We start from the raw sequence: 1,153,433 nt of genomic DNA on the forward strand, positions 1-1,153,433 counted from the left end.
AAGCATTAGAGGAAATGGGTGGAATGAGTCTGGTTCATTATCTGACACATAGTAGGTGCTCAACAAATATGATTTCCTACTCCTCTTCTCTCTTCCCTGTGGACTTGCATTTCCCTAACCACAAGCTGTCAATTCAGTGAGCTCAAGACTGCAGCCCCATGTAGTCAGCTCAAGGGGCTGAAGGGCAAATTCCTTGGGCTCTCCAGGGCCAGATGGGGGAGCAGCCTCAAGGGGAATGTGAAAATCTAGAAGAAAATCTGATAAACAGAGAAATAAAATGAATGAAGAGGCTGTGGGAGTATGAAAAGACTTCATTTTGCTGAGAGTAACAGCACGGGGCTTTAAGTATTTTATGAGTTCTGCATGAGTTATGTATTTTCTGCCTATAAAGCATTTGACAGGTTTTAAATACATCAAACTGAGCAGATTTGTTGTGAAATGCAGTACACATAGGCTGAGTATTTTGGTACAATCATAGCCACCAGGAATGCTTTTTCTTCTTGTGTGAAAATACAAAGAGAAATACCTCCCCTTCTTTTGATCAGTTCTCAGTACAGAGATCTCTGGATTTACACAAATATAAAGATGAATTTGTATGTCTGTGAAGGAGTTCAGGAAATGCCACCTCCATATCTGATGCTTTGGTATTTCTGGTTACTTTGAACTGAAGGCACTTGGGGAACAGAAGATTTGGGATTTCTCTGAGCTCCCCTGATCTGCCTAAAGACTGATCCTCCAGAAGGAACTCAACTGTCATGAATCTTCTCCCTAGGAATCTTAGCAACCAGTGGAGATGAACCTGGGCCACAGGAGATAAGACTGGGGGTTGATACCATAGCCAGACTCTCACCTGCCCTTTTGAAGGCTGCTCTGAGACAACTTTTACTACCTGAGAGATCTTTTAGCTGCATAAAAACAAAACCTTTTTCAACTCGCTTTTCTTACCTTCACCCTCCCATGGCTTTTCTCTGCCAACCCTGAGAAACCCCAAACCCCTATTCCTTTCTATAGCTCAGGATATTATATAAGCTTCAATCATCTGGCCCTTCTTCAAGTCACATATGTCTGTGGGAATCCTTGTATCATATGTAAATGAATATCGTTTTTCTCCTGGGAATCTGTCTTATGTCAATTTAATTAGCAGCCCAGCCAAGGAACCTAGAATGGTGAAGGGAGCCATTTTTTACTCTCCTGCATCTGGAAATCACACCCTACCAGATTTCTCAACTTTGACTTTTTTATGAAAGGCTCAGCATATGGAGACTGTTAGAAATGGAAGCAGGCTGAAATAATTATTGACGTGAAAGGGTGCTTGGTGAACAGCAGCATCCACGCTGCCTGCAAGCCCATCGGCGATGCAGAATCTCACTTCTCCCAGACCTATTGAATCAGAATCTGCCTTTCAACCAGATCTCCAGATAATTCAAGAGCGTAATCAAGAAGGAGAAGCGCTTGTCCTTCAGCTCTGACCGATCCTTCTCACTTCCCCCGAAAGACAGCCAGCTCTCTGAAACTTTCCTTCTCATCAGCTGTCATAGAGCTTTCTGAAGCAGCGTGTAGTGAGAACCCTCTCTTCTCCAAGCAAAGCAATTAATGCATTCACTCAACAAATGTGTGTGGGGTGCTCATTCTGTGTTAAGTGTCCATGGGGAGAAAAGACACATGTGTGAGGACGCCTGCACTGTGGCCCATTCTCTTCCTTCTCCCAACTTCAGGTGTCTTCAGCCAGTTCTTGGAATGAAATGGCTTCCAGACCCCTTTGTCACTGCCCTTCAGCTCATCCATGTTGTCAAAATAATACTTTTAATGTGATTTCATTGAAAAACATATTTGACTGAATTTTCTTTGAATGGATATTTGAATAATAAGTCCCCCTTAAAATCTGGCACTTCAACAGGACCCTATGTTTCCAAGGTTGCCTGAAAAAAATGAGTAATTGAGGGAGATTTTTCCTTCCATGGTCTGGATAGAATTGCCTGAGAGTCTCGAGTGTGAACAACACCTCTATCTCTAAGTAGCTGTGTGTATGGTGAGTGGGAGGCATCCCTATCATGAAATGAGGCCCTCAGAGCACGTCACTAAGGTCCCTTGTGTTCCACATTTTATTCCTGATGCTGAAAGGAAGGAACAAGAAACGCTGCCACCTTCCACCCCTCCGCCCCTCTGTCCTTCCTTTCCACCATAGTTACTGAGCACCCCGTGTCAGGCACATCCCTCGGCCCTGGAGATGCAGCAGTGATATGCGCAAGCACAGTCTCTGCCCTCGCGCAGCTTCCATTCTAAAAAGAAAAGACTGAAAACAGAGGAACCCATAAACGAGAACCCTGACCTGCAGCATTCTGGCCCACTCATTTGGAAACCACCTTTGCAGAAGTTATAACAGTAAGAAAATCATGGCAGTGAAAGAGATACGATTTAACCCACTCTCCATCTTGCCTTTTCCTTAATTATTGCTGGGCTTTGGGGCCGAGATAACTTTGGAAGACATTTAGGTTATGGTTTAAATAATAATGGCCTTTCCCCCAAACTTGACTCCTTTTGTAAAGCTGATGAAACGCCATAAAGCCATGAGGGTGGAGGGGAGCCTGATTCTGCTAAGGTGCAGACATAGATTGCCAGCGATTCCTGCAGATAACATCACTATTGTAGATTGGCCTTTTGAGGTAGTTTTTCAGGTTGTTTCAGTGTCTGACACCTATGGCTCCAACCAGACCCACCGACCCCACTCCTGTGGCCCCACCCAGAAGCAATGCAGCGTGCAGGAGGACAGTTTCAATTCCCACCCCCCACCCCATATGATTTCATCTCTGACCCAACCAATCCGCAGCAAGCACTCATTACCTGGCCACCCACCCTCACTTCTTCTGCCAAACTGCCTTTGAAAAACTCCTAACTTGAGCCTTCAGGGGGATCGATTTGAGTAATAACTCCGTCTCCCATGTGGTGTAACCGGCCTCAAGTCAATTAAACTCTTTCTTTACTGCAATGCCATAGTCTTAGCTGTGCAGTGAGCAGGAACAACCTGTTGGGCAGTTATAAGACTAAGTGTTATTGGAAAGGGAATGAACTAGAGGAAAGTGCAATCACCTTTGCAGAATCATGACAGAGACAGTGAAGGAGATCTAACTTAACTGACTCCATCTTGCTTCTAACTGTCCTTGTTCGTTCCTGGACATAGGCTGAACTAACTTTGGGAGAAACTTAATTTATAGTTTACAGAGTAAGCAAAGACGACGACAGCCCTTTCTGAAAGCGGAACTCCTTCTTGCCTGGGGACTAGATTGCCTTTGTAGGACTAATATTAGCCCCAAGATTAGAGATTATGGTTTAGGAGTCATAGGACTGGAAGCTACAAGATTCTGACCCTCCCTACACGTTCCTAAGATCAGTGCTTGAGGTATTTTGCAGACCCTGCACTTGCTGGATCAGCTGGCCCCACCCAGATCAAGTAAACCGGCTCATCTGATCTGTGGCCCCCACCCAGGAACTGACTCAGCACAAGAAGACAGCTTCGACTCCCTGTGATTTCATCTCGGATCAATCAGCACTCCCGGCTCACTGGCTTTCCCCCACCTACCAGGTTATCCTTAAAAACTCTGCTCCCCCAGTGGTTGGGGAGGCTGTGGGAAGCAGAAAACTTCCTCTTTAAAGTTTCCTTTCTTGTTAAAGAATAAATTATAAGTATACTAGTAACTCTTTGTTAAGCCCTATCCTATGTAGCAGTTAGACATGCCATGCTTACAGGCACGTAGTACATCCCGTGTCCTTTTACTTCAACCAAAATATCTGTGCTGGACGTGCTCACAGGCATGTCCCAGCTCTCCATTGCTTTTACCTGTCTAGAAAAGTTTTAAGTTGTTAGCCAATCGGGTTTTAGTTTAAATTGTGAGGTCCGGCTCCAGCTGAAGGAGATCAGACAGAACAGTAAGGACAACCCCAAATGTGTAAGAAATAAATATGTCTGTTTTCCTTTGTTCATTGTACTCTCATGGCAAGATAGCTAGTGAGGGTACCCTTCCTACATTCCAGGAAGTAAAAGTTGCGTTGCTGAAAGACCCATTGTCTCAGTGCTCTTTTTTCTTTGTGGTGCCAAGCATCTGTTTCCAACAGAGGCTTATTTGAGTAATAGTAAAACTCCAGTCTCAGGCACAGCTGGCTCTGTGTAAATTACTCTTTCTCTATTGCAGTTCCCCTGTCTTACGAATTGGCTCTGACGAGGCAGTGAGCAAAGTGAAACTCTTGGGCAGTTGCCAGAGGGCAGGAGGTGAGACAGGAAAACAGGGTCTGGAGACAGGGAGCATAAGGCCAATTCACACTTCAGCTATGACAGGAAATATGACAGGAAATATCATCTCCATAGGGCATACACCAAGAAAATGACTTTGTAACTTTACTTCATCCTCTTCATTTACATAGGGCATACCCCAAGTCAAGGGTAAACTCGCCAAAATTTTGTAACAGAGCCTTTGAGCCCTACTCAAAGGCTCTGAGCCCTACTGAAAAAAAACACATGTGGAGGGGCCACATATGCATGTGTTTACTGAAGTTGCGTGCATGCTGAGGCCTACTCCCACACTGTGGAGTGTACTTTCATTTTCAGTAACTCCCTTCATTCCTTTCTTGCCTTGTTAATGCATTTTGTGCAATTCTTTGTTCAGGATGCCAAGAACCTGGATACCCTCCACCAGTAACAGAGGTAAGGACTTGCTTCTTCACTTGCTGTGGCCCTACCCATTGTGCTTACTCATCTCTGTTTTGCAAGCAGCCTTCTTTAAAAGGTGGGAATGAATAAAGTAAAATAAAAGCCTTTTGGTTTCTGCCAGACTCTTTCACTTACCACCAACTTCCACAATGAGCAACTGTATTCTCTTTCTTCTGCTGTAAGAGTGTCAGCAGTGGTGAATCCATACAGGTCTGCAGCAACTCGGTTCTCACCTCTTCAGAAGAAAGAATTTGTCTGAGGGGCATAAGGCAGAGTAAGAGACTGAGGCAAGTTTTAGAGCAGGCATGAAAGTTTATTTAAAAAACTTTAGAGCAGGAATGAAAAGAAGTAAAGTACACTTGGAAGAGAGCCAGGCGGGTCACTTGAGAGATCAAACACGTAGTTTGACCTTTGACTTGTAGTTTTATATGCTGGCATGCTTTAGGGGTCTTGTGTCTCTTGTCCTCTGATTCTTCCCTTGAGCGGGCTGTCCACATGCACAGTGGCCTGCCAGCACTTGGGAGGGGCCACATGTGCGTGTGTTTACTGAAGTTGTGTGCATGCTCACTTGAGGTATCCTTTCCTTACCTGGTGAGTGCTCCTAGAGGAAGGTCACATACCAGGTAATCTCCATTTGCCTCTTAGTGCACATGCTTGAGTCCACTCGCCCAACTCCTGAGATCTTATCAGAAAGCTGCTGATCACCAGCTTCAGGTATTTTCTATCTATTGGGAGACTGCTTTTCCCTGATGGTGGCTGTGACTAATGATTATTTTAGAGAGACAGTTTAATAACCACTGGACCATCACCTGATGGTTGCCTGACATTGCTGGTAGAGGGGCCCCTTCCTGCCCTGCTTATGTCTGCCTAACTACCTACTCAAATAAAAGAAGCCAAAAAAGGAGAGAAAGATGCATGCTGATGGGCAGCCCCAGGAGTGGACGTTCTGCCCCCATACAGAGTCCAAGGGTGAAGGATTCAGGCGTAACTCTCAGACATTTCCCAGGCAGGCACTTCCAAGCATCTCTTTGCCACAATAGCAGTGAGAATTGGAGGGTAGCCTTTCTACAGGGAGCCTGCCACTCTGCTGGTGCAGGTAAGTTTTTTGCAGGAGGAAATGACATCTTGAATGAGCTCTGTGGTAGAGATGCATCTCTGGAATGTTCCTATACAAAGCCTGTGCCCCTAGACAACCCCAGCTTAATGCAGCCTTTAGACCAGGGTCCTCCAGGGTCCTGTCTTAGTCTGTTTCTGCTGCCACAGAAAAATACCAGAGATGGAGTAATTTACAAATAATAAAAGTTTATTTCTTCATCCATCTCCAAAAGCTAGGAAGTCTGAGGCCAAGCAGCCAGCAGATTTAATACTCTCTCTCTGCTTCATTGTTGGTGTGTCTTCCAGAGAGGGTGAATGCTGTGTCCTCACTTGTGGCAGGATGACCAGCCAGCTCTCTGAAGCCTCTTTAGAAAGGCATTAATCCCGTTGGCAAGGATGGAGCCCTCATGCCTAATCATCTCCTGCCATCACTTTAGGATTTAAGTTCCAACATGAATTTTGGATGGATGCATACGTTAAAATCTTAGCAGCCACCAATCCACCATCCTGGAGACCCCAAAAGCATCTCATGTGATTCACTGATGACTGCTGTGCACCTGCCACATTCAGGAGCTTCTCACCTGTAGCTGCACAGCCCAGGGAGGAAGGGAGGATCTATTCCTCTCTGCCCCCTTTCTAATTTCTTGGCTGTCCATTAGGGCCCCAATGAAGTATGGGACTGGAGCTTTGGAAAGATTATGAGTCTGCCAAACCTCTTTGCATCAGTTGGGGTTCTGGCTGTGTGTAAGAGAAAGCAACTTTAGCCTCTTTATATAAATGAAGATGTAACAGGCAGGAGCTGTTCCACCACAAAAGAGGGTGCCATGGCCCTACAACCCCCACCGCTGTCACGATGAATGACCTCTAGCCATTTACATTTTTGCTTTTACCATTTCCTCAACATTCAAAGTCTGTGGGGAAGACACCTCTCCCAACTGTTCTTGGATGGATTTGGCTCCCTTCGTCTCTGCGGTAAAAGTGAAATTCTAAAATTATTCTACACCAAGATTACCCGCAGTGGGGAGGGAAAGGAGATAATTCCCTAATGGGAAAGTGGTGGGCTATTAGGGAAAGGGATGGATGCCAGGCAACCAAAGATGATAGGGGTCCACTACCGAGCTGGCCCCAGCCTCCACCTTGCAAAAGGCAATCAAAAGAAGCACACTGTGGAAGGTGTCTAAATTCTCCTAGTTTTATCTTTTTTGCCTTTTTTTCTTTTATTGTATTTTGAATGTAATAGAGGCAGCATCACATAGAAAAATCCCCCTGGACTAGCAGGTACCACCAGCCCTGCATGTCCCAGCTTGGTGCCCTCTTCTGTGAAATGGGGTGAGTCCCATCAACCTCATTTCACAGAAGAGGACTGAGTTTCCTCATTCAGCTTCTCAGAGTTGCTGAGAGGCTGAATGAGGAAACAGGTGTGGACGTTCTTGAAGAGCAGAGCACGTTCTGCAGTTGAGAGATACGAAGCTTGCTCTGAATGGGCCAGCTGTGCTTGATCACCAGCTTTTCATTTCCTTCCACCCTCACTGCCTTTTTATTTGCTTCGACTCTGATTTATTTGGTTAGTTTCGCCCTGCTTTATTCTGCAGAGGGTTTGGCTTTCAGGTGGCAGGATTTCCTTGTTAGTTCCCTGCCAGGCCAGTTTGTCTCACTTCCTGGCCTCTGGGATTTCGTTGGGGCTTTTGTCCTCTTCCTTTGCATTCTACATGCAGCTGCTCCAAGAGCTGGGGCAAATGTGGGGGTGACCCTCTGGTGGGCAGCCTTCCTCCAGCACCCACAAAGGACCAGTCCAGGGGACCTTTTCCTCCTGCAGAGTCACTGCCCACTCTAACACATGGTCCTACTTTCCCTCCTCTTTTCTCTTCTTCCCTTCCTCCTCCTTCTTCCCCTCCCCTTCCTCCTGTTTCTTTTCCTTCTCCTCTTCTTCCTTCTCTTTCTCCCCTCCTTCTCCCTCCTCCCCCTCCTCCCCCTCCTCCTCCTCCTTCTTCCCCTCCCCCTCTCCCTTTTCTCTCTTCCCCTCCTCCCCCTCCTCTTCTTCCTTTCCCTTCCTCTCCCCTCTCTCCTCCTTCCTCCCCCTTCCCTCTCTCTCCCCCTCCTCCCCCACCTTTTCCTCCTGCTAAATGCAGCTACATTTGGACCCCTGCAACCCAGCAGGCTGAATAAGATGCTGGCAACACCTTTGTCCTCTCTGGCCCCAGGGGCTGGTTGTGACATACCTTCCTAATCTATTGCACTCCAATACCATATCCTTCAGATGTCACAGTAGCAGAGATTTTCCACAGGAGAATCCACCAGGCCCAGCTCATTATCATTTTAACCTAAGGGGGATCTTTTAGCAATTAATACCTCTGGTTTAGAAAATTTTACTTGAAATTCATAAATATTTTCACTTTAATGACAATTTTTTTCTTCCTAAATTCAAGTAAAATTAAGTTTATTTGTAAAAGTAGTATGCATCACCTACTTCAGAGAAATGCATTTTAGTTGATTCGTCTGCCCTCCTATCTGTATATATGCAAAAGAAAAAGAGGTGTTTGGAGTGATATTCTTGCAACTTTTAAAATAGTCACTTTTTATTAACGATACCTATTTCTGGGGGTGAGATTCAGGGTAACTCTTTTACTTTCTTCCTTATAGATTTGACATTGCTTAAAATCTTCATAATAAAAATTATTAAAAATACAATCATTACTCTCAGAAAAAGCATTCATCCTATAGAAGAGAACTCTGGGTTAATTGGAAAATCTGCTATATAAATGAATAATTTAACATGGATTCTAGGTACCATGCATGATTATTCATGTTTACATAGACTATTTGATTATATCTAGAAATCTTGCTGATATAACTCAAATATGTATTTTTTAAGTTTAAAGACTTCCAATTTGGGAGTTCCTTCGTATGTTAATGGATGGCAGTGTCATTGTTACAGTATGACATTTGGGAATCCCTGATCTATGCTGGGGAGCAGAGCTGGGGATAAAGCTGGGGAAGAGGGGGAAGAATGAACTCTCTGTGTTAAAAGCAAATGAATGTATTATGATCGGTACCGCTGGAGTGCCACATAAAGGGAACAGGCAACGAATTAATGACGTGACAGAGCAGCCGCATGGAAAGGTTCCTGTCAGAGTGACAGCAAGCCTAGCATTGTGACTTAAGGCCCTGTTTTTATGCCTCGACCACCTCCAGTTTGGGCTTGATGTAGTGACAGCCTCATGCTTTAAGACTCTCACTTGTTCAAGTTATTTTTCCCCAGGTGGCAATTTCTCTGCTCTCAATTCAGGGAGAGTGAGCGAAGAGCAAGTGGGTTTTGGGAAAAGGCTAGCCCTGTGGGAGTCAGAGTGGTAATACACTGCTTTTCCTAATTCCCAGCCCCTACTAAGAAAAATCATGGAGAAAATGGATAATGTGGTACCCTCTATAAAAGCAGGCAGTTTTAAATTTTAATTGATCTGGAAAAATTACATATTCTACAAATTTATGCCATCATTCTGCCCCAAGCCCAGACATTGCTGCTACCAAAGCACAGGGACTTTAAATTTAAGCTGTAAAACAGGGAACAAATGACCCACATTCCCTGTCCATTTCTACTTAAACCATGGGAAACTTTTGAAATTGCTTGCCAGAAAAAAAGATAATGCATGTATACATAATTACCCATGGAGAAATATAGGGCATTATTTTGTGTGTATTTTAATATAAATTATACTGTATATAAGCATATAAATGCGTGTAAAAAGGTCTGTAAATCCTGACTCATAACAATGGTGGCCTTAGGCAAAAGGAGGAGACCATGTTAGGCATAGGGAGAAAAGGGACCTTAGCAAAGAGATGTTTGTGATGTTCTCACCTCTATTCTTTATCTCTGCCTCCTTTCCTTCCTTTTGTTATTCTTTTTAAAAGACATGTAGTCATACTTTACCTCCACAACTAAAAATTATTTTTAAATATTTTGGAATAATACTCTGCAGAAAAATCTAATTGAGTTCAGTTATACACTTAATGATTCCTAGTCAAATTGCTTCTTTGATTGTTTTAAAAGCTGATTTCTGCAGAGTAGGTATGTTCTGTGATGCAGTTGATCTCATATCGTCACTGGGATGAATGTAAATGTCAGAGAGATCATGTTTGGATCTGATATTTTTACCTGAATAAATGTTACTTGCAGCTGAAAAGAGCAAAGATTCTGTTCCTGAGTGGCATGCAGTAATCACTCAAAAAATGCTGAATGCATGAAATGGAGGGATGGATGAATGGATGGATGGATGGATGGATGATGGCTGGTTATTGGATGGATGGATGGATGGATGGTAAATGGATGATGAATGATTGAAGGGCGAATGAATGGATGGTGGGTAAATGGATGTATGGCAGATCAATGGATGGATAATGAATGACCAGATGGATGTATGGTGGATCAATGGATGGATGATGGGTGTATGATGAATGGGTGGGTGGATGGATGGTGAACAGATAGATGGATGGATGGTGAACAGATGGATGTATGTATGGTGAATGGATGGATGGATGGCAGATCAATGAATGAACGGTGGGTCAATGGATGAATGATGGAATCAATGGATAGATGTATGGATGGATGCATGGTGAATAGATGAATGGATGGTTTATCAATGGATGGATAGTGGAATCAATTAATGGATGGTGAATGGATGGATGGATAGGTGGATGGTGAATGGATGGATAGATGGTGGGTCAATGGATGGATGGATGGATGGTAAGTGGATGGATGAAGGATCAATGGATGGATGGTGAATGGATAGATGAATGGTAGATCAATGGATGAATGATGGAATTAATGGATGCATGGATGGTGGGTCAATGGATGGATAGTGGATGAATGGATGAATTAATCGGTGTGAGAGACAATCACTGTTAGATTAAGGATTACCTTGGGCACAAGTTATATAATTTTTTTTTTTTAAGAAAGTTAAAGCTCTTTCTCACCTTTGGCCAATAGGTGGATTTGATAAAGGCAATATTTTTTGCCTTATGAAAATCAGCCCAATGAGGAGTTGAACAAGATGATCTTAGTCTAACACAAGCTGAAGCTGAGATTTTGTAGGGGTGCCACAAGGGAGCAACAAACTGTTTTCTTCTTTCTCAACAAAATGAGGGGAAAGCATACAAATAAACACTGAAATCATTTAGAATTTTAGCAGGATGATTACACAAGGCACAGGGAGAACAATGGTGCCCAGAGGGGCAGCAAAGCAGTCAGGAAAACTGAATCCGCTGCATAAATACGGGTTGTTATTCCGAAAGGGACAGCTAAAGAAGACAGTCACTGGCAGCCAAGTCTTCTCTCCACCTCAAATACGATAATGGAACCAATAATCCCATAAAAAGAGGCAAGAGACTCATCTTCTCACATGCACTCAATGAAATGAGAATGGAAAAAGCCATTTTTGCTTGACCGGTGTGATGTCTTTCCTCAGTGACCACCTCCTGCTCCCTCGCCTTCCACTTCCCAGCTCAGGGTCACTGCCCTCTCCTCTCCACAGTGGCTGTTTATATTTTGGCAGCTTCAGATGTGGAGAAAAATGAAGACTGAATGTGTAATTTAAAACTTTTCTCCTGTGTTTGCACTACCAACCCACCCTGTCCTAACGGACTGTCCCCATCCCACCTAAAGGGGGACCCAGTCTTCAGCCCTGGCTGACTGTTCACCTGCCAGTCTGGTGTCACAAAATCTGTGCACCTGTTCATTTGCTTCAGGAACAATCATTATCTTACCCTTTATTTTTCTGAATTTTATATTTCTTCAGGGTTGCTATTCAGCTTGCAGTAATTACTCCAGTGGCAAAGCTGTGCCATTCCCTAGCTTTTAGGACATTGTTTGGTTTTTCTTATTTCATGACTCCATGATTTTCCAGAGGTTACTTTGCAAACAAAATCTCTTCTTTGAGTTATAGAAAGCTTTCAGCAAGCCTCTTGCCAAAAATCATCTCCTGCCTTATGCAGGAAAGAATCTTTCAGGCCACAGCGGGAAAAGCTTGGAGTTGTGTGGATCTGAGGCTTTCCAGGAACTACTGGGCATTAGCACTAAGGGAACGTCAGAAATTAATGGGCACAAGAGGGAAATGGGTTTACCTATTTCATACAACCATCTAAAGAGGGCAGACTGAGGCTCTGGGTCGAAAGAAGGAAGGAGGAAGAAATGAAGCCCCTCTTCCTCCCTCCCTGCTCCCTCCCCACAAAAGAGCTGGCAGTGATTGACTTTCTATGTGTCATAGACGCATCTCTGCTTAAAACACATGCTGTCAAATGTGTTTTTCTGTGCCTTGAAAAATTCTGTCAAATGCCATAAGCCATTCTGTCAAGAAAACTCTGTTTTTAATGGCTTTGCCTTGGCTGTTTCGTCTTCAAAGCATTAACCTCCTTCACTGGCTGTTGGCCAAATGTGAAGGAGGAAACAGATGCTCTGGTTGGTCTTCCCAATGACTGACTGTGCTATTTGGTGATACACTAAGCCTCAGGTCTCAAACTCAGATGCCTGTGAGGGCCAGGCAGGTGACATAAATGAGCAAAGCAGGCCTGATAGGAACTTTGGCAAAATGAACTGTCCCTGTCCCACCTACAGGGGGAACCCAGTCCTTAGCTCTGGCTGACAGTTGACCTGAAGGTCTGGTGTTGCCAAATCTGTGCACCTGTTCATTCGCTTCGGAAAGAGTCTTGCCCTGTATTTTCTTCTGAGTTTTCTATTTCTTCATGTTGCTGTTCAGCTTGCAGTAATTACTCCAGCGGCAAAGCCGTACCATCCTCCATCTCTTAGGAAATTATTTCGTTTTCCTTATTTCATGACTTTAAAATGTGATTTGCCAGAGGCTACTTTATCTCCCCCTTCGCAATAACTTACTTGCGGACAGGCACTTAACCCAGCCTGAACCAATTCTAATACTTCATCCTCTTGGCCATAGTGATTGATCCAGGCCCTGGGCGTGTGACCCGTTCAGCATTCTTTCCTGTACTCTCTCTTTTTTCTTTGTTAATTGGAGCTTGGGAGCAGGAGCCTCATTTTCACTGTAAGCCCAGGAGGGTGTCAGCTAAGGAGTAATTGGCCCTGACTTCAGCCTTCAGGAAGAAGCCAGCCTCAGGGTTCTGGGGGCCCAAAGAGATCACAGATAAAGTCCTCAGGGCACTGAAGTTTCCAGCTTCAATTGTTTCAGAGAGATTTCTCTTTCTTTTCAAGGTTTGGAAACAAACTGCACCTTTCTGCCTATTTTGAGTTGAGCTTCTGTTACTTGTAACTCAAAACACCCTGACAGATGTGAACTCTGGAGCCAGACTACGACTTGGGTTCAGTCTGCATCTGACACTGGCCACTGTGCAATCCTCAGAAGTTCATTAGCCTCTCTGTCTCATTGTCCTTATCTGTACAGTGGGAATAACAATAGAACCTACCTAATGTAATTTCGATATTTGTCTCCACCTAAATCTCCTGTTGAAATGTAATCCCCAATGTTGGAGGTGGAGCCAGGTGGGAGGTGTTTGGACTATGAGGGCAGATTCCTCATGAAAGGCTTGGACCATCCCTCAGTAATAAGTGAGCTCTGCTCTGAGTTCACACGTGCTATGGTGGTTTGAAAGGGTGTGGCATGGCCAGGTGTGGTGTGCAAACCTGCAATCCCAGTTACTCAGGAGACTGAGACAGAAGGATTGCTTGAACCCTGGAAGGCGAAGGTTACAGTGAGCCAAGATCGCACCATTGCACTCCAGCCTTGGCAACAGAGTGAGACTCTGTCTCAAAAAAAAAAAAAAAAAAAAAAAAGAGGCCTAGCACAGTAGCTCATGCCTGTAATCCCAGCACTTTGGGAATTGGGGGAAGGTGGATCGCCTGCTGTTAGGAGTTTGAGACCAGCCTGGCCAACATGGTGAAACCTGGTCTCTATTAAAAATATAAAAAATGGCCGGGCGCGGTGGCTCAAGCCTGTAATCCCAGCACTTTGGGAGGCCGAGGCGGGTGGATCACAAGGTCAAGAGATAGAGATCATCTTGGTCAACATGGTGAAACCCCGTCTCTACTAAAAATACAAAAAATTAGCTGGGCATAGTGGTGTGTGCCTGTAATCCTAGCTACTCAGGAGGCTGAGGCAGGAGAATTGCCTGAACCCAGGAGGCGGAGGTTGCAGTGAGCCGAGATCGCGCCATTGCACTCCGGCCTGGGTACCAAGAGCGAAACTCTGTCTCAAAAAAAAAAAAAAAAAAATATATATATATATATATATATATATATATATATATATATATATAATTAGCTGGGCATGGTGGTGGGCACCTGTTATCCCAGCTACTCAGGAGGCTGAGGCAGGAGAATTGCTTGAACCCAGGATATGTAGGTTGGAGTCAGCTGGGAACATGCCATTGCACTCCAGTCTGGGTAACAGAGCAAGACTGCATCTCAAAAAAAAAAAAAAAAGAAAGAAAGAAAAAAGGAAAAGAAAATGTCTGGCACCTCTTGCCACTCTCTCCCTTGCTCCGCTTGGCCATGTGACATGCCTGCTCCCCTTTCACCTTCTGCCATGATTGTAAGTTTCCTGAGGCCTCCCCAGAAGCTGAGCAGATGCCAGCACCATGCTTCCTATAAAGCCTGAAGAACCATCAGCCAATTAAACCTCTTTTCTTTACAAATTATATAGGCTCAGGTATTTATTTTTAGCAATGCAAGAACTGCCTGATATACTACCTTATATGAATGCTGTGAGGGTTGAAAGAGTCAGTACATATAAAGCACACAAAACATATATTGTTATCAAAGTGTTGAGCAAATGACAAGAAATGATTACACACCCCAGAACCAGGGACCCAATCTGTCTGTGACTGAAGAGCCACTTCTGCTCAAAGACAGTTTGAAACCTAAAAGGTAATTCCTCTTCTATTAGTGCTTCATCTTCAGAGAGGAATAGTAACTCCACATCAGAAGGATGTTTCTCTTTTCCTTTCCAAGAGAGAAAGAAAAAAGAACTTCATAAAATCAAATTCATGTTTCATCAAGAAATTCAAAGACAAAACTAGACAGACAGTCCAGAATGAGGTAGAATTCATCAATATTCTGAGAGGGATGGAAAGTTGAAGCGATAGTAGAGTCATTATAATACATTTAAACACCAACCACAAAGAGAAATTACTAATGGGTGAGTGTAGGTATAATTTAATGCTCGCGTTTTTGAGAAAAATCCAGCAGTGACAGGTCTGTAATTTTGACTTCAGTAGAGGAGGTAATGGAAATACCGTTCAGGCTTGGAGAAGCAGAGTGCTGTGAAAGTTATTATTTAATTAGAGATTGTAAGCACAGATTCAAAGGAGAGAAGAACTTTCATTTTGTTTGCAGTAGGTTTGTTGGCACCTCAAAGAAATGAAGAGGCAGCTGGGAAATGAGCTAACAACTTCTCCAAGAGGTGCTACCTGAAATCCAGGTCATTGTGAGAACCTAGGGCCCTGGGTCCAAGGAGGTCTTCCCTGCAAGCTACCTTTATCATCTAGCACCCTTGGTGCTGGTCTCAGCAGAAACAGTGATGCCTTCAAAAATAGGAAAGAAAAGGACAAAATCGAGCAGTTATTTTTATGTTTTAGGAACGGAACTGAAAAAGGAAGAGATTAAATGAATGTCGAAGTGATTGTAGTTTTGATAGGACGATCAGCATCTATTATTAAAGTATTAGGTTGAGGCTTCGGAGCCAGGAAGTGATGTTGCCCCTCCTGGGGGTCTGCAGGAAGAGATGTCATGACTGTCCAGCAGACAATGCCAGAAAAATTGGTGAGATGGTCCATTTAGGATGGAATTTATGGCTATTTTGCCCACTGCCTCCGCAACACAGCACATCACTGTGAGTTATATTAACATTTATAACTCAAACATGGGTTTTGGCTGTCACAGAAGGTTTTGGCACTAAATCCCTTTAGAGACAAATGAGGATTTCATGCAAAATTTGTGATTTCTGGGAAGTCCTCTTCATTAAAATGGTGGGAAAAAACAAGTTAGAAGGCTAGGAAGTGGCTGTTTGACATCAGTATTTTTCCAAGAGTGGGCTTTTAAAAAAGGCTTTAAAAATGTTATTTCCAGGCCAGAAATCTTCTCTCAGAGGATTAGAAAAAGGGTGGCTCACCAGCCCCAAATTTTATTTTATTCACTCTTAGTTGAAAAGAGACAGTAAATCACACACCTGTGCATTCCATGGGTCAGTCTAATCAGCACCATGACAACCTGATCTGTCCACAAACCTTGGGATCTCGTGCCCAAAAGTATTTTTAGGTTGTCTTGAAGGGCAACAATCTTTTTCCTGTTTTATTATCATTTTAAGTGATACATAATAATTGCACATATTTATGGGGTAGAATGTAACATTTCAGCACATGTATACCATGTGTAATAATCAAATAGAGGTTATTAGTATCTCTGTCACTTCAAACATTAAACTTTTTTGTGTTTCGAACATTCAAAATCTGCTCTTCTAGTTATCTGAAAGAAAACAATAAATTATTGCTGATTATAGTCACATTACAATGCTATAGAACGCTAGAGCTTATTTCTCCTATTTAGCTGTAATTTCGTGTCTGTTAACTAATGTTTAACTACACCTCTGGTAACCAGTATTCTACTCTCTGCTTTCATGAGATCAACTTTTTTAGCTTTTGCTAGGAGTGAGAATATGCAGTATTTGTCTTTCCTGGTTTGTTTCACTTAACATACTATCCTCCAGCGTCACCTATGTTGCCATGAATGAGAGAATTTCACTATTTTTATGGCTGAACAGTATTCCATTGTGTATATACACCACATTATCCACACACTTGTTGATGGGCATTTAAGTCGATTCCATATCTTGGCCACTGTGAACCATGCTGTAACAAACATGGGAGTGCAGGGAACTGCTTGACATACTGATTTCCTTCCCTTTGAATATACACCTAGCTGTGGGACTGCTGGATCATATGGTGGTTCTATTTTTAGTTTTTGAGAACTCTCCATATCATTTTCCATAATGGCTGTGCTAACTGATTTACATTCCCACCAACACTGTATAACAGTTCCTTTTCGTCTGTATCCTCAGCAGCATTTGTTGTTGTTGTTATTATTATTATTATTATTATTATTATTATTATTATGTCTTTTTCAGAATAGCCATTCTAGCTGGGCTGAGATGTTGTTTTATTGTGGTTTTAGTTTGTGTTTACCTGATGATTAGTGATGTTGAACGTTTTTTAAATACACCTGCTGGCCATTTGTATGTCTTCTTTTAAGAGATGTCTATTCAGCTCATTTGCTCATTTTAAAATCATATTATTTGTTTGTTTTTTTCTGATGAGGTAGATTCTGGATTTTAATTCCTTGTCAGATGAACCATTTGTGAATATCGTCTCCCATTCTATTGTCATCTTTTCACACTGTTGATTGGTTTTTGTTTGCATGAAGAAGATTTTTTAGTTTAATATAATTCCGCTTATCTATTTTTCCTTTTGTTGCCTGTGCTTTTGAGGTATTTTTCATAAGATCTTTGCCCAGACCAATATCCTAGAGCATTTCACTTGTGTTTTCTTCTAGTTGGTTTATAGTTTCAAGTCTTACATTTAAGTTCTTGGTCAATTTTGATTTGCTTTTTGCATATGGTGAGAGAAAAAGGTCTAGTTTCATTGTTTTGCATCTAGATGACCAGTTTTACAGGTACCATTTACTGAAGAGACTGCCCTTTCCCCAGTGAATGTTATTGGCACCTTTGTTGAAAATCAATTGGCTGTAATTACATGGATTTATTTCTGGATTCTCTATTCTGTCTCATTGATCTATGTGTCTGTTTTTATACCAATACCATACTGTTTTGGTTACCATAGCTTTGGAGTGAATTTTGAAATCAGGTAGTGTGATGCCTCCAACTTTGTTCTTTTTGCTCAGGATTGCTTCAGCTATTTGGGGTCTTTTGTGGTTCCGTATGAATTTTAGGATTGTGTTTGTTATTTCTGTAAAGAATATTACTAGGATTTTGAAAGGGATTGCATTGAATCTGTAAATTGCTTTTGGTAGTACCATTATTTTCACAATATTTATTCTTGGAATTTATGAACATAGGATGTAATTCTTTTTCTTTTTTGCCAAGGACACCAATCTTAATTCAGAGAATAGTTGTTTCTCTTTTTAGTGTCTGAATGGTCATACCTTTGCATAGTTATCCGTTTAATTTCCAGGTTATGCCCACAAGAGGTGGTTTGGTGCAGAGAAGCAGAATTATTTCAATCAGACAACGTGGATTCTTATTCCAACTCTGGCTCTGATTCTGGTGACCTCAGGCAAGTCATTATACTTCTCTAAGCCAGTTTCCTTTCCTGTAAACTTAAGTGAAATAAAGAGTGGTTGGCCTGTAATGTCTTTTTCAGCATTACAATTCTATAAAGTAATTCCTTTCTATGGTAGAAAGAGAAGTTATAGTGTGAATCATATGGAAGTATGTTTGGGAGAAAACACATTTAATAATGAATAAAATGTGGACTAAGAAGACCAGAGAGAGCCACACTGGCACCAGGACTGCTGAAGACCAGGCAGCAGGGCTGGAATGTGGTTCTGGGGATCTTGGAGGCAGGGAAAGGAGTCTTGAAAAGCAAAGTGGCCAGAAAAAAAAAATCAAGAAAATAGGAGTAGAGTCAATGCAGATGGCACATGAGTTCCACACCAAGCTCAGTTCTGACGTTTGTTTCTAAAAGCCAAGTTTTAGATTTATCTCCTCAAAGTTTTTCCAGACAAATCTCACCTAACAATGTTCTAGACAGGTCGAGTTTTTCTCGGAAACTATCAGTGGCTCCTCATGGCCTGGAGAAAAGTCTAAAATCTACATCTAGTTTCCAAAATTTGTTTACTGCCTATCTTTTCAGGCCCCTCTCTGATCTGCCTTTGTCAAAGGCTGAAGACTTTATCATGCCCAGACTGCTCCTGAATCTTCTCTTCTGTTTATTCTTTCTATAAAGCCCTTCAGCTTTCCATCTGCTGGGGGAAACATTGCCATTTATCAAGACTATTAACCTCATAGGATTTTCAGAAGCCTGTGACAATGTTTGCGACCTGCAATGAAGGAGGTAGAAATAATCAACTCCAAAATATGAGCATTTCAGAATCCAAATAATAATATTTAAAAAAGAAAATCATAAACATATTTCTGACAACAAAACGTTATAGTTAACATGGGCACTGGATGTATTTTAATATGATTACTACGTCTTGGGGTGGGGTCTTCAAAGGAAATAGTGCACGGGGCCTGCAGATGTCTCAGATGAGAAGGTCCTTGCTGAGACTTAGAGTTGGAGGGCTGTCTCTCTTTTCATATTGTTTATTTGCTTTGGGGCTCTATCTTTCACACTACTAATCTTACTCTGCCTTGTGTCAAAGTGGCTAGTGTCCACTGTTGTCTTCTCTGCTAGGCCAGAAGTGTCTTGAGGGCCAGAATCCTACTGTGTAGGGATCCTAATTAGCAACCCATTGGCCAATAGACAGGTGTTTCAAATAATGAGATTTCACCAGATGGCCAGGTTTCTGACTTTTTATAAAAGTTCAAATGATCTGGCTCTACCAGTCATTTAGACTTTCGCACCAGGTAACAGGTGACTGGACTTCAGTAGGCAGGGCACACAGCCTCCCATTTGCCCAGCTTTCCTGTGCCCACTGCTGTCACTTGTGTCAACATGAGTTCGGGATCCTTCTGTCTTATGCTTTTGGTGTAGACCCTCCTACTTTTCCTACCTTGCACAGTGTTTTGCAGAGTGCAGGCACTTAACATGTATTTGTTGAGTAAATGGGGTTTGGAGTTCGATGTCCCTCGAATTCATTGTCAGAATCAGACTTCAAGTTGCACAAAGCAAACTTCGCTATTTACTGATAACATGACTCTATTTTCCCTTTTCAGCTGACTGAGAGAGGGAGCCTATTGACAAGCTATGTGGAGCCTAATTGGATCATTTTACTGAAAATGATCACAAGAGTAGCAAATTATATCTGAATGATGATCTCCAGCATTACCAATATTTTCTGTCAAATTTGCAGGTAAATTATTGTCTTAACTCCAAAATGATGTATCCGAAGATTTGTTAATGTAAGAGCATCAGATGTGATGGAAATCCGTCATGAAACACAAACTGAAAGCAAGATGAACGTGTATCAAGTGCTTCCATTTTTCTTTTATCAAACAAAATTAGCCTTCCCCCATAAACTGATTAAAAAATATCCTTTACGAGATGAGAAATTCGCCTGAAAGGAGTGCTAGAGCGGTCTACATGTTGTTGATCAGAGATTCGAGAGCCATTATTTCAGAAAAACTGACATTTCAAATTTGCCCCTGAGATCCAAGCTACAGAGGTCAGGTTTGAGAAACATGTTCAAAAACATGCTATGCTGTGAAATTTAAAGTGACATTTTCAGTGAAATGGCTAGTCTATCTCAATGTGAGTGAGTATCTCAACTTTCCAACCAGATTCCAAGCAGCTTGTGAATAGGAGCTGTCTCTCACCATTCAGTCTGTTCACTTTCCTGCCATAGTGCCTTGTGAATAACTGGTGTCTAAATACTTATAGTTACTTGGCTGATAAACACACCCAATTAATTTGCCCTTAAATGCAACAAACCTCTGTGCAACCCTCTTGCTGCATTTAAGGATAAATTAGAAAAGCAGCAAGCTCTGAAATATGGGAAGGCCACAGAAAAATGAGTAGATTTATAAGGAGAGCCTTTGTCATTAATAATTCATGCAGGGAGAAAACTACAATTGGAAAAAACCTGCTCCCACTGCTATAAGTGCATTTCTATGGTCATGCATTGGAAATACTGCCAGCTTGGTAATGAGAAATGAAATTTATACATGGACTGATTGCATCAAATCAAATGTAGTTGTTCCAATTAGAGATAAGGTTTGACCTGTGGAATACTCAGCTCCAGGAAATAATGAACTAGGATGTAACAGTTATCTGCTATCTCATTACTTCAAGAATCAACAACATACCCAGCATTGTCTTTTAAGCATGATATGTCTTTCGTCTCCTCGACCAAATAGTCACTGAAACCAATAGTCATTGAGGCCCAGATCAGTGAAGGAACATGGTAGATTGGATTATCTTCAAAAACGTTTCCTCCCACCTACATCATTCAATCAATCTTTATGAGAGGAGTGAACTTCCCCACTCATTGACTTTGGGCTGGATCGTATAACTGGCTTTGGCCAATGATATTAGTAGATTGTTGAGGTATGTTTGAGTTGTGGGTATTACCCACTTGCACTCTGGCCATAGCATGAGAAGAACATGCCCTGGGTGGCCAATGACCCTTCAGTCTGGGGCCTGGGCTGAGACCAGTGAAGCAGGAGCACGCTAGCAATGTGCACACATGTGAGTGGGCATATATTTGGGGGCAATTTGTTACACAGAAGCAACTGACTGATACAGTTCCCTGCCCAAGGTCAAACAGCTAGTGGTGGAGTTATGTGTTTACCAGGTGACCTGAAGTTTCTTAGCATTTCAATTCTCCATCTTACAGAGGGAGGAGACACACATGGAAAGGGGAAATATTGTCCTTGGGGATTCAGCCAGTGATTGGATAGAGACAGAGGCAGCTATGGGTATTGATTTTAGAATTCTATAACTGGACTTCTGTCACACAGCCATGCTCAGAAAGAGAACCCACCTACACTGCTTTGAAAAATTGTATTGCCAAAGATCTACACAAGCAAACTAATTACAGACTCCAAAGCTCTCTTTCTCTCTCTCTGCCTAACCTTCCTCTCCATGCATCTCTGCCCTCGCCTTTCTGCCTCCCTTTCCCCATCCTTCGTTTTAGATAGGCAGGCAGTGTGGTACAATTGACCAAACACTGGATAAAGTGTCAAGAACACGGTTCTGATGCTGGCTCTGCCACTATCTCTCTGAAACTTTGGCCAAGTTACTTCACCTCTCTGAGCTTCATTTTTTCTCGTAAGTAAAGCAGAGTTGGTAATAACTGGTCCCACAGAGGCATGAAGGGATTTATGAAAGAACAGTCCTCTAGTGTTCATGATGGTGTCTGGCTCAAGCATTCCCTCTGGGGAGAAGCACGTATCTCTTCCTTTCACAGCCTCCTGTAGCAGAACGAGTTACATATTCTCCCCCTTTCCCAGGTAAAAATGTACAGAGCCAGCAGATCCTAACGTTTTCCTGTCAAGAAAACTGGTATGTACAGGCCGTGGAGGAGACTGAAGAGTCTCTGCTTTGTCCTCCAAGAACTCAGGATCTTCCTAGGCAAAAGATTCCCAGTAGGAAACACTCCTTTATTCAACAGGTATTTATTGAGCATCTACTACATGCCAGGCCCAGTATCTGTTCTGGGACTTCTATAGCAAATGAAATGGAAGGTTGTAGAGACGTTTTGTCTGCAGCAGAGCTGTCCAATAGAAATATAATGTGAGTCACATATGTCATTTTAAGTTTTCGAGTAGATACCTTTAAAAAGTAAAAACAAACAGGTGAAATTAATTATAATGGTACATTTTATTGAACCCAACACATCCAAAATGTTATCATTTTAACATTAAAATAATAAGTCATCAAGATTTTTATAGTCCTTTTTCCTAGTAACTCTTTAAAATCAGGCGTGTACTTTGCTCCCACAGCACATCTCAATTTGACTGGCCACAGTGCAAGTGCTTAGCAGCCACATGGAGCCAGCGGCTACTATGTTGGACAGTGTAGGTCTAGAAAAAGGCGAGCCGTGAGAGTCAAGGTGCACATGCCTACAGAGAGGAATGACAAGGGTGGGAAGGGCAGCTGACACCAGAGAGGCACCAGGGGTGACTGAAAGGGCCAGATCTCGAAGATGGGAGCTTGAAAGAGATGGTGGAAGCACCAGCAGGTGAACCCCACTGCAGTTCTAGGAGTCAGCTCGGCCAGGCTGATGAAGCGTATGAGGAGGGGCAGTGCCGGGCGGACCAGAGGTGCTGGTAGGAGGCGGGCGTGAGGAATTCTCACTCTAGAATGGCACAAATTGTCCCAGCTATTAAAGTGTTCTGAAGGGGGAAAAAACAGCTGTGGGTTTCGTGAACTGAACACAGCCTCTAAACATTGATCACTTATTTATTCATGTACAAATATTTATTGAACAGCTACTATGTGCCAGGGACTATGAATACAGTGGTGGATGGCATGGTCCAGGTCCCTTTGCCATGGAAATCCCATTAGCAGATCATGGTAAATGTATGATGTGGCGGAGGAGAAATGGCGAATGACAGGCTTGGGAGGGCAGTACACGCAGTTTAGATCGGGTGGTGAGCCGGGCTATATCTATTTGCCCCTGAGGATCCACTCTTTTGTTTTTTCCTGCCCTGCCCTGCCCTGTGTCCTAAAGCATTGGCCTATGTGAAATACACATCAGAGATTAAGGAGCCATGAGGACCACAGGCCGCATGGTATCCTACACTGGATCCTGGAAAAGGAAAAGAAAATCCAAAAAACAGTCTGCATCAACGTTGATTTCTTAGTTTTGATCATTGTATTGTGGTTGGGCAAGACGTTGATGTGAGGGGAGGCTGGATGAAGGGTAGGCAGAAACTGCTGTTTTTGCAACTTGTAAGTCTAAAATTGTTTCAGAATAAAAGGTTTTTTAAGTGGGTGAAAATACATGTAAATACATGTAACAGCAAGAACTTTGCACTTAAACATATCCATAGGACAATATGACTAAATCACAGGAAAATTTTAATAGCATCATTATTGTACTAGAGGATATGGTGTTTAAAATCCACTTGCCCCAGCAAGGTGGCTTTGCTGCAGAAATCAAACTAAGCCCATGCTCAGAGCTTCTGTTTCTACCAACATGCCTTTCAACACAGAGGCAGAGGGATGAATCCACCCACATGCATGTTCTGCAATATATTTTCAGTGAGTTTCAGGAGCTCAAGTTTGGCCTGTCTGGGCCTCAGTGGTTGCATCTGTAAAGTGGGAGACAGGGCTGTGGTGTCTCCAAGGCCCTCCGGATCTGAGATACCCAAGGCAGAGGGCAGATTTACTGGATGATAATGATATCCCAAAGCCACTGGGGCCCCGTGGAAACTTTGTTCTCTTTCTTACATTGGAGGATAGTTCTGGTGAGAGGCAATACCAACAACAGCTCTGAGGATGCCGAACACTTCACGAACTCTCGCTGTGTGCTGGGCACTCCTCTAAGGACCTGCCAGTTTTAACTCACTGAATTCTCACTGAAACCATCATCATCATCATCCTCATTTTATAGATGAGAAGCTGAGGCCTGGAGAGGTGAAAGAAGTTGCCTGGGGTTCCATGGCCCATGAGTGGTGGTACCTCTAGCCCTCGACCTCTGTATTATGCAAGGGACACTGGTTGTCCTGTGCCTGGAAGGAGCAGGGATGGGGCCAGGACAAGATGATGGAGTTCAGGCGAGGGTTTCCCTCTCAGATGTGGGTGTGGGCAGAACCTGCCTCCTATCACAAAGTGGACACAGGGCATGCCAGTTGGTGTCTGCCTCCTCTGTATCCAGGTTCCGGCGGCCTGAGTCCCAGCATTCTGAGGAAGGAGCATTTCACAACTTGCTCCTTCCAGGAGCAATTCCCTTCCAGCTATCAGTTGCGAGGAATCGGCGGAAAATCTGCCTCTCATGTGGATTCTCCCCTGCCTGCTCCTCATCTTCTCCCAGCCTGGCTCTTTATGGATGGTGTGTGCTCACGTGTGCACACGGTTCATTTATTTTGTTTCCTCTATTGGTTTTGCAAAAATTACAAACTGATAAATGCACATTGTAAAAGTAATTCAAATAGCATAGAAATGTATAATGGACAAAGTGAAAACATCACTCCCCTCCTTCCCCCATGCCTCTGTGCCCTTTCTCGAATCTCTCTCTCAGGGGTAGTCACTGCAAGCAGGCATTTTCTAAGAATGCAGCACCAAGAGTTTTTTACACCAAACACAGGCCCCTTGAGAATAGACACTGTCTGTGTTGTTCGCTGTTGTATTCTCGGGAGAGGGCCTGGCATTAGTAGGTGGCCAGTCATGTTTATTGATGTTGAATGAATAAATAAATGATTTCTTATAAAATCTATTTTTTCCATGAGGCAAAATAAACATTGCATGGCCCTGCTGCATATCAGAGCTTAGACCTAAGCTTCATTCTTTTTGGGGACTGCCAAACATTTCATAATCCAGGCGTACTTTAATGTTTAACACTCTCCTTCATTATACATCCTTAATTAATGCATTTTGTGGTGTTTTTATTCCAAATGCGATGCAAGGAGCCCTCTTTTACATGTGTCTCAGAATGCACAAATGAGTACTTTAGTGCAGGGGAATTTCTGAGTCAGAGGGTACATACAGTTTACATTTTGTCCTGGAGATGTTAAAGGACCTTGTAGGAGCTGGACAGAGGACATGAGGAGCAGGAGGGTTTTCAAGGACATGACCTGCCCCACCCCTCCCCCGCACCTGCGACAGAACTGAATGAACATCTTTCTGCTCAGGCTTGGATTGGGGCTTATAAGGAGAGCAAGTTTCTACTTCAGGAGAAACAAAACCCACCTTGGCAGCCTGCAGGGGGCTAAGGGTCAAGAAGAGGGGCTTTCTGCCTGTATGTTTGGAATTCCTTCTTGTAACTCTTACTCCAAGGATTTGTGATTTTCGGAATATCTTCATTTGCATTAGCTTTTTTGGATCTTCAATCCCATGAGGCAGGCTGGAAAGGTAATGTCTTCTCCTTTTTAGAGATGTTAATGACAGCCCAAGGTCACACACTTGTCACACTCATAAAGAGGAGTAATAGCAACTGTGCTCGGTGAGTGTGGGAAGACAATAAGAATTGAACCTAGAAAGGCTTTGTAAGGGTGCAAATATCCTTAGGGTATGTATAGGTGTCTTGTCTTGGGAGGAAAAGAGTAAAACTTACCAAGCGTCAAATCTGCAATAAGTTCTTTTGGCCCCCAAAGGAGGGTCTCCAGACACCTGAAGGTAGTGCACGGCTGGAGAAGAGGCATCAGGACAGAGAAACGAGGCTGCAGAGACACCAATAAGAATGAGTGTCCTTTGAGTCGAAGCTTGAGGCTTAGGACAGTTCAAGTATTGCCTCATCTGAAAAGACCGCTGATGGTTTGAAATTTATTCAGTTTCATTCGGATTGGTTCTCAATTCAGTTCAGTCCATTCGTTTACTTGTACTGGTTGCGAGGTTTAATAACAAGATCGGCAACCACAACAATAAAAATACCTCCTGAAACGACACCATTTTTGACTGATGGCTTTTTGGAAAACCCTTTTCTCATTCCGCATTCGAGGACTCATCAATCAACCCTAGGGTTTTACAGAAGCACCCTGCAAAGAGGCCCCCGCTCTTGTGCTGACCTGATGGTTGGTAAGTCCAGAGCCACGCAGCCCTCCGGCCACCATGCAGAGGAAAGCTCCCCAAAGATGAGGACAATGTGGTGGAAAGCAGGTTAGGAGATGGAGAGAGCCTCTGAATCCAACTGCTCCTGAAGCCACACTCTTCCTGGACTTTCCAGCTAAGAAGGTCAATGCATCTCGTCTTTATGTTTAATCCTGCTTGGTCTCCATCATTGAAAGATTCCTCATTAAGAAATTGGATTTTCTTTTACAATGAAATAGATGAGAGGAGGATTTTTGAAACTAATTGGGGATGCCTTTAAAAAGGAAAGACTGAGACAGGAGTATCACTTGAGGCCAGAAGTTTGGGACTAGCCCCATAGCAAGACCCTGTCTCTATAAAAAAAAAAAAAAGAAAAAAAAAGTTTTTAATTTATCCAGGTGTGGTGGCACACTCTTCTAGTCCCAGTTACTTGTGAGAAAAGAATGAATGAGCTCATTTATTCACATGTTATATATGAACCTTGGGCTGATTTCTGCTTCAGTGAAATGTGGGATTAGGAGATGCTCTCCAATCTTCTGTCAGAAATAAAACATACACCTATTCTGAGGGAATTTAAATGGAATTTTGTATATGTGTAGCGTAGGTTCCCACGACAGGCTCGACGCTGTTGGTCTTGTTGGGATAGGGCAGGTCTGTACATAGACTGCGGTCTGGTCTGTCACATGCCTCTAGGCCACCTTCCTCTTTGGCCACGTGTCTGATCTCTGCTTCCCTGTGCCTGTGTGCACGACCCACATTCACTCATCCATTCACTTGTTCATGTGCATTCGACAACACGTTTGTGAGTGTGGGCCATGCTCCACGTCTTCCTTTTAGGATCTGGGAGTTCAGTGTAGGAAGTCTAAGAATTCAAGTTGCGCTTTGTTCTGGTTATGTGAGTGTGAGTCTGATTACATCGGTACCAGAGACGTACCCAGGTGATCAGAAGAGGGCTGTGTTGGCCACATAGGAATCAAGGAAAACACCCAGTCCAGGCCATCGCCACATTTTCCCTGGACCGTTACATGCCCCAATCTTTCCCATTCCGATCAATCCTCTGAGCTCCTACATTACCTTTCTGAGATGCAACTCTGAGCATTATTTATCCACATACCTTGTAAATTGCCTTGTAAAGTGCCACATTACCTCCAGGACAACACAGGCCTGCTAGCCTCTCCCTTCATGTTCCATACTCTGTGAGCACACTGTACTATAGTTTGACTGTACCCCCTCCAAATTCAGGAATTGAAACATAATTGCCAATGTACAGATATTAAGAGGTAGAACCCTTAAGAGGTGATTAGGTCATGAGGTTCTCCTCATGAATGAGATTAAGCCCCCTATGAAAGAGCTTTATGCCTCCCTAACTCTCTTGCCCTTCTTCCTTCTGCCATGTGAGGACACAGCACTCCTCCCCTCTGGAGCACACAGCAAGAAGGCCCTCACCAGATGCCAAATGCCGGAAACTTGATCTTGGACTTCCCAGCCTCTAGAACTGTTAGAAATAAAGTTCTGTTTTTTTTTTTCCCCTCTGTTGTTTGTTTAAAATGAAAAAAGGATGTTATACAGGGACACAAAATGTTAAGCATAAATAGAATAATAATTGTGTTTTTTTCTGGTAATTTTTAAAGGGAGTATAATTTATATGTAGTTACATTTACGAATCTTAAGCATACTGTTCAATGTATGCACACCTCTTTCAAGACAGAAGAGTCCCATCACCTCAGGGAGATCCTTTGCACCCCTTCCTAGTTGAGCCCTCCCCATCTCCCACCTCAGTGATAACCACTGTTGTGATTTCTTTTGCCATAGACTAGTTTTGCCTCTTCTAGAACTTGAAACCAATGACATTACGCCCTGCTTTGTCTGGCTTCTTTCATTCATCACGATATTCTGAATCTCATCCACATGCGTACAAATAATGCTGAATGTTTGGGAATACTCCTGGTGCACCAGGCACCATGCCATATTCAAGTTACATATCTTTGCAATAATCTCATAGTGTGTTTTTAATATCCTCATTTTGCAGCTGAGGAAATGGCAACCTGGAGAAGCAAAGGCACTTGCTCTGAGTGGCATGACTAGTAAGTTCATTGTCATGATTTGAGTTCAAGTGCCTGGCTCTAGAGCCTGAGGCCCGAAGATACTTTTGCTTCTGTCTCCTGCACTGTGCAGGTCAAACACAGAGGCAGGTGAGACGTCATTAAACACCTCTCCCAGGTCCTTCCTCAGCCTCCAAGCACTGCTGCTTTTTCTGTTTTTCCTCCCCCTTGTACCTGGGTCGAAATCTTATCTTCTATTCCCCTCTTGAGGGTGTCACCTTCACCTACCCTCCACTCCATGAGCTCTGGGGAGAAAAAAATGGAGCCCACGAGGGTGCCATGCCTGCCCCGTGAGTTATGGCTCATGGGATCTGAGTGATGACTTTGTGCAAAGCCTGGCCCATAAATACGGTTACATTTCTGGGCCTGTCTACAGAAAGAAAGAGTATCTACAGCTATAAAAAGGGTAGGGTGAAGTTAAAAAAAATACAGCTGCCACCCAGAAAACCCAAATTAAACAAAAGACTCTTCCACTTTAGGTGACACCTGATTCAAAATGGAACGCTCTGGAAGGGTGCAATGCTGTTAGTTGTGTCTTACAGAGGAGGCCCAAAGCTACGCCCAGCTGCACATGTGGCTGAGCCTATCAGATCCGGTCGACCTTGGCCTCGAGGTCACTGGGTGGCCAGGCTTACACAGTGTGATGAGGAATAGGGATGACCACATCTGTTTAGAGTTTTCCAGGCTTCTTTCTACACACCCTCCAGACCTTCAGCCCAAACTCCTTGAGCTCATGGCCGGGAAAGGACCATGTGGGTCCTCCAGGAAGCGGGTAGGGATAGGGAGAGAGCAGGCAGCTGTGGACAAATGAGATGGGAGGGTAACAGCGTAGGACAACAGCTCCTGTTTCGGCCTTGAAGGACATAGCGTATTTCCTGGCTGTGCCATCTAGAGAAAGTTGCTTAATCTCTCTGTGCCATCATTTCCCCCTCTGGAAAACAGGGATCATAATAGGACATATCAGATTGTAGTGAGGAATAAATGAGTTAATACACATATTTAACACTGTTTCTTGTGGACGGTATGTACTTAATCCATGTTTATTATGTTGCCGGGAACATTCTAGACTGGGAGTCTGTCAACGTAGATTCTCATCTTGCCTTGGCCACTTACTTGCTGGGTGCCCCTGAGCAAGTGACTTTCCCTTTCTGGGTCTCAGTTTTGTGCCTATCTGAGAAGCCTAAGGGCCATTCCAGCTCAGCTATTGTCCTCTTTGGGCTTCTTGGAAGGACAGCATTCAAGCAAGCTCTGCAGGCTCTCCTCCCTGCCCGCCCCACTGCTGGGACCTGCCTGAAGGTGTCAGCAACCTCTCTGCATCTCAAGATGGAACCTGAGACAGCTCTGAGCCCAGTTCAGTAAACAGCCTTCTCACGGTCAGAAAACCCATCCGCTGGCTGCCGTCACAAACAAGCCCGGACTCCTGCAACAAAAGGAAAATACGTTGTATGTGAGGATTTCTGAGGCCAAATATTTTCCCCAGTCACACATACACACACACCTCTCTCTCTGCTCTCTCTCCTCTCTCTTTCTCTGTCTCTCTTACACACACACACACACACACACACACACACACACACACACACACACACACAGAGCCTTACTGTGGGGATAGCAACCCCTTCTATTCATCTATCCTGGGACTCCTCATCCTGTTCCTCTTCATCAAGGATGGTTTCCTTTTTCTTCTTGCTTTTTACTGGGGCACAGCATCCTCTCTCTTTGGGCCTGACTCTGTTTCCACCTCTGCTTTATCCAGTCTTGAGCTCCCAAATGACCACAATTTAGTGCACATGCCACCTTCTATATTCCCCTTCCCTCCCTCTTTCCTTCCTTCCTTCGTTCCTTCCGTCCTTCCTTTCTTCTTCTCCCTCCCTTTCTTTTCTTTTCTTTTTCTTTCTCTCACTTTCTTTCTCTTCCTTCCTTCTTTTTCTTTCTCTTTTCTTTCCTTTCTTTCTTTTTTCTTTCTTCCTTTCTTCTTCCTCTCTCTCTCTCTCTCTCTCTCTCTCTCTCTCTCTCTCTCTCTCTCTCTCTCTTTCTACCGAGGCTCTGTCTGTTGCCAGGCTGGAGCTCAGTGGCACAATCTCAGTTCACTGCAACCTCCACCTACCGAGTTCAAGCGATTCTCCTGCCTCAACCTCCCGAGTAGCTGGGACTACAGGTGCACATCACCACACCCAGCTAATTTTGGTATTTTTAGTAGAGACAGGGTTTCACCATGTTGGCCAGGATGGTCTTGATCTCTTGACCTCATGATCTGCCAGCCTCAGCCTTCCAAAGTGCCCATCCACCTTCTATATTCTTTAACGGCAATGCAACCACAATAGCAACAGTAATAGTGATGAAAATGACCATGCAGTGGCCGCTCTCTGTATGTCAAGTACATGCTAAGTGCCTGATAGGCATTACTTCACTGCACGTTCAAAGCAGTCTTTGGGGGCTAGGCACTACACACATTATTCTCATCTGGCTAGTAAGGGCTGGATTAGAGAAGTGAAGAACGTGGCTCACTACAATGAGTGTTAATATGGGAGCTTGGACCATGGGGTCTGCCCACAGAATCCAGGTTCTTCCCTCCTGGGTCTTGCTGTTTTAGGAAGTAACGGGTGATCTTTAACAGTGTGGTTTGAATCTAGACTTGTGACCCATGAAATCATTTTAGTGCATCATAAGCACCTTAAAAATAGTCTACCCTCTACTGTCTTAGAAAATATCAAAGCTTGTCATTCACATGAAGGACAAGTATTATTTCAGAACACTTTTATTTAGTTTGACATATACGCGTGTGTGTGTACCTGTTGACAACATAAAATGCATCTCCAAGTTTAGTCACAACCAAAAAACAGTTTGAAAGTCTCTAGCCTACGGGGTCCCTCTGGGGAAAAACCCCTAGCCATTTTGAGCTGAGGTTCTGCCGACTCTCTTCCCTGACTTTCCTAATTATAATAATATCGATGGCAATGATGTCTCACGGCTATGATGGATGTAAAATGGTTTAGCGCATTGTAAAATGTTGCCTATAAGTAAGTTCTTGGTTGATTTTTGCTTTTGCTGGGTTGTTTTGTTCACATATCTAGGGCTGAGGTGGAAGGAGTAAGTCATTCTGGGACCATCATGGCAGGCTCCAGTGGAGTTTCCCATCTCACGGCTGCAGACTGCCAGCCCTCAGGATACCATTTCCTCCAACTAGAAGCTCAATGCCCAGAGGTCAGCAGCTAAGGCGACAGGGATGGAAAAGCTTTCAGTCATTTGGGAAGTGTTTCCAGGAGGATTTAGCCCTTTCAGCCTTTCCCCAGACATCTGAGGGCTAACCAAGGCCCTAAACTCACCCGTGCCACCAGCTGGATATCAGCTTCTCCCTGAGAGCAGCACAGGTGTCTGCAGGCTCTGCCCCATCCCAGGCCTGTGCTCTCCTGTCCTTTCACACGCCAAAGAAGAGCTTGGAACTTGATTTCCAGCACAATCTGGAACTGCACCATCGGCGCCAAGAATAATAACCACCCCCTGGGTCTGCAAGGAGGCTTTTTTCTAATTTCGAAGTAATTTCCTAGATGTCGGGCTCATTTCTTCCAAGGGCACTCTGGAAGGTGTGGTTCTCCCTGCCAGTCTTGATCTTGGGGTGGGGTGAAAAGATGCTAGTTTAGAAGTTCTAGCCTTGATGACCTGGCTGGGGTATGGGCTGGGGTTAGATCCGCCTTCAATTTGGCTTTCCAAATCTTCCATCTGATTTCCAATTTCTCAACCCTGTTTTCATCATCACCTTCCTAAAAAGCTTTGCAGACATTTTCCTCCTATTGCCTTCCACCCTCCCCTTGCTCATGAAATATTAATAGTGCAGCTCCACTGTATAGGCGTTTATAGACTATATGTCTCTCTGTGCTTTATACATAAAAAGGGTGATTTTCTTGCATTTCCCTCCCCCACCAGGAGCCAGTTTTTGCTCCCTTAGTGGTGCTTTTATCCAGCTCGTCGTCTGCACAATAGTACAGAAAAACGACACCTCCTCTTGGGGTTACTGCAGGGACTAAAGCCCACACTGCAAGTGAAGTACTTAGCACAGTGCTTGGCATAAACTAGCCCTCATTTGCTCTTACTCTTATTAGTGAACATCATAATAGTTAACATCTATTGGGGGTAACTGTAGGATGGGATTTAGAGCTTTTCATCCATGTGGTGACTTGGTTCTCACAATAACCCTGTAAAGTAGGGATGATTATGATTATCATCATTTTACAGATGAGAAAATTTAGGCATAAATTTTACTTATCCAAGGTGACTGATGTGGTTTGGATCCGTGTTCCTGCCCAAATCTCATGTCGAATTGTAATCCCCAGTGTTGGAGGTTCCCCTGATGGGAAGTGATTGGCTTATGGGGGTGAAGTTCTCTTGAATATGTTAGCACCAACCCCTCGCTGCTGTTCTCGTGACAGTGAGAGAGTGAGTTATCAGGAGATCTGGTTGTTTTAAAAGTGTGTGGCACCCTCCCCCCGGCCTCGCTCCTGCTTCACCGTGTAAGATGCCTGACTTCCCACTGCCTGCCCCCATGATTGCAAGTTTCCTGAGGGCTCCCCAGAAAAAGATGCTGCCATGCTTTCCATATAACTTGCAGAACTGTGAGCCAACTTATAAAGAAACCTCACTTCTTTATAAAGCACCCAGTCTCAGGTATGTCTTTATAGCAATGTGAGAATGGACTACAGTGACACAGCCAGTTAGTAGCAAAGCTAGAATTCCAATCCAGAGAGTCGGGTTCCTGGGCTTAACCGCAATGCTGTGTGTTTTAGTCATGTGAGAGCAATGTTAGCATAAACATCAGTATGAACACCTGAATACTTTCAACAACGGCAGGCAGACTTGCTGGTCTTATGGCTTTGGACGCATTTTGGCCTATGTGGTCATCTTAACACTTTGAACATGAACTTTCTGATTCTTTCATCTCAGGCAGAGCTGCCGGAATTACTGGTACGGGTCAAGTTATTGAGCTCTCTCTTCCCAGCCTGGAGAAAGTATTCGGGTATCCCCAACAACCATTCCTCCTCTTCAGAGACAAGATGGCATGGAGCCTGGGCTCTTGCTGTGGAGATGCGTGTTGCTATGACGGCGGCTCATGCCTTCTGCCTACCCTCTCCAAGGTGCTGACACAGGCAGTGGTTTCTATGGTAACAGGACGAGTGGAGGGTCGGTCCACAAAGAAATGACTCGTGTGTGTTCTGACATGGGGGAAACTGAAATGAATCCTGGGCATTTGGAGGGCTACCTTGCCATGTGTCAAAGAGATATGGTTTTATCTGCAGGAATAGTCTAAGCAAGTAGAGTATTTGAGATGACAGTTTCTTACCTTATTCTCCCCCGCAAGTTTGTCTTTTGTCTTTTTCTTTCTTGAAACAGGATCTTGCTCTGTCACCCAGGTTGGAGTGCATTGGCATGATCTTGGCAAACTGCAGCCTTGACCTCCCAGGGTCAGGTGATCCTCTCACCTTAGCTTTCCAAGTAGCTGGGACTACTACAGGAGTGAGCCACCATGCCCAGCTAGTTATTTTCATATCTTTAGTAGAGATGGAGTTTCACCATTTTGCCCAAGCTGAACTTGAACCCCTGGGCTCAAGCAATCTACCTACCTTGGCCTCCCAAAGTGCTGGAATTACAGGTATGAGCCACCACCACTGTCTTTTTCTTATAAGGACAATTTAAGACTTAAAAAAATTAAGATGAAGAGGTAGAAAATCATAGTAAGAGTGAATTGTCAGAGGTGCGTAAGTCAATTACTATGCAGGCAATAGACCCACCAATAAAATGGTCCCAGTCCTCTCAGGGAAGTTTCAAAGAATGAAGGGACCAGTGTTCTGTCCTCTTTGAAGCTGCTCAATGCCCAGCCTCAGAAAACCCTTCCCACTGACTGACAGCCTCTGCCCTGCAGGCTGTGGTGCCCCTTGAGAGCCCACGCCTTTTCTGCTGCCAGAAATACAGGGCGGATCTCCCCACCTCCTTGGGGCCATGGCTGGCTGCACCCCGGGATCCTGGCCCACATATCAACATTTATTCACTTTGCCCTTTGCATGCTTTAAAAGTAACAGGAGGTGTGGGAGTAAATCCAAGTTGGTGACCCCCCCAGCATCCTAAGCACAGGCTCAGCGGGAGAGACCATTTAGCGGTGGCAACGGTTTTGCATCTCCTCCTGGATCAGCATGTGGGATAAGACATGGCACCCTGCTAGATAATGTTCATTGAGCACTTACTATGTGCCAGACACATTTCTAAGCGATTGACATCAATGGGCTCATTTAGTTTTCCCAACAACCTGATAAGATAGTGTTGTCCCAATTTTACAGACGAGAAAACAGACAGAGAGAGTTTGAGTAACTTACTCAAAGCCTTATATTTAGGAAATAGAAGAGCTAGGATTCAAACCACACATCAGGACCCTGGATTTGGGCTGTGGCCACAGGAAGAAACCAAACTACTATACTCAAAGAAAGCTGGGCAGAGAGTGAGCTTGCCACTGGAAGAGGTGGAAACTGTATTCAGATGCTTTTTGTGACAGAAATCCAGCTCAGGCATTCTCACGGAACAACAGGAATGTGGGGACCCATAATTCAGAGATGCCCAAGGGTATGTCCAGCCTCAAGCATGACTAAATCCAGGGTCTCAACACCCCAAGCTCAGCCCAGCCCAGGTTCCTACTGTTGCTGCATTCTCACACCCTCCCCATGCAGCAGGAGCTTCAGAATGACATCCTACTTAGCTTAGCCCCAGGAGAAAAAAAAAAAAAAAGATCTGCCTCCCACCATTCCAGCAAAATCTTGGAGTTGATAATGTTGGGATGGTTGGTCCAGTTTGGGTCCCATGTCAGCTCCCAATCCAACCATTTAGTTGATCCTGTATCTCATGGGCAAAACCTGGGTCATATGCCCAACTTTGGAGTAACAGTGGGAGGAAGCAGAGCATTTTGTAAGGGGGGTCCCCGGATGGAAAACAGGGTGCTGTGAGCAGCAGAGGAAAAAATGGATCCTGGGTAGGCAAAATGAAGCAGCTCCCCTTAACCTTTGCTCTCTGGTATATACAGAGAAATGGTGAAGACCAGACAGGTATTAGCCAAATCCTGCACCTGTCCCTTTGGCCCACAGGGAGGCCCCAGCCATATAAGGCACAGAGATGAGCCAATCTCTCCTCTCTCCAAGGAGGCAGCAGCCAGCCAGTGGGAGCTGTGCCTAGCTGGCCTCTGGCACACACTTCCCACCTCCTCTTCTGATGCCTGCGCTCTCCCCCACCTGCACTGGCACAGCCTCATTACCTTTGCTTTCTATGTCTCTCATCCACCTCTCTTCACATTCACCTCACTCAGGCTCTTTCATTAGAGATGCTTAAAATCATTTCTCTTTCTTTCTCTGCCCACCCTTCTCCTGGCATTTTCCCACCGTCATTAAAAATCAAAGTCCCGATTTCTCTATTGCCTTCTGAGGGATTTTTTTTTTGAGTTTGTGACTCCAGTCTGGATACACAGGAGCCCAGAAGCTTTTCTTGATGGGACTCTGAGCATTTTCAGCCATGTGCTTTAGGGAACTGAGATTCAGGGAGATTAAATATCTCTCTTTTGTGGTTTTATTGCTGAGGGGGCACAGTAGCTGCGTGATCTGTAATATCAAGTTTGCCTCTCTCAGCTCATCCTTCCAACACTTCCTCCAGGCTTGGGACAAGCCATCCCTGCGTGAATTTACTTCATCCCTCATTGATCCTTTGTTTCTTTGAACTTCCAGACAATGTTATGGTTACTTTGGGTTCTGGGACTTGTCCCCCACTGTGGCTCTTAGGGTCCTAAAGTAATGGAAATTAAGGCACATTTATTTGGTTGGCAGAATCTTTGGAGATCTTATTGTCTACAGTTCCTTCACTGCAGGGTGATTAAAGAGTGTTCAGAAATAAAGGTGGCTCTGAAAGGCCACATGATAGGAGGGACTATTAGAGATTGAACGTTTGTGCCTCACCCCTAAATTCATGTGTTGGAGCAGAAACCCCAGGGTAATGGTGTTTGGGAGTAGGGCCTTTGGGAGGTTATTAGGTTTTGATGAGGCCATGAGGGTGGTGCCCTCATGATTAGATTCGTTTGTCTTATAAGAAGAGGAAGACACAAGAGTTCTCCCTTCAGAAGCACACGGCAAGAAGGCTGCCATCTAGAAGCCAGGAAGCAGGCCCTTGCTAAGAACAGGATGTGCCAGAACCTTGATCTTGGACTTCCCAGCCTTCAGAACTATAAGAAATAAATTCCTGTCCTTTCAGCCACTCTGTCTATGCTATTTTGTTACAGAAGCCTGATATAGAAGCCTCTTCGTCTCCTCCCAAATATTATTCTGCAATATAATCCCCACGTGTTGGGGAAGTGGCCTGGTGGGAGGTGACTGAGTCGTGGAGAAGGGTTTCCCCCTCGCTGTTCTCCTGATAGAGGTCTCACGAGATCTGGTTGTTGGATAAGTGTGCGGTGCATCCCCCTGCTCTCTCTCCCTCTCTCCTACCACCAGGTAAGACGTGCCTTGCTTCCCCTTTGCCTTCTGCCATGATTGTAAGTTTCCTGAGACCTCTCCAGCCATTCAGAACTGTGAGTCAATTATATCTCTTTTCTTTATAACTTACCCAGTTGCAGGTAGTTCTTTATAGCAATGTAAAAATGAACTAATACAAAGTCCCGACAGACCAAGACACAGACATTATCAGCAGAGAGCTCAGGCTGTGACCAAACCTCTTGGAGTCTGACGCCAGACTTCCAAATCTGAAATTCTTGATTTCATGTGCTAGCTAAGGGAAAAGCAAATTCTTTGCCTTTCCCATGTGAGCTAGTCATTAGTGCTGTTCACTAAAATTTTCCATTCTCTTGGTACAATGTAAAATTATACTTTACTCCCCGCTTGCAGTTAGGCGTGCACAGGTAACACTCTTCAGCCAAGGGAATGTGTGTGATCTCTTCTAGATGGAAGTTGTAAGTGCTGGTGTGTGTGGCTGATCATGTATTTTCTTCCCTTTTTTTCTCTTTCACACAAAATCTGGCTGCTCTGTCAGCCTGGGTTCTGGGGTGAGGACACCTGAAACAGAATGCACCCCCACATGCACCTCACATCTGCTCCTCCATGAGCCATGAATGCAATACAAACCACCCTCATTATAAACCACTGAGATTTGGAGTTGCTATTATTGTAACATAACCCAGCCTGTCCATACCAATGGTCAAATCCTTTTAATAAGGGAGCCATAAGTGGATTGAGGCTGGGAGGAACGTTTGTTCAATGGAGACTTTCCAACTCTGTCAGCCTAGAAGATTCTCTTCTCCTCTACCCACCAACTCAATATACGGCTCAGTCCTTATCTTTTAAGTCTCTGCTCAAATATCACCTTTTCCAGGGGACTTCCCTGATCAGAATGTGTTAAGAAGTTCCTCCCAATCACTTTATGCCTTCATCAGATATACATTTTCAGAATCTGGTATAATCTTATTTATGTGCTTCCCTACCATAATAAAAGCTTCTTGAGGCCAGGTGCAGTGGCTCACACCTGTAATCCTAACACTTTGGGAGGCCAAGGCAGGAGGATCACTTGAGTTTGAAACCAACCTGGGCAGCATAATGAGATCCTGTCCCTGGTAAATAATGGTAATAATAATAATAATAAATTAGCTGAGTATGGTGGCACATACCCATAGTCCCAGCTATTTGAGAGGCTGAGGTGGGAAGATGGTTTCAGCCCAGTAGTTCAAGGCTGCAGTGAGCTATGATTATGCCATTGCACTCCAGCCTGGGTGACAGAACAACACCTTGTCTCAAAAAATAAAATAAAATAAAATATTAAATAATCTCCTTGAAAGCAACAGTGTCCTCTTGTGCACTTATATATCCCCAGTACTTAGAATCCTGCCTAGAAACAAGGACTTGAAAAGTTATAGGCAGGATTCTAAGTACTGAGGATTCTAAGTACTAAGTACTTGAGTAAGTGAAGAGGAAAGAAGGCAACGAAGAAAATCCTTTATGTTGCTATGTTTCCATTCAGAGTCATTTTGGTTTGAGATGCATCCTAGAAATGAGAGGGGGTGGTAAAGCGTCAGACTCCTCCCTCTTTCTGACTCGCTGTTGATTCTATTTGTTCTGTCAGAACTCAATATAATCAGACCGTTGTCTCAATACTAGTTAATTGCCCCAGTTCCTCCCGTCGTCCCTTCTAAAAGGCTACCTTGACCTCCTATGGGCCCAGGATTTGCTTCACTGGGAACCCCAAATCCCCACGGCCACAGCCTAAGTATCCTGTTTTGTGGCGAGTTACGTGTATATGCCCTTTAGACCTTGAGCCCTTTGAGGACAGGGGGGACTGAATCCTTTCATCTACATTTTCAGGGGCTCCCTCAGCCCCTATGCTATAGAAGGAGTTTCAGAGATGCTTGAGAGGTAATGAGCTGTCTTCTATTTTCTGTGCCCATCTCCCTCCAGTCAGGTTAGAGTTGGTTGCTGGAGGACAGTACTTTGCTTTCTTCTTGCCTTCCTTGTGTCAGGCATGTAATAAACTCTCAGTGACTGTTGCCCGCTTCCTTTTTCTTTGTCAGGGCCCACCATATTTTGCTTTCTTGCTGCATGGAGGGGACAGAGCTTGCAGCTTGCTGGTCACTCCATGAGTGGGGTCCCGGGGCTTCTCAAAGGAAAAATTAAGTTGAGGGCAAGGGTTCCCACATACGGTTAATACAGTGACCTTATTTCCAAAATTTCTAAATCCCACATTACAACACATTTTCTGATTAAAGATTTTAGTGTCATGTTCAGTTGCATGAAATAATTTAGGAGTTGAAGTTCAGATGCCCAATAAAACATTAGCCAGACAAGTAAATGGAGGGATGGCAAGAACCAAGATGAGCTGCAGAATTAAAATTTTCTGTTTCATAAGCAATTGGCATCGAGAAAGTCAATCATACCTGGAATGGAATCTGTTCATTTTCAAAAACACTTCTGGAATATCAGAATATCCTTCAAATGAAACTGGAAGTAAACAGATTCTCTCCCTTGGTTTGAGATTTTGCTTTGAAGCCCTCAGAAACTCTTCTAAGATGTCAGAAAGATTGTGGTCACTTGTTATATTACAGTAAAATGCCCAATGCACACAAATGGCATTCCATAGATGGGTGCCTGGGGGGCAGTAACCAGCCTGCATTCATGTTTTCCCCACAGCCGAGTGCCTTCATGCCCCACATGGCGCAGGCTTGTGGCCACAGGAAGCTCTCTTGTCTGGCATACTCCCTGCTCTCACTGAGCCAAAAAAGAAGAGAAAATAATAAATAAACACTGGTTACAAAGCTTGATGTTCTAGCACAGAAGGATGCAAGGTACAGTGAATGCCGAGGAAGACACGCTTAACTGCCTGATACTGTAGGAGACATCTTTGAAAGGGATGCCTGAGCTGAGCCTTGAATCATGAACGGGAGAGGGCATTCCCGGTAGTCCCGACATGGCTGCAAAAACAGGAGTGTGGAACGCCTTGGCACCTTTTGGGGAACAGTAAGTGACTCAGCATTGCCAGGGAATAGGATACCTCCATGCTGCCTTCAATGTGTTTTGCGTTGTTTTTTGTTGTTGTTGCTAGTTTCTTTTCTGTTGTTGTTTTTTGAGACAGGATCTCACTCTGTCATCCAAGCTGGAGTGCAGTGGCACAAATATGATTCATTACAGCTTTGACCTCTTGGGCTCAAGTGGTCCTCCTGCCTCAGCTTCATGTGTAGCTGAGACCACAGGCATGTGCCACTATGCCCACCTAATTTTGTTTTTTTTTTTGTAGAGATGGAGTCTCACTTTTTTGCCTAGGCTGGTTTCAAACATCTGGGCTCAAGCAATCTTCTGTCTCGGCCTCCCAAACTGCTGGAATTATAGGCATGAGCCACCATGCCTGGCCTTCTTCAGTTTTTAGAGTTTTCCCAACATATAATACCAAGCACGCATATGCACATATGCACACACAATAAGCATGCACACACAAACACACTTAATAGCACTGAGCTAAAATATACTTTATGTGCTTCTAGTAGCCCCTGAAATCTGTTTAGAAGGCTTAGGACTCATGTTATAATGCACATACACAAGCCCAGCATGTGACCCCCCTCAGGGCCTAAGTTAGCACATCTGTTCTGCCTGTTTAAGCAAAAAACGTAGACCTGGATCTTGGTTCAGACAAATATTGGGAAAGTATCTTACATACAGCAGATATGTAATTCACTGAATATGTGGTTTGTTTGTTTGTTTGTTAAATTGAGCAGCCTGCTCTTCTCTGAATCTTTTTGTTATACCAAATACTGTAGCAATAGCAGCTGCCAATCACCTCGATGCCATCAAGTTTATCTGTGTGTCCATGATTTTGTGTGCACATATGTAGGTGAGTGTGCGTGCCTGGTGCAATTCTGGACCTTCCTAGCTATCTGAAAACCACAAGATCCGACTCCTTGGAATTAGTGATTGAAAGAACCATCATCACACATGCTTAACCTGACCAATGAATGAATAATCAGGGCTCATTCTGGATGACAGCTTTACAGTTTGTCATATAAAATCAAACTCCCTAAAGAGGTTAGAATTGTCAAGGGCTAGTGATACAGATGTGGATGTCTCTTTGGCATCAAAATGACAGGACCAAAATGCCTCTTCCCCAGCTGCGTTCTGGTAGACTGGCTGGCTCCACACACACCTGAGCCACATGGGTAACATTAGGAAATGTAAAGAGGGAAGAGAGCAGTGAGACTCCCACAAGCTGGGCGCCATCTTGGTTGATGGGCACACTGTTTTTGCTGCAGTACTATCATTTTGGTTAAAGTTAGTTGACATGGTTTGGAACCATGTCTCCACCAAATCTCATGTCAATTTATTGTTGTTTGGAGGTGGGGCCTAACAGGAGGTGATTGGATCATGGGAGTGGATTTCACATAAATGGTTTACCACCATGCCCTTGTTGTTACTCTCACCAGAGTGAGAGTTCTCCTGAGATCTGGTTGTTTGAAACTGTGTGGCACCTCCTCCCTCTCTTTCTCTTGCTCCTGTTCCTGCCATATAACAAGTGCTTGCTCCCCCTTTGCCTTCCACCATGACTATAAGCTTCCTGAGGCCTCCTCAGAAGCTGAGTAGATGCCAGCATTATGCTTCTTCTACAGCCTGTGGAACTGTAAGCCAGTTAAACCTCTTTGCTTTATAAATTACCCAGTCTCAGGTATTTCTTTACAGCAATGCAAGGACAGACTAATATAGTAATAATGATTACCTTATTTAAATATCAAGCAGTTACTTTTGTTTCCAGCAAACCCATGAGCAAAAATGTACACTGGTATATTCTGGAGAAAAAGAAGTTAGTCAAATACCAAGATTGAAACCGAACAGCAGCCCACAGACAGAGACAGTGCCATGACTCCCAACTCCTCCAATCTCCCTCTCTCACTGGATATCTGGTGTGGTTTCAATACCTACCAATATGGCCAACTGGACTGCAAGAACTTTCAAAAAATGTATGTTCTAATTAAATTAGAGACTTCCTCCTTTGAAAGGCCACCAAGTGAAGTTTGTTATCTGGTGACTGTACTACTATCACCTGTTATTCCCTTGAGAGGAGAGGGATCTGCAGAATGGAAAAGAGGTTGGGGAGGTCCAGAGCTCACAGGGTGCCAGAGTAAGTTGCCGGCAAGCACACCAAGGTGATCATGGCAGGGTGATGCCAATGGAATTTGACCTTGTCTATTTCATAACTTTGTCCAAGTCCATTTCTAAAGAGTTTGTGAAGATATAATATCTATTTCTGTCCATTTTTCTGAGCCCTAAACAACTTCTGTCAGAGCTATTGGCCATCTTGAAAAGGTGAATTCCCTTTTCTTTGAGGTAGTTACGGAAACACTCCAGTGCCTGTGTGTGTCTTTTGAAACAGAAGAAAAAGATATGAAAAGCAAGAGTAGAGTCAGGGCTCATCTGGATCCAAGCAGCACCAAGTGCCAAGCACAGCTGACATCAGCAGACAGCTGGCTGCACCAGAGAGAGCTGGCGGTTTTACCATAGCTTCCCAATCAGGATGTTCAGAAGGGACCTACTGTAATTTGTTTTGTTTTGTTTTGTTTTGTTTTGTTTTGAGATGGAATTCTGCTCTGTCACCCAGGCTGGAGTGCAGTGCTGCATTCCCAGCTCACTGCAACCTCCACTTCCTGGGTTTAAGCAATTCTCTTGTCTCAGCCTCCCAAGTAGCTGAGATTATAGGTGCACACTACCACGCCCAGCTATTTTTTGTATTTTAGTAGAGATGGGGGTTCACCATGTTTCCCAGGCTAGTCTTAAACTCTTGAGCTCAGGAAACCCACCCTCCTCAACCTCCCAAGGTGCTAGGATTACAGGCGTGAGCCACTGTGCCCAACCTGTAATTTTTTTTTCATGCTGCACAGTTTCACGAATCTTGCCTTCCCTCAAAGTCCAGTAGCTAGCGTTCTCATGATGGTAATTTATTTCAATTCCATTTTTATTAGTAGCTTCTTGTATTGGGTAAAATCAAATCATTTTGCTGCTGCCCAGAATGTGAATGTGAGGCACAGGCAGAGGAGCTGGCTTGTCAGGGCATTCTCACAGATACCCACATGCATGTATTTAAAGCCAAAGGACTTTAAAAAATTTACACTTTGCACTTTAAAACGCCTTCTGCATTTAGCTTAGAAAAAGAAATGTGTTTCAGCAGGCTGCTCTCGTGCCCTCCTCCCCACTGCTTCTTCCATGTCTTTTAAAACTCAAACTCCCTTTCCCACAATATGTTATAAAAATCCCTTTCTATTCACCGCTTTTGGGAGATTTCCACCTCTACAAGTCAATTCCCTTTAAATGAGTTTTGAAGATTTGTATATTTATAATAGCATATTTGGAAAAGCAAAGGATTTGTCAGTGTGTGGATCAGAATATTATACACACAAATTCAAAATATTTTGAGATCTGGAGGACAAAGCTAGGCATTTGGTTTTGCGAGGTCTTTTCAACACAATTCAGCTCTTGAGTTTTCTTTATTGAAATCCTGTCTTTGTTCATTGCTTTGCCTCTGGCTCAGCTCTTGGTGACAAGCTCCCCAAAGCAGGAAGATGGGCTGTCCTGTCGCCCTCATCATCTTCATGCAGCCAACTTGCTGAGGAGTCTGCCGCTGGGAGAGAATGCATTTCATGGATCAGGACCAGATTGTGTCCATTAAAAGCCACTCCCCCCAATTTCAGCTACACAAAAGGATGTTAAAATTGAGCTGTGATCAAAGCCTCTTTCTCTTGCTCTTAGTGGACTCATATCCAGACCGAAGACCTCCCTTTCACACACGTGCATCTGCTCAGGCACCTGCTAGTTATCTGAGCTGGCTGGCAACAGAGCTGAGAACCCCACATTATTTATACATGACTTTGGAGGGAACTGAATGAGTCTGTTTCTGATGGAGCCAATTTATTTTCTGGGTTGCTTGTTACAGCTTGGCCTAAGAGACTCCACACTATTAAAATGAGGTCACAGAGACTCCATGCTATTAAAATGAGGTCACACAAGGCAGGGACAACTAACAATGGAACCTACAAGGGCAGGGGAGAGTCACACTGGGGTTAGACACAAAGGTGATGTCAGGCTCAGACATAAAGCTGATGTCAAGAAAATAATTGGCAGTGAACTTGCAGCAAAGCCGACCCTTGATTCAGAGATTTGGGAGAGAGGTGTTTTTGTTTTGTTCTTCTCAGGAGCATTTTTAAATATTAGAGTAACATACACATAACATAAAATGTACCATCTTAACCACTTGTAAGTGTATGGTTCTGTGGTGTAAGGTGCATTCACACTGCTGTGCAAACAATCTCCAGAGCTCTTCTTGCAAAACTGAAATTCTTTTCCCATTAAACAGCAGTCCCGCATTCCCCCTTCTCTAACCCCTGGCACCACCCTCTACTTTCTATCTTAGGATCACCATGTTAAGTGCCTGCACTCTTAGGGCTCTTTGAGTCATAAGTAACAGAAGCACTGGAAACTGCAAAAGCAATAAAGGTATAAGAAAATCCAAGGACGGGTTGAGTGGTCAGCCACAAGAAAAGGCAATGACAGGCCTCAGGAACTAATGGAGCACAGGCCTTAAATAACATCAAACTCCTGTCCCCATCCTTTGCCTCTGCTTCTTTCTACACATCAGCTCCACCTCCCTTCCTCTGCAGAGGGGCTTTCTGTAAGGCAGAGAATGTGGCTCGTAGCTGTTTCATATTAATTTCATCCACCAGAGACACTGGATCGACAAGCTCTTTGGTTCCAACATAAATTCCTAGGGAAGGGGCTTACTGAGTCAATTGGATCAGAGGTGCATACCTGGGCCAATCAGCCATGGCCAGGATGGCAATAATGCTATCACTGGCCCAGCTTAAGTCAGCTGCCCACTTCTGACCAATCAACTATGCCCAGTGGAGGGTCATGGAAGATCATGACAGATTCCATGGGAACAATCTAAGTAAAGGAAGGAGCTGAAGAAGTTTCCAGCAGAAACATCGATGGTGCTGGGAGGATGTAACAGAAGGCATTCACTATCATGCTGCTGAGACTCAGAAAACAATCTCCCAAAATGAAGGTCTCAGAAGCAAAAGTTTTTCTCATTCTCCTACCTTCCTGTCTCCCAGTCACATTCTCCTAAGGCTACCCACAGAAGCTAGAATTTCTCTTCTCCAAGGCAGGTCATAGAAACCAGAACCCCTTTTCCCTAAAGCCAGTCAAAAAATATCGCTATATTAAAATAATTAAAATATTACTCTAACTTTCTCTTGGCCTTTTCTGTGAAAAAAAAAATCTGCTTGGCACGGAGGCTCACACCTGTAATCTCAGCACTTTGGGAGGCTGAGGTGGGTAGATCACCTGAGGTCAGGAGTTTGAGACCAGCCTGGCCAACATGGAGAAAAATACAAAACTACAAATACAAAAGCTAGCCAGGTATGCTGGTGTAAGTATGTAATCCCAACTACTTGGAGGGCTGAGGCAAGAGAATCGCTTGAACCTGGGAGGCAGACCTTGCAGTGAGCCAAGATCACGCCACTGCACTCCAGTCTGGGAGACAGAGCAAGATTCCGTCACCAAAAAAACCAAAACAAAAACAAAAAACAAAAAACAAAAACTGGCAACAATGAAATGATTTGGCCTACTTCATTTGGCTGTAGGTCATAAGACCCCCATTCCAGAGAGAATTCTAGAAGGGTGGAATGCTGCTCATAGGGGCCAAGAAGAATCCAAATAGACAGGTCTTGCTGGGCTTCCCTACTCAGTCTATGAGTGTTTGATCAGACCGTCTTTGTCCAGTCGTATTTTTACATGGCTGTTAGTACTTTGTTGAACCTAATCATAAAAATGGACAATTTCCCCTGTATCTTTGGGTCATCATTCTGAAGGCTCCTGTGTCACGTAAAAGTATGATCAAGTAAATTTGTGTGCCTTTTCTCCTATTAACCTGCCTCTTAGTGATTTTTCAGCAAAACTTTAGAGGATGAAGGGGAAGTCTTTCCTTAGCCCCAACAGTTTTCTTCACTTCCTCTTCCTCCACCAGCTGTCCCTGTGTTTCAAAGCCACTTGTGCACTGATTAGCTCCCACTCCCTCGTGGTGACAAGCCTTCTCCAGGAGGTACTGCCTTCTCCAGATCTTCCTTTCTTACTAGCAACAGGAGACGATGAGGTCATCATCTGCATAGTGCCAGACACAATATACACATTCTCTCTCTCTCTCTCTCTCCTCTCTCCTTCCCCTTTTCTTTCCCTTCCTTTCTCTCTCTCTTTGATCCAACAAAAGATGACCCGTTGGATGTTAAAATGTGTTTTTTCCCAATGGTATTCTTGTACCTTACAAAAGAGGCCGAAACCTTCTAAAGGCTGAACCCCAGATTCACCTCTCATGGTGGGATCAGAGGCATCTGGTCACCTAATCCCCCTTCCTGAGCTTACCCAGCAGCACTTCCCCATTGGAAAGGGCTCTGAGCTGCTGGCAAGAAGACAAAGGGAGGTTTTCTCCTCATTCTTATTATTATCCGAATTCCCTTGTTTTGTGACATTTAACAAGGCAGGCTCCATCTGTATTTTTATATTGGTCAGATTATCCTTGCCTTTAAAGAACTGTCTCGGCATTTGGGCTGAGCAGATTTACAGGCAGGCAAACACTTCATCTCCACAGCATATTAGCTGAGGGGAAACACCCAACTGCATCCTGGGAGGCCTCCTTCCCAAGCCAGCCAAGGCCATAAATCTGCTGCGACAGGGTCCCCACAAATATCCCCACAGACACTTAGCACTCACTAGACTCTGAAGGCCCGTCAGAGCTCTCCATGGTGTCCACGTGACAGCCCATTTAAAGTAACACCACTGGGCCTGGGTAGTCCCTCATATGTTTTAAAGACCCTTATCCCCAACTGAGAGCTTCCAAAGACATTTTTGAGGTCTGCTGCTTCATCTGAAGCTATTGAAATGCCATTTGCAAAGCTGAGCAAAGTCAGAAAAGGGTTTTTGAAAGTGTGTATGTTATATTTCTGGCCACAAGTATTGCTCCAGACTTTTCTGCCTAAAAAGTAAGATGGAATCATAGCATTTACAGCCAAGAAGTTTTCAATGTGACCCAGGCTTGGGACTAGCCAGGGTGAAGCAAAAGTCATTTACTGAGTGCTTACTGCAGGCTCACAAATTCTAAGACTGTGCTCAGAAAAGCTGAGCATGGCCTCCACCCTCAGGAGGCTCACAGTCCACCACAGTGGAGCCATTAGTAAATAACCACTGTTTGTGTCTGCCCAATGTCCATTTTCCTTGATGCTGCTCACAGATGCCTGGTTTCCTTTGGAGAACAGTTGCTATTCCATTTTCAAATTATGCAGCTTATAATGAGCCCCTCTCCAAAGTCCATAGATGGTCACATGACTCAGAGCTAACCAATCAGACTGTACTATCCTTCTGATTGGCTCATAAATAGGCACATGACCCATGGATGGCCAATCAAACTAATTTCTGCATCTTTTACTGGGACTGTTGGGAAAGAGCCTTGGTCTTTCTGTCTGTTCTTTAGCTGGCAAGAGGGCAGTCTGGGGTGTCTGATGGTTGTATGCTTCCCTGTTTTGCAGATGAGAGAACTAAAGCACAGAGAAGTTAAGTAACTAATATAAGGTTACAAAGTTACCTGGAAGAAGAGCTGAGATTCAACTCCAAACAACCTAGTTCTAGAATGCATGCTCTAGGGGATTCCCAGTGTTCCCAGAAGAACCTTAAAAATTGACTTTCCAGCCATAATGAGATTGGAGGTCAGATGTGTCTTGTTATATCCCTCTCTTTTGTAGACAGAACAACTGACCAGCACTAATGTTAACATAGAGATCATACAGACTCTTTGTGGTAATGAAAACCTTTCATACAATCCATCCACCCTCACTGCCAACCAACAGGGACCTCTTCACACTCCTCAGAGCTCTTTCTTCCAGGAAGAGGCTCCTTCCAGAATGGTCTCTCAGTTCCACCGAAATGATGATCTCTAGATTTGGTGCATACCATAGGTTAGTGGTGTTAATTTAAACACACACACACACACATACACACACACACACACACACACCAAAATTCTGCCAGGCACAGTGTATGGTGCCTGAAATTTCAGCACTTTGGCAGGCTGAAGCAGGCAGATCATCTGAGGTCAGGAGTTCAAGACCAGACGGGCCAACATAGTGAAATCCCATCTCTACTAAAAATACAAAAAATTAGCCAGGCGTGGTGTTCAGCACCTGTAATCCCAGCTACTCAAAAAGCTGAGGCAGGAAAATAGCTTGGACCCGGCAGGCAGAGATTGCAGTGAGCCGAGATTGCAGCATTGCACTCCAGCCTGGGCAACAAGAACGAAAAGGAGAAAAGGAGAGAAAGAGACTTTATTTTTTATAAAGGGTTACAGCCTGCAAGGTGGCCATCCCATAGTCTGGGAAGAGAGCCTTTGGCCAAGAGCCCAGAGTCTGGCATTTCAAAGGAGGAGGGGTTGGGTGGGAGCTTTGTGCTGAAGAGGTTGGCTAAACATACATATTCAACAGATTAAGGGAGGAGCTATGAATATTCATGAAAGCAGTCCCAACACTTGCACATTAAACAAGCATACATGTAACATACAGCCTGTGTTTGCTTTAGAGTGGAGACTTAAGATTTTTAGGCTCTGTATGTCAAAAGGTCTTTCTAGGACATGAAGGCACGCCAGTGCGCAATCTCTGTAAACCGGCCAGAACCAGTCCACGGCCAGTGGTCTTCTCATCTGGAGAAAGTGACGGAAATCAGTCTCTTGTCCAATAAAAGCTATAGTTACGGCTGGTAGAACAGGGGCTGGGGGTCAATCAGCATCTGATGGAGCTGCAAATTGTTTTAATATGGCTTATCTCAGGGCCAGTGCTTATTTAGCTTTTAGAGAAAAAGAAAAACGTTGTATCAGTTAGAACATAGTTTACTTTTTAAGGGTAGGGGTGCATGACTTAACCCTTGCCTGCCATGGCCTTAGGTAACATTTGTAATTTGCTACCTGATTACCACAAAGAGTCTGTTCTGTCAGTCTTATGATCTCTATGTTAATATCAGTGCTGGCCAGTTGTTCTGTCTGCAAAAGAGAGGGGATATAAAAAGATACATCTGATCTCCAGCCCCATTATGGCTGGAAAGTCCATTTTTTAAGATTCTTCTAGGGTCTCCTTGGCAAAAAGAGGGGTTCGTTCAATCAGTGGAGACTTAGGATTTTAAGTTTACAGTTGGCTAATCTCTGGATGAAGAGCTCAAGGACAACGAAAAAAGGTAACAGCCCACCAGAGTGTCTAGAAGAAAAAAATCTTAACCTCCCTTGGGTCCCTGACCCCTGTAAGAATTTGATGAAAGCTATAGACCCACTATCCCCAAACGTTTGTATATACTTGCAGGGTTATATATGACAAGGTTCTTATGATTGCAAGTGGCAGAACACCAACCCAAAGCATCTTGCTCAAAAAGTGGAAAGTATTGGTTCACATAGCTGTGGTAAGAGCAGAGACGCAGCCAGGTCCTACCAACAACTGGAGCCAGGGACAAGGCCTTTCATTTTTGTTTTCTTCCACTTCCCCTTTTAACACGTGAGTTTCATTCTCTCTGATCCATGGTAAACAACATGGGTGAAATTCAGTCTCTCTGCACATTGAGAAACCACATCTCCGCCCCAGCTTCAGCTCAAAAATATTTGAGGAAGGGACTGTAATTGGTGTGGGTGTGGGCTCACAAGCGTGGCCATAGGAGCAGAGAACTGAGACTATATACAGTTACCACCCAGGGAAGAAGGCGGCATCCTCAGAAGAAGACAGGGTGTGAGGCAGACAAAACAAAGATAACCTCAATAAAGAGCACAGGTAGGACCCTGGGTCTGGAAGCTAGAACTGTTTCTTAAAAAATAAAGTGAAAAACTGAAGAGATTATATGACTAATTCAGAAAAACACTGACCTCATACTAAATTATTGGAATAATTCAAGGAGAATGTTTTGACCACGATTATCCAGAATGTAGCCTCCAAACTTCTTTTTTCTTTGCTATGAATTAGTAGCACAGCCCATATTCCTGTGACCTATCAAAGAAAAATTACCTCAGAAAATAAAAAAAAAAGACAGGAATTTCTTTTTGGGAAATATAATGCTCTGTGAGCATGAAGCTTCTTCTGTTTCTAAATTTTAAAAGGGAAATCAAATACATTAGATCAGATCAATTTTGTTAAAGCTTTCTAAATCCAATATTAATTGGGTACAGTTGTTTGGAAGTGCTCAATTGTTAGGAAGTGCCTTTCTAAAGACAGCCCCAACTTCAATTTTGGCACGTTTCAATCTGTCCTCTGCAGAGATGTCCTTCTAGTTTGCCTAAAACACTGTTATTTCACTATGATTCTCCATAAATTCGCGGGTTTCAAAACCACACTCGATGAAGATCCACCTTCCCAGACCAATCTCATCTCCAGCTACTCCATCTGGGATGGCTTCCTCAATCCTTAAAGCTTTGTGCTCATCTTCATCTCTGGCATTCTCATCTCCTTACAACTTACTCTAAACATCCTCCACTGTTGAAAGCTCCATTCCATTTTTACCTTTGTAGAGGACTACCACGCATCACAGAACATGCCAGTCATTTACCTTTTGCCTTTGGATTCACTGCCACCTTTCTTCTGTTCTGCTCCATGTGCAGGAAGCTCGCCCCTGCAAACTCCACTTCCCAGATGCTCTTGTTAACTGGCTTCCAGAGAGGTTCATCCATTAAGAGGTGAGATCCAGAAGACATCTCTGAAAAGTGGCATCTCTGAGGAGTGACTTCCCTCCTTCACAGTCAACTCTAGCTTCTGGGTTCTGGTGACAGTTTTTGCCTCACTAATCCTGTTTGGCTCCCCAGGCTTCCAACACAGCCATACCTTTGTAATGAGTTCCCCAAAATAAATTCGCTTTATTTGGCAACCTGTTATGGATTCATTTTCCCTGGATGGACTCTGAAACTTAGGATCAGCTCTCTAATCACTCTTTTCTCTGACCTCTCGTAATAGACATTGTATAGATTCACTTGTTTCGATAATATTTATTTACTTTAAAAAGAGGTATAGTTTCTACTACTTCAAATAGTATGAAATAATGAAGAATGGAAAGAGTTTTCTCCTCATTCTCATTCTCATATTTACCAAGTCCTGTTTAGAGTAAATTAGAGTTAATAATATCTTGTATATCCTTCCAGAGATTTTTGTATGCATGTCCATTTGTACCTGTTTTTAACAATGGAAGCATACCATACACATAGTTCTGCAACTTTCTATTTTCATTTAATAATCTAGTTTGCAGAGCATTTCTTAATTGTATATATAGATCTTCTTCAGTCTTTTTAATGGCCACTTGGAATCTCCTTATCTAAGGTACCATAGCTTACTTAATCGGTTCTTTATGCATGTCGTTATGAATCATCCTTGTACATGACTTTTTATACATTAACAAGTTCGGCAAATTTCTAGAAGAATTGATAAGGAAAAAGATAAGTACATTTTTATTTGCCAGACATGGTCAAAGGGGCTTTAAAAGAAGTTGTACTATTTTACATTCCACCAAGATTATTTGTAAGCACTATTTACCTACAACTTTTACAAAAATTAGTATTATCAAAAGGTTTTATATTTGCCAGTCTGGTAGGTCAAAAATTCTACCTCATCTGCAACCACTCAGCTGGTGTTATCTCCTCAGTCCTTATTTTAATATGTATTTTTACACTACCTACTCTCGTGGTTATACTAATAAGAGCTACAATTTTTGAGAGCCCTCAGAAATTGTAGCTCTTATTAGTATAACCATGATAGCAGATAGTGTATCAGAGCCTATGCTAAGAGCTACGCTTTTCCTCCAAATTCAATAATCCTACAAGGAAGATATTTTTCTTGTTTTATAAAGGAAGAAAACAGAGACTTAGAAAAACCACACTCCAGAAATCTGTTCAAGGCCTCACAGCTGGGAAGTGGAGGGGCTGGAATCTATCACAGAAAAGTTTATCCCTTGAAGTCATGATCTTTCCACCACAGTGTATAATCTGCTGAATTACAGTTAGAATGTTAATCTTCTATTTTCAATAGGCTGTTAGCTTCTTCACCTTCTCAAAAGTAGGGATAATGTCTTATGCTGTTTGGCAAATGAATAAAGTACCAAATAATTAGAATCTGTTAATTGAATTGAATACTTGTCCTAAGATACTACTTACTCACAACAGTGTTTTGTAAATTGTGTAATACTTTTTAAATTACCACTATTCTTCCCATGCCAGCAACTAGCACAGCACCTGGTACAAGGCAAGAACTTAAAAACTATTTGCTGAATGAAAGAGTGAGTGACTTTTGGCCTAAGTTTACAGAAGCTTTCCTGTTCTAAAGATGACCCATGAACTAGAAGAAAATTGAAAGATGCTCAGATTCCGTTATGTTTCAGATAGGTTATCCTGGATTCCCCAAAGCCATCTTTTATGGAAGTTCTTTGATGTTTCCCAATAACCAGACAGAACTCACACTCAGAGCATAAGCTCAGCTCCTGCTAGGTAATGTGGACAGGTGAAGGGCTAAAGGAAGCAGTCATGTCACACAGATGGGAACCACAGTTCCCCCAGCCCAGAGATCAGGATCTCTTCTGATGGGGCATCTGTGGATAGGCTGGAGAAGCATAGCCTGTGCCATGACCGTAGGGGGAGCCTCAGAAGAACCCTAGAAGCCCATGTAAATAAACCAGAAGCGATCCATCCATAGATTGACCTAAGTTAAAACAATATTTTCAGCCTCAGCCTCTACTCAAGATCAAGAATGTCATGAATTTCTACTATTCTACTGTATATTACTATACCATCTATATATTAATTGACTGCTATACCACCTGTGTATTAACTGACTACTGGTCATATTGATTCTCTCCTCAAACTTATATTTTTTGGTCGGGGAAGGAACTTACTTTGTTTTCCTCTGGTTTCGTAAGTTGAATACTGAGTAGTTTATTCTTAAAGTTTTCTAATTATAAAGACATTTAAAGTTCAATTTTTTTCTGTGAATTAACTTTATCCCATGGGTCAATTAGTCAGCCAATACTTAATCATTGAGCATCTATTATTTACCTTTAAAATACAACAATGAGAAAGACAAGTTTCTTACCCTGAAAGAGCTTCCATTCCACAGTAAATGAGAGGAAGACGATAAACAGGTGCAATAAGTGCAATGAAGAAAACAAAACAGGTAATGGGATCGAGAGTGACTTGGGAACCTGCTTCAGGCAGGTGATTCAACAAAGCTTTTTCAAGTAACTTTCATATATGTTGAATTATAAATGAAAGGAAGCATCCAGGCAAAGGTTTATAGCTATGCTATCCAAAGTGGTAGCAACTAGATAACCAAATTGAATTGATTAAATTTTATACATTCAAATTAAATTTAAAACTCAGTTCCTCAGTTGTCATAGTCACATTCAGGTACTCTGCAGCCTCTGATGGAGAGGCGCTGGTGTATGGGATGTTCCAGGCGCAGAACATTCCCATCTCCACGGGAAGATCTGTTGCATAAAACTGGTCCGAAGCCATGATGTACAGGCAGGGGAAAGGGTTAGCCGGAACCACGTTGGCACTCTGCTGGATGAAAAAAAGGTGGTGTGGTTGAAGGGGACTGATAGAGGGGAGACAGATAAGAGAGGAGGTTGGAGAGCCAGGTGTGAGCAGGCCATAAATGTCCTTGACGACGGTGACTCTTTATGCTGGTTGCTGTGGAAATCCACCAAGGTGTTTTACACAGGAAGGCAACAATTCTGATTCTACCTCCAAAAGTTCATTCTGAAGGTGTTGAAACTAACAGCTTATGTGTCATTAATCCCAAACAAGTTTTGATTTCAGTTACGATTTTCTTTTTGAACAATAAAAAAATTTATTTTAAGGATAGTATTTTAAAAAAATTTCCAGGTAGGAAATTTTAAGGGGACAGTGCAGAGAGGTTGTGATTTCATTAATTTGTGTTTTTACTGCACTGTGGTCTGAAAATGTGGCCTAAAAAGCTTATGGTTTGAATAATTAATTAAGGCTTTTGTTTATTTTTTATTTGTTTGTAATTGAATAAAGGGTCAATTTTTATAAATGGTTTTTGGTTATAAGGAGAAAAGTAAAGCAAGAATGAGTATTCCCTATTCATAGGGTATCAGATGTATTTCAAGATTGTTAATTATGTTACTCTTCTCATTTATATCCTTTTAACATTTTGTTTAATTGATCTGTAAATTCCAAAGGAGCTGTATCAAAGTCTTCCAATACTAACGTGGTTCTGTCAAACTCTTCAGGTATCCCTAAGCATTTCTGCTATATATATCTTCTTGATTAGTTTAATCAAGAAGTTTAATAACTTTTTTAGAGTTTAATCTCCTGCAGCTCTGTCCCTTCCTGGAGGTGGGGGTGCCCATCCTGAGGCTATATAGGAGCCCCATCCTAAGTCATCTCATTAGCATAAATTCCATGGTAATTAAAAGTGGTTCCTGCTGGGCATGGTGGCTCATGCCCATTATCTTAGCACTTTGGGAGGTCAAGGCGGGTGGATCACCTGAGGTCAGGAGTTCGAGACCAGCCTGGCCAGCAAGGTGAAACTCCGCTCTACTAAAAATATAAAAAATTAGCTGGGCATGGTGGTGTGCACTTGTAATCCTAGGTACTTGGGAGGCTGAAACAGGAGAATAGCTTGCACCTGGAAGGTGGATATTGCAGTGAGCCGAGATTGTGCCATTGCACTCCAGCCTGGGCAGAAGAGCGAGACTCCATGTAAAAAAGTAAATAAATAAAATAAAAAGTGGTGTCTTATGAACAACAAAAGACACTGATATCACTCAGGAAATTCTAAGGGTTTTAGGAGCCTGTGCCAGAAACTGAGACAAAGACAACATGTATTTCTTATTATACCACTATCTATATTTAACCTTTCCTCTATAGATAGTTATTTGAATTGTTTCGAAATTTTGCTATCTAAAACAGTGCTCTTTGTCCTAAACCTCTTTAGGAGGCATATTACTCTCAACTAAGTTGTATTGACGAAGAAAGAGAAAACAGAAACTAATGTGTTTTTGGACACTATGAGCTGTTTTTATTAGTCAGGAATACGTGTGATTCTTTTTTAAGTCAAACTTTCTCCCTTGTTGACCCACCTTTATAGCTCTTGACACTTGGGAATCCGTTTTACTGCCATCTCATCAAAACTGGACGTAACAAAATAAATTATGTTGAACAGCCTCCTTTAAGTTAGAAATTTAATACTAGAGATAAATGTACAGAATGATTCACTAGATCACTGAGTGCAAAGTAAGAGTATTCAGAATAGAAGAAATCTTGCAGATGGTACAAAGACAACTTTGACATTTAATCCAACAGCGTAAAACTGAATGGGATCAGAGGGACTTTGAAATATCAGTTCCATATGGCTGCTGTTATAGAAAATCACCAAGGACCATTATCGAGTTTGTTGAACACCACTTATAATAAAAAATTCTCATCATCTAAGGAAGGAAGAAAAATCATTGATTGCAAAGGTAGACGCTCCGTTGCTATAATTCAAATAAAATCACTGGCACATTTGTCACACCATGGAGAATACCTTCTCCAGCCTTTTCCCAACGAATTATTAATGGGGGATTGGAGATCAGTTGATAAAAGGCTGACAGGGAACTACTTTGAACAAAACAAGTGCCATTGACACTCAGAGAAGCAGGTGCTAATGAATAAACATTGTGGTGGTAGAGTACAATGAGGCGTGGAGATGATTTGGACATGCAGCATGTGTGGACTGATTTGAGTGACATGGCCTATTCTGGGTGAAGAAAAATAAAACAATTATAGGCTTCAAAGAGGAGATTTCCTGCCAGGGAATCTATAAATATGATTTTGTGTGTGTGTGTGGTGATTCTGCTGTTAAGATGCAACTCAGGTCAACAAAAGATTCAAGGTGAAATTGAACTGACTGTGAAGAGGTATTCCACCCTTATATTCTGGGATGAAATTCAATTAGACTCTCCCCTTGGATCAGAAATCTCCATGGGTCTCCATGCTGAAAGCCTAGCATGTCTGTATCACACCTATCAGGTAGAGGGGGAACAGTCCCAAAGAACTAATAGACAAACATGCATTGAAATTTAAAACCATCTTTGCAAAAATGGAGACATAAAAATCTGACAAAGGAAAATTATGACAGTGAAAGAAATCTGACCTCACCAACTCCATATTGCTTCTAACCTCTAAGCCGCCTTTGTTCATTCCTGAGTGTCGGTTGAGCTAACTATGGGAAGAATTTAGTTTAGAGTTTAACTTTGAAACAAAGATAATAACAGCCCCTTCCCAAAACAAACCATCTCCTTGCATGGAGTTCAGACTGCCCTTGTAAAACCAACAGATTAGCCACAAGATTAGAAATTATGGCTCAGGAGTCAGCCAGAGATCACAAGATTCCTAATCTCCCCGATTGCTCTTATAGAAAACATCACTATTGTAAGATCTAAGATTGGCATTCAAGGTATTTTTCACACACTGCATTTTTATGGACCAACTGGTGCCACCCAGGCTGGTAAACTGGCTTATCTGGTTCTGTGGTCTCCTCACCCAGGAAGTGACTCAGCACAAAAAGACAAGCTTTGACTCTGTGACTTCATGCCCGACTCAATCGATCAGCATTCTCCCTTCCCTAGCTCCCTGTCCACCAAACTATCTTTAAAAACCCTAGCCCCTGAATTTTCAAGGAGGCTAATTTGAGTCACAATAAACTCCTGTCCTTTCACTTAGCTGGCTCTGTGTTTATTAAACTCTCTCTATTGCAAAAACCTGCTGTTCTCAGTGTATCAGCTTTTCTGGGCAATAGGCAAGATGAACCTACCATGTGATAACAAATTCACTGGCCAACAAATTGTTCAATGTCCAATGCCTTAGGTGAAAAGATTTCTCTGACTTAGTGACATCCATGTCATTGCCTCCTTAGCGGATATACATTGCCTCTTTTTCTTGCAGAGTTGAGTTAGCAGTTACTTATTGGCAAGGCTTATGTGGTTGCAATACACCTTTAAATTGTGAACTATCACAGTGCATGTACCACTCTAGTGCTAAGGCAGCACCAACATCTTCCAGGGCTACAGCTCCCCATGTGTCAAGATGGACAAGCTGGATAGACTGAAAGTTACTGTAGCTTTTACACTCAGCAGTACTAAGAGGCTTCACATTGTATATATTCATTTCCTCCTGAACTTTGAACATATGAGTAACAAGCTCTTTTTCCTCTGTCTACCCTCAGTGTTGAAAAAGCTTGAGCTGCTTTGGTCGAAAAGCCTTAGATTTTGTACCAAATGCATAGTTAACTAGTTCTTTTCAGCAGTGTTAACATTGTTACATTTCTAAACAAATAACAAATAACAAAAACAGAGTCAAAGGTAGCTGCCAACCCACTTTGTTATATCTCATTTGATCCTTATCAAACTCCCTTTGCCCTCATTCAATAAAGAAACCTATGTTCTAATATGTAAGTAAGTTGTCTAAAATCATACAACCAACAAGTGGAGAAGCCACAGTCTGACCCTATATAGGACTCCAAAGCCCAGTATTTCAATAATACCTTAATACTTACAAAGTGAGGTGGACTTGTAAAAACACTAATGGCTAATTTTTTTTTATTGACAAATCATAGTTGTACATTTATGGGATACAATGTGATGTTTTGATATGTGCACATAATGTGGTATGATTACATCAAGCAAATTAACATATCCATCACTTTACCTATCTTTTTCATGGTGAGACATTTGAGATTTACTGTCTTCGTTATTTTGAAATGCGTAATACATTACTATTGACTATAGTCACCGTGGTGTGCAATAAATCTCAAAAGCTATTCCTCCTGTGTATCTGAAATGTTGTAGTCTTTGATAAGCAAATCCCCGATCCCTCCCTCCCTACCCGCTCCCCTCAGCCTCTGGTAACCATCAGTCCACTCTCCACTTCTGTGAGTTCAACTTGATCAGATTCCACATACAAGGGAGATCATGCAGTATTTGTCTTTCAATGCCTTGCTTATTTCACTTAGCATAATGTCATCTAGATTCATGCATGCTGTTGCAAATGACATTTCCCCATTTTTAAAGGCTGAAAAGTATTCCATGTATATATATCACATTTTTATATTTATCCATTGGTGGGCACTGATATTGTTCCCATATCTTGGCTATTGTGCATGATGTTGCAATAAACATGAGAATGCAGATAACCCATTGACATACTGACTCCTCTCCTTTGGATATATACTTAGTAGTGGAATTATTGGATTATATGGTAGTTTTACCTCTGGGTTTTGAGAAACCTCCATACCTTTTTCTATAATATCATTTTCTATAATGCTTTACATTCTCACCAACAATGTATAAGAATTCTCTTTTCTCTACATCTTCTCCAAGACTTATCTTTCATCTTTTTTATAAAAGTAATTCTAATAGGTGAGATTGTGTCTCATTATGCTTATACTTTGCATTTTTCTGATGATTAGTGTTGGAGAGCATTTTTTTTTCAACCTATTGGTCATTTGTATGTCTTCTTTTGAAAAATGTCTGTTCAAGTCCTTTGTCCATTTTTTAATCTGGTTATTTGTTTTCTTTCTATTGAGTTATTTGAGTTTCTTATATATATTGTATATTAATCCCATGTCAGATGTGTGGCTTTTTTAATCTCTGTTAAAAATGTTGAGGTTTTCTTCATCTGAGTTTTTTTCAGATTTTTTTTCATCTCTGTGAAAAATGACATTAGTATTTTGATAGGGATTGCATTGAAACTGTAGATCACTTTGGGTAGACATTTTCACAATATTAATTCTTCCAAACCATAAGTGCAGATATCTTTCCATTTATTTGTGTCTTCTTCCATTTCTTTCATTAGTGTTTTATAATTTCAGTATTCAGATATTTTACCTCTTTGGTTATATTTACACCTAAGTATTTAAATATTTTTGTTATTGTAAAAGGAATTGTTTTCTTAATTTTCTGATAGTTCATTAGTATATATAATAGAAACACTACTGATTTTTATAGGTTGATTTTGTATCCTGCCACTTTGCTAAATTTATCTGTTCAAACAGTTTTTTGGTGGAGTCTTGAGGGTTTCTATGTATAAGATCATGTCATCAGCAAATATGGATAATTTCCTTCTTTCCTATGCATATACCTTCTGTTTCTTTCTCTTGGAATGGCTAACTTTCATTAAGGAGTTTCTGTGTGCCAGAAACTATGCTGAGTCATAATGCATCTATTCCTTACCAGAAACTTGCTAGGAAAGTAGTATTATTTTACAGAGGGAAAAGACACACTTGGAGAGCTAGAATCCCAGAGCTGAGGAAGAAATGAGGCACATCAGCTCCTAAAGTCCAATCAGTGAGCCACTGAGCCATGCTGCCTCCCTCCCAAGGTGAAGAGAAAGGAGGTAGTGTTACCTGCTCTCCAAAGTACCAGAAGGCATAGTGTTTAACAGCAAATTATCCGCCAAAGAAAACCGGGTTTGCGCTCTCTCTGACAGTTTCCTAAAGCAATACCGTTTTGGCACTGATGTTGAGAACAGAAGGCTTCAGTCTGAGAATCAAGGCTCAGCACAAGTCTTGAGAACACAAGGTCCCCGCTTCTCTGACCCTGAGAACACAAGGCTGAAATGTCCACTTTGGACCACAGCTCTGTGACGTTCTTTTGTATACAACACAGAGCTGAGCTCACCGTATCTCAAGGGGAAAACAAAAAACATGATGGAGTTTGAGAAGTTCTAGAGAACACTAGAAATGGAAATATAAATTATTAAAGTTTATTGAAGAAGCCTGGTATGTAAGAGACCTATTCAGTCTGGAATAAGGAAGGCTGTGAGGAGAAATGATTGAGCCGGATGGGAAAGTTGCCCTGCTGACCAAATCCTGCTATAAGATTTAGGGGCTCCCCCAACGCCTTAAAAAATAGTCTCTTACAGTATTGCAACTTTTGAGGCACATGCCCTCTGCCTACAACACCCTATACATCTCTTTGCTCCTTTCACTATTTCTCAGTCATTTCCAGCCTCATTCATCAATGACTCAGGTATCTGGCTCAGGTCAGCCATCCTTTCCCTGGGCCGACCCTATCAGATCAATGGCTCCAGGCACTTTCTATCTGCTCATGATATTCTATCTTTTAAGCTGGTTTTACTCAGCCACCCCCAAGCGCACTACTATCCAACCTCATGGAGATCTCTAGCCATTGACCCTTTTATTTTCCTCCACCTCCAACATTCTCCTCGTCTTCTCATTTTTCTCCCTATTCCAGCTAGACCCAAAAGGCCACAACTCGTGCCTACACATCCCTTATCTTCTGTCCTTTCAAGCAGCTATCCTGACTTCAACCCTGAATGACTCTGACTACCCGCCCACTCCATGGCTATATCTGGACTGCTAAGCACCACTGGAGAAAATTACACAAGTGGACTCGCTCATTGGTGCCACTAGAAACTCACGATCACCAGCTTTGACTGTCTGGGAAGCTTACCATTTTTTTCCGGTCAAGCCACATTTTTATTATTTTCCAATTTTTTCATCGTTTTAAATCTTAGATTCCCTTATCTTCTCACTTATTATTTATCTTCAAGCTCAAATATGCAAATGTTCTTGAACTAGCACTGTAGCATCTGTTGCCTGGGCCCCACCCAGATCTTCTTTTCAGGTACGGGCACCCTTTCCCTAGCTGCTGCAGGAGTTGCCACCGTTTTCTGGAGGATTGTCCTGGGGTTATAGCAGCTGCCTTACCCAGAGATTGCAGGGAGGCTCTGCACCCGACCCCACTCCTAGAAGGGCAGCCAATGGCCAATTACCGACTGATGCAGGAACATAAAAATCAAGCCCAGCCCATTTGCTGCAAGGACAAATTCAGTGGGAGCAATTCACACTCCAGAAGCCCCGAGGGATCAGGCTGAATCTTGGTTTCTGAAGCTACACCTTGGCCTAGCTTTTACCCTGCTACATGCTGCTTCCCCACCCTTTCTTACATGCTTTTCTTGAGAATACTTCTTAACAAATCGCTTGCGCAAAAACCTTCACATCGACCTCTGCTTAGGGAACTTAACCTCAGAAAACCACATTCTTTTTTTCTTCTTCTTTCCTCCCACTGGAGCTGAGTGATCTTATTCAAGGCCAATGCCTCCTCCTGTGCTCTGGGCCCCATGCTGTTCTGTCTTCCCAGGAACCTTGCACAATCAATAATCCTTATGTGTTTCCCCACTTGGCTCCTTCCCATCAGGATTAAAATATGCTCAAGCTTCTCCCATCTTAAAAAACAAATCTTCCCTTAACCCTCTCTCCTTTCCAGCGACTGCCCTCTCTCTCTCCTCTTCCACAGCCAAACTTCAGCATGAAGTTGTTGAAGCTTTAAAATAATTTCCTTCATGCTTATCTTTCCCCCTCATATGCAAACGTAGAGTCCACATGGTGGAAGGATTAGAGATTTTGGACGACCTCAAGATGTGGCCAGAAGGGAGTCCTTTGAGGATGTGCCTGCCACTCTTACTGTTATTTTGAGCATTTCTAGCACCTGCGCTGTGAATGCTGCCCGACGAGGCGCTGTCTACATGCCTCGCCTCCATTTCCTGGCCTCTTGCTCTTTCCTTAACGCACTTGGATCTGGTCTCCTCTTCTGCCACTTCACCTCTGACCTCTGTGTTGCTAAATCTACTGGATGGCTTTCAGTGTGTCCCCCGCTTGATTTTTCTCCTCCACTCTTTGCTGTGTTCACTCTTTTTGGCTCCTCTGTCTTTGCATCCCTCACGCCTGCCTCGCTGCCCCTTTTTGGTTCCCCTTTCAGTTCCTCTACCTTTAACCACCCGTTTAATGTTGCTATCTCTTATAGTTCTATCTGGAAGCTGAATTTTTTTTTACTCTGCACCTGCCTTAAGAAACCGTATGCATTTCTAAGGCTTTAATCACCACGTCGATGAAATGGATCCCTAAATATCCAGCCCAGGTCTTTCTTCTGAACCCCAGACTCATATATTCAACAGTCTTTGTCACATCTCCATGGGAATACTTCAAATATGCCTTAAACAGAATGTCTAGAATTAAATGCATATTTTTTCTACCAAAACTGCTTCAGCTTCAATCTTGATAGCCTTAAGAAATGGCACCACCACCCACATAATTTCTCAAGTCAATAATTTATGAGTCAGTTGTTATTTCTTTCCAACCTTGTATTCAATCATTCACCAAGTCCTAATAATTCAATGTCTTAAATATCTCTCAAATATATCTCCTTCCATTAATTCCCAATGACAGTATGCTAGTTTAAGCCATCATTATTTCTTGTCTGAAGTATTTCAAAAATTTCTGTATCTATTAGGAGTTAGTTGTAGAAAATGGAAATCACTTTACCTTTGAAGTATAAAGGGATTTAATATGGGAAATAAGGAGCTTGCGTGATCCTGGATGGATGGGAAAGCTCTGGGCTAAGCTTCCTGGAATAACATTCAGAACAGCATCACAGAAAAGGCCCAGTAGGGAAACTGCTACCCTAGCAGAACAAGGCTTTTAAAAGCACAAGACAGATCATGAAATCCTCCTTAAAAGTAATTGGTGATTTCCCCTTGCTTGCTTTTTCTTTTCTTTTCTTTGAGTTTTTTGTTTGTTTTTGTTTTTTGTTTGTTTTGTTTTGTTTTACAGAGATAGTATCTTGCTCTGTTGCCCAGGTCGGTGTGCAGTGGCACGATTATAACTCTCAAACTCCTGACCTCAAGTGATCCTCTTGCCTTGGCTTCCCAAAGCACTGGGATTATAAGAGTGAGCCATTGCCCAGCCTTCCCATTACATTTCAGATATAACCCAAATTCCTCATCGTGGCCTACAAGTAGTGTTTATCATGTGCTTATGATGTGCCAGGCACTGTGCTTAGTGATTTTCATGGATTAACTAATTTGATGAGTCAGATAAATTATTCTAGTTTTTACAGATGAGTCAATTATGATTTAGGAAAGTTAAGTAACATTCCCAAGGCCACCCACCTCGGAGGCAAGGCCATCAGACTTCCCGACTCACAGCCCGTGTTGTACTTAGCACATTGCTGTCCCACTGTTTCCATCACGACAGATGCTGGGAGTGTCTTCAGTCTCGCTTCTCGCCACTGCCTCCCTCACTCCCAATTTGCTGCCAATGCCAGCCACCTTCAGTCACAGATGTGCTCTATCTTGACTCCAAGCTTTTGTACTTGGTTTCTTCTCTGGAACATTCTTCCTCCTCTTTTTTCCCTAGCTCATGTCTGCTCATTCTTCAGGACAACTCAATCAAACTCCCTCTCCTCTGGGAAGCCTCTCTCCTGATCCCTTGGAAGTGGCAGAGTCTCCCGATTACCCCATCTAGGGGTAATTACCCCCACATCTACTCTCCTGCAGCACTTCACACACATGAAATTATCTCCTAAATCATCCAATAATTCTTTAATGTGTGCCTTCCCCATGAAGCGGCATGGCGGCAGCCCCTGTGCCTGCTGAGTCCATCTCTCTCCCAGGGACCCAGAATTCTGCCTGCTACAAAACAGACATCCAGTAAATATTTGTCAAGCAATTCACTGATAAGGAGAAAGAAATGTAAATAACTCATTACCTGAAATAAAGATGATAAAAATAAAAACATCTCAACAAAAAGTGAGGAAAAACTCCCTTTGAAGAAAGAAAGACGAGTGATTAAGGGAAGGAAGGAAGGAAGGCCAGCAAGACCTCAGCCTCCTGAGTTCATTAGGTACAGAACGCAGCAGAAGACAGAAGTGGGACTTCAGTGCGACCAACTTCCCGTGCATAACTTGGTTCTCGCCCCATGTCCACCAGAAGCAGGGCTCAGATGTCCCGCACACTCAAGAATTAGTCCCAAATCCGCAACAGTGTATCGTTAGATCCAAATATGCAGTGCTGTATTTCCAGGAGATTGGAAGTTTGTGTTTTACACCGTGTGGCCAAATTATGTGACTATATCTTTAAACATCACTGCTGTGGCCCCAAAGTCCTCTCTTGATGCCAGCCAACGGATCTTCTCTTTCTCCTCCAGAGTACCCCTTCTACTCCGCAACCAAGACAGACCCGGCCTCCCTCCCCGAGAGGCTGCCCTTGTCTGTGTGTCCATCAAGTACGGTTCACTCTCACCTTCTCCAGGGCACATCCTCACACTCAGTGTCTGCTCCTAACAAAGGTTTCTCCTTGGGATCCACGTCCCCTTGTCTTCCAAAACACCAACAAGATGGCTAAACGGAAAGGAGTGCGTTCTTGGCAATATCAGTTTGTAAGCACAGAAGACAAAGATCTCCCAAGATCATGGCTCCCTGTAGCTGGAAGGCTATTAAAGAGAAAAACCCCAACTCTATTTTGAAATCCATATAATTATTTCTAGCAGTGAGCCCCCCAGCCCAGGGAACCATGAGGAGGAAGAGTCAGCTGCTGTCTTCCATGGAGAACAAAGCCCACCAAAGGTGCTCTCTCTTGGAAGAAGGGAAGGTTGGGTTAGGTTTTACGCTTCACAGGGCTAGTATCATATATATGCTGCAGGTTTAAAGGAAAAGCTATGCATTTTTATGAGGGGAGCTGAGCACATGCAGATTGGGTAAACATGTATGCAACATACATTCCATGTTCGCTTTGGAGCAGGGTTTTAGCATCAAAATGAGGTGGCATTTGGCTTTTTACATCCAAAATTGAACTAAAGGATGCAAAGACAGTTTGTGTGCAGTCTCTGTTAGCTGCCAAAACTGGCCTAAAATCTGTAGTAGCTGGAGAATGTTTGGAAGGCCGGTCCTCTGTCCAGAGTTGTAGTGGCCTGATAGGTCCTATTTTAGCGAGTTTTATAAGGGTATGGTATTTCTTACAGTAGGAATTTTAAAATGTGCCATGGCAGCTGGGCCCTGAACTCTCAACCCATAGATACTTTTGCTTTCTTAACCTTAGGGCCCATCTTAGTTGACAAAGGGGTGTCTACTTGGGTCTCTCAGATCACATCCTAGGATCACATCCTAGGGAGGACTGGAAATACAGTAGAGATATTTGGGGTATATTAAATCTGTGTAACTTTTAGTTTTAATAATCCTTTGCTCCCAGCCATTGTAGACTCCCACATCAAAAACTATGCCTGACAGACTCAGATCACAGTTTCTTCTAGGATGTAGACATAATATGCCCCCTTCTGCTCTTAATGCTGAGCTATAAATTTCAGTGCCCTGGAAAATAGGCTAAGAGGCTTCCAGAGAAAAAGTGTGAGATGAAACAGCCTTTCCACCATAAGTGAAGCGTGGGAAGAAGTCAGGTGGCAATGTCATACACAGATTGCCACCTTCTCCCTCATTCTGTAAACACTTTCCTGGGATTGGCAGAAATATCTCGACAGGTAAAGGAGATTCAGGATGATTATGGAGCTGGGAGTTGGGTGGTAACATGCTTCAGTGGGCATAGCCTGGGTAAAAACTACATGTGCAAGGTGGCCCAGGGCAAGGAAGTAGCATCTTAGAGTGCAAAGTCAGATAGGAGGCTCCAGGGTGGCATTTCTGACTCTGTCAGGCCTGTATGTGGACTTCTGGGGGCCCAGAAGTACCTGCATGCTCCTTTGAAGACAGTAGGTACAGAGAGGACTACTGGTGCAGTGGAGGCCTGGGTCAGGAAGAGGGGTTATCAGGGGTGGGACCTTGGCTGGGCGTGGTGGCTCATGCCCGTAATCCCAACACTTTGGGAGGCTGAAGCAGGTGGATCACCTGAAGTCAGGAGTTCGAGACCAGTCTGGCCAACATGGTGAAACCCTGTCTCTACTGAAAATATAAAAATTAGCCAGGAGTGGTGGCAGACGCCTGTAATTCCAGCTGCTCGGGAGGCTGAAGCAAGATAATGGCTTGAACATGGGAGGCAGAGGTTGCCGTGAGCCGAGATCATGCCACTGCACTCCAGCCTGGGCAACAAGAGCAAAACTCTATCTTTAAAAAAAAGGTAGGATCTTGATGACCAGAGGCCATGACAGTGGCACCAAGCAAATGGCAATTCAGCCATCAGGCCAGCCGAGCCAGCCAACAGAAAAGAAGGGAGGAAGAGGACATGTGGACCAGGTGTCATAAGCCCCATGCCAAGAGGACTCAAAGCTTTCCCTATAACCAGAAGCAAGGCAGGAGGAGGAAAGAATCAATGGCTTTGAACTGATCAAATATTTACTACATAGAGACTTGCTGTTTAAATGCTAGAGCCGGAGAGACCATGATTTGGCACGTTTAACGTGCATTGCCTGAGCACATATCTTGTGCTCAGCAGAGAAGGCTGAAGGCATATGAGGGTCTGGCAGCCCTAGAGCAGCTGGAGATGCTCCGAGAGACCCAGCTCTTCACGAGCAAGCACAAGTCATGGGGCTAAATCCCAGCAACCACATAGTCTCAACAGGGATTCCGAGGGAGGCCACGATGGAGCCCAGCTCCTATCTTGACCTGAGTGATCTGGTTGTTAATGAAACGGCATGCTCCGTCATCTCCCAAGATTGTGGCTCCCTATAGCTGGAAGGTTATTAAAACAAAAAATCTCGACTCTATTTTGAAATCAATATGATTATTTCTAGCAGTGACCACCCCCCATCTCAGGGGATCATGAGGAGGAAGGAGTCAGCTGCTATTTTCCGTGGAGGACAAAGCCCGCCGAAGATACCCAGTGGGCTGGGAGAAGAAGCATTTCACAAGGTCATCAAGCTACAGCCTGTCTGCACACAAATTGGAAGTGGTATTGAGTGAAGACAAAGAAATCCAGGGTGAAGACCCCAGATATAGGCTTCGTTTTGACACGATTGATGTGGTCTCTGGTTGTGGTCTCCAAAAATTGTAGGTGGTGGTAGGCAAGACAGAGGGAGGAGCACAGTTAGGAAGGGCTGAGCTGTTTAAATGCTACGGTTGGGCTTACAGAGTGATTGTTGTCTGGAGGCCTAAATTCTGCTGATTCAATTGCTCTTATTTGGATTTTCAAATTATTCCTGACAAGATAATAAGTCTCTTTCAAAACATTAAATCGGATAAATCTCCCGGCTGGAGGTCTCTTGTTCGATTTAATTTTCTGCAGATATTCTAAGGATCTAATGAGAAATCAAAATGAAAGGGCTTAATTGGAATTCCTCTAATTCCCCAACACGAGGTCTCGTGTTAAAGAACGTGGAAGCGGACATGCAGTAAAATGTTTCCTTCTCTCTCTCGCGCGCTTTCTCTCTCTCTCTGGGTTTAGCTGAGCCCCCTCCTGACCTTTAGATGATCTTGTTAAACTTCCCAGTCTATAAAAGGCTGAGCATTCATTATAGAGCTTGATTTCTGCTTGTTTCTGCGGCCGATTTTAATGCACTCCTCAGTTTTCTTTAGGTCTATTTAAGGCTACATGTTGTGTCTTCAGCTGAGCTGTGTGGACATAGCAAATCAGATGGCAGTTTTCAGAGCTGCTATTCTGCAGAACGTGGAGGACTGATAACTGAGCTTGTGAAGTCCCCTGGGAATTGGTTTGCCAAAATTGACTGCTTCTATTCTCGGGAGCTTTCCCAGATTAGTGCCTCGGGCATCGTTTCCATCCACGTTGGATAATAACCACTACCCTTTACTGAGCACTTACTATGTGCCAGGCACTTCGCCAACCCTTTTACCTGCCTGCCTTATTTAATCCATCCATGCAGCATCCTTGTGAGCCAGATGCTGTGATTATCCCCATTGTATAGACAAGCAAGTTGGCTCAGAAAGTAGATGTCATTTATTCTTAGGCTGCACCCTTAGTAAACAGTATATGTATTGGGGGAGAATGGGACTTCACTCTAGATCTGTCTGCCTTCGAAATTCTCATTACTCCAAGGAGAAAACATATAAGTTAACATGAAAATCACTTTTAATGAGGTCCCAGGAATATATGATATACCTTTAGTTAACAGAGCACAATCCTTGTCATAGATCCACTAACACATCCATCCACAGGAACGAACCCTTAATTGCTTTTCAGGACTTTGTAAGAGGCAGGAGGAGGGAGGAATGCTCTTGTTCCTCACCAAAGAAGCTGCTGTCACCCAGATTGGGAGAGAAATTGACGTGACAGGAAGCAGTTTCATGTTTCCCATACTGCAGGAGAAGACAGAAGAATCAAATTCGCTGTTCTTGGCAAAGATCCCACCTCATTAAAGAGGATATTGGTCACTTCAATGGTTCTGAGACAAATATGGAGAGAGAGAGCCTCACTAGAGAACCAAGTCAACAGACAAAAGAACACCTGCCCCGGGCTTTACGTTCTCTCCTGCTTGCTACCTAGGTTCACAGCTCCACCTCCCAGATGACAGATGCTCCTGTCGCTTGCTATTAATGGTCATTCCAGATTACTAGAACCAAGAGGGTAAAGACCAGCCAGCAACTGCTTTGAATGGGGATTTGAAGTGTGGAGTTTGCTTTTGCCCCATTACTTCTTGACTTTTGTTACCGGCCATGATGACACTGCAAAAAAAAAAAAAAAAAAAAAAAAGGAAAAAAATTCTGGCCAGAAGCCTCTCCTAGACTGGGTTGGCTCACAAAACTTTACTATAAACAATCTTATGTTTACAAGGGTCTGTCCCCCTTGCTTTTAAATTCACAAGGAAGAAGTGCAGCGAGGAAGGGCAGAGGAAGCTTACTCTGGCTTAATCAGCACAAAAACTTTCAAAATGAGAAAAATTGTTAGGGAGCTTCAATTTACGAGACAATGTCTTCCTTATAAATGGGAACTATGACCTGACAGGGCTCAGCCCCAGTGTCTGGAGCTGTAAGAACGGAGCTCTCCCTAGTACCTTTCTTCTATCTGCAGTTCTCTTCTTCTCTCAGGCTGCCCCACACCCTCGTGTTTGTCCTCCGCTGGCATGGTAAGCAATTGAGATGCAAATGAGATAAGGAAAATCCCCTTTGAAAAGCTTGACTACAGGGCCTAGAATTTGAGCTCTTTGGTGGACGGAGTAGTTTCTCCCAGTTTCCTGTATTATCCAAGAAGCAAACAGGGAACAAATAATTCAAATAGCAACATTACAGCAAGCAAGGACGGAGCTCAGAGGGAAGGGTGTCCTGTGACGCATGTGTGTGCTGTGATGCTGTGGGTTGGGTCTTGCTATCTCTGGAATCCAGACCGTGGCTGAATCAAACTCATTATGAACCATTTATTATTTATACCTCTGACTGATTTCCAAGAGACTTGAGGTGGCTTACACCAAAAACCAGGCCTTCACTAAGCCCATAAAAACAAGATTCAAATGAAAAGAAATAGGCATTGAATAAAGAAAAACTGAAAATATTATTGCAGAAAGCTGGACTGCAATAAGTAATCATTTTACTCTGAGCTTCCTGACATGCAAAGCAAAAAGAGGAACCATGATAAAATCAACATCTGATTTTCAAAACAGACCACATTTGTTAGGATATAGGGACTACTTTACTTTCCACTCTGTTCCACAGGTGCACATTATATCCCAAGCAAAGGTCAAACAAAATGAGACCTAGAAGTTAATTTCATCAAAATTCCCCTTGCAGGAGCAGACAAACTTTTGTCTGGTAGCAAAAGCCAAAGTTCACTTCTTCTGAGTCCCATGGAATGAGGTTAATTACTGTTTCCAAAGGACTGGTTGCAATGGGACACAATGGTATTCCAGAAAACCCTGAGTTGGGAGCCAAAATCGCTGGGTTCTTGTTCCAACTGAACAGCTAACATAACTGTGTGATGTTGGGCAAGTCCCTTCTCCTCTCTGAACTGTACTTTCCCATTTGTATTATGACATAGGGTTGAAATAGTTTGGTGGTTCTCAACTCTGGCGGCATTTTAGAATCGGGGTGGGGGGGCGCTTGTTTTTTGAAGACAGGTCATCTAGGATGGAGTGCAGTGATACAATCACAGCTCACTGCAGCCTCAGCCTCCTGGGCTCAAGCCATCCTCCTGCTTCAGTCTCCCAAGTAGCTAGAGCTACAGGTGCACAGCACCATACCTGGCTAATTTTCATATTTTTAGTAGAGACGGCTGGTCTTGAACTCCTGGGCTCAAGCGATCCTCCCTCCTTGGCCTCCCTAAGTGCTAGGATTACAGGCATGAGACACTGTGTCCAGCCTAGGGGGCGCTTTTAAACATACACACACCTGGCCTCTTCTACCGAGAAACTAATAACATATAATTTCCTAAGGGTGGAGTCCCCCAGGCATCAGTATTTTTAAAAACACCTCGAGAAATTGTAGAGTGCAGCCAGCACTGAGATCTCCAGATGGAATGATCTCCAGATGTCTGCATCCACAGACACATCCTTATCATGAGGGACACCTCGGTTATGATTCCTGTGGGCATGGGGCTCTTTCCCACAGAGAGCTAGGTTAAAAAGAGCAAAGCAGAAAGGTCCTTATAAATCATGCAAAATGAGCTGTCTGCTTATGCAGCTGCATGGTGAAAATGCCTCAGTGTACAGCATCTATTTTCCCTTCCTGTTGATGAGAAGCAGCAGCTTCTAACGGAAAGCATGAGCTCCATCTTTGGTGACCTCAGCCCACCTCTCTGGCTGCCTCCTCTTCCCATGCGGGCCCTCTTACCCACAGCACACGCCAGGTCCTCCCCACCGGACATGCTGATGAGGAGCTGATACAGCTTGAGCTAAACTTCAAGGGCTGGCTGGTGAAATGTTGCTAAAATGCCAAATGGCTACTTCAGCCTTCAGTTCGAGTAGACGTAACTCAGCACCTATGTGGGCTGAGGCATGTCTGCTCGAAATGAGGCTAGGTTAGGCTTCCTGCCTTATTTTTAAATATTTTACTGCATTTGTGAAAAAGAGGGGCTATCCCCCTTCCCCACTGACCATGACCATAAAAGAATGGCAGCATCATGCAAGGAAGAAGTTTAGACGTAAACTCGATCCAACGATGCAGGGCCCCCAGCGGCTGGCCTTGAAGGGTGGCCAAGGGGCTCGGTGGAGCAGGTTGAGTACAGAGTCTACAAGGCAGTCCTCTCCAGGGAATGTGGTGGCAATGGCTTATCCTCAGACCTGGGGCTCAACTTGCATGGTTGACCAGTAGGCCCATGCTCCAGCCCTTTACCATATCCCACAAGTAATCTGATTAGACTCCGTCTTAGCATTTCAGTTAGGATGGAAGTATTGGCCCAATAGTTTTTTTCTTTTCTTTTCTTTTCTTTTCTTTTCTTTTCTTTTCTTTTCTTTTCTTTTAAAGACATGTTCTTGCTCTGTTACCCAGGCTGGAGTTCAGTGGCACAATCACAGCTCACTGCAGCCTCAAACTCCTGGGCTCAAGCGATCCTCCTGCCTCAACATCCCAAGTAAGTGGGACTGCAGGTGTATGCCACCGCTCCTGGTTAATTTTTATTTTATTTTATTTTTTGGAAGAAATGTGTTCTTGCTATGTTGCCAGGCTGGTCTCGAACTCCTGGCCTCAAGTAACTTGCCTACCTTGGCTTCCCAAAGTGCTGGGATTACAGGCATGAGCCACTGTACCCAGCCAAGAATTCTATGTTAATTATTAATTCCCTGGACTGTTTGAAAATAAATAATTGGTATCTATACCCTGATACTCTCATGTACTATACCTACCCTATCCCAGCAAAAAATCAACTTTCTAGAAAATAGAACAAGTGCTATACCCAAAGTATCTGACAAGAGTTCACTAAATAGAATAAACACTAAATTATTCAAAGATTTGTGGTTCCACTATGGAATATAAAGACATAACACCTTGACAAACTGAAAATAATATAATCAACAATATCAAAGGCGAGAGGAGAGACGCAAAAATGTAAGCAGGATAAGGGACTCACCCACCACAGTAAGAGTCAAAATCCACTTCAGAACCTGAAATAGAGTTAGCAACAGAAACAGAAAATATACTTAACAACAGCTTTAGAGTTAACAACTAGAAAGCTTTTCCAATATATTTTCTTGACCACAGAGAAATCCTTTTTGATTTAATAATACATGGGATATTTTGTTTCTTTTCTTTTCTTTTTTTTTTCCAGCCTGGATGACAGACAGACTCTTGCTCTGTCACCCAGGCTGGAGAGCAGTGGCGCGATCTTGGCTCACTTGCTCCCTCCACCTCCCAGGTTCATGCGATTCTCCTGACTCAGCCTCCTGAGTAGCTGGAACTACAGGCTGCACCATCATGCCTGGCTAATTTTTGTATTTTTCGTAGAGACAGGGTTTCACTATGTTGGCCAGGCTGGTCTCCAACTTCTGACCTCAGGTGATCTGCCCGCCTCAGCCTCCCAAAGTGCTGGGATTACAGGCGTGAGCCACAGCGCCTGGCCAGGATCTAATGATACTTGAAATAAAAAGTATTTGATGGACATTTGAACATTTCTTCAGTTTCACACAGTTCTTTCCCATCTGTTGAATTCATACAGTTAAATTTTTAAATAATTTTATTTTTTTAAAAAAAGCATATATAGCACAATTCCATTTTTTTTTTTTTTTTTTTTTTTTTTGAGACAGGGTCTCATTCTGTCTCCCAGATTTGAGTGCAGCGGCATAATCACAGCCTGCTGCAGCCTCATCCAGTTTGGCTCAGGCAATCCTCACACCTCATCCTCTCAAGTAGGTGGGACCTATAGTAGGCATGCATCACCACACCTTTCTGTGTTGTCCAGGCTGGTCTCAAACTCCTGAACTTGGTGATCTCCTGGACTCGGAGCAATCCTCCTGCCTCAGCTTTCGAAAGTGCTGGGATTACAGGTGTGAGCCACGGTGCCTGTGCTAACTGAAATCTTGCAAGAGTATTTCTGTCTTTTGCTCGATCATTCCAGATGTCTGGAAACATGTTTACCAAGTGTTAACACTAGACACTGGAAGTTTAACTTGTTGTTTCAATATTTGCATTTTTCTGCCTTGTTTGCATTTTTACCATGAGCATGTACTGTAGTTACATAAAAAAATAAAATCACGATTCAAACAAGTCAGTGAGTAGGGGTCCGTGGATAGCTTCAAGATGAACTCGAAAATGATATGCAATATTTTATATATATGTGCACCTTTTTTTCTAGAAAATGTGTCATATTTTCATCAAGTTATCAAAAGTGTTCATGACTCCTGAATGTAGTTCTCTGCCTTCTACATTTCCTATACCTTCAGTTTTTAGGCTTCTGGCTAATAACATAGCTGCTCCTGACTATCACCTAAGTGCCTGGCACTGTACCAGGAACTTTAGATGTTTTGTCTTTTGGTCCTCAAGCAACCTTATATGATAGACATGATCATTCCCATGTTATGGAGAAATGAGTGTCACGAATGCTCAGTCACTTGCCCAAGGTCACACAGCAATCCAAGGTAGAGTTTGTAATCTAAACCCAACTCTGCTTGGGTCCAAAGTGCACACTTGCCTTCCTACATTCTGCCTCCTCATCAGACAAGTCACTGGAACTCATTCATCTGTCATTATCTGAGGGCCCGCAGTGTGCTGGCAGGGTCCCAACAGCTGGGAACACATCTGTGAACATGAGACAACAATCTTGCTCTTCTGGAGCTGATATTTTAGAAACAGGCTCAACATAGTTTCAAAATATGTTGATATTATTGCATTTGATCATTGTAACAATTCTCTGAGGTAGGCAGGTATCAATACCCCTGCTTCATAGACCATTCACCTAAACCTGAGAGAAGCTAAAGATTTACCCAAGTTATGCAGCTATTGGGTTATGGTGTCAGAATATCAAACCTGATGAGACGCATCCTTAAGTTTAAAATATGCATTTATTTTTAAATCAGGTTATACCCTAATAAAAATGATGGAAGTGATAAAACATAAAATTAAAGATAAGTTCTGTCCTCCGTTGTCCCTAGCCTCACCTGATGAAGGCTGTTGGACATCCTATAACAGGCTGTTTCCCCACCTCTCTCTCATTTTTCCTTTCAGGGCCCTTCTCTCTACTGAAATTGCCCTATGTTGTCCCCCAAGATCCTCAACTTGCTCCCAGTTGTTTAAACACAGCTGTCAGTCCTACTCCCTCTTGGTGCATTCTTTCCATGCAGCCATTGATCACTGAATACCTCGAGGATGCTGGATGTGGTGGCAAGTGTTGGGAGGCACATTCAGAAAGAATAAGACACAAGCTCTCTCCCTCCAGGGGCCTGTGTTTGCACTTTAAATTGGGATTTGTTCAACTTAAAAAAGGCACTAAGATCTAAAAATGCATCTCAAATGGTAGCTCTTTAAAACATACTCCATTAGATCATTTATAAATTATCCAGAAATTATAAATGATAAATTATGCCAAAAATGTATATTCCCAGTCTCCCTCCTCAGATTTTCTATACTATATAGTTCTGGGATGAAGGGCAGGAATCTGCACATTCAGCAAGTTTTCCAGGGTCCAGGTACAACATATTTTGAAAAGCATTGGTGCACTGGGGGAGACTGAATTGTGCACCCCATCTAGAAATCCCGGTGTGATGGCCACACCCATGATACTTCCGTCAAGGAACTTTTTTTTTTTTTATTGCATTTTAGGTTTTGGGGTACATGTGATGGACATGCAAGGTTGTTGCATAGGTACACACATAGCAGTGTGGTTTGCTGCCTTCCGTCCCCTCACCTGTATCTGTCATTTCTCCCCATGCTATCTCTTCCCACCTCCCCACCCCCCGCCCCTCCCCCATTTCCCCCCAACGGACCCCAGTGTGTAGTGCTCCCCTCCCTGTGTCCATGAGTTCTCATTGTTCAACACCCGCCTATGAGTGAGAATATACGGTGTTTGATTTTCTGCTCTTGTGTCAGTTTGCTGAGAATGATGGTTTCCAGGTTCATCCATGTCCCTACAAAGGACGTGAACTCATCGTTTTTGATGGCTGCCTAATATTCCATGGTGTATATGTACCACATTTTCCCTATCCAGTCTATCATCGTTGGGCATTTGGATTGGTTCCAGGTCTTTGCTATTGTAAACAGTGCTGCAATGAACATTCGTGTGCACGTGTCCTTGTAGTAGAATGATTTATAATCCTTTGGATATATACCCAGTAATGGGATTGCTGGGTCAAATGGGATTTCTATTTTTCGGTCCTTGAGGAATCGCCATACTGTCTTCCACAATGGTTGAATTAATTTACATTCCCACCAACAGTGTAAAAGTGTTCCTATTTCTCCACATCCTCTCCAGCATCTGTTGTTTCCCGATTTTTTAATGATCGCCATTCTAACTGGTGTGAGATGGTATCTCAATGTGGTTTTGATTTGCATTTCTCTGATGACCAGTGATGATGAGCATTTTTTCATATCTTTGTTGGCCTCCTGTATGTCTTCTTTTGTAAAGTATCTGTTCATATCCTTCACCCATTTTTGAATAGGCTTGTTTGTTTTTTTCTTGTAGATCTGTTTTAGTTCTTTGTAAATTCTGGATATCAGCCCCTTGTCAGATGGGTAGGCTGCAAAAATTTTTTCCCATTCTGTTGGTTGCCGATTCACTCTAATGACTGTTTCTTTTGCCGTGCAGAAGCTGTGGAGTTTGATTAGGTCCCATTTGTCTATTTTGGCTTTTGTTGCCATTGCTTTTGGCGTTTTGGTCATGAAGTCCTTGCCTACGCCTATGTCCTGAATGGTTTTGCCTAGATTTTCTTCTAAGGTTTTTATGGTATTAGGTCTGATGTTTAAGTCTTTAATCCATCTGGAGTTAATTTTGGTGTAAGGTGTCAGGAAGGGGTCCTGTTTCTGCTTTCTGCACATGGCTAGCCAGTTTTCCCAACACCATTTATTAAACAGGGAGTCCTTTCCCCATTGCTTGTTTTTGTCAGGTTCGTCGAAGATCAGATGGTTGTAGGTATGTTGTATTTCCTCTGAGGCCTCTGTTCTGTTCCATTGGTCTATATCTCTGTTTTGGTACCAGTACCATGCTGTTTTGGTTACTGTAGCCTTGTAGTATAGCTTGAAGTCCGGTAGTGTGATGCCTCCTGCTTTGTTCTTTTTGCTTAGAATTGACTTGGCTATGCGGGCTCTCTTTTGGTTCCATATGAAGTTTAAGGTGTTTTTTTCCAGTTCTGTGAAGAAGGTCATTGGTAGCTTGACGGGAATAGCATTGGATCTGTAAATTACTTTGGGCAGTATGGCCATTTTCACGATGTTGATTCTTCCTAACCATGAACATGGAATGTTTCTCCATCTGTTTGTATCCTCTCTTATTTCATTGAGCAATGGCTTGTAGTTCTCCTTGAAGAGGTCCTTTACGTTCCTTGTTAGTTGTATTCCTAGGTACTTTATTCTCTTTGTAGCAATTGTGAATGGCAGTTCGTTCTTGATTTGGCTCTCTTGAAGTCTATTACTGGTGTATAGGAATGCTTGTGATTTTTGCACGTTGATTTTGTATCCTGAGACTTTGCTGAAGTTGTTTATCAGTTTCAGGAGATTTTGGGCTGAGATGATGGGGTCTTCCAGATATACAATCATGTCATCTGCAAATAGAGACAATTTGATTTCCTCCTTTCCAATTTGGATACCCTTTATTTCTTTTTCTTGCCTGATTGCTCTGGCTAGAACTTCCAGTACTATATTGAATAGGAGTGGTGAGAGAGGGCATCCTTGTCTAGTGCCAGATTTCAAAGGGAATGCTTCCAGTTTTTGCCCATTCAGTATGATATTGGCTGTTGGTTTGTCGTAAATAGCTTTTATTGTTTTGAGATACGTTCCGTCAATACCTAGTTTATTGAGGGTTTTTAGCGTAAAGGGTTGTTGAATTTTGTCAAAAGCCTCTGCATCAATTGAGATAATCATGTGGTTTTTGTCTTTTGTTCTGTTTATGTGGTGAATTACGTTTATGGACTTGCGTTTGTTGAACCAGCCTTGCATCCCCGGAATGAATCCTTCTTGATCATGGTGGATGAGCTTTTTGATATGCTGTTGCAATCGGTTTGCCAGTATTTTATTGAAGATTTTTGCATCTATGTTCATCATGGATATTGGCCTGAGATTTTCTTTTCTTGTTGAGTCTCTGCCGGGTTTTGGTATCAGGATGATGTTTGTCTCATAAAATGATTTGGGAAGGATTCCCTCTTTTTGGATTGTCTGGAATAGTTTCAGAAGGAATGGTATCAGCTCCTCTTTGTATGTCTGGTAGAATTCAGCTGTGAACCCATCTGGACCTGGGCTTTTTTTGGGTGGTAGGCTCTTTATTGGTGCCTCGACTTCAGACCATGTTATTGTTCTATTCAGGGTTTCGGCTTCTTCCAGGTTTAGGCTTGGGAGAATGCAGGTGTCCAGGAATTTATCCATTTGTTCCAGGTTTACTAGTTTATGTGCATAGAGTTGTTTGTAATAATCTCTGATGATGGTTTGGATTTCTGTGGAATCTGTGGTGATATACCCTTTATCGTTTTTTATTGCATCAATTTGGTTATTCTCTCTTTTCTTTTTTATTAATCTGGCTAGTGGTCTGTCTATTTTGTTGATCTTTTCAAAAAACCAGCTCCTGGATTTATTGATTTTTTGAAGAGTTTTTTGTGTCTCTATTTCCTTCAGTTCTGCTCTGATCTTAGTTATTTCCTGTCCTCTGCTAGGTTTTGAGTTTTTTTGATCTTGCTCCTCTAGCTCTTTCAATTTTGATGATAGGGTGTCAATTTTCGATCTCTCCTTTCTTCTCATGTGGGCACTCATTGCTATATATTTTCCTCTAGAGACTGCTTTAAATGCATCCCAGAGATTCTGGTATGTTGTGTCTTCGTTCTCATTGGTTTCGAAGAACATCTTTATTTCTGCCTTCATTTCATTGTTTATCCAGTCAACATTCAAGAGCACGTTATTCAGTTTCCATGAAGCTGTGCGGTTCTGAGTTAGTTTCTGCATTCTGAGTCCTAACTCGATTGCACTGTGGTCTGAGAGACTGTTTGTTATGATTTCTGTTCTTTTGCATTTGCTGAGGAGTGATTTATTGCCAATTATGTGGTCAATTTTAGAGTAGGTGTGATGTGGTGCTGAGAAGAATGTATATTCTGTGGATTTGGGGTGGAGAGTTCTGTAAATGTCTATTAGGTTTGCTTGTTCCAGGTCTGTATTCAGGTCCTGGATATCCTTGTTGATTTTCTGTCTGGTTGATCTGTCTAATATTGACAATGGGGTGTTGAAGTCTCCCACTATTATTGTGTGGGAGTCTAAGTCTCTTTGTAAGTCATTAAGAACTTGCCTTTTGTATCTGGGTGCTCCTGTATTGGGTGCGTATATATTTAGGATCATTAGCTCTTCTTGTTGCAGTGATCCTTTTACCATTATGTAATGTCCTTCTTTGTCTCTTTTGATCTTTGTTGCTTTAAAGTCTATTTTATCAGAGATGAGAATTGCAACTCCCGCCTTTTTTTGCTCTCCATTTGCTTGGTAGATCTTCCTCCATCCCTTTATTTTGAGCCTTTGTGTATCCTTGCATGTAAGATGGGTTTCCTGGATACAGCACACTGATGGGTTTTGGCTTTTTATCCAATTTGCCAGTCTGTGTCTTTTGATTGGGGCATTTAGTCCATTGACATTTAGGGATAGTATTGTTATGTGTGAATTTGATACTGTCATTTTGATGCTACCTGGCTGTTTTGTTGGTTAGTTGATGCAGATTCTTGATTGTGTTGATGCTCTTTTACCATTTGGTGTGTTTTTGGAGTGGCTGGTACTGGTTGTTCCTCTATATGTGTAGAGCCTCTTTCAGGAATTCTTGTAGGGCAGGTTTGGTGGTGATGAAATCTCTGAGTACTTGCTTGTTCACAAAGGATTTTATTTTTCCTTCACTTATGAAGCTTAGTTTGGCTGGATAGGAGATTCTGGGTTGAAAGTTCTTTTCTTTAAGGATGTTGAATATTGGCCCCCAATCTCTTCTGGTTTGTAGGGTTTCTGCTGAGAGATCTGCTGTGAGTCTAATGGGCTTCCTTTTGTGGGTAACCCGACCTTTCTCTCTGGCTGCCCTTAGCATTTTCTCTTTCATTTCAACCCTGGTTAATCTGACGATTATGTGCCTTGGGGTTGCTCTTCTTGAGGAATATCTTTGTGGTGTTCTCTGTATTTCCTGGATTTGAATATTGGTCTGCCTTGCTAGGTTGGGGCAGTTTTCCTGGATAATATCCTGAAGAGTATTTTCCAGCTTGGATTCATTCTCTTCATCACATTCAGGTACACCTATCAGACGTAGATTAGGTCTTTTCACATAGTCCCACATTTCTTGAAGATTTTGTTCATTCCTTTTTGCGCTTTTTTCTCTGTTCTTGCCTTCTCTTTTTATTTCATTGAGTTGATCTTCAACCTCTGATATCCTTTCTTCTGCTTGGTCAATTCGGCTGTTGAAGCTTGTGCATGCTTCACGAAGTTCTCGTGTTGCGTTTTTCAGCTCCATCAATTCACTTATAGTCCTCTCTATGCTGTCCATTCTCATCAGCAGTTCGTCCAATCTTTTTTCAAGGTTCCTCTTTTCTTTGCATTCGGTTAGAACATGTTCTTTTAGCTCACTGTAGTTTCTTACTACCCACCTTCTGAAGTCTGATTCTGTCATTTCATCACCCTCCTTCTCCATCCAGTCTGGTTCCCTTGCTGGTGAGGAGTTGTGATCCCTTTTAGGAGGAGAGGTGTTCTGGTTTCGGGAGTTTTCATCCTTTTTGCGCTGGTTTCTTCCCATTTTTGTGGGTTTATCCATCTGTTGTCTGTCTCTTTCCCAGGGAGTTGTAGCTTTATGAGTTTCCGTTGCACTACTGCCTTTTTTGATTTTTCTTTCAGGTCTGACCCGCCCAGCTAGCAGCACGCCTAGCCACTGCCTGCCCGCAGGGGCTTTGCTGAGCTGCTGTGGCCTCCGCCCAGCTGCCCTGAGCTCTTCCTTGTAGTCCTTTTTATATGGGCATAGTTAGAACTGTCTCAGCAATGGTGGCCCTGCCTCTGTTATGGCGGACTCTCTCTGTTGTGGCAGGTTGCCTCAGCAACAGCGGGTTGCCTCGGCAACGGCAGCCTGCCTCCGTAGCGGTGGAGAGTCTCAGTAATGGCGGAAGCCCCTCCCCCACCGAGCCGACCGTCCGGGTTCAGCTGTGCTTGGTTTGAAGGGCTCAACCCAGAGGGTTTCCAATTACTGTTTTTGTTTTCATTGTTGTTGGGGGTGGAGGGGTGGGACCAACCAAGCCTGATCACCTGGCTCCCTGACTCAAGGTCTTTTCTTTTAAGTTGAAGGACCCCGCGTTCCGGTCGCTTGTTGAAAAGGTGCCGGGATCTCCCGTGCTGCGACTCACGGAGTCGGCTTGAACTGCGGCGCCGGCTCCTGGCGGATTTTGTGCCTAGGAATCTCCTGGCCTGACTCGCTATTTCAGATCAATGGGCAACTCTGCCGTCTCAGGGCTCTGCTCGCCAGCTAAGAGGGCTCCCAGACCAGTGGCTTTTGTACGGAGAACCGCAGCGACAGGGAGTGGTCACAGCAGCCGCGCGGGCGGAATCAGCCCCGCGGGGGCCAAAACAGCCGCACCGGCTGGGACTGTGATGCTGGCGACCCCTCTGCCTGGGTATCTCCTGGTCTGTGGGCAATAAGAGTTCGTCTGGAAATGCGGCGTCCACTCACCCTCTGCACTTTCACTGGGAGCTGAAGTCCTGAGCTGTTCTTAGGCGGCCATCTTCCCACTCCGTCAAGGAACTTATCACACTCGATTGCAGCTGTCTGTCTGTGTCTACCATCAGACAGTGGAACCCATTCCTATTCAACTTTGTAGCTCATGTCCGTGGAACATAGCGCCATACCAGAGACATGAGGTAAGTGTTTATCAGATGTATGAAGATGTGCCCACTCCACGTGAGTCACACACACACATCATTGTCATCATCATCATGGTCATTGCTGTCATTGTCATCTACTGTATTCACATGGAAAAAGCTAGTCCTAGCTCTGCCCCACTACGTGGTGCCTGGAATGAATACCTGCTTTTGCCATATGCTAAGAAGGAAGGCTTCATAAAGCCATAGTTCACTTGGCACCTGGAGAAAAGTACAAAGGCATATTGCAAGAAGAGAGTTAAATTCTTGATTTATTCCCATGTCTATCTAGCATGAAATCTGCAATAATAAAATTGAATGTTTTGGTAAAGATCACAGATCAAGTTGTTCAGATCTAGGAATAGAACTATACCCTTTTTTACTTTCTACCAAGCCCTTATTGCTCTGATCAAACCTAAGCAATCCAAACATCTTTGAACTTGTGCCACTACCTTGCAGCACCTGTGCCACTATTAAAAATATAATTATATGTTTGTAAAATCTTATTTTCCATACTGTAGATAAGATATATATATATATATATATATATATATATATATATAACTAGAATTTCTAATTCTTGATAGCAATAGATCATCTTGCAATCACTCCACTTTAGGAAACTCTACATTATATCAGGAGTTCATGAATGCTCTTCCAGTTTGGGAGTCACGGGAAGGAAGCCCAGTATCATATGCAGAAATAAAAACAGAAAGATTTAAAAAAGAGAGAGATGAGGGAGGAAAAGCAAGAAGAAAGGGAGGGAGAGAGTTGAAGAAGGGAAACAAAGAAGGAGCAAGAAGAAAAGGAAGGAAGAAAAGGCGGAGAAGCAAAGAAGGAAGAGAGGTCTAAAGCCACAGATTTTTATTTGAAGCTGACTGCAGTATATGCACAGGGGATCATTTCATAAGAGTAACTAGCAAATAACAAGCTTGGATTAGTCAAAGGAACATCAAGAGCAGATTTGCTGTTTCCCACACTTTCCTCATTGCAATGTATAATTAAGTGAATTTGGTAGGACACAATGTAAAAATGCCCTTCCTTCGTGGCATCCCTGATGCTTTTTGCAAGCCCGTGAATGCGTTTATAGCCAATATCTCTCTAATCCAGAAAGCAGCCTGGCAGCACTGTTTTTCACTTTCAGCTTCCAGGCACTTAAGACTCCAGCACAATGCATCCCTGATAATAGAACAGATAGGGTGGTTACTATGTTTAAATGGAGACAACCCATTTGTGAATATGCCAGAATTGGCCTTAATAGAATTAAATAAGGTAAATACTATTGTGAACCCAGAAAATCTTGACAAGTGCTGAATCTGTTCATAATACATTGCTTTGTACTTCACATATTTTTGAAAAAATTTTAAAGGTCACCTAGTTCTATCTCCAAGCTATAAACTAAAGATTGAAAAACAAAGCTGGCTGGGTGTGGTGGTTCACGCTTCTAATCCCAGCACTTTGGAGGGCCAAGGCGGGAGGATCACCTGAGGTCAGGAGTTTGAGACCAGTCTGACCAAAATAGTGAAACCTTGTCTCTACTAAAAATACTAAAAACTTAGCTGAGTGTGTTGGCACACACCTGTAATCCCACCTACTTGGGAGGCTGAGGCAGGAGAATTGCTTGAACCCAGGAGGCGGAGGTTGCAGTAAGGCAAGATCACGCCATTGCACTCCAGCCTAGGCAACAGTGTGAGACTCTGTTTCAAAGAAAAAAAAAATTAGCCAGGTGTGGTGGTGCATGCTTGTAGTCCCAGCTACTTGGGAGGCTGAGGCAGGAGAATCACTTGAACCTGGGAGGTGGAGGTTGCAGTGAGCCGAGATCGCCCATTGCATCCCAGCCTGAGAAACAAGAGTGAAACTCTGTCTGAAAAAAAAAGAAAGAAAAGAAAAACAAAGCCACTTTATCTTTTGAGAGGCCTCAGTTTTTTTCATTTGTAAATTGAGAGGACTGAACATGGTTTATTCCGGTTTCAACATCTCAGCAAGAATACCTAGGAGCAGTGATCAGTCATGGTCCCTCTGGTTCACGGTCAAGCATATTGAGTAAAGAATGAAAACTATAGCTCCCTTATTTGCTTCAGATATCAACTTGCAAATGCTAACTTTAACTTGAACTGCATAATGGCAATCTGATTTAGTCTGGAAATTACACCTAGACGCATCTGGAAATAGAAACACTTCCATTTCTTTCAGGATGGTGAAGGGTTAATTATAGGCATTTATGGAAAACCTTTTATTTCTATGATTTTACCTGACTCTTTACCAAATGTGTAACCCCAGTGGAAGTGTCAAAACGGTAGTAAAGTTTCTAAAGCTAAAAAAAAAAAAAAAAAAAAAAAAAAAAAAAGATTTTCTCAGACTTCCACAAATGCTAATTACTCATAATGACAAGTCATTACCCAAATCCATTTCTGGAAAGTCACAAGGACTTGACAGGTCAAAGCAGAAATGTCATCTCAGCCTCCAGTAAGAGACTCTGCCAAATTAACCTTCAGCATACTCACACACACCCTTTTTCCGAAGAGGGGAAGCACAAATAGAAAGGAAGGTTCAGCACCTCGGAGAGCGAAAACCAACTCAAGGTACGCACAGGGAAAGATGAGAGGCTCCTGAGCTCCAGGAGTTAAGGGCTTGTATAAGGGTGTTCTCAAGCACAACTTAAGCTATGTGACATAATTATGGCCTTCTGTGAGAACAGGACTCATGTAACAGACACAAACGCAGCTTGGGAATATCTGAGCCCTTTTCAAGATAATTTTGAAAAAAATTTTTGACAAAAAAGATTTCTGTTGTCTGTATAGTTTGTTACACATGTACACACACGTACAAACAGACACATATATGCACACATATATACATTTTTATATATGATAGGATAGGAGGGGGCTAAGACACTTGGTGCTGATAGCACTGGATCTCGTAAAGAAATGCTGGTCCTATACGAATTCCTATTAATAAATTTATTCATTATTTAATGTATGCATTCAAGCATGTATTTAGTCAGCAAATGTTTCTGAGTATCTCCTTTTTGCCAACTACTATTCTAAGTTCTAGGAGTACAGTGGTGAATGACTTGGGAATGCTTGACCTCATCAGATTTCCAAAAGGAAAACAAACAGTAATGAAATAATCATGCAAACAAGACAATATAATGAAGTTACACACTTTATTGAATGCACTAAAGAGAATGAATAGGTGAGAATGAGGGGATTTGAACAGACTACTTGACCTAGTCAAGAGAGAGGTCGTAGATAAGAAGGCAGGATCTCCTAGTAGAGGGGCAGTAACAGGACTAAGAGTAAGGGATAGCAGCATTCCAGGTGGAAGGTACATTTTGTGCAAAGCTCTGAGATGGACATATATGAGGAAAAAGAAAGCAAGGGTAGTGTGGTTGGAACAAAAAGCAAGTGTGAGGAGTGAGGAGTGCAGAGCCTGGAGTGGCAGGCAGCAGCCTCTGTCACCAAGGCCAGGTAGGAATGGGAAAGAGGGAGTGGGAGAGGGTGGGAGGCAGCACGTTCTGAAATTCACAGGCCAGGGCTGGCACAGAGAACCAGATCCCTCGAATAAAGGAGGCTGCTTGAGAGCTGCAATACCTGAATAAAGCATGGAGAGCCTTGTGATTGGAGGTAAGGCATTTGGAATTTACCCCACATGCAACGGAAGGCCGCCAAAGTATTTCAGGTGAAGGGCAAGGTGATCCAATTATTTTTTAAAGATAACACTAAGTATACATGGTAGAAATGAAAAGACAAAACCACACAACATGGAGCCTCTCAGAAAGATGATGAATTTAAAAAGCAACCCCACACGTTTACATACTGTGAGATACCATCTTTATACAGCTACAAAACAAGAAAACTAAGCAATACATTATTTGGGGATATAGATGGGACGAAAGAGTATTTGTAAAAGGAAACTATAAACATGACATTCAGCATAGCGATTACCTCTGGGAAGAGAAAAGAGGATGGGGTAGGGGACACAGAGGTACTTAAGACAGTTACCAGGTGAATGTCCTAGTCCTTAAGTTGGATGATGGGTTTTGGAGCATTCATTACATAAATTCAATAGGAGGTGACTGAAGTATTTCACTTGAAGACTGATATGATCTGATTATTTGTAAAAGTTCACACTGGGTATAGATGTCAATTTATAACATTTCAAAAAGTAAGAAATATACAACATTTCTATGTATCAATTATTATATTTAAGAAAAAAAAATGACTCATTCAGCCTTCTTTGTGGAGACTGCATGAGTGGAATCAGAGAGGCTAGTTCGGGGGCTGTTTCAGTTTCCTAGATGGAAGCTTCCATTTTATAGACTCCAGAAGGTTGGAGATCATGCCCTCAGCCCGCCATCATACCAGAACCATTCTGTGTAAAATAATGGGATCAGTATATTTTTATTTAATAAGATCATAAATTTTCAAGTAGAAAGAGTGGCTAGATATATTTGAAACTCAAGACATAGTTTCATAATGGTTCTTGAACTACCAACTCTACAGCAGCTGCATGTTTACAAATCACCTTCACATTCATTATCTGTTCTCCTCCAACTATAGGAGATTCATTCACCACACAGGAGGGAAAGTGTCTACTCTGAGTTCACACAGCAAGGTGAGGATTGAGCTGCAACTGGAATACTACAAGTTGGCATACTCTTTCCACAATATTTTGATACATTTCAAACACCAAACATAAATGATTACCTTAAGTATACCCCCTCACCTCCCAAACCACTCCGTTTCAGCTCTGTCATATTTTGGTAATTATCTTTCAAAAGATAGTTTTGAAAAAACGTTTTGATAAAAAAGATTTCTGTTGTCTGTATAGTTTGTTACACATGTACACATACACACACATATATAAACAGACACATATTTGTATATATTGAGTGTACATATTCTCTATAAAATTATGTAATTCTATATGCCCAGCCTCAACAACTTCATTTGTTCATTGAAGGTGGTATTTAAGCTTTCTTTCTTTCCTTTTTTTTTTTTTTTTTGGCAACCCATAATGTTGCAACCATAGTAGGCATGCGGAGGTACTACTACCTATCACCCCAGGGGCTCCCCAAAATTGATTCAGTTACTCTAGTGGCTATGTGGGCTCTCCTTTTCCTCATTGCTCCAGGCTGCATGCTCTGTTACAGATAAAGACTTTCTTATATATGAGGGGACCATTATTCAACAAAGCTATTCAAGACTAACTTACACTCCTGCTAGAACTTTCTAAATTATAATCCCTTCACCAGAAACAGCATAGTTGATGAACAAATTTTTCTCTACATTCTGGGGCAGCAATTCCCAATTTGCCTGATGCTAAGACACCTGTATTCTTCCTGCAAAGGCCCTAGATTCTTTTCCTACTCTTGTTAATTATGATCCTTGAACCACCATCACACTCAAGTCCACCATTAAGAATATCAGAAATTTATTCCTGAGCCAGGGAGTAACTAAGTTCAGGGTCGATCCTAGGTCTAGAAGCAGAGCCACAGAAACCAAGATGTAGGATGCTGAGTAGGTAGATGCAAGGATGAAGCAAGGTCGAAAACTGGAGATATCAGGGCCTCAATGACCAAATCTAGGTTGGAGCTTAAGAGAGCAGTAGCAGGAAATGTTAGCAAATCTTGTATTTCAAAGTTCACGCGCTGAAACAGGAAAAATGCACAGAAGGCCAGTATCCAAGAGAGATGAGTCTTTCTGAAGACCTTAAACGCCTAGTGGATTTGTTTTTCTAGGATTAAAAAAGTTAGTATCTATTAAGCATTGCATTCCAGGTACCACTCTAATGTCTTCACACATAGTCTCATTTAATCTGTACAAAAATATGACTTTCCTTTTTGTTTTCCACTTTGCAGATGAGGAATCTGATACTTAAGAAAATAAAATGACTTACCCAAGGTTACACAGCTACTGGGAAAGAGGAGAAACAGAGACAGAGACAGACAGAAGTTGGGCTGGATTTGAATCCAGACAGTCTCACGTGCAAGCTACCATCTTGGCCAACAATTGATATTACTCTCAGGTGGACTGTGGCCTTCAACTCCTTCTAAGATTTCCTGACAACATACATCTGTATTATAGACGTTTTAAACGAGTACATATTGATTTGGCATTGACAGCTGCACATGTTTGATGTTCTTGAAGATGACTGGAGTGAGCTCACGATTGAGAACCACTGCTTTGGGCTTGAAAAGACTCCACGGATAAAGACATCAGGATGCTTCACCCTCCAGTCGCCTTTGGTGGATTCGCTGTCTCTGTCGTAACTCTGCATGGTCCCTCCAGCAGCTATTGGATGACTTCCATGCCCTGGAGTGTTTAAGGATGAGAGTGGGAGCAGAATTAGAAGATACAGGAGGACAAGTCTAAGTATTGTAATTCTGATTTTAAAAAATCAGGGCACCATAAAAATTCTATTTCTGAAGATTTATACTGCACTTAATGCCATGAGGACTTGAGGTGGCTAAAAAAAGTCTACTTGTAAAGCAAATAGGATTATTGGATTGTGAAATCGAGAGCCATAAAATTTAAAACAATTTCATATGAAACTTGAACTTTTTTTGAATTTCAAGGTAAAAGAGTCAGGCAGTATCAAGAAAATTTGAATCTCAAATGAAGAGGAGAGGAGCCAAAGTTTTCCTCTGCTGAGCAACTGAAACTTCATCATCAGTCTGGGGTGACGCAGGTTAAACACCTGCGCTGGGGCTGATGCCTGAACTTGCCCCTGATTCTTGCTGTATCAGGTTTGAGACTAAATCAGCCATCTCCTGTCTCCCGGATTCCTCTCAGTGTCTGCAGGAACCCTTTTTCTTTCTTTTCTTTCTTTTTTTTTTTTTTCCTATGAAAAGGCCGTTATGATGTCTGCCCACTTTCACCTCTTCGTGAACATGGCACCAGAACTTTGCACTTCACATGATCTGTAAGGTATCATCTTCCCATTTTTCCCCTTTTGTGTTAAATTTCTTTTTCCAATTGAAGAGTAAGCTCTTAGTGTAAGGACACTCTCTGATGCCACTCTTGCTTGCTCCATTCTCAAGTGATCGGTAGCTTAGTGTAGTGAATACGATTTGTATTTGAATTCTGAACCTCTGTGACACTGAACAGATTCCTTATCCATTTCTTCTGCAAAATAAGAACTAAATAGGCAAAACGTGCTTAACCCAGTACCCAGCATATGTTCATTACTCAGTAAGCCTTACTTAGCATTACCTTTTATTGACTAGAAGAAATGACTTTAGGGCCTCATACACAGCCGAGGCACTTTAATGGTTGATTTCCTCATTCTGGCCTTTCCGAGTTCCCATTCCTCCCTTTTCAAGATTAGAAGTTGAATCCTTCTTTCACTCCCTCCCATCCCCATCACTACAGCTCCTCTCCATCTGATTCAAGTGTCTATTACCATCTCATTGAGATGCCACTTAGACAAGGCCTTTAAATGTGGAGCTGCAGAAGGGCTGAGTGTAGGCTGGGGTAGAGGACTGCCCATTAACATTCAATCCATCATAGAGACCATTATCTTGGCAGCAAAATACCCCAGCAGTAGTGATGTGAGGAAATGGGGGTGGGTTACCAAAGCAACAGGGAGACTGGAGCTGCACTGTTTCTATGGCAACAGAGAGTAGGCATGAGCATTCTCCTAGTTGGAATGATGATTACTTAGTTTCTCGCCAGCAGCATCAGTGACTCATCAGGTGGATTGTGTTGCAAAGGGAGGATTAGTAGAGGTTTTCTCTTCAAATCCTGGTGATAATGAAGCCCACAATAGAGATCTTGACTCTCCAAGCTGGAGCCTGGACTACTTTATTAGGAGTCAAGGATCTCTCTGGCTACTGGCCAGTTAATAACCTCACTAATATCAGCAATTCTTATTTGTAATCTGCAATCTCCATGAATAGCCTGCTTGGACAAAACCCATTTATGGGAATCCAATTCATAAGGTGCGTAAATTAAGTAGTGGAGAAGCGCCCACACGATTTTCCCTTTTCCCTCAATTTTAATTTTATCAAAGAAACACACTCGCATAATTAAAAAGTCAATTAGTGCTTAAAAGCTTATAACAAGAAACATCAATCCCCACACATATAACACCCCTCCCTCTCCCCCATTCCTGAGGCAACCACCTTTGGCAACTTTTGCTTTATATCCTCTATTTACCTCCATATTTTCAAATATCTCCACATTGCATACAATGTCCTATTAAAGTGAGTAGATAAAGCTCTTCACACCTCACCTCTCTTAATCTCAATCTCCTAATATGATTACAGTTATGTGCCGCTAAATGACAGGGACACATTCTGAGAAATGTGTCTTTAGGTGATTTTGTCCTTGTGCAAACATCACAGAGTGCACTTACATAAACCCAGACGGTAGAGCCTACTACACACCTAGGCCGTATGGTGTGGCCTGTTGCTTCAAGGCTACAAACATGTACAGTATGCAACTATACCGAATCCTGTGTATAGGCAACTGTAACACAATGGTGTTTGTGTATCTAAACATAACTAACCATAGAAAAGTTACAGTAAAAAATGGCATAAAAGATTAAAAATGGTACAGCTCTGTAGAGTATATAGTATGAATGGAGCTTGCAGGACTGGAAGTTGCTCTGGATGTGTTGGGGAGCTAGTGGTGAGTGAACGGGAAGGTGTAGAACATTACGGTACACTGTAGTAGACTTCATAAACACTGTGCACTTGGGCTATCCCAAATTTATAAAAACTATTTCTCTTTCTTCAATAATAAATTAACCTTGGCTTGACTGTAACTTTTATACCTTATAAACTTTTAAATCATTTTAAACTTTTTGAGTCTTGCAGTAGCACTAGCTTAAGACACAAACACATTGTACATCTGTAAAAACAATTTTTTCATTATATTCTATTGTATACGATTTTTCCTATTTAAATACTTTTTAACTTTTTGCCGAAAACTAAGGCACAGACTCACACACTAGCTTAGGCCTTCACAGGGTCAGAATCATCAAGATGTCCCTAGGCTATATAGGAAGTTTTCAGCTTCAGTATAACCTTATGGAACTGCGGTCGTGTATGCATGTGGCCCATTGTTGACCAAGATGTCATTATGCAGCACATGACTGTGTATCACAACTTATGAATACATCCTATTTATGGTATGGATTATGACATTTTCATCATTAAGGACATGGAAACATTGGCTCACTGCAGAACCAATTAGGGAAACTCAATGACATGATTTTACGCAGGCAGGGGCTGGAGTTCTCCTCATTCAAGATGCAGAACTGTACCCAGTCCCCTGGGTCTGGTCTGGTACATGGCTCTCCTCTGCACCTGGCGTCCCCATATCTGGAGGCTCTCTGTTCAGTTTCTCTGAAGAATTCCCTCCCACTTCTTGGCCATCAAATTGGGGAACTTTGGCCCTCATGCAGACCCACATCCCTCACTTGATTGCAGCCTGCACTTCAGCTCACCTTCAGCTGTCGCTGGGGCCGTGGGCTCCCAAGCCTTTAATAGGGCACCTGGTTTGGCCTTTCCTGCCCCTGCCTTCTCATTGTACAAGCGGGTTCTGAGTTATAGATGCTTTCTGGTGTCATCCAAAACGGAGTTGTGGTTCTGTTTCCCAGGCTCTTGTTGTTTGGGGCTGGCTTCCACAGAAGAGGGCAGAAACGTCTTTGCCTTCATAAATCTGGAAGTTTTCTTGACTAACTTGGCTGTCTGGAAAGTAGGTTCCACTGGAGTCATTTTGCAATGGAACTAAATTATATTAAAATGTCTTCATAATTTTTAAATTACAGTGCCTTACTTTAAATGTGTGACTAAACCTATCCAGAGATTGATTTGATTTGGAAAAAAGTTAATGAAATGTGTTTTTTGTTTTTTGTTTTTGTTTTTGTTTTTTTAAAAAAGCTTTTTCTTCTATTATGCTATAAATCAAAGCTGGGCAATTTCACCTTTTGACTGAGGAAGGTCACTTTTGAGACTCTATCATAAGAAAAATAATTCAAGCCAAGCACTAAATGAAATTGATCATTGCTATGTTAAATATGATTGTGAAAAATGGAAATGATATAAATATCTAATGAGAAGAAAACTTATATGTGAATACAATGGAATGGTCTATTCAACATGGAAAACATGTCATTGTACTAAGTGAAAGGAGCTGAATGCAAAGTGGTTACAAGTGTGTAAAATATCCATTCTAATCCTTGTGTTGCAAATTCTCCATCTGTAAAATGGGATAGCAAATTAAATACCTTACAGAATTGTCATGAGAATTGAAGGAAAGAAAGCTCCTAAAGTTTTTAGCTTGTGCCTGACACACCGTAAATGTACAGTAAATGCTAGCTATTATTACTACTACTATTACACAGTGCAATGGTATATGTTTAAAGGTTGTGGGCTTATACGTGTTCCAGTCCCATTTTTCTTCTTCTAGTATTACTTGTTCAGTAAATAAAAATCAAGACACAAAAAATACCTCCATAATAATAAAGAAGCACGTATACTATTGTGGCATGTTTACAAGCATTTACGTTCCCTGGCTCACTTGTTGGTTTACAGCGGCGGCTCTCAATGTGGAGCCCCAGGACCAGCAGCAACAGTGTCACTGGCAAAGTTGTTAGAAATGCAGATTCTCAGGCCCCATCCAACCTCTGGATCAGAAACTCTGGAGTGGGATCCAGCAATCTGTGTTTTAACAAGCCCTCCAGGGTCTTGTTTAGCCTTGGCTGCACATTGGAAACATTTTAGGAGCTTAAAAAATAATAATGCCTGGCCCCACACAGATCAAGTAAATCAGATTCACCATGGATAGGGCTCAGGCATTGGTAATTTTATTAAAAAATTTTTTTCTTGAGATGAGGGTCTTGTTCTGTCACCCAGGCTGAAGTGCAGTGACGCATCTCAGCTCACTGCAGCCTCAACCTCCTAGGCTCAAGGGATCCTCTCACTTCAGCCTCCTGAGTAGCTGGGACTGTAGACTTATTCCACCATACTCGCTAATTTTTGTACTTTTTTGTAGAGACAGGGTTTCACCATGGTGTCCAGGCTGGTCTCAAACCCCTAGGCTCAAGGGATCTACCCACCTCAGCCCCTCAAAGGGCTTGGATTACAGGTGTGAGCCACTGCGCCTGGCCCAGGCGTTGGTAATTTTAAAAAACTACCAGGTGATTCTAATGCATAGCCAAAACTGAGAACCACTCATCTATATAGAGATTACTATACAGAGAGCCCAAGTCATATGGGAGGAGCAGATAGCCTCACACACAACCTTATAACCCTGTTCCACCATCCTTCATTTCCACATGACTCTCTTTTCCCTATTCTTAATTGACACCAAGTCCAGGAGAGAAGAGGGGTGATTAGTAAGTCTATTCTAAGCCTCCAAGGCCCATGTTGATAGATCTTAAAGATCAAGTAGAAATAAAAATGAGGGAGATTTGATGTGGTAATATGAGCCCGTAGAACATGATTCCACATTTGAGAAAACTACCTTTTTCTCAAAAAAGTTCTCAGTGCATTGATCTGGGTACAAAGGTCTGGGTGCATTGGTCCCAAGGAAAACATGGTATTTTCTCCACAGTCAGACCAGAGACAATCCTCAATTCCCTCCATTTTCTGCTCATGCCTCCCTTTCCCTTTGAGATTTGAGCCACGTCCCCTCAAAGAGTTTGAGGAAGACTCTACAGGAATAATTTTCAGTTCTTGGCAGACTTTTGTGCTTTCATCTTGGAGATTTGCCGACAAATTTCTATCAAGAAATGACAAAGAAATAAACATGCCTGATTTTATTTTCCCTTCACTCCAGTTTTCTCACTTGTTTGCTTTTATCCTGTTGAATCTTACATATTTTTGTAATCCTCCTCAAATCCTGTTTTAGAATTCAGCGGGATAAAATAAATAAGAAGCTATAAGAGCTAATCAGTCATATTCTACATTTGCTTTTTTATGGAATCCTTCATTTATTCAATCAGTAAGTATTTATTCAGTTCGCGTTAAGACATTTCTATTGAGAACTTCTAGATGCACTGGGAAAGCGACAAAAGAAATCAACCTATAATGCCTTTCCTTTCTTTAAGAAATTTATTTACCATTGTTGGTAGACAAGAGAGAAACACCTGAAACAAATAAAGAACAGTATGTGATAAATTACTGAGCTAAATACTATCAAGTGTGACAGGAAACAGGTCTAAGGAGTGCTTACGACAAATCAGGCAGTGGGCTAGATGTTTTCCATACATCGTCCCTCACGTTTATGGGCAATCCAGCTTTACCGGCCAAAGCCTGAGTTCTGGATTCTGCCTGGGCAATTTACTTAACCTCTCTGTGCCTCAAGAGTGAAATGAGGATAGTAACCATCCTACCTCAATGAGCAGCCCTGAGTCACAAGTTCAAGTAAAGCACGTAGCACGGTGTTCAGTTTATCTCAGCTGCTTAACACACGTTGGTGCCTGGCACATACAGGCTATTTTTCATTGTCAGACGGCATTTTAATTCCACTTTAAAGATGCTCTCATGAAACAGCCACACTTCAAAACCTGTGTGCCTTCTTCTGTTTCTAAAATCAGGTGCTGAAATATTCAGCAGAGATCCCAAGTGATTCATTATTTTGTCTGCATTATACAAACACTTAACAAACCCGAGGTTGAACTCCACAAGGTCAGTTTTATTTGCCTCTTGATGCTTAACAAAAAGATATGTTGTAAGAAATAAGTTCCTCCCAGGCTGACAGCCCTACCCAAGTCTCACAAATGGCATGAAATCTAAGCCTCTGCCGGTCTCTTCACTGGCCCTTTGATGTTTTTCTCTTCTGGTTCAAGGCAAGCTCTCTTCCTACCTTAGTGCCTTTTTCTCACTGATACGACCTGCCTCTTTTCTCTTCCTCCCATTCCTCCTCTTTCCCATTCTATACCCTCCCGTATTCCAAGGCCCAACCCAAGCCTCTCCTGTGGCTCCATTTCCTCCATGCTCTCTCCTTTCTGCCTCCTCAGAGCCCTTGCAATTATGCTCAGTGCTTGGAACAAGAACCAGCCTTTGCTGGTTCTGTGCACAGAATCCACTGATATTGTCTGTTGAATCCTCAAAACCACCTTGATAATTGTGGTTTTAGCATCTTTACTTTACAGCTGAAGAAACTTAGGCTTGAAGGGTTTAAGAAATGTGTTAGAGGTCCCACATCTGCTGTAGAAACTGGAAGAGCTGGCTCTGAACCTAGTTCTCTAGCCTTGTGCTGCAATCCATGCCGTTCATCCCTGGTAGTCTTGACCCTACCACTAGACTACAAGTTCCTTGAATTTGGTGAGCATGGGAATGGGACTGTGTATATAGAACTAAGCATTTAACAAACAGAGCAGTCCTCAGACAGAACTCTATGCCCCAGTAGAACTTTCCTTCCTATGACAGACCCAGATTGTGCAATTGAAGAAACCCCATTGGACAGTAGACTGACATAGTAGGTGTTGCAAAGACATTCATGATAAAGAGCACAGACCTCAATGCCCCTCTTTAAATCAGATTTTATGAGTAACTTGTCCCCTCTCTCTCTGTTTCTATCCAGAATCCAAGGTCTTATGGAAGCTTAGCTGGTTCAATATTTAAATGGCATGAGTTTGTTCTGGACTTCCATTTATTATTCATGCATTTAAAAATACTGATTGAACACCTGCTATGTGCATAGTCACAGTGCTAGGTGCTGCAACATGATGAGAAAAAGAGATGCAGTCCCCACTCTCATGAAATACAGCCATGTAATCAAAGAATCCCACAATTCTACCATAAGAAGTGCTGTGACCGAGAGGTGCACAATGCCAAGAGCACTTATGAGAGGAAGTCACCTGACTGGGAGGTAAGGGAAGGCCTGCCTCGAGGAAGTAATCATTGAGCAGAGACCTGAATGAAAGTAATCACTATCTTAGAAAGGGAAATGGGAGGCTGCACGCCACAGCTCAAACCTGTAAACTCAACATGTCAGGAGGCCGAGGTGGGAGGATCGCTTGAGCCTAGGGGATTGAGACCAGCTTGGGCAACATGGGGAGGTTCTGTCTCTACAAAAAAATAAGAATAGTTAACCAGGCATTGTGACACAAGCCCTTGGTTTCAGCTACTGAAGAAGCTGAAGTAGGCAGGTTGCTTGGGCTCAGTAGGTGGAGGCTGCAGTGAGCTGTGACTGAGCCATTGCACTCCAGCCTGGGTGACAGACTGATGTCCTATCTCAAAAAAAAAATAATAATAAGAAGAAGAAAGTAGTGGAGAGAGCAGAGCAAATGCCCCTTTCTGCAGACCACAGAAACACACAGGCAAAGGAAAGATGAGATGGTAGATATGGCTGGAGACACAGGAGGGTTCATACTGTGAATGGCCTTGTGGACATGAGAGGATTTGGATTTTTATCTTAAAATCAATTGAAAAACCCTCAAAGGTTTTAGGCAAAGGGTAACATCATAAGATGTAAGTTTCAGATAGCTTACATCTTGGGAAACAGATGGGAACCATGGACAAAGTAGACCAGAAGACTCAGCCAGAAAGATGATGCGGGCCAAGGTTCTGGTGGGAGCTCAAACAAGTGGACCAATAGGAGACATTCAAGACATACAGTCGCCACGATTTGTGATGGAGTGGATGGGAGAGGGTGGGAGAAAGACATGTCGGGGAGATACCTCAGTGTGTTGTTTGCAGCTTGGTGGATGGAGCTTCCATTCATGGAGATGGGAATATCCCGAAAGAGGATGGCTTCTGAGGGAAACTCTTGAGTTCAGCATTTTTTTTTTTTTTTTTTTGAGACGGAGTCTCACTCTGTGATTCAGGCTGGAGTGCAGTGGCCCATTCTCTGCTCACTGCAATCTCCAATTCCTTGATTCAAGTGATTCCCCTGCCTCAGCCTCCTGAGTAGCTGGGATTACAGGCACGTGCCACCACACCCAGCTGTATTTTTAGTAGAGACAGGGTTTCGCCATGTTGGCCAGGATGGTGTCAATTTCCTGACCTCATGATCCGGCTGCCTCGGCCTCCCAAAGTGCTGGGATTACAGGCGTGAGCCACCATGCTTAGCCGAGTTCAGCTTTTAACAGGCTGAGTTTGAGGAGACTTTGACACATCCTTAAAGAGATGTCGGGAAGGAAGCTAGGCATGTGGGCTTGGGATTCAAAGGACATGCTTGGTCTTTTCTAACTTGAGGCTCATGAGGTAACTGCCTTTAGAGAGCAATTAAAGGAATGATAATAGGGACTAGGACTAAGTCTTGAGCTTGCTCAACATTTAATGGCCAAGATAAACCTATAAAAAGACAGACATCATGGTCAGAGTGGTAGGAGAAAAATCAGGACAGGACAGGGAATGTTTTAAACAGGATTCACAACATGGGGGTCATCCAGGCCCTAACCTGAGCTTTGCAATGGAGTGATGCTAATAAGAGCAATAGAAACAGAATCTGTTGTCACCAGTGAATTTCATAGACATAAATGCCAGAAACCCCACATCGCAGCCCCCACCAAACACTCATAACCTTGGTCTTGTTGTCTGAGTTCAAGTCAAGCTGTTTGAAAAACAGCTGGTCACTCATCCAACCTATTCCAGTGTTCCAAATAAGCAGAAGAATAAAAGAGAAAAGATTTTCAATTGGTTGATAATCTTTGATCTATGGGTCAGCATAAGAAAGAGAGTAATTATCTGTAGCTGAAATAAAATCCCTCTCTCATCCAAAGGTGGTGAATTCCCAGGTGGCTGCAATGTGCACCTAATGAAGAGTCCATCTGTTACAAGATGAATTGTGGCAAAGCTCTGAGAGCATCGCAGCAGCCTATGACAAGACCACTTTGTCCTTTCAAGCATGTTATAAAGACTTGGAAAAGGCCTCGTTTTGCACCTGACATTAAAGCACCATTAAAGGATTCTGAATACACACTCAAAGCCAGGCAATTCTGAGGATGGCAGGAGTCATGAACTCATCCCATTACTCTGAGAGGGACAGAAAACATTTTAAAAAGAATAAGAAGAACAAAGGTCTGTTTCAAGAACAGAAAAGCCCAAGAATGAAAGAGAAGGATTGTAACTGCATGTGGAATCTCGGCTTAAAATAGCACACAGTGTGCCTGGCGTCCTGTGAAGTAGCAATAGCTATGAGAGCATCTGTGCTAAAACACATTGTCACATGAATGTAAGGCTTGAGCCCTTTCTTCCAAAACTCTGGGTGCAGGCAATTACCACCATGCTGGGGTGGGCAGGGGCCTCTCTGTCACCCATGTGTCCTTTCTGGTATGTGCTGGGACTCTGTGATCCACACCAAATTCACACAATGATTGGACCCAACTGTGCTTCTCACCTTCGGATAGCCAGTAAGTTCACCACCCACTGGAGAGAAATAAGACAGAAATTCCATCACAGTGGTAGGGAAGAATAGGGACAGGCAGGTCTGTTGCTTCTCCATCATGAAGAATGATGCAATAGCTGCCACTTACTAAAGGTCTACTGTGGGCCATAGACTGTGCAAAGCTCTTTATATAGGTTATCTCAAATCATCACAAGAACTCTGAAAATCAGGCCTTATTACCTCCATTTTACAGATAAGGTAACTGAGTCCAGGAGAGATTGTGAGTGTCCATGGTCATATAACCGATAGCTGACCCAGCCAGGTGTGTCTGGCCCTGAAGTCCATTTTGGACCTTACCCCAGATTCATACTTGGTTGTTGATGCAGAGTGTGAGATACGAGGGAAGTGTTAGAAACTCAGATAGGAGAGGGGACATCCAGGATCCATTGTCCCTTTCAGGAGACTACCCCTCCCCTACAGGGTTAAATCACGCTGGGATGGAAATCCAAACACCTGCTGTTCCACTGGGGAGGCTATCAGAGTCCCCAGAAGCTCCTTCTGCCAGATCTTTCTTCTGCTTCCCACAGATGGGGTTTGGCTCCTGACCTAAGCTCAGCCAACCAGAGTCTCTCTCCTGGGATACTGACCCCTGAGCAAAGAAACAGGACAGAATAAATAACCAAGTTCGTTCATTCCCACAGCAGAACCCACAAGAGAGGGCTGAGCACTTCCTGCCTTTTCCAAGCTCCATTCCTCAACCACTCCCCATCTAGTGAATTCTCCACTGCTTGTGATCAGTTTCTGTGGCTTGCAGTTGAAGAATCCTAACTGAAATAACCCAACATATAAAAGAGCTCTGGTACTTAATAAAACAAGGAGAAAGAACTTGGGAAAACATTTCAAAGACCATATAAAGGGAGTAGGGCCATATGAGGTCTTGGTAGAACCCAGTGACGTCTGTGACAAACAGAACAGGGCAGAAGGGATAATCAATCGGTTCTGGGAATTGTCCTTAACTGACCTGGAATCTTCTAGTTTTTGTCTTTTGGAAAACTTATTGAGGAGACACCCCCACTTGGAACTCAGCCACGAAGCTATGAAAACCCCAAGTCCCGTGAAGAGGCCATGGGAGGGTGGCCCAGCCAGTAGTCCCCATTGAGCCCGGCTGCCAGCCAGTACCCACTGCTCTCCTCGGGAGCGAGCCGCTTTGGATGCCTGGCCCAGCCGAGCCTCATCTGGCTGTGACCAAGTGAGACCCTAAGCGAGAATCTCCCAGCCTACATGCAGAAGTGTGAGCCATAATAATAAATTGCTATTTTGAGATACAAAGTTTTGAAGTGGTTTTTATGCAGTCATAGATAACCAGAACAGACTGCTTCGAATGAGGACTGCTGGATAGAAGGAAAGGTGCTCTTACAATTTGACAGATACTGTCAAATTCTCCTCCCCAAAGGCTATATCAATTCACATATCCACCAAGGGTAGATGACAGTAAAGATGGATTTTTTTTAAAGCCAAGCTCCTTATATTTTTCATAGCTATAAGAAATCAAGGGCACTCATATATCACCTACTTGCACTCATGATTTCAAAACTCTTGTCAAGAAAAAAGAATAGAAGAAAAGGTATTTGAAAAGAAAGGCAGGCTCTTCATAATTCTTTTTAACATCTTACAATATATTTTTGGCCTGTCACTCAATTTACTGGGGATCCTGGTGATAAATCATGCCAACATTTGTGATAAAGGTAACTAAGCAGTAGCTTCTAATTAAATTTCATTTGTGCAACAAATACTTTCTGAGACACAGCTCTGTGCAAAGCACAGAGGGCATGGAGAAAACACAGACATGAATGGAGCAGAGTTTACAGTGTCTCATAAATAAGTCAAGCCTGCTCCCTCTCTTCTGCAAAATTGGAGCAGCCAGCATTGCCTCTGCCCTTGAACCTGAGGCGGCACCAGCACCTTGATCCTTGCTCTTGCTGCGTGGGGCTTTCTTTATTCACCAGCCTTTGTCTGAGAGAACTGCCCTCAGTCCTTCTCGCTTCAGTTCCCAGCTCCCTAATAACATGACTTTACACAAAGTAGGTATTTTTGCTTTGTTTATTTGTTTTGGTATTTCTTTTAGGGACAAGGACTCACTCTGTCACCCAGGCTGGAGTGCAGTGGCACAATCATGGCTCACTTCAGCCTTGAACTCCTGGACCCAAACCATCCTCCCACCTCAGCCTCCTGAGTAGCTAGCACTACAGGTGCATACCATCACACCTGGTTAGTTTTTTCTTTCTTTCTTTTTTTTTAATTATTTGTTTGTAGAAATGGAATCACACTATGTTGCCCAGGCTGGTCTCAAACTCCTGGCTTTGAGCAAGCCTCCCATCTCACCCTTCAAAGCGCTGTAATTGCAGATGTGAGCCACTGGGCCTGACTGGGAAGTGGGGTTTTTAACCCCTTCCTTCTGAACAGACTTCCAGGATGGTCTAATTTTTATGGTGTGTGTGTGTGTGTGTGTGTGTGTGTGTGTGTGAGAGAGAGAGAGAGAGAGAGAGACAGAGAGACAGAGAGAGAGAGAATCTCTAGATGCTGAGACTTCTAGATCTCTGGAAATCAAAGTAGTTGGGAAAAGAAAGAGGGTGAAATCAGAGAGAGAAGAAGGAAAATGAGAAGAGAGATGGCTCCTGTATCAGGGAGTGGACAGTTCCTTCACTCCAGGCCAGTGACGGTGAAGGAAGAATCTGAATTACAGCAAAGATTCTCTCCTTGAACAAACGTTAATCAGGCTCCTCTGAACTCTCTTTTCAACCAGCCCTCAACCCCAAGGTCTCCTCTTGTGCTTGCCCCACCCAGTCTTAGCAAAGAGTCCTGCTAAGTCGTCCCCCTACTGATCGCCCTGGATATCTGATCGTGTTCTCCATCCCTCATCTTTGATGTCGAAATCCTTGGCCTGCCTTTAGCGAGAATCCTATCATGCCAGTGTTACAGATGGAATGTGTGTGTCCTGTTGCCCTGAGTCATATGTGGCAGCCCTCGCTCCCAGTGTGATGCTATTTTGGGAGGTAATTAAGGTTAGATTAGGTCATGAGGATATAGCCCTTGTGATGTAATTAATGGCCTTATAAAGAGAGAAAGAACTGAAAAGATCTCTCTCTCTCCCTCCCTCTCTTTCCATACGGACAAGAAAGGCCATGTGAGGACACAGCAAGACAGCCACACGACAGGAGAGAGACCTCACCAAAACTGCCCATGCTGGCTTCCTGATGTCCGACTCCAGCCTCAAGAACTATGAGAAAATCAATGTCTGTTGTTTCAACCACCCAGTCTATGGCATTTGTTACTGCAGTCCAAGCTGACTGAGGCAGTCAGTTTAGCAAGAGGCTCCTTGCCTTTGATGTCTCTCCTCAGTAATTTTCCTTCCCTGACCCCCTCACCCTGCTCCATGGCTGTAAATCCCCACTTATCTTTGCTGTGTTTGGAGCTGAGCTCAATCTCTCTCCTATTACAATCCTTCTATTGCAACAGTCCTGAATAAAGTATTCCTTACCATTTTAACAAGCGTCTGAATATATTTTTCTTTAACAAGCAAACATGAATAGTGGAAGGCTCTCTGTCTCTTTGCACCTGGCAAAGTTTCAGTCATCCTTAAATTCCAATGTCACCTTGTTTTTCGTCTTTCCCTGAGGACCCTGGCTTCCCCCAACAGCGGGAAAGGCCCTCATCTGGCACTCGTCTCACGGCATTGTGGTTGGTGTTTTTACACGGCTGTCTCCTCTGCGGCAAGCCCCTGGAGGCTGGACTGTGTCTGTCTTTGTGTCTCCAGCACCCAGTCCAGGCCTGGCATGAGGAGACGTTCACTGCAGCCTGTTTAACTGAACTGCCTCACTGTAGAGTCAAATCTTTATGCTCAAAGCACAGGCAGGCCTTTCTGGGCTGGGGAAGTCAGTGAGGGCTTCATGGAGGATGGGAAGGGCTCAGGAAAGCAAGACACAGTAAGGATCACTGGCTTGGAAACAGCATAAATAAATAAGTGGGGGGCCGTGGCACAGTCATCACGTGGGGCAGTGGCTCGTTGGGCATCATCTGCTTTCCAGAAACAGCAACCTGCTGAAGATTTAAGCAATTTCTTGTATATAAATTATAATTTACTTAAAAAGTAGGCTTCTTCTAAATTTGTCTTCTGCCATCCAAGACAAGGACACTTGGCAGTTTGTCAAGATTGACAGGACCAAGGACCTGGAATGCTGGCAAGATCCTGGATGGATGTCCTCTTACCTCTTGCTCTCTCCATGCTCACTTTTCTCAGACCAGCTGCATTTGTTCCACATACACATAGTCCAACCTGGTTGCCCCCAACTCACCCCCACAGCCCCACGGTTCATAACACCTTCCAGCCTAACTGCAGAGTGGATCTGCAGCTTCTCACAGTGAAGGGTTAGGCTGGAAGGCATTCTGGTCCCATCAGCCATGCTATGGGAAGGCAGACGCCTAAGGCTGTGGGGATCTCCTTCCGTGGCAGTGGAGAGAAGGAGGCCTAGGCTGGCACATCCATAGATGCGTCAAGTACAGGGCATGCTGTGGAGACCACCTAGACCAGAATAGAAGGTTTGCATTGAAAAGAATCAGAAAAGAAGAGCGAAATCATGTCCTTTGGAGCACAGGAATGGAGTTAGAGGTCATTATGCTAAGCCAATCAATGCAGAAACTCAAAACCAAATACTGCATGTTCTCACTTGTAAGAGGGAGCTAAACATTGAGCACATACGGACACAAAGAGGGGAACAATAGACATCGGGGCCAACTTGAGGGTGCAGGGTGGGGGTGTGAGGGGCGAAAATGACTTCTCAGGTACTATGCTTATTTCTTGGATGAAGAAATAATCTGCACATCAACACCCCACAACACACAATTCACCCATGAAACAAACCCGCACATGTATCCCCGAACCTAAAAGTAAAAGTTTGCAAAAAGTGAAGTGAAATAAAGACTAAAAATAAAATAAATTTGATTACAAAAGAAAAAGAACTGGACCAGCTGAAAGCCCTGCAGGGCATGCACACTATCTTTTAGGCAAGAAAGAGCTTGTGCTGTAGAAATACTTTAACATTGGGCTTCACGTTCCCCTGGGGGGACTCCTGTACCCCTTTTAGAAATACCTTCCTAAGGATGAGGACCACAGAGAGCAGATCCAAAGCAATCCAGGGCTCAGCTGCAGAATGGCTTTCCATGCACAGAAATGCAGTTGTGAGCAGCGTAATAGCCTGCCTCCTCTCATTACAGAGTCTACCCTTCCTCACAGCCCAGAGGGGCAGAGGTCTTCACATCTCCTGACAGCATTGGCAGGTGCACGTTGAGATTTCCAGGTCTCCAGATGGGGCTGCACTAACCGGCCCTAATTGCCATTTTGAGAAGTAAAACAGACCTGTCTCATCTGGAAGGGCCCATGCTGGAAGGGGGAGCATCCGTGTGTGCTCCAGCTGTCTCTCCTGGTGATAGAATATTAAAACAGCACCCAGGAGAGGGCAGGAAGGTGCTGGGGTGAGCTGGCAAGGGCGAGTGCTGAGCAGTCAGACCCATCCGGAGTGCCTTTGTGTCAGTCACACGCTAAACACGTCCTCTCTGGAGTTGGTTCTGTCAAGAAGCCAAGGAGTGAAGGACTGTAGGGAGCTGAGGGCCCTGCGGCTCTGAGTCCTCAGCACGCCTGCTTCTTTCTTTTTCCACCCAACAGAGCAGCCAGTCTTACTTTCCCGTCCACAAGGTAGCAGGGCAGGCCACCAGCTCCCAATTCACCTGGCCTCTCTTCCAACTCTTAGCTCCATCTGTGTCTAACAGGAAGTGACTAATCAACCCAGCTGGCATTGGCCACCATGGACTGGCAACCAACTGGCCCTTCCAACTGCACAGAAGAAGCTGTGGGTGGGGAGGGGCAGTTCTCAGAGAAGAAGTAATCATGCAGTGACTGGGAGACAACCACCAGGCTGTCTAGCGTGCCTCCCTGGTGTGGGCACTGAGTACACGAAATCCTGCTCTAATGTCACCAGTGACTCCTCTGTGCTCTGTGCTCGCCAAGGTTAGTCATCACAAACCATCTTATTTAGTTAGTTAGTTAGTTAGTTAGTTAGTTAGTTAGTTAGTTATTTTAGACGGAGTTTCACTCTTGTTACCCAGGCCAGAGTGCAGTGGCACGATCTGATCTTGGCTCACTGCAACCTCCACCTCCCCAGTTAAAGCTATTCTCCTGCCTCAGCCTCTCAAATAGCTGGGATTACAGGCATGTGCCGCCACGCTCGACTAATTTTGTTTTAGTTAAGACAGGGTTTCTTCATGTTGGTCAGGCTGGTTATGTACTTTTTGAGACGGAATCTCATTCTGTTGCCAGGCTGGAGAGCAGTGATGTGATCTTGGCTCAGTGTGACCTCCGCCTTCCAGGTTCAAGCCATTTTCCTGTTTCAGCCTCCCAGGTAGCTAGGATTACAGGCACGTGCCACCACGCCCGGCTAATTTTTTTTGCATTTTTAGTAGAGATGCGGTTTCACCATGTTAGCCAGGCTGGTCTCCAACTCCTGACCTCAAGTGATCTGCCCACCTTGGCTTCCCAAAATGCTGGGATTACAGGCGTGAGCCACCAGGCCCGGCCCCACAAACCATCATGACAATTCTTGCCATCTTTGAGTACCCTCTCCAGTTATGGACATAACTTTAAAAACCAACTCACATATTTTATTTAAGTAAAATTTGGCCTTGGCCTAAGCAATAATAGTCATAAAGTAAGTTTTCTAGCCGAGATGATAATAAGGCCATGCTAAATGAAGAGTTTGTCCATGAATTCCTGAAATGATTTCACCTCCCCCAGTGATGTGAGTCCTGCACTTTGGACCATTACCCCCGGGAGGCCTCAGTAAAGAGAACAGCAAAGGACAGTGGTCCTTGGAGCCAGACAAGACTCAGTTCCAATTTCCTTGGGCTATTCAATCTTTGGCAAGTCATAAAACTCTGTAAACCTCAGTTTTTGCATCTGTAACTTGGGGGTGAGCAACACTTACTTCAAAGGGGTGTTATGAGATTACATGGAATCGGGTTTGCAAAGTGCTGGGCACTGTGTAAAGGTTGCAGCGGCTTGAAACCACAGATGTTTTCCTGTGGAGAGTCCTCACAGGGTCAGCATTGTTACCCACACATCTCGGAAATCATCCTCCATTCTTCAACGCGAACCATGCTTCTGGGTGAAATCCCCCTCAGGAGAACACCGGGATGGCAGACAGGGTGGTGGTTGAAGTGTTGGGAGTGGGCAGAGCCAAGTTTAAGTACTAGTTCTTCGACATCCTGGCTGGGTGACCTTGGGAAACCGGCTCAACTTCTCTGTGCTTCTGCTTCATCATCTGTAAAAATAATGACAATAATGCCTACCAGGGGTTGCCGTGAGGATGAATGGGGGGAGCTGGCCCTCCACAGCCTTCCATCTGCCTTTGTTCTATGCCAGCAGCGTCATGACAGCAGTCACCTGCCTTTAGCCACCGTGACTGCAACGCTCTCATACGTGCCCTGGCAAGAGCCACTATTTCAGGGATGCAACAAGCTGAGTGGCTGCTGGAGAGGACTCCGTGGGAAAATGGGCTCGGCCATCAGCTTCATGAGCTTTGACAGTAAGGTGACTAGCAATGAAAACCGTCATCATTTTCCACAGCAAGAAGGGAAGCGGGAAAAAGCATCTCCCAAGGCTTTGTAAATGAGAAATAATTCATGCATGAAGAAAGTCATTCTAGAGAGATATTATTAAAATTCTGCCCTTTCTTGCTATTAGAAAAACAAAATAGGTAGAAAGAACTGGAGGAGGAGGAGGGGAATTCTGCAATTTCAAAACAAATAGGAAATGGTTTCTCTTTCAGTGTTGACCCTACGTCCTGTCTCACTCAGGAGCAGACAGGAAGAAAAAAGAGGGAAAAGCAGTCCCTGCAGGAGTGAATGGAAAGCTGGATGGGATCCCCTTTAAAGAATTGGGATTGGGACCCTGTATTGAATCAGGACTGAAAATTTGAGTGCCAGCTGGGATAGGCAGGTAACTTAAATTGAAGAGCATAACAAACTGGCGAGTTCATGCTCTGCCCAAGAGGGGCAGATACTGCTCAATGCAGACCACGCCTCATATTGGAACTCCAGCCCCAAATTGCCAGATCCTCCAATCTTTCCAGAAAAGACAAACATCTGGATTTTTATTTGCAGTTTCTTTAGAGTGCACAATTTAAATATATTTTTTTCTTTTTAAGACAGGGTCTCACTCTGTCATCCAAGCTGAAGTGCAGTGGTGCAGTCATAGCTCACTGCAACTTCAACCTCCTCAGCTCAAGTTATCCTCCTGTCTCAGCCTCCTGAGCATATAGACATATGCCACCACCCCTGGTTAATAATAATAACAATAATAATTTTGTTTTATAGAGACGGGGTCTCACTATGTTGCCCAGGTTGGTCTCAAACTCCTGGCCTCAAGTGATCCTCCTGCCTCAGCCTCCCAAAGTGCTGGGATTATAGGCATGAGCCATCACGCCTGGCTGTAAATATTTTTTTTTTTAACACTAAGCCAGCCAAACAACCAAACAAGCCCCCATGCATCTGTGGACCCATTTGATCCAGCAGAAACCAGTTAGCACCTCTGATTTAACCTTTCTGTCCTTAGCCCGCTGTCCCCTCACTGAGATGGTTCCAGGCTGTCCTGCTGATGCAGAGTCACAGTGCATGTCCCTGTCATGGGGCCAATACACACAGCACTGAAGGACACCTGTCCCTGTTCCGTTAATGGAGGGAAAATTTACATCTATACCTGCCTACCAACCCTCTGGAACATTTTTTCCCTCAAAACCACTCAATGTTTTGAGGTGGAACATTTTTCAGCCTCAGATGTGTTTTCAGCCAGAGTGTTCTCTTCAACACCAGCATAATCTGCTGTGACATCGCCTGTTTGCTTGACAAACGACGCAACAGGGACTTGACAATTGGGACAGATTCCTGCCTCGGGCTCAGCCCACTGCTCCTGGAAGGGTCCTCCAGGGAGCGTGGGGAGCACTAGCCGCCTCTCCCACCTGTGGCTGGTTGCCTGACGCACAGCTCTCCCCACGATGAAGTCTTCAGCTTCGGTTGTAAATCCAAGAGCTGTATTTTTTGCTTTAGTCATTTACACATGCAATCCTGAGACAGCGGCAGCCTCCCCAGAGGGTGATGTGTTTTGATGTCCGTATTTAGGGCTGGCATTAGAAGGCTTCTGGAGACATAAGCCCTGATATGAAATCCCTTCTGAGTAGATGACACATGGTACACAAACTGCTGGCTGGCTCAGCTCTTTTTTTAATTGGTAAAAGTCGTATATATTTATGGTCTACAGCATGATGTTTTGATACATAGACACACACATATTGTGGAAAGGCTAAATAAAGCTAATTAACATATGCATTACCTCACATACTTCTTTCTGTGGTGAGAACACTTAAATCCACTCTCTTGGTAATTTTGAAGTATGTGACACATTACTATGAATTGTGGTCACCATGTATGAACGGTCTCCTGCACTTATTCTTCCTGTCTAAATGAGATTTTGGCTCACCTTTTATGACCGAGTGGAGACTCAGGCATCTTATAGAATATACATTATTCTTATTATTATCATTTTAGAGATGGGAGTCTCACTATGCTGTCCAGACTGGTCTCGAACTCTGGGCCTATAACAATCCTTCCACTTCAGCCTCCTAAGTGGCTGGGATTAGAGACGTGAGACACTGTGCCCAGCTTGTTATTGAATATATACTAGTTGAGGGCCAAAACTGCCTCAGTAACTTAGCTGTAAAATGGGGATAGTAATGTGTATTTCTGGATCGTTACTGGGATTAACTAAGAAAAGGTATGTATCACACGTAGTTTCACAGGAGGAGATCAAACACTGGTTTCATTCTGTTTGTTATCTAGAAAACTTTATCCCCAAATCAAGAGATCAGTGGGGACAGAAGAATTATATTGATTTAAACATTTTAAACTTTATTACCAGATTTTACAAAAACCTTTTCCTGACATCAGAGAATCTTGGATTTCTCTGACACCTGTGGGTCCCAAAGGGTCCATGTTGTTACTTCACTCAGCTTCATGTCGAGTGACTGACTCACACCTGTGGTTTATCTCGTGGTTTCAGTGTGCTTCTCTAGGGAGGGGATGACTGATGCTCTGTCTAATGCGTGGGGCTGGTTTAGACAGAAGAGTGTGGTAACCTATGTGGGAGCCCCTTAGCAAGCAGGAAAACCAATACACAAACCCAAGAGAGCAGTCCGCTTGACTCACCTGGCTCGTTCCAGAGTGCCTGAGAGCCTCCCGCCCTGCTGTGAGTGGAGCCCTGCTCCTCAGAAGTGGAAGCAATGAAGCCCTACAGGCCCGCTCAGTAAGGAAGAAGGTAGGGCACTGAGGGGTGGGAGCACCGGCTTTAGGATGACACAGGCCCACGGGGTGAGCCCTTTCACTCCCCCAATCCTTCACCCACCCTCGGCCCCTCTTTTTCACCAACGTCTCCACCCAGTCTCTCACAGACCCTATTAGTTTCCCCTTCAACATGGACTCTGCCTTGACCATCTTCCCCCAGTCCAAGCTGCCACCATGCTCACAGCAGCCTCCTCCCTGGCGCCCTTTGCCCCTTACCCCCTGCAGTTCGCCCTCCATGAAATAACCAGAGTCACTTTTCACAGCCTATGTCAGCCTGAGCCCCCCTCTCACTCCACAAGCCTCCCTGAAGGCAACAGCCAGGTCCTGCCCTGGACCTAAAGGATCTGCCCACGCTGACCTCTGACCCTCAGCTCCCATCCTATGCCCACTCACCCCAATCACACAGGCCACCCAAGAACTTTACATTCAGCCCTCAGCAGCCCTGTGGGGAGGGGACTCACCTCACAGGCAGGAAACATGGCTTGGAGAAGTCGCTTGCATGAAGCCACAAAATGAGGAGGTGATGGAGTCAAGATTTGAATCCAAGCATCCCTGCCCACATTGATCATATTTACTTTTATCCTGCTATACATATTTTAATAAGCCACTTCAAATCCACTTTGGAGTAGGTGAGGAAAAGAGGAAGAAAGGCTGGGGGAGGCACACTTTTGGGCCTAGGACCACCTGCATCTCTAGACCAAGGAGGTCAAACTATTAAGGTGGAAAAAATCAGCCTAAACATTGTAGGCTGGGCTTGTCTGATGCTGCAGGAATCTGCAGGCACAGAGAAAGAAGACATATTTCTACCGGCAGAAAAATCCCGCCTAACCAGGCTAGCATTTGAGTTAACGGCACAGAAAATGTAGTTGAACCATCAGAAAATTGTTCTAATGTCCAGAGTTTCTGCTATTGTGCTGCCATTAACATGATGCTAATGAAATGTAATAAAATGCGGCTTGAAAAGGAAACCCATCTGCTCTGAAATTTCAATTAATATGATTAAGATATAGCTTTTACACAATAAACTTGCATCTGATGCACATTCTGTACTTTATGGATTATTACAGCAGAGTTAATGCAGTCAAATAAAGTTAAGTTGTGCCCAATTAACATTTGCAGCCAGCTCTATAGCCCAGAGCTCTGCTGAGGAAGATGGAGCGGAAGGGCCTGGGACCTGACTCCCTCCCCGAGTGGCACATCATCTATCATCTCTGCTCTGCCTTCTGAGAGACAGAGCAGCATCCAGCCTCCTCCGTCCTCTGCTTCTCTCCACTCCATACCACCCAACATTATGGGTCAGGTGGGGAAGGGGCCATGACAATGATCTTGTCCAAGAAAATGCAGGCTTCCAGGACTGACAGAGAAGTGTCCCCTCTGCTTTGAAGAGAAGGGGCTGAAAGTCGGTTGGCAGGCACTCCTTCTTTTCCTTTCTTCCTTCGATATTCTATCATCAAATTCAACAGCTCTTGCTGAGCATCTATTACGTGCAAGTCACCAGGGAAGACAGCAAGAGGTACAGAGAGAAAAAAAGACAGCTCAGGCTTCAAGAGCACAAATGAGGCCGGGTGCAGTGGCTTGTGCCTATAATCTCAACACTCTGGGAGGCCAAGGTAGGAGGATCACTTGAGGCCAAGAGTTTGAGGGCACCCTAAGCAACACAGCAAGACTCCCATCTCTACAATAAAATAAAATAAATTAGCTGGTGTGGTGACATGTGCCTGTAGTGCTAGCTACTTGGGAGACTGAGGCAGGAGGATCACATGAGCCCAGGAGTCAGCTTGCAGTGAGCTATGATCATGCCATCTTACTCCAGCCTGGGTGACAGAGTGATACCCCTGTTTCAAAAAAAAAAAAAAGAAAGAAAAAGAAGCAGCAAAAATGGACCACTGTGCAAAAATCTAATGTTGGTCTTCTACTCTCAAAACAAAGCCCCTTCTCCCTCTTTCCAAATTCCAACAGAGCTCAGCTGCGCATGGGTGTGGTAGCTGATAGAAGAAGCAGAGTGAGAAAGCCAGTCTTTTCTTCTTTCAGTGGTACAGAAATCCAGAAGACTATAATGGATTCTGCTCCAGGCTCAGACATCAGGGTATGAGTTGACGTCTTCCCACCCACTCCCTTTCACAGGTGTGGCCAACAGGACAGTTGGCGACTGTCACCTCTCACCATGGCTACTGGCTCAGGGACATGTACACAATCAGGTTGGCCCAATAAGAATCATGTCTAGGACTTGCTCTGGGAACTACGGAAAGAGAGGTGCTCTCCTCTCCCTCTGATTGACTGGAGGGGACTGGTCAGGAGCTGTTGGGGGTATGGGAGTGTTTTCCATCATGAAGGATCCTGCTGAGAAAGAAGCCAAAAGAGGAATGCCAGACCAAGCCTGGGGAAAAGAGTTCTGAAGACAGCAACTGAGCACCTGGATCCAGTTGTGCCTGAAGGCAGTCAGTCTGTCTTTCAGCTGCCCACTGGCTAGGCTTACGAATTCTCCTTTTGAAAGCTGGTTGTCAGCCAGCTCACTGCAGTTCTGGCTGATATCAAGGCAGATGCCACAAGTACCAGAATTTTCAGAGCCCTGGAGCTGCTGGAGGGGCTTCCGCAGACTCCAAGGATGTTGTAGAACTGAACTGGAGCCTCTCAGTGGCCAGTTTTCTGTTCTGGTCAGTGGGATCTGAGCAGAGGCTGCAAACTCACACAGCCCCCCGACTCTCCTCCTTCTCACTCCCCCGCCCACTACTCCTTCCCCTTCCCCAACTCTGTCCCACAGAAATTTCCCAACGACTTTCAAAACCATTCCAGGGATCTTTCTCCAGTCACCCCACACCTTTTGTTTCTATATGGGCCTGGCCTCCCACCCAAGTCACGTTTTCAGGAAGCTCATAACCTATGAACCCCAAAGCAACACTGGCTGCCATCCTTGGCTGACTTTTGTCCCAGCTCATGTTCAGGAGACATCTCAGGGTAGGAGAATGAGGAAAACACAATCCTATTCCGCATGACAGAGGTGTGACCATCAGTGTTAGCAGAGGTGCTGCCTGAGGACCTTGCCTGATGGGCTGCATGCTGGGTTTCTAGCCCCATGACTGCTTTTGATTTCACTTCCAAACCCACATTGATAGTTCTCAAAGCTGAGTTGAGCAGGAAGACACAGAAATGAAGGAGGAGAACTGATCAATATTTTTAATATTGGATAGACCTGGAAACAAAGTCCAATCCTGTCTTACAACAGCATGACCTTCGCCAGTTATCTAACTTCCCCATGCCTCAGTTTTCACCTTGGCAAAATGGTAATACTTTCTCTACAGGTTCATTGAAGACTCCATGAGCTAAGATTGTGTATTGCTTATCTCAGGGCCTGCCACATCCTAAGCTTTCTGTAAACCAGTTCGTATATTTCAGGCACCAAGCTAGGAGGGTGGGCATGCTCTCACGTTTTCTCATTTAGTAATCACAAAATCTTGTTAGGTAGTTATTATTGTTCTTGTCTTACAGGCAAAGGCTATGTCAATCAGACTCTTAGGTGCAAAAAAAAAAAAAAAGCAGAAATATTGGGTCTTTTTGGAAAAAAGGGAAGGTAATGAAAGGATATCAGAGGTTCAAAGAATCACCGGGAGGTCAAAGGAACAGGCCTGGCTGTGTCATGCCACAGGACCTCTCTGGCCTATGCTTCCTTCTAGCATGGGCAGGGAGCCAACTGCCAGATGGTCTCCCAGCTTTTCCCAGTCACTAAGGTCATAGAAGACAAAAGCTGATGGACTGAACTTACAGCACATTTCTGTCACTTGACTGGGATGGAGGATGGTAGAAAGTGGAAGAAGGATTTGAGAGCTTCTACTTCTATGGTAAGAGGTGAACATAAGCACTGTCCTTCTTCAAAAGCGTGCAATGAGGTGTTTCCTGAATGGATAACAGAGTGATAATAGGATAAAGGGCATTCGATTCAGGACAGCCTAGAAGTCTAGAGGATCACTCAAAGAATTAGACTTGGGAATGTTTAGTGACTTGCTCATTTAATAACTGCTCTCACTCACACACACCCATACACATTTGTAGCAGTCAAGAACAACTTGAAGTCTTGATTTCTGATCATCTTTTTTCATACCTTTCAAGGACAAACTCATGCAAAAGTGAGGGAGCTGTGGTGGGCAGAGGCACCAAAAAGGAAGTAAATAGGGTGCCCAGGTAAGCTTCATGGTTGTGCAGGGGGAGACCTGAGGCCGGTCAAATTGGCCTAACTGAGAGGAGATAAGAGAGGCTATCTGGGATGGGATGGGAGTAGAGGGCATCTCTCCAAACAGAGGAGAAAGGAGAGAAATGCTAGGGGTGAAATGGGCATAGAGTGGAAAGCAGAGCACTCCTGGGGTCCTAGGTCTGAACAGGGACTACATAAGACATGCGTTTCCCAGGAGGGGCTAGAACATTCAGACAGGCGGCCCTCAGGTGCTGAATCAGTGCAGCCTGCAGCAGTGGCTCCTCCAAACACAGGAGCTCATAAATCACAGCTGACAAGGCAGGGGCTCTCTTCTGTGTACACCTTTTGCTTCAGGCACAGATGGTTATTGAAATATGCATGTGGACTTTGTGCAGTTAGGGAACTACATATACAGAGTGAAGTGGTTACTGGGTCAGAGAGCTGAAGTTAACAAAGAAAGAGATCATTTCTGCCCCACTCCTCCTTGGGCAACTGCACAGTTTCCCAAACTTAAACTATTAGAATACCAATTGTACTATTATTTCATAAAATTGTCCTTTTATTCAGATTCACTTTTTAATCCAAATAAATATATATTTTTAAATATTAGATTCAGGAGTCCACGCGCAGATGTGTTGCATGGGTGTATGGTATAATGCTGAGGCTTGGGCTTCTACTGACCCATCACCCAAATAGTGAACATAGTATCCAGTGGTTCAGCCCTTGCCCCACTTCCTCTCTCTCACCGTTTGGAATTCCCAATGTCTGTTGCTGTCATCTTTATGTCCATAAGTTCTCAATGTTTAGCTCCCACTTATTAGTGAGAACATGCAGTATTTGATTTTCTGTTTCCACATTAATTTACTTTGGATAAAGGCCTCCAAATGCATCCATGTTGCCCCAAAGAACGTAACTTTTTTCCTTTTTTTTATAATTGCATACTATTCCATAGTATATATGTACCATATTCCCCTCATCCAATCCACCATTGGATAGGTTCTATGACTTTGCTAGTGTAAATAGTGCTGCAATAACATATTTCTTTTCATTTGGGTATATAGCCAGTAATGGGATTGCTGGGTTGAATTGTAGTTCTATTTTTAGCTTTTTTGCGGAATCTCCAAACTGCTTTCCACAATTGTTGAACTAATCTACATCCCCAACAATGTATAAGAGTTTCCTTTTCTTGGCATCCTCACCAGCATCTGCTGTTTTTTGACTTTTTAATAATGGTCATTCCGACTGGTGTGAGACAGTAGCTCATTGTGGTTTGGATTTGCATTTCTCTAATGATTAGCGATGTTAAGCATTTTTCATATGTTTTTTGGTTGCATAAATGTCTTCTTTTGGAAGGCCAAGCATGGTGGCTCACGCCTATAATCCCAGCACTTTGGGAGGTCGAGGCGGGTGGATTATGAGGTCAAGAGATGGAGACCATCCTGGCCAACATGGTGAAACCCCGTCTCTACTAAAATAATACAAAAATAAGCCGGGTGTTTGGCATGCACCCATAGTCCCAGCTACTCGGGAGGCTGAGGTGGAAGAATCACTTGAACTCGGGAGGCAGAGGTTGCAGTGAGCCAAGATTGCACCACTGTGCTCCAGCCTGGAGACAGAGCAAGACTCCATCTCAAAAAAAAAAAAAAAAAAAAAAGTCTTCTTTTGAGCAGTGTCTGTTCAAATCCTTTGCCTACCTTGTAATGGAGTTTTTTGTTTTTTTTTTTTTTTGTTTTGTTTTTCTTGTTGATTTAAGTTCCTTGTGGATTGTGGATATTAGTCCTCTGTCAGATGCATAGTTTGCAAATACTTTTTACCATTCTGTAGCTTGTCTGTTTACTCTGTTGATAGTTTCTTCTGTTGTACAGAAGATTTAGAAAATTTAGTTTAATTAGGTCCCAATTGTCAATTTTGTTTTTATTGCATTTGCTTTTGAGGTCTTTCTCATAAGTTATTTGCCTAGGCCTATTCCAGAAGAGTTTTTTCTACACTTTCTTCTAGGATTTTTAGAGTTTGCAGTCTTACATTTAAATCTTTAATCCATCTTGGGTTAATTTTTGTATATGGTGAGAAGCAAGGGTCTAGTTTCACTCTTCTGCATATGGCTAGCCAGTTTTCTCCTTTCTTCATTGTTTATTTTTGTCAACTTTGTCAAAGATCAGTAGGTTGTAGATGTGTTGCTTAACTTCTGGGTTCTCTGCTCTGTTTTATTGTTCTATTTGTCTATTTTTTTTACTAGTACCTTGCTGTTTTGCATACTGCAGCTTTGTAGTATAGTTTAAACTCAGGTAATGTGATGCCTCCAGCTTTGTTGTTTTTACTGAGGATTGCTTTGGCTATTCAGGCTCTTTGGGATTGCATATGAATTTTAGTATTGTTGACTGGGATGCAGTGGCTCACACCTATAATCCCAGCACCCTGGGAGGCCAAGGTGGGAGGATCACTTGAGATTATCTCTACTAAAAATACCAACAATTAGCTGAGTATGTTGGCATGTGCCTATAATCTCAGCTATGAAGGAGGCTGAGGTGGGAGAATCACTTGAACCCGGGAGGCAGAGGCTGCAGTGAGCCAGGATAGCACCACTGCACTCCATCCTAGACAACAGAGTGAGACTCCATCTCAAAAAGCCAGAATTTTAGAATTTTTTCTAATTCTGTGAAAAGTGACATTAGTAATTTGATAGGAATTGCTTTGAATCTGTAGATTGTTTTGGACAGTGTGGACATTTTAATGATACTGATTTATACATGAGAATAGAATTTCTGCTGTCGGTTATTTTTTTCACCAGTGTTTTGTGATTCTCCTTGTAGAGATCATTCATCTCTTTGATTAGATGAATTCCTAGGTATTGTTTGTATGTGGCTACTGTAAAGGGGATCACATTCTTGTCTTGGCTCTTGGTTTGAATGTTATTAATGTATAGAGCTACTACTGATTTTTTTACATCGATTTTTTATCCTGAAACTTTGCTGAAGTTCTTTTTCAAGTCTAGAAGCCTTTTTGAGGAATCTTTAGAGTTTCTAGGTAAAAAATCATATCATCAGCAAACAGATAATTTGACTTCCTCTTTTACTATTTGGATGCCCTTTATTCCTTTCTCTTGTTTGATTGCTCTGGTGAGGACTTCCAGGGCTATGTGGAATATGAGTAGGGAGAGTGGGCATCCTTGTTTTGTTCTGGTTCTGAAGGAGAATAACTTCAGCTTTTGTCTGTTCAATATGATGTTTGCTGTGGGTTTGTTATTGACAGCTCTTACTATTTTGAAGAATGTTCCTTTGATGCACAGTTTATTGAGAATTTTTATAATGAATGGATGTTGAATTCTATTGAATACTTTTTTTGCATCAATGAGATAATCATACTGTTTTTGTTTTTAATTCTGTTTATGTGGGGAATCCCATTTATTGATTTGTATATGTTGAAGCATGCAAATAAATATATTTTTAAAAATATTTTACACTTTCCACTACTGATCTGGCATGTACGAAACTTGGAAATTGACACTCTCCCCCAACAAGTCAAAATCTGAGCAAGCTGAAAAATCAACAATTCTTCTTAGATCCTTTAGAGAAGTAAAGCCAGAGGTTGACTGTTGCCCTCCATATTTGGAGACGTGAATAGGTGAATACAATCAAAACTTACCAGAGCAGAAAGCCATGAGCCGAAACCTCTGCAGAATCCAGTATTTGGATAGAAAAACCTGAACTGTACCTGAAAAATTGCTAGAGGCTCCTTGCAGATAAATCTGAAAGTTAAACCTCCAGGGGGGACCTAGTTGCGCAGAGCCCCCACACTTGTATGTTTTACACCTCTAGCAGGAATATTGGTTTCTCACAATGAAAAATGGAGAAAAATCTTGTGCTTCCAACAGAGGAAGGAGAAAATAAATCATTCTGAAATATGACAGAGCATTCTTCTTAACAAGGCCTGTCCTTAGGAGAAATTAGTTTACCAGAGTTTACACTTCTGGAGTTTTATCCGAGCCTAATTGACCAAGGGGAAGGAAAATACCCAACTCCAACCTACTCTGGCCAGCCTACTCTGGGCAGCCTACCTAAGGGTGGAGTTAAGGGGGCCTGAGAAGCACTTGTGAAGTTTACTACCCAGGGGTACGAGCTCACCAACAGACTGATCATAGGATTAAACAGTCCTAATCATATGACTAGAGCATGCTTCCTATCCCCCACACCTTACCAGTACATTATTAAAGGCTTATTTGCTACAGTTCCTTTTACCCAGTACATCATGTCTGGCAAAGAAAGAGAGAAAGAAAGGAAAGAACGAAAGAAGAAAGAAAGAAAGAGAAAGAAAGAAAAGAAAAGAAGGAAAGAAAGAAAAGAAAGAAAGAAAGAAAGAAAGAAAGAAAGAAAGAAAGAAAGAAAGAAAGAAAGAAAAAGAATTGCAGGCTGGGTGCAGTGACTCATGCCTGTAATCCCAGAACTTTGGAAGGTTGAGGCAGGAGGGTCACTTGACATCAGGAGTTCAAGGTAAGCCTAGGCAACACAGTGAGACCCTGTCTCTACAAAAAAATTAAAAATCAGCCAGTCATTGTGGCATATGCCCACAGTCACAGCTACACAGGAGGCTAACATAGGAGGATTGCTTGAACCCAGGAGGTCAAGGCTGCAGTGAGCAGTGATCATACCACTGCACTCCAGCCTGGGCAACAGAGCAAGAGCCTGTCTCTAAAAACAAATTACAAAGCATACTAATAGGCAAAAAACACAGTTTAAACAGACAGAGCAAGCATCAGAACCAGATTCACATATGGCAGAAATGTTAGAATGAGCAGATTGGGAATTTAAAACAACTATGATTAATATGCTAAAGGCTCTAATGGACAAAGTAGACAGCATGTAAGAACAGATGGGCAATGTAAGCAGAGAGATGGAAATTCTAGGAAATGATTAAAAAGTAATGCTAGAGATCAATCAACTGGATATAATAGACATCTATAGACTACTTCCCATAGAATGATAGCTGTAAAATCCTAAAATATTTGGAGATTTAAAAATGCATCTCTAACTAACACATGTGTAAAAGAAAAAATCTCGAGGTATTTTTAGACATTTTGATAAGATAAAAATAAAAATACAACTTATCAAAAGGTGTAGGATGCAGCAAAAGCAGTGCTTCGAGGGAAATTTATAGCACTAAATTCATATATTAGAAAAGAAAAAAGTTCAAAAATTAATAATCTAAGCTTCTATGTAAGAAAATTAGAAAAAGAAGAGCAAATTAAATCCAAGTAAGCAGAGCAAAAGAATTAATTAAAAATGTCTTTTGCAGTAACATGGATAGAACTGGAGTCCATCATCCTAAGTGAACGAACTCAGAAATAGAAAGTCAAATAGCACATGTTCTGATTTATAAATGGGAGCTAAACAATGGGTACACATAGATATAAGAATGAAAATAATAGACACTGCGGACTACACAAGGGCATTAGGTGAGGGATAGTGAGGGTTGAGAAACTGCTTACTGAAGGCATTGTTCAATATTTGAGTGATGGCTACACTGGAGGCCCAATCCCCACCATTATGCAATATACCCGTACATGTAACACACATGCACATGTCTTCCCTTGATCTCATTTTTAAAAAAAATTAATACACACATTTTTTAAAATTCAAAAACATAATCTACCATTAATTCCATCAAATTCTAATACGTCATAATAAACTGCTATTAATTTCTACTGGAAGGTTACATTTTTAAAGATCTTTCTCATAAATGGGATTTTCCTTATTCAAATTCTATTCAGTCTCCATGTTACCATATACCAATATCTCATCTTTTCTTCTAAAAAATTAAATATTGTCATACCTAAGAAAAGTAATGGGTATGTTCACTCACCTCCATAATGTGTTTGTTTCAATTTAATAAGAAGAATATAATTTATAATGAAAAAGCAGTTCTGTAACAGTCTCAGCTAATTGACAAAGTGCTATTGCATTGAGACTCTCACACTCAGAAAAATGGACTGAATTAGAGCATTGATCTCTCACATTTGGATCAGAATGGAAGAAATCTGCTTTCCGTGTCACAATATTTCAAAATTCCAATTCACATAAAACAAATGCATGCAAACAGATTTCTGCTTTAAGCTATGTCAGCACAGTCACTGAAAAGCAGTATCTGGAATTCTACCAAAGAGGCTTGTGGGACGAGGTGAGGTTTGCAAACTTCTTATGCAGCCTATGTTGATCTTATGCAGCCTATGTGACTTCTTGCTGCAAGATCAAAATGTGTGTGGTAGATAGCGAAAGTGTCTCTGATCCATTATTCCAAGTCTGTTTCTTTTTTACTGTCCTTACTGTTTTGGATGGCCTTTACTATTCTTTACTTTATTGCCAATTTAGTAGTTTTCATTACATGTAAATAAACAATATTCAAATATTCACAGTACTCATGGTCAACTCCCTCAACCTAAGCCTCAAATTCATTTCTATGCCAATAATTTTGTGGGTGCAAAGAACTGTTGATTCAAATATTCAGTCTTTTCTGTGTCACAGAAAAATCATCTGAGGAATTTTCCAGTGATTAGATAAACAAGCAATATATTCTTTCCAAGTTTTAAGCCATATTTGTATATTGACAATATAATTTGACACATAATATAAATATGCATTGACAAAATTATTAACAATAATATTGAACAAAGATTCAAGTGTTTTTATCTTTTAAAATTTTTGTTATTGCACTGCTTCTGGCCAAGATGTGTTTACTGTAAAAACAAAAAAATTAATGGTTATTTTCTTTCAAATATGCATAGTATATTTTTCTTTTTTTATATATTATACTTTAAGTTCTGGAGTACATGGGCAGAGCATGCAGGTTTGTTACATAGGTATACACATATGTGCCATGGTGGTTTGCTGTACCCATCAACCCGTTATCTACATTAGGTAATTCTCCTAATGCCATTCCTTCCCCTAGCCCCCGACCCCCGACAGGCCCCAGTGTGTGACGTCCCCTTCCCTGTGTCCATGTGTTCACATCGTTCAACTCCACTTATGAGTGTGAAAATGTGGTGTTTGGTTTTCTGTTCCTGTGTTAGTTTGCTGAAAATGATGGTTTCCAGCTTCATCCAGGTCCCTGCAAAGGACATGAACTCATCCTTTTTTATGGCTGCATAGTATTCCATGGTATATATATGGCACATTTTCTTTCTCCAGTCTATCATTGATGGGCATTTGGGTTGGTTCCAAGTCTTTGCTATTGTGAACAGTGCCACAATAAACATACATGTGCATATGTCTTTATAATAGAATAATTTATAATCCTTTGAGTATATACCCAGTACTGGGATTGCTGGATCAAATGATATTTCTAGTTTGAATCCTTGAGGAATTGCCACACTGTCTTCTACAATGGTTGAACTAATTTACACTCCCACCAACAGTGTAAAAGCGTTCCTATTTCTTCATATCCTCTCCAGCATCTGTTGTCTCCTGATTTTTTAATGATCACCATTCTAACTGGTGTGAGATGGTATCTCAATGTGGTTTTGATTTGCATTTCTCTAATGACCAGTGATGATGAGCTTTTTTTCATATTTTGTGGGATTCATAAATGTCTTCTTTTGAGAAGCATCTGTTCATATTCTTTGTCCACTTTTGGATGGGGTTGTTTTTTTCTTGTAAATTTGTTTAAATTCTTTGTAGATTCTGGATATCAATCCTTTGTCAGATGAGTATGTTGCAATTTTTTTTCTCATTCTGTGGGTTGCCAATTCACTCTAACGATAGTTTCTTTTGCTGTGCAGAGTTTAATTAGGTCCCATTTGCCTACTTTGGCTTTTGTTGCCATTGCTTTTGGTGTTTTAGTCATGAAGTCCTTGTCCATGCCTATGTCCTGAATGGTATTGCCTAGGTTTTCTTCTAGGTTTTTTATGGTGTTAGGTCTTACATTTAAATCTTTAATCCATCTTGAGTTAATTTTTGTATAAGGTATAAAAAAGGGATCCAGTTTCAGCTTTCTGCATATGGCTAGCCAGTTTTCCAAACACCATTTATTAAATAGGGAATTATTTCCCCATTGCTTGTTTTTGTCAGATTTGTCAAAGATCAGATGGTTGTAGTTGTGCAGCATTTCCTCCGAGGCCTCAGTCCTGTTCCATTGGTCTAGATCTCTGTTTTGGTACCAGTACTGTGCTGCTTTCATTACTGCAACCTTGTAGTGTAGTTTGAAGTCAGGTAGCATGATTCCTCCAGCTTTGGTTTTTGGTTTTTTGTTTTTTGATTTTTTTCGGGGTTTTTTTTTTCCTTTGTTTTGCTTAGGATTGTTTTGGTTATGCAGGCTCTTTTATGGTTCCGTACAAAATTTAAGGTGTTTTTTTTTTTTTTTTTCAGTTCTGTGAAGAAAGTCACTAGTAGCTTGATGGGGATAGCACTGAATCTATAAATTACTTTGGGGAGCATGGCCATTTTCACAATACTGATTTTTTTCTAACCATGATCATGGAATGTTTTTCCATCTGTTTGTGTCCTCTCTTGTTTCCTGGAGCAGTGGCTTATAGTTATCCTTGAAGATGTCCTTCACATCCCTGTTAGTTGTATCTCTAGGTATTTTATTCTCTTTGTAGCAATCGTGAATGAGAGTTCACTCATGATTTGGCCTCTGTTTGCCTGTTATTGATGTATAGGAATATTGTGATTTTTGCACATTGATTTTGTATCCTGAGATTTTGCTGAATTGCTTATCAGCTTAAGGAGATTTTGGGCTGAGACGTTGAAGTCTTCTAAATATACAATCATGTCGTCTGCAAATAGAGACAATTTGACTTCCTCTTTTCCTGATTGAATACAATTTATTTCTTTTTCTTGTCTGATTGCCCTGGCCAGAACTTCCAGTACTGTGTTGAATAAGAGTGGTGAGAGAGGGTATCCTTGTCCTGTGCCAGTTTTCAAAGGGAATACTTCCAGTTTTTGCCTATTTAGTATGATATTGACTGTGGGTTTGTCATAAATAGCTCTTATTATTTTGAGACACATTCCACCAATATCTAGTCTATTGAGAGCTTTTAGCATAAAGGACGGCTGAATTTTGTCAAAGGCCTTCTCTGCATCTGTTGAGATAAACACGTGGTTTTTGTCTTTGGTTCTGTTTATGTGATGGGTTATGTTTATTGATTTATGTATGCTGCACCAGCCTTGCATCCCAGGGATGAAGCCAAGTTGACCATGATGGATAAGCTTTTCGATGTGCTGTTGTATTCAGGTTGCCAGTATTTTATTGAGGATTTTCACATTGATGGTTATCACGGATATTGGCCTGAAATTTTCTTTTTTAGTTGTGTCTCTGCTAGGTTTTGGTATCAGGATGATGTTGGTCTCATAAAATGAGTTAGGGAGGATTCCCTCTGTTTGTGTTGTTTGGAACCGTTTCAGAAGGAATGGTACCAGCTCTTCTTTGTACCTCTGGTAGAATTTGGCTGTGAAACCATCTAGTCCTGGACATTTTCTGTTTGGTAGGCTATTACTTGCTGTCTCAATTTCAGACCTTGCTATTGGTCTATTCAGGAATTTGACTTCTTCCTGGTTTAGTCTTGTGTGGGTGTGTCTAGGAATTTATCCATTTCTTCTAGATTTTCTGTTTCATTTTCATTGAGGTGTTTATAGTATTCTCTGATGGTAGTTTGTATTTCTGTGGGATTAGTAGTGATATCCCCTTTATCATTTTTTATTGCATCTATTTGATTTCTCTCTCTTTTCTTCTTTATTAGTCTGGCTAACAGTCTATCTGTTTTGTTGATCTTTTTAAAACACCAGCTCCTGGATTCATTGATTTTTTTTGAAGGGTTTTTTTGTATCTCTATCTCCTTCAGTTCTGCTCTGATCTTAGTTATTTCTTATCTTCTGCTAGCTTTTGAATTTGCTTGATCTTGCTCCTCTAGTTCTTTATATCATGACATTAGGGTGTCAATTTTAGATCATTCCTGCTTTCTCTTGTGGCCATTTAGTGCTACAAATTTCCCTCTACACACTGCTTTAAATGTGTCCCAGAGATTCTGATATGTTGTGTCTTTGTTCTCCTTGTTTTCGAAGAACATCTTTTTTTTTTTTTTTTTTGCCTTAATTGCATTATTTACCCAGTAGTCATTAAGGAGCAAGTTGTTAAGTTTCCATGAAGTTGTGCAATTTTGAGTGAATTTCTTAATCCTGACTTCTAATTGATTGTACTGTGATCTAAGAGACTGTTCTTTATGATTTCCATTCTTTTGCATTTGCTGAGGAGTGTTTTACTTCCAATTATGTGGTCAATTTTAGAATAAGTGTGATCTTATGCTGAAAAAAAATGTATACTGTGTTGATTTGGGGTGGAGCGTTCTATAGATGTCTATTAGGTCTGCTTGCTCCAGATCTGCGTTGAAGTCCTGGATATCCTTGCTAATTTTTTCTTGTTTGTGTGTCTAATATTAGCAGTGGTGTGTGAAAGTCTCCCATTATTATTATGTTGTAGTCTAAGTCTTTTTGTAGGTTGCTAAGAACTTGCTTTATGAATCTGGGTGCTCCTGTATTGGGTGCATATATATTTAGGATAGTTAGCTCTTCTCGTTGCATTGATCCCTTTACCATTATGTAATGCCCTTCTTTTTCTCTGAAAAATACTCTTCAGGATATTATCCAGGAAGACTTCCCCAACCTAGCAAGGCAGGCCAGTATTCAAGTCCAGGAAATACAGAGAACACCACAAAGATATTCCTCAAGAAGAGCAACCCCAAGGCACAAAATCATCAGATTCACCAGGGTTGAAATGAAGGAGAAAATGCTAAGGGCAGCCAGAGAGAAAGGTAGGGTTACCTACAAAGGGAAGCCCATCAGACTCACAGCAGATCTCTCAGCAGAAACCCTACAAGCCAGAAGAGAGTGGGGAACAATATTCAACATCCTTAAAGAAAAGAACTCTCAACTCAGAATTTCATATCCAGCCAAACTAAGCTTCATAAGTGAAGGAAAAATAAAATCCTTTGCGAACAAGCAAGTACTCAGAGATTTCATCACCACCAGGCCTGCTTTACAAGAGCTCCTGAAGGAAGCACTAAACACAGAGAGGAACAACCTGTACCAGCCACTCCAAAAAAATACCAAATGGCAAAGAGCATTGACACAATGAAGAAACTGCATTAACTAACAGGCAAAACAGCCAGCTAGCGTCAAAATGGCAGGATCAAATTCACACATAACAATATTAACCCTAAATGTAAATGGGCTAAATGCCCCAATCAAAAGACACAGACTAGCAAATTAGCTAAAAAGCCAAAACCCATCATTGTGCTGTATCCAGGAAACCCATCTCACATGCAAGGATACATAAAGGCTCAAAATAAAGGGATGGAGGAAGATTTACCAAGCAAATAGAGAACAAAAAATAGCAGGAATTGCAATTCTCATCTCTGATAAAATAGACTTTAAACCAACAAATATCAAAAGAGACAAAGAAGGACATTACATAATGGCAAAAAGATCAATGCAACAAGAAGAGCTAATGATCCTAAATATATATATACCCAATACAGGAGCACCCAGGTACATAAGGCAAGTTCTTAATGACTTACTAAGAGACTTAGACTTCCATACAATAATAGTGGGGGACTTTAACACCCCATTGTCAATATTAGACAGATCAACCAGACAGAAAATTAACAAGGATATCCAGGACTTGAACTCAGACCTGGACCAAGCAAACCTAATAGACATTTACAGAGCTCTCCACCCCAAATCCACAGAATATACATTCTTCTCAGCACCACATTGCACCTATTCTAAAATTGACCACATAATTAGAAGTAAATCACTCTTCAGCAAATGCAAAAGAACAGAAATGATAACAAACAGTCTCTCAGACCACAATGCAATCAAATTAGAACTCAGAATTCAGAAACTAACTCAGAACCGCACAGCTTCATGGAAACTGAACAACTGGCTCTTGAATGTTGACTGAATAAACAATGAAATGAAGGCAGAAATAAAGCTGTTCTTCGAAACCAACAATAACGAGGCCACAACATACCAGAATCTCTGGGACACATTTAAAGCAGTGTCTAGAGGAAAATATATATCAATAAATGCCCACATGAGAAGCAAGGAGAGATCTAAATTCGACACCCTATCATCAAAATTGAAAGAGGTAGAGGAGCAAGATAAAAAAAACTCGAAACCTAGCAGCAGAAGAGAAATAACTAAGATCAGAGCAGAACTGAAAGACATAGAGGCACAAAAATCCCTTCAAAAAATCAATAAATCCAGGAGCTGGTTTTTCAAAAAGATCAACAAAATAGAGAGACCACTAGCCATATTAATAAAAGAAAAGAGAGAATAATCAAATAGATGCAATAAAAAACAATAAAGCGGATATCACCACAGATTCCACAGAAGTACAAACCATCATCAGAGATTATTAAAAACAACTCTATGCACATAAACTAGTAAACCTGGAAGAAATGGATAAATTCCTGGACACTTGCATCCTTACAAGACTAAACCAGGAAGAAGTCAAAACCCTGAATAGACCAATAACAAGGGCTGAAGTTGAGGCAAAAATTAATAGACTACAGCCAAAAAAAAGCCCAGGTCCAGATGGGTTCACAGCCGAATTCTACCAGACATACAAAGAGGAGCTGGTACCATTCCTTCTGAAACTATTCCAAACAATCCAAAAAGAGGGAATGCTTCCCAAATCATTTTATGAGACCAGCATCATCCTGATACCCAAACCTGGCAGAGACAGCAAGAAAAGAAAACTTCAGGCCAATATCCATGATGAACATAGATGCCAAAATCTTCAATAAAATACTGGCAAACCAATTGCAACAGCACATCAAAAAGCTTATCCACCATGATCAAGTAGGATTCATCCCAGTGATGCAAGGTCAGTTCAACATACACATGTCTATAAACGTAATTCACCACATAAACATATCCAAAGACAAAAACCACACAATTATCTCAATTGATGCAGAGAAGGCCTTTGACAAAATTCAACAGCCCTTTATGCTGAAAACCTTCAATAAACTAGATATTGACGGAACAAATCTCAAAATAATGAAAGCTATTTACAACAAACCAACAGTCAATATCATACTGAATGGGCAAAAGCTGGAAGCATTCCCTTCGAAATCTGGCACTAGACAAGGATGCCCTCTCTCACCACTCCTATTCAATATAGTACTGGAAGTTCTAGCCAGAGCAATCAGGCAAGAAAAAGAAATAAAGGGTATTCAAATAGCAAAGGAGGAAGTCAAATTGTCTCTATTTGCAGACGACATGATTGTATATCTAGAAGACTCCATCGTCTCAGCCCAAAGTCTGCTGAAACTGATAAGCAAATTCAGCAAAACCTCAGGATACAAAATCAATGTGCAAAAATCACAAGCATTCCTATACACCAATAACAGACTTAAAGAGAGCCAAATCAAGAACGAACTGCCGTTCACAATTGCTACAAAGAGAATAAAATACCTAGGAATACAACTAACAAGAAAGGTAAATGACATCTTCAAGGAGAACTACAAACCACTGCTCAATGAAAGAAGAGAGGACACAAACAGATGGAAAAACATTCCACGCTTATGGAAGAATCACTATTGTAAAAATGGCCATACTGCCCAAAGTAATTTACAGATTCAATGCTATCCTCATCAAGCTACCAGTGACCTTCTTCACAGAACTGGAAAAAACCACCTTAAACTTCATATGGAACCAAAAGGGAGCCCTCATAGCCAAGTCAATTCTGAGCAAAAAGAACAAAGCAGGAGGCATCACACTACCAGACTTCAAACTATACTACAAGGCTACAGTAATAAAAACAGCATGGGACTGGTACCAAAACAGAGATATAGACCAATGGAACAGAGCAGTGGGCTTGGAGGCAACACAACACATCTACAACCATCTGATCTTTGACAAACCTGACAAAAACAAGCAATGGGGAAAGGAGCCCCTGTTTAATAAATGGTGTTGGGAATACTGGCTAGCCATGTGCAGAAAGCAGAAACTGGACCCCTTCCTGACACCTGACACTAAAATTAACTCCAGATGGATTAAAGATTTAAACATAAGATTTAACACCATAAAAACCCTAGGAGAAAAGCTAGGAACCATTCAGGACATAGGCGTAGGCAAGGACTTCATGACCAAAACACCGAAAGCATTGGCAACAAAAGCCACAATAGACAAATGGGACCTAATCAAACTCCACAGCTTCTGAACAGCAAAAGGAACAGTCATTAGAGTGAATTGGCAACCAACAGAATGGGAAAAAATTTTTGCAGTCTACCCATCTGTCAGAGGGCTGATATCCAGTATCTACAAAGACTAAAACAGATTTACAAGACAAAAACATATAAGCCCATTCAAAAGTGGACAAAGGATATGAACAGATCCTTTACAAAAGAAGACATACATGAGGCCAAGAAACATATGAAAAAATGCTCATCATCACTGGTCATTAGAGAAATGCAAATCAAAACTACACTGAGCTACCATCTCACACCAGTTAGAATGGTGATCATTAAAAAATCTGGAGACAACAGATACTGGAGAGGATGTGGAGAAATAAGAACACTTTTACACTGTTGGTGGGAGAGTAAATTAGTTCAACCATTGCGGAAGACAGTGTGGAGATTCCTTAAGGACCTAGAAATAGAAATTCCATTTGACCTAGCAATCCCATTACTGGATATATATCCAAAGGACTAGAAATTGTTCTACTATAAGGACACATGCACACGAATGTTCATTACAGCACTGTTCACAATAGCAAAGACCTGGAATCAACCCAAATGCCCATCGATGATAGACTGGACAGGGAAAACGTGGCACATATACGCCATGGAATATTATGCAGCCATCAAAAACAATGAGTTCGTGTCCTTTGTAGGGACATGGATGAATCTTGAAACCATCATTCTTAGCAAACTGACACAAGAACGGAAAATCAAACACTGCATGTTCTCACTCATAGGTGGGTGTTGAACATTGAGAACACATGGACACAGGGAGGGGAGCATCACACACTGGGGTCTGTTGTGGGGAAATACGGGAGGGTCAGAGGGGTGTGGGGAGTTGGGGAGAGACAGCATGGGGAGAAATGCCAGATATAGGTGATGGGGAGGAAGGCAGCAAATCACACTGCCATATGTGTACCTATGCAACAATCTTGCATGTTCTTCACATGTACCCCTAAACCTAAAATGCAATTAAAAAAAAGAATATGGAAAGAGAGAAATGAGAATGAAACCTGTGGCATTGGGTTAGAATCAGTATGGACTCATGATAGGTAGAGAGATAGCCAGAATTAAAAATAAATGATGTTTACATTTATATGTATTTATAAGGATGTGTGTAAGTGTGTGTAGAAAGAGCAAGCCAACAGCCATGAGCGCATTTAACGCCCAGATCTCAAAGTTTCTAAATACTATTCTCCATCAAAAGTAACGAGGATTCTTCAGAGAAGTGGGAGGTATCAAGGCTAGAGCTGAAGATCCTGGAGAATCTTGTGCCAGAAAACAAGGACGTGCTCAGAGAATGATGGAAACCTGAGAAAAGGAGAAAAGACTGACCAGAAAGACTCTCATTGGTCAAATCTAGGGCAATTTCAACATCAAAAGAAATAATGATAGTAATAGATTATCACTAGTTGAATAAAATAGGAATCTGTGAATCCATATAGATATAAATAAACAAATGGGAAAATGAGAAAGCTTTTTCTCCAGCAGAAGGAGTGATAGAATTAGAAATTCAATGTTTGGCAACTATCAGAGTAATGATTAATTCACCCAGAAAACATCAATGGATGCTAAAAGTCGTCCTTAAAATTTGAGAAGGAATGGGATATTTGCATAGTATCAAAGTATCTCCCTATAAAATGCTTATAAATTACAATGAATAAAAGAATAGCTTTTTGTGGTGTAGAAACTTGACAGATACCACCTTAATCAAGTAATCAAAGTTAACATTAAAGTAATGGGACACGTCACCATCGTACACCATTTCATAAGATGCAATGGGAGAAGCACAGCGCCACATCTATGATATTTTGCCAAAGATGCATAATGTGGGTCTAATCATGAATAAATATCAGATAAATACAAATTGTTAGAGATTCTAAAAATAACTGTCCTGTGATCTTGACAAGGTCATAAAAAAGAAAGAGAAACTCTTCCAAATTTAAGAAGACCAAAGAGATATAACTTAATATGGTGGCCCTGTATTGGATTATTTTGCTATAAAGGACATTTGGTACAACTGGTGATGCTTGAATGGGGTCTGTGACTTGAATGGTAACTTCCTTATTCTGATGATTGATGGTGGTTATGAAGAGAATTCCGTGTTTGTAGGAATTACACACTCAACTATTCAGGGGTGATGAGCATCATATCAGCAACTTACCCACCAATGGTCAAGGAAAAATATTTTGTAAATTCTTTAAACTTTTCTGTAAACTTGAAGTTGTTTCAAAATAAAAAATAATTTATCTTTAGTGTTTAAAAAGAAATTCACTGTAAAATAAATACAATAAAAAATAACATTATTTAATAGCCAGATTCTGTTGCCTGCTAAGGGCTGGGAGCTTGAGATCTATTCTCCCCTTGTTTGAAATGGAGATTAGCAAGTGTTCAGCATTCAGTACATGCTTACAAAAAACTGAAACTTTCTTCTGTGATAAGAAAAGGGAAATTAACTTTTTAAAGAAGAATAACATTCTTATATGTCTTCATGTTATTTAGTACTGCCTGTGTTTATCCAAAATTATTTCCTGTAACATTCATAGTTTTTGGCCTACGCTTTAAGAAACGGAAAGCAATTACTGAACTATATATTTAATAAATGCTTATGTGTGAGTAGATACATCAGGATAACCTGCCTCTCTAATATCCCATTAATTTCTTGTAATAGAAAAATGCAGGCAATAAGAACATTGTTAATCGAAAACCTTAGCTTTTCTCCATGCTTGACCCCATTTATCTCAAATTCTTTCACACTTGACCAATGTAACGTGTCCTTCTCTTGATACTCAGTCTTTGAGGCCCAGAGTGTCCATGGATTGTGTTCTGAGCTCCAGACTCCAATATTCAGCTGCCTAGTGGCACCGCAGTGTGTACACCCCACCAGCAACAAAGCTAAACGTTTCCTCTCTTCCACCCCAACTCTCAAATACGTTCCTCTCCTGCCCATGCTACCGTGGCGAGTGCTGACACCCTCACCTACCAGTTTCTCAGGTCAATACCCTGGGCATCATTCCAGACCCCACTTGACCTCCCTTCTCTTCTCCTTCCTTCTAGAGCCTCTCCGTAACTGAGACCTATGGTGCATCCATATTTCCCCACATTCACTACCCCCATTACAGTCCAAGCTCCTAATTGGCCATTCTGCTCTCACCCCTGCCCCTGCCACTTGCAATTCACTATCCAAGCTGCAGCCAGAGTGATTTTGTTTTTAAAAAATCCAATTTTGTAGCTCTCTTCCATAAAACCTTTCAAAGCTGTGCTATCTAATGCAGTAGTCATTAGCCACGTGTGACTATTTCGATTTAAATTAATTAAAATGAGATAAAATTAAACGTTTAGTTCTTCTATTGCACTAGCCACATCTCAAATGCTCAATAGTCATGCAGCTAATATAGGACAGCCCAGATGACAGAACACAGAAAAGTTTCATTGGATGATGCTGCCTCAAAAGCTTCCCATTGCATTTCGATCTGAGGTCTATAAAGCCATCTTGATTCAATCTGAGCTACCTTTCCAACCTTCTTGCTTGCTTCTTCCTCCACCATCACCAACTCCAGGCACACTGGGCTTCTTCTCATTTCCTCAAACAAACCATGCCCTTTGTTATCTCAGGGCCTGACTTAAGGTGTTCCCTCTGTCTTGAACACTTCCCCCTATTCCCTGTCTCACTAACTTCCACTCCCCTTTCAGACTTCAACTTAAATATCACTTCCCCCAAAAGGCTTTTCTTACCTCCCCAAACCCAGTAATTAACCTATTATTATATTCTCTTTTTGCATCCTCTTTTTCTTCTTTTGTGTTATTTCTCATACCCACAATGGTGATGTATTTATTTGGTGATGTTTAATATCTAGCTCTCTAACATTGTTAGGAGAGGGACCCTAATTTTTTTGGTCACCACTGTATCTCTGTCACCAAACCAAACTTGGATCCATTCACTCAGCATGCAGTAAAAGCCAGACACCAACGCCAAGATTTGCAGTGAGAGAAATTGTGATGTTTATTGCAGGGTGCCACCCAAGGAGAATTGGGCTGCTTACACTTAAGATCTGAACTCTTCAACGGATTGTAAGGAAAGGTTTTAAAAGGCAGAGATACATTTTAGGAAAGCAGAAATTACAGGCAAAATCATGAATCAATACAGGGAGATTATATATTGCTTTGGTCTAGAAAGACAGAATATCGTGAAACGGGCTTACAGGTCAGAGGTAGATTTAGAGATTTATTGTTATTTTTATTTGCAATTGGTTAAGGAAGTAAGGCTTTGTATAAAACCTGGAGGTCAGCAGAAAGGTTTGGCCTGTGGGCGTGACTCTCTCCAGGCCTCTCAAGAAGACATTAGAACAGAGAACAGTAGTCCGAATTTAGTCCTCAGTTTTTGCTTATCTGAGGTCTTTGCGACAGTGCTCAGCATTTTCATCTGGTCGCAGGGTCGGGGGTTCTGGTTTCTGAAAAACAACTCAGGAACATATGTCCAGATGTTATCTGCAGTTGTTACAAGGAACCAAACATCCTGTGAATCTGGCTTCCTTGGGTGGCTGTTATTTACGTTATTCTTCTTTTTGTTTAGTGGGTGCTTTATTTGCCTTTTAAATTGTTAGTTGCCAGGCTACCTATGTGCCAGGAATTTGTGTTGAGGACACTAAAAGAAATTATTTTATTTTATTTTTATGCTGTCAGAGAGGAGCCTGACAGGCCCATAATAGGGGTCCCTGCTCCATCCCATCTTTGGTACCCAGCACATAAAATCCACTCAAAGATTTTTTAATGAATGAAAAAAGTGATTTTATAGCAATATAACTCTATAATCTACAGGCTTTGGCAGGAATTTAGCTGTGTATGATGTGAGTAGCAGAAATCCAAGAAAAACTGCTTTTAACCCATCTTCCTACTTTACCACTTAACTATGAGTCCCTGTCTTCAAGGCAAATATTCTCTATTGAGGCAGGCCAAGAAAAGCCATTTTCTCTATTCTCTTGACTTCATAATCTAGTATCAGTTCCTTATCTGTGAAATGGGAATACATTTTCACTGCCTGGTATCTGGGGCTGTACTAGCAGATCTCCTGAGAGCCATCCTGTTCCGGTATATAATAGCATAACCCTGTCTAGGGGAGGTTGGTTGCCCCCACTGGCAAATTTGAAACTAAGTAGCCTACTCCAGAGGCTAACTGCACAGAAAATGTAATACCTAGATCAGCAACTTCCTCCCCACTCCTGTTTCTACTACTGGGCTGCCATTAACACTTACTTAGCTTATAAATGACCTAATTATATCAAGAGAGAAAAGAGAACAAATAGAAACCGAACACCTGAAACGCCCATAAGCTGGATCATGTGCGTGAAAATGGAAGAGTTGATGTTGCCCACTGGAGAACAAGCACGAATTGGGAGTCATTGCCACACAGCTTCACGACTAAAATTAACTATCTCTCTTGCCACAAATCCCTCTCCAAAGGAGAGACAGGAGACTCACAGGTGTTCACAAAACAGCAGACCTGGAGGGGACATTAGCAGTTCTTGTGACCAAGCATGAATGGCCACATTCGCAGAAGCAAGCCCAGGTTCTCAGGACTCCATCCTGGGTCTGCACACTTGCAGGTCAGAGCACTGCCACAGCGCCAGGGAACAGGCGGTGAGAGCTGAGTTCACACTGTGTTTATCGCCTCTCACACCCAAGGTGGCTCCATCAAGAGTGACAGGCTAGGTTTATGTGATCATGATGCTGTCATCCAGGTGTCAGGAGGAAGCTTCCATTCACATCCACCCTGAGGGCCTGACATTTGAGTCTTGCTTTAGATCAAATCAGAGAGTCAGAGGTGCTCCATTTTTAAACTGCACACTTACATCAAGCCATGAGTCAGCAAGACCTCTCATACTCTAGGACTGATTCTTTCCTTCCAAATGAGTAAGGGCACAGGATCCCTGTTCAGTCACAAATTTCCTCCATCTTGACATACTTAATGCAGGGACCAAGTTCTTTCCTCTATGCCCTCAAGACTCTGTCTTAATCCAGCTCCCAGGGCAGGAAGGTGCCTCTCTTGTATCACCACGTCCATCCAACAGGAACTGGACAATTGCAATTCACCTGGTCTCCCCCTGCAGACAGAATAGCTGATGAAAAGACATTTCATTCTTTTCCAGCCTCTTCTGGGTGAATCAAATTAGGCATTGGGGCTGGGGAAAGGAATGGCTGGAGCATGGGGAATTAAAAATTGGAATAACTTCCCTACTGAGATCTCATTCAGACTTTAAATAATACTGAATAATACTGATACAGCACGAAAAATTATCAAGGTTCCAGAGTACCCAAAATATGGTTTGAAAATCATGGTCAAATCAGTCCCTGAAAGAAGGACCACAGGTCAGAGTTTCTAGAGGTGAAAAGTCGCTGATGACCCATTCTCACCTGTCTCCCCCATCCCCCCCCCCCATACTCCTGAAGTTATTTTCACATTACACTAGAAACCTAGAAAATGGCTGCTCCAATGAAGACATCTGGGCATTTTCTCAAAAGAAATATATTGGGATACATGAGTTATTCAGAAGGAATAAGAAGATTAATGTGGTCAACACGTATTCTGTTCTACATGCCAAGGTCATGAGTTATAAACAGACAACTTGTATCCTTTATTCTGCTACATAAATAGTAGCTTCTCTTCGGATTTCCTGCTGCTGGCTTCTGAGAACCATTGCCTGGGCCACCAGCAGGGCCGCTAATTGGAGAGCTGAGCAGGTTTTTTCCTAAAAGACAGGACGACATGGTGAAACTGGGCACACTGCCGCAGCTCCCCTGGCATCCTTTTGGAAAGCTTGCTCTTCTTTGCATAAATGAAACTTGCAAGGCACAGCAGACAGAAGGCTGAAGGTCAAATGATAAATTCTGAGTGCTAAGACATGCTTTACTGACTCAACTTCCATGTCCCACTGTGCCTCTGCTTATACAAGGCAAAGGTCCGGGGGTAAAGAGGAGAGATTCACAGACTCAGAGAAAGCTGCAGATTGCGGTCAAGATTGAGGGGAAGATGGTCACTGGCTGGGCACTAGTTACTATTGTTTGAATGTCTACAATGTGCCAGATATTGATAGATGAAAAGGTAGACAAAGGTAGATAGATGAATAAATATAGAGATAGAGACAGATAGAAGATACATATAGATAACTAAATATAGATAGAGATAGCTAGATAGAGATAGATGATAGATAGATTGAGAGATATAAATAGACCGATAATCGAGAGGAATAGATAGATAAATAGATATAATAAATAAATGATAGAGATAATAGAAAGCTATAGATGATAGAGATGGTTGATTGACAGAGAGATGATAGACATTTAGTTTCACATATAATGTGTGTATGTAGATATGAGTGTATACGTATATATACCTTAAATATGTATATATTTTTTTCCTTTACTGATGAGAAAATCAAAGCTCAAAAAAGTTGAGTGAGTGTATTGGTTTATCCCAAAAGCAGAACTTGAGACAAAGACTTGAGCGCAGGTAGTTTATTTGGAAGTGACCCCAATAAGTAGGAGAGAGGGGATGGGAAGTGTGATACAGAGGAAGGAAGAGCCAACACAAAGCACATCATCGAGCTGGCCATTGCCGTGGACAGCTGGGTTCAATCCCACTGGATACTCTCTAGGAAGCTGTGTAGAATATGCTTCAGGATTGCCCCTTCGAAGGATAAAAAGCCAGGCATCAATCCCCTGCTTTTCTGGGCTGCAGCTGTGAGATACTATAATATATAATAAGAGATATATACATATGTTGGTCTTCATCACTGATTCCTGACACAGAGCTTCTAAAACCCTTGTGATTATTTCCAGAATCCTCTCTTAAAACTTAAGAACTCCTGGCATAGGGAAGATGTTGAATTGTCTCCAATACAGCTTGAGATCTCCCCCAAAGCAACGGGCTACAGGACGGGTGCCTAGGAAGTCCAGGCTGTCCTGACACTGCTTATGCCCAAACCCAGAAAAATAACATGACAGAGCTCAAAGAGCATGAAATCTGGAGCTGGGCAGTTTACTCTAGCAGGTTTCTGTGGCCCAGCATTACTTCCACTCAGCCTACCTGTGATTTCAGCTGCCATTACAGAGGAAAGTTCCATACACATGAACATTTCTCTTAAAGGTCAGCTGAATCTTAGCCTATCGGCTTCCCCTTCTCAGATCTTCTCCAAAGCTGGGGATCCTCTCCCAGCTCACATGCAGGTTACATGACAGAAAATCAAATCAATTGCAGAGTAAGAAAAATACATTTTCTCCTACTACTGTATACTGTGTACTACTGTATACTCGAGTTCAATACAACACTTCTGTGACCAGATGTGGCTTTTCCCTGACACTCACCCGTTATCCGACACCAGCCAGATGACCTATAATTCAGTTCAATTCTGATGCTGTCTACCTGGAGTTACAGTCAGATTCAACAGGCTAAGGATTCAGTCCCACAAGACTGCCCCTCACTTTGGATGCAAATACCAGCCTGGACCTCCTGGTTATAAATTGGGGTTCCCATGACTTCCTCCTTGGGTTTAATGATCATTTGCTAAAATGGCTCACAGAATTCAGAAAAGCATTTCCTTATGCTTACTAGTTTATTACAAAGAATATTACAAAGGATACAGATGAACAGCTAGATGAATAGATATATATAGGGTAAGGTATATACGAAGGGCGAGGTGCTTTCATGACCTCTCCAGGTGCCTTCTACATGTTCAGCAATGTGGGAGCTCACGAGACCCCACCATTCTGGCACTTTTATGGAGGTTGCATCACCTTAGCATGATTGATCATTAACTCAGTCTTCAGCCTCTCTTCCTTTTCAGAGGATAGAGGATGGAGCTGAAAGTTCCAAGTTTCTATTATGGTTTGGCCTTTCTGGTGACCAGCTCTTGACCAGAAACCCACCATGAGTCAATTCAGTATAACAAAATATGTTCCTATCATTCAGAAAATTCCAAGGGACTAGTTCTATGTCAGCAGCCAGACCAAAGTAAAGACCAAATACTAGAACAGAAGATGCACCTAGCATCCCTATCTGCTTAGGAAATAGTAAGGTTTTTAGGATCTCGATGCCAGAAATCAGGGATGAAGAGACATATACATGTAAAACATGTATGATTTATAATATATGTAAAATATGTATATTATATATGTAAAATATGTATAATATAGACATATGTATGTATATACATATACATTTACATTTATATACATATATGTATGTATATGTAAAATAGATACATAATAAAATATATATTATTGGTCACAGTATAAGGTCTTTTGAGATACACTATGTGCACAGGTAATGAGCTATCTATAAGATGTTCTGTAAGCCCAGAGTGAATGACAGAAAGTCATAATGGGAATGTCTGCACCAGATGGTGAATTAGACTTAGATATCAAAGGAAATTCCATGGCCCTCAACAGATTGAATGGTGTCCACCCACATTAGTGAGAACAATATTCTTTACTCAGTCGACTGATTCAAATGTTACTGTCTTCCAGAAACACCTTTATAGACACACCCAGAAATAATATTTTACTATCTCTCTAGGCATCCCTTAGCCCTGTTAAATTGACACAAAAGTCACCATCTCAGTGGCTGAAAACAACCACCACTTATTTAATACATAGTTCTGCAGGCTGACCATTTAAGATGGGCTCAGCAGGATGGGTCTTCTGGCTTGAAAGTCACTCATGCAGGTCATGCTGCATTGGCTCATCTCTGCTCCATATTATCTCTTATCCTCCAGCAGACTAGCCCAGGCTCATTCTCATGGAAGCTAGCAGGGTTCCAAAGACAGTGTGGAAGCCTGCAAGGTCTCCTGAGGCTTATGCTTAGAACTGGTACAATGTCAATTCTACCACATTCTGTTGGTTAAATCAAGTCTCAAGGCCAGCCCATACTTAAGGAAGGGGAAAAGATGTTTCCCACTGACCTTTTCATGAAAGAAGATGTAAATTCTTAATTTTAGAATTGACATGCATGATTATCTTGTGCAATTCCTTCATTTTATAAATGAGGAAATAAGATTCAGAGTGAACGGTTAACTCATTCAAGATCACACAGCTTGTCAGTGGATATACCTGCTTCCCTCCGGTGGGCCGACCCAACCAGACCATATGGTAAAGTAATGAAACCAGTGAAACCACACATCAAGGAGAGCAAGACAAGTCATTTGTGCTGAGAATAATAAAAATGTGTTTCATTTCCTTGCCCAGGTTAAGTCATGAAAAATTGCTCAGCCCACACTTCAAGCAACAATCCTGCAATATGCCCTCAGTGAATCTATTCTGTGTTGAGAATTAAATGATTTATTGCACAAAACCCATGTAGGCGTCTTTTAACAATCTCTTCTAGACAAGTGGCACAGGTATTGAAATATTCTGCTATGAGTCAATTTGGGTTTCTCAAAACAGGAGAAGGACACAAGGGACAGAAGTTTTTAGTGACGTTGTCATTTTTAGTTAATATACCAAGAAGAATGTAGCAGTTCATTGCGTGCAATTCATCGTTGTTCTTTTGTATACATTTTGATGAGCTTTCTTAAATTCTCTTGGTAAATCTCAAATATTATGGACTTTTTATTAAAACTTGGGAGCAACTAAGCATAAAATGAAATATGACTAGTTTCCAAAAAGCCTGGCATTACCATTAATAGGAAGGTTTCACTGATGCAGGTTTCACTTTGTAGATTTTGCTGAGTTATATCTTTATACGACACAGTTCTGATTTGGGATAAGGAAAAAAAGCAAGCCACCCATTAGGCAGAGGGCATAATTCATGACAAGAAACAACAAGGATCCTTTCTATGTGCTATTCTGCAGAGATTACAGTCCTCAGCCACTGTCCGGACCTAACCTCGGGGTTGAAAAAGAGTGTGTGAGCAGCCTGCTAAACATGTTTTGCCTTTTCTTTACATTTAATTTTTTACCTAGCATTTGAATTCTCATGGTTAAAGATGAACACAATACAGAAAAACTTGTAAGTAACGTCCACCTCCGTATTTCCACCCACAGCCACCTCCAGTGCCACGTACCTCTCAAGATGCCTTCACATTTATGACACAGCATATGAAGGCTTTTAAAATTTTATAAATGGCATTCTTTTCTACATTTTTGCACTTAAATTTACTTTCTACATTTAATCATATGTCTCAGAAATCTTTCCATATTGTCACATATAGATGCACTTTTTAAAAAATGCTACATGGTATTTCATAGTATAAAAGTATCATAATTTGACTCTCCCCTGTTGGTGGGCCTATGGATTATTTCTGATTTCTTTTTTGTTATTACAACTAGTGAATATTCTTTGTATTATCTTTGAATGTGTGTGTGTGTGTGTGTGTGTGTGTGTGTGTGTGTGTGTGTATCATTGTATTAATGCTTATTTCTGTAGCATAACTCCTAGAAATAGAATTGCTGAATTAGGGATATAGGCGTGCTAAGTTTCAATAGGCTTTGTCCAATTGTGTTTCCAAAAGGCTGCACAAATCATGTTTTGTGTTCAATGCAGACCAGATGGGGTTTGGAAAGCCCTAGAGTCAGACAGACAGAGTTCATATTCAGCACCACCCCGCCCCACTTCCTAAGTGATGACGTGGGAAGTTATTCAAGCTATTTATACCTCAATTTTCCCACTGCAAACATAGGACTAATGCATATTTTTAAAGAGTCTGGAGAGTTTTTAATGATAGTGAGTTTAAATGGAAGTGCTTGGTCTATGAAGGGTATTCAGTTTTCCCAAAAGTAATAATCTAATTTTCAAACATTAGTATGAATTAAAATCCCCTGTTTGCAGCACAGATTCTAATGCACCATCCCTCGAGATATAACTGGGATGACCAGAAATACAGCCCTGATTATCACCCTTTTTAACAAGTTTGCCAGAAGATTCTCCGAGAATCACCTTTTTACCAGGTAAGTTCCAATTCCACTGATGACCTTTTTCCTCCTGAATTGAATCCTACTTAATGTAGACAAACAGAAAACTTCCTGCCCTTATTTCGAATTGTCTCTGTCCTTTCCAGTATGAGAGTTAGAGCGAGTGAGAGAAGAGCAGGGATGGACACAGCTACGTATATAATTTTTAAATAGCCCTTTGAACTCCATGGACTTTGAGTTATTTTTTTGCTTTGAGGCAGAGAAAATGTTACATAATAAGTTTATAACAATCATAATTGCTCTTGAAGAGAAATAGCCCTGTGTTCAGCTGGAAGAAATGCCATATGTAATCAAATCTAAGATGCTAAGAAATAAAAATGCTGTCACTTATAATTGTAAGATTGTAAGTTGCATTCTAATTTCAGGGAATTTAAAAAGTGAGAAAATCTGTCTTGAATTGATGAAATACAGACATTTTTATAAGTTATTCAACATGCAATGGGGAAACACAAAATCCAACTACAAAAAGATGATCACCAAACCATCTTCTAAATGACGGAGTCCGGTTGCTTGGAGGTCATTTGGTTTGCTGAGCTCCCAGATGAGTTTGGGTATACAATTTGGGGGGAAGCGTAGGCAGAATTGCTGTGCTTGATAGAGGATAGAGAATTATGAAGTCCTGGGTGGAATCCCAGGAGGTGAAAGAGAAGTGAGGATTCTGAGTACTACAGGAAAGAAAAGCAAGAACCTGAAATACTCATGAGTGTGCACACTCACACACACATTCACCATACACTCGCTCAAACACAGCCCCTGTGGAATAATCCTTAAATGTGGGAAGTACAATGAAACCCCTTTCTCCTGTTCCTTACCAGATTTTCAGTAAAGTTGCCATTGTTCGTGTAAACCAAAAATAAAATCCTAAGCCCCCCAATTGACAGAAAGGATACCCCTCTAGGCCAAAGGGCTCCCAGAGAAACCTGAAAAACTAAATCTCAGCCCAACACAGGAAGGGAGGTCAGACACACGTCATTATACTCCTGCCTTTTTGGAGTTTAGGCACAACTGACCACCATTAACATTAAAATAGAGATCATGAGGCTCACAAAACAGGCTCTTTGTGGCAGTTAAATAACGAATTTCAGCCTGGCTCTGGTAAAACATCGCATGATGGATAGTAGACCCTGAAAGAAATCAAAATATTTTGTACCAAAATATATTTATTTGGCATATTTTTCAATGGCTGTGCAAAGCCATTGTTTGTGGGGGAGAGATTAACTAGGAGTCCAATACCCTTTAAAGTCCAAAAAGAGACATTTACCCTCTATTTTCTCTGAAGCTTTTTACCTGGAGGCTTCATCTGCACAAGAACCTTGGCTTCCACAACCTCCTTGATCTTAATTGAAGAATTTATTTCCACTGACTTCAGGTCTTTAGACAAAGCTTAACTCTTTCTACCAATGGCCGATAAGAAAATCTTTGAATCTACCTATAACCTATAAGTCATGACACCCCCGACCCCACCCCCTCCCCTACTTCACCCCACCCCTGCTCCCACTTCAAAATGTTCTGCCTTTCCCAGCCAAACCAATCTATACTTTACAAGTATTGTTTCATGTCTTTGCCTGTATCTTCTGTGTCCCTAAAATGTGTAAAACCAAACTGTAACCCAGCTGCCACAGGCACACTTTCTCAGAACCTCTTCAGATTGTTCTCCAGGCTATGGTCATTCATACTAGCTAAGAACAAACCCTTTAAATATTCGACAGAGTTTGTTTGTTTGTTTTTCAACAAGACTCATTACACTCTTTATGGGAGTGAGTTCTTTAGGGGTACTTAGCTTTTATTTCCACCTTGACGGTAAGCAAAGGCAGAAATCTCAAGCTGGGGAAACTGAAGGATAAGAAAATGGCTGCCAACTGGTTCTCAGTATCAGGTTTTAAGCTAATTCATAAGGGAGGAAACTGTATGAGAAGAGCTAAGAGGCTCATCTGACATTATTCAATACATCCAAACCGCAGCAACCATGCAGATCTCCTTGAGTTATCTCTGTTTCCAGGTCTTGCACTCCTTCTAAAATTAAAGAGTTGACCCCTCAGTAGTCAACATCTAATATTTTGCTCATTAAAATTAGTTTCAAGTGAAAAATGTTAGACTCCAAGAGACCTGGGACTCCCAGTGTGTTATTCTGCTGTCCATTTCCATACTCAAGCAATATTCTAAAACCTTCAGTTACTGACACTGTGGCCGCACTCCTCTGAGAGATTTGTCTCCCTTTTCCTGGTATGTCCAAAGAGCTGTGCTACACCTGACCCTGGCAAAAGGCATGTGTAGTCAGGGAAATAGAATTTTGCTCGAAGTGGAGCATCTGCTAAAAAGAGGGGTAGCCATGTTGAGCTCTCTTCTGACCTCTCTTATAGGAGTTATGACTGCATATCTTCGAGTAGACATAGCACTATAATTTGGATGTGCTATGACTCCTGGCACTCTGGATGCCCCCAGTTTAAGACTCAAACCGTCTTTAATAGAAAGGACAAGATCCATAGGCACTATTAAACTTGGTTCTCAGCAATTGTCCCAAAGGAACAAAGCCATCAAGAAAACCTGTTCTGCCTTTGCAAATTAAATGGAATGCTTAATAGTTCACATGAGGAAAATACAAAACCTGTAAACAGCTCTTTCAGGTTTAACGAGCTGAGGACTCAGCTGAATGTTTTCTGCAGCTTGACAATCAGAAGTGACATCCACACAATGGGGTGTCACTCTTCTTAGCAGATCCATTCTTTCTCTGCTAATAAATGCAGATGTCACATGGAATCCACTTCTTATTTAATTTTCTGCAGCGTAATGCAGAACTAAATCACCAGCACCCCAGCAAATTTCTAACATGCTCCCACAGGATGAATAGAATCTCCAAAAGGACACATGCTTGTGCTGATTCCATTTTCTCACTGGGAAAACAGTAGAGGGAAAGAGAGGAGTTGTGCATAGGCAATCATCTCTCGTAGGTCCATGCCTGTTTGGGGATATTTTGTTTAATTTTATTGAAGCATAATGCACATTCAAAAGATTGCACACAGTTTAAAATGCTCAGATCAATAACTTTGACAGTGGTATACACCCACATAACCAAGACAATCAAAATATGGGACATTAAGGTCAACGCAGAAGTTTTCCTTCTGACTTTTTGCAGTGAACTCCTCTCCATCCCACAGCACTGGAAAAATCACTGATCTGTTTCTCACTGATCTGACCACGTCACGTATAGTCTTTATGTCTGCCATTTTCACTAAGCCAATGTCTGTGAAGTTCATCTGTGTTGTGTGTATCTGTTTTTGTTCTTTTAGTGGCTCTGTATGTTCCATAACATGGATGAATCTCACTTTGTTTATCCGTTCATTGTGAAGAGGGAGACCCAGGCTTCTCAGATCAACTTCCCCTTTGACTATCATGCTGCATTTCAGTAGAAGAAAAGGTTGACCGACTGGCGCTTCCGGTTTTGCTTTCCTATAGGTGACAGGCTAGGCCTTGGGGACACTCTCCAGCAGGCACTATTGTTACTTAAAACAAGATCAAACCAGAAACCTTTTCACATGTGAGTCCTAAAACTGTAAACCGGAACCCTTTCATATGTGATTCTGAAACTGTAAACCAAAATCTTTTCACATGTGAGTCCTAAAACTATGAACCTAAGATTTTCACCTGTAATATCTAAAGTAAAAGCCTATATAAAGGCTGAACCTCCCTTTGTTAGAGGAGGTGGGTGTTGGACAAATTATCGCCCAGTCTCCTGGCTGTAATAATAAACCCCTCTTCCTCCTGCATTCAGTGTTTGAGAGATCCGTTTCCCGTGGCTGCTCCTGCTACAATAGGGTGAGAGACATTTGGATTGTTTCCAGTTTGGTTTATTATAAATAAAGCTGCTGTGAACATTTGTGTACAACTGTTTGTAAGGAAATATTCCTTTCTCTTGGGTAATAGTCTGAGACTGGATTGCTGGGTCATATTGTAAGTGCACGTTTAACTTTACAAAATTTGCCCATTTGCCAGTGTAGCTGCACTACTTTGGGGTTCTACAGTTTCACCAACCCTTTTTTGTTATTTGTGGCATGTTCTGGTGGATGTAAGAGGTATCTCACTGGAGTTTTAATTTGCATTTCCCTGAAGACTAATGATATAAAGCATATTTTCATGTGCTTTTTGGTCTTTCCTATATAGTGTTTGTTCAAATAATTTGCCCACTTCTTAAACTTTTTATTGAGCTGTATCTCCTTATTGTCTGGGTGTATATACATTTCTTATATATTCTGAATGCACCTCCTTTACCACACATGCTTTATATATATTTTCCATACGTTTTCTCCAGTCTGTGACTTGCCCTTTTAAATTCTTAATGGTGTTTTTTGTTTGTTTGTTTGTTTGTTTGTCATATTGTCATTGTTGCTGTTGTTGTTGAGGGGCAGACATTTTTAATTGTGATGAAGTCCAATTTGTCAAGTTTTTAAAAACTTATTTTGTGTAACAGCAGAGCATCTCTAAAAAACCTTTTTCTCCCTCAATGTCATGAAGCTTTCTCTTATGTTTTCGTGCAAAATCTTCATAATTTTAACTCTTCTGTTGAAGTCTATGTACATTTGGAATTCATTTTTGGTTATAGTGTAAAATATTATTTTTTTTCAAATTTCAGCACAATATGTTGAAAAGACTTTACTTTTCTCATTGAATTTCCTTGACTTCTTTGTCAAACCTCAATTGACCATATATGTATAGGGTTTTTTTCTAGAGTCTATTCTGTTTCACTGACATACAGGTCTATCTTTATAATAATGTCACATTATCTTAATCATTGCAACTTTATAGTGAGTATTCAGGTCACATAGTTGAGTCTTTCAAATTTGTTATTTAAAGAATGAAATTGAAAACTGATATTAATAAAAAAACTGACAGTAGCATAGTAAATGTGAAATACTTGGGGATAAATTTGACAAAATATGTACAAGACTTATACAATAAAAACTATAAAATGTTTCTTAAGGAAATCTAAGATCTAAAAATGAAGAGATGTATAATGCTAATAAAATTGGAAGACTTGATATTTTTAAAATATAAATTCTCTCCAAGGTTAATGAGAGTTTTTTTAATCATAAATTGATGTTGAATTTTAAAAAATGCTTTTTATGCATGTATTAAAATAATCTTATAGTTGTCTTTCTTTGTTTTATTAACATAGCAAATTACAGAGATTGACTGTGGAGTATAAAACCAGCCTTGCATTCCTGGGATAAACCACACCTTGTCATGAGGCATTATGTTTTAAAAATATTGCTGGATTTAATAGATACCCCTTGAAAGATGATCTAGAAAAGCCAGTAACTATATGAAAAATATATGCAATGTCATTAATTATGAAGGAAATAAAAATTTAAGCCACAATGAAATAATTATTTCGCATCTATTTGAATGACTAATGAAGAATAAAAATACCAAGTGTTGGCAAGGACATAGAGCAATTGGAATTCTCATGTGATGCTGATCAGAGCATAAAAATGCTGGAAACTTTGAGAAACCTCGGCAGTTTCTTATAAACTTAATCATGTGCTTTCTATATAAACTGGCCATTCCACTCTTAGTGTTTTTTCAATAAAAATTAAAATACATGACACAAAAAGACTTGAACACAAATGTAAGCAGAAGCTTTATTTAAAGTGACAAAAGCTTTAAACAACCCAAATGTCCTTCAACAGGAGAATCAGTAAACAAAGTGTAGTGCATCCTTATGTACATACTCAGCCATCTAAAGGAGCAGGTTATGCTACACACAGCAACATGGAGGAATCTCAGAGACATTAGGCTGAGGGAGAGAAAACATACACAAAACCGTGTATGCTGTATTATTCCATTTACATGAAACTCTAATGCAGGCAAAAATAATCAGAGGTGGTAAGCAGGGAGTAGGATTTGGTGGGAGCGGTGACTAGGTAGGTGTATGAGGAAGTTTTTGGAGAGATGGAAATGTTCTATATCTTTATTGGGATGGTGGTTCCATAAATGGTGACATTTGTCAACAGTCATTGACCTATAGACTTCAAATGTGTGAATTTTATTGTATGTAATTATATCTCAGTAATATTGACTTAAATTTAATGTATTAAATTTTGCAATTATCTATTTATTTGGGTAAATATCATTCAACATGTCTTCCTCATTTGCCCTCAAGCTTCATGATTCCAAGGACCATATCTGCTTTGCTCATCCCAGTGCCTTCAAAGCACGGTATTTAGCAAATGGAAGGTACTCAACAAATATCTGTTAAAAGAAGGAAAGAGGAGAAACTTACAATCATATTCGAAAATAAAAACATACACACATTGGTGAAGAAACTAAGCAGGGAATTAACAGCTCACAAGGTTGAATTCACCAAGTAACAGGGCAACAGTTCCGAAAGAAGAGGACTAAATCTGTGTGTTCCAACACCGCTGAAGAAGGCACTTTGGAATAAGTGAGTTTTAAAATCTGATGGAATTTAGGGAGGAGGCATATAGGAGGGATGGAATTTCTGGTAGAGAAAACTTCGTGAATAAAAGCATAGAGTTAAATGAGTGCTGAATGAAGTGTGGGGTGCTTTTTATCTGACCCCCAAAGTATGCAAATGATGGAGTCATCCTGAAGCTCTAGCCCCATCCCTTAAACCCATACCACTCTCCTTCTCCACCACCCTGTGCCATGCAGCCCCCCGGGCAGCCGCAGTGATGGAGCATCCCATCCATGGTGAGAGCCCCATGACTCCGACGTTCTCACTGGTGCTTGGAGAGGCCCTGGTGCTTAATGGAGGTCCCAGGCCTGGGGCACGCAGGAAATGGGCTTCAAGGAGAGCATCACGGGTCTTTCAGCACTGCGCTCACCGGAGACGGCAAATTACAAGTTGAAAATTCACTACATTTGTGAAACCCCTGAATTTATTTAGACAGAAGCAGATGGAGAGGATGGATAATCTCGTTACATTTCAGCACACCACACTTTATTCAGAAGAAATGAAACAACGCATTACGCGTTCCTTTTCTTCCATCTGCCTTCCCTTCCTTAAGTTCAGGTTTATTATTAATGTAATGAACTCATCCTGCCTTCCTCTGCATTCCATTAGCCTGTACTTCTAATTAAGTTTTGTTCACATTGTCCTTTTCGGCATCTCAGCAACTTTTTTCAGCACAGCTATTTTTCCCCAGACCTCAAATCATGTCTACAGATGAACTGCTGCTACTAGGCATATAACATGTCTTAATCAAATTATAATTTTTCTCAAATGTTAAGAAATCATCTAGGCCCTTCTGTTCCCCCAAAGCAGGTCTGACTTGAAGGACAGATTCTTCAGAGGATTGGAATCAACTCTTGACTTGGGTTTTTGGGAGGAGGAGGTGGGAGTCATCTTCCTCTGATTCCAAGCAGCTTGACCTTGGTTAGTTCACTATTAGCCAGATTATTCGTTTTCCTACTGCCCTCCATCCACCACTGGATTGTTTATTTCCTTTCCCAAAATGAATGTAATACATGAGTACAGAAAGTGTCTTGAGAAAAACCTACTCTAAAATTAGCTGGGCATGATGGTGGCACCTTTAAGCCCAGCTACTGGAGAAGCTGAAGCAGGAGAATCGCTTGAACCTGGGAGGTGGAGCCACTGAACTCCAGCCCGGGCAACAGAGGTAGACTCTGCCCAACAAAAGGAGAAGGAAGGGATGAGGGGGAGGGAGAGGGGGAGGGGGAAGGGAGGGGAGAGGGGAAGGGGAGAGAGGGGGGAAGGGGAGAGAGGGAGGAAGGGGTATGGGGAAAGGGGGAGAGAGGAAAAACCCACTCCAAAAGAAAAAAATAAAGGCCAGGTGTGGTGGTAGCTCACACTTGTAATCCCAGGTGTTAGGCTGAGGCAGGAAGATCACTTGAGCCTAGGAGTTCAAGGCCAGCCTGGGCAATATAGAGACCCCATCTCTAGAAATAAATAAAGAAAGAAAGAAACTAAAAGACCAAGCTTCAGAGACAGTAAAGACAGAAAGTATGTTGACAAAAAGTGCTGAGAGGGCTTCAGTGACTCAAAGACAAGTCCCCAACCCTCCCTATACTCCAATTCATGTTCAAACAGTTTAGGATTCGTAGCATTTCTGTTCATAACCACAGCAGCTGGGAAAGCAGATTGTGCATGTGGCATTGTTATCAATTTCTCTGGCCTACAGAGTCTGAGTGCAGCTACTGCAGTCTCTACCCCAGGCATTTTCCAGACCCCTTGGCACGCTTCCAGGCAAGCATGTCTTGAGGCCAGTGTCCCTCAGGCCAACATTCCTTTAGGTCGTGCATGTGCCTGCCTGAGAGAGGGAATTCTTCCTGGAGTTCGAAAGAGCGTGCTCTGGAATCTTGACTCTTGCATTCAAATCCCAGCTCTGCCTCCACCTACCAGGGCAGACTCGATCCAGTGAATTTGTGCCTTGGTTTCCTCACCTGTAAAACAGGCCTAAAGATCCAAACCTACTTTATCGAATGACTGCAAAGATTGATGTGAGAAAGTCTGACAAGCACTCAGCACAGGGTTTGGCAGGCAGTGTGCAGAAAATATTGACTGTGGTTACTAATGGTGATGGCCGAGACTCTGATACTATTCAGGGAAGACTTCAGGTGTCCTGAATTTGACCCCAGCTCGTGCCAGCATACTTACTGCTGCACCCAAGATCTAGGAAAGCTGCATATAACTCAAGCCACGGCAGCTTACACCAGATATTAAGGAGATCAAAATTTCTGCCTTGGGTCAGTTCCACAGTCCAGTCAACTGAGGAACTGTCATGCTGATGGACTCCCGGAAGCCAAGCAAACCACAAAGGAAGTTACTCTCAACTACCTTATTTCAACCCTCCTGGAGGTTATTCAAGTTTCTAGTTAGAATTTCCTTCCTGTGGCATTTCATTGCTAATAATGCCAGGTGCGGCTGGTGTTAACCATGGGTCAAGGAAGTCTGCTATTGGTGTTTTGGAAACTGGGAAGTAAAATCCATCCACGTCTCTCCACAAGGCTAGGACCCAGATCACAGGGAAGCTGACCTGGCCTCTGGCCTTTCACTCTAATTTACTCTGGCCCTCCCCATGGCCGACCTCTGAAATCACCAAGCTGTGGAAACTCAAACACTGAAGCCCTGATTAATGAGCTTTTCTGGAGCACTTTACCTGTTACCTGTTTTGTACCTTGAGCAACGCACCTCTCTGACCGGGTGCTGTCCTTCCTCAAAGCAGGGGCAGAGCAAGGGCTGCTCAGGTCAGCCCCTGAAGCTGATCCCGTACTCTCAGTGAATGGCAGAGTCACTCCTGCCTTTATCACAACCTCTGAAAGGTTCTGAAATGAACCCACATAAACCATGGCTTGCAGAACTGGCCAGCGAGTTCTTTATGACCCTGCTCCTGGGCTCTTAGTGGAGTGCGCATTTTCCCAAACTTAAATCTTCTAAATTGGACTTGCCACCTTTAAAGGGTAAGCTGACCCAATGTCCTTGCTGGTCAAAGAAATTTCTTCCAAATGCAGAAAAAAAAATTAACACTTTCCTTTTCAGACACAGGATGAAAGAGGACATAAATAGGTCAGAATATTGGCTTAAATCAAATCAAATTGTGGGAGCCATTTGAATTTACATTTACAGATAGAAAAACTGGAAAACCTCAGTCCCTTCTACTTCCTCCTTCTGCCTATGCCTCTCCCTCAGCCATTTCATGGATGTGCTCTGGGGCCTCAGAATCTCCCACGCTGACTGTCCTCCCCACTAAACAGACGTGATCTGGACACATTGATGCAGAAAGCCATGCTCCTTCAGAAACATCTGTTCCAGTGCAGTGATTAAGGCAGGACAAAATGTCACCACTGTGTTCCACAAGCACCTGTGCATCTCTGTCCCCAGGTTGTGCACCCACCCAAGCCGGCCCCATCACTCAGGTAACAGCAAATGTGAGCATCCCTGGCTACTGTGGGAGATAGAAAGACAGTAACAGAATATCTCTGACCTGGAAGACTGTGCTGTCTTGGAAGAATCCAGGGTATAGTCCTAGAGAAACAACTTCAGGACACTAAAGGCAAATAACATGAAATCTAGGACCTTGGAGCCAGAGGCCCTGAGTTCGAATCCTATCTGCACGATAATCGTCTGACCTTAGAGAAACTTCATTCCTTCCCCATCCCTAAAACCTCACAATGTAGTTATAAGGACCAAAAATCTGAATATGAAAAATATTCAGTACAGTTTTGATTTTTAAAACTCTTATTGAAAAACTCAACCATCTCACATTACTGCCCGCCAACAGCTTCCCCCAAGAGGGAAGAAGACCCAACCTCCCTTCATAGGAACCTACCCCTGCCACTGCCATGGTCTTGGTTTCCCCACTCTCGCCCTTGCTCACTCAGCCTCAGTTATGCTGGCCTTCTTCTGCTCAAACACAGAGACCTTCATCCAACCACAGCACTACCACTCTGTGTCCCCATCCTGAGTGCTCTCACTGCCTCCCCAAGCCCCTCATCACTACTGCTGTTCTTTCAGCTTATTCCCTAACTCTATTCAATGCTGCCTTTTCCTTGACCACTTTTTCTAGAATAAAAATGTACCACGCTTGCTGGTATGGATGTGGAGAAAGGGAAACCCTTCTCCACTGTTGGTGGGAATGTAAATTGATAGAACCATTACAGGAAACAGTATGGAGATTTCTCAAAAAAAAAAAAAAAAGCAGAACTACCATACAGTCCTACAATCCCACCACTGGGTATCTATCCAAAGAAAAAAGAATTCAGTGTATCAAAGGGATATCTGCACTCACATATTTATTATAGCACTATTCACAATAATAAAGCTATAGAATTAATCTAAATACCCATCAACAGACAAATGAATAAAGGAAACCTAGTATAGCTACACGATGAAATACAATTCATCCACAAAAAGAAGAAAACCATGTCATTTGATGCAACATGGATGGAACTGGGGGTCATTATATTAAGTAACATAAGCCAGACACAGAAAGACAAATTCTTCATGTTCTCACACGTGGGAACTAACAATATTGATCTCATGGAGGTGAAAAGTAGAACAATAGATACCAGAGCCTGGGAAAAATGTGGGGACTGGGGGATATGAAGACAGATTGGCCAATGGGTATATACAGACAGTTAGGCAGAAGTGCCAACATTCAATAGCAGAGTAGCATGAGTACAGTTAACGACAATGTGTGGTATATTTCAAAGTAGCTACAAGAGAGGACTTGAAAGCTTCCCGATACATACCAATGATGAATATTCAAGCTGATGGATACCGGCCCAGATGCCCTGACTTGATCATTACACATTCTACATGTGCAACAGAGTCAAATGTACCCCATAAATATCAAGAAAAATGCAATCCTTGCTACTTTCTCTCACCTTGTTTTATCTTTTATTGTAAACTGCACCCACCTTAAATAATATAGTATTTGTTTTGTAATGAATGAATGATCTATCATGATAATAATGAATGATACATAACATCAACAAATGTAAATTATCTATCATGAAAATAATGAATGATACATAACATCAACAAATGTTAAATGATATATAACATCAACAAATGTTATGTGAAATGTGATATACAAAATGGTGTACTCCAGTTCAGAGCTCCAAAGTGAAGTCAGGAAGCCATTCTAAGAAGGACTGAACCACCTGCAACCCTACAAACAATAACAACAAAAGACCCCGAAACTTGCCTTGGATTTCTGGGCTGGATCAAACAACCTCAGTGGCCACATTCTGGAAAGCAGCTGAATTTCTCCAGCGCTGCAGTTTCTGAACAGAAACCACCAGTGAACTCGTATACTAAGCCAGCTGCCTCCACCAGTGATATCTCTCTAAAAACAACCTGTATTTGAAGGGATTCCCAGGCAAGATGGCTGAATAGGAACTGCGCCGGTGTGTAGCTCCTAGTGAGACCCATGCAGAAGGAGGGTGATTTCCACATTTCCAATTGAGGTACCTGGTTCACCTTATTGGGACTGGTTGACAGTGGGTGCAGCCCAAGGAGGGCAAGCTGAAGCAGGGTGGGGCATTGCCTCAGCCAGGAAGCACAAGGAGCCAGGAAACTCCCTCTCCTAGCTAAGGAAAGCCATTAGGGACTGTTTCCTAAACTCTGGCCGAGATACTGTGCTTTTCCTATGGTCTTCCCAACCTGCAGACCAGGAGATTCCCTCCAGTACCTACACAACCACCAGGGCTCTGAGTTTCCAGCACAAAACTGAGTGGCTGTTGGGGAGAAACTGAGCTAGCCACAGCAGTTTTTTTTTCATTACCCAGTGGCTACTGGAATGCCAGCAAGCTAGAACTGTTCACTCCCCTGGAAAGGGGGCTGAAGCCAGAGACTCATGTGGTCTGGCTCTGTGGGTCCCACCTCCATGGATACCAGCAAGCTAAGATTCACTGGCTTGAAATTCTGGCAGCCAGCAATGTTTAGTCTAAGCTTGACCCAGGTCCTTCAGGCTTGATGTGGGGAGGGGCATCCACCACAGCTGAGGCTCCAGTAGGCAGTTTCAATGCCACAGTGTAAGAAAAGCTGCCAGGAAATCTGAACTGGGTGGAGCCCCACACAGCTCAGCAGCTGCAGGAACTGTCTCACTAGATGTCCTCACTAGGCAGAGCATCTCTGAAAAGAGGCAGCAGCTCATCAGGGACTTACAAATAAAGCCTCCACCTTCCAGGGACAAAACACCTGGGAAAAGAGACAGTAGTGGGGACAGCTTCAGCAGACTTAAAGCCCCCTGCCTGGCCCCTCTGAAGAGAGCAACAGATTTTTCCAACATAGTGTTTGATCTCTGACAAGGGACAGACTGCCTCCTCAAGTGGCACCTTGACCTCTGTGTATCCTGACTTGCAGAAACCTCCAGTAGGGCACAACAGATACCCCATAAAGAAGACCTCTGGCTGGCATCTGGCGGGGACAACTCTGGGACAAAACTACCAGAGAAAGGAACAGGCAGCAATCTTTGCTGTTAGACAGTCTCTGTTGTTGATTCCCCAGCAAGCAGGGTCTGGAATACAACTCCAGCAAATTCCAGAAGACCTGCAGCAGAGGGGTCTGACTGTAAGATGAAAAACTCCGGGCAACCTGGCCAAGATGGTGAAACCCTGTCTCTACTAAAAATACAAAAATTAGCCAGGCTTGGTGGTGAGTGCCTGTAATCCCAGCTACTTGAGAGGCTGAGACAGAGAACTGCTTGAACCCATGAGGCAGATGTTGCAGTGAGCTGGGATTGCACCACTGCACTCCAGACTGGGAGACAGAGTGAGATTCTAAAAAAAAAGAAGAAGAAAAACTAACAAACAGAAATAGTTTCAACATCAACAGAAAGGATGTCCACTTAGAGACCCCAACCAAAACGACACTGATCTCAAATTTGAAGGGAAAATAAATCCATGAAGATGAGAAGAAATCAGCACAAAAAGGCTGAAACACCAGAACACCTCTTCTCCTTTAAGGGATCACAGCTCCTTGCAAGCAAGAGAACAAAACTGGACAGAAAATGAGTTTGACAAATTGACAGAAGCAGGCTTCAGAAGATGGGTAATAACAAACTTTTCCAAGCTAAAGGAGCATATTCTAATCCAATGCAAGGAAGCTAAGGAACCTTGAAAAAAGGGTTAGATGAAATGATATCCAGAATAACTAGTTTAGAGAACATAAATAACCTGATGCAGCTGAAAAACACAACATGAGAACTTCATGAAGCATACAAAAGTTTCTATAGCCAAATTGATCAAATGAAAGAAAGGATAACAGAAATTGAAATTCAACTCAATAAAATAAAGCAAGAAGACAAGATTAGAGAAAAAAGAGTGAAAGGAAATTAACAAAGGCTCCAAGAAATATGGGATTATGTGAAAAGACCAAATCTACATTTGATCGGTGTACCTGAAAGTGATGGGGAGAATGAAATCAAATTAGAAAATGCTCTTCAGGATATTATCCAGGAGAACTTCCCCAACCTAGCAAGGCAGGCCAACATTCAAATTCAGGAAATATAGAGAACACCACAAAGATATTCCTCAAGAAGAGCAACGCCAATACACGTAATTGTCAGATTCACCAGGTTTGAAAGGAAGGCAAAAAATGCTAAGGGTAGCCAGAGAGAAAGGTCAGGTTACTCACAAAGGGAAGCCCATCAGGCTAAAAGCAGATATCTCAGAAGAAATCCTACAAGCCAGAAGAGAATGGGGTCCAATATACGACGTTCTTTAAGAAAAGAATTTTCAACCCAGAATTTCATATCCAGCCAAACTAAGGTTCATAAGCAAAAAGAAATAAAATCCTTTACCAACTAGCAAATGCTGAGAGATTTTGTCACCACCAGGCCTGCCCTACAAGAGCTCATGAAGGAAACACTAAACATGGACAGGAACAACGGGTACCAGCCACTGCAAAAACATACCAAATTGTAACAACCATCGACACTAGAAAGAAACTGTATCAACTAATGGGCAAAATAACCAGGTAGCATCATAAAGGCGGATCAAATTCACACATAACAATAATAACCTTAAATGTAAATGGGCTAAGTGCCCCAATTAAATGACATAGACTGGCAAATTGAATAAACAGTCAAGACCCATCAGTGTGCTGTATTCAGGTGACCCATCTCACATGCAATGACACACAGAGGCTCAAAATAAAGGGACAGAGGAAGATTAACCAAGCAGATGGAAAGCAAAAAAAAAAGGGGGGGGTGGGAGGGGGTTGCAATCCTAGTCTCAGATAAAACAGACTTTAAACCATCAAAGATAGAAAGGGACAAAGAAACACATTACATAATGGTAAAGGGATCAATGCAACAAGAAGAGCTAACTGTCCTAAATATGTATGCACCCAATGCAGGAGCACCCAATTCATAAAGCAAGTTCTTAGAGACCTACAGAGACTTAGACTCCCACACAATAATAGTGGGAGACTCTAACATTCTACCGTCAATATTAGACAGATCAATGAAACAGAAAATTAACAAGGATATTCAGGACTTGAACTCAGCTCTGGACCAAGCAGACCTAATTGTCATCTACAGAACCCTCCATCCCAAATCAACAGAATATACATTCTTCTCAGCACCACATCACACGTGTTCTAAAATTGACCACATAACTAGAAGTAAAACACTCCTTAGCAAACACAAAAGAATGAAAATCATAACAGTCTCCCAGACCACAGTGCAATCAAATTAGGACTCGGGATGAAGAAACTCACTCAAAACCACAAAACTACATGGAAACTGAACAAACTGCTCCTAAATGACTACCGGATAAATAACAACACAATGTGCAAGAATCTCTGGGAAACATTTAAAGCAGTATGTAGAGGGAAATTTACAGTTCTAAATGCCCAACAAAGAAAGCAGGAAAGATCTAAATTGACATCCTAATGTCACAATTAAAAGAACCAGAGAAGCAAGAATAAACAAATTCAAAAGCCAGCAGAAGACAAAAAATAGCTAAGATCAGAGCAGAACTGAAGGAGATAAACAACCCTTCAAAAAAAATCATTGAATCCAGGACCTGGTGTTTTGAAAAGATCAACAAAATAGATAGACCGCCAGCCAGACTGAAAAAGAAGAAAAGAGAGAAGAATCAAATAGATGAAATAAAAAATGATAAAGTAGATATCACCACTGACCCCACAGAAATACAAACTACCATCAGAGCATACTATAAAGACCTCTACGAAAATGAAACAGAAAATCTAGAAGAAATGGATAAATTCCTGAACACTTACACCTTCCCAAGACTAAACCAGGGAGAAGTTGAATCCCTGAATAGATCAATAACAAGGTCTGAAATTAAGGCAGCAATTAATAGCCTACCAAACAAAAAAAAGTCCAGGAACAGACGGTTTCACAGCTGAATTATACCAGAAGTACAAAGCGGAGATGGAACCATTCTTTCTGAAACTATTCCAAACAACAGAAAAAGAGGGAATCCTCCCTAACTCATTTTATAGGGCAAACATCATCCTGATACCAAAACCTGACAGAAACACAGCTAAAAAAGAAACCTTCAGGCCAATATCCCTGATGAACATTGATGCAAAAATCCTCAATAAAATACTGGCAGATCAAGAAGTTATCCGTCACAATCAAGTCAGCTTCATCCTTGGGATGCAAGGCTGGTTCAACATACACAAATCATAAATGTAATTCATCACGTAAACAGAACCTAAGACAAAAACCACATGATTATCTCAAAAGATGCAGAGAAGACCTTTGACAAAATTCAACAACTCTTCAGGCTAAAAACAGCTATTTAAGACAAACCCACAGCCAATATCATACTGAATAGGCAAAAACTGGAAGCATTCCGTTTGAAAACCAGCACGAGACAAGGATACCCTCTCTCACCACTCCTATTCAACATAGTATTGGAAGTTCTGGCCAAGGTAATCAGGCAAGGAAAAGAAATAACAGACATTCAGTCAGGAAAAGAGGAAGTCAAATTGTCTCTATTTGCAGATGACATGACTGTATATTTAGAAGACCCTAGTGTCTCAGCCCCAAATCTCCTTAAGCTGATAAGTAACTTTAGCAAAGTCTCAGGATACAAAATCAATGTGCAGAAATCACAAGCATTCCTATACACCAATAAAAGATAAACAGAGAGCCAAATCATGAGTGAACTTCCATTCACAATTGCTACAAAGAAAATAAAATACCTAGGAATACAACTTACAAGGGATGTGAAGGACCTCTTCAAGGAGAACTACAAACACATGTATCCCAGAACTTAAAATACAATTAAAAAAGAAAAAGAAAAAAAAAGTGTTTGGAAAAAAAAAAAAACTGTGTAATCATCCTCAGCTTCCTTTTTTTAATTTTTTTTTTTTTTTTTTTAGGGATAGGGTCTTGTTCTGTCAGCTAAGGTGGAGTGAAGTGACACAGTCTCAGCTCACTGCAGCCTCCACCTTCAGGGCTCCTGTGATTCTCCTGTCTCAGCCTTCCAAAGTGCTACCAGTGCAGCACCACCATGCCCAGCCCTCAGCTTCCTTTAAAAAAAACCATACTCCAGCCGGGTGCAGTAGCTCACACCTTTAACTCCAGCATTTTGGGAGGCGGAGGTGGGCAGATCACCTGGTATCAAGAGTTCAAGACCAGCCTGGCCAACTTGGTGAAGCCCCGTTTCTACTAAAAATACAAAAATTAGCCAGGAGTACAGCCTATAATTCCAGCTTCTTGGGAGGCTGAGGCATGAGAATTGCTTGAGCCTGATAAGCAACTTTAGCAAAGTCTCAGGAGGCAGAGGTTGCAGTGAGCTAAGAGCGCACCTCTGCACTCCAGCCTGGGCAACACAGTGAGACTTTGTCTCAAAACAAACACACAAATAAACAAAAACCATATTTCCCTCCCTTTTTTCAGAACACAAGTTTGGCTTCTAGCCGAATCTGTGTTTTCCAAATTGCAGTTCTTAAGACTCCAATAAACACCTTGTCATATTCTCTACTGCAGTCTGGTCTTTTACCTCTTTTGAGTTGACAATTACTATGTGGCAGGTGGCTCAGGTGCCCCTCTTCCTATTGCCCAGCCCACCTCTGGTTTCAGCTGCAGCTGGGTGGAGAGTCCCATGGCAGCCCCAATTATTCGCCTGTTGCTGGCTGGCTCTCACCTCAAACACTATATAGACTTTTCTTTTTGTCCTAAGGTCTTCTCTGATGTCCTAGGATTCCACCACCTCTGAACCCACGTGTCGCCCTTAAGCATGAGGTTAATGTTGCCAGAGGAAATCTACAACCAGTGGAAAGTTGCTAAAGTCATTGCTTCTTCCCTCCATGCTTCAGGCAGACCACCCCGGAAGGCCTTCTGCAGGCTTCCCCGGAACACTGGGATCCAGGCTCCAGGACCCACAGCAGCAGCCTCAGTGTTGCATCCTTACAGAGGCTTCTCCTCATCCCTGTCTCCCTCTCCTCAGCCTCTCACATCTGCTCCCTGGGATCACTTCCCAGATAAAGCCCTTCCCCCACCAAGTCTTGCCTTTGGCTCTGCTTCCGGGGAAATACTGGATGCTGAATTCCAAAGTGGCCTGAGAAGGTGGGGTCACAGAGCTGTGACCAGGGCGGATAAACCAAGAGGCTTCTTGGAGGAAGTGGGCTCTCTATTGGGTTTCAGAGGAGAGGGATGTGATGGCTTCTCAGAAAAGTCCTTCTGGGTTGTGACTCCTAAAGAGCAAGAAAGCTGAGTCCACGGTGCCTTGGTCTCACTGCAGGAAGATGGTAACTGTGGCTGCCAGGTTTCTGGCTACTCCATTCTCAGCTCTTCTTTGGAGAGACAGGATTTATAAAAATGCTTTTGCCTTTCTAATGAAAATCTAGCCTTTCAAGTCTTATTAACTCTAATGGGAAAAAAATACCTCAATTTCGTTTTTTCTGGAGGTAGGAGCAACAATATTAAATGATCCAATTTACCCATTCCTAATACCACTCTGGTCACTAATGAAGATGCATCTGCAACATAATGTGTGGTTCACACACAGGGCATTACTACTCGGATGAACGCCGTGCAGATGGTTTCATGCAATATGAAAACATTGCATGCAAATTTAATTTTTGTGAATCAAATGCTGTTTTCCTCTGGACTCACACGATTGTTTAAGAATCATAGTTTCTGTCTGTCAGGGCCTTGGCAGACAGTACCCCTATACTCCCCTCCCCATTGCCAGGTGGCCAATGGCCCATAGTTAAACAGGTGGACAAGGGAGGGTCCTTGTGCTGGAGCCATGCAGAGCAGGCTCTGGGCAAGCACAAATTTTTAGTAGTATGTAAATAATTGCTAAATTTACTAATAATTACAAATACACTGCTTGCTTGCTGGTAGTATGTCACCACAAATGTCCTATGAGGTAGACATATTATTTTGATTTTCACAACTGGGAAACCTAAGGCTGAGAGACTAAGTGAATTGCCTGAGGTCACAGAACTACCACAGCCACCCACGTTGCCTGAACTCTATCCTCCCTTCCAGGAGGAGGAATAAAAATCCAAACCTGAGTCCTACGACTCCAAAACCTGTTTTCTTTGCTGCTATGTCACAAAGTTACACAAGATTCACAAATGATACCATACATTTTCATCTGCTCATACTGATAGACAGTAGTGTCCTTTAATCCATGGTTTCACTTTCCACAGTCCGAAAATATTAAATGGCAAATTGCAGAGATAAACAATTCATCAGTTTCATATTGCTCACTGTTCTGAGTAGCGTGATAAAATCTAGCACCATGTCACTCAGCCCCACCTGCAATATGAACCATCCTTTTGTTCAGCGTATCCATACCATATAAGCTACCCACCTTATACAATGTGATCATGTGGGAAAAACTAGCATATGTAGGGTTCAGTGCTATTCTGTGCCCCAGATAATAATGATTGAAATTGACAGATTATTCCATTAATGTAATCTTCAAATTGAAGTTTTCAAGAACAGCATGCAAGAAGACAGTGTGTTAAAGATATTATTATGCTTAGGAACTATTTTTGTATAATTATTCGTTGGCTACTGAGGGTCTTGGCACGAATTTCCCAAGAAGAGGGCACTGATGTATGTAGTAGTGGCTGTGTTAGTTGATTCTCAGGGCATATTAAAATGGTAGAAAATTTTTGTCACTGAATTCTTCTATCTGACCTAGTGCTCATCACAAGTGAGAATTACGATCTATGTTCTCCATGCTCTTTTTCTTCCACTCATCTTGGAAACATGCTAGATTAAGATGGAAATAATGATATAGGCAGAATTTTTAGAGAAAAACTCATTCCACAAGAGCCAGAGGTTTCTACCAAAAAGTTAACCCACTGGGGACACCACCTTCTCAGAGAGAATTCATTATTCCAAGAGCAAGGCCAGAGAGATGATGTGGCTTTTTGAACTCAGGCCCTGTGCATTTGACCCCGATTTAGACAAACTCGTCCTCATGAGCCATCAGCTGATCTGGTGTTTCCAGCTTTGGTGGCAGCTTGGCACAGATTCCTCTCAAATTCATCTTTTATGTAATAAATCCCAAATGAGCTCCACTTCAAATATGAATACATGAGATGAACAAATTAATGATGAAAAATTCATCTCTGAATATATTTATTTCTAATGATACATAAAGTCTTGTGTTTAAGAGAAACAATTCTGTAAGCAGAAAGGTACCCATCACAATGTGTATTGTTGGGAGGCTAACTCCAAAGCTGAAGCAGCACAGGATTTTCCTGCATATTAAATGCACAAAGAGCCATCTGCCCCAGATGATAATGATTGAAATCGACAGACAATTCCATTAAGTATAATCTTCAAATTCAGACATTCAAGAACAGCATGCAAAAAGACAGTATGTGAAAGATTCATTATGCTTATGAACCATTTTTGTACAATTATTCAAAACAGACTGGAAGTAAATTATTTTTTAAAATGTACTTGAAAATTGAGTGTGTACATTTAGACCTTTAAAGTGCAATAATTTACTAAAGAGCTTGTAACAACCTGCCCTTTTATTTAGCGTACAGTTTGCGTTTTAAAATGTCAGCTAAGTATTTCTTTGTTTAGGGATTTTTTTCAAGAATTTCTATAAGAAATAGAAAACAGAATATGACTGCCAATTCAATAAAAATTTACATCCGGAGGGACAATGAACTCTCTGGGTGTGCTGTCCTCATTTTATAAATGGTGCTCGATGAAACAGCAGAGGAGGTTGGTGTATTTTAAATATGGATGAGAAATAAGTAAGACAGGCACTAATGTCTTTATAGATTATTTATGCTGCTCTAATCTCATGCTTTTAGAAACTTTTAGCCATACTCTTCGACCATAATTCAAGCTGAACTTCATTCTCTTTCATATCTTTCCTCTTAGCCATCTTTCTTATGCCTTTGTTTCCTCAAGTAATTCAGACACTTCCTATTACTTCCTCACTTTGATCTTGTAGGACTTCAGCGTAATGCAGTGTATTTCTCCTTCCTCTCAGAAGATGGCCCTAAGATAGTTGGATTTTATATGCACAATTATACTCCTGAATCTGGTCCACCTGCCTGTTTTCTCCTTTTGAGAGCATGTTCCTTTTCATGGGGAAAGACCAAGACCAAGGGGAGGGGAGGGCTACGTGAAATGTCTGCTGCTGTGGCCAAGAAGTGTTTCAGAGTCTCTTGTTCTCCCCCATCCCCCACTCCTGAATTCTCAAGGAAAGGAGGAAGAGTTCTTATAAGTCTAGCTTTTAGCAAACCTTTCAGAGGCTTACCGCTGGCTATGAAATAAATTCTGATAGAATGAAATATCAGCCTAACTAAGACAGAATGAAGAGATAAAGTGAATTAGGAGTTCTACCACCAGAGACAGATATGAAGAGAAGCCAGATAATTAATTTTTTTTTGTTTAATATTTAACAAACCAAGGCTCTACCCCTGCCAAAATTACTCCCCAAGCGTAAATGTGGCCCATATGGAATGGGAGGTTTCTTTTCCTCACTGCAATATCCAATTTTTATTATTCTCTTTGCCACTCTAGAAATTGTCATGCACTCCAAATTTACTCTCTTCTCTGTCTATCCCAGTATACCAAAGCTCAACCTGTCCTGTACTTTACCCTTGAGTCAAATACATTTCCAGTCCTTGAATGAATAAGTTCAAAGTATTTCCCACAGAGCTCACAAGTCTCCTGCTGTTTTCTTCTCCTTTGTCTCATGGTGACTTCAGATGCAGGGAAAGCAAAGGGCTTGTGACCAAATCAGCAAGCACTAATGAAAGCAATGCAGAGATCAGTTGGAGAAACTAAGGCCCAGAGAAAACGCAACCGAGCCAATGTCACATAGTCAGCGTGCAGCAGATTTGGGGTCAGCCAATTGATGCATGAACTCTGAGGGCTGGCTACCAGGAATCTCAGCCTGATTCTACTACTTGCTAGTTGAGTAGCAATCCTCTTAGAGCCTCAGTTTTCCCACCTACAAATTGGGGTTATTAATTGATACCTGTTGTGAGAATTCTGTGGGTAATATAGGAATAGCTCAACCAGTTATAGTTAGGCTCAATAACTAAGACCATGCACATTAAACTAACAAAAGACAGATTAGCAAGATAAAAGGTTTGCGGATTATATTATTATTAATATTTTTATGTTTATATGTACATAAGGGTCTCATAGAAAAGGAAATGAAAACCCAAAGAAGTAGTTAGGCCTGAGAGTTTACATACCATTTTAACAAAGAGTGATAAATGTGTGGAGACGTGACAGGAAAAAAGAAAAGAGTTTGGGTTTTTAGGGGTGGTGATTTCTAGAAAGGTCAATAGACAGGGAAAACTAATGGAAGATAAGAATTATTTCAGTAAGGTTTGTTTGTGCAGATTCAAGTCAGTGCCATCTCCCGTAATAAGAGTCTTCTATTTTTTGTATGGGAGAAATGAGTGGGACACCTTCACAAATGGAAATTTGTGCCCTGCATGTAGGCAGAAATGAGGAGGATAGAGAGCTTTATTTGTATCTGCTGTTTTTGAATTGTCTTCAGCTCAAAATAATCCTCCTGACCACATGGCATATTTGGGGGTTGCATACTCTGAACCCCTTTATAGTGTTAGTGATTACACTAACAGAGTGATTAATTACAGAGTGCTTATTCATCCAATAAAAAAAAGTCTCTCCTTTACCCAAATGTTATAGAACTCAATTTTCTTTTTGACCATGCTAGGATTTAGTGTGCCCACTTACTATTCTGTCTCTAAAATTTTTATTCTCTCTATTCAAATTTGAGAATAAATGTTAGTGAAGCAATCTGCTACTCCTTCTGCCCCAAGTGTTCTCAGAGACATTAAATAATATTCTCCATGGCCCTTGGTGACTGGCCACATAACCGAGTATAAAAAGGAGGGAGCAGAAAAGGGTCAAAGAAGAAAGGAAAGGGAAAATGCACTTAGTAGGAAAGGAAGGCCACAGGAAGGTAGAGGAAAAGAAAAAGAGTGCCCTGTATGATCAAACAGAATTCCCATCGGGTTAGAACTTTCAAAAACCATTTAATCCAACCCTTCTTATTACCTTTGGAGACACTGAGGCATGGAGAGGGATGAGTCTCATGGTGGCAGAGACAGGTTATGAACCCAGGATCTACTTTATCAAATTTCCCTCTGCCTAGAATGCTTTTCATTCTGAACCACCCTCCCAATGCCACCCTCTGCTGAGTTAATGTCTATTAATTTTGAAATCTCATCTCAAACATACATTCCTCTGGCAAGTCTTACCTGACCTATCCCCATCCTATCCAATCCAGGTTCCCCTAATGCACTCTCAGAGAATCTCTCAAGGTGTTTTTCCCCAGTCCCCCAGTTTCCACCCACCTCCCTGGGCACAGAATTGGCACCCCATTAACACGAGTCAATTAGCAAGGTGCAGACACCACACATGTGCTCTATGTGGGATGCCTTTCACTACGGCAAAGAAACATCTCCATACAATTCATTCATAAAGCAAGAAACAGAAATAGCTTTCATTCATGCATCTTTAAATAGGGAGGTTCACACAGGATTCATTAAAGGAAACTTTTAATTGTGACATTTACTCCTGCAAAGTCAATGTAGCTCTTTCTAGTCAGCTCCTTCTTTCAAGGCAAACCCTACCAGAGAGGACAAGAACTAACAAGGAAATTCCATGAATTGTTCTAGTGCTTTATTTTTTTTCTAACTCTTGGTCTTATCACCCCAGACACACTTTACGTGGAACAAATTGATTAAAACAAAATGAGAATTCACTTTCTCTTAGGCTCTGCTGTGTGTCGTTATTGGGATATAAAAAGATCCAAGTGGCTTAACTAAATCCAAAAAAATCCATCTCATACTGTCTAATCTTCAGCTCTGAAGTTTAAGCTCCTTGCTGAGAGTGGCGAAGGAAGAGAACTGACATTTATTGAGTTCCTACTATACTCCAAGCACTGGGAAAGGAAATCCTCATCCTTTATTCACTCAGGAAAGATTTGAGTTCTAGGCACTGTTCTAGGAATGGGGGAGACAGCGATGGAAAAATCATAGCTTCTGTTATCTTTGAGCTTTGCTGTTGTTGGTTTGTTTGTTTAAGACAGGGTCACTCAGACTGGGGTGCAGTAGCACAGCCATGGCTCACTACAGCCTCAATCTTCTAGGTTCAAATGATTCTCCTATCTCAGCCTCCCGCGTAGTTGGGACTATAGGTGCACACCACCATGTCTGGCCTTTTTTCCCCTCCCCCATAGAGATAAGGTTTCTCTATGTTCTCCAGACTGATCTCAAACACCTGGACTCATGTGACCCTCCTGCCATGGCCTCTCAAAGTGCTGGGATTACAGGTAGGAACCACCGTGACCAGCCTTCATCAGAGTTTTCAGATAGACAGGAAGCAAATAGACATATCACCTAATGTCAAATAAGAATTATGGCGATGAAGAGAAAGAAAATAGGTTAAAGACTTCGGAGTGATGGGAGATATTTCAGACTGGAGGGCAGGAAAGAACTTTTGTGGTGGTGCCCCTGGAGCAGAAGGCTTGTGATTATTGGGAGGAAGAGTGTTCCAACCAGAGGAAGCAGCTAACACAAAGGTCCTGCGGTAGGAAGATGCCCGGGAGGCTGGAGACACAGGGAGAAGGCTGGCACACTGGGAGCACACAGAGATAGGCAGCAGCAAAGCGGCGATGTGGACAGAGAGGCAGACGAAGATCAGATCATGCAGCCATACAAAGAACTTCCAACTCTATTCCACATTTCATAACAACCCTTTGGAGGGTTTTGAGTGAGGGCGTGCAGCAATCTGACTTTCTTTATAAATGGCTGTGTCTTATTTAGTCTGGAAAACTCTTACGAGCTAAGCAGTATTAATCTCATTTTGCAGACATAGGATTTGGGAATGAGGGAGATTAAGCATCTTGTCCAAGTTTATGCTGCTTATAAATGCTAGATTTGTAATTCCCATTTAGTGTGGTGTGCTTCCAAACCCCAGGCCCTTCACATCACCCCATGCTATCTGAGGACAGGAACTGTGTCTTGCATGACCCTGAAGCATGGTCACAGTACCCAGCACATGGCCACTGCCTGGTAGGTATTTGCTAAGTGAATACATAAGACTCAACTCAAACTCTACCACATTCCTGCAATGCCTGGGTGTTTGGGTCATTAATGTGTTAAATATGGAGACTACAGGGATTTTTACAATAAAAAAGAGAATAGCAAAGAAGTAAGATGTTCTGCTCCATGCTCTATTTCAGGCAATACCCACCCATTGAAGACATGATGTTTTTTCAGTGATTCTAGTTTTTTTACCCCACTTGATACTTTAAATTATATCTTCTACATAAAGAGTTCTGTGTGCACACACACGTCAACATTGAAACAATCATCTTGCCCTTTCTAAAAGTCCAAGGGTCTGTTGGAAATGACATGCACTGCGATTTAGCTGAGTGCCGCGTTTGCTCCTAAAGGCTATGCACACACATATATCACATCAAGAAGGGCAGCCATAAATGGACCCTATGCCTGTTCTCCTTCCTACACTCAAGTAATCCAGTGTAGCAGCTCCTTTTTTTTTTTTCATCCTTTTCCCGGAGGCAAAGTAGAAGAGAAAAGACCATTCTCAGGTGAGTACCTATTATCTAGCCCTCTACTGACTCACAATTCTCCACTGAACACCTCAAGTCTACTCCAGTGCAGCCATTCCTGCCATAAAGACGGCTAAGGAGAGGAACTTCCCTGGGCCAGCCTCTCCTCCCTGCTGGGTGCGCTGGTGAGCAGAGCCCCAAACCTACCCTGGCTCACAGGAACCTCTTAGGTTGGTTGGATCAAAGAGGGCAGGCACATCCTCACACAAACATGAAACGGAAGAAAAGCACTGAAGGAAGCAAACCAGAGGTTCTAAGAGCTTCCAGCCTGACCTCTTCCGGGCTGGAGGCACAGAGGCTTCTCTGACGACTCATAACAGAGGCTGTGTGGACACTGAAAAGATGAAGAAGGGGAAAGGAGGAGCATTCTAGACTCGGAGCTTTCTTGGGGCTCTGAAAAACAAAGAATCAAAGGGTGCAGAAGGCTAGCGTGCTGAGTCACAGGGTCAGGGAGGGGGCTGCCGGTGAGAGGCAGGGACTTTTAGGATATGATCCTTTACCCCGCAACACTCACAATACTGAGTGTTGACTCAGCCTCCATAGGAGGTATCATAATGATCAATGAAAACAGGCTCAGGAAATCCTCAGAGCTCCCACGGTGTCTAGACACAGGGATTCTAGAATCCTGCCAGGAAAGAGGGTGGGAAAGGGATTTGCAAAGAAAGCCATTAACGTCACCCCCTCGGGGAGAGGGACTCCAGGTGAGGCTCTGGGAGAACCTGGCTATGCGCACTGGTTTACAGCCTGGGTCTCCTGGAGCCTATGAAATGAGAAGCAGTCATTAGCACAGCAAGCAGCCCTCATCCTTCCTTCTCGATAATAACACTGTCAGCAGAGGACGGAAAATTACCCTGACGTCTCTATATCTCCAAATTGCACTTCAGAGACAGACTGCGTAAGGCAAACAGACCCCGAGTGAAAACGTCCTGGCTAGACTTCCAAGCCAAGGCCTAATAAATCACCCTGAAATATACAATCTGACGGCAGCTTTGCTCTGTGGCTGGTGACTTCTGCCCTGGGAAGGACCATGAATTGCAGGGCCTGACAGATGGGGTCAGAAAGTGGAGTCTGCCCAGTGGGTTGAGGACCTGCAAATTAACCCCGTGGTGCTGGTTTCAGAACATGTGTGCCTGCTCAGGCAAACACTAACCTCTAAGAAAGAAGCAGGCCCAGAGGCGAGGCCCCCCTGGTCATGAAAGAATCAACCCCAGTCCACGGAGTCCAGAGATGAGCCATCCTGCCTGGAGGGGGGAGCCCTGTGCATCGAAGAAGCCAAACGGGATCTTCAGTGGTTGAAAATGTTCATTAGGAGAGGCTGCACGACATTAAGTGAGCCCCATTGAAAGGTGCAAAATTTTTGTAGCCTGTATTTTTCTTTCTCTGTCAAAAACACCCCGATTTGCCAAAGCACTTTAGCAATCATTTGTAAATTGGTCTGCCAGGGTCTCCATGAGAATGTTAAACGACAAGAAGAAGAAATCAATATCTCATTGCTGACACGGCGGGCGGGGGTGGCGGGGTGGTTGGGGGATGGGGGAGGGGGGGTTGGGGAGTTGGGGGGATTGGGGGGGTAGGGGAGGTTGGGAGGGCAGGGTGGGCATTCAAGTGGAAAACAAGATTCAAAGTACCGATAGACCAAAGACGCTTATCTCCTGCTATGAAAAATAGTTAAACAGAAGGTGACAAACGCCAAGCTAGAGAGATTGATCTAAACAGCTAATGCAAGTAAATCCAACACAGGCAGCTATAGATGTTGAAGCTTTTTTTTTTTTAATTAGATCTCGTCAGGGACTACTGATAAGCATCACATCAAAAAAGATAATTAAGAATAAATTGGTTCCCACTTAAGCAATTGCTGCAAAAAAAAATTGTGATATGAAAATAAAGAAAATATTCCTGGTGTGAATAATTAAAAAATATGAACAACTTTGGAAATAGGAAATTTACAGAGTTTACTACAAAATCTGTATCCTGGAAGAGGTATTACATTTAGAGGCAGGAAGCTGCATATAGGGAACCAATAACTGTTAGCATTTATCAAGTATTAGTTATGTGCCAGCTGCATAACTAATAAGTGACTTTTTGTAAGCAGGTGGGTTTTTTGTGAACACTCAATGAGCTCTATGGAGTATGAAGATTATAATCCTTTTGCTGTAGATGAGGAAATTATGGCTCCGAGAGGTTAACCATCTTATCCAAGATCACACAGCAAATCGGATCTAGGATTCCTGTCTCAGTTCTAGAGTTGCTGCTATTTGATTCTACTTTTTACACGTGTCTATCCATTTGGCTTAAGAGATAGAGAGTGTAAGGAGGGCTAGCTCAAGATTCTCACTAGAACAGGAAAGAAATAGCTTGAGAGCTTTATCCATATAAAAGTTTTTTTGTTTTTTTTTGTTGTTGTTGTTGTTGTTTTTGTTGTTGTTGTTTTTTCTGGGAAGAGAAAACGTAGGCATTGTTTTGGGTATGGCCATCACCAAGGCTGGGTCCTGCCCCCCACCCATGCCTTTTCAGAGGCTTTAAGATTCTGGCTGGGACTTCAACGAGAATCCTGGGTTTTCTCTAAATACAATTATATTTAGCAAAATAAATAAATAAACATGAATTGGGGAACAAGAGTCAGAACAAAAACACTTTCACATGTTTTTCTCAAGCTGCTATAGGAAAAGAAAATTTAGCAAAGTACTCATTTGAAATATTTTAAAATAATTACACAGCAACAAGCCAGAAAGCCAAAACATTTTCTTCTTTTTCAAGATATTCTGATTTCTTTTGTGTTTCTACCTCTTGGAATAACAAACCATCCTCTCTTTTCATTTCTTTTCTGTTTTGGAAAAGCTGCAAAAACACCTCTCAAACTCATGCAAATTATCAGTGTCTCCTGAAATATTTTCCCGAAACATTGCAAAGGCTGGTAATCAGATCCTTCAAGAATAAAAATGAGCTATTTTTTTTTTCTTTTTGGCTTCTGATCTTATACCACCACCATCTTCTTTTTCCTCCTAAATAAATATATGAATAGAATTCTCTTCCCAAACAACAAATGGATCATTTTCTTGTTTTATTTTAGAAGGAAGATCTGGAGTCATTGCTGATGCGATTCAAGCCAATAGCTTCTACCAGTAGATGCCAGTGGTCCTATTTTCTGTGCATTTGATAGCCACATTGCTTATTTATGGCTCTTTTATTATCCAGACCTGCTCAGCAGTGGATGAGGGCATTAGGTGAATTAATTGTGTTTGGATGCCACAGGACTTGAGTTTTGTGAGGCAGCAGAGGATTGCAAGCTTCCAAGGAAAGAGTCTCAGAGAGGGAGCAAGAGGATTAGATGGTTTTATGTGAAAGGCAGTGAAAGAGCCCACCGGCCAAGTGGCCCAGGTGTGAATTGAACGATGACGGCAGAGAAGGCAAGGCAGCCAAGAGGAGCTGGCTCAGAGTGGGGGGTTTCTTCCTCCCAGCCAGCAGATCAGGTCTCCCTCATGAGATCACAGCACTCTCTCCTTCTCAGAGGTTTCTTTCTCTTTCTCTTCCCTTCTGTCTTCTTCACCATTCAGAAAGCTTCTCCTTCACTCCTCCCCGCTTCTCTCACCTTGCCTCCTCCTCTGTCTCTGTCTCTTCCTCTCCCATCTTCCTTTTATCATGAATGCTTTACAGGGCACACTCCGTTTGGCTGACAGGGAATTCATATGCAAGCTTTTGTTCTTTCAAGCTGTTTTTGTTTCTGAGAGACAAAATACCTACTTTGTGTCATGTTCTCTTGCGTGTGACTAATGGTAACAGAACAGTTATGAGCTGCACATTTGTATTCTTAGAAAGCTTAAATTAGTACCATTTTTAAAATAACAATTGTATTAGCATAAATTGTTTGCTTCTAAAACATCACATGTGAAAGCAAATTAAATGGCTCAAATTATATATGTCCACTGACTACTAAATCATTAGAAAGTAGAGACTAGTAATTCTTAGTTCCAAAGCTGCACAAAATTTCTGTTGCCTGAAAGCTTCTAAGATGACGGCTTTTGGCTTCTAAGAACAAAAGGGCATCTATCTGGAGGGGAGGAAATGGCAGATACCAAGGCCAGTCATCGGCATCTGATACCATTTCTGACACTCACTTTCTGTGCTGATTCGTGACATTTTGGATATAGCAATTAATATTAGTCATAAAATCAAAGGATTTGAAAACTATAGGTTTTGCTGCAATTGAACTTTTACTAGGTGAACGAAGGACCAGATGGATGGTAGAAAGATAGATGAATGGGTGACAGACGACTGGCTGGATGGTGACTGGAGGGATGAATGGTGAGTGAATGGATAAATGAGTAAGATGAATGGTGGACAGATGGATGAATGGATGGTGGATGTGCACAGTCTCTTGGAGTCGAACCAAATCATCTGAGGAACATCAGCAATAAGTTTGATTATTGCCAATTAAATAGGCACCTGTTCTATGCAAGAGATAAAGAAAGTAGATGGTTTTTTTGTTTTTTGTTTTGGTTGTTTTTAATATTTTTTATTTCCGTAGGTTACTGGGAAGCAAGTGGTGTTTGGTTACATAAGTTCTCTAGCGGTGATTTGTGAAATTTTGGTGCACCATCCCCAAAGCAGCACATACTACACCCTATTGTAGTCTTTTTTCTGTCACTCCCTTCCCATCCTTACTCCTTGAGTCCCCAAAGCCCATTGTGTCATTCTTACGCCTTTGCATCCTCATGGCTTAGCTCCCACTTATTAGTGAGAACATATGATGTTTGGTTTTCCATTCCTGAGTTACTTCACTTAGAAGAATAGTCTCCAATCTCATCTAGGTTGGTCTCTATGAATGCCATTAATTCATTCCTTTTTATGGCTGAGTAGTATTCCATCATATATATCTCCGTTTTTTTCTCATTGATTGACGGGCATTTGGGTTGGTTCCACATTTTTGCAATTGTAAATTTTGCTGCTACAAACGTGCATGTGCAAGTATCTTTTTCATATAATGACTTCTTTTAAAGGAGGTAGATCTTTTAAGACAAAGAAGGAAAAGATGTGGTCCATGCCCTCAAAAAAGTTGCAATCTAATTTGGAAATAAGACAATATACAAATAATAATACACATTTAATTAAAAATTATATGGTACAGATTGTTCAAAGGAAACTCGTTTGGAAAAATATGGGGTGGGGAATTCCAAGTAAGAAGTGGAGTATTCAGGGAAGGCTTCATGGAAGGGACCTCATCCAAGTAAGAATTTAAAGGACAGATTAGCTTTGAAAAAGTGGGAAGGAGGGGCCATTCTTAGGGAGAAACAAATAAAATTTGGTGGCACCAAGTTCTTTCTTTTTTACTGGTAGTCTCCCATTGTTCATTTAAGGGCTTTGAGCAAGGAACATCAAAATTTTGTCTTTTCTTTAATTGTATGCTCTGTTGTTAGCACAGTATCTTGCACAAGTGAGGAGCTGAATTAATTCATAGTGAATGAGTAGGTTGAATAAATAAATGGAGAGCTATAGCTAAAGTCCCTACTCAGACTGTAGTCCCTGCTTGGGATCCTCACCATGAAATGAAGCTCAACTACATTCTAGCATGGGTTGTATTGAATTAGATTTTTCCTGCATAAAGATCCCTGGTAGCAACTTAAAATATGGATTGGGAGTAAGCTGACGAAATACAACTTGAACTTTGGCAATACTGGAGACAAACTAGTTTCTTAACATTTTTCTAAGAGGAATCCTTTCATAGTTGAAATGAAAAGAAAAGGGCCAAAGGGGATACCAGAGCCACGCTTTGACACAGTCTTAATTAAATAACTACTCCCAGCTTTGTAGAAAAATCAAATCTAATACTGTTTTGCCCATGGATTGTTCTTCAAGAGGATAATAACAAATCACTCCACTGGCTTTAGCCTTGCAACCAGCAACGTGCAGTAACTTAATTAGCTGATGTGCTGTATCAGTAGTTTAGAGACTGCAATTGTCTACTCTCTGAACTACACGGGAAGCTCTACTGGGAAGTGTTACTGCCTCTAAAGGTGAATGTGCTGGCCAACAGGTGGCTCAGGGAGTTTGCTAATGAGTTTTTTTTTCCTTTTTTTTTTTTTTTTTTGGTTTGAGACAAGGTCTTGCTATGTTCCCCAGGCTGGATGGAGTACAACGGTGCAATCGTGGCTCATTTGCAACCTCCATCTCCTGGGCTCAAGCAATTCTTCTACCTCTGCCTCCCGAGTACTTGGGACTACACAGGCACATGTCACCATGCCTGAGTATTTTTGTTTTTTAAATTGTAGAGATGGGGGGGGGGGTCTCACTATGTTGCCCAACCTGGTCTTGAACTCCTAGAGTCAAGCAGTCCTCCAACCTCGGCCTTCCAAAGTGTTGGGATTATAAACATAAGCCACCATGCCCATTCTGTTTACTTTTACAATCTCATCTCTTATTCTGACTCTCTTTATTCTCTATTCCCTTTCTATGTTTTATTTTTTCCATGAGCCTTTATTATCACACAACATAGCTATAGTAGTTGTCAGTCATCTCCCATGAAAGTAAATGGGCGAGAACCTTGTCACTTGTCAGTCATATTCACTATCACTATCTTTGCCTGAGGCTAGAACAGTGCCAGGCACACAGAAGACACTCAATATTTCTTTAAGAATGAGAGAATAAATTTATTGGGTTTTTGCTTTGCATAGTTAGCCCTCAAAGAGCTAAGCGGAAAGCAAGGACTCTAACAAGACTTATAGTTTATTGAATACCCATTATGTGTGAGGCACTATGTTAATCACGTTACATTTAGTAACTCATCTAATCCTCATGGCACTGTGAAGTAAATACTGTTATTACCCCTTTTATAGGTGAGCAGACTAATGAAGTCAGCCTGCTGGGCCTTGGGTTGTCAGAGACAGATTGTATATGAGGGCAATTATATTTAAGGCTATTCCCTCGGCAGCCTATGTTGAAAGTAAAGAAACCATTTGGATGCTGATGATGACCTTGATGATGATGACGATGGTGATGACAATGACAATGATGATGATAATGATGACGACGATGATGATGATGTTGATGATGATGATGATGATGATGAACTGATACATGAAGTACTAACCATGTGCTGGGCAGTACAGTGCAGTGCTGAGCACACAGAACACGCTATGATATTTATTTAATCTGCACCGAAGCCTTAAAAAGTAGATGCTCATATTATCTTCAGATTATAGATAAGGAAAATGAGCATGAGAGAAGGTAAATCATTTATTTAAGGTCACACAGCTACCAAGTGTCATGGTGTGGCTCCAGGGACATGGCCACGTAGAAACGCAAATGCCATCAAAGCAAAAAAAAAAAAAAAGAAAGAAAGAAAAAAGGAAGTCCAAACAGAAGAGGATTCCAGAGTCTACATCAGCCTCGTAGACCCACAGCTGGGACTCAGCAGATGCTCCCATCAGAGTGGAGTTATAAAGAATCCAGAGGCGAGGGCATTCTTTTTCCCTGAATAGACTTATGCAATATTTACAGAAAACTATTCACTGAAGAGACCATTAAAAGTGGAACCTCTTACCAAAGAGGGCTGTTATACCTAATAATCACTAGATAAGTGAAAAAATTCATGCTCCATGGAGCTAAAAACACTCTCCCTAAGGGATGGAAGAAGCAGTCTCTAAAATAAAAAAGGACATGTTGGATAATCAGTATGCTAAATAATTTACACAAAAAAAACACAAAAGGGCCCAGTTCCTTGCATTTAGCTAAAGGATTTTTGTTATTGTTGAATAAGGTTCTTTCCCTTGCTTCTAAGTTATTTCTTTTTCCACTTGAACTGCCTCAAAAAGAGAACGCCAAACGGAAATGTTACTGGGAATGGAATTCAGTAATCTTTAGGAAGAAGTAAAATTAAATATTATTTGATGCCATAATTCCTGGCTGGCCACACATAAGCTCCTGGCAGGGAGCTCACTTAGCTAAGCTTCAGGAAGCATAGACAATGGGTTTGTGAATTCTACAAACACACCATCGTCACTCACTCACTCGCTCACTCTTACAATGAGGGTGGGGCTCAGGGACAAAAGTGAAATAACCGAAGTCTCAGTTCTCTAGAAGCTCCCAGAGTAAAGACCAGAGGCTCCAGCTCTCCTATCACTTTTCTTCAGCCAACTAGAGTCTTAATAATTTAAACATTAGTAGTTATTATTTGTTGAGAACTTTAATGAGCCAAAAACTATACTAAGTGCTTTCTGATTATTACAGCTTTTAAATTCTCACAACAAGCTCATAAAAGAGATAAAGGAATTAAGGCTAGAAAGGTGAGCGGCATTTACCCCAGCCTCGTAGCTAGTATGAGGTACAGCTGAGATATGAACGGTGGCAGATCTCACCCCAGAGCCTGTACTGTCAGCCACCCCACAATAAGAGTTAGGAACACTTTTGGAACAGCTTTGGCTCTAGACAGAGCTGAGTTCAAATCCTACCTCTAAAACTCTCAGGATGAGACCAGTTGAGAAGTGGTTCCTCTAAATGAAGAGGTGGGCTCTTTGATCAGAAGAGGGAATGGTGGGAAAAGAAGCAGACTCAAGCCAGCAGCTGTCACGTACATGTGCATGGATTTGTTTAGCAGGTCGCTTTCCTCCTCACAGCTGGCAACAACATGATGGGAGATTGATAGGTAGTCAAGGGACACTGTCCAGATGTGACTGCCTTCTGAGAACCTGGGAATTAAGAGAGATCATTTCACGGAACGAGGATTCTGAAGACAAGCCACATGCTGTTCAGTGAGGTACAACGTAGACTGTGCCTCAGAGTCCAGGTACTTCTTTACCACCTTCTGTCCATCTCATCTCGAGACCTGGACCCAGGGGAAGCTCCCCGACATTTCTGGTCCATCCTGTGGGTAGGCTGAGAATACTCAGGTGGCCAAAGAAAGCCCCCAGGGAAAGAAGCAGAGGGAATCGCAGGCGGAAGCCACCTGGCTGGTGTGCGTGGGGATTGGAGGTGCCAGGGGAGGAGGGCTAGGCACCAACCATGCCTGCCATGGGTGCAGAAAACTGTTTCTCTACTGCAAGAAAGGTAATAGCCTCTGTGTCAGTGAGCAGCTGAAGAAGCTACTTGGCTTCAACCAATTGTTGACCATGCAAGAATGCAGAGCCAGTATTCAAGAGAAACCACAAATCTCAACTGTGCTGGAAATCCCTAGGGTTTCAAATGTCTTGGTAGCAAATTGAAAAATTTAAAAACACCATGCAGGCTACACAGCTCATGTGCTGGTCCCAGTTTGTAACTTCTGATACAGGAGATCCGGATGCCATTGCTCAGTGTTGCTAATGTATCTGTTCCTTTCTTGAAAGAGCCTTCCAGCTGCCACCTCACAAGCCCTTCATTACATCCCAAGGAAGAACCCATTTTCTGAGCGAGGTTACTGCATAGAACAAGTCTCAGAGCTGTCCCACCCGAGAGGTAGAATTCAAGGTGAAGGACTTTGCCGAAAGCATCGCAGCTAGTTTGTGATACAAGGGTCTCCTAGCTGACATCCCTTCTGACAATCCACACGATAATTTTATGATGGTGCTACCTCTTTCAGGTGAGCCTTACCAGAGGTGGCTGCTTTAGATCAGGGCTTCTAGAGAGACAAGGTTTTCCCCCTCTTTTTCCACCTACCATACAGAGATAGAAATTTCTCAAGGGTGAATAGCAGCCATTTGATGTTATCTCTCTAATAACTTTCACACTGGGAAATTTTGTTCTCAACAGCCTTTCAACAGCATCCTAAAATGTAGAGCTTAATGATAGACATGCAAACAATAAAAATGACGGTGGCAATAAGTGATTCTCCAAACACCCACAGACCACCTTGCACCTTTTTAACTTCCTAAAAGGTCATAGTCAGGGAATGAGGACCAGATTCCTTCATTCATTCAGCAGGTAATTATTAATGCTGAATGCCAGGCATGGTTCTAGGTGCTGAGGATGAGCAGACAAGCTCCCTTCTCTCATTCACAAACACCTTCTTCAGGGGAATATGTACCCACATTGGAGAAGGTGAGAGCGCAGCTCCAGCTTGACGTGAAAGAGCTGGGGTGCCTCTTTGACCAGATGAGGGTAACACCCCTGATCTGTCTACCTTACAGATGTGTGTTGAAGTTAGTTGAAGCCACGGGTGTAGAAGGAGTTGGGAAACTGAAGGACTCTTCAAGTTGAGGCATGTTTATTACTTACCTCGTCTGTTTCTTTGGCCTCTCCCATGTGGAGAGAAACAATTGCGTCTTGTGATCACACAGGACTAAGTGGTTAGGTAACATCTTCAGTGTTTACCCAGAAGGAGGAGATGACTGCTTTATTAATTGTTAGACAAAAAGGACTCCCATCCACAAAGATTCACTGTCTCATGCAAATTAAAATGTTTTGCCTTAAACATTAGTGCTGGGAGATGCAAATCAAAGCCTGCAGCCCTGCATTTGGATGTTTCTTTTCTTTTTTGAGATGGATTCTTACTCTATTGCCCATGTTGGGGTGTAGCAATACAATCTCGGCCCACTACAACCTCCACCTCCTGGGTTCAAGCGATTCTCCTGCCTCTACCTCCTGAGTAGCTGGGATTACAGGCAAGTGTCACCACGCCTTGCTAATTTTTCTATTTTTAGTAGAGACGGGGTTTCATCATGTTAGCCAGACTGGTCTTGAACTCCTGACCTCGTGATCTGCCCAACTCGGCCTCCCAAAGTGCTGAGATTATAGCTGTGAGCCACTGCACCTGGTCTGGATGTTTCTTATAAAGGTGCACTCCATAAATATTTGTGCTATTCAAAGGCATGAGAACCAGAAAGGGTCATCTCAGCCATTCTTCATTTTACCTCTGGGAAAATTGAGGTCCAAAGAGAGGAAATGACTTGTTAGAGACTGCTCAGTGGACAAGGGCAGAGCAGAAGGGAAAGCCAGGTCTCGGTCCAAAGCACTTTCCACAACAAATTGCAAAAGTGACCTTCCATATGAAGGGTCTAGTTTATTCAATACATTTGTGCTGAGTACCTCTGGATGAATGGTCCTTGGGTAAGTTCCTTAGACAAGTGCTTTATTTAAATAAATGTCCCGGGTGCATTTGAGGTGATTCTGACTCAGGAGCTCTGAAGTGGAGCCTGGGAACCTGTGTATTATGTACTATGGCAAATGGCCCTGGGTAATTCTGGGAACCAGGCACGTTTACAGAATGCCAGCCTGTATGGCTCGGGGCATGGTCTTAACCAAAGCTGGGCAGGACCATCTCAGAGCACACATTCCCAGGCTCCGCCTCCAGAGACACCTCATCATTATTTCGCTGTACAGCAAATCCTCATTTAACTAATCCTCATATCGCTAATATGTTCTTGGATGCTGCAACTTTAAGCAAAACAATGTAACAATGTATAACAGCACCAATTTTACCATAAGCTAAGTGATAGAAATGAGAGTTAAGCGCCTATGTTTTTGGTCACAGAAACATCACCAGACGTCTAGGAAAAAAACCAAAACACTTCTGATATTAAACATTAAAATAAATGTGAACTATTCATACATTAGGAAAGATTAATAAAAACAAGTAAGATAATTACTTACCTTACCCAATTATTCCAGTCAAGGATTTTGGGAGCCCATACCAGCAGCTCAGAGCACAAAGAGGGAACTGACCTGGCTAAGATGCCATCCTATGGCAGAGCACGCACACCCACACTCACTCCAACTAGGACACAGAGACACACCAGTGAGCCTCCCTTGCACAGCTGGGATGTGGAAGGAAACCAGAGTGCCTGGAAAAAAATCACACAGCTATGGGAAGAACGTGCAGACTCCACACAGACAGTGGCCGCTTCCGGAAATCAATTTCTTTTCCTCATCAACATTGTAACAACATGGCATTGAACAAAATGACATTATTTAAGGACCTGCTGTATTTCCAAAACCTTTCCTGAGTGAGCCTGATCCACACCATGTGCTCAGGAAGTCCTGACATCGTTTGTTAATTAGATCACTGCCATAGAGGCAAGGCCACACCTGGGCTCAAGTCCCAGCTCCCCAATTACCAGCTAGCTCTGTCACCTGAGGGTAAAGTTATTTACCCTCTTCAAAACACAGAGGATAATAGCAACAGAGCCCAGCTCAGAGGCATGTTGGGAGGATTAAACAGCATGATATGTGTTGAGCCTTTAACACGGTGTCTGGCCTATGGACACCCAAAGAATGCTAGCTATTATTTTTATTTTACGTAGTCTGGCAAACGTGTACTTGTCTGACAGCTGAAAACTCCACATAAAGCTACAGCCTAATGAAGGTAAAGAACGTTGAAAGGGAGCATGTAACCAAACGTTTTGTACTGGAGAGAAGAGAAATACAGACCTTATAAATCTAAGCCTGGGCATAGTGTCTGTCATTTTAGCACATTGGGAGACTAAGACAGGAGGATCACTTGAACCTAGGGTTTCAAGACAAGCCTGGTCAACATAGTGAGATCTTGTGTCTACAAAAAAAAAAAAATTTTAATTAGTTGGCTATGCTGGCACATCCTTGTAGTCCCAGCAACTTGGGAGGCTGAGATGGGAAGATCACTTGAGCCCAGGAGATTGAGGCTACAGTGAGCCATGATCGTGCCACTGCACTCCAACCTGAAAAAAACCCTACAGATATGGACTTTCAATGTTAAACTTTAACAAAAAAGAACCTATTCCACTAGGTGAAGTGATATTCATTTCTCTCCTCCACATCTAAATTCTATGTCTTCCTATATATTCTCCCCAACCGAGGGACAATTCCTAGTATGAACATTTCAGTAAAGGAAGAGCTTGGAATGACCTTTGCGTTCAAGTCAAAGCACTCATTGTGGATTGCTCAGAAAATCTCCAGATCTTCCAAGGTTACCCAAGAACACTGTTGAACTGATGGAGATGTTCTGAATCAGGCCAGTTTTTTTTTAGCACCTTCCCTGATTAGGGGTTACCATGAGCCAACCATTTTGTTGTTCTGCAAAGAAATTACCCCATCCCAGGGGATATTTTAAAGGAGCTAAGAAAATAAACACATTTTCTCTGCATTAAAGCTTCTGCCTTCTTTGAACTTCTCATTTTTAGAATATCTCCACTGATAAGGACAAATGTAATTTTCACCATCAGTGGATCTGAACAGACAATTACATTAAGGCAAATAAGACAGGGTGAGGCCAATGATGTGAATCACAGTGTGTGCATCTCATGTGCAAACAAAACTCTCAGATAACAATGAACAGCCTCAAAGCAGTCAACATTTTTTTTTTTGCATCTAATCAGGGCCCAATTTGCATAAACATTTCTTTACCTGCCACCTCCACAAAATCAGCTACTGGCATTTGGAGGTCTGGGGAGAGGGAAGAATTCAGTCAACTTTTAAGACATCTTCCCTAAGGAAACTACTCAACTCCCTTAGGAAAGGCTTACAGGTGCCCAGCAAAAACCATGCCTTCACTGCTGCCACAGGGCAGGCTTACAAAGCACTCTTAAACTCATTACCTGATTGGGCCTCACCACAACACTACAGGCTTGGAAATTCAGATCATTTCTTGTCTTTATAATAAAGAGAAACCCGAGATTACAAGTGGTTTCATAGGAAGTGGCAGGACACGGATTGAAGTCTTACTTCCTCTGAAATTTGCCTCTGAAATCTCCATCCAGTCAATCAGTATCAGCCAATCCAGTAGATTTTCAATGGTCTGCTCCTGCTCTTACCCCCAAGCTCAGAGGGGGACACTGGTTTAGAACTCTGTGACTCTGCTAACAAAAGAAAAACTTGAAAAGGGACAGCAGAAACTGTGCTCAGCCCCACTGAGATTTACATTTTTGCAAGTGGCGTTTGAGCCAGCCAAGTGGGGGAAGCAAAAGGTTAGGCTCACAGAATGAACTCTGCGTTGAGCTTTTGTGTGCAAGAGAAAGGAAAAAAAATGATATTCAGGAAAGGAGTATTAGGGAGACCATGGGGAGGGTAAGACAGAGCCAGGCCTGAAGGCACACGTAGAGAAAGGCAACAATCTGCTCCTTAAAGCCTCCCTAGTGTTTGACACCAAAGGGAGCAGGGTTCCAGGGAGATGTGCCTCAGAAAGGAAGCTGGCGGCTCATGGGTTACTTTTTGCAGCCTTCAACACGCATGGCCCTCAACATTTGATGAGAGCCTTGGGTGATATCCAACGTGGGGATGCACTGGTGTCATGAAGCTGTGAGCCCCCAGCAGCCCACCCTCCACTCCTCAGGTACTGATGTGCTTCTGCCTCCCCTGGCTGCTGATGGGGGCGGTGGAGGGCACTGATGCTACTTCTCTGTGTATGGGGGTGGGCAAGCATGGCACAGGAGGTAGGAGGGATGAAGGTCGAGGTTTGCAGAATGGGTTTCTTTGAGTTTCTCCAGAGAAACAGAGAGCCCATGAAAGGGTTCAGCCCTGCTTTTTGCTTCTTTATGCATTGTTCCCAGCAATAAGAGAGGCGGGAGGCGGGGGGAGAGAGAGAGAGAGAGAGAGAGAGAGAGACAGAGACAGAGACAGAGACAGAGAGAGAATGATGAGCATTATTGGTGGGGAAGAACAGCTTGCAATCCATGACCTAGATATTTACTAGGGTTCCATCCAGCTCTGAGGCTCTAAGACTTTCCTCTTTTTACCCAAAATGGGCCTGCTTCATTTCTCTGGCCTAGTGTTTTCCTGCAGTGAGATAAAATATCAGCGGGTATTTTATATGGTATTTGGAAAGCATTATTTTGACAGTTATGCATTTTTTTAAAGTATTACCTCATGTTTACGGCAACTGATGCTGGATTTGCATTTATGATAGTAATATAAAATGTCTTTTTAAAGTCAATTTATTTACACCTTTAAAAAATCAGTTGCTCTCATTATTGAGTCATTATTAAGGAGTAGTGTATGTCAAACACAGCAATGGCAAAAAGCATGGCATCTGATTCACAACAGTTTGGGACTTACTGAGCTGACCCAACTGGTGGAGTCAGCCAAGCACTAGCATAGAAGCCACTGGGGTACCCAGCAGGACACCCAGACCCACCCAGTCTTATAGGAAGTCAATGGGAAACAATGGTTACTGCATGAGAATTTACAAATGGCCACTGCATGCCTCCCATTTCAGAGACAAGGACAGGCTAAAGACACAAAATATAAAAGGAGGTGGTATAAGTCAAAGACACTGCCTACAAAGGGTAGAGTTGGGGAGGCCGCATGGTAGAGAGGAAGAGATAGGACCCTTTCTGAGCTTGTGACCAACACAACCTCTGCCCTCTAGCCTGGCTGGTCTATACCATCCTATATCCCTGCCGTTTATGTTCACCTCCTTATTTTTATGTTTCCCCTGCCTGATACGACCTCTGCTCTCCCGTGTATATTTCAGAACTCAAGCCCCACCTTCTCCATGAAACCTTCCCTGAAACTCAATAGCACAAATGTTCTGGCGCCTCCCTTTGGCAACTTCCAAGCTCCGCCCCATGTAGCTGCACCCTGCCTAGCGACACCGGGAACGCCCCCACTGGCATTCACCCCACTGAGATGATTTAAGGGTGAGCTGACTCAGTCTTAAATAGCATTAAATCACAAAGTGAGAACGTCACTCCCTTCTGCTTCTGCTTCAGTGAGTCTGATTAAATCAAGAAGAAAGTCTCAGCTTGGGACTCATATGTCTTTAACAACCAACCACGACACTTGCTAATCTCCCCTTTCAACAAAGAGTTTTGGAGGAGAACCCTCATCATGTAATAGTATTCATCCAGAGCTTAACATTTTTTTTTATATGTATATTCTAAATTAAAGCAATTTTTTCTGGTTTTTCATTTGAAATGATGATTTTTAAATCAATGTATTTAAATAAAAATCTACTCAACTGGAAGAAAATATTAGGCAGTGGCATATAGTGCAGCTACACATAAGGTGCTGTTGTGTGGACATGGAAAACATTGGGAAGGTGCTATAGGCATAACTAACATTTGGAAAACATGGGTCAAGCTTTTCTGTGGATACAGTTAATCTGTTTACCTCCATGTGGTACAGAGTGACTGGGATGCCAGGGGTGAGGCCCTGGCATCGGACCCCATCCTTCATCAGCTAGACTCCATCATCCACAGAACAACAAAAAACAAGCAATAAGCAAAAATACCAAACAGCAGCAGCAGCAACAACAAAACAGAGAAACAAAATACACTCACCGGAAGGAGACTGAGGACCCATAGAACCAAGAGGAAGTGTGAAACTAGGGCAACAAAGCGACTTCTGAAGACCACAAAGAGGAAGCCTAGAAGTTTTCTGTAGGATGCACCCCCCGCTACAATGAAAGAGCCCTGACTGACTATCCATTGGTGTGTTCAAAGTCAGTAGAGAGTGTCTGGCTGGTTGAGCCCAAGTCACAAGCCGGTATGCTGCCGCCAGGGAACAGAAGAGGAGAGCAGGGCCCCTCAGCTCCCACAGGTAGTAGCCGGGCCCTGCTTCCTTGAAGGACCACACTCAGTGGAGATTTCCTCTAACAAGGAGGGTTGGGTGGATGCTGAACAGCCTAAACATGACAAATGTTCACAAACAGGTGCACACACACGTACGCACACACACGCACACACACGTAGGTGTGCACACACACCTGCTTATGCTGCGTTTCATCCCTGCTGCACTTCCTAACATACCTCCCTCTCAGTCACCCTCTCTCTCTTGCAAGTATATTCAATGTCTCCCTCTGATATAGTTTGAATGTTTGTCCTCTCCAAATTTCATGGTGAAATGTGACTCCCAATGTTACAGGTAGGGCCTGGCAGGAGGTGTTTGGGTCATAGGGGTGGATCCCTTATGAATGGCTTGGTGCTGCCCTTGTGATAATGAGTGAGTTCCGCTCTATTAGTTCATGTGAAAGCTGGTTGTTTGAAAGAGCCTGGCCTCTCTCTCTCTTGCTCCCTCTCTCGCCATGTGACATGACTACTCCCCCTGTGCCTTCTGCCATGAGTAGAAGCTTCCTGAAGCATCACCAGAAGCTGGGCAGATGTTGATGTTATGCTTGTACATGCTGCAGAACTGTGAGCCACATAAACCTTTTTATAAATTACCCAGTCTCAGGTATTCCTTCACAGCAACACAAAACAGAATAATGTACCCTCTCTACTTGCCTTTTCCCTTGAGCCTGCAAACACTTTGGAATGTCTTTTATCTTTAAAATCCCTCCTTTACCATACATTACTTATAACCTATCCCCTAAGAGTTGGGAAAGTGCTCTTCACTCACCACCTATACTTCCTCACCACCCGTTCACTGGCCATCCCACTGCAGTCTGACTTCTGACTCCCCCTCCCTGGCACTTCCCTGAAGCTGTATTTTCCAAGGTTGGCAATGAATGTCAAGTTATTCAATCTAAACAGCACTCTCCAGCTTTGATGTCCCTTGGGTGTTGATCACTCCCTGCTTTCCTGAAACACTCTCTCACCTTGGCTCTGAGACCCCTCACATTCAATTTTTCACTCAGTAGATGTACATGGATCATCATGACTCCCTAGAGCAGGGACTACGGTCATAACTGGACATACGATAATAAAATGGCCAGGTCCTTGTCCTGAAGGCACTGAGAACCTAGTGGAAGACAAGCCACTAGGCCAAGGCCAGAAAGCCTGACATCGGTGGGACGGGTTGGATTGTCATCCCCAATTCTTCACTTTCTTCCTAGGATGAAATTGCATGCCCATGACCTCTGCCTTGTGAATCTGTATTACGGAGTCTGCCTCCCTGCCCCTCTGACTTTGAGCTTAGCCAAGTTCCTTGTTTTGACCAACAGAATGTGAGCAGATGTGACAAAGCAGAAGCTTTCTATGTGCTTACAAATAGGCTTGCACTCTTGTACTTCCACCACCTGTAACAATAAGAATATGTCCTAGAATAAGAGACCTGAGGAACGGACCTCCCTGGCTGCAGCCTGCAGCAGAGCTGCCCCAGCTGGTGCCCCATGATGAGCAAAAAAATGAAGTATTTGTTGTTGTGAGACACTGAGATTTGTCAGTTGTCTGTTACATTAGCATTATAGCCAAACCCTGACTTTCTGTGTCAGACTCCTGACCCTCTGGGAGCACAGAGAGTGGGATCTAGCCTCACAGAGGTTGATCTGAGAAGGAGGTGTTGATAACTAAGCTGAGTCATGAAGGATGAGTAAGAGTTGGCCAAGAGAGAGTGGGGTGGGGGCCAGAGGATTGTGGGGAGTTCCAATGGAAGAAGTAAATGCACTCAGATGAGAGAGGAGGCAGTAGGCTTGGAACCGACTCTTTTTTCACTCTAGTTGGCGTGTGGAGTGCAGTACCTTGTTCCTTTGCTTCTCTGAGCCATCTCAGCACCTCTTATGGCTGCCTTTATCATCTTTGTGCTGACTTCTCCTGATTCTACAGCTCCAACTCAGACTTCTCTCAAGCTCCAAGATGCCGTCTCAATGGTGCTCTCAAAGTCAACATGTCAGCATGTCCAATGCTGACCTTCTTAGTCCCCTTAGACCTGTTCTTACTGTGCTCCTCAACTCAGTAACAACCCCTGCCCCGACCCCCATGAGTGTGAAGGCCAGGAAGCATGGCCTCCTCCTGGAGTTACTTAGCTCCCTGCTTAGCTCCACACCCAATAGCTTCTGTCTAGTCTACCCCCTTATCTCTCATATCTGCTCCTGACTTTCCACCCCTCCTTCCACTGTGAATAGCCACAGCGTTAGTGGACATATTGACCTTGTTCCTAATTTTATTGGAAATCCTCTTGTATCACCAATAGTAGGATGAATGTTAGAGACTTCTAATGTAACTTATTTGTTACTTATTTGTAACTTATCAAGCTGAGAATTTCCCTTCTAGTCATAGCTACCAGTTTTTTAAAAATAAGGATTAGGTGTTAATTTTGTAAATCTTTTTTTCCTGAATTGATTGAAATAGTCACATAGTGTTTATTTTTAATCAGTTAACTAAATAGATATTTTGAGTCATTATAAACCATACTTCGTGATAATGTAATATTCCTTTAATTCAATCCTTAACTTTGTAGAGGGCTAGGTTCTGTTACCATTCTTGTGTTGATTTCTCCCAATCAACATCTCCAACTCAGACTTTCTGCATTTATGTTAATGAGGGATATTAGCATATCTCTCTTTCTTTGTAATATTATGTAAAATTATAAGACTTATTTTAGTAATACCATTAAAAACTCATAGAATAGGTTAGAATCTTTTAATCATGTTCTAACAATCCAGAAATTGTATGTGTATGTGTAAGTGGGTAGGTGTATAAGGTTTACAATATGGAAATAATGGTTTTATAGAACTCACTTATTAAATTAACTGGATCTAGGGTTAATTTAATAAGTGATATCTGTAAAACCGTTAAGGAATGGATAATTTCTAGGGTTATATCTTTGATTGCCTCTTCAATTGCTTGCATGGTCTTCTCAGGTACCTTCCTAAACTCTAGTCAATTTGATTTTATCAATCAAATTTAATGTTTTTTTTACTTCATTAATAGAAATTTTTATTAATTTTATTTAGCCTTTTTCTTTCTTTAGCTTATTTTGTTACCTTTCCTAGTTTTCTGTGTTGAAGATTAGCTCATTAATTTTCAATATTTCTGGGTTTCCATTGTATGTACTTAAAGCTATATATTTTCCTGTAAGTACTACTTTGCCCATTCTCCCATTGGTTTTTATTTATGGTGCTTCTACGGCATTTATTTAGAATGGCTTGTAGTATCAAGTTGGCTATCTTACATGGCAAACCATTTCAAATTGTTTTTTGGCTCCCTTTGGACATTTATGTCTTTCACATATACAGGTTAAGTGTCCCTTATCCAAAATGCTTGGGAGCAGAGTGTTTTGAATTATTTATTTATTTTTTCAGATTTTGGAATATTTGCACATACGTAATGAGATATCTTGGGAATGGGACCCAAGTCTCAACATAAAATTCATTTCTGTTCCATACTCCTTACACACATAATCTGGAGGTAATTTTATATAATATTTTTAATAATTTTGTGCATAAAACAAAGTTTTGACTGTGTTTTGACTGTTACTCATCACATGAGGTCAGGCATTGGATTTTCCACTTCTGGTATCATGTCAGTGCTAAAAAATTTTTAGATTTGGGGTCAGTTTGGATTTCAGATTTTTTGATTAGGGATGCTCAACTTGTACAACAGACAAAATAGTTTAAGTTTCCTATTGTGATTTCAACTGAGATTTTATAATTGAGAGTTTATAATTTAATTGGAAAGAATTAATACAATTTCCTAAGAATATACTATATATCTCTACTTGTTTAGATCTCCTTTTATGTCCATCAGTAAATTTTAGTGCTGCTTTTACACGGGTCTTTTGCATCTTATTAAGTTTGTTCTTGCTATTGTGAATGGAGCCTTTCCCCTTTATGTCTTCTAATTGGTTATTAATGATATATAGGATAACTAACAATTTTTACTTGTGACTTTCATATTTTATTACATTATTAAACTTGTCAGAATTAATAGTTATTTGGTTTGTTCTCTTGGATTTTCTAGGTAGGTAATCAAATCACCTGCAAACTATTAACACAAAATAGGTGCTCATTAAATATTTGTTGAATGTCTGTACTTATCTTCCAGGAAGTGGAGACAATCTTATATAATTTAGATGTCCTCTAAGAGCCTTGCCTTATGGAAATCTGTCAATACTCTAAATTTTTTTGTGTGAAATCTTCGTACCCTTGTGATTTATTCTACCACATCGTATAAGCTATATTCTAGCCTTAAATAATTTAGAAGAATCACAACATAAACAATCTAGACACAGCATTCTCACAAATATTGAGCCTTCAACAGCAGATAGTTTCGTATTTCTGAAAGGCCTTCCATATCAAATCTACACATCAAGAGTGGGAGTGGCTCTCTCCTTCCACTTTGTAAAAGGACATTGAGGGAAAGTGCCCTGTCTTCCTCTCTAAAAGCAGAGAAGGACTTCTTGGCTCGCCCTTGCATACTCAGACTCTTCCTACAGAGAATGAGCAGAGAGAGGAAATGCTGAAACTTGCGCTGGCAACACCCATCCAGGAGGACTTGAAAGATTCAAGAAAGACAAACTATCCTCCCAGAAACATATTTGCTTTTTCTATATTCGATTTAAGCCATCCAAACTTTAAAAAAATCAATGCAGTCCAGGGAGAAGAAAGGAGGCAGGAAAATGAGCCCTTTGAAAATTCCTCTAGAGAGCCAACTATAGCCTATTAATATTAACATGCGGTACCTCTACCCTTGGATGCTTTTGGAAAGCCATGGCTGACTATCGGCATCCCTGCTGTGCACGGTCCTTTTTGAATGTTAGGAATAAAACCCACAGCCTCTGAGTCAGGCAGGAAAATGCCCATTTTCCTTTGTGCTCACACTTTCAGAGGAAGCTGCCTCGAGCAGAGAAAAAAAGGAAAATGATGAGAATTCTTAACAACAGGCTGTTCCTTGGCAAGGAAAATCCGTGTTTAAGAATCTTGCAAAGTGAAGGATGAACAGAAGACAATGAAATGAAGCTCAAATCCATCTTGAGAAAGTATATCTTTCTGAGATAGACTCAATTACTGATCCGTCTTAGATGGTGACTTGGCAATTGTTTGTACCTAAAGCAGCACAATGAAAACAGCAAAGAACCTCGGGTCTAAACAGAAAATGACTAGAGGGAAGAAAGACTTCACAAAGTAGGAGAAAAGGAAATAATTGCCTCAGCCATTCCCTTAGATACACAAGACTTCTTACTGGAAATTCAGATTTGGCCTTGAACTTGAAACATTCACCAATAGGCATCCCGAATGGGATGGGACTTACCGAGCAATGCCACGCTTGGCCTTACTGCTCTATATTGAGTCCCCTGAGCCATGCTCCTTGTTGGCACATCCTTGACTGCCATGATCTCCCATTCCCCCTTAACTTGCTAACTTCTGCGAGTCTTCACAATCAGCTGAGATGCCACTTCCTCCAAGGATCCTCTCCTAATCTCACAGCCCCTGCGTCTGTCTCAGCCACAGCACCTATCACAGCAGATTCTAATTGTTCATTTAGTGGTCTGTCTTTTCTCAGTAGACTTCATGTCAGCTGGCATTGAATACTGCTCACCTGATGCAGTGCCTGGTATAATACATGGCAAGAAAACAATAAATATTCATTGAACGAATGAATGAGCAAGGTACATAGACCAGCACAGCATTTCCAGCGCCACTAAGTTACCCTCTTGCCCTTGGGCTGCATTTCTGTTTGAAATGAAAACATTTTCAAGGTGAAATATATTCTTGGAGCCACATTTAATTGGCTGGCTTCCCGACACTAAATCATTTAGCTTCAGGAGGAAGAATTTTTTTTCCCTTGGCAAACATTTCCTAAAGAAAAGTGGATGAGGCAACTGTCAGAAGAAAATGAAGCATTGCTGTGGAGCTGAAGAGATGTCTAAATACTGCCAAAGATGTCCCATGGGCTTGCAGACTCAGGGAGTATCTATAAATATCTATTTTCCACAGTTAGCCTATTAAGACAAAATTATCTTGAAAACACTTTCTAAACATTAAGTCACAAGTGTTTGCTAATAATTCTTTGCCCTTCCTTCCTCTCCTTTCCAATACAATTGGATACAAAGGGTATCCTTCATCTCATGACTCCACTTGACATCTTTGCCCTTCTTTTTCATCTCTGACGAGGGAAGGCAAAATAGTTAAACTTCAGAGTTTGGTTACAAGAATCTTTCACTCTTAAGTCAGGAGCTGCCATAATAAAGTACCACAGACCAAGTGGCTTAAAGAACAGAAATTTATTTTTTCACAGTTCTGGAGGCTGGAAGCCTGAGATCAAGCTGTGGGCAGTGACGGCTTCTGAGATGTCTCCTTGGCTCTGTAGATGTCCACCTTCTCCCTAGGTCTTCATATAGTTCACATGAAGACATAGTCTTCATACACGTCTGTGTCCAAATTTCCTTTTCTTTTTAGGACATCAATTGTGTTAGATTAGGAGCCACTCAAACGACTTCATTTTAACTTAACTACCTCTTTAAAGAACCTAGCTTTAAATACAATCACATTCTGAGATACCTGGGGTTAAGACTTCAACAGATAAATTTGGTTGGGCAGCCATAACAGCAGGATACCATTTATTTCCTCGAACATTTCTGAACAGGAATGGAAGACACAGGATTACAGACTCTTGGACAACTTTTCTTCCAAAGTAGAAAGTGATCATCTCTTGAAAATCCAAGAGAAATGGAACCTGTCCATTCAACATGGGATGATCTCTGGTGGGAAGTCCCAAGATGGGAAAAGGAGTGATTTGATTCTTCTGTGGCTTAAATCACCCCCTCCCTATCTGTGTAGAAATCAGATCACTACAGACTTTCTTGGACTTTTATTCTAGTTTCCCCCTCTACCTTTTCATTTCCCAAGTACCTGAAAACCGAGGACGTGGGTGGGAGTCATCAGGGACTGATGAGGGTGGGTCCTTCCTGCCCTTCCCCAGGACTGGAATGCCTTTGTTATGAGTTCATCACCTTGCTTGGAATTCAGGGCGAGGGTGGAAGGTTGTTCTTAAGGGAGAGAGAACAGGATGAAAAATGGCTTTTGGATGTTACAAACCACATCTGCCCTGACTTTGATTAAACATGAGGCTGACTGCTTTTAGTAGATAAGCAGCATTTAATAAGATAGCCTAAATGTGCCATCACTCTTCACCTAGCCATAGAGATTTTTCTGGGCAGTTGGGAACACAGGCTGTCAGGAACATCACTTACCCTCCTTTTGGAAACAGCAGGAAGACCTGGAAAGAAGGGTTAGAAGTGCCTGGGACAGGACTCTGCAGCAGAAGCCTCTGGTTATTTTCTGTGCCCTGTCTCATTTCCCCCCTATTCTGCTCAGAACATTCTAATTTTCCTTTGGGGAAAAATCCCTGATGTTCTTCCTACTGAGAAATTGCCACGGTTTCTGTCCTTTCCAAAATCATTGGGGTTACTTATTTCCTCCTAATTACCTTGGATTCTGTGAACTAATCATCAATCATGTAACCAAAGGCCTGTTTGACATCTCCACTTAAATATTTAGCAGACACCCCAAACTCCTAATTTAACCTCTGGTCTTTCCCACATACTTGCTGTAGCTACAGCCGTCCCCATCAGCAGATAGCAACTCTGTTCTTCCAGTTACTTGGACAGAAACCTTGGAATCACCTCTCACTCTCTTTCACGTTCCACATGCAACCTACCAGGAAATTCTGTGGGCTCTCCCTTCAAAATTGATTCAGAACCCGACTTCTCCCACTTCCCAGCCACTATCACTTCCTGCAGGATTTGTCTCCTGGCTCCTCCATCACTTCCTACTCTCTGCCCTCCCAGAAGCCAGTGCATCTTCCAAAACACAAATGAGAGTATGCCTGCTGGGTGTGGTGGCTCACACCTGTAATCCCAGCACTTTGGGAGGCTAAAGTCAGTAGATCACTTGAGGTCAGGAATTGGAGACCAGTCTGGGCAACACGATAAAATTCTGCCTCTACCAAAAATACAAAAATTAGCTGGTCGTGGTGGTGTGCACCTGTAATGCCAGCTACTTGGGAGACTGAGGCAGGAGAATTGCTTGAGTCCAGGAGGCAGTGGCTACAGTGAGCTGAGATGGTCACCAGCCTGGGAGACAGAACAAGACTCGGTCTCAAAAAAGAAAATGAGAGGATATCAGTTCTCTGTTCAGACCCTGCAGGCACCTCATTTGATTCAGACTAGGACAGAAAGTCCATGCCATGGCCCACAGGAGCCCACGTGATGTCAGGTCCCTTTCTGCCTCTCTGACATTGTCTGTCACCACTCCCTGTAATTCAATCTGCACCAGCACATTGGCCTTCTTGCTGCTTCTAGAACACACCAGCCTGTGTCTGCCTTCGGGAGCTCTGGCTGACAGCTCTTCACCCAGAGACCGCATAGCTAAGCCCTCACAGCTCAGGTCTCCCCTTCCTGGATGGCTGTCTGGCCACTCAGGCACTCCCACTGCCTTTGCCTGGCTCAGCTATTATTTTTCTCACATATCCTATAGCTCACAGTAATTCCTCACTTAATACCATCCGAAGGTTCCTGGAAACTGCAACTTTCAAGCGAAAGGACATATAATGAAACCTTTTTACCATAGGCTAATTGATGCAAATAAGGGTGATGTTCCTACAACATATTTCTGGTCACAAAAACATCACCAATCTCCTAAATAAGGACCCAAAACACTTCTGATATTAAACATTGAAATAAATGTGATCTATATAGCCATTTAAGAATGATTAAGAAAAACAAATAAGATCATTAGTTACCGAATTTTTAATTTTTTTATTATGACTGCATATGAATTATTTATATTTATGGGGCACATGTGATGTTTTGATGCAGGCATACAATGCATACTGATCAGATCTGAGTAACTGGAGTATCCATCACCTCAGACATTCTTGGTGTTAGGGATATCCCAAGTCTACTCCTTTAGTTATTTTAAATACATTATAAGTTACCTCTTGCTACCACAAATTTCACAAATAATCAAAACTATGGCAGGCTCACTGGACACGTTCATGCCACATCATTTAGCATCATGCCTTTGTGGGATTATCATCAATCTTACAATTTTTTTTTTTTTTTTTTGAGACGGGGTCTCACTCTGTTGCCTAGGCTGGAGTGCAGTGGTGGAATCACTGCTCACTGCAGCCTCCGCCTCCCAGGTTCAAGCAATTCTCCCACCTCAGACTCCCAAGTAGCTGGGATTACAGGCACACCACCATGACCAGCTATGTTTTGCATTTTTGGTAGAGACGGGGTTTCACCATGTTGACCAGGTGATCCAGAACTCCTGACCTCAGGTGGTCCACCCACCTCGGCCTCCCAAAGTGCTGGGATTATAGGCATGAACCACCATGCCCAGCCGACCTTACAAAATTTTTATTTTACAATAATTTATATTCATTCATCCATTCATTCATTTGTTCTTTGATTCGTGTATTTATTTCCCAACCCACTTATTCCAGTTCACAGTTGCAGGTGGCCAGAGCTCATTCCAGCAGCTCAGGGCACAAGGCAGGCACCCACCGTGGACAGGACACCATACCATCTCAGGGCACACTCACCCACACACACTCTCACTTCATCTGGGGTCATTTAGACACACCAGGGAACCTCAGGTGCACAACTTTTCAAATGTGGTAGGAAACACAGTACCTAGAGAAACCCATGCAGACATGGAAAGAATGTGGAAGACTCCACAAAGACAGGGGCCCCAGCCTGGAATTGATTTTTTTAATCAATGTTATAATGAAACTACATTATTTGAGGACCTGCTCTACTTGCTTTTTCTTTATTGCTTACTGAATGCCCATCCACACTTCTCCTTTCCCTTCCCCTTCCTGAACAAGAAACCAATTTCTACATGCACAGAGATCTTTGTTTTGTTCTCTGAAGTATCTTAGCTCCTGGAATTGTGCCTGGCACATATTAGATGTTCAGTAAATCATTGTTAAATGAAAAAATAAGAAGAAAGCCCATATCCTTCCAATGAATCTCTTTTACTTGATTTGGCTCAAATGTGCTACCATTGCTTGAAAGCAAAGCCTCCCAACTGAGAGAGTGCCCTTCTCAGCACACCATGACTCCAAAGAGCCTGCTATACCTTTCTGCATTAAGAAAAGGATCAAAATCAGACAGAAAAAAGAAAAAATACAGACTTTCTAATTGTTTCTATAAGAATTCAGCTTGTCCTTTTGGCCGCCTTTATTAGTGAGGGTTCCCTAGAAGGACAGAACTTAAATGTGTCTGTGTGTGTATGTGTTTGTGTGTTTGTGTTTGTGTGTGTGTTTGTATATGTTATATATACATATATATATGTTAAATGGGATATATATATACACACACACACACACACACACACATATATATATATATATATATATATATATAGGAGTTTATTAAGTGTTAACTCACATGATCACATGGTCCCACAATAGGCTGTCTGCAAGCTGAGGAGGAAGGAGAGCCAGTCCGAGTCCCAAAACGGAGGAACTTGAAGTCCAATGTTCAAGGGCAGGAGGCATCCAGCACAGGACAAAGATGTATGTAGGCTGGGAGACTAAGCCAGTCTCACCTGCCTGCTTTATATTTGCTGGGAGCGGATTAGATTGTGCCCACCAGATTAAGGGTGGGTCTGCCTTCCCCAGCCCACTGACTCAAATGTTAATCTCCTTTGGCAACACCTTCACAGACACACCCAGGAACAATACTTTGCATCCTTTAATCCAATCAGGTTGACAGTATTAACCGTCACTCAACCCTTGTGGGTGTAAATCAGCAGGAAAATCCCTTGATCCAGGGCCAGGACACCCAGCTGTACCTGTAAATCCTGCTGCTTCTGGGGGTGTGGCTTTGGGCATCACTAAGCCTCCCTGGACCTCAGTTTTCTCATCTGTAAAGCAGATCTAAAACCCCAATGCTTCAGGGTTGTTATGAAGATTAAATGAGACCCCCAGTATCTGGGACTCTGAAGAGAAATCCCCGACTCCTTGCAGTCAGAGCAGCTCTGCATTGCAAGCAAGGGCGTAGGCTCTGGGACAGGAAAACCAGTTCAAATCCCACCTTCACCACTTACTGCCACATAGCCAAAGATGTATCACCTAGCCCCTGTTGCCTGGTCTTTAAGAGGGGAACAATTCACGTAGCTTGTGTCTGAGGACAGTCATGGGCATTGACAAGTCCATGCCTGTGTTTTATCCCAGTGCCTGGCACATGCAAAGTGCCCAATAATAATAATTTGTTGTTGCTATTGCAGCAGGCTCAATAAATGTCCTTTCCCTCCTCATGACGAGAGCTTTGGCACCTGAGCCAGATCATTTATTTCTTTTTCTCTTTTGATGCCAATGATGACACATAACTTACCCCAACACGACAGCTCCCTGGGAAGAATTTGATGGGATGACAAAAATGTGTTTCTTGGGCTTTCTACAGCTACAGCCCTGTGGTTCCTGGCTGGGAACTGTCAAAATAAGCCTGAAACATGGGCTTTCTGCCAAGTCATCTTGGAGAGAGAACAACGTAGCATGCACCCCTTCCTTTCTCCATTCACTATCCCGACTCCCACCCAATCCGACCCTTCTGCAGCAACACACTGTGTCAGCCATGCCTGAGTGGTTTGGTAAAACAGGGTTCATTTTAGCTCCCTTTGGCAGCGCACAAGGTGGTGTGGAGAAGGCCTGAGGGTAGAGGTATGTGAAAATGGTTCAGAAATGCCTGGGAGATGCCATCAGTTTGCAGCAGGTGCTAGAAACTAGGATTATGGCTGCTGCGCCCTCGTGACTGACTTTGAGTCATAGCTTGTGAAACCTACATGCTGACCAGGAATCAGAACAACTAAGGACAGACAAGGACACCCATCTACCTTGACTCAGGTCCTTCAGGGTGATCTGAGACGCCAGGGGCAGCAGGTGGCTGCCAAATCTCATTGCCAAGCCAAATTATCATAGCTCCTTTGTCGTTTCTGGTTTTGATATGAATCTTGTAAAACAGAGATGCTCCTGCTCCCTGAGGTCTTGAAGTCAGGAATTTGTAAAAACAATTTTACTTCAAGCTTCCACAAACATACCATTTCCCCTGCCTCTGCTTCCCTGTTGTGAACAGGAAAGCTGTACTATCATATGGTTAACCCTCCACATGAGATAAATTGGTCTCCTTTGAAAGCCACTGTGTTCCATCCATAAATTAACAGCTGTACAGATGTAGACCTCTGACTGACACAGAAATCACTCCTCCAAATCCCCACCATGTACAGCCATTTAGAAACAATTCATTGTATTCCACTGGTCCCCTGTTTCCCTTTGGAGAGGTTTATAGTGGATAAGACTCTTGGGTACGGATGACAGAAACCCAACTGAAATTAACCTAAGCAAGAAAAAAGGCATGCTATTCCCATGATAGAGACACTTGGGGGTAGTCCAGTTTCAGGCACAGCAGGATCCAAGTTTCAAAAAAAAAAAATTTCCAGCCAACTCTGGGGACCCATGCCTATAATCCTAGCACTGTGAGAGGCCAAGGTGGAAGGATGGCTTGAGCCCTGAGTTCAAGACCAGCCTGGGCAAGATGGCTAGACCTTGTCTTTACAAAAAATAAAAATAAATTAGCCAGTCATGGGTGACGTGCGTCTGTGGGCGCCAGCTACCCAGGAAGCAGAGGTGGGCAGATCCCTTGAGCCCAGGCATTTCAGGCTGTGGTGAGCTACGATCACACCACTGTACTCCAGCCTGGCAACAGAGAACCCATCTCACTCTGTGTATATATAACCATTTTACCTACATCTTACATCTTACCTACATCTTACCAGTTTACTCTCCCCAGGAGAGTGAGGTTTGCTTTGCCAATATTTCCAGCAAAAATCTTAGCGAAGGATGGCCATGGCTCTGAGTGGCACTGCCCATATCTCATGCCTACGCAGGCCCGACTTCCATGGCCAGGGGTAAATAATAATACCCTCACATGATCCCTGTGCCAATAGCTGTTATTGTCTACTTTGTGCCAAGCCTTTAACTATATTGTCACACATCTCACAACAAGAGGAAAGATACCTGTTTACTATCCCCATTTTTCAAGTGATGGAACAGGATTAGAGAGGTTAAATAACTTTCCCAAGTTCACATCTCCTAAATGGAGAAACTAAAATTTTGGCCCAGTTCTCCAGGACTCCCTATCAGAGTGCCAAAATGGTCCATCTCCCTGCAGCTGCAGAATAAGTGCCCTGTCTCATAAAATGTGCATTCATTCCATAGATGTTTATTAGGCACTGCTGTGTGCAGTCACAGGTTATGATTGGAAGATTCCTGGGGCATTTGAGCACTGCAGGCACCAGCTTCCTTAAGCCCCACATAGACCCCTTCCGGAAACTGAGCTGCTAATAGTAGCACCCTGGTCTCTTGAGAGACGCATGGCTCATCTGGTAATTCTGGGTAGCAGAACTTTCCTAAAGAAGAAGTCAACATTGGCAACTTCTGCCCAACCTGTTTGACCACTTTCAAAAAGTCTACCATCCAGGTAAGATAAAAATAAAAAGGGGGTCAAAGACCAAGCTTGCTTGGTCCATGTATTTTTTTCTGAATTGAATTTGTTGCCAATACTGAAAAGATAGGACATTTATCTTCACATTCAAAGCCATGTTTCTGGTTTCTCCTAAATATATCAAATGTAGCAGTACCGAAGCCGTATTCTTAGATGGTAAAGGTCAGTGGGAACTGACAAGAAGACTGGCTGCTGCTTTGGGATGGGGCATGTGCCCTCCAGTTTGTCCTAGTCCCCTTCATTCCTTATTGCCTTACCCAAAGGCTGCCTTACTCACTGACTTCACCTGCTGAGTGAACAGCACAAACGAAGTGTGAAAGCACACAAAGAAGAGGCTATGAGTATACAGAGAGAGAAGCAATGCTTTCCCCCGGGGGGAGAAGGAGAAATGAGAAAGAGGTTCCAGCCTCAAAGTAGGAGTAGGGTTTTAAATAGCAAAGTCTCTTCACATGTAGGGTGGATTATTATTGGCAGAACGGAGCAGTGTGGGGAAGGGATTTGCCAAGGTGAGTGGTGGGCATGAGGAAAGCTGCAGGCAGAACATTCACCTGGTGCTCGGGGAGCCCCGCCTGCAGAAGGAATGTCAGGAGGTCACATCCTGGAGAATGGGTAAGATGAAAGACCAGCTGGACTGGATTCTGCAGCAGCCTCACCAGCCCACTGGGGCCTCCAAACACACATGCACATGCACACACACAGACACCCAACACACACAGAAGGTCATGGGTCCAGAGGTGCACTAGAGCCCATGTGGCACCAGAAACCTCCAAGTGGGCCTGGGGCTGGGGAGCCGTGCTCCAGACTCAGCCACATCTTGTGTTTCCTGTGAATGTGATTGTATCCTCTGCCAGCCCAGTGGGGCTGGATCTTGACCCATCCTGCTGGAGTCAGGGTCTCTCACTGCTCCACCCAGTCTCTTTAACACCTGCCACCCCGGCTGCTCCTAAGCCAGCCTCCTCTCAGAACAGGAGCGTGTCCCCAGCTGATTCTGGGTCCCAGGGTTCTTTGTTGCCCTTCTTGGGCCGGAGCCAGTGAGGCGCATGAAGGGAGGGCAGGGAAGAAACAACCAACGTGACCAGCACACCTGGTGCTTCCTCCAGCCCCGCTTTGAAGGTTGACATCATTATCCTGACTCTGCAAGGAAGAGCCTGAAGCCCACAGAGGTTGATGATTGACTGTGGATAAAGCCTCTCAGCATCCATCTCATCCTCTGTAGAATTAGGATCATGTACAAGTCTCCCCAGTTTTTTGTAAAATTTAGAAATAGTGCGTAAAGTGCTGGCCTGGTGCCTTGTATGCATTCATTAGTTAAATATAATTAGTGAGAATCTGTTATACGCCAGGCACAGTGCTTGGCACTAAGTTACAACACTCAACAAGGCAGACACAGTTTCTGCCTGTAGAGAGTGACAGTCAGGGGTGTGAGTGTGTGCGTGTGTGTGTTTTGAAATTCTGTGTGTGTGTGTATGTTGGGGTTGTGTGTGTGTGCTGTGTGTGTGTGTTTTGGGCTGGGGTTGTGTGGGTGTGTTGGGTATGTGTGTGTTGAGTGTGTGTGTTAGAATTCTGTGTGTTTGCTGGGTGTGTATGTGTTGGGGGTGTGCATGTGTGTTGTGTGTGTGCTGGGCATGTGTGTATTGAAATTTTGTGTGTGTGCTGGATGTGTGTGTGTTGAGATTGTGTGTTGGGCTTGTTTGTGTGTATGTTGGGATTCTGTGTGGTGTGTGTGGTATGTGTTGGGGATGTGTACATGTGTTGGGTATGTGTGTGTTGGCTCTGTGTGTTGGGTGTGTGTTGCGGTTGTGTGTGTGTTGAGATTGTATGTGTTGGGGTTGTGTGTGTGCTGGAAGTGGATGTGTATTGAGGCTATGTGTGTGTGTTGGAATTCTGTGTGTGTTGTGGGTGTGCTTCTGTGTTGGAGAGGTGTGTGCATTGGAGGCATGTGTGTGTTGTTGGAGTGGTGTGTGTGTGCTGAGTGTGTGTGTGTTGGAATTCTGTGTGTGTGTTGGGGGTGCATGTGTGTTGGGTTGTGTGTGTGCGTTGGACTTGTGTGTATTTAGGGCTGTGTGTGTGTGCATTGGAGGTGTGTGTTGGGGTTGTGTGTGTGCATTGGACTTGTGTGTATTTAGGGTTGTGTGCGTGTGTGCATTGGAGGTGTGTGTTGGGGTTGTATGTGTGTGTGTTTGTGTGCTGGAGTTGGAGAAGTGAAGGGAATAAGTGACCACATACAACACAATGCAAAAGTGGATGCCACGGAGTTTTTCGGGAGAATAGCAGCCAGTCCCAGGGATAATAATGGATTTGGGAGTTCTGGGAGGATGTGCCATCTCCACGTGTTTACAAAACAAAGAAATTCAGTGTGGCTGCACCAACAACATGCCTTGGGGAAAGGAGAGAAAGGAGGACAAAGAGGAGTGTGGGGTTAGATGGGGCCAGGTCAGGCAGGACCTCACCACCGTGTGAAGGGGGCTGCTTTTCATTCCAAGGGCTCCGGAGAGTACTGTGGGGGGAGGAAATGAAGAGAGACAGGGCGTTCCATGCAGTAACCTCCCAGCTGGTCCTTTGGCCCGCCACAGTTTATCCCAACTCAGCAAGCAAAGCAATTCTGTTAAAACACGCACTGGATGACACCACGCCTCTCTGCTCAGCACCCTCCAGGGGCTCCCTGTTTACCTCTGCGTAAAGGCCGAAGTCCTCACAAGACCCTGAGTGGCATGGCTATTACCTTGCTGCTCATTTCAGGCAACCCCACTCACCAATCTGCTAAATGAGATGACCCCATCCAAAGTGGCCTGGCTGCTCCTGGAACAACAGGCTTCCAACTTAGGGCTGAGATGGAACAGGGACCCCTATTAGGGCCTGCTGCACACCCCACTGCCACTACCCAGTTATGAAAATAAAGGAAAAATGTTTAATTCCTTCCAGGGAGAGTCCAGGCACCTAGCTAGCTCTGAGAAGTAAAGAAGCCACCTGAGAAGGAAGGAGAAACGCAGATAGACGCCCTCCAAATGGATCCGCTGGCACACAGACCTCAGACCAGGGGAAGCCAAGACAAAATTCTGACTGCCTATTCTTTGTTCTCAATTTCCAGAAGTCATGCCCATGGGCCAAATCTTACCATTCCTTTCTGCTGACCCCAAGAATTTAAGGAAAACTTTCCTTCCTTAACCAATCACAAATCAGAGAGTTTGAACCCACCTATGACCTATTAGCCGCATTATTTCAGATATCCCACCTTTTTAAGCCACACCAATGTGTAACCTCCATGTACTCATTTATGATTTTACCTGAAACTTCTGCTTTCCTGAAATTTTTCCCTGTCTTAAAAAACCCTTGCATGCAAGCCATCAGGGAGGTCAGATCTTACGTGTGAGCTGCCTGATTCTCCTTGCTTGGCGTCCTGCAAACAAATACCCCTCTTTGTTGCACTGCAAACCCTCAGTGTGGACATTTGGCTTTACTGCACCAACTGAGCAGAATCCATTCAGCTCCCCTCTGGCTGAGCCTCTAGAGGGAATGCTCTCTTCTTCCCTCATCACCTTTTCATCTTTGCCCAGATTTTACATTCCCAAGGAAACTTACCCTGACACCTACTTTTTACTCAAAATTGCTCCCCACGGTACTCCTAATCCCTCCTTTTTTGTATCTTGCTTTCCTTTTTCTATAACCCTTATCTTCTAACATATTGTCCATGCCCTCTGGACAAAGCCCACCGGGAACACATACACAGGTGGACATGTTCAATTTCCCACTGTGCCAGTGAAGAAGATCAATCACATACCAGGAGACCTGAGGGTCCCTCCCGCATTGCAGTCACTGCAGCATGCAGCGGCACCTGTGCTCCTGGCAGTCCTTGCCTAGAGAACATCGACATCCTATGTACATTACTTGTTTGCTATATTTTTCTTCTTGTCTTCACCTTCTAGCTTCATGGAGGTAGGAATGTTCTGACTGTTTTGTTAATTGATCCCAATGCCTAGAACTATAATACACAGTAGAAGCCCAATTTATGTCATTTGCTGAGATGGGGAAGCCTGGAAGATGAGCAGGTTTGCAGGCTAGGGCAGAATTAGTGGGGGAATTGATAAGCTTGAGCTGTCTACAGCCTCAGAATCATTAGCTCAACTTCCTATGTCACCCTCACCCACCGCTCAGCAGTGACTACAGCCCTGCCTCTTCCCCCAACCCCTAAGACACGCCTCAGCCCTCAGTGAGCCCCTCAGAGGCAGCACTGGCAGCACCATTAAAACACACCCCAGGTGCCGCTCTAAACACAGATTATCTTACCCGGTCAGCACTCCTGTGATTTTAGAGATGAGGAAACTGGGCCAGGCAAGGCAGTTCACACCTATAATTCTAGCATTTGTGGAGGTTCAGGAGGGAGGATCATTTGAGGTCAGGAGTTCAAGCCCAACCTGGGCAACATAGCAAGGCCCTGCCTCTCCAAAAAAAGTTTTTTAATGTAAAAAATATGTTTTCAGAGGTGAGGAAACTGAGCACAAGAAGAATAAGTAAGTTTTGAACAGCTGAGCTGGAATTTGAATATAAGTTGTCCAACCCCAGGGCCTAAACCACTCAGAGCATTTTATGGCCATCGATTTAGATACCAAAGAAGGGAGGTGGGGTGAGGAAGTGCGGCAACACCAAAGCAAACTTGATTTCAGGTGTAGCAAGAGGAGATAGCCTGTTAGGAGGAGGCCGTTTGTGGCAAATACTGCTCTGTGTCTCATGGGAAACCCCACAGGCTGCCCAAAGCCCTCACAGATGCCCCCCCCCCCATTCAGGCCTGACTCGCCACATTGAGTCAGAAGGGTCTGGTACCTTTGACACAATACATCAACCAGCATTCATAAAAATGAAAAAGGAGCCACGCCCGGCCCTTTTCCCCCACCAAAGGAGAGCAGCAGAGATCTGAAAAACAGGGTTATTAACTCCACCAGGCTCTCAGGTTGCCATGGATACTACCGACCAGCATGACGCCTCTTCTGCCCCTTGGTTCTGAGGCTGCGTGTGCTCTTCAGCCCTGGCTCATGCTGGCAGGGAGGTTTTTCTCCTCACTTCCCCAAAACTGATCCTAAAAGCACAAAAGGCATTTGAGGACTCAGAACTGGGGAGAGCTCATTCTACCCCGTCATCTTTTTAAAAACTACATTCGTTCCATCTCTTTTGCACATCATGTCAGCTGTATTCATGTTAATGGGAGCTTGTGTGTGTGTGAGGACCACACACAAGCTTAGAAGTTATGTATTTACACTACAACTTACGATTAAACACCTTGGAGGTCTGAAGAGAGGGAACTAGGAGGCAAATTAAAGAGTTCCTTTTTTTCTTTTTTAAGGCGGTCTCACTCTGTTGCCCAGGCTGGAGTGCAGTGGTGCAATCATAGCTCACTGCAGCCTCCAGTTCCTGAGATCAAGTGATCTTCCCACAGGCACGTGCAACTGTGCCCAGCCCAATGAGCCCTTGTGTCTGTGAATATGTCTATTATGACATATGGTCACTGGTGATCTTGACAGCTTTATTAAAATTACATTTATCAGTCTAGTAACATGAAACCTAAACTTTGTCACTAAAGTGAAGTATACCCGTATACCCATATACATATACCCATATACCCATATACATATACCCGTATACCCATATACATATACCCGTATACCCATATACATATACCCGTATACCCATATACCTCCAATCCCATTGCCCAAGGGATTGATCTCTGTGTCCAGACTCAAGCTCTGACAAAAAACTGTGCCAGTCACTAACATTCTCAATAAACATTGATCGGATAATCATATTTGCAAACTGCTTTTAACTTTTCAAATACTTATCCCATTTGAGCTTTACAACTACATGAAATCAACAGTAAGTAACAACGGTCCAACTCAGGCCAAAATCAGTAATATGAATGATAATCATTTTTAAACGCTACAGTGGAAACATACTTGAAATGCACAATCCAAAGTAGATGAATGGCTGGACAGAATGCTTGGGTTTGATAAATTTCAAAGGTCCTTTTATCCCCCCAAATTCTATGTTTTTATATTGATTTTCTAAGCATTTTTCAGATACTCTAAAATGAAGATAAGTTAACATTCATCAGCTAAGATCAATTTAAGGTTAAGCTCTGCAGCAACTCAGAACCGAGCCGAAGTATATCAGTCAGGGGCTAGTGCATGCTGTGGCAGCAAACATCACTACAATCTCAGGGCTTAAAACTACAGAGTTTTATCTCTTGCTTACATGATATGGGTACCACACATGAGCTGGGGGCTTTGTGCCTGAATCGCCATTGACATTGTCCTCTTTGTTGTTCTCCTTCAGGGCCCAGTGAACAGAGAGCCCCTGGACATTGCCCAAGGGAAAGGAGAGAGCCCAGCAAAGCACACCCGGTATCTGAGGCTTTTCATGTATCATTGCGTGAAAGGAAGTCACGTGGGCCAAGGAGAGGAAGCAGGTGTCGTCAGAGCAGTTCCACGGTCCTCTAGGTGTTGTACAGGCCAGGCATGGAAAGTCAACACCAGGACAAAAGTGTGCCAAATTGCAGGGTCTTTATTGCCAGCGGCCATGGAGGACTCACGTCTCTCCAACCCGTGGCCCCGAAAGGAGGGTGTCAAACCCTTTATACCTGTACAAATCACCTTGGGAGTGAGGGTGAGGGGTGGTGGTGGGGGTGAGGGGCTTCAGACATTCCAAGGGCTAGTGGATTCTGTAAATCATCTTCTGGGTGGAGATGAGGGTGAGGGGGTTCCAGACATTCCAGTGGATTCCTGGGCCAAGATGAAGGTGAGGGGCTGCAGACATTCCGAGGGCCAGGTTTTGCCATTCTGGTTGTTACTTAAGTGGTTCACAAAAGTCAAGATTAGTATTTGTTTACACGTTGTCTGGGTAGGGTGGCAATTACGATCCTTAATTACTTATTCACATTTGGGTTATAAAGAGCAGTTTCAACAGAAAGCTGAGGTATGGTTGAGGTATGCAGTTTTATGGGGCTTTTTACCATGTCACATAGGCACAGTAGCAGGCATGCTCATCTGTCCTTCTCTCCTTTTAGACAGTAAGCTACCCAAAGTCAGTCTCCATGGGTTTTTTCCTTATATGCAAACTATCACATGACAGGTGTGCCAGATAGCAATAACTCAGATGTGAAAGACCCTACAGTCCAAGAATGTTGGTTCAGAGCTCCAAACTAAGGAAATCAGGAGCAGCCAACCCAGAGGTTTACTCCTTATCTGTAGAGCATAGCTGAACGCCTGGCCCGTTTCTTGGAACAGGATGTGCGAGGAACCGAGGCCCTTTGTTTGAGCTAGGTGGAGGTGGTCAGGTGGAGGTGGCCAGGCAGAGGTTGCTAAGTGAAGATTGCTATATGAACTGCATGCTTTTCACAAAAGGTAGCAGTTACCCCATCCAGCCAGCCACTTGTGGACTCCCTGTATGTTTAAGTTCCCCAATAAAACTTACGTCTTGCTCACTGTCCCTGGGTCTTTCCTTCAGCCTCTCAGACATGGTGCCCTCTCTGGGTTTGGACTCAGTGGGAGTACTACTCCACAATTACAATGCCCAGAAAATGCCCACCTTTCTTTCTGACACTCAGTAAACATCTGCCATCAGCAATGATTGAATTTTTAACATCTTTACCCTCTGAGGAACAGCAGCTCTTTTCTACCTGTGACACCTTTACTTTACTGGCTCAAGGACAGTGTTCAGGGTGAGTCTTAGAAACTGTGGCACAAAAGCCTGTTGTTTTCCTTGCCCAGGGGAGATTTGAGGCTCAGCAGTAGGACGTTCTCTCTTTCAACCTGAAGCTTTGTTATTGTGTCTCTAAAGCAGGGAGCAGGGAAAGAGGGAATCACTTAAGGACCCTGGGGCTCCTGTGGAATTTCTGCAAGAGAGAGGTGATAAATAAAGACTTAGTGGAGCAGGACAACTGGGAGGGAGGTAGATAGCGATTAGCCATCTGAATAGAAGGGAAAAGGAGGCTTCAAAGAAACCCTAAGGCTTGTTTTCAAGGCAAAGATCTCATCTCATTCCTGTGGCTCCCTAACTCCCTGTGTGCCTACCCTGCACAGTTGTCTTTGAGTCTGTGTCTTGCAGTGATGCATGAGGCCAAACCCCCTCCCCAGAGGCCATTGAGCCAGATGATTCATGCTGAACAACCTAGTACATTCTAACACAGCCTTCTGTGAAAGGTGGCTTGGCTCCAAAGCTGCAAAATACAAAGCCTTTCGCAGCACCAGCCAAACAGGTACATAAATGAATCAATACTCAAGCACTCAGCACATTCACGCATATTTACTACGGGAACATGCTGGACCAGGCCCAATACCTGGGCTCCTAACTGTGCTAGTCAATATCACTTGTCAATTAAAACCTAAAGGAGTTTTATCACTCACCCTGACACCCCAGACTCCTGGCTCATAAAATGGATTTCAAGTCAGGGTAAATAGCTTGCTTTGCCCAACAGCTGTGTTCCTGAAAAGTTTCTTGTAAATCAAATCCTCTTTTAAAATGCATGAAACTTTCTGTTTAAAAGGAACCCTGTGATTAATCCCTTTGTAAGGCAAAACATCTTCCTGTAATATAAAAAATACAACTACCACCTGCCCCATCTCGTTCTTCCTCCCCTTGCCACCCCCTTCTCCTAGTGGCCACATGCCCACATCCACTCCATTCCATAGGTCAGCGTTAGGTGCAAATACCATTTCTAAAGAGGATTCACATTTTTGTGACTTGGAAGCAAACCAAAGACTCATCTTTTTAATATGTATCTTACAAATATCCTGGTTGAAAAGCCTGCAGAATATACATCACTTGTTTGCAGATACCACAATACACAATCACCAGAAATGCTGATGAGCTTGGCTATGAAAGGAATGAGCTGATGTTCTCTGAGAGGATGGCTCATCATCCCTCACTCAAAGGAAAATCGAAGGCAACATCTTGGAAGGCAGGTGGAGACACGATTAAGGACGCCTTTACTTCCCCTCCCCAGCTCACGCCACTGCTTCCTGCTAGTGAAGATTGAAAAGCAGAATGAATCATGGAAAATACCATTCTCCGAATGTCATTGGGAACATCAGTCTATACTTTTGTCTAAAAGTGAGACAAAAGACTAGCCCCGTGTTTCTCCTTCTTCCAGCATTTCAGATTTTTGCCATGCCCGTGAGCCACATGTAGCATTACTTACTCGGTTTTAGTGAAATTGACTTCTTACCTAGCATGGGAAGAAGAGAACTTACCTCACATGAGAATGTGAAGGCCAAGAAAGAGCTTCTCCCTTGGCCCTCTGAAGGTCTGCTGAAAAAATAACTCACAAAAGGCAGATGAGTGGGAGAAAAGGCAGACAAATGTGTGTCATGTATATACATGGGAGACTACAGAATGATGATCCAGTTCCTGGTGAGTTTCCAAAGCTTGCACACCATCTCAAGGTTACATAAAGAATGCATGCTCCGAGCATGACCCAAAACAGGTTAGGCTGGTAGATCAAGTTTAGTACCAAGGCAGGTTATGAGATGGGGAGAGGAAGGGGCCTGGCTACAAAAGGGGGTCTCGTTATGCCACCTCTTGGGTGGCAGCCCTCAAGAGAATAGATGGTAAATATCCCCTTTCTGACCTTTAAAGGGTCAGACTCTCAATCTTCCCTAGATCCAGGAACAGCCTAGAAAGGGAAGGCCTGGCCGTATCCTTGGAGATTCTCTACAGATGCAAATTTCCCCCACGTAAGACAGCTTTCAAGCCACTTCTGTCTGTTTGCACTGCAGCAGCCATTTCAAAATATGTCAAAGAAATAGAGTTTGGGGTAAAATATCTCTATGTCCTTCAAGAAGCAATGAGATCCATGAACTCACAGGTTTGAAATGTAGTTATATCTTTTTTAGAACACATTAGTATGAGTTTATAACTGAAACCACCTTTGGAAACATTGTAATTGTGAGAAAATTATGACGGTGAATGAGATCTGATCTAACTCACTTCTATCTTGCCTTTAACCTCCAAACTGCCCTTAATTATTTCTGGGCCTGGCCCAAGGTAACTTTGGGAGACATTCAGTGTATACTTCAAATGGTAATAGCCCTTCCCCAAAACTCAGCGGCTTTTGTAAAGCTAATGAAAGCAACACGCCAGGTCAGGAGGATGCGAGGAGCCTGAGTTCTGCTAACATGCCAATGTAAAGGATTACCAACCATTATACTGGAGGTCACAAGACTTGCAACTTCCGCAGTTATCCCTGCAGATAACATCACTCTTATAGAACCTAAGATTGGCCTTTTAAGATGTCTTTTCAGGCTTTTACATTTCTGACAACAGATGGCTCCACCTGGACCTACCAAGGGGTCCCATGGTCCCACCCAGAAGCAGACTAAGCATGCAGGAGGACCACTTCCCACACCCCTATGATGGCATCCCCAACCAATCAACACCACCCATGCCCTGGTCTGCCAAACTATCCTTGAAAAACTCTCGTCTCCACATTTTTAGGGAGACTGATTTGAGTAAAAAATTCCAGTCTTCCATTCAGCCAACTCTGCTCGAATTAAACTCTTTCTCTAATGCAATTCTCCTGTCTTGATAAGTCAGCTCTACCTGACCAGCAGGCAAAATTAACCCATTGAGAGATTATATAACTACTTAAAAATGGGTTCATCCAGATGCTACCTAAAGTCATTCTGTGGGCTACTATTGATACACGTATACTACGCTTTGCCACCACACTTTGACTGGACAAGGTAGCCTCACTAAATATGATTGAGCCATGCTAGTCCCAATTCCCTTACCATTGTTTGCATATCTGTGCCTGCATTCATTCAATGAACATTGGTATCTACTATGTATGGGCATTGTACAGGGCATGAGTGAGGAGAGAGGAGAGCCTCTGTGCCTTTGAGAACTTACAGTTTGGTGAAGGAGGCTGGGCGCGGTGGCTTGTGCCTGTAATCCTAGCACTTTGGAAGGCCGAGGCAGGCAGATCACCTGAGGTCGGGAGTTCGAGACCAGCCTAACCATCATGGAGAAATCCCATCTCTATTAAAAATACAAAAAATTAGCCAGATGTGGTGGTGCATGCCTGTAATCCCAGCTACTCAGGAAGCTGAGGCAGGAGAACCACTTGAATTGGGGAGGCGAAGGTTGTGGTGAGCCAAGATCAGCCATTGCACTCCAGCCTGGGCAACAGAGAGAAACTCCATGTTAAAAAGAGAGAGAGAGAGAGAGAGAGAGAGAGAGAGAGAGAGAGAGTTGTGATGTAGCATGTCGTGCAACAAACTGGAGGAGCACAGAAGAGAAATGAACTCTCTTTCAGGAACAGGAACTTGAAAGACAGCACTGGCTGAGCTTAGAAGGGTGAGTGAGATTCACTCTGATGAGGAGGGTGAAGAGAAGACATTCCAGAAAAGAAAGCAGTGGTGTACAAAGGCTCAGAGGTATGTGACAGCAAGATGCAGGCAGAAGGGATGGGTACTCTGGGTGGTAGGAGAGGGGGCAGTTTTTAAAAATAAAATTACAGGGGTCTTTTGTGTAGGCCTGGTGATAATGTCCTCAAGGTTAATCCATAATGTTGCATGTAACAGACTTCCTTCCCTCTTAAGTCTGAATGATATTCTATTACAAGTTGTTAGAGATTAAATTGTGCCCTCACCCAAGTGTAGAAGCCTTAATCCTCAATGTAATTACATTTGGAGATAGAGCCTTTACAGAGGTAATTAGGGTTACATGAAGTCATAAGTGTAGAGCTCTAATGACTGTTGTCCCTACAAGAAAAGGAAGAGGCACGAGAGAGGCACTTACACAGAGAAGGGGTGAATGGGAGGACACCAACCCTGCCACACCTTGATCTTGGACTTGCAGCATCCACAGCTGTAAGAGAATACATTTCTGTTGTTTAAGGCACCCAGTTTGTGATATTTGGTTATGGTAGCACTAACAAATTAATAAATACGTATATTTGACATTTTGTTTATCTATTCATCTTTCAATGGACATGGGGGTTGCTTCCACCTTGGGGCTGTTGGGAATCATGCTGCTATGAACACATGTGTGCAAAGATCTCTTCAAGACTTTGCTTCCAATTCTTTTGGATATATATCGAGAAGTGGAATTGCTGAATCATATGGTACTTCTATTTCTAATTTTCTTGAGGAAGTTTCATACTGTTTTCCATAGCAGCTGTGCCATTTTACATGCACAGCAGCAGTGCACAAAGATTCCTATTTCTTCACATCCTCACTCACACTTGTTTTCTGTGTGTTTTGTTTTGTCTTTTTTTTTTTTTTTTTTTTTTGATAGGAGCCATTCTAATTGGTGTGAAGTGGTATCACATTGTACTTTTTCTTTGCATTTCCCTAATGATCAGTGATATTGGACATCTTTTCATGTGCTTATTGAACATCTGTAAATCTTTGGAGATTCAATGTCTATTCAAGTCCTTTGCACATTACTGAATTGTATTGTTTGCGTTTTTTTGTTGAGTTTTAGGAGTTCTCTATATATAATGGATAGTAATCCATTATCAGATGATATGGCTATAGATATATATGATTTGCAAAGATTTCTCTCATTCTATTGGTTGCTTCTTTATTCTATTTGTATTGTCTTTTGATGCACAAGTTTTAAAAACTTTCATGAAGCCAAATTTGTCTATTTTTTCTTTTCTTGCCTGTGCTTTTGAGGTTATTTCCAAGAAATCATGGCCAGATCGAATGTCATGAAGTGAAGATTTTGCCCTGTGTTTCCTTCTAAGAGTCTTATATTTAGATCTTTTATCCATTTTGAGTTAATGATTATGTATGGTGTTAGGTAAAGGTCCAGCTTTATTCTTTTGCATATAGACATCCAGTTTTCTCAGCACAATTTGTTGATGGTCTTGGCACCCTTGTCAAAATCATCTGACTAGTTTATTTCTGGGCTTTCTGTTTTATTACATTGGTTTATATGTCTGTTTTTATGCTAGTATCACACTGTTTTAATTATTATAGCTTTTTCATTTTTTTGAAACAGAGTCTCACTCTGTCACCCAGGCTGGAGTAAGGTGGTATAATTATGGGTCACTGCATCCTCTACATTCCTGGGCTCAGGTGATACTCCCACCTCAACCTCCTGAGCAGCAGAGACACAGGCACACACCACCATGCCCAGCTAATGCTTATATATTTTTCTTTTTTCTTTCTTTCTTTCTTTTCTTTTCTTTTCTTTTCTTTTCTTTTCTTTTCTTTTCTTTTCTTTCTTTGTTTTCTGTAGAGATGGGATTTCGCCATGTTGCCCAGGCCAATCTGGAACTCTTGAGCTCAAGTGATTCTCCCACCTCAGCCATCCTGCTGGGATTATAGGCATGAAACAACAAACCTAGCCAATTATTATAATTGTTTAGTAAGTTTTGAAATTAGGAAATATTAATCTTCCAGCTGAGTTCTTATTTTTAGGATTGCTATGACTACCCAGAATCCCTTGAAATTTCATGCAAATTTTGGAATATATTTTTCTGTTTCTGAAAAAAAAATTATTGAGATTTTGATAGGAATTTCATTGCATCTGTAGATCATCTGGAGTAGGGTAACATTTTTAAAACATTAAGTCTTCCGATCCTTGAACATGTTATATATTTCCCTTTATGTCTTCTTCCATTTATTTCAACCATGTTTTATAGTTTATAACATGAAAGTCTTTCACCTTCCTGGTTAATTCTTAATTTTTTTATGCTATTGTAAATTGAATTGTTCTTGTAATTTCATTTTCATATTATTCATTGTTCACACACAGAAATGCAATTAATTTTTTTGTGTTGACTTTGTATCCTACTACTTTACTGAATTTGATTATTAGTTCTAACAGGTTTTTTGTATGAAATCTTTAAGGTTTTCTACATATAAGATACAATCTGTCAACAGAGATCATTTTACTTCTTCTTTCCCAGTTTGGATTTTTTCTCACCCATTGTTCTGACTAGAACTTCCAGAACTATATTGAATAGAAGTGGCAAAAGTGGGTACCCTGGCCTTGCTCCTGAACTTAGAGGAAAAGCTTTCACTCTTTTGCCATTGAGTATCGTGCTCATGGTGAATTTTTCATAAGTGGCTTTTATTATGTTGAGGTAGTTTTCTTCTACTTTTAGTTTATTTAATGTGTTTTGTAGCTATTTTTATGCTTTGTCTTTAAATTCTATGCAATAATTTAATTTCTATGTAAGAATTTAAAGTAGATTTATGCACCGAAATTACAATGACACAGGTTTCTATATTTGTTCATATATTTACCTTTACCAGGGAACTTTATACTTGCACATGTCTTCACAGTGCTGTTTAGTGTCTTTTCATATCAACTTAGCAGACTCATTAGCATTTACTGTAGGGCAGGTTTAGTGGTCTACTTCCTCAGCTTTTGTTTATTGGGGAAAATCCTAATTTCTCCTTTATTTTTGAAGGACAGATGTTGCCTTTTGATTATTCTTAGTTGACAGGCTTTTTCCCCCCAGCAGTTTGAATCTCACTGCCTTCCTATAAGGTTTCTGCTGAGAAATACATTGATAATCCTATGGAAGCTCCCTTGTACATCGTGAGCTACTTTTCTCTTGCTGCTGCTTTCAAGATTCCCTCTTTGTGATTCAACTGTGGCAATTTGATTAAAATGTGTCTCAGTGTGGGTCTGTCTCAACTTATCCTAGTTGGAATTTGTTGAGCTTCCTGAATTTGTTATTTTCTTTTTTAAGATAGGGTTGCACTCTGTTACCTAAGCTGGAGTACAGGGGTGAAATCATAGCTCACTGCAGCCTCAACCCTCCAGGCTCAAATGATCTTCCTGACTTGGCCTCCTAAGTATCTGGGACCACAGGCATGCACCACTATACCTGGTTAATTGTTGTATTTTTTGTGTTTGTAGAGATGGGGGTCTCACAATGTTCCCCAGGCTGGTCTCCAACTCCTGGGTTCAAGCATTCCACCAACCTCAGTTTCTCAAAGTGCTGGGATAACAAGGAATTGCTTATCCATTTATTTCCTCAAATTTGGGAAGTTTTCAGCCATCATTTTTTTCAAATAAGTTTCTCCGTTTTCTCTCTCTTTGCCTTCTAGAAGTCTCATAATGCCTGTATTGGTCCACTTGGTGTTATCTCATAACTTCCTTAAGCTCTCTTTACTTTTCTTCTTTCTTTTTTTTGTGATTTGTTGTTGGTCTTATAATTTGACAATTTCAAATGACCTGTCCTCAAGTTCACTGATTGTTTTCTTCTGCTTAACTAAGTCTGATATTGAACCCCGCTAGTGAACTTTTCAATTCAGTTACTGTGTTTTTCTGCTCCAGAATTTCTTAGCTCTTCTTCATAGTTTCTACCTCTTTGTTGATATTCCTAGTCTATTCATGCATCCTTTTCCTGATTTCATCTCACTGTCTATCTTATGTTTCCTTTTGTGTGGCTGAAGACATCTAAAACTACTGAAAGTTATTTTAAATGCTTTGTCAGGTGATACAGATATCTGAAAGTCTTTAGTGCTCATTTCCAGAGATTAATCCATTCCTTTGATTGAGTCATGTTTTCCTGTTTCTTTTTGTGCCTTGTGATCTTTGGCTGATATTTAGGGATTTGAATAAAAAGCTACCTCTCCCAGTCTTTCTGGACTGGCTTTGTGCAGAAAAGTACCTTCAAAAATGAGTCTGGCTAGAAGTTCTGAGACCTAGACCTCTCAAACATTTTCTTAGCATATGGCTTTTTTGTACTTGTGAGTATGTTTTTCATTCCAGTATATATGGCTGATTTCAACTGTCTTAATTTCCCTTATAAACTTGACCCTGCTTTTCTCAGGAGCTTTTGGTTTCCATTTCTATTATATCCCTGTGACCATAATCTCTTGCTTCCCTAATGCCTGTCAGTGGAAATTTCAGACTCCTGCTGCTGACACTGCTAAACCTGCAGTGTTTGCCTCTGTTTTCACAGGGGGCTCCCATCTAGTATCTAAGCTATCCTTGATATCTAAACTGTTTCCATTAGCACTCCAAGTTAGGAAAACCAGAAACCAGTCCCTCAGGCAGCCCCCAATAAGCCAGAATGTTGAATGCAAGTTCCACTCTTCTTCCTATCCCAAGGAGGAGCCAGTAATTGGGAGGCTTCCTCCCAGTGGTGCTACACTGCACTGGGTAGGAAGAGAAGCTAGGGTGAGCAAAATGTCTTCAACTTTTCTACACTTTTCAGCTTTTTTTTTCTTGGTTGACTGGGTCCTAGAGCTTCCAAAATGGTTTCCAGAATACTCACAAACATATTTTCATTCATATATTGCTATTATTTCAGGATTTCCATAAGGGAATAAGGGTATTGAGCTTCTTAGTCCACCATCTTGCTGATGTCACCAATTGATTTTTGACAGAGGTAAAAAAGGTAATTCAATGCATAAATCATAGTTCTTTGATTGAATTATAGGCCAAATTGTAAAACCTAAAATTATCAAACTTCTAGAAGAAGTCTTAGAAGAAAATTTTTGTGACCTTGGTTATACAAAGATTTTTTATATGTGATACCAAAATCATGATCCATATAAATTGTTTTGATAAACTGGACTTTATCAAATTTAAAACTTCTGCTCTTCAAATGATTTTATTAAAAGGAAAAGACATTTAAGATGGTAAATTTTATGTCGTATGTATTTTACCTTAATAGAAAAATTGAGGAAACAGAAAAAGTCAAGCCATGAACTGGGAAGGTATAGATTAGATTGGAGTAATATATCAATTTTAATTTTCTGAGTTTATGGTTGTATTGCGGTTACTGTGGTTACTAAATTATCTGAAGATAATGGAGCATAATATTAGCAACTTATTCTCAAATGGTTCAAGAGAAAATAAGTTTTTGTACTGTTTTTACAGCTCTCTGTAAATTTCAGGTTGTTTCAAAGCTGAAGGCTACTCTAACAATTGTAACGCTTGTTCAGATGAGACTCAATTAAATTACAAATGTGAAATTATCAGAGCCTTTATCAGAGTAAACACAAGATGATGAGCATGAAATTGGCAAGACTTGGAGACTGTTTGAATGAGGGAGCATTGATGGCAGGTGGAGTCTAAGATGATAGTTAATTTTCTTTCAGGCCTGGAAGATTGAGAAGATGTTGGTGCCTTATTAGAAAAAGAAGGGAAATAGAAATGCATAAGTCAGGAAGAAGATGATTAGGGTTGAGGAAAAAAAAAAAGAATGAGTTTGTTATTGTGGAAATATTGACTTGACAGAGTAGTTCACAGTATGTTCAGATTCCAGGTCCCTATGAGTATTTGGATAATAAGAGATGCTAGACACAGTGTGTGTTTGTGTGTATATGTGTGTTTGTGTATGTGTGCATGTATGTGTGTGTCTTTGGTGGGGCATTGCTTGGCTTGCTCTGGGTCCACTCCAGTAACTGTCTAAATGTGCCGCATCCCTACCATGAATTAGCTCTTTTACCAGTACCCTGGTTGTCCACACCAGTGGTGGGGAATGAGCCTAAATATGTAATTGATTATTCTTGGAAGATTGCCAAAAAACAAAAGCTGAAAACTTCCCAAGCTATCTCCAGAGCATAATGTGTTTTCAGCGCACAAAAATCTCCATTGCCAAATGGTCTGCCAATTGCCTGGATTGCTAAAGAGACTGAATGCATTTTCGTTGCACAGATGTGTCCTCTGATTACCTTATTATTTAATGCCCTCTATAAAGGTAACTTATGTCTTGAATACCTTATGTTGGCATTTGAGGTGCTCTCCAGATAATTTTGTAGATCCCTTTCCTCTTGTCCCCCACCTAAGTCCTCACTACCTAAGCCAGTTCAGTATCCTTTTCATCGTCAAAGGTTGTCTTGCTCTCTACCACTTTTGAGACCTTACTCACCCTGTTCTGCCACTTGGAATTCCCACTGTGTGCTGAGAGAGCATCATGCTAGGCACTGTGGAGGCACTGAGCTGATAAAGACACAACTTCCATGCTTAAGGAACTTGCATTCACAATAGAAATGCAAGGTGCTTATATGAAGGAAAGAAGGATCTTCTTTATTAAGGTAGATGTGGGAGAGGAACGGGCATGTGCACCTCTAGATTGGATAAATGCTTGCGTTTCCAAATATGACTTGCAGACAAGCTAACCTGTCCCCAGATCATCCATTTACAACTGGCTGCTCACACTAAAATACACGTTTTGCCATGCTCACTTTCTCTCATTCTTCAGGCCTAAATAAAAAATCTTTTCCACAGAGTGGCCTTTCCTGATGCATTTTCACCACAATCTACAATACAGTGAGAAAGTCTAAATTCACACTTCCTTCTCTTTCTCATCAGGTAAAACGCCAGGTGCACTATACAGAAATGGGGGCAAAAACCAAAGAGTTTCAGAGTCTCAGATCTGGAAAGGACCTTAGCCAGCCCAGCCTTGTGTAGCAGATGAGGAAACTGAGGTTCAGACAGGGTAAGTAGCTCACCAAACACTACACAGTTCAGATGCTTTGGGTTGCAAGAAATTAAAATCTCAATCCAAACAGGCTTACACCCAAAGGAATTTGTTAGTTCATATAGTTGAACAGTCTGGAGGTATATCTAGCTTTAGCTCAGACTTGATCTGAAACCCCAATAATGAGATTGGGATTAAGTCAGTCTCTCTCTCCCCTCGAAACCTCTCTTCTCTTCTCCTCTCTTCCTCCTCCCCCTTTTCCTCTTCCTCCTCCTCCTCTTCCTCCTCCTCCTCCTCCTCCTTCTTCTTCTCCTTCTTCCTCTTCTTCTCTCTCTTTCTCTCTTTTTTTCTCTCTCTCTCTCCCTCTGGATATCCCATTGTAGAACCAAAATGGCCATTAAGACATCCTACATGCTTCCTCCCTAGGACTCCATTTTCCCCAACAACTCACTTGAAGCTCCTCATTGGCCTGATTCACCTGCCCTGGGACATAGTATGTCTCTCAACCCAACACTGTAGCCATTGGAATGGGATGGGCAGATTGGTTGAAGCAAAACAGGGCTTTGCCTTAGAACTGGAGGTAGGATCAGTTCACCAAAATCTCATGGCCAAGAAACGTTGGATGCTATTGTGAAGGGGAGAAGAGAATCAATGCTGAGGATACAAACCACTGAAGTCCACCCAAGAAAGTTACTGGCAAAGTCAGGGCTGAAGGTCAAGTGCCTTGGCTCTAGGTCAATGGTTTCATCACATTCTTGGAAAGGCTCAGTGGCAGTTAAGGTTCTGTGATAGCAGGATGTAGCCAACAGAGCTTTGCATTCAAACAATTCTGTGTTGACTCCAAAGTGAGAATGCTAAATTCATCATTCCTCAGGCAGGGAGAAAAAAATAACTCCAGGATCTGTGTCCAGAAAGAGACAGGGTACAAGAAGAAAAGGGATGATTACTGGAACAAGCTGTAGATCCAAATCAGGAATTAGAAGTAGAGAACCTGAATAATAATTGTCTTCCATGTGCTGTCAATGGAATAGAATCTGCATAATTGATTTAATCTATACAAAGTGAGACAGGCCTTCTGGAAAGCTGCCCATGAACAGATCAGCAAGACCCATAATTGCCATATTAGATGAAAATAAAGTGAAGACTAAAGATGGAATCCTTCCAACCTACAGTACTCAGAGCAAGACAAACAGAGTCTGGCTGGTTTGAGTAGAGTAGGAAGAAGGATAGCAGCTGTTAGTGATTCCAAGGCAGCCATAGTTCAGAGCTGGCTTCTTCAGGAATCTTTATCTGTATGTTGTGTTTTAAATGAAGCTCACATAGAATACACCCTATTCTCAATAATGTATCATTCAAGATGTGCTTGTTTCTTGGTTTAACCAAACAAAAATATTTCACCTGTGAATCCTCTTAAAGTCCTCCCAGTCCCGTAAGGATACCCCCACCCATTGGCACATAATACTGTCACCAATAAGCAGAAATGCCTCCTGAGTATTTTGACAATTTCACTTTCATCCTTCTTCAATGTTCTCCTGGAGAGAAGGGCTAGAGAGGTACAGGATAGTTCCATCCCTTCAGGATCACATTATGGCACATATTAAATAAGAAGGAAAATTCACATTTCTTGGCAAGTTGTTCCATAATCTAGTTCTGTCCCATATTCTAAATTCAACCTTTCATGTGTCCTGTTCAGTTCCCATCACAACAAACCTCTAGCAAAGAATTTTTTCATATAATGCCCATGATTGTTTGATATATTGCTTTATACCAGTACTACCCTTTGCTTTACCACACATCTATGGGCTAGACTGAGATGGTGGCCTCCAATTTTGACTGCTAGATTAAAATACTGCCTTCTTGGTGAGTTCTTTGATTCTCAACAAGAAAGAATGACTTCTGTCTTTTTTAGACACTACATCATTTTGCTTCTTTCACCCTTAGACCATTCATTGCATGCCTTGTATTGCCATGATTTGTGCATTCATCTTATCTTTCACATGGATCTCTGGATTTCCAAGGCAGACATCACAGGTGATTTATGTCTTCAGTCTCAGCATGGATGGATTTATCCAAGAAAACACATAGGGCAGGAACTGTGTGTATTTTGCTAATGGTGGCACCTTGAGCAAGTGTAGTTGGATGTCTCACGGAAGCTTTGAGGGTAAGAAAATGGGGAGAGCCCCTGGGTTCATTCTCTGATAAGATTCCCTGAAATCTTCCTTTCATTGCCTCAGCCCTAAGTCTTTCACTGTGGAGCTATTTTTCATCCTCAGCCCAGAGGAACCTTCACTCATTGAGTTACTGTGACCTTGGGCAGTTACTAACCTGTGAAGCAATTTCAGGCCAACATTCTTGGTGGCACAGATTATCTGTAAAACCATTTGTGAGGTGATATCTACTAGTAACATGCCCTGTGGTGGGGTGTTTCCAGCAAAGTTGTTTAGATTACAAAAATAGACTCTCAGGCCACCAGTCACATAATTAGATACTGGTACCAAGGACCATTTTACTTTTGTTTTGGATTATTTTCCCCCTGTGCTGCCACTACCATCTTACGCTGGAACTCCAGCTACCCAAACTGTCTTACCCCTGTGGAAGGTAATAGTGAATCATCTTCTAATGAATATGGGTTCTGGAGTTAAGATGCAAGGTTTGAAACTGGCTCCTTTAGTTGAGAGCTCTTGAGCAAGTCATTTGACTTCTCTGAGCCTCCATGAATTTATCTGCAAAGCAATGAACACAATAGTTTCTATCAATAGGGTTGTTTTGAAAATTAAGTTACCATGCAAAAAATGCCCCTAGCATAGTGCCTGGCACATAATAGCACTAAAAAATGTTTGCTACTATTTTATTGATTTCAATATCATTATTAGCAGAATTTCTAGTGATAAAATTCTCAGGTTAACATCTATAGGGAGTCATAGAACAGACTCTTGGCCACCCTGTTTCCCGGAGCTAAAACTCTCAAGATATCAAGACTCCTCTTCTGCCTGCAAAAGTATCTGTTTTCATACATATTCATTCTTTTGTCAATCCACAAGAACCAGAGCTAGAATCACCAGCTGAAAAATATGGTGATGCTGGTGTCAGCTCAATGTAACATAACTTTCTCATAGACAGGACTTTCCAAACATGAGATAAGCTGCCCTGCAGGTAGTGACCACCTAAGTATAAGAGATATCCAAGTAAAAACTGGACAAAGGATTGTAGGAAATCTTGTGAAATAACCCAGATATCATATCCAGGGACTGAACTAGAAGAACTTTGAGGACTTGACCAACCATAGAAATAAATACTGCAGTTATCCTTTTTTTTCATTCCTAGCATTTCCTTACAGAAAACAATTTGATAACATCAAAAATTAGCCAAAACAGCTACCACAGCTGGAGGTCTGTTTTGTGGAGCATGGCATTTGCAAAGCAAAGATCCTGAAACTATGTTTTCTGAATAGTAGAAAAGAATTTCTAGTACACATGCTACCAACCCCTGCAAAACTCGTATTTGAGAAGCCAAAGATAGCTCTACTTGGTAAACTCTCATTTAGAAAAGGCATTTATTGAATTGCTTAGCTATGTGTACCTTAAATTGAATTGAGTTCAGGAACAAAATGTATCAAAATATGTCTGCCTTCTAGCTTTTAATCTGTTATACCTTCTGGCATTGAACTATGTCCTTTATCTTCTGGGAAGAATAGAATCTCTCATCCTAATTGAAGAGAACTTATTAGACGTCATAAGCATAATACAGAATTTAGTTTTGGTAATGGGAGTCTAACATCCTTAGAATTTCTTGAGCCATAGGAGTGTCTTCATTATGCTAATACAGTAACTCATAGTAGGTCCTTAATATAGCTAATAGCTTCTTGAGGAGGACTGGTCACCAGAAAGACCAAGAAGGTGATTAAAGTGTTGGGATTTTTGGCCAGACCAATTTCCAGGAAGAGAATGGGGTCTGGAAATTGAGTTCAATCACATGGTCCATGATTTAATCAAGTGTGTCTGTATAATGAGACTCCAATAAAAACTCTGGAGCTTCTTGGTTGGTAAACACACTGATGTGCCAGCAAAGTCACATGCCTCATTCCCTGGAAAGAGGGCATGGAAGCTCTGTGTTCAAGATCTTCCCTCGCTTTTAGTGTGTACTTTAAAATAAAATTGTAATCATAAGTATAGTGCTTTCCTGAGTTCTGTGAGTCATTCTAGTGAACTATCAAAACTGAGAGAGAAGGTCATGGGAACCCCTAAACTTATAGCCAGTTCATTGGAAGTAGAGCCTGAAGACCCCCAGGGTGTGGTTGGTCTCTGAAGTCAGCAGAGTCTTGTGGAGGCCTGAGCCCTTAAATCTCTAGAATTGAACATCAATTCTGGGTGGTTAGTGTCAGAAGTAAATTGTAGAATGCCAAGTTGTGGTTGAAATAAAATAGATGCCATACCAGAAAGTTACTACACTGGATAGGTTGTGTCTTGGATCTCCCTTCTACGAAAGTTGGACCACAAAATATTGACAAGGATGAGGGGAAACCAGGATTACAGACTAAGAACATAAGTCTCAGAAGGTAACATAAGGTAGCAAATGGGAAGAAACTGGGCCAGTGGAGGACAGTGTGGAGCATGTAAATTCTTTACTCCACTAGCAGGAGGTCCCAAGCAGCACAAGTAGGTCTGGTGTTGGAAATTCAGGAAAGGCAGGAATATGGGCCAAAAGGGGTGCTTGTATAAGTTTTCATTTAATTCTCCTACAAATTTATGATAGTCATCATCACTTTCTCTTTACAGATAAGAAAAATGAGACCCAAAGAGGTTGAATAATAGGAATAAGCCTGTGAATGTCAAAGTCAAGATTCTTAATCCGCACGTATTTTATTTTAAACCCCTTGCAATATTTCATGCTGCCCTTCCCTGTAAGGGCAACTGGCAGTCTCGGGAACATGGTCTGTGATGGAAAGCCTCTGAACAGGAGATGGGAACATGACCACCAGCCAAGACTAGTGAACAGTCCTTTAATGATAGTAGAGGGGAGAGGCGGGGGAGGAGAGGGGAAGGTTTTTGTGAGAAACTGAAGCATATGGCAAAGTTATAATGACTGAGATTCACATATGAAAGCATAATACCATAAACAGAGTAGAGGGAGAAACCAGTCACAGAATCAAAGTAGAAACGAAGCAGAGTCACACCAGCAGCTTCTCAGTAGCCTGGGTGCTGCGCAACCTGGCTTTGTCCTCTCAGAGGTCAGAATCAATTCCAAAGCTCCAGATGTATGGCTGGAAGTCTGTAGAGACAAGAATTGGTGAGATAATGGAGTCATTGTTCCAAAAGGAGCAGCTAAGGTAAGCACAACAGGCAGTAAGTGCTGTAAGTGCTTGCATTGTGATGAGGCCTAAATCCAGCTCGATTTATAAGGAATCAAAACTCTTTTTAAAACTCAGTGTAGGCCCCTCAAAAATGTATTCATTGTGTACCAGCATGTCATCTCAGGACAAGTGAAAAGTATAATATCCATTTAGGGAAAATAAAGAAAAATGGATCAGCTGGTTTCTTCCTTCAGAGGTGTTACAAGGCAGATACAGACCTTTTTTTTTTTTCTTTCTTAATTCACATAAGAATAAAATGTACTGACATCAAAATAAGAAGAATTGTTTGAGTGTTAAGGAGATTAAGGGAATGAAAGATGAATGAAAGCTATATCAAGAAGACAATAGATGGGTCTACTTTTCTTATGATTATTAACCTTTTAGGAGTTTTATCAAGTTCTAACATCACTTGATCCAGTTTTTCAAATACTATCATATGAAAGAACTATAAATTGACATTGACTTTTATTTATCTAAATTGAAATTAAAGGGAAGTAGCCCCTATCTTTTTAAATTATATTACATATTTGGGGTTTCACAAAATCTGATTCTACACATTCATCTGCTTAAGCGGTTAATAAAAGCAACTGACTTACTAGGTGACTCTTCGGTTCTGTGATTCTTAACTTTATTTTAAAACCAATAGCCTTTTTTAGAAATAAAAAATACAAAAAAAAAATTCCACACCATATATCACACATAAAGAACAGTACACTATTCAGATTTTCTAATTCTTCTTATGTCATTTTTAGTAAGTTGCATTTTTAAAGAAAATTTCCTATTTATCTATTAATTTTTTATGTCTATAGGATTTGAAGTGATGCCTGCTTTGTTCATACCTGACACTGGTTATTTGGGCACTCCCTCTCTTTTTTTGATCAGCCTCCACAGAGGTATCAAATATTATTAATCTCCTTAATAATTTAGTAATATCTTATCAATTCTAGTGGACAATGTTACAGTTGTTTTTTTTTTTTTAGATGGAGTTTCACTCTTGTTGCCCATCCTGGAGTACAATGGCCCAGTCTCAGTTCACTGCAACCTCTGCCTCCTGGGTTCAAGCAATTCTCCTGTCTCAGTCTCCCAAGTAGCTGGAATTACAGGTGTCCACCACCACACCTGGCTAATTTTTGTATTTTTAGAAGAGACGGGGTTTCATCATGTTGGGCAGGCTGGTCTCAAACTCGTGACCTCAGGTGATCCACCCGCTTCAGCCTCCCAAAGTGTTGGGATTACAGGTATGAACCACCATGCCTGGCTTTACAATTTTTACTTTCAAGCATCATTCATATCTTGACTTAAAAACTTAAAGGGAGAAAACAGTCTATTACATTTGCCAGCAAAGCATTTCTGTTGTTCTTCCTTTAACCTTGAATTTCTTTCTAGTATTGTTTTCTTCCATTTGAGAAGCTTAAACTTATTTTTACATATCTTTTAGAGCAGGTATGCTGGCAATGAATTATCTTAATTTTCCTTCAACCAAGGGTGTTCTTTTTCAGTCTTTATTCAAGTAAGATATTTTCACTGGACACAGAATTCCGGATCTTTGAGCACTTAAAAAATATTGTTCCACCGCTTTATGACCTCCATGGTTTCCAAAGAGAAGTCTACAATTATTTAACTTACTTGTATCTGTCTTTCTGTGGTTGCTTTCACAGTTTTTTCATCTGTGAATTTTAGCAGTCTAATTATGATGTGTTTGTGTGTATATTTCTTTGAGTTTGTCCTGAGGTTTACTGAGGTTCTTGGATCAGTAACTTTATATCTTTTACCAAATTTGGGAAATTGTCAACATAAAATATGTTTCCTCAAACACACTCAAGGTCTGCCATTTACGTCACTGGAGTTTCTAAAAAGCTGAAGAAATGTGACTAAAATTTGTTTGAGGAAACATTCAGGAATCAGGGATTGAGCCCATGGGTTCATCCACAATCTCATGGAATCCTTTTCTCAAGCTTTTCTCTCTCCACAATCCAATCTCTATACTCTCTACTGGGGGCCCCTTTCCTTTCCCCTGGCTAGGAAGCCTGGGCTTTAGTCTCCCTAAAGTGCTGTGCACTTCCCACCATTGGGTCCACCTCAAAGGCCAAGTGGTTTGAGGCTAGAGAGAGAAAAAAAAAAAGCAGTGAGGATCTCCCTAATTATTCAGATAGTGGTTATAGTCAGAGAGAAGGATTTATGTTCCTTAGAATTTTTGGTGCTGTCCTGGCCACTGCTGCCATCATTGCTACTGGGGACTTTCAGGAATGAGAGAAATAAAAAATAAAAATTCCCACACATTTTCTGCTCTCTCTGCCTGCTAAGGGCTCCTCTGCCTATTTCTCTAACTAGAAAGGGGTTCCCTTGAAGCTAGCTAGCTTGCTTGCTTTTGGGATAGGATCCTGCTCTGTCCATCAAGGCTAGAGTGCGGTAGCATGAACTTGGCTCACGGCAACCTCAACTTTCTGGGCTCAAGCAATTCTCCCACCTCAGCCTCTTGAGTAGCTGGAACTACAGGTGTGTACCACCATGCCTGGCCTTTTTTGTTTTTTTGGTAGAGACAGAGTTTCACTATGTTACCCGGGCTGGTCTTGAACTCCTGAGCTCAAGTGATCTGCCTACCTTGGCCTCCCAAAGTGCTGGGATTACAGTCATGAGCTACTGTGCCCTACCTAAAGCTCTTTTCTTTTCTTTCACATTTTATGAGCTGTTCCAGGATTTTCTTGCCTTTGAGCTAACACCAGAATATACAGAGGGGGAAATCACAGGTATTTCACTGCCACATCAACCGTATTTCAAGTCCAGATTTTCTCCCCAGTCTGCCTGATCCCATTTACTTTTCAGTCCTCAGCTAGTTGCCCCACATATTCTGTTTAAGACTTTTAGTTGCATTCAGTGGGAAAAACAGAATAGAGTGTGCTTATTCCACCTTAATAGGAATTGAAGGTGATTGCTTTCTAAATTTTATAGAAATTGTATCAGACTATATTATTCACAACCTAATATTTCATCTAATTTTATATTATCACATAGATAATATAGATCTAAATAATACAAATGTAGAAACTGCTATATCTAGTTCCTACTGATGAATAATTTGCTTCCAGATTTTTACTGTTGAAATCAATGTTGTAATGAACGTCCTTGAACATGTTTCCTTGTCCACGTGTGAGAGTTTCTCCAGGACATATACCTAGAGGTGTCATGTTGAGTAAAAAGATATATCCTGTGTTTTACCAAATTGCTTTCTAAAGTAGTTGTGTCAATTAACACTTCTGGAAATGGTTTGGCATTCTTCACTCCTTTCCTACATCCTTGCAAGCAAATAGTGTTATCAGATTTTCTAAAACAAATTTTCCACTTTGATGGGTATGAAATGGCATTGTATGATTGTTTCATTTTTCACTTCTCTTTGAAATTATCTTCTGACCTCATAAACACATATACACTCTAAAAGTAACATATGTTATAGAAATATAGAAAAATCGGAGAAAATAGAAAGGTATAAAGAATGTTTTAAAAATCCAATAAACAAACAAACGCCAGGTATTATCTTGGAATAGGAAGACAGGTAATTAGAACTGGGCATGATTGTTGAAGGGGATTGAGCATTAGTGTAATATTATAATTTTTGGTATTAAAATATTCTCATACATTTCATATAATTACACATTAAAGTAAATGAGTCATGAGTCTCTTGTTGGGCTATTTCTTTCCATTGTATAGATTTTATATTAATATGTGATATTATTACGTAGATATGAGTAGACTATAGCTGCAACTTAAAATCTTGGTTTTTAAATTATGATGTAAACATTTCTTTTTATAAGAAAACTTTTTTTTTTTTTTTTTTTGAGACGGAGTTTCGCTCTTGTTACCCAGGCTGGAGTGCAATGGCGTGATCTCGGCTCACGGCAACCTCTGCCTCCTGGTTTCAGGCAATTCTCCTGTCTCAGCCTCCCGAGTAGCTGGGATTACAGGCACGTGCCACCATGCCCAGCTAATTTTTTGTATTTTTAGTAGAGACGGGGTTTCACTGTGTTGACCAGGATGGTCTCGATCTCTTGACCCCTTGATCCACTCGCCTCGGCCTCCTAAAGTGCTGGGATTACAGGCTTGAGCCACCGCGCCCGGCCTATAAGAAAACTTTGTGAACATCTTTAATGATTGCACAAAGTCCCATCCACTATAATTCACTAAATTGTTTGCCCCTTATGGGCATTGTAGTTTCAGTTTTTCTTCTTTGGATGTAAAAATAACACTTCAAGGAACATCCATGCCAATATTCTGGATTGTTTGTTCAGGATAAACTCCTGGAAGAGGAATTAGTGAAGTGAAGGATATAAACATTGTTAAGACTCTTGATATGTTCTGCCTTATTGTTCTTCAGAAATATTGGGTCATTTCCAACTACCTCATTATTGGGTATATATGCAAAAGAAAATCAATCATTTGACCAAAAAACACACAAGCACTCATGTGTTCACTGCAACACTATTCACAATAGCAAAGTCATGAAATCAACCTAGATGCCCATCAGTAGTGGACTGGATAAAGAAAATGTGGTATATACACACCATGGAATACTATGCAGCCATAGAAAGAATGAAATCATGTCCTTTGCAGCAACATAGATGTAGCTGGAGGCCATTATCGCAAGTTGTTTAACGCGGCAACAGAAAACCAAATACCACATGTTCTCAGTGAAAGCTAACATTTAGTATTCACGGGCATAAAAATGGCAAAAACAGACACTGAGGACTAGTAAAGGGAGGAGGGAATGGGAGCAAGGGTTGAATAACCATCTATTGTGTACTAGGCTCAGTACCTGGGTGATGGGATCAGTCGTACTTCTAACCTCAACATTAAGCAATTTACCCACGGAACAAACCTGCACATGTACACCCTAAATCTAAAAGTTGAAAGTATTTTTTTTTGTAAAAAAAATAAAAAGTAAAAAAGGAGTATTAGGTCATTTCAACCAACAATACACGAGAGCGCTTTGCCAGTATTTGAAAGTTTCGTATTTTAATAATTCTCTAATTTCTATTTCATGTTGTTTAGAGAGGAACTCTATAAAATATCATTTCATTTATCTAAAATATAGTACACTACAGAGAGAGAGAGCATGGTGGTGGGGGGCGTAGAAAAAGAGAACACATTGTACTCCCAGCTAAAATACCACAGTGGGCAAACAATGAATCAGATTTCAGGAAAGACAAATAGAACAAAATTGATTTCCTCCTTACTAGAAACTCTGCTTTCCAACTACTTTTTGTAGCAGTAGTCATGTCACGTCTCTTACTTTTAGGACCACCTTTTAAGCCTCAGACACAAGTAGGTAAGATAACAAATGCCGTTGGTAATAGCCTCGGGACTTAGTCCACTTACTCCAACCTGCAGGTGGAGGAAACTGGGAGCCCCAGTTTTGCCCACTAGAATTCGTCCCTTCCCAGATCAACACAGAATGCTCGTTTCATTTTGCTTTGAGGCATTTTAGATCCCTTGGGAAATGATACTAAGTGATTGAATTCAAAACAGCATTTTATACTTTTTGTCCATAGTAAACACTTACAGGTTCTCTTTGCAACATTCAAATTTTATAAAAATCAAACACACACAAAATGTAGTCACATAAACCAATTCAAAATGCTAGAATTTAGTGTTAAATGTTGAACATACACTTACTTTGCAAAGATGAAAATAATTTGAGTTTACTAATAAGAATCCCATTTACTACATTATTTCTGGTTTTTCTCTATGCATATTTTTGTTATTGAGAAAAGAGCATATACATTATTTTATTTTACTTCTTTTTTTTAAGAGACAGGGTCTTGCTCTGTCACCCAGGCTGCAGTGCAGTGTCATGATCATACCTCACTGCAGCTTCAAACTCCTGGGCTCAAGTGTCCCTCCCACTTCAGCCTTCAGAGTAGCTGGAACTACAGGTGCATACTACCACACTTGACTAATTTTTTTTTTTTTTTTTTAGATGGAGTTTTGCTCGTGTTGACCAGGCTGTAGTGCAAGGGCACGATCTTGGCTCACTGCAACCTCCGCCTCCCAGGTTCAAGCAATTCTCTTGCCTCAGCCTCCTGAGTAGCTGGGATTACAGGCATATGTCACCATGCCCAGCTAATTTTGCGTTTATAGTAGAGACGGAGTTTCTCCATGTTGGTCAGGCTGGTCTTGAACTCCCAACTTCAGGTGATCTGCCCGCCTCAGCCTCCCAAAGTGCTGAGATTACAGGCATGAGCCACCACACACAGCCCATACTAGGCTAATTTTTATCTTTTTTGTAAAGATGTGGTCTTGGGTCTCAGACCCAGGCTGGTCTCTAATTCCTGGCCTCAAGCAATCCTTCTTCCTAACCTCCCAAAGGACTAGCATGACAGGTGTGAGCCTCTGTGCCTGGCCTGATTTTTCACTTAACTTTTAATGTAAGTCATTTACCTGCTATTCAACACTCTCCATAACATTATTTTTAATAGCTGTGCAATATGCCACAATTTGCCACTTATCTTTAGTCATCGGGAGAGTTATCAAATGTCAGGCCCTGTGCTAACCGCATTTAACCCACGTGATGCTCTTATAAGGTAGGTTTTATTATCATCCCCATTTGACAGACAAAACTGTTGCACGAAGTCTGGTGTCTTATCTCAGGGATGAAAAAGGAAATCACGATCTAAACAGTGATCCTTGATTGCTAACTGTGATTTTCATAGAAACTGAGAGTCCAAATAATCTCTGTTTTAAAACATCAGTTACCTTGTTTTAGCTGAGCTGGTGTCCATTTCTATGGAAACAGATGCAGCAGCAGAGGAGTGAAAATTGGCTTTGGTGAGCGTCAGAAACAATTGCTGCCCGAAAGCAGGACTGTCGCTTCCTAAATCACACCTGCCCAGCCCAAGACATAAGATACACGGCTGGAGTTTGTAGATTACTGGCTTTGGAAAGCAAAAATGAGAGTTCTGCCAAATTTGATGCTTAACTCCTCAGCTAAGTCTCACTAGTCAGTCTAAATAATTCAGGCAAAATTAGGGTGATTTTTTTTTAAACCCGAAGTTTGCAGAAACACTGTCTAGTTGTCGCCAACAGTTTTTAGATAATTGCCAAATATTCTACTTCGTTCATATAGAAAAAGCTTGCTTTTACCAAAAAGTAATTACTGTCATTGAGTGACTATTCACTCTGTGCATAGCAATATAGGGTAATAATTTTATAATTACAATCTCACTTCTTAAGAAATTGTCACATAAAACTTCAAGCACAAGTAGTTTAAAGTTTTAGCATGGAAATTTTGGATCATCTACTAAACTAGACAGAATAAGGCAGAGTTGGAGAATTTTGTCCCATGGGCTAAATCTGGCCTGCCACCTGCTTTTGTAAATAAAATTTTAGTGGAACGCAGCCACGTTTATCCATTTACATGTTGTCTATGGCTGCTTTCATACTGCAATCGCAGAGCTGAATAGCTGTGACAGAGACCATATGGCCTGCAAAGCCTAAAATATTTACTATCTGGCCCTTTAACAAATAATATACTGACCGCTGATCTAATGAACACCCACAGACCCATCGCTCAGCTTCAGCTCATGAGAAACATACATTCACAGGTGAACTTGCCTGGAAGTCTCCCTTAGTGCCCGTTGTAAGCCATTCAATTATTTATATAACATAAATATCAACCGTTAAAAATGGTTGCAACTACAAGTACAATAACCAAATCAAGAAAATGTTTGGGTAACAACATGGGATTGCTGTAATTTCTCCCTCTATCACTTGATGTGCGTCACTCTGGAGTTAGGTACTGTAGAAAAAGAGAGGAGAACAAAAGCCAAGGCTGAGAAAGTGAAAAGGGTGCTTCAGAGGGGTGGATGGCAGCATCCGAGTGAAGGAAGAGCCAGTAAGGAAATAACAGAATCTTCTTCCCTTTGCCCTGAACTACACTGTAGTTCACCTGTGTGGTAGATCTGAGAAATCATGTGGTGGGAACACCCAGTTGACACTCAAGAATTTGAAGTGATGGCATCACTGTCATCACAAAAATGCAAATTACAACCACAATGAGATGCCATCTCACATCTGAATGCCAGTCAGAGTGGCCATTATTAAAAAAGTGAAAAATAACACATGTTGACAAGGCCATGGAGAAAAGGGAATGTTTATACACTTTTGGTGGAAATGTAAATTAGTTCAACCCCATGAAAAACAGTATGGAAGATTTCTCAAAGAACTAAAAATGGAACTATCATTAAACTCAGCAATCCCACTACATGGTATCTACCCAGAGGAAAGGAAATCACTCTATCAAAAAGACATCCACATTCATGTGTTTATCATCACACTGTTCACAATAGAAACGCCATGGAATCAACCTAAGTACCCATCAACTGTGTATTGGATAAAGAAAATGTGGTCCAGCTACACCATGGAATAGTATGCAGCCATAAAAAAGAATAATATCATATCCTATACAGCAACATGGGTACAGCTGGAGGCCATTATCCTGAGTGAATTAATGTGGAAACAGAAAATTAAATACCACATGTTCTCACTTATAAATGGGAGCTCAACAATGGGTACACGTGGACATAAAGATGGAAACAATGGACACTGAGGACTCCAACATGAGAGAGGAAGGGAAGGGAACAAGGGTTGAAAAACCACCTATTGGGCACTATGTTCACTGTTTGGGTGATAGGTTCAATAGAAGCCCAAATCCCAGCATTGTAAAATACACCCATCCAACACACCTGCTCAGGGACCCCCGGGGTCTAAAATTAAAAATAAGCCAGGTATGGTGGCTCACATCTGTAGTCCAAGCACTTTAGAAGGCCGAGGTGGGTGGATCATTTGAGGTCAGGAGTTAAAGACCAGACTGGCCAACATGATGAAAACCCATCTCTACTTAAAAAAACATATACAAAAATTAGCCGAGCACAGTGGTTCATGTCTGTAATCCTGCAGTTTGAGAGGCTGAAGCAGGTGGATTACTTGAGGTCAGGAGTTCAATACCAGCCTGACTAGTATGGCGAAACCCTGTCTCTTCCAGAAATACAAAAAATTAGGCAGGGGTGGTCGTGCTCACCTGTACTACCAGCTACTCAGAAGGCTGAAGCAGGAGAATCGCTTGCACCAGGTAGGCGGAGGTTGCAGTGAGCCAAGATCATGCCATTTCACTCCAGCCTTGGTGACAGACTGTGGCCAGGAAAACAAAATAAGCAAAATAAAATAAACGACATTGAAAAAAATGAATTTGGAGCAAAACAAATCAACAACCATGAAACAAAGGGGGAAAGTTCTTCCTTTTTCTTCCCCACGTCTTGTAAATTTAAAAATATGTTTTCAGATTTACCCATTTATTTTATCCTCAGAACCTGCCTTTGAGGTATGTAGGTAATTTGTCTGAATCTGCCTTTTATAGATGGGGAGTATAAGGCACCGAGAGGGAAACACGATTTCTCAAGGTCATGTGGAGGCAGGATAGTGCTAAAAGCCAGACTGGGAATCCAAGCAATCTGAACTTGACTTCAGATTCTAACACATGCCACCTCTGTAATCTTGAGCAAATTTCTTAACTGCTTTTTACATCTTTTTTCTCCTTTGTAAAAAGTGAATAACACTTAAAAGGTGTTTAACAAACTTCTTTCCATAATGTATATCCTAGGGAGGAAAAAGAAACTCAACATGATTTTTTAAAAACTTGTTTGGGGCTTTTATAGGAGAAATATGTAGGGGTAAGAGGGAAGCAGTGTCCTGTCCCGACTCTGGGTAAGTATTAAACTTAGACAATCATTCCAAATGCCAGAGAAGGAAAGATGCCCATTGCTGAAAAGAATGCCCACCATTTACTGGATCTCATCTCAGACACACTTTCCAAAGCAACACCGCTGAATGATCCAACAAGTAGCCACAGCTTTCAGCCTTGACATTCAGAAACTTAATCTTCATCAAAAACTTGAGTAAGATGATTTTGGGGCTTAGTGAACAAAGTGACGTCTCCATTCAAAAGTCTAAGGCATCAGGAATTCAAGGAAGTTTGTGCTTACAGGCTGTGGACAACTCCACCTCCCCAGCCAATAGGGCCGCCCTTTGGGGAAGTGGAGATTGTGCAGGTTCTGTTGTGAAGACACAAAATGTAAGCAGAGGCTGTGGCACAAAACTGCAGGGCTGCAGGCTTGCACAGAAACAGCTAAGCATGCGAACCATCACATTTTCTTCCTTCTGCCTGCTCAGAGTCACACCTCTGTATTCCATTTGCCAGGGTGAGATTTTCTCCTCTTCAGCCTGTTCTCCTAGCATTCATCTGTCCTGTCAACACACCATAAATTGTTTATAATGCATCGCTCCAGAACAGCACTGAAGTAATGAGAATAAATAGATCCTGATAGACATATTGCTACCCACTGAGATTGAACCGTTAAACAGCTCATGCATATTTAGGAGGTGTTGACTTGCTTCTCACCTCACCAGGCATTTGGGAAATTTTGCTGTAAATGTTCACAAGTGGGGGGTCTGATGTTGAAAGAGTTGGGTGCGGGGCGCTTTCTAAGCTCTGTCAGTAACTGGAGTAGTAGGCTGTGAGTTTCTTAGCAATTTTCTTATACTCTCTGGGTTGTAATTTGTTTATCTGGAAAGTATCTCAAAGGTCTCTCCTAGGTTTGAAATTCTGATTCTGAAGGAAACAGGTGTTTTCCACATATCCCTTCTGTCCTCTCGCTCTTACCTGTCTCGGGGCCTTGGGTCACTTGTTCCAGCCCCAGCCAGCACTGTGATGAGCAGCTCAGCCCGACTCAGCCTCAGCCTCACAGCCACACAACACTTTGCGTTGGGCCTGAAGCACCCGCCACTAGCTTCATAACCTGGGACACCCTCATTTGACTGAGGCATGAACACTGAGGCTGCAAAGTCAAGGGCATTCATGGCCTGTAGGTCAAAGCTTCAGTCAATGAGAGATGGGATCTCTTCCCTTACTTACTCAATCAGATTAATGATGCCAAGCATCATCTTTTTATTTGGTCTTGAAGAAGATGGCCCCATGCAGTAGAGCAACAAGTTACCCTTGGTACCCAGTTATCAAGTAGTGACCAACTTATCACAGCTCTCCCCACTTCTCTGGCTCACTCCCCTCGTCCCTGAGGTTTTACTCCCTAAAAAAGGGTAAAACATGAGCTTTTGCCTCAGCCCTTGATTTCTGCAAATACTAAGCTAAGACACTGGGAATGTCCATGGATCAAATTAGACAATGTGACAATTATAGTCCAATACAAATACCCAAAGTCCTATGCCATGTTTGTGGTGATTGCTGGGCATTTATTTGGGGCATTGTCATTGAGCATTCATTTTTGTCTATCTAACTATCTATCTATCTATCTATCTATCTATCTATCTATCTATCTATCTATCATCTATCCATCTATCTATTTACATAGAGAAAGAGATAAAATTCCTTTTCAGAATGATCTCTGTGGCCAAGCACAGTGGCTCACTCCTGTAATCCCAATCCTTTGGGAAGCCAAGGGGGTAGGATCACTTGAAGCCAGGAGTTCAAGACTAGCCTGAGCAACACAGCAAAACCCCTATCTCTGCAATGCTTTTTAAAAAATAAATTAGAGGGGTATATTTTCCAGGTCTTTTCAGATCTCATCTGTAATCCTAATTACTCAGGACACTGAGACAGGAGGATCACTTTCCAGATCTCATCTGTAATCCTAATTACTCAGGACACTGAGATGGAAGGATCACTTGAGCCCAGGAGTTCAAGGCTGCAGTGAGCTATCATCCTGCCACTGCATTCCACTCTGGATAACAGAGCAATACTCTGTCTCTAAAAACAAAACAAAACTAACAATCTTCAGGTGAAACAAGAGGAAGATAAGACATGGACCTCCCTATGACTGAGATATCTAAGATAACCCATGGTCTTTCTTCCACGGCTGTCTTGCTTGACTTGAAATCAAGAAGGTGTCAGTACTTACCCAGCCTCCCAAAAGCTTTGACTATCCTCACGATCACCATTCTCTGCCACCATATCTGGGATTTTGATATTGGCTTTCTTCTGAATGTAATATGACAAGAAATTTTTATGCATTTCCACATAGCATCACTGGAGCATAAAGGTTTCTGTTCATGAAAGAAAACATAAGTTCCAAGAATGAAAAACAGAACTCTAAGGTTTTATATGGAATAGTCTCACTTCTGTATACTTTGGGTTATTATCTCGGGCCGTGGAGAGGCTCCTCAAATGTGCATCCCATCATGCGTGGATGCTCCAGAGCTACCGCTGCCATCTAGGCAGCATGCTTCACCTGTCCCTACCACCATCTTCTTCTGGTCACAAACGTTGTTTCCTGCACAGAGAGGAGTATATGACACCTGCTGGACCAGTCAATCGCCTTTCCTTAATCATTAAGCCAGCAACAGGTCTGGGGTGATGGGGTCACTCACAGGATTTCACTGTTGTTTTTCTTAACAGAGCTAACATGGAAGACACTTTTTTCCCTTTGATAAAAGCTACAGAAGTGAGATCCGAGTTTCCAGCCACAGTGATCACAGCCACACGGAGATGTGTCCGCTATACAAGAGAATGAAGCTAAGATAGGGAGAAAAGCAAGAACGAGAGCTGAATAGAGACATACAGATCCGTGGTGTCACCAAGCTGCCAGTTCCAGTCTCTGAGCTTCACACAGTCCTGCAGCTGGTTTTTATTCTCTGAAATACCCGAGTATATTACCAGTAAATCCCCATCTTTGTTTAAGCAGCCTGGAATTGGGTTTCTGTCACTTGCAATCAAAAGAATCCTGGTTAATATCGATGTGTATAAAATGCAAAGCTCTCACTCTAATATGCCTTGCTAGTTTTTTCCTCTGGGCACAAGAATGAATTTGATGTAGAGAGAAAGCAGGACCTTGCAGCTACCTTGTGCACTGGTTAGTTAAGTTGGATTTATGGATCATCTTTAGACACTGATCCATACATCACTTATTTTTTCATGTCATTCAGAGGTTTTATTTAGATGTTTGCACAAACCAGAATAAAAAAAAAAACCATAGCTTAAAATGACAAAGAAAAGTCAACCAAGCCAGTTTGCTCTGTTTGCTAATGCTAAATTTCAATCATGTGTATAGCAGATGGAGAAGGAATCAAGATGCTTAAATTTGTTTTTTGCCTGATTCAGACACACTGTCAGGTAGGTAGAAAGCCTGGGTTTATTCTTTGGAACGAGGCTTTTCTGCATGGACTTTCATGATCATGTATCTCAGAGGCACAGATAGTTAGGTTTATTATACAGCATGGAATGCCTAATTACAAGCAATAATTACATGGGAAGCTGCAGTGTGGAAAATAAAGAGTTGCCAAAATAACACATTGTTTCTGACAAAATAAGAGGAAAGTATGGTTCTGGCTCCAGCAGGAACATCTCCCTGCCGTGCCGTGCCCACTCACCTGGGCAGCTCCAACCCCCGTGCCCATGGATGTGAAATATCCCAAGACACTCGGAGGAGTGGAACTCTTGTAGCTAGAACACGTCTTTCTCTGAAACAAATTCTGTGGGCTCCTTTCTTGCTTGAAAAGAGCCAGGTTTCAAAAATGGATTATCGGGAACCTGTCTTTCTAGCTTTTGAAACGTCTTCTTCAAAGGTGTAGATGCTTCAGTATGGGGCCTCACAGCTCTAAACCTGATGTCTCAGTTATCCAGCTCCAGCAGACCTGCCAGCCATGTGCTCTGGATTCCTGTAGGAGCCCATTCACTTCAATAAACAGCAGGAAATAAAAGCCCTTCGCATTTGCATAGTATTATCTGTTTCTCAAAGTCCTTCCATGTTAAACTTGACTTTAACCTATTAGGTTTGTAAGACAGGGATTATTATCACCATGTAATGGAGAAAAACACCAGTGGACCATGAAAAGCTGCAGGATGAGTTAGCTAACTTATACAGATAGTATGACCTCCCTATTACTCTACACACACACACACACACACACACACACACACACACACACACACACGTGAGAGGTGTTAATTAGTAGTGATTATCTGCCGCCTGATTACTTCCCCTGTAGATGCAAGACCACTCCTGGTCCTTCCTTACCTTGACTACGGTTACTCCATCACTGGATAAAATACTTAACTGTATTAATAATCTAAGTATGGGTCTGTGACCTCTTTGCTTCCTACAATCATCAGCCAATTTTGAGTAACCATGTGTCAATCCTCACAACTTCACAAGAAGAAAAACTCATAATGTTACCAGTCTATCTTAAGCCTCAGGATTCTTTTTGGTTTACTTTACTTCCAATTTTTATTTTAAGTTCAGGGATACATCTGCAGGATGTGCAGGTTTGTTATATAAGTAAATGCATCCTATGGTGGCTTGCTGCACAGATCATCCCAACATCCAGCTATTAAACCAGTATCCACTAACTATTCTTCCTTATTGTCTCCCTCCTCTTACCCTCCCCCCACCTCCAACAGGCCCTCGTCTGTGTTGTTCCACACCCACACGCACAATATGCCCATGTGTTCTCATCATTTAGCTTCCACTTGTAAGTGAGAACATGTGGTATTTGATTTTCTGTTCTTGTGTTAGTTTGCTGAAAATAATGGCCTCCAGCTCCATCCATGTCCCTGCAAAGGACATGATCTTTCTTTCTATGGTTGTATAGTATTCCATGATGTATATGTACCAGATTTTCTTTATCCACACTATCATTGATGGCCATTTAAATTGATTCCATGTCTTTGCTATTGTGAATAGTGCTTCAGTAAACATACACATGCATATGTCTTTATAATAGAACAATTTGAATTCCTTTGGGTATATACACAGTAATAGGATAGCTGGATCTAATATTTCTGCCTCTAGGTCTTTGAGAAGTTGACACACTATTTTCCACAGTGTTTGAACTAATTTACATTCCCACCAACAGTATAAAAACATTCCTTTTTCTCCACAACCTTATGAGGATCTGTTGTTTTTTGACTTTTTAATAGTAGCTATTCTGACTGGTATGAGATGGTATCTCACTGTGGTTTGGATTTGCATTTTTCTAATGGTCAGTAATGTTGAACTTTTTTTCATGTTTCTTGGCCAAATAAATGTCTTCTTTTGAGAAGTATCTGTTCATGTCCTTTGTCTACTTTGTAATGGGGTTGTTTGTTTCTTGTAAATTTGTTTAAGTTCCTTACAGATGCTGGATATTAGACCTTTGTTATATGCATAGATTGCAGAAATTTTCTCCCATTCTGTAAGTTGTCTGTTTACTCTGTTGTAGTTTCTTTTCCTGTCCAGAAGCTCTTCAGTTTAATTAGATCCCATTTGTCAATTTTTTCTCTTGTTGCAATTACTTTTAGCATCTTTGTCGTGAAAGCTTTGCCTGTGCCTATGTCCTGAATGGTATTGCTTAGGTTTTCTTCTAAGGTTTTTATAGTTTTGGGTTTTACATTTAAGTCCTTAATCCATCTTGAGTCAATTTTTGTACAAGATATAAGGTAGGAGTCCAGTTTCAATTTTCTGCATATGGCTAGCCAGTTTTACCAGCATCATTTATTAAATAGGGAATCCTTTCCCACATTGCTTGTTTTTGTAAGATTTGTCAAAGATCAGATGGCTGTAGGTGTGCAATCTTATTTCTGGGTTCTCTATTTTGTTTCATTGGTCCATGTGCCTATTCTTGTACCAGTACAATGTTGTTTTGGTTACTGTGGTATTGTTTGAAGTTGGGTAGTGTGATGCCTCCAGCTTTGGGGTGTGTGTGTGTGTGTTTTGTTTAGAATTGCCTATCTGGGCTATTTTGGTTCCATATGAATTTTCAAATTGCTTTTTAAAAATTCTGTAAAGAATGTCAATGGTAGTTTAATGGGAATAGCATTGAATCTATAAAATGACCTGGGCAATATGCCATTTTCATGATATTGATTCTTCCTATCCATGAACATGGAATATTTTTTCGTTTGTTTGTGTCCTCTCTTATTTCCTTGAGCAGTGGTCTGTAGTTCTCCTTGAAGAGGTCCTTCACTTCCCTTGTTAGCTGTATGCCTAGGTATTTTATTCTTTTTGTGGCAATTGTGAATGGGAGTTCATTTGTGATTTGGCTCTTGACTTGCCTGTTGTTGATGTATAGGAATACTAGCGATTTTTGCACACTGATTTTGCATCCAAGCCTCAGGATTCTTAACGTGGGTGTATCAATTCACAAAAATATAAAGTACCAACAAAGACCTTTAGAAAATTCTTCAAAAAAGTGATGCAGAGATAGACAGAGGGAATATAGGCAGGGCCCTAGATGGTCATTGAAATAAGCAATTTTCTTCAATAATTATTAAAATAACATGAGCACAATATCGCAAAAATAATTTATAAAAATATTACCAAAAAATTACAAAGATGCCTCTTTCATAAATTATTTGAAGTCATTGCAGGTGAATTTCACCAAGAAGAAACCTAAGGTAGTGATGTCAGTAGAAGCCCAACATCTAAGGTGAGGGAGGAACATGCCCTGATAAAGTCTTGATGCATCTTTGTGATTCTGCACAATGTGAAACATCACCATGCAGAAAGAGCACCAGAGAGGTGGTATTCAGCTCATCCCCACCTGCTATCATAAGGAGGCCTTGTGTCCACTGTGAGTCTATAGTAGATCTGCCACATAAGGTCATTGGGCCAGGAGAGCTGTGACAAACTGAAGCATGAATTCATCAGACAGTGAGTCGGTGAGAGGAGCTATCCCTGCTCAGAGTTCTACGACTTTTAAGCCAGCCAATTATTGTTCCAGGTGTGTAGAGAACATTTTTGAGCGGTGCTTACTAACTTGCTAACCTCAGAGAAAAGAGAAGAGTGGTTCCGAATAATTGATGAAGAAAATGGATAAACCATTTTCTGAGCATAGAAGACCAATTAAAAATGAGAGACATAGAGATAAGGAGCAAGAGAGAAAAAAGAGAGAGCTTCCTCTACTTTCTTTCTGGTTTTGGCCTTACAATGTGTATATTCAGATCATCAAAGTCAGTGTTTCAAGTAACTCATGTTGAGAAGTGTGAGGACCATGCATAGATGAAGAAGGTGGGCACCCATACTGTGATTTAAGGGATAGGCAGGCTCCAGATCCTAATATAGCTCCTCCCAGCTTGTGATGGAGCACATTAAATAGAGATTGCCTCAGGTTTCTCTATTTAAATGCGAATAACTCTGGAAAAGATAATACATTATGAGAATCATTAAACAGAAGTGTGACTAGCTTATCAGATAATTTTCTCACTAGACCTCTGAGAGAACCTGGTTCACAGCTTACCTTGGCTTATGCAATAGTTTGTGATCTTGGCCAAATCCATTAGCCTCAATGTGCCTCAGTTTTCTGTTGTACAGACACCATGGTTTACCCATCTGCCTCTCAAAACACTCGTAAGAATTGAATGAGGTGATGTGTAGGTAACAAAGGAACACAGACATTACAAAGGCATCTGAGGGAGAAGGGTAATGAAAGGTGAGAACCAAGTTACACCCTAAGGACCAGTCCTGGACACAATTATTTTCATATCAAATGTCCCTTGGGAGTTCAAGGAAAGAGCATTGAATTTAAAGTTAGAAGGTCTGGATTTTAAAACTCTCAAACAGGAAAACAGGCAGATTATGAGAAGGAAGTTATAAAATATTTAAATGACAGAAAAAGGCTTGAAAAAATGAAATCTCATTAGTAATATCAGAAAGGCAAATTAAAACAGTAAGATGCCCTTTTACCCATAAAATGAAGAAAAGTATGTTTTTAAATAATAATTGTATGAGTGTAGAGAAAAATGGGCTGCTGGTGGGAGTGCAAATTGGGCTATTAAGCAACCTGGATCAAAAGTTCTTAAATTGTGTGACCCAGCAGTTGTAATTCTAAGAGTTATCTTAAAGAAATAAACAAGAACATCCATAAATATTTAGCTACAAGAGTTGTCATTACAGTATCATTTATTGCAAAGACAATAGAAATAATCTAAATGTCCAACAAAAATTTGTTCATAAATCATGGTATAAACCCACAATTATATATTATTCCTATTTTGAAGTGCTGCAGAACTATGTTTATTAACACAGGGGAAAGTACCTAATAACTTTCTCAGTGAAAAACTGGTTGTAATATAAACAAGAGTGAGGTCAGCAAAATGGCCCCTTGTACTCATCCCCCCTACAAGACATTCAAAGCAATGAATAAAAACTTTATTTTGATGAAAATAACTCGAGGACTGTGCCAAAGTACAGCAAAAGAGTAGCAGAAATCTTGTAGTGCATGCACACTCAGGAAGGCAGCGTAGCGAAGGGAAGGAAACACTTCTGCCATCTTATTCCCTAGTCAGGACCAGTTGGAACGAGGAGGAACTTCTCCCTGAGGGGAAAAGGTAAGCAAAAGGAACCCAGCAGCCCCCATCACCACCCTCGTCATAGTCTTCACCATTGACGACACCTGAAGTCTTCACAGGTGCCAAGCCCAGCTAAGGAAGCTGCCTGGAATCCAAATAGCTGTGCTCCCCGCCAGAGAAGTAGCTAATGTTTTTCTCCTCCCCTCATAGCCCATGTGGCTACTGCTATGCCCCATCCTGGAACCAGAACCACTGCTGGAGTGTGGTCTGCTCCAGGGGCAAGTAGCTATTGCGCCCTTCCACCCCTGAGGCTTTGTCACCACTGCACCACTTCTGCCTGGTGGCTCACCATATAGAAGCCAAACCAAACAGTTGTGACCTTTCCCTCCCAGTCACTGCTGCATCCTGCCCTCTTGACACCTGTGTGGAAACAGCACCCATCTCCCAGGGAAACAGTGCCTTTGCTTCCCAGCGTAGTCACACCCCTCAGCATCAGAGCTGAAATGGTGCCCTGTTTCATGAGGTTATCAGTGCCTACTTGGCTGGGCCAAGTACTTGCACCTCTCAGAGCTGAGGCAATGTGGCACTCTGCCCCGAGAAAACAGAACATTAACTGAAGTGGGACACCTTGCCCTCTGGACCAAGCATTGACAGTACCCTGCTTCCCTAGAACTAGACAATCCCCCAGGATCTGAGCTGCTGGGGCACCCCACCTCCCTGTGTAGTGGAGTCATTGCTATACTGTTCCCTGCCCCCCAGACCCAGGCTACAGCTGTGCCACACCATTCCTGGATTCTTACTGCCACTGCACTAGGAATCCATAAATCATGGTATAAACCCACACTTAAATACTATTAAATAGTAAATAATTGTATAGGTAGCCTTACAGAGCCTAGAATACTGGTGTGTACCATCATCCCAGGGTCTAGAGTCACCACTATGTGGTGCTTCATTCCCCAAGGCCTGAGTTGCCACTGTGCCCTACTGACTGATTCCTGAATTGCTGCTGTGCCTTCTTTCCTGGAGCCTGAACATCTGGAGCACCTCTTCTTTCCCAGAGCTGGGTCAGAGTCATAGCTACAAACCTAGCTCCTTATGTACAAGTGGCTGGAGTATGCCTCAGAGTCACAAACTGTAGTTTTGTTATCAGTCTGTGTCTATTCATGCCTGAGACAGTGACTTTACACCTAAAGTTCCAGATACCATAGTAGAGTTGTGAGATCCTGAGCCCAGAACCTCCACTCTACAGCTGCTCTGAGCACCTGCACCCTGGATCCCAGAACCACTGTGGCTATCTATGAGCCATAACTAACCTGACACCAAAGGGAATCCCTTCAGCCATATACTCCTGCAGTTTAGGAGTTTATGAGGCACCCATAGTCATCACCAAAATTGATCTCAGCTGAAGAACCTTTACAGAAGTTATGCCACTGCACTCACTTAAAAACATATCCACTACACCCTTCCCAACTGGCATCCTAGGCCCATCTTCAGGTGAAATTATTTTTTCATGAAAGTTTCCTCTGTAAAGTCTAGAAGTGGTAACACCTCTACCAGATGTGCAGACATTGATGATGGGACATAGAAAATATGAAAAAGCAAGGAAGCAATGGAACACAAAATTATCCAATAATTGACCCACCCTTCAAAAACTGAAAATTTCCAAATTGCTTGAAAAGAAACTCGACATAATGATCTTAAGGAAATGCACTGAGATACAAGAGAATACAGATAGACAATTCAATAAAATCAGGAAAACAATTCATTACCTATGCAAGAAATTCAACAAAGAGATTGACATCATAAAAAGAACCAAATATAAATATTGGAGCAGAATAATTCAATGAATGAAACAAAAATACAATTGACAGCTTCAACAACAGAATAGATTAAGAACAAGAAACAATCTCTAAACTTGAAGACACATCTTTTGAAATAACTCAGTCAGATGGGGGAAAAAAGGAAAAAGAGTGTAGAAAACCGACAGGATCTATGCAACAGCATAAAGAAAACAAATATTCATATTATGAGAGAGAGAAGAGATGTAGAAAGGCACAGAAAGCTTATTTAATGAAACAGTTGCTGAAAACCGCCCAAGCATTGGGAGAGATATGGATATTTGTATGCATAAAGCTCAAAGGTTGGGAAGAGATTCAACCCAAAGAGGTCCTCACTGCAGTACATTATAATCAAAATATCAAAAGTCAAAGACAAAGAGAATTTTAAAAGCAACAAGAGAAAAGTGTCAAGTGACACAAGGTAATCCCAATTAGACTACCAGGAACTTTCTTAGTATAACCTTGTAGGCTGGGAGAGAATGGAGTGGTATAGTAAAATCCTAAAGAAAAATAAAAAAAAAAAGACTGTCAGCCAAGAATACCATACCCAGCAAAACTATTCTTCAGAAATGAAAGAGAACTAAAGTCTTTCCCAGACAAGCAAAAGATGAGAAAATTTATTATCACTAAAGCTGCCTTATGAGAAATTCTTGAGGGAATTCTCCAACTAGAAATGACGATATTACTATCATAAAAACATATGAAAGCATAAAACTCATTGGTAGAGGTAAATTCATTGTCCCATTAAAGTAATGAATACTTCATTACTTTAATAATGGTGTGTAAATCTTTCAAATCTAGTAGTATAAAAGTTAAAAATCAAAACGGCTACTATAAGTTGCTAAGGAATACACAATACAAAAATATGTAAATTGTGACAATAAAAATAGAAATTTTGGGGCAGAGATAGAAGTCTAGAGTACTTTTATGTGACTGAAACTAAGTTGTTTTCAGCTTAAATAGTCTATTACAACTATAAGTAGTTTTATTTAAGCCCCATGGTCACCATGAAGCATAAACTATAGCAGATAAACAAACAAGAAAGAGAAAAGAATTAAAACTTAGCACTATAAGAAAATCACCAAATCACAAAGATAGACAACAAGAGAGGAAGAAAGGAACAAAGGAGCTACAAAAAAATCATAAGACAACAAAATGGCAGAAGTAAATTCTTACCTATCAATAGTAACCTTAAATGTAAATTGTTTAAACTCTTAAGACATAAAGTGACTGCATAGTTTTTTCTTAAAGATCTAATCATATGCTGCATACAAAAGACCCATTTTAGCTTTAAGGACAAACATAGACTAAAAGTGAAGGGAGGGAAAAAGATATTCCATGGAAATAATAACCAAAAGAGAGCAAGGGTAGGTATATTTAGTGTCAGATGAAATAGATTGCAAGCTAAAAACTACTACTAGAAATAAAGAAGGTCATTATCTAATGATAGAGGGGTCAATTCTTCAGGAGGACAGAAAAATTAGAAATATGTATGCACCCAATATGAAAGCACCCAAATAAATAAAGCAAAATTAATGACATGAAGGAATAAATAGAATTCAATAATAGGAAACTTTAATATCACACTTTCAACCATGAATAGATCAACAAACAAAATTAATGAGAAAATACTGGTAGTTTTCAGCAACTGTTTCATTAAATAAGCTTTCTGTGCCTTTCTACATCTCTTCTCTCTCTCATAATAAGAATATTTGTTTTCTTTATGTTGTTGCATAGATCCTGTAGGTTTTTTACACTCTTTTTCAATTTTTGTCCCGTCTGACTAGATTATTTCAAAAGATGTGTCTTCAAGTTTAGAGATTGTTTCTTGTTCTTAATCTATTCTGTTGTTGAAGCTGTCAATTGTATTTTTGTTTCATTCATTGAATTATTCTGCTCCAATATTCATATTTGGTTTTTTATGATGTCAATCTCTTTGCTGAATTTCTTGCACTTTAGACCAAATGGACTTCACAGATATGTGTGTGTATATATATATATGGCCATATATACATGACATAACAAGTCTAAACATGTTCAAGATGATTAACATTATGCCTACTATTGTTTCTGACCACAACAGTATGAAACTAGAAAGAAATCTTGGAAATTGTGCAAACGTGTATAAATTAAACAATATGCTTCTAAACAACCAATGGGTCAAAAAATAAATCAAAATGAAAAATAAAAATAGCTTGAGACAAATGAAAATAGAAACACAGTATACCAGAAATCTGTAAGTCTCAGCAAACTCAGGGTTTTTGTTTTTTTGTTTTTTCCTTAGAGAGGGTCTCTGTAACTCAGTCTGGAGTGTGATGATGTGACCATGACTCACTGATGGATCACTGCAGCCTCAACTTCCTGGGTTCAAGTCATCCTCCTGCCTCAGCCTTCTAAGTAATAAGACTGCAGGTATGTGTCACCAGATCCAGCTAATTTTTCAATTTTTTTAAGAGAGGAGATCTTGCAATGTTGTCCAGATTGGTCTCACACTCCTGGCCTTAAGTGAGCCTCTTAGATTAGGCTCCCAAAATGTTGGGATTACAAGCGTGAGCCACTGTGCTTGGCCAGCAAAAGCAGTTCTAAGTCAGAAGTTTATAAAAAATAAATGTCTCCACTAAAAAGATAGATTCCAAATTAATAGCCTAACACGGTGTCCTAAGGAAATAAAAAAAATCAAACAAAATAAACTAGCTAGTAGAAGGAAAAAAACAATAAAGATGAGAAGAGAATAAATCAAATAGAGAACAGAAAAAAATAGGAAAAAATCAATAAAACCAAGAGTTGGTTTTTTGTAAAAATAAACAAAATTGGAAAACTTCTAGCTAGATTAACTAAAAAAGAGAAAGACAAGACTCAAATAAAGAAGAAATGAAAACGGAGACATTCCAATACTCACCTCATAAATAGAAAGGATCATAAGTGACTATTATGAAAAATTATATGCTAATCACTTGCATAACCTAGAGAAATGGATAAATTCCTGGGAAATTATAACTTGCTGATATTGAATCAGAAAGAAATAGAAAACCAGAACAGAGTAGTAACAATAAAGAAAAGCCCGCAACCAGATAGCTTCTGATATAGTTTGGCTCTGTGTCCCCACCCAAATCTCATGTTGAACTGTAATTCTCAATGTTGGAGGAGAAGCCTGGTGGGAGGTGATTTAATTATGGGAGAGAACTTCCCCCTTGCTGTTCTTCCAATAGAGTTCACCTCAAATCTGCTTGTTTAAAAGTGTGTTGCACCTCTCCTGCCTCCTGCCATCATGTGAGGCTGTGTTTGTTTCTCTTTCACCTTCTTCCACAATTGTAAGTTTCCTGAAGCCTCCCCAGAAGCATAAACTTATATAGCCCACAGAACCATAAGCCAATTAAACCTCTTTAAAAAAAATAATAAACTACCCAGTTTCAGGTGGTTCTTTATAACATATAAGAATGAAGTAATACAAAAAATTGGTACCAAGAGTGGGGTATTGCTATAAAGATACCTGAAAATGTGGAAGCAACTTTGAAACTAGGTAATGGGCATTGGTTGGAACAGTTTGGAGGGCTCAAAAGAAGACAGGAAAGTGAGGGAAAGTTTGGAACTTCCTAGAGATTTGCTAAATAGTTGTGTCCAAAATGCTGATAGTGATATGGACAGTGAAGATCAGGCAGAGATCTCAGACGGAGATGAGAAACTTATCGTGAACTGGGGTAAAGGTCATTCTTGCTAAGCCTTAGCAAAGAGACAAACAGCATTGGGCCCCTGCTCTAGAGATCTGTGGAACTTTGAACATGAGAGTGGTGATTTAGGATATCTGGCATAAGAAATCTCTAAGCAGAAAAGCATTCAAGAAGTGACCAGGCTGCTTCTAAAAGCCTACACTCATCTGCATAAACAAAGAAATGATGGTGGTTGTTCACACCTGTAATCCCCAGCACTATGGGAGGCTGAAGTGGGTGGATCACAAGATCAAGAGATCAAAACCATCCTGGCCAACATGATGAAACCCCATCTCTACTAAAATTAATTGGGTATAGTGCCGTGCACCTGTAGTCCCAGATACTCAGAAGGCTGAGGCAGGAGAATTGCTTGAACCTGGCAGGTGGAGGTTGCAGTGAGACAAGATCAAACCACTGCACTCCAGCCTGGTAAGAGAGCAAGACTCTGTCTCAAAAAAAAAAAAAAGGAACTTATATTTAAAAGGGAAGTAGAGCACAAAAGTTTGGAAATTTGCAGCCTGACCATATGGTAGAAAAGAAAAACTCATTTTCTGAGAAGGAATTCAAGAAGTTTACAGAAATTTGCATAACAGGAGCTGAAAGCTAATAGCAAAGACAATGGGGAAAGTGCCTCCAGAGACCTTCATGGCAGACCCTCTCACCACAGACCGAAGGCCTAGGAGAGAAAAAAATGGCCCAGAATCCTACTGCTCTGTACAGCCTCATGACATGACATCCTGAATCCCAGCTACTCCAGCTATAGCCATGGCTAAGAGGGCCCAAAAACAACTTAGGCCACTGCTCCAAAAGGCACAGCAGCAAGCCTTGGTGGCTTTCACATGGTGTTAACCCTGTGTGCATAGAGAGCAGGAGTTGAAGCCTGGGAGCTTCCACCTATATTTCAGATGATGTATAGCAATGCCTGGGTGTCAAGGCAGATATCTGTTGCAGGGGCAGAGCCCTCCTGGAGAACCTCTCCTAGGACAGTGCAGAGGAAAATTGTGGGTTGGAGCCCCCACATAGAGTCCCCATTGAAGCACAGCCTAGTGGAGCTGTGAGAAGAGGACCACCACCATGCAGACCCCAGAATGGTAGATCCACTGACAGCTTGCACCATGTGCCCGGAAAAGCCACAGGCACTCATTACCAACCTGTGAAAGCAGCCACGGGACTATACCCTGTAGAGCCATGGAAGCAGATTGTCCCAAGGCCCTGGAAGCCCACCCCTTGTGTCAGGGTGGGCTGGATGTGAGACATGGAGTAAAAAAATATTATTTTGGAGTTTTAAGATACAATGACTGCTGGATTCTGGACTTGCATGGGACCTGTAGCCCCTGTGTTTTAGCCAATTTCTCCCTTTTGGAATAGGAGCATTTATCCAATGTCTGTAGCCACATCATATCTTGGAAGTAACTAACTTGTCTTTTATTTTGTAGGCTCATAGAAAGAAGGATCTTGCCTTGTGTCAGATGAGACTTTGAACTTTGGACTTTTGAGTTAATGCTGGAATGAGTCAAGACTTTGGGAAATGGTTTGGAAGGCATGATTGTGTTTTGAGGTGTGAGAAGGACATGAGATTTGGGAGAAGTCAGGAGCAGAATGATACGGTTTGGCTCTGTGCCCCCACCCAAATCTCATGTTGAATAGTAATCCTCAATCTTAGAGGAGGGGCTTGGTGGGAGGTGACTGAATCATGGAGAAAGACTTTCCCCTTGTCGCTCTTGTGATAGAGTTCACCTGAACTGTCCTTGTTTAAAAGTGTGTCATATCTCCCCTTTTGTCTCCTGCACATATGAAGATGTGCTTGCTTCCCCTTCTCCTTCCACTATGATTATATGTTTCCTGAGGTCTTACCAGTAGCAGAAGACTGTACAGAACCAAGAACTGACTAAACCTCCTTTTTATAAATAAATTACCCAGTTTCAGGTAGTTATTTATAGCAGTGTGAGAATGAACTAATACAGTTTCACAGCTGAATTCTACCAAACATATAAAGAAGAATTATTATCAATACTAATTAAACTCTCACAAAAAAAGTAGAGCTAGAGAGAATGCTTCCAAACACATTTACAAAACAAGTGTCATCTTGATTCTTAAGCTGGACAAAGGTATTATAAGAAAAGAAAACTACAGGCAACATTCTCTGAGATAACTATAGGCCAATATCTCTGATGAACATTGCTGCAAAATCCTCAGTAAGATATTAGCAAACTGAATTCAACAACACATCAATAAGATTTTACATTAAAACCAAGTGGGATAAATCCTTAGCATGCAAGCCTGGTTTAACATAGGCAAATTAATCAATGTGATACATCACATTAACGGAATAAAAACTAAAAACTGTGATCATCTCAACTTATGCAGAAAAAGCATTTGACAAAGTTCAGCATCTTTTCTTGATAAAAAAAAAACTCTTAACAGTTTAGGTAGAGAAGGAAAGTCCTTCAACAGAATAAAAGTGATTTATTAAAAACCTACAGCTAACATCATAGTTAACAGGCAACAACTGAAGGTGTTTTCACTAAGACTCAGTACAAGGCAGGGATGTCCACTCTCTCTATTTCTATTCAGCACACAACTGGAAGTACTAGCAAGAGCAATCAGACAAGAAAAAGAAATAAAAGACACCCAAATCAGAAAGAAAGAAGTAAACTTATATCTATTTGCAGACTATATGGCCTTATATGTAGAAAGCCCCAAATATTTTACAAAACAACTCTGGGAACTAATAAGTTAATTCAGTAAAATTGCAGGATACAAAATCAGCATGCAAACATCAGTAACATTTCTATTCACAAATAACCTAGCTAAAAATAAACCAAGAAAATAATCTCATTTATGATAGCATATAAAAAAAGATAAGAATAAATTTAACCAAGAAGATGAAAGATATGTACATTGAAAACTATAAAATCTTGATTAAAAGAAAGGTTATCCTATGCTCATGGATTGAAAGAATTAATGTTAAATTGGCCATACTATCCAATGCAATATACAGATATAATGCAACCCTTATTAAAATTCCAGTGGCATTCTTTACAGACATAGACCAAAACACTCTAAAATTCAAATAGAATAACAGAACGCTATGAATAGCCAAAGAAATACTGAGAAAAAAAAAACAAAGCTGGAGACATCACACTTCCTGATTTAAAATTATATTGCAAAGCTATAGCAATCAAAACAGTATGACAAGGCACAAAAACAGAAACATAGACTAATGGAACAGAATAGAGAGCCCAGAAATAAATCCAAACATATACGGTCCACTAATTTTTGACAAAAGCACCAAAAGGACACAATGAGGAAAGGATAGTCTCTTCATAGATGGTGCTGAGAAAACTGAATTTTCACATGCAAAATAACAAAATTGGACCCTTATCATACACAGCTAACAAAAATCAACTCAAAGTGGATGAAAGGCCTAAATGCAACACCTGAAATCATAAAACTCCTAAAAGAGAACATAAGGGGAAAGCTCTTTGATGTTGTTCTTGGAAATGATTTTTTGGTTATCACACGAAAGCTCAGGCTACAAAAGAAAAAATAAACAAATGAGACTACATTAAATTAAAAAGATTCTCCACAGTGAAGGAAACAAACAAAATGGAAAGGCGACCATGAACTGGAAAAAAATATTTGCTAACCACAGATCTGATAAGTGTTAATATCAAAAATTTATTAAGAATTCTTGCGACTCAATAGCAGTGAAACAAATAAACAAATTAAAAAATAAGCAAAGGACCTAAACAGATATTTCTCCAAAGAAGACTTAAAAATGACCAACAGGTACATGAAAAAGTGCTCAACATAACTACCCATCAGGTAAGCACAAATTAAAAACACCATGAAATATCACCTCACACCCGTTAGAATGGTTAGTCTCAAAAAGGCAAGAAACAACAAATATTTGTGAGAGTGTGAGGAAAAGGGGACCCTCGTCCACTGTTGGTAGAAATGTAGATTTGCACAGCCATTATGGAAAAAAGTATGGAAGTTCCTAAGGAAATTAAAATTAGAACTACCATATGGCTCAGCAATTTATCTTCTGGCCATGTACCCAAATGAGACTGAATCACCACCTGGTTAAGATATCTGCAGTGTCATGTTCATTAAAGTGTTAGTCACAGTAGCCACGATATGAAAAAACCTAAGTTCATCAATGAATGAAAGGATAAAGAAAATGTGAGATATAAGTAAATGCACACATGGTGTGTATACAGACAAACAACACCATATTATTCAGCTTTACAAAGGGAAACCCTGCCATTTGCCACAACATGAATGGACCTGGAAGATATCATGCTAAATAAAATAAGCCAGACACAGAAGAAAAATATTGCATGATCGCACTTATATGGGGAATCTTTTTAAAAGTCAAATATATAAAATTGAGAATAAAACTGCGGTTTCCAAGAGCTGTAACAGGGAGGAAATGGGAAAATGTAAGTTGAAGGATACAAAGTAGCAGACATGCAGGATGAATAACTCTAGAGAGCGAATGTACAACTTGAAAACTACGGCTTATAAAACTGTACTGTATTTAGAAAAAATAAAAGGCTGCTGTAACAACTAAAAAAATATATGCAATATTATACCATGCATCTTCTATTTATCTATTTATATCAAGGGATGGTTATCAAAATGTTAGTAGTTCTCTATGAGTATAGGACCATATTTTCATTTTATTCTTTGTTGATCTGTATTTCTGTAAAATTCCCACAAGTAACTTTGTTTACATATATTAAAAATATTTGTTTTAAGACACATTCATAGAAATGAGAGAAATTCCAGTAAGAGGAGAGATTTTTAGATTCAAGCCAAGGATTTTAAATCCACAATGTGAGGGGGAAGGGAATTACCGTCCCTACATAGTCTATAGAACTCTCAGGAAAAAAAGCATAAGATATGTGTGAAAAAGAGTTTGAAACCTATAAATCTCCCTGTAGTGTGAAAGAAGTGGAAAGCCGCAGAAATGTTATTTCCATTCAGTCACTCACGGAAAGAAAAATTGTTTCAGCACCACGGACAGCGAAACAGTCCTGTTGCTTTGACCAGGGGCTGGGAAAGGCAGTGGGGGTAGGGGTGGGGATGGGTGGCCACGGCAATGGGGAATGGTTAATGGGTACAAAAAATAGAAAGAATGAATAAGATCTATTATTTGATAGTACAACAATGTGACTATAGAGTATTATTGGATTGTTTATAACACAAAGGATAAATGCTTCAGGTAGATACCCCACTTACCCTGATATGATTATTATGCATTGTATGCCTGTATCAAAATATCTCATGAACACCATAAATATATACACCTACTATGTATCCAAAAAAATTTTTTTTAAATTTGCCTTTAAGGGAAGAAAGGCAAAAAAGTTTTAAACCATCTTTTAAGTGTGTACTAAAATTCTCTCTTCCTCCCTCCATAAATGTCTGCTTCTTCTACCTCTGATGAAAATAGGGAACAGCCGGTACTGTTGTGATATTTCCTAGTGCTTTCCATGCACATTGTTCACTGGAAACTTCACAATCAGAGAGGAGAGGACGCATGCAAGGGACTTTATCGTTTCAACAGCAGCAGAACTACCCTTCCTGCATCCTCAAACCCTAAATCCTCACCAAAATGTAATTCCTTGCTTCACATGTACCTGTCATAATAAAGGGCTCTAAAGCACAATGTAGCCACTGGCATTGTACAACCTCCCACCCACTGAAACCTCCCACTGCCGCTTGCGAAGCACTTTGAAGGCAACAGCCACCCACATAGATCAGCTCCCAGACTCCACTCACAGCTCCTGGTCAGCAATAAGGTTCAGAAACAGAGGCAAGAGAGAGCAAGCCTATCTAGAGATGGGGAGAGGGAACTGGCTGCCTCCAGAGATGTTTTCTGACCTCCAAAACCCCCTTTCTCCTCCATTCTACTCCTACAAAAACATGAATTTCACCTTTGAAGACATGCATTCATTTTTTAGAAATTTAGTAAGAAAAATAGTGCCTGGAACTATTCTAGGCATGCAGGATACAGGCAGTGAACAAGGCAGATGAGTTTCCTGCAATCAGGGAATTTATCCTGATGGAAGAGACAGATGACACACAAATAAGTGAGACAGTGATAAGTACCAGAAAGAAATTAGAAGAATATCATAGGAGAAAGAGTGACTGGGAATTGGGTGAGGGGGGCACCTTTGGATTGGGAGATAAAGGAAAGCTTCGGTAAGGAGACCTGAAAAATGGAAGAGGCAAACATAAAAAATATCTGAGGGAGGAGTATTTCAGGCAAAAGGATCAGTGAGTTGTAGAGGGTTTGAGTTGTGGATGAGTTCAGTGTTTTCAGGGAGCCAGAAAGTTTAGAATCAAGGTGCATGTGGGATGATATCGGACCAGGGAGGTGGGCAGAGGCCAGATCATCTGGGGCCTTTCAGGCCATGGCACAGAACTTGTTACCCACTTCTGCATACAGTAGGAGGCCAACTGGGGATTTTAAGGCAGGAAATGACATGGCTTTACGTATATTTCTAAAAGATCCCTCAGGCTGTTGAGTGTACATTTTTAAGTAACTTAAAAGTTGACTTTTCCTAGTTCCCACTTAAAATGCAAACACCCTCATGGAGGTAGAATTTTAATAAAAGTCTACTGACTTCTTTTCCCATTCCATTCTCATTACAATCCAGGAATGGTAAAATCACTGTATGTCTGCCTATGGGCTCTGAATACAGGCGTAAGTGTTTCAAACAGCAAGAGCATACATATATCTAAGACCAAACAAAACTGACAAAAGCAGATCTTGAAAACAGATCCTCCAGCAGGGTGAGAAGAGATTGCAAACTGTGGAATCAAACAGTGCTAAATTAAAAACCTGGTCCCCTAGCTCCCCCGCCTACTAACAGTGGAGCCTTAGGTAAGTTCCATTCTTAGAGAGTTGGTTACAAAAGCACGTGGAATAAGCATTACTTGGAAATGTACTGAAATTCATCTCAGTCATCCCTGTGAATTCCTGAATTGGCTACCACACTATAGAAGCACATTAGGATTTAATTCAATATCATAACAACCTAATGTTTACAATATGCCCAGAACTATGCTAGGTGCTGGTGTTTCAAAGATGAATCAGTCAGCAATAATACCCATATGCTTTTATGCACACTATTTTTCTCAGAAAGTGATAACATTTTGGAAACAGACTTTGGCAAAAAAATCTTCTTAAGCTAAAAATAACAGGCAGGATAGATATTCCACCCACCCAGTTTTTAAGCATTTTAAATGTCTGTGTGACTCTCCACCAGTACTAAAGAATGTTGCTTTTTGGAATATCTTCTCATTCTGAATTAATTAGTAAGGTCAGTTGGAATTCACATCTAATTCTTAGGCGATTTGGCAAGATGGCAGTAGCTCTGCAGTGTAAACTGTTTACCAATGAAGCTAATGTCTGTTCATTTGGTTTGATGGGTGGCATGCTATTCAAGGCATGCTATTCGATTGCTCCATGGGAGGAGAGGAGAGAGGATTTCTCCTAATAGTCAATCTTACCCATGATTGCAATGTCTGCATGCCAAATGAATTCACAAATACTAAAAAACAATTTTATAAAACAATCCATTGTGGAAGACAGAGAAAATCTGTCATGACATGAATAGGATATGGGTGAAGGAGCAGAACTATAGAGACTGCTGGAGAGTAGGGACCCTGTTGGACTGGGACTCAAAAATGAGGACCAAGTCCCAAGATGGACTGGGAAAAAAATGGACTCAAGTTTATTCTAAAGAGAAAAGGGAAAAAGAAGGTTCTTATTTTCTAAGAGCTTTCCTAAGATTCCTCCCACAAATTTGATCTACTTTCCAATGCAACACCATAGTCATACACATCCTCAGAGCAAGGAAGGAAGTTGTTGAAAGGGGCACATACCACAGTGTTTGCCTGTTTGGCCATCCCAGCCTTTGCTGTTCCAAATAACAATTGGCATTCCAACCCACGAATCAAAAATCTCAAATAGGCCAGGTGCGGTGGCTCAAGCCTGTAATCCCAGCACTTTGGGAGGCCAAGGCGGATGGATCACGAGGTCAAGAGATCGAGACCATCCTGGTCAACATGGTGAAACCCCGTCTCTACAAAAAAAAAAAAAAAAAAAAAAAAAAAAAAAAAAAAAAAACTAGCTGGGCGTGGTGGCGCATGCCTGTAATCCCAGCTACTCAGGAGGCTGAGGCAGGAGAATTGCCTGAACCCAGGAGGCAGAGGTTGCGATGAGCCGAGATCACGTCATTGCACTCCAACCTGGGTAACAAGAGCAAAACTCCGTCTCAAAAAAAAAAACACTCAAACATACTTTATCGCCAGTTCCCTCAAACCACAGCATATCACTGAGCTGATATAGACAGGCCTTCATCCCTCAAACTCAACTCACTAGGAATAAAAATATGTCTAGTCAAAGTCATTTTTCATTTAAAATCGGAGTATTCCTAAGAAGTTTTAAAAGATTTTTTCCTTAACAATTTAGCTAATAGAGAAGGGGACCAAAATGTCAAAGTTTTCTATACCTTCCTAGTTCAAAGCCAATTTGTTTCAATTTCAAACATCTATGTGATGAAATATAATGTAACTCAAGTAAGTAAATAAGTGACACCTTAGCAATCATTAAAAAAACAAAAACAAGGAAACATTTACTCAGGTCTTAAGATGAGGAGATGAGATCATTGGTAAGTTACATTGGGACCAATAACAAAATTCCAAAATGACCAAAAAAAAAAAAACTTCAAAAACCTGAGGAGCGAATGTTGGTAGCTGTGTATAAGGATGTATTTTCCAATGTGGTGAAAAGATTGGAAAAGAAACATAAATGCTTGCAACATCATTTGTCTTAGGACAGTTCTCTGGGAAACAGACTGAGATGGAGATTTGCATGCCAGAAGTCTATGAAAGAGTGACTTAGGAATTAGCACCTGTTTGGGAGTGAGAAAAGTAGAAATTAGTAAGGGGAAAAGCTAAACTTTGTTGCAGACATAAAAAGCCTCAGCTGATCCCATGTGGAGCTCTGGTGCTGGGGCAACCCTTTAGTTGCCCAGCCTGGAGTCAAGCAGGCTGGACCTCTGCATCCCTCATTGGCCAGTCCAGTCATCAGCCTCAGAAAGGGACATGAACTTGTACAAGGTGGCTTTCTTGGGCTGAAGGCAAGTCCCACAAAGCTACTCAGCCAAGAGCCATTGGTTGCCACCCTTCCTGCAGGTGAGGGAATGGGTGCCTCAAACCTAAAGCAGGTCTGAGCATCAAGTGACCGCATTTGTTGTATCAATGAAGGCCACCGGTGTGCCTGGTTGGTCCAGGATGCAAGTCTGCCCTCACAGAATGCCCTCCAACCTTTGACACTTACATCCTGACTTCTGCCATTGGAATAGGTTCTGTTCCAACAGCACTCTCTGCTCACTGGCTTGACTCCACCTGTTATCCAAACCGAGTCCACGCACGCTTTGGTCTGCACTCTCATTTCCACTGAGGAGGGAGAAACTGGCTCTGGTGCACACGGGCTCTCTGCTTCTCCTCTTTCCTCCATTCTAATGGCACTCACAGGGCTCCCGATGTCCTTGGCACTGCACTCAGCCTGGGACTTGCAAGATGAATAGGGCACCAGCCCTGTCCTTGCAGAACTCACAGAATTACAGGAAACTGAAGACAAATTTCAAAGCACTATGGTAAGAGCAATGGTAAATGTCATGAACAAAATATTTCTGAGAAGCTAAAGGAAAAAATGACCAACCTCTGCTTGAAGAACATCAAAGAAAGTTTTCTTCAGGAAGAGATGCTTGACCTTGGCTTTGTAAAGCGGGTTGAGAGCTGTGGGATGGGGGGCTGGAAAGTGGATGTGCTAGGCAAGGCACGTGCAGAGGTGCAGGATAGGGGCTGGAGTCGTTCCGGTTATCGTTTGGGGAACTATGAAATGCGGCAGGCCTTGGGTATAGGGCATGAAGGGCCCACTGTGTCAAGCTAATGAGTTTGGAGTTTATTCTGTAAGAAACAGGAAACTAACCTAATGAATATTTTCAAGTAAAGGGTAACCTAATCAGATTTATTTATTATCGAAATCTTTACTGGAATTGTGGAAAAAGAATGAGAATGAAGGGGAATTTCCAAATAGGAAGTCAGACAAGAGATGTGAAACATTTTGTTATTAAATATTCCAAATTTCAAGAATGTAATGAACATCTGGTTCATGTTATAGATTCAATAAATCTTACTCTTTGGGGATATTTGCTTTTGATATTCTAAAAATAAGAAATAAAAGCTTACAGACACTGTTGAAGTCCCTCTTGCGTCTCTTCTTTGATGCCTTCCCTTCCTTCTCATTCCATACCCCAGGGACAGGAGACAGGAGATACAGCCTGTGAGAGGAGGTTCTGGAAATAGTTGAGGAGTGAGAAAATAAGGGACGGTTTCAGGCAATGGCAATTAGAAAGAAGGTGAGAGAACAGATTCAAGGGGCTTTCTGGGATACAACTGATAAAATTTGAGGGAAGTAGATTAAATGAAGGAAAAGCGGAGGAGAGAAATGAATTACAATTCAGCCAGTGATACCGTTAAAGAAACATAAGAATGGGTGTGGTCTGTGGGATACTACACAGTCACAAAGAAGAATAAAATCATGTCCTTTGCAGCCACGTGGATGGATCTGGAGGCCATTATCTTAAGTGAATTAATGCAGGAAGAGAAATCAAAATACCACACGCTGTCATTTATCAGTGGAGCTAAACACTGAGTATTCATGGAAATAGTTGTCAGGGGTAGAGTGACGCCCCGAGGTTCACAGGCAAATGGACACAAAAAAGGGAGCAACAGACTCCAGGACCTGCTTGAGGGTCGAGGGTGAGAGGAGGCTGAGGACTGAAAAACTACCTATCGGGTATTATGCTGAGTATCTGGATGATAAAAGTATTTGTATACCAAATCCCCACTTCATGGGGTTTACCCATGTAACAAGCCTGCACATGTGCCCTCTTGAACCTAAACTAAAAGTTGGAAAGAAAAAAATATCAGTGTGGCAAAGCAAGTTGGAGAAAACAATAAAGTTGGACTTGCAGAGCTCTGGAGCTCCTTGAGATGTCAGGGGTAGAGTGACCCCCCGAGGTTCACGTGCGAATGATGCTCTGAACTTTGGTCTCCTACACCCTCTGCCTTCTTGTTTCCAATTTCTGTCTTTATTGTAGTTGGAACTTCTCAGGGAACTGATTGCCAGATCAGAATTACAAAGTTACGAGGAAGGGAGCATTTGGCATCCAGATTTGAACATACCAAGGATGTGCGGGAATTCCTCTCTTATAGCTCACTCTTGCCAGAATCGACTATTATCATTTTGACAAACATTTGCTAATCTGATAGCAAAGAATGCTTCCCTTACTGTTGTTTAAATTTGCATGTCTTTGATTATACTGGAAGTTGAACATGTTTCCATATGCTTGTTTACTGCTTTGCATTTCTTATTTTGTGAATCATCTGTTCATGTCCTTTGCCCATTTATCTAGTTCGGTTTAAATGTTTTCATCATCAGTTTTAAGAGTCCTTTATGTAACAAAGCTATTAACCCAATGTCATGCGGCTGCAAATATTTTTTCTTCTGAGTTTGCCTTTTCATTTGATGTTGGGTTTCATTTTTCCTTTACATGCATATATTTTTCATACTTATTCTTTGGCTTAAAATCTTTCTGCATTCAATTCCTGAGCATGGTACTCAAAGCCTTTTGAGGAACAGCTCCTTCAACCTCTGTTCTGTCAATTCATCTCACAAAATGCACGATCTAGTTGTTCTGTTTCCACATAAATGCAGAAAGTCCTTCCATACTTCTAGGATGTAACACATCTTCCCAGGAGTCCCTCCTGCCCTCATGCACCAAAGTAACTTCGAGTCCTTCCGGATGCAGGGCAAGTCAGTGTGATGGATGAGTGCCATGCATGGGGTCGCCGTGAGAGCGGCTGGCCTGGACTCCCAGCTCTTTGGCTTACCTGCTGCATTTGCCAGCTGACCTAAACTATCCAAGCCTCTATTTCCTTACATGTTAAATTGGGGTGGCGGGGGAAAGCAGTGGTTCCTCAAAATATGAACCACAGAATTTCCACAGAGAGGAACCCCCGAGGGCAGTGAGGGTGGGAAAGTGCTGGGGAGAGAAGCGGGATACGACCAGAAGGAAGTCCGCTGAGAAGCCTTGGCCTCGGCACCGCCTACCCTTCCGCAAAATAAGAGGCAGCATTGCTTGGGAATTTGGGGATTGGATCAGAGCAGGTCCTCGGTGGCGACCAACAAAAACACAGGGAGTGTGAGTGCACCAGGATGCTGGAATCTGGGGGAAAGGTAGGAAACGAGGGCTTCTGGATGTCGAGCGAGACCTGGGGAATTCCAGAAATTCCACTCTTCAGCACAGACTCAGGAGAACAGAAAACCTGCTGCCATGGTCTGAAAGTTTGTGCCTCCCACTCAAAATTTGTATGTTGAAACCTAACTCCCAAAGTGATTGTATTAGCGGCCTTTGAGAGGTGATCAGGTCATGACTGGGGTTAGTGCTCTTTAAAAGGGGACCCCAGAAGGCCTGTGTAGCCCTTTCTGTCATGTGAAGACAAAATAAGAAGGCACCATCTATGAACCAGGAAAAGGACCCTCACCAGGCGCTGAATCAGCTTGCACCTTGCTCTTGGACTTCAGCCTCCAGAACTGTAAGAAATAAATTTCCTTCTTTTAAGCCCCCCAGTCTGTCACACTTTGTTACAGTCGCTGAGCAGACTCATACAATCACCAAAAGGCTGTTGAACGCCTGCTCAGAATTGAATGCTCAAGAGAGAAGCAGCCCTAAGCAATGGATCAGGGGAAGATGAATACGGAGAGAGCCTACGGGCTCCCTGTCTATTCCTCTCCTGCCACCTCCTGTCCTTCTTTGCCCAGCTTCAGAAAGATGTTATCAGGTATTGTCTAAACAAAAAGGAGAGCTGATTCTAGGAAGAACCGGGAGGAATAAGATCGAACCAATCCAGAGGCCAGAACCAATGTCCTGACTTATAATTCAAAGCAGCCTCCTCCCTCTCCCACCTCCAGGGTGACCTTATCCTGTAAATTAATCCCATGAATGGTTTAAGACACAGGCACTGAATTAAATGTGGCTCATTTTCTAATGCAAATTCTCCTTACTGACTTAGTTACTTTATATGCCTGAAATTATTTTATTTTTAGTTAACACATTTTTTTAAAAAGACAGAATTAAATGCAAATCCTTTCAGAGCTTGTTCGACTCCTGTAAAGCTTAACTACATAAAATTTTCAATGTATTATTTATATCCAGATATGCTGCAGCTGAATTTCACATGTAAATGTTCAGAATTCCAAGTTCCTTAACTGAAAACTTAAAAAAAAAAAAAAAAAAAAAAACTCTCTTCATCACCGCTGGCTTTCTCTTCTCTTTCATGAAAGAGTCTGTTAATAGGTTACAACATGGCCCTCTTGCACACTTTAAAAGGAGATCCAAGTCTTGTTTCCTTCTCGGTCCAGCCCTGTGACCTTGTGACGTCGCGTGATTTCAACAACATGAAGTGAAAGCAAGTGACTGCTCCATGCTCCTTGGAACTCCAGGTTCTAAGAATTTATACAGGGGTTGTAGAACATTCTGGTAGGAAGGGGCCTGGGAGCTCCTTCCCTTCCCCTGCACCATCAGGGGTATCCCCGCAGGCCCCAGGAGTTCCAGTTTCTGGAGACAGTGTCCTCCCCTGAGCAAGAAGATGAGATGAGTGAACTGGGCTCCCGAGTGGGCTGCCTCTCTGCGGAGCTTGTTGCTGTGCTGGCAATGACTCAGGGAAAATCTATGTCCTGGAGAGGAGGTGGGTTGCAGGAGCAAGAAGCCGCAGGAGAACTTTCCAGAAGAATGAATGAAGAAAGCCAAGGAGCCCCAAGCTCTCAGGGACTAAGAAGAGGGGACTTCAGAGAAGCCAAGGGCATAGACGCCAGGTGTAGAGGGAGCCCCTGAAGTTACTGTAGCCTCCGCCTAGTGCAGGGCACCCCAAGGGGCACAGTCAACTGCATGTGTGTGGCTAGCTGGGTGCACAGGGGGTACCTGTGCACTGAGTACCAAGCCAGGAGACTGTTCCCAATGGAAGGGTGAAGTCCTAGGCATCTCCTCGAGGATTGCAGGGTAGGTGGGAGAGGGCTGGAAAGAGATCTTCCTGAATCATCAAACATCATGGGTAGGGAGGAAGTGAAAAGACCTCCTAAGTAACGAGCGCTATTCTAATAAAAGTAACACTGAGATAACAATCAGCATTTCTTAAGCACTTAATACGGGAAGCAGCAAAGTCAGCAGCTCAGCATTATCTCAGTGATCTTCACCTGATTCCCAGGGTGGAGATACGATTACCCCATATTTCAGATGAGAACCCAAAGGCGTAGAAGAATTACATAATTTCCCTGACACAATACAGCTAGGAAATTTCCCGACAGAGAGCTGTTCTCACGGGATCAGAGAGAACTTGAGTTTTCAGACTTTTCGAAATCCCTGGTGCTTCTTGCTGTTAGTACCTCCTGCCGGAGCCCTCCTAAATAAGTGTGTGGGGGGTCCGTCCTGGAAAACCAGAAGGAGGGAGCTAGGGCGGTGCGAACTTCAGGCGGGCGTGGGGAGAGAGGAACCCCTGAGGGCAGTGAGGGTGGGAAAGTGCTGGGGAGAGAAGCTGGACACGACCAGAAGGAAGTCCGCTGAGAAGCCTTCGCCTCGGCACCGCCTACCCTTCCGCAAAATAAGAGGCAGCATTGCTTGGGAATTTGGGGATTGGATCAGAGCAGGTTCCCGGTGGCGACCAACAAAAACAAAGGGAGTGTGAGTGCACCAGGACGCTGGAATCTGGGGAAAAGGTAGAAAACGAGGGCTTCTGGATGTCGAGCGAGACCTGGGGAAGCGCTGCCCCTCCGCGCACCTAAGCAGCCACGCGAAACGCCAGAGCAGGGGTCCCCAGGGTCCCCTCTGGGCGTGCAGCCCCCATTCAGAGCCTAACCTCCAAGAAATCCTGTTCCACCGCCGGTCCCCAGCAAACCAGAGGTGGGGAGGTGAAGGAGGGCTCTGTCATCCCAGTTCCTGCAGTGGGAGCAGTACTGGAACAGGCCTCGCCAAAGGCGGCAAACGTTGGGAAAGAGAAAACTCTCAGAAAAAAATCTGGGTGTCGCTGGGCAGGGAGATGAATTCTGGGCAGGTAAACGTGAGATGCATACGTGGGTGCTGGTGCAAATAAGCCTGAGACAAGAGAGTCTGAGGAGAATCCCATCCTCCCTGAATCCCCTGCAGAGGAAGCCCGGATCCAGGTGCCCAGAGCGTCCTGCCGGTGCGCAGAGACTCCGGGGCCTCAGCAAAGTCCCTCCACCCAGGGCTCTGCTGCCTGTCCAGGCCCAACAGGCTGGAGGGAAGGGAGGCAACTACCAATGAGACTGGAGTCTGAGGAAGCTGCAGAAAGGACCCAAGGATGTTTACCAAGATGAAGTGAATGCACCTACTCCTGGGGAACCAGGAGATAAAAAGAAGCCAGCAAACTACCCATTAAAGAGAAGCCTTTCAGCTGCACCAGGCAGGGTGCCAGGCACTGAGAAGCATCAGCAGGGAGGAGAAGCAGCACTCCCCCAGGAGCCACAGGGAGCGTCCCCTCCCGGCTTCCTCCATCTGCACATCTTTCTGTCCCACCTGGGGAAGCTGCTGATGCTTCTCTAAAGCATCACGGTTTTCGTTGCATGGCTGTGTTCACTTCCATTTGACTGCCCTTTGCCTTAGGTTTTCTTTCTCTCTCCAAGGCTGTTGGATTTAGAAGTAGGGGGAAGATGGTTCTAGACAGTCAGACACTGAGGGCAGCTGGAGGTGGACAGGGACAGAGGCCATGGAAAGTGGGTGGGATAGAAAAGCTGCTGGAGTCTGAAGACCTGGCATCTTTTCCCAGCCATTTCGCCTCTCCACCTCCCCAGCCCGGGCACTGGGCTGCCTCTAGCCCTAAAGCACCTTTGTGCAAAACAGAAACTGGTACCCCTTTCTCCAGGCAGATGCAAACTGTGGACTGCTTGGAAAATCTTGCACAACTGTATTTCAGCTCCACTCATGCCCCTTCTGGGTTCCTCATAATGGTGAAAAACCCACACAACTTCCTGTGGCAGTTCTGTTCAGTCAAATTACGTAACCTCTGTGCCTCTGTTTCTCCATCTGCAAAAATAGGGACTAATGCCAGCTGCCCTGCTTGAATTGCATGCATGTATTATTTTACTGTTTTATTGTGAAATATAACATATAAACGATGTACAATGTCCCAGGGATGTTTGAGGGGAATAAAATAATGTTAGAGAAGGGACCGTGGGAGTTAATAGTGCTGAGATAACCTAACTGGTTGTCCAGTTCTGATTTGTGTCCCTTATGGGGACTCAAAGCCAGGGGGCACCTGTGGCTTCCTGGCTAGGCCACACTGGGGACTCAGAGCTGAGCTACAACACTGATCCAAGCAAGTGGCAGTTTCAGAGGGGAGGAGGGGGTGAGGGCAGCAGTGAGGAGATGGACCCCTTCCTCCTGCTGGCCCTGTTCCTGCTGTGTGGTGCCGCGTTAAGAGCAGTGGCAGAGATGCTGTGGGAATTGGCTGGCAGCTTGCCTGTCCTCCTCCCCACTTCACAACCAAGGATGACTCACCTGAGGAGGTGGAGCCTGAGTCACTCGCCCATTCAGACATCCAGCAGTACGGCAGATAAGAACTTCCTGGGAGAGTCAGATTGACCTGACCCACTGCCTCAAAGCTGTGTGACCTGGGACACATCATCTTACCTCTCTGAGCCCCAGTGTCTGTATCTGCCAACAAGAGTAATAGGACCTGTCTCATAGGATTGTGTCAGTTTTATCTGAGATAAGCAGCCAACAGACTCCAGCCATCGTTGTGACTGGGCGGGACTGAAACTTAGATCACCTGGCGACTAGGCTCACTGCTTTCCCTGACCCCATAATGGTTCTAACGGAAGCTCACCACCCTGCCCCTTTGGGAGGAAGCCACCCAAAGAACTTTTTTCCTCCAGGTTACAAGGTGATTTTTAATGGGAATCTTCAACAGCTTGAGAAGTTATGTAGGCACGTGCTGAGCAAAGTCACGTGATCCTGGCCTCTTGGAAGAACCCCTTGCCCTACTGACACTGAATGTGGTTGAGAAGGGCCTTGTCTCTTAGAAAATATCTTTTTTTTTTCAGAAGTCAATATCTTTCCAGGTCCTTGGGAAAAGTATGTCAAAGACTGTAGGGGTGCTGCCTGCAATATTCAACTCAGCTTGCCTCCTGCCTGCTCTGCGTTGGCTGTGTCAGCCCCTCCTTTTAAGCACAGAGGCCCAGGACGTTGGACTAAACAGCTACAAGGTGTTATTCATGGACAGCTGTGACTGAGTGGGCTCCTCTCCAGAGAGGTCAAGCATTGAAAAGAATCTCCCACTTCCAGCCTGCTAAGGATTTAGAGATTATTTAGATGAAGGAGTTCATGTACCTCTTGGCAGGGACTCATCCATGGGTGGACCCAGAACATTTCTAAAATCCCTGAAATTATTTTTAAGATTTTACCTATGTGTCACATGTGAGTGACTTTAAGAAGAGAGCAGAGTGTGTGCATTGGTTTTTAAGAGGTTAGAAGTTACATGGTCACTTGGAATCAAAGGCCTACTGAAATGAACCATGAGGTGGACAAAATGGCTAACGAGATGCGTTATTATGGGCTTATGAAGAATGCAGAATGCAAGGTATTTCTCACTGTATTAAAAATGTAAAGGAAAAAATATATAGGCTCTGGGTTATATATCTTTGGCTCAAGGCATAATGGGAGAACTAGGGAGTTTTTATAACAGCTATAAATTAATCTTATTTTTCATATCCACAGGGTAGACATAAGCAAAAATGAGAATCAAAATCTGATCCAATAAGCTGCTGAATTCTTAAAGCCATTTATGATGCTTTGAGTACAAATTAGGACATTAGATTGGTTTAAGAAAAATTGGTACCTTGAGAATTAAATTGATAATATTTGGGAGGAGTTAGCTGACTGAGTATTCTAAACCCACAAACATCCAAACCCCTCTGATGACCCTCTTGCAGCAGAAATGGACATTCCTACTCTATTCGAAGAGTATGATGCTGCCGCTATTGAAGAGCCCACAATGGCCTCAGGTGGTTACATTGCAAAGGGACATTAATTCTCCTCATACCCAACACCTCCCATTGCCTTTAGGCTGCACTCCAGACTCTAGAGTCAGATCAAACTCAAAGTCAAACCCATAAGAGGAAGGGCGCAACACTAAAAATAATTGAAAAATTTGTGGATTCATCAGTAAAAACTGGGGAAATGTATGAAATGATTCTGAAAGCACTGTGCACAGGAGGCAGAAGCAGTTTTAGTTCCAGCTGCATCCATCAATGTGAATGCATTTACTCAAAACTCTGAATTCAGTGTGCTGGAGACGGCTGTGGTTCTAACTGTGGTTTATTTGGTTGAGTGAGACTGGACTAAATGGTGAGTTACACTGAATGTAGTGTAAATGTCAGAAATTCCTTGGTATGATATAGGAGAAGAAATTCACAGACACAGGAAGATAGGAGTGTTCAAGGGATTTGTTATGCTAAATAAGATTCATAGGAGGCTATTTATTGGTTTGGATTCAGCTCCTGCACCAGGCCCAACAGACCAAATCAAACTGGGGTCACTCTTGCTAAAGTTCCACACCACCAAGCTGAAACCAAGCTATTAATCTAACTTTCCAAGAAATAAGGAGAGAGAGAGAATTTCCAAATCTCCTAACAGGCCAGTTTTAGCCAGCATGATTTTTAAAAGTTCCTTCTGCTCTAACCTTTACAAGAAAAATAAGTTTAAAACAACCAACCCACTTTTTGTCGTTTCTGCTTTCCTCAGCCCATTTCTGTCTATAAAACCAACCTCCCTTGCTTGGCTCAACAGAACACTCATTGTGTTTTATGAGTTGCCTGAATCTAGAATTGCAGATAAAAGCCAATTAAGATCTTTAAACTGAATTTGTTGTAATTTTGTCTTTTGATAATCATGTGTGACCTGCTCACCCAACCCTTAATGATATTTTTCCAGAGGGCTCCAGTAACACTTCCTTCACTGGGGCACTGAGAGTTACATCATATTTCCGTATGCCCAGTCTCTTGAATCAGACCCAACTCCTCTTTCTCTCCCATCCCAGATAGAACCCATAAGCAGATCGTAGTGATTTTGCCTTTCAAAATATATCCATAATCCAAATGAGGTAGGAGGAGGGCTTGGACACTGGACCAAATTGAGGACTAGTTAAGACAGCACCAAGGTGAAAGCAGCTTTCCATAAGACATGCCCACCAGTATGCCTTGTCAGTTTATCATTGCCATGGCAACACCTAAGAGTTAACCCCCTTTCCGTGGCAACACCAGAAGTTACTGCCCCTTTTCTAGAAATTTCTGAATAGCCCACCCCTTAATTTGCCTATAGTTAAAAGTGGATTTCAATGTGACTGCAGAACGGCCCCTGACCTGCTGCTCTGGGCACACTGCCTGTGGGATAACCCTGCCCTGCAAGGAGCAAGACGTCTGCTGCGGCCATACACTCCCACTTCAGTAACAGCTGCTACCACCATCCCTCACCCTTGAATTCTTTCCTTGGCGAAGCCAGAACTCTCCCTGCCTAAGCCCCAAACTTGGGGCTTGCCTGCCCTGCATCACAAGCACGTCTCATCACGACCACTGCTGTCTCTCCTGATTACTTATATCCAGTGGCTGCTTTGTCTCCTTGCATCTTCTGCTATTGGTCCCCTTCCTACTACCCTCCACACAACAGCCAGAGTGATCCTGTGTTGTGTCTCTTTTCCAATAACCAATTCTCTAGTTCTCTGATACCAACTGAGGTTCCTGTAATTCAATTCAGTTGTGACACTAACTACCCAGAGTTAGCACAGACCTTCACAAATTAAGGATTTTACAAGTCCCACAAAGCTGCCTCTACTTCAGGACACAGCCACAAATGGGGTCCCCATGCTACTTGCACTTCTGCCTGGCTGACTACAAATTCAAGAGTTCCCATGACTGCTCTCTCTCCTTAGGTTTGATAATGCACTAGAGTGAGTCACAGAAATAAGGAAAGTGCTACTCTTACCATTACAGTTTTGTTACAAAGGCTACAACTTAGGAACAGCCAAAGGGAGGAGATGCGTAGGTGAAGGCATTGGAAGATTAGGGGTGGGGTGTGCAGAATTTCTGTCCCTTCTCCAGGCAGTTGAACTTCCTAGCACATCAATATGTTCACATACCTGGAAGCTCCCCTAGCCTAGTAGTTTCAGAGTTTTAGTGGAGCTTTTATTCCATAAGCACATTTTATTTTATTCCATAAGCATATTCACCATTGGTGAATGAACTCCTTCCAGTCCCACTCCTCTCCCTAGAGCTAGGGGGTAAGGCTAAAAGTTCTAATCATCTAAGCATGGGTTGGTTCTTCTGGTGACCAGCTCCATCCTGAAACTCTCTAGGGCTTCCCCACCCCTTGAATCATCTTGTTTACATTCAAAAGACACTCCTATCATTCAGCAAATTCCAAGCAATTTAGGAATTCTGTGCCAGAAACTGGAGATGAAGACCATTTTTTTTTATATCACATTCTGCTAAACCACAAATCATAGTCTGCTAAATCACAACTCTGTTCAAAATCCTCATTTCCTTCAGAGTAAAAGCCAATGTTTCCACAATGGTCCATAAAACAATACATTCTGGTCCCACAGCCCTTCCCCTAACTAACTCTCTTCCAGCCGCAAAGGCCTCAAATAATCTACGCAGGTTCCCACTACAGGCTTCTGCACAGTTCCTGTTTCCTCTAACAAGGCGCTCTGCCCCCAGAAACCAAGACAGCTCCTTCCCTCCTGCCTTTTCTCAGAGATCATCTGAGTTGTAAAGTCTTATCTGACCTCCCGATTTAAACTGTGACTCTCTTCTAAGACTCCATTGTTTTATTTTCCTCCAAATCACGTATCACCAACTTGCATACTATGTGTCCTGTTTTATAGTCCAATTCCCACCACTAAAATTGATCTTTTTCTTCTTAAAGATTTTTTTTAATTGTTTTGTTCATATAACATAGCAGTACATATTTTGGGGGTATGTGTGATATTTTGATACCTTTATGCAACGTGTAATAATCAAATCAGTGTCATTGAGATATATATCACCTCAAACATTTATCTTTTCTTTGTGTTGGAAATGTTAGAATTCTTCTCTTCTAGCTATTTTGAAATATACAGTGAATTATTGTTAACTGTAATTTCCCTACTATACGACTGAATACTAGAACTTATTTCTTCTAACTGTATATTTTACCCCTTAATCCATTTCTCTTCATACCTCCTTTTTCTTTTCCCTTCTCAGCCTCTGGTGACCATGATTCTATCCTCTCCTTCCATGACAAACACTTTTTAAGCTCTCACATATGAGTAAACCACATCATGTTTGTCTTTCTGTGCCTGGCTTATTCCACTTACCATAATGACCTCCAGTTTCATCTATGTTGCTGCAAATGATAAGATTTCATTCTTTTTTATGGTCAAATAATATTCCATTGTGTATATATATATATATATATATATATATATATATATATATATATACATTTTCTTCATTCATTCATTCATTCATTGAGGAGCACTTAGATTGATTCTTTATTTGGGTATTCTGAATAATAAGGCAATAAACATGGGAGTGAAGATAGAGCTTTCAGATACTGACTGCCTTTCTTTTGGATATATACTCAGCAGTGGAATTACTGGATCATGTAGTAGTTTTATTTTTACTTTTTTTAGGACCCTCCATACTTTTTCCATAATGGTTTACAACTTTCCTCCCTGACAATATACGCATGTTCCCTTTTCTCCACATCCCCACCGGCATTTGTTATTTTTTGTCTTTTTGATAGTAGCCATTCTAACTGGGTGAGATGATATTTCACTGTAGTTTCGACTTGCTTTCCCTGATGATTAGTGATGTTGAGCATTTTTTTTTTTTTTTTTTTTGCATATCCACTGGCCATTTGTATTTCTTCTTTTGAGAAAAGTCAATTCAGGTATTTACTCCATTTTTAAAATCAGATTGTTTTTTGCTATTGAGTTGTTTGAGTTTCTTTTATATTCTAGCTATTAATCCCTTGTTGAATGGAGAGTTTGCAAGGATTTTCTCCCATTCTTTAGGTTATCTCTTTACTTTTTTATTGTTTCCTTTGCCGTGCAGAAGATTTTTGCCTTGATGGAGTCCCATTTATCTGTTTTTACCTTTGTTGCCTGTGCTTTTGAGATCTTACTCAAAATCTCTTTGCCTAGATCAATGTCCTGTAGTGTTTTCCTAGTGTTTCCTTTTAGTGATTTCATAGTTTCAGGTCTTACGTTTCAGTCTTTAATCCATTTTGAGTTGATTCTTCTATGGTGAAAGACGGAGATCAAGTTTCATTCTTCTGCATACAGATATCCAGTTTTCTCAGCCCTATTTATTAGGGTTTATCCTTTCTCCCAATGTATATTCTTGACATCTTTGTCAAAAATAAGTTGGCTCTTAGTATGTGGATTTATTTCTGGGTTCTCTATTCTATTCCAGTGGTCCTTGGGTCTGTTTTTATACTAATACATGCCGTTTTGGTTACCATAGATTTAGAGAATAATTTCAAATCAGATAGTGTGATGCCTCCAGCTTTGTTTCTTCTGTATCCTATAGCTTGTAGAATTCCTTAATCACATCTAGTGAGTTTTGGGTGGAGTCTTTAGGTGTTTCTAAATATAAGATTGTTTTATCCGAAAACAAGTGCAATTTGACTTCTTTCCAATTTGGATGCCCTTTATTCTTTTTTTTTAATCTTGTCTAATTGATCTAGCTAGGACTTTCAGTACAATGCTGAATAAAAGTGATAAAAGTAGGCATTCTTGTCTTGTTCCAGATCTTAATTGAAAGACTTTCAATTTTTCTTTATTCAGTATGATATTAACTGTGAATTTGTCATAAATAGTTTTTATCAAGTTGAAGTATGTTTCTTCTACACCAGTTTGTTGAGAGTTTTTTTTCATTAAGTGATGTTTAATTTTATTGAATGCTTTTTTTTACTATCTATTAAAATAATCATATGGTTTTTGTCCTTGATTCTGTTGCTGTGATATATCATGTTTATTTATTTGCATATTTTGAACCATTCTTGTACCCTTGGAATGAATTCCACTTGATCATGGTGAATGATCTTTTCAAATATGTTGTTGAATTTGGTTTGCTAGTATTTTATGAGGATTTTTTGCATCTATATTATTGCAGGCATTAGCCTGTCATTTTCCTTTTTTGTCGTGTCCTCGTCTGGTTTTGGTATTTAGGTAATGCCAAACTCATAGGATGAGTTTGAAAAGATTCCCTCCTCTTCAATGTTTTTGAAGAGTTTGAGTAGAATTGGTATTAGTTGCTAAGTGTTTGGTAGAATTCAGCAGTAAAGCTATCAGGACCTAGGCTTTTCTTTGATGAGAAATATTTCATTATAGCTTTGGTCTTACAACTCATTATTAGTTTGTTTGGGTTCTCTATCTCTTCATAGTTCAATATTGGTAGGTTGTATGTGTCCACGAATTTATCCATTTCTTCTACGTTTTCCAATTAAGTAGCATATAGTTGTTCAAAATAGTCTCTAATGATTCTTCATATTTCTGAGGGCTCAGTTGTAATGTTTCCTTTTTCAATTCTGATTTTGTTTATCCTGGTCTTTTTATTATACTTTTCTTGGTCTAGCTAAAGTTTTGTCAATTTTGCTTACCTTTTAAAAAACAACTTCTTTTTAAATAAAATGGGATCTTTCAAGATCCTCTCTTTGTCTTTGATCTTTGAGAATTTGATTATAGTATGTCTTACAGTGTTTTTATTTGGGTGAACTCTCACTAGTGACCTTTGATACCTTCATGTGTCTGAATATTTATAATTTTCTCAGGTTTGGAAAGTTTTCTGTTATTATTTCTTTGAGTAAGCTTTCCATCCTTTTGTCTTTCTCAGTTTCCTCTCTAACTACAATAATCTAAATATTTAATGTCCCGTATGGATCCTGTAAGCTTTCTTCATTCCTTTTTATTCTTTTTTTTTTTCTCCTCTGACTCTATACTTTCAAATAGTTTGTCTCCAAGGTCACTGATTCTTTCTTCTGTTTGATCAGTTCGCTGTTGATATTCTCTGTTTCTTTTTTTATTTGATTCACTGCATTTTTCAGCTCTAGGATTTCCATTCAATTTTTAAAAATTATTTTGATGTCTCTGTTAAAATATCTCTAATAAATTTTTAATTAATTCTCTGTGTTTTCTTGAAGTTTATTGAGCTTCTTAAAATGTTTTCAGTTCTTCCTCTGAGAGATCACACATGTCTACTGTATCACTTTAGGGTCACTCCTGGTTCCTCATTTTGTATGGTTGGTGAAGTCATTTTTTGCTGAATGTTCTTGATGCTTATGGATATGGGATAATATCTGCACATTGAGGGATTCGTATTTGTTTTAGTCTTTGCAGTCTGGCTTGGCTTGTGGCTACCCTTCTTCAGAGGGGTTTCCAGGGATTCTAAACAGACTAACTGTTGAATTCCCTGAGCTTTTGAATGCTGCCGCCATCTTAGCACTGGAGGATTCTCCAAGCCCAGGCTTGCCAAGAGTCCTGCAGGGACTGCAAGTTAATGTGGCTTTCCAGTCTATCTAGGCCTGCATTCTGATGCTCTTGCAGGAGACATTTTACTGTGGATGGGCATCGAATTTTAGTTGTTGTGGGAGAATACATGTGAGTTACCTTCTTTCTGCCGTCTTAATGACATCACTCTCTCTTTCCAGTTCTATCAGTATTTGCCTCAGGTATTATGATGCCTTGTTAGGAAAATATACGTTAAGGATTGTTATATCATCATTGAGAAATGTTTCCTTTTATCATTCTGTCATACATCTTTTTATTTCTTATATTTTCCCTTACCCTGAAGTCTGTCTGAAATTGATATAGCTACTCCAGCTTTCTTTTGATTGGCATAATATACTCTCCTGCATTCTTTTCTTCTCTTTTTATTGTGATTAGAAAAAAACACAACATAAAATTTACCCTCTTAACTATGTTTAAGTGTACAGTTCAGAATGCTAAGTATATTCACAATCTTATGAAACAGATCTTCCAAGTTTTTTCATCTCTGTGCCCCATTAAAAAACAACTTCTATTTCCTCCTCCCTCAAGCTCCTGGTAACCACCATTCTACTTTCTATGTCTATGAATTTGACTACTTTATATATCTCATGTAAATGGAATTACACAATATTTGTCTTTCGTGACTGGCTTATTTCACTTAGCACAGTGTCTTTAAGGCTTTAAGGGTCATTCAGGTTGTGGCATGACAGATTTCCTTCCTTTTTAAGGTTGATATTCTATTGTATATATATTCCACCTTTTGTTTATTCATTCATCTATCAGTGGACATTTAGGTTGCTTCCACTTCTTGGTTATTGTGAATGATACCACTGTAAACATGGGACTGCAAATATCTCTTTGAGACACTGCTTGCAATTCTGCTACATATATAACCAGAAGTTGAATAACTGGATCTTATAGTAGTTCTATTTTTAATTTTTTAGGAACAGTTATACTGCTTTTGATAGTAACTACACCATTTTATAATCCCAACAGTGTACAAGAGTTCCAGTTTCTCCACATCCTCACCAACACTTGCTATTTTCTCTTTTGTTTTGTTTGATAACAGCAATTTTAGTAGGTGTGATATCTCATTGTGCTTTTGATTTGCATTTCCCTAATAATTAGTGATGTTGAGCATCTTTTCATATGCTTTTTGGCCATTTGTATATCATCTTTGGGGGAATGTCTATTCAAATCCTCTCCCTCACCTTTTTTTTTTTTTTTTTAAATAGTCTCACTCTGTCACACAGGCTGAAGTGCGGGGTGTGATCTCAGTTCACTGCAACCTCTGCCTCCAGTATTCAAGCAGTTCTCCTTGACAAAGCCTCCCAAGTAGCTGGGATTACAGGCACCCACCACCACGCCCAGCTAATTTTTGTATTTTTTAGTAGAGATGGGGTTTCGGCATGTTGGCCATGCTGGTCTTGAATGATGATCTCAGGTGATCTTCCTGTCTCAGCCTCCCAAGGTGTTGGGATTACAAGCATGAGCCATGGTGCCCAGCCCCATTTTTAATTGTCTTTTATTTTAATTGTCAAATTCCAGAAGCTCCCCATATATTCTGGAGATTAATTTCTTATCAGATATATAATTTACAAATATTTTCTCCAATGCTGTAAGTTGTCTTCTTACTCTGTAATGGTGTCCTTTAACTGAAAGAAGTTTTTAGGTTTGATATAGACCAATTTGTCTATTTGTGCTTGTGTTGCCTGTGCTTTTGAAGTCATATCCAAGAAATCATTGCCAAATCCAGTATCAGAAAGACTTTTCCCTATGTTTTCTTTTAGGAATGTTATATTTTCAGCATTATGTTTAGATTTCAAGCCCATTTGGAACTAACTTCAGTATTAGAGGTAAAGTAAGGGTTCAACTTTACTATTTTTGCATGTGAATATCCAGTTTTCCTGACACCATTTGTTGAAGACTCTTCATTCCCCATTGATTTGTCTTGACATACTTGTCAATGATCATTTGACCATAAACTTGAGGGATTATTTCAGGATTGTCTATATCATCCCATTGGTCTATATGTCTGTTTTTATGCTAATAGCACTCTGATTACTGTAGTTTTTTAGTAAGTTTTGAAATCAGGAAACTTGAGTCCTCCAACCTTGTTGATCTTTTTCAAGATTGTTTTGGCTATTCAGCATCCCATGAGACTGCGTACAAATTTTAGAATTTATTTTTGTATTTATGCAAAAAAAAAAGTCATTGGGATTTTCATAGGGATTGTGTTGAATCTATAGATTGTTTTGGGTAGCATTGGTATCATAAAATTATTAAGTATTTCAATCCATGAACACAGGAGTCATTCCACTTATTTATGTCTTATTTCATTTCTTTCAGCAATATTTTGTAGTTTCCAATGTAAAAGTCTTTCAGGCTCTTGGTTAGGTTTATTCTTAAGTGTTTTATTCTTTTTTGACGTTATTGTAAATGAAATTGTTTTCTTGATTTCCTTTTTCTGATTGTTCATTGTTAGCATGTAAAAATACAACTGATTTTTTTAGTATTGATTGTGTATCCTTTAACTTTGCTGAACTTGTTTAATAGTTTGAAGAGAACTTTTATGGACTCTTTAGGGTTTTCTAAATATAATATAATATCATCTGTGAGCAAAGATAATTTTACTTCTTGCTTTCCAAATTAGATGCTTTTTAAAAAAAATTCTTGTCTAATTGTTTGAGCTTGGACTTCCAGAAAGCTTTTAATCTTTCACCTTTAAGTACAATGTTAGCTGTGAGTTTTTCATATATGGTCCATCTCTTTACTTTTAATCTATCTGTGTCTTTATTTAAAGTGGGTTTCTTATAGAGAAACAACATATAGTAGGTATTGTTTTTTAATCTACATGGATATTATCTGTCTTTTAATTCAAATATTTAGGCTATTAATATTTAAAGTAATTATTGATATAGTTTAATAATATCTACCTTATTTATAACTCATTTGTGACTAATTTGCATTCATTATCCTCATGTGGTTTTTTTTTCTTTTGTCTTCAACTGACAAAAGAAAAAAAGAAACACATAACAAGGATAATGAATTTTCTGTCTCTTGTGGTTTTAATTGAACATTTTATATGATTTCATTTTAGCTCCTCTTTTGGCATATCAATTATACTTCTTTTTACATTTTTAGATGGTGCTCAGGAGTTTGCAATATAAATTTATGACAAACCCAAGTTCACTTACAAATAACACTATAACCACTTCATGAACAATGCAAGTATCTTATAATAGAATATTCTCAACTTTTCCCTCCTGTTCCTTATAGCAGTGTTTATTTTATTGTATCCATCTATAAGTTATAATCACTGAATGCAGTTGCTGTTATTTTAAACAAACTATTATCAGCTAGATCAATTAAGAATAAGAAAAATTAAATATTTTATCTTCATTTATTTCTTTTCTAGTGCTTTTTTTCTTTATGTAAAACTGTTTTTATCTATATCATTTTTCTTATTTCTAAAGAATTTCTTTTAACATTTTTTTGTAAGGCAGATCTATTGGAAACAAATTCTCTCGGTCTTTGTTGTCTAAGAAAGTCTTTATTTGTCCTTCCATTTTGAAAGACAATTTTGCCTGACACAAAATACTAAGATGGTTATTTTTTTTCTTTCATCATTTTAAATATTTCACTGTGCTCTATTTTTGCTTACATGGCTTCAGAAGAGAAGTTCAGTGTAATTCTTATCCTTGTTCCTTTGTAGGTAAGTTTTTTCTTTTTTCATTTGTTTGTTTGTTTGTTTTACCTTTGGCTTCTTTCAAGATTTTCTCTCTAATTTGGTGTGTGCTTGTTTTTGCAATTTAAATATGATATCCCTACATGTAGACACTTTTGGTATCCCTTGCCTGAGTTTCCTGGAACTGTGGGTTGGCATCTGTAATTAATTTTAGAAAGTTCTTAACCATGATTGCTTCAAATAGTTCTGTTCTTTCCTCTTCATTCTGGAATTCATATTACATATATATTATGCCTTTTGTAATTGCCCCATGGCCCTTGGATTTTTTTATTCTTTATTTTCTTTGCATTTCAATTTGAGGAGTTTATAGCGATATATCTTTTTTTTTTCCTTACTTCTTCTTGATTTGGATTTATTTTGCTCTTTTTTAAAATTTAGCTCCTGAAGTAAGAGTTTAGATTATTTGTTTTAGACTTTTCATCTTTTCTAATGGCATTTGGTACTATAAATTTAACTTTCAGCACTTTTTTAGTTCTGTTACATAAATTTTTATATGTTGCATTTTCATTTCCACTTTGGTGTATTTTTTATTTATCTAAGAACTTCCTCTTTGATGTGTGAGTTATTTAGAAATATATTGTTTCATTGTCAAATGCCTGGCAATTTTTCTGTTACATTTCTTTTATCGATTTCTAGTTTGATTCTACTGTGGTTAGAAAACATGTTCTTTGGCTATTATTTTAAAAATCAAGAAAATAGATGCTGGAAAAGTTACGGAGAAAAGGGAACTCTTAAACACTGTTGGTGGGTGTGTAAATTAGTTCAACCATTGTGCAAAGCAGTATGGCAATTCCTTAAAAAGCTAAAATATACTTTGTATTAGGATTCAACCCAGCAATCCTAATAATAGGTATATACCCAGCAATCCTAATACTAGATATATACCCAGAGGAATATAAAGCATTCTAATTCTACCATAAAGACACATGCACACAAATGTTCATTGCAGCACTGTTCACAATAGCAAAGACATGGAATCAACCTAAATGCCTATCAATGACAGATTGAATAAAGAAAATACAGTGCATATACACCAGGGACTATTATGCAGTCATAAAAATGATGAGATCCTGTATTTTGCAGAAACATGAATGGAGCTACAGGCCATCATCCTTAGCAGACTGAAAAAAAACCAAAAGCCATGTTCTCACTTATAATTGGGAGCTAAATGATACAAACTTATAAACACAAAGAAGGAAACAATAGACACTGGGATCTACTCAAGTGGGGATGGAAAGAGGAAGAAGAGCAGAAAAGATAACTATTGGGTACTGAGCTTAATACCTGGATGATATAATAATATGTACACCAAACCCCTGTGACACATGTTTATCTATGTGACAAACCTTCATATGTACACCTTAAAATAAAAATTAAAGAAAAATTCTGTATAATTTTAGTATAAAAATTTTTGTTGGCATTCGTTTTATGGCTCAGGACATAAACTATCTTGGAATATGTTCCACAAGCACTTGAAAAGAATGTGTATTCTTCTATTGTGAGTAGAATCAGCTATAAATTAGATCCTGTTGGTTGATGGTTTTGTTCAGTTCTTTTATATACTTGCTGCTTTTCTGTCTAGTTGTTCTATTGTGGATTTGTGTATTTTCCCTTTCAGTTCTATCAGTTTCTGCTATACATCTTTTTCAACTGTGTTGTTTTATGCATCCAGTTTTAGAATTGCTATGGTTTTTTTTTTGGTGCATTGGCCCTTTTATCATTATATAATGTCTCTCTTTGTTACTGATTATTTTATTTGCTCTGAATTCCACTTTGTATGATATTAATACAGCTACATCAGCTTTCTTTTGATTGGTGTTTGCATCGTATATTTTTTCCATGATTATACTTCTAATTTGCCTATATTCTTACAATTGAAATGAGTTTATAATAGATTTTGTATACTTAGGTCATGTTTTTTTATTCACTCTGCAAATTTATCTTTTACTTGGAATAGATATACACCATTTACATTCAAGATACTTGTTTATGTTAGGGCTTACGTCTGCGTGTTTACCTTTCATTTTTTTGTTGTTGTTGTTGTTTTTTTTTTACTCCGTTCTGTTTTGCTTTACATTATTTCCTATGTGTTAAATAAATTTTTTTTAGAATTCCATTTTGATTTATCTATGGTGAACATAAGTGTATCTATTACTATAGCTTCTTCAATGGTTATTCTAGGTAGTGTGTGTATGTGTGTGTGTGTATGTGTGTGTGTGTGTGTTTAATCATTGTTTTACTAGCTTGAGTGGCATATAGAAATGTTACCTTCCTTTACTCTCTTTTACCTGCCCCTATTTATAGTATGATTGTCTTAACTATTCTCTCTCTATATATTTTTTACTCAAGAGGATAGCAAAGTCTATTGTCTTAGCCATATTTACCCTTACCATGTCCATTCTTCCTTCCTCATGTTTCTAAATTTCTACTTTTATCATTTCCTGTTTAGAGAATTTTTTTTAGCCATTCTTTGAGGATAGGTCTACAGGCAAAAAATTTACTTAGGTTGACCTTGTCTGAGAATATCATGATTTCCCCTTAATTTCTGAAAAATATTTTCACTGGGTATAGGATTCTGGGTTGACAGTTTTGGTTTCTCACAGAACCCAAAAAATATTGTGCCACTTCCTTCTGACATTCATTATTTCTTTCAGAAATCTGCTGTCATTCTAATTTTTTCCTAATAGTAAAAGTGTCATTTTTCCTCTGGATTTCAAGTTTTGTTTCTTTAGTTCTCAGAAGTTTAATCATGGTGCGTCTTGGAATGAATTGTAAAGATCTATCTTATTTGGGATATGTAGGTTTATATCTCTTAACAAATTTGGGGCATTTTTAGCCATTATTCTTCAAGTACTTTTTCCACCATGCTCTTTTATTCTCCTCCTTCTGTGACTCTGATGCCACAAATATTAGATCTTTGTAATATTTTTATATGTCCTGAAATCCTGTTCAGTTTTTTTAATTCTGTTTTCTCTCTGTTGTTTAGATTAATTTCTGTTGTTCTCTTTTCATTTTATTCTCTCTTCTGTTCTCTTCATCTGATGTTGATCTCATCCACTGAGGGTTTTTTGGTCATTGTATTTTTCAGTTCTTAAATTGCATTTGTTTGGTTTTTATGTTTTCTATTTCTTTGCTGAGATGTTCTGTTTTTTCACTTATCACAATCATCTTCATAGTTGCCCAAGGAAGTATTTTTATAATGGCTGTTTTAAAATCTTTGTCAGACAATTCTAAAATTTCTATCATATGGTATTAATTTGTATTAATTATTCTTTTTTATTCAGTTTGAGCTCTTGTTCTTATTTTGATTATAATTTTTAATTGAAAATTTAACATTTTCATATTATGTAATGAAACTCATATCATTTTAAACTTCTTTAAGCTGTATTTTTCTGACACTACTCTGGAAGAGGAAGTAGCGGTGCTGCCCTGTTACTACTGGATGGGAGTAGAAGTTCAGCTTTCTCACTCAGCCTCCCCCTGTGTGTTAAGGGCTCTTTGTTATTGCTCAGCAGGACAGGGATTTCCAGCTCCTCACATGGTCTCTGCTGACACTAGAGGGGGTGGTCTCATTATCACCAAGCCATAGTGAAGGTCTTGACTCCTCTAGTTCTGATTTAACCCCTAACCAATGGAGAGAGGATGACTATCTCATAACTGCTGAATGTGATGTAAGCTCAGGTACTCCTCACAATTTTTGCTGATATGCAAAGCATACAGCCCCAGCTCCCTGCTTGACTTTCTCTGATACCACCTTTTGGGGTGGTATTGGGTTTCTTTCTACAGCCAACACAAGGGTGAAAATCTAAGTTTCCATTTGGTCCCTGATGGCATAGTGTCGGGGAGAGGTAGTATGGGAAAGAACAGGAACCACAGATTTTTTTCATGGTATTTGGCTGAAGTGAAGAGATCATTGCCTAAATTTTTTTTTTTTGAAAGACTTAATAAACTTTAACAAACCAATTAAGTGTTTTAAATTTATTTTTCTTTTTAGATTCAAGTGTGGGTTTGTTATGCAGATATATTGCATAATGCTAAGGTTTGGGCTTCAATTAAACCCATCACTCAAATAGTGGCCACAGTAGCAAGAAGGTAGTTTTCCAACCCTTGTCCTACTTCCTCCCTCTTTTGGAGTCTCCAGTGTCTATTGTTCCCATTTTATGTCTGTGTGCACCCAATGTTTACCTACTACTTATAAGTGAAAACATATGATAGTTGTTTTTTTGTTTCTATGTTTTGGTTTCTGTTTCTTTTCTTTTTTCTCTTTTTTTTTTTTTTTTTTTTTTTTGAGATGGAGTTTTGCTCTTGTTGCCCAGGCTAGAGTACAATGGTGCAATCTTGGCTCACTGCAACCTCTGCTTCCAGGGTTCAAGCAATTCTCCTGCCTCAGTCTCCCAAGTAGTTGGGATTATAGGTATGCACCACCATGCCTGGCTAATTTTTTGTATTTTTAGTAGAGACAGGGTTTCTCCATGGTGGTCAAGCTGGTCTTGAACTCCCCAGCTCAGGTGATCCGCACACCTCAGCCTCCCAAATTGCTGGGATTACAGACATGAGCCACTGTGAACAGCCTTGGGTTTTGTTTCTTTATTCAATCTTGGATTTTAAAAATGTGGTACACGTACACCATGGAATACTATGCAGTCATAAAAAAGAATAAAATCATGTCCTTTGCAGCAACATGGATACAGTTGGAGGCCATTATCTTAAGTGAATTAACACAAACAAAAAACCAAGTACCACATGTTTTAGGGCATCTAAGTTGATTCCATGTCTTTGCTATTGTGAATAGTGCTGTGATGAACATACGAGTGCAGGTGTCTCTTTGATAGAACAATTTATTTTCTTTTGGGTATATACCCAGTAATGAGTTTGCGGAGTCTAATGGTAATTCTATTTTTAGTTTTTTGAGAAATCTTCAAATTGCTTTCCACAGGAGCTGAACTAATTTAGAATCCTACCAAAAAATGTATGAGTATTCCCTTTTCCCTACAACTTTGCCAACATCTGTTCTTTTTTGACTTTTTAATAATAGCCATTCTGACTGTGTGAGATGGTATCTCGTAGTTTTGATTTGCATTTCTCTGATGATTAGTGATACTGAGCAGTTTTTTTATATGTTTGTTGGTCCCTTGTACATCTTTTGAGAAGTGTTTGTTCATGTCCTTTGCCTACTTTTTAATGGGGTTGTTTTTTCTTGTCAACTTATTTAAATTTCTTATAAGATTCTGGATTGGTCCCTTGTCAGATGCATAGTGTGCAAATATTTTCTCCCATTTTGTAGGCTATTTATTCTATTGATAGCTTATTTTGCCGTGCAGAAGCTTTTTAGTTTAATCAGGCCCCAATTGTCAATGTTTGTTTTTGTTGCATTTGCTTTTGAGGACTGAATTATAAATTCTTTGCCTGGTCGTCTAAATATTTTCTATCTTCATAGGCCACCTCTTTCCTAGACCTTAACTGAGGCTTCTGTTTGTTTGTTTGCCTTATTATTTATAGGCTGTCAGCTTCTTCAGCTCCAAGTCTAGGATATATCAGGCCAAAAGAAAGCCCAGAGTGCTCATCGTCCTATTGTTCATCAGGCCCAGAGTTCCCTAGCAGGCCTGCCTGCTTCTGTTCATGTTTCTTTGTCTTCTTGAACTTATTTTATATATAATGTCCAGGGCTTTTAATTGCATTAAGAATGAGGAGTAAAGAAAAGTACACCTACTCCATCTTCCCAGATTTGGAAGAACCACTTTTGCCCATTTTAAAAATTGAGTTCATCTTATTGAGTTGTATGTATAAAAAGTTTTTGACAAAATCTAACGATCAGTTATATTTAACTCAGTTTTATTACTTTTATGACTATGAGTTCTTTTTAAATATCTTTATTACAATTTTTTTATTTCAGTCTGTGGTAATTCTTTTTTAAGAGTGTCTTTTGAAAAGTAAATGAATGCATTTGTAATGAAGTACAATATATAATTTTGTGTTTTTTTGTGTAATATTTAAGAAATCTTCCCAAATACAAGGTAATTAAAATTTATGTCAATGTTTTCAAGGTTTTAACAATGTAGGTTTTACAGGTAGATCTTTGATCTTTCTTGTGTTATAATTCATTGCTGTGCATTTGTATATGCCATGAAGTGAGGATCAAGGGTCTTCCTCACCCATGATGATATTCTATTCTTCAAGCATCATTTGTCAAAACTTAAATGGCCATATGTCTGTGGGTCTATTTCTGGATTCTATTCTGTTCCACTATTCTATACATCTGTCTTTAGACAAGTGTCACATTATTTGATTCTTGCAGCTTTATAATGATAGATTTAGAAATAGGAACATCTTCTTACTTGGTTCTTTTTCTTCACAATAATTTTGGTCATTTTAGGTCCTTTGTATTTTAACATAAATTTAAAATCAGTTTGTCAATTTCTAAAAAAAAAAATGCCTGTAGATTTTTATTGCATTGAATATAAACATCGATTTGGTAAGAAATAATGTTCAAATAATATTGAGTATTCCAGTGCATGGGTGTGGACCCCATTTCATTCTATTGGCAATGTTTTGTAGTTTTCAGAGCACAGGTTTTCATATCCTTCGTCAGTTTTCATATGCTTTGAGGTCAGTGTAAATGGTTTTTTTTTTTTTTTTTTTTTTTTTTTTGAGATGGAGTCTTGCTGTCACCTAGGTTGGAGTGCAGTGCCATAGTGCCATGATCTCAGCTCACTGCAACCTTTATCTCCCAGGTTCAAGCAATTCTCCTGCCTCAGCCACCTGAGTAGTTGGAATTACACGCATGCACCACCATGACCAGCTAATTTGTGTATTTTTTGTAGAGACAGGATTTCACCATGTTGGACAGGCTGGCCTCAAACTCCTAACCTCAAGTGATCCACCCACCTCAGCCTCTCAAAATGCTAGGATTGCAAGCATAAACCACTATGCCTGGCTGGTATTTGTTTTTAATTTTTAATTGTGGGCCAGGCGCAGTGGCTCATGCCTGTAATCCTGGCACTTTGGGAGGCCAAGGAGGGTGGATCATGAGGTCAGGGGTTCCAGACCAGCCTGGGAAATATGGTGAAAGCTCATCTCTATTAAAAATACAAAACATGAGCTGAGCATGGTGGATCATGAGGTCAGGAGTTCGAGACCAGCCTGGCCAATAAGGTGAAACTTTGTCTTTACTAAAAATACAAAAACTAAGCTGGGCATGGTGGCACACACCTGTAGTCCCAGCTACTCAAGAGGCTGAGGCAGGAGAATCACTGGAACCCAGGAGACAGAGGTTGCAGTGAGCCGATATCATGCAAATACACTCCAGCCTGGGCAACAGAGCAGGACTCCATCTTAAAATAAATAAATAAACAAAATGTATTTAAATTGAAATAGTTTGTTGTAAGCATATAAAAATAAAGACAGTTTACTTATTCCTTTTCAATCTTTTATTTCTTTTTCTTTCTTATTGTGCTGGTTTAGAACCTCTAACAAAATGTTCAACTGAAGTGGTGAGAATGGACATTCATGCTTCGTTCTGTATTGTGTGGAGAAAGTATTCAGTTTATCACCATTAAATATATTATTAGTTATATGTGGGGTTTTTTTGTAGCTGTTCTTTATTAGGTTAAGTTCCTTTTATTGAAAGTTTGCTGAGAGGTTTGTTATTATTTTTACTATAACTAGATGTTAGATTTTGTCAAATACTTTCTATACATTTATTGAAATGATCATGTCATGTTTTCTTTTTTGTTAATAAGATGTTAACAAGGTGAATTACACTGATTTTCAAATATTTGATGAGCTTTTCATTTCTGACATTATAATATGTTTATGTGTCTATCGAGATATTTTCACTTCTATTTTGTTAATATAGTGAATTACATTGATTTTCTTGTTAAATTTATGTATCTTCATGGGGTACCAGCACCATTTTGTTACATTCATATATTGTGATGAGGTCAATGCCTTCAGTGCATCCATCACTGGAGCAATACACATTGTGCCCACTAAGCAATTCCATCATTACCTGTCTTCCACTCCCATCCTTCCAAGTCCCCACTGCTCATAATTCCACACCCAGATTCCATGTGTACATGTTACTTAGCCCCCACTTAGGAATGAGAACATGTGGTATTTGTGTGTCTGAGCTGTTTCACTTAAGATAATGGCCTCCAGGTCCATCTTTGTTGCTTCAAATGATGTTCTTTCAGAATACATTTATTTTTGAAAAGAGACTTAGAAGTTAACCTTTGCAGGCAGGGGGTTAAGATAAAGGCCACTCATAAAATGAGATCTTCCTTTTTCAGTTAGAATCATGCCATCCAAGAGTCACAAAAGACAAGCGGCAGCACCTGAAACAAGCTGGGCACAGTTTCTGCAATTGGCAGCAGAGCCTAAGTAGTGATTAGAAATATGTGAAATAACATTCGATGAAAATTATTTAATCATTGGACTCCCTAAGATCAAAACAATGAGCAACTCTATGGTCCTGCCTGCTATCTGTCATTAATCATGTGGTGGGTCTGGCGAATAGGACTCATTTGAGTCATTATTTAAAAAATCACAGTCCCTTATTCAATTCCAAGGCCTGAGTCCATTCATAGAATTAGAGCCCCTGGAATAAAGGGAAAATCAGGTAAACACTGAGTAATAATAGTTAGATAACACAAATGTATACTGAGAATCTTCTTCCTTGCCATAGCCAAGAGGACTAGAGACCAGAGTAACTGATGATTAAGAAAATGAAAATACCAGAACTATTCAGAAATAATTAGACTCTAGCTGTGAGTAAGCACTTCTGGGAAACTCTAGAGTACACTATGATCCATTTGTCAAAGTGTGGACATAGAAAATTTTCTTCCCATCTCTGTAAGTTTGGACTTTGTTAATTTAGAGGCTTTAAAATTTAAGAGGAAAAGACTTCTAGCAGGGGTTGCAGCAACACTTCCATTAAGCTGAAAGTAGAAAATTCCAGGGAATGCTGGGAAGATGGCTGCCTAAGAACAGCTCAGGACTTCAGCTCCCAGTGAAAGTGCAGAGGGTGAGTGGACGCCGCATTTCCAGATGAACTCTTATTGCCCACAGACCAGGAGATACCCAGGCAGAGGGGTCGCCAGCATCGCAGTCCCAGCCGGTGCGGCTGTTTTGGCCCCCGCGGGGCTGATTCCGCCCGCACGGCTGCTGTGACCACTCCCTGTCGCTGCGGTTCTCCGTACAAAAGTCACTGGTCTGGGAGCCCTCTTAGCTGGCGAGCAGAGCCCTGAGACGGCAGAGTTGCCCATTGATCTGAAATAGCGAGTCAGACCAGGAGATTCCTAGGCAAAAAATCCGCCAGGAGCCGGCGCCGCAGTTCGAGCCCACTCCGTGAGTCGCAGCACGGGAGATCCCGGCGCCTTTTCAACAAGCGACCGGAACGCGGGGTCGTTCAACTTAAAAGAAAAGACTCTGAGTCAGGGAGCCAGGTGATCAGGCTCGGTTGGTCCCACCCCTTCACCCCCAACAACAACCAAAACAAAAACAGTAATTGGAAACCCTCTGGGTTGAGCCCTTCAAACCAAGCACAGCTGAACCGGGACAGTCCGGCTCGGTGGGGGAGGGGCTTCCGCCATTACTGAGACTCTCCACCTCTACGGAGGCAGGCTGCCGTTGCCAAGGTAATCCGCCATTGCCGAGGCAACCTGCCACAACACAGAGAGTCCGCCATAACAGAGGCGGAGCCACCATTGCCAAGACAGTTCTAACTACGCCCATATAAACAGGACTGCAGGAAAGAGCTCAGGGCAGCTGGGCGGAGCCCACAGCAGCTCAGCAAAGCACCTGCGGGCAGGCAGTGGCTAGGCGTGCTATTAGCTGGGCGGGTCAGACCTGAAAGAAAAATCAAAAAAGGCAGTAGTGCAATGGAAACTCATAAAGCTCCAACTCCCTGGGACAGAGACAGACAACAGGCAGATAAACCCAAAAAATGGGAAGAAACAAGCACAAAAAGGATGAAAACTCCCGAAACCAGAACACCTCTCCTCCTAAAAGGGATCACAACTCCTCACCAGCAAGGGAACCAGACCGGATGGAGAAGGAGGGTGATGAAATGACAGAATCAGACTTCAGAAGGTGGGTAGTAAGAAACTACAGTGAGCTAAAAGAACATGTTCTAACCGAACGCAAAGAAAAAAGGAACCTTGAAAAAAGATTGGACGAACTGCTGACGAGAATGGACAGCATAGAGAGGAGTATAAGTGAATTGATGGAGCTGAAAAACGCAACAAGAGAACTTTGTGAAGCATGCACAAGCTTCAACAGCCGAATTGACCAAGCAGAAGAAAGGATATCAGAGGTCGAAGATCAACTCAATGAAATAAAAAGAGAAGGCAAGAACAGAGAAAAAAGCGCAAAAAGGAATGAACAAAATCTTCAAGAAATGTGGGACTATGTGAAAAGACCTAACCTACGTCTGATAGGTGTACCTGAATGTGATGAAGAGAATGAATCCAAGCTGGAAAACACTCTTCAGGATATTATCCAGGAAAACTTCCCCAACCTAGCAAGGCAGACCAATATTCAAATCCAGGAAATACAGAGAACACCACAAAGATATTCCTCAAGAAGAGCAACCCCAAGGCACATAATCGTCAGATTAACCAGGGTTGAAATGAAAGAGAAAATGCTAAGGGCAGCCAGAGAGAAAGGTCGGGTTACCCACAAAGGGAAGCCCATTAGACTCACAGCAGATCTCTCAGCAGAAACCCTACAAGCCAGAAGAGAATGGGGGCCAATATTCAACATCCTTAAAGAAAAGAACTTTCAACCCAGAATCTCCTATCCAGCCAAACTAAGCTTCATAAGTGAAGGAAAAATAAAATCCTTTGTGAACAAGCAAGCACTCAGAGATTTCATCACCACCAAACCTGCTCTACAAGAACTCCTGAAAGAGGCTCTACACATATAAAGGAACAACCAGTACCAGACACTCCAAAAACACACCAAATGGTAAAAGAGCATCAACACAATCAAGAATCTGCATCAACTAACCAACAAAACAGCCAGAAGCATCAAAATGACAGTATCAAATTCACACATAACAATACTATCCCTAAATGTCAATGGACTAAATGCCCCAATCAAAAGACACAGACTGGCAAATTGGATAAAAAGCCAAAACCCATCAGTGTGCTGTATCCAGGAAACCCATCTTACATGCAAGGATACACAAAGGCTCAAAATAAAGGGAAGGAGGAAGATCTACCAAGCAAATGGAGAGCAAAAAAAGGCAGGAGTTGCAATTCTCATCTCTGATAAAATAGACTTTAAAGCAACAAAGATCAAAAGAGACAAAGAAGGACATTACATAATGGTAAAAGAATCACTGCAACAAGAAGAGCTAACGATCCTAAATATATACGCACCCAATACAGGAGCACCCAGATACATAAGGCAAGTTCTTAATGACTTACAAAGAGACTTAGACTCCCACACAATAATAGTGGGAGACTTCAACACCCCATTGTCAATATTAGACAGATCAACCAGACAGAAAATCAAGGATATCCAGGACCTGAATACAGACCTGGAACAAGCAAACCTAATAGACATTTACAGAACTCTCCACCCCAAATCCACAGAATATACATTCTTCTCAGCACCACATCACACCTACTCTAAAATTGACCACATTATTGGCAATAAATCACTCCTCAGCAAATGCAAAAGAACAGAAATCATAACAAACAGTCTCTCAGACCACAGTGCAATCGAGTTAGAACTCAGAATGCAGAAACTAACTCAGAACTGCACAGCTTCATGGAAACTGAACAACTTGCTCTTGAATGTTGACTGGATAAACAATGAAATGAAGGCAGAAATAAAGATGTTCTTTGAAACCAATGAGAACGAAGACACAACATACCAGAATCTCTGGGACACATTTAAAGCAGTCTCTAGAGGAAAATATATAGCAATGAGTGCCCACATGAGAAGAAAGGAGAGATCGAAAATTGACACCCTGTCATCAAAATTGAAAGAGCTAGAGGAGCAAGATCAAAAAAACTCAAAACCTAGCAGAAGACAGGAAATAATTAAGATCAGAGCAGAACTGAAGGAAATAGAGACACAAAAAACTCTTCAAAAAATCAATAAATCCAGGAGCTGGTTTTTTGAAAAGATCAACAAAATAGACAGACCACTAGCCAGATTAATAAAAAAGAAGAGAGAATAACCAAATTGATGCAATAAAAAACGATAAAGGGTATATCACCACAGATTCCACAGAAATCTAAACCATCATCAGAGATTATTACAAACAACTCTATGCACATAAACTAGTAAACCTGGAAGAAATGGATAAATTCCTGGACACCTGCATCCTCCCAAGCCTAAACCTGGAAGAAGCTGAAACCCTGAATAGACCAATAACATGGTCTGAAGTCGAGGCAGCAATAAAGAGCCTACCACCCAAAAAAAGCCCAGGTCCAGATGGGTTCACAGCTGAATTCTACCAGACATTCAAAGAGGAGCTGATACCATTCCTTCTGAAACTATTCCAGACAATCCAAAAAGAGGGAATCCTTCCCAAATCATTTTATGAGACAAACATCATCCTGATACCAAAACCCGGCAGAGACTCAACAAGAAAAGAAAATTTCAGGCCAATATCCATGATGAACATAGATGCAAAAATCTTCAATAAAATACTGGCAAACTGATTGCAACAGCATATCAAAAAGCTCATCCACCATGATCAACTAGGATTCATCCCGGGGATGCAAGGCTGGTTCAACATACGCAAGTCCATAAACGTAATTCACCACATAAACAGAACCAAAGACAAAAACCACATGATTATCTCAATTGATGCAGAGAAGGCTTTCGACAAAATTCAACAATGCTTTATGCTAAAAACCCTCAATAAACTAGGTATTGATGGAACGTATCTCAAAACAGTAAAAGCTATTTACGACAAACCAACAGCCAATATCATACTGAATGGGCAAAAACTGGAAGCATTCCCTTTGATATCTGGCACTAGACAAGGATGTCCTCTCTCACCACTCCTATTCAATATAGTACTGGAAGTTCTAGCCAGAGCAATCAGGCAAGAAAAAGAAATAAAGGGTATTCAAATTGGAAAGGAGGAAATCAAACGGTCTCTATTTGCAGATGACATGATTGTATATCTGGAAGACCCCATCATCTCAGCCCAAAATCTCCTGAAACTGATAAACAACTTCAGCAAAGTATCAGGATACAAAATCAACGTGCAAAAATCACAAGCATTCCTATACACCAGTAATAGACTTCAAGAGAGTCAAATCAAGAACGAACTGCCATTCACAATTGCTACAAAGAGAATAAAGTACCTAGGAATACAACTAACAAGGAACGTAAAGGACCTCTTCAAGGAGAACTACAAGCCATTGCTCAACGAAATAAGAGAGGATACAAACAGATGGAGAAACATTCCATGTTCATGGTTAGGAAGAATCAACATCATGAAAATGGCCATACTGCCCAAAGTAATTTACAGATTCAACGCTATTCCCATCAAGCTACCAATGACCTTCTTCACAGAACTGGAAAAAAACACCTTAAACATCATATGGCACCAAAAGAGGGCCCACATAGCCAAGTCAATTCTAAGCAAAAAGAACAAAGCAGGAGGCATCACACTACCGGACTTCAAACTATACTACAAGGCTACAGTAATCAAAACAGCATGGTACTGGTACCAAAACAGAGATATAGACCAATGGAACAGAACAGAGGCCTCAGAAGAAATACAACATACCCACAACCATCTGATCTTTGACAAACCTGACAAAAACAAGCAATGGGGAAAGGACTCCCTGTTTAATAAATGGTGTTGGGAAAACTGGCTAGCCATGTGCAGAAAGCAGAAACAGGACCCCTTCCTGACACCTTACACCAAAATTAACTCCAGATGGATTAAAGACTTAAACATCAGACCTAATACCATAAAAACCTTAGAAGAACATCTAGGCAAAACCATTCAGGACATAGGTGTAGGCAAGGACTTCATGACCAAAACGCCAAAAGCAACGGCAACAAAAGCCAAAATAGACAAATGGGACCTAATCAAACTCCACAGCTTCTGCACGGCAAAAGAAACAGTCAGTAGAGTGAATCGGCAACCAACAGAATGGGAAAAAATTTTTGCAGCCTACCCATCTGACAAGGGGCTGATATCCAGAATTTACAAAGAACTAAAGCAGATCTACAAGAAAAAAACAAGCCCATTCAAAAATGGGCAAAGGATATGAACAGACACTTTACAAAAGAAGACATACAGGAGGCCAACAAACATATGAAAAAATGCTCATCATCACTGGTCATCAGAGAAATGCAAATCAAAACCACATTGAGATACCATCTCACACCAGTTAGAATGGCGATCATTAAAAAATCGGGAAACAACAGATGCTGGAGAGGATGTGGAGAAATAGGAACACTTTTACACTGTTGGTGGGAATGTAAATTAATTCAACCATTGTGGAAGACAGTGTGGCGATTCCTCAAGGACCTAAAAATAGAAATCCCATTTGACCCAGCAATCCCATTACTGGGTATATATCCAAAGGATTATAAATCATTCTACTATAAGGACACGTGCACACGAATGTTCATTGCAGCACTGTTTACAATAGCAAAGACCTGGAACCAACCCAAATGCCCAACGATGATAGACTGGATAGGGAAAATGTGGTACATATACACCATGGAATATTACGCAGCCATCAAAAACGATGAGTTCACGTCCTTTGTAGGGACATGGATGAACCTGGAAACCATCATTCTCAGCAAACTGACACAAGAGCAGAAAATCAAACACCGTATATTCTCACTCATAGGTGGGTGTTGAACAATGAGAACACATGGACACAGGGAGGGGAGCACTACACACTGGGGTCCGTTGGGGGGAAATGGGGGAGGGGCGGGGGGTGGGGAGGTGGGAAGAGATAGCATGGGGAGAAATGACAGATACAGGTGAGGGGACGGAAGGCAGCAAACCACACTGCCATGTGTGTACCTATGCAACAATCTTGCATGTTCATCACATGTACCCCAAAACCTAAAATGTAATTTAAAAAAAAAAGAAAATTCCAGACAATCATTTTGACCTCTTCATGCTGCAGGATAAACGACCAAAAAATTATTACATTTGTTGACATAATTGGTTCTAACTTTCAAGAGCAAATAGCAGTGCTTCTACAATAACAAGAACAAGAAGGAATATTTCCGGAACCAGAAGGTCCGTGAGAGAAACTCATGGCCAATATTCTACTGGGAGTAGTCTTAGTGGGAATGTAAATAGAGATGAAAACGGAGGTTCCACAATGCTTTTCTTACCTCCCCACACAGCTACTAAGGAGTGTGTACATGGTCTAAGCCTAATTGATCAGAAAATCTCTCTGTCTCTCTCTCTCTCTCTCTCCTCTCTTTTAGTCAAAGATGACAGGATGAAAGAAATGGTCAGACCTCAGTCATTCTAGCTGGCTACGCTGCAGAAAAAACCACTAGATGCCCACTAATATCCATGCTCCCATCTCCCATAAGCAAACCTTCATCAACATTGAACAACGCATCTCAGACAATTAGGAGAAAAAGAAAGACTTAATTTGTTCTTACAACCACTAACTTGGAGAGTTTCTCTCACAATCCTAATACATACTCTAATGATCAATTAACTTCTATCTTGATCTTAGGCCTGGTGTCCAATCTTTGTGCCAATTCAGTGATTTCTAGAACCAATATGATAATTACAAATGTAATTATCCTTGGGTAAATGAATATCACAGTCTTCAGCCATTGCATTAGCTGAAAGGAAATTAGTTGACAGTCCACTGAAAACAATGCTCTGTCATAGGAGATGCAAGTGTGGCAGAGATTACTGGTTGTTGCCAAATCTGTTTTCCCCTTCTCCTGCAATAATAGATCCCCCACTTCTGCAGAACACATGGCTATTCAGCGTTTCTTGAAACGAGGTATACGTCTAAGTCCTGGCCAATGGAATGTAAGCAGAAGTAATTTGTGTGGCTTTCCAATTGTGCTCTTAAAAGACGGGAGAACACCCTCTCCTTACTCTGTCTGGAAAATAAATATGGTATATGATGTGCTATACTAGTGCATCAGGGTGGCACAGCAAAGACATTAATATGTATATATATTATACATATACGCTAATATATGTGTGTGTGTGTGTGTGTGTATACACACACACACACACACACATACACACAGCCTGACACCATGGACTGCTATGAGAGAAAAATTTCTGTCTTATTCAAAACACTTATCCCAGTGCGGGGGTGGGGGTCTCATTAGAACAATCAAACCAATATCCTAATTGATGCACACATGTTCTCAGCATAAAACGGACATGTGACAGGGACACTCAAATGCATGGATTAGGTGTCGGGAGAAGGGCTCCAGCTTCCTCAGGGCCACTTACTTGCTAGGTGAGTTGGGCAAGTGCATTCCCTTGTCTGGATCTCAACTCCCCCATTGGTAAATGCAGCCCCTGACAGCCTGAACAGCCAAGTCTAAGATGAGAACATGCCATGCCAACAGAACAATGAAAAAGAAAGCATAGGCACAAGCAAGTCCTGCCGAAGGTGAACAAATCCTCAGAAAAGATCTCTTGAAATGCATGTAGTTGGGTCAACTCCATGCCCTTTCATGTATTTATTTATTTATTTTGCCTTGGTGTTATTCTCCAAGACATTTGTGTTTTTGAATAAATCTTACACATTCAGTGCCAAACCTCCATCTGCCTCCTCCTGCTGAGAAGTCATAATGCCATATTTATGACACCAGCTTCTGTTTCCATGGGGACGATTGTATCAATGTAATTCCAGCATTATGACTTCTGGGTACGTTTGAGAAGACGGTGAAAGCAATGAAAAATTTTCAAGTGTATACATTTATTGTTATCCTGAAAACTCACAGGAATGATACTGCTGAAAATAGAGTCGGAATCAGACAGATGTCCACTAAAGAATGAGGTCATTTTTTTCTGATGGCTGCAAACCACATTTAACCTCTAGATCCTTCCTTCTTGAAATCTTGGGTCTGCTTTATTTTTAATTTTTTGTTTTAGTTTTTAATATGACATAATTTGCATTAGGCATCTGTAAGGCTTTTATCTGCTCAGTGCCTTAATCTTTCATCTGGATAGGGACTACATTAAGCTCATCCTGAATAATGGCCTCTATTATTTAAATCCATTATTCAAATTCAATTTTTCTAAGAAGCTATCACTCCTACTCCATCTGTAAATGTGGAAACTTAAATGTAAAGGTCCCTCCTCAAATTTTCCACAGGAAAAAAATGTCATCCTTTTAAATGCATGCTTCGGGTACTGCACACTCTGTAAGAAGGCAATTTTAAACAGCCTGTTTTTTTTTTAACATCAAAATTGAGATTTTAAAAAATTTTGCTGATTACAATAGTAATTCATGTTTACTGTGAAGAAAATCTAACACGGAAGAATTTGAAGTGGAAAGTAGCTACCCAAAATTCTATCCAAAATTGCTATGCCCCACAGAAACATTGTTTTATTTCTATATTTTTCTAAATGTTTAAATAAAAAAAATGAATATTTACACAAATTGAATCATATGATTCTGCGGTAGACAATTTTCCAAAGATGGTCATAACAATATCCCTCATCCTGCATGCTTTTCTGCAAGTTTCTTGCCACTCTCCCATCAAGAAACGTTATTTCACCATCTCCCTGAATCGCAGCAGGATTTTGGATTGCTTCAATCAATAGAATAGAGCTAATATAATGTTATACTAATTCTGTGTGTAGCCTTTAACTGGCCTAGCAACTTCCACTTCCTGCTTTTTGGAAGGCAGACATATTTAGAAGTAGGACTACCCTAAGACTCCCATGCTAAGAAGAACTGGAAGATGAGATTCCTTGTTGAGAAGTAAAGAAGTCAAAGTGCACCAAAGCTCTAGACATGCTTTTCAGATGCAGATTTGTTTGTTGTTTTGTTGGTTTGTTCCTTGATTCCACTCTTACCTACATACGTATCAACACACACAACCTGTAAGACCTGTAACTGAAGAAGCCATCTTGAAAACAGATCCTTCTGTCCCAGCTTGGCCCCGCTGACTGTAACAAAAACCACCCAACCAAACCCCTCTTGAGTGCTGATCTATTAAACCAGAACCAGAATGAAAGAGTTACTTTAAGCCCTTAAATTCCGGTATTTTTGTACCATTAACATTTAAATAACCAAAACACATGGTTTGAGCACTTTTTAAATTTTAAAACAAATTAAATGCATCTCACCTATTTCAATAGCTCTCAGAGTATTCTATCATATGCATTTACCCTATGTTAACTCAGCCTCAATAGATGTACTTTAGACTATTTTCCACTTTTATTATGCAGTAGCAAATTTTTCTTTACATTTATCTGTATGTATCTGATTGTTTTCAAAGATAAATTCTTCTAAGTCTTACCATTGGGCCAAATGAGAGTTCAAATATTACATCTTGATATCTTCGGCCTGATTATATTTCAGAAATGTATAGATTTATTCTTACACCAGAGCATATAAGAGTTTCTCCCACATCTTCATCATCACTGGATTTTATCAATCTTTACCATTTTAGCCAATCTGCTGATATATACATAGTTTCATTTGTATTGTTCATTTCTTATATTTGGTAAGTTGGTTACTTATCAAGTATAAACCATTTCAAAATCATTTTAAAGCTTAGACTCATATAATGTTACATAGAAATATGCACTATGTAGATAGTATATAGCATATAGTGTATATATTATTGCTACTCACCAGTATTTCCGTATTTTTGTTCCCTTCCAGAGGAGCACAAGAGGAATAGACTTCCCTGACTCCTTGAGCTTATCTACAACCACGTGCTTTGATTTGGGGGTTGGGGGGCAGGCAGAACACGTTAACATGCATCAATTCCAGATGAAAACTTTTAATTGCTAGTACATATTTCTTTACGTTCTCTCTTCCCATGCTGCAGCCATGTAAAAACATATGTGGTTAGAAAGACTCCATAAGACCTAAATGGCCTGGAAGATGAAGCCAAACCATTAAGTAAATTGCCTGGAGAGTCTTCCAGACACCGAGACTTCATGTGAGCAAGAAATAAATGTTTGTTACATTAACGCATTGTGATATTGGATTGTTTAAGAATAAGAATAATCTAACCTACCCTGACTGATATATACACATATAATCATAGACACACCTTTCAAATGCAGACTTGATTGGTTGGTTGGTTGGTTGGTTGGTTAGCTGGTTGGTTTGTAAGCTGCTTGACTCTACCCTCACCTACACATATATCAATGCTCATGACATAGGTCATCTTGGTAGAAGAGTTTTAAAATCTGATCTGTAATTTTTCCTTTATGCTCATAATCCTATACAAATGTTCACAGGAATGTATGTATGTAAAGTGTGATCCTAGTCTTTGTTTTATGAAAAGAAAGTAGACGATTTTACACCAGTCTCTGTGTCTCGTATTTCTTATTCAGTAAGTGGTACCCATCTTACAGCTATAATTCACTCATTTTACTGATTGCCCAGCAGAAGCCAGTAGGCATGATGCAGTATAATTTATTCAACCAGTATTCCCCCACTGTGGGCATCCATTTGATCTAGCTTTGTGGCATTAAAACCAATGCTACAATAAACATTTTAATGCATTAATATATCCATTAATACATCTACTTTTATGTCACTTTTTTTTTTTTAGGGCAGAGTCTGGCACTCTTGGTCCAGCTGGAGTGCAGTGACATGATCATGGCTCACTGCCACCTCCATCTCCCACCTCAGCCACCCAAGTAGCTGGGACTACAGGCACATGCCACTATGCCTGGCTAATTTTTCTATTTTTTTGTAGAGACAGAGTCTCCCTATGTTGCTAGGCTGGTCTCAAACACCTGGGCTCAAGTGATCCACCCTCAACCTCCTAAAGTGGCCATGCCCAGCCATCTGCTTTTATTTCTATTGGCGTTCTCAGGAGAGACCTGATAAGGTTAAAGGATACATGTGTTTTTATTTTTCATACATGCCACGAAATTACTTTAGCCAAAGGCTATGACATTGCACATTTCCACCAGGAATATGAGAGTATTATATTCCTATATCCCTAAGAGAATAAGTGTTGTAGCCCTTTCCAATGAATGCAAACTGGAATCTCACTGCTCTTTAAATCTGCACTCTCTTGGCTACCAGTGAATTTAAGCATCTTTTTCTACATCTGTGGCCATTTCAATGTGCTCTGCTGTGGCTTTTTGTTAGTCAGTTTTTTTTAACAATGTTGTGGTTTTCAGGTCAATTCGGAGAAGCAGTTTGAATAATAGAGACAATTTACTCCTGTCATTTGCATGACACTATTTTTTCTTGATCTATTGTCCATTGATTTTAATTGCTTCTTTATCCACACAAAAGTCATTACTTTTTTTTCTTTTTCTTTTATAGAAAGGAAGCTCACTCTGTTGCCCAGGCTGGAGTGCAGTGGCACAATCATAGCTCACTGCAGCCTCAAACTCTTGGGCTTAAACAATCCTCCCAGTAATTGGGATCACAAGCACATGCCACCACACCAGACATTATCATTTCCTTTATAGTGTCTAAGTTTCTTGTCCTAGTTAAGAAACTCCCTGATGCCTATGTTGCAAGATTTTCTTAAAAGAGTTTTTGTTTGGTTGGTTTTGTTTTCACACTTGAGCATTTCAATAATAAGAAATCTATTTTCTTTTTTAAATTAAGATATTATTTATATAAAATAAAATGCATCTATTTTAAGTGTACAATTTGATGACTGTCGTAATTGTGTAAGATCAATTAATCACAGTTAAGATTTGAAACAGTTCCCCTACCACGTTTTCCTCTCCCCTCTGTTTCTCCATCCCCTTCCAGGAAATCACTGACCTGCTTTCCATTATGACAGCTTTGCCTTTTTCTAGAATTTTGTATAAATGGAATCACTCAGTATAGACTTCTCTTTGATTTATTTCACTTCACATAAAGATGTTTTTTAAATTCATCCATGATTTTGAGTACGTTATTCTTTTGTTGTTGCTTATTACATATGTACCATACATAGAGAAATTACAATTTGTTTATTCATCGGTTTTTGTCTATTATAAATTATCTGCTATAAACATTTATGTACATGTCTCTGTGAAAATGAATTTATTTCTCTTGGGCAACTACCTAAGAATGGAACTTCTGGGTCATAAGGGTATCATGAATCTCAAGATACTACCATATCTTGTTTTCCAAAGTGACTGCACTATTTTGCATTTTAACCAGCAATGAGCGAGCCTTACAATTGTTTTCCATCTTCATCAACACTTGGTATTTCAGTATTTTTTACTGGAGCCATTATAGTAGGCAAGTCATGGTAGTTTTTAATAAGCTCTGATGACTACTGATGTTGAATCTTTTCATATGCTATTGGCCAGTCACACATATCTTCATTTGTAAGATGTCTGTTGACAAAGTTGGTCCTTGTGTTACAAAGATCTTCTGCCCCCTCCTTTTTCTTGGGGGATGAGGATGGAGTCTTGCTCTATCACCTGGGCTATAAAGTAGTGGCACAGTCTCTGCTCACTGCAACTTCCGCCTTCCAGGTTCAAGCAATACTTATGCCTCAGCCTCCCAAGTAGTTGGTACTACAGGCATGTACCACCACATCTGACTAATTTTTGTATTTTTAGTAGAGTTGGGGTTCACCATATTGGCCAAGCTGGCCTCAAACTCCTGACCTCAGGTGATCCGCCCACCTCAGTCTTGCAGAGTGCTGGGATTATAGGCCTGAGCCACTGCACCTGGCCCATTCTGCCCATATTTATTGGGTTCTTTTGTTTCTCATTCTTGAGCTATGAGTTCTTTGTGTATTCTAGGTCCAAGCTGTTTGTCCCATGCGTGTTTTGCAAAAACTTTTTCTCCCAGTCAATGGCTTGCTTTCTTTTCTTAACTGTGTTTCTTAAAATCTAAAAGCTTTTCATCTAAATGAAGTCTGTTTTATCAATTTTTAATTCATATTTTGTGCTTTATGTGTCTTACAAAGATTTTCTCCTATGTTTTCTTCCAGAAGTTTTATAGTTTTAGCTCTTCATTTAAGTCTATGATCCACTTGGAGTTAATTTTTGGTTTAATGTTAGGTAAGGGAGTTAGTTCATCATTTTTTTTGTGCATGAATGTTCAACTGTTCCAGTACCATTTGTTGAAAAGACAATGCCTTCCCCATTGACTTGTCTTGGCACTCGATTGACCGTATGTATAATTTGGGTCTATTTCTGGACTCTCTTCTGTTCTATTGTTCTATACGACTCTCTTTTGTTGTTGTTGTTGTTGTTGTTGAGAGACTCTCATTGTCACCCAGGTTGGAGTGCAGTGGTGCCATCTCACAACCTCTGTCTCCCAGGTTCAAGGAATTCTTTTGCCTCAGACTCCCAAATGCTTGGATTACAGGTTCTTGCTACCATACCCGGCTAATTTTTGTGTTTTTAGTAGAGATGGGTTTTTACCATGTTGGTCAGGCTGGTCTCAAACTCCTGACCTCAAGTGATCCACCCACCTCAGCCTCCCAAAGTGCTGGGATTACAGGCATGAGCCACTGTGCCAGGCCTATGACTATCTTTATGCCAATCTTGATTGCTATAGATTTACAATAAGTCTTAAAATCAGATAGTTTAGGTCTTCTGAATTGATTCTTCTTTTTCAGATTATATTAGCTAAGTTCTTTTTATGCAAATTTTAAAATCTACTTGTCAATTTCTCCCAAAAGCCTATTGGTTTTTACCCTTCTCAGACCCCAAGGAGTATCCCAGATGCAAAGTGCAGAACTGGGGTGATGTGGTACTGAGGGAGCTCAGAGCAGATGGAATAACAAGGAAGAGATTTGCCTTCCTGCTTGAAGTATCTAACAAATCTGACAAAGTATATTGAAAAAGTGTCTCAAGACATCGGACATCAGATAAAGACGAGCAGTGATTTCTGAGAGATAGGATACAAATTTGATGAGCCCTACGTTTGAGTTGCTCTCCTAGCTATGTCCCAGAGAGCATTTCCAGACACAGCACACAGACAGGCAACCCTGAGCACAAGAGTCTCCCTAAGCTGAACTAGGATGGGGCACAGATGAGCCCGGGGGCTAAGGCTGCTAGAATTCACAAGGCAAGATAAGGAAGAGAAGAGACCTGCAAAGAAATAGAACTCCAGAGATCTACAAAAGTTCCAGTACTCTTCAGCGTGCATGTGAGAAACCTATCAAAAGGATTAGAGGGAAAAATCCCTACACGGGGTGGGAACAGTGCCTGTTCATACCATCTGGAGTGGAAAATCATAATTATAGGGATTGGTAGAATACTCAGAAGAGTCTTACCTCATAGTGGAGAAAATTCTACCCTAGACTAAATGTTGCTCTGTTCCCTCCTTACAAAGCTTAAAGGAAGACCCAACAGGATGAAATTGTTTCCAAGTCACTTAACTACAACCTAGAATGAGCTCAAGTACATTTATAGAAATACAATAACGTACCGCACTCAACAAGAGAAATTTCACGAAGCTTGGCACACATTCAAAAATAATGAGGCATGCAAAGAAGTAGAACAAATGCACCCCATAATATGAAGAAAAGTCAATCAAATGGACCCAGAAATGACACTGATGATAGAGTTAGTGACAAGGCCATTAAAACAATCATTATAACCGCATTCCATATGTTCAAGAAGCTGTAGGAAGATTGAACATGATACATACTAAAGAAAACTCTCAAATTGAACTATTTTTTTCCATCTTCTTTTTGTTCATCTTTGTTGTCATTTTATTTCTCATTCTGTCTTCAACTCCATTTATCTTTCCTCTGTCGTAGCCATTTGGATTTTCATTTCATTCTGTGAATTTTTTTTTATTTCAGAAGTTGTATTTTTCTAGAATTTCAAAATTCTAGAATTTTTATTTCTAGTTATCTGCTGAGAGTTATTTTTCTATGCTGAGATTTTCATTAATTGGCAATACGTTTTGTTTTACTTCATTGAGAAGAACTTAGAATAGTCGCAGTCTCTTGAGAATCAGCTCTATTTTCTTAGTTCTATGTATGTTAATGTTGGATTACATCCTAGACATTATGAATGTTAAGTGAAAATTTTGGATTCTGTTATTTTTTCTCTTATAAGTGTTTTTTCCTTTGTTTTAACTGATAATTTTGTTGCCTGGGCTTAACCTTCAGACTCTGCTTCTTGAACAGTGACAGTGGATATAATCTCAGTTCAGATCTTTAACTGAGCTGCTTTGAATCTTCTGCACAGGTGTGGTTTGAGAGTAGGTCAGACTGGGTACACAGAATGGCCCCCACTGCCACTATTGTCTTCAGTGTTCATAGTAGTCCAGCTTCAATTTTCTGCTTTGCCAGGCCAGAAAGAAGAGAGGTTTGTCCACATGCATCCCAACAGCTGCTGTGTTCACTATATGGAGCCACAGAGATGGGACGTCACCTGGGGGACTTCTCATCTCCCCTCTCTAAGTAGGTGGTCACCTCACATTGGTGCCTGTCTGCTTCTCTTCCTCTCTGACACTTTCAGGCAATTACTTTTGTATTATGTCCAGGCTTAATATTTGCTTCCCCATAAGAGGGAGGGTGGATGGGTTACCCAGTATGACACTGGTCCATTATAACCAGAACCTGGACCGGGGAGTAATGTATCTTGGGAAAGAGTATTAGATGAGAGTCAGTAAGCTTGATGGCAAATTGCTCTAACACATTTATTATGTAACTGCTCTTTTCCCCATGAAGTGAACCAGTTTTGTCATATGTTAAGTTCTTAAGTGCTGGTACTTATTTTGAAGTCTCTTTTCTATTTTCCTGATCTGTTTATTCTAACACAACTATGATATTGATTTTAAAACAGTGACTTCCTGGTATAATCTTAAAAGGTGAATTTTCCATCATGGTTATTCTTCATAGCTTTCTAGCTTATTTCTAGGTATTTATTTTTTGTACATATTCTAGGATTATTCATCCAGATTTTTAAAAGTATTTCCAGTACCAATTGGAATTACATGAGGTTTATATGTTTATTTAGAGAAAACTAATACTTAAAATAAGTCATCCCATTCAAGAACAAGTTTCTTGGGGAGACCTTTCTATTATCAATAAGATTTTATAATTATTTTCAAATAATCCTGTCTTTAAAATAATGTAAATTTTATTCTAAATACTATATAACCTGTCTTTTATAAGCAATGATTTCACATTTTTATGTACTGATTTCTAGGGTAATGTGATTCATTTTTTATATTATTTATATTCAGCCATCTTTCCAGATTTTGATAGCGTTTTTAAAAAACAATAAAAAACAATTAAAAATCCTCATAACCCAACCTTTGAATTTTCTGAGTTTATAGATAACCATTAGCAAACACATAGACATAACTCTTTATTTTTCCAATATTTATACCACTTTTATTTCATGCTTTGCATTGTTGCCATTTTCACAGACAGTACTAAATGCTGACCACACCAGGCATCCCTTATCAATTGTCAGATTAATGGAAATAAGTTTATTTGCTGTTTAAATTCATTTTTGCATTGGAATTCTTAGATTATGATTTATTATCATAATTCAAGTCATTTCTTTTCATTGCTATTTTACTCACAATTTTATAACTACTGAATTTTATTAAATATTTCTGTATCTGTTAATATAATATGACTTTCTCCTTTACTGCATTATTATAATGGATCACACTGATAGATTACAATATTGACCTTGCATTCCTTGAATAAATCATATTCAGTTATTATTTTGATACAAATTCTAAAAGTATTAGCAAATAGAGTTTAGCTATGCTTCTATATGCATAAGGAATATTGGTTTACGATAAATTTTAAACAATAATTGTCACGAATTGGTGTTCAAATTATGCTGGTTTTGTAATGTGAATGCACAAGGTTTGCATTTTCCATGGCTGAAATATCTAAATAACATTGGAATGATCTATTCTTTTAAGAATAAATTCATCCTGAGAATGGTACCAATTACAGAACTTGAACCAACTTTGAGACTTTCCTTTGGCCATTAGTTTAGTCAAGTCTTCCAATTTCTGAGTAAAATTCAGTGATTTTTATTTTGCTAGGAACTATTTCCTTTGGGTGTTAAAACCTGGATAACAGAGTTGCATGCAGTATTCTTTTGTAATTTTTACAATGGTTATAGTCCCTTGCTCATTCCATAGCTTGTATTTTTGTCCTCTTTTTCTTGCCTTAATTAGACTTGCAAATGTTTCTGCTTTATTGGTTTTTTTCAAAGAAACCATTTTTTGGATTTATCTTTTCCTTTTTCTGTTTCATTATTTCAACTTTTATCTCTATTAATTCCCTCTTCCTAGTTACTTAGTTTATTCCATTCCTTTTTCTAACTTTATGTAATGAATATTTTGCTCCTTTCATATTTTTGTCTTTCTTTTCAAAAAATGAAGGCATTTAAAGCTCTAGATTTGGAGAATTCAGCTTTTTCTGGGCTCTTTTATTTTTTCTGTAATTTTAAAAAGAATTGTTCTCTAATTCAAAGGTTTTCTAAAAATATGCTTTGACTTTCCAAATAATTTTTTCTTTATTATTGTTTTATTATTTACTGCTAATTTTATTTCATTATTGAAACAGCCAAGTAAAAAGGGGTCTCTGGAGAATCTCCCACCTGCCTGAGCACTGAAAACATGGGGCGGAGCCTCGGGAAGTTTGTGCTTTGCAGAGGGAGGAGGCTGGGGCTTCTCCTGTTCCTGGCTGGTGACCTGAGGTTCAGTCACTGAGGTGGAGAGCCTGTTAGCAGGACTCCATCTCACCTTGCTAAGTTGCTTTCCCTTGTTCTTTTTCACCCAAAAAATTCCACTCTTCACCCTTCCATTGTCCATGAGCCTAATCTTTTGTGGTGTGTGACAAGAACCCAGTTTTGGATAACGACATTATAATCAGAGAATGGTGAGAAAAATTTAAGGTTTTCTTCATGGTCAAGATCATTTTTTAAACATGTATTCAGACATAGAAAAAAGCCTCCTTTTGTATTCAAATGATGCAAAGTTCTACATACAATTGTCATATTGAATTTGAGTGTGACCAAATTCCTTTACAAATGACTTAATTTTTTTTTTTTTTTTTGCCCAAAGGTACACTGGAACCAACTGGAAGAGCAATAAATGGTCAAAGCTGGAACATTTTGAGAAACAAAGTAAATAAAATAGTACAGAGTAATAGCCTAATGTGTAAAATAAATAACCATGAGTCCATTCTGATGTAAATAAATAATTGAATAAATAAATGATTGGGGGAAAATAGATAAATCTCCCTGGAGAATTCCAAATAATCTACATAGCAACTCTAGCCTTGAGTATATATGGAAACTAACTACCCACTTCTTCAGTGTGGGCTGTGCCTAGTGACTTCCTTACACAGAGTATAGAACAGATGGGGGAAGGATGGAGAGCAATCTTACAGTGGAGAAACATGACAGGTACCACTTCATCCAGGTGATCAGAGTTAGCATCTGCATGATAATTCATGCTAATAGTACGTCCCCTTGATATAATGTAGTGGGAGTGGCACTTCACCTCTGTAGTACTCCTCCCCAAAACTCCAGTCTAATCATGAGGAAAATATCAGACAAACCTCACTGGAAGGGCCCTGCAAACTGTCTGACTAGTACTCAAAACTGTCAAGGTTGACACATCAGCAAAAATGTCAGAATAAGGACCTGCCAAAGCTCTCTCTCCACAAAACCAATTTTTAAAGCTGGCAAAAATCATCAAAAGTCAACTCTTTCAAAACCCTGGAAATTAATGTCAGGCTTGCAGCAACTTTGAAAGCATTTAGCCAAAATTAAGAACAAACAAACAAAAACTCTGAATCTCAGTAAGAATAGCAAGCTTCGTGGCATTTTAGCTTCTTATTTTCATTCCCCATTCCACAGCACTGGGAAAGCCTTAAAAAATAACAGCCTGCACTCCTGGTATAAGAAGGAGTAGAATGAACTTACAAGTGAGAGCTGAGTGATGAGGCCACATGGACACATGGGGACACAACACACATTGGAGCCTTTGAGAGGAGGGAATGGGAGGAGGAAGAGAATCAGGAGGAATAGCTGATGGATGCTGGGCTTAATACCTGGGTGATGGAATGATCTATGCAGCAAACCACCATGGCACACGTTTACCTCCGTAACAAACTGAGCAAAAATTGAAGAAAAATAGAAAGAAGGAGAAGAATAGGGCTGGAATTCTTTCTCAAAGCCTCTATACCAAAGAGAAATCATTATTTAACCTTTCTAATTGTTTCTTGGAAGACCCCACTCAAAGGTTTGTCTTTATTTTACTTCACTAGAATTATCCCAGTGCTAGAAGCTACTCTCTGGAAGACATCTGTCGAATGTTTTAAAATCTTGGCTGCTTCAGGCAATGAATAACAGTTGGGGCAAACAATAGACTAATTCACAGCTTAAAAGGAAAGGCTGAGGAATGAGACTTCCATAAATGCCAAAAGACCCCCAGACTAGGCATGGGGCTATGCACATGCTCAGACCTGAGACTTGCCTCTCTAAGCTCTAAACAGAATAATTTTGAGGCTTTATGAAAGCAGCAAGTGAAAGCTGAAGCAGAGTTGTAAATTGCCTTGCTGAATTTTGAAGCTGTGCTTCAACATGCACTCAGATTCCATTGGCAAATACACAGAGACTTATTGGCTCCAGGCATTTAAGGTAATGTCTGTCTAATTAGCTGACCACTAAGTTAATTAAGTAGAGACTTCAGTGTCCACACATAAAAAAGATAGATTTCAGAAAATTCCTTTAGAGAAGTCACTGAATGGACAATAAAAACTACAGCAAGAAGCACCAGCAAAACCTGGGTAATGGAAAGAATCTGATTTCCAGAGTTACCATATTTATTATTTGAAATGTCCAGTTTTCAACAAAAAGTTATGAGATGCAAAAAGAAGCTATGATCCATACACAGGAATCAAATGAAAATTGTCTCTGAGGAAATCCAGACATATGACTTACTACACTAGCTATTTTAAATATGTTCAAAGAGTAAAACAAACAAAACATTATGTCTAAAGAACAAAACGAATCAGAAGAACAATGTATCACCAAAGAGAAAATATCAATAAAGGGAAACTAATTATAAAAAGGAATCAAGTAAAAAAGCTAGAGTTAAAAATGTAACTAAAATGAAAAAATCACTAGATGAGCTCAATATAGGATGTAATGCAGATGTAAGCAGGCAGAAAAAAAGAATCAGTAAATGTGAAAATAGCACAATTGAGATTTTTCGTTCTGAAGAATAGAAAGAAAAAAGAATGTAGAAAAATGAACAGAGCCTCAAAGACCTACAGAACCCTGTCAAGCACACCAACACAAGCATAATAAGAGTCTCAGAAGGAGAGAAGGGGAGAGGAAGAAGGAGAAGCGGGGATGAGTAAGAGCAGAAAAATATTTGAATAAATAATGAGTGAAAACTTCCCTGATTTAATGAAAGACATTGAATCCACACATCTAAGAAACTCAATGACCTCTACAAAGTATAAACTCAAGAGATCCACATCTAGACACACTTTAAAGGCTCGAAAGACAAAGAGGGAATATTGAAAACAACAAGAGAAAAATGACTCAACAAATAAGGAATCCTCAGTAAGAGTAATAGCTGATTTCTCATCAGAAACCTTAGAGATTAGGAGGCAATGCCATGACATACTGAAAGTGCTGAAAGACAAAAATTGTTAATCAAAAATTCTATATCCAGAAAAAGTCTCTTTCAAAAAATGAAAGGGAATTTTAGATATTTCCAGATAAACAAAAGCTGAGAGAGTTCATTACTAGTAGGCCTGCTCTGCAAGAAATACTGAAGAAAGTTCTTCAGGCTGGAATGAAAGGACATTGGACAGTAACTCAAATCCACATGAAGAAATAATGCATATCAGTAAAGTTAATCACACAGTCAAATATAAATGATGTTTTAAACATATTTTTTGTTTGTAACTCCATTTTTTTTCCTGTCTGATTTAAAGGACAACTGCATAAAGTAATAATTATAAACCTGAGTTGAAGGGTACAAAGTGCATAATGATGTAATTTTGGACAAAAGCATAGAGGGGAAAGAGATACATAGGAGCAAAGTCTGTGTACATTACTAAAAATAAGTTGGTATTAAGCTGAATTATCTTGTTATAAATTAAGATTTCAATGATAATTTTCAGGGCAAACACCAAGAAAATGACTTAAAAATCAAGAGTTAAATAAGTGATAATGGAATTTAAATGATTAACTGAAAATATATAGCACAAAAGAAGGAAATAATGAAGGATATGAGAACCAAAAATACGTGGCATATAGAATACACGTAGTAAAATGGCAGACATAAATCCTACCTTACCAGTAACTACATTAACTGTACATGAACTAAATACTCCAATTAAAGATACAGATTGGCCGAATGGATTTTTAAAATTTGTTTCAACTATATGCTACCTACAAGAGACTCATTTTACATTGAAAGACAAATAGGTTGAAAGCAAAATAGAAAGAAAACTAAACCATGAAAACAGTAACAAAAAGACAGAGGAGTTGCTACACCAATATGAGACAAAATATACTTTAAAAGAATACTGTTACTAGAGACAAATTGTAATAACTTATTTAGAAGTGTGTTGTTTACTTCCCAGATATTTGTAAATTTTTCAAATTTCCTTCTCTTATTGATTTCTAATTTCACTTCATTGTAGGTAGAAAACATACTTTGTATAATTTCAATTCCTTTAAATCTACTGAGACTTGTTTTATGGACTAATTTGTATTCTATACTGAAAAAAAGTGCTCTATACACTTTTGAGAAGTATATGTATTCTGCTGTCATTGAGTGGAGGGCTGTTTAAATGTATGTTAGGTCTGGCTGGTCTAACATGGTGTTCAAGTCTTATATTTCCTTGTTTATCTTTTGCTTAGTTATTCTACCAATTCTGCCATTGATGGGAGAAATAGCAGAAGGAAGGAAATAATTAACATTAAAGTAAAACTAAATTAAGAGTGAAAAAAATAAAAATCAATGAAACCAAAAGTTGGTTATATGGAAAGATCAACAAAATTGAAAACTTTGATCTAGACTGAGCAAGAAAAAGAGAGTAAAATTACTAAAATCAGGAATGAAAGAGAGGACATTACTATCAACCTTACAAAACCAAAAGAATTATAAGGGAATACTATGAACAAATGTATATCAACAAACTATATAAATTAGGGAAGTGGACAAATTTCTAGAAAGGGAAAAACTACCAAAACTGACTCAAAAAGAAACAGAAAATCAGAATAGACCTATAATAAACAAAGAGATTGAGTTAGTAAACAAAATACTTCCCAGAAAGTAAAGCCCAGAACCAGGTGGCTTCCATGGTGAATTCTAATAAACATTTAAAGAATTGAATTCACACTAATTCTTCACAAAGTCTTTCAAAAAAATAGAAGAGGAAGGCCAGGCACAGTGGCTCATGCTTGTAATCTGGTGCTTTGGGAAGCCAAGGCAGGAGGATTGCTTGAGGTTAGGAGTTCAAGACCAGCCTGGACAACATCATGAGATCCTTCTCTACAAAAAAATTATCCAGATGTGATAGCAAGCACCTGTAGTTCCGGCTACTCAACTGGCTGAAGCAGGAAGATCACTTGTGCCCAAGAGTTTGAGGCTGCAGTGAGCTATGATTGTGCCATTGCACTACAGCCTGCATGACAGGGCAAGACCCTGCCTCTAAAAAAAAAAGAAGGAAGGAAGATTCATTACCCTAATACCAAAAGAAGACAAAAGCATGACAAGAAAAGGAAATCACATGGAAATGGATGCAATAGTCCTCAAAAAAGTACCAGCAAGCCAAATCCAGCAGCATATAAAAAGGATGATAAATCCTGACCAACTAGACTTTAGCCCAGGAATTCAAGTTTGGCTCAATATCTTGAAAATTAATCAACATAATACATTTTATCAATAGAATAATAAACAAAAACCACATGATTACCTCAATAAATGCAAAATCAAAAACAAAATCAAATGTTTTTCACAAGAAACTAATTTTAGGGCTCAGAAAACAGTACCCCAAAGTGAAGGCCTCAGAGCAAGCCTCAGAAGTAAGATTTCTCTCAGACCTTCTGCCCTTCTGTCTCTCACCCCTCATTCTTTCCAGCAAGCCATAGAAACTAGACTTCCTCTTTCCCAAGGTGGAGCATAGAACTCTTTTGTCTGAAAGCCAGTTACAAAGCATAAAAACATTAATCTTCCCCCCGTCTTTCTGTGTAAAAGCTGGCCATAAAGATCTGACCTACCTTGTTTGATGGTAGATCATAGGACCCCCATTCTAGAAAGGGATGCCTCATATGTGGGAAGAATTAATGCTGTATAGAGAGAGGCCAGGAAGAATCTGAATAGACAGGCCTTGCTGGGTTTCCCTACCTCAATCTACTAGCATTAAATCAGACCCTTGATATCCAATCATATTTCTATACTGCTGTTCTTTATTTATCAAACCTAAGCATAAAAATAAGTAGTTTTCCTTGTATCATTGGGTCTTTATTCTAAAGCCTCCAGTGTTATACAAACTATGATTAAATAAATCTGTTATGCTTTTCTCTTTCTAACCTGTCTTTTGTTATAGCAGTGTTGGCTGTGACCCTTATGATGGAAGAGTGGGAGGGATAATCTTTTTGCCCCTATAGTAAGAATACAAGGGATCTTACTTAAGCTGATGAAAGGCATCTAGAAACCCACAGCTTACATAATACTTAAAGGCAAAAGACAGTACTTTCACCAAAATCAGAAATAAGACATGGATGCCCACTCTCACCACTTTTATTCAATACTGTACTGGAGGTTCAAATCAGGTGATTGGTCAAGAAAAAGACACAAAGTGCATCCAGACTGGAAAGGAAGAAGTAAAATGATTTCTATTCACAGATGACATGATCTTAGAGAAAGTTCAAAAGAACCCACAAAAAACTATTAGCACTAATAAATGAGTTCAGCAGGATACAATGTCAATATGCAAAAATAATTGCAACTGTGTTTCTCTACTCTTTCTTTCTTTCTTTTTTTTTCTTTTTTTTTTTTTTTTTTTTTTGACAGAGTCTCCCTCTATTGCCCAGGCTAAAGTGCAGTGGTGTGATCTCAGTTTGCTGCAGCCTCCACCTCCTGGGTTCAAGCAATTCTCCTGTCTCGACCTCCCAAGCAGCTGAAATTACAGGCATGCGCCACAATGCCTGGCTAATTATTTTGTTTTTCAGTAGAGACGGGATTTTGCCATGTTGGCCAGGCTGGTATCAAACTCCTTACCTTAGGTGATCCACCCACCTGGGTCTCCCAAAGTGCTGGGATTACAGGTGTGAGCCACCATGCCTGGCCTATGCTCTTTCGATGAGAAATTTGAAAATGAAATTAAGAAAAGCAATTCCATTTACAGTAGCATAAAAAAGATTAAAATACTTAGAAATAAATCAAACAAAAGAAATGCAAGATTTGTACACTAAAAGCTAGACAACATTGTTGAAAGAAATGAGCCTGATTATTCCTAATAATCAAAATGTGAAAATCATGCAAATGTCTATCAACTGATGAATGGATAAACAAAATATAATATATACCTACACATTAGAAACTTATTTGGCCATCAAAAGGATTGACGTATGATACCTGCCGTACTATGAATGCGTCTTGAAACCATTATGCTAAGTGAAAAAAAATCCAGTTACAAAAGGCCACATATCATATTATTTTATGTATTTAAAACATCCAATTTAGGCAAACCTATAGAGATGGAAAGTAAATTAGTTGTTGCCAAAGGCTGAGGGGATGAGGTTAGTGGAGGGTGATAAAGGGTACATAGTTTCTTTCTAGGGTGATTTAAATGTTTTTAAATTGATTGTGATGATTGTTTCATAACTCCGTGAATACTAAAAAACATTGAACTGTACACTTCAAATGGATGAATTGCATGGCATGTGAATTATATCTCAATAAAGCTATCACCAAAAAATCAACAACTGTCAATGTTACCAAAAACATGGAAAGTCTGAGAAACTGTCACAGTTAAGAGGAGACTGAGGAGACCTGATGAGTTAAGACGATGTGGGATTGTGAAATCCTGATGGGATCGTACAATAGAAAAAGTAAGGAAATGTGAATAAAGTAAGTATTTACTTAATCTATCAACATTGGCTCACTTATCACAATAAATATACCATCCTATTGTTAAGACGTTAACAATAGCAGAAACTGCCTATGGGGTCTATGTACTATCTTTGCAATTTTTCTTTTATCTAAAACTATGCTAAAATTAGAGTTTATTTATCTATGAGATGGATGCTCACTCTGTCACCCAGGCTGGAGTGTAGTGGTGCAATCTTGGCCCACTGTGACCTCTACCTCCCAGGTTCAAGCGATTCTCCTGCCTCAGTCTCCCCAGTAGCTGGGACTACAGGCATGAGCCACCACACCTGACTCATTTGTATATTTTTCGTAGAGATGGGGTTTCATCATGTTGGCTAGACTGGTCTCAAACTCCTGACCTCAAGTGACCCACCTACCTCAGCCTCCCAAAGTGCTGGCATTACTGGAATGAGCCACTGCACCCAGCTGAGTTTATTTTTTAAAAGACATCTTTGTAGTTTTGAGAGAGATGGTTGAGAAGTCCATTTAATTACATTTGTATCAATTCTCCCTTGCTTTACATATTTAGCTGCTATTGTTTTTGGTGCACACATATTTGACTTATCCACAAATTGTAGCCTTTATCAGTGGTTTTTTATGTTGTTAGTGCTTTTTCCCCTAAAACCCATGTTAATTTTAATAGGGCTATTTTAGCAGCCCCATGGCACACATGATTTCTGTGTGGCCACAGTGAAGTGGCATCTTTGCTACTCTTATTCATCTTCTCTCCTCTTCATACACTACTTCGGAGTTTCTACCACTTTAAGACTTTGGAAACTTTTTTGCTTCACCTGTGTCCCCACCTCCCAGTTCATAAATTTGCTGAATACTTATTAGAATCCCCCACATCCCTTCTATTTCAAGGATTTTTGCCTTTGCTTGTTTGTGTTTCATGACAGCAGCCTCTCCACATCCAACCACAGGGATTTTGTTATTCGCCTCATTTTTCTGGTTTCCCGCAACTTGAGTTCTGTATTCTTTTGGGGGGTGGGGTGCGGTTAGCGATTTCTTAACTATTTTCTTCAGATGGAGCATGTGGGTGATATACACCAACGTTTGGTGTATAAAGAATAAAATTAAAAGAATATTTTTAGATCCTTTTTAAAAATTTTATATCCATTTTTAAAACCTTCACTACTTCAAAAATCAAAAGAATCCTGAAGTTTATGAACAATTGAAGAAGGCATTAATGAAGAGAGATCACGATTCAAATTGTCTCTCTATCCCTTGATTTCTGCAGAAGGGTGGAAAGATCTATTTCCAGTCTGGAAAAGGTGGAGGTTTTTCTCTTCCTTGACAGATTCAGAAATCTCCAGGAGTGGGCCTGGGGAGGTAGGGGGGTGGATCATACCTGTAATCCAAGCAATTTGGGAGGCTGAGGTGAGCGGATCACCTGAGGTCAGGAGTTCGAGACCAGCCCGGCTAACATGGCGAAACCCTGTCTCTACTAAAAATACAAAAATTAGCTGGGTGTGGTGGCACGCACCTGTAATCCCAGCTATTCTGGAGACTGAGGTAGGAGAATTGCTTGAACCCAGGAGGCAGAGGTTGCAGAGGCTCAAGATCACACCATTGCACTCCAACATGGGCAATAGAGTGAGACTTAATGAAAGACAGAAAGAGAGAAAGAGAGAGAGAGAAAAGAAACGAAGGAAGGAAGGGAAGGAAGGAAAAGGAAATCTATCTCCAGGAGTGAAGGCAGAAATTGGAGGAGCAGCCAGGAAGTGTTTAAGGCAAATGTTGGTATAGTCAGCCTAAGCAGAGGCCAGCTCCACCCGTTGGAACGGGAGTTGAGGGTAAATACAGCAGAGCCCCTCATACATGGGCTCTGGGAAGGGAGCCAGCCAAGCCAGCCCAGGTGATAAAAGGTAGCTGGTCCTTTTTTTGCTCTCACCTCAGAGCCCTCACCAAGCAAGGCCTGGTTTTTCAAATAGCCTTCCTTACAGATAAAAGCCATGCCTCAGTACAAATGAATTCTTGCTCTGATATCACTCAGATGTATTTTAAAGCACTGTTCCAACAGACTGATTCCTCAGTAAGAGAGAGGAAGGGAGAGGTGAGAGAAAGGAGCCCAGAAGTTTCCTTGTCTGCCTCTGTGTGAATCCGCCAGGCCTTTTAACAATCACACTTAACCTGAGAGTATCTGGAAGAAGGGGCCATTTTTCATTTTCCGGAGAGAATTGCCAGCACCTATAGATTTAATAGATCCAGAGAAAGACTAAACATAACATTTAGGATCTCTGACAAGTTTAACTGAAGATCACAGCCCAAGACAAGTGGGGTGAGTTACTTAGCCATTTCCTCCTATCTTTGATATAATTTTTAGTATAATCACATTTTCTCAGATCTCAAGGAAGAGCCCTAGGGAATATTTTTAATTATAAGATAGACTTAGCATTCAGCCTTATGTATTATGAAGCATCTTTGTCAACATCAGATAGTTGAGTCCTAGGACCAGATGGGAGCATTCATACAGGCTTATATAAGGCACTTCAGTTCCTCTTATCCTCAGATCTGCTCTCACCTCATCGCCTGAATGTACAACATCTGTGGCTTTGTTCTCACTTGCACTCGCTGATGGGAAGCTGTATAATTCAATCCATTGTGCATTAAAGGTGTTTTGTTAAGATGATCATTTAAAATACACACTCAAAAAGACACACTCCAGGGTGCCACATATTAAACATTTTATCTCTTCTCTTTAAAACAATCAGAGCTAAATGTTTTTACAGATAATCCCAGACCTCATTATCGAGGCGTAAGTGCACACTCTTATGAACCATTCTTTCTCAATAAACTGGCTTACGAATATCTTCCTCATCTCTCTTCCCATTTTCACATTTAACCCAGTTTCCTGCCTTTTGAAATTCAGCAGAATCTTCTCTGTCTTGTGTAGTCTTGGCTGTGTTCTCTTGACCTCAGATCCAGAGACAATTCCTGTGGGTTATCTACCTAATGCCACCCACAATGTGAAAGCCAGCCTGTAGCGGGCTGTGAGGAGCTGATGCCTTCACGTGATTATCATGCTCTGCACTGTCTTTTGGAAAGGAAAAAAATCAGTGAAGCACTGCTGGTCTTGTTGTATCTTCAGGCATTATTATTATCAAGGAAAAAATATTTAAATATTTAAAAATAATTATTATAAAAAATATTATTGAGAAATAGCAGATTATCCTTCAAAAGGCAAAGATCCCACAGGAGCGAAGGAGTCCAGACATCTTGTGGTCTATTCCCTGCCCCTGGGATAGGCTGGGGCCATTCTAGAATTTCAGAGCATTTGTTCTCTCCACATAGGATGGCTCGATGTTTATGCTTAATTGCAGTAAGTTTCCTTAGCATAACAGAAGCTTCGGCCCTCTAGTTCTCCCAGTTAACAGCGATGCCCCCAAGAGCATTAGCCCCTCTACCAGGCTGAGCCATTAGAATCTCTTCCTCGGGAGTATGGATTGGGAATGTGTAGCAAGACCCCTGGTATGTAAACACAGGTCCTGCTGGTGGCTGTGTTTTCTACTGTGTGGACTGGAGAACAAAGGAAGCAGAGGCACAGGAGGAGGAGGATGGGCAGAGAGGGGTGAGATGAAAGCAAAGCGAGGGTCCCCCTTGCTGACAGCCAGGCCCCTCTCTGGTTCCGTTCTTCCCAGAAAGCCTTGCTGCATCATGGGTACCCTTCTATGCTTACAACTCTCCCTCATTTATTTTGTTTTTGGTTTTTGAGAGGGGGTCTCATTCTGTCACCCAGGTTGGAGTTGGATTGCAATGCTGCCATCTCAGCTCACTGTAACCTCCACCTGCCAGGTTCAAGCCATTCTCCTGCCTCAGCCTCTCGAGCAATTGGGACTACAGGCGTGCCCCACCATGCCTGGCCAATTTTTTTGTATTTTTAGTGGAGACAGGGTTTCACCATGTTAGCCAGCCTGGTCTCGAACTCCTGACCTCAAGTGATCCACCCACCTCAGCCTCCCAAAGTGCTGCTATTACAGGCATAAGCCACAGTGCCCTGCTTCTCCCTCACTTATTTTTTCCCTTAAAACAGCTCAAGCAAGCTTCTGATGTGACCAGAAGCTTCCTTACTGATACACATATTTAACTTTTAAAGACTTGCTATTCTTTCTCTTCTCCTTTTGCCTCTTCCACTTTAACATCTGGTGTTTTACCGTCGTGGTTTTGCTGTGGACGCACAGGTACACTTGTGCATTGTAGGTCAACTTGCCAGTCCACATGGAAAAAATGAAAGACAGATTCATCCCATTCATAAACAAACGCAGGGAAAGGCATTTCAGAGCCTGCCCTGGTGAGTCCCCCACAGGAGGGCCTGTGGGGCAGCCACAAGTCTGTGTGGAAAGGCAGAGCTGGGGATTGTAGGCGCTTTCATTTTTTTCAAGAGAAACCAAAAATGATCATTTTTATGAGAAATCTCTTAATTTTGAATTGTTGATTCAAATTATGTTTAAATATGCAGTAGACCAGCCCCTCCCCACTGCAAAAGTGTTTGCAGGCTGCTTGCAATCTCTGCTTTCCACCCTGTTAGTCACACTGTGGACTGAGGACCAGCAGCATCAGCAGTACTCAGGAACTTACTAAAAATGCAGAATCTCAGGCCTATCACAGACAGGATGAGTCAGAATCTGTCTTTTCACAAGGCCCCCAAGTCATTTGTCTGCACATTAAAGATTGAGAAATCTTGGCTTAATTCACTTGTTCCTAAATTTGGCTGCATATTGAAACTGCCTCAGAAACTTAAAAAATAAAATAAAATACTAATACCTGAATTCTGCTTCCAGGAAGTTTGTTTTAATCAGTCTGGAATGCAGACTGGACATTAAAAAAAAAAAAAAAAATCCCTCCCTTGCTGATGTTAACAGGTAGCAAATGTAAATGTAAAGAATGGCTGGTCTACCACAGGACCCAACACCACTTCCTACTGCCTCCCAGGTGATGTCCAACAGTTCACACAGACCTTATCCACCTTTACTCCTGAACTGGCAGCTCCAGGTCTGGAGTCTCAAGACTTTCACAGGAGGTGGACGTTCCAGCTCCACAAATATTGCCAGAAAATAATTTTGGGAGAGGGGTGGGGAAGAGTGCTTCAATTTTTATTTTAATTTAATGATCCTAAATTAGAAGGCAGGACTTTCTCAAACGCCACAAAAAATAGTATGAACATTTTAGAGAAATAACTATTACAGTCAAAAGTACTCCGTTGTGCAGTACAAAGATTCCAAACACACAGGACTTAAATCTGTATCTTAAATGATCTCAGGCATCTGAAAATCCCAATTCTTTGAAAATGTGGCCAAATAAGAAGGGAGAGAATAACAACAGCAAAATACCCGAGGTTGAACCCTGAGACGCCTAAAATCAGAGTGCGGAAAAAGCATCTTCTTTTACCTTCTGACCGCTTGTCTTGTCACTCTGATCACTGCTTCTAGAATACATTCCAGCAGCTAAAACAAGCTTTTTGTCTGTATCTGAGTGTATGTATAAAATTCTTCCAGTGTGATAAACTGCAAACAAAAACCAACCCCCCCAATTTTTTAGCCCTTGTATGGATGGCCTGTACAATGTGATCTGTGGCTCCTCCCCTCAAGAACTAGAGTATTTCAGCCCAACCTTTGAATCTGGGCTGGCCATGTGGCTTCCCGTAGCCAACAGAATGTGCAGAAACTGTGCTCCCATTCCTGGGCCTAAGCTGCGGGGGACCTGCATGCTGCCACTCGCTCTCCTGAGGCACCACTACTGCAATGTAAGCAAGCTCCCGGATTTGGAGAAGACCCAAGGCCCTCCCAGACCTCCCAACAGCCAGCTGACCCCCAATACTTGAGAAACCCCTGCCAATGTCAGCAGCCACCTGCCTAACCCACAGCTGACCAAAAATGCATGAGCAAACCCAGTCAAGACCAGAAGAGTCACTCATCTGGCCACAGCACAGTGAGTTAAGTGAATACTTGATTGGTTACATACTGATAGCTAACGGATATACTCAGCCTAGAGAATTTCGATTTAAACATTAATATTCTAAAGAAATGGAGTCCAAAGAAATAACTGGAAAATAGTCAAGTGATACTAGGGAACACTAAGGAAAGAATAAGTTTCTTTTGTCAATTTTGTTCCTCCATTGAGTCATTTAGGGACTGCACTGCTGTGTTACCTTGCTAAGTCAAGGAGCTGAGCAAAATTGGGGCCAGCTGGTTGGAGGTGGCGCATATTGAGAGGATGTCCCTGGGCACAGCATCTGACAATGACTTCCAATCCACTTCCTAATTCCACCTCCACTACTGCCCCTTTTATATTTTCATCTACATTATTGAGCATTGTAATTTGAAGACCAAATTTAAATATGAACAGTGTTCATGTTCTGAATAACATCACGTTTATGGATTCCTTAGATAATTCTTATGACTTAGTACGATTTCCCAAAGGATAACAGCATCACATGTCCTAGGGTTTTCTGCAAACTTCCTAAGAAAACTGAACTGTTTCATAAGAAACTGCTTTCAATATTCTTGCTAGAAAATCAGTTTAAAATTTAGCTCATATGGCAAAAGAAAAAAAAGTCAGCATTTATAAGATATCATATGCATCACAGACTCAGTCTTCTCTCCCCTCTCAAAAATCGGAAGTAATGTTCAATCCTTGGGCAGTAGGCAGCTTTGTAGGTGAGAAAATTATTCTGCTTATACCTCCCTATGACATAGAATTAAGGCCGGATTTCTTTCCTTTTTTTTGGCTTAGATTTTTTTTTATTATTATAGTTTAAGTTCTGGGCTACATGTGCAGAACGTGCAGGTTTGTTACATAGGTATGCATGCACCATGGTGGTTTGCTGCACCCATCAACCTGTCATCTACATTAAGTATTTCTCCTAATGCCATCCCTCCCCTAGCCCCCCACCCCCTGACAGGCCCCAGTGTATGACATTTCCCTCCCTGTGTTCATGTGTTTTCATTGTTCAACTCCCACTTATGAGTGAGAACATGCGGTGTTTGGTTTTCTGTTCTTGCGTTAGTTTGCTGAGAATGGTGGTTTCCAGCTTCATTCATGTCCCTGCAAAGGACATGAACTCATTCTTTTTCATGGCTGCATAGTATTCCAGGGTGTATATGTGCTATATTTTCTTTATCCAGTCTATCTTTTAAAAAAAAATGCAGACATAATTATTTTCAACTGGTTCTTCTTTTAGTCCTGCAAAAATCCCTGAGATAAAGAGAAATAACAAAAGGTAAAACTATCTGTTTGAAACTGTGGGGTGGTAGTGAGGGAAACAGAACATGAAACATACATTAAAAGTATAATATGTATATTCAACCTTATAGAGGAAGTAAATCGTACACATACTACAACATGGATGAACCTTGAGGATGCTATACTAAGCGAAGTAAGACATAAGGCTGGATTTCTGCAGACTTCTCCTCACCTTCATAGCTGACTTAATTTGCCCAGAAGTGAACGGAAGCAGTCACAAAATCCTATTCTAAGGCCATTCATAGTTTCTGACGAAGGCTGGTGGCTGCCTCAGATCAAGGGATAGCCCAAAGATGAGCAATATTTGTATTGAGAAGCCAGATATAATTTCAGGAGGTAAACAGAAGTCTCACTTTCAGGTAAATACAAGACTAATGAAGGAAGTTGCATTTTTCTCTTAATAGTGAGGTTGGCAAGCCAAGCACATGGCGTATTTATGGATCTCTGTCCTGGACATTATGAGGAATAAAGAAACCATTCCCCACACAGTGACTGCTCTCAAGGAGCTCACAATCTGGTTAAAGAGACACGATGGTCAGATCCGAGAACAAGGGGTGTAGATCAGTACTTCCAAGAGGTGTTGTTGAGATGGTAAACAGTACCCGAGTGACCACAGTTACTGGACACAAGACTATGCTGTGAGCTGGATAACTCATGGAAGATCATGGGAAAAAACTCAAGAAATCAATGGTGAGATTGAGCCCACTGTTTATTAACCACTCCTCTAGAAGTATGTCCTGGCTGGCTGACTCATTGATACACACACACACACATGAAATGATAATGCTGTATTTGTCTCATCAAACCATCTGTCTCCTGAGAGTCTCAGAAGAGATAGCTGTGTAGTAGATCGCTGTTGTTATTTCCTCACATTACCCGAGTGGACACCACCTGGGACAGGTAAACTTCTAGAGAAGGAAATGATCCCAAGTGTTACCAGTGAGACAAGAGCAACCCAGACATGTGAATCAGGAGCATACAACAGAGCATCTTTTGATACGTTCTTTTGAATAGCAATTCTTAGAAAGCTTTCCATTGGGCGCCATCAGATGCATAACTACTATTAAGACAAAATAGCACTTGCTCCCACTCCAGCCATGCATATATCTTATCATTATCTATACTTCCAAGTTTCATGAACCTTTGTTTTTAAAAAGTAAGAAAAACTTTTATCTTTAAACAGTTTTCAATGCAATTGTAGCACATTTTCCAAAATGCCAAGTAATCTCAAAGTAATTTACATCTGAGCTAGGCATATGTCAGGTTTTCAGGATATTTCTCTTCCTACTTCCTAAATTGTGCTCTGACGAATCTAGTAGTAAAATTAGTTAAGTATTCAACTAGGCACAAACTACATGATTAGAGAGGATAGCTGTGAGGGATGGAAGGAAACCAGCCTGATTTAAAATTTACCAAGAGATGATTTAATTCCACGCAATGAACATTTCCTGCACTGCAAGGAAACTGGTCATCATTATTCATTAAGACACAACCCACGTGCAGTTAGATTAAGGGATTATCATTCAGGGATCTCACTAGCTTTTGTACACAAATTTGACCCCATAATCCTAGCAGTGCAGACCAACCTATAGATGGCAATTTTACCTTGTGGTCTTTAAAACGAGCCTCTCCTTCTAGCTTTATCCAGCAGACAACCGCCTAGTCATGCTACAATCAACCTGAAATGTGCTTCACGTTGCATCTTGCTGCTTTAATTAAAGTACACCAATCATCCAATTACACTGCATGATTTCTCAAGCCTCTCTTAAGCCCCACAAAAGCCACGAGGAAAAATCCAATTGAAGAAGGAAGCCCCAGGATTTCAATAGGCTCTAATCACAAAGGCTTCAATTTGCTCCTAGGTGAATAATAGGTAGAAATGAAACAAGATTCTTAATCTCCTGCCTGGCCTGCAACAGGAAGGGAACACAGCTCAGCTGAAGGAGGTAAACATGAAGCTGCTCACCCAACCTCACCTACGACACGTCTGGCCTCTCCAGTTGTTTCTCTCCCTCTAGGCTGATCAAGCTGGGTGGCCTCACCTTGACTGCTAACACATAAATCTTTGCAATGAAACAGCTCACTTAACTGACTGTATCATCCACTAGCAAGGTCATTCTTTACATTTGATAAAGTGACCTTCAAAAGGGATCTTTTGCAGAATGAGTGGATCCAAATGTATCTTTACAAATAAAAGCCAAGTGTCCATGTAAAGACTTCTCTTGAGAAATGTAACCAAGACTTTCTGACACAACACAAATCACTCAGTACCCATGATCTCATTTCATCTCAATCGCCCTACATGGGGACATTCAGAGTGAGTAAATAACGTACTTACAGACAGACCAGAGGTAAGCTGCAGAATAAGACAATGTTGTTGGACAATTTGAGAAAACAAGACCATATTCCATCTACTTCTTCTCAGTGGACAGTGAGACATGGATGGGAGCATGGACTCCAGAAGCTGATCAACTTGGGTTTGAATTCTGCTTTTATTGCTTTCTAGCTCTATGACATTGACAAAGTTATTGGACCTCCCCTGAGCCTCAGTTTCCTCATCTCTAAGATGGAAAAACTCCCCTCTATCTCAAAAGATTGCAGTAAGGATGAGATGCAGTAAGAATGCATGTGCAATATCTGACACGATGAGAGTATTCAGTTGATGCTGGCTGTTACTATTATTTATGAAGCAATTTTGCTTAGTTTAATCTCCTTTCAATCTCTTACTGAAGTAGCTTAAGAGCCTAAGGTAAAACAACTTCCAACAGATGGACCTAAGAAGCAACTGGAGATCATATGCCATGATGGTGATGAAGCATTAATTAAACTGGGATTACCACCCAAACTGAACCAGGCAGGAGGGATCCAGCAGGAAATCCAGCTTCTTAGTTTCTCAGCAGAGGAAGAGCTCTGCTCATGGTAAGGCTAGAGCTGAAGGCAGAGGAATGTGGAGTTGAGTGGAGGCCAGGAGCTCTTATCACCTATGGCTTTCACTTTGATTAAGACCTTGTTCTCTTTTTTTGAGAAGGAGTTTCACTCTTGTTCCTCAGGCTGGAGTGCAGTGGCGTGATCTTGGCTCACTGCAACCTCCGCCTACTAGGTTAAGCGATTCTCCTGCCTCGGCCTCCCAAATAGCTGGGACGTGCAGGCACATGCCCCAATGCCTGGCTAATTTTTTGGATATTTTTAGAAGAAATAGGGGTTTGCTATGTTAGCCAGGCTTGTCTCAAACCCCTGACCTCATGTGATCCACCTGCCTCGCCCTCCCAAAGTGCTAGAATTACAGGTGTGAGCCACCATGCCTGGTCTAAGACTGCATTCTTTGCACTACATCCTTGACCAAGATGAACCTTGAACACAGAGTACTGCAAAAGACTCTTTCAATCCACGGGCTCCCAGAGCCAGCCATCTGCCTTATCCAGCTGGGGAGCAGAGATGAAATTAAATTGCTGCAGCATCTCTCCCCCACTCCTAAGAAACCAGTGAAGGATGGCAGACTGGCTGGCTATGGCCATTGAGAGAGTAGACCATTCTGTGTTAATGAGGCAGAAACCAGCCAGACTGCAAAGCCGGGAGAGATGCATTGTTTTCTGTGTTCTTGTAGAGGGACCTCAGGGAAAGACAATATCCTACAGCAAAGTGCATGAAAGGAATCAGTATCCTCTTAGTATAGTGACATCTCTATCCATCCAAAGTTTCCCAGACCAGAAGGGGCATGAAAAACTTTTCAAAGAGTTGGAAGAGTAACCAAAAATAAGAAAAAGGAATTATATATGAGACCACTGCCCAAACGTCAAAGCTGCACAATTCACCCACAGTGTGGAGATGAAAGGGGTCAGCTTGGATATGAGAGCTGGTATGAAAGACACGGGTGGGCCAGAAGCAAAGGAAGCATCCAGTCCCATCCAGAGGCACCACGGGGAGGGGAGGGAGAAGAGGTTGAGGATGCTCTTTCTTCTCCCAAGACGATGGTTCCCCAGTGTTTCTTGTTGGTGTTCCACATTCTGTGTTCTGTGTTGATATAGGTGAAAGACATCAAAGACCCTGAGTGTTAAGGCCACAAGAGACCAGAAGAAAACAGCCCGGGGGTGACCTGTGCTTGCTGCAGCCCATTCCCCAAACAGTGGCACCAGCGACCTCTGTCATAATGACCGCATGCCATTTGGCGATGTATTTCATCACCCAGTAGCAGGGCTGCTGCCAATTCTACCTCTATGAAGTGTTGCAGGGTAGAGGCATTTTACAGAAAGAATGTTGTCAGAGTGCTGTTAATCTCCACGGAGGTAACGACAGGAGAACAAATAAACCCAGGCTTGGAAAGTGGGGATTGGGTATGTTCTCACCCTCTTTCTCCAAGCCTTTACAAGTGAGACCACCGTAGCTTGGGAGAGTTAACCGATTTCTGTAAGGTTACACAGCCAAGGTCAGAGGTGGAACTAGGACTAGAATCCATACAGATTTCGAGGAACAAAACTCTTCATCGTTAGGAAGTGAGGAGTGCGACTGAACGGATGGGAATCTCCTTTACTGAAGAAGGCATGAAAAACGGGACTGATTTTCTTACCATTGCGACAGCTCAGAAGAATCTTTCAAAATTCTTCCAGGCCTAAGAGGCTACAGACCTTGAAAACAACAACAACTAAGGGGAAAAGCCAAGAGTAGGGTGGCACGTGGGCAGGAGATACCACCGGAAACAAGGCAGGCAGATCCTCGAGGAAGATTGCTGGGCTAAAATTTCACCACAATTTGGCCTCAAGCAGAGAAATGAGAGCTTCCAATATGCCAGGCGCCCTTCTGGTTGCTGCTGCCCACACAGAGATGAAGAAACACCCGCAAGAGCGGGGAGAGGAATTATGCTGCAGTGTCGGACACAGATCTGATAGTCACTTTCATGTACGTTTCCTCATAGCCAGCCCCTGAGCTAAGTACTGTTTTCCCTATTTTACAGAGAGAAACATCAAACAGTGATAGAAAAAGAGTCAGTGTGATATGTTTGCACATGCTCTTCCTGTCCCTCTCTGGAATTTAGACGGAAATGGGTAAACACATAGAGAAACTGGGGTGTGTTCATGAAAACTGATGTTTCAACAAATCTAAAGACGGTAACATGAGAAAATGAAAGAAGCTCTCTGGTGTCTGCAGCCTCACCGTCTTCTCACACACAGGGATGTGTCTCCACAAAAGCGCCCTTGCTCTGCAGCTGAACCAGAGGCTGCATGACCTTCTCCCCCGCAGAGAGCAAGGCAGCTGCAGAGCGCCACTGTGAGGCTTCCCCCAGGCACAGGTTAAGAACGTGTGGACACTCTTGTAAACAGTGGAGAAGTCACAGAAGGTTCCTGGACAGAAGAGGAATCTGATTGGATATGGTGCTTATAGGGGACCTGGACTGGGAAGATAAAACTCAGGTTTGAAAAGCTGGTGGGAAGGTGTGGAGCAGTCAAAATGAGAGGTAACAAAGAGAGGTGCTGAGAGTGGAAAGAGAAACAGGGCCCTAGCTTTAGACAGCCTGCAGGGTGAATCCAGGTAGATGTGGTCACGTGGTAGAGTACCATTATCCCTATGCATCATTTAGCAAGACTCTCCTAGAGATGATGGCTTCAAGCCAAAGGGCTATTACGGTGAGAAGTATACCCCAGTAGGTAGCTGGGGATGGGCGTCTTTCTGGGAAGGAAGACACTGGAGCCTCTCAAATCCTTGCAAAGCGTCTCCTGCTTTCCTTAGCTGCCCCTCACCAGAGAGCACCTTTCTCAACCACATCAACCAGATGAGAAATGAAAAGAGAGGGACTTTTTTTTGTTCTGTTCCATCACTGGTGTCCTTGTCTCTTCCCCTCGTGCCCATGTTCTAACCCGGAAGTGTTCTGGCAGAGCCACCTTGCTGGTCCCCTGAAAAGCAGGCAGAATCCTGTCTTGCTCCTGAGAGACTATTAGAAAGGCATTTTGATGATTACCTTTTGTTAATGTGCAGAATAGATTTTTAAATTGTCAGTTCTATTACCTATCCCTATTCCTGCAGAGCTGACCTCATGCCCTGCTTTCTCCATCTATCACAAACATAAAAACTCTTTAAAGATCCATTTCCTCCTCCTACACCCCCCATTATTATTACCTTCGTTTTAGCTGTCAAGAGACTTTGCTAAGAAAAGAAGGCTATAATTCAGCATTAGCTTACCAGAAAACACTGGTGGGAGTTGAAATCACAAGCCGGCAGAGAATAAAGTAGAATCAAAATTCATCATGAAGCCATTTTCGCCTCCCACTCTCCACTCTGACCAAGACAATAACCCTTGTTTGTGAGGAGCATAAAGATTTGCTCCTGTATATCCTAGGAAGAACATTGCGATGGTCGGCCCCTGTTACTCTTTATAACTGTCAGGAGTCTCACTCCTCCCCTGGAAAAGAGCTGTATATTTTAGAAATGCTCTGATCTCTTATCCACAATCAGCAGGGAAAAAAAAATGTATAATTTAGCTTGCTTTCAGCACACGATGTTTGGACTGGATTCCCAAAGCACATGATGTGGGTAATTGGCAACTCTCTGCCACTAAGGGCCATGACAAATGTTGCAGAAGGACCTTGGCCAGTACTTCCACAAGAAGTCCCTTGGAAGCACTCAGGTGCCTGCCTGCCCTGATTGGGGGTGTGGGGAAAACAGCTGTTGGAGGAGGCTGATGGGCTTCGGGCACCTGGATGACAGCAGTTTAAAAGGTAAGAGAGCTAACTCTACAAATGTGGCCAAGTCATCTTAATTAACACCAGAATCACTTTATTAAAAAGAAATGGCGTTTGACTTCAGAAATCCAATCTAAGTTGCCACCAGGAATTGGAGGGCACTGGCTGACTATACAGTGAAAGGCACATGGGATTTTTCAGTTGCTTTTTCTTTTCTTTTCTTTCTTTCTTTTTTTTCTTTTTTTCTGAGATGGAGTTTTGTTCTGTTGCCCAGGCTGGAGTGCAGTGGCGCAACCTCAGCTCACTGCACTCCCGGGCTCAAGTGCTTCTCCTCCCTCAGCCTCCCAAGCAGCTGGGATTACAGGCTATACCCCCACACTCAGCTAATTTTTGTACGTTTAGTAAAGATGGGATTTTTGCCATGTTGGCCAAGCAGGTCTTGAACTCCTGACCTCAAGTGATCAGCTTACTTTGGCCTCCCAAAGTGCTGGGATTACAGGCGTGAGCCACTGTGCCCGGCCTAATTGTCTTTTCTGAAGCTAGTCTCAGATTAAAAGCCAAGTGGTTTAACTGGGGCTAGGGGTGGTTGTCTGCTGAGAACTACTGACTCTGGGATTTGGCTTAGATACTGCACAAACCCCCATGAGCCTTTTACCAGGAGCCATCCCTCTTGGTTTCCAACCCTGCAGAGTCCCTTAAGCTCTTCTCCCCCATACTGAGACACTCATGTCTACCCTTTCCCTCCCTGCACACTTAAAAACCTCCAATGTTTTCCCACTGCACTTAGATCAAAAACCAAACTTTTAGCCAAGGCTGCAGGGTTCCCAGCTATCTCCTGCCCCACCCTCAAAACTCACATCTACCCAGTCCCGTCTGTTCACTCCAGTTCAGCAACTCTGGACTTCTTTCTATGAACACGAAGGACTTGGCTCCTGCTTGGGACCTTTGCATTTATAGCTCTCTGCTCCTGATAGCTCTTCGCTCAGAGCACGGCTGATTCCTTGCTGTATAATTCAGCTCGGATGTTACCTGTTCATGAAGCTTTTCTGACCCACCCTATGTCAATATCCCTTGCTCCTTCTGTAACTTTCTAACCACTACTCTGCTATTTTTCTTTGTCATCCATCTCCAATGTTATTATATATCTCTACTTTTTATTATTCTGTTTCTCCACACTAGAATATAAACTCCTTGAGAACAGGGTCCTTGCCTGTCTTGGCCACTACTAAATCCCGAACACTGATAAAAAGTGCTCAATCAATATTTTGGAATGAATGAATGACTCAGTCAATCACTCAGTCAATCTGTTAGGAGAAGAATCACTGCCACATGTAATTGAAAATCCAGAAGCAAGTCTTTAAAAATCTTGCAGCAATCAAGCAAGTCCATGTGATGCCAGTCTGGTTATACTGTGGAGAGAATTCTGCATGCATTTGGATGGGAGCCACCACTGAAGCTCCAGCCAGCCCTGTGCTCCTGGCTGGCACTTGACAGAAGTAATTTGTAGGAAGTCGCTTTATAGCCCAAATCAGGAGTTCTAGTTTTTGCTCCCCAGAGCCACTGACATGCACTTATGGGTATTTTTACCCAGAGATGCATCCCACAGCCAGTCCATTAATATCTTACATAAACTAGCAGCAAGGAGCATCAGTTGAAAGTCTTTAAAATATTGTCTCAAGCAGTCTGTGTACAGGCAGTAATCTCAAAGCCAGTGTGATGCCTCTACTTGGGAAGAGGGGTCTGCCATAAAAAAAGACACTGGAATTGAACCCTCCTTCCGAAGTCCACTTATTACCCTTTCTTCTTACACATCTATTTAAATATTGTCCTAGGTTGCCACATGCACACTCAGGGAACACAAAAATAAGGCAATTTTTCCAGTTACCATGCTCACTGGAGCATATTTGGCTTCATCTTGAGTCATTGATCTGGAAAGGAAAGTAGAATGAGATGAAACCAAATGGGGCCAAACACATTGATTGAGGTTGGATCCCTTTAGAACCATTTGAAAATAAATAAACGTCAGTGCTTTGTAGAAAGAAGAAAGTATGGGCAGGCTGAACTCTCTCCTCTAGAATTTACTTTCCCTAAAAATTACAGGTAATAAATAACTCTGTGGAGTGAGTTGTGCACAGAACTTTGAATGTTCCCTCGGTATGAGGACTGTGACACATGGAATCATTTGGCTGCATCTGCAGCTTTGGAGCTGGCCACGTGCTGCAAGAGGAAGGCTTTGGGAGGGAAACCAGGCAATAGCTCCAGGACTCCAGACACCTCCAGGGCTCTGATGGTCTTGGAGCCTCTAGAGCAGGGGTCCCCAAACTATGGCCCGCGGGCCACATGTGGCCCCCTGAGGCCATTTATCCGGCCCCCGCCACACTTTAGGAAAGGGCACCTCTTTCATTGGTGGTCAGTGAGAGGAGCACAGGATGCGGATGCATACAGTACTCCTGGAGCACTGTATGTGGTGGTGCCATAAAGTGTAGCATCACTCACGTACAGTACTACTTCCGGTGACGTGGGACGCACGCGTCACGGCTCCGGAAGCACGTCATATGACGCACATCCGGTCTGCGACTGTGGCACCCCACATCACCGGAAGCAGTGTGAAATAACAGCAGAAGCAGAAAGAAAGGCAAAGCACTATAACCATTACGACACAGTACAATGGCCCCCATACTCTCCCAAATGTACAACAACATAATGGCCCCTATAACCTCCCTTTGCCCAAAAGTCTCCCCCCACATTACTACACACCATGTTTCCCCTATTATAAGACCCTGTCTTATATTAATTTTACCCCCAAAAGATGGGGGCTGTCTTACTTTTAGGAGGTGTCTTATAATAGGGGAAACATGCAGCAGCAGGCTTCCCACAGAAGAGGCCCACCGCTGCTGCAGATGTCCAGGACGCTGTATACACAGTGTCACAGGCTGATCACCGCCATTCTTGTAGACAGCACTGGAGGCGGTGCTGGGCCTGTGACACTGTGTACCGCTGTCTAGGATAGTGGAGGCAGCAGCGCTGGCTGTGAAGGGTGTCACACCTTGCATAGTCCGGCCCTCCAACGGTCAGAGGGACAGTGAACTTGCCCCCTGTGTAAAAACTTTCGGGACCCCTGCTCTAGATCCAGGCCACTGCTTTCAGCATGACAGAGGTCTCAAGGCATTCCCATAAAAAGCATTAAAATAGTAAGGTGTAATACATTAAAGCCAATCTTTCTCAAATCTAAGAAACACAAAACATTTACAAAGCCACCCCCACTCAGAATAGTAGCCTTGTCATTTACTCACCTTCACCATCACTCAACCAATATTTAAGAACATACCTCATGCAAGCCATCATGTTGCATGCTAGGTAATCAACAGTAAGCAAAATAGACAAGTTCCCTGCCTCTTCTAGAGCTTTCATTAAAATGTAAGCCTTTTCTTTCTTTTTAGGACAGTTTTATGGAGATATAATTCACATACCACACAACTCACCCAATTCAAGGCTTTGCATATTTTCATAAAGTTGTTCAACCATCACTATAATCAATTCTAGAATATTTTCATTATCCTAAAAGGTAACACAAGGTTTTAAGGAACTAATCATTTAGTCAGCTATTGAGTTGCAATCATGATTATTCCTTCTACTTCCCTGAAAGGATAAAGCATGTAATACGAGGAGGCCTCTGGTTTTGGGGTTTCGATAAGGCTCTCGGAAGAGCTGAGAGCATATGGGGGAGTAGGAGAAAGCCAGGCCAAAGGAATGAAGTGAGCAGGAGGAAGTAGAAAAACACCACTGTGAATTAGGCTTTGTGGTGGGTCTGTGGAACTGAGAAAAGGATGTTGAATTTTATTTTAGAATAATGGATTTTCTATTGTTTTAAGAGTTTTAAGTCTTCCTGTCTATTCCCATCTTCCATGCACAGATTTTCATTTCAAAAAAAATATCTCCTGCTGAGGATGAGAGAACAGATTGGAGGGAGGCAAGCATGAAAACAGGAATATCAGTCAGGAGCCCATCACAGAAGTCTGGTGAGGAGATCAGAGTGGCCTAGATCAGGACAGTGGAAATGGGGGCAGTGAGTTCATTCAGGATTTATTAGGAACAGAACTGAAAGATCTTCGCAATTGATTGACTTGGAGGAGTGATGACTTCTAAATCTGATGCCTCCACTCCTGAGTATATGGGTTACAGAAGGAAAACTGGAAGAAAACTAAGGTTTTTGGAGTTGGGAGAGAGATCATCAGGGTTTCTGACAAGGCAATCAATGGGTCACTGTCCAACACACAGCGGCCAATATCGTGGCAGTGGCTTTTGAGAAAAGAAAAGTTTTATTGCCAGTCAGCCAGCAAGGAGACAGGAGGAAATGCTCAAATCTGTCTCCTCAAGCTGGGGTTTTAGTTGGGTTTCATAAGCATAGGTTAATGAGGCGTGAGGTGTGATCTGATTAGATCTTGCAATGAAGTAATGTTGGGAAGAATGATCTGACTGACTGCCACTGGGTGACTAGAGTACGATCTGATTGAATCCAAGGTCCTGCTTGGTGGTATCCGCTTCTTAATTCAGTCCCCACTCCTTCACCCAAGCACTTAGGTTCCCCCTTTGGCTGCACACTTGGTTCATCTGGGCATGCTCAGGTTATATGACCTTAACCTGGAGATCCATGGCAAATGAAAAACAACTTTGTTATGAAAAGCCAAGCCAGATTGGTCTGGTGTGGTTACAGGTTCAACATTGGATATTGACTAAGCTTTCAGGTAGGTAGTTGAATATGACTCTGAGGTCAGAGGTGAGATCTGAGCTGAAGAAATAAATGTAGGAGTCATTGTTGCTAATTGACTATTGATGTCCTGCATGTTGAGGCCACCCAGGGAGAGATGACACAGCAGAGAAGGGGCCTCGGGCCAAGCCAAGGGAAGCACCAACATTTCAATAGTAAATAGAAGAAGTTATCCTGGTAAAGAGGCTGAGGAAGAGCTGCCGGGAGGAGGAGGTCAACCAAGAGCATGCAGCGACCTGGAGCCAAGGGGAGTTGGTATTTTAAGTGGGGAGAGGCTTTGTTTAAAAGATGCTGAGAGATGAAGGCTAAGAGAATGTCCTTTGAACTTGGGGACATGAAAATTATTGATGCCCTTAGCAAGAGTCATTTCAGTGACAGAGCATTTGGTGGAAGAATGGAGAGAACATAAACAGACAACTCTTCTGAGAAATGTGGCTTCACATGGGAGGAGAAAGATGACCGAGACGGAGGGCCATGTGGAGTGAGGGAGGAAGGGTTATTTTAAGATGGGGGTTATATAAGCAAACCATAATGCTAATAGAAAGGATCCAGTGAAGAGCGGGAAAGAAAGATGACTGTTGGGTAAGGTGCTTGAGATGGGAGAGTGGAGCTGAAACCCCAGCACAGCCATAGGGGCTGGCGTTAGTTGGAAGGGAAACCTGCTTCTACCTGGTGGGTCCTAAAGCAACAGACTTTGGTTTCACTACAACCAGCAATGAACCCAGGCCGTGCTGGAGGCAGGGATATTCTCCAGAAGCCCCACTGGACATCATTTACTACTCACCTACTTGCCATGCGGCTGGAGTGGGATGAAAAGTCTTCTCCTTGCCCCTCACAAAACACAACTCCCTCTCTCTCGCATTAAACACGTTTTGGCAACAAGACATCATTAGAGGCATCCAGGAACCTCATGGATAGAGAACCTATATCTACCTCCTGCCTCGCACAGCTGAGACTTCAATTTATACTTAACACATCAAAATACCCTTTCTCGATGTCCCATGCTCCTCAGAGTTCAGATCCTCTATCCTTCACCTCCTCAGGATAGAAATAAGTGCCCACACCCCATGGCGTGTCAGAAGTATCACATCCCTCCAGAGAGGTAATGTCATCCCAGGACATCATTTCTTCAAGTGCAGTAAGACCGGCCTTGAAAGGGATTGTGGCAACAGAAGAGAGTGGCTGCCACCAGACTCCCTGCCCTACTTCTGGTTCACGGGATTCATGAAGCCTCAAGCCTGAGCTGTGAGGGGGACTGCTCCACATCACTTCCATATGGTGCATACTACTATACGCACTGGCCACAGAAGTCAAGTGCATTAGCCTTCTGTGCAGCTTCACCATGGTCAGGCAGGGGTGAGGACTGAGCTGGGCATTGGACCACAGGTTCAGGAGGAAGGGAACCACCTGGCCCCAGAGCAGAAACCCAGTAGTTGTGAGGACACAGGGAATGACGCCTGTGAAGGGTCCTTGAACAGAGAACTAATGTTGTGAATTATTATAACTATTATCTTGGAATGCTTATTTCTGCATTTTTCTTTTTAAAAAAAGTTATTGTGGGTACATAGTAGGTATATATATTTATGGAGTATGTGAGATAATAGTGTGCACCTGTAGTCCCAGCTACTGGGGTGGTTGAGGCAGGAGGATGACCTGAGCCCAGGAAGTCAAAGCTGCAGTGAGCCATGATCGTGCCATTGCACTGCAGCCTGGGTGACAGAGTGAGACCATTTTTGAATCTTTTAACAGACATTGCATTGTTGTACATGTGGGAGCCTGACTTTACTATGTCCATGTTGGGGTGAAGAAGAATGACCACATGGGCCTTGGGCTGACCTCAGCGCTCCCACACATGAATCTCCCGATGTTAATAATCCTCCCAATGTTAATAATTCACTTGATTGGTACAAAAATATAGTTAGAGAGAATGAATAAGCCCTGTTATTATTTTGAGACTGAGTTTCACTCTTGTCACCCAGGCTGGAGTGCAATGGTGAGATCTCTGCTCATATAACTCTGCCTCCTGGGTTCAAGCAATTATCTTGCCTCAGCCTCCTAAGTAGCTGGGATTACAGGCATGTGCCACCATGCCCAGCTAATTTTTGTATTTTAAGTAGAAATGGGGTTTCACCATGTTGGCCAGGCTGGTGTTGAACTCCTGAGCTCAGGTGGTCTGCTTGCCTTGGCCTCCCAAAATGCTGGGATTACAGGCATGAGCCACCACACCTGGTCTATTATTATTGTTTAAGTGATTTTCCTGCCTCAGCCTCCCAAGTAGCTGGGATTACAGACACACACCACCCAGCTAGTTTTTATATTTTTAATAGAGACTAAAAATAGAGACGGAGTTTCACCATGTTGGCCAGGCTAGTCTTAAACTCCTGACCTCAGGTGATCTGTCCTCCTTGGCCTCCCAAAGTGCTGGAATTACAGGCATAAACCACCATGACAGGCCCAGGAACTCAATTTTTAAGTTTTTTTCTGGGGTTCCCTTGGCCAAGAGAAAGATTTTGTTCCATCAGTAAGGACTTAGAATTTTAGTTTTAGTTGAAAAAATCCCAGGAAACTTTCATGGGACAAGGTATTTAATCAAAGAGCTGAGACTAAACTCTATCAAGGATATAAGGGGCCAAGCCAAAGGAAGAAGGAATTATGCTGGGATCATCCTCCACCTCCACAGCGGAGAAAATTAATGGCACAGTCCTTGATGCATTTGAGAGAACCACTTAGCTAACTGCTGATTCTGCTAGTTCAGGTTATTTACTTACCCGTTCAACAGAAGTTGAAAAATCACCTGTATTATTAATTTGCATAAAACTTTCCAGCTTCCGAATGTGACTCAAGCTATTTTTACAAAGAACAGTTGGAATTCTAAGCTTTTTGCTTACAAATTACTAAAGTCATTCATCAGCTGTGCACATAAACGCCAGGCTTATAATTTTTTTAACCTTCCATTTTTCGGATGAGATAAACATGCACAGGTTTACTGAATTGCTCTAATTCTGATTGCACACTCAGATATAAAAATACTAAAAATCTTTTAGACCCTTCCCTATTTTCAGACAATCAGATAATTCTATCTTCCTTTGGGCAAATCCACATTCATAATACAGAGTTACTGTCCAGTCTCTCTCTCTCTCTCTCTCTCTCTCTCTCTCTCTCTCTCTCTTTTTATCAATTAGCAAGCATTTATTTAGCCTCTACAACATGTTTAGCTCTGTAGTGGGCACTGGGTGAAGACACTCAACCCATTTAGCCTTTATTGAATGCTGGGCCTCAGAAGTTTCTACTTCAGATAAAGAAAGCAGCAACCTTCTGAAATTATTAATTCACCAGGGAATCCTCTGTGGTCTATAATTGAATGGAATTACATGGAATCCCTGGGCATTCAAAGATAAAACCCACTAGAACCTCTAGAGTTCTGGAAGACAAGAGGAAACAAGAAAGGAAGGATTGAATAAGACAGAAGGAGAAGTACATTTCAGACAAGGGGACTCACCCCCAATCTGTGTGTTTGTTTTAAAGACTGTGAATAGCTGGGACTGACTCATAGAGGCAGACAATAGGGAGCCATGGAAGGTTTATGAGTGAGATGAGTCCAGTGGATAGAAGGTTTTCCTGACAGAACCCTGACTTAATTGTTAATGACAGCTCTTCTAGTGGGCAGCTCCCTCATGTAGGGAACACATAGCAAGACTTGAGTTCTACAAATGGATGGGCAGAAGGCATAGTATTTAGCAGCAGGATAGAACCCCTTAGCGACAGAAATTGCCCTGCTCATCCCCTGCCAATGGAGGAACCCAGGAACAAAGGAACCTGCAGAGATATTCAGAATATGGGAGAAAAAGGGAAGCAGGACATTCATTCCTGACAGTATCAATGTGAGCAGTCCCACCATTTGATCATGAGTTCCTTCAAGCTACTTGGGAGGCTGAGGCACGAGAATCACTCCGACCTGGGAGGCAGAGGTTGCAGTGAGCTGAGATTGCACCACTGCACTCCATCCTGGGAAACAGAGTGAGATTCTGTCTCCCTCGTCCCCCCAACAAAAAAAAAAAGAAAGAAAAACAGGGGGACTCTCCCTCCACTGAGGACACTATTTCAGACTTGCTTTTTCTTAGGTATTGTTGTTGTCGACTAAAGACAAAAATCAAGCTTTTAAAGAATTCAAGTTATTTGTATTCAGAAGTCTTCATGAGGACAATAGACAGACCTAGGGGCTGGGAGCAGACAGGTCAGATTGCTCCAAAGCAGTTTCAGCCCACAGCTTATATGCAGATGTCGGGGGTTGAGTATGTGCAAAATCATGTCAAAATTTGGATGTGAGAGTACATCTGGCTCTAGATGACTAAAGTATCTTTGGGTAAGAGATCATAGCAGCATAATCACTAACCCTCTCCTACGCTGTCTGATGTTTAGGCAAAGGCAGGGGCTCAGGTCATTTATCTTTTCAAGGATGTAGTGACTCAGGGAGAGACGTGGGTAGCCAAGGGCTCTGTCCTGCTTTGTCCTCAAGGCGTTGATCTGGAGGGCTGCATCACAATGAGGGGCTCAAGCAGAAATGAGCAAACATGGCTTTTTATGTTTGCTATCTTGTCTCACAATTGTCATTAAAGAAAAGAATATAGAAGTTAAAACATAAACCAAAGGGAGCTGGTTAAAAAGGTGAGCAGATTAGTGTAGGGAGTTGAGAGCTCAGATCTGGAATCCTGCAGACCTTGGCTCCAACCCTCGTCCTGCCACGCTGGCCTGGCAAGGCCTCTTTAATCTCACAGCTTCTCAGCCTTGTCATTTCTCAAACAGAAGCAGCAACAGTCCCTTCCTCACAGAAAAGGTGTCAGGGCTCAATGAAATCAATCACGAAAAGAATTTAGCAAAGATGGGGCCAAAACTCCTGACGGACACTGGGGCAAGTGTCCTGGGCAGTGGATGGCTGGGCTCTGAGCAGGGTCCTGTGGACACTGGGGTGGGTGTCCCAGGCAATGGGTGGCCAGGCTCTGGACAAGGTCCGACAGACACTGGGACAGGTGTCCCGGGAAGTGGTTGGCCAGGCTCTAGGCAGGGTCTGACCAACACTGCGGGTGTTCCAAGCAGTTGGTTACCGGGCTCTGGGAGGGGTCCCATGGAACGCGTCTGGCTCCCTGGCTTTTCAGTTTTCTCCTGGTGCCACAGGCATCCATTCCCTGGAACTAAAAGCTGAGTCCTAAACCACATTCTCTCTTTATCCCATTTGTGGCTTTCAATGGCAAAAAGTGAGACAGGAGGGCATCTCTATTCCCTGCTGGGGAACTTTCTCCTGGTTCGAACCAGGTATCAAGTGGTCAGTTACTGAGAAACAAGGCTACCAGGTCCTGGCAGTGGGAGCAGAAAAAAGAGGTCAGATTCCAAAGACAGTAGGACTTGGCAATTGATGAAGAAAGATATAAATATGACTGCAGGTTCTGGGATAATGGAGAAGCCATAGAGAAGAGACCTTGAATCCAGAACGGAGAACAGTCTATGTTGGGAGGGAATAGCAAGTCCTACAAAATTTGGATGAGAGGTTTGATGAAAAATGGTAGGGCAGATAAGTGGAAGTTTCCGGTGGTTAAATAGCAATACAGGATCCATATCTATTGTATCCATATGTATGCATCTACACAGCTGTGTGTGTGTAGGAGTTATCAGTGTAGAGGTGGAATTTAAGGCAAGAGAATGAGAAGCTCTTTGAAAGACAGACACAGGGGAGTGAAACACTTAAAGGAAAGGGGATACAGTTACAGAAAGGGAAGACAAACTGATAAAAAAGTAGAGTTGGAGGGGAACTTTGCAAAAATCCAGCCCAATTCACTCACTTAAAGGATAAGGAGACTGAGGCTCAAAGAGCATCAGTGATTTGCCAAATGGTCAACCATATCCAGAAAATGGGAGATGTGGGGCCTGAATCCGTATTCTCGGACTCAGTGTCTGTCCTTTCCCACTGGAGACCTGGACATCGCAACTTGCAAGTGAATGTTAATTAATGTTGATCACCAGGATGAAACTGGTGATCATGAACCTCTAATCTGGTATAAACTTATGAGTCAAGAAATTGTGAATACTAAAAATGTGAATACACTTTGTCCTTTCACGTAGGTCAATACACACACACACACACACACACACACACACACACACACACACACAAGCAAAACCAGAAAGAAATCTTAAAATTAAACAGAATCTCATTAATTGAGAGCAGATTAATGATTTCAATGGCTGGAGAATCATTTCACCTTTTTTTTTATGACTTGGAAAAGGAAGTTGCTGGAAAAAGTCAGATTCAAAGCATCTCTTTTCTGCCTGGATTTATCCTGCTGTTTTTCAACCAGAGTCTTGCAGGAAGTTGTCCAGAAGGGAAACGATTGTGCTGCAAAACTTCTAGATCATGAGTTGTGCTTTCATAATTTGCAATGTCTCTATCAAAAAACAATTGAATTTGAAGAACCAGAAACACATGTTGCATGAAAGGTTTCTGATTACAGCCCTCACTTGCAGGCTCAGAGAACAAACCCTTCTCTAAATGATGCCAACCCCTCTGAACCCATCGTCTTTACTGGTGGCTCAGCTGGCGTTTGAACCAAAATTGCCACTTAAACCTGCCCCTTTAGTTCACTGTACTGATTGCATAAGATGGGACCGTTAATTATTTACCTCGCATTGTGTTTCTCCTCCACTATGGTAGGGCGGGCACTTGACTGATGTTATTGAGTTTCTTCACTTTCATTTTATTGTGGGATCTCAAAGGGAATGAAATATACTCAAGCTGGAAACGTCCGTGTATATTTGGTATCTCTCAGTGCTTTCCACAAGATGCAACTGGGGCTCGCTTTTAGTGTCCGATATGCCTCAAGTAATCTGTTTTCAAGAAAGAAGTAAGTCAGGTTTCAGAATAAATACACCTCTCACATCTGCAAGGTTGCCGGCCCCCTTGTTTAGGGAAGCTGCTCCCCATTGCTCCCATTCTGCTATCCATAAGATACTGTACCCGTCACAGAGGAGCCCAGGCTATTGTAAAAGGGGGCACAGGCCTGGTGACAGTGGGTCCCCACAGCCCTAACCCAGGTTTCTCAGCTCTGGGAAAACAGATAAGCCTGTTTCTTCATGAAGCACCTTTGAAGCAGTCATGTTACAAGTTTGAGAATTTTCTAATGTTGCTATGTATCATTTTAATTTAAAATTAAAAATGTCTTCTACATCTATGATGACTTTCTCTTTTGAGTTCTAATTTTGTGACTTGGAATCTAACTTTTGAGTTATTTACTATTTGTGAGACCTTGGGCAAAATGCTTAAACCCCCACCTCAGTTTTCTCATATGCAAAATGAGAATGATAGTTCTTACCTCATAAAGTAGAGCTAATATTCATAAGGCACTAAGCCCAGTGCCTAGTATATTAGGTGCTCAATGAATGTAAGCTATTATTAGTCTCCATCATTACTCAATTAGGCCGACTGGAGGTGTAGCTATCTGACAGTTTCTTCAAAAAACAGTTTATGGGGACTAAATTCTTAACAATGATGTCTACTTGAAAATTACTAAAGGAATAGATCTTAAATATTTTCACCATTCAAAAAAATGTGAGGTGATGGGTATGTTAATTAGCTTGATTCATTTCACAACATGTACATGTATCAACATTCACATTGTACATCATAAATAGATATAATTTTGTCAATTATGCCTTAATAAAGCTGAGGGAATCCAGATCTTGGATTTATTCTATTTTCCTGTTCTTAAATTGCTTAATTTCTGTTTCATTTATCATTTTCATTCTTGTGCTTATGTTTATTTTGTCATAATTTTTAAAGTTTTTTTAAAATTAACATTCAGTCAATTTATTTCCATTCTGTCTTACTTAGTACTACATTTAAAGCTGTGAATTTTTTCTCTGAATATGGTTTTAGCCATCTTATATATAGAAATTCGATCATAGTCTAGATATTCTAAAATTTTAATTTTGGTTTCAACTTAGAAAGGAATTTCAAAATTTCTAAAATGTTGGGTTTTGTTTTTTTTTCTATTTTGATTATTAAACTGTAGATTTTTTTTCTTTTGTTTGACATAAGAGAATGCAATCTGTACTATTTCTAATTTTGAAATGCATGGAGGCTTTCTCTGGCACCCAAGATATGATCAGTTTCAAGAAATATCTCAGGGACAGTAGAAGGTATGGTCTGTTTGAATATGAAATTAAATGGAATTTTTGTTTGGATATGGAATTAAATATTTTTATATTAATATGCAACAATAATTACTAATTACATATTATTCCCATCCTCTATATCACCATTTACATTCATGGATTTTATTTGTCATAGGTGTTAAGGTCTCTCTGATTATGTTTTTGTTTCTCTTTGAATTTGCAGGTCCTTTTATGTGTGTGTGTATGTGTGTGTTTGTGTGTGTGTGTGTGTGTGTGTGTGTATACATATATATTTAATTAATTAGTTAATTTAAGAGACAGGGTCTCTCTCTGTTACTCAAGCTAGAGTGCAGTGGTGCAATCATGGCTCACTGCCCCCTCAAACTCCTGGGCTCAAGTGATCCTCCTGCCTCAACTTCCCTAGTTGCTGAAACTACAAGCTCAAGCCACTATACCTGCCCACTTCCTGTATTTTGAAACTTATAATGTGACTGTTAGAACACATAGACCCTTGCCTCCCTACTCCCAAATAAATATGACAGTTATGCTTTCTGTTTCCTATTTTAGATCTAATGAAACAATTGTTTGAATTCTTTCCATCCAGATAACTGGGATAAGTTTTCTGCCTTCTGTTAAAACCCTGGATCAATTGTCAATGAGAGCTGACTTTGTAGGCAGAGTGGGTGTGGAGAAAACAGAGACACTTCACAGTTAGGAAGTTGGGCTGAAGTCATGTGGCCATCTTCAATGCCATCACCTTGGTCATTGTCATTCCAACCTATGGGGAAGGGGAGGAACACAAAGGGCAAGCAGGGAGGTTTATGGGCCAGGCCTGGGGTGGCACTCACCTCTGCTCACATTCCATTGAAATCCCAAGCAAATGCAGGGTGTATCTGAACAGCCATATGCTCATCTATAATTCTGGGTCATGTAAAAAGAGAATAGGTTTTGGTGAACAGCTAGCAGTTTCTGCCAGAATGCTGTTTTGTTTTGTGTTGCATAGAGATTTAGGCCACTTACATTCTTGTTACAGATGCACACTTTTTTCCCTTTAATTCAATGCTGTCTGATATTAAAGTGGAGAATTCCAGTTATATTGGATCTGGAGACTGTCATTTCTCTCTCTTTTTTTAATCTTGAGCTATTTGGTCAATTTTCTGATGCACCCTTAACCCTGCCACCCTTCTGGTAATTTAAAATTACTTAAAAATTAAAAAAAAATTTTTTTAGAGGCAGAGTCTTACTATGTTGCCCAGACTGGCCTTGGACTCCTGGGCTCAAGTGATTCTCCCACCTCTGCCTCCCAAGTAGTTAGGAGTACAGGCACGTAACACTCCACCTGGCCACTTTTGTATTTTAAAGGACAAACTTTAAAAACTTTTAATATCTTGATTAACTTCAAAAAATAAAGTGATTAGTAACTTCTTGCTGTGAAAGACAAGGAAATTAGCTCGCTTACACTGGCCACTCAGTCCCTACTGAGTTGTCAACAAGCCGTAGGATTTTTGTCCCAGCCCATTAGTTACATTTTTTTTAAATTGTGAAGCTTCTCTTTCATTCTTACATTCTTTGCTGTTAAATCTCATTATTAAGTTTAAATTTTAACGGAGTCATAGTTCAAAGTTGGGTTTTTGTTTGTTTGTTTTTTGAGACAGTGTCTCACTCTGTGGCCCAGGCTGGAGGGTAGTGGTGCTATCACAGCTCACTACAGCCTTGAACTCTCGGGCTCAGGCAATCCTCTTGCCTCAGCCTCCCTAGTAGCTGGAACTACAGAGATGCACCACCACACCCAGCTAATTTTTAAATATTTATTTTGTAGAGACGTAGTTTCGCCATGTTGTCCAGGCTGGTCTCACACTCCTGGCCTCAGACTCCCAAAATGCTGAGATTACAGGCATAAGCCACCGTGCCCGGCCCATAACTAGTTCTTATTTGTGTCTTCTTTGTTACTATACTCTCCACACTGATTCTCTTGGTTGACTGGATTTCATCAAATGTTATTTTCAAGAGAAGTTTGCAGGTGCAGGTGTTATGATTCCTGAGTCCTTGCATAATTTAGGAATTCTTCATTTGCTTTTATAACTGCTTGGGGAAAAAAAGATCTCTCAGATCACACTGTACAACATTGAACTGATACGGAGAAGTTGAGTGATAGATGACTTTTTTGGCATAAACTTCTCCAAGTAAGTTCTCCCAAGATATGTTTCAATGTTGCTCATTCCTATTACATTTTTCTAAAACGTGATGTGTTCTCTTGATCTGCAGATTCAGTTCTTTAGGAAAAATATAATCGTTTATTTGAATTTTTTTTTTCTGTGCCAATAGTAGCCTTCTCTACCTACCAATTTTTTTACGTTGAATCATCCTGTCTATTCCCCATCTTAAATTTGTTTCCATCTAATCAAATATCCCCTAATCAGGGGCCTTCCCACACCCCAGGAAACCTAATAACCTTTGTCACTCTTTCCTCCTCTTCCTGCCTTATTTTTCTCCACAGCATTTCTCATCAGGGCATGCCACCCCTGTCATCACCCCCAATGAAAACATAGCTCCACAAGGACAGGGGATTTTTTTTTTTTTTTTTTTTTGAGGAGTTTCACTCTTGTTGCCCAGGCTGCAGTGCAATGGCACGATTTTGGCTCACTGCAACCTCCGCCTCCCAGGTTCAAGCGATTCTCCTGCCTCAGCCTCCCAAGTAGCTGGGATTTCAGGCATGTACCACCACGCCCAGCTAATTTTGTATTTTTAGTTGAGACAGGGTTTCTCCAGGTTAGTCAGGTTGGTCTTGAATTCCTGACCTCAGGTGATCTGCCCGCCTCAGCCTCGCAAAGTGCTGGGATTACAGTGGCTCACGCTACTGCGCCTGGCCCTTTTTATTATTTATTTATTTTTTTTGAGACAGAGTTTTGCTCTTGTCGCCCAGGCTGCAGTGCAATGGCACGATTTTGGCTCACTGCAACCTCCGCCTCCCAGGTTCAAGCGATTCTCCTGCCTCGGCCTCTTGAGTAGCTGGGATTATAGGCACGCACCACCACGTCTGGCTAATTTTGTATTTTTAGTCGAGACAGGGTTTCTCCATGTTGGTCAGGCTGGTCTCGAACTCCCGACCTCAAGTGATCCGCCTGCCTTGGCCTCCAGCAATGCTTTTTTTTTTTTTTAAACCCTATGCCAGAGCAGCAGCAGGTGCATATAGATGATGCTCAATAAGCACTTGACTGAATTATCTCAAGGGTTCTGTGTGTTGGCAACTCAATTTTTAGCTGTGTGTATTTTGTTCTTTGCTGTTTCTAATTTATGAAACTTATTTCCTTAGCTCTAAGTTTCCTTTCTACTTTATTGAAATGTTTTGTCTTTGACTTCTTTTTTCATTAAAGACTTTTCTCTCTAAATTCTTTTAAAATGTAGGGTGTTAAATGTGAAGGATGTTCTATTTCCCAGAGTAAATTTTCTTTCAGCGTGGGTTCTACATGTCCTTTTTCTATAGTATTCTTCACATTGTTCACAGGCATAAGGCTGGAGGCAGTGGTTCACACCTAATCCCAGCACTTTGGGGTGCTAAGGTGGCAGATCACCTGAGACCAGGAATAAGAGACCAGCCTGGGCAACATGGTGAGACCCTGTCTCTATAATAAACAAGTCAATAGTTGATGAGCAGTTTCTTCCCATCTTTCTCATGGCTGCACAGCAGCCTTGTGGATTCCCAGTTACAATGTGGGTGGTCTTTGAAGCTCTCCCACCCAATCTGAACTCTTTGATCTTCTCCAAGCTGCTTCCAGCTGAGTCCCTTCCTCTTAGACAATAAGACACGAGTCAGGAATATGCAGTCCTTAGAAGACAGAGAACTCAAAGCGAAAAAGTACCAGCCCAGGAACCAACAGGCAGAGGGGAAAAGGGCTGACGGACAGCCTTGCCCTCAGTTCCCCACTCCCGTGAGGAGGAAAGCCCCAAAGCCATCTGTTTCCCCCACTTTTCCTCCCTGGCTAGGAGGAGAGGGGAAACAACTTCTGGAAAGATAGGCGTGAAGGAGGTGGGATTTATCCTGAGGTTAAGCACTTCCGTCACAAGTGAAAAAGTTTACCTGGTTTGGCAGAACAGCTCACATCGGAAGACGCCGTCTTCAGAAACAGGATATGCCCCCGACTAGGCAGAGTGAATTCTGTCCAGTTTTAAACATTACAGAAAAAAACAAGAAGGGGGACAGTCAACGCAAATCACCACGCCTCATAAGCCCCACCCTCTCAGGTAACAAGACCCAGGTCAGGACCGGCTCCCAGAACACCTGCCATTGGAGACAGTGAGTTCTGGGGAGCCTTGCATCTCAACTGCCTCCCTCCCAGACAGCGTGAGAATGCCACTCCCGACAGCTTTCCCTTCCTTGGCAAGCAGGACTGAGACAGTCATGAGGACAGTGCACTGCACTAGGGAGCCAGTGAGAATGCAGCTGGGGGCTGAAATCCAGTTTACTCTGAGCCATGTGTCCTGGTGTGGGGGTCACATCTGCTCAGAGAAAGGACCTTTCTCTGTACAAAGGTGCCACTCACTCACACACCGGGCTGCGTGTGGGCTGGCAGCAGCCCTGCTGAATAATGCCGGGTGATTGTATAGTGGTTGGGAAGGAGCTTCCACCTTGGAGAAACACTTCCTGATATCTCCCCTAGGTGCTGACTCAACAGGCATTTGATTCCCTCCAAATGCATTTGGCTTTTCACAGATTACTAGCCTTGTCCTTGCCCATGCACAGCTTCTAGGAAGCCAGAGTATAGGAGCCAGATTCCAATTCCAGTAGGTCTTTTGTCTGCTGCTGTTCGGAGTTTATAGTGTGAGGCTGTACTAACCATTTCCTTTGAATGCTGCCAGTATGGTTCTGCTGGTCCATTCTGCCTCATTTTTCATTCATGTTTTTAGTTTCTGAAATGGGCGACTTTTATTATACAGCTGCATACTACTATATGCTACTTCCAACCTGTCCTTGATGTGGTCTCTCTGTGCTGTTATAACTGTTTTCACATTGTGAAGTGTGAATATGCACTTTCATGTGCCACCTATTTAATATGCATGCTCATAAAGGCTTAAAGCACATCTGAATCTACTTTTTTTTTTTTTTTTTTTTTTTGAGACAGAGTCTTGCTCTTTCACCCAGGTTAGAGTGCAATGGTGTGATCCTAGCTCACTACAGTCTCCAACTCCTGGGCTCAAGCAATACTCCTGCCTCAGCCTCCTGAGTGGCTGGAACTACAGGCGTGAGCCTCTATACCTGGACCTGAATTTACTGTTTAACAGTTTTGGTGAAAAGCTAAATGTATTCAAGTGTTCAGTAAATGTTATTTGGTGTTAATAAGTCACCAGAGGCTTATAACATATTGAAGATGACATCAAGATGATTCCACATTCTGATTATTTTAATAATTTGAGTTCTGGGATACAAGTGCAGGATGTGCAGGCTTGTTACATAGGCAAATGTGTGCCATGGTGATTTGCTGCACCTATCGACCCATCACCTAGGTGTTAAGCACCACATGCCTCAGCTATTTAGCCTGATGCTCCCTCCTCCCCGCTCCCTACAACAGGCCCCGCTATGTGGTATTACCCTCTCCGTGTTCATGTGTTCTCGTTGTTCAGCTCCCACTTATAAGTGAGAACTTGCAGATTTGGTTTTCTGTTCCTGTGTTAGTCTGCTGAGGATAATGGCTTCCAGCTCCAACCATGTTCCTGCAAAGGACATGATTTCATTCCTTTTTATGGCTGCATAGTATTCTGTGATGTATATATACCACATCTTCTTTATCCAGTCAATCATTGATGGGCATTTGGGTTGATTCCGTGTCTTTGGTATTGTGAATAGTACTGCAATGAATATACACATGCATGTATCTTTATAGTAGAATGATTTATATTCCTTTGGGTATATACCCAGTAATGGGACTGCTGGGTCAAATGGTATTTCTGGTTCTAGGTCTTTGAGCAATCACCACATTGTCTTCCACAATGGTTGAACTACTTTACACTCCCACCAACAATATATAAGGGTTCCCTTTTCTTGATAATCTTGCTAGCATCTGTTTTTTCTTGACTTTTTAATAAAATCATCATTCTGATTGGTGGGCTGGCAGTAGCCACAATGAAATGGTTATCTCATTGTGGTTTTGATTTGCATTTCTCTAATGATCAGTGATGTTGAACTGTTTTTATATGCTTTTGGCCACATAAATGTCTTCTTTTGAGAAGTGTCTGTTTATGTCCTTTGCCCTCCTTTAATGGGATTGTTTTTTCTTGTAAATTTAAGTTCCTTGTAGTTTCTGGATATTAGACCTTTGTCAGATGGATAGACTGCAAAATATTTCTCCTATTCTGGTTGTCTCTTCATTCTGATAGTTTCTTTTGCTGTGCAGCAGCTTAATTAGATCCCATTTGTAAATTTTTGCTTTTGTTGTAATTGCTTCTGATGTTTTCGTCCTGAAATCTTTGCCCATGCTTATGTCCTGTATGCTATTGTCTAGGTTTTCTTCTAGAGTTGTTATAGTTTTGGGTTTTACATTTAAGTCTTTAATCCATCTTAATTTTTGTGTAAGGTGTAAGGAAAAGGTCCAATTTCAGTTTTCTGCATATGTCTAGCCAGTTTTCCCAGCACCATTTATTACATAGGGAATCCTTTCCCCTTTGCTTGTTTTTATCAGGTTTGTTGAAGATCAGATGGTTGTAGATGTGCAGTCTTATTTCTGAGATCTCTAGTCTGTTCCATTGGTCTATGTGTCTGTTTTTTCACCGGTACCATACTGTTTTGCTTACTGTACACTTTTTGTATAGTTTGAAGTCAGGCAGTGTGATGCCTCCAGTTTCGTTATTTTTGCTTAGGATTGTCTTGGCTATCTGTGCTCTTTTATGGTTCCATATGAATTTTAAAGTAGTTTTTTTTCTAATTCTATGAAGAATGTCAATGATATTTTAATGGAAATAACATTGAATCAATAAATTACTTTGGACACTATGGCCGTTTTCACGATGTTGATTCTTCCTATCCATGAGCATTCTTCCTATCCATGGACTGTTTTTCCATTTGTTTATGTCCTCTCTTATTTCCTTGAGCAGTGGTTTGTAGTTCTCCTTGAAGAGGTCCTTCACTCTTCCCTTGTTAGCTGTATTCCTAGGTATTTTATTCTCTCTGTAGCAATTGTGAATGGGAGTTCATTCATGACTTGGCTCTCTGCTTGTCTATTTTTGGCATATAAAAATGCTTGTGATTTTTGCACATTGATTTTGTATCCTGAGACATTGCTGAAGTTGCTTATCAGCTTAAGAAGCTTTTGGGCTGAGATGACGATGAGGTTTTCTAGATATAGGATCACGTCATCTCCAAACAGACACAGTCTGACTTCCTCTCTTCCTATCTGAATACCCTTTATTTCTTTCTCTTGCCTAATTACCCTGGCCAGAACTTCCAATATTACATTGAATAGGAGTGGTGAGAGAAGGCATCCTTGCCTAATGCCAGTTTTCAACAGAAATGCTTCCAGCTTTTGCCCATTCAGTATGATATTGGCCGTAGGTTTGTCATAAATGGCTCTTCTTTTTTTGAATATGTTCCATCAATACCTAGTTTATTGAGAGTTTTTAGTATGAAGAGGTGTTGACCTTTTCTGTGTCTATTGAGATAATCAAGTGGTTTTTGTCATTGGTTCTTTTTCTCCATTTTGATTTTTAAAAATTGAAATATGATGTTTTCAGGCTTAAATAAAATGGCAGAAAATCTGGAAAACACCCTGATTCTTAAAATGATGCTCTGGAAATGTTGCTGAATTTGATATTCAGTCAGGGGTTTCCAACAGATGATGCTTGTACAATAAGCTTACACAGTGAATCTGCCATTGTGATAGAGGAGGCTTTAAATCAGATTTAAATCTTGTCATGCCTAAATAAATGTGCTAATATTTTCTGTCGGTCTCTAGTGCAGCTGTTAAAACATTAGGGCTCTGTAGACCAAATGAGACTTCTATATTTCATATGAGTTAGTTCTGTGTTCTAATTCTTATTATTTTTTGCTTTTCTAATTAGAAAACAGGCATTGACTTTTGTAAAGGTGAACATCAAGATTTACTGATTCTAAATATCACTTTCAGAACAATAAATTTTGAATCTCAAAGCACAAAGTCAATACATGTCACAGATTCTGAATGCTTTCAGTAGCACAGGAAAACTTCAGAATTTTGCATATGCAACATTTAAGCTGGAAGCTATCACTCATTCAGGAAACAGCAAATAATGTTTGATTTCAACTAAGATGGCAGTTTTCTGGTAACTTTGCTCAGCTAATCATATTTTTTAAACAAATTCTTAAAAATACAACACCATTTACTTTCCTACAAATTTCAGCAAACAAAAATTTTAAGGTTTTTTTTTTCTTTCTTTAATTTCCAGTTTCCCCAGTTATGAAGTGTCAGTTCTCAACTCCCTCTTCATGGGCTTCATGCTTAAGTTTTTTCAAGCATAAGTTTTACAAATTAGCTTCACCCTTCACAACTATCTTTTCATAAACTCGCTTAACATATTGAGTCAAGCAGTTTAATAATCCTCTTTGTCATATCCTCCTCCTTTGTTCTTTGGGGCCCAACTGTGACTCACTCACCTCAATTTTACCAACTAATATCCATACAATTTCTTATGAATTTTGCCAACTAATATCCATACAATTTCTTAGATTCAAGATCTAGGCACTGTACCTCAAAGTTATGAGAAATGTGACTGACAGCAGATTTTTCCATGTGCTCACACATCCATTCATTTGATATCAATTGACTCAATAATGAAAATTCTATAAATTAGCTGCATCTTTTTATGTGACAAATGTATCTTCTCAGGTGAAAACTCCAGTAAGATTATCAGAAAAACAACTCTTCTTTGGGGCAAGGGCTCAAACTCATGGACATTTTTTTTTTTTCTGTTTAGGAAAGAAACAAATAAAATTTAAATGTTTACTTTATATTTTTATTAAAGTTTAAGTAAATTGGGCAACTAAATGTGTATAATGATAGGTACCAGAGATTGTCTTCCATTCCACCTCCAAATCAATTAAATGAAAACACTCAGGAGTTTTAAGCTCAATCTTGTGAACCTAGGAAAAAAGAATGTGTCCAGATATATTCATTAATTCAGAAATAAAATTTAATGACTCTTAATTTTGTTTTTATTAGTACAAATGAGATTAACAGTCCTTAAATTTCACATATTTCTTTTTGTTTGTTTGTGTTTGAAATGGAGTCTCTCTCTATCACCCAGGCTGGTGTGCAGTGGCACAATTTCAGCTTACTGCAACCTCCATCTCCTGGTTCAAGCAATTCCTGTGCTTCAGCCTCCTCAGTAGCTGGGATTAAAGGCATGCACCACCTGGCTAATTTTCGTATTTTTAATAGAGACAAGATTTTCACCATGTTGGCCAGGCTGGTCTGGAACTGCTGACCTCAAGGGATCCACCTGCCTCAGCTTCCCAAAGTGCTAGGATTTCAGGTGTGAGCCAACGTGCCGAGCCTAAATTTAACATATTTCTGAAGAATCATACACATGTCCTGTTTTTAGCAGGAGCTCAAAGAAAATGCTTGATAAGGTACAGATTTATTTTATTTTAGTCCAATCCCTGTATTTAGCAAATACAAAACCACAGTCATGTTTAAAATGTAAAAATTGTAGAATAGCTCTGTATACTAAAATATTATTAATAATGCAGTTTCTGAGAACCAAAATATCAGCTGGCTGACTTTGCTTTTGTGATATATATTAACACCTTTTAGCATGACAATATGATGAAGTAAAGCTTACCATTCTTTCAATATCTTTTGATGTTCAGTATGCATTACTAGTTGGCAAATTCATTTTAGTGGCAGTATGGTAAGAATTCAGTCCAAAGAGCAAAGATTCATTTTGATGAACTATTTGATCATAAAACATGCAGTGGCAAATTTTCAATTCATAAACTATTTTTATCATTCAGTGAAGATTACTATTGTAGTTAGCATGATCATGAGAACTTTTCCCTGCTTGATTAAAAGCATTTACTGTTACCAGAAGATTGGCTATGTCATGCAAAAGGTCCAATAACCCTGCCAAGGGTATGGCAATCACCTCCCCAGCATGCTCAGTTTGTACATTAATGGCTGCCTTAAGCTTGAACACAAAACATCACACACTTCAGAACATGTGTCTCAATAGAGCTTCCTACACCTTCCCCACTAGCTAATCAGACATGGATCATCATTGTTTGACTTGACTTCTCCTTCCAGCAGCAGATTCATCACCGCCTTTGTCAAATAGCTGCATGTTCCTTTTTTTCCCAGGGGGGGAGTGTTGTAAAAGGGAGTCATGTCATCCTACAAAGAAAAACAGTAAGCAAGGCATTTGATCTTCTGTTTGTAAAGAGTTGACAGGTAAAATCAGTGTCAGCCTAGGGGGAAAAATAAATTCATATAAAGATTTCCTCATGGAAAATATGAGATTCCTGAGCTTTTCATTCATTTTCCTGAGGTGCATATAAAACAAAGACAGACATTTTAGTATTCTCTTCTTTGTTGATAATTTGTATTTACTTAGAGAACCTCTTTACAGATGAACTTAAAATATTAAACAGAGAACCCGCAAGGGCCTGTCTTAGGCAGTACACAGCACCAATGTAGCCTATCACTGCATTCTCACTGTCCCCAGAATTTAATTTTATAGCCTTCTGGAGTCTATGCCTCCTCCCTGATAAAACACTTTCACTGCTAACCATAAAAAGGAAATTTATGTCTTTCTAGATTTCTTTTTTGTCACAACTTCACATCTGAATTGACTAGTAATTAACTAAAAAGTAGCATTAATTCCTCAAATAAGGCAGACTGCCCCTCAAGTATTCTATTTTGCACTCTGTGAATCTGTTTTATAGAATAAATGAAAAGCAATTAGGGATATTGTAAAGAATTGAGACAATGAAAAAAATTCTACACAAAAAAATGTTGTTTACTTACTTGTTTTTCAATTTCCTTTGGCTGACTCTGATCTTTTTGAAATTCATTAAATGCTTCTTTGACCAGTCTGTCTAGATCTACTTTGTCTTGAAATTCTAGCTCAGGGTTTCTTTCCAGTACAATGGATACGACCATGAGTAACTAGGAGAGGCAGACATTAAAAGACAATTATATGAACCATAATAGTGACATGTTTTCACTCTTTAATCAGATAGATGGGTGATTCACAAGAAGTTCCATATGATGAGAGATTTAAGGATCATCTATGGAAGGAATCTTTCTAATTTTGCAAGTTATCTGCATAAGTACTGTTCAGAAAGTACACATATTTTTTCATTGTGTGTGTCCCTAGAAATGCTTTTTAGTCAGTTGAATAAAACCGTTAGAAAAATGACTTTCCTAACCCATTGTGTACATAATACATGATGCCCTATTCACCCAAAGTGTCTGAACTCTTTCTGGGCCTTTGGGCATCAATCCTTGTTGGCAAGAAACCAAAACACCATCTGTGGAGAGATGGGTCAGGCACCAAAGCCAGAGAAGCCACATGGGTTCAATGGAGACTCTGGACCTAGGTTCAGGATCAAATGACCTGGAGCCCAGAACCCAAACAAGAATAAATCTGTGACGCTGCAGTAGTTTCTAAAGGGATGGCCATGTTTTAAAAAAATACATTTAACTCTGACTTCTGTGACAAGAGTCCTATTTGGTCTGTATAAATTATCATAGTTTAATGCATCAGTCTATTGCTTGGCCATCACATATACCTACCCTAAGTGGTAATGCTCATTTTAGATGCCAAAATCCTATAAACAAAAATAGTGTCTGCATATGCAATAATTGGTAAAGGCTCTCTGATGATGTTTATGTACTAATTTGTACACTGAACAGGAAACATGCCTCGTAATCCCCAATTTTGGATTCTTACTGACTGTACTTTATCTAGATGCTTCCAAAACAGAACTTGAAAGAATCAAAGCAAACAGAGTAAAATCCAGGGGTCACAATGTCAGAAACCTTGGGGCAGGCCTTTAGCCATGAGAATAGGGATTTTTGCTGTGGCCTTAAAGGAAAATGTCTTCTGCAAAGGGAATGACCTCACTGTGGTCAACAAGAAGGACCTTTATGTCCAGTGTATATCCCAGACGCTGGGTACTAGACATGGAAGACATTCACCCATCTAATAACCCCATCTTTTCCCTACCCAGTCTGCCTCATGCTATGAAAATAGTTGGCTGATACTGTTCCACATCCTGGGACATCAAAGATGAGGCTGAATCTACTCAGCTCTGGCTGCAGCTACAGACATGCTAGATTTTAGGAGGTGCCATGTCCAGGTTGGCAGTCACACAGAGCTTCTGTACCAATAAGACATATTATCTACCCTCGAGAAACATCAAAGTCTGATGAACACATTCCCGGAAAAGAGACATAGTGAGGATGAGCTAAATATTAAATCCATCAATTGGTGGTTTCTCTATGCATTTGGGGTAATATTTAACATGACAAAAGGGCATGTGTGTTCTGTTAATTTTACATTTAATTTTATACAAACCAGTGATACAGCATGCAATGACATGTCTTCTTTTCACATGGAGATGTCTGGAAAGATGGCCCTCAAAATATTAACAGCAAGGATCTCTGGCTAGTGAGTGGGGGGAGGAAACTTTTATGCTCTTTTCTATAATTTTCTAAACTGCTGAAATTTTCTACAATAGTTGTGCATTATTTCTGTGAATAGAAAAAAAATGAAAATAAAGTAAATAGAAAAGGTCACTTCCTCTACTTTTATGATGTTGCGGATGCACCTGAGGCTGAGGGGTGAGTGTGTGGCTGAAAAGCAGGGGTTGGCTCTCCCTCCCTGGAGAAGTCTGAGGTCTGAATTGCTCATGTGTCTTGCCTTGGGTCCGGGTGGCCATCTTCTTGAGGACTCGGCTGGGAGAGATCAGGGTTCCAGAAAGAATAGCATTCTGGGTCTCACAGGCAGTTTCCCTTACTCTAGTTTTCAGGGAACAGAGAGAAGGCACTTTGTCAGCAATCTTAATTTCCTACTACCCACCTCTACAACAATCTGTCTGTACCGTGGCTGGTCAATATTTCCCAATGTGTCTTCAACAAGGAGAGAGAAATTCATCTCATACATGGTCATATCCGACAGGGTTGGTTGCTGAAAAAAATAACTCCACATTAACATGCTGAACTGTTATGCTCTCGTTCTCATTTAATAGAGGAATTTCATTTTCTAATGGTTAATAGTTTTCAGTTTTTATAAAACCTTGGAGAGCATTTCCAGCTCCACAACTAAATTTTATATAGGTCAACTATTAAAGCCAACCAGCTGACTATTGTGATGAATTAAACCTCCCATTTTTAGTAGTTACCTTCACTACATTAATGTTTTTGAGGAAAAGGCCTATATTAGAAGGCCACTTCAATACACAAAAGGAATAGCCAAGCAAATAGACTACATATTGCCTTCAGAATTGACATGAAAAGTTATGCTTGCTGTCAGGCTCCTGCACGGAAGTCACCGGCTATTGAATTTACATCATTTTTGTGGCAGGTCCTTTCTGAGCTGGCAGCATAAAAATGCATACAAACAAGCAAAACCAGTATTATGTGCAGAACTGGGAAGAAAACAGGAAAAAAGCAAAGCTGAAAGAATTTCCTCTACTCTGCCCTTTATCTTTCATTTAAAGTAAGAATATCAAATAGTTTTCCATTCATTTTTCACAAACCAAAATGAAAGCAGAAAATAAACTCAAATTCAAATACAAATCTGGGCATGGGGATATCCCTCAGAGGAGGGAAGGCAAGGCTCTGGACACTAGGCTTGTATGGTAGAAAGCAGATGGGGTCACTAGATCATTACCAGAGAGGCAGAGATGACAGATACTTGTTTTCACCACAGTGATAATTTCCAGTGAACTCAATCAGGTTCAGAACCATGTTATCTACTTACCACCCAAAATGGTACCCAAAGTCCTCTTTCAGTCAAGTGACAGCAAAGTTGTTCAGCCTGGTATAATAATGCCTTAGTCCTACATTCAATAGATATTCAATACAGCTAACTATTGTATTTCATAGTCAATATAATCCAACATATGATTAATGTTTACAGGTAGTACCTAATTTGGGGAAAACAAAGCCCCACTGCTAAACACAGTTATCATTGACTAGATCTCTAGCAATAGGCTTAATGGGGTTACAGAAGGAAAGGAAGACCCTTTCATAGTTTCACATTAATTTCTTCTTAATATATCTCAACCTAGCTACTGTGCAACTAGAGAAGAGATACCAAGCTTGCCTTATTTCCTACTCTTCTGAAAGGACTTAGGGTAACTAGTATAGCAGAGAAGTTAAGAGACAAGACTCAGCAGCTATACTGCCAGGGGTCATACCTTGCAGCAGCTACTTACTAGATGTGTGCCTTGAGGAAATCATTTAGCTGTGTTTGTGTCCTCTTCTGCCAAACAGGAATGCTAATAACTAATCACCTTCCTCACAAAATTGTCTTATGGATCAAATGGGTACTTAGAAAAGTGCTTGAAGCAGAAAAATACTAAACATGTATTTATTGTCATCATCGTTATTTTTAGCAAAGAGAGGATATTAGCATAGCAAGGATACTACATGTTAAGTGGCCCAGGCTGTCAGACAATTAAATGAAAATCTGTTAAGTATTAGTGGGGGCTGAGAAAGAAGCTAACAAGTGGTTGCGAGCGTGCACTGCCCAAATGGGCAGAGAGGAGGCCTCGCAGGATGCTTTGAACTACAGCAATGAGGGGCTGCTCTCTGCTCTCAAGAAACGGTGCTGTTCCTGAACAGTAATCACAGGGCACCCAGGAGAGGGCTAGGCCCTGCAATGACAGTGAAATAAAACTACTTGCAGTCTGTGAACAGTACAAAGAATACATTTTTAAAGTTTTTATGCATTTTTTTTTAATAAGTAATATATTCACAGCATTCAAACTTTGAAAGGTATAAAAGAGTTCCAGGGAAGAGCCCACACTGTCCTCCCAGTCACACAGTTCCTTTTACCAAAGGCTGAGAAAAGAATACTATCAATTTCCTATGGGTCCTTCCAGAGACACCCTTAGGTAGATAGAAGCAAAATGAGTGTGGGTCTGTGCCTTTGAGAATCCTTTATTTGTATAAAGAGCTACATTAAAATTTATTTCATTGATATTTCAACACTAAAAACAATTACAGTACTGTATTTCCAGAAGGCTAATCCTTCACTTTTGTATATAAGTAGAATGATTGAGATGCCAGGATTAAATAATCACATCAAAGAAGCAGGCCAGTGCATATCATGTGGGAAACCAACTGAAGGAGAGGGCACTTACTCACTTGGACCACAGGTAAGGTACACCTCGAGTAAAATAAGTGATTATCTGTCCAATGACCTAAAAAGTTACTGCATTTTTCAATTTCAACACAATTGCTAAGTGGTGATTTCCTAATCCACAGCATGACTAGGCCCCTTTCCTTCTTAGGTCTGCTCTGGTTCTATCTTTTCAATGCATGCTTTACTGTTAGTGAGGTCCCCCAGCACTGTTTGTGACGCACCACCAGTTGGGGTCATGAAAGGGTACCCCCTCTTAAAGAAAGCCAATATAGGAAACTTTAAGCTGGCAAGTAAACAAAGGAAAGACAGCTTGTTCAACAAGAGGTTTGGTTTTTTTTTTTTTTTTAAAGGGAACATCCTCAAAACATCTAAAATACAACAATACCAACAACTTTTTATTAAACACAACTTTCAGCAACATATCCATTTGATAAAGTGAGCCTTTTCTGCCAACAGGGGCACTAAATTTGAAAAATGAAAGTAGCTCATATGGGGGAAAAATATTTTCAATCTAATTGATTAGATTTCTTATTTTCTAGTGTTTCATTCCTTGAGGTAATATCCCTTCTTCGAAAATACTCTTAAATGCTAAAAAGGAGAAAAGTTATTTGTAATACAGAGGAGGAAAGGATTCACCACCCTTTCTGAAGTCCTCTTTCTTTACAGGAACACAGTGGGGCTTTACCTGAGGCAAATGCTTCCCAGCGACAATGATGCCATTGGGCGTGCGCTCCAGGATCTGCCACACTCGGTCATAGAACCCGGTGGGCGTTCTATTCAAAGACCCATCGATCTGACGCCTGTTCAGCCAACATCTGTAGACAAAAGGCAAATGTCTTAGAGTTGAAGAACAAGCTTGTTCTGGCAGAAAGCAGGGCTTTCAATACGAACTAATTGTTCCGATAGGGTACGCAATAAAAGCCAAAGCCCATCAATGATGCATATCTCTGTGTGCTACAGAGGCTAGTAGCACATTTTCAATATTTCATAATGAAAATGGGGCTTGCAGGACAGGAGGAAGTCTCCAAGAGTCTAAAAAATTCGGCCGGGCGCGGTGGCTCAAGCCTGTAATCCCAGCACTTTGGGAGGCCGAGGCAGGTGGATCACGAGGTCAAGAGATCGAGACCATCCTGGTCAACATGGTGAAACCCCGTCTCTACTAAAAATACAAAAAAAAAATTAGCTGGGCATGGTGGTGGGTGCCTGTAATCCCAGCTACTCAGGAGGCTGAGGCAGGAGAATTGCCTGAGCCCAGGAGGCGGAGGTTGCGGTGAGCCGAGATCGCGCCATTGCACTCCAGCCTGGGTAACAAGAGCGAAACTCTGTCTCAAAAAAAAAAAAAAAAAAAAAAAAATTCAACAGACAAAATGTTATTCTCTTAAGTTATGGATTGCTCACTAAATACTCAAATGATTTTCTAATATACAAAGCAGCTCCATTTAAAAATGCAACAGCTGTGAATTTCATATTAACTTGTTTTCACATATAATAAAATGTATGGAAATCATATAATTTGATCACTCCTATATACCTCTCCCAGAAAGGTGGTTAGTAAACACTTAGAAAGTGAATGAATAAGTGATGTTCAAAAAAGCATTTTATATAGAATAAAATTATCTTATTTTAAACCTTATAAAATTTTGCTAAACACTGCTAAAGTTTTAGTGCTGAAAAAAGATATGAAATTTTACATTGTAACATTCACTAAAATGTAGTGATACACCAAAATTTTAGATCTTTTATTTTCACGGATTAAGTATTTAAGTATTAAATCTTAAGGACAGAATATACCATTCACAAATTGCTAAAAATGCACAATTTGCATAACTTAAAAAGAACACAGAGTGACAAAGTAACAAATTCTGGCAAAAGCTGAAGAAGGGCACAGATTTATTTATTTGTTTATTTATTTTTGAGACAGAGTCTTTCTGTGTCACTCAGGCTGGAGTGTGATGGCTCAATCATCGCTCACTATAACTTCTAACTCCTGGGCTCAAGCAATCCTCCCACCTCAGCTTTTCCAGTGGCTAAGATTACAGGCATGCCCCATCATGTCTGCTTAATTTTTAATTTTTTGTATAGCTGGGGGTCTGGCTATGTTGTCTAGGCTGGTCTTGTTGTCCTGGCCTCAAGTAATCCTCCTGCCTTGGCCTCCCAAAGTGCTGGGATTATAGGTGTGAACCATGGCATACAGCCCCAATACATATTTTTTATACTTAGTATTATTTTAAAAGACAGCAGAGTGAAATGTATACTCAGTCACAAGGGAGGCATGTCATGACCAACACTATTTCTAGGTGTGACAATAGCTATGCAGGATACAGTAAACAGAAAAAGATCCTTTTGCTTTGGAGAAAGAAAAGCAATGAAGATTTATCACTCATTGGTAAGAGGGGCATCTATTTTTGGATATAAAAAATTTCTTTTAATAGCTGCAGCCTTGCATTGCTGGGTTTAGTGTTTCACCAAAGTGAAGAAGCTGAGAGGTCTAAGGGTTCCTTGGTGATGTTTTATTTTTGATAACTGCCTGCATGTTGATTTTTCTCCCATTCTGTTTGGCAATTTAAAAAATACATTTTTGGAGTTACATGAAGTTATGATTAATACTTTAAAAATGAGATACTCGGTAGAACAACAGAAAAAGTAGAAATGTGAGAATACAATGGAGGTAGAAAATTATTTTGAAAGATCTTTTTTTATTTTTATTTTTTGTCTTTTCACTTTGAAAAATTTCAGACTTACAGAAAAGTCATGAATATAAACCATAAATTTCTTGTATACTCTTAACTTCCCTTTTTTGTTGTTATTGTTGTTTTTGCTTGTTTTTGAGACAGGGTCTCACTCTATCACCAAGGCTGGAGTCCAGTGGTGCGATCTCAACTCTCTGCAGCCTCAACTTACTGGGTTCAGGTGATCCTCCCACGTCAGCTTCCTGAGTAGCTGGAAACAGGTGTGTGCCACCGCATCCAGCTAATTCTTGTGTTTTTTGTAGAGATGGAGTTTTGCCATGTTGCCCAGGCTGGTCTCAAACTCCTGGGCTCAAGCAATCTGCCTGCCTCTGTCTCCCAAATTGTTGGGATCACAGGGGTGAGCCATCATGCCTGGCCTTCCCCTACTCTTGTCATCTTACATAATTATAGTGTAATTATCAAAACCAGGAAGTAAAATATGATACAATAATTTTAATTAATCTATGGCTCTAATTCAAATTTTGTCCATTTTGCCATTAATATTCTTGTTTTGGTCCAGAATCCAGTCCAGGATTGGCATTTCGTTTCCATATCTCCTGAGGCTCCTCTAGCAGCTTCTTGGTTGTCCTTTATCTTTTGTAAGTTGACACTTTAGAAATGTCAGTTATTTTGTAGGATGTACCTCAATTTGGGTTGGTATGATATTTCCTGATCAATAGACTGAGATTATGCATTTTTTTGCAGGAGTATTTAGAAGTGATGCTGTGCTCTTTTCTTATTGACTTATTTTTATAGAGATGGGAGTTTTGCAGTGTTGCCTAGACTAGTCTGAAACTCCTGGGCTCAAAGGACCCTCCTGACCCAGCCTCCCAAAGTGGTAGGATCACAAGCTTGAGCCACCATGCCCAGCCCATCATGCCCTTTTCAATGCAACAGGGGCTATATGATGTTGATGTGTCTTATTACTGGTGAAGTTCACCATAATCTTTTGGTTAAGGTAGAGTCAGCTGGGTTTTGCCACTGCAAAGTCACTATTTTCTCCTTTACAATTAGTAAGTGTCTTGAGTGGAAACACATTGGAATGATGCAACTTTCAATTTTTCATCATACTTCCATGCAATGATGGTTTTTGCCAGCAATGATAACTGTTGTTATTTGTCTATTTCTGTCATCCTATCTACATTTAGAATTAGAATTCTATTATAAGAAACAGTCTCTTCACTCCCATTTGTCTATTTATGTCAGCATGAACCCATGGGTGTGTAGGAATGTTTCCTCTCATTTTTCTTTGGGGTTTTGGTTGTCTGTCCCTCAATTTTGAAGAATTCTTGGTTATTAGCTCTTTGTGGCATATGTTTTCTTCTGGTTTCTCAGTTGTCTTTTGACATTGGTTATCTACATTTTGCCATATGAAGTGTTGTTTTTAATTTTCATATAGTCTTATTAACTTTTGTGGCCCTTGGGTTGAGCCATTATTAGAAGGTCTTTCCCATACTAAGGGTAAAAAACAATTTAACCATGTCTTCTTGTTTTGTATTATTTCAGTTTTTACATTTAGATCTCTAATATATTTGGAGTGTATTCTTGTGTGTGGTATAAACTACAGATGTGATTTTATCTTTTGCAAATGGCTATCCAGTTGTCTCATCACTATTTATTTAAAAAGTCCATCCTTGGCTTTGTCACACACTAAATTTCTGTATATACTTGGGATTCTATATCTGGACTTTCTATTATGTTCAACTCTTCATTTGTCTGTTGTGCACCAATATCACACTGTTTTAATTACAGAGGCTTTATAGTATGTTTTAATGTCTAACAGGGCAAGTCCTTCTTTTATGTTTTTCTGATTATTCTTGTAAGTTTGTTTTCCATATAAAGTTTTGTACTAACTTGTCTTAACCTCACCAAAACAGCTTGCTGAAATGTTACTGGAATTGCGTTATATTTACAACTGACATCTTTATAACACGTATGTTCTTATTTAAGGATGGCTTTCCATTTATTCAAATCTACTTTTGTAGAAGACAGCTTTTGTAACAGGCCTAGGCAGATTTTTCTAGGCATACAACTATAGCACTTTGGTAAATCCCAGGCACGAATGTGCTCAATAAATACTTTCCTAAATACTTACATTAAAGCTATTTCTGTAATAAAAAAATTCTTCAAGTTAACACAATCCCCAAGTATTTATTTTGTTCTTAGTGTAAGGTTAGCACAAGTATAGGAAAGGGTTTAGCACTGAAGTTTATTTAGGGATACAAAGTTACAGGCAACATACTTAAATAATGTTACCAAACCCAATCCTATCTGTCAAAATGCTGGGAGGAGATGGTGAGTGCCACAAAGGTTCAGAAAGGAAACTGACTTCAGAAAGTGGTATGAGGTGTTACATTGTGTACAGAATAATAAAAATGAAGAAATGCTTATGAATTACACTGAAAAAAGGCATAAAATTCAAATCAATGCAAAATAATAACTGAAGACAGACATTTGATTGGTCTATTTACACTTTCCATCTAGTAGGGTGGCCTCTGATATTCTACTGTATTTTATTTCTTACTAATATCTTATCAAGTTCATAAACATACCAAGCTAAAAATTCTGAAGTTATTGTAAATCCAGAATATCAGGTAGGTAACAAGAGGCCCCCATTACCTTCCATTCTGTTGAGGCTGGAGAATATCCAGCAGAAGCTGTTTAACTTCACTAGGTGATAGCTGATACAAATCCAAGGCTGGCTTGTCTCCACCACGGATCTGAAGTTCATACTCCATGGCATGGATGATCCACCTGAAACAAAATAGGGAAAGCATGAATCAATAACTCTTAAAATAAGATCACCTCAGTAATGCCCTTAACAGCACTGACGAATCCAAAGGAGAATGAAGAAGAGGCCATCTGAATTTCCTGAACTCTTGATACAATTACTTCCATCAAGATTATGTGACATGATCAGACTCTTAAAAAATGAGACCTGCTCTTGCACAGGTGGTGAGGTTGTACAACATTAAAATAGGTAAGCATTTGGGTTCTTACCAAGTGAGATTCTACCCATTCACTGTGGTATTATTCTGTACACAAACAGCTGTATTAAGTATTTTCTTAACACTAGATACATGCAAAATAAAAAAAAAAAACAGGAAAGAGAGAAAGAGAAACAATTCATTTCAAGAAATGGACTGAGATATGCTATTATGTAAAGGTTCCTTTCTCCGAAATCTCAAGCTTTTTTTTTTTAACCAATTTCCTTTACTTTGTAGTCATTCCTTTAGGGTGAGAGGAAACAGACAAGTACCTGTCTTTGAAATATAAGGACAGAATTAGTTATAGTTGTACATTAAAGATGTACTTTAACCAGTAGGTTGCAGAAGAGCCAAAATATTTATTTTATGTGTAAATAATTTTTTGAGAAGGTTTTAAAAAGCATTTTTGTAGATTCATCTCATTTCTTTCATTTACTGTATTCTGAGGACAGAACTCAGATAAACTAGTTATGAAAATGAAAGAAAATTCTGGAAATAATACTGTGCTTTAGCGAATGAGAAATTTACACACCATTAGGAAAAGTCAGGGAATTAGTTTTACACAGCAGATTCCTATGCTTCATCCTTAAATCCTTCAGTGAACACTGCATAACAGAGGCAGTACAACTGAGCATCCGGAAAGAATGCATCTTCATTCAGCCATGCTGCCTTTCTCTCCCATGCCTTCTCTTTCTCTTGATACTCTTCCTTGAAAGGCAACCCACGAGGCTATTGCAGGTACAGAGATGAAAATGTTAGGTAGATGTATTGAAAAGATTAAAGTCCTTTCTGCCAATGCTGGTTTGCAAAACGACAGTGATGCATCCTCATGGGATGACTAACATCTCTCAGTATAGAGGAGAGTAAGAAAAAATGCTAAGCCTTCATGGTTGAGACAGACAGGGTACCAACCAGGCCTGCTGGGCCAGGCCATAAGCCACAGCGTAACATGTATCAAGTTCTGTGATGGTTCTAACCTCTACCGCCCTGAGCTAAGACAACTCTCAGGGCTTCCTACCTTCTCCCCTACTGTCTGTTGTTGCCATTTCCGGAAGATGGGAGTTTAGTCTAGGGTAATACTGAGATGGATTATAAAGGCATGAGAGATACACAAGGATGAAACATACTAATATTTTAGAAATACTATGTAATGAATATTTAATAGCTATTCATTGGTAAGAGCAATAAAGATGAAGTAATTACAAACAACAAATACCTGAATGCTTCCTGTTATATGCAACAACGGAACACGTAAGAGAATTAAGATTTATCATTTCTATTTCTCTGGTAAGTCGAAAAGAAGAACTGCACTACATATGTTACTGGCAAAGACTAGGCTTTCTTAGTCTTATTATCCCAATAATAATGAGGATGATAATGATAATGATAATGATCATCCTCATTATTATTGACTGTATTTAGCCAAAATGTTACACAAGCATAAAAGTAACAAGAACATAGTTCTTTTAGATGCTTTGATGCTAAAGTTGCTTGTGAAATTAGCTGTTACAGCACAATAAACTACGCAGTGGGCCTCTTCTTTAAATTAAAAAGTTATATTGGCCGGGCGCAATGGCTCAAGCCTGTAATCCCAGCACTTTGGGAGGCTGAGGCGGGTGGATCACGAGGTCGAGATCGAGATCATCCTGGTCAACATGGTGAAACCCTGTCTCTACTAAAAATACGAAAAATTAGCTGGGCATGGTGGCACATGCCTGTAATTCCAGCTACTCAGGAGGCTGAGGCAGGAGAATTGCCTGGACCCGGGAGGCGGAGGTTGCGGTGAGCCGAGATTGTGCCATTGCACTCCAGCCTGGGTAACAAGAGCGAAACTCTGTCTCAAAAAAAAAAAAAAAAAAAAAAAAGTTATATTGTTATTTTATAGACTAGGCATAGAATTGTCTTTTATTTATTTTATTTATGTATTTTATTCATTTCTTAGATTTAAAACTTATATTTGAGGCAGCTTAGAATAACAGAAGGAATACTGCATTAAAAATCTAAAGACTTGCCTGTTGGTCTCCTCAATAAGTCAATGGAATGAAAAGGAAAGTGGGAGTCATTGTTGTAGATGAAGTGATTTAAGAGACATAACCACTAATACCATGAGCCTTGTTTAGTATCATGATTCAAAAACAGACCAAGTGTAAAACGTCATTTCAGGGATAACCCAGAGAAATTTCAATAAGAATTGAGTATCTATTGATATTAAAGAATTACTGCTAATTTTGGTGGTGATGATAATGGTTTTGGGATTATTAAGACAATAACCTTTTTTTAGAGATATGTACTCACTAAAATATTCACAGGTAATGTTAAATGTCTGGGATTTGCTTTATAATATACCATAGCAAAATAAAAGATAAAGCAAATATAGCAAATACAAATAGCTAAGCATTGCTTATACCCACTAAATAATGGGTATATGCGAATTCACTAAATGATTCCATTATTATACACTTAAAATTCTTAATAATGAAAGACAGTCTTAAATACTAATTCTGTCACTTACCAACTGTGCCCCACTGTCAAGTTATTTTTCAAATGGGAACACTATTGCTCATTTAATTTACTTTATGAAATTATTTTGAGGAACACATAACGTCTATAAAAAGGCTTTGAAATGTTAAAGAATCATAAAATGTTAGTAAACTCTTGTTATGTGACTTCTTAAACTCAGTTTAGAGGAAGGTAACATAAATTTTTACTTCAAGTTTTGGAGTTCCTTAAGCAAGTGCCACAGTCAATTAAATTCAGGAGGTATCTTTTAAAATAAATAAATTTTTATTTTTAAAAGGCTTACTTTTTAAAGTCTGCCACTAACTTGAGTTATTAAAATTAGACATCATTTATCACATTTATCTTTTAAAATCCTCAGTACCACACACAAAGATAGCTGGAGACCTTAATGTTTTCCCTTAGACTTCCTTCTATTTATAAAATCTCAGCAGTTCTCTGGGCAAATTATTGAAAACACTGTTCTCAAAAATCACCAAAGAAAGAAGGTTTTTTTACTTGTTAAAGCACAAATGAATATAATCTGTTATATTATTAAAATACATTTATTCATTAAAAATGTTGGTCAAACTAATCTTTTTTTTTTTTCTTTTTGACAGAGTTTAGCTCTTGTTACCCAGGCTGGAGTGCAATGGCACAGTCTTGGCTTACTGAAACCTCCGCCTCCTGGGTTCAAGCAATTCTCTTGCCTCAGACTCCTGAGTAGCTGGGACTACAGGCGTGCACCACCATGCCCAGCTAATTTTTTTTTTATTATTATTTTTAGTGGAGATGGGGGTTTCACCATGTTGACCAGGATGGCCTCGATCTCTTGACCTCGTGATCCACCTGCCTCAGCCTCCCAAAGTGCTGGGATTACAGGTGTGAGCCACCATGCCTGGCCAAACTAATCTTTTTATACCTTGGAAGTCTTCAAATAAAAACAGCAAGAGAGCCTTTGACATAAACTACAAAACTATTAATAGCTGTCAGTTTATACCTTGGAAGTCTTCAAATAAAAACAGCAAGACAGCCTTCGACATAAACTACAAAACTATTAATAGCTGTCAGAAATCTGCAGAAAGTAAATTACCAAGGAGCAACAGAGTTAAGAATATCAAAGACATTTTATCCATTTGTAGGACTACTAATAAAGGAGCACAATTCCCAATGACAAGGCCATAAAATCTGATTTGATCATTTTAGTACAAAAGCATATTTTTCTGAGATGGAGCCTCACTCTGTTACCCAGGTTGGAGGGCAAGGGTGGGATCTCGGCTCACAGCAACCTCTGCCTCCCAGGTTAAAGCAATTCTCTTGCCTCAGTCTCCTGAGTAGCTGGGATTACAGGTGCATGCCACCATACCTGGCTAATTTTTGTGTTTTTAGTAGAGACAGGGTTTCAACATATTAGCCAGGCTAGTCTCAAACTTCTGACCTCATGATCCACCCATCTTGGCCTCCCAAAGTGCTGGGATTACAGGCTTGAGCCACTGCGCTGGGCCAGTACAAAAAGCATTTAAATGCAAAATGGGGAAAGAGAGAGATGGAAGGAAGGAAGGGCGGGGAAGGGAAAAAAGAAAGGAAATGTGAAGGTCAAAACAACGAATGTTATGGATGGGCCACAGCCTTATACACTCAGTATGTTTAAAGAGCCAGAGATGCTCTACTTGCCAATGAGCAAGTGAGAAAGTGGCAGATACACACAACTGACCAAAGCAACCTTCATATGTATCCAGGTTTGACTTGAGGACAATGAATTCTTGGGGACTACTGGAAAAGTGCAAAAAGGGATATTAGCGTTCCTCAGACAGTTCTGGGACTAAGCTTATCATTTTAAGAACACTCTTGTTTGGAGGTTAGTAAGGCTGCAGTGTGTGTATTGGCATGTTTCTTTCCGATATGCTCCAGTGAAGGAGTACAGTATGAAATATAGTATATGGAAATCTGACCCCAACAGTAAATCAGAACACCTGAAATTTTCTTTCTTTTTCTTTTTTGAGACATGGTCTTATTTGTCATCTATGGTGGAGTGCTGTGGTGTGATCTTGGCTCACTGTAATATCTGCCTCCTGGGCTCAAGTGATCCTCCCACCTCAGCCTCCCAAGTAGCTGGGACTACAGGCATGCACCACCACACCTAGCTAATTTTTAATTTTTTGTAGAGAAGGGGTTTTGCCATGTTGCCCAGGCTAGTCTCAAACTCCTGGAATCAAGTGATTCACCTGCCCTGGCCCCACAAAGTACAGGAATTATAGATATGAGCCACTGCACCCAACCAGCTGACATTTCCTGGAGAAAAAAAAAAATACCATGCAAAATAGAACTGATTCTTGGCAAAAAAATATTTTTTTAAATAATCATTTTAAGATTATTTGAAGATAACAGAAGGATATGCTAAGTTTGCTGTTAAATGATTAAATGATTTTGTGCAAACATTTAACTAAGCCATGTGTTATGGACTGATTTCTTTCTCCTCCACCAAATTCATATGTTGAAGTCCTAATGCCACTGTGATGGTATCTGGAAATGGGGCCTTTGGGAGGTAATTAGGTTTAGATGAGGTCATGGGGCTCTTATGCTGGCATTAGTACTCATAATTATGAGAAGATACACCAGAGAGCTCTCTCTCTTTCCATGAGAGGACACAGAGAACACAGAAGGCAGCCATCTGCAAGCCAGGAAGAGAGCCCTCACCAGAAACCAAATCAGCAGGCACCCAGACCTTGGCCTTTCCAGCCTGCTGACTGTGAGACATTTCTGTGTTTAAGCCATCCCATCTATGGCATTTTGTTATGGAAGCCAGAGATGACAAATCAAATGACAGAAGACGGGAATGCTGCAAGAAGGGACCTTTTCGCTTGTTTCATATTAATATATGGAGAGGGTTACAGTTTGATGAGGCAAACTGAGCTTTCTATTTGATGCCTGAAGGATGTGGACTCACTCTATCACTGATTCAATCACAATAAAATAGAGGTAGGAGAGCTTCATCATCTCACCTCGTTAACTCATATCAAATGCCAAAAGAAAAGACCTTGGAATGAGTGGACTGTGCTAATGAACTTCGTGCTGTAATTATTTTCTCTTTCCTTTAGTGCATAAGCAATGTTATAGTCTGCTATCTATGACAACAATGGCCCTATCTAAGCTTCAAATATGTGATTCACAGACACAGTTTCGGGCAACAGAGGACAAGGTGCGTCTGGATCATAATTGCTTACAGAGGATGTCCTGGCAGTATGAAAAGCAGAGATGAAAAAGGCTTGATAACATATATCCTCTGGGGTTATCTCTAAGTAAAGCTTGATTGACAGACCTGCAGCAGAAAGCAGTTGATTGGAGGTCTTTACAGTAATGGGCCTGTCAGGAACTTGATCTATTTCAACAGGAAAGCAGGAGCACAAATCAATAATGAGACAGCAAATCAAATCATTATCAGACCAGAATACCATTCCTGTGAGCAGGTTAATACCATTCCTGTGAGCAGACACCAGAGTGCCTGATAGCAGTAAAGTTGAAGAAATTGCATTGGCAAGATTCACCTTGGAAAAAAAAAGAAAACAGATACATGGTGCTATTGGTTTAAAAGCAATTGAGGTAGTGGGTAATGTACATAAATAAAATGAGGGGATCCAAGATGGCTGGGTAGGAGCAGCTCTGGATCGCAGCTCCCAGTGAGAGCATGGAGGGTGAGTGGTTGCTGTTTTTCCAGATGGATTTTTATTGCCCACAGACAAGGAGATTCCCAGGTGGAGGAGTGCCAAGGGTCTCCAGCATGGCTGTTTTGGCCACCACAGTGGGTCTCCACACAAAAAACTCACACAGGTCTGGGCGCCATTTCAGCTGGTGACTGGAGCACCTGGGAGACAGAGTCACCCGTTCAACTGATAAAAAGGGGACTGAAATAGGGAGCCAGGTCAGGAGATTCCTGGGTGAAAAAGCGCCACAAGTCTCTAGCACGCAGAAGGTCTCCACACAAAATCTCACACAAATCCGGGCACTTTTTCAACAGGTGACTGGAACACTTGGGAGACAGAGTCACCCATTTAACTGATTAAAAGGGGACTGAAACGGGAAGCCAGGCCAGGAGATTCCCGTGTGAAAAAGTGCCACGAGCCCCTAGAGCGGCGGTTTCAGCTGGCACAGCGGGTCTCTGCACAAAATCTCACACAAATCCAGGTGCCTTTTCAATTGGTGACTGGAATGCCTGGGAGACAGAGTCATCCGTTCAACTGAAAAAAACAGGGGACGGAGACAGGGAGCCAGGCCAGGAGATTTGGGGCAGAAAAGCATCACAAGTCCTCAGCACGGCTGTTTCAGCTGGTTCAGTGGGTCTCCGCACAAAATCTCAGGCAAATCCAGGCACTGTTTCAACTAGTGACTGGAATGCATGGGAGACAGAGTCACCTGTTCAACTGAAAAAAAAAGGGTCTGAGGTAGGGAGCCAGGTGATCAGGCACGGCCGGTCCCACCCCCACAAAGACCAGCAATCTGAAACGCTCTGGATAGAGTTTCACAGCAAGCACAGCTGAATCCGGGATGATTCAGCTCTGTTGGGGAGGGGCGTCCACCATTGCTGAGGTGGTCCACCATTGCCGAGGTAGTCTGCCATTACTGAAGCAGCCCGCATTGCTGAGGCAGTCCGTCATTACAGAGAGAGTCCACCATTACAGAGGCAGGCCTCTATTGCCAAGGCAGTTCTAACTATACCCCTATAAACAGGACTGCAGGGAAGTTAACACAGTAGCTGGGTGGAGCCCACGGCAGCTCAGCAATGCCGCTACTAGCAGACTGTGACTAGGTTGCCTCCTCGCTGGGCAGGGCATTCCTGAAAAAAGGCAGCAGTGTGACAGAAACTTATAAATAAAGCCCTACTTTCCCGGAACAGAACAACTGGGGGAAAAAAGGCTGTTTATGAGTTCTGCTGCCGCAGACTTAAACATACCTGCCCAGCAGCTCTGAATGGATCAATGGAGCTCATAGCTCAGCACTTGATCTCCTGTAAAGGACAGACTGTCTCCTCAAGCAACTCCCCGACCCACGAATATCCAAAAAGTCACCTCATAAAGGAGAGCTCAGACTGACATCTGGCAGGTCTCCTTCTGGGTCAAAGATAGCAGAAGAAGAAACTTGCAGCAACCCTTACTGTTCTGCAGCTATTGCAGGTGAGCCCCAGGCAAGCAGGGTCTGGAGTGGACCTCCAGCAGTCCTACAACAGAGGGGTCTGACTGGTAGAAGGAAAACTAAGAAACAGAAAGAAATAACTTTATCATCAACAAATAGGACATCCACTCAGACACTCCATCTGAAAGTCACCAACTACAAAGACAACAGGTAAATAAGTCCACAGAGATGGGAAGAAACCAGCACAAAAAAGATGAAAACATCCAAAACTAGAACACCTCTCCTCCTCCAAGGGATCACAACTCCTCACAAGCAAGGGTCAAGGCTGGATGGAGAATGAGTCTGATGCATTGACAGAAACAGGCTTCAGAAGGTGGGTAATAAGAAATTTCTGTGAACTAAAAGAACATGTTCTAACCCAATGCAAAGAAACTAAGAACCTTGAGAAAAGGTTAGATGAAATGATAATGAGAATAAACAGCTTAGAGAGGAACATAAATGAATCAATGGAGCTGAAAAACACAACATGAGAACTTGACGAAGCATACACAAGTTTCAATAGCTGAATTGACCCAGCAGAAGAATGGATATCAGAGGTCGAAGATCAACTGAATGAAATAAAACGAGATGGAAATATTAGAGAAAAAAGAGTAAAAAGAAATGAACAAAGCCTCTAAGAAATATGGGATTATGTGAAAAGACCTAATCTACATTTGATAAGTGTACCTAAATGTGACAGAGAGAATGAATCCAAGCTGGAAAACACTTTTCGGGATATTATCCAGGAAAACTTCCTCAATGTAGCAAGGCAGGCCAATATTCAAGTCCAGGAAATACAGAGAACACCACAAAGATATTCCTCAAGAAGAGCAACCCCAAGGTACACAATCGTCGGATTTACCAGGGTCGAAACGAAGGAGAAAATGCTAAGGGAAGCCAGAGAGAAAGGTCAGGTCACCACAAATGGAAGCCCATCAGACTCACAGTGGATTTCTCAGCAGAAACCCTACAAGCCAGAAGAGACGATACTCAGAAACCCTACAAGCCAGAAGAGACGACCCTACAAGCCAGGGGGACGATACTCAACATCCTTAAAGAAAAGAACTTTCAACCTAGGATTCATATCCAGCCAAACAAAGTTTCATAAGTGAAGGAGAAATAAAATCCTTTACAAACAAGCAAGTACTCAGAGATTTCATTACCACCAGGCCTGCTTTACAAGAGCTCCTGAAAGAAGCACTAAACATAGAAAGGAACAACCTGTACTAGCAACTCCAAAAACGTACCAAATGGTAAAGTGCATCAACAAAATGAAGAAACTGCATCAACTAACAGGCAAACAACCAGCTAGCAACAAAATGGCAGGATCAAATTCAGACATAACAATATTAACCCTAAATGTAAATGGGCTAAATGCCCCAGTCAAAAGACACAGACTGGCAAATTGGATGAAAAGCCAACACCCATCAGTGTGCTGTATCCAGGAAACCCATCTCACATGCAAAGATACACATAGGCTCAAAATAAAGGGATGGAGGAAGATTTACCAAGCACATGGGGAGCAAAAAATTAAAAGCAGGAGTTGCAATCCTAGTCTCTGATAAAACAGACTTTCAACCAACAAAAATCAAAAGAGACAAAGAAGGACATTACATAATGGTAAAAGGATCAATGCAACAAGAGCTAATGATCATAAATATATATGCACCCAATACAGGAGCACCCAGATACATAAGGCAAGTTCTTAATGACTTACAAAGAGATTCAGACTCCCACACAATAATAGTGGGAGACTTTAACATTCCACTGTCAATATTAGACAGATCAACAAGACAGAAAATTAACAAGGATATCCAGGACTTGAAGTTAGACCTGGACCAAGCAAACCTAACACACATTTACAGAACTCTCCACCCCAAATCCACAGAATATACATTCGTCTAAGCTCCATATTACACCTACTCTAAAATTGACTACATAATTGGAAGTAAATCACTCCTTAGCAAATGCAAATGAATGGAAATCATAACAGTGTCTCAGATCACAATGCAATCAAGTTAGAACTCAGAATTCAGAAACTAACTCAGAACCACACAGCTTCACGGTAACTGAACAACTGGCTCTTGAATTTTGACTGGATAAACAATGAAATGAAGGCGGAAATAAAGATGTTCTTCCAAACCAACAAGAATGAAGACACAACACATCAGAATCTCTGGGACACATTTAAAGCAGTGTCTAGAGGAAAATAAATAACAATAAATGCCCACACGAGAAGCAAGGAAAGATCTAAAATCGACACCCTACCATCAAAATTGAAACAGCCAGAGGAGCAAGATCAAAAAAACTCAAAAGCTAGCAGAAGCCAAGAAATAACTAAGATCAGAGCAGAACTGAAGGAGACAGAGACACAAAAAACTCTTCAAAAAAAATCAATAAATTCAGGAGCTGGTTTTCTGAAAAGATCAGCAAAATAGACAGACCACTAGCCAGATTAATAAAAAAGAAAAGAGAGAAGAAGCAATAGATGCAATAAAAAACGATAAAGGGGATATCACCACAGATTCCACAGAAATACAAAGCACCATCAGAGATTACTACAAACAACTCTATGCACATAAACCAGTAAACCTGGAAGAAATGGATAAATTCCTGGACACTTGCTTCCTCCCAAGACTAAACCAGGAAGAAGTCAAAACCCTGAATAGACCAATAACAAGGGTTGAAGTTGAGGCAGCAATTAAGAGCCTACCAACCAAAAAAAGCCCAGGTCCAGATGGGTTCACAGCCAAATTCCACCAGACATACAAAGAGTAGCTAGTACCACTTCTTTGGAAACTATTCCAAACAATCCAAAAAGAGGGAATCCTTCCTAAATCATTTTATGAGACCAACATCATCCTGATACTGAAACCCGGCTGAGACTCGACAAAAAAAGAAAACTTCAGGCTAATATTATCCATGATGACCATAGATGCAAAAATCTTCAATAAAATACTGGTAAACTGATTGCAACAGCACATCAAAAAGCTTATCCATCACGATCAAGTAGGCTTCATTCAGGGAATGCAAGGCTGGTTCAACATACGCCAGTCTATAAACATAATTCACCACATAAACAGAACCAAAGACAAAAACCACATCATTATCTCAGTAGATGCAGAGAATGCCTTTGACAAAATCCAACTGCGCTTTATGCTAAAAACTCTCAATAAGCTAGGTATCGACAGAACATTTCTCAAAATAATAAAAGCTATTTATGACAAACCAACAGCCAATATCACATTGAATGGGCAAAAACTGGAAGCATTCCTTTTGAAATCTGGCAGTAGACAAGGATGCCCTCTCTCACCACTCTTATTCAATATAGTATTGGAAGTTCTAGCCAGAGCAATCAGGCAAGAAAAGGGAAAAAAGCGTATTCAATTAGGAAAGGAGGAAGTCAAATTATCTCTATTTGCAGACGACATGATTGTATACTTAGAAGACCCCCTTGTCTCAGCCTAAAGTCTCCTGAAAGTGATAAGCAACTTCAACAAAGTCTCAGGATACAAAATCAATGTGCAAAAATCACAAGCATTCCTATACACCAATGACAGACTTAAAGAGAGCCAAATGAAGAATGAGCTGCCATTCACAGTTGCTACAAAGAGAAGAAAATACCTAGGAATACAACTAACACAGAATGTAAAGAACCTCTTCAAGGAGAACTACAAACCAATGCTCAATGAAATAAGAGAGGACATAAACAGATGGAGAAACATTCCATGTTCATGGTTAGGAAGAATCAATATCGTGAAAATGGCCACACTGCCCAAAGTAATTTAGACATTCAACACTATCCCCATCAAGCTACCAATGACCTTCTTCACAGAACTGGAAAAAAACACCTTAAACTTCATATGGAACCAAAAGACAGCCCGCATAGCCAAGCCAGTTCTAAGCAAAAAGAACAAAGCTGGAGGTATCATACTACCTGACTTCAAACTATACTACAAGGCTACGGTAATCAAAACAGCATGGCACTGGTACCAAAACAGAGATGTAGACCAGTGGAACAGAACAGAGGCCTCAGAGACAACTCCACACATCTACAACCATCTGATCTTTGACAAACCTGAAAAAAACAAGCAACGGGGAAAGGAGTCCCTGTTTAATAAATGGTGTTGGGAAAACTGGCTAGCCATGTGCAGAAAGCAGAAACTGGACCCCTTCCTGACACCTTACACTAAAATGAACTCCAGATGGATTAAAGACTTAAACAGAAGACCTAGCACCATAAAAACCCTAGAAGAAAACCTACGGAAAACCATTCAGGACACAGGCATAGGCAAGGACTTCATGACTAAAACGCTAAAAGCATTGGCAACAAAAGCCAAAATAGACAAATGGGACCTAATTAAACTCCAGAGCTTCTGCACAGCAAAATAATAATAATAATAATAATAATAATAATAATAATTATAATTATAATCATTAAAGTTAATCAGCAACCAACAGAATGGGAAAAAATTTTTGCCATCTACCCATCTGACAAAGGGCTAATACCCAGAATCTACAAAGAACTAAGACAGATTTACAAGAAAATAACAAACAAGCCCATTCAAAAGTGGGCGAAAGATATGAATAGACACTTTTCAAAAGAAGACATATATGAGGCCAACAAACATATGAAAAAATGCTCATCATCACTGGTCATTAGAGAATTGCAAATCAAAACTACATTGAGATACTATCTCACACCAGTTAGGATGGCGATCATTAAAAAATCTGGAGACAACAGAAGCTGGAGAGGATATGGAGAAATAGGAACACTTTTATACTGTTGGTGGGAGTGTAAATTAGTTCAACTGTTGTGGAAGACAGTGTGGCGATTCCTCAAGGACCTAGACATAGAAATTCCATTTGACTCAGTAATCCCTTACTGGCTATATATCCAAAGGATTATAAATCGTTCTACTATAAGGACACATGCACACAAATGTTCATTGTGGCACTGTTTACAATAGCAAAGACCTGGAACCAACCCAAATGGCCATCGATGATAGACTGGACAAGGAAAATGTGGCACCTATACACCATGGAATATTATGCAGAATATTATATGAACTCAAAAACGATGAGTTCGTGTCCTTTGTAGGGACATAAATAAACGTGGAAACCATCATTCTCAGCAAACTGACACAAGAACTGAAAATCAAACACCACATGTTCTCACTCATAAGGAACAATGAGAACACATGGCCACAGGGAGGCGAGCATCACACATTGAGGTCTGTCGGGGGGGAACGAGGGGAGGGACAGCAGGGGGAGGGGAGTTGGGGAGGGATAACATGGGAAGAAATGTCAGATATAGGTGATGGGGAGGAAAGCATCAAACCACATTGCCATGTATGTACCTATGCAACAATCTGGCATGTTTTTTACGTGTACCCCCACACCTAAAATGCAATACAATATATATTTTTAAAAAATAATAAAATAAATAAATAAAATTTAAAAAACACTAAGGGAGAGTAGTTAAGCAAGAGATAAAAGCATACACAGTGCAAGGGAATTCTGGGTAAGATATACCATGATTAGGGCAAATGTTCTTATTTCTTATGTCCAGTCAGCCTAGTGAATGCTGGCATTCCAAGAAGAATATGGCATTAAAATGTGACCAATCAATCAATCACTTTAATAATAATTAACTTTTAAAAGAGAGAAACAATAGCCAAAAGCCAAGTAAGAATGAGTCTGATATGCTTATTGTACTATAAGGTAGTAAAAAAAGAACACCTTCTATAAATCCCCTTCCTATGTTTCTTTTAAAATTGTGCTACAACCATTACAATACACAAAGGACTAACTCAGAAGCACTTACATGTTCAGCAATTTATAGGAAACTTGACATTCAAAGACTCCATAAATGAATAATTTGCTCACCAATTTTAAGCAAACTAAAAACCTCCAGGGACTAATTCAAGGTAAAATTTGTAAGGAAACATACTGAGTATGTATTTGTTGCTGAAAATAAACAAATATGAAAGGGGCCCATTCACTTAAAGGGGCTGAGTCCTTAGTATAATTTATTAAGGATGAATTCTAATAAAAACATACAAAAAGACGCAAAAGTATCTTTTTAGTCTTCAGAGGGGCACTATCACAAGCCCCACAGACAAAAGTTGCCTGATATCCCTAGAGGAGAAATAGCATTCCCAAACCTTTGTTACTGTGATGGAAGAGTGCTGCAGGGATAGGTCTAGGGGGTTTGCCATGGGTGTCATGAATGTCTGCCAGGTGATGGAGAAGTGACACCATGTTAGATGGCAAGAGATAATCCCAAAGGGATTCTGAGATGGAGTTTCCATATGAGATGCTTTGGGATCATTCCATTGGGCCTACAGGGGACTCAGCCATGGCTGAAAGGGTCCTCTCCTCTAGGGTGAACTTCTTCTGTGGGAGCACATGTCCCTTGCAAAACTCACTCTTTGCAAGAGTGAGTGAGAGTATATGTGTGCATGCACATGTGTGTGTGTTGGGAGAGGATGGAGGTTGTGTATGTGTGCATGCACGTGTGTGTGTATGTGTGTACGTGTGTGTATGTGTGTGTGTGTGTGTGTTGGGAGAGGATGCAGGTTCCTCCTATGGAACCTTGAGACTTGCGGAATGTAAAAAGCACTCCCTAGAGGGAGCTGTTCTCCAAATGTCCTGAGAGAGAACCTCAAATTATCAAATGCCACAGTGATAATATTGAAGCTTTGCCCTTGAAAAACATCTTCACATTTTTTGGCCAGAATCACCACGTCCAATGAAGACACCAAAGCAAGGATAGGCACTCTGTTACCAACCAGGGAGCTGGAAAAGGGGTGGGGGAGCATAAACTCTGCATCACTCACGCTAGTTCCAAATCCTGGTTCTTGGCCTGTGACATTGGGAAAGTTTTCTAATTTTTCAGAATTTCAAGCAGCTTGTGTATAAACTTACAAAATTTCTGTGAGGATTATATGGGATAACCCAAGGGGCAAGCGCCTAGAAAATGGGCCCACGGCAAACATTAGATAGCTTTCTCTGAACATATGAAATGAGAACTTGCTTAAACCCAGGAGGTGGAGGTCGCAGTGAGTCGAGATGGTGCCACTGCACTCCAGCCTGGCAACAGAGCGAGACTACAATTCAAAAAAAAAAAAAAAAAAAAAAAAAGGAGAACTCATTTGCTTGATATAGTCACTTAAGTTACTGGCAGAAATGGGAATAAAATTCAAGGATTTCCACTTGTAACACTCAAATTGGTGGTATCCAGAGAGCTGAATTCAGTGGTAGGGTGGTTTTGCCTTAGGCGAGGTAGAAGATTTTCCACAGTGGAGTTATGCAGCAACTGTCTACTGCGTAAGTACTGCGCACTGTGCTTATCCCAGTGTCTTTACCTTCGCTTGTTCCAGCAAACAGCATCATGGGCTCAGTGCATGTTCACTGGCTCACAGATTTTGGAATAGCTGTTAACTTGGAAGAGAGACACCTACCCTGGACGTACAAAGAAGGGTTAGTCTTCAGGAAAATATTACTTCCTTTGCAAATACTGACCTTGAAAGTATGACAAAATATAATTTTGAACTATTCTTATGCTTTGCCTCCTAAGCCAATTTTGATGCAGCAACAGGCAGGCAGGTTTATATTTTAGAAAGTTTTTTTGTGTGGTTAACATAATAAGACTCTGTATTTGCCAGAGGTATCCTACAATATTATAAGGAAGTGAAAAGTCTGCTCTAGACTTCTCTGAACTTTTCATAGTATCTTAATATTAGGTTAGTGCAAAACCAATTGTGGTTTTGGCCACTACTTTCAATGGCAAAAACCATGATTACTTTTGCACTGATGCAATATAGCTACCAGAGTATACAAGCGGCCAACTTAGAATCATCCCATTTTCTCAGTATTGTGATGAATAAAGGTGCAAAATCTCATTTATTTGGCCTGTTAACTTGTACCTGTTCAAGTTTCTTACACTGCAAAATGCTAAATGGTACTGATCCTAGATTGGAGGCCTGGTAGAAAAAGGACCAAAAAAAAAAAAATCTGGAGTCTGACACATCATAGTTACTACATGAACTTGAATACAATGTGGATCTGTAACTGAAATCATGTATAAGAGATCTTAAAGGCCATAAAGTTTTAGAAATAAACACAAAAGCCTGTTTCTGTGAGATAACGGCAACGGTACACAGAAGCAAAAACATGCAGAAAGTACTTAAGACTGAAGAGTACTTAAGTACTTAACACGAGTCCGGCAGACCTGGGTGTAAATCCCAGTTCTTCCATTAACTGGTAAAACGGCCCATGCACACTTTCAAATCTGTTTCTTTGCTGTAAAATGCTGGTTCTAGTGCTTACTTCAAAGTTGTTATAGGGATTAAATCAGATAATATATGCGAAGAATTTTAACACATTGCTTAGCATATAACAGATATTCAATAAACAGTATTTGTGGTCATATTGATGGAGCAAGAGGAGGAGGATGGTTTACAAGAGTGATCTTTTGAGTGCAGCGATCACATGTTATTTACACTTGTCTCCTCTTAGATTGTTAAGAGATGTACAATTGTAAGGCAACCTGTCATATACTCTGATATGATTAACAATACCTTTCCATTTATAACTCCTTGGAGAAAAGTGCTACATCTTGATATCTTCGGTATATATGACTGGACTTTCATACAAACAAGGCTCTGTTTAACTTGGTCATTTCCTGAGGGACATGACTTAAAGCTTCTTTTATACTTAATTTGAATATCATATGGCATAAACCAAGTATGTTTATCAAAATTAAGAGTCATTTACTTCTCAAAGAGTACAGACACACTTTCTTTTTGTTTTCCTAAATTCCACATCACTAGCTCAAAGCAAACCACCTGACTCTGCTTATATGCCATATGTTAAACAATCCAATATTTATTGAGCATCTATGATGAACGAGACTGTAAGACAGATGGGAAGTAATACAAGATCTAGTTCCTATCCTTAGCAGAAGGAAATTTCTTAAATAAATCACTCCTTAATTTAAAAAAAAAAAATACCAGATTGCTTCCCAACTGCAATTGTCCCAGTGATTAGAACTGATCTTGTGAGACCTACATAAGAGTGAAATGTACATTATAAGTCAGGGAGGGACAGTATTAATACTCACAATGAGAATATAATGCCACAATTCCAGAATGAGTTTCAGGATGGTGAATAATTAAGGTTTCATAACAAATTTCTTCATGAGTAAATACTAAATCACATGCTGCCACCTGACATTTTTACTTTGGGTGACACAGTGTAAGGAAAAATGGTATGTTATTTCTCATGGAAGGCATTGAACATACAAAGTAGCAGATATAAAAACAGAAAATGCAATTTTTAGAATAAACTAAATACCCATTCCCATGACTAGAAGCGTCAGGTTAGGGATGAATTCAAGAAAGGGAATTACATGAGACTTGCAGAGGACCTAAATTAGCTTAAAATGCTGAATAAGCAGTAAAGGAAAAGCTACTATAGACTGAAAAACACAGCAGTGTAAAATCTTGGGAAACTGTTTACCTTCACTCTAAGGCTTTATTTAAACCTCTGCAAGGATGGCTATCACTTGAAAAGGCTCCCCCAACTAGAACACTTATTATAAAGAATGTGCTTTGAAAGACTTACAACCTATACTTCTCAGTCTGTCTCAGATAAATGCCTGAGTCTGTGACAATAGAGTACTTTTGTACCATGTACGGAGATGGAGAATCACATTTCTTTTCATTTAGAGTTAACTCACATGAAAGAATCATTTCTCTACCCTCATATGGAGTCAAGAGGTTGGAGTTGAAAATATCAGGGCAAACAGACTGAACAAATCAGGATATAACTCAAAGTTCTTATAACTGATTCAGAATAGCTCCAAATCTTCGAAAGAAACTATTTTAAGGGAGAAGAATGAAGGTCAGATTCTAAGCAAGTAATTCATTTTCAATCAAAAGAAAGAAGAGACAAAGATAGGGAAATTTGACTAAAATATACTGTAGTTGAAATCAGGCAAATCACTTAAAAATAACAAGCTAAAGTAAATTTTAAAAATAATACTGAAAAATGTAACTGAGAAGGTAGAAATCTAGAGAAGGTAACTGACACCAATTTGATATCTATTTAAAAGATACTTTTGCACACATATATTACATAGATACATGTAGGGTATTATTATTGTTCTTTTACAAAAAGTGGAACAATACTCTGCAACTTTTTTTTAAATTTAATTTTCTGGGACATTCATAAATGTCAGTATATAGAACTTTATCTTGTTCACTGTAATGGTAGCACAGCATTTTGTTATATGGCTAAAAACCAATTTATTCAAACTATCTCCTACTAATGAACATCTAGGTTGTTCCTAATGTTTCACTATTTTGAATAATGCTGAAACGAAGACTGCTGCAAAATATGTCTTTATGTACTTGTGTGAGTACTGTAAACTCCTTGGATGAGAACTGATGAATTACTATGCATGCATATACTGCCAAACAGGCAATGCATTTTTTACATGGAATTTTGAAGTAAAAATGGGTAATCATATTTTTAAAAAGTACTTCACCATTTACTTGTAAAACTAGTATAACGAAAATGACCTCAACCCAACAAGAACCATAAAAGGAAAAAAGTAATAAGAAAGCATGATAAATATAAAGTATAAAATGTAGAAATAGGTCAAAATGTAAAAGAAAGGGAAAAATGTGAACTATTCTATTGAAAGATAACATTGTGTATACAGTTAATACTACTGTATGATATAATAAAAATGGTTAAGATGATAAATTTTGTTACATACTTCATATAAGATGTTCTCAGATTATATTAATACATTATAGTGCTGAATATAAAAACATATATACATACATACAAAATTTTATAAAAGAACATTGAATGCAAAGGGATGGAAGGCAATATACCAAGCTAATCATCACAGATGAAGGTATGGCAGTAATATTTGACAAATATAATTCAATTGTTTTTGTATGCATGGTAACAGTATCATGTTTCATGTTTTGAAAAAGTTCTTATGTTTTTGAGATATAAATTTAAGTATTTACGGAAGAGAAGATATGGATTTGCCTCACAAAACTGACAGGGGACTACGGGGGCAGGTGGGTAATAGATGGGGGTATGGGTGAGGTAGGACAGACCAGATGATAATATTGTTGAGGGTGGGTGATAGCATGGGCACACAAATCTTTATTATACTAGTCTCTGTATTTTTATAAATGTTTGAGGTTCAAAAAAAGTTGAAAAGTAATCAATGACATGAAGATATATTGGTAAAAGTTATGAAAAGACATGGACAAAACCAAAGTTTTAAACTACATAAAGTGGCCAGGTAAGGTGGCTCACACCTGTAATCTGAGAACTTTGGGAGGCTGAGGCGGGACTTGAGGTAAGGAGTTTGAGACCAGCCTGGCCAACATGGTGAAACTCTGTCTCTACTAAAAATACAAAAATTAGCTGAGTGTGGTGACACATGTTTGTAATCTCAGTCACTTGGGAAGGTAGGTGGGAGAAATGCTTGAGCCTGGGAGGCAGTGGTTGCAGTGAGTCGGGATTGCACCATTGCACTCTAACAACTACATAAAGCAAAACTGATAAAAATAAAAATGCAAAGAGAAATGGATAGAATCACAATTATAATGAGAAATTAAGACTTTGATCAGCAGTCAATGATCAAATACACAGATAATAAAGATATTAAAATTCCAGTTTTACAGCTAGCAAGCTACATATACTTATTCCACACTCATACATATACATGTATGTTTGCACCCAACAAACAGAGAATATATATTCTTTTCAAACACTTGAGAAACACCCTCCAAAGTTGCCCACATATCAGAATACATTAGAAGTTCAGATATCATTGGGCTCTTTTACAATCAGGACATACTCACATGATATCTGTACAATCAAAAATTTATTTTAAAAAGACACATTTATATTTCCTTAGCTTGTCATAGGCTTTTAAACATATCTCATTTAATTGTCATATAAAACAAAGAAACTGGTATTAAAGTGAGGCTAGAGAGGTTCAGTCATTTATCCAAGGTTACTAAGATGACAATGGCAGTCAGAACTTGACCTCAGTTCTGCTGAATTCCAGCGCTTGGTTAGTTTTTCCTACACCATGCAGCCTTATAAAATTATTAAGAAGATTCAAGATCATCAGAGCCTTATTTTCAATTTATTCTCCAAAAACAATATTAAAATTCAATAATTAGATTTTGGTAGAAAATGGATATAGAATATTCTTAAAAGGACATTTGTATCTGAATGTGTCCTCCTGACAGTTTTACTGAAAATCATTCTCTTAAGGCTTATCCATTTTGTTTATAGGAATTTTTGCAAGTACTGTGCTTAGTGTTTTACATGCTACAGCTGTTGAAATTTCTGGGGTTTGATTTTACCAGACAACAGAATTACTTCACTATGTCTAATTCAAGAGTGAAATAAACATAACGATTCTTTCAGGCCAGTGGCATTTATTTTTCATACCCCCAGATATTGCCTGGATGGCTTAGGGGACGGGTGCACTTTGCTGAATACTCACCAGACACCGGGAACATTGCTTCACTTGGAGAGGCCAGGTCTGTTAGAGGACAACTTGAACAATTCTCTTTATGCAAATGCAAAGGACTTCACTCACCCAATTCGTATTTTCAGCATGCCACTGAATAACTCAGGGTTGTTGGAGATGATCCAGCCAATATGGATGACCAGTTCTTGCTGAATGACCGCTTCCCTCTCGTCATGGGTGTTACACTTATAATAGATGATGTTTTTAATCACTCTCGGAGACAAAGGATTAGAGATAACTTCTTCTTCATGCCCAAAGGCACCCAGAGTTACCTACGAGTGGCAGAATTTTATTGTAAAATTCTCCTAGCTACTAAAAGATAAAAATAAAAAAATTCAAGGCTCAGGATGACTGGCAGGCTGAAATTACTCTCTATAAGCTAGGGAATTAGGTAGAATAACTGTTCCTGCTATTTATTAAAATGGCTTTCAAAGCATGACTCCCACTGGAATTCAGGATGGTTCACAGTCTAGTCTAAAATATAAAGGCAGGAGAGGGTTCCAGTTAGGGGAGTGGAGGTGAGTGAATAAAAGCAGGGAAGGAATATAAATAACTATGAAGTTAAAACTATTCTGAATGACTTTAGTACTAGAAACTCCCCAGAGAAGCCAGAATAGGTTGAAGAGTTTTACTTGATTGCATAGTCTACACAATTTGGTATTTGAGAGATATGCTTTTTGATTCTTTTAGTTTCTCAGGCAGAACCTTTTGCCTTAACAACACTATAACCTTTCAAAGGCAGGTGCGAGGTCACCCAGTTCCTGTGTAGCCCTCATTTTTCCAGGCACAATGCAAGGTGCCTGGCGAGGGTTAAAATATGTGGTGACAGATCTCTCACCTGTGGAGGGGAAGGAACAGGCTGCCCACAGCCTGGGACAGGAGAGAGCACAGAGCAAAATGGTCAGGAAAACTCCGAGCAGAATGCTGCTGAAACTGGCAAGGGGAGTAGGCTGGTCTCTCTCTCTCTTCTATGCCTGGCATTCTGCTCCCAGAGGACTCTGCAGGCCGCCCTTCCCCCTGAGTACCCCTTTCCATCTCTTTTCCATGTACAATGCACAATTAGAAAAGGCAGGAAAAAAGAATAGCATATCAAAGGCCACAGAGATGAGGGGAGAGAGCAGAACATGGAGTCTATTGCCTCAATTTTGTCATGGAGTGAAAACCATGAACTGCTGGTTTACTGTATCACAAGTGGCACGAACCAGTTAGTCTGAGTGTGAATACTTTTATTAAGATGTCAGTATGTAAAGAAGAAAACAAAGAGAAGGCACATCATTGCCTCTGGAAACAATGATGACTAAGCCATGATTTCATTCCACAGAGTTTGAGGTGATCTGAACGTGCTTGGTAGAAACAGTATTACTTCAGTGCTTAGGGCGGCTTTTCAAAAATGCGCAAGTATAAACTCTGAATGCTCCATTCTCATTTCTTTTTTGTAGAGAGGTAAGATGCGGTCAAGGAATGGACTTCATGCTTCTGGTAATGAAGCTGAGCTACTGGTCTCCGAGTCTTGCCCAGCTCTGTGAGTGACTGTCACCCTGGGACACACTAGTGTGATGAGCAATGGTCCAGGCACAACCTTACGGCAGGCTATGAGGCTTCCAGGATGTGAGAGCAGGATCTCAGGACCACAGGCTGCAAGCCCCCTTTAGACATTGTGTAGAAGGGACAGGACCAACCCTAGCCCACCCTTTCTTCCAGTGCCAGGTGCTGATGACCTCGAAGATGTCCAAAAGCTTCTGAATGCTCATATGCAGTAGAGTTAACTCTTTTCAGATATGCTAACAAGGATCTAAAATCCAAGGAAAAATATCTTCTCAAAGCCTGTTTAACTTTCTTTCAGAGATGGGTTGGTCCAGGGCCAAAATACAAGACTATGGCTGGAGGTGAGAATTCTGGTGAGAAAAGGTATTTGGTAAGTTACTTCCTGTATTTTGGTCTGTTTTAATTGACAAACAGGGATAAAAATTCTACCTCTCAATAATTTGGAGAAAATAACATATATGAAGTGATTTAACTTTTTCTTAGGAGTTTTTGTATATTTTCTTTTTAATTTTTTTAAATGACAGGGTATTGCTCTATTGCCCAGGCTGGGGTGTAGTGGGTATGATCATGGCTCACTACAGCCTCGAATTCTTGGGCTCAAGCAATCCTCCTACCTCAGCTTTCCAAGATGTGGCCAAGGCATGTGCCACCAGATCCAGCTTTTCTTTCTTTTTGCAGAGATGGGGTCTTGTTATGTGCTCAGGCTGGTCTCGAACTCCTGGCCTCAACCAATCCTCCTGCCTTGGCCCCCAAAGTGTTTGGATTACAAGTGTGAGCCACCATGCCCAGCAGTAATCTTTAATTAGTACAATTATTTTTAATTATTAAATATTACAGGAAACAATAAATAGCTTATTATTCTAACATTTAAAAAGCTAAATGTGAGGATGAATGATTTTAATCTTAATGAATTAAGAGTCCTGAAATATGACCAATGGGTTGATTGATTCCACTGAAGAGCATTAAAGTACTTCATATTACTAAAGCTTATTATATCCCCAGATTAACTTTCAGGAAAACACAATAAAGCACATATAGTGCACAGAGAAGAGATAGTAAGTGGACAGGTTTTCATTCTAATCAAAGGATGATTCAGCCAGGTAAATTAGAGCTAATAGAAAACAAAACAGAAAACGAGCAGCCACACCCCACATGCACAGGCTCAATTCGACCCACATTCACCAAGTGCCTTTTCTAAGCAAGGCCCCATGCTGGGCACACTGGGATGTATACTGGACAAGACCCAGGCTCCGACCCCTGGGGGCTCACAGCCTACCATGAGGTAAGAGATACACATTCAAATGAACTGGGACAGAAGGCAGATTGTGAGAAGTGTCACAGACCTATTTTGAGAATCCAAAGGACAGAGAGACCATTGCTAACAGGAGATGACTCCATAAGGAGGAGGTGACAGAGTTGGCCTTGGTGAATGGGGAGGAGTTGGGGTTAGAGATGGCCTGCAGCGGGGGATCTGGGGAGCAGCACTGGCATGCAGAGACCCTGGCTGGGCATGAACACCATGCTTCCTAAACGGAGGAGATCTCATGTGGAGTAGAAGGGAAGATGTACCCTTCACTCTTCAACTACCTCTGCTCTGCCTATCTGAAACCTGCCTGGAGTACTTCAGTAGTTATCGGTCTGTGTTCTAAAAGAGCATCTGCATTGATCTCAAGTTAACAGAGGAGCTGAAGATCACAGCTCTAAGGTGCAGCAGGAAAAGAAAAGGCCTATTTAATATCTTTACGACTAGATTTTGCTTAGGGAAGGTGACTTTTGTAGAAATGCCTGAGCCCTTATTAATCTGTTTGTGAGAAGCCTACGACACTGAGGCCTGCCAGACTGAAAATTAAGGGTCCTACCCAGAAATCTTTGCAACTTTGACCAAATAAGTGTCTGAAAAGCAAATACTTACCTGTTTTCCCTGCACTAAAACATTAGTAATGGATGGGGCCAGGCTGTCCACTACTTTACTTAAAAGACTTGCTGCACGGCGTACAACCGACCTGGGGGCAAAGAAGAGAGCAGGCCAGATGTTCACAAATCTAAAAGATGAGGAATGCATGGGGCCCTGATTAGGTAGTCTTTAATATATACACGGTTGAATCCTCACATAATCATTTGGAGGAAATAGCCCAAGACATTGAACCTCACAGCTGAAACTTCCCAGACTGCAGGACCATTCAGAATTACGGAAGGATCCCTCAACCTCATCCCTGCCACCAAGCTGTGACAAAAACATTATTGGTGACACTATCAATTTAAAAAGCAAAAAAAGAAAACCTAATGATTACTTTGATTAGGGAGGTAGGGTGTATAGGAGAGATTAAGAGGGTATTCTAATTTTGCATTTACAAGTTCATTGCTAAGTCTGTCACTGGCATATGTGACCTTTTCATATAACCACTTTAAATCATGTTTCTTCTGGTGCCTAGATAACCAAATCTCTGTATTAGAGGACTCACTTAGTACTGAATTTTAGAAAGTGCCACAATGAATTACCAGTATTTCTTTTTCCTGATAAAGCCATCATGTTGGGGAAAGGAATTTACACTGCTATTTTTATATTACTGAAAAAGTCCTAGAACGTAGGGAGAACAGATTTTATTTTTTAAAGTACAGCACATGCAATACGTAAGACATTCTTTCCCTCAAAAGTAAAAATTCACGTGGAAGTTTTAGACAGAGAAAGTAAAATGAAAATGTAGGTTTGAAACTGGCTGCAATCTTTATGTATTTCAGGATATCCACAGAAGCTGACGTATAAAAAGCTTCTACATTCCTTAATCTCAGCATAGATGACTAACAGAAAATTAAGTCAATAACTAATAAAGTTAGTGAAACAAACACTTCCTACTTCTAGAGAAGCTTTCACCCACACACTATAAGACCAAAGGACAATGTTTAACCCTCAGAGTGCAAATAAGTCCACACATTTCAAGCAGCTTGGGTTTTCAAATTCTGTGCATGTTACCTGTTTCCCATGTACCAGAAAAGTAGTAATGTGTGGGGCTATAGAGGAAGAAAATTTCTGGGTAAATGCAGCCCCGTAGCGCACCGCCAACCTGGGTGTGTCAGTGGAAAGCCATAAAAGGGAAAATAGAGTAAATAAAACTTCCAAGAGTTCTTCCAGACATAACAGTTAGCATTCTAAATGTTTGCTACTTAATGATTTATCTGAAATGCATACAGTGTGATACATAAAGCAAGAACAGGTTTGCTAATCAAAATTAAGACTGCAGACCACATTTGAGACTTACTGGCTAAGAAAGTTTACCAGAATGATCACCTATTGGCTTGCATGTCTTACTGTACTGAGAATTTACAGTGAAAATTTGGAAAATTTTATAGGATTATTACATTATTTCTTCTGAGGAGGAATGGTATATTTACAATAAAAATAGTTGAAATATTCTAAGAGATTGTTTTGTCTAATCCCCTTATTTTAGGGATTAGAAACCTGAGGCTCATTGAGGTTAAGGGAGTTTCTTATGACATTCTTGAGACTTTTTTTAAAACATAGATAACGTGTTATTAAAAACAATGTGTGCGTGTTCACATGTATCTATATATACTACATATATCTTACTTTCAAAATTTATTAGATTCTGCTAGTAAAACTGTTAGAATTACATCAAAATGCAAAGGGCCATGCATTTAGGCATTCTTATCCCATTGTGAATTTAAACAATTTTATTTAAAATTTCATTTATTTAAACTTTCCCACTTTTTATGTTTTTTTCAGTCTCTGGGAAGAGACTACCTCTGCAGAACAAATTAGTTATTTTTCATGAAGCAATTATAATCACTGGGATTCATTCAACTTAAGTGACAAGAGAATAGCCTTCCAAGTATATTATTTTTGCTTAAGATTAGATGAATCATTGGTCTCTTTTCATGGCCTTCTATAATGGCAGAATAGGTTTCCTAAATTAAAGAACAGAACCTAAAGCACCTTGCTGGGGCAGAAGAGGTGTAGAGTAGGAAAAATTCTTAGCATATCATTCCAGTGAATACTCTTCAGGTTCAATCCCTATAGTGTCTTTGTTCTCAGAATTTTGGGTGGAGGCAGTGATGGGGAGAGACATGTTTCACAGGCACATTCTTAGAAAATGCCATAACCTTGGAGGTTAAAAGTAAAAATTAGTATGAATAACCATCTTTAAGATTAGTCAATTTTCTTTAGGCTATCGAATATGACAACACAAAAATAAAACATAGCAACAAGGACACTAATACAAACCAAAGTTTTTTGCTGCCAGCTCTTCTATAGATTCTCTCAATGTGATCAGAAACGGTACCTAGACATTGGATAATAGAGTCTTTGTTGAACAAAGCTTTTAATTAAATGCATAACATTTATTTCTCTTAAAAGAAGTACTCAAATATTCACTGTGTTTCATTAGAGTTGATACATTGATCCATTAATGTTCTGAACTGACATATTTAAATGTGTAACTCAAACATATAGAGTGTGACTATCTCCAGCACTTGATACCATTTAGTCTGAATAGATAATTTTGGTATTTTATTTCTCAAAATTCAACTGTTTCCTAATTAATATGCAATCTACACTTTTAACAAATACAAATGCGATTTTAATTTACTGCAGAAAAGAGGAAAACAGAATCTGGTAAAATAATTAGCAATTGACCAAATACTATAGACTCTGAATATACATGCCTTTTCATTTATTTGTTCAACAAAACTTTACTGAGGCCTTGTTATGTACATGAGGCTATGATCATTCCAACATATACTACAGCTCAAAAGACACCAATGGGATTCATTGTTTGGCCACTCATTTTGTCAGTAAAATCACAATGTGACAGGAAAGATCACCAAAAAGGAAACAAAGATAAAGAACAAGAGCTTTCACATTCTACTCTGAACTTTAGCCTTTTAACAGATTTGATCAAATTATATTTGGATTCTGTAGATGTGTATGATTTTCAATGTTTCACATAAGGTTTTATAGATTTAAAACATTTAAGGTCTTCTGAATATTTAAGTAAAAGATGAACATTATTCTCATTTATAAAAATGGTTTTAAAAAATCACTCCCTTAGCATTTTCATTATAAACTATTTTATATAAATTTTCTTTTATTTAAAAGCACTACTAAAACAGCCATGCTGAATTCTAGGTTTCTAATGAAATGTTTGATTTTTTGAAATCCTATTGTTTTAGCTAAAGTGCAAATTTCAATGAATGTCCTAAATATAACTGAGAATCTGCTTATACTTACAGTTTTAAGACTAATTAGAAACATGAAAGATTCATGTTTGAAATTCAAGTTTGAAATTTGCTACAAGTTCTTCGGCTTTTACCAAGCTAAGAAATTGAAAACTATTTAATTCCCATGTATAACACTCAAGAAGGTTACCTCTTAGCTACAATAATGCAAAAACTAAGTAGATCTCATTTGAATAACTATGCTTGGTTAATTACCAGAACTATATGTATTATTATTATCACGTATTTTTCAGTTCTAACCATATGAACACCCACCTCTTAAGAGAGTATTTTCAAATGAGCCAAATATTTTGAATAGCTAGACATTAAGTACTTGAACTGTATTCCATATTATTCTGTATTACAAAATGTCAGAAGTGGACCATGGTGGATAACTTGAAGATGCCTTACATAGTGACTCCACATGCAAATGTGAATTTGGGGGATAATTGGGTTTCATCCTTAATGCAGAGTGGACACAGACATAATTAGAAATGATTTATTTTTATTAACCATCTTCAGAGCACAATTCTATTAAATGCCACATTCCATTCCAAATGGCTGCTGCAGATCATGAGAGCTAATTTTTATAGACTTAACAATTCAATGTTATTCTTGAAAAATTAGAGACGATAAAATGGGCAACAGAAACTGTCAATAAACAACTATGGAATTCATCAGAGGTTAACAGTCACAGGCCGAATCCAAGCTCTAATACTATTCAGACAATCAGAGAAACAATCAAGAATCACTGCATGAAAGCCATTTAGGGGTTCATATATCACTCTCCTCTACTCTAGGGGGTATGAATGAACATTTTCCATTCAAAAGTGAAAAAAAAATGTTTAATGAAGAGGGAAATAACTTGTAACATTTTAGTGGGCATTTTATGCATATTTGATATATGTTCAAGGGTAGAGAGGCCCTGTTATTTAAAATGTTCTCCTAGACACGCACTCTTACCTTCCTTTGTGATGAAGTTGGGGCCTTCTCTTTTGAGCAGGATACCCAGCAGGATGGCTTGGCTAGCCAGACAACTGCAGCCCTGAAAATATAAATCACAATGAGGAACTAGAATGAAATGGGTACAGAAGTTACCACAGGGGGTAACTAATCACAAAACTACATGATGCAGAGAAGAAATACTTTACTATGGAACTGAGGAAAGATAAAATGTCATTGATACGATATCAAACACAAGATGATATTATACAATGATTCATATTTATCTTAGATGTCTTAGAGATAGAGGGTAGACAAGTAACAAGCTGGCTTCTTAGCGTGGTAGGATTTAATAATCAAATTTGCCAGAAAACAAGATAAGTAATTAACAGAAAATATTTTATCTACAAGCATTAATTTTGATTTTACCACTCTCTGAGAGACTTAGCTACGTCATTTAACCACTCCCTTCTTGATTCTCCTTATTGGTAAATGGGAGTCCATGTTGCTACCAAACTGTTATGAAGAGATGGATGACAGAAGGGGACTTGTTTAGAGTGTTTATTACATGTTAGGGCACTGTGCTATGTGCTTTATGCCATATTAGATCTTATTCATGTTTATTTGGATCTATACAATATCAATCAACAAGAATTTGTCATATCTGGAAGGATATATATTTGGTCTACACGCTCAAATTTGTATGGCCCAAACAAAATATCACAGTGTTTATAGCTCTACTGGGGGAATTTTGTTTCCTTGAATCAGTACTACATCCTATCCCATCCTGACTCTTCTGAAACATAAGTAACTTAGGAAAGATAAATATTCATTTTCTAAAATATTTGTATGAATGCAGTGAAAAGATTGCTTTACTCAGCGACAGCACAGACCTAAAGCAAGCATCAGACCTAAACACTGGGGCAGGGGACAAGACAGGGGCGGAGAGGGAGGAAGAGGGCATTGAAAGAGAAATCTGGAGAGCCCAAAGATAACTATCACTGGCTCAACTTCTTTAATGGCTCATATCATACTTTTATATCCAAGACAAATGTATTCATCTGCACTTCTTAAGCATTTTTAAAGATATCCATGCAAATGTTAGACCAAGAGAACAACTCCTCAGTAATTCCCTGGTGTAGACAAGTCATCCACCTCCAGATTAACTGCTACCTTCACTGAGAGGACAAAAAGACATATGGTCTGACTCTGGGAGCTTCTGCTCCAACAACCTCACTTAGGCCCATGTGGGAACTGCATCTGTCTCACATTCAGTTTTTGAAGGATTTCGTAAGTAGGTTTGTCTTTCCATTCACTAATGTTGACATCCTGCTGCTGTTCCAGTTCAGGAGCACTGGAGGTGCTGCTTTGACGTTTGACTTTTGAATGTTTGGGAGGTTCTAGTTCCTCAAAACTCTTAAATTCTGGAAGCCTAGAAATTAAAAGAAAGTGTTTCAGATTTTTTGCTTTTCTAGTGTACTTTCAAGAAACCCAAAAATGAAATAACCCAAAGGGACTTACTCTTCTGTGTCACTGATTCGTAGGAAATCAAGTTGTTCTACTACAGCTCCAGATATTAGTGTCTGAAACGTGATCAAAAAAAGATTAGAAACTCTTAGATACATCAAGCCATACTCTTATGGCCTGTGCACATACCTTTCTGTAATTAAGTAATACTTCAAAAAAACTGCTCAAAAATACATACAGTTCTGAAGTAATTTCTTAAATGAGCATTCTAAAATCACTCAGGTTTCCACACACACAAAAGAAGCCTAAAGTAGAATATACACATTAAGTTACAAGTTTATGAGTCATCATAAATAGGTCAACATGAGACGAACTCTCTGTTCTTAGAATTGCAGGCATTTATTTTTAAGCTGGAATTAAAATAATTCAGTACCCATTAAAATGTCAAAAAGTAAAATTTCTAAATTAGAAAAAACATAAAATACTACAATTGCTTTGGGAAAAGATGTGAAATCGGGCTTTGGATTCTGCTACTGTGATGTATTTTTGGGTCATCCAATGATAGGATACCACAAAGGCTTCATTTTTTTCAGGAACATGAAGGTACTGGTTATCCAGGCCAGTGCTTCTCTACATTCTGGTATATGGCTACCCATATTTATTTGGCTTTTTTATTTTGCATTAGTTTCTGATTATAGCTTGAACAAACTAAATGAATCTGAACCTAAAACATTGTTCACGGTGAACAGTATGAACAGCATAAATGAATGATAAACCTACAATGATTTTTAGCATTATGTGTCACTTCTAATTATCTGATGAATTATCAGAGAAAACTGAGAAATGTACTTATAAAAAGCAAGCTATAAATTATTACTTAAAAATAAGGCAATATTTATTACATACTTAGGCAATATTTGTAACATATTATTTCCTCTGTGTTCTCACTGTTCATCTCAAATGTGAAGAAACAGGACAAGAAAAACACAGTTGCTTTTGTTGGCTAACTAGCCAGAGTAGTAGTGCCTTCTTCTTAGTGGAAACTCATAAACAAAGTAGATCAACAAATGCCCATTTACAGAAGGTAGGATGGACATATTAATAGCAATCATAATAAAGCTTCCTTGAGTCCGAGTGAGGAAGGCTGAATATGGAGTTGATCTGCACATTTTTACTAGCCTGGCTATAGTCAGGTGACTCTTGAACAGTAAGTTCCCTAAAAGCAGGGTCTGTGCCTAGGCAGAGGGGACTGCCAAGCACAATAGAGGTGCTCTGAGTGGCATTTCCTCATATACAGGCTAGCATGTATATATTTTGCTCTTTAGTTAAATAATTTATTAGACAAATTTTACTGTAACCCTACTAGGTACTATGTTAGGTACTGAGGATACAGCATGAACAAAATACATAGCATTCTTGCCTTCTTGAAACTGATCTTATAGGTATGTGCAGGTGATAGACAATAAAAAAGCACACACTTACACACACATATACACATGTACACACACACACATGCACACACAGAGTCACGTATCACTTAATTACCGAGATACATTCTGAGAAATGTATTGTTAGGCAATCTCATTGTTGTGTGAACATCCACAGAGCATACTTACACAAACCTAGGTGGTACAGCCTACTAAGCACTAAGCCATGTGGCATAACCTATTGCTCTTAGGCTACAAACATGTACAAACATGTACTGAATACTGTAGGCAACTGTAACATGATGGTAAGCATTTGTGTATCTAAACATAGCAAAGGTACAGTAAAAATACAGTATTAAAATCTTATGAGACCTCCATTGTATATGTGGTCCATCATTGATTAAAACATCATTATGTGGCATATGACTCTGTGTGTATAATAATTATTAAAACATATACTACATATATGTATTTATTATGTCAGATGGTTTTAAGTGCAAAGTAGAAATAAGAAAGGTAGGGGATAGGAAGTACCAGGGCAGGGGAGTAGGATGAGGGTTGTTAGCCATTTCATATAGGTGATCGGAGTAAAAGGTAATCAGAAACTGAAGAAAGGACTAGAGTCAATGATACAGAGCTGAGGGAAGAGTGTACAGGGTTGAGAGTGGCAAGTGTAAAGGTCCTGAGGCAGTAGCAGGCTTAGTGTCTTTGAGAGCAGTAAGGAGGAAAGTGTGGTTGAAATAAGGGGCAGCTGGTAGGAGATGAAATCAGAGATGTAGGTCCAGACCATGGAGAGCACATACACCAGTTGAAGAACTTTGGTTTCTACTTCGTGTGAGAGAGGAAGTCACTGGAGGCTTATGATATATGACATAATCTGACTATGACCAGGTAGAACATAAACAGGCTGTCTTATGTCTAGTTGGAATTTAGGAGATGACTGTAAAAACCTAGGTGAGAGATAATGGGAGCCTGGACCATGATGGTAGCACGAAAGGTGAAGAGAAGTGGTTAGATTCTGGATACAATCTGAGGATAGAGACAACAGGATTTAATAATAAATTATAACACAGGGTATGAGAGAAATAGAGTCAAGAATTACTTAATTCTTAAAGTTGATAGCTAATACTAGAAACAGAAAAAAATTATATTCAACAATTTCCATTTTATTAGCCTACTTACCCATATATTCTAATTCATCCCATAAAATAAATGTTTACTCTAAGTTAATAGGCAAATGCTAAATTCCATTAATAATCTCTAGGGCTTTTGATTTTAAAAAATTCAGTTGGTTGCAGAAGCTCATATATTAATATTGGAAAAAGGCATACTTAATAAATATTCTAGGCACTGGTATTCTATTTCTGATGGTAATTAAATAATATTGTATGTGTCAAATGCAATATAATATTTAAAACACTCAATTATATTCCAACAGACCATCCTACCTAAGATTACATTCCTTCCCATAACTCTCCCAGCCTACCTGTGTTTTCTGTTGGGCTTTCCCCACTAGAATTTAAGTCCCATGTGGTCAGAAACCTTGTATATCATATTCACCACTATGTCCCCAGTGCTTACAGTTGGAATACAATAAACATTTGTTGAATCAATGAGCCAATATTTAAATATTTCCCACAGAGGACAGTAGTGAGGAGGAGTACTCTGGGGATGCAGAAATGAGTGAAACTTAGGCTGAAAAAGATTACAAACCACAGAGCGAAGCAGGCAGAAGAAACTAGCTACACATAAAATGAAAGAAGAGCTACAGCAAACATTCAAGCAAAATGTCATAGAAGCACAACGAAAGGAGAAATTAATTCCAGTCCTGGAGGTTTCACTAAGGAGGAAACATTCACCTAAGCTGTAACATTAAAGTATGACATAGAAAGAAAAAAAAAGAAAAAGTCAACTCCAAAATACCACAATAGCATGTACCACAAAAACTCCAATTACATTCAGAGATTTGGAAGCAGTACATTTGGGGAATGGAAAGCACGGCTAGGAACAGACTGCATAGAGAGATGGGTAATGGGGCTAGGAAAGAATGCTAGGATCCTAATAATGAGAGAAACTGTGGATCAGGGAATAAGGAAATTTGAAAGGATCTAAAATAAAACCCAAGAGGAGCATGTAGACGCCATTTTCATTTATCACCTTAATAAAAAAAATGAAGGCTGGAGTGTGGGGGGAATGAAGAACTATTGTTTAGGAGTATAGAGTTTGAGTTTTGCAAGATGAAAAGAGTTCTAGAGATTGCATAACAATTAACGTACTTAACACTACTAAACTGGACACTTAAAAATAATTAAGATGGCAAATTTTATGTTATGTATGTTTTACCACAATTTTAAAAGAGATGACAAAGTACATATTTAAATTCAGAAGATCTTCAAAAATACTGTTGACATTTTGGGTTACTAATGACTGCAAGTCTAAGAAAACTTATATACTTAACATTTTGCTTTTGATAAAATATTTTTAATTTAAATAAAAGAAGGAAAAAATAAAAACACAAATGGTGAACTTCCATTCACATTTTTTTAAAATATAAAACTCTTTGAATCATGACAAAACTACTGACCTCTTTCTCCTATAATTTCTGAAACACACCTAAAAATGGGAAAATGAGATAGGTAGTGAAGCAGACGTTAAACTCTGCTGCTGAAAAGAAAGTGATGAAAGTTCAGGTGCTTGAATATAAAAAGGAGTGAACTAGGAATGGGAAGCCATGTACGCAGCTCTAATTTCTTAAGCATATTGATTTATTCAAAAGTCCATGTCTGATAACTCTAATAGCTAAAGCAATGTAAGTCTACTTCTATTGTCTGTGTTTCCTCATGGCTCTCTGTTGTTTGATCACTCCTAGTAAGCCTAAGTTTTGAATGACAGACAGACATTGTACATATTTGTGGAAATACTTTGAGGTTCTGGATAATGTTATCTACCACTCTTTGTGAGAAGTGAACTATTTCTGATTCCCTTTTATTCAAAGGTATAGTTTTTCAAGAGGGTCATCTGAAAGTCTGGAGTATTTATCAAAATTCCTCTTCCCTGAACTCTAATTTTTGTCCCTTAACCATATGAAATTGCCAAAAGTTCTACTCCACTTAAATGACCATGATTATAATAAACCAGTATGCTAATTTAGGAGGTACTCACATTTTTTAATAGTCCTTTCATCCAAGAATATGTTATAGCCAATTATTTATTCAAATCTTATATTTCTCATCAAAATTATTTAGGTCTTTTTTTTTCATGTAGGTCCACATATTTCTTAAAAGGAATAGAAAAATGCCTAAGTAGATCCTGGAATGGGAGGGACATTTAAATATGAAATCAAAAGTAGATTTCTGGTTAACATGACCAAGACATATCTTTAACTCCTGTTTTTCCTAAAATCCCTAAAATGATAGTGGAAAAAAAGGTTTAAGGTATAAACCTACTAAGGTATAAATCTATTAGGACAAAGAGAACAGGAAAGAGCCTCAGGATCCTGTGACTCAGACACTGATGAGATTCACAGACAATCCACATAGGAAGACTGAGTCCAAAAGTTCCTTTCCATTCACCAAACACTTAGGAATTTATTATCTGCTTCTAGCTCTCTGATTTTTGAGAAACCAAAGGCTTTTTCTCTGGTTAAAAACACTGTACTCAAGAGTATAAGGCACAGCAGAGAGCAGCAGCTACAAGGATTAAACAGTGGATTTGGTTGGAGGCTACATACTTCACAGTGGGATCCCTCGTTCCCTTCCTCCACCCTGCTCTCAGAACAGGGAAACAAAGTGTATGTTCTTTGGCCATGAGGTTAGATATTTACTTTAGGGGTAGACTGAAAAGCCCTAGAGAAAATAATTCCAGATATTAGCATCTGAGGCTTTCTACAACAAAAGGAGCTTTTGCCATCAGATCACCTTAAGTGAATTCATCAAGAATCTTTCTCCTACCCAGCCAACAAACGTTAAAAAAAAAAAAAAAAAAAAAGCTCAATATCACTAAACATCAGAGTAATGGAAATCAAAGCCACAATGAGGTTGGGCACAGTGGCTTATGCCTGTAATCCTAGCACATCGAGAGGCAGAGGCAGGAGGATCACTTGAGCCCAGGAGTTTGAGACCAGTTGGGGCAACATAGCAAGACCCCGTTTCTGCAAATTAGTTGGGCATGGTGGCACGTACCTGTTGTCTCAGCTACTTGGGAAGGTGAGGTGGGAGGATCCCTTGAGCCTGGGTGATTGAGGGAGAAGTGAGCTGTGCACTCTACTGCAGTCCGGCCTTAGAGGACAGAGTGAGACCCCGTCTCTCAAACAAACAAACAAAAGAAACAAAGAAAACAACCTACAACGAGATACCATCTCACACCAATCAGAATGGCTAGTATTAAAAAGTCAAAAAACAACAGATGCTAGTGAGTCTGTAGAGAAAAGGAATGCTTATACACTGTTGGTGGGAATGTAAATTAGTTTAGCCACTGAGGAAAACAGTTCGGAGATTTCTCAGAGAACTTAAAACAGAACTGCCATTCAACCCAGCAATCCCATTACCTGGTACGTATCAAAAAACAAAAAGACTACTAGAAGCGGGAGGGAGGAAGGAAGGAGGGCAAGAATTGAAAAACTATTGGAGACTACGCTTAGAACCTGGATGATGGGACCATTCACACCCCAAACCTCAGCATCATGCAATTTACCTAAATATCCCCTTGAATTAAAAATAAAAGTTGAAATCACAAAGAAAAAAAAAAGAATCTTGTGTACCCAAGCAGAGAGCTTCCTATAAACTTTTTACTCCTTCACTCTTCAAAATGAATAAATAGCTAAAGAATACCAAACATCTGACAAATGCCTCCAACATGAAAGACTGAGGGGAAAAAACCTAAGAGAATGCAGAGCAAAAGAAAATTAAAACAAATGACAAAAACAAAAAAAAAACCATAATCTCTAGTTTATATCCTCAGAAAAGTAAGACAAAATGTGACATCCATGAAACATCCATAGGACAGGACACTATGAAAAATGAAATTTTAAAACATGATAGCCAACACGCAAAACTCAATAGAAGAATTGTAAGATAGAATCAAAGAAATTGCCCCAGGAGGCATTACAGAAAGACAAAGCAACAGAAAATATTAAAAAAAAAGATAAATGCTTAGGTAAAAATCAACCACGTATGCAAAATACAATCACCAGTGAATGAGTATGTAAACATGCCATTTATAACACTACCTAAGTCTTTCTTTATAAACTTTCCTCTTTCCTATTCAATATTGAGCACCAACTATGTGAAAGACCCCATGGAATAACCATAATTATCTTATAGGTATAAAGTATAGAAGTCTCTTTAATAGACCGCAATCTTAGTAGTTTAAGTTAAAGGTCTCAAAAGCATGGTGAAGAACAGAAGTGTATTTGTGGTCCGGATGACTTTGCAGAGCTGCCCTTAAAGTCTGATGAGACCTCAAAGCCCAGTGACCTGGAAAGAAGGAAGGCTATTCCAGGCAGAGAAAATGGTATGAGCAGAGGGACAGATCCCACGAAATTCGAAACACAGTAATTAATTTGTATTGGCTGAAGCACAAAGGTGTTTAGTAGAAGAGAACTGGCAATAGAGAAGCTGTTAGGACCAGCAGTGAACCAAAGAGTATTTCTGTAATTTAGGAGCTGTGAAGTTAATGCTGTGAAGTTCTGAATGGAACAAGGGTTATTCCCAGGTTGGATGTTACTGTAGAGCAGGGAAAAGAGCACTGGACCAACAGTCAGCCAACTTGCCCCTAAAAGCCCAAGGTTATAAGGCAGGTCACTTCATCACTATGGACCTAGCTTTTAGAGATGAGCTACTGACATCTAAAATTCTGCACAGGAAATTGCTGCAAGTGCTCAAGCATCTGACTTGGTGGGATCAGATAAACTGGAAAAGTAACAATAGGAATAGGAAGATAGGTAGATAATAAAATCTTAAGAAAAAAACCTTAAATAGAACATATATTAAGGAATATAGCTGTATTGTAGATTCAACGTCCAGAAAATAGAAGCATACTGAAAATCAAAAGGCTACCTGTAGACGATCAACATGAACTTTGACTCCTCCAATTATTCCTTTTTTAAGGGCTGCCAGCATATCTAATATGGGGTTGAATCGGCTACCTCTAAAAAATATGAATAAAATATACAGATTAACAAAAGAATGGTAAATTAATAATCTAAGTGTCCCTTACATATAGAAAGTATTCTACCACATAATAAGAAGTACACAAAAAAATCCAAGGATGCCTTTCTTCCAAAGGGCTCACTATGTTCATGGCAGTGAGACATAAGACACCTTACCGCTTTTATCAACCTACCTTATATTGTCTTCTCGGATGAGAACAAGGAAAAGTGGACGTCCATGCATTTTCCAATATTGTTTAATGAACTGCAGTGCATTCTGTCAAAACAGAATGAGGTAGGATGTAATGGCACAGTATCTAAGATGAACAGGATGTTTAACCATGAGTGCCAAAGAGCCAACAAAATTCTTATGTAGCAAGACAGTTCACAATCCAACCCTGAATGATTTAGACTACTTAGGGGTACGCGTGCTCTAGCAGGTTCTCTGGGTACATGCAAGTTATGCTGAACACCACTTTGAGTTCAATGGTTTCAAACTTTGTTCTTAAAAGTAACCACACTACATTGGTTTTAATGGGTTTTTTCCCTCTTTTTTTTAAACAAAAATTTAATCTATTTATTTGTTTTGTTTGTTTAAAGACTGCCAAGGCTGGTCTAGAACTCCTGCGCTCAAATGATCCACCTGCATCAGCCTCCCAAAGTGCTGGGATCACAGGTATGAGCCAATGCACCTGGCCTCCTTTCTTTTTAAAGCCTAAAAAATACAGTTCAAGAGTGGCCTCAGGGAGAACAATTGTGCCAGCCATCCAGAAGATTAACTCACTTCATATTACTGGGGATTTATCTTATAGCAGGTAGAGGAGACTGGACTGAATCTATACAGACCATTAGCAATGTAGGAGTTCTTTGTTTGACCAAATATCTATCTACCTATCTGTCAATCAATCAATCAATCAATCATCTCAAATACTTACATATCATCATCATCATCATCATCACTATTATCATTACATCAAAGACTTAGATAGTATGCCATATATGCAGGAACTATTCTTAGTACTTTATATATATTAACTCATTTAATCCTCAAAACAGCCCTTAATTATTATTCAGTTTTACGGATGGAAAAACAGAGTCACAGAGGAGTTAAGTAACTTGCCCAAGAACACATAGCTGGCAAGTGGCAGAGCCAAGATTTTAACAAATACAGTCTGGCTCCAAGTTTCATGCTTTGAATCATGATTCTAACCTTCTCTACTCTGCAAGTAGAAAGGGGAGTGGCAATTTTAACTCATGGAGTTATGAGTTAGTTGAGGTTCTACTGGATATTTTTCACAAATAAAATTATTTTGCTAATTCACCTGTTGTTCAAAAAGAGATAAACTGTCTCATGAACATATTTTTCAAAATAGGTCCCCCTGTTTTTCTGAATTGTATTTTTTCATTTTATTTGTAGAAAGGCACAATGAGCAGTCACACAACTGCATATAAGACAGAGGTCATCTATTATTCCAATGCTGCAAGTAATTTACACTTCTCCAAAACTACGCAGCTGGTTTTGCGGTCATACTTTACACTGTGTTAACCTAGGGTCACAGTTTACTCCTTGGAGTATTCAGTATAGAACATGTGATAAAATCAGTGGAAACAAAGTCATTCCATTTTTTAAGAAAGGTGTTCTGAGGCTACCTTTATGTCATCTATCAGCAGCAAAACATCTTGAGACATGTAGAAATCACTTAGGTCGAAGATAATCGGGTAACAAACCACAGTCTTTCCTAGAATGCGATAAATCTGTAAGGGAAAAAGTTTTAAAACAAATTAACTAAAAAACATACCAAAGGCAAAGATACAATACTGTAAGTCCCAACAGAAATAAAACCTGATGTTTAATTCTGAATAAGCACATAAATTAATAGCTTGTGAAATTTACATATTTAAAAAAATTTAAAGTTTCTTGATTGAAGCAGTATACTAATAAACTTATAGTCTACCTCTAATATGATGAAAAAAGTCCGTGTTTGAGTAAATATTGTTATAATCAGGTATTTTACAAAGCTTAGAAATAATATATTTGGCAGTGAAGTGCTCCTTTATTTCTATGAGACTTCCATGATATGATGCAAAATACGATTTACTTGCAGAAAATAATACTTCAGATAAGTAGTGTGAGTACATAATGAAAATGAAAAAGGATACACAGCAGGTCAAACACCATTTCAGCATGTGTTATTAGAATCCCAAAGTTTTTTTTTTTGAGGACATTTCATGAGCACCTTTGATGTACCAAGGCAGCCAATGGGCCTATCTGGCCTTCCGGAGAGTCCTAACTTTTCATTGATACCCAGGTAGAAATAAGCCTGTAAGACACAAGTTTATAAATTAGAGTCAGATAAGTTGGTAAATTAGAGTCAGGTAAGAGTCCATGTCACTTTCTTCCCCTGAGTATTGCCCTGTTGGTTTCTAATCTTTTCAGAGAAAAAGAAGCTAGGGAACCCTAATCCAAAAACTTGTGGTTAGACAAGCTAGCCAAAAATGTCAACCTAGGTTTTGTATAACTGAGATATCTGAGAGCAAAAGTTTTACAGATCTACTTAGCAACATTCTTAAATTTTATATTGTTCTTACACTATTATAAATGTACAACTTGCATTGCTCTGACTCACAAAAGAACACAAAGAGGCTAATGCTTCCTGTATCGTTAAAAAAATCTAGTTGTTTAACATTTTAAAAACTAGGGCCATAATCTCCTACTAAATTTCTACCTTCAAATATTTCTCACCTAAATGAAAATGTCTTCATTGATTTTTTCTGATTATATAAATTTTATGAAAATTAAAACCATATATTCAAAGTGAATGTTCCTGTTTATTTCCACAATCCCTTTTGCAACAACTATTTCTCTGGTGTATGCTGAAAGGGGTAGTTTATTGTGAATCCCTAAGAGGCACCAAGAGTATAGATAGGGTTAAAGACTCTTAAAAGTATGTCAATAAATATATGCTCATATTATACACATGCCAATATGTGTCTATATTTATAGAAATGGGTTCATATAACATATTCTGTGTCCCATTTTTTAAACTTAATATTGTAGTATTCAAGATGTTAAAATCTATGCATTTTTCTGTATATTTCTGTATATTTCAATGTTGAAATGATTGAAGATATATTAAAACTGAGGGGGAAAAGTCTGCAGAGGTATTAGAAAACAGGAAAGGATGCCAGAGTGGAGCAGAAACTTCTAGAATTTCTACAAGGTTAAAAACAGTCTTTGAATGAATTAGAAGTTAATGTCAGAGCTGAGCACTTAATCTAATCAATAAGCCCCTTTTACCCTTTTTAACTCGTATCTCCTGTTAAAGGTAGCTTCCAATTTTTTGTTATTTTAAAAATAATTCAATAAACATCTTTGAACAGTGTGTTATTATATCTGCACTATAATTTCCTAGACTTGCTGGATCAAAGAGAATACATCCTGTTTGAAATATAATGTGAGGTTGGTCACCCTCTAGAAATAATGTACTAAGTTACATTGGTATTAACTGTGTACAGGCCTTGCCACCCTCTTGGGTCAAAATAATACTTCGTTTTAAACTACTGTATTCATATATTTTGTGGCTCAGCATTTTCTGATATAGTTAATGACTATTTGCATGTTGTATAAATTTTTTCATTTGTTTCCTTTTCTAAGTGGAATTTAGCATTCTTTTTATTTTAATAAATCCTGATATATTAAGAATATTGTCTCTTAAATCAAATACTTTGCCCAGTTTGCTCCTTTTCAGTGTTAAGAAATGTAAGAATGACTGCACAGTAGGTGGAATCTCATTTCAACATGTAATATTTCAATATAAACATTTTTCTACTAGGAAATTTCACAAGCACCTTTGATATGCCAGGCTGTTTGCTATATTTAGTTATACAGTATTTGTCAATCATTTCCTCAATGGCTTTTTGGCACTGGTATCATTCTAAAAATGGACTTCCCTTCCCAACAGCTAAAAAATATTTTCCTATTTTTTTCTTCTAGTGCTTTTATATTTAAATAATTTAAAAAGTTTTAATTTTTGATCTGTCTGCAATTTATTTTTACATTTAAAGAGAGAAATAAATCTAACCTATATATTCCTAAATGGAAAATCAAACCAACTATCTCTATACAATCTACAGATTGTGATACAGATTTCAAATAACAACTTCATCGTATACAAAATTAGTGGTGTTGCCAGAGCTCTCTGTTCACTGCCATAGTGCACACATCTATGTGAGAGTTGGTTCTGTATCTCTTTCTTCTTTTGAATTGTACATTCCTGTAGAACAGCAGCCCAAGTTGGCACTGTGCCTAGCATGTAGCTGGTACTTAGGAAATACTTGATAGATGAATGAGGGAGCAACTGAATGTTCTCCTGAACCACATGTGCTGTGAATATTGATTCTAGAATAGCAGTGGTTTTAGACAAAGTCAACTGGCCAGAAATCGTGCTTTATAAGCATTATGTTGCATAGCTGCACTGAAACCATAGCACATAACACTAGATATAGCCCCCTTTCCCTTACATATTAATAGTTTCAAATTTTCAGAAATAAATGAATAGTAAAATGTGTTGATCTAGGTGGGTTTCCTTTAAATACTACTCTATTACAGTACAAGGATCTGTAACAGTTTATTTAGTGCTCCCTACATTCCAGGGTGAATATAACACTGCCTCCATGTTGTGCACATTCATATCATTTAATGCACCGAAAGACACAGTAGTGACCAAACTACCCAGAAATACAGACGTACTTCCTACTAGGTCTGTACCATAGAGTAGAATTCTGTATTCAGACCCCCATGAAGCAAATCACACTATAGTCTTCACATCATGAATATTAACCACATGCTGCATAAAAGCCCTGCTCTCAGCTGTCTGCCCTCACATCCTCTTCAGTGGGCTGAGGGAGGGAGCGGCTTCTCAGAAGAAAGGGAACAATCGCTGGAATAAGAATATGTGCATCAGCTAAGATTTGAGGGAGCACCTTTACTTTTAAAAGGCAGACTTATAAGGACTGGAATAGTAGGCAATATATCTTAGAGGATGAATTCCAAAGAGTAGCTACTGGAACCACAGACTGAAAAACAATCTTCCATCTCAACACATGCACTGGAAGGTTGGCTCTTGCTCACAAGTTTGTCTTTTTAGCCACACTACACCAAAATTGTAAGTCATTTGTCAACAACATTTTTAAAACAACAAGATACAAAATGAGCCAGGAACTGCTGTAAGTCTTAGTTGCTCTATAACAGAATGCCTTCTACTGCCTCTGATTCCACAAGCACTTTGTATGAACATCTATTATAACAATTATCAAAGTGAACTGTAATTAACTGTTTTTTTCCTGCCAAACCAGTAAACTCAGAGGTCACTGAGAACAGGGAGAAAGTCATTTCATCTGAGTGTTCTACACAGTGCTCTGCATATAGCATGTGTTTGCTGCTGAATGAAAGAATACCACATTCAAGTCATTTGCTCACCATGTTAGCCTTTTAAATCTTGACTGCATGTTGAATGCTAGGATACAAACTCACCTACTATTAAAATAAGTTGCTAATTATTAATTACACTAAAAAAGCAGATTTGGGTTATAAGAGTATGTTTATCAAAGAATAAGCTTTGTTGGCATTCTCTAGAGCTTTCAGTGGGAGAATATAGAAGTGTATTAGCAGCAACAGCCTGCCGCTGAATACGAACAGCACAGCGCGAGAGCCTTAGATTTTAGCATCCTTTTCTCTCCTTCCACGTTGTCTTCTCGCCTTGCCTTGTACCATCATTTCAATCTGGGCATGAGTTTAAACTGTTACCTACTCTAGGGATCCTTGTATTTTCAGCTTATCTCTTGGTGGGGTGGTGGTGGTTAAATTTATTAAAGAAGGTGGAAGGACTCTCCAAGAGCTGGTGCCCTTGGTGACCTGACACCCAGGTTCTAGTTTGTGTTGCCTAATATCAAGAACCAGCCCTGATACCCAGCAATGAAGTCCTGCATTTTCCCATGTAACATGTACCTCTCTTCTCTAAGCCTTTATTCTTCTGTTACAGCATCAAGACTTTGACTACAACCATTTATATTAACCTAATACACTTAATCATGTCCACTTGAGATATACTGTTAGAAAGACTTCTACCAGACACTGAACAGTTTGTTCTTACATTGTTTTTTTACAAATAGTAAATAAAAATGGCAGTTTATAAATAAGTAGTGGGTGGGAGTCAACAATGTCCTGTCTCTAATGAGCAAGAATATTCACAAGCTTAGGCAATAATGGATCCATCTGCAGAGCACTGCATGCAAAAGGCCTCAAATGTTACCTTTTAATTCCAACCCAAACAGGTATGGAACTACATCAATGAAATACAGATGTTACTTTTACTTCATAATTGCTTTGAGATCCAGCAAAACAAAGGGGTAGCAATTACTTCAGACACCATATGTGGCAAGTAAGGCAAGAGAAAAAAAGGAAAGTTGTGAATATCAAAAATATTTAGGTATGAGAAGGTGGGTTTTTTTTTTTTTTTTTGACAAACCTTCTCATACCTAAACATTTTGTGATAATCAAAGAGGAAAAAAAATCAAAGAAAAAAGAGGAAAAAGTCAAATCAATATGTAAGAATATATTTTGATAAAAGAGGAAAAAAGCAAATCAAAATTTAAGAATAATTTTATACCTATTAAAATTAAGACTAACTTGTAATTTAACTGCTCAGCCTAAGTTAGCAATAGAGTTTAGAAAGAAGTAGAAATCAATAATACCTATAAACATAATGTACACAGACACACACACAGAGTGCAAATTTGTTTTAGTAACAGTGTCCATTTAAAGTGGGCTTCTCAATTTCATTAGAAGCTTTCGGATTACTGGTTCTATCTCAGAGTCAGATTTTAACTGTGTGACTTGTCTGTAAACTAAGTCCAACCATAAAGCCCTAGTACCTCTACAAGGCAAGAAAAGAAAGGCAGAATCACTCACTTTCACAAGCTCCTGCTGAGGCCATATCTGAATGGGTTCTACTTGTTGAGGAGTTTGAGTTTGAATACCATATGTGTTCAGAAAAACTTGAAGTCTAAAGAACATAGGGAAAAAAAGAGAGACGTTTTTAGACAATGCATTGACAGTTTAGGAAGCAGTGAAGGAGGAAGATAAAAGGGAACATGTTAACTTGGAGGACATTACTAATTTATTAGTATTAGCAATTTGCCATCTGCACTAGACTTCAGAGGCTCTTATGGATTCTCCATGAAGCATCAGATGGAAACATTAGGGGCTGGCAAGGAGAGTAAGCACTAATTTCAGTAATCCCCATGTGTTTGCATGAATTTCTCAAAACTATAACCCAGGCAACATGGCACGGGTCAAAGTCTTTAATATTTACTTTAACTAAAACAAAATTATTTTTAAACATGAAAAGAATGATATGGTGGCCATTTAAAGTGGCATTAATGATATCCTTGAAACCCTGTAAAGGAGTTTCTGAAGTTAATCTCTTCTACCATGCTCGATATTGTAAGCATAAAGCAATCATTTCCTCTCCCCTCCCCACAAAAAAAAAAAAAAAAAAAAAAAAAACCTACCATCCATTTGGATTTCTTACCTTTGGCTTTCTGCTATAAGTGCCACGTGAACTACCAAATCATTTTCCAGTGGGCCCTGTAACGCAGAATAAGGGAGGGGGAAACATTTTAAAAGATCTGGTCATCATCAGCTACAATGAGAATCAAGGACAATATTAACCATCTCTAAGCAGTTCATTAAAATGATGGACATCAGCTGGCTCTCAACGGCCACCTTTCATTCCTTGCTCGCTACTGCCTACTAATCAATTTGATTGTGTAGACAGAGTAATGGAACACCAAGGAATGGAAAGCCATAAACCTCATCACTATCACAGGGACTAGCCTGTCAGGGCTATTTTGAATGATGCACAAGAGTAGTTTGGGGACTGAGAGTCATTTTCCATCATTTAATTCTAAAGGAAAGAGGAGGAACTAAAAATAAAAACCCAATTTATGTATTCTCTGTAAAAAAAAAGAGATCGTGAGTTAAAATTGTTCATTTGACATCTTAACCATATATAAGGTTATTCCCTTTCTTGTTAGCCAATTTTCCTTTGGCACCTTATACATCAAAAGAGCTTTATTCTAATTTGTGATTCCTATAATAGAGCATGAACTACCCAGTTAACTATATAATTAACATTATGTTCATTAAATACAAGCTGTTGGACTTAATAGTTCTAATCAAAGATAGTGTTAGATATTTGCTAATCATTTTTTGTGTGATAAAGATTCACTATAACATGTATTATACATTGTTAAATTGAACCCAATTTTGAACCTGCATATAATTAACAGAGAACATTAGGAGCACCGACGAATTACAGTATTCCAGAGCTCTGAAAATACTGACGAGACATAACTCTTTTATAGTAATGAATTCAACATTCCAAATAATATGCTGTAAAACATTTGATTTATCATTAATCAGTTCCTCTCTATGGTATTCAATATGCCACTGAAATTTATGTATGATGGAAGGCAAGAAACACCAGCATACATATATCAGCAGTAAATACCATACAATCAAAGGGATGGTTCCCAGAATCATCGTGAAAGTGCCATTTCAGGCAGACTTTCATGTGATTTAAATGAATGTGTAAGAGAAAATGTGATTTAACAATCCAACAAAAACCAATACCCATTTAAAATGTGATAAATTCTGTTTTTAACTTGATAAAGACCTTACAATTAAATGTTTCTCAAAAGGATGAGAAAAAACTTAACTTTTCAAAGCCTTATCAAGATTTCTAACAACAAATGAAAAAATTAAGACTTATTTCTCTTGGATGAAATCTCTAGTATTTACTTCTTCAAAAGGATGAGTGATCTTAAAATATGCCATTATGTATAATCTTCAGGACAGTTATGGGATTCTTAAATAAAAAGCAAATGAAAACACATGAGAATACAGATGATATTTTAATAACAATAAATAAGGCAGTTTATAGATTGTAATTGGCAAACTGGAATCTTCTTTTTAAATCACAGGCCTGTTTAGGATACTGTTTCCACTTGTATGACAGAGTACTCAGATCTAAAACGGCCACTACACATGTTGAATCATACTGAGCATCATAGGGACTATTCGATGGCTGAAGAGCTCTTTCATTGTAAAAACTAAGGCCAGGCGTGGTGGCTTAAGCCTGTAATCCCAGTACTTTGGGAAGCCAAGGCAGGCGGATCATGAGGTCAAGAGATCAAGACCATCCTGGCCAACATGGTGAAACCCTGTCTCTACTAAAAACACAAAAATTAGCTGGGTGTGGTGGTGTGCACCTGTAGTCCCAGCTACTCGGGAGGCTGAGGCAGGAGAATTGCTTGAACCCAGGAGGCAGAGGTTGCAGTGAGTCATGATTGTGCCGCTGCACTCCAGTCTGGCGCCTAGTGTATCTTGAATGCTGTTTTCTTTGCATTGCTATAGCAACATTCAGGATTTAAAAGTGGTAACAACTGTGAACACTTTATATAACCATACTCCACATACCAGGAACTGTATAAGTGCTTTATCAAACTATTATCCCATTTTACAGGTTAAAAAATGAGGCATAGAAAATTTAAGCAATTTATCCAAGGACACAGACCTAGCAGAACTAGAATTCAGACCCAGGCAGTATGACTGCAGATTTTGTGCTCATAATCACTCATTTACCCTGCCTCTCAAAGAGCAGAAAGAGGACAGACTTTAGATTGAAAGACCTACACACAAGTCCTATCTTGTCACTTCCTCCAGCAATGATCCTGTTCATCTGATAGATGCCTTAGCTTACTATGGCAAAAGCGGACGTGACGCAGAAAGCTGAGGAAGCTTATTGCAGTGGTTATCAAGTGCACTGTGTACAGTTATCTGGTATGTTCTCTCCTCTAGGTTGTAGAATGAATGCCTTCCGGTCACACAGGTCTCAACCACCATCCCTTCTGCATAGGCCCTCTCTCTCCACCATGGCCGAAGTCACTCTCCTCCAGCATCTCCAGACCCAGTCTACCACTTTACCTTATTTTGCCCTTCTCATAGTACCTGTCCGATACAGAAAATATATCACTTATTGTTACTCATTCCCTTTAGAAAGTAACTCCCTATGGGCAGGGAACTTGATCTAGCTGGTCTACTGCTACCTACCCATGTGTGGAACATAGTAGGCATCCTTACTATTTATTTGATGAATGACTGCCCAGGCAAGTTTCTCAATTCTTTGCTTATGTGTAAAAGGGAAAAAATATTTACAGTGCCTATCACAAAAGAAGAGGCTCAAACAAAAGAAGGAATGTAAAATATTCGCAAACTTTGATCTTACACAATGATATTTATGCTAGTATTTGCTGTGTGACTCACTATGTCATTTAACCTCAATAAGCCTCAGTTTCCTCACCTACAAATTGAGAATAATAAAAATATCTACTCCTAGCCAGGCGTGGTGGCTCACACCTGTCATCCCAGCACTTTGGGAGGCCAAGGTGGGTAGATCACAAGGTCAAGAGATAGAGACCAGGCTGGGCGCGGTGGCTCACGCCTATAACCCCAGCACTTTGGGAGGCCGAGGCGGGTGGATCACGAGGTCAAGAGATCGAGACCATCCTGGTCTACAAGATGAAACCCCGTCTCTACTAAAAATACAAGAATTAGCTAGGCATGGTGGTATGCACTTGTAGTCCCAGCTACTCAAGAGGCTGAGGCAGGAGAATTGCTTGAACCCAGGAGGCGGAGGTTGCGGTGAGCCGAGATCGCGCCATTGCACTCCAGCCTGGGCAACAAGAGCGAAACTCCATCTCAGAAAAAAAAAAAAAGAGGCTGAGGCAGGAGAATTGCTTGAACCGGGAGGCGGAGGCTGCAGTCAGCCGAGATCACGCCATTGCACTCCAGCCTTGGTAACAAGAGTGAAACTACATCTCAAAAAAAAAAAAAAAAAAAAGACCATCCTGGCCAACATGGTGAAGCCTCATCTCTACTAAAAAAAAAAAAAATACAAAAATAGCTGGGCGTGGTAGTGTGTACCTTTAGTCACAGCTACTCAGGAGGCTGAGACAGGAGAATTGCTTGAACCCAGGAGGCAGATGTTGCATTGAGCCGAGATCGCGCCACTGTACTCCAGCCTGGGGCCTGGTGACAGGGCAAGACTCTGTCTCAAAAAAAACTACATCCTAGCATTATGAGACTAATACATAATATATATAAGCATTTAACACTGGAATATATATAGTAAGTGTCCAAAAAAAAAACCATTAGCTATCTATCAATGCCAATAACACAACCACAACCCTGGTTCACTGCAATAACCTTCCTTAGCTTTCTGCCTCATACCTGCCTTTGCCTGTTGTCTGCCCTTTATGGTCAGGTTAACTTTCTTGAATCAATGATTTGCACAAAGGAGGTGGTCAAAAAATATTTGTTGAATGAATGAAGAAAGAGGAAGGGAGAAGAGTAAGCAAACAGATATAGTTATTGCAATATTTAGCATATTACTTCTTACCCCCAAAACGAATGTTTCCCAAATAAAGCCCAAACTTCCTGAGGACTTTTACAACTCAGGGGCTACCTGCTGTTCCCTGTTGATCTCCCATCTGTTTTAGAGCACTCCACTAAAAAACAGTTCACTCATGTCCATCTCATGATTCTGTTAACTGTCCCTCTATGTTTGGACCACTCTCTCTGTTTCTTTATCTATCCAGATCCTGACTCACTCTTTTAACCTATCCTTCTCCCAAACTCCCCCAAACATCAGAGTCCAAATATTTTTTGTCCCCGCTAGCAATAGCTGGTACTGCCTGTAGGAGACACTGGGCACAGGTCCTGGACCACCTCATGCCATGTCTTTGGAAAGGTTATTTAGCTTTAGAACACCTATGAGTGGTCTGTGAAACTACAGGGGCCCCTCATGCTTACTTTTCTCACTTAGGATGTAGGCAATACCTTGTACTAAAAGAAAAGCAATTGTTATTCATTTGATGATCTGGAGGAAGAACTTTTTTTTTTTTAGTATTGCTGGTTACATTTATTAGCAATCCACAAATCTTCCTTTGAGCATATAGAACAAACGTTTGCAAATATAAACAAGGATATTTTTAGCAAAAGAAAATAATCAAGGCCAGGCACAGTGGCTCACGCCTGTAACCCCAGCACTTTGGGAGGCCGAGGTGGGTGGATCATGAGGTCAGGAGTTCAAGAACAGCCTGATCAACATGGTGAAACCCCATCTCTACTAAAAATATAAAAATTAGCTGGGCGTGGTGGTGCATGCCTGTAATCCCAGCTACTAGGAGGCTGAGGCAGGAGAATTGCTTGAACCCAGGGGACAGAGGCTGCAGTGAGCTGAGATCATGCCATAGTACTCCAGCAGCCTGCACAACAGAACAAGGCTCTGTGTCAAAAAAACAAACAAACAAACAAAAAGAAAATTATCCGTAAAATGTGCACATTTACATACACTATAAAAGAGTGTACACGTCAGAGTAACAATACAACTAAGGACCAAAAACCTGTAGTTAGAAATATTCTCATTCAAAATTTTCATTTCTATAAAGTCAGACTGTATTTTTCTAACATTTTTTAACTGGGACAAAAAAAACCCACATAACCTAAATTTAACATCTTAACCATTTTTAAGTGTACAGTGGAAGAGGAACTCTTACAGCATAGCTCTCTATAAGCTGGTCACTAACTGTATTAACACTGCAACTCATCGTGCTCAAAATTTAAAAGTACAGTAATTAAGACACTGCATGTCTATATGTCTAGATTCCAGTTTTTAAATCACTCAGATCAGGTCAAAGTAGTAAAGCTAGGAGATCTGCAGCTGGGGGCTACAGTGTAATACAACTTTCAAAGGGTACACAGAGAAAACTTAATGTGGATGTGCCCTAATAGTGTTTCTTCTCCTTGTTCTTTTTTTCTAAACTTTTTCAATAGATAATTCATTCATATGGTTCAAACACCTAAAAATTATGAGAAAGTTTCTGGTGACATGTTGTTCCCACGTGGGGCCCTCATCACCACAGTTCCCCTCCATCTAACAACCAATCACTGCTATGATTGTTTATGCCTTGCTCTAGAGTTTCCTCATGCCTACAACAGCAAATGTGAGTATATATTCTTATTTTCAAAAGTTACTCTCAGCACCTTTTTCTAGTTGATGATTGTATATTATGGAACTCTTTTCATGTATTAATACATAGAACACATCCTTATTTTCATTCTAACTGTTTGGTATTCCATTTTGTAGCTATATCATACGTATTAATGTCATCTTTTCATCTTTTTATCAATTAAGGCTAGTCAACCTTTTGCACTGAAATCTCTGGAAATGGTTATGGTTACATAGTGGCACCATTAAACATCAGGTTTTAATTTTGCTTGTAAGAGTAGAATAAGCGCTCAAACTTAATCATTCAGAGGAATTGCCACCACTGGATTATGTGGGTCACTAGAGAACTAGGTTCAGTAGGTTTGGGTTTGGGGAGGGGGCAGTGAGAAGTGTCTGAGTCTATTCTCGGAGGGTGGCGCAAAAAGATGCACAGATGTCCATTTACAATGTATGACAGCTTGTTGATAAGAGTTATCTCATTATGTTATTGCTTACATTTGTTTTGTAGTCTGGTTTGAAATGTGAAGGAATTAATACATCTTGACAGCTTGCTATGTGCCATGTGTTTTTCAAGCACTTTGTTGTATATTCTCACAAGAACTCCCATTTTAAAGATGAAGAAACTGAGGTGGAGAGCGGCTAAATAATTTGTCAAAGGTCACACATCTAGTCATTGATAGAGTTTAACCTGACTGCAGGAATGTCCAGGTCTGAAGTCAATATGGTACATGTCACAGTATGTATTTCACAGATTATGTGCATGCTGCTTGCTGTATTAGGCAGGGATCTCTAGAGAAACAGGAGAGAGAGGGGAAGAGAAAGAGAAAGAGAAAGAGAAGGAGAAAAAAAAAGAAAGAGAAAGAGAAGGAGAAGGAGAAGAAAAAGGAGAAGAAAGAGATTTGTCATAAGGATTGGGTCACACAATTACAGAGGCAGGCAATTCTTAGGATGTGCAGGTGAGCTGGTAAGTTGAGACCCAGAAGAGCTGACGGGTTAGTTCCAGTCGGAGTTTGAAGGTCTAAACCCAGGAGAGCAGACCGTGTCATTCCAGTCTGAAAACTGGCAGGCGTGGGACCCAGGAGGAGCTGATGTTTCAGTTCAACTCCAAAGGCAGGAAAAGAGCCCATGTCCCAGCTGGAAGGCAGTCTTGCAGGCAGAATCCTCCCCTTCCTCAGTGGAGAGTCAGCCTTGTTCTTTTCAGACTTCAGCTGATTGGAAGAGGCCCATTCCCATTAAGGAGGGAAATAAGTTTTACTCAGTCTACTGCTTTAAATGTTAATTTCATCCAGGAACACTGTCACAGAAACACTCAGAATAGTGTTTGACCAAATAGCTGGGCAGCCTGTCATCCAGACAAGTTGACACATAAAACTAACAATCACATAGGTGCAGGAACATGTTTCATTTCATGGGGAGTGGAGTCGGCAAAATCCCACCAACAGTCTCTTCTTCAGCCACCTAAGATCAGGTTTTAAGAAAACTCAATTCCAAGTATTGTTTACAAAACAGCTATTTTCCTATCTGTTTTATTTATTTATTTATTTATTTTGAGACACAGTTTCCCCTCTGTCACCCAGGCTAGAGTGCAGTGGCAAAATCTCAGCTCACTGCAACCTCTTCCTCCCAGGTTTAAGCAATTCTCATGCTTTAGCCTCCTGAGTAGCTGGGATTACAGGCATGTGCCACCATGCCTGGCTAATTTTTGTATTTTTAGTAGAGATGAGGTTTCACCACGTTGGCCAGGTGGGTCTTGAACTCCTGACCTCAGGTGATCTGCCTGCCTCGGCCTCCCAAAGTGCTGAAATTACAGATCTTATCTACTTTCTGATAGAATATAATTCTTTAGTTCTTGACCAGTAAACATAAAAATGACTGCCTTTTCTATTAAATCATATGGCATGTAAAGATTTTCTTATTTTTGCAATTGTACTGAGCCCTGGTCTAGTAGTTTTATTTTTAATATGCCCTATATTGCATTAAATAATCTACTGTGTCTGGCTTACATAGGTCTTTTATTGAAAGAAAGGCAAGGGAGGAGGGAGAGAAGGAAAGAAAAAGGAGCCAACAAATAAATGGGTCACACTTCATCCAAGGCTGGTCTTGCCTCAAGGCCAGTGTATTTGAAACATTCTATGCCTCTGCTTTGGGGGCCTTACAGAACACTCATTTATGCTCATTAGCCTTCATCAGTAGGTCCTGCCAACATCCAGCATTTTTTCATTACACTCATTTTTCAGCAAAACCTCATTAGCTGAAGAAACCAGGCAGATGCTTTATACATCTCAATTCCAACTGGAAACACTACACCCCCAGTATTTTTCCCATAGGAGCCAAGTAACAGGCTACGGCAGTTTGAACACAGCCATGTCCTCAGTGAGACACATTGGCATCTTGTTCTGACATTTCCAACCAAGCCAAAGCAGCAACATGTAGAAAATTAATAGGAAAGCAGAGGAAAGTTAAGTAGAAATATCAGAGGACTAACAACATCAAGCATGGTTAAAAAGCTAAACTTGGCTCAAGAGTCGACTTGGCCTGGGAGAAAATGGTCATTTAGGCCCTGTGTATTTATATATTGGATTAGTGATTATATAAGCTTTCTATTTAAGAGGAAAACAAATGAATTTTTAAAAGTATTCCCAGACCTCAAACACATAGTTTTAAATACCCAGATGAATAAATCAGGCAATGCTTTTTGACAGCAGTTCTTTCAATTACTGTGATTATAGTGGAAGAGAATACTGAATACTTTGTTGCAATGAATTGATTTGTAAAAACTGTTTTCACCCCTTTCCAAGAACTTGCTACAACTAGTGTTTCTTTATTTTTATCTTAAGGAAATGACAGTGCTAACAGTCTTGCGTACTGCCTAGAACAATGCCAGAATGGCCACATGAACCCAGGTAGAGAAACCCTTACCTATGGTGTTCTGATAGCTTTAATCACGACAAAGGGGAAGAACAAATTATGAGAACCTCATAGAAACACAACAGGAAAGATCAACGTCAGGAAAGATGAGTAAGATGAGGGTGAAACAGAGCAGGAAGAGGTAGAAACAGGAGAAGAGATTTCAAGAATCTAGTCATTTAAATCTCAGGTTTTTAGGTCATTTAGGAACACCTCAAGTGGTGGGTTACAAGCAAAAAAAGGTCCCTAGTGGTAGACTATAAGAAACCAGGTTTTAGAATCATGGGGGGGAAAAGTGAGTCCAGTAAACCAATGAGTTTAAAATTTTTCTCCTTTGGATGCTTGTACCAACAATCAGTTCCCTGTGAGTTGAAAATGTCAGAGATGGAAGGCGGCCATTTCTATCATTTGGCTGTGGGAGGAGTCTATGAGGGAGACTAGTGGCAAGACACCATTTCAGCCAGAGCAGCACAACTTAGAACTATTCTGTATGCTGAAATTCTACTTAAGATTTTGTCTGAAAATTGGCTTTTCTTGATAAAATCAATAATCCACTTGATGGATGAAGAGACTGAGACCCAGAGAAGGGAAACAGCCCAGTCCCTTTGCATGTTAGTGGCAGACCCAGAAGCAGAAACTGTTTTTGGACTGACTTGGTCTAGAGTTCTCTTTGCTAAGTCAGACTGCTGCATCTTACGGGCTGTACCATAAACTTTTCAGTTCACCAGAGAATTGCCAACTGCACCATTCCACTTAGGAGTGGAAATGAATACAAAGGCCATGGGTGCAGTTATTACAGTGCGAAAGCCACCTAAGAAGAGTGACCCTGGAGGGGACGGGCATGAAAACCTGCTCTACTTTCTCTTTTGGCACTGGCTGGAAAGACAGTACAAGGGCCAACCTGTGGCATGATTTATCATCACTGGGTCAGATCCAACAACTACAGAGGCACGCAGCAGGCTCTAGAATCCAACGAGCTTTTAGCAGTGCAGAGCCATCTTCACTGAGTTGAGGCCAACCTGTTTCTAGTGCGGATTCACACAAGGGACCCAACTGCAGAGGAGACACTCTACTATCACTCTTTGCAAGTCAACTTAAGGGTGTTCTACATCAATTGACATAATAATTCAATGGTTTTGTACACTAGAAAGGTTTGAGAGTGTGCTAATTTTTTCAAGCATCCAGACATCATAGTGAGCACTAGGATGGCAGAAAGATGAATGAAACATCATCTCTATTCTTTATGAACTCACCATATAAGAGAGAAGACAACTACGTATGGAAGTCAATAGGATATTAAATACAACGCTGTTAATGGATACTTTTAGGGCAAGAGAGGGAGCATCCAACTTAGCCTCAGGGAATTGAGGAGGACTTTATAGAAAAGGTATCTGAGCTGTTCTTGAAGATAAAAACTTGCCATTAATGAAGTGATTCAGTTAATAGTCATCATTTACTATATGTCATTAAGACAATAAAGTCCTTCTCTCATTAAACTTACATTTCAGTGAGAGAGTTGATTAAATATATATAACTAAACATAAAAAAAAAAAGTAAAGGTAATATATTAGAGTGAATGAAGACAGAGGATACTTTAGATTGATGGTCATAAAGTTACTCTCTTAGGGGGTGTCATTAAATCTGAGACTTAGAGACTTAGAAAAGGAGTGTGCTAAGGTCTGGTAACGAGCACTTCAGGCAGAAGGGAAGAGTGTGCAAAGGCCCTGAGATGGAGAGAGCCTCAAGTGCTGGAAAAACTGCAAGGAGGCCAGTGTGTCTGGAGCATAACAGGCAAGCAAAAGACTGACAAGAGATAAGGGTGGAAACAGATAAGGCCCCACAGGGCCCTACAGGCAACAAGGCATTTGGCTTTCATCTTAGTGGAATGAAAAACTACTTAAAAGGGTTTCAAACAAGGAAAAGACTCAATATAATCTACATTTCTACAACAATATTAATAAACACACAGAGGGTACTTATATGGGCCAGGACCTTCCTAAGCACTTTACATACATATTAAATCACATGATAGTGACTCTCTTGCTGCCATATAGGTATGATTTGCACAGGGCAGAGCAGACATATGGAGATTAGTTGAAGCCTGCAGTTGAGAGATGATGGTGACCTGGACTATAGTGGAGTGAAGAGGAGGGAAGGAGCTAGTGAAAATATATAGGGACTATTTAGAAAACAGAATTTTCGCAGGACTGAATTTGGAAGAGAAGAGGAGAAGCACGCAGAGCGGAATCAAAGATTACTTCTATTTTTTTACAGAACTTAAAGGAAGGAGTGTTCAATTGTGCTGAATGTCTTTGAAGTCAAATAGAATGACATCTGAAAACAGATCATTGGATTTATCAACTAACAGAAGATGAACAACCCACTGCATGTGGTTTTTGTAGAGTGGCGGTATAAGAAGCCAGACTGGGCATTATAAGGAGTGACTGAGAACTGAGGACATGAAGATGGTGCAAGCATCTTTCCAAGCTGTCTGAAAGGGAAGACAGGTCCTTGAGAGAGGAGAATAGCTGCAGAGCACTTAAACATGGTCAGGGAAAGAATCAGTAGAGAGAAAGGTATAAAATACAGAGGAAAGAAGGAATATCAGTTGGAACAGTTGAAGGCAGAGGGAAAAAAGCTGGGTGAGTTAATGCCTAGGGATGGAGGTTTTTCTTAGTCTTCTGGGATTCAGAGGAAGAAATCCAATCATAATTAGATGCAATGATCTTGGCATGTAGATCATTTAGAATGATGGCATGTAGAATCCGTTAGACCAGTTTTAATTTTATTTTTATAAACCCTTATGAGAAATTAAAGCTCCATCTCCTACTTTGCACAATTTTGACAAGTACAAAGAAGGGCTCATGTTCTGCTACATAGGATTATTCATTCTGCATCACCATATTAAATTCATATTCTTGGGCTGAACTTACAGTTTCTTCTGATTAATGATATGATTAGGAGCCATAATCAGTGTCCAGATATCTGACCATGTTACAGTGTCCCTTTCAATTCATCTTCATAAACCAGCTGGCTCTACAAACCACATGCTCCCATAAAAGAAGATGTCTTAAGTAAGGCTGGGAAAACAATAAAGATACTCACACAAATAAAGAAGGAGAACATTAAAATATAAATATTTGCTCAAAATTCATGAAGATTCGTAGTTTATAAAAATTATTCATGAAAATATATAAAAATTATATAAATTATATGAATTTATAGCCTTCACTGAGCTTATGAAAATCATTTTCAAAAGGCATTTCTTAGGCATTATATTCTGATATTTCTAATTCAGTACCATTCTTAAAAAGTAAAGGATAGAAGAAAACAATGTAATCTGAGAAGAGGAAACATGCAATTAAGCTGTATCTATAACAAACCAAAACTATCAATATATGGAGCTAATTTTTTTAATGGAACTAAATTCCAAAAAAAAAAAACCCAAAACCCAAGTTCAAAGGCCATTAAAACAATGGCTTCTGTCTATACAGTGACAGTCTTCATCAGAGACATACAAAGAGATAGAAGAAATCTAACAGGTTAAATATTAAACATTTAATTTTTTTCTAAGTTGAATATAGCCTAAAAAACATAGCTAAAATGTTGAAAATATAAAAGTTTTCCTCCAGACTTTTTAGGATGTTTTTCTCATCTCTTTAATGAGAAAGAAATATTATTTATATAATAAATTACTGAAACAAAACACAATAATATTTATTTAGTTTGCATAATGTGTCAGACATTCTGTTAAGAGGTTTACATATACGATCATTTAATCGTACACACTACCCTGAGTTAGGGATTATTATTCCTATTTAAAATATGACAAAAGTGGGGCTTAGAAAGATTAATTCAATTGTCCAAGGTCACACAGTTAATACGTGGAAGAGACAGGCTTTATAGCTAGGCCTGTATGAGATACAAAGCCACTATACTATATTACTTCCTTAAAAACAAAACTTTATTATGCATATATGGAGTGCTCTTTAATCTTTAAGAAAGTAACTCATGCAAAATTCTATGCATCTGTATTTTTAGAAGAGAAAGCATGAAACTCCCTCTTTCTCATTAATTTGAAAAGTGAGAGACTAAGTGTACTATATGTTTTTAGCTGAGGTCTATATAAATATGTACATGATTTAGCAAATAAGTACTGATTTTCATCCTCAATTTGGAAACTTGCAGCACAGAAAATAAGCTCTTATGACTAAAAAGCATTCCTTTCATATTGGCCTTTTCTCCAAAGTCTGTCAAAGTAGATCTGTTCTATCATGATAATTCTGCAATTAATGTAAAATATTGCCTCAAGTAGCTGACCAAAAATAGTTGTATTTTATTCACCTGCATGATGGCAAAAATACATGGAACTCTCCAAGGACCTCATGAGAGAAAAATCATTCCTCAAGGAAGTAGGGGCTCATGAAGCCCAATCCTCTGGTTTAGAAGGGGGCAACTTGTCAGGATACAGATTATTAAATTAGGTGAGGCTAGAAGAGATTAACTGATAGGTTTTCTTCAAAGATCACTAGACCTTTAAAAAATGTGAATACAGTCAAAACAAGAAAAAAAGTAAAGCACATACATTTAGGTTAAGTTCATAAATATATTCATATTTATTAATAACTGAGATTCCTTTCCTCAGAGAAAAATGTCAGAAATAGATTCATTAAAACAATACTAGATCATCATAATCCTTATATGTCTTTATTCTGGACCATAAATCTTGCTTTCTTACTTATATTTTTCTTCTTTTACATTATAGCCATGAATATAAGAAGTTTCCATCCTGTAGGTAAAATATTTTATATTAAAATATTATATATCATGTCCATTATTGAAACTTTTAATTTTAATAGGTTCAATGGGTTAATTAGAATGATGTTATTAAATGTGCTTAAGCTCATTTTTTTGACTACCAATTCAAGTTTTCTAAGTTCTGGATTTCTTTTTTTAATCAAGGCATTGAATTTTAATTGGCTCAGGTATAAATACCAGTTGATAAGAGACTCTTCATTACCCTTCAAGACGGCAGACAGAATTGAGGAGAAACTCTGTGTGGCTGTGGCATATTCAGGCTATACTCCAGAAGGATCTTTGATGCCTTGACTATTTTATTCTGTTTTATTATGATAATCATAAGAACTTCTATTCAGTACTCAAATTCACTCCCATGCTTGTAGACAAATTTGGGTTTTTGGTCCCACACAAACACTTTCTTTCTTTGCCAAGCTTGTGAAGTTGTTATTTTTTAATCTTTTAAGGAAAAATTATGTCTCAAACTGGTTAAACTATTTGAGAGCATTAGAATAAAACGAGTCAAATAAAACTGAGCCACATGCAAAATTTCCTTAAACTACCTTAAATTTCCTTAAATCTTTTGAAAGATTAATAAATCTTTCAAAACTGAATAGATTTGAAACAAAACTTTAAAAAGGGAAATAGCTACAATTCCATATTATAGGAGTGCTATATAATGTACCTACTAAATTAGGAGTAGCTTACAACCGTTCTTGGATTGCAGTAAACTCACTTTCTGAGCAGATGACCTTCCACCATTTAATTGCTCTTTAACTCCCTACAATCTGGCTTCTGGGCACACTACTCCACTGAAGTCACTCAAAGGTTACCAGTTACTTAGATTACGGCAGCCAGCAACAGAAGTGCTAGAAGGGGATTTATGAATTAAATCCAATAAAATAATTTTACAGATTAGAAAACTACACTCCAGAGATGCTAGGAATCCTTCCCCAGTTTATTCTCCAGGTGAATCACACAGGTCTAGAGAACTAGCACCTTAATTTCTGCCAGGACTTTGCTGCTCTTCCCAGCCAATGAGGTAGTCAGCCTTCTTGAACCAAGAAATCAAAGTTCTTCACATTTTCATATCCATGACACTGTTTTAACCTTCTTGATAGATTACTCTGTCCTGCCTGTCTAGAACATCTCTTTACTCCACCATCTGCGTTACCCATACTGTGACAAAGAACAAAGTCTGGAGCCTGGCCTTCCAAGAATTGTCTGCTCCCATAGGTTAATTTCCACCATGAACCATGTTCAATAGAATACAGTCTTGCATGTTTCATTTATATTAACTGCTGGGCACCTCAATTAATTGCTATATCTGCATTGGAACTATCGAAATACAAATAACAACAAGGGCTAAGCCCAAGGTTGGATTCAGAAGCATGCAATGTGCCTCCTGTGTTCTTAATCATTTTGCTAGGCAGAACATCCAACAATATGAAACCTTTCCTTTTTGTGCTCTTGAATATTGAAATAGCATTTTCGTATCAGAATATTTTTTCGATGACTTTTTCTATAACACTAGAATGGCTTATTTATGTAAAAATTCTGCTGCATTCAACATCTATTTTGAAAAACAAGATCAATGTTTCTTAAACTGGTTTAAAAACAAAATGAAGGGGGAAAAAAGCAATTCCTGGATGGCTATTGCCTGTTAAATGCAATAGTTTCAGACAGAATCCCGCAAACATGTAGAAAGATGTTAGGTGTGTTTTCCTATTTAGCCAGGAATCTTCTGTATTCTAATTAGTATAATACACATGTAAAGATAAGTCCATTTGCTATAGAACTACAGAAACCCACCCCCTAGTTACTATTAATGGATGTCCTCTAAGGGCCACTTTATCCTTAGTGGACAACTGTAATGCAAAATGCAATAAATTAGTAAAATGCAGATGCAGTTTCTGCTGCAACCAGACCTCTTCCAAGTATGAATGAGCTACGAAGCCTGGAAACAAACACAGTCTTCAAGAAACCATTTTCTCACAATAGCATGGCAGAGGCACTGCAGTATGAATGATGATCTCGTTCATAGATAATCAGTGGGTACTTGGCACCAGAATTACCTAGGCAACAGAAGATGATGGTCCCTTTAACAGGACAAGTTAAGGTGAATGAAGAGAGGGAGTAAACACCTCCTGAAAGGGTTTTCCCCTAGATAAGGAAGAAGAAAGTCCCTACTAAAATACTGTTATAGATTTGTAGAGTTGGTTTCTCAGCCTAGCATAACAGGAAAAAAGAAAGAAGGAAATAATTAACATGATGATATAATGAATCCCGGCATACATTTTGTACTGATGTGACATCTTTGTGTTTAATTTTTCAGATCACTTCTGCAGGCCTCTCAGCATCCTACGGCACAGGTGCAACTGTGTTCCTATGATGTGATATTCAGCCAGGCTGTTCAAGAAACAAGCTATTTCTCCTGTTAACTCCATACCATTAAAAAAGTCACTGCTTCCAAATGCTTGACATTCCTTCCTTTTTCTTCTTCAGTTAATACCTTCATATTGGTTCTGCCACTTGACAACTGTGTGACCTTGGAGAGATTACTAAACCTCTCTGAGACTCACACTATCTATCTGTAAAATGGATATAATATTTGTCTCAGAAAAAAAGGTTAAAATCAGATATAATGTGTATAAAAGTGGCTCGTACAGTGCCTATACACAAATGTAACACTATCAATAATAGTTACCATTGTGTCTTTCACTTCTATTCTCTGGTCCTGTCAAATACCAAAGAGAAGACAAGAGTAAGACAAATTCTCTACCCTGAGGACCTCTTTGAGAAAGTCAGGCATGTAAACCAACAACTGCAATAGTGACAAGTGTTATAACAAGGGGTATGCAAAAGAAATCAGTCTTAATGGCACAGCTTGTAAACACATGATTTGTTTGGGAAACAAAACACATGATTTTATTCTGGGAGTAATTTATAGGATGAGACAATATGGTGTTTTTTGTAATTTATTTTCCCCAAATCAAATGTGCCATGGAAAAGTGGGGGTAGAGAAGCAGACACTGTTACTCTGTTTATAAGAATAAAGGATGGTCCAATGAACAGTTTGGGGTAAATGTTCTTTCATATATGACTTTCCCAGACAATATAAAAAAGTCTGGTGTTTTATTTACTTGGTTTGTATCTATGTGGACCATCACAACTATTTAGTAAATATCAACTCTACTCATATATATCACAGTGTTAGGTTGATTCCCTAAGATCTGAAGAAACATTGGATATAGAAGGAGAAAAAGACACTCGACAGAAATAAAGAGGAAAGACTCAAGCGCAGGAGGTGAGGCCTGGGCTCCTAGTTCTAGAGAGCAAAGTGCCCATATACTCTCAGTTCTCCTCTCTCTTCAGACCCCAGAGAAGAGACCAGCTACAGATTTAAAATAAGCAAAAAAGATTAAGTCAGAGCAATGAAAAAATAAAGAAGGTCATAAGATAACAAGGTATTTAAACACATTTCTAGTGTAAAAGATGACAAATAAAAATGCATTAATGAATAAAGCAGAGCAGAGAAAACCTATATAAAACAAATGATACCACTTAGAGTATCACTAAAGTGCTGCAGCAGGTATGGGAGCTGACCCAGCAACTAGAGGGGCCTCAGAGGGGCACCTGGTCTGCAAGCACAATGGAGGACAGATGGGAGAAACAGAAGTGACATGGAAGGACTGATTAAAGGTCACAGTGGCCAGCCCCATGTACCACAAAGAGAACCACAGTCAGCAACAAAGCAGGACTTTTCTCCAAATATACAGAATGAGCTGGTTGGGATGAGTTAATGCTTCTACGGCAAACAACAGATTCTTGAAATAAAGCCTTGGAATTTGGTAAAGGTGATAAGAGTCTTGCTTTTTCTCAACCAGATCCCTGACTCATCATTGAGGTTAGTCAGGAGACAAAGCTCCCATCACATCTCCCTCACCTCTAGCTGGGATGGTGGGAGTAGGAGACTACTACTGAGAATAATCAGCCCACTTAACACACTGATATATGATTGAATGATGAGGTCTACTAGGTATGTGACAAAATAACCAGCAGGAAGAAAAAAACCCACCATATTAATGAAACACACAAACATTAGTATAGAAATTATGCTTAAAATAAGCCAGACACAGAAGGACAGATATTGCATGATTCCACTTACATGAAGTAACTAGAATAGGTAAATTCATAGAGACAAAAACTAGAATAGAGATTACCAGGGGTTGGAGGGAGTAGAGAGAGAGGGTCACTGCTTAACGGGTACTGAAATTTTATTGAGGATGATAAAAAAAAGTTTTGGTATACATAGTGGCAAGAGCTACATTATATTGTAAATGTACTTTATACCACTGACATGTATACTTATAAATGATTGAAATGATATATATTAATATATTATATATAATGTAGAATTAATTCATTAATTTCATTAATTTTAACAATCCATTATTTATTATATTATACTTTATATATATTTAATATGCATCTAACATAATATATAGGATCTATTATATGTCATATAACTATATGACATAAAATATATTTAATATATATTATAATATATATTATTAAATATGTAATATATATTTAGTATAATGTCTTATTATATATTATGTTTCTATATCATATATATTTTACTTTACTTTAAAAAAAGAAAAAATTTACTGTGGAGAGTCAACAAATGTGACAACTGGATAACCACATGCAAAGAATGAAGCTGGCTTCCTACCTCATACCATATACAAAGTTAATTCAGAATGGATCACAGGTCTAAACATAAGAGCTAAAGCTATAAAATTCTTAGAAGAAAATATGGATATAAATCTTCATGACCTTGGATTAGGCAATGGTTTCTTACACATGACACCACAAGCACCAGCAACCAAAGGAAAACAACAGATAAATGAGGCTTCTTCAAAATTACAAACTTCTGTGCTTCAAATGACACCAAGAAGAAACTGGAATAATAATCCACAGAATGGGAGAAAATATTTGCAATCATATAAAGGTCTCAGAATACATAAAGAACTGTTACAATTCAATAATAAAAAGAAACAAATCAATTAAAAAATGGCCACAGTATCTGAATAGTTCTGAATGTTCTAAAATTGGTTCTGGTAAATATACTGAAAACCACTTCATTGTATGCTTTAAATTAGTGAGTTGTATGGGATGCAAATTATACCTCAATAAATCTGCGATTAAAAATAAATGCTCAATAAATCATAATCATTAATGTTTAAAAAAATACTCTGAAGAGAAAAGATGAGTCAAGGAACAGAAGAAATCTTTTTTACTTGTAGAAAAGTAAAAAAATCTTTTTTATTTATGAACATAAATGATCAACTATTAAAAAACTGGAAGTAGGAATGAGATGGCCTAGACAGGTAACTATTAAAGGATTCTAAAAGCTGGAAAGAAAGCAGTCTGGACTGGCCAGAGGCCTCAGCACTTGAAGAATAGCAATGCAGTTAGATTCCTGAGATCACACATATGCTAGGCGGGGCACTGCAGGAGTGTGCAGCCTGAAAACAACCAATGAACATAGAAAAAAAAAAAAAATCTGTTCTCTCTCACAAGAGGACTAGGAAATGGAAAGCACAACAGAGACAAGTGGGGAGTTTTCATCTCAGCTCTTCAACTGAGGTACCAGTTGGCCAATCTGTCTTCAGCAGCAACTTCAAAGTCCTGGTGAGACAACCCAACCTCTGCTTCATAACCAGAGCACTGATGGGCCAACATAGTTGCAACATCAACAGAGAAGCCCCAGAGAGTTTTCCTGATTCCACAGTGCTCTACTACTCAGGTAGCCTTGGATAGTCCAATTCACCTGCAGACGGTTCAAAGCAATGACAAGTCTACTGAACCCCTGCTCACACCAGGGGCAACAGAAATTAGGCTGATCCTCCCATGTCAACTGAGCCTGGTATCTTCTGGTCTTCTACCTAGTGACATAAAGAGACTTAGGACAAGAAGAAATGGGGCATTCCCTACAGAGGAACACAAATTTGAACCAACAGGGAATTTTTCATTTGAAACTATGGAAGCCAGAGGAAGTGGCACAGTATTTCTTAGTGCTGAAGTAAAACAATTGTTAACTAGGAATCCTATATCCAATGTAACTACGCTTCAGGAATGAAGGTGAAATAAAGATGTTCTCAAAGGAAAACTAAGAAATTTGTTGCTAGCAGACCTACCCATAAATAATGTCTAAAGGAAGCTCTCCAAACAGAAAGAAAATAATAACAGAAGAAGGCTGGGATACTCAGAAAGGAAAGAACAATGGAATGGTAAAAACTGAGGTCAGCACAATAGACTATCCTTCATCTCATGAACTTCTTTAATCAAAGTTTATGGTTGAAGTAAACATTTTCACACAATCTGATGTGCTGCTCAATAAAGGCAGAGGGAATATTTTTTAAAATTATGCCTAAGAAATGAAGAAGGTAGCTGGGTGCGGTGGCTCACACCTGTAATCCCAGCACTTCGGGAGGCCGAGGTGGGTGGATCACGAGGTCAAGAGATCGAGACCATTCTGGTCAACATGGTGAAACCCTGTCTCTACTAAAAATACAAAAATTAGCTGGGCATGGTGGCGCATGCCTGTAGTCCCAGCTACTAGGGAGGCTGAGGCAGGAGAATTGCCTGAACCCAGGAGGCGGAGGTTGTGGTGAGCCAAGATCACGCCATTGCACTCCAGCCTGGGTAACGAGCGAAACTCCATCTCAAAAAAAAAAAAAAAAAAAAATGAAGAAGGTAAGAGAAACTAACGGAAGAAGTAAAATTTCTATAACTCACTTAAATGGCAAAATGATACCACTGCTAATGTTCTTCAATGTGTGAATAGTTAAGCAACCTAAGATACAGCCATACCATGGTGTACAACTCAGCAATAAAAAGAAACAGACTATGTAATATGGTTTAGCTCTGTGTTCCCACCCAAATTTCATGTCCAGTTGTAATCTCCAGTGTTGAAGGTAGGGACTGCTGGGATGTGACTGGATCATGGGGGTGGAGTTCTCATGAATGGTTTAGCAGCATCCCCCCAGGGTACTCCGAAATGAGTGAGTTCTCATGAGATCTGTTTGTTTACAAGTGTTGTAAAGACTACCAACACTATGAAGAAACTGCAACTAATGGGCAAAACAACCAGCTAGCATCAAAATGGCAGGATCAAATTCACACATACTAATATTAATCTTAAATGTAAATGGACTAAATGCCAAATCAAAAGACAGAGACTGGCAAATTGGATAAAGAGTCAAGACCCATTTGTGTACTATATTCAGGAGACCCATCTCACCTGCAAAGACACACATATGCTCAAAATAAAGGGATGGAGGAAGATTTACCAAGCAAATGAAGAGCAAAAAAAAAGCAGGGGTTGCAATCCTAGTGCCTGATAAAACAGACTTTAAACCATCAAAGGTCAAAAGAGACAAAGAAGGGTATTATATAATGGTAAAGGGATCAATGCAACAAGAAGAGCTAAGTATCCTAAATATATATACAGGAGCACCCAGATTCATAAGGCAAGTTCTTAATGACCTACAACTCTTTGACTCCTACACAGTAATAGTGAGACTCCTACACAGTAATCGTGAGAGACTTTAACATCCCACTGTCAATATTAGACAGATCAATGAAACAGAAAATTAACAAGGATATCCAGGACTTGAATTCAGATCTGGACCAAGCAAACCTAACAGACATTTACAGAACTCTCCACCCCAAATCCACAGAATATACATTCTTCTCAGTACCACATCACACTTATTCTAAAATTGACCACATAATTGGAAGTAAAACACTCCTCAGCAAATGCACAGGAATGGAAATCATAAACAGTCTCTCAGACCACGGTGCAATTACATTAGAGCTCAGGATTAAGAAACTCACTCAAAACCACACAACTATATGGAAAATGGATAACCTGCTTCTGAATGACTACTGGATAAATAATGAAATAAAAGCAGAAATAAAGATGTTCTTTGAAATCAATGAGAACAAAGACACAATGTACCAGAATCTCTGGGACACATTTAAAGCAGTGTTGTAGAGGGAAATTTATAGCACTAAATGCCCACAAGAGAAATGAAGAAAGATCTGAAATTGATACCTTAATGTCACAATTGAAAGAACTAGAGGAGCAAGATCAAACAAATTCAACATCTAGAAGAAGACAAGAAATAACTAAGATCAGAGCAGAACCGAAGGAGATAAAGACACACACACAAAAAAAACTTTCAAAAAAATGCCAATGAATCCAGGAACTAGCTTTATGAAAAGATAAAAAAAATAGATAGATCACTAGCCAGAGAAATAAAAAAGAAAAGAGAAAAGAATCAAATAGAGGCAATAAAAAAATGATAAAGGGGACATCACCACTGATGCCACAGAAATACAAACTACCATCAGAGAATACTACAAACACCTCTATGGAAATAAATCAGTAAATCTAGAAGAAATGAATAAATTCCTGGACATTTATATCCTCCCAAGACTAAACCAGGAAGAAGTTGAATCCCTGAATAGATCAATAACAAGGTCTGAAATTGAGGCAGCAATTAATAGTATACCAATCTAAAAAAGTACAGGACCAGATGGGTTGATAGCTGAATTCTACCAGAGGTACAAAGAGGAGCTGGAATCATTCCTTCTGAAAGTATTCCAAACAATACAAAAAGAGGGAATCCTCTCTAACTCATTTTATGAGACCAATATCATTTGATACCAAAATCTAGCAGAAACACAACTTAAAAGAAATTTCAGGCCAATATCCCTGATAAACATCAATGTGTAAATCCTCAATAAAATACTGGCAAACTGACTGCAATAGCACATCAAAAAGCTTATCCACCACGATCAAGTTGGCTTCATCCCTGGGATGCAAGGCTGGTTCAACATACACAAATCTATAAAGGTAATTGATCATATAAACAGAAACCAAGACAAAAACCACATAATTATCTCTATAGATACAGAGAAGGCCTTCAGCAAAATTCAACAACACTTTATGCTAAAAACTCTCAATGAACTAGGTATCAATGGAACGCATCTCAAAATCATAAGAGCTATTATGACAGACCCACATCCAATATCATACTGAATGGGCAAAAACTGGAAGCATTCTCTTTGAAAACTGGCACAAGACAAGGATGGCCTCTCTCACTACTCCTATTCAACATAGTATTGGAAGTCTGGCCAGGGCGAACAGGCAAGAAAAAGAAATAAAGGGTATTCAATTAGGAAAAGAGGAAGTCAAATCATTTATATTTGCAGATGACATGATGGTATATTTAGAAGACTCCATCGTCTCAGCCCAAAATCTCCTTAAGCTGATAAACAATTTCAGCAACATCTCAGCATACAAAATCAATGTGCAGAAATCACAAGCATTCCTATACAGCAGTAACAGGCAAAGAGAGAGCCAAATCATGAGTGAATTCCCATTCACAATTGCTACAAAAATATAAAAGACCTAGGAATACAACTAACAAGCAATATGAATGACCTCTTCAAAGAGAACTACAAACCATTGCTCAAGGAAACAAAAGAGGACACAAACAGATGGAAAAACATTCCATGCTCATGGTTAGCAAGAATCAATATCATGAAAATGACCATACTGCCCAAAGCAATTTATCGATTCAATGCTATCCCTATCAAGCTACCACTGACTTTCTTCACAGAATTGGAAAAAGCCACCTTAAATTTCATATGAAACCAAAAAAGAGCCCGCATAGCCAAGACAATTCTAAGCAAAAACAAAGTAGGATGCATCACGCTACCTGCCTTCAAACTATACTAAGTCTACAGTAATCAAAACAGCATGGTACTGGTACCAAAACAGAGATGTAGACCTAGGTAACAGAACAGAGGCCTCAGAAATAATGCCACTCACCTGCAACCATCTGATCTTTAACAAACCTGACAAAAACAAGCAATCAGGAAAGGATTCCCTATTTAATAAATGGTGTTGGGAAAACTGGCTAGCTATATGCAGAAAACTGAAACTGGATCCCTTCCTTATACAAACCTTATACAAAAATTAACTCAAGATGGATTAACGATTTAAATGTAAAACCTAACACCATAAAAACCCTAGAAGAAAACCTAGCCAATACCATTCAGGACATAGGTATGCGCAAGGACTTCATGACTAAAAACACCAAAAGTAATGGCAACAAAAGTAAAAATAGACAAATGGGATTGAATTAAACTAAAAAGCTTCTGCACAGCAAAAGAAACTGTCATTAGATTAAACTGGCAACCAACAGAATGGGAACAAATTTTTGCAATCTACTCATCTGACAAAGGGCTATCCAGAATCTACAAATAACTTAAACAAATATAGTACTGGAAGTTCTAGCCAGAGCAATCAGGCAAGAAAAAGAAATAAAGGGTATTCAAATAGCAAAGGAGGAAGTCAAATTGTCTCTATTTGTAGATGACATGATTGTATATCTACAAGACCTCATCGTCTCAGCCCAAAGTCTCCTGAAACTGATAAGCAACTTCAGCAAAGTCTCAGGATACAAAATCAATGTGCAAAAATCATAAGCATTCCTATACACCAATAACAGACTTAAAGAGAGCCAAATCAAGAATGAACTGCCATTCACAATTGCTACAAAGAGAATAAAATACCTAGGTATGCAACTAACAAAGTATGTAAAGGACCTCTTCAAGGAGAACTACAAACCACTGCTCAACGAAATAAGACAGAATATAAACAGATGGAGAAACATTCCATGCTCATGGTTAGGAAGAATCAATATTGTGAAAATGGACATACTGCCCAAACTAATTTATAGATTCAGTGCTATCCCCATCAAACTACCTATGACCCTCTTCACATAACTGGAAAAAAACCACTTTAAACTTCATATGGAACCAAAAGAGAGCCCACATAGCCAGGTCAATTCTAAGCAAAAAGAACAAAGCTGGAGGCATCAAGCTAACTGACTTCAAACTATACTACAAGGCTACAGTAATCAAAACAGCATGGGACTGGGACCAAAACAGAGATATAGACCAATGGAACAGGACAGAGGCCTCGGTGGCAACGCCACATATCTACAACCATCTGATCTTTGACAAACCTGACAAAAACAAGCAATGGGGAAAGGATTCCCTGTTTAATAAACGGTGTTGGGAAAACTGGCTAGCCATGTGCAGAAAGCAGAAACTGGACCCCTTCCTGACACCTTACACTAAAATGAACTCCAGATGGATTAAAGACTTAAACATAAGACCTAACACCATAAAATCCCTAGAAGAAAATCTAGGCAAAACCATTCAGGACATAGGTGTAGGCAAGGACTTCATGACCAAAACACCAAAAGCATTGGCAACAAAAGCCAAAATAGACAAATGGGACCTAATCAAACTCCAGAGCTTCTGCACCGCAAAAGAAACAGTCATTAGAGTGAATCGGCAACCAACAGAATGGGAAAAAAATTTTGCAGTTTACCCATCTGACAAACGGCTGATATCCAGAATTTACAAAGAACTAAAACAGATTTACAAGAAAAAAACAAACAAACCCATTCAAAAGTGGGCGAAGGATATGAACAGACACTTACAAAAGACATACATGAGGCCAAACAAACATGAAAAAATGCTCATCATCACTGGTCATTAGAGAAATGCAAATCAAAACTACATTGAGATACCATTTCACGCCAGTTAGAATGGTGATCATTAAAAAATCTGGAAACAACAGATGCTGGAGAGGATGTGAAGAAATAGGAACACTTTTACACTGTTGGTGGGAGTATAAATTACTTCAACCATTGTGGAAGACAGTGTGGCGATTCCTCAAGGAGCTAGAAAGAGAAATTCCATTTGACCCAGCAATCCCATTACTGGGTATATATCCAAAGGATTATAAATCATCCTACTATAAGGACACATGCATATGAATGTTCATTGCACCACAGTTTACAATAGCAAAGACCTAGAACCAACCCAAATGCCCATCGATGATAGACTGGACAGGGAAAATGCGGCACATATACACCATGGAATATTACGCAGCCATAAAAAATGAGTTCGTGTCCTTTGTAGGGACATGGATGAACCTGGATGCCATCATTCTCAGCAAACTGACACAAGAGCAGAAAATCAAACACCACATGTTCTCACTCATAGGAGAGTGTTGAACAATGAGAACACATGGACATGGGGAGGGGAGCACTACACACTGGGGTCTGTTGGAGGGAAATAGGGGAGGGACAGTGGGGGGTAGGGAGTTGCAGGGGGATGGCATGGGGAGAAATGCCAGATATAGGTGAAGGGGAGGAAGGCAGCAAATCACACTGCCACGTGTACCTATGCAACAATCTTGCATGTTCTTCACATGTATCCCAAAACCTAAAATGCAATTAAAAAGAAAAAGAAAAAGAAAAAAAAAACAACCCCATCAAAAAGTGGGTAAAGGATATGAATAGACACTTCTCAAAAGAAGACATTTATGCGGCCGACAAACATGAGAAAAGCTTTCATCACTGGTCCTTAGAGAAATGCAAATCAAAACCACATTGAGATACCATCTCACTCCAGTTAGAATGGTGATCATTAAAAGAATCAAGAGACAACAGATGCTGAGAGGATGCAGAAAAATAGGAATGCTTTTACACTGTTGGTGGGAGGTGTAAATTAGTTCAACCATTATGGAAGACAATGTGGGGATTCCTCAAGGATCTAGAACTAGAAATACCATTTGACCCAGCAATCCCACTACTGGCTATATACCCAAAAGATTACAAATCATTCTATTATAAAGACACATGCACATGTATGTTTATTGTGGCACTGTTCACAATAGCAAAGACTTGGAACCAACCCAAATGCCCATCAATGATAGACTGGAGAAATAAAATGTGGCACAGATACACCATGGAATACTATGCAAATACTATAAAAAAGATGAGTTCATCTTCTTTGCAGAGACATGGATAAAGCTGGAAACCATCATTCTCAGCAAACTGACACAAGAACAGAAAACCAAACACCACATGTTCTCACTCATAAGTGGGTGCTGAACAATGAGAACGCATGGACACAGGGAGGGGAACATCACACACCAGGGCCTGTCGGAGGGCTGGGGGTCTAGGGGAGGGAGAGCAGAAGGTGGGGGGATAAAGGGAGGGATAGCGTTAGGAGAAATACCTAATGTAGATGACGGGGTGATGGATGCAGCAAACCACCATGGCATGTGTATACCTACATAACAAACCTGCATGTTCCACACATGTATCCCAGAATTAAAAGCATAATAAAAATCAATCAATAAATAAAATTGTGTAGCTCCTCCCTCTCGCCCTCTTGTTCCTGCTCCTGCCATATAAGATGGCTGTTCCCCCTTTGCCGTTCTCCATGAGTAAAACCTCCCTGTGGCTTCCCCAGAAGCCTGGAAGCATGGAAGCTGCTATGCTTCCTGTACAGCCCTGCAGAACCATGAGCCAATTAAACCTCTTTTCTTTATAAATTACCCAGTCTTAGGTATTTCTTTATAGTCGTGTGAGAACGGACTAATACACTGTTGATACATGCAACAACTTAGATGAATCTCATGGAAATTACGTTGAGTGAAAAAAGTCAATCCCAAAGCGTAGACACAGTTCAATTTTTATAATATTCTTAAAATGCCAAAATTATAAAATAAAAAGCATATTAGTAGTTGCAAGGGATTAAGAACTGGGGTGAAGGAAGTTAGTGTGGTTACAAAGGAGGAACACAAGGAAGCCTAATGGTGACATGGGATGATACAATTAAGTATCTTGACTATGGTGGTAGTTACACAAAATTTTTAATAAAATGTAATTAATTGTAAAATAGAGCCAAAAATAAAGAAACAGAAAACATTTGAGAAAAAGTAAGAGGCTCACAAGGTGATAAGCGTGTTCTGCATGACTGAGGCCCTGGGCTACATTGTACAAGTCTGCCCAGAGAGTTTGCAGTAACAATGTGATTTATGGTGGACATCGGGAGAGGCGGGTGGGGGGTGGGGGCTGGTGCTTAAACAATTGAGATGCTGCAAGCTTACATAGCTGACCTTTAGTAAAATCTATACACAAAGAAGCTTGAGCAAGCTTCCCTGGTTGGCAACACTGTGCATGTGTTGACACATCCTCGCTAGGGTAATTAAGTGCATTTCATGTGATTCCACTGGAAGAAGACACTTGGAAGCCTGTGCCAAGGTTCCTCAGGACTTGCCCCATGTGCCTTTTCCCTTTGCTGATTTTATTCTGTATCCTTTCACAATAATCAACCCTATGTGTAAGTGTAACAGCTTCTGGGTTCTGTGAATCCTCCAGTGAATTCTAGTGGCTGAGGGTAGTCATGGGATCCCTGACATACCTTCTTTGGAGGGCAAGCACTTCTACCATTTTCAGAAATGCTTGTAGTAGTAAACCACTTCCTATTTACTTTCCTAACTTGTATCAGGGTTTAAAGCACCTAGTGAATTCCCACAGACCAGTTAGTTACAAAATCTGACCTGGTCAATCATCTAAGTGGCTACTGACACCAACATTTCAAACAGAGGGCTGTGCATCTGCGGATATATCTGACTCCTCTATTTCATCAGTCCATGTCACCCAGCCCCGGGAACAGACATGGGCATGCCAGGCTTTTCCTACTGCTTAAAATGGCTGAGAAAGTGGCAAGGCAGCTTCAGTACTTTACATACCACCACAACCAAGCTGCCAACTGCGTGGGGACATATCCATTCCAGTAGTTTTATGCTGTGAATCTCCCCATCACCTCCTGCTCAGAAACTATACAACACTGCACAGAGGTAATCTACCAATGGCTATAGGAGAGAAGCATTTCGCCAATTGGGAGGCATGACAGATAATTCAGTAGCAGCAATACAAAGTAATTTTAATATAAAAAATTCCTGTAGAGTGAATCCTCTTTAAAATTCACTCTCTGTCACTCATATCCTGATAAGCTTTCCTGAGCAGGAGAGAAGGAGTTGCAGGTGGTATACAGTACACCAAAATTTACACATAACCCACAGCCATCATTATATGTGTCAAGCATGAAACAACTGTTTAAACTGATGATTCTGTTAGCCATATGCCTATGAAATGCTTTGATGTTCTCTGGCTCCTGTCCTCACACCTCAAATCTGTGATCTATTACTTTATTATCTTAAGAAAAGGCTTTGAGGTTTCATCACTCCAGAGAAGTGGGTCAGACATGTGAAATACTATTTTAGTGATACACATTAGTCTCAAAATGGCTCAGTCACAGCACTGGTAATATGAGTTGGATGAATTCCCTATTTTGCTATGTCTTCAAGTAAAATGGCGTATTTCAAATTGGTATAGACTGTACACCTGCACTGCACCTACAAACACTTGTTGACACAACACAGTCTGAATAAATAGCTACAAAATGCAAAAACTTAAAAACTATTCCTTCCCCAACACGTCACCAAATGCTGAGAACAATTTTGCCAGTTGTACCAATACAACCGGTAAGATAAAGGCCAAATCACCCCTTACATAAGGAGCTACCAGGCCAGTGAGAAATTCCCACCATATATTAACACAGGAATTTTATGTTCTTGACAAAACCACAGCATTTATTTATAAGTCTCTCAAATAGCTTCTCATCCATAAACAACTCAGAGTCATTACATGTTTTGTTGAAGACCAGCAAAAGAGTCAGAGAAACAGTGTAATAGAACCTAATGGGGCCACTGGCTCTCCCTTTCTTATTGAAACAAGCACCTACTGCTGTGTGTGTGTGTGTGTGTGTGTGTGTGTGTGTGTAATATGTATTTGCATTTTTTTAATATAAGGAGAATTTCCAATTGTAAGCCTATCTTCTGTAAGCACTGATGCCATTCTTATTAAATGCATGTTAACTGTTTAGAATCCCAGGCACACACACAGGTTCATTCTCTTTCTCCTCAGGCAGTTTCCACAATCCACAACATTCTCATTTTAACAGTCCTCATTACTGGTGTCATTTAATACTTGAGGGTTTGCTCAAGTCAATATCAATCCTGCTGATCCTACAAACACTTATTTTGTTGATACAACACCGTCTGAATCCACAGCTACTAAATGTAAAAATTTTAAAACTGTTCCTTCTCCAACATGTCACCAAGTCACTGTTGCTGTAACAACTGTGTCAGTCATGCAGCCTTGTGAAGGAGCCACAGAGCAGGAGAGACATCAAGCACAAGGCCTTTCGGGGAATCTCACTCCTCCTGCTATGCAAATCCACCGCTTCTTCTCAAAGACAATTGACACCTTAAACTCAACATTCTGAAGGTGGAAATGTTTACCTGGAAGGCACTTTGGTGGACCCACCTGAAACTTACTTCCTCATTAACAAATAATCCTTTATCACAAGTAAATCTTAACTAACCAGAAGGAGAAGGCTTTCCTTCAGAAGGAACAACCAAAACATATTCAGAACATGAATATCCTCTTCAATTAAGCTTAAATGTCTTTGGACTTTGGACGAGTCCTACTTAAGAAATACAGTATCTCTTTACCTGATTGGAAAACCTCATGCTCACGTTACGTTGATTCTGTAGTGGGACATAGCGCTGGACAGGATCAATGTCTTTAGGACTGATTAGTTCATCAGCTGAAAAAAAGAAGGGGAATGACATTATTGAAAATGCGTTTGCATAACACTAGAAACCAACTAGACATTTAGAAAATACTCCTCTCAACAAGAGTAGAATATACACTTTTCTCAGTGTACATGAAACAACCTCCACCAGGATATACCACATACTAGGCTCTAAAATGAGTCTCAATATTTAGAAAAGGACTGAAATCGTAAAAAGTATATTCACTGACCACAAGATAATGAAATTAGGAATCGGTAACAGAAAGAAATTTTATAAATTCACACATGTGGAAATGAAAACATACTATTAAATAACTAATGGGTCAAATAATAAATCAAAAGGGAAATGAGAAAATATATTTTAATATATTTTCTGATGAGATGAATGAAAATAAAGACAAATGCTAAAATTAATGGGATGTGGGTAAAAGAATGTTCATAGAAAAAATTATAGCTATAAATGCCTATATTAAACAGAAGAAAAAAATCTCAATTCAATAACCCATTTTTCCACCTTAAGACAGTGGATGAAAAACAGCAAACTACATCAAAAGGAAGCAGAAGGAAGGAAATAATAAAGATTAGAGTGGAAATTAATGAAACAAAGCATAGAAAAATAATGCAGAATCAAGGACACCAAAAGTAGTTTATCAAAAAGCTCAATAAAACTTGCAAACCTTTAGCTAGATTCACTAACAAAAAAAGAAGACTCAAATTACTAAGTCAAGAATGCAAGAAAGAAACATTATTACAGGCCTAAAGGATTATAAGAGAATAATATCAATGAATATATGTCAACAAATTTGATAACCTAGATGAAATGGACAAATGATTCCAGGAAAACACAAACTACAAAAACTGAATTAGGATGGAATGGAAAATCTAAACAGATTTGTAAAAAATACATAAAGTAATTGAAACTTTACACACACACACACACACACAGAGAGAGAGAGAGAGAGAGAGAGAGCAGCTCAGGACTAGATGGTGTCACCGGTGAATTCTACCAAGCAATTAAAGAAAAATTAAAGCCAATGTTTCACAAACTGTACCAAAAACAAACAACAACCAAAAGAAAAAACAAAAAAAAAGGACACCTCCCAACTAATTCTAATAGGTCAGTATTATTCTAATATCAAAATCAAAGTATTGCAAGAAAATTACAAACCAAAATGTTATGAATATAGACACAAAAAACCTCAACAAAATACTAGCAAACTAAATCCAGTAACATAAAGAAGGGACTGCACACCATCACCAAGTAGAATCAACCCCACAAATGCAAGGATGGCTTAACATCCCCAAAATCAATTACTGATAGACCATATCAACAAAATAAAGGACAAAACTCTATATGATCACTTAAACAGACTGAGAAAAAGCATCTGACAAAAATCCAACATCCTTGAATAAAAAAGCATTCAACAAAGTAGGAACAGAAGAAAATGTATTCAACCTAATAAAGGGCATCTGTGAAAAAGCTACAGCTAATATCACACTCAATGGTAAAAGACTGAATGCTTTTCACCCAAAGATTAGGAATAAGACAAGGATGTCCACTCTCACCACTTCTATTTAACATTGAAGTGTAGGTTCTATCCAGGGAAATTGAGAAAGAAAAAGTAAATAAAAAGTATCAGATTGGAAAGGAAAAAGCTACAGTAATTAACAGTGTGGTATTAGCATAAGGATAGACACAGAAATATCATAGAGATTACAGAAATAAACTCTTGCATATATGGTCAACTGATTCTTGACAAGAGGGTGCCAAACAATTCAACAGGGAGAGAAAGCGTTTTTCTTTGTTTTGTTGAGACAGAGTTTTGCTCTGCTGCCCAGGCTGGAGTGCAGTGGCACAATCTTGGCTTACTGTATCTTTCACCTCTGAGGTTCAAATGATTCTGGTGCCTCAGTCTCCCGAAGAACTGGGATTACAGGCATGTACCACCATGCCTGGCTAATTTTTTTGTGGAGACAGGGTCTCATCATGTTGGCCAGGCTGGTCTCAAACTCTTGGCCTCAAGGGAGCCACCAGCCTTGGCCTCTGAAGCGTTGGGATTACAGGCATGAGCCATCATGCCCAGATAAAAAAAGTTTTTTATTGACAAATAGTGCTGAGACAATTGGATATTCAAATGCAAAAGAATGAAGCTGGAACTTTTCCTCACACCATATATAAATAACAACTCAAAACAAATCAGAGTTAAATGTAAGAGTTAAAACTGTTAGAAGAAAATATAGGAGTAAGTTTTTGTGACTTTGATTTAGACAAAACTATGACAGCAAAAGTAACAAAAGAAGTAAAGAGATAAATTGAATTTCATCAAAATGATAACTTTTTTGTGCGGCAAAAGACCTATCAAGAAAGTGAAATAAGAGCCCACAGAATGTGAGAAAACATTCACAAATCAGGTATCTTATAAGGGATTTAAATCTAGAAGATATAAAGAACTCATAACAATGCAATAATAAAAAGAAAACAAAAACAATTAAAAAATAGCCACAGTGTCTAACTAGGCATTTCTCCAAAGAAGATATACAAATTACCAATAAGCACACGAAAAAATGCTCACAACATTAGTCATTTGAGAAATGCTAATTAAAACCACAATGAAATATCACTTCATATCTATAATGAAGGCTACAATTAAAAAAAGAAAATAGGTAAGAACAAATGTTGGCAAAGATGTAGAGAAATAGAAACCCTCAAATAGTGTTGATGGGAAAGCAAAATGATATAGTAGCTTTGGAAAACAGTGTGGAAGTTGCTCAAACTGTTAAATGTAACAGTTAGCATAGACCCAGTAATTACATGCCTAGGTATACATCCAAGAGAAATGAAACAATAATTTGACATAAAGTTTATAGCAGCATTACTTACAATAGCTAAGAAGTGGAAACAACTCAAATGCTCATCTCCTGATGAATGGGTAAATAAAGTGTAATGTATATATATAATGGAATATTGTTCTGCCATAAAAAGGAACAAATTGCTGAAACATGTTACAACATGGATAAACCTTGAAAATATTAGGCTAAGTGAAAGAAGCCAGACATGAAAATCCACATTATCAGTATTGACTTATATGAAATGTCCCAAATAGGCAAATCTATAGAATTAGAGAGTAGACTTACTTATCATTGCCTAGTCCTGGAGGAAAGGGTGAATTAATGAGAGGAAAATGAGGAGTGACTGCTCTTGAGCATGAGGTTTTTTGGCAGGGAGATGATGAAAACATTGTAAAACTGATTGCAGTGATGGTTGCACAACTCTATAAATACACTAAAAATCAATGAATTGTGAACTTTAAATAGGAGAAATGTATGATATGTAAATCATATCCCAATAAAGCACTTCTAAAAATAATAGGAAAGAAATCAGTTAGATTTCTTTCAGAAAAATAAAAAATAAAAATAAAAAATAGGAAGGAAATTAGTTTGTTAAGAAGAAACAGTGTTTCCTGATACAAAATTCTAAAAGAGATTTCTGAGAAGGGGCGTTTTGTTATGGGGCACCGACCAACATGAGGGCAACGTCCTCAACTGCTGTTACACTGTTAACATGGAAGCCCATTTAACGTGGTAGTTCGTTATGACAACTTTTAATAAAATCCAAGGATATAAGAAAGAAGAAAATTTAGAGTGACAGGCTGTGGGGAGGAAGGCACTAAGTCTGTAGTTTTCTGCTGTCTTCTGCTGTAACTCACTTGAGGGATACCCATCATCACTGGAGGCCCACTCACTACAGCAGGTTTTCTCCATGGGCCTGGAAGACAATATGCTGGGGAGAGGTGGCGGTGGTGGGAAAAGCCCCTGAAATGCAATTCTGCAAAACCTCCTTGGAGTGCGAGTTATCAGTTGTCTACATAAATTTACAGTGAGCATATTTTCCAACCCAGCAAGCCTGTATCTATAAAGTTATCTTAGTTAACCTCACACATGTGCAAATTAGTTGAACAATAACAACAACAACAAAATTAAACCTCTTTTGTGTGTGTGTGTGAGATGGAGTCTCGCTCTGTCACCCAGGCTGGAGTGCAGTGGCGCAATCTTGGCTCACTGCAATCTTCACCTCCTGAGCTCAAGCAATTCTTCTGCCTCAGCCTCCCAAGTAGCTGGGACTTACAGGCATAGGCCACCACATCCAGCAAATTTTTCTATTATTTTATTTATTTTATTTTTTTTTTAAGTAGGGATGGAGTTTCACCATATTGGCCACACTGGTCTCAAACTCCTGACCTCATGATCCACCCAACTCAGCCTCCCCAAATGCTGGGATTACAGGTATGAGCCACTGTGCCCGACCACAAAATCCAACTTCTAAAGTGAGTTTGTGCACTTCTTCATTTTTACTGCATGTAAGCTATACATTTCATTCTTGATCTTCAGCTCTAAAATGATCACTCAAAAACAATACTATGCTAAGTTTTGTATAAATGTACCTGTATATAATATTTACCAAAAAAGTTACAGTTCATTTTCCATAGCATTTTATATATTGCTTTTAGGTAGTAAATATGACAGAGCAGGGAATCAATGGTTATAAATTTCTTTGCAGCTTTAGGAATATTTCTACATTAGATTTCTATTCCGGGGTACTTTCCAGGCACATATGCAATGTTACTTGAGACCAAGTCACCAAAGGATTTTAGTAACTCTTGGAAGATCTTTTCAATAATAACTAAAGTGGTATCAATAGTAGAATAACAAGAAAAAGGGGGAAGAAGAGCAGTAGCAGAGTCTGCCAGAGCCACTGCAGCCTCTGCAGCAGCAGCAGCAATACCTACACAGTTATTAAGCTCCAGGCATTAAGTATTTCACATATATTCATTCATTAATCCTCACAACAATTTTAACATTTTACAGATGATGAACCAGAGACACCTGAGTGTTTAAGCAACTTTCTCGTGGTTAGTGTACAGCAAAGCCGAGACACAGTCAGCTTCCAGAGTCAAGGCTCTTAAACACATACTAATCCCGCCCTTTAAGAACCCTGACATTCTATACAACATCGGTGAAACAACACCAGGAGGAGGAAGAAATAAAAGACTATCTAGACATGTTACATTTTTCCTATCTAAATCAGGTTGCATGTTACCAATGTTCTCCTTTCTCTCTGAAAAAAATATATACTTCTCCAAAGTTTAAATCAAACCAATAAAAGCAGTTATCAACATATAACTTTACTGTATTAATTTCAGTTTAGCTCATGATACAGGGTTGATTAGTACACTGATATTCTAAATAGGCAGCAAATTATTTCCCTATCTCATTTTGTATGATCACTGAGATGTGAAAAAATTTCTAAAACCAACAAGTTTTTTGTCATGATATAGAAATTAAATTCTATCTTTATTACAGTATTTTATTGTTTATAAATGGTGACAGATAAATTAAGAAACCTTATATCCTTGTAAAGCATAAATGCTAATCTATTAAAGTCGATAAGAACTGAATAGTTAACCAAGTCTTTCAAAAGCTTATTTCTTTGTATTTCCTTCATATGTCTCTCTTTGTCTCACACTTTTCTATCTAGCTTGATGTTTCCACTTATGCCATGTGCTCATCTATAACCTCATAGACTGTATGCTTCTTAAACAAGGTGATACCCCAGTACCTAGTACAGCAGCCAGTACCTAGCACACAGTCTATAGACTTACTAAGCAAAAGAATAAATTAGTGGGTTAGCAAATACAGAAACACTAATTGCCATACTCATTACTTTAATTTCCATAATGGTAAAAGTGATAAATGTCATTAAAAGGTCAAGTTTTTGGCTTCCTTTTTTTTTTTTTTCTACTGTATTGATTTTTATCATTCAGTGAAACTGGTTTTCTGGTGAAGAGTGGCAATCCTGAAAGAACTTATATCCAACCAACTACAGAATATTTAAAATGAAAATAAAAGGATGAGGGTAAGAGGTCAATGGCTTTCCACATTTACAGAACAGCACCACACCTCCAAGATAATCAAGAATTTTTACAAAATAGAGATATCTGTCTTTAAATCCTAAGAACATAGGGATTACATTAATTAATATTTATATTTTTTATGCACAGAAGGTTTATAAAATGTACCCTTGGCTTATCTCAGTAAAAATTGTCCAGGGTAAAAAGAAAATATTAAGAAAAATCTTTGTTTCTTTAATGAAATGACAATTTCAAGAAAATTTAGCAGGGCAAGTATTTTTTTATCATGACACAAAAATTACATAGGACATACTAAAAGAGTCTCAGCAGATATTTACAGGGTAAAATTATGTACTTCACAGCCTAGCTGATTCTCAGCTGTGGTGACACATATTAGTAACACATGTATTATGAAATGAGCTACTTAGAGAAACAGAAAATGCAGATCCTTAACCTCATATTATACCAAAAAATTCCAAGTGTGTGTGTGCACACACATGCACGCATTTTACTCAACTGATGAACAAGGATGGACTTTCTAAAATTAAAAGATTTTTAATTTCTAAAATTATGCTGTGGTAAATTCCACAGCACAAATTAAATAGGAAAACACTGGTAGATCTGAGTGTGTAAAGATTTTAAGTTCTGCTAATGAAAATATAGGAAAAGCAAAATTTAAAGACAAACAAGGAAAATATCAGAGAGATTTTATACGCTTAACATATAAAATATTCTCCTCCAACCTCTCCAAACTACTTTGTTTGGAAATACTGAGCTACACTTCAAAATATATTCAAGAGATTTCCAATAAATTTTTTTCTGATAAAAAATATATATGTATATATATAAAACATTCATGTAGACTGATAAGAAAAACCATAAAACCAAGGTTAATGGGCAAAAAAAATTACTAGACAACTCACAGAAGAGTGACTAAGAAAATCATTTCTAATAGGATGCAAATGAAAACAATATGCAATTTATTATCTTATTAGGCTAGCAATGTTTTTATTTTTAATAGGAACATTTAACACCACAGAGGTTACTGGTGAAAACTGCTTAATATTCAAGTTTATCAAAATAATACATATATATTTATTTTTTATTTTTTTATTTTTTTTGAGACAGAGTCTTGCTCTGTCACCCAGGCTGAAGTGCAGTGGTGCAAACTTGGCTCACTGCAACATCCGCCTCATGGGTTCAAGCAATTTTCCTGCCTCAGCCTCCCGAGTAGCTAGGACTACAGGCGCGTGTTACCATGCCCAGCTAATTTTTTGTATTCTTAGTAGAGAGGGGGTTTCACTAGGTTAGCCAGGATGATCTCTCCTGATCTTATGATCCGCCCACCTCAGCCTCCCAAAGTGCTGGGATTACAGGCATGAGCCATAGTGCCTGGTCAAGAATATATCTTTTTTTAACCATTAATGTTTATTAATGTTTTCAAAATATCCACCCTGAAAAATTCTTGTATTCACCTGCCTTAAATTATATAGTATGTAAAGTTCTAACCTTTAATGGATCAGGATTATGTACTAATATATAAATGAAGATCATCACTATGAATATCTGATGTACAGGATAAGAAAAGTTAGTTGCATATATGGAGAAGACAAGCTGAAGTCTAGACGTCAGATTTTTAAACGCTGATATGTTTGTGTCTCTTTTTAGGATATATTGAAAAAGAACATATATTAAAGTTATATAATGGCCTTTATAATGACTATATAATGCTTTTAGAGTAATGTTATCATTACCTTTGTTATATTTCCTTAGTTTTTTGAATCTCAAAAAGAAATTCAATCCAAACATCAAGATTTTCAAACAATTTTTAATCTTTTTTTTTGAGACAGAGTCTCACTCTGTCACCCAGGCTAGAGTGCAATGGCGTGATCACAGCTCACCACAGCCTTGACCTCCAGGGCTCAGGTGATCCTCCAGCCTCAGCTTCTTGAGTAGCTGGGACTACAGCTGTGCGCCACCATGCCTGGGTAATTTTTCTGCATTGTTTGTAGATACAGGTTTTTGCCACGTTGCCCAGGCTAGTCGCGAACTCCTGAGCTCAAGCAATCTGCCCATCTCAGCCTCCCTAGATGCTGGGACACAGACATGAGTCACAGCACCCAGCCTCAAGTGAGTTTTAATGCAATAAATACAGTTATGTGATGATGCATAAAGATGTCCCATAAGATTATAACACTGTATCTTCACTATACCTTTACTATGTTTAAATATGTTAGGTACACAGATACTTAGCATTGTGTTACAACTGTCCACAGTATTCGGTACAGCAACATGCTCTACAAGTTTGTAGTCTAGGAGCTAGGTATGTATATATCAAATAGGCTAGGTATATATACACAGGTATATATATCATATAGGATAGGTATGCTGTAGGCTAAAAATCACCTAAAGACACAATTCTCAGAATGTAGCCCTACCATTATGCAATGAATGACTGTACTTTTAAGGTTATTTATTTTTGCGAAGAGCTAAAAAAGTTACTCTGCTTTCTTTAGACTGGTTTTACATGAATAGTTTCTAAACTTTCTAATTCGAATAGCAATTGAAGGTATAACAAATGATCATTTTATTCTAAGACACATCAAATATATCTTAAGGTATGTCTTAGGTGGCTTAAAGTATACATGTTGACAATAAATTTACCAGTTATATAAAAAATGTTGGTTTTCTCAAAGTATAAGTTTTATAAGGAAATACTGTGAATAATTAACTTATTTTTAAAGAACACAGTGGGGACTTCAGGCCTTGGTTCAGGAAATAGCATACTGTGCCTTTCTTTTAACAATGAAATAGAAGTCACATTGTTTTGTTGTATAATTATTTACTTAGACATACATAAAGCAAAGTATTATTAGACTTCACTGAGATACAAACTGGTGTGAATCACTGAAAGTCGTATATTATAGAGTATTTTTAAAGATTCACTGTTCTATTATTTTCATGTAAAAGTAGTAACCACAATTAACTGCCCACAAAACGTTGCCAAGCAGATACCCAACTGAGGCTCCTTTAGTGAATAAAGACTTTTTAAGTAAATGTATCTGGAATCCTATTGAAAATCTACAGAAGTCGGACGGTTCTTAGGGCTGGTATATAATAGTTAAGAGCAACGAAATGATTCAATCTTCTGAGATGTTATTCATCCTAACCAGTTAGTTGTTAACCAGATGACACATAGCTAGGCTAGACTACTAATGAATATGCAATATTTCTTTTTTTCAGCTGGAGATATGTATGTGATTTCATTGTATGTAACATACTTAACTGCATATTCTCATTGCCTTTTCAGAAGATCAGCAGGGAAAAGAGAAACTGATTTTCTTTTGCAGAAGCCCTGCAGGATCTCTTCCTCTTTTTGGTCATGAAACAGAAATGGAGGCACGGCCTGTACTATTTCTATTCACTCTGGTCTTAACATGAAAAAATACTGTCTTCACTCAAGACTGTCTACATTCAACATATTTATTTTGGAAAGTTCGATGCATTTTTACTGATACTACTGTCAATCCTTTTCTTCTTTTAAAGCTCAATTTGCTTATGTAGGGTGTAGTCGATTCCACCTTCTCAATTCACTAGCTTTGTCAATTTTATCTAGAGGCTTTGCTCAAGCAACATTCTTTCTAGTTGCACTAAACCCAGGTAGGATGTATGGCAAAAAGCAGGAGGAAGAAGGTTTTAATTTCATATCCCAGATCCCAGGTGCCAGGTTTCAGCCTCAGAATCATAGAAAAAAATCCATCATGCTGATTTGTAATTTCCAAATGTAGTACATAAAAACTAATAATTCTAATGTTAAAATTCTTATCCTTACATAAGTTAACTAGTCCTCTACTAAAATATGTTTTACTTAGCTGTATCAACAAAGCTTCTTTGTAATTACGCTAGTGAGATGGAAATAACACTCTAACCAGAGATAACCTTCCCAACTTGGCTTGATTCTAAGAAAACTCTTTCATGTGTCTTTTCCCCTCCTTTGGAAATTCTAAAAGCAAAGCCTATATAAATAATATCAACTCTTTGTCAAAAAACTGTCCCTTTAAAGGAAGAAAATGTTTCTACATGTTCTTAAGTTAGCAATAGGTATATATAGAGACCCAGAAAATAAAATTAGGAAACGAGCAATTTGAAAACAGCATTAACTTAGTTTTTACTTATTTGGTTAGCTTCTTCCTGCTCTTACATATCATTTATGTAAAGCCCAAATTGGAAATCTGTCTTGTGAAATATTCTTCCCTAATGGAATATTTTTGAAAAACCAAAGATGATTACTCTTATGGCACAAATTAATTAGCATTTATGCAGTAATGCTAGAAATAATAAAAATCATAATAGTATTTTATACAGTAGGCAGTTCTTCTTTTTTTTTTGTACTTTAGGTTCTAGGGTACATGTACAGATTATGCAGGATTGTTGCATAGGTACATATATGGCAATGTGATTTGCTGCCTCCATCCCCCCGTCACCTATATCTGGCATTTCAGTAGGCAGTTCTTTTAGTGCAGGTACAGTATTTATAGTTAGCCTTTTCATAATCTTTTTGCCATAAAGGGATTCTGACTCTAAAGTGATAGCCTTTTTTATGTAAATGCTAATAACATTTAAAACTTGAGCAAGGAACGGTGCAGGAAAATGCATAATGTTTTTTCTGTGTTTATAAAATTTGTCTTCATTTCGAAGTGTCCAAGAGTGCTATGATTCAGCTCAAGTTGTAGAAGAAGATGAAAAACAGTTCCTCAAAGAATTATGAATAATGGTCCTATTAAGCCTCCAACTAAAATTGCCAATATGTATTTACTGGAAAGAAGAGAACTTTGAGATGACCAATACCTTTTGGCCAGTGGCTTACTAAAGGTATAACCAAGCATGACTGCTACTGTTTTCTTAAGGCAGAATTTTTAATATATCATATAAAAGTAACTCAAAGTTTCTGTAATCTTCTGCAGGAAACCTATATACTAAGCTGAAGAATGCAGCCCCCTAAATGATCACAAATGGTACCCATACCTATTTTGCTTTCTTCCCAGAAACTGTCCATCATCATTCAGTGAAATGGATATATTAATATATCATTAGATACTAAGAAACTCCCCAAAGACCTCTTCTTTTTTTTTGAGACGGAGTTTCGCTCTTGTTACCCAGGCTGGAGTGCAATAGCGCGATCTCGGCTCACCGCAACCTCCACCTCCTGGGTTCAGGCAATTCTCCTGCCTCAGCCTCCTGAGTAGCTGGGATTACAGGCACATGCTACCATGCCCAGCTAATTTTTTGTATTTTTAGTAGAGACGGGGTTTCACCATGTTGACCAGGATGGTCTTGATCTCTTGACCTCGTGATCCACCCACCTCGGCCTCCCAAAGTGCTGGGATTACAGGCTTGAGCCATTGCACCCAAAGGCCTCTTACAAGCATGAAACACCACCCAAATCCAACATAAACATCAGCAAAGGCATATTTATTTCTAATAGCTTAATAACAAGGAAAAAAATACCATTTCCAATCTTCTCCACTTACCCAGGAGTTTTGCAATGATATAAAGTGCTTGTCCCCAAAGAAACAGTTTTCCATCACGGCCACAGTTGCTAGGAAATCGTTTTTGACTACCGGGGTTATTTTTCTCATATTCTACAAAGTCAGCTGGTACGTAATAGTACTTTGGTACAACAGGATATCCTATGGAGTTTAAAAACAAGCATTTAAAATATAACAAATCTGTATTAGCTCATTACCATGCTACTAATAAAGACATACTGAAGACTGGGTAATTTATAAAGGAGAGAGTTTTAATGGCCTCAGAGTTCCACATGGCTGGAGAGGCCCCACAATTCATGATGGAAGGCGAAGGAAAAGCAAAGGTATGTTTTACATGGTGGGAGGCAAGAGGGCTTGTGCATTTAGAAAACTATCAGATCTCCTGAGACGTATTCACTACCATGAGAACAAAATGGGAGAAATCAACCCCATGATTCAGTTATCTCTACCTGGACCCACTCTTGACATATGGGGATTATTAAAATTCAAGGTAAGCTTTGGATGGGGACACAGCCAAACCATACAAAATTAGTGTCTTTTCCAAAATTTCCCTTCAAGATACTGTAACAATTAGAAAGCAGGGAGAGAGAATTGTTGTACAGGAGGCAACAGATTTGATAAGCTATAGAAAGCTAGATATTCTGGTTCTTTTCAGATATTGTCAGTGAAAATCATGGAGAAAAGATTGACTTTAAAGCACTAATTCAACAGCAGGTTGTTATTCTTTGGCTAACAATGAGTACATAATCTCCCTCAACAACATTTAATTTTAATACCTTCAAATGAATCAACAAATACACAGTATGCAAATATTTAGAGCCACAGAAGAAGCTATTTTTAATAGGATTAGTTTGCAGAAGCTTTACAAATGAGATATTGTGTAATCTTAAATGAAGAATTATAACCCTGAGCCATTGCTAGAGCAAAGAAATCCCCATTTAAGCATTAAGCCCATTATCTATCATTCAATATCACGGAAGAAAAAAAGCCATCCTCCCCAGTGACCATTTAAAACTGGGTTGGTAGAAACTAAAGTTATTATTTAAGAGTAGAATCTTTGTGGATGATATAATGGGAAAATAATCAACTATCTAGGTAGGATGCTACAGAAGACTTTTCACCTTATTAGCCCGTAGTGAACATAATTTTTCCAATAAAATGGCAGAGATTTCCCTAAAATTTTGCCTCCTTACATATCAAACAATCAACAATAATATTTGTGTCTAAAATCAATAAGAAGATCTATGATACACAGAGAATACTTTGAACAGCACTCTCTGAACATGATGAAGCCTGAAGTGCATTAAACTGCTACACCTCAATGCATCAATGATCTAACACAAAATATTAAAAGATCTGCTTCAAAGGATTTCAAATATTACACGCATTACAAAATTCAATACATGATTTCTCACATTGGACAAGTGATCATTTGTAGCAAAAAGACAAAAATAGCTTTTAAAAATTAATATTCCCTTTGAATTCAATGTTTATCCATAAACATTTCACAACTTTTAACATTACAAGCATGTGAATGAGCATAAAATATGAAGTATTTACTCTGAGATATCTGAAAGAATATCACAAACTTCATGTGAGATAGGAATGGGGACCAGTGCTGTGATTGTCAGTACTTTCCAGATCCCAAAGACATCTAGAAAATCTCATCCGGAATTCCTTTGAAAATCCAAGTTAAACAGAAAATTCAGTTATGCCTTTTGAGGGTCCCTACTGATGTCTGACTGAAACCAATATACCCTTATTTCTAAGACTGGACCTTCTGACCATTTCTAAAATACTAAATCTATCCTCAAAGGATGACATTTTAGCACCATGGCAGACATTCAAAACACAATGCTAAGGACCCTAGAAAAAAACTCCAAAGAGGGATCCAGAATATTCTCGGCAATTCTAGTGCCTTAGACAAGAGCAGAACCTCTCCAGAGGTTCTGGCACTCATCTGACTATAGCATTTTTGGTGACCTGGATAAAAACTTGTCACTTTCTACTACTGTCACACTTACAGAGTAATGGAATTATACAGTAAATAACAGATGAAGGAACTCAGTCCACCTGATGAACTATTTTGAAATGATTATAGCCATGCCCACCTAGATTCATCTTCATCTTTGTTTTGGTTAATCTTTCTGATTTCATTTCAGGGACCAATCATTTTTTTCTATTTAATATAAGTTACTGTGTTTTACAAAGAGCTTACACATTTCAAATAAACATTAAAGAAATGTTGGTTAGAAGAATTTCTTAAAAATAAACTATACCTTCTGTGGTCTGATGAAGTACTGGAGTCAAAAGATTCTGATATTCCTGTACTTGCTCAGGGTTGCCTCTAAAAACTCCTAAAATATAAAATAGAAAACACAATAGCAGCTGAGCTCAATAAGCATCTCAAAAATTTTACCTTAGAAACAATCTATTAGCCCAGTTACAATTATTTTGGCAATTTTCTACACAAATGGTAAAATTAAAATGAAAAAAAGTAATGCAAACCTGTATGATACTTTTCCAAGAAATTGGTTTTAGAAAGTCATGTTAGCATTTATAATTGAAAACTGAATTTTAATTGAACTTTCCTATTCCTAATAATAAATGTTACGGACACTCACATTATAATGGATTATGGTATTACTGATTTCTACTAATAAAGATTTTTCTTTGTAAATATGAATAATATATATGGTATCACTTTTTAATGCTTCAGAGTGTTTTTTTAATTCTTTAAAAGATTTAGCATTCACTCAGAAAGAAAGGAGCAGGCATATACAAAGTCAGGGCAATTAACATCACTGAAGTGCAGACTATTTTTATACCTGAAAGGAGTCATATTTCATTTCTGCTCTTCTTTAAATCACTTAAATCCTATAACTTAAATTTCAGGAAAAAGCTTGCTTAAATTTCAGGAAAAAGCTCACTTACCATCAATCATCATATAAAGGAAAAATATGGGAAATTCACATTCAATGCCATCAAATAGCTAAAACAGAAAATAAAACATTAAAATTTTTGCTAATAATAATAATTATTATTATTTTGAGACAAGATCGTACTCTGCTGTCCAGGCTATAGTATAGTGGCACAATCATGGCTCACTGCAGCCTTGCCCTCCTGGGCTCAATCCCTTCTCCTGCCTCAGACTACCAAGTTGCTGGGATTATAGACACACACCACTATATCTGGCTATCTCTCTGTGTGTCTCTCTCCCTGTCTCTCTTACTTTTTTCTCAGAGATGTAATCAGCTCCCTGTCTTTCTCAGGCTGGTCAAACTTCTGGTCTCAAGAGATCCTCTTATCTTGGTCTCCCAAAGTGCTGGGTTTACAGGTGTGTAGAAGAACTATAGTTAGGCAATATGTCAAAGATTTGTTTATAGCAATACAGTTGAACTGATTTTGTAAGCAGCTTCCTTGTTGTTTTTTCTTAAAAAAAATTTTCTCAAGATTTATTATTCAAAAGCTCAGTCATTCAGTCCATCAAATTGCAATCCTTCAATAAATCTTTACTAAATACTTACTAATGCCTGGAATCAAACAGACAGAGAACTACTAAGACAAAAGATAGAGAACTTCCCTTAGAGGGTACAGCCTGTAGGGAGGCCGGCATGTAAATAAACAACTATTAAAGAGTAGGAAATATCTACACATGGTATGTCAGGCTCATAATGGGTGGAACACCTGAGTCTGCCTTGGAGTCAGGGAAGGTTTGTAGGAAAGGAGATGTTTCAGCTAATGCCAGATGGACTTCACTGGGCAGATGAGCTAAGGTAACTCAAGGCAAAGGAAATATCAGTTACAAACCACAGATGCACAGAAGTACAAAGTATGTTAAAGAACCTACCAGTAATTCAGTGTTTCTGGAATAAACAAGGAATAAGTAGTGAAAGCTGAAACCCAATAGAAGGGCCAGGCCAGCCAGATCAGGAAGGGCCTTGCAGGTCATGCTTAAGTGGCTAAGACTTTGGTCTGGAAATAAAAAAGAACCACGGGTGAATACTGAGCAGGATCAGATTTACTCATTACATTTACTTGCCAGACTGAGCAGCTGGTAATACTGAAGAGAGTTATAGGGCAAGAAACAGGACCAGCTGGAAGATTGCTGGAGCAAAATCCAAAGAGAAAAGATGACAACCTAAACTGAGGTTTCTCAAGTTGGGTCCTACTGACATTGTTACCAAATAACTGTTGTTGGGTGGTCCTGTGTAGTGCAGAATGTTTAGTAGCATCCCTAGCATCTACGTTCTAGATGTCAGTAGTACAGGGCAACCCAAAATGTCTGCAGATGTTATCAAATATCCCCTGGGGGGCAAAATCACTCCAAATCCACTAGACTAAACCAGGGAGTAATAGAGAGGAAGAAACAGAATTTTAGGATTTTTAGGAGTCTAAATCTGCAGTCTTGGTGATTGACAAAGGAAGATGGGTGAGAAAAAAGTGCCTAGAACAACTCTCGGGTATAGGACTTGAGCACAGGAGTGGAAGCTGAATACAGGTAGACTGTAGGACATTTAATCGAGGATGTTCACAAGGCAGCTGCATACAAGGGTCAGGCACTTGAGGAGAGGTATGAGTTCAAGATGGAGATCTGTGGTTAATAGCCATAGCTGAAGCTGAGAGTTCACAGCCAGAATAAAGAGAGACTAGGGCTGTGGATGGACTCCAGGAGAAGAGCAGTGTTCAAGAGGAGGCAGAAGAAGAGAAACCTGCAAAGGAGACGAAGAAGTAAGTGAGAGAAGTAGAGAATTAAGAATTGGGTCACAGCAAACGGAGAATGTTCCAACAAAGAAGATTCAGCAAAGACATTCAAATGCCAAGAAGTTATATGAAACAAGATCATAAAAGCATTCACTCCGACTCAGTGTTGTAAATGTACTGAAACCTGTAAAGCTACTGGGGAGTGCTCGGAAGGAAGCCAGTTTGTAAGGGGAAAGAGTAAGACGGAAGCAAACAAGAAACACCAAGTAGACACCATGCTTTTCAGACGTGTGGCACAAAGAGAAAGAGGATGGAGTTGGACAGGAGTTTTTTCTTAATAATAAACATCAATGGGCTTAATGAGGAAAAAAGCTAATTTAAGTTGGGGATACAAGACAGAGAAGGTAGAAGTGGGGAAAATTAGGAGAAAAAAGAAAGAGAAATGGATATCCTATCACAGAAGAAAACAAGTAAGGGTATCAAGAAAGTCAAAGAGAATAGTATGGGCTATACACAGGATGGGTTAGCCTTAGAAAGAACAGAGAGCTCCTTCTGTGAGGCAAGAGAGATGGAGGTAAGTATGGATGAAGGAAAGACACAGTGGAGAAGGCCATACAGAAATGAAAGGCTAATAAGTAGGAAATCAAAAGGAAAGTCTGCCAACTTGAGTACAAATTGAAAAAAGCTGGAAAAGCCTTCATGGGGAGTTCCTGGCATTGTCAGATTGCAGGACTAACAAGAACCGACAGCAGTGATGAGGCTGAACCAAGACAGATCTCCTGACTGTGGGGCAGCGCCTAACCACTGTGCTGTGGCTTTCCTTGGTGGTACTCAGCAGCAGGTGCAAAAGTAGAGAAAGCTTGGTGTACGGATCCAAAATTGGAAGTGTGCAAGGTGGTAGCTGCAGGTGGTCCAATTCAAATGTAAGTGCCATACATTGGCATAGAAAATGTGTTAAATAGGAAAGAAGCACTTGAATGTGTTTAAGAGATAAATGGATCTTTTGGTCCAACCTAACAGATTGTAACACTGCCAACACTACTGAAAATTTCAAAAGTGTACACAATAAAATGGTTTCCAACTGATAGTCAACTATGAAATTAAATAAAATAAAGCTGGGTTGTAGTGGTGTATACTGGTAGTCCCAGCTATTTGGGAGGCTGAGGTGGGAGAATCACTTAAGTCCTGGAGTTCCAGTCCAGCCTGGGCAACATGGTGGGATCTGGTCTCTATTAAAAAAAAAGAAAAGAAAAGAAGTTAAATAAAATGATAAATAGCTTGTGTAGTTTTCCTGCAAAAGTGTACATTAAATTTTAAAACAGTATGTTAATTGCCAAACAACTTAAAAGGTATAATGTTGCCTATACATTTTCTATATACAGATTCCTGGGGACCTTACCTACCTTCAGTGAGTGATCTAGTTATGCCCACACATACAAAATACCTTTCAATACACTACATTAAAGCAAAGTCCTCAGCAATGTGCATGACTTCTTACTTTTTTGGGGAGATGTTTTCTAGATGACTTAAAAGTAGCTAGTATAAACCTAGATATATATATATATATAGTGTGTGTGTGTGTGTGTGTGTTTCAAAATACAAAATATTTAAAAACTAAACATTTAGAGGACTATATTTTAAAAGAAAGCATCTAAATGAAACAGATAAAGGAAGACAGAATTGCACATCAGTTTCAATAAAAGAATTTCCTTAATAGACTGAAACATATATCACAAACAGATTTTTTAATATTATATAAGACAAATAGTATGGATCAGACAAGCACAGGACTAAAAATGCAATAGAAAAACTATTCATCCAATAAATCAACATGGCCCAATATCAGCAAATACCTCACTGGTAATAAGAGCTAGCACTTACTGAGCATTCACTTAGTGCCAAGCACTATTCTAAGCACTTTTTTGTAAGTTATTTAATCCTCATAAGAACTTCAGTATATAGCTGGGCATGGTGGCGCATGCCTGTAATCCCAGCTACTCGGGAGGCTGAGGCAGGAGAACTGCCTGAACCCAGGAGGTGGAGGTTGCGGTGAGCCGAGATCACGCCATTGCCCTCCAGCCTGGGTAACAAGAGTGAAACTCCGTCTCAAAAAAAAAAAAAAAGAACTTCAGGATATAGGTACTATTATTATTTTACCAAGGAAAAAAATTAAACACAGAGAGAGGTGAATTAACTGGCCAACGGCCACATAGCTAGTAAGTAGCAGAGCCAGAATTCAAACCCAATGGTCAGTCTCTTGAATTTGTGTTTTTAACCGCTCTGGTATACTATTAACATGAAATATTTTGGGTGGATCCAAGATGGCCAAATAGGAACAGCTCTGGAGTGCAGTTCCCAGTGAGAACAAAACAGAGGGTGAGTGATCACCACATTTCCAAAAGAGTTTTTACTGCCCACATACCAGGAGATTCCCAGGCTGAAAAGTGTCACAACTTTCCAGCACAGATGTATCAGCTGGCACTGTGTGTTTCCACACAAAAACTCACATAAATATGGGGCTGTTTCAACTGGCACCTGGAATGCCTGGAATGCCTGGAATACAGAGCCGCCCATTCAACTGAAAAAAAGGGGGCTGAAACAGGAAGCCAGGTGATCTGGCTAAGCAGGTCCCACCCCCAAAAGACCAGCAATCTGAAACATTCTGGATTGAGAGTTTTGCAGCAAGCTCAGCTGGACCCAGGATGGTCTAGCTTGGTGGGGGAAAGGGCGTCAGCACTTACCAAGGCAGACCACCATTACTGAGGCAGTCCACCATTACTAAGGCAGTCCACCATTACCGAGGCAGTTCTAACTGTACCTCTGTAAACAAAACCGCAAGGAAGTTCACAAAGAAGCTGGGCAGAGCCCACGGCAGCTCAGCAATGCCGCTACTGGCAGACTGTGACTTGACTACCTCCTTGCTGGGCAGGGCATCTCTCAAAAAAGGGAGCAGCATGTCAGGAACTTATAAATAAAGCCCCACTTTCCCAGGAAAGAGCACCTGAGAAAAAAAAAGGCGGTTATGAGTTCCACTGCAGCAGACATAAATGTACCTGCCTAGCAGCTCTGAATGAAACAATGGAGCTCCCAGCTCAGCACCTGAGCTCCTATAAGGGACAGGCTGTCTCAAGCAGCTCCCTGACACCCGTATAAGCAAAGAGATATATCCTTTATAACCTCCTCATAAAGGAGAGCTTAAGCTGACATCTGGCAGGTACCATTCTGGGACGAAGATAACAGAAGAAGAAATCAGTAGCAACTCATACTGTTCTGCAGCTGCTGCAGGTGATCCCCAGGTAAGCAGGGTCTGGAGTGAACATCTAGCAGTCCTACAGCAGAGGGGCCTGACTGTTAGAAGGAAAACTAAAAAACAGAAATAACTTCAACATCAACCAAAAAAATGTCCACTCAGAGACCCCATACGAAAGTCCCCAACTACAAAGTCCACTGGTAGATAAATCCACGAAGATGGGAAGAAATCAGCACAAAATGGATGAAAACACCAAAAATGAGAATGCTTTTCCTACTCCAAGGATTACAACCCCTCACCAGCAAGGGAACAAAGCTGGATGGATAATGAGTCTGATGAATTGACAGAAACAGGCTTCAGAGGTGGGTAATAACAAAACTTCTCTGAGCTAAAAGAACATGTTCTAACCCAATGCAAAGAAACTAACAACCTTGAAAAAAGGTTAGACAAAATGCTAATGAGAATAAACAGCTTAGAGAGGAATATAAATGACTTGATGGAACTGAAAAACACAACACAAGAACTTTACGAAGCATAAACAAGTTTCAATAGCCAAATCAACCAAGCAGAAGAAAGGATAGAGACAGAAGATCAATTCAATGAAATAAAACAAGACAGCAAGATGAGAGGAAAAAAAATGAAAAGAAATGAACAAAGCCTCCAAGAAATATGGGATTATGTGAAAAGACCTAATCTACGTTTGATAGGTGTACCTGAATGTGATGGAGTGAATGAATCCAAGTTGGAAAACACTCTTCAGGATATTATCCAGGAGAACTTCCCCAACCTAGCAAGGCAGGCAACATTCAAATCCAGGAAATACAGAGAACACCACAAAGATATTCCTCAAGAAGAGCAACCCCAAGAGACATAGTCATCAGATTCACTAGGGTTGAAATGAAGGAGAAAATGCCAAGGACAGCCAGAGAGAAAGGTTGGGTTACCCACAAAGGGAAGCCCATCAGACTCAGCGGATCTCTCAGCAGAAACCCTACAAGCCAGAAGAGAATGGAGGCCAATAGTCAACATCCTTAAAGAAAAGAACTTTCAACCTAGGATTTCATATCCAGCCAAACTAAGCTGCATAAGGAAAGGAGAAATAAAATCCTTTATGAACAAGCAATTGCTGAGAGATTCACTATCACCAGGTCTGCCTTATAAGAGCTCCTGAAAGAAGCAGTATACATAGAAAGGAACAAACAGTACCAGCCACTTGAAAACGTGCCAAATGGTAAAGACCATTGACACAATGAAGAAATTGCGTCAACTAATGGGCAAAACAACCAGCTAGTATCAAAATGGCAGGATCAAATTCACACATAACAATATTAACCCTAAATATAAATGGGCTAAATGCCCCAATCAAAAGACACAGACTGGCAAATTGGATAAAAAGCCAAAACCCACTGGTGTGCTTTATCCAGGAAACAATCTCATGTGCAAGGACACACATAGGCTCAAAATAAAGGGATAGAGGAAGATTTACCAAGCAAATGGAGAGAGAAAAAAAAAAAGAGTAGAAGTTGCAATCCTAGTCTCTGATAAGACAGATTTTAAGTCAACAAAGATCAAAAGAGACAAAGAAGGGCATTACATAATGGTAAAAGGATCAATGCAACAAGAAGAGCTAATGATTCTAAATATAAACACACCCAGTATAGGAGCACCCAGATACATAAAGCAAGATCTTAATGACCTACAAAGGGGCTTAGACTCTCATACAATAAAAGTAGGAGACTTTAACACTCCACCATCAATATTAGACAGATCGATATTAACAGGGACATCCAGGACTTGAACTCAGACCTCGACCAAGCAAACCTAATAGACATCTACAGAACTCTCCACCCTGAATCCACAGAATATACATTCTGCTCAGCACCACATCACACCTACTCTAAAATTGACCACATAATTGGAAATAAATCACTCCTCAGCAAATGTAAAAGAACGAAAATCATAACAAACAGTCTCTCAGACTACAGTGCAATCAAATTAGAACTCAGGACTAAGAAACTAACTCAGAACCACACTGCTTCATGGAAACTGAACAACTGGCTCTTGAATGTTGACTGGATAAACAATGAAATGAAGGCAGAAATAAAGATTTCTTTGAAAACAAAGAGAACAAAGACACAACATACCATAATCTCTGGGACACATTTAAAGCAGTGTCTAGAGGGAAATTTATGGCAATAAATGCCCACATGAGAAACAAGGAAAGATGTAAAATTGACACCCTATCATCAAAACAGAAAGAACTAGAGGAGCAAAATTTAAAAAACTCAAAACCTAGCAGAAGACAAGAAATAACTAAGATAAGAGCAAAACTGAAGGAGATAGAAACACAAAAAACCCTTCAAAAAATCAACAAATCCAGGAGCTGGTTTGTTGAAAAGATCAACAAAACAGACCACTAGCCAGATTAATAAAAAAGAAAAGAGAGAAGAATCAATAGATGCAATAAAAAACGATAAAGGGCATACCACCACAGATTCCACAGAAATACAAACTACCATCAGAGATTACTACAAACAACTCTATGCACATATATCAGTGAACCTGGAAGAAATAGATAAATTCCTGGATGCTTGCACCCTCCCAAGGCTAAACCAGGAAGAAGTCAAAACCCTGAATAGATCAATAACAAGGGCTGAAGTTGAGGCAGCAATTAATAGCCTACCACCCACAAAAAAGCCCAGGTCCAGATGGGTTCACAGCCAAATTCTACCAGACATACAAAGAGTGGCTAGTATCACTCTTTCTGAAACTATTCCAAACAATCCAAAAAGAGGAAACCCTTCCCAAATAATTTTATGAGACCAACATCATCCTGATACCAATACCTGGCAGAGACTCAACAAACAAAGGAAACTTCAGGCCAATATCCATGATGAACATAGACACAAAAATCTTCAATAAAATACTGGCAAACCGATTGCAACACCATATCAAAATGTTTATTCCATCATGATCAAGTAGGCTTCATCCCGGGGATGCAAGGCTGGTTCAACATACGCAAATTTATAACCATAACACACCACATAAACAGAACCAAAGATAAAAACCACATGATTATCTCGATAGATGCAGAGAAGGCCTTTGACAAAATTCAATAGCACTTTATGCTAAAAACTCTCAATAAACTAGGTATTGATGGAACATATCTCAAAATAATAAAAGTTATTATGGCGAACCCAGAGCCAATATCATACTGAACAGTCAAAAATTGTAAGTATTCCCTTTGAAATCTGGCACTCGACAAGGATGCCCTCTCTTACCATTCCTATTGGAAGTTCTAGACAGAGCAATCAGGCAAGAAAAAAAAATAAAGGGTATTCAATTAGGAAAGGAAGAAGTCAAATTTTCTCTATTTGCAGATGACATGATTGAATATTTGGAAAACCCCATTGTGTCAGCCCAAAATCTCCTGAAATTGATAAGCAACTTCAGCAAAGTCTCAGGATACAAAATCAATGTGCAGAAATCACAAACATTCCTATACACAAATGACAGACTAAAAGAGAGCCAAATAAAGAGCGAACTCCCATTCGCAATTGCTACAAAGAGAATAAAATACCTAGGAATACAACTAACAAAGGATGTAAAGGACCTCTTCAAGGAGAACTATGAACCACTGCTTGAGGAAATAGGAGAGAACACAAACAGATAGAAAAACAGGGCCGGGCGCAGTGGTTCACGCCTATAATCCAAGCACTTTGGAGGCCAAGGCAGGTGGATCACCTGAGGCCGGGAGTTCAAGAAAAACATTCCATGCTCATAGTTAGGAAGAATCAGTATCATGAAAATCGCCATACTGCCCAAAGTAATTTATAGATCAATGCTATCCCCATCAAGCTACCTATGACTTTCTTCACAGAACTGGAAAAAAATCACCTTAAACTTCATATGGAACCACAAGAGAGCCCACACAGCCAAGACAATCCTAAGCAAAAAGAACAAAGCTGGAGGCATCATGCTACCTGACTTCAAACTATACTACAAGGCTACGGTAATCAAAACAGCATGGTACTGGGACCAAAACAGAGATATAGACCAATGGAACAGAACAGAGGCCTCCAAGGCAACACAATATATCTACAACCATCTGATCTTTGAAAAACCTGACAAAAAGAAGCAATGGGGAAAAGATTCCCTGTTTAATAAATGATGTTGGGATAACGGACTAGCCAAGTGCAGAAAACAGAAACTGGACCCTTGCCTGATACCTTACACTAAAATTAACTCCAGATGGATTAAAGACTTAAACATAAGACCAAACACCATAAAAACCCTAGAAGAAAATCTAGGCAAAACCATTCAGGACATAGGCATAGGCAAGGACTTAAAGACTAAAACATCAAAAGAACTGGCAACAGAAGCCAAAATAGACAAATGGGATCTAATTAAACTGCAGAGCTTCTGCACAGCAAAAGAAACAATCATTAGAGTGAACTGGCAACCAACAGAATGGGGAAAAAATTTTGCAATCTACTCATCTGACAAAGGGCTAATATCCAGAATCACAAAGACCTAAAACAGATTTACAGGAAAAAAACAAAACCATTCAAAAGTGGACGAAGGACATGAAAGACACTTTTCAAAAGAAGACATATATGAGGCCAACAAACATATGGAAAAATGCTCATCATCACTGGTCATTAGAGAAATGCAAATCAAAACTACATTGAGATACCATCTCATGCCAGTTAGAATGGCCATTCATGAAAAAATCTGGAGACAACAGATGCTGGAGAGGATGTGGAGAAATAGGAACACTTTTACATTGTTGGTGGGAGTATAAATTAGTTCAACCATTGTGGAGGACAGTGTAGTGATTCCTCAAGGACCTAAAAATAGAAATTCCATTTGACCCAGCAATCCCATTACTGGTATATATCCAAAAGATTACAAATTGCTCTGCTATAAAGACATATGCACACATATGTTCATTGTAGCACTGTATACAATAGCAAATACCTGGAACCAACCCAAATGCCCACTGATGGTAGACTAGACAAGGAAAATGTGGCACACATATACCATGAAATACTACTCAGCCATAAAAAATAATGAGTTTGTGTCCTCTGGAGGCATAGGGATGAATCTGGAAACCATCATTCTCAGCAAACTGACACAAGAACAGAAAAGCAAACACCACATGTTCTCACTCATAGGTGGGTGTGGAACAATGAGAACGCATGGACACAGACAGGGGAGCATCACACAGTGGGGTCTGTTGGGGGGGACTAGGGTAGGGACAGGTCGGGGTAGGGAGGTTAGCAAGGGATAACATGAGGAGATATGCTACATATAGGTGACAGGGGGATGGAGGCAGCAAACCACATTGCCATATATGTACCTATGCAACAATCCTGCATGATCTGCTCATGTACCCTAGAACCTAAAGTACAATAAAAAATAAAACATTAAAAAAATGGAATATCTTTTAATACCTTAATTTCAGCTGGTCTGTAGTAGGATCTGTTGGGATCTTCCAATGATGTTCTATACCCATCTCTCAAGAAACGTTTAAATCCATATTTTCCTTTTAATTTTCTAACCACTTTATCAAGTGTCTGGCTAAACAGAACTTCATCATCCAGGGCAAATGCAGGATAACTGATGCAGGGGAGGAGGGCAGCATCTGTGTTCTGGAGGCAAAGAGAAAGAGAGACTGTGAGTGTCCACAATGATGTGATCAACACAGCCCAAGGAGAATGATAGAGATGAAAAACCAGTGAGGTTATGCAGTCAAAAGTGAGTGTGCTCTGCTCACAGGGTCAGACAGATATTTCTGTGGCATACTCCAGCAAACCCTACAGAGGAGGTAAATCTTTATTTGATAATAGTATTTTCAAGGTTCAATGGGCTGAAACGTCAAAATACTAATTAAAACAGTGCACAAAAATTTAATAGTTGTCACAAGTTAGTCTGTTGCAACAATTTGGTTATAACAATAAAAAAGAGAAAACAATCAAAATGTCCAACAATTAGTTAAGTAAATTTGCAACTATTAAAATTTATATTGTGGAAATCTGTTTATTGGTATGGGACGATATCTATTCACAGAGCTACGTCATCTTTCAATATAAAAAGCACTCTTCTAGCTTTGTAAAATAAAAACGTTATGGCCGGGCGCGGTGGCTCACGCCTGTAATCTCAGCACTTTGGGAGGCCGAGGCGGGTGGATCACGAGGTCAAGAGATAGAGACCATCCTGGTCAACATGGTAAAACCCTGTCTCTACTAAAAATACAAAAAATTAACTGGACATGGTGGCACGTGCCTGTAATCCCAGCTACTCAGGAGGCTGAGGCAGGAGAATTGCCTGAACCCAGGAGGCGGAGGTTGCGGTGAGCTGAGATCGCGCCATTGCACTCCAGCCTGGGTAACAAGAGCGAAACTCAGTCTCAAAAAAATTAAATAAATAAAAAATAAAAATAAAAATGTTATATGTGTTTAAAAATACGTCAAAACATATATACTCAAATGTTGTTACCCTAAGATTATATCAGAGGGCTAGCATGAGTGGGTATTATATTATTTGCTTATTTGGGGAGTTTTTTTTTTTTTTAATGACAATCTTACATATATAAGGCAGTTGCTTTTGAATAACTAAATTATTCTACTTTGGGTGTTTTCTAAATAACAGGACCACAAATAATCCCCAGAAAATTATGCAATTAGGTAGGATTAAGCATACAGAAGTTCATCAAGCAAGGGGAAAAAGTCAATTGAATGAGCGAAAAGAAATAAGAAATGGAAGGTTATTTTATTCAAAAGAAATCTATACTATGAAAAATATTTTTCTAATATTCCATGGCAAAAAAATAATTCATCTTGGCCCGATGTTGCTACTCCCTCAAAAGAAAAGTCTATTTTTCTATAGCCCTGCAAAAGATTTAAAGGCCAAAGCAGCCCTGTCCACAACTCCTGTCCACTTCCTAAGACCTCCCAAGGCCAGAGGAGTAAGGGACAATACCTATCATGTCTACTTATCTCTTCTGGACGACCACTAATATTTGAGAGCAGTTTCTTGGAAATGAAGGTAAAACTACATGGAAATCATAAACAATAGTTTATGTTAAATTTATCATTATTAAATGTCTCACATGTGATCTTGATTCTCTGGGTAACAGCGAGCACAAAGTTTGCCTGTTGCGATTGTGAGCATCGAGATCCACAAATATAACTGACCATGAACAACCCTGGAAAGAGAAAAAGAAAAACATTACCTAAGTTAAGAAAAAAGACTTGTACAACATTTGGCATTTGGACTGTGAAAACTTCACAAAAATGCTGACACTGACTGCATTGAGTGTGGAGTTCCAGAAGACTTTGTTTATACTTTCAATATTTCTCAAATTTACTGCAATAAACATGAATTTTATAATCATAAAAATGTTCTTATATTTTCCCTAGTTTTCCTCGACTTTCTTATAAATCAAAGTGTACTTATTATGAGATTGCCAATATATTAATGGTATTCATTTTAATGAAAATACAGTTAGTTTAGCTAACATGACACAGAATGAGAGAGAATGCAGATTCATAAAATCTGAGTTGTACATTTCTCATAAAGAATATTGACTATATGATCAAACTAAACATATTTAGATATAATCTAGATGAATGTAAAGAATATTGTATTAAAATACGAAGACAGGGATATCTCAAATAACAATAAAGCAAACTATCTGGACTAATATTCACTGCATCAGATACTATGCTTTATGTGTCACATGAATTGTCTCATTTAATATCCATATGTAGATACTATTTTCCCCATTTTACTGAAAAGGACATTAAGCCTTACTTTAACAAAGCAAAGGTTCAAAATCAAGTCTCTCACACAAAAGTCCATTCTTTAAACACTAGCTTATATAATTTTCCATATATATATGTATATATGTATACACATACATATACACATACACATATATACGTACACACACACATATATATATATTTTCAAGAACAAAAAGCTTGAATATAAAAAATAAGTGCAACAGAAATGTTAATTGATCTGCTAACCAGGTTAAAACTAGTGCATTCCATATTCAATAGCTTTACTGGGGAGCTAAATATGTGAAATCACGTAGAATGGGATGGCAATAAAGACTGCTTAAAATATAAGAGAATACTCAGAAAAATACATGGAGAAAAGCAGAAGAGAATTATAAATTCCATGTTGCTTTAATAGTATTTTCTGAATCTTGTCCCAATTCTCACCAACTTCACAGATCCATTCACGCTGAAACAAAAATATCTCCTATCAATCACCTAAATTGAAACTTCAAAATCTAGCAGTACCAGATCCCATATCTAGATATCAGGTTCACTAGAGGTGTATTTTTCCTGTTAGCCCATATTCAAACATGAAAATTAGCTCATAAAACAGAATGACTTCTCATTCAGAATACCAATTTTAAATCTTTTTAAAAGCTGACAAGTAAATTAATAAATGAATGGTGATTCAGTGAGGCTGTCTCTCAACCACCAGATGAATGATAAACTGTCCTTTCTATTACTCTGAAATCCCAACCTTCCATCTCTCCTGGTTCACGCAGGAGCTGCCACTGGCAAGGTACTGTGCACTCTGCTTTGAGGAAAACAAACATGATCAAACTTGACGTGTGCTCCCAAGGAGCTGACCCAGGCAATAGTCCTCAACAAGAAGATTATTAAGAAAACAAAAAGGCAGCACATCGTAACACATGACTTAGTTTTATAAAAGTTAGTGGTTTAAAGGGGAGAAGAAAATTATAAAACAAGTCCTCAGGGAAGTTGGGGCACTTCATAGAGAAGGTGAGGACCAGAGCTAGGCTCCGAATTTTGGTGGAGCAAGAAGGGTAGTTAGAACGAAAGAGCAGAGAAATGAATGGATACAACATGTTAGGAGCCTATGAATACACAAAAAATAGGAGCTATAATTTATCTTTAAGCCAAGAATTAATACAGTTAATTGCATACCAAACTATCTGCCTGGACTTAAACTTTCAAAAGATACAATCTAAGTAGGATAATTTATAAATAATGAAGTGAAATGGCAAATGTGGCAATTCTCTACATTACTTGATTAATGTGAACAGCCAACTTCTATTTTCTGGCCACAAATAAATGGCTTGTTTGTCTAAATTCATCCAAGTATTTATTCAGTTCTCAATTTTTTTTCTGCCAACCTAAGAAATATGCTTAAAGGGAAATATGATCTCACAATGTTACCATATTTTAACACCAAGATCAAAGGGTGATGAACTGTATTGTTTGTCTGTCTTCTCACAAAAGTATCCCATGCTTTAGGCATTTACAGTCCAGATTTCCAAGAGGGTAAAATCACCCACGGTCATGGGCAGCTATTCCCAATCCAGAAGCAAGTCTTTTAAAAAGTCATCAAGGAGAACCCACGCATGGAATTAATTATCACCTACTTTACATCATCAGACGCATTAATTTAAGGCCTGCAAATTTCAAAGGAAGCTAGATGTCTGCACTGCTTTGAACACTTTGCATAACATGAGCAATCTCTCTAGTCATTACCTTTTAGATTCTGGCCTCATCTCATTTGCCAGTATCTTGATTTCCCCAATTAAGTACAGGAATATGAAAGGATGTTTTATATGTATATGTCACTTCAGAGTATCTGATTAACTTGGATATTTTATTTTCATCTTTCATTTCCTGAAATCATTATAATTCTGTCATTAATATCCTGACTCCACCTAAAGAGCTTATTTTAAGACTGACAGCTCAAACTTTACTCCCTAACTGACTTTCTATAATTGTTTTCCTTCTAGTAAATATACTGGGACTGGGAGATGATGATTCTGAAACCTGACCACTATCATGGGGACTTGAGTTCCAGTGGTAGGGAAGGGCTGCAGTACATTTCCCTTAATCCCATGACCAGAACAACCACTTTTGAGATGGTCTCTAAGGCCAAGGGTATCAACTGTAAACATAAGACTTTGCTGATCTCACTGGTCTCAATTCAAAAGAAAACAATTTGAAAGACTGTCTGATCTTTCTTTTCTTCATTAATCACTTCTCAGAGTTTGAGCTAAGAGACTTGCTGTCCTCATCCAGAATCAAAAAATAAAACAAGGTACAAGTGGTCATTGGATCTACTGTATATGATCTTTTACATTCTTATTCTGGAATCAAAAACCACACCACAAAACTACAGTCAGGAGATTTTGTCCCCTAGCTCAGTTATGAGGCTGTCACTGAGCTCTGCAGCAGAGCCTGGAGAAATGTCTTCTTCTAGAAAGGGTATTTACTGATGGGAATTCCCCCTCTGCACCAAGGCTGTGGTGGCAATAGATGTGTAAATAGCCAACTTTTGCTTACTGACCTAACAGCTCTTGCCAGCAGCCCCTCTCACAATCCAGGCTTCTTTCTCCTCACACACATACTGTGAAAGGAATTTTCAAACTACAGAGACAGATAAATTTGAACATTAATTTTCAAGGTCTCAAAAGAACAGAGCTGAGACTCAAACCCAGGAATCACAAAACTGTTGCTTACTATGTCTATGACATTTGATGAAAATAAATTATGATTTATTTAAATATTACTATTTAAATATTATCAAACATTACTTAAATAATAAATATATTCGTCATGATATTTATACAGAACATATTTGAGATCATGATGAAATATGTGATTCCCATATTGAGGATTATATATGTTTCTAAATGTAGCTCTGCCCCAAATTAGCCTTTATTGTAAACAAATCATTAAAGAAACTAGGCCATTTTATCACATTTTATTTTTAGTGTCCTAACGAAAAATAAATTTGGAAAATAGTTTCAGAATGAAAATTTAAAGTGTTTTTTTTTCCTTGAATAATAAGTAAAGTTATTATTGGAAAAAAAGAAGGAAGTGCAGGAACACATAACAATCACAACCAAAGTGAAAAACTTTTCCTCCCAACAGTTGCCCATAAAAATAAAATTAACATTTGTTTTATCTCATATGCTGAAGACTAAAAGGAGCAAAAGGCAAGCCTTTTACACTATTTGTGAAATGGATACCTCTTTCAGAAGCGCAGTAATTATTAAGCAGAAAACAGCTTAAGAGTTTTCAAAGAAAATGCACAGTTTCTAATTCTAAAAGTAGAAGGCATCCAACAGCTAAAATTTCCCATACCAACAAATGGATCTTCTATTAAGGATGGATTCATTAAGGAGTGGCTTTGGTTTAATTACTGGTCCTGTGAGAAACCAGTGATCTGAGAAACACTATCTCAACCTTCTGATCATTCATTTTGGGAGAGGGGCTCGTTCATCTCCAAAGATCTATGACTCTCTTGAGTTGCCACCACAGGGAATGTACTTTTTGAAAGTTCTAAATTAAATTAGTTAAAGACACATGATCAAGTCCTCCAAAACCTTATACCAATGGCCTTTAGAAATAACTGTGAATATCAGTATGATCTGAAATCCCCCAAGTCTTGAGGTAGTTTTTATGGATTGTCATTGGAATAAAAGCATTTATTTATGTCAATTCTTTTCCCAGACATTGACTTTTAATTAGATTACAGCTCTTTTAAGGATATACAATGACATTATAAAAACGCTAAAAAGAGCACATGCACTTCTAAATGTGCTACTGTTTAGTAGGCACATTATTAATTTAACTGCTGTAGAGATGGGAATAGTAACATTTTCAAAGTCATATTTCTGCAATTCTCCATATCAGAAAAAGAGATGAAAGGGAATTTGTAAAACTAGGACACTGACACTAGCTTGTAAAAATGGAAGACGAAGGGGCTTTACTGGCAACATGTGATATTCTTGTGGCTAAAGAAATAAGACACAGCTGAGCACAGTGGCTCACGGCTGTAATTCCAGCACTTTGAAAGGTTAAGGCAGGTGGATCACCTGAGGTCAGGAGTTTGAGACCTGCCTGGCTAACATGGTGAAACCCTGTATCTACTAAAAATTCAAAAATTAGCTGGGCGTGGTGACACACGCCTGTAGTCCCAGCTACTGGGGAGGCTGAGGCAGGAGAATCACTTGAATCCGGGAGGTAGAGGATACAGTGAGCTGAGATCGTGGCACTGCACTCCAGCCTGGGCAATAGAGTGAGACTCGGTCTCAAAAAAAAAAAGAAAGAAAGAAGACATTATCTGTTCATATTTCTATCTGAAATAATCAAGTAGTAGTCAATTCAGCAAATATTTGATGCGTAGCTACACTGGAAACAGATATGACCTGAACAAGGCCAAAAATTAACTCGGCTCAGAGGAGTCGTTCTCATCCTTGGTTGTATGTTAGAATTCCTGAGGAGTTCCAAAAAATCTCTATGCCAAGGCCTCCCCCTATACCAATTAAATCAGAATCTCTGGAAGTAAAGCTCATATATGAGCATTTTTTTTAATTCCTCAAATGATTCCAATGTGTAGTCAAGATTGAGAAACTGGCTGAGGAATAATATCAGCAATACAGTTATAACTCAGAATTCAAATGCAGAATAAAGCAATTTAGTGATTTTAGAATTACAGCTGAGCAATCTATGAAAGTTTCCTGGGAAAAGTAGAGCTCTGAAAGATGGATAGAGTTAGGAAATGTAGCTTATATGTATGTGTGTGAGTATACACATAATTGTAAGGGGTGCATACAGGTATGTAAGCAACATACACTAAGACTCAGGTACTTCAAAGAAGATGAAACAGTTGCAATAAAGAGCTGGCTACTACTACCATGTCAGAGTCAACCAAGAGACACTCAGCTCCATTCAGCTCAGCATTTGTTATGTCACAGAAGCAGGTTAGCAAGACATGCACCTTTCCAGACTGCTGATAACATTAGCTCTAGTTTAAATTCAGCTCTAGTTTAAACCATGCTTCCTCTCAGTCTCCTTGAGATACGCTCTTGAAAGCTTTCAGTTGTCTCTTCATTTCCCTTCTTTTGTATTACTACTACTTCATAAATAATAGCAACAAGAGATGGCATTTATTAAAAGTTTAATCTCTGCCAAGCACTATGCTAATTAAGTTAACTTTTATTTGCATGAAAACCTCCTGAGTTAGGTTCTATTATCATTATCTTCATTTTTTTAGATGAGGAAGCTGAGGCTTAGGTAAATAACTAGCCAGACTAACTGGTGGAAGTGATCACAGTGCATGTAGTGATCCTGTCTCCTGACCCCTAACACAATGCCATTCTTTAGTGTCATTTTATTTCCTACATCTATCTATCTGTCTATCTAATCTATCTATCTTTCTATCTAATCTATCTGTTTGCTGGTCTGTCCATCTAGCCCTCCATCCATTCACCCACCCATCCAGGAATATGAAAATGTGTGATCCAGAGTGTGTGGTAATTCCTCATGACCTTCATATAGACAGAGCCCATCCATCCTCTAGAGGGAGCTGGGCTGAAAAGAGTGCTTGTGTATGTAAGGAGGAGAAGAGTGGTGGATGAGTTAATATGCTACAACTAGAAACTTTCCTAAATTCAGGACTTGAGAAATCATATTATAATTGCCATAACGAAAACCATGTTACTTTTGTGCACAACTGTGTAATCTCCTAAAATGTTTCTTTACTGACTTGGCATTTCAGTAGCTTAGGATTAATTATATTATCAGTTAGAAACTTCACTTCACCTCACCATCTTAGGAATCTTAATAAAAACTGTAAAGAAAATTAGCCTACTTCTTGATCCAGAGTAGTAACCTCTATTCCTACATTTTATTCCTTTACACTGACAACTCAATCCATGGTTACTTGATTAGTTTTTCCAGCACAAAAACTGGTTAAAAATCCAGTGAAAATTTAAGGTGACCTTCAGGGTTTCTCTTTCATCTCCAGAGAAAATGAGATTTTAGACATTTGATTATAGCCAGTTGAAGGTGAAGCTAGGATCAAAACTCCCAATTCTCTGGCTAAACACATCACACAAATTCTCTTCTACATGAGATGTACATTGAAATATATTTAAATTGAAACCAACATGAAAACTGACAAGAAAAAATATATATACAATGCTAAATATACCTAAAAATGTGAAAGCCTCTACAAAATGAGTAATAGACTTGAGGGAAAAGTTACTAAACCAAGGAAATCAGAATTCTTTACCAAAAACGTTTTTCTTTTTTGTAAGAAATTAAGCAATAGTCTCATCAGAAAACTAAAATTTAACGGCAAATTATTTTCAAAGGAAAAGTTCAAGCATGAGCTGCTACATAAATTTCAGAATTCTCTGATTATAAGAAAATGACTTTGTTAATGAATAGTCAAATTAATTAAACATGCAGTTCAAATAATCAAAGATTTTGGGGGTCTTGTTTTTTACCTGGTTGCCAAAGAGGTTGAATCCATTAATTGCTTCTAGAGCTGCTTTTGCTAAACCAACAGAGCTAAAAGAGAAAAGGAAATACTTTATTACTCTAATGTATCTGGCTACAAAATAAGAACCATTATCTGATCAATATTCACAAGCAAGTTTCTTTATTAACATTTATAACTTCTATAAGAAGAATAATGTTTGAGAGATTTCATTCTGACATTTCACTATTTTAATTTTTCTTTTTTATAGTTAGTGATCACCCGGGAAAAATATTTCTAGATTCACCTTGATCTAAACTAATGGTCATACTATTGATGGGAGTAGTTTTAGTTTCAGAATCATTTTTATTCACTAACTCAATAAAAAAATATGAACTTTAGAGGAAGGTATATTATGATGATAAGTGCAGCAATTAGCAGGTTGGGCATCATTAGTTCAGATAAATGTAACAGAACTTTTCTGACGTCAACTCTGAGGCTTAAGAAAGATCTTGCACATCATACAACTATTGGAGTTTGGCTAAAGGAATCCATTCAAATACTCTTGCCTAAGATCCAAAAAGTAGGCATTATTTTATGTTCACAGAACAACTGATCACCTTATCTTTCATTTCTTGCTGTATTCTTCCCTTTATAATAAAATGAATACTATTTCCCTCAGTGTCCTACTCTTTTGGCCTCTCAAATGCCATATACTATAGTGCTGGAAAATGGGAAGACCTATTTCATTAAAAATATGATATCATCTTTTAATTATCTACTTTTAAATATTTTAGATCTAACACCCAGTTTAATTATTGTAAATTTTTATTTTTTTACTGAGAGCAAGTGTATCTGCCATTAACATTATTTAAAGCTAGTGATCTTTCAACTATTTAGCATTTCTCTGAAATAGGTTATCAAAGCAGCACCTTCAGGTATTACCTGGGAATTTGTTAGAAATGCTAGTTCTCATTCCTTCTTGGGAGTAGGGCTCCATATCAGTGTTAAAAAGCCTTCCAGGTGTTTGAATACACTTTAAGTTTGAGAGCTACTGTTCTAAGCTATTCATGTCATCATAATCTACATCCTATAAGTTGTTCACATAACCTGTTTTTAAGAAATCATCACTTTAATTGCAGGAGAGTAAATAGGTCAGACACTTATTTTAAAGATACATGGATGGGAAGATGAAGTAGATATAATTTCTTCTCACTAAGTACAACCAAGACTCTTGGACATTACCTATAAAACAAACATAAAAAGACTTAGAAACATGGATAGAAGGCAGTCTAGCTATGAACTTTAGGACTCTATGAATGACACTATGGTAAGTGCCGTGGGTTTCCTTTTTGCCTTATTTATACCAGTCTTAAGAGCCAAAGGGGCCAACCACTGAGAAATGTCAGCACAAGCATACAAAAAAACCCCAACAAAAGGCTGCTCTCTCTAGCCAAAGGACAGGAAAAGAGCAACCTAGCAAAACAGAAAGCTTTTGGACAATAACCACTCAGAAAAAACTTTACCCTACCCCCATCCATTCCAGCAAAGGCTGAGTAGAAACCTAGATTTCTACATTCATGAGTCAATTATGAGGCACAACACTCAACTCCCAACTCTCTTAGTCATGGTGGTGTCAGAAAACCACAAGGAAAAAGTCAACACTTTCATTTCCAACAGGTGATAAGAAACCATTTCATTACCAATCAAGGGGTCACACCTTTTCTCCTGCCCTATAAATGGAGGCCAAATAAGAGCCTGTTATGAAGCACTCCTGTATTTCCCAGCCCAGGAGTTATCAGTGGAGGCCTACAAGGGAACTGGATATTCCATTCAGACCCAGTAGTAATGAGGAGTTTCCAGATTGGGTGTCAACAAAAATAATGGCCTTATATTCCTACCTGGCAATAATGAGGTGATGTCCCCTCACCCCTTCTCCTGCCAGAATGGTATAAAAAAAAATACAGCTAAAACAGAAAGTTAAAATAAGATCTAGGGTCTTATACTATTATGCCCCAAGTACCTATATGTCAATCAAAAAATATTCCTCATACCTAGAACCAGAAAGATCTCAAACCAAATGAAAAAAATAAAATCAACAGATGTAAGTAGATTGAGAAGAAAGAGTTGTTAGAATTATCTGAGAAAGATTTTAAAGCAGCCATGCAAAAATCCTTCAATGAGCAATTACAAACATGCTTGAAACAAATGAAAAAATAAAAATCCTTAAATAAGAAACAGAAAGTATCAGCCAAGTTTTTAGAATTGAAAAATATAATAGTGTAAATAAAAAGATCAGTAGATAGGCTCAATGGAAGAATGAATAGGACAGAGGAAGGAATAACCAAGATGGAAGACAGAACAACAGAAACTATCCAGTTTGAATAAAAGAGAAAAAATATAATGAAAACTGAAATGAACAGAGCCTCAGGGATGTGTAAGATCATAAAAAAGTATCTAACATTCATGTCGCTTGAGTTCATAAAGGAAAGAGACAGGACAAAGCAGAAAAATTCCCACTTATCAAGAGTCATAAACCTAAGATTCAAGAAGCTGAGTGAACAACAATAAAATTTAAAATATCCATGCTAAGACACATCATAACTTCTGAAAATTAAAGATAAAGAAAAAATGACATATTACGTGTAAGGGAAAAATAATCAGAAAGACAATGGATTGTTTATTAGAGACCACAAAGGCTAGGATGTAGCACAAGAGTTTCCAGTGATTGAAAGAAAAAAACTACCCATTCAGAACATTATACCAGTAAATGCATCATTTAGCCATCCAAGACAGTCTCAGATGAAGGAAAAATAAGAGATTCTATCATGAGCAGCTCTACCCTGAAAGAATGGCTAAACTCCATTCTCTAAACAGAAAGGTAACTTTTTAAAAAGAGGAAAAAATAAGTATCAGAACACCCAAAAAGAAATAAAAAACATGTTAAGCATAAATATGGGTAAATACAATAGATGTTTCTTTTCCTCTTGAATTTTATCTTTGACAGTTGAAGCAAAAATTACAACATTGATATAATTCTGAATGTGTACGGAGAAAATATTTAAGATACCTATTATAAATGCAGAATGGTAATAAGACATAAATGAAATAAAATGATGACATCGCTATACTAAAGTGTTACCCACAGCAATCATTAAAAAGTTATACAAAATGACTCAATCAAAACTACTACTGATAAATCAAAAAGAAACTTAAAAAAATCTTTAAGTGGCCACAGGAAGGAAGGAAAAATAAAACAGAGAGATGAAAAATAGAGAGAATAAACAAAAAATAAAATAAAATAGTGTTAGCTAAGTTAGGAAAAGGTGGAAAACAGTTAAAAATAACATTAAAAAAGAAAAATAAAATGTCAGACTTATGCCAAAACGTATGAGAAATTAATTAAATGTAAAAGCATGAAATATACCAATTAAAAGAAATAGATTTGCAGAGTTGAAACATACTTCATCTTTTTATATATAAATAAAAATGTCCCCTCAAATATAACAATACAGACATGCTGAAAGCTAAAGGATGGAAAAAGATATATCACACAAACATTAATCAAAACAATGCAGGAGTGGCTATATTAATAATAGATAAAGGAGACTTCAGAGCAAAGAGAATTATCAGAGACAGAGAAGAATATTACAGTATATAACAAAAAGGTCAATCCACTAAGATGTCAACAAACAACAGAGCTGCAAAACATGTGAAGTAAAACTGATAGAACTGAAAGAATAGACAAAACCGCAGTTATAGTTGGATATTTGCACACTTTTCTCTCGACAATTGGTAGAACAACTAGACAGAAAACCAGCAAGGATACAGAGGAATTAAATGAGGATTGACATTCAAAATCCTTAAAAACGCATTTGCAAACAATATTCAGCAATACGTAAGATGAATTATCACCATGACTAAGTAGGTATTCCAGGGAGACAAGGCTGGTTCAATAATAAAAAACAAATCAATATAATCTACCATGTCAACTGACTAAAGCAAAATAAAATAACATGGTCATATTAATTGATGCAGAAAATGCATCAAACAACATCCAACATCCATTTATGACAAAACTCTCAGAAAACTAGGAATAGAGGGAAATTCTGCATCTTTGAAATTATGTATCTTTTTTTAATCTATAAAAATGTAAGGGGTACCATCAAGCTACCAATGACCTTCTTCATAGAACTGGAAAAAAACACCTTAAACTTCATATGGAACCAAAAGAGAGCCCACATAGCCAAGTCAATTCTAAGCAAAAAGAACAAAGCAGGAGGCATCACACTACCGGACTTCAAATTATATTAAAGGCTACAGTAATCAAAACAGCATGGTTCTGGGACCAAAACAGAGATATAGACCAATGGAACAGAACAGAGCCCTCGGTGGCAACACAACATATCTACAACCATCTGATCCTTGACAAACCTGACAAAAACAAGCAATGGGGAAAGGATTCCCTGTTTAATAAATGGTGTTGGGAAAACTGGCTAGCCAAGTGCAGAAAGCAGAAACTGGACCCCTTCCTGATACCTTACACTAAAATTAACTCCAGATGGATTAAAGACTTAAACATAAGACCTAACACCATAAAATCCCTAGAAGAAAATCTAGGCAAAACCATTCAGGACATAGGCGTAGGCAAGGACTTCATGACCAAAACACCAAAAGCATTGGCACCAAAAGCCAAAATAGACAAATGGGACCTAATCAAACTCCACAGCTTCTGCACAGCAAAAGAAACAGTCATTAGAGTGAATTAGCAACCAACAGAATGGGAAAAAATGTTTGCAGTCTACCCATCTGACAAAGGGCTGAAAGCCAGAATTTACAAAGAACTAAAACAGATTTACAAGAAAAAAACAAACAAGCCCATTCAAAAGTGGGCGAAGGATATGAACAGACACTTTACAAAAGAAGACATACATGAGGACAACAAACATATGAAAAAATGCTCATCATCACTGGTCATTAGAGAAATGCAAATCAAAACTACATTGAGATACCATCTCATGCCTGTTAGAATGGTGATCATTAAAAAATCTAGAGACAACAGATGCTGGAGAGGATGTGGAGAAATAGGAACACTTTTACACTGTTGGTGGGAGTGTAAATTAGTTCAACCATTGTGGGAGACAGTGTGGCAATTCCTCAAGGACCTAGAAATAGAAATTCCATTTGACCTAGCAATCCCATTACCGGGTATATATCCAAAGGATTATAAATCGTTCTACTATAAGGACACATGCACACAAATGTTCATTGCAGCATAGTTTACAGTAGCAAAGACCTGGAACCATCCCAAATGCCCATCGATGATAGACTGGACAGGGAAAATGTGGCACATATACACCATGGAATATTATGCAGCCATCAAAAACGATGAGTTCGTGTCCTTTGTAGGGACATGGATGAACCTGGAAGCCATCATTACCAGCAAACTGACACAAGAGCAGAAAATCAAACACTGCATGTTCTCACTCATAGACGGGTGTTGAACCCATCGATGATAGACTGGACAGGGAAAATGTGGGACATATACACCATGGAATATTATGCAGCCATCACAAACGATGAGTTCGTGTCCTTTGTAGGGACATGGATGAACCTGGAAGCTATTATTCTCAGCAAACTGACACAGGAGTAGAAAATCAAACACCGCATGTTCTCACTCATAGATGAGTGTTGAATAATGAGAACACATGGACACACAAGGAGGGGAGCACTACACACTGGGGGTCTGTTGGAGGGAAACAGGGGAGGGACAGCAGGGGGTGGGGAGTTGCGGGGGGGATGGCATGGGAAGAAATGCCAGATATAGGTGAGGGAGAGGAAGGCAGCAAATCACACTGCCACGTGGGTACCTATGCAACAATCTTGCATGTTCTTCACATGTACCCCCAAACTGAAAATGCAATAAAAAGAATTTAAGGGGTACAAATGCAGCTTTGTTACATTGAAATAGTGCACAGTGGTGAAGTCTGGGCTTTTAGTGTAACCATTGCCTGAATAATGTACATGGTACCTATTAAGTAATTTCTTATACTTCAAACTCTTCTCACCCTCCCACCCTCTCCAGTCTCCAATGTCTATTATTCCATATTCTTTTTTTTTTTTTTTTGAGACGGAGTTTCGCTCTTGTTACCCAGGCTGGAGTGCAATGGTGCGATCTCGGCTCACCGCAACCTCCGCCTCCTGGGTTCAGGCAATTCTCCTGCCTCAGCCTCCTGAGTAGCTGGGATTACAGGCATGCGCCACCATGCCCAGCTAATTTTTTGTATTTTTAGTAGAGATGGGGTTTCACCATGTTGACCAGGTTGGTCTTGATCTCTCGACCTCGTGATCCACCCGCCTCGGCCTCCCAAAGTGCTGGGATTACAGGCTTGAGCCACCGCGCCCGGCTATTATTCCATATTCTACATCCACGTGTAAACCATTGCCTGAATAATGTACATTGTACCTATTAAGTAATTTCTTATACTTCAGACTCTTCTCACCCTCCCACCCTCTCCAGTCTCCAATGTCTATCATTCCATATTCTATGTCCACGTGTACACATTATTTAGCTCCCACTTTAAGTGATAACATGTAGTATTTGACTTTCTCTAAGTTGTTTCACTAAAGATAATGGCCTCCAGTGTTATTCATGTTGCTGTAAAAGATGTGATTTCATTCCTTTTACGGCTCAACAGTATTTCTTTGTGCACAAATACACCACATTTTCTTTATCCAATCATTCATTGATGAACACATAGGCTGATACTATATCTTTGCAATGGTGACTTACACTATGATAAACATATGAGTACAGGTACTTATCTAAAAATTTGACTTACACTATGATAAACATATGAGTACAGGTAAGTATCTAAAAATTTGATATAATAATTTCCTTTGAGTAGATACCCAGTAGTGGGATTACTGGATTGAAAGGTAGTGCTATTTTAAGTTATTTGAGAAACCTCTATACAGTTTTCCATAGAGGTTGTGCTAATTTATATTCCCACCAACAATATATCAGTGTTTCCTTTTCTCCAAACCCTTCCAATATGTTATTTTTTGACTTTTTAATAACAGCCATTCTAACTGGTGTAAGATAATATATCATCATGGTTTTAATTTGCATTTCTCTGATGATTAGTGATATTGAACATTTTTTCATATGAGTCTTGAACATTTATATAAATTCTGCAATTTTATTTACAAAAATTATACAGCTAACTCTATACTTGATGGTGAAAGACAAAATGAATGCTTCCTCTCAAAACAAGAAGGTCTGCTCTCACCAAACTAACATAGTACTGGAAGTTCTAGGTGGCAAAATAGGGCAAGAAAAGGAAATAAAAAGATATAGCTTAGAAAGGTAGAAATTAAACTGTCTATTTGCAGATGACATATTATGATTTGAATATGGTTTGTTTGATCCTGCCAAGCCTCATGTTGAAATCCCCAATTGTGGAGGTGGGGCAAGGTGAGAGGTGTCAGGATCCTGGAGGCAGATCCCTCCTGAATGGCTTGGTGTTATTCCCATGGGCTTTAGTGAGTTCTCAGTCTGAGTCCCCGGGATAACTGGTTTTTCAAAAGAATCTGGCAATTACTAGTCCCTCTCCTGTCATGTGATTTCTATACTCTGGCTCCAATTAGCTTTCTGTCCTGAGCTTCTTGTACATACAGCCTGCAGAACTGTAAGCCAAATAACCCTATTTTCATTATAAACTACCCAGGCTCAGATTGGAGGCTTTGTTAGCATGCCTCACCTGCTTGGAAAGAGCAAAATAATGTGCAGAGATTTATGTTGTGAACTTTTATCCAAGAAGAAACACAGAACCTCAATGGAAAAACTGAAAGAAACTCCAGACATTTTGAAAGCTGTGAGTGGCAACCTGCATGGTGAGTAAGATGAAAATCTGTCTCCAGGGTGTGAAAGTGGGGAGACTGGCTTCATGATACACATTCACATTGGGGATCTGGGCAATCCAGACCACAGGGGAGTGTCTCAACCCTACCAAGCACTGGTGCTGATTTCGTGAGCATCAGGGAGCATATGAGAAGGTGGTGGCTCATGCCTGTATCCCAACACTTTGGGAGGCTAAGGCGGGTGAATCCCCTGAAGTCAGGAGTTCAAGACCAGCCTGGCCAACATAGTGAAACTCTGTCTCTACTAGAAATACAAACATTAGCCAGGTGTGGTGGTACATGCCTGTAATCTCAGCTACTCAGGGGGCTGAAGCAGGAGAATTGCCTGAACCCAGAAGGCGGAGGTTGCAGTGATCCAGGATTGTGCCCCTGCAATCCAGCTTGGGCAACAGAGCAAGACTTCATATACATATGAAGCTACATACATACATACACACACGCACACACACACACACACACACACACACATATATATGTATATGTATATATATACATATTTATATATATTTTAATATATATAAAAATATAAAATTATGTGTGTGTGTGTGTGTATATATATATGTATAAATATAATTGTTTTGTGTAAGCACTCCCAGAATCCAGCAGGGATAGAGAGAAAGCCATTGCTGATCCTACTTCATAGAAGACATCGCAGAAATCTGCCAGCTAACTCAGAGAGTGGTCACAGGTTGGAAGAAGTTGCCAACTAAAATAAGCAATCTAATATACAGCGGGCATAAGCCCCATGGACCAGAAACGACAGGTGAGCAGGAAGCATGCTCATGAACATGTCACAGGTGCAGGAGTTGGGAGCCCTTGCTTTGCAGGCAAATTAAGAGGGGCTTGCCCTGAAAGCCTTGGTCTTTGCCTTGGGCAGGAGAACTTACAGCCTGGTGCAGTTTTGCATTCTGAGTGCAGACTGCCTGGGACCCAGCCAGTTGTTGACAGAAGTCTGTGAGTGAGAGACGTAATGTGTCAAATGAGTGAGAGCCGGGTGGGTCTCACTGCTGCCTGTTACCCCCTCCCCTCCCTGAAGATTCTTTTATGCAACAGAGGTAGTTCCACTCATCCATAGAATATTACTCCAGTGGCCAGGGAACTGCCCTTGGATCCCCACTGGGGCCACAACCTGAGCCCACATCTGGTGACCCAGAATGAGGACTTGCCTGATCCAGGCCCCACAGGCCATGTATGTCCCTATGCCGGTCTTGGTAGCCTAACACAACAGACAGGGACTTTAGGAAGTTCCACGACCCTGCCCACCACCTGGGATATGAGTGCTTCCCCAGAGTAATATAAGCTAAGTATAAATCCCCGCAGCCACCACTGCAGCTGGTTCTCACCTGCTAGTGCCACCTCACTGTGAATTCTACTACTCCTCTGAATTTCGCTATCCTGGCTATCCTTTGAAGCTGTCTCAAGCCAGTCTGGTTCTGGGGAATATTTGAAAGGGATCTAGTGATGGGAAGACACAAGGGTTGAAGGTACTTGGGCAGAACAAATTTCTGCCATGGGTACGTACCCAGTATGGCACCTACTACTACAGCTTAGGACCAGGGGAAAAAGGAAGGGACCTTGTCTGAGCAAGGTAATACCCTCAAGGAGTCCCTAAATTGCAGTTGGAGGTCAACTGACACAGCTCTCTACAACGTCTGCTAACAAAATAACACAGTGGTCAGGAGAAAACTTTTGCATGACCTCAGCTAACACCATTACTCACACCACCCAGGCTGCTCAGGAGGCCTTCAGCCTTTTGATGTACCTAGCACACTACTACATCTGGCAAAATTGAGAAAGCCGCTGCACCAAGGCTACTTATAATCAAAGAAATCTTACAGAGTCCATGCCACTCCCCTACTGCCACCATCAGAGCTTGTGCTTGCACCTGCCCCTGTGAGATAAGAGGACAGGCTGGCCTTGTCCAGCTCTACCCAACATCACCCACCTGTGGAGCTAAGAGTGGGGCCTGAGTCACTACACATCCCACAGACCTGTCCATAGCCTGAAGCACTAAAGAGCTTCTCCAGATGGTTGACTAGAGATGCTGTTAACCAATTCTCCCCAGAAGGAAGACACAAAATCACAAATAGTCTCATCCCAAATAGAGTTGTTACAGGGAGAAGGCTGGAGCCCATCAGAGAATTCACTGGAAGAATCCACAACACACACACAAAAGAAAATAAGAAGTTGGCAGACCATCAAACCCTGAGAGATTTAATGTTCTGTGGGGGTAGGTGGGGTGCTTGGGAGCTTTTGGACTCTCAAGCCTTTGACTGCTGGTATGTAAACTCAAGGAGTGCTTCTCTGCCTCATGAGTCCAAATGCTGGAGTGGGCTGCAATCTGGGGACTTCTTGAATGTATTACCTTGCTCACACAAAGTCCCGTCCCTTTCCCTCTGGTCCTGAGCTGTAGTAGCAGGCATCATATTGGGCATGTATCCATTGTGATCTTTTGTTTTGTTCAGGGACCTTCAGCCCTTGTGTCTTCCCCATGACTACATCCCTTGCCGAGATTCTCCAGCACAGGCCTGGATTGTGGCAGTCCCTGAGGCAGCTAACCCAGATGAGCAGCGGGATTCACAGTAGTCTAGCCAACACAGATCAGCACTCCCATGGGAACGGGGAGTGCACCACACCAAGGGAACACCCTTTGGGACAAAAGAAACCAAAGTACGAACCGTGAGTACCATGACTTCCTGCTTGTGAGAAGTTTCTTTCAGCAGAGAAACAGGTGCAGTAGTGAGCTCAGTGGGGAAAGACTGAGGTTCTACCCCAGCAGAGGAGCGGTCACAGTTTTTGTGAAGGGGCTTCTCCTCCCTCTTGTCCAACATTGTAGATACAATTGGGGCTTCTCCCATAGGAGCTCAGTGAGGATGGACCTATAGAGGACCTTTCTCGAGCACTTTGGGACGACTGCATCCCCTTGGGAGAAGTGCCCCCTGGAATCAGACTTTCATGAGAGACAGAGTCTCACTGTCTCTGAACACAGAATGTCAGTGTTCAGACAGAGGTGCTTGTCTGATCTAAATATCCAGAATACAGGGATGGGGGCATGACAGGGATGTTGCTTTCCTACTGGCCTGGTTGTGAAGCTGAGGTGGCTCCCTCCCCTTCCCCAGTGAAGACCTCAGTGCATTTCACTAGGAGCCCTGCCACAGCTGCCTCTGTCAAGGCTGAGACTTTTGTTCATCACTGGTATCCTACATACACCCACCACCTGCTTCAGCTGCACCTGGTTTTCACCCATGGCAACTCCTACTGGCCTGAAGGGTGAACTATTCAACCTAGTGAAAAAAAGGTGGGGAGGAGAGTAGTGCACACTATTGGCCAACAAGATAAGCTTCCTGAGACTTCTGCCATTTTGGCCCCATAGGAGACAGGGAACCTTTCCACATAGTAAGTATACTGCTACTACAACCAGCGCCTGAGAAAGCCATCACACACAGATTCTCTATAACCAAGAAACTCAACAGAAACTGCCACTGAAAGCACCCAGAGCTGATGCTTGGCAATCGCGAATTATACACATTAAAGTCACATCCTTAAGGGGAAAAGAAAAAAGAACTCAGTCAAAGCAAAAGAAAATTCAATAAAATTCAATAATAATAAGAAGAAATTGTTTATCCAGATAGGAAGAAACTAGAAAAATAATTCTAGCAATATGAAAAAACAGCTTTACAATAACACCTCCTCCCAGGCACACACTAACTCTTTAGCAGTGGATCCAAAGCAAAATGAAATCTTTGAAATATCAGATGAAGAAGTCAAAATGTTCATTATAAAGTTGCTCAATGAGATCCAAGAGAAAGCTGAAAACCAACATAAAGAAATTTTTAAAAAATCAGGATATAAATGAAAAATTTCTAGAGAGGTAGATATTAAAATAAATAAAAAAACAAAACTTCTGGAAATCAAAGATTCATTTAAAGAGTTAAAAATGCAGTGGAAAGTTTTTAACGACAGACTAGACCAGGTAGAAGAAAGAATTTCAGAGTCCGAAGTCAAGGTTTTCAAATTAAATCAATCAGACAAAAATTAAGAAAAAAGAATGAAATGAAAAAACAGTCACCAAGAAATATGGGCATATGTAAAACATTCAAACCTAAGAATCAAGAGTGTTCTTGAGGGAGAAGAAAAGGAAAAAGCTTGAAGGAATAATTGAGAAAAACTTGAAGAAATAATTGAGAAAGACTTTCTTAATCTGGCTAGAGATTTAGACATGCAAATACAAGAAGCTCAAAAAACTCCTGAGAGATTCATTTTAGAAAGGAGATCACCAAAACATATGGTCATCTGGCTATCTAAAGTCAATGCAAAGTCAACAATTCTAAGAGCAGTGAGATAAAAGCATTAAATAAATGATAAGGGATAAACTATCAGAGTAACTTCTCAGCTGAAATCTTGTAAGCTAGGAGTGATTCAGTCCTATCTTTAGTCTCCTTAAACAGAATAACTGTGAGACAAAAATTCTGCATAGGACAAAACTAAGCTTAAAAAATGAAGGCAAAATAGTCTTTCAAAGAAAAGCAAATGCTGAGAGAATCCATCACCAATAGACCAGCCCTATAAGAAACACTCAGTGGAGTTCTAAACATCTAAATGAAAGGGCTAGCCCAGGTGTGGTGGCTCATGCCTGTAATATCAGCACTTTAGGAGGCCAAGGCAGGCAGATCACTTAAGGTCAGGAGTTCAAGACCAGCCTGGCCAACATGGGTGAAACCCCGTCTTTACTAAAAATACATAAATTAGCTGGGCATGGTGACAAGCACCTATAGTCCCAGCAACTAAAGAGGCTGAGGTGGGAGGATCACTTGAGCTTGGGAGGCAGAGACTGGGTGACAGAGTGACTCCATCCCAACAAATACATACATACATACATAAATGAAAAGGTGTATAACAATAACACAATAAAGAAAAAAAGGAACTAGGTAACAATTAACATGATGACTGCAAGAGTAGCTCACATATCAATATTAATTTCAAATGTAAATGGTGTAATCCCCCGCTTACAAGATACAGATTGGCAGAATGAATTTTAAAAAACACAGTCCAAACATCTGCTGTCTTCGAGAGACCTACCTAACTCATATAAAGATTCTTGTAGACTCAAGAAAAGATATGGAAAAAAAAAAAAAAGTTACACATAAATGGAAACCGAAAGGGAACAGGAGTAGCTAGCTATTCTTACCTGAAACAAAACAGACTTTAAATAAAAAACAATAAAAAGACAAAGAAAGTCATTATATTATAACAAACAGAACAATTCAACAAGAAGATATAACAATTCTAAATACATATGCACCTAACACTGGAGCACCCACAGTCATCAAACAAATTCTACTAGGCCTAAGAAAAGACAGCAAGATGATAATAGTGGGAGACTTCAACACTCCATTGACAGCACTACTTAGATCACTGAGGTAGAATGTCAACAAAGAAACACTAGACATAAACTGGACTCTAGAACAAATGGACCTAACAGACATTCACAGAATATTCTACATGAAAATTGCAGAATATACATTCTCATCAGCACATGGAACATTTTCCAAGATAGACCATAAGACAGGCCACAACACAAATATCAACAAATTTAAAAAATCAAAATCATACCAAGTATCTTCTTAGACTATGGCAGAACAAAATGAGAAATTAATTCTAAGAGTAACTCTCAAAACTATACAAATACATGGAAATGGAAATTAAGCCATCTGCTCCTGAATGATTTTTGTGTCAACTATAAAATCAAGAAAAAATTTTTAAAATTTGAAATGAATAATAACCGTGACACAAGTTACCCAAATTCCTGGGATACAGCAAAAGCAGCGCTACGAGGAAAGTTTATAATGCTAAATGCCTATATCGAAAGACAGAAAGATCAAAGACTGGCAACATAATGTCATGACTCAAGAAACTAGAGAAACAACAAACCAAACCCAAAGCTGGCAGAAGAAAAACAACAGAGATCAGAGCAGAACTAAATGAAATTGAAACCAAAAGACAATACAAAGGATCAATGAAACAACAGGTTGGTTCTTTGAAAATATAAACAAAAATTACAGACCACTAGCTAATCAAGAAAAGAAGAGAGAAGATTCAAGCAAGCTGAATCAGACATGCAAATGCAGACATTATAACTGACACTACAGAAATACAAAAGATCATGCAAGATTACTATAGGAACAGTTCTATGTGCAGAAACCAGAAAATCTACAGGAAATGGATAAATTCTTAGAAACACACAACCTCCTAAGCTTGAATTAAGAAAATAAACAAATCTTGAACAGATCAGTAATAAGGAGTGAGACTGAAGCAGTAATAAAGTATCTCCCAACAAGATAAAGCCTAGGATGAGACATATTCACAGCTGAATTCCACCAGACATTGCAAAGGAAAACTGGTACCAATCCTACTGAAACTATTCCAAAGAATAGAGAAAGAAAGAATCCTCCCTCACGCATTCTACAAAGTCAGTATCACACTGATACCAAAGCAAGGAAAGGACATAACAGCAACAAAAAAGAACTACAGACCAATATCCTTAATGAATACAGATGCAAAAATCCTCAATAAAATATTAGCAAATTGAATTCAACAACACATCAAAAAGATAATTCATCCTGATCAGCTAGGTTTCATCCCAAGGATACAAAGATGTTTCAACGAATGCAAGTCAATACATTGATTTACCACATAAACAATTAAAAATAAAAACCATATGATTATTTCAAAAGATGCAGTAAAAGCACTTGATAAAATCCAGCATCTCTTCATGATAAAAACTCTGAACAAACTAAGCATAGAATAAATATACCTTAAAATAACAAAAGCCAAAATAAGACAAATCCACAGCCAACATCATATGCAATAGGGAGAAGCTGAAAGCACTTCCCCTAAGAACAAGAACAAAACAAAAATGCCTGCTTTCATCAGTTCTGTTCAACATAGTACTGGAAGTCCTAGCCAGAGCAATCAGGCAAAAGAAAGAAATACAGGGCATCTAAAGTGAAAAAGAGAAAGTCAAACTATCTCTGTTTACTGATACTATGATTTTATACCTAGAAAACTCTAAAGACTCCTCCAAATGACTCCTAGACTCAATAAATAAATTCAGTAAGGTCTCAGGTTACAAAATCAAAGTACACAAATCCCTAGCACTGCTATATATCAATAACAAACAAGCTAAGAATCAAATCAATAACTCAATCCCATTTACAACAGTTGCAAAGAAAATAAAAAGAACTACAAAACACTGATGAAAGAAATCAAAGATGACACCAATGGAAAAACATGCCATGCTCAGGGATTAGAAGAATCAATACTGTGAAATTGACAATACTGCCCAAGGCAATCAATAGATTCAACGCAACTTCTATCAACATACTAAGGTCATTTTTCATAGAATTAGAAAAAAAAATTCTAAAGTTCATATGCAACCAAAAACCATCCTGAATAGTCAAAGTAATCCAAAGCAAAAAGAACAAATCTGAAGGTATCAAATTACCTGACTTAAAATTATACTACAAGGCTATAGTAACTAAAACAAATACACGAAGCCACTCCCAACATGGAGGCCTCAGCAATACCAGTTTTCACTGTGACCCATTGTTGACTTTCAAGAACTAAGCAAAAAAGAAGAAGAAGGGGAAGACTATCTCCCTAATAGACTTTCTGGCTGAGGATGGGGGGCTGGTGGAAGAAACACCTGTTTCCAAACCAGTCAGCTGGGCTGATGAATCAGATGGCCTGGAAGGAGATGTTTCAACAACTTAGCACTGTAATGATGACAATGTACATAGGGTACCTCCAATTGACTGTTTCGTCCTTCCCACTGCTTCACAGGCTGCTCGGGAACCCAATATTGACCAGAGTTGTCTTCCCAAATTGCCACCCTACACTGCTTTTCTAGGGAAGTTACCCTATGATGTGACGGAAGAGTCAATTAAGGAACTCTTTAGAGGATTAAATATCAGTGAAGTGCATTTACCATGCGAACCCAGCAATCCAGAGAGATTGAAAGATTTTGGTTATGCTGAATTTGAGGACCTAGATTCCCTATTCAGTGCCCTGAGTCTCAGTGAAGAGTCTCTAGGTAACAGGACAATTCGAGTGGCGGTTGCTGATCAAACATAGGATAAAGACAGGGATGATCGTTCTTTTGGCCATGATAGAAATCAGGATTCTGACAAAACAGATATAGACTGGAGGGCTCATCCTGCCACAGAAAGCTTTGATGACTACCTGCCTAGAAGAGGTGATGATAGCTTTGGAGACAAGTATTGAGATCATTCTTATTGAGACCTGTATTACGATGGCTATCGGGATGGCCCATGCCGCGATATGGATTGATATGGCGGCCGGAATTGCTATGATGACTGAGGTAGCAGGCACTATGATAGAGGCTATGATTCCCAGATAGGCAGTGGCAGAAGAGCATTTGGCAGTGGGTACTGCAGGGATGATGACTACAGAGGAGGCGGGGACCGCTATAAGACCAATACGACAGACGGGATGATGATCGTGGAACTCCAGAGATGATTACTCTTGGGATTATTATAGATGTGATGATAGAGGTCCCTGCCAAAGACCCAAATTGCATCTAAAGCCTCAGAGTACTCCTAAGGAAGATGATTCCTCAGCTAGTACCTCCCTGTCGAGTTGAGCTGCTTCTATCTTTGGAGGGGCAAAGTCCATTCACACAGCTGCTAGAGAAAGAGAAGTAAAAGAATGTACTGAAGGAACAAGAGAAGCTGCAGCGTCAGCTGGATGAGCCAAAACTAGAACGATGGCCTTGGGAGAGATACCCAAGCAGGTGAAGTAAAAAAACTCAGGAACGGGAATGGTTGAGGACAGGAAGTGAGTCATCACAGACTCGGACCTCCATCACATCCCACAGAAATGCACGAAGGAGAGAGAGTGAGAAGTCTCCAGAAAATGAAATACTCAATAAGGAGGAAGGTTGTCACTCTGCAACTTCTAAACCTCCCAAACCTGATCAGTCCCTAAAGGAAATGTCAGCCTCTCCACCAAAGGAGAATGCTTCAGTGAACAAAGTTCTAACCCTCCTGCTCCATCTCAAAGCTTAAACACAGAGCAGCAAACCCCTAAAAGCAGTGGGGGAAAAGTAGTTCCAGCTTAACCATCTGAGGAAAGACCAGCAAGGAAAGATGAAAATAAAGTAGATGGGATGAATGTCCCAAAAAGCCAAAGTAGGAACTCTAGCCGTGGTCCAAGAAACAGAGGGAACAAAGACCACTGGAAGGAGTCAGATAGGAAAGACAGCAAAAAGGATCAAGACTCCATATCTGCACCTGAGCCAAAGAAACCTGAGGAAAATCCAGCTTCCAAGTTCAGTTCTGCAAGCAAGTAGGCTGCTCTCTTCACTGATGGTGAAGATGAAAACAAGGTTGAAGATTACACTAAATAGACCTTGACATCCTATGCTTTCTCCTAGTTTCTCTCCACCCTGGAACATCCGAGAGCAAATCAAACATCTATCCAGAAAAGACAAAATAAGACTCACCATCCTCTGGAAAAAGAAACAGACACACAGACCATTGAGAACAGAACAAACAGCCCAACATAACCCAAATACCTAAAACCAACTCTTCTTTAAAAAAGCACACAAAAACACACACTCGAGAAAAGACACTCGATTCAATAAATGGTGCTGGGAAAATTGAACAACAACAGGCCAAGAATGAAAATGGATCCCTATCTCTCACTATATACAAAAATTAACTCAAGATGGATTAAAGACTTAAGTCTAAAGCCTGAAATCATAAAATTCTAGAAGAAAACCTGGAAAAACTCTTCTAGACATTGGCCTAGGCAAAGAACTTATGACTAAGACCCCAAAAATAAATGTAACAAAAACAAATAAATGTCACGTAACTAAACTAAAAAGGTCCTGTACAACAAAAGAAATATAGGACAGAGAAAATAGACAACATATAGAATGAGAGAAAATATCTGCTAACAATATATCTGACAAAGGACTAATAACCAGAGTCCACAAGGAACTCAAGCAAATCAGCAAGAAAAAAACAATCCCATTAAAAAGTGGGCAAATGACCAGAACAGATATTTCTCAAAAGATTTACAAATGGACAACCAACATGAAAAAATGTCACCAATGTCACAATCATCAGGGAAATGCATATTAAAACCACAGTGAGAGACCTCCTTACCCCAGCCAGAATGGCCATTATTAAAACCTCAAAAAACAATAGATGTTGGTGTAGATGCAGTGTAAAGGGAACACTTACACACTGCTAATGGGAATGTAAGTTAGTACAATATTTATAAAAGACAGTATGGAGATGTCTCAAAGAACTAAAAGTAGATCTACCATTCGATCCAGCAATCCCACTACTGGGTATCTACCCAAAGGAAAAAAAGTCATCATATAAAAGATACCTGAATGTATATGTTTATCATAGCACAATTCAAAATTAGAAAGATATGGACTCAATTTAAGTGCCTATCAACCCATAAGTGGATTAAAAATGTGATATATATATATATACACATATCTATATGCACACACAGACACACAGACATAGACACATACTATGGAGTGCGATCCAGCCAAAAAAAAAAAAAAAAAAAATGCAATCACATCTTTTGCAGCAACTTGAATGCAACTGGGGACCTTATCCTAAGTGAAGTATCTCAGGAACAAAAAACCAAATACCACATGTTCTCCCTTACAAGTGGGAGCTAAACTATGGGTACACAAAGGCATGCAGAGTGGTATAGTGGACACTGGAGGCTCAGAAGGCAGGAGGGTGGGAGGGGGTTGAGTGATAAATAATTACCTACTGAGTAAAATTCACTTTATTTGGGTGAATAAAGCCCAGGCTTCCCACTATACAAATCATCCATGTAACCAAAAATCATTTATATCCCTAAATAGAAATAAAATTTTTAAAAGGAAAAAGAAAAAAAAAAGAAAGTAGGGTTCAAATATTAAAAAAGAATGTTAAACCTATTCTATGTTCTAGAAATGGAAGAACAAAGTCTGAATGACAGCAGATCTGTTTACAATATGGTTTACTGAATACTTTAAGCCCACTGGTAAGACCTAATGCTCAGAAAAAATGATTCCCTTGAAAATATTACCACTATTGACAATATACCTGGTCACCCAAAAGCTCTAACAGAGATGCACAAGATTAATGTTTTCATTTCTGTTAACACATTATCCATTTTGCAGTCCATGGATCAAGGAGTAATTTTACTTTCAAGTCTTATTATTTAAGAAATGTGTTGCAAGGTGACAGCTGCCATAGATAATGATGGATTTGAGCAAAGTAAATTGAAAATCTGGGAAGGACTTATTCTAGATGCCACAAAGAACATTCAAGATTCATGAGAGGAGGTCAGAATATTAACATTAACAGGAGTTTGGAAGAAGCTGATTCCAACTGTCATGGATAAGTATGACAAGTTCAAGACTTCAATGGAAGAAGTAAGAGCAGATGTGGTGGAAATAGCAAGAGAACTAGAATTAGAAGCGGAGCCTGAATATGGGACTACATTGCTGTAACCACAAGATCAAACTTGAAAGGATGAGGAGTTAATTCTTATGGATAGCAAAAAAAGCGATTCTTGAGATGAAATTTACTCCTGGTAAAGAGCTGTGAATGTTGTTGAGTTGACAACAAAGGATTTAGAATACTTCATACACTTAGCTGATAAAGCAGTGGCAAGGTTTGAGAGGATTGGCTCCGATTTTGAGAGAAGTTCTAATGTGGGTAAAATGCTATCAAACATGTGTTACAGAGAAATCTATTGTGAAAGGAAGAGTCAATCAATGTTGCAAACTTCATTGCTATCTTATTTTGAGAAACAGTCAACAGCCATTCCAATCTTTAGCAACCACCAGCCTGAGCAGTCTGCAGCCATCAAGACTGTGGCAAGACCTTCCATCAGCAAGAATTTTACAAGTCACTGAAGGTTCAGATGACTGTTAGCATTTTTAACCAATAATGTATTTTTAACTAACGCAAAGTACTTTTTTCCAGGATGGACACACACAATGACAAAACCACATCATTGAAGGGTGTTGATCTCACCCTGTTGATTCTCAACTCAAAAGAGGCTAGAGGAGGCAGAAGCTGCATCTGTTTTGTTCAGCATTTTTTTACTTGTGTCCACCAACTGTAGGAAATCCTTTAAGATAAAAAACAAAATACTACTGAACCACCTGTGGACAGAAAGTTATGTGGACAAAGTGGGGAATGGCCACATCTCTACTGGGAGGTCCTTTCTCTTGAACTGGCCCACAGTGAACTTTGTGGTCAACTTTTGAGCTCTGAAGATTACCGGCTGTAAGCTGAAGAAGATCACCTCTGGCATGAAAGAGGCCCCATGTCAACTCATTAGGCATGAGCATTCCTACGGAATTAAAATGAGCTGTCTTCAAGCCACTATGCTCCTGCCACAGGGACAGGGAACTCCGTCTCTCCTTTTACCTTTCAGGAGTCCTTCTTCTGGCAGGGCTCTAATACTTGCCAGGATAACCTGTGCATGACTCTACCAGCCCGAAAGCCAGGCCAGCTCTCTGGAGGTTCTCCCACATGCTTGTGAGAATGACAAGTTACCTACCCTTCTCTGGATATGCCTTTTTTTAATTAACCAAAAAGGGCCACTCAATAGAGGGAATCTTCTGAAAATTGGCCAATATAAAATCATATCAAGCCCTAAAGGAGAAACTAAATTCTGGAGATAAAGTGAACTTGGACAATGAGTCCATTCTTCTGGAAACATGTGTCTTAAAGGATTTTCTTCGAAATATCCAAGGAAGCATATTTTCATCCAATCTCTGATGAATGGCTTGGTGTATTGATCAAGGGAATGAAGAAGAGAAAATAACTGCAATCCAGAGGCTTTTAGACCAGCTGCCAAAACCCAATGTTGTTCTCTTGAGATACCTTTTTAAAATGTACACACTGAACATTCCTCATCCAATCAGATAATAGCTTATAATTTATCAGCATGTACAGCCCCAAGCATTCTTCAGCTGTCTACTTCCTGCAGCTCAAAACTAGAAAATGAATTCACAAAAAGTCCAGTGTGATGACTCTGATTTTAAAAAATAGAATTCACAAAAAAGGTTTCTCTTATATAATTTCTCATTGAAAACTGCCTCATGATATTTGGAAAAGACATCACTTCCCTCTGTGAAAGAATTCAAAGAGCTGTGATAATAGCCAGAAGGTGTCAGTAAAAACAGAGGAACCTCTTTAATCAAAGCCAGTAAGAATTATGGTGGTTGACAAGAAAATCACAATTGTAGAATGATGCCCAGGCCCATCTGGAATGGGTTGACCCAGCTACCTGTCCACTGTTTTTTAAGTTACTGAAGATTCAAATCTCCATAGTCACATTTAACTCTTCCTTTTCTTTCATTTCCTACAGTATTCCACTGAGAACAATTTTCCCAAAATGCTTGCAGGATTTTGCTGAATTTGGATTAAATCCTCAGGTTCTTTCCAAAAATAAGTAAATTTCTTGGCAAAAGAATGAACATGTGGCACCCTAAACTAAGACAACCACCGTGGATCATGTTTTTAAATCACTTGTTTTTAGTTGAACACTGAATGAGCACCTTCCAACATCCCAGCTTATCCTATTTCCTTATCCTTATCCTTATCCTATATATACGTATTTGAAAAAAATCTTCCCACAAAATACATCTTCCATCTTTCCATCTGTATTATATTGTATTACTACTTTTCAATTGCTAAAAAATAAATGTATATATTTGCAGAGCAAAAAAGAATTTTATAGTTTTAACTCTTACATATAGGTCTTTGATCTATTTCATGTTAAATTGTGTATATGGAGTGAAATAGGGGTCCAGATTCATTGGTTTTCATGTAGACATACAGTTGTCCCAGCACTATTTGTTGACGACTATCCTTTCCCCCAAATTGTCTTTGCACATTTGTGAAAATCAATTGACTACAGAAGTGTAGGTTTATTTCTGTACTCTTTTTTTTGTTTTTTTTGTTCTTTTTTTTTTTTTGAGACAGAGTCTTGCTCTGTCACCCAGGCTGGAGTGCAGTTGCACAATCTCAGCTCACTGCAACCTCAATCTCCCAGGATCAAGCAATTCTGCTTCAGCTTCTGGAGTAGCTGGGATTACAGGCATGTGCCACCGCACCCAGCTACTTTTTTTTGCAATTTTTAGTAGAGACGGGGTTTCACTATCTTGGCCACGCTAGTCTTGAACTCCTGACTTCGTGATCTACCCACCTTGGCCTCCCAAAGTGCTGGGATTATTTCTGTACTCTTAATTCTATTTCACTGACTTCCTTGTCCTTATGCCAGAACCACACCATTTTACTTATTGTAGTTTTACAGTAAGTTTTGACATTGAAAAGTGAGTCCAACTCTCTTCTTTTTAGAGGTTGTTTTGACTAGTCTGGTCCCCTTTCCATGTGAAATTTACAATCAGCTTGTCAATTTCTGTAAAAAAGATAGTTGGATTTTTTACATAGATTACATAAACACAGATGTCTTTCCACTTATTTAGGTCTCCTTTAATATCTTTAAACATTTCTTTGTAGTTTTCAATGTATAAGTACAAGAACCTTTAAAACTCTTACACTCCTTTTGTTAATCTCCTCTCCTTCCTTCTTTCCAATTCTTTCCCTTTCCTTCCTTCCTTTCCTCCCCCCTCCCTTCTTCCTTCCTCTCTTCCTCTTTCTCTCTCTCTCTCTCTCTCTCTCTTTCTCTCTCAAGTTATGGGATACATCATGTGTAGAACGTGCAGGTTTGTTACATAGTTATCCTCGTCTCTCTCTCTCTCTCTCTCTCTCTCTCTCTCTCTCTCTCTCTCAAGTTCTGGGATACATCATGTGTAGAACGTGCAGGTTTGTTACATAGTTATCCTCGTGCTATGGTGTTTTGCTGCACCCATTAACCCATCATCTATATTAGGTATTTCTCCTAAGGCTACCCGTCCCCTAACCCCCAAGAATTCCTTCTACTTTTAAGATAAGGAAACAAGCCCTGAGAAACGTAAGTGGTTTTAAAATCCATCCTTACTCCTGCTCTTTGGTGAAAACTTTGTACCCTACTAGAATCTATGCTGACCAATTTACCCTGATTTTCAAGAACAATTGAGCCAATAACCTGGATTTCAGATACTACCCTAATGACGCTAATCTGTAGCTTAACATGTCACTGCCAGTGAAGGTTCCCCACCAGTGAAGGAAGTACTTGATGCTTCCGCAGGTTAAACACATTTTGTGACAATTCATGTGGTACTGCTAGCATACTAACAGCAGGAGGCTCTTTGCAGGTCTCAAGTTGTTTTAGAGAGAAATAACAAGGGCTGGAACCTAATGGAATAAAATCCAAGTAAAGGACCTATGGTGTTTTTTTGTTTAGTTTAGTTTTGTTTTTTTGAAATGGAGTCTTGTTCTGTTGCCAGGCTGGAGTGCAGTGGTGCAATCTTGGCTCACTGCAACCTCTGCCTCCCAAGTTCAAGTGATTCCCCTGCCTCAGACTCTCGAGTAGCTGGTACTACAGGCATGTGCCACCACACCCAGCTAATTTTTGTATTTTTTAGTAGAGACGGGGTTTCACCATGTTGGCCAGGATGGTCTTAATCTCTTGACCTCATGATCTGCCCACCTTGGCCTCCCAAAGTGCTGGGATTACAGGTGTAAGCCACTGCACCCGGCCCTTGTGGTGGTTTAAAGCATGTCTGCAAGTTCTTTGACAATCCTCCCCATCAAGAGGTAAAGTCCAATATCCCCTATTAGAATATGCCCTGGTCTTAGTGACTCTAACAAATAGCATGCAGTGGAATTTACACTGCATGACTTCTGAGCCTAGGTCATAGAGGGGAAAACAGCTCCCACCTAACTATCTGCCTTGGGTCTGGGCCTTGGAATCCAGCCACCATGCTGTGAGGAAGCCTATATGGAAAAATTTCACATAGGCCTTCCAGTGGACAGGTCCTGCCAAGTTATTAGTCAACACTCAGATACCTGAGTGAAAAAGTCTTCAAGATAACCCCAGCCCCAGTCACAATGATGACAAATATATTAGGGACCCTGAGCACAAACTGCCAAGCTTAACTCAGTCCACTATCTTAATAATAAATATTAATGTAAGATAATAATAAAAAAAGGTTGCTGTTTTATGCCTCTAAGTTTGGGTTTATTTGCAACAATAGGTAACTAGAAGAAAACCTTAGTCAGATTCTAAACTATCATGTACTCTTAGGTCAAACATAATTTTGCCTACTGTAAAAAAGTAACCAAATGACCATAGTATCTGAACAAAAATTTTAGAGCCTTAGACCCTAAGGGTTAGAAAAACCACTTGGGGTTGTATACTTGGAGTGTTTGTGTAAAAACATACATTGCTAACTGGTTTTCTTCCTTAAGAATGTGTTCCGGATGACCCAGAAGCTCTCTTAACTCGCAATGCGCAAACACTCATATTCACTTAACCCAGTAATACCAGAAAACTTCCTCCTATAGTGTGAGGTACATATTTTATTAAATATTTATAGTATTTTGAAATGTAAAGAGAAAATAACCCATTCAAAAGGCAAATACATATGAAATTCAGTATGGGATGAATTTGGAAATTATCATTTAAATGTGGCATTATTAAAGAAACAAGACTGGGCAAGGTAGCTCATGCCTGTAATCCCAGAACTTTGGAAGGCCAAAGTAGGCGGATCATGTGAGGTCAGGAGTTCAAGACCAGCCTGGCCAACATGGCAAAGAAACCCTGTCTCTACTAAAAATACAAAAGCTAGTCAGGTGTGGTAGCACATGCCTGTAATCCCAGCTACTAGGGAGGCTGAGGCAGGAGACTTGCTTGAACCCAGGGGCACAAGTTGCAGTGAGTCAAGATTGCACCACTGCACTCCAGCCTGAGTGACAGAGTGAGACTCTGTCTCAAAAAAAAAAAACAAAAAACAAGAAGAAAAAAGCAAACAAATATGGTACCTAAACTAGAGTAAAATTCACAAATATTTTAATTTATTATCCACTAGTTATTCAAATCTCTGACAACAGTAAGCTATTTAGAAACCCAAACACAATCATAACATGATCTTACATTTTAATGTCAATTTGTGTTGTTGGCAATATATATTGTTCTAAGAGTTTAAAAATATTTTAATGGCACAAGACACTCTCAAGGGAACTAAATTATTCTATTATTAGCTATTGAACATATTAATATTAGATGACTAATATCAATAGAACATTTACTGATTTGATTCTTACAAAATGGTACCTTAATATCTTTATTCTAATATTCACTAAAAGACCTAAAATAAAGCAACATTTGCTTGAGACACAGTGATTTCTTGCATAAATCAAAGCTTTTACAGGAAAGATAGGTCTGACTAGTTAATTTCACACCTACCATGGAATCCACAAAAGTAACTGGCAGACATGAGAACCAAATTCACAATCTTCTTCTAATTAACACTATTTTAACTCCAAATTACCCAATCATATTTCCCAGTAGAACAAGAACTTCACAGTACTATGGTTTCAACAAATATTCATGAATTGTTCGGTATGGCAAAGATACATAAAATGAAGCAGAATGGATAGACAGTAGCTTCTGTCATAGTCCAATGATGAAAATACCAAAAATGACTTAAGAAGACTAAGTAGTTTAAGTAATAAGCACCATATGGAATAAAAGGGTCACTGAAAGCCTCTTAAACTGAGTAAAGTGGTGCTATGATGGTTATTTATCTGATATTTTAGTGATGGCTTTCTTTATTAGCAAAGCCAAGAGAATAGAACATAAAACTATTTTAGAAAGCTAAAAACAATCATTTCAATTTCTTTAGCTTCTACTGTCCTCTACATATCACAAACAGAAGCCTTAACAAAGCGAAACAAGAAATTATGTTGTTAAACATAAAGTTCTACTTAGGAGTTAATTTCTCTACATTTGGACACATAATGTACATTAGTAAATTATTAAGTACAGTTTTCCTTTTTGTTTCCTAACAGCCAAAAAAATGCAAAATTAGGGCTTGGAATCCAATTTACATTTTGAAGCAAAGACTCATGTCTTCTTCAAAACACACAGGTACAGGTTTAAAGGTAGCCCCAAGGAGTAGAAATATCCTTACATTAATCAGGAGGGAGAAATTTAAAGATTAAAATATTTGAATTAAACTTGGAGAGGCTGAGAAGACTTCTTTGATATGTAACTCTGGAGATTAAGAATTACTGCTATAATAAATAGGTACCAAAATGATATATGGAAGAAAGTGTAATTAAATATAATAATATAGGATTAAAAAATGTATGGGCATCTATTAAAAGACTTAGAAATTTAACAGAAGGAAAGAACAGTATCCAATATAGGCTGCAGACATCTTAGGAGAAATCAAAAGGGGCATGTTGTTTGAGGAAAAGCAAATGGAAAACTCAGAAGAATAGGGACTGGATACTTAGGAAACATTTCAAGAGAGTCATAGTGAGATTAGAGCAATAATAAACCCTTTTATTAAAGCCCTGGAAAGGGTGAGGCTGCTGCTAGAATGTGGTTTTGATCAATGTAAGGAGAGTATTGTTTATAAAAAATTCTGGGGTTTATCTAAGAAATACTAAACAATTCAAGGATTTGGACTAAAAGCGTATCAGCCAACCTGGGTTGAAACGGGAGATCAAGAAGGGTCTCACCAAAGCAGTAAGGCGAATAAAGCTATACTGATTACTAAACTATGATATTATCCTTGAAATTTACCACAATTTTATAGAGCATTCACACCCTGTAGTACTTCCAAACTTTAGAAAAACGTTTTATGACTTTAAAATACAATGGGACACAGTAAAAATATTTTGGACTTGTGGGCCAATGTCATGGAATCCAGTTCTGGTTCTACTACCCACTGAGTTGTATGACGTAAGGTGTGGGGGGACCCTAAAACCTTCTAAAATTTTGTTTCCTCCTATATAAAATACCCCAGTAATGTTCCAAAACTGTTCAGTGTCAAAGATTGCAATTATTAAAGGACAGCTGAGCATAGATGCTGAAGAGATATCCTCTGATCCCTGAAGAGTACATGTGCATCTTTTGGGTCCCTGGGGTAGAAATCTTCTTTGATACGAGGTGCAGCTTAGAAGGGATGTACTCAATGCGGCAAGGAAAGAAAGATCCAGTCACTTCAGCTGAGGCTCTAGTGAGCACCAAGGTAACACTCAGATTATGCTCTGTTCTCTCTCTAACTCCTGTTACAGATGACTGTATAGCACAAAGACAGAGGACAGCGGCAGGGAAAGTGTCAGACTACAAAGGGAAGTGTAAGTCCTATAGCAAATATTACTATGAATTAATTCAAACTGTTTGAAATTATGGGGACAGCTTCAGGATATAACAAGGATACTGCTTTAAGTGTAAAGAATAGATTCAATTAATCCCAAATAGTTGTGCGGTATTCTATAGCAGAGACAGACTAAAGAGTTATGACTTGATCCCAGGCTAGTAGCAGCTCTATATTCCACTACACAGCCCTAAGCACAGAAAGATACTGGCTGCCCACTACCACAGCTATCACTGCATCTGTGAGCACATGGAGCTCAGTTCTCTTTCAGTTTCAAAATGTATCCTTTGGGCATCAGAGATGATAAATTCAAAGCAGACCTGACCTGGGAAACATTCAAATAAAAAACTAAGTTTAAAGTTCTTTCTGGGAATTGTAAAGTGTTATACCATGGACAATTAGAGGATCAATGTCAAATGTATAAAATCCATCATCTAAACCTAAATGACAAACTTAATCTCCCATCTATTTGAACAAAATCAGCCTACTACAATTAAGATTAATTTTGCATGCAAAAGATGGCAAAGAACATCACATAATGATTTTCTAAGCCTTGAAATAAAAACCTTAATGAATCAATTTAAAGACCGGCACCTCAGTTATAGGAATAGAAGCTGCAGCCTGTTTTGTCATCAGGGACCTCCTAACACCCTTACTTTCTACTACGTTTTTGTTTTTTTTTTTTTTAGATGGATTCTCACTCTATCACCCAGGCTGGAGTGTAGTAACACAATCTCGGCTCACTGCAACCTCCACCTCCCAGGTTCAAGAGATTCTCCTGCCTCAGCCTCCCAAGTAGCTGGGATTAAAGGCGCATGCCACCACGCCCAGGTAATTTTGTGTTTTTTTTTTTTTTTTTTTTTGTAGAGATGGGGTGTCACCATGTTGGTCAGGCTGGTCTCAAACTCCAAACCTCAGTGATCCACCCACCTCAGCCTCCCAAAGTGCTGGGATTACAGGTGTGATCCATGGTGCCTGGTCTACTACAGTTTTTATAAACAAAAAAACTTCTAGTCCAAATATTTTACCCCGCAAATAATGGCGATGGGATCAGACTGATATATATTAAATGGTTATTAAAAAACAAGGAAGAGATCTGATATTCGTAAGTACTGAAAAGGTAAATTTTAAAAATCATCTTATCTAATCAGATCCACTTTCTTATAATTTGAGTGATAATCTGGAATGTTGAGAAATTAATTTGGATGAGGGCTAAATTATAACATCATCTTTCTAATTTTAGTATTTGCCAGAATCTGTTTAATGTTTGAAATGAGCTTTACCACAAATTATTCCTCTACTTCACTTACTTTTTCATTGATTGATACTATTCTGGTCTATATTGTAAAAATTCCTCAAATGAATCATAAAACCTATAGAAAAAGGTTTGCGTGTTAGTTAAGTAGGATTAATTTGAAAGTCTTTTAATTTAAATACTTATTAAAATGTTCTTAAAGGTGTAAGTACACTAGCATTCTAGTTCTTATGCTAGGCATTCAAATGCTTTATATATATTATTACAACAATGACAATTATTACAACAATGACAATAATTATCACAACAATGACATAAAGTAGAAATTATTATCTTTATTTCACAGATGAGAAAACTGAAGCATAAAGAGGTCACATAACTTGCTGAGATCACATAACAGCTAGTGATCTGGAGCCAGTTTTGAGTTTACTAAATACCTTATATCAACTTATTTTTGTGTGTGTGATTAGTCTTTCTATCCAAAACCATAGAGCACTTTGGATTCCTCTTAACCAGTGTTTTCTAGACAGTTTCTTTACTTCATTTAAGTCTCAATAATCCAAACTGACCTACAGTGATAACTTTCAGCTTAAATTCTTACATCTTTTAGAGCAACACAGATAGAACTTATTGAACTATATAATTTTGTTATTAAAATATGATCTCGGCTGGGCATGGTGGCTCACACCAGTAATCCCAGCACTTTGGGAGGCCAAGCTAGGTGGATCACAAGGTAAAGAGATCAAGACGATCCTGGCCAACATGGTGAAATCCCATCTCTACTAAAAAATACAAACTTACTGGGTGTGGTGGCGCATATCTGTAGTTCCAGCTACTCGGGAGGCTGAGGCAGGAGAATCGCTTGAACCCAGGAGGCAGAGGTTATAGTGACATGAGATTGTGCCACTGTACTCCAGCCTGGTGGCAGAGCGAGACTCCATCTCAAGAAAAAAAAAAAAAAAAAAAAAAACTCCTAGGCATAAAATTAGGATTTAGGAAAGGTGCAATCAGTCACTAAAGTTATTTCTTTAACCCTAAGGAATAAAAGAAATTCATAAACTACTAACATCAGTTATTAGCTATTAGAATATTGCTTATTAGTTATTAGTTATTAGCTATTAGAATATTGCTTATTCTAATGCACTAAACCACAGCTCAAGATGCTGATCAAAAGACTTTACAGATGACAATGGAATGCTAAGTTTTACATGAACATTATAAGAATCTGTAGTCAGGATAAAAATCAGCTCTACAACATGGTAGGAAATTTTATATGCAGTGCATATACAACTGATGTTTGAAAATTTTAATGTACTTGACATTTCAAATAAGGTAATTTCGAAGAGGAAAAAGAAAATGACTTGGTTGAGCAGAAAGGCCAAGCTGTGGATTAATGATGAAGGCTGATATGCACATACTGATACCTTGGGAGGTTGGGAAAGACACCTACTCCTTTTTTATATCTGTTTATGGGCAATGAGAGTGGGCTCTTTTGTGTTAATTTTAAGTGACTTTCACCTGCATCATAGGTAGGAAAAATATTGCTCAAATTAACACACAAATCACAGTTCCAATCTAATGCTTTGGTATTTCTTCATATTCAAATTCCATATATCTAATTAAAAAAAAAAAAACCTCAGAAATCAGCAAATTTACCTGGAATGTAGCTCTGTGCTGCCATTATTATATTTGCTTCCTCTTTCCCAGACACCAAAGTCAGGCACACGGTAAACTCTTTCCACGCAAAATACAAGGTTTTGAATAAAAGAGACCTAAAATAAAAGAAATGAAACATAAGGACATACTCAGTAACAGGACATTTAGATACTAAAGAGAATAATTAGATACCGTTTGAAATCCAAATACATACTTGCCTCCCAACACATTTTTTAATATATTGAAATTTGTGTGAATATTACTATGAATACTATTATACTTATTTTTTTCTAATATAAAACTTACTTAAGGTGAGAGCCTAATATTATACAGTATAGAAATAAAATTTAAATCCTCTCAATGCTCCAATTATCATTCTTCAGCAATGTGTCTATTATTGTTTATAAGGATTATACATCTTAAGCACTAAGAAAAGTATAAAGCATGCTTCTTATACTAGAAATAATACATGTAATCGGAAACATCCACATGAAATGTTAAATAGGTCTAAAACTTTTTTTAAAAGATATCTCTGTTCTGTAAAGTGCCAGTTCCCTGTTGGGTCAACCTTAAGTGCTAAAATCCAGTCTTCCTTCTGCCTTGTATAGCAGTAGGTATATTGCTGCAAACTCAAAGCTCACAGTTGGAAGTGAATTAAAACGAAAGGTCCAGGAATCAGAGCTTCCATGCAAAGATTTCAGATGTGACAAAATGTATACTTTCAAAAGTCTATAGAAGGCAAAGACTATGGTGAATTCTTATTTAATACAAGGTTCCTTTATTTTAATAAGGTCAATTTCTTATGTGGGCTACAGGTTCTGATCACAGGGTTTTAAATGTAGTCATCATGTTAGGTTCAATATGGCAAACTGAATACATGCATCTGCCTACCCTTCAACATAAAATCCTTCTGAGGTGGCAATACACATGTCTCACCTTCACCCTACACACACATAATTAATATAATGTATATACTTTAAAGAATGAAACAACAACACAGAAAGCCAAGGTGAGATTCTGCCAGTAGACCAGAAATTTTCAAAAACTACAGGAAGAGAGAAAGCACATGGGAGGGAACTGGTGGAGAATCAAAGCATAGGAAACCACAGCTTCTCAAAATGGTGCTTCCTTGTTTTCTAGGGCCTCCAAGAAATCTTTAAGCTCAGAGTCAACAAACACAGTGATAAAAAGTTGACCAGGGATGAGCCTACCCAGGTTATCTCATGAATGATGAATGACTGGGGCACCTGCATCCAGGATATTTACAATCTCCTCCCCTAAAGAGACATTTGCCCTCAGGGCAGAGAACACCTCCCTCATAGGAAAGAGCAACCAGGTGTTGAGGTCTCATTGAAATAAAAGAGAATGTGTTATTTCTAGATTTCTCCAAAACATGCACCTATTCTAGGACCTCTTCATTCAAGAGTAGAACAGTACATCCCACAGTAAACTTGTTTTTATTTTGAATATTGGTCAGGGTCCCCTCAGTTTACCTGACTTGGGCTGCCTTGCCTATACACCTTAAGGGAAACCTTCCTGTGTAAAAAACCTGCTCACTTTCATGATATTAGCTATTCCATAGTCTTAAAAGTTAATTAGATTTTATAATACATACAGAAAATACTTTATAGTTTGTCAGGTCTCCAGGTTTAAAGCTTTGTGGCTGGATGCCTATAATCCTAGCACTTTGGGAGGCTGAGACAGGCAGTTCACTTGAGTCCAGTTCAAGACTAGCCTAGGCAACATAGCAAGGCCCTGTGTATACAAAAAAATTTAAAAATTAGCAGGGCATGGTGGCATATGTCTGTGGTCCCAGCTGTTTGATAGGCTGAGATGGGATGGATGATTCCTTGAGGCTGGGAGGCTGAGGACAGTGAGCTGTGATCGTGCTACTGCACTCCAGCCTGGGTGACAGAGCAAGGCCCCGTGTCAATTAAAAAAAAAAAAAGAGAGAGAGAGAGATTTTTCCATGTATGTTTACAATGCTTGCTTATAATTCAGTGATGTTTCCATTCTAATCCTGAATATCTATAACCTGTAGCTTTTACAATCAATTATGAAGTATTTCCACTTGAATTTACCATTTAACAACATGTTCTAAACCCTTCCACCTGGAAGCACTTTTCAAGTCTGGTTTTTTTTGTTTTTGTTTTTGTTTTTCCCATTAGATCACTCATTTTGCAGGCTCTCAGTTTAGAAATCTTGAACTCAACTTTCATTACTGTTCAATAAAATTTGTAAGAGGATATTGATTTGGACTGAGCTCCTGCAGTAGGCCCAAGAGATCAGACCAAACCAGAATGGAGTCACCTATACTAGGTGCCACATAGTCAAGTGAAATGTTGAAAGGGGCCAGTTTTCTCAAACAAAACAAAACAAACAAAAAATAAAAACAGAAGATTCACAGCAACCAATCAGAAGGGGCCCAGTTTTCTGAGTTGGCATGATAAGGAAGTCCTCTCTGTTTTAACCCTGTAAGGAAAGTAACTTTGAAACAACCAATTAGCTTTTTGTTCCCTTTCTGCTTTCTTCAACCCTTTTCTGCCTTTGAAGTCAACCTCTTGAGCATAACTTTTTGGAGAGCCTTTTGCTAGACCTTTGGAAGAAACACTACCAATTCATGAGTCACTTGTATTTTATTGACTTTTATTAAGTCAATTCGCTTTTGAATTGTTGCAATTGTGTCTTTCGATACCATGTTTCCTTTTAGCCCCACATTCATTCTCCAAAGTCTGCTATTTTTCACATTGCTTCTTTGATCAAAAAGGTTTCTTGAGGCCGGGCGTGGTGGCTCAAGCCTGTAATCCCAGCACTTTGGGAGGCCGAGGCAGGTGGATCACGAGGTCGAGAGATCGAGACCATCCTGGTCAACATAGTGAAACCCTGTCTCTACTAAAAATACAAAAAACTAGCTGGGCGTGGTGGCACGTGCCTGTAATCCCAGCTACTTAAGAGGCTGAGGCAGGAGAATTGCCTGAGCCCAGGAGGCGGAGGCTGCAGTGAGCCGAGATTGCGCCATTGCACTCCAGCCTGGGTAACAAGAGTGAAACTCCGTCTCAAAAAAAAAAAAAAAAAAAAAGAGGTTTCTTGAATTCTGACACAGTATTACAATTCTCATGTTTGACATTCAAACCCTCTACAATCTTCCCACCCTGTCCCCACAGGCCTCTATTTACTACAAAATCCTCTCACAGGGACCTGGGTTCTAACTGGGCAGGTTGGCTATTAGTCTTGCTCATTTCCAAATGAAACACTTTTCTATGAATCTTCCTTCAGCCCTTATTAAAAACGTTTCTTGGCGTAGTCTCTAATTTCTCCTCTCACTGTACTTAGAGCCAAGACCACAGACCTTAATTTTTGTTTGATGTGGTTTTTTTTCTTACCTCTAATTGTACACAGGTATACCATCTTTTATTTGCAATTCTTAAATGCCACACATTCTGAAATCCAATTGATTTTTAACTCATTTGTCAGCAAAACCCAGAACTGAGATGAGATTAGCTGCCTTATGTTTCTTGCTTTGTGTGAATATGTATATGACTTACTGTAAAAATATTAATGTGCAGCTTCTGCCCTAAGCCATGCTGGGGTTATTATATAATAAAAGGTATCAAAACAGTATTATCTTTTTTTAATCCAGCAAGTTTTGAAATCTAAAACATATTTGTTTCCAATTGTTTCTTCACATAAGAAACTGTGGACCTATATAACTTCTCTGAACTCAGAAATGTAAATTTCTTATAGTTCCCACATAAATAATACTATGATTTAGTAAGAACTGGGCTCTTGAGGAAGTATAACATTGCTAGAATATAAAAATAAAGATCACAACCATTTCCAAGGTCAGGGTATTTTGTGTATTAATTTCAATCCTGACTCTAGTTTATGTACTCCATGTTGTTAGTCCACTGTACCATCTTCATACCAATGTCTGCTACCTTGCTTTGAAAGCATGTACCTTTGATACACATTTCTGCAAAAAGTGTGTAGAGAAATATTTCTAATTTGAAGAGCTAGAACAGTCAAATCTAAATGTCGTCTGTAATATTTTCAGGATAAGAGTATCATCAAAGCAATAACACAAATATCTGAAATACTTTCAAAATAGTGTTAAATACAAATACAATAACAGTTGAGATTGAATTAGAGTTATACTGTAGGAAAAATCAAAATCTTAATGGACTTTATAAAATTTAAGGTATATGTGCTAAGAGACAAGTTAGGGATTGAGAGGGACTTATATCGTATAAACTACAGCTTTAGTTAGCTAACCAAAACTCCAAAAGCAAACAGTTATTTAACTCTCTCTCCATATATGACTAAAAACAATCAGTATAATAAATTAGTATTAACCAAACGTTACAGTAACTCCTCAATTCTGAGGGTTGGGCTTTAAAACATCTATGGTAATACAATTTGTTAACAAGAAATTTATTACGGAGAAATTAGATAAGGAGATACTGAGTTTATAAACAACCACTGAATGTTCACTAAAATAAAACAATTCAGACCAAACACAAATACTAAGTTTAAAGGGAGTTTTTGTTATACATGTTAAATTAGTAATAATGGGTGGTATACAAATGATTTCCATTTACTATTCCTTTATCACTAGAAACATTTCAGGATCTCTCTCCCTGAGTTTCAAAAAGATATTTGTCAGTTAATTTGTCTTAATGAAGCTAAGTGCTGATTAAAAGGTTTTCTCCCCTGTGTCTTGCATTCAGTCAAATGCTTAAAAGTGTTTATGATTTCACATACTCTTTAGTGTAACTGAGCCCTACCTGCCATCAGTAACTGCCCAGGAACAAAAAAGCTTTGCAAAACCTTAATTTACTTCAAAAATTCCCTCCCTAATACCCATTTTAGTCCTCCTTGCAGTTCTCTGTCATCTCTCCTTAGCTGATTTCTTCTTCACTCGTTCCTCATTTCTTTACAACCTCAATAATTTTTACGTCATTTTGTCACATCCCTCAATTTCAGTTTGTCTCATACTTGCCCATGACTGGATAGAGGTTATGCATTTTTGGTAAGAATATCATAGAAATAAAGTTGTGACTTTCTTAAAGCATCATAGCACAGGATTTATGATGTCAGTGTATCTTCTTACTAGTGTTAACAGCCACGATCACTTAGTTACAGTGGCTTCTGCTTTATAATGTTATAATCTTTCCCTTGGTAGTTAATAAATCTTTTGAGGGAAATGCTTTGGAACTATGTATAAATCCTGTTTCTCCACATAATTTCATCCACTAATTTCAGCATTTATCAGTGGATCTTGTTTACAGTGATTATCATTAGTTTTTGCCTAAAAGTTATTTTCTATTTCCCTCTTTATTTCTACATTCATAAATTAAAATCCTACCATAACAGTTTTTTAATGCAACAGTACTGCAATGAACTTTTAGTATGTCTCTAGGAAAGAGGTTCTTAATCATTTTGACATCATGGTCAAATATTATCATGAAATAATATTTCTATACACACATTGAGATAACTTGACACAACTCCCAGCAGCCAGAGGCTATTGGCCAGGGAGGTATGGCCAGTCCAGGCCCCACCAACACTTTTAGGAAGAAAACTCATTACCATGGCAAATCTGTACCCTAATCTAGTCATGGCAGCAGTGGGCCACCTGGAGTGGCTGCTGCTATCAGTAGGCAGGTATAGCTGGACTGCATGCTCTGTGGGGTCAGCAGGAGCCAGGAACAAGAGGAAGCCTACAACCCATCTGAGTTGGTGTGGAAGCTCCCCAGGTACCACTGCAGTCACCCAAGCCCCAGCAGAAGACTGGGGCATCTCTGTACTCTCAGGGCCCAGGAGGAGGGGCCCAGGAAGAGGGGGGAGTCCTACTGTCCTGGGTGCAGCTGCAGCTGCCCAAGTTGTGGCTACAGAGCTGGGCCTCCTGCTCCACAGAGCAGGCAGGAGTCCCACCCTCAAAAGTGCAGCTGCAGCTGCCCAATTTGTGGGTGTGGACACAGATCTCCCTGTGCTCTTCAGGGGCCAAGAGCAGACAGGAGCCCTGCACCTCTGGCACAGCTGCGGCTGCCCAAACTGTGGTTGCAGACTCAGGTATCTCTACACTCTTGGGGGTGCAAGAAGGCCACTCCCTGCCCTCACAGGCTCAGAATTTCCTGCTCCTGCTGCTTGGCTATTCCCTGATGTTGGTGCCCATTCCGATCTCAGAGCAAAATCAGGGCTCAGCCCAGGTTCAGTCACAGCCCAGCCAGGTGTGCAATGCTCAGGGCACTGCAAACATGCTAGCCCCTTGCCACCTCAGCTCCCTCTGGACTCTGGGCATCGATGAACATAGAAGGGAAGCCAAAGTGTGGATGAGGGAGCTTGGTGCTGGCCTGCAGACTCTTTGGCACCTATAGCCTGGGCACAATAAACAGCTGAAGGAGGCAGACAGATTCCTGGGTGGAAAAGGGCAGGTCCCTGGTGAGGCCTGACTTTCAGGCCAGGGAGGGCCTGCAGGCTGGGGGCTGGGCTGCCAGTATTGTGGACTGGAGTGGGAATTTGTGGTGCCTCTTTTAGGCCCACCCGTGGACCAATGGGCACACACTTCCTCCCCTCTGAGGCCCATAAAAGCCCCAGGCTCAGCCAGAGCTGAGCTGTCAGGATGACCAGCTGCAGACAGGAGCTACCCACTCCAGGACCTCCTCTCTGCTGGGAGCTGCAGACATCAGAACAACCAGCTACAGAGAGAAGCTACCCACTCCAAGGCCTCCTCTCTGCTAAGAACTGCAGACGTCAGGACAACTAGAGGCAGAGAGGAGCAACCCACTCCAGGACCTTCTCTGTACTGAGAGCTAGGGAGATGATGGGATCACCTGCTGACAGAGAGGAGCAACCCACTACAGGACTTCCTCTCTGCTGAGAGCTGCAGATGTGATGACCTGCCTGCAGAGGGAAGCTGCCCCCTGCAGGTCTTCTCTAAGCTATTCCATTGCTCAATAAAGCCCCTCTTCATCTTGCTCACCCTCCACTTAACTACATACCTCACTCTTCCTGATCACAAGACAAGGGGACCCATAAAATGGTGAAGCTAAAAGAGCGGTAGCACAAACAGGGCTAAAAATGCCCCTTGCTTGCCACATTTTGGGGAAAGAGAAAGAGAGAAGAGCTGTGGCTCCTTGGGGAGTTCAGACCTGAGAGCTCCCTGAGCCAGGGCTATGATTCCCTCTTAGGAAAGGTGTGGTTCCTGGCACCTCCAAGATTTTGGGTGTCACCAAGTTCCCTAGTGCCAGCTGTGGAAGCTGCTTAGAGTTCACCTGGTCCAGCTGCAGCCTCACAGAGAGCTGGCACCCATGCCAACACCTGGAGCTGCCCACCTCGTTGCAGCAGACAGCATGTCTGACTGTGCAGTGTCCAGACCCCACACTTGCTCACACACTCCTCACCACTCCATGTCTGGCTCACCCTGGACAGGTATGGGATCCAGTCTGGTGGCATGAGCCAAGTGGAATAAGCCCAGCGGGCTGGAACAAAACAAGGGCAAAGGCATCATTGGGCACAGAGGTTTCTGGCCAGAAAAGCAACACTCCAAGGATCCCATAACACTAGGGCATTATCTAAAAGCTGAACTCGTGAATTGTACACAAAGTACACCTTCAGTTTTACTAGATATCGTCAAATTACTCTACAAAACAGATATCCGAACTTGTGCCCACCTCAAGAGGGCACAGAACTATCAATGCTTTGTATCCTTCACTGATAATTTTGTTACACCAGTCTGATGCATGTGCAGTGGCATATAATTGAGGTTTAAATATGAATTTCCCTGATTAGGTACCCTAATTTTCTGTAATGAGGGTTTTTAAAATTAATAATCATTCTTTATTCTAGATACCTATCTTGTGTCAGACACATGTGTTACAAATGTCTTTTCTCAAGTCTTGGTTTTTCTTTTCACCTTGTTTGTTGCTTCTTGATGAGCAGATTGTTACTTTAATGGATCAAATTGATTTTATATGTGTATGTAGTTTATACTTTTATGTCTTACTGAAGAAAGCCATTCCTTCCCTGAAATCAGAAACATATACTCTCCTGAAGTTTCTCTACAATAGTAGTTCTCAAAACTATTTTCACTCTCATTCTCTCACAAATGTAACATGAGTTTTCTAGTGGCTACATTATATGTAATACTGCAATAGATTGACAGCAAAAACAGGTAGAGAATCCAAATGTCTTCTATTAAGCCAAAATTTAGAAATTCCCAAAAATGTGGAGCAATGCTATTCTTTTCACTCAATTATTTTTATTTTGGAAATGTGATTTATATTAAAAATATAGTATTTATGTTATCCTGTGATGGATTATTTTGAATAAAACAAATACGCTTAATGTATCTTTTACTTTCTAATATAGTAATTATCAACAGATGTAAACATACACACAAAAAATATAAGCATATAAGAACAAACAAAAGCTCTACGGAGTTATCAAAATTTTTAAAATATAAAGGATCTTGAGATCTAAAAGTCTGAACACCCTTGCTCTAAAAGTATAACCTTTGTTCTTTTCACAATTCACACCTAGGAACTGGTTATCATATAAAAAGGGGCTTCCAATATCTATTATAAAAATAATGGGATCCTATTTATTGATGAGGCCACCTATGGCTCTGGAAAGCCTACACTGTCATAAATCTAACTCCATATATGTATGTGTGTGGGTGGGTGTGTGTGTGTGGGTATAGGTAAGTCATTTCTTGACCCTCAATTTTGTTCCACTGACTATATGTCTAGCATCATACCAATATCACACTGTTGAATTTCCATGTATGTATGAGTTTTATATCTGGTAAAGTAAGTTTCCCTTCATATTTTTCCTTGTCCAAAATTACCTTGTGTGTTTTACAGTTTATTCTTCTATATAAATTTTAGAATGAGTTTGTCAAATTCCATGAAAATTCTGTTGAGATGTCTACGGAAATTTTGTTGAGTTTAGAGATTAATAATATAGAAAGAATCAATATCTTTACATTATTAAGCATTCCTGTGTATTGACATTATGTTAACATCTATTTAGATCTTCATTTATGATCAAAGTTTTATAATTTTGTCCATCTGCTATTAGGTTCTTTCCCAGGTACTTTAGAGTGTAATATTTACTTTACATTAGACAAATTTCTAACTAGTTACTGCTGATCTATAGATAAATTATTGCTTACCATATGTTGACCATGGATCTAGCTTTGAAACTAAATTTTTAAATGACTTTTAGTAGTTTAAGAACTCATTTCAATTTACTAGAAATTTACTAGAAATTCATTTTATCCCACTAGAAATAAAAACTTTTTCATTTCTGCCATTTCCATCCACATCTATTATTTCTTGCCTTATTGCTTTGGCTAGATCACCTGTTTAATATTCAATAGGAGTTTATTGGTCATGCTCAGGGGTTTACACCTGTAATCCTAGCACTTTGGGAGGCTGAAGTGGGCAGATCACTTGAGGTCAGGAGTTCAAAAACAGTCTGGGAAAAACCCATATTCTACTGGATTGGTGAAACCCCGTCTCTACTAAATATACAAAAATTAGCTGCACATGGTGGCACAGGTCTGTAATCCCAGCTACTTAGGTGGCTGAGACATGAGAATTGCTTGTACTCAGGAGGCAGAGGTTGCAGTGAGCCAAGATCATGCCACTGTAATCCAGCCTGGGTAAAAGAGTGAGACTGTCTCAGTAAACAAATAAATAAATAAATAGGAGTTTATATAATCAATGTCTCCTTTTCTTGTCCCCCAACCTAAAGGGTCTGCTTCTAATGTGATATCTCCTATAGATTTTTGGTAGATATATTTTACTAGATTAAGAAAATTCCATTTCATATGTTTTATTAGAATGTTTTTCATGAATAGGCGATGAATTCTTCACCAAATATATTTTCTGCACCTATTGAAATGGTCATATGATTTTTCTTTCTCCCTTAATTTGCTAATACGATGAGTTATACTAATGGATGTTCTCATTTTAAATCATCCTTGCATTTCTAAGATTAAACATTACTTGGTCCTGGCACATGATGCTAGCTGACAACCAATATCTTGTCTCTCTTTCTTTTTCTAATAAAACCCTGATTTTAACTTCACAAGGCTCCACAGCAGCAGGAATGGCTATGTGACCAAGTTCTGGCCAATGAGATTACATAGATGTCATGAGACCAAGCTTCTAGAAACTTAAAAAAATAATAATTTTAAACAGATTTTTGTAGTGATGAGGTCTTGCTTTATTGCCAAGGCTGGTCTCAAATTCGTGGCTTCAAGTGATCCTCCCACCTCAGCCTCCCAGAGTTGGGATTAGATGTGTGAGCCACCACACCTGGCCTAGAAACTTTGTTAAAGTCTCTTCTTCTTTCTCAATTCTTATATACAGTGTACACATGATACCTAGAGGAATACCAGCTATATTATGATTATTTGGATAAATCTCTCCTGGTAAATACAGAAAGGCAGAAGAAAAGGAATCCATATCCTTGATGACTGTTAAAACCCAGGAAAACACTTCCAATCCCCAGAGTTTTTGGTGTATAAAATAAATGGCTCACGCCTATAATCCTAGCACTTTGGAAGGCCGGGGTGGGTGGATCACAAGGTCAGGAGTTCAAGACTAGCCTGGCCAAGATGGTGAAACCCCATCTCTACTAAAAATACAAAAATTAGCTGGGCATGGTGGCAGGAACCTATAATCCCAGCTACTCAGGAGGCTGAGACAGGAGAATCCCTTGAACCCAGGAGGCAGAGGTTGCAGTAAACTGAGATCACATGACTGCACTCCAGCCTGGGTGACAAAAAAGACTCCATCAAAATAAATACATAAATAAATCCTTTGTTTATTGAAAGCACTGTTCATTTTCATTGGGTTTTCTTTTATTTGTAGCCAAGTGAAACTTTAAATGATACCTTATCCATGTTTCCTTTACAGTCTCATTCTCCATGTTTCCAAAAGAATAAATGAAAAGAAAAGAATATTGAGACTGGTTTAAAATTTGATTTTTTCATACTAACCTCATCAACTTTTATAAAATTATACCAATCTCATAAAATTTATTGAGGGGCTTTTCCTATTTTATAAGGTAAGAGTCATTGCTTTCAATTTTGAGAAAATCTGCTTATTAACTAGCTAGAGACTAGTCTCTTTTTGGAGAAGATGAAGAGAAAAAGGAAGATTTCTGAAAAATGATTTACTTTCTTAAAGACTACTGATTATGCATTCTTAGGGAGCTGAAATTGGTTCTCAAGAGAGCAAGGGGCAAAAAAAATCTTAGCTATTACAATAAGTTCTGACCCTTCAAAGCTCAATTCTACCCCCAAAAAATGTTACTCTTTAGTATTTAATTTCTCACGTTAGGGAGAATTTAAATTAAATCGTTTTCCCTTCCTTGGAGGCAATGAAAATAACAAGAATAAAAAGTTTAAGAAACACTGTTATAAGTCTATTTCATTATTTTATTTTTCCTAAGTCTGTTACAGTAACTATTTATTTGCTAGGGCTGCTATATAAAATACCATACACTGGGTGGCTTAAGTAACAGAAATTTATCTTTTCACAGTTCTGACAGTGGGAAGTCTAAGACCAAGTTGTTGGCAGGTCTGGTTTCTTCTGAGGCCTTGCTCCTGGCAAGGACTTCAGCCTGCTGCTTTGTCCTTACGTGGCCTTTCCTTTGTGCACACATACCCTAATATCCCTTTCTATGTCCAAATTTCCTTCTCTTATGAAAACACCAGTCAGGCTGGATTAGGGCTCATCCAAGGGCCTCATTTTAATTTACCTCTTTAAAGATCCTACTTTCAAAACATTACGTATATGTCTCCAAATAGTCACATTCTGAAGTAGCAGGGGCTAGGGCTCCAACATATGAATTTTAGGGGGACACAACTGAACCCATAACAGTAAATTATAGTGTTTCTAGAACAAATTCTGTTTGGATAGTTTTAAATTTATTGCCCTGAACTTTCTTATAGTAGATTCCTTTTTTCTCTTTTAATCTCTACTTATTTAAAGTTACGCTCTCCTTTTCATTGTGAATATTGTTTCTCTGTTTAATTCTTCCTTATCTGCTTGGTAAAAATTTTAAGAGTTTAGTTTATATTGTTAATCTTTTTTAAAAAAATAAAGCTGTTGATTTTGAGAATATCCTATCTTTACATTTGATACCATTATTCCTATTTTTATCTTTATTACTTTCTTCCATCTACTTGCTTTGTGTTTACTACGGCATACTTTTTCTAAAGTTTAACATCTAATATTTAACTTATCAATTTTCTATCATAACGTTTTTCTACATCTGCATATGATATAGTTTGGATGTGTGTCCCTTCTAATCTCATGCTGAATTGTAACTCCCAGTGTTGGAGGTGGGGCCTGGTTAGAGGTGAATGAATCATGGGGGCAGATTTCTTATAAATGGTTTAGCACCATCCCCTTGGTGCTGTCCTTGAGATTGTGGGTGAGTTCTCATGAGATTTGGTGGTTTAAGTGTGTAGCACCTCGCTCCCCACTTTCTCTCTTGCTCCTGCTCTGGCCATGTGACTTGCCTTTTCCTGTTTCACCTTCTGCCATGAGTAAAAGCTCCCTGAGGCCTCTCCAGAAGCTGAGCTGATGCCAGTGCTATGCTTGTAGATCCTGCAGACCTGTGAGCCAATCAAACCTTTTTTCTTTATAAATTACCCAGTCTCAGGTATTTCTTCATAGCAATGCAAGAACAGCCTAATACAACATTCAAGGCTAAAAGCTGCCCACTAGTAACACTTCAGTTGTATGCTGTAAGTATTCATATGATGTGTTTTCATTTTTATTCCATGGTATTTCTTAATTTCCACTTTTACTTTTTCTTGAAAACTATAAAATAGAAGCTAATTTTTTTTTCTTTTTTCTTTTTTAGAGATGGACTCTTGTTCTGTCACCTGGGCTAGAGTTCCATGGTGTCCTGATAGTTCCCTACAGCCTTGAACTCCTGACATTGGGAGCCGGTTGGGAGACAAACTAGCTGTATGATTAGAGGATTGAAACTTTCAGTCCCAACTCTCAACCTTCAGGAAGGGGACAGAGACTGAAGGTTGAGCTTATCACCAATGGTGAATAATTTTTTTTTTCTTTGAGATGGAGTCTCACTCTGTCGCCCAGGCTGTGCCCAGTACAATGGCACGATCTCGGCTCACTGCAACCGCCACCCCCCAGGTTAAAGCAATTCTTCCTGCCTCAGCCTCCTGAGTAGCTGAGAATACAGGTGTCCACCACCACGCTGGCTATTTTTGTTGTTGTTGTTGTATTTTTAATAGAGACAGGGTTTTGCCATGTTGGCCAGGCTGGCTTTGAACTTCTGACCTCAGGTGATCCACCCACCTTGGCCTCCCAAAGTGCTGGGATTACAGGCATGAGCCACCATACCCAGATGGCCTTGTCATTTTTTTTAACCCAATTTTGAGGTCCTGATTAGAGGCTGGTTAGTTCTTCTGGAGTAGCAGACCTACACCCCAACCACTTTCTGGATTACCTCTCACACTGGACAACGATGTATCTAACCCTAACTGCCCCAGGGCCAGATATCCTACAAAGTGAGAAAACCCCACCTACAGGAGCCCCAGAAAGTATTCAAATTAGCTAATCTATAGGGAGCCCAAGAAACCTAGCTAACCCTCCCTTCCACTCCTCATCATCCATAACTGTTCCCTACAGTTGAAGCTTGCTGTTCACCTGTCCTCTGGTACAACTCCCTGTGTGGCCCTACATGGGGGCTTTCTCTCATTCACAGCTATAAATAACAAAGAGTGTGCATTTTATCTAAAGATGAATCACAGAGAGTTGGGTGTTTCACTTAAGGTGAACAAAGACTTGCGCTTTTCATCATCATGCTGTTTTCAACCAGCAAAAAAAAAAAAAAAAAAAATCCTTAAAGCTCATGAAACACAGGGTGGTGGGGCAGATTAATGCCATAAGGTCATTTAGGGACCCAAGTTCTTTCCATCTCCTGTTCCCTAGGAATTTTCTTGAGCAGGGGAGAAAGGAGTTATTTTTATCTGTTTTGTACAAGATGTCTTTTGTTCAATTCAGAGTGACAGTCATCATCTCTTCAAATAGTGCTTTTTCCCAATATCCTCTATTTTAAAATAGATTTAAATATTTCACATATTTTTGCTATTCACACATGTTAACACTGATACAAAGTAGTTATCTTTTTAATACTCTGGCATTTTTGAAGAAAAAGCCACCCTTTCCTAAAACAGTGATCATTTGTGGGCAAACACTCCAGATATATTAAAACCAAATAATAAGTCTTTTCTCAGCTAAACTGTACCCTGCCTCCTGCTCAAACTATTAAAACAGTTTGTCCTTGGGGAGGAGTTCTCCCTCTCCTGCAGGTGACAAGTAAACCAAATGTAATACTAAAGAGCTTTCATCCAAGGATTTCAAGATTTTAGGGAAAAAGTGGATAATTTGTGTCATTACAATAAAAATTCTACTGAAAATTCACGAAGTTTGCCTGATTCAGGATACTAAAGCCAACAAAAAAGTAGTAGCCACTTTTCAATACCACTGGACACTAAATAATATAACTTGATTTAAAATTCCCATAAAATGATTGTTTTTAATTTAAAAAATTTTTAAAGATTTTTAAAAATCTTGAGTGAGCCAAGTAGAATTTACATGATATAGTAAAAAGGAAAACATTAAAGTGTTCCCTTTAAGACTTCAGAGTCAGGCAACATGGGGACACTGAATGAAGGAATTTCAGAACTAGAAAATAATATCCTCAAAGAATATTATTAGGAGATCAAACAAATGAATATTAATGTTAGCCCCTAATCTTTTTTTTTTTTTTTTTTTTTTTGAGACGGCGTTTTGCTCATTACCCAGGCTGGAATGCAATGGCGCGATCTTGGCTCACCACAAACTCCGCCTCCTGGGTTCACGCAATTTTCCTGCCTCAGCCTCCTGAGTAGCTGGGATTACAGGCGTGTGCCACTATGCCCAGCCAATTTTTTGTATTTTTAGTAGAAACAGGATTTCACCTAATCTTATCATCAATAGCTTCATTCCCTTGGTGGCTGAGAATATGAGTCCAGTAGTAACTGATTCAAAATACAGATACTGCAAATAAGTGACTAAGGAACAATAAAAAATAGATAGCTTAAGAAATAGATAACTCAGGGAAAATGAAGAAATATCTCAGAAATGCAGAAACATCTCAGTGTCTACATCTCACAGTGCTCATCCAGAACAAATAAAGGATAAGTTAATCTAACATTTCATAATGAAATATATTTAGAAGGGCCAAGTTAAAAGATAAATTTCAATTATTAATATGACAAGCTTTAATAAACATAACTTTAAATTTATTCAATTAATGGCCATATATCTAAGAAAAATTTCTTGATTCCTGTCCATTTGCCTTATGAAAATTTAGTTCTGTGTATAAGTGACAGGTAAAGAAAGCAAACAACCACGTGCAGTACATGAGGTAGCCATCAGCTACATGTGGATACTGAGCAGTCACCACACAGCGAAACAAAAATGACATGGGCTTTCAATATAAAACATATTCCAGATTTTGAAGATTTGGCAAAAAATAAAGAATGTATAAAATTTCCTTGACAATTTTTTATACGTATTATATGTTGAAACATTATCATACTGCATTAAATAAAATGCTTTTAAAAATAATTTCATCTTTTCTTGGGCCAGGCACAGAGGCTCATGAGTGTAATCCCAGCACTTTGGGAGATCAAGGCAGGCAGATGGCTTGATCTCAGGAGTTCAAGAGCAGTTTGGGCAACATAGTGAAACCCTCTCCCTACAAAAAAAAAAAAAAAATACTCAATTCTGGTAGCCCACATTTGTAGTCCCAGTTACATGGGAGGCTGAGGCACAAGAATAAACTTGAGCTCAGGAGTCAGGGGGTACAGTGGGCCGATATGAAGCCATTGCACTCCTTGGGCAACACAGCAAGACCCTGTCCCCCACCCCCCAAAAAAGTTACGATAATGATTTTATCTTTTCTTTAATATGTTACACATATAGTCCACATTATATTTCTATTGAACAGCACAACTATAAGAAGCTGGAAAAGAAATACATACTTTCCCAGCTTCCTTGCTCAACTGGAGATGGCCTTATAATAGCTCAGTCCTATAAGGCATGAGCAGAAGTCTGCTAGAGACTTTAGATATGTCTAATAAAAATGGCTACTTCTGATGAAAAGTAGCTAACACTCTTCTTTAATTAACTTTTTTGTTAGCATTTTTTAGAGCAGCCATTTTGAGGTCATAAAGAAAAGGAAAACTAACCAACTAACCAGTTATCTATCTCCAGGCTTTTCATTAGGTGAGAAAGGTAAGAACCTTTTCATTTAAGCCACCATAGTCATTCCCAATAGATATGTAATGAGTTAATCTAACATTTAATAATGAAATATAATTTAGAAGGGCCAGGTTCAAAAATAAATTTCAGCCATCATATGACAAGCTTTATTAAACATGTTAACTCTGAACTTTATTCAGTAAGTCATACATATAACAAAAATTACAAAAACATTTCTATATAAATACTTGAGAGCTTTAGTTCAAAAAAATCAAAGACACTAATTCAGATGTTAGTATAAATTCACTTCCCAATTGTAAAATCAATGGAGTGACAGAAATCTCAAAGTAATAGCTGAATTCTAAGAACTACATAAATATACTATGCAAAAATGAGTACAAATATTCGGCAGCAAATCACTGTTGACAGCATTACTTTTACAATAGAAACATACTGCAGTAAGCCCAAATGTCCTAGCAAAGGCCTGGCACACAACAGGGGTTCACTAAATATTTGAGAAGAAGTGAACCAGAGGCATTTGATTGTGTATTTCTTTCTTTCTTTCTTTCTTTCTTTTGAGACAGAGTCTCACTCTGCTGTCCAGGATGGAGTGCAGTGGCACGATCTCAGCTCACTGCAACTCCATCTCCCAGGTTCAAGTGATTCTCCTGCCTCAGTCTCCTGAGTAACTGGAATTACAGGCACAGGCCACCATGCCCAGCTAATTTTTGTATTTTTAGTAGAGACAAGGTTTCGCCACGTTGGCAGGCTCATCTTGAACTCCTGACCTCTGGGGATCTGCCTGCTTCAACCTCTCAATGTGCTGGGATTACAGGCCTGAGCCACCATGCCCTACTTGGTTGTATATTTCTGACACATGTTACAGAATGTCAGGCAGCCACTAAAACATGTTGTATACAGATGTTTAAATGTAGCAAACATCACTTGAGGTCAGGAGTTTGAGACCAGCCTGACCAACATGATGAAATCCCATCTTTACTAAAAATACAAAATTAGCTGGACATGGTGGTGCATGCCTATAATACCAGCTACTTGGGAGGCTGAGGCAGGAGAATCGCTTGAACCTGAGAGGAGGAGGTTGCAATAAGCTGAGATTGTGCCATTGCACTCCAGCCTGGGCAAGAATAGCGAAACTTTGTCTCAAAAAAAAGAAAAAAAAAAGGAATATTGACAAAAATCATCGAACTTTTTCAGAATTCCGGAAATTAAATAAGAGCATCCAATGATCTAAGCATTAAATCAAGAAAAATGGCTGAACTCTCAGTAAGTAGAGTGAGCTTTTGGAGTATATGAAATTAACTTATTCTCAGTCCTTCTCCCCAACTCTGCAGTAGGGATATATATCAACAGCCACAAAATCATAGTACTCATGAAAAACAGCAGACTAGCAACAACAGGAAGGAGGAACAGAACAGCTTTGGAACTCCCCCAAATCACCATCTCAGTAAACTGTTACTATTAGAATGTCTTGAACACAGGCATTCAGAGCTTTTCTTTCAACAACCTCAGAACTCATACAGATGCAAATAGCCTTTTTTCTAGGCATATAAAGAAAATAATCAGTTGTGAACATTTAACACTGCAGCTGACTAAAACAAAACTTCTTAAAACTTGGGAATGAAGTAACCACAGAGGCACTGAAAAGCTTCGACATATTCCTGTAAAGTCAGAAAGCTATGCATACACATAGGCCTGGGCCCATAGTAAGTAAAGACCTGAGATAATAGTCTACACCTCTGGCTGAATAGGATACTCAACAAAAGCAGGAAGTGAAAGCTCAAGTAGAATTAGGCACTGCCTACGAAAGCTTTCAAGTTATACCTAAAACACACACTGAGAACCTCTGCAAAGGCTAGAAGATTGATTGGTTCAAAGCATTTAAGTAAATTCCTGTTCAAACATTAATTGACCAGTAAGCTAACTCAGCAAAGACGTCAATGGCCACCTATGACAAAGAATACATAATTCACAGAAAATTTTCAGGAAAGATGCTAAACAAACAGGCAAAACCACAAATATACATATCAACACCACCACACCTTGAAGTAGGAAGATCTAATTTCCAGAGTTAATCTATTTTTCAAAATGTCCAGTTATAACAAAGAAAAATGAGACATGCAAAGAAACAAGAAATTATAGTCTGTATACCTAAAAATGAAATTAGTAAACACTATTCCTGATAAAGCCCAAACACTGGCCTTACTAGACAAAGAGTTTAAAGCAGTGATTCTAAATATACTCAAAGGGCTAAAGAAAATCATGTACAAAGAACAAAAGGAACCCCTGAGAAGGATGTTGTACCAAATAAACAAAATCAGGAGATAGAAATTACTAAAAAAAAAAATTAAAAATTTTGAGTTGAAAAGGGCAATAATGTGAATAACCGTGTTCAACAATGTACAGAGATCAAACCAAGCATGTTTTCCCATCATCATAGGATAAAATTATAAACCACTAACAGAAGGGAACTTGAAAATTTCACAAATATGTGAAAATTAAAACAATATACTACTAAATAAACAATGGGTCAAAGAAAAAACTCACAAGAGAAATAAAAAAATACATTGAGATGAATCAATACAAAACCACAGAATATCAACATTTATGGGATGCAGATAAGTAACGTTTAGAGGCAAATTTATTTATTTATTTATTGTTTTCCTACACAGAGTATGGCTCTGTCGCCCAGGTTGGAGTGCAGTGGCGCAATCTCGGCTCACTGCAACTTCTGCCTTCCGGGTTCAAGCAATTCTGCCTCAGTCTCCTGAGTAGCTGGGATTACAGGCACACGCCACCAGCCTCAGCTAGTTTTTGTATTTTTAGTAGAGACGGGGTTTCACCATGTTGGCCAGGCTGGTTTCGAGCTCCTGACCTCGTGATCCACCCGCCTTGGCTTCCCAAAGTGCTGGGATTACAGGCCTGAGCCACCTCGCCCAGCCTAGAGGCAAATTTGTAATTGGAAATCCTTCTATTTAAAAAAAAAAAAAAAATCTAAAGTCAATAATTTAATCTTTCAGCTCAAGAAATTAGAAGAAATAAGAGAAAAATGAACCTAATCCAGCCAGAAAGAAGAAAATAATAAAGACTAAAGAAAATATAAATAAAATGGAGAAGAGAAAAATAATTTTAAAAATAAATAAAGCCAAAAGTTGATTTTTTTAAAAGACTAACAAAAATCAATAAACCTTTAGCTTGGCTGACCAAGAAAAAAAGGGATGAGACACTCAAACTATTAAAACCAGGATGAAAAAAGGGACATTAACTTCAATCTTAGAGAAATAAAGAAGATTGAAATAGAATATCATGAACTAATATGTGCCAACAAATTAGATAATTAGATAATCTAGATGAACTAGACAAATTCCTGGAGAAACCCAAACTACCATAACTGACTGAAGAAGAAACAGAAACTCTGAAGAGGCTGAAAGTAATCAAAAACATTTCCATAAAGAAAATCCCAGATCCAGCTAGCTTTACTGTTAAAATCTACCAAACATTTAAAGAATTAACATTAATCCTTAAAAAAATAGAACAGGAAACACTTCCTAACCCATCTTAGGAGTCCATTATTGGCACTGGTACCAACACCAGACAAATGTATCTCACCCACACATATAAACTAGCAAAACACAAAATGGATATCTGGATAAACCAATATCCAGATATTGTGTTCTCGATAAACTAATATCCATTATGACCATCAATGTAAAAATACTCAATAAAATATCAGGAAATGAATGCAGTGGCATTTAAAAAGGATTATACATCATGACCAAGTAGGATTTATTCAAGATATTTTAGGTAGGTTCAAAATAAGAAAATCAATCAATGAAATAGTACATATCAGTTAAATAAAAAACAAAAATCACATAATCATTTCAACAGATATAGAAAAAGATATTATTAACAACCTAAAAATTTTTCATGATAAAAGCACTCAAGAAATGAGGAATAGAAGGGAACTTTCCCAATCTGATGAAGGGCATCTCAAAAGAAAACCCACAGGTAAAAAATTGAATGATTAAAAGGTTTTGCCCTAAGATCAGAAACAAGACAAGGATGTGCACTCACATCCCTTATCTTCAACATTATATTGGAACATCTATCCAGGAAAATTAGGCAAATAAAAGATTTAAAAGCCATCCATATTGAAAATGAAAAAGTAAACTATTACTACATGCCAGTGACATAATATTCTATACAGAAACCTAAAGAATTCATAAAAACCATTAAAGCTTAAACACGAGTTCGAAATTGCAGAATACAAGATCAATTTATAAAAATCAAATAAATTTCTACATATTAGCAATGAACATTCTGATGACAAAATCAAGAAGCTCCAATTAACATAGTACTCAAAATAAAAGATGCAGAAATAATTTTTTTTAAAGAATCAAAGACTAATGTTTTAAAACTGCAAAACCACATTAGAAGAAACTTTAAAAGACCTATGACATCTAAAGCACAAGCAACAACAACAAAAAGTAGATAAGTGGGACTTAATCAAAATTAATAAAAAATCTTTGAGCTTCAAAGGATATTATCAAGAAACTGAAAACACCCATTCCCTGTTTTCCCCACAATAATTCAGACTGTATGATGTTACAGACTAATTTCGTTTTTCATTTCTATATTCTCACTGTTTGGCCCACTATAGAAACTCAATAAATGTTTATCAGATAATTGTATGGTCCATGCAAGGATGCATGAACAAATACAAACAACTATACGTGAATAAACCTGTGAGCCTTAGGTCTCTTTGGCTGCCTTCCAGGCTTGAAGATGACGTTGTCACATGACACATATGTGTACAGGTTAAACAGAGATCTAACACTCACTGTCAGTGTAGAAAATGAACTCCTGAGTGAGAGTACTTGGTTTAAATCCCAGCCCTGCCATGTATTACGTGCGTGACCCTGAATAAGCCACTTGGTGGCTCTCTGCATTATTTTGGTCATCTGTAAAATGAAGATAATAACTGTACCTACCTGACAGAGTTGCTGTAAGGATTAAGTGAGTTTTTATATATGCAAAGCACTTTGAATAATGACAACACATAAGTTCTATATAATGTTAATCATTATTACTATTGCTACATATAATTTTAGAAACAAGGACAGTGTTATCCTTCTATTTTTAGAGGAAAACCATCCATAAATAGTTTTGAGCAACTAAACATTTCTCTGCCTAAACTGATGACAATCAGAAGCTAAGAATACCCTATAATGCTTCGAAGACTACTTACAGAAAAGATTTACTTGTTCCAACTTTTGGGACAGAAATGCTTCCAGTTCAGCCTGACAACCACCTCCTACCAAAAGGTAGAATCTATGACAAAACGCTTCCATATAATAAATAAAAGCCAGAAAATAATTTAGTATTTTAAAGAGAAAACAAGTATACAACAATTTAGTAAATAGTAATAGAAATTAATAATAGAAAAAAATACCTATCTTTAAAAGTCTTAGTATACAAGGAAAAAAAATCCCATCTTAAAAAATATCTCTAACAAAGTCCAACTAAAAAGCACTCCTAAAAATAGCAGGCTGGCTCCCAGTCATTCCTAATCCTAGTATCTCTAAGCCTTTGTGTAATTCCTGCCTACAATGAATAGGGCTGACTTGTGTAATTAATAGGACATTGTGTAAGTGTGACTTCTGAAGCTGGGTCATAAAAATCACTGTATTTTTTATCTTATTTGCTTGGATCCCTTGCTCAAGAGGAAGCCACCTGTCATGTCGTGAGGACACTCAAAGCAGCTCAGTTGGAGAGGCATCTTGCTAATAACAGCTGGGGAGAAATTGAGGCTTCCTGCCAACAGCCATATGACTGAGCTATCTCAGAAGCCAGTCTTCCAGCCTCAGTAAATCCCTCAGATGACTGCAGATCCAGCTGACACCTTGAGTGCAGCTTCATAAGAGACCCCAAGCCAGCACCGCCCAACTTAGCTGTTCCCATATTCCTGACCCATGGACTGTGAAATAATAAATGTTTAATCTTTTAAGCCACTAAGTTCTGAGGTAGTTTGTAACACAGCAAAGGATGACTAATACAGTAAGAGAGCAATTCCATGTGTCATCCAATCTGAAACACGATATAATTGAAAAGAGCTGCTAGGTCATATGATAGAAAACATCTTTGCAAAATAAAAAGTAAATGACACATGAGTCCATAAAGGAGACTTCCACAGGTCTTATGTTGAACAAGCACCTACAGTTTTGTGTACAATTTTTATTATAAGGTTTGCAACCTAAATGTGCACTTAACAACTTCCATAAGAGACACAAAAAAGTATCTTAAACAAAAAAACAAAACTTCATTGATATACAAATTTGAGGGGGTACTTTGACATTAAATGAAGTAAGTTTCTCTGGACCCACTTCTAAATGATTTCCTTCTTATTTCTATGAATCTACTTTTAGAAAATTTATTAATGGAGAATGTCATGAAATGAGACATGGAATGCCATGTAGCAGTTTATTACTTTGCCCCCCTCCAACAGATGTAAATCAGTTATCTCCACTAGTAGACAGAAGGGCTGACTTAGTAAACTTTATATTTAGGTCTAAGTTTAACATATATGATGAGTTTCTCTCTAAAGAAAGCAAACAGCAGTACAAGGGCAGAACTACAGAACTTTTGTCTTTTCAAAAGTTTTTATTTCTAATAAAAAATGAATATGACCAATGTACACAGCAAGACTTGCATAGACACTAGGAAATACTGATACCAAGGAAACACGGTACACCTGTGTGGGTAATGAAAGATGTTAGAAAACTAGCATACACTACTGTTCCTGCCCTTAGGAAATACATTCTCCAGCAAAGTTCATCACCACAAGCATGGCCACTCAGTAGGTTCACAGGCCCTTTGTAAGCATGCACATGATCCTTACGACCACAGCCCTCTCCCAGAGGAACTACAGTATAGATTCGAAGTTTATAAAAACAAGAAAAACCATAAAGATACGATGAGCTGCAAAAGAAAGGCTTCTCAAAAACCCTAAAGTCCAGACAATGCAGTACCTATATTCCATTACATATGTGTGTGTATGTATGTGTGTGTGTGTGCATGCATACATATATTTCCAAACCCTGAATTCTTCAATCCTAAGAAAAGTAAGCATTATTGCAAATTTTAAATCTTATAGTAAATAGAGAAGGAAATAAATGGTAATCCCACTGACATCCTGGGTTCTTAGATTGCCTTAAAATGTGAATGTAACTAGAAACTGAAGATGTGACAGGGTTAAAGAACTAGCCAACCCAGAGCCTAAGATACAGTTAGAAAAGAAAAGGCTTCAAAGTCAAAGAATTAAATTTGACTTTGAAATTTATTTCAAAGAATTAAATTCTCTGAAATCTTTAGATGAAAGATATTTCATTCACTGAAAGATTCTATGCAGGTCCATTTACAGACTCTCCATACGGTCCAACACATTATATAGAATCTCAAGGATAAAGATGGTGAGCAGAAATGACGTGTTTTATTACTCTAGGATTTTTAAGTGTACATATTAAAGTCTACCGATAATTAGCTACATAAAAACTTCACATATAGTAAATAAAAACCATAAGGCCAAGAAAAAACACAAATAAGAAATTTTTTTAAAAAGTAGTTTAAGAAAGAAAGGAAATATCCAAAAATTTTAAAGCATACATAAGCCATATAAAACCAAATGGAAAGATTAAAGCAATATAATATACATGAAAAATGGCAGTTGAGAAATAAAAGCATAAAATGAATTATGACATATATGAGAAAGCAAAAAGTCAAACTTTCAAAGTTAAAAGTAAATTACTAAACAAGGCTGAGTATAGTGGCTCACACCTATAATCCCAGCACTTTAGGAGGCTGAGGTGGGCTGAATGCTTGAGCCCAGGAGTTTAATACGTGCCTGGGCAACATGGTAAAATCTACCTCTACTAAAAATACCAAAGAAATTAGCTGAGCATGGTGGTGTGCATCTGTAGTCCCAGCTACTGAGGAGACTGAGGTGGGATAATCACCTGAGCCCAGGAAGTTGAGGCTGCAATGAGCTGAGATGGTGTTACTGCACTCCAGCCTGGGCAGAGAGAGTAATACACTGTTTCAAATATATATAGAACAAAACAAAGCCACTGCTAACTAAGGCAATTTCAACTCTTATCATTTTACCTCCAGTAACATTAGAGTGAAAGCACTTGCAAGCAATATTAGTTCCACTAATTGTAAATGGTTATCATACCATGTTCCACAGGGATCTGGGATATATCTCCCAGTGCTTTGGAGATGTTATTGGTGAAAAAAATGAGAAGCTAAATGGGCTGGTTCTGGAAGGCCTCCTCTTCTCAGTCAGAGTCATGTCTCTTTTATTTGTTTTATATTTTGGCATACTCCTTAAGATTGGTCTAAAACAGGAGTTTCCCAGCTCCTCCCCTACCTCAAATGCTTGAATAATCCCACTTCACAATATTATAAACACTAACAACTAACAACAACAATTTTGATAAAATGAAAACAGAATTCTTTGATAAATCAAATAGAAGAAACCATAATGGCTATTCTTAATTTCTTACTATCATAATTTCTTCATTATTTATCTTCACTTCTAAATAGAATTTATTTATTGTGTAAGATTATAAACTCATAAAAGTATATGAGAGTATAAACTTAGAGGGCAGGGCTACATGTACCTATTTCACAGCACCCTCAGCACAGCCCAATGATGATTTTGGTGTTGAGTGTATGATTGAATTGTTCTCCCTGTATGGATCACAGGAAAGGAATAATAACAAGCATATATAGTATATCTACTCTTTCACAGAGTTCTCACTGCATGTACCAAATAATAAAAGCTTTTTGCTCCCACTGTGGCACATTTCAAAGTATGTCAGCCCATGTGCCTTTGTGTTTGTTCAAGCATTAATGCCTCTGAAAAAAATGCTTCTCATCTTTGGGATATGAATTCTTCACAATTTTCCTAATAACAATAAGAACATGGTATTTGTCTTTTGAAAAACATGAAGAACCCTACTGAGATCATACAAATAAAAATAATATAATATAATAGGATAAAAGTTTCTCTTTACTTTTGAAAGGGTAAGTTACAAAATGCAATGATGTTAATTTAAAAAAGACAATAGTTGAGAAAATCTGCAAATGCTATTTTGCTTTCATTGTTACTAAAATGTTTTTAAAGTTACATGTTTTTATTTTAGATGACCTAAAATAGAGCCTTCATGGGAGTCAAGTTTTATAATTTATTATATATTGTGTTCATTTTCAAAGTGTGATGTATTGTAGATACAAAGATTTTTTGACTGAATAGCCAATCTCTATTATCTGATTATATAAATGTAATAGGAATTCATTTTTTGGCAACTAAAAATAAGATGTGAAAACTAAAAAAAAAAAAAAATAGTTATTTTCAGAGGTGAAATTTTGTAGTAGAAAATTTGGGGAAATCATACCTCATCAGTGTTGTAGATAATCTGGAGTCCTGAGGAAATCATTTCCACAAGGTAAAGAAGATAGAGTGACACTGCATTTATCTGCAACAAACAGCAACATTAAAAGGTTAAAGGAAGTAACCAAAACAAGTTATAACATTAATTAATTAAGGCTAAAATTACAAGTCATTTCCTCTAATAGTGTCATAAAACTATTTCCATTCCTACTGTGAAATAAAGGTGTTGTGAATTTAGTTCATAATAAAATCCCCGCTTTGTATGTAAAATTCTAAATCCTCAAATTCACTGTAATGGATAACACTGGATTAGGGAAATGGCTTCAAATAAAACTGTTAACAACTGTTTCTACATCATTTGTTTTCTTTACATGGCAAAAAGGACTTTGAAAAAAAAAGAATATATCATTTGATCTTTAAGATTTATTTTCAAGCGCTGGGTCTAAAGTACTTCTACTTTGGAATAGTTTTGCCCCACAAGCAGTATGAATGTCTATCCATCTCAAATACATGTAAATGAAAAAAGTTATTTGGCAAGCAAGACATTATGATGATGCCAGTACACCAGAAACGATAGTCAGTGCATCTTGAAAACAGCCTTATATTTAGCAAATACAGAATTTCTGTAAATAACTGCAGGAACATGTTAATGTTAATGGTATAGCATATGTTTTAAAACATGTTTACGAATAAATTCGTTTTATGAACAAATGAGGTATTATTTTAGTGATTAAAAATAGATATTTCATGATCTAAACAACAAAAATACCAATATCCACTGTAACGAAAATGATACTCAGAATCCTGAATGGGACCTTTGAATTGTCTCAGGTAAGGAAGCAGGAAACATACATACCACAAAAGGGACAACCCTTATGTGGTTAATTTTAGATGTCAACTTGACTGGATAAAGGGATACCTAGACAGTTGGAAAAGCATTATTTCTGGGCACATCTGTGAGGATGTTCCTGGAGGAAGCTGGCATGTGAGTTGGCTGACTGAGGAAGATCTGCCCACAAGGTGGGCAGGCACCACCCCATTGACTGGGGGCCACCCAGATGGAACAAAAAGGCAGAGGAAGAGTGAATTCTTGCACTCATACACCTTTCTTCTTCTGCTTTTGGACATCAGAACTTCAGGTTATCCAGCTTTTGTCTCCAGGGCTTCCTTCAGTGGCCCCGTGGGCTTTCGGGCCTTCATTCTCCAACAGAAAGTTAAACCACTGGCTTGTATGGTTCTGAGGCTTTCAGATATGGACCAAGCCACATTAGCAGGATCCTTGCTTCTCCAGATTACAGATGGCCTCTTGTGGGACTTCTCAGCCTCCCAAATTGCGTGGGTCAATTCCTCTAACGTCTTCTTCCCTCCCTTCCTCCCTCTCTCTGTCCTTCTCTCCATCCTATTGGTTCTGTCCCCTTGGAGAATCCTGACCAACACACCTTGAAAACATACTCTAAATTTAAAAAGCCAATCACAAAAAGATCTTGAATTATATGATTCCATGTATATGAAATGCCAAGAGGAGGCAAATCCACAGGGACAGAAAGACTAGTTGCTGCCTAGAGCTGGGGGGTTTTGGAGAATACATGGAATACAAGGGTTTTTTTTTTTTGCACCCTAATGGGTACAGGTTTCTTTGTGGAGTGATGACAATGTTCTAAAATTGGTAGTGATAATGGTTGAAAAACTTTGAATGTACTAAAACCCATCAAATCATATATTTTAAATAGGTGGATTACATGTTACGTGAATTATCTTTCAATAAAACTGTTATTAAATAATAAGGAAAAAAAGGCAGTGAAAAACTTCACTCAGCCAGGAAACTGTAAACCTGAGTTAAAAACAAAGAGAAAGCAAGGTGTGATTTTGTTCCCACAGAATTCTAACATAGATTATTACCCTCTAATAGGCAGAGTGGCTATGTCTCCCATGACTCTCCTCCAGCCCAACTGAGTGACAGATGGAAAATTGGGGCAGAAAATTATTGGTGACCTGGAAGCCTTGGGCAAAGCAGCCCAGGACCTGCCACAGGTGGAGGTCTGCTCAGGAACCAGGCTGATCCTGGATGTCTCCTGACTTCCTGGCGCTCAGAGTCCATTGGGTGTCAGGGTTTTGTCATGGCCCAGATGGGCCACACAGAAAGATGCAGTGTTCTGGTTTTGGTTTTTTTAGACTTACACTAAGTTTTTAGTGACTATTCTTAAAACATGGCTGCATGGTGAGAAGGGTTTCATCCCACCGCCAGGCTCCCCCAGATGTTCTCTTACAACACTGACACTAGCCTGTCAAAAATGACTTCAAAGAAATTTCATTCCTATGTGCAGCCTTTTACAGGAACACCTCTAAGAGCTCTCTGCTCTGACTTTTGCGATGCTTCTGTGAGAAAATGTCAGTACATGGCAAGTTGTAAGTGGCCTGCCACATAACAGGTTGACCGAAATTTATCTAAGGCCAATTACGTGCAAAGCGTTGAGCTGAATTCTGGGATACAAAAATAAATGAGCTGTTATCTTCTGAAAAACCCTATATCTGATAGTAGACATATTTATCAAGGCAAAGCACATAAAATCTGATTCTGTTATAGTCATAAGATTAAGGTTGAGAAACTATGTATTCATATAACACTAATTCTCCAAGGAACTGTTTACAAATAAGTACAAGAGTTTCTGCTGCATAGAAATGAGAACACTGCACTTTCTGTGTTTAGAGAAGACATACTAAAGTAAGACATTTGAGATCTCTAGAGAGGGACTATAAAAAGGATATACTCTCAATTTAGTAAGGAATATATGAATAGTAAGTATTCTATCCCAAAGACAGAGAATCAAATCACGAGCAGAAAATTGATTAAAGATAAATAGAATATATTTGTATCCTAGAAATAAGATAACAAAATGTCCAGCTAAAAACAATACACAGATGTGAGAGGGGGAAAAAATGAAAACAAAATATAAACCTCATAGTGTGTTCTAATCATAGGTATAAAATTTATTATATAAGACAAAATTTATGAACATCAGAAATACCTTTTGGAATTACATTTCAGTGGCATTTTTTAGCTTTATTGAAGACTGATACATTAAGAAATGAACTGCTAGTTGGGCATGGCAGCTCACGCCTATAATCCCAGCACTTTGGGAGGCTGAGGTGGGTGGATCACAATATCAGGAGATAGAGACCATCGTGGCTAACACGGTGAAACCCCCTCTCTTCTAAAAATACAAAAATTAGCCAGGCGTGGTGGCATGCACCTGTAGTCCCAGCTACTCAGGAGGCTGAGGCGGGAGAAATAGCTTGAACCCAGGAGGCAGGGTTGCAGTGAGCTGAGATTGTACCACTGCACTCCAGCCTGGGTGACAGAGTGAGATGAGACGCCATCTCAAAAAAAAAAAAAAAAAAAAAAGAAATGAACAGCTATGTAACAAAACTAATTTGCTACTATACCACTGTCAATTGTCTTTTTCCCCTAGTTCCTAAATGTTGAAATTCTTCTAAATTTAACAACATATACACACTTTTATCACCAAAAGAATTGTAGGCTTCCTTCTTTTGTACAGAAATAATATTGTAATCTATCCATTTACCCTTTTTGCTTGAGGACCAAGAATTCAGTTGGATTTAATGTTCAATCGCAGCAATTAACTCAGCCCTGGTGGCTGGCATTTCACTTTCTTCTCCATTGCAGGGTTGATTTTATACCTCTATTTTGAACAATTTATAAAATCTAATTAAAAAATTACTTTTAAATAGCCTCAAATCTTCTTTTTTTTTTTTTTTTTTTTGAGACGGAGTTTCGCTCTTGTTACCCAGGCTGGAATGCAATGGCGCGATCTCAGCTCACCACAAACTCTGCCTCCTGGGTTCAGGCAATTCTCCTGCCTCAGCCTCCTGAGTAGCTGGGATTACAGGCACGTGCCACCATGCCCAGCTAATTTTTTTTTTTTTTTTGGTCTTTTTAGTAGAGACGGGGTTTCACTATGTTGACCAGGATGGTCTCGATCTCTTGACCTTGTGATCCACCCGCCTTGGCCTCCCAAAGTGCTGGGATTACAGGCATGAGGCACCGCCCCCGGCCATGAATTTTGAGAATCTAATGCCTAATGATCTGAGGTGGAACAGTTTCATCCCAAAACCATCCAGCCCCTCTGCCATCTGTGGAAAAATTGTTTTCCACAAAACTGGTCCCTGTTGCCAAAAAGGTTGGGGATCACTGTTTTATGCTATAGAATACAAGGAGAATAAAATTTATAAGCTCTTGTTACCTGAAGATGACCATATTCCTCATAGGAGAGCAATTCATCTCCTGTATGCACATTGAAAACAGAGTGAAGACATGTTGTTGGGCGTGGATCCTGCTTAAACTGCTGGACCTAGGATGAAATAAAAAAGTTAAACAACATCTGTAATTCACAAACTCACCCAAGACTATAGATTATAAACTATTTCTCATGACACTTTTCAATGAACAAAGCTAAGGCAGAGGACGGAACAAAGCAGAAATGGTATTTTTTCTAAAGAAAGAATACAAAAAGTTCGTTAACGTCTAACTTAACAGAGTTAACATGATTCTCAATTGATGTTTTACATGCATAGCAACTCAGGTGTAGTATGGAGCAGATTAATGTAGTAGCAATGGCTTTTGCAGTGTTTTGCATCTTATTTTATTTTAGAGTAAAATTTTGCTTTATGTTGTGAGACAGGATTTCAGTGATTGCATTATAGTATGCTGTTTGGAAATGCCTATATGACACTCATAATGAAAAAGTATTGCAGGCCAATTCTAGTTCAGTAAGTGTTCAAAATTCAAATATGATTTCTTTCTCTAAGGCTCACAAATTTTAATGTATGCTACTGTTAACATGCTTTCATTTCCCCTTCCACATATACTGTACTCTCATTACTAAGTCACTAATTCTAAGAGAACACAGGCCATACCATTATTTATTAGCTAGACATTAAATTTTACCATTTTAAAATAAGTAAATACCAAAATAACCCAACAGAAAAACTCTGGGGACCAAAAAACCCACCTGCCTCTTCAGGGCCTGTTCAATTCAACATGTACGGATGCCAATTATGTGACAAATGCTGTGCTAATTCCTGGGAGTCTGAGATAAATAGGAGCAAAACCCAAAATGAATTGAAAGATATGTAGCTCTAGGTAAAGGCAATGATTTACTTCTCTTTTAAAGAGAAATAAGACATAAATGATGATAATACCTAAGTGGTTGCAATCTTGCCTTGTTTCAGTTCACTATAAAACTATATAGAACCGTGTTTTCTTCTCCATCTTTAAAAATTCTCCTATCCTTAAAATACTATCTTAAAAAAATCTTCTATGTTTTGAACCTCACCAAAATTCCTTCTTCTGGGCTCCCCCATCAGTGTAGTTGTCACTCAATTGTTTTTCCTGTTTTGTACTTTTACCAGTTGTGTGTATCTTCCTGTGATATTATATAATACACATTTGGTCCACCTTCCTAGTTCTGGGCACAGGGCTCCAAGAACCCTTAGAATTTATTGAGCAACAAGGGCAAAAAGAACATCTTTTGTTCCTCTAAGTCTTTTTCAACCATACATGAATTTTTGCTAATAATGTGACTCTTGATAGGTCCCTGGACAGCTTCTAGATGGGGGACTGATTGACAGAGGAACCAACCAAGTGATTAGTGGGTTGGAACTTTCAGCTCCTTACTCCCACACCTTACTTCAGGGGAAGTGTAGAAAGGGAAAGCTGGCAAGTAAGTCAATCACCAATAGCCAGTGATTTAATCAATCATGCCTATATCACATGATTGCTATAAGAACCCTAGATGATGGTGTCTGGAGGGCTTCTGGGTCACTGAACACATCTGCATGCCTGGAGGGTGGTGCACCCCAGACTCCACAGGGACAAATGCTCCTGTGCCTGGGACCTTCTGCACCTTCTACCACTTTATCTGGTGTTTGATTATGTAGAAAATAAAAATAAATAAAAGATCCTCTTCAAAGTTTTCCTCTCAGTTCATTGTAACTAATAGCTTCTTTAAAAGTTAATTTACTCTAGACCTTTTGCTAATACTCCTGAATAGCTGTTAGTCATACTAAAGAAATAAGCATATCCAGTGTTCTTAGTTTTTACACTTCAATCTAGATATTTGCCCTGACATGCTTATACAAGCCCAGGCAAGTCTTAGATCATAGCTTATTCCTCTTCCTTATTTGGAAGTAGTTTTGCCTCTCTAAGACTTCCTCAAGTTACTTCCTTTTTTCCTTTGTTCTCCTCTGCCTTTACCTATTTAGGAAAGTTTTAAGCTGTTAGCCAACTGGGTGCAGACTAGCCTGGAAGGTCCAGTTCCAGCCGATGGAATCAGAACACAGTAGTAAAGCGGATGCATTAGATATAAATTGCGCTGTGTCCTTTGTTCAGTTTACTCTCATGGCAAACTGCTGGCGAGTGTACCCTTTCTGCAGAAAGTAAACTGCCTTGCTGAGAGAAAATTTTTATTCAAGTGCTACTTGTTTTGTGGCACCAAAATTTACATGTAACAGTTTATATCCTTAAAAACAAACTGGTAATAGTAAATAAAGTGTCTCCCAAGTTCTGTGAGCTGTTGAAGACAAATTATTGAAGCGGAAGAATTACTGTAGCCAGCTCAGAGAGAATTGTGGGTAACCTGGGCATCCACTACTTATAATTGGTATCTGAAGTCAGGGGTAGTCTTGTGGGACTGAGTCTTAACCTATAAGATCTGTTTTAACTCCAGGTCACTACTGAAAGAATTGCAATAAGCTGTATAATACCCAGGTTGGTGTCTCAAATTTGAGAAACTGCTTGGTGTGGAAAATACATACATTTGGTGTCAGAAGTGTTGAGAGTAGACAAAGTTTTCCTGTAGAGTCCCACTATCTTGTAAGCTTCCAGAAGCTATGCTGTCCAACATGGTAACCATTAGCTACATGGACTAATTAAAATTAAATTACTATTAATTAAAATTAAATAAATTTAAAAATTAAGCTCCTCAGTCACAATGACCACATTTCATGAAATCAATAGCCATGTGTCACTATGGGTACTGTATTGCTCAAAAGTAATATGGAACATTTCTATCATCATAAAAAGTTCTATTGGGTACCACATTGCTCAAAAGTAATAAGGAAAATTTCTATCATCATAAAAAGTTCTACTGGGCAATATTGTTCTAGAGAGATGTTACATATTTACTATCTTCAATAGCTCTACACAAACAAATATGGCCCTCCCTATAAAGAACCTAATCAACAAAATAAAAGTCTGAACCTATCAGTACGTAATCAGGATATCAGGATCTCAAAAGTGGGTACAGTTAGGCATGTATATTCTTTATTGATAAACTGATGAAGCCATCAGGTGTTCAGAGAAGACAGCTATCCCTTCACAATATCTGAAACTGCTGGCGGTATTAGCAACCTACACAAACAGAAATCCATGTGGTCACTCTTTTATTGTCTCAAAGTCCTGAATATTATTCTGAGCTCCTTTACAAAAATAGGTAAAGTTGAAGCAAAACACATTTAAACCACTTGATATAGACCTAAAAGGATAAGGTTTTATCACTTTAATAAAGTAACTGCTGCAGTTAACAAGGTAGTGTTTGTCATTTGTCTTGAAGATATGCAAGGATCCAGTAAGACAATTTATATTCAATCACTATGTCGGGGGAAAGCAACTGCTAAATGATTAAAGATGCTCAAATGGGGGATTATATAAGTACATTTTGAGTTTTAAAGCCATTAAAAGACAAGTAATTTAATTTTCAGAAAAAAATTAGGTCCAAAGTATAAGCTCTGAAGATTAATGGGGCATGCTGTATGTCAATTACAAAGAAAAAGTTCTCTCGAAAGAAGTCAAAAACAAGAGGATGCTAATTAGTATTTTATATGACTCTGGCATCTGGCAAGTAAAAATAAAGATAATAATTAAAGCAAAATTTTCTAGACTAAAATAAATCTAGAATAATGCCTCTTCCACTTGTATTTTGCTTAGATTTTTTGTGAAAACTTTTATAATTGGGAATAAACAGTTTATCATTTGGGAAAAGGTAATTGAGTATTTTGTCATCCATTTTTAACTTATAGCCTTAAAACATGCATTTAAAGGAAAAAAAAATCTTCTCATAAGGGAATCCTGGAAAAATAAATTTTATAAAATTTTAATGATTTCTCATTAATTAGAAACTAGCATTTTAAACAAAAAAAATTAAGTAATTAGATACAGCAAAATTTATAGCCTATTATAAAGCAAATGTCTACTCTCCAAACTAACTGCAGATTGAATCAGCTCTGAAAAACTGAATGCCTCTCTGTAAGCAGAATTATAAAAGAGAATAAATAAGAGAATAGGTATGTGCACACTAAAAGGTAAAACATAGCTGACACTAATACGCAGGCATTAAGGTAAGTGTCAAGGCAATAAAACACAGAAAACAGACTGCTCTAAATTCTGTAAATAAGTCGAGGAAAGTCTACGTATTCACTCAAATTCATAATAAACTTAAAATATCTCTTAGCTAGTATTTTTAGAAAATACATCAGGAAGTGTGTTTTATGATGAGAAATCAATAGAAGTGGAGAAGGGAGACTGTCTAGGTCATGATTTTACTTCAAAAGACAAAGAACATGAGGCTAGAGGGCAAACAGTGAATGAACAATACAAATGTGCTTTGCTTTAGTTTTAAGGGACAACCAAGAGAGAAATATTTCACATTTTATGATATGTTCATATTCCCTCTTGCAACAGTATTATAAAGGAAATGGCCAAGACTGGAGGAAAAGAAAGGCAGACACCAATAAGGTGTGAAGTATGGTGGAAGGCTTTGAGCTGAGTTCATGCTTCAGTCTCCCTGAGTCAGTCCCTCACACTCATATGCACTAGAATACTTACAATTCACGTTTACATTAATGGTCTATATCATAGGTACACAGGATTCTTTATAATTTAAAGAATTTAAGATAACTCAGCCAGGCATGGTGCCTCATGCATGTAATCCTAGCACTTTGAGAGGCCAAGGAGGAGGATTGTTGAGCCCAGGAGTTTAAGACCAGCTTGGGCAATATAGTGAGACCCTGTCTCTACTTTTTTTTTAATTTTGGAGACAGAGTCTCATTCTGTCACCCAGGCTGGAGTGCAGTGGCTCAATCTTGCCTCACTGCAACTTCCATCTCCCGGGTTCGAGCAATTCTCCTGCCTCAGCCCCTCGAGTAGCTGGGACTACAGGCACCCACCACCACACCCAGCTAATTTTTTTTTTTTTTTTTTGTATTTTAGTTGAGGCAGGGTTTCATCATGTTGCCCAGGCTGGTCTCGAACTCCTGAGCTCAGCAATCTGCCCACCTCGGCCTCCCAAAGTGCTAGGATTACATGTATGAGCCATTGTGCCTGGCCCTTTATTTTTAAAATTAAAAACAAAAACAACCTTAGGTCACACTCAAACTGTATTAAAAGAAAACATATTACAATTGTGATGACTGGTTAGTAAGGTTAAGTAAGAAACTCAGAAAAGGCCATTAACAATTGGCTAATGGCCAAGCGCTAATGATCTACATCATAGCTACATAGAAAAAAAAAAAAAAAAAAAAAAAGATAATCCTTTATAATTTAAGGAATTTAAGAGAGCTTGAGTTGGTGGGGCACAGTGGCTCACGCCTGTAATCCTTGCATTTTGGGAGAGTTAGGAGGAAAAATTGCTTGAGCCCGGGAGTTCAGTATCAGCTTGTGGAAACAGAGAAACCCTGTCTCTACAAAAAAAATACAAAAATTAGCTGGGTGTGTTGGTGCACGCCTGTAGCCCCAGCTACTTAGGAGGCTGAGGTGGGAGAATTGACTGAGCCTGGGAGGTCAAGACAGGCAGTGAGCTGTGATTACACCATTGCTTTCCAGCCTGGGAGACAGAGAGAGACCCTGTCTCAAAAAGCCAACCAAACAACAATAAAAATCAAATGGTTAACCATGCCGCAAGGATAAAACTTTAATCCAAGCTTGTCCAAGCCATAGTCCATAACAGCTCTGAATGCAGCTCAGCACAAATTTTTAAACTTTCTTAAAACATTTTAAGAAATTTTTTGCAATTCTTTTTCTGGAAATAAATAATTTATTATATTAGAGACTATCTGTGCAAAACAGTGATACAAAGAATGTTTTGTTTTCCTAATAATTATTCACTTTTTCTTTTTTTTTTTTATTTGTACTTTAGGTTCTGGGGTACATGTGCAGATCATGCAGGATTATTGCATAGGTACATACATGGCAAGGTGGTTTGCTGCCTTCATCCCCCCATCAGCTGTATCTGGTATTTCTCCCCTCATTATCCCTCCCCACCCTCCCCACCCCGCTGTCCCTCCCCTAGCTGCCCCCTACTGATCGCATGTGTGTGATGTTCCCCTCCCTGTGTCCATGTGTTCTAATTGTTCAGCATCCGCCTATGAGTGATAACATACAGTGTTTGGTTTTCTGTTCTTGTGTCAGTTTGCTGAGAATTATGTTTTGTTTTTTTAGTTCATCAGCTACAGTTGGTGTTAGTGTATTTTATGGGTGGTCCAAGACAATTCTTCTTCCCATGTAGCCCTGGGAAGCCAAAAGTTTGGACATCCCTGTCTTAAGCTAATACATTATTAGACTTCCTTTTGATAATTTTACTCTGTCAACTTGTTTGGCAAACCATGAAATCCATGATTTTCACAATGCATCATAAAGAGAAAAGTTGAATTCATAAAGACATTATGCATTCACGTAATAATACAAATGAAAAAAAACAATAACATCTCATACTTAGGAAAAAATTAACTTAAATCACAATTATATCAATATAACATATGACACACTCTTTTAATTCCAGTATGTCAATCTGTGACATACTACTTTATTTCGAGCATCTGAAAAACCTTTGCATTACTGATTTGTAAAGTCAAATCTCGGTAGACAAACTACAAGTTCTTCATGTGTCTCTATTATTAGCTTATGAGTAAATATACTTTTTCTCTATAACAGTTTCTTGTTACCATGTTCTGGTGGCAGAATGGTAATGATTTTTTTTTTTTTTTTTTACGGTTTGACTTGAAATACAGGCCTTAAGGAGAAAATGTGCTATCACTTTTTTTAATTCTTTTGTTTTCTTCCAGACAGAGTTTCCCCTCTGCTGCCCATGCTGGAAAGCAATGGAGTGATCTCGGCTCACTGCAACCTCCTCCTCCAGGGTTCAAGTGATTCTTGTGCCTCAACCTCCTGAGCAGCTGGTATTATGGGTGTCCACCACCAAACCTGGCTAATTTTTATATTTTAAGTGAGAGACGGGGTTTTACGATGTTGGCCAGCCTCGTCTCAAACTCCAGGTTTCAAGCAATCTGCCCATCTCAGCCTCTCAAAGTGCTGCGATTTTAGGTGTGAGCCACCATGCCTGGCCTACTATTTTCAAGTGTAAATTAAAACAATATGTTTGTATGATTAAAAAAAAAAAACAAAATATTAAGTGATCAAAACTGCCTTCATAGTTACTTGTGTGCATCTCTGCTAAAATATAGAAGTTAAGAATGCATCTAAAACATGTGGTCTAGAAGGGAGAGGGAATATTACTAATGATAATGACACAAATATTGACTGTACGTTCACCTGGCACCAGCCCTTGTGCCATGTGCTCTCTTTCACCTGAGTACTGACTAGGTCCGACTCTGCTTAGCTTCTGAGATCAGACGAGATCAGGTGTTCAGGGTGGTACGCAGGGAGACACCATGTACTCTCTACACATTCTCTGCCTCCCCCAACCTCCACCCCTTCAATTTCCATGGCCACCCTCCTGCTGTACACCTTTTCTGGGGTCTGATTTGTGTGTGGGCATTGGGCACCTTAACCTGGCATTTGGTTCATCCTGCAGTGCAAGGTCTGCTTACCAGAAGTGGCCCACTAGGCACTTACATTCCACACCTGGCTCCATGTGCCAGCAAGCTGGGCTTCTTTCCCATTTAAAGTGTGACAATAGGTAGAGATCCTTTGGATACTAAAACCTCCAACCATTTGCTTTACCAGATGAAACCACATGGGGTGGGTTTTCGGAGTGTGCCAGCCATCCTGGCACAAGCCATTCTGAGGGAAACCTCAGAGGGAACAAGCTACTAGATGGTTCCATCAGTCTTTTGCCCCTATGCCCAGTTCGGATGTCCAATTGATTCACATGTCAGGACCACTACAGGCCTCCACTAGATTCCTCCGGCTTCACCCTGACCCAGGCATAGGTCACCATCTTTCAGGTCCCAACATGTGTTCTGGTGCTTCCCCTACCCAGTACTGACCCGGTGAGATGTGTGGGTGGTGCACCTTCAGCAGACTGGGGGCTGAGAATCCCACCTCAGCCAGTGAGTGCACCAGCCTTCACCTTCATTGCACCAAGTTAACTTCCTCACAAACACTGACTCGCACAGGTGCGTTATTTCTTAATCCTTACAAAACCTAATAAGGGAGGTATTACTGGTTTCCATATTTAACAGATGAAAGAAACAGAGGCACATGGAAATTAAATAACTTGTCCAACATCACACAGCTGGGAACAGCCTGGAAACCAGTGCATTCGTTTATGCTGATTGTCCTGAAATGAGTTAATATAGTAGGCCAGAAACTGCCAACTACAGAAAGAACTGTTTGTAAGATTGGCCCTTGGCTGGTATGTGGCCACTCAGATTATGAAAATGTTTCCACTATTCCCTCAGAAGAGTGGCTCACTATACCTAAAGGGTTTACATTAACAGTGTGGTTGATACGACACATCTGGTTTCCTTGTAGATATCTGGAACTTTGGTTGAGTGCTAGATAGAGGATACCTACATGACCAACCACCAATGAAAACCTTGGGCTACATAAACCTCAAGTTGCTATTGAACTTCCCTGATAGACATTTTAAACGTTACACTTAGTCATAATCATTTGCTGGGGGAATGATGTGTATCTGTGTGACCCCACTGGGGAAGACTCCTAGATGCTGGCATCTGGCTTCCTCCAGTGTACCTTTGCTGATTATGCCTTGTCTCCTCTCCTTCCATGTACCTTTGCTGATTATGCTTTGTCTCCTCTCCCTGTAATAAACCATAGCCATGACTAAGACCATCTGTTGAGTCATGTGAGTTCTCCTAGTGAAGCATCAAACCTCTAGATGGTCTTAGGGACCCATGATGCATTGATGTACACATATAGGCACTTACTATATTAGGAACTGGGATCACAGAGATGTAGGTAAGTAAGGGAATAGCACATTATATTTGTATAAAGCTTTATAGTTTTTAAAATGTTGTTATGTATATAATTTTTTTTAATTTCCACATAACCCTGTAAAACTGTTTTCCAAGCTCTTTGTATACAAATAAAGTGTTACATATATATATATATATATATATATATATATATATATATATATATATATATTGAGATGGAGTCTTGCTCTGTTGCCAGGCTGGAGTAACACGGTGCAATCTCGGCTCACTACAAGCTCCAGCTCCTAGGCTCAAGCGATTCTTCTGCCTCAGCCTCCCAAGTAGCTGGGACCACAGGCACATGTCACCATGCCAGGCTAATTTTTGTATTTTTAGAAGAGATGGGGTTTCACCATGTTGTACAGGATGGTCTTCACCATGTTAGCCAGGATGGTCTCAATCTCTTGACCTCGTGATCCACCCGCTTCAGCCTCCCAAAGTGCTGGGATTGTAGGCGTGAACCACCACACCCGGCCAAGTGTTGTTAGTTTTAAACTAAAGTTCACTTAGGTCAGAGCAATTCACATGTCCAAAAGTAATTCTGATAAGGATTTTCTTTAACTAATAAAATATTGGTTAAAATTATGGATATTGTGAGGTTCCTGAGAAACTGGGTCTTTATCAAGCAACACCAGATGCAAAATACAAACAAATCCAAGTCTAAATAACAATTCTCAATCACCTCTTGCTTACGGTGTTCCTTCTATTTCAGGATTTCAAACCCTGGGCTAGAAAGGCAGAGGCTGTTTTAACCTATCTAGGCCGCCCTAGGATGTGGCTGTCCCTTTGTAAAGTACATTCTTCTTCAGAAGATGCCATTGCTATACTAGTTAAATTAATCCTTCAGAATGATGGGAGAATTCCCGTCCACACCACAGTGTTTTACCTTATCGGCCTGACGCATATAGCAGTAGAGAATTCCTCTCATGCATTTTATAGCTGAGTGCTCCAGCTCATGGGTCCTTCCCTTGTCATCATCAATGCGCCTGGGTGAGAGAGATAACTCATGAAACAAATTGGAAATGCATTTGAAAAAGAAGCAGAGCTTTTGATAATTAAGTATTTAACTATCTGGCTAATCCTGTGTTCTGGTGACATCTACCAATTCTGTCACAGTGAAACTCCGTTTTCTCAGCAAAAGTAGAAATGTTGCAATTAAAAAAAAATCCTATGATGAAACTTAGGTAGATTTTTCCTTCTTTCAAGGATGTAAGCCAACTTCTTTTAAAAATAGTATACATTATTTCTACAGTGATTTGGCTGAAATTTTAAAGGATATTTCTATTGGAAAAAAAATCCACCAACAGATTGTTTTAAATTCACCGTTACAAAATAAATGTAATTTTTATTACCTATCCCTGTAGGTTATGCAATGGCCATTTGGATTTAAGTAGCAACCACAAGTTAAGGTAGGTGCTGCCTTTCTTTGCTCTGCAGTGTGTTTAATACTTTCAGGGAAGGCATTTAGTCATAATTAAGGATGCCTTCAACTAAACAACATCCAGGATGACACATGATGTATTTTGGCATAAAGTTTTATATTCTCTGGTTTTAATTTAAAATCAATTGACCATATTTTACATCTCTTGCTTTTAAAAATAAAAAACAGGTAAAATCTAACTATCAAACTATGTTAAGATGTTCCTTCTGTCCACAAGTTGTTTTTTATTATAGATCAGTTTTCCAAAGATGGATGAGAGTCGCCCACCACTAAAAAACAAAAGTGACTTATTTATTGTTTCACTTAATCTTAACTGAAATATCTGGTGATCATTCTCACATGATTAAAAAATATCACCTCTCTCCTTAAAAAGTATACTATAATTACCTCCCACTTCAGTCACAGACTGCATATACCATTCACTATTGGGAAGAATGATTATTATTTTGACATAGTATAGTGTATGTCAGTTAAAACTAACTTATTCATCATTAGCACATCATACCTTCTTTTGCATGCTAGCATTGTACAAAAATTAGCATGAATTTGCTCTATACAGTACTTTTCTCCTTGATGTCGAACATAAGTGTTTTAATAGAGGCAGATTCTACATAGATGGTGTGTCTGGCAAAGGACTTTAAAGTCTCTATCTGATGTTAGAAGCATTTTGGGAAAAGGTTAATATCTGACTGTTGTCCATATGCTGCGTGTACTCTTGTATTTGCTAAAGCAATTTTCCTGTAAACATTTTATTTAGAAAAATTTCAAATCTACAAAAAAGTTAAAAGGATATTATAATAGGCCTTTAACTCTTCACTTAGATTAACTATTGTTAACATTAGCTTGCATTCTCTAACTATAATATTTTCTTCACTGTTTGAAAGTAAGCTACAAACATCATGAGCCTTCACTTCTACACAATTCAGAGGTCTCTCTAGAAAACAAGGAGAGTTGCCTACATAACCAGAATACCATTATTATACCTCAGGAATTTAATATTGACACTATACGATCTAATACTTAGTCTTGGCTCAAATTTTTTGAAGTATCCCGAAAACGTACTTTATAGCATTTTTAAAAATGTGTGATCCAATTAAGGAGCATGTATTACATTTAAAAAATGCTAACAAATGCTATTGTATTTAGCTGTGGTATCTGTTTAGTCTCTTTTAATCTAGTCATCTGTAATACTGACATTTTTAAAGAGTGCAGGCAAGTTGTCTTATAAATAGTCACAATTCAGCTTTGTCTGATTTCTTGTTCATATGTAGACTCATATTAGATAACTTGGTAAGATGGCTGAATGCGGTGGCTCACGCCTATAATCCAAGCACTTTGGAGGCCAAGGCGGGCGGATCACCTGAGGTTGGGAGTTCACGACCAGCCTGACCAACACAGTGAAACCCTATCTTTTAAAAAAAAAGATAACTTGGTAAGATGTTAGCACAAGTTGTACTTCCCATTGTGTCAAATCAGGAATGGCAACTAACATCAGTATGTCTCATTACTGGCTTCACCAATTGGTGAAGGTGCTACTGATGCTCCCTGTACTCCTAAGATGAGTAGCAGTTTTACATTTAATAAAGCTACATTGTCCTTACCTAGAATATGTAAGGAAATGCTTTTAGTGATATCAGCATTCAAGTGTACTTAAATAAGACTACTTCATAGTATCTCAGTGTTTTCTTTCTTTTTAAAATCCAACACATCAATGATTTCAAACAGATAAATCATGTTCATGCAGAAGATACAATTTTTAAATCAGAAACATACATATGGGTCACTTTCAGAAAATTAATATTCAAAAAGTTAATCTTCCTAATGTTAATTATGGTTAAAATGTATTACCACTGACTATGTGTTAGCATCCACATTCAGTGCTTTCTACATGTGAAATAAATAAAAGAAATTTTGTATTGTTAAACTATTTTTTTTTACTTTATACAATTATTTCACTTATAACCAGAACTAATAACAGATACTTCACTGAAATGCAGTGATAAAACCAGGAAACTGAGTAGGGGAAAAGAATTCTGACCCTGTTTCTATCATTAACTAGTTACATCATTTCAAAAAATTTGTTAGTACTCTGGGCTCTCATTTTATCATTTGCAAATTTTAGTCATCATCAGTTCTCTCCATGACTGAAACCAATCAAGTCAATGAGAGTGGGTAGGTAGTTCATTCTACTAATGACTAATGCTGATTTAGAAACCTAGAGACAAAAAGTTTTAGTCACAGAGTCACAAAGTCTTAGAACTGGTCTGATGTAAACTCTTAGAAAAATGAAAAAGTTTAGGTCAGGCATGGTGGCTCACACGTGTAATCCCAACACTTCGGGAGTCAGAGGCTGGCAGATCACTTGAGGTCAGGAGTTCCAGACCAGCCTGGCCAACATGGTAAAACCCTGTCTCTACCAAAAGTACAAAAATTAGCCAGGTGTGGTAGTGCACACCTGCCATCCCAGCTACTAGGGAGGCTGAGGAGGAGAATTGCTTAAACCCAAGGGGAAGAGGTTCCAGTGAGCCAAGGTTGTGCCACTGTACTCTGGCCTGGGGAACCTTGTGTCAAAAAAAAAAAAAAGAAAAGAAAGTGAAAAGGTTTAGAGGCCTAAAAAGGGATGTGAGCAGTCATAAGTCACAGAGTGAGTCAGCAGCAGAGCCAAAAGATAGCTGCTCAGTTAGTCTTGGTCCTACAAAAACCTGTATCCACCCTCGAAATTGCTAGGAGAACATACACCAGCTCACCTGTATGCAAGAGCCAAAGCCCAGGCCCCGGCAGCACAGTATAGGCTGTCCTGGATCTTGGCCTTCTGGTCACCACCGCATGTTTTAGTGGGAAAGAGACCTGTAGTTGGACTTTGATATAGCAGCAATGTTGACTTGACTGCAATTGAAGGCAAGACAAAGAATGAATTGTACAGCCAGTGACTTTTCTTGGTCTAAATGTTTTAATCTTCTTTGATTTCCTCATCTCACTTCTGACGATTTTGTTTCTAAACTTGCTATAGTATAAAACTTCTGAAGATGTGGAAACAACTTCATGTTACTCCAGCCTTGGCGGGAATCCACCCTACATAAAGAAGTCTTTCCAGATTTTAGGAAAGGATTCAGCTAATTAGGACTTAAAAAGCTTTTAGCACTTCCCTGGTAATGTCAATTTGTGTTAGAAGTCTTATTAGGACATCATCAGGTACAGAGGGAAAAAAAGATAAACCAAAACACCAAGTATAATATTTTTTAAAAATCAATTCAACAGGGAAACTTAAAGCAAATGCACAGGAAAGAGTGGCATACATTTGCGAAATCACAAAGTTCCTCAACTGCTACAGTAAATGATCAACAACGTAGGAAGGGCGAGGGGAAGATCACAGAACAGGCCAGAATCCTGGGTTTCACCGATGACTAAATTGTTCCTGGTCTTCAGAGGAGTGTACGGTATTTATTTTACTTTACAGAGGTTAGGAGAATGTTTAACATTTTAAAATGGAATTCCATCCATATATAATATGAACACAGAAGCAAGTAAATAATTTTTTGTGAATGTTTTACTTAAATAAGTCTGAAATTAATGTTTTATTATCTTTTATAAATGAGCTCTAAAATAGGAAAACACATACACTAAAATTACATTTACAAAGAGCTATTTTATTATCTAACTATAAATGGATGGGTAACATTTTTCCTAAAATACATTACATTAACCTTATCTAGATTGGCAACTACTTTTTTGGTTTGAGACAGGGTCTCGCTCTATAACCCAGGCTGGAGTGCAGTGGCATGATCATAAGCTCACTGCAGCCTCTAACCCCTGGGCTTCAGTGATTCTCCCAACTTAATCTTCTAAGTAGCTGCGTCTACAGGCACTTGCCACCATGCCAGGCTAATTTTTAAACTTTTTGTAGAGATGGAGGGCTTGTTACGTTGCCCAGGCTGGTCTCAAACTCTTGGTTTCAAAAGATCTCCCATCTTGGTCTCCTAAAGTGCCAGGATTAAAAGCATGAGAGATCATGTCCAGCTATGTTATCTACTTTTTAGGATAGATTTTCAAAGGTCAAAAACACTCTGTCTGTCACAGAGATTACAGAATTAAAATTTCTTTCTGTTTTTCTCAGACTAAATTGATCTTATCATAATCAATTCTTTTAGAGAACCAGAGTATTTATTGTTTTTCCCAGTGTAAATAATTAGTCCTAGAAGTCCAAAATACACAACTGACATATATATATATATATATATATATATATATATATATATATATATATATATGGTTAATTCTCTTCAGGTAGTTATCGCCAAAAAAATAATAAAACAGGCAACTTAATGGATGCAAGAATCTTGACCAAAATAAGTGAGATTGAAGTTTCATATGAAGTTGAAATAGACAAAAAAATCTTTTTTTTTTTTTTTTGAGATGGAGTTTCACTCTTGTTACCCAGGCTGGAGTGCAATGGCGCGATCTCGGCTCACCGCAACCTCCGCCTCCTGGGTTCAGGCAATTCTCCTGCCTCAGTCTCCTGAGTAGCTGGGATTACAGGCATGCACCACCATGCCCAGCTAATTTTTAGTATTTTTAGTAGAGACGGGGTTTCACCATGTTGACCAGGATGGTCTCGATCTCTTGACCTCGTGATCCAACCGCCTCGGCCTCCCAAAGTACTGGGATTACAGGCTTGAGCCACCGCACCCGGCCCAAAAAATCTTTTATCTTAAGGGGAGAGAAATCAGATTTTATGTTTCAGCCATACTAGTACAAGTAAATAGCATAAAATGTAAATGGACAAAAAGATTAATAGACATTCTAATATATGGTCTGACAAACAAAGAGGAGTCCCATATACACATATCTGAAAGCTGCTTACATTGAAAACAAAATTTGCAAGGCTGATCCTGGAAAAACAAAATAAAACAAACAAAAATCAGGGCTCTGATATTAATAATACTAACCTGTGATTATCTCTTGTACCTTAGCAAATTAGAAATGGATACAAAAAGTTTAGAACTATATGGAAACCATTTTTAGGTAAATGAGCAAATTAATGCTGTGTGAAATATTTGTGTATTAATCAAAAAACATTCTCAAGGTCTCAAATCTGGTAATGTTTAGGAAGATTTAAAAGACACAGAAGATATTGGTGACAATTTTAAAATTATTCAAGGGCCAGATATGATCTGCCAGATTCCTTTTATAGTCCTGGTATCAATATACAATTGGAATATAGAGCTGCTTAATCATTCAAAGTATCCCAGCATCCCAATGACAGAACAATATTACCCACATACCATACATAACTTAACTAGGGCAGAGGAAATACTAATTGCAGCCACCTAAGGACATGTTTTCCTCAAGTTTTACTCACCAATTCTGTAATAATGATCCAATTTATCCCAGAGAGTTTCATTATCAGGTCTTGGAAGATTAATGCTTTTAAGAGGTTCATAAACTGAGCCTAAAAGAAAAAATAAAAACCCATCAAATTCAGTCATTTTCACAAAGATAAAGAAATATTCTAAACAAATGAAGAAGCAATACTTAATCTCATTTCCATTTTTTTATAGGAAGTACCATACTTTACTACTTGTAAAACTTTTTGATGGGGGGACAAGAGGGAATAAAGTATCTTTGACAATAAATACAGAAGACTTGAAATGTCATGGAATAGTCCCAGCACTCAGTCCAACTAACTGATGTATATACGGTCCGAACAACTCAGTATCACTAATACTCATGTGGGGGCCATTTGTCAATAGATTCTAGTTGTTAAGAAATATGTCTAATTTTGTGACCATAAATCCAAACAATTCCTTACGCTAATGTTTCATCATATAATTTTTTTCTCAAATGATTATCCCCCAAAACCCTCAAGGAAAGAAGATACTGTTCACATACTCCAAGGCCATCCACTCCACAAATATTCAGCTAGGTTTCATGCTGAAATTCCTAATCCTCGACTTTCTCCCAGGTAGATAATATTCTTGCCTTATTATCTGGACTACAAGCAAATCATTTCTACTTCTCAGCCTTGAAAACTACTCCAACGTGTTAGCAGAGTCAGCTGCTCAAAAGCTACAAAATACACAATAACCATGATAATTTGCCACAAAACGTATACAGAAAATTGTTCACTTGACTAGTGCACTTTCTCAACTGCTAACTGAAAGAAAGATATCTGAACCTTCAGCCATCAGACTAAGTACTGTCTCTCATTCTTGTTAAAAGCACTCGGAAATTATAAACATCTCAAGGTCACAATTAATCCGCCCCTGGATTCAAGTAATGTATATCATATAGTCTAAGAATGTAGCACAAAAAGGAACCTATAATTTACCTAGTGGGGGAAATCACATTGGCATGAATTAAGTTTCTGTTTTTAAAGAAAATTAAAGCCTGTATCCTCATAAAATTGCTGTGTCCAACATGCTAGTTTAAAGTCAAGGTTTTGGGAAGCCTATATGTTTAGGCAAATAGTAACATTAAGAAGGAAGGAAAGAAAGGGCCTATACATTCAGGCAACAGGCTCATTATCTTCTGTTGAAAAGATAGGTAATTTGTAGATAAGACATGCTCTGAGTGAAAAGAACATTTTCTTACAAGAGTATTCACAATGGCACCAACAGGAATGGTTCCACAGTGAGGAACGGAGAGACCTATCAACAGATGGAGCATCAGTACTCCTTGCCCACTTCTGCACAGAAGGAAAAAACTCAGCCACACTCCAGCCATGTCCCTTGCCTTCCTGTATTCAACTAGCTCCGTGCAGGTATAAGTATTTGGGTAGCCTCAATCAGAAAGGAATAATATGCCACTGCTAGAATATAAGGTAATAAGCTCTAAGAGTTTATATACTCCCAGTGAAGCTCATCCATAATGAAAGAAAATAAATTAAGTACAGATAATCATAATTTACAAATCATGCATATGTATATATAAAAATTAAAGGGGATATCTTTGCTGGGGTGGAAGAATTGTGGGTGAGTAACATTTCTGTTTTTATTTAGATCCCTATTAGTAGAGGTAGTATTTTGCTTTACATACGAAAAATAAACTACCAAGAGTATATAATTCCATTACAATTAGTTAAAAGATACATGTGCATATGCATACAGAATATGCAAAACTGAAATCAACCTCCATTACAATGGTAGATAAATTGATTTTGAAAGATTGTTTTAATGATATTATATCATGATTTTAGGTTTTAAAATATTTATTTATTTATAAGACGGAGTCTCGCTCTGCCGCCCAGGCTGGAGAACAGTCACACAATCTCGACTCACTGAAACCTCCACCTCCCAGATTCAAGTGATTCTCCTGCCTCAGCCTCCCTATTAGCTGGGACTACAGGCATATGCAACCACTCCCAGCTAATTTTTTGTATTTTTAGCAAAGATAGGGCTTCAGCGTGTTAGCCAGGATGGTCTTGATTTCCTCACCTCGCGATCCACCTGCCTTGGCCTCCAGAAGTGCTGGGATTACAGGCATAAGCCACCATACCCAGTGTCCAGAAATATTTATTTTAAAAAGTGCTAGAATATTTAAGACCAAAGGACTACAGTGATTCTGTCATCTAATTTTTCTAAAAAAAGAGAAAAAATAGAGTTTTATTAGAGGCAACAATAGATGAACAAAAGGAAAATCAGATTTCTCAAGAAAATAAGTATCTACTCAGTAAGAGGTAAAAGAGATATTCAAAATGTAGCAGAAAAGGGTAAAAGTAAAATCATCTACACTACACAAAGAACGTCCATGGTAAGTCAGGAACAGTCTGGTTAGATAAATGTTATTATTTTAGTGATCATCATTGTATTGTTTCTAAAATAACTGCCTAAAATTAAACAAGGATATTCCAAACAATTTATGGTAAAAAATACCACAAATCTAAGTCAAAGGAAAAGTAATCAATGTTAACATTTTAAACATCTGGAAAGCATCAGTGCCAGTAAAAATGTGGAGAGAGCAATTAACAGAACATAAATTCCAAAAGCAAATTAAAGAGATATGAAATAACAGAAAATTCTACTAAATGATTAGAGTTCCAACTGAAATGAAATTACAAAATGTTAATTTTTCTTTTCTATGCTTTCCTGATTTGAATTATGTCTATATACAAACCTCTCAAGGTAAAATAAAACTTATCACTGAGAGAAGAAAAATAGCTCAGAACAGACTGAGCTAGGTGAGGTATGCAAAACTTATCAGGCCCAATAAGACAAGAGTATGGGACTTCATTCACACATTCCCTCCTCTGTACCCATGCCCAAGGGCAATGTTTACAGGCATTTTTGTTCCTGACTAGCTGCCTTACCCATTATCTTCCTGTTCCTGGAATCTGTGATACAAAGAACAATATATAGCTAATCAATAGCTTGTTATTTTAATATAAGTTATTGGTAAATACCTTAGAAGCTGCCTCTTCTTTTCTTTAAAATCCACTTTGATGCTAATCAGAGTATATATTCAGGGCAGCATCTATCTATGCTTCCCCATAGCCATCCTCAAGTTTTAGGCTTGAAGAATCTCTATACTGAATCACATGTTCTGAAAGTAGTTATTTAAGAGTAATATTTTGGCACCCCAGATGGGACCCGAAATGGACTCTCCAGAAATCCCCACTACACTTTACCAGCAATCGGCACCTTGGTACCAATGCGATGGGTTGTCCTTCACCCAACCTTGCCGAAGTCTGCAGGATTCTCTGGTAATGCCGCTGCTGGGATCTGAATCCTCCCAGCTTGATTGAGGATTAAGACTTTATTCAACTCATATACATTCTTAACTCGCTGGAGTTGGAATGAAGCTCTTTAAAAGGTAAGAGTTCCATTTGTAATTCTCTGGAGATCTGTTGACCTCAAATTTGTGACTTTCATTTTTCTCTGAGGTTAAGGTTTTATTTCCAACTACTAGTTGGAGTTTTTCAACCTTTTCTATAGTTTAAACTTTGGTCTTTAAAAAGAGGAAGTGACACTTTGTGGCTTAAGTGAAAAACTTGTAATTTTAAAAACTGGTTAGATTCTGAAGCTTGGTTCAATTGTCCTAAAATGTTCTTGAGTGACCAAAACAACAAAAGACCCTCTATGTGTACCACTAAGTTTCTGGTTATTCAGAAGGAAAATGAAAATTATGGACAACAATATCTCTAAAACCTAAACTTCTTCCTTAAAAAGTGACCCACCATTATAAACACCAGCTGTATTTATATTTAACACTTTTGGTGCCTCTTCATGCTAACATTTAGAAAACTGGTCACAAATAACTAAAGATGACCCCAAATTACAATGGTCAAAATAGTGTATTTTAAAATACCTCGACTAGTTTACATGTGCTCTCAATTTTAAAAAGCTAGCTCTAAAATAAAAACAACTGGGAGAGATATTTTCAATACTTAGAAGCTTCTAAAAGAGGTTCTGACAAAGTTATATATTTGCAAAAGAAAAATATAAAATAGTATGAAGTGATTTTTAAAATGAAAAATGCTGCTGAAATTGTTCCTCCTCCTCTTTCTGTTTATTCTTTATTCTAACTGCGCTTCCCTTTCTCCCTCCTACTCTTGATTTCAAGAATGAGACAGCCAAGTATAAAGAAATCCCAGAGAACCTCCAACTGGCCTGCACTCTGGGAGGAGTATGCAGTAGGGTGGAGCCTCTGGAAGTGCACATTGTTTGCCAGAGGGAGGAGCCTGGCCTCCTCAGTTCCAGGGTGGTATCTAGGATTCAATCTATGAGGTGGGAAGCTAGCTACCAGGACTTTCTCCTTGCTGAGAGCCCTGTTTACCTTTGTTTTCCGTTTTGTCCATTTTTCTCACCCTTTAAAAATCCTGTGAGCCTAATCTCTCATGGTCCTGTAACAAGGACCCCGTTTTTAGGTGAAACAAGGAGAAAGTCCTACAACAGGTTAGCACCCAAGGTGGGGCTTGAGAAAGGGTGAGATGCAAACCAAATCACTTTCTCTCTCATTTCTAAGCCTTTTCGTCCTCAGACTTCTGAGGGTAGGGAAACCATGCCCCTACCGCCATCACTCCTGGATGTTGAAAAGCTCAGCCTCAGTCTCCAGGGCATTTTCCTTCCTTTGTTGGAACAGAAGGGCTAACAGTGGCTACCCGCTCCCCTCCCCTCCTTGCCAGGGCTGGGGTTCATGAACCAAGGGTGCCCAATGGCAGGCAGCACTCCCTGCCTTGTATCCATGAAGCCTTCCCTTCCCCCAGCCAGGAGGTCTCACTCCCAAGGACAGGGATTAAGTCTTTCTCCCGGGTGGAGGAACAACTTGCATAAGAATAAGAGGTTCCTCATCAGGCATTTTAAACTGTTTTTTTCTTTCCTTTCCTCCACAAGGTCAGGAGTTGACTTTCAAATGAGCTTTTTTTTCTTTTAGAAAAACTAAGATAGGAATTATAAGGATCACTGTTTATATTCTCTGTAGAATTTTAATTATGAAGAAGGACTTCTGAGGCTGGTCTTAATCTGTAGCCAATCTAGTGTACTTTGCACATATTTCCATGGCAAACTTTGCAGCAGGCCTCCATCTTGTTCTATGTTCTTGCAAGCAAGTGTGGCAATGTTTTGTTCTAGGCTCACCATGCTAGGAGTTCAATACTGCCTTAGGGAATGAGTTCTTTGTAGTTTGATTGCTGCATGGTCTTTGCCATTTTTTTTTGCTCCCTCACCCTTCATGAACTGCCTTGGATTTTCCTTTCTCTAAGCCCTTAGAAAAGTTTGAAAGCCAGAAATATCAGCCATTAGGCCTGGCTAAAGTCAGGTATTAAGAAATTTAAAAGGCCCTTATTAAAGAGTTCTCTGGCTAAAAGTCACGTTAATTAAAAGCAGATACTCACGTTCTAACAGCCTGGAACTCCTTAGAAAATATAGGAGGCGCCAGGTACCCCATTTTGCAAAAAACTCTGTTTTTTTTCATGAAACCCAGGAATTGAAAACAGATAAAGCCCTCTCCTAATTTAAGGTTCTGTTTTGTATTATGCTGTCTGGCATTTTTGACTTTTGGGGGTATCAGAAATTACTTCACATTATCAGAGAGAGACTGGCAAATGACAGGTCTTGGAACTACTGAACCTTCTGTCTGTCTGTCTGTCTGTATAGCTGTATCTGTGTTGAGCGTGAGGTCTATAAAAAGATCTCTAACTAACTGGCCTAAAGGAAGGCAATTGCTTGGATCAAATGTATTTTAAAGGGAAGAAAACAGCTGTGGTACCTTTTAGTTGATGTGATTTTAAGCTTTGAGAAATAAAAACAGCCTTAAAGATTATTAGTAAAATGCAGATATCATAAAAAATGTAAATTGGTGGACTAAATTATGCAGGTTAGATACTAGGCTCACTAAATGTATTAAGGTTATAAACCGCCTTTTGGGTTTTAAGAACTATCTGCCTTGCCTGATTCACAACTGGTAAGTCAACTGACATATAGTCATAGTTTTATAACTTGCCAGGTTTTACATTAAAGTTAAATTTGCTAGGAGTTACTATTACAACACATAATTGAAACTACTGGAAATAGATTTATATGCTAGATGTATAAGAACAACAAAATAGGCTGGGCATAGTGGCTCATGCCTATGTTTCTAGCACTTTAGGAGGCTGAGGTGGGTGGATCACAAGGTCAGGAGATTAAGACCAACCTGGCCAACATGACAAAACCCAGTCTCTACTAAAAATGTAAAAAAATTAGCTGGGTGTGCCTATAGTCCCAGCTACTTGGGAGGCTGAGGCAGGAAAATTGCTTGAACCCAGGAGGTGGAGATTGCAGTCAGTGGAGATCATACCTGCACTACAGCCTGGATCTCCGTCTAAAACAAAACAAAACAAAGAACAACAAAATGTGTTATTAGTGAAAAAGCATAAGAAGGCATGAAAATGTAAATTATTGGCTAGGATTAAAGGATTGTTTTGAATTAGGTAGGATAAAGCAGAAAGTTCAAACAAGCAGTGGAAAGATTGTGGAAATTAATCTTGCAGAGGAGGCTTTCTGTGTGAACATAATAGACTATGCTCTGGGAGTTACTATGTGTTTGCTCTGTGAGTTGAGCATTGGAGTGAAAGCGCAGCAGGGTACTCTTGGGACACTGATCTGCCCTTTGGCAAACCTGTAAAAGGTTATAAAAGGTTTTTGCTTCATTAAAATTTCTGAGTTATCATTTCGACAAAATAAATAATGTATGGTAATCTGGAATTCAATTTTATAACATCAAGTGTTTTAAACCTTTAACATATTTAACAGGCTTCCCCAAATCAAACTTCAGCTTCAAAATTGCCTTTCCTGACATCTGGCTTCTGGGAGGCTTCAGAGGGCCCCTGGAACCTCCAGAAAAGAGGTAAACAGGATCATCTGACACATTTAGTTACATGGAATTGCCAAAATAATGTTCAGTCTACGTTAGATTATATTTTGGTGAATACTAATATTTGTTCCAAAACTATATGGGATTTCTAAAATTCTAATGTATATGTGCTGGCAATCATAATTAAGGTTATTATGTTAAGTTATCATAAACCAAAGAGATGAAGGTTTTTGTCAATTGTGTTTCTAACTATAACTACGCTGGACATTTTGCCATTCACAGACAATTGTTGTCTTCTTTGAATTCTTTTCAAAAGATGGTTTATAATAAGTGATAGAATTTTGACAGGTGGTCTTAAGTACAGGTTTCTGATAACTTTGGAGATTGTAACATTGGAATAAAGAAAAAATGTACAGGACTCATGAAGAGCTGAAATGTTTATGAACATCAAGAAATCAAGAACTAAATGGATAGTACTCAGAAAGCTGAAGCAATCTCTGACTTTTGCTTGAAATATTGCTGACCCTTGTTTTGTTTTTCAGAGTGAAGGAAACTTATTTTAAACTATTTACAACCTTCAATAATTGAGTAAAGTATACTCCTGTGAACAAAATTTAGAGCATGTTGGAATCTCTGCCTGATTCATCGAGAACTTGGAAACTATCTGTGAGTATTCTTAACTTATGGCAATATAGTTGTTTGTATCAGTACAATAAGAATCCATTTTTCTTTTGCAACAGGACACAGTTCGAGAAACTGGTTGTTTCACCAAAATTTCACCAGAAGGTTATGCTTCCCTTTAAAGAGTCAAGCTCAACTTTCATAGCTGATAAAAGCCCTGTGGTAAAAACTGGCCTCATACCATTGCCTACGCAGGCCCTGTACAGGGCTACTGACCTGTGGTCAGCAAAGAATGTCACTTTCTAACAGGCCTAGGTCCTCTAAATTTATCTTGGGACCTTAAGGGGAGGAGGTCACCCAACTCACAGGTATTTGAGGATATAAACCCATGGCTGGGCTCAGCTTTAAAAGGTCTTATCTGAGATTCCTTGTGGAACAGAATTCTATCAAAGCCAATCTAAAAAGCCTATGTAGAAATACTTATTCTTGTTGCACTTTAGGCAAATAATCAGGACAAGTGTAAGACTAAAGTCTATTTTGCAAACAACTCAGTCCTATCATGATTTGTTTTTTTAAAAATGAGGACAAGAGAAACATAAATTATGCTTCAAAATGTATCGCACATTTATCATTAAATTCTAAATTCATTAGTTGTTTTCAAATTTTTGCCTACATTTTTAGACTAACCCTGGTTGTTCCTGTGAACCAACCAGCAACCTCCAGCTGCAGCTCAGAAAGAACAGGAGAGATGGGTAATGTAAAAATCCAGATTAGTATTCTAGTTCTGAGCAACTATCCTGCAAATCCTGCCAGGGAATGGGAACAAATACATTGCTCCTCATCTAAATATGAAGACAATAACTGAAATCTAGAAAGGTATAAACCAAAATTAAAATTATAAGGCCCACAAACCATCTGAATGGACTTCTCCCTCAGCCAGGGCACTCTTAAAATTTAACCTGAAAGACTGGTTCAGGCCATGCCTGGAAAAGGGAGACAGACATGCCTCATTATACTTCTCTGGCATTAGCATCAGAACAGACTTTACAACTGATAAGAAACATTTTATAACCAATTCTCTCTGAAGCCTACTACCTGAAGGCTTCCTCTGCAAGTAAGAACTTTGGTCTCCAGTTTTTGAGACAGAGTATCACTGTGTTGCCCAGGCTGGAGTGCAGTGGCTCACCACAGTCTCTACCTCCTGGGTTCAAGAAATCCTCCCACCTCAGCCTCTGGAGCAGATGGGACTATAGGCATGTGCCACCATACCTGGCTAATCTTTGTATTTTTTTGTAGAAACAGTTTCACCATGTTGCCCGGGCTGGTACAATCCTTTAGCTTAACTCAGACATTCTTTTCTATTGATCCCAAACTCAACCAATTGTCAACCAGAAAACTGTTAAATCTACCTATAAGCTGGAACCACTTCTTTTGCAACAGGACACAGTTCGAGAAACTGGTCTTGACCCCAACCTTTCTTGACCCCAACAATGTATTTCTTAAATGTATATGAAGTCTCATGTCTCCTTAGAATGTATAAAACCAGGCTGCACCCCCCTTCACCTTGGGCACATGTTCTTAGGACCTTCTGAGGCTATATCATGGGCCACAGTCACTCATATTTGGCTCAGAATAAATCTCTTAAAATATTTTACAGAGTAGTTTGATTATTTTTGTCAATAAGTGCATGAAACTCTAAACATATACATACTTAATACTCACAGTTGTAAAACACGGGAAATTGTACATTTCCTAATTTTAAGATGCTACATACTAACAATTTTTTGAAGTGAAGAAAATATATCACTAACAGAGTAAGTTTTATTTAAAAACTGATTCAAGTGTATAAATTCACAAGACAGAAAAACAGTTGTCATTAATATTTTGGTGCATTATTTTCAGGCATTTCTTTAAGCAAAAATTAGAAATATATGTAAAATTTGCCAACCATGAAATCATAATAGTTATGCTGTTTTTATCTTGGACATTAGTCCTTTTGTCATTTACCTCACTGCTAGTCCTTTTCTGTCCTCATTCCTAGATAACCATACTTTTCTCCATATTTACACAATCATAATCAAACAAAAATGCATAAATAAGGGAAGACTATTATTGCTTGTTTTGTGGGACAGGATCATGGCACAGAGCCATCCTTATATCTTTCTCCTACCATTTAATATATACAGAAAGCAATCCAAGGTGATGGTTCTAATAGATGCTTTATATTCCATGACATATAGTACAATTTATTCAACTATTCACCCATCATCTGTTTCTTGTTCTTACCATCATAAGCAATACTGCAGAAACATCTTCATACAAAGGTATAGCCAGTGGCGTGTTGGAGACAGCTAGTAACAGTTGGAATGAGTATAACTATTAAGTGTTTAGGAATTTTGGAAGTTGGTCGTATACCACAGTGTTGAAAAATAAATTTTATAAACTTGTAAATCAATGATTAAAACCAAAAGTAATAAATAGTCAAAACTCATCACTTCCTATTTTACATTTTACTATTATCTATGCCACTGAATTTATTTTTACTTATATTTCTATAAATTGAAAATACCACATAATAGCATGTTACAACATATCTCTTCCCAAATCTTCATTTAGTGATATCATGTAGAATTGAGTAGTTGTAACAAAGACTATATGGTCTACAAAGCCTAAGATATCTACTATTTGGCCCTTTATAGAAGAAGTTTGCCCATCTCTGATCTAAATTCCCAGAAGCAGTATTGAACTGAATAAGTATAATTTTTACAAAATAATGGCAAATTGCTTTTTTTTTTTTTTTTTTTTTCTTTGAAACGGAGTCGCACTCTTTTTACCCAGGCTAGAGTGTGGTGGCGTGATCTCTGCTTACTATAATCTTCACCTCCTGGGTTCAAGTAATTCTCCTGCGTCAGCCTCCTCAGTAGCTGGGACTATAGGTGCACACCACCATATCCAGCTAATTTCTTTATTTTTAGTAGAGACAGGATTTCACCCATGTTTAACAGGATGGTCTCGATCTCTTGGCCTCGTGATCTGCCTGCCTTGGACTCCCAAAGTGCTGGGATTACAGGCATGAGCCACTGTGCCCAGCCACAAATTGCATTTTTTCAAGGCTAAAACGATTCCCATTCCTATTAGAAGTTTAAAGTGTCCCATTCTTTTAAAAGGTTTTCCAAACTGTTACAAGTAAAATAGTATCTTACTTGACTTAACTTTCATTATCCATACTGGTAGTGATTATGAAAATGGTCATTTGGATTTGCTTTTCTGTTACCTGTCTATATCATTTTGCCATTTGCCATTGTTTTGTTAGTCCTTTTGCTAGCTATTTCTAAAAGCTCTTTGTATATCTTTGCTATATATCTAACATTCCCATTGCAAACATTCCCAAGCCTTCATTAGTATATCAATGCTGTAATATAAAAAATTTTACTAGTCAAATACATCTATCTTTTTTCATTTGGTTCTTGTTTTCTTGTCTGTTTAAAATGCGAATTTGTGTCAGGCTCTAGGTTATACATATATATAGTCACCATGGTTTTCAGCTAGGATTTTTATCATACAAAAAAAAACAGGAATTGTTCAGGGTGGCTCATGCCTGTAATCCCAGTTACTCAAGAGACTAAGGCAGAAGGATCATATGAGCCTAGGAATTCAAGACTGTAGTGTGCTATCATGGCACCACTGATTCCAGCCTAGGCAACAGTGAGACTCCATCTCTAAAAATGAGATAAAATTGTGCTTTTAGGTACTTGATCTATTGGGAATTTGTTTTCTAAGCCACTTTTAAAATTTTCTTTAATATATTCTGTTGAGATAGGGGTCTTGTGCTGTCACTCAGGCTAGAGTACAGTGGTGAGATCATAAGTCCCTGCAGCACTGACTTCCCAGGCTCAAGCAATGCTCCAACCTCAGACTCCCAAATAGCTGGACTATAGGCTCATGCCACCACATCTGGTTATAAAAACTTTTATAGAGATAGAGTTTTGCCATGTTGCCCAGGCTGGTCTCAAACTCCTAGATTTAAGTGATCCTCCTACCTCAGTCTCCCAAAGTGCTGGGATTACCAATGTGAGCCACCACACCTAGACCTAAACCACATCTAAAATAAGTAGTTTACTCCATAATTCTGAAAAAGATCACATTGGTTCAATTTTTTTTTAGGTTATAAAATATTAAATACAAAGATCCATCTATCTGGTCATAAGAAGAAAACATTCCAAGTCATAGAATTCAAATAGACCATTTCCTCTTGAAATAATAAAACAATTTTCAAAAATGACATAAAACAAACTAGGCATTGAAGGAACATATCTCAAACAAATAAGAGCCATTTATGACAAACCAACAGCCAACATTATACTCAAAGGGCAAAAGCTAGAAGTATTCCCCTCAAGAACCAGGGCAAGACTATCTCTCTTCTCAGACAATATGATTTTATACCTAGAAAACCAAATAGTTTGTATGCAAAGTGTCCTATATCTGATAAATAACTTCAGCCAAGCTTCAGGATACAAAAATCAATGTATAAAAATCATTAGCATTTCCAAACACCAATAACATCCAAACTGAGAGTCAAATCAAGAATGCAGCTAGGTACGGTGGCTCATGCCTGTAATCCCAGCACTTTGGGAGGCTGAGATGGGTGGATCACCTGAGGTCAGGAGTTAGAGACTAGTTTGGACAATATGATAAAACCTCGTTTCTACTAAAAATACAAAAATTACCCAGACGTAATGGCAGGCCACTGTAATCCCAGCTACTTGGGAGGCTGAGGCAGGAGAATTGCTTGAACCTGGGGCACAGAAGTTACAATGAGTCAAGTTTGTGCCATTGCACTCTGGCCTGGGCAAGAGAGCAAGACTCTGGCTCAGACAAACAAACAAAAAATCAAGAATGCAATCCCATTCACAATAGCCACAAAAAGAATTAAAAACCTAGGAATACAGCTAACCAGAAAGGTAAAAGATGAGAATTACAATGAGAATTACAAAACACTGCTGAAAGAAATCCCAGATGTCCCAAACATATGAAAAAAAATTCCGGGGGAGGACCCAAGATGGCCGACTAGGAACAGCTCAGGATTACAGCTCTCAGTGAAAGCACAAAGGGTGAGTGGATGCTGCATTTCCAGACTGATTTCTACTGCCCACAGACCAGGAGATTCCCAGGCGGAGGAGCCCCATGGGTCGCCAGCGCAGCTGTTTCGGCCAGCATGGCTGTTTCGGCTGGCGCGGCTGGTATGCCTGCTTTGCTCTGCTGGTGCCCTGGCAGGGTGGTTCTCCGTACAAAATACACTGGTCCGGGTGCCCTTTTAGCTGGCAATTGGAGCCCCAGGAAAGCAGATCGCCCATTCATATGATTTAAAAGGGAACTGAAAACTAGGGAGCCAGGCCAGGAGATTCCTGGGCAAAAAAACTGCCACGAATCTCAGTGCCACTGTTTCAGCCAGCTCAGTGAGTCACCGCAGGGGAAATCACACAGATCCCGGCGCCTTTCAACAGGCAACTTGAACACCTGGGAGAGAGTCGACCTTTCAACTAAAAAAAACAAAAAGACTCTGAGTCAGGGAGTCAGGTGATTAGGCTCAGTGGGTCCCACCACCACACACACACACACACACACACACACACACACACACACACACACGAAAACAGCAATTGAAAACACTCTGAGTTGAGAGTTTCACAGCAAGCACAGCTGAACCCGGGAGGGTCCAGCTCTGTGGGGAAGGGGCATCTGCCAATACTGAGACACTCCACCACTACAGAGGTAGTCCGTCATCGCTGAGGCAGCCTGCCATTACCGAGGCAACCCGATATTGCCAAGGCAACCTGCCATTACAGAGAGAGTCCACCATTACAGGGCCACCATTGCCAAAGCAGTTCTAACTACACCCATATAAACAGGACTGCAGGGAAGATCACATGGCAGGTGGGCGGAGCCCACAGCAGCTCAGCAAAGCCTCTGCAGGCAGAAACTGACTAGGCTGCCTCCTTGCTGGGCAGGGCAGCCCTGAAAAAAAAAGGCAGCAGCACAATGGAAACTCATAAATAAAGCTCTAACTCCCTGGGACAGAGCACCTGGGGAAAAAAATAAAAAAGAGTTTATGAGTTCCGCTGCAGCAAACCTAAACGTACCTGCCCAGCAACTCTGAATGAACAATGGAGCTCAAAGCTCAGCACTTGAGCTCCAATAAAGGACAGACTGTGTCCTCAAGCAGCTCCCTGACCCCCATATACCAAAGAGTCACCTCATAAAGGAGAGAACAGACTGATATTTGGCAGGTATCCTTCTGGGACAAAGATAGGAGAAGAAGAAACTGGTAGCAACCCTTACTGTTCTGCAGCTGCTGCAGGTGATCCCCAGGCAAGCAGAGTCTGGAGTGGACCTCAGCAGTCCTAGAGCAGAGGGGCCAGATTGTTAGAAGGAAAACTAAGAAACAGAAATAACTTCATGATCCACAAACTGGAATTTAACTCAGAGACCTAATCTGAAAGTCAGCAACTACAAAGACGACAGGTGGATAAATCCACAAAGATGGGAAGAAACCAGCACAGAAAGGATGAAAACACCCGCAACCAGAACACCTCTCCTACTACAAGGGATCACAACTCCTCACCAGCAAGGGAACGAGGCTGGATGGAGAATGAGTGTGATGAAACGACAGAATCAGACTTCAGAAGGTGGGTAATAAGAAACTTCTGTGAGCTAAAACAACATGATCTAACCCAGGCATCCCCAAACTATGGCCCGCGGGCCACATGCAGCCCCCTGAGGCCATTTATCCAGCCCCTCGCCACACTTCAGGAAGGCGCACCTCTTTCATTGGTGGTCAGTGAGAGGAGCACAACATGTGGCGGCCCTCCAATGGTCTGAGGGACAGTGAACTGGACCCCTGTGTAAAAAGCTTGGGGACGCCTGATCTAACCCAATGCAAAGAAACTAAGAACCCTGAAAAAAGATTTGATGAAATGCTAACGAAAATGGACAACTTAGAAAGGAATATAAGTGAATTGACGGAGCTGAAAAACAACTCCAGATGGATTAAAGACTTAAACGTAACACCTAACAGCATAAAAACCCTAGAAGAAAATCTAGGCAAAACCATTTAGGACATAGGTGTAGGCAAGGACTTCATGACCAAAACACCAAAAGCATTGGCAACAAAAGCCAAAATAGACAAATGGGACCTAATCAAACTCCACAGCTTCTGCACGGCAAAAGAAACAGTCATTAGAGTGAATCGGCAACCAAAAGAATGGGAAAAAATTTTTGCAGTCTATCCATCTGACAAAGGGCTGATACCCAGAATTTACAAAGAACTTAAACAGATTTACAAAAAAAAAAAAAAAAAAAAAAAACAAGCCCATTCAAAAGTGGGTGAAGGATATGAACAGACACTTTACAAAAGAAGACATACATGACGCCAACAAACATATGAAAAAATGCTCATCATCACTAGTCATTAGAGAAATGCCAATCAAAACCACATTGAGATACCATCTCACGCCAGTTAGAATGGTGATCATTAAAAAAATCTAGAGACAACAGATGCTGGAGAGGATGTGGAGAAATAAGAACACTTTCACACTGTTGGTAGGAGTGTAAATTAGTTCGACCATTATGGAAGACAGTGTGGCGATTCCTTAAGGACCTAGAAATAGAAATTCCATTTGACCCAGCAATCCCATTACTGGGTATATATCCAAAGGAGTTTAAATCGTTCTACTATAAGGACACATGCACACGAATGTTCATTGCCGCACTGTTTACAACAGCAAATACCTGGAAGCAAACCAAATGCCCATCGATGACAGACTGGACAGGGAAAATGTGGCACATGTACACCATGGAATATTATGCAGCCATCAAAAATGATGAGTTTGTGTCCTTCGTAGGGACATGGATGAACCTGGAAACCATCATTCTCAGCAAACTGACACAAGAGCAGAAAATCAAACACCGCATGTTCTCACTCATAGGTGGGTATTGAACAATGAGAACACATGGACACAGGGAGGGGAGCACTACACACTGGGGTCTGTTGGGGGGAAATAGGGGTGGGACAGTGGGGGGTGGGGAGTTGGGGAGAGATAACATGGGGAGAAATGCCAGATATAGGTGAAGTGGAAGAAGGCAGAAAATCACACTGCCATGTGTGTACCTAGGCAACAATCTTGCATGTTCTTCACATGTACCCCAAAACCTAAAATGCAATTAAAAAAAGAATATATATATATGTGTGTGTGTGTATATATATATGAGAGAAATATATATATATATATATGAGAGAAATATATATATATATGAGAGAATCATTTTGCTTTGGGGAAAAGGCTCATTGCCAAGTCATATCTGTTTTTATCTTTTTCTCTCTTGGTCCATTTTAAAAATCATACCTTTTCTCTCTATCATGGTTATGAAATATGCTCTGGTAGAAAGGTTGAAGAGAATGGTAAAAATATCGTTACATCTTTACTGACAAATTTCATTCACTGATGCTTCCCTGTCTCCAATTAAAATGGATAACTATGAGTTACCTGTACTAGTATGTACTCTCACCAAAATGGCTTCCAATCTAATTTGTACTTTCATACATTTTGGTCATCAAAATAAAGACATATCTCAGAGTAAAAAAAAAAAGAAAAAACATTCCATGCTCATGGAAAGGAGACTTAATAGCATTAAAACAGCCATACTGATGGCTGGGTATGGTGGCTTATGCCTGTAATCCCAGCACTTTGGGAGGCCGAGGTGGGCAGATTATGAGGTCAGGAGATCAAGACTATCCTGACTAACACAGTGAAACCTCATCTCTACTAAAAGTACAAAAAATTAGCCAGGGGTGGTGGCACACGCCTATAGTCTCAGCTACTCGGGAGACTGAGGCAAGAGAATTGCTTGAACCCAGGAGGTAGAGGTTGCAGTGAGCTAAGATTGCACCACTGCACTTCAGCCTGGGCAATGGAGTGAGACTCCCTCTCAAATAAAATAAATAAATAAAAATAACAGCCATACTGCCCAAAGCAATTTACAAATTAAATGATACTCCTATCAAACTACCAATGACATTTTACACAGAATTAGAAAAAAAAAATTTTTAATTCATATGGAACTGATGAAGAGCCTGAATAGCCAAAGCAATCCTAAGAAAAGAACAAAGCTCAAGGCATCACACTACCTGAATTCAATACACCACAAGGCAGCTATGGTAGCCAAAACAACATGGTATTGGTATAAGAACAGACAGACCAATGGAACAGGCTAGAGAACCCAGAAGTAAAGCTGCATACCTACAACCAACTGATCTTTGACAAAATTGAAGAAAACAAGCATTGGGGAAAGGACTCCCTATTCAATAAATAGTACTGGAATAATTGGCTAGCTATATGTGGAAGATTGAAACTGGATCCCTTTCTTTTACCATGTATAAAAATCAACTCACAGTGGATTAAAGACTTAAATGTAAAACCTAAAACCTTAAAACCCCTAGAAGAAAAACCAGGAAATGTCATTCTGGACATAGGCCATGGCAAAGATTTCTAACAAAGAATCCAAATGCAATTGCAATGAAAACAAAAATGGTCAATTGGAACCTAATTAAACTAAAGAGCTTCGACACAGCAAAAGAAACTATCAATAGAGCAAACAGACAACCTAGATAATGGGAAAAAATATTTGCAAACTGTGCATCCAACAAAGGTCTAATATCCAGAATCTATAGGCAATTTAAACAAATTAATAAACAAAAACTAAACAACCCTATTAAAAAATGGGCAAAGGACATTAACAGATACTTCTCCAAAGAAGATGTACATGTAGCCAACAAGCATATGAATAAATGCTCAACCTAACAAATTATTAGAGAACTGCAATTCAGAACCACAGTGAGATACCTCACACCAGTGAGAGTGGCTATTATCAAACAGTCAAACAAATAACAGATGCTGGCAAAGCCACAGAAAAAAAGGGAAGATTTATACACTGCTGGTGGGAATATAAATTATTTCAGTTACTCTGGAAAAAGAGTTTGGAGATTTCTCAAAGAACTTAGAACATAACTATCATTCGATCCAGCAACCCCATTTCCGGGTATATACTCAAAGGAATATAAATCATTCTATCACAAAGACACACACAGGTGTATATTCAATGCAGCACTGTTCACAATAGCAGTGTCATAGAATCAACCCAGGAGCCCACCTATGTTGGATTCATTAAAAAGTTGGTACCTATATGCCATGAAATACTATGTAGCCATAAAAAAAAAAAAAAAAAAAAAAAAAAAAGAAAAGAAATCATGTCCTTTGCAACAACATGGATGAAGCTGGAGGCTGTTATTCTAAGCAAATTAATGCAAAGACAGAAAACTAAATACCATATATGCTTTTTATAAGTGGAAGTTAAACACTGAATACATGTAGACACAAAGAAGGGAACCATAAACACGGAGACCTCTTTGAGGGTGGAAGGGTAGGAGGAGGGTGAAAATGAAAAACTACCTGTTGGGTACTATGCTCCTTACTAGGGTGATGAAATAACCTCTATACCAAACCCCTGCAACACAAATTTACCCCATGTAACAATATGCATATGTACTCCATCAACCTAAAATAAAAGTTAGAAAGAAAAAATATATGTATAAAAATTCTAGTATCTACTAATGTAACATTTGGCCTATACATGTTTTCTCATATATTTTAAGGCATGATTAATAGCTTAAGGCACAATTTCAAACCTATCGCAGACATATGATGTTTACAAATACTTTAGATAATAAAGCTTTATGGATAGTTATATTAATGTCTGCAAAAATCTTCACTGCCTGAAGCACCATTCTGATTTTAAAAAACATTTTATATAGCACTCCCTACTGGAAACTGACACTGGAAGTTAAGAATATTATACAAACAACACACTTTCAGATTTCTTTGGGTTTTGGGTTCTAGCATAAAAATATACAAAATCTGTGAAAATAGAATCTCACCCCAGGGAAGGTATCAATCAGTGTCTACCACTAATGGTAGACATTTTTTTTTCCATTTTGTTTTTGTATAAAGGCTTTTATCCTGTAAGGAGAAAAAACCCTGGACATAATAAAGGTCTGTTTTCTACAAAAACAATGTCTAATTCTGGGTGGACTGATCTCTTCTCAACAGCCTAGGGCAGGGCTGGTCCTTCCTCCGCCTGTGTCCACAGGGCCTAGGACACTGCACACACCAGGACAGGATTTGGCTGAATTTAAACCCACTACCCACCAAGGGAACTTGGGGACATTTAATGGTTGAGGGCCATGCCAGACGATCACTGCGGAGAACCACCTCTTTTCCTTACTGTAGTTTAAGTATGATAATTGGGCTTTGCTATGACTTACTGGACAAACCAGTAAGAAAAGCTAATCTTCAGGCTTCAACATGTTTTGACATGCAAACAAGAAGTTTTGCCAGGGGTTAATAAAGGTTATGAGTTCCAAATTCCTAGGCAAATATGGATTTGCTGGGAAGCCCCCTGGAGGGGAGGCTGAGAGGGCTGACCAGGTGGGCCTGGGGCACTGGGGCACTGAAATCATCATTTCATTAATGATTCTCTAATTTTGGGAACTGAGCAAGTTGAAGTTCACCAGTTCCAATGTTTCCAACTTTAGACTCTTCTCCTTCCTTAGCTAATGTTGATCAGATAATTTTCTAGATATGGGGCATGTAAAGAGTACTAAGTTTTAAGAGTCAGGAGCAAATCTCTGAAAGCATGAGGAAAACAATTTTTGAAGACTGCAGTGCAGAGGTTGACAAACTAAGAAGAAAGTATGTGCAAAGAAGCAGTGAATAATCCAAATCCCTGGGCTAAGATGTTCCCCAAAAAGATAATCAAGAACTAAGCACAATCTGAAGATCTTTTATCATAGAGGGTAAAAGGATCCCACAGTTCCATGAGGTTTTGTATATTCCCGGTACTCACACAGGCACAGAGGAGGGTAAGGAGGGCAGGTAGGTTGCAGACAGGGTAAGCATGGGAGAGCAGAGGAATGAGACTTGTACATGAACATACAATCTATCAGCAAACCACATCTGTGGCTTATTAGCAAATTATTAGGACATTAATATTTGAGCTGCTGAGACAGCAAGCATCCCCAAAGAACAAGAGTACATACATTTGTCCTATGACTCATCTATATAAGATATAATATATTTTCCAGCAATTTTGAAATTTAAATTACATCATCTTCAGGCAATAATTTCTTCCTACAATTCCCATTTACTCCTTCAATGATACAAACCAGAGAAAGGACAAGTCTCTTCAATATATTCTCAATTTTGTATCCTTAATGCTGGCACATAGGAGGTTCTCAGTAAATAATTATGGACTGAATTGAGTGATCTACATGATATGGGAGGCCTTCTTTAATTCCTACAGCAGAGTTAATTGTTCTGTCTTCTGCATCCTTAATCACCGTGCTTATTTATCAAAAGTGAACACAATACATTTTATTTTCACCACTTGATTAATGTGTTATTTTCCATACTACTTTGGAAGACGATCAATGACAGGAACAATATCTAGTATATGGTAGGAGACAGTAAATGTTTAGTAGGAAGGAAGAAAAAGTAGAGAAGCTGATGAAAATACATTTCAGGAAACTTTATTTTTCCTTTTACTACTTTTTTTTTTTAATCTTGTGTCAACCACTGACTTTCAATGAAAAGTGGTGCAAGATCAGGCATAGTGGCTCAAGCCTGTAATCCCAGCACTTTGGGAGGCCAAGGAAGGAGGATCATCTGAACCCAGGAGCTCCAGATCAGCCTTGGCAATGTGGTGAAACTCCACCTCTACAAAAAATTTTAAAAATTAGCCTGGTGTGCTGGTATTACACCTATAGTCCCAGCTACTCAGGAGGCTGAGGTGGGAGGATCTCTTGAGCCCAAGAGGCAGAGGTTGCAGTGAGCAGAGATTACGCACCTGAACTCCAGCCTGGAGACAGAGTGAGACTCTATCTCTAAATAAATAAATAAATACAAACTAACCAAAGAAAGCAGTGAAGGAATTGCTCTGCTAGGTATGAAACCCTGACCCGGAAGCAGTGTTTCAGGAAACTTTTGATGACCAGTTTGCAAATTTATTCTCACAGGCTACCCTTTCTCCTGCTACTGTCCAACCCACATTCTCTGATTTAATGATGTAGTTCCACCTCCTCAGCAAATTTCCATGATTAGACAAGTTGAAAAATTTGTCTTCCTCACTTTAGAAGGGATGCATCTTAACTTCTATAGTTAAAACGATTTGAATACACTATACATAGATGCAGCACTGTAAGCATCTTCAAGATGATTGATACCTCCTTGAGAACAAAATAAAATTTAAACCATGATTTATTTTCTGCACAGTTCCACCATGCACAGAAATTTAAAACATTAAGGAATAAATATCCCCTCAATAGAGGAATAAATAAATAAATGATGACACCTTCATTCAATGAAGTATCTTAAAACAGTTTAGGGAAGAAGGTAGCTCAATTTGTATTATGAAAGACTAAATAAACAACAGTGTGGAAGAGTAATGTTATAGAACAAAACATGTTTAGCATGATCTTAGGTATTGCAAAGCTAAGCAACAATAACTATATGCGTATAAGGTTTGAAATGTATATGCATATACAGATAACTAAGTACTTTAAAATGCCTAGAAGGATACACACCACATTGTTAAAAATGATTACCACTAGGGAAAGGAGTGCGATTTTTACTCTTTATAGTCCTGATTGTAAAAATATTATATGAAATTACATGCATTTACTACTTGTGCAATTTTTTAAATGGAAACAGGAAACTTGAATGCCTAACTACTTAGGCATTGCATAAGACAGTTTATATATATTATTCCATTTCTTCATCCTGACAAAGCTGTGAGACTGGTAACACAGCTTTGTCATACCAAATGGAAGCACAGAGAAGTTATTAAATGGCAGTCTGAATTTGAAAACAGGGCTCTGTGAAGACAAACTGTATATGTGCCCTTTTCCTTACATCATAAAACCTCATAAAAAAAATGCTTCACTGAGAAGTGTTGAGCCCTTGATCCTTGCTTTCATTTTCTGCTTTAAACAAGAGATTGCTCCAAAATTATTTGTATATGTATACATACATATATATATATACTTTTACTTAACAACTCCTATTTATTACATTTCATTTGAACCCTCAAGATTTCAAGTCTACATTTCTCCATGATGGCTAGAAAGATGGGTAAGAAACATATTTCACAAGTAAGGTATGAAATGGCAAATATGAAATAACACAACTTCATAAAAAGGAAGTAAAATTTGCCTATTCAACTTATCCAAATAAGATGTGAAAAGGCCATTCCACCATTCCCATTTTATTTTTAATAAAAAGTTATTAAGTTCTTCCAGTGACCTTTAGAGAAGGAGCATGGCCTATAAAATCTATTTAAGGATATTAAACCTGGTTGACGTTTCATGAGTTGACCTTATGAATAGCAATCACTCAATTAGATATTTCATTTTCCTTTCTTATTTATAGTACCTTGCCATAATATACTATGATTCTGTACGATTTCCGTGAGGTCAGAGCTGTATTCCAACAATTCTAATCTTTCTAAAATGTTTTTGGAACTCCTTTTTAGGAAACAAGTGCATTGAGAAGTGGTTATTTATTGTTCTCAATGGCAATTGTTTTATTCTGCCATTGAGAACAATAAATAACCACTGAAGTTACTGAAGTAACCCCAGTGCCAACAGTGCCTGGCACATAGTGAATGCTTAATAAGTATTTACTGAACAAAATGAAATCACTATACTCTGATGTCTAAGCCTTGCCGAAAGTTACCGTGACTCAGCCACAATGAACAAGGTGATCAATCAGGGCAGATGAAGTGAAGTAAGACTCACTCACCAATAACCTTAACTGTAACTATAAAGTAGTTCAGTTGTTCTCTTCTGCTGGGTGTGTTCTATTTTATACTCTTATGTTCTATTATTCTATTGCTTATAAAGGGAGATGTGAATGAAATAAAAAGAGATTATTAGAAAACGATTTGAGCAATGACAGCACCAGCAGAATAAATGTATGCAGCCTTACAAGTGGATCACTTTATAGAGAATAATACTAATCTGAACATATAATAAGATTTCTCAAGAGAAACTCAGGGTCATTATTTCATACTTATACTACAAGTAAAAATTTTAAATTTCAAACGTGTAAGGCTTAAATGTCAGAGTTTTAGTTCATTATATTAACTGAATTATAAGGAGGGGAAAAGAACGTCACTATACACTACTCTAAATCTTTAAAGAAAGAGCCGGGTGTGGTGGCACATGCCTGTAATCCCAGTACTTTTAGAGGCCTAGGCAAGTGGAGCACCTAAGGTCAGCAGTTTGAGACCAGAACATGGTGAAACCCCATCTCTAAAAATGCAAAATTTAGCTGGGAATGGTGGCGGGCACCTGTATTCCCAGCTACTCAGAAGGCTGAGGCATGAGAATCACTTGAACCCAAGAGGTGGAGGTTGTAGTGAGCTAAGATTGTGTCACTGCACTCCAGCCAAGGTAACAGAGTAAGACTCCCTCTTAAAAAAAAAAAAAAAAAAAAAAAAAAAAAGGTTAAACCCAGTCTGTGCCTGTAGTCCCAGCTACTCCGGAGGCTAAGGCAGGAGAATCGCTTGAACCCGGGAGGCAGAGGTTGCAGTGAGCCGAAATCATGCCACTGTACTCCAACCTGGGCAACAGAGTAAGACTCCGTCTAAAAAAAAAAAGAAAGAAAGAAAGAAAAGAAAAAGAAAGAAAATATTTAATAGGCCAGACGTGGTGGTTCACATCTGTAATCCCAGTACTTTGGGAGGCCCAGATGGGCAAGCCATTTGAACCCAGGATCTCAAAACTAGCCTGGTTAAGATGGCGAAACCCCATCTCTCCTAAAAATACAAAATTTAGTACAGCATGGTGGTGGGTGCCTCTAATCCCAGCTACGTGGGAACCCGAGGTGTGAGAATCGCTTGAGCCTGGGAGGCAAAGGTTGCAGTGAGCAAAGATCACTGCACTGTAGCCTGGGTGATAATGTCACACCCTGTCCCCCCAAAAAAAGTATTGAATTTTATTATGTCTTCTGTTATTATAGTGATAAAGATGTGATAATAGGTATTTTATTGTGTCATACATTATTCTATACAAGTCCTACAGAAATAATACTTTCAAGTTATTCAGCATTTTGAAAAATAGACCCAAACCATTTCCATTTTTCATTTGCAGTTTGATGAAGCCTGTTCTATATTCTTGTCTTGGCAAAATTCAGCAGTACATTTAATATGAATGTTATTAGTACAATTAGAAATTGCACAGATATAATCTGTATAATTAAAACGAATATGGGAAGTCTTGAATGTTAGCAGAAAAAAATCACAATAAACTATAAATTAGCAAAGTAAGCTGACTGTAAATAAAAACAAGAATAAAACTAGACATAATTCTGAAGGACAGTATCATTTGTAGGTAATGAATGCTAGTTAATTTTCTTCCAGCTGAAAGGCAGTGAAGTTTCATTCATTGGCTAAGTGAAACAGGGCAGAGATGGCATTACCCTTTTCTACATTATACTTAACATACAACCCTTAGACTTCAGTGATTTGTTCTAATGCTGTCCTGAGAATCTGTGTGAGGAAGTGCCTTGCAAAGACCTACCTATAATATAATAAGTAACTGACCAAACTTTTCATATGGAATCTAAGTCACATTTTTCACAAGCCAACTTTCATTCTTTAGTGAATAAGGTTAAACCCAATGTTAAATCAAGTAAAAGAGAGGTCTGTCATCGCCTACCCCAGGCCCTCAGAGTATCAACAAACTCCGGGAAGGGAGACCGTCTTCATAGCTAAAAGATCGTGGAAACAACAAGGGTTTTGAAAACAGGAAGAACTGGACTGCAATCACAGCTATATCAGTTTACAAATTTCAAGACCTGGGCTCTTTCTCAGCTAGGTCTTCTCATCTGAAAAGTGGAGAAAATTAGATAACCTCACAAGGTTGTTGCGAGGCTTAAGTGCAATATTTTAAGTAAAGCAATACACAGTGCATATTAAATACAAATTGTTTTCTCTTCCTTGCCTTAAATTTTGTCATCTACTTCAGCACTTAGGACAGGACTGAGTTACAAAGTAGGAAAACAAGGAATTCTGGATTAATTGGCTTTGTCAGGTTAATGTCAGAATCCTCTTGAACAGTGCAAAAATGGATGGTCCACATAGTGATTTTTTAAATCAGCAAATTAAATAATCGGTAATTTTTAAACAGAGAAAGACAACCAAGTGAAACAAATGTGATGTTAAAGCAGCTTTGAGCTGCTACAGGTAATTTAGTGATTATGAGCAGGAGCCCCAGAAAACCAGGATTACCACTTTTTCTAACCATGCCAGAGGGAAGAGCATTAATCATGTTAGATGAGGGATAAAAGCTCCAATAAAACACGACCCTGTGCTACACAGGAGTGATGCTAATAAGTCTTCAAGAAAAATTTTATAACCAAAAATGATTATTTCTGAAGCATAACTATTCAGAGCTAATCTTAATTTCACCAAAAGTCACTAACAGCAATCATGTCTAAGTAGAGCCAGCTGTCAAACATCCCAGAAAAGCAAGCTGTCTCTGTGGGAGACAAAGCAAACTCAAGACCCTTGGGAGTGAAATCAAGTATTTCACAGACAAGTATAGAATGGGTATGAAGCTGTCATACCTACATTATAATGAAGATGTCAAAATGTAAATTAATCTACTTTCTAATAAATACATTTAAAATTACAGAACTGGAAAGCTATAATAGGCATTCTTTAAGTTCTAATTCAACATGCAATATGCTACTCAGACCATCTAGTTTGGCTTAAAATTTTTCATGTCTATTCTAAGTGTAGCTTAACTTACTGTATTTTTATGGACTATTAGTTTTTTTATGAATACAAAACTGAAAGAATGTGACTATGGGTGAACACTATGCCTATTAAAATTCTGCTGTACTTTAATTTGCATTATAATTTAGTTATAAGGATTTTATTATAGCAAAAAGTTGAAATGAAAACTGGAGTTTTGACAATGGATATTTAAGGTACTGAGCTTATACTACAGCAAATGAAACTAAACTACTTCTGTAACATGAAACTATAATGGAAATCAGCCTTGAACTTGTCAGTTTTTTGAAACTAAATTACTTCTGTAACATGAAACTACAATGGAAATCAGCCTTGAACTTGTCATTTTTTTGGTAGTTAGTTTAAAGACTGCTTGCTCTTTCCTCTACTTTTCAAAGAAAATCGTATTATATTACTTGAAGCACCTACCCCTATTTTTATGGCCATTCTATAATACTGTTGAATCTGACAATAATACCTAGGGAAAAAAGAACTTCTAAAGCCAATGTTTAATAGTATTATTCTCCTTTAAATGATAAGCTGCATGAAATATGAAAGAAGCAGGAAGGAACCGAATCTCACCACCACCAGCAAGAGCCTCCACAAAGGCCTTTGAGCAATTAGCACATCAGTTTCTTAAAGATACACTTGCAGAAAAATAAACTGAACTCAGGGGAAATCAGCTTAACTTCCAGTGCTAACCAGTTATACCTCTCATTTCCATTCAATTGGTTAGGCAACCCTCTGAAAATGGAGGCAGTCATTACATCCCAAAGTAGAGCTCCCTACTGAAAGGAGGACTACATGATCCCCAGGACACAGAAGAGATCACCAATTACTGTAATCATGTATGATAAACAGATGAGACAGGAGATGTACATATATACCCATTTCCGAGAGCAGTGGTTGGAAATTTTAATGTATCTAGCAATGTACAGCAAACATGGAGGCCCTGAAATGGGCTCAGATGAGTAAAAGGATCTAGGCCAGGTAAATCCAGGCTGAAAGTCACAATCTGGAGTAGACCAGCAAACTGACAGAAGCAGAGTGCCATACCAGTGAAAGGAAGCTGCAGAAACAGCCATGGATCATGTGCAGGAACTGTGGGGTTATGCCTGAAGGGAATCGGGGATGTAGATAATGACATATTAATTTAAAGACTAAGTTCAATTTGGGAACATGAGGATGCTTAATTCAGAGCCCAAGATCTGCAATCTAAATTCGAAGACAGAGAAGAGTCGAGGATGTTACAAAGGACTGCTGCTCAACAAATATGAGGCTATAGATAAGACTTCTGCCCCTCAAAGTGCAGGCCATCCAAAAGCAGCAAAAGCCTCACCTGGGAGCTTGTTAGAATGGCAGTGTCTCAAGTCCTATCCCAGACCTGCTGAATCAGATCTGCATTTAAGTAGATCCAGGGCTCTACAGTGGTAGCGCTGCTATCTTATTAAAAAAAAAAATGAGAGAGAAGAGGGTAGGGAAGAAGAGAGGGTGTGGGATGTTGAAGTTAACAGAGATCAAAATTAGATAGCAGCTTTGTTTTCTTAGGAAAATCCAACTGTACAATCCCTAGAAAGTAAGACCATGAACCAACTGAATCAGCTTAAATATCAAAACTAACATCTTATTCATCAAGGCTTCCTTTATGATCTTTGCATCACCATATTGACAAATCCAAAGCTATCATCTCATCAACTCAACTCTGCACAATCACAATCAGTTCTCCGTCTTGCAAGATCTACCTTGAAATCACCCAGCCTCGGCCCTGAAATCCTATACGTACTTTCTCCTAACTCCCCTGACAGTCAACGATTGAGTGTCATGATATTTTGAAGCAGAAAAAAATATTAACTATTACCTGGTCTAAGTCCCTTATTTCATGGAAGAAATTCATAACTTGCTCAAGGATGCAGAGCTTGTTAAGAGCAAAACCAACACCAAAACCAAGATCTCCAGACTCTATTCAGGAATCTGCTATTTTCAAAATACATTCATTATTTTGGTATGTTTGTTCTGGACAAGGACATTGCTTTAAGCGACTGTAATTCACTAGTGTACCCAGAACACCATGCTTAGTAAGTGCTGTCAATATGCAACACGCTAGAATGAATACAAACACATAAATTTAATTTTAACCAAAGAGCCCAAAAAGGTTAAGAAGAATATCATTATAGTATTATTATCTGCATCCTAATAAGAACTAATAATATTAGAGCATTTACCACACCCAAAGTACTGTGTTGAGAGCTTTATATGTATGATTTCATTTAATCCTCACAAAACTCTTCTAATAATAAGGGTACTATTATTCCCATTCTAAAGATTTTTTTTAAATGAGGTTTAGTAACTTAATCAAGATCACACTGCTAGCAAGCAGAAGACCTAGGATTTAAACACTGAAATACGATTTGTTTCTTTTTCTCGAGCAAAGCAAAAAAAAAAGAAAGAAAGAAAAGAAAAATAAGAATACAGTCATCCTTTCAGGTCTTCTCTTAAAAATTTTATTCCTTGTTATGAAAATAATACACATTTGCAGCAATATATAACCTGGTTCCAAGGTAATATTTAAATTAGAAATACTGCTTTAATGACAATTTTCCCCAAAATATGAAGAGGTTTCTAAGCAATTCTGGTATTGATCGATGCACTCTGTCCATGTCAGCCATGTAAATGAACAATTCCAGTTGTCATATTACCTGACATATCTGTCCTTTACCTAGATTTCACTTCTTTCTATTTCCATTTCAATTAGAAGACAGCTACAGTTCACAAGAATAAAAAGAACTTTCATCCTGTAAATTAAATACATAATTGCTAGACTCTGCTCTAAAGAGGTGTAAGGTAAAAACAGATTTTTTCTCTAGTACATTATTTAGCATTATGTTTAAGACTTTTCCAGAAATAGATATTATATCACTTCTTATTCTGAAGCTTAGTCTAGATGGCAAGACTTAGGAAGCTTACTTTTCTCTATTTTATTTAACAGTATACCATTTTACTCTTTCTTTACCATATTCCTGAAATTTAAATGGTAAGTTCAAATTCCTCAGTATCTTAGGTAAAGTTTACACTGTGACATACCAGGCCTATTAAATAGAACTGACCCATCCTATGCATGAAGGAATAAAAGTGCTACTGATGATTTACATTTGGATTTCAATGTAGATGAATAATCTATGTGATTTCTTCCATTTTTCCTTCAGGGAAAGAAAAAATCAGTACACAGGAATAGCTCAAAGTTTGTATACAAGGGGCAAAAGCAGTTGCAGCCATGCTTGGCCTTGGAGATGCTGGACACAGTTTAACAGGAAAATCAAAAGTGCATTCACCAAGTCATAAGGCTATTAAAAACCTAGGTCACTATTTTGTTTTATTTATTACATTTATTTTATGAGTCTGAATTTTGAACCTTTTTGGACTTGACCAGTAGAGGATTTTTTTTTTTTTTTTTTACTATTAAAATATGTTCTTATTCAAAACTTACAGGAAAATAAATAAACCAAATTCTATTCACCAAGTAAAAAGTTTAAATTATTAGACAATATATAGTGCTGGAAAGTTCATTCTGAACCAAAATTGTACTAATTCTTCTAACATGATTAATTAATTCATTCAACTTGTATTCTTCTTCAACACTGAGTCCCCAGCATCAAGCCTTGTATCAGGAGGCTATACACAGCTGCAACAGATCTTGTCCCTAACCTGAAAGATTTCATAGCCTAGTAAAGAAAAAAGATGCATAATTATCTAATAGTGATGCAGTGACATCAGAGCCAAAAGAAGCATGTATAAAATGCCATGGGAACCAGTAGAGCAATTAATTGAAACCTGAAATGCAGAGAAGGGAGTTGTCAGAAAACATGTAAAAACAAGAGATCACTGGAGCAGAATAAAAGATTATGGAGTGCACCAAGCTTATAGAGAAAGGCTATTTAATACAGAAGGAACTTCATGATAAAGGTGCAGAAGCCAGAAAGACAGTCACTCATCTTGGCGCTGCAGGTATATTAATAACACTGCAACAGAGAATGTAAGACGGACAGGAGGCTGGACAGGTATCCAGAAGTCTAATAGGGAGGATGCTGAACAGCAGTTTCCAGGTTTGCATTTTATGCTTTAGATACTGAAGAGCCACTGCGGCATCATATGATCCAAACTCTAGAAGATATATCTGTTGGCAAAGCAAAGGACTGCTAGACAAGGGAGTAAGCCCTAGGCATAAAGGTCTAGTTTGGGTCAAAAAAATCATTCAAGTCCCTTGAATTAACAGAGTCACAGCAGTATTGCACAAAGGAGGAAATATTCAAGAAATATTCAAAACGTAGAATTTAAAAACCTAAGAAGGACTTATATTTGGTATAGGTCTTAGCTATCCTTGAGATCATTGAGCAAATGATTATTATCAAAGCTAAACAAAGTGAGTATAACAAATTAATTGAGCTTCATTATGTATTTCCACATACAAAAAAAAAGATAACATAACCAAACAAGAGAATCTCTGAATGGGTAGAGAGAAATTCATATAAAAAGATTCCACAAAACAAAAATAATTTCCCTCAGAAATACATAAGAAAACATGCTTGTATTTTAAACACCTCTACATTAAAGATATTTAACATGGAAACTACTCTATCAGTAGACTACATAAAATCTGCTTAACACAAATGAAAGTTAAGGCCTTACATTTTAAAATCAAGGCTAACTCATATAATCCCAGCACTTTGGGAGGCTAAGGGAGGATTGCTTGAGGACAGGAGCTTGAGACTAGCCTGGGAATCACAGCAAGACCCTATCTCAAAAAAAGAAAAAAAAAAAATTAGCTTGGCATGGTGGTACATGCCTGTAGTCTCAGCTACTCAGGAGGCTGAGGCAAGAAGATCACTTGAGCCCAGGAGTTCAAGGCTGCAATGAGCTATGATTGCACGACTACATTCCAGCCCGGGAGACAGAGGAAGATTCTGACTCTAAAAATAAAATAAACACGTTTATAAAAGCCACACTTGAAAGGAGCTCAATTTGAACAGGAAAACTCTCAAAGCAGGAAGAACATCAATAGACATGATTCACTCTTTATCAATGCTTACCATATTACCAAATAAAGTTGTTTAATTAATATATTTTAAGTGTTATTTGCAAGCATGGGAGTTTGCTAAAGAGTAATGTCACCAAATGGGGCATGGTTCTATTTCCACATTTAGCAAAGCCTTACGATACACAGTGCATTTTCTCTAGAGTTCCATCCAGGTTTCTCACTAGAAATTTCCAGATGAAGTCCCCTAATCAAATCTATAGCATCAAACTGCCAAAGCCTAAGAGTGATCCCCACTTTGGAATCATTTAGCCACAAATACTCTGTTATTCAAAACTTATTAAATATATTGTTTTTGCTTAAAGAGAGAGGAAATAGTAAGGCTGCCTCTATTAAGACATCCAGATCTATGGTCAAGTTTCAGAGACAGGGAAAAAAAGAAAAAGCATGCTACAGCTTGAGATGTGTCAAACTTCCATCTTCAAAATATAACAGTAAATGCTTATATCAAAACATTTAAAATCAAAGATCACAGAAAATTTAATGGTTTAGTCTCTTAACTTTAATTTTTGAAGAGTTAGACTTGCACAACGACCATTCAGTTACACAGACGGCAATTCATGACAAAACGTATTTAGGAGGCAGGAAAAAAAAAGATGGGACAGAAATCATCCTAGATCAGAAGCCGTTAAAAGTTTAGATGTGAATTATAAAAAATAAACAACAAGCTGTTCTGCAAGCTGAAAAAAATAGTCCCCATGAAGAAAGTAGTCCATCCAGGTGTGGTGGCTCACACCTGTAATCCCAGCACTTTGGAAGGCAGAGGTGGGTAGATCATCTGAAGTACGGAGTTTTAGAGGAGACTGACTAACAATGGTGAAACCCCGTCTCTACTAAAAATACAAAATTGGCCAGGCATGGTGGCGCATGCCTGTAATCCCAGTTACTTCAGAGGCTGAGGCAGGATAATCGCTTGAACCCAAGAGGAAGAGGTTGCAGTGAGCCAAGATTGCACCATTGTTCTCCAGCCTGGGCAACCAGAGCAAAGCATCTCAAAAATAAAACAAAATAAAATAAAATAAAATAGTCCACTGACTGAAGTCCCAAGCTAAGTTAATTCTTTTTGACATGCTGCTGCTGATTTATAACTAATCAATCATCAGACATTTACAAGCAAGCTTACAACGTTAATGTAACCAAAGTTAATGTACAATGTAAATGTAATTGCATTTTTTTTTAACATATAGAAAATATTTCCCTGGTTTAACTATTGGAGGAAGACAGAAATATAATAAAGAATACAAGTTAAGCACCTAATGAGTATGGTTTCAAAACATACCAGGAATATGATGAGGAACTATCCTCAGCTCAGCTGCCCAATTCCAGACTCTGTGTCTGTCCTTCCTAGTCCACACAGCTGTAGCAATAAGACTTGATCTATAATCCAAACAATAGCATGAGTGTTTGTCTCTATGGCCAGTGCCCATTTCAGTCCTGAGCTACAAGACTTGAATCTCAAATGGCCAAAAAGGAGGGCCATGTAAACAGTGTGAGGCTGTTGATACAAAGGGAGTAAAACAATAAACTTTTTAAAGATGTTATATGACAAAAGAAAAATCAATGATGTATTTTTGAAAATAAGAGCATATGTGACATGAAACATATCAGAACCTATACAAATGACAAATTTCAATTATTACATGAGATTCTCAAATGTTGACCCAGGATATGAAGTTTCAGTTGGATGGGAGGCATAAGCTTCAGTGACCTACGGCACAGAATGGTGGCTGTAATCATAAGGCATTATATATTTCAAAATGGCTAAAAGAGTAGATTTTAGGCCAGGTGCAGTGGCTCACATCTGTAATCCCAGCATTTTGCGAGGCCAAGGTAAACAGAACATGAGGTCAGGAGTTCCCTGGCTAATATGGTGAAACCCTGTCTCTACTAAAAACACAAAATATAGCCAGACGTGGTGGCACACGCATGTAGTCCCAGCTACTTGGGAGGCTGAGGCAGAAGAATCACTTTAACTTGAGAGGTGGAGGTTGCAGTGAGCCAAGATTGTGCCACTGCACTCCAGCCTGGGTGACAGAGCAAGACTCTGTCTCAAAAAAAAAAAAAAAAAAAAAAAAAGAGTAGATTTTAAATGTTTTTATTACGAAAAAGTAGTAAGTATGTGAGGGGCCAGATTGTTAATTAGCCTGATTTAATCATCCGACATTGTAACCATATATCAAAACATTATATTGTACTCTATAAATATATACAATTACTATTTGTCAATTAAAAATAACATTAAAAATTCTCACTATGACTGTTGGAAGTCACCTAATGTTTAGAAACCACATCTGTCATCTATACAAACCAAAATCCTCAAGAAAATATGTGAAATATAAACTGAAAGAAAAGAAAGCTATAAATCCAAGAAGTTAAATATAAAGAATAATTCTTTTCTAATGGACTAATACGTAATCATGTGACTGTTGGTAAAATAAACTAATAAAGTCTATAAGAAAAAGATAACAAATAGCAAAATAAAAAAACAGCAACAATTTTTTCATCTTATAAAAACCATTAATCAAGGCAGCCAAGGTCTAATGTGAAAAAAATGAGTATAAGTATGAATGTATTAAAAATACATCATTGAGGCCATATGCAGTGGCTCACACCTAGAATCCCAGTACTTTGGGAGGCAGAGGTGGGAGGAGTGCTTAAGCCCAAGAGTTCCAGACAAGCCTGGGCAAAACAGTGAGTCCTTGTCTCCACAATAAATGAAAACAAAAAATATTAGCCAGGCACAGTCCCAGCAGAAGGGAATAGTTCCAGTAGAAGGGAATGCTTGAGCACAGGAGACTGGGGCTCCAGTGAGCTGTGACAGTGCCACTGTACTCCACTACAGCCTGGGTGACACAGTGAGACCCTGTCTCAGAAAACAAAACAAACCCACACATGCTAGAAAGCTACAATGAACCATCAGAAAGCATTTTCAAGACTAAGTACATAACATATGTAGTTACAATTTTCTATTACTTATTTTCTTTTTATTTCTTTTTGAGACAAGGTCTCACTCTGTTATCCAGGCTGGAGTGCAGTAGTGTGATCTTAGCAGCCTCAACCTTTCACACTTAAGCAATCCCTCCCACCACAACCTCCAAGCAGCCATCCCAGGTACCACCACCACGACTGGCTAATTTTTGTATTTTTGGTAGAGATGGTTTTGTCATGTTGCCCAGGCTGGTCTCAGACTGGGCTCAAGCAATCTGCCTGCCTAGGCCTCTTGAAGTGCTGTGATTACAGGCATGAGCCACTGAGCCTGGCAGTTGTTTTCTAATTAGGGATCTGAAAATAGATGCATCCCTAAACCATAAAACATATGTCCTAATTGTATATTTTCTACAAATCCATTCTAAATGTATTTGTATATATGCACCTTGATTATGCATTAGAACCTACCTACCATTTATATCTCTGACTCAATAAACTCACTTTCTAAATTAAGTTTATTCTCCCATTTAACAGGAAATGGGCCACAGGAATATTCTTCCAAAAGTGATTTTATTGAGTCAAAGATAAGTTGGTTCTAATGCTTAATCAAGGTGGCCACATCTTCTGAATTCAGAATGTTGATATACTCAGTATCTGTGCCTTCACAGCCATTCACTATCAAACATAGATTGAATGTCCCTATGCACCTAGCATGGTGCCAGGTGTTAAACATAAAGATATAAGACACAGCTTCTGGCATGAAGTTGCTCCCTGCCTTTTTGTCATCTTCCAGTCTATTTTTTTTTTTTAAGACAGAGTCTTGCTCTGTCACCCAGGCTGGAGTGCAATGGCATGCTCTTGGCTCACTGCAACCTCCACCTCCCGTGTTCAAGCAATTCTACTGCCTCAGCCTCCCAAGTAGCTGGGATTACGGGTGCACGCCACCATGCCCTGCTAATTTTTGTATTTTTAAGTAGAGACGGGTTTCATCATGTTGGCCAGGCTGGTCTTGAACCCCTGACCTCATGATCTGCCTGCCTCAGCCTCCCAAAGTGCTGGGATTACAGGCGTGAGCCACCGCGCCCGGCTCTTTCCAGTTTATTTTTATATAGCAGCCAGAGAATCTTCGTAAAATATTAAAACAGCTTTACAACTCCACTACTTCAAATTTTCAATCACTTTCCCTTTCACTTATAATAAAATTCAAACATCTTCAAGGTTCCCAAGGTCCTGCCCATCTCAGCCCCTCCTCTCACCCATTCCTGTCATTCACAATGCTTTGCCCGTAATGGTCTTTTCAGTATCGTTTAAATACCCAGCACTATTTAGCCCCAGAATCCCTAGCCTAGATTCTCACCCAACTTCTTCACTGAATCCTATTTCTAGAAGTTAAATGTAACTACCAGAGAGGCTTTCCTTGAAGTCCCCACCTCAATCCTGCAGGAGATGGAGAGCTTAACCTTAAGTGGTTAGCTCATTTTAGAAAAATCACCAGGCAACAACTTGTAGTGTGCATTGACTATGGAGAGTACAATGGGAGGTGATGGCTCTAGGTAGCAAAGTTCAATAGGAAACAACTGGAGCAGTCCAGGAGAGACACAGAGTGAATGTATGCAAAAGCATTGGTCACCTTCAGCTCGGCATAAATTCCATCAAGCTACGAGCTCTCTCAGACCAGTATTATTTATTAAAAACTTCCTATATCAGAGAGGTCCAATAAACATCAGTTAGTTACAAATGAATGAAAGAACAGTAAACATCAAGAAGACATCAGTAGTAATCACTGCTGTTTATTTATGGAGTACTAGGCACTATGGATGAAGAAGAGAAGGAAGGCAGCAGTGGTTAGGAGAATCGGTTCTTCCACAGTTTGTTTCGGCTCTATTATGTACTAGCTGGGTGACTTTAAGTAAGTTACTTTACTTCCCTGTGCTTTGAGTTTTTCAAAAGGGGATAGTAATAATGCCTACCAAAGAGGATTTCTCTGAGATTCAAATGTAAAGCACTACTTGTCACACATTAGGTACTCAACAAAGATTAGCTGCTTAAAAAGTTGTCACTGCTGTCATCATAACATAAAAAATCATTATTATCATTAGTACTATTACTACCACCACTAGGTACTTCCTAGACATGACTTCATCTTCACAAAGAACTTATGAGGGATATACTATTATCTCCATCCCATAGTATGTAAAATTAAGTGCAAAACAGTTGACACAAGTTGTTTGGTTTTAGGGGGAAAAACCATTTTATTTGTTTTTAATAATTCCAAATTTTGCTTCAGATTTAGGTAACAAACGTGCAAATTTGCTACCTGGATATATTATGTGATGCTGAGGTTTGGGGTGTGAATGATCCCATTATTCAGGCAGTGAACAAAGAATCCAACAGTTAGTTTTTCAACCCCTGCCCCTCTCCTTCACTCTCCCCTCTAGCAGTCCCCAGTTTCTACTGCTGCCATGTTTATGTTCATGAGTACCCAATATTTAGGTCCGGCTTAGGAGAACATGCAGTATTTGGTTTTCTGTTGGTGTGTTAATTCACTTAGGATAATGGCCTCCAGCTGTATTCATGTTGCTGCAAAGGACATGATTTCATTCTTTCTACAGCAGTGAATTATTCTCTGGTGTATATGTACCACATTTTCTTTATCCAACCCACCGTTGATGGGCACCTAGGTTGATTCCATGTCTTTGTTATTGAGTTCACACAATTTGTAAGTATCAATACTAGTAAGTATTGATCAATACTAGTGAGTCTAACATCCATATAATAAGCACATTAAGACACTGTCTCTCAAAAGAACCAGGACAGTCTCCAGTGTGATAGATACTATATAATTTACTGAACATTTTTTATGTTCCAGGCATTCTTCTGAGCTCTAGGGATACAGCTGTGAATAAAACAAGTAAGTCTCTGCTTTTTTTTTGAGAAGGAGTCTCTCTCTGTTGCCCAGGCTGGAGTGCAATGGCGCCATTTCAGCTCACTGCAACCTTCACCTCCTAGGTTCAAGTGATTCTCCTGCCTCAGCCTCCCAAGTAGCTGGGATGACAGGCACGCACCACCACGCCCAGCTAATTTTTGTATATTTAGTATGGACAAATTTCACCGTGTTGGCCAGGATGATCTCAATCTCTTGACCTCGTGATCTGCCCAACTCGGCCTCCCGAAGTGCTGGGATTGCAGGCATGAGCCACTGTGCCTGGCCAAGTCTCTGCTTTTACATAGCTTATATTCTAGTGGATGAAGATGAACAGGAAAACTAAGAAGGAAAAAAAAATTACCTAATAGTAAGGACACTGCAGATAATTAAAATTAAGAGTGATGCAGCTGGAGGCTACTTAGATTGGGTAGGCAGAAAAAGCCTTTCTAAGAAGGCTACATTTAAGATGAGAACCCAAAACTCAACCAGAAGGAACAAGCTACCCAAAGAGCAGTATGGAGGGCTTTCCAGGCAGATAAAATAGTTATTACAGAGTGCCTAAATAGCTATACTACAGAGAGCTTAAAGTGCAAATCAGATTGCATCTTATGCATGCAAAGAAAGCAGTGGAGAAGAGGAACATTCTATGAGGTCAGAGGGGCAGGCAAAAGCCAGATCACCTGGGACTTTGTCATTCAAGGGAAGGGAATGTAGATTTTATTTTTTATTCTTTTATTTTTATTTATTTATTTTTGAGACAGAGTTTCGCTCTTTTTGCCCAGGCTGGAGTGCAATGGTGCAATTTTGGTTCACTGTAATTTCTGCCTCCCAGGTTCAAGCGATTCTCCTGCCTCAGCTTCTGAGTAGCTGGGATTACAGGTGCCCACCAGCATGCCCAGCTAATTTTTTGTATTATTAGTAGAGGCGAGGTTTTACCATGTTGGCCAGGCTGGTCTCGAACTCCTGACCTCAGGTAATCCACCTCCCAAAGTGCTAGGATTACAGGTGTGACCCACCTTGCCTGGTCAAGAATGTAGATTTTATGCTAAGGTAATGACAGATACAATGGGAGGACTTTAAGCAGGAAAGTGACATGAGCTGACTTACATTTTTTTTAAAGACCCATCTCACTGCTTGGCAGAAAACAGATAGTAGTGAGACAAGAATGTAGAGACAGGAAATCAGTCTATTTCTGTAGTGTAGACCAGAGATAAAAGTGGCTTGGACTAGGGAGGTTAGGAGTATAGCTGGAGAAAAACAAATTTGGTATGTGTTTTAGGGGTAAAACAGAAAGGTTTTACAGATTAACTGAATGAAAAGGGTAAAGGAAACAGAGGAATAACCCCTGTATTTTTAGCGTAAGTAGGAAGAATAATGGTTTAGTTTAATGAAATGGAGTTATATTTAAGGAGGAACAGGATTGGGATAAGAATAAGAGTAGAAAATAAGAGTTCTGTTTTGTTCAGCATGCATTTGAAATGCCCATCATATTCCCATTTGGAAATGTGCATAGGTAACTGGATCAGAATCAGGAATTCTAGAGAGTTCCTCTTACTCTTTCTCTGATTTCACAAAAGATTGAAGATAAAACGGCACAAGGAAAATAGCTTTTAGAATGCATAATGTGAGTATTTAATAACAATCTAAACGAGCAAGACAAGCTGTTGTGCTCTTCATGAAACCACTTCACTTATGAAATGTGAAGCATCATTTCTGCTGAGCATAATGACACAGAAAGTGAGTAAGCCTGAAGGTCAGTGAGATTCATGCCAAGGGACTTAAGTCATATGATATGGCCTCTATTTCCTAATTCTTACAAGATTTACAGGGCAAGACCTAGTAAGAAGAAGTCAGAGCTCCAAGTAGGATACAATTAAGGAGTACTTCTGAGAATTCCATCCCACATGAAGGGAGTCCACCGCATATCTGAGACAAAAATATCTTTTAAGTATACATAAAATCACAACTGTTCTACCAGCTATCTAATACGAGTTTCCATGGAAACCGTCAGAAACAATTTCTTAGAGTTAAACTGATTACTGACAAAAATAAGATGGACATAAAGTAAAATAAGAACTAAATTTACAAAATGGAATGGACCATATTAAATAGCAAAGCTCTATTAATATTTAATTCTGAGTAGTCTGATTCAAGCTAGTTATATTTAAGTATGACAGATTTTCTTAAAATGGCTATTTTGAGGGCAGATATCAAAATGAGAGAGAGATAAGAAATCATATTTGTTGCATATAAGTCATTAGTCTTTAATACACATCAGTAATATTGTAAAAGACACATACTTTTAGGAAAGACAACTAAAATTTATTGAGCAGTTACTAAACACCAAGTGTTTTGCATACAACATCTTGTTTAATCTTCGCAATAATCTCTCCAGGTAGGTTTTATTAATGTCATTTTTACAAGGCAGGAAGCTGAATCTCAAAAAGATACAACGTGCTCAGATCAAATAAGTAGTAAACAACAGAACCAGAATCAGACCCAGGTGTAGGTGAACACAAAATGTACTCTTTCATTAGGCTCTGAAAGGAAGCCACAACCCACAAGAGTCCAGGAAACTCAGGCCTATGTTCTCTTCCAATCACAAGAATCTTTAATTAGTTGACGGTTAGATTAGCTAACTAAAAACAAGACTGCTATATAAATTCCTTAAAAGAAAGTCAGGCATATATAAAATTAAAGGTTTTGTTTTGCCCAGAATATACAATAAAATTTTAACAGGTACTAATTTGACCATCAAATTAAATTAACAAAAGAAAGTTAATTAAAGAACATAAAGAGAAACAAGTAAATGAAAAGACTCAAGTCCTATATTGAAAACTACTTATCAGCTGGCTGATAAACTTAGGGAGCCAAGGTAGATAAGCTCATGAGCCATTATAAAAAGGAATAATCTCTTAAATTATCTATGTCGTTTAAGAATAAAAGCAAAAATGCCAAGCTATTTCTTACCTCATCACAATATGCTATAACAATTATTCTAAGTAATGGAACTATATTGCCAAGGTGATTGCTACAGATGACCAATTTTGCTAACTTAATATAACTGTAGTGGCCACATGAGAAATGGAAGCAATCTAAGGTATTGAATACTACATTCCTTCCATAATAATTATTTAATTTATTTTGGCTGTTGAATTTCTTCATAAATTCATGGTATGGTACATTTTACTCCAAGGGTCTTTAAAGAGAAATCTGGATATCTAGATCTCTGTTTCAGTTTAAGCAGTCAAAACAAATTACATTCAACCACAGCAAATACTAGTACATTCATAAGCAGAGCACAACTCAAGTATGCACATACAGAAATGCAGGACTCACACTAAATTCAATAAAGAGGAAAAACAAATAAAAACAAAAAGCAGAAACATATCCAGGAGGAATATGAAGGGTTAAAATACATAAAACAATGCAAGTGCATTGAAAATGAATTTTTCAAAATCAAGATACTACTGGCTTTCACTTTTGGCAATACTGGATAGTTTCTAGCCAAAGTACCAATGAAACGCTCAGCTGTGAAGCCAGGACATGCTTTAAAATAATTGTTCAATGAAATCACACAATAAAACACATGCCTATAAAGATAATGTCCAAAGAGCCACAATAAGGAAAAGCAAATCATTCCAGTACAAATGCAGTATTTCTACATAAGTAAGAAATTATAAATGCAAACCACTCAGAGTACTGAAATGCAAACACAACAGGCCACATTCAAAATACGATGTAAAGTTAAGCTAACACCAGTAGAAATGGTACTTGTCATTTTAACAGATATGAGTTTTAAGTGTGTCTTTATAGTTTTACTAAGTTTTGGTCAGATGAGCTTCCAAAAAAGTGTCAACATTGAAAATAATTTGTAAAGAATCATTCTTTAAAATGAATTGTAACACTAAAGTTTAATATTTTTCTAGTCTGTTTCTTGGTGCATTCCATTTCAACTTGATACAGTACTGGAAAAGCTTCTTGTATATGTCTTCAAACACTCTATGTAATGTTAAAGCACAGTTCTTGGGTTTAGAAATTTTCAGGACTGTTGATGCATAAAAGCTATCTTTAAGCATTCTATTTCCCCATTACTACTGAATGACTCTGCTAGTACTTAAAACCACTTTCCTTCTCAGTACGAAAGCTAAGATGGAAAACAGAGCTTAGTGCTTATAAAGAAAGAAAATGCAGTCTAGGATATATGTCCTCCTGTTCTTTTAGTTGAAAGATAAAATCAGAAACCAATTGGCATTGTTACATATAATATTTTGTTGTTTAGCAGATGACACCTAATGACAGAAATCATTTCAGTATCTTGAAGAGTAAGTTTTTGTTTTCTCCATTTCGTTCTTCCTTAAGCTCTTTCCTATTTATTTTCTTCAAGATTTTCCTCCTCTGTCTTGCCAGAACAGGACTTGAAATATAAATGAAATGAATGAAGAGGGAGAAACACTTCTGAAACTCTACAGTGAAGCCAAGGAGTTTTCACTGTGGTGGGGGTGCTCATCTTACATTTATCTGTTCATGAGTCCTGAGGCTTGAAATACTCTGCTAAGAGACATTACAGAAAAAGTAGCCTCTTAACAGCAGGCTTCTCCATGTTTTCTAGCACATAATAGATTTTAAATGGCCCAAGTTAGGCCACAACTACAGAAAAGGGCTCTAAATGCTTCAGTTTTCATTTCAGCTATGTGGCCACCTAACAAAATGTGTTTCTTCTGTAAAGTGAGACTGAATACATCCAAAGGCCTGGTTCCTAATGCGAATCCATAGGTAATCATGTCTGTGTCCATGAATCCCCCAGAAATTGTTTTCAAAATCCCGTGCACACATCTGGGGAGCAGTTCCATAGCTTTAATCCAGCTCTCAAAGGGGTGCATCAACACAACAGTCAAAGAGTCACTGTGCCAATATCTGTTCCAGCCCTTATACCAGGAAGCCACAGGATAAAGGCCAAAGCACATGGCCTTAAAATATTGCCTGGGACAAGTCACTTCCTGCCTGTGAAAAACGTATATATTAATAACCTGCTTCACAGTAAGCTGATGAAGAATAGATAAATGGGATGTTGACCACAAATTCTTAATTTGTAAAAGTTACTTCCATTGTGGTAAGAAGACTAAAAGTATTTAAGGTTCCCAGACACTAAGGAACTGCATCTGCTCAAATAGCTTGCAAGTATCCGGGCAGGCCGGGCAGGCACTCCACTCTCTGTCCTTTTCACATCCCACATGAGAAGAATACAACAGGCCACATTCAAAACACAATGCAAAGTTAAGCCTAACACCAGTCTGGTACTCAGGCTTGGGCCCACCAAAGAAGAAATAAAGACATAATGATATCTTATGGTGACATCAACCTTTAGAAACAAAGGGATTTAAAATTACCAAGTGACCCTTTTGGGGTCTACAACACTTACCAGACCTTAAGAAAGCAGAAGACGAGGAGACGACTGCATCAGGTGAGCAGGCCATTTCAAATTGTTGGCTCTAATCATAAGCGTCCCAGGCTAAGCTATAGCAATTTTAAAACTGTTTAGTGAAGGTTAGAAGCAATCAGTGTTAAATTAATTGAAAGCAGTGTGAGCAGTTATTAACACGATGCAGTGCGCAACAAAGGCAGTAACTAAGGATCATTATAACTTTATTTTCTCTTTTATGACTTGAAAATGTGATTTTCTTCGCTTTGATAAATTACACTTGCTCATATGGATGAGGCAGGAACTACATAATATCCACTTATTAAACATTACATAAAAGTAGTATCCTCTATTGTGCAGTGAAGTAATTCTGCTGCTATGTAACAATGCTCGAACTCTGGGGAGGACTCTACACCAGAGTCAGGTTAGTGGAGGTTTCTAACAAAGCTCTGTTTATATATTCTTCTAAAAGTAACAAACAGAATCAAGTTGATTGTTTTTAATGGCATAGGAAGTTATTAACTCAAGAGTTATTAACTTTATCATCTGTACTTCATATCGTTATAAGAATGTGAAACCTGAAATTTAACTATTAATTTGGAGGAATGACTTCAACTGGCATCTCTTTTTACTACTACAATGTAAACACATAGGAACATTCAACATTGATACTATGCACTTTGCACGTAACACTGAATTTAAATAACTGCATTCAACAACAGTTAACGCTAGAATTCTTTTTCTCAGCTAAGAAAAGAGAAGTAAGGTTTTCAAAGCTGTTATGACATGCATTTCAGAGGAAAGAAAGACTGATGAAGAAAATAAACTCTATGTGCTTAGGAAGGGAAAAGAGAAATGTTGCAAAAATATATGTTGGGGGCAGTACTCAGGTCCCTGTAAGAAAACTCTGGTTACTTTTCTTTGTCAGACATAACCAATCCAATAACACTTTTTATATCCAGATAGCTACATTGTTAGTAGCCAACTCAATATTCCTATATGACACAAAAAAGAAATTTAAGAAAAAGTATGAAACAAATACATGTGACTATTCCAAGTCACTTTATTGATTCTCAGTAGTACTAAGGACAACTTTTTGAAAAAATTCTCTCATATTTCATAGTTGGTAATTTTACTATAACCCTAAATAAAACAGAACTTTTTGTAAGGTATAAAAAGCAGAATGAAATTGGCAATAAAGGTTAGGTTTATGATTTCTGAAATTAGATTTTCAGAAATTAGATTTACTTTCTCTAAATTAAAAAAATAAAATAAATAAAAAGTCAGTATGTACAACAGACAACTAAGAACTTCATAAAGGGGAAAAGCCCAAAATAGAAAAGGCATGTATTAGCTGAGAAAATAATTTTATTTTATTTTTTCTGAGATGGAGTCTCGCTCTGTCGCCCAGGTTGGCGTGCAGTGGTGCGACTTCTACTCACTGCAATCTCCGCCTCCTGGATTCAAGCAATTCTCCTGCCTCAGCGTCCCGAGTAGCTAGGATTATAGGCGCGTGCCACCATGCCCAGCTAATTTTTGTATTTTTTTTCCTTCTTCTTTTTTTTGATACAGAGTTTCGCTCTTGTTACCCAGGCTGGAGTGCAATGGCGTGATCTCGGCTCACCGCAACCTCCGCGTCCTGGGTTCAAGCAATTCTCCTGCCTTAGCCTCCCGAGTAGCTGGGACTACAGGCACGTGCCACCACGCCCAGCTAATTTTTGTATTTTTAGTAGAAACGGGGTTTCACCGTCTGGTTTGACCAGATAGTCTCGATCTCTTGACCTTGTGATCCACCCGCCTCGGCCTCCCAAAGTGCTGGGATTATAGGCATGAGCCACCGTGCCCAGCCGAAAATAATTTCTTAATAGCAATGCAAGTGCAAAGTGAATTTTCTTAGCTAATGCCTTTCACATCCCCTAATATGACATAGTTAGTCAATTCTTTCAAAGGGAAGCACCTTAGTTGAAAATCTGCTTTCTACCTTCCACCTTTCTCGTTTAAGTGCATGCTTTTTGCTTAAGCTTATCTCCGGCCAGCCAGGAAATACGAGAAGTTTTCATTCCGACTTTAAGAGGAGTTTTCAGCCACACGTGTTGATAACTCCACAAGTCATGACGCTGCAATTTGAACAAGTCAGTTCGGGACACTTGGAACTGTTCAAACTGCCTACAAGGCACCTTCTGACCTCCAGGCTCTCGGGCTTGGAAAATCTGGGGTCACTTGCCTACGGATGGAGCCCTTCTCCTTCTGAGCCCTAACTATGCATTTCATGACTTGAGGCCCAGTCTCCTTCAGTTTCTGCTACACAGATGACAGGTCTACCGCTTAGAACCCGTGGGGAATGTAAAAGGGATATAAGACATAAGGTAAGGGGCAGTCGCCGGCTCTCTGCAGCCGGAGCGTAGCTACAACATTTGACTTGATCTGATTAAGCTATCTGACTTGCACGGAGAACACTTACAGGGAGGGTACACTCCCTTTCCCAGGAATATACTGCCGCCTAATTTCTAAGTTAGAAGACTCTACGGGAAGTCAGGACCGCTACCCAGTTTCCAAGTGGGGATCACAAGCGGAAAAGAGTTGGGGGCACACACAGAGTGGAGTTGGCATCGCCATCTAATTTTTAGAGGTGGAAGAAGATATCAGAAGCAAGGCCGGGGCCGCCACCTGCTTTCTAAGGGGAACTCCGGGCACAGGTTCATTCCCAGGACTCCCACCTGCCTCCCGCAAAGGTGCTTGAGAGGAAGCACCACCCAAGGTGCTCGAGTAGGGGGGTGGCGCCCCAGTCAGCCAAACCTGAGCGCTTGGTCCGAGCTCTTCGCTCCAAGACCTTCCAGCTCACTTCGGCCATGAGCCCGGCCGCCCCCGCCATTGCGCTCCAGCAGCCGCCTTGGCCACCGCCCCCAGGGCAGCCTGTCAGCAGTGCCCGCTCGGCCACGCCCCCCGCACGACACTGTCGGGAGGCGCGCCTGCCGGAAGTGAGCGTGAGGACGACTTTCATCCTAGCTCCACTGTCTTTTTAGCGTCGGAAGGGCTGCTCTAGAGGGAGAGAGAAAAAGGAGCCTGCAGCGGCTTCTACGCGTTCCCGAGTTGCGCGCCTACTCTCTCCGCTGGTGGCGCGGTGCTTTGCGGCTGCCGTCAAGCGCGGCGCTGGGCCGGCGGGCGGGGGCCGAGGGGCTGCCATGGCGGCGGCGGGCCGGCTGCCTAGCTCCTGGGCGCTGCTGGCGCCGCTCCTCGCGGGGCTTGCACTACTGGGAGTCGGGCCGGTCCCAGCGCGGGCGCTGCACAACGTCACGGCCGAGCTCTTTGGGGCCGAGGCCTGGGGCACCCTTGCGGCTTTCGGGGACCTCAACTCCGACAAGCAGACGGACCTCTTCGTGCTGCGGGAAAGTCAGTGTTTGCCGGGCCCTCCCTCTGTTCGCTGTCTGTGTGCTCCTCCCGGTGTTCCCCAAACCCATTGCCCAATGGCCGGTCCTTCTGCATTTCCTGGCCCTTCTCTCCCAGCCCTGTGGCCTTCCCTTCAGCATTCTTAACAGATTGTCCTTTTGCACCACCCTTTCCAACCCCAGGTTCTGACCCAGCCACCCTACAGTTTGACCTACCCCCAAAAGCCCTGACAGCACCCCAGGTTTTTTCCTCAGAAGTCTGCGGCCTTCACCCACTCACCCTACCCCCTTCTCCCCATGGAATCACCTGCCTTCCAAAGTGCTTCCTGATTCCCAGGAATCTTTGTAGCTTGCCTCAACGTTCGCTCCCAAGGCCCTCTCTTTTCTGTTTTGCTTCAATCTTCCTTCCCCATTGATGAACAGGAAAAGGTGCAACTTGACAATTTCTTCTCATAGGGAGGGGCCTTTTCCTTGCCTCCCCACCTACCTAATTCACCACCCCTCTCTTTGTCAAGGCCACAAGTTTCTTTGAAGTGAATGTGCCCTCAAGGGCCTAAACACTGAATAATTCACACAAGCATTTTGGAAGGACCACTGATAAACCCAATACCTCCTTGGGAAAGCATTCTCAAACTACAGAACTTTCTCTCGAGCTGCCTTTCTTTCGTGTACACCTTCCTCACCTTGGTCATCACCTTAGTGTTCCAAATCTCTACTTTCTTTGCTAACATGTTCTTGGAAATTCTTTGCTTTAGCCATCATTTACAAAAATCTAACTTTTTTATAAATCTTGATGCTGACAGTGGGCATTGTTGGGGGCGAGGGTCCTTACCGTTCTTGAGTACTCACAGAAGCAGATGTGGCTTAAAGATCAATGCCATGAAGGAAGGAAATGAAGAGCTACTCAGAGCTTGCCTGACAGGATCTTGATCCAGACTTGGGGCCCTTGCCAGGATGCAGAGCCTTTTACGGACTCTGAATATTTTCCCAATCTTTTTGACTCCTCATTTTGCAACATACTGCCAAACCTGTTGCTACTCTGACCAAACTGGATACAGAGAGTGGACTTGACTTTAAAGATGGCCTGTGTGTGATTAAGCAATTCCAAAAGTCTGTCTCAATGAGTGCAAATTGAGCTCCAAAAATGTATCAGCCTCTGGAGGATGGTTCTATAGGTGGAGGGTCTTGGAGGATTCAGATTTTCTCCTTACATGCCTAATTACGTCCATGTTGTCAGGTATCTACAATGGGAGTTCCTGCATCCTTGGGGTCATGTATCTATGTAATGAACTAAACAGCCTTACAAGGGACAGCATTGCTAGATTCAGAGAAGACAAGTCTTGACGTGTAGTAGTTATAAGACATCGTCTTTATATGGTTCTTTTAAGTCAACCAGTCTGACTTCTTGCAGAATCCACTGGCTTCAGTTTCTCTTGATTAACTGCTTTTTCCCATGTTCCTCCTTTCTGTTCCTCTGCTGCTTTGGACATTAAACTTGTGACATAATATTAGGCATCCCCATTGGACTGGTGGGACTGTCCTTGAGAGGGCAGATGAACTGGAGCAGAATAAGTTTTCTTGTTAAGAGCAGTGCTCAGAAACCTTCTTGTAACCTGATTGGGTGTCTTACCAAGAAACATTTTTCTAATATATATTTGTTTCCTTTAGGAAATGACTTAATCGTCTTTTTGGCAGACCAGAATGCACCCTATTTTAAACCCAAAGTCAAGATATCTTTCAAGTAAGTACATACATGATCATTTTGATAAAACAGTCATTAATGTAATAATAGATATGCTGTTGCTGATTAGATTGTCTTTAAAGTCAGTCTTACCTGTGGTGTTGGGATGCAAAACCACTAGTTGTGAGACATGAGTAGCAAGTGATTTGTTTGGAAAAATAGTGAAAATACCAAAGTTTAAAAATGACTTAAATAAAATTTGAGTGGATCCAGGTTTGTTTGTATATATAAACACCCTTTATTTCCTTGCAATCTCATATCCTTTCTTGAATGTGTCTCGATCTGTGCCTCATCTTGAGGGAGCAGTCACTCACAGGGGTCTCATTATGATGGCAATGTGTTTTGTGGAAGAGGGGCCTATGTTGCAGTGGGGGAAAAGTCAGTGTTCTAATTTTTTTGTTTAATTGACTGATGGATGGTGATTTTTAAGGTTGACTTGGAAGGATCAAGTTTTTTTAATTATCTGAATTTTTAAAATCTTCAAGTAATGGTTATTATTTTTCTTTTCTGTGGTTGGCATTGCATGAAACAGTGACCACCCCCACACCTCTACTTCCATCATAGTGACACAACACAGTTGTGAAACTACAAGAAGCAAGCATTTGTGGCTGTCTGAATTCAAGCAAGAAGAGAGGGGTCAGTGCAGGCCAAAGGGGCGATTTCCAGAGTCATGGACTTGAGCTTGACTTTAGTATAAGTAAAAAGTTAGGTGAAGATGTTCAACTTTGGAGACTGAGCATTTATGAGAGATAAAAGTTAAGAGCAGCATGTTATGAAGAGGAGGTAGAAAGATCTGCCTAACAAAAGTGGAAGGTACACTTTGGGAAGTTAAGGACTAAGAACATGAGATAAGAAGACTAGACTGGGAGCCTTCAGAAATCACAAAAAGAGTTTGACCAAAGTCTTATTTAGAAGAGGGGAATCATCAGGCCCTTGTGCAAAGGAGAGATAATGAAAACAATATTTTAAGTTGATTTACTGGTGAAGCATATGCAGAATGAATTAGTTTGTAGAAGATTAAAGACTACTTAGAAAACTGTTTTTTAAAAGTCCCCGTGTGGGCTAATTAGTTCTCAGACTCTACAGTATTTTATGTAAACTCAAACTCACGTTAAAAAAAAAATGGCCTTTAAGTAGAACTTTGAGGGTAATGTTATAAATGGATAAATAGGAACTTATTTCCCTTGAGAAATGTTTCTGGGTGGTGACTGTCAGCATGCTGGAAGTGGAGAAGAAACTAAAGTTGATCAGTGTATATGAGAAGTGAGCTAACTGCCTAGAGGTGATTTTTTTTTGCTGATTAGAAATTAAGGAAATTTAAAGGATGTAAAAGGCATGTATTCTGATAAGTTAAAACAAATATCCCAGTTTTTGTTTTTGTTTTTTTTTTGAGGTGGAGTGTCACTCTCTCACCAGGCTGGAGTGCAGTTGCGTGATCTCGGCTCACTGCAACTTCTACCTCCCGGGTTCAAGCAATTCTCCTGCCTCAGCCTCCCGAGTAGCTGGGACTACAGGTGCAATACCACGCCCAGCTAATTTTTGTATTTTTAGTATGGACAGATTTCACCATGTTGGCCAGGATGGTCTCGGTCTCTTGACCTTGTGATCCGCCCACCTCGGCCTCCCATAGTGCTGGGACTACAGGCATGAGCCACCACGCCCGGCCCCAGTTAATTATTTTTATTAATGCAATGTACTTTCAAAATTTAGTAACTCTTATTTGTGTTTTAATTTAGAATAATTTTCAAAGCAAATTATTCTTCACCCTTTTTCTCCCCTACACCCCTATTTCTCTCTCAGATGCGACCACTTTTAAGACCTGTAGCTGATTCTTCTAGTGTTTATTACTATATTTTAAAATAAAATTTTACACTAATTTCTTGAATTATCATTTCTAAATATTCATTTCTTGTTTCTTTTTTAATTAACATAAATAAGTAAATTATTTACATTGTCCTAGTTTAATTAAATCATAATTTTTTGTTAAATCAGTAATCATTGTTTACATTTTAACCATGTAGTGTCTATGTAATTCAGAACCAGGTAGTGTGCAGTATTTCTTTTTTTTTAGACAGAGTCTCACTCTTGTTGCCCCGGCTGGAGTGCAGTGGCGCGATCTCGGCTTACTGCAGCTTCCACTTCCTGGGCTCAAGTGATTCTTCCACCTCAGTCTCCTAAGTAGCTGTGATTACAGGCGCCTGCCACCACGCCTGGCTAATTTTTTGTATTTTTAGTAGAGCTGGGGTTTCACCATGTTGGCCAGGCTGTTCTTAAACTCCCAACCTAGGTGATCCGCCCACCTTGGCCTCCAAAAGTGCTGGGATAGTATTTCATTTTTTGTGTAGCTTGCCATACTGGAATAAATTATTGCTTTTTAAAAAATCAATTGCATAGTTTTCTATGGACATATCCTTAATTCTTTGCAGATATTCCCTCATATTAGCCAGATACCTATCATGCATTTTTGCTTTTCCCATTGGATCCTGTATATTCCTATTCAGTCTGGATTCATTCTCCAGGCCTTTTGCAGGATGATTCTATCACATTTTAAAAAAGAAATTTCCTCATTTACTTCGTGGGGGTGCGTGCTTTAGGAGATTCCTGAGAAAGGATGCATGATGAGTCCTGTCATGTCCGAAAGCTTTTTCTACCCAGTCTTAACACTTTAGTGTATTGTAGTCTGGCTTCATGGGTTACTGTCTTAAAATTCAATCCTATTTTTTCTTCTAATCTTTCAAATGTAAATTGTTTTAACTTTGGAGGCTATTGGAGTCTCTTCTTTTTCCATTTTATTCTGATTTCATGATGATGTGCCTTGGTGTAGATTTGTTTTTCTCTTTTTTATAGAGACAGGGTCTTTCTGTGTCACCCAGGTAACAAAAGAGTACAGTGACAAAATCATAGCTCACGGTAGCAACATAATCCTGGGCTCAAGCTGTCCTTCCACCTTCGCCTTCCAGTGCTGCAATTACAGGAATGATTATTTTTTACTTATTATGCCAGGCATTTTGTGGGCCCTTTCAAGCTAGAGGCCTCTATCCTTGGGGGCTTTTTGAAATAACTCTTACATTATTAAATATTTCCTTGAAACTTCTTTTTTGTCTTTTTCAGGAATTCCTATCAGTGGATTGTTAGTCTGCCTGGGTTCATCCTTTGTTCCTTTATCTTACCTGTTTTTTTTTTTTTTTAATCATTTTGTTTTATTTTCCTTTGCAGGAGGTTTTCTCAACTTTATCTTCTAAGTCCAATTTTTTTTTTTTTTTTTTTTTGAGGTGGAGTCTCACTCTTTTGCCCAGGCTAGAGTGCAATGGCACAATCTTGGCTCACTGCAATCTCCACTTCCTGGGTTCAAGCGATTCTCCTGCCTCAGCCTCCCAAGTAGCTAGGATTAGAGATGCACACCACCATGCCTGGCTATTTTTGCTATTTTTTTTTCCCAACTCCGTTAGCTGTTCCAAGGAATATTTTTTGTATTTTTGATACCAGCGAGGTTTTACCATGTTGGCCAGGCTAGTCTCAAACATCTGACCTCAAGTGATCGGCCCACCCCCATCTCCCGAAGTGCCAGGATTACAGGCATGAACTAGCACTCCCAGCCATGTGTCACATTTTTAATTTCTGAGTTTTTTCTTTGTTTGTTTTCTTAATGATACTGTCTTTTAGCATACTGTGGTTATGTTTTTTTAATAGGCAGACTTTCTTAAGTGTGATTTTGAATTTTTCTTTTGTTGCCTTAGCTCTATTTTCTTCAGTTTCCTTATTGTTATTTGTTTTAGCTCTCTTTAATAGTCAAAGTTTTCTTTAGAAGGTGGGTGTCTACTCATATGTCCAAGTAAGATGCTAAAGAAATCATTGGAAATGCATTGCTTAGTGGGACTTGTCTGCTGTCTTTTGCCCTGCGTGTATATTCTTGACAAATTAACATTCTAGAAGTAGGGTAGAGCTGTGGGCAAGGGTTAAATTACTCCTTTTGTTGACTTTTGGTTAAGTGCTGTTTTTAGCTTAAGGCCAAAGCCTTACTCATTACTGTAACTTAAATCCTTAATTCCTGAGACTTTCCAGAAATACACCACTTGGTTCTTACCTTGCTGAGTGAGAGGGAGAAAGGACTGACCACTGATGCATTCAGAAAGTAATTATCTGTAGTCTAATTGGAAATTTGCTGTCTTGCTATTTGCTCTAAGTAGAATTAAATATAAAATGAATTTAAGGGCTAATTTTTGCTTGGGTCATTCAGGCAACAAAACACCAGGATGTTAAGTTTTCAAGATTCATATAAATAATTTTAGAATTATTTTATTGATAAGATATATCAATACTTGTGAAAAGGAAAACATAAAGAAATACATATAAAATTAGATATATATGGTTGGATGCCGTATTGATTGCCAAGTTTGGTTAAAAAAAAAATTCCGTTCTTAAATAAATAAATAAACAAAAGAAAAAAATTTCAATTCTTACATTACTAGCTTTCAGAAAAAAATAATTTTTTAATTTTTACTGTAAATTTTGAATTTATATTAAAATCCAAACTAAATATTTTATAAATAAGATCTTTTAATTGAAAAAAATCCCAGTGATATTTCTTGCTGCTTTGCCAGTTTGAACCTCCATTTGTTAGAAACACCATCCAAATATCTTTGTGTCCTTCACAAAGGAACTGTAGAGAAGGACTATACATAATAAACAAGTTTTCTCTCCACATATTTCAGATTTGTCTTGTTTCTTGAGACTATTCTGCATTTATCTGAACTCTTGTAGATCAAAGAGGTTTAAATACATGAGGGGTGAAAAGATAGGAAAGAGAAGGCAATCAGTCAGTTACGTGAAGCTTTTAAAGTTTTATATTGAAAATATTTTTGTATGGTAGAAATATAGAGATGTCCTTTTCCATTACAACTTGTCTGATATTTGTAAATGCTTGTTTCTTTTAGGAATCACAGTGCATTGATAACAAGTGTAGTCCCTGGGGATTATGATGGAGATTCACAAATGGATGTCCTTCTGACATATATTCCCAAAAATCATGCCAAGAGTGAATTAGGAGCTGTTATCTTCTGGGGACAAAATCAAACATTAGGTGAATTTGTTTTAAGAATTTTTAATATTTATCACTGAATATGAAGGTAAATGTAACAAAATATTGTTCTGAAATCAGTTCAAAAATACTGTTCTTGGGTGTCAGTAATTGTAAAACGTTTTTTCAAAGTTTATTTCCTGATTTTTCTTTTTCAATTCTGAACTGGGCAGGGGTCAGTTCTACAAACAAACTTCACTCTTACTAGCTTAAAGAGGATAGAGATTTATTAAAGGGTTTTAATGGCTTACAGAACTATTGGGATGGCTAAAGAATAAACTCTAGGTTGAGCTTTCAGGAGCAATCCCAGTATCATCCAAAAAGCTACCACCTCTTTCACCTATCTGAAGTGGTCAGTTACACAGCTGCTGCCAGAATGATGCTGTGGTTGCAGTGATTCTCGCTAGCAAAATGAATGCTATACCTGGTCTCTTGATACTCCCAAATTCAGTGAGCAGACACAGATAGAAATAGCAGAGAAACAGCCTTTGCCTCATTCATGCCTTTAAGACTCGCAGTGTATCTGACTGGCAAGGCTTAATTTTTATTCAGCATCTCAGATGCAAGGATATGTAGAAAATGCTATTTTTGGTTTCTAGTCTCCTCAGCACAGGAAAGCACAAAAAAGTTGAAGTATAGTTTGAGAGTCAGTCTATCATATCTAGTCACAAACCATCAAGCCTTATCTGAAAAGCCAATTAATTAGTTATACCTAAATAGGTAACTTTGTTAATGAAGCAAAATTTCAGTCATGTTCTCTGTACCATTTGTGAATGTAAACAGTAATCTTAATACATTGTATTCATTGAGTCAATAAGTATTTACAGAAGGAGTACTATGTACAAAGCACTGCTTGTATATAAGCATGGACATTTTAGAGCCAGGAAGTTTTGCATATATTGCCTTCTTTACACCAAAACCCTGTTGTCAGCTGCTCCAGTACTGAATTGTGTAAAGACAAAGACTCAGGAAATATTTACATGCATACCTTAAAAGGAAATTATCATAATACTAGTCTTAACTATAGAATATACTCTCCCAATATTTTGTCTTCACAAGCTTGATGTTCATTCTAACTAGCCTTACAGTATCTCATTTATGATAATAGTTGGAATAAATCAGAGATAAATCTTGAAAAGAGTAGAAGAATATTTTTTCCTAAGTGTAGCTATCAAAAGTAATATAAAATGCCTGCTAATTTCTGTGTATTATATATATATCTTTTTGCAGATCCTAACAATATGACCATACTCAATAGGACTTTTCAAGATGAGCCACTAATTATGGAGTAAGTATGTGCTTGCTTCCTTTAAAATGGTTTCAAACTTAAACATAAAATCTTCATATAGGAAACTACTTTGCTAAGTAATATAAACACTAAATTCACTGAGAGGCCTGTACCCTTGATTATATTGTATTTATTTGCCATCCAATAGGAAAAAGAAAAATGAAATTTATTATTTTGGAAAGAAGAGATTTGTGTTTTTGTTTCAGTAGCCTCAGATATGTCCATTATGGATCTATGCTGTCACTACTGAAAGAACTAAGATACCTGTTTTTGAGTAAAACTGTTATGCTTGATATGTAGGATACAGTTTCCTCCAGAAATTTAGATTCCTATATTAAGGAGAAATTTTTGTTCTTTTTATAATATAACTCCTCCTCTGCATTATCATTAAATCCAAATTTCTGACAGCGCATTTTGGTAGAAGTAGAAATCATTCCTGGGGCTAGAGCAAAGTTTGGCTACATTCTTGTTTCCAGTACTGCCTTTCTTACAGTTATTAAAATCACACCCATACAGCAATGTTTCAGTGGCCATTAGAAGTCTGAAGAGTAATTCCATGGATTCATCTTCTTAACGGTGCTCAGCTAGATTTCTTTCATAGTTGTGTATTTTTTTTATTAAATACTCAATGGCCAGTATGAAGTTTTATACCAACTAGGATTATTTTTCTGAGTTATTTCTCCTAAGCCCATATAAGTAAACAAGTTGGCCTGTGATTCTGAAATAAGTTTCTAGGAATTAGTGCTGTATCCTTATCATTCAAGAATAGGTTAAATTATGCAAAGATTACAGACATACCCAAAATCTCACAAAAGAAATTTATTTCTTGCTCTCACTGTATGTCCAATGTGGGTCAACAATAGGCTGTACCCTGTGCTGTTGCTTAGAATCAGGCCATCAGAGACCCCACTGTTTTTGTAGCTGGTCCATCTGAATCACAAATTCTTCTCATTCCCATGGCAAGCCTGGAGAGGGCTAAAGAGGCTGGTAACAAATTACGCCCTTTGGCCTAGAAGTGACACATGTCACTTGTGCTGACATTTGACCTATTACTTATCCCTAGATACTGGCGAGCATTGTAACGTCTACCTCACTTTCCACAGTTACTGTTAAAGCTAAATTAGAAGTGGGAATTTAATGAAATGGCAGCTTATTGTTTTAATTTTTTTTCAGTTTCAATGGTGATCTAATTCCTGATATTTTTGGTATAACAAATGAATCCAACCAGCCACAGATACTATTAGGAGGGTGAGTAAATATGATTATAACCATGTAATTAAATGTATGTATTGCTGCTACTTTAACCACTGGAAAAAAAGTAGCTCATTGGAAATCTTTGTCATTAAAGATTTTTAAATGGGCATTTGGTCAATGTATATAAGCTTTCTCCAATAGTTTGGATTTGGTCTGCAACTGCTTTCCAAGGACCAGCTTAGTCCTTTTAACTCTTTGAACATTAGAGATTCAAACTTTACAGGTCCCCATTTAAATATAGGTTCATTAATGTTTTTGAAATGGACAGATTTCATGAAAATAGGGAGGATACCTGCGGTCTTGAGTGGATCCACCCTACCTTAGTCATGTTAGCTTCTAGACTTTATTTGATAAGATTTGTTTCTTCTTTCTGTCATTCATTCAGTGAGCAGTCAATAATGGCGTAGTAGTGTTAAGTGTTCCACTAAGCTCTGGAAACTTGTCAGCGTATAACTTTATCCTTCACCAGTACGTGTGTTAGGCCTCTCTTACTATCTAAATGTGAAATTCTTAGGGAAAACTGCTAGGTATGCTAGGCCTCTCTTACTAAGTGTGCAATTCTTAGGGAAAGCTGCCCGGAATCTCGAAATTCCAAGATATCCATTGTAATTACTCTGGATTTAAATAGAACTGGTCATGTAGCACAAGAATTCATGATCACAAGATACCTTCAACCTGGTTAATTTTTTTCTGTATCTGGTAAGGTGAAGTTTAGTTCAAGAAGAGTACGAACACATTTATTTACTTTTTGCCTTTTTGAAAGTACAAAGGACCACTCATTAATCTGTCTTTCCCAGCTATTTGCAACTCTGATGACTTTTCTCTTTATGTTTTATAGAAGTAGTTTGTTTTTATGATTCATTTTTGAAATGTGATTTATAGGTATGCAGAGGAGTAAATTGTCAAAAGTTAGGGTATGCTGAAGAGACACATTCACATTTCCTATTACTTTTTCTAGTCTGTGGCCATACCACCCTGAATGCGCCCGATCTTGTCTGATCTCAGAAGCTAAGCAGGGTTGACTTTGGTTAGCACTTGGATGGGAGATCCCCTATTACTTTTTCTGTGGGTTTTTAATAAGGAATAGGGTACTTTGATGCTAGTAATCGTGAACTTTGAAAGAATTATTGTGAATCCTGAATGAGAAAGCTGTTTTTCCTTCAAACTTTGAAAAATATCTTGAAGAAAGTCTTGCTTTAAAGACAAATTGGAAGGAGGTTCTGATTTGCTTTTGTGGCCAAAAGAAGGGGGAATTGAGTGCAGATAGGCTGTGGGGAAAACACAGACCACTCCCCTCCACCACTCCCCTCCTTCTACAGCAAGTGAGGACTGCTTAGGAAACCCTGTCCTTTCTTTTCCTCTCTTCAAAAGCAGACATGTGATTGAGAATGTGATAGTGACTTCTGACCTGTTTTATTTCATGGCAGTTTACACTTAAGACAAGGAAATAATTGGAATATCTTTAATCTGATGTAGTTATTTCTTTAGAATTTCTTTAGAAATTGAAACAGCTATTGTTGACAATTCACAAAGTATAAATAAAACTTCTAATACCTATACAGTTTTTTACTTAATCTGTGAGAAAACTATTTAGAATATTATGGGATAATGCCAAAGCTTCTTTATTTGTCCTTAATTCTGTATTAGATTTTTTCCCCCTCTGTTTCATGAACAGGTTCAGCTTTTAAAACTTATTATGCCTGAAAACATGCCCAACTTTATTTTTTGTATGTTATATTCTGGTCCGATATACTAGAGTAATAATTCTCTGGTATTTTAGGGTATCTGTCATTTGAACCTCAGTTACAGATTAACCATATCTAAGTGGTAAGTTTGCATCTAATATTTGTCCTGATGCCAGTTTGAAGATATATAAACTGACAGAAATTTGCATTGTTTAGAATGACTGTAGCCTAATATCATGGTTCAGACAACAGAAAACTGTATATGCCCCTGTGGGAGCAAGCATTAATATGTTACTGAAATATGAAAAATATGTTTAAGCCATATCAGTTTTATAAACAACAGATAAGATACATGCTTAGATGCAGAAGTGAAAAAGTCATTAGCATTGACATTTTGGATTATTTACGTGGCCTTGATTGGCAGCCTAATCTTATTTATCAAGAAATCTACTTTTTACAACTTAAATATTATGCCTTATGGATATGCCAAACCCAAGATCATCTTTAATTTATTTGACCAGCACTTTAGTTTGGGCAACTCACAGTGATCTTTAAATTGGGTGTGAAATGCTTTTGTAGGATTATACCAGAAAGTCCTTGCTGTAGCCTGGCCTAGTGCAGACTTGGAAATCTAAGATATCACACAGGTAAAACCAGTACAACTAGTTGGCTGGAGTAAAGGTAGGGATGATCAGTTTAAGCAGCAGTGGTGATAAGCAGAAGAATTCCTTATAATTGGTATAGTGGGGTTATCTAACAGGGACAGGAAGGGCTTTCACTGCGTATAATGAGGTTCGGGAGATAATTGAAATGTGTTAAATCGTCAAAGGTGAGACTTCAGTTTGAGCTTTAACTTCACTTATAAGAACCTGAAATAATGTAATAATGTGCCATATTACTTAGAAATAACACCCAGCTATTGTGTGTTACAGCAGCTTCTGCAGTGATGTAAGGTTATTGTTAATGAGCATTTTCTGTAAGAGGATACTGGAAACTGATGTTGCATACTCATTTAGAATATTGTTTTTAATGTTGAAGTGAAAACACTTGTACCTGTAATTTTAGTCAAAACCAGATATAATGTTGGTCTGTTAAAATTTTCTGACTCCCATACTGAGTTCAGACACATTCTTGGTCAAGCCCAACTTGTATGCTTGGAGATATTAACGTAGGTATGTGACAGATATATACTTTGCCATACTGTGTTTACGTCACAAGTGATTGCATGAAAATATTGAATGTAGTATAAGTGGCACTGAAAGCAACCATTCTTAACTGTTGTGTGAGATTTTTCCCCTCCATTATCCAAAAAACTGTGTCTGTATTTAAATGTAGTCAGCTACTGTCAATCCGGAAGAAATAAATTCCCATTTTTCCGTTTAGCTTTTCATATATTCTCACATTATAACCAATGTCTGACTTATTAAAGCACCCTTCATTTTTACTGTTGATTTTGTTTGCTGATGTATTACAGAAAATATAAATATTTGCTTTAATGAAATAATATATTGTATCACTTTATCATTTAGTGAGAATATGAAAATTATGATGAGATTTATGACACAAAATAAAACCAAATAATACTTAAGGCAGCTTTTGACTTTGTAATCAGCATTAATACTCATAACAGAAAAAGTTAACTTTGAGATGATTTGTATTTTCTTCAGATTCCCTTGGCAGCACCTTCCCTCTCATCCCATACAACATTCATATTTTTAATACTGTTGCTGAAAGGAATCTATTAAAATCTGAGAGATCAGGTATTTTTTTAATCAGTATTTCCATGGAAACATTACATCAGTTTTCTAACTTTTCTTTTTCTAAAGAAACTGTGCTATTAGAGATAAATTAATTTCTTTTCCCAGTGTTTCTCACACAAACCTTTTTCTTTTCAAAATTAAACTGCAGAAATAGTGAAAAAATTTTTAGCAGATGACTTAAAATTTTATATGTGGTGATTATTTCAAATGGCATGTTCATTTCTTAAGGGTCTATAATTTTATTTCCTGTAGTCCCACCAGATGTGTTGGAGGGGTCAATTAAATTATCATACTGCTTTATTTTATGTTCTGATTGGTACTATTACATTTAAGTGAAATTATTTATTTCTAAGTAAACGGTTTTAATAAGTTCTCAAAATTTACTCAACTGGCTTTTAGTTAAATCTTACTAATTTGTATATGTATATTTATAATTATTCAGAAAGATAGCTTCTTTTGAGAAAAGTATAGTTTCATAGTTTCTATGCCAAAAAAAAACTGATAACATTTTCTTTTATTGGCATATATCAAACTTTTGTTTCCTTGTTTTGGGAGGAACCATTTTGCTTTATTTCATTACTTGTTAATACTTGTGTATGTATTGAAACTAGTATAGGGTACGGGCAGTGACTCAGGCCTGTAATCCCAACACTTAGGGAGGATGAAGCAAGAGGATCACTTGAGCCCAGGAGTTCAAGACCAGCCTGGGCAACATAGGGAGACCCCGTCTCTACATATGAAAGACAAGAAAAAATTAATTGAGCATGGTGGTGCACTCCTGTGGTCCCAGCTGCTTAGGAGGCTAAGGTGAGAAAATTATTGAGCCGGGGAGGTCGAGGCTGCAGTGAGCTATAATTGCACCACTGCACTGTAGCCCGGGTGACAGAATGAGACCCTATATTCAAAAACAAAAGAAAAAAAAAACTAGTATGGCTAAATAAGGCGTGTGTGTAGCAGACTTTGAGTAAAATTAGTATATATTCCCATTTCAATTTAGGGTGAAATGAATCAGAATCATAATTTCTGAAAATATAGGTCATGTTCTCTTTCATTAGATTCCAGTTGCATTTTTTCAAAGGGTATACACTGCTGAAAATGCTTTACGGATACTTGATTTTTATCAGTCCAGAGGCCTAAACTCTTCAGTTCCAGTTCCTGAGTGAGTTCCACAGTAGTCCTGAATGAATATGTGTGTTCAAGTATGGGGCATATGCTTCTTTTCAGACTGCCTGTTTTTCCACTGTATTTGCCTGTCCTAAGAATCAGTGCTGTCTCTTAGGTGTAGTCTTACTGTTGCATATCCTAGGAAAGTAGGACTATTGGGACAAAGTATAATAAAAACATGACTGAAAGAAATCTTCTTATTTTCTCTTATGTAAGAAATCTTCATATTTTCTCTTAGGTACAAGAGACATTATTGCCGAGAGGTGCTTAAGATTTAGCCAGAACCACACCTTTGAGTTCTCATTGAGGCCCAGAGTGAGTAATTCATGAGGACTTTACCTGGGTGACTTTGTTCTCCAGTGATGCTTTCCCCAGTCTTCTCCTGTGTATCTTGCAGAGGAGGCATACTACAGAATTGTACAGCTTATCTGTTCCTTTGGAGGCTCAGAGTTGGATGGGAAACGAAGAGAACAAAGAGAATCTCAAACAAGCTTCTTGTTTGTTTATTAAATGTTTACCAAGTAACTCAGGTTGGCACTTAAGTTGGCTCTTTTTTTTTCTTTCTTACCACAGATAGCTTGTGTAGCTAACAGTGACTGAAGAGGCTAATTCAAAAGTTAAGTGACACCACAAGCTCATAATATGTAAATATGACAGCTCTTCCAGGTTCTAAAGCCTGTGCTTTTGCCTTCATTCTTGTACTATCATTACCATCAATATAGTCACAGGGGGCCTTTGATAGTGCTCCTTCATATGTCCTCCCCATCTCTCTCCATTGCTAGCTTGGACTTCATTGCAGCATTATGGCTGCTTTTCAAGAAGTATTCCACAAAATGTAGGCAGAAACTGCATATTTCTTAAGACCCAATCCTGGTTAAACAATTGTCATTTCTTTTATATTCCATTGGTCAAAAGAGGTCATGTGACTAGCTAAGAGTCAGTGAAGTTAGTAGATTATAGACCCTACCTCCTGATAACAGGCATGGCAAAATTGAATGCAAAAGAGCATGTGAGATGGGAAATAATGTGACCATTTTTGAAAACACAGCACAGTAGCCTGTGTTTGTTTACTTTACCGTAAGTAAAGACTTGCAAAGGAATATGGAAACATAAATCATTTTAAGCATGTCACCTTCCAGAATCTTAGGCTTCGCAAGTGTTCTTACCTAAAACTGTTGTGTCTGACAGTGTACCTGTTTTCACTATAATTTTCTCCTTTTAACAGTAATTTGCTGGGGTGTAAAAAGCCACAGATACCAAACATGGAGAAAAATTTTTCTTCTTTTTCTTTTTCCTTCTTTTTTTTTTTGAGACCTTGAGACAGAGTCTTGCTCTGTGGTCCAGGCTGGAATGCAATGGCACGATCTTGACTGACTGCAACCTCCTCCTCTTGGGTTCAAGTGATTCTCTGGCCTGAGCCTCTTGATTAACTGGGATTACAGGCACAAGCCACCATGCCTGGCTAATTTTTGTGTTTTTTTAGTAGTGGTGGGATTTCACCAGGTTAGTCAGGCTGGTCTTGAACTCCTGACATCATGATCTGCCTGCCTCAGCCTTCCAAAGTACTGGGATCACAGGCATGAGCCACCATGCCTGGCCTGGGAAATCTTTTATGAGTAAGATATCCCAAACTAATAGAACTTACAGTTTGTTTGTTTGTTTGTTTGTTTGTTTAAATGTACATTTCTCTTAACATGAAGCTTGCCTACAAAAGCAGGCATTATGGTCCACATTGATATATTTTGAATTCAGATGCACTGGAGTGGGGTTGTGGTAGTATGATAGTTTTTGTTTTAATGACTCTGGCTATTTCATTATTTGAATACTATCAAAAAATCCATTATTGTTGAGAGAGACCCTTGGGAGAGCAAAGAAAAGAGAGCATTCATAAGAAAAACCAAATTCTAAAAAGCAGATCTTATAGCTCTTCTTAGCACTATATCTCAGGATTCATCATTAATTGGAAAGAATGTAACTTTCATGCCAAAGTGATTTTGGAAGGTGACGATTGTCGCAGATGTGACTGGAATGTTCTCTAGGACTATCAAACTCTTGGATAAAACTTTTGCATAATTTGTTTCATATTTGTTATGCGTTTTTTTCTATAACGTAGCGTATTTTATAAAATTATATCAAGAAAATTCCATTTAAAGTCCAGCATCTTATTTTATCTTATGAAATTTTAATTTACCATTTTCTGTATCCTGTTAATGTAATGATGCTATCGCCTAATAAATAAATTTACATGTTTGCTTCTGAGCCAAATAATTTTTTGCAGCATACAACCTCTTCTTTTATTAAAGTCTTAGGAAAAGTTTATGTTTGAGGAAATGATTAAGGCATGGTGTTATTTCTTTTTTGTATATGCTAAGTACTGCAAAAGCCATAGCCGGAGTTTACTATGCACATACATTTACTGAAGGACTATTACATTTTTTTTTTTTTTGCGTCAACATCTTCAAGGCAAGGATTGTTACATCTTTGATCATATTTCTTGTAACATAAATTATTTTAGCTGCATTATATTGCACTGCTGTAAGTTAATAAGAAATAGCATGTTGCTTTACAATCTTATTTTTATAACCTGTTTTATAAAAGTAGATAAATCAATTTTATCTGACTTACATTATTGTAATCTTGACTGCTTTTAGCAGTCTGTCCTACAATACACATTGAGTCATTTCTCAGCAGTTTTTATAATATTCCTTGAAACACATATTAGCACGTTTTTTTGAATTGAAAAAAACGAAGTCAACCTCTTTCTGGCAGAAAATAACTTTGATTTGGAAACAGCATTTATAGTAAGGACTGGCTTTGCTAATTGGGTTATGTGACAGACATTTTCTGTAAATTGAATGAAGTAGATCAGCAGTTCTAAATTTGTTTTTGTTTTTTCCTTACACTTTATTATGGAACATTTCAAACATATAAAAAGGTAGTGAGAATCAGGCAATGAATATGCATCTAATAAAACATACCTGTCACCCCGCTTCAGCAATTACCAGCTTATACTCAGTTATTTTTTCATCCACACTTTTCTTCCATTTTCCTTTTTTTACACCTTGGACATTTTGAATCTGTAAATATTCAACATATATCCTTAAGAGATAAGGATTTTTTTTTTTTTTTTTTTTTTTTTTTTTTTTTGGAGATGGAGCCTCACTCTGTCATCCAGGCTGGAGTGCAGTGGTATGATCATAGCTCATTGCAGCTTTGAAATCCTGTCCTCAAGCAATCCTTCTGCCTCAGCCTCCTGAGTAGCTGTGACTGCAGATGCTTGCCACCATGCCTGGCTAATTTTTAAAAAATTTTGTTGGAGATAGGATTGCTCAGGCACTAATCCTTCCGCCTCAGCCTCCTGAGTAGTTGGGATTACAGGTGTTAGACACTGCATCCAGCTAAGGATTTGTTTTCAAAAATATATAATCATAACATGTTCATCACACCTAAAAAAATAAGAACAGTTTCTCAATATTACATTTTCAGGAAAATTTTCATCAAAATATATTAAAGCATTTGATAATGTGGAAATATTTTATTAAACCGTATATTATTGGCAAAGATACATTAAAAAGATTTCTCAAACTGTCTATTAGTATACCTTTACTTGGTTAAATGAGGTGCCTCTCTAAATAAAGAGTAATTGGTATAGCTAATATTTATTTTTAAATAGTGCTTATAGTTATTTGATAAATGTTATGGTTATTTGATAAATCCATCCTTTGATGAATGCTGTTCTTTGAGATTAAGGGTGGTGATGCCTACAATGCTTTTGTTTTACTTCTCAAAAATTGAGAAGGTAAATGGGACTAATGAATGGATTATGCATCCTTTTACAACTCAAGGGCTTTCCAGCTGCTTGCTTTGAACAGCTTAAAGGAAGATCTAATGGATAGAGCATTGAAAGTTATTTTTGTTGAGAAGTAACTGTGATGTTTTATTATTTGACTACAGAGGGGTTCAAAAAACTGAGAATCCTTGCTGTCATAAAGCTCCTTTCATTCTAATCTGCCTTTTTATATGAGCAAGATTTCGTAGCATTTACGTCTATAAAAATGAAAAGTAAGAATAGACTGTTTGCCCTGGATAGTGTCTCGTTGTAGCAAGAAGACGTTATATTTTAAGTGTAAATAAAATGATATGTTTTAAAGCTTCATTCATCACTCTTAAAAGTGCATTTCAATAAAATTTTACCTTTGGTTCAATTAGTTATCAAACCAAATAATATGTATTTTCTTCAGTTGTATACTGATAGTTTAAATAATTCAACCTCAAAGAAAGTTTTTTAAAAACACTGAGATCCATGAACAAAACCAATTAAATGCAAACTTTATTTTATATGCCAGTTCATAAATGTATTCTTTGTTTGGAGAATTACCGTGGAACCATCACTAAAAAGACTTCACATATAGGCCAGGCATGGTGGCTAACGCCTGTAATCCCAGCACTTTGGGAGGCGGAGGTGGGTAGATCACGAGGTCAGGAGTTCAAGACCAGACTGACCAACATGATGAAACCCCATCTCTACTAAAAAAAAAAAAAAAACACACACAAAAATTAGCTGGGCATGGTGGCTCATGCCTGTAATCCCAGCTACTTGAGAGGCTGAGGTAGGAGAATTGCTTGAACAGGGACCCAGGTGGTGGAGGTTGCAGTGAGCCAGGATCACACCACTACACTCCCGCCTGGGGTGCAGAACAAGACTATCTCAAAAAAAAAAAAAAAAAGACTTCACATATAAAATCATTTTACATCATGATAAAGTTTTCTAAGAAAAATTGAATGAAAGTTCAGGTTTCGAAGATAAAAGGGAAAGATGTACAATTTCTGAATATTCAAGAAGAACTTCAAAAATCTATCTGTTTTTTGTTTGTTTTGGAATTCTTTTGTGGATAATGAGGAATGGATGACAATTCGGCTGTATTTATATTCCACTGGATGCATTTTTAATTATTTTAAAATTTTGATAATTTAATAGATTAAAATATTACCTATTTTTAAGCTATTTATGCTAATAAAAACAGATTGTTTTCTTAGAAATTAATGTGTTAGCTGGTATATAATTTTTCAGAATTGTTTTGAAGCATATATGAGCAAAGATGTTTGAAGACAACTGGACAAAGAACTAGGCAGCTTGGAAAAGTAGATTCTTCATGCCAGAACCATCTCCTAGTTACTGCTTTTACCTGGATATCTTAAATAATGATAATTGAATATAAGCTGATCATTGAAAAGTGGGTAGATTAGCAGTCATACAAAAAATAGTTAGCATAGGCAACCAAAAGCCACAGTTGACATTAATTACATTTAAATTCATCCTTTAACAAATGCTATTCTTTGAGATTAAAGGTGGTGGTGCCCACGAATTAGAACACTTTGGCATAATTTTGTTTCCTGTGGAGGAAAAGCTGGTAATTGGGATTTTCTAAAGAGGTCAAGAAATGTTAATGAAAACACCCCAACATGACTTAGACTGGCCTATTTTTCTTCTTTGTTTCTTTTTTTTTTTTTTTGTAATCAGAGTGGTTTTTATTTGTGACCTTAGCCTTCAAATGGAGTTGAGCACATATAGGAGAAGATGATACTTTATGTGAGTTCAGTGCTTGAAAAATATGGTACCTGTGTTTCATTGCTAAAAAACTATAATTTGTACAAAGAGCAACTTTTTTTTTTTTCTTCAACTTTTAAGTTCAGGGGTACATGTGCAGGATGTACAGGTTTATTATACAGGTAAATGTGTGCCACAGTGGTTTGCTGCACAGATCATCTTATCACCTAGGTGTTAAGCCCATCATCCTTTACCTGTTCTTGCTGATGCTCTGCCCCATAGCCCCTGCCTCTGAAAGGCGCCAGTTTGTGTTGTTCCCCCTGAGGTGTCCATGTTTTCTCATCATTCAGGTCCTACTTATAAGCGAGAACATGCATCGTTTGGTTTTCTGTTTCTGTGTTATTCCATGTCTGCTATTGTGAATAGTGCAGCAAGGAACATATGCATACACGTATCTATATAATAGAATGATTTATATTCCTTTGGGTGTATACCCAGTAATGGGATTGCTAGGTCAAATGGTATTGCTGCCTCTAGGTCTTTGAGGAATCACCACACTGTACTCTACAATGATTGAACTAACTTACACTCCCACCAACAGTGCAAAAGTGTTCCTTTTTCTCCACCACCTTGTCAGAATCTATTGTTTTTTGACTTATTAATCACTATTCCAACTGGCATGAGATGGTATCTCATTGTGGTTCTGATTTACATTTCTCTAACGATCAGTGATGCAGAGCTGCTTTTCATGGTTTTTGGCCACTTGAATGTGGTTTTTTGGGAAGCTTCTGTTCATTTCCTTTGCCCACTTTTAAATTTTTTTTCCTTGTAAATTAGTTTTTGTTTCTGTAAGACTGGTTGTTAGACCTTTCTCAGATGGATAGATTGTCCATCAAGAATTGCTTGAACCCAGGAGGCAGAGGTTGTAGTGACCTGAGATTGTGCCACTGGACTCCAGCCTGGTGCCTGGTGACGAAGCAAGACTGTCTCAAAAAAAAAATTTTTTTTCTCCCATTCTATAGGCTGTCAGTTCACTCAGATGATCGTTTCTTTTGTTGTGTGGTAGGTCTTTAGTTTTATTAGATCCCATTTGTCAAGTGTCAATTTTTACTTTTGTTGTAATGCTTTCGGTGTTTTCATCATGAAATATTTGCCCATCCTGTACCTTCCGTGGTATTGCCTAGATTTTCTTCTAGGTTTTCATAGTTGAGGGTTTTACATTTTTGTGTTTAACCCATCTTGAGTTAATATTTGTATATGGTGTACAGAAGGGGTCCAGTTTCCATTTTCTGCATATGGCTAGCCACTTCCAAAGAGCAACTTCAAAGGTAGAAAGACAAACAAATATTTTCAACTATAAATTTGTTAACAGTTTATTTCTCATATATATATGCATATGTATGTATATGTATATGTATTTTCAGTTTTCATCCATCTTAAAATGCATCACAAAAAGAAACTATTGTTTTTTCATTTTTTGTACAACTTTGATAAACATCAGAATAGTAAATAGACACTGTATAAAATAAACTCTAAGGATCAACTCCTGCCTTTTAAGAGGTATAACTGTAAAATAGCAAAGCATATGAAATAAGTATGAAACTCAAAATACTGTGAAGAATTTGTTGATTTTAAATGTTCAAAGAGGCAAAATGGTAATTAATATATTGTTAGGAGTGACAAATTCATATTTGTCAGGAGCCAGGAAGGAAACCAGAGTGACTGAAGCAATTTGGGAAAATTAACACTTAGGTTGTTTTTAGGCACTAGCTCTGTCTGAACAAAGCCAGTTGGTTGCTAGACCTTCTGATATTTCTGATATTTCAAGAGAAACTGAAAATCCAGAACTTTATATGAAATAAATTTTCTTTATAGGTTCTAGCAATGAATTTAACATTTGTAAAGGAATATATGGGCCAAATTAAACACCTCTTTGTGCTGAATTTGGCTGATGATCTGTCCCTTTATGACTTTTGATTTATCACTTTTCTAGAGTCTTCCTTTGAAATCAACATTTGGTTAAATAGCTCCTAGGAAAAAATGTCACAAGGTAGTTGAGTTTTTCTAAAATTCTAGCTATACTTATTTCAGAGTAAGCCTACTAAAAATTTTATACGGAATGACATAGGTAACTTCTCAGGTAGCATTTAGAGACAGAGCCACATGATCAACCTCATAGAGTTTTACTCTATAAAAGTCTGGGGTTTTTTATTGTTGTTGTTTTTTGTTTGTTTGTTTTTGTTTTGTTTTAATTTATTATACCTTAAGTTCTGGGATACATGTGCAGAACATGCATGTTTCTTACATAGGTATACACGTGTCATGGTAGTTAGGTGTACCCATCAACACGTCATCTACATTAGGTATTTCTCCTAGTGCTATCCCTCCCCTAGCTCCCAAATGCCTGACAGGCCCTAGTGTGTGATGTTCCCCTCCCTGTGTCCATGTGTTCTCATTGTTCAACTCCCGCTTATGAGTGAGAGCATGCAGTGTTTGGTTTTCTGTTCTTGTGTTAGTTTGCTGAGGAAGATGGTTTCCAGCTTTATTCATGTCCCTGCAAAGAACATGATCTTATCCTTTTTTATAGCTGCAGAGTATTCCATGGTGTTTATGTCCACATTTTCTTTATCCAGTCTATCATTGATGAGCATTTGGGTTGATTCCAAGTCTTTGCTATGGTGAACAGTGCCACAATAAACATATGTGTGCATGTGTCTTTATGGTAGAATAATTTATAATCCTTTGGGTATATACTCAGTAATGGGATTGCTGGATCAAATGGTATCTCTGGTTCTGGATCCTTGATGAATTGCCACACTGTCTTCTACAGTGGTTGAACTAATTAATTTACACTCCCACCAACATTGTAAAAGTGTTCCTGTTTCTCCACATCCTCTCCAGCATGTGTTATTTCCTGACTTTTTAATGATTGCCATTCTAACTGGCATGAAATGGTATTTCATTGTGATTTTAATCTGCATTTCTCTAATGACCAGTGATGATGAGCTTTTTTTCATGTGTTTGTTGGCTACATAAAAGTCTTCTTTTGAGAAGTATCTGTTCATATCCTTTGCCTACTTTTTGATGTGGTTGTTGGTTTTTTTCTTGTAAATTTATTTAAGTTATTTGTAGATTCTGCATATTATTAGCCCTTTGTCAGGTGGATAGATTGCAAAAATTTTCTCCCATTCTATAGTTTACCTGTTCACTTTGATGGTAGTTTCTATATGCTGTGAAGAAGCTGTTTGGTTTAATTATATCCCATTTGTCAATTTTAGCTTTTGTTGTCATTGCTTTTGGTGTTTTAGTCGTGAAGTCTTTGCCCATACCTATGTCCTGAATGGTATTGCCTAGGTTTTCTTCTAGGGTTTTTATGGTTTTAAGTCTTGCATTTAAGTCTCGAATCCATCTTGAGTTAATTTTTGCATAAGGTGTAAGGAAGGAGTCTAGTTTTAGTTTTCCGCATATGGCAAGCCAGTTTTCCCAACACCATTTATTAAATAGGGAATCCTTTCCTCATTGCTTGTTTTTGTCAGGTTTATCAAAGATTAGATGGTTGTAGATGTGTGGCATTATTTCTGAGGCCTCTGTTCTGTTCCATTGGTCTATATGTCTGTTTTGGTACCAGTACCATGCCGTTTTGTTTACTATAGCTTCATAGTTTAGCTTGAAGTCAGGTAGCATGATGCCTCCCACTTTGTTCCTTTTGCTTAGGATTGTCTTTGCTATGTGGGCTTTTTTGGGGTTCCATATGAAATGTAAAGTAGTTTCTTCTAATTCTGCGAAGAAAATCAGTGGAAGCTTGATGGGGATTGCATTGAATCTATAAATTATTTTGGGCAGTATGGCCATTTTCATGATATTGATTCCTCCTATCCATGAGCATGAAACATTTTTCCATTTAAGTGTCCTCTCTTATTTCCTTGAGTAGTGGTTTGTAGTTCTCCTTGAAGAGGTCCTTCACATCCCTTGTAAGTTCTATTCCTAGATATTTATTCTGTTTGTAGCGGTTGCGAATGGGAGATTTTGGCTCTCTGTTTGTTTGTAATTGGTGTATAGAAATGCTTGTGAATTTTGCACATTGATTTTGTATCCTGAGACTTTTCTGAAGTTGCTTATCAGCTTAAGGAGATTTGGGGCTGAGACAATGGGGTTTTCTAAGTATACAATTATGTCATCTGCAAACAGAGACAAGTTGACTTTCTCTCTTCCTATCTGAATACCCTTTATTTTTTTCTCTTGCCTGATTGCCCTGGCCAGAACTTCCAATACTGTGTTGAATAGGAGTGGTGAGAGAGGACATCCTTGTCTTGTGCCAGTTTTCAAAGGGAATCCTTCTAGTTTTTTCCCCATTCAGTATGACAAGTGCTGTGGGTTTGTCATAAATGGCTCTTATTTTGAGATACATTCCATCAGTACCTCGTTTATTGAGAGGTTTTGGTATAAAGGGTGTTTAATTTTATCTAAGGCCCTTTCTGCATCTATTGAGATAGTCATGTGGTTTTGTCTTTGGCTCTGCTTATGTGATGGATTACATTTATTGATTTGTATATGTGGAACCAGCCTTGCATCCCAGGGATGAAGTGACTTGATCATAGTAGAAAAGCTTTTTGACATGCTGCTGGATTCGGTTTGCCAGTATTGTATTAAGGATTTTCGCATTAATATTCATCAGGGATATTGGCCTGATATTTTCTTTTTTTGTTCTGTCTCTTCCAGGTTCTGGTATCAGGGTGACGCTGGCCTTTTTAAATAAGTTAGGGAGACTTCCCTCTTTTTCTGTTGTTTGGAATAGTTTCAGAAGGAATGGTACCAGTTCCTCTTTGTACCTCTGATAGAATTCAGATATTAATCTATCTGGTCCTGCACCTTTTTTAGTTGGTAGGCTATTAATTACTGCCTCAATTTCAGAACCTGTTATTGGCCTATTCAGGGATTCAACTTCTTTTTAGTTTAGATTTGGGAGGGTGTATGTGTCCATGAATTTATCTATTTCTTCTTGATTTTCTAGTTTATTTGTGTACAGGTGTTTATAATATTCTCTGATTGTAGTTTGTATTTCTGTGGGATCAGTGGTGATATACCCTTTATCATTTTTTATTATGTCTGTTTGATTCTTCGCCTTTTCTTCTTCTCCCTTTTTTTTTTATTAGTCTGGCTAGCAGTCTGTCTGTTTGTTGATCCTTTCAAAAATCCATCTCCTGAATTCATTGATTTTTTTTTTTTAAGGGAATTTCGTGTCTCTGTCTCCTTCTGTTCTGCTCTAATCTTGGTTATTTCCTTTCTTCTGGAGCTGTTGAATTTATTTGCTCTTGCTTCACTTGTTCTTTTAATTGTTGTATTAGGGTACTGATTTTAGATCTTTCTTTTTCTTATGGGCATTTGGTGCTGTAAATTTCCCTCTAGACACTGCTTTAAATGTGTCCCTGAGATTCTGGTACATTATATCTTTGTTCTCATTGGTTTCAAGTTACTTCTTTATTCCTGCTGTATTTTCGTTATTTACTCAGTAGTCTTTCAAGAGCAGGTTGTTCAGTTTACATGTAGTTGTGCAGTTTTGAGTGAGTTTCTTCATCTTGAGTTCTGATTTGACTGAATGTGGTCTGAGAGACTGTTATGATTTCATTCTTTTGCATTTGCTGAGGAGTATTTTACTTCCAATTATGTGGTCAGTTTTAGAATAAGTGCAATGTGGTACTGAGAAGTACATACGTTCTGTTGATTTGGGGTGGAGAGTTCTGTAAATGTCTATTAGCTCTGCTTGGTCCAGAGCAGAGTTTCAACTCCTGGATATCCCTATTAATTTTCTGTCTTGTTGATCTGTCTAATATTGACCATGGGGTGTTAAAGTCTCCCACTATTACTGTGTGGGAGTCTAAGAACTTGGTTATGAATCTGAGTGCTCCTGTATTGGGTGCATATATATTTATGTTAATTAGATCTTTCTGTTGCATTGATCCCTTTACCATTATGTAATGCCCTTCTTTGTCTCTTTTTATCTTTGTTGGTTTAAAGTCTGTTTTATCAGACTAGGATTGCAACCCCTGCTTCTTTTTGCTTTCTATTTTCTTTTTTTCTTTATGATTTTTTTTTAATTGCATTTTAGGTTTTGGGGTACATGTGAAGAACATGCAAGATTGTTGCATAGGTACACACATGGCAGTGTGGTTTGCTGCCTTCCGTCCCCTCACCTGTATCTGTCATTTCTCCCCATGCTATCTCTTCCCACCTCCCCACCCCCCCGTCCCTCCCCCATTTCCCCCCAACGGACCCCAGTGTGTAGTGCTCCCCTCCCTGTGTCCATGTGTTCTCATCGTTCAACACCCGCCTATGAGTGAGAATATACGGTGTTTGATTTTCTGCTCTTGTGTCAGTTTGCTGAGAATGATGGTTTCCAGGTTCATCCATGTCCCTACAAAAGACGTGAACTCATCGTTTTTGATGGCTGCGTAATATTCCATGGTGTATATGTACCACATTTTCCCTATCCAGTCTATCATCGTTGGGCATTTGGGTTGGTTCCAGGTCTTTGCTATTGTAAACAGTGCTGCAATGAACATTCGTGTGCACGTGTCCTGGTAGTAGAATGATTTATAATCCTTTGGATATATACCCAGTAATGGGATTGCTGGGTCAAATGGGATTTCTATTTTTAGGTCCTTGAGGAATCGCCACACTGTCTTCCACAATGGTTGAATTAATTTACATTTCCACCAACAGTGTAAAAGTGTTCCTATTTCTCCACATCCTCTCCAGCATCTGTTGTTTCCAGATTTTTTAATGATCGCCATTCTAACTGGTGTGAGGTGGTATGTCAATGTCGTTTTGATTTGCATTTCTCTGATGACCAGTGATGATGAGCATTTTTTCATATGTTTGTTAGCCTCCTGTATGTCTTCTTTTGTAAAGTATCTGTTCATATCCTTCACCCATTTTTGAATGGGCTTGTTTGTTTTTTTCTTGTAGATCTGCTTTAGTTCTTTGTAAATTCTGGGTATCAGCCCCTTGTCAGATGGGTAGGCTGCAAAAATTTTTTCCCATTCTGTTGGTTGCCGATTCACTCTACTGACTGTTTCTTTTGCCATGCAGAAGCTGTGGAGTTTGATTAGGTCCCATTTGTCTATTTTGGCTTTTGTTGCCATTGCTTTTGGTGTTTTGGTCATGAAGTCCTTGCCTACACCTATGTCCTGAATGGTTTTGCCTAGATTTTCTTCTAGGGTTTTTATGGTGTTAGGTCTGATGTTTAAGGCTTTAATCCATCTGGAGTTAATTTTGGTGTAAGGTGTCAGGAAGGGGTCCTGTTTCTGCTTTCTGCACATGGCTAGCCAGTTTTCCCAACACCATTTATTAAACAGGGAGTCCTTTCCCCATTGCTTGTTTTTGTCAGGTTTGTCGAAGATCAGATGATTGTGGGTATGTTGTATTTCCTCTGAGGCCTCTGTTCTGTTCCATTGGTCTATATCTCTGTTTTGGTACCAGTACCATGCTGTTTTTATTACTGTAGCCTTGTAGTATAGTTTGAAGTCCGGCAGTGTGATGCCTCCTGCTTTGTTCTTTTTGCTTAGAATTGACTTGGCTATGCGGGCTCTCTTTTGGTTCCATATGAAGTTTAAGGTGTTTTTTTCCAGTTCTGTGAAGAAGGTCATTGGTAGCTTGATGGGAATAGCATTGAATCTGTAAATTACTTTGGGCAGTATGGCCATTTTCATGATGTTGATTCTTCCTAACCATGAACATGGAATGTTTCTCCATCTGTTTGTATCCTCTCTTGCTTTCTATATTCTTGGTAAATATTCCTACATCCCTTTATTTTGAGCCTTTGTTTATCTTTGTATGTGAGGTGGGTCTCCTGAATACAGCACACTGATGAGTCTTGACTTTTTATCCAATTTGCCAGTCTCCGTGTTTTGATTGGGGCATTTATCCTGTTTACATTTAAGGTTAATACCATGTGAATTTGATCCTGTCATTATGATGCTAGCTGTTTATTTTGCCCGTTAGGTGATACAGTTTCTTCATAGTGTCGATGGTCTTTACAATTTGGTATGTTTTTGCAGTGGCAGGTACTGGTTGTTCATTTCCATGTTTAGTGCTTTCTTCAGGAGCTCTTGTAAGGCAGGCCAGGTGGTTACAGAATCTCTCAGCATTTGCTTGTCTGTAAATGATTTTATTTCTCCTTCACTTATGAAGCTTAGTTTGGCTGGATATAAAATTCTGGGTTAAAAATTCTTTAAGAATGTTGAATATTGCCTACCCCCCTTACAGGGCTTGTAGGGTTTCTGCAGCGATATCCGCTGTTAATCTGATAGGTTTCCCTTTGTGGGTAACCTAACCTTTCTCTGTGGCTGACGTTAACATTTTTTCCTTCTTTTCAGCCTTGGTGAATCTGACAATTTTGTGTCTTGGGGTTACTCTTCTTGACGAGTATCTTTGTGGTGTTCTCTTTATTACCTGAATTTGAATCTTAGCCTGTCTTGCTAGGTTGGGGAAGTTCTCCTGGATAATATCCTGTTTTCCAACTTGGTTTCATTCTCCTCATCACTTTCATGTACACCAATCAAACGTAGATTTGGTCTTTTAACATAGTCCCATATTTCTTGGAGGGTTGGTTCATTCCTTTTCATTTGTTTCTTCTGATCTTGTCTTCTCGCTTTATTTCATTAAGTTGATCTCTAGTCGCTGCTATTATTTCTTTCTTCCGCTTGATTGATTTGGCTGTTGATACTTGTGTATGCTTCACAAAGCTCCTGTGCTGTGTTTTTCAGCTCCATCAGGTCATTTATATTCTTTTGGTTATTCTAGTTAGCAGTTTGGCTAACCTTCTTTGAAGGTTCTTAGATTCCTCACATTGGGTTGGAGCACGCTCCTTTAGCTCAGAGGAGTTTGTTATTACTAACCTTCTGAAGCCTACTTGTGTCAATTCATCAAACTCATTCTCTGTCCGGTTTTGTTTCGTTGCTGGCAGGGAGTTGTGATCCTTTGGAGGAGAAGAGACATTCTGGTTTTTAGAATTTTAAGTCTTTTTCCAGTGGTTTCTCCCCGTCTTTGTTGCTTTATCTACCGTTTGTCTTTGATGTTGGTGGCCTTCGGATGGGGTCTCTGTGTGGGTTTCCTTTTTGTTGAATGTTGAGGCTATTCCTTCTGTTTGTTAGTTTTCCTTCTGATAGTCAGGCCCCTCTGCTGCAGATCTGCTGGCATTTGCTGGAGGTCCACTCCAGATCGTGTTTGCTTGGGCATCACCAATAGAGGCTGCAGAACAGCAAAGACTGCCTGTTCCTTCCTCTGGAGGCCTTGTCCCAGAGGGGCACCTACCAGATGCCAGTCTGAGCTCTCCTGTATGAGGTGTCTGTCAGCCCCTACTGGGAGGTGTCTCCCAGTCAGGATATGTAGGGATCAGGGAGCCACTTGAGGAGGCAGTCTGTCCCTTAGCAGAGCTCAAATGCTGTGCTGGGAAACCTGCTGCTTTCTTTAGAGCTACCAGCCAGGGACTTTTAAGTCTGCTGAAGCTGCACCCACAGTCGCTTCTTCCCCCAGGTACCCTATTCGAGGAAGATGGGCATTTTATCTATAAGCCCTTGACTGTGGCTGCTGCCTTTTTTTTTTTTTTTAATTGCATTTTAGGTTTTGGGGTACATGAGAAGAACCTGCAAGATTGTTGCATAGGTATGTACATGGCAATGTGGTTTGCTGCCTTCCTCCCCATCACCTATATCTGGCATTTCTCCCGATGTTATCCCTCCCCACTCTCCCCAACCCCCGCTGTCCCTCCCCTAGTTCCCTCCCACAGACCCTAGTGTGTGATGCTCCCCTCCCTGTGTCCATGTGTTCTCATTGTTCAACACCCGCCTATGAGTCAGAACATGTGGTGTTTGATTTTCTGTTCTTGTGTCAGTTTGCTGAGAATGATGGTTTCTAGGTTCATCCATGTCCCTACAAAGGACACAAACTCTTCGTTTTTTATGGCTGCATAATATTCCATGGTGTATATGTGCCACATTTTCCTTGTCCAGTCTACCATCAGTGGGCACTTGGGTTGGTTCCAGGTCTTTGCTATTGTAAACAGTGCTGCAGCAAACATACGTGTGCATGTGTCTTTATAACAGAGCAATTTGTAATCCTTTGGATATATACCCAGTAATGGGATTGCTGGATCAAATGGAATATCTATTTTTAGGTCCTTGAGGAATCGCCACACTGTCTTCCACAATGGTTGAACTAATTTTCACTCCCACCAACAGTGTAAAAGTGTTCCTATTTCTCCACATCGTCTCCAACATCTGTTGTCTCCAGATTTTTTAATGATCGCCATTCTAACTGGCATGAGATGGTATCTCAATGTGGTTTTGATTTGCATTTCTCTAATGACCAGTGATGATGAGCAGTTTTTAATGTTTGTTGGCCTCATATATGTCTTCTTTTGTAAAGTGTCTGTTAATATCCTTTGCACACTTTTGAATGGTTTTGTTTGTTATTTTCTTGTAAATCTGCTTTAGTTCTTTGTAGATTCTGGATATTAGCCCTTTGTCAGATGGGTAGATTGCAAAAATTTTTCCCATTCTGTTGGTTGCGATTCACTCTCATGATTGTTTCTTTTGCTGTGCAGAAGCTATGGAGTTTAATTAGGTCCCATTTGTCTATTTTGACTTTTGTTGCAACGCCTTTTTTTTTTCTTTTTTTTTTTCTTTTTTTTTTGTCTTTTTCATAGATGCCCTTCCCAACAAGGAGGAATCTAGAGAGGGAGTCTGGCCACAGTGGCCTTGCTGAGTTGTGGTGGCCTCTACCCTGTTCAACCTACTGGGTGGCTTTGTTTACACTATGAGGTTAAAACTGCCTACTCGAGCCTCAGCAGTGGTTGACATCCCTCCCCCTACCAATTCGAGTATCCCCAGTCGACCTCAGACTGCTGTGGTGGCAGCGAAAATTTCAATCTAGTGGATCTTAGCTTGCTGGGCTCCAATGGGTAGGACCCAGTGAGGCAGACCACTTGGCTCCCTTACTTCACCCCCGCTTTCTAGGGGAGTGAACAGTTCTGTCTTGCTGGCGTTCCAGGCACCACTGGGGTATGGAAAAAAAAAAAAAAAAAAACTCTTGCAGCTAGCTCAGTGTCTGCCCGAATGGCCACCCAGTTTTGTGCTTGAAATCCAGGGACCTAGTGGCATAGAAACCAGAGGGAATCTCGTGGTCTGCAGGTTGTGAAGGGAGTCTGCAGTGTGCATGGGAGAAGTGTAGTATCTGGGCCTGAGTGCACCATTCCTAACAGCAGAATCCCTCACAGCTTAGTCCCTCATGGCTTCCCTTGGCTAGGAGAGGGAACTTCCTGACCCCTTGCACATCCCGGGTGAGACAGCACCCCACCTTTCTTCACCTCGACCTCCATGGGTTGCACCCACTGTCCAACTAGTGCCAGTGAGATGAACTGAGTACCTCAGTAGGAAATGCAGAAATCACTCGCCTTCTGCCTTGATCATGCTGGGAGCTGCAGACTAGAGCTTTTCCTGTTCAGCCATCTTGCCAGCAATCCTAACTTCTCTAAAAGTCTGTGTTTTTAATCATTCTTGGCCTATAACATGAATTTGTTGATAACATTAGGAAAGTTTTTTAAAATGACTTAGGGTTAAACTTGTCAAGAGAACCTTGAACCCAAGTCTGATTATTTTGTTAGTAATTTAAAATACTTTAATGCTTAGAAATTATTGAACTGATGAATAAATGGTCTATCTTCAAAAGAAGTGAATCAATCATTAAATTGGATATAAGTGAAACTGTTTTAAAGATTTCTAACCTTGTTTAGGGTGAAAGAATAAAACAGTTGTTTGACGTTTATTACCTTTACAACATATGTAAAATGTAATTTCTCAATTCAATTTAGTGTTTTCTTACTACCATGACTTTATATTAGTCAGAGTTCAGGTTAAAATAATGAAATTAGTTTGTATGAAAAGTACTTGTTTTTGATTTTACTGTCTTGCTTAGGTTAAAGTGTGTTTAGGCCCTGCTCGTACTAAAATATTTGTAGAAGGCTATGGAAAGAGATTTCTGTTTGTAGAACACATTTTTTGTAGAGAAAATTTTCTCCTGATGATTGGTTATTCTTTTTCCCATATTCCACCTGCTAAAAACAAATTAGCCCATTGTGTCATTCTGATTTCTAAGACATCAAAACCAAATTCACAGTTATAAACCTTGTTTGCTGTATAGTCCATTGGATACTGTGTTGACAATTAAGTTGGACTTAAATAGCCTTAAATTGCTCTGTGGAAATGACATGTCTGTGGTTCCGTATTAGACTGGTACATATTACTATGAAAATGGTAGCGAATTCTAACTAAAGTAGAGAAGAAGAGGAAATGCCTCTTGAGACCGAGGTTCAGTCTAGCTGGCATTTGCTAACATTTCATGGGAGCCAGGTCCTGGTTAGGCATTGTGGATACAAATATTGATGAGTCAAGGTTTCTGGGGGTGCTTTACAGCATCAGAGAGAAAGCTCCTAAAGTAACTTTAATGCAAACCAAAATGCCATTAGGAATGAAAAATGTAGCAGGATAATAGTAAGAGAAGAGGGAAGACCTTTTGGAGAAAGCTGACTTGAGTTAAGCCTTGGTAAATGGGGGTATCCTCACCTAGTGAGAAGTTACGGGAGAATGATTTTAGTGAAACTTCCTCTTTCTTCTGTAGTTGAGTATTACCAGTGTTACCTTCTGGTTTTGATATTTATACTGTGGTTATAGAAGATGGTACTATTAGTGGAAACTGAATGAGAGATCAACGGAAACTTTGTGCTATGGACTTTTTTTATTAAGATAAAACTCACTTAACATAAAACTGTTAAATTTATCATAGAATTCCTTGTATAAGTTATAAAGTGTATAATTTAGTGTCATTTAGTACATTTGCAATTTTGCATAACCCTCAGCTCTATCTGGATCCCATACCTTTTTATCACTTCGAAGGGAGCCTTGTATCCATTAAGTCAGCAGTCCCAAACCTTTTTGGCACCACAGATCAGTGTCATGGAAGACAATTTTTCCATGGACGGGGTCAGAGGCCAGGTGGCGGGGGTGGTTTTGGGATAAAATTGTTCCACTTCAGATCATCTGACATTAGATTGTCATGAGGAATGCACAACCTAGATCCTTTGCATGTGCTGTTCACAATAGGCTTCACAGTTGTTTGAGAATCTAATGCCGCCACTGATTTGACAGGCCGCAGAACTCATTGAGGTAATGCTCACTTGCTTGCCACTCATCTCCTGCTGTGTGGCCCGGTTCCTAACAGGTCATGGACCTGTAGTGGTCCACAGCCCAAGGATTAGGGACCCCTGCATTAAGCAATCACTCTTCCGTTTTTCTTTTTCTCAGCACCTAACAACCACAAATCTGCTTTCTGTCGCTGTAGATTTAACTATTATGAATATTTCACGTTAAGTGGAATTCTCCAGTATGTGACCTTTTGTTTCTGCCTTTTTTCACATAGTATGTTTTTAAGGATTGTCCATATTGTACTAGTCTGTATTGTTGGTAATTTAGTCCTTTTTATGGCTTAATAATAGTCTGTTGTATAGATATATGACACTTTGTCTATCCATTTACCCACTGATGGACATTTGTGTTATTTTCACTTGTGGGCTATTATGAATAGCACTGCCAAGAGCACTTATTTTTCAAGTATTTGTTTGTTTACCTATTTTCATTTATTTTGGATATATAGCTAAATGTCGAAATGCAGGATCATATGCTAATTTTGTGTTTAACTTTTTGAAGAACCGCCAAAATGTTTTCCAGAGAGCCTTTTAGTTCTTTCATCCATTCTGAGTTAAATTTCGTATGTAGTATGAAGCAAGGGCCTAAATTTATTATTTTGCATGAATTTGTAAAAGAGAATCATTATTATTTTCCACAATATTAGAAAATCTATGATATTAAATCATTTATTTTCTGATTCACTAAAAAAAAGATTAAAGAAGATAAATATGACTGCTAAAATTATAAAACCCTTAGAAGAAAACAGATAAATCTTCATGACCTTCGATAAGGAAATGGATTCTTTGACATGGTACCAAAAGAACAAGCAAAAATATGAAAAACAGATAATTGAACTTAATTAAGATTAAGAAATTATACTATCAAGAACGTAAAATATGTCTGGGCACGATGGCTCACACCTGTAATACCAGCACTTTGGGAGGCTGAGGTGGGTGAATTGCCTGATCCCAAGTGTTCAAAACCAGCCTGGCCAACATGGTGGAACACTGTCTCTACTAAAACAAAAAATTATCTGGGCATGGTGGCACACACCTATAATCCCAGCTACTCAGGTGGCTGAAGTAGGAGAATCACTTGAACCCAGGAGGCGGAGGTTGCAGTGAGGAGAGATCGTGCCACTACCCTTTAACCTGGGTGACAGAGTGAGACCCTGTCTCAAAAAAGAAAAGTAAGTAAAAAGACAACCCACAGCCTAGGCGACAAGTCATATACTGGATAAAGGTCTAATGTTCGGGTTATACAAAGAACTCTTAAAATGTACCAACAGGGACTGAGGGCAGTAGTGTTGTAATCCCAGCCCTTTGAGAGGCCGAAAAGGGAGGGTCCCTTTAAGCCAGTAGTTCGAGACCAACCTGGGCAACAAGGCAAGACCTCGTCTCTAAAAATGGATGGATGGATGGATGGATGGATGGATGGATGGATGGATGGATGGATGAATGGCAGTAAAACAATAAATAACACAATTTAAGAATGGAAAAATAACTTCAATAGACGTTTCTCCAGAGAATATATACTGATGGCCTATAAACACAGCAAACATGTTTAGCATCGTTAGTTATCAGGAAAATACAAATCAAACCACAATGAAATACTATATCATGCCCCCTAGGATAGCTGTAATAAAATAAACGGACAATAATAAGACAAGATATGGAGATAACTGGAATACTTCTACATTGCTGGGTGCAAATGTAAGATGGTAAGTGGAAAACAGTTTAACAATTCCTCAAAAAGCTAAACATACACTTCTTTATGACCCAACAATTCTCCTAGGTGTATACCAAAAAGAATTTAAAAATATATCCACATGAAAACTTGTACATGAATGTTTGTAGCAGCCCAAAAGTGGAAAGAAGCCAAATCTTCAGATGAATGGATAAGCAAAATGTAAACTCATACAATGGAATATTATTCCACGATAAAAAGAACTGAGGCACTGATACATGTTTTAACATAGATGAACTTGAAAACATTATTCTAACTGAATGAAGCCAAACACAAAAGACCACAAAGTGTATGATTCCATTTATGTGAAATGTCCTGAATAGAGACAGAAAGCAGATTTGTGGTTTCCAGTTGGGGGAAATAGGGCATAATTAAGTACGTAATTTCTTTTTTGGTATGATGAAAATGCTTTGGAGTTAGATAGTAGTGACAGTTGTACACTGTGAACATACTAAAAACCACTGAATGCACTTTAAGGGAATTAATTTTATGGTATATGCAACAGATCAGTATATATTAGAATATATCAATAAAAATAAATAAGTTTTTAAATGTTTTGCATGTAGAGATTTTTGTTTTAAAACAATACTCATTTGGTGTTTTCCTTAAGAAAAGTATTTTTATTTAATTTTTTAGAAATTTATCATGGCATCCAGCATTGACCACTACAAGTAAAATGCGAATTCCACATTCTCATGCATTTATTGATCTGACGGAAGATTTTACAGCAGGTGAGTTGCATTTAAGTCTGGAATTGTTTTGAAATGACAAAGAAGTATGGGATTTTATTTACTGTATACTTACTATTCATTTACTAATGAAGTAAATGTTGAAATTAATGTTAAAAGGATGGTAGAAAGTCAGTGATATGGAAACATGGAAAAAGTACTGACTGTAATGAGTAAGTCTTTAGCTATTGTCATTTTTGTTGTTTGTTAATAACTGCCTCAGAATTTGAATTCTCCACATTTTATGAATTCATGATAATTTCAGCACGCTTCCTGCTGTTTCTTTACCTTATTATTAAAATTTTTAAAAAATAGTATGTGCTACAAATTTAATGATAACAAAAATCTTTAGCTTATGTACAAGAAGACTTTCAGAAGCTTTTAAAACATGTTACTCTGGAAAATTTTAAATAGAAAATTGGACAGAATAGTATAATATATGCAAATTTAACCATCACCTAGCTTCAACAATTATTATATGGCCCAATCTTGTTTCCCCTGTAAACGTACCTACAAGTTCCTCATACCCGAGATAATGTTAAATTAAATCCCAAACATATAATTTCATTTTTAAACATTTTCGTCTGTATCTCAAATTGTGAGGAGTTTTTAATTTAAAGCTGCCAGATCAGAAATTAAACAATAATTCCTTTTTTTGAGAGAGTCTCACTGTTACCCAGACTAGAGCGCAGTGGTGCATGTGATCACAGCTCACTACAACCTCTGCCTTCCAGGCTCAAGCTATCCTCCCACCTCAGGCTCTAGAGTAGCTAGGACTACAAGCATGTGCTATTAGGCCCAGTTAATTTTTGCATTTTTTGTAGCGATGTAGTTTCCCCACGTTACCCTGGCTGGTCTGGAACTCTTTGGCTCAAGCAGTCTGCCCACCATGGCTTCCCAAAATGGTGAGATTACATACATGAGCCACCACACCCAATCAACAGTTTCTTAGTATCATTGACTATCTACTCATTGTTTAAAATGCCCCAATTTTCTCCTACATGTTTTTATCAAATCAAGAGTTTAACAAGGTCCATACAGAAGTAGAGAAAATGTCTGTGCTGTACACATCTGTGCTATACAGTTGTGTGGATTTTTCAGATTGTATCCCAATGGAGTTAACATGTTACTATGTTACTTATGCTCCTATATTACTATGTTCCTATATTTCCTCTAACCCAACCCAAGTTAGATTTGGATCCTTGATGAGAATCAGAATTCTTTTTTTTTTGTTTTGTTTTTTTTGAGATGGAATCTCGCCCAGTTGCCCAGGCTGGAGTGCAGTGATGTGATCTCTTCTCTCTGCAACCTCCACCTCCTGGGTTCAAGAGATTCTCCTGCCTCAGCCTCCCAAGTAGCTGGAATTACAGTCTCATGCTGCCATGTCCAGCTAATTTTTTTGTATTTTAATAGAGATGAGGTTTCACCATGTTGGCTGGGCTGATCTCAAACTCCTGAGCTCAGGCAATTTGGCCACCTCGGCCGCCCAAAGTGCTGGGGTTATAGATGTGAGCTGCTGCGCTCAGCCACAGAATCAGAATTCTTTTGTGAGTAGTAGGAATAGGAATATCAAGAATATTTCCTATGTGTTGCTGTATGTTTCAGCTTATTAGGTAATGTACTTTAAGTTCTCTCTCTTCTGGATATTAAAATTGATCAGTAGGTTTGGTTTTCCTCAGCATGGATCATCCACTACAGTGTTCTCTAATGGTTAGGAGGTATGAATGATTATTGTCAGGTCCATTATTTCAACAAGAGTTGCAAAATTATGACACACTAAGTATATCACTCTATGGCATGTATAATTAGCTAAATTTTCTTTTTTAGTCACCTGCAGTATAGTTGAGACAGGAAAGATAACTAATTGATTTCTCCACCCCCGCCCCTACTTTCCACCATTTTTTTGTCAGCATTCAAACACTTAACGGTCTGATTTTACAGTTAAGTTTTTCTATAATGACCAGTTGCAAATGAGTAAAGCAGGCCTAGTGGCTGCTAGATGTAATAAACCTTATTTTCTTTAAAAACATTCCATGATGCAAAACCTAATTTTCTTTGAGAAACAGGTAGAAAATAATTTTGCATAATTTAAACCTCTTAATTCTGGATTGATTATGACTTTTGCTAGCACATTTTCATTGTTAACATACAACTTGGAAAGTTAAAGAATATTTAGTGCCCAAATACACTGGATTTTACTGACTTAAAAACCACAAATTTAACCTTATATCTAGTAAATTTTTTATAAATCTAAGATTTTTGGTACTTGAGTATATGTTTTCGTTGGGAAGAAAGGAGAGAATTTAAGCATTGAAAACAGAGGTCATTTTTAGTGTGGATTATCTGTTATGCCTAATCACATGAAAACTTCAATAATAAGTTGTTGACTACATTGCAGTGGAAATTGTCTTAAAAGCTTGCTTTTCAAGATGAGGAAATTCTGTAATTACAGATTCATTTTTAAAAATCTTATTTCTGTTATACACATACATCCAAACTTTTGTTTTTTACAATTTCTTTTTAGGAAAAGTCTATCTTAATGAAGTTTTGGAAATGTACTTTTAGTTCAGTAGTATGGGACTTCCTTAAAAAATACTGACTTGACATTTAAGTAAGCTGCCACCATGGCTGTTGCTACCCATCTGCATGTGCAGAGTGGGAAAACAGAGGCTAACACATCAATTTCACTGCCACCATGGCTGTTGTGTATTTGTGCCACACTGGAGGTCCAAGGATTACCATCAACAATGCCACATATCTTGCCCAAGAAGCCTGGGGATCTGCCTGCTCATCCTACCACTGCTATGGCCAGCACAAGAGCAAGTTGACAGAATCCACAAGCATTGACTTGCCTAGACCCACTACCATTATTACCTATGGATGCTGTGAAGGGCCCAAGGACTGGCATACTCAGCTCACCACCATCACCACTGGGCCCTGTGAAACCATCCACCTGTCATCCCAGTCCTCAGCAAGGCTTGGAGACAGAGTCGCACTCTGTCGCCCAGGCTGAAGTGCGGTGGGGTGATGTCCACTCACTGCAACCTCTGCCTCCCGGGTTCAAGCGATTCTCCTGCCTCAGCCTCCCAAATAGGTGGGACTACAGGCGCACACCACCACACCTGGCTAATTTTTTTGTATTTTAGTAGAGGTGAGGTTTCACCATGTTGGCCAGACTGGTCTTGAACTCCTGAGTTCAGGCAGTTTACCCACCTTGGCCTCCCAAAGTGCTGGGATTATAGACATGAGCCACTGCACTCAGCCACAGAATCAGAATGGTAGCCTAAGCCATTAAGAATGCACAAACACCGCTGGTGCTGATTACAGCCAAATAAATCATACAGTAGTCACACTACTTTATGTACCATAATCAGAGCCAGAGCACCCTACCTGATCAACTCTACAGAGACATAGAGAGAGAGAAAAAAGTCTTTCCCTATGAAACCTACTACATAAAATTAGAAGAAGCAACTGTTAAAGCAGATGAATGGAGATCAACATGAGAACACAAAAACATGATAAAGCAAAGAAACAGGATAGCTGCAAACAAACACAGTAATTCTCCAGCAGGACATTCCAGTGAGAAACAAATTTAAGAAATGCCTGGAAAATAATTCAAAATTGTGATGTTAAACTCAGTCAGACAAAAAGCAATGCAGATAATACAAATCAGAAAAATAATTTGTGATCTGAAATTGAGAAATCCAATAAAGGCATATCATTAAAGAAAAAAAACAAATGGAATTCTGGAACTGAAATGGAATGCTGGAACTAAAGAATTCAATGAATGAAATAAAAAATACGAGAGAGGGCTTCAGAATAGTCTAGATTAAGTAGAAGAAAGAATATCCAAACATAAGGATAGGTCTTTTGAAATAATACAATTAGTCAGAAAAAAAGAAAAATTAGGAAAGCCTACATGACATATGCAACATCATAAAGCAATCAAATATTCAGTTTTTGGGTGAAAGCTGAAAACTCAAGTGTTACAAGCGATATAGACTACCAGATACAGGAAGCTTAATGATAGATACATTTAACACAAAAAAAGTCTTTTCTGTGGCGCATTATAATCAAACTGTCAAAACTCCAAAAATAAAAAGAAAGAAAGAAAGAAAAAACAATAACAAAAGCTGGGTGAGGTAGCTCACACCTGTGATCTTTTTACTTTGACAGACCAAGGTGGTTGGATCACTTGAATCCAGGAGTTCAAGACCCACTGGGACAACATGGCAAAACCCTATCTCTAACAACAACAAAAAAAAACCCCACAAAATTAGCCAAGCATGCTGCCATGCTGCTGTATTTCCACCTATATGGGAGGCTGAAGTGAAAGGATCACTTGAACCCAGGTCAAGCCTGCAGTGAACAGCTATGGTGCCACTGCACTCCAGCCTGGGTGACAGAGTAACACCTTGTCTAAATAATAATAATAATAATAATAATAATAATAATAAATGAGAATTCTAAAAAGAGCAGTAGAAAGATTCAAGTCACAAATAAGAGAGCCCCCATTAGACTAACCATGGAGTTCTTAGCAGAAAGCTTACAGGCCAAGAGAAAATGAGATGGCATATTCAAGTGCTAAAAGGAAGAAAAAATGCTGTGAATCACTAGAATAGCCCTACATGAAATTCTTAAGGGAGTCCTACATTTGGAAGCATAAAGACAATATCTGCCATCATGAAATCACACAAAAGTGTAAAAATCACCAGTAGCTCAGGCACACAAATAAAAAACAGAAAGGACTCAAATTTTACCAGTACAGAAAACCACCAAATCTCTTTGATAATCAGTAAGAGATAAAGAATGAACAAATGACACATATGCAAAACAACCAAAAAACAATTCATAAAGTGAAAGGAATAGGCCAGGTATAGTGACTCACTCCTGTAATCCCATCACTTTGGGAGGCTGGGGCAGGCAGATTGCTTGAACTCAGCAGTTTGAGACCAACCTGGGCAACATGGTGAAACCTTTTCTCTGCCAAAAATGCAAAACATTAGCTAGGCTTGGTGGCACATGCTTATGGTCCCAGCTACTCAGGAAGCTGAAGCAGGAGAATCAGTTGAGCCTGAGAGGCAGAGGTGCAGTGAGCTGAGATCGTGCCACTGCACTCCAACCTGGGTAACAGAGTGAAGAACTTGTTTCCAAAAAATAAAAAGGAATAATTCATCATCTATCAATATAACTTTGAATGTAAATGGATTAAATTTTCCACTTAAAAATATAGACTGGCTAGGCTGGGCACAGTGGCTCATGCCTGTAATCCCAGCACTTTGGGAGACCAAGGCAGGCAGATCATGAGGTCAGGAGATGAAGACCATTCTGGCCAACATAGTGAAACCCCGTCTCTACTAAAATACAAAAAATTAGCTGGGTATGGTGGTGTGCGCCTATAATCCCAGATACTCATGAGGCTGAGGCAAGGGAATCACTTGAACCCAGGAAGCGGAGGTTGCAGTGAGCCAACATTGCGCCATTGTACTCCAGCCTGGCAACAGAGCAAGACTCTGTCTCAAAAAATATGTATATATATAGACTGGCTACATTGATATTTTTTAAATGACCTACCTAACTTTATGCTGCCTACAAGAAACTCACTTTACCTGTAGCAACATGTGTAGACTGAAACTGAAGGGGTGAAAAGAGATATTCCATGGAAACAGAAACCAAAAATGAGCAAGAGTTCCTATACTTAAATTCAATTAAAGATAATTAAAGGCAAAACCAAAAAAGAGACATATAAGGCCTTTATATATTAATAAGGTAAAGAATTCAGGACGATGATAAATCTTAATATATGTGCATCCAACAGTGGAGCACCCAGATAAATAAAGGAAATACTATTATATCTAAAGGTGAACAGGTGCTGATATGCACATAGATCATGTAACAAAAGATAGGAAACAGGAGAGAAACAGGGAGGTACCAGGCTTTCCTTAATAGCTGGATCCTGAGGAAATTTTTATGCAAATTAATACAGAACTCACTCTTTACCATGAGGATGGCACCAAGGCATTCATGAAGGATCTGCCCCATGATCCTAACATCTGCTCTCTTAGGGCCACCTCCAACATTGTGAATCAAATGTCATCATGTTTTCCAAACTACAGCAGACTCCATCAGTACATTAATTGTTGAGCACTTCAGCATCACACTCTCACTCTTGCACATATTATCTAGACAGTCAGTAATTGGATATAAACGGTACATTAGACCAAATGGACCTAAAATATTTACAGAACATTTTATCCCACAGCTACAGAATACAATATTTTTCTCTTCAGAATATGAGTAAACTTCTAGGATAGACCAGATATTAGGCCACAAAACGAGTATCAACATATTTTTGAAAATTGACATCATATCAAGTACCTTCTCATGCCACAGTGGAATACAACTAGAAATCAACGACAAACAGATCTTCAGAAACTGTAGAAGTATATGGAAATATAACAGTATGCTCTTGATCAACCATTTACTCTATAAATTAAGGCAAGGCATGGTGGTTTATGCCTGTAATCCCAGCACTTTGGGATTTAGCTGAAGTGAGCTATGACTGCACCATTGTACTATAGCCCAGGCAGCAGAGCAAAAGCTGGTCTCTAAAAAAAAGAAAAAAAAAAAGAAAAGATGAAAGATTCTGCCCAGTTAGACTTGAAGTAGGCTGGGCATGGTGGCTGATGCCTGTAATCCCAGAATTTTGGGAGGCCAAGGCAGGCGGATCACTGAAGGTCAGGAGTTCGAGACCAGTTTGGCCATCATAGTGAAACCTCATCTCTACTAAAAATACAAAAATTAGCTGTTGGGGCAGTAGACACCTGTAATCCCAGCTTCTTGGGAGGCTGAGGAGGAGAATCATTTGAACCTGGGAGGCAGAGGTTGCAGTGACTTTGTGCCGCTACACTCCAGCCTTGGAAACAGAGTGAGACACCATCTCAAAGAAAAAAAAAGTCCGGGTGCAGGGGCTCACACCTGTAATCCCAGTACTTTGGGAGGCCAAGGCAGGTGGATCACAAGGCCAGGAGTTCAAGACCAGCCTGGCCAATATGGTGAAACCCCGTTGCTACTAAAAATAAAAATAAAAATAAAAAAAATAGCCAGGTGTGGTGGCACATGCCTGTAATCCCAGCTACTCAGGAGGCTGAGGTAGGAGAACTCCTTGAATCCGGGAGGCAGAGATTGCAGTGAGCTGATACCACACCATTGTGCTCCCTCCTGGGTGACAGAGTGAGACTCCATCTCAAAAAAAAAACCTGAAGTAAAGCCTTGAAAGTGCAAGGGAACAGGTACAGTGGCTCACACCTGTAATTCCAGCACTTTGGGAGTCCTAGTTGGGTGGATCACTTGAGCTCAGGAATTCAAGACCAGCCTGGGCAACATGGGCAAAACCCTGTCTTTACAAAAAAGTACTAAAAAATTAGCTGGGCAAGGTGGCATGCTCCTGCAGTCTCAGTTGCATGGGAGGCTGAGATGAGAGGATTGCTTGAGCTTGGGAAGTTGAGACTGCAGTGAGCAATGATTATGCCACTGCCTGGTTAATAGAGTTAGACCCTGTCTCAAAAACAAAAACAAAAAAAAAATAAGGAATTCCCTTGAGGCCAGGTGGTCAAAGCCATAATACAGGAATTCCCTTGAGGCCAAGTGGTCAGAGTCATAAAACACTATGATTGCAGCTGTGAACAGCAACTGCACTTCACCTTGGAAAAACAGACAGACTCTGTCTCTGAAAACAAACAAAAAAACTTAGCAAGCCAAATCCAGCAACATGTCAAAAAGATAATATAATGTGAACCAGTGAGATTTATCTCAGAAATACAAGGATGGTTCAATATGCATATTAGTAGATAAAAATGGAAAGATATCTCATGCTCATGGATTATAAGAATTAATATATAATCATCATATGACTATATTTCCAAAAGCAATATACAAATTCAATATAAACTCTATCAAAATAACAATGGCATTCTTCACAGAAATAGGAAAAACAATTCTAAAATTTTTATGAAACGACAAAATACACTAGTCATAACAGTACTGAGCAAAAAGAACAAAGCTGGAGGCATCACACTGCTGGAGTTTAAAATGTGTCACAAACATATACTGCAAGGCTATAGTAACCAAAGCAACATATAGTGCCAAAACATATAGTAACAAAAAGAAACACAGACACAAAGACCAGTGGAACAGAATAGAGAACCCAGAAATAATTACACAAGCAACTGAATTTTCAGAAAGGCACCAAGATTATGCATCATAGAATAGAAACTTTCTTTAATAAATACATCAGTATGAAAAAGAATGAAATTAGTCATCCCCCCACCATGATATACAAAAATCAACCCAAAATACAGGAAAGTCTTAAACGTAAGACCCAAAGCTATAAAACTACTAGAAGAAAACATAAGAGAAACACTTGAGGATATTCGTCTAGGCAGTGATTTTATGGCTAACAATTCAAAACCTCCAAGACCAAAACCAAAAAAAAAGATAAATGGGACTATGTTATGCTAAAAAGCTTATGTACCACTGCAAAGAAAACAATCAGCAGAGTAAGAGGCAACCTGTAGAATGGGAGAAAATATTTGGAAACTATTCATTAGGTAAGGGACAAATATCCGTAATATACAATAAACTCAATTCCACAGTAAGAAAGCAATAATCGTATTGAAAAGAAGGCACAGGATCTGAGCAGACATTTCTCAAGAAAAGACATACAAATGGCCAATAGGTTTATGAAAAAAATGCTCAACATCTCTAATCAGTGAAATCTAAACTACAGTGAGAGATCATCTCATTGCTATTCAAATGGCTGTTATCAAAAAGACAAAAGAAAAACCCAAACAAATGTTGCTGAGAATGCAGAGAAAAGGGAACTCTTATACACTGTTGTTTGAAATATACATTAGTACAGCCATTGTGGAAAACAGTGTGAATGTTTCTCACAAAAAGTAAAAATAGAACTACCTTATCATTCAGCAATCCCAGTACTGGGTATTTATCCCAGGAAAAGGAAATCAGTATGTCAAAGGGATATCTGCACCCCCATGATTATCACAGTAGTACTCAAAATATGCAGGTTATGGAATCGACCTGAGTGTCCTTCAGCCTTGAATGGGAAAAGTGTGGCGTATACACACAATGGAATCATATTCTGCCATAAAAAAAAATAAATAAATAAAAGCCTGTTATTTGCATCAACATGTGTATTGAGGTCATTATGTTAAGTGAAATAAGCCAGGTACAGAAAGTCAGTTATCACATGTTCTCATTTATATGTGGGAGCTAAAAGGGTTATCTCATAGAGGTGGTTGGATAGTTACCGGAGGCAAAGTGTAGTGTGGAAGATGAAAAAAGGGTGGTTAATGGGTACAAATACACAGTTAGAAGAAATAAGTTCTAACATTTGATAGCACATTAGGGTGACTATAGTTAACAATAGTGTGTCGTGTATTTCAAAGTAACTAGAGGAGAAGAATTGAAATGTTCCTGACCCACAGAAATCAATATTCAAGATGATGGATGTCCTAAATATCCTAGGTTGAGCATTATACATTGTACACATGTATCAAAGTATCACATATACTTGATGAATATCTACAAATATTATGTCTGTAAAACATTTAAAATTTTGTGATAAAATGCACAAGAGGCATTTCCTTAATCTGTTGTATAAAATGTGTAGAAATTCTCTTTGATGAGTGATCTTTCAGAAATAAAATTATATAAGGAAGTTTTAAAATTCTAATTATAGTTGTGTTATATAGAACCCTGTTTCTGCTTTTGAAATCATTTCAACAAACATTAAGAGTATCTGCCTCATGCAAAGGCCTCTGCTATTCATTGTATGAGATATAAAGATGACAAGAAGTGCCATCAGCCATCAAAGACAATTTAGTTTACTGGGAGTAGCTGACAAGTCTAGCCTTTATATATAGCAGAATGAAATAAGTGCACATTAGTTACAAACTGCTGTATAGCAATAATAGAGGTAATAGTAGGCAGTAGTCCCACTATCTTGGGACTGTCATGTCCTATAAATTTAGCTAAGAATTTGGCCAATTTTTAAAATGGTATTATATAGTTCTCATTGTCCAGAATATATTCATTCCGTAGAACACTGTGTTAATCCTTTTGTGTTAACATAAAGAAGTACCTGAGATTGGATAATTTAAAAAGAAGGGGCTTATTGTGGCTCATAGTTCCCCATGCTTCTGAGGAGGCCTCAGGAGATTTCCATTAATGGTGGAAGTTAGAGAGAGAGTAAGCATATCACATGGTGAGACAGGAACCGAGAGAGAGGCGGGAATGCCAGGCTACTTTAAACAGTCAGCTCTTGCATGAACTCAGAACCATGGGGAGGGCACCAAACCATTCATGAAGGATCTGCTTCCATGACCCAGATAGATACCTCCCACTAGGGCCTACCTTCAGCACTGGGGCTCACATTTTAACATGAGATTTGGAGAGGACAAACATCTGAACAATATCAGACATATAAAACTTGCAAACAATAAACTCTAGCTGTAAAAAAAAAAAAAAAAAAAAAGCTCTAGCTGTAATTTAAGGAGAACTTCCTATCAAAGACAAAATAAATAATATAAATGAATTCTCAAGTTTTTTTCTTTTTAAATATTTTTACTTCTTAATTTGTTAAAATAGTCAAGTCTATATTTTTTAATTGCTTATCCACTATATCATTATAACAATTTATTTAGCATGTTTTTTGTTTTTTTGAACACTTATGTTTCTGGATTTTTTAGTTTTTATTTTATTTTTATTCCTCTGGTGCCTGATTTTGTGGACACTGCTCATAATCTCAAGAAGAGTTTCTGCATATGAAATAAATGGTTAAACACGTATAAAGATTTTGTTTTTTTTTTTTTTTGAGACATAATTTTTGCTCTTGTCACCCACTTTGGCGTGCAGTGGTGCGATTTTAGTTCACTGCAACCTCTGCCTCCCAGGTTCAAAGGATTCTCCTTCCCCAGCCTCCTCAGTAGCTGGGATTACAGGCACCCACCACTACGCTCTGCTAATTTTTGTATTTTTAGTAGAGACAGGGTTTCACCATGTTGGTCAAGCTAGACTTGAACTCCTAACCTCAGGTGACCCGCCCACCTTAGCGCCCAGCAAGATTTTTAAAGAGGTGAAACGCTTATCTTGCCCTGAAAAAGGGCTCATAAGATTGCTTATTTTTCTCATTTTTGCCAACACTAGGTATTACCTTTTTTGAATTATTACCAATTAGATGAGTGGAAAAAGTGGTATTATGATTTTGATATTGAAATGGAATTCTTTTTTCACATGTGAAAACCATTTCTGTTTTTTCTATTATGGATTGCTGGCTTTTCTTAAAGTCAAAGTTCTGTTATTCTGACAACCAAGGCATTTATATATAACCACAGGCAATTCTGATTCATCTCAGCTATAGCTTTCCAAATAGTCTTCAAGGACTAAAGTTCTTTAATATCCCATTCTTTATAGTAACCCGATCATCTTGTTCTGATCATCTCACTTTCTTCAGTAATCCACTTTAAGAAAATAAATTCTGGCTCTTATTCACTTGGCCCACTCTTCCATGCACAGCAGAAATGGCTGTCTATTACCTAAAGTAGACTCTCTTATATTATTTTATTCTTGCATAAAAAAGTCAACCTTATCTTTTCAGCTCATTTCATAACTAAAGAATAAGCATCTGCGTTGAAGAAACAATGACACAGTTTGAGCATCCAGGTTCTTGTCCAACATTGGAGTATATGTATCATAAGGCCAGTTGAGAATGAAGATTTTTATGGATGAAACACTGCAGACACATGGAACATTAATATCCCTTGATATTCTTGATTTGAAGAATCATAGCCATTTTAAGGAAAAAATAAACTGAATCTCTCAAGTCAAAATATTCACTACAAAGGCTGGGCACAGTGGCTCACTTGAGGTCAGGAGTTTGAGGCCACCCTGGCCAACATGGCAAAACCCCATCTCTACTAAAAATACAGGAAAAAAAAAAAAAAAAAAAAAAAACTAGCAAGGTGTGGTGGTGCGTGCCTGTGGTCCCATTTTTGTTTCTTCAGTTCGCTGTCATTTCTCCAGTGCCCGTAACAGTGCCTGCCACCAAATAGGGACTTGACAGATATCTGTTGAATAGCCAGCCACATTTTTGTGGGAGAAGAGAACCTTAAGGACAGCTAGCATATTTTTAAGTACTCACACTGTCCCTAATTGGTACGCCTTTTTCAGCTAAATATTAAACAACTAAGAAAAGGAACTCTTCATGAAATAGATGTTAGTTTGCAGAAGTGTAAACATAAACTAGTGAATGAGCTTCCTTTTAAAAATTCCACAAGATTTTGAGAAATATGTACAATGCTTGGAAACTTTGGCTGTGGGAATTTTATCTAAGCAGACATAGAAAATAACAGATACATTTTTTTCAAGAATTTTATTTCTTTTTCTAAAAATACAAATTAAACCAACCAACCTTAAGATATCATAAGGTTATCTTATAAATCATTTCTAAATGCATCATTTGAACTGATTCAAATTCTGTTCTAAAAAATAGTTGATCTTTATCAGCAAGATGAAGAGACCTGTTTACTAAAAGCTGCAGTTGTTTCTGATGTTATCATTATGTTTTCTGATAAGGAAGGGGCACCGGAGAGACAAAGTAATAGAAAATGTTTTATTTCAAGTATGCTATAACTTCTCTGATATTTACACACATATGTTGCTGGATTAAACACTTCTGAGAGAAACTTCACAGTTCTGTTGTAGCAATATTATAATATGTGCTTATTTCATAGCTATAAGTATCTGTTATTAGAACCAGGACTTAATCCAGGAAACTACCCCTGATACTCATCCCCCCCCCCCCACAAAGGCCATCAGAACATCAAATCTGCCACAAATGTTTAGTCTTTATCTGAAATACAGTCATGAATAAATAATAAGAATAAGAACTACCATTTGTTGAGCATTTAGATAAGGCTAGGACTAGTCTAAGCACTGTATATGTATTTGCTTATATCATCCTCACAGTCACCGTACAGAATAAGTTCTGTTATTAACCCTAGTATACATATTGTGAAACTGGCATACAGAGGTTCAGTCACTTCTCTGTGGAGCCCAAGGGCCTTTCTGCCTTTAAACTTTGATTTGATACACATTTTACCTACTTCGTGGTCCCATTCCCCTTTGAGAATCTAAGGCGGGGGAATTACAGAAACTCTCCCAAGAAAACAGCCCATAAAAATTGACTTTTATGTTCATAAACACTCTAAAACCTATTTTAAACTCCCCAAAACCTATTTTTAAACTCCGCAGTGGTCACCTGGTTAAGAATGAATTAATACATGCTCACTTTAAATACTCAGGCATTACAGACATATGGTGCAGAAAGCAAAAGTTTCATATTAGCTGAAACTCTAGATATTAATAGTTACTACTTGGTCTGTGTTCACTAGATTGTTTTTCTACACGTATTCTCTGCATATAAGAGAATATATGAGGTTTTGGTTTTATGGCTTTTTTTTTAATGAAATAGGGAATATATCAAAATATAAGACCACTGTTGATCAGAGGATATCATTACAATAAGATGAAACAAAAGTCGGTCTGGCGTGGTGGCTCAAGCCTGTAATCCCAGCACTTTGGGAGGCCGAGGCGGGTGGATCACGAGGTCAAGAGATCGAGACCATCCTGGTCAACATAGTGAAACCCTGTCTCTACTAAAAATACAAAAAAAAAATTAGCTGGGCATGGTGGCGCGTGCCTGTAATCCCAGCTACTCAGGAGGCTGAGGCAGGAGAATTGCCTGAACGCAGGAGGTGCAGGTTGCAGTGAGCTGAGATCATGCCATTGCACTCCAGCCTGGGTAACAAGAGTGAAACTCCGTCTCAAAAAAAAAGAAAAGCCACAAATTGGGAGAAGATATTTGTGACATATATGACCAACCATGAATTGAGTTCCAAAATGGAGAACTCCTATAAATCAAGAAAACAAGACAAACTACTAGAAAAAAAAAAGGGCAAAAAACATGAAAGGGCAGATCAAAAATAGGAAAGGCCAATAAATATATGTGTTTAACATCTATGAAAATTAGAGAAATTAAGTTAAAACCATAAGATAACATTTTACATTCATGACATTTGCAGAACGTATTAATTGGAAAGACTGCTTTGATGACAAGTGAACAAAATTAAAGAATTAAAGCTTATACACATTAACATGAATGAGTCTCAGAAACAATGTTGAGCAAAAAAAGTTTCAGAAGAGTGATAACATTTAGATAATGTTCAAAGCCATGCAAAACTAAATTTATATATATCGTAAATGTGCACATGTATGTGCATACATGTGTGTGTCATAAATTATAGCTAAGAGTGGGGAAATAATAAAAAGTAAACTTTGTAGAGGAGGAAGGAAAAAGATGGCCAGGCGCCGTGGCTCAAGCCTGTAATCCCAGCACTTTGGGAGGCCGAGGCGGGTGGATCACAAGGTCAAGAGATCGAGACCATCCTAGTCAACATGGTGAAACCCCGTCTCTACTAAAAATACAAAAAATTAGCTGGGCATGGTGGCACATGCCTGTAATCCCAGCTACTCAGGAGGCTGAGGCAGGAGAATTGCCTGAACCCAGGAGGCGGAGGTTGCGGTGAGCCGAGATTGCGCCATTGCACTCCAGCCTGGGTAACAAGAGCGAAACTCCGTCTCAAAAAAAAAAAAAAAAAAAAAAAAAAAAGATTCGTCGGAGGCATACTGGATTTGAGAGGCAAAGGTTACCTGTTTCTTAAGGGAATAGAGTGTTAGAGTATTTATTAGTCTTTATAGCTCTAATATGTTGTTTAGCTTATATGAGTTATTTTACAATTTTTTTAATGATTGCCAAAAAATGGGGCCCTATACTATTTTATAACTTCATTTCTTAATTTCTTAGAAATCATTCTATCCCAGTACTTAGATGTACCTTATTTATATCATAGCTGAACTATATTCTTTTATGTATTACGCATATTTCTTTTAACATATTAAGTATTGCCATTAAAGGCCGATTGGAAAGGCTCCCACTAATAAGTGCTGCTTACCATAATCTGTTCTGTGAAGGGACGCTCTGTGTAGAGGATTTTGCATATTGTCTCTAGAGCACTGGCCCCCAACCTTTTTGGCACCAGGGACTGGTTTCTTGGAAGACTATTTTTCCACAGACTGGGCCAAGGTGGTGGTTTTGGAATAATTCAAGCACATTACATTTATTGTGCACTTTATTTCTATTATTATCATTACATTGTAATATGTAAAGAAATAATTATACAACTTACCATAATGTAGAATCAGCTGGAGCTGTGAGCTTGTTTTCCTGCAACTAGACAATCCCATCTGCGGGTGAGGCTGTGCAGCTCGGTTCCTAACTAATATATGTCCATGGCGTGGACATTGGGGAACCCTGCCCCAGAGATAACACCTAGAGTATGCATTTTTCTGTGTGTGTGTGTATGTGTGTGCACGTGCGCCAAGAGCGATCAAAATCAACTTTTTTTTCCCAGAACTGTCTAAAAGTGAGTGTTAAACATCTTCACACTTCACCTATAAAATAGTTGTACATGTGTATCTAGAGAATAAAGATGTTCTCCTGTTCATCTACAGTACCATTAGCATATCTAAGACAGTTAATGGTAATTGCAGAATGTCATCTAGTAACCAACATATATTTATGTTTTCCCAGTTGTCTTAAAAATGTCTTTCACAGACCGGGTGCAGTGCCTCATGCTTGTAATCCCAGCACTTTGAGGGTCTGAGGCAGGCAGATCATGAGGTCAAGAGATCAAGTCCATCCTGGTCAACATGGTGAAACCCCGTCTCTAATAAAAATACAAAAAATTAGTAGGGCATGGTAGTGCATGCCTGTAATCCCAGCTACTCGGGAGGCTGAGGTAGGAGAATCACTTGAACCCAGGAGGTAGAAGTTGCAGTGCTCTGAGATCGCGCCACTGCATTCCAGCCTGGCAACAGAGCAAGATTCCATCTCTGGGAAATATATATATATATATATATATATATATATATATATATATATATATATAAAATTCACAACTTATTTTCTTCCCTGTTTAGGAACCAAGGAAAACTTACATGTGCATTTAGTGGTTATTTCTCCGTAGTCTCTTTTAAGGTAGCTATAGCCTCACACCCCATTCTTTTTTTTTTTGGAGTATGTCTTAGTAACGTGAAAGTGGACTTTTTTTTTTTTTTTAAATGAAAATGGCTTTTTGACATACAAGTCCAGGACACCTGTATGGACTATATGGGCCAATTCTACATTTCAGTGGGCTATAGAATGGCCTGCATTCCAGCTTTATCTGGTTGTTTACACACAGTGTTTAACTTTTGATATCTACTTCTCACATTAAAAAAAAAAAAAAAAGCTGTATTCCAGTAATGGTGTTGTTACCTTGGTGTATTTATGTGACTGAATGAATTATTTTGTGTTTATGAGGAAAAGGAGGGGGCAAATTCTACAAATATTGCAAATATGTTTTTTAAAAAATGTATTAAGTGCAATGAGTGCTTATTACATTACTATAATTTTACGAACAGCAGTATGTTAACTGTAGCATTTATGAGCCCCTTTGTGATCTTTTAAAAAGCAGTAAATTTATTGTAAGTCATTTTTCTTATTCCTAAAATACTGTAGTGTAATATTGCATAGGAATAGCACTAGAATTTCTATGGTTCTTGCTTTGGTTCAGATAGTTTGTAGTTGTTTCATGAAGTATGAATCTTTTCCCATGTATTTAAAACAATTGTATTTCAGCACACAAGAGAATGTGTTGTACATTTATTCTTTGGTTCTATCCAAAGATATTTGACACACATCTATATTATATAATTTTAGAAATAAAAATCATGTCTCCTTATATGCATGATTAATTTGGTCATTTAAGTCACTGACCAGTAAATTGAATCTATAAAAACTGTTGAAATAGACAGAATTATTTTAGTCAGCTGGGCATTTGATACCAAATGGGAATAGTTCTTACATATTTGTCATCCCAGAGGGATAAGTGAACATGAATCCCCTACACTGCCTCTGGCAGCCAGAACCGAGATCTGTGGGGAACAGTGGTTGTGACATGCAAACAGGGCACAGTTTAGGTTCTTCCCAGATTTTGTCTAGATTTTGTCTAGTCGTTTTTGAGACTTTCTCATTTGTAAAAGTGGAAATAATATCATGTAACTTGATGCAGGGGCTTTAAAATGTTTTTAACATAGCTATAATAAGAATATATTTTATATCACAACCTGTACACACATAATTGCACCATGCACTTTTAATAGATATATGCTTACAGACATATGAACATCTATCTATCTATCTATCTATATATATATATATTTTTTTTTTCATTGCACTTTAGGTTCTGGGGTACATGTGTAGAACATGCAGGATTGTTGCATAGGTGCATACATGGCAATGTGGTTTGCTGCCTCCATCCCCCCATCACCTGTCTGGCATTTCTCCCCATATTATCCCTCCCCAACCTCCCAACCCCCAGTTGTCCCTCCCCTATTCCCCTGCAACAGACCCGGGTGTGTGATGCTCCCCCTGCCCCGTTCATGTGTTCTCATTGTTCAACACCCACCTGTGAGTGAGAACATGCGGTGTTTGATTTTCTGTTCTTGTGTCACTTTGCTGAGAATGTTGGTTTTCAGACTGATCCATGTCCCTAGAAAGGATACAAACTCATCATTTTTATGGCTGCAGAGTATTCCGTGGTGTATATGTGCCACATTTTCCCTGCCCAGTCTATCATTGATGGGCATTGGGTTGGTTCCAGGTCTTTGCTATTGTAAACAGTACCACAATAAACATACCTGTGCATGTGTCTTTATAACAGAAGGATTTATAACTGTTTGGATATATACCCAGTAATGGGATTGCTGGATCAAATGGAATTTCTATTTCTAGCTCCTTGAGGAATCGCCACACTGTCTTCCACAATGGTTGAACTACTTTAAACTACCACCAACAGTGTAAAAGTGTTCCTATTTCTCCACATCCTCTCCAGCATCTGTTGTCTCCATATTTTTTAATGATCACCATTATACCTGGCGTGAGGTGGTATCTCAATGTGGTTTTGATTGGCATATCTCTAATGACTAGTGATGATGAGCATTTTTTCATATGTTTATTGGCCTCATGTATGTCTTTTGAAAAGTGTCTGTTCATGTCCTTCACCCACTTTTGAATGAGTTTGTTTGTTTTTTTTCTTGTAAATCTGTTTTAGTTCTTTGTAGATTCTGGATATTAGCCCTTTGTCAGATGAGTAAATGGCAAAAATTTTTTCCCATTCTGTTGGCTGCCGGTTCACTCTAATGATTGCTGCTTTTGCTGTACAGAAGCTCTGGAGTTTAATTAGGTCCCATTTGTCTATTTTGGCTTTTGTTGCCATTGTTTTTGGTGTTTTAGTCATGAAGTCCTTGCCTATGCCTGAGTCCTGAGTGGTTTTGCCTAGATTTTCTTTTAGGGTTTTTATGGTGCTAGGTCTTATGTTTAAGTCTTTAATCCATCTGGAGTTCATTTTAGTGTAAAGTGTTAGGAAGGGGTCCAGTTTCTGCTTTCTGCACATGGCTGGTCAGTTTTCCCAACACCATTTATTAAACAGGGAATCCTTTCCCCATTGCTTGTTTTTGTCAGTTTTGTCAAAGATCAGATATTTGTAGATGTGTGGTGTTGCCTCCGAGGCCTTTGTTCTGTTCCATTGGTCTATGTCTCTGTTTTGGTACCAGCACCATGCTGTTTTGATTACTGTAGCCTTGTAGTATAGTTTGAAGTCAGGTTGTATGATGCCTCCAGCTTTGTTCTTTTTCATTAGGATTGTCTTGGCTATGCAGGCTGTCTTTTGGTTCCATATGAAGTTTAAGGTGTTTTTTTCAAGTTCTGAGAAGAGGGTCATAGGTAGCTTGAGGGGGATAGCGTTGAATCTATAAGTTACTTTCGGCAGTAAGGTCATTTTCACAATATTGATTCTTCCTAACTATGAGCATGGACTGTTTTTCCATCTGTGTCCTCTCTTATTTCCCTGAGCAGTGGTTTGTAGTTCTGCTTGAAGATGTCCTTTACATCCTTTGTTAGTTGTATTCTAAGGTATTTTACTCTCTTTGTAGCAATTGGCAATGGCAGTTTGTTCTTGATGTGACTCTCTTTAAGTCTTTTATTGGTGTATGGGAATGCTTGTGATTTCTGCACATTGATTTTGTATCCTGAGACTTTGCTGAAGTTGCTTATCAATTTAAGGAGATTTTGGGCTGAGACGATGGGGTCTTCTAAATATACAATCATGTTGTCTACAAATAGAGACAATTTGACTTCTTTGTTTCCTAATTGAATATACCCTTAATTTTTTTTTCTTGCCTCATTGCTCTGTCTAGAACTTCCAATACTATATTGAATAGGAATATGAGAGAGGGCATCCTTCTCTAATGCCAGATTTCAAAGGGAATGCTTCTAGTTTTTGCCCATTCATTATGATATTGGCTCTGGGTTGGTCATAATAGCTTTTATTAATTTGAGATATGTTCCATCGATACCTAGTTTATTGAGAATTTTTAGCATAAAGCACGTTGAGTTTTGTCAAAGGCCTTCTCTGCATCTATTGAGATAATCATGTGGTTTTTGTCTTTGGTTCTGTTTATGTGGTGAGTTAACGTTTACAGAGTTGCATATGTTGAACCACCCTTGCATTCCCAGGCTGAAGCCTACTTGATTGTGATGGATAAGCTTTTTGATGTGCTGTTGTAATTGGCTATTTTATTGAAGATTTTTGCAGCTGTGTTCCATGGATATTGGCCTGAGGTTTTCTTTTTTTGTTGAGTCTCAGCTGGGTTTTGGTATCAGGATGATGCTGGTCTCATAAAATGATTTGGGAAGGATTCTCTCTTTTTGTATTGCTTGGAATAGTTTCAGAATGATTGGTACCAGCTCCTTTTTGTATTTCTGGTAGAATTTGTCTATGAACCCATCTGAACCTGGGCTTTTTGGTTGGTAGGCTATTAATTGCTGCCTCAACTTCAGCCCTTGTTATTGGTCTATTCAGGGTTTTTACTTCTTCCTGGTTTAGTCTTGGGAGGGTGCAAATGTCCAGGAATTTATTCATTTCTTCCAGGTTTACTGGTTTATGTGCATAGAGTTGTCTGTAGTAATCTCTGATGGTAGTTTGCATTTCTGTGGGATCGGTGGTGATATCCCATTTATTGTTTTTTATTGCATCTGATTCTTCTCCCTTTTCTTTTTTATTAATCTGGCTAGCGGTCTGTCTATTTTGTTGATCTTTTCAAAAAACCAACTCCTGGATTTATTGATTTTTTTTTTGAAGATTTGTGTGTGTGTTTGTGTGTGTGTGTGTGTGTGTGTGTGTGTGTGTCTATCTCCTTCAGTTCTACTCTGATCTTAGTTATTTCTTGTCTTCTGCTGGCTTTTGAGTTTTTTGATCTTGCTCCTCTAGCTGTTTCAATTTTGATGATAGGGTGTTGATTTTAGATCTTCCCTTGCTTCTCATGTGGGCATTTATTGCTATAAATTTCCCTCTAGATACTGCTTTAAATGTGTCCCAGAGATTATGCTACATTGTTTCTTCATCGCCTTTGGTTTGGAAGAACATCTTTATTTCTGCCTTCATTTCATTGTTTATCCAGTCAACATTCAACAGCCAGTTGTTTAGTTTCTATGAAGTTGTGTGGTACTGAGTTAGTTTCTTAATCCTGAGTTCTAATTTGATTGCACTGTGGTCTGAGAGACTGTTTGTTATGATTTCCATTCTTTTGCATTTGCTGAGGAGTGATTTACTTCCAATTATATGGTCAATTTTAGAGAAGATGTAATGTGTTCCTGAGAAGAATGTATATTCTGTGAATTTGGGGTGGAGAGTTCTGTAAATGTCTGTTAGGTTTGCTTGGTCCAGACCTGAGTTCAAATCCTGGATGTCCCTGTTAATTTTCTGTCTTGTTGATCGGTCTAATATTGACAGTGGAGTGTTAAAGTCTCCCACTATTATTTTGTGGGAGTCTGCGTCTCTTTGTAGGTCGTTAAGAATGTGCTTTATGTATCTGGGCGCTCCTGTATTGGGTGTGTATATATTTAGGTTCATTAGATCTTGTTGCATTGATCCTTTTACCAATATGTAATGCCCTTGTCTCTTTTGATCTTTGTTGGTTTAAAGTCTACTTTATCAGAGACTAGGATTGCAACTCCTGCTTTTTTTGGCTGTCTATTTGCTTTGTAGATCTTCTTCCATCCCTTTATTTTGGGGAACCCATCTCACGTGCAAAGCCTATGCGTGTCTTTGCACATGAGATGGGTTTCCCGGATACAGCACACTGATGGGTTTTGACATTTTATCCAATTTGCCAGTCTGTGTCTTTTGATTGGGGCATTTACCCCATTTACATTTAAGGTTAATATTATGTGTGAATTTAATCCTGCCGTTTTGATGCTAGCTGTTTTTTTTGCCCATCGGTTGATGTAGTTTCTTCATTGTATCAATGCTTTTTATCATTTGGTATGTTTTTGGAGTGGCTGGTACTGGTTGTTCCTTTCTGTGTTTAGTGCTTCTTTTAGGAGCTCTTGTAAGGCAGGCCTGGTGGTGATGAAATCTCTGAGCAATTGCTTGTTTGTAAAGGATTTTATTTCTCCTTTGCTTACAAAGCTTAGTTTGCCTGCATATGAAATTCTGCGTTGAAAGTTCTTTTCTTTAAGGATGTTGAATATTGGCCTCCACCCTCTTCTGGCTTGTAGGGTTTCTGCCGAGAGATCCTCTGTGAGTCCGATGGGCTTCCCTTTGTGGATAACCCGTCCTTTCTCTCTGGCTTCCCTTAGCATTTCTTCCTTCATTTCCAGTCTGGTGAATCTGACGATTAAGTACCTTGGGGTTGCTCTTCTTGAGGAATATCTTTGTGGTGTTCTCTGTATTTCCTGGACTTGAATTTTGGCCTGCCTTGCTAGGTTGGGGAGGTTCTCCTGGATAATATCCTGAAGAGTGTTTCCCAGCTTGGGTTCATTCTCTTCATCACATTCAGGTACACCTGTCAAATGTAGATTAAGTCTTTTCATATAATTCCATATTTCTTGGAGGCTTTGTTCATTTCTTTTCACTCTTTTTTCTCTAATCTTGCCTTCTCATTTTATTTCCTGGAGTTGATCTTCACTCTCTGATATTCTTTCTTCTGCTTGATCGATTCTACTATTGAATCTGGTATATGCTTTGGGAAGTTCTCGTGTTGTGTTTTGCAGCTCCATTAAGTCATTATATTCTTCTCTAAGCTGTTTATTCTTTTTCGCATTTTGTGAAACCTTTTTTCATTGGTCTTAGTTTCTTTGCATTGGGTTAGAACATACTCTTTTAGCTCAGAGAAGTTTCTTATTACCCGTCATTTGAAGCCTGTTTCTAGCAGTTCATCAGACTCATTCTCCATCCCACTTTGTTCCTTTGCTGGTGAGGAGTTGTGATCCTTTTTAGGAGGAGCAGTGTTCTGGTTTTGAATGTTTTCATCCTTTTTGCGCTGGTTTCTTCCCATCTTTGTGGATTTCTCTACCTTTGGTGTTTGTAGTTGGTGGCTTTTGGATGGGGGTCTCTGAGTGGACGTCCTTTTTTTTGATGTAGAAGTTATTTCTTTCTGTTTTTTGGTTTTCCTTCTAATAGTCAGGCTCCTCTGCTGTAGGACTGCTGAAGGTCCCCTCCAGACCCTGCTTGCCTGGGTATCATCTGCAGCAGCTGCAGAACAGTAAGGGTTGCTACCAGTTTCTTCTTCTGTTATCTTCGTCCCAGAACGATACCCACCAGTTGTCAGCATGAGGTCTCCTTTATGAGGTGTCTCTGGTTATACGGGAGTCAGGGAGCTGTTTGAGGCAACAGTTTGTCCCTTATAGGAGCTCAAGTGCTGAGGTGTGAGCTCCATTGTTCTGTTCAGAGCTGCTGGGCAGGTACATTTAAGTCTGCTGCAGCGGAACTCATAACTGCCTTTTTTCCCAGGTGCTCTGTCCTAGGAAGGTAGACCTTTATTTATAAGTTCCTGACATGCTGCTGCCTTTTTTCAGAGATATGCTGCCCAGCAAGGAGGTAGCCTAGTCACAGTCTGCCAGCAGAGGTGTTGCTGAGCTGCCGTGGGCTCTGCTCAGCTGCTGTGTGAATTTCCTTGTGGTTTTGTTTACAGATCTATAGTTAGAATCACCTCAGTAATGGCAATCTGCCTCAGTAATGGCAGACTGCCTCTGTAATTGCGGACTGCCTCAGTAATGGCAGACTTCCTCAGTAGTGGTGTGCCTCGGTAGTGACAAACTTCCTCAGTAATGGTGGACACTCTTCCCCCCACAGAGCTGGACCGTCCTGGGTCCAGCTGACCTTGCCGTGAAACTCAATCCAGAGCATTTCAGATTGCTTTTCTTTGTGGGGGTGAGACTCACTCAGCCAGGTTGCCTGGCTCCCTGTTTCAGCCCCCTTTTTTTAGTTGAATGGGCAGCTCTGTCTCCCAGGTGTTCCAGGCGCCAGTTGAAACTGCCACCCAGATTTGTGTGCGTTACTGTGCAGAGACCTGCTGCAGCGGCTGCCATGCTGAAGACTCATGGCAGTTTTCAGCCCGAGAATCTCCTGGTCTGTGGGCAGTAATAACTCATTTGGAAATGCGGAGATTACTCACCCTCTGCCTTGTTCTTGCTGGGAAATGCACTCCAGAGCTGTTCGTATTCGGCCATCTTGGATCTGCAATCGCCACATATAAACATTTTACATAACAATGCTTACTCATTCTGTGGTGCAAGTCAATTTTTAAATGTTGATAAAATTTATTTCATGACCTACTAAAGGATAATCATCCTCAGTTTGAAAACGCTATATAAAGATTTGGTGAGTTTCAGATTCTGCTACAAAAATGATGCTGCCATTTTGGTCATTCAGTCACCAGACATTTATGAAATGGTTATCATGTGCCTATGTGAATAAAACTAGAAATCTCTGCCCTGTGGAGTTTGCAGCCCCTTGGGTAAGAGAAAATAAATGAGAAAATATGCCATCATGAAGAGTATTCTGAGCTGTGAAAAAACACATAAGCAAGGTGCTCCGTGAAAGAATACCAGGGAGGATCAGCTTTAGAGTGGATATGGGAGCAGAGGGTAGTGGGAGTCAGCTGATTCCAGAATGGAAAGAACCAAAGGAACCAGAGCAAAAATATGGGAGAGATTCAGTAGGGTACTTGTGACCAGACAAGCTTGAGAATTGTGCTTTAAGTCATGCCTCCAAAGGTCTCTGTTTCTTTTTTTTAATGAATGAGTTATAATCAAACACATAAAGAATGCTTTGCACAGATCATTTTCCAAATTGATTTTAATATTTATCTGTTCCATTTAATAGTTACCTGCGTTGTCTGTCACCTCCACCTTGTTTCAGGCACCCAGTCCCATGGGCACACCTAGTCATTTCCTGCCAGAACTTTTCACAACCTCCCACACTTCTGGCTCTTACTTTACTTCTGGGTAGCATATGACACTTATCTACTTTTGTGTCCTCATAACATTTGCTTTCTTTAACCACTGCGAAACCTGCTTTTCTTTCTTTTCAGAACCTTCTGTGGGCACTTTTTCTTCCCAGTGTCCCATAGATGTAGGTAAAGCTCAGGACGTTGTACTCATCCCTTTTCCTTTTTCACGCAAAACACTCTCCTTGAGCGCTTCATTGATTTGGCCACTTCCACAGCTTATATCAGTTACATTAGTTATGCCACGAACTCCCAAATTTATCTCTTATTTAGACCTCTCATGGATTTCACCCTATAACCCACAGATATTTCAAACTCAACATAGCCAAAATAGAACATTATCTTTTTTTCAAACCTCTTCATCCTCCTGTTTCCTTATTCCAGTGGGGGACACCATCTTCACAGTGGTCAAGTGATTTCCAAGAGTCATTCTTGACTCCTCTCTTTCTCACACCTCTCATCCAATCAGTTCCCAAATCTTCATGAATTCCCCCTCCTGAAAACCTTTTGAAACCATCAATTTCTGTGCATTCTATTGCAGCTACTCGGGTTTCAGCTGCAATTACCTCCTGCTTACTTTATCATGACAATTGCCAGACTGGTCTTATAGCCACCAGTTTTCTTCCCTTCCTGTTCAGTCTCCTGATGGCCACCATCCTAACATTAAATTGGAGATCATATCCGATCACACCCTTTCTTAAAATCTCTGCGTGGCACCTTATAACCAGCAGAAAGAATCGCTTGCTTTTTGTCATGGTGCACAAGGGCTTTTCTGGTCTTGTTCCTGCCCAGTGCTCCAGCTGTAGCTCTCTTGAACCCCTGTCTCTTCCTTTGTGCTCCTGCCACATGGAGCTTGCAGGCTGTTTCCTCTGCCCCACACCTTCCCCTACCTCTTTGTTTCCCCTTCCTCTTTCACTGAACTGACTTTTACATACCCTTCAGGTCTCAACGGACACCTCTTTTCTCTGGGAAGCCTACTTTGACCCTGAATGCAATGGCCACTACTCTGTGTGCTTGCTTATGTACTTGTATTTGGCCCCTAGTAGAATGTCAGCTCTTGGGGAAATTGTCTTCCCTGTTTACCAGTTTTGCTGCAACTCCTGACACAATGCTGGTGTCTGGTGACACCTTTTTTTTCTTTTCTTTTCTTTTCTTTTCTTTTCTTTTTTCTTTTCTTTTCTTTTTTCTTTTCTTTTCTTTTCTTTCTTTTTTTCTTTTGGTGAGTTGGGGCTCATTGTGTCACCCAGGCTGTAGTACAGTGGTGTGTTCATAGCTCTCTATAGCCTCGAACTCCTGAACTCAAGCAATCTCACCGCCTGTCCTCCCAAAGCACTGGGCTTACAGGCTTGAGCCACTGCACCTGGTCTCTAGTGGTACATATTTGAACAAATGAAGGAAGGAAAGTACAAGCCAGTTGCAAAGGAAGACTGTGGAGCCTCATGGTTAAAAATGCAGGCTGTGGTGCCAGGTGGATCTGGGTACCAATCTTGGTTCTACCACTGACTGCTGGGCAAATTTAGCCTTATCTGTAGAAATGGGGCTGTTACTGGTTCCTGGCTTGCAAGGTGAGGAATGGAATGAGTGAATACCTGCAAAGTATCCAGTACAGTGCCTGGAGCATAATCAGTGTATCATAGAGGTTAGCTGTGATTTCCTTCCATTCTGATCTATGAAGAAATAGAACCCAGAAGCCTTCTGATTATCACTGTATTATATTTAACAATAAAAGCATACATATGTGGAGAAGTAAATGACCCTACTAGCAGAAATTACTTAAGATATGAGCCATATCATTATATATGGCCTTCAACCCTTGAAAATATTAGGAAAACGTAACTGACTTCCCAGTTGGATAAAAATACAATTATCATATGAGACAAAATCTTCACTCATTATAGGGAACCATCAGACTAACTACACTAAATTAAAAATGTGCTTTATAAGTACACTGCATGGAATGGAAGGGGAGAATTTGTTGTAGCCGATAACAGATGGAAAAGAATGTGAGCTTTCTTAACTTTCTGTGACAGAAACCACTGTCTGCACAGGTCTGTCCCCTAAAGTGTTCTTTCTTAAGAAAAATAAAACATAGCTCTCAGTAAAAATTTATTTGAAAGAATCCCTGCATTTGCCTTTATCTCATTTTGGCTGAATTTATTATCTGTTAATAGATGATACCAGTTAATATATTTATACTTTGGTAGTATTTCTTATACTCCACAATCTCTCTGAGTGCCTCTAGCCCTCTTTTTGGTCTGTTAAGAGAGGGAAGCACGGCTGAGCACAGTGGCTCACACCTGTAATTCCAGCACTTTGGGAGGCCAAGGCGAGCGGATCATGAGGTCAGGAGATCGAGACCATCCTGGCCAATGTGATGAAACCCCATCTCTACTAAAATACAAAAAATTAGCTAGGCATGGTGGTACGTGCCTGTAGTCCCAGCTACTCGGGAGGCTGAGGCATGGGACTTGCTTGAACCCAGGAGACTGAGGTGGCAGTGAGCCGAGATAGCACCACTGCACTCCAGCCTGGTGACAGAGCAAGACTGTCGCAAAACAAAAAGAGAGAGGGAAGCACTTTTTGGAGCTGATTAAGGGTAAAGGAAGGAGTGTACTCTGTATCCTTCCTAAGGTAGAAGATTCTTCCCACTGTAGGATTTGTTTAGCTTGATCCATGCATGTGGTTTGAAGAATTAGGCTTCTCTCTCTAATAAATGTTCCCTGAAATATTGTCTGGTGAATAAGCCTTCCCAAAGTATAAACACAGTGTCATTGAAATAGTATAAGCTCTTTAATGTCACTAGGGCTCCATTTGGTACACCACAGGAGGAATAAGTAACTCTTTGGCATTGTGGTATCATTCTGAACAGAAAACCTTGCCAGCAGATTAAATTCTTTACCTGACAGAAAAGGTCTGATTCATGTTGGGACATTATTGCCTTGCTGACCTTGTTTGGTGTCTAATTTATTTTCAGAGAGAAGAACAGGAAAGGAAACTTAAATCAAGTTTAAGATTTTCATTTTAGAAACAGATTGCCTTGCTTTTTATAAATTACCGTCATCACTGAAAGTAATGCTGACTGAAGTGATCCAAACAAACTTACAGAACAGCTAAAAACTGGTACAAATCCAGAAGCTTAAGTTGTTAGTAATGATTTTCTTCTTGAAGGGGAGGGGTTAAAATAATTTAAGAAGTTTAACGAGCCATGGTTTAGGTTTAGTGAATATTTCCAAAATCTAGCAGTATGGTTTACGCTCATTTTTTCAGGAGAAATCCAGATACTTCTTGTATTGATTCAGGCCTTTTTTCTTTTTCTGCCTGATGCTTCCTGGCACTTCTTTTGTTCATCAGCACCTCTAAATAGACACTGGGGATGAAGAGAGAGGAAATTAAAGTTTTTCATATTTTCTCTGTTTTTAGTAGTTGAAGGAGGTGTGTGACAGGCTGTTAAAAGCCATGCATCTTGAAGTCTGAATTGCAGGGTAGCCTACTGCGTGTGTGGTCAAATGTGGGACATGATGAGTCTCATCCAGGGCTTTTACTGTTCGATTAAGGAGATGAACCTAAATCATTAAAGAATGATTAGACATACTTGACGGTGCTTATAAACTGAAAGGATAAATTATTGATAAGGCTCCAAGCCTATGTAAACCTTCCCAATTCAGTGATATTGTAACATTGATTTGCTCAAAGACCTTCAGTGGCTCCTCTCTATCCTCTAAGGTAGGTGGCAAATTCCCTTGCCTGCCTACAGTGTGATCCTCTCTTCTTTCTAGCTTTGTCTCCTGTTACCCTGCTGGCACCCTACGCTTCAGCCAAACTCTCCTTTTTCCAGTTTCCTCTAGTTTTCCTCTTTGCCTTGCCTTTGCTGCTTTCTCTCCCTCAGGGTTTCTTAATCATGGCACTGTTGACATTTTGAGCAGGATCCTTGTTTGTTGTGGCAAGCTGCCATATGCATTGTAGGATGTTTGGTTTCGCACCATACCTGGCTTCTACCATCTAAATACCTGTAGCAACCAAAAATATCTTGAGACATTGTTCAGTGTCTCCTAAAAGGCAAAATAGTCCTGGTTGAGAATGATTGTTCAAACTCAGGCGTCCCCAAACTATGGCCCGAGGGCCGCATGTGGCCCCCGAGGCCATTTATCCGGTCCCCCAAGGCCATTTATCCGGCCCCCCGCCGCACTTCAGGAAGGGGCACCTGTTTCATTGGTGGTCAGTGAGAGGAGCACAGTATGTGGCAGCCCTCCAACGGTCTAAGGGACAATGAACTGGCCCCCTGTGTAAAGAGTCTGGGGATGCCTGTTAACTGGTAAGCTGTCAACCTGTCTATATCATACTTGTCTTTCTTTCAAGCTTTATCTCAAATGCTATTTCCCCTGAGATTTCTTACTGTTTTCTCTTTGCTTTCTTATCTTGTTAGCCACTCTGTTTCCCATACCCAGTAAGAATGACCATTCCCCTTGAGCTCTGTCTCCTGACTTACCCATCCCTGACCCCTTTGCTGCCTACCCCACACTTCCACTCTGAATGCCAGCTCCACCGTCAGCTCTCATCTGTATGTAGTCTTGCTTCTTTTCACAGAGTTCCTTTCACAGTTATGGAAGCATCCCCTGTAGCTGTCTCTAATGGAATATGCCACATGGTTCATATTTTGGTGTTTACAGATCAGCAACTTTAATCCCCAATATCACTTACAAATTATTATCCCGAAATGTCTGCAAATCTCCTCCTCCTATGAGGTTTCTGCCACCCAGTTACACCAAACGTCATCTTCCCTTTTTTATTACTAGCATCTATCAATTTCCTAGTTCTCTGGAGACATAACACCTTCTGGACAGGTGTTGTACTTTTGCCATCATTTTAAGTGATTTCATTGTCTACAGAGATGACTCAACCCAGCACCATGACCTCTCCACCTCAGCCAGCTCATTTCATTCCCTGCACCTTCTAAGTACCAGAAAATATACCATCTCAAAAACTACTAATCAAATAGCCACTCTCCTACCACCCCTTATCCTTCTAGGTTGCATGCATAAGTGCCTTCCCTGCAACACTTTTTGGATCTCATTGGGGCCTGCAGTTCCCTGATCTGGCTACTTTATATTGACTCATCCCCTATCCAGCCTCCATTTCCCTCCTATGCATGGTAAATTATTATCAGCCCTCTCTTGCAGATATGCTTACTTTCTCTCATTTTCTCACATTCAGCCACCGTAATTCTAGGTAAAACCAGCCACCTTCATTCTTTCTGAAACACACACACACACACACACACACACACACACACACACAGACACACACACACACACCATTAGATTGGAAGACTGTCCTTGCTCTCAGTCTCTCATGCTAAATTCAAGTCCTCATTGTGTTCTTTCTCATAGTTCCTGAACTTTTTCTTCATTTCTATCATAGTTTGAATTTGAAGTCCCGTTTCTCATCTTCATGTATGGTAGGTGGTCATCTTGCTCCTTTCCTCTCCTCTTCTCCTCTTCTCCCGCTCTACTTCCTCCCTCCCACGTGCTCCCATTGGAGAAGCAAGCAATGCATACATTTTAGCAACAGCTAACAGCTGTACCTGCTCCATTTTGGCATTTAACAATGTATTTGCTCTGAGTTGCAGCAGATTAACTTTTCTTCAGAGGCTAATGTAGACTTATCTCACCTTTTCCTGACCACCCACTGCAGTATACATAAAAAATTGAAAAGGGATAGGTGAGTGTTTTCTCCTGCTATCACATAGACTAAAGTAAAGAAATACCCTTTGGATAACAGAATAGATGTAAATTGGGTCTTCAGATATATAAAACATTAGGCAGTTTTTTACCAAGAGACTGATATGACATTTAGTAGCAGATTGTGTTACATGGCTTGATATTTCTTCACACCTGCTTTCTGAATATAGATGTGTTCTTAATCTGATATCTAGGATTGCAAACTGCTGACGATAGACATGAGGCAGTGACATTGTATTTTCTGCATAAATGCCTGAGAGTTTTTTAAACTTCTCTTTTTTGACATTTTGAAATTGAATATTTTCATTATTAATAGAACTCCAGAAGAAAAACTCCATTTAAAAACAGTATATGGTGCCCTTAAATATTCAGCTCTTAGTATAAAGTGAGAACAATTTTTTAAATAACAAAATAGAATTGCCGTTTTGCTTCTGTTACACAGTGTTTTCCATCTGTTAATTTACCCCCAGCAGTGATTCTTAGTCACCTAAGTGGATTGCTTTCAATCCTAATTGACAGATTGGTGCTGACATTTTAACTTTTACTAGTTACTTTTTTCATGGGTTTAGACTGTAATATAGATTTTTGAATCAAGCTTTTTGCTTGGGCGCGTAACATGATTTAGACCAGGTGTCCCCAAACTTTTTACACAGGGGGCCAGTTCACTGTCCCTCAGACCATTGGAGGGCCGCCACATACTGTGCTCCTCTCACTGACCACCAATGAAAGAGGTGCCCCTTCTTGAAGTGCAGCGGGGGGCTGGATAAATGGCCTCAGGGGGCCGCATGCGGCCCGCGGGCCGTAGTTTGGGGACACCTGATTTAGACAGTGTGACCTGCCAGATCTTTTCATCAGAATGACAATTTACGGCATCCCTAAGCAGCATATATTATGCCAGTGAACATAAATGATCATGGTGGCTCATTGATATTTTCATTTCTATTTTTATTTTTAGCTATTTAGACTCTTTAATGAACTGTATATGTTGTGGAGCAAAATGTCATAATTTTAATATACAATATAATGAATATATAGTAAGTAGCTTTAAATTGTTTGAATTCTTATCTAGTCAAGTTAAAGATGAGCTAAGTCTATTTCTATTCAATATAGTTAGTTTGCTATGAACTAAAGTCTGTTATTACTAAATATTCTGGATCACTGATGTGGTTAAGAAGGATATAAAATTAGTATTCAACTTCAGTAAGCCATGTAAAAATGTTTTGTCCAAGATGTTCACATTTCTCTTAGTAGAAATTGTCCATAATCATAATGGACACTTCATATTATATATTGGCATGAAAAACAAAAAATATCTAAAAAGTATTATTTAGCAGCATCACTCTTATCTGTCTTCAATGCTAACAGAGCTAATTTTTTTCCATAAATGGTCTTCTGAAAACTAGCTGAAATCACAGAGTAACATGAAACTTTAGTTTTTAATTACTGGAGATCTCATTTCACTCTTAGTACTCAGGATCTCAGATATCATTCATAGGAATCAGGTGCTTATTATTTGAGAATGTTTTTAGTATACATTTTTAGAAATACAAGTTAATTAAAATATGAGATGAAATTAGCTAGGATAACTTATTACAAATTGAGACATTATCTCTTTTTTTCCATTTAGATTTTTAGGTGCACCTTAATTATAGTGCTTCTGGCAAGTAATGAAAACTTGGCCTTTCTGCTCTAGGAAAACATAGTCCATATGACACAGTACTTCTGTCAAAATTCTCAAAAGACAGTGTGTGTTTGCATTTTTGTGTCCTTTACCTGAAGTGAAATGGAATTTTGTTTCTGAAAAAGCTTTAAAAAGTGGAAATAGTATATGTCAGTGAGTCATGAGAAATTATAAAACAAACCTACCAGGAGGGCAAAACGAGCTAAGATGGAGGGTACTTTTTGACACCTTAGAATTGCTCAGCTGACTTAAAAGTATGTAATATTTTTTCATAGATTTATTAATTCTGATTAGTATGCTAAAGGTACACACACACATACTTTTTCTTCTTGAAAGCAGCACAGACTATATCTTCAAGATGGCTTAGTTAAATCTAGCTTTACATTTTTTTGTCCTCTTAGGCCACAGTGAAGCTTTTGTGAACATTAAAAATATGATGCAATGGGTTCTCTTATAAAAACATGTAGAGTCTGAACTACTGAACATAAAATTATAAGTTCTTAAATCCTACTGCCATGGAGTGTATCTTTACCATTGCTCACAGAGCATTTCTAGCATTATCCTGAAATTAATGCTAATTCCACTGTACAGATCAAAAACTTGAGTTATTCTTTAGGATGAGTCCTAACCTATTCTATTGACCAAATTTTAATTCACATAAAGAGACTTAAAACATACATTTTAAATGACACTGATATGTTAGTGTTATGGTTGCCTACAGTTTTACTTAATCCTAAAATATATAACAGCCAAATGTTTGATGAAGTCTATTATAATTACATGGTCTTGAATTTAGTGACTTAACTTTGCATTTATGGTGGAAAAACTTGAAAAGTCCCTGTAGAAAACGATTTTTTTTTTTTTTTTTTGAGACAGTTTTACTCTGTTGCCCAGGCTGGAGTGTAGTGCATGATCATGGCTCACTGCAATCTCCGCCTATGGAGTTCAAGCGATTCTCATGCCTCAGCCTCTTTAGTAGCTGGGACTATGAGTCCATGCCACCACACCCAGCTAATTTTTTTAAATTTATTTATTTATTTATTTATTTTTTTGAGACAGAGTCTTGCTTTGTCACCAGGCTGGAGTACAGTGGTGTGATCTTGGCTCACTTCAACCTCTGCCTCCCAGGTTCAAGCGATTCTCCTGCCTCAGCCTCTTGAATAGCTGAGACTACAAATGCATACCACCACGCCCAGCTGATTCTGTTTTGTATTTTTAGTAGAGATGGGTTTCACTATATTGGCCAGGCTGGTCTTGAACTCCTGACCTTGGCTGGTCTTGAACTCCTGACCTTGTGATCTGCCTGCCTCAGCCTCCCAAAGTGCTGGGATTATAGGCATGAGCCACCACCCTCAGCTGTCACTGCTCAGTTTTGAAGGATCTTTTGAGTCTACCAAGGACCTTCTCCTTAATACCTAGGAGTTCAACACCAGTATGGCCCCTTTGATAGTGTATGGTACACTGCCTCACAGCATCACACTGCTAGTTGTCTAATTATGATAAAGGAATACAGGCTCAGGCACCCTAGAGTACAGTGTAGTCAGAAAAGGAGCAGACACATTAAGGGGTGTCCTTGGCTCTCGTTAGAGGGCCAGGAACCTCTGGGGACCACGTGACCATTCCTGTGTCTTCCTCAGCCTCTAAGCTCTACTTGCCCTAAAATGGCAGAGCTACCTTTTTTCTAACTCTGAATCTCTTAATGTTTGTTTCTTCTCCCTCTACTAGCTGGTCAGAATTGTCTGTCTTCATTTAGAATTTTGGTCCAACAAATTCTTATTATCCATATTTGAACATAGCTTTTCATGCTTGGCCTCCTCTTTAGTTACCTGCCAGTTGTCTGAAGGGGTGGCCTTGGATTAAGACACCTGTGAGCTAGTCAGTAGTTACTTTTCTGAGCAAAGACCTGTGGCTGGGTGATTTTTCTGTTACTTACATTTAGGTTAATAAATTTTTTGTCCCAGAGGGCTCTGTAAATTTTATGAGACCAGTGTCAGGTATTGTTCATTACGGTACCCGTGATAGCACCTCAAAGAAACTAAGATTTATTAAGCCTCTTAGCACAGAGCACTGTGTTAGTCTCCACACATTATTTCATTTCACCCTTTTCCTGTTCGTGCCTGAAATCAACTTACTATAAATGGTGCTGTTACACCCATTTTATTGGTAAATTAATTAAGAGGTAGAGAAAACAAAGGCCTATAAGTCACACAGCTAATAATTGGCACAGCTGACTCTGATTCCCAAACCTGTGTTCTTTGTAGTCCGTTCCATAATGTGTAAAACTCAAGTCCCTATAACGAATCTCAGGGTTCTGCATGGCCTGACCCCTCACATTTCAGACCTGACCGCGTCCTTTCCTGCCCCATTTCCCCTTGTCCCAGCCATACAGACCTCCATGGCCTATGTTCCTGAGACACACTCTCACCTCCAGCTTTGACACGGCTGATGCCCTGCAGTACGCTCTTCCCCCAGAGTTCCACAGGGCTCACTCACTTCCTCGTCTCCTTCATATCTCCTGTTTATTTTGTGGGCATTTTTTTGTTGTTTGTGGGGGGTCTTTTTAGAGACAGAGTCTCTTTATGTTGCTTGGGTTAGTCTCAAACTCCTGTACTCAAACAATCCTCCCACCTCAGCCTCCCAAAGCACTAGGATTACAGGTGTTAGCCACTGCACCCAGCCTCCTTCAGATCTTCACTCAATATCACTTTGGTTTTTTTTTGGTTTTTTTTTTTGAGACGGAGTTTCGCTCCTGTTACCCAGGCTGGTGTGCAATGGCGTGATCTCGGCTCACCACAACCTCTGCCTCCTGGGTTCAGGCAATTCTCCTGCCTCAGCCTGCTGAGTAGCTGGGATTACAGGCACGCGCCACCATGCTCAGCTGATTTTTTGTATTTTTAGTAGAGACGGGGTTTCACCATGTTGACCAGGATGGTCTCGATCTCTTGACCTCGTGATCCACCCGCCTTGGCCTCTCAAAGTGCTGGGATTACAGGCGTGAGCCACCGCGCCTGGCCTCAATATCACTTAGTAAGTTTGCTTTCATTAAATTCCAAACACCACTCTCACATGGACACGTCTTATCTATTTCCCCTGCTTTATTTTTCTCTTTAGCATGACCTATTTTATTTACTTACATGTAAAAATAAAGGAGCAAAAGTTTCTGCCAAGAAATACTCCTGTATTTCAAGTTAGAACAGTGCTTGGCATATATTAAGCACCAAGTAAATATTATTTGAAAAATGGATGAAAGGATGGGTGTATATGTCTATGCATATATGTCCCAATAATGAAATAATTTCCAGGATATTAATACATCAGAGGTAATATAACTCAGTTCTGATTCCCAAATGAGAGTGTCAGAGTGGGCAGAAAATAATTTAATGACCAAATCCTTCAGTAATCTAACAAGGTGCATGCACATATGTATTTCTAATATTTATCCTGACTTTCAAAAAGGATCTTCAGAAACCTTTCATGTAGTTCACATAAGTATAACAGAATCGTATTTAGTGTTTGTAGTACTGTTTCTGAAAGAATTTGAAAGCACTTTAAACACTATATATGCTGCAAAATACAGGCAAAAAATGTAAAATATCTCAGAGATGATATGAAAGATCCCAAGAATTGTTAGGACCAGGGCATTACATACAACGTAAACATTTAAGCAATATTAAACGTTTGTGCACTAAAGTTTACTCTGAGTAAATTGGTAGCTAAGACAAAAAAGGAAAGTTATTTGAATGTCTCATCAAAGAAAGAATCCACATTCATCTACAGAGACATGTTTACTTAGAACTTCAATTCTGTGAAAATACAGGTGTCTTTATATAGACTATCTTCAACTGTAGGATTATGAAACATTCAGAAACTTTGCTCAAATGTATACCTTGTATAAATGCCTTGTATAGCAGTTGAGGACATAATATTAAATTATAACTAAGTCCACACTTTTCTTAATAACCTGATATGAAGTTCTCTGCCATGTCCACTTTCCCACCTTGTGCCTCTGCTTGTGAGTTCTCACCTGTGTGTGTCTGGATAGTCCCTGTGCTTCAAGGCCTGATGAAACTTTCTTATTGTCCCCAGCTGCTAAGATTCTCTACAGGCTCAGGATTCTCATGGACTTTGTCTCTTCCTAAATGATACTTTTCACTTCAACTTTATGTAAAAATTATATAAAATTGAATTAGAAGTATTTGAGATAGTTGTCTAATCACTCAGATTGTTCTTTAAGTATAATGTATTCAGTTTTACTCATTAAATATTTGTTAAGAGAGCAAATGAACCTATTTCAATATTGGATTTTTAAAGTAATATCTTGTACAGTTCAGGCAAAATTTTTCTGTTAATAAGCATTATTATATCTGGTTTTATTTCATTCTGAAATTGTGTCAGTTGATGTAAGGGTATTTGCAGCATTCATCGGTCTTCTGTTCTTGATTTCACATGCAGAACTCATTACCAAATAAAGAGCAAAGACTTAAAACCTCACAACAAACTTACAGCTAATGATGCTTCTTTAGGACCTCTCTGTCACAATGACTTAATGTCAGCCCATGCCATGCCTGTCAGATTCAGTCCTGATCCTCAGTGATTATCACCTTTTTCTAAGTGTGTATAATGCTTTATCTGGTAAACTGAATGGATAAGCTCCAACCTTAGCAGACTGAAAAGGAATGCTTCTCCATACACATCTCATGTTGCTTTTCTTTCCACGTGGAAGTTCATGGACCTGAGAATGGCTTATGTTAAGGAGAGCATCAGCTTTGTACCCCAAACTAAAATCTTTGCATTTGGTAGGCATTTTTTTATCCAGTCTAACAAGCTCCATCTTTTGGTGGACTTGTTGAATCCACTCACAAGTTATCATCAGTGTTATTATTGCAACAGTTGAGTTCCCATCTGCCTTGTGTTTACTATGTCTCAATCCCTTTTTGGTCCTGTATTCCTACTTTACTGCTTTCGTTTGCTTTCAGTGAGTATTTTCTATTGTAACATCTTAATCCCTTTAATAACTTTTCTAACTTTTTATTTTAATTAGTGGTTGCTATAGGGCTTACTACATACATTTTAACTCATCTGAATCTACTTCAGATATGTACTAACTTAATTCCAGTGAGATATGTCACTCATTTATAGTTCTATTCTCTTTCCCCCTTATTATAATACATATTACACCTATATATGTTACAAACTCATCATACATTGTTGTAATTATTGCCTTATATAACTTTATGTCTCAAGCTTAGAGAAGACAGTAGAGCAGGTATTATTTACAGTGTTCGTTATATTCTCCTTCTTAGTTACTGTTTCTGGTTCTCTTCCTTTATTCCTGTAAATTCAAGTTACCATCTGGTGTCATTTTCTTGGTCCATTGCAGTTTTGCTCCCACTCATCTTCTTAGTGCTGTTGTTGGCAGATATTTTACATTTCTATATATTATGGGCCTAGTGATACAATTATGTACAAAGAATATACATTTAAACTGTTTTTTATAGCTACATAATTCCTTTACTAATTGTACTGTTTTTTCATATAGAATTGAATTACTGTTAGGGGTCACTTGCTTTCGTCCTGAGCAGCTTTAGTATTTCTTATAAGGTGAATCTACTAGCAGTGAATTATCTCAGTTTTTCATTGTCTAGAAATGTCTTTATTTCCTCTAAAGTTTTAAAATTAGTTTTCCTGAATGTAGGACTTTTTGGTTGAAGGAGTTTTTTTCTTCCATCACTTGGAGTATATCATCCAACTGCCTCTGCTCTCCATTGTTTCTGATGAGAAGTCACCCATTAAACTTACTAGGATTCTCTTCTACATGATGAGTAGTTTTTCCCTTGCTTCTTTCAAAAATTTTCTTTTTCTTTGGTTTTCAGCATTTTTACTGTGATTTATCTATCTGGGTATTGATCTCTTTGCACTTATTCTGCTTCACATTCATTGAGCTTCTTAGATGTGAATATGAATGTTTTTCATCAAATTTGGGAAGGTTTTGGGCATTATTTCTTCAATTATTTTTTGTCCTCTCTCCCTCTCACCTCTACTGGAGAAATTCCATTACATAAATCTTAGTGTACTTACTTGTGTCTGACATTTCTTTGATATGCTTTTCATTTTTTCCTTGTCCTTTTTTTCTCTTTGTTTTTCAGGCTGCGTAACCTGTCATGAAGTTTGCTAATTCTTCTAACAGTCAAACCTAATGTTGAGCCTCTCAAGTGAATTTTTTATTTCAGTATGTTTACTTTCAGTTCCATAATTTCCATTTGGTTTATTATTTCTGTCTACTGATATTTTGTATTTGATAAGGCATACTTCCCTTTACTTCCTTAAGCATAATTTCCTTTAGTTTTTTGAACATATTTATCATGGCTGCTTTAAAGTTTTTGTCTGTGAGATTTACATCTGGTCCCTCTCACAGCACTGTCTGTTGCTAGGTTTTTGGTTTTCTGTTTTCTTGTGTATGGATTATCCTTTCCTGTTTCTTTATGTGTCTCATAATTTTTTATTGGACATTTTAAATAAATGTGATCATTCCACAGAAAACGTATGCACAGTCTTCCCTCCAGAATTTAGCTCAGAAGCCAAGAAGATATGAAAAGGTTTATTAATCGCATAAAGAGGCTTTGTGGAAACCACAAGGCAGGCCTTCCACACTGGTCTGAAAATGATTTGAGAGAGCAAGGACAGGAGACTGGCTTGGAAGGTTATTTGTGTGCTATTTAGGAGTGAGGCCTGGGTGAGGTTCCGATACATGATTAGAGTTTGAGGGGCATAAATCTCCCACCAGCACCAAATGAGGCTGGCTTTTTTACAAGCCTACTTAGATATAGGGCAGAGGAGGAAAAGGAAGAGGTAAGAATTAAAAGCTGTCAACAGACAAATATTTTAAAAATGGAACCAGATCCTTTACCACCGTAATACCCTGTAGCAACTTTGGATACTGCTGCTTTCTACTCCCCAAGGTTTGTTATTGTTGTTTGCTTGTTTATTTGTTTAGTGATCAGCTAGAGCATTTCAGTGAAGAGTATTTTCCCTGTAGTGTGAAACCTTGGATGTTGTGCCTCAGAGGCTTGGCATGTGCCTTGTCATCCTGGGATGACAGTGGTTTTAGCAGGGCTCTCTTTGTCTCTTTCTGGATCACACTCAGCTGTTAGACTTAAGTAATTGCCAGCTGATTGCTCTATTTTTGACAATACCTTGGGGACATAAATTCCTCCATGGTCTGATATAATTAAGTTTGGATTCCTTTGCAGGTTTGTTCTGTAGGTTAGTGTTGTAGGTTTTTCCAGACTTCAGGAAGGTTATTTGTAGTTCTTCTTTCCATAGTTCTCTCTGTTAAGCTAGCTGGTCTGTGATTTAGTTTGTTTCTTTCATGAGGCTAACTGCCTTCTTTTTATCGCTTTCCATCAAACCTCCATTTGTTTCTAATACACCCTTGGATTTGAACTTCCCCACACTCTGTTTTAAATAAAGTCAGTTCTTTAAGGGACAGCTTTGTAGCTGCCTGTTACAGCTTGACACTTCTCCTGGGCAAAATCCCTGAGCATGGCTCCTGAGGTGAGAGTGAGGACAGTGACACACTTTCCCCTGAGAGGCATCCCTGCTTTAGGAGCAGAGCACTGCACTGGAGTGGTAGCTTCTGATCTTTGCTTGCCTTTCCAGCATTGAACCAAAGGCCTACAAAAGGACTGGTGTGTGAGTCACTCGGCCCCTGCTATTCTAAGTGTGCTGCACCAGAAATAGATCCTCCACCTTATGAGTAGGGGCTGGGTTGAAGAAGGGAGTTCCTCGACCTCTTGGCCTCACACTCTTGGAATTGAGCCTCTACAACATATAGCAGTGGGAGATGAGAAATGGTGGCCTGTCCCACAGAAGTTACTACGGTCCTTGGCTAGTAGCTGGGTAGAAGGGGAGCCCTGTGTTTTTGGCTGCACCTTCCTGAAGTGGAGTTGCCATCACACTGAACTAGGAGGAGAAGAGTAAGAGCAGGTAGTGGTTCAGAAGTCACAGACTCTTACTCTTGTCTGATTTTAGTATATTTTCTGGAATAAATGTTTCTTCATTTGTTGTATGCTCTCAGAACAATTTCCAGAGGCTGTAAATTTTTTTTAAATAATTTCCCCCAGTTATGCTTGTTTTACTGGGGAGGCGTTCTGCAGAACTCCTCACCCTGCCATTCCAGAAGGGAATTTTTACAATTAGTAGGCATTTGCTGACCTAAAAGTTATCAGACCTGTGCCAAGTAACAAGTGGCTTTTTGTTGAAGTCAGTGGCCCATTTTGTTTACTGTTTTGCTTGTGGCTTTTTTAGGATGAAAGTTTTATCGTGTATGCTCCATAGGAATATTCTGCCATGTTATAGATTAATCTATAAGTTAAATATGATCAATTTATAAAACAGCATTAGAACTTTCCTGTCTAGCTTAACAGCCATTCCTTGTTTTTAGTGCAATGTTTTAAGTCTTCAGTTTTAAAAGCTCAAAGTTTTGATTCTCATGTAAGGCCCACTGACATTAAAAAAGAAAGGTTGAATCTCTTCTTAATGAAGTGAGCACTCAACATGACCTATAAATAGCATTCTGCTGCTACAACAGGCAGAGAAAACTGAGGAAAATGAAGGTTCATTAGAAGTTATTAGTCACCTATAAGGTTTACTCTTTGCTGCGTTAGAATGATTGAAGATAGACTTTCAGAGTTAACATTGTTTTTAAAATTATTTCATGGAGCTATTTGAAAGGAAGCTTTAATATATTTAATAAACACTTCATTTTCATGTTTAGTCATTATTATACTTGCTTCTGCTTCAAGAGAAATTTCTTTATAAGTTCACATATAACGTTTAGGGACTACTTTAATCAAATGCCATATACTGAGGAAATTACTTCTCAGAATTACCAGCTTCAAATTGTGTACAGCTGGAATGCATGTAAGAGCAATTTTTTTGCTGGGCGCAGTGGCTCATGCCTGTAATCCCAGCACTTTGGGAGGCCAAGGCGGGCAGATAACGAGGTCAAGAGATCAAGACCATCCTGGCTAACATGGTGAAACCCCATCTCTACTAAAAATACAAAAAATTAGCTGGGCATGGTGGCACGCGCCTGTAGTCCCAGCTACTCGGAGGGCTGAGGCAGGAGAATCGCTTGAATCCAGGAAGTGGAGGTTGCAGTGAGCCGAGATCACACCATTGCACTCAAGCCTGGGTGACAGCAAGACTCTGTCTCAAAAAAAAAAAAAAAGGAATTTTTTAATTGTCGAGTATATTTAGTGTGTATTTTGCATTAATAAACCTTATTTAATTTTTTTAACAAATTAGTGGCCATGAATATGTCTCATTATTTTAATAAATTACTTCAACCTGAAGTTTCTTAATAATCTGATTGACATTAACTTATTTCATACATGCAAACCTTTATAAACATAATGTCATATGTTGGTAATGTTAGCATTTCACTAATGTGAATATAATAACTTCCCAAAAACAAATTGCCCGTGAAGTTTCTGACCAGTGCAAATGTCACCTCTTCAGTAGAGCCTTCCTCAAATTCATCTAAGCAGAGAGTAGAGAGTACCTCTGTAAGCTGTGTTTCAATAGTATGTATTCATAATTCTAGCAGAGCCATTACTATGTGGTTTTTGTCAATTGCCACATCTGCCTTCTCAAGGAACAAAAAGTTCCTCAGAGGTAAGGAGCACACTTCATTTGTGTTTTGTTTTTGTTTTTGAGGTGGAGTTTCGCTCTTGTCGCCCAGGCTGGAGTGCAGTGGCATGATCTTGGGTCAGTGCAACCTCCGCCTCCTGGGCTCAAGTGATTCTTCAGCCTCAGCCGCTGGAGTACCTGGGATTATAGGCACCTGTCACCACACCTGCTAGTTTTTGTGTTTTTAGTAGAGACAGGGTTTTACCATGTTGGCCAGGCTGGTCTCGAATTCCTGACCTCAGCCGCCTGCCTCGACCTCCCAAAGTGCTGGGATTACAGGTGTGAGCCACCATGCTCTGCCGTCACTTGTGTTTATCTCTCAAATACCTAGTGGAGTGCCAAGCAGTCAGAGGTGTTTAAAAGATATTTGAATCAGTGAGTGAATATGATGTGGAAAAAAAAATAAAGATCATTCCATCTCATCATTTTAGAGGCAAGGAAGTGCAGTCCAGAAAGGTATACATTTTGCTTTAATTTTTCCAAGTTATCACACTGTATTACTTTAGGCGTCTTATCACTACAGTGCTCTAGATTCAGGAAAAATACTCCCTTCCAGTATGTTCCAGAAATAGTTCCAGTATGTTCCAGGAGAGGAGAGAAGAGGGGAGGGGAGGAAAAGACAAGAAAGAAATCACTTTCAAGCAGAATTGGATTTTAAATGTCTGGCCATGATTTTTGTGAATAAATTTAAGGGTTTTTTTTCCTAACCGATACCCCATGACTTGGAGTCCATCATGTAATGAAAATTTAGAGTTCTGTCAAAACTATTTCTCTCAGGAGACAGAAATGCATTAAAAAATGTAATTTTTGGAAGTTCTTTAACATCAGCATAAACTGACATACAATCTTTTTTTTTTTTTTGAGACGGAGTTCACTGTTGTTGCTCAGGCTGGAGTGTAATGGCATGATCTTGGCTCACTGCAACCTCCGCCTCCCAGATTCCAAGCAATTCTTTTGCCTCAGCCTCCCGAGTAGCTGAGATTACAGGCATGCACCACCATGCCCAGCTAATTTTTTGTATTTAGTAGAGATGGAGTTTCACCATGTTTGTCAGCTGATCTCAAACTCCTGACCTCAGATGATCCACCCACCTTGGCCTCCCAAAGTGTTGGGATTACAGTTGTGTGCCACTGTGCCCAGTCCAGTCTTTTCACTGGAGGAAATACTCAGAAATCCAACATGCCATGTTTCAACTGCTAAAAAACCATTTTGGGATATGGTGCTTGTGTAGGCAGCTATTGAGCAACTAGAAAGTAACATCTTTATAAATCTATGATGAGGCACAGGTGGACAAGGTAAGAAAGAAAGGATTTTTGAATGAAAGGGATGAATGGAAGTTAAATAACCTTAGTGCATAAACCAAATCATTGCAGACTGACTTCATTGCCCTAAGAAAATTCATCAAGGCAAATATAATTCTAAAACTGGTATTTTAAAACCTTCGTTTAAGTAAATTTATATAAATGAAAGTTGATGGAAAATCAGAAAATCTTAGCAATTATTGATGCCAAGTTCCCGTTCTCCAGTTCTTTCCATCATTAAGTATTATCTCTGTTAACTTATTTACCTTTCGGAACATAGAGGACTTTTTGAGAAGGTGTAGGGTCTGAATTAGTGTCTGTTAACCCATATAAACATTCCAGTATTGAAAATATTAAAGCTACAAAATCTCCCTGAAATTCCTTAAGATCCTAACCTCACAAGGGTAAAGGAAATATGTGTCTTCATTTGATACATACATTTAACACCAGAATTCAAAATGTTGCTAAGTCTTCGGGGATCGTTAACTTACCATATTGTCTTGATTACATTTCTTCTAATAGTTCAGCATACAAGTTACAGAAAATAAATTCCTATGATAAAAAAGTAGTAATTTAAAAATATATACTACTCATTTATTAATAACCCTCATCAAGTGAAAATTATAACTCCCTTAGACACTGCCTTTCAGTGCAGTTAACAGATTCCTTTCGTTATTTGCTACCAGCAGCCTGTTACTTGGAACTTAATTGGTTTTGCCTAGAATGTTTATATTTATTATACAATCTGAAATAAATAAAGCCAGTGGGTTTTTTTTTCCCCATTTAGAACAAAAATACTTCTGATCATGATTTGACTGATGAAGGAAGTCAGGGGAAAGCATGAGTTGCCTTCAGCCTTGTGTGCCCACATTCCAGAGTGTGGCATCTGAATCTCTCTGTATCTGTTGTACACCTTCTTGAATCAGAGCTGTCTGCTAAGTATGGAGAATCTTCATTTTGGATCCCATGTTTCAGGAAATAAAGAGAAAGTTTAGATAGACAGTAATGAACTTAAAAATTGATATTTTTAAAAGATTCCTAGAAATGTAGACTTGTGAATGGGAACTATTCAACCACGTTTCTCATATCATCTTACTAAATTAATGCATCTTTATAAGGTATGATTTGGCGAAATTATTTGATAAAGGAAAATAGAGGAAATAGGGTTGATCTTCTGCAAACAAAAATATAACTAATGCAATCATCTCTATCAGAGATTTCAAACGAATACCTGTGAGCAAAATCAGCCTGGAGACACGTTTTGAGGGGTTTTTTTTTTTTTTGGTTTTTTGTTTGTTTGTTTGTTTGTTTGTTTCCCCACGCTGTGTTTCAGATATTTTGAATTAAGTTTCAGTGTTTTAAAAGTGTGATTTTTATATTAAAAATCATATTTCTGTAACAATAACAATTGACTGGATCTAATTAATTCTGTCCTCTCTGGTCAGTGATGGTCTCTTTTGGTTTATCTAGTTCTCCACTTCCTACTGTCTCTCTTGTCCTGAGACCCTTATTCAGTTTGTTTGCCCCTCGCCTTTTTACTATTTGATCATCTTGTTTGTACCAAGCTCTCTTAATTTATTTAAGTTAAGGCCTTAGGCCTTACAGCATTTCAGTTGATGACCTCTGAGCTACAGAAAGCAATTAAACTGCTACTGCAAAGAGTGAATGCCGGCGTGACCTGTTGTCTTAGTGATTTCAGCAGTCATATGGCCTTCAGTGTACTTTTTAATCAATAACTGGGGGGAAAGGTGTTTTATTGTAAAGACATTTTTATTCTACATTGTTATGCTGCGCTTCCCCTAATATAACTGGGCCTAAGAGAAACTGGATAGTACTGTAGAACAAATATAAACATGAGCTTGGCATAGCTTCCTAGCTTGAGCATAGAAACAGTATAAGTTATGATACTACTTTGAGCCATTCTTTGTGGAAATGTCTCCAGACATTTCAGCTTACAGAAAATACTACAGATGTTTTATTAACTATATTTTTTCAAAATAAACCATAATATTACTCCTTTGTGAATAGTAACTATTATTATCCAAGAAGAATTTCTTCATGCAGAACTCAAAATAATATTATAAATAGGTTTATTTTCATTTCCATTGGAATATTTTTCTTAAAACTTGAGTTGTCACACTGAAGAATATAGTGCCTGAAATCACAATTACATGTTCATGATTAATCATTAATTTTGTTTTGACTTTTTCTAACAGGATTTAGTTCATACAGTAGATTTCCAATTTGTTTCTCAAACTCCTGAGGCTTGCTTTTAATGCCGACTTTAACCAGAGAGCTCTTCATTCAAAAGGAAGGCTAAACTGCAGTTGACAAAGATTAAAATGCAGTAGCTTACTCCTTTCAAGCTATGAATGGAGATGATTGAAGCATAAACCATTTAATGTTTTTGTACACACTTGTCTATGTCTCTGTAGTTTCTGAGGAAGAAACTGCATGTGCATTGAATATTTTCACTATTTTACTTGTTAAATGAATCTAATGAAAAAGAACTTAATTGAGTTTGGAGTTCATATCCTGAATTTTTCACTACATCATGATGTGATCTTTTGTTATGGGGTATTTATTCAAGTGAATACCAGTGATGTCAGCTATCATTATGTTGTTTCTATTAGCATATCCTTGTTAATTTTCTGTCTCCTTGATCTGTCTAATATTGACAGTGGGTTTTTAAGGTCTCCCACTATTATTGTGTGGAAGTCTAATTCTCTTTGTAGGTCTTTAAGAACCTGCTTTATGTATCTGGGTGCTCCTGTATTGGGTGCATGTATATTTAGGATAGTTAACTCTTCTTGTTGCATTGATTCCTTTACCATTATGTAATGCCCTTCTTAGTCTCTTTTGATCTTTGTTGGTTTAAAGTCTGTTTTATCAGATATAAGGATTGCAACCCCCTGCTTTTTTTTGCTCTCCATTTGCTTGATAAATCTTCCTCCATCCCTTTATTTTGAGCCTGTGTGTGACTTTGCACATGAAATGGGTTTCCTGAATATAGCACAATGATGGGTCTTGACTCTTTATCCAATTTGCCAGTCAGTGTCAGTAAAAGCCTCAAGTGACCCCTGGAGAGCTCTGAATGTGGAATGGCCCTGTAGAGTTGTCCTGAGTTGTGGCAAGTGGATTCAGCCTTTATACCTCTAAATTGATCATTGATTGGATGCAGGTTAGCCCACAAAGGGTTGCAACCTTCTGCAAGGTAGCTCTTTTTTAGCCAAAGCTGTTCCAGAGAGGGCTAACCACTTAGGGTTGTCTACCAGTAATACTTCCAGAAGCTGAGAGAATAAATCCTTAATTCCAAAAAAGGGCATCTGCGTGGCGTGTCACATCTATTACTGTTTCTTGAGTACATTTCCTTAATTTTACTTTATGAATTACTTTGAGCCATGTGAGAGGGTGAGAATTGTATTGCTTCATTGATTAAAAATTTTCTTCTAGGAGTTTTTTATTCTCATTTCAGTCAAAGTCTGAGGCATGATTCTTTATACTGAATTACTAATAATTAAGTTTCTCTATTTTTGTTTCTCCGTGTAATGAATCATTTATTTTTTCTGTGGCCTCTTTACATAATTGAGTAGTAAAATGAGATTTTTTTAAAAACCTATTTTATGGGATACTTCCAATCCCTCACCTAGATTTACTACTTTTCAAAGCTGTAATAAATAGCTAGTGAAGCCATGGAAATAGAATCAGTATTTTGTGTCATAGTTCCTAAATTCTTTAAATATGCATGAAAGAACAGGGACTCATAATTTTCACCTATGCAAATATAGATTGTGACTAATAGAACGCCAGTAGAAAAAAATTTTTGAATTGTTTTTCTAGGAGTGGTGATAAATTGCTGGTAGTTCCACCACTCCTGCTAACTATCCCCCTTAACCATATCTTAACCATATGTGTCACAGAGTCATTCTTCTAATCCCATGATGCTAACTGCCTTATCAAGACAGCAAGCCTTAGATTCCTTGTGGAAAATATGTCCCCACATTTATTGTATTTTCAAATGCATTAAGAATTTCAGAAGTTTGATATTTTTAGTTTGAACAAATACACCTGTAAAGTAATAGCATGCTTGCCCCTTTTCTGAGCTTTACTTCTTTCAAATAGCTCAGAACTTACACTCCTGCCTTCCTTGATGATTCTTAGAATTCTCTGTGGCTGTTAATCCCTAATAACTTTTCTTAATGCTGATGATTCACATTTTCAGATGCTATAAAAATGTAGCACCTTTTAAACATACTTAGTATGGTAGTCCCCGTGATTATTTTTAATGAAATGCTTTAATGCAGAGCCTTCTTTTCCCAAGACTTTCCATTTAAAGACATAATAATAATTTTTAGATGCCTAAGCAAATTTGCAAGAACTATAGTATACGTACAGCATGTTGTTCATAGTTATCCAACAATCATTTGAACATGCTGCATTTCCCAGCTCATAGAAATAGCAGAGATAGAAAAATCCATTAGGCATGATTCCTGCCCACCAGGAGTTTTAGACAGACAGATGTGAAGCCAGAATATCATTGGAGGTTGTGATCACTGCCACAGTGGAGGTAGCACAGGAGAATAACAGTAGAGGGAAAGCCATGTCTCGGGAGAGGTAGGAGCTCTGGAAGGAAGAGGACATTTCAGCCAATTTTGAAGAGTCCATTCACCACGTGGCTGTGAGGTAGAAGGGCACTACGGAAATGAGAAATGACATGTACAGAGGCAAATAGATGTCAAAAAATATGACAGTATCTGGCAACTACATTGCTCTGTCTGGAACACAATCTTCTTGTGAGGGAGTAACACAAAATTCAGGCTGGAAAGGTAGGTAAGGTGGCCTTCACATAACAGGTGAAGGATTTGCCCTACATCTTGGAAGAAAAGGAATGAGATCAAATGAGTTTGGAAGTAACACGTCATTGGGAGTACATGAGTGACAGTAAACAAATCGCGTTCATAGAGGAATACATTTGTGTATCTACAGGCAAAACATTTTCCTTGTTGTGGAAATAAATACAGAGCTATTTGATACATGGACATAAGAATGATTCCACTTGGAATGAGGAGTTTTGAGTTCAACTAATTATAAAAATAAACAAATTCCTTAGCTTTTAGCTTCGTCAAATTCATATGACACCCTTGCAAAAAAAAAAAAAAACACATTAAAATGTGAATGGTAGTTTTCTGAGCATATGTAATGTAGGAAGGAAAAAAAACTTTTTTTCTTTTTAGTAATTATGGTCTTCACGTTACTCTTAGTAATTTGTTTTTTAAAGCATAAAACAGTCATGTCATTTTAATATTCCTATGAGCCACCTCATCATTTTAAAACCTTATATATTCACTAAGTAAAATTGCCATGTTGCAAACATTTTAATAAATGCTGCTACTAGAATAGATTTATTTGCAGTTCATCTGGCCTTTGCAATGGTAGGGTGTTTGATTTCACTGTGAACCTATTTTTTTTTCAAAGAAATTTTATTAATATTGTACTTTTCAATAAAACAAACTTGTTAGCTGGAATTTATGAAAACAATTCTATTACTGAAAATTTGAAACATAATTTATTGTTTATTTAACATGAGTGCAAAAACTTTTGGATGCTGAAATAATGTGATTTAAAATAATGTTGAAAACTATGATACATAGGTAAGTGTTGCTTTTAGCGTGAGAAAACAAATGTGATTGCGATTAGAATATTTTTCTAAAAAATATAGTACACTTGGAATAAAGAACAAAAAGTTCATGATTTTAAAAAGTGCTACACATAACTGTTATTGAAAATAAAGAATGCTTTTGAAGGACTAATACCAAATACGCTCTTTAAATACATTTTCTTCATTTTCTTTAATACAGGGTCATCTGCTTTTTTTTTTTGGTGGGATGAAACTTGTAAAATGTAATTTAAAGTATGTTTAAGTAGAACTGCATTAATTTTGTTAATGTATTGCAGTTTTTTTCTGTTTTTAAAGTGTACATCAGTAAGACTACAAAATTTTACATTTTTATTATTTTCCTTCTAGATTTATTCCTGACAACATTGAATGCCACCACTAGTACCTTCCAGTTTGAGATATGGGAAAATTTGGTAAGAAATCTTTTCTTTGAAGCATTTTAAACTGATGGCTTTCAGTAAAAGCACACAATTTTAGAAAATAAAATTAAAATAATCACTTGGTCGGTTGATTTCAACAATAAATAGAAAACTTTAAGAGCCTTTGGTTGCATTGCTGCATTTAAACTGCTGAATATTGCTGAAGGAAGTGATTCATTCAGCATTAATTCCTCTGCAGGTTTTTAGGCATGACTGCCAATTAAACCAATCAGGCTGCCCTAATGTGCATGTTAACAGGACCCCTGCTATGCTGTCAGCTGTTGAGAGAGGTTACTGTCATTTAATTTGTCAACATGATGGTTTATAAAGAAAATTCTTTAAAAAAGACTATATTTTCCCCTTTGCCTTTAGGCTTATATAAAGAAATAAGATAACCAACGCTAAACTTACTGCCAGGTTAACTAGGATTAAGAAATAGTTTTTTGGTTTTTTTTTTTTAATTGTAAGTAGAAGATTCCCAAGCCAATGTCATGATGTTATCTTACTTTAAGCTTGATGTGAATTATGTGATCAGTGAATTAATGAAGAATAAACGACCTGAAATCTTTTTTTTTTTTTTTGAGACACAGTCTTCTTGTCGCCAGGCGCCAGGCTAGGGTGCACGATCTCGGCTCACTGCAACCTCTGCCTCCTAGGTTCCAGCAGTTCTCCTGCCTCAGCCTCCCAAGTAGCTGGGACTGCAGGCGCATAACCACCATGCCCAGCTAATTTTTGTATGTTTTAGTAGAGATGGGTTTTTACCATGTTGGCCAGGATGGTCTCCATCTCTTGACCTCGTGATCCGTCCACCTCAGCTTCCCACAGTGCTAGGAATACAGGCACCACCTGAAATCTTAATGTTAAATTTCAGGCTGCCTAGTAGAAGACGGGATCTGAGATCAGACAAAACTAGCCATCACAGTGACATTCATGACATATTTGTCAAGTATTGAACCTCACTTTCTACACACAGAAAATGGGCGTAAGAGCCTCTGCTTCACATAATGTTTATGAAGATTAAATAAAACAGCCTGTGTAATGTGCCTGACACAGAGTGGACATTTATCGAATTTTTCAATCCAAATTAAACCCATACCTTTTTTTTTTTTTTTTTTTTTTTTGAGACAGAATTTTGCTCTTGTTGCCCAGGTTGCAGTGCAGTGGCGCCGTCTTGGGCCTCATTGCAACCTCCGCCCTCTGGGTTCAAGTGATTCTCCTACATCAGCCTCTAGAGTAGCTGGGATTACAGGCGCCTGCCACCATGCCCTGATAATTTTTTCTATTTTTAGTAGAGACGGGGTTCCATAATGTTGGGTAGGCTGGTCTAGAACTCCTGACCTCAGGAGTTCTGCATGCCTCAGCCTCCCAAAGTGCTGGAATTACAGGCACGAGCCACTGCACCTGGCCAAACCCATAATCTTTTATAAATTTTATTAAAATACTTAAGAAAACTACGCCAGTTTTTTAAATGTAAAGCACAAACTTAACGGAAGGAGATTCATTATCAGCCAGTTCTCATAGTATGGTCAGTGATACTGATCATGACTCCCATCCCTTCATGGAAGGAAACTACTATGGGGGTAGCTTTGTTTAGACAAGAGCAGAGCTTCTAAGTACTTCTAAGCTCTGAAATTTGATTCTTTTGTGGGGGAGCATTGTGGAGGCAAGGGAAAGTAAGACATCTAAATCAAGAAAAGACTTACTTAATATACTACTTTAAAAAATTAGTTATATATTTTTTTCTGATAATAGAAATACGGTTGCTGTGTTTTTTATGACTGCCATATGTAAGTCCCCACTGCTGGGGGATGTTTGTTCGCAGATGGCCTTTCTTTGTCACCACAAGTGAATCGTGCAGTATTAGAAAATGAGAGGTGTATTTGATTAACAAGTATCCCGGAATCAGTGGGAAACCTCATTATAAATAAGTAGAATATCTGTAGAATATTATGAAACAACCTTAAGTTTATGAGGTTCTTTAAGTCTAGGCTGATTTAAATGTAGTGCAGTAAAGCAACTCAATGAAGAAAACAGATTTTGATTGGGTCTTTTGTTATTGTTTTCTTTAAGAAAATGAATAAATTGGCTGTTGGAAAATGGGGACTGAGGGTTGTTCCTGTTAAGTGGCTGGGTTAGTAAGTAACTTTTTTTGTTAAAGATGGTAAGGCAGTTTTTCTTCAAGTGTACTCCTCCAGTGGAGTTTTGCAATAGGGGAAAAAGATCGGACTCACTGATCTTTTTTTTTTTTAATTTAAAAAAATTTTTCGGAATTCAGATGTACACTATTTTTGTTTGGAAAGAGTAACTGAAACAGAGGCTCTCTAATAAGCTATCCTTTTCTGTTTGGCTTGGGCACCGCTGCTTCTCAGTCAGTACATGGCCACTGTTGTAATCCTTTGCTCCTCTTCTTACTAATAAATTGTTGATGGATTGGCCCTTTAAAGATCAATGGCATTCTCCTCTCATTTCACTATCTTTTCTTAATTGTTCCCAACAGAATCTCCTTCCCTTAAAATCTGCAAAACGTGTCTTTGAACTTACCTATGCTATTTATATGTTACTGTCAGAAATTCTATCTTTCTGACTTATACTCTACCTCCCAAATGAAGATATAAGCTCTTTGAGGGTAGGAACTAGTTTTGTAATTCCTTATACTTCCAAAGCCCTCCACAGTACTTGAAATTATTACCCTCTGAAATTATGATGATGACTTGGTAAAAGATACCAGAATTGACAGCAAGGAAAGCATACCAGATTCACATTTTCTTCTACAACTCGTGGGAGTTTCTTTTGCCTCAAAATAAAAGTGGAACAGGAGATTGGAATAATTTTTGTGCAATACAACAAACCACTGAAATTATTTCCTTAGTTCAGGTAGAATGCTTTGTTTCACACTTAAATGAATGGATTAAGATGTTCTGATTTAAAGTTTTCTTCATTTAACAGGATGGAAACTTCTCTGTCAGTACCATCTTGGAAAAACCTCAAAATATGGTGGTGGTTGGACAGTCAGCATTTGCAGACTTTGGTAAGATTGCTTTTGCCTTTCCAATTATCCTTGTCTTTCTGATCTATTCATATTAATTCCCCATAGCAGGAAATAACTCCAGAGTCTTCAGAGCTATTATAGCTTCAAAGGATCCCTATTTTATAATAGTATTGTACATGACATGTGGTCAATTTCTTAATGAAATAAGGAAAAATTTGTGACATGTTTAAAAAATAGTTTGATACTGTTTGCCAGAGTAATATCCAAAAAAGGAAATCTACTGAGACTTCTCTAGAGAATACCAGATATTAATTACCATAACTTCTTCATATATCCAACAAATGGAACAAATATAAGTGAAGGAGTTAATCTGACCTCTTAGAACCGATACTAAAAACCATTTTTATTTACAGCTTAATTTCTAAGAAGAGTAGTATCTATCATGAATTACCCAAAAGAGGATATATGAATTTATGTTTTCCATAAGATTCTCCAGAATCAAATTCACATTGACCAGGAATTTCCAAAGCATATGTGGCTCTTTTCATCATTTGTCAAGAATAATCATTAAAAGGACTTTGTGTTAGATGGAAAAGTGGTCTGGGTGACCCCTACCTAAAAGCTGTTCAGTGCCCATTCCCATCCCGCTGATCCTTCATTATGCCAATAACCACTATAGGCTTTCGTCAAAATGTAGATGAGATGTTACCATATTCAGATACCTCAGTTTCCTCATATGTAAAATGGAAATGATAATAATATCCACCTCTAAAGCCTATTATGAATAGCACAATGCAAATAAAAAACTGTCAGACTTATAGTAAGAGTACAAGAAGTTAAAGTTTGAGCTGGGTGCAGTGGCTGTCACCTGTAGCCCAAGCTACTTGATAGGACTGTTTGTGCCCAGGAGTTCAAGTCTAACCTGGGCAACACAGCAGTACCTCATCTCAAACTGTAGTTTGAGTCTATTCATTGGACTTAACCTGTTTTTTGTTCTTATTGCCTCTGCTGCTCTGTACGCAGCTGACTAAATCAACTCACTGTTCAGTATCATATGGATGTATCCCAACACAGGTAAACAAGGAAGTTTGATTATGTCATATCATGGAAATTTTAACATAAATCTCTGTTGCCCCGTATTTTAGTTATATTGAATATTATGTTAATTTTGAGTAAATTTATGTTGCCTTTACAGTTTTTAATGCAAATAGTCAAGTAATAGAACACATGACCTTACTTTTTGGAATTTGCTGGCTAATTTGATTAGCTAAATTAGTAACAGCTCTCTATGAAAGTCTCTCTTTAGGAAAAATATATGTACTATAATTCTCAGGGAGTTCAGAGATCTCTCTGATCCCCTTAACCCTTGACTAAAAACCTCCAAAATAAAGTTATATCCTTTATGATCATGTGTTTTATATCATAAAATGCCTTATTTTTAACGAAATTATTAGTAGCTTTACTTTGAGGGTTTTTTTTTTTTTACAATTTTGCTAAATATAAACATTCACATGTTAGTGTTTTTAAGATGTGCAAAATATGAGGCACAGTCAAATTAAGAAACATAACTTGGGTAGTTTATCAGTAAACTTTTTTTAATGTATCAGTAATTTTTTTTTTTTTTTTTTTTTTTTTTTTTTTGAGATGGAGTCTCACTCTGTCGCCCAGTCTGGAGTGCAGTGGCACGATGGCACGATCTCGGCTCACCGCATCCTCCGCCTCCCGGGTTATTGCAATTCTCCTGCCTCAGCCTCCCGAGTAGCTGAGACTACAGGTGCACGCCGCCACACCCAGCTAATTTTTTGTATTTTAGTAGAGCCGGGGTTTCACTGTGTTGCCCAGGCCAGTCAACTGCTGAGCTCAGGCAATCCGCCCACCTCGGCCTCCCAAAGTGCTGGGGATTACAGGCGTCAGCCACTGCACCCGGCCTTAGTAAATTTTTAATAAATATAACATGTTAGCTTTTTTAAAATTCATGTATTTTTAGTTGAATATTGGCAAAAAAGACTGCTGGATCCAAAAATATGAATATTAACATATCAAAAATATGCATTTTTTTCCTGTGAAAAGTATACATTTGCATATGTTTGTGAATTGCATCCAGCCCTCCGTCTTACTTTCCACCTACTTCCTTTGAACCAAAACAAGGGAAGTGACTGACAGCCAGGAAGTCAGCATGATTTCAGAAATTTACCATTCAGTTGATAAAGAGTGCACATGCTTAAATAAATGATGTAAGTTACAAGAAGTCTGTACCAAAGAGAAGTGTTTTTAAATGGCCCCCAGCTCACTTGTCTAAAAAAATAGAGAAGACCAGAAAGAAATAGAGCAAAAGGATAATAATGGTTTTGTTAAAGTAGGATAATAGATTATCTTATTCCCATTTTCCAAATTTTGTTTTGTGGTTTGGTTAATTTAATATGTTAATTTAGTAGTGAAAAAGTAAATTATTGAGAAGTAATAGTCAACCATGGCAAGAAACCATAGTATATACTTACTTCCCAGTTAAAAAAAAAAGAAAGTGTTAAAATTTTCATCATAGAACTTCTGAGTTCATATAAAATTGATTTTATTTTCTGAATGACATGAATGACTCATTTAGAAAAGGTCATGTATGGCTGTATGTGGCGGTTCGTACCTGTTGTCTCAGCTTCTCACAGGGCTGAGGCAGGAGAATTGCTTGAGCACACAGGTCAAGGCTACAGTGAGCTGTGGTTGAGCTACTGCACCCTAGCCTGGGAAACAGAGTAAGACCTCATCTCTAAAAAAATTTTTTTTAAAGGTGAAAGAAGAGGTTATATAGTTTCACAGGGTCTTTGACCCCAAATAAAATGCAGAAGTTAGACCTCTGAAAAAAAATTAAACCTCTGTTATGCTTAAAATATTGTGCTGAACACTATGTCTGAAAACTGATTTTAAAGATAAGGTCCTTGCCTTTAAGAATTTTACAGGCCAGGTGCAATGGCTTACACCCGTAATCCCAACACTTTGGTGGGCTGAGGCAGGAGGGTCCCTTGAGCTCAGGAGTTTGAGACCAACCTGGGCAACATGACAAAACCCTATCTCTACCAACAATACAAAAGGTTAGGTGGTTATGGTGGCACAAGCTGTGGTCCTAGCTACTCAGGACACTGAGGTGGGAGGATCACTTGAGCCTAGGAGGCAGAGGTTGCAGTGAACAGTGATCACACTGCTGCACTCCAGCCTGGGTGACAGAGTGAGACCCCCACTCAAAAAAAATTAAAAAAATTTATATTCTAGTTGGGGATACAGAATTTGAATGTATAAAAAATCAATACAATAGTAAAGCAGCAAGTAACTGCCACAATATAAGAGAAACCAAACCATTTCATTGTTGATTATGAAATTAATGCCATGGAAAAAGTGGTATCTAAGTCTTGTGGCAATATAGATCATTCTAAGCTGAGAAAGGGTACAAAAGCCTCTTAGAACTGGTGCGATTTTATACTGGACTTTGAAGCAAATCTAAGGTTTGGCTAAAAATATGCGGACATATAAAAATGGTTTGGTTAGTGACTAGTGAATAAACCAGTTTGGGTTGAATCAACAGCTACTGTAAAAATGTAGAAGCATAATAAATGGCCTGGGAATACATTGGATTACCAAATGAATAACAGATGAACAAATGTTGATTTTATTCTGTAGAAGTGATGGGAAATAGTAGAACAATTTGAACATCTCTTTGCTAATGCCTTTTTTATTAACTTCAGAAAGTAAAGTTGAATAAAATCTACTGGTCTGGTGGGATATGCATAATATAATGCTTCTTGGGCATGCCGTAGGAGTTCAAAGGAAGATTATTAGAATCTCTGAGGTACCTGAGATTTTGATGTTAAAAGAGAGGCAGATTTAAACAGTCTTAAAATACAGTATTTTCTAAAGGTAGAAAACACTCAAGAGACAGGTCAGGGCATGCGGTGGTGAGAGCCAGAGCTGAACTACATCAGTATGTGGAGGGAATCAGTAAATTTGCTGATTGGTTTGACACTAGGGAGAGTAGAAAGTAAAGTAAAAAATTGACTCTGAATAACCTAAAGAAGGGCGATACTATTCCCAAAGATAGGTAAATCAGGAGAGAAAGCTGAATTGGGTACTGAGATGCTTTAAAGCTACCACATTAATCATGCTGTAAAGACAACAAAGTCATCATGTTTAGCAGACCTAAGCTGAGGGAAAAAGCCAAAGCAGGTGTGAAGGCCCTTGAAGAGGGAAGAGGTCAAGACTGGGATGAGCCCTCCAAAGAAGGTGTAAAATAGAGCTTGACAGAGGGCTAAGGAGGGAGAAAAGTAGGTGCTAAAAGGTGGTCAGAAACCATCTGCAGATATTAAAATGTGATGCAACAAGACCAAAAAAAGACCTTTAGATTTTTATTTTAGTAGGGTATTGGTGGCCCAAAAGTTACCGTTTGCAGAATTCTCAGAGCAGTTCCTGAGTCATAGAAATTACTCAGTAAACACTTGCTGCTACTGGTGTCGGATGAGGTTTTAGACCCTAGTCTCATATTTGGAACATCTGCAACCCATAAATGTCTCTCATAGCTAAGCAATCATCAAGGAAAGTGTATCTTCTAGAAGACATGTTTTTGTCTTGCCCTACTATATCATCCTTTTAAACTGTATATTAATCTTGAGTCTTCTACATAGGCTCTGAATATCAGATTCTAAAATTCCTATAATAAGGTCTTATCTCTTATTAAATTATACAGGACAAAAAGTCAATAGAAATTAGACTTAGAGAAAATGTGTGTCAATTTCATATGTAATACTAGATGTAGTGGAAATCAATAAAACTGAAAGAAAAACAGAAATCTTACATAAAATGTCAGCATTTTTTGTGGCTTGAATTATTGTAAATGTCATATAAATTTATTTATAAATTATCCAGATCTCATGCTAACTGTTGTGTATCGCATCTTCAGCAGAAGATCATACTTTCTTCTTCAAGTAAAGGGAGAATACTTGGCATGATGAACTCGGCCTTGGAATTGTCAGTCAGATCTACATAATCCTACAAAAAATAAAGGAGCTAGCCGGGCGTGGTGGCTCAAGCCTGTAATCCCAGCACTTTGGGAGGCTGAGGCGGGTGGATCACGAGGTTGAGAGATCGAGACCATCCTGGTCAATGTGGTGAAACCCCATCTCTACTAAAAATACAAAAAATTAGCTGGGCATGGTGGCGCGTGCCTGTAGTCCCAGCTACTCAGGAGGCTGAGGCAGGAGAATTGCTTGAACCCAGGAGGCGGAGGTTGCGGTGAGCCGAGATCGTGCCATTGCACTCCAGCCTGGGTAACAAGAGCGAAACTCTGTCTCAAAAAATAAAAATAAAAATAAAAATAAATGAGCTAATGAAAATGGAAAACTGTCATTCATGAAAGCTATAAACATACTGGAAAATCTTGAACAACTTAAAGATAGTGTCATTGATGGTTAATAACAAATATGATTCAATTGAATGCCCCAGTGCCTAGCACAGTAGATAATCAATGACATTTAGTAAAGTAAAGGAGAAAGGCAGGGATACCCCACATTAAAGTTGTTTTACAAAGCTCTATAATGCTTGGTAAAAATTCTAATGTTAATTCTTAATTAACCATTGTAGAGCTGATTTCAAAGCATTTATAGCAATTATGCTCCCTTTGTTTTATGGCTAGGTGTTTTCAGTAACCATCTGACAAATTAAAATTGTTTCTTGTTCATGTTTGATCTGTAAAGTAAATCAGAGGAGCCATTATGGAAATGTAAATTTAATATTTAGTCTGAATGCTAATTGGCAATAGAATTTAATATTCTCTCTCACAAAAGAATTTTTTAAATCACATGCCTTCAAATAGATAGGTGACGATTATATTATCAAAGAAGCTAGAAAGCAGAAAGTTCTCTTTGCTATGCTTTCTGTACTTGGTTTTATTATGTGAGTCATTTAAGATTGGCTTTTGGTCCACAGTCTTACATTAATGACACACTTTTTTGTTTGTTTTTTATAGTTGAAAATTGGCTGCTCTTGTTAAGTAGCCTCTTTTTCATTAAAAAGGGACATTGAACACTAGTCAAAAATTATCAATAAAACAGAAAAATGTTTGAAGTTGCAAATTTTCTCTCTTAAATATACTACTATACCATATCATTGCCGTTCAGAAATTATCAAGTAAATACAGATATACATTACTTTAATATGTGTAAATAGGCAAATTAGATATAAGTGCTGCATTATAATACTTTTATATTCTTCGAATTGTATGGTACAGACATGATTCAATCAAATAGTTCAGTCTGTCTGTTTATTCTTTAAAATTGTGGAGCAATTTGTTTTTCTTCCATTTAGTTCCCTGTTTTATAATGAAATATTTTTATTGTGTACAAGGTATTGATTAATCACATTTAAAAAATAGTTTTAGAGTTCCTACTATTTGGACTGGCTGTGTATTACATACTTGGCATATAGCCAAGCCTCAGACATACAAAAACTCTGCTTTCAGGAAGCTTAAATTCTGTTGAGGGAAGAAAGACAAAAACAAGTAAATTAATAAGGAATTGTTAGAAAGTGATAAGTGCTCTGAGCAGAGGACTTAAACAAAGTGCTATAAGAGGAAATGAAAAGGGCTATTTTAGGTAGCTCGTTGGAGGTTATGTCTGATCTGAGACTTGAATGAAGTTGTAGAAGGTTTTTGGGGAAGATGCTCCATGCAAAAGGAACACATAGGTGAAGATTCTAAGGCAAAAATGAGCTTGATGTTTGAAGAACAAAAAGAAGGCTGGCACTTGGCCAGGTCTTGTAGTGTTTTGTGGACAAAGGTAGCAAGGAATTTGGATTTTCTTCTAAATATAATTGGAAACTTACAAGGAGATTAGTTAAGAGGGAAAAGCTATGGTAACTTGAACCAGGGAAACCACTAGGAAATGCATAGAAGTAGTCTTATTTAGGACATGTTGGAGACAAAGTTGACAGGACATGCTGATGGATTAGATGTTGGAGGGAAGAGAAAAAGAAGAATGATTTCTAGATTTTTGGTTTGAACAACTGTGTGGGTGGCAGTCCCATTTGATGAGGTAGGAAAGGAGTAAGAAGAGGAACTCTGGAGTTCTGTTAATTGATCGTTCTGTTTGCAACATGTTAAGTTTGAGATATCTATTAGGAGACAAAATGAAATACAAATGGGAGATAAAAGCTCTGGAGAGACACAGAGTTGGATATTAGCATGTCCTTGTTTAACCGCCATTTAAAAGATGGATAATGGATAAATGAAGGAGCACATGTCCAAAGCATCCTGCCTTTCTTTCTAACACTGTAAATGCACCTGTGCTCCAGTCACGCTGCCTCCTTGGTGCTCTGCAAATTGTCCTTTCTGAGGCCTTTGCCCTGCTTATCCCTCTGCATGAGATTCATCATGACTCACTCCCATACCACCTTCTGGTTTTGCCACTTCACCCTCTCCTGGAGGCCTTCCCTGACCACTTTATTTAAAACTGTAAACCCTACCCCCAGCACTCCTGACCCCCTTTCCTGCTTTATTTTTCTCCCTTGCAGACTATTGCTGACATGATATTCATTCTAATCATGTACCCTCATCAGAACTCCACTGGTGTGTTTTATCCACCATTATATCTCTCAAGCCTATAGCAGTGCCAGTCACATTACAAATACTAATGAATAATTGTGAATGAATTATTTAATTAAATGAAAAATGCTCTGTTCAATTGAATATTAAGTATTCAGAATTAACACTGAAAATTTTTAAATAGTATAATTGTTTTTTAAGCATTGAGCTCAAATTTAGGGTATCTTAAGACCTTCAACTATAATTCTAAACTAAAACTTCTTAGATTCATTCATATGATGAAGACTAATATATCATTACTTTTACTTATTTTGATTAAAGTTAAATGATTAAACTAAAAATTGTTCTGAATCTAAAATACATGGATGCTGATTCCAGTAGGAGACATCCTGGATCCTAATTGTTAAGTCTTAGTCTTCCTATTTACATTTTCTAATTCATAAATTCTGACCAGTAAACAACATCATGCATTATTTACAGTATTTACGGTTATTCAACATTTAAAAGGCAACTGTATTTGCACAGTTTCTTAATATCCTTTTGTATTTTTATAGTGCCAATTCTGTTTCCATGTATTCAAAGTCATCGTAACCAGTTTAAACAGTTCTCCCTCTAACCTGTGGGTCCTTTGTCTCCCTTACCCTGCTCTGCCCCATCAAAAAAGGATAATGCTATTAGAAATTTTTGGTAAAACAAATATTTTATATGCACTCATTGCCATAAAGCACCCAAAGTTATGAGATGTTCTTAGAGTACTCTTCTAATATTTGCAGTACTCTTTCAAACAAATAATCCAGTTCATTAGTATTTCCTTTTCATTCCATGTCTATGGTGATTGCAATGCAATAGTTACCACAGCAAAAGTGATTAGTTCCTGAGTTTCTAATTTGTGATAAAGACTTCTCTGAGGCATCTATCTTGGTGAGTCGTGGATGCCAGATGTGATTCTAATAAATATTTTGAATACTTTTTGATTGGAAATTATAATTTATATAAAAATTTTTAAATGGCTGCTTCATAGTCTTAACTTCATACATACTCAGCATCTAAAGTGGACTAGGCTATTTTAGTTTCTTTTAAGGTATACAAATATGGGGACAATCTAGGATTCTATATCCCTAAAGCCATTTTGTACAGGTTTGCATTCTAGGTAAGAGTGTTTTTTTCTAAATATACCTCTGACATAGTGTATTCTCAAGACAGTATTGTGCATTTAATTTTTTAATGGTGCATGGTATTATGAATGTATACTTAGCCTTTTCAATATTAAATCTAACATACTTAAAAATGCTACAGGATAATGTTGCATTTTACATTATTACATTGCTATTTTGTAATTTAATAGATGGTATGTTTAATACTTCCTAATATAACCCACAAATTAATTGGAACATTTGTCAATCTAAGTCTACCCTAATTAATACATTTGATCTATGATTAATGGAGCACCCCATAAAACTGTCCTGTAAACTTAACTATGCGTATCTGTTTGTTTTTTCGATTGCAACAGTATATGAAAGACATTATTGCAGACAACTTGGCTATTGTTAGACCTTACAGAACATATACCTAGGAAGGACCAAAAGATGGTGAGATTTATTTCTGTGTGGCACGTTACACTTGAAAGGAATTCTGTGCCATGAATCAGAGTGGCATAGAAGCTCATTATGAGGAGCCTAGTGTCACCTGTAGGCAGAAAATATCTTGCCCTGTTCTCAAACATGTATGACTTGCATTTCGACCCCATATTTTTCCCTCCGCAACTCTGCATTTTCACTCTGTATAAATGCCCCATTCATTGATAAGCAAAGTCACAGTTGTGCTTTTCTGATGTGGGTATGTACACAGCTTTTCTGTGCTTAACCTTAACCTGTGAAAGAGCTGAATGATGGATTGATGGGTTGAATGGATGGGTAGTGAATGAATGGATGAAAATGCCCTTTACTACTTATCACTTTTTCACAGCAATCCATTCCCTTTGCCTCGCTCACAAAGCAATCCTATTTTCCTGTTCTGTTCCCCAGTAGCAAGACAGTTTCCTTTTAGTCATTGTTACACACAGACAAGTGGACATTCTCTGTATTTAACTTGCCCTTGCCGATCATCACATCACCCTCTGTAACTAATGTATGTTTAATTTAATCAAGAAAAAGCTTTCAAGTTTTTATTAATCAGTGACATTGACAGAATTTACAAGTTTTGTATATTGCAAATGTCTGTTTCCTTCTTTTTCATAATGCTTAAGCATTATTTTTGGCAGAAACTATTTTATAGGAAATATTTTGCATTTGTCTCAAGTAATCTTTCCAAATCTTTCTGAGGTGAACAATATTATTTAGCCTCATTATAGTATGTGGTAATAGGGTTCAGAGAGGTTAACAAACTTGACCAAGGGCACGCAGTTAGGGAGGAAGTGATAGAGCTGAGACGTGATCCTTGGCCCTGTCTCACAATCTGTATCCTTAAACACTATACAGTCCTTCTTCATCTGCATTAGTTTAGATTTTAAAATATGTTACATGTTCAATAGTGGTCACCAATAGTGACCCACTAGTATACACCTGTTTGCTTTTAGAACCATCTATTTTGATAGTGAATCTTCTCCATCTGCTCCCCATGTTTTTCACACATGATTTTTAGAATGTTTACACTCTTTGACCACTCTCCTAAGTCACCCATGTCAAAAATATGATTATGTCTATCTGTAATTCTAGAATATATAGTGTTTGTCGATTCCAGAAAAAAACAGACCTAAACAGTAGTGATTTTGATATAAAATTCATTAAAAATTCATTTCTCTTGGAATAAAACAAGCTTTCAGAATATAAATTTTTTTGTAAGTTTTTAAAAATTTTTTAGTTGACATGTAATTATAGATATTTGTGGGATACAATATGATGTTTCACTACATGTGTACATTGTGTAATGATCAAATCAAGACTAATTAGCAAATCTATCACCTCAAACATCATTTCTTTGTGGTCAGAACATTCGGAATAATCTCTTTTAGCTTTTATGAAATACACAATACATCACAGTTAACTATAGTCACCCTACTGTGGAATAGAACACCAGAAAGTATTCCTCCGATCTTAACTGTAGCTTTGTGCCCTTTAACCAAGTTCTCTACATATCCTCTCTTCAGCCTCTGTTAATTGCAGTTCTCTCTACGTCTAGAGATCTACTTTTTTAGATTCCACCTATGAGTGAAATCATATGGTGTTTATTTTTTGTGTCTGGTTTATTTCACTTGACATAATGTCCTCCAGGTTTATCCGTGTTGTCATAAATAACAGGACTACATTCCTTTTCATGTCTGAATGTCATTGTATATAGATCCCACATTTTTCTTTACCCATTCACACATTTTGATAGACTCAGGTTGTTTCCTTATCTTGGCTGTTGTGAATGGCGCTATAATAAACATAGGGAGGTAGATATCTCTTGAAATACTGATTTCATTTCTTTTGGCTATATACCCAGTAGTAGGATTGCTGGATCATATGGTAGCTCTGTTTGTAATTTTTTTTGAGGAAACTCTATGCTGTTTTACATAATGGCTATACTGATTTACATTCCCACCAACAATATGTCAGGGTTCCCAATTCTCCACTTCTTCACCAACATTTGCTGTCATTTTTCATAGTAGCCATTCTAACTAGAGTGAGAAGATACCTCATTGTGATTTTGATTGCATTTTCTGATGATTCATGATGTTGCACATTTTTTCTTATGTTTATTGGCCATTTCTGTGTTGTCTTTTAAGAAATGTCTATTCAGGTCTTTTGCCCATTTTTTAAACAATATTTTTGCTTTTGAATTGTACGGGTTCCTTATAAATTCTGATGTTACCACTTTGTCAGATACATAGTTTGCAAATATCTTTTTCCATTTTTTAGGTTGTCTTTTCACTCTGTTACTTGTTTCCTTTGCTGTGCAGAAGCTTTTTAGTTTGATGTAATCCTGTAGTCTCATTTGCCTGCTTTTACTTTTGTTGCCTTTGTTTTTGAGGTCTTACCTAAAAAATCCTTTCCAAGACAAATGTCATGAGGTATTTTCCGTGTGTATTTTTTAAGTAGTTTCATAGTTCTGAGTCTTACCTTTAAGTCTTTAATCCATTTTGAGTTGATTTTTTAATAGGATGAGAAATGGGGGTTGACTTTCATTCTTCTGCATGTAGAAATCCAATTTTTCCAACACCATTTATTGAAGAGACTGTCCTTTCCCCAGTGTGTGTTCTTGGTACCTTTGTCAAAAATCAGTTGACTGTAGAAGCTTGGCTTTATATCTGTATTTATAGTCGTTCTATTGGCCCATGTTTCTGTTTTTATGCTGTATTGATTACCATAGCTTTGACTATCATGCTGTATTGATTACTGTAGTTTTGTAGTATGTTTTAAAGTCAGGTATTATGGTGCCCCCAGCTTTTTTCTTTTTGCTTAAGATTGCTTTGGCTCTTCAAGGTCTGTTGTGGTTCCACACAAACTTTAGGATTTTTTTCCCTGCTATTATGAAGAGTATCATTGGTATTTTGATAGGAATTTCAGTGAACCTGTAGATTGCTTTGTGTAGTGTGGTCACTTTAAACATACTCCTTTCGTTATATTCATTAATTCTTCCAATTCATGAACACAGAGTATCTTTTCATTATTTGTATCCAATTCAGTTTCTTTCATCAATTGTATGGTTTTGTTATAAAGATCTTTCACCTCCTTAGGTTTATTCTTAGTATCTTTTTTTTTTAAGCTATTTTTTTAAATAGTAAGTGGATTTTTTTCTTGATTTCTTTTTCATACAGTTTATTAGAATTCCTACTGCTTTTTGCATATTGATTTGTGTCCTGCACCCTTACTGAATTCATGTATTAGTTCTAAAAGTTTTTTTTTGGTGGAGTCTAGGGTTATATAAGACCATGTCATCTGCAAACAAGAACAGTTTGTGCCTCCTTTCCCATTTGAATGTCTGTTAATATCTGTCTTTCACCTAATTGCTGTGGCTGAGATTTCAGTACTTTTTTAAATAGAAGTGATAAAATTGGGCATCCTTGTCTTCTTCCACATCTTCGGGAAAATGCTGAAAGAAAGCTTTTTCCTTTTCAATATGATGTTAGCTGTAGGTTTGTCACATGTGGTTTTTATTGTGCTGAGTGAGGTACATACCTGCTATGCCTAATTTGTTGAGAGATTTTATCACAAAGGGATATTGAATTCTGTCAAATGTTTTTTCTTCATCTATTAAATCACCATATGGTTTTTGTCCTTCATTCTGTTAATATTATCAGTCTCATTTATTGATTTGTGTATATTGAACCATTCTTGTGCCTCTGGGATGAATCTCACTTGATTTCAGTGATGATTTCTTTAATGTGTTGTTGAATTCGTTTTGCCATTGTTTTGTTGAGGAATTTTTGATCTATGTTTATCAGTGTCTTCTAGATCTTCCAGTTTTTTGGCAGATAGTTGTTCCTGATAATCTCTTTAGGATTCTTTGTATTTCGGTGGTATCAGTTATAATGCCTGCTTTTTTTTTCTCTGACTTTAAGTATTCTCCTTTTTTCCTAGTTTAGCTAACAGATTGTAGATTTTGATTATCTTTTCAAAAAACCAGTTCTTCCCTTTATTGATCTTTTGTCTTTTCTGATGTACATGTTTATTGCTGTAAACGTCCCTCTGACTACTGCTTCTGCTATAACCCATGGATTTTGGTATGGTGTATTTCCATTTTCATTTGTCTCTAGAAATATTTTCACTAATTCATTGACCGTTGATTCTTCAGGAGCATGTTGTTTAATTCCCATGTATTTATATAGTTTCCCAAGTTCCTCCTGTATCGATGTGTATTTTTATACGGTTATGGTTGGAAAAAATACCTGATACAATTTCAGTTTTTAAAAATTTATTAAGACTTGTTTTGCAGCCTACCATGTGGAGCAGGGAATTCCTCCAAACTCATTCTATAAGAGTAGAATTACTCTGATATTGAAACCAACTGGTACACATCTTAGAGAATGTTCCATGTGTACCACAAAATATGTGTGTTCTACTGCTGTTGGTTGGAAAGTTCTGTATATATCTGTTAGGTCTGTTTTGTTCTAAGTGAAGTTCAATTCTGTTATGTCCTTATTAATGTTGAAATGGGGTACTGAAGTCTCCTAATACTACTATATTACTGTTTATTTCTCCCTTCACATCCATTAATATTTGCTCTGTATATTTAGGTGCTCCTATGTTGGGTGCTTATATAGTCATGCACCACATTGTGCCACTTTGGTCAACCATGGACCACATACACAATGGTGGTCTTATGAAATTACACCATTTTTTAACTGTAACTTTTTCATGGTTACATATCTTTAGACACACAAATACTTATCTTATGTTACAATTGCCTGTGGCAGCCTTGTCCAACCTGCGGCCCATGGGCCACATGTGGCCCAGGACGGCTTTGAATTCAGCTCAACACAAATTTGTAAACTTTCTTAAAACATTATGAGTTTTTTGGCCAGGTGCAGTGGTTCATGCCTATAATCCTGACACTTTGGAAGGTTGAGGCAGGTGGATCTTTTGAGGTCAGGAGTTTGAGACCAACCTGGCCAACATGATGAAACCCCGTCTCTACTAAAAATACAAAACAGTCGGGCATCGTGATGCACACCTATAATCCCAGCTACTCGGGAGGCTGAGACAGGAGAATCTTTTCAACCCAGGAGATGAAGTTGCAGTGAGCCAAGATGGTATCATTGAACTCCAGCCTGGGTGACAGAGACTCTGTCTCAAAAAAAAAAAAACCATGAATGTTTTTTACAATTTTTTTTTTTCTTTTTTAGCTCATAAGCTATCGTTAGTGTTAGTGTATTTTATGTGTAGCCCAAGACGATTCTTCTTCCACTGTGGCCCAGGGAAGCCAAAAGATTGGACACCCATAAGTTAGATGACTTGCTAATTCCTTTGCGGTCCTGCTTTACCTACTATTTTAGCCCTTGCCAAACACTGTAGTAATTATCTGTTTACTTTTTTTTTCCTACTTACCTAGGAGTTCCTTGAAGACAGAGACTATAACTTTTCATATTTCTATTTTCAGTGTTTAGAATAGTAGCCAGCTAAGTGTCCATCAGCAGATGGATGGATAAAGAAAATATGGTACTTATACACAACGGAGTACTATTCAGCCACAAAAAAGAATGAAATTCTATCATTTGCAACAGCATGGATGGCACTGGATGTCATTATGTTAAGTGAAATAAGCCAGGCACAGAAAGACAAACATCCCATCTTCTCACTTATATGTGGGATCTAAAACTGAAAACAATTGAAATGGACATAGAGAGTAGAAATATAGTTATCAGAGGCAGAGAAGGGTAATGAGGGGCATGGGGGGAGATGAGGATGGTAAATGGGTAATGCCTGTACCAAATATCTCAGGTAACCCATTAATATATGTACCTACTATGTACCCACAAACATTCAAACTTAAAAAAAAAATAAAAATAGAATAGTGGATGGTACGTAGTAACCCTTAGTAAATGTTTATTGAATACTTTCTTTGGAAAAAAAAAAACTCTGCTTAAATTAATTATTTTAAGTTTTTAACAGTTTTATTGTATAATTTACATATCATAAAAGTCTCCATTTTAAGTGTAGAGTTCAGTGAGTTTTAGTAAACTATGAGACTGTTGTACAACTATAAGAACAATCTCAGTTTTAGAATACTTCCATTAACCCAGAAGGTTCCCTCCTGCCCACATAGAGTCAGTCTCCACTACTACCACAGCCCCAGATGATTACTTTATTAAAAATTTGGTTAAAATATGTACAACATAAAATTTGCCATTTTAACCATTTTTAAATGTATTAATTCTGTGGCATTAATTGCATTCACACTGTTGTGCAACATTAACTACTATCTATTTTCAGAACTTTTTCTATCCCTCTTAATGGAAACTCAGTAACCATTAAGTAATAATTCCTCATTCTGATAACCTCTGATCTACTTTCTATCTCAATGAATTTGCCTATTCTAGATATTTTATATCAGTGGGATCCTACAATATTTCCCTTTTTGTGTCTGACTTATTTCACTTACCGTAATGTTTTCACGGTTCATCCATGTTCTGCCTGTTATCAGAACTTCATTTCCATTTTGATTATCTATTTATCTCTGATGAATTCATGAGTTCTTTCTACCTTTTACCTATTGTGAATAATGCTGCAGTCTGTGTGAATCCCTGCTTTGACTTATTTTTAGTAGTAGGGAAATTGCTGGGATATAAGGTCATTACACATTTACCTTTCTGAGAAACTGAAAACTATTTCTATAGCCATTTTACATTGCTACCAGCAGTGCACAAGGGTTCCAATTTGACCACATCATCACTAACATATGTTATTTTTCTTTTTTAAGAAAATTACTAGAGCCTTCCTAGTAGATGTGAAGTGGTTTTTCATTGTGGCTTTCATTTGTGTTTCTCTAATGACTAATGTTGATCTTCTGTTTATGTTCTTACTGGCCTTTTTTTTTTTTTTTTTTTTTGGATAATTGTTAATTCAAGTTTTTTACCTATTTTTTAAGTGGGTGGTTTGTGTTTTTATTGTTGAGTTGTTGGAGTTATTTATATATTTCAGATATTAAATCCTTTATGTGGCTATTTAAACATGTATATGTAAACAGATGTGATAAGAAAATATTCTCTCCCATTCTGTGAGTTTTCTTTTCACTAAGGGTTTTATGATTTTAGCACTTAAATTAGATTATTATAATCTGTTTTGAGGTAGTTTTTGTACATGGTATGAGTACAAAAGGATGCATGGGTCCTTTTATGTGTGGAAATCCAGTTATTCTAGCACCATCTATTGAGGAAACTATTCTTTCTCCATTGAGTGGACTGGGTACCCTTGTCAGGTGGCCATATCTGTATTTGCCGATTTCTGGACTGCAGATCATATTCCATTGGCCGATATCTGTACTTATGCCAGTATTACATTGTTTTAATTACTATAGTTTTTAGTAAGTTTCAAAGTTCAGAACTATGAGTTCTCTAACCGTATTCTTCTACTTCAAGATTGTTTTCATTATTCAAGGCTCCTTGCAATGCCACATGAATTTGAGAATCTTCTTTTTCATTTCTGCTAAAAAGGCTTTTGAAATTTTGAATGTGATTGCATTGAAAGTGATGGCTTTGAGTAGTACTGGCAAATTAACAGTATTTAGTTAGTTCCAACCTCTGAATACAGGCTGTCTTTCCATTTATTTAGGTCTTTAATTTGAATTTCCAGCAATGTTATATAGTTTACAAGCACTTCAACTCTTAGGTTAAATTTACTCTTAGGTGTTTTATTCTTGTAGATGTTATTGTAAATGAAATTGCTTGCTGAATTTTGGGGAGACGGTTGTTCATTGGTGCTTTATAGAAACACAACTGATTTTTGTGTGTGTTGATCACAAGATCAACCTGCAACTTTGCTGAATATGTTTAATTCTGTTAGCTTTCTTGTGGATTCTTTGGGATTTTCTCAATATAGCATCATGTCATCTCTAAATACTGATAGTTTTATTAATTTATTTATTTATTTGCAATTTTTATGCCATTTATCTCTTTTCCTGTCTAATTGCTCTGGATAGAATCTCCAGTATACTGTTAAATAGCAGTGGTTAAAGTGAGCATCCTTAACTTCCTGAACTTAGAGGGAACGTTTTAGTTTTTCCCCATTGAGTATATTAGCTGTGAGTTCTTTATAAATTCATGTTCAGAAAATTTTATTCTACTCCCATTTTTCTGAGAGATATTATCATGAAAGTGTGTTGAATTTGTCATGTGCCTTTTATGTGTCACTTGAAATGATCATGTGGGTCTTTTTCCTTCATTCCATTACTATAATGTATTACATTGATCAATTTTATATTGAATCACCCTTGCATTTCTGAGATAAATCCCACTTGGTTATGGTGTATACTTATTTTGATATGCTGAGGTTTTTTTGCATCTATTGCTCAGTAATTTTCCTTTGATGTCATTATCTGACTTTCATATAGGAGTAATGCTGCCTTCATAAAATGAGTTAGGACGTATTTTTTCCTCTTTTTTTTCTGGAAGAGTTTGAGAAGGTTTGATGCTAATTCTTCTTTAAATGATTGGTAGTATTCAACAGAAACGCCATCTGGTTGGACTTTTCTTAGTTGGGAAATTTTTGATTCATGGTTCAATCTCTTTACTTGTTATAGGTCTGGTGAGAATGTTACTTTCTTCTTGAGTGAGTTTAGGTAATTAAAGTATTTTTAGGAATTTGTTCATTTCATCTGAGTTATCTAATTTGTCACCGAATTATTAATACTTTTTATAATGCATTTTATTTCTCTAAGGTCGATAGTAATGTACCCACTTTCATTTTTTACTTTAGTTATGTACATCTTCCTTTTTGTCAATCTAGATTAAAAGTCTATCTATTTTTAAAATCTTTTCTAATTGTTTATACTGTTTTCTTTAGTTTTCTGTAGTTTTGTTTTCTTTCCTAATCCTTGCTCTTTGGACTTTGTTCTTTTTCTGGTTTCTCAAGGTGTTCTTGATTTGAGATCCTTTGTCTTTTTTTTTTTTTTTTTTTTTTTTGAGACGGAGTTTCGCCCTTGTTACCCAGGCTGGAGTGCAATGGTGCGATCTCGGCTCACCGCAACCTCCGCCTCCTGGGTTCAAGCAATTCTCCTGCCTCAGCCTCCTGAGTAGCTGGGATTACAGGCACGTGCCACCACGCCCAGCTAATTTTTTGTATCTTTAGTAGAGATGGGGTTTCACCATGTTGACCAGGATGGTCTCGATCTCTTGACCTCGTGATCCCCCCGCCTCAGCCTCCCAAAGTGCTGGGATTACAGGCTTGAGCCACCGCACCCAGCCAATATTCTGTTGATTGATTATTTAAATTAAAAGAATTGCTAATTAGGAAACTATGAACAAAATATGTGAGTAAAACACCAGGATAAGAAGGGATCTTTACACTTACTAGTTAGAACATTTTACTTTTAGTGGCCATGAAGTGCTTGCAGAGATCAGGGTTGCTGTAGAATTCCTTGTGCACCTTGCTTTTGAACGTAGCAACTTCATAATGTTTGGTTCTCTATTTTTCCCTTGAAAGGATGGATAATAAATATTTTAATCTTGAATATACGGTGAAATCCGTGGAATATCATTGTTAGCAGCTATTTATTTCACTTGTTTCAACCCTTCTGACAAAAAGTTCACAGCTATTTCTGAAACAGGGATTTAGGCAAAGTGAGAATACTGCAACACTGGTTCAGACATTTCATACTTTTATTTATAAAAGTATTTTATTTATATTATAAAGGACAAAATGAACTTCTTAAAGATGAGGTGCTTTGACCTAAGAATTTGATGTCCTAATAACGTTTGAGATATTTGAAAAGATTTTGTATTTCATTGTTTCATAGGTGATCAAAAAATACCAGCAAGTGGAAATTATAATTACAATTTTGAAGAGAGTTCAAGATGTTTATCTTCTGCATAAAAGCACTAATTAGCTCATTGATCATACAACAAAAATAACTAACAACATCCAAAATACTTTTCTCATGAAAATTTCAAAATTAGCATGACTAGAGTGTTCTTTTATTTTTCAAAAGGCTATTTCAAGTATTTCAGATTAGTCTACTTATTTCTGAAACTTGTCCTTTCTTTACACTTTTAAACTAACCCTTGTTTATTTATAATATTGTGGGTTATAAAAGGATCTGAAAGGTAAATCTCCCAAAGATAGATATTTCAGTGAAAGAAGAGTATAAGCAGAAGTCAGAATAACCTTTATTAGCAGTTTTTATCATCGTCCACTTTAATGGAGCCATCTTCTTTGGGTTTTTGTTTTATTTAATTGTTAATTTTAGTTTAGATTCAGAGGGTCCATGTACAGATTTGTTGCATGGGTATATTGCATGATGCTGAGGTCTGGGCTTCTATTGATCTCATTACCCAGAGAGTGAACACAGTACCCAGTAGAAAGGTTTTCAGCCCTTGGGCTCTTCCCTCTGTCCCTCCGTCCTTCCTTTTGTTTGGTGTCCCCAGTGTCTGTTTCTATCTTTATGTCCTTGGGTATTCAGGTTTTAGCTCCCACTTGTAAATGAGAATATGCAGTATTTGGCTTTCTGTTTCTGTGTTAATTCACTTAGGATAAGGGCCTCCAGCTTCATTTATGATGCTGCAAAGGGCATGATTTTGTTTGTTTTTATGGATGCATGGTATTCCATGGGTAGCACATTTTCTTTATCCAGTCCACTGTTGATGGGTATCTAGGTTGTTTCCATCTTTGCTTTTTGAACAGTGCTGCGAGGAGCACACAAGTGCAGATGTCTTTTTGGTAGAACAATTTCTTTTCCTTTGAGTATATATCCATTAATGGGATTACTGGGTCAAATGGTAGGTCTATTTTAAGTTCTTTGAGAAATCTCCAAGCTACTTTGTATAGTGGCTGAACTAACTTACATTTCCACCAACAGTGTGTGCTAAGCATTCCCTTTTCTCTGCAGCCTTGCCAGCATCTGTTATTTTTTGACTTCTTAATAATTGCCATTCTGACTGGTGTGAGATGATATCTCATTGTGGTTCTGATTTGCATTTCTCTGATAATTAGCAATGTTGAGCATTTTTTTCATGTTTGTTAGCTGCTTATGCATCTTCTTTTGAGAAGTATCTGTTCATTTTCTTTACCCAGTTTTTAATGGTGTTATTTTTGTTTTTCCTGTTGATTTGCTTAAGTTCCTTATAGAGTCTGGATGTTAGTCCCTTTTAGAATGTATAGTTAGCAAATATTTTCTCCCATTTTATAGGTTGTCTTTTTACTCTTTTGATGGTTTGGGGTTTTTTGTTTGTTTTCTATTTGTTTGCTATGGTGAAGCTCTTTAATTCAATTAGATTCAACGTGTCCATTTTTATTTTAGTTTCACTTCATTTTGAGGACTTAGTCATAAATTCTTTTCCTAGGCACATGTCCAGAAGAGTATTTACTAGGTTTTGTTCCAGGATTTTTAAGTTTGAGGTCTTAAATTTATGTCTTTAATCCATCTTCAATTAATTTTTCTATATGGTAAGAGGTAGGAATCCAGTTTCACTCTTCTGCATATAGTTCACCACTTTTCCCAGAACCATTTATTGAATAGAGAGTCCTTTTTCCATTGCTTGTTTTTCTCAACATTGTAAAAGATCATTTGTCAATAAGTGTGCCCCTTTATTTCTGGGTTCTCTATTCTGTTCGTTGGTATGTGTGTCTATTTTTGTACCAGTACCAGGCATTTTCAGCCTTCTTGGAAGGTCACTCTCTCCAGAAGAAACTAAGAGTCTGTAGCCCATCCCAGACTAATACCCAAGTGTTGACATTTGGCTTATATAAAAGTAACTGTCTTTGATACTGTAGTGTCAACGTTTGACACTTTTGAGTGTTTGTTGTTCTAACAATTACTACCACATATTTAGCTCTTATGTGCCAAAAACTATGCAAAAGTCAGTGGACAAGAATATGGGCTCTGGACACAGCTGCCTGAGTTTTTATTTTGATTCTGCCCCTTACTAAATCTGTGTTCATGGGCAAGGTACTTAACCTCTTGGTACTTCCATTTCTTCTTCTGTTAAATGGAGGTCACAATATAGTATAATAACACAATTGGAGTTATGAAGATTAAAGGAGAGGATACATGTATAAAACTCATAACTTTTACACATAGTAAGCACTCAATGACTACTTGTTAGTTTCATTATTGTCATCATCATCATCATTTAATCTTTACAGGAAAGCATTGGGATAATATGCATTTTAGAGACAAAGAAACCGAGGCTAAGGAATCATAAATAACTTTCCCAAGGTTACGATACTAGCAAATGATAGCTAAGATTTGACCTCAGGTGCTTATGATTAAGCCCATGCTCCTAAACTAGACTGTGGCCTTAGTGGAAGAGGGCTGCTGATAGCATTTTAGAATGTCATATAAGGAATCTAGCCTTCTCCTTTTGTGGATTAAAAAACTGAACTGACTAAGCACCCTAAGTAACAAATCCGTAAAGGAATGTCTTTCTAATTGTCCTTTCTACTGCCCCCAAGCATGGCTTCTTTTCTTTTTCTTTTTTTCTTTTTTTTTTTTTTTTTAGGTGGAGTCTCACACTGTTCCTAAGCTGTAGTGCAGTGGTGCGGTCTCGGCTCACTGCGGCCTCTGCCTCCTGGGTTCAAGCAATTCTTCTGCCTCAGCCTCCTGAGTAGCTGGGACTATAAGCATGTGCCACCACACCCAGCTAATTTTTTTGTAATTTTAGTAGAAACAGGGTTTAACCATGTTGGCCAGGTTGATTTTGATCTCCTGACCTCATGTTCTGCCCGCCTTGGCCTCCCAAAGGGCTGGGATTATAGATGTGAGCCACCACGCCCAGCTGCATGGCTTCTTTTCTTAAGAATGCTTTAGAATAGGTTTAATCATTTGCTTTCTGATTCTCACCTTCTGCCCAAATATAAAATCCTAGATTGTTAGGATTAAATGAAAGCTTTTGTGTGTAAAGATTTCATTTTAAAATAATATTACTTTACCATCATATTATGCTTTCTTATTCTAATCAAAACAAGAGTGAACCGTTATTCTGTCCTTGCTGCCTTAAGTGTGGATTTTTATATTTAAATACATTTCTGTTCTTTTGATCGTAGGCTTTATTTTGGATGCAGGGTTATACTGATGAAGAGACTAGCAGCCACCTTTCCCTACTTTGTATGGTGGGTGTGAATAAATATTTAAAGCAAAAAATAGAATTTTATTTCAGTCTCTTGTTTAGTTTTAGAATTCAGATAATGGGTTTGAGTTAGCTGCTGGTTTGTCATAAGAGGTTACTTTATTAGTAAATGATAGACTATTGACAGAAAAAAATTTAATCACTTTTATTTAACTGTGCCAATCTTAAAATGATTCCCTAAAATGATTCCCCAGTGGAATTTGTCATATTGCAAGCACTCAGAAGTAAATAGATAAAAGAATTAATAGTCTTTAAGTCTCACTTTGCATGGTAGAAAATGAGAATGTTTAAGCTAATTAGTTATACAACAAGTATACACTAAGTATTTTTCTTCTATTTTTCCAACGTATATGGGAAATGTGATGTGTATAAATTTCCTTCTCCTCAGCTATCACATTTACTCCAAATTTTAAATTATATATGATTTGATTTTTGCAGACGTACTAAAAAATTTTAAAGCATGATTGATAGAAATATTTTTATTTTATATGACATGTGCATTATAAAAAAAATTGTACTGTACTATATATGTGCATTGTTAAATATACACATAGTTGTTTTTAGTAAGAAAAGCTAAAAGGATTATAGTTTCGTAGCACATTTGATACTTCATGTAAAACAATAGCCATAGAGTTTTAGGTTTAATCATAAGAATTTTAAGAATAATCTAGTCCCATCTTCCTCTCCTTGTTCTTTTCCAGACTTCAGAAAGTAAAATAATGTCTCCACCATCATTATGGTGAGTGGGCTGGAATTGGGTGTACTGAGACCCTGTCTCAGTCCACCCCATTACTACCCCACCTCACGGAGATACTCGGCTTTTACCTTGATTCACATACTGAAGAGAACAGAGGAATCTCAGAACAAGAAGAGTAGGTCATGACTTTGCTTTATAAAATTCTGAGTTAGGAAAAAATATCAAGTATAGTAGTTATCTTATTCCATTTTCTGTTGCTTAGAATATCTGAAATTAGGTAATTTATAAAGAAAAGAAATTTATTTCTTACAGTTATATAGGCTGAGAAGTCCAAAGTCAAGCAGCCATGTCAGGTAATAGTTTTCCTTCTGGTGGGGACTCTGCAGAGTCCCAAGGCAGCACAGGGAATCAAATTACTAGGGGGCTGAGCCTCCTAATATGCTAGCTCAGGCCTCTCTTCCTTTTTTTATGCATTTTGATTATCATCTTCTTCCCAAATATAAAATCCTGTGGTTCTCCCCCCATGATAACTCATGTTCTTTGCCATGATTACCCATGAATTCATTAACATATTACCTAATGAATTCTTGAATGAGTTAATCCATTTATGTGGGGAGAACCTCTTGACCCAGTCATCTCTTGAAGGCCACACCTCTCAATAGTGTCGCATTAGGGATTAAATTTCAACATGAGTTTTGGAGGGGACAAATATTCAAATTGTAGCAGTAGGGAAAGAATTGGTATACTCAGCAAAACAGAAAAGCATCACTAGATAAGTATCCATGAGATATTATTGAAACCTGGTCTTTATCTGGGGATTTAAATAACAAACAAAAATATTTATATCAATCGGAACAACAAATAAAATGGTTTATTTCAGACCTTAGCAAGAGAAAAACAATCATCCTGAATGTCCTTTCTGATGGCCAAGTATTCGCAAAGTTTAAGTTTATATTAAATACAGCATGATAACTATAGTTAACAACAATATATTATATACTTGGAAATTGATAAGAGAGTACATTTTAAGTGCTCCCAACACACACAAAAAATTTTAAACATATAAGTAAATGCATGTGCTAATTAGCTAGAGTTAGCTATTCTGCAATGTATTCATATTTCTTTTGTATGTGTGTGAGACAGAGTCTCACTCTATTGCCCAGGCTGGAGTGCAGTGGTGTGATCTGGGCTTACTGCAGCCTCCACCTCCCAGATTCAAACAATTCTCCTGCCTCAGCCTCCCAAGTAGCTGGGATAACAGGAGCCCGCCACCACGCCTGACTAATTTTGTTGTATTTTTAGTAGAGATGGGATTTTGCCATGTTGGCCAGGCTGGTCTTGAACTCTTGACCTCAGATGATCCACCTGCCTCGGCTTCCCAAAGTTCTGGATTACAGGCATGAGCCACCATGCCCAGCCTGTATTCATATTTCAAAACTTCACATTGTGGATCATAAATGTATAAAGGTTTTGTCAGTTAAAAATTAATAATTAAACAAAAATTTTTTTACTAAGTCTTGCTATGTTGTCCAGGCTGGGGTACAGTGCCCATCTACAGGCACAATTGTAGTACTCTGCAGTCTTCAACTCCTGGGCTCCTGGGCTCAAGTAATCCCCTTGCTTTGACCTCTCAGGTAGCTGGGACTAACATGTACCACCGCACCCCACTCTATATTTTTGTGAGAATAATTTATCTTATGTTAATGATGCGTTCTTCTGAAAAATATAAAGTTATAGTCTTTACTTTTTTCAAAAGTAAAAAGGATATTGATTTTTTTTATTTCAGCCTGTATTCCCAGCTTTATATTAATAGTGAATCACAAAAGAAAGTGTCATTTTATATGTAAATACATTATCTGTCACATATCTCTTGACAAGTGTATTGAGAAAGCCATTATTTCTGTCTATATTCAGAGTCCATTTTAGCAAGAAATGTAGTTTCAGAAATCCTGTAGATAAATCTTTCAGCCCTGGGTCTCACATATTAGAAGTTAAAGAAAGCCTTGAATTCTATTTAAAACCTTCTACCATTAATTAGTCATGTGATTTGTAGTATTTATAGCTCATTTGTGCTGCAGTCATCCATGAGTAGATTTTCCAGATGGTGGAAGGAGACATTTTGACTTACTCCCTGTGTGAGCTGTCATGCCATGTTCTACTCTGTAATCAGAAATCACTGATTTATTTTTGTTTTTGAACTCAGAGTTCCAGATTGTAGATAGAAATATTTAGCCATTCCACTTACAATTTTTTTCTTCATCTATGGAGCAACATTTATCAAATTCTAAATTGTTAGTTTCATTTTTCGTGACCAAGTATTTTAGTATTTCCACTGAAAACTTTGCAGCGGGTCCTTGAAGTGAGAACCGTGAAGAAAAAGCACTTCTGTCCTTCTGGGAGTTAATGCACTTCTTTACTATTTTGCCTGTGTCCTAGGCACAGCATACCACTGTATTAATACACAGAATACCACAGTGATAGGGGTGATGTAGGGATAATGGACTTCTTTATGTTTGTTTACTGCTTTAATTTTTTTTCTACATTGTTTCTTCCACATTTAATCCTTACAGTGATCACGTATGGTAGCTAAGTAATGTTCCTTTTAATCATTTTACAGATTAAAAAAAGCAAAAGAGATTTAGATTTGTTTTTCTTTTTTTTTTTTTTTTTTTTTTTTCTGAAAAGTATGTATCATTCAATAGTTGGTGTGGAACAACTAACTGGATAGCCATCTGTAAAAAGTGCAGTACAGCTCACATTGTATATTAAAATAAATTTCAGGTTAATCTGACACTTAAAAGTAAAACTAATGCCCAAAAGTACTAGAACAAAACAGGGTGTGGGTGAGGGAAACAGAGTTACATGTGTACTGGAAATGCCTTTGTGAATTATAAGCAAAACATGGAAGCCATAAAGCAGAACAGTAGTAAATCACAGATTAAAGAATAATTTTCTTAATTTTGAAAGGCTGCTACAAACTGACAAGTAAAAGACCGAGAACATTATTCACTAGAAAACAAAAATTGAAACCACAGTGAGATACCATTTTCACTTATCAGACTGGCAAAAAATTCAAACATTTGATAACTGAGATATTGGTGCAGCCTCTCTGGTAGTGATTCTCAATGTGTGATCCAAAATATGGGCCTCTGGAGGGGCAGCTCCCTGCAACTCTTTCAGGGATTACACAAGGTATAAATTATTTTTACACTAATAAGATATTATTTGCCTTTTTTACATGTTGACATTTACAGTGACAGAGCAAATCAATGGTGGATAAAGCTGCTTCCAGTGTAGCAGTGTAGCACAAATTTAGATAGTAGCTCCAAACTTCGCTAATATTCATTGTGGTCTTTATCACCGTACATTCACGATTTTAAAATGAAGGAGGAGGAGGAAGGAAACAAGGAACTTGGTCAGTTTCACTGAGTAATTGTTTTGATGAATCTGCAAAAATCAATAATTTTAATAAGTCTCAGCCCTTGAGTATACATCTTTATAATAGTCTATGTTGGAAAATAACTATGCATAAAACACATCTGCATACTGAGTATGATGGCTGTGTTGACAAAAAGCAGTATTGTGATTAAGTTGCAAACTAACCTAGCTACTTCTTAAAAGTACCATTTCTTACCTGAAGGAACAACTGACAAACTACTGTTATTCCAGCTGGGGTAGTTGATGGACGTTTTCTCTAAAATGAACGAAGTGAACTTGTCACATCAAGAAAACTGACAGGATTCGGTGCCAGTGATAAAATTTGAGCTTTCAAGCAAAAATTTGAATTTTGGAAAACTTCTATCTGCAATAAACCGACAGCTTTCCAACATCTAAAGACTTTTGTGATGAGATTGTAGTGATATCAACATATGTGAATTTTTGATATGGTATAATGAAGTGTATCAGAATTTAAAAGAGCCACGTAACTTAGTTAACCAATATTTTTCAAATGATCAATGTGTGATTTTGGAGAGTCCTGCATTTTACATGAATGCATAGATGGATATGAAGCATTCATTCAAAGTGCAAGATAGACCAATGTTTTTAATTAACAGAGTAGGGAAAATTCATTGATATGGCTTTAGGTTCCTCATTGCGAATAACCGTTAAAAAATTTTACTTGTTGAGTTTGGCGATAGATGGGAGAATACCCAGGGTTACCTGAAAAGGCTATTTTAATACTTCTACCAGCTTCATCTTTTCATATGTGTCAACTAAAACAACATATTACAGCAGATTGCATGTAAAATCAGTATTAAAATGTAATTTTATTTTAAAACCAGGCAACTCTACTCTTTTTTCAAAAATTTTGTTTTGTAGTTGGTTATTTTTCATGAAATTGCTCTCTGTGCTTACATGTAATATATTTAAGGTTATTTTAACTTAATAAATATTGAACTATTTCTGTCTTAATTTTTAATACAGTAAGGCATAGATGTAAGTCACATAAACAAAGCTCTTTAGGGTCTTCAGTTTTTAAGAGTATTTAAAAGTTTGAGAACTATTCCTCTATGGAGCATAAAATATAAATTTTAATGTAACAATTGAAACAGTAATTTTCATTCTGGGAATTCATACTATAGATATAATCTCAAAAAGATGAAATTACACAAAATTATTTAAAGTTGGATTGTTTGGATTATCAAAAGATTGGAAACAACCCATCATTTGCTTATCAATAGAGAACCAGTTACTGAGATACCTTCATACAATTAATACTCTATTATGTATATGACACAGATACATATTTACCATTATGAAACCATCTCAAAGATTTTTAAGTCAGAAATTCAAGATGCCAAAAAGTATGTAGACTACACTACTGTTCATGCAAAATTATGTGTACTATATGTATTTGCATAGACTCTCTAGGAAGTATAGACAAGAAACTGCTATTGTGGTTGCCACTGGAGGGGAACACGGGATGGAGTAAAACTAAGACTTTTTTCTTAGTTTCTTAAGATTGCATACCTGATTACTCATTATTAGCAGCTAAGCCAGGCTAAAAATGCAAATCTAACTATTCCTGATTTTATCTTCTTTTCATTACGTTAAAATCTCCACATGCTATTATCAAGTGGAAAGACATTCACAGGAAAAAGTCACTTTATGTAGTGGTATGTGTTTTATTACTTTAGTGAACTGTTGTGCCTAAAAGACACAAGATTATATAGAAGATGTCCTGGAGTCCCAAGAGGCTGGAGCGATGTTCATAAGGGAGGGATACAGACAGTCCTAAAGGGGTAATAGAATTTGATTAACAAGAAAAGAAGTTTATTCTAAATGAAGAAATATGATCAAAATGTTAAAAGTAGGGATACACATTGCACCCCCTGGCAACAGTGGGAGACCAGTGTAGATTCCTGAGAGCAAGTGTCCCAATCCAATCAGCTGGAGGACTTATGAACATACAGGGTGCTGGGCCCCACCTCCTGAGATTCCGATTCATTAGGTCTGGGCAGGAGCCAAAGAATTCTCATTTCTAACAAGTTCCTAGGTGATTCAGAGGCTTGCAGAACCACTGCATTAGAGAAACTGGTTAACAGAGTTGGAAAGGTAATCTGGGGCCAGAACAATGAGTTCTAATTAGCTTAAACAATTCCACAGGTCAGTTAACTTCATTAGACTGAAAATATTTAAAATGTTTAAGAGAATAAGTGATATATGTGAACGTTTTTTATGTGTATCTTTTTTTGTTCTCTGCTTAGTTAAAAACAAAAATACAAAAATTTATTGTAATCCATTTGTATAAGAACAATAACATTTTAGTTTCGCTTTTAAAATTAAAAATTTATATAAATCAGTTTTAAATGATTAAATCTATTTCAATGAAGTATTTATATGTTTTAGAGAAAGATATCATTTGTAATTTTGCTAAAGTTGCCATCAAAGGGAAGTTAGTATGTTTGTTAGTTTAGGATGATCAGTCCTGCAAAAGGCTATTTTTACACTGTTTTTTGTAAATATAAGTGAATCAAAATGCTGTTCCTTCTGTTACAGTTTCTGTTGAGTTTTTGAGAAAGAATTTTGGCCTTCAAGAAGACTTGAGATACTTATTTACTGATGTCCCAAAGAAAAGATAATCCAAAGTTATAAATTCCTGGGACTTCTTTAAGTACTGTGCCAAGTTCACAGGCCAGCACCTCCATCAGCATGCCCTTCTTCGTAATCTACTCACACAGAGATGTTATTTCTCTGAGAATTTGCTTAAAGTAATTCTAGCTCCTAGCCTTGTGTCTCTAATTTTTCACATGTTAAAAGTACTTTCTTCTCCAGGCATAATAACATATTAAAACATAAAATATTCCTGTAGTGTGAGATTTAAAAGATACGCAGATTATAAAAGACAAAGAAAGGCTATGGAAACATTCCAAATGAAAGGAGGCTTTTAAGTAACAGCTTTATGCAATTCCGATTCTTAAAATGTATCCTGTACTATAGGGACCAAAATGCTATGTGGGACAACAGGTCAGTGGACAGAATTGAAATATAGATAGCACATTAAATAAATGCATTGTTTGTGTATAAATCATGAATTGTTAATTGTAGTTATGTAAGAGAATATCCCCATTGCTTCTTGGCCTTTTGGCTAAGATCAACTGAAGAGAATATCCCTACTCCTAGAAAATGCACACTAATACATTTAGGGGCAAAGGGCCTTAATTCATGTACTTATATACACGGTTCAGGAAAAAAAATTATTTCAAAGAGGAAAACAACACAAATGATTTTGTAAGAGGGGTAAAATGTTAACAATAGGCAGATCTGGTTAAAGGCTTAACAGATGTTTCTTTTACTATTTCTGTTATTGCAACTTTAAGTATAAATTACTATCAAATGAAAAAGCTTTTAAAGAAGTATAGAAAGCTAAAATATGTAAATTTAAAAGTTTCTTTTAAGACAGCAAATTTCCTTTGAAATTGTACTCTTGAAGTTGTACTCTCAAAAAGCATTTCTGTCATTTCACCTAAATATTTTTTAAAAATATAAGGCCAGGGCAGTGGCTCATGTCTGTAATCCCAGCACTTTAGGAGGCCGAGGCGGGCAAATTTCTTGAGGCCAGGAGTTTGAGACCAGCCTGGCCAACGTGACAAAACCTGGACTCTACTGAAAATACAAAAATTAGCCAGGTGTCGTGGTGCATGCCTGTAATCCAGCGACTCAGGAGGCTGAGACACGAGAATTGCTTGAACCCAGGAGGGGGAGGTTGCAATGAGCTGAAATTTCACCTCTGCACTCCAGCCTGAGCAACAGAGCAAGACTCTGTCTCAAAATAATAATAATTATATATACAGCATTTAGAATTATATATATAGCACAAGAAACACATTTTGTGATTGAGTTTAGTTTTCTGTGACCATATCTGCAAAATATTACTGATAATTTATACTAAAATGCATGATTATGCTGTTATCACGAGTTACATAAATAATACTAGTTATTTATCAGAGCACTTGAAAAAAATCAGCCAATTCATAGTCAAAAAATTCATGAGATATATGTAAATACTTGGAAGAAAGAAACTAGGGGGAAAGTAAAGTATAAATAAGATTCTAATGTGAGCATTTTGTCATTGGGGTAAAAATGAAGGGAAATGCCATGGTAATGCTCTTCAAATTGTTCTCCCATTAATTTACGGTAGAATGATTTGGTTTTAGTGAAGTCTATGTTATCACTTGAGCCAGTTTGTAAATCACATTTTTGTATTAGTTTTTCCTTACTGGGCTAGCTCTGTTACATTTCTATTTTTTAGCCATGTTATGTGTTTATCTCCTTGGACAGCATTCTCCTTTCCAAGTATTCCTGCCTAGAATTGCATCTTTGTCTCTCAACCTATTTAATTCTCAGTAGTCTAAATCTATATATTGCCAAATTACAGATGTTCTCTACATGTTGTATTATTTATTCAACTATTTTATTTAATGTCGCACTCCTCTAAGGCAAGGTTTATCGTCATAAATGGTATTAATCATGAGGATCATAGGTAATCAAATGAAATTAAAGAAATTAATTTTTTACTTTGTTGTTCGTTTTTACTTTTCCATGCTGAAATTAGTTTCCATTGGCTACATTTTAATCCCACTCAGCCTAAAATTCTTTTTTTTTCCCTTTTGAATAAGTTATTGGAGACTTGATAGGCTTTTGATAGTTATATAGATCTCAGTACATGAGTATGCGTCATTAAGTATACAGTGAAGCATATTTCTCTATTGATAATGCTTTTATTTTCTTCCAAGTGTAGACACTACCTCAGGCACAAGTTAAATAATATAATAAACAATAGCAAATAAATTAGTGATTAAAGCAATATAAAATCAGTCCCCAAATTAAGAAGCTAAGTGACTGTGCGTTGTGAATGTCCACCTAAGGAGACTTAACTCTGAGACATCAAAGTCTGTAAACTCCATCAGGTAGCAGGGTCATGAGATGGGAGAGAGCACTGGAGGAGCTGACTCCTCAGTAACCTCAGTAACTTACTAACTTCCTCCATAACCTTACCTCTATAGGCCTTTGCAGAATACTGTACAGCTTTGTAAAAAACAGTGACTTGGAAAGGCTATCTATATTCCCTTCATTTGCTTTTTCATTGATAAAAATTTATTGGTGCTTTAAAGAAGCCAGAGTGTTGAGAGCTTTATAACTCTTGGACTGAAGTTTATGCTGAATAAAGGCTCTTATGTATGTATAAAGATGAGAGTCTCACATTTAAAATACTCTGTATAATAATGGACTGCTGTTGATATGCTTATTTTTCTCTCCTATGACAGCAGTCATAATTAATAAATCAAAGCTACATTTTTAAAAATGCATGTTATAACATTACAATCTGAAATTGGGTCTCTTACCAATACTATACATTTTCCTTTTTTTTTTTTTTTTGCAACAGTGTCTCGCTCTGTCACCCAGGCTGCCCCCAAGTAACTGGGATTACAGGCACGTGCCACCACGCCAGCCTAATTTTTGTACTTTTTTAATAGAGACAGGGTTTCACCAGGTTGGCCAGGCTGGTCTCAAACTCCTGACCTCAGGTGACCTCCCCACCCACTGGCCTCTCAAAGTGCTGGAATTACAGGCATGAACCATTGCGACTGGCCTACATTTTACTTTTTTATTTTTTTTGAGACAGAGTTTCATTCTTGTTGCCCAGGCTGGAGTGCAATGGCGTAATCTCAGCATACCACAAACCCCTCTCCCAAGTTCAAGCTATTCTCCTGCCTTAGCCTCCCGAGTAGCTGGGATTATAGGCATGCACCACCACACCCGGCTAATTTTTTGTGTTTTTGGTAGTGACGGGGTTTCTCCATTTGGTCAGGCTGGTGTTGAACTCCTGACCTCGGGTGATCTGCCCACTTCGGTCTTCTACAGTGCTGGGATTCCAGGCATCAGCCACCGCTCCCGGCCTACATTTTCCTTTTTTTTTTTTTTTTTTTTTTTGAGGCAGAGTTTCACTGTGTCGTTGGGCGCCAGGCTGGAATGCAGTTGTGCTATCTCTGCTCACTGCAACCTCCGCCTCCGGGTTCAAGCAGTTCTTCTGCCTCAGCCTCCCGAGTAGCTGGGACTGCAGGCCCACACCGCCACGCCCAGCTAATTTTGTGTTTTTAGTAGAGACGGGGTTTCACCATATTGGCCAGGATGGTCTTGATCTCTTGACCTCATGATCCGCCCTCCTTGGCCTCCCAAAGTGCTGGGATTACAGGCTTGAGGCACCCAGCCCATTTTCCTTTTTATAATTTCAACTTTATTTTAAATTCAAGGAGTCTGTGCAGGTTTGTTACATGGATATATCGCATGATGCTGATGGTTGCGGTATGACTCACTACCCAAGTACTGAGCATAGGACCCTGTAGTTTTCAGCCCTTGCCCTCCTCCCTCCTTTGTAAATATTTAATCACACAGAAGTGTGCAATTTAGAACAAGACACCGTTCAGATAATAAGGTTGCAAGGGCCAGAGTAATTTTTTAAATAGAATCATATTCATTTTGAAGCCATGTGTCAAATTCTTCTGTTTTATCCAGATTGATGTAGACTTTCAACAGATAATAAATTTACAATGCCATACAAGAACACTTTATTTTGTGACTATTAATGGACTCTTGAAGTTTCTTTTGGCAGATGGAGATGGACACATGGATCATTTACTCCCAGGCTGTGAAGATAAAAATTGCCACAAAAGTACCATCTACTTAGTGAGATCCGGGACAAAGCAGGTATATCAATTTGTTTTTTAATGTAAACATTTTTTATGTGCTTGAAAAAAATCTTCAAAAGTTGGGAAAAATATCTGTACAGTCAGAGGAACCCCAAAATTAAGTTATTGACTTCTTCATTTTAACTTGATGAAATGCATTTAAATCTATTATTTTTTAATTTGTTGAGGAGAAAAGTATTGTTATAATTATTTCTCGTAAAGAAAACTCATTCTGTATGTATACTATAATTAAATGATCTTTTAGCTTTTTATATGCCAGAAATATGGCAAAACACACTACAGTAAAAGGTTACATAGAAGAAAGTTTTATCTATTTTCTGAAGCTGATCTTGTTTTTGTGTTATCTAAACCTATTTTATTATCTCATGCTGACTTTTACCTGTAGCTTATAGGTAAGCAATTTAGAATCTGATAGTCACAGAGGAGAATTAATATGGGAATGATAGGTTATAACAATCATATTAGAATTAATGTTTTATTTTCTTTTGGAGGGTAATAAATGATAGAATAACATGTTGACTTTTATAACCCTTATGGAAAGGAAGCATCACATTTTATGTGAAAACAAATCTTCATTTTGAAAGCATTTAACTGGCCGGTCTGAGTTCAGTGGTGTTAAGTAATCATAGCCAGTTACAGATTTCCTTGTTTCTTCACCCCCACTGCTTCACTTGACTAGCCTTAAACATAAAATAAATGAAAGCATTTAAATATTATACGTTTTATCTTGAACTTTTTTTAAAGTTTTGAATCACTTAAAACTTTAGGTCAAGTAACACTTGATTATTGGTTCATAGGTATTAGTAAACTTATGAATTATTGCCCATCAACAGACTAGTGTAAGAATATTTTCAAATTATACAGTCATCTCTCTGAAGATAAATGTCACACTTCTTTGGTGACTATTATCAGTGTCATATTAAGTGAAAAATCTTTTTACTCTTTAGGCCTTAATACCTTTACCTTAACAAGAATGCTTTATTCAATGTGGTTTATCCTCTGTCGACCTCTTCAGAAATTTGTGATAACGTGGCATTTGTGAAATTTCTCATCTGCTAAGATAAAACCCACCAATTTTTTTTTAATCAAGTGAAACCATTAAAACATTTTGATGATACATAAAATGATAGTTTTGTTTAAAGAAAAATTGAAAAATTATTGAAGATGTATACCAATTTTTTTAAAAAAACTCATTTCTGTAAATATGTCTTCATCAAGTTTTCTTTTTCCCTGGTAAAGCATACTTTTTTTTTTTTTTCTGAGACGGAGTTTCGCTCTTGTTACCCAGGCTGGAGTGCAATGGCACGATCTCGGCTCACCGCAACTTCCACCTCCTGAGTTCAGGCAATTCTCCTGCCTCAGCCTCCTGAGTAGCTGGGATTACAGGCACGTGCCACCATGCCCAGCTAATGTTATTGTATTTTTTAGTAGAGACGGGGTTTCACCATGTTGACCAGGATGGTCTTGATCTCTTGACCTCGTGATCCGCCCGCCTTGGCCTCCCAAAGTGCTGGGATTACAGGCTTGAGCCACCGCGCCCAGCCCGGTAAAGCATACTTTTTTTGGAAAATATATAAATTATTGGAGATACCCTGTTTATTAACCTCTTTTCAAGAAACCATCTTTAATATAATTTGACTTGCAGCCATATAAATGAGTCACCTGCTTAGAAGGAAAGGAAAGGGATCTCTAGGCATGTTTGGCTTCCTGCCAGCTGAAGTCAGCTGTGCCTGCTTCAGGTTCCATGCCAACCATCTTCAGGTTCCATGCCAACATTCATACTCAGCAAATTGTGGGCGCATCTGTAACTTTAATGGCATGGTTTCTACTCTTCAGATTTCTAGTTATTAAAAAGTGAAGATTTATGTTATCTGAAGACAAAGGGATTTCCAAAGCTCATTTTGAAATCGGCCTATTCTTTCTGTTCTCTTCATGGTCATAAATATAGAAATAAAGGAATTAACTAAAAATGTAGCTTCCAGCCATTTTAGTGACAGAGCTCATTCTTCTTAGCTGAGAAGTGCCTGTCAGTTACTAAGGAAGCCTGTCAGGCCTGGTGTTGTTTGGAAAGCCTCAGGAGCTGCTCGGCTGGAAGGTAATGACTGAAGTAATCTGCATGTGTAAGAGGCACAGCGGCAGAAGAAACAACGGGGTCTCTGTCATGTTCTAACTTTCCTCCTAAGTTGGTCCTCCCGAAAGGACATCAGTGTTAGATGATACTACAGTTTGCTCTAGTTTTTTTTTTTTTTTAATATTCATTTGAGGTTGTGTTTCTGCGTGATACAGTTTTAAATTATGTAATCTGACTAGATGTGTATTAATATCAGTTCAATCCTAAGATTCGTTTGATATTGTAAAAAACCCTCTAAGGCGTTCTGTGCCAGTTCAGGCAAAAATAACTAGTGATAAACAGTGATAAATTCTAACGGAGACTACTTTTTCATTGTCACCTATTCATCAGAGTAAATTATGATACCCTACCATATTGTAGAGATAAAGAAGTAAAATGATGCTTATCTTGAAAACTTAATGGATCGTTTGTTTTGCAAATTGTAAATTATTTTATAAAATAACTATAAAGTCTGACCTTTTTCTCTTAATCCATAGTGGATTCCAGTCCTACAAGATTTCAGCAATAAGGGCACACTCTGGGGCTTTGTGCCATTTGTACATGAACAGCAACCAACTGAAATACCAATTCCAATCACCCTTCATATTGGAGATTACAATATGGACGGCTATCCAGACGCTCTGGTCATACTAAAGAACACATCTGGAAGGTAAGGAAATTAAATCAAGTGAGAAATATTTGTAAACTATGTCGGAAATATTTGCAAACCATGGTGTTTTGCAACTGAATAGTACCTAAATATGTTATAGTCCCTTAAATAAGGAACATGATGAGCTCAGTTCCTGTTTTTTAATGTAGTCCCTGCACTTCTCCCAACTGCTTAGAATACCTGTTCTTTTTCACAGATTCATTATCTGTAAAACAGCATTTTTCACACAATAAAACTTAGTCTCTTTTAAAGGTCAAAAGTTTTTATAGGCAAATGACCCAATTATATTTGGAGATGGAAGGCGCTGGTGGTTAAAAGCTGGCCATAGGCTTTGATCTCAATGCAACTGCTTACCATCTGTGTGACCTTGGTCATATTAGTCAAACTCTTCATGTATAAAATAAGTGTAATAATTGTACCTTTGTCATGGAGTTATGGTAAAGATTAAATAAGGTAAAAGTAAATGAACCATTTAGAAAGATACTCATGGCTTACTGATTTTACTTTTAGTAAATCTTGTTACCTTATTGTTGCTTGTTTTGTAATGACATTGGAAATTCCAACATGACTATTGATACTATTTGTTTGTGTAAACTGTGAGTACATTTATTGTATTAGCAGTGATTTTTAATACTGCAATTACTTTAATTTTTGAAATAGAAGTAACAGTGGATAAACCAATATAGTTAAACTCATAATGAGCTTGAATCTTGGCAGATGCCATAAGTATGACTATTCCCAAATTCTAATACCTTATTGTTTTATTTATCTTGCAGTTAATTATATTCCTTAGCCCTTATTCTTTCTTCCCTTTTACATTATTTTTCTGAGCATTAATTAATGATTCAGTTCCATATTAAAAACCAGGCTCATGATACAAAACAAATTCCCCAGAAAAAGTCAGACCTATTATTGCTTTTAACACTAAACAGTGTTGTCCAGAAATCTGATATTTAGAGAAAATGTATCACTAGTGAGTGTCCCTAAACTATTTATAGAAAAGTTTGGAAAGTCTGTACTTAACTTTCCTAAGCACGTTGATTTGAAATTATAATGACCCTTCGTCATGTTTATAGATTTTTCCAAGGACACGATCATCATGTTCTGTTATGCAGAGTTTAATATGTACTTATGACCTATGTATGTGAAACAAATCTGATATAACCAAAACAAACTTCTGAATGGAGCATGAGTGTTATTCCTTTTAAAAGCTTAGTGTCACATAAAAACAAAGAACTGTAAAATTATTTTATTAGACATTGGCTCTTTTCAGAAGAATATGAAATTACATTTTAAATTCATTAAATCCTGTGATTTAAATAGAATCATTTAGAATATTTAAATAATTTCTATTTTACTATGAAAGTTATTTATCAACACTGTTTTGTTAACAGTTTTTTTTGCCATTCAGCAGTACATATGGTATCAGCTGCTAACTCAGCAGTGAACATTTTATCTTTGCAGGAAAAATAAGTACTAAAGGTAGTTGTACTTTTTAATAAAAGCCTTGATACCATTATGAAAGCAGTTGTTTAAAACTCAGTGTTTCTTTTCTGTTGTTTTGGGTTAGATGAGAATTGAAGGATAGATTTCAGTTCATCTCAGTGTTCATTCCATCACAGATGAGAAGTAGCCCTAGCTTTAAAAGGAGTTGTATGTCTGGGAGAATCCAGCATAAGGTATTCTTTGACACATAGAATATGTGGAAAGGCATAGAAGGGCATGGGACATTGTTCTTCCTATATGAATCCTCTTTCATTAAAAAGTAGGTTATAGTTTTTTACTGATTTCAAGACTATGATGTTACTGAGAATTAGTGCTGGAGTTTCTTATTTGAAGGGTTGCCATCTGGACAATTCTCTCTCTTTTTCCTGCAGATTTTGAAAATCAGGTAGGGATTAGCCATTGCTTGTTAACTTATTTTGTGACTTTTGGCTTGAGAAGAGGGTTGTTTTGGTTTCTATTTGTTTTCCATTTTAAACTAAAGGCCTAATTTGTAATAAATTAAACTTCTAAATTCTGTTAAATAAAAAGGAGATCTACTAATGACATTTTGTAGAGGAAGTGAGTGACTCTACACAACATGATCAGAGATCAACTGTGTACCTCTTTGTCACCAAAGACTAAAATAAACCCTGGGCTTTATTCCTGTAGCCATCCCATGGCTAGTCAATTGCTGTTTTTCTGTCATGTTCTATTCTATTTTTTATGAGAGAAGAAAGGAAAGTGACATTGTTCCAATAGTGTATTCTTAAATCAATAATAAAATAGGATTCTATTTTTAGAAATTGTTTTTTAAATTTCATTTGTAAAGTAAAATGGAAAAAATGTTTTATTCTCTAAATCTTTAGTTGGGAACTGAAAAACTGTTTGTTTGTTTGTTTGTTTGAGATGGAGTTTTACTCTTATTGCCCAGGCTGGAGTTCCATGGTGTGATCTCTGCAACCTCCACCTTTCAGGTTCAAGTGATTCTCCTGCCTCAGCCTCCCTAGCAGCTGGGATTACTGGCATGCACTGCCACGGCTGGCTAATTTTGTACTTTTAGTAGAGACAGGGTCTCTCCATTTGGTCAGACTGGTCTCAAATTCCTGACCTCAGGTCATCCGCCCGCCTTGGCCTCCCAGAGTGCTAGGATTACAGGCATGAGCCTCTGTGTCCAACACAAAAACTTTCTGTAAAGGGAACTGAAGGATAAATTATAATAAAGAAAATCTAGGTACCATTTATCTAATTAGACTGTGATCCTTATGAATTTCTAATCACTATTATTTTCTAATTAACGAGTTATGAGAAAAACTAACAAAAAGTTTGAATTTAAGTAAATTTTGCCAAAATATGTAGGGTATTAGAAATTTTATGTATGCATTTATTAGAAAGAATTTTCCATAAATGCTCCCCTACTGTCATAGGTAAATTAAATCTGAATATTAGAGTTACTGTTACATTTCTGTAGAAAAATTTGACAAATCATATTGAAATTAATGTCCTAGACCTTGTTAAGACATCTTCTAAAATTCAAAGACTGATTATGATTTCCTAATAATATATAAATGTTTAACACTGGTACTATAGAATTTATGTTAATAATGTATCATTATGCCAAGCACATAGTGAATATTTCTTCCTTCTTTTGAGACTTTAACCTTGTGGCTGTGTTTAAGAGTGTGACTCCTAGTCTACATTCTGACTATTCCTATCACCTTTGTATGATACAGTCAAAATGTTGACATATTTAGGAAGCGTTCTATTGTTACTAATATATTGCAAGTCATGGGATGAAACTGGATAGCGAAACCTGAGTTTCCATTGGGATTTTATAAGAGTTCCAAGTCTAGAAGCAGCTAAAAATAAAGAAGCTTTTGGCAGCAAAAAAGCACACTCAGAAGTGTTGAGTATCAGCCATGAGAAAATTCAAAAGCTGTTAAAAGGCAAGTAAATCTGTAAATGACCAAATTTAATATATGGCTTGTTAATGCTGGGAAGAAAATGGCTTTTGTTTATAAAGTGATTTTAGTTTGTATTACTTGACCATCATTTTTCATAGGTTGGTTATTATCTTTATTTTACAAATATGAAAATAGTCTGAAATAAATCAGACAACTTACCCAATATCATATAGCTGGTGAGTTGGAATCCCTAATTCAGTTACAGTCTGCATTTTCATCAGCCTCATCAGCTTTTTAGAATAATTTACCTTTACATTAATGACGCTGACTCATCAATGAAAGGTTACATTATGTTGCAGATGTTCTATTTTTTAAAAAGGCAAAGAGGTTGATAGTACAAGGGCCTACATCTGTGAGAACATTTCTAGCCACTCTTCTTTTTCATTTTCTCTATGAAGTATAGATGCCAGTGAGGCTGCAGAGAAAAGGGAACACTTACACACTGTTGGTGGGAATATAAATGAGTTGAGTCACTGTGGAAAGTGGTTTGGAGATTTTTCCAAGAACTGCCTTTTCGACCCAGCAATCCCATTACTGGGTATATACCCAAAGGAAAATAAACTGTTCTACCGAAAAGACACATGCAATGTATGTTCACTGCAGCACTATTCACAATAGCAGAGATGTGGAATCAATGTAGGTGCCCATCAGTAGTGGATTGGATTTTTAAAACGTGGTATAAATACGTTATGGAATACCATGCAGCCATGGAAATAACAAAATCATGTACTTTATAGCAACATGGATGCAGCTAGAGGCCATTTTCTTAAGTGAATTAACACAGGCACAGAAAATAAATACTGTACTTTCTTACTAGTAAGTGGGAGCTAACAGTGAGTACACACGGACATAAAAATTCCAACAGTAGACACTGGGAGCTACTAGAGAAGAAGGCTATCCAGAGTTGAAAAACTATTGGGTACTATGCTCAGTACTTGGGTGATGGGATCAGTCATACCCCAAAACTCAGTACCATGCAGTCTACCCATGTAACAAACCTACACATGTACCCTGTGACTCTAAAATCAAAGTTGAAGTTATAAATGTTAAAAGAAGAAAGAAAGAAAGAAATGCTGTCCTGGATGTAAACTCATTCCATCTCATTGATAAAGAAGAGCTCATATTGCTCTGTTGGCTAGCCTTCACTCAATAACCAACTCCAACTTCATTAGTTGGAATTGTCAAGATTAAAAAAAATTTCTGCAATAATATTGCCTGTTCATCTGCTACAATTAATCGCATACTAAAATTCTTAATCCCGTAATAAAATTGAAAAAAAAAAAAAAAAAGAACTCCACTAAGTAATTCTGAGGTAAAAGACCTCTGTAGACAGAATTAATTCTACCATTAATTCCATAGGAGATACAGTAAAAGATATATTACATATTATTTATTTTAGCAGCAATTTTTAAAGTATTAATAACCCCACACACTAAATTTATTAGTATAAAGTTGCATTTCTTTATAATTCTTAAATATTCTTTAAGTCTTTAAATACAACTCCATGTTTTTAGTGTTGTTTGCCTTTCTAACTTATTTCATCAGACTTGATGAAGGCTTCTTTCTCTGTTTTATTTCACTCATGTCTACGTTTTTGTTATTACTGTAGAGGTTCAAAGAATCACCTTTATTTTCAATAAGATGAATTTTTTTCTATGAATATTTTCTTTTATGTTTATTTTTACATTTTTTACTGTTTTGCTTTCTTGAAGTTTATTGCTATTTTTTATTTTATTTCATTGCATACTAAGCTAATAGATGTTTATCTTGCTTTCTAATAAGTGTTTTTAAGACTAAATATTTAATTACGAGTTTGGCTTCAGGTCATGTATTTTTATAATAAGTGCTTTAATTGTTCTTTTTTTATTTAAAAGTTTTCATATACACAGAATTATTTAGAAAGGTATTTTAAAGTGTTCACATACATATGTTTGGGAAGTTGTTTTTTATGGTTTTTGGATTTGGGTCAGTCTATTCTTTATTCTTTTAGTTATGGCATTGTAAATATAAATGTGGCTTGTGCTGTACTTTTAGAAACTTGTTGAGATGTTTCTGGTAGTTTAATAGCTCAATGAATGATTATTCGAAGTATCATTCCTGTTAATTATATTATTTAAATCTTAATTTTTCTTTTCTGCCTTTTGTTGGATTATTCAACATTTTCTTTCTTTTATAGTTCCTAAGGTGGTTAACATATTAAAATTTTTATTTTTATCATAGTGGTTACATTTAAATATTTAATATATATACTTAAATTTTACCTTTAATGAACTACTGGAGTTAAAATGTAAGGCAAGAATTTTAGGACACTTCTGGTTCTCTCTCTCTTCACCCTAATTACTCCTCATTCTGTGGTACTACCCATTGATTGAATGATTTTCATGCTTTGTTTCTACAATTATTTACATTTAGCTATAGGGTCTACTGGTTTCTCTGATCACCATTAAATATTATATCTTTTGTTCTTTCTTCAGTTTCTTTTTTTCTGGACACATCAAGTAATTCTATCTGGGAAAGTCTGCAGCCTCTTTCTGAAACTTTGCATGTCTGAAACTTTGTTTTTCCTCCAGCCTGAATGCTAACTTGGCAGAGTGTAGGATTCTAGATTCAAAATTATTTTATTTCATATCCTTAAAACCACTTCACCATTGAATTCTAATATTCACTTTTGCTAGTCAAGTCTTGTGATAATCTGTTCATTGCAGGTAACCTCTTAATGTTCTGTTTAAGATACTGGATTTGTAATGTATCCATAGTAGCGTGAAATGTTACCATGTGGAGTTGGATCGTGACTCCTGTAAATTTCTATTTGTTTTTTTTCTTCTCTTTCATTCTTTTAATTTGTAAAATGTATCTGTTAATTTTTTTTTGAAGCTCATATTAGAATACATGAGGGAAGTTCTGTGTCTGCCCTCCTTGTCTCTTTCCTGATAACCCTCACATTTTTTAACTTGTGTCTTTTGTGCTGTGTTCTGGAAAAATGTCTTTGTTCAACTCGTTAACTACCTTGATTATTGAAATGAACAAGACAGAAATGAAATTTACTCACTACAAAGTACTGGTCACCACTGTGAAAGCAGCCCAGAAAATATGACTTATTTACAGTGGGTCAGAAGTATCATTTTTCCAAGCAGTTTATGTGTATAAGACAGCACATCATTAATTCTGGAGAGAGAGTGGTAAATGATATATGAGTGTATATACTTGTCTTTCCAGACAAATTATGTTGATAAATTTCATTACTTATACACTAGTGGTACCAAGATAAATTTCATCATTTTCCATGTAACTGATGATGCACTTCAAAATTTGTTTCTACATAAAATTATAATATGATGAAGTAAAATAAGCTTTTTACCTGTTGAATCATCAGCATATACAGTTAACTTTTGTATTTGGTAAGGCAGTGCTGGGAAAGGATAATGTCCTTCTGAGATAATATACTTAAATCCATTTTATTTAATATCAATCAGCTTTTTTACAAGAATAGTGGCCAAAAAGTTTTGTGTCTCCTAAGGAATAGTAGTAGTCCTCTTCAAAACAACAGTGACATGGAAGATTTTGCACTCTTTTTTTTTTAATATTAATTATCTGTATAAATCAGATTAGTGGTTATTGTGTATGGAGTCACCAGGTTGTCAGGATGGAAAGTGCTCTCCTAATAGTCTGTGAATAGGGCAAGACTTAGATTCAGGCCTCTCTGTTAGATATGTACTTTCAGTCAGATATGTTAATAAAAGGAGAAATAAAACACAAATGGAGGTTTTTTGTTTTCACAAATGTAGACATTTATGCCCAAAGAAATTCAGGCCTGCATGCATTGTGAAACACATGTACTGCATCATCCCTCACATACAGTTAAAGTTTATTATTAGATACACCTTTGGATAAGAGAATTAAACAAAAATCATGCACTTTGGATCTCAGTTGAAATGCCAGTGCTACCCCTTGTACTTCTGTTTCCTTCTTTTACTTACTTTACCTATGTATGTGTCTCTAAATTTATAAAATGAAGGTGGTTATACCTACCTTGCAAGTTCCTTGTGAAGATTGAAATACCATTCCTTTCCTTTTCCCTCCTAAGCTTAACTTAACTGAGAAACCTCTTAATTAAGCTAGACTGGCACATGAGCGATGACTTTAATTCTGAGAGATCTGTGACAGCTAGGTAACATCCTACCAGCTATAGACTACAAGATTATCCATATGGAAAGAACTGATGGCTCTTTTATTTCTATTCTTTTTGTACAACTATAAATCCCAAAGGATGCTTATTTATGTTTCAGAACATTTAAAACATGTAAGTTAAAATGTTTAAATCTAGGAATTTTTTTTTTCAAACCTCAGTTACTTAGATCAGGTTATTTTAAGTAAAGGTAGAATCAGTTGAAAACTTGCAACAGAAAATTATTAACAGGTCAGGCATGGTAGCTCAAGCCCATAATCCTAGCACTTTCAGAGGCCAAGATGAGAGGATCACTTGAGCCCAGAAGTTCAACACCAGCGTGGGCAACATAGTGAGACCCCATCTCTACAAAAAAATTAAATGAAATAAATTAACCAGGCATGGTGGCTGACATCTGTATTCCTAGGCACTCAGGAGGCCTGAGTAGGAGGATTGCCTGAGCCTAGGAATTAGAGGCTTCAGTGAGCTATAATTATGCCACTGCACTCCAGCCTGGGCAACAGAGACAGACCTTGTCTCTAAGAAAAGAAAAGAAAAAGAAAATGACTAACACTAAAAGGGAAAATTAAAAGTTATCAGCAGGAAGTGTGTTTCTGTGGATTTCAGGAAGTAACTTAAAATGTCCAGATCTTTCCAGATCCTCACACCTTTTCTCCCTAAAGCCAATAGATTAATTGCTATATTGGGTAACTGCTTTCCATGTTGTGTACATGAATTTTAAAAACATATTAAGTCTTTGGTAGCAAAAGACATCTCTTAAGCCCATCACCTTTCCTCACTTTCTTCATAAGCAAAGACAGAAATAAAGAATATATACTGTACAGAAAGAAGGTATAAGGAAAATGTAAGTCAACATTATCGTCTATTTTTTTTCGTATATTTGTCACTAAATCTAAATAGAATATTAAAACCTCATCTCTGTTTTTTCAGAGAAGAGGCTTGGTTCAGACTGATCTAAGTGTTTTCTTCATACCCGTATGCAAACATAACAAATGTAAATCAGGTAGCAAAACAACATGGCACAGTGGGATGAGGATTAGATTTGATATAAAAATATTTGCTTTAAAATCTTAACTTAGTGTCATCATTTCCTCATATACTTCTGCTCCATTACGGAGAAGTTGTCAAAATAAAATAAGATACTGTAAATGAGAAAGGAAAGTACAGGGTCTTTCATTAAATTAAGCTTTATTTGTTTTTAATTTCTTGGTAACAGCTTTTTAATCCCACGAAATAAGTTTTTACAATGTTTAAATTGTTTGTGTCTAGTGATTGCAGTATTAAGATCTTGGACATAGTATAATCGTTTAAATATATTATGTGTTAGTCATTAACATTGCTAAAAAGAAACAATACCAAAAATGTCATCCCAAAATAAGAGGTCTTTCCCTGAGCAGGACTTCCTTTAACTCAAGTATTTGGGAGCAGTGCTTATGACTTATTTTAAAAGACAAATTTCTCTAGTCTGTTAAATGTGAGTACAAATTTTGACTATTAAAAGTGACTGGTAATGCTTCTGTTAGTAGAAAAAACAAATACAAGTTCCTGGAGAGAAGGATTCTTAAAGAACCAGAATAATGCCTTCTCTGATTTTTTGTTTTTATTTTGTTTTGTTTTATTTTTGTTTTTATATATATACTTTAAGTTCTGGGATACATGTGCAGAACATGCAGGTTTGTTACATAGATACACATGTACCACGATAGTTTGCTGCACCCATCAGCCCATCACCTACATTAGGTATTTCTCCTAATGCCATCCCTCCCCTATTTCCCCACCCCTCGACAGGGCCGGGTGTGTGATGTTCCCCTCCCTGTGTCGTGTGTTCTCATTGTTGAACACTCGTAAGTGAGAACATGTGGTGTTTGATTTCCTGTGTTTGTTTGCTGAAAATGGTGGTTTCCAGGTTCATCCATGTTCCTGCAAAGGACATGAACTCATCCTTTTTTGTGGCTGCATAGTGTTCCATGGTGTATATGTGCCACATTTTCTTTCGTTGTTGTTGTTGTTGAGACACAGTTTCTCTCTGTCACCCAGGCTGGAGTGCAGTGGCATCATCTCAGCTCACTGCAACCTCTACCTCCCAGGTTCAAGCAATTATCCCTACCTCAGCCTCCCAAGTAGCTGGGATTACAGGCACCCCCCATCACACCTGGCTAATTTTTGTATTTTTAGTAGAGACAGGGTTTTGCCATGTTGGCCAGGCTGGTCTCCAACTTCTTACCTCGGGTGATCCACCCACCTTGGCCTCCCAAAGTGCTGGGATTACAGGCATGAGCCATTGAGCCCAGCTGCTACATTTTCTTTATCCAGTCTATCATTGATGGGCATTTGGTTTGGTTCCAGATCTTTGCTTTTGTGAATAGTGCTGCAGTACACATACATGTGTGTGTGTGTCTTTATAGTAGAATGATTTGTAATCCTTTGGGCATATACACAGTAATGGGATTGCTGGGTCAAAGGGTTTCTTGGTTCTAGATCCTTGAGGAATTGCCACACTGTGTTCCACAGTGATTGAACTAATTTACACTCCCACCAACAGTGTAAACGTGTTCTTTTTTCTCCACATCCTCTCCAGTATCTGTTGTTTCCTGACTTTTTAATGATTGCCATTCTAACTGGTGTGATATGGTATCTCATTGTGGTTTTGATTTGCATTTCTCTAATGACCAGTGACAATGAGCTTTTGTTTGTATGTTTCTTGGCCGCATAAATGTCTTCTTTTGAGAAGTGTCTGTTCATATCCTTTGCCCGTTTTAGTAGCAGTTACTTTTTATTTTATTTATTGTTGTGCTTCTTTTCAAATTTACTACACCATAGCATTGCTTTTATAATAGAAACCTCAGAACATGAAGATTTTTTTGTTTTGTTTTGAAGACTCACTTGGGGAAACTAGACAAGGTCACATCTATATGGTTGGCTACCTCTTCAGTGTCTGACATCTATGAGAAAATACCTAATGAAGTGAGTTAGAGGACCAGGTCTGAGTTTATCCATTCCTATAGTCTAATAATAAAAAATATCATTGATTTTGATCAGCCAATAATATGAGTCTTGTTAAACAAAATCTTAAGTAGAATTTTTTTTTTTGAGACGGAGTTTCTCTCTTGTTACCCAGGCTGGAGTACAATGGCACGATCTCGGCTCACTGCAACCTCCGCCTCCTGGGTTCAGGCAATTCTCCTGCCTCAGCCTCCTGAGTAGCTGGGATTACAGGCACGCACCACCATGCCCAGCTAATTTTTTGTATTTTTAGTAGACACGGGGTTTCACCATGTTGACCAGGATGGTCTCGATCTCTTGACCTCGTGATCCACCCGCCTTGGCCTCCCAAAGTGCTGGGATTACAGGCTTGAGCCACCGCGCCCGGCTTAAGTAGAATTTTTTAATAGACTGTTGGAAATAAGCACCAGATATAGATGAAACTGTTTTATAATTGATAATCTGTCAAATCAGACATTCCCTATATTATTATCATTTATTATTTGTTGGTCATGAAATATTTAGCTAGAAAAAATTGAAAATACCTGGGTGCGATGGCTCACACCTGTAACCCCAGGACTTTGGAAAGCTGAGGGAGGCAGATCACTTGAGGTCAGGAGTTCAAGACCAGCCTGGCAACACAGTGAACCCTTGTCTCCACTAAAAATACAAAAATTAGCCAGCGTGGTGGTGGGCGCCTGTAATCTCAGCTACTCTGGAGGCTGAGGCAGAGCAGAAGAATTGCTTGAACCCAGGAGACAGACGTTGCAGTGAGCTGAATCACGCAACTATACTCAAACCTGGGTGACAGAGCGAGACTCCATCTGAAAAAAGAAGAAAGAAAAATTGGAAAGAGTGCCAGTTTGAAATAGAATTTATTTTTACAGACTCAGTAAGTCACTTACAGGTTTGACTTTTTTGTATTATAATACATTAATTTACATTTTCTCTAGTTTTTAGTCCATTGTCTCTCTGCGAAATTCTGCACCAAAAATCATCTTGAACTCTTTGTTCTCGTGGGAAGGAGGATTGTCTAATGGTGGTTGTTTAGTTCACTGATCTGTGTACTTTGTTCTCATTTGTCTTTTAGTAAATCTCTCTAGTCATGAATTTTATTTACTTTTATTAAGGCACATAGATTTCTGTGTTTCAGTACTTGTAAAAAATTATACTCCTGGACTTTTAAGGCTGAAAGGAAATATAAAATCACATAGTGTACTTCTTATTTATGAATTAATTAGGGCGCAGAGAACTTAAGTGATTTATCTAAGATCACTCACTTAGTAGTAGAATAGAGTAGATCACTCAATTAGAAGTAGATCAAGTTCACTGCACAATCTTTTTTACTGTGCTATTTATTTAACAATTTGGCTGTACTTAGAAAGCATTATGCTAGAATCTGCAAATAAATAAGTGAAATTCAGCACTTGGTACCCGCACTAACATTCTGTATTCAGAAATTCCATTCAGTGTTTCAGGGTGCCTTTTTTATATTAAACTCTTTAAGCCATCTGCCTTCTATTTTAATGTATATTATAAGAATCATTAAAACCAAATGTGTTAAAATCTTGATGGAGTGGCATAGGCCATGGCCCTTCAGCTGTGAGCTTTTGCCTCCATGGCTACCCAGACACATTATTTCACCACTGAGCAACAGTCACTGGAGTTTAGAACTGTCACTTTAGGAAAGGTGGAATAGTCTCCAGTTCCTCCAGGTCTTTCTTTGCACAGGGACCTTATTCTTCTTCCCTTACCTGCTGGCCTCAGGGGTGTGAAGAACTGGAACTTCTCTCAGCCATTCATGTCAGGGCTCTCCAACACACCCTTGTGACAAGTGGTAGGAATGGCTGGCTAGAAGCATTTCAGGCACACTTCATACTTGGAAGACCAAAATACCATGTAGACTATTACATTTAGAATACATTCTCCAAGAAGGAGCATGAGAAGTCAACAGAAAAGCAACAAGAAAAAAGTAGGAAGCCGAAGGAAAACAGGAAGCCTACTTGACCAGGATGGGCCAGGAACCCCAATACGGGAAAAGGTGAATGAGACTCTTTCTACAGTCCACTTTCCCACTCGGGAATCATACAATCCAGACCCTAGGAGAGTACCATGTCCCTCTCAAGTCCTGAATTTAACTTAGGGAGTAGCTAGGAGACTATGAGAAAAAAACTGCTCCAGGGAAAGAACATCCCATTCCCTTTCTGAAACCTAAGTGGCCATTGTAAAACACCACTCTTGATCCTACCTTTTAGCAGACTGTGCGGTCCTGGGAACCAGGCCAGAGCTGAGAAGTGAGTGTGGCAATGGCTCCAGCCAAGGGCATGTGATTCCACATCCTCCCCATCCTGGAGTTGGGCTGGGAAGGTTTCACCTGGGAGCCACAGTTTTATGGCCTAGGGCTGTTTTGCAGTCCAAAGACAAACTGCTTGTGACTTGGCTGGCTGCCCCAGCTTGATACCAATGGCAGCCCACACGATGGTGTCCTACTAGGTTGAAAGCGTGAGAGCAAGGCAGGTCTCACTACTATCTGCTAGGCTATGAACTGAGCCACCCCACTTTCCCCATTCTGGTTTGTTGGAACAGAAAGAGTTTCTCTACTTCTCCCTGAACTATTGCTCCAGTGGCCTGAGAACTATTCTCCAACCCCCATCAGGGCTGGCACTTCTGCTTGCCTTTAGAAAGACCAGGTATAGACCTGCCTATCTTAGCCCCACCCTACTTTCTCCTATACCCAACACCAGCAGCTTTACCCTCATCCCCTGCCTTGGAAGCAAAGTACAGGACTGAGACCACTGAGAATTCCATGGCCCAACACATTGCCTGGGAAGCCCAAGTAGATCTGGTTAACAAAGGTCAAGCCTTAACTCTACTACCACCACTACAGCTGTCTCTCACCTACAAACATTACCTACTGGCCAGGAGATCAACCTGCACAACCACTACAAAATCAGATACAGTTTCAGCCTGGAAGTAAATAGCATTGCAGCCTAAAAGGAAACAACATTGTCTAACCTAACTGAATATTCTGAACATTGTACAAAGGCGAGTGAAGGAAGCAGATTCTGTTCCTGCCTGTCAAAGCCATGATACTAGGACCACCCTTCACTCCCCATGCAGAGACCTCAGCAGATTTCACCAAGGGCCTGAGGACTCCCCTGCCACCCCTCTCAGGACTGGTGTGTACATGTGCCATTGGGGGGCCCTGAATGCAGGTGTGCACCACAACACTGGCTAATTTTTGTGTTTCTAGTAGAGACGGGGTTTCATCATGTTGACCAGGCTGGTCTCGAACTCCTGAGCTCAAGGTGTCTTCCTGCCTTGGCCTCCGGTTTGGGTGACAGAGCAAGACTTTTTCTCAAAAATAAAACAAAACCAAAAGTAAATGCTGTTGAGGATGCAGAAAGTGGGAAACTCTTATACATTGATGGTGGGAAAGTAAATTAGTACAGCCATTATGGAAAACAGTGTGGAGGTTGCTCAGAAAATAGAACTAGCATACCTGCCATATGTTCCAGCAGTCTTACTACTGAGTATTTATCCCAAGGAAAGGAAATCAAAGGGATGCCTGCACTCCCATGTTTATTGCAGCACTATTTACAATAGCCAAATTATCAAATGAACCCAACTATTCAACAAAAGATGAATGGACTTTTGCAGTGTGATATATAAACACAATGGAATACCATTTAGCCATTAAAAATTGAAATTTTTTCATTCATAACAGCTTAATGAGCTTGGAGGACTTTGTATTAAGTGAAATAATCCAAGTATGGAAAGATAAATAACCACATTCTCATTCATGTGGAAGCTAAAATAGTTTATCTCAGAAGTAGAGAGTAGAATAGTTGTTACTTCAGATAGAGAAGGTTATTGTGGAATAAGTGAAAGCCAAGGGTTGGTTAATAGATACAAAAATATAGCTAAGAGGAGGAATAAATTACAGTGTTCTATAGCATGATAGAATGACCTCACAATTTATTGTATATTTTCAAATAGCTAGAACAGCAAGTTTCAAGTATTCCTACTACAAAGAAATGGTGAATGTTCAAGATAAGTAAGTTATCTCAAACATTGTATCCTAATTATCCTGATTTGATCATTACACATGGTATTCATGAATCAAAATACTACACTCTACCCATATACATGTGGACAAGTATTATGTCAAAAATAAGAATAAAAGCAAAATAAGTTTTAAAAAGAAATGAAAAAGACATACATGCCCTTGTTCTTGTTTTGATGACCGTTCAGTCTAACTGCCCAATTCTTTGGTAGTTAAATGCCGTGAGGGACTAGTGCAAGATACGATTAAAATATACAGCAAGCCCGGCCAGGTGTAGTGGCTCATGCCTGTAATCCCAGCACTTTCAGAGACCACGGCGGGAGGATGACCTGAGCCTAGGAGTTCAAGACTAGCCTGGGCAACATGGTGAAACTCTGTCTCTACAAAAGACATAAAAATTAGCTGGGTATGGTGGCACACACCCGTAGTCCCAGCTACTTAGGAGGCTGGGGTAGGAGGATCACCCAAGCCCAGGAGATTGAGGTTGCAGTGAGCCAAAATTGTACCACTACACTCCAGCTCAGGCAACAGAGTAAGACTCTTTCTTAAAAAAAAAAAAAAGAAAAATGTACAACCGGGCCGTTTCTCCTAGTCTACAGATATGCAAATAGGAAGACTTTCTGGAGGAAGTGATGTCAGCAGTTGAAGTTGTTTTTTTTTTTTTTTGAGACGGAGTTCCGCTCTTGTTACCCAGGCTGGAGTGCAATGGCGCGATCTCAGCTCACCGCAACCTCCGCCTCCTGGGTTCAGGCAATTCTCCTGTCTCAGCCTCCTGAGTAGCTGGGATATATGTGAATGACACTGTATAAGGCAGAAGATAAATGAGTAAATTGAGACATTTACTCTGGCCATGCATTCTAGCAGAAGAGGTTAATGCTCACTTTTCACCTTAAACTGTGAAGACACATTTTTCCAAAGAAGATGTGCGTAGGACTAAAAGGCATATAAAAATTTGCTGAGCATCATTAGTCATTCGTGGAATTCAAAACAAAACCATAATTAGATACCACTTCACACCCACTCGTTGGCCAAAATCAAAAACTGAGACAAGCCAGGCATGTTAGCACACACCTGTAGCTACACACAGAACTTTGGGAGGCTGAGGAGAGAGAATTGCTGAAGTCTAGGAGTTCCAGACCAACCTGGATAACATGGTGAGGCCCTGTCTCTACAAAAAAAATTTTTATAATAGCCAGACATAACGGCATGTGTCTGTGGTCCCAGCTACTCAGGAGGTCAAGGCAGGAGGATCACTTGAGCCCAGGAGGTCAAGACTGCAGTGAGTTGTGTTTGTGCCACTGCACTCCTGCCTAGCTAACAGAGCAAGTCCCTGCCTCAGAAAGAAAAACAAAATAGAACCGCTGGACTTGGTGGCTCATGGCTGTAATCCTTCTTTGGGAAGCCAAAGCATGAGAATCACTTAAGGCCAAGAGTTCAAGACCAGTCTGGGCAACAGAGCAAGACCCCCACCTCTAATTTAAGAAAAGTTATATGTATTTGTGTGTGTGTATATATATATATATATATATGTATATATATATACATATATATATATATGTAGAGAGAGAGAGAGATTGAGAGATTTAAAATAGAGAACATTTCTGTTAACACAGAATGGTATTTTGGACAGCATTGCTCTATATGGTGTATAGAGTTGGAATGGTCGTTGGATATAGTTGCAGCATCATTTCCTAACCAAATGTCCTTGCATTAACTCTGGTACATCTGATCTTCAGCTTTATCTTACAAATGGAGCTAGCAATTGATGTAGGTCTTGCTTGCCCCAAAAAGCCAAACTTTTGAACAAATTTATTCTCTTAACATTCCTTGAATGTGAACTACCTGAAAGGAAGATGTAATTAAGAGAAAGAATATAGATTTTGTAAGTTTAACGAATACTAAATGTGAGATGTTCAGTGAGTTTTTTAACCTCTCTCAGCCTTGCTTATCTCATGAATACAATAGGAATACTAATCCATGCCTCATAAGACTGGAGGAATTAAACTGTATAGTGTATCAAAGCTGAGTACCTAGCACATAGTACATAAGCAGTGTAGTGCTACCCGGATCTCCCTTTAGGACTTAGGGACCTATTTCCTGGGCTGCTGAGAATGCTGCCATCTGACAGCCATTTGCTATTAACACTCTCTGGCAATTATCTTTAACAAAGAAGGCCACTTATTCTGCTGGTATGCCTTCTTTATCATATCATGTAATTGACCAGGCAGTTAAAGTCCCAACCTCTCCACCATAACGGAGGACAATTTGGAATGACCATCCAACTTCAGAGCTTCCTGTGGGGTAGATTGAGGCCTTTGTTAAGACTGCATCACAGTCTGAATTCTCTCTCTACCTCTGTAGATTTCAGTATAATAAATTTACTGCTGTTCTGTCTCCATCTCAAATCTCCTTCCCAGGAAGCCCAAATTGCCCAAGAAGTGATGTTATTTCCATTCTCCCTGCACTGAACCCCTTCCCTGTATAGTCTGCCATGTGAAGAGTGTCAGAAAAGGCTTTTGGGAGAAGGTGGTACTTAAACTGAGTGTCAAAGGAATTAGAAATAATTAGCAGCGGTTAAGTGGGGAGTACATTTCAGGGAGAGCAACACTTGCCAAGGCACAGATGATGTGAGGCAGAGGGTACATGAAAAATTTTAAGAAATATTATTATAACATGATTTACAAAGTTCTTTGAGTTGACTACCACTGTTTTCTACATCTCTTTTGTAATATAATTGTGCAGAAAACTCTCTTTGCCTATGCTTTTCCTCTACTCTAACCTAACACCACAACATTCACTAACATAGATGACTTCCATGACCATATGTCTGGGCTTTTTTCCACACACACACAAAGCAGCAGACGCCAGCTGTATCTCCTCTAATTCGGTTCCACCACTTCCAGAGACAGTGTCAGAACAGGTTAAGGGCAAGACCGCTCCCCCACACACACTAGCTGCAAGTTCAGGCCTCTGAAATTTTTGTCCAACCAGCTTGAGGTTGCTGTTCCCATGACCCTCTCTTTGGCATCAGTTAATTTGCTGGAGTGACTCACAGAACTCAGAGAAACACTTACTTACATTAACAGGTTTATTATAAAAGACACGGATGAAGAGATGCATAGAGTGTGGTGCGGGGGAGGGGCTCAGAGCTTCCATGCCCTCCCTGGGCACAGCTCCCTCCAGGAATCTCCATTTGTTCAGCCGGATGCTTAATGAACCCTTTCCTGTTGGGTTTTTATGGAGGCTTCATGGAATCAACATTCTTCCCCCAGGGTATAGAGAGGGACTCTCTGATGGGAAGGTCTTAAGACCCACAATCAGAAAGGCAGGGAACATTAGAGTGAACAGAGGGCGGGAGCTCAGAGGCCTGCCTCAGAAGCCAAACACACGGCAGCATTGTAACAAAAGACTGTAACAAGGGCTGTGGGAGTTTTGAGCCAGGAACTGTGGAAGAAAACTAATATATATAACACCACAATAACAATAATACTTAACATTTGTAGATTAGTTTTAATGTTGTTCTATATAAGTTTCTATAACTTGATGCCCTGTCCTCTATCTTCAAATTCTACAGAGTAGCATATTGGTTTTAGTCGGGATTCTAGAGAGAAACAAAATCAATAGAATGCATAGAGACAGGATTTATTATAAAGAGTTGGCATAGTATTGCTATAAAAATAGACACATAGATCAGTGGAACAGAGTAAAGAACCCAGAAACAAAGCCACATACCTTCAACCAACCAGTATTCAACAAAGTTGACAAAAATACACAATAGGGAGAGGACAGTCTCTTCAATGAATGATGCTGGGAAAATTGGCTAGCCTATGCAGAGAAGTTAAACTGGACCCCTGTCTCTCACCATATGCAAAAGTTAACTCAAGATGGATTAAACTCTTAAATGTAAGACCTAAAACTATATAAATCCTGGAAGAGGCCACGTGTGTTAGCTCACGCCTGTAATCCCAGCACTTTGGGAGGCCTTAGCCAGTGGATCACAAGACATTGAAGCCATCCTGGCCAACATGGTGAAACCCCGTCTATTCTAAAAATAAAAAAATTAACTGGGTATGGTGGTGTGTGCCTGTCGTCCCAGTTACTCTGGAGGCTGAGACAGTAGAATCGCTTAAACCTGGGAGGAGGGGGTTTCAATAAGCCAGGATCGCCTCTGCACTGTAGCCTGGCAACAGAGTGAGACTTTCTCTCAAAAAAAAAAAAAAAAAAAAAAAAAAAAAAAAAAAATCCTGGAAGAAAATCTAGGAAAAACTCTTTTAGACATTGGCCTAGATAGACTTTATGAATAACTCCTTAAAAGCAAACATAATAAAATCAAAAAAAGATACATGGAACTCAATTAAACTAAAAGGCTTCTGCGTAGCAAAACAAATAATGAACAGAGAAAGCAGATAACCTACAAAATGGGAGAAAATAGTTGCAAACGTAACATCTGAGAAAGGGTTAATATCCAAAATCTACAAGGAATTCAACTCAGCAGGAAAAAAGCAACCCCATTAAAAACTAGGCAAAGGGCATGAACATATATTTTTCAAAGGAAGACATACAAGTGACCAATAAACATGAAAAAATATTCAATATTACTAGTCATCAGAGAAATAAGAACTAAAACCACAATGAAATATACCATCTTTCACCAGTCAGAATGGCTATTATTAAGAAGTCAAAAAATAACATGTTGGCAAGGATGTGGAGAAAAGGACCACGTATATGCTGTCACTGGGAATGAAAATTAATACAGCCTCTGTGGAAACAGTATAGAGATTCCTCAAAGAAATAAAAACAGAATTCCCATTTCACGTAGCAGTCCTACTACTGGGTACTTAAAGGAAAAGAAATCATTATACCAAAAGGATGCCAGTACTCATTTGTTTTTTACAGCACTGTTGACAATAGCAATGCTATGGAATCAACCTAAGTTCTCATCAACAAATGATTGGATAAAGAAAATGTCATATACATATACGCCATGGAATACTACTCATCTATAAAAAAGAATGAAATGCTGGGCGTAGTGGCTTACGCCTGTAATCCCAGCACTTTTGGAGGCTGAGGTGGGCGGATCACAAGGTCAAAAGATCGAGACTAGCCTGGCCAAATGGTGAAACCCTGTCTCTACTAAAAATACAAAAATTAGCTGGGCGTGGTGGCATATGCTTGTAATCCCATCTACTCAGGAGGCTGAGGCAAGAGAACTGCCTGAACCTGGGAGGCAGAAGTTGCAGTGAGCTGAGACTGCACCACTACACTCCAGCCTGGGCAACAGAGCAAGACTCCATCTCAAAAAAGAAAAAAAAAAAAAGAAAGAAAGAAAGAAATGAAATTTGTATCTTTTGCGGCAACATGGTTGGAACTGTCTTAAGTGAAATAACTCAGAAACAAAATCAGATATTGCATATTCTCATTTATGAATACAAGCTAAATGTGTCCACATGGAAATAGAGGACAGAATAATAGTGAAAACTCGAAAGGCTTAGGGGGTGTGAGAGATGAGAAATTATTCAATGGGTATAACTCAGGGGTATACAGTAGTATGTATTGTACCCATTAAGTAATTTCTTGTATTTCACATCCCTCAGCCACATGGGCACAATATATACTACTGTACTGTACATGGGTACAATATATACTGTTGTACCCTTGAGGCTGAGGAGATGTGAGGGATAAGAAATTACTGTATGAGTATATATTGCATCTAGAGTACATATTGTACCTCATAAGTACAATATGTACTATGTATACAAGTAGTATATATTATACCCATGAGGCTGAGGGGATGTGAGGATTGAGAAATTATTATACTATGAGGCTGAGGGGATGTGAGGGATAAGAAATTACTTAATGGGTACAGGATATACTATTGTACACTAAAATCCCAGACTTCATCACTACATAACATATCCATGTAACAAAACTGCACTTATAGCCCCTAAATCTATAAAAATAAATAAAAGTTTAAAACAGAAAAATAACAAAGGCAAATCAAAAGCTGTTTTTTGGAAAATATCAGCAAAATCATTAAACCTCTAACAAGACTGATGAAAAAAGAAAAGATTGTTATTTTGTAAACAATAACAAAAATGAAACGAGATATTACTACAGATGTTCAGATGTTTAAAGGATCATAGTGTTGTTGTCATTAACAGCCTTCTATGCATAAATTGACAACTTAGACATAATTTAACAATTCCTTGAAAACTACAAGCTATCAGAATTCATTCAAAGTGAAATAGATCATAGGAACCATTGTATAACTATTAAAGAGATTGAAACTTTTCCCCCAACCTTTCTGAAAAAGAAATCTCCAGACCCAGATGGCTTCACTGACAAATTCTATCAAACCTTTGAAGAATAAATAACTCCAGTTCTATATAAGCTCTTCCAGAAAATAGAAGACAAAGGGACACTTCTCAATTCAACTGATTCTAAGATGCTGATGTTAGCCTTGATACCAAACCAGGCAAAAGCAGTACACAAAAAGAAAACCTACAGACTAATATTTCATGAACAGAGATGAAAAATTGCCTAACAGTGAATCAGCAAGTTGAATCTCTGAATCTCCAATACCAGTGGTGCGCCCAATGATCCAGTCCTCTGACATCAGATTCCCAGTGTTAGCATGCAACTCCACATTTGTTAAGGATTCTGTTCCACAAGACTGCCTTGACTTCACATCCCTGTCTCAAGCTCCAGTCCCCAGGATACCCAAATTTCTCTCCAACTTGGCTGCAAACTCAGGAGTTCTCATTCCTCTTCATATTCAATAATTTGCTAATATGGCCCACCAAACTCGGGAAAGTGCTATACACTTTATTATAGTTTATTCTAAAAGAAGCAAGTGAACAGTGAAATGAAGAGGTACACTACAGCAAGGTTACAAGGGTCACAAGCACAGCCTTTTTGTCCCCATGGAGTTAGAGCATGTTACCCTTACAATTGGATGTATTCACCAAATCCTGTCATTTCGAGGTTTTTAGAGAGGCTTCATTACCTAGGCATGATTGATTCAGTCACTGGTCATTGAACTCAAGCCGTTCCTCCTCTCTTTTCTGGAAAGATTAGGGGGTGAGACTGAAAGTTCCAACCCTCTGATCAAAGATTGCTCTTTGTGGTAAAAGGCCTCATCCTGAAGCTATATAAGAGCCTCCTAGCAGTCATCTCATTAGCATAAACTTATATAATTGTAAGGGCCTGTTATGAGTAACAAAAGATGCTCCTATCACTCAGGAAATTCCATTTAGGAGCTTTATGCCAGGATCTGGGTACCAAGACCAAATATATATTTCCCATTATACCAAAGAATCCCACCAATATATCGAAATTAATATACTACAACCAAGTGGACTTTACTCCAGGGATGTAAGGTTATTTAATATTTAAAAATCATTTTATTCCTCCATTTAGTACTTTAAATAAAGGAAAAAGCATATCGATTAATATAGAAAAATCATTTAACAAAATTCAGTGCATTCATGATAAAACCTCTCAGAAATCTGGGAATACAAGGGAACTTCATCAGCTTGATAAAGAACTACAAAAAAATCTACAGCCAACCTTATAATTAATGGTGAAAGTAAAAGTAATGCTTTTCTCTTAATATTGAGAATAAGGCAACTGTGTATTCTTTATCTACTCCCATTGAACCTAATACTGGAAGTCTTCCAGTGCAGTAAAGCAAAAAAAATGAAATAAAAGTCATAAATTGGAAAGGAAGAAATCAAACTTCCCCTATTGCAAGTAACATGCATGATATTCAATGTAGAAAATTTCAAAAAATTATGGAAAAAACTCATATAACTATTAAGTGAATTTATGATAGTTGGAGGATACAAGATCAATACACAGGAATCACTCTTATTTCTGTCTGGTAGCATTGAACAACTGGAAAAAGAAATCCATACAATCCAATTTAAAGCAGCACTAAGAAAAAAATAAATATAAAGGAAACATGTTAAGTATCTATATGTCATTAATTACAAAATGCTGATGAAAGAAATCAAAGAAGACCATGGTGAGACATACCATATTCAGGCACTGGAAGACTCAACATCCAAAATATCATTTCTGTCAATACATAGTTATTGTAATTCCTATCAAAATTCTAGTAGAGTGTTTTTGTAGATATAGACAAACTGATTCTATAATGTATATGAAAAGACAAAGGAACCAAAATGGCTACATCAGTTTTGAAAAAGAAAATAAAATTGGAGAAATCACACTCCCTAAGTTAAGGATTTTACCGTATAGTTACAATAATCAAGACAGTGTGATATTGGCAAAGCATAGATCAGTGGAATAACTTAGAGCATCAAGCAAGTACAGCTTACTAGTACAGCTAACTGATGTTTGAGAGAAGTGTAGTCGTGGTTCAATGGAGAAAAGATAGTCTTTATAACAGATGGTATTGGAAAAACTGGGCATCCCTCGCAGGGAAAAAAAACCTTGACCAAACGTCATATCTTACACAAAAACTAACTCGAAATAGATTACAAGCTTAAATGTAAGACATATAACTATGAAACCTTTAGAAAACATAAAAAGTCTTTGTGACCGGGAGTTAGCTGAAGAACTTATAGGCATGACACCAAAAGCAGTAAATAAAAGAAAAAAGCTGATAGGTTGACCTTTATCAAAATTCTTACCTTTTCTTCTGCAAAGGACATTGTAAAGAGGATGAAGAAACAAGCCACAGACTAGGAGAAAATAATTGCAAATCTCATTGACAGAGGATTTGTATTCACAATATATAAAGAACTCTAAACTCAAAAATTTTTTAAAAAAGGAAGATTCAGACTATAACTTGGTTTCTAATTTTTTATAAAGGTTAAACTTTGAATGCAGAAGAAATATAAGAATTTCAGGTCTTTCTTAAGTATTCACCATTGCTTCAGTTATTTTCTTATCATAAATTGTACATAGCTATGCTGTCAGTGAGTAATATTTAGATTGACATAATTCCTATTAGTTGATAATAATCACCGTTTCCACTCCAGTTGCTGAGTTATTTTCCCTTCACATATGGTAAGTCTCTCCCTTCCTCCCCATTGCCACTGTTGGCTTTTCCATGGAGTAACAGCATTAGGAATTTAAAAAATCACTTTCACAACTTTTTTCTGTACAGGAATATTTTTTATCTAAGCCTGCATGTGACAGATCTGTTACAGAATAGCAGTGAAATTGCTGGTTCAGGCAGGAATACAAAGAGGACGAACAAGTCGGCTTGCCTCTCATGCTTTCTCATGCCTCTCGCATTCTGCCTGGACTGTGTGCACTTGTGCATAATGCTCTACCATCTGAAATGTGGAACAAGGTAATAGGGGCTGCCCCTTCTGTTCCTGTTGCAGAGTGACTCAGCCCCAGTCCCAATTCCTGTAAAGAAACTCCATTTGTAAATGACCTCTTCCAATCACCTTTCAAATCGTCACCACTCTGAGAAATCTTAATTTTTGGTCACATATGTTCAGATTATTCTAATATAATCGAGACCCCTGTGATTTTTGTTCTCTCCCCCACCACTGTTCTTTATTATCTCTTCTGTTTACATGGAAACATGTTAAACACTGATACTTTTGTATACAGAATCTTCATTTAAGTAAGACTGCTTTAAATGAAGACTGGAAGCAGGCCTCAAGACCTATGAACATAGGTATAATATAAATTTAACCTCCCCTTTAGAGAATAGGAGTATGAGGGAACACAGAGAGGTAGATATTTGAATAAATACTTGGTTTGATGTTGAAACAAATTTCTTCTGTCTTATATTTTATATAATTATTTGATATGCTTTAAAGGTGATCTGTTTGCCTAAGATAGTCATTCTAATTATGGGCAATTCTGAGCTTGAACTGGAAACATAAACTTGTCTCTCCCAAATATAACAGCTGAAATAAGTAAATGTACTAGCACATCACACAGCCATCTCTTCACATGAAATTTAGTAGCGTGTTCTTCAAAACACAGTTCTGTTGTTGTAGTGTGTATTTTTTGTGTGTATATACTAATTCTTCAAAATCCACTCTGTAGTTTACACTAAAGCACATCTGAATTCAGAATAGCCACATTTCAATTCCATAGTAGCCGAACGTGAATAGTTCCTACAATATAGGGTGGCACAGGTTTGGACGAAGTCATCTCATTCCTTGTAACCTGAAAATTCAAATATTTGGTTATAAATCCAGTTTTATTTGTTACTATCATATAAAATTGCATGTTAAAATGTTCATGTCTAATTTTCTTTTGAAGTTTCAAGGTACTGTGTTCACTGCAATATTGTAAATATATTCTTACACAGTTGACCACTGAAAAGTACCAGTTTGAACTGTACTGATCCACTTATGTGGAATTTTTTCGATAAATACAGTCAGCTCTCCTTACCTGCAGATTCTGCACCCACTACCAACTGCTGATGGAAAATACAGTATTCATGGGATGCTAAACCCTTGTACATATTTTCTATGGCATTGGACCCCAAAGGGCTGACTGTGGACTTCGGTGTGTGTAGATTTGGGTATGGGGAATGGAGCCTGGTCCTGTAACCAATCTCTTGTCTATACCTAGGGATTACTGTATTTAATTTTTACAGTTTGGTAAATTAAAATGTATGGATTACATTTTTAATAAAAGAAGCAAACTGATTTTAAGATAATTTAATGTCTTTGATGATCTGTGTAGCTCAACTGAAATTATGATCTAGTATATTTTTTACATGTAATTGTGTGTAAGCTGCCACAAAATGATAACCAATGGTATTCAGTAGGCTCTTCTCTTGTGACAAAACAAAACGGGAGAGAATAGGGATAATTATAGCTGGCTAATGTTACAGATGTGCACAGAATGAATACAGGTTATTTTGTATGCAATCTCAGCTTTTCTCATCTTGTTTAGATAATAATGATCTATCTTATATTTTTCTGTATTTTATCATAAAAGTTTTAAAATTTTACTTTTTATATGCAGGCTTTTTATGTACCTAAAATTTATTTTTGTGTATTGCATCAAAAGGGTCTCGTTTCATTTATTTCTCTTGGATAACCAATTGTCCCCATGTTTAATAAGTAATGTATCTTTCCCACCGAGTTGTGATGCCACGTTTGTGTGTATTTAGTTTCTCTCTGTGTGTGGTCCTATTTCTTTGCCTTCTGTTTTGGTGCCTTACCTTGTTTATCAGTCTCTGCACTGATTCCTCATAGTATTTATCATTCTACCTCTAAAATAATGTTTGATATCTGATAGGGAAAAACTTTCCCATGTAATTTTGTCTTTGTAATTGTCTTGACTGTTCTTTACCCTCTGTCCCTTCACATAAATTCAGAATTAATTTTTCTTATCTGACCAAAAAAATTATGTTAGCTTCTTGATTAATTTGATTATATTTCATGTAAAGATGAATTTTTGAGGAACTGGCATATTTGTGATGTTGACTCTTCCATTCTATAACATTTATTCACATTGTCTTTACATTTCCCTTGCTAATGTTTTGCCATTATCTTCATAAAACTCTTACACAGGTTTTGCTAGATTATTTTTTACAACTTACAGATTTCATTGTTGTTGAATGAGATTTTTTTCTATTAATTTTCTAATGATTATTATTAGAATTTAAGAAGGCTATTGATTTTGGCATGTGGATCTTATAATCAATCTGACTTTATTCTCTTATTCTAATAATTGGCATATTCTCTTAGATTTCCTATGTAGATAATTATTTCATTTGAAAATAAAAGTAGATCTCTTGCTATATAAGTATTGTATCTCTTCTTTCTTTTTGATCTTACTGCATTGGCGATTACAATGTTGAGTAGGCATGGTGTTATTTGGTATCATTGACTTGTTCATGACCATATATTCTTTTTATTCAGAAGTTTATTTTGTAATATGTAACAGAACCATGTATGACTTAATAGAATGTAAATATAGTACAGTATTTTTATTTTATATATTCTTCTAATAAGCACAGATTATCACAACTTAGAAAGTATGAATTTTAAAAGCTTAAAAATCACCCAGAGATGATCATCCTTTGCATTTTGATATGTGGCAGAATCACATATTAAGTTTTAAAGTCAGTCTAAAAATGGCAAAATTACTCTTAAAAATCCATTAAGTCACTCACAAGTTAAAATATACACATACGGATTTGTGTCATCTTCCCTATGTATATACAGCAATATATACTGTGAGATAAAATGGAGACTTTTTCTATACCTCTACAGTTAGTGAAAAACAAATGATATATTGGTCTCCTACAGTATGCCAAGCATACAATTGGATTCAGAATGTTAAATCTATGTGGATTGACTCCAGTATGTACATGATTTTTATCTTCCTAACTTGAGAAGCTAAGCTTGCGTGATGCTACTCTCTCATTTAAAATGTACTGTATTTTATATAGCTGTATTTTATAAATACCTATTATTGTGTATTTACTTGCTAGCATTATTGTTCAGGCCAGAAGTGACATTTCACAAACAGTGCCCTGTATAATACCAAAAAAGTAGTTGAAGAAATATAATAACAAGGGAGAGGACTGGGACTCTCAAATTCAAAGAAAATATATTATTCCAAGTCCTTTCCAGAAGTGGACATTACAGTATCAACTAAACAGTAGAATAACAGATTCATACATGCTCAGGTACATGTGGAAATTTAGCAAAAGATTTATAAACATGAACCTGAGCAGAGGAAACTGTTAAAAATAGCAGACATGTGATATAGAAAATTCGACAGATGAAACTCCTGGTTGTGTTAGCCACATTTTCAAAATACTATTGTTCGTAAGTCTTAGAAACTCCTTACCTCCCTTTCTGACCAGAGTGAACAGAGTTTGAATTCTACTTCAATTCTTTATGTACTAAAGAATAGTCAATTTTTTACATACTACAGAGTTTGAAATAGAATTCTGAAGAGTGAAGGAGCAGTCATGGACTTACTGAAAGCCTTTTTGATTATGGTTAGGGTATTTAAGCAGACTTACTCAGATTTTGTTCCACAAAACATGTATTGGACTTTTGGACTTTCCCACTGTAGTTCCATCTCTCTACGTCTTCAGCAGCTTGTTAGCAAAGTATCCTTTTATAGAAATGTGAGTTTATTAGTGACATTTTCTATAAATTTTTATTATCATAGGTATTCTATTGTTTGGCAGTTTTAAAGCCACCAGTATCATAAGAGAGAATTTTATCTCATAGCCTGTGAAGCTTAAATCTTAAATTGGGTTATGTGGGGGTTACCCAAGGCCAACAGTGACCTGAAAAGGAAAAAAGTTTTTAGTTTTTTATACTGGAAGAGCTAAATATGTTACATCTGTTCTTTCTTTCAGCCCAAGTTTTTGTTAATTGTCTAAATATTCTGTCCTCTGCTTGACAAAGGATTTAATAGCTGATTTTATATACATTCCTGGTATAATGTTACTTTAATACATTTTCATTGATAGGATAATACCCCTTTTTAAGGTATGCAGTTCTGTTAACGCAGCATGTTGTAAAGCTTTTCTCAAGATGATAAGAGTACATCTTAAATTTGGTTCTTTTTTTTTTTTTTTTTTTTTTTTTTTTTTTTGAGATGTAGTCTCCCTCTGTCCCCCAGGCTGGAGTGCAATGGCACGATCTAGGCTCACTGCAACCTCTACCTCCCAGGTTCAAACAATTCTTCTGCCTCAGCCTCCTCAGAAGTTGGCTTTAGAATATAGTATAAACACAAAATAGGACTGGCGACAGAAGAGTTTGGTTTCCTTGATCACATTTCATTGGCATCCCCAACTATAAATGAATATGGCTGTTATGTATCCCAAAATAATAATACAGATGAATCGGTTGGCCTTCAGAAGACAACTTCAGTAATGTTTAAAACACACTAGCTGGGATTACAGGCACACACCACCATGTCTAGCTGGTTTTTGCGTTTTTAGTAGAGATGGGGTTTCACCATGTTGGTCAGGCTGGTCTTGAACTCCTGACCTCAAGCAATCTACCCACCTCGGCCTCTCAAAGTGCTGGGATTACAGGCTTGAGCCACCACAGCCAGCCAGTTAGTTCTTATGTCTCATAGTTATTAAAGTACTTAGATTTCTTACCTTTTATGAGCTAATGAATATTTCATAGAAGTTAGCTTTAGAATATAGTATAAACACAAAATATGACTGATGACAGAATAGTTTAGTTTCCTTGATCATATTTCATTGGCATCCCCAACTATAAATAAATATAGCTGATATTTATGTAAAAATAATGAAACAGATGAATCAGTTGTCCTTCAGCGGACAATTTTAGTAATGTTTAAAACACACTAGAAATTCCTCTTTAAGAATAGCCTGGCCAGGCGCGGTGGCTCACGCCTATAATCCCAGCATTTTGGGAGTCCAAGGCGGGCAGATCACCAGGTCAGGAGATTGAGACCATGCTAGCCAACACGGTAAAACCCCGTCTCTACTAAAATAACAAAAAAATTAGCCGGGCATGGTAGCTTGCGCCTATAGTCCCAGCTACTCAGGAGGCTGAGGCAGGGGAATCGCTTAAACCCGGGCGGCGGAGGATGCCGTGAGCCAAGATCGTGCCACTGCACTACAGCCTGGGCAACAGAAACAGAGCAAGACTTCTTCTCAAAACAAACAAACAAACAAAAAGAATTACCTGTATGGGAATTTACTTCTAATGGGTATAGGATTTCATATTGGGGTGATAAAAAATTCTAAAATTAACTAGTGATGATGATTGTACATTCTGGTAATTATACCCAAAACTGCTAAGTTGTATGTTTTTGAATGGTGGTGTTTATGGTATATGTGTTATATCTCAAGAAAAGTAGGTCAATTAAAGAGTCACACTGAGATAAATCTGCCCCCCCCCCTTTTTTTTTTTTTTTTTCATTTTTCCCTTTGGTCTGACTAAATCAGTCTTTTTTTAAAAAAATCAATTATTATAGGTACATAGTAGTTATATATATTTCTGGGGTACATTTGATGTTTTGATAGGCATATAGTAGGTAGTAACCAAATCAGGGTAACTAGGGTATCCATCACCTCAAGCATGTATTATTTCTTTATGTTAGGAATATTCTGATTTCATTCTTTTAGTTATTTTAAAGTATAAAATAAATTAACTGTTGTCATCAGATACTAGATCTTACTCATTCTAACTATATTTTTTTACCCATTAACCAGCTCCGCTTTATCCCCCCATCCCTGCTAACCTTCTCTGCCTCTGGCAACTACCGTTCTTATCTCCACGAATCAAGTTTTTAAAAATTTTTAGCCCCCATATATAATTGAGAATGTGCAAAATTTGTCCTTTTGTGCCTGGCTTATTTCACTTGACATATGTCCTTCATTTCCATACATGTTGCTGCACATAACAGGAGTTCGTTTTTTTGTTGTTGTTTTTTGTTTGTTTTTATTATTGCTGAATAAGCCATTGTGTATATGTACCTCATTTTCTTTATCCTTTCATCCATTGCTGGACACTGTTGTGAATAGTGCTGTAATAAACATGGGAATGAAGATACGTCTTCAGTATACTGACTTCCTTTCTTTTAGGTGTATGCTCAGTACTGGAATTGCTGGATTGGACAGTAGTTCTAGTTTTGGGTTTTTGAGGAACCTTCATACTCTTCTCAGTAGTGGCTGCACTAATTTATATTCCCACCAACAATGTACAAGGGTTTCCTGTTCTCCACATCCTTGCCAGCATTTATTATTGCCTGTCTTTTGGATTAAAACCATTTTAACTGGAGTGAGATGATATGTCATTATAGTTTTGATTTGCATTTCTCTGTTGATTAGTGATGTTGAGTACTTTTTCATATATCTGTTGGCCATTTGTAGCCTTCTTTTGAGACATGTCTGTTCAGATTCTTTGCCCACTTTTTTTTTCTTTTTTTTTTTTTTTTTTTTTTTTTTTGAGACAGTGTTGCTCTGTTGCCCAGGCTGCTGGAGTGCAATGGCACCATCTCGGCTCACTGAAACCTTTGCTTCCCAGGTTCAAGCAATTCTCGTGCCTCGGCCTCCTGGGCAGCTGGGACTACAGGCATGCACCACCGTGCCTGGCTAATTTTTTGTATTCTACTAGAGACAGGGTTTCACATTGTTGCCTGGGCTGGTCTCAAACTCCTGAGCTTCCACCCACCTAAGCCTCCCAAAGTGCTAGGATTACAGGCGTGAGCCATCATGCCTGACTTTTGCCCACTTTTTTGTCAGGTTATTTGATTTTTTCTTATTGAATTGTTTGAGTTCCTTATGTAATCCAGTTATTTTGTCCCTTGTCGGATGAGAAGTTTGCAGATATCTTCTCATATGCTGTAGGTTTTCTGTCATGAGTGTGACTGGCTTGGGGCAGCACTGCAGGCAGTAGAAGAATTTACCAAGACAGTTGTAGGCAAAGAAAGGCAGTTATTAGAGAAAGTACAAAGATACATTGCAAGAGAGCAACAGACACCAGAGCAGAGAGAAGGCTGTCTGCCCAGAGGAGGCAGGGCCTGAAGGGAAGTTTTATAGGGTCATGCTAGAGAGGCTGTGAGCAGATAGGGTTGGTGCTGCTGGGGTGTGTGCTGAAAGAGGTTCCCCAACATTTGGGAACAGGATGTTGTGCAAGCAGGTTGTTTGTGGTTAACCATTTCTTAGAAGAATGGCTTGTTAGCCATCTCTTAGAACAATGGCTGTCCCCTACTCTGGTTCCCTTCCTTGTTTCAACTTAACACATGTTCCTCTTCACATTGTTGTTTCCTTTCTTGCACAGAAGCTTTTTAACTTGATATGATCCCATTTTTGCTTTGATTGGCTGTGCTTTTGAGGTATTACTCAAACCAGTATCCTGGAGTGTCTGCTCAGTGTTCTCTCTCTCTCTCTCTCTCTCTCTCTCTCTCTCTGTGTGTGTGTGTGTGTGTGTGTGTGTGTGTGTGTGTGTTTGAGACAAGATCTTGCTCTTTTGCCTAGGCTAGAATGCCATGGCACGATTATAGCTCACTGCAACCTCATCTTTGTAGGCTCGAGTGATGCTCTCACCTCAGCCTCCTAAGTAGCTGGGACAATAGGCGTGCACCAACATTTTATTTTTGTTTTGCTTATTTTAGAGATGAGGTCTCACTATGTTACTCAGGCTGGTCTCAAACTCCTGGGCTCAAGTGATCCTCCTGCCTTGCCCTCCCAAAATGTTGAACTTGCAGGCATAAGCCACCATGCCCAGCCTAATATTTTGAGTAGTTTCATAGATTTAGATCTTAGATTTAAGTCATTAATCCATTTGGATTTGACTTTTGCATATGGTGAGAGATAGGGGTCTACTTCCATTCTTCTGCATATGGATATCCCATTTATATTGAAGAGACTCCTTTAATTTATGTTCTTGGCACCTTTGTTGAAAATAAGTTCACTATAAATGTTTGGATTTGCTTTTGGGTTCTCAGTTCTGCTCCATTGGTCTATGTGTCTGTTTTTTATGCCCAGTACCATGCTGTTTGGTTTTCTATAGCTTTATAGTATAAAGTGAGCCAATGTGATTTTTTTCAGTTTTGTTCTTTTTGCTTAGGATGGCTTTGGCTATTCTGGGACTTGTGGTTCCATATAAATTTAAAATTTTTTTTTATTTCTGTGATGAGTGTAATTGGTATTTTGATAGAGATGGCATTAAATCTATAGATTGCTTTGGGTAGTATGGACATTTTAACAATATTCTTCCATTTCATTAACATGTAGTATCTTTCATTTTTTTGTGTCTTCTTCAATTTGTTTCATCAGTCTTTTCTATTTTTCATTGTAGAGATTTTTCACTTCATTTGTTAGGTTTATTGCTAGGTATTTTACGGAGTTTTTGTAAATCAGACTTTTTTTAATTTCTCACCTTCATTTTCTGTCTATAAATGTTGCCTGCCCAAGTTGTGGAGCAGAGCTCCCTGAACCACCACTGTAAGGATGTCATAATACACTGAAATGTATTGTGTTTCCAGTTCAAGAATTGTTCTTTGTTCAATTAAACTCTATTAAATTTAATTCACCCAAAAAGTTTCTTTTAACACCTCAAATTCACCCTTAACCTGCCATAGTCAAGCTGCAGGAAGCTTCACACTACTAAAGCTTTTATTCAGTCGTAGTGACTTCTGATCAACAAATCCAGTGGACATGTTGGTCACCATGACACCTGATCCTTGCCTGCATTGGGCTGTTGATGTCTTAACTCCTGAAACTCTTCTGATTCTCTCTGTATCTTCTCTAACTGTTCCTATAGCGTTTGTTCTGAGGTTTGTTCTTCATCTTGGCCACCTTAAATATTAGTGTTTCTAGGGTGCCATTCTCAGCCTTTTGTTCTCAGTCTGCATGTTCTTCATTTACTTTAGCTATTTTAATTACCACTTACAAGACTTAATCTCAATATCTGGGCCTAATACTCTTATGTAGATCTCCTCGACTTACCATGGGGCTATATGCTGATAAACCCACCATAAGTCAAAAATATCGTAAATTGAAAAGACATTTAATACCCTGATAAATCCATCATAAAGTCAAAAAATCATAATTGGAACCATGATAATTCAGGTACCTTCTGTATATAACTGCCTTATGGACTGTTCCTCTGCATGCTTCGCCTTGACACTCCAAACCTGAAAGTATCTTCTCTCCTTAAACGTGTTCTTGGTGTACTCTTTATCTCAGGTGCTAGAACCATCACTTATACTAGAAATGTGGATGTTATTATGTACCAAAAATAAGGTGACCGTAACATTTCACTTTATATAATAAAAAACAAAATATTATAATACCTAGAAAGAAAATAATTGGCCGGCCATGGTGGCTTATCCCTGTAAATTCAGCACTTTGGGAGGCTAAGGCGGGTGGATCACCTGAGGTCAGGAGTTCAAGACCACCCTGGCTGACGTGGTGAAACCTCTTCTGTACTGAAATGCAAATACTAGCCAGGTACAGTGGCTCATGCCTGTAATCCCAGCTACTGAAGAGAATTGCTTGAACCTGGGAGGCAGAGATTGCAGTGAGCTGAGGTCGCACCGCTGCACTACAGCCTGGGCGACAGCATGAGACTGTGTCTCAAAATATATATGTTCTTTATGTTGGCCAATTTGGCAATCACATATATATGTGTATATATATATATATATATCTCACTAATATATATATATATATTAATGATAAGTCCTAGACACTGACGGGGGATAAATGGATTGCATTTGCCCAGAGATCAAGCAAACTTTATTGTGAATATCAGTTAATCTGATCATCAGTTAGTTTGCAGAATGCAAATTCTGCAGACCTCCTGGATCAGAAACTCGGAGGGTGCTTTCACAGGCCCTCCAGGTGATTCTGATGTGTTGCTTTAGAAAAACAACCCTGAGAGCTAAGGGAGTGAGAGGGGAGGTGGGGAAGCCTGAAGAGGCCTCAGGGGCTGCTGCATCCTCAAAAAGGAATCACAGCTGGAGGACAGACCCAAGCATGGAAGGAGGATTTCTGGTTAGAGGATTCATGGACTTATTTGTGTTTCTTCTTAATTTGTTTTTCTTCCCCATATAAAACTGGCTTTCCTAAGGTTTATAGTAAGTCATATATATATATATATATATATATATATATATATATATATATATGTGTGTGTGTGTGTGTGTGTGTGTGTGTGTGTGTGTGTGTGTGTTAGTGATTACCAAATTGGCCAATGTATATATATATATATATATATATTAGTGATTACCAAATTGGCTAATATAAAGAACATTTTGAGGCCAAGCGTGCTGGCTTACACCTGTAATCTCAGTACTTTGGGAGGCTGAAGCAAGTGGATCACTTGAGGTCAGGAGTTCAAAACCAGCCTGGCCAGCATGGTGAAACCCCATGTCTACTAAAAATGCAAAAATTAGCTGGGCATGATTGATGGTGGGTCCCTGTAGTCCCAGCTACTCTGGAGGCTGAGGCAAGAGAATCACTTGAACCCTGGAGGAGGAGGTTGCAGTGAGCCAAGATCACACCACTGCACTCCAGCCTGGGCAGCAGAGAGAGACTCCATCTCTAAATTAATTAATTAATTAATTAATTAAAATAAAATAATCTAACAGATTCTTTTGAATAGAAATTAAAACATGACGAAATATTTTCTACTCACCTATTTGACAGGAACTTTTCAACAGTCACAGTGTTACATTCCATTAGGTTTCCCTTTTCGTTGGTCTTCCTCTACAAAAGATACTTCCTTTTTTCATTCAGGTGACATGTACTGTCTCCCCACTGAGTCACATATCCTAGACACTGACTGGGGATAAATGGATTGCATTTGCCCAGAGATCAAGCAAACTTTATTGTGAATATCAGTTAATCTCCTTTTGACTATTTCTGGTTAGAGGATTCCTAATGGACTTATTTGTGTTTCTTCTTGATGTGTTTTTCTTCTCCATGTAGACCTGGCTTTCCTAAGGTTTATATAGTAAGACAGACATATCCCCACACTGAAGCTCTTTCCCTTGTACGTGAACCTAGTCTGATAATGAAATTGGGGAATTAAGGAAGAGAGTTAAAGACAGTCTGGAAGAGAACTCACTGGATATAGAAATGACTAAAGTGGACATGAGCTCTAAGGGCAGCCAAGGAGAAAATCAGACTTTAAGTTAAATGATTCATCAGCTACCTCTCTTAAAGAGAAATAAGACAGATACTCACAGCACGTTAACAACCTAGAATAACTCAAACCTTGTCAAGTGGTAGTATATTGAGTAATACCATCAATTTTATAACCTTTGAAGATAAATTAAAACCAGCCTCAAAAAATTGCATTCTAGATCTACAAATATTGGCATATTCAGAGAAGTGACATTTAATAGGTGCATTTTACACATTATGTCACTTAAACATTTACCGTGTTTTTTTTTTAAACAGGTTAAAATATTCTGCAGTTAACTTTTGTATTAACCACTTTGTTGAGATATAATTCACACACCATACAATTCGCCCATTTTCTGTATACAATTTAATATCTTTTAAAAATGTATTCAGGCTAGGCGCAGCAGCTCACGCCTGTAATCCCAGCATTTTAGGAGGCCGAGGTGGGCAGATCACTTGAGGTCAGGTGTTCGAGACCAGCCTGGCCAACATGGTAAAACCCCGTCTCTACTAAAAATGCAGAAATTAGCTAGGTGTGGTGGTGCGTACCTGTAATCCCAGCTACACGGGAGGCTTTGGCAGGAAAATCACTTGAACCTGGGAGGCAGAGGTTGCAGTGAGCCGAAATCGCGTGGGACTCCACTCAGAAAAAAAAAAGTATATTCACATTGTTGTGCATCTATCATCACAAGCAATTTTAGAACATTTTATTATTTATTAAAAAGAAGCCCCACTCACCTTGGCTGTTACTCTCCAATCCCCCTGGGACTCCTCCCACTGCCACCAGGCCTGGGAAACCACTAATCTACTTTCTGTCTTTACAGTTTTCTGTCTCTACAGTTGGACCTGTTCTGGACATCTTATATATGCAGTTATACAATATGTGGTATTTTATGACTGGTTTCTTAGACTTGGTATAATGTTTTCAGGATTTTTCCATGTGGTAGCATGTAGCAGTATTCCTTTCCTTCTGTTGTCCATAAGCATACCATTATATAGATATACTGCATTTTATTATTCATTCTTCAGTTAATAGACACATGGGTTTTTTGTACTTTTTGGCCATTATGAATACTGCTGTGAACATTCATATGCAAGTTTTTGTGTAGACATGTTTTCATTTCTCTTGAGATATACCTAGGAGTGGAATATACTTTAGGAGTAGAACTCTGTTTTTAACTGAGGAACTAACAGACTGTGTTCCTAAGTGGGTGTGCCATTTTACTTTCCCATCTACATTATACAAGAATTCTCATTTTTCTATCTTCACCAGCATGTGCTACCTGTCTTTTTTATTTTAGTCATCCTGGTGGGTGTAAAGTTTTATTTAATTGTGGTTTTGATTTGCATTGTCTGATGGCTAATGATACTGTGCTTTCTTCCTGTGCTTCTTGGGCATTTGTATCTCTTGCTTGGAAAACTGTTCAGATTATTCCCTTTTTCAATAATTGATTTATTTGTCTTTTTGCTATTGAGTTGTAAAATTTCTTTAATATATTCTAGACACAAGTTCCTTATTAAATACATGATTTCAAAAATTTTCTCCCTTTCTGTGAGTTGTCATCTTACTTTCTTGATAGTATTTGAAACGGAAACTTGATGATGTCGAGTTTATTTCTGTTGTTGTTATTTGTGCTTTTATCATGAGCGTTTCATATATTTTTAATAGCTTAATTGGGGTTTAATTGACAGTAAATTACACATCTTTAAAGGTTGTAAGTTGATGTTTTGGCATACAAATATACCTATAAAAATACCACCACAATCAAGATAATGAACATATCCATCTCTCACAAAAGTCTCCTCTTAACCCTGTGTAATCCACTTTCCCCATCACACAGGTAACCTACTGATCTGCTTTCTGTCACTGTAGATTAGATTGCATTTTCTAATATTTTATATGAATGGAATTTTATAATATCTGTTCCTTTATGTCTAGGTTTTCTTACACAGCATAATAATATTGAGATTTATTCATGTTTTTACATGTATCTTTAGCTCTTTGCTTACTATTCCTGAGGAATAGTCCATTAAATGGATGTATTACAGTTTGCTTATATCCATTTACTTGTTGATGCGCACTTCGATTTATGTCAGATCTCACTGCTGCAAATAGTCAGCTGTGAACATTCATGTGCAAGTTATTGTCTGAACATAGGCTTTCCTTTGTAAATATCAAGGAGTGGAGTGGCTGTGTCTTTTGAAAGATGCATGTTTAACTTTTTAAGAAAATGCCAAACATGCCAGTTTCTCCACATTTTCTCCAGCATTGGTATGGTTAGTCTTTTTATCTGTTCTGTTTGTAGTACATCTCCTTGTAGTTTTGTTTCTTTAATAAATTGGGATATTTGTTTTCTTATTTATTGAATGTTGAAAGCTTTTTATATATTCTGGATACAAGTCCTTTATTACTGGATATGTTATTTGCAAATATTTTCTTGCAGATCTCTAGCTTATCTTTTCATTCTCTGAACAGTGTCTTTCAAAGGGCAGAAGTACCTAGTTTGGGGAAAGTACCATATTTCAATTTTTTCATAGATATGATTTTAGTGTCATAACTAAGAAATCATTACCTAACACAGTGTTTTGATATGAAAATTGAAGAGTTCTGGATTTTACAGTTAGGTCTGTGATCCATTATATTCAAGTTCATTTTTTTGTAAATTATTCCAGCACCATTTATTGAAAATACTTTCTCTTTCCACTCAGTTGCCTTTGATCCATGATGAAAATCACTTGACAGTATATGTGTGGGTATATTTCTTCATTCTCTTTTCTGTTCCCATAACCTGTTGTCCATCTTTGTGGCAGTACCACAGTTGATTACTATGGTTTAAAATGAGTAGTCAGTTCAGATAGTATATGCCCTCCTCTTTTCCAGAGTTATTTTGGCTGCTTTAGTTTCTTTGTGTTTCCTATAAATTTTAGGGTTAGTTTTTCAGTTTCTGCAAAAAAATAAAAATAACAAATCTGCAGAGAGTTTTACTGGGATTACAATGAAACTATAGTATAGGTCAATTTGGGGATAAATGACCTCTTAACAATATTGCATCCTCTGACTGAATGTAGTGCATATATAGCTCTTTTATTTTAGATGTTTAATATTGTAACAGTTTTTTCTGGTTTTCAATGTATAGGTCTTATGCATCTTTTGTCAGATTTATACCTAAGTAGTTTATATATATATATATATATATATATATATATTTTTTTTTTTTTTTTTTTTTTTTGAGACGGAGTTTCGCCCTTGTTACCCAGGCTGGAGTGCAATGGCACGATCTCGGCTCACCGCAACCTCCGCCTCCTGGGCTCAGGCAATTCTCCTGCCTCAGCCTCCTGAGTAGCTGGGATTACAGGCACGTGCCACCATGCCCAGCTAATTTTTTGCACTTTTTTTTAGTAGAGACGGGGTTTCACCATGTTGACCAGGATGGTCTCGATCTCTCGACCTCGTGATCCACCCGCCTCAGCCTCCCAAAGTGCTGGAATTACAGGCTTGAGCCACCGCGCCCGGCCGTAGTAGTTTATATTTTTTATGCTATTATACCTGGTGCTTATTATTTTTAAAAAATGTTTTTTGTTTTTGGTTTTTAATAGAGACAGGGTTTCACTGTGTTGCCCAGGCTAGTTTCAAACTCCTGGGTTCAACCAATCCTCCTGTCTTGGCCTCCCAAAGTGCTAGGATTACAGGCGTGAACCACTGTACCCGGCCGGTACTTTAAATTTTAGTTTTCATTATTCTTGACTATTGTATTTGTATTTGACACCTAGCCAAACTTAATAGTTCTAGTAATTTTTTTTTGCAGATTTCATAGGATTTTTTTCTAAGTATGTAGCCATAAAACCTGTGTATTCATTGCTGAGTGGAAGTGATGAGAGCAGGCATTCTTGCCTTGTAAGAACGGGGATCTTAGAAGGACAGCATTCAGTCTTCCACCATTTGTATGATGTTCACTGTAGGTATTCCGTAGAGGACCTTTACAATGTTGAGAATTTTTCTTCTATTCCTAGTTTGCTGAAACTTTAGATCAGAAATGGGTTTTGGATTTTGTCAGATCCTTTTTCTGCCTTTAATTAGACGATTGTATTATTTTCCTTTTTAATTTGTTAAACTAGTGAATTACGCTGATTCATTTTTTAATTTTAAAGCAACTTTGCATTTCTGCAATAAAGTCAACTTGGTTATGATTTTAGTCTTTGTAATATACCTACAGGACTTTGCAAGGTCCTGTGTTCACTGAAACATGCTTGTATCAGAAATATGTTCTCTCTCTCTGTATGGTTGGCTGGTAATCACAGAGCAGAGACATGGCTCAAAAATGCACACATGTCAATGAACGCTGGACTGTATAACGCAAGATCTGGTTGTATCATTGCATTTGATTTACTAGAATTTTGTCTTAAAATGTTGCATATATCCTCATGAGGAATATTGCTTTCTAGTTTTCTTGTAATGTCCTTCATTTGCATGTTTAATGCTGGTTTCATAGTGTGAGTTGGAAAGCATGTCATTTATTTTCTAAAGAGTTTGTGTAGTACATGTATTATTTCTTCTTTCAATATTTGGTAGAATTCATCAGTGAAGCCACTTCAGTCTGGAGTTTTATTTTTGGAGACTGTTACACTCCAATTTCAATGTATTTATTTATTCTCAAGTAAGCTTTGGTATTTTGTGACTTGCAAGGAATTAATCCATTTCATCTAACTTATCAATTGTATTGGCACAAAGTTTTTTATATCATTTCCTTATCATCCTTTTAATATCAGAAACATTTGAAGTGATGTTAACTCTCTCATTTCTGATATTGGTACTTTGTATATTTTCTCTTTTTTATTTTTTTAATGGCCATTCTGACTGAAGGCTTATCAATTTTATTGTTTTTTGCAAGAAACCAGCTTTTGTTTTCATTGATTATTCTGTTTTTTTTTTCATGTTTTCTATTTCATTGATTTTCTTATTAGTTAGTTTTTTCTTCTTAATTTACATTTTATTCTCTTCTATTTCTAGTTTTTAAGAAAGAAGCTGAGGGCATTTGTTTGAGACTTTTCTTCTTTTATACTATAAATAGCCCTTTAAAGACTACTATAGTGACACATAACAAATCTTGATGGCTTCATTTTCATGCAGCTCAAAGTACTTTCAAATTTTTCTTTTTACTCATGGTTTATTTAGTAGTGTTTTGTTTAATTTTCAAATATTTGGAAATTTTTGAAATAACTGTTATTGCTTTCCCATTTTATTCCGTTATTATCAGAGAAAATACTTTGTGTGAGTTAAATTATTTTGTATTTATTGAGACTTGTTTCAGGATCCAGAATATGCTCTATCTTGATATATATTTCATGTTACCTCAAAAGATTGTATATTCTGGTGTTGCTGGGTTATGGTCAATAAATGTCAAACAGGTGAAGTTCGTTATTATTGTTTGAGACTTCTTAATACTCATTGATTTTATGTCTTTGTAGTGTTACCAGCTATTAAAAGAGACATAATTGAATCTGTGACTGTAGTTGTGGACTTGTCTGTTTCTTCCACAGTTCCTCCAGTTTTTGTTTTATTTACTTTGAAGTTGTGTTATTAGGTATATAAACATTTAGGATTCTTATGTTCTCTAGAACTGATTCTTTTCTATATGAATCAGTGACTCTCTTTGTTCTGGTGATATTCTTTGTTCTGAATTCGACCTTCTCTATTATTAATATAGTCACTACAGTTTTCTTTCTATTTGCTTTAACTTGCTGTATCTTTTTTTAACCTATGTAATAATTTGTTGAGATATAATCACTTGCCATCCATGTAATTCACCCATTTAAAGTATACAATTCAATGGTTTTTAGAATATGCATAGAGTTATATAACCATCACCTTCAAGTTTAGAACATTTTAATTAACCCCAAATGAAACCCTTACCCATTAGCAGTCATTCCCCATTTCCTCCAATTCCCTTAGCCCCAGCTAACTGCTAATCTACTTTCCATCACTATAGATTTGCCTATTCTGAACATTCCATATAAGTCGATTATATGTTGTCCTTTGTGACTGACTTCTTTCACTTAGCATGTTTTTAAGGCTCGGTCATGTCTTAGTTTAATACATTCGTTTTTTGGTCATTATATAGATAGACCACATTTTGTTTATCTATTATTAGTTGATAGATAATTTGGATAGTTTCCACCTTTTCACCCCTATAAATAATACTACTATGAACATTTTTCCATATAAGTTTTTGTGTAGCCATATGTTTTCATTTTCCTTGGAATATGTCTAGGAATAAAATCCTGGGTCAGAGTTTAACTCTATGTTTAACTCTTTGAGTAGCTGCTAGACAGTTTTGCAAAGCCGCTGTACCATTTTACATGTCTCCCAACAGTGTATGAGCTTCCAGTTTCTCCACATTGTCTTGAGCACTAGTTATCTCTCTAAAAATTACAGCTGTTCAGCTGGACACGGTGGCTCATGCCTGTAATCCCAGCACTTTGGGAGGCCTTAGCCAGCAGATCACTTGAAGTCAGGAGTTTGAGACCAGCCTGGCCAACATGGTGAAACCCTGTCTCTACTAAAGGTACAAAACTTAGCCAGGCATGGTGGCAGGTGCCTGTAATTCCAGCTACTCCAGAGGCTGAGGCAGAAGAATTGCTTGAACTTGAGAAGCGGAGGTTGCAGTGAGCCGAGATCATGCCACTACACTCCAGCCTGGGCAACAGAGCAAGACTCCTCTGTCATAAAAAACAAAAACAAATAAACAAAAAAATTTTAGCTGTCCTACTGGATGAGAAGTCCTTTGTATATCTTTCTTGAAAAAAATATCTATTCGGATACTTAGTTCATTTTTTAATTAGGTTGTCTTTTATTATTGAATTGTGAGAGTTTCTTGAATATTCCAGATATGAGTCTTTGTCAGATATAATTTGCAAAAATATTCTCCCATTTTGTGGGTTGTCTTTTTGCCTTCCTTGGGGTGATTTATCTTTTATCATTGCTTTTACTTCTTTACCTATTTTTATCTTTATATTGAAGGTAGTTATTTTTGCAGGCAGTATACAGTTTTTTAATATACTTTTTTAATCCAATCTGATAATGTGTGACTTATAGTTTGTGTGTTTATACCCTTTACATTTTATGTCAGTATTGATATACTTAAAATCTATTTTGTTTTCTTGTTTTTGTCCTCTTTCTGCTTTCATTTAAATTAATTGGGTATTTTTATGATTCTATTTTGTCTTTTTTTTGACTTATTAATTATAAATTTTATTTTAGTGGATACTTTTGGGTTTATACACCTTTAACTTATTCTAATCTATCTTCAAACAGTATTACAGCACTTCACGTATAGTTTCAGAGCCTTATGATAGTATATTTCTATTTCTCCTCTTCTGGTCTTGGTGCTATTTTTATCACACATTTTGCATCTACAACCTTATTAGTGCCACACTGTTTTTTGTTTAGACAGTTGATTGTCCTTAAATAAGTTTAAATAATAAGAAAAAACTTTTCTGTTTGCCCACATGTTTGACATTTTCAGTGTCCATTGTTTTGTGTAGATCTAGAGTGTTATCTGGTATCAATTTCCATCTGCCTGATAGACTTCCTTTAACATTTCTTTTAGTGCTATAAAGAAAAATATAGACATAAATGACTACATAAATATTAAAAACCTTTTAGTGAAGGGTACCATAAACAAATTTTTTTTTAAGTCTGGGAAGAAACATTTACAACGTAACAGGGTAATAATAACAGCAGTATATAATAATAATAATAATATAGTAACAGCAGTTATTAAATGTGTACTGAGTATACCAGAAACTATACTGAACACTTCACAATGTATTTTCTCATTCAGTCCTTACAACAGCATTTGAAAGTAATGACTATTATGACTCCCGTCTTACAAATAAGGATATGAGATTAACAGATAAGTGACTAAAGTCTGTAACAATAAGAGACCAAAAAATCAATGAGAACATAATTTTAATTGGCAATTCTTAGGAAAAATGTGAATGACCACTAAACATAAATGCCATACTTAAGTGCTCTCGTCATCAGAAGAATAAGGTCATTTTTAAGCTCTTCAACTGTCAAGAGTAAGAAGCACTGTTACTAATACTGGCAAGATATGAAAAGACACTCATACATTATTGGAAATATAAATTGGTATACCTTTTCAGAGGGCCATTTAGCTTTAACTGTTGACATTTAAAATATGCATATCCTTTGACCAGATTACTGCCATCTGGAATTTCTTGTACAAGTTCCCAAAGAAAATCTTTCTCTCTCTCTCTCTCTCTCTCTCTCTCTCTCCCCCCCCCACCCCCAGCCCCCCCCGTGTGTGTGTGTGTGTGTGTGTGTGTGTGTGTGTGTGTGTAATAGAGAACAGTTGGCGATAACCTGACCATCAGTAACAATAAAAGGAATGATGGCTTAGCCATATAATGGAATAACCACTAGAAAAATATGATACTGGAGAAACAACCAGCCAATTTGATAGGCTACTAATGGAGACTTAAATTGGGATACTTTCTTGTGGGAGGAGTTTTCAATATAGGAATCAAAAGTCTTCAGTCAGGCTATGCCCCATCCCCCCTTGCATATGCTATATAATGTAGTAGAAAGAAAAATATCATAGAAAAATATATGTATCAGAACCCAATTGGGTTTTTTTTTTTGAAGGATATATATATTTACATATTTATATGTGTCTAGAAGAAGACTTAGAAAGATGCAAACCAAATTATTAACATTGATTATTCCTGGAAAGGAAGGATTTTTACTTTTTAAATCTCCCTATTGAATTTTATGATAGCTTTTGTAATCATTTTGAATTTAAAAAATTTTAAGGTATATTAGTTGTAATTGCCAAGAATACATAGAGAAATTGACTAAAAAGAAGCAAGACTCTTTGTCCCCAAGCGTTTCTAACCAAATGGCTCAAGGCTCTTCTCCCCTAGGCTTAAATCAAATTTTATTTTTAAAGACAAGTTGCTGGATTCTACTCGTAGAGCTCAGTAGAATTTTAAAGAACTGAACTCTTACAACCCTCCCGTTTCACAATATAGGACCACAGTAAACTGATATAAAAAATTAAGGATGACATTTTATTCATTCATCCATTCATTCATTCATTCAGGTCAAAAGTAGTGAGTAGTATATGTTAACATCCAAGAAAGTAAAATAGCACCTCTGCAGCAGCTCATTAACAACTGGTAACACTTAGATGTCAGTGTTTCAGAGCTTTAAAAAAAAAAGTACTGATACAGTTGAAGACCCCTCCACTAGACATAAGATGGAGCACTGTATGCATATTACAATGACAGTCACCCAATAAACGCAAACAGGCACATCACCCTCCTTCATGGGGTAGGTCCATCATACTTGTCATGAAGATCAGCTGCATTGTCACTGGAAACTTGGATCCGCCATCCTCCTGCACATGGTAGAGGTTAGCAGCACCTCCTGAGAAGACATCTATGCAGGTGGCTTGGTAGCTCACTTCGTGAGCCAGATCATAGGCCTGCTCCATTTCTAGGTTATAGGAATAGCCCTAATTCATGACCCCATAAGCATACACAGAGCCCAAACCTACAGAGAAGGTGGCCCCTGAGATCCGATTCCCTTCAGTGTCCATGTAGCAGAGTCCAGAGCCTCTCTTATCCTAGCCACAGATCATGGTGCCAATGGACAGCCCCATGCCTTTGTACTGATGCAACATGTTGGCAAGCAGCTTGGAGGCAGGTGCTGCAGAGATGCATTCCTTATTTGAAAGCTCATACATTTGACATTGCTGAGCAACAGCCATTCTCAGAAGCTAAAATCTACTGTGTCCCTAGCCATGATGGCTTCAGGTAGAGGTCGATCTCTGTCACCTTCTTAACCATTTGGAAGCAATGTAAACACTTACTTTAGCCCTATAGTTGGCTGCAACAGTGACTTCATGACAGAACTTGAAGGCCAGGGTGGTGGTTCCATGAAGCATTTTGATTTTCTGCTCTTCTGAGACTCCCAGCTGGGCATGGCCAGGCTCAGCCCATCACTGGGACTCCCTGGACCCAAATCCAGCAGTTCTGCATTAACTATAAGTCCAGAAAACCTGCACTGGTTTATGAGTAGCAGCCTCTCCAACAAGCTGGCCAGCACCATGTCTAGTGTGGGCAAAAGAAGGAATAACATTTTAAATTGCATGACTGCAAAAGGGTTTTTGTTGTAGGTTGTTGTATATTTGAAATTGTGACTGGACTTACAATAATGAAAGATGTGCAGTAGTTTTGCAAAGGGAAATAGGGATACATGCTCACTCAAATGTTGACCATATGATGCATTGATTATAGAATATTGTAGAAAGTCTGCTTTTATCACATGTTCTCATGTTGTAATACAATTTTCTAATAACAAAGCGTGCTGCCTCTCTGTAAAATACCTAGAAAAATTCTTTAGCTAAAAGGATGAGATGGGTAAGTTATGTGGAAAACTTTTTATAAATTAGAATTTTAAAATTTATTGTTAGGAGACAAAGAAGAAATCATTTATTCTTTCTAGTGGACGAATATTGTTGTATAATAGGTCTTGAATGAAGTCACCCAAGAGTTTTCCAAGTAAATGTTATGATCTGAGAGATTTTTTTCATTTGTTAAAGAATTGTTCTGGTAAACTATTTGTTTCTGAATTTTTTATCTGGAAAAATAGTTTGAAGCCAAATATTTACTAGACATCATGCAAATTGAATATTTGGTACATTGGTTTCCATTCTGTGTTAAGCACTTAGAAATTTTCCTTTCTTATAATCAAACTCACCCAGATCCACAGTAATATTTTTGTATGAACAAAAGAAATCTCTATTTACAGATTTATTTAAAATAATTACTAGAGGGCAGGCATGGTGTCTCAACCTATAATCCCAGCACTTTGAGAAGCCAAGGCAGGAAGATCACTTGAGCTCAGGAGTTTGAGACTAGCCTGGGCAACACAGCAAAACCCTGTCTCTAGAAAAAATACAAAAATTAACGGGGCATGATGGCATGCACCTGTAGTCCCAGCTACTCAGGAGGCTTAAGGTGGCAGGATCATTTGGAGTGCAAGAAGCAGAGGTTGCAGTGAGCCAAGATTGACCACTCCACTCCAGCCTAGGTGACAGAGTGAGACTGCCTCAAGAAAAATAAATGAAAAATAATTATTATTAGAGAAAAATTGAACAGTAATAAAATTTAAGCCCTATCTATTATTTTCCATATGCATAGAGAAAAGTGAAATAATATACTTATTTTGGGAAAATGCCTATAAATTAGAGCTATTACATAAATCACACTTTACAAAGTTATTTCTATATCTAAGGAAAATGTTTTTACATGGCATCATATTGCACTCCATAGTAAATATGAAGATAATATAAACACTTTGATTGAGTACTAACTAGATGCCAGGAGTTGTTCTAAGTAACTTTCCATGCAATCTTTCATGTCATCTTAACAACCTGTGCTGTATGTACTCTTATTACACAGCTTACAAATGAGGATCTGAATCTTAGAAGTTATATAAACTCACTTAAGGCCACAGAGCTGCTAAATAACAGAGCCAGGATTTGAACCTAGGTAATATAGCTCCTGCATCTAAGCTCATACTTTGCCTCTAGAGTAGGAGTCAAGAGGGAAGACATAGCTGTGCAACATATGATGCTTCTATTATCTGAGAGATTCTTGGCAATATGTACCCAACTGTCTATGAGGGCAGCTGAAATTCTGTTGTTATAGATTGATTGCTTTGAGTTTGAGACTTTCCGGTTAAAACGCAGATATGCATTGAAAAGTAATACACATCTAAACAAATAATGACAGTGTCCAGGAACTCAGGTTTGATGACTATAGAGTAGTAAATGAGGAAGAAGGGATGGATTTGGAAACTCCATAGAAACGAAGAGAAGCCAGCAACAAACTAGCCTACAAAATCAGAGGATTTTGCCAAAGGTTACAAAGGGATAGCCAATAATTTTTTAATGACAGTACTATAAACACTAAAATGTGGAGATTTTTTTCATACAATTTCAATGTGTACCATTTACTACCTCCTTTGAATCTGGGAAATACTACAGAGTCGATGCCACAGAGCATTGATGTTTATATTAACGAAATGCCTTTCCTTTGGCACACAGCAACCAGCAGGCCTTTTTACTGGAGAACGTCCCTTGTAATAATGCAAGCTGTGAAGAGGCGCGTCGAATGTTTAAAGTCTACTGGGAGCTGACAGACCTAAATCAAATCAGGGATGCCGTGGTTGCTACCTTCTTTGACATTTACGAAGATGTGAGTTAAGAGCTGTGCTGTGTGTTTGAAGTTTAATAGCCGTTCACCTTGTTACACTTTAACTTCATTCCATTTGACCAGAAAATGTGGACAGCGTAACAAAAGCAAATGAGTTAATTAAGGAGAGCCCCTTTTATTGTTAAATGGCAGATGGAACAAATCTATTGACAACACTAGCTGATCAGTACACTCAAATATGAAAACTCTCTTTTATCATTTTGTGCATATTTGGATTAAACCACTAAAGCATGCTCTAAGACTGGCAAATCTGAATGTTCAGCAGTAGACAAAATTACAGCCAACAAGTAACAGACTCTTGAATCTGCACAGGATAACAGAAGAATGAATTTAGTGCTCACTTTTATCTTTGTCAACCAGAGTAGCATCTATTTCTACAGATTCTTGTGACTCTGACTTTGGTTGCTAGGTTACCTTGTGAAAGGCTTTCAAGGTTCCGGTTTTCCCCTTTCTTTCTTTTCTTTTCTTTGTTTTGTTTTGTTTTTTGTTTGTTTTTTGAGACAGAGACTTCCTCTGTTGCCAGGTTGGAGTGCAGTGGTGTGATCTCAGCTCACTTGAACCTCCACCTCCCAGGTTCAGGCGATCCTCCTGCTTCAGCCTCCTAAGTAGGTGGGACTACAGGCACCCACCACCATGCCCAGCTAATTTTTTATATTTTTAGTAGAGATGAGGTTTCACCGTGTTAGCCCAGATGATCTCTATCTCCTGAACTCATGATCTGCCCGCCTCAGCCTCCCAAAGTGCTGGGATTACAGGCATGAGCCACCACTCCAAAAAATAATAAATTCTGAAAAAAGCAATGTTAAATTCCCGAATTGATGTGTCACAGTATATTCTTGTAAGATAATTTATTTTTAAAAGTTCAATGCCCAGTAGGACATTTATGTCTCCATTTACCCCATTTTGGATTTTATTTTGTTTTGTTTTTTATAAGAGGCTTATTCTCAGTTATATGAATTATTCAGGTCCCTGTTTTCCCCTGTTTCTCCCGCAATCAAGTCTTGCATTATTTTACTTTTCATTAGCAGATTCCAAGCATAAAAGTAATTGGCAGAAATATCACAAGGGGACAAAGCAAGAAAATTGACTACAAATCCATCTTTAATTTCTGTACATCAAAAACATAATGAAATTTAAAGTTGTTCAAAATCTAGGAGATAAATTTTCTATGAAAGAGTTAAATAGTTAATATTCATAATATAAAAGGGCTCATACAAACTGATATAACCAAAAACGCTGGAAAAATATAACATAGTTTACTACAAAAACCCAAGTTGCTGACATATTTAGAAATATGATAAATGATCAACTTCATGATAAGAATCAGAGGAATATCAATTTAAATGAGCATGCTTTTTTTCCTTCCACAAAATTAGCAAAGCTTCCTCCTTTATGAAAGCAAATGGTAAAATGCTGCGGTGGCAAGGGCAAATTAAAAGGTACTCCCCTGATAGTTGGAAAGGGTCTGGCAAGTCTACATCAGGGGCCTTTGAAACGTCATGCAAATTTGACTGGAAGGAAACACCAAAATGCTAATAATTATCTCCAGACACTAAATACAGATATTTTTCATCTTATTTATATTTTACTATTGAAACTTGTGTGTATATACCAAATATTTTAATAGTGATTTTATTTTAAACATGAGGATGAATAAATAAGGCTACATTTACTTTATAAACAATATGCCATGCATTTTAATGGTAATTTTTTTTTTTTTTTAGTTGGGCTAATAGTTTGTTCTTACCATTTTTGTTTGTTTTTTTCCAGGGAATCTTGGACATTGTGGTCCTAAGTAAAGGATATAGAAAAAATGATTTTGCCATCCATACACTAAAAAATAACTTTGAAGCAGACGCTTATTTTGTTAAAGTCATTGGTGAGTAAAGTATTAACATTTAATTTTGTTCTCTCTCTCTCTCCCCGTCACTCCGTGTATTCCAAAGAGCAAGGACATGCTCAGATGTACAGCCCTCTAGATCAGATCAACATCAGTACAGCACCATCCTGTCTATATACATAGACCCTGTTCAGATTTTGCCAGCTGTCCTAGTAATAATCTTTTTTCTTCCTGGCCCAGGATTCTGTCCAGAAATGTCTATTGCATTTAATTGTCCCATCTTTTCAGAGTTCTTCAGTCTGGACCAGTCTTTTCCTATTTTTCATGTCCTTATCAGTTTTAAAGAATCCAGGCTTTGCATTCTTTGAGATAGCCCTGTTTCCTCATTACCCAACTTAGGTCATGAATTCTTTGCAGAAATTCCACTGCAAGGAATTGTAGAACTGATGCTGTGCATTTCTTAGTGTATCATATCAGGAAACACATGATGTTGACCAGTCCTACCACCATGACATTAACCTTGCTCACCTGGTCACGTTGATGATCACCAAGTTTCCCTATTCTAAACTCACTGTTTTTCCCTTTGTAATTCATTAGTGTTTGGGGGGGCAATATCTGATATTACATTAATAGCCTTTTCTTTATGAGACCTTTGCCTAGCACCCTTAGAGTACGTTAACAGCTGCCCGAATCAACCTTCTACATTTGTCGAATAGTGATTCTCTGTTTCCATCAATTGGCATTCTGTTGTTCATCTTGTATCTCCCTTGCCCCAAGCCTGCAATCAGACTTTTCTCCAAGGAGTCTTGGTTCCCTTTAGTAGAGTACAGTATTTCAAAACCGCATTCTGAAATGGTTGCCCAGTGTGCTAGTTGCTACTGGGTTGTCATTTCTTTCAGGTTCTCTCAATGGACACAGCTAGAAGAGAGAATACAGGTATGGATTCACATATGCACATACAAATGTACACATTTGTAACTATATTGACATCTATTTATATTTGCATATACTAACTATAAAACCATGAATTCATTGCTATAATTTCATTTTCAATCCAAATGGAGCACTTCAGGGTTCCTTCTAATCTTGTCTCTTTTTGTAGATAGCTCTCCCAACAGTGAGAAATGTGATTTCTGTTTTTCTCATTGTGTTACTTATTTGTTCACTGCAACCAATGCCAGCAGTGTCCTCCACCTGACACCTGTGTTCCTCATAAAGACCCTGTACATATTTTGTTGAGAGCATGCTTAAGTATTTTATTTTCTTTAAGATGGCTGGCCGGGCGCGGTGGCTCAAGCCTGTAATCCCAGCACTTTGGGAGGCCGAGGCGGGTGGATCACGAGGTCAAGAGATCAAGACCATCCTGGTCAACATGGTGAAACCCCGTCTCTCCTAAAAATACAAAAAATTAGCTGGGCATGGTGGTGCTTGCCTGTAGTCCCAGCTACTCAGGAGGCTGAGGCAGGAGAATTGCTTGAACCCAGGAGGCGGAGGTTGCGGTGAGCCGAGATCGTGCCATTGCACTCCAGCCTGGGTAACAAGAGCGACACTCTGTCTCAAAAAAAAGAAAAAAAAAAAAAAAAAAAAAAGATGGCTATAGAGGATATTGTGTTTTTAAGTTTTGCTTCCACATATTTTAGTATATGGAAATGAAATTTATTTTTGTGTGTTGATCTTGTGTATACAGTGACCTTGCTGATTCTAGAAGGATTTTTTTGTAGCTTCCTTGGGATTTTCTACATAGACAACTTTGTCATCTGCAAAGAGAGATAATTTTCTTTCTAATCCATATGGCTTTTATTTTTCTTGTGCTGGCTAGAATTTTCATTTACTGTGTTGAATAAGTAGTGAGCATGGACATACTTGTTTCCAGTCTTAAGGGGATAACATTTTGTCTTTCATACTGAAATGTTTTATTAACTATAGAGTTTTTTGGTAGATGCTCTGTATATACTAAAGAGATTCTCCCTATTCTTAGTTTACTGAGGGTTCTATCATGAACTGGTGTTTGAGAAGTGACTGTTTTTGCATTACTATTGTAATAGCCAACACCAGGAGAACCATATTGATTTGTTTGTCAACAAAATGACACATGTACTTTGTAGAAATATTTATTAAGGTTTTGAAATAAGCATAAATAGCTGAATACAGAAAAGCAACAGAGTAACAGATTAGTGTTGAGATTTATTTTGAGAGATGAAACTGATATAACATGCATTCTTCCTTTCTAAACAGCAAATTCAGTCTTGTTTGAACTAAGAGTTCCACCCATCTTCCTTATTACTGCAGCCACAAAATACTGATACATGAATCTAATCATTTCTGTACTTTTTATTATCTTGTGCTGTCTTTTGCCATTTTCAAGAAAGAACTATTTGGATATGTTGAAGCTAAAAAAATTAAATATACGGTTTATTTGGTATGCTATTAATTTTGTAGTTTGAAGTACATTTCTTATCTCTATCCTTCTTCAACTGGACACCTCTAGATAAGAAGGCAAGAATTCTTAAAACTTTTGCTGGCTCTAATTGTGTATGTAATTAGAATAACCAAGTTCAGTTAATTGGAACAAAGAGATGTTAGAGTAAGAGTTTGGGATTTGATTCCTTAGGGATAAACTACTAAATCCAGTACAGCCATTTGACGGCTACAGATTTTGGTTCCCAGGTGAACTAAACAGAAGTCATCTATTTACAGGATGAAAATATCTTAAAAAAAAAAAAAAAATCAGTCCTCCCAGCACTTTGGGAGGCTGAGGCAGGTGGATCACTTGAAGTCAGGAGTTACAGCCCAGCCAACATGGTGAAATCCCTGTCTCTACAAAAATACAAAATTTAGTTGGGTGTAGTGGCATGTAACTGTAGTCCCAGCAAATCTGGAGGCTGAGGCTGGAGCCTGGGAGGCAGAGGTTGCAGTAAGCCAAGATCATGCCACCACACTCCAGCCTGAGCTATACGGCAAGGCTCTGTCTCCAAAAAAAAAAAAAAAAAAAAAAAAAACAGAAACAAAAAAAAAAAGAATTAAAATCAAATCCGTTATTTTACCTTCGATCACGAGCATCATCCTCCTTGGTGAAGAACAGCACACTTTTAGTCTTCACTTATTTAAATATCACATTTAATCTCGCCTTCCTCCATCCATTTCAGAATACTTGGCAAGCACTCTGAAATCTAGGCTTATTTACTTGTGTCCTTGGCATTGGCATCTCTCTTACTCCTAGTATACTATAATGATTCAAGCAATTTAAGAGTAGCATCTGTCTTTTTTGTCTTTGATTGTCAGGTGCCTAACACAGGGCCTGGAATGTAGGAGGCATTCAGGAAATTTATGTGAAATAAATGGCCAGCTATCTTTTGAGGCCTAGATTGGCTATCTTGAATCACAGCCTTCCCCTCTTCTCTAGTACCTAAGCAACAGGTGGTGCCTCTGACCCATCTGTGTCTCTAGGAAGCATTCTACCAAAATAGGTGAAACACCAATTCAAAGTCAGATTTCTACCTTGACCTGTTTGCTGATATTAGGGACACAACTAGTCAATTGTTCATTTCTTGAAAAGATTGAAATGCCCTTTCCTAGCTTAGCTTCTCAAGTCTACCCATCTTTTGCGGATTCTCTGTGACTGGAAACTCTAATTTATATGATTTCTCATGCTTACACCAAAAATGCACAGAAAAATTAACACATAATGAGTAACAGTGCGTTTTTCCTCTCATTATTTTAATGGGATCCTATAAAACTCACCGTTTTGCTTCAACCTAGAATAAGTGTGATTTGCTTCAAAAATATACATTAAATTTAAATTAATAATTCTCTTTCAAAATACTGTTTTCTTTCTGTTTAATGAGAGAACTGTAGGCTTTTTCCTTCTTTCTGAATTCTACCAGTATACTTCAGTAAACTTTTTTGAGATAGAGCCTCACTGTGTTGCCCAGGTTGTAGTACAGTGGAGCGATTTCAGCTCACTGCACCCTCTGCCTCCCAGGTTCAAGCGGTTCTCATGCCTCAGCTTCCCGAGTGGCTGGGATAACAGGCACATGCCGCCATACCTGGCTAATTTTTTGTATTTTTAGTAGAGACAATGTTTCACCATGTTGGCCAGGCTGGAGCCAGTGTACATTAAAGGAACTATTTTCTCAAATCTGAAGCTTAAAAAAAAAAATCAAAACCATAGATTCATTACTTAGTTCATCTGAATGTGGTATGTGCATGTGCCTACTTGGACAGATTAAAGATTAATTCTTTCTAGAACAGATGTTAGGCATTAAGTAGCAAGGAAAATTTCAAGTGCAAGAGATACTCATCTGTATATTGTTAGAACAAATCAAGTTCTCCCTGTGCTCATCAAGTTATTTTATTCAAGCCTTGAAGCCACTTTTATACTAAAAGTTCTGTTTTATACTCTTAAAATAGAATGTGATTGAACTATTTATACTTGTGGCAGTTTTGCTGACTAGCATGAGGCCCTGTGACTTCACTGCTTTCCATGCTCAAGTCTGCAGGCCCTTTCCTCACACAGAGGTTTCCAGCCAGGTAGAATAGATGGAAATTAGAGCATAGGGTTTTTGTAATATTGATAAGATATTCCAATTCCCAGTTGTAATAATAATAATAATATTCTAAAGAGAGAAGGCATTTCTAAGGGTGAAGCAAAAGAAGATCTGAATATTTTATATTGATCATTTAGAAATTATCCACATGGAAAAATGTACACATATAATTTAGGGTCCCAAGTTCCTCCTTGGCATTTATTCATTTACTTTTTTTTAAAATTATAAAAACAAGATCTTAGAGATGGGGGGGAAAAATCTCAAAAGGCATCTTGCCCAAGTCTAACCTAATGCAACATCTTAGTCAGCTTCTGCTTGAATGCTTTATACCAAAGGAGACCTCACCTCCTCATAATGCAACATCGACTTCTTCTATGAATTAGTTTAGTTGTTAGAAAACTCAAGTCAAAATGTGCATATTTAGTTAGTTCTGTCTATCGATATTCATGTCTGGTATATCGTAGGCCCTTGATTAGTGTCTGTTGAATTTTTTCAATAAAATTACTGTATTTTTTATTGTTAAAGCAGACCCTAAGGTAGGGGTCCCCAAGCCCCAGGCCGCAGACCAGTACCATTCTGAGGCTATTAGGAACCTGGCCGCGCAACAAGGGGTGAATGGTCAGAGAGAGAGCAAAGCTTCACCTGTATTTACAGCTGCTCCCCATCGCTTGCCTGAGCTCTGTCTCCTCTTAGATCAGCGGCAGCATTAGATTCTCTTAGGAGGGCGACCCCTGTTGTGAAATGCACATGTGGGGGATCTAGGTTGTATGCTCCTTTTGAGAATCTAACATACCTTGTGATCTGAGGTAGAACAATCCTGAATCCATCTCCCACCTGACCCCCATCCATGAAAAAATTGTCTTTCTTCCACAAAACCCATCCCTGGTGCCAGAAAGGTTGGGAACCACTGCCGTAACTTAAAATCATAGTAACAAAATACTCAGAACACATCACGATGCTGCCCTAACTTAGAATCGTAGTAACAAAATACTCAGAACACATGGTCCTGCTCAGGAAAACGTAGCCTTCTTTACATGATTAAGTAGTGAGACAGCAAACTACCTGAGAGCAAAATGACATGTCTGCGGCCCTTCTTTAAAGTAGTCCAGGGATGTGGAATCTGGGGTACAGATGAAACAAAGTTGGCCATGTTTTGTTGGCACTTTTTGAAATTGTGAGAAATGTTTGTGAGGTTCATTCTACTATTTTCAGTTTTATATATGTTTGGACTTTTGTTTGAAATGTTCCATGATAAAAAGTTAAAACAAAAAAACCTAAGAGAGTCTTGAGAAGCTCTAGTCAGGAGAAGTTAAGAATCCCTGGCCTTCGACTCCCCAGCCTAAATCAGGACGGGTCGCCCTGCAGTCTCGGTAACATAGGAGAGGATTCTCCACACATCTTCAAGCTGAGACCCAGAGATAGCCAGTTTGGTACAGGAGGTTTTAGTTTGAGAAAACAGGATAACTTTGCATTAAAGATATTAACATAAATATTAATAAGGTAATTTACAGAAAGGTTACAGGAAATGAGATCCCAATTTAAAGCAATCATTTGGAAGAAAAATAACTTTCTAGTTGTTTTGAGATGCCCTTCCACTCTTTCCTTTGATTATTAGTTGTTTGCCTTAAGTCAGTTACTATTATGTAATTACCCTTCATAGCCATTGGCAATGTCCACAGCTGGTTTTGCTCTTAAATTATTCTGTTACTCTAATGCTCAAATCCACCTATACTAAATGCCACTGTTTTTCAGTTATGGAAATTGGGGATATGTAAGCTTTTATATGCAGCCACAGCAATATAAACTGCCCTTCTGCATTTCTTAACACACATCTGCAGCAGATCCACAGCATTTACATGAAGACAGGGACCTTGTGTATGACAGAATTGTGTCCCCTGAATTAAGACTTGTTACTGGCTCTCATCTTTTATTGATATTCCTGTCAGATACACTTGAAGGTTCTGAATCTTAATTCTAGTCTAGAAGTTACCTCATTTCTTTTTTTTTTTTTTTCTTTTTCATTGCACTTTAGGTTTTGGGTACATGTGAAGAACATGTAAGATTGTTGCATAGGTACACACAAGGCAGTGTGATTTGCTACCTTCCTCCCCTTCACCTATATCTGGCATTTCTCCCCATGCTATCTCTCCCCAACTCCCCACCCCTCACTGTCCCTCCCCTATTTCCCCCCAACAGACCCCAGTGTGTACTGCTTCCCTCCCTGTGTCCATATATTCTCATTGTTCAACAACCGCCTATGAGTGAGAACATGCAGTGTTTGATTTTCTGCTCTTGTGTCAGTTTGCTGAGAATGATGGTTTCCACATTCATCCATGTCCCTACAAAGGATATGAACCCATCATTTTTCATGGCTGCATAATATTCCATGGTGTGCCACATTTTCCCTGTCCAGTCTATCATCAATGGGCATTTGGGTTGGTTCCAGGTCTTTGCTATTGTAAACAGTGCTGCAATGAACATTCATGTGCATGTGTCCTTATAGTAGAACGATTTCTAATCCTTTGGATATATACCCAGTAATGGGATTGCTGGGTCAAATGGGATTTCTATTTCTGGGTCCTTGAGGAATCGCCACACAGTCTTCCACAATGGTTGAACTAATTTACACTCCCACCAACAGTGTCAAAGTGTTCCTGTTGCTCCACATCCTCTCCAGCATCTGTTGTCTCCAGATTTTTAAATGATCACCATTCTAACTGGCGTGAAGTGGTATCTCAATGTAGTTTTGATTTGCATTTCTCTAATGACCAATGATGATGAGCATTTATGTTTGTTGGCCTCACATATGTCTTCTTTTGTAAAGTGTCTGTTCATATCCATCGCCCACTTTTGAAAGGGCTTGTTTGTTTTTTTCTTGTAAATCTGTTTTAGTTCTTTGTAGATTCTGGATATTAGCCCTTTGTCAGGTAGGTAGATGGCAAACATTTTTTCCCATTCTTTTGGTTGCCAAGTCACCGTAATGACTGTTTCTTTTGCCGTGCAGAAGCTATGGAGTTTGATTAGATCCCATTTGTCTATTTTGGCTTTTGTTGCCAATGCTTTTCGTGTTTTGGTCATGAAGTCCTTGCCTATGCCTATGTCCTGAATGGTTTTGCCTAGATTTTATTGTAGAGTTTTTATGGTGTTAGGTGTTATGTTTAAATCTTTAATCCATCTGTAGTTAATTTTAGTGCAAGGTGTCAGGAAGGGGTCCAGTTTCTGCTTTCTGCACGTGGCTAGCCAGTTTTCCCAACACCATTTATTAAACAGGGAATCTTTTCCCCATTGCTTGTTTTTGTCAGGTTTGTCAAAGACCGGATGGTTGTGTATGTGTGGTGTTGCCTCCGAGTTCTCTATTCTGTTCCATTGATCTATATGTCTGTTTTGGTACCAGTACCATGCTGTTTTGATTACTGTAGCCTTGTAGTATAGTTTGAAGTCTGGTAGTGTGATGCCTCCAGCTTTGTTCTTTTTGCTAAGTTACCTCATTTCTAACAAACCTGGATGAACCCTGTTTCCCCTGGCACTTTTAAAATTGTAGCAATATCTTTACCTTTACTTACCAAACAAGAGGAGACCTTTCCTTTGGGAAAGGTGTTGGGGTTTTTTTTGGTTTTTTGTTTTTTGTTTTTCATGAAAAGCAGATACTTGATGGGAAAGATTTTATTACCCTTGGCTACCTCCAGTTTTTGTTGAAATAATATGAAAGTTTGATTTCTGGACGATTAATTTTGCTTTACTTTTTCTGTCTTCTATTTTATAAATCCTTTCTTAATAATTCACAATCGTATTATTAGTAATTAAACTTCAATTTTACCAGCTTTTATTGCCACCTTTTTTCTTATGTACCACATTTTTCCCTTTCTTTATTCCAACTCAGAGTAAATTGTACTTAGATTAATATATTTTCTGAGTACTGGTATGTCTTAGAATGTCTTTCCCTTGCCCTTATTGTTAACACTAAGTTTGCTAATGGAATTTTATAAATATTGCTCTACTTTCTTCTTGCATATAGAGTAGTCCCTCCTTATCCACAGTTTCAGTTTCTGTGGTTTCAGTTACCCACAGTCAACTGTATTTTGAAAAGATGTAAGTACATTATAAAAAAATATTTTGAGAGTGAAAAGCCACATCCATATAATTTTTATTATAGTATATTGTTATAATTGTTCTATTTTATTGTTATTGTTAATCTCTTACTTTGCCCAGTTTATATATTAAACTTTATCATAGGTATATACATATAGGAAAAAACGGCATATTTAGTATTCAGTGCTCTGCATGGTTTCAGGCCCCCACTGGTGATCCTGGAACATGTCCTTTTGGATAAGCAGGGGCTACTATAATACGCTAGTCTTTGAAATACCCTCCTGTTCCTGTGCATGTTCTGTTGAGGTGGGGATCATTTATATGATTGCTCATGTTAGTCTTTCTTCTCTTAAGCTGTTGCTTTTCTTCTTGTGCATAAGGATTTTTCTCTGCTTACATTTCTTAAAAGAATCAGGGTTGGTGGGTAGTGTAAGCGGGGTGGGTCACTATGCAGTTCTGCCCAGCAGACGATTGCCACTGCTTCTTTTCTCCTTTCCCCTTTAGGACTCACAAGCTGGGAGTCCACCATGGGTAGAAGCTATATTTGAGCAAAGTGGTGGCCTGGTGGCTATCAGACAGCAGAGCCAATGTGATGCCTTACAGTTGAACTGCCTTCTCCGTGAAAGTCACTAGCGAGGGATGCATGAGCCCTGACTTACTCCCTTAGCCTCGTATGTGCTTTCCATTGGGAAATAATGAAAGGATGTTACAGTGAGGCACTCTGCTTTGCTGAGCAATTTTTTTTTTTTTTTTTTAGGTGACAGAGTCTTGCTCTGTCACCCAGGCTGCAGTGCAGTGGTGCAATTTCAGCTCCCTGCAGCCTCCGCCTCCCAGGTTCAAGCAATTCTCTCCCTCAGCATCCTGAGTAGCTGGGACTACAGGCGCCCACCACCACACCCGGCTTATTTTTGTACATTTGGTAGAGATGGGATCTTGGCTAGGCTGGTCTTGGACTCCTGAGCTTGTGATCTACCCACCTCGGCCTCCCAAAGTCCTGGGATTACAAGCGTGAGCCACCGCACCCGGCCTGCTGAACCTTTTTGTGTTGTTTCATCCTGTATGCTAAAAAGTTTGTTTTTGGCAACACTATGAAGTTATTTAGGGCAGTGACTAGAAGCACCAGCAAATCCCCCACTTTTACTTAGCTAGCAAGAACTACCAAGTAACAAGAACTGCTAAGTTACAAATGCAGCTTTTCCTGTCACAAGCCTCAGACCTGCTTTCCAGAGACCTTCCTTTTCCTCACTGTCCTCAGCCCTGGCATGTTTCCCTTCTCAACCAAAGCTCTGAGCTGAAAGGTTTCCCAGTGGGCTGCTGGGGTGGTCCACCCCATTGCCCCAGTAGCTCTCTGACCTGCTCAGCACTAAATTAGCTCTTTCTCAATCTTATTCACCTATTCAGTATCCTTTTAAGAATTTCTCAAGATATCTACCATTTATTATTTTTGAACATTGCAATGACAGTTAGGGAATTAAGGAAGTAAATAAATGTTTTGTTTTTGAAATTGTCTACTAAAAGTTCCTTCAGACAAACTTACCTAGAACCAATATGTTTTCTGTTTTTTAACTACTTTTTTCACATTTTTTAAATTTAAGGGGTACAATATGTTATTTTAGCATATGTATACCTTGTGAAATTATTAAATCAGGCCAATTACCATATCCATCATGTCACATATTTTTTTTTTATTTGATATGTTCTTAAAGGTCAAACTGCTCCTGAGTATAGCAAAAATTTTAACAAATTTATATGTTATATATTTATATGCGTATATATATTTATATAGGTATGAAGTTTCTAACTTCCACATTTGATATTAATATGTACACATAAAGAACAAGATTACAATTACTTCAAAGATCATCTTGTAGGTTTCTGTATTTTTTTTTTACAAACAGCGTATCATTTTACTATTTAATAAAATAATGAATGAAAGATAGGTAATCAGTAACAGACCAAAAAAATCTTTCAGAGAATATCTAAAATAATGTCATCTAAATGACAAGAATGTCTGAGGGGAGGTACTTGATTTTACACATGTGCTCAAAGCTTGAGTAATTTTTAGAGAGGTGATAATGTTTTTGTGTTCATGTATCTTAAAGAAACAAAGCTTAAAGACATTTTCAGAGAAGGAATGTGAATAGTCACTCATAATCTAAGCAAGAATTTTTTACTTAAAACACAACTAAAACCATTGTACAGTATTGACCTTTACAGCTTTGGCTTTGTCTAAGTCATCCTCCCAGCCTGCACGCTGGTTTAGTGTTATAGTATTTATGCATGATTATTCCCATATTTGGGTTTTGGTTTTGACATTTGTGTGAAAAGTGAATATAAACTGACTCACAAAGCTAGAAGCCAAATTTTTATATTTTAACTATCTTTAAGAATACATGGGCCATGACATACAATATGGTTTAACATGAAATGATAAAATCCTAAGCATTGTCATGTTAAAAGAAACTTATGAATTGCGCATCCCATTGTCCACATTTTAAATTACAAATTAATCTCCTGATAATCAGTATTTCAAATAGCTCATCAAGTATTTTTATTATTGCTTTTTGTTTAATTGTGAATAGGCTATTTCATATTTTTTTAATCTTTAAAAACAAATTTGGTTTTAAATATCCCTAGGAGTATTAGAAATTACTTTTTGGAACAGTTCATTTAAAAGGCTATTACTCAGTGTTATAATAATCCTGTGTAGATTTTTGTAATTTTTTTTTTTTTTGAGATGCAGTTTTACTTTGTCTCTCAGGCTGGAGTACAGTGGCATGATCTCGACTCACTGCAGCCTCCACCTCCTGGGTTCAAGCAGTTCTCCTGCCTCAGCCTCCACAGTAGCTGGGACTATGGGAATACACCACCATACTCAGCTGATTTTTGTATTTTTAATAGAGACAGAATTTCACTGTGTTGGCTAGGATGGTCTCAAAACTCCTGACCTCAAGTGATCTGCCCACTTTGGCCTCCCAAAGTGCTGGGATTACAGGCATGAGCCACTGTGCCAAGCCAGTAATATGATTACAAATAATACATAATTACAAAAGTTTATGAAATTGTTAAAAAATTTTAAACTTCTAGAGTAGACCATTAGCCAAAATTAGCTAGTTAAAAAACATTCAGTAACACTTGAACTAAGCAACACAGAGAGACACTTAAAAATCAAACAAAAACAGTTCTTGCCTTCAAGAAGCTCACAGGGGCAAACAAGACAAATAGTAGAAGGCTGGAATTGCATACAGGTGTCTGTCCTGTTAAATTTCCCTTTTCCATAATGGACCGTTTATGTATTTTAGCACACCTTCCCAGTTATTATACTTAAAAAAAATGTTTTACATCACCCATAAACCTGTATTTTCATATCAATAATATAATGGTCCCATGTTTAAAAAGTGGGCTTTTGCTGTAATCGGTAAATTCAGCCTTGGAATATTTAATAGTGTGTGTGTGTTTTTTTTAACCCAACCGAAGCACAGATAATGAAATTTTTATTCAGATATCACTGGGGAAATTACATTCTTGGATTCATTTAATAGACTACTTTAAATACTTTTTTCTTGTTCATAAGCCGGACATTATGGAGTTTTTAAATTTTAATTTCTGGGTGACATTTGTAGAAACACCATCAGTCTATCCTTTTTTGATTATGCAAGAGAACTTTAAAACATTATTTCTTTTATTTGTTGGTAGGGTTTTGGTTTAATATTTATTTAGTTTTGTTTTCTGATTACAAAAGTAAGTGAGCCTATTGTAAAACATTTGGAAAGTCTGTAAAAGTATATTAGGAAAGCTATGCTCTTTGCCACTTAGTATATGCAACCACCATGAGCACTGAGAATTCTCAGCCTGCTTTGTTGGTTCCTGAAGTTTCAGGCACACCAAAAGAAGCTGCAGCAATGAAAGCTGATGCCTGTAAATTCTGAAATCCGGAATGATAGAATATGTAATTTGTTTTAAAAACCAAACAGTAATAGCTAACATTTAGTGTTTGTCATGTGCCTTCTGCTTTACATGATTGCTTCATACAATAATCTCCTATATATAAGTTTTAGATGAAAATATGTATGTATTTTTTTAATAGCATAATGTTACATATGCTGTAAGGACAAAGAGAACACAGAAAATTAGCTTACATAATAGCAAGTTCCATTTCTGGTTCTGTTCTGCATTTCTGACTTTGAGAGGTTGCATCATCCATGATCCAGCCTCATTCCTTCAGACCCTGACTATTCAAGGCTCTCGGTGTTCTAGATAATTTTATCACATGTGAGCGAACTTACATAAAGAGCCCTTTAAACCCAGGCTACTTCCCTCTGAGCTAGGGTGAGTATTAAGCACCTGAAACTAGCAATATAGATCCCAGTTTGGAATGAAAGAATTATGAAATAATTTATAAGGTTTATAAAAACTCCAGTTTGCAGGTTTTTATAAACCTTATAAATTATTTCATCCAACTCTCTTACTTTAAATGTTTTTTTTTAAACCATACGAGAGAGAGGTGAAGGCGTTTGCCTCTGATCACATCTTTCATTAGCTAACATAGCAAGATGTGGTCCCACTTAATGAGATTTTCTGTGCTGAATGAGTAGTAAGGAGTGGCACTTAGGGCTCTGAGCTAGCATTGGTGTCCGTCGCTTTGAGGTTTACCCTTATCAACACTCATAACCTAGAGACTTAGTTTCTGTTACTCGCAAATTATTAACAACAGAAGATGAACTACTAACACACATATAAAATTTACACTCTGTTGTGTTTTCCAGCAGTATTTAATTCAGTTCTGCCTTTTATGAAGAATTTATATCTAATTTTAATAAACTGTAATTGAAACCATATTCCTGATGAGTCTGTACCTTTGATATACTGAGCAATGAGAGGAGAAAAATCAGAATAAAAATTTTCTTTATATGGTCTGTAAATTTCAAGAAACCTAATGTTTTTCAGACTTTTTTTCAAATTTCATTAACTCAAGAGGGGAAGAAGATAATAAGTATGAGAGTGAATGTCTTCTTTTTTTCTTTCAAGAAAATTAGGCCAGGCACGGTGGCTCACCCCTGGAATCCCAGCACTTTCAGAGGTCAAGGCAGTTGAATCACTTGAGGCCTCGATTTTGAGACCAGCCTGTTCAACATGGCAAAACCCCGTATCTACTAAAAATACAAAAATTAGCCAGGTGTGGTGGCAGGCACCTGTAATCCCAGCTTCTTGGGAGAGTGGGGCACAAAAATCACCTGAACTCAGGAGGTAGAGATTGCAGGGAGCTGAGATTGTGCCACTGCACTTCAGCCTGGGTGACAGAGTGAGACTCCATCTCAAAAAGAAAAAAGAAAAAAACTCAAGACTGGGTCACAGAGGATTTGAATGGTAAAACTAAAAGTCAAATTTCTTCCTTCCTTCAGTAGCACTCCTTAACAAAAGCGGTATCATTACTGAATGTAGCTAAAGACATACACATTTTCCTACCTTACATCAAACATTCATAGCTAGTAGAACCCAGAAGCCATGCAGACTAAGTCTGCCTCACCTGCTGCATAGCCATGTAGATGTCACTGGAAAAATATCAAGTTGTTCTGTAGGTAAAGTAATAATTTCTGAGTGGACACAGATTAACCTTTATAATACTATGTTGAGAGTTGTTTAGAATTCCTAATTAAACAATATTATGAACCAGCATGATAATTAATTAAGGGTTAGTATTGTTTCTCCTTGGATCTGTGATTGCAAAAACCAAGGAAATGCATATTCTATTTGTATCATGTATATATCCCCTTTTAGAACACTTACCTGTGGCAAATATGTATCATATTTTTTTCATGTGTAATATCTAGTTTGACTTTATTTTATAAAATTTCTTAGTGGAGAAAAGATGTGGCAAAGTTAGGGTTACATTTAAGACTTATCATGTGATCCTAATGTTATAATGTGAAGCTTCAAATTTGACAGGAGGTCTTGTGAAAAAACAAAAACAGATGCAGGAACCAAGTTTTTAGCTTACTATATACAAAATGAAATAAACTATTACATGATGTCTGAATTAGGATTAGTATTAGGTGATTAATACTAATGTAATTATGTGTTGTATTAGTAAATACTCTTATGCTAACCAAGACACAGACATTTTATCTTGTACAGAAAATAACCCAATGGTTCATCGATTTCTCATCTCCTATCATAGTAGGATGTGTTCTTTCAATGAATTAGTTTCTTGCTGCTTGTTGAAAGCAGTGGTCACATAGTCTTGCAAAAAGAGTTCCATTCACCCTGTGACCTTGAGTATGGGCCCAAGCTTCAGTTCTTCAGTTTCCTCTTCTTAAAAAAAAAAGATGAGGAGGCGGGGACAATTAAAATTATTTCACAGTTTTGATATGAGGATTAAGGAAGAGCATTTGTAAAAGCAAATTCATGTGTTCACAGCTTGGCACTTACCAGAAGATCAATAAATGATCTTTTTAGATGTTTGACAGTCTTTTCTGGAGAGTAGTTTCATTGTGTACATTAAAAGCTTTAAGACTGAACCCAGAAATTCTGTTTTATGAATTTATCCCAAGGAAATTGTCAGAGATGTGCCGAAGATCTATGTATAAATATACTAGGTCCATAAAACTGATCTTGCCAATGGTGTTTTTAAAAAGGAGGAAAAAAAGTTGGGGTATGAGGAGAAGAACTTAAACATCCTAATAAAAAGAAGGGATAAATACATACACACACACACACACACACACACACACACACACACACACACACAAATTGAATACTGTGCAATTATGTGGTTGTGTAATAGGTGAGGGAGGATTACACAATAGTGTGTAGTATGATTTTATTTACGTAATTTTTTTTTTTTTGAGACAGAGTTTTGCTCTTAATGCCCAGGCTGGAGTGCAATGGCAAAATCTCATCTCACTGCAACCTCCACCTCACAGGTTCAAGCAATTCTCTTGCCTCAGCCTCCCTAGTAGCTGGGAGTACAGGCGTGCACCGCTATGCCTGGCTAATTTTTTTGTGTTTTTAGTAGAGATGGGATTTCACTATGTTGGCCAGGCTGGTCTTGAACTCCTGACTTTATGTGATCCACCTGCCTCGGCCTCCCAAAGTGCTGAGATTGCAGGCATGAGCCACCAAACCTGGCCTAAAAATTTTTCAAAAACAAAGTTTGTGTGTATTTTAGTCTGCTCAGGCTTCCATAACAAAATACCACAGACTGAGTACTGGGAAGGTAGATTCTCTCTGAGCAGCCTCGCTTCCTGGCTTTTAAGTGGCTGCCATCTCAGTGTGCGCTCACATGTTCTTGTCATATGCAGGTAGAGAAAAAGAGCAAGCTCTCTTATTAGGAGACACTGATCCTCTCCCTGTAACTTCATTTAACCTTAATTATGTCCTTAGAGGTCCCAAGAACAGCCACACAGGGGGTTAGGGCTTCAACATACGAATTTGAGGGAGGGGGTACTCATTCAGTCCATAACATTAAAAGGGGTCAATACACACACACACACACACACACACACACACACACACACGATGGAATACCATGCAATTATGCATAATTATGCATAACATAAGAGACAGGACAAAATCAAACTTTGTTCTGTACTCACAAAGTCACTACAACACAGAATACTTTATCTCTGATCACCATAATATGCAAGTATTCTGCCTCCCACCTCCATACACCAACCGATCAATCAATTTTGACACTATCTACCTAGAGACAGTCTGTCAGATCCCACAGGTTGATGGCTCAGCCCAGCAAGATTGCCCTGCATTGCAGATGCCAATCACAGGTCTCACACTGGGACCTGTACTTCTGACTAACTGGCTATGAATCAGGGTTTCCGTGACCCCCTCGGTTTGATTTGCTAGAGCAGCTCACAGAACTCAAGGAAACACCTTACTTACATTTACCTGCTTATTATAAAAGGTATCTCAAAGGATACAGGCAAACATCCAGATGGAAGAGATGCATGGTGCTGGGTATGAGTAAGTTCCTGTTTTTGAAAACGATGTAAATGAAATCATACAGGATATGCTCTTGGCACCTGGCTTTGTTTGCTCAACACTATGTCTGAGTTTCATCCAACACACACTTTTATTATTTATTTATCTATTTAGAGATGGAATCTCTCTCTGTCGCCCAGGCTGGAGTGCAGTGGTGCGATCTCGGCTCACTGCAACCTGTGCCTCCCAGATTCAAGTGATTCTCCTGCCTCAGCCTCCCAAGTAGCTTGGATTACAGGCTCCTGCCACTACTATGGCTAATTTTTGTATTTGTAGTAGAAACGGCGTTTCACCATGTTAAGCAGGCTGGTTTTGAACTAATCTGCTTGCCTCAGCCTCCCAAAGTGCTGGGATTACAGGTGTGAGCCACCATGCCCAGCCCAACACACACTTTTAAATATTTTTAAACTTTATTAAACATGCTTGCCTGCATCTTGGCTTTTATTACCTTAACAAAGTATAAGCCCCCTTTCAAGTCAGCACTTACAGGCCTCCCTCATTTTTCTGTTACCTCCTTTCCATAATTTTATATGTGTTCCAGAATTTATTTCCTTTTTCATCTCTTAATGGATATTTGTCTGGTCTCCAGTATTTCATAGACATGAGTTGAAGAGACTGTGTTTTTAACATTAATCAATAATAACAAATTATCTTCCCTGAAAGTTGTAGGGATTTATATTTTCACCAGCATATGACACTATCCAGTTTACCACATACTCATCTGAGAGTTCTAAATTTTTATTTTACTAATGAGTTTGTTTTTAAAATAAATAATTCATACAGATGGCCTATTAAAAATTACAAGGGTATATGATAAAAGTAGGTCTCCCTTTTACTCATCTCCCAGTGCTACAGTTCTCTTCCCAGAGACCTCTTTGTATCTAAGATATTTTTATGCATATGTGAAGATATATATGTGTGTAATCTAGAATTGCTTCTTTACTAAATAGTATATAGTATGGTTACAACATAATTTAATGAGTTCCTTATTCACATATACCATGTGGTTTTCAGTCTCATTATGAATAGTCTATAATGAAAATCCTGTATGATAAATTATTAAAAATGGAATTGTTAAAGAATACATATATATTTTTAAATAAACATTTTATTGAAATATATAAAAAAGTATACATAAGTGCACAGATCTATAAATTTTAGCAGAGTAATCATACCCATGCAATTATACTCAGATCAAGAAACAAATATTACCAACATCCAAAATGTACCCTCTAGCCCTTTTATTAGTTACTAACCCAGTTCAGCTAAAAGCAACCACTATTGTAATTTCCAATACCACAGATTAATTGTCTTGTTTTCAACTTTATATTGTATTTTTGAACAGATGTCCCTTCACAGAAATTGTATAATTTTCTACTTCTACCTACAGTATATATATTGAAAATGCTCTTTTCCTAATACCTTCACCTACCCAAGGGGTTATTAAACTCGTTTATCTTTGCCAGTTAGGTGAAAAATATTTTTATTTCATATTTTTCTTATAACAAATGAAGTTGAGCATCTTTTCATGTATTCAAGAGCCATTTGTATCTTTATTTCTATCAATAGTCCTTGTCCTTTCTTATTTTCTAATTGATTTATAAATATACTGTAGTATATATTAAAGAATCCTTTGTGATAATATATTTATTATTTTTCTTACAATTTTGTTATGCTTTTATTTTTCACCTATGTCTTAAGAATAAAATTGGTTTTTTTCCTAACTAGTGGTTGAATGCCTTTCTCAGTGTTTTTTGATTATTTCCATTTTCTCTTCAGATATTGCTTCTTGAAATCCTTTGTTTTCTCTTAGATTATCTTCTGTTATCTAGAAGTTCTTTTTAAATTAGCAATAGTATCTCTTTGTACTGTTATATTACAAAAAGTTCACCCCCTTTGTCACTAGTCTTTTAAAATGTTATGGTATCTTTCTTATTTCGTAACAGCTTTATGAAGACGTAATTCACATACCATATCATGACCCATTTGAAGTATAGAATTTAATTGCTTTAGCATATTCTCAAGACTTGTGCAACCATCACTGCAACCATTTAAGAATATAGTCATCATCACAAAAAGAAACCCAGTACTCACTGTCTGTCACTCTTAGTCGTCCATTATCACCCAGTTCCAGGGAACCACTAATCTATTTTATGTATTCATTGATTTGCCTATTCTGGACATTTCATATAAATGGGGTATTATAATATGTGGTCATGTGTGACTGGCTTCTTTGACTTAGCATAATGTTTTCAGGATTCATCCATGTTGTAATATGCATCAGTACTTTATTCATTTTAATTGCTAAATAATATTCTGTTGCATGTATAGTCCAAATTTTGTTTATCCAATCATGATTTGATGGACATTTGGATGGTTTCCACCTTTTGGCTATTTTAGATAATACTGCTGTGAACACTGATGTACAAGTTTCTGTTTCGATTTTTTTTGTTTTTGTTGTCCTTAGAATATAGCTGGAAATGAATTGCTGGGTCAAAGGAGAACTTTATGTTCAGCCTTTTAAGGGAATGCCAGATTGTTTTCGAAAGCAGGTGCACCATTCCACATTCCCATCAGAAATGTATGAAAGTTCCAATTTGTTTACATCTTCAACAATACTTGTTATTCTTGGATTGTTATAACCATCTTAGTACGTATAAAATTTTAACTTATTGTGGGTTTTTGTTTTGTTTTGTTTTTTTTACCATCTTAACCATTTTTTTTAAATTGTGGTAAAAACGTGTCACATAAAATTTGCCATCTTAACCATTTTTAATGTATGGTTTGGTCGAGTTATGTATATTTGCATTGTTGTGAAACACATCTCCAGAACTTTTTCTTCTTGCAAAACTGAAACTCTATACCCATTAAACAGCTCCCTTCTTTCCCATCCCTCCCAGCACCATTCTACTTTGTCTCTGTGAATTTGACTACTTCAGATAACTCATTAAATGAAATTATACAATGAATGACTGCTTATTTCTCCTAACATAATGTCTTCAGGGTTCATCCATATTGTAATATGTGACAAGATCTCTTTCCTTTTTAGGGCTGAATAATATTCCATTGTATGTATTTACCATATTTTATTCATTCATTTGTCTGTCAGTGGACATTTGGCTTGCTTCCATCTCTTGGCTATTGTGACTAATGTTGCCATGAACGTGTGCATGCATCTCATAATGATTCTGCTATATATTTTTCTGATGGCTAATGATGTTGAACATCTTTTCATGAGCTTATTGGCCATCTGTATATCTTCCTTGGAGAAATACCTGTTCAGATCCTTGTCCTGTTTGTCAGTTGGGTTGTCTTTATATTATTAAAGTTTAGGAGTCTTTTTTATTATTACGGCTTTGTCAAATATATGTCTTATGCAGGGAGGTAAACTCTTAACTATATATTTTTTTCAAGTAGCCAATTATCTAGTACCATTTATTGAATAATCCATCTTTCTTATTTATTTATTTATTTATTTATTTATTTATTTATTTATTTGAGACAGGATCCCTCTGTCACCCAGGCTGGAGTGCAGTAGCATGATCTTAGATCACTGCAACCTCCGCCGCCCAGCTCAAGTAATCCTCCTGCCTCAGCCTCCTGAGTATCTGAGACCACAGGCGCGTGTTACAGCATCTGGCTAATTTGTGTGTGTGTGTGTGTGTGTGTGTGTGTGTGTGTGTGTGTGTAAAGATGGGGTTTCTCCTTGTTGCCCAGGCTGACCTCAAACTCCTGAGATCAAAAACAGTTGACTTGCCTCAGCCTCCCAAAGTGTTGGGATTATAGGCATGAACCACTGTGCCTGGCCTGACTAATCCATCTGTTTTCCTCCTTTGACAAGTATTTATTGAGCAAATATGTTGGGTGAGACCCTGAGAAAATAAGGATAAAATGACGCAGAGCAAACATCTGTGTACAAAGACAATAATAAATAACTATAGGTCAGCAAGATAATGGTTTAAATGAAGGCTTATGTGAATCATTTTGGAACAGTTGGTAAAGAAGTACCACTGTCTACCTAGACTTCAGGGAAAAAGATAATAGGAGAGTGAGAAGTTAGGGTTTTCGTGATAAAAGAGTGAGACAGTGTGCTGAGGTAGGAAATCTAAACATTGAAAACTGCTTGCAAGTGTAAAATATTTATTTCACTGTTTACTCAAGTTGTATTTAATACACATATTCTATAGTAAATGAACAGGAAATATGTCATGAAATATGTCATGCTTATTTCTTGGTGCGTTTTACATTTCATACTCTGTGTATTAATCAATTTAGACTGCTGTTAATATAAAAAAAAAGCCTGACTAGGTATGGTGGCTCATGCCTGTGATCCCGCTGAGGCAGGCGGATCACAAGGTCAAGAGATGGAGACCATCCTGGCCAACATGGTGAAACCCCCTCTTTACTAAATATACAAAAATCAGCTGGGCATGATGCCATGGTGCCTGTAGTCCCTGCTACTCAGGAAGCGGAGGCAGGAGGCTGAGGCAAGAAACTGTTCTTGTGTCAGTTTGCTGAGAATGATGGTTTCCAGATTCGTCCATGTCCCTACAAGGGACACAAACTCATTGTTTTTTATGGCTGCATAGTATTCCATGGTGCCACATTTTCCTTGTCCAGTCCATCATCTATGGGCATTTGGGTTGCTTCCAGGTCTTTGCTATTGTAAACAGTGCCACAATGAACATATATGTGCATGTGTCTATAATAGAAGGATTTATAATCCTTTGGATATATACCCAGTAATGGGATTGCTGGGTCAAGTGGTATTTCTATTTCTAGGTCCTTGAGGAATCACCACACTGTCCTCCGCAATGGTTGAACTAATTTACACTCCCACCAACATTGTCAAAGCATTCCTATTTCTTCACATCCTGTCTAGCATCTGTTGTCTCCAGATTTTTTAATGATCGTCATTCTGACTGGTGTGAGACGATATCTCATTGTGGTTTTGATTTGCATTTCTCTAATGACCAGTGATGACCATTTTTTCATACGTTTGTTGGCCTCATATATATCTTCTTTTGAAAAGTGTCTGTTCATGTCCTTCGCCCACTTTTGAATGGTTTTGTTTGTTATTTTCTTGTAAATCTATTTTAGTTTTTTGTAGATTCTGGATATTAGCCCTTTGTCAGATGGGTAGATTGCAATTTTTTTTTTTCCATTCTGTTGGTTGCCAGTTCACTCTAATGATTGTTTCTTTTGCTGTGCAGAAGCTCTGGAGTTTAATTAGGTCACATTTGTCTATTTTGGCTTTTGTTGCCAGTGCTTTTGATGTTTTAGTTGTGAAGTCCTTGCCTATGTCTGTGTCCTGAATGGTATTGCCTAGGTTTTCTTCTAGGGTTTTTATGGTGCTAGGTCTTATGTTTAAGTCTTTATCCATGTGGAGTTAAATTTAGTGTAAGGTGTCAGGAAGGGGTCCAGTTTCTGCTTTCTGTGCGTGGCTAGTCAGTTATCCCAACACCATTTATTAAACAGGGAATCCTTTCCCCATTGCTTGTTTTTGTCAGGTTTGTCAAAGATCAGATGGTTGTAGATGTGTGGCATTTCCTCTGAGGCCTCTGTTTTGGTACCAGTACCAGGCTGTTTTGATTACTGTAGCCTTGTAGTATAGTTTGAAGTCAGGTAGCTTGATGCCTCCAGCTTTGTTCTTTTTTCTTAGAATTGTCTTGGCTATGCAGGCTCTCTTTTGGTTCCATATGAAATTTAAGGTGGTTTTTTCTAATTCTGTGAAAAGAGTCATAGGTAGCTTGATGGGGATAGCATTGACTCTACAAATTACTTTGGGCAGTATGGCCATTTTTACAATTGTCTGCTTTCTTATCAAAGGGATCACTTCACCAAAAGTGGTAGAAATATGGTTATATTTCAGAACTCATGTTATTTAGATAAAGATTGTTTAGATATTTTAACTTCTTTTGCTGACTATAGAATAAATGTATCATTAAGTTATTTTTGTGTATTTATTGTAGAGTCATCAGTTGTTTTATAGTTATGCCTTCTATAATAGTTATCAAGGGTACCCAAAATCTTTAACCCAGAATTACATAAATGGAAAAAGTCTAGTTTGAGATAAAAAGTTCTGAATGTTTTATTTGTTGTTCTTAGTATACATCTTAGTTGGTTCTCATTTGGCACCCCTCTGTCAGAATCTGAGTCATCCTTAGAATTTAGTTAAGTAATTGGAAAATAGAACCAACAGCTTCTATTATAAGTATAGTATGATATAATCATAATTAATCTCACCTGTATAGTTCACAAAATGACATCTTGACAATTTAATAAAGGCTTTGAGGTATTGGTATAAAGTGAACTACAGAACTTTAATTTACTCAGATCTACAGAAATTGAATTGGTTTCTGCTTGTGATTATGAATCAATAGAGTATATTAATGGATCTTAGGAAGAAAATTAGAGCTCACTTTAAATATAAACTTATAATAGTAATAATTGCCTGTTCTTTATTTTTCCACAGTTCTTAGTGGTCTGTGTTCTAATGACTGTCCTCGTAAGATAACAGTAAGTAAACTTAACTCTGTTATAAATGTGTCTGAAAATTTGCTGCATAAGTAGACACACACAAAATAGTTCTTATATATTATAATCAAAATATTATTACTATTTGGCAGTGATTAAAGAATCCTTCATTATTCAAGAAAAGTCCTGAAAATAAAGTAACTTTCCTAAAAAATGTCTTACCAGAAGAGTCCCCTTTATGAAGCGTTTTCTGATATCTTTAGAAGAAAGACTACCCCTCCAATTATTTTAAGACATTTTAGCATTTATAATTTTTTATTATACTTGTTTAGATTAGATGCCTCTCCCCATGGGACTGTAACCCCTGAGGTCAAGAACCATAGCATCCTGTGTACCTGGTATAGGTCACAGAAGCAAGCATATAGTAGTCAGTTAATGACTTTTAATATTGACTTGTTGTCTAATATAATGTTTCAGTGAAATAACAAATGTGAAAATAATTAGGCTTAGTTTTTGGCAGAACCAATTCATGTAAACTATAATAAGAATATTGTATTATATTTGAAAGGCATGCAAGTGTTTGTGTATGTGTGTATAGGGAATTGTTTGGGGTCTTTGTAGTAATCCTTGTTTCATGAGAAATTAGCCCCTATTTAAAGATAAGGAAACTGTGACTCAGAGAAGTTAAATTATCGAAAGTCATGGAGCTATTAAGTAGTGGAACTGCAGTACAAACTAGGTGCTCTGATTATAATCTCATATTCTTACAGTGTCATTAAACATTACATTGATAATATTTTATGTATAGTTGGGAAACTTCCCATATTTAAGAAGTGTGGAAACAGACCCTGACATAGGGATATAATATAGACTCAAATTGGGGGCAACACCTCTGAAACAATGAAGAAAGCAGCAGTGGCAGAAGGAGAAGATGCATGGTGAGCTCTGGAGCTAGGATGATCCTTCAGATGTGGCCTGAATTGAGCCGGAACTCTTGCATCAGTCACACATCACATTTATATGAAGCAGCTCCCTTTGGCTATGAACAATCTCCAGCCAACACAGACCAGCTCAGGGAATAAGTATCCAGGTCCTGAAGAGAAGATCTGAATGAGGCATCACCACCGTCACAGCAGCATGCATGTGAATGTTTTGGTCCAACCCATATACTTTTATGCCCCTATAAAATTATGGATGGGATTCATCAGCCTAAAGATTAACTTGGTTATTCAGGTATTGTCTATGCACTTTGTAAAACATTCAGACCTATGTTCCTCCCTCTAACTAACCATATCTGCATTCTGTGGCTCTTTTCATTACATGGTCATGCAAAGAACTTTAAAAATTTGTGGTTGAAACCACTCATTTTACTTAGAAGTTCTAGATGAAAGTTTGATAGTAAGGGCTGTGTAGCCAAAGCAGGTGATACTTCTAAGATCCATAAGGCTTCCTGTCACCTTATCTTAAAATATTAATCCTCTTCTATCTTAGAGTGAACAGAATCATTTGGAAAGTGTAAGTCAAGTTCAACATGCAGAGCTGCCTTTACAGTGATTACCCTTACCACCCAGCACCTTTGGGCTTTTGTGCAGATAGTACATCTGCCTCCCATTCATTCATTTATGACTTTCTTTAAAATTAAGATGCTGTTGAGCTACCCTTCATATATATCATTTTCCTTCTCTGTGATATTTTACTGATATCATAGATCACAATTTTACTAGCATGGAAACAGATGCACAGTGTACTCATCCAGTATCACAAATGTCAAATGTATGCCCACTTGTGAAATTATTGACTTCTTGAAAAAGTGGTTCTTCTTCATATTCCTTTGACATCAGATCAAAGTAGAAAGTGTTATATTGAGTGAGCCCCAGAGTGAGACTGAGAGAGAAAATGTACATCCCATATAGTATTCTTTACCACTTGAGTTAATTCATTGAATAGCTCTTCTGCTGGTTATGTGTTCTCTCTGATGCAGGCAGACTATCAGGTGTATAGAAAGAGGAAACAGTTACTCAGCTCATGAACTGATCCCACCCATATTCCTTCATCTCCATTTTGAAAACTTCAGAGTGTTTCATTCATGTTTAGTTTTAGCTATTCACTCCCATGGCCATAACCTGGACCTTATGTACCAGAATGGTTTCACTTCTGAAACCCCAATTTAATTTATCCAACTCTGACCACAGCCTGTTTTCCAGCCCTCCCACTCTGTTACTCTGATTATACCTGTTCTGCCTTAAAACCATTAGTCTCTTGACCTGTATCAGCCCACCATTGTCTTTGCCTACCTCCTTATTTAGTTACCATACATCAACATTACTTCTGCTAGTCCCTTAACTCCTATAAAGCACTGAGTTTTCACTGTACCTGTCTGGGAAATTTTCTTTTTTTTTTTTCTTTGTGTGTGTGTGTGTGTGTGTGTGTGTGTGTGTGTGTGTGTAAGTGAGCTTTTATTTTATTCACCATAAAATATTTGCATCTCTTACTGCAAGAGGGACTCCTCAGGTTCTTACATAAGATAACAGTTAATTAATTAAGTTAACCATTATAGCCATCGAGGGCCTGAGAAACCACATCCTTTGCAACTGTCTCCTAAACCAAGTCCTGGGAGGCATCGTGAAGAACTCCATCCAACTTGAATGACCAGTCTGTCTGTTGGTTATTGACAACTCCTCTCCGAATGTCCTTTTTTAAGTGAATATCAATGGTTTTATTGTCATCTCCATATCTGATCATTTCATGAGCAAAGTCATCGGTTGGTTTGACACGGACAAATGTGTGAACTTTTTTCCTAGTACCCATTCTCTTTTTGTAGAGATGGTGTCTTACTATGTTGCCTAGGCTGGTCTTGAACTCCTATCCTCAAATGATCCTCCTGCAATGACGCTTACCAGGCAGCAACGCTCCCGGGACGCAAAGCTGCAACCGAAGCCACCTGCACTCCCCACGCGGGGCTGGCTGGCTGTGTACACGAGGCCATGGCAATAGGTCGCTTCCCCTGTCTGGGAAATTTTCAACCCTGGGTTAGTCCAGCTATCTCTTATTTCCTCCTATGCCTAGAATACTGGGCATTTCTGAAGAAAAACCTGTAACTCTGTGTATTGGCACTACCCCTGTGTATTAGTCTATTCTCACACTGCTATGAAGAACTACCCAAGACTGGGTAATTTATAAAGAAAAAAGGTTTAATTACTTGCAGTTCTGCCTGGCTGGGGAGGATTCAGGAAACTTTTACAATCATGGCAGAAGACACCTCTTCACAGAGCGGCAGGAGAAAGAATGAGTACCAGCAGGAGAAATGCCAGGTGCTTATAAAACCATCAGATCTCCTGAGAACTCACTCACTATCAGGAAAACACCATGGGGGAAACTGCTCCCACGTTTCGGTTACCCCCCACCAGGTCCCTCCTGTGACATGGGGATTATGGGAATTACAATTCAAGATGAGATTGGGTGGAGACACAGCCAAACCGTATCACCGTAATTCATGGCAACCTCAAATGAGCATTTTTTATTGTATCACAGTCTTATATGGAATCCCAGCCCTCTTTTCTTCTATTTCTTTTTTTTTCTGGCTTCTTTCAAGATTTTCTCTTTGTTTTTGATTTTTTGCAGTTAGAATACAATATGCTTGCGTATAGTTTTTTTTTTGTTTTGTTTTGTTTTTTTGGTATTTATCCTGCTTGGTGTTCTCTGAGCTTCCTGGTTCTGTGGCTTGAGGTCTGTAATGAATTTTGAAAATTGCTCAATCATCATTACGTCAGATACTCAATTTCCTTTCTCTCTTCTTCTTGTATTCCTACTAAATGTATTTACAACTTTGGCATCTTCAAGCTTAACTGATTCTTAGGTCATGTCTAGTCTACCAATGAGTCCATCAAGGCATTCTTCATTATTACAGTATTTTTTATTTCTGTTTCCTTTTGATTGTTAGTTTCCATCTCTCTGCTTACATTAACCATCTGTTCTTGCATGTTGTCTACTTTTTTCCGTTAGCACCCTTAGCATGTTAATCATAGTCATTTTAAGTCCCTGGTCTGATAATTCCAAAATGTCTTATATATGAGTCTTATTTTGATTCTTGCTTTGTCTCTTCAGGTGTTTTGTTTTGTTTTGTTTTGTCTTTTGCCTTTCAGCATGCCCTGTCATTTTTTGTGGAACGCTGGATACAATGTGTTTAGTGAAGGTAACTGAGGTGGATAGACCTTTACTGTGGAATTTTTAAGGTTTATCTGACTAGGAATCCGGCTGTATTTACTGTTTGCAGTAGTTGTTGTGTCAGAGGCAAGTATTTCCTCTAGTGTCCTTGCTTTTGTCTCCTCTGGGGTGTTGGTTTCCCAACAGACTCCTTCGTAAATGAAAGATGATGCTTGTAATGCTTTGAGCTGTAGTTCCCTGCTATACAGGAGCCCAGTTGATGAAGTTCTGGGATAGGAAAAGTGTTCTGTCATCCTGTCATTAGGGCTTTCTCTTTTAGTGAGTTGGTGTCCCTGGGCTATGATCTCCAGAAGTGCTTCTCAGCTTCTCTATCTTCTTAGGTGAGACAGGAAGATGAGAAGGAGCTGGAGTTGAATATTTCCCTTTTCCCAGGTCAGTTAGGTTTTTGTTAAACCCACGTCAATTAAGCTCTAGTAAAAGTTTTCTTTGAAGACAGGTTGTTAGAGAGAACAGAGAGCTGTGGACATATTTCAGAACAGTTACTTTCTCATGCTGCTGCTGAAAACATGAAGGCACTTTTCTCCAATCTTCACAGTGAGAATCTAGTAGAATTCCTGGAAGTAAAACTCACAAACGTGTAAGTGTGAGGGTTCCCCCTGTCCCAAACCCTTGGAGTTTTGAACACTCAAGCTAGACTACACTGAGCCTCCAACAGTTTTTCAGTTAAGTCTTCCTACCTGTATTGGCTCCATCTTTGTTTGATCTTCTGCTCTTGGGCTTCTGCTCCTTGTAAGCTGTGTCTCTCTTTCCACCTGTCTGTCTCTCCAGTTTGCAGAGTAGCAGTTTGTCCTGTGACCTTGGTTCTCTGAAAGATCTAAGAAAAGTTGTTGATTTTCTGTTTCTTTGCTTTTTTCTTGTTATGAGAGCTAGAGTGACAATGTTAAAGAACTTTACATGTCGAACTAGAAACTAGAAACTCTTCTTACATTTTTATTAGTTTTGCTTTAAGGTTTTTTTGTCCATTTTACTTCATGGCTTGTATCAGTGTATCTTCCTGTGTGTCATTTATTGCTCTTTATCTTGTAATTTTTTAACTTTTTAAAAATTTGTAAACATCTATAAAAGTATGAATTAGTATAATAAAACTCCTTGGCTGGGCATGGTGGTTTATGCCTGTAATTCCAGCACTTTGGGAGGCTTAAGCAGGGAGGTTCACTTGAGCCCAGGAGTTTGAGACCAGCCTGGGCAACATGGTGAAACCCCATCTCTACAAAAAATACAAAAATTGCCTGGGTGTGGTGGCGTGCACCTCTACCCCAGCTACTCGGAAGGTTGAGGTGGGAGAATCACCTGAGCCTGGGGAGGTTGAAGCTGCAATGAGCCATGATCATGCCAGTGCATTCCAGCCTAGGTAACAGAATGAAACTGTCCAAAAAAAAAAAAAAAAAAAAAAAAAAAAAAAAAAAAAACAAGAACAAATAAATACATAAAATTCGTGTGCCCATACCAACTTTGGCAATATCCATATATGCCCAATTTTATTTCACCCATACTGCCACCTACTATCCATCCCACCCCCTCCTCTATCTAGAGTATTTTAAGGCTAATCCATCACCTCTAAATACTTAAGTGTGTTGTAAATACACCTTTTACTTGTCATACCAGAAGTTCTCTTTCTTCATAAGAACTATGTAATACCCTTTCTACTCTCGCAATTTCCAACTGTCAGTAGTTAACCTTCCCTCCTACTTCAGAAAAGAAAATAATGCATAAAATGCAAATCTCTTCAGCTAGCTACAGTAACTTTGGAGAAGTTATTTTATTTCTGTTAAGCCTCATTCTCTATGTCTGGAAAACTAACCTGTATAAGCTTCCTATCGCTGCTATAACAAATTAATATAAACTTAGTGGCTCAACACAACACGGATGTATTCTTTTACAGTACTGGAGGTAGGAAGCCTGAACTATGTTTCACTGAGCTAAAATCAAGTTGTCAGCAAGCCTACATTCCTTTTTGGAGGCTTTGGGGAGAATCCATCCCCTTACCTTTTCCAGCTTCTTGAGGCTGCATATATGCTTCGGCTCATGGCCCTTTCCTCCATACCCCAAACCAGCAGTATTGCATCTTCAAATCACTGACACTAACCCATCCTGCCGCCTTCTTTCTCTCAGGGGGAGCCTTGTGATTACATTAGCCCCACCAGGATACTCCAAGATAATCTCCCCATTTTGAGATCTTTAATTACATCTGCCAAGTCCTTTTTGCAGTATATTCAGTAGGTTCCAGAAATTAGGACATGGAGATCTTTGGAGTACCCTTATTCAGCCTATCAAACTACCTTCTAAGGTTATTGTTAAAATATGAGGAATTAATATAGATAGATCATAATAGGCCCTGATACACAATAAACACTCAAAAAGTATAGCTGTTATTATTTGTCAATGTTATTATTTATACCCCCTCCTCTGTAACATCGCTGTATTGGTAGGGACAGTAAGTTACAAATATTTTGAGAAATACAGTGTTCCCTTTGTCTTTCAGGTAAGACTAAAGGTATACTAGACTTCTTGACTTTTTTTCTTACCGTGTAAATCTTTTTAAACATCACAAGTTTATGAAATATAGATATGGTAAATATCAGTATTATTAGTGAGTGCTACCATAAATATCTGGTTAATCAAAAGAGTATGTTCCTGTTTTCTGATTATTTTTTCTTTAAATATCCAACTCATTTTTGAAATCTTTTATTCTCAGTATAAGGTATACTCTGACATTTCACTATGTCAGTGGGGATAATGGCTTTTTTCTCTGTGACTTGGTAATTCTTTTCACCAAAGTCTGATGACTTTTTCCACTTTGTAGATTATGAATCTAGAAACAGGCAGATAAGTACTTTTCCCCTTGAAGAGCAGACAGGTTTAAAAGTAGTCTTTGGGCCGAACATGGTTGCTCACACCTGCAATCCCAGCACTTTGGGAGGCCGAGGAGGGCAGATCACAAGGTCAGGAGTTCAAGACCAGCCTGGCCAACACGGTGAAACCCCATCTCTACTAAAAATACAAAAATTAGCGGGGCATGGTGGCACATGCCCATAATCCCAGCTACTCAGGAGGGTGAGGCAGGAGAATGGCTTGAACTTGGACCCAGGAGGCGGAAGTTGCAGTAAGCTGAGATCCCTCCGCTGCATTCCAGCCTGGGCTACAAAGCAAGACTCCCTTTCCAAAACAAAAAAGTAGTCTTTACCTCCCCCATACACAAAAAGAGTCTGCTCACATTCCTTTGAAAGGGCTCCATGGGGGCAGAAACAGTATCTTTTTTTCTTGCAAGTATGTATCAGAACCTAGCAGAGGGCCTAGTGCTTAATAATTTGTCAGCTGACCTCTGCAGCAGCACTAAACATAATCCCTTCCTCCACACCCATCCTCATTTCTTTTTCTCTTGACTGAAAATCGGTGCCAGCTGTGCTGTGGGTCACACCTACCTCTTCTCAAGGAACCTTATTAGTCTTGTACCACTGTTTATTTGGCCTATGTATCCAGCCTCCATTTGTCTGCTGGTTTCTTTCCCTTAGCAATTAAGTATGCCCAAGTCTCTTATCTATACATGTATACGTATGTACCTTCTGAAACCCACATCCCCTCCTGCTACTACCCATCTCTGTTTTCTTTTCTCAGCCAAACTCCTTGAGTCTTCTGCATTTGGATCTCTGGAATTCCTCACTTCAGTATCCTTCATGCTGCTGCAGCTGCATGTGATACTCCTGACACTTCTGGGAACACTCCCATTTCTCGGCTGCCTTCAGGCTCTTTCTTTCCAGCTCTCCTCCTACCTGTGTGGTCATTCTTCCAGGTTCCTTTATGAATAAACTTCTCTTCTGCCTGTCTTTTAAATGTTGGTGATTTTCAGGTTCCATCCTAGCTTCTCTTCTCACTATGTATACAATAGTCCCCTCTTATCCACAGAGATGCATTCCAAGACCCCTGGTGGATGCCTGCAACCTCGGATAGTACCAAACCTTATGCACCTTGTTTTTCCTACAAGTACATACCTATGATAAAGCTTAATTCAGAAATTAGGCAAGTAAAAGATTAACAATAACTGATAATAAAATAGAACAATTATAACAGTATACTGTAATAAAGGTTATGTGTGTATATTGCACAATGAGTAACTGAAACCACAGAAAGTGAAACTGCACATGAGCAGGGACTACTGTAAACTCTCTTAAGTGATCTCAGCCACTCTCCTGAACATGAGACTTTATATCTGAGTGCCTTCTTAGGAAGGACCTCTAAAACTGAAATCTTCCCCATACCTCAAAATCCAGTCCTCTTCCCATGTTCCCTAGCTCAGTTACTTTTTCCTTTCCCTTGTCCCCCAGTTTACTAGATTATCATTCTTTCCCCACAAATGTCCCTTCTGTCTGTCCTAATACTTTATTTCAGGCTTTTTTTTTTTTTAACCTGAGTACTGCAGTTATCTAAGCTGTCCTTAAAAAACCTGCTACTACAGTGATCTTTCTAAAACACAAACCTTCAGTGGCTCCCCTTTGCCCTTTAGAGGTAACCTAAATCTAGCTTCCTGAGATAGAGCCCAGGTTTACCCCTTCAGCCTTATCTGTTACAGTTTTTCCTTACACCCTCCCGCAACTCTATAATCAGTTCCCTAAATCACTATGTTCTGTCACCTCTGTAACCTCCTACTCCCATATCTGCCTCTATACCAAAGTCTCCTCTTGTTCACCTTCTCCTAGTTTGCTCTGTGTGACCTTCAGGTTGGCTCTCAGACAATATTTCCTCCAAGAAAGCATTCCCTGGCTCCCCTTTGACATGGAATTGGATCCACTTTCTGTTGTTTCTTAGCTCCCTATGCCTAGTCCTGCTACTATTGTTTTCTCTAGAATTCGGTTTGCTTTTTAATGAGCCTTCATTGGTAAATTTTCCATGCCATCTCTCACCACAATAGCATATTCACTGTTAAGTATGAACACTTGCAAAATAAATTACAAGCTGTTTACAAGAGAAATGCGTTCTGAAAAAGCTCTGATACAAAGGAAAAACATTCCCCATTAATGCTTACAGAAATACCTCCTAAGAAAGGGTCTCGGGCTTTTACTTGTTCTATTTAGGAACATTCTGACAAAGTACAGGCCAAGTACATTTATCTTTGGGTCAGATGCCATGGCTCACACCTGTAATCCCAGCACGTTGGGAGGCTGAGGCAGAAGACTGCTTGAGCCCAGGAGTTTGAGACTAATCTGACTAGCCTGGGCAACATAATGAGATCCTGTCTCTACAGAATTAAAATGTTTTACATTAGCTGCATGTGGTGGCACACGCCTGTAATTGCAGCTACTCAGCAGGCTGAGGTGGGAGAATTGCCTGAGCACAGATCAAGGCTGCAGTGAGCTGTGATCGCGCCACTGGGCTCTAGCCTGGGCAACAGAGTGAGACCTTGTTTCAAAAACAAAACAGGCCGGGCGTGGTGGCTCAAGCCTGTAATCCCAGCACTTTGGGAGGCCAAGGTGGGTGGATCACGAGGTCAAGAGATCGAGACCATCTTGGTCAACATGGTGAAACCCCATCTCTACTAAAAATACAAAAAATTAGCTGGGCGTGGTGGCGCGTGCCTGTAATCCCAGCTACTCAGGAGGCTGAGGCAGGAGAATTGCCTGAACCCAGGAGGCGGAGGTTGCGGTGAGCCAAGATCGCGCCATTGCACTCCAGCCTGGGTAACAAGAGCTAAACTCTGTCTCAAAAAAAAAAATGTCTTCACTTTGGCGAAGTGAAGGATCTGACTCAGTTTTACCATGCTTTAAAGTATAGCAGGCATTACTTCAACCACTGTTGATTATAACAGACTTACTTATTTGACATTCCTTAAAATATTATTCACTCCTTAATTCTATTTGCCTTTCTTTTCTCACACCTGCCAGTGATAATATCATGCTTCCTGTACCAAAGATTTTTAAAAATGATGATATGGGTATTTTCTGCATTTAATATGCTGTTTTACAGTTCTGTATTTACTTTGGTCAGAGGGAAAATGCCATGCAGTTTTCATAGGAAAATAACCAAAATTAAAGGAATAGTGTTTTATTTAATGTCTTAAAGAAATTAGTAAAAAACAATATAAAAAATTCACTATTAAACTAAATTGGGCAGTTCAGCTAGTGTTAACAAAGACAGGAACAAATGCCATTGAGTGTTCACTTAAAACAGGATTTTAAAAAATTATCTTTGAGAAAAATTAAGTTCATTCTATAAGCCAGCTATTTTTCTGATATTTTATAATCATGAATTTATATCATATAATACCTAATTATTGATTATACCTAATACAATATGTTTTATGTGTTTTTTCATTTTTATTTCATCATCCAGAGCCAATGATTTAGCATATTATTAGCACTCCATAAGGTAACCAAGTAATTGACACTAACATAGAAACCACCAAGATTTGGCCAGGCTGCTAAAAAAGTCTCTAGAGAAAATAGAAGTATTCCAGCCCCAATTTTATGTGTCAGTAGCCATACAAGGGATCAGGTTAGTTAGAAAGTATCTGCATAATACAACACCTAAACTGCATTACATCAATGTGACACACGCTAGAACGAGAAAAACGGAGCCAATGATAGTCCTTTTTTACTGATGGTATGAAAAATTGAAACTTCACTAATGTGTCTAAATTTAACTTCCCTGAATTCTTTCGAACAAGTATCAGATGTGACATTTAAAAGGAAGCCCTAATATAACCCAAGTATGTTAAAGGTATAAAAAATACAGCAATACTCCTTGTTCCTTTATTTTATAGAAGAAACACAAAGTAAAAAGTACTTCAAATCTCTTGACATTTTCTATGAGCATGACTATTTATAGTAAGTTTTGTACTAAACATTCATATGGAGGTAAAAGGCACTATTTTAAAAGAAAAAATGAAGTTGAATGCTATGACATAAGGGATAAGAAACCAAAAGACTTCTAGGCCCAGCTCTCAGTTGTATCATTTCAGTTGGGTAAGGAAATCGGGAATTGAATTGTTCATTATATAGATGGTATAAAAGAGCAATTCTCACACTTCTTGGTCGATGGAACCCAAAGAGCTTTTCTTTATGGGAGATATATCTACTGACATTATTTGAAATTAAAACTGAAATAATTTTAAATGATATTAATTTTGTTCGTTTGTTTGTTTTTTGAAATGGAGTCTCACTCTGTTGCCCAGGCTGTAGTGGAGTGGTGCAATCTTGGCTCACTGCAACCTCCGCCCCCAAGGTTCAAGTGATTCTCCCGCCTCAGCCTTCTAAATAGCTGGGATTACAGGTGCCTGCCACTACACCCTGCTAATTTTTGTATTTTTTTTAGTAGAGACAGGGTTTCACCATCTTGGCCAGGCTGGTCTTGAACTTCTGACCTTGTGATCCACCCGCCTTCACCTCTCAAAGTGCTGGGATTACAGGGGTGAACCACCACACCTGCATGATATTAATTTCTTTTTAAAAGATAACCCAATATCTTAACATAACCTATTTTATTTAAAAAAATTTTTTTTTATTTAAATATTAGGGAAAAGAGGGATATTGCTTTATGTTATTACAAATCTCTTTAATGCTTAGCATAATAGAAGATAGTAGCATATTCTCTTATCTCCTTTTACATTCAGACTTTTGTGATATGTTGCCTTGGTTGAAATAGATGAAAAAAATTCAGCTTCACGTAACTATGTAATAGAAGAGGGAGTGTTTTAATATCCTGTTCAGATAATTGATATATACCAAAAAGTCATCAAGTGACAGTGTCTTAAGGTTCATTGCAATGTGGATTTTGTGACTTTATCGATGAGTTTTTCCTACTTTGTTATGGTATGCATGGTATTTATTTATTAAAACGTTGTTTAATTTCCACATATTTTCTTCTGTTGTTGATTTCTAATTCTGTTGCAATCAGAGAATATCATTTGTACAATTTCAATACTTTTATATTGACTAAAGCTTGTTTTATGGTCTAGCATACCATAGGGAACATAAAGCTTGTTTTATGTTCTCCAGGTCCCTCCTGCAGAACATTCCACATGTATTTGAGAAGAATATGTACTCTACTAGAGTTGGATGCAGTGTTCTCTACAAGTCTTTTAGGTCTAGTTGGTTTACAGTGTTGTTCACATCTTCTCTTTTCCTGCTGATCTTCTATCTAGTTCTTCTATCCATTATTAAAATTGGCATACTGAAGTTTTTAAGTATTGTTGAATTATCTGTTTCTCCCTCAAATTCTTAATGTACTTTGGCGCTCTGTTGGTTAGGTGCAATAATGCTTATAATTATTATGTCTTCTTGATGGATTGGGCCTTTTATAATTATACAATGTCCTTTTTTGTGTCTAAAAACAGTTTGTGTTAAAGTGTATTTTGTCTGATATCTGTATAGCCATTCCAGTTCTCATTTGGTTTCTTTTCCCATGGTATACCTTTCCATGCTTTTACTTTCAGCCTATCTGTTGTCTATGAATTTAATGTGTGTCTTTTGTAGATGGCACATAGTTGGTTATATTGTTCTGTCCAGTTGGTTAATCTTTGCCTTTTTGATAGGAGCATTTAACTCATTTATAGATAATGAAATTAGTGATAAAACAGATGATGCCTGTCATTGTTATATTTGCAATATGTCATGTTTTCTTGGTTGCTCAATTCCACCATTACTGCATCCTTTAATGTTTTCTGTTGTCTAGGATATCATTTTAATTCTTTTGTTGTTTTTTCACTCTATTTTGATTTATTTATTTTGAGATGGAGTCTCAATTCTGCTGCCCAGGCTGGAGTGCAGTGGCATGATATGGGCTTACTGCAACCTCTACCTCCTGGGCTCAAGGGATTCTCCTGCTTCAGCCTCCCAAGTAGCTGGAACTACAGATGTGCACCACCACACCCAGCTAATTTTTGTATTTTTGACAGAGATGGGGTTTTGCCATGTTGGCCAGGCTGGTCTTGAACTCCTGAACTCAGGTGATCCTCCTACCTCAACCTCCCAAAGTGCTGGGATTGCAGGCGTGAGCCACCCCACCCAGACTTACTCTATTTTTAAAAAGTTATTTTGTTAGTAGTTTCTCTCAGGATTACAATTAACATCTTAATTTAGAAACAATCTAGTTCATATTCATTCCAACTTAATTTCAGTAGCTTATAAAAACTTTGCTCTAACATATCTCAGTTTATTCACTCCTCAGTTTGTACTATTATTGTCCTACAAATTACATCTTCAAGCAATATGAGACCAATAAGATGGTTTTATAATTATTGTTTCAAACAAGTCTTTTATATCAGGTAGGAAAAAAGAGCTACAAACAAAAATGTATTTATACCTACAGTTTCCTTACAGTACCTTTTTTTTTCCAACTGCATCTTTACAGAATACTTACAGTTACCCTTACTAGTACTCTTTATTTGTGTGGATTCAGTTTACTATCTAGTGTTCTTTCAGATCAGCTAGAATTCCCTTTAATATTTCCTACAAGTCAGGTGTGCTAATAACAATTTCTTTCTGGTTTTATCTGGCTATATGTTAATTTCTGCTTCATTTTCGAAGGATATTTTTGCTGGATTTTAAGACTTCTTGGCTGACAGTCTTTTTCTTTTAACACTTTGAATTTATCAGCCTACTGCCTTCTAACCTCCTGGGTTTCTGATGAGAATTGAGCTGTTAATCCTACTGAGAATTCCTTGTCCATGATGAATTGCTTGTCTCCTGCTGTTTTCAGCTTTCACTCTTTGGCTTTCAAAATGTTAACTATGATACGATAGGTAGGATTTGACTTTGACGTATCATGGTGTGGAGCTCTTTGAGTTTACCCTACTTGCTACTCATTGACATTTGGGGTGTACAGTTAATGTTGTTCATTAAATTTAGGTAGTTTCAGCTGTTACTGTGATGTTCCCATCCCTGTGTCCGTGTGTTCTCATTGTTCAATACCCACTTATGAGTGAGAACATGCAGTGTTTGGTTTTCTATTCTTGTGTCAGTCTGCTCAGAATGATGGTTTCCAGATTCATCCATGTCCCTACAAAGGACATGAACTCATTCTTTTTTATGGCTGCATAGTATTCCGGGGTGTATATGTGCCACATTTTCTTTGTCCTCTATCATCAGTGGGCACTTGGGTTGCTTCCAGGTCTTTGCTATTGTGAACAGTGCCACAGTGAACATACGTGTGCATGTGTCTTTATAATAGAATTATTTATAATCCTTTGGGTATATACCCAGTAATGGGGTTGCTGGGTCAAGTGGTATTTCTATTTCTAGGTCCTTGAGGAATCACCACACTGTCCTCCGCAATGGTTGAACTAATTTACACTCCCACCAACATTGTCAAAGCATTCCTATTTCTTCACATCCTGTCTAGCATCTGTTGTCTCCAGATTTTTTAATGATCGTCATTCTGACTGGTGTGAGACGATATCTCATTGTGGTTTTGATTTACATTTCTCTAATGACCAGTGATGATGAGCATTTTTTCATATGTTTGTTGGCCTCATCAATGTCTTCTTTTGAAAAGTGTCTGTTCATTATTTTTCATTTAAGAAAAATCTGATGGATTGACAGTGCCTCAGTTATATTGGTGAGGTCTATCTCTAACTTGTTTCCATTTTTGGATCATTCCTCAAACCTTGAATAAAATGATATACTCCTTCTCTTTAGAAATCAAGGTTAATAAAATAGAACATAAAGAAACTTGATTGCAATGGACGTCCTAAGAAAAGATGACAAAATGTTTAAGAAATTCTTTTGAATATTTTTCACAGCATCAAAATCCTACTGATCTTCCCAGTAAAGTACAGAAAAGTTAAAATGACATTTAGATAGGCTACTGATGCTCTAAAAATGATTTTTCTCCAGGATGATAAGCAGTAATATAATTTTATCAATATCACAATTGCCTGATACATTAAGATCTTTAGAAGTCCATATGCTTCCAATGGCTATGAGAAAATAGGTTGCTATAAGCATGGAATTACTCATGAGACATTACTGATTTATCAAATGATTCATGAAGAAATCACACAAATATGCAAAATAAACTTATTAAGAAATATTTTTATGTGTTAAGATTAATATTATGCTTTGTACTACACACTACTTTCATGAGAGAATTAGTGAACTGTTATATCTACATTTTTTTTTTTTTAAAGATGGAATCTCGCTCTGTCACCCAGGCTGGGGTGCAGTGATGCAATCTTGGCTCTCTGCAACCTCCGCCTCCTGGGCTCCTGCCTCAGCCTCCAGAATAGCTGGAACTACAGGTGCATGACACCACACCCGGCTAATTTTTTGCGTTTATAGTAGAGATGGGGTTTCACTGTGTTAGCCAGGATGGTGTTGATCTCCTGAACTTATGATCTGCCCACCTCAGCCACCCAAAGTGCTGGGATTACAGGTGTGAGCCACCAGCCAATATCTACATTCTTATTTTGCAGATTGGCAAGGAAAAGCAGTGTTCTCTCTCTCACCTGTATTCAGTTAAAAAAATCAGGTCATAGTGTATCTGATACGAGTCCTAAAGCTGAAGCTCACCTATCATCATGGGCCAGTCATTCTGATATTTGAACACAGGGTCTAGAAATCCTGATTCAGTTCCTCTATATAGTTATTCTTAAAGCATGTTCAATGGGGAGAAATGACAGATATAGGTGATGGAGGAATGGAGGCCGCAAACCACCTTGCCATGTATGTACCTATGCAACAGTCCTGCATGATCTGCACATGTACCCCAGAACCTAAAGTACAAGAAAAAATAATAATATATTCCTTAAATGTGCAGGAGTTTAAATGTGATAGAACTAATCATCAGTATTTTTTATTCTATTGTAATTATTATAGATGGATTTTACTCGTGTTGATATTTTAGTGGGAAAATGCAAGCCATATTCAATCCCTCGCTGAAGGGAAAAAGCAATGCTATATTCAACAGAATATCTGATTTTAGAAATACCTAGTTAAAATAATGAACTATATAAATGCAACTATTAAATCATTTAAAGTCTTGAGAATGTTCTACTAATCAGGTTTTCTTTTTGTTTGTTTATTATTAACACTAACATCCTAAGAAACGACAGGTTTTATTTTGATGTGCTATCTTTATGAAAGGGGTCTCTAGGAAACTGTCATCTGTGTAAGAATTTTTTGCTTTGAAAGAGGTTTGCCTGAAACTTCAAATAATCCCTTACTTTCAAAGCCTTAACTAATTTTGTTTCTATTGCAGCCCTTTGGAGTGAATCAACCTGGACCTTATATCATGTATACAACTGTAGATGCAAATGGATATCTGAAAAATGGATCAGGTAAGACCAGATACAATGTCCATACTGTATAAAAGCTTCCTCAGTCAATATATTGGCAAGGTAAACTGGTGGAAGAAACTGTTTTCATACTATTTAATAAAATCTTCATTTTTATTATGCTTAGTCTTTCCCTAGACTTACATTGGTAAATTATAAAAGGTTCTCATGACAAAAAAAATGTTAAGCTTCAATTCTTCATATCTCCTATTATGATGGAGCCAAATCATTATCCTTATTTTTTAGTTGAAGTACCAGAGACACTGGGTGAAATTACTTGTGTTGTCTTGGTCAGAGAGTGAAGTAGCAAATTAGGTAATTAAGTTCATCTTAGAGGAAGTAAAAATTAAAAATCCAATTATACTATATTATAAACTACTCCTAGTTTTTTTATATGTAGAATAGACGCTGGAATTTATAGAGAGGTTTTTTTGATATATTATTATAAAGAAAAAAACGTAGTTACACATTTAAATAAGTAATAAAGGAAATTGCAATAAAGATAAAAAGAAATAAGATTGAGCAGAGGATGTCTGCTTTTAACAGATGGCTGACTGACTGAGGTTAGATCCAAATTACAGTAAATACACTGATAGTTTCAGTTATCTAAATAAGAAAAGGAATCTTAATATGCTTCTTTTAGATGCCTAGAGTTTTGGTTATGAAGAAGTATAAGCAGAGTTGCTGTCACTCCTCTACCTTTTTGGCCAAAAAAAAAAAAAATTAAGAACCCATTATATGACCATTGCCATGTTATGTAATGGCCTTACCTAAATCAAATATACCAGAATGAGTTTACCTTTTTAGCTAGTTGCACACATTTAAGAATCTCAAATGCACTGCTGCTTCAGCACAGAAACATTCCGTAAAACAAAATTTTTTTTAAAAGATTCAAGGAGAAATTGACAAACACAACTATACTTTAATATACCACCATCAGTCACAGCAGTTCAAGATAAATAAGGATATAGATAATTTGAACAAATTACTTCTTTATGTTTTTAATTCATGTACATATTAAACCTTTACCAAAAAAGTTCTGGGAATCGCTGGTTTTATCAGTGAATTCTTTTAGACTTTTAAGATGCAGATGATTTCAGTGCTAGGTAAGATGTTCCGGAATACAGGACAACAACATGAAGTTACTTATGCGTTTCATGAACCTAGTATAACTCAGGCAGAGGTAGCATACTCAATACCAAAAACTTAAGTTCACTGGTGGGATATCACTAAAAATCCTATCTAAAAGCTAACAAATGTATCTGTATTTTTAAAGAATTGCTTACTTAACATAATCAAGTAGATGATTAAGGAATGCACTGATGGTTTAAAATGGGAAAATCTCTTGTTATAGCAATACATCAATATTTAAAATACTTTTTCTTTTTTTTTTTCATGTAATGATACATTGTATACATCTTTCCATGTCTGTTTATACAGATACTACTGATTTATTTGGGGCTATTTTACATAGATGCAATAACTACTCTAGCCAATCCTCTATTTGTTTTACTAGAAAACAACAATACAACAGTAAACATCTATTTGCATATATTTTTGTGCAGTTAAATGAATAATTCAGGCCAGGTGCTCACACCTGTAATCCCACAACTTTGGGAGGCCAAGGCAGGTGGTTCTTGAGGTCAGGAGTCCAAGACCAGCCTGGCCAACATGACGAAGCCCCGTTTCTACTAAAAATACAAAAGCTGGGCGTGGTGGCGGGCACCTGTAATTCCAGCTACTCAGGAGGCTGAGGCACGAGAATGGCATGGACCTGGAGGTTGAACTGATTTGACATCATGCCACTGCACTCTTGGTGACAGAGTGAGACTCTGTCTCAAAAAAAAAAAAAAAAAAAAAAAAAAAAAAAAAAAAAAAAAAGTAGTAAAGTGTAATTCTCACTTTATAGAAAACTATCTGGAAGGATATACATTAAATCAACATTTATCTTGAGGAACACAATTTCAGGAGATTCACTTTCTACTCTGTACATTTCTGTAACTGTTGACTAGTTTTCAGTTCTTTTTAATTTTTTAAAAAAGATAAAGTTGGGCCCGGCACAACTGCTCACACCTGTAATCCCAGCACTTTGGGAGGGTGAGGTGGGTGGATCACCTGAGGTCAGGAGTTTGAGATCAGCCTGGCCAAAATGGTGAAACCTCGTCTCTATTTAAAATATTTTTAAAAATCAGCTGGGTGTGGTGGTACATGCCTGTAGTCCCAGCTACTCAGGAGGCTGAGGCAGGAGACTCATCTGAACCCAAGAGGCAGAGGTTGCAGTGAGCTGAGATCACGCCATTGCACTCCAGTCTGGTGACAAGAGCAAAACTGCATCTCAAAAAAAAAAAAAAAAAAATGTGATTGTTGATTCATTCAACAAAATTTTCACTGAACTTATACTGCAAACTAGGCATTGGCACCTAGTATTGAATTCCATTCAGTAATATTCACTACCCATTACTATATTTTTAAGGGAATGGAACAGTATTAACTTAGCATGATTTTGAAAAAAATCTACCCCAAAACAGTAGTGGAACATTGGAATTATCTAATGTTACTATAATCTAATAATTTATCTAATCTTACTGTATCTAACATTTACCTGTCTCTAGGTTGGAGTAGAAATTGGGAAGGAATTTATAGGCATAAAAGGAAATGAAAAAATATTAAGGTAAAAATAAATGCTTTTGAGTGCATAAATCAAATGAATGCACAAGTTTTTATGGAAGAATACCATAAACAAAAATAAACAGTACTCACAAACTTGAAAAAAATCTAAATGCCTATAAATAGATAAATAATAAATTATCCCATTTCATAATATTCTCCAGCCTACAAAATATTTTAAAATAACTTTTGATGTTTATAATAGTTGGAGGAAGACATATCTGCATGTAAAATCCAAATTGTATGTGTGTTATTTTAAGAGTGTGTGTGTATAGGAAAAATATAGAAAGAAAACAACATATAAAATGTTACCACAATTATCTTTTAGTCTTGAGAATGCAAATTGTATGTGTGTGATTTTTAAGTGTGTCTGTGTGTAAGACAAATACATAAACCAAATAACCTATGTTGCTGTGATTATCTGTTGGTTTTGGGATTTTTTATATTTGTTTACATTTTTGTTTACTAAATATATATTGCTTTTTAATTTAAGGAAAAGCTTTTAAAAATATTCAAACACATGCTATATTTCCTGCATTAAAATATATTCTAAGCAATGATGTAGCACTTAATTTGATTCACTAAGGGAATACCACCATGAAACCCTGCCCCAAATGTTAAAGGATGAAAATTTTCAGTTTAAATGTTAAGCACGTTTAACTCCAAGGAAACATTACTTGGTTAAACCATACCTTCCATCCCATCCTACGCCATCAGCACAAAATGTCCCACTGTAGGAAGAAGATGACTACATTTATGTATTTCAGAAACTGCAGCCTTGGTTTTATCAAAGAGCAGCTGGGAGTCTCTCACTACCTATTGACGGGTCATGAAATTAATGTAGTGGCCTTTAGGGTGTTTAACTTAATAGAATAAAAGAGAACAATAGAAATATATTGATCAGAGTACATCACAAATAGTAAAGTATTGTTTCATCAAATTTTTACTTTAGGGGTGTGTGTGTGTGTGTGTGTGTGTGTTCATGCTGGGTAATAAGATATGATGTAGTTTTTATTGTGGGTTATGGTCAGAAAAGTTTGAAAACCACTGCCAGAGAGAGATAACAACAACAGCATATGTCAGTATTAGTGAGTAAAGGCCTGGCCTAACTGTCATATTGCTTACAGATAAATTATCATTCTTACCCATTACTGTGCAGTCTTACACCTCTTAGCAAAGCTTGAACAGCAAACATTATTATAGAGTTACAGAGGCGTCATTAATTTTCTAAACAATAGTTTCTGTAACAGATTTTAAAAATAAAAATAAAGTATATTTATTATGAACTTTTTAGGAGGTTAAACTCCTATGGTTTTGAATCTAGGGTTTTTTTTACTACACCTGTGAATTAGCCAGATATCTGCAATGGGCATCCAAATTCCCTACAAAGTATTTGTTAAGAACTTAGCAGAATGGCGCCGGGCATGGTGGCTCAAGCCTGTAATCCCAGCACTTTGGGAGGCTGAGGCGGGTGGATCACAAGGTCAAGAGATCAAGACCATCCTGGTCAACATAGTGAAACCCCGTCTCTACTAAAAATACAAAAAATTAGCTGGGCATGGTGGCGCGTGCCTGTAATCCCAGCTACTCAGGAGGCTGAAGCAGGAGAATTGCCTGAGCCCAGGAGGCAGAGGTTGCGGTGAGCCGAGATCGCGCCATTGCACTCCAGCCTGGGTAACAAGAGCGAAACTCCGTCTCAAAAAAAAAAAAAAAAAAAAAAAGAACTTAGCAGAATGGAGTACATTGGCAAAATATTGTAGACTAGTGAGTTGCTGGTCATTTATGAATAATAACATTGTTAGACCAAGAATTGCTTTTCCCATAAAGTACTTATTTGGCCCTACTGTTTAAACCCAGAGCGAAAACATTTTCCTTTTTCCTCTGTGGCAACTATTTGTTAATATATCTGAGAAAAACATAAATAACCTTTGCCTTCTGTGTACCCTTACTCTATGCAAGAAGTGATGTTAAGCAATCACATGCTGTGATGTAGGGGAAAAATGTCTTCTATGATACACACACATTCAACACAGAACACAGCTGTGACCAGATGTATACGGTTTTACCCACAACAACCTGTTCTCCAACACAAGCTAGGTATCTCATAACTTAATTCAATTCTGACACTATCTGGAGGCAGACTCATATCCCACAGTTAAGTACTCAGTCTCAAGATTTTCCCCACTTTGGATGCCAATCACAAGTCTAGGCATCCAGTATTTCTGATGGAGGGTCTATGAATTGGCATTTGCTGGAATGGCTCACAGAACTCAGGGAAACACTTACTTACATGTACTGGCATATTATAAGGAATATTCTAAAGGATACAGATGAACAGCCATATTAAGAGATACAGGGATAAAATTTGGAAGGGTCCTGAGCAGAAGTCCTGTGAAACTTGAGGTGCACTACACTCCCAGCACATGGATGTGTTCAGTAGCCCTGAAGTGCTCCAAACCCTATCTTTCTGGGATTTATAGAGGTGTCATTGTGGAGGCATTGTTGATTAAATTGCTGGCCATTAGTAATCAGCTCAGCCTTCAGCCCTTCTCCCCTCCCTTGTCACAGCAATTCAAATTGCGTATCAAACAACAGAGCTGCAAAATGTATGAAGCAAAAATTGAACTGAAAGAAGAATAGACAAATCTACATCTATAATTGGAGACCTCAGTGTCTCTCTCTTAAGGTTTGGCAAAACAGTTAGAAAATCAGCAAGGATATAGAACTCAACAATATCATCAGCCAACAGGATCTAGTAGACATTTATAGGATAACATGCCCAACAACAGCAATACATACTGTTCAAATACCCATGGAACATACACTAAAATTGACTGTGTTCTGAGCTATAATTTTTTTTAACTTAAAAACCTCAAAAAATATGAACAAGTGAAACCATATAGAGTATACTCCCACCACAATGAAATTAAAATAGAAATCAACAACAGAAAGATAGTAAAATCTCTAAACACTTGAAACTGAAATATCATATTTCTAAATAATCCAGGGGTCAAAGAGAAATTTTCAAGGGAAATTTTTAAAATACATTGAGCTGAATTAAAAGAAAACTACAATGTATCAAAAACTAGGGGTCACAGCCAAAGCAGTGCTGAGAGGAATACTATAACAAGGCATGTGTATAATAGAAAAGAGTAAGTCTGAAATTAATAATGTAAGTTCAACAACAATGTAAGCCCACCTCAACAACCTATAAATAGAAAAGCAAACCTAAAGTAAACAAAAGGAAGGAAATAATTAAAAGCAGAAGTTATTGAAATTTAAAACAGAAAAACAAAAGATAAAATCAGTTAAACAGGAAATAAATAAAATTGACAAATCTGTAGTAGTACTGACAAAGACAAAAAAAGAAGAGTTATAAATTGCCAGCATCAGGAATGAATCAGATGAATCACTGTGGACCCTGAAGATATCAAAAGGATAATGAGGGAATAATATGCACATATGCACATATATTGGATGTCTTAGAAGAAATACACAGTTGCTCAAAAAAACAAAATGTCACAAATTATCCAGTATGAAATATGTCATTTGAATAATCTTAAAATTACTAAGGAAATTGGATTCACCATTTCAAAACTTTCAAAAAAGGCCCAAGTGGTAAGAATTATACCACACATTTAAAATACAGTTAACTAGTCTAGTGTGGTGGCTCATGCCTGTGATCCCAGCACTCTGGAAAGCCAAGGCGAGAGGATCCCTTGAGTTCAGGAGTTCAAGACCAGCCCAGGCAACCTAGTGAGACCCTGTCTCTACAAAAAAAAAATTTAAATAAGCCAGATGTAGTGGCATGTGCCCGTAGTCCCAGTGATTCAGGAGGCTGAAGTGAGAGGATCACATGAGCACTGGAGGTTGAGGTTACAGTGAGCCATGAGTGCACCACTGCACTCCCGCCTGGGTGACACAGCAAGACCCCATCTCAAAAAAATAAAATAGAGTTAACTTCAAATTCTTTGCAGTCTCTTTCAGAAAAAAAAAAAGAAACATGTCCTAGTTTGTAGGTTTACCCTGATACCAAAACCAGACAAAGACAGTACAAAATCCCTGTAGACAGATATTCCTCATGAATATAACTACAAAAATCATGAAAACATATTAGTGGGCCAAACGTGGTAGCTCATGCCTGCAATCCCAGCACTTTGGGAGGCTGAGGTGGGAGGATCACTTGAGCCTATGAATTTGAGACTAGCCTGGGATACATAGTAAAACCCCTTCTTTACCAAAAAAAAAAAAGAAGAAGAAGAAGAAAAAAAGGAAAATTAGTGAATAGAACACATACAGTATTATATAATAAGAATTATACACCATGACCAAGTAGGGGTTATGCAAGGGACACAATGCCAATTCAAGATTCAAAAATCTATCAGTGTAGTACAGCACATTGACATAGTAAAGAAGAAAACAAATCACATGGATGTTTAAACTATTCATGATAAAAACTGTCATAAAATAGGAATAGAGAATAACTTCCTGAATTTGATAAAGAATGTTTACAAGAAACCTACAGCTGACTTTATCTTTAATGATAAAAGACTGAATGGTCTGCCTGGAAGATTAGGAACTAAGCAAGGATATCTCCTCTCACCACTCTAATTGTAAATTCACTGCAATAAGGCAAGAAAAGGAAACAAAAAGCAACCAAGTTGGAAAAGAAGAAGTGAAACTGTGACTTTTCCACATGACATAATTGTATACATAGACAAACTCCAGGAATAAAAAGCACACACTCAGCAAAAAGTACTACAACCAGGAAGTGCCTTCAGCAAGTCTGTAGGATACAAGAACACAAAAATCAGTTGTATGTCTGTACATTATCAATGGATACATGGACACCAGAATTAAAAATACATGTCTATTCACAATCACTCAGAAATTGTGAATTCTTATGTGTAAATTTAGCAAAACATATAAAGGACTTATATGTTGAAAACTACACAATGCCAGTGAGAGAAATCAGTGATGTAAATAAATGAAGAGATACATGAGGTTCATAGGTTGGGAGCTTTAACAGAGAGAGATACCAATTTTCTGTAAATTACCAAGCAGGTTTAACACAATTCTTTTCTACGTCCCCAGAAGGTTATTTTATAAATATAAACAATTGCATTAGAAAATATGTGTGAAAAGGCCAAAGAGCTATTAAGTTGCTGCAAAAGTAATTGTGCTTTTTATCATTTTTTAATGGCAAAACTGCAATTACTTTTGCACCAACCTGGTATAATCGAAACAATTGGAAAAAGAAGAATAAAATAGGTGGAATTTGTCTACGTAATTTTAAGACTTATTTTATAGCTACAGTAATCAAGACTGGTATTGGCAGAAATACACATTGATTATGGAATGGAAGACAGAACCCAGAAATAAGCCCACACAAACATGCCCACCTTATTTTTGACAAAGGTGCAAAAAGCAATAAAGGAAAGATAGGTTTTTCACAACTGTACAAAAATTAATTCAAAATGGATCATGGACATAAATGTGAAATATGAAACTATAGATCTTCTAACAAGAATCATGAGCACATTTGCTGGATCTAAGGCTTGGCAAAGAGTCCTTAGACTTTACACCAAAAGCAAGACCCATTAAAGGAAATATTAATAAGATTTCATCAAAACTTAAAACAGTTTTGCTCCATGAAAGACCCTGTTTGCTCCATGAAAGACCCTGTTTTGCTCCATGAAAAGACAATCTACAGACAGAGAAAAATATTTGCAAATCACATGGCTGACAAAGGATCAGTATCTATAATATATAAAGAACTCTTACAGACTATCAAATTAAAACATGGACAATAGGCATGAAAAGATATTTCACTAAAAAAGATACATAGGTGGCAATTAACACACGAAAAGATGTTAACAATATTTAATTAGGGAAATGCACATTAAAACCATACACATCTATCGGAATGGCTAAAAAAATAAAGTCACGACACCAAATGCTAATGAGGATGCAGAGACAGTGGATCTCTTATATATTACTTGTGTGAGTGTGAAATGTTTATTCACTCTGGAAAATGTTGATAGCTCTTAAAAAACTAGACATGCAACTACCATATGACCCAGAAATTGCAGTTCCAGGCATTCATCCCAGAGAGATGAAAAGTTAAATGTTCACTCAGAAATCTACACACAAGTATTTATACCAAGTATCCCCAAACTAGAAGCATCTCAGGCATTCTCCTGTGGCTTGTTAAAATCTTTGCTACTTCCAGGGATTTGACTCCTTCCTGGTTTAGACTTGGAAGGGTGTATATGTCCAGGAATTTATCCATTTCTTCTACATTTTCTAGTTTATTTGCTTAGAGGTTTTTATAGTATTTTCTGATGGTAGTTTGCATTTCTTTAGGATCAGTGGTGATATCACCTTTACTATTTTTTATTGCATCTATTTGATTCTTCTTTTTTTCTTTATTAGTCTGAGTAGCGGTCTATCTAGTTTGTTGATCTTACCAAAAAACCAGCTCCTGAATTCACTGATTTTTTTGAAGGGCTTTTCATGTCTCTTTCTCCTTCAGTTCTGATCTGATCTGAGTTATTTTTTGTCTTCTGCTGGCTTTTGACTTTGTTTGTTCTTGCTTCTCTAGTTCTTTTAATTGTGATGTTAAGGTGTCGATTTTAGATCTTTCCTGCTTTCTCTTGTGGGCATTTAGTGCTATAAATGTCCCTCTAAACACTGTTTGAGGCAGTAATTAAAAGTCTGTCAACCAAAAAAAAGCCCTGGAACAGGCAGATTCACAGCCGAACTCTCCCAGAGGTACCAGGAGGAGCTAGTATCATTCCTTCTGAAAACATTCCAAACAATAGAAAAAAAGGGATGCCTCCGTAACTCATTTTATGAGGCCAGCATCATTCTGATACCAAAACCTGGAAGAAACACAACAAAATAAGGAAAATTTCAGGCCAATATCCCTGACAAACATCGATGTGAAAATCCTCCATAAGATACTGGCAAACCGAATCCATCCGCACATCAAAAAGTTTATCCACCACGATCAAGTTGGCTTCATCCCTGAGATGCAAGGCTAGTTCAACATATGCAAATCAATAAATGTAACCCACCACAGAAACAGAACCAATGACAAAAACCACATGATTATCTCAATAGATGCAGAGAAGGCCTTTGATAAAATTCAACACCCTTTCATGCTAAGAACTCTCAGTAAACTAGATATTGATGGAACATATCTCAAAATAATAAGAGCTATTTATGACAAACCCACAGCCAATATTATACTGAATGGGCAAAAACTGGAAGCATTTCCTTTGAAACCTGGTGCAAGACAAGGATGCCCTCTCTAACCACTCCTATTCAACATAGTATAGGAAGTTCTGGCCAGGGTAGCCAGGCAACAGAAAGAAATAAAGAGTATTCAAATACAAAGAAAGGAAGTCAAATTGTCTTTGTTTGCAGATGACATGACTGTATGTTTAGAAAACCCTATTTTCTCAGCCCCAAATCTTCATAAGCTGACAGGCAACTTCAGCAAAGTCTCAGGATACAAAAATCAGTGTGCAAAATTCACAAGTATTCCCATACACCAATAATAGACAGAGAGCTAAATCATGAGTGAACTTCCATTCACAATTGCTACAAAGAGAATTAAATACCTAGGAATAGAACTTACAAGGGTTGTGAAGGACCTCTTCAAGGAGAACTACAAACCACTGCTCAAGGAAATAAGAGAGAACACAAACAGATGGAAAAACATACCATGCGCATGGATCGGAAAAATCACTATCGTGAAAATGACCATACTGCCCAAAGTAATTTATAGATTCAGTGCTATCCCCATCAAGCTACCACTGGCTTTCTTCACAGAATTAGAAAAAAACTACTTTAAATTTCATATGAAATTTGAAGTATAAAATCTCTTCCAAGAAAGAGCCCGCATAGCAAAAACAATCCTAAGCAAAAAGAACAAAGCTGGAGGCATCATGCTTCCTGACTTCAAACCATACTACAAGGCTATAGTAACCAAAACAACTATGGTACCAATGGAATATATGATACCAGTGGAACAGAACAAATGCCTCAGAAATAACACCATCTACAACCATCTGATCTTTGACAGACCTGGCAAAAACAAGCAATGGGAAAAAGATTCCCTGTTTAATAAATGGTGTTGGGATAACTAGCTAGCCATATGCAGAAAACTGAAACTGGACCCCTTCCTTACACCTTACACAAAAATTAACTCAACATGAATTAAAGACTTAAATGTAAGACCTAAAACCATAAACACCCAAGAAGAAAACCTAGCCAGTGCCATTCACAACATAGGCATGGGCAAAGACTTCATGACTAAAACACCAAAAGCAATGGCAACCAAAAGCCAAAATAGATCAATGGGATCTAATTAAACTAAAGGGCTTCTGCACAGCAAAAGAAACTATCGTCAGAGTGAACAGACAACCTACAGAATGGGAGAAAAAAAGAAAAAAGACAACCCCATCAAAAAATGGGCAAAGGCTATGAACAGACACTTCTCAAAAGAAGACATTTATGCGGCCAACAAACATGAAAAAATGCTCATTATCACTGGTCATTAGAAAAATGCAAATCAAAACCACAATGAGATACTGTCTCTTACCAGTCAGAATGGCAGTCATTAAAAAGTCAGGAAAGAAAAGATGCTGGAGAGGGTGTGGAGAAATGGGAACACTTTTACACTGTTGGTGTAAAATTAGTTCAACCATTGTAGAAGACAGTGTGGCAATTCCTCAAGGATCTAGAAATAGAAATACCATTTGACCCAGCAATCCCATGACTGGGTATACACCCAAAGGATTATAAATCATTATTCTATAAAGACACATGCACATGTATGTTTATTTATAAAGACACAGCACTGTTCACAATAGCAAAGATCTGGAACCAACCCAAATGCCCATCAGTGATAGACTGGATAAAGAAAATGTTGCATATATATACCATTGAATACTGTGTAGCCATAAAATAGGATGAGTTCATGTCCTTTGTAGGGACATGGATGAAACTGGAAACAATCATTATCAGCAAACTAGCACAAGAACAGAAAATCAAACATTGAATGTTCTCACTTATAAGTGGGAGTTGAACAGTGAGAACACATGGACACATCACACACTGGGGCCTGTTGGGGTTGGGGGGAGCTAAGGGAGGGATAGCATTGGGAGAGATGTCTAATGTAGATGATGGGTTGATGGGTGCAGGGAACCACCATGGCACATGTATACCTATGTGGCAAACCTGCACATTCTGCACATGTATCCGGGAATGTAAAGTATAATTTTAAAAAAATCTTTAGTACATCCATACCATGAAACACTACTCAGCAATGGAAAGGAACAAACTGTTGTACACAGAACAACCCAGATGAATCTCCAGAGGATTACACTGAGAAGTGTATCCCAGAAGTTTATATACTATATGATTCTATTTATATAGTATATAAATAGAATATTCTATTAAATATTCTATTTAACATTTCTGAAGTGAAAAAATTTGTAGAAATGAAGAACAAATTAGTATTAGAGAAGGATTAAGGAGGGAGTAGGTGTGGGTGGCAGGGAAGTGGTTGTGGCTATGAAAAGACAATAGGAGAGATCCTTGTGATGGAAATGTTCAGGACTTCACTGTCTCAGAATCAATGTTTTACTTGCTTTGATACTATGCTGTCATTATGTAAGACATTATTACCATGAGTGAAAACGAAATAAAGTGTACATGAGATCTTTGCATTGTTTCTATGTCTGCATTTAAATCTAAAATTATCTCAAAATAAAAAGTTTAGTTTAAAATCACTCTTAATATCTATGGTGGTAAAAACAGTATCTGTAACTATTTGCAGCCTAAAACACCACTGTAGATTTTATATAAAGTTCCATAGAGGAACAACATGTTAAGCTTCTTTGCTTTTATTGGAATTATATCAATATTATGGTAATATTGGTTATAATAATAGTTCTGATCAGATAGGTATTGCTAAATGAATACTTGGGATATGATTTCACTATTACAACTGAGGAATTAAAATAGGAAACGTTTTAATAAATATAGTTGGATAGACAAAATATATTCCAATTTCAAGTCTATAAAAGAAATATGCAAAAGAATTTCAATGACAAAATAGGTGGGAACCACTTTGTTAGGTTTCACTGAACTTTGGCTATCTTGATTTTTAATACTTTTCTCATGGCTCAGTTTTTAATTCTCAATTTTTTTATTCTTCCTTACATTTTCCCCCTTCTTATTCTAAGTTGGATGACAATAATACACATTTAAAGTATTTGAATAATTGTGAGGAAGGATATTTTTAAATCTCTTGTCTCTCAACTCCCATAACCCTCACTTTCCTCCTCTCCCTTCCCTGCATTGTATTCATGGAAGGAAGATGGGTTGATTATCTGACTTACTCAGTCAAAAGGTTTTATTCTTACAAATGTGCTAACCCTGATTTTAGAAACCTAAAAACAAACACAGATAAGTTGGTTATCTCTTACAGTATCCCACTTACATAGGATAAGAAGTGATTCCAGATAAGATGATCAGCTTTCTCTGAAGTTATTTCCTCCTGTATTTTTTAAACAGGAAATCATGGAGTTACATTAGAAGTTTCATTGATTACCGCCAAAACTTTTTCTTATGGCTGCCAACCAAAAATATTAATATTTGACTTCTACAATAAAAGTGATACAGTTAAAATAAGGGACTGGTGACCACCAATGTTGACCACCTGACATCAGGTCCCTTTGTTTGTCCTGGAAGTACAGCTCTAGGTTGTAAAAAATACAGTGCCTCAGCAAATCACACTGCCATGTGTGTACCTATGCAACAATTTTGCATGTTCTTCACATGTACCCCAAAACCTAAAATGCAATTAAAAAACAACAACAACACACAAAAAAATACAGTGCCTCATACTAGTCTCATAACTGGAAAGATATATAAGGCTTAAAGTCTCTGGGAATAAATAATAGCTTACACTTAATGAGCACTTTTAATATGCCAAACACCTTAAAGTTCTTATATGTGGATTAATTGTTTTAAGTGTCACAATGGCCAATAATGTAGTTCATTATTGTCACCCTCATTATTGAGTTGAAGAATCTGATTCATACAAAAGTTAAGGACATCCCTCAGCGTCACACAGCTGGTTTAAGGCAGATCCTGGATTTGAACCCAGGCAGTCTGGCTCCAGGGTCTAGTCTTAGCCATCTTTTATAATAAATGATAATATGACCTCATATTTACAAATGCTTTTTTTTTTTTTTTTTTTTTTGAGACGGAGTTTCGCTCTTGTTACCCAGGCTGGAGTGCAATGGCGCGATCTCGGCTCACCGCAACCTCCGCCTCCTGGGTTCAGGCAATTCTCCTGCCTCAGCCTCCTGAGTCGCTGAGATTACAAGCACGCGCCACCATGCCCAGCTAATTTTTTGTGTTTTTAGTAGAGACGGGGTTTCACCATGTTGACCAGGATGATCTCAATCTCATGACCTTGTAATCCACCCGCCTCGGCCTCCCAAAGTGCTGGGATTACAGGCTTGAGCCACCGCGCCCAGCCTACAAATGCTTTTAAAGGTAGTAGTTAAGAATAAAGTTTCTGGAGTCAGCACTCCTGATTTCAAGTCTTGGCTTTTCAAGTCTCTTACTGTATTACCTTGGGCAAATTATTTATCCTCCTCAAGCTACAGTTTTCTTATTGTAAAATGGTAACTATAATTATAACATTAGATAATGCATATTAAGGGCTTATACAATGCCTGATACATAGCAATTATTCAATAAATATATCTAATAAACACTTACTGAATGATCAGTCTCTGTGGTACGTTTCTGGGCTGAGTATTTATTGTTGAACAAACCAGATAATGTCGTTGCTCTCAAGGCATTTACATTCTGTGGAATGGACAGGAGGGTGGGGAAAGAGAAAATGGGAAAATACAAGGTAGTGAATTAACATCCTATGGCCCCCTGGGCCCCACAAGTTCCAGATCTTTGTTCTCTCTCTGACAGCATCTACTCCTACTCTCCTGCCTTCTTAACTCTGCATCTGTTATATGGGCCTCTTTGCTGCCCAGAGTTCACCAAGCTCATCCCCTCTCCTGGCACACCCGTCTTCAGATATCCTCATGGCTCACCCACTTGATGTCTTTGTTCAGCTGTCACCTCACTGAGCACTTCCCTGATCGCTTTTTGAAAACTACAATACTTTCCCCTCCTTACTGTTCCCCTTCTTTACTTCCTCTTTTGCCAAATCACTTGCTACCTTCTAGTTATTTTATTGTGTGGTACCTCCGTTAGTCTATATGAGAGCAGCGATCTTTGTTTTGTTCACTTCTGTATTCCCAGCACCTAGAGAAACACTAGCATAATATTGAATAAATCTTTTTTGAATACTTGAGTGAACAAATAAAAGCAAAAAGAGGTCCGTGTGATGGAGAGTGGTTTGAGTGCTACTTTAAGTTAGTTGGTCAGGGAAATTCTCCCTTGTGTAGAAAACTTAGGAGTTGAGTTGTGAATGTTGGGCTTTCAGTCAGGTGAAGTACAGGAAGCATTCAGGCACAAGATGCCAGCAGCTCACACTAACATGGTTAACAGTGATGGAGAGAAATGGGCAGGCTAGGGATGTGTTATGGAAGTAACACTAACTGCACTTCTTCATGGACTAATATGGACTGGGTGAAAAAAAGGGAAATCAAGAGTGAATCTGAGGAGGAACCTTGAAAACCTCATAAATGAAAGGAGTCACAAACAAAAGGCCATTTTTGTGGTGTTATTCCATTTACAGGGTGTTCCTAGAATAAGCAGATCCATAGAGACAGAAAGCAGATTCTGGTTCCAGGAGCTGATAGGTGAGAGTAATGGGATGACTGCTGATGGATATGGAGTTTCATATTGGAGTTGATGAGGATGTTCTGGAATTCGGTCATGGTCACGTTTGCACAACTCTGTGAACATAGTAACAAACTGCTGAATTGTACACATTAAAGGTACATTTTGTGGCATGTGAATTATATCTCAAAAAGAATGGATCACATGATTTGAGTCATAGGTAGCAGGGTAGCTGTCTCTTACAGAGAAAGATGACTGGTAAGGCGCAGGTTAGATGGGAGTGGGGGAGGTAATCATGTGTTCTTTGGACTCACCTGGAGAGATCAACTTGGTATTATAGCTTAGATAGTAAATTGTGACTCTTATTATCAAATATTTAATACCTGGCCAGTCATGGTGGCTCACTCCTGTGATCCCACACTTTGGGAAGTGTGAAGCGGGCTGATCACGTGAGGTAAGAAGTTCAAGACCAGCCAGATCAACATGTTGAAACCCGTCTCTCCTAAAAATACAAAAATTAGCCTGGCGTGGTGGCAGGGCCTGTATTCCCATCTTCTCAAGGGGTTGAGGCAGAAGAGTCACGTGAACCTAGGAGGCAGAGGTTGCAGTAAGCCAAGATCATGCCACTATATTCCAGCGTGGGTGACAAATTTATATATTTCTATTTTAGACTCCGTCTCAAAATAGAAATATATAAATATATATGTAATACCAGTTGAGGAAATTAACAAACAACTATGACTCTGATTAATTAAACTGAATTTCACACTGGTTGATGATGGTGGGAGTGGATGTTCAATCTCTGTATGTGTTCCTAGAATGACATCTGTTGAAGTTTGGAGTTCTCACTGGTTGCTCCAATCCTGAAAGCCTGGTTACTTTAGGTAGTTATGTAACTTCTTTCACAGATTTATTCAGAAGGCTAGAAGCTCATACCTTTATTAGGATAATCATATAGTGCAGAAAACTTTGATCAATAAAAATAATCCTTGTCTCCTCTCCCAGGCTGATTATGTAGGAAATGAGGGGGTTTTCCCCCCAATTTACTTTTTCTCATCCCGATTCAGAAATACACTGACTTGCATTGAGTGCAGTAAGAATTTGAGTCTGAATAATTGTACAGATTGTCTCTGGACCAGTGATTCTCAATCAGGGGTGATTTTGACTCACGGGAGACATTTGACAATGTCTGCAACCATTTTTGATTATGACAACTGGGAGGGTGCTACTGGCATCTAGTGGATAGAGGCCAGGAGGCTGCTAAGCAAACTATAACAGATAGAACAGCTCATTCAACCAAAATTTATCCGTCCCAAAATGTCAACAGTGCTGACTTGAGAAATCCTGATATAGACTATAAAACTCCTAAATATCATAAAACTTTATAAATTCATGAATATTCAGCTATGATTCCAAACTTCTATGGATATTTGGAAATCCTTCCCACTTTCCTAGCTACATAGTAATATTATTTGCCAGGCTTCATATGCCACTGTAAACAGACAGATGAATTAGGAAAAGATGAAGAAAGGCAGGAAAGGTACAGCTCATGGTCCTGGGCTTGTTTTCTCCTGTCTTTTGATAGTTTACCAAAGTGCTGGCTCAGCACATGAGTTTAGAGAAACAACAGCCTAATAATTGAAGCTTAGTTGCTGACACTCCTCCTTTCTAACAAGGGCAATTTTCTCAGCCAGCAAGTTCTCATGTCTTCGGGATAGTCCCAGTCTTCCAATGTCCATATAAAATGTAAAATGCCGCAAAGACTGGGCAGTTGGCATGTGCACCTTGATAATACAGGATGGTGAGGGGAAGGGACCCAGGCATTCCACTACCACTCTGCCGGTCAGTGGTTCATTAAACCTTATCCTACTTTTAATACCACCTGGCACAAATGATGTGCGTATGCATACCTCCTTAGCATAACAGTCAGATAAGAAATAGTTAAAAGAGCTATAATAGAGATATAAACAAATGTTTTAAAACTAAAAGCTGACAAAATACAAAAGAATTTCTATTAGCTGAGTTGCTGAATTTATTAACTTTAGAAGCAGTTAAGGGAGAAAAGAGAATACAATATGTGTCATAGAAATACTCTATGCTTACAAAGTCAGCTAGTTTTTTAAATTATCTGTTGTAGTCACTAGGGGAATGAATGACTCTCAGACATTCATACTTTGAAATCATAAAGTCGTTGTTTTGAAATTTTTGTTATGGAAGCTGGTTACTAAGGGTGAATCTTTTTCAGGGTTGGTATCGTATGGTTTTCAAGATTTAGCTATAACAAGTAGGCTGTCAGATGCCATGGAAAGATTTTACTGGGGGTAAAAATGCTAATAATATATGTATTAGACAAAATTGTATTTTTATATAGGACCTTGGGAAGTTTTTCTTAGCATCGCCCCCATATGGCAGGGGTGGAGACTTTTCATTTTTGTTGTAAATTGTGGTGAAATACATATAAAATACATCATCTTAACCATTTTCAAGTATACAGTTCAGTAGTACTAAGTGTATTCACATTTATGCAACCATCACTATCATTCACCTCCAGAGTGCTTCCATTTGCACACTTGAAACTCTGTACCCATTAAACACTAACTCCCAATTTCCCTTCTGCTTCAGCCCATGGCATGCACTATTCTACCTTCAGGCTCTATGAATCTGAGTGCCCTAGGTCAGGGATTCCCAATCCCTTACCACGGACCAGTACTGGTCCATGACCTGTTAGGAACCAGGCCGCACAGCAGAAGGTGAGCAGCAGGTGAGCAAGTGAAGCTTCATCTGTATTTACAGCTGCTCCCTATCACTGACATTACAGCCTGAGCTCCACCTCCTGTGAGATCAGCTCCTGCCTTAGATTCTCATAGGATCGAAAACCCTATTGTGAACTGTGCATGTGAGGGATCTGGGCTGCACACTACTTAAGAGACTCTAATGCCTGATGATCTGTCACTGTCTCCCGTCACCCCCAGACAGGACTATCTAGTTGCAGAAAAACAAGCTCGGGGCTCCCACTGATTGTACGTTGTGGTTAGTTATGTAATTATTGTATTACATATTACAATGTAATAATAATAGAAATAAAGTGCATAATAAATGTAATGTGCTTGAATCATCCCAAAACCATCCCACCAGCCCCTGGTCCATGGAAACATTGTCTTCCACAAAACTAGTTCCTGGTACCAAAAAGTTTGGGGACTGCTGCTCTAGATACCTGATGTAATTGGAATCGTACGGTATTTGTCTTTTTGTGAGTGGTTTATTTCACTTAGCATAAAGTCCTTGAGGTGCATCAATGTAGCATGTTTCAGAAGTTTCTTCCTTTTAAGCTGAATAATATTTCAAGTATATTCCACATTTTTTCTGTTCATTTCCCAGTTCATGGACACTTGGGTGTCTTCCTCCTTTTGGCTGTTCTAATACTGCTATGAACATGGGTGTACAAATATCACTTGGACACCCTGCTTTCAATTCATTTGAGTATACATCCAAAAGCAGATTTGCCACATCATATCATACTTCTGTGTCATTTTTTGAGGAACCACTATACCATTTTCCATGGTGGGTCTGCACACCATTTTATATTCCCACTAACGGTACACAGGGTGCACTTTTCTACATTCTTACAGACACTTATTTTTTACTTTTTGGTAGCCATTCTGTTGGGTGTGAGGTGGAATCCCATTGTAGTTTTGATTTGCGTTTTCCTAATATTGAGCATATTTTATTTACTTGTTGGCCATTTATTTGCATATCGGTTTTGGAGAAATGCCTATGCAAGACTTAGGCCCATTTTTTTCTGTTTTGTTATCATTGTTGAGCACCCCCAGATGTTTTAAGATTCCTGCCTGAAGCAGTAACTGTATGTAAGTGCTTTCCTGTTATGCTTCTTTTTTTTTTTTAAGTTACACCTACACAGCAGATTCATAAGGTAGGGTGTGGAAAGACCACTAGGAGAACATTGAAGAATATTGATTAGTGTATACCAGTGAAGGAACAGCAGACATTTTAAAAATAATTATGAGAAGGGGTTTTAATCTTTTGTCTATACCATCTTTGTTTCTAACATTTAGTTTTCTAGTCTGAAAACCAATCCTGAGTTTATCAGTGTTGTGGTGTAATTTTCTTTTTGATGGTAAGAAGTTCTTCAGACCACTAGTTTCTCCTTTCCTAAACTACCTAGTGTACTAAATGGTACCTCGCTAGGTGAAAGATGATTTAACTCTTAATAATAAATAGTCACCTCATCTCAACTGTTATTCGGATATCACTAAAAAAAAAAAATACGAAGTATTAATTAAAGAATGAATGTCTCCTATTTCATTCAACATAAAAGAATTAACAATAGCCTCATATAAACATGTGACAGGGAGCACTATTTAGTTCTTAGCACTCAGCCTATGAGTTAGCCCTACATGTTCTAACCTGGGAATGTAAGTAACACTGTTATTTCTGCTTTATATAGTAAAACTATTAGTACTATGTATTACTAAAAACCTTTTAAAAGTAGTTCTGCTTATATGGAAAAGGTTTAAACATACTAAATGTCAGATACACAGTCAAGATGATAAATTTAATAGAAAAATCTGTTTATATATGATATTGTGCCAGACATCTTGATGAGGATACAAAGATAAAAAATACAAGGTCATCCCTGTTGCTGAAGGGCTAGTGAGTACTGCTAAGATTTGTATAAAACTTTAGACCACTGTCAGTAAAGATTATAACATGATTAGTTGTAAGATAACATATATAGCAGCCATGTGAAATAAATTTGATTTTTGCTGACTGAGAGCTTGATTGAAGTAGTAATTCACAGGTCCTCAATTCATCCTATCACACTAGTTAGCCCCTTATTCATGTTGTCTTACAATCAAGAAATTGTGAGAATAGGGATTTGACACAAATATAAATTCAGTAAGGTATTTTTAAATAAGGGCAAAATGGAAATTTTCTCCTAAATACAAATTCAAATTATCTTTCTTCTCATGAAGTTTCATTAATTTTAGAAAAGATGATACAATTATTCTGAAAATAAGTGTTTGGGTCCCACTATCAGGCATATAGTACAGCTGTCATTAAACCTGTAGAGAACAAATGTTCTCCTTATTGGTAGTGGTTCTCAAACGCTGTTGCTTTTAAAAATCCTGATGTCCATTGTTACTATCCAGTAAGACTTTTAAAACACATTATTGGGAAAATGAGACAGGAATTTAGTAAATTGGTGATGTATTACAGCTTTCTCTTTGATGCATATATTGTTTGTTTAGTACATTTTAGTACATTTGATATAATGGTTTTCAAATATCAGCATACATCAAATCATCTAGAGAGTTAATTAAAACACACTTTTCGGCCGGGCGCGGTGGCTCAAGCCTGTAATCCCAGCACTTTGGGAGGCCGAGGCGGGTGGATCACGAGGTCAAGAGATCGAGACCATCCTGGTCAACATGGTGAAACCCCGTCTCTACTAAAAATACAAAAAATTAGCTGGGCATGGTGGCACGTGCCTGTAATCCCAGCTACTCAGGAGGCTGAGGCAGGAGAATTGCCTGAACCCAGGAGGCGGAGGTTGCGGTGAGCCGAGATCGCGCCATTGCACTCCAGCCTGGGTAACAAGAGCGAAACTCCGTCTCAAAAAAAAAAAAAAAAACACTTTTCTGGGCCCTCTGGAAAAACACACTTTTCCAGGGGCTCCTTCAAGGGTCCAAGGAGCTTGAGAAATCTTAGATAATGACTTTTTACAACTATAATTATACATTATACAATTGTATAAATATATACAATTATACAAAGTTTGAAGTATACATATTTTCTCTTTTTTCTCAGGTTTAAAGCTTAATAGGTATTTAGAAGCCACTGACCTAGATGACCTATAATAAGCCATTCAGCTTCTCTATATCCCCATCATTAAAAGTTTTCATCAAGTGTAATGACATCTAAAAATATAATGTAGGAAATAAACTTTTGCTGCTGTTACTAATCATTGTCATCATCATTCTTGTTAATATCTGTTCAAGGTATATCATTTTCCTGGGGTAAAGAGAATCATCAAATTATTTCTAAATTTTACCGTACTATGTAGAAATGTACAAATGAATAATTAGCAGTGGCCCCTCTGAATTTTAAATGCCATTTTAATTTTTTTTATCATAAATGTGAAAATTTCAAGTATAGTCATACATAGCTTAACAGGGAGAATAAATACTACAAAATGCATTGTTAGGCTGTTTCATCTGCAAACGTCGTAGATTATACTGACACAAACTTAGAGAGTATAGCCTACTTCACACCTAGGCAAGATGGTACAGCCCAGGGGTCCCCAATCCCCTGGACTGTATTGGTCCCTGGCCTGGTAGGAAAGGGGCCACACAGCAGATTAGCTGCAGGCAAAAAAGCAAAGCTTCGTCTGTATATACAGCCACACCCCATCACTCACATTATGGCCTGAGCTCCACCTTCTCTCAGATGAGTGGCGGCATTAGATTCTTAGAGGAGTACAAACCCTGTTGTGAACTGCACAGCACTGCCAGGGATTTAGGTTGTGCGCTCCTTATGAGAATCTAATGCCTGATGATCTGTCACTGTCTCCCCTGGTTGGGACCACCTAGTTGCAGGAAAACAAGCTCAGGGCTCCCACAGTTCTACATTATGGTGAGTTGTATAATTACTTCATTATATATTACAGTGTAATAACAATACACACTTATTATTATTATTATTATTATTATTAGATAAAGTGCACAATAAATACCCAAAACGATCTCCCACCCCCAGTCTGTGAAAAAATTGTCTTCAACAAAACCAGTCACTGGTGCCAAAAAGGTTGGAGACTGCTACTGTAACCTATTATTGCTCCTAGGCTACAAACCTGTACAGCATATTACTGTGCTGAATGCTGTAGGCAGTTATAACACAATGGTAAGTTTGGCGTATGTAAAGATAACCAAACATAGAAAAGGTACAGTGAAAATAGGTTATAAAACATTTTTAGATGTTAGCACACTTACCATGAATGTAACTTGTACAACTAGAAGTTACTCTGGCTAAGTCTTGAGTGAATGTGAAGGCCTAGGGCATTACTGTGCACTATTGTAGATTTTATAAACATGGCATGCTTAGCGTATACTAAATTAGTTTTTGTTTTGTTTTGTTTTGTTTTGTTTTGTTTTGTTTTTTGTTGGAATCTCGCTTTGTTGCCCAGGCTGGAGTGCAGTGGCGTGATCTCAGCTCACTGCAACCTCTGCCACCCGGGTTCAAGTGATTCTCCTGCCTCAGCCTCCAAGTAACTTGGACTACAGGCCATGATGCCCGGCTAATTTTTGTATTTTTAGTAGAGATGGGGTTTCACCATGTTGCCTAGGCTGGTCTTGAACCCCTAGCCTCAAGTGATCCACTTCTCTCAGCCTCCCAAAATGCTGGAGCTTTTCTTTTTTTTTTTTTTTCTTTTTTTTTTTTTTTTTTTTTTTTTAGTTTTTTGACCCTTTTGTAATAACACTAAAACACAAAGACATTGTACAGTTATACAAAAATATTTTTAAATTATTTTTACTTTTTAAACATTTTGTAAAAAACTAAGCCACCAACACCCACATTAGCTTAGCCCTACACTAGGTCAGGATCATCAACATCACTGTCTTCCACCTCCACATCTTGTCCCAATGGAAGGTCTTCAGGGGCAATAACACCCATGGAGCTGTCCATCTCCTTTGATGACAACACCTTCTTCTGGAGTACTTACTGAACAGCCTGCCTAAGGCTGTTTTACAGTAAACTTTTTATAAGTAAATGAAAGGTACCCTAAAAGAATGATAAAAAGTAAACTAAATACATAAATCAGTAATGTAATCATTTATCATAATCAGGTATTATGTACTGTACATAATTGTATGTACTGCACTTGTATACACTGGCAATACAGTAGTTTTGTTTACCCCTGCATCACCACAAACGTGTGAGTAATGCCTTACACTATGACATCACGACAGCTAAGATGGCACTAAGTCATAGGAATGTTTCAGTTCCTTTGTAATCTTATGGGACCACCGTCTTTTTTGTGGTCCATTGCTGACTGAAATGTTGTTATACCGTGTGTGATGTTAATTTGACGTGGCATTCTAATATACTGGTAAAGCTGGGAACTAATATTTGAGCTTTAAAGTTCAATCTGCAGTAACAGTCGGATTCTACTGCCCACCAAAATGTAATCACTGAGCCCTATAAAAAGAAATTATACTACAGAGCTTATCATATCTCAGCTTTCCCTAATTTGAAATACGAAATTAATGGGGCAAACATGCTGAGGTAAAGTCAGAGAAAATTATTTTGTCATGTAGTTCTCATGATGAAAAAACAAAAGATCCCCTCACATTTCTGGCAGGGGTGAGAAGAAGTAACCATTTTGAAATTTGACCAAGGCTTTCTCCATCTCCAGGGAACAGACTCTACTCAGGCCATGGCATTTGCCTGGTCCAAGCCCACAGCCTTCCTGTCTCAACCAAGTGGATGTTGTGCAACTCACAGACCAGGGACATAGAGCTACTAAAAGACAGTTCATGAAAAAGCTGAACTCTGTCTACTATTTAAAGAGGTTTATTGTGAGCCAATATGAATGACCGTGGCCCAGGGAACATTCTCAGGGGGTCCTGAGAAAGTGTGACCAAGGTGGTCAGATTAACAGTTAGGTTTTACATATTTTAGGGAGACAGAAGTTATAGGTAAATACATAAAGAGATACATGTAAGGTATACATTGATTTGGCCTGGAAAGGCAAGACTTCTCCAAGGGTGGGGGCTTACAGGTCATAGGTGGATTCAAAGATTCTGTGATTGGCAGTTAGTTGAAAGAGTTAAGCTAAAAACTTTAAGTCAGTAGAAAGAAATGCTTAAAAGAAGTGGGGTTGTGCGAGCCAAGGTTCTTGTTATGTAGATAAACCTCTAGGTAAAAGGCTTCCTAGAGACTAGAAGGTAAATAACTATTTTCAGACCTTAAAAGATGCATGCTTTCCCCTGAATTCTTGTAGTGTAAAAAACAGATGGAACACAAAAGAATTCTCTCAATTACTATGGGTTGGTAGCTTGGATGACATGTAAAGTCTTCTTATTGCTGGAAGTATCAGAGGTAGAAAGTAACATGTTACCATTCTTGTTGCTACTGCCGTTGTGAATTTATTTAACACAAGCTAAGTGGCTGCAGAGCTCTTCTTTCCCTTTCTACGTGGAGTTGATTTTTGCAGTGATTGGTTTATGGTCTCCAGTCTCTTGGGTTCTCACGCTCTTGTGAAAACCTTGTGTTTTTTCGTAGCCCCAAGAATCACCCTTCACACAGCCTATACTTCTAACTGCAGCCCCCACAAGAGTTTGTAGGATTTCTGTGCTAGCGGGGAATGTGTTCTCATCTCACAGAGCCAGGTAGAAACTGTACACAGTTAGACTCTGTTCTTTGAGATGAAAACAGGGCCTTTGGGGCTCTTAGTGTTCCTGTTCAGTTGTAGATATAACACGCTTACATTGTGGAGGCAAATGCTCTTCCGGTGCCCAGGTGCCCTTCCTCATATTCACGGAGGCCCGCAGGTCAGAACTACAGTCTCACCTGTCGGCAGAATGCACTGTGATCTATCCCAACTACCCGAACTACCTAGCAATAAAATGAAACACATTAAAAAAAAAGTCAGACTCTTAATCTCTTCTAGATCTGAGAAAAACCTGGCTGCATAAATGGAAATTATCTACAGATGTAACATTTCCTCCACAAAAGACAGCATTGCATGGCCATTTCAAAATATGTTAAAGAAATATATTAGTATTTTGGAGTTAAGTACTTTTCTTTCCTTCAGGGTCTGCTATCTGTCATGTGATGCTATACCAGAGTCAGGCTGGAATCTAGTACCTTTTTGCCAGAGAGAATGTTTTGTCAGCCTTAGGATCTCTAGTTTGTTGTTGTTTTGTTTTGTTGAGACGGTGTCTTGCTCTATCATCTCAGCTGGCGTGCAGTGGCACAATCTTGGCTAACTGCAACCTCCGCCTCCTGGGTGAAAGCGATTCTCCTGCCTCAGCTTCCCAAGTAACTGGGATTATAGGTGTGCACCACCACACCTGGCTAATTTTTGTATCTTTTGTAGAGACTTGGTTTTGCCATGTTGGCCAGGCTGCTCTTGAACTCCTGACCTCAAGTGATCTACCCGCCTTGGCCTCCCAAAGTGCTGGGATTACAGCCATGAGCCATTGTGGCCCTGGCCAGGATCTGTATTTTAATGTTAATGCTCATCAGTTGTGCCTAAATTCCAAAAGGGAGGGAGTACAGCAAAGCATTTGCAACCTCCCTTCCCATCTTGAATGGAAATTCAGTTTTCAGGTTTCTTGTGGCCCAGGGGAGCTCAGTTCAGTCGGTTAGGGGGCTTGGGATTTTATTTTTGGTTTTCAAGACTGATTATTCTAAAATCATAAACTTTTATAATGTTTCCTCCCTCCCCAGCACTTTACCACCACACCACCAGGGCTCAATATAATAGCAGAGCATTATAAGTGAACAAACTGCAAGAGCAGACAATAAGGAAAATTAGAATATCAGAAGGAGAAGAGAGAACAGAGCAAAAGAAATAGGTGAAGTAATTAATAGCCAAGAATTTTCTAAAAGTAATGATACACACCAAACCACAGGTTTGGGAAGCTCAGACCACACCATGCAGGATAAATACCCAAAAAAATATACATTTATGCACATCATTGTCAAACTGCTGAAAAGCAAAGACAAAGAAAAATCTTAAGCCAGAAGAAAAAAAATGCTATAGCAGAACAAGGTTAGAATTACAGCCACCTTCTTGGAGAAAGCATGCAGGTAAAAGGAAAATGCGGTGAAATATTTAAAGTGTTGTAACACCAAAGGAAAAAACCACCAACCTAGAATTCTGTATCCAGCAAAATTATCTTTTTAAAGTGTGGGAGAAATACACTCATAAGTGGGAGTTGAACATTGAGAACACATGGACACAGAGAGGGGAACAGCACACACCAGGGCCTATTGGGAGGTGGAGGGTCAGGAGAGGGAACTTAGAGGACAGGTCAGAGTCAGTAGGTGCAACAAACCACCATGGCACATGTATGCCTATATAGCAAACCTGCAGGTTCTGCACATGTATCCCATTTTGGATTTTTTTTTTAGAAGAAATAAAAACCAAAAAAAAAGAAAGTGAGGGAAAAATAAAGGCTACCAGACAAACAAAAACTGAGCGAATTAATCACCACTCAAGAAATATTAAAATAAGTTATTCAAGGAGAAGTAATATGGTAAGTCAGAAACATATCTACATAAGGAAGAGCATCAGTGAAGGAATACATGGATGTAAAATAAGGTCTTTTATTTTTCTTCTTATTTTTTTTTTTACTTTTTCAATTTTTAATTTTTATGGGTACATAGTAGATGTATATATCTATGGAGTACATGAGATATTTCAGTACAGGCATACAATACCTAATAATTACATCAGAGTAAATGAGGTATCCATTACCTCAAGCATTTACCATTTGTTTGTGTTACAAACATGTCCGTTATACTCTTTTAGTTACTATAAAGTGTAATAAGTTATTGTTGACTGTAGTCACCCTGTTGTGCTATCAAATACTAGACCTTATTCATTCTGCCTATTATTTTGTGCCCATTAACCATCCCACCTCTCCCCCAACACCCCTCACAACTACCCTTCCCGGCCTCTATCTATTCAGCTCTTTTGTCTATTTTTTTCTTTTTTTAAATTTATATATATTATTTAATTTATGTATTTTACTTCAGGTGCATACTATATCTGGCATTTCTCCCTATGTTATCCCCCCCCACCCTCCCCTCCTTTCCCACCCCCCACTGTCTCTCCCCTAGCCACCCCCCAACTGCCTCCAGTGTGTGATATTCCTTTCCCTGAGTCCATGTTTTCTCATTGTTCAACACCCACCTATGAGTGAGAACATACGGTGTTTGACTTTCTGTTCTTGTGTCAGTTTGATGAGAATGATGGTTTCCAGATTCATCCAAGTCCCTACAAAGGACACGAACTCATCGTTTTTTATGGCTGCATAGTGTTCCATGGTGTGTATGTACCACATATTCTTTGTCCAGTCTATCATTGATGGGCATTTGGGTTGGTTCCAGGTCTTTGCTATTGTACACAGGGCTGCAATGAACATATGTGTGCATGTGTCTTTATAGTAGAACAATTTATAGTTCTTTGGGTATACACCCAGTAATGAGATTGCTGGGTCAAATGGAATTTCTATTTCTAGATCCTTGAGGAATCGCCACACTGTCTTCCACAATGGTTGAACTAATTTACATTCCCACTAACAGTGTAAGAGTGTTCCTATTTCTCCACAACCTCTCCAGCATCTGTTGTCTCCAGATTTTTTAATGATCGCCATTCTAACTGGCATGAGATGATATGTCAGTGTGGTTTTGATTTGCATTTCTCTAATGACCAGTGATGATGAGCATTTTTTCATGTTTGTTGGCCTCATATATGTCTTCTTTTGAAAAGTGCCTGTTCATATCCTTCACCCACTTTTGAATGTGTTTGTTTTTGTGTGTGTGTGTATCTGTTTTAGTTCCTTGTAGATTCTGGATATTAGCCCTTTGTCAGATGGGTAGATTGCAAAAATTTTTTTCGCATTCTGTTGGTTGCCAGTTAGCTCTAATGATGGCTTCTTCTGCTATACAGAAGCTCTAGAGTTTAATTAGATCCCATTTGTCTATCCTGGCTTTTATTGCCATTGCTATTGGTATTTTGGTCATGAAGTCCTTGCCTTTGCCTATGTCCTGGATGGTTTTGCCTACATTTTCTTTTAGTGTTTTTATGGTGTTAGTTTTTATGTTTAAATCTTCTATCCATCTAGACTTAATTTTAGTGTAAGGTGACAGGTAGGGGTCTAGTTTCTGCTTTCTGCACACTGCTAGCCAGTTTTCCCAACACCATTTATTAAACATGAAGTCCTTTCCCCATTGCTTGTTTTTGCTGGGTTTGTCAAAGATCAGATGGTTGTAGATGTGTGGTGTTTCTTCTGGGGTCTCTGTTCTGTTCCATTAGTCTATGTTTCTGTTTTGGTACCAGTACCATGTTTTGATTACTGTAGCCTTGTAGTATAGTTTGAAGTCCGGCAGTGTGATACCTCTGGCTTTGTTCTTTTGCTTAGGATTGTTTTGGCTATGCAGGGTCTTTTGTCATTCCATATGAAGTTTAAAGTGGTTTTTTCCAGTTCTGTGAAGAAGGTCATTGGTAGCTTGATGGGGATAGCGTTGAATCTATAGATTACTTTGGGCAGTATGGCCATTTTCACGATATTGATTCTTCCTAACCATGAGCATGGAATGTTTCTCCATCTGTTTGTGTTCTCTCTTATTTCATTGAACAGTGGTTTGTAGTTCTCCTTGAGGAGGTCCTTGACATCCTTTATTAGTTGTATTCCTAGGTATTTTATTCTCTTTGTAGTAATTATGAATGGGAGTTCATTCTTGATTTGGCTGTTTGTCTATTATTGGTATATAGGAATGCTTGTGATTTCTGCACATTGATTTTGTATCCTGAAACTTTGCTGAAGTTGCTTATCAGTTTGAGAAGATTTTGGGCTGAGATGTTGGGGTCTTCTGGATACACAGCCATATCATCTGCAAATAGAGACACTTTGGCTTCCTCCTTTCCTAATTGAATATCCTTTATTTCTTTTTCTTGCTTGATTGCTCTGGCTAGAACTTCCAATACCATGTTGAATAAGAGTGGTGAGAGAGGGCATCCTTGTCTAGTGCCTAATTTCAAAAGGAATTCTTCCAGCTTTTGCCCGTTCAGTACGATACTGGCTGTAGGTTTGTCATATATAGCTTTTATCATTTTATGATACATTCCGTCAATACCTAGTTTATTGAGAGTTTTTAGCATGAAGGGCTGTTGAATTTTGTCAAAGACCTTCTGTGCATCTAATGAGATAATCATGTGGTTTTTGTCTTTGGTTCCGTTTATGTGATGGATTACATTTGTGGATTTGCATATGTTGAACTAGCCTTGCATCCCCGGGATGAAGCCTACTTGGTCGTGATGGAAAAGCTTCTTGATAGGCTGTTGCAGTCTGTTTGCCAGTATTTTATTGAAGATTTTTGCTCAATGTTCATCATGGATATTGGCCTGAAGTTTTCTTTTTTAGTTGAGTCTCTGCCTGGTTTTGGTATCAGGACGATGTTGGTTTCATAAAATGAGTTAGGGAGAATTCCCTCCTTCTGTGTTGTTTGATACAGTTTCAGAAATAATGGAACCAGCTCCTCTTTGTACATCTGGTAGAATTTGGCTGTGAACCCATCTGGACCTGGACTTTGTTTGGTTGGTAGGCTATTGATTGTTACCTCTACTTCAGCCCTTGTTATTTGTCTATTCAGGGTTTCAGCTTCCTCCTGGTTTAGTCTTGGTAGAATACAAGTGTCTAGGAATTCATCCATTTCTTCCTGGTTTACTGGTATATGTGAGTAGAACTGTTTGTAGTAATCTCTGTTAGTAGTTTGTATTTCTGTGGGATCAGTGGTGGTATCCCCTTTATTGTTTTTTATTGCATCTATGTGATTCTTTTCCCTTTTCTTTTTTATTAATCTGGCTAGCAATCTGTCTATTTTGTTGATCTTTTCAAAAAACCAGCTCCTGGATTTATTGATTTTTTTAAAGGGTTTTTTGTGTCTCTGTCTCCTTCAGTTCGGCTCTGATCTTGGTTATTTATTGTCTTCTGCTAGCTTTTGAGTTTTTTTGATCTTGCTCCTCTAGCTCTTTCAATTTTGACAGTAGGGTGTCGATTTTAGATCTTTCTTATCTTCTCTGGTGGGCATTTATTGCTATAAATTTCCCTCTCAACACTGCTTTAAAGGTGTCCCAGAGATTCTAGTAAGTTGTGTCTTCATTCTGGTTGGTTTCGAAGAACATCTTTATTTCTGCCTTCATTTCATTGTATATCCAGTCAACACTCAGAAACAAGTTAAGTTGTTCAGTTTCCAAGTGGTTATGTGGGTTTGAGTGTGTTTCTTGATTCTGAGTTCTAGTCTGATTGCACTGTGGTCTGATAGACTGTTTGTTATGATTTCTGTTCTTTTGCATTTGCTGAGGAGTGATTTGCTTCCAATGATGTGGTCAATTTTAGAGTAAGTGCAATGTGGTGCTGAGAAAAATGTATATTCTGTGGATTTGCGGTGGAGCATTCTGTATATGTCTATTAGGTCCGCTAGGTCCAGCTCTGCATTCAAGTCCTGGATATCCTTGTTAATTTTCTGTCTCGTTGATCCTGTCTAATATTGACAGTGGAGTGCGGAAGTCTCCCACTATTATGGTGTGGGAGTCTAAATTTTATTTTAGGTCATTAAGAACTTGCTTTATGTATCTGGGTGTTCCTGTATTGGGGGAGTATATATGTAGGATAGTTAGCTCTTCCTGTTGGATTGATCCTTTTACCATTATGTAGTGTCCTTCTTTGTCTCTTGATCTTTGTTGGTTTGAAGTCCATTTTATCAGAGACTAGGATTGTAAACCCTGCTTTTTTGTTGTTCTCCATTTGCTTGGTAAATATTCTTCTATCCCTTTATTTTGAGTCTATGTGTGTCTTTGTATGTGAAATGGGTTTCCTAAATACAGCACACTGATGGGTTCTGACTTTTTATCCAGTTTGCCAGTCTTCGTCTTTTGATTGGGGTGTTTAGGCTATTTACATTCAATGTTAATATTGTTATGTGTGAATTTGATCCTGCCATTTTGTTACTAGCTGGTTTTCTTTCCCATTAGTTGACTCATTTTTTCATTGCATTTTTGGTCTTTGCCAACTGGTTTGCTTTTGCAGTGTCTGGTACTTGTTTCTTAGTGTTTCTTTCTGTGCTTAGTGTTTCTTTTAGGAGCTCTGGTAGGGCAGGTCTAGTGATGACAAAATCTCTCAATAATTGCTTGTCTGCAAAGGATTTTATTTGTCCTTCACTTACGAAGCGTAATATGGCTGAATATGAGATTCTGGGTTGAAAGGTCTTTTCTTTAAGGATGTTGAATATTGGCCCCTACTTTCTTGGGACTTGTAGGGTTTCTGCCGAAAGATCTGCTGTGAGTCTGATTGGCTTCCATCTGTGGGTGACCTGAGCTTTCTCTCTGGCTGCCCTTAGCATTTTTTCCTGATGAATCTGATGATTATGTGCCTTGGGGTTGCTCTTCTTGAGTATCTTTGTGGAGTTCTCTGTATTTCTTGAATTTGAAATTTGGGCTGCCTTGCTAAGCCTGGGAAGTTCTCCTGGATAATATCCTGGAGCGTGTTTTCCAGCTTGGATTCATTCTCCCCATCATATTCAGGTACACCAATCAAGTATAGATTAGGTCTTTTAACATAATCCCATTATTTCTTGGAGGCTTTGTTCATTTCTTTTCACTCTTTTTTCTCTTGTCTTGCCTTCTCTTTTTATTTCATTGAGTTGATCTTCAATCTCTGATATCCTTTCTTCTGCTTGATCGATTCGGCTATTAAAACTTGTGTTTGCTTCACATAGTTCTCGTGCTATGTTTTTCAACTCCATCAAGTCGTTTATGTTCTTCTCTAAGCTTGTTATTCCAGTTAGCATTTCATCTAATTTTTTTTCAAGGTTTTTGGTTTCTTTGCATTGAGTTGGAACCTGTTCCTTTAGCTCAGAAAAGTTTGTTATTATCCACTTTCTGAAGCCTGTTTCTGTCAATTCGTCGCACTCCTCAGTCAAGTTGTGATCCTGTGTTATTGAGGAGTTGTGATTCCTTGAAGAAGAGGTGTTCTCGTCTTTGATGGTTTCATCTTTTTTTGCGCTGGTTTTTTCCCATCTTTGTGGATTTACCTGGCTATGTTGTCAGGGAGCTGCTTGATGAAGTCGCTTGTCTGCCTGTGGAGGCGCTACTGGGTTTCTAGGGACTCCTTCAGGTTACTAGGGAAGCTTCTTGTGTCTTTTTTGTTTATACTGGGAGATTAGGCCCACCTCTTCCCCTGACCTGTAGGTACTGCTGGTTGGTCAAGAATGTTGTCCCGTTGCTACGTAGGCTTCCTGTGTTTTTTGTTAAAACATGTAGCCCAGTCCCACCCCTCTAGTGGTGGGTTGTGCCCTTCGTTCACTGTGCTGGATCATTCAGGGTTCATCTCAGACTGTGGCACTGGCTGCACAACCCACTAGAGTCAGAGCTTCAGCCCTCTGGGTTTGTGGGGGAGGGTAGGGACCCACCAAGCCACACCCGGCCATCTCCCCCTGTCAGCTTCCTCTCTCTTTGGTCGTGTGGTAGGATCCCGCCCAGCTGCTCCTGCTTACAGCACCAGCTCTCTGCAGGGTGGAGGGAGGGGGCAGTAGCTCAATCTGCAGGCTTTTATTCAACTCTGCACTTGTAATTCCTGGCGCTTGACGGGCAAAGATCCCCTGTTTTGTGTATTGCTGAGGATTTGGGGGAAGCGCTGTATCTGTGCCGGAGTGTCAGAGGGGAACCTCTGACTTACCGGTCAGATGCACTTTCTAGGTGAAGCAGCACCCCTCCACGCCTCAGTCTGCCCTGAGTGGGCTTTGCTAACCGTCAGACCAGACCCGTTAAAAAACGCACCTGGTACCTCCATTAGAGATAGGAGATCTCTGGATTTCTGTGTCTCTCTCGCTGGGTGTTGTGCACTGGAGTTGTGTCTAATCGGCCATCTTACATCTCCTTTTCTATTTTTCTTATTCTTAATTGCTCTAAAAAATAATTTTGTTTAAAGCAATAATAGTAGCAGTGCACTAGGTGGTTGTAGCATGTGGATAAATGACATGAAAGACAGGAATGCCATAAGAGATGGGAAGGGAAAATTGGGAGTACTCTGTTATTTACTCAAACTGGTCCTTTCCTGGAAATGACACTCAAGAGTCTCCTTTCTATCAGTTTTGTGTGATGACTCTTCCAATGAAACAGTAATGGGCTATAAAACTTTAATAACCTATGTCATCAAAATTGAGTGGTTTTTGTTGCACCCCCCCCCAACATACAAACACAACCACACATTTATAAAGAACTAAAGAAGAGATGAGATTAAATAAGGGTAACAGGTAGTAAAAATAAAATGGAAAGAAACTTATGAGGACAAATCTATAAAATAAGTATGAGCAAGTGAGAAAAGATGAAACCAAGAGAATAAATAGAAATTAAGAGAGTCATAGAAAATGGACAAGTGAAAAGTTCAAGAGCATCGGAATCATTTGTAAAGTGTGTGTTAGTTGTGGGGGTGTGGGGGATGGTGCACATATACAGTCAACTCCACAATGGGTTACTCTATGAAGATTTTTTATTATTTAAAAAATATTTATTGAGGGGATGGAGGGACAAAGGGAGGGAGAACATTAGAACAAATACCTAATGTATGAGGGTCTTGAAACATAGTTGATGGGTTGATAGGTGTAGCAACCACCATGGCACAGGTATACCTATGTAACGAACCTGTACGTTCTGCACATGTACCCCAGAACTTGATATTTAAAATACATATGTATATATATAAAGTAGAAAAATATTTATTGAGTATCTGCCAAATATAAACTATAATCCCAGGCACATTGAAGAGAAATATGAAATATATTCATTGTCCTAAAGAGTCTATAATTTATTTTCAGAGAGAAATAAGGAAAAAAACTAAACAACAAGATGTGCCACTAATGAAAGATTTATCAGACGAGGGTTTAAAAGATAAGACTAACTTTACTATTCACTAGCCCTTTCTTCTATAAACTTAGGCGTCCAAATGGAGTCTTATGAAAGAACTAGGATTCCATATTCTGCAAGACTTCCTTGAAATCTGATACCCTAGAGATCTGACCTTATTTACTGGATAACTGTGCATGATACTTTGCCAGGTGCTGAGAATACAAAAATATACTTAAATGAGGTTACCATCATCAACAATTTTGTGTATTAGGAACTAGACATATACATTTCGAAATACCCTCATAAATAGTCATTACAAAGCAATGAGTGCAACAGAGTTCAAAGAAAGACCATTATTGACTGAATAGATAAGGTAACACTTGGTGAAGGAAGTCTTCGTTTGAAGGATTGGTATGCATGAACCAGAAAAAGTGAGTAAGAAGAAATGCAGATGTAGCATTAGCAAAGTCAATATAATGGGAAATGTAACGGACTCGCACAAAAAAATTTAACAATCAAAAAAGAAAAATCTTGTTCTGTTTCTTAGCTCTGTAGTGGTTACAAAAGCTACAACATCTTTAAATGTGTTATCTTTATTTCTTAACTTCATTGAGGAAAAACTCACATTCTAGATAGAGGTTCCAGGTTTCACTTAGTTGCTTGGTATTTCTAAGTAACTTGGTAAATAGTCTGGAATTTCATTTTTTAATTGTTCTTTACACAAAACTTTATTTATTTATTTATTTATTTATTTATTTATTTATTTATTTACAGAGTCTCACTCTGTCACCCAGGCTGGAGTGTAGTGGCGCAGTCTCAGCTCACTGCAGCCTCTGCCTCCTGGGTTCAGCCTCCCATAGCTGGGATTACAAGCGCCCACCACCACGCCCGACTAATTTTTATATTTTTAATAGAGACGGGGTTTCACCATGTTGGCCAGGATGGTCTCAATCTCCTGACCTTGTGATCCATCCACCTTGGGCTCCCAAAGTGCTGGGATTAAAGGCATGAGCCACCGCAACTGGCCCATTTATTATTTTTAATTACAATTTAGTGAACAGTTTACTAACCATTATAGTAATACATTTGACTTAATTATGCATATTCACTAAAAGTAGTAATTGAGAAGATTTAATCCTCCTTTATTTCAAGATTTTACTGTATTTGTATTTATTTATTTGAGACAAAATCTCACTCTGTCACCCAGGCTAGAGTGCAGTGGTGTGATTATAACTCACTGTAGCCTCAACCTCTTGGGCTCTAAGAGATTCCCCCACCACAGTCTCCCTAGTAGCTGGGACTACAGATGTACAACAACACACTAACTTATTTTTTATTTTTTCTAGAGGTTTGCTGGGACTACAGGTATGCAACAACACACCGCCTTATTTTTAATTTTTTGTAGAGGTGAGGTTTCACCATGTTGCCCAGGCTGGCCTTGAACTCTTGGGCTCAAAATATAGCTTTGGCTTCCCAAAGTGCTATCTTTTACATTTTAAAGATGTCAAAAAAAAAAAATCTATAATAGGCCTTTTGAATGTGGGTTTTGTTGAAAAAAAGAAAAGAAAATTTTTTAATAAAATAAAATAGGCCTAGTTGCCCATTTTTAAAAATATACTTAAATGTAAAGGATAGATAAGAAAGAACGAAAGAATGAATGATGAGTGAAAAATCTTTCAACTTCTCCACAGGCCCAGATCTGAAAAAAAAATTAATAAAATTTTAAAAAATATTTTGAGATCTTATGGTTTCCTATCCAACATGTAAAGAGGTTGGCAGTTGTACGCTCATCCTCACCAAAAAAAAAAAAAAAAAGAACAAACTGAAAATCAACAACTCTTCTTACATCCATCAAAGAATGAAGACACAGGACAGACCACTGCCCCCAAAATTAGAACAGACAAATACAGAGAATCACAGATTACTAAGAGCAGACGCCACAGCTAGAGCCAGTAACTGGTAGGAACATTTCAAGGGTGATTGACTAATTGCTAGAGACTGAGATTAAGACTAGTTTAAAACATTAAAAACTCCTGTAGGCCCATCCTTAGAGTATCACATACTTTTTCTGAGTTTTACCTCTAAGAACCCTATCAAGTTCTCAGGGTTAAGAGCTGAGGGAAAAATGCCCTTGTGTTTCTGTGTGTGTAGAGGGAAGAGAGTCAACTTTTTTTTTTTTTTTTTGAGACGGAGTTTCGCTTTTGTTACCCAGGCTGGAGTGCAATGGCTCGATCTTGGCTCACCGCAACCTCCGCCTCCTGGGTTCAGGCAATTCTCCTGCCTCAGCCTCCTGAGTAGCTGGGATTACAGGCACGCGCCACCATGCCCAGCTAATTTTTTTTTTTGTATTTTTAGTAGAGACGGGTTTTCACCATGTTGACCAGGATGGTCTTGATCTCTCGACCTCGTGATCCACCCGCCTCGGCCTCCCAAAGTGCTGGGATTACAAGCTTGAGCCACCGTGCCCAGCCGAGAGTCAACTTTTTTTTAAAAAACAAACATATACTTACCCGGCAGGGGAGATACCATGATCAGGAAGGTGGTTTTCCCAGGGCGAGGCTTACCCACTGCACTCCAGATGTGCTGACCCCCGCGATTTCCCCAAAAGTGGGAAACTCGACTGCATAATTTGTGGTAGTAGGGGAATGCGTTCGTGTACTCCCCGGTCTCTAAATTAAAAAAAAAAAAAAAAATTTAAGTAAAAAAAACAAACAGACTTCCAGAGCTACTGCTCTCCTTAACAAAGACCTGTCTTCAAGGGAAACTATTTTACCAACATCTAACCGAGCTAGGTTTTGCCAGAGTCTATCATGAGAGAAGTGAAATACCCAACTCCAGCCCCCTCTAGCCTGTCTCACCTAAGGGGGCTAGGAGGGAGTTGGGGGGTTAAGGACCACAGAACACTTACTCTCCCCCATCACCTTGCCACCACATTAATCAGTCTACTATATAGTAATAGGGATTATAGTTGAGCAAAGCTCAGGCCCTATTTCAAAAGGAGTCTCTAGGGAAACCCAAATACTACAGAGGAAACACAAATAAGCATTAGATGATGTTTTCACATCTGACATCTACAGCTGCAACTACCAGTCGATGCAACCTAACTCATAGCTAGATAAACAAAAAAACCTCACACTAAATGCCTACTTACCTTGTTCCTTTTATACATTACATCATGTACAGCTTTCAACAACAAATTACACGGCACACTAAAAGGCAAAACAAACAAAACCCACACACTCTTAATGCATAAAGCAAGTAGAAGAACCAGACTCAGTTATGGCAAAGACTGTCAAATTATAGAGACAGGGAATTTAAAATAACTGTGGGCCAAGTGTAGTGGGTTACACCTGTAATCCAGCACTTTGGGAGGCCAAGGCAGGTGGATTGCTTGAGCCCAGGGGTTCAAGACTGGGCTGGGCAACATGACACAACCCAATCTCTACAGAAATACAAAAATTAGCCAGGCATGATGGAGCTTGCCTGTAGTCTCAGCTGCATGGGTGTCTGAGGTGGTCCTTAAGCCCAGGATGTCAAGGCTGTAGTGAGTCAAGATTGCACCAGTGCACTCCATCCAGCCTAGGGACAGACCAAGACCCTGTCTTAAATAAATAAATAAAGGTCAGGTGCGGTGGCTCATGCCTGTAATCCCAGCACTTTGGGAGGCCAGGGTGGACAGATCACCTGAGGTCAGAAGTTTGAGACCAGCCTGGCCAACATGACAAAACCCTGTTTCTACTAAAAACAAAAAAATCAGCTGGATATAGTGGTGTATGCCTATAATCCCAGCTACTTGGGAGGCTGAGACAGGAGAATTGCTTGAACCCAGGAGTTGGAGGTTACAGTGAGCTAAGATAGTGCCACTGTACTCCAGCCTGGGTGAAAGAGTGAGATTCTGTCTCTAAATTAATTAATTGTTTAATTAAATAAGTGATTAATATGCTAAGAGCTCTAATGGAAAAAATACTAGAAATCAAAAACAATCTTTGGCTTCCCTGAACCAAATTGGAAGAAGAATTGTCTTGGGACACACATAAAATACACTAACACTAATGATAACTAATGAGCTAAAAAAAAATTTTTTAATAACAAAAAAACTTCATGATGTTTTAATAAAGTTTATGAATTTGTGTTGAGCCACATTCAAAGCCACCCTGGACCACCTGTGGCCTGCGGGCAGTCGGTTGGACAAGTAGCTTGCTGTAATAAGAATGAAGAATGCCTTTGATGGGCTTAGACATAGCAAAGGAAAGAATTAGTGACCTTGAAGATGCGTCGATTGAAATGCCCCAAATGGAAAAGTGAAGAGAAAAAAAGAAAAATACAGTTTTACCTTAAAAAACATTCAGGCATGAAATGCTACACTAATGGCCCCCAATAATTCATGCCTCCTCAGTATTCATTTAGCCTCAACCCACAATGACTTTGGCCAAGAAGACATCAGCGAACATGACCCAAGTAGAATCCTGATAGCCCTTACACTGCAGGACTTGCCCTCTAGGAGTGTGGCCCTGAGATAGCATGTGAAAAAAAGCCAGGCTAGTCTCCCAGGATGAAAGACCATAAAGAGGCAGGCCAGTGCAGTCATCCCACCAAACCCAACCCCAGGTAACCAACCAGCTGAGTGCAGTCACATGAATAACCTAGTCAAAACAGCAGAAACCACCCAGTTAACCCACTGAATCATAAGAAATAAAATGATTCTAGTTGTAAGCCAGTAAATTTTAGGTTTATTTGTTATTCAACAGTAATTGCAAGGAAGAAAGTAATATTCTGCTTTGCTTCATGAGCCAAATACGAATGAATTTACAAAGATGGAAGTGCTGACACTGATAAAAAATGTATGTTTGGGCAGTTCAGGCATGAGTGGATAGGAAAGGGATAGAAATGTAGAGAAGCAGAAGGTGACAACTGAAGAGTTTAAAAGTATATGCATACTGACACTCACAACTTTAATCATGTCCTCCAGGAAGAAGGTACACATGAAAGAATTGACTGCTAAAGAAAATAATTAGAAAGTATTTTTACGGTTTATGCCTATTGATAGCTAGTAATTGCCTCCAGATCTCTCCAAGTTGAGTAACATGTATTTAATAATACCTACCTACTCTATTGAACTTTTCTTTTAAAATCACATTTCAGCAAAAATAACCTATCTTGCAATTTGGGACTAAAAACATCTTTTCTCACCTTTGGTTTTAAAGTAGTTAAGCATCTTTGATCCATGTCCCAGAACTAAGCAGGTTTGCTCCCTTGTCTCTTTTTTTTTTTCCTACTGAAAAAAAAAGGCCCCTTATAAGCAAAATGACCACTGGTTTCCCTCTCAGAGAGGTAAGATCTCCAACATGGAAAATTAAGTGCACTAAGTCATAAGTCAAGCTTTCCCATTTAGCTCGTTTATACAACATTGTTCACTTTGGAACCCAAGGATTTTTTTAATATTAATCCAGAGGATGACAGCTGAAACATAATTGCACATAACTTCAGAAAAGTTTACCACCCTAATGCAACTCAAAAGGAACACTTACCATTAAATTGAACTCCACAAGCAATAACACCTAATGCGGTGTGTTTTTATGGGAGCTGTGTGGATTTCTTTTATTGTTTCCCTTTGCATTATTTTTTAAATGCATTTGCAATGGCTTTTTGCTATTCCTTCATTAGAGGCTTTTTTGAATTAAGGATAGAAAAGCAGTTAACAAAAACTACTCAGTTCTTCAAAAAATTAAACACAAAGTTAGGATATGACTCATAAATTCCACTCATAGGTATATTCCCAAGAACAGAAAACATGTTGACATAAAAACTTTTATGTGAATGTTCATAGCAGCATTATTCATAATAGCCCAAAAAGTGAAAATAGACCAAATGTCCACCAACTGATGATACAGTGGAATATTATTCAGTCACAAAAACATGAAACGTGCAACAATGTGATGAACCATGCAAAACTATTCTAAGTGAATATAGCTAGACACCAAAGGCCACATATTGTCCAACTCCATTGATACGAAAGGTCCAGAATAGGCAACTTCATAGAGGTAGAAAGGACAGTAGTGGTTACCAGGGGCTTGAAGGAGGAAGAAATGGGAAGTAACTGCTCTTGGATGTGAGGTTTGTTTTTGTGGTGATGAAAATATTCTGGAATTGGTGTCAGTTGCACAACCTTGTCAATGTACTAAAAACCACTGAATTGTACACTTTAAGCTGTGGGTTTTGTGATATGTGAATTATATACCAATTTAACACAAAAGAAGAGACATAAAAACTACTCACATTCTAAATTTATAACTGGGAAGTAGGTTGACAGAACTTGAACCAGGGTTCCAAGCATCTTCATTTATTCCAAAAAAGAAATTAGAAGAACTTTCATTAAAAACTGCTTATGGGGCCGATGTGGTGGCTTATGCCTGTAATCCCAGCACTTTAGGAGGCCAGGGCAGGTGGATCACTGAGGTTGGGAGTTTGAGACCAGCCTGGCCAACATGGCAAAACTCTGTCTCTACTAAAAATATAAAAATTAGTCAGGTGTGGTGGCACACAATTGTAATCCCAGCTACTTGGTAGGCTCAGGCGGGAGCATCACTTGAAGGAGGCAGAGGTTGCAGTTAGCTGAGATAGCACCACTGTACTGCTCTGTAGTTACAAAGCACTTTTATAATACATTGGAAGTTAAGTACTAGTATGTGGTAATTGTCTCACCGAATCTATGCAGTAGATGATATTGTTTGGTACTGTTACTCTAATTCTACAGATGAAAAAACATTCCATTATATTTTCATTTTTGTATCCTTAAGCATCTCCAGGTCAAGGTTTGTCTCTCTTTTCATCTGTGTAAAATGCATACAGTGTATATTCACTCAATGTTTAGATGAATGAATATACAAACTAAGGCTCAGGGGGGTCAAGAGATTACTAGAGAGCAAAGCAGTATTAAGTACATACCTTTGGCATTCAGATCCCATGTGTTTTTCATAATACCGTATTTACAAGTCTCCTGTGTTCCCTGCACATTTGTTCAAGCCCCATTATATAAGCCGATATCGTGTTATTATTCAAAAGCCAAATGGATGTCTTCCACAGTAATCATTGACATGGCATATTATAAGACCTCAAGGAAAGCTAAAGTTATGCAACTGTACAAATTTGTTATTTACTCCTAAACCTTCTGTTTAGTACAGCAGACATCTACTAAATGCCTACTGTATGCCAGCCACTATACTGTATTCCCCAGGAATAGAGCATGAAAATGAATAATTACCTCGACTGGAAGCACCTAAGCAGCTCTTTTAATGAAACTCCTTTCTGTCTACCGCATGTTTCATCACTTCATCCTGTCAGCTATCTATAAACTGAGTTCAGATGTAATTCAAAATACGCTAAAGGAGTAACACTCAGGCAGTGGATTCCTTTATTCGCAATCATAACTCAACTTTCAGGAAAAGAGGACAACCGTTGTTTTAAGAAGTTTTCCATCAACAGTGATGATCCTAACCTCCAAAATCTAAGAACTCAGCATTTGAGCATGCAGCCGCACAAATTCCCCATATACTATTCACTTAGGATAATTTAAGATCTTTCTTTCTGGAGCCACATTCTAGAGCACCTGTACCACCACATACTTTTAAAAGGTATTAACCACTTCTCTAATGGTTTATGGCTTTTGGTGAAGACAGCTTATTTCTTGTCCTTACGCTGAGCACTAATTAGGACTGTTTAAAAACCAGGAGCATTTATATAGTGACACTAAAGTAATACAGGTCTTGCATTTGTAATTTTATCACAAAATCCACTCACATTGAAAACTGAATTTTTCCAAAGTCCAAGTAAAATGGTGTGCCTTAGCTGTATAAGCCAGGAGAAGATTTTACCATCAGGCAGAGACCAGCTGCTTTGTTCTTTTTTTCTGTGTAGGTAACCATCCATTTAATTAAAATCAATAAATTTTAAAACAGAAAAATAAGAGGATAAGCTGTATGATTTAACAAGTATCTTAAATGTCAAGGGACTATAGCCTAAAACATCTCCAAATTTTAAAATTAAATGTTAATATTTTTATTCTCAGTCATATCGTTTGGCTTTTTTTAATATTCAAAATCTATTTTGTCCTTTTTTGTTTTCACTTCTGAATTCTAGGGTCAAATTATAATATGATATTGCACAATTAAGTTTATCCTGTTAACAATAAATAGCCTCTTACCAATTACTTAGCAATTACTCTATATATAGAAATTAGTTATCCAAATAGCTAAATACAGGCGTCCCCAAACTGCGGCCCTCTGAGGCCATTTATCCGGCCCCCCGCCGCACTTCAGGAAGGGGCGCCTCTTTCATTGGTGGTCAATGAGAGGAGCACAGTATGTGGCGGCCCTCCAACGGTCTGAGGGACAGTGAACTGGCCCCCTGGGTAAAAAGTTTGGGGACACCTGGCTAAATATTTCAGCAGTTAATTTAAATGTTAAAAATCATCACTGCTGTAATACATTTCATCACTTCCTTTCTTTGTCCAATATTCTAGCTTAGTTGATAATTTGTATTTAAAAGGTGGTCCCTGGGATATTACTGGAAATTATTCTAATACAATAACTATGATCTTCTGTTATCCAGAATGTTCAGGGCATCGGGTGCTCAGATTGAAAGAAATATGTAAATAAGAAGTCATTAAAATCACCTTATATTTTTTAATTGATGTCTGTAGAATTACAATATGTATATGCAACATCTAACATACATATTCTTTTCTAAAAGTTTACATGTCAGTTGTTTGACACATGGAACATCTTTTTTGTACATATTTAAACATATCAAGGAAATAATTGCATTATCAGAGTGACCATAAACACCAATGTAATTGCTAGACTTTTTCCTGGCTAGACCATCTGATTTAATAGACATTTATAATGAGCCTCATCATATTAAATAAAACAAATTATTACCCCAAGTTGGCATTTGGAAACAAGGGACTATAATAATTGTATAGCTGGGAAGATTTTAATAGATACATCAGCCTGGTGATATGGCTCACACCTATAATCCAAGCTACTCAGGAGGCTGAGGCAGGAGGATCACTTGTGCCCCAGAGCTTGAAACCAGCCTGGGCAAGATAGTGAGACCCCTTCCCTTAAAAAATTTTTTAAATAAAAATAGCCAGATAAGATGCCATGTGCCTATATTCCCAGCTACTCTGGAGGATGAAGTGAGAGGATCACTTGAGCCCAGGAGTTCAAGGTTGCAGTAAACTAGGATCACACCACTGTACACTGTACTCCAACCTGGGTGACAGAGTAAGATCCCCATCTCTGTTTAAAAAAAAAAAAAAGAAGTTGTATGAGAAACCCTATTAGCAATGCAATTAAAGTAGACTAGCAGCAAAGGAAAGCAAGTGATAATGTATATTTTAATTATTAATTTTATCACTTATCAAAAAAAAGCTTTAACCAATACTGATTACTCTGCTAATTTTTGTATGAGAAAACAAACATATCAATACCTGGAACATAGTCTTTCTCCATCCCATCCTGCTACAAGGAAGAAGAATCACATATCAGTCACCTAATGGGCAAAGAACACATTGATTAGGGAATAGCTGTCACTTTTAGCTGAAAGACTCAGGACAGCTATGCCAATATAACAAAATATGATTCTCTTAGGCAGCTATAAAATTAGAAACAGACCATTAAAATGTACATGGCCAATTAGTAAGAGGAAGTGCCACTGGCCAAATCATTTGTAGGTTAGAGTCCCTATGTAATGAAATATATTTAATATTAAAGCTCTCTGTGAATATATTTTTCTTTCAGTGTCTTCACTTTTCTTAACTTCCATCATTCCTGTTACCATCCAGCTTGCCATTCTCAAAATTACATATCTTCCTCACGCACACAAAAAAACTATTGTCTTCTGTCTGATACTCTTACTCATATTTTCTTATTCAAAATATATTACAATCACACCAGGTGGAACAAAACCATGGTGTTTCTCTTAGAATCCCCCTACGAGTAATGAGAATAATCCTGAAATTTTCACTCTGCCAAGTGTAACCCTTTTAACTATCTACAATGAGCCAGAGAACTTGAGCTTAGTAGTATAGGTCACAGGCTAGTCCATAGCCACAGTGTCTTTTTCATAATCTTACCTGCAGGGATATAACTAGATTAAACTCTTCCTGAGCAAATTAGCATCCTTCATTAAAGAACAACAACCAGGCTCATTCCCCAGAGAACTGCATAAACAGCCCAGGCTTTAGGTCAGTCAGAACCTCCCAAAGCCCAGGTTGTGCTCAGTGAGCTCAGACGCCACACCCATGAAGCACAGCCTGGACTTGTAAACAGCAGCCAGGCATGGTGGCACACACCTGTACTCCCAGCTACTTAGGAGGCTGAGACAGAAGAATCCCTTGAGTTTGAGGCTTCAGTGCTCTACAGTCACACCTGTGACTAACCACTGCATTCCTACCTGAGCCACACAGCAAGACCACATCCAAAAAAAATTGCTACAAACATGTCATGGTAGCTGGAACCTTTGACTGGGTATATAGTGTTACTGATTCCCAGAACATGTATCATAGGACCCTACAAATAGGATAAAGAGCAAGGAGTAACAGGAGCAACTGGCATTGGAGAGGTTGCTCCATGTCATTAGAAGTTCTTTTCTATATAAGACAAACACCACACTTTTCTTATGAAGACAGTATCTTGGATGATGATGATAAAGGCTAAAGGGCATGTGATTTGAAATTAGGCTACTAAAATTAAATCCCAGCTCTATGTAATAAAATATATTAATATTAAAGCTATTTGTAAATATATTTTTACTTCAAGGTCATAGCTTCACTTTTCTTAAATTTCTTTTAATTAAAATTAAAATTATTTTAATTAATTAAATTTTTATATAATTTAATTAAAATTAAAATTTAAGTTTTTTATTTTCTTAAATTTCCTTATGTTAGAGGTCATAATAGTATCTAACCTCATACAATTATTGTTAGGAATAGTTGAAATAATACACAAGAATGACTTGCCACAGTTTTTGGCACATTATAAGCATTCAAAACCTGTCAAATCTTTTATTATTTCTTATAGAAAATATTCTAATTTTTATACTTTATGCTGTTTTGGTGTTGTCTCCATTTTAATTAATGTCAATATAGTATTGGTTCAGATGCCATGATTATCAGATACGATGGCAGATTGTTTCAGATACTGTTAATCATCAATTTAAGATTAACAAATACTTCTTGGAACAATTTTCTCTTTGAGTTACATAAAACATTGATTATTTGAATGTGTCCTTCTATCTTATTTTCATAGAGATATCATTTTGCCTCAACTCAGGGCAGTGCAAGAAGAGTTGCAGGTATTACCATTAGATGACAATTCCTTGTGGTTTAAAACCTTTCACTGAAGCTGGGCACAGTGGCTCACACCTGTAATCCCAGCACTTTGGGAGACTGAGGCAGGTGGATTACCTGAAGTTTGGCATTTGAGACCAGCTTGGCCAACAAGGTGAAACCCCGTCTCTACTAAAAATACAAAAAATTAGCTGGGCATGGTGGCGTGTGCCTGTAATCCCAGCTACTCAGGAGGCTGAGGCAGGAGAATTGCCTGAACCCAGCGGGCGGAGGTTGCGGTGAGCCGAGATCGCACCATTGCACTCAGCCTGGGCAACAAGAGCAAAACTCTGTCTCAAAAAAAAAAAAAAAAAAAAAAATTACATAAATAATGTGTACTTGAACTATATTGGTAAATCAGACTATAATGCAAGCCTAGACAAAAGCACACAGACATTTGAATCTGGTGGTTGGAGTGTCTGATATCACAAATGCCTTTTATGTATTTCTTATAGAATATTCAGAACTTATTACTGATATTTTACCTTTGGGTAGACAATTGAGATGTGCTAATATTTATGTGGTATAAGTCAATAATAGTATTTTTTGTTGTCTAATACCACATTTCAACTGGAATATGTTAGAAGCGTCACATCTGACACAGTTGGAGGATTAAAATTTCTTTCAATTCTTCATTAATTTAACAAAAATATATTGAGTGGCTAATACATGCCAGGCCTGTCCAGGCTCTTAGAATATAGAGGTGAATAAAACAGACTCAAATCTCAGCCCTCAGAGATTGCATTCTAGCGGGAGAAGACAGACAATAGGCATAATAAGTTAGTCATGTAATACTGTCTGGTGTTAGGCAGTGATGAGTACTGTGGGGTGGGAGGAAAAGGGAAAACAGAGTAAAAGGGATTGGGACTGCTAGGCAAGAGGGTCATCAGTTGTATGTAGGATTATCAGAGCAAGCCTCTCTGAGAACATGTCATTTGAACAAGGGTTTGAAGGAGGTAAGGGAGTTAGACATGTAATTATCTTTGGAAGGATATTCCAGGCAAAGAAGAAAGCCAGTGCAAAGGCCCTAAGATATAAGCACTCCTGGAATTTCCAAGGAACAGTGAAGAGGCTAGTAAGTTGCAGTAGAATGAAAGAGGGAGGTTACAGAGTAGAAAATGAAGCCACAGTTAAATGGGAGGTGTAGAGTGTACACTCAGTAGGATATAGGACAAGACTGTATTCTGAGTGAAGCTGCAGACTATAAAAGGAACAACCATTAAAGCAAGGAAACCAATTATAAGCTATTAAAATACTTCAGTTCAGGAACATACCTATTTGAGGTACATAATAAGAATAATGCAAAAGTTGGTGGCAGCTTGGGACCAAGGTGGTAGCAGTGGAAATAGAAATGAGTGTCTAGAGTGTGTATATATTTTAAATTGTAGATATATACTCAAATTGAATACAGGTTACAAGAAAAAGAGAGGCTCGTAACTATAACTATAGGGTTACTGGCATGACCAAGTGGAAAGGAGTGGCCAGAATTGAGATGGAACAGGGAAGGGAGGGGTAATAAAATCAGGGATTATGGGGGGTTTTGTCTTGTTTTGTTTTGTTTTGTTTTGTTTTGTTTTGTTTTGTTTTGTTTTGTTTTGTTTTGTTTTGTTTTGTTTTGTTTTGTTTTGTTTGAGATGGAGTCTCACTCTGTTGGCCAGGCTAGAGTGCAATGGCCCGATCGTAGCTCACTGCAGCCTCTGCCTCCCAGGTTCAAGCAATTCTTCTGCCACAGCCTCCTGAGTAGCTGGGACTACAGGCACATGCCTGGCTAATTTTTTTGCATTTTTTATTAAAGACAGAGTTTCGCCCTGTTGGCCAGGCTGGTCTTGAACTACTGACCTCAGGTGATCCACCCACCTCAGCCTCCCAAAGTGCTGGGATTACAGGTGTGAGCCCTGGGGATTATGCTTTGACTGTATTAAGTCGGTAATGTGTATTAGACATGAAAATATTGATGTTTAGCATTTAGTTTCATATGAGAGCCTAGAGTTCAGAGATTGGCATTCTATGCTAGAATTATACATTTGGGAGTGGTGAAGACTAACCTAAGTCAAGTTAATTGTCTATAACTCTTAGGTTCTTTTGGCAATAATTGTAGCTGTCAAAGAATGTAGTTATCAAGCATTGGTAACTAATTTCCTTACTATCAGTAAACATAAAAGAAAATCCCTAACTAAATTCTGTGCAAATGAGGACATTAATGAACTAAACATTCATTAGCAAGCAGATACAAAACTATTCATATGTTTTATATGCTCTCTGAGTATTGAGGTACTCCAGCCACTATTTTGCATGAATAGTTCACTTATGGAAGATAAGACATATATCAGCAAAACTAAAAAATATTTTGAGATAACTAAAAACAAGCAAAGCCACAACATACCAAAATATATTGGATGAAGCAAAAGCAGTACTGAGACAGACTTTTATGGCTGTAAATGCAGTGTTAAAAAAAAACGGTATCCAAATCGGTAACCTAATTTTACACCATAACAAACTTGAAGAACAAACTAAACGCTAAGCCAGCAGGAGGATGAAAATAATAAAGATTTCAGCAGAGATCAATGAAATAGATAAAAACAATAGAGAATCACAGGAATCAAAAGTTGGTTCTGAGGCTGGGCGCGGTGGCTCAAGCCTGTAATCCCAGCACTTTGGGAGGCCGATGCGGGTGGATCACGAGGTCAAGAGATCAAGACCATCCTGGTCAACATGGTGAAACCCCGTCTCTACTAAAAATACAAAAATTAGCTGGGCATGGTGGTGCGTGCCTGTAATCCCAGCTACTCAGGAGGCTGAGGCAGGAGAATTGCCTGAACCCAGGAGGCGGAGGTTGCGGTGAGCCAAGATCGCGCCATTGCACTCCAGCCTGGGTAACAAGAGCGAAACTCTGTCTCCAAAAAAAAAAAAAAAAAGTTGGTTCTTTGAAAAGATCAACAAAATTGACACTCTATTAGCTAGACTGAGTTTAAAAAAAAGAGAAAAGGCAAATAACTAAAATCAGAAATGAACAATGGGACTTTGCTACTGACCTTATAGAAATGTAAAGGATTATAAGATAATAGTATGAACAGCTGCATATCAACAAATTAGACAATCTAGGCCAGGCACAGTGGCTCACACCTGTAATCCCAACACTTTGGGAGGCCAAGGCATGAAGATTGCTTGAGGCCAGAAGTTTGAGATCAGCCTAGGCAACACAGTGAGTCCCTGTCTCTACAAAAAAATTTAAAAATTAGCCAAGTGTGGTGGCATGCACCCGTAGTCCTAGCTACTCAGGAGGCTTAAGCCCAGGAGTTCAAGGCTGCAGTAAGCCATGATTGTGCCACTACACTCCAGCCTGTGTGGTAGAGCAAGACCCTGTCTGAAAAAAAAAGAAAAAAAAAAAATGCCAGGCACAGTGGCTCATGCCTGTAATCCCAGCACTTTGGGAGGCTGAGGCAGGCGAATCATCTGAGGTCAGGAGTTCGAGACCAGCCTGGCCAACACGGCAAAACCCCATCTCTACTAAAAATATAAAAATTAGCTGGGTGTGATAGTACATGCCTATAATCCCAGCTACTTGGGAGGCTGAGGAGGAGAATCACTGGAACCCAGGAGGTGGAGGTTGCAGTGAGCCCAGATCACACCATCACACTCCAGCCTGGGCAACAGAGCAAGACTCCATCTCAAAAAAATAATAATAATAAAAATAAAAAATAAAATAAAAAAGTGTTTCCAAGAAACACACACAATACAAAACTGACCCAAGAGGAAATAGACAATGTCAAGAGACCTGTATGTAACAGATACAGAGATTCAATCAGTAATCAAAAACCTGAAAAAGAAAACTCAAGGACCAGTTGGCTACACTGGTGAAATTCTACCAACAATTTAAAGAATAATTGCATCACTGTTACTCAAACTTTTACAAAAACTAGAAGAGCGAATACCCAACACATTCTGTGATGCCAGCATTACTCTCATACCAAACCCAGACAAGATACCACAAGAAAGCCACAGACAAATATCTCGTATGAATATTAATACAAAAATCTTCAACAAAGTATTACCAAGCAAAATTCAATAGCACAATAAAAGCTTTTATACATTATGACCAAACAGGATTTGTCCCAGGACTACAAGGATTGTTCAGCATAAGACAGTCAATCGGTGTAATACATGGCAATTAATAGAACTAAGGGAAAAATAATACATGATCATTTCAATAGATCCTAAAAACAATTTGACAAAACTCAACATCCTTTTATAATGAAAACATTCAGCAAACTAGGAATAGAAGGGAACTTCCTTAACATCATCAAGGGCATTTATAAGAAAAATCACAGCTGATATCATCCTATATGGTAAAAAAGTGAAAGCATTTCTTCTAGGATCAGGAACAAGATGAGGATGCCCACTTTCACTCCTGCTATTCTGCTTTTTACTAGAATTCCTACACATAGCAATTTAGCCAGAAAAAGAAATAAAAAATTTCTAAATCTGAAAGGAAGATGCAAAACGATTTCTATTTGCAGATGACATGATTTTCTGTATATAGAAAATCTCATATAACTCACAGAAAAAAATACTACTGCAGCTATTAAACAAATTCAGCAACGTTATACGGAACAAGATCAACACCCAAAAATCAGTTGTTTCCATATACCAGAAATGAACAGTCTAAAAAGAAGTTTTTAAAAAAAAAACAAACAGTTCAATTTACAACAACATGTAGAAGAATGAAACACCTAGGAATATATTTAATCATGAAATTGAAAGATTTATCCACTGAAAACTAGAAAATATTGATGAGAGAAATTAAAGAAAATCTAATAAATGGAAAGACATCCCATATTCATGGATTGGAAAACTTTAAGATAGCAATATTCCCCAAAACAATCTACAGATTCAAGTGGTCTGTTTGCAGAAATAAAAAGCCAATCTTCAAATTGATACAGAACTGTAAGGGGCCTCAATAAAAGCCAAAAAAAAAAAAATATTGAAAAACAAAAGCAAAGCTGAGATAACTTAAACTTTCCAAATTCAAAACAATACAAAGCTACAGTAATCAACAAGCATAGTGTGAGCATAAAGACAAACATATAAACCAATGGAAGAAAATTCCATAAATAAATTCAAACATCTATGGCAAATTAATTTTTGACAAGAGTACCAAGACCATTTAATGGAGAATGAAGAGTACCTTTAATAGATCATACTAGAACATCCATGTTATGACATGCAAAAAAAAAAAATTAGACTCCATATAAAATAATTAATTGAACATGGATCAATGACTTCTATATAAGCAGTAAGATTACAGAATTCTTAGAAGCAAACATAGGAGTAGATCTGCTTTTCCTCAGATTTGGCAGTGGATTCTTAGATTTGACACCAAAAGCACTAGTAACAAAATTTAAAAATAGATTAGCGTCTTCAAAAATGTAAAGCTTTTGTCCTTTAAAAAACATTTTTAGCTAGGTGCAGTGGCTCATGCCTATATCCCAGCACTTTGGGAGGCCACAGCGTAAGGATCACTTGAGTCCACGAGTTTGAGACCAGCATGGGCAATATAGTGAGACCTCATTTCTACAGGAAAAAAAAAAAAAATTTATTAGCCAGAGGCAGTGGTATAGGCCTGTGCTCTCAGCTATTCAGGAAGCTGAGCTGGGATCACTAAGCCCAGGAGATCAAGGCTCCAGTGAGCTGTGATTGTGCCACTGCAATCCAGCCTGGGTTACAGAACAAGACCCTATCTCAAAAAAAAAAAAAAAAAAAAATTCTTCAACAACTGAAAAGGGAGGAAATATTTGCAAATCTTATATCTGATAAGGTTCTAGTATCCAGACTATAAAAAGAATTTTTATAATTCAACAACAACATGAACAGCCCAATTGTAAAATCGGCAATGGACTAGACATTTATGCAAAGAAGATATACAAGTGGCCAATAAGCACAGAAGATGATGTCCTACATAATTGGTCATGAAGAAAATGCAAATCAAAAACAGACTGAGTTACTACCACTTCAAAACCACTAAGATGGTTTTAATTAAAAAGACAGAAAATGTAAGGCTGTGAAAAATAGGAACCCTCATACATTGCTGGTGGGAATGTAAAATGGTCCACCTGCTGTGAAAAACAATATGTCAATTCCTCAAAAAAATTAAACCTAGAATTACCATATGATCCAGGATTTCTGCTTCTTAATATATACTCAAAGAATTGAAAGCAGGGTCTCAAAGAGGTATTTATACATCCATGTTCATAGCAGCACTACTAATAATAGCCAAAAGGTGGAAACATCTGAAATGTCCATCAATAGTTGGATAGATAAACAAATCAAAGTTTATACATACAACAGAATATTATTTTTCCATAAGAAGGAATGAAATACTGATACTTACTACAACTTATATGACCCTTGAAAATATTATGCTAAGTAAAAGAAGCCAGACACAATTGCTCACATGTATGGTACCTTTTATATGAGCTATCTAGAGTAGACAAATCCATAGACAGTGAAAACAGATTAGAGGTTACTGGGGAAAGGGGAAGGGGGAATAATTACTTAACTGGTACAGGGTATTGTTATAGGATGATGAAAAGGTTTGCAAAGGAGAGAGAACTGATAGTTGCACAACATTGTCAATACTCTAAAGGCCATTTGATTTTATACTTTTAAATGGTTAATTGTATGCTATGTGAATTTCAGCTCAATTAGAAAATAAGAATGGATTGAAATGGATGCTTTCATTGAAAGCTAATGGAAATGTAAAGTGATGCAACCTCTCTTTAGGAAACAGGTTTTCTATATTTAAGAATAGGTGTTGCCGGGCGCAGTGGCTCAAGCCTGTAATCCCAGCACTTTGGGAGGCTGAGGCGGGTGGATCACGAGGTCAAGAGATCGAGACCATCCTGGTCAACATGGTGAAACCCCATCTCTACTAAAGATACAAAAAAATTAGCTGGGCATGGTGGCACGTGCCTGTAATCCCAGCTACTCAGGAGGCTGAGGCAGGAGAATTGCTTGAACCCAGGAGGCGGAGGTTGCGGTGAGCCGAGATCGCGCCATTGCACTCCAGCCTGGGTAACAAGAGCGAAACTCCGTCTCAAAAAAAAAAAAAAGAATAGGTGTTAAACTTCCTACTCTTTGATCCAGTATTCTGTATCTAGGAATGAAGGAAAGTAATCTAGGTACAAACAAATATTGATTTGCAGAGATAGTCACTAAAGCATTCTTTTTTTAATAGTGAAGGATTAGGAAAAGTCCTTTATCTCCAAAAATAAGGAATTAACTTTTAAATAAGATATTATATAGGCAGGAAAGTTATATTTTTGTAATGTCTGTGTAGGTATCACTTTGGAAAAATAACTTTTAAAGTATACATAATAATACATGTATTTTACACAGTTTCCTTTGGCTTTCTCTTAAAGGGATTTTGGTATTCTCATCATTTTTCTCTCTGCTTATCTATTTTTAAAGAATTTTCATGATGACTAAATACTCATGAATAATACTGAGTGAAAATAATACTAAACTATGCTAAAATGTGTTTATTTGTTCATGCACATTCCTTGGAGAAAAAAGTATGTGACTAAAAGTATTCTAAAATATAATGATGATTATCACTTTATTTGAAGTTGTTGGATAATTTTACTTTATTCTTTATTACTATTCTCCTTAATAGTTTTAAGCTTTCTTATTGCATAGTCAATTTTAATAGTATAAACAGGAAAACAGAAGCCTAGTTTGATGTCTTGTGGACAAAAAGAGTCAACTTTAAGTCTTTTAATATAAGGGATTGTGGAGACCAAGGTTTTATCAGTAAAGATGAAGGCTCCAGATAGCAGGCTTCAGAGAGGATTGTGAATGCTTCTTATCAGACTTAAAAAGTCTGTTCTATCAGTCTTAAGGTCTTTGTATTGCTGTTAATGCTGGTCAGCTGTGCCTGAATTCCAATAGAAAGGAGAATATAATGAAGCATGTCTGACCCTCACTTCCCATTTGCATGGCCTGAACTAGTTTTTCAGGTTAACTTTTGAATGCCTGAGGGGATTGTCCATCAGTTAGTTGTGAGGCTTAGAATTTTATTTTTGGTTTACTTCTGTTAAGTCAGTCTTTGCTAGTAGTGTAATGAAATCAGCTTGTGTTTAATTTTTATTTTTGTTTGTTTTTGAGACAGGGTCTCACTCTGTCTCCCAGGCTGGAGTGCAGTGGTGCAATCACAGCTCACTATAGCCTCAACTTCCCCCTGCTCAGGTGATTCTCTCACCTCAGCTCCCAAGTAACTAAGACTACAGGCAAAAGCCACCATGCCTGGCTAATTTTTGTATTTTTTGCAGAGGTAGAGTTTCACCACATTGCCCAGGCTTGTCTCAAAGTCCTTTGCTCAAGCAGTCCACCTGCCTTGGCCTCCGAAAGTGTTAGTGTTGGAATTATAGGCCTGAGCCACTGTGCCCAGCCTGTGTTTAATTTTTAATTCAACTCTTTAAGAATAAATTTTATCTTAACCAAGATAGCTAACATGATTATTTATTATGTGAGATATTCTACTTTTGAACATTATCTTTCAATCAGCACAATTCCACAAGGTGGACTAATTCTACAGCCCATGCTGTTCACAATACTATTTACCAGTTTCAGATACATTGTTAATCTAAATGCCTATCCTTAAATTCATGTTCCTTTCCATTATACCTTACTGTTTCCAATTTAAGAACTATATAATCAGGTAAATATACTTTCCAGTGATTGCATACTTTTTGATAACATTAGTGATGTTTAGCAGAGCCCTCTTGAATATTAAAATATTTATATATTAATTAACTTTGTCACTTAAATGTTAAGTTTAAGCATGTAGAAAAATACCTAGGAAATACATATTCTATAAAAGTGAATGAAAGCAGGAAAAGATTGATTATTGGAATGGCAGTGTGAAGACCACATCAACTTACTCTCCCAGAGCACCCTCCAAAAAAACAACAAAATACTGACCAACCATATAAAATCCACCATCTCAGAACTCTGGAAATTAACCAAAGCCACAGAATGGACTGAGTATTGTCTGTTCTAGGGAAAACTACTGATCCTTGATAAGACACAGAATCTATAGGATTTTTAACTTGGAGCTTCTCATCCTGCCTCCCTTCTCAATTGAATAGTGTAGTAGCGATGGAAAGCTGGCAGCTTCACAGCCAATGGATATGACTGACCTCCTTGGAGCTGCATGAAAATCTCTATCCTTATTTACTATCAAAATTTTGTCTGAAGTAGCAACTCCCTGGAAAATCTTCATTCTCGGTATCTTGGCTATTTCATTTGACTAGGGCATTACCAAAAACAACAGTAATCTATCAGCAACATCTCAGCTACCAGAGCCTGTGATTAAAGGTGGAGGAAACAAGATCCTGGTCAAAACAGAAGAGGAATTCTTAGAAAACTGGAAAACATAGGCAGCTTTGAAAAGCTACAAACATATTCTTGGGGATCTAGAAGACTTTGCAAATTCCTAGAAAGGAAAACACCTCATTCAAATACTCAGCTCCCTTCTGCTTCACCATGTGCCCTACGTAAACAGGAAATGAAAACTAAGGCTGTCCTTTAAGCTGTCTGAACTTTGAAGACATGCCTTCACACACAAATCACTCTGACAAAGAGTGGAAGATGTACAGGCAAGGTATTTAGGGAAATCTTACAACAACCCACTGGCTGACCACTAAATAATACTGACCCAAGTATGCCAAGTAGGAAGCCAGATATACAATAAAAACTTTAAAAATAAAAATTAAAAAAACTTGGGGGCAACCGCTTCAGGAAATACAGAATCCACAGAATTCACTAAATGAAAAAAAAAAAAAGCTACTAAACAAATAAACAGTAACAAAAACAACAAACCCTTGGGTGGGGTTATGTGATACCACAGTTGTCACTATTATCTTAAAGGTCCAGTTTTCAACAAAAATTATAAGACCTAGAAAGAAACAGGAAAGTATGCTAATACATATTTCTTTAAAAAAAAAAAAAAGACACAGAAAATGTGCCTCAAAGGCCAGATGTTTACTTAACTAACACGCGTGTGCGTGAGAGAGAGAGAGAGAGAGCGTGCATGTGTGTAGTTGAGCTTCTTGCATGTGCTTATTCATCATTTTCATGATTAACAACTGTTAGTAATTTCGGAAATGCAAGTAAAAACTACATGAGATATCACTTCACAACCAGGAGACTGGCTGTAATAAAAAAGACACAATAAAAAGTGTTATTGAGGATGTGGAAAAATTTGAACCATCATTCATTGCTGGTACATACAATGGTGCAGGTACTTTGGAAACATTCTGTAGTTCCTATGATGTTAAACACTAACACTCTTAGCTACATAATCAAGGAAAAGGAAAACAAGTAAATAGAAAAATAAACCCTGTGTATGAATGTTCACACCATTATTCATAATAACCAAAAAAGGAAATGACTGAAATGTCCATCAATTAATGAAATTAATGAATCTAAATTTATATAACACAACCGTAATATTTGGCAAATAACAATAATAAAGTACGGAAACATGCTAACATATAGATGAACTTTGAAAACATGCTAAGTGAAAGAAGCCAGTCACCAAAGACCACATTGTATTATTGCATTTATATGAAACCTTCAGAATAGTCAAATCTGTAGAGGCAGAAAGCAGATTAGTGATTATATACAGCTGGAAGTGTGTGGGTTGGAAACAGACATGACTGCTAATATGTATAGAGCTTCTCAAGTGATAAAAATGTTCTAAGATTAGATTGTGGTGATGATGTCTGAACGATTCTTTGAATATACTCAAAACCACTTAACTGTACACTTTAAATGGGTGATGTGTATGGTATGTGAATTATATCTCATTAAAGCTGTTTTCTTTAAAAAGTGAATCACTGGCTGAGCACGGTGGCTCATGCCAATAATCCCAACATTTTGAGAGGCCGAGGCAGAGGGATCACTTGACCCCAGGAGTTTGAGGCCAGGCAACGTAGCAAAACCCCATCTCTACAAATATTTAAAAACTAGCTCAGCATGGTGGCGCACACCTGTGGTCTCAGCTACTTGGGAGGCTGGGATAGAAGAATAGCTTGGGCCTGAGACTTGGTCAAGGCTCAGTGAGCTGTGATCATACTACTGCACTGCAGCCTAGGTGACAGAGTGAGACCATGACTCAAAAAAAGAAAAAAGTGAATCATTAATATTAATGAACTGTATGTTTCACTTCACATTTTTAAACATGATACATTCTAATACCTATATTTTTAACATTTTATCATTTTAATATTTGATGGGAGCAGTGTTTCCAGATATGTTTTTAATGTTTTTTTAATTGAATAATTCTAGCTGGCCAACTCAGCCAATCCGCACATTTAGCTCTCCAACTACCATACAACGTGCTTGGATTAGGTCGGAGCGCAAATTTTCTTGACCATCTCTATGTTGGTATTCCCCGTCCATCTGGAGAAAAAGTAAGTAAAAATTCATTTTGTTTACAATTAATCTGCGTTTTAATATTCACTATTTAAATTAATTTGAACCTAATTGAATCTGAATTCAAATAAATAAAATACTTTTCTTCCCTTCGGCGAATAAAGAACAATGCACTGGTAGTGGCCTAAGCTTATCTTACATAGAGCACATCATGATTTGAAAATACCATGTAGTTTTCCCCTCTCCTCTCCCATAAACCTCACCTATCCCTCTATCCCACTTTTTCTTCCTAACATTTTTCACCACCTAACATGTACATAAAATATTTTATTAACATAAATACTATTATTATACTTATGTGTAAGTATTATACATAATATGTATAATTGTATTATTTTACTTGCTTTATTGTCAGTCTCCCCTTAACTTGAATTTTAGCTCCAAGCAGCATTTGCATATAACCCTTCGAACACTGCCCACTACGTGTCTAATAAATATTTGGTAAATGAATGAATTCATAAAACACAAATATAATCTTTCCTGCCGGGTGCAGTGGCTCTTGCCTGTAGTACCTCAGCACTTTGGGAGGACGAAGCAGGTGGATCACCTGAGCTCAGGAGTTCACGACCAGCTGGGCAACACGGGGAAACCCCATCTCTACTAAAATACAAAAAATTAGCTGGGCATGGTGGCGTGCACCTGTAGCCCCAGATACTCCGGAGGCTGAGGCAGGAGAATTTCTTGAACCCGGGAGGTAGAGGTTGCAGTGAGCTGAGATCACGGCACTGCATTCTAGCCTGGGTGACAGAGCGAGACTCCATCTCAAATACATATATATATATGTATGTAAAATCTTTCCCTGAAGAGATGAAAAAGTTTTCCAACAGATGATACAAAAGCCTTATTTTTGGCTTAATATTGGAAAACATAGCTTAATACATACCTAGAAGTTGAATCTCTCGAAGTAGTTTAGGTTTTTCCTTATTTATTTAGAATAATAATTGTGTTTTTTAAATGTACTGAATGTTAAATCTTCTTAAATTCTTCTTCTTCCAGGCTATACGAAAACAAGAGTGGACTGCAATCATTCCAAATTCCCAGCTAATTGTCATTCCATACCCTCACAATGTCCCTCGAAGGTAATGTCCTTGCTTGAACTGATTTGCTAAAGACATTGCTAACTCTGAATTATAGATATAGTGATGTCTTTTAAACTTTCTTATATTCCTGCTGTGTTCCCATGAGTACCCATCCCTTAATTTGCTTATGGCAAACTCTAAATGACTAAACATACTTACATAAAAGGTCCCAGATATTTTTCATGAGGAACAAATTCAATCCTATTAGAAAAACATCAGGTTAACTCATTAGGGATTTATACATATTCCACTTAAATAAACTGCTCTTCAGTTTACTAGTTATAAATTCAAATTTTCAGGATACTAAATCTTTGTATAAAGCACTGATCTTTTAAATAAATTATTTGAGAAGCAGTATATATCCCAGTGGTTGGGCACAAATTTTGGAGTTAAATAGATGTAGGCTAAAAAAATTCAGCTCCATTGCTGACTGACTGCCAAGACTAGGAGTCAGTACTTTGTCCTCTCCAAGACTCAGTTTCTGCATCTGAAGGTGAAATATACTTAACACAGCGCTCGTTAAGTGAATAGTAGGTATTTTTATCCTTATTAGCACAATACATTCATTTCATAATACAGCATTTAACTCGAAATCCTTAATTTATCTTTGTTCATTTTTATTAAAATTCCTCTAGATTGATTCTGTTCTTTTTAAATTAGGCAATAAAAGCATTCCCTAACATTTAAATTTCATAGAGAAAAATATGCTAGACAAATATCAATAAGGGAAAATAACCAAAAAGAAATGGTGAATTTATCTATGAATGTGTAAGTCAGTGGGGTCCCCTGCTTGTTACATTCCCTCTGGAAATACGGACTTCATCATTAATGTTTCGACTGACTGTATTGAGTGACAAAACCAGCTGTGCCACCTCATGAGCTGACTCTGTGCATCTGTATTCAGTGAAGTCACACTGAAATCAGTTACGGTGGGAGAATCTACTCCATGAAAATTGGTAGGTACCATTATCACCTGTCTCTACCTCAGAGCCAGTTTACCAGCACAACTGAGCAGATGCATTTTATGATAGATTAATGGGCTTTGGAACCAAACTGCTTAAGAATATAAACTTATTACAGCCTTATGCTTGGAATAAGATGACATCATTGAAATAGTTATAGTCTTGGTTCAGATTTTTTTTTAATGAGCCTATATTGTATGTTTGTGTTAGTTTTCTATAGATGAAATTTACAGTAAAACTAGAAAATCTGGACCATGAGTAAGAAACTATAGAAAGTATGATACTTCTATACAGTTCAGTATCATGACTTTTTTTCACTGCCATGGACATAGAACAGCCCCTTAAGATGGAGTGGTAAGCTAAAAAACAACAACAACAAACAAAAGAAGCAACAGCAAAATGTAGAATAGTATGTATAACGAGCAGCCATTGTGATTAAAAAAGAAGATATCTACACATACATGTTCATGTGTGTATAAAATATCTCTGAAAGGATATGCAAGAAACTGTTAAGACTGCCTCTGAGCAGAAAACTGAGGATTGGCTTTTGTCTTTTTTTTTTTTTTTTTTAACCAAAGTACTTATATTCCTGATTTGTTAAAAATCTATTTTAAAAGTAGAACTACCAAAAACATCTCATAAAACAACTATTTTCTTAAGTATGAGTACAACACTAAGAGTAGCTTTCAACTAATTAACAGTATTTGTTTTCTGAAGGTTTACTTACTCTTCTGAATTTCCAGAAAATTATACCATAGCTTTTTTCCATAATCTCAACTTTTTTTTTTTTTTTTTTTTGAGACGGAGTTTCACTCTTGTTACCCAGGCTGGAGTGCAATGGCGCAATCTCGGCTCACCGCAACCTCCTCCTCCTGGGCTCAGGCAATTCTCCTGCCTCAGCCTCCTGAGTAGCTGGGATTACAGGCACGTGCCACCATGCCCAGCTAATTTTTTGCACTTTTAGTAGAGACGGGGTTTCACCATGTTGACCAGGATGGTCTCGATCTCTCGACCTCGTGATCCACCCGCCTCGGCCTCCCAAAGTGCTGGGATTACAGGCTTGAGCCACCGTGCCCGGCCCATAATCTCAACATTTTTCATGTTTTTCTTACTCTTTCCAAAGAAAAGTTCTTTTCAAATTTATGTACATAATAAAAACCAAATTGATTTTAGTTTGAGGTATATTTTGAGGATTATTGACTAGAGGCTAACTTAGGGATCAATAAATTTTAATTATCCTAGAATAAGTCAATAGCTACTTGCTATTTACCAGAACATTCTTACCTTTATTAAACTTTTAAAATAAAAACATATCCATTACCTATTTCTCAGGAGAACAAAAAGTTAGGTGATTATAACAACCTGCAGTGTTGGTGATACAGTCATTAGTTTTAGGCTTTTCAGGGTGTGTAAATGCTGTATTACATGGACTGTTTTAGAAGGAAAGAGCTAGTTCTCATTTTTAAACACCTCTAGTCTGTATATTGTCATTAACAGTGAGGGACTAAAGGTGATTTTGTAAGTCATTTTCTAAGTGACTCATCCTAAAAGTCACTGTAGTAATGTAAACCCTCCAACATGATACAAAAACTATAGAAGTTTTGCAGAAGCCATCAACATGCAAAATATTTATGTTTTTGTTGGTCATATATATATGACACAGGTCAAAAATAAGATGATACAGAAGGCTTCTAGGCTCGTGTGACTACTTCATTTTAGAGTTCAAGATTTCAAATTAATCAGGTAGATCAAGATTTAAAAAAAGATGTCTATGATTGTCCAGAGTACCCTTAGATATGTTTACCTAAGACTAATTCTCATGGAATCAAACTTAAGAAATGAAAAATATTGAAATATCTCATCAAAAATTCTACTTCAGTTGTCTAAGTAAAATATAAACCGCAGCATTATCAATATTCTCAGCACTATCCGATTTTAATTGCTTTTGTTTTATTTATAATGAATGAACAGATGAATGGTTTAATGAATAAATTTACTGTTTCATTAATTAATAAGCTATTTTGCTTTGGGGTCTCAATATAACTTATTTTTAGGTAAAATTTGTAATTTTAATCTGTTCTGTTTTAATCTACAGTTGGAGTGCCAAACTGTATCTTACACCAAGTAACATTGTTCTGCTTACTGCTATAGCTCTCATCGGTGTGTGTGTTTTCATCTTGGCAATAATTGGCATTTTACATTGGCAGGAAAAGGTTTGTTCATTTAAATGAAACATTAACTTTGGTTAATTTATTCTAGTAATACATATATTGCTCTTTAAAAATACTATATTTATTTTAAACTTTTTTCATATGATTAGAATTTCCTCATTTTTCAAGTTCTTTGCAAAGCATCATTTTATTGATGATAATTTCTTTTATCCTTGGAAGTTACTAATATCTCCTATCAATTCATAAAAGTTTGATGCTCTACAATAGTAATAAAGTGATCACCCAGAAATCAAAAGGCATTTAGAAGCAATTTCATAATGACCTGAAAAATAATAATTTTTAAAATGAATTTGTGTTCTGTATCTACTGATAAAGCCATGGATATTCTTTGTCTAGGATTAACAGCTATCTCTTTTAAAGAAATTAGAGTATAAACATGTTAAATTATTTTCTCGAAGTTTAGGCAAAATGTAACAACTAAAGCGATAAACAGCCAGGAGCGGTGGCTCATGTCTGAAATCCCAGCACTTTGGGAGGCCGAGGTAGGCAGATTGCTAGAACTCAGGAGTTCAAGACCAGCCTGGGCAACACGAACCTCGTCTCTACAAAATATACAAAAATTAGCCAGGTGCCATGACACAAGCCTGTAATCCCAGCTACTCAGGAGGCTGAGGTGGGAGAATCACCTGAGCTCAGAAAGTTGAGGCTGCAGTAAGCTGTGATTGCACCACTTCACTCCAGCCTGGGCAAAAGAAGTGAGACCCTGTCTCAAAAAAAAAAAAGCCACAGACATATTTTTCATCTATTAAGTATTCTTTGCATTAAACTGATTTCTGTTCTTTAACATAATACTCTACATAATAATTGAAAACAAAACTCCCAAATATGTAAAAGATTTTTATGCAATGTTTATGTGAAGAAAAGAAGAAGCTATCACTATAAATTTATTAGCAGTTTAGATATAATTGAAAAGCTAATTTCTATTTGTATATGGGTTCCAATTAATGCCCTCTAAAAAGCGCTTCTTTGTGGCACAAAAGAAAGGTGTTTTTCTTTTTTTGCACCTACACTCTGAATCATCATGCCATCATAATCATTTTTTGCTAACCAAACTTACTTTGTTCTTTTAACATATGAAAAATAGAACATATTCGTTGTTCTATAAATGTTCATATGTTCGTCGCTTTTAAAAATCATTCCTTTATATATTAAAAACAATAACATCAAATTACATATTCAGTTAACTTGTAGATTGCAACTTAAGAGTAAGATCAAAGACAATGATACATACTTTGTCCAGAGTATCAGAATATCATATGAAAGATTCCATAGTTCTTGACCTACGAAGCAAAGGAAATTAATTTCATTAATTCCTCAGTAGATCTGATTACAGCATAAACATTGTGGGCTTATAACAATAAGTATGCAGTGGCCCAAAATTAAACTTTTAAGCACAAGTATATATTTGACCACATATATACTGTATCTCCTGTGGCACTGGTATCTCAAAGAGGTAGAACCTCTTTAACCGATTTTTTACCCAAGCCGGCTGGTTACTTCTACCATTTTCTCAATGCACGCTTTCCACAGTGTCTGCCCCTGGCCCTCTCCTTTCAACACTTTCCCTGCCAATCTTACTTAAAATCATGGCTTTGGATATCCCGAGCTCTTACCTCTAAAGGTCCTTTCCCATTTCCAACTGTCACCATGATAGATGGTGACCATGTCGCCTAGATGACTTACAAATAACTCAAAACCAGGATTCTAAAGCTTCATCTCTCTTACTTGCCTGTAAGATTTCATCACTTGCCTATGGACTCTGCCTCCATAAGAAGTTTTTCAGTTGACTCCACTTCTCCATTCCTACCACACTGCTTCATACTTGGCCTCTCTCCTTCTCTTCTCTCCCCTTTCCATTCCATTTAGCACACTGCTGCCAAACAACTCATCATTCAGTTTAGCCTTCATCATGTCCCTCCCCTGCTCAAAAAGCTCTGGTGACTTGTATGTATAAAATCCTTGGCCTGGCCAGCATATGGCTTACATGTGACTCCACAGTCTTATTTTTTTTTACCAGTTCCTTTCACATATCCGTGCTTCTTCCAGCCCTCTCATGATTGCTGATGTTGTACCACCAGCTTGGAGTGAATGCTGCTCCCACCATTTCTATGCTTTCAAATGCTTTCCATGTCTTTTCAAAGCTTTCCCTTTCCTCACCTGAATCTAGAAGTAGTCTCTTAGACTTGGTAACATATTTCACTTTTTATCTTGAACTACAGTTATACAGTATGTTTTGCATTTGTCTTTTTGGAGGACAAGATACAAAAGGTTCTTTTAATCTTAAAATACCAAACACAGTATTGGTATTGGGAGCAAAGGGCCAATGAATAACTGCTAAGTTAACAAGTTAACTAAAAAATAATTAGTATATTAGTTCTTTAATATAATTAGTTTAGATTTTTTTGTTTGTTTGTTTTGTTTTTTTGAGATGGAGTCTTATTCTGTCACCCAGGCTGAAGTGCAGTGATGCAGTCTTGGCTCACTGCAAATTCCACCTCCCACGTTCAAGCGATTGTCCTGCCTCAGCCTCCGAAGTAGCTGAGATTACAGATGCCTGTCACCCCTAGCTAATTTTTGAATTGTTTTGGTAGAGTTGGGATTTTACCATGTTTGCCAGGCTGGTCTCGAACTCCTCACCTCAAGTGATCCACGCTCCCTGGCCTCCCAAAGTGCTGGGATTACAGGCATGAGCCACCACCACACCCACCCACTAGATTTGTTTATTAACATCACTGTTAAGAATGAGAGAAAAATGCAATCATTGATTTATCCTTATAGAATCTAGTGCTTATTCGTATTTTCAAATAGATAATAAATGATAAGCTAAGTATTTAAGGGCCCTAAGTATTTAAAGTGCCCTAAATATTTAATTATTTCTTGTTGGTTTTTTTATTCAATTAGATCATTAATTATAAAATAGCTACTATAAACTACAATAATGCTTCCTAGGATTATTGCATTAGGAAATCATATCTATTATCTACTAATTGCTGGAGACCTCTAAAAATGAATAACTGTGTATTTCAGAAATTAGTCTTCTCATAACATTCTCCTACCATTTATAAACTAGTCTAAAATTCTTTTTCAGAAAGCAGATGATAGAGAAAAACGACAAGAAGCCCACCGGTTTCATTTTGATGCTATGTAACTTGCCTTTAATATTACATAATGGAATGGCTGTTCACTTGATTAGTTGAAACACAAATTCTGGCTTAAAGAAGAAAATAGGGGAGATTAAATATTATTTATAAATGATGTAGCCCTTGGTAATTATTGGAAAGTATTCAAATAAATATGGTTTGAATATGTCACAAGGTCTTTTTTTTTAAGCACTTTGTATATAAATTTGGATTCTTTATTCTGTAGTGCTGTACATTTTTGTTCCTTTGTGGAATGTGTTGCATGTATTCCAGTGTTTGTGATTTATAATCTTATTAGAGTCATGATGATGGAAAAAGACATGTAAATAAAAATATTTAAATGAGCAGGAATTTTTGTGTCCACTTGGCTTGGTCTTGCTTCTTATTCTAATAATGCAAATTACACTTTTGTGAATATATCACAGTTATTATGCATTTAGCTTCATCGCAGCAGGTCAGGGGTCTCTCATTGATGGCATACAGTATAGTGATCGGGTACTCTGACTTCGTATCACAGTAAGACAGACTTGCCTTAAACTCCTAATTCCTCCACTTACAAAGTCATTGTTTGAACTTGGCTTTTGTTTAACTTCTCTAAGCTTCAGTTTTCTTGTTTATTCAGTAGGGCTAATAATACCTGAGTTATTGTAAACATTAAATGGGATGATATATAGCTTGGTGCCTAGCACAGAGTAAGTGCTCAATACATGGTAGTTGTCATTATTACTATTTTAGATGATGTTATGAGACTTATACATCTAATTATAGAAATATACAAACTTGATAGAATTTTATTTTCAGGCATGAGGAAATAATAGTCTTTGGAAAAGCCAAATTCTTGGTGATTGACATCTATAAAGATTTACTTGCTCATATTAACTAAAAATTATAGTACTCTCCAAGAATTAATGTGCCCTAAAAATTTTCCTCTGAAAACTGATCCTTATCGTGTGATAATGAAGCACATTTGATTTCTTGAAAGGAAACCGCTGTAGGCAGCATCTGGGAATGCAAATCTTCAATCACATTTCTATTCTCAAAGGCTTGGAGAAGTTTATAATTTCCTATCAGACTTCAATGCAAATTTTATATTGTGAACTTCACATTCCCAAAAAATTACTTTAAAAAGAGTTAAAGATGAGAAAAAAGGTTTACCAATGCTAATAATTTTCTAATATGCAAATGGACATGTGATGACTATAAAACACAAAATTTCTCTGAAAACAATTTTGTTCTTCATGTGATTTTTTTCTTTACATTTCACTGACAGTGGCATGTTTTTACTTTGTATCTAAGCATGTTAACATGTCTTCTTAATAAATATTCCTTATTGAAACAAAGTATTTTGGTGAGTTTTTAAATAATTCTTTTGGAGCATAAAGAGACCTTAGAGCTTACAAAAGCATTCATCTGCACTGGGAGACTGGGGTAAGGTGACTTGCCCACTGCCTCTCTATGGGTCACAGGCAAGAAGGGACTCTCCTGACTGTAATATTCAGTTAAATTCACTAGTTATCAACCCACAGCACTGGGCCAGGTACCACACTTTCCCAAAGACAAGTGGGCTCATTATCTGTGGATAGCCTGAGTCTTAAAACTCACGTGGAGTCAGTGTTTACAAGACAAATAAAATGTTAATGACAATTAAAACTACATTCAGTGACATTAATACTGCTTCTGTATTTCCAAATGCAACTTTAATATTAAGGGACAGCAGGTAAAAACTATGTCACACATATGGAATCACTAACAAAGACCTTTGTTTTCATTTTGAATATTGCAGTGGAAAGAGAACAAGGCTTTGAGGTCAGACCAATCTGGAATCAGAGCCCAACTCCCTGATTTCTTGACTTTGAATCAGCCACTTCTTTGAACTTTGGTTTCTTAATCTGTTAAAGATACTGAGTGATACCTATCTTCAAGGACTGCTATGAGTCTGAAATGGCAGTTTGTATATAGAAGGTACTTGATAAGTGCTGGCTCTTTTCTTCTTTCCCATCCCATTACAGTGACTAACATTTTCTGACATTTTTTTCCCACTGACTATACATTTGTGTCATCTGTCTTTGAGGAGCTAGGAGGAGTAATTAAGAATTAATAATCATTTTGAAGATGTTGTAAATATGTTGTTAATACACCATTTATTTGAACTAGCCCTTTACATTGCCCCATCCTTGCAAGTAGCTAGAATACCTCATAAAAAGAAACAAAAACTTAAAATGTGTCCAGCAGACCTCAGTGATATACCTAGGACTGATCTAGGATACTTAAGGGCTTACTCCTTGGGATAAAGGTGAATTAAAGGAAACCAGCCCTTGTGATTACCTGCACCTGACCAGTTATTTTAAAAGGCTAATAAAATAGATAATAGATTAGGGAGTGTTTTTGATCCACAACTGTATACGGGAAAGGAAGGAAACAATATTAGGCAGAGAAATTGAATTGTGATGTGTTCTCAGTGGAATGCCACATACAACCCTACATCGAGTTCTGAGGTAGGATGACCTTTCCTATCTCCTGACCTGCCCCAAGTTAGAATACGAAGCCTGAGTACCCTTTTCATTTTTGATACTGGTTATTTGTACCTGTCTGGAATGTAAAGGCCGAGCCTTCGTATTCTAACTTGGGACAGGTTAGGAGATAGGAAAGGTCATCCTACCTCAGAACTCGATGTAGGGTTGTATGTGGCATTCCATTGAGAACACATCACAGTTCAGTTTCTCTGCCTAATCTCAAAAAAAGAAAAGAAAAGGGTATAACTACAGATTATTAAAAGTAGGAAGACTCTGAGAATAATTTTATACCAATATATCTGAAAGTTTATACAAAATGGACCAATTCTTAGGAAAATATCACCAGAATATAACCAGAAACAAAAGTCTAAATACTCCTTCTGCTAGACGCTGTGGTATGTCCAGATCCAGCATCAAGAATAAAGGACTTCCTAACGTAACTTCTGGGAATGCCTTCACTGTTCATCTGCCAGCCTCATCTAGAGAGCAGACTTACCCAAGATGAGTCCCCTCTTCTTGATATTTAAAAAAGAAAAAAAAAAACCCTAAATGTTCATAAACTAAAAAGTAAAAACTATCAGACCTGTAAGGGGAAATAGACAAAATCACGATTTAAGTGGGAGAAATCAACACTCTTCTCCAGTAACTGAAGGAAAAAGTAGGCAGGAAATCAGAAAGCTTAGAGCTAACCTGAAAAGCACTCAGTCCATCTAACCTAGTGGATATTTATATAACTCTTTAACCAACAGCAGCAAAATAGTCTTTTTCAGTGCACATGAAACACTTACTAAGACAGACCATATTCTGGGCCATAAAACAAGTCTCACTAAATCTAAAAGAATAGAAATCATACAAAGTAGATTATCAGACTATAATAGATTTGAACTAGAGAGATACATGAAAAATAGCCATATATTTTGAAATTAACACATTTTTAAATGACTATAGGGTCAAAGAAGAAGTCTCAAAGGAAATTTTTAAATATTTTGAGCCAAACGAAAAATACAACATACCAAAATTTGTAGGAGGCAGTGCTGAGAGGGGGGATTTATAATATTAAATGCATATATTAACAAACAAGAAGGGTGATTAAAGAAAGCAAGGGAAGACTTGATACTCCCCAAAGTGATCTGTAGATTTCACACCATCCCTATCAAAATCCCAGCAGTATCTTGGGGTGAACATGGACAAGATTTTGTGCAACTTATATGAAAGAGAAAAGAAAGTAGGATAGTTTAAAACAATTTTGAAAAAGAAGACAAAGTTGAAGAAATCAAGCTGTGTTGACTTAAAAACTTATTATAAAGCTAAAGTAATAAAGATAGTGTGGTATTGGCAAAGAGAGACACATAAACCAATGGAATAAAATAGAGTCCAGGAATAAACCCACACAAATACAGACATCTGATGTTTGAAAAAGATGTAAAACTTACTGAGTGGAAGACAGTCTTTTCAACAAATAGTGTCAGAACAATTGATTGTATTTGCCATAAATACTAAGGGTAAAGGGAAAAAAAAAAAAAGAACCTTGATCGAAAATTAACTCAAAATGGGTCATAAATTTAAAATGTAAAATGATAAAACTTTAAAAGAACATACAGAATATCCTCATGAGCTAGGGTTAAGCAGAGTTCTTAGAAATGACGCCAAAGTTATGATCCTTTCAAAAAACCAATAAATGTGACTTCATCTAAATTAAAAATGTTTGCATTAACAAAGACACTTCCAAGAGAATGAACAAGGTATATATGCAAAGAAAAAAAAAATTTTTTTTTTTGAGATGGAGTCTCATTCTGTCACCCATGCCAGAGTGCAGCGGTGTGATCTCAGCTCACTGTAGCCTCTGCCTCCCAGGTTCAAGCAATTCTGCCTCAGCCTCCCAGGTATCTGGGACTACAGGCATGCACCACCATGCCCAGCTAATTTTTGTATTTTTAGTAGAGATGGGGTCTCACCATGTTGGTCAGGCTGGTCTCAAACTGTTGACCTTAAGTGATCCATCTGCCTCGGCCTCCCAAAGTGCTGGGATTAATAGGCATGAGCCACCACACCCAACCAAGAAAATATTTTCAAATCACGTATCCAACAACAGACTTGGATCCTTGGCTCTCAAAACTCAACAATATAACAACTCAGACAAGCTAATACCTAAGGAAGCTCCTGCCTCTCCCAAAGCTAAAACCAAAGCAAAAGCTTTGAAGGCCAAGAAGGCAGTGCTGGAAAGCATCCACAGCCACATACAAAAAGGAATATCTGCACTTTACCCGCCTTCCAGCAGCCCAAGACACTACAGCTCTAGAGACAGCCCAGATATCCTCAGAAGAGTGCCCCCAAGAGAAACAAACTTGACCACTCTGCCTAATTCCCCCTGACCATTGAGTCTGCCATGAAGAAAACAAGATAACAACACACTTTAGGTCACTGTGGATGCCAAAGCTAACAAGCACCAGAGCAAGCTGGATGTGGAGAAGCTCTGAGACACTGATGTGGCCTGATCAATCAGGCCCAATGGAGAGAAGGTGTACATTTAACTGGCTCCTGCTTAGGATGCTTTGGGTGTTACCAACAAGATTGGAGTCATCTAAACTTAGTCCAGCTGGCTAAGTTTAAATAAACATATTTTTACCATTAAAAATAAAAAAATTTGAGTAGGCAATAACTTGAAGATAATTCACTAAAGAGGATATATTAGTAGCAAACAAGCACATGGAAAAATGTTCAACAGGATAAGCCATTAGGGAAATGAATACTAAAACGATGAAGAAATACCACTACACATCTATCATAAAGAATGCTTTCATGGATAAAACAAAGAATACTGACAATTCAAAGTGCTGATAAAGATGAGGAACAACCAGAATTTTCATACATTGCTGGTGGGGATGCAAAATGGGAAAGCCACTCTAGGGAACTGTTTGGCACTTTCTAAAATCAACTGCATTTTTATACACCAGTATGATCAGTTAGAAAATGGGATTTAAAACAGGTAACATAACAGCATGAAAAAAGTCTTAAGTGCCTAGTAATCAATACAACACAAGATGCACCACACATCTCTGTCTGGTAAATTATAAAACTTTTCTGAGAAACACTAAGAAAATTTTTCAATAAATGCACATATGTACCATGTTAATGGACAGGTAGACTCAAAATTGCAGATGTAAAAGCCCTCCCAACTCCATTCATCCCAATGGGGTATTGTGTTGTTGAGCTTGCTAGGCAGTTTCTAAAGTGTATACAGAAATATGAAAGACCAAGAACAGCCAAGACAATCTTGAAAAAGAACAGGACTTGCTCTACCAGATAACAAAACAATTAAAAGTTAGGGTGATTAGGCCAGGCATGGTGGCTCACGTCTGTAATCCCAAAACTTTAGGAGGCTGAGGCAGGTGGATCACCTGAGGTCAGAAGTTGCAGACCAACCTGGCCAACATGGTGAAGCCCTGACTCTACTAATAATATAAAACTTAGCCAGCATCATGGCACATGCCTCTAATCCCAACTACTCAGGAGGCTGAAGCAGGAGAATCACTTGAACCCATGAGACAGAGGTTGCAGTGAGCCAAGATCATGCTATTGCACTCCAGCCTGGATGACAAGAGCGAAACTCTGTCTCAAAAAAAATGAAAATAAAAATTTAAGGTGATTAACAGAGTGTGGTATTAGTGAAGAAATAGACAGACCAATGGAACATAATAGAGAGTGCAGAGAAAAACTCATATGCATGGATGTTTGATTCAGGAAGGCAGCAACACTGCACTGCAAAGTAATGGAATATGAACAGCCTTTTAACAACAAATAAGCTGAGACAATTCATTAACTAAAAGGTAACTGCACTCCCATCACACAGAAAAAATCAATTCCAAATAGATTGAAGGTGAAATGTGAATACAAATTTATAAGCTTCTAGTACTTAATAGAATAACTTCATTATCCTAGGGTAACAGTGGGTTTCCTATTCAAGTCATTAAAAAAAACACTAATCTCTAAAGGAAATTTCTGATATATTAAAGTAAATTAAAATTAATAACTCTGTCCACAAGAACCATAAAAAGTGTGAAGAGAGAAGTCACCAAATAAAAGAAGATATTTTCAACAAATAAAACTGACTTTACTCAAAATCTAGAAATCCTGCAAAATGATTTAGAAAGAAAATGCCCAGTAAAAAATTAAGCAAAAGGATTGACAAAAAGTATTAACAGCTGACAATAACCAAATATTGGTATGGATGTGGAGCAACAAAAGTCTGATGCACTCTTTTTTTTTTTTTTTTTTTTTTTTTGAGACGGAGTTTGGCTCTTGTTACCCAGGCTGGAGTGCAATAGTGCGATCTCGGCTCACCGCAACCTCCGCCTCCTGGGTTCAGGCAATTCTCCTGCCTCAGCCTCCTGAGTAGCTGGGATTACAGGCACGTGCCACCATGCCCAGCTAATTTTTTGTATTTTTAGTAGAGACGGGGTTTCACTATGTTGACCGGGATGGTCTCGATCTCTCGACCTCGTGATCCACCCGCCTCAGCCTCCCAAAGTGCTGGGATTACAGGCTTGAGCCACTGCGCCCGGCCAAGTCTGATGCACTCTTAATGGGACTAAGTTTAAAAAAAAAAGTAAAAGCAGTGGTTGGTTTTATTTAAAGTAGAAGATATGCATACTCTAAATCTACATGTCACTCTACTCTTAAGAAATTCTCGGCCGGGCGCGGTGGCTCAAGCCTGTAATCCCAGCACTTTGGGAGGCCGAGGCGGGTGGATCACGAGGTCAAGAGATCGAGACCATCCCGGTCAGCATAGTGAAACCCTGTCTCTACTAAAAATACAAAAAATTAGCTGGGCATGGTGGCACATGCCTGTAATCCCAGCTACTCAGGAGGCTGAGGCAGGAGAATTGCCTGAACCCAGGAGGCGGAGGTTGCGGTGAGCCGAGATCGTGCCATTGCACTCCAGCCTGGGTAACAAGAGTGAAACTCCGTCTCAAAAAAAAAAAAAAAAAAAAAAAAAATTCTCACACATGTGCACCAGGCTATAGGTATAAAAATGTTCATAGCAACTACGTTCGCAATGGCCAAAATCTAGAAACTGCCTAAATATCCAGCTACATGGAATTTTATATAATGAAATACTATACAGCCATGACATTTCATGAACTACACTTGCACACACCACATGATTAATCTCACAAATTTAAGCCAAAAAGCAAGACACAAAAGCATACATGCAACATGATCCACTCATACATATAAAGTTCAAAAACAGAAAAAATTAAACTATATTGTTTAAGGATGTATTTATTTTTAAAACTACAAAGAAAAGGTAGGAAATAATAAAAGTAAGAATACTGATAAACTCTAGGGAATTGAAAGATTATGACCAGGCAGAGGAATATGCAGGACTTTAGTACATAGATGATGTTTCATTTATTGATTTGGGTAGTATTTACACGGTTCTTCACTTTATTAAACTGTACACACATGTTTAAGATACTTTTATATTACACAATTTTTAAAAAATCTTATAAAACTTCCCCAAAGATCCCTTTGTAGATCACATATCTAGAAACAGAAGTTTCATTACAAGTCTTAGAGTATATATTTTATAGCACAAAAATAGTTTGAGATGTGTTAATATTACAATAATTTAGATATACCTTTCTCACAAATATAAGAATTAAATAACACTGACATATAGTTAAATAGATTCATTCCAGTAATGTTAGTTTTAAATAGCATAAGAATATAAGCCAGCATACATATTCACAGTCCATTAAGCCCTTAAGTTGAATTTATAAGAAATTTTTATTATTTAAAAAACATTACCAAATAACTGAATCAAGAATTTACACTTTATGGTTTCATATTGCACCAATGAACTAACATTTGTTCCAGCTTTTAGTAAACAGGGTTTTTCTTGGAGGGGTTGTTGTTTTTTAATGAAAGAACACCAGGTTAGAAAGTAAATAGGTTTAAGTAAACACATCTCTTTTCAACATGGGATTTTGGTTTTAAAGAAGAAAAGATACCCATATATGTTAGCAATTTTATTCTAAGAAATAGTCAGTCCTATGTCACTTAACAGACATACATTCTGAGAAATATGTCGTTGTGCAAACTGCATAGAGTGTACTTATTATACAAATCTAGATGGTGCAGCCTATTACCCACCTGGGCTCTATAGTCTAGGGTATTATTCCTATGCTACAAACCTGTTCAGTATGTGACTGTACTGAATATTGTAGGCAATTACAAGACAATGGTAAGTATTTGTATATCTAATGATATCTAAACATAGAAACACTACAGTAAAAATATGGTATTATAATCTTATGGGATCACAGTTGTGTATGTGGTCTGTCATCCACCAAAAGGTTGTTACATAGCACATGACTAAAATCAGGACATTTCTTAGTTTTTCACAATCAAAAGAAAGTAATAACGACCAGAAATTTTCTTGACAATTTGAAATTTTCCTGGTAAAGATGAAATACTTTAGTAATTAGTAGGAAGCAATATTTCTTAAAAGCATTCTTTGTTTAAAATTATGCTAACTAGAAATTTAGACATTTAGGGGGCAGTGTTACCGAAAGAACTCTTTTGACTCCCTGACAGCTCTTCTTCAATATCATTAACACAGGAATGATTGTGGTTCATGCATTTTACAGGCTGAATTGTGTTTTCCACAAATTCACATGTTGAAGCCCTATCCCTCTATATAACATTTTGGAGACAGGGCCTTTAAGGAAATAATTAATGTTGAATGAGGTCAGAAGGGTGGGACCCTAATCCAATAGGACTGGTGTCCTTATGAGAAGAGGAAGAGACCGGGGTGCATACAGAAAGAGTAAAAGGCTGCTGAAGACAGTGAGAAGATAGTCTGCAAGCCAGGAAAGAGGCTGCAGTAGAAACCAACCAGCTTTCAGAACCGTGAGAAAATACATTTCTATACAGTAAGCCACCCAGTCTGTAGCTTACAGTGTAATTCTGCCATGGCAGCCTGAGCAGACTAATAGAAAGCACTTTTTAAAAATTATAATTTTCCTCTATTCCTTCCCTTAAAAACCTACAGTTGTGTAACAAACACTTAAATCTTCATATACTGAGAACTCACCTAATTGTTTTTCACTAAATGTCACCATGACTGTAAAGTTCAAGATCCATATTATATTTTACTACAAATAGAGTTTCTGCACATAAAAGTTTGGTTCTTTTTCAATTCCTCTACCGTCCTTAGTTATAATCTCTGTATTAGCTGGTCCAGGCTGCCACAACAAAATACCACAGACTGGGTAGCTTAAACAACAGACATATTTTCTCACAGTTCTGGAGGCTGAAGTCCCAGATCAAGGCAAGAGCCAATTCAGTTTCTGATGAGGATGCTCTTCCTGGCTTGCAGATGACTGCCGTCTTGCTGTGTCCTCACATGGCCTTCCCTGGTGCCTGTGCATGAAGAGAGAGCAGGCTCTCTGATGTCTCTTCCCATCAGGACACTATTTCTTTCAGATCAGGGACCCACCCATCTGGCCTCATTTAACCTTAATTACGAGGCCTTCCTCTTCAAATACAGCCACACTGTGGGTTAGGGTTTCAACATATGAACTAGGAGGGGACACAGTAATTAACAATCTTTAAACACAACAACCTGCCTTCTTCCTCGGCTGTCATGTAATAGAACGTTAACACTCCCAAACAATAGCAAAACAGAGACACAACAAAAATCTGTTAAGTGTATAAACATTGACAATAAAATGCTTCCTTTTAAAAAAATGGTTCATTCTAATAACAAGTAAATGCCATGCAACACCATTCACGTGCCACATGGGACTTGGTCAGAGAAAACCTAATTCAGACTATAGGAATGATTGTTAAGAGGCGGAGAGCCTGAATGGATGCCTTTCCTTTGCAAGGAAGCAAAGTTCTCAGTCACCCAGAAACTGGCAGGTAATGTGGGAACAGACTGGGTGCTACTGGGTGATCTTCCAGGAAAATAATAATTCAATACAGAATACCCAAGTGAGAGATACGAAAACTGCCTCCCTTTTGATTTGGCTAACATATGGCCACACAGTAGTCTCAGCTACGATCTGTGCTTTCCTACATTCCTCGAAAAATCTACTGCAGATGATTCCACCAGCACATTTAAAAGATAGGTGTCTTAAAAGGGAGCCACAAAGTGAACATTCCCAGTTGGAATCTACTCTCAAGCCAACATTCTAGAGGAGAAAAGACTTTTTAGGTTTAATCAAAATAACACTATCAGTAAGAGCTACTAAAGTAAATGCAGAAGTATTATAGATCTACTTTTGGAATTCTTGTGGTTGCTCTAATCTCTCCCCTTTTATTACAACCTCAACTAACAGATGATTCTTCCCAGAACTCCATTACTCCAGTATTAAAAGTCACCATTCACCTAACTAGCATTCATGCACATATCTCCATAATCAAAGCCCACCATGTCCAACCTCATCTTTAATACAAAACATAACACTTGCCCCAAGTTCCAGGCTCACCCTGCTCCCTGCCTGCTGAGCTCTTCTTCTTCAGCTTCCTCTCCTCTCCTATCACCACCCCAAGCCTTTCCATGGTTTATGTGTCACCTGCTTCAGGATGCCTTCTCTGATGACATCACACACTGATTTTTTCCTTTAGTCAACAACTTCACATTAAGAACCTGTTATGTTCCACAAGCTGAGAGTCCCTTCCTCTCAAATTTTTTTTGTTCACTGTTGTCTGTGACTTAGACTTACCATTGTCTTCTTACTGTCCTATTCTACCATTAGGCCACCTTATTTGAGACGAAGACCTGCTGTTGCCCAGGCTGGAGTGCAATGGCATGATCTCAGATTACTGCAACCTCCGCCTACTGAGTTAAAGCCACTCTCCTGCCTCAGCCTCCCGAGTACCTGGGACTACAGGTGCCGGCCACCACACCCGGCTAATTTTTGTATTTTTAGTAGAGATGGGGTTTCACCATGTTGGCCAGGCTCGTCTCTAACCCCTGACCTCATGTGATCCGCCTGCCTCGGCCTCCCAAAGTGCTGGGATTGCATGCGTGAGCCACCACGCCCAGCCGCATGCCACCTATTATAGGCGTAGGAAAAGGTTCTTAAATGTTTTATCTCCTAGTTGGTCGTGTGCGATCTTAACTGTAGGTGGTTACCTTTACGAACCCAGACTTACACGTATTTCGTGCCCCTCCACAGCACCATGGCAAAGGGTGAAACACCTTGACATTAATTGGTGTGAAATGTTTTTCCTTTGTACATCTTGTGAATTGCTTATGCTTTTGAGCCTTTCTTGGAGGAATACAAAGAGAGAAGAGCTGAAAAAATTTTCAGTTGCCTGACATTGTCTTTAGCTACAATTGCTTAGACTAACATTTATAGAGTTCCTCCTACCTGCAGACACAGGCATAAATACTCTATTATGGTAGGGCCTTGATTGTGGTTGTTTCTCCCGCACCAGTCATTGTCTTCTGCACGTAATTAACACCCAATACTTACTGTGGAGTGAAAAAAATGAATGCAATCTCCCTGCCTGCAAGCAGCTGATAGTTTAATGGTGTAGGGGTGAGGGAGATACAAAGGATGAACAAATAAATAAATGAGGAAGGTCCTATCAGTGTGATAACCGCTACGGAGAAAATAAAGCAGAATCACGAATACTCCCAAGAACCAGGCAATTGTTGGCAAACCTGGAGACTCCTATCAGCGGGCAAAGCCGGTCAGCGCCGTGGTTAGCGGAACAGGGCGGGCCCGGGGGAGGGTGAACAGCCCTGCCGCTCGCTTGCTGTGTGGCTCTGGACAAATGGCTTCACCTCTCTGGCCTCGATTTTCCCATCCTCTACAACCTACCTCATGAGGGGAGTCTAAGGAGTTGGTACTAAAGTGCCCGTTAACCTGGCAGGCGCTGGGAGACGCCGGCAGCGCGGCGGATCGGGAACTCACTGGCGAAGGGCAGGGAGAACCTCTGGCTCCCTCTGCCGAGGTCCGCGTCTCCCGGCTCAGGGTCGGGCAAGGCTCAAGTGGGCGAAGTTCTGACCTTGAATAGAGGTCCGAGGGACCGGAGGTCAGCGCCCCTTTCCTTCTGAGAGGGTGGGCGGAGATGGGGCAGGCGGGCGAGGGTGAGGGGCCAGGGTGGGCGGCGCTTCCAGGGCGCCTCGGTCAGGCGGGAGGCCTCGAGGGCTCCGGCCGCTGCCCCGGGCACCCTGCACGGCGGCTGGGCACCCGCCGGGCTATGCCCCGGCGTCGGCCTCTCGGAGCAGAAGGGCACTGCGCCGCCAGGGAGAGGGGTACCCCCGCACCCCCCGGGCCCCGCCGGTCCCCAGCCCTAACGGCAGCCGGCCGGGAGCTACGCCGTCCCAGGGCGCGAGGCCGCGGCGGGCGCGCCAGGCGCGGGGCGGGGCGGGCACATGCGCACAGGCGGCGCGGCCGGCACGCGGCGCTCGCGCTCCCTGCTTAAATGAGCCTGGGCGCCCCGCGCCCGCCACTTCAGTGGATCCCGCGCCGGGGCCGCGCTTGTAGCTGACCGCCCGTCCCGCGCCGCGCGCCCGCACTCCTCGGCCCCCAGGCGGTCGATGGGACTAGGCGCCGCGGAGCAGGAGGCGGCGCTCGTCGGGGGGCTCGGGCATGGCGGGCCGCAGGACCTGAGCCCTGCCCCGCGGGGAGGCACCTGCTGGCCGGCGATGAGGATGGAGCGGGGCCGCCGCCGCTGCGTCGGGCCGTGAGCCCCGCGCTGCAGCCGCGTGAGCCCCTTGCGAAGCGCCGGGCAGCTCGGGAACATGGCCCTGGAGCGGCTCTGCTCGGTCCTCAAAGGTAAGTGCCGGGGCCGCGAACGGCGCCCCCTGCGGGCCGAGGCTGGCGCGCCGCCCTGCCCGGCCGCCGCCTCCCTTCACTGATCCCCGGACCCGACGCGCCTCTTTGTCTGGCGGGACTCGCGGCGACTCGGAGCGGACCGCGGGGCGCGCGCACTGTCCGGCTCTCCCGGCGCGCCGCCTCCGGCCCCTGCGAGTCCAGCCGACGTTCGCCGGCCGCGAATGGGAAAGGGGATCGGGTAGAGAAGGCGGTTGGGAGGACCCTGGGCCCCGCGGGGTCCTCCGAGCTGCGTCCTCGCGCCGCTTCCGTGGAATTCCGACTATCGCTTCGCAAAGTTGTGAGATTCCTATCGTGGAGCGAAGGCCGCTCTTTCTCCAGATGTGATAGCAAAAAGTAATTCCACGCGAACAATAAAAGCCGCGGCCGTGACGTCGTGCAGCGGTTTTCAAACAGCCTCGCGGCGCGCCAACCTCGCTGCGGGGAACGGGGCCTGCCGGGCCGGCTGGGTTCCACCTGCTGCGGCCGCTGAGGCTGCGGCACCACTGCGGGCTCTGGGGGCGGCGCGCGGGCGCCGCGGACCCGGCCCGGCCCGGCTCGGCTCGTCCGGCCCGGGGGAGTCCGGCTGCTCGGGCTGAGCCCGGGCGCTCCCCGGAACTGCGCTCCTCCAGCTTCCCCCGAGGTCTCAGAATTCCCCGCCGCTAGTGTTCGGTTCTTACTAATTTGTTGTACCGGGAATTAAAACACTTGGCTTCCCAAGAGCGCAGAGCTCTAAAGCACTCTCCAGCCGCTTTGCATTTCCCAGGAGGCGGTAATTTAGAGGAAAATTTATATACATAGATAATTAGGATTGGGATACAAAGTTGCTCCTGAAACTCGGACTGAATAAATCGTCTTTTCAATTTCCAGAGGGAGAATAGCACCAGCACTCCGTAAAGGACTTCTCTTTTCCCTCTGCTGATTTATTTAGATTGAAAATTGAATATCTGTATGTTTGTAATGTCATCACATGTTCTTTTTTAAAATACTGAGGGTACAACTGAGGCATTATTAACGTGTCACGTATAGCTTAGAACTGTTTCTTAATATTTGTAGAGTGACAGATCTTGTTTTTCCTGCTCCATAACAACACTTTTTTCACATTTGTTTTATTAGAAAGTTCCGTGTAATTTTGCTTTTGATTTTAATAGGACACATTATCTCCTCTCCACATACTCCTAAATTTGTGACTGAGATGTCAGTAATTTAATTTAAAACGTTTGCCCCACTGTAAACCGATCTACAGCTTACGCTAAGGTAACCCAGGACTTTCTAGCTGATGAATAATTTCACAAACCATAAATGCTTAGTGATTCCTTTATTATACTACAATTTAAAACAGCTCTGAAATTCATCCTATGGTTTTCATATCTCTAATTCTTAATTTTTACAGTCATTCCGGGGAAATGAATGTTTTGTTTTACTCTTTCATGATAAACCGTATGCACAGTAGGATTTCTGATCGTTCTGCTTATCTGAATTTTCTGCCGTTGTCGAATTGCGCCCTCACCACGGTAAGGTTGTCAGCATCCTACTGACCGAGCATCTGAGGGCAGCCCCCGGATGACATCGCGTATATCTGTCACACCGCTTTACCTGCAGAACTTGATAAAACTGAGCTGCTTAGGGCAGGAGCTGATAGAGTCTTCTCCAATGGTGAAGGGATTTGCAGCGTTTCTTCCTTCGCCTTTGCGGTGGGTGCACACTGCCCTCTCTGGCCAATATGGTGAAGCGTTGAGTTGTTGTACGTTTCAGGAAAGGATTCTGGTGATGACAGAGCTACAGTGAAAACAATATAGTATCTGGCTTTTCTTTTTTCCGTGTTAGTCAACATACACTATTTTTACATGGTGGAGTATTTTTAAAGCTCAAGCTGAATTATTGTTGTTGTTAACTGCTGTTGGTGGCGGCTTCCTAGAGAGAAAGCAAGCTATTTTTAAAGTCTTCTATGGTATTGACTTGTAAATGCCAAGAATTGATCTGGAAAGATTCAAGAAATTGTTAACAGGAGTTGATTCTAATACATAAATCCAGGGGACAGAAAGACAAGAATGAAGGGGAGACTTTGGTTTCACTGCACACCCATTTGTGTCAGTTGACTTTTTTTAACCAAATGCATGTATAACCTATATAAAAATATTTTATTTTTAAAAATTGCTTTTTAAAAAGATACTGGCCTTTCCCAGTACTCATACTCATTGTGTGCCCAAGGCATGAAAAAGTTTTCCTTATGATCTATAAAGTGAATTTCTTCAACATCAAAGAGGTTCTTATCTGAAACAGCTATTTAACATTTACATAATTGTAGATATTACCCATGAAAGCCTTGTTTGGAATATTATGGTCAGTTCTACTAAAATAAATCAGCCATAATGAGTGTGAAATTTTAAGTATAAAGTAATTTTAGTTCTTTAAGATGCCACTGATTATTCTTGTTTTACTTTCAGCCTTTAAGGCAAAAAGATCACCTTACTAGGACTTTTAAACCTTGTCCTATGCTGTTGAAACTAAATAATTCACTTTTAACTGTTTATGATTACTGTAGCCCTCACAGAATTTGAGTTAACCTTCTGTCAAGGTTAACTAAGCACTGTAGTCCCATAAAAATATTACATGAAGATGATAAATCTATTTTTTGTTCTTATTCATTCTGCACACTTGTTTCTGGAGAATCTATCAACTCAGCAATATTTAAAGCTGTATAAACTGTGGTTACATTTGTGATGTAACAGAGCACAAATACTCCTTGGCATCGTATTTGAAATCTTGTTTGAGATGGTACAAGTATTAACTCCTGTTTTTCATTCTTAAATCTCACCCAAGAATGTAAACTAGTTATACAGAAATAAATGTGGTACTGAAAAACTTGTCCTTTAATACTAAAGCCTTGTTAAAAATTAACTTTTTGACTTTTCCTTCCAGGGTTTGGGAAAAACTGTTTTAACACTGTCAATTCAGAAGTCTTATTAAATAATGGTTTTGTTGTAGTAAATCCTCAATTGCAATCTGGTTTATCTTTCATTTTGAAAGTACACTCACTCTTTAGGAAAAATCCTGTATTACAAAACAAGTTCAAATCAAAGCCACTTTCAGTCCTTTTTAGAAAAGTTAGAAAAATGATAGACTATAAATAAAGTTCATATCTGAAATTTTAAAACAATAGGATACCTCTTGCTCTTAGGGTACCACCCATCCAGCATGATCTCCTATCATTTTTCAACTTAAGCTCCTGCAGAATAATTATTGGTACTTAGAAATACATGTCCCTGAGGCACTGGAAATTCCAATTTTTATGATCTTTGAGTTGAAAAGGAGCATCTTAAGAGGTGATCTAATCCAGTGGTTTCCAGGCTTCAGAGGAACTCTCGTGAGGAAGCACTTTAAAAAAAAAAAAAGAGGACAACAGAACAGAATTGATTAGTGGGAGGCCTTGCCCTCTCAGTCACCTCAAACACCAGGGTGACCCCAAGAACTGACACTTCAACATGTTTGTTATATTGCATCCAAAATTACAGGGTATACTAAACTGAAAGTTCAGTCCTTTCATGACATTAAGACATGTTGGTTTAAATATGCCTAGAGTAACATTAGAAATTACAGCACAAGAAGATATCAAGTAGTCTTTCAAATATGACCTGATCATGTTAGAAGGTGACGATAGTTGCTGTGCAGTCAGGAGGACTGATGTGTCATTAAAATAGAGCATACAAAAGTGCCATCTCAGATCAGCTCCACTAAGGAGTTTGTCACATTCTGCAGGAAAGAGAAAGCACTTCTGCTACAGTTACTCTTTCTTACTAAAGTGATTGACAGTGTGATTAACATATGTAGGCTGGAGTGATCCCAAAGTTCACCATCCATCTTTGTTCTTAACTAGTAAAGTATGATTGAATTTGATTAAATTTGGGTACTTTTTTTGTTCTTTGGAACATAGTTTATCAAAAACAAGTGACTGCCATGTCAAATAGTATGTGGACTCTAACTGAACTCCATTCTGCTGTCATTATAGGAAATTACTAATGAGCAGGGAGACCAGGTAGGTGGTTCTAGCATCTTGTATTAGATTTTAAAAGCCTTATGTTTACCACCTAGTTGCTTAACACAGGAATATGTAGAGACACCTTTAATTACTAACAAAGGTAAACTGAGCCAGCTTGAGGAAAGTAACAGTGGTGACAGGGTATCTCAGGAGGGTGGAGGTAATCTCAGTTCTTTTCCCATCCCCTGATTTGTGCTCACATTAAAAAAAAAGTGAGGTCACATGTGTGGCTACTGTTTGTTCACCAAGATTTGTGTTTGTCAGTTACTGTGCTATGTGTTGCAGTTACAAAGAAGAGACACTGGAGTCATGCTCAGTCACCCCCATGTGTTCGTTCTGTCTGTATGGAGTACTGTTGAGGTCAGGCAGTCTTTTAGGCCCTGGACATGCATCCGTGATTCAGACAGACAAGGTCCTTCTTTCTAGTAAAAGAGACAGACAACAAACAAGCCCCAAAATACCAGGTAATACAGTAATGAAAATAAAGCAAGATGAAGGAGAAAATGTAGTGCTTATTTAGAAATCAGGGAAGCCTCACAAGACCTGAAAGACAGGAAGAAACCAGCCAAAGAGATTCTAGGCAGAAAGCACAGCTGGTCCCTGAGGCAAGCATTAGCTTGATGTGTTTTAAGTAATGGGAAGAAAGCCTGTGTTCTGGTAGAGAGCACTCGGAAGGCCAGAGAGATGCACAGGCTCCAGTTCACATAGGACCTCTGAAGTGAGAGTAAGGGGCATGGATTTGTTCTAAATGTAATGGGACTTTACTGGAAGATTTTAAACAAGGCTGTAATGTGATCTGATTTGTATTTTGAAAAGATCACTGGCTGCTGTGTACACAATACACTATAGGGACTGTGGCAGAAACTTCCAGTTGTCTGCAAATACCTGTTTAGCTGTTTGTCAGTCATTCTGTTAATTTTTAGCTGAGCACATAGTTGCCCAAAATGAATACTGTATTTCCCAGTTTCCTGTTGGTTTAGGTGACCATGTGACTAAGTTAGGTATGAGTAGAAAATGATGTGTGTATCTTAGGGGAATTGTTTTTGTTGTTTAAACTTTTCTTTCTTTTTTTTCTTTTTTTTGAGGCGGAGTCTTACTCTGTTGCCATGCTCGAGTGCTGTGGCGCAATCTTGGCTCACTGCAAGCTCCAATTCCCTGGTTCAAGGAATTCTCCTACCTCAGCCTCCCGAGTAGCTGGGATTATAGGCATGTGCCACCAGGCCCAGCTAATTGTATTTTTTTAGTAGAGACGAGGTTTCACCATGTTGGCCAGGATGGTCTCGACCTCTTGACCTCGTGACTCGCCTGCCTCAGCCTCCCAAAGTGCTGGGATTATAGGCATGAGCCACCACACCTGGCCCTAACTATTTTAGTTTGAGATCACTGTAGATCCTGGGCAAGTGTTTTTATATTTAGTGACTCACTACCTGTTAGATAATGGGTTGCTGCATATGTTTAACAGATCATCTTTCTTCCTGTGTCATTGCTACGTTTTTTAATTACTGTAGCTTTACAATAAGTATATCATATATTGTTTTTATGTATTTTATGTTATTTATAAATTTTCTTTGGCCAATATTCAAGATAAGCATCAAAAACATTTTGTTAAGTCCAAAAACAGGACTCACTGCTGGGCGCAGTGGCTCATACCTGTAATTCCAGCACTTTGGGAGGCCGAGATGGGTGGACTGCGAGGTCAAGAGGTCGAGACCATCCTGGTCAACATGGTGAAACCCCATTTCTACTAAAAATACAAAAGTTAGCTGGGCATGGTGGTGCGTGCCTGTCGTCCCAGTTACTCTGGAGGCTGAGGTGGGAGAATTGCTTGAACCCAGGAGACGGAGGTTGCGATGAGCCGAGATCGCGCCATTGCACTCCAGCCTGGGTAACAAGAGCGAAACTCCGTCTCAAAAAAAAAAAAAAAACAGGACTCACTAAGAGTTTGATTAAAATATTAAATATATGGCCTATTGGAAAGACTCATTATCTTAGCAGCATTATTTTACTAAGAAACATGTTACTGCTCCATTTTATTCAGTATATTTATTGTTTATTTAATTTATTTTAGTTTTACTTTCTTAATAGGTATCATAAGTTTTCAAGTAATTCTCTTGAAGTTTCTAGGTTTTCAGTAACATTACCTATAAATAATAATTTTGTCTTCTTTCCAGCATGTATTGTATTAGTTAGAATTGCCACTGTTAAGTAACAGCGTAAAGAATAAATGTGACTTTGATTTCTTTTCTTTTTTTTTTTTACAGTGGAAAATAGGCCTTTAAAATGGAAAGCCTGGGAACAGGATTCTCTGCTTAGAGCTAAAATGACAGTGATTCATGGTTTAAAAAAAAAAAAAGAGGATGAATAAAGGGAGTGCCTCTGAGGATTGTTTAACAGCCTGAATAGCACCTATCTTTATCATAAGAGTGACTTCATTTTAGGTCAGATCTGTACACGGGTTATTAGAAGACTAAATTCAATTCTAGAACCAGGAGTAATGTAATAAATGGTGGGTACTACCTTTCTCAAGCATCAAATCACAAGTAGTTCTCTGTACAATCAAATTGCATGGTTATAGAGTTTAGAATTTTTATTTTTGTGTAGATTTCTGCCTTATAGAATTAGTACCTTCCTATTTACATTATCTTTGAATTCAGAGTATGAGGCATTCCTGGATTTCAGAAATTATTGATCCTTTTAGTTAGAGGGAACAGTGACACCTAGATTGAGAATAAAGGCAGAACAAAGAACCACAGAACTGCTTCATGTGCTAAATAATTGCAGAGTTTAGCATTAATGGAATTTGTTTTAATATCTCAGCCTGATTATAACTCAAGCAGTGTACAAAGATCTTGTTACACAACTCGGGAAACTGTGTTTATAATGATACAGAATTTAGAATGGATTAATAGTCACAACTGTATTACCAAAAACTGTACCAGTAAATCTTTCTATTCCTAATTGCTGTGCAGATTCGCCCTATTCTTTATACGTCATTTTTATATTTAGTGGCACAGCTCATTTGGTCGATTGAGTTGTGAATAGCTAGTAATTACTTGAGAAAAAAAGAAAACTGCACAGCCCTCTAAATAAAGTTGAAAAGAGTATAATAGGCTATTTGGCGTTGCAACTTTATTTTCAGTACGATCTACCTTGTGTATTCTATGCAAATTGCATAAAGCAATTATTTTACACTGGCACATTTTTATTGGTCATTGTATATCAATTGAGCTGGCACAGTTCATCTCTTTGCCATAGTTGTACTGTTGCTGTCTTGGTTTCAGTTTATTGGCTTCTTAGGTTCCCTGTCTGCTGGCTTTTTGTGGTTACTTGCTTATAAATGGATTTGTAAATGTCAAAACTAGTAAATGCTTACATCTATTATTAAGGAAGAACAGAATACTGAGCACAAAATATTGACCAATTATGTATGATTTGAATGATATGCCTGGGAGATAGTGTCTTCTAGTGAGATAAATTGATTAAAATGGTTGGTTTATTTGCTGAATTACAAAATATCTACTTATTATCTGACTTTTGTTTTTGATCATAAATCTGTTTTTTAAAAAAAGTTTCAAAACTCCATTCTTCTAATCAGATCCAGTGTAAAGATGTGAAGAGTTAAAGATCTCAGCATAACACGAGATCTTCAACACTACGTATCAACCAAAGAAAGCAAAGGGGGCAATTAATGTTATTGAGAAAACACAGAGGAGACACAGAGGTCAGCAAGGATGCAAGAAACCAAAGATGAAGATGTCAAATAATTAGATTTTAAGATGTGAACTGAATAGCAAGAACTACCTCTTAGCACTTCTATATTGGTGACTTTGGTGGTAGACACTCAGAACGTGCTATTAGGTGAACAGTGGTGACTGTCTACCAGCCACTTGACTAGCAGACTCCAGTGCCTCATCTCCCTTACCCTTTACATCCTGTAAGTTGCACTTGACTCTAAATTTGAACCATGTCATTAATCCCTCCTCCTTTCTTTTTCCACTGCCACTGCTCTGCTTCAAAGATGATAATGCAAACATGATCACCTTTGCTTCCTAATGATCTCTGTCTTCTCATTAAAAGTGTAGACACCACACAAGCATTAGGATTATTGGTCTAAAACACAGAAGTGATAATGCCATACACTTGTTTAAAAACTACAAGGCTTCTTATTATATAGTTAGAAGTCCAAACTTTTAAGCATGCCATTCAAAACTTGTTAAAATTGGATCTCACCCAACTTTTCTCTAACCTGCTATACTACTGTAGCCTTCCACATGCTAACCACACCGTATTACTCAGAGTTCCCTAAAACCTGCTGTAAGTTAGAGCTCGTGCCTTTATGTTTTTATATTATTTTTATTTTTATTTTTATTTTTTTTTGAGGCATGCTCTCTTTCACCCAGGTGGTAGTGCAGTGGCACAATCATGGCTCACTGCAGCCTCTAACTCCTGGTCACAAGTGATCCTCCTGCCTCAGCCTCCCAAGTGGCTGGGACTATAGGCATGTGCCACTATGCCTGGCTAATTTTTTTTCACAGAGACAGGGCCTCACTGTTTTGTTCAGGCTAGTCTGGAACTTTTGGGCTTAAGCCATCCTCTTGCCTCAGCCTCCCAAGGTGTTGGGATTTACAGGCATGAGTCACCGTCCCTGGCCTTCTATGTTCTTATTTAAAGTATTTCTTTCTCCTTCTCCTGGGCTCAAGTCCTATAAGGTCCAACCAGATTATGCCTTCTCTTTTAGGGGTTTTCCTTATTCTATTTCCTTTAAACCCCAGCAGAATGGACCTTCTGTTTCCATTATGCCTTCTGCATATCTCCTGTTAAACTCCATTTCATCTTGTATTGTAGATTCAGCAATACATTGATTCCTTGTGGATGCTGGTTTGTCCTAATATCCATCGTTTATGTAGCAGATTGCCTGTCACGTAAAAGTACTATGCACATCATCTCATTTAATCTTCATAGCCACCAATGAGGTTGGCCCATTTATATATCATCTCCACTTTAAAAATAAGTAAACTGAGCTGAAAAGGCCTCACAGCTGGTACAAGGCAAAACTTGAACCCTAACCTAGATTCATGTAACTCCTTAAGTCCACACTCTTAACCACTTTGCTCTATTTCTCTCTCCACACCTGTGCATCCTTAGTGCCGCTTTTCAGTGTATACTCTGTAAGTGCCTATTCACTGAATGAATAACTCCAGTTCACGCAGTAATTCAGGACATGCTGGCAGTATGGTTTCCCTTGAAAGGGAGAGTGCACCATCCATAAAAATGTTTAAGTCTTCAAACCACATACACAAAACAATTCAATGTGTTGTTGATTGGGTCTCAGAAATATTCAACATGGGAAAAGCCTTTAGTGTCTAAGTATGGCTAGCCTTTGTAACACAGAGCACAGCATAGTATTGCACAACCATAAGACAGTTTGAATTGATTTCTAGGAGACTGCTGCCCCCTTACTTTCTGTCTTGATTATGAATGTTCTCAGAAAGCAGATAATCTAATTGAACTTCACTGCCATAGCACATTGCAGAGCCAGCTATACTACATGTAAACTCTGAGATGGACTACAGTAAATAGAGGAATAGTTAGGATGAGCAAGGTCTGTTGCAAAAAACAAGGGTTTTTTGTTTTTTTGTAAACTATTAAGTTGAAAAGTACTTCAAATGCCATGTGTTACTAAATGTGTGTATAAATGAGTACAGAACCACTTGTCTTTTCCTGGATTGTCTTAAGGGTTAGGTTGCAAATCAGAGCATAACATTTAATGCTTAAAGATCTTGTGAGTGAATTTTAGTAATAAATAGTGATTTTAGTTAATCTTTTTTTGTCATCCAATTTTCTTTATTGACTTAGTAAAATGTAGTATAGATTTAATTGTAATTTCTCTTCTCTGTTATTTCTTTAGTGTTGCTAATAACGGTACTGGTAGTGGAAGGGATTGCTGTGGCCCAAAAAACCCAAGGTAAAGTACTGACATTGGCGACTTACTGCATGTTTAAGACAATGGACTGGCTTATTTGAAAGGATTGCAACTTTGAGTCCTATTTCCATAATCCCTTTGGGGTGTTCAGTGACCTAAGGCTTTCTGTCAGCCCGACAGCCTCAATTTAACTGGGTTCAGCTGCAGTTAACTAGAGTAAATTGTCAGCATAAAGTCTTGCCCTGATAAATTTTAAAAATTGACATCACTAGTAGCTCCTAGCGTACTGTGGATTATATCCAAAAATTAAATGAGATTTATATTTTATCACTAAGCAAAGATAAAAGTCCCTTTTTCTAATTTAAACAAATGAAACCCTTCAATTAATGTTTTATTCAAAGCTTGGTCCTGTTCTTTTGTCTTGATTTATGATAGATGATTAGCTAGTGTGATTTTTTTGGAATCAGATTTTTATGTCTAAATTTAGTACATTTTCAGTGTAATCTTGTTTGTTTTTTATTTTCATCTAAGTAATACATATGATAAAAATCAAAGCATTCCTAAAAGTTAATTAGGAAAAATCAGTTCCCCATCTTGCCCTATTTAACTTCCTGCTCCATGGAAATAAACACTCTTAGCTGATTCTTTTCGTATTTCTCTTCCTTTCTCTGAATAACATGCTATATTGCTACTTCTTGGTCATTTCAGTTTTAGACATTAGATACTGATTTTTCACTGTGGAAGATGAGAATTTAGCTCTTTCACACACCTGTTGTCCACCCTATCCATATATGAGTGTTGTCGTACCTTTCCTTTGTACCACCCTTCTCAGTACAGTTCTGTCGTAATTCTGGTTAACTCAGTATTCAGGATATACATTAAGTTACTCATTCAGTTTGAGTTTTGTCTTTCCGTTTTAATTTTTTAAACTCCCTTTCCTCAATTTTCTCTCTTCTGTCTTTTCAAGAATTCCTATTACTTTACTTGGTTATGGCCCTCCTGGTTTTTGTTTCTAGCTCTTCTATTTTCCGTCTCTTTTTGCTCCACATTCTCTGAGACTTCTTCAACTTTACCTCTAAACCAGGAATTAGAACACTTCTTCTGTAAAGTTTCAGATCATAAGTATTTAAGGTGCTGTAAGTCTTACAGTCTCTGGAGCAACTCCTCTAACTCCTTGACTCTTCTGTCCAGGAACAAAAGCATACACATGATGGGCATGGGTATATTCCAGTAATGCTTTATTTACAGCAGGCTCCAGGTCATGTCTGGCTCAGGGTCATAGTTGGCTGAACTCTTCTCTAAATGTTCTGCTAATTTTTTCATTACTTCTATTTTTAGAAGCTTTTTTTGGTTCTGTTTTCTGAGTATAATTTCTGTTTGAAGACTATCTTTGTTCTTGTCTTATGGATTTACTTGCTTTTCTTTCTCAGGATATTAAATGATTGTTTAGTGGTAGTGGTGGTTTTTAAATATTTTTCTTACATAGTCTTTATCTCCTCAGAATTGCTTTTCTCCTGTTTTTTATATTGGAGGCTTTCCTCCAATGTCTGGTGATCCTTGAAGGCTCATATTTTAAGAGGGGTACTAAAAACTAATTGTTAGCTGTTCTGCAGGTGTGGGCAAGGATTGGTCACTGGCCCACACTGTTGACACACTTGACATTGGGGAACTCCTTCCTATGTCTGCATCAGGTCTTTCCTAGGGCTGTTTAGATTCCCAGAAAATAATCTTCTCTTTTCCTGCTTAAAGGCTCCGTATCTGACGGGGAGGCCTTTGTGGGGGTTCAGCAGGAAATGAAGGCTGGGATATGTGCTAACATTCACTCACCTCCCTGTTTTTCTTCTCAGCTGTGCCTGTGTCCCCTAGTCCCTGTTGTTTTAGCTTCTCCAAAGAAATCACCTCTAGTGTTCTGATATGGTTGAAGAGCAGCAGCTAAGCTAGATTTGTGGAGAAGGAAAGGGTACTGAAAACCCAACTCATTCTAAACAGACTTTTAACTAGCCTGCACACCACCCCCCACCCCACTTCCTGGTACCTCCAGTTGTTACTGCTTTATCTACCCCTCTGTACTTAAGGGTTTATACCCTTTTAAAAATCCTTTTATTGTTGCTTAAGTGGAGTTTGAGGAGGGAGCAGAGCTAAATGCATGTGTTTAGTCTACAATCTTCAACTAAAATCCCTCTGTAACCTTGGAATCTTTCTTTCACTGTTGGATAAAACTAAGTATGAAGGCCCCATATCAGAGATCAAATCTTGGGATGCCTTCGTTCTTATTTTTAGGTTAAAACTGAATTGTATTGCATCTTACTGACTTAGCAGATTCCCCTATATGGTTTTGCCCTTTGTTATGTGCATATAAGCCCTTTATTTCCCTTTTCTCTTGCATGGCAAACTTGTCCTCTCCCAGCAAGTTTTCCCTCCCTGTCTTTCACTTCTGTACTCAATTTGTTATGCTAAATTTGACAGTGGTTCCTATAAAATTTTATATATGTAGCATAGAGTGAGGAATTGTTTGGAAAGTGGTAGGGGAAAGAGAAGAATGATTATCTTTTGCTGTAATGAGTGTTTTAAATGCCGTTTTTCCCCAAGATGGACAAAATATTGGAATCAAGCATATTCCTGCAACCCAGTGTGGCATCTGGGTTCGAACCAGCAATGGAGGTCATTTTGCTTCACCAAATTATCCTGACTCATATCCACCAAACAAGGAGTGTATCTACATTTTGGAAGGTATCAGACCAATTTCTTTTATTGGATGAATTTTTACTTTCTTGTAAAACTAAATGTGTTGGTAAAATGAGCTATGTAAACCAGTTTGAACAAAATTTAAACATGTATTTGAATTTAACTGTAGAAATGGTAAGTATTTCTGCATATTGAATACATTACAAGATACTAGCAGAAATATTATAGAAAGTTTGAATCTCCCAAAATATAATTCAAGTAGGTACATTAGTATATATGAAAAACTTCTCTGATAAGAAACTTAAGCTTACTGGCATCCCTTGTAAGGCTTAATTCAAATTTATGTCCACATAAGTGAGTTCCTTTCATTTCTTCTGTTTATTTTTCTATGTATTGTAGTACATTGTATCTTGAACTAAGTAAGCAGTAGCATCACTCATGAATATTTAACTTAGTAGATACCATAGCCAAAGGAAAAGATTACTGTAGTTCCACAGAGTAGCATTGTTTTTAATTTAAGTTACAACATTTATCAAGACTTTTATAGCAGTTGTCACTAAGACCCTTGTCTATGAAGCAGTTAGCACAACAGTTGTTTTGCTTTCCTCATTTGTGTCAATACATTTATATTCCTTCTTGTTTGTGTTGCCCTGATTTGCTTACTCTTATTTTCTAGCTGCTCCACGTCAAAGAATAGAGTTGACCTTTGATGAACATTATTATATAGAGCCATCATTTGAGTGTCGGTTTGATCACTTGGAAGTTCGAGATGGGCCATTTGGTTTCTCTCCTCTTATAGATCGTTACTGTGGTGTGAAAAGCCCTCCATTAATTAGATCAACAGGGAGATTCATGTGGATTAAGTTTAGTTCTGATGAAGAGCTTGAAGGACTGGGATTTCGAGCAAAATACTCATTTATTCCAGGTAAAGAGCAAGTTATCTTTTAAGTGGTTGGGCATCTCTAACTCTGATTTTAGAATCTTAAGGTTAAAAAAGAGATTAGTTTGGTCAAGTTAATCAAATCAAGACTTTAAACAAATTAGCAAAGTCAAAGGGAAATTATTCCATGAACAAATAAGAACTTAATAGAAATTGGACATAGAAACGCATCATTTGGATTTGGAAGTGTATCAGAGATGGTGCCACATTTTCTTAGATTTTTTTCCGTTTTATAGCATATTCTCAGGCCAGCAACATTAAAAACAATACTTTTTTTAAATGATTCAACAAATTGTCTTGTTTTCAGAATTCCCACAAAAATTATTTTATATGATTTTTCTCATTTAGCTGATTGAATTAACCACCCAACTGAATAAATACTTTAGAATATATGAGCAATAGAAAGAATACTGCTCTGCACTTAGATATCAAAGATCTGGGTTTGAATTCTTTCTCTGCCTCCTAATAGCTGTAGGACTACTAAGCACAGAATTATGCCTGAGATTTGCCATTAGTAAAATGGGAATGCCTGCTGTATTACTTTTCTGGTGCTGCCATAACTAATTACCTCAAATTTGGCCACTTAAATCAGCAGAAATTGATTTTCTTTTAGTTGGGAGACCAGAAATCCAAAATTGAGCAGGGCCTCATTTCCTCTAGGAACCTGGCGAAGAACCTGGTCTTTGCTCCTTCTAGCCTCCCTCTTCACAGCTCTTTCTACTCTTTTCAAGATCCTAACCTAATGGCATCTTTTGCCTTGAAATGTACTATGTATTCTTTAAAATCTGTATATATTATATATGTATCTATATGCATGCTACTATTCACCGATTATAGAGATTCCACCATGGGTATATTGGGGGGTCTACTGTATTATCAGCCTGCCCCACTGTATTACCTGCCCCATACACAGTAGGTGAGAGCACTCTGAGAATTATAAAGCCCTGTCCAGTATGACATGTACATACCCCTAATGCAGAAACAGAGACGTGCAAGTTATTGTTCCTGTCCTCACCAAGCTTACACACACACTAACAAGATGAAAAAATAACAGTAAAACAGCTATATGATCTTTTAGCTTTCATTTATTTTCCATGCAAGAAATTTAACTGGAAAAAACTAAAACATTGAAATGAAAATATTCATAATCCTTCCACCATGTATATAAAATCAGTGTTTTTAGTGTTATTTGGTGTATATCCCTTCCAATTTTTTTTATATCTGTTTCTTTTGTTTGTTATACAAGATTGGGCTTATGGTACGCATATAACTTTATTATCTGCTTTTTTGCCTGAAACACATAAACAACATTTTGTTCCCTGTCACTACACATATGGGAAATGTTAAGCTTTGCTTCAGTATTTATCTGCTCTTCTTTTTTTTTTTACTTTTGTTCTATAATCTCCATAGCCAACCAAGTATTTATCTGCTCAATGCCAAAAGGATATTTACAAAAAGTCAAATTTGTTAATAGACTTTACTTTTTAGAACACTTTTAGGTTCGCAACAAAATTACATAAGAAGTAGAGTTACCATAAGCCTCCTGCCTCTCCTCCCATCAGCATCTTGAATGAGAATAGTGCATTTGTTATGGATGATGAGCCAACATCATACATCATTATCACCCAAAGCCCATAATTGACATTAGGGTTCACTCTTGGTAGGATGTACTAAGGTGGGTTTTGACAAACGCATGATGACACATATCCGCCCTTACAGAACCATGCAGAACAGTCTCACTATCCTAACAGTCCCTTATGCTCTGCCTGTTCGTCCCTCACTCCCCCCAAACCACTGGCAATCACTGATCACTTCAGTTTCTCCCCATAATGTCATATAACTGGAATCATACAGTGTGGAGTCTTTTCCAGTTAGTGATATGCATATAAGGTTCCTCCATGTCCTTTTGTGTCTTGATAGCTCATTTTTTGCACCAAATAATATTTCATTGTCTAGATATATCTAGATGTTTGTATATCTGTTCTACTGAAGGATATCTTGGTTGCTTCCACATTTTAGCAATTATGAGTAAAGCTGCTATTCATGTGCAGGTTTTTGTATGGACATAAGTTAACTCATTTGAGTAAATTCCAATACATGCCACAACATGAATGAACCTTGAAACATTATGCTAAGTGAGATAAACCAGATGCAAAAGCACAAATGTGACTCCATTTATATAAGGTATATAAAGTAGTCACGTTCATAGAAACAGAAAGTGAAGTAGTCATCAGAGTATGTGGGGAAAGGGAGAAGGGGAGTTAATGTTTAATGGGTATAGACTTTCAACTTGGGATGATTAACAATTCTAAAAATTAAAAAATGATGATGGTGTACAACATTGTAAATGTGCTTAATGCCACTGAATCGTAAACTTAAAAATGTTAGAGCCAGGAGTGTCTTGCACACCTGTCATCCCAGCTACTCTGGAGGCTGAGGCTAGAAGATCGCTTGAGCCTAGAAGTTCAAAGTTATAGTGAGCTATGATTGCATTCCAGCCTGGGTAACAGAGCAACACCCTGTCTCTTGAAATTATCAACATTATGAATTTTGTGTTACGAATAATTTACCACAACTTAAAAGTAGTGGAGTGGCTTACACCTGTAAACTCAGCACTTTGGGAGGCTGATGTGGGTGGATCACATGAGGTCAGGAGTTCAAGAGCAGCCTGGCCAACATGGTGAAAGCCCATCTTTAACTAAAAATACAGCAGTTAGCTGGGCATGGTGGTACATGTTGGGAGAATCACTTGAACTTCGGAGGTGGAGGTTGCAGAGAACTGAGACTGCATGACTGCACTCCAGTCTGAGCAACAGAGTGCAACTCCGTCTCAAAAAAAAAAAAAAAAAAAAAGTAGTAGCTAGTGAGCTGTTTTTTCACAGTGACAGGGAAAAGAAAGATGAAAGGGTGATACACAGGATATTCTGCCTTGCGAAATAGTCCACAGAAGTTTTAGAACCAGTAGTTCATATCAAATGACTGATTTGATTAAATTGGTCAGGTGTTTTATTTTTGTTAACTAAATCAAGTTACTGATAACTGAAGTTATTGATACATAGTGTCATGAAGACACTGTTGCAATAGATGATGGCTGCACAATGTAAGTTTAGACTACTTGACAGAAAAAGACATCCAAAGAATACTCTTATTGGAATAATGTTTTTAAATATTAAAAAACAAAATCAGCCAACTTCATATGTACAGATACTTACTATGGAGTCAAGTAGCTGTTTTTTCTCTATTCATGTTTTAGCTCATGAGAGCAACTTTAAATGGCCTATAGTTAAAATATAGACGAAGTATAATGAAATGCTTAAGATTTCTAGAGTTTATCACCTTTCATTTGCATTTTACAGTGCTTCACACTTTTGATAGACATTATATTTAATTTTATGCTAATCACAGTAATGTCAGGAGGATTATGTAATATTTTATATATGAGGAAACTGAGTCAGAGATTAAGTGATTTTCTTAGTTCATAGAATGGCAAATCCAGAACTAGATTGCAATTCACTAGGCAATACTTCCTGCTCTATCATGTCGCCTTTATAATGTGGATGAGGTCACACTGGAGAAAAGCCTTATTTTGTAGAGGACTTCCGCCAAGATGGCTAAATAGGAACAGCTCCGGAGCACAGTTCCCAGTGAGAGCGATGCAGAAGGTGAGAGATCCCCACATTTCCAACCAAGGTACCAAGCACATCTCAATAGGACCAGTTGGACAGTGGATGTAGCCCAAGAGGGCAAACTGAGACAGGGTGGGGTGCTGCCTCACCTGAGAAGGGCAAGGGGTCAGAGGACCTCCCCCCCACCCAAGTGAGGCCATCAAGGACTCTTCTGGGCACTCCAGCTCAGATACTATGCTACTCCTGCAGTCTTTACAGCCCACAGACCAGGAGATTCCTGCCGGTGCCAACAACACCAGTGCTGCAGGTTTCCACCACAAAACTGGGCAGCCATTTTAGCCTGCACCTGGAATGCCTGTAAGACAGAACCACCCATTCCCCTGAGAAAACGGGGCTGAAGGCAGGGAGGCAAGTGATCTGGCTCAGCAGGTCTCTCCCCAACAAAGACCAGCAAACTGAAACTTGAGATTTGCACAGCTGACACAGCAGTTTGAGCTCAACCTGGGACAGTCCGACTAGGTCGGGGTAGGGGCTTCCTCCATTACCAAGGCAATTCTAACCTTGCCTGTGTAAACAAAATTGCAAGGAAGTTTACACAGCAGCAGGGTGGAGCTCGACGCAGCTCAGCAATGCCACTATAGGCAGACTGTGACTAGACTCCCTCCTTGCTGGGCAGGGCATCTCTGAAAAAAGGTAGCAACCCATCAGGGACTTACAAATAAAGCCGCACCTTCCCAGGACAGAACACCTGGGAAAAGGGGCAGTTGTGAGTTCCACTGCAACAGACTTAAATGCCCCTGCCCAGCTGCTCTGAAGGGAGAAACAGCTCCCAGCACAACACTTGAGCTTTAATTAGGGACAGACTGCCTCCTCAAGTAGCCTCCTGACCCCTGTATATCCAAAGAAGCACTTATACAGGAGAGCTCTGGCTGACATCTGGTGGGTACTCTTCTGGAATGAAGCTACCAGAGGAAGGAACAGGCAGCAATCCTTGCTGTTCTGTAGTCCCGGCAGGTGATTCCCAGGCAAGCAGGGTCTGGAGTAGACCTGCAGCAAGGGGGGCCTGACTGTTAGAAGGAAAACTGAAAAACAGAAAGAAATAGCTTCAACGTCAACAGAAAGGATGTCCACTCAGAGACCTCCCCCAAGTCACCAACTTCAAAGACCAGAGGTAGATAAATCCACGAAGTTGGGGAAGAAACCAGCGCAAAAAGGCTGAAATCACCAAAAACCAGAACACTGCTTCTCATCCAAGGAATCACAACTCCTGACCAGCAAGGGAACAAAACTGGGTGGAGAATGAGTGTGACGAATTGACAAAAGCAGGCTTCAGAAGGTGGGTAATAAAATTCTCTGAGCTAAAGGGGCATGTACTAACCCAATGCAAAGAAACTAAGAACCTTGAAGAAAGGTTAGATGAAATGCTAACTAGAATAACTAGCTTAGAGAAGAACATAAACGACTTAATGGAGCTACAAAATACAGCATGAGAACTTAATGAAGCATACACAAGTTTCAATAGCCAAATTGACTAAGCAGAAGAAAGGATATCAGAGATTGAAGGTCAACTCAATGAAACAAAATGAGAAGGCAAGATTAAAGAAAAAAGAGTGAAAAGAAATGAACAAAGCCTCCAAGAGATATGAGATTATGTGAAAAGACCTAATCTACGTTTGGTAGGTGTGCCTGAATGCGATTGAGAGAATGAATCCAAGCTGGAAAACACTCTTCAGTATATTATCCAGAAGAACTTCCCCAACAAGTTCTCCTGCAAGGCAGACCAACATTCAAATCCAGGAAATAGGAGAGCACCACAAAGATATTCCTCAAGAGCAACCCCAACATAATCGTCAGACTCACCAGGGTTGAAATGAAGGAAAAAATGCTAAGGGAAGCCATAGAGAAAGGTCAAGCTACCCACAAAGGGAAGCCCATCAGACTCACAGCAGATCTCTTGGCAGAAACCCTACAAGGCAGAAGAGAGTGGGGGCCAATGTTGAACTTCCTTAAAGAAAAGAACCTTCAACCCAGAATTCCATATCCAGCCAAACTAAGCTTCATAAGTCAAGGAGAAATAAAATCCTTTACAGACAAGCAGTTGCTTAAGAGATTTTGTCACCACCAGGCCTGCCTTACAAGAGCTCCTGAAAGAAGCACTAAACACGGAAAGGAACAACCAGTACCAGCCACTGCAAAAATGTACCAAATGGTAAAGACCATCCACACAATGAAGAAACTGCATCAACTAACAGGCAAAACAACCAGCTAGTATCAAAATGGCAGGATCAAATTCACACATAGCAATATTAACCTTAAACATAAATGGGCTAAATGCCTCAATCAAAAGACACAGACTGGCAAATTGAATAAAGACTCAAGACCCATTGCTGTGCTGTATTCAGGAGACCCATCTCACATGCAGAGATACACACAGGCTCAAAATAAAGGGATGGAGGGAGATTTACCAAGCAAATAGCAAAAAACAGTAAGAGTTGCCATCCTAATCTCAGATAATACAGACTTTAAAACCAACAAAGATCAAAAGAGACAAAGAGCATTATGTAATGGGAAAGGGATCAATGCAACAAGAAGAGGTAACTATCCTAAATATATGCACCCAATACAGGAGCACCCAGATATATAAAGCGAGTTCTTAACGACCTACAAAGACACCTAGACTCCCGCACAATAATAGTAGGATACTTTAACACTCCACTGTTAATATGAGATCAACAAGACAGAAAATTAACAACGATATCCAGGACTTGAACTCACATCTGGACCAAGCAAACCCAATAGACATCTACAGAACTCTCCACCTGAAATCCACAGAATATACATTCTTCTCAGCACTACATAGCACTTATTCTAAAATTGACCACATAATTGGAAGTAAATCACCCCTCAGCAAATGCAAAAAACAGAAAACATAACAATCAGTCTCTCAGACCACAGTGCAATCAAATTAGAACTCAAGATTAAGAAACTCACTCAAAACCACACAACTACATGGAAACTGAACAACCTGCTCCTGAATGACAACTGGATAAATGACGAAATGAAGGCAGAAATAAAGATGTTCTTTGAAACCAATGAGAACAAAGACACAATGTACCAGAATCTCTGGGACACATTTAAAGCAGTGTCTAGAGGGAAATTTATAGCACTAAATGCCCACATGAACAGCGAGGAAAGATCTAAAATTTACACCCTGTCACAACTAAAAGAACTAGAGGAGCAAGATCAAACAAATCAAAAAGTCAGCAGAAGACAAGAAATAACTAAGATCAGAGCTATCCTGAAGGAGACAGAGACACACACACACACACACACAAAAAAAAACCCTTCAAAAAATCAATCCAGGAGCTGTTTTTTTTTTTAAAAAAAGATCAACAAAATAGATCGCTAGCCAGACTAATAAAAAAGAAAAGAAGAATCAAATAGATGCAATAAAAAAATAATAAAGGGAATATCATCACCAATTCCACAGAAATACAAACTAGCATCAGAGATTACTACAAACATCCCTATGCACATACACCAGTAAATCTAGAAGAAGTAGATAACTTCCTGGACACTTACACCTTCCCAAGACTAAATCAGGAAGCAGTTGAATCCCTGAATAGACAAATAACAAAGTCTGAAGTTAAGGCAGCAATTAATACCCTACCAACCAAAAAAAGTCCAGGACCAGATGGGTTCACAGCCAAATTCTACCAAACATACAAAGAGGAGCTAGTACCATTCCTCTGAAACTATTGCAAACAATACAAAAAGAGGGAATCCTCCCTAACTCATTTTATGAGACCAATGTCATCCTGATACCAAAACCTGGCAGAGACACAATAAAAAAATTTCAGGCCAGTATCCATGATGAACATTGGTGCAAAAATCTTCAATAAAATACTGGCAAACCAAATCCAACAGCACATCAAAAAGCTTATCCTTCATGATTGAGTCAGCTTCATCCCAGGGATGCAAGGCTGTTCCAACATACACAAATCAATATGTAATCCATTACATAAACAGAACCAAAGACAAAAACCACATGATTATCTCAATAGATGCAGAGAAGGCCTTTGACAAAATTCAACAGCCCTTTATGCTAAAGACTCTCAATAAACTAGGTATGGATGAAATGTATCTCAAAATAATAAAGCTATTGGTGAAAAACCCATAGCCAATATCATACTGAATGGGGAAAAACTGGAAGCATTCCCTTTGAAAACTGGCACTAGACAAGGGTGCCCTCTCTCACCACTCCTATCCAACATAGTATTGGAAGTTCTGACCAGAGCAATCGGCAAGAAAAAGAAATATGGGTATTTAGTTAGGAAAAGCGGAAGTCAAATTGTCTGTATTTGCAAATAACATGATTATGTATTTAGATGACCCCATTGTTTCAGCCCAAAATCTCCTTATGATAAGCAACTTCAGCAAAGTCTCAGGATAAAAAAATATGCAAAAATCACAAGCATTCCTGTACACCAATAAAAGACTTAAGTAGGTGGGACTACAGGCATAAGCCACCATGCCCAGCTCTCTTTAACCATTTTTAAGTGTGTAATTTAGTGGCATTAAGTACATTCACAGTGTTAAGCAATCATCACCAGCATCTATTTAAGCCAAAATTTAGAAGACAAATTGTAATATGCTTCAGCAGAAAGAAACTTCATTCTTTTTTAAGGCCAAATAATACTCTGTCTTATTGTATATGTGATGTTCTGTTTATCTGTTCAGCTTTGACAGTTGATGTGAGTTTGCAAGTAGCATAAATAAATAATTCACTATGGAATCAAAAGTAAAAATGTGATTAAATAAATGACAATCCTGTATGTGAGCTTATAAATGACCAAAGATGTAGTTTACATCCATGAAAGCTTCTCTTACCTTGCTGTCAAATGGAGCATTAGATGTAATTTAAGACATCAAGGCTTAAAGTAACTATCTCAGTACCAATAACTTTATTCTTTTTTCTGTTACAGATCCAGACTTTACTTACCTAGGAGGTATTTTAAATCCCATTCCAGGTTTAGTATATTACCACTTGTTCCTCTTGGCATTTTTGATCAGTCATATATTCCTTTGAACACCTTTCATGTATTCCTTCTAGATTGTCAGTTCGAGCTCTCGGGAGCTGATGGAATAGTGCGCTCTAGTCAGGTAGAACAAGAAGAGAGAACGAAACCTGGCCAAGCTGTTGATTGCATCTGGACCATTAAAGCCACGCCAAAAGCTAAGGTATTATTATGTATTAAGTCACTTCAGAGAAGAACACGATAAGGCATGATTTGCAAAATGTGTTATTTTGGTTTGTGAAAATATTTATTGACTACATAAACTGATATTGCAACTTTTTAGAAATACATTTGATTTCACTTATTTTATATTGGCACCTACTAAGATCCCAGCATTGTTATAGTTAAATAAACTGGAATTTCTGAAACTTTTTAGGACTATTACATGTATATTAAGATTCCCAATTTTTAAAAATTAAGATTCTTCACCAGGTGCAGTGGCTCACGCCTGTAATCCCAGCACTTTGGGAGGCCAAGGCAGGTGGATCACGAGGTCAGGAGTTCAAGACGAGCCTGGCCAAGATGGTGAAACCCATCTCTACTAAAACTACAAAAATCAGCTGGGCATGGTGGCGGGTGCCAGTAATCCCAGCTTCTCAGGAGGCTGAAGCAGAAGAATTGCTTGAACCTGGGCGGCAGAGGTTGCAGTGAGCTGTGATCATGCCACTGCACTCCAGCCTGGGTGACAGAGTGAGACTCCATCTAAAAAAGAAAAAAAAAAATTAAGACCTATCAGTTCGTAATTGGTGAGTGTGCATATTGATCAGTATGATTATAGACTCATTAACATCTTTATTAGAAGAAAAATAGGCTACAAGAGGTGAAAGTGTGTTCTCAAAGGTTACAGAGTCAGTCGTAGCGATCTAAAAATAAAAACCCAAATGTGTTGAGTCTTCATTCTGTTTTTACCCTGCTGTCCTCTGCTACTCATGGGGCGCTTTTATTGGAAAGAACTGCAGGGAAGGATGTTTTAAAATAACTCCGACAGATTGAGATTGGATACTGACTACTTTTGCATTTAATTTATACTTCTAGGAATATGAACAGAGTTAAAATTATATTTAATGCGTATTATGTAAAAAGTGGGAAAAGAGGAGAGAGTGAGGGTGGGAAAACATGTAACTCTCAAGAATTGTGAAAATCAGATTTAAAGATTGGGTAAATGATAGATAAGGTAACCTGAAACCCCATCTACTAGAAGACACCTGGAAACATTGGGTAAAATATGACAAATAATTTTTTTAAAGGCATACGTGTAAGCTCCAGGAAGGAGAAAAAGCGGATAATGCTTGTGGACAGGAAATGGAGGGGACTACAAATTAATAAACCAAAACTGATGTTACAAATGCTCCTGACCGATTTTCATAACATGTTACGGTACAGGGGTAGACAGCTGGGGGCTTGCTTTTAATTCCCACACTGAGAAAAGAAGAGTCCTGTAGTTCACATGGCCTTTGTGAGACTCACTTGAAACTGGAGCCCTCAAAGGAAGGTGATTCACACGAAAGCATAGATTAGAAAAAGTGTTCCACTGGCACCTGCTGATGACAAAGAAGCTTGTTTTTCTGGGTTTGGTCTCAGGGCGGGTTGGGGGTGAGGCTGGGGTCCCTCCTAGCTTTGTACTTAGAACCTGCCTTTATTAGGGTTTGAGAAATGAATTTACACTCCATGCTGAACCCAGGAGTCACTAAGTCCAAAAACTAACAAATCATCCTGGGTGCATAAAATCTTTGAGTCACCTGGCAAAAATAAATCTAAAAATCACCAAGGAAGCTTCAGGGTTGGCATGGATAAAACAGTTGTTGCAGGTCAGCTCATGGCCCCCAAATTCTAAAACCCCTGTGCTCACAGCCCACCGTGGGTACAAGTTCGCCGATGTAACAGACAGGAAGGAGTTCCTTAGATCCCCAAGAACTTGAGTGTTTCACATGTCCTACAAGAAGGAAACGGAAAGATGAGAAAGAAAAATGACCACATCCATTTTAAAAATAACCAAATAGGGGATCTGTAAGTTAAAAGTAGGTTATTAAAAGATATATCTGAAGAATTACCCAGAGCATAGTGTTGGGAGAGGTGATAGTTTATTAGGATTTTCCAGAACTGATACTCTGTAGTGCATAAGCCTGATGCCCAGTGTTCATGCACACATGTGACATGTGCCTCCCTCCAGCCCTGTTATCACGTCAGTACATTGCCTATCTTACATGAAAAGGAAAAAAAAAGAAAAAAAATTCAAGAACTGATGAAAAGCATGACACAGGATGACTCCCAAATAGGAAAAAAAAAATTTTAAGTGACACTGACATTGTACCCCACAGACAAGGAGAAAAGTTTTAAAAAACAGAGAAAATAGTCTACAAAGGGATGCTATTAAGGCTGACACCAGAATTATCAATAGCAAAATGGAAGCCCGAAGACAACAGAATACTGTCTTCATAGTGTTGAGAGTGTTCATTGTCATTTAAGAATGAAGGCAGTGGTGGGATGTGGGGATGATTAATGGGTACGAAAATATAATTAGATAGAATTAATAATATCTGGTATTTGATAGCACAGCACAGTGACTACAGTCAACAATTTATTGTACAGTTTAAGTATAATTTGGGTATTTGTAACACACATGATAAATGCTCAAGATGATGGATACCCCATTTATACTGATGTAGTTATTATACACTGTATACCTATATTGTAATATCTCATGTACCCCGTAAAGATACTATCATATACCCATAAAAATAAAAAAATAAAAGAATGAGGGCAAAATTAAGGTATTTCTCTGCAAAATAATAAATGAACCAAATGCTACAGTTAATATACAAATGTATCTAACAAGATACATTTGTAATTACAGGAAAATTTAAAAATACAAAACTAGAAAAGAAAACAGACAAATGTCAGAAAAGAGCTGATGTAACTATTAGAAATAAAGAATGTCACTATCTCACAAGATATAATTTAAAATAATTTAAAGATATTAATATAGCCCTAAAATACACAAAACATAGATTGATGATTGCAAAGGAAAACTGACAAATCCACAACACAGTGAGTAATATTTTTTTTAACCTCTTAGTAATTAACAGGTCAAACATACAAAAAAATTAATATGGCTCAAAAGATTTAAATAACACAGTATATGCTTAATGGACATATTATCTTGCTCCCAACATCCAGAGAATAGGCATACATAAAACATTTATCAAAACAGATACACGTGCTCAGCTAACAAAGAAAGTCTGAACATATAGGCAGAGTAGCCTGTGACAAAAATGCAATTAAACCAAGAATCAGCAACCAAAGATTATTTTAAAACTATATGTTTGGAAATATATACTACTTAGTAATTTATAAGTCACAGAAGAAATTAGGATGGAAATTTAAATACATTTAAAATGCATTAATAATGAAAATACTGCATATAAAAAACTGAGGTACAGCTAAAACAGTACCTTGAGAAAAAAGATTGAAATGTAGTAAGATTGAACTCAAGAAGTTAAAAGAAAGACAAATCCAAAGAAAGGGCAACAATTATAAGACAGAAATTTAAAAAAAAAAAGATACAAAAAGAAGAAATCAATGAGGCCTGACATAGGCTCTTTGTAAAAGATAACAATAGGCAGACTTCTGCCAAGATTGATCTAGAAAAAAAGACATAAATAGTATTAGAAATGGAGGAGTTATAAATCAACTACAGCAAAGATTTAAAACTATTATGAGACAAACCAACTAGAAAGTAGACCTACCAAACAAAAGAGGAGAAAAACTGTTTCTTTATAAATAAATGACAGTGGGAAAAAGTAAAAACAGGAGCCTCTAGATTAAAAGAGATATAAAAGTCAAGTGAATTTATGGATTTAAACAAACTATAAATGGAGGGAACTGATGACATTAAGAGACATTTAGAAGTTTGAACACTGGTATTTAATATTGTTATTTATTTTGGGGGGTTGATAATAGGATAAAGGTTATTTTTTAAGTGGCTTTAGTAATACAGAAATGTTTGCAGATGCAATGATTTAATGTCTGAAATTTGTCTCTAATATGTAAGGGGTAGAAGTGAGGAGAGACAGATAAAATAAGATTGGCTAGGTTATAAGTGTTGAAGTTGGAGGCTGGATACACAGATATATTTTGTCTGTTTTTGCACACTTGATATTTTAATAAGTGTTTTAGACTATTATAAGAGGATATTATAAACAATGATTTGTCAATAATTTGTAAAGGGCATAAATGGTAATGTTTGGAGAATATGGAGGGAATCTCTTTTTTTCTCTTAGTCAGAACTCACAACAGGTTGGGAGACTAAAATTCTAAGGAAAACTTGTCTTTCTGGCTAGAAGAACTGGGTAGAGGAGACCATGTTGTCATCTAGAGAATATGAAGGAAGTTTTGGAGAGGAGAGAACTAATTTTCAGGCTTTCCTTCTGACGTGCCTGTGTGTGAAACAGATCCAGGGAAACATGGCAGCAGTGTTGGGAACCATGTTACAGTATGAACCACCTCTAAGTCCCTGAGTGAGTCATACACTGGGCAAGCCTACCCAGCACAGCAAAGTCTTTGAACATTGGGACCACCACCCAAAGTGAGACAGAACATGCAGTCTGAACACAACTTAGTTGATTGTCTGCGGAACCAAAACAAATAACAAAAAATGACTTCCTCCAGGGATTTTTAACAGGATCCATAGTCGCATAGTATTCAAAATGTCCAGGATACAGTGAAAAATTAGGAAAGAAAACTAGGAAAATCTGGTTAATGTTAAAGGAAAGGCAATCAACAGATCCCAAAAACAGAACCCAGATATTAGAATTATCCAAAATTCTTTTTTAAATTTTTAAAAAATACAAATGGGGTCTCACAATGTTGCCTAGACTGATCTCAAACTCCTGAGCTCAAGTAATCCTCCTGCCTTGGCCTTCCAAAGTGTGAGGGTTGCAAGTGTGAGCTACCATGCCCAGCCAGAATTATCAAAAATTCTAAAGCAATGATAGAACCATGCTTCATGAGATAGGAATAAACACTCCTGACGAGTGGGAAAATAGGACTCAGCAGAGAAATTAATTTTTAAGTGGAAAATTTAGAACTGAAAGAAAAATCTGAATTTTTAACAAATATAATCATTCTATGGGCTCAGCAGGAAAAATGGAAAAAATAGAAAGTCACTAAACTTGAAGATGAATCAGTAGAAATTAACCAATCTGAAGTACAGAGAGAAAAAGATTAGAAGCAAAGTAATTGAAAACTCTCTGTGGGACAGTTTCAAAGGGCCTAGCATTTGTGTTATTTAAGTCCTAGTGGGAGAAGAGATTGGCACAGAATAAATATATGAAGAAAAAATTGCTGAAAAGTCCCAAACTTGGTGAAGGACATACATCTACAGATTTAAGAAGCTCAGTAAACATCAAATGCAGTAAACAAAACCAAAAACAAGACCTGCACATCTCAAAATCAAATTACTTGAAACCAAAGATTGAGATCTTAAGATCTGCCAGAGAAAAATGATGCATCTTGTATGAGGGAACAGTGATTTGAATGACTTTTTTCTCCTTAGAAGTGATGAAAGCCAAAGTTAGTAGATCAAAATCTTCACATGCTGGGGTGGGCAGTACAGGGAACTGTGAACTCAGAATTTTATACCTTGCAAAACTTCTTTCAAGAATGAGAAGACAAAACTAAGAGAATTTATCACCTATGCACTTGCTATAAAAGAAATCTTAAAGGAAGTTATGTAGATAAATGATAACTTTTATGAAAAAGAAGCATGAAACTTCATGAATAAAGGGAAACTAATGGTAACTATCTAGGTAAATTTCAACCATTTTACCAGTATCAGGAATGAAAGAGAGAATATCACAACAGAGCCTACCAATGTTAAAAAGAACAAGAAAATACTGGCAACAGCTCTATGCCAGAAAATCAGATGACTTTGATGAAATGGGAAAATCTTTTAAAAGCTACACAGCTCTCCAAACATATCCCAGAAGAAATACGCAAACCAAATCATCCTATGCTTATTCAAAAAATGAATTAATAAACACCTTCTAACAAAACAACTAGGCCTAGATGGATTCGCTAGCAAATTGTACCAAGCATCAGGGAAGATACAATGCCAGTTCCTTAGTATCATCAAGGAAATCAAAGAGCAGGGAACATTTCTAAACTTACTTTGTAAGACAAGCATTAGCCTGATGCCAGCAGACAGAGACATTATAAGGAAACTATTGATCAGTATTAATCGAGAAAATGCAAAAATTTCAATAAAATATTAGCAAATCTTATTCAGCAATATAAAAAATACATAATATTAAAGTGTAGTTCATCTCAGGAATGCAAGTCTGGTTCAACATTTGGAAAATCAATGTAATTCACCATATAGGCTAACGAAAACTATGATTGTTTCCATTTGTTAAAATTCAACACCCATTCATGATAAAATAAATCTCAGATAGGAACAGAAAGGACTTCCATAACCTGGTGAAAGATACCTACAAAAACCTGCAGTTAAACCTGGCACAAGGCCGGGCACAGTGGCTCAAGCCTGTAATCCCAGCACTTTGGGAGGCCGAGGTGGGTGGATCACAAGGTCGAGAGATCGAGACCAACCTGGTCAACATGGTGAAACCCCGTCTCTACTAAAAATACAAAAAATTAGCTGGGCATGGTGGCACGTGCCTATAATCCCAGCTACTGAGGAAGCTGAGGCAGGAGAATTGCCTGAACCCAGGAGGCGGAGATTGCGGTGAGCCGAGATCGTGCCATTGCACTCCAGCCTGGGTAACGAGAGCGAAACTCCGTCTCAAAAAAAAAAAAAAAACAAACAAACCTGGCACAATGGCATGTACCCCATCGTTCCAGCTGCTAAGGAGGATTGAGAATTGCTTGAGCTCAGGAGTTCAAGGCCAGCCTGGACATCATAGTAAGACCCTGACTGTTAGGGGGGGAAAAAAAGGCAAAAAACCGCACAGCTGATACCATACCTAGTGGTGAAAACCTGAATTCTTTCCCCTCCAAAATCAGTAGCAAGCTATTATACTAGAAGTTATACTAGAAGTTGTAGCCAGTGCATAAAGACATACAGATTGAAAAAGAAGAAATAAAAAATTTTTTGAAGATATCATTATCTATATAAAAACTTCTATAACATCTAAAAAGCTCCTGGAACAAATATATCAGGTTAGCAGGGTTGCAGGATGGAAGACCAGTATGCAAAAATCAATTGCAGATCAGCCACTATGGTTCATGCCTGTAATCTCAGCACTTTTGGAGGCTGAGGCAGGTGGATCACCAGAGCTCAGGAGTTCAAGACCAACCTGAGGAACCTGACAAAACCTAGCCTCTGCCAAAAAAACTAATAATAATAAAAACAACTAGCTGGGCATGGTGGCTGTGCCTATAGTCCCAGCTACCCAGTAGGCTGAGGCAGAGGATCACTTAAGCCAAGGAGGCAGAGGTTGGAGTGAACCAAGATCGCACCACTGCACTCCAGCCTGGGCAGCAAACTGAGACCCTGTCTCAAGAAAACTAAATAAGTAAATTGAATTTTTACATACTAGCAATGAAAATTGCAGTTCAAAATTAAGAAAACTACTATTTAAACTATAACCCCATCAAAAAATATATATATAGTCTCTGTAAACTGAAAACTTACAAGACCACAGTGTAAATATTCAGAGATGACCTGAATGCATAGATATACTGTATCAATGTATTGATAGGTTCAGTAGTGCTAAAGTGTCAGTTCTTATTAAGATCTATACAGAGGAATACAATTTCAATCAAAATCACAGCTATATTTTTGTAAAGATTGACAAACTGATTCTAGAACATACTGGAAAAGCAAAGGATTACAAGAGCCAAAATTACTCTGAAAAAGAGCAAAGATGGAAGACTCATTACCTGATTTCAGGACTTACTGTGAAGCTTCAGTAACCAAGACTGTGGTACTGACAAAGGACAGACATACAGATCAGTGGAACGGGGTAGTCCAGAGGTTAGATTTATGCAAATATGGTTCACTGATTTTTGACAGACATTGGAAGGAAACTGAGGGAGAAAGGATAGTCTTTAACAGATGATGCTGGAACAATTGGATCTCCATATTCAAAGAAAAAAAAATGAACACTGTATTCAAAAATTCAAAATACATCATGGACATAGATATAAAATTATAAAGCATTTAGAGGCAAATATATGAAAAAATCTTACTGGTTAGACAAAGTTCTTAGATGCAACACTGAAAGAGTATAAATAAAAGCAAAATTTATAAATTGGACTAATAAGCTTTTCTCTGTTAAAAGATACTGTTCAGTGAAAAAAAAAATCTCACTGACTGGGAGAAAATCATTGCAAATCACCTATGAAAGATTTCTTTCATCCAGAACTCAAAACTCAACAATAAGAACAAAATGCAATTATAAAACAGGCAGATTTTAACAGATACTTCACCACAGAAGATTTAGTCATTACAAAAATGCAAATTAAAACCACAATGAGATGGCACTATTCTCCGTTAGAATAACTGTAATTTAGAAAAATCACTGAGTGCTGGGAACTATGTAGAGCAGCTGAAACTCTGATACATTCCTGGTAGAAGTGTAAAATGATAGAGCCGCTCTGGGAAACAGGTTGGTGGTTTCCTATAAAGTTACTGTGTGACTCAGCAGTCTCTTCTGGATGGGTACCCAGGAGAAATGAAAACTTATGTTCATGGAAAAAAATCCATATGTAAATGTTCATAACAACTTTATCTGTAATAACCAAAAACTATAAATGCCTCAAGTGTTCTTCAGCTGTTAAAAGAATAGGCTGGGTGCAATGGTTCACACCTGTAATTTCAGCACTTTAGGAGGCCGAGGCGGGGTAGTGGGGATCATTTGAGGTCAGGAGTTCAAGACCAGCCTGGCCAACATGGTGAAACCCCACCTCTACTAAAAATATAAAAAACTAGTCAGGGCCTGGTGGTGGGTGCCTGTAATCCCAGCTACATGGGAAGCTGAGGCAGGAGAATCGCTGGAACCCAGGAGGCGGAGGTTGCAGTGAGTTGAGATTGCACTACTGCACCCCAGCCTGGGTGACAGGAGCGAAAACTCTATCTTCAAAAAAAAAAAGGATGAACTATGGTACATCCATATAGTAAAATCTATTCAGCAATAAAAAGGGGCAAACTATAACTACATGCAATAACCCCAGATGCATCACGCTAAATGAAATCATCTAGACTTAAAGGATACATGCTGTGTGATTTCATTTATATGAAGTTCTGGAAAAAGTGAACTATAGGACAGAACAGATCACTGCTTACCGGGGATAAAGACTGGAGATGGGTTTTCATTGCACGGTAACAGCACAAGAGAATTTGACTGGGTCGTGGACTTGTTTTAGGTGGCATCAAGGACTGAGTAGTGGATTGAGTACAGCAAGCAGACTCAAAAGAATTTGCTATAGAAGGCCAGGTGCGGTGGCTCATGCCTGTAATCCCAGCACTTTGGGAAGCCGAGGCAGGCAGATCACAAGGTGAAGAGGTTGAGACCATCCTGGCCATCACGGTGAAACCCGTCTCTACTAAAAATAGAAAAATTATCTGGGCGTGGTGGTGCCCGCCTTTAGTCCCAGCTGCTTGGGAGGCTGAAGCAGGAGAATCACTTGAACCCAGGAGGCAGAGGTTGCAGTGAGCTGAGATTGTGCCACTGCATTCCGGTCTGGCGACAGAATGTGACTCTGTCTCAAAAAAAAAAAAAAGAAAGAAAGAAAATAATTTGCTATACAAGTATAAATTGTCTCGTTATAACTCAACTGTGAAAAGAAAAAATATATATAAATTGGTACAGTCATTTTGGAGAGCTATTTCGCATGCTCTGGTAAAGTTGAAAATGGTCGCATACTACAACACAAGTATACTTCTAGATTTATACCCAAATGAAATTGTCATACCTTTGCATAATGAGAAGATGACAATGTTTACAGCAGTATTAGCTAATTATAAAAGTAGAAGCAAGCTAAATGCCCAGTAGGAGAGTGGACACACAGTGATTTATTTCTGTAATTGGTATGAGCTTTTAATAAATGTGGAACAAAACCACATATTTTTATAGCTATGTAAGTATGAAAATATTAAATATGCATTAAATAAGTGAAATTAATAATTAGATCCCCTTACTCTTCATTGAAATATTTCATGAAAAGGTAATTCCATATTCACAGATTTTTTAGGAGTGTTACCTGGAATATTGACTATAGGAGAATATCGTATTGCTTTTAATAAAAGTAAATCATTTTTTGAAAGTTAAAAAATCATACAATTGACATGGGAATTGAAGCAAATTTTAAAATTTAAATAAATGTATAAATAGGCCAGGCACAATGGCTCACGCTTGTAATCCCAGCACTTTGGGAGGCTGAGGCAGGTGGATCACTTGAGTTCAAGAGTTCAAGACCAGCTTGGGCAATGTGACGAAACCCTGACTCTACTGAAAATACAAAAAATCAGCTGGGCATGGTGGTGCATGCCAGTAGTCCCAGCTCTTCAGGAGGCTGAGGCACAAGAATTGCTTGAATCTGGTGGATGGAGGCTACAGTGAAAGCCACCATCATGCCACTGAACTCCAGCCTGGGCGACAGAGTGAAACTGTCTAAAAAAAGAAACCAAACAAAGTGTCATTAGATGGTTTTATTTAAGAAATCTAAATTAAATGTTAAAAGTCACCATAACCCTTGAATACTCAATATGAGAAACTTGTTAATGGGTGAGGCTTAAGAAAAATATTCATTTATAAATATACAAAAGAGGCCAGTCACAAAAAAATTGTGGCCGATGCTTGCAATCCCAGCACTTTGGAAGGCCAAGTCAGGAGGATTATTTGAGCCTGGGAGTTCAAGACCAGCCTAGACAACATGGTGAGACCCTGTCTCTATTTTTTAAATTAAAAATATATTTTAAAAATAAAATAAATTTACAAAAGCATCAGTGTTTAAGAGTATATAAGTAGTGTTTTAGTCCACTTTTATCAGTGGCCTTTTCATGATAATAGCTTTCTGGGGATTTCATTTCTGTTGGGGTCTTTGGGGGCTCTAATAAAATAGCATCACATTTCCCTGCTGGCATGCTGAACCAATTGATAAATAAAAGTGTCAGTGTGGGGACTCCAAACAGTCTCTTTACTATAGTGAAGGCTAGGATAGAGTAGCATAGAGAGATGATCTAATTAGTCTTGCCAACTCCTCCTTACCCACCAGTTCCACCTCTCACTTAAGTCTAGGACAGTCCATCTTACTCCAGGGAAAGTTCCCGTCTGCAGAGCAGACGCCTACCTAGTCCCACTTCTACAGAGGGAGGGAAGAAGAAACCAAACTCCCGCCAAACAGGTAATTTGCCCTGCCTCCTTGGGTAGGATATAGGGATAGGGTAAGAGGCCACTTACTTAATAAAAGATGTAAGTAAAAGATCCCTTCTAATGCAATCTGGAGTGAAAGAAAATTAGTTTATGCCCTTCTAACATTGCAATTTGTCAGATTCATGTTATGAATATTTCCCAAAAACTTGTTGAATTAAACAATTAACTTCAATATTTATCGGTATTTACAGTAGAAAAGTGCTATGATCTTGTTATGATTTATCTTTAACTCGATTTTTTTAAACAAAATTGTCTTTAAGAGCATTTATTATAGCCTTATATAATACTGTTTATTTAGACTAAAAGAAAAGCAGACAGCATATACTTCAGACATACTTGATTATTTTACTGATATTTCTACCACGTCATAGTTTTACAAGCCTAGTCACTTTCTCATTGCCTGCCATGAGCAAAAATTATACTGGATGAAACTGAGCCAGTGACCTTCCATTGGAAGACCTCTGTCTAGTGGAAGAGGGAAGTCATTAAAGCATTAGTGCTCACCATCACAGAGTGTGAGCAGAGGGTTTGGGTTATATAAGTGATGGGAAACTAATGAGAACTGATGATATATTTAAGAAAACATATTGCTTCTATGTTAAAATACATGCATGAATACTTTGTAAAGTTTTGAACTGGAAATCCTATTACATTACCAGTTTTCCCCCATTCTCACAGAAGAGCTGAACCAGTCACTTCAAATAAACTAAAACTACTCAGTCAAAATGTAATTAAGCTATATTTTGTAAGTTGTTTTCTCTTAGTTTTATGCCATCAGGGTATTTGGTGGGGAGGGGAATATATAACATAACTTTTTTTTATTAATCCCTTTGAAATGAAGGGTAGGGGTGCATACTGCTCCCTCAGGGTTAATAGCTAGGAAGTGAGTATTAGGTGTCTTAAATGGAAATTCAAAGGTAATCTTTGTTCAGTCACTCAAATTTTATTTTACTTGTAGAGTCACATAGGAGCAACTAGAGCCCAAAATTGGAAAACTGTGTGAGTGTGTAAGGCACCTTATGGAGTGAAAAGAACGTACATTTAGAGCCAGACCAACCTGGGTTTAATCCTTGCCACCAAATAATAGAGTCATCTCTGCCCAGAAAAAAAAAAAAAAAAAAAAAAAAAAACGATACCTACTTCATTAGGTTTTTCAGGAGATTGATGCTTAAAATCTAAGTGCACAGTCTAAAGGAAATCTTCAAACAAGAATGGGTCAAATGTGTTTAGGAAATAACCTAGTACCATTTAGCTATAAAATTTGAGTGGGGGGATGCTAATAGTGCTTCCTTTGATAGTACAGTTGATGTCTGCCTTTCTGAAAATGCAGATATTGTTAAGAGGTGAAATCATAAAACAACTGTGTAGAACAGTGGGCTGTTGTGTAAATAAATAATATGACATTCAGGAAGAGGCTGAGTATAGATAGAAACATTTTTATATGTTACAGCAAAAGTAGGATGTATATATCTTACAATTAACAGGTTAAATGTGCAGAAAAACAAACTCACCAATTAATCACATGCATGTTGAAATAATAGAATTATGAGTGATTATTTTATTCCCCCCGTCCAGTACCGTGAGATTGCTTTTATGATGAGAAAAATGTGATGTAGTTATGCCTTGTGAAACAAAAAGTTTCTTCTCTTTATTGACAAAACACAAAATAAGTTTCTTAATGCTTGGTTCTGTTATTAAGACAAGCAAAGAAATAGATCATTAGTCTAACTATTTAGTCATCAGCCATTTATTATTGTTTTCTGTCATCTGTCATCATTCAGTGTACCATGTTATCTGTGGAAAATAGAAAACTGCAAATTTAATATATCTTTTTAAAAGCAATGTTTTTGTGTTAATGTTACAGATTTATTTGAGGTTTCTAGATTATCAAATGGAGCACTCAAATGAATGCAAGAGAAACTTCGTTGCAGTCTATGATGGAAGCAGTTCTATTGAAAACCTTAAGGCCAAGTTTTGCAGCACTGTGGCCAATGATGTAATGCTTAAAACAGGAATTGGAGTGATTCGAATGTGGGCAGATGAAGGTAGTCGGCTTAGCAGGTTTCGAATGCTCTTTACTTCCTTTGTGGAGCGTAAGTAAATGATTCCTTTAGTATTGAAATCTTTTATGTATTTTTCACTTATTCACAATGTACTCAGCATTGGCTCTAAAAAATATTTCAGGATGTATTTTCTTTTTGTTTTACTACAGCTCTTTTTAATACAAGAATATTTTTTAGATTTAAAATGTTTTTAATTTTATTTACTTTTTAGAGGTGGGATCTTGATTTGTTGCCCAGGCTGGCCTTAAACTCCTGGGCTCAAGCGATCATCTGCTTCACTCTCCCAAGTAGCTGGGACTACAGGCACATGGCACCATTCCAGGCAGCATTTACTTTTGACAAAAATGTGCAAGTCACAAAGAAGGTAGAAGCAACTATATCTTCGCCCCTGTTCTCTTGGAATGGACTGTCATGGGTGGGAAAACGATGTTAACATATCAATTGGAAAACTCATTATAAAGGTGTAAACAAATGATTAAGATCGCAGACAGTGAGGACTTACACTTTCAAGATTTTCTAACTTAACAGTAGTATAAATTTAGCTTGGTGAATAGTTATGAATCCACTAAACTGTGGTCATCAAAGATTTAAATACAACATAGATCTTTTTCTTTTTAAATAACATTAAACTTAGAGAACATTGTAAAAATGATAGAGTTGCCTATGTGCCGTTCACTCAGATTCTCCTAATGCCAACATCTCTCAAAGCCAGAGTAAAACTGAAAATTAACACAGATACGGTATTATTAACTAATCTGTAGACCTGATTCTGGTATCTCTAGTTTTGTCAGGAAAGTCCTTTTATGATCCAGTTTCCCATATTGCTTTTAGTTGTCAAGTAACCCTTTCTCCATCTGTGACAGTTACTCTGGCTGCATTTTCCTTGGCACATTGCCAAGAGTACTAGCCAGTTTAGTAGAATGTCCATCAGTTTGGGTTTGTCTAATGTTTCTTAGGGATTCCTTTGAGGCTGTGTATTTCTGTCAGGAATACAACAGAAACTATGTTGTGTCCTTCTAAATACATCATGTCAGTGAAGCAGGGGTTCATGGTATCATTTTTTTTTTTTAGGGAGCAATACTTGATTTTCACACACTTTGACAAGGAGGTTTTCCATAAACAACCTTTCCAGTGGCGAACAGAGAACATGAAAATCGGCCTCCAGATATCAGTAGCTGTGTCTGCTCAGGGCTGAGGCTCCCCCTTGCCCATGTGGTGAGGTGGCGGGGTGTACTTCCCTTCCTTCATCAGTTTTTCCCGTTGCCTCCAGATGGTATCCATACGTTTCATCGTTTTTTTCCCGAAGTATACACTCTGTGAAATCATCATATTCTCTCTTGCATTCTTTCTCTGCCTGGATAGTACCGATTCCATGTGCACATTCTGTCCATTCTTTTTCAAAAGCATGGCATCGAGTAGGAAACTTGTAGGGCTATTCAGCACTTTTGATTGTCCTCCACCGATCTAGGTTAATGCCAAACCTTTTCTGCACGTCCAAGAAAGCATGGCTATATGATGCTCGTGCCCTTGGCTCTTCTCTGGTCTCCGCTTCAGGACGACTCTTTTTTTTTTTTTTTTTACATATTCAGCTTGTATAGTTAGTAGATGGTATCATTTTGTCTTATTGCTTGTGATACTAACTTTGATCACTTTGTTAAGGTGCTGTCTGACAGTTTCCTTCACTAAAAAGTTGCTATTTTTTTCCTTTCTATTTAATAAGTCTCTTTGAGACTATGCAGATACCTTCTCACTCACTAATTTTAGCATCCATTGATGGCTTCTGCCTGTAACAGTTACTACTGTAGGGTTTACCTAATCATGATTTTCCACTTCGATCATTCCTTCTGTATACATTCATTAGAATTCTGCTGTGAGAAAAGCTATTTCTTTTTTTTTCACTTATTCAGTTATTAATAATTATATCAGTATGGACTCATGGATATTTATTTTATTCTATTATAATATTAATATTATTATTATGACCAGTCATCGTGGCTCACTCCTATAATCTCAGCACTTGGAGAGGCTGTGGCAGCAGATCACTTGAGGTCAGGAGTTTGAGACCAGCCTTGGCAACATGGTGAAACTCTTGTCTCTACTAAAATACAAAAATTAGCTGGGCGTGGTGGCAGGTACCTGTAGTCCCAGCTACTCAGGAGGCTGAGGTAGGAAAATCACCTGAGCCCAAGAGGTCAAGGCTGCAGTGAGCTGAGATCACACTACTGCCCTCCAGCCTGGGCAACCAGAGTAAGACTGTCTAAAAAGTAAAAATTAAATTTACCAATAAAAAAAAATTCTGTGTTACATTATTTTGTTGCTCAAAGCCTGAGCTTCAGCCGTTGGGAACTCCTTCAGTTTGCTTCCTGTGTCCTCTCAACGTACCCAATTAATAGGTTTTTAATCATTTTTTTTACATTATGGCAGTGCTGGATGAAGCCCTAGACCATCTGTATTTCCAAGGAGCCTTTTCTTCGTTTATTTATCTTACAATGAGAAACCTAATTATCCGAAATGGATTAATTTGTTTATCCTAATATACACAAAAAGTAACTTTGCAATCACTAATCCATATCCCTGTGAGAAATTTCCTAACAAAGTACCTATGTACAGTTCTTTTTGTCTTTAGCTTTACTGTCAAAATAGTGTTTTCCAGTTACTCAGACTAGTGGTTTATATTTCATTTTGTGTTCCCCCCACATCGTGGTTACTGTAAATTGTTTTTATGTAGGGGTTCTGGGAATATGACTTGTTGTTCCTAGAGAGCCCACATCCCAAGAGGGACACTTAGAAGTGTCTTTGCCACCTTCATTCTCTGCCTTCCATTACTACCCTCTATTGGGATTTCTTTTTGCACAAATGAGCAGATACACGTGTATTTTCTTATGTGCCATCTTTTTCTTATGTGAAGGACAGCATTATTCTTTTATACTTTATGTTTTTAACTTAAAAGTATATCCTGATCAAGTGCAGTGGCTCACACGTGTAATCCCAGCACTTTGGGAGGCCAAGGCAGGCGGATCACTTGAGGTCGGGAGTTTGAAACCAGCCTGGACAACATGGCGAAACCCCATCTCTGCTAAAAATACAAAAAATTAGCTGGGCACGGTGGCACGAGCCTATAATTCCAGCTACTAGGGAGGTTAAGGCATGAAAATTGCTTGAAACCAGGAGGTACAGGCTGCAATGAGCCAAGATCAGGCCACTGCACTCTCCAGCCTGTGTGACAGAGTGAGACCCTGTCTCAAAAAAAAAAAAAAACAAAAAACTATATCCTGGAAACCATTCCATATCAATCCATACAGCACATCCTTATTTTATAGCTGCATAATAGAACATTGTATATACCAACTTTATTTCATCTTCTACTTACGAGCATGTAGGTTATTCCCAATATTTGCAATTATAAACAAGCTACAATGAATAATATTATGTGTCTATCTTTTCATATTGTTGGAGACATATCATCAGGATAAATTCCTAGAAGTGGGATTGTTTGGTTTAAAAAGTTGTATAGTTTAGTTAGATATTGCCAAATACCCTTCCAGGAAAGTTGTAGCTTTTTTTTTTCAACTCTGGCAAAATATACATGGCGTAAAATTTACCTTTAATCACTTTTACGTATACAAATCAGTGGCATTAAGTACATTCACATTGTTGTGCAGCCATCACCACTGTCTGTCTGGAGCACTTTTAGCATCCCAAACTAAGACTCTGTACCTATGAAACAATTCCTTCCCGTTTTTTTCTCCCCACCTGGTAACCTCTATTCTACTTTCTATCTCTATGAATTTCCGTATTCTAGGTAACTCATATAAATAGAATCATATAATATTTGTCCTTTTATGTCTCGCTTATTTCACTTGGAATAATAATTTCAGGGTTCGTAAATGTTGTATGTATAAGAATTTCTTTTTTAAGGCTGAATAATATTCCATATATAAATGCTACATTTTCTTTATAAATTCATTCATCTGTTGATGGACACTTGATTGTTTCTACCTTTGGGCTATGATGATTAATGCTGCTGTGTAGAATTGCTGGATCATATGGCAAATCTGTGTTTAAGTTTTTGAGGAACCAACAAACTTTTCCACAGTGGCTGCACCATTTTACACACCAACCAGCAATGCGCAGAGGTTTCCAGTTTCTTCACATCTTCACCAATACCTGTTATTTTTCATATTTTTAGATAATAGCCATCCTAATGTGTGTAAAGTGGCATCTCATTGTGGTTTTGATTTGCCTAATTAGTAATGTTGAGCATTTTTCCATGGGCTTCTTGGCTATTCGTATATCTTCTTTGCAGAAAGGTCTCTTCATGTCCTTTGCCCACTTTTGAATTTTTTTTTTAAGTTGTAGACATTCTCTGCATATTCTGGATATGAATCCCTTATTGTGTATGTGATTAGCAGACTTTTTTTGCATTCTGTTTGTTGTCTTTTCACTCCCTTGATATAAAAGTTTTTAATTTTGATGAAGCCCAATTTATTGTGTTTTTTGTTGTTGTTGTTGCCTTTGCTTTTGGTGTGATATCCAAGAAATCATTGACAAAACCAATGTCATAAAGCTTTTCTCATGTGTTCTCTTCTAAGAGTTTTATAGTTTTAGCTCTTGTAATATATTTAGGTCTTTGATCTATTTGGAGTTAATTTTTCTACACAGTGTAAGGTAAGATTCCAACTTCATTCTTTTTCATGTGAATATCCAGCTAGCAGTCTATCTATTTTGTTAATCTTTTCAGAAAACCAGCTCTGGATTCATTGATTTTTTCAAAGGGTTTTTCATGTCTCTGTCTCCTTCAGTTCTGCTCTGATCTTAGTTATTTGTCTTCTACTAGCTTTTCAATTGGTTTGCTTCTCTTGCTTCTCTAGCTCTTTTAATTATGATGTTAGGATGTCGATTTTCGATCTTTCCCACTTTCTCCTGTGGGCATTTAGTGCTATAAATTTGCCTCTAAACACTGCTTTAGCTGTGTCACAGAGATTCTAGTACATATGTCTTTGTTCTCACTGGTTTCAAAGAACCTATTTATTTCTGCCTTAATTTTGTTATTTACCCAGTAATCATTCAGGCCAAGTTGTTCAGTTTCCACGTAGTTGCGTGGTTTTGAGTTTCTTAATCCTGAGTTCTAATTTGATCGACTGTGGTCTGAGACACTGTTTGTTATGATTTCCATTCTTTTGCATTTGCTGATGAGTGTTTTACTTCCAATTATGTGGTCAATTTTAGAGTAAGTGTGATGTGGTGCTGAGAAGAATGTATATTCTGGATTTGGGGTGGAGAGTTCTGTAGATGTCTGTTAGGTCTGCTTGGTCCAGAGCTGAGTTCAAGTCCTGAATATTCTTAATTTTCTGAAGTGTCTTAATTTTTGTTATCTGTCTAATATAGACAGTGAGGTGTTAAAAGTCTCCCACTATTATTGTGTGGGAGTCTAAATCTCTTTGTAGGTCTCTAAGAACTTGCTTTATGAATCTGGGTGCTCCTGTATTGGGTGCATATATATTTAGGATAGTTAGCTTTTCTTGTTGCATTGATCTCTTTACCAATATGTAATGTCCTTCTTTGTCTCTTTTGATCTTTGTTGGTTTTAGTCTGTTTTGTCACAGACTAGGATTGCAATCCCTACTTTTTTTTTTTTTTTTTTTTTTGCTTTCCATTTGCTTGGTAAATCTTCCTCCATCCCTTTATTTTGAGCCTATGTGTGTCTTTGCACATGAGATGGGTCTCCTGAATACAGCACACTGATGGGTCCTGACTCTTTGTCCAGTTTTCCAGTCTGTGTCATAATTGGGGCATTTAGCCTGTTTACATTTAAGGTTAATATTGTTATGTGTGAATTTGATCCTGTCATTATGATGCTAGCTGGTTGTTTTGCCCATTAGTTGGTGCAGTTTATTCATAGTATTGATGGTCTTTACAATTTGGTAGCTTTTTGCAGCGGCTGGTACTGGTTTTTCCTTTCCATATTTAATGCTTCCTTCAGGAGCTCTTATAAGGCAGGCCTGGTGGTGACAAAAATCTCAGCATTTGCTTGTGTGTAAAGGATTTTATTTCTCCTTTGCTTATGAAGCTTAGTTCGGCTGGACATGTAATTTTGGATTGAAATTTTTTTTCTTTATGAATGTTGAATATTGGCCCCCACTCTCTTCTGGCTTGTAGGATTTCTGCAGAGAGATCTGCTGTTAGTCTTGATGGGCTTCCCTTTGTGGGTAACCCTAACTTTCTCTCTGGCTGCCCTTAACATTTTTTCCTACATTTTATCCTTGGTGAATCTGACAATTTTGTGTCTTAGGGTTGCTCTTCTTGAGGGGTATCTTTGTGATGTTCTCTGTATTTCCTGAATTTAAATGTTACCCTGTCTTGCTAGGTTGGATAAGTTCTCCTAGATAGTATCCTGAAGACCATCATCCAACTTGGTTCCATTCTCCCTGTCACTTTCAGGTACACTAGTCAAATGTAGGTTTGGTTTTTTCACATAGTCTCATATTTCGTGGAAGCTTTGTTTATTCCTTTTCATTATTTTTTCTCTCTTCTTGTCTTCACATCTTACTTCATTAAACTGATCTTCAGTCTCTGATATCGTTTCTTCTGCTTGATCAGTTCAGCTATTGATATTTGTGTATGGTTCACGAAGTTCTCATGCTGCGTTTTTCAGCTCCATCAGATCATTTATGTTCTTCTCTAAACTGGTTTTTCTAGTTTGCAATTCCTCTAACCTTTTTTCAAGGTTCTTAGCTTTCTTGCATTGGGTTAAACCATGCTCCTTTAGCTCAGAGGAGTTTGTTTTTAACCCACCTTCTGTCAATTCATTAAACTCATTCTCCATCCAGTTTTGTTTGTTTGTTTGTTTGTTTGTTTGTTTGTTTTTCTCCATCCAGTTTTATTCTCTTGCTGGAGAGGAGTTGTGATCCTTTGGAGGAGAAGGGGCATTCTGGTTTTTGGAATTTTGAGCTTTTTTGTGCTGGCTTTTTCTCGTCTTTGTGGATTTATTTGTTCCTTGATGTTGGTGACCTTTGGATGTTGTTTATGTGTGGACATCCTTTTTGTTGATGTTGATGCTATTCCTTTCTGTTTGTTAGTTTACCTTCTAACAGGCCCCTCTGCTGCAGGTCTGCTGGAGTTTGCTGGAGGTTTACTCCAGACCCCGTTTGCCTGGGTATTATCAGCAGAGGCTGCAGAACAGCAAAGATTGCTGCCCGTTCCTTCCTCTGGAAGCCACATCCCATAGGGGCACCCACCAGATGCCAGCCGAAGCTCTTGTTTGTAGACCCCTCCTGAGAGGTGTCTCTCAGTCAGGAGGCAAGGGGGTCAGGGGCCCACTTGAGGAGGCAGTCTGTCCCATAGCAGAGCTTTAGCACTGTGCTGGGAGATTCACTGTTCTCTTCAGAGCTGGCAGGTAGGAACATTTAAGTCTGCCGAAGCTGTGCCCACAGCCACCCCTTCCCCCAGGGACCCTGTCCCAGCAAGATGGTAGTTTTATCTATAAGCCCCTGACTGGGGCTGCTACCTTTCTTTCAGAGTTGCCCTGCCCACAGAGGAAGAATCTAGAGAGGCAGTCTGGCTATAGCAGCTTTGCTGAGCTGTGGTGGGCACCACCCAGTTGGAACTTACCTGTGGCACTGTTTACACTGTGAAGGTAAAACCATGTACTCAAGCCTCAGTAATGGTGGATGCCCACCCCCACCCCCTCTGCTACCAAGGTCAAGCATCCCAGGTCAACTCCAGACTACTTTGTGGCAGTGAGAGTTTCAAGCCAGTGGATCTTAGTCTAAAGGACTCCATGGGGGTGGGATCCACTGAGATAGACCACTTGGCTCCCTGGCTTCAGCCTCCTTTGTAGGAGTGAACGGTTCTGTCTCTCTGACATTCCAGGCTCCACTGGGGCATGAAAAAAAAAAAAGTCCTGCGACTAGCTCAGTGTCTGCCCAAATGGCCACCCAATTTTGTGCTTGAAACCCAGGCCCCTGGTGGGGTAGGCACCCGAGGGAGTCTCCTGGTCTGCAGGTTGCAAAGACCATGAGAAATGCATAGTATCTGGGCCAGAATGCATCATCTCTGATGGCACAGTCCCTCACAGTTTCCCTTGTGTAGGGGAGGGAATTCCCTGACCCCTTGAGCTTCTCAGGTGAGGTGACACCCCACCCTGCTTCTGCTTACCGTCTCTGGGCTATGTCCACTGTCTAACCAGTCCCAATGAGATGAGCCAGGTACCTCAGTTCAGAAATGTATTCAGAAATGCAGAAATCACACACCTTCTGTATTTATCTCACTGGGAACTGCAGACCAGAGCTGTTCCTGTTCAGCCATTTTGCCCAATAATCAACCAACTGGTATTAATTCTTTACATGTTTAGTGGAATTCACCAGTAAAGCCATGTGGTCCAGAGCCTTTTTTTGTTGTTGAGAAGTTCTGGATTGTTTTGTTAATCACCTTGCTAGTTTTAGGCCTATTGAGATTTTCTTTTGCTTCATTATGTGGTTTTGTTTGATTGTGTGTTTCTAGGAATTTAACCATTTCCTCTAAGTTGTCAGTTTGTTGGCATGCAGTTGTTCTGAGTATTCCCTTAACGATTCTTTTTATATATGTAAGATCTGTAGTAATGTCTCCAGTAACATTTCTGATTTTAATAATTTGAAATTTTTTTCTTCTTAATAATTCTAACTAAAGGCTTGTCAGTTTTGTTGATCTTTTCAAAGAACCAAATTTTGGGTTTTTTATTTTTGCTGTATTTTCTATTTTTTTTATTGTCTAATTTATTATTTTGTTACTTCTGCTAGTTTTGGATTTAGTTTGTTCTTCTTTTTCTAGTTCCTTAAGGTATAAAGTTAAGCTATTGATCTAAGTTGTTTCTTTTTTAATGTAGGCAAACGTATACAGGTGTAAATTTCCCTTTTATTACTGCTTTTACCACTCCCCTTAAGTTTTGACATGTTTTGGATTTCATTTGTCTCAAGATATTTTATAATTTCCCTTGTGATTTCTTTTTTGAGATCACAACTTTAAAAGTTGTGTAAGAGTGTGTAGTTTAATTTCAACAGACTTGTGAATCTTTTAATTTTCCTTCAGTTATTGATGTCTAGTTTCATTCCATTTAGATTCTAAAATAAATTTTTTATGATTTTGGTTATTTAAAATATATTAAGACTTGTTTTGTGGCTGAACATACATCATCTATTCCAGAAACTGATACATACTTGAGAAAAATGCACATTCTGCTATTGGGTGGAATGTTAGGTCCATTTGGTCTGTAGTGGTGTTCAGGTTCTTTATTTTCTTATTGATGTTCTGCCTGGTCATTCTATGCTTTATTGAAATGGGAGTGTTGAAGTCTCCAATTACCATTCTGTAAGTGTCTACATCTGCCATCAGTTCTGTCAGTATTTGTTTCATATATTTTAGGGCTGTTTTGATTTTTAGTCCATATATGTTTATGGGTGAATTGACCCTTTTATTAATACACCATGTCCTTTTTTATCCAAGACTAGTATTGCCACGCCAGACCTCTTTTAGCAACTATTTGCTTGGAATATCTTTGTCCATCCTTTTACTTTCAACTTTTTTATATCTTTAAAGGGAGTGTCCTACAGGTAGCATATATTTAGATCTTGTTTTTCACCGTCAGTTCTGCAATCTCCTCTTTTGATTAGAGAGTTTATTTATGTTTAACTAATTGCTGATGAGGAAGGATTTCTGCCATTTTGTTACTTATAGCTTCGCTGTCTCTCATTTCTTCCCCTTACTGTCTTCTTTTCCTTAATTGATTTTTTGTATTGACAAGTTTTAATTCCTTTCACATTTTCTTTTGTGCATATTTTATAGATATGTTCTTGTTACCACAGAGATTATGTTTTTATGAACTGCTTAAGTTTTTAAAAGTTATTTTCACTATTTGGTAAGCATGTGGGAACTTGTTTTTATTAAGGGTTGTAGCTCATATACAGACAACCACCACAACTTAACATGGAGAAATTTTGAGGACAGATTTTAGGATTCTTCCTTTGGGTTCCTAGGCCAGGCACAGTGGCTCATCCGTGTAACGCCAGCATTTTGTGAGGCCAAGGCGGATGGATCGCTTGAGTTTGAGACCAACCTGCCTAGCCAACATGATGAAATCCCATCTCTACTAAAAATACAAAAACCAGCTGAGGTGGTGGTATGTACCTGTGGTCCCAGCTACTCAGGAGTCTCAGGTGGGAGGATCACTTGAGCCCAGGAGGCAGAGATTGCAGTGAGCTAAGATTGTACCACTGCACTACAGCCTGGGTGACAGAGCAAGAACTCGTCTCAAAAATAAATAAATAAACAAAACCTTCCTTTAGGCTGGGCACAGTGGCTCACGCCTGTAATTCCTACACTTTGGGAGACCAACAGGTGGATAACCAGAGGTCTGGAGTTTAAGATCAGCCTGACCAACATGATGAAACCACATCTTTACTAAAAATACAAAAAAAATTAGCTGGTCATGGTGGCATATGCCCCTAATCCCAGCTACTCAGGAGGCTGAGGCAGGAGAATCACATGAACCCGGGAGGTGGAGGTTGCAGTGAGCTGAGATCATGCCAATGCACTCCAGCCTGGGCAACAAAAGTGAAAAAACTCCGTCTAAAAAAGCACCTTGCTTTAGTTCCTGAAAAATCAAATAAATAAGTTCACACCAGGAAAAACTGGTTCTGCTCTATTTCTTTGCCTTTCTGTCTCCTTAAACTCCTCAGCCAATTAGCTAAGGTTTAAAAAAATAAAATACAAGTGATATGTCAGTACTTCCTAATTTTCTTATTTTGCTTATCATAAGTGCAGATTATATTACAGTAGCTTTGGCAAAATCTGCTTTCCAAAATACCATCATTGTTTTACTTGAATTTGGCCCTTAACTTTAGTCTACATTCGGGCAGGGCTGGTTAGCCTCTCCAACTGTCTGGTTTTTTTAGATTCATCTCCTGTATGAAGAAAAATACTGTTTTAAGACAAAGATACAGTTGAGTTTGTATGTTCGCATCACATATATTTTAAAATTATAAGTGGCATATCTTATCTGTTGTCTTGAGAGGAATGTTTTAGCTTTTATATCCTGACTGATGAATATGGTATAATGATAAGTTACATGATTTGTGCAAATATACAGTTTCTAAATACAAAAGTATAATTTTTTGACAAATTTGAAAATTAATAGTTTTTCTCAATTTTGTAATTTTAAGTCATCATATTATTTCATGGATTCTGTATTAAAATCATGACTGTTTATGACCATGTACAGGCTTTCTCATAGCTGAACTCTTTTATCTAGAACTTTAAAGGACTTCATGAGATGACAGATGGTCAGTTGGGTTATGAAGCCAGTTTGGCCAGCCAGCCTTCCTACCTGCTTTTACATTCATTTCTTTGACATTTGTCGTGTGAGTTACTGTGTTTGATGCTTGGAAGATACAAACATGCATGGAACAGTACCGGCCCTAAAGGGTTTTCCAGTTAGGTAAGGTGACATAGGCAAATAGTGACAATGCAGGATTGACCGTGATGAAGACCCTTTGAGACATAAAACAAAATGTTCTCCTATTAAATATCCAAGCTCCTTCAAGCAGGCAGCATCCATCATTTATGGAGGAGGTGGTCCTTGAGTGCAGGTCCTTTGAGTGTGTCCTTGAGAGTAGGTGTATTTTGAAGGTAGAAATGTTCATTGAGGCTGTTATTTTAGACAGAAGCAATAAAATGAACAAAGGCATTGAACCAGAGCTAAGATGGACCACAAGAAGTGTGGTAAAGGGAGTGACAGAGAAAGGAGGCAGGAAAGGTAGATTAAAACTGGAATAGGAAGCCCTTTGGGAAAAAAATCAAAGGGAAAACATAGACTCACCTTGTAGGCATCGGGGAGTTTGCACTATACAATGACATGTTTAGCCCAGGTGCCTTAGCTGGGGCGTGGAGACGAGTTAAGAATTTATTTCCATAGTCACAGCAGGAAGCCATGGAGGTCTGAACCTAAGCTGGAGCAGTGAGGACAGAAGAGTGGGGAGCGGAATCCACAGGATTCAGTGACTCATCAAGAATGAAAGCTAAGAGAATGAGTCAGACACCTACAATTTTGACTCTGACTTACTTGGAAAATGAAAGCTGAACAGACGAGATGGGGAAAGTGTCATGTTTTGGACACGGCAAGCTCCTCGGGCAGCTGAAAACGTCAGGAGCTCATCAGTGTCACTTGCCATGAGTGAACTGTGCTGCCGCCACTCCTTCACCATGGAAAGAACCTGAGCATGTTCCTAAAACTTTTTAAATTTGAGAACTGTTCAAACTTTAAAAACTGTACAGAAGCTGTTTCACTATGTCAAATAACGACAAATCAGTGCTTTATACAAAGACATAGCTAATAGGCAAGCCTTTTAGCCTTCTTATTGCTCCCTCGGTTTTGCGCCCAGCCTCTGCACCTGCGCTGTCTGGTCCCGTGTCCACCAGCCACTTGCAGCCTCTGAACACTTGTAACATGGCCCGTCTAAACTGACATGTGCTGTTATTGGAAAAATGCCTCCCAGATGTCAGAGGCTCGGTATGAAGTAAAGAATGTAAAGTATCCCGCTAACAGAATTTTATGCTATATGTTAAAATGAGAGTATTTTGGAAATTGTTTCGGGGCTCCCAACAGCAACCCCATGTTAGGTGCCTTGCTGGAAGGACTCTAGGACCCAGCATTTATTTGTACTGCATTCACAGCTGGCACGGACGACAACAAAAGGAAGCTGCCAGGGAGAGACCGCCAGGGTCTGGACCCACCCTTGCTCAGGTCTGCATACCGCATCCTTTCCATGAGGAGCATCCTGAGCATGCCTGTTTCTTCAACAACAGCAAATGTGCATGGGCTGGGCACAGTGGCTCACACCTGTTAAATCCCACCCTTTGGGAGGCCAAGGTAGGAGGATTGCCCAAGACCCACCTGGGCAACATAATGAGACAACGTCTCTTTAAAAAAAAAAATAGTTTTAAGTGAGTTTGGCACAGTGACACACACCTGTGGTTCCAGCTACTCTGGAGGCTGAGACAAGAGGATCACTTGAGCCCAGGAGGTTAAGGCTGCAGTGAGCTATGAATTATGCCACTGCACTCCAGCCTGGGCAACAGAGTGAGACTCTGCCTCCAAGAAAAACAAAAATGCGGTAGCATATGTGCAGTGTTTCTGCCCAGAGAAACAGAGACTCACTGTTAGAGACTCAGCACCCAGAGTTCTTGTCGGGGTCTGGTCACATGGGCACCCGCTGCTTTGTATGTATCAAAATTGCAGGCTCTCAGCAGGAAAGAAAGTATTTGGCGTAAATGATATTTTTTATACAAAGCTTAGGTAAAATGAAGTACCCTTATCTGTTAGAGAATGGATGCCACCCAAGGGCCAGCCTTGCAAGCAGAACCTTTTAAAGGTAACACCCTCAGGCCTGCTATGTTAACTCTATCTGCACAGATATGTTGGGTTAAATAAACTAAATAAGTCAAATTAATTCCACCAATTTCTTTTTTACTTTTTAATGTGGCTACTTGCTCACATTTTTTACTCACATTTATTTTGGGCAGCACTGGTCTCTATCCACAATGAGAAATTCTTTTCTAATGTGTCTTAGCTAAGGTGTTTTCTCTATATACACTAATTTTTTCTAATACAAATATGTTAAACAGGTGAAAATCCTGCCTCAAATGATACCTTTATATTAATTCATCACCAAATGTAAGAATAAGTTTAAATTGTAAGGCTGCAATAGATTTAACTTTATATCCCAAATTTAGCTGTATTACCCAAGAAAAAGAAGAAAGCCGCCCCTTGTACGATTAAAATTAGGGATTTAACAGCGCTTTTTAAAAACAAGAGGCAGCTTGAAAAACCTCCATTTGAAAAGCAAATTTCAGAGCTACAATTAGTAAATTTTTTCATGTTTATCATTAATTCAAATTATTGAACTATTTCTTTTGTTCTCCTCTAAGCTGTTAGTGATTTGTAATTGTTTCTATTTCACCCATGGAAACAATTAGTATTTCAGAAGAGGTTTATATAAATGGGCTAATTCTGCGTGAGAGATTCACTTCATGCCTACCCATTATAGATTGCAGATATAACTGAAATAGAATAATTTTGCTAAAATAGGTGATACAGAATAGCAATCAGGATATATTTGGCTTCTTCCCAGGCACTGAATACTAATATATACCTCACTCTTTAAGAAAGATACAGTTTTAGGAGAATAATTTCTAGGACTAGAACTGTGAAAGCAGCAGCAGATATTTTTGTCAGAATAAACCTGTAATGTGATTTTCAGTGGCGTACTATCCACGGGACCCTTGCAGCCTTCGCTGAAGGACAGCCATCTTTCAGCATTATTGCCACATCTCATCAAAATTGGGGGGAACATAAAATCCCAGCCCTCCCCTTCCTTTTCACACCATGACCCAGCAGTGAGGAACGGCAGAAGGTAGAAAGTCCTCAGGCTGTAAGTGGAGTCCAGTTCATAACTGGCACTATTTTTGCCATCTTTTATTTATGTAAAGATGGTTAGTTCAATCATTTGATTATTTGAATTGAAGTATACCATTAACATTCCATATCAATAACTGATGCTTGATTCCCATTTCCACCAGCCATGCTTACCCAGTGAAAAGCCATAAAGGTTAATGTGGGTGTAATTAAAAATATAACTCACATTTCTATGAAACAAAATCTGACAGCATCAGTGCTGTTTTCTAATCGCTTTAAATAATATGGAGAGCAGTTGTAAAGAATTTATAATGAGAACTGAGGACATTTTCCTCTCACTGCTCAATCAGCGATGAACACAGGGCAAGAAACCTGTCTTTAAGGTCACCTTAGAAGTTATAAAGAGCCATCAAAGTGGAGGTCACATATTGTTCTGTAGATAAACCTTAAAACCTAATGGTAGTTTTATTCATGAAATCCGAATGCCAAGGAGCCACAGTGCTGTTTATTACCTCATTCAGCTTGCCTTGAAAATGATTTATCTTTTCTACATCACCTTTTTGTGAACTAGATAGAATATAATATACAATTATATCATATGTAATAGAATTACAGTGTGGTACATAAATAAAAACAGCAACTCCGGTTTATAAAAATGGGGAAATCAAAAATACTGTATGTCTCTCTTGGCCATTTTTTAATATTATTCAGTGCCCCAATTTGTGTAATACAGTTTTATGATATCTTTGACAAACAAAAGTAAGTGCACTAGCTAATTTTGTAAAGTGAATAAAACACCACCAGATGCTCCCCTGCCCTCAGTCTGATGGCATATTTGTGTAACTGACAACTGTTGTCTTTCTGATGAGCGTTGGAATCATCAGTGTTATCTAAGAGTCATGAAGTATTTTAATGGTTTTAGTGATACCATTTTGACAGGTTAACAGTCTCTGGATAAATTACTTATTAGATATATACATCATTTGCATTTAATGTAAAACAGAAGTATCATTGAGACCACTAATTATATAGTCTCATCAAATTTTAGAACCAGAAGTCTGAGAGACACGTATTCTATACCCTTTGTTTTAAAAGAGGAAGCTGAGGCCCAAGGAGATTAAGTATCTTAAGATATGTGGACTAAATGACAATAGAAATTCTTTTTATTAATTACTAGTTCGTTGTTTTTTCTACTTTGCTGCATGGTGCTATTTCCCAAGTTCCTTCACAGTTCCTAGCTATTGTGGACTCTTCAGTCATGTCAGCCACCAAGGGGTTCTCATACTTGAACTGCAGTGGCTGAGTACTCCACAGGTGAATAAGCTTAACAGTTTAGTGTGAAGACTGTTGAGCTGTATATAGAGAACGAGTCTAAACTCAACTGCAGGTTGGCTTACAGTGAGGAGCGGGAAGGGGATAAGCAAACCCTAGTTCATAATGACTATATTTTTAACCTGTTGTACTGAAACTTGGGTGAATAATACCATTTAGGGGATTCTGCTTAAAGAGAGATTATGGTCATACTCTTAATAGCAAAGCAATTTTGGATATTCACTATGGACCTACATTTGTCAGATTATGTTTTGGAGTTATCTAGGTACCTAATAAATGCCTGTTTTTCCAGCCCATGTTCACAGCCCATTGAGAAATAGAGTAGGTAAGGCATATGGATGAAAAAAATATTTTTTTCATTTTGTTACTGATAATGTACTGCAATTGGAGAATGTGGTCAGATATTCCAAACTTTTATGACTGTTCTCTGAAGAGTCTTCTCTTTGGAGGGGAAAAAAAATACTACTCATGGCTGTTTTAAAAATTAGTGTATTACATATTTATTAAGAAAAAGATAATATTTAGAAAAAATCTTATTAGTCAAGTAAGATTTTAGATACTAATTGTATCTTGAAAAACCTGAAAGAAAATATAAAAAATATTTGAAGTACGTCAGCATAATATAGAGCAATATTCGATTCTCCCTCCTTGATGTAGCAAATATTTTCTGAAAATCAAAAGTACAGAATCTTTTAGACAGGAAATACATTTTGTGCAGCTACAATTTTAGAAGTCAAAACTGTTAAGTTTTGGGCCACACACAGTGGCTCATGCCTGTAATCCCAACACTTTGGGAGGCTGAGGCAGGCAGATCACTTAAGGTCAGGAGTTTGAAACCAGCCTGGCAGAATGGTAAAACCTCATCTCCACTGAAAAATACAAAAATTAGCTGGGTGTGATGGCACATGCCTGTAGTCACAGCTAGTTGGGGAGGCTGAGGCAGGAAAATCACTTGAACCTGGGAGGTAAAGGTTGCAGTGAGCTGAGGTGGCACCACTGCATTCCAGCCTGGGCAACAGAGTGAGAAAAAAATGGCTAAGGTTTTTTGGGCTTCTGTCATACTATAATCTTGTTGAATGGGAAAATAATAAGCTGTCTCACTTCTTGACTTCCAGATGTTTTGTTTGTTTCTTTATACTGAAATACTTAATGCTATTCTATCGGACTCCTGCCTCCAAGCTAGAAATTTAGTTCCTAACAGAAGTAAGCCCATTGATAATAATAATCCATTCTTACAAAGGTTTACATATGCAAGGGGAAGTGCCAAGTAGAGGAGTATGTGGAGTGTGACAGGAACACACAGGAGTGACTGGCTACCCAGGAGAAGTAAGGGGATTTTCACAGATGGTAACATTTGAGATGATTCTGAAAGATGAGTAGGTGGCCGCTACAAAGAGAAACAGAGCCATTCCAGGCTGAAAGAACAACTTAAACAAGTAGGAAATTACATGGTTTATATTCCTTTAGTGTCATATATACCTTTAGTGTCTTTAAAACAGTTATTTGGCCACATACGGTGGCTCATGCCTATAATCCCAGCACTTTGGGAGGCTGAGATGGGTAGATCACGAGGTCAGGAGATCAAGACCATCCTAGTTAAAAGGGTAAAACCCCGTCTCTACTAAAAATGCCACGAATTAGCTGGGCATGGCAGCACACGCCTGTGTGCTAAGGCAGGAAAATCGCTTGAACCTGGGAGGCGGAGGTTGCAGTGAGCCAAGATCATGCCATTGCACTCCAGCCTGGGTGACAGAGGGAGACTTCCCCTCCTTCCCTGCCAAAAAAAATACATACATACATACATACATACATACATACATACATACATACAAATAAAGTAAAAAATAAAGTTGCCTTTCCTCTCCTGGACATTTAAAAAAAAAAACAAAAAAACAATTTTTTTTGAATTCAGAAGAGTGGATTTATTTTGTTATGGGTAAAATATACTTAACATAACAAAATGTATTATTTTAGCCATTTTAACTATACGGTTCAGTGGCATTAACTAACATTCATTCACATTATTGTGCAATCATCACCACTATCTATATTCAGAACTTTTTTGTCTTCCCAGACTGAAGCTTTGCACCCATTAAACATCACCTCCCCATTCCTCCCTCTTTCTGGCCCCTGGTAACCTCTTCTACTTTCTGTCTCTATGGATTTGCCTCTTCTAGGTACCTCAATAAGTGGAATCTATGGTATTTCTCATACGATAATATGTAATTATAAATAATTATGCTAAGTGAAATATATGGCTTCGTCCTTGTATGTATCAGAATTTCATTTCTTTTTATGACCGACTCACATTCCATTGTCTTGTAGATGCCATGCCACATTGTTTATCCATTCACCCATCAATGGGCATTTTGTTTGTTTCCACCTTCTGCGTATTGTGCATAATGCTGCTGTGAACGTTGGTATGCAAGTAACTGAGTTCCTGCTTTCAGTTCTTTGGAGTAGATAGCTAAAAGTAAAATTGCTGGATCGTAAGGTAATTCTACTTAACTTTTTGAGGAGTCTCCAGACAGTTTTCCATTACGGCTGCACCATGTTATATTCTCACCAGCAGTGCAGAAAGGTTCCAGTGTCTCCACATCCTTGCCAACATTGTCTGTCAAAGTTTTGAAAAAAAAAAAATTTACCAGATTGTGTACTGGTTCCATAAGAACCATTGGAAATGCATTCATGTTCTCATTTCATTAAAAATGACCTTTTGGGGCCTAGCATAAGAAAAAGTTGGAATGAGCCAGCATCAGAGAATATTGACATTTGTCTTATTGTTTGAATAGTACAGAGTTTATTCAAGGAAAGGCCTTTGAAGTAAGAAAGTACTCTTATACAGTTGGATTTGTTATATATAAAATAAATCAAAATCAGGTGTTATGCCTGCTCTTTACAACACTGTTTTCTCTTCCTGCAGCTCCCTGCACGGGCAGCACTTTCTTTTGCCATAGCAACATGTGCATCAATAATTCTTTAGTCTGTAATGGTGTCCAAAATTGTGCATACCCTTGGGATGAAAATCATTGTAAAGGTGAGTTTGATGTAAAGGCCAACCTTTTTGAGAAAAGAGTAACTATTGCCCTTCATTAGGAAAGACTTAAAATGTTATTTTCTACAACAGTGCTTAGCATAGCTGCTTTGGCAGAAATGGAAACATATAAATGTTCATTTAAATGGAGTATAGACCTGGGATGTGGTAAAAGCAAAGAAAAATACTCTAAACAAAAGCATTTTTGTCTACGAACTGTTAAGTTGTTCAAAGTGTATTATGGCCGGGGGCGGTGGCTCACGCCAATAATCCCAGCACTTTGGGAGGCCAAGGCGGGCAGATCACTTGAAGTCAGGAATTCAAGACCAGCTTGGCTAACATGGTGAAACCCTGTTTCTACTAAAAATACAAAAAAGTTAGCCAAACGTGGTGGCGCACGCCTATAATCCCACCTACTCACGAGGCCGAGATAGGAGAATCCCTTGAACCTGGGAGGCAGAGGTTGCAGTGAGCTGAGATTGTGCCTTCGCACTACGGCTTGGACAACAAGAGTGAAACTCTGTCTCAAAAAAAAAAGTGTATCATGGTATGCCTTGCCCTTATTTTGCTACTGTTGTTGAAGTTCGTCATTTGTATTATAAACATTATTTAGCTGTCAAAATAATTTAGAGGTTAGCCTGCATTATGTGGAAACACTATTTAATAACAATCGACTTGCAGATTCAGTCTTACAACATAAAAGCAGAAACATTCTATGAACTGCTTTTTTAAATTTCACAACATTTCCTATACTACATTCCCAGTGTGTACTCACTGAAAGATAAATGCAGCTTGTGGTAATGGTTGAATGTCTGCAAGCTGGTTGTCAGGTGACTGTCTCAGAACTAAATGTGATCTACCTTTTATCCTCTAAGAGAGCAGTCCCCAGCCTTTATGGCACCAATAACTGGTTTCATAGAAGACAATTTTTTCATGGAATGGGTGGGTCAGGAGGGTTGGTTTCAGGATGATTTAAGCGCATTACATTTATTGTGCACTTTATTATTATTATGTTGTATATAATGAAATAATTATCCAACTCACCATAATGTAGAATCAGTATGAGCCTTGGCTTGTTTTCCTTCAACTAGACAGTCCCATCTGGGGCTGATGAGAGACAGTGACAGATCATCAGGCATTGGATTCTCCTAAGGAGCACATAGCCTATGTCCCTCAAATGCACGGTTCACAATAGGGCTCCTGCTCCTGTGAGAATCTAATGCCACTGCTGATCTGACAGTGGGCAGAGCTCCAGGTAATGTGAGTGATGGGGAGCAGCAGCAAATACAGAGCTCGTTCACTGACTGCTCGCTTCCTGCAGTGAGACCCAGTTCCTGTCTATGGCCAAGGAGTGGGGTCCCTGGCTGTAAGAGTTCAGTAAATATCTTACTGTGAAAAGGTGATATAATCCGATATGGCTGTCATAAATACTTGACATGAAGTGTTTTCAAGTAATCATTCAAAAACAGTAGATCATGATAATATACTGGATAGGTTAGTCTGATAATGTTAGTTTGCTCTCCCTGGGGTCCTCAGTAGATGTGGGTATACCTGAACATGGCAGTTGGTCAAACCTATCATCAAGCAGAAAGCTAAACTTGATAGAAAAAAAAGTATCTATTTGGCATAGTCTATATTTATGTATTTGATTTGATTTGCAGAATGTGTGCATTTCTGCGTTTTCTAAAGAATGGGACCACGAACTTTATCTTTTCTATTACCTGTCTATCTATACTGTGGTTGGTAACTTGAACAAGAAATTATAACAGAGTTGTTTTGTTTAAAAATCTAATTGTAAATGCACTGTCTGTAGTATATTTGGCCCAAGTATTCTGCTTTACCTAAAAATACCTTACTAATTTGTACCAGGATTCATATTATTGTATTTTGAAAACTTAACATTTCTCATTTCCTTTCTACAGAAAAGAAAAAAGCAGGACTCTTTGAGCAAATCACTAAAACTCATGGGACAATTATTGGCATTACTTCAGGGATTGTCTTGGTCCTTCTCATTATTTCTATTTTAGTTCAAGTGAAACAGCCTCGAAAAAAGGTCATGGCTTGCAAAACTGCTTTTAATAAAACCGGGTTCCAAGAAGTGTTTGATCCTCCTCATTATGAACTGTTTTCATTAAGGGACAAAGAGATTTCTGCAGACCTGGCAGACTTGTCGGAAGAATTGGACAACTACCAGAAGATGCGGCGCTCCTCCACTGCCTCCCGCTGCATTCACGACCACCACTGTGGGTCGCAGGCCTCCAGCGTCAAACAAAGCAGGACCAACCTCAGTTCCATGGAACTTCCTTTCCGAAATGACTTTGCACAACCACAGCCAATGAAAACATTTAATAGCACCTTCAAGAAAAGTAGTTATACTTTCAAACAGGGACACGACTGCCCTGAGCAGGCCCTAGAAGACCGAGTAATGGAGGAGATTCCCTGTGAAATTTATGTCAGGGGGCGAGAAGATTCTGCACAAGCATCCATATCCATTGACTTCTAATCTTCTGCTAAAGGTGATGTGAATTCTTAAGTGTCTATGTATGCAGCCTCCAGGACACCATACTGTTTCCAGCAGCCAACCCTTTTCTCCCATCACAGCTACGAAGACCTTGATTTACCATTAACCTATCATATGGTGATGTTTTTATTCTCTCAGGCAGTCTATATATGTTAAACCAATCAAGGAACTTACTCTATTTGGTGTGAACAATAATCATCATCTACTGCTTTGTGTCATTTATAGAAAGCACCCAGTTAAAGAGCATTGGAAGAGGTTGTTGGATGGAGCCAGGCTCGGGCTGCCTTTTCATTTTAGCGACGGGAATACTGCTCTTGACTGATACAGCTCTGTCAATATTTTGATCCTACAATAAACTAAGATTTTTCTTTACATTTCTTTTATTTTTCTTTTCTCCAGATTTTATGTTTTATAAGCCCATAGTTTTACCATTTCAGTTTCTTACGTAAATACAAGTGGTTAATGTACCACATACTTCAATATAGGCATTTCTTCTTGAATGTGTCAAAATACAGCTAGTTACTGTGCCAGTTAAGACCCAGTTGTATTTCATCCATCTGTTTCTTCTTGACTAATCTCTCTGTACTTCTGCCTTTTAATTACTGGGCCCTTAGTCCTTATTTTCTGTGAGAAGTAGTAGATATGATTTATCACCTTTCAATTAAATTTTTTCTCAGTTATACTAGAAAATTTCATAATCCTGGAATATTTATACCATTGCCAGCTATGACTAAAAATGTGAAAACGATAAAAACTTGTAGCAAGCCTTTGAAGTTTCCCAAGTATGGTCACATTCAGTGATAGCCCATTCATTCCAGTAAACAGTCATTTCATTCACTTTGGGAGAGGCCTATAATTACATTTATTTTCAATGTTTCTCTTTGCTAGATTGTTACATAGCTCCCATTCTACTGGTTTCGCTTACCGCATATGGTAACCAAGGTTGGATGGAGTTAAAGGGAATTCTTTAGAAACTGGGTGAGCCTTGAGACGGCTTCTTACCTGGGACAGGACATTTTTCTAGCTCTTCTCAAGAAAAACAACTTTCACTTTTTTTTTAACCTGCACTTTTGACTTTTTTTATGGTATATGAAAATAATTTATAAACATAAAAGCTCATTGTGTTTTTTTAGACTTTTGATATTATTTGATACTGTACAAACTTTATTAAATCGGGATGAAAGACCTCCAGGGCAGATTCCTTTCAGTGTTCACATCAGCGGCTTTGTATGCAAATATGCCGCGTTTGACCTGGACACTATGACTTACTGTAAAGACCTTGGTAATGTGGACATGAGCCCTTTCTTTCCTTTTGTTACTGTATTTAGTTTGTGATAAGTTTTTCACTGTGTGATATTTATTGCTCTGAATCACTACGCAAATCCTATATTAAAATATACATTGTACATGATCCTTTAATCATGTTATTTATGCCACTGAGGTTGTGGATCTTAAGATATGTACAGAAAGGAACTCATTTATCAAATTGTAAGTAATACAGACATGCCATTTAAAAGAGGTAAATTCCTGTTTTCTATATTTTGGTAGTAAATTCTCAATGAAATAAGAAGTTGAAGTTTCACTGGATTTTATTAACTCTTAAATATTGCATAGATATGTTCTCTCAGACTAGTGAAAATTGTGACTTTAAATATGATACATATATACTGCCTCAGAATGCTTTCTTATATCAAAGCTTTTGTTTTTTAAAAAAAGTAGATAATATTCAGGAGACAGAAAAGCCTACACATAGTGTATTCATGATTTAAATGTTTTTTTAAGTCAGCATAGTTTCCTGTTTTAACAGTACAACTTGGAAACATAAAAAGACATGATGCATATAATATTCAATGAACTAATACCAGAGACAGCTAAGTTTTTTCAATAGTTATGCATAACAAGCATTTTAGTAGGTAACTTGTGCCAGCAAACATTTGAACAGCATAATAAATACGACTATAATCTCATTCTTCATGATGATAAAAGGGAAATTTGCATATTTTCTATGTAAAATTATATCCATTTTTTAAAATAGTGTTAAACCTATCTTTAATCTTTAGATTATAGTAACAAGTAATACAGTATGCTAAACTGTTATCTATAGTCACTTATAACCACATTTTTATTTGTGAAATTTGATTTCTATTTTCTTTTAAAAGGTCTTGAAAAAGACCTGCAAAATACAATCTTTAAAGAAGACATATAACAGTAAAATAGCACAGAAGTACATAGTTTTATACAAATCAATGTAGCAAGTAAAGTTTAGACAGTAAGTTTGGTTCTGAATTTTCTGGCTGCTAAAACAGTTTTTGCTTTTCACAGTAGAAAGCAAACTTATGTGCAGAGGCTAGTTTCCTCTAGAACTATAGCATGAGGGTTTTTATATAGGAACATTTCTACAGAATGTAAAAAAGATGCAAAATACAGAGAGAGGTTATAATGGTGCCTCTTAACCCAGTGAAGGCACAACTTAATGTCATCTAGGAACATTGGTTTGGGGTGAGTCTGTATTTTCAGGGATAGAACTAAAGAACCAGATGATCAATAGCTAAGCTAGCCTTGGACTGTCACATGTTATGCCTTCATTGAATCATAGATGGGCATTAGGTCTCATTTATTTCTTAAATTTGTCTATGCTTTTGGAAGAAGTGAGAATGGAACTAATAAATCTTAGGCATTATTGCCAGAATAATGCTAATGCTGTATATACAGCCTTTAATCTTTGAGATCAGTGAGAAAACTTTACAAATTGCTTACTGAAATGAAAGCCATACAACTTAGTAACAGAAGACGTGAAATTTAGCCATCTTGTGGACTTCATTACACAGTATTAACTGTCACACACGGTACCCCACACAGTGCCCCAGTGTTAAACACGTCTAACACAAAATGCAAATATGGAGGGGGTAAATATTTTCAATTCAGAAACAGCGTTAAGGATACCTGTATAGTATTGTCACTGTTATCTTCCATCTGCAGTTCACCATGTCATCCGCCAAGTGCCCACAGATCTATTGCAGGAAACCTACTAATCCCAACATCTAAAGTATGTAGGATATTCCTAAAGCATGTAGGAATAAGGTGTGTGGGCAGAGCTTCAATTTAAAGGTTTAACAAAAAGCAAAGAATGTTCACATTTCACATCACAAAAGAGACTTAAAAGACTCCTTTAACCCAGCAGCTCTTACATCAGTGTCTTTGCCATGGTTCATAGAATTGTTAGACTTTAAAAGAACCTCCTGAAAGTCTGCCTCTGAACATTTGTGTGGTTCTCCCAATGTCTGATGAGAAGATGCTTCCCCGTTTCAGAAGTATGTTCGCTGATAAGAGGGGACAGGAGAAGCCTGGTTGTGATTTCAGGAATAATTCTCAGTCAAAGGAGATTATGCTCTTATTGCAAAATGGGGTTCACTATGTTCATGTCACTTTATTGCAAGTATTAAAAATAATATTCCTTGAATCACACTGATTAGACCCAGAAGGATCATCGAGTTTCTGGTGTTCTTTGAAGACCCAAGAAAGACTATCTTGTCCACGTGTACTAATGAGAAGACGGAAACCCACAGAAGTGAAGTGAGCACCAGTATCTCAAGAACTAGCCGAATACTTTCTTTTTTTGCTGTCTCCTGCTTTTGTCAGTTGTAGGTTTTAAAAGTCAAGCACTTCTAAGTAGCAGCCCAGATGTTCCATGTAAGCTTGTCAGTCATTCTGATTTGAAATGTAATGTATTCTATAATTTTTTCAATGCATTATGTTTTCCCTCTTCTTCAAATGTATATAACACTGTGTTCTACAGTTTTGTTGCCATGATTCCTTGGCACCTGTGATTTCTTACTAAGCAATGTTTGTTAACAGGATACAGGCTTGATACTAGGCAGGAAGAACTCCCATGTTTTTGCTCTTCTGATCTTTTTTAAATCTAAAGGAGACAACGTACATTCTAGAAATCAAACATCTGTGTGCCATATCTCTTGAGTTTAGAGAATGATTGGAGTTCGAGCCACTATAAATGACAAGATTGTCTCGGATATCTTTTTTAGCTTACTGCAAAACTACTTATGTTTTGTATACCTCTGCTAATAATTCAAAACTCTGAATTTACTTTCCTTTATTAACTTTTTAAAAATGTATCTTTGCAACTGGTTTAATGACTACAAAAGCCTAAAAAGCCTGAGGTGACTAGGGTGGATGTTTAGTATGCACTGTCTAGTGTAAATTTTTTTTCAAGCAGTAGATTTTTATTAGAGATGAACTTCCAGGCCACATGAGAATTCTTACCTGCTTAATCCTAGATTTGGCATTTTACAGAAAAGAATTTTGACTCTCGAACTAGAATTAAAAACTCGTTCTGATTTCCTTGCTTGCCTCAATTTCTAAAGTCTAGAAGTGGCAAAGAATTTAGATCACTTGTGCCCACAGAATCTGTATTTCTTTTCAGAGCGAAAGTTGGCATTTCCTATCTAGTAGCTTCCAAAATAAAATGATCATAGTTATGATAGTAAGTGCAACCTCATTTTTTTACACTTGGAACCATTTTATGTTTTCAAATTAATTAATCTTCAAGTTAAGATGAACTAAAGAAAAAAATACATTTTGTCCCAGGTTGCTTGCAGGATCCAGTCTTCTGCATCCGGTCACTGAAGAAGCAATGAGGACTGGCATAGAGCAGGCTGCAGAGCTAAGCTGTCCTTTCAGGGTGCACAGTGCACAAGCCGTAGCACAGCCTGGAAACATGGATGAGTAGACCTCAACACAGGAGAACGCGAAGTGGGGAGCAAAAGAAGGTGGAAACTTGTGAGTTTCACAAGCATCAGGCACAGATCAGGGCACAAAGGAAGAAAGTGGTTATCACTGGTCTGTCTCTGTAAATAGTTACAGAGCAATTTTACTTTGTGTTATTTAGGATCAAGAAACAGGTGTTGTTTAAAAGTCCTCTTACCCTCCAAGCTTTGTCATACTCCACAATGTTGGTTAGGCTGGTCTCGAACTCCCGACCTCAGGTGATCCGCCCTCTTCGGCCTCCCAAAGTGCTGGGATTACAGGCGTGAGCCACTGCACCCAGCCACCAGTACATATTTCATTGAAACTTTTTTTTCTTTTGAAGCAGAGTCTTGCTTTGTCACCCAGGCTGGAGTGTGGTGGCACAATCTCGGCTCGCTGCAGCCTCGACCTTCTGGGCTCAGGATATCTTCCCACCTTAGCCTGCCAGGTAGCTTGGACTACAGGCATGCACCACCATGCCTGGCTTATTGTTGTAAATTATTTTTGTACAGACAGGGTTTTGCTGTGTTGCCAGGCTAGTCTAGAACTCCTGAGCTCCAGCAGTCTGCCTGCCTAGGCCTCCCAAATGCTGGAATAACAGGTGTGAGCCACTGCTCCTGGCCCATCTGATTTTTGGGGGTTTTGTTTTTGTTTTTGTTTTTAGAGATGAGGTCTCAAACTCCTGGGCTCAAGCAATCCTCCTCCCTTGGCTTCCCAAACAGCTGGGAAGTGTTGCAAACATTTTGAGTAGTTGTTGATTGCTAAAGGGAATTTTTATCAGAAATCTAGGTATTCAACCATGCTTTTCAAATCTTGTTTTATTCTTCCATTGATAATATTGGTCCTACTAAGTGGTGTTTCAGAGAAGTATTTAAATTTTGAACCAAAAAATAATCATGTAAATAGTAGGGGAGTTTTTTCTGTACCTTTGAGTTATTTTATCACTGTTGTGTGTATACCTCATAAGAAAATTTTGCTCTGAGAGTAAGCATAAGGAACAGATAGTCAATGTGCAACTGGTGCTGATATGTAGCCCTGTGCCTTTCAGATGTATCGTGTGCAGGCAGTTTTACTTCCTCAGTCATTAGCTTTTCATCTGAAACAACAAAGCTAGTTGTAGGCAGCTTCCGAGATGGTTGTCAGTGATGCCTGCCCGCTGGTGTGCACTCTTGTATAACCTCCTGTCCTTGGGTGTGAGCTGGACATAGTGATCTGCTTCTAAAGAGTAGAACATGATGGGAGGGAGAGAGCTCTCCTGAGGTTTGGTGGCAGAAAGGCTCTGGCTTCTGTCTCCTTGCCCACTCTTACTTTTGTGCTTTCCTGCTTGGAAGGTGAGGTGCTCTTTGGAAAGGCCCATGTGACAAGAAGCAGAGATTTCCAGCCAACAGCTAACATGGGACTGAGGCCCTCATTCCAACTGAATCCTGCCAACAATACATGAGTTTGGAAGGGGATCCACCCCAGTGGAACTCTGAGGTGACTGCAGCCAGCACCTTGATTGCAGCCTTGTGAGAGACAAAGAAACCAAGATCATGGTTGTTTAAGTGCTAAATTTGGGGATCATTTTTTATGCAGTTACGATAACTAATACAAAACTAAAAAAGAAGACAATGGCATATCTCTCCAGCATTCCTGGGGTAAAAGTAGTTGAGGAAGATCTAACATGGTGTTATATGTTTGCAGAAAACTGATAATGCAAATTTTAGCATCTTAATGATTCTGGCACCACCTCAAGAACTGAATTAAGGAGAACTGTTCTTCCTCCCTCATGAGCACCTGTCAGCTTAGTCTTATCTTAAATAAAAACACTTAATCAAACACATTTTATCTCTCAAGGACAGCAAAAGATACTGAAATTTGATTATTCTGTATTTGAAATGTAAATCAGATTACAATTAAACTCTTCAATACTGTTCCTTTTAAGTCACTTACCAAATCTCCTTTGAGTAAGATGAAATTATCTTGAAATGAATAAAGGATAAAAGACTTATTCTGATTCTATATTCTCTCATATTTCCAATCATATAATATTAACACTGGGTGTCCTAGATGGCATGGTTAATTTACAACTCTATCATTGAGAAGATTCTTGGGACAAGTGATTTACAAAACAACACAACAAAAAGGAGGCAGGTGTGTCACTGAGAAAAGAAAGAAAAGCCTTTTGTGACCAGAACCCATTCTACCCCCAGGATGAGAAGTGTAGCCAAAGCAGCTGTATATGGAGATTTTTCTATTATGATAAAAATAGATACATAAATAAGAGTTCCTGGAAGGAAATGCTCTTTTTTACTTTGCTTTGGGCAAAATGATTAAAAGACCAAATCAGGAAAGTTTTTCTTTCTGAATTGTTTTCAATAGCTGGCTAACAGCCGCTAAGTCCTTTTCTAATATGAATCTGTCAGATCTTTGCCACTAGAAATAGGATGGTGCCTGTTACTTTGCAAGCACCTCCCTATACTCCGATCTCTACAAGAGAGCCACCAAATGAGCCTCTGTTGCTCCCCATCCAGGCATTTTTAATTGCTAGATGGCAATCTCTGCTTCTGGAAGGACCTCTCTGAGCTGTTCTTCTGCAGAGGTGGGAGAAGGACCTGCCTTTCCGCAGGAGCCCTGTGGTGTTCTCGCCATCATTTAAAAATAAGCACACCCCACACTCCATTCGCTGTTCCTGTCCTGCTGTCACTGCCTCTTCTTTTTTTCTTTTTTTTTTTTTTTTTCGGCAGAGTCTCAGTCCATCACCCAGCCTGGAGTGCAGTGGTGCCATCTCGCCTACTGCAATCTCCACCTCCCAGGTTCAAACAATTCTCCTGCCTCATTCTCCGAATAGCTGGAATTTCAGGTGCCCGCCACCATGCCCAGCTAATTTTTGTATTTTTATCAGAGATGGGGTTTTGTCATGTTGGCCAGGCTTATCTCAAACTCCTGACTTCAGGTGATCCACCTGCCTCAGCCTCCCAAAGTACTATGATCACAGGCATGGGCCACCGTACCTGGCTACTGCCTCCTTTCTTGGCTTTTCACCAGTACCCACAAATGGTCACAGAATTTTTTTTCTTTTTTTTTTTTTTGATGTTGTTGTTTGAGATGGAGTCTCCCTCTGTCACCCCAGCTGGAGTGCAGTGGTGCAATCTCAATTCACTATAACCTCCACCTCCCAGGTTCAAGTGATTCTTGTGCCTCAGCCGTCCAAGTAGCTGGGATTACAGGTGTGCACCCTGACACCCGGCTAATTTTTGCATTTTTAGTAGAGACAGGGTTTCACCATGTTGCCCAGGCTGGTCTCAAACTCCTGACATCAGATGATCTACACGTCTTAGCCTCCCAAAGTGCTGGGATTGCAGGCATGAGCCACCATGCACAGCCAGAAATTGCCTTTATCAAAAGCCACTTCTTAAAGCATATGCCAAGGAATGCTCCTATTTTAAGCTGGCATTCTCACCTCTTCACCCTGAAAGAAACAGCTTGCTTCTCTTCCCCTCATCAGGTAGGCAAAGAAAGTGATTGCACACTGTTTTTAATTGCAGGTTTACATAAACCCACAATTCGAGAGCATTGATTTGTTGGACTGTAATCTACACTTTAACACACTGAGCTGCATTTAGGCAGCATGCCAGATGTGTAAAGTTGAAATTTAATGACATTTCAGTAGCAGCCCCAGAATTTAGTACAGTACTGCTGTCGAATACTAATGTTTCACTAGCAGGAAAACAGAAACAGCTTTTTTATCAGTTACCTTTTTGTCCCTTTCTTAAAGATGGAAAAAATGACAGCAATTAACTGTTTCTTGGAAACTTCATCTTATAAAGAAACTCCAGTCAAGAGCATCCTACCATAGTTGTGGCTATGTTCGTGCCACTTCAGCAATCAACCAAAGATTAATTTTTAACACTTTAAAATATTACACTGCCCATTTATGAAGTTGGAGATTTTCCTGATGACTTTATCAAGCATTTTTACTTTCTGAAAATAATTATGTACACGAAAATTACTGCAAACAAAGTCCCCATGTGATATCATTTCTGCTTTTTCATTTCTTTTTTTTTTTTTTTTCTGAGACAGAGTCTGGCTCTGTCACCCTGGCTGGAGTGCAGTGGCATGATGTCAGCTCACTGCCACCTCCGCATCTAGAGTTCAAGCGATTTTCATGCCTCAGCTTCTCAAGGAGCTGGGATTACAGGCATCTGCCACCATGGCCAGCTACTTTTTTGTATTTTTAGTAGAGACAGGGTTTCACTATGTTGGCCAGGCTGGTCTCAAACTCGTGATCCACCCACCTTGGCCTCCCAAAATGCTGGAATTATAAGTGTGAGCCACCGCACCCAGACGTTTTCATTTATTTTTAAATAGCAGAAGAGAAAAAAAACAGCTGGTCACGGTGATTCACACCTGTAATCCCAGCAGTTTGGGAGGCCAAGGCGGGTGGATCACGAGGTCAAGAGATCAAAACCATCCTGGTCAACATGGTGAAACCCCATCTCTATTAAAAAATACAAAAATTAGCTGGGCATAGTGGCATGTGCCTGTAGTCCCAGCTACTCAGGAGGCTTTGAGGCAGGAGAATCACTTGAACCCGGGAGATGGAGGTTGCAGTGAGCCGAGGTCACACCATTGCACTCCAGCCTGATGGCAGCGCAAGACTCCATCTCAAAAAAAAAAAGAAAAAACGCATATTCTTATCTTAAAGGATAGGGTTTCTCAAGCTCAGCACTGCTGATGTTTTGGACTGGGTAACTCCTCCCAGTGGGAGGGCTAGCCTGTGCACTGCAAGGGGCAGCGGTATCCCTGACCTCTCCCCACTAGATGCCAGCAGTACTACCCCAGCTGTGATGAGGAAACTGTCCCCAGATATGGCCTGTGTCTCCTCTGAGGAGGTGATGCAGGGATAGAGGGGGTAAAGTCAACTCCAGTTGAGAACAACTGCTGTAGAAAACAAAACTAAAAACTGTTGAATTCTGCTTTAAAGAAATATTTCAAACCTATGAAAGGGTATGGAGAACAACGAGCACCAACATACCTTGAGCCTGCTAAAGAAGTGATGTCAGTAAATACAATTACACCCCACTGCAGTCCCCTCCCAGTTTCACTTCCCCCCCTGCCCCCGAGATCCTGACCGTGGTGGTGACTGTTCCCATGTGGGTATTAGTTGGAAGTTAAATGCTGTTTCTCTAACACTTGTGGCTGAACTTCAGTTTCTCATGCATGCATCAAATCTACGATTAATATTTCTACCCTTTTTCTGAACAAAACAAGAGCCATACAACACCTGAGCCTGTTCACCCCACTTCCATCTTATGTTCTTTTCATTCAATATTTTAGTTACTTGTTTTTTATTCCCCAAAATGGCCAATTTATTTTAATCTTTATGTTTCTTTATTGGAGCAAAATTCTGATCGGTATACAGTGATATATTTGCTAAGCAGAGACCTGTGCAGAAGTTACATGTTATCCATCTAGATATGTTGTTATACCTTTGCGTATTGATGGAATAGTTCCATTTATCAACTTTTATACATCAAAAAGCTTTTGAATTTCACCAGACTGTCTATTAATTCACCTCTTAAAAAGTGGCATTTAATTTAAGCTACTATATTTTACAGCATTCAAAACTTATGCATTAGGGTGCTTCTCTGCACAATGGCATTGAGCAGACAGAGCTGAATCCCATCCCATTGTTTTTGTTTTTATGGTAAATACATAGATTTTTCTCTATGCTTATCAGTTCATTATCTTTTTATACTTTATTGCATTCCAGACCCTACATCTGGGATCACTTTTCTTCTGCCTTCCTTTAAAAATTATTTATTGACATTGCCAGGTGATCTGTTCAGTTTTTGCTTTTCTGAAAATCCCTGTTTCCTCCTTCTTGTATGATAGTTTATCTGGGTATGAAAGCCTGCATTGACAGTTTCTTTCACTCAGTGCTTATTTCATGATCATCTAACTTCTTTTATAAAGCTAAATTATTGTATCTTTAATCTATGTTTTCCCACATAAGTGATTCCACAATATTGCTTTGCCATTTCACTACAATATGTCTACGTATGTATTTATTTTTATATATTTTTTGTGATTCTATATGCTTCTTCAATCTAAAGATAAGTATCTTATCAGTTCTGGAAAATTGTGTCTTTCATGTTTCTTAACTTTCAACATTTCCATGTCTTCATATTTTCATTGTGGTACATTGTCTCTTAGCCACATCTCATCTTCTGTTTAACTGCCCAAAGAATACTTAATGTGAATGATTATATGTTTATTTCCAGAAAACCTACTTAAGTTCTGTTTAAAGAAACTTAAGTTTCTTTAAGCCTGTTCTCTTTCAATGGTTTCTTTTCTTACGTTTTTCTTTCTCTTTTTTTCTTTTTCCACCCCCCTCTTTTTTCTCTTAAACCAATTTAACCTTTTTTTTTTGTTTTTTTGTTTTTTGTTTTTGAGACAGGATCTTGCTCTGTTGCCCAGGCAGGAGTGCAATGGCACTATCACAGCTCACTGCAACCTTGATCTCCCAGGCTCAAGTGATTCTCCCACAGTAGCCTTCCAAGTAGCGAGGATTTCAGGCACATGCCACCATGCCTAGCTAATTTTTGCATTTTTCATAGAGACACGGTTTCATCATGTTGCCCAGGCTGGTTCCTAACTCCTGACCTCAGGTGACCTGCCCACCCTGGCCTCCCAAAGTGATGGAATTACAGATGTGAGCCACCGGGGTGCCTTGCCAATTTTCTTTTTTAATACTGAGTAGTATCTTATTATATGTAATTGGATACTATTATCCTATTATCCCATGGGGTAGGTATATACACACACACACACGCACACACACCACATTTTCTTTATCCTTCCTCACACGGATGGCCACATAGGTAGATTCTGTATCTTGGCTATTGTGAATAGTGCTGTGCAGTATACATGGGAGTGCAGATATCTCTTCAATATACTGATTTCATTTCCTCTGCATAATACTCAGGGTGGGATTGCTGGATTGCATAGTAGATCCACTCTTCATTTTTAAAGAAACCTCCATGTTGTTTTCCATAATCCCTGTACTAATTTACATTCCCCACCCACAGTGTGCATCCTTGAATGGCCTAACAGGTGTGAACTGATATCTCATTGTGCTTTTAATTTGCGTTTCTCTGATGATTCGTTATTTTGGGCAATTTTTCATATACCTGTTGCATTTGTATGTCTTCTTTTGAGGGATGTCTGTTTAAATTCTTTGTCCTGAAATATTTTTTAAATGGCTTATTTTTTGTCAAATCAAGAAGCAATCAATGAGCCTCTTGTTCTTCCAGAAGATCATTTCAGCAATGTGAGAGAAATACCATCAAGAGCTTCAGTTTGATCTCACATCTTGCTGGGGCCCACAGCTCCTGCCGACCCCCTGGAGCTCTAGAAAGGCCCAGCAGAGCATTGGCTGCAAGTCGCCATTGACTTTTTGTTCAGATGTGACGGGTTAACTAGTTCGTGGTGAAGTTAGGTAGTACCATTTTTATCTGCAAATGCTGACAGATTAGCCCAAAAAGAGCCTGTGTGGGCACTGGCACAGTTATATGTGTCTGTGTGAATATTCAAAACCATCCTCTTCTCGATTTAAAAAAAAAAAAAAAAAAAAAAAAAAAACCACCCTGACAGTAGTTAAAGCAGTAAAGACAGATTTTGTTCAGGAGCTGTTGCAATTGGGGAAAGAGCCCTCAGTGCGGAACTGGACTCACTTCTGAATACAGCATGGACAAGCAGGGACCACGGCCAGGAGCAGGGTGGGGGCAGCTGGTGAAAAATACAAAGAGGCGTGCAGAGGGATTACACGTGAGGGGTGCGGAGGGATTCTGGTTCATCAGATGTAGCAGGTTTCTCCCCCGTCGGATGTAACAGGATTCTCCCCCGTCGGATGAAGGCAGGTTAGAGTGGGCAGGTGTCACCTGGGGTGGGGGTGGGTGAAGAATTTAAGCCAATATCGAGGGTGATCAGATACTGAGGGTGGGGATGGGGGTTCTCCACATTGACTTATGAAGATTTCTGCTACAACTGAGTGATAGAGGCCTGACAAGGACTGACTCCAAGGTTGAGGCCTAAGAAGGCTGGAGGAATCAGACTGCCGTTTAGTTAAGGAGTCTTTGTCACCACTGACAGCAGGATACCTGTTCCTCTCAAGGGCACACAGGATGTGCTCCAGGCTGGAACACACGTTAGGACTCAGAACAAGTATTCACAATTTTAAGAAGTTTGAAATCATACAAAATATCCTTTCTAAACCACAATGGTATGAAACTAGAAATCAATAGCAGAAGGAAAACCTGACAATGCACAGATATGTGGAAATTAACACTCTTAACCAGTGGGTCAAAGAAGAAATCGCAAGGGACATTGGAAGATAGCTTGAAATGGAAACTGCAAATGAAAATACAACATTCTGCTTTTACCCTGTTGGTGGGAGTGTAAATTAGTTCAACCATTGTGGAAGACAGTGTGGCAATTCCTCAAGGATTTAGAAATAGAAATACCATTTGACCCAGCAATCCCATTACTGAGTATATAACCAAAGGATTATAAATCATTCCATTATAAAGACACATGCACACAAATGTTCATTTTGTCACTGTTTACAATAGCAAAGACTTGGAGCCAACCCAAACGCCCATCAACGATAGACTGGATAAAGACTATACATATGACACATATACACTATAGAATACTATGCAGCCATAAAAAAGGAGGAGTTCATGCCCTTTGTAGAGACATGGATGAAGCTGGAAACCATCATTCTCAGCAAATTGACACAAGAACAGAAAACTAAACACCACATGCTCTCACTCATAAGTTAGGTGTTTGAACAATAAGAACACATGGACACAGGGAGGGGAATATCACACACTAGGGCCTGTTGGGGTGTGGGGAATAGCAGGGGGTGGGGGGATAACATTAGGAGAAATACCTAATGCAGATGACAGGGGGATGGATGCAGCAAACCACCATGGTATGTGTATACCTATGTTAACAATCCTATGCGATCTGCACATGTACCCCAGAACTTAAAGTATAATTTTTTAAAAAAAGCACAACATCCCCAAACTTACATGAAGTAGTACAAGGCAGTGCTCAGAGGGAGGTTTATAGTAGTAAACACATTTTAAAAATAAAAAATAAAAAAACATTTTTAAAATAAATTTTAAAAATAAAGATCTCTAGGCCAGGCACAGAGGTTCACACCTGTGATCCCAGTACTTTGGGAGGTCAAGACAGGTGGATCACTTGAGACCAGGAGTTCGAGACCAGCCCGGCCAACATGGTGAAACCCTGTCTCTACTAAAAATAGAAAAATTAGCTGGGCGTGGTGGTGCATGCCTGTAATTCCAGCTACTCAGGAGGCTGAGGCACATGAATAGCTTGAACTCAGGAGGCAGAGGTTGCAGTGGGCCAAAATTGCACCACTCTACTCCAGCCTGGATGACAAAGCAAGATCCTCTCCAAAAATTAAAAAACAATTTTTTTTTTAAAAAAGGATCTTGAGGGCCAGGCGCGGTGGCTTACACCTGTAATCCCAGCACTTTGGGAGGCCGAGGTGGGTGGATCACAAGGTCAGGAGATCGAGACCATCCTGGTCAACATGGTGAAACCCCATCTCTACTAAAAATACAAAAAATTAGCTGGGCCTGGTAGTATGCGCCTGTAATCCCAGCTACTCAGGAGGCTGAGGCAGGAGAATTGCCTGAACCCAGGAGGCGGAGGTTGCGGTGAGCCGAGGTTGCGCCATTGCACTCCAGCCTGGGTAACAAGAGTGAAACTCCATCTCAAAAAAAAAAAAAAAAAAAAAAAGGATCTTGAATCAGCTATCTAACTTCACACCTAAACAAACTGGGAATAAGCTATACCCATAGTTAGGAGAAGGAAGAAAATATAAATTTTATCAAATAATATTATAAATATTATTATAAATAAAAATTAGAGCAATATAAACTAGAGAATAGAGAAACATCATATGTTATTTCTTCTTAGGCATTCTGTGAAAACAAAACCCAAAGTGGGTCACAGTTCTCAGTCTTTGTATCCTAGAAGTACATATTGCAGCGTTTCTTCCAGTTCAGTTTCCTTATATTGATGATAAAACTCTACATGCCTCGACATCCATGAAACTGCTCTGAGCCCCTCATTCCCTATTTTTCTATACTTTGTTTTGGAGACAGAGTCCCACTCTGTCGCCCAGGCTGGAGTGCAGTGCAGTGGTGCGATCATAGTTCACTGCAACCTCCAACTCCTGGGCTTCAGAGATCCTCCCACCTCAGCCTCTGGAGCAGCTGGGATCAAAGCTCTGAATCACTGCCTGGCCTTCTGTGATATTCCTAAAGAAAACCTAAGGATGCACTGTTGCCCCCAACTAATGTGTCATCCGCTGGGGACTCAAAGAAATAAAAGAGCACGTGAGAAACAACAAATGCTGGATTGACTGGCCAGGGAGTCGAGCAGGGAGGAGAGGGACCAGCTGAGGAGGAGGCAGGCGGACTTCCAAACCACGGTGAGACTCAGATTGCGGAGGGCATTCCTCAGGTGCACAACAGATTGGGAACTGTGGGCTAAAATAAAGGTTTTGCTGAAAGAAAGGAAGAAGGAACCCATGGTGCCTCTGACTAAATGTAACCAGCCCCTTTCCCCCACCTCTAGCAGACCGTCTGAGCTGGGGGTGTCCCACTCACCCAGGTGCATTTTAAAAAAGAAGGAGCTGCAGCCTGTGATGCTAAAGGAAGTAGAACACAGATGATTGTTGAGGTTGCTCAGAATTGCCTGTGTACTTTCATGCACATCCAGACTCCAGAATCTCACGCCATTACACCTTTCCATCATAATGAGTTAGAGATGAAAGGGAATAGAACAAGCTCCAAGGAAACCAGAAGAGATGAAAGGACCACAGTTTCTTCAAATAACTCCAAAGAGTTGAGAGACTGAGTCCTCTTAATGGAATGAATGCCACAGCTCGTGTCAGCAGAGGGAATGCGGCTGCAGAGAGCCCCGAAGAAGAAATCAATGAGCCAACGCTGCACAATACTCGGGCTCCCTTGATCTTGGTCACCGTGCCCTTAGGGATAATGTTCTTTCTCATTCAGGACAGAACGAACAAAACTATGATCACCTTGCCTCCTTTAAAACAAAGCATTTGTGTTAGTCAAGACTCACTGAGTTGAAAATAATAAAAAATAAAAACAGCCTAACACAACTCAGTTTTTTGGGTTTTTTATTTTTCTTATTTTTATTTTTTAGAGATGTGTCTCACCCTCCCATCCAGGCTGGAGTGCAATGGCATGATTACAGCTCACTGATAGCTCACTGCAGCCTCAGTCTCCCGGAGTCGGCCACACCTGGCTGGTGATCGGTATGAGTTGTGTCTCCAGGCTGCCCAGCTCACCATGAGGTTTGTTCTCTGCGTGACCACACCCCAGCGCTCTCCCCTGCCCATAGTTTATGGCCTAAACCAGGCGTCCCCAAACTATGGCCCTGCCCGGCCCGCAGGCCGCATGCGGCCCCCTGAGGCCATTTATCCAGCCCCCCACCGCACTTCAGGAAGGGGCACGTCTTTCATTGGTGGTCAGTGAGAGAAGCACAGTATGTGGTGGCCCTCCAACGGTCTGAGGGACAGTGAACTGGCCCCCTGTGTAAAAAGTTTGGGGACGCCTGGCCTAAACCGTGGTTGCCTGGGGTTACCTCCCAGCCTGCACCTGACCGTGGCTCACTGTCCCTCATTTTCTCTCTGGCTTTGGTCGTGGGCCTGTACGTGAGGCTGATTCTCTTCTGAACGGATTTCTGGCTTCCCTCTTCAACTGTGGCTTGAACTTCTATTCTGTCATTCATTCCACAAATATTGCCGGAGCATTTCCAACAGCCAGGCACAGAGGGTCCATGTTGAACAAGGTAGACCTGGTCCCTGTCCACGTGAACTTAGGTGCCCTTAGAGAAGGTTGATGTTAAATAAGCAATTAGAATACTATGAGGCTGGGCGTGGTGACTCACGCCTGTAATCTCAGCACTTCGGGAAGCTGAGGTAGAAGGATCGCTTGAGCTCAGGAGTTTGAGGTTGCTGATTGCATCACTACACTCCAACCTGGGCCACAGAGTGAGACTCCATCACTAAAAGTAAGTAAAGAAATAATAATAAATAAAATAAATGAAAGTCTGATGACTGATAGGAATAGAAAGGGCCAACAGAAGCACGTGGCAAGGCCCTAAACCCAGGCTAGTGCTCAGAGAAGGGCTCTGTGAACAGCAGGTAGTTTGAAGAACAAATGATGAGTTCAAAGTGGACCGTGTTGTCTGTGCAGGACCTGGAGACATCCAGGTGAGTGTCTCGCACTTTGGATTGTGTGGGCTTCTGCTGCTCTAAGTAAGCACTCTCCCACCCAGATCCGACCCAATGCCCAGGGACCCAGCCAACACAGGCCTGAAAGGCCCCATGCTCACTCATTAAGTTCACCTTGAACGTGAAGCTGACACATCCAGGTTTGTCATAAGAATGTCCCAGGCCAGTGAAAGAGATGAAAGGGAGCTAAAAAGATGCTCTGTGTGAAACAAGAGCTGCTCCCGGGAAACTGATCATTACACGCTGTGCTTATGCTGAGTTGTCAAAAAAGCTTCCTTGTGAGCACCGAGCAATTAAGAAGGGGGCAGTAAATTTTTGTTGATTGATTGGTGATGGTTCCCAGGGATGAGCCACAAAAACAGGAGTCCTAACTGAGGCAGGTGTAACAAGCAGCACAGGGCCAAAGAAAGGGGCGAGAAGCAGAGATGAGGGGCAGTGCTGGCGGGGGCTTGGCCCATGAGCTCAGAGTTGCGGGACCCCCGCTCAGCCCCCTCCCCTGGCTGGCTTTACCTCTCCTTGCCAACAGTCTCACTCCCACTCCTTTCTCCCTCTCCTCCTCCAGGCTTTACTCCTCTGAATCACAATTCTGATTCTCCGGGCTTCCAAGAAGAGCCCCTCCCAGTACGATCCAGCTCTGGGCCTCCCCGAGCCCTTCCCTTAAGAGCAGCGTCACCCCAGATTCACTAGAGCCCTCTAAGTGGGCCTCAGCCACAGGTGGGGGACTGAGAAAGTGCTAAAGTCTCCCACGGTTCTGGAGCTTGCCCTAGGAGTATTTGAATATAATCTCCCCTGTAAACTGAGGATTGCGGAGAAAGCTTTCTCAGACTGAAATACATGTGATAAGAGGGAAAACCTTTTTTTCAAGTTTACAAAAAAATTAGAACTGATTATGACTGATAACACTCAAGAGGAATGGAAGAAGCCAGGCGTAGGGGTGCACACCTGTATCCCAGCTACTTGGGAGGCTGAGGCGGGAGGATCACTTGAGCGAGGAGGTCAAAGCCAACCTAGGCAACATAGACCATGACTTTTTGAAAAAAAGAAGAAAAAGAAGGAGGAGGAGAAGAAGAATTATTTTTTTTAAATCTTCCTTCTAGAAACAATGAAAAAAGGGTTATAATTTTCAACTATAGGCTGGGCACAGTGGCTCACGCCTGTAATCTCAGGACTTTGGGAGGCCAAGGTGGGTAGATCGCTTGAGGTCAGGAGTTCAAGACTAGCCTGGCTGACATGGTGAAACCTCCATCTCTACTAAAAATATAAAAATTAGTTAGGCATGGTGGCACATGCCTATAATCCCAGCTACTCAGGAGGCTGAGGCAGGAGAATTGCCTGAACCCAAGAGGCAGAGGTTGCTGTGAGCCAAGATCACGCCACTGCACTCCAGCCTGGGTGACCCAGCAAGACTCCGTTTCAAAAAAGAAAAAAAAAAATTCAGCTATACTTATAACTCAGAGCAATACTCATACACTTTTCCCACACCAGCAGAACTGGAAATAGAAAATTGCGTGTGACTGTGGCCATAGACAAGCTCTGGGCACCCTGAGCCTTGGACTAACCCAGCACCTTCCACCACGAGGCCAACGTCAGCCGTTCCCTGCTGTGGATTTACCCATCAAACCAGTGCCACTCTGGTGTGAAGGTGGCAATGGAGAAAGTGACTCTATTGAGATTTTAACCTCACTTGTTGGGAGGAGCAGAGACCTCGGCCCCTGCTCCAGGACGCTGCCATCCTGGATCAAAAGGAGGCCGCCTTTTCCTGCACCATAGGCCTTCACTAATTATTTTAATCATCTTTCACTACCAAAGCAATACATGTGAATTTTAGAAAACAGGAAAATATTGATGATCTCCAAAATAAAAATAACCCATTTCCAACACTCAGACATTACCACTATCGCTCCTTTATCAATATCCTTCTAGATTTTTCTGTGTATTAATATGCACGTGTATTGTTTTTACTAAAATGAGATCACACCATACATACTGATTTTTTCCTCTCAACTTTTATTGTCAAAAATGTCAAACTTACAATGAATTGAAAAAATGGCGCACATTCATGAATTGGCGCCATTCTGCCACATTTGTTTTGTCTGTATCCCCAATGTCTATATATATTTCTCCATGTCTATATCCAGACAGGCACGTCGCAAGACCTGTATACATACAGTTTAATATATAGGGAGAGATTAACCATTTGAAACTAAGTTGCATATATCATTACCCCTCCCCCTAAATAGCTCAGCCTGTATCTCCTGCGAACAAGATGTCCACCTATGCCACATACAATTATCACATCCAAGAAATTTAGGCCAGGCATGTGGCCCATGCCTGTAATCCTAGCACTGTGGGAGGCCAAGGCAGGAAGATTGCTTGAGCCCAGGAGTTTGAGACCAAACTCAGCAGCATAATGAGACTCCATCTCTATGAAACAAATTTTTTAATTAGCTGGGCATGGTGGTACACACCGTAGTCCCAGCTACTTGGGAAGTTGAGGGAGGAGAATCCTCTGAGCCCAGGAGGTTGAGGCAGCACTGAGATATAATCACACCACTGCATTCCAGCCTAGGTGACAGAGCAAGACTCTGACTCAAAAAAAAAAAAAAGATATTTTACACTGATACAATATTATTAACTAATACACAGTCGATATTCAGTGTCCCTTAATTGCCCCTCTGAGGTCCATAAAAGCCCTGGGCTCAGCTAGAGCAAGAGACGGGAGCTAGAGCAGGGCAGAGGAGGTGAAGGACAGAGAGATGACAGGAAGACCAGCTGCAGAGAGATGCTGTCCTCTCTGCTGAGGGCTTCAGAGACCTGCAGAGACACGGGAGCAACCTGCCTCCTGGAGAAGAGCCACCCTCTCCAGGGCCTCCTCTCTGCTGAGAGCTGAACTGGAGGGGCGACCTGCCTACAGAGATGAGCTACCCACTGCGGGTCTCCCAATCTGTCTTAACACTAAATAAAGCTTCTCTCTGTCTTCTTCACCCTTCACTTCTCTGAGTACCTCATTTAAAACTCAGACAAAGGCCAACCAACCACTGAGATTTCCAGGAAGAAAATCAAGGCACCCCCCCGCCACCACACAAAGATCCTGTAACAATATCAGTAATCCTGGGACCTCCCTTTCCCCAGGGAGGAAATCCTGAGAATGGAAGACACCCAAAGGGAAGGAAAGCCAAAGGCCTCACTCCCCAGGATACCACAGCTGTGGCTCTAGCAACATCACCAGGGTCTGCCCCCCACCAGGCCCTGCCATGGCTTCCTTGGCAGCCTGTGTCCTTGCTAGCATATGATCTGCCTGCAGTGCACAGAAAGGAAGCTCCAGTGACTGAGCACGGCTTTCCTTCCCTCCCAACCAGTAAGGATGGCCAGGTGGGACATGTACTGTTCACTCTGTGTTCCTTGTGCCAACTAGGAGTGTGCTTTGAGGTGAATTAAGGTGCTCTCGAAGGCTGGCAAACAGTGAGGGCCAGGCAGACTGGCTCCCACCTGTAATCTCAAGGCTTTGGGAGGCTGAGGCAGGAGGATCACTTGAGCCCAGATGTTTGAGATCAGCCTGGGCAACATGGCAAAACCCCATCACTACAAAAAAAAAAAAAATGTAAAAATGAGATAGGCATGGAGGCACATGCCTGTAGTCCCAGCTACTCGGGAAGCTGAGGCAGGACGATTGCTTAAACCCGAGAGTTCAAGGCCATGGTGGCTATGATCATGCCACTGCACTTTAGCCTGGGCGACAGAGCAAAACCCTGTAGTCCCAGCTACTCTGGAGGCTGAAGTAACAGAATTGCTTGAACCCAGGAGACAGAGGTTGCAGTGAGCCGAGATCACACCATTGCACTCCAGCCTGGCAACAGAGCGAGACTCTGCCACATAAAAATAAAAATAAAAGAAAACAGAGAGAAAGGTCTGTTTCTGAGAGTTAACTATAAAATCAGCTCAGGGCAAAGCAGAACTATGTGCTGTCACACTAGAGAGACAGCAACCAGGATCTAAAACATGTCTAAAGGCGGCGTGTGATCCGACTGGGTGTGGTGGCTCACACCTGTAATCTGAGCACTTTGGGAGGCGGAGGTGGGCAGATCATGAGGTCAGGAGTTCAAGACCAGCCTGGCCAATGTGGTGAAACCCTGTCTCTACTAAAGATACAAAAAATTAGCTGATCGTGGTGGCGCATGCCTATAATCCCAGCTACTTGGGAGGCTGAGGCAGGAGAATTGCTTGAACCCGGGAGGTGGAGGTTGCAGTGAGCTGAGATCACAGCCACAGCACTCCAGCCTGGGTGACAGAGCGAGACTCTGTCTCAGATAAATAAATAAATACATAAATAAATAAAAAGTGGGCATGTGTCTGTGAGAAAGGGGTGGCCAGCTCTGCAAGCAGAGGAGAGGGGAATCAGCACCAGAGACAGAGCAGAACAGTGGCCAGTGGCCCTGTCTCAGTTCATTAAAAGAAGAAATGCTTGACTTAATGGTTTCTACACTGGGAGAAGACCACCACTTCCCAGTGCACAAGTCACTGGAATCCCTAACCAACCTTCGTCGTGTGTGCCCACCACGAACTCAAGCCTGCCACGTCATTGGCCAGCAGGGAGAGAAGCTGGTCAGGCCACGTAGATCTCTGGTCTACCCGGCAGTTCTCATTTTCATGGGAGACCTCTCGGTAAGCCATACTCTGCCTCTGTCTCTGAAGGCTTTGGAGGTGTGAGTTGGTCTTCCTGAGTCTGAGATGCTGACCAGGTAGAGGCTGTGAGCCTGGGGCTGAGGGTTGGACGAGGGACTGTGGTGAACCCACCAGGGGAAGAATTGCCATCTGGATTCAGCCTCTCCCCTCAGTGTCTGCGAGCAGTTTCCAACAGAAACTTCTACACAGAGCAGGTGCTGGGTGTGGTATGGATGAGTGGACAGACGGACGCACAGGTAAACAGAAGTGTTACTGCAAGATGAAGCCTCCTGTCCGGCCCCGAAACCTGAGCCTTTTCCACCATGTGCGCCATCTCTTCGGCTCTATCTTCTTTTTCCCCTCTCCCTGCTAGGACTGGTCTGGGGCCAGGACCTGGAGCTACTCACGAAATTCTGTTTTATTTTTATTTTTCGCTAGAGACAGGGTCTTGTTCTGTTGCCAAGAGTGCAATGGCGCGATCACAGCTCACTACAGCCTCCAACTCCTGGGCTCAAGTGATCTTCCCACCTCAGTCTCCAGAGTAGCTGGGATGACAGGCATGCACCACCACACAATGGCTAATATTTCTATTTTTTTGTAGAGACGGGTTCTTGCTACATTGCCCAGACTGGTCTAGGACTCCTGGGTTCAAACAATTCTCCCACCTCAGCCTCCCAAAGTGTTGGGATTACTGGCATGAGCCACTGTGCCCAGCCTCTTGCTGACCATTTGAACTGGAGGCCAGGAGCAGGGACAGATGCAGTAAGCTTTGTGCAGTGGGGAAAGAGCCCCTGTCCTCACTGGGGAGGGCCCTGGCCTCACCCTTCTCCAGCTATAGTACTTATTACTTAGAAGGGGATAGAGTGGGGCACAAATTTCCCAAGGCAGTGCCCAACTGAAGGCCACATTCCACAGGCCACCCTTTTCTGGTGCCGTCTGTGGCTTCACGACACCAGGAGATGGACATTTTATAGAAGACACTTTGTCGTTTGTTTTTGAAACAGCATGAAGTCTCCACCAAGCTCTGGGTATCAGCTGGTCACTTGTTGAGGACAGGCACATAGTGTGGGCCGCTCCTACCCATGGCAGTTCTCAGCATCTGCCTCGATGACTCCCAGAGAAAAGCCCGGCCCAGGACCAGACAGCAGAAGACCAAATTGTTCAATGCGTGCTCCAGGGGCCTGCCCATCACGGAGTTCCGGGCCCTTCCTTGTCCTCCCTCATCATTCCTGGGGCTGCGCTTGCAGGGCAGAAGGAGCTGGGCCTTTGGAGTTCAGAGACCTCGGTTCGAGCCCAGGCCAGGGCTGTTGGGTACAGTTGTCCTCCCTGCCAAGGCTGTCTGATGGGGTTCAGCTGACCTTTGCCCTGGGCAGGACTTGATTTGTGTCTCCTCTCCATTCCCACGGTGGCCATGGCCTCCTCTCCTTCAAAAACGGAAGGCTCCACATGGCCAGCTCTGCCAGTTCTGCCCAGAACACAGGGGTGGCATGAATAAGCCCTGTGCTACACTGGTGCTGTAATTTGGGGGTTCGGAGAGGACATAGTCTCAGCTACTTGCCCTTCACTGGGGCCCCTCTGCAGTGGGCACTGAGAACAAGGGGCCTTCCCTGGCTGCTGCAATCCCTGCAGAGACCTGCAAGGAGAGGCCCAGGAGGCCTGGAAGCCTTGGTGGGGAGGGGCCAAGACTCCAGCCCCTGCCACATCATGCTTCCTGGGGGACCCCAGCCAGGGTCCTAGGTTAGAACTCATGGTTTCAAGAGACAGAAACCTGAATCCAACCAACGCAAGTAAAGGGGGCTTATTCAGAGGATACTGGGGCTTGTCACCACCCAGGTGCCTCAGGGACAACTGGAATAAAATACTCAAATGCCACAGGATGCTGCCTGTCCCTGTGTTCCGCATCTCTGACGCTGCCCTCCTGCTTCGGCCCGGCCTCCTGCATGGGGGAAGAGCAGGGCTGCCATGGCGCCAGCCATCGCTGGAGGGGTATTGCTTCCCTCGCCTTAGCATCAGCCTAACACATCCCAGACAGAGGCTTTGGTTGGCCAAACGGAGGTCAGTAACCCATTCCTGGCCCAATCAGCTTTGGCAAGAGGACAAGGCCGTGTGTCAGAAGCAGAGCCACCAGGTTCGCCTGTGTGCAGATCAATCCCAGAGAAGGAGACACGCTGGGGACGAGGATGCCTCTCCAACTGTGGTCTGTTATGCCTCTCTGAGCCTTCATTTCCTCATCAGTGAATTGAGGTGCGATTTGGCCAGCTTGGTGGCTCATGTCTATAATCCCAGCACTTTGGGGGGCAGAGGAAGGAGGATTGCTTGAGGCCAAGAGTTTGAGACAAGCCTGGGCAACATAGTGAGATTCTGTCTCCACAAAAAATAAGAAAAATAATTGGCTGGGCATGGTGGTGCCACCTGTAGTCCCAGCTACTCAGGAGGTTGAAGTGGGAGAATCACTTTAACCCAGGAGTTCAAGGCTATAGTGAGCCTTGATTGCACCAGTGTGCTCCAGCCTGGGTGACACAGCAAGACAAAACAAAACAAAAGGGTGATAGATGCCTTCTTCGTGGGCATCTGTGAGTTATTGATGAGAGTGTTTGGTGGGCCTGGCATGGTCACTCACACCTGTGATTCCAGCACTTTGGGAGGCCAAGGCGGGTGGATCATGAGGTCAGGAGATCGAGACCAGCCTGGCTAACACAGTAAAACCCCATCACTACTAAAAATGCAAAAAAATAATGGGGTGTGGTGGCAGGTGCCTGTAATCACAGCTACTCAGGAGGCTGAGGCGGGAGAATTGCTTGAGCCCTGAGGTGGAGGCTGCAGTGAGCTGAGATCGCACCACTGCACTCCAGCCTGGGCGACAGAGTGACTCCAACTGAAAAATTTAAAAAAGTGTTTGGTGGCTGAAAGAACTTAACAAAGATTAGCTTTGATTATTGTGGCTGTTGCTAATAGAAGGATGTGCTCAGCCAAGGACTCCAGCAAGGACTGAGGTTCCCGCTGTGCAGGTTCTGGGTAGAGCCTTAGTGCTCCTGAGCCCTGATTCTCCGGTAGTCCCTCACTGGCTTCCTGAGTGGGCCACGGCCTAAGATCAGTGGGCACTAGAACCCACCCCAGGCCAGCCGAAGAGGCAGCTTCTAGAACAGCCTCCTCCCCAGCTTCGGCACACCTCCCCAGGTCTCAGTTCCGTTGCCCATCAGATGGAGGCCATCAGACCTGCTTTCCTGTTACACAGTGGTGAGGAACGAGCAAAAAGACATGAGTGGAAGGAAAAATCGTCGTGTCTTATTAGTAATTTATTGTTGTTATTAATTATCATCTCCAGAAAACTGCTGGGATTATGAGCCTGTTTCCTCATGCCTCTCTAAAGGCCATTATCACAGGGACAACCAGCAGTTTTAATTTGTGAATGCTAGCTACTAAATTATGCAAAACCAGATCTGCTAATGAATTTCTTCCACAGTGGCTGCTGGTGCTGAGGAGTTTGCAGGTACACTTCTTGGAGGGAGGGGTGAAAAGGGGCCTGGGTGTTCGCTGTTTCACCTCCACACTAGGAACCCCCTTGCCTTCACCCACCCCCGGGACAAAGGATGCCTAAAATGTGAATTCCCAGCCGGGGGAGGCATCAAGATGGCTGAATAGATTATTTGGTCATTCAAAGTGGTTTTTGTTTTTTTCAGTTTGAATAGACTCAAATAGCTTGTCTCAGAAGGAAGAAAAAGGCCGCTGTTGAATTAAATGTAAGCCTGCAAATGACTTCTCTCTCTCTCTCTCTGCTCTATTTCTGATAGCTATTTATAGATGAGGGGCCCGTCATTGCAAATTAGGGACATTTTCTTCCTCCCCCATCCTCCAGTACTCCAGCCCCAGTTCCTTGAGGCAAGCCCAGGATCAGGCACTGTGCAGTGGGCAGCCGGTGCACATCCCCTTCTGAAGACAGCTGCCCCCTGCTTCCCCTCCTGACTGTGAGCTCCTCGAGGAGAGGGGCTGGGTCCGCATGGCCAGGAACAGGCTGAGGCTGGGCACAGGGCGCCCTCATCACATCTGTGAGATGGGTGCTTCAAGGACAAGCTCAGAAACCACTTCTGACTTATCAGGGTCAGAGGTGATTCGCCAGAAGGTTCCAGGTAGCTCACAGATGGAAAAAGAGGCTGTGTGGACTTTCCCAGCCTGGAGGAGGGGAGGAGTCAGGCCAGCCTGGAAACGCAGCAGCAGGAGCAGGACTGTCAGGGCCCAAATCTTTAGGTGTTCCATGCCCAGTGGTTCAAATCCCACAGGGCCTCACTCACTGCGTGATCTCAGACATGTTTCTTAGCCTCTCTGGGGTTGATTCATCCTGTGTAATCAGGATCACAGAGCCTTCCTCCCCATCTCTCTATACCCAGGTGTGAGCCTGCTACAGTCATGCTGCTCTTTAAAAAAATATTTTTTGGCTGGGCGCAGTGGCTCACGCCTGTAATCCCAGCACTTTGGGAGGCCAAGGTGGGTGGATCACCTGAGGTCAGGAGTTCAAGACCAGCCTGGCCATCATGGTGAAACCCCAGCTTATAAAAAAAAGAAAAAAGAAAAAAATTTTTTTTGAGACAGAGTATTGCTCTGTCACCCAGGTTGGAGTGCAATGGCACGATCTTGACTCACTGCAACCTCTGCCTCCCAGGTTCAAGTGAGTCTTGTGCCTCAGCTTCCCAAGTAATTGGGATCACAGGTATGTGCCACTACACCCTGCTAATTTTTGTATTTTTATTAGAGACGGGGTTTCACCATGCTGGTCTCAAACTCCTGACCTCAAGTGATCCACAGTCTGCCCACCTCAACCTCCCAAAGTGCTTGGATTACTGGCGTGAGCCACCATGCCTAGGCTGTTCTTTGAAATTTAAATGAAACTGGGAGGGACCTCAGATCCCTTGTCAATGGAAATCCGATGTCCCCATGCACCAAGATTTCTGTAAATCCTTGGAGATTATACCCAGCCTCATTCAAATTTTTTTGCATTTGTGTTGAGCAATTGGATGACCCAGGCCAACCACAGTGGTTCATGCCTGTAATCCCCAGCATTTGGGGATGCCAAGGCAGGTGAATTGTTTAAGCCTAAGAGTTCAAGCCTGAGCAACACGTTGAAACAAAAAATGCAAAACTTAGCTGGGTGTGGTGGCATGTAACTGCAGTCACAGCTACTAGAGAAGCTGAGGTCAGAGGATCACCAGAACCTAGGGAGGTTGGGGCTGCAGTAAACTGTGACCATGCCACTGCACTCCAGCAGACAGAGTGGGCAAAAGAGTGAAGCCCTGAGATAAAAGAGAAAGAGGGTGAGAGAGAGAAAGAGGTGGGGGGGGGGAGAGAAAGAAAGAAGAAAGAAGGAGAAAGAAAGAAGAAAGAGGAAGAAGGAAGGGAAAGAAGGAAGAAAGAGAGAAGAAAAAAGAAAAGAAAGGAAAGGAGGAAGAAAGAAAGAAAGAGGGAAAGAAAGAAAGAAAAAGAAAGAAAGAAAAAAGAAATTTCCTAAATTGGCACTCTTCTTTAGAAGTACCAACCATTAAAACAAGAATTTTTCCACACTCAGTAAATGCAGATCAGATAAGCGGGGAAGTGCTTTGAAAACCACAAAGAACAGCCAGCATAGGGAGGATATTAAACCCATTCCTTAGTCCCATTACGGACAGCACTTCCTGGAAGGCATCTAAATGCTCTCTGTTCCCGCACTGTTTGCCTTATAAAAAGTACAGACGTCTCTGTGCATTTTTCTGAAACAATCCTTTCAGGCTCCGAAGAACCCACTCCTGTTATCCTGAATTAAACAAATTCACTCCAACTATCCCCTTACACTTTTTAAACTTCTTACTGGAAAATCATTTACATACAGAAAGGTACATCATTAACATTCATATCCAGTTCAAGACACAGAGCACATCCAGCTCCCAGAAACTTCCCTTCCCATCACTGCCTCCAAAGCTGACCTCTAATGGCCGACACGTGTGTCTGCTTCTGTATCTGTGAATGGAGTCCTACCATAGACACTTTGCTCCCAGCTTCTCCCACCCCACACGACGTCTGCAGGATTCATCCGCATGGTCGCATGTAGTTTAGATGATCATTGTCACTGTTCATCATAGTCTCTCCTGTGGAAATAGGTTCTTTCATCTACTGTTGATGAACATTGGGTAGTTTCCAGTCTGGGGCTATCATGATTAGCACTGCCTTGGACGTTCTAGTTCATGTTTCTTGGCACACACAGGGCTGTGTTTCTGTTGGGTATCTGCCTAGCAGCACAATTTTTGGTTCATAGAGTAGTCATTTTTGTTGTTGTTGTTGTTTTGTGGTTTTTGTTTTTTGAGACAAAATCTTGCTCTGTCACCCAGACTCACTGCAGCCTTGAACTCCTGGGCATAAGCAATCCTCTCCTCTTAGCCTCCTGAGTAGTTGGGACCACAGGTGTGTGCTAACATGCTTGGCTGATTTTTTTTTCTTTTTTGAGACGAAGTTTTGCTCTTGTTGCTCAGGCTGGAGTGCAGTAGTGTGATCTCAGCTCGCTGCAACCTCTGCCTCCCAGGTTCAAGAGAGTCTCCTGCCTCAGCCTCCCGAGTAGCTGAAACTACAGGCACACACCACCAACCCAGCTAATTTTTGTTTTTAGTAGTGATGGGGTTTCACCGTGTTGGTCAGGCTGGTCTCGAACTCCTGGCCTCGTGATCCTCCCACCTCAGCCTCCCAAAGTGTTGGGACTACAGGCGTGAGCCACTTAGCCCGGCCACTTTGCTAATTTTTTATTTTTATTTTTTTGTAGAGATGAGGTCTCACTGTGTTGCCCAGGCTGGTCTCAAGCTCCTGAGCTAAAGCAGTCCTTCTGTGTTGGCCTCCCAAAGTGCTGGGATTACAGATGTGAGCCACTCAGCCTGGCTGTGTTAAACTTTAATAGACCAAATACCAAATGGTTTTCATCCCATCTTTTCTTTCTTTCTTTTATGTTTTATTTACTCATTTTTGAGGCAGGGTCTTATTCTGTTGCCCAGGCTGAAGTGCAGTGGTGCAATCATGACTCACTGCAGCCTCAACCTCCTAGGATCAGCTGAGCCTCCCATCTCAGCCTCCCAAGTAGCTGAGACTACAGGTGCACATCAGCATGCCTGGCTAATTTTTGTTTTGCTTTTTTGTAGAGACAGGGTTTTACTATGTTGCCAAGACTGGTCTCAAACTCCTGGCCTCAAGCAATCCTTTCTGGCCTCAGCCTCCCAAAGTGCTGGGTTTACAGGTGTGAGCCACCGTGCCCAGTTTTATCCTTTCTTTTGAGTGTTTACTCTCAGATAACTTTCTGCAGGGAAGTGATATTAAGTGGCTTGTTCCAGGCCATGTGCACAGCAGTGGTAGAGCTGAGATTTGAGCTTATGCAGGCTCCCTCTCAGAGTCGGCACTCTTAACTACCAGGCTACACTGCCTCCCTGTTTTTGAGAAGAATCTAATATACCACATAAAGTTGTGTGCAGTGTAAACCTCCTGAAAAGGAGCCCTGAGCTTAGGATTCCTGAGGGGATCTGTGGAATATTTATTTACTTATTTATTTATTTATGAGATGGAATCTTGGTCTGTCTCCCAGGCTGGAGTGCAGTGGCGCCATCTCGGCTCACTGCAACCTCCACCTCCCGAGTTCAAGTCATTCTTGTGCCTCAGCCTCCTGAGTAGCTGGGATTACAGGCATGTGCCACCAGACTCGGCTAATTTTGGTATTTTTAGTAGAGACAGGGTTGAGACAGGGTTTCGCCATATTGCCCAAGCTGGTCTTAACTTCTGGGCTCAAGCAATCCTTCTGCCGTCGCTTCCCAAAGTGCTGTGATTACAGGCATGAGCCACCCCGCCCAGCTGGGGAGCAGAATATTTTATAATGGGCAGTTAGCACGTCTGCTTTTTGCTCCAGGAGGAAACGCTAACACTTGCTTCTAAGGCTGTTTACTGTACAAACATCCTAGAAAAATCACCTGGAACCAAGGCAGCCTCTGCTCACAAGATGTGCAGACACGTGAGGCCCATGGAGAATTGTCTCCTAACAGCTGCCCCAGCCTAGACATTGGGCTGTGGCCACAACCAGCATCTGCTGCCTCCATCACCAGCACAGATGCCGTGGCTGCCTACAGAGCCAGAGGGCTGGAGGGAAGGCCAGGAAGGGAGACTGTCGTGCCATCTGGAGGTGACCCATGAGCAGCTGTGGGCCAATTGCCACCAAGCCTGCTGGCCCTGGAAAGACTGTGGGCTCTGGTGGGGGCAGTGGTTCATGCCTGTAATCCCAACACTTTGGAAGGCAAGGCAGGAAGATCACCTGAGGTCAAGAGTTCAAGACCAGCCTGGCCAATATGGCTAAACCCCATCTCTACTAAAAATATAAAAATTAGCTGGGTGTGGTGCACACCTGTAATCCCAGCTACTCAGGAGGCTGAGGCAGGAGAATCGCTTGAACCCGAGAAGTGGATGCAGTGAGCCGAGATCACGCCACTGCACTCCAGCCTAGGAGACAGAGAGAGACACTGTCTCAGGGAAAAAAAAAAAAAAAAAAAAAAGACTGTGGGCTCTGAAGGCAACAGCTGCTCCTCTCCAGGGTCGAACCCAGGTCTCCGGGAAGCAGCCCATTGTCCCCTCTGCCCTTTGCCTCCCTCTTAGGTATTCCTCTGCCTCTCCTGGACCTTCTCTTTCTCGAATTATTCTCTCTTCATTGCTTCACCTTTCCTGCTGGCTTTTTGTAGATGTCTCTCTCTCTCTTCCTCTCTTGACGATTTTATCTCTGGGGCTGTATGCAAACTTTAGAAAACAAACTAAACACATACACGCCACGCATGTGAGAAAAGAAGAAAGCGAGGCTCACCCACGATCCCCCCACTCAGAAATAACCACAGTGAACATTTTGGTCAGCATCTCCCCAAAGTTTTTCTATAGACATAGCCACATATGCCACATATCCACACATATCAACATGCTCATCACAAAACTGGGATCCCACGTAGACGGAGCTCACTCTTCCTGAGCTACTCCAGAGAAGAGGAGGCCTGTGGAGCCCACAGGGACGGGGAAGACTTTCCTCCCCTTGAGAAAGAAAATGAGAGAGAACGTGGGAGCACTGCTAGCTGCGTGGAGCCTTGATCTTCCAGGACACCAAACGAGCCTGCGTCCCTGTCCTGGCCCATCCCTGCCAGCAGGGTCAGGGGTAGGAGCAGGTCAGGGAGAAAGCTTAGCTGTGAGGGTCCTCGGGATGGTGATGGAGGCAGGACCACATCTGCTCCCCTCAGCCTTGAGCAGGCTTCCAGGAGGAGGTGAGACCTCTGTGCACACGGCAGAGCCTCCATGGATTGTGGAGCAGAGGCCTGAGGAGAGTGTGTGGGCAGGGTGGGGGGTTATATGTCTGTATGAGTGTAACCACACGCTCACACAGACCTCCATCTTCAGTCCAGCGACCATGGGGGGAGGGAGCAGGCCTGCCACAGCCACACGGCCACTTTTCTTTTATTTTTATTTATTTATTTATTTATTTTTGAGATGGAGTCTTGCTCTGTGGCCCGGGCTGGAGTGCAGTGGCACGATCTCAGCTCACTGCAACCTCCCCCACCAAGTTCAAGCAATTCTCATGTCTCAGCCTCCTGAGTAGCTGGGACTACAGGTGTGTAGCCCACCAGCTAATTTTTGTATTTTTTGGTAGAGATGGGGTTTCACCATGTTGGCCAGGCTAGTCTCAAACTCCTAACCTTAAGTGATCCACCCACCTCAGCCTCCCAAAGTGCTGAGATTACAGGCATATGCCACCACACTCGGCCTTACTATTCGTATTTTTAGTAAAGACGGGGTTTCACCATGTTGACCAAGCTGGTCTCGACCTCCTGGCCTCAAGCTATCTGCCTGCCTCAGCTTCCCAAAGTGCTGGGATCACAAGCGTGAGCCCCTGTGCCCAGCCCCCTTTCCTTGGACTCAAACCTACACCAACTCCCATTCTGGGATGTGCCTTAATCCTCAGTCCCACTCCAGGTTGAGCTGGGAGGGCAGCCTGAGGCTGGTGGGACTGGGAAGGACCCATGGCTTCGGTGGGAAATATTTAGGTGGTTTATGAATTTTCACTATCACAAATAATGCATTTCCAAGGTTTATTTTATTTTATTTTATGATTTTATTTTACTTTATTTTTAGAGACAGGGCCTTGCTCTGTCACCCAGGCTGGAGTGCAGTGGTGCAATCACAGCTCACTGCAGCCTTGAACTCTTGGACTGAGGCCAGTCTCCCACCTCAGCCTCTTTAATAGCTAAGACTATAGATGCACACCACCATGCTGGGCTAATATATTTTTTTTAATTTTTGTAGAGATGGGGGTCTAAGTGTGTTGCCCAGGCTGGTCTCAAACTCCTGGACTCAAGTGATCCTTCTGCCTCAGCCTCCCAAAGTGCTGGGGTTATAGCCACGAGCCACCAGTCACGGCCTCCAAGGCTTTTAAAGCACCATACCTGTTACAAGAAATTCAGACAAAAACCAAGTTCATAGAATTACATCAGAAATTCTCCCTCACCCCACCGCGACTTCAGCTCCACTCTCCACAGAAGTAACCCCTGAAAGAGGTTAGCATCCAACAATACAAAAATATGGGCCCATATAAAATTGTATGTGTGTATGTGTTTTTTAAATCACACACAGATACTTCCTTTTCTCAGTCACTCAATAAGCTCTTATGTGCCTTTCCCAAGCCAGTGCATAGAAAATGGCCTCATCGGCCGGGCGCGGTGGTTCATGCCTGTAATCCCAGCACTTTGGGAGGCCAAGGCAGGTGGGTCACGCGGTCAAGAGATCGAGACCATCCTGGTCAACATGGTGAAACCCCGTCTCTACTAAAAATACAAAAATCAGCTGGGCATGGTGGCGCGTGCCTGTAATCCCAGCTACTCAGGAGGCTGAGGCAGGAGAATTGCCTGAACCCAGGAGGCGGAGGTTGCGGTGAGCCGAGATCGCGCCATTGCACTCCAGCCTGGGTAACAAGAGCGAAATTCTGTCTCAAAAAAAAAAAAAAGAAAAAAAAAGAAAAAAGAAAACGGCCTCATCAATAAAAAGTTTGCTCAGAGAGGAGAACCAAGTCAGCCTAAGACGTCTTGGCCTTTCCACAAACATTTGCAAACCCCTGCAGTGCCGGGCAGGCTGTGGAGGCAGAGAGACCTGGGCTCAGCATCTACCTCCAGGCTCCACAGCCCTGTGACCTTGAGGGGGTCACTCTCCTCCCCGAGTACCCACCTCCGGTGCTATAGTGAAGGTTAAGTGATAATCCGCGTGGGAGGCTTGGCAGAGCACCTGGCGCAGAGAGGGCCCTGACTGATGGAAGCTGTGACTTACTGATGGAAGCTAACTGACTATTGCCTCCAAAATGAGCCAGCCGCAAGGACAGCTGCGTAGCCTTCCGCGGACCGGCGCCCTGAGCCTTTCCACGCTGCTGAAGAACACGGAGCTTGTTTCCAGTTTTCACAGTTCGCTGTTTTATTCAACAAACAAGTTCACGTCCTCCTGCTATGTTTTCAACACACTAAATTGGAAGCATTTGCTAGGAAAGACGCCGTGTTGATCCCCAAGCTAGTAAGCCACCTTGGGCAGCGCTTGGTGTCTTTGAACCTTGCTTCCTGTCTGTAAAGTGGAGGAAAATTAAATTAATACTGTCTGCACCTGGCCAAGGTTGCCTGGAGGACAAATTAGAAAGTGGCTGTAAAAATGCTTTGCAAAATCTGAAGCAGTGTAGACACGTGAGGGAATGTTAGGTGGCCAGGACTGTGGCCCCGTTAGATCTCCTCCTGGGAGGGCGGACGCTGTGGGCTCCGTAATACTTGCCGAACAATGAATGAATCTTCTCATCTGAAAAATACGGAAATTAAAGGCCCTGCATCTCTGGCATGTTTAACAAGGGAAGAGGAGGAGGAAAAGCAGAGCCCACCCTGTGTTCCTTTTGTCTTTTCTCCTCCCACCCTTCTTCCTTCCTTTCTTTTATTCGACACACATTCTCTCCTCTGGTGTTTTGTTTCGTTCTGTTTTGTTTGAGGCGGGGTCTCGCTCTGTTGCCCAGGTTGCAGTGCAGTGGTGCCGTCTTGGCTCAGCGCAACCTCTGCCTTCCGGATCTGCCTCCAGCGATCCTCCCACCTCAGCCTCACGGGGTAGTTGGGACCATAGGCAGGCACCACCACACCCAGCTAATTGTTTTGATTTTTAGTAGAGAAGGGTTCTCACTACCTTTCCCAGGCTGGTCTCAAACTCCTGGGCTCAAGCGATCCCTCCACCTCGGCCTCCGGAAGTGCTGCGATTACAGGAGTGAGCCATTTCCCCTGTTTTTTTAAGGGGAGGAAAAAGAGTGGTGATGATCCGGCCCCTCCTCATTTTGCACACGTCAGGGTTTACAAAGCACAGTCACATGATGTGTGGATTTTCTTATTTGACTACTGAGGTACAGTCGCCTGTAGTTCCAGCACTCTGAGCTCAGTTCAGGACCAGCCTGGGCAACATAGTGAGACTTCGTCCTTATATAAATTTAATTTTATATGTGTGTATATTTTTAAACGGCAATGAAGTATGTCCCAAATACTGCATGGGACATACTAATACTAAAATTTTTTGGCCAGGTGCAGTGGCTCATGCCTGTTATCCCAGCACTTTGAGAGGCCCAGGCAGGCGGATCACCTGAGGTCAGGAGTTTAAGACCAGCCTGGCCAACATGGTGAAACCCTGTCTCTACAAAAATACAAAAATTAGCTGGATGTGGTGCTGCATGCCTATAATCCCAGCTACTTGGAGGCTGAGGCAGGAGAATCACTTGAACCCAGAAAGCGGTTGCAGTGATCCAAGATTGTACCATTGCTCTCCAGCCTGGGAGGTAGAGCGAGACCCCTGTCTCAAAAAAGAAAAATAAATCATTGTTTATTTGAAATTTGAATTTAACTGACACCCTTTTGGCGGAGGCGTTGGGAAACAGTGTCTGTCATTAAGCTGTCGATCGGGGCTCACTGCAGCCTAAAACTCCTGGGCTCAAACGATCCTCCCACTGAAGAAAAATGTACTCCCATTTGACAGACGAAGAAACTGAGGCCCGGAAGAAGTTATGGAATCTCTCCAAGTCACGCAGCCCATCTGAAATCCGGCGCGTCCTTCGCCAGCCTTCTCTGTCTCTCTGCCGTGCTGTCCCCTGTAGACCAACCACCAATGAGTACTCTGCATGTCTGGAAGGACCGGGCTCTGAGTGCCCCCCTTCCTCGGGGCCCTGCACGCTCTTTCCCACCAGCACTTTGTCACAAGTCTCGTGAGTGGAGCCGGGTGGGATGGGCCGGGTCCCCCCTCCGCCCTCCGCCCCCTGCTTTCTGGACGCCGCTGGGCGTCGGGCCTCGAGGTGGATGCCGCGATGAGACCCCTCTCAACAGAAAGACGCGCCCCGTGCTCGCGCGGGGCTTTGGTGGAGACCCCAGGCGCCGAGGCGGGGGCGTGTCCGCGGCTTTCCCTCCTCCTCCTGCCCCGCGGGGAGCCGGGCACTCCTCCTCCGGCCGGAAAGCCATTTCCCGAGCCCGCTCGCCCTCTGGCGGCCGGAGCCAGAGCCGAGGCCGGGCCGTGGTGACTGCGCCCGCGAGCGCCCTGCCGGGGGACCGCGCCGCGGGGCGGCTTCCAGCCTTCGCCCGAGAGGGACGCAGCTCGGCGCCTCCCACCGTGGAATGGGGCGGCTGCGGGGCGCGTCCCCTCTCCTCACCCGACTCGGGCCCTTCCAGGGCGGATCCCTCCAGGGGTGCATCCCCCGCGTCTCATCCCCAGACAAGAGTCTGGCGCCAGGCCGTCTTCGCGGTGGGCGCTCGGGCCGATTCTGAAGAACGTGCAAGTGAACCTCAGATAAACCAGCGAAGGCATTGCCCGAGGGCCCGACGTCTGAAGGGAGTGCCCCCCGACGGCCGCTGAGAGGTTGCCACGAGAAATACAGGGCGACCCACCTGAATCTGAATTTCAAATAGACAGCAAATACCTTTGTTTAGTGTAAGTATGACCCGGCCGGGCGCGGTGGTGCAGCCTGTAGTCCCTGCACTTTGGACCAAGGCAGGAGGATTCCTTGACCCCAGGAGTCTCAGGACCAGCCTGGGCAACATAGTAAGGCTCATCTCTATAGAAATTTAATTTTACGTATGTATATATTTTTAAATAGTAATGAAGTATGTCCCAAATATTGCATGGTACATACTTATACTAAAAGTTTTTCCATTGTTTATCTGAAATTTGAATTTAACTGACATGACATCCTCTTTTTTTCATACAGGGTCTCACTCTGTCACCAGGTTGTGGTGCAGTGGCACGATCTTGACCCACTGCAACCTCAAACTCCTTGGGCTCCAACGATCCTCCCACCTCAGCCTCCTGAGTAGCTGGGACTACAGGCGTGCACCACCACAAAACTGGCTAATATTTTTATCTTTTGTAGAAATGAGGTATTGTTATGTTGCCCAGGCTGGCTTCAAACTCCTGGGCTCAAGCGATCCTCAGCCTCCCACAATGCTGGGATTACAGGGGTTAGCCACTGTCCCCGGACCTCTATTTTTATTTGCTAAATCTGACAGCTCTAGCTGGGTGGAGTCATGGCCATAAAAAAAACCCATCTGAGCAAAACGGGGCTAGGGGAGTTGAGGGAATGCGTAGTGGTCCTCAGAGAGGCTGGGGAAGGGCAGGGCAGGAGGGTTGAGTCCAAATTCAGCTTAGGCCAGGGAGAAGAGAACAGTAACGCAAACTTCACATTTTTATGTGGAACTTACAGCCATGTGGTGAAAACAAGGAAAACTTTGCCTGTTCCTCAAGCTTCTGCTAAAATGTCGCCTTCTCCATCCCCTCCAACCACAGGGGCCCCTCTCTCCATTATCTTCACAGTTGTGTCTGCAGGACACACCCAGAGCGTGGAAGACTTCCTCCGGATTAATCACCCCAACCCCACCCTGCAGCGCAGAAATCGAGACACTTTACCCCATGACACCTAGAGGGCATCAATAATTGGTGTGAAATGAGTTGATTCGAGAGAAAAAGCTGCTACCTGGGTGGAGCCTGCTTGTGCCACTTTCCAGCCACATCACTTTGGGCAAGGTCTGCAAGCTCCATGCTTCAGTTTCCTCATCACTAAAATGGGATTAATAACTGGGCCTACCTTATAAGGTGGTTAAGTGATGTATCTGAAGCAATGCCTGGCTCATAGTAAATGCTGCATAAGTGTGAGCCCTTCCCCTTATTACTATTGCTGAAACAGCGCTGACTGCAATGGATACACCCACTAATTTTTCTCTGTAATTCCTGCTTTCTAGTTCTTTCCCCCATTTGGGGGCATCTGTAACAATTATAAGACATCTTGGTTCCACCTGATTTTGGTAAGAAAAAGAGAAAAAAAAAAAAAAAGACCTCTTGGGGGATTTCTTTCTCTTGAGCAAAGGCACAGACTGTGAGAGTGATGCGATGCCGTTTCCTCGATGAAACAATCTCTTGGTCCCACTTCCCCATGACCACTGCTGTTCATCTTTCTGTGTTCCTAGCAATATTCCAACTCATTTATAACGATTTCCAGTCATTGCACTGGACAAGAGTTTGATGTCCACTAGGCCTCTTCATTTGACCAAAAAACATTTGAAGCATGAAGCCACATGAGAAAATCACCGCCAGCACCATCAGGAAACATCCTCGTATTTGAAACCGATTTGGAGTGTCATTTTTTATATCATGGATTATCCATCTTCAGATTCCAAGTTCTCAGTATCTTCGTTCTCCTGCACCAGGACCGGGAAGACAGCAGCAGGCCTGCCCCGGGCCCTGGGAGCCAGGGAGGTGCCAACCCCAGGAATGAGATTCTCAGGAGATGCCAGGCACACCTGACACTTGGCTTCTTACCAGCATCGTTTCGCCTCCTATTGACAGCAAAACACTAGCACAAAAGAAAATGCCAGCTGAAAGTCCCGGGGCCACAATCAGCCAGCACACCCAAACACGAGATCGTTTTGGCTGTTTTTGGCTGGTGTTCATGCCAAATCTGATGTTCAATATTGGAAATCACCCCTGAGCAAAACAGCCATGAAATTATAATAAATAAGGATATCTCAGTCTGTGCCTTGCCATGCCGAAAGAGCTGGATTTGAAAGTTGTTTTTGTTTTTGAGATAGGGTCTTGTTCTGTTGCCCAGGCTGGAGTGCAGTGGTGTGATCTCAGCTCACTGCGGCCTCGACTTCCTGGGTTCAATCGCTAATCCCACTTCAGCCTCCTGAGTAGCTGGGACCCTAGGTGCATGCCACCATGCTTGACTAATTTTTGTTTTGCTTTGTTTTTTTTGTAGAGACGAGGTTTCACTATGTTGCACTGGCTAGTCTCGAACTCCTGGGCCTGCATCAGCCTCCTAAAGTGCAGGGATTATAGGCATGAGCCTATAAAAGCACCCAGCCAAAAAGTTTTTTAAAAGGCTGGGTGCAGTGGCTCATGCCTGTAATAAAAGAAAAGCAAAAATCTTTTAGCAGGCCAGGTGTGTAATTTTCCAAAATGACAAAGAACACATTTATCTGCATTTTTTCCACTTTCCATCTAAATGCTTTAGAGTAACTTGGATATACAATCCCTTTTTTTTTTTCTTTTTTTTCAGATTACTTCAACCTGCCCACACCAAAGCTTAGAAGATAACTGATATGTGTATATTCTTTATAAGCATGAAAGAAAATAGAAAGACTGTGTGCCATGGCTCACGTCTGTAATCTCAACGTTTTGGTAGGCTGAGGTGGAAGGATTGCCTGAGGCCAGGAATTCAAGACCAGCCTGGGCAACACAGCAAGACCCCATCCCTACAAAAAATTTTTAAAAGCTGAGCCGGTGGCGCCCCTGTAGTCCCAGCTACTCTGGAGGCTGAGAGAGGAGGATTGCTTGAGCCCAGGCATTGGAGGCTACGGTGAGCCATGATCACACCACTGCACTGTTTCAAAAAAAAAAAGAAAAGAAAAGAAAGAATGAGAGAGAGAAAAAGAAAAGAAAGTAGGGCCAGGCGTGGTGGCTCACGTCTGTAATCCAAGCACTTTGGAGGCCAAGGCGGTCAGATCACCTGAGATCGGGAGTTCAAGACCAGCCTGACCAACATGGTGAAACCCCATCTTAAAAAAAAAAAAAAAGAAAGAAAAGAAAAGAAAGTAGAAAGATTCTGACCAATAAGACCTGAAGTAAGGCCATGAAGTGAAAGAGGCCAGGCATGTTAGCTCATGCCTGATATCCCAGCACTTTGGGAGGCTAAGGCAGGCAGATAGCTTGAGCTCAGGAGTTTGAGACCAGCCTAGACAACGTGGCAAAAACCCTTCTCTACAAAAAATACAAAAAAATTACCTGAGCCTGGTGGTGAGTACCTATAGTCCCAGCTACTCAGGAGGCTAAGGCAGGAAAATCACATGAACCCAGGATGTCAAGGCTGCAGTCCCAAGATCATGCCACTGCACCCCAGCCTGGGCAAGACAGCAAGACCTTGTCAAAAAAAAAGAAAGAGAAAAGAAAGAAAGAAAGAAAGATAGCGAGCAAGAGAGAGAGAGAGAGAAAGAGAAAGAAAGAAAGAAAAAGAAAGAAAAGAAAGAAAGAGAGAAAGAATAACAAGAAAAAAGAAAAAGAAAGTGCAAGATTGACTCACAGCCTGAGTTTGTCCTGCTTCCCCTGTGGTGGGCTCACAGTTCCCTCCACTGTCTCGGAATCCCCTGGGAAGATTTCTTTCTCTCAAACCCAGAGGCTACACGATTCCTTTGACCTTGATTTTAATGAAAAAGAACAACACTGGGAGCCCTAGATAAGCTGAGGAGCCCAGGGCTTCCTGGGCCTGGCAGGTCCAATTCATTTATCCTGCTCTTTGTTTGGAAACTCAGATTGACCTTAATGATGGGAAACAGGCTGGCTTCTAGGAGCATCTCTGGACCTTAATGAAGCCTGGGCACCCTTTCTTTAAATAGATATTGAAATATGCAGGAACACCTATGTCATCTGGATGCCCACTTACTAAGCTACTTTAACTGCTCCTGGTAATTAGACCCTAAAACTGCAGCCATTGCACTTTTCTCCATTGGAGGGGGAAATTCATTGTTTTAATCACCACCAGTAAACTTAATAGTTTTATTTGCACGAAAAAAAAACCCCCATGAAACAGAAACTGGAAATAAGGCTGGAAAAACGATTTCAATGTTTGTACACATATTTTAGAACATCTCTCTCCCTCTCCTTCCACCTCTACCCTGTGTGTGTGGAAGGAGGTGGTAGAGGTCACCCTGACTCTGATGGTTTTAGACCATCTGCTCTCTGCTCCTACCAAAGCCAGGATAGGACTGGGGGCAGCACTGAACCAGAGGCCATTTATAGGAGGAGCCTAGGAAATGGATGGCTCTAGCCTCCCTTCTGCATGATGGTTCAAACCCGAAGGCCTGAATGGGCAGAGTGTCTGTCTCACCTGTCAGGCTGCCAGGGGCCACTTTCTGCTTTAGTTTTTTTTTAATTTTATTTTTGAGATGGAGTTTCACTCTTGTTGCTCAGGCAGGAGTGCAATGGGACGATCGAGGCTCACTGCAACCTCCACCTCCTGGGTTCAAGCGATTCTCCTGCCTCAGCCTCCCGAGTAGCTGGGATTACAGGCATGCACCACCATGCCTGGCTAATTTTTGTATTTTTAGTAGAGACGGGGTTTCTCCATGTTGGTCAGGCTGGTCTTGAACTTCCAACCTTGGGTGATCTGCCCGCCTTGGCCTCCCAGTGCTGGAATTAAAGGCATGAGCCACCACGCCAAGCGGTTTTGTTTTTTGTTGATTTTTTGTCTTGTTTTGTTTTGAAACGGAGTCTTGCTCTGTCGTCCAGGCTGGAGTGCAGTGGCCTGATCTGGCTCACTGCAACCTCCGCCTTCTGGGCTTCAAGCAACTCCCCCACCTCAGCCTCCGGAGCGGCTGGGATTACAGGCACCTGGCCATCATCCCCAGACAATTTTTGTGTTTTTGTAGAGACAGGGTTTCACCATGTTGTCCAGGCTGGTCTTGAACTCCTAACCTCAGGTGATCTGCCCACCTCGGCCTTCCAAAGTGCTGGGATTGCAGGCATGAGCCACTGCACCCGGCTTTTTTTTTTTTTTTTTTTTTTAGACAAGCCTTGCTGTGTAACCCAGGCTGGAGTACACTGGCACAATCTTAGCTCAGTGCAACCTCCACCTCCTGGTTCAAGCGATTCTCGTGCCTCAGCCTCCTGAGTAGCTGGGACTACAGGCACATGCCACCACTCATGGATAAATTTTGTGTTATTAGGAGACACAATAATAATACAAGTCTTGTTATGTTGGCTAAGCTGGTCTCAAACTCCTGATCTCAAGTAATCCACCCACCTCAGCCTCCCAAAGTGTTGAGATTACAGGTGTGAACCACCACACCCGGCCCACTTTCTGCTTTAGTTCACTCAGTGCTGGCAGTGGCCAGGCCCCAGGTCAGGAATAGTTGATATCAGGCATCTCAGAGGCCTCTACACTCCCTACCTGGGCACTTCCATTCACACCCATAGCCAGACATTTCCCCTGAGCCTGAGATCCAAAACTCTATCTGCCATCTTGACATCTCCACATGGATGAGCCTAGCTCGACATATTCAAACCAAACTCAGGCGCCTCCCCAACCTGCCCCTCCCAATTACCCCTCCAGTGCTCCCTGTCACAAGGAGGGACTCCCCAACCTTTCAGTGCAAAACCCAGAAACCTACAGTCGCCTATGTCTGCTTTGAGACACCTCCCTCGTCCTCAGCCTCTATAACAGATGCTGCTGGTGCCTGGCCCACATGCTACAGGACTGACCTTGTCCATGGCATTGGTACACACCCAACCACCAGGATTGGTACAAGGAAGTCAGGGATAGCCATTCTTCCTAGGCAAGGCAGGCTGGAAGTGCCAGGAAGTTAGAACTCTCCAGGAACAGCCTTTGGCCAGTGACTGAAGGCTCTCTCATCTATCTGAAGTGTATATTTCATTCCTTTCACTGAGCTTCCCTGTGCATGTATTTTTAAAATTCCATTTTAAAACTTAAACTAGGTCAGATGTAGTGGCTCATGCTTGTAATCCCAGCATTCTGGGAGGTCAAGGCAAGCGGATCACTTGAGGTTAGGAGTTTGAGACCAGCCTAGCCAACATGGTGAAACCCTAACTCTACTAAAAATACTAAAAATTAGCTGGGCATGGTGGTGCATGCCTGTAATCCCAGCTATTTGGGAGGCTGAGGCAGGAGAATCTCTTGAACCTGGGAGGTGGAGGTTGCAGGGAGCCAAGATAGCACCACTGCACTCCAGCCTGTGCAACAGAGTGAGACTCTGTCTCAAAAGAAAATTAAAAATAAATAAAAGTAAAATAAAAAGTTATTAAAAACAAAATTTCAATTACTTCCCTTTGCTCTTACGATAACAGCCAAAATCACCATGGCCCACAAGCCCCTGTGTGACGTGACAGCCTTGCTTGCTTTCTCTCTGTGGGTCAGTTACATGGCCTTTCTTTTCCTCAAACTCACTGTGTTTCTTTCTGCCCCGGGGCCTTTGTACGTGCTGTGCTTTCTGCCAGGAATGCTTTTCTCATATTCCTCACTCCCTTCCACTTCCTCTTTCCCTAGCTACTTAATCTCTCTGCTTCTTGTTTTTTCCTCATCGGTAAAACATGAATAGTAATGGTAACTCCTCAACAGGGCTTCCTCACCACACTGTTACTGGGACAAAAGTGCCTGGCACAGGCCCCACACAGTGGGTGGCTCATGCCTGTAATCCCAGCACTTTGGGAGTCTGAGGTAGGAGGATCGTTTGAGACCAGGAGTACGAGACTAGCCTGAGCAACATAGTGAGACCCCATCTCTATCAAAAACAAATCTTTAAAATAAATAAAGAAATTAGCCAGGTGTTGTGGCTGGCACCTGTGGTCCCAGCAACTCAGGAGGCTGAGATGGAAGGAAACCCATCTCATCTTGAACCCGGGGATTTGAGACCAGCCTGGGTCACGTAGTGAAACGCTGTTTCTATAAAAACAAACAAAAATCAGTTGGGTGTGGTGGCACATGCCTTGGTCCCAGCTACTGGGGAGGCTGAGGTGGGAGGATGACTTGAGCCCAGGAGGCAAAGGTGGCGGTGAGCTGAGATTGCACCACTGCACTCTGGCCTAGGTGATAGAGGAAGGTGACTCTGTCTCCAAAAAAAAAAAAAAAAAAAAAGTACCTGGTACAAAGCAAACATCAAATAAACAAAAGCCATTATGGAGGGAAAAATGCTGTTCCTTACAAGCTTCAAGTATAATTGTCAGTCCAGGAAGCTCAGCCGTTTTATCCTGTGCCTCCAAATGCCCCGGATTTCCCTTAGTTTCTGATCACTGAAGAAGATCTCAGGCCAGCCAGGTGCTATCTGGGGAACACTGCCTACAGGCAATCCCCTCACCCAATTATAGTGAGAAGCGAATGAACCTTGGAGATACTGAGGTCCACAAACACAAAGCATGATTAGCACATGTTGGGGGGACCCAGGGCAAGAGATGTCCCTCAAGTGAATTGGAAGCCCCAAGACCTACACTGCCCTGCTCAACTGGTTCCATCCACCTGCTGTTGGCTATTTTTTTTTTTTTTTTTTTTTTGAGACAAAGTCTTGCCCTGTCACCTAGGCTGGAGTGCAGTGGCCTGATTTCTGCTCACTGCAACCTCCACCTCCCGGGTTCAAGTAATTCTCCTGCCTCAGCCTCCCAAGTAGCTGAGATTACAGGCCCTCACTACCACACCCAGCTCATTTTTATATTTTTGGTAGAGACAGGGTTTCGCCATGTTGGCCAGGCTGGTCTTGAACTCCTGACCTCAAGTCATCTGCCCGCCTCAGCCTCCCAAAGTGCTGGGATTACAGGTGTGAGCCACCGTGCTCAGCCTGCTGTTGGCTTTTGAGTGGGCGGCCACACATCTAATTAGGTTCAACTGGAGGTTATCAGAAAGAACCAGGATGCCGAACACTTCCTCTCTGAGATTCAGCTAGAGGCTTGACCTGCTATGTGGCAATCTGATTATGGTTTACTTGGGCATCATGACCACAGAAATCCCAAAGGACAGTGGCGTCAGGGGCATCATTTGCTGGAGCAGAGCATCCTTGGTGCCAACCCTTTGAGACACTTGGCATGTACTGTCTCATGGACTTACTCCAAAGTTACTCTTCTTAAAGGTTCTGAAGCTCAGAACAGTCAAGAAAGTTGCTCGAGGTCACACAGGCAAGATTGAAAACTAGATCTGCCTGGCCTAAACTCTTTCTCCAAGGCCCCATCCAGTGACTTGAATCCCAAACTCAGGGTTCCTGGACCCCATCTTCCCACTTCTCCTCAGTACATCTGGGAACAGGCCTGAGAATTTGTGTTTTAAAAGCTTCCTGGGCAACTCAGAGGAGCAGCTAAATTTCAGAACCATTTATAGGAAGCCATTGTTTCCCAGATCCAAATAAAATGGCCCCATGAGGCTGTTTGTAACCTTGGCCCAGTGTAACCACTGGCTTTATACAATAGGCTAATCGGTCAGACTCTAACTCATAAATGATGCCTGATGTTATTTCAAATCAAGCCTTCTGGCACCTCAATATATAAAGTCCTTTATTTATTGACAAAATCTCTATTCCATGAGAGCATTTATTCCATAACTACAAACACGGCAGACCCCTCTATCCCTGTGTGCTTCTGACACTGTAACCTTCTAGAGGCACTAATTGAGCCCCTATTGTCTCACTCTGCACAGCAAGACATTTAATACGTTTCTTAGTCCAGCACACGTGAGTTGACGGGAAAAGGCATTTTCCTAGTCAACCTCCAATTTTACAGCAGCAATTTTGGTTCCTGGAGTTCTGCAGGTTCCTTTCTGGCAGGAAGATTAGACCACAAGCTGCATTAAAGATACAGTTCTGTGCCCTCCAAGGCACTAATAGACTGGAATCATGTTAGAGCTTTCTAGAGCAGAACCATCTCTTCAGTCAGAACTGTGAGTCTAAACCAATTCAGGAGACAGGTTGCTACTTATGAAAAGCAGACTCACTGAGCTTATAAATGGATTTTTTTATGGACTTCTTGCCCAGCTTCTGCTTCCAGCACTGAAGCGTGCTAGATGACGCTTCTAACAAATGCCTTTCCCTATTCAGAAACTGAGCTTAGATAAGAACCACCTTTACTAAGCCAAAGAGTCTATCTAAATAGTAGCTTATCTCATAAGGACTGCATTTCACTCTATTGAAACACTATAACCCTTTTGTGTTCAACTGTCACGCATAGAAAGCCTTAAGGAGCAATAACTTAGTGGCAAAAGTAATGTTTAAATACTCTGTAAAAAAAAATACTAGGGCCAGGCGCGGTGGCTCACGCCTGTACTCCTAGCACTTTGGGAGGCCAAGGCGGGTGGATCACAAGGTCAAGAGATCGAGACCATCCTGGACAACATGGTGAAACCCTGTCTCTACTAAAAATCCAAAAAATCAGCTGGGCATGGTGGCGCGTGCCTATAATCCCAGTCACTCAGGAGGCTGAGGCAGGAGAATTGCCTGAACCCAGGAGGCAGAGGTTGCGGTGAGCCGAGATTGCGCCATTGCACTCCAGCCTGGGTAACAAGAGCGAAACTCTGTCTCAAAACAAAAAATAATAATAATAAATAATAATAATAATAATAACATAGCCATGCTTAAACATTTACAAATAAATGGCTGGCTCTCCTTTCCCTTTGAGTCTACTTCCTACAGAATGACCAGAAAAGATTTTTTTTTAAGTCTTGCAGTTTTTTGTTTTTTTTTTTTTGGAGACAGAGTCACACTCTGTCGCCCAGACTAGAGTGCAGTGGCATGATCTCGACTCATTGCAACTTCTGCCTCCCAGATTCAAGCGATTCTTGTGCCTCAGCTTCCCAAGTAGCTGGAATTACAGGTACCCATCACCATGCCCAGCAATTTTTGTATTTTTAGTAGAGATGGGGTTTCAGCATGTTGGCCATGCTGGTCTTGAACTCCTGACCTTAGGTGATCTGCCCACCTCAGCCTGCCAAATTGCTGGGATTACAGGTATGAGCCACTGTACCTGGCCAGAATTTGTTTTTAAATCTGGAAAAGGCAGATAAAATACCAGCAGTTATCACTGGGCACAGTGAGTCATGCCTGTAATCCCAGCACTTTGGGAGGCCGAGGTGGGCAGATCACAAGGTCAGGAGATTGAGACCATCTTACCTAACATGGTGACATGGTGAAACCCTGTCTCTACTAAAAAAAAAAAAAAAAAAAAAAAAAAAAAAATTAGCCAGGCGTGGTGGCACACACCTGTAGTCCCAGCTACTCCGGAGGCTGAGGCAGGAGAATTGCTTGAACCTGGGAGGTGAAGGTTGCATTGAGCTGAGATCATGCCACTGTACTCCAGCCTGGGTGAAAGGGCAAGACTCTGTCTCAAAAAAAAAAAAAAAAAAAGCAGTATAAATGATCCCAAAACAATTGAATAAAGGGTAAAATTTTCTGTGAATTAACTCATCTACACCATGTTAAGAAACCTGTCTGGGTTGGGCATGATGGCTCATGCCTATAGTACCAGCACTGAGGTGGGAGGATCGCTTTAGACCAGCCTGGGCAACATAGCGAGACTCTCACTCTCTCTATACAAAAATCTGAAAAACAGCCAGGTACCGCTGAGGTGGAGGATCCCTTGATTCCAGGAGTTCCAGGCTGCAGTGAGCTATGATTGTACCATGGCACTACAGCCAGAGACAGAGCAAAACCCTGACTTGAAAAAAAGAAAGAGGCTGGATGGGTGTGGTGGCTCACACCTGTAATCCCAGCACTTTGGGAGGCTGAGGCAGGGGATCACTTGAGGTCAGGAGTTCCAGACCAGCCTGGCAAGCATGATAAAATCCCATCTCTACTAAAAACACACACACAAAAAAAAAAAAAAAAAAAAAAAAAGAGCTGGGTGTGGTGGCACGCTTGTGGTCCCAGCTACTTACTTGGGAAGGCAAAGCAGGAGAATCGCTTGAACTCTGGAGGTGGAGATTGCAGTGAGCCAAGATTGTGCCACTGCACTCCAGCCTGAGCAACAGAGCGAGACACAGTCTCAAAAAAAAAGTTTTTTTTTTTTAAAGAAAGAGGCTGGCCACAGTGGCTCATGCCTGTAATCCCAGCACTTTGGGAGGCCAAGACAGGCAAATCACTTGAGCTTAGGAATTCAAGACCCACCTGGTCAACATGGTGAAACCCTGTCTCTACTAAAAATACAAAACTTAGCTGGGTGTGGTGGCAGGTGCCTGTATTCCCAGCTGTTGAGAGGCTGAGGCAGGAGAATCGCTTGAACATGGGAAGCAGAGGTTGCCTTGAGTCAAGATCACACCAGTGCACTCCAGGCTGGCCAACAGAGAGACTCTGCTAGGGAGGGGAGGGAAGGGGAGGGGAGGAAAGGGAAGCAGAGGGGAGGAAAGGGGAGGGGGGGGAGAGGGAAGGGGGAGGGGGAGGGGGAGGAGAGGGGAGGGGGAGAGGAGAGGGTGGGAGAGGAAGGGGAAGGGGAGAGGGAATGGGGAGGGGGAAGGGGGAGAGGGGAGGGTGGGGGGAGGGGGAAGGGGAGATGGGAGGGTGGGGGAGAAGTGGGGGAGGGGAGAAGGAGGGGGATGAAGGGGGAGGGGAAAGGGGGGAGGAGAAAGGGGAGGGGGACAGAGGAGAGGGAGGGGAGGGGAGGGGGAGGGAAAGAAAAGAGAGAAAGAGAAAGGAAAGAAGGGAGGAAGGAAGGAGGGAAGGAAGAAAAGGGAGGGAGAGAGAGAGAGAAGGAGACAGAAAGGAAAAGAGGGGAGAGGAAGGAGGGAGGGAAGAAGGGAGGGAGGAAGAAAGGAAGAGAGGGAGGAAGGAAAGGAGGGACAGCGGGAGGGAGGGAGGGAAGGAAGGAGGGGACTATTTAATCCTTTTCCACTGAATTGTGATTTGCCTGATTGGCATCAAGATGATGTATATATCAGCTATGGTTAGTGCAATTGACTTAATTCTTGCTCATCTAGCCCTGGTTGAGTAACATGTGGGGTGTGGAATCGATGCCTCACTCATCTCTTTTTGATTGTGCCTCAAACACCCTTTCCTGAGCCCCTGCTCCAGGCATGGGCCTCTGCTGGCCCCTGGGGCCAAAAACACTCAGGGTCACTGTCAGAGCATTTAGCCACTGTGGGCTTTTAGCCCGTACAGGTACTGTATGGATATAAACAAATCGCACACTGAGGAAGAGGCACAACTGAGTCTGGGGCAGGGACAGGCAAAGGTTTCACAGGAGGGGACTTTGCAGCCATGCGTTGAAGGATGAACAGGAGAACAAGTGGCAGGTCATACTGTCTCCAGGGATTGAGTCAACCAGCTAATTGCTGCACAGCGCTTCACTACATGCCTCGTGACCTGTGTGGTGTGGCGTCCTCTCTGCTTGCAAAAGTTATCTCCTCTTCAGGAAAGTGTTTCTGGCAGAAGAGTTCCCCTGGCACACATCCTTCATTTTCCGTTTCTCAGTTTCAGTGTTTGCTTTTGTTAACCCAGTGGACCAGGCCGTGAAGCCTGTTGGTGGCGGTGGTGACAGGGAGCGCCTGTCTCCCTCCTCATTAGGATGACCCACCGGTTGTCAGCCACAGAGCCTTGCAGGAAGCTGTCACGTGAACTCAGATATGTCACTCCACTGAGTACTCATTTTCAGCTCCTTTGCTCCTTCCTCCCGTGTGAACCCACCAACCTTTCAATTCAGCATCCTGTGTGGACCGGGGGAGAACACGTGCAGTGGGCCACCAAGCCACTGGGGACAGGGACCGTGGGGAATTCTCCAGGGCAGACGGACTTTTCACGGCCTGAGTCCTCATCCAGGCCTTTGGAGAGTGGTGACCTGTTTCGTCAAGGCTACTCGAAGGTGTTCCCAAAGCCTTCCAGACAGCACCATTTGCGGACGGTGAGCCCCACTTGAACACTCAACTTATTAAAATCTGAATTGACAAAACAGATACCTCAAGGGTGCACCAAGTCTTATGCCTTCTGCTCTGCATTCAGAGTGCTTCTTCAATCAGAGATTTCTGTGTTGCAGCAAACCTCACTATTCTTTTTCTGTAGCATCATTATTCTCAGTGTTCAATTATCTCAAATTCTCAGGGGCACCTGTTCTTTTGATGCCGTGTCTGCCCATCCCCTCTGATGGCGAGTCCTTTTCTTGTGTGAGTGCATCTTTCTCAAGTGTGTGTGTGTGTGTGTGTGTGTGTGTGTGTTCGCGCGCGAGCATGCGCACAAGCATGTGTCTTGTGAGCTCTGGCTTGTGGAAATGGTCCATAAAGCAGCTCTGAGTTTGCCTCTACTGAGGACCCCAGTATTTCACCAGACTGTGATTTATTTTCATGGTCATTTATTGGCTCCTTATGGCCACAGCAAGCAGGAAGAGTCCATTTGGATTCCACATCCTTGTGTGGTACAGGTTTGGGGGTTCAGATTCTCAAAGAAGCTTTTTTTTTTCCTCACCCAGAGCCCTGGTAAAATTAACTCCCATGCTTGGGTAGGAAGGCAATGTTTTTCAGTCCCCTGGACACAATGGTCCCGCCATTCCAGACCCCAGGTTTATGCATGGGCCAGTTACAGCTCTCCACCATTTGCAGGCTGGTGGTTGGGTCTTGTATCCCACTATAGCTAAGAAGCCATCTGGGCTGATATCTAGGTCCACTATCTCCCTAAGCTATCATGGCGCCAGCTGGCCTGAGTACCACTCTGGTGTGAGCTGCCCTTCATGGCTAGTACCTGGGAAATTCTCTTCTTTACGGCTTGGCCATGGATTTGAACTTTTAAATACAAATACACACACACACACACACACGATTATTTATTTACTTATTTATTTATTTTTTAGACAGAGTCTTGCTCTGTCTCCCAAGCTAGAATGCAGTGGTGCCATCTCGGCTCACTGCAGTCTCTGCCTCAGACTCCCAAGTAGCTGGGATTATAGGTGCATGCCACGCCCAGATAATTTTTGTATTTTTAGTAGAAACGACGTTTCACCATATTAGCCAGGCTAATCTCAAACCCCTGACCTCAAGTAATCTGCCCACCTCGGCTTCCCAAAGTGCTGAGATTACAGGAGTGAGCCACCACACCTGGTCTAAAAAATATACTTTTTATTAGGCTGGGCACGGTGGCTCACGCCTGTAATCCTAGCACTTTGAGAGGCTGAGGTGGGTGGATCACCTGAGGTCAGGGGTTCAAGACCAGCCTGGCCATCATGGTGAAACCCCATCTTTAAAAATATATATATATATATATATTTTTTTTTAAATTTACTACTGGCAGGAAGAGGGGGATCCATATTAGTTAATCATATCATTTTCTGAAACCCACAGAGTCATTATTTTTTAAAGTAGGATAAATTAAGACCAAAAATAATTTAGAGTAGGCCATAAAATCCCATGTAATTGGCCAGGCGTGGTGGCTCACAACTGTAATCTCAGCACTTTTGGAGCCCAAGGTGGGTGGATCATGAGGTCAGGAGTTTGAGACCAGCCTGGCCAACATGGTGAAACCCCATCTCTACTAAAAATACAAAAATTAGCTTGGTGTGGTGGCCTGTGCCTGTAATCCCAGCTACTCAGGAGGCTGACACAGGAGGATCGCTTGAACCCAGGAAGCAGAGGTTGCAGTGAGCTGAGATTGCACTACTGCACTCCAGCATGGGCAACAGAGTGAGAGTCTGTCCAAAAAAAAAAAAAAAACAAAACTTGTAATTGTTAGATGGAGCTTCCTGACAGCCAAAGGAAAATGAGATATATACACAACGTCCTTTTTCTCATTAAAACAAAACAAAAAAACAAGCCAGGCATGGTGGCTCACGCCTGTAATCCAAGCACTTTGCAGACCAAGGCAGGTGGATCAACTGAGGTCGGGAGTTCAAGACCAGCCTGACCAACATGGTGAAACGCCATCTTAAACACACACACACACACACACACACACACACACACACACACACATACACGAAGAAGAAAAGATTGTCAAGTATAAGAAAAACTTACTTTTTAACCTAACACAATTTTTTTTTTTTTTGAGACAGAGTCTCATTCAGTCGCCCAGGAGTGCAGTGGTATGATCATAGCTCAGTGCAGCCTTGACCTCGCAGGCTCCAGCAATCCTCCCACCTCAGCATCCCGGGTAGCTGGGACCACAGGCACCTGCTACCATACCCAGCTTATTTATTTTTACATTTTTTGTAGAGATAGGATCTCCCTATGTTGTTAAGGCTGGTCTTGAATTCCTGGGCTCAAGCAATCCTCCTGTCTCAGCCTCCCAAAGTGCTGAATTACAGGAGTAAACCTCCCATGCCCAGCCCTACTTTAATAAAATTAAATCCTGATCTTCCAATATCGGAAATAGAGGGAGACTCTCTAGGTTGGGAGGAGTAGTCAGCTCCTGTTATTCTAAATGTGTGTATAATGTTTACATGTTTTATTAATATAAAATTAATAGATACTAATTGTAGAAAATATGGCAACTCCATATAACTAAAAAGAAAGTAAAGCTCAATAAACCATAACCTTGGTCACTCAACTGCAGGATACTTAGAATCGATACACAGAATCATGACTCTAAGGTGTCTCCTGAATCCTCAAAGAAAGACGAAGCTTGCTAAGGAGGTGGGGTGAGTGGACTCCAGCATCAGGCTGCTCTGCCAATTGCTGCATAACACCAGGCACATTAACCTCTCTGCATCTCAGTTTCCTCATCTGTAAAACTGGAAAAATAACAGTACCTACCTGAAAGATTGCAAAGATTATATGAATGAATAATGTAAATTCTGGGCACATAATAGGTGCCATATAAAGGTTTGCTATTTTCATCGAAATCATTTTAGGCCAGGTGCAGTGGCTCACACCTGTAATCCCAGCACTTTGGGAGGCCAAGGCAGGCAGATCATTTGAGGCCAGGAGTTTGAGACCAGCCTGGCCAACATGGTGAAACTCTGTCTCTACTACACAAAATACAAAAATTAGCTGGGCATGGTGGCAGGCGCCTGTAATTCCAGCTACTCTGGAGGCTGAGGCAGGAGAATCACTTGAACGTGGGAGGCAGAGGTTGTAGTGAGCCAAGATTGCACTACTGCACTCCAGCCTGGGTGACAGAGCAAGACTCCATCTCAAAACAAACAAATAAAAGACTAATAAGAAGGCCGGGAGCGGTGGCTCAAGCCTATAATCCCAGCACTTTGGGAGGCCGAGGCGGGTGGATCACGAGGTCGAGAGATTGAGACCATCCTGGTCAACATGGTGAAACCCTGTCTCTACTAAAAATACAAAAAACTAGCTGGGCATGGTGGCGCGTGCCTGTCATCCCAGCTACTCAGGAGGCTGAGGCAGGAGAATTGCCTGAACCTGGGAGGCGGAGGTTGCGGTGAGCCGAGATCGCGCCATTGCACTCCAGCCTGGGCAACAAGAGCGAAACTCCGTCTCAAAAAAAAAAAAAAAAAAAAAAAAAAACTAATAATAAATCAATAGAAAATTTGCTAATTTGCCAAGTCTTGAAGTGGATGTTTTAAATTAAATGTAAATTATAAAGAAAAAATATCCCATGAATACCCTTGGAGGCATTTCCTCTGCATTTAGTGGCTGGAATGCATCCTGATTTTCCAAGGCTCCTTCAGCAGCTCTTGTCATTCATATCCTTTTCTAAAAGGCATTTTCTCCATGTGCAAAATTTTTTAGCACAAATTTTTGCTCTATGCTTATTCTCTGAAGAAAGATGCCAACAGTGCCACCATTTGGAAGGAGTTTTAACTTCTCACTCTCCTGGATTAAAAATAATGTCTATACTGTCTGAATTTATTTGAGATAAGCTGCCAAAACTTGCCTATGGAGTCTCATGCTTTCGTTTTTATAACAAAAGAGGTAAAAACCAGAAAGTGTAAAATAAAAGTCACAACCTGGCAACCCACAGGTCAAATTCGGTACACAGGTTTATTTTAGAAGGTCCCAAATAACTTAAAAAAAATTTTACAAGAAAATTTGGATTTCTATATTCTCTTGAAACAGCAGTTCTAGCAACCCGGGACTCACATTTCCATATGGCTACAATTAGCTGGACCTGAAAAGAGGGTTCCTCATTGAGTTGACATATAGGCCTCCAGAACACCACAGTCCTCTTCAACCCAAATTGTACAACATCCAGTTTGCCCCACACATACCTCTCTGCAGTGCATTGAATTTCCCAGTCCTGATCTAGAATATCAAATACCTTCTTGGTCTAAATGATTTCCTTCAAAATGTCATAAAGAGAAAAAGAAAATCACTGAAAACATGAAGCAAAATGAACCTTGAACAAACCTGATATAAAACAAGCTTAAAGCCATTACTTTACACATTTCTAGAATAAAATAATAATTAAAAAAAATTTTTTTGTAGAGACAGGAGTCTCACCATGTTGCCCAGACAGGTCTGGAACTCCTGACTTCAAGTGATTAACTCGCCTCAGCCTCCCAAAGTCCTGGGATTACAGGCATGAGCCACCGTGCCTGGCCCAATATCATTTTATTATAAGTGTTCTATGTTTGAAATAATACTCTCAAAGCTGCCAGCCAAAATTTGGGGTTCTTGACATGACACTACTCAGGGCAAGAAATGAAGTCACTTTCTAGCCAGTCCCCGTGGTCTCAGTCCTACTCAGTCTTAGCAACTTTTCTTTTCTTTCTTCTTCTTTTTTTTTTTTTTTTTTTTTTTTTTTGAGACAGGAGTTTCGCTCTTGTTACCCAGACTGGAGTGCAATGGCACAATCTCGGCTCATCGCAACCTCCACCTCCTGGGTTCAAGCAATTCTCCTGCCTCAGCCTCCTGAGTAGCTGGGACTACAGGCACGCACCACCATGCCCAGCTAATTTTTGTATTTTTAGTCTTTTTTTTTTTTAACAGTCTGGCTCTGTCACCCAGCCTGGAGCGCAGTGATGCAATCTCTGCTCACTGCAACCTCTGCCTCCTGAAGCAATTCTCCCGTCTCAGCCTCCATAGTAGCTGGGACTACAGGCATGTGCCAAGATGCCCAGCTAATTTTTGTATTTGAGGTAGACACGGGGTCTGGCCATGTCAGTCAGGCTGGTCTCGAACTCCTGGTCTCCAGTGATCCGCCTGCCCAGCCTCTTAGCAACTTTAAGTTACATGCTTGGTGTTTTCCTAAATTTGAGATGTAATGGTGGCTAGGAAATGTCAGTTCTCAGATAATGAAGCATGATCAGTGGTGTTAAGAGACGCAGATGAGTGTCTTTGCTGCCTCCTTCGCCACAGTGACAGCACAGCTAGAGAGGCATGAAACTTTGCTGCGAATATGACTGAGCCTGGTCCAGGCACAGCGGTGCAAACACAAATGAGAGTGCACTCCTGCATTCTGACCACAGGCGGCACCTAAGTGTGTCATATCATCCACATCCCGACTGCTCAGGCTATGTGGGACACTGACTTTCTAACGTCTGTGCCATAGCAAAACCATACATTTTCACTTCTTTCCTAAAACTTCATCTGTAGTAACACTAGACAGCAAAAAAAGGACCTTTTTTTTTTTCAGCCAAATAGAATGTATATTCCGCTTTAGTCTGCATTTATTATAACAATTTTTTTGTTTAAGTGTTTCTGAATTACCCCCTATCCCCCACATCTTACAGCCCTAAATCAAGAGCCATACACACTATGTCTTGAACTCAAGATCTTTTATATCCATCTGTTTACAGTCAGTGGGAGTTGGTAGAGAAGTATCTGGAAAGCGGGGTCAGAGGCAGGAAACCACAAAGGCCAGTCATCCATCAGGGAGAAGACCAGTGTGAGCCCGGGAGACACAGGCACCACCCAGGCCCCACCTGAAACTACTCCATCTTCTAAGAGCAAAATCTTGACCCAGACCACGTTCTGGACCTGGTGGCTTTGCCTGCCACCTGGGCTATCTGAGCTGCCCTCCTCAGGGCTTCTCTTCTCAGGGCAGACAAAGAACAGAATCTATGCCCTCTGCTTTAGGCTTGCCAAAACCCTGAGCCTTCTAACCCTATGAGGTGGGATAGAAAGAAGACCAAACTTTAGGATATAGAGCCCTCTAGAAAATTAAATGCACACCAGGTAGTGCATTTCTACTAGATTATTCTTTACTGTTTTGTTGTTGGTGTTGTTTGAAACAGACGCACTCTGTTGCCCAGGCTGGAGTGCAATGGCGTGATCTCGGCTCACTGCAACCTCTCCCTCGCAGGTTCACATGATTCTTGTGCCTCAGCCTCCTGAGTAGCTGGGACAACAGGCACGTGCTACCATACCAGGCTAATTTTTTTGTATTTTTAGTAGAGACGGGGTTTTGCCATGTTGGCCAGGCTGCTCTAGAACTCATGACCTCAGGTGATCCACCCGCCTCGGCCTCCCAAAGTGCTGGGGTTACAGCCTTGAGCCACCTCGCCCAGCCTAGATTATTCTTCACATGATGTCACCGGAAGAGCTGATGGCTGGGAGCAGATGGGACCAGGCCCTGTCATTTTTGCAGCAAAGTTTCACATCTCTCTAGCTGTGCTGTCACTATGGTGAAGGGGGCAGCAAAGGCACTCATCTGTGTCTCTCTTTCAACACCATCGATCATGCTTCACCATCTGAGAACTGATGTTTTCTAGTCACCATTACACCTCAAATTTAGGAAAACACCAAGCATGTAATTTAAAGTAGCTAAGAGGCCAGGCGGGCAGATCACTTGAGGTCAGGAATTAGAGACCAGCCTGACCCACGAAGGAAAAGACCAGCTGGGCAGTTCCCAGAACTAAGCCCAAAAGAAATGCAAAGAGAATAATAAAGCTGTGGTAGAATAAGGTCCACCTTTGCCCTTCCTTATCCCACACAAAAGCAAAAGTGGCCTTGATTGAGGGCTGGCAGACTGGGTAGGGCAAGAAAAGAGAAGAGAGGGAAAGTGATGAATGGGATAAAGGCAGCCAGAGCTGTCCCACAGACAATGTGGAAAAAACACGTCGCAAACCAAAGGATCTGAGAGCAAAGGAGGACTGTGTTCCCCTGTGTGGGAAAGCTGCAAAGCCCCAGAGAGGAAATGACCACATAGGTGTCTAGGTGGATGTGGTCACAGAGGGTGACAGTTACTTCCTAAGCCTGTGCACAGCAATGGAGGCCACAGAAGAATAGCCCTGACCCCATTCACAGCAACATGGACCAGTTCACCGGACCTGACCAGGCAGCTGGATGGCTGCGTGGACACCTGGAAGGCAACACAGAGGACAAACCTCAACTTCCTGGTGTTACAGAAGCCCCGGAGCTTAGACAATACCCCAGGACAGGGAAGGATGCCACCATTCCACAACTTGAGACAGTTGGGGGTCCTGGGTAGAAGTTAAATTAGGTTATAGGCTGGGCATGGCGGCTTATGCCTGTAATCCTAGCACTTTGGGAGGCAAAGGCAGGAGGGTCCCCTGAGGTCAGGAGTTTGAGATCAACCTGGCCAACATGGTGAAACCCCATTTCTACTTAAAAATTCAAAAATTGGCCAGGCACGGTGGCTCATGCCTATAATCCCAGCACTTTCGGAGACCGAGGCGGGCGGACCACGAGGTCAAGAGACGGAGACCATCCTGACCAACATGGTGAAACCCCATCTCTACTAAACATACAAAAATTAGCTGGGCATAGTGGCGCTTGCCTGCAGTCCCAGGTACTTGGGAGGCTGAGGCAGGAGAATCGCTTGAATATGGGAAGTGGAGGTTGCAATGGGCCGAGATCGAGCCACTGCACTCTAGCCTGACGACAGAGTAAGACTCCATCTCAAAAAAAAAAAAAAAAAAGACAGAAAGGAAAAAAATACAAAATTAGCCAGGCATGGTGATCTGTGCCTGTAATCCCAGTGACCCAGGAGGCTAAAGCAGAACTGCTGGAACCCAGAAGGCAGAAGCTGCAGTGAGCCGCGATTGTACAGGTGCACTCCAACCTGGGCGACAGAGCGAGACTCCGTCTCGAATAAATAAATAAATAAGTTATAGAACAATGGAAAATGCTCTATTTCTTAACACCTCAACTGCATATCCACCACGAAGTAGAAATCGGTCTAGTTTTGAAGCAGAAGCGGCCGCAAACAAACCTCTTGAACACCCAACTGGGAAGGAAGTGGCAGTTTTATTCAGCCAGGAGCTGTGGGCTGGCTCAAGCCTCAATAACCAAGTTCCCCAACAAAGAAAATCCTGGCCCTTCTGAAGGATCACAATCTAAGAAGTGCACATGTGAGAGGGTCATGATGGATTAGGCAAGCATCGGGGACAGTACTAGGTAGGGGATCTGAGCAGTTGAGAAAGAACAATACCTTGCGGGAAAAATTCCTCCATACCATGTCCGTGAGCTATAGATAGGATTGTGGTTACCAGTAGGGAGTTTAATCTTTAAACTGTAGACCTGGCCGAGGGCACCAACTGGTCCTTCCACTGACCTCCTCTGGCTGACTTTTATTTTGTTTGTTTTTAAGACGGCGTTTCACTCTTGTTGCCCAGGCTGAAATGCAATGGCACGATCTCGGCTCACTGCAACCTCTGCCTCCCAGGTTCAAGTGATTCTCCTGCCTTAGCCTCCCTCCCAAGTAGCTGGGATTGCAGGCATGCACCACCATGCCCAGCTAACTTTCTTTATTTTTAGTAGATACGGGGTTTCTCCACGTTGGTCAGGCTGATCTCAAACTCCCGACCTCAGGTGATCTACTCGCCTTGGCCTCCCAAAGTGCTGGGATTACAGATGTGAACCACCTCACCCAGCCTTCTCTGGCTGACTTTTAACTTTTACTTCCTCCTTTTCTCCAAGCACAGGCTTGGAGAAGGGCGTCTCCTTCCTCAGTTTTGGCCAAGAATGACAGCACAATGAATTCTAAGTCATGAAACATTCCGTGCCACACACACTATGGTCAGTGTGTCTGAATAATGCATGGTATTGCACTACTTATTGGGAATGACTGGTTTATTTTATGATCTAAAATTTTAAACCCTTTAATATGCCTCCCAGGGGATCATCTGATTTGGAAAAAGAAAAACTAAACAATGAATAAGACTACAGAAAAAGTACAAACTGTTTTATTAAATTTGTTCTACTATGAACTCTGCTTTGGCCAAAGAAGGTAAAATAATAAACCAGTTTGTTTTGGGGTACAATTTTTATTAAAATTTGGTGAAAATGGAAAGATATACATTGTATGCCCTTATTTGTGTACAGAATGGGTATATATATATATATATATATATATATATATATATGTGCAGAAAATATCTGAGATGATGTCTAAGAGACAATTATTGGCTGGGCTTGGTGGCTCATGCCTGTAATCCCAGCACTTTGGGAGACCGAGGTGGGCGGATCATGAGGTCAGGAGTTTGCGACCAGCCTGACCAACATGATGAAACCCCGTCTCTATTTTAAATAAAATAAAATAAACAATTGAAAAAAAGAGACAATTATTAAGAGAAACTGCTTCCTGGTGGAGGGGGCTGGGGATACAGAGTGGGGGAGAAATCATTTTCTATTTATGCATGTATTACTTTTTTTTTTTAAGACGGGGTTTCACTATGCTGGTCAGGCTGCTCTCGAACTCCCGATCTCAGGTTATCCGCCCGCTTTGGCCTCCAAAGTGCTTGGACTACAGGCATGAGCCACCACGCCCAGCCTATGCATTTATTACTTTAATTTTAAAAACAACATCAGCGAGTAGCCACAGAAAAAGCCAAGGTCATTTGTAGGTCAAAACTATCAGGGAAGTAGGCTGAGGAAGTAAGTGAGCAAAGAGTAGGGCAGAGGAGAACTCCAGAACTGCAGGCACACAGCTCCCACAGCTTTGGCTGCAGGTCCCAGTGGTGTGTCTTAGTCCATTTTGGCTGCTACAACAAAATACCATAAACTAACCACAGAAAGGTATTGCTCATAGTTCCGGAGGCTGGGAAGTCCAAGATCAAGGCACCACCAGATCTGGTATTTGGCAAGGGCCTGTTTCTGATTCATAGATGGTGACTTTTTGCTGTGTTTGAATGAGCTCCCTCAGGCCAACTGTGTGAGAGTACTGACCACCTCCCTAGAGGCCCATCTCCCAACATCACCTTGGGGGTTGGAGCTTCAGCCTGTGAATCTGGGGAGGATACAAAGTTCCCAACCATAGTATGGTGATTTCTAGTCTTGGATCCTGGACTTCAAATCTTGTAAATCCTATAACAAAACCTTATTTTTTCACATTTTTATCAAAAACAGATTAATTAGGGCAATGCAACATAATGGCATAAAGCACTGAACTATTTGACAGGGCATCCTTTCAAAAATGAAAAGCAGTATACAATTATCTAGCTTCCCCACTAATCCTTGTTACCAACATCTACTTAATCTAATCCTAAAGATGGAGTACAATATTCTTTCTACAACACACTGAACACTCACTTCAATTTATTGTATTTTTTCTAAATGTACCTCTCTTCCTTCTGGCAGGAGGGACATTTTATCAGCAAACAAATGGGGTCTTGTGCCCATCTGACAGTCTCACACCTACCCAACTATCCCAGACCCTGAATCCAGCCAGGGACAGGCCAACTCCAGGGTTCTCTGCCAAGGGAAGTCCTGGAAAGGCTCTGTGCTCAAGACAAATCCCTAGGCCACCCCGAGGGAGGGGGATTGTTTCAGGTTAAGAGAAAAGCAAAAAGAAATTGAACCTGGCTGGGGTTGGTGGCTCACACCCGTAAGCCCAGCACTTTGGGAGGCCAAGGTGGGTGGATCACTTGAGCCCAGGAGTTCAAGACCAGCCTGTGCAACACAGTGAAACCCCATCTCTACTAAAAATACAAATATGAGCCTGGTGTGGTGGCAGACGCCTGTAATCCCAGCTACTCAAGAGGCTGAGTGGGAGAATCACTTGAACCTGGAAGGCGAAGGCTGCAGTGAGCCCGGATGGTGTCACTGCACTCCAGCCTGAGAGAGACGCTGTCTCAAAAGAAAAGAAAAAAAAAAGGAATCTGAACCTCCTACCTTCTTCAACTGGAGTGTCCAGAGTGGCTTTGGCTTTCTACAGGGCTAGGCCTGCAAACCCCCTTCACCTCTTCTCTCTGGCAGCCTCATTTACAGGCTGCCGTGGGATGAAGGATCAGCAGCCATTGGGCTTCCGTCTGAGCCCTGCAGCCGCCAAACAGGAAGCTCATCAGCTGCCTCTTCGGGTGCAGGAAGTGCCTTCGCAGCGCAGGGTTCGGATGCCACAATAGACTGCGTGCCCTGTTTCGGGGTTCACTTCTGCACGGTCTGCTCCACGCGCCAGGCCAGGTCCTGGGCCAGAGGTGGCGTGTGGGCCTCAGCACTTAGGGGCCCCTCCTTTGGGGCGCGTTTCTCTGGGGCCTTCTGGCCTCCTTTAGCCACAGAGGCCCTGTTCGGGTTTTCTCCTTATTCTCCTGGGTCGCGTCCAGGGGGTGCGCTCTGGAGGCGGAGTTGCTGCACGTGGGCTGCCCTGAGCAGAAACAGACCCTGGAAGGATGCAGGCGCCGAGAGCCGGGGTCTGCGAGACGCACGGGCCGGACCCAGGCCTGGGGCCTTGGGTGCCAACCCGCAGGATGTCCTGGGCCCTGGAGAAGGGAGGTAGCGCGAGGGCTACGCGTCCTCTCCCTGCCACTCCCCGCCGTGCGCGGAGGTCCAACGAAACCTTTACCCGAGTAGGCTCAGGGGGATCTCTGCTCCTTACCATCCAAAGAGCACTATCTGAAGTCACCGATCTTTTGGGAAGGAAGGCTGATTTGAAAATGGGATGTCTCAACCAGGCACTTCCAGCTCACCAGCTTTATGCATTAGCAATAGGAAGAATTTGATTCATTTTTTACTCTGTGTTTTTAGCTCTTTATGACGGCTACAAAGGTGCTTCTCGCTTGCCTTCTCTTGGCCACAATTCTTACAGACAGGCTGAATTTCTGTATCAAGTGGCTTATAGGCTCTGTTCTGGCAGATCTGTGTAGTTGCTAATATGATAGTGCATTTTACTTATTAATACACTTCAGGGTCTAGTAATTTGTTTTCTGTAAAAGGCCAGCTAGTAAATATTTTAGGCTTTGCAAGCCTTTGGGCTCTGTCACAACTATTCAACTCTGCTGTTGTGCTGTATAAGCAACCACAGACAATACGAAATGAATAGGCATGGCTGTGTTCCAATAAAACTTTGTTTACGAAAACAGGCAAAGGGCTGGATTTGGCCCACAGACTGTAGTTTGCTGATCTCTGATATATTTTATTGTAAACAAAATAAAAGGCACCCACAGGGAGAGCAAGAATCGAATTTCTAAGAGGACAGTGTATATTGCCAATGGCTAGATGTAGGCTTTGGAAGATTAAAGTAAGTTTTCTCAAAACTATGTCCCACCTGGGCATGGGCTCACACCTGTAATCCCAGCACTTTGGGATGCCAAGGCAGGAAGATCACTTGAGTCCAGTTGTTTGAGACCAGCCTGGGCAACATAGGAAAACCCTGTGTCTACAAAAAAACACAAAAAGTTAGATTGGCAAGGTGTCACGTGCCTGTAGTCTCAGCTACTCAGGAGGCCGAGGTGGGAGGACCACCTGAGCCTGGGAAATAGAGGTTTCCATGAACCATGATTGTGCCACTGCACTCCAGCCTGGGCAATAGAATGAGACCTTTTCTCAACAACAACAATAAATAAATAATAAGAAAACTCTCCCAGTCATTGCTATGGTTTGAATATTTGATCCCTCCAAAACTTATGTTGAAATTTAATCTCCAATAATTTGGCAGTATTAAGAGGTGGGGCCTCTAAGGGGTGATTGGGTCTTGAGGGCCCTGCCTGCATGAGTGGATTAACCCATTACTGGATTAATGGATGAATGGGTTATCATGGGAACTGGTGGCATTATAAGAAGAGGAAGACAGACCTGAACGAGCACACTCAGCCCCACACCATGTGCTGCCCTGCACCGCCTTGGGACTCTTCGGAGAGTCCTCACTAGCAAGAAGGCACTCACCAGGTGCAGCCCCTTGGCCTTGGACTTCTCAGCCTCCATAACTGTAAGAAATAGATTCCTTTTCTTCGTAAATTTCCTAGTGTGGGGGATTTTCTGTTGTCACAGAAAATAGACTAAGACGGTCATTGAAACCCTTAAATATACAGAAAGATTTCTTTTTTGAACAAGAAGAATATATTTATACAGACAATTTGGGATGTATGCATCTTGTTTCTAGGTCAGCAATAGTGGGTGGATTATTTGCATCTGATTAGTTCTAGAACGTTTTACTCTCGACTTTTCTAGTCATTCTTCTCCAGTGTTCTCAGTCTTTGTCATTTTTGTGTTTCACTTGAGTCTCACAGACTATTTGATATTTCCTCTAATTAGCATTTCTTCCACGGCTTTTCAGAGTTATATGTCATTCTGCTATTTTTACTTTTTTAAATTTATTTATTTTTTGAGAGATGAAACCTCACTGTATTAGCCAGGCTGGTCTTGAAATCCTGGGCTCAAGCTATCCTCCTGCCTTGGCCTCCCAGAATGCTGGGATTAAAGGCATGAGGCAGTGTGTCCAGCTTTATTTTGCTATGTTTGTACTTCTTACTTTTAAGTCTTTGATACAGTAATAACATCTCAGAATATATAACTCTTACAAATGCTTGTGTAAAATGTATTGATAAGAGTCAACATTTGCCCAGGCATGCTGGCTCATGCCTGTAATCCCAGCACTTGGGGAAGCCAAGATGGGCAGATCACCTGGGGTCAGGAGCTCGAGACCAGCTTGATCAATATGGTGAAACCACGTTTCTATTAAAAAATAGAAAAATTAGCCGGGCACAATGGCTACTCTAGAGTCTGAGGCACAAGAATCTTCTTCTTCTTCTTCTTCTTCTTCTTCTTCTTCTTCTTCTTCTTCTTCTTTTTTTTTTTTTTTTTGAGACAGATTCTCACTCTGTCGCCAGGCACCAGGCTGGAGTGCAGTGGCATGATCTTGGCTCACTGCAACCTCCACCTCCTGTGTTCAAGCAATTCTCCTGCTTCAGCCTCCCGTGTAGCTGAGATTACAGGCGCGTGCCATCATGCCCAGCTAATTTTTAGTAGAGATGGGGTTCCACCATGTTGGCCAGGATGGTCTTGATCTCTTAACCTCGTGATCCACCTGCCTCGGCCTCCCAAAGTGCTGGGATTACAGGTGTGAGCCACCGCTCCTGGCCACGAGAATCTTTTGAACCCAGGAGGCAGAGGTTGCAGTGAGCTGAGATCATACTATTGCACTCCAGCTTGGGCGGCAAGAGCAAGACTCCATCTCAAAAAAAAAAAAAAGAGCACTTATTAAGCATTACAAATTGTCTCAAGGGATTTACCTGCATTGACTTGTTGTTAGGAATTCTACAAGGTAGATACCTATCACTCCCTCATTTCACAAATGGAGGAACCAATACATGAAGAGGTTAGGTCACATGGCTAGGAAATCATGCTGGGCCCTGAACTCAGGCAGCCTCCCCCAGGGCCATTGCTATTAGCCACTCCGCTGTGCCATGCTATATTGCAGAAGGCAGATGCTACAATGGCCCCCAGATTCCCACCCACTGTTACACAACCTGAGTGTGAGTGGGCTTCTGAATGTAAGGAGATATTACAATTATGATTATGTTTCTTTACACAGAAAGAGGGGTTCTGCAGATATGATTAAGGTCCCTAATCAGTTGACTTTGAGTTAATTTTAAAAAATTATCTTAGGTGGATTTGACCTAATCAGTTGAGCCCTTAAAAGGCCTGAATACTTTTGGAAGTCAGAGATTTAAAGTGTGAGAGGGGGCCACATTGCAAATATATCAGAATGATCTCTAGGAGCTGGGAGTCATCCCTCATCAACAGATAGCTGACCATGGGGGCCTCAGTCCTACAATTGCAAAGATATGAGTTCTGCCAACAACTGAGAGAAACCAGGAATGGATCTTTCCCTAGTGGAGCCTCAAGATGAAGGCAGCTGGCTGACACCTTGATACCAGCCTTGTGAGCCCCTGAGCAAATGCCTTAGCTACACTGTGCCCAAACTTCAGACCTATAAGAATTAGCTGATGATCGGGTGTGGTGGCTCATGCCTATAATCCCAGCACTTTGGGAGGCCAACATGGGTGGATTATCTGAGATCAGGAGTTTGAGACCAGCCTAACCAACATAGTAAAACTCCTTCTCTACTAAAAATACAAAAATTAGCGGGCGTGGTGGTGGGTGCCTGTAATCCCAGCTACTGGGGAGGCTGAGGCAGGAGAATTGCTTGAACCCAAGAGGTGGAGGTTGCAGTGAGTGGAGATCGCGCCACTGCAACCCAGCCTGGGCAACAAAGTGAGTCAGTTTCAACAAAATGAAAATAGGCCAGGCATAGTGGTTTATGACTGTAATCCCAGCATTTTGGGAGGCTGAGGCGCGTGGATCACCTGATGTTAGGAGTCCCAGATCAACCTGACCAACGTGGTGAAACCCTGCCTAAAAATACAAAAATTAGCCGGGTGTGGTGGTGGGCACCTGTAATCCCAGCTGCTGAGGCAGGAGAATCACTTGAACCCAGGAGGCAGAGGCTGTAGTGAGCCCAAGGTTGCACCATTGCACTCCAGCCTGAGCAACAAGAGTGAAATTCCATCTCAAAAATAAATAAATGTAATTTTAAAAATAAATAAAAATTAAATAATTTTTAAAAAAAAGATATCCTGAAACATGCATACTTTTTTTTAAGAAAGTCAGTAGGAGACGGGCATAGAAAGCCGAATGGTAGTTGAAGGTCTTAGCAGGTAGTAACACCTGGAAAGTGGAGGAAACAAGAAAGAGAAGGTTCACATCTGTAATCCCAGCACTTTAGGAGGCTGAGGTGGGCAGATCACTTGAGGTTAGGAGTTCGAGACCAGCCTGGCCAACATGGTGAAATTCTGTCTCTACAACAAATATAAAAATTAGCTGGGTGTGGTGGCGGGCACCTGTAGTCCCAGTAACTCCAGAGGCTGAAGCAGGAGACTTGCTTAAACCTGGGAGCCAAGATCATGCCACTGCACTCCAGCATCGGTGACAGAGTCTCATTAAAATAAAAAATAAAAAAAAGAAGGCGAAGGGGATAACTAAGATGCAGAGTTATTACTTCCAGGATCAACAGTTGCAAAACAACATGAATGGGTTTTATGGGTTCACTGCATGCTTGAAATTATCCTGGATGGGCCTGATCTAATCAGATGAGACCTTAAAAGGGACTAGATATGCCCAGCTGAACTTGGAGAAATTTACACACACCTTTCTACACAGAGACATCACTGATTCTGATTTCACAGCTGAGCACTTGTTGAGGGTCCAGAAAATCACTCCCTCAGCACATAACTGGGTTCTTCTCTGTGTCTGTTTGTTATCACTTGATCCCATGGAACTGTCCCTGTCACCTCCCTGCTTTTGTTCCTTTACTCTGTTTTTATCCATCAAACATACAGTAGATTTTTATCAATTAATTATAAGTAAGTGAAACATTAAATGCCCAGAAACATAAATGCCTCAGGGAAATGTCTTTGTGTAAAGTCAGACAGGAGTTCCGTGCCCTGAATGTCTTATCCCGTTACATTCCGGACATTTTTTATTTTTATTTTTTTGAGACAGGGTCTCAATCTGTCATCCAGGCTGGAGAACCATGGTGCTACCTTGGCTCATTGCAACCTTTGCCTCCCAGGTTCAAGCGATTCTCCTGCCTCAGCCTCCCCAGTAACTGGGATTACAGGTGCGTGCCACCATGCCCGGCTCGGGGGTCTCACTATGTTGTCCAGGCTGGTGTTTTCTTTTTTTTTTTTTTTGAGACGGAGTTTCGCTCTTGTTACCCAGGCTGGAGTGCAATGGCGCGATCTTGGCTCACCACAACCTCCGCCTCCTGGGTTCAGGCAATTCTCCTGCCTCAGCCTCCTGAGTAGCTGGGATTACAGGCACGTGCCACCGTGCCCAGCTAATTTTTGTATTTTTAGTAGAGACGGGGTTTCACCATGTTGACCGGGATGGTCTCGATCTCTTGACCTCATGATCCACCCGCCTCGGCCTCCCAAAGTGCTGGGATTACAGGCGTGAGCCACTGCGCCTGCCCCAGGCTGGCCTTAAACAGCCTAGCTCCTCTACTTTGGCCAATCAAATCAGCTTTCACAGGCTTATAATGCACCATGGATCTCAGGTTCACTCTACCAGCATCCCTGAAATTCACAATCGTGTAAGCAAGTCACCAAAGTCAAAAACAGTTAAAGAGAAAGAAAAAGGATCTGACTGCATAAAATTTTTGAACATGGAAAAAAAAAAAAAAAAAAGGCCAGCAGTAAACTGAGAAAGAATTGGATATATAAAACAAAGTGTTAATATATTTAATTATATATAAACACTCATAAATCTATATGAAAAGACAAACAACCAAATAGAAAAGTGAGCAAAAGACATGGATAAGCAATAAAAAATAGCTAATGACTTGATAAACTTTTTTTTTTTAAGAGAGGGTCTCTCTTTGTCACCCAGCCTAGGGTACAGCAGCATGATCAACCTGCCTCAACCTCCTGGGCTCGAGAGATCTTCCCACCTCAACATCATGAGTAGCTAGGATTACAAACACTTGCCATCATGTCTGGCTAATTTTGTCTTACTTTTTGTAGTGACAGAGTCTCACTATGTTGTCCAGGCTGGTCTCAAACTCCTGGGCTCAAGAGATCTGCCTGCCTCATCCTCCCAAAGTGCTGGGATTACAGATGTGAGCTACCATGCCTGACGTGTTTTCTCATTTTTAAAAAATAGTGGGATTATGTTTCATTGTTTGGATAACCCATTATTTATTTAACAAATCCCTATTGCATCTGTGTCTATTTTACTAGTATAATTAGTGCTGCTGTATACATTATCTTACTTAAATAGTTGTGCACATAATGGTTATTTTCTGAGAATACATTTCTAATTATGGCTGTAAGAGTTGGGATTTTTTTTTTTTTTTTTTTTTTTTTGAGACAGAGTCTCACTCTGTCACCCAGGCTACAGTGCAGTGGCTCAATCTCAGCTCACTGCAACCTCCACCTCTGGGGCTCAAGCAATTTTCCTACCTCAGCCTCCCAAAGTACAAGGATTACAGGCATGAGCCACCATGCCCAACAGGATATGATGTATTTTATTTTATTTTATTTTATTTATTTATTCTGTCGCCCAGACTGGAGTTCAGTGGCATGATCTCAGCTGACTGCAACCTCTGCCCCCCAGGTTTAAGCAATTCTCCTGCCTCAGCCTCCTGAGTAGCTGGAACTACAGGCATGTGCCAGTATGCCTGACTAATTTTGGTATTTTTAGTAGAGATTGGATTTCCTAGGAGTATGTTTTAACTTAAAAAAAAAAAAAAATAGGTGTCAGCCAGACATGGTGGCTCACGCCTGTAATCCCAGCACTTTGGGAGGCTCAGGTGGGCAGATCACATGAGCCCAGGATTTTGGGATCAGCCTGGGCAGCTTGGTGAGACCCCGTCTCTACAAAAATACAAAAATTAACTGGGCTTGGTGGTGCATACCTGTGTTTTCAGTTACTTGGGAGGTTGACATGGGAGGATCACTTGATCTCGGGAGGTGGAGGTTGCAGTGAGTTGTTATCTGCACTCCAGGCTGGCTGACAGAGCAATACCCTGTCTGAAAAAAAAAAAAAAAAAAAGAAGGAACACATTATGTTCTGATACAGGGAGAGCTCCAAAATAAATTGTTAAGTGCAGAACAAGACATATGGTATTTACCTATCATGCAAAAAAAGAAAATTAGATTACATGTGATTATATTTTCTGGTATATCCATAAAGAAACTCAGAAGGAATGCAGTGTATTGGAAGTGGGGTGGAGCAGGGAGCTGGAGTGAGAAAGTGATGCCTCACTATGTACCTTTTCAAATATTTCACATTCTGAAGAATGCAAATGTGTTAATTATTCAAAATAATAGAAGTACATTTATTAATACCAAAAAATGTATTATATATTAAGTAAAAAATCAGGTTATAAAGTACAAATGCAAGAGTGTGACAATGTAATTATTTTTGTTTTTAAAAAATCTATCTGTGGCCGGGCGCAGTGGCTCACACCTGTAATCCCAGCACTTTGGGAGGCCAAGGCGGGCGGATCATGAGGTCAAGAGATCAAGACCATTCTGGCCAACATGGTGAAACCCCGTCTCTATTAAAAAAAAAAAAATCTATCTGTATTTTCCAATTTTTCTATAATGAACAAATATCACTTATATGAAACACTAACTTACTGCCTGTCCTAGCTACTTAGGAGCTGAGGTGGGATGATCACTTGAGCCCAGGAGTCTGAGACTGCAGTGAGCCGTGATTGTGTCACTGCACTCCAGCCTGGGCAACAGAGTGAGACCCTGTCTCAAAAAATAAAATATAATAAATAATAAAATAATAATGTCTGGCCAGGCGTAGTGGCTCATGCCTGTAATCCAAGCACTTTGGAGGCCAAGGCGGGCAGATGACCTGAGGTCAGGGGTTCAAGACCAGCCTGACCAACATGGTGAAACCCCATCTTTAAAAATAAATAAATAAATAAATAAAAATAAAATAATAATGTTTAAAATACGTGTGTGTGTGTGTGTGTGTGTGTGTGTGTGTAGCTAAATATAGATTAGTATATTAGGTTGGTACAAAAGTAATTATGGTTTTTGCCCATTACTTTTGTCCCCTGGAATTCATGTGTTGAAATGTAATGGCCAATGTGATGGGGACTTAGGAGGTGACTAAGTCATGAGGACAAAGACCTCATGGGTAGATTAGGGTTCCTGTAAAAGGGTGAAGGCAGGGGTTCACTCTCTTCTTCCCTGAAACCATGTAAGGACACAGTATTAGTGCCCTTTTCTTTGCCCTCTCATCTCTTCTACCACGTGAAGGAGGATGAAGCAAGAAGGCCCTCACCAGACACCACATGCCAGTGTCTTGGACTTCCCAGCCTCCAGAAGTGTAAGAAATAAACTTCTGTTCTTTATACCTTACCTGGTCTGTGATGTTTGTTATAGCTGCCCAAACGGATTCAGACACTGACTTTCCTTCTCCTTGCAGGAGGTCTCACAATCAGGCCAAAAGATACCTTGAGAATGAACTCTTGTGTAAAGGAAGCAGGATGAGAGTGATGGTGGATCCAGAGGGGGACCCATCGGGGCATGAGCGGAGGTCGTCAGCATGAGCGACTTCCCCAGAACTACTTTTTCTGTTGCAGAGGCCGACAATTCTATGGAAGCACAAGATGTGCCTACAAAACAATGCAACACAAACGCACTTCAACAAATAAGAACTGAAACATACCAATGACTAATTTTCTTCTCTAACATAACCACAGCAGTCATTTTAGGACAATCACTTAATGTTAACAACGTTCTTGTATGAAACAATCTGAAAATGCCAATTTTAAATTCCTTGAGAGCTTATCACTTTATTTAAATTTTATTTTAAATATCTTTAGTAGTGGTAAGTCTTTCTCTTTTTTTTTTTTTTTTTGAGTTGGAGTCTCACTCTGTCACTGAGGATAGAGTGCAGTGGCACAATCATGGTTCACTGAAGCCTCAACCTTCTAGGCTCAAGCGATCCTAGCCTCCCAAGTAGTTACGACTATAGGCGTATGCCAACACCGCACCTGACTAATTTTTTTTTTTTTTTTTGAGGCAGAGTCTCGCTCTGTTGCCAAAGCCTGAGTGCAGTGATGTGATCTGGGCTCACTGCAAACTCCACATCCCAGGACGAGCTATTTTCATGCCTCAGCCTCCCAAGTAGCTGGGACTACAAGTGCGCACAACCAAGCCTAACTAACTTTTGTGTTTTTAATAGAGACAGAGTTTCACCTTGTGGGCCAGGCTGGTCTTGAACTCCTGACCTCAAGTGATCCACCTGCCTTCGCCTCTCCAAGTGCTAGAATTACAGTTGTGAGCCACCGTACCCAGTCAAAAAAATTTTTTTTGAGACAGACTCTCATTCTGTTGCCCAGGCTGGAGTGCAATGGCACGATCTCAGCTCACTTCAGCCTTGACCTCCTGGGCTCAAGTGATCCTCCCACCTCAGCCTCCTGAGGAGCTGGGACTACAGGTACACACCACCACATCTGGCAAAAATCTTTGTGTGTATTTTTTTGTAGAGATGGAATTTCCCCATATTGCCCAGGCTGGTCTCAAATTCCTGGTCTCAAGCAATCCATCTGCCTTGGCCTTCCAAAGTGCTGGGATTACAGTCATGAGCCACCATGCCCAGGCCTGGCTAATTTTTTTTTTTTTTTGTAGAGATGGGATCTCACTGTGTTGCCCAGGCTAATCTTGAACTCCTGGACACAGCCATCTTCCCAACATGGCTTCCCAAGGTGCCGAGATGACAGGCATTAGCCATCGCATCCAACTGATAAATCTTTATCCTTGGCTAAATTAATTTTCTTTCTTTTTTTAGAGATGGGGTCTTGCTGTGTTGCCCAGGCTGGTCTTGAACTCCTAGCCTCAACAGATCCCACTAACTTGGCCTCCCAAAGTGCTAGGATTATAGAAATGAGCCACCATGCCCAGCCAGGAGTTAATTTTTTGAAAACAACAAAATGTATTCCAGGACACGATTGGGGTATACAGAGGTGTACCAGTTATCTACTGTGGCTCCCCAAACAACAACCACACCTAGTGCATGATTCTGTGGGTTGGCAATTCCGGCTGGGCTGAGCTGAGTGGTTCTTCCGGTCTTGTCCAGGCTCACCCATAAATCTGCAGCTAATAATAATGGCAATTAGTCTGAGCGCAGGCATCACTGACACTGACTCAACTTTTGATTGAGATGACACGGGTGACAAGACCATATGTCTCTCATGATTTAGTAGGCTAGCCTGGCGTTTTTCACCTGGCAGCTCAGCAGGTTCCAAATAAGAAAGTAGGCCAGATGTGGTAGCTCATGCCTGTAATCCCAACACTTTGGGAGGCCAAGGCAGGCAGATCACATAAGGTCAGGAGTTCGAGACCAGCCTGACCAACATGGAGAAACCCTGTCTCTGCTAAAATTAGCCAGGCATGGTGGCACATGCCTGTAAGCCCAGCTACTCTGGAGGCTAAGGGAGGAGAATCGCTTGAACCCGGGAGGTGGAGGTTGTGGTGAGCCAAGGTTTCGCCACTGCACTCCAGCCTGGGCAACAAGAGCAAAACTCCATCTCAAAAAATAAAAAATAATAATAATAAAATAGAACCCACATTTTGATGGGAAGAACTGCAAAGTCACACTGCAAAGGGGGATGAAGATAGGATGTGACAGAGAATTGTGGTTATGTCTACAATCTGAAATAAATATAATTGAGCCAATCAAACTATTTTGGATTTTTTAAAAATGTGAGTCCAAAGTCTGGTTTTCACAGAAAACTGCCTCTTGAGGACATGTCGAAACAGTACACAAATGTCTTTTTAAGTAAAAACAGCATCAGCACCACTGAAACTAATGTACTTTCCTACCCCTACCCCAAAACCCACCACCACCCAGATGACCAGTCTGGGAGCCAGGGTCTGTGTTCTGGTGTGCTTGCTTTAAAACATTATGTTTTCAGCACCATAAGACAGGGCAAAAAAAAATTTTTTTTTTTTGAGACAGAGTCTCACTCTGTTGCCCAGGCTGGAATGCAGTGGCATGATCTCAGCTCACTGCAACCTCCACCTCCCAGGGTCAAGCAATTCTCTGCCTCAGCCTCCTGAGTAGCTGGGATTACAAGCACCCGCCACCATGTCTGGCTAATTTTTGTATTTTTAGTAGAGATGGGGTTTCACCATCTTGGCCAGGCTGGTCTTGAACTCCTGATCTCATGATCCACCTGCCTCAGCCTCCCAAAGGACAAAAATTCTTAATGAAAATTTAAAAAACATTAAAAAAAAATTTTCTGAGACAGAGTCTCACTCTATCACCCAGTTGGAGTGCAGTGGCATTATCTTGGCTCATTGCAACCTCTGCTTCCAGGGTTCAAGCCATTCTTCTGCCTCACCCTGCTGAGTGAATGGGACTACAGGCTCACGCCACCATGCCCAGGAGCTAATTTTTTTTTAAATTTTTAGTAGAGATGGGGTTTTGCCATGTTGCTGGTCTTGAACTCATGTCCTCAAGTGATCTGCCTGCCTCAGCCTCCTGAAGTGCTGGGATTACAGGCGTGAGTCACCAAGCCTGGCCTACTTTGATTATTTTGTATACAAAGGTTTCTGTTCTTGATTCAGACAAGATCTGACTCTGTCACCCAGGCTAGACCTCCTGGGCTCAAATGATCCTCCTTCTTCAGCCTCACAAGTAGCTGGCACTATAGGTGTGTGCCATCACACCTGCTAATTTTTCTGATTTTTAGTACATATGAGGTCTCACTATGTTGCCACCTTGGCCATGAACTCCTGAGCTCAAGCTCAGCCTACCAAAATGTTAGGATTACAGGCATGAGCCACTGTGTCCAGGCCATAGTTTGAGATATATATATATATATATATATATATATATATATATATTTTTTTTTTTTTTTTTTTGAGACAGAATCTTGCTCTGTCATCTAGGCTGGAGTGCAGTACAATGATCATAGCTCACTGCAGTCTTGATTTCCTGGACTCAAGCAGTCCTCTCACCTCAGCCTCCCAAATAGATAGGATTACAGGTTTGAGCCACCACACTTTAACTGATACATTCTAATAGATGGGCTTTCATTTTGACAAACATTGCTAAATCTTTTCTTTTCTTTCTTTCTTTTCTTTTTTTTTTTTTTTTTTTTTGAGACTGTGTTTCTCTCTTGTTGCCCAGGCTAGAGTACAATGGTGTGATCTCAGCTCACCACAAACTCCACCTCCCGGGTTCAAGTGATTCTCCAGTCTCAGCATCCCAAGTAGCTGGGATTACAGGCATGTGCCCTCACATCCAGCTAATTTTGTATTTTTAATAGAGACGAGGTTTCTCGAACTCCTGACCTCAGGTGATCTGCCTGCCTTGACCTCCAAAAGTGCTAGAAATACAGGCATGGGCCACCATGTCCAGTCCTTTTTATTTATTTATTTATTTTTTGACATGAAGTCTTGCTCTGTCGCCCAGGCTAGAGTGCAGTGGCGCAATCTCAGCTCACTGCAACCTCCGCTTCCTGGGTTCAAGTGATTCTTGTGCCTCAGTCTCCCAAGCAGCTGGGATTACAGGCACTTGCCACTACGCCCGGCTAAGCTTTTAGTAGAGACAGGGTTTCACCTTGTTAGCTAGGCTGGTTTTGAACTCCTGACCTCAAGTGATACACCTGCCTCGGCCTCCTAAAGTGCTAGGATTACATGCTAAGCCTATTTTTAAATAATCTCTTGAATGTCTCTGGGCTGGCTATATTGCCACAATAATTCAACTTCAGCCTTGCAAACAACATCCAGAATCACCAGACTCATGTGGGTCACATTCTGGAGCTTCCGGAATCCAGAGGATATTTCATGCAAACAATGGGCATCAAACCCAGCTAGTGAGCTTTTAAAAGCCTTTCGAAATATTTTAATAGTGGAGCTGCACATGGCAAAACACATGCAATGGCCTGAATGTCTGTGTCCCACCCAAAGTCATATGTTGAAACCTAATCACCAATGCAATAGTATTAGGAGGTGGGGCCTTTGGGAGGTGATGAGGTCATGAAGGCTTTGCTTTCATTAATGGGATTCATGCCCTTTTATAAAAGAGGTTTGAGAAACTGTTCCTTCCATTTTGTGAGAACACATAAAGGCACCATGTAGGAGAAACCAGCCCTTAACAGACACCAAATCTGCCAGCACCTTGACCTTGGAATTCTCAGCCTCCAGGGCTGAGAGTACATTTCTATTGTTTGTAAATTACCCAGCATGGTGGTTCACACCTGGAATCCAAGCACTTTGGGAAGCCGAGATGGGTGGATCACCTGAGGTCAGGAGTTCGAGACTAGCCTGGCCAATGTGGCGAAACCCCATCTCTACTAAAAACATACACAGGCATGGTAGTGCACACCTGTAATCCCAGCTACTCAGGAGGCTGAGGCAAGAGAATTGCTTGAACCTGGGAGGTGGAGGTTGCAGTGAGCTGAGATCTGGCCATTGCGCTCTAGCCTGGGTTACAGAGCAAGACTCCATCTAAAAAAAAATAAAGATCAAAAATAAATTACCTCGTCTAAAGCAGCTTGTTATAGCAGTCCAAACAGACTAAAACAATATACATATAATATAAAGAATATAATGCTTTTAACAGACAAAATTATATTTGTGTGTACAAGCATTCTTGTGTACACTGAAAAAGGTCAGAAGAATACACACCAAACTGTTAAAGGTAGTCGTCTCAGGAATTAGTTACAGTTTGATAAGAAGCTGGAGGCAGAGGGCCGGGCGCGGTGGCTCAAGCCTGTAATCCCAGCACTTTGGGAGGCTGAGACGGGTGGATCACGAGGTCAAGAGATCGAGACCATCCCGGTCAACATAGTGAAACCCCGTCTCTACTAAAAAATACAAAAAATTAGCTGGGCATGGTGGCACGTGCCTGCAATCCCAGCTACTCAGGAGGCTGAGGCAGGAGAATTGCCTGAACCCAGGAGGCGGAGGTTGCGGTGAGCCGAGATCGTGCCATTGCACTCCAGCCTGGGTAACGAGAGCGAAACTCCGTCTCAAAAAAAAAAAAAAAAAAAAGAAGCTGGAGGCAGAGGCCAGGGAGTGAGGAAAGGAAACTTCCGCTCTTAGGACTATTTATTTATTTAGAGACAAAGTCTCATTGTGTCATTCAGATTGAAGTATAGTTGTGCAGTCTCAGCTCACAATATCCTTAACTTCCCAGGCTCAGGTGATTCTCTCACCTCATCCTCCCAAGTAGCTGGGACTACAGGCATGTGCCACCATGCCCAGGTAATTTTTTGTATTTCTTATAGAGACAATGTCCATCATGTTGCCCAGGCTAGTCTTGAACTCCTGGGCTCAAGTGATCCTCCTGCTTCAGCCTCCCAAAGTGCTGGGATTACAGGTGTGAGCCATTGCTCCCAGCCAGGGCTCTAAAAATTTTGTACTGTTTGAATTATTTACAACAACATTATAATTTATATTTGTGTATTATTTTTTTAAAGGCAAAAAATATAAATAATGTTCATTGATTATAATCCTTTGACTCAAAACAGTCTTCTAAGGTCTACTTTAATTTCCTCTTCTTGAAATACATCCATTTCTTCCACATAGGTGGTGAATTGAAGCCAGGGTCATGCAGATTTGTGATTATATATATATATATATATATATATGATTCTTTTTTTTTGAGACAGAGTTTTACTCTTGTTGCCCAGGCTGATCTTGGCTCACTGCAACCTCTGACTCCCAGGTTCAAGTGATTCTCCTGCCTCAGCATCCTGAGTAGCTGGAATTATAGGCATGTACCACCACACCCAGCTAATTTTATATTTTCAGTAGAAACAGGGTTCTCCATGTTGGTCAAGCCGGTCCCAACTTCAGGTGATCTGCCCATCTCGGCCTCCCAAAGTGCTGGGATTACAGGTGTGAATCACCGCACCAGGCCAGATTTGTGAAATTTTTATCTTGCTTGTTTAGTTTTGTAAGAAAGAGTCTGACTTCACTTTTTGTGTTTGACTGATACTATCTTTTAAGGTTTTCCCTTCCCACCACACATCTGGGCAAGCTAAGAAAGCAGGTGCTCCCTCTCCTGGTTCAAACAACACAGGGAGACAACTTGGCCCCATAACTATTAGAAAAACCCCAAGCCACCCTCCTGTCTCTGATCTCTCAAGTCATTTTAAGACCAATTTGGGAAGCCCACCCTGCTCTCTCCGGAAACACTCACTATGTGTGCAATAAAATGTTCATACTCTCTTCGGGGTGTGTGTGTGTGTGTGTGTGTGAGTGTGTGTGTGTGACGTCATTAGTCATGATATCCAAAACAAATTAAGGGTAGGGTTCCATTGTGTTTTTTGAAATTGCCACAACATATTTTAAGGCCAATTTTCCTATACATCTAAAAGGAAAAACAAACTCATGTTTCTTCTCTATTCCACTGCCATTCTCAACAATTCCAGAATTTCATTTCCAAAACCATCTGTCTGTTGGTTTTCCCATCCCAACCAGTTTCCCAACTCTCTGGGCACGGGTGACCAAGGATACAATTATGTCACTAACTACCTGCAGTTAGCAGACCCCATTGGGTAAGAGCTCATTCCCACAAGACTGCCCTCACCTCCAACATCAATTTCCAGTTACTCACACTTCTGTCCAATTTGGCTACAAGTCAGATTCCCAAGACCCCCTCCTCGGGTTTTATCATTTGCTATGATGATGTGATCATAGCTCACTGCAGCCTCCAACTCCTAGACTCAAGCGATCAGGACTACAGGTGCCCGCCACCATGCCCAGCTAATTTTTTTGTAGACATGGCATCTCGCCTTGTAGCCCCGGCTGGTCCAAACTCTTAGCCTCAAGTGATCCACCCACCTCTGCCTCCAAAAGTGCTGCGATTACAGGTGTGAGCCAGTGAGCCCAGCTGACACACTTACGTAATGTTTACTGGTTTATTATAAAGGATATGATAAAGAACACAGAGGACCAGCCAGGTGAACAGGTACAGGGGACGAGGTCCAGAAGGGTACAGGAGCTTCTGTCCCTGTGGAGTTGCTGCGTACCACCTTCCCAGAACTTGGATGTGTTCACTGATAAGGAACTCTCTGAACCTTGTGTAACCCTTTAAGACTGGCTGCTGTCCATATATAAAAACAGCATGTTTTTACTTTTTTTTTTTTTTTTTTTTTTTTTGAGACGGAGTTTCGCTCTTGTTACCCAGGCTGGAGTGCAATGGCGCGATCTCGGCTCACCGCAACCTCCGCCTCCTGGGTTCAAGCAATTCTCCTGCCTCAGCCTCCTGAGTAGCTGGGATTACAGGCACGCACCACCATGCCCAGCTAATTTTTAGTATTTTTAGTAGAGACGGGGTTTCACCATGTTGACCGGGATGGTCTCGATCTCTCGACCTCGTGATCCACCCGCCTCGGCCTCCCAAAGTGCTGGGATTACAGGCTTGAGCCACCGCGCCCGGCCATGTTTTTACTTTTATAGTGTATTTTGGATTCACTCATGCCTTGTGTGTCAGTAGTTGTTGCTTTATTTTGAGTGGTATTCTATACTATCGTTGTGCTATAGTCAGTTTAACCATTCATCTATTAAAGTCCTTTGGAGAATATATAGAGGCTTCATCGCATAGGCATGATTGATTAAATCATTGGCCATTGGTGACCAACTAAACTTTCATCCCCTCCCCTCTCCGGAGATGAATATGCTGTAAGTTCCCACACTCTAATCACATAGTTGCTTCCCTCAACACTAGCCCCAATCTTGAGGCTCTCCAGGAACCTCAGGCCACCAGTCATCTCATTAGCATACAAAAGCCCTTCTCACATTAGAGATTCCAAGGGTTTTAGGAGTAGTGTATCAGGAAAGGTGGGCAGAGACCAAATATTTATTTCTTATTATGTTGCACATCAATTGAAGGTCTTTAAAAAAAAAAAAAAAAAAAAAAGATGTACAGACAGGGCACAGTGGCTCATGCCTGTAATCCCAGCACTTTGGAACAGGTGGGTGGATCACCTGAGGTCAGGAGTTCAAGACCAGCCTGGCCAATACAGTAAAACCAAGTCTCTACCAAAAAAATATAAAATTAGCTGGGCATGGTGACAGGCACCTGTGATCCCAGGTACTCAGGAGGCTGAGGCAGGAGAATCACTTGAACCTGAGGGCAGAGGTTGCAGTGAGCCAAGATTGTGCCATTGCAAGTCTCAAAAAAAAAAAAAAAAAAAGACATAGAGTATAATTGACTCCTTTGGTTTACAGTTCTATACATTCCAAAGCAGGCATAGATTCATGTCAGCACAACAGCAATCAACTTGTGGAAAAGTCCATTGACCCCAAATTCCCTCAGGCTGCCCCTTTGTAGCCAAACCTTCCCCGCCAACTAACCACTGTCAGCAGGTTGTTTTTTATTATTGAGCAGTATTCTGCATTGTTGTGCCACAGTTAGCTTATTCACTCATCTTTTAAAGGATATATGGATTATTTCCAGTTTTTTTGAGCAGTTATGCGGGAAACACTTGTATTTGCTGTTTAAACAATAAACTTTTTTAAAAAAAATTTTTATTTTTATTTTTTTTAAAGATGGGGTTTCACCATGATGGCCAGGCTGGTCTTGAACTCCTGATCTCAGGTGATCCAACCCACCTCAGGTTCCCAAAGTGCTAGGATTACAGGCATGAGCCACCATGACTGGCTAAACTTTTTTTTTTTTTTTTAAGAGATCGGAGTCTCACTGTGTTGCCCAGGCTGGTCTCAAACTCCTAGCCTTGAACAATCCTCTTGCCTTGACCTCCCAAAGTGCTTTGGGATTACAGGTGTGAGCCACAGCAGCCAGCCATAAGCTATCAACTTCTGTAAGCACTCGTGTTACCAGTTGAAGGTGTCCAGGTTCTTGGCGTTTTGAAGAAAGAATTGGACAAAACACACAAAGCAAGGAATGAATGAAGCAACAAAAGCAGAGATTTATTGAAAATGAAAGCACACTCCACAGGGTAGGAGCAGCCTGAGCAATGGCCAGGTTACAGAATTTTAAATACCCTTTAGAGGTTTCCATTGGTTACTATGTAAATGAAGAAGACGAAGTAACATTACAAAGTCATTTACTCTGTGCCCACCTTACATAAATGAAGAGGATATTTCCTATCATCGCTAAAGTGTTTCCATTTGATCTAGTTCTATTCTCCACTTTCAGGCCCTATCCTCCTGCCTTCCTTCTATACAGGTTTTTATGGTCAATATGAGCTTTTATTTCTGTAGGGCGGAAATAAAGTTGAAGTTGCTGGGTCATATGGATTAAGTATGTGTTTAATGTGATAAAAACTATCAAGCCATTCTCCAAAGGGTTCATGCCACTTTTCACCTTCACCAGCAATGTATGATAGTTCTAGTTGGACAGTATCTTTGCCGGAACTTGGCGTTGTCGCTCCTTTTATTTAACTTTATTGCGTTTTTGAGACTGGGTCTCACTCTGTCACCCAGGCTGAAGTGCAGTGGCATGACCACAGCTCACTGCAGCCTCAAACTCCTAGGTTCAGGTGATTCTCCCACCTCAGCCTCCCAAGCAGCTGAGACTACAGGTACATACCACACCACCACACCTGGCTAGTTTTTGTATTTTTAGTAGGAACAGAGTCTGGCTATGATGCCCAGGCTAGTCTCAAACTCCTGGGCCCAATTAATCCTCCTGCCTCAGCCTCCCAAAGTGCTAGGATTATAGGCCTAAGCCACTGTGCCTGGCCAAGGTGTTACACTCTTTTACCTTTTTTGTTTGGGGGGATTTCTTGGGAGACAGTTTTGGTTTTGGTGTGTACCAGTATCACATTGTGGTTTTAACTTGTATTTTTCTATTTTTTTCTTCTTTTCTTTCTTCTTCTTCTTTTGTGTGTGTGTGTGTGTTTGTGTGTGTGTGTGTGTGTGTGTGTGTGTGTGTGTGTGTGTTGAGACAGGCTATCACTCTGTTGCCCAGGCTAGAGGGCAGTGGTGTGATCAAGGCCTACTGCAGCCTTGACTTCAGCCTCAGGTGATCCTCCCACCTCAGTCTCTCAAGTCATTGAGATTACAGGTATATGCCACCACGTTTGTATTTTTTTTTTTTTTTTTTTTTTTGGTACCGACAGGGTTTCGCCATTTTGCCCAGGTTAGTCTCCAACTCCTGGGCTCAAGTGATCCACTTGCCTCGGCCTTCCAAAGTACTGGTGATGCCAGTGGTTGCTGCCATCACGCTGGCTGCAGCAGGGAGGCATAGCTGAGCTGCACACTCCATGGAGCCAGTGGGAACCCCATCCCTTCTAAGGTGGGGTGGGAGCTACTTGGGTGCACTGCAGCTGCCCAAAAGGAGGCTGCAGACCCAGGCCTCCTGCTCTATCGAGAAGGCAGGAGTCCCACACTCCCGGGTGGCGCTACAGCCACCCAAACTGTGGCTGTGGATCCGAGCCTCCCTGTGCTCTTAGGGGGCCAGGAGCAGGCAGGCTCTGCCCTCCTCTGCGCAGCTGCAACTGCCTGACCCTCAGCGGCAGACTGTGCCTCTCACTCCACTAAGCGAGCAAGAGCCAGAAAAAGCAGGAATCCTCCCCCTACTTCTGAGTTGGTGGTAGGAGCTCCCAAGGTGCAGCTGCAGCCACCCTCCCAGGTGCAGGACCCAGGAATCTCTGCAGCCTGCACCCTCAGGCTGGGAAGGCCTCCCACCACTTCTCTGCAGGTTCAGGCATGTCTGCCTCCACTGCCTGGCCCCTTTCCTTTGCGGCACCTGCTCCAATCTGGGAGTGGGGATGGGGTGGAGGCCTGAATGGCAGCGGGAGGCCTGGGCAGAAGGGGGCAGGTCCCCAAGGCCCCATCTTCAGACCAGGGGGGACCTGAAGGTTGAGGGCCGGGCTGTCAGTTCAGCGGACCAGAGTGGGGACTCATGGTGCTTCCTCTGGGCCCGCCGATTGCCACCCATGGACCAGTCCACATGGACTACCTCCCCTCTGAGGTCCATAAAAGCCCTGGGCTCAGCCAGAGCAGAGCAGGGCAGAGGAGGGTCAGAAGAGGAAGAAGACGTAGAGGAGTATTCTGTCTGCTGAGAGCTGTAACACTGACCTGCTGGCAGAGAGGAGCCACTCTCTCCAGGGCTGCTGAAGAGAAGAACTATCCTCTCCGCTGAAAGCTGCAGAAATGACCTGTCAGCAGAGAGAACCTACTTTCTCCAGGGCTCCCTCTCTGCTGAGAGCTGCACTGAGACAACCAGTTGTAGAGAGGAGGTACTTTCTCCAGGGCTCCCTCTCTGCCAAGAACTGAACACTCGACAGAGGACCTACCTACAGAGAGGAGCTATCTACACTGCGGGTCTCCTTTGAGCTGTTATAACACTTAATAAAGCTCATCTTCTCATTTATCCTTCGCTTGTCTGTGTACCTCATTCTTTCTGGAACCCTGACCCCAAAGGCCAGCATCAACTCCAAACATCCTGAAACACTGGATATGAGGCATGAGCCACACACCCAGTCTTGTCTCTCTAATGACGAATGATGCGAGCATCTTTTTATGCACTTATTTGGACATCTGTATAGTCTCTGTGGTTAAGGGTCTGTTCAAATTTCTTACCCATTTTTAATAGGGTTATTTGTGTTCTTATTTGTCAGAGTTCTTTATATATTTGGTGACAAGTTCTCCAGAGATTTTGCCTTTTGAAATGAGAAGAAATCTCATGCCAAGAGCTTTGTGAAAGGGATGGTAGTTCCAAATAAATCTGCATTTTTTCTGATGAGGCTTAAAAAAATTATGACTCCAAAATCATAGATCAGAAGAACCTGCATTAGAAAGCAATAACATCTGGACTGTAAGCTTTCAGCATTACCCTATACCAGGCGTCCCCAAACTACGGGCCCGCAGGCCACATGCGGCCCCGAGGCCATTTATCCGGCCCCCCGCCGCACTTCAGGAAGGGGTACCTCTTTCACTGATGGTCAGTGAGAGGAGCACAGTATGTGGCGGCCCTCCAACGGCCTGAGGGACAGTGAACTGGCCCCTGTGTAAAAAGTTTGGGGATGCCTGCCCTATACAGTATAGATTATCATATGAAGATTATAGTATAATCTACCAGTATACAGTATCTACTCTATACAGCAGATTACAGTATATATACTGAGCATAGTAAGATCCATTATGACTTTTTTTTACTATGACTTAAATGATCAAATTTGCATTATATTTTGACATATGATTGAAGACTTTCAAATAAAAGATGACTTTTTTTTTTTTTTTGAGACAGAGTCTTGCTCTGCCACCCAGGCTGGAGTGCAGTGGAGTCTTGCTCTGTCACCCAGGCTGGAGTGCAGTGGTGTGATCTCAGCTCACTGCAACCTCTACTTCCTGGGTTCAAGCAATTTGCTGCCTCAGCCTTCTGAGTAGCTGGGAGTATAGGCACCTGCCACTATACCCAGCTAATTTTTGTATTTTTAGTAGAAATGGATTTTCACCATCGTGGCCAGCTGAAAAGATCATTTTTTTTTTTAATTTTTTTTTTTTTTTGAGACGGAGTTTCGCTGTTGTTACCCAGACTGGAGTGCAATGGCACAATCTCGGCTCACCACAACCTCCGCCTCCTGGGTTCAAGCAATTCTCTTGCCTCAGCCTCCTGAGTAGCTAGGGCTACAGGCGCGTACCACCATGCCCAGCTAATTTTTGTATTTTTAGTAGAGATGGGGATGTTCTCGATCTCTTGACCTCGTGATCCACCCACCTCGGCCTCCCAAAGTGCTGGGATTATAGGAGTGAGCCACCGCGCCCGGCCAACTTTTTTTTTTTTTAGACAGAGTCTTGCTTTGTCACCAGGCTAGAGTGCAGTGGCACCATCTCGGATCACTGCAACCTCCGCCTCCTGGGTTCATGTGATTCTTCCGCCTCAGCCTCCCAAGTAGCTGGGACCACAGGTGCGCACCACCATGCCCAGCTAATTTTTGTATGTTTAGTAGAGACAGGGTTTCCCCTTGTTGACCAGGACGGTCTCGATCTCTTGACCTCATGATCCACCTGCCTCGGCCTCCCAAAGTGCTGGGATTACAGGTGTGAGCCACCACGCCTAGCTAAGACCATATTTTTTAAAAAAGAAAAGAAAGTGTAAAAATGGGCTGGGCGCGGTGGCTCAAGCCTGTAATCCCAGCACTTTGGGAGACCGAGGCAGGTGGATCACGAGGTCAAGAGATCGAGACCGCCGGGCACGGTGGCTCAAGCCTGTAATCCAAGCACTTTGGGAGGCTGAGGCAGGTGGATCACGAGGTCAGGAGATCAAGACCATCCTGGTCAACACGGTGAAACCCCATCTCTACTAAAAATACAAAAAAAAAATTAGCTGGGCATGGTGGCACGTGCCTGTAATCCCAGCTACTCAGGAGGCTGAGGCAGGAGAATTGCCTGAACCCAGGAGGCGGAGGTTGCGGTGAGCCGAGATGGCACCATTGCACTCCAGCCTGGGTAACAAGAGTGAAACTCTTTGTCTCAAAAAAAAAAAAAAAAAAAAGAAAGTGTAAAAATGAACTCAAGCAAAAACACATTTTTTCTTTTTCTTTTTCAGTATCATTAAAGAAATTTTAAAAGTGTTATAACACTAACCCATACCCAAGAAGCATTTTATAAAATACGGAAGAGAAACAGCAGCCCTCTTTGCCTGTACATTCAGTGATTTTTCACTGTGCATGGGTGAAGCAGCCCTATCAGTATTCTAGCCCTGCAGCCCCTTTTAATTCAGGCATTTGATAATCAACCCACAATGCTTCTGAGGACTTTTGATCAACTGGTATGGCTGGTGCTTAAAATGAATGTGAGGCTGGGCATAGTGGCTCATACCTATAATCCCAGCACTTAGGGAGGCCAAAGCAGGAAGATTGCTTGAGACCAGGAGTTCGAGACCAGCCTAGTCAATATAGCAAGACCCCTTCTCTCTCCCTCTCTCTCTTTTTTTTTTTTTCTTTTAAGATGGGTTTTCACAATGATTGCCAGGCTAGTCTTGAACTCCTGACCTCAGGTGATCCACCCACCTCAGCCTCCCAAAGTGCTAGGATTACAGGCGTTGAGCCAGTACGCCCAGCCTCTTTTTTTTTTTCCTTTTCCTTAATGTGATGGTTAATACTGAACCCCTTCTCTTAAAAAAAAAAAAAAAGAGAGAGAGAGAGAAAATTAGTCATGGTAGTGTATACATATAGTTCTGGCTGCGTAGGCTACTCAAGAGCCTGAGGTGGGAGGATGGCTTGAGCCCAGGAGTTGGAAGCTGCAGTACTCCAGCCTGGAGTGAGACTCTGTCTCAAAACAAACAAACAAAAAAATCAAACAAAAAAACTCAAACAAACAAAAAAGAAAGAAAAAAAAATTTAAAGAATGTCAAAAGTAGATTTTGTTACCTTGCTGATCTATTAAAACCCTTCTAGCTGGGTGTAGTGGCACGTGCCACTTGGGAGGCACGTGGAGGCTCCCTAGCTACTTGGGAGGCTGCAGTGGGAGGATTGCTTTAGCTAGGAGTTCTAGGCTGTAGTGCGCTATGCCAATCGGGTGTCCATACTAAGTTTGGCATCAATATGGTTACCTTCTGGGAACAGGGGACCACCAGGTTTGTTGCCTAAGGAAGGGTGAACCGGCCCAGGTCAGAAACGGAGCAGGTCAAAAACTCCCATGCTGATCAGTAGTGGGATTGCACCTATGAATAGCCACTGCACTCTGCACTCCAGCCTGGGCAACATAGCAAGACCCCGTCTCTAAAAAAAAAAAAAAAAACCTTCTAAAGGTAAAAATACAGCTGGGTGTGGTGGCTCAAGCCTGTAATCCCAGCACTTTGGGAGGCCGAGGCAGGTGGATCACGAGGTCAAGAGATCAAGACCATCCTAGTCAACAAGGTGAAACCCCGTCTCTACCAAAAATACAGAAAAATTAGCTGGGTATGGTGGCACGTGCCTGTAATCCCAGCTACTCAGGAGGCTGAGGCAGGAGAATTGCCTGAACCCAGGAGGCAGAGGTTGCGGTGAGCCAAGATTGTGCCATCGCACTCCAGCCTGGGTAACAAGAGCGAAACCCTGTCTCAAAAAAAAAAAAAAGAAAGAAAGAAAAAAAAGGTAAAAGTACAACATGTATGGTAACTCAATGAAAATGACCTCCTAAAATATCAAATGTTTTCTGTCAGAAGAAGTTGCTTTCCTGGAAAAAAAAAAGGGGGGGGGTGGTGGTGAGGGTTGTATTACTTCATTTCACGTTGCTATAAGAAATACCTGAGGCCAGGAATGGTAGCTCAACCCCATAATCCCAGCACTTTCGGAGGCAAAGGCGAGTGGATCACTTGAGGTCAGGAGTTTGAGACCAGCATGGCTAACATGGTGAAACCCCATCTCTACTAAAAATACAAAAATTAGTCAGGCATGGTGGCGCATGCCTGTAACTCCCAGCTACTTGGGAGACTGAGACAGGAGAATTGCTTGAACCTAGGAGGCAGAGGTTGCAGTGAGCCAGGATCGTGCCACTGCACTCTAGCCAGGGTGACCAGAGCAAGACTCCATCTCAAAAAAATAAAAATAAAAATAAAAAATAAAATAAATTATCCCACTCTCAATCCCATATTTCCCCAACACTCTCTAGCCCCATTCTGTGCTTTATTTTATACTTAACTTTTTTTTTTTTTTTTTTTTTTGAGACGGAGTTTTCACTCTTGTTACCCAGGCTGGAGTGCAATGGCGCGATCTCGGCTCACCGCAACCTCCGCCTCCTGGGCTCAGGCAATTCTCCTGCCTCAGCCTCCTAAGTAGCTGGGATTACAGGCACGCGCCACCACGCCCAGCTAGTTTTTTGTATTTTTAGTAGAGACGGGGTTTCACCATGTTGACCAGGATGGTCTCGATCTCTTGACCTCGTGATCCACCCACCTCGGCCTCCCAAAGTTCTTGGATTACAGGCTTGAGCCACCGCGCCCGGCTCTATACTTAACTTTTAACACTATCATATACTTTTTATTTTTTGTGTCTTCCCAGAACCCCTAATTGGAACATAAGCTCTGAGAGCAAGGATATTGCTGTTTTACTCATAATGGTATCTGTGGTCTCCAGCACAGTGTCTGGTACAGAGTAAGTGTTCAACAAAAACTTGTAGGCCGGACACAGTGGGTCACACCTATAACCCAGAACTTTGAGAAGCCGAGGTGGGCAGATCACTCGAGTCTAGGAGTTTAAGACCAGCCTAGGCAACATGGTGAAACCCCGTCTCTGAAGAAAATACAAAACTTAGCCAGGTGTGGTAATGCGCATCTGTAGTCTCAGCTACTTAGGAGGCTGAGGTAAGAGGATCACCTGAGCCTGGGAGGCTGAGGCCGCAGTGAGCTGTGATGGCACCACTGCACTCCAGCCTGAGTGATAGAACAAGACCCTGTCTCAAAAATAAATAAATAACAAACAAAAAAACTCACCACGACTTGTGGAAAGATTGAATAAGGTCACAATAACTGGATGTTAAAAAGAGGACACACAGCCAGGCATGGTGGCATGAGCCTATAGTCCCAGCTTTATAGGAGGATCACTTGAGCCCAGGAGTCCAGTCTGGACAACATAGTGAGACCCCTATCTCTAAAAATAAATAACTAAATTCAAAACGTTTTTTAAAAGCTGGGCACGATGGCTTATGCCTGTAATCGCAAGTCTTTGGGAGGCCAAGATAGTTAGATTGCTTGAGCCCAAAACTTTGAGACCAGCCTGGGCAACATGGCAAGACCTCATCTCTACAAAAAATTAAAAACTTAGCCAGGCGTAGTGGTTTGTGTCTGTAGTCTCCACTACTCGGGAGGCTGAGGTGGGAGGATCGCTTGAACCCAGAATGCGGAGGTTACAGTAAGCTGTGATTGCACCACTGCCTCTAGCCTGTGTGACAGGAGTGAAACCCTGTCTCAAAAAAAATAAAATTTAAAAAAATTAAAATTCCATTTTCCATGGACAGTGATGGGCTTGTTTTTGTAAAATTACCAGAAAACTCAGTGGAGATTTACTGAAAAACTCAGGACCTTATTCAAATTCAGGTCCTCTACAAAAAGTAGAGTTCTGTCCCATGTGTCTGTGACACATTTATTAAATATCTGTTTTTTAAAGTTTTGGTAAAATCATCAACAGTTGATTTGAAAACTTTTCCAATAAGAAGAAAAACATGGAGTGATTCAGAGGACTCAATACAAACTTGTTTTTTATTAAAAGAAAATTTTAAATTTAAACTTTAAAAAGGGGCCAGGCATGGTGGCTCATGCCCGTAACCCCAGCACTTTGGGAGGCTGAGATGGGCAGATCACCTGAGGTTGGAAGTTCAAGACCAGCCTGATCAATATGGAGAAACCCTGTCTCTACTAAAAATTAGTCAGGCATGGTGACACATGACTGTAATCCCAGGTACTTGGGAGGCTGAGGCAGGAGAATTGCTTGAACCCAGGAGGCAGAAGTTGCAGTGAGTGGATATTGAGCCACGGTACTCCAGCCTAGGCAACAAGAGTGAATCTCAGTCTCAAAAAAAAAAAAAAAAAAAAAGGACACACAGATGAGTCTTACAAAATGGTGAGACATTTTCCACATATACTCTGTCTGTGCATCTGAAATCAATCCTTTCACTACACAGATGACACTCACAGAGGCAAATCCAGTGACTCTGTGTTAGAAGAGTTACTAGGCTTGGCAAGTGTAGATGTTATTTCATTTTAAAAAAAAATTATACGTATTCTGAGACACAGTCTTACTCTGTTGCCCAGGCTGGAGTGCAAAGGCACATATCAACTCACTGCAACCTCCGCCTCCTGGGCTCAAGTGATCTTCCAGTCTCAGCCTCCTGAATAGCTGGGACCACAGGCACATGCCACTACACTCAACTAATTTTTGTATTTTTTGTAAAGACTCCTGGACTAAAGTGATCCTTCCCTCTCATCCTCCCAAAGTGCTGGGATTACAAGCATCAGCCACTGTGACTGGCCAAATGCATAATTTGTAATTCATAAGTAGCATACTAGTAATGCAAGTTCAATAAAAACCTAAAGAAATCATTTCTGACTGGGCGTGGTGGCTCATGCCTGTAATCCTAGCACTTTAGGGGGTCGAGGCAGGAGGATTGTTTGAGATCAGGACTTCAAGACCAGCCTGGGCAATATAGCAAGATGCCATCTCTATTAATTGAAATAATAAATATTAAAAATAATTTTAAAAGAAATCATTATTGGGCCAGGTGTGGTGGCTCATGCCTGTACTCCCAGTACTTTGGGAGGCAGAGGTGGGCGGACCACCTGAGGTCAGAAGTTCAAAACCAGCCTGGCCAACATGGTGAAACCCCATCTCTACCAAAAATACAAAATTAGCCAGGCAGGCATGGTGGTGCATGCCTGTAATCCCAGCTACTCGGGAGGCTGAGGGAGGAGAACTGTTGAACCCGGGAGGCAGAGGTTTCAGTGAGCCGAGATTGTGCCACCACAGTCCAGCCTGGGTGATAGAGAGAGACTCCGTCCCAAAAAATAAAAAAAGAAAAAGGAAAGAAAAATAAATCATTATTGAATTATAATATGTATTTTAAAAGCACAAGAAAAATAAAAAATAAATAAAAAGCACAAAAGCAGATGTTTCTGAGCAGAACCCTATTATCACTTGCAGTGTGTGTGTGTGTGTGTGTGTGTGTGTGTGTGATTATTTTATTTTATTTTAATTTTAAAGATGGGGTTTCACCATGTTGGCCAGGCTGGTCTTGAACTCCTGACCTCAGGTGATCCACCCACCTTGGCCTCCCAAAGTGCTAGGATTACAGGTGTGAGCTACCGCACTGGCTTATTTCTTTTTAAGAGACGGGGTCTCACTATGTTGCCCAGGCTGGAATGCAGTGGCTATTCACAGGCACGATCCCATTACTGATCGGCATGGGAGTTTTGACCTGCTCCGTTTCCGACCTGGGCCGATTCACCCCTCCTTAGGCAACCTGGTGGTCCCCCGTTTCTGGGAGGTCACAATATTGGTGCTGAACTTAGTGCAGACACCCAATCAGCATAGCACACTACAACCCAGAACTCCCGGGCTCAAGCGATCCTCCCACCTCAGCCTCCCGTGTAGCTGGGACAACAGGCATGCACCACCGCGCCCGGCCTGTGTGTGTTTAACATTAAAAACCTTTCTGTTTTGCAACCGAGGATTTTTAAATAAACTGATATGGAAAATGCTTGGGAACATAATATATTCAAACTTCATTTATTCAGCAAACATATATTCAGTGTCTACTCTGTGTCATATACTTTTCTAGGAAATAGAGAAATAAAGACAAAAGCCAGAAACCCTACTTGTAAAGAGCCTGAAGTTGCACATATTCCAGTGTGGTAAGTGCTAAGCTGTACAAGTACAAAAGTCAAGACATTGATCAAGGCATGCTACTTTGCACAATTTTTTTCCAGGGAGTCTTATGTTTTTGATTTACATATATGGACAGTGTTCCGGTAAAACATACTATGTTTGCAGATACAACTCAATATGAACTGTACATGCATTTGCCCACATTGGTCCTCACACTTCAACCCATCTTTCTTTCATATCAGGCCCATAAGCTGTTACGTTCTGTGTTGCATTCAGAATACATCCAGAATCCAGCCACTGCTAAATATGTGGTACCACTACTATCCTGGACATCTCTTCCCTGGATGATTGTAGTAGCTTCCTAAGTTCTACACTTACTGCTCTTCAATCTATTCTCATTGCAGCAATCAGAGTATCCTTTGAAAATGTCTATCATATCACATTACTTCACTGCTCAAAATCCTCCAATGTCTTCCCATCTCACTCTGGCTAAAAGCCAAAGTCTGTATAATGCACAGAAAGCTCTACATGGCCAGGTGCGATGGCTCACACCTGTAATCCTAGAACTTTGGGAGGCCGAAGCAGGCGGATCACTTGAGGTCAGGAGTTCAAGACCAGCCTGGCCAACATGGTGAAATCCCCTTTCTTTCTCTTTCTTCCTTCCTTCCTTCCTTCCTTCCTTCCTTTCTTTCTTTTCTTTTCTTTTCTTTTTTCTTTTCTTTTTTTTTTTTTTTTTGAGACAGAGTCTTGCTCTGTCACCCAGGCTGGAGTGGAGTGGCGCGATCTTGGCTGACTGCAACATCCGCCTTCCAGGTTCAAGCAGGTCTGCTGCCTCAGCCTCCTGAGTAGCTGGAATTACAGGCATCCCCCACCATGCCCAGCTAATTTTTGTATTTTTAGTAGAACAGGGTTTCACAATCTTGGCCAGGGTGGTCTTGAACTCCTGAATGATCCACCAGCCTTGGCCCCCCAAAGGGCTGGGATTACAGGTGTGAGCCACCACGTCTGGCTGCGAAATCCTGTTTCTACTAAAAATATAAAAAATTAGCTGGGCATGGTGGCACACACCTGTAGTCCCAGCTACTTGGGAGGCTGAGGCAGAGGTTGCAGTGAGCCCAGATTATTTCATGTCAGCTGGAGTGACAGAGCGAGACTCTGTCTCAAATTTAAAAAAAAAAAAAAAAAAAAAAAAGCTCTACATGACCTGCCTTACCTTACCTTTCTGTCATTGCCTCCTGTTCTACTTACAAGAAGGCTGCTTCTGCCTCAGTGTTTATTCACCTGTTGTTCCTTCTGCTCAGATTGGCATGCTCTTTCCCCAGATATTTGATAGCTCCTTCCTTCACTTTCTCCAGGACTTTACTCAAATGTCACCATATTTAGATATGGTGGTCTCTGGCCACCGTATCTAAAATTTCAGTAGCATGGATGAATTTGTTTATCTCTCCCCCAAAATTTCCTATTCTTTCCTGCCATTTTTCCCCTTAGCATTGATCACTCTCTCACTTATTATATACTTTACTTACTATTTACCAATAAACTCCACGAGGGCAGGGATCAAATATAGATGTCTTTCACTGATGTTTCCCCCAAGTGCCTAAAACTATTTCACTTAATAAATATTTCACTTAATAAATTTCATAGGCTGAGCACATTGGCTTACCCCTATAATCCCAGCACTTTGGGAGACCGAGGCGGGCAGATTGCCTGAGCTCAGGAGTTCAAGACCACCCCACAACAAGGTGAAATCCCATCTCTATTAAAATACAAAACATTTGCCAGGCATGGTGGCATCTGCCTGTCATCCCAGCTACTCAGGAGTCTGAGGCAGGAGAATCATTTGAGCCTGGGAGGCAGAAGTTGCAGTGAGCTGAGATCACGACACTGTACTCCAGCTTGGGCAACAGAATGAGACTCTGTCTCAAAGTAAATAAATAAATAAATTTCATGGAATGAACAAATGGCTGAACACAAAAATACTTCACATAAGGAATTCATTTATTGAATCCACAGATATTTACTGACTGCTTATTATGTACAAAGCACTTTTTAAAAAGGAGAGGAAATAAAACAAGAGAGAAATAGTTTGCACTTCCATGAAACTTACGGAAAGAATGAATCTTTAAACAATTTTCACACTGAGAAAATTTACTACACAATAGGACATAAAAACCTAATTTCTTTAGCCAGGCATGGTGGTACATGCCTGTAGTCCAAGCTACTTGGGAGGCTGAGACAGGAGGATCACTTGAGTCCAGGTGTTTAACGTTGCAGTGAGTTATGATTGTGCCACTGCATGCCAGCCTGGGTGACAGAGCAAGACTGTCTCTTGAAGAAAAAAAAAAAGTAATCTAAATGCTGCACAAATCTATAGATGGCATGTCTTTCTTATTAGTGGTAACCACACTCACTTCTTGATGTTTATCCAAATCTGGAATCCAATTGCTGCAAAACATAGGCAGTGTTGAAAACTGTCTTCACTGTGCCTGGGGCTTGGAGGAAAGAGATCATGCCTATTCTACAGTGCCTGGCAAAGAGGGAATTTATTTATTTATTTATTAATAAAGATCAACAGCCTGAGAGCCTGTGGGGCTTGCAGCTCTCCAGGACTGAAGGCTTTTAGTTTTGTTTTGTTTTGTTTTTGGAAACAGAGTCTCACTCTGTCGCCCAGGCTAGAGTGCAATGGCGCCAACTTGGGTCACTGCAACCTCCGCCTCCTGGGTTCAATCAATTCTCATTCCTCAGCCTCCTGAGTAGCTGGGACGACAGGTGCCCGCCACCATGCCCAGATAATTTTTTGCATTTTTAGTAGAGAAGGTGTTTCACCACATTGGCCCAGCTGATCTTGATTTCCTGACCTCAGGTGATCTGCCCACCTCAGCCTCTCAAAGTGTTGGGATTATAGGCGTGAGCCACCATGCCCGACCTGGGAATTTATTATTGAATAATAAATGTGAGTTGTTGATTCCCTCAGCAAAGGAGAACAGCCACATGTGGCCTTCCTCAGAGTGGCTTTTAGAGTAGTCACAACTGATATTTGGAACTTCATTAGTCCTGCTGAGAAGAGAGACACAAGAACTCATAAGGAATTCTTGCAGAAGTTGAGGCATGCCACTTCACTTAAGACCACCATTAAATGATGGTTTTCTAGATAAGGAGGGCTATTCATTCCTCTTAGTCCACTAACCTGGCAGGAAAAGACTATGTAAATGGCTTAGCTTTAGTTTGCTGAAAGAAAATTTCAGAATTCAATTTTTTTTCCAAGGAGAGACAGACTTTACCATTATTTCACTGTCCTTCATCCCTCATGGAGATTTTTTTTTTTTTTTTTAAGACAGGGGTCAGCCGGGCACAGTGGCTCAAGCCTGTAATCCCAGCACTTTGGGAGGCCGAGGCGGGTGGATCACGAGGTCGAGAGATCGAGACCATCCTGGTCAACCTGGTGAAACCCCGTCTCTACTAAAAATACAAAAAATTAGCTGGGCATGATGACGCGTGCCTGTAATCCCAGCTACTCAGGAGGCTGAGGCAGGAGAATTGACTGAACACAGGAGGCGGAGGTTGCGGTGAGCCGAGATCGCGCCATTGCACTCCAGCCTGGGTCACAAGAGCGAAACTCCGTCTCAAAAAAAAAAAAGACAGGGGTCTTAACTTTGTCACCTAGGCCTGGAGTTCAGTGGCATGATTACATCTCACTGCAGCCTTGACCTCCTGGGCTCCTGTGATCCTCCCACCTCAGCCTCCCAAGTAGCTGAGACTACAGGCATGCGCCATCATGCCTGGCTAATTTTTTGTAGAGATGGGGTTTCACCGTGTTGCCCAGGCTGGTCTTAAACTCCTGGACTCAAGTGATCCACTCGCCGTAGCATACCAAAGTACTGGGATTACAGTTGTGGGTTACCACGCCCAACCGAGATCTGACAATTTTACTGTGCTTTTCAGCAGAAAATAGAGCTTCCATTGCCAAGGCCAACAGTCTGGATTTCTGTGTATTTTTCCATTTGGACCTGAGTAGCTTGTTTCTTTAGTAGAAAAAATCTGCCAGCCAAGTTCACAACCAAACCACAGCTAAAGTAATGTCTCCATTACTTTGACCTAGAAATTGTAATTCAAAGCTACTGTTCTTACGATTTCGAGGTATCTTTCCCTGAATCATAGGGGAAAGCTAATGACTTCAAGCTCAAATAGCAAGTACTGATGCTGAGGGCTGCTGACTTCAGAGAGTCCACTGGGAGCTCTTTAGTTCTACAATAATTTGAAATTAATTCCTTCCATTCTAAAGAAAATTTGAAATTTTCTTTTCACCAAAGCAACTTTCTTTAAAAATTAAATTATTAAAAATAAATTCAGAATTTGATTCAGCTTTGTAGAAGGCCCCAGTGAATTAGATTCTGTTTTCTAAAAGCTGGGAGATAAAGAATAACTTCTAAGGGATTTTCATCTCTGGCACAGATACATATCTTAATTACCAGGTAACAAGCTAAGTGCCTAGTAATAATCAACTGATTAAATAAACCATGGTATATCTTCACAATGTATGTTGCTATTTTTTTTTTAATAAACAACAACAACAACAAAAAGAATGAGGAAAATTTCTATGTACTGATCTGAAAAGATTTTCGAGATTCATTAAGCAAACCAAGCCAGAACAGAACAGTATATATGCTATTTTTGTATTGGGGATAAGAATATAAATGTTAAGGCCAGGCACAGTGGCTCACATTGGTAATCTCAGCACTTTGGGAGGCCGAGGCAGGCGGATCACTTGAGGTCAGGAGTTCCAGACTAACCTGGCAAACATGATGAAACCCCGTCTCTACTAAAAATATAAAAGTTAGCTGGGTTTGCTGGTGGGTGTCTGTAATCCCAGCTACTTAGGAGTCAGAGGCAGGTGAATCACTTGAACTGGGGAGGCAGAGGTTGCAGGGAGCTGAGATCATGCCATTGCACTCCAGCCTGGGCACCAGAGTGCGACTCTGTCCCCCTTCCTGCCCCTGCTAACCAAAAAAAGAAACAATGGAAGGATAAGTAAGAACTATAAAGATTAGGGTGAGGTCAACAGGGGTGGAGAAGACGGGAGGATCAAGATTTCTCCTTATATAATATTTATATAGTTGGCCAGGCGCGGTGGCTCACACCTGTAATCCAAGCACTTTGGAGGTCAAGGCAGGTGGATCACCTGAGGTTGGGAGTTCAAGACCAGCCTGACCAACATGGTGAAACCCCATCTTTAAAAAAATAAAAATAAATTAATTAATTAAATAAATTTTAAAAAAAGAAAAAATATATTTATATAGTTTAGACTTTTGAATCACACACATGTATTAATAAATAATTTTTAAAATCTTAATTTCCTTTGAAAGCAAGATGTCTGAATTCACATGCTCATAGGTCTAGGAAATATTCAAAGTGAGATAAAACTATGAAAAATAAGTTGATCTTGAAAGTCATTTAGTGGCATTTTTCTAATGCAGATTAAATCAAGGTATTTTGTTTGCTTTCCTTTTCCATTTAACTGATAAATCCTGCAGATCCAGAAATTTAGAGAGAAAGCATTGGGACAAGACTAGATTAGAATTGGAAAAATATCTAATATATTTTAATATAATTAAAGTTTTATAATAAATCATCCTTAAGGTCTGTACAGCCAAATCACACTAGATTTGAAACTGTTTCAAAGTCATATTGGCTGGTACTAGCACAAGTTATAGTCCCCATGGAGCAGGTCCAAAAATATCACAAGCCTGAAATTCTTCCTCCACACCCTCTGAAATTCACTGTCCATCAAAATCCTAATAGTCTTAATTCATCCGTTCAAACGGAAACCTTCAGCCTTCTCAAATTGTGACTGCTTTCCCTTCAGAGAATTAGGGTGACTTCAATCAGGCCCCCGGCCTTGAACGCCACCATAGAATAAGTGTTGCAAAACCTGTCTCCCACCCTGACCTCTTCCCTGAGCCCCAAGTGATTAGGTCCAATTCCTTAATGTACACCTCTACTTAGATATCTAAATTTCAAATTTAGCTCTGCCAAAGTATAATTTTTTTTTTGTGAGACAAGTTCTTGCTCTGTTACCCAGGTTGTAATGTGGTGGTGCCATCATGGCTCACTGCAGTCTCAACTTCCTGGGCTCAAGCTATCCTCCCACCTCAGCCTCCCCAGTAGCTGGGACTATAGGCATACCACCACAGCCACTAATTTTTTATTTTTTGTAGAGATGGGGTCTCCCTATGTTGTCCAGACTCCTGGCCTCAAGTGATCCTCCCACCTCAGCCTCCCAAAGTGTTCGTATTACAAGCATCAACCACCCAGCTCCAACGTAGAATTCTTGATTCACACAACCACCAAATCTGCTCCTCCTCCAATCTTTTTCATCTCTCTAAGTTACTGTACCACTGGCTTGGTGCCTCAAGTGAAGAATCTGGAAGTCATCTCGATTTCTCTCTCTTTCCAAAACCCGCATCAAATCAATCAGCAAGTCCTATAGGATCAAGACCCATAATCCATTGATAGTACCACATTCTCACTAAAATCCCACTTTCAAACATTATCATCTCTCCCCTTCACACTCTCAAAAGTAGTTGCCCTCATTCTCACCAATGGCCTCCACTTGCTAAATCCAATCCTGGTATAGTTGAAGGATTGCTGGAGTCAGGGTATCAGAGGGAATGGAAAGATAAGAGGTAGAGGTCAGAGAATGAGAATAAGGAGGGTTTGACAATGACAAAGTTATATGATCATGGAAGTGAATAGCTGAGAAGTGGAGGAGAAGATCAATGGATATGAGTTGAAGAAACAGAGAGGTCAGGGTGTTGGAAAGACCATTTATACATACACTGAAAAAGCCAACAATTTAGACAGGAATGGAATTGGACACTGAGCCAGAAACTAGTATTTTTGAGAAAGCAGGAGTGACTTTGGGGGAGTCGATAAATGGACAGTGCAATAAGGGATAGTAGGTAGTATATTCTGGTGACCTGAGAGTAAAAGCTTTACGTTTTTATGAATGCAAGAAGGTGAAATCTCATCTCCAGGCTTTAATGGACTTTTTTTTTTTTTTTTTTTTTGAGATGGAGTTTTCGCTCTTGTTACCCATGCTGGAGTGCAATGGCACGATCTCGGCTCACCGCAACCTCCACCTCCTGGGTTCAGGCAATTCTCCTGTCTCAGCCTGCTGAGTAGCTGGGATTACAGGCACGTGCCACCATGCCCAGCTAATTTTTTGTATTTTTAGTAGAGACGGGGTTTCACCATGTTGACCAGGATGGTCTCGATCTCTTGACCTCGTGATCCACCCGCCTCGGCCTCCCAAAGTGCTGGGATTACAGGCTTGAGCCACCGCACCCGGCCTTTTTTTTTTTTTTTTTAAATGGACTTCTAAAATATAGTCCAAATCCATCTAATCCTCATTTTCGCGTTTGCTATCCTAGTCTATTTTCATCTGTCTCTCCTGTCTGTCTTCATCTGGAACCCTGCAATTGAGCTTCCTAATTGTTTCCTTGATCATTGATTTATCAACATTTTACTTTGTGTCTCTTTGATACTGTGATTTGTTTTAACTTAATGAAACTCACTAAGGAGAAAGTGCCTGATACAAAAAAACTAAACTCCAGATTGTGACTACCTTCACGACTAATTCAGAACTGAAGGAGCTTTCTGTGTTCATTTTTTTCTCTTTCTTATCTATGATTTCTTTTTTTTCCCCTGATTAAGCGATATTGAGACCTCTTAGTGTTATAGCTAGGAGAAAGATTTGGCACTTAAAATGTCACTGCAGATTTAGATTATTGTTCTAATGCTTAAGGTATGGAATTTTTTTTTTTTTTGAGACGGAGTTTCGCTCATTTACCCAGGCTGGAGTGCAATGGCGCCATCTCGGCTCACCGCAACCTCTGCCTCCTGGGTTCAGGCAATTCTCCTGCCTCAGCCTCCTGAGTGGCTGGGATTACAGGCATGGGCCACCATGCCCAGCTTATTTTTTGTATTTTTAGTAGAGACGGGGTTTCACCATGTTGACCAGGATGGTCTCGATCTCTTGACCTCATGATCCACCCACCACAGCCTCCCAAAGTGCTGGGATTACAGGCGTGAGCCACCGCGCCCAGCCTAAGGTATGGAAATTTTATTAAGAAATTTATTGGGTCTCACTCTGTTGTCCAGGCTGGAGTACAGTGGCACGATCTCAGCTCACTGCAACCTCCACCTCTCAGGTTCAAGCGATTCTCCTGCCTCAGTCTCCTGAGTAGCTGGAATTACTGGTGTGCAACATCATGCCTGGCTAATTTTTGTATTTTTAGTAGAGACGGGGGTTTCACCATGTTGACCACACTGGTCTCGAACTCCTGGCCTCAAGTGATCTGCCTGCCTTGGCCTCCAAAAGTGCTGGGATTACAGGCATGAGCCACCATGCCCAGCCTATTCTGACTTTAAAACACATATTTTAAAGACTGTATGTCAGAAAAAAATCATGTGTTCTTCATGTGCAAATTTTTTTTTTTTTTTTTTTTTTTTTTTTTTTTTTAAGATGGAGGCTCACTCTGTCACCCAGGCTAGAGTGCAGTGGCATGATCTCAGTTTACTGCAACCTCCATCTCCCAGGTTCAAGCAACTCTTGAGCTCAGCCTCCCAGGTAGCTGGGATTACAGGTGCCAGCCACCATGCCTGGTTTATTTTTGTATTTTTAGTAGAGACGGGGTTTCACCATGTTGTTCAGTCTGGTCTTGAACTCCTGCCCTCATGATACGCCCGCTTTGGCCTCCGAAAGTGCTGGGATTACAGGTGTGAGCCACTGGGCCTGGCCTTCATGTGCAAAATTAACAAAAAATACTAGCAATATTCTAGAAGCGTATACTGTAAAAGCAACTAAGATTGTACACAATTAGACTATAAGGCTTTTAATATGAGCATTGTTTACAATGTTAAAAAGTATAAATAAGCTAAATGTACAAATATAGGATAACCTTAGACTGTTTTAAAAAATACAATGCCCTCACCCTACCTTAGATCAATTCAGTTAGGATTTCTGGTAAGAGAGGCCCAAAAAATAGCTTTTTTTTTGAAAATAGGATTTTTAAAAAGGTCTCCTAGGGGTTCTGATGAGCAGTGAGCTGTCCTAGGTCTTACTTCTTTATACACTGGCAATATGTGAGGGGATCCCCAAATTTACATCTCCAGTTTGAAAGCCTGCCCCTTCCAACTCTATTCTTACATACCCAGCTGCTTGGCTGGGTGCACTGGCTGTAATCCCAACACTTTGGGAGGCCAAGGAAGGAGGACTGCTTGAGCCCAGGAGTTTGAGGCTGTGATGAACTATGATTTCACCAATGTACTCTAGCCTGGGCAATAGAGGGAAAAAAAATCCAATTGCTTAATATTTATCCAATAACAAGTGTTGGCAAGGATGTGGACAAAAGCAAACCCTTGCATACTGTTGGTAGGAATGTAAATTAGCACAGCCACTAGGGTGAATGGCATGGATGTTCCTCAAAAAATTAACAACAGAACTACCATATGACCCAGCAATCCCACTTCTGGGTGTATATCCAAAAGAAATGAAATCAGTATGTCAATGAGATGTCTGCACTCCGTTTTGTTTTGTTTTTTTTAAAGATCAGGTTTCACCATATTGGTCAGGCTGTTTTTGAACTCCTGACCTCAGGTGATCCGCCCACCTCAGCCTCCCAAAGTGCTGGGATTACAGGCCTGAGCCACCATGCCTGGCTTGAAATGTCTGCACTCCTATGTTCACTGAAGCATTATTCAGAATGGCCAAGACATGGAACCAACCTGTGTCCATCAAGAGATGAGTGGAAAAGAAAATACGTCTCTCTCTCTCTCTCTATCTATCTCTCTCTCTCTCTCTCTCTCTCTCTCTCACACACACACACACACACACACACACACACACACACACAGAGAGAGAGAGAGAGAGAGAGAGAAATGCTATTCAGTTATTAGTAAGAGGGAAATTCTGTCTTGAGACACAGTCTTGCTCTGCTGCCCACACTGGAGCACAGTGATGAGATCCCAGCTCACTACAACCTCTGCCTCCCAGGTTCAAGTGATTCTCCTGCCTTGGCCTCCTGAGTAGCTGGAATTAAAGACGTGTGCCACCATGCCCAGCTAATTTTTGTATTTTTAGTAGAAACAGAGTTTCACCATGTTGGTCAGGCTGGTCATGAACTCTTGACTTCAGGTGATCCAAGTGTCTTGGCCTCTCAGAGTGCTGGGATTACAGGAGTGAGCCACCATACCCGGCCTAATTTTTGTATTTTAGTATAGATGAGGTTTCACTGTGTTGGCCAGGCTGGTCTTGAATTCCTGACCTCAGATGATCGGCCTGCCTTGGCCTCCCAAAGTGCTAGGATTACAAGTATTAGCTGCTACACCGGGCCAAAAAAGAGGAAAATTCTGTCATTTGTAACAAAAGACTTGAACCTGGAGGACATTATGCTAAGTGAAATAAGCCAGGCACAGAAACACAAATACTACATTATCTTGCTTACATATAAAAAACTTATGGAAGTAGAGTACAGTTGTGATTATCAGAGGCTTGGGGGAGAGGAAGAATGAGAACATATTGTCCAAAGGGTACAGTTTCACTTTGACAGAAAGACATGTTTTAAAATCTGTTGTACAACATGGTAACCATAGTCAAAAATAATGTATTGTATACTCCAAAATTGCTAAAAGAACAGATTTTAAATGTTCTTACTACAAAAAATAAGTATGTAAGGATGGATACATCAGTTTGATATAATCATTCCATAATGTTTCATATACACATATTAAAACACTGGGCCAGACACGGTGGCTCACACCTGTAATCCCAGCACTTTGGGAGGCCAAGGTGGGCAAATCACTTGAGGTAAGAAATTCAAGACCAGCCTAGCCAACATGGTAAAATTCTGTCTCTACTAAAAAATTACAAAAATTAGCGAGGCATGGTGGCAGGCGCCTGTAATCCCTGCTATTTGGGAGGCTAAGGCAAGAGAATCACTTGAGCCTGGGAGGCTGAGGCTGCAATGAGCTGAGACCGTGCCATTGCATTCCAGCCTGGGTGACAAGAACGAAACTCTGTCAAAAACAAACAGACAAATGAAAACATTGTATACCATAAATATATATAATTATGTCAAACAAAATTAAAAATTAAGGCTGGGCCCAGTGGCTCATGCCTATAATCACAGCACTCTGTGAGGCTGAGGTGTATACAATGGAGGATAGTTTGAGTACAGGAGTTTGAGATCAGCCTGGGCTGGTAGCAAGACCCTGTCTCTACAAAAAACAAAAATATTAGCCAAGTGTGCGTTGGCACATGCCTGCAGTCCCAGCTATTCAGGAGGCTGAAGTGAGAGGATTGCTTGAGCTCAGGAGTTTGAGGTTGGAGTGAGCTATGATCTTGTCACTGCACTCCAGCCTGGGTGATACAGTGAGACCTTATCTCAAAAATAAATTTAATTTAGAAAATTTTCTCCTGGCCGGGCGCGGTGGCTCAAGCCTGTAATCCCAGCACTTTGGGAGGCCGAGGTGGGTGGATCACGAGGTCAAGAGATCGAGACCATCCCGGTCACATAGTGAAACCCCGTCTCTACTAAAAATACAAAAAATTAGCTGGGCATGGTGGCGTGTGCCTGTAATCCCAGCTACTCAGGAGGCTGAGGCAGGAGAATTGCCTGAACCCAGGAGGCAGAGGTTGCGGTGAGCCGAGATCGCGCCATTGCACTCCAGCCTGGGTAACAAGAGCGAAACTCCATCTCAAAAAAAAAAAAAAAAATTTCTCCTGAGGCCAGGTGTGGTGGCTCATGCCTGTAATCTCAGCACTTTGGGAAGCCGAGGTAGGTGGATCACCTGAGGTCAGGAGTTCAAGACCAGCCTGGCCAACACAGTGAGACCCCCATCTCTAAAAAATTAAAATAAACAAAATTTCTCCTTGAGGAGGCAGCCATCTTGCTCTTGCCGCGTGCTGGTGTTGGCGGACCCTCCCTGCTTCACATTTACCAACAGCATGAAGCAAGAAAAGTTAGCCAAACTTCAGGCTCAGGTCCGGATAGGGGGCAGAAAGAAGGTGGTGGTACATAGAATAGCTACAACTGAAGACAAAAAGCTTCAGAGTTTGCTAAAAAAAAACTGGCTGTGAATAATATAGCTGGTATTGGAAAGGTGAACATGATTAAAGATGATGGGACAGTTATTCATTTCAACAATCCCAAAGTCCAAGCTTCCCTTTTTGCTAACACCTTTGTTATTACTGGTCATGCAGAAGCCAAACCAACCACAGAAATGCTTCCTGGAATATTAAGTTAGCTTGGTGCTGACAGCTTAACAAGCCTTAGGGAGTTAGCTGAACAGTTCCCATGGCAAGTTTTAGACAGTAAAGCACCAAAACCAGGACATTGATGAGGATGATGATGATGTTCCAGATCTTGTAGAAAATTTTGATGAGGCATCAGAGATGAAGCTAACTAAAATTTTGGTTTTTGGAAGCTGGCATGGACTAGATTTAACAAATCAGCTACGTGCTTCCAAAGTTTTACCGACACGGAGAACATCACCTGTTACTAGTTACTAGTTCAGTAATATAAATATTTTGTATATTAATAATGCTGTGTGTTCAGCATTTTCTTGTCATTTGATTTTGCATTTTGCACTTCCTCCCAGGGTATTTTTTTGCTCAAAATATGAAGTATTTGTGCAGTTTGAGGGTGTTTTGGTTTTTGATTACTGGGGTTTTTTTTTTTTTTGGGGGGTATTTTTGGTGTATGTATGTTTACGCATGTGTGTGGGTATGTTTGTGTACAGTGGAGAGTAAATTGGAAAACAGTTCTTATCCTGCTCCCTCTCAAGCAGAAATTTAAAAAATCTTGACCAAGAAAAAAAAAATTCTCCTTGAATGTTAATAAATTAACATGAACTTTTATTTTCACCCCACCCTCATTTCTGCCCAACATTTAATTCTGTCAGTTCAAAGGTGAAAATATATCCAGAAGCCAACGATTCCTTGCCAACTCAACCTCTTCTATCTTGGCCCAAGTCTCCTCTCACCTAGGTTTTATTATGATAGGTTCTCAACACAGCTAACAAAAATGTCTCTCCTCTAATCAAAATCCTTTAACAGCATAGCCAGGAGCAGTGGCTAACACATGTAATCCCAGCACTTTGGTGGGGCTGAAGCAGGTGGATTGCTTTGAGCTTAGGAGTTTCAAGATCCGCCTGGGCAACATGGCAAAACTATGTCTCTACAAACATTAGCCAGGCATTGGTGGCATATGCCTGTAGTCCCAGCTACTCAGGAGGGTGTGGCTGGAGAATCACTTGAGCCCAGGAAGTGGAGCCTGCAGTGATACTGCCACTGCACTCCAACCTGGGTGACAGAGCAAGACTCTGTCTCAAATAAAAAAAAATAAAAAAATAAAAAAATCTAAATCCTTTAATACCTTCCCAGCTTACTCAGAGTAAACATCAAAGTCTTTATAGATATGGACATGACTGAGTCTCCCACAACCTCTCTGATGTGAGCTCTTTCCAGTATCTCCCTACCTTGCTGCTACCCAGTCATACTGGTTTCCTTCCTCTAACAAACCAGGAATGCTTTGCCTTAGGGCCCTTGCAGATCCAACTGCCTGGGAAATTCTCTTCTCACATATCCTCATGGCCCTGCTTCTTTTTTTTTTTTTTTTTGAGACGGAGTTTCGCTCTTGTTACCCAGGCTGGAGTGCAATGGCGCGATCTCGGCTCACCGCAACCTCTGCCTCCTGGGTTCAGGCAATTCTCCTGCCTCAGCCTCCTGAGTAGCTGGGATTACAGGCATGTGCCACCATGCTCAGCTAATTTTTTGTATTTTTAGTAGAGACGGGGTTTCACCATGTTGACCAGGATGGTCTCGAGCTCTTGACCTCGTGATCCACCCGCCTTGGCCTCCCAAAGTGCTGGGATTACAGGCGTGAGCCACCGCGCCCGGCGGCCCTCCTTCTTTTAGATCACCATTAAAATGTCATCTTCCTCAAACACCCTAAATAAAAATGGTTCCCAATCCCAGTACTTTCTTTTTCTGCAGAGCACACATTACCATCTGATACGCTATGTATATACTTGTTTACTGCCTGCCTTCCCCTCTAGATGTACAGGCTGTAAGGGCAGCGATTTTGTTTCATGGCTGTCCCCTAGCCTACCAAACAGTGCCTGCCACATAGCAGGGTCCACAGCACATTTTTGTTGAATGAATGAATGTATAGATGAGTGGAAAAAACTCAGATTCAAAGTTGTCTCACTCAACAAGTATGTGGGGGTTTTTTCCCCACCAGCAAGCAAGCGATCAATTCTACAATAGATACCAGCTGTGTGACCTCCAACTCAATTCTTACACTATCTACTTGGTAGCATCAGATCCCACAGGTTGAGAGCTCAGTCCCCCGAATTCTGATAGCAATAGCAAGCCCCAGGTGTTTCACCTGTGTCTCTGACCAGCTGGCTAGAAATTAGTGTTCTCATGAACCCTTCCTTGGGTTTAATTTTGCTAGAGTGGCTCACATGACTCTGAGAAACACATTTACTAGTTTATTATAAGGAATGTTACCAGTTTATTATAAGGAATGTTACAAGGGATATAGATGAAGAGATGCACAGAGCAATGTATGAGGGAAGGGGCTTGGAGTTTTTATGTCCAGGTACCCCACCCTCCAGACACCTCCACATGTTCAGCTATCCAGAAACTTCAACTCTGTCTTCTTGGGCCTTTTATGGAGACTTTACTGGACAGGCATGATTGACAACTATGTAAAAATGTGACTGGACAAAAAGGTATGATCTAATATTAACAGACTGAATGGGGAAACCCAGCAAGGGCTGTACACTTAGATTCCTCATGGCCTCTGTGCAGCACTCCCTTCTTGAGGATATAGGGTAAGACACCTTCAGAAATGGGAATCTCATGATCTACAATCAGACAAGCCAGGTCAGAGAATTTCTTCTCTTCTTAATTAAAAATTTTTTTAAAGACAGGGCCTCACTCTGTCATCCAGGATGGAGGGCAGTGGCACAATCATAGCTCACTGTAACTTTGAACTGCTGGGCTCAAGCAATCCTCCAGCCTCAGCCTCTGAAATAGCTAGGATAACAGGTGCACACCACAACACCCAGCTAATTTTTTCCTTCTTCTTTTTTTTAGAGATAAGATCTCAGGCTGGGCAGGTGACTCACCCTTGTAATCCCAGCACTTTGGAGGGGGCAGGCGGGTAGATCACTTGAGGTCAAGAGACCAGCCTGGCCAACATAGTAAAACTCCACCTCTACTAGAAATGCAAAAATTTGCCAAGCATGGTTGTGCACACCTATAGTTTCAACTACTTGGGAGGCTGAGGCAGGAGATTTAACCTGGGAGGCAGAGACTGCTGTGAGCCAAGATCTTGCCACTGCACTCCAGTCTGGGCAACAGAGTGAGACTCTGCCTCAAAACAAAAAAAACAAAAACAAAAACAAGATCTGCAACATAGCTTCAAGTGATCCTCCCAACTTGGCCTCTCGAAATGCTAGGATTACAGGTGTGAGCCACCACTCCCCAGCCCCAGCTAATTCTAAAAAAATTTTGTAGAGATGGGTCTTGCTATGTTGTCCAGGCAAATTGAATTTCTTTATGGCCAGCTCCAAGTCAGAAAGATAATATTAGAGTATATTTTAGTTTCTGTGGCCTGTCTTGGAGAGAAATAACAATGGCTATGGAAGTTATGAACCAGGAACTGTGGGAAAAACATTTATCACTATAAATATATATGTTTATAGTGATGAGATGCATGTGTGTATATATACATATGTATGTGGAGAATATAGTATAATTATATTCATATTACCACAAAGGACATACATTCACCATTTTTCCCCACACTAATTGTTATATGGCTAAATTTGCTGAGTCAATTTCTCTGCTTACTACACCACTGCAATTACATAAGCAAATTGAACTTTTAGAAAATGCTAATTAATAAGGCAGGGTTTCACATGACAGGGTTTGAAAGGACAGCAGTGGGGCTAGAAATACTACATACAGGCCAGGCGCAGTGGCTCATGCCTGTAATCCCAGCACTTTGGGAGGCTGAGGCAGGTGGATCATAAGATCAGGAGTTCAAGACCAGCCTGGCCAACATGGTGAAACCCTGTCTCTACTAAAAACACAAAAAAAAATTAGCCAGGCATGATGGCAGGTGCCTGTAGTCCCAGCTACTCGGGATGCTGAGACAGGAGAACTGCTTGGACCCAGGAGGCAGAGGTTACAGTGAGCTGAGATCGCACCACTGCACTCCAACCTGACCGACAGATTGAGATTCTGTCTCAAACAAACAAAAAAACCCCACATATAACTGTGCTGCCCCATCACTGCATAATCTGCTTTAAGCACTGAAAGAAATTCAGAAATTATTCAGTGATTCAAGGCCCACAATTGTTCCTTCCCAGAGGACCAACAATCATCAAATTATGTGGTCCTGACACCCTCATAACAAGAACCATCAGTCCCTTCTTCTATATCCCCCAAAATATTTTAACCTGCATCACTTACTCTATACATTCAAAACTAGTTAAATACAGAAAGTAAAACTACTTTCTGAACTGCCTGAATGATATATCTGGGGTTGTCTAAGAACTGTGTAATGGATTACACAGTTCTCAATTACTTATGAACAGTATGAATGGCCTTCAAAAATACTACAGTTCCTATACTCCCTCCCTAATCCATATCCATTTCCTGCCCACCCCAACCCCTCACAGTTACACAAGAATACCAAATCAAAGTAAAGGAACTGAACACAGATATAAGCCTGGCAGAAATCTGAAATCACTGCCGCCTCAAACTTTAGATCATTGCAGCAGTCAGGTGCACTGTGACTCAGCATTTTATAGTGACTGAGACATGAAATGAGATAAAGGTCCTTTTCCCTTCTTAGCATTGGCTAAATATAAGCTAAAATAAATACGCTATCTCAAAACACAGTGGCTTAAACACAGTGCTCACACTGACACAGGTTTATCTCAGTCTGTGATTCTTGGGAGAGCCTGTGTCAGTTTAAGCACACAAAGCTGTTCTGAAATAACTCAAGCTACAAAATTAGCAAATAATGCTGACTACACTTAATACTCAGAAATGGAGAAAATATTGCAAATAAATGAAAATAAAATTCAAAACTAGTTACTGTGGTTTCTGATCTAGTCAGGTAAAAAAATGAGAACAAAAGAGGGAATTTACCCAGCTACTCTTTGTTACAGTATCAGAAGCTAAAATGGAATCAAGTGAGAATTTTTCCCCTTGCAAAAAAAAAAACTGAGCAAAACTGAAACAAATAGGAAACTCCAGCTCTTTTAAACTGTTCATGGGCAGAAGGAAAATAAGATTTAAAAATAAATTAATATGAAGGTTGCAATAAAGACAGGTTTTCAGTTCATATTCTCACGTGGAGCAGAAACTAACAGAGAAATGAGATGAGAGAAAATAATAACTGACAAGCAAGATCTGGGAAGATGAGGCCATGAAAAGGGATGGAGGGCATTCCACATAGGTAATGGAGGAAGTCAGGGAATCCCAGTAGAAAAGCCAGAAATTTAAATGAGCAAAGACAATGTAAGCAAATGGGCCAAAAACAATAGTTAATACTTAATTGGTTTTAGCTTCTAAGTAATTTTTAAAATTTTTAATTATTTATTATTATTTTGAGACAGGGCCTCACTCTGTCACCAAAGCTGGAGTGCAGTAGTATGATCTCGGCTCACTGCAACCTCCACCTTCCAGACTCAGGGGATTCATCCACCTCAGCCTCCTGAGTAGCTGAGACTATAGACATGTGCACCATCCCCGACTGATTTTTGTATTTTAGTAGAGATGAGTCTCATCATGTTGGCCAGGCTGGTCTCCAACTCCTCACCTCAAGCGATCCATCTGCCTCAGCCTCCCAAAGTCCTGGGATTACAAGCGTAAGCCACTGCACCCAGCCCTAAGTAATCACCATGTATTAACTCTTTTAAACCAATGATGTAAAAAATAATAAGCCCAATCTTACACCTGAGGAAGCAGCCTCAGAAAAGTTAAGTAACTTGCTGAAGGTCACATTTTTCCTATATGGCGGAGTCAGACTACCGGCCCACACAATCTAACATCGCCATGACTTTACTCCCTCTCTTATGAACATCTCAAAATGCGAAAAGTAGAGAACTGGATTTCACAGCCATGCATAAGAGAAGGATGACATCAGCATTTACACAACACCACCAGCCAAGAGGCGATGGCTTAAGCCTGTAATCCCAGCATTTTGAGAGGCCAAGGTGGATCATTTGAGGTCAGGAGTTGGAGACCAGCCTGGTCAACATGGTGAAAACCTGCCTCTATTAAAAATACAAAAATTAGCTGGGCATGGTGGTGGGTGCCTGTAATCCCAGCTACCGGGGAGGCGGAGGTGGGAGAATCACTTGAACCCAGGAGGTGGAGGTTGCAGTGAGCCGGGATCACGCCACTGCACTCTAGCCTACATGACAGAGCAAGACTCTCTCAAAAAGAAAAAAAAGAGTTCAAGATCCTACCACAATGTTGCACATTTTTTGTACCACAAAAGGTACAAACCAAGGGTGGTGGGAACTCGAATGAGACAGCAGTGTTCACCAGTGTCCAGTCAAGGAAGACTTCACAGAGGGCACAGGATTTCAGATGGGACTTAAGGAAAAGGGTTTAAGGATTATTAATGACTTCTTGCTGACTGCTCCTCAGGGTTTTCAGGCTAAATTTCCAAGTCCTTGGCATGGCATTCAGGCCTTTCACAACTAGGTCAAGGGGAACACCAAGGAAGAAACATTATCCTGAGTGAGACGCTTATGCTGAAGTCTTTGCTATCACTTCAGGTTCCAAGGGATCAGAAAATCTTATTTTTCTGTCTCCATAAGCCGTAAACCGGTTGAAGGCAGGCACTTCTGTAACACTCCTCTCCCCGGACCAGCTCTCTGTACAACATAGCATGTGGTATATGCACAGCATACTTTTTCCCAGCGAAACTAAAGCAAATGTAAATCAAGTCACCTGGTGTCCAGACTTGCCTTACAGGCTTACACCATCTAAACCTCTGGTGTTAATTTTAAAACTATCAAGAGGCTTAAACACATGGTCCAGATGCAACATGTGGACCTTGGTTTGGACCTTGATGCCACAAACCAATTGTAAAAGGACATGAGATCATTAGAAAAATCTAAATATGGACTAGGAATTACAGTAAGGAATTGTCAATTTCATTAGATGAGACGATGTTGTTTTGCCTTTAAAAGTCACCTCTTAGATATTAAATATATACACTTAGGGTATTTATGAATGAAATGGTTTCCCTTAAAACACGAGATGATTTTTTCTGCCTGCTTTATTAAGAAAAAACAATAAAATAAAAAATTAAAAAATTTTAAAAAAAACACTAGAGATGAGATGTATGCGGGGCGAACGAAACAAAATTGGTAAAACGTAGTTAACGGCACTACGGGGCATAATATACTGCTTTTGCTGAATGTTTCAGAATTCCCAGAATATAAAACAAAACATACAAACACACCCACACGACCCCCAGCTTTCTTCATCGTAAGCCCCGAGGGAGCCAGACCCAGGGGGTTCACCGGCGACCCCGATTCTGAGAACGACCTCCGCACGCCGGGCGAGCCTCCTGTGGGAGCCGGGGCCCATTTTCTTTCTCGATGGACTCGAAGCTAACGAAGCTGCGACACAGGCCTGTTAATCCCCTCAGCGCCTACTGCCGGATTGAACACGCGACCTCGCAATCATGGCCTTTGGGAGGAAGTTGAATCCCTGAAGTGCGTCGCGCAGAGTTAATTTTCTACATTGGCCCTGCTGGAGGCCTAGACCGAAGGAGAAAGGACCGCCCGGCCCACTATTCACCACCAGGACTCCAATGGCCGCGCCCCGGGGGCTCGGGGGCGGGTCCCAGGCATCGACGTCACGGCGCACCGTGCGCCGGGTCAAAGTTCAGCCCCGCCCCCGCTTCCCCCTCGCTGTCTCCCTCGGCCTGCGCCGCTGCCGACGCTGTTTGTGGGCCCGGCTCCGCTCCGTCTGCTCCGCCACCTTCTCCTTGAGCGCTGCCCGGCCGGCCGCCATGGCGAATGTGGCTGACACGAAGCTGTACGACATCTTGGGCGTCCCGCCCGGCGCCAGCGAGAACGAGCTGAAGAAGGTATCCCGGAGCGGGCCGGCCGGGCGGGTGTGAGGGGCGCGGGGCCTGCGCGGCAGGGGATATCTTCAGCCAGGCCGCGCTACGGGGCGGCCCGGGAGCCGGTGCTGGCAGTGACTGGCCCAGGCTGGGGATCGGCAGCGGCGGGACCGGACTCGCCGCGAGCCGCGCACTCTGGCCTCGGCTGACCTTGGGCCGCCGGCCCCGCCCGCCCGCAGATGCAGCAAATAAAACTCACTCCTGCGCAAACACGACGGGAGTCCTTCCTTCCTCCCTCCTCGGGCGAGCGCCGGGCCCGGGCTCCCCGAGGAGGCAGCAGCCCGTTCGGCCCTCCGCGTCGAGGTCACCACCCCGGACAAACAGGTTGGACCGAGGCGTTCAGCGCATCCCGGTCCCTGGGGGGAAGCTGTCCGCGCCGCCGCCGTCGGCTCCGGGTCTGGGGCTCCGCGGGGCGGGGTGGCGGGGAGGTCGAGGCCGCCCCCGCCGGGCGCCTCGGGCAGGTGGGGATGTTTCCTGGGTGCCGCGGCCGCTGGCTGCGGGAGCTCCTCCCTCTCTTCCTTCCTCGCCTATTGACCCGGAGGTAGCGTGGGTCTGTGTTTGGATGCATTGTTCTGTGGGCAGGTCATGCTAATGTCCTGTACCTGCTTAGGAATAAACTGTGGTCCCAGCCAAACGCCTGAGTGTACTGTAAACATAAATAGAAAGCCTTATTATCACTGTTTGCAATGCTGCGATATCTTTCATCTCAGGATTTCAAAGCACACGAGGCATTTAATTAAGCTCCACAGCATCCTCACCAGGCTAAGAGCATCCGGATTTGTAAGCCGAGAAAAATGAGAATGCTCCTCAGGCAGTGAAACGAGTACAGTGGACTTCCTGTTACCTTACCGGAAATGCTAGTCTGTATTATATAATTCACGAGCCTCCGTGAATGAAGAGATGTGGGCTGTAGGACCCAAACACCTCATTGAGAGTGTGTGCAACTTTACCACTACCGAAGTCACTGTAAACCCCAGTTAAACACCACACGGAAATAAAACACCTAAAGACACTACTTAGTACCACCTTGGCTTTTTCCTGATGTTGCAGTTAGAAGGAAGGCATAAGCCATCGTGAGCAGGGATTGTTACTTTAGCTTGATTTGTAGTAATATTGTCCGTAAAACTTAACGGTCATTTATCTCGAATTTATTAGGGTCGTCTTGCTCTGGTTACTTGGCCATCAAAGACATTTGACAATAGAGAAAATAAGGATTTAGCGTTTTGGTTTTTCCTGTGGTATTGCTTCATTGCTTCGTCAGGTTTTCACTTTACTGTAACCTGTTTTCAAGTATAGTTGTCTACTTGGTTATATTACATTAATGAGTAAACAGTATCGAAAGAAACTGCCAAGGAATCCTACGAATAGAAACTATTTTTGGAAGGCTAGGACTTTAGAACATTAGTTCTCAGAAAAGCAGATATTAAGTTATCACAAGACTTTAAACTGGTGTTTGGTTATATAACTTTTTTTGTTTTTATCCATTTTCAAAGGCATACAGAAAGTTAGCCAAGGAATACCATCCTGATAAGAATCCAAATGCAGGAGACAAAGTAAGTTATTTTCAACTTTTTTATTCTGGGGGTTTTAGTTTAACTTAAATTGCCCTCCTTGAAAAGGGGAATGTTGCAAGAAAAAAAAATCCAACTGTGCCCACATAGCCACATTTTCATAATGTCAAGAATATTTTAGTTTTAGAATAAGAGTACTAGCATTCTAAGGAGTGGTGGGTGGTAAATAGAACCATAATCAAGTCAAAGGTAACTTGTCCCTTTTATTAGAATTAAATGGATTCTTGATTCCTGTAGCCTCTCCCCACTCTTTTACTTGAAAATGCAATTATTTTTATTTTTTCTTTATAGTTTAAAGAAATAAGTTTTGCATATGAAGTACTATCAAATCCTGAGAAGCGTGAGTTATATGACAGATACGGAGAGCAAGGTCTTCGGGAAGGCAGCGGTGGAGGTGGTGGCATGGATGATATTTTCTCTCACATTTTTGGTGGGGGATTGTTCGGCTTCATGGGCAATCAGAGTAGAAGTCGAAATGGCAGAAGAAGAGGAGAGGACATGATGCATCCACTCAAGTGAATATCTTCTTTTCTTGTTTTAAAAAATTAAGTACTTTTTGTCAGGTGGGATAATGACTCAGTAGAAGAAAAAAGTCTCAGAATGTTCTGTCCTTCATTAGAAAAACTTCCATTTGCCTTGTCTTTTTTTTTTTTTTTTGAGACATCTCGCTCTGTTGCCCAGGCTGGAGTGCAGTGGTGCAATCTTGGCTCACTGCAACCTCTGCTCCTGGGTTCAAGCGATTCTCCAGCCTCAGCCTCCCGAGTAACTGGGACTACAGGCGCGTGCCACCACGCCCAGCTAATTTTTTGTATTTTTAGTGGAGACGGGTTTCACCATGTTAGTCAGGATGATCTCGATCTCCTGATCTCGTGATCCACCCGCCTTGGCCTCCCAAACCTGGGATTACAGGCGTGAGCCACCACGCCTGGCTGTCTTGTCTTCTTTTGGTGACTAAATTGAATTTGATTATCTGAATGTTTCTATTTTGCTACAGCTCTTAAAAGGATAGTTGATGTTTTTTAATGAGTAGGAAGGTGGTTTTATATGGTTCTGAGGCTGCTTGTTATTATAGGACTTAAGATTTCAAGCATGAAGATCTTTTTTTAAAAAATGGAATCTCACTCTGTCACTCAGGCTATAGTGCAGTGGCGTGATCTTGGCTCACTGCAACTTCGGCCTCCCAGGTTGAAGCACTTCTCCTGCCTCAGCCTTTCAAGTAGCTGGGATTATAGGCACCTGTCACTACACCCAGCTGATTTTGTAATTTTTAGTAGAGATGGGGTTTTGCCATGTTGGCCAGGCTGGCCTTGAACTCCTGACCTCAGGTGATCTACCCACCTTGGCCTCCCAAAGTGCTGGAATTACAGGCATGAGCCACTCCGCCCAGCCTGTTTTCTTTGAAGCATATGAATATTTCAAGGTACCTTTTATTTAGAAACTAAAAATGAGTGACTGTCTGCCTACTTTGTGTACACATTAGAGTCACTTATTACTTGATCCTCAGTGTGAACTCTCCTATGTTGGTTTCCATGGTGCTTGCTGGCTTCCAGCCTGACATTAACCTGCCAACACATGAATGGTGCCTGACCTTGATCTTAGACTGTGAATCCACAAGCCCTCTCCAATGTGAAAATAACTATTTCACTTTGCAAAATCTGGGAGGTCTTTCTCTCCTGTCTTTTTTTCTTCATGGACTGATAAATGATTTTATTAACAAATGCCAGTGGCTGAAGTTTAAGTACTTGTTTATTTCATAATATCCTAGTTTATATATTTGAATAAGTTAGAGAAAGTCATATTATCGGTTAACTTGAGTCTCATTGAATCCTTAAATTTGAAAGAATTTACTCTCAGAAATTAACATTTGGATATAATTCCTGTGGTAATATTTGTATAGTGCAGGTTAATTTATTTTTTTCTTTAATATAAAAATGGTCTAAAGAGCAAAGAGGATCAAGAGATTGCTCTCTGTACCTTAATAGTTCTTCATGTTGAAAAAAATTTTATGCTATACAACAAATAGTTTTCTGCTGTCTTAACATTTAAAATTTTCCTGTTATTACAAATACTATGTTTATAATACTGCATTCTATGATATAACCATTTACCTTTTATATAGGGTATTACCACATTTTTTTTTTTTTTGTAATAGATAGTGCTGCTATGAGTATCTTTATGTACAGCTTTGTTTCTCCTTGGCAGAGATTCCCAGGCAGGCATGAGTGTTTTGAGACTGATAAATACAACTAAATTGCCTTGCAGAGGGATTGTGCGAGTTTAGGCCCCACTAGTGGAGAGTGCCAACCTTGCCAAAGCATTACCTGCATTTTTCCTTCCTTGGCCGCCTTGGTTGAAATGTGTATTTTTTTCTGGCTGAGGACAGTGAGGATAGCAGTTGTGCATACCAATTATAATTTAATATGTAGGGGAAGAAAGACCTATTTTCTTTACATGATTTGGTTAAAGGTTCTTAACACAGAGTATAAAAGATGCAACAAGCATTTTTGTCTAAGGCTCAGATGTAGGTAGGTCATTATTTGACAGTGTCATTGGTAATGTTTTGTCCATACGTGTGATATTCTTAACCTACCTACAACAGTGTAAGTTTCTGAGAATAATAATTTTGAAAAAGTTTGAATATCACAAAATAGTATAGATGCTTTGTAAAATACTTGTAACTATTTTTTGTTCCTCTAACCCCCAGGATTTTAAAGTAAATACAACAGGTTGACCATCCCTAATCTGAAATCTGAAATGCTCCAAAATCTGAAACTTTTTGAGCGCCAACCTGCTGCCACAAGTAGAAAACTCCACACATAAGTACTTGTCTCACTCTGTCTCCCAGCCTGGAGTACAGTGGTGCGATCTTGGCTCACTGCAGCCTCAACCTCTCAGGCTCAAGCAATTCCTCTGCCTCAGCCTTTTGGGTAGCTGGCACTTTAGACATGCCACTACGGCTGGTTAATTGTTTTTTATTTTTTGGTAAAGATGAGGTCTCCTTATGTTGCTCAGGCTGGTCTTGAACTCCTGGGCTCAAGCAATCCTTCCTCCCCAGTCTCCCAGAAAGCTGGGATTATAGGCATAAACCACTGCACCTGGCATGAAAAACTATTCCTTTCTGTCATGCAATAGGTAGGGCCACTTTTATTTTTTTTAAGACATATGCCGTCTCAGTGACTTCCTTAAGCTGAAATAAAAGTTTGGTAGCCTTTCAAAAGTGTCCATGGAGGAATCAGGGACTCTGGAGCCAGATACCTATGTAATCTTGGGCAGGTTTCTTGACCATTCTGTGCCTCAGCTTTATCACATAAAATGGGAATAATAATTGTACCTCTTCTGAAAAGTTTTTATTAGGAGTTAGGTGGAGGGCTTATGCCTGAGAACAGAAGGTTTTGATATTTGAGTTTGTGAAGTCATCAGCTTTATCAGAAATTCCACCACAGCAAATTGCTGTCCTGATGCTGTAGGTTCTGGCTTTGAGTATCATATATATACTGTCTGTAGGCATAAAATATTTCTGTTAATTTGAGCCATAAAATAAAACCTCAGTTGAATTGATTTAATGTGAGATTATGAGGTGTTTTTGCATTATGTTTTAAAAGTTGATGGTGAATTTGCTGTATCAGCTCTTATTTGTATCTTGTATTTGACAAAATGTGGCAAAATTTGGTTGAACCCAATTATTTTCTTTCCAGAGTATCATTAGAAGATCTGTATAATGGCAAGACAACCAAACTACAACTTAGCAAGAATGTACTCTGTAGTGCATGCAGTGGGTAAGTGTGTCCTCCGGTTTATTGGGTACATTTTGTCTATTCTTCCAGTATCACACTGAATGTCTGTACCAGGTAAAAATTACTATGATTTAAAACTTACAGCTGGGTGCAGTGGCTTACACCTGTAATCCCAGCATTTTGGGATGCCAAGGTGAGTGGAGCACTTGAGGTAGGAGGAGGCAGAGGTTCCTGTGAACCAAGATCACACCACTGTACTCCATCTCAATAAATAAATCTTAGCAAGACGGTTTCTGATTCTTCTAAAAGTCAATTTAAATACAAGTTATTGTGTTTGAAGATGAAGGTAAAAGCAGTTTCTATGTGTTAGGGCTTATTGGAGTGATCTGTGGACAAAACCTAATGTATTTTTGTGCTTGCTTTAGCCAAGGCGGAAAGTCTGGAGCTGTCCAGAAGTGTAGTGCTTGTCGAGGTCGAGGTGTGCGCATCATGATCAGACAGCTGGCTCCAGGAATGGTACAACAGATGCAGTCTGTGTGCTCCGATTGTAACGGAGAAGGTATGTGTCCTGGTACTTCTCTGCTTTTATGTTGGACTGGATTGAGAATCCAGATATTGGAGAGGTTTACAGTTTTTTATTTCAAAGGGTATTTGTATTCATCTTATTTAAAAAAAAAAAAAAAAAAAACAGGAGACCCGATATGTTAGCTTATTCCTGTAATTTCAGCACTCTGGGAGACGAGGTGGATTGCTTGAGCCTAGGATTTCAAGGCCAGCTTGGGCACCATAGTGAGACCTCGTTACTAGAGGGAAAAAAGTGTAGAAAAATATGTAATGAGGGGCTCAGGGCATGTCTGTGGTCCCAGCTGCCTGGGAGGCTGAGGCAGGATTGCTTGAGCCTAGGAATTTGAGGGAGCAGTGAGCTGTGATCATGCCAGTGCACTGTAGTCTGGGTGACAGAACAAGACTTTGATGCAAAAAATAAAGTGCGAAAGTAATTACTTCATTATGCTTAAGCCCAGTGAACATAGAGAAATGGTAGATTTGTATTGTGTTAGTGAAAGGTGACTAATTCTAAAGAGAGGGGCAAGGTGATCATTTGTCCCTTTGCTATTTCCTTCTTTATCAAATATAACGTTTTATTACTTTCTGTAGAAATGACCACCATGGGAAGACTATCTCCTTTATCAAATAGAACTTTTTAAGCTACAAAGGGACAAATCATCAAATAATAAGTAGCTAAACATGTAATTGTTTAGTTTTTCTGATAAGTTGAGGATTTTACTGTAAGCTTTAGTTAGTTTTTCGGGATTGATCTTGAGATTGAAGCTGTCCTTACAAAAGTAAATAGTTTAGACTTTGTAAGCCAAATAGTTTTTGTCACAGTTGCTCATCTCTGACCTTTTAGTGCTTTTATGGCCACAGACAAATGGGTGTGGCTGTGTTCTGATTAAAATTTTGTTTAGGCCAGGTGAAGTGGCTTACCCCTGTAATCCCAGAACTTTGAGAGGCTGTGGTGGGTGGATCACGAGATGAGGAGTTTGAGACAAGCCTGGTCAATATGGTGAAACCCCGTTTCTACTAAAGATACAAAAATTAGCCAGGCTTGGTGGCGGGTGCCTGTAATCCCAGCTCCTCGGGAGGCTGAGGCAGGAGAATTGCTTGAACCCAGGAGGCAGAGGTTGTGGTGAGCCGAGAGTGCACCATTGCGCTCCAGCCTGGGCGACGAGAGACTCCATCTCAAAAAAAAAAGGAAAAATCTTATCTGTAAAAACAAGTAGCTTCCCCCACCCCCACCTTTCTAGAGCAGTGCTATCCAATAGAATTTTTTCCATATTGTGATGTTGGAGTTCAGTATCTGCAATGTCCAGTACAGTACCCACTAATCACCACTAATCACCTGTGACTACTGCATACTTCACATGTGGCTATCGTGACTGGGGAACTATTTTAAATTTGAATTAATTAAAACATAAACTTAAGTAGCTGCAGGTAGATAGTGGCTACCATATTAGGAAAAGTATGGTTAATGGGCATCCTTTTCCAAATTGTTCTTGGAAGTGATGAGATAATTATGAGAAGCTACATATGATGTTCCCTTCCTGCAAAATCTTGGCATTTTACTTTATTTTTTAAAATTATTACTTTTGGAGATATGATCTTGTCACCTGGGCTGGAGCGCAGTGGTGCACTCTTGGCTTACTGCAACCTCCACTGGCCACGCTCAAGCAATCTTCCAACCTCAGCCCCACCCAACCCCCAAGTAGCTGAGACCACAGCTGCTTGCCATCACACCCAGCTAATTTTTGTATTTCTTGTAGAAATGGGGTTTTGCCGTTATACCCAGGCTGATCTTGAACTCCTGGGCTCAAGTGATCCTCCTGCCTCAGCCTCCCAAAGTGCTGGGATTACAGGTGTTAGCCACCACTCTTGGTCTCATTTTATCTTACTAAAATTGCTAACAACTCCTGCAAGAAACGAAAGTTTGAGACTCTAGAGAAATAAAGAATTTTAAGACACAAAAAAAGAAACTTAAGTTGACTGAAATCTTTTCCCATGCACCACTACCTTTTTTTTTTTTTTTTTTTTTTTTTTTTGTCTGAGACAGTCTCGCTCTGTCTCCCAGGCTGGAGTGGAATAGCACGATCTCAGCTCACCACAGTCTCTGTCTCCCGGAATCAAGTGATTTTCCTGCCTCAGCCTCCTCTAAGTAGTTGGGATTACAGGCACACACCACCACGCCCAGCTAATTTTTGTATTTTTAGTGAAGACAGGGTTTTGCCATGTTGGCCAAGCTGGTCTCAAAACTGACCTCAGGTGATCCGCCCACCTCCATCTCCCAAAGTGCTGGGATTACAGGTGTGAGCCACCATGCCCGGCCACCATTACCATTTTGAAGAACTGGTGTTTTGAAGAACATAAGTACTGTTACAGAAACATCCCTTAATAATCAGTTATATACATCTTTCTAAGCCTTCAAATGTGCCAGTAATTGGCCATTAGAAAGTGACACAATTTTTTCACACTATGTAAAATGACAGTTTTGCTTTTTTACACCATAATCAAATATTTCAGAAGAATATGTAGAAGAGAAAAGCTATGTTGCCCTACACATGGTATGGATACATTGCATTCTGAAATAGTGGGTAGCTGAGTCCCTCAGGCAATCTGCAGTAGTAAGATGTAAGTTTTTGTTATTCAGAATAGTGCTTTTTTGTTTTGTTTTGAGACATGGTCTCCCAGTCACCCAGACTGGGGTGCACTGGCATGATTATAACTCACTGCAACCTCAGACTCCAGCGCTCCTCCCTCCTCAGCCTCCCGAGTAACCAGGATTACAGGCGTGCACTACCACGCCCGGCTAATTTTTTTTCATTTGTGGTAGAGGCAAGGTCTCACTGTTGCCAGGCTGGTCTCAGATCCTGAGCTCGAGTGATCCTACCACCCTGACCTCACAAAATGTTGGGATTACAGGCTTGAGCCACTATTCTTGGCCTCAGAATGCTGCTTTGAATAAAAATTTAGGTAGCAATTAAAAGAAGTTCAGAAAGTATATTTAAATAGTAAGGATATTAAAAGTACAGTATAATACTGTTGCTGAAAGTTTCAATAACTTCTCTTTCCAGGAGAGGTAATTAATGAAAAAGACCGCTGTAAAAAATGTGAAGGGAAGAAGGTGATTAAAGAAGTCAAGATTCTTGAAGTTCACGTAGACAAAGGCATGAAGCATGGACAGAGAATTACATTCACTGGGGAAGCAGACCAGGCCCCAGGAGTGGAACCAGGAGACATTGTTCTGTTGCTACAGGAGAAAGAACATGAGGTGATTTTACTTTTTTAAAGTTTGTTTTGGTTTTGTATTTTGTTTTATTCAGAAGTACTTCTTGCTTGTGAGAAATAGGTTAGATCTGTTTGGATTCCCTGGAGCAACACTGCACACTGGTGAAGTCAAGGAAGTCATGGCCAACTTCCTAAGACTGACTTGTTTAAGAAAGACAAGGCAAGCACAATTAGAAGCACTGTAGGGGTCAGTTTTAGTCCTGGTTTGGTCTTTGTTTTGTTTTTGTTTTTTTTTTATTTGACAGAGTCTTCCTCTGTTACCCAGGCTGGATGGAGTACAGTGACACGATCTTTGCTCACTGCAACCTCCGCCTCCCAGGTCAAGCGATTCTCCTCTGGCTTGGTCATTGACTAGCACTGAAACTGTAGGTAATCTTACTGTCTCAAATTCTTTATTTATGAAAATAAGGGCATTGGGCATTGGCCCAAATGTTCTAAGGCAGCCTATTTTTCACTGTGAAACTCTGCTGCTCTGTTGATTTGGTTTTTATTTATTGGGTAGCCAAGTGAGCTCTCCTAGAAAGGGTTCTGGGGTTTTCAAAATCCTTTTTTTTTTTTTTTTGAGACAGAGTCTTGCTCTGTCGCGAGGCTGGGTGGAGTACAGTGGCGCAGTCTCGGCTTACTGCAATCTCCACCTCCTAGGTTCAAGCAATTCTCCTGCCTCAGCCTCCCTAGTAGCTGGGACTACAGGTGCACACCACCACGCCTAGCTAATTTTTGTATTTTTTAGTAGAGACAAGGTTTCACCATGTTGTCCAGGATGGTCTCGATCTCTTGACCTCGTAATCCGCCCGCCTCAGCCTCCCAAAGTGCTGGGATTACAGGCGTGAGCCATGGCGCCAGGGCAATAACATTTTTTTAGACGTTTCTGAAGAATGTGGTCTCTAGTGTATGTTTTTGGGAGTTTTGTTTTTTTGAGACAGGGTCTTGCTCAGTCACCCAGGTTGGACAGTTGCATGATCTGGGATCACTACAATCTTCACCTCTGGGCCCAAGTGATCCTCCCATCTCAGCCTCCTGAATAGCTGGGACAGCTGGCGCACCACCATGCATGTAGAGACAGGGTCTTTGCCATATTGCCCAGGCTAGTCTTGAACTCCTCAGCTCAAGCCATCCTCCTGCCTTGACCTTCCAAAGTGCTGAGATTACAGGCGTGAGCCACCATGCCAGGCCTAGTGTATGTTTTGATTTTAACATTGTACCTGTATATTTTTAAAGTCCATATAGTATACTGTAGACCTTACTCATAAAGATTATATCTGGGACTATTTATGAAAAAATCTTTTCAGTAATCATCGAAATTGTTGAATGTTAGAAGCACTTGACAGGACTCTGGTTTTGTACTTGATCACATTTACTTATGCTTTCCTCTGAAAGTCTTTACATCACAGGTTAACCACCTTTTTAGTTTGCCCTAAAATCTTGTCCTATGCATAAGCCCAGTGAACACAACGGTAAATTTGTATTATGTTCAGTGATAGGTTACTCTTTTTTTTTTTTTTTTTTTTTTTTGAGACAGAGTCTCTGTCACCCAGGCCGGAGTGCAGTGGTGCGATCTCAGCTCACTGCAACCTCTGCCTCCCGGGTTCAAGCAGTTCTCCACCTCAGTGTCCCGAGCAGCTGGGATTACAAGCACCTGCCACCATGCCCAGCTAATTTTTTTTGGTATTTTTAATAGAGACAGGGTTTCACCATCTTGGCCAGGTTGGTCTTAAACTCCTGACTTCATGATCTGCCTGTCTGGGCCTCTCAAAGTGCTGGAATTACAGACGTGAGCCACTGCGCCCAGCCTACTCTTTTTAATTCTAAAAAGATGGGCAGGTTGGGGGCGATGGCTCACATATGTAATCCCAGGACTTGGGGAGGCCGAGGCAGGTGGATCACGAGGTCAGAAGTTCAAGACCAGCCTGGCCAAGACGGTAAAACCCCATTTCTACTAAAAATACAAAAAGCCGGGCGTGGTGGCTGGTGCCTGTAATTCCAGCTAGTAGAGAGGCTGAGGCGGAGAATTGGTTGAACCTGGGAGGAGGAGGTTGCAGTGAGCCACGGTTGCACCATTGCACTCCAGCCTGGGTGATAGAGCAAGATTCCATATCAAAAAAAAAAAAAAGATGGGTAAGCTGATTATTTGTCCATTTATTTATTTATTGAGATGGAGTTTTGCTCTTGTTGCCCAGGCTGGAGTGCAGTGGCACAATCTCGCCTCACTGCAACCTCTACCTCCCAGGTTCAAGCAATTCTCCTGTCTCAACCTCCTGAGTAGCTGGGATTACAGGCATCCGCTACCACACCCGGCTAGTTTTTAGCATTTTTAGTAGAGACAAGGTTTCACCATGTTGGCCAACTTGGTTCTCGAACTCCTGACCTCAGGTGATGCACCCACCTCAGCCTCCCAAAGTATTGGGATTATAGGTGTGAGCCACTGGGCCTGGCCTTATTTGTTCCTTTATAATTTAAAGGTTATATTTTCTGTGGTGGTCATTTCTCCAAATAGAGTAAATTTTAAAAATCACTGTAAGACTCCTGTAGAGAACAACAAAGCCATATTAAGATGCAGATTTTAGGAATTTAGTTGTAATCCCTCACAAGGTCAGGCTTGATCTCCTGGACAATCAAGGCGTGCTAGTCAGCTTTCATGACTCAGCAAAGCTACCAATTAATGTATTTTGGTTTTTTTGTGGAAATTGCGAACTCTACAAATAGCTAAGGTCTCCTAGGTTGCCAAAAAATAAGAGTAGTTTTTAGAATTTTGCTTTTGGGTCTTGTAGGATCAAGTATTTCAAGATTACAAGATTTCCTGTTTGTTGACATTTTAGCTACTTCGTTGTTCATTCGGTCTTGCTGCTGTGCACACCACCATACCAGAAATGTGAGGGAGAAAAATAACAAGACAGCTAAGTAATTGGTAATTCTGCTTGGATGTAGGTTATGTAGGTTAGACTGTATCATAAAATGGTACAAACAATGCCTGGGCATTTATTTTCTTTGAGATAAATTCTCACTCTGTTGCTCAGGCTGGAGTGCAATGATGCGATTTCAGCTCACTGCAACCTCCGCCTTCTAGGTTAAAGCGATTCTCCTGCCTCAGCCTCTCGAGTACCTGGGATTACAGGCACCTGCCACCACATCCAGCTAATAATTGTATTTTTAGTAGAGATGGGGTTTCACTCTGTTGGCCAGGCTGGTCTAGAACTCCTGACTGGTCTGCCCACATCAGCCTCCCAAAGTGCTGGGAGCCACCATGCTGCCTGGGCATTTTCACTGATAGAATCCTTGAAGTAGTTTGGAGTTCGTTGTCAAATGATTTTTGGCAGTGCAGCAGCATGATAGTGAGGAAGTAAAGAAGGAATGGTTATTTGCAGAGAAAAGATTATTCTTTTGGTTTGATGCATGTCAAACTGAAGGTAAAACCTTTTTTACCTCTACATTGAGTTTCTAATGTTGCTGCATAATTAAATTGGGTTTTTTTAAGTATATCTTTGGATTTGGAGGCAAAGGACTTAAGGTCTGGTCCCCATTTACTAGCTTCAGCTTCTCTGGACTTTTCAGATACTAAAGAGTCAAATGAGATTATGAATAAGTTCTTTCTTAGGGTTGTAGGGAGGTGTTGGGAAGTAAGTCATCTCTTAAAATTGTTGGCAGCAGTGGAATTGGCAAGGAATTTTCAACAGAAGGCAGGTGTAACTGGTTGTCTAAGGTATAAAATACAAGGTGGTAAATGGAAATTTGTCTTAGTTCTTTCTTGGGAGTGCTGTATCATCTGTAGTCATTATCTTGCCATGTCACTTAGCAGTATGACTGTGTGTCTCAGTGGCCTGGTTACCGTAGTGCATTTATACAGCACCAAACCACAGAACCTGGTGATGTTAGTCACGCCTCTATAATCTGTACTTTTGTTACTCAGAAATTATAACTTTTAAATGTTTTATGTTCTAGTGCTTGGTGGTCCCTCCTCATTAATCTTGTTTCTCAGAAACTGGCATTTTTTTGTTGTTGTTCTGATGTATTTATTTATTTATTTTTGGCCAGATCTTATAGTGAGAACTCTCTGACATTCTTGCTTATTTATTCTGTTTAAACTTTTAACATCAAATTGTTTAGCTTACCCCCCTCCATAGCAACAGTCATTCTGATAATCATTTTTTATTGAAATCACTTTCAGTTGAACTCTACTGTGTAAGAACATAATACGTATCTCTTCTTGTTCCCTACACCTTTTTTTTTTTTTTTTTTTTTGAGACAGTCTTGTCCTGTCGCCCAGGCTGGAGTGCAGTGGCACAATTGTATTTTTAGTAGAGACAGGATTTCACCGTGTTGGCCAGGCTGGTCTCAAACTCTGACCTCAGGTGATCTGCCTGCCTCAGCCTCCCAAAGTGCTGGGATTATAGGCGTGAGCCACCATGCCCGGCCCCTACTTCATTTTTATTTATTTATGGACAGTCTCGCTCTGTCATCCTGGGCTGGAGTGCAGTGGCGTGATCTCCAGTCACTGCGGCCTCCGCCTCCTGGGTTCAAAGTGTTGGGATTACAGGTGTGAGCCACCACGCCCAGCCCTGGTCCCTACTTCTAATATGACTTAAACAAAGGATATTTGGTAAGATGGTTCTTGGAACACTGGCATTCTATAGTATACTTAGCATTTTATTTTAAATTTATTATTTTTAAGATACAGGGTCTCCTTTTGTCACCCAGGCTGGAGTGCAGTGACTGGGTCATTAATGAGGAGGGACTACCACTGCAGCCTCCACTCTGGACTCAAGGGATAGTCCTGCCTCAGCTGGCCTATTTTATGGTTTTTTTTTTGTCTCCCTATGTTGTATTTGACCTGGCCTCCCAAAGCCTGACCCTATACTTAGATTTTTAAAATTTATTTATTTTTTTGAAATGGAGTCTTGCTCTATTGCCCAGGCTGGATAGAGTGCAGTGGCACAATCTCTGCTCACTGCAACCTCTATCTCCTGGGTTCACGTGATTCTCCTCCTTCAGCCTTCTGAGTAGCTGGGACTACAGGAGGCTAATTTTTGTATTTTTAGTACAAACGGGGTTTCACCATATTGGCCTGTCTAGTCTCAACTCGTGACCTGACCTCAGGTGATCCACCTGCCTTGGCCTCGCACAGTGCTGGGATTACACGTGAGCCACTAGCTCCTGACCTACTTAGCAGTTTTAATGCGTTGAAAAGTCCTGCATTAAAGAAAACTATTGGTCCCATTGTGAGGAACACTTGAATAAATGTGCATAGATAATATACACTCTTGGATCTCAAACTTTAGCCTACACTATAATTGCTTGGAGGTCTTGTTAGGACTACAGATTGCTGGACCCTGCCTTCCTTGTTTCTGGCAGGAATGGAGTGGGGCCCAAGAATCTGTTTTCCTAACAAGTTTCCTGAAGCTGCTGGTCTAGAACAATACTCAGAGAATCATTGGTTAAGGTAATAGTTTAACTTTGTTTAATGGGTAAATTTAAGGGAATAACATAGGAAAATAACCTGTCTACCAGATTTTCTGTAAGTGAACCAGCCAGGATTGTTCTTTACAAGAAGTGCAGCCATTGTAAAATCTAAGCAAAAATTGCAGGTTGGGCATATGAAATTGGATGTATTTTTCCTACACATTGAAGGCTCAGAAACATTCTTTGTCCTTATTCTCAATACCTTTTGCATTACCTAGTTCATAGGCTTTTAGTGTAATATTGAATGAGCCAAGTTTTGCATTTTAGTGAGGCGTGAGGCTTGTTGGTACATGTGTGAAGCATGGAATTGAGCCCCTTGACTTTGCTGGCTGGGTGTTACTGGTAGAGGTTTTTTATGTTAACCTTGGGCCCTCCCCCCTTCTCTGTTATGATCATGTCTGGGAGCACTCAGGATGAGCCTGTTCTGCAGAAGCCTTCGGGCTTTCTGTACCTTTTTGCCCAGAGGCAGAGTCCAAAAGTGGGCCATAATTGCACCTGGCCCTGTGTTGGGAGCCTCAGGTCTGTTGCTTTTATATATGCCATTGTTTACCAGTTTCAATAGACCTTCCTCATGGAAGTTTCTCGCATACTACTTGGGAATAGCTAGCTTTCCTAATACAAGTTTAGGGCACTAGGGACAGTGGCACTTTTGTTTTGCAGTGAGTGGTAGAAATAAGGTTTTGAAATTAAGTCAAGGAACATAATGCCACGGGGTATAGCTCCATAATTTTTGGAAAACTGTGTTTCTTTTGTGCTTTACAGGTATTTCAGAGAGATGGGAATGATTTGCATATGACATATAAAATAGGACTTGTTGAAGCTCTGTGTGGATTTCAGTTCACATTTAAGCACCTTGATGGCCGTCAGATTGTGGTGAAATATCCCCCTGGCAAAGTAATTGAACCAGGTAAATCTTGATTTTGTCTGATTCTGCTTTTCAGGTGTTCTTAAAATTTGTAATTTTTTTATACTGAATAACTCAAAAAATTGTACACTTCTTTTAGGTAAAATTATTAATCATTTCCTCTTAAATAATAGGATGTGTTCGGGTAGTTCGAGGTGAAGGGATGCCGCAGTATCGTAATCCCTTTGAAAAAGGTGATCTTTACATAAAGTTTGATGTGCAGTTTCCTGAAAACAACTGGATCAACCCAGATAAGCTTTCTGTAAGTGTTCTTTAAATGAAGCAACAGTTGACTTCAAGTTTGGGGTTTTCTTTGTTCTTTCTGGTTTTTTTTTTTTTTCAGACAGGGTCTCTGTTGCCCAGCCTGGGATACAGTGGTATGATCATAGTTCACTGTAGCCTCGACCTCCTGGGCTCAAGCAGTCCTCTCACCTCAGCCCCCTGAGTAGCTGGACTGTAGGTGTATGCTACCATGCCTGGCTAAAAAAAAAATTTTGAGACATAGTCTTACTCTGTCATCCAAGTTGGAATGCATTGGTGCAATCTTGGCTCACTGTACTGTCTGCCTCCCAGGTTCAAGCAATTCTCATGCTTTAGCCATCAAGTAGCTGGGATTACAGGCATGAGCCACCATGCCTGGCAAGTTTCTTTCTTTCTGTTTAAGAGGGTCCCTCTTGCCCAGGCTGGCATGTAGTTGCATGATCATGGCTCGTTACAGGTGTTCACCACACCCGGCTAATGCTTTTTAAAACTTTTTATAGAGGTGGATCCTTGCTATTTTGTCCAGACTGGTCTCAAGTTCCTGGCCTCAAGCATTTCTCCTGCCTCCTGAAGTGCTGGGATTGCAGTCGTGAGCCATTGCACCCAGCTGACTTCAAGTTTCTTAATAGTCATGTTACTGTCAGTTTTAAAGTATGTTTGTGTGATTGGTAGTCTTTCCTAGTCGTTAGGAAATGGGGAATTGCTGGTGTAAATGTTGATGGGGCCAAGCAGGGAATTGTAGAGGAGTAGAGCAGACTGGGGTGGGCAGTGGTAAGGACTAGCACTCCCTGGAGAGATCAGATTCCTCACCTGCAGAGGGCAGGACCACTACCTACTTCGAGTCAGCTGATGTCTATGCTGAATGCAGGAAGACGTGTCTCCTGTAGAAATTGTCTAATTTTTAAGTATTGGCAGCTTATGATTTTCTTTTCTTTTTTTTTTTTAATTCACCTTCTACTTGGGTAGATTTTTTTCTTACTACTTTTTAAAGCAGTACATGGGTTGCATAAAAGATGTCTGCATATTTGGCCTGTGGGTGATGAGTTTGTGATCTCTGACTTAGAGTGCAAAGTCCAATCCACTTTCTTTAACTTTTTTTTTTTTTTGCAATGGAGTCTCGCTTTGCCACCCAGGCTAGAGTGCAGTGGTACGATCTTGGCTCACTGCAACCTCCACCTCCTGGGTTCAAGCAATTCTCCTGCCTCAGCTGCCCAAGTAGCTGGAATTACAGGCACTCACCACCATGCCCGGCTAATTTTTTTGTATTTTTATTAGAGACAAGGTTTATGTTGTCCAGGCTGGTCTTGAACTCCTGACCTCTGGTGATCTACCCACCTCAGCCTCCCAAAGTGTTGGGATTACAGGCGTGAGCCACAGCGCCTGGCCCCTTTTTAAAAGAAACACACTGGATTGTATCCAAAGGAAAGTTGATGAAAATACTACAACCCACCCGGTTTTTGTTTGTTTTAATGAAGGAACTAGAAGATCTTCTGCCATCTAGACCAGAAGTTCCTAATGTAATTGGAGAAACAGAGGAGGTAGAGCTTCAGGAATTTGATAGCACTCGAGGCTCAGGAGGTGGTCAGAGACGTGAAGCCTATAATGATAGCTCTGATGAAGAAAGCAGCAGCCATCATGGACCTGGAGTGCAGTGTGCCCATCAGTAAACTCGGGAGACAAATTGCACAGGTGGATTTTCTTTCCACATTTGCCTGATTTGTTCTCAGCAATCCAGCTGGAGTGTCTTATCAATCCAGATGAACTGAGGGACATCTGTTGGTCTACGTGTAACTTTTAAAATTGGTATAGTATCTTCAGAGTGTATAATTTAAACTAACCACAAGGCTTTACATCTTCATTTCGACTGTTCCATAGCAGAATAAAGCACTTGAAAGGAAACAAGACTCCCTTTCACACACGGATTATAACTTTCAATCCTGGTATCTGTGCTTGATTTTTATCAGTTTTGTGTAGATTTTTATGTTTCATATTTTAAATTTAAATCCCACATTGTAAAGTTTGTACAATTTGTCCTGAAGCTTTGTGTTTGGCTGCACCTGCATAAGCTGCTACAAATAGAATAAAGAATTTCATAGCCTGTATCTATCATTTTAGATGCATGGAAAAAATGGGCTTTGCACACAATGGGTTTGGAGCTGACTGGGAACAATGGAAAAAATTACATTAGCTGTGGTTGTAAAGGTTTTTTGTTTTTGTTTTTTTGGGTTTTGTTTTTGTTTTTGTTTTTTTTTTTTTTTACCATCTTGTGAAAGGTTTCTGAAACTCGATAATAAAAAGCAGTTGGTGTAAATTATTCTTTTGTGTCACATTTTTAGAAGGAAAAACATAAAGAATGTATCCTTAGTACTGGTTCTTAAACAGCCCATAAAAACCCATTGGCCTGAAGCTTATGTCTCAGGCCCATGCCCATCTTACAGTTTTGAAAGGCAAAAGGCTGGTAGAACAGTCTTCAATGGCTGCAGCAATGCTCTGTAGAGGCCAGGGTGTCTGAGTGCTGTAATTCCCGAGCACTGGGCTAGCCCTACCTCTGTATCTTCCCCACCACCACCCCCTTAAAAAAATAAGGTTGACAGCAAATGTATAGTAAAACCATGTCTGCATAGAACCTGTTCAAATGCTCTGTCTTCATTAAATGTAAAAGTAAGAGATGCTTTGTCTCCATTAAGTTGAATGTTTGAAATTGGGGAAGCCATTGATTATTTTTTTGATTTTCTATAATATTTTATAGAAAAGTAGGCTGCTTAGGCTGGTATGAGGAAATTCAGGTAAAACTGATGAAAAGGATGTTGTGTTTCTCTTTCCATCATCTGGTTTTAACCATTTCGCTCTCAGTAGATATTTTTAGAACACACTTATTTGAGGGAAAGACATCAGATGCACATTTTACATTTGTAAAGGAACATATGGGAAAACTGAAAACTAAAAATTTTAAATGTATTCAATGCCATCCCTGAGCCTAAATCTAGTATTTGTAGTTTATTTCTAGGTCTGCTAGAATCTGAATGAAAAAAGGTGTGCTGACACCAATCAAGTCCTGTGAGGTTTAAATTATTGACCTATCCACTCTACCTCCATTGTACAAAAAATATTTTACAACAAACCTGGGCAAGATTCAACAGTATAGTAGTTTTGTATCCAAGGTTACTTCCCCACAACCACTTTAAACATAAATGCGGTGGCAATATAAAGTTTGTAGCCTTTGCAATAAAGGTTTATAAAACAGTTGTTCACTGCAGTCTGTCTGTCATTTCTACCCAGGTGTTTTGACTATAGGCAAGAAAACTATTTGGAAGAGAGGTCTGTTAAGATGTGTTATTTTGCCGGGCACGGTGGCTCACGCCTGTAATCCCAGCACTTTGGGAGGCAGAGGCAGGCAGATCATGAGGTCAGGAGATTGAGACCATCCTGGCTAACACGATAAAACCCTGTCTCCACAAAACAGCTGGGACACATTCTGAAAAGTTCATGGTTAGGAGGTTTCATCGTGCAAACATGAGTGTACTTGCACGAACCTAGGTGATGTAGCTGACTGTACACCTATTTGGTATAGTGTATTGCTCCTAGACTACAAACCTGCACAGCTTGTTAATGTAACATTATGGCAGTTGTAACACAATGGTAAACAGTTTTCTGTTTACCTTTTGGTATAGCAAAAGTACCTTGTAAGAGAAAAGGGCAGGGTGTGGTGGCTCACGCCTATAATCCCAGCACTTTAGGATTTAGGAGGTAGGTGGATTACCTGAGGTCAGGAGTTCAAGACCAGCCTGGCTAACATGGTGAAACCCTGTCTCTACTAAAAATAGAAAAATTAGCTGAGTATGGTAGCACATTCCTGTAATCCCAGCTACTCAGGAGGCTGGGGCAGGAGAATCGCTTGAACTTGGGAGGTGGAGGTTGCAGTGAGCTGAGATTGCACCACTAAACTCCAGCCTGGGTGACAGAGTGACACTGTCTCAAAAACAAAAGATAACAAGTGGTACACTTTTATAGGCTCTTAAAATGAGTAAGTACTGGTACCAAAACAGAGATATAGACCAATGGAACAGAACAGTGGCCTCGGAGGCAACCCAACATATTTACAACCATTCGATGTTTGACAAACCTGACAAAAGCAATGGGGAAAGGATTCCCTGTTTAATAAATGGTGTTGGGAAAACTGGCTAGCCATGTGCAGAAAGCAGAAACAGGACCCCTTCCTGACACCTTACACTAAAATTAACTCCAGATGGATTAAAGACTTAAACATAAGACCTTTCACTTGACTAGCCTCAAAAAAAAAAAAAAGACCTAACACCATAAAAACCCTAGAAGAAAATCTAGGCAAAACCATTCAGGACATAGGCATAGGCAAGGACTTCATGACCAAACTACCAAAAGCATTGGCAACAAAAGCCAAAATAGACAAATGGGACCTAATCAAACTCCAGAGCTTCTGCAGAGCAAAAGAAACAGTCATTAGAGTGAATTGGCAACCAACAGAATGGGAAAAAATGTTTGCAGCCTTCCCAGCTGACAAAGGGCTAATATCCAGAATCTACAAAGAACTGAAACAGATTTACAAGAAAAAAACAAGCCCATTCAAAAGTGGGTGAGGGACATGAACAGACACTTTACATAAGAAGACATAACACGAGGCCAACAAACATGAAAAAATGCTCATCATCACTGGTCATTAGAGAAATGCAAATCAAAACCACATTGAGATACCATCTCACACCAGTTAGAATGGCGATCATTAAAAAGTCTGGAGACAACAGATGCTGTAGAGGATGTAGAGAAATAGGAACACTTTTACACTGTCGGTGGGAGTGTAAATTAGTTCAACCATTGTGGAAGACAGTGTGGCGATTCCTCAAGGACCTAGAAATAGAAATTCCATTTGACCCAGCAATCCCATTACTGGGTATATATCCAAACGATTATACATCGTTCTACTATAAGGACACGTGCACACAAATGTTCATTGCAGCACTGTTTACAATAGCAAAGACCTGGAACCACTCCAAATGCCCATCGATGATAGACTGGACAGGGAAAATGTGGCACATATATACCATGGAATATTATGCAGCCATCAAAAACGATGAGTTTGTGTCCTTTGTTGGGACATGGATGAACCTGGAAACCATCATTCTCAGCAAACTGACACAAGAACAGAATCAAACACTGCATGTTCTCACTCATAGGCAGGTGTTGAACAAAGAACAAATGGACACGGGGAGGGGAGCATCACACAGTGGGGTCTGTTGGGGGGGAAATAGGGGAAGGACAGCAGGGGATGGGGAGTTGGGGAGAGATAGCACAGGGAGAAATGCCAGATATAGGTGAAGGGGAGGAAGGCAGAAAATCACACTGCCATGTGTGTACCTATGCAACAATCTTGCATGTTCTTCACATGTACCCCAAAACCTAAAATGCAATAAAAAAAATTAAAAAACAAAAAACAAAAACTTCAATACAGCTGGGTGCAGAGGCTTATGTCTATACTCCCAACACTTTGGGAGGCCAAGACGGAAGGATCCCGTAAGCCCAGGGTTTTGTGGTTATAGTGAGCTATGATCATACCACTGTACTCTAGCCTGGTGACAGAGCGAGATGTTGTCTTCAAAAAAATTAAAGAGTAAATTTAGGCCACAGTGGCTTATGCCTATAATATCAGCACATTGGGAGACTGAGGCAGAAGAATTGCTTGATCCCAGGAGTTTGAGACCAGCCAAGGTAACATGGCAAAATCCTGTCTCTACAAAATATAAAAATAAAAATTAGCTGGGTGTGATGATACATACTTATTGTCCCAGCTATTTGGGAGGCTGAAAGTGAGAGGATAACTTGAGTCCGGGAGGTTGAGGCTGCAGTGAGCTGTGATTATTTTGAGAAAGAGTCTTGCTCTGTTCCCCAGACTGGAGTGCATGCAGTGGCACACCATCTTGTCTCACTGCAACTTCTGCATCCCAGGCTTAAAGGATCCTCCCACTTTAGCCTCCCAAGTAACTGGGATTACAGACACATGCAGCTATGCCTGAGTAATTTTTGTATTTTTTGGAGAGACAGGGTCTCACTATGTTGCCCAGGTTGGTCTCGAACTCCTGGGCTCAAACGATCTTCCTGCCTTAGCTTCCTTAAGTGCTGGGATTACAGGCATAAGCCACGTGCCCAGCCGCTCACTTATTCTATTATCCAATGAGGGGTATTAGTCTCATTATACCATGTTAACACTGAGTACTCCTACAGCTGGTAAGGGCTAGAGCCAAGGTGCACGCTATGGTCCAACCACCCTGGGCACTGCTCTCAGGACAGTCCCTTTCATGTTCTGCCTCCCAGGCCATAGTGAAGAAGAGGTGTCATGCCCTAGCAGGGAACACTGGCCTGGAAGAGTTCATGGTGTTACTGGTAGTTAGGCCTGAGCCAAGCAGGAAATGGCTCTCTCCCACCCACTAGGAATGTCGGGTGATAACACTGCTTCTCTAAAAGCAATAAACTGGGAGCCCATGCCAAGGAGAGGACATTTCCTGATGGCCCACACCTGTTACACTAAAGTGTTAATTGAATGCAGGCACTGGGAAGAAGCAATTCCTGGGCATGTGCATTAAGAGAGAAAATGGCTAGGCAAGGACTTCATGACTAAAACACCAAAACCATTGGCAACAAAAGCCAAAATAGACAAGTGGGACCTAATTAAACTCCAGAGCTTCTGCATGGCAAAAGAAACAATCATTAGAGTGAACCAGCAACCAACAGAATGGGAAAAAAAATTTGCAATCTACCCATCTGACAAAGGGCTAATATCCAAAATCTACAAAGAACTAAAACAGATTTACAAGGGAAAAAACAAACCCCATTCAAAAGTGGGTGAAGGACATGAACAGACACTTTTCAAAAGAAGACACATATGGGGCCAACAAACAAGAAAAAACGCTCATCATCAATGGTCATTAGAGAAATGCAAATCAAAACCACATTGAGATACCATCTCACGCCAGTTAGAATGGTGATCATTAAAAAATCTGGAGACAACAGATGCTGGAGAGAATGTGGAGAAATAGGAACACTTTTACACTGTTGGAGGGAGTGTAAATTAATTCAACCATTGTGGAAGACAGTGTGGCAATTCCTCAAGAACCTAGAAATAGAATTTCCATTTGACCCAGCAATCCCATTACTGGGTATATATCCAAAGGATTATAAATCATTCTAAAGACACATGCACACATATGTTAATTGTGGCGCTGTTTACAATAGCAAAGACCTGGAACCAACCCAAATGCCCAGCAATGATAGACTGGACAAGGAAAATGTGGCCCATATACACCATGGAATACTATGCAGCCATTAAAAATGATTAGTTTGTGTCCTTTATAGGGACATGGATGAATCTGGAAACCATCATACTCAGCAAACTGACACAAGAACAGAAAATGCAACACTGCATGTTCTCACTCACAGATGGGTGTTGAACAATGAGAACACATGGACACAGGGAGGGGAGGATCAAACACTGGGGTCTGTTGGAGGTACTAGGGGAAGGACAGCAGGGGGTAGGGAGTTGGGGAGGGATAACACGGGGAGAAATGCCAGATACAGGTGACGGGGATGGAGGCAGCAAACCTCAATGCCATGTATGTACCTATGCAGCAATCCTGCATGTTCTGCACATGTACCCCAGAACCTAAAGTAAAATAAAAAATATATGTTTATAAAATATATTATAAATATAAAATACATAATTATATATTAAATTATATAAATTAAATATATTAAATTATATAAGTTAAATAGTATATATTATATATTAAATTATATAAATTAAATATATAATTATATATAAAATATATATTTATTTTAAAATGTGTATATATATATATATATATATATATATATATATATATATAAAGAGAGAGAGAAAATGGCAGAATATGTTGTTCTGGGGCACTCCACCAGAAACAGAAAGCCTCAACTGGGCATGCGTGCAACTTCCTAAACGCACCGCACATGCTTACCTCACAAGGGTAAGAGGGCACTGTGCACCTGGGCAGCCTACCCTCAGGGAAGGCTCATGGGAAAGGGGCCAGCCTATAAAGTCCTAGGATCATGATTAAACATGGCACTTAACCTGGGTGCCCACTTGGGTCTCTTCCAAGCATCCTTTCCTTTCTTTCCTGTTCTAAAGCCTTTTAAATAAATTTCCATTCCTGCTCTGAAACCTGCCTCTGTCTCTTTTTCTGCCTTATGCCCCTCAGTCGCTTGCTTTCTTCTGAGGTGGCAAGAATTAAAATTACTACAGTACTGTAGGGATTCACCACCGTTCGATGACCTTCCCTGAAACAATGGAACTGCTAAGAATGGCCCACAATGATCCTAAATACAAGGGTGGGAGAGAGAAATACCCTTTTTATGTAAGAATGTTTCTTATACAGCATTATTTTAGAAACCAAGAACTGTATACAACCTAAATGCTGGAGGTGCCATTAACTAAATGAGTCATCCACAGAATGGCCAAGACAGCCATAGCAACTGCCTGCCTGGCATTTTTTTTTCCTTTTTTTTTTTTTTTTTTTTTTGAGACAAAGTTTTGCTCTGTCGCCCAGGCTGGAGTGCAGTGGCGTGATCTTGGCTCAATGTAGCTTCCACCTGCCAGGTTAAAACAATTATCTCCTGCCTCAACCTCCTGAGTAGCTGAGATTACAGGCACCTGCTACCACACCCAGCTAATCCAGCTAATTTGTTTCTCATGAGGCATTTTTATTAACATGTTCTAACATTAAAAGGGAAGCAGGACCCAGAACTACACAACACTGTCAACCACATAAAAATATTCTTAGGAAAAGGACAGTAAAGAAACAGTACCAGAATGTTAGACTTTATTAACTCTGGTTAGAGGATCACAGTGGGTTTCACATTTTCTTTTTATATTTTCTGATTTTTCCACATAAACAAGTTTAATTTGATAAATTTTTTTTTTTGAGTTTCAGACTTTTATGTAATGTACACTTTTATGCTCTGACTTTGTTCTAACATTACTGGGATTCTGGGTTGCTTTTTTTTTTTTTTTTTAAGAGATAGGATCTTGTTCTGTTGCCCAGGCTGGAGTACAGTGGCACAGTCTCAACTCACTGCAGCCTCAACCTCCCAGGCTCAAGCGATCCTCTCTCCTCAGTCTCCCAAGTAGCTAGGACTACAGGTATGTACCACCACACCTAATTTTTGTGTTTTTGTAGAGATGGGGTTTTGCCATATTGCCCAGGCTGGTCTTGAACTCTAGGCTCAAGCAGTCAATCTGCCTCAGCATCCTGTAGTGCTGGGATTACAGGCATAAGTAGATTGGTTTTTGTTATTGTTTTTGAGATGAAGTTTCACTCTTGTTGCCCAGGCTGGAGTGCAATGGTGCAATCTCGTCTCACTGCAACCTCTGGCCTCCCAGGTTCAAGTGATTCTCCTGCCTCAGCCTCCCGAGTAGCTGAGATTACAGGTGCCTGTCACCACACCCAGCTAATTTTTTGTATTTTTAGTAGAGACAGGTTTCACCATGTTGGCTAGGCTGGTCTCGAACTCCTGAGTTGTTTTTTTTTTAAGCTAAAAATCCTACAGCAGCTGGTATTCCCAGGCAGTCTCCCATCCAGGTACTAACCAGGTCCTTCCGAGATCAGACGACCCTGGGCGCGTTCAGGGTGACACGGCCATAGACACTCCTGATTTTTTTTAGAGATGATGTTTTTATTAAGCTGTGTATGAATCAATTTTTAACATTCTAAAATTTAGTATCTTCAAAGGGACTTTGAAGGATGCCCCAATATTTGCATTCAGAGCAAAGGAGATGAACTTGGAGGAGACCAAAAAGGTCAGTATGTCTTTAAGTGGAAAATAAAGTCTCTCTCTGACTCTCCGGCTGACCTGTGCCTCCTAAAGAAGAGAGTTGGTACATGGCTAGCAGTAAGGTTCATCTTCCTCCTTCTTGGAGGTCTCCTGGCTTGGGGGCAGGGTGACAGGAGATCGACAGACACATTGAGAAGTGGGCAGGCGCCCTCCAGTAGAAAACAGTATCATCCCCCTCCCTTCTACGCATCACCCACATACATTTTTTTCTTTTTGAGACAAGGTCTGGCTCTGTCACCCAGGCTGGAGCACAGTGACACAATCTTGGCTCACTGCCACATCCACCCCCAACATCTCACTTTTATTTAAGAGACTGGGTCCTGTTCTGTGGCTTAGGTTGACATGCAGTGGTGCCATGATTCCCTGCAGCCTTGAACTCCTGGGCATCAAGCAGTCCTCTGGCCTCGGCCTCCTGAATAACTGGGACCAAGCCTGGGTAGTGATAGAAAATGTTTTTGCAGAGATGAGTTCTCACTATTGCCCAGGATAGTTTTGAACTCCCAATGTCAAACAAACCTCCTGTCTCAGCCTCCCAAAGAACTGGAATTACAGGTGTGAGCCACCATGCTCAGCCCCTCAACTCACCCTGAACCCCTCTCTCCCTCCTCCATCCCTTTCTGAAAGGGCCCTGTGGTAAATGGGTTTTTCTGGGGCAGCACCACATCCAACTCCCTTTCCCATGGGGAGCAGCTTCTCCTCTTCAATGTTAGGGCTCCAGTGGGGCTGGCTAATGCTGTTTCGACCTCCTGCTCTGTGCACAGGGCCAGCTAAAGCTCCCTATTCTCGTGGGTCAGAGGTGGGCTCAGGGAAAGGCACATGGGCCCAGGGAGCCAATCAGGATCCTCCTTTGTGATTTTTCCAAGTGGAGTTGGACAAGACAGACTTTGCCTGTAAGAGAGTAAACCTGAGAACCAAAGTGGGCTTCCCTCTCAGGTACATGAAGTCATACTTCCTCTTTTCTGCTGACGCTACTCTGAGTGGATTTCTATCACTTCCAAATGAAGTAATTTTTTCATGTTTTCCAAATTTTAAGAGACTGGGTCTCACTATATCATTCAGGCTAGCATACAGTGGCATGATCATGGCTCAAGTGACCCTCCCACCTCAGCCTCTCAAGTATCTGGGACTATAATAGGTGTGTGCCCCTGTGCCTGGCTAATTTTTTGAATTTTTTTTTTTTTTTTGGTAGAAACACAGTCTATGTTGCCGACTGTTCTCAACTGTTGGGCCCAAGTGATCCTTCTGCCTCAGCCTCATGGTAGATGGACCACAGGTGCACACCACCATGCTCCGTTAATTTTTTGAATTTTTTTAGAGATATCATCTTACTTGGTTGCCCAGGCTGGTCTTGAACTCCTGACCTTGTGATCTGCCTGCCTTGACCTCCGAAAGTGCTGGCATTACAGGCATGAGCCACCGCGCCCAGCCAAGGCTGACAGTTCTTATTTCTCTTCCACCAGTGTTCATTTTAACTATATTCTATTTCAAAGAATCCATGAAGTTTCTCTACAAGTGAACAAAAAACAGCACAGGTGTCTTAGGAACGCCCCTAAGAAGACACAGAAGCTGAGAAGCCATGATGAGTTTGTCATGTTTGGTGGAAACGCCCATTATTGTTACAGAGACATAAATTACAAAGAGTGAAGGTGTAAAGTTAGTAATGTCCTCGATGTTTAGATTCAAACTACAATGAAAGTTAAACACAGTCACCATTTGGACATTTTATTTATGGAAATTTCCAGTAGAGCCATTGTCGGGAGATGCCTGTGAGAACCTAGACATGAAAACAGCCACAGGTTGATCTGTGTCTGTTCCTCCCCCAAACTCCACACACATCAAAACAGGAACGGCCAGCCGAGCCTCTGGGTGCGCAGCGACAGGGCGTCCGAGGCACAGCCCTGCTGTGCTTCCCCGGCTCACGCTACACACACAGATCTGCATGAATGACAGAAACTTCACAGATGTAACTTCCAAGTGCGACCTCAAATGACAACTTTGTTGGGTGGTGCCCGGACAGGAAAAGGACCGGAACAGAATCTGTAGAAAATCAAACCTATCGTGATCAGCATTCTTACCCGAAGTTAACTTCCTAAACTAGCTGACCTTATCATTTATTTTGAAAGCAAAACAAGTGTATACAGCCTCTTTTAAAAAATTATGTAAACGTTGTAAAGTTTTTAGGGACTGGTTATAATCTGAAGAGATTTATAAAAAATTACTGGACTTGTTAGGATTATAAATACTAACCCCACCTCCCCCATGAAAAAAGCAATTGTTACAAAAATATAAAAAATAGACTAGCTTCTACCATTTAACCTTTCCACGAGAAACCAACCTCAGGACTCTGGGATAAATCCTGGTTTATATACCACACAGCAAGCACAAGTGCAATTTTTTCATTTTTTAAGGAAGGAAAAGTTTTATAACATTCCCTTTTATTGTTTGAGATTGTGGCTACTTTCTTCGTAGGGGCTGTGATGTCGGTGGGTAAGGACAGTATGGAGCTTGTTTCCTCTGCACAGACCTGGTGTGGAAATCACAGCAGAGGCTGCTCTAAGCCTCACTCCTTGATCTCTTCTGCTTTCTCTCCAGCTCCTCCAATCCCATTTTGGGACGTACGGGGGTCCCAGGCTCCTGAGCTTCCCTAACTTCCCACTGGGGAAGGCAGGGGTGATGGGGAGGCTCCCAGTGAGGGAGGTGAGGGCTAAGCCCCTAGCACCACGGCCTCGAATATGTTGGCCCGCCCAGGGAAGCCGCATGCTGGGGGAAGGCGCCCTCCTGGCCCGGGAGAGGACTGATGCCACAGGTTAGAGTCTGCAGCCTGGGAGAGGGGCTGGAAGCTAACGTGAAAGCAAAACACTGCACGAAAGCATGCCAATAAACCTCCAGTCACAACTCACTGACTCCTCCACAGCAGCCAAGCTACCAGGCACTTTTACCACCTAAGAGCTAGGAAACCGATCAGATTCAGCTTGCCATCATTCAAGAAAGGCCAAGGCCTTCGCTGCTCGGCAGGTCCAGGGGATTGCTCTTGCGGGGAGGGCATTTCCAGCCCTCATTTCCCCGCTGCTGCCAGCAGGGGGCGGTGTGCACATAGGCTCGGTCAGGCCCCGGGGAGAACAGGCACCAGTCACCCGGAGGATGGGTCCACACCATTCCAGCGGGACTCTCCACGGAACTGGGATGCTGCCGGGCTGCACTCTGTGTCCCTGAAGTTCAGCGAGACCTCTCAGATGGGGTTCCAGCTTAAGCATGTTCAAGAGAACCCCTCAGTCCCAAAGTCCACCGGGTGCACAGAATTCTCCAGCCCGACTGAGTTGCTAAGAAGCGGAGACCAGGTTCTTCCTACAGCCTGACTCACTCCGGGAGGCCCTCTGACCATGGCCACAGCCCCAGCCCCCAGCATCAACCCCAAGCGAGTGCCGCATCCTGCCCAGTCCACGTGCCACTGCGCTTCCTGCACCTGCCTCCAGGCCACAGGACAGACCCTCTCTCAGCCCTGCAGGCCTTCCAGGCCCTTCTGTTCAAAGGACTGGATGCTTCACACCACTAAGGGCTTTATTCACAGATCACGGTGGTAAGTTTGGATTTCCAGCCCTCACCATGGCTAAGTCACACATTTCCCAACACTTGCTCATTTTTCCAGATCTGAAACATCTCACCCGACACAGCCTAGTTGGTGTAAACCCCAAATGAACTTTCCAGAAGCAAAAACAGTAACAGATTCGGAGAACCCTGGCCACACCTGCTGAGCAAGTCCCCTCTACTCTGGTTGCATATAGAACCCTTGTTTGCTCAAAAGAGAGGCGCTCTCAACATCAAGGCACAAAGAAAGACGTCTCCGGGGGCAAAATGATGATGAAGTGACCAGCAGCCTCTGCGAGGCCTGAGGCAGAGTCATGGGAGAGGCGAGATCAGCCTGGCCTGGGTGGGCATGGGGAGGAAGAGCCGAGGATGGGCCTCCCGCTGGGGCCCAGGCGATCTCACGCGTACTTGTCCAGGAAGTTGATGTGGAAGTCCTTCACCTTCTGTAGCACTGTCTTCAGCTTCTCCACTGGAGGGAGGATGGTCATCCTGGTTGGAGAGACAACAGCATCAGCCTGGCTGCTCTGCAAGAGGGGAGATGAGCAAATCCAGCAGCTCCATCGCCTCTAGGAGTGGAGAAGGGAGGTCTGCCCTGGTCAGCTTCAACAGCTCCAGCCAGGACAGCGCCCGGCACTTGGACCGCTTTCTCTTTCATTCATATGTTGTTCACCCAAGTAATACACATGAATGAAAGCAATAAACTAGGGAAGCATTTAGGCTAAGACATCTACCTGTTACTGCAGAAGGCCTGAATCACATTTTTTTTTTTTTTTTTGGAGACAGAGTCTCACTCCACTCCCCCAGCTTGAGTGCAGTAGTGATCATAGCTCACTGCAACCTCTCCAACTCTTGGGCTCAGGCGATCCTCCCATCTCAGTCTCCCGAGTAGCTGGGATTACCGGCAGGTGCCAACATCCCTGGCTGGTTTTTTAAACAATTTTTTGTAGAGACGGGTCTCGCGAATGTTGCCCAGGCTGGTCTTGAACTCCTGGACTCAAACCATCCTGAATTCGGCCTCCTGAAGTGTGCGAGCCACTCCACCCAGCTCTCTACAACGTTTTGACCACTGAACGGAACTTTCTCTAGAGTATGACTCTTGGTCTTTCCTAGAATCATAGAGATTTTACTCCTGCCAGAGGGGCCTTTTTTATCTCCAGTCAGTCTGACCATGAGACACCCTCTAGTCACAAGTCTCCCTCCAAAGGAATTCCCAAGTTGCCACAGTAACTAACACTTCCCTCTGGTCCACCAATATGCACCCTGACCCTCCCGGCAGCCCTCTTGCTTAAGTCACTTTCTGACCAAGCCACTGAGATAAGCCTGACCAGGGGTGGGAAGGCCAACTGGACAAGCTTTGTCTATCCAGGGAACACGACCCATGACCTTGGCTAGTCAAGACTTGGCTCCAGGCGCTAACAGCTCATGCCATTTCTTTTCTTAGCATCTGCCATGGGAGACATCTGAGAGCAACACATGGAGGGAAGACGCTGTTCTGAAGAGAACTGGCCACAGTGGGAAACCTCTGCTCCAGTCAGCTCAGCTCTGGGTGCCAGCATTCCCATCCACACAGGGCCAGAGCGGGGTACGCCCTGGGCGCGAGTGGAGCAGATGCCACTGCAGCTCCTCAGCAGGCTCTAGGATCGCAGGCAGCGCTGCGGCCCAGGGTGTAGCCAGGAGCTACCGAGCACATGCCAGCACCACTCCAGGCACTGGCAGCTGTGTGCTGCCATCACAGAGTTGAAAACGGACAGCGAAATAAGGAGCACCCAACTAGAAACATTTCAGATGATGATGGTACAGATGGCTGAGGGGAGAGACGGAAGAGTCAAGGAAGACCTCTCAGGGAACAAGACCCTGAGCAGACAACCACTCAGTTTTTCTTAATCCCTGGACCAGGGTCTGAGCTTGACTCTGCAGCAGAACAGAGTGGGGTGACTTGAGGGGAAAACAGGGGCTCCACACCTCTGTTTCTCCAAAGTAGTCCTCTGCTCCATGTCAAGAAGCCCACATTTCCCTGGACAAGCCCCCGACCAGCCCTGGACCAGCCCCTGGTATGGACAGGAAGTCGTACCTGAAGTGGTGAGTGCCTTCCCTCTGCCCAAAGCCACTGCCAGGCACGACGCAGATGCCAGTCTCCTCCAGGAGCTTCATGCAGTAGAACATGTCTGGGGCCATCTGATGGGCCTGTGGGAGCAGACAGAGATCATGATCATGCCTGGCTTTGCAAACACACCGTTCAACCCTCAAAGCCAAATGTAATCTAAACGGCAGGTTCTCTCCCACGGCATGCCCTTCTCCCCTTCTACTACTAGAGAACCAGGGCTGGATGCTGGGATACTGCTGGTGGCTGTTGCTGGGCAGACACCTAAAAACTACCATGGGACAGCCAGGGTAGTGGTGCTCCTGCCTGTCTTCGGGGAGTGCCCATCCCCAGGCAGCCACTCAACAGGCATCAGCAGTGGCTTCCTGCATGTCAAGCCATGCAATCCTCTGAAAACGGGGCCCTGGGGTCTGCATGCAACTTTCATGGAACAAGCTTCTCTGGGGCACTCTCAAGATTGCTGCCCACACACTGGTTTGCACGACCACCCGGGGAGCCTGTTAACCACAGATTATCAGATTCTATCACCAGGGAGTCTTTTTTCTTTTCTTTTCTTTTTTTTTTTTGAGATGGAGTCTTACTCTGTCACCCAGGCTGGAGTGCAATGGTGTGATCTTGGCTCACTGCAACCTCTGCCTCCTGGGTTCAAGCAATTCTCCCTGCCTCGGCCTCCAGAGTAGCTGGGATTACAGGCACGGGCCACCACGCCTGGCTTTTTTGTAGTTTTAGTAGAGACGGGGTTTCACCATGTTGGCCAGGCTGGTCTCGAACTCCTGACATCAGGTGATCCATCCACCTTGGCTTCCCAAAGTGCCAGGATTACAGGCATGAGCCACCGTACCTGGCCCAGGGATTTATTTATTTATTTATTTAACTTATTTAAGAGAAGAGGTCTTGCTCTCACCCAGGCTGAAGTGCAGTAGCATGATCATAGCTCACTGCAGCCTCAACCTCCCAAGCTCTGGCAATCCATCCACCTCAGCCTCCCAAGCAGCTGGGACCACTGGCATACACCACCCAGCTAATTTTTAAATTTTTTGTAGAGAGAGTTTTACCATGTTGCCCACGCTGGCTCAAACTCCTGGGCTCAAATGATCATCCTACTTCAGCCTCCCAAAATGCTGAGCCCTCAGGTGTGAGCCAGGGCACCTGGCCTAATACCAGGAATTCTGATTCTGGAGGTCTAGGGTGGGGCCTAGACTTGAGTGTTTAACAGGTATTCAGGAGGCTTGGGGGTAGGTGAGGATGCCACCTGCAGAAACTGTGCTCCCTGTGAGTCTCCAGGTAGGCTCTGTGGCACCCAAGAACTTGGTGCAAACACAGACTCTTAGGTACCTTGCAGACATAAGACCCTTTAAGAAACAAAACAAAACAAAAACAAACAACAAAAACAACCAGCCAGGTGCAGTGGCTCACGCCTGCAATCCCAGCACTTTGGGAGGCTGAGGTGGGAGGTTCCCTTGAGGCCCAGGAGTTTGAGACCAGCCTGGGCAACAAAGTGAGACACCATCTCTCTCTATAAAAATGCAATTAAAACAAAAAAAGTTAGGCATGGTGGCTCAAGCCTGTAATCCCAACTCTTAGGGAGGCAGAGGCAGGAGGATAGCTTGAGCCCAGGAGTTTGAGACCTGCCTGGGCAATATAGCGAGACCCCGTTCTCCACAAAAAGGAAAAAAAAAGGCGCCAGGTGATGGGTGCACACACTGAAGTTGGTGAAGCGCTGCTCTAGGACGCAGTGGCTGGGTGGAAGCGGCAGCTCCTGCTGCTTCCCCCACAGGCATCTCACCCGGGCACCTCCCTTGGGAGTAGCAGTGTTCAGAGTCGAGATCAGCTCCTCTCCCCTGGGGCCCACCTCATGTTTGCCCACCATCATAGCACATGGCTGGGCCTCCGAGAACCTGTCATCTTTACATAGTCAACACCATCTGACTGAGGTACACACAGTTCAGCACCTCCAGGGACAGCGCTTCTGCTCCCCAAGATAAGCAGGGGCCCCCAACCCAGCATCTCAAGTGAACCTGGTAAGAGAGAGCCAGCCTGGCCCATGCCCCAGACCTGAGCAGCCTCCACAGCTTTGGCAGGAAGGAAGATCCGAGGAAAGGCATACATGGCACCCTGCAAGGGGTTGCAGTGAATTCCTGGGACTTGGTTAAAGAGGTCTTCTGTCAGCTTTGCTTTTTTGGCCAGATTACCCAGGACCGACTCCTTCTCCTGATGAGACAGAAACAGCAGTCAGTATCTCTGGATAGATTCGTTCCAGCCACTAATCTTTCCCACAGCACTTGTGGAAATCCTGGAAGATGACTTTGCTCCAGCTTTGAACATATGTCCCCACTGACCCAGGCATTGACTCAGATTTGCTCTGCCTGGGTCACGTGCCCCATGCATACCACACAGATGGAATGGGTGGGGTGGTCTGTTTCTTCAACACTGGGGTATCAGACAGACTGACCAAAGAGCTTGTGTGAGCGCCAGCACAGCAAAACCAGGAGGTGGGTGGAACACGTCTCCTGGCAGGATTTCTTCCACAGTGCTCACCCTGGGAGGCTGCCATGTGCCCTGGGGTGTGGGGTACACAGACACCAGGGAGTTCTAGGCTAGGGGGTAGAGCCCAGCAGCCTGTGTCATGGGTTCTATTCTCATACCAAGATGTCTTTCCAGAAAACAAGAAAAAGCAGTCATTGCCTGTCAGTCTGCATGGACTTGGCTCTGGACACAATTCCTTAGAACATACTTCTAGGAGACATGCCCATTCTTCTGCAGACAGGCCCCCACCAATGTATTTGCGGGGCTCAGTGCTCCCCACCCTCCCCACCCCACAGAATCTGTGTGGTGCGCATGCAGCACGGGCCCAAGCAGAGCAAGTGGGGGTCGGTGACTGGGCCTGAGCTGGGCGTGTGTCCAGGGTGTCCGCGGCTGGAGCAGTCGCCATCCAGGGCTTCCACAGGAGCTGCCAGCCAAGTGGTGTGGAAGGTGTGGGCTGCAGATGGAGGCATAAGTACTACGTGGCCTGTCCGCATTGGGAGCATGGTTCAGCCTGGAATCACCACCCGGGCCACAACACCAGATGGACCTGGAGTATACCATGCTGAGGAAAATAAGCCAGTCACAAAAAGACAAAAAAGGCACGACTCCCCTTTTTTTTTTTGCGACACAGTCTGGCTCTGTCACCCAGCCTGGAGTGCAGTGGCACAATCTCAGCTTACTGCAACCTCCGCCTTCCGGGTTCAAGTGAGTAGGTGGGATAACAGGCACGCACCACCACGCCCAGCTAATTTTTGTAGTTTTAGTAGAGATGAGGTTTGACCATGTTGGCCAGGCTGGTCTCAAACTCCTGACCTCAGGTGATCCACCTGCCTCAACCTCTCAAAGTGCTGGGATTACAGGCGTGAGCCACTGCGCCCAGCCGACATGACTCCATTTCTATGAGGAACCTCGAGGAGGTGAGTGGAGAGAAGGGGGAAGAAGGGTGGCTGCCAGGGCTAAGGTGAGGGCAGGCTGGGGTGTTCGTGGGTAATAGGCAGAGCTCAGTGTGGGATCATGGGACAGCTCCAGAGACGGATGGTGGTGATGACTGCAGGACAGAGTGAATGTCCTGACTGCCACTGAACGAAGCGCTTCATAAAGGTTAAAATGGTCAACTTTATGTGCATTTTATCACAATGTTTTTAAAAAAGAAGTGAGCCTGGACCCGTTGGGAGCTGACTTCTAGGTTACACAACCCATAAATTCCTTTGTTTGAACTGGTCAGAGGTGGAGGACCCTGTCAAGCTGTGAGAACATGGGGTAGCAGAGGCAGGCCAGGGCCTCCATTGATGCTGTGCCCGTCCACCTCACCTTCTTTTCAGTTTCATGAGTCCACCCAGTATGTTATCAGGACAAAATGCCCTTCCCTCCTTGACACTCGCCATCAGGAAAAGGAAGGGTTCACCTGCCCACACACACTCACAGTGCTAACTTCCAAACAATGCCCAGATACACCTCCGGACTTCAACTCATGGGGGTAGTTCAGGCTCTGAGGAGCCATGAGCGCCTCTGCAGGCCACACACCCCTGGGAAGCTGCTGTCTGGCCATCTGGAGATAGGCCGGCCACTGGTGCAGTAGGAACTGTCCAAGACCCCAGTAGCAGACGCATCACAGTGGACTCACCTGGCTGAACTGCTCAAAGCGTGACCCTTGCCGCAGTGGTGTGCATGCGTCACAGTGGACTCACCCGGCTGAACTGCTCAAAGGACTCCTCTCCTGGCACTGGGGGGTTCACGACGATGTCCATGGCAGCCTGCCCGGACACTGGGGGGCACAGGCGCACCGAGAGCAGCTTCACCAGCTGGCCCTTGATCTCGGGGTGCAGGTTGATCACCTCCATGTAGCCTCCTCTGTAACCACACCTGGAGGGCCAAGAAGAGGAAGAGGACTACCAGTTACAGAAAGACCTCAACAAAGTGCCATTTGGGCAGCCAGAATTTGAAAGCATCCCCACACCCAACACCTACTGGCCAGGTGTGGCTGAGTTCTTGCCAATGGAAGGTGAACAGCAGTGATGACTATGTACAAATTCGTAGCTTTTTTTTTAAGAGATAGGATCTTGCTCTGTCACCCAGGCTGGAGTGCAGTGGTGTGATCTTAGCTCACTGTAGCCGCAACCACCTAGGCTCAAGCAATAGTCCCACCTTGGCCTCTCAAACAGCTGGGACTACAGGTGTGTGCCACCATGCCTGGCTAATTTTTTTATGTTTTATATTTGTAGAGATAACGTTTTGCTATGTTGCCCAGTCTGTTCTCGAACTCCCAGCCTCAAGCGATCCTCATGAATCAGCTTCCCAAAGTGCTGGGACTACAGGCATGAGCTATCCTGCCCACCCAAGTTTCTGTAATTTACAGCCAAAAGAATCCTCACTGATACACTCAAATTATGTGAAAATAAGCTGAGGACATGTGATGAGTTAAAAAAAAAACTTTTGCAAACCAAATCAGCAACATACATCTCCTCTGGTGTGTAGCTGCAAACGTTCAAACTAATAACCATAGGAACACAGACATCCGGAGGCAGGAACCTGGTCACCATCCTCCATGCACCCCCACCCCCAGCCTCAGAGCACCTGACACGATGAGATGCTTAGTAACATGCTTTTGGGGTCATGCTGCTGAACGGAACTGGCAAAGATTCCCATCTGATCCCTGGACTGGATGGTCCAAGGTGGGAAGATTCTAACATCTCAGAAAAGTGTCCCATGATAAAAATGGAAAGACAGAACTTTCTGCTTAATCCTCTGCTGATGAGCAGAGAATCAAAATAAGTAAAGCAGTCAGATCCTAACTCATCCAGATCTGAGAACACGGGGACACGACTCAGGATACCAATATCAGGACCCTGGCTGGTAGGGTAATCAATAACTGAGACAGGGCAATAGATAAGTGTGTGGTAAACATGCTTAAGTTTGATAACTAAGTTCACAGAGAACAGATTTGTTTAGGAAAAGAGCTATACAGCAAAAGGAAGTCAAGCAAGGAGCCAGGACTGCTAGACCAGAAAGCCAATGAGGCAGAGGTAGACCAGAAAGACCAGCATACATTAGCCAGTGCCCAGATCTAAGCAGCCCAGTAACAGTTTGGCAGCCATCCCAAGGGGACTGCTCCCTTGACCTGGTGGAAGTATTCCTTCGAGCTTCACAGTTACACTGTTCCAGCCTAATGACCAAGAGCCCTCCCCATGCCAACGCCTGGCACAGAATAGGACCCCACCATGTTGGGAACGCATGCTCTTTGCTGCAAACCCAGTGGTCTCTCCTCAGTCTCTGCAGCTTCGTTCTCTTTCCCCCAACCTCCCAGCAGTGGGGGCCCAGGCCCAGGCCTCACTCCATGTGAGTATGAGACATGTCCAGGCTTCAAGCTCCAACAATCTCACAATTCACACCCAGAAATCTCCCAAACTTAAACTTCCCCCCAGATGTCAGCGTGCCTGGAGACTTACACATCTCTCTCTACCTGGATGCCGAGCTGGCATGTTTCAGTTTAACAGGTCCAAAACCAAACTCCTGCTCTTTCCCCTAAACCTTCTTTACCCCCAGCCTTCCTCATCTGTTGACTGTAACACCATCCTTCCTGTTGTTTGAACAAACAATTCGGAATTCATTGTGCGGTGGTGTCACCGCAGCCTGGAACTCCTGGGCTCAACTGGTCCACCTCAGCCTCCTGAATAGCTAGAGGCACGCACCACCAAACCTGGCTGATTTTTAAAACATTTTTTGTAGAGAAGGGGTCTTGCTATATTACCCAGGCTGATCTCAAACTCTTGGCCTCGAGTGATCCTCCCACCTCAGCCTCCCAAAGTTCTCTGATATCAGGCATGAGCCACCATGCCTGGCCACAATTCAGCCTTGACTCTTCTCTCCCACACCTGTCTTTTCTATCCACAACTCCTACCAACCCCACCTTCAAATACATCCAGGATCCTGTCCCCATGTCTACCTGGTGCACAATAGCTCACCTGTGGGACTATAACAGCCTCCTGGCCTCTGTTCCCATCTATACCCCATATCCTACCACACAGTAGCCAGGAGGAGCAACATACCAGCTAGGCAAGGCCGCACCCCCTCCAACAGATCCCACGTCATGCTGGGCATACGTGAAAAATACAATCACCAAAGTTGCCCAGGTGACCTGGCCTCCTGTGATTCTCAGGTCTCCACTTCTGCCACCACCCCTCGCACACTGCTTTCCCCCTACGCTGCCATGACAGGGACCTTTGCTCAGGCTGCTCCTGCTGCCTGCAAACGCTCTTCCCCGATATCTGCAGTTCCCTGCCACATTCCTTTGGCGTTTAACTCAGAAGCCAACTCCTCAGTGAGGCTGCACCCCTTCGGCCTTCGACCCTGCCCCTACCTCTCTCCTAATGACTGCTCTCCATGGGACGCACGATTTATTCATTTGCCTACGGCTCTCTCCCCTCACTAGAACCCACGCTCTATGCTGGCAGGAAGGCGTGTTCATGGCAGCATCCCCAGCACTGAGATCAGCGCTGGACTCATCAAAAGTGCTCAGTAAATATTAGCTGAATGAACACACACAGGATTGCAGCGGACCTGTTAGCCTCTGAGGTCATGCAGTACCTAAGGCCGCTCTGCACCCAAAGCACGCCCTGTCAGCCTAATAGCAGTTGTCTTTCGGCTCCATCGGCCCTCCCTGACCCCTCAGCTATCAATCAACCTTGGAACAACAGTGACAGGGAGAAAGCACCAGGTGTCACAAGCTGCCTCGAGGTCCTGTTCCACTCCATCATTTGTCCATTGTCTGGCTTCTCCAAGTACGCCCTTATTTGATTTGATCCCCCGCACCAGGGCTGTTCTCATACCATGGCTCCCCCGCCAGGGAGATGCAGCAAAAGCAACAGATAAGGGCGGCCTTCTTTCTGTCCGGCTGGGTGGACCATGGGGCAAGGCAGAGGAGCCGGCAGCGTGAGGACCTGGTGGACCTAGCGTTGGGAGGGAAGGGAGGCCCACATACTCGCCCATGTAGCCCTTGGAGGTGGAGTGGAAAGAGGCGAGCTCCACGTTGCTGGAGTATTCGGGCCCCATCTCGTACAGCACCTTCTTGAAGGAATGGAACCGGCAGTCTGGAGAGTACACGTTGTCCTGGTACACCTGCGGGGGCAGAACAGGGATGGTCACCCAGTCACCAATGGGCCTCAGAGAGTTGCTGCCCAGTGTGACTGAGGCAAGGGAGGGCACAGATGCTGTGGGCCATGAGGCCCAGCCCTTGACAGGCCAGCCAGACCAGCCTCCTGTGCCACTTTCAGGGACGAGGCCAAGTGTGCCTGAAGGAACCTTCTAGAATAAGCAAGGAGGCAAGGCCTCAGGCCAGATGCTGAGACAGCTCAGGAGCTCACTTGATTTCTCTCACACTTGTCCCCACCCAATCTCCAGAGTTCCCTTCCACCTCACCTGACCAGTGATGGTGCTGAGACCCCCCCCCACCTCCCCCCAGCAGACTCTCCTCCTAAAGCATGGTGCTTCCTTGCTTTACCAACACCAGTGAAGACAGCATGAGTGCCCCTTTCCTCTGACCTCCTATTTGAAGAGCTAACACTGTTGCGTTTCCTTTGCAACACTTACCCCTCAGAGTGGAATCACGGTTTTCTTCCTCCCACTCTTCCCTGCCAGAGCAGCAGCTGCACCTGTTTAGTTCTTTCCAGTCCCCAGAGACCAGCACTCACAGCAGGCAGGCACCCACCCTGGCCTTTGAGGTTAATTCCCCATCAATTTTGGAGATCAGAGAAACTGAGGCTTTCTGGGGCCCTGGGGATCAGCTGAAGGGTTGGGCTCGCTCCATCACCAAGCCAGGCCCTGTCCTCCTCGTTCTCCTCTTCCCAGACCCAGACCCAGAGGGGAGTTCTGTGTACCAGGTCAGGAGGAAAACCATGGGTCTCTCTCTGACCCTTCCCTCCTTTAGAAATAAAGATGTCAGGTCCATCTCTTACTAATTAAGGCAACAAATTGATGGGTAAGCTCTGTGTGTGTGTGTGTGTGTGTGTGTGTGTGTGTGTGTGTGTGTGTGTGTCTTTTCATGTGTATATATGTCTGTATATATGTGTGTCTGTATGCATGTGTGTGTCTGTATGTGTGTGGGGGAGGGTGACAAGGAGCAAAGAAATGAAGGCAGTGGGCTAGAAGCTGCAGCTTCCCAGAAACCATGCAGAAATGAGGAAATAAAAAGAGGATTTGATAGAGCCTTAGTTTCTTTCTTACAAAACATTAAGAGAATAAGCAGACCTCGGTTCCAGAACTGGAATTCAAGAAGCAACAGGTACAGGGGGGTTAATTAAGATCCCTTCCTGAGATGTAAATGAATTAAATGAGACAGCAGATACGGAAGTACTGGGAGGCACAGAACTGCAGCTTTATGAGGAATGGGCGTCAGTCATTTCTGCCCCTGGGTACCCACCCTCCCTTGTTGGGTAGGAGCCCCTCAATTGGCCCTCAGGGAATAACCCTCCTTGGTTCTCCATCTGGAGGTTTGGGAAAAGAAACCAGAGAGCCCATCCTGTGCTCTGGGCCTGGCCAATTTGCATACTAGAACCCCTATATCACAGTGATTGGTTCAGCAACGGGCACGTGACTCAGGCTGAACCAATGAGGCTCAATTCTGAGACTTGCTGGAACCACCAGGGCAGAAAGCACTCTTTCTAGGCTGGGAATCTCTAGGTTGGGAAGGTAACAGGCCTGTGTTACAGAGGGGTGGAAAAGAGAAAGAGGACCTGGAAGATAACATCTGAGTCCCTGGATCCAGCTGTGCACCTATGACCCCATCAGCACTTTTTCTTTTTCCTTTTCTTTTTTTTAGAGCTTAAGTGATTTGGGGTGAATTTCTGAAATTTATAACCAAGAGTACAAACCGATAGAGGGATAATTTAGGTCACAGTCCCACAAGTTGTAACACTGAACATCCTCACCCTGGGCCAGAATCATTCCTCCAACACCAAGACAGTTCTCTCTGGCTGCAGAACAATGGGTCCTGGGTCCCCCCACAAGAGGAGAAAAAGCTTGTGCCCACCCCCTCTGAGTGGGGACCCTCTTACCTCATCAGCCAAGAGAAAGAGCTTCTCTTCCCAGGCAAAATGGATCACATCTTCTATGCACTTTCTGCTTTGTACCTGGCCTATAAAATCCCCAAGAAAATCAAAATGTCGGTTGTAATGCTGCTTAAACTGTACCCAGGTCAGAAGCCCATTCAGAATCACTCGGTGCCCTGTGTTCCCTTGAGACTCCCAGATCCCCCCAGAGACCCCCCTGTCCCTGGCTGCCATGCATGATGGCGTAGTTGGCCTCCAGGGACACCCAGAAGAGCAGCCTGTGTCTGACTCTCCTCAGCCAGTTATGCAAGAAAGAAGGGGTTCCCACCTCACTCTCTTATTTTTATGAAAGCTGTGTGTAGGTGTGGTGGGGTGTGTGTGTGCACACACATGTGCCTATGTGTGTGTGGTGTGTGTGTAGGTGTGGGGGTAGGGTTGTGTGTGGTGTGGGTGGTAAGAGTGTGTGCACATGCATGTGCATATAAGTCTGTGTGTGGTGTGTGTAGGTGTGATGGGTGTGTGAGCATGCACACGTGCGTATGTTTATGTGTGGTGTGTGTAGGTGTGGTGGGATGTGTGTGGTGTGTGCATGTGCATATGTGTACGTGTGGTCTGTGTATGCATGCACATGTGCATATGTGTCTGTGTGGTATGTAGGTGTGTTGGAGGTATGTGTGCATGCACATGTGCATGTGTGTGGTGTGTAGATGTAGTGTGTGTGGGGTAGGTGTGTGTAGGTATGGTGGGATGTGTGTGGTGTGTGGAGGTGTGGTCAGGTGGGTGTGTGTAGGTCTGGTCTGGTGTATATGCACACGCATGTGCATATGTGTATGTGTGTGGTGTTTGTGTAGGTGTAGTAGGGTGTGTATGCATGCACATGTGCTTATGTGTCTGTGTGGTATGTAGGTGTGTTGGAGGTATGTGTGCATGCACATGTGCATGTTTGTGTGTGGTGTGTAGATGTAGTGTGTGTGGGGTAGGTGTGTGTTGCGTGGTGGTGTGTGTGGTGTGTGTGTAGGTGTGAGAGGTGTGTAGGTGCGGGGTGTCTGGCGTGTGTAGGCGTGGTGGGGTGTGTGCACGCACGTGTCTGTGGTGTGTGGAGTGAGGTGTGTGCACATGCATGTGCATTTGTGTGTAGTGTGTAGGTATGGTAGGGTATGTGTGCACGTGTCTGTGTATCTGTGTGACATGCATGTGCATACGTATGGGTGTGGGTGTCTGTGCGTGGTGTGCATGTCTTTGGTATGTGTGGTGCCTGTGCGTGCGTGTGTGTGGTGTGTGTGTGGTATGTGTGTGGTATGTCTGCACTGCAGGTCAGAAAGGCTTGAAAGCATCATAAAGATCAGGGAGAAAATGCCCGGCACAGTGGCTCACGCCTATAACCCCAGTGTTTCGGGAGGCCAAGGTGGGGGGATCATTTGAGTTCCAGACCAGCCTAGGCTCACCTCATCTCTACAATAAAAATATTATCCAGGTGTGATTCTGAGATTTTTCAAAGCTCCCTTTGTGATTCTAATGTACAACCAAGATTGAGAAGCCAGCTCTATGTCATTTTTCTACAGAATCTTCATTCCCCTGCTCCCAGGAGCTGGGATAAATAAGCCAGTGGTATCGCCAGCTGCAACCATTTTCTGCACTCAGGAATTCAAGGGGTGTTTTCAGCTGACTGAAGTATCTGATGTTCCCGAGAAACAGATTCCACAATCAACTCCAAAGCATTTTGGCCCTTCCCCAATTTATCTCAACAAAGGAAGAGAGAGGAGCCCTTGTTCCCTGTGTCCAAATAGCACTGGGGGTGTATGAAGCCAGCGGCCCAGAAAGATCAAAACAGGCAGGACTGTGGACTTTTTTAAAAAGAAAAATATGCAAAATTGGGGGTGCTCTGCAACTTCTGGAAACTGGTGTTTGTTTGTTTTTGTTTAGTTGCTTTTGTTTTGAATATTATGTTTTTTTCTCAGGCCTTAAAGGTACACAGCAATACTGTGTGAAAGAACACAACCACAGCAGCGTTCTCCAAACCAGTTCAGAAAAATGAGGAGTGAAGATAAAATGAGGCCTATGATTAACGATAAGTTTGTGAGTAAATAATCTCAAGGAGGCAAGTCTTTGCAAATGTAAGAACAGGGTAAAAACACACACACACACACACACACACACACACACACACACACACACACACAGACAATTTAAAAATAACAATACAATCCTGGCTGGGTGCAGTGGCTCATGCCTATAATCCCAATGCTTTGGGAAGACTGCTTGAGGCCTTGAGTTTAAGACCAGCCTGGGACACACAGCGAGATCTTGTCTCTACAAAAATAAAAACTTAACATATTAGCTGGGTGTGGTGGTGCTGCCTGCAGTCCTAGCTACTCAGGAAGTGGAGGCAGGAAGATCACCAGGATTTCAAGGCTGCAGTAAGTTATGATCATACCACCTGCACTTCAGCCAGGTCTGGAGCGACAAGCAAAGACCCAATCTCTATAAAATAGTAATTATTATTATTCAACCTGCCCAAGAAAATGTCTGCATTTACTCCCTTTTTGTTTTTGTTTTTTTTTTTTAGACAATGTCTCATTCTATTGCCTAGGCTGGAGTGCAGTGGCACCATCTCGGCTCACTGCAACCTCTGCCTCCTGGGTTCAAGCAGTCCTTCCACCTCGGCCTCCCTAGGAGCTGGGACTGCATGCACCACCACACCACTTTTTTTTTTTTTTCCACAGAGTCTTGCTCTGTCACCCAGGCTAGAGTGTAGCGGCATGATCTCGGCTCACTGTAATCTCTGCCTCCCAAGTCCAAGCAAATGTGCCTCAGCCTCCTGAGCAGCTGGAACTACAGGCACTTACCACCATGCCCTGCTAATTTTTGTATTTTTTAGTAGAGAAGGGTTTCACCATGTTGGCCAGACTGGTCTCCAACTCCTGACTTCAAGTGATCCACTTGCCTTGGCCTACCCAAGTGCAGGGATTCGTGAGCTACCACGCCTGGACTACTCACCTCTTGAGGTGGCCTGTGGCAAATTTTATGGATTTAGGTTAGCAAATCTGAAGTGGACTGGGAAACTAGGAGCAGAGAGAACTACCAATTATTTAAGTCTTTGGTTTCTAGACAGCCAGCGTATCAGCGACCCCTACCCTCTACAAAACTGGTGAGGAAGTAAAGTGCAGACCTGTGGGGTTCCCAGGGTTGATTATGCAGAGCACCTTAGGGTCACAGTGGTCTTTGGCCTCCTGCACCGCCCGCCGGAGCTCATTCACATTCAGGGCCCAGCAGTTCTCCTCGTCCAGGTAGTAGTTCACTTGGATGGCATCGAGCTCAGAGATGACGGCTGAATAGAGGGGATACTGTGGGATGGGGATCATCACACCTGTTCGTGACTTGCCACCCCCGGAGACGAGGATCTTCAGGATCGTCTGCAACAGAGAAGTTGCATCTAGAAAGCCAGCACCATTCCCCATCCCTGACCCCAGCCTTTCATCTGTGGGCCCCACTGCGTGCCTCCAGTACAACTCTGTGCAAGTCACTTTACTTCCCTGATTCTCAGTTTCCTCATCTGTAAAATGAGGGCAGCTGCAAGGAGTAAACAAAATACAGTGTTCTAAAGTTCTTAGCACAATGCAGAACATGCGGTTAATGACTTAGTACTTAGGCCAGGCACGTGACTCATGCCTAAAATCCCAGCACTTTGGGAGACTGAGGCAGCCAAATCACTTGAGGCCAGGAGTTTGAGACCAGCCTGGGCAACACAGTGAGACCCCCATGTCCTTACTTCAAAATTTTAAAATATACATTTATTTTTCTTCTCACACACACATACACACACACACACACACACACACATATCAAACGGAATTTTGCTCGTTGCCCAGGCTGGAGTGCAAAGGCGTGATCTTGGCTTCACAACCTCTGCCTCCCAGGTTTAAGCAAGTCTCCTGCCTCAGCTTCCTGAGTAGCTGGGATTACAGGCATGCGCCACAACACCTGGCTAATTTTCTATTTTTAGTAGAGATAGGGTTTTTCCATGTTGGTCACACTGGTCTCGAACTCCTGACCTCAGGTGATCCGCCTGCCTTGGCCTTCAAGGGGTGTTTTCAGCTGGCTGAAGCATCATTTGCTGTTCCCAAGAAACAGATACCACAATCAAGTCCAATGCATTTTGGCCCTGACCCAACTTATCTCAACAAAGGGAGAGAGAGAAGCCCTTGTCCCTGTGTCCAAATATCTTTTTTAGTACAGACAGGGTTTCTCTATGTTGGCCAGACTGGTCTCGAACTCCTGAGTGTGCTGGGATTATAGGCGTGAGCCACTGGGCCTGGCCTAAAAAAATTTATTTTTAAAAAGACTCAATGCTTGTATTTTTAATACTTCCAAAATAGTCATTCCCACACTCACTCTGTCTCAGAATTATTCTGACCTTGCCCTTGTAATCCCGACTGCCTATGTTTGGGGATTCTGACCTGGTGGGGAATGTATGTTATCACTAAGTATCAGTGTGCAAGGATAGAAAGACCCCATCCTCACCCAGCCCAACAGGGGACTCTTAAAATGGGATAAAATACCCATCTACTGCCACCAGGTGGCGCTTTGACCTGTTTTCCAAGCCGAGAAGGATTCTTGTAAGAATTCTGAGAAACCAGGCCATGGGATTCCTGTGGGGTACTGATGGAGGTGCCAGTAATTCATTGAATTAATTAGCCAAAACCCCCTGCAGGGAGAGTCTCCACCTTAAACACTGGCATAGGTCCTTTCTCAGATTCAGTTCCTTGCTGCAAAAATGCCATGAGATTTTAAAACACAATGACTTGATTCTTTCCGCTGAATCTTGTGGACACGCCCCCTTCCCTCTTCCGGCACCTCTTCCCACACTGGGCATTTCTGGGATTCAAGAGAGGCCTTGACAGCAGAAGGCAATGAAAAATGCTGTGATTGGTGGCTGGAGCCCCAATGTTAGAATCCCAAATGTCACAAGAACTGACTCAAGGCAGGCAGACCACTTAATGTCTCTGGGCCTCCATTTCCCATGGGCTGAATGTGTAGGAAAGGCTTTGGGAAAGGAACAAAGCACTCAACAAACAAGAGTCTTACAGGTCAGGAAACAAAGACAGCCCCATTAAAAAAGAAAGGGTTCAGACAGCACATGGTTCCCTGAGCATAGATGAGTTGACAGCATCCAGCACACCAGGCCCCTGGGAGGGGTGTGCAGAAAGGGAGAGGCAGGCCACCAGCCCCCAAGCCCAGGACCACAGGCTCCACCGGTCCCCCAAGCCCAGGACCGCAGGCTCCACTGGTCCCCCAAGCCCAGGATTGCAGGCTCCATCGGTCCCCCAAGCCCAGGACTGCAGGCTCCATCGGTCCCCCAAGCCCAGGACTGCAGGCTCCATCGGTCCCTCAAGCCCAGGACTGCAGGCTCCATCGGTCCCTCAAGCCCAGGACTGCAGGCTCCATCGGTCCCTCAAGCCCAGGACTGCAGGCTCCATCGGTCCCCCAAGCCCAGGACTGCAGGCTCCATCGGTCCCCCAAGCCCAGGACTGCAGGTTCCATCGGTCCCTCAAGCCCAGGACTGCAGGCTCCATCGGTCCCTCAAGCCCAGGACTGCAGGCTCCATCGGTCCCCCAAGCCCAGGACTGCAGGCTCCATCGGTCCCCCAAGCCCAGGACTGCAGGCTCCATCGGTCCCCCAAGCCCAGGACTGCAGGCTCCATCGGTCCCCCAAGCCCAGGACTGCAGGCTCCATCGGTCCCCCAAGCCCAGGACTGCAGGCTCCATCGGTCCCCTAAGCCCAGGACTGCAGGCTCCATCGGTCCCTCAAGCCTAGGACTGCAGGCTCCATCAGTCCCCCACGCCCAGGACTGCAGGCTCCACCAGCCAAGTAATCCACAGCCAAGTCACCTCCTCATGGCTTCTGTGCCCCTCCCAGCCAAAATTTAAACTTAGGAACAGAAATCCAACTGCCCCACTTCCTTCTCCTTCAGACCCTTCAGTGGCTCTCTGTTGTTCCTAGCACAACGACCCAAATCCTCAGGGTGGCCTCTAAGGCCCTGTACTGGCGCCAGCTGCCTCGCCAGCCCATGCCTGGTAGCTCCATCCCTTGTCATGCACTCATCCCCCAGCATCTCCAGTTCCCGGCACTCAGCCTCCTGCCAGCTCCTGGCCTCTGCAGTGACCTTCGGCTCAGAGCGCACCCTCTCTCCCAGTTCACTTCTGCATGTCCCTCAGGTCAGTGTCTGCTCAGTCTTCCTTAGAGAAGCCTTCCTGCCCCTGCCTCACTGGGTCAGAGTCCTTGCTGCTCCCTCCCATGGCAGCCTGTCCTTCTCCACTGCAGAAGAGAAACTAAAAGCATGTGATGTGCATTTATTTCTGTGATATCAGCTGGTCTGCTCTGCTTCTGTAGGCAGAGGCCAAATGATGTGTTTGGTTCCCCATTATCTCCCCTGCACCTGCCACATGAGGAACAGCAGTACATGCAGAACCACAGAAAGGCCAATGGCCACCCTTGGGTATCCCCCGGCTCCTCTGCAGCCGGACCTGCCACTGTGCAATCCAGAGGAAAATCAAGGCTGCAGTAATGACCAGGCTCATGAAGACTAAAAGAGGCCAAGACTGCAGGGTGCCAGGGCAGGGGGACCAGAGGGTAGCCACCCATGCTGCCACCCAAGCCTGTCTCCCTGCTAGCCAGTTCCTGTGCTGGGCCCTAACAGGCTGCTCTTCATGTGGTTAAACGCCAGATAATGAGCCACCCTCACACATACAGAAATGCCGTCACTAGCTCCCGTGGTCAGGTAGATGTTGTCGGGGTCCGCAGGCACGCCGCCATCCCTTCTGGTGATGTAGGCAGCCACATCTTCACGGATGCAGTTGACACCCTGGCTAGCACTGTAGGACCCTGTAAGACAGCAGGCAAGACAGTGACAAAGGCAGGACATCTGGCTCCACAGGGTCAATATAATTGATATCCATCTAATTAGAGAGATGCCTGTTTGGGGTGAGGGTCTCAGGTGGAGCCCAACCCCCACTGCTCTGGAGCTGTGGCAAGCTGCTTAACCACCTGTCTGGGTTTCAACCACCCACCCCTCTATCCATCCACCCATGCATCCATCCACTCATCCACTCACTCACCCAGGATTGACTGAGTACCTACTATGTGTTACCCATTATTCTAAGCCCTGGCTTCTACTCAATCAAATGGTGTCCACATCTGTTCCACCCACCCTCCTGGAATTTGTGTGTTCTGTGACAACGTCGGTCACTAGAGCTGGGATTCCCATGCTTTTATCATGGTTGCCTACACATAGTTCCACAGGACTTGAAAGAGTGGCTCAAGCCAACATTAGGCTCCAAAATAGTACCCCCTGGGCTGGGCGCAGTGGCTCACATCTGTAATCCCAGCATTTTGGGAGGCTGAGACAGGAGAATCACTTGCGCCCAGAAGTTTGAGATAAGCCTAGGCAATGTGGCAAAAATCTCATCTCTACAAAAAAATAACAAAAATCAGCCGAGCGTGGTGGCTTGCACCTATAGTCCCAGCTACTTGGAGACTGTGCGGGAGGATCATTTGAACCCAGGAGGTACAGGCTGCAATGAGCTATGATGGTACCACTGCACTCCAGCCTGGAGTGAAACTGTGTCTCAAAAAAAAGTAAACAAAAATAAAAACAAAAACTCCACAGTAGCACCACCGGCCAGCCCCAGGAGCCCAGGGCTCTGACCAGCACCAACCGCAGATCTCAGGGACTGCAGGGTGTCCCCCAGCCCCAAGTCCCATGTGAACATACCCTCCTGCTGCCATTTAGGGTTGGAAGTCATTTATACTAAGTTCAAAAACAGGCAAAACTAATGTGTGGCGCTGGAAGCTGAGCAGTGGTAACTGCTCTGGGGTGGGGGCATTGACTACAAAGATACACAAGACAGTGTGCGGGGTAGGGGGCTGGCAGCTCCATATCCAGAGCCGGGTGGAATAACATTGATGTGTGCATGCATGAAAGGTATTCCAGCTGTATGTTAATAGTGGTACATTTTACTGTATGTCATACCTCCATAAAGTTTTCTTTTAAGTGTCAGGCTGCTATTTAGGTTTTTAAAAATAAACTGGAAAGATGTATTTGTACAGGTACAAGATCTCTCTGTAAAAACACTCAAACTGGTGAGGTGAATTCCCTGGGGAAGTGCATGGGGACCAGGGGTCAGACGTGGAAGGCAGACATTTCATTGCATATTCTTTTAGACCTTTTGAATTTTATTATCACATTTAAAGAAAACCAGACTATTCCTTCTGTGGCTACTGCAAAAACTGCCCCCAGGAGGCAGGATGGTGACTGAAAGTAGCTGATTCTTCTCTGGGGCTTCAGCCTGCATCAGTCCAGGCCTGGCATCCAGGAGGTCAAATGCTCTGAACTGGGGCCAGGCACAGTGGTTCACACCTGTAATCACTTTGGGAGGTCAAGGCAGGCAGATCACCTGAGATCAGAAGTTCAAGACCAGGCTGGCCAACATGGCGAAACCCTCTCTCTATTAAAAGTACAAAAATCAGCAGAGTGTGGTGTTGGGTGCCTGTAATCCCAGCTACTTGGGAGGCCGAGGCAAGAGACTCGCTTGAACCCTGGAGGTGGAGGTTGCAGTGAGCTGAGATCACGCCACTGCACTCCAGCCTGGGCGACAGAATAAGACCCTGTCTCACAAAAAAAAAAAAAAAAAAAAAAAAAAAAAAAAAAAAAAGCTGTGAACTGGAATGCCCCAGCTCTGCCTCAGCCTCTCTGCACAGCATTGGGCTCTGCACAGCTGTAAGACGAGAGGCCAGACCAACACTCTAAGGTGCCAAATGGCAAACGTTATCTCACGTCACTCTGGGAGGGGGACATGGGCTTCTGTCACGTTATTTTGAGTATTCTAATACATTTAAGTATTCTGTAAGTTTAAAAGAGGTGAGGTGCAGATGCCAGTGTCAGAGCCCTCCTCCACTCGGTGATTTAGTTGATATTTCTGAGCTTCTGTACACAGAGACTAGGGCTCCTTCCTTACCTTCACATCTTTTCAATGCCCCACCTTTTCCTCCTTGGGGCCTCCTCTTCTTCCTGCCTCTGAGTGCATCCACTTCCCTGAACACCCAGGCCTTGACCCATTAGCAATCCCTCTGTAGGTCACAGACATTCCAACCTTCCAAGGAGCTCCTGGGTTTCCTTTTCTTTAGATCTCACGCTATGCTCCAAACCACACTAATCCTTCCAGGCTCATTTCTAGTCTGTCTCCAAGAGGCCTGCTCTAAAGATTCTGCTCCATCCCCAGCCTCTCTCTCAGCCTATTTCTCCAGTTATTTATTAGTTTTTTTTTTTTTTTTTTAAGAGATAGGGTCTTACTGTGTTGTTCAGGCTGGTGTGCAGTGGCAAGATAGTAGTTCACTGCAGCATTGAACTCCTGGGCTGGAGCAATTCTCCCACCTCAGCATCCCAAAGTGCTAGGATTACAGGTGTGAGCCACTGTGCTGGCCCCTCCAGTTGTTCTGTACAGAAGCAGCCCTGCCTCCCCATGCTGACTCTTGGTTCCTCCAGGGCAGGGGCTGTTCCCCATTTCTTCTGTGCATCTCTCCTGGAGCACCTCGCCCACTGTGGGCTGCGCTCCACTACACCCTGCTGAGGACCCACTGCCAAACTCCCACCTCATCAAACACCACTACCCTCGTGCCCCTTCATTCAGTCACACACAGGTCCCAACCTCAGGGCCTCTGCACACACTGTTCGCTGGTCTAGCACTCATTTACAGGTTCGCACTTATCCTCCTCATGAGAGTGAATGCCATATTTCCCCTTAAGCGCTTCCTCTCTCCATTAGAGCCCCTTGTTATAATCCTGCAGCTCTCTCCAAGATCTCATGAGAGCTGGGGATTGCACATTTGTATAAATTCTTTTTCATGTTTGTTTCTCCCGAATCTGATAGCTTAATGAGCACAGAAGGTCCCCGCCTTGCTCATCAGTGTCTTTGGTGTCTAGAACACAGCCTGGTACGTGGTGCATGCTGAGGGAGAGGCTGAACAAGGGCACACAGCTCCTGCCCACCCCCCCCACCCCCGCCCCCGCGAGGCAGGTGCTAGGTTTTACAACTCAAACCCAGTCAGATCCAGGACACACCTGAGAACCAAATAGCTTGTTAAACAGGAAATAAATGAAGTGGCTGGGTGTGGTGGCTCATGCCTGTAATCCCAACTACTCTGGAGGCCGAGGCAAGATGATCGCTTGAGCCCAGGAGTTCAAGAGCAGCCTGCACAATAGTGAGACACCATGTCTACAAAAAATTTAAAAATTGGCCGAGAGTGGTGGTGCATGCCCGTAGTCCCAGCTATTCGGGAGGCTGATGAAGGAGGACTGCCTGAGCCTAGGAGGTCAAGGTTACAGTGAGCTATGATCTCACCACTGCATTCCAGCCTGGGTGACCAAGCAAGACCCCCTCTCTTAGAAAACAGAGGAAAAGAAAATGAAGCCCTGGTAAGAAATAATAATTTTTTTTTTTTTTTTTTTTTTCTGGAGGGGATAGAGTTTCACTCTAGTCACCCAGGCTGAAGTGCAATGGCGCAATCTCAGCTCACTGTACTCTCTACCCCCTGGGTTCAAGTGATTCTCCTGCCTCAGCCACCTGAGTAGCTGGGATTACAGGTGCCTGCCACAATGCCTGGCTTTTTAAAAAATTTTTAGTAGAGACAGGGTTTTGCCATGTTGGCCAGGCTATCTTGAACTCCTGACCTCAGGTGATCCACCTGCCTCAGCCTCCCAAAGTGCTGGGATTACAGGTATGAGCCACCACACCGAGCCCAAGAAATAATTTTAAAGGGCATGATAAAAACACATCCTGGGTGAGCTTCAAGACTTTGTATACATATTTAATAATCTCCCTGTGGGTCAAGGTGGCCCTGGGGTATTGTGACATACTCAATTTCCTTTTACTCCTCTGGGCAGAAAAGTGTTCAGGCTGCCCAGAGTAGGTGACAGAGAGCGACACCACCATGTCCCTGCCATGGGATGAACCACACTGTCCTGCCCCCTAGAATGGGCAGAGCTTCTCTAACAAGGGGCTTTAGCACACACGTCAATCTTTCTTGCGAGCTCAGGGGGTAGGTACAAAGTACTTCCCAGCTAAAGGATGAGAGAGACTCAAAGCACTCCGATCTCACCTGTGTTCATGAGGTTCTGGAGCAGGACCCAGGGTGGGTCCCAAAAACCATGAAGGTCAACTGGTCTTTTGCTGTAATACCCCAAGAGGGGACTCACAGGGACACAGCCTCTCAGCCCCACTACCCCAGCTCTGGCTGACAGAAGTTGCAAAAACATGCAGTTGATGAGACTTAGTATGTGGAACAAAAATCCCTGCCCTGTCCCTGAACGCTCACATCAGACACACAGAAGGCACATTCCCCACCCCCTGCCTCTCAGCTGGGGCTTCCAGCAGTCTCAGAGCCATGGGCATGGAATCTTTGAGAAATATCTTTGCCTTTGGGGCCAGGCAGAGAGTGTGGAGGAAAGAGGAGCCAGGCCTCTGTGCTGCAGGGCTGCTTTCTGCCAGCCTGTGGTTTAGGTCTTGGCACTCAAGGCCCTGGCACATACCCCATCCAGGCTGGCAGGCTTTGGAAAAGCAAGGGGTGGCTGGCCCCTTCCTGAAAGGGACAGTGCTCAGACTCAGAGGCCACAGCCAAGAGAGTGAGTACAGGGCCATCAATAAGGGCTGGAGCAGAAAAAGTTGGGGGGAGGGGAGAGATAGCCACATGTGGGACCACTCCCTTGCTGAGCAAGCCACCAGAATTCGTCCCCGTCTGTCCCCACCCTCAGCTCCGCTTTCCAGAACATCAGGGCTTACAACCTAGGAAGACTCTAAGAACAGCAGCTTTCCTCAGGGCGAGGGAAGCTGGATTCCCAATGTGGAAGCTGCATGAAGGAACAAGCAAATAAATAGAGAAAAGAAAATGAGAGAACAAAGAGCCAGAGCCCTGGAGGCTGGAACTCCATCCCTGCAGGGGAGGGAGAAAACCATCTTCACATCACAGGGGCCAAGTTCCAGGTTCCCTCCACAGAGCCCCGGTGCCTGGTGCCCTGTCAGGAGGCAGACATTGGGGCATGGGTTGCCAAAAGGGGGAGTGAGGGTTGGCTTGAGTGCCAGGGGGACACCATGAAGTGCTAGGGGGAACTGGCACCATCGGACTGAAGAAAGATACAGAAAGGGGTCGGAGGGGTCTCAAGGTGCTTCCCTTCCCCCAACAATTGGCTGCCATCGCCAAGACGGTACAGGGACACATTCAGAGCTGGGGGCCACCGAGAGGCAAGGACACTGAACAAAACTGAGCACTGTACTTCTACCCAGCCTCCTACTGCTGGGTGAAACCTGCTGTGACAAAGGCAGGCTCAGCTGCTGTCCAGTGAGGCTGGCTGCCAGGGGCAGACTCCACACCCGGCATGATGCAGACACTTGTACCTAAAGGTGGCGCTGGCACCGCCCACTTAATAAACAGGAGGCCAGCAAGGCGTGAGTGGGAAGAGGACGCTATTTTTCATTTACTCTGCATGCTGTCAGCCACCCACACACGTTCACACATTCATTCGCATGCATGACCCTCCGCTCGAGGCCAGGGCCACTGGGAGCATACGTTCATTTCACACCCAGGGGCCTGGCAAGTTGGGGCCTCACCCAGGCTGTTCCCTCCACAAGCCTGCAGAATCCGCCGGGCTCGTTTCTTAGCATCTTCTGGGAAGCTGGGGCTGTCCAGAAGGTTTGGGTAGGTGCACAGTGCCATCACCTGGGGGAACAAGGCACAGGCTGGGCTCCCAGAGCTCCGGGAGGGATACAGAGGCCACTGGAAAGAAAACAGCTGCCAGGGATGGGGCTGCCACAAACCGCTCTGCAAGGACTCAGCCTGTGGGAGCTTGGGGACAGGTGGGGAGGATGCTGGAATCTCCGCAGCAGAAGAGAAGCTGAGAGTTGGGATGTACTATGACCTGGGCTGCTAGAAGAGGAGCCAGTGATCAGAGTGAGGCTGCTACTCAGCCCCTGGCCCAAGCTCTTCCACTAGGGACAGCGGGCTCATGCATCCAAGGCACAATCAGGGGTCTGCAGAGCAGAGGGCAGGTGAAGCAGGGCTGCAGACCCTCCTACTTCCAGCCTGAACTCCACCAATGCCCTAGGCCCTCTCCCCCTGCATTCCTCAGCACCCCCTTTCCTCCCCAGACGAAAATGGCCAGCTTTCTCTGCTCTGTAATAGAGAACATCACCCCAAACCCACGAATTAAGAGAATTAGCAAGAAAATGTGTACAAAAGTGCCAGTAACCCCAGCTCGCCCAGAAAGTTGAGGCTAGCGTAGAGGAGCAGAGCCAGGTACACTGAGGGGGTCAGGGCTCGTGGCTCTGATACCAGCTGGGTGACCAGCAAGCGCCTGGGTTCATGAAGCCTGGCTTCTCTTCATCTACACAATGGGCAGTGAGCTGCCTGTCCACCTCGCAGGGGCACCTACGCATGTCTCATGTGAAGGCCGAAGGCAGCTGGCACCAGGCTGGGGAGGCCGGGCCTGCCATGCACAGTGGCAGGGCTGGACCTGGGAACACATCTCCAGCAAGTAAGGCAGAGTGAGGCCTGTCCTGGAGCCTGCCACAACCTCAGCCCAGGCCTGTACAGGGAGAGGCCACTTTCGCTCGGCCCTCCCCTCCAGTGCTCACACTCCAGGGCAGTCCGGGCCCTCTGGCCTCCTCCCACCTAGTTTCCCCGGCACAGCCACCATGTGTTCCGATTCGTCTCCCCCTCCTGGGCCCAGCATGAAGACTCTAACATCCACGGCTGAGGGCCTGCTCCGAGGGTCAGCAGCAGTGGCCATGGGAGGGAGGTACAGTGGGCGCCCCCAGACCAGGGCCAGCCTCAGCTCCTCTCTCTCACTGCCCTATGACAACTCCCTCAGGGACTGTGGGCTAAGCTCTCCCAGCCCCTCCCAGCCCCTCCCAGCCCTCTGCCCCAGAGAGCAAGGCGGGAATGGGAATTGAGGCTCACAGGGCTCAACTACCCTGATGGCCCCAGCCCATGAAACTTAACCACACACAGCACCACATTTTGATTCAAAAAGGGCCTCAACCCCAGTGGCTCAGGAGATTGAGGCAGGAAAGGATTGCTTGAGCCCAGGAGTTCGAGACCAGCCTGGGGAACACGGCGAGACCCTGTGTCTACCAAAAATTTTAAAAATTAGCCGAGTGTGGTGGCACACACCTATAGTCCCAGATACTCAGGAGGCTGAGGCAGGAGGATTGCTTCAGCCCAGGAGTTTGAGGTTATAGAGAGCTGTGATCGTTTCAAGTGCACTCCAGCCTGGGCAACAGAGCAAGACCCTGGCTCTAAAAAAATAATAATTATTAAAAATTTGAAACAAAACAAAACAGGCTGGGCATGGTGGCTTACACCTGTAATCCCAGCATTTTGGGAAGCCAAGGCAGGCAGATCGCTTGAGGTCAGGAGTTTGAGATGCACCTGGCCAACATGGTGAAACTGTGTCTCTACCAAAAATACAAACATTAGCCAAACATTAGTCTCTACCAAAAATACAAACATTAGGCATGGTGGTGCATGGCTGTAATTGGAGCTACTTGGGAGGCTGAGGCAGGAAAACTGCATGAACCCAGGAGGTGGAGATTGCTGTAAGCTGAGAACATGCCACTGCACTCCAGCCTGGGCAACAGAAAGTGACTCCATCTCAAAAACAAACAAACAAAAACTAAATAAAACAAAACAGGCCTCTGCCCTGGGGCATCTCCCACCCGGCCGCCTCCAGCCCACAAATCCCACAGTCATAGCCAGGCGGCACTCTTGAGGTCAGTGCTCAAACTAAACACAGAAGCCACCTTCTCCTGGAGCCAGGTCACTGAAGAGGCAGCCAGGGGCGCAGCGCTCACACTGGCCTCCCCCAACCTCGAGCTCCTGTGCTGGGCCCCAGGAGGCCTCTGCACTTATGATCTCATCAAGGCCCAGCAGTCCCCCAAGGCAGTGCTCTGCCAACTTCCACCTGCCCAAAGCCACACAGCTGGTACCCAGCAGAGCCCACACTCACACCCGGGAGGGCCTCAAGTGGGAAGCCACCTCCTGCCCCCACCCACACTACCCCCAGCCCAGCCGGCCTTTCCCTGTCCCCTGGGCTGCCGCCTACCCCACCACTGCCTTTTCCCAACAGCTCCCAGGACCCCACCCTGTGGAAGAGTCTCCCTGGGAGCCTCCTACACCAAAGCAACCCCAAAACGCATCTGGGAATTTCCCAACAACCTCAGAAAGGCAAGAAGGAGGCTAAGGGAGACAGCCAGAGGGCATGAGGCCTGGGAGGGCCTGGACAGAGAGGGGGTTAAGGACAGCCCCACGACGGCCCGCCCAGCCTAGAGCCCTGCCCTCCTGCAGCCTCTGCTCCTAGGGGCGGCTCACCTGCCGGAGGAAAGTGATTGGCTGCTGCCCCATAGCCTGGGCATCCCCGATGTTGGCTCGGATGACCTCTGTGAACGGCTTTTTGATACCCTGGGCAGAGAGAAAGCAACAGGTGGTTACTTAGAAACTCTTAGACCCTGGATTCCAGAGGCCAGGCAGAGTTCCTGCAGGATATTAATAAACAGCCCTATTTTGAGCCTTACCAAGTATCTGACTTAGTGTCAGACCTCTGACATGCCTGGTCTCATTTAACCTTCATAGCCACCCCATGAAGAAGAACTATTATTAATCCCATTTGACAGATAAGGAGATCAAGACTCTAAAAGTCTAGAAACCTTGCTCAAGGTCACATAATTTTATTTTATTTATTTTTTGAGATGGAGTCTTGCTCTGTAGCCCACACTGGAGTGCAGTGGCGCAATCTGGGCTCACTGCAACCTCCACCTCCGGGGTCCTGGTTCAAGCAATTCTCCTACCTCAGACTCCCAAGTAGCTAGGATTACAGGCACAAGCCACCATGCCAAGCTAATTTCTGTATTTTTTTAGTAGGGACGGGGTTTCACCATGTTGGCCAGGCTGGTCTTAAACCCCTGACCTCGTGATCTGCCCGCCTCAGCCTCCCAAAGTGCTGGGATTACAGGTGTTAGCCACCTCACCTGGCCAATTTTATTTTATTTTATTTTTTTGAGACAGAGTCTTGCTCTGTCACCCAGGCTGGAGTACAGTGGTACCATCTTGGCTTACTGCAACTTCTGCCTCCCGATTCAAACGATTCTCAAGCCTCAGCCTCCTAAGTAGCTGGGTTTACAGATGTGTATCATCACACCTGCCTAATTTTTATATTTTTAGTAGAGACAGAATTTCACCATGTTGGCCAGGCTGGTCTCCAACTCCTGGCCTCATGTGATCCATCCACCCCGGCCTCCCAAAGTGCTGAGATTATAGGCGTGAGCCATCATACCCGGCCAACATAATTTTATTTATTACTTATTATTACTATTTTGTAGAAACAGGGTCTCGCTCTGTCACTCAGGCTGGAGTGCAGTGGTGTGATCCTGGTTTACTGCAGCCCCAACCTTCTGGGCTCAGGCGATCCTCTGCCTTGGCCTCCCAAAGTATTGGAATTACAGGGGTGAGCCACTGTGCCCAGCCACATAACTGATTAATGTTAAGTGCTGCAATTGACTATAAGCACAGTAAGCCGGATTCCAAGTTCACTCTTCTTAACCACTATGCTCCTCCTCTGCCTCCCACTTTCCAGAAAGGCTGGAAGACCTTCCCTGGCTGCCCAAGGACCCTGAACAGCTGCTGCTCCATGGCCTGACTGCCACCGCACAGGGAAATCTAAAAGGCGGCTCCAGGCCAGATGTGTGGGAGGAAGGCAGGGGCCAGCAGTAGATCATGCCAAATGTCAGGGACACAGGGTCCCAGACTCCCCTGCACCCTGCCCCAGGTGCAGCTTTACCTCGATGGCCTAAGTGAATGGCCAGGGACACTGAGGACACCCTCCCAACCGGAAGATACGGATCAGCAGGGAATCGTCAGGATCATTCTCTTGCAACCTGCATTTTGCAGAATGAAAAATGTGGGCTGATTTTCACATTTTTTTAAAAAAAGCATCAGGGATAAAAAGACTGAATGAAGAGCAAAACTGAGGCCACTGCCTGAGCAACACGTGTAGCACAGAAGAGAGATCACAGAGAGAACTCCGAGACCCTTGCGATGTCACTGGGGAAGTGACAGAAGGATATCCCGGCTGCTGCAAAGGTGAAAGCAGAGTTTGACATAGAAAATTACGGGGACCTGGAAACATGGGAATCCTGCACATTTCCCTGACAAATCCAGAATTAGCCACTGGAAGAACTGCAATCAACAACAGTTCAAGGACTTCCCAGGGCAGCTGAGAGGATTACCTGAGACAAACAGTGAAAGCCCTGGGCAAAGTACGAATATCATCTTACAAAAGCCAGCCCAGGAACAAGGTTGCCAGAGTCACAGCAGGAAGAAAAACGAGCTTGGCAAGGTGGTGGCCACGGCCCGGGTGGGAGGGCCCGGCCATTGTCCTGTCTCCCTTCCCCAAAGGTACCCCAAACACAAATTTTACAGACTTACGTAACTCTGTGCTTGTGACACTTGTCTTTTCTCCTTTTCAGGCAATGTGTGAATAAAAGCAACTTTAAGGCCAGGCGTGGTGGCTCACGCCTGTAATCCCAGCACTTTGGGAGGGCGAGGCAGGTGGATCACAAAGTCAGGAGTTTGAGACCAGCCTGGCCAAGATGGTGAAATCCCATCTGTATTAAAAACACAAAAAAATTAGCCAAGTGCGGTAGTGGGTGCCTGTAATCCCAGCTACTCAGGAAGCTGTGAACCCGAGAGGCAGAGGTTGCAGTGAGCTGAGATTGCTCTCTAGCCTGGGCGACAGAGCAAGACTCCATCTCAAAAAAAAAAAAAAAAAAAAAAAAAAAGCAACTTTAGAAGACACGGCCTTTTCAGAATTAGTAATATACACCTTAAGTTAAAAAACAGTGACTGGACATGGTGACTCACACCTTTAATTCCAGCACTTTGGGAGGCCAAGGCAGGAAGATCCCTTGAGGCCAGGAGTTCAACAACAGCCTGGGCAACACATCAAGACCTCATTTCTACAAAAAATTAACAGTATCCAGGCATGGTGGCACATGCCTGTAGCCCCAGCTATGGGGAGGCTGAAGTGAAAGAAGTATCACTTGAGCCTAGGAGTTCAAGGTTTCAGTAAGCTATGATCATGTCACTACATTCCAGCCGGGGCATCAGAATGAGACCAGACCCTGTCTTTTCTTTTCTTTTTTTTTTTTCTTCAAGAGAGGGTTTCCCTTTGTTGCCCAGGCTGGAGGGCAGTGGTGTGATCTCGGTCACTGCAACCTCCACCTCCCAGGTTCAAGTGATCTCATGCCTCAGCCTCCCATGTGGCTGGGACTGTAGGCAGGCATCACCATGCCTTGCTAATTTAATTTTAATGGAGACTTTTTTTTTTTTTTTGTATTATGTATTTTAATGGAAACATGGGGTTTCACGATATTTCCAAGGCTGGTCTCAAAATCCTAAGCTCAAGTGATCTGCCAGCCTCAGCCTCCCCAAGTGCTGGGATTATAGGTGTGAGCCACCATACCTGGCCTGACCCTGCCTCTTAAAAACAACAACAAATCAGTGGGCTTGAGAGTCAAAAGCAGCTTTTCTGGCCCTAGTGTGCCACCCCTAAGCCCTAACTGAGGAGGCACTGGGGACAGAGGAAGATGCCCCAGAAGTGGCTCTGGACCTTCATAAGCAGGGCATAAGTCCCACAAACTATGTTTCTGGGAGAAGGGGCTCTCTAAGCCCCTTGTACCCTGTCCACTGAGTTCTTCAGTGTCTCACCAACATGGATAAAGATTCCAAGTGGCATCCAGATGCAGCCACTATGTCCGGAGAGCCAAGGCCAGGGCAGCACTGCCCACCGCACAGGGGTAGGCTGGGGAGGGGAGCAGGCACTCTGGAGAGGCTCCGGCTACAGGCACCCACCACCGCACTTGGCTAATTTTTTTTTTTTTGGCTATAAAAATGTTTTATTAGGCCAAACTACTTACTATGAAAATGCTTTAAAATGCAGCAGAAGGAGATGTAAAGACTCAAAGAAGTACGTAGTGACAATGGCTATCAGAACACACTAAGGAATCCACACTGCTTCCCCCTTTACCTAGAAAAGGAAGCTTCTAGGCTACGCCATGCTCATCCCACAGGCAGGAGCCCAGAAGGCTGAGGGTGTGAGCAGTTACCCAAGACTCTATGTGCAAAGGGACAGGCCCGATCCACCCCTTGGCACTGGCCTGGGTTCCTGGCAATAGGGCCCTTGCTCAGCCTGACTGAATTGCTGCAGCCCCCAGGCCTAGCTTGCTGAACCCAGGAGATTTCTGGGGTGTGGCTACAGCCCATTCTTCATAGGGAATAAATCTGTCACAGTTGTGAGGCCCAGGAACCAACACACAGCTGTGGGCCCTGGGCCAGCCCAACACAGTAAGAGAATAACACCTGGAACAGAGCCCTGAATGCTCCTTTCCCATGCCCTCCCCTGCACTGCTCAACCAATGAAGGGCCTGCCACTGGGGAGCCTGGGAATGCAGCATCTCCATTCTTGGGTCTTGGTGCCTGCAGACCCCGGACACTTTTCCATGATGGATGAGCTGGGGATCAGGACAATGTCTGCCCGCAATGGGCAAAGAAACCATCTCACCCAGACAAGGACCACCATGCAGAGGCGGCTGTCCTGAGCATACTCTTGCATCTGGGCACTCAAGATCTACATGGGGCAGGAAATACCAAGAGCCTGGGGTAGACTCCCCATAGTGACTCTCACAGTAACTGGCCCAGGGCCCACAGGCACAGCACCCATGGGAACCTCACCCCCACCCTGCCCTCAGGGCCCTGCCAGCTCAGAGGGACTAACGAGCCATAGCATCCTGATTCCTCTCACGGCATTCTAGAGCCACCTTCGAATTCGCCCGCATACATCCTGCCTCCCTTGTGCAGCACGGAGGAAATGTCCTTCCCAGGGAAGGGTCCCCTCCCGCCACTTTGGCTCAAGCAGGGATCAGGGGAGGCCATGCCCCACAACAACCCTGAGCTCTGGATACGGCATATTTCAGAGGGCGATAGCAGAGAGAAGAAAACAATGTCCTCCCCAGCCCACAAGCCCGGCACCAGCATGAGGGTCACAGGCAGATGGATGATTCTAACAAGTACAAGGCACAGCAAAGGAAACAAACAAAAAGGCGGCCCTAGGAAGGGAATGCTGTCAGCCTCCGCATCCGTGGATCCAGCATCCACGGACTCAACCAACCGTGGGTCCAAAATACTCAGGAAAAAACCCTGCACCTGTACTCAACACAGACTTGTCTTGTCATTGTTCCCTCAAAAACAAGAGTAGAATGATTATGTACACAGTATGTACTACATATTATAAGTAATCTATAGAGGCTGTAGAGATGATTTAAAATATACAGGAGGATATGCATAGGTCATAGGCAAATACTACACCATTTACATCAGGCACTCGAGCATCCTCGGATTTAGTGAATCCATACCAATTTACATTCCCACCAATTTCCATTTCCATTATGGAAAACAGTTTGGAGATTCCTCAAAAAATTAAATATAGAACTACCCTAGGATCCAGCAATCCCACTGCTGGGTACAGATCTGAAGGAAATGAAGTAAGTATCTTGAAGAGTTGTCTGCACTCCCTTGTTCACTGCAGCACTATTCCTAAGAGCCAAGATATGGAATCCACCTAAGTGTCCGTCAACAGGTGAACGGATAAAGATATGGTACAATGGACTATTATATACAATGGACTATTATTCAACCATTTAAAAAAAGAAAAAGAAAATCCCGCCATTTGCAACAATATGGATGAACCTGGAGGACACTATGTGAAGTGAAATAAGCCAGACACAGAAAGACAAATACTGTATAATCCAGGCGTCCCCAAACTTTTTACACAGGGGCCAGTTCACTGTCCCTCAGACCCTTGGAAGGCCGCCACATACTGTGCTCCTCTCACTGACCACCAATGAAAGAGGTGCCCCTTCCTGAAATGAGGCGGGGGGCCAAATAAATGGCCTCAGGAGGCTGCATGCAGCCCGCGGGCCGTAGTTTGGGGACACCTGGTATAAGCTCACTTATATGTGGAATGTTTAACCAATCTAAAAAAGTTGAACTTGAAGCCGGGCACGGTGGCTCAAGCCTGTAATCCCAGCACTTTGGGAGGCCGAGGCGGGTGGATCACGAGGTCGAGAGATCGAGACCATCCTGGTCAACATGGTGAAACCCCATCTCTACTAAAAATACAAAAAAATTAGCTGGGCATGGTGGCTCGTGCCTGTAATCCTAGCTACTCAGGAGGCTGAGGCAGAATTGCCTGAGCCCAGGTGGCGGAGGTTGCAGTGAGCCGAGATCGCGCCATTGCACTCCAGCCTGGGTAACAAGAGTGAAACTCCGTCTCAAAAAAAAAAAAAAAAAAGTTGAACTTGAGACCAGCCTGACCAACATGGAGAAACCACGTCTACCAAAATTACAAAATTAGCTGGGCATGGTGGCACATGCCTGTAATCCTAGCTACTCGTGAGGCTGAGGCAGGAGAATCACTAGAACCTGGGAGGCAGAGGTTGCGGTGAGCCAGGATTGCGCCATTGCACTCCAGCCTGGGCAACAAGAGCGAAACTCTGTTTCAATTAAAAAAAAAAAAAAAGTTGAACTAATAAAAGCAGAGGTGGTAGACGCCAGCAGCGGGGTGGTGGGAGAGGAAATGCAGCAATGTTGATCAAAGGGCACAAATTCTCAGTCATAAAATGACATATTTTGCATATTCTCACTTATTTATGGGAGCTAAAAATTTTTAAAAACTAAACTCATGAAGATGGACAGAGTCTGTTAAGGGCAGTGTGGGTAAGTGGGGGAAAGTGGAGATGGTTAATGGGTACCAAAAAGTAGAGAGAATGATCTAGTATTCGACAGCACAGCAGGGTAACTATAGTCAATAATTATTTAATTGCACATTTAAAAATAACTAAAAGAGCATGATTGGATTGTTTGTAAGACAAAGGATAAATGCTGGAGGGGATAAATACCTCATTTACTTTGATGGGATTATTTTTTTTTTACTTCTTTTTCTTCCCAAATCTCATCTTGAACTGTACCTTGATGAAATTATTACACGCTACATGCCTGTACCAAAATGTCTGGTATACCCCATAATTAATATACCTAACAGCCAGGTGCAGTGGCTCACACCTATAATCCCAGCACTTTGAGACGCTGAGGCAGGCAGATCATGAAGTCAGGAGATCAAGACCATCCTGGCCAATATGGTGAAACCCAGTCTCTACTAAAACACAAAAAATTAGCAGGGTGTGATGGTGCACACCTATAGTCCCAACCACTCAGGAGGCTGAGGTGGAGGAATGGCTGGAATCTGGGAGGCGGAGATTGCAGTTAGCCGAGATCACGTCACTGCACTCCCAGCCTGGTGACAGAGCAAGACTCCATCTCAAAAAACAAAACCAAACCAACAAAACACCTACCATATACCCACAAAAATTAAAAAATACTTTTTAAAAAGATGAGTAAGACCTCGGGATCTAATGTACAGCATGGTGACTATAGTTAAGAAAACTTATTTTTGGCCAGGTGCAGTGTCTCACACCTGTAATCCCAGCACTTTGGGAGGCCAAGGTGTGCATATCACCTAAGGTTGGGAGTTCAAGACCAGCCTGACCAACATGGAGAAACTCCGTCTCTACTAAAAACACAAAATTAACTGGGTGTGGTGGCACATGCCTGTAATCCCAGCTACTCGGGAGGCTGAGGCAGGAGAATCCCTTGAACAAGGGAGGTGGAGATCAAGCCACGGCACTCCAGCCTGGGCAACAAGAGCAAAACTCCGTCTCAAAAAAAAAACTATCATTTTTTACTTGAAATTTGCTGAGAACAGGGCTTAAGTGTCCTCAGCACATACACACACACAGATGGTGACTATGTGTGGTAAAGGATGGAATATTAATAAGTAACTGTGGTAACCATTTCCATGTCATATTACATACACAATGTAATATCAAACCATCACAATGTGTCCCTTGAATATATACAATTTTTCTTTGCCAATTATATTTGTCTCCCCCTCAATAAAAAAGGAGAGAAAAAAATAGGCACAAGGCCATTTCCTTATGCAAGGCCTATCTATGGTCACTTCACACGGCCTGTGGGCAGAAAGGCTGGCAGAGAACTTTCCTCCTATTCAACAAATACTGGTCACCCATGTCCCAGTGACAGCCATGAGCAGCACAGATGAGACAGCCACCCTCCAGAGTCTAGGCTGGTGAAGAATAAGAAGAGGGTGCGCGGAAGGAGAAGGCAGGCCGTGGGAGAGAGGACCCGCTGGCCCCAGGCCTGGGAGCATGATGTCAAAGTGCCCCTGGGTTCCTGACCCCCAAAAGAGCACTGACTGGGGCTTTAACGGGCAGAAAGTCCTACAGACAGCTCTAGCAAGAGGCCCCAGAGACAAATGCCAACTAGACCCCATGGTCCCTGAAACAGGTCCATTTAAGAGAGGAGGCTCTGCACAAGATGGGGTCCCAAAACAGAAAGACAAGTGAAGCCAGAAAAAACTGGAGCTGCAGCCGCACTATCTGTGGCTGAGAGCGCAGGCGAGAGACCCCAGGGCGGAGCTATCTGATCACTGAGGCAGGGCAGGCCGGGTGCAGGCCCCTGAACTCTGGAATCTGCGGGGTGGTCAACTATAAAAGCCTAGATTCCAAAGGCAGAAGCAGAGGTGAAAGGATAAACTCCAAATTCCAAACAGGATAGTGGGAGTTGCTCCGAATAGCAAGGCAGAGGCCCGAGAGGAAAAAGGAACCCCACAGAGCACTTCCCAGATCCAGAGCCTCAGGAGGTAGGAAAGACGAGGACCCTCAGCACCTCATCCCCAGGCCATTCTCATTAGCTTGAGAACCAAGACTTGGCAGTTCTAATTAGCTTCACAGCTGTTCAAAGCATTATCACTAACATCTCTTTATATTTTATTTTATTTTTCTGTGTGTGTATTATTATATCACTAACATTTCAAACTAGTCTTTCAGAGAAATAAACTGGCCTCATTTTGCAGAAGGGAAAATGACTTGCCTGAGGCCCATAGCACACAAAGGCAGAGCCCAGGACATGTGTGGTGACTGACTTGGAAAGGCTGGGTATGTGAAGGGTTCATCCTATTGGAAGCCTGCACTACACATTTTAAAGTAGAATCTAGGCCAGGCACAGTGGCTCACACACAAGTAATCCTGGCGCTTTGGGAAGCTGAGGTGGGAGGATCGCCCAAGGCCAGCAGTTTGAGACAAGCTGGGACAACGTAAGCAAGATCCCATCTCTACAAAAACAGGAAAGTAGCCAGCATGGTAGCGCACGCCTGAAGTCCTAGTTTCTAAAGAGGCTGAGGCAGGAAGATTGCTTGAGTTCAGGAATTTGAGGTTACAGTGAGCTATGACTGCGCCACTGCACTCCAGCCTAGGAAAAAGAGCGAGACCCTGTCTCTTAAAAAAAAAAAAAAAAAAAAAAAAAAATCAACAGCCTGGGCAACATGGCAAAACCTTGTCTCTACCAAAAAATGCAAAAATTAGCCAGGCATGGTTTAATTTGCTCAGGAGACTAAGGTGTAATGACTGTTTGAGCCCAGGAAGTCGAGGCTGCAGTGAGCTGAGATTGTGCCACTGCATGCCTGTCTGGGCGACAGAACTATGGAATCCTTTTGCCAGGTGCTCTGCAAACAGTATGGGATGTCTGGCTGAACAGCTATAATTAACAATAATTAGTATTATTATTTAATAATAATTACACAAGAAAAAGTAGCTGGGTGTGGTGGCTCATGCCCACCCACCCAGTACTTTAGGAGGCCAAGGTGGGAGGACTGCTTGAAGCCAGGAGTTTGAGACCACCCTAAGCAACATACTAAGACATGGTCTCTACAAAAAATTTAAACATTAGCCAGGCATGGTGGTGCACATCTGTAGTCCAAGCTGCTCAGGAGGCGGAGGTTGGAGAATGGCTTGAGCCCAGGAGTTCAAGGCTGCAGTGAGCCATGACTGTGCCACTGCATTCCCACCTAGGCAACAGAGCAAGAGCCTGTCTCAAAAAAATAAAGGCTGGGCATGGTGGCTCACGCCTGTAATCCCAGCACTTTGGGAGGCAGGTGGATCACCTGAGGTCAGAAGTTTGAGACCAGTCTGATCAACATGGAGAAAGCCCGTCTCTACTAAAAATACAAAATTAGCCGGGCATGGTGGTGCCTGCCTGTAATCCCAGCTACTCAGGAGGCTGAGGCAGGAGAATTGCTTGAACCCAGGAGGCGGAGGTTGCAGTGAGCCAAGATCACATCATTGCACTCCAGCCTGGACAACAAGAGTGTGTCTCAAAAACAAACAAAAATAAATAAAGTAGCATCTCAATGCCATAGAAAATGAATGAGATTCACCACCTGTGCTTGGCACATCCAGGGTTTCCAATCTTAGTTCTCAGCTAACTATAGCCACGTGCCTTAGCACCCTCTGCTTTTACTTTTGTTTGGATACAACGCATGCAGACGTGACCAGTCTTCCCGTCAGTTCTGAATGTTTGCCCTGACTATTGCCTTACAACTAGAAGCAAAGCCATTCCTCTGTCTCCACTTGTACCAATCCCCAACACCCATCCCCCAATTAAGCAAGGGAAAAAGTAGGTTGAGGAAGAACTGTCAGATCTTTTCAAAACTCCCTTTAATTGCAGCTTATTTTTAAGTGCTGCTCACAGTGAACACCAGGATCTGAAAAGCTAAGATAGGTTCTCTCCTTGGAGCTGCTGTCAGGGAGAAGCAGGGCCCCTCTCAGAGCACACAGTTGGGGCTGCAAGAGAACAGCCCCTTTCACAGCCCTTAGCTCACCTCCCCACCTCCTTCAGGCTCTGTTCCTAAAGAATCATAAAGGATGGAGACTCAGCTCTGCCAGCCACCCAAAGTCAAACACCAAAGCGACATATCCAGCCAAACAGCCCGTACTATTTGCAGAGCACCTGGTAAAAGAATTCCATATACAGCATGAAGGCCTTGGTACCACCAAGAGTCACCTTGAGTCCCCAAGGACAGTTTTAAATGGACAAGGAGGTATAAAACTGAGGGCAGGGGGGAACCCTGGCCCAGCCAGGCCACATCTGTTTAGGGAAACTGAGGCCCAGAATGGATATAGAATTCATCCCAAGTCACCCTACTCCCTATAAATCAGGCATCCCCAAACTGCGGCCCCCTGAGGCCATTTATCCGGCCCCCCGCTGCACTTCAGGAAGGGGCACGTCTTTCATTGGTGGTCAGTGAGAGCACAGTATGTGGTGGCCCTCCAACGGTCTGAGGGACAGTGAACTGACCCCCTGTGTAAAAAGTTTGGGGACGCCTGCTATAAATCGTAGCCCATCCCATCTTTAACCAACCAGGTTTTTGTTTTTTTGGGTTTTTTTGAGTTGGAGTCTTACTCTGTTGCCCAGGCTGGAGTGCAGTGGCACGATCTCGGCTCACTGCCACCTCCACCTCCCAGGTTCAAGCAATTCTCCTAACTCAGCCTGCAGAGTAGCTGGGATTACAGGTGTGTGCCACCACGCCCAACTAATTTTTGTGTTTTTAGTAGAGATGGGGTCTTGTTATGTTGGCCAGGCTGCTCTCAAATTCCTGACCTCAAGTGATCCATCCGCCTAAAGGCTCCCAAAGTGTTGGGATTACAGGTGTGAGCCACCGCGGCCAGCCTCCAACAAACCAGTTTTGATCACAACAATTCAATACAGGAGTAGAAAAACCAAAGCTAGGCAAAGTTAAGGAAAGCCATAAATAAATAAAAAGAAAGGACTGGGGAAATGTGGTTCTCACAGAAGGAGCACTGTTTAAGCTAACAAACGGAAGCGGGGCTGTCTCCCAAGAAGGAAGGGTTTCAGTGAGGCTATCTAAGCTGGTCTGGCCAACAGCCACAGCCAGGGAACTGAGACTCACAGTGAGAAGAGAAGAACGTGCTTGAATGAAAGCACCACAAAATGTAGGTGGCCAAAAAAAACTGCTCAACTAACTCAGGAGTAGGATATGGGGATGTGGAGCTTCTGTCTCAGAAATCAGAGATGCCACTGGCCCAGTGACCAAGAAATTTGCCCACCTGCAATCATTAAGCCACATCCCTGCTAGAAACCCTTCCTGGTTCCCACCTCCCACCAAAACGTACTATGAAGTCCTAATCCCAGCACGCAAGACTCCAGTCCACCTTTTCTGACTCATTCACCTCCCACATCCCTCTGTTAGTGTTCCACTAACAGCACCAGCCCCCTTCCCCAAATGCCCACAACTCCCCAACTTCCTGCTGTTGCTCATAGCACTGCTCCCACTTGGAAGGCTCTCACATATTCTGCCTGCTAAAAAATCCCACCACATTCTTAAAGAATCGGGGGAGGGGAACTCAGGCTCAGAGAACAACGCAAAAGCAAAGACAGTGCCCCTCTGTCCTCATTATCCTCAAGCCTCACTGGGTGGACAAAGGAGTTGCTATTTAGCAAAAGGCAGAGGTAATTCTTGGAACCCCTGCCAGCTCTGGAACCAGAGAAATCAGCTGTAATGTGATACACCAGAAACACGTTAATCCCTGCCGTGTTTTAGCAGGGACGCTGTTGCCTCAAGGAAGGCCAGCTCCGGCCTGCCAGACAGCAACAACCTATGTGCTTTGCCTGGCCCACCTCTGGGCCAGAGAGGCACAGAAACAAAGCCAGCCTCCTCCCAGCCAGCTTTAAACTTAGCCCTGCAAGGAGTCGGCAGGAGACACTGGACTCTGACTTTTCCAGCTCAGTTTTGAGTCAGCAGAACTGGGTGTCCCAACAAAGTCTCAGGAGGCCAGGAGCTCATTAAAAACCCCACGTCCCCACAGGAATGGGGCCAAGTGTTATGATACCCCTGAGACTTACTGCCATGCATTCATGGGACACTAAGTGACCCTCCCTCCCACCTCTATATTCAGTCATACTCTCTCTAGCAAGCAGTTGGGTGATTATTAGCTTCTTAGAAATCTTAGCAGTGTTTACTTTTTAAGATAATCCCTCTTGGCTCTGCCTCCTGAATTCCACGTAGGCTAGAACTTTATCTTATAGGGACACTTCTATCACCTACCCCCAGGCATCCTGGTTGTGGGGAGGCAGAAATCCCTCCTGGCTGTGGATTCGCCATACATGACGCTATAAACTCAAGCCAAGATTCCAGCCAGGTGGGCCCGCCACAAGACGAAGAAAGTCCCAGGGCCTCCTTACCAAAACACAACAGGCCCAACCCTCTGGTTCCCCACCTCGGTGACTGTCCCCAAACCAGAGAAGTGGCTAGTTAGCCAAGGCTTCAGAGGGGCCTAAAGGAAGGAATTCTGACGACTCATCTGGGAATCAGGACTAGCAAAGACCCTAAAGGCCAAAGACACGGAGAAAGAGGCTGGGGAACAGACCCAAGTTTCCACAGAGCCCCCTGTATCCCCTCTACCTAAAATGGTTTCCCTCCCACCATCCCCATTCCAACCCTCCTTCGTTATTCCTTTCTTCCAAGAACTTAACACTGAGACCCTCTTGCTTCTTTCTTCATTCACTTAATGTTCCGCCCTCCATGGATCTTGGTTCCACGAGGGTAGGGCAGACACACAACGCGCGGTGCCTGGCAGCACGGGCCGTTCAACAATTGACCAATACAATTCAACAAGTGAACCGTATTGAAAGGCCTCACTGAGTGAGGTGCTGGGCACTAGTGGATGAAGGGGCGGGAGGAGTCATTCTCTCGTTTTAGCCAAGCTTGGCTTAATGAGGAGCTGGCCATGGAGGTGGACATCGTGGGGAGGACCTCAGCTGGGGCTGCTGCGGTTCTTCCCTTGCTCAGCGGCCCCAGCCTCCCGGGGCCCCGGCGCGCGCTCACCCGCTGCAGCTCGAGCTCGATCTCGCCGGCCTTGAGCACTATGGGTCCCCGCACCGCGTACTCCACCGCCTTCACCTGCGGGTTCATAGACTCCGGCGTGAGGATGCGCTCGCGCCGGCTGCGCTCGGGCCGCACCTTGAGCACCGCCGAGGCCTCGGCGGCCGCGCTGCTCTGGTTGCGGCCCCAGGAGCCAGGGGTCCGGGGACCACAGCCCCGCCGGACCAGCGCCGCCGCCCGCTGCATCGCGCGCTTGCGGAGGGAAACCTTGGGACAAAAAGAGAAAGAGAACAAACACGTCTCGCACTGCCCTAGGCGGGCAGTTGTCTCCCACACAAGCCCAGCCAAGGGCTCTTTCAGCGAGCGGTGCCAGCCTGGCTCCGGCGCTGCCGCCCATCCCCCGGCGACCGGGACCCTCCACCGCGCCGCTGAAAGCACCAACGCGCACCCAACCGGGTTTCGCAAAGGCTGCGCCCAGAGCAGGTATGCAACATGCCTGTCGCCCCTGACCGGCCCTCGCCGCGTCCGGTTAGCTCGTGCGCCTGGAGCAGATCTCCGGCCTCTGTGCCAGCAGCCGCATCCCAGCGCCCCGTGCCCGTGCAGCCCGGCCCCTGCGTTCGCACACCCACCGCCGTCGGGGCCGCCCCAGGCCTGCGCGCTGCCTCCTGGGTCTTGTAGTTCTCCTGGCCGCTACGGAGAGGTTGCGGAGAGCGATGCGAACTACAAGTCCCACAACGCCCCGCGCCGGGCCGGACGGGGGCCAGACAGGAGGCAGGAGAGCTTGGCCGAACGTGGCCAGGGCTGGGCGGGCTCTTTGTCCCTTGCTGAGGGGCTGGAGAGACCGGAGGGGTCGGGCGGTGGCCATGCTCTCGGTCAGGTCTGCGAAGCTAGAGCTGTTTGCAGCCTCTCTCCCAGAGGCGTGTCTGCCCCCCCACTCCGTCTTCAGTGCCAGCACCTGCAAGGAAGCGGCATGCTAGATGGTGCAGTCTTCCCCCGAGTTTCATCATCCAGGGCCACACGGTGCCTGCGCCGCTCACCCGCGCTGGCCGAAAGGTGGGTGACGAGTCTGGGACTTGGCCATGCCGCCCCGACTCCCGAATGCCAGCTTCCTTCTCAGCAAAACGGGGATCTGCCCACTGCCTCTGAGGGTTGTTGTGAGACTTCAAGGACCATCTGCCAGGCGGTCAGCTTTTCCCGACCGCTCCATCTGACCCCCCGACCTCCGTCACTTCTGTTTTAATTATCTTCGGTTATGTTTTACTGGCTTATGGTTTACCTCCCCCCACTAACCGTGCAAGCTCCAGAGGGGCAGGGGCAGTGTCTTTCTTGTTCACGGCATTCGCAGCACCTCAACAGTTTCCACCACAGAGGAGTCACTCAGTAAATATTTGTTGAGGAATAAATGCCCAGCACAAGGGGGCTATTATGTTTGGTAACTGTGTCTGCAAGCGAAAGGATTCCTGGCTCGCCCAGAGCAAGAGCAGGGCAAGACTGGAGGTGGCCTAGGGTGGCGCAAATCGGAGTTCTGGAAGACTCCGGGTCTAATGGAGACACCAAAATCTACAAAATAAAAAAATACAAATACAGAATCTACAAAATTCCCTGTCGGTCCCAGGTTCTCCACGTGCAAAATAAATTGGGTTATGTAGCCTCTAAGGTCCTTTCCCTTGGAAATTCTGTGAGTCTGGCTGTTTTCAAGCAGAAAGAACAGCCCAGAGCTCCCATATCCCAACACACACACATACCCCCATTAGGTTTGTGAAAGTTGGGGGGTCCCAGTGCAGGGAGGAAGGTAGACCTGAGTCAGAATATTCACAGTTGTATACAGCCATGCACTGTTTATCTGACTTTGTACTACCTTGACTTGATGAAGCCTAGTTTTCCCATGCGTAAAATCAGGGTAACACCTACCTCGTACTGTGATTAAATACAAGGGTTGCCAATAAAGGCGGAAAGGAGGTGGGGAGAACAACAGAAACCAAAGATAGCTTTGAGTATTCCCATGTCAGCAACATGGCTTGGCCCACCAAGGGCCCTGGAAAGTTATTTGGGCTTCTTATATACTGGTTCCACCCCCACACCTGTGTCTACACTAGGTCTTGATGGCCAGGTATTCAGTCTCCAGGTAAAAATCTCCCCCAGTGAGCTTAGTTCCTTCTTCAGCGTCGTCATTATCACCTGCCCAGTTGAGGAAACAGAAACATAACTCTCCACCTCCAAAACACGCTTGACCTTGACCTGCATGTGATGTCCATGCAGTCCCTTGCTGTCCACCCACGGGTCAGTACGCTATGTTCTTCTGTTGTCTCTGTCCCTGATTGGTAGGGACAGGGAAGGAGGGGCTTAGAGAGGTGGTCATAAATCTATTTCCGCAACTGGGAAAAGCAATAACAAGCACACAGCCTTCTTATGTGTGCTCCCACGTCAGCATTGAAAAACAAGTCGAGTGCCTAATATGCCCTCTGCCAACCCATCTCTCTGAGATTATATGAGGGAAAAAAAGCATCCTTGGTTTCTTGTGAACCACCGTACAATTTGCAAAGCGCTTTCTTACCCAAAAGCACAGGCAGTATTATTCCTACTTTATAGATGAGGCTGAGAGAGGTTGGGTGAGTTATTCAAGTGGTACAGCTGAATGGAGAGCAGGAATTGTGATTTCTGACCCAGTGCTGCAGCCCATGCATGCAGGGACCGGTCTTGTATAGCTCTCTGGGTTTGGAAATTTGAGCTTGCTGTTGCAATGCACAGAGCCTTTGAAAAGCTTTTGGGTTGTAAAGCTTTTGGGTTGTGGTTGTGATGACAGTAGTGGCAATAGCATGAACTTTGCTTTTATTTTTTATTTTTTTTAACATATCTAACCCAGTCCAAGAGCTTTTTGTGTGTGTTTGTGTGTGTTCATTTTGTTTTGTTGTTCTCATCTGATTTTTTTTTTTTTTTTTGAGACAGAGACTTGTTACTGTCACCCAGGCTGGAATGCAGTGGCATGATCTCAGCTCACTGCAACCTTTGCCTCCTGGATTCAAGCCATTCTTCTGCCTCAGCCTCCTGAGTAGCTGGGATTACAGGTGCACACCACCACACCTGGCTAATTTTTTTCTGGGGTGGGGGGTGTATTTTTGGTAGAAATGGGGTTTCCCAATATTGGCCAGGCTGTTCTCAAACTCCTGGCCTCAAGTGATCCACCCACCTCAGCCTCCCAAAGTGTTGGGATTACAGGGGTGAGCCACCTTACCTGGCCTAATGATTTGCTTTTATTTTGCCCTCTAGACCAGTGTGGATGGATAGGAGCTGGCTCCTAAATATTAAAGCTAAAACCTGATTGAAATTATTAAATCCCTCCCTATAAGCTGAATGAGAGCTTCAAATACACAGCAAGCGCCTGTCAACCCACACAGCTGTGAGAGTCATATGTTTGCAAGGCATAATACCTCTCTTTATTCTATAATTTAACAAATTCTTCTTGGGCACTTACCCTGTGCCAGGCATGAGGCTGATCTCTGTGACTACAAGGAGTCAAGCTGCTTGTTCCTGCCTGCACAGAACGTACAGTTTCTTAGGGAAGGCAGACATCATCACATGTGATTACAAACTGTGATAACCGCTGGAGAGAAAAAGGGTGGGGTTTTCTGAGAGTTCAGAGGTCTGAGCAAAGGTATCCTAAATGAGATGACCCATGAGCTGCCCCCACCCCAGCCCTGGAAGGCTGATAAGAGACATCACTCCTGGCCAGTGTGGAGATGCGCCTAGCCTGGGATTGCTGTCCTACCCTAAGTGAAGAGGCAGGTACTCAGCATGTAAGAATCCAGCCATTTCCATAGCTCCAGGGCTTCCCCAGCAGGTTACCTGAGGCTTTGTCAGGCCTATTTTTCATTCTCTGTCCAATCCTACTTTCTCCTACCTCTTGCAAAAGTTGATCCCTAGCACCCATCTTGCACCTCACAGTCCATCTCAGTGTCAGTGGTGAGATGGACAGCTTCCTGGTCTGGGACCACTGAAGACCCTGAGGGACTCCAAGAAGGCCAGAGTGACTGCAGGGCAAACAGTTAAGCAAAACAGGAGTCAGCGTGGTGAGCAGTGTCAGGACAGGCAGGCCAGGTCCTGAATGTAAGAATTTTGGTCTTCATCCTAAGAATAAATGGAAGTCTCTGGAAAGTTTAAAGCAGGGGACTGACATGATCAGGTTTCTGTTTTAAATTCTGTTGTATGGAGGATGGATTGGAGGGGTACAAGGGAGGCTGCAGGAGGATGAATTGTGACTCCAACAAGGTCCAACATTGGCCTGGACGAGAGTGTGGGGGATGAGAAATGGATAGGTTCTTCTGTGTCCCCAACACCCAGCATATTACCTGGCATACAGGTCTTCGGTAAAAGGTTGAGTGGATGAGGCAGTAGATTCTGTGAGGTCCATGCTTTGAAGATATCTGCAGTCCAGCAGGAGCTGAGTGGTGTAGGTAAGTATGCTAAGGGAAGCCCCCAAGAATGCAAGCTACCCTGTCCTTGGAGGCAGTGAGGGCTGTTCATAAATGACCACAGAGAAGAAAAGAAAGTGAGAGAATCTTCTAAGAAGAGTAGATGGGCACTGTGGGGCTGCAAGGAGGGACTGCTAACCTACCAGAATGCCAGATTGTGCCTGGCCTGGAGGCTTGGGAAACTCTTTTCAAAGGTAGCTCTTAGTCCCTTGCCTCCAAGAGAGCCTGATAGAAGTTAGTGCTCTCAGCCAGTTGTGGTGGCTCACACCTGTAATCCCAGTGCTTTGGGATGCCCAGGCAGGAGGATCCCTGAGGGCGGGAGTTGAAGATCAGCCTGGGAAACACAACGAGACCCATCCCTACAAATAAATAAATTAGCTGGGCGTGGTGGTGAGCACCTATAGTCCTAGCTATACAGGAGGCTGAGGCAGGGGAATCACTTGAACCTAGAAGCTTAAGGCTGCAGTGAGCATGATTGTGCCACTGCACTTTAACCTGGGTAAAAAAGAAAAATGAGGGCTGTAATTAAACAAATGCCTTGGCTCATAGTCCAGGACAGTGATTCTAAAGTGTCCAAGGATCACCTGAGCATTTGCTTAAAATGCAGATTCCAGAGTCTTGCCCCAGACTTGCTGGTTTTGAAATTCCAGGGTTGAGTTGGCCCAGGAATTTTCCTGTAACTAGGATTCTGAACTGCACTAAAGTTTGAGAATCCAGGTGCAGGACCAGGTGCAGGGTGTGTCTCTTTGGGAGGTCTGGATTCTGATTCCAAATCTATTAACAATCTTTGATATGACCTGGAGCCAGGGCTGTCCCCACCTTTGCCTCTTCTGCAGCACTGCCTACACTTCTACTGACTTCTAGTTACTTGCTCTTCTGAGAAGTAGAGCCTGGATGACAGAGGGAGACCCCATCTCAAAAACAAAAACAAAACAAAAACACAAAAAACAATAGAGGCTGTACATTTAAGATGTACAGCCTCCCCTTCTGACTCAACTGATTCCCTGAGTCACAGCCGCCGCCTCTATTCATTGAGCCTCTGTTTCCCCACCTATCAGTGAGAGTGACTATAGTACCTGCCTCAAAGGGTTGCTGAGAAAATTAGAGATGAGATTTAAAATTTTTATTTTTCCTATGGATATTGATAGATTAGGAAATCTGAAAGGATTAACACTCTATTGTTTTTTGTGGGTTTTTGTTTTGTTTTTGTTTTTGAGATGGGGTCTCCCTCTGTCATCCAGGCTGGAGTGCAGTGGCATGATCATCTTACTACATCCTCAAACTCTGAACTCAAGTCATTAATCCCCCTCAGTGTCCCAAGGAGCTGGGTCTACAGCTGCATGCCACCATGCCTGACTGTTGTTAATGGTGATTATCTTTGAGTGGTGGGATTATTGGTGACAAATTTTTCTTTTTGTTTAATGTACTTTCAGAGTTTTAAGAAATTTTTAAAATAATAAAAGTAAATTTTAAGGAAGAAATCTAGAAAGGTCACATGATCTAGCAATTCCATTTCTGGGTGTATCAAGAAAGAATTGAAAGCTGAGACTTGAACAGATAATTATATACTAATGCTCATCACGGCATTATCGCAACTGCTAAAAGGTGGAAACAACCCAAATGTTTATTGTCAGATGAGTGGGTAAACAAAATGTGGTATACACAAGAAATATTAATCAGGCTGGGTGAGGTGGCTCACGCCTGTAAGCCCAGCACTTTGGGAGGCTGAGGTGAGTGGCCAAGGTCAGGAGTTCAAGACCACCCTGGCCAACATGGTGAAACCTCGTCTCTACTAAAAATGCAAAAATTAGCCGGGCATGGTGGTGCATGCCAGTAATTCCAGCTACTTGGGAAGCTAAGGCAGGAGAATTGCTTGAACTCGGGTGGCAGAGGTTGCAGTGAGCCAGGATTGTGCCACTGCACTCCAGCCTGGGCAACAGAGCGAGGCTCCATCTCAAAAAGAAAAAAAAAAAGTAATCAGCCTTAAAAAGAAAGGAAATTGTAACACATGCTACATACAATACAGATGAAACTTAATTGTGTAAAGTGAAATACACCAGCTATAAAAGGATAAATAATGTATGATTCCACTTATATGAGGGGTACCCAGAATAAGCAAATTTACAGAGACAGAAATTTAAATATAAGTTTCCAGCCAGGCATGGTGGCTCACACCTGTAATCCCAGCACTTAGGGAGGCCACAGCGGGCAGATTGCTTGAGCCCAGGAGTTTGAAATCAGCCTGGGCAAAATAGTAAGAACCTGTCTCTATTAAAATCAAAATAATTAACTAATAAATTAAAATAGAGGTTACCAAGGGCTGGGGGAGGAGAAACGGGAGTTACTGTTTAGGTGGGTACATTGTTTCAGTTTGCAACATGAAAATATTCTGGAGAGGAACAGTGGTGATGGCTGCACAATACTGTGGATGTATATAACGCCACTGAACTATACATCTCCAAATAGTTAAAATAGAAAATTTTATGTGCAATTTACCCATTATAAAATGAACAAGGATTTCCTGTGTGATGCAAGAGAATTTAAAAAGGGAAAGAGTGGGCAGGGTGTGGTGGCTCATGCCTGTAATCACAGCATTTTAGGAGGCCAAGGCTGGCGGATCACCTGAGGTCAGGAGTTCGAGACAGCCTGATCAACATGGAGAAACCCCATCTCTACTAAAAATACAAAATTAGCCAGCCATGGTGGCACATGCCTGTAATCCCAGCTACTCGGGAGGCTGAGGCAGGAGAATTGCTTGAACCCAGGAGGCAGAGGTTGCAAGGAGCTGAGATTGCATCATTGCACTCCAGCCTGGGCAACAAGAGTGAAACTGTCTCAAAAAAAGAAAAAAAAGAAAGAAAGAATGTATATCTTAGAGTGTTTATAGCCTTGTTTCAGAGATGGTGACTGAGCAGTTTCTGGGGGTGTTAGGAGGTATTTGGGTATTTGCTTGAAATCTCCCTCCAACTCTTATCTTACATTTTTAGCCAGCTCTAATCCTTGCCTTTCATGTTTTCTTTCTAAATGAAGGCCTCGTTTTTGTTTTTTTTGTTTTTGTTTTTGTTTTTTGGCTTTTTACATAGAGACAGTTTTTGCCATATTGCCCAGGCTGGTCTTGAACTCCTGGACTCAAGGGATCCACCTGCCTTGGCCTCCCAAGAGTTCTGAGATTATAGGCGTGAGCCACAGCGTCCTGACCCTTTATTATTTTTTTTATTTTTATTTTTTGTATAATTTAAGTCAGGCTCAAGCTTTTAGGGGATGGCCAGGAAAACTGTGTTGAGATCCCACCTGCCCTGAGTCTCTTTGAAGCAAATCATTGTCTCTAACAAGCAAATAAGCAAATATTAGTTTAGGTGAGCTAATAGCCAGGACATATGTATCCGTAAGCTCTCACCATGACATTCAAAGTGGGTTAAAGATAAACTTATGATACGAAGCTAAGGTATACACAAACAAGGGACCATTCTTATGTAACTGACAGAGATTAGAACTAAGTAAAGACATTTTACAAAAGTGGTGTTTACAATTCAGTACTGCATTGTACTGAAACGAGGCAGGCACGTTTCAGTCTTGGCAGTGCACTCAACTGAGTCCAGGTGGTTTTGGAGAATGAAGAGAGGCGCGAAGAGCTGCAGAGAAAGAGCAATTGTGTAAGCTTCATGAGCAAATAAAACCTTTTATTCAGAGGGTGTTTGTTGTTCCATATTCCTTGATTTCCTGCTTCCTGATCTTGCAGGGATCTGAGGACTCTTTTATTTGTGCCATGGAGGACATGTGGAAACAATTTCAGAAACAGCCCAAGGAACTAATAGAATTCTTAGCAGCAAACTCAGTGATTTCAGCTGTTGAATGCACTAAGACAAAATATTAAGCAATGGCTCAAATCAGTATTTCCAAAAGGTTTACTTATCTAGTTTTCCTAGATATTTTCATAAAGCCACAGAATCTTTCAGCTACAGAGCTTACAAAATAGTTTTGGGACATAGAAACATAGGAGAAAAAAAGATAATTGTGCAATACCATAAGCCCTTATGCTTTGTAGTTCTCATTTATTCTCTTTGTTTTTGTTATTTTTGAGACACAGTCTCGTGTCGCCCAGGCTGGCGTGCAGTGGCACAATCTCGGTTCACTGCAACCTCTGTCTCCTGGACTCGAGTGATTCTCCTGCCTCAGCCTCCTGAGTAGTTGGGATTACAGGTGCCCACCACCATGCCCAGCTAATTTGTGTGTTCTTTCAGTAAAGACAGGGTTTCATCATGTTGGCCAGGCTGGTCTCGAACTCCTGACTGTAAGTGATCCACCCACCTCAGCCTCTCAAAGTGCTGGGATTATAGGCGTGAGCCACCATGCCCAGCCTATTATTTTTTTGAATTCTAGTTTTTTTGGTTTTTTTTTCTTTTCTGGTTTTGTTTTTTTAGAGGTAGGGTCTTGCTCTGTTGCCCAGACTAGAGCAGTGGCGCAATCCTAGCATCCTGCAGCCTCGAACTCTTGGGCCCAAGCAATCCTCCCGTCTCAGCCTCCTGAATAGGGCTGTAGGAATGTGCCACCATATCTGGCTGATTCTTTTATGTTTAATATTTAGAGACAAGGTCTTGCTATGTTGCCCAGGCTGGTCTTAAACTCCTCGGCTCAAGTTATACTCCCACCTCAGTCTCCTAAAGTGTGCATTCTAATTCTTATTCCTCAGAAGAAACAGGCAGAAATATTTACCTAGAGTATTATCTATGATTCAGGTTTAGCACCAGGTAGGCCTGGCACAAACCTTGCTTTCTTTTTTATCTTTTCCTTCAACTTTTATTTTAAGTTCCAGGCTACCTGTGCAGGATGTGCAGCTTTGTTTTATAGGTAAACATGTGCCATGGTGGTTTGCTGCACAGATTGACCCATTACCTAGGTATTAAGCCCAGCATCCATTAGCTATTCTTCCTCATGCTCTCTCTCCACCCCACAAAGTTTTCTTTATTAATAATGATATAACCTTTATAGGTAACATTTATTAGATTTTTTAAATAATTATTTTTAATAAAGATGGGGAATTGCCATGTTGCCCAGGCTGGTATCAAACTCCTGAGCTCTAAGTGATCCTCCTGCCTTGGCGTCCCAAAGTGCTGGATTACATACAGGCATTGAGTCACTGCACCTGTCCTCATTGGACTTTTTTTTTTTTTTTTTTTTTTTTTGAGAGACGGAGTCTTGCTCTGTTGCCCAGGCTGGAGTGCAATGGTACGATCTTGGCTCACTGCAGCCTCCAATTCCTCAGTTGAAGTGCTTCTTGTGTCTCAGCCTCCCAAGTAGCTAGGATTAACAGGCACCCGCTACCACATCCAGCAAATTTTTTGTTTGTTTGTTTTTGTTTTTGTTTTTTTTAGACGGAATTTCACTCTTGTTACCCAGGCTGGAGTGCAATGGCACGATCTCGGCTCACCGCAACCTCCGCCTCCCGGGTTCAAGCAATTCTCCTGCCTCAGCCTCCTGAGTAGCTGGGACTACAGGCATGTGCCACCATGCCCAGCTAATTTTTGTATTTTTAGTAGAGACAGGGTTTCACCATGTTGACCAGGATGGTCTCGATCTCTTGACCTCGTGATCCACCTGTCTCGGCCTCCCAAAGTGCTGGGATTATTGGCGTGAGCCACCGCATCTGGCCAATTTTGGTATTTTTTAGCAGAGATGGAGTCTTGCCATGTTGGCCAGGCTGGTCTGAAACTCCTGACCTCAGGTGATTCACCCTCGTCAGCCTCCCAAAGTGTTGGAATTGCATATAGGCATTGAGCTACCACACCCAGTGTTATTGGATATTTTTAATGTGCTGGGTACTGCACTAAGTGCTTTACTGCATCATCTCATAGATGCCTTAGGAGAACCCTATGACATACAACCCTTATCTCCATTATACAGATGGGAAAACTGATGTTCAGAGAGGTTGGACTACTTATCAAGATTACATAGCTAGACTGGGCACAGTGGCTCATGTCTGTAATCCCTGCATTTTGGGTGGCTCAAGCCCAGGAGTTCGAGACCAGCGTGGCCAACATAGCAAGACCTCATCTCTATCAAAACATAAAAAAATTAGCCAGACATGGTGCACATACCTGTGGTCCCTGGTCCCAGCTTTTTAGGGGCCTGAGGTGGGAGGATACCCTAGAGCAGGCGTCCCCAAACTTTTTACACAGGGGGCCAGTTCACTGTCCCTCAGACTGTTGGAGGGCCGCCACATACTGTGCTCCTCTCACTGACCACCAATGAAAGAGGTGCCCCTTCCTGAAGTGCGGCGGGGGGCTGGATAAATGGCCTCAGGGGGCCGCATGCGGCCCACAGGCCATAGTTTGGGGATGCCTGCCCTAGAGCCTGGGAAGCTGAAGCTGCAGTGAGCTGTGATCATGCCACTGTACTCCAGCCAGGGCGATAGAGCAAGACTCTGTCTCAAAAAAATCACGTAGCTAGGGTGGCAAGGCTAAGACTTGAATTTAGGACTCAGTGCCTTCAGTGCTTGGTCCCACAAGATTGCCCCCACTTCAGACACCAGCCACCAAGTGGGGTCCCCTGGGCACCCACATTTCTGCCAGGCTGACTAAAAATTCGGGAGTTCCCATGACCCTCCATATTCAATAATTCACTAGAATTACACAACTCAGGAAAGTGCTATAATTATGATTACAGTTTTATTTATTTATTTGTTTGTTTATTTATTTATTTATGAGACAGAGTCTTGCTCTGTTGCCAGGCTGGAGTGCAGTGGCGTGATCTTGGCTCACTGCAACCTCTGCCTCCCGGCTTCAAGCAATTCTCCTGCCTCAGCCTCCTGAGTAGCTGGGGCTAGAAGCTCATGCCACCACACCTGGCTAATTTTTTGTATTTTTAGTAGAGATGGGGTTTTACTGTGTTAGTCAGGATGGTCTCTGTCTCTTGACCTTGTGATCTACCCGCCTTGGCCTCCCAAGATTCTGGAATTACAGGCGTGAGCCACTGCACCTGGCCTTACAGTTTTATTTTAAAGAATAAAACAAAAACAGCCAAAAAGCAAAGCATGGGAGGGTGGGAGGGGTACAGAGCTTCCATGCCCTCTCTTTGGGCATGCCACCCTCCCACCACATTGATGTGTTCAGCACCCATAAGTGTAGTTACGAATCAAAATTATAGTAATACTGGTTTTCACATTTGTCTGCATATTTACCTTCTCTGTGGAAATTTACATTTTCATGTGGCTTTGAATTACTGTCTGGTGTTATCTCATTTCTTCTAGTGATAAAAAATTCCCTGAGCTTTTGTTTATATAGAAATGTCTGATTTCTCCTTTGTTTTTCTCTTTTATTATTATTATCTTTTTTTTTTTTTTTGAGAAAAAATCTCACTCTGTGGTCCAGGCTGGAGTGCAGTGGCGCAACCTCAGCTCTTCTGAGTTCAAGTGATTCTCCTGCCTCAGCCGCCTGAGTAGCTGGGATTACCAGCATGTGCCACTATGCCCGGCTAATTTTTGTATTTTTTGTAGAAATGGGGTTTCACCATGTTGGTCAGACTATTCTCAAACTCCTGACCTCAGGTGATCCACCCACCTCGGCCTCCGAAAGTCTGGGATTACAGGCATTTGAGTCACTGTGCCAGCCAATTATTATTATTATTATTTTTTAGAGATGAGGTCTCACCATGTTGTCCAATCTGGTCTTGAACTCTTGGGCTCAAGTAATCCACCTGCCTCAGTCTCCAAAAATGCTGGGATTACAGGTGTGAGTTACTGTGCCCGGCCTCTCCTTTGTTTTTGAAGGACAGTTTCACTGGATATAGAATTATCAGTGACAGGATTTCTCTTTCAGCACCTTACATACAATTGTGTGCCATATAACAACGCTTCAATGACAGACCACATATACAATGGTGATCTCATAAGATTATAATACCGTATTTTTACTGTACCTTTTTTGTGTTTAGATTTGTGATATGGTCTGGCTCTGTGCCCCCACCCAAACCTTATCCTGAATCATACTCTCATAATTCCCATGTGTTGTAGGAGGACCCGGTGGGAGATAATTTGAATCATGGGAGTGGTTTCCCCCACACTGTTCTCATGGTAGTGAATAAGTCTCACAAGATCTGATGGTTTTATCAGTGGTTTCAGTTTTTGTATCTTTCTCATTTTCTCTTGCTACTGATATGTAAGAAGTGCCTTTTGCCTCCCGCCATGATTCTGAGGCCTCCCCAGCCACGTGGAACTATAAGTCCAGTTAAATTTTTCTGGCCGGCACTGTGGCTCACATCTGTAATGCCAGCACTTTGGGATCACATCTGTGATCGAGATGGGTGGATCACGAGGTCAAGATATTGAGACCATCCTGGCCAACATGGTGAAACCCCGTCTCTACTAAAAATACAAAAATTAGCTGGGCATGGTGTGTGCACTTGTAGTCCCAGCTATTCAGGAGGCTAAGGCAGTAGAATCGCTCGAACCCAGGAGGGGGAGGTTGCAGTGAGCCGAGACGGCACCACCGCACTCCAGCCTGGCAACAGAGCAAGACTCTATCTAAAAAAAACAAACCCTTTCTTTCCAGTTTCAGGCATGTCTTTATCAGCAGCATGGAAACAGACTAATACAGTAAATTGGTACCAGTAGAGTGAGGCATTGCTGAAAAGATATCTGATAATGTGCAAGCAACTTTGGAACTGAGTAACAGGCAGAGGTTGGAACAGTTTGGAGGGCTCAGAATAAGACAGAAAAATGTGGGAAAGTTTGGAACTTCCTAAAAACTTGTTGAATGGCTTTAACCAAAAGCCTGATAGCGATATGCACAGTAAGATCCAGGCTGAGGTGGTCTCAGATGGAGTTAAGGAACTTGATGGGAACTGGAGCAAAGGTGACTTTTGTTATGTGTTGGCAAAGAGTCTAGTGGCATTTTGCCCTGCCCTAGAGATTTGTGGAACTTTTAACTTGAGAGATAATTTAGGGCATCTGGCAGAAGAAATTTCTAAGCAGCAAAGCATTCAAGAGGTGACATGGGTTCTGTTAAAGGCATTCTGTTTTTTGTTTGTTTGTTTGTTTTTTGAGATGGAGTTTTCCTCTTGTTACCCAGGCTGGAGTGCAATGGCACGATCTTGGCTCACCACAACCTCCGCCTCCTGGGTTCAGGCAATTCTCCTGCCTCAGCCTCCTGAGTAGCTGGGATTACAGGCATGTGCCCAGCTAATTTTTATTTTTAGTAGAGATGGGGTTTCACCATGTTGACCAGGATGGGCTCGATCTCTTGACCTCATGATCCACCTGCCTTGACCTCCCAAAGTGCTGGGATTACAGGCTTGAGCCACCGTGCCCTGCCAGGCATTCTGTTTTATAAGGAAAGCAGAGCAATAAGTTTGAAAAATTTGCAGCCTGACAATGTGATAGAAAGGAAAAACCCATTTTCTGACAAGAAATTCAAGCCAGCTGCAGAAATTTGCATAAGTAATGAGGAGCTGAAGGTTAATCTCCAAGGCAGTGGGGAGCATGTGTCCAGGGTATGTCAGAGGCTTTCACAGCAGCCCCTCCCATCACAGGCCTGGAAACTTAGGAGAAAATGGTTTTACGGGCCAGGCCCAGGGTCCCTGTGCTGTGTGCAGCCTAGGGACTTGGTGCCCTGCAACCCAGCCACTCCAGTCATGGCTGAAAGGTGCCAACATAGAGCTGGGACCGTGGCTTCAGAGGGTGCAAGCCTCAAGCCTTGGCAGCTTCCATGTGGTGTTGAGCCTGTGGGTGCACAGAAGTCAAGATTTGAGGTTTGGGAACCTCTGCCCAGATTTCAGAAAATGTAAGGAAATGCCTGGATGCCCAGGCGGAAGTTTGCCACAGGGGCGGGCTGCTCATGGAGAACCTCTGCCAGGGCAGTGCAGAAGGGAAATGTGGGGTCAGAGACCCCACACAGAGTCCTTTTCTCTTCTCTTTCTGAAATTCCCATAATGTGTATATTAATCCATTTTATTGAGTCCCATAAATTTCTTAGGTTTTGTTTACTTTTCTTCATTCTTATTTCTTTTTGCTCTTCAGACTCAACCATTTCAAATGATCTGTTGTCAAGTCTTGCTGATGCTTTCCTCTGCCTGCTTGAGTCTGCAGTTAAACTCCACTAGTGAATTTTTCAATTCAGTTATTACATTTTTTAGCTTCAGGATTTCTGTTTGGTTCTTTTTAACAAAAACCATTTTTTTCTCTTGTTGATATTCTTAATTGTTTTCCTGATTTCCTTTAGTTCTTTGTCTGTATTATCCTAGTTCTTTGAGCATATTTAAGATAGTTGTTTTAAAGTTTTTTTCCAGTAAGTTCACTCCCTTTTTTCTTCAGAGATGGTTTCTGGATATTTGTTTTGGTCCTTTGGATAGGCCATATTTTAGTGTTTCTTTGTATATCTTGTAATCTCTTGTTAAATATTCAGCACCTGAAAAAGAACCACCTTTTACAGACTTTACAGACTGGTTCTGTACAATGGAAGACCTTCTCTAATTAGGCTTATATGAAGGGTTAAGGTTTACTCAGGCCTTTTCTAGGTATGGGTCTTCTCTGGCCAGTGTGTTTGCTTTTTCCCAATTCACTCATATATACAGAAACTCAATCAATAATTTTGTATTCCTCCATCAGTAATTTCTTGCCCCACATATCCGTAGTCCTCCTATGACTTTCATGAGCCATGCCTGCTCCTTCCTTAAGCTTTTCCTAGCCTGCGCCATGCTGTATTTGGCCATGTGAGTGCAAAGTTAAATAACAGGTGAGAGAGATCCATCAGGTAGCCCTGAGACAGGTTATAACATTGAAAATTAGGCCTACTCTCTCTGTGGTTAAAAGAAGTGGAGACCAGACCGCTGCTTCCTATAAGCCACACCATGGCAAGCTGGAAGGGGGTGGAGCAAAGGCAAACGAAACTGCCATGAAACTTCCTTCTATTTATAATGTGGCTTTCTCTTAGATGTGCATTGACTTGGTTGCTGGCAATCTTTTAATTGACTTCCACAGCCCCTATTATTTTAGCCATTTTCTAGTTGTTTATTTAATGTTTCCATAGGGGAAACAAGGACCTGAAGTCTTCTAGTCCACGGTCTTCCCATCTTCACCATCTTGCTGGTAACACTCCAAGCATTTTTTTTTTTTTTTCTGAGACAGAGTCTTGCTCTGTCTCCCAGGCTGAAGTGCAACAGTGATGCAATATCCTGGCTCACTGCACCCTCGACCTCCTCAGCTGAAGTGATACTTCTGCCTCAGCCTCTCAAGTAGCTGGGACTGCTGGCATGCACCACCACACCTGGTGTGCAAGAATTTTTTTCTTTTTATTTTTTTGTAGAGACAGGGTTTTGCTATGTTGCCCAGGCTGGTGTTGAACTCAAACCTCCCACCTAAGCCTCCAAAAGTGCTGGAATTACAGACATGTGCCAAGCATCTTTTTAGTAACTCATGACCAATAAATGCATAAATTATTTGTGGTATTCCTCAGGCAGATAGCAAGTGAGGTGGGGCAAGCCCAGGCCTTCCCAAGGACACTGGTGTCTTTATTTCCCCCAGGTTGAGAGAAGGACAGACTATCAGATCCCAGAAGACCCTTGCAGTTATCCAACCCCACTCCACATTATAAGGAAATATGTAGCTCCAATGGGAGCTGCTACTGCTATCTATTCCATAAGCCAATTGAGATCTGAAATGAAGTGTTTCTCTCCTTCCCATCCCAGTAATGAGAGTAGCTGTCTCCATCAAAAACAGCTTTAGAATTTGCTCTGTGCTTTCCCTTTTGTCCTCTGACTGAATTTTCCAACACCCCGGAAAGGTGGGTACTACGAGTCTGTTGCACAGATAAGGGAACTGGGACTGGGAGCACTTGAGATTTTCTCTGGGTGACATGGCAGTCAGAACTTCCAAATGGAAACCCATGTCTGTGCTAAGATATAATTGACTTGTAATTCTGTTCAGGGCAGAAGTCATCTATTCAGACACAGGGCATGCTGCCTCTTCCTGAAGGTAACAGAGTGAAGGACTGGAGAAGCCAGATTTCAGGAAAGGAGAGGAGGATAGGCTTATTATTATTTTTTCAGACAGAGCTTCACTCTTGTTGCTCAGGCTAGAGTGCAATGGCACATTCTTGTCTGACCACAACCTCTGCTTCCTGGGTTCAAACGATCCTCCTGCCTCAGCCTCCTGAGTAGCTGGGATTACAGGCATGCACCGCCATGCCTGGCTAATTTTGTATTTTTAGTAGAGATGAGGTTTCTCCATGTTAGTCAGGCTGGCCTCAAACTCCTGATTCGACCGCCTCGGCCTCCCAACGTGCTGGGGTTACAGGTGTGAGCCACCTCGCCCGTCTGAGGATAGGCTTTTGAGGACTGTTTCTGATAGATGATGTGGCACTGATGCCAGCAAGCCCCAGCTGGATGAGGCCAGAGACTGCTGGCCACAGGCTCCTTCCCTACAAGCAAAGAATAGTGCCAACTCATAAGCTGGAAATGAACTGGAAGTATTCAGCTAACTGCAAGGCTCTGGTTCCAGCTCCCAGTTTTTTCTTTTTTCTTTTTCCAAGAGAAGTCTCACTCTGCGATAATATGATCTTAGCTCACTGCAAACTTCACTTCCCAGGTTCAAGTGATTCTCAGCTGGAATTACAGTTATATGCCACCATGCCCGACTAGTTTTTTGTAGTTTTAGTAGAGATGAGGTTTTACCATGTTGGCCAGGCTGGTCTCAAACTTCTGACAAGTGATCCATCTGCCTCAGCCTCCCAAAGTGTTGGGATTACAGGTGTGAACCCCTGTGCCCAGCCCTAGCTTTTCTTTTTTGCCTTAGACTCAGGTACTAAGCTTGCTGGATTAGATACTTGGTTGGATATGGATAGTTTGGCCACCAATGCAGAGCTCTCCTTTCTTGTTGCCTTAGGACAGAGAGAACAGAGAATCTCAGATTTTGAAGAGTTTGGGGAAACAGCATATATCAAACAAATAGGAGAAAAATACAAATCTTACAAAGACCTGACAATCTTGTACCAGTCTAGTGTTCCCAGAATCCTATTATGGTCAGAGCCTCTCAGAGATGAAGAAATGCTCCAGCCAACTCCATTGTTTGAGATTTTGTTGTTGTTGCTATTGTTTTGTTTTGTTTTCTTTTTCTTTCTTTCTTTCTTTTTTTTTTTTGAGACAAGGTCTTGCTCTGTCACTCAAACTGGAGTACAGTGGCACAAATACAGGAAAAGCAAGTGATAGGGTTTGGCTGTGTCCCCACCCAAATCTTATCTTGAATTGTAGTTCCCATAATCCCCACATGTTGTGGGAGAGAGCCAGTGGGAGGTAATTGAATCATGAGGGTGGTTACCTCCATGCTGTTCTCATGTCAGTGAGTGAATTTTAATGAGGTCTGATGGTTTTGTAAGGGGCTTTTTCCCTGCTTTGCTCTGCAGTTCTTCTTGCTGCCACCATATGAAGAGGGACGTATTTGCTTCCTCTTCCACCATATTTGTATGTTTCCTAAGGCTTCCCTGGCCATTCTGAATGGTGAGTCAATTAAACTCTCCCCCCTGCCTTTTTTTTTTTTTAGACAGAATCTCGCTGTGTCACCAGGCTGGTGTGCAGTGGCACAATCTTGGCTCACTGCAACCTCCACCTCCTGGGTTCAAGTGATTCTCCTGTCTCAGCCTCCTACGTAGCTGGGACTACAGGCACACACCATCACACCCAGCTAATTTCTGTATTTTTAGTAGAGATGAGGTTTCACCATGTTGACCAGGATGGTCTCAATCTCCTGACCTCATGATCTGCCCACCTCGATCTCCCAAAGTACTGAGATTACAGGCATGAACCACCATGCCTGACCTAAAAATCTTTTCTTTATAACTTACTCAGTCTTGGGTATGTCTTTATTAGCAGCATGACAGCAGACTAATACAATAAATTGTTACCACAGAGACTGGGGCGCTGTTGTAAAGATACCCAAAAATGTGAAAGTGACTTTGAAACTGGGTAATAGATAGAAGTTGAAACAGTTGGAGGGCTCAGAAGAAGACAGGAAAATGTGGGAAAGTTCAGAACTTATTTGAGACTTGGAAAGCTCAGAAGACAGGAAGATGTAGGAAAGTTTGGAACTTCCTAGAGACTTGTTGAATGGCTTTCATCAACTTGCTGATAGTGATATGGACAATGAAGTCCAGGATGAGGTGTGATCAGATGGAGATGAGGAACTTGTGGGAACTGAAGTAAAGGTCACTCTTGCTATGAAAAGAGACAGTCAGCATTTTGCCCCTGCCCTAGAGATCTGTGGAACTTTGAACTTCTTTTAATGTATCTGGAGGAAGAAATTTCTAAGCAGCAAAGTGTTTAAGAGAAAGCAGAGCATAAAAGTTTGAAAAATTTGCAGTCTGAGGATGCAGTAGGAAAGAAAAACCCATTTTCGGCCGGGCGCGGTGGCTCAAGCCTGTAATCCCAGCACTTTGGGAGGCCGAGGCGGGTGGATCACGAGGTCAAGAGATCGAGACCATCCTGGTCAACATGGTGAAACCCCATCTCTACTAAAAATACAAAAAATTAGCTGGGCATGGTGGTGCGTGCCTGTAATCCCGGCTACTCAGGAGGCTGAGGCAGGAGAATTGCCTGAACCCAGGAGGCGGAGGTTGCAGTGAGCCGAGATCGTGCCATTGCACTCCAGCCTGGGTAACAAGAGCGAAACTCCGTCTCAAAAAAAAAAAAAAAAAGAAAAAAAGAAAAACCCATTTTCTGAGGAGAAATTCAAGCCTGCTGCAGAAATTTGCATAAGTAACCAGGAGCCAAATGTTACTCACAAAGACAATGGGGAAATCATGTCCAGGGAATGTCAGAGACCTTCATGGCAGCCCCTTCTGTCACAGGCCCAGAAGGAGGCCTAGGAGAAAAAAATGGCTTCCAGGGCTAGATCCAAAGCCCCCCTGCTGTGTGCAGCCTCAGGACTTGGTGCCCTGCATCCCAGTCACTCTAACTGAGGCTAACAAGGTTCAAGGTACAGCTTGGACCATGGCTTCAGAGGGTGCAAGAGGAAGGCTTGGCAGCTTCCACGTGGTGTTGAGTCTGCGGGTGCACAGAAGTCAAGAATTGAGGTTTGAGAACCTCTGCCTAGATGTCATACAATGTATGGAAACACCTGAATGTCCAGGCAGAAGTTTGCTTCAGGGGAGGAGCCCTCATGGAGACCCTCTGCTAAGGCAGTCCGGAAGGGAAATGTGGGGTTGAAGCCCCCACATGGAGTTCCCACTGAGGCACTTTCTAGTGGAGCTGTGAGAAGTGGACCATCATCCTCCAGACCCCAGAATGGTAGATCCACTGACAGCTTGCTCCATGTACCTGGAAGAGCTGCAAATACTCGAAAGCAGCCCATGAAAGCAGCCAGGAGGGGGCTGTGCCCTGCAAAGCCAAAGGAGTGGAGCTGCCCAAGGTGGTAGAAGCCCACCCCTTGCATCAGCATAACCTGGATGTGAGACATGGAGCCAAAGGAGATCATTTTGGAACTTTAAGGTTTAGTGACTGCCCTGTTGGATTTTGGACTTGCATGGGGCCTGTAGCCCTTTTGTTTTGGCCAATTTCTCCTATTTGGAATAAGTGTATTTACCCAATGCCTGTACCTCCATTGTATCCAGGAATTAACTAACTTGCTTTTAGTTTTACAGGCTTATAGGTGGAAAAGGACTTGCCTTGTCTCAGATGAGACTTTGGACTTGGACTTGAACTTTTGAGTTAATGCTTGAATGAGTCAAGATTTTAGGGGACTGTTGGGAGGGCATGGCTGTGTTTTGAAATGTGAGGACATGAGATTTGGGAGCGGCCAGTGGCAGAATGATATGGTTTGGCTGTGTCCCCACCCACGTCTCATCTTGAACTGTAGTTCCCATAATCCCCACGAGTTGTGGGAGGAACTCAGTGGGAGGTAATTGAATCATGGGGTGGTTACCTCCATGCTGTTGTCATGATAATAAGTGATCTGATGGTTTTATCAAAGGGGGCTTTCTGCTCCCTTTGCTCTCCTCTTCTCCTTGCTGCCACCCTGTGAAGAAGGATATGTTTGTTTTCTTTTCTGCCATGATTGTAAATTGTAAATTTCCTGATTTCCTGAGGCTTCCCCAGGAAAGCTGAACTTCCTTCCTTTTTTTTTTTTTTTTTTTTTTTTGAGACAGAGTCTAGCTCTGTTGCCCAGGTTGGAGTGGAGTGCCAGTAGTGTGATCTCAGCTCACTGCAACCTCTACCTCCCAGGCTCAAACATTCTCCTGCCTCAGCCTCCCGAGTAGCTGAGACTACGGGCATGCACCACCATGCCTGGCTAGTTTTTGTATTTTTCGTAGAGACAGGGTTTCACCATATTGGCTAGGCTGGTCTCAAACTCATAGGCTCAAGTGAGCTGCCCACCTCTGCCTCCCAAAGTGCTGGGATTACATGCATGAGCCATCATACTGGGCTCCTACCATTTTTAATGTGGCTTTTTCTTAGATGTACATTCACTTAGTTGCTGGTCTTTTTTCTGATTTCCACAGTCCCTGTTAAATTATTTTAGCCAGTATCTAGTTGTTCATTTAACGTTTCCATAGTGGGAACAAGGGCCTGAAACTTTCTAGTCTACCATCTTGCTGGTATCACTCTAAGCTTGTTTGTTTGTTTGTTTGAGGCATAGTCTTGCTCTGTTGCCCAGACTGGAGAAAAGTGATATAATCAGGGCTCACTGCAGCCTCAACTTCCTGAGTTCCAGCTATTCTCTTGCCTCAGCATCCTGAGTAGGTAGGATTATAGGCATGAGTCACCATGCCCAGCCCTTGAAGTAAATTATAGGAAATTCTTCATGTATCTCCAAAAAACAAGAACATCCTACTCCATAACTACAATACCATTATATTATACCTACATATTTAACAATAGTTCCCTAATACTACCCCTAGCGTATATTCAAGTTTCCCTAATGTAATTATTATATATTGTATTTCATTATTTTTTAAACCTTTTATTATAAAATATGACACAGATATAAAAAAAAACACACAAAACATACATATGGTGAATTATTGTAAATAATTCACCTTACAGCTACAACTCAGGACTAGAGATAGAACTTTGTCAGCTACCTCTGAAACTATCCACATACCACATCTCAATCACAACCATTTCTCCCTTAAAGTGACCATGATTCTAAGCAGGATGCCTGAGTTTTTGTACATTGAGAGGTTGCTAATTTTTGTGTCCCTTGTACTCAGATACAAAATCTTGACTCACACTTTAGTTTTTTGTTTTTGAGACAGAGTCTCACTCTGTCACCTAGGCTGGAGGCAGTGGTGTCATGAGCTCATTGCTGCCTTAACCTCCCAGTCTCAAGCAATTCTGCCTCAGCCTCCTGAGAAGCTGGGACTATAGGCGTGTGCCTCAACACCCGCCTAATTTTTGTATTTTTTGTAGAGACAGGGTTTCACCATGTTGCCCAGGCTGGTCTCCAATTCCTGAGCTCAAGTGATCCACCTGCCTTGGCTTCCCAAAGTGCTGGGATTACAGGTGTGAGCCACCACACCCAGCCAATATGTAGTTTCAAATCTTTGACAAAGTTTTCTTGAATTATAGTTTTTGAGCTGGGTGTGGTGGCTCATGCCTGTAATCCTAGCACTTTGAGAGGCTGAGGCAGGGGGATCACTTGAAGTCAGGTGTTTGATACCAGCCTGGCCCACATGGTGATATCTCATCTCTACTAAAAATACAAAAATTAGCTGGGTGTGGTGGCACATGCCTGTAATCCCAGCTACTTGGGAGGCTAAAGCAGGAAAATCGTTTGAATCTGGGAGGTGGAGATTACAGTGAGCCAAGATCACACCACTGCACTCCAGCCTGGGCAACACAGCAAAACTGTGTCTCAAAAAATATATATATATATATATAATATATATAATATATATTAAATATATTAAATATAATATATAATATATTATATATAATATATATTAAATATATAATATATATTAAATATATAATATATATTAAATATATATATACTTATAATTTTTGGTATTTGCCATGTTAGTTGCTTAATTTGGTTTTCTTTTGCTGTTACTCTTATTTATAATACGTTGGAACTGCCAATCTGAAATAATTGAAAGGATCAGAATCCTGTTTTAAAGAGTTTCTTTGAGCAAAATGTTGCTAATGACTATCTGAGACACCCAGACTCTAGAGAAATGCGGCCAGTGTTCTGAAGTTGAAAGCTAAGTTCTTGTTTAAATAGGCAAAAAACAAAGAAATAGGATCATTTTCTATATGAGGCTGCACAAGTTACAACCATTTAGTTTCTTTCCTTTTCTATATGGTTAGGTTTCTTTTCAACTGGTTTTCATTTCCTTTCCTATATATTTATTTCTTTTTGAGACAGGGTGTTGCTCTGTTGCCCAGGGTGGAGTGGCGTGGTGCAAACATGACTCACTGCAGCCTGGACTTCCCAGGTTCAAGGGATCCTCTCACCTCAGCTTCCTGAGTAGCTGAGACTACAGGTGTGTGCCCCCATGTCCAGCTAATTTTAAAAGAAAAGAATAAGAAGAAATAGAATCTCACTATGTTGTGCAGGCTGCTTTCAAACTCCTGGCCTCAAACAATTCTCTCACTTAGGCTTCCCAAGGTGCTGAAATTACAGGTGTGAACCACTTGCTGACCTTTCTTTCCAATTTAAGAGTGTATTTAGCATTCCATTTTATGACAATGTGTTGGCCAAAAAGTCTTTGTGTGAGAAGAGTAAAAGGGCAGTCAATCTATAATGAAGATCAGCAGTGACGAGTCATTTCCTGATGCCCTGTAGTCATTTGCGACATTTTGCAAAACAAGGTAAATAAGTAAGAAGGCTAATCTAGAATCAGTAACAAAGGGTTACAGCTGGCTGTCAGGTAACATACATCTAAGGCTCAAAATAATTTAGAGCTCCAACATCCTAGATTTTTAATTATTTCCAGAGATCTTATTTGCATGGCTTCAATATTTGTCATTTTTTTTGCACATGCTTTTTGTTTCTTTGTTCCTTATTTTCAATTTTATTTTTTTTCACCTTCTTAGCTAACATTTGTAGTATTACTTTTTTTTTTTTTTTGAGACACGGTGTCGCTGTGTCACACATGCTGTAGTACAGTGGCACGCTCGAGAATGGTTGGGGATTTTAGAAACACGTTCCTGGCTGTTTCTCTGTTTTTTTTAGCATAGCGAGGACTTTGATTCACAGTTTCATTTTTGACTGGCAGACTTACTGTTCCATCTCAGCACTAGTAACTAATGGCCTTTCTGGCTCTGTTTTTGCTAGGCTTATTGAGATTGCTTGGATTAGGATGCATTATGATTCAAGTGGCAGAAAACCCTACTTATATTGGCTTTTAAAAAGATATACATTGGTTCATGGAGTGTGGAGGTATTTGACACTTCAGGAGTGGCTGGATTCAGGGTTCAAACGAGGTGATGGCAATAAATACTGCCCTTCCCAGACCCGGGTCCCATTTACGTTGTGTGACATGAGCCCAACACTATGTGCTCTTGGTGATGCCCCAGTCACTGCTGTGTCCCCTGGTCTGCTGTCCAGGTCCCCTCTTTGCTCTGCTTTCTCTGTTTGTGGACTCCCCCTCAGGCAGCCTCCCCTCATGTAGTGAAAGGGCTACAGTCAATCCTTGCTGAACTCCCTGCCATCCAAAACCAGCAGAGAACAGAGAACTTCTCCCAGAAGCCTCAGGAAAAGTCCCATCATGACTCACTGGCTCTCACTGCATCACGGCCCCAGCCTGAGTCCCACCCAGATCACCAAGGTTGGGGCAAGGCTGACATCCGACTGGCTCATACCTAGTCAAAGACTCTACTGCTAGTTACCAGTGAAGAAGGCAGCCTCATCAGACCCCTTGAATGAAGAGAAAGGGAGGGGGGATATGACAAGGGATAGCTCAGCATAGCTCAGATGACACCCCCTCTGAAAAGCATCAGTCTCAATTAAAAAAATAATTAAAAAAGAAAAGGGGAAAAAAAAGGCTGGGCACAGTGCCTCACATCTGTAATCCCAGCACTTTCGGAGGCTGAGGCGGGCAGATCATCTGAGGTCAGGAGTTTAAGACCAGCCTGGCCAACATGGCAAAACCCGAACTATACTAAAAATACAAAAATTAGCTGGGCTGTTGGTGGGCGCATGTAATTCCAGCTACTTGGGAAGCTGAGGCACAAGAATCACTTGACTCTGGGAGGCAGAGGTTGCAGTGAGGCAAGATTGCATCACAGCACTCCAGCCTGGGCAACAGTGAGACTATCTCATACACACAAAAAAAGGCCAGGCATGGTGGCTCATGCCTATAATCCCAGCACTTTGGGAGGCCAACGCAAGTGGATCACGAGATCAGGAGATCGAGACCAACCTGGTCAACATGGTGAAACCCCGTCTCTACTAAAAATACAAAAATTAGCTGGGCGTGGTGGCGCATACCTGTAGTCCCAGCTACTCAGGAGGCTGAGGCAGTGAACCCAGGAGGTGGAGGTTGCAGTGAGCCGAGATTACACCACTGTACTCCAGCCTGGCAATAGAGCGAGACTCTATCTAAAAATAAAAAATGCCAGGCATGGTGGCTTATACCTATAATGCCAGCACTTTGAGAGGTGGAGGTGGGAGGATTTCTTGAGCCCAGGAGTTGAGAACAGCCTAGACAACATAGCAAGACCCCATCTCAAATTTTTTGTTTTTTGTTTTGAAACGGAGTCTCGTTCTGTTGCCCAGGGTGGAGTGCAGTGGCACAATCTCAGCTCACTGCAACCTCTGCCTCCTGGGTTCAAGCAATTCTCCCTGCCTTAGCCTCCCAAGTAGCTGGGTATATACGTATCCGCCACCATGCCCAGCTAATTTTTGTATTTTTAGTACAGTCAGGATTTCGCCATGCTGGCCAGGTTGGCCAAGTGACGTACCCACCTTGGCCTCTCAAAGTGCTGGGATTACAGACATGAGCCACCATCCCTGGCCTCCGCCTCAGTTTTTTAAAAAAATTGAATTAACAACAACAAAAAGAGGCAGAATGTCACAGTGGTTAAGAATGTGTACTGTGGTGCCAAACCACCTTGGTTCTAACAATGGCTTTACCATTTAAGGGTATGTGACCTTGGGTAAGTTACCAAATCTCTCTGCGCCTCATTTTCCTCACCTGTACAATGGGAGATAATAGTCTCACCTTCATAAATTTATTGACATCAAATTGATTTAATACACATAAAATACTTAGAATGCTGACTGGCATGGAACAAGATCTAGAAGTCTTTGCCATTATTGAGAGTTCATGATCCTTAGGAGGGAGTAGGGGAAATTCCTAATGCAGCAAGCGTTCAACAAAGGACAGTGTTCCTTTGGCCTAGGACAGTGATGCTGCGGCTTGAAGTGATCCGTTTCATCAGTTTGCCCATCTTAGTCTGGAAGGGGCAACTTTCAGATCTCACTCCTTCGGATGTGTTGGAGCTCAGAAAACACCCCAAGATGAAGGCTGTAGAAACAGCCTCAGACGCAAAAGGTTTTTGCCGGCCTTCTCCTGCCCTCCTGTCTCTCAGTCCCATTCTCCCCCAAAACTAGTTATAGAAACTAGGAGCCTTCTTCCTCAAGGCAGGTCATAGATACCAGAACCCTTTTTCCCCAAAGCCAACCGTAAAACCTAAAAATATTCTGTGAAAAAACTGGCCTACCCTGTTTGACTGTAGGTTACAAGATGCCTATTCCAGAGAGGCTCCTGCCTTATACCTAGAGGGAAGGAATGCTGCTCAGGAGGCCAAGAAGAATCCAGACCGACATACCTTATCGAGTTTCCCCACTCTGTCGATCAGCATTAGCTCAGACCCTTTGTCCAATCCTGTTTCTACATGGCTGTCCACTTTGGCTAAGGATACAAATGGACAACTTCCTCCGCATCTTTGGGTCTTCATTCAGAAGGCTCCTATGTATACATGTTATGCTTCTCCAAATAACCTACGTTTTGTGAGCTTGTTTTTCAGTGAACCTTCCACGGGTGAAGTGAAAGTCTCCTTGGCCCCCACACATGCTGGAGTGTGGTTTGCCTTGATGATAGTCTGCAGGTGAGGGCATAGCTGTTGAATACCATTAAGGTAATTTCACTGTGAGGTTTGATTCACAAACATTGTTCTAGAACTTTAGACTGATTCACAGTTTTGCTGCCAGCCAGTGCAGCAGCAACTGCTTCCATCTGTGATGTTGTTCACTGATTTATAAACCATTTATAGCTCTGCTCTCTGCTTGACACAGCTGTGCCACAAATGACTCAGGATTGCAACTAGAGGGGAAATTGGGGATTGCAATTGCACTTTTTCTATAATGAAGTGCAAATTGTCTTTTTGAAAAGTCCTTTCTTCATAAATCCCAGGCCTCAAACGTGGCAATTAAGAGAAGCCTGAAAAGCAAAAGAGGCTTGTGTTCCAGATCTTTTCAAACCCTAAATGTCAAATTCTCTATGCTTGTGTCCTGGCCTGGCATCTTATTTCCCTCAACGCCCTCCTCCCATTGCTTTCTTAGTAACAATCTCAGATCCTGGCAGCGAATGGCATGCGAAGCTGGGAACATTTTTCTTCTACACAGACAGGGTTATAGAAATCTTCCTGTTTTAAAGTGATTTCTTTTACCCTTTGTTTCTTTTATGTGCCTTTAGGAGTCTGCTTAAATTCTTAATGGGCTAGATCCCTGGCTGGCTTGCTCTCTGTTTAAAGCAAACCATATCGATGCCAATTACTTTTATCCAGGGATTTGCATGTTTACTTAAGTTCTACTACCAGGCACTGATGTCATCAAAGACTGCCTCCAGATTCTTTGTATCCAGTTTTTTGTCCAGAAACATTCTTCTTGGCAGGGCACAGTGGTTCACGCTTATAATCCCAGCACTTTGGGAGGCTGAGGTGGGCATGAGGTCAGGAGATTGAGACCAGCCTGGCCAACAGAACAAAACCCTGTCTCTACTAAAAATACAAAAATTAGCCAGGCATGGTGTTGCATGCCTGTAGCTCCAGCTACTTGGGAGGCTGAGGCAGGAGAATCACTTGAACCCGGGAGGCGGAGGTTGCAGTGAGCTGAGATCACCCCACTGCACTCCAGCCTAGATGACAGAGCAAGACTCAGTCTCAAAAAAAAAAAAAAAAGAAAAAAATTCTACTTTTGATGCATCTCCTTTTTGTTGTTGTTACTGTTGCTTTTTAGATAGGGCCTCACTTTGTCACCAGGCTAAAGTGTAGCAGTGTGATCATGGCTGACTGCAGCCTCAAACTCTTGGGCTCAAACAATCCTCCTACTTCAGCCTTTGAAGTTGCTGGGACTACAGGCCATGCCACCATGCCCAGCTAATTAAAAAAAATTTTTTTTTAAAGAGATGGGGTCTTGCTGTGTTGCCCAGGCTGGTCTCAAACTCCTGGCCTCAAGGAATCCACACACCTGAGCCTCCCAAAGTTGTGGGATTACAGGTGTGAGCCACCATGCCCAGTCTGCCATTTTGTTTTCTGCTTTTGAAGAAAAGGCGTTGGATTAGCTAAGAGACCTGGTGCTCAGATAGTTACTTTCTGTTCTAGAGAGTTAATGCAATGAGACTAAGCTTGTCAAGTCCCCCCAGAATACATCAGACTATAACATTTCTGTGTTTTCCAATATGCTTCAGAGGGAATCTTCTTCCTCTCCTTCATCTGTCTAATGCCTTCTCATTTTCCTAAAGTTAGAACAATGTCATGACTCTGCTGGGAAACTCTATTGGATCCCTCTGATTTTGATATTCCTCCCCGGGGTCCTTTGAGTTCACCATTCTTGGAGAAAGCATTGTATTGGACAGTGATCATTGATTTACTAGTCAGCCTCCATCACTAAGGTAGAGGCCAGAAAGGGGCTATGTCTGATTGAACTTATTTTCCTCAGTTTCTTATAGACAACTATCAAATGAATGAATGTGCATTAATTGAATACTCTCTATGTGCCAGTTACTGTATGAGGCTCTGGGGACACCAAGACTTTGTTCCTTTGAAGATTATATTCTAGCGGAAAGTTTACACACTAGGTTAATAATCACACGTATCACAATATTATCCTGAACTGATCAGTGCTTTGAAGGAAAAAAAAAAACACAGAATGTTAGGAGACAGTCTGATAGGAGGATCCAGAGATTAGATAAGCAGGACTTTGATCTGGGAAGAAGGGAGAAGGAGGGCTGGAAGTGCTTTCAGGAGGTCCTGAGGTGTACTGAATGAGTAAACCGATGAAAGTGAGTAGGAGGGGGAATGCCTGATCATCGTGGGCATTGATGACTTAGCTTGGCTTGTGTCTTCTGCAGGTGGCAGGACCCTGATTTTCTAAGGATCTAAGCCTCCCTCATTCTCATCCTGACCTACCCTTCTTTCTAATAATGGGCACTTGACCTAGCCAAATTGAGTATGTCATCTCCCAGGCCTCCTCCTACGTGATTAACTTAGGAATGAGTTTGAATTTCAGTAAAGTCTGAGACTCTTGGCAGAACTAGGAAGAAAGACCTGCATTTCTTTCAGCACTTTGGATATTGTGCCTGAAAGAGAAGGGTAGAGATAGATGGAGACAAATTAATTTCTAATTTTTTTTTGAGCACCTGGATCCAGCCATACCTGAAACTCCTATGGGTATAGTTGCATCTAAATTAACACACATATGGCTTTTAAAGCTAGGCTGGGCAAAGTAGCATGCCTGTAATCCCAGCATTCTGTGGTGCTGAGGTGGGAGGCTTGCTTGAGTCCAGGAGTTTCCAGCCTAGGCAACATGGCAAGACCTTATCTCAATGAAAAAAGAAAAAAAGGGCTGTGCGAGGTGGCTCACACCTGTAATCTCAGCACTTTGGGAGGCTGAGGCAGGTGGATCACGAGGTCAGGAGTTGAAGACCAGCCTGGCCAATATGGCGAAACCCCGTCTCTACTAAAAATACAAAAATTAGCGGGGCATGGTGGCAGGCACCTGTAGTCCCAGCTACTTGGGAGGCTGAGGCAGGAGAATCACTTGAACCCAAAAGGTGAAGGTTGCAGCGAGCCGAGATTGTGCCACTGCACTCCAGCCTGGGTGGCAGAGCAAGACTCTGTCAAAAACAAAACAAAACAAAAAACCGTGGTGCACACCTGTAGTCCCAGCTAGTCAGGTCAGGGGGCTGAGGTGGGAGGATTTCTTGAGCCCAGGAAGCTGAGGCTGCAGTGAATCATGACAGTGCCACTGGACTCCAGCCTGGATGATTAAAAAAAAAAAAAAGTTATTAACTAAGTAACTCTCCCATCTTTTTATTTGACTTAGGCTAGTTAGCACAGGGCTTCAGTTACATGTAAGACCAATGGCACTCATTTGCTAAGTCCAAAGAGGGTAGGGGAGGGCAACTAAAGTGATTATGCAGGTCATCTAGCCAGGGAGAGCCCCAACACAGCAATCTTTCCTGAACCAGGAGAGTTCCCTCTAAGTGTCTATACTCTGGTCTTCTCCCCAGAGACCCTGACCCTTGGGTTTGCATCTGTGTTTGAGTGTCTAGCAACGGGTACACTGAGGGAGGGTGGTTGGAGAGAGATACCAATAGGAACCTTCCCAGGCCCTGACAGGGCAGGAAGTCCCAGGTACCCAAGGTGCTGGAAAAATCACGAATTGCCTCTGCATGGGAGAAATGTGAACTAACCCTGATTTGAGAGTGGAGAGCCAGCGGGAGAGCTGGCTTTTGCTGGACTGTGAATGGTGAACCTGCTGGGCCAGGCAAGCTGGAATTGTTAATGGGCTTCGGTGAGCAACAACATCGGGTCACAGCTGCCATCTAGTGCCAGATGCCAGCTTTTGCAAGTTGTTTACTGGCTGTTGCCAGCTGAAAGGACTTTCTGAGGGCCAATTTGGGGAAAAAGTGGGAGGTCAGTATGTCTACCTTCATATTCAGGAAGAACCTTAAAATCAGACTTTCAATATTATCTCTAAATCAGATTATTACAGAGTCCCAAAGCCAAATTGACTAGATGACAAAAATGGACAATCATTCCATAACATTATTTTCTGTTTCATTCCAAATCTCTAGAGTGCTATGATAGATTGATTAGATAGATAGATAGATAGATAGATAGACAGATATTTAAGGGTAGGCACAGTGGCTTATTTATGTTTGTAATGCCAGAACCTTAGGGGCTAAGGCCCGGAGCTCACTTGTGTCCAGGAATTTGAGGCCAACCTGGGCAACATAGCAAGAGCCGGTTTCTACAAAAGATGGTGGTGCATGCCTGTGGTCTCAGCTACTTGGGAGGCTGCGTTGCTTGAGCCCTGGAATTTGAGGCTGCAGTGAGCTATGATCACACCACTGCATGCCAGCCTGGGCCACAGAGGGAGACCTGTCTCTTAAAAAAAAAGATGAATTTTTAAAAAGATGGATATTTAAAAAAATAAATCCTGTCATGGTCCTATTTATGATTCAGGTTTCTAGCAGAAAATAGGTAGGGAGTAACCACCCAATGGGTTCACCTTGCCCGTGCCTAGACCTGCCTAGACAGGGGAATTGCAATGGAGAAAGAGTAATTCATGCAGAGCCGGCTGTGCAGGAAACAGGAGTTTTATGATAACTCAAATCAGAGCATTCGGGGATCAAAGTTTTTAAAGATAAATTGGTTGGTATGGGGTTGGGAGGTGGGGAGTGCTCATTGTTCAGGTTGGAGATGGAATGATAGAGGGTTGAAGTGAGGTTTTCTTGCTGTCTTCTGCTCCTGGGTGGGATGGCAGAACTGGTTGAGTCAGATTATGAGTCTGAGTGGTGTCAGCTGATCCATCGAGTGCAGGATCTGCAAAATATCTCCAGCGCTGGTCTTAGGTTTTACCGTAGTGATGTTATCCCCAGGAACAATTTGGAGCGGTTCAGACTCTTGGAGCCAGAGTCTGCATGACCCCTAAACCACAATTTCTAATCTTGTAGCTAATTTGTTAGCCCGGCAAATGCAGACTGGGCCCCAGGAAAAGGGGGGTCTTTTCGGGAAAGGGCTATTATCACTTTTGTTTCAGAGTCAAACCACGAAACTAAATTCCTTCCCAAAGTTAGTTTGGCCTATGCCCAGGAATGAACAAGAACAGTTTAGGCTGGGTGCGGTGGCTCACACCTGTAATCCTAGTTTGGGAGGCCGAGGTGGGTGGATCACCTGTCCTGTGGAGATGGCTCCAGCCTGACCTGCAGGGCAACCCTAGAGGGGAAGTTGTTTCAGGAGGTCTGAATGCAGGCCAAGGGCTTGGTATTGAACTTCTCACCTATCAGTCATGCATCAAGTGGGAGGGTAGGAGGGGAAGCTGGGGAGTCATCCCAGGCACTATGGACTTTCGGCATGTTGGGTTGGATAAAGTATCTTCAAGAATAATTTACTCATAGGCTGGGAGTGGTGGCTCATGCCTGAAATCCCAGCACTTCAGGAGGCCAAGGCGGGTGGATCACTTGAGGCTGGGAATTCGAGACAAGCCTGGCCAACATGGTAAAACCCCAACTCTACTAAAAATACAAAAATTAGCTGGAGATGGTGGTAGTGGCCGCCTGTCATCCCAGCTACTGGGGAAGCTGAGGCAGGAGAATCGCTTGAACCCAGGAGGTAGAGTTTAAGTGAGCTGAGATTGTGCCACTGTACTCCAGCTTGGGAGACAGAGTGAGACTCCATCTCAAAAAAAAAAGAATGATTTACTCATAATTTAGTAATGACTTTGTGAGAAGTACAGTGATAATGTGTGAGGGGTTTTAGTTATCACGTAAGTATGTTATTTGTTAGATTCTGAAGTACTCCCCAGGTGTTTTCAGGATCCATGCCTGGCTCAGTCAGCTACCAGCCAATGACTGAACATAGCAAATGTGTCAGGGCCTGGTCATTTTTGCCCAATGAATGACTCCCGTAATAAGCAATCTTTGCTCCAGAGCTCAGCAGAGAATGTAATATCTGATTGTGTTCTGAGCTCCCCACTTGTTTGAGGTTAGCAACATACTTTCTGGTGAAACATCATGCGGGGATTACACAATTCTCTTCTCACTGAAACAGGCTCCTCAAGTGGTATGTAAATATGACTGGCCTCCTTTTTCTCTTAAACTCATTGTGATAGTTCTGGCTTTACTCATTTGTTTTCTAGCAGCTGTCCCATGTTAACCTTGCCACATGGTCCGTCTTCTATTTGGTAGGTTTCATAAATCCTAAAAGTTCTAGTTCAGAAATAGCTCTAATAAACCAAGCATGGAAAATTTCACTCATTTCTTCTGAGGCTGCAGAATTTGCATCCATTTTTTCTGCAGCTATCACAACTGTTGCAGAAACCTCTGACCAGCCCACAAGCCTGACTAGCCTGCTGCACTTTAGGGAGCAACTGAAAAGCATACAGAGGGAGCAACTGAAAAGCATACAGAGATCCAAAGGAATAGGGGAAGCCAGGAACGCTGCTGCGAGTGGGGATGGGGTCAGTGAGGTGTGGTGTGTCTGGGAGGAAGATGCAGGGATGGAGTTTGAAGTACCAGAGTTCTGTTTGGGGAAAAGGGAAACAGCCTTGAAGGATAAAGGAGGAGGAAGTAGGGTCGGGTAGGGAGAAGCTCAGAACACAATCAGAGATTACATTCTCTGCTGAGCTCTGGAGCAAAGATTGCTTATTACGGGAGTCATTCATTGGGCAAAAATGACCAGGCCCTGGCACATTTGCTATGTTCAGTCATTGGCTGGTAGCTGACTGAGCCAGGCATGGATCCTGAAAGTTACAGCTGGAGTCTGGTAACTAACTCTGCTCCTTGCAGCTGAATGGCAAGTTTTTGTGTTTTTCGTTTGGTTTTGTTTTTTTTTGGTTTTTTTTTTTTTTTTTTTTTTTTTTTTTGTTGTTGTTTTTTTTTGAGACAGAGTCTTTCTCTGTTGCACAGGCTTGGGTGCAGTGGCACAAACATAGGTCACCTCAGCCTCAAACTCCTGGGGTCAAGTGATTCTCCTGCCTCACCCAGCCTCCCAAGTAGCTGGGACTATAGGTGTTCACCATCATGACTGCTAATTTTTATTTTTATTTTTGTAGAGATAGCATCTCAGTATGTTGTTCAGGCTTGTCTTAAACTCCTGGCCTCAAGTTGTCAGAGGTGTTGAACTGGAGCAACTCCATCTTGAATAGGAGCTAGTAAAATAATGCCGAAACCTACTGGGCTGCATTCCCAGATGGTTAGGCATTCTAAGTCACAGGATGAGAGAGGAGGTTAGCACAAGATACAGGTCATAAAGACCTTGCTGATAAAACAGGTTGCAGTAAAGAAGCCAGCTAAAACCCACCAAAACCAAGATGGTGATGAGAGTGACCTCTGGTCATCCTCAATGAAGTGGCATGACAGTTTACAAATGCCATGGCAACATCAGGAAGTTACCCTATGTGGTCTAAAAAAGAAAGGCATGAATAATCCACCCCTTGTATTATAATCAAGAAATAACCATAAAAATGGGCAACCAGCTGCCCTTGGGGCTGCTCAGTCTATGGAGTAGCCATTCTTTTATTCCTTTACTTTCCTAATAAACTTGCTTTTACTTTATAGACTCACTCTGAATTCTTTCTTGCATAAGCTCCAAGAACCGTCTCTTGGGGTCTCAATCAGGGTCTCTTTGTTTCTGATAACTAAGTGATTCTTCCTCCTCAGCCTCCCTAAGTGCTGGGATGACAGGTGTGAGTCACCATACCGGCCTGCAAATTATTTTTGAAAAGAAATCCAAATGGAGCATTTTCATGGCTGCCACATTTAATGAAATGTAGTGTATTTGGCTATTCCAGTCATCCCTCCACACCAACAAGGGGCAGCCTACCTGCCAGGGGTACAGAAACAAGGGGCAGAGAGGGAAATGGGGCCCTGATGGCTCACGTGAATGCCTAGATCCAGTTGTGCCTGAAGCCCATCAGACTCTTGGGTCTTTTGGTTATGTGAGCCAGAAAATACTCTTTTTGCTTAAGCCATTTTGAGTTGAGTTTTTATTTTGCAAAATTTCTGATTCCTGATTTATATACTCTCTTGAGTTTCATGTTCCTTACCTGTAAGATGGGTCTCATGATTCTACCTTGCAGGGTTTAAGAGAACGAATAACAAGTACTGTAAAGGACGAGATGCAAAGTAGATGCCCAATAAATAGTAAATAGCATGAAAAGGAAAAGCAAAGGCGGCAAAGCAGGGTGTGAGACTCCTAAAGGCTCCTCTGTGTACAAGGCAGGCAGCGGGCTGAGTTCAGTGCTCAGTAAGGGCAGTTCCTGGCTTGGGCCATCCAGAGTTACCCAGCTACAAAAGAGGCTGCCTCTTGAGCTGCTTTGAGCCTGTGGCTTTTCAACAATGAATGTGTCCACCCAGTGTGTTATTAGCCTTGTAGGAGAAGAAAAGCTCTCTTTCTAGCCAAAAATGAGGCTTCTCATACTCTTCATCTGGACAGTTTTTGGGTTTTTGTTTTTTTGTTTTTGAGATGAGGTCTTGCTGTTGCCCATGCTAAAGTGCAGTAGCTCATTGCTACTGCTCATAGCTCATTGCAGCCTCGATGTGCATGCCTGACTAACTTTATTATATTTTGTAGAGAAAAAGCCTCATTATGTTGCCCAGGCTGGTCTTAAATTCCTGGGCTCAAGCGATTCTCTTGCCTTGGCCTCCCAAAGTGTTAGGATTACAGATGTGAGCCCACTGCTCCCAGCTGGACAGTTATTTGTATTTATTTTTGTTATTGTTATTTGACAATGATTCCTTTGTGCAAATATATTAAATTTGTTTAAAAAAATTAAAGGAATAAACAAGCCATGACCACATTTGTAGCATTGTGATGATTCCCAAAGCTTCTAGAAAAAAAGAAAGAAAGAAAGAAAGAAAACAAAGCCCTCTAATTTATAACTCAGGATCTCTTTTCTTTTCTTTTCTCTTTTGAGATGGAGTCTTGCTCTGTTGCCCAGGCTGGCATGCAGTGGCATGATCTCGGCTCACTGCAACCTCCACCTCCCAGGTTTAAGTTATTCTCCTGCCTCAGCTTCCCCAGTAGCTGGGATTACAGGCATGTGCCACAACGCCCAGCTAAGTTTTGTATTTTTAGTAGAGACAGAGTTTCATTATGTTGGCCAGGCTGGTCTCGAACTCCTGACTTCAGGTGATCCACCTGCCTCGGCCTCCCAAAGTGCTGGGATTACAGGTGTGAGCCAGCACGCCTGCCCTAGGATCTATTTTCTAAGATAAGGGGGAATGTTTCTATCTTAAAGATCTGCTAATCCTCTTACTGTTCCTCTTCTCCCACCAAAAATGTAAAATGTCATTTATAGGGGCTTTGTGTCCTGAATGTTAACAGTGACAGGTGTAGAGGTGGAGGCTACATCTTATTTCTTCCAATCTCCAGGGGAAGCTCAGGTTCTAATACAAGAAAGAACAAAAAGTAGCTTTGAATAGCCATTTTGGTTCATTCATCAAGTACTTAATACTTATTATTAAAGAACCTCCTGCCAGGTCTAATTGCTTATTGTGAGATTCGAAGTACCTGCAGTCACTTTAATAGCATGTACGAAGGATCTTGAGCAAAGTTAGAAATAGCATCAGAAAACAGTGAAAGTGGACTCTTCTGGCACTCATCCTGTTCTTTCTTTCTGTCTTCAGGTCAAGGATAGATGACCTACACAGATTTGTCTCATTTTTTTCTGGATCAGTGGGACTCCGAAGGCCTATCTCTTGGCTGTGAAAATAATTGCAACCTTATTCTCAGCATTTCTTTTTTTTTTTTTTTTTTTTTTTTGGTTGAGGGGTGGCCTGGGGATGGGGACAGGCTCTCACTCTGTCACCCAGGCTGGAGTGTAGTAGCATGATCACAGCTCACCGCAGCCTCAACCTCCCAGGTTCAAGTGATCCTTCCATGCTGGGACTACAGGCATGCACTATCATGCCTAGCTAATTTTTCGTTTCTTTCTGTTCTGTTCTTTTTTTTTTTTTTTCTTTCAGAGGCAGGGTTTCCTGTGTTGACCAGGCTGGTCTCCAACTCCTGGGCTCAAATGATCCACCTTCCTGGGCCTCCCAAAGTGGGCCTCTCTCTTGAATCACTTCATCTGGGAAGGAAGTCAGCTGACATGTCACAAGGACATTATGGCATCCCTATAGACAGGTAGGTCCATCTGGCAAGAGATGAGGCCTCTTGCCAATAGCTAGGGGTGGGTGCCATCTTGGAAGCACATCCCCTACCTCCCGTCAAGCCTTCAGATGCTCAGCCCTGGCCAACAGCTCAATTACAACTCCCTTCTGAGAGACTCTGGGCCAGAACCACCCAATTAAGCTGCTACTAATAATCATTTAATGTTTTAAATAGGCCTTTAAAATATATATGGTTTAATCTTATTACCTACATTAAGGAATTAAAATTTGTTTCATTTATTTTTCACCAAACCGTGGCAAAACAAACTTTATCATCTTTATTTTTTTCAGTATTTTGTTGTGTTGTTTTGTCTGAGACAGGTTTTCCATCTGTCACCAAGGCTGGAGTGCAGTGGCACAGTCACAGCCCACTGCAGCCTCAACCTCCCTGGTCTCAGGCCATTCTTCCACCTCAGCCTCCTGAGTAGCTGAGGCTGCAGGTGGGTCCCACCACGCCTGGCGACTAATTTTTGTTGAGATGGGGTTTTGTCATGTTGCCCAGGCCAGTCTCGAACTCCTGAGCTCAATCTGCCCACTTCGGTCTCCCAAAGGGCTGGGATTGGAGGCATAAGCCACTGCACCAGACCACATTTTTGGTTTTTAGAGAAAGCCAAAAAGTAAAGTCAAGAGCTCAGGGCTGGGCACGGTGGCTCAGGCCTGTAATCCCAGCACTTTGGGAGGCCAAGATGGGTGGATCATTTGAGATCAGGAGTTCAAGAACAGCCTGGCCAACATGGCAAAACTCTTGTCTCTACTAAAAATACAAAAATTAGCTGGGTGTGGTGGTGGGCGCCTGTAAATCCCAGCTACTCAGTAGGCTGAGGCAGGAGAATTGCTTGAATTCGGGAGGCAGAAGTTTCTGTGAGCTGATGGTGCCACTGCACTCCAGCCTGGGCGACAGAGCAAGACTCTGCTTCAGAGAAAAAAATAAAATAAAATAAAAGAGCACAGATGATGTTATTTGTGAAGGTATACTGACTAACAATGAAAGGATGAAAACTTAAATATTTACATTAAAACCCAAAGAAATAAATTGAAAACCAAAATAATCTTTTAAAAGAAAGATTGCTAAAGAGAAAACAGAAAAGTAGGGCAGCTCCTTTGGAAAACAGGCAAGTCTTTAAAAATTTAAACATAGAGGCTGGGCGCAGTAGCTGACGCCTCTAATTCCAGCACTCTGGGAGGCCAAGGCGAGTGGATCGCTTGAGGCCAGGAGTTTGAGACCCGCCTGACCAACACAGTAAAACCTCGTCTCTACTAAAAAAATACAAACATTAGCTGGATGTTGTGGCGGGCTCCTGTAATCCCACGTACTGGGGAGGCTGAGGCAGGAGAATTGCTTGAACAACTCTCTCCTCCGGGAGGCGGAAGTTTCAGTGGGCCCAGATCGTGCCACTGCACTCCAGCCTGGAAAAAAAAATAAACATAGAGTCAGCATATGATCCCACAATTCTAACACTAAAAATATACTCACGAGAAAAGTGTACATATGAATGTTGACAGCAGAATTATTTAAATGGTTAAAAAGTAGGGCCGGGCGCGGTGGCTCAAGCCTGTAATCCCAGCACTTTGGGAGGCCGAGGCGGGTGGATCACGAGGTCAAGAGATCGAGACCATCCTGGTCAATATGGTGAAACCCCGTCTCTACTAAAAATACAAAAAAAAAAAAAAAAAAAAGTAGCTGGGCATGGTGGCACATGCCTGTAATCCGAGCTACTCAGGAGGCTGAGGCAGGAGAATTGCCTGAACCCAGGAGGCGGAGGTTGCGGTGAGCCGAGATCGCGCCATTGCACTCCAGCCTGGGTAACAAGAGCGAAACTCTGTCTCAAAAAAAAAAAAAAAAAAAAATGGTTAAAAAGTGACCACGCGCAGAGCTGCGGAGGGACCGAATGCCCCAGCAAGCCCTCTCCTACAGCCGCGGAGCGCTGAAGCTGCGCTTCCGGGTGGAGAAAGAGTTTCCCGACCTGAGCTGCCACCACGACCCAATGGCCAAGGCGCTGCCCCAGCTGATCGCGGAGCTGCGTGCCAGGAGTGGCTTAGCGCTGGAGACGCCATCCAGACCCGTGTGGACAGCCTGGGCCATTTGTACTCAGGGCCGAAGGCCGCATGCGAGAAACTAGGAGTCCGACGACTTGTTCAAGGATCTCTTTGGCCCCATACTGCCGGGCCTGCACGGCACTACCAGCCCAGCGATGAGCGCAAGACTCAGCTCAACCCCTACAAGCTGCTGGGCGGCGGCCATCTGGCCTCAACTGTGCTGAGCTCACCGTGCCCAAGGACGCGGCTTCTGCCTCCGCTGGGACCTACGGTGGATGCCCTGGAGCCTGGACCGTGACCTGGAGGGCCCGGACGACGCGCACAACAGCAGGACGGATGCGGAGGAGCAACAGCAGCTCATTGACAGCCACTTCCTCTTCCACGAGCCGGTACCACCCCTGCTTCTGCTCTCGGGCATGGCCTGGCCCGAAGCCCGTGGCATCTGGCAAAAGGACAGTAAGATCTTCCTGGTGTGGACAGGAGACGAGGACCACCTGTGGGTCATCTCTGTGCAGCAGGGGAGCAACACGAAGGAGGCGTTTACTGCTTCTGCCCCGGCTTCCCCCGGATTGAAACTTTCAAGTCTAGGAACGACGAGTTCATGTGGAACCTCACCTGAGCGCCATCCTCACCTGCCCTCCCAACCTGGGCACAGGACTGCGGGCAGGTGTGCACATCAGGCTGTCCTACCTGGGCAAGCATGAGAAGTTCTCGGAGGTGCTTAAGTGGCTGTGACTTCGGGCTGGGCATGGTGGCTCACGCCTGTAATCCCAGCTCTTTGGGAGGCCGAGGGGAGCAGATCACTTGAGGTCAGGAGTTCAAGACCAGCTTGGCCAACAAGGTAAAACCCTGCCTGTACTAAAAATACAAAAATTAGCCGGGTGTGGTGGCAGACGCCTGTAATCCCAGCTACTGGGAGGCTGAGACATGAGAATCGCTTGAACCCGGGAGGTGGAGTTTGCAGTTAGCCAAGATCGCACCATTGCATTCCAGTCTGGGTGATAGGGTGAGACTCAGTCTCAAAAACAAAACAAAAAAAAAAAAAAAAGAAAGAAAGAAAAGAAAAGAAAAAAGAAAAAGAGGCTGTGACTTCAGGCATGGATGGTGTGGATGTGGCCGCGGTGGGAGGGGTTTTCGAAGTCTCCAACGCTGACTGCCAGGGCTTCTAGGAGGTGGAGCTGGTGCAGATGCAGGTGGGCATTATGAAGCTACTTACTGAGATGGAGCAGCCACCAAAGCAGGGCCAGGCCACCGATGGCCTCATACCTGCTCAGCCTGCACCCACCACCAGCCCTGCTGCTTTCTGACTTATTGCTAAGGCAGTGCCTGCCATGTACCCCTGATGATGGCTGCCTGATGAGCCCTTGGCCGTGCTGTAGAGACTTCCATCACCCTTGCTAGAGTTTATTTTTTCAATTGCTAAGATATTGCTGATGCTGAAATAAACTGCAGTTTTGGCCTGAAAAAAAAAAAAAAAGGTGGAAACAATCCAAATGTACCATCGACTGATGAACGGTTAAATAAAATGTGGTCTATCCATACAATGGAATATTATTCGCCGTAAAAAGGAATGAAGTACTGATAGATGCTATGACATAGTAAACCTTGAAAACATTATGCCAAATGAAAGAAACCAAACACAAAAGGAATAGGAAATGACCAAAATAGGCAGATCCAAAGAGACAGAACGTATTAACAGATTAGTCGTTGCCAGGGGCTGAGAATAGAGAATGGCAAGTGGCTGCTATTGGGTATAAGGTTTCATTTTGCAGGGATGACAATATCCGGGAATTAAACAGTGGTGATAGTTATATAACTCTGTGAATATACTAAAAACTGAATTGCACACTTTAAGTGGTATGTGAATTATAGCTATATAAAGCTATTGTTAGAGCCAGCAGAGGTAGACATTCAATATTTTCCACATAAACATTACAGTCATCTCGGCTTCTTATAAAGTTGCACTAAAACCATAAGATAGGCTGTGTGAAGTGGCTCATGCCTGTAATCCCAGCACTTTGGGAGGCCGAGGTGGGCGGATCACCTGATGTCAGGAGTTTGAGACCAGCCTGGCCAACATGGTGAAACCCTGTCTCTACTAAAAATACAAAAATTAGCTGGAAGTGGTGGTGGGCGCCTGTAATTCTAGCTACTCTGGACTTTGAGGCAGGAGAATCACTTGAACCCAGGAGAAGGAGGTTGCAGTGAGCCGAGATTGCACCATTGCACTCCAGCTTGGGTAACAAGAACAAAACTCCATCTCAAAAATAAGTAAATAAAATTATAGATAACAAAGATATTTACTTGGAATGTGGGCTGGACTTGACTCACTTCTAATAAATAGAATATAGCAGACAAGATGGTTTGAGACTTTTAAAACTTGGTCGTGAAAGTAATCGCAACCTTACTCTCAGCCTCTTTTTGGTGGAGGGTGGGGCTGGGGGAGGGGGACAGGCTCTCGCTCTAGCATCCAGGCTGGAGTACAGTGGCATGGTCACAGCTCACTGCAGCCTCAACCTCCTGGGTTCAAGTGATCCTCCCATCACACAATATTGTGTGAAACTGTGGCAAGAATAATAGAACAAGGCCAGGCACAGTGGCTCACACCTGTAATCTCAGCACTTTGGGAGTCCGAGGCAGGCAGATCACTTGAGGTCAGGAGTTCAAAACCAGCATGGCCAACATGGTGAAACCTTGTCTCTACTGAAAAACCAAAAAAAATTAGCCAGGCACAGTGGTGCACGCCTGTAGTCCCAGCTACTTGGGAGGCTGAGGTAGGAGAATCACTTGAACCCAGGAGGCAGAGGTTGTAGTGAGCTGAGATCGTGCCGCTGCACTCCAGCCTGGATGACAGAGCAAGCCTCCATCTCAAAAAAAAAAAATAATAATAATAATAATAGAATAATAGAACAAAGGAAGCTAGCAAAGTACTTTTCATTGCAACGTAATACATGCTGAGATACTGCTAAGACGTGCAGTTTGAACATGAAGGTGATACAAAGAAAATAATTGTTTTCCTGCTTCTCTGGCCGCATACACAACTAGCTCTGATATTGTCAACAAATGTGGTGTGGAGCTTTAGAACTGTGGGGACGTATGTTTAGATGGCACAGTTGCAACATAAAATACCCCAGAGTAGGTAACCAGTTTAAGGAGCAAAGATCAAAATGTGAGTGAAAACACTGATTCTTTCCTTAAGAAAGTCATGCTATGAAAAAAAAGTCAGCTGAAGTAAACAGTGCACTTAAGCATATAGTAAAAATTGTGAATTATGTAAAAGTGAATGCATTAAACTTGAGATTATTCTTTTTATTACGTGATAATATGGAAGGTGATCATAAACAATTGCTATTGTATACCATAGTAGCTTGTAGCAAGTCCTGATATCTTTATTATGTATGGATCTTCATTATTCATGGATGCTATATTTGCAAATTAGCCTACTCACTAAAATTTATTTGAAATCCCAAAATTAATACTTGAAGCGCTTTTGAGGTCATTTCGTGGACATGTTCAGAGTCGCAAAAAAATTGAGCTGACTGACATGTCATTCCCAACAGTGGTCAAAGTTGATGTTTTGTCTCTTGTTTTGACTCTCATACTGCAAACAAAAGTCTCATTTTATGGTCTATTTAGTGACACTTTTAAGGGAATGGGGCTTGTTAGTCATTTTGCTGTCTACTATAGCCTCCAAGGAATTGCACGAACACCAGAGGTTGCAGTAAGCCGAGATTGCATCACTGCACTACAGCCTGAGCAACAAGAGCAAGACTCCATTTCAAAAAACAAAAAACAAACAAACAAAAAACACCTCCAAGCACAGTGCTGAAGTGCTGCCTCATGTTCCAAGGTTCAAGAAGTCTGATGTGCTTTACAGAAAAAATATGTGTGTTGGAGAAGCTTTAGGCGCAAATTGTTGTGCTGCTGACCATGAGTTCTATGTTAATGAATGAACAATATATGTTAACTAATGTGTTTTTAAACAGAAGCACACATAGACTAAGGTTCTAAATTAATCTCTTGAGAAAAACGTGACCAGGGGCTTGCAGGAAACAAATCTTGTATTTTCCCTGGGAACAATGATCAGAATTTGCTAATTTGGTGCTCACAGTGACTTTCCAGAACATAACTACTGCAAATAATAAGAATCGACTGCATGTCTTTGTGTAGTTCTCTTCCACCAGGCCAGTAAATATGGCCTAGCCCTGTGTTACTAATAGAACTCAGTGGGAGCGATTCTCCATGACCTTTTTTTTTTTTTTCCTTCTTTTCTGTGTTTGAGATGGAGTTTCACTCTTGTCCAGACTGGAGTGTAACAGCATAATGTCTGCTCACACCAACCTCCAACTCCTGAGTTCAAGTGATTCTCCTACCTCAGCCTCCTGAATAGCTGGGATTACAGGCATGAGCCACCACGCCCGGCTAATTTTTTGTATTTTTAGTAAAGGCAGGGTTTCTCCACGTTGGCCAGGCTAGTCTCAGACTCCTGGCCTCAGGCGATCCACCAGCCTTGGCCTACCAAACTGCTGGGATTACAGGTGTGAGCCACTGCGCCTGGCCGGTTCTCCATGACTTCTGAGCCCATAAAAGCCTTGCAGCTTCCACCCTGGTCTCTGGAATATTTGTTATTAGAGCCCTGAACTGCCGCAGAAGAGGTTTGACTGTGTAAAAGGAGAGACCATATGGCAAGGCCCTAAGTCTATGTGTAGAGAGGGAGAGAAGCCCAGTTGATTCCAGTCTGCCAAGATATTAAGTACGTGAGTGAAGTCAGTTTGGTCAAGAGATCAGAGGCTGGCTTCCTCTATGCTTTTTGCAGTTTGTTTTTGGACACTCAGCTCTATTCCATAGATCTGTATGTCTATGCTTCTGCTAATACTGCACTGGCTTGTTATGTAGCTTTGTAGGTTGAAAATCTGGAAGTGTGAGTCTTCCAGTTTTGTACTTCTTTTTCAAGAGTGTTTCATTCTTCTTTTTCAAGGTTGCTCCGGGAAAAAATTCAGAGTCCCTGGAATTTCTGTACGAATTTTAGGACCATATTGTCAATTTCTACAGAGAAACCAGCTGAATTTTGATAGAGATTGTGTTCATCAGCAGATCAATTTGGAGAATATTACCATTTTAATATTAAGACCTCCAATCCAGGAACATGGGATATCTTATTTTTTCAATAAATTAAAAAAAAAATAGAGACAGGGTCTCTTCATGTTGTCCAGGCTGGTCTCAAACTTCTGGGCTCAAGTGATCCACCCACTTCAGCCTCCCAAAGTGCTGGGGTTATAGGCATGAGCCATTGCACCTGGTCAGGATATCTTTTCATGTATTTAGACATTTAATTCCTTTCAACAATGTCTTTCAGTTTTCAGAGTATAAGTTTTACACATTTTTGTTTTACTCCTAAGTACTTTATTCTTTTTGATGATATTATAAAATGGAATTAATTTCACTATCATATTGTTGATTCCAAGTGTATAGAAATAAATTTGATATTTGTATATTGTGCCCTACGACTTAGCTGAACTCATTTATTCATTCTAATAATTTTGAGATTGATTTCTTAGGATTTTCTACATATAAGGCAATGTCATCTGCAAATAGAGATGGTTTTGCTTCTTCCTTTCCAATCTAGATGTCTGTTATTTCATTTTCTTGTCTAATTGCCCTGGCTAGAACTTCCAGTACAATTTTGAGATATCAACTTTTTTTTCCTGAAATGAAGTCTCACTGCATTTCTCAGGCTGGTCTGAAACTCCTGGGCTCCAGTGATCCTCCTGCCTCAGCCTCCTGAGTAGCTGGGATTATGAGTGTGTGTCAGTTTACTGCCAACTTTTTTTTTTTTTTTTTTTTTTTTTTGAGATGGAGTCTTACTCTGTTGCCAGGCTAGAGTACAGTGGCACAACCTCGGCTCACTGCAACCTCTGCCTCCTGGGTTCAAGCGATTCTCCTGCCTCAGCCTCCTGAGTAGCTGGGACTACAGGTGTGCACCACCACGGCCAACTAATTTTTGTATTTTTAGTAGAAATGGGGTTTCACCATGTTGGCAGGATAGTCTCGATCTCTTGACCTTGTGATCCACCTGCCTCCGCCTCCTAAAATACTGGGATTACTGGTGTGAGTCACTGTGCCCAGCCAAGTGCCAACTTTTAAAGACAAGAATTGGTTAATCAGATTGCTCATTTTTCTAATATCTTCATAATTTTTTTTTTTTTTTTTTTTTGAGACGGAGTTTCGCTCTTGTTACCCAGGCTGGAGTGCAATGGTGCGATCTCGGCTCACCACAACCTCCGCCTCCTGGGTTCAGGCAATTCTCCTACCTCAGCCTCCTGAGTAGCTGGGATTACAGGCATGCGCCACCATGCCCAAAAAATACAATTTTTTGTATTTTTTTTTTTTTTAGTAGAGACGGGGTTTCACCATGTTGACCAGGATGATCTCGATCTCTTGACCTTGTGATCCACCCGCCTCGGCCTCCCAAAGAGCTGGGATTACAGGCTGGAGCCACCACGCCCGGCCATATCTTCAGAATTTTAATGACCCTAACATTTGACTTCTTCTTCTTCTTCTTTTTTTTTTTTTTTTGAGACTGAGTCTTGCTCTGTGGTCCCAGGCTGGAGTGCAATGGTGTGATCTTGGCTCACAGCAACTTCTGTCCCCTGGGTTCAAGTGGTTCTCCTGCCACAGCTTCCCAAGCAGCTGGGACTACAGGCATGTGCCATCATGCCCGGCTAATTTTTGTATTTTTAGTAGAGATGGGGTTTCACCATGTTGGCCAGGCTGTTCTCGGACTCCTGACCTCAAGTGATCTGATCTGCTCACCTGGGCTTTCCAAAGTGCTGGGATTACAGGCCTGAGCCACTGCACCCGGCCTACTTCTTCTTTTCTAATTTGGATACCTCTGGTTTCTTTTTCTTGCCTAATTTCCTCTGGCTAGAACTTCTAATACTATGTGGAATAGAAGTGAAACCAGGCATTCGTGTCTTGTTCCTGATCTTAAGGGAAAAGCTTTCAGCCTTTCACTACTGACTATGATGTTAGCTGTGGGCTTTTCATACATGGCCTTTAACATGTTGAGGAAGTTTCCTTGTATTCCTAGCTTACTGAGTATTTTTTATTTTTAATTGTGATAAAATATACATAACATACAATTTACCATTTAACTGTTTAACAATGTATAGTTTAGTGTCATTAAGTACATTGATGTTGTTGTGCAACCATCACCAGCATCCATTGCCAGAACATTTTCATCATCCCACACTGAAACTCTGTACTCATTGAACAATAATTCCCCCTTCCCTTCTTCCTCTAGGCCCTGACAATCACTGTTCTACTTTTGGTCTCTATGAATTTCATGACGCTAGGTCTCTCATCTAAGTGAAATCATACAATATTTGTTATTTTGTGTCTGGATCCTGTCTTTGAGGTTCATTCATGTTGTGGTGTCAGAATTTCCTTTCTCTTTATGGCTAAGTAATATTCTGTTGTATGCACAGTAATGAGTCACTTAACGATGGGGAAGTGTTCTGAAAAGGTGTCATTAGGTGAGTTCATCATTGTGTGAACACCATAGAGTGTATTATACAAGCCTGGATGGTACAGCCTACTATACACGTAGACTATGTGGTGTTATTGCTCCAAGGCTACAAACCTGTATAGCATGTTACTATATTAAATATTGTAGGTAATTGTAATGCAATGGTATTTATGTATCTAAACATAGAAAAGGTACTGTAAGGGCTGGGCATGGTGGTTCACGCCTGTAATCCCAGCACTCTGGGAGGCCGAGGTGGGTGGATCACGAGGTCAAGAGATCGAGACCATCCTGGTCAACATGGTGAAACCCCATCTCTACTTAAAAAAAAATACAAAAAATTAGCTGGGCATGGTGGCACGTGCCTGTAATCCCAGCTACTCAGGAGGCTGAGGCAGGAGAATTGCCTGAACCCAGGAGGTGGAGGTTGCAGTGAGCTGAGATTGCGCCATTGCACTCCAGCCTGGGTAACATGAGCAAAACTCCGTCTCAAAAAAAAAAAAAAAAGTACTGTAGGTACTGTATAATCTCATGGGACCACTGTCAAATGTGCAGTCTGGAATGATGTTATATGGTGCATGACTGTATGAACATATTTTGTTTGTTCATTTATCTGTGAATGGACATTTGGGTTGTTTC

The 1,153,433-nt window shown here is 40.3% G+C and overlaps 5 protein-coding genes, 2 long non-coding RNA genes, 2 other non-coding genes and 6 pseudogenes across 18 annotated transcripts; 9 read left to right on the forward strand and 6 right to left on the reverse strand.

The window, feature by feature from the left end:
• The first annotated feature begins 163,898 nt into the window (after positions 1-163,898).
• LOC101054215 (uncharacterized) lies at positions 163,899-200,744 on the forward strand. Its single transcript, XR_167137.2, has 3 exons — positions 163,899-164,576; positions 199,600-199,763; positions 200,288-200,744. It is a non-coding gene; the product is annotated as an uncharacterized LOC101054215 (long non-coding RNA).
• A 138,607-nt stretch (positions 200,745-339,351) lies between these two features.
• Positions 339,352-580,319, reverse strand: PHKB (phosphorylase kinase regulatory subunit beta). Of its 7 annotated transcripts, none has more exons than XM_010347819.3 (32): positions 580,208-580,298; positions 577,412-577,506; positions 535,590-535,679; positions 532,978-533,116; positions 529,676-529,775; positions 519,801-519,908; positions 515,543-515,623; positions 489,766-489,881; positions 459,627-459,690; positions 452,433-452,528; positions 450,775-450,972; positions 440,299-440,356; positions 439,644-439,721; positions 437,347-437,505; positions 425,824-425,918; positions 396,048-396,103; positions 395,426-395,519; positions 390,693-390,776; positions 390,106-390,210; positions 388,650-388,732; positions 388,364-388,454; positions 380,935-380,996; positions 380,683-380,845; positions 379,435-379,516; positions 377,480-377,537; positions 375,152-375,242; positions 371,764-371,966; positions 351,082-351,216; positions 346,419-346,548; positions 343,442-343,549; positions 341,383-341,523; positions 339,352-340,749 (listed from the first exon to the last, which is right to left on the reverse strand). In XM_010347819.3, exons 2-32 carry the CDS (start codon positions 577,464-577,466, stop codon positions 340,612-340,614), a joined length of 3,261 nt encoding a protein of 1,086 aa, XP_010346121.1. In that variant the 5' UTR covers positions 577,467-577,506; positions 580,208-580,298; the 3' UTR covers positions 339,352-340,611. The 7 variants fall into 7 exon arrangements, with proteins under 7 accessions (XP_010346121.1, XP_074259517.1, XP_074259518.1 ...); XM_074403416.1 differs by having other exon boundaries at positions 577,412-577,523; positions 580,208-580,294; XM_074403417.1 differs by lacking the exon at positions 580,208-580,298 and adding an exon at positions 580,129-580,150.
• On the forward strand, positions 467,437-476,942 carry LOC104652807 (eukaryotic translation initiation factor 4B pseudogene; annotated as a pseudogene).
• Positions 580,320-580,553: 234 nt separating the features above from the next.
• ITFG1 (integrin alpha FG-GAP repeat containing 1) lies at positions 580,554-857,909 on the forward strand. The gene is made up of 18 exons (XM_003937249.4): positions 580,554-580,801; positions 582,466-582,538; positions 587,473-587,618; positions 588,846-588,903; positions 590,077-590,151; positions 615,938-616,032; positions 664,999-665,063; positions 668,016-668,097; positions 701,207-701,301; positions 703,911-704,083; positions 751,497-751,647; positions 753,436-753,544; positions 776,612-776,655; positions 793,027-793,105; positions 850,000-850,124; positions 851,143-851,225; positions 854,283-854,400; positions 857,507-857,909. Exons 1-18 carry the CDS (start codon positions 580,594-580,596, stop codon positions 857,564-857,566), a joined length of 1,839 nt encoding a protein of 612 aa, XP_003937298.1. The 5' UTR covers positions 580,554-580,593; the 3' UTR covers positions 857,567-857,909.
• On the reverse strand, positions 748,708-749,494 carry LOC101053571 (proteasome subunit beta type-5 pseudogene; annotated as a pseudogene).
• LOC120361371 (kinesin-like protein KIF9 pseudogene) lies at positions 779,120-779,421 on the reverse strand (annotated as a pseudogene).
• On the forward strand, positions 829,764-829,927 carry LOC120362316 (U1 spliceosomal RNA). The gene has a single exon (XR_005578262.1). It is a non-coding gene; the product is annotated as a U1 spliceosomal RNA (small nuclear RNA).
• LOC141585202 (uncharacterized) lies at positions 836,720-855,751 on the reverse strand. Its single transcript, XR_012518627.1, has 4 exons — positions 855,650-855,751; positions 851,385-851,426; positions 851,030-851,143; positions 836,720-836,813 (listed from the first exon to the last, which is right to left on the reverse strand). It is a non-coding gene; the product is annotated as an uncharacterized LOC141585202 (long non-coding RNA).
• A 12,623-nt stretch (positions 857,910-870,532) lies between the features above and the next one.
• Positions 870,533-928,062, forward strand: NETO2 (neuropilin and tolloid like 2). Of its 3 annotated transcripts, none has more exons than XM_074403443.1 (9): positions 870,533-870,873; positions 880,857-880,913; positions 883,461-883,601; positions 884,356-884,481; positions 893,108-893,152; positions 893,236-893,363; positions 906,458-906,686; positions 925,358-925,471; positions 927,391-928,062. In XM_074403443.1, the coding sequence occupies exons 1-9, from the start codon at positions 870,840-870,842 to the stop codon at positions 927,969-927,971; spliced, it is 1,455 nt and encodes a 484-aa protein (XP_074259544.1). In that variant the 5' UTR covers positions 870,533-870,839; the 3' UTR covers positions 927,972-928,062. The 3 variants fall into 3 exon arrangements, with proteins under 3 accessions (XP_074259544.1, XP_039318883.1, XP_039318886.1); XM_039462949.2 differs by having other exon boundaries at positions 870,534-870,873; positions 884,233-884,481; XM_039462952.2 differs by having other exon boundaries at positions 870,534-870,873; positions 884,233-884,481; positions 893,108-893,131.
• LOC120362303 (small nucleolar RNA U13) lies at positions 895,304-895,405 on the forward strand. The gene has a single exon (XR_005578253.2). It is a non-coding gene; the product is annotated as a small nucleolar RNA U13 (small nucleolar RNA).
• On the reverse strand, positions 907,842-919,464 carry LOC120366336 (NADH dehydrogenase [ubiquinone] iron-sulfur protein 5-like; annotated as a pseudogene).
• A 100,527-nt stretch (positions 928,063-1,028,589) lies between the features above and the next one.
• Positions 1,028,590-1,029,186, forward strand: LOC104652798 (transcription factor BTF3 homolog 4 pseudogene; annotated as a pseudogene).
• Positions 1,029,187-1,036,610: 7,424 nt separating this feature from the next.
• On the forward strand, positions 1,036,611-1,055,859 carry DNAJA2 (DnaJ heat shock protein family (Hsp40) member A2). The gene is made up of 9 exons (XM_003937246.4): positions 1,036,611-1,036,813; positions 1,038,343-1,038,402; positions 1,038,712-1,038,935; positions 1,042,116-1,042,196; positions 1,042,580-1,042,713; positions 1,045,781-1,045,977; positions 1,052,211-1,052,355; positions 1,052,487-1,052,614; positions 1,054,089-1,055,859. Exons 1-9 carry the CDS (start codon positions 1,036,736-1,036,738, stop codon positions 1,054,278-1,054,280), a joined length of 1,239 nt encoding a protein of 412 aa, XP_003937295.2. The 5' UTR covers positions 1,036,611-1,036,735; the 3' UTR covers positions 1,054,281-1,055,859.
• Positions 1,055,860-1,064,077: 8,218 nt separating this feature from the next.
• GPT2 (glutamic--pyruvic transaminase 2) lies at positions 1,064,078-1,107,292 on the reverse strand. Of its 2 annotated transcripts, XM_010347815.2 has the most exons (13): positions 1,107,170-1,107,292; positions 1,106,677-1,106,940; positions 1,093,176-1,093,265; positions 1,090,418-1,090,526; positions 1,084,508-1,084,641; positions 1,080,929-1,081,172; positions 1,077,766-1,077,845; positions 1,075,695-1,075,831; positions 1,072,405-1,072,579; positions 1,070,246-1,070,401; positions 1,068,161-1,068,273; positions 1,066,498-1,066,578; positions 1,064,078-1,064,541 (listed from the first exon to the last, which is right to left on the reverse strand). In XM_010347815.2, the coding sequence occupies exons 2-13, from the start codon at positions 1,106,917-1,106,919 to the stop codon at positions 1,064,487-1,064,489; spliced, it is 1,617 nt and encodes a 538-aa protein (XP_010346117.1). In that variant the 5' UTR covers positions 1,106,920-1,106,940; positions 1,107,170-1,107,292; the 3' UTR covers positions 1,064,078-1,064,486. The 2 variants fall into 2 exon arrangements, with proteins under 2 accessions (XP_010346117.1, XP_039336427.1); XM_039480493.2 differs by having other exon boundaries at positions 1,064,078-1,066,578; positions 1,107,170-1,107,291.
• A 38,071-nt stretch (positions 1,107,293-1,145,363) lies between these two features.
• On the forward strand, positions 1,145,364-1,146,576 carry LOC101045096 (creatine kinase B-type pseudogene; annotated as a pseudogene).
• The last annotated feature ends 6,857 nt before the right edge of the window (positions 1,146,577-1,153,433 follow it).

The sequence above is a fragment of the Saimiri boliviensis genome, chromosome 1, assembly GCF_048565385.1.
Source record: "Saimiri boliviensis isolate mSaiBol1 chromosome 1, mSaiBol1.pri, whole genome shotgun sequence".
In the NCBI taxonomy this organism is placed as follows: Eukaryota; Metazoa; Chordata; class Mammalia; order Primates; family Cebidae; genus Saimiri; species Saimiri boliviensis.

Excerpts from the sequence above, each read along its gene's own strand:
- PHKB (XM_074403395.1), bottom strand. The coding sequence starts at position 567,562 with ATGGGCACTGGCCATAGAGACAAACACTCATGCTATTGTTTGGATTAT. Across the intron at positions 437,506-439,643 it reads ACTTCATCAGACCACAGAAG|GATATCCTGTTGTACCAAAG; the intron begins GTATAGTTTATT and ends TAAACTCCATAG. Across the intron at positions 341,524-343,441 it reads ACAGACAGATTGTTGTAGAG|TTACTCATGGTCGTATCCAT; the intron begins GTGGGTAGTAGG and ends TGCCTCTCCTAG.
- ITFG1 (XM_003937249.4), top strand. The coding sequence starts at position 580,594 with ATGGCGGCGGCGGGCCGGCTGCCTAGCTCCTGGGCGCTGCTGGCGCCG. Across the intron at positions 582,539-587,472 it reads AAAGTCAAGATATCTTTCAA|GAATCACAGTGCATTGATAA; the intron begins GTAAGTACATAC and ends TGTTTCTTTTAG. Across the intron at positions 588,904-590,076 it reads GATGAGCCACTAATTATGGA|TTTCAATGGTGATCTAATTC; the intron begins GTAAGTATGTGC and ends ATTTTTTTTCAG.
- NETO2 (XM_039462949.2), top strand. The coding sequence starts at position 870,840 with ATGGCCCTGGAGCGGCTCTGCTCGGTCCTCAAAG. Across the intron at positions 883,602-884,232 it reads GTGTATCTACATTTTGGAAG|CTGCTCCACGTCAAAGAATA; the intron begins GTATCAGACCAA and ends CTTATTTTCTAG. Across the intron at positions 906,687-925,357 it reads CTTTACTTCCTTTGTGGAGC|CTCCCTGCACGGGCAGCACT; the intron begins GTAAGTAAATGA and ends CTCTTCCTGCAG.
- DNAJA2 (XM_003937246.4), top strand. The coding sequence starts at position 1,036,736 with ATGGCGAATGTGGCTGACACGAAGCTGTACGACATCTTGGGCGTCCCG. Across the intron at positions 1,036,814-1,038,342 it reads GCGAGAACGAGCTGAAGAAG|GCATACAGAAAGTTAGCCAA; the intron begins GTATCCCGGAGC and ends CCATTTTCAAAG. Across the intron at positions 1,042,714-1,045,780 it reads CTCCGATTGTAACGGAGAAG|GAGAGGTAATTAATGAAAAA; the intron begins GTATGTGTCCTG and ends TTCTCTTTCCAG.
- GPT2 (XM_010347815.2), bottom strand. The coding sequence starts at position 1,106,919 with ATGCAGCGGGCGGCGGCGCTGGTCCGGCGGGGCTGTGGTCCCCGGACC. Across the intron at positions 1,077,846-1,080,928 it reads CAACCCTGGGAACCCCACAG|GCCAGGTACAAAGCAGAAAG; the intron begins GTCTGCACTTTA and ends GGGATTTTATAG. Across the intron at positions 1,064,542-1,066,497 it reads CACATCAACTTCCTGGACAA|ATTCTGTTCCGGTCCTTTTC; the intron begins GTACGCGTGAGA and ends GATTTTCTACAG.